At 34.4% G+C, this 1,153,433-nt stretch overlaps 4 protein-coding genes, 3 long non-coding RNA genes and 2 pseudogenes across 24 annotated transcripts; 3 read left to right on the plus strand and 6 right to left on the minus strand.

The window, feature by feature from the left end:
- Positions 1-33,636: 33,636 nt before the first annotated feature.
- LOC129534465 (protein eyes shut homolog) lies at positions 33,637-139,838 on the minus strand. The gene is made up of 4 exons (XM_063707325.1): positions 139,758-139,838; positions 137,028-137,141; positions 85,175-85,296; positions 33,637-33,762 (listed from the first exon to the last, which is right to left on the minus strand). The coding sequence occupies exons 1-4, from the start codon at positions 139,759-139,761 to the stop codon at positions 33,637-33,639; spliced, it is 366 nt and encodes a 121-aa protein (XP_063563395.1). The 5' UTR covers positions 139,762-139,838.
- A 64,871-nt stretch (positions 139,839-204,709) lies between these two features.
- Positions 204,710-208,486, minus strand: LOC129534410 (uncharacterized). The gene is made up of 3 exons (XR_008681008.2): positions 208,414-208,486; positions 206,723-206,780; positions 204,710-204,805 (listed from the first exon to the last, which is right to left on the minus strand). It is a non-coding gene; the product is annotated as an uncharacterized lncRNA (long non-coding RNA).
- Positions 208,487-347,803: 139,317 nt separating this feature from the next.
- Positions 347,804-353,286, plus strand: ZC3H11C (zinc finger CCCH-type containing 11C). Its single transcript, XM_055391318.2, has 2 exons — positions 347,804-348,338; positions 348,726-353,286. The coding sequence occupies exon 2, from the start codon at positions 348,931-348,933 to the stop codon at positions 351,175-351,177; it is 2,247 nt and encodes a 748-aa protein (XP_055247293.1). The 5' UTR covers positions 347,804-348,338; positions 348,726-348,930; the 3' UTR covers positions 351,178-353,286.
- Positions 353,287-357,784: 4,498 nt separating this feature from the next.
- On the minus strand, positions 357,785-357,887 carry LOC129534587 (uncharacterized; annotated as a pseudogene).
- Positions 357,888-371,299: 13,412 nt separating this feature from the next.
- LOC101154628 (protein eyes shut homolog) lies at positions 371,300-831,983 on the minus strand. Of its 18 annotated transcripts, none has more exons than XM_055391334.1 (16): positions 831,252-831,375; positions 824,705-824,799; positions 815,367-815,481; positions 702,909-703,017; positions 691,114-691,152; positions 677,708-677,822; positions 575,247-575,353; positions 534,069-534,203; positions 532,873-533,817; positions 528,825-528,938; positions 444,177-444,370; positions 441,479-441,606; positions 423,416-423,530; positions 392,415-392,574; positions 383,002-383,141; positions 373,641-374,139 (listed from the first exon to the last, which is right to left on the minus strand). In XM_055391334.1, exons 9-16 carry the CDS (start codon positions 533,618-533,620, stop codon positions 373,954-373,956), a joined length of 1,785 nt encoding a protein of 594 aa, XP_055247309.1. In that variant the 5' UTR covers positions 533,621-533,817; positions 534,069-534,203; positions 575,247-575,353; positions 677,708-677,822; positions 691,114-691,152; positions 702,909-703,017; positions 815,367-815,481; positions 824,705-824,799; positions 831,252-831,375; the 3' UTR covers positions 373,641-373,953. The 18 variants fall into 18 exon arrangements, with proteins under 18 accessions (XP_055247312.1, XP_055247303.1, XP_055247306.1 ...); XM_055391332.1 differs by lacking the exon at positions 575,247-575,353 and adding an exon at positions 585,404-585,528 and having other exon boundaries at positions 373,766-374,139; positions 831,257-831,392; XM_055391321.2 differs by lacking the exons at positions 691,114-691,152; positions 702,909-703,017 and adding an exon at positions 576,454-576,557 and having other exon boundaries at positions 373,766-374,139; positions 831,257-831,373.
- On the plus strand, positions 598,407-635,745 carry LOC129534411 (uncharacterized). Its single transcript, XR_008681009.2, has 3 exons — positions 598,407-598,751; positions 633,896-634,009; positions 635,531-635,745. It is a non-coding gene; the product is annotated as an uncharacterized lncRNA (long non-coding RNA).
- On the plus strand, positions 831,411-832,817 carry LOC129534466 (mitochondrial nicotinamide adenine dinucleotide transporter SLC25A51-like; annotated as a pseudogene).
- Positions 832,818-880,241: 47,424 nt separating this feature from the next.
- Positions 880,242-881,544, minus strand: LOC129534179 (alcohol dehydrogenase class-3-like). Its single transcript, XM_055390342.2, has one exon. It carries the CDS (start codon positions 881,534-881,536, stop codon positions 880,412-880,414), a length of 1,125 nt encoding a protein of 374 aa, XP_055246317.1. The 5' UTR covers positions 881,537-881,544; the 3' UTR covers positions 880,242-880,411.
- A 110,402-nt stretch (positions 881,545-991,946) lies between these two features.
- On the minus strand, positions 991,947-1,046,574 carry LOC129534346 (uncharacterized). Its single transcript, XR_008680908.1, has 5 exons — positions 1,045,956-1,046,574; positions 1,040,603-1,040,719; positions 1,040,351-1,040,441; positions 1,037,773-1,037,882; positions 991,947-993,730 (listed from the first exon to the last, which is right to left on the minus strand). It is a non-coding gene; the product is annotated as an uncharacterized lncRNA (long non-coding RNA).
- Positions 1,046,575-1,153,433: the final 106,859 nt, after the last annotated feature.

Here is a 1,153,433-nt window from a genome sequence, read left to right on the forward strand (position 1 = left end):
GTATATGCAGTTTAAAAGAATATTTTCTTGTAAAAATTAGTTCACTTCTCATAGAAGCAAACAGTAAAATGTTGTTTATCAGCTACTGGGAGGTGGAGGAGATTAGGGGAGATGTTGGTCACAGGATACAGTTAGATGGAAGGAAAAAGTTCAACAAATCAATTGTACATGATCATGACTATCATTAATAACAAGATATTGTGCACTTAAAATTTTTTAAGGGAGATTTTAAGTGCTTTCTTCATGAAAAAGATAACTATGCGAAGTAATGCATATGTTAATTAGCGTGATTTACCCATTTCAAAATGTATGCATATATCAAGACATTATGTTATACAACATAAATATACACGATTTTTATGTGTTAATTTTAAAAATCAGTTCATTATTTCCTGCAACCATTACATATTTGAAACACAAAATTTCAACCAAAACTGCTAGGTGAAAAAGAAATAATGACTGTTAATAATAAAATAGTATTGTTATCTTTTTAGTGTCCTACAAATTGGGGGCATAGGAAAGGGAAGAATTTTTTTTTTTAAATGAGCTACCGAATTAAATAATTCATTCATTATTTTATTGTTTTGTCTATTAACCTATTTATACCCTTAGGTGTACATACCATCAACAAAACTATATTCATACCAAATTATAACATGAACATTACTAAACTCTTAACCTCTGCAATCTTCTTGGAAATAAATGTGGAAAATCACTTAGCTCATTTAGACTGAAAAATCTATTGTAAAAAATATTTGTAAACATTAAAAATAGAATACAAAATTAAGGACCACTTTGAATAACAGCCTGAAAATGTTAGTATGTAAAAACATATGAGAAGATTGATATGGGTAAAATGAAAGTGAGGAGATAGCCTAAAAACAGTAACAGCCAGGCAAAGTTGCTGAGGATTGTGAAAACTACTGCAACAACAAGAAAAGTAAAATTAAGGAATTTTGACTTTACCCTTGAAGATATTTAAGGGTTTTTTGTTTGTTTGTTCGTTTGTTTGTTTCTAAGCCTGGGAGTAACATTGATTGTTATCCAGTAGATGGATTAACATAGGGACAGCTTGGAAGCATGAAGATCATTTAGGAAGCTATTGTTTCATTACTGATAAGAGATTATGAGTACTACACGAAGGGAGTAATAAAGTACATCAGATTTGAGATATATTTCTGATGTAGGACAGAGAAGATTTGGATAAAGGTTAGTAAGCAGATGAGGCAGAGTGAGGAGTGAGGAGGACTCAGTGGGCTTCACATTCACTATTGGAAAGATAATGATGCCATCAGGTAGGAGACAGATGACAACGATGGAAATAGAAGAAAATAAGATGGTACTGATGCTTAATATGTAACAACTTAAATCAAATAAATTGCATGATTTCAGATGCTGTCCTGCATGTATTGAAAATTCAAATATGGAGCTCTAGAAAAACCAAGGCATGCAATAAAAATTCAAGGACCATTCTAACAAATAATACTAGGAATAAATAAATTTAAATTTGGCCTTCTCTACTGAAATATAAATTTATAAAACATATAGAATCCTCTTCATTATGATATTCTGCAGTATTTTATAGAATCTTAGATACATATGTAGATTCTTTGAAAAGAAATAGGCAGGAAAGAGTTCTACTAGGCAGATTAGCGTAAGCATGTGGTCGGATAGACAGTAAGCAAGATAGATAGTAAGCAAACCTTTCTTTCTTTAATTTTTACTTATTTATTTTGAGATGGAGTCTCACTCTGTCGCCCAGGCTGGAGTGCAGTGGCGCGTTCTCGGCTCACTGCAACTTCTGCTGCCCGGGTTCAAGCGATTCTCCTGCCTCAGCCTCTCGAGTAGCTGGGATTACAGCCCTGCCATCGCACCTGGCTATTTTTTGTATTTTTAGTAGAAGCAGGGTTTCACCATGTTGGTCAGGCTGGGCAAACCTTCCTTTTTTATGTTTTTCTTTTTTTTTTTTTTTTTTGAGGGTGAAGGGAAGTTTATGGAGTATGTATTCTAAATGAACTCAAGAATTTCTGTTTTAATATTAATAGAAAAAGGATTTCTTCTATTTAGGCCATCAAGCATCATTTCATATATTTTTTCAAAAAAATAAATTCGGACATATAATTTATCTATTTATACTCATAATTTATAAGTCAATTATTTCAATTGGAAGAATTATAATCTATATTTTTCATACATTTTGATGTAAATGAACTGTATGGATAATTCCTTGATATAATTCTCTTCAAATTATCTGTTTCCAATATTCTATATGATTTAATCTCCTGTGCCATGTAAGAAGACAACTGATCAATAATCTTTTTCACAGTTATTTAATTCAAGCTGCTTTGTAGGTCAGTATTTCTAAAAAACAATTCAAGGCTTTTTCAAGATTCAGAATATTCCTCGTTTCATAGAAGAAAGCTAAAATGCGAGACAAGCAGAGGCAGATAATGCATTGGGTCACACCTCCAGTATATTCATATTTAAAATCTGAGGTAAATCTGATGGAACTCATGCTGTATTTTGAAGAATACCCAAAGTTAAATACACTTGAATCTGGGACTAGAACAGCAAAGCCAAACGTATGCCGTACAGTGAGATGCCATATAGTGAGATTAGTTTCATTTTATTTTTTTTTTGTCATTGTGGTCATAATACAGAAACCATGAGAATGGGGTATTTTACCACTCGGATGATCAGAATTTAGATTTTTTTGTAAGCCTACAACAAGCCCTAAGACATTTATGTTGAAAGATGAATCTTTCAACAACATCTTGAATAAAGCTGAAAGACAACACTTGCTCAAAAAGGCTGACAACATAAGATAGTTGAAGCTACTATTCTGTAAGTTTACCTGTTGAGTCAAGAAAATGACTAGTGTTATAAACATGAGTAACATGAACAATTATGTGATTTAGCTTTGAACATAAACCTAGTTTAAGTTACTGTCTTTAATTTCTTCTATTTTATTTTTCCTTGATGGTGTGTGTGTGTAAGCAGAAAATTGATGATGAATCAGTTTCTGAGCAAGTAAGTATCACTTCTGGCTCCTGTTTTTTTCCAAAAAGGATCTTTGTGGCAAGTCAAAGTAAGTCTGCTTTTAAATATAATGCTTTATATATTCAGAAGAATTTGTAGTTGCATCTTTTTCAATGCTTAAAAATGTATGTAAGTATATGTCTGCATGTGTATATGCAAGTATAATATCCATACCTATACCCACACATTGTATTCAAATTATACTTGAAAATGCATATATAATCTTTCAAATACAGTTTAAAATGTATAAAAATCCTATAAACCTACACATATATTTTTATTCTTTCAGGTACAATTTGAGTAGGAGGCAGAATTTTAAATACAAAAGCAGGATACAGAGTGTTACATAAGCAAAGTACTAAGATATAGAACTTAAACAAATTTATAAACATTTTACAAAATAATTCATAAATCTTCAGCATGTCAGGTGTTTCATATGGAGAAACATTTTAAACTCCCAGTTTAATAAGCATTACACTTGAAGTCTCAGAAGAAAAGCAACTGAGCTAGCAAAAGCCAAAGGATTTTTATGCATGTGGAAATATTACAAGCAAGGAGGAAACAAAATAATCTTTGTTTTTTTGTTAGGACTGGCATTATAATAAATGCTATATCTGTTTCATACTCCTTAGGGGTAACATGTATTAAAAATATATACTCATTACTAATCACACATACTTAGTTCAGACTATATGCATATAACACCATTAATTCTGAAATATAACATAAATTCAGTTAGCCAATGTAAAAATATGCAAAAATAAACATACTGAAAATGAACACTAACATATCTTTCCACATACAGAATTATTAACCCATTATTTTATTAAAATTTAAAATTATAGAACGTCCTTCCTTAAAAATTTAAATAACACTCAAATTGTCTTATACTTATTTTTTAATAAAACAGATGGAACTATAGAAATAAATAAGGATAGCAGAGATAAGAGAGAAATGGAAAGAAGGAAAGAGAAGCAAAATAATTATTTTTAAAAATGTCGCTAAAGGGTCACCTGTCTCACAGGGGTTATGTGGAAAGTTTTTTATCTATGATCCTGCTTCTTGATGAGACTCTTCCTGGTACTTAGTCAAGCCAGAGTCCAAGTGATATTCAAAAAGCCTTTAAAATTCACTAAGCCAGAACTTCAAACTCATGGAAAGAAAGGATAAATTCAAAGTAGAAGAGATTTATCTTTGTAAAGTATGAAGTAAAGTCACCAGTGCCTGTGTCTCTCTGAATCTAACTCAATGTGACAAAGAAAATTAGAAACAGAAAATAAAACTTCATCCTCAATAAAACAGTTATCAATAATCCCAAGCCAAAGCACAAAAGAATTAGATGACAAATATTGTGAAAGGACCAAGATAAGAGCAGATATGAAGAGCAGGTAGGTGCCTGCTGCTGGAGTAAGCCAGCAGAAAGGGCACAAAAATAGTTCTCAGAGTAGGAAACTGATGACAAATTTTAAAGAACAAGAACAAAAATTAAGAAAAAAAAAACTTGCTTGAAATATAAGGCTGGGCCAATTTTCCATCAAAGAGTGTTTGGGGTAGAAGAAAAGACACTGGCAGAATTTGGAATTTCAGAGACATGCAACATTGAGGGCCCATGAAGGAAAATCAGCAGTCCTATTGCTACCGTTATTCACTGGGGTGACAAAAAAAATATCAATTCTCCCTCTCTCCCTCCTCTCTCACACACATACACATGCATATGCATATATGTGTTCACACACAAGCAATTGAAAAACCAATATTTTCCTCTGAGCCAGGGAAGATTCTGCTTGTTTCTCATTGACAAGGACATTGTGTTGACTCACACATGTTCCCACAAATACTAAGGTTTTGAAGAACTAAATTTAAAGATAAGAAAAACTTAGAAAGGAATTAGTGCAAAATAGACTGTTGTGTTTGTGTGCAAATGTAAATTTAAAAATAAATGAGTATGAAAAGAGCCAGACATCTTATATAAGTATTATTTTACCAAGCATATTAAAATTACAGCTAGATAATTTTAAGACAAGTATAAATATTACTATACAACAAAATATTTAAGGAGATATAAAAGACTCAGGATATATATTAGTTAATAAAATGAGAGGAATCCCAATGGCAGAATTCCAGAAAAAATAGAGGATAAATTAAATGCCAGTATTCACTGGCCCTTTTGTTTCCTCTCCATGATAGCAGTGCAAATGCACTGCTTCTAGTCTGCCATCTTGGCCCAACATCCCTTTAAATGTATTTTCAAACTCATTCCCTAGCTTCTAGGGTGTCCTGGCATCTTAGCTATGGATATCCCAGTACCTGCAGGTCACAAGGTAACAGAGACTATGACAGTCATCTGGGTCTCCTGGAACGGAGGACACAGAGCAGTGGAGATGGACCCCAAGCTCTGGGTGGAGTAAGAGACCTACTTTGAATTCTTTATCCAGCATCCCAACATTTCATTTTGTTTAGGATTCAAGATCCAGTATTACTATGCTGATTTTTTTCTCATCTGGAGAAACACTTCTTATTCTTGAATTTACTTTTTTTGGGGTGGGACTTTTCTTGAGGATGTGCCTTTGATGTATGTTGAGTAAGACCATTTGGCTTTGCTTCTGGGTATGTTTAGTGGCTGTATTAGTCTGTTTTCACGTTGTTGATAAAGACATACTAGACACGGGGGGAAAAAAAAGGTTTCATTGGACTTACAGCTCCACATGGCTGAAGAGGCTTCAGAATCATGATGGGAGGCGAAAGGTATGTCTTACACAGTGGTGGCAAGAGAAAAATAAGGACGAAGCAAAAGGAAAAACCCCTGACAAACCCATCAGATCCCATGAGACTTAATCACTATCACGAGAATAGCACAGGAAAGACCTGCCTCCATGATTCAATTACCTCCCCCTGGGTCCCTTCCATAACATGTGGGAATTCTGGGATATACAATTCAAGTTGAGATTTGGATGGGGACACAGTCAAACCATATCATTTCACCCATGGCCCTTCCAAATCTCATGTCCTCACATTTCAAAACCAATCATGTGTTCTTAACAGTCCCTCAAAGTCTTAACTCATTTCAGCATTAACTCAAAAGTCCAAATTCTCATCTGAGACAAGGCAAGTCCCTTCCACCTATGTGTCTGTAAAATCAAAAGCAAGCTAGTTATTTCCTAGATACAGTGGGCGTACAGGTATTGGGTAAGTACAGCTGTTCCAAATGGGAGAAATTGGCCAAAACAAAGGGGTTACAGGGCCCACGCAAGTTCAAAATCCAGAGAGACAATCAAATTTTAAAGCTCCAAAATGATCTCCTTTGACTCGATGTCTCACATCCACGTCACACTTGTGCAAGAGGTAAGTTCTCATGGTGTTGGGCAGCTCTGCCCCTGTGGCTTTGCAGGGTACAGCCCCCCTCCTGGCTGCTTTCACAGGCTGGCATTGAGTGTCTGTGGCTTTTCCAGGCACATGGTGCAAGCTGTCAGTGGATCTACCATTCTGGGGTCTGGAGGATAGTGGCCCTCTTCTCACAGCTCCACTAGGTGGTGCCCCAGTAGGGACTCTGTGTGGGGACTCTGACCCCACATTTCCCTTCCATAATGCCCTAGCAGAGGTTCTCCATGAGGACCACGCCCCTTCAGCAAATTTTGCCTGGGCATCCAGGCGATTCCATACATCTTCTGAAATCTAGGCAGAGGTTCCCAAACCTCAGTTCTTGACTTCTGTGCCCCCAGAAGCTCACCACCATGTGGAAGCTGCCAAGGCTTAGGGCTTCCACCCTCTGAAGCCACAGCCCGAGCTGTACTTTGGTCACTTTTAGCTATGGATGGAGCGTCTGGGACACAGGGCACCAAGTCCCTAGGCTGCACACAGTATGGTGACCCTGGGCCCAGCCCACAAAACCATTTTTTGCTCCTGGGACTCCAGGGCTGTGATGGGAGGGGATGCTGTGAAGGTCTCTGGCATGGCCTGCAGACATTTTCCCCATGGTCTTCGGCATTAACATTAGGCTCCTTGCTACTTATGCAAATTTCTGCCGCCAGTTTGAATTTCTCCCCAGAAAAAGGGTTTTTTCTTTTCTATTGCATAGTCAGGCTGCAAATTTTCCAAATTATTATGCTCTGCTTCCCTTATAAAACTGAATGCCTTTAACAGTACCCAAGTCACCTCTTAAATGCCTTGCTGCTTAGAAATTTCTACTGTCAGATACCCTAAATCATCATTCTCAAATTCAAAGTTCCACAAATCTCTAGGGCAGGGGCAAAATTCCACCAGTCTCTTTGCTAAAACATAACAAGAGTCACCTTTTCTCCAGTTCCCAACAAGTTCTTTATTTCCATCTGAGACCACTGCAGCCTGGACCTTATTGCCCATATCACTATCAGCATTTGGGGCAAAGCCATTCAACAAGACTCTAGGAAGTTCAAAACGTTCCCACATTTTCCTGTCTTCTTCTGAGCCCTCCAAACTGTTTCAACCTCTGACTATTACCCAGTTCCAAAGTCACTTCCACATTTTTGGGTATCTTTGCAGCAGCACCCCATTCTACTGGTACCATTTACTGTATTAGTTCATTTTCATGCTGCTGATAAAGATATACCCAAGACTGGGAAGAAAAAGAGGCTTAATTGGATTTATAGTTCTACATGGCTGGGGAGGCCTAAGAATCATGGTGGGACGTGAAAGGCACTTCTTACATGGTGGTGGCAAGAGAATAATGAGGAAGAAGCAAAAGCGAAAACCCCTGGTAAACCCATCAGATCTCATGAGACTTAATCACTATCACAAGAATAGTGCAAGAAAGACCAGACCTCATGATTCAATTACCTCCCCCTGGGTCCCTCCCACAATACATGGGAATTCTGGGAGATACAATTCAAGTTGAGATTTGGATGGGGCACAACCAAACTATATCAGTGGAATAGACTCTGTATGATTTCTTTGGTTATACATAGTCTTCATGTGGTGGCTTTCTCAAATGCTCATTGTGGTAGCGATGTGCCTGGTGTGTCAGCAGGCCCAAGGCCTCCTAATGAGCAAGGGTGGTGTGAATAATAGTGGTAGCAAGGTCATATGAGGCTACCTTCCCAAATGCTGTGTACTTGTGTCAGCAGATATTGAAATGGGCTATGAAGTAGATCTTAAGGCCAGAAAGTGGTGCTTACAGGTGAGAGCCAGATGGCATGGTCACTAGCTCTCTCCTGTAAGATGTTCTCACCTGGTCTAGATGATCTCTCATCTACACCCAAAGGTGTAATCTAAATGAAGTTCTCAGGTTCCCAGGTGGTGGGTTGGGTTGTAGAACATTCAGTGGTCCTTGTCCCACACTTTGCCTCTGAGGACAGAGGCAGCATAGCTGGGAACTGGGCCAAGCGAGCCTGCATGTGGGCCCCTAATGGTGGGTGCAAGCACCAGCCCCAGTAGGGTTCAGAGTCAGTTCTCAGGTCCCTAGAATAACTCCTTAGTGAGGAGCAGAATAATTATTGCTGGGTCTAAGACCCAGGATGGGGAATGAGAGACGGCTCAGGCTCTACAGACTAGCAAGTGGTAGTGGGACCTGCTGTGCTCTCATACTCCCAACCTAGTAGGGCTCCCTCCTATAGTCTGACTCTGGCAGAAAGTTAGAACAGTTAGCCAAAGCACTCCCAGTTTGCCTTCAGGCAGACCTATCCCAGGCCACAAAACTTTCTGCTGGGGTCAAAACCGCACCCACTCACGTCCTCTGAAGAGGGAGCACCCAAGTAGTGTGCCTGTGGCTGGAGCACATACCACATTTGCCTCTCAATTCTAGCCCCAGCGGCTTCTCCCCTGCTCAAGATCATAAATCTCTGACCTGAGACTCTCCAGACCAGTAACTGCCACTTGTGCTGGCTGGCAGGTTTCCACATAGCTCCCTATGAGCTAGGATACAGAATGGCCTCATTCTGTTGATGCCCAGTTCTAGGAGTGCATGCAGGATAATTTCTAGGGCTGTTCCTGCTCATAGACTTCTGATGGCTCCCCAGGTTAGATCCAGAGCTTGGTTGGGACAAGGATCTCTGTTATAGCCTGGATTGCCCAGCTTCCCAGTGGGAATGTGCATCATGGAGGCAATCACTCTCTATCTCATGCACTGGGGATTCACTCACAATTTTCTGCTGGAGCCTGCCACATGAGTTGTTACCTGCATTTTTTTTCTAAGTGCCCAAAGTTTTCTTTAACTCTTATGTTGATCTCCCGTGTTCCTTTTTGCACAGAAGTTCACAGTGTGAATCTTTACACATAATTTTGCTATTTCTAAGTAGGTGAGGTATACTAACAAAGCCTCCAATTAGCCATCTGGTGAAAGAAAGGTGTTTAAAAACTTTGAAAAAGAGATAGACCCTAAAATGTAGGTATTTTTAAAGAATTCCTATACCAAGACATATGTTAATTGTGATTTACTGTGAAAAGCAAGAGCAAATATAAAGACTGTATAGGCGATATACGTCATAATTTTTTACAAAAGAAAGCAGAGTTATATTTTCTCATTCTGAAGTCAAAGAAGAATTTTATAGCTGAATCTTTTAGTATAGGACATTGAGAAACATAATGGACTGTGTCTTGATGTATGGCTTTGCAATAGGTATAGAAATGTTCAAATGCACATCTTTTAAACTGATTCTGCATGAAAACTGAAGGCAAAATGTAACATGCTAACTTTGTGTGGAAAAAAAAAGGATTATTAGCTTGAATAATGTGCTCTAGACACAGATCTAGCAGAAACACATAAAATGGATTCCTTAGTTTTATGTGAGCTCTGTTTGTCAGCTGGCTTATCATTTTGAAAGCTGATAGTTACTTGGGGCATGCATTGGAAATACCCACAGATTATTTAGCAAAACAACATCGATCTGAGAAGAAAGCCCTCTACAAGAAAAGAAATATCCCTAAATCAAACTAGCAATACGAAATCTTAGAAATACACTAATAAAAGTTATTGATTACTTATGTCATCAATTCTATAGTTTGAAACAATTTAGAATAATAAATACAAAAATAAAACTTTTCACCATTAAATTTATGTCAAAACTCCCCAGCATAAGAAAAACCACAACATTGAACAACACTTTCATCACTGATTTGGCAAGGAATTACAAGTGACAATAAAAAATAATGTAAAATCTTAAGGGTTCTGGTGTAAGAAGTCCTAAATTCTATATCTCTTCTTCTAATAACATGTCATTTGAAAAGCCAACTGATCTATATAATTTTTTATATCCTCATATAAGAAACATAAATAATATCAGTATATCATCTGGACATAGTTATAATAAAAGTCAAATTAAAAGTTTCTATGAAACCCCTTTATTAAGATAAACATAGTAAATAGATAATTTAATTTACATTTAAAGATTTCTCATGCTGAAAAAAAGTATCGATGTTTTGAAATAGTTTATTAGAAATTATTACAAAAGGAAAATTTTCAAAAGCCCAACAAATATCAGGGTGTAAGAGGGTGGAAATGAACTGTGAATGGGGCACAAGAAAACTTTCTAGGGTGATGGATAATTTCTATATTTTGGGTTCAGTGGTAGTTACACAAGTAAGTGCAATTGCCAAAACTCCTTAAATTGTATATGTAAAATCTTTGCATTTTATTATGTGTAATCACAATAAAAAATGTCCAAAAGCTATTGAATACCTTATGAAAAGTCTATTTCTCTAAAAACATTGCCTCCCCCTTTCCCATAAAAAGAAAGAGTAAGGGAAAAAGTCTACTTCAAAACATAAGAAAAATGCAGGACCTTAATTATATCATTTTTTTTAAGAACTTAATATCAAATTTTGATTATCTTTCAAAAAAAGAAAATACAGATTTTGCAGCAAATAATATTCTCATGTACATTTTTCCTTTATTTCCATATGTGATTACCTTTCTTCCACAGTTCAATAAAAATAATTTTACTCACAAATACTATAATCCTAAATTTCACATTTTGTGTTTGTTATAGTCATGGTCATTGCCCTCCCATGCAACATTGAGTCTGAAACAAACAATAACTAATGGTTTTCAATTCATTTCTAATGAGCCATTTCTGAATATGTCTGCATCATTCTGGTTTTGTTTCATGGTATTATGTTTTTACATTTTTCTTAAATTTTACAGTTTCTAGTACTTTGCATTAAAACAATTCATCATCTTTAAAAACAAATGTTAAAAAGGAAGAAAACAAGCAAAATCTATTCTTAGATATAGTACTTTTTAAAAGTCCATTTTTATTTTTTAAATTTTAGTTTATTTTTAATTGACAAATAATAAGGCAACACTTTTAATCTGAACTTGGTATTATGGTTCTACATGAAATAATGAGATAACCTAATACGGAATGATTTTTTTCTAACTACACCTCTAAACAAGTAAAATTATCTTTGAATATGTTTCTATGCAGTTCTGTGAATAAAATTTAAAGATTTTATGTATGGCTATGCTAAATTATAATCTTCTGGGCTTCAATAACCATAAGATATGTTTTCATAACTGCACTCAGAAGACATCAGAAGGTGTTGGGGTTGAATTGTATCTCCCCAAAAGACCTTGAGGTCCTAATCACCGGGATCTCAAAATGTGGCCTTTTTTGAAAATAGAGTCTTTACAGTGATATTCAAATGAAAGTGAATCCATTAGGGTGGAAACTAATTCAATACGACCACTGTCTTTTAAAAAAGGGGGAAATTTTGACACAGAGATAGGCCCTCACACAGGAAGAAAACTACAAAAATTGAAGGCTGAGATGAGGGTGATTCTTCAGAAGCCAAGGAATCCCAAAGATTGTCCCGGCAAAGTAATACAGAAGGTATACAGGGAGCTTTTTACAATTACTGTGATGCCTGATAAAACTGTCTCTTCCTCCATTCTTTCAACTCAGTTTCGGTGAAATAAGAGAGTTCATTTATTCATTCAAAATAAGGTCTTTAATACCTTTTCTGTTTATCACTGCCTGTCTTCAAATAATATGCCACTTCGTGTAAAACATAATAGCCTTACAACAAGATACTGTGATTTCCCCTTTTCTTCCTTTGTGCTACTGTTATCAAAAAGCAATTTTACTTAATCAGTTAGTTCTAAGGCCTACTTGTACAATAATTATTTGACCAATAATTGGTCATAGGATGTATTTATCTGTCAAAGAAAGTATACTTAACTCCTGAGTTACTCCTTTTTGATAAAATTTGAACTATATGAGGTTCCAACTTTTCCAGTGAGAAAATAATAATTATTTAGTCTTTCACAAATTTGTTAAACCTTGGAAACTGAGAGACATCATACATATCAACATATGTTGCCATTGGCAACGTATGTATGATTATATACTATAAGCAGGATCAGATGATGATGATCTCAAACCATGGATGTGGAGTCACACCTGTCTTGTTCTGGTATTTAGATTTACTACTTTTTAACACTGTGATTTCTGCATAAGTTACGGAAAATATCTAAGTTTTTGTTCTTTCATATATAAAATAAACATAAATAAAATCTGACTAAGAGATTTGCTCAAGAACAAAATGATACAAACTGTAAGTGTCTGCTATAGATAATTGCTTTAATTACTTGTGTGAATTTACTGAATCTGTCCAGAAGATAATTTGATAAAAACTACTTGAATATTTAATGTAGACACACTTTGATCCAGCAATTACACTTATAGTAATTTATTCTACAAATAAACATGCACACATATATACAGAGGCATATATAATTCCTCAAATAATAAATTATAATTGTAAAATATTAAAAATTCCCTGTGTCTGTTATATCTGTAAACTACAGTGTAGCTATACCATAAGAGGATGAGTGATCTACCTACCCACACATATTTTGTTCAAACCTCTGGTTTTTGTGAAGGAAAAATCTTTTAACTCTTAAAGATAGATATTGTGCCATAGATTGCTATTGCCTGAACTAAAATTTTGTCATGGCTTTGCTTTTATATTAGCACTTAGGACTTCTATGCATAAATAAGGTAAAAAAAAAAAAAAGCAAAACAATATCTCTGGTAACACACTAAAATTTTCATAGTTTTTATTTGATGTGTTAAGATATACATAAATCAACACAAGTTTTTAACTTATTAAATGTCAGACTTTTTCAGTTATTATATCCATTAAAAATTTTTAAACATATTTTTATAAGACATGAAAATTTTAATGCATAGTGCTTTGTGATTTAAGGTATTTATTTAAATACTCATAAAATACAAACTAAGGAAAAAAATGCTTACAGTCAACTGGGAGCAAACCTTCACGTTGTCTGAAAGTCAGCTTTGTAGTGTCCATAAGAAAAGCAGGCCAAAGCATCAACACAAATGCCAACTGCACAGGCAGCAAAGAGCCAGATGCTGTTGGCAAAACATGCTCCAGAGTGTGGCATCTGGGTCCAATAATGGCCATACAGAGCCCCATCTGTAGCTAAAGCTGTTGACTCTGCTTTGGGGGAAGAAAAATCAGAAATAAAGAAGGCAGTTAAATTTTAAACCATGCCAGGAATAGCAGAAGGCAGGTTGCAGTCAGCATTCAAATTACATCCCTAGCCCAATTTGCTTTTTAATGTCTTGAAACTGTGTAAACACTAAACTATGTTAACTCCAGTTGTTTAGAGAGATGAGCACATATAGGTAGTTCAGTAACTTAGGACACACAAATCAGCTAAATAGATTTGATATTCCATCAGATGTTCATTTATCTAATTTTTTTCTCAAGGAATATAAGCATATGGTCCATGAAATGCAATTCTAATTTGATCTATTAAAATATGTAATTTTAAGTGTTCATTATGGTATATAATTTTCTTCAAATAGCATAAAATTTAAGACTCTTCTTTATAATTTTTATAATATTTTATTAGAATAACTCTTCACAAAGTTAAATAGGATATTCATGTATCCTTCACTGAGACTCCTTAAAGTTTTGATCAGTGGAAATCTGTGGGAAAGCTACAGAGAACCTTAAGCCTTAATCAAATAAAGTTTTTCAAAATTATAAAGGGATGATCAAAATAATTTCTTTTTAGTGTTCTTCATTTGTTGTACATATAAATATATAAAATGGAATTAGTTGATATCTAGATGATTAAAAAGATTCATCATTTATAAGATGCCACACTAATCTTATCTATGCATATATTTTTGAAAACAAGATCAATGTTTTAAATAATAAAAACTAATGATATTTAGAGTGAACTATATATCAAAAAGTTAACTAAAACCTTGTGGACAGAATATTATTTTTCACCATAACCCTACGAGACATTACTATTGTTGATTCTACTTTCTAGCTAAGGAAACTGGAAGCTTGCAAATGTAATGTAAACTTACTTATCCCAATTCACACCAACACTTAGAGACAGAATCAAACTTAATATGCAGACACTGCAGACACTGTGATTGTAGAACCCATATTTATTCTCCTTCTCCCCAATAAGATGAAAATAAAATATAACTTGATAGAATCATCTCTGTAATAGCAGAGGAAGAACTAGTCAAACATATACTCTTCCATAAAAGAAACTTGTACATTGATAAATATAGTTAAAATAAGCTGTTTCAGAACTGTGTAAATGAACTAAAGGCTTGAAACAATCTCCGTGTTTATTCAAGAAAAATGATTGAATCTCATAAGCCTAATCAGCTTCGTGGTTGTAAACAACCATCCCTCTCTCCCCAGCTCTTCAATGGATTTGAAATCCAACATCATTGCAATAATGGTAGCTGAGAAACCAGCAACCTAATAGCCAGTGGAGGGGGAGGGGATAGTGCAGGTATGCATTTGACTCAAAAGACCCTTCCCAAGGAATGTCACTATTTCATTGGTTTGACAGCACTCTGAAAAACTCCATTCTCAGGGATTGACTTTATTTGACCTGACTAAAAATTCACTCTTATAAAAAACCATATATCTAGGGAATTTGTTAAAAATAATCAGTGGCAATTGCTTAGTATCACAGTGTTCGAGGCAATAATTCCAGTTGAGGGCAACTCTAGGTTGATCAATATAATCAAAGATTTAATAACTCGGGGATTAGATGTACCTAGAAGTCTTTGAAAGCTAGAAAAAATCCTGGAAAACTAGAAAACATCACAGCATGCAAGTCTATAAACAGGCCTAAGAAAGATATAAACAGCCCTAATCTCTGATCTCTGACTAACCTTGAGGCTCTATACAAGCAGGAAGTAAAGAATAAAGTACAGTTGTAAACTGCCTGGCTGAGCATTGAAGACATGTCTCAACACACACACAGAGTCCTTTAGTAAAGGCTGGAAGATGTTTTAGTTCCAAAAATCTAAGAAAAATCTCTGTCAAATGATTCATTTTAGCTGACCACTAAGTTAATCAAGCAGAGACTAAAATGGCCACACATGGTAAAGAACAATCCCAGTGAAACACTAGACAAATAGTAGAAACAACAAAAACAAAAACACTAGCTACTAGGAAAGAGCAAGATTTGATTTCCAGATGTACCAAGTTGTGCTATTTAAAATGTCAAGTTACCAGAAAATATAATAAGACATACAAAGAAATAAAAGTATGGGCCATGCACAGAAATAAAACCAGTAAATAGAAACTGCCTTTGAGGACACCCGAATATTGGATTTACTTGACAAATATATTAAGTCAGCTATGGTAAACTTGTTCAAAGGGAAATATAAACTATTATATAATCAATTAAGGAAAGTAGGAGATTGATGTCTTACCAAATCAGTAATAAAAATAAAGGAAGAAATTATTAAAAAATTAAAAAACAAATAGAATTTCCAGAGTTGGAAATTATAAAAACTGAAAAACAAATATAAAAGAGAAAAACAAACAACCTCATCAAAAAGTGGGCAAAGGATAGGAACAGATACTTCTCAAAAGGAGACATTTATGTGGCCAACAAACATATGAAAAAAAGCTCATCATCACCGGTCATTAGAGAAATGCAAATCAAAACCACAATGAGATACCATTTCACGCCAGTTAGAATGGCAATCATTAAAAATCAGTAAACAACAGATGCTGGAGAGGATGTGGAGAAATAGGAATGCTTTTACACTGTTGGTGGGAGTGTAAATTAGTTGCACCACTGTGGAAGACAGTGTGGCGATTCCTCAAGGATCTAGAACTAAAAATACCATTTGAGCCAGAAATCCCATTACTGGGTATACACCTGAAGAATTATAAATCATTCTACTATAAAAACACATCCACACGTATGTTTATTGCAACACTGTTCACAAAGCAAAGACTTGGAACCAATCCAAATGCCCACCAATGATAGATTGGATAAGGAAAATGTGGCACATATACAGCATGAAATACTCTGCAGCTATAAAAAAGGATGAATTTATGTCCTTTGCAGACACATGGATGAACATGGAAACCATCATTCTCAGCAAACCAACACAGGAACAGAAAACCAAACACCGCATGTTCTCACTCATAAGTGGGAGTTCAACAATGAGCACACAGGGAGGGGAACATCACACACCAGGGCCTGTTGGGGGGTCGGGAGGATAGTGGAGGGATAGCATTAGAAGAAATACCTAATGTAAATGATGGGTTGATGGGTGCAGTAAACCACCATGGCACGTGTATGGCACATGTAGACCTATGTAAAAAACCTGCACTTTCTGTACATGTATCCCAAAACTTAAAGTATATTTTTAAAAAAAAGTTATTGGAAAAAATAAAATAATTACTAATTGAGCAAAACAAGAGACTTAATTTGGCAGAAGAAAGAAGTAGTGAACATAAAGATAAGTTTATTAAGATAATTGTGTCTGAGGATCATCAGAAAAAAATAAATAAATGAGTAGATCCTCAGAGATCTACTCACATATGAGTTCCAAAAGGAAAAGGGATAGATAAATGCTTTGAAAAAATAATGGCCAAAACTTTCTGAGTTTTATGAAAAAATGTTGATCTATACATCCATGAACCTCATCAAACTCAAAGTAGAATAAATTGAAAGAGATTAAAAGTTAATCATGATAGTCAAACTGTAAAACACAAAGAGATAATAGTGATAGCATCGAGAAAAAAAGTGATTTATTACATACAAGGATCCTCATAAGAATAACAATTGACTTCCCATCAGAAGCCACCATGTAGATAAGAAAGCAGCAGAATGATATATTTGAAGTGCTAAAAGAAAAAAACAGACTATCAACCATGAATTCTATATCCTACAATGCTACCTTCTAAATTAAAGCAGAAATTAAGACATTTTCAGATAAACAAGAACAGGAAGATTTCATAACTAGCAGACTAACATATAAAGAATAGTAATGATAGTCCTTTAGGTTAAAATGAAAAGAAACTATAGAATCTTAATTATTCACACATAAAAATCATGAGATCCAGTAATGGTAACTATATTAGTAAATATTAAAACCAGTATAAATATGTTTTGTTCATAACTCTTTTCTCTGTATATGATTTAAAAGATGGAGCATAAAACCATAATTATAACAGTTTGTTGATGGGCTTATAATGTATAAGATATAATTTGTATCACAATAATAAAACAAGGGAGTAAAAAAAGGGGAGCAATGGTGGAGCAATATTTTGCACATTATTAAAAATAAGTTGCTATTAATGCTATGTAATTGCTTTATCTTAAGAGGTTACTTATAATCTATAGGTCAACCATTAAAAATTTTTGAAATAATACAATAAATGTAACAAGGGTGTTAAAGTGGTATATCAGAAAAAAATATCTATTTAACACAAAGTAAGGCAATAATGGAAGAAGGCAGGAGCAAAAGAGAAGAAGACATATAGAAAACAAATGGCATAATAGCAGAAGTAAACTCTACCTTATCAGTAATTACAGTAAATGCAAATTGAGTAAACATTCCAATCAAAAGACAAATAATGGCAGAATGTGCTTAATGAAAAAATTGTTCAACTATATGCTATTTGTAATAGATGTACTTTGTATTCAATAGTGAAAACTAAATTCATAGCAAAAGGAAGGAGAACAGAATGAAAATTAAAGCATAAATTAATAAAGCAGAGAATAAAAAAGCAATAGAATGAAACAATGAAATCTAAAACTGGTACTTTCCAAAATTGAAAAACCATTAACTAGAATGATCAAGAAAAAACAGAGAAGACCCAGATTACAAGAATCAGAAATGAAAGAGAAGAAAATACTACACTCTTCCAAAAACAAAAAAGAATTCAAAGAGAATACTAAACAATTACATGCTAACCAATTATAAAGGCTAAATGAAATAGATAACTTTACAGAAAGGTAAAACCACTGAAAGTAACCCAAAAAAAGTATAGCATATCAATAAACTTACAATAAGCAAAGAGATTTAGTAATAAAAATGTGTTCCACAAAATAAGTACATGAGTAGATTGCTTTACCAGTGACTTTACCAAATGTTTACAGAATAATGAACACCAATCCTTCTGCAACTGTTCCAAAAGAGAAGGGGAAAATTCTTAACATGTTCTATGTGGCTAATATTACCCAGTCTAAATCCAGTCAAAGATATGACAAAAAAAGAAAAATACAGATCAATATGCCTTAGGAATACAGACCCCAAATTCCTTCATGAAGTACTAGCAAATGGAATTCAGCAACATATACAAAGAAATATACATTATGACCAATTGGGATATATATTAGTTCTGCAAGGTTGGTTTTAAAATAGAAAACCACTAAATGCAATATACAATATTAATAGAATATAAGACAAATTACACATATAAACAGCTTCATTGATAGCATTTGAAAACATTCAACACATTTTATAAAAAACAAAACAAGGAGAGACGCAGAATACAGGCCGCTCCTCCAGGGCCCTCCAGGCCCTCCGGCCCCGGGCCGGCGGGTGAACTGGGGGGCCCCGGGACAGGCCGAGCCCTCTGCCCTGCAGATACCGGAGGCCTCTGCTGTGACTGCCCACTGGCTGTGCCCAGACCTTGAAGCCGCAGCGAACCTCTCTTTCCCACCCCACCTCGGTGACTGATGGCGGCCGTGGCGTCTCCCAGCCCGGACCCCGCCGGCACCCGGGTCTCCCGACCCAAGCCTGCTGGGCCTCGACGAAACCCCCGCAGAGCCGCCAGGACGCAGCGCCTTTGGGCGGCGCCGGGCGTGATGGGCCGGGAAGTATGGCGGCCGCTCGAACGCCGCGCGGCGGAGGCCATTAAGGCGTGGACGGCCCGGGAAGGCGGCCTAGGGACGCAAGCAGGCTCGGCCGCCTCTTTAGGCCACGGAGCCGCGCAGATCCGGTTCCCGGGTGACCACTCTGTCGCCATTGGGCGAGACCTACCTAGTCCTGACGACAACGGACAAAGGCCTTAAGGGGCCTGGAAGGTGAGCGAAGTCCCGAACGACGACGGGTGGAACGGTTAGCGGCCATCGGGCGGTTGGTCTTCATTCTACCAGACTTTGCTGTCGGAAGAGAGAAATGGTAGAATGACAGGCCACGTTTGGCCCGTTGGAAATGCCCACCACCCTCTGGGAAGATTTACTGGCCGTTTATGGAAGGCCTGTGTATATAATATGAAAAAGCTGCTCTCAACTCCACCCCAACCTTTTAATAGAAAACATTTGTCACATCTAGCCCTTCTAGATGGAAAGAGGTTGCCGACGTATGATAAAATAGAGTTAGAAAGTTACATATCTTGTAAATTCTCATCTGTTTAAAAGAAATCATAGAAAATACATGTCTTCTGGAGATGACTTTTGGAAATGGAGTTGTTAAGACGGCCTCTGGAAGCGATACGTCCACGTTTGTTAAGTGGGTTAGATGACATGGAGCTGGAAGACCTGAGAAGGAAGAGAAGAAGGTTCTATGCTAGACTGGTCATATTTAGAAGACATTTTCATATTCTATCCATTGTTTTGTGTGCATTTTATTCCTCACTACTGTGTATATAGTTGACAATGCTAAGCTTTTTTGAAATGTCTCTTCTTTTTAGATGTTCTGAAGTGCCTGATATGTTAAAATTAGAGGTAGCAAAATCACATTTTGTAAATACCTTTTTGTTACAATTCATAGGAAATATTTTTTGGGGGGAATGGCCAAATCACCTGTTGAGTAATACTCATTGTGTTTGTGCAGTGGTTCAGGGGAGGAGAGAGGAGGGGGAGGTGCGGAGAGCTCTATGCCATCCTGTTTACAGCGAGGCAAGATGAATCATTATGTCTGTGCATTTTGTTTTACTTATCTGTGTATATAGTGTACATAAAGGACAGACGAGTCCTAATTGACAACATCTAGTCTTTCTGGATGTTAAAGAGGTTGCCAGTGTATGACAGAAGTAGAGTTAGTAAACTAATATATTTTGTACATTTTGTTTTACAAGTCCTAGGAAAGTCTTCTGAAAATTTGATGTCTTCTGGGTTGATGGAGATGGGAAGGGTTCTAGGCCAGAATGTTCACATTTGGAAGACTCTTTCAAATTATAACTGTTGTTACATGTTTGCAGTTTATTCAAGACTGCTGTATACATAGTAGACAAATTAACTCCTTACTTGAAACATCTAATCTATCTAGATGTTTAGAAGTGCCCGATGTATGTTAAATGTATAGGTAGTAAAATACCACTTTGTAAATATCTTTTTGCTAAAATTCATAGGAAATGCTTTTGGAAATTGAATTGTGAAGCCACCTTTGTGAGCAGTATAGTAATGTCTATACTTGTTCAATGGTTTAGAGGAGGTAGGAGGGAAGAAATTTGCAAAAGGTAATATACTAGTGTGTTCATACTTGGACATTTTCAGACACCATTTTTCTATATGTTTTGTGCATTTTGTTTTGCTCTGTATATAGTATATAGAATGGACAAATAGTCCTAATTTTTCAACATCTAGTCTCTAGATGTTAAAGAGGTTGCCAGTGTATGACAAAGTAGTAAAATTAGCCTATTTTGTACGCTTTGTGTTGAAATTCGTAGGAAAACTTGTCTTCTGTAAAGACTTTTGCATAGGAATTTGTTTGACCATCTCTAAGCATTACACGTGCCTGTACTTGTCCACTGGATTGAAGGCAGAGAAGGAAGGGAGGAGGGAATGATTCAAGGCCAAAATGGCCACATTTAGAAGATACCTCAGATGATAACCATTGTTATGTGTGTGCAATTTTATTTAACAGTGCTGTGTATGTGGTGGACAAGTTATATGAAATATCTAGTCTTTCTAGATATTTGGAAGTGCTTGATGTATTTAAAAGTGGTAGTAGAATAACACTTTGTAAATAGCTTTTAAAAACTGATGGGAAATGCTGTTTGGAAGTGGAATTGTTGAACCACCTGGGAGGTGGGAAGGAAGAAATTGCAAATGGTGTTTTGCCATTGTTTATTAGAAAATTTCAGCTTAATCCATTGTGTATATGTTACATGCATTTCATTTAACTTTGCTATACTGTATTTATTGTATATATAACAGACAAATTAGTCCCGATTTTATAATATCTAGTCTCTAGATATTAAAGAGGTTGCCAATGTATGACAGAAGTAGAGTTAGTAAACTAACACATTTTGTACACTTTGTTAAAATTTGTAGAAAGGCTGTCTTCTGAAAAGGACTTTTGGAAGTGAGATAACATCAGCTCTAAGTGACACGTGCCTATATCCATCAGGTTGGTGGTGGAGAGGAGTTTGAAGGAATGAAGGGTTCTAGACCAGAATGTTCCTATTTAGAAGACACTATCAGATATAACCATTGTTACATGTGTGTAGTTTATTCAACCCTACTGTGTATATAGCAGACAAACTTAAGTCCTTATTTGAAACATCTAGTCTTTCTAGATGTTTAGAAGTGCACAAAGTATGTTAAAAGTAGAGGTAGTAAATAACACATTTTGTAGCTATCCTTTTGATATGAAATATTGTCTTGGAAATTGATCAATTCTCTGAGCAGTACACATTTTGATATTTGTGCTGGTTCAGGGGGAAGGAGGAGCACAAAGTGCAAAGGGCTTTCTACCAGTGTCCAGTGTGTTTATGAGGAGGCACATTGACCATTGTCCCTTATGTCTGCATTTTCATTTACTGTGCTGTGTATATAGTGTATATAAGCAGACATAGGAGTCCTAATTTACATCTAGTCGATGTTAAAAAGGTTGCCAGTATATGACAAAAGTAGAATTAGTAAACTACTACATTGAGTACACTTTGTGTTAAAAATTCATAGGGAAGACTTCTTAAAAACAAGTGAAATGTTAAAAATACCCCCTAAGTATTACAGATGGCTTATAGCTGTCCACGGGGTTGGTAGAGGTGGGAAAGGGAAGGGTTCTAGGCCGGAATGTTCCTATTTAGAAGACACTCAAATTACAGTCTGTGTTATGTATGTATACCATTTATTCAATGCTACTGTGTATATAATGGAAAACTTAAGTCCAGTTTGAAACATCTAGTCTTTCTAGGTGTTTAAAAGTGTACAACGGCCTGTCGCAGTGGCGCATGCCTGTAATCCGAGCACTTTGGGAGGCCGAGGCAGGCGGATCACGAGGTCAAGAGATCAAGACCATCTTGGCCAACATGGTGAAACCCCATCTTTACTAAAAATACAAAAATTAGCTGGTCGTGGTGGTGCCCACCTGTAGCCCCAGTTACTCGAGAGGCTGAGGCAGGAGAATCGCTTGAACTTGGGAGGCGGAAGTTGCATGAGCCAAGATCGCACCACTGTACTGCAGCCTGGCGACAGAGCAAGACTCCGTTTCAAAAAAAAAAGTGCACAACGTAGGTTAAAAGTAGAGGGCTTAAGTAACACCCCTCTAAGCATTTGTTTTCAGTACTTCCTAGGAATGGTTGCATTTGGGAATGGAATTGTTAAAACTTGATGCTTAGGAGCGAATGAAGACTATTCATTGGGTGGTTGGGGTGGGGGAAGGGGGGGTGGGCAGAGGAGGTATGCAGGGAGAAGGGTTCTGTGCTCCTGAGATTAGTTCAGATGGTCTAACCATTGTTCTATATGTGCATTTTAGTTAATGTGTATTAAAGGGTAAGTCTTAATGCTCAAAGTATGTTAAAAATAGATGTAGTAAATCAGTCCCTTTGTGAATGTCCTTTTGTTAGTTTTTAGGAAGGCCTATCTTCTGGGAGTGACCTTTATTAGTCCACCCCTTGGAGCTAGACATCCCGTACTTAGTCACGGGGATGGTGGAAGAGGGAGAAGAGGAAGGGTGAAGGGAAGGGCTCTTTGCTAGTATCTCCATATCTAGACGATGGTTTTAGATGATAACCACAGGTCTACATGAGCGTTTTTAGTAAAGTGCCTGTGTTCATTGTGGACAAAGTTATTTTGCAACATCTAAGCTTTACGAATTGGGTGACAACTTATGATAAAAACTAGAGCTAGTGAATTAGCCTATTTGTAAATACCTTTGTTATAATTGATAGAAAGGATACATCTTGGACATGGAATTGTTAAGCCACCTCTGAGCAGTGTATGTCAGGACTTGTTCATTAGGTTGGCAGCAGAGGGGCAGAAGGAATTATACAGGTAGAGATGTATGCACGTGTCCATATATGTCCATATTTACATTTTGATAGCCATTGATGTATGCATCTCTTGGCTGTACTATAAGAACACATTAATTCAATGGAAATATACTTTGCTAATATTTTAATGGTATAGATCTGCTAATGAATTCTCTTAAAAACATACTTAGTGTATTCTGTTGCTGTGTGTTTCATTTTAAATTGAGCATTAAGGGAATGCAGCATTTAAATCGGAACTCTGCCAATGCTTTTATCTAGAGGCGTGTTGCCATTTTTGTCTTATATGAAATTTTTGTCCCAAGAAAGGCAGCATTACATTTTTTTTCTTTTTTTAGCAGTTTGAGTTGGTGTAGTGTATTCCTGGTTATCAAAATACTCATATAGCTTTGGGATTTTGAATTGGTAAATATTCATGATGTGTGAAAAATCATGATACATACTGTACAGTCTCAGTCCCATAAAATTGGATGTTGTGCCTACACACAGGATCTAGAAGAATATGTCAAACTATAAACTGCTTGTGATTGTGAATGACTTTGTTCTTTGCTTGTGTTTTTCGGTTTCCTATAATGCACATACTAACTTTTAAAAAATAAAGGTTATTAAAAAAAAAAAAAAAACACTCAACAAACCAGAAACAGGAGGGAATGTCCAAAATCTGGTAAAGTGTCCCATGAAAAATCTACAGCTAACATCATACTTTATGGTGAAAGACTGCTTGATTTTCTTTTAAGCTCAGGAACAAGACAAGGATATTTAGTCTGTCATTTCTAAATTCAACATTGTACTGGAAGTTGTTGGGATAATTAAACATAAAACAGAAAAAACGTATCAATATTGGAAAGGTAGGAGCAAAATTGTTGCCATTATCAGATATTAAAAATCCTAAGGAATCGACCAAAAATTATTATAACTAATAAATAAGTTTACTGATGTTGAAAAATACATCATCAATATACAAAAATCAGTGCTGTCTCTATACACTAGCAAAGAACAATCTGAAAATGGCATGAAGACAATTCCATTTCTAATAACATAAAAAGATTCAAATTCTTAAGAATAGATTCTAAGAAATACAAGTATACATTGAAAACGATAAAATATTATTGAAAGAAATTAAAGAAGATTCAATAAAATCTCTATTAAAGTTATGGCTGCCATTTTCTTCAGAAAGTAACAAGCTGATACTAAAATTCATATGGAAGTACAAGGATCCCAGTTTAGCAAAACAATGATGGAACAAAAAAATAAGTTGGATTCATATTTCCTGACTTCAAACTTACTAAAAGCTACAATAAGAGAGTGTGGTATTAGAATAAAGATAAATAGAATAGAGTGTCTAGAAATCCTTACAAGTTTGTCTAATTAATGTTAAAGTTACCAAGATAATTTAATATGGAAAGAATAGTATTTTTAAGAAATTATCCTGAGATAACTGGATATTCATGTGTAGAAGAATGAGGCTAGACCTTTACCTCACACCACACACATAAAAATTAACTAACTCAAAATGGATTATATCTCAATATAAGAGCTAAAAATATAAAGTTTATAGAAGAAAATACAGAAATAAAATTATTGTAATCTTCAGTTAGACAACAATTTCTTAGCTATGATATGAAAAGCAAAAGTGGCAAAAGAAAATGAGTCAATTGGTTGTCCTCAAAATTAAAATTGTTTGTGCCTGAAAGGACACCATGAAGAAAAAGATAACTCACATAAGGGAAGAAAATATTTGCAAATCATATTTGATAATTGGCTTGTATCCAAAATATATAAAATTTCTTACAACTAAGATAAAAGGTACATAACTTCCATTCCCAAATGAGCAAATGATATGAGGAGATATTCTCCCAAAAAGAGATACACGAGGTCAGAAAGCACATGTTAAGATGAGCTGTATTATTAGTCCTTAGGGAGATGAAAATCAAATGTGCATTGAAATACCACTTCACACCTACTAGAAGGGTTAAAAAGACAAACATCAACAAATATTGGCAAGATGTGGAGAAGTTGACACTCTCATACACTGCTGGTTGTACTGCAAAAATTATACATTCACTTTGGAAAAGAGTTTGGAAGTTCCTCTAAAAGTTAAGCATAGAGTTACTCTATGATCCAGCAATTCTACTCTAGTTTTATATGAAAAATAATTGAAAATATATGTATGGACATGTATTGCACATGTTTATAGCAGCGTTATTCATAATAGTCAAAAAGTTGTAATAATCAACATGTTTATCAGCTGAAAAATAAACAAATTTGCTGTAACTTTATGATGTAATGTTATCTGGCCATAAAAAAGAAACAAAGTCCTTATACCTGCTATGACATAAATCTTGAAAACATTATGCTAAGTCAAACAAACCAGTCACCAAAAAACATATATTGCATGATTCCATTTATATGAAATGTCCAGAACAGACAAATCCTAGAGATAGAAAGTCGATTAGGAGTTTCAAGGGGGAAGAAGGAAATGGGGAGAGGCTGTGGTAATGGTATGAGTTCCTTTGGAATAATAAACGTATTCTAACATTAGATAGTGGTGATCGTTGTACTTCTCTACGAATCTACTAAATCTATACTAGTTCTCTCCTTTTCCATGGTTTTGCTTTCTGGTTTCAGTTACCAGCAGTCAACCATGCTCTCAAAATAGATGAATATAGTATAATAAGATATTTTGAGAGAGAGAGAGAGAGACCACATTGACACACTTTTATTACAGTATGTTATGATTTTTCTATTTAATTAGTAGTTATTGTTGTTAATCTCTTAATGTGCCTAACTTATATTTAAACTTCACCATAGTTATATATAGAAAAATACATAATTTATATATAGATGGTCCCCAACTGGTTTGACGTGATGTCTTGTCTTTACAATGGGATAAAAGCAATTTACATTAAGTAGAAACTACACTTCAAGTACCCTTACAACCATTATGTTTTTTTGCTTTCAGTGGAGTATTCAATAAATTACATGAGATATTCAATAATTTATTATAAAATAGGAATTGTGTTTTTCTCCACCGATAAGTTAATGTAGGTTCTGAGCATGTTTAAGGGAGGCTAGGATAAGCTATGATATTCAGTAAGTATATTAAATACTTATAAGTACATTTCCAACTTACAATTTTTTTCAATATACAATGGGTTTATCAGAAAAATAACCCTATTGTAAGTTAAGGGATATATGTAACCCTGTATAGCGTTCGGTGCTATCTTTGATTTTCAGACATCCACTGGGGGTCTTGGAACATATCTCCCTTGGAATAGTAAAGGGGGACTATTGTACTGAATTGTACACCTAAAAAGGTGAATTGTATGGTATGTTAATTATGTCTCAATAAAATTATTATTTAGAAAGATAACTAGGTAAGGAAATTCCTAAGTTGTAAGTCATCCTATTTATATGCAACATATGGAATACATACATTATGCTCATCTCATTAATATAGCATATTTAGCGACTGCTCTTTTCTCTTTACAATCTAGAAAAGCCAATATGAATATAATGTTCATATTAATACATTATCTTTATAATCACAAAGAAGAAGCACATTCAGAAAATCTGATTCAGCTAAACTTTAAATTTTATAGCCAGATAAAATGCAACAAATATCTGAAATATGAAAATAAATAAAGCAAATAATATATCAAAAATCTTAGGAATGATGAAATGACTAAGAGTTTGTCTTAATTTAGGTAACAAAATCTCCTGAAACATTTATACATTTAAATCACTAGGAGTTCACAATAAGCCATGTCAGGGTTATCTAGAAAGACTGATTATGTATCATGAATATTAAAGTATTTTGAATTAAGCCTTGTAGATGTTGTTTATTTTGTTTTCAATTTTTAAGACTTCTATATCAAATGCGATACTTTTATTTAAATAAAATTAATACCATGTTGGACAATAAATTAATATTTGAGTCCTCTCATTTTGTTGGGATATATAAGAATATTTTGAACCAATAGGTGGACAAACATAAGTGATGTATTTCATACACACACACACACACACACACGTGTATTTAACTCATATGTATAAGACATTGTTTTGGGAAGGAGCAAAGTAGCTTCTGATAGCCAGGATATTCAGGAGCTAGCCATATAGTATAAAGCAGGTTTAGAGCTAGGTGTAAGTGTTCTTCTGATGACCATTTCAACAATTTCATAGAACATCAGTATCAGACATGGCTAATCTACGCAAATAAGAGGTCACAAAAACTAGACTAACTTATAATCATATCAAATAGAGACAAAACCAGGAACATCACCCAAACAAAAGACTAACAAAACAATCCCCTGTCATGGCTAATATAAGTAATTGCTACCTCTTTTGAAAACATTGGCTTTCACTTCTTTCTTGTCTTTTCCTCCATCCTCCTAGGTAAGACTTACCATAAACCTAATAATAAAATTCTGCTCCCTTCTTGACAGCTTATCCAGAGCAAAGACCCACTCTTTGAAACCATACCCCAAAATACAAGTAGCAAGCTCAAGTCGGTAAGTCCTTTCTAACATCCTTTTATTTAGATATCCCTGTGGATCTACATGATGTGTTTTCTCCCTTGTTGCAATGAGTTATAAACCCAACTTTTGCAACCCTAGGTGTATTCCCAGTGGTGTTTGTCTGGTGACTGCCAACAGCATCAACGTACACATACACAAACGCATATACAAGTTATCTTAAGAAATTATAGGAAGAGCTAAATGCCAAAAAAAGGATATATCAGAGTCTCAATGAAAGAAATACTAGAAAATTTATAGTACATATTATAGGTTATAATTAATTGATGTAAGAAAAACAGAACATAGATAACAATGAATATTATGTTTTTAGTTCATCAAAAGTTTATTATTTCTCCTAATATACAGGTGGAAAGGTTATTAATATCAATTTGTGTTCATACATCAACTTAATAATTGCTAATGTCACAAAAATGTCTCTGGGTCTTTTTATTTTTATATATCTTTAACTAATCCTAACTATTGGCATTGTGAGTTTTCCTATATTACCAAAATTATTTATTTATCTTTTTTTTGTCACAAAGTATCTATGCCATTATTGCCAGCTATTGTGGAATTCAGTTTAATAAAGCAAACTGCCTACTGTTGAACAGTCTGCACCTTATAACCCACTTTAATCACCAAAAAATTAGAAACATTTGTGAAAAGTTTTACAGGCATGAGATAATCCAGAATTCTCAACCTTAATCACAAGGCAAAAGAGAATGTATGATTTATTTTGGAGGACATTCTGAAATAATTTTAACATTTTCCTTTGTAAAATAATCATCTGAGTGTGTTTGTATGCAATTCATCTGCTTCTGAACAAGAAAAGGATTTAGTTATGATATACTTGATTATGCATCTACATAAGAGATGCAATGTATACCAAACAAATCTAGGATTAAAAATTATTTACCAAGGGCAGGGCATGGTGGCTTATGCCTATAATCTGAGCACTTTGGGAGGCTGAGGCGGGCAGGTCACCTGAGATCAGGAGTTCGAGACCAGCCTGGCTAACATGGTGAAACTCCGTCTCTACTACAAATACAAAAATTATCCAGGCATGGTGTCAGGCACCTGTAATCCTAGCTACTTGGAGGCTGAGGCAGGAGAATTACTTGAACCCAGGAGGTGGAGGTTGCAGTGAGCCAAGATCATGCCACTGCACTCCAGCCTGGGAAACAGAGTGAGAGTCTGCCTCAAAAAAAAAATTTACAAATATATACGTGGTTATTAAGCTTTTGGAATAATAGCAATAGCTACTAAGAATTTCTTTTCCATGTGTATGCATCATTTTTAAAAAATAACTTCAAGTGTTATTTTAGATTTAGGGAGTACATGTGCAAATGTTACATGGATATATTGCATGATGCTGGAGTTTGGGGTACAAATGATCCCATCACCCAGGTAGTGAGCATAGTATCCAACAGTCAGTTTTTCAACCCATACTTACCTCCTTCCCTTCCCACTCTAGAATTCCCCAGTGTTTATTACTGCCATCTTTATGTCCACAAGTACCCAGTGTTTAGCTTCCACTTATAAGTGAGAACATATGATATTTGGTTTTATGTTTCTGTATTAATTCACCTAGAATAATGGCCTCAAGCTACATCCATGTTGCTGCAAAGAACATGACTTTGTTCTTCTTCATGGCTGCATAGTAGTCCATGGTGTATATGAACCACATTTTCTTTATGCAATCCCATGTTGATGGGAACCTAGGTTAGTTCTATGTCTTTGCTATCTTGAGTAGCGCTGAGATGACTACATGAGTGCATGTATCTTTTTGGTAGAATGATTTATTTACTTTTGGATATAAGACCAGTAATGGGATTGGTGGGTGAAATGGTAGTTCTATGTTAAGTTTTTGAGAAATCTCCAAACTGCTCTCCACAGTAGCTGAACTAATTTATAACCCAACAACAGTGTTTAAGTGTTCTCTTTTCTCCAATGCCTTATCAGCATCTGTTGGTTTTTTAACTTTTTAATAATAACAATGCTGATGTGTGTGAGATGTTGTCTCATTGTGGTTTTGATTTGGATTTCTCTGATTAATGATGTTGAGCATTTTTTTCATATGTTTATGGGGCACTTGTTAAATGCATATCTCAAAATGTCAGAAAGATATCAAACTAATGATCTAATATCATACTTGGAAAACCAGAAACATAAGAGCAAACTAATTCCAAACCTAGCAAAAGAAAAGAACTAAAATCAGAGCAGAACTGAACAAAATTAAGACCCCAAAATCCAGGGAAATAATCAACTTAACCAGAAGTTGGTTTTTTGAAAGCATAACAAGATTGATAAACCACTGTCTACATTAACAAAGAAAAAACGACAGAAGATCCAAATAAGTACAGTCAGAGATGACAAAGGTGACATTACAACTGATCTCACAGAAGTAGAATGATTCTGAGAGACCCTTATGAACACCTCCATACACATAAACTAGAAAATCTAAAGGAAATGGGTAAATACCTGGTAACACACCACCTCTCAAGATTGAATGAGAAAAAAATTGAAATCCTGAAAACACCAAGTTTTGAAATTGAATCAGTAATTTAAAAAAAACAACCTACCAACTAAATAAAGCCCCAGACCAGATGGATTCACACCAAATTTTACTAGATGTAAAAAGAAAAGCTGGTACCCATTCTACTGTAACTCTTCCAAAAAAAAAAAAAATGAAGTTGAAGGAACTCCTCCCTAACTCACTCTATGAACCAATATTATCGAGATACCAAAACCTGGAAAAGATACAACACAAAAAGAAAACTACAGGCCAATACACCTTATGACCCTCAACAAAATACTAGGAAGCCAAATATGGCAGCATATCAAAAAGTTAATTCTCCAACTAAGCTTCATTCCTGGGATGAAACTGTTTCACCAAACACAAATCAATAAATGTGATTCACTGCATAAACAGAATTAAAAACAAAAAACACATGATGATCCCAATAGAAGTGGAAAATTCTGCTATGAAATTCAACATCATGCTAAAAATCCTAAATAGACTAGGTATCTAAGAAACATATCTCAAAATAATAAGAGCCATCTGTGGTAAACCCACAGCCAACATCATACTAAATGGGCAAAGTCTACAAGCATTCCCCTGGAGGACCGGAACAAGCCCAGCCTCACAACTTCTATTCAACACAGTACCGGAAGTCCAAGCCAGAGCTATCAGGCAAGAGAAATAAATAAAAGGTATCCAAAAAGGAACAAAATAAGTCAAACTATCTCTCCTTACTGATGATATGATTCTACACCTAGAAGATGCTGAAGACTCCACCAAAAGGCTCAAAGTTTCAGGACACAAAATCGATATATACAAATCAGTAACATTTCTATGCACCAATAACATTCAAGCTGAGAGCCAAATCAAGAATCCATTTACAATATGCAATCCCATTTACAATAGCATACACACCAAAAACAAAAAACAAACAAACAAACAAAAAAGCAAGGAATACATCTAATCAAGGATGTGAAAGATCTGTACAAGGAGAACTACAAAACACTGCTAAAAGTAATCAGTAATGACACAAACAAATGAAAAAATACCCCGTGTTCATGGCTTGGAAGAATCCATATCATTAAAATGGCCATAATGCCCAAAGCATGCACAGATTCAACCTATCAACCTACGAATGTCATTTTTCATAGAATTAGAGAAAAACTATACTAAAATGTATGTAGAATGAAGAAAGAGGTTGAATAACTAAAGCAATCTTAGAGAGGAAATAAAAAAAGATGGAGGCATCATGTTACCTGACTTCAAACTATACGTAAGTCTACAGTAACCAAAAACAGCATGGCAGCATTGCACTGGTAAAACAACAACAATAACAGACACACAGATCAGTGGAACAGAATAGCAAAACCAGAAATAAAGCAACATACTGACAGCCATCTAATATTTGATAAATCAACAAAAATAAGCAATAAGGGAAGGACCCCCTAATCAATAAATGGTGCTGGGAAAATTGGCTGTCCATATGCAGAGGACTGAAACTGGACCCTTACCTTTTACTATACACGGAAAAGTAACCCAGGATGGACTAAATATATAAATATAAGACCTCTGACTATAAGAATCCTAAAAGAAAACCTAGAAAACACCATTCTGGACATCAGCCTTGATAAATAATTTATGAGTGAGTCCACAAAAGCAACTGCAACAAAACCAAAAATTGACAAGTAAGATTAAGCTAAAGAGCTTCTGCACAGGAAAGGAAACTATCAACAGAGTAAACAGACAACTGACAGAATGGGAAAAATAAAGCGGAGTATTCTCCCCATGTGATAGTCTGAAATATAGTCTGAAACCAGGAGCACAATGCACTGTGGAAAGCCGTAGGGACCTCTGCCCTTGAAAGCGGGGTATTGTCCAAGGTTTCTCCCCATATGATAGTCTGAAATATGGCCTCCTGGGATGAGAAAGACCTGACCGTCCCCCAGCCCAACATCCGTAAAGGGTCTGTGCTGAGGAGGATTAGTAAAAGAGGAAAGCATCTTGCAGTTGACATAGAGGAATGCCACTGTCTCCTGCCTATCCCTGGGAACTGAATGTCTCGGTATAAAACCCGATTGTACATTTGTTCAATTCTGAGATCAGAGAAAAACCGCCCTATGGTGGGAGGTGAGACATGTTTGCAGCAATGCTGCCTTGTTATTCTTTACTCCACTGACATGTTTGGGTGGCGAGAAACATAAATCTGGCTTACGTGCATGTCCAGTCATAGTACCTTCCCTTGAACTTAATTATGACATCGATTCTGTTGCTCACATATTTGTTGCTGACCTTCTCCTTATTATCACCCTGCCCTCCTACTACATTCCTTTTTTGCTGAAATAATGAAGATAATAATCAATAAAAACTGAGGGAACTCAGAGGCCGGTGCAGGTCCTTGGTATGCTGAGTGCCGGTCCCCTGGGCCCACTGTTGTTCCTCTATTAAAAAAAAAAAAAAAAAAAAGAATGGAAAAATAGTCACGATCTATGCATCCAACAAAGGTGTGATACGCTGAATCTATAAGGAACTTATTCAACAAGCAAAAAACAACTCCATTAAAAGGTGGGCATAATACATAAACACCTACTCAGAATTTCTATTTAGAGTTTCTTCAGAATTCTCATCTAAGAACTAATTAATACAATTGAATTATGGAATATGTGGATAATTTATGTTATAAAATATATCAAAAATTTTACTAAAATAATCCAAACTCACAATAATCTCTAAGTAAAAAATTGGAAGTTTTAATTTAGTGGACTCACTCCTTTCTTGTCATAGTGTGGTAGTTCTCATACTGCATGGAAAGGTCCAAAACAATGTTAAGATGGCAAAAACATGTTTTGAAGAAGTAAATGCATTTGTATCATTACCATATTGGAACATTGCATTTTCAAGTTAAAATTTGTTTATACTTTGTTGACATCTGCCCTTCAGTGTTTTCAAATTTCAAATGATTGTGACACCATCTTGTCAGTAAATGGCTCTTCATTGCTGGATGGTTATTTTAATTAAATGTATCTAAAGTGAAAATAATGTCTGGATGTATCTCAAAGACACTGAGCACTCCAAGTAATTTCATGAAGAAAACTAAAAATACGTTACTCACCGATAGCTTTTGTAAAGGTCAGTACAGGTGGAATTGTTCTTGCAAGGATTCATTTTACACTCATTGGATTCTTGTTCACAAAAATTTCCTTCCCAATCAGATAGGCACACACACTGGTAGCTCTAAGAGAATATGAAATTATATATTTTTAGGCTATTTCTTACTATTAAGCCTATAATACAGATATTACTCCTGGCTATTTTGATATCTCTGTCAATTTATAATTTTTTTAGTTTTATAGAATGCCAATACTCTCCCCAAATGACTTTTACCACATTTTTAAAACCGTGTGAACAGTATTCTTTAGTATCTAATTAAATAAAGTTTTGTAGTAAGTCAATAGATTCTACAGAAGGTATTAGAGATTTATGCATTATGCTCACAATGTAGAATTATCGTCTTTGTTAAATGTTTTAAAAGAAAAATAGCATGTTAGTCATATGATGGTAGATGATGGAGTATAACTAAATAACTAATTAAACAACTCAGCAACTAGCTCACAAGTTAAAAATACAAGTATAAATAAGGAAACTTTTGACAGATTTATTGTTACAGATAAATATTTAAAATAAATTAACAGACTTTTGGTCAATTAAAATTGTAAAACTTTTCATGGTGTTTTTTCTGAAACAGAGAGTTGCCCTATGACAATGTAATTCAGAATGCTAGAGGTAAAAATTTGCTTTTCTAGTATTGGGCAAACAAACAAAAGAAACACTTTAAGTTACTCTGTGAAAATACTTTCCATATGAAAAATATTTTTGAAGAATAGAGCTCTTGTCAAAATTAGATTTTGGGCTTTTGTCTGTAGAGAATCTAGATATAGCATTATAAAAATGGTAAAATCAATGTTAACTGTTATTTAAATCTGCACTTTTCAATACAGTAGCCACATGTGGCTATAAAACATTGAAACATGGCTAGTACCAATTAAGATGTGCTATAAATATAAAATACACATTGAAAGTTGAAAAGTTAGTATTAAAAAAGGAATGCCAAGTATCTCACTAAAATTTTTTATTATTTACTTTTGGTTGAAATGGAAATAATTTTGATATAAAGAGTTAAATGAAATGTACGATTTCAATTAATTTCATTTATTTCCATAGCTTTTTATAGTGGCTACTAGAAAAGTTAAAACACAAACAGAGATCTCATTTAATTTCTACTGAACAGAGTTGAGAGTTGAGTTAGATAATGCCAGCCCAGTTTCTCCATTTGTGGATAGAGTTAAGAAGTCTATATACTTACAAGCACAATGTGATGAGTAGGAGCTCTGAGATTACAGAACGCATCTTAGTTTAATACATCTCAACATCCTGTACAGATCTAGCACCCTATGTTTAATTAATGTTGATTAAATAAACAGAAAAGAACAAACATGATATGACCAATAATTTAAAGGTTGAAGTTAGTAGCCAAAACAAAATTCAAAATGATCCTTCATCACTTTGGTACATTTGGACAGCAAATTTTTTTTACAAACATAACAATGAAACATGATAACCAGAAGAAAACTAAATTCATGCTCCATGTATGGGCATTTAGGTTACAACAGTTTAAATGTGTAAGTTCTACTCAGTACTGTGCTTTGGTTGAACAGGGCCAATTGGTTTTCCATGCTAGGTATTAATAACTAGCTTAAAAGCACAAGAATGAGAGCCACCTTATCAACATTGTGCTTTATTCCTGACACATATACTAGTCTCCACTCAGAATAATCTTTAAGGGTACTCAAGTTTTGCTGGATTTTAGCAGATTTTTTTTTCACATACCATGCTCCCTACATTGTTAACTTCCTCCATGAGTGTGGTAACATTTACAGTTTTCATTGGTTGCGTTTGGCTTATTTTTTCTTTTTTTTTGTAAACATTAAAAGAGGACTTACATAAAAATTGAATATAATGATTATATTTTGTTTTATGAATGTGCTATTTAAAATGAAAGCAATCCCACAATAGGCAAGACAACATCAGCTGTGGTGAATGGGAGAAAATCATCCCACTCAGTAGCATAAATGGCATATGCATAAAATCTTCGGGACATGCCCATTCGTTATGTTCTGAAATTTCTCATATTATGGGATATAAATTATTTATGTAAAGACAAACGCATAAGCACACTGCTGGTTTTTATTTTGATGCCTCAATAATATTTTGAAACAAATTTAGTGAGTCAAAAAGTCAGTTAAATTTTTCCTATTAAATTCATATATTCTTAAAAGCTAATAACTATTGGTATTTTCAATAACTTGATAATTAGTAGAAAATTATCAATTTCAGGGTATCATTATCATTAAAGTATCAGGTACTATAGCAGTGAATTCCAGATATGATGAACTATATACAAAAAGAAAACATAAAAGGATGAAGAAAATATAATTCAAAAAATTAAAATTTAAAAATGTAAATGATGAAGAGAACAAAAGTGCATAGCAACTAAAAATAACCCAGAGTTTGAGAATTTGTATTCATCAGTATCTTACTTGATTCAAAAGCATTTTCCTGAATTTAGACATTCTTGCTGCAGTTTCTCATTCAACATTGAATAATTGATTCCAGTAATTTAAAATAACTGTTACTTAAATTTGCACTGGTCAATACAGTGGCCATAATAGTATTAAATAATATTAAATATTATTAATATTTAATAAATATTAATAATATTTAATATTGTTAGATATTAATAATATTTAATATTGTTAGATATTAATAATATTTAATATTGTTAGATAATAATATTTAATATTGTTAGATAATACTCTTTAATCTTATCAGATATCAATAATGTTTAATCTTATCAGATATCAATAATGTTTAATCTTATCAGATATCAATAATGTTTAATATTATCAGATATCAATAATGTTTAATATTATCAGATATCAATAATGTTTAATATTATCAGATATTAATAATGTTTAATATTATTAGATATTAATATTATTAAATGTTATTAAATATTAATATTATTAAATATTAATAATTATTAAATATTATTAAATATTAATTATAAAAATAGAAATTATATTCCACTAGAAAACTGAAATATAATTAATATTGATATTTAATATTTTAATATTAAATATTAAATATTATTTAATATTTAATAATATTAAATAATATTAAATACTAGTATTAAATAGTATTAAAGTAAAATACTATTTTTAAAAGCACATTTTGAGCCAATTTTGATGGAAAAGGAAAGTATTATTAAAATGTATTTACCAAAAGGAGTAAAGGTTTACATTATTTATTAAATTAGAATCTCATCATTTTTTAACTTCTCACTACAAAGTAGACATTACTCTTCCTACTAAACTTAGATAAAACAGTAGTTTGAAAATATGCATGAGACAGGAAAGACAGAAGATGATAAAAACACAGGTCTACAATATTGAACTCTGCAGCCAGTGAGAAAAAAATAAAGACAAAGCTGTCAAGTTTGATAGTTGTAAATGCATAAACTATATAGTAGTTCACTTTTTCAGATCAACAGCCAGATATTTTAAATTTTTATCAGTAACAGATGTACTAAAGTAAGATGGATAGCATAATTGTGAACATGAATTTTCAAGTTAGAGAGATTATCTTTAAACAATATCTCTGATGCTTATTAAATCTCTAGACATCTAGTATATTAATTTTCTCTTACTGCCTAAAAAATTACTACAAATTTCGTGTCTTAAAACAACATAAATGTACTGTCTCACAGTTTCAATAAGTCAGTGTACAAGTGTCAGTCACCTAAATCCTTTGCTTTCGGTCTCACCATGCTGAAATCAAGGTATTGACTGGGATGTGATCTCACCTAGGAAATGGAGTTCTCTTCCAAGTTCAATGACTGTAGCAGAATTCATTTCATTCTGCCTCTAGGACTTAGGTCTCATTTTCTTGCTAGCAACCAGGTAAAGACTACTCTCAGCGTTTAGAAGGTATTCGCAGGTCCTTGACACATGGCCTCCTCCTCTCAGAGCATGCCAGTTTGTTTTTTTAAGGACAACAGGAGAATCTCTGCAGTTACCTCTTGTTTTGTTAAAGGCCAATCTAATTAGGGCAGCCCGTGTAGGACAACCACATGTTTGATTAAATAAAAGTCACTTATTGGGGGTGTTAGTAACACTGTAAAATCTCTTTGTACATATAATATAATCATGGAAGAAGTATCATATTTACAGGTTTCACTCACACCCAAGGGGAGATTTTACAGGGCATATACACCAGGAGATGGGAATCTCGAGGATCATTTTATAATTTTGCCTTTGATATCTACTAATCTGCTTAATTTTTCCAAGTAACCTACTCAAGTTCTCTAAGCCTCAGGTGCCTTCATATGTAAAGTACTAACAATTTATACTTCATAAATATACTTAAGCCTTGAAGGTAGTAATAACTATAATATTCTTAGCCTAGTGACAAATAATTATCATTAATTAGTAGTAGCCATTACCTCTAGGCAAGACAGTCTAGATCTAACAACGTCAAAGAATAATTGACAGAAGTACCACGATTGGCTCAAACCTATTCATCAATACATTACTTATTTTTATAAACATTTAAGCCATATAATAAGAGATAACCAGACTAGGAAAAACAAAGAAGGAGGAAGAGCAAGAGAATCCAGCAATATGTAATTTATGAACACAGACTTACATGAAGTGGATTAATATAAGAAAATATAAGTGAGGAAAATGTATTCAAGATGAAATAGAAAATCATACTAAACCAGTAGACATTTAAAAATATACCAAAGGAGGGAGATTTGCTAACATAGACTCAAACAAAATTACTCCCAAGTCTTTATTTCTTCTCTTATGCCACATAGGTGAAGAGAATAGAAAAGCAGGAAAAACTACTAAAATTATTTTTTGAGACTATCAAAACCTAGCTACCAAATTCTAGCAAGCATATAACAACAAATAGAAATTTAGCCAATGTTTTTAAGATCAAAAAGTCAATTTTTTTCAAAAAAACATAAATTTAGATAGTCGAAAACAGTAATGTATTTAAAATACATTATATAGTTTGAGCTGGAAATATGCCTCAACATAAGAAAATCTTTTAGAGAAAGAAAAATGGTTTTATCATTTCAGAGCAGAAAAATATTTTATAAAATTCAGTACACATTCTAAAAATTTCTTTTAGCAAATGAAAACAAAATGGGAATGTACTTATATTAACAACAACTACCTACAAAATGATTTTTAAAAACCCTGCCAAACATCAGTTTATCAAAAACAAATGTAGAAACTGAATAAAAAATATATATACATATACATATATATATAAATTGTTGAATTGTTACAAGAACAACTGAAGTTGACTAGATCTTCTAAAGCTAAAGAGATAAGAAGCAAGCTAAGACTACAGCGGGCTCTGCTTTTCAAACCAGGACATTTGCCCATTTGCTTCCAGATAAGTAGTTGCATCTAGATAAGAAGAAAGAAGTAGCTGGTGTTTGCAGCAGCTTCTTTGAATGAAAAGAAAACACTAGCATTCAGCTTGGTCAAGGAGATTAGGTCCGTAAAGAGAAGAACAGAGAAGTGAGCCCACAATTTGATCAGCCCTATTCTATAGAGGCACTTGTTCCCTTTCAACCTTGTATTTATAGTATGAAATTACACAAAAGTAAAGCATTAGCAGTCTAGTAGTGCAAGGAAGATAAAAGTTGGAGTTTAGGGCCAGCAATATCTTATAGTCTTGTTAAACACTTCTAGCTTTCAATGAACACAACAGAGGGGCATATCTTGAAGAAAAACCAGCAAAAGCAAAAACAAAAACAAAAACAGCTTTAACAGCATGAAAACCATACTTGCCTAAAATGTGATCATGCATTCCTATTCTGTCTGCCAGAAAAATAAAAATAAAAAATCCTCTTTGGAAGATGTTAACATTAGATGGAGCTTTTCAATGTTTGAAACAAATGTCTGCCATTCAATAAAAAAGTTTCTTAAATGCTGATTACCATATGTCAAGAGACAAACTGACAGTAGAAATATACTATTGAGATACCGTGATTATTGGATAGAGACTTAAAAATACTTATGATGAATACATATAAAAATATAGAAGACAAATGGGGAATTCCACTCGAAAACTGAAATCTATAAAACAAAGAAAAACTCTGAGTTTGAAAATTATAACCTGAAATTTAATGACTTAATATATTATTTTAATAATAGACATATTAGACAGAATTAATAAACTTGCTAGTAAAAGATATACAGATTGAAATATTTATATAAAGGATATAAAAGTCATAAAAGAAAACAAAAGAAATATGGAAACTAATGAAAATGGCCATTATTTGTTTAATTGGGCAAGAACAATATTTGAAAAATTGCTGCCTCAGAATTTTCAAAAGATGGCAAAAAGAGAGTGACCACAGGTTTAGAAAGTTCTTGAGACCTATGCTGGATACATAAAATTAAAACTTTATCTAGATTAAAACTTCTGAAAATGAAAGACAAGGAGTAAATCATACAGGTAGCCAATGAACAAAGACATATTATCTTCAAAGGGACACAAAGATCACAACTTACTCCCCAGTATCAGAAGCAAGAACCCAATGAGCCAACATCATAACGGAGTGAAAGAAAATAACTGCCAATTTAAACTTCTATACCCAGTAAAAATACACTTCAATTACGAAAGCAGAAGAAACTCACTTTTTACAAAAACAAAACCTGAGAACTTACTGCAATGTTTAAGATTGTGGGAATTTGTTGACAGATGACCTGGATTTAAATTCAGGCTCTAAGAATTATGACTTATATAATTTTAAGCATGTTACTTAATTTCAAGGCACATCAGAAATAATGCTACCTGCCCAATGAGGGTATAAGAAGTACAGCACTGAGTATAGGACATAGTGTAATATCTAACATAGTAAGACAACCATAAATTTCAACTAAAATGTTCTCATGTACTGTGACTTGTCCAGGTAAGCTAAACTTCTTCTCAGTCTCTGTGATGTTTGTTTCCTTTACTTTCTTCCACTTGGAATGACTTTGTCTACTTCCACCAATCCCTGACCATACTTTCCCAGTTTTATCCATCTGCAAATGTCAAAACAAGTGCCACATAGTACCTGAAGCTTTGATAATTTCCTTCAGCATACCTTCTCTTACTTACTGTTTTAGATACATTTAAAGCATGTTAGTTACTTATGTACATATAAGCTGTATTCTGCTTAGTGCTTATTGTATTTAAAAATATCTTAATTATATTATTGCATATTTCTCTAGTTTCTAAAGTATAAATTCCAAGAGAGCAGAAACTTTCTTTACTTTGTTCAACAATTATCATCATAATAACATCTGGAATAGTGTCTAATGTTTGACTGAATAGGTGCTAGAGATTGGAACATCTATAATGATATTCATTGGTACTAATATAGTCATGGAGGATATTTTATTATCATTTCTAGATATTTAATAATCTTATTTTCCTAACAAGAAAAAGACTTTTTTAAAAGAATTCATTTAAATAATTATTTCGTTACAATCAACCAAAAGCAGTTCTATAAATGAAGAATTAAAATCCCCATTGAAAGAAAACTTGGATTGCTTCCATTTTGAAAAGTTTTTATACATTAGAATTATTGTATTTTATTCAGTCTTAGCCACAATTTTTTACTAACATGTGTGCTTTGTGAAACTTTCTATTAGATTACTGAAAATGTAGATATATACTGAAAAAAATAGAAATTTCAAATTATAGTCTCTTTCTGATCATTATGTAATTCTTGAAAGAAGGACAAATATTTTTCTTTGCTTTAATAAAAAAACTTTTGAAGTAAAATTTGTAATGAATTTAATCCTTGTAAAAATAAAGGGCTCTCCCTATTGACTTATTATCTCTTTTATTTAAATGTTATTTTAAGTTTTCACTTTAATTCATAAATACTTATGGAGTTGGCTATAGACACAAAGGTTTCCAAATACTGAATGCTGATACTCAGGATTATACATAAAACACTAATCTTTATTCATAAAAACAAACAGAACTATCTTAATATGATTTCTTTCAGCAAGAGAAAATGATTTATCTTGATACTTTAAATCTAAAGTAAAATAATATGTATTATTCTGACAGAAAGTAAATGGAATATTTAGAAACAATTTCTATAAAAAGTTACAAACACTGAATTTGATTGAACATATTTTGAAATAAGGCAAAGAAAATACAGTTTACAACGAGTGATACTTTCAAGGCAAAACTTGTAGAAAAACACAATTTCTTTTACTTGGGAAAATGTAATACAAATACATGAAGAATATGAAAAGTCACAAGGTAGATGAAGATAATATAGAGTATAAATCAAGCTATACTGGATTTTGAAACCATTTTCTAAAGAAAACATAAACCTCTAAGAAACTTAGTCATTGTTTCCATGTGATTATACTTTTCATTAGTAACAAAAAAAAAGCAAATGATCATTTTAGTGCCTAATATTCCAAATGAGAAAACAAACATTAAGTATAAATTTCCACTGGTTTTATTTCCTATATCTAGTAAATCTACTATCAAAATAACTTCAGCTGTTTGTCTACTATGCTATTTTCAATTTATAGTTTTTATTAGTAATCTTTACTTATAATTTAGTTCTCTTACGGCATGCCCTACCTTCATAAACCATTTGTGATCCTTTTTAAGGGTTCCTTTACCTTTAATGTCGGTTTAAAAAAAAAGAATTTAAAACTAGAATAAAGAAGTTTAGACTAACAGTAATAAACCATGGGAAAAAATAACTCATCTGTCATTGATGTGTACTGCTCAAACATATTTATTATGTTTTGAATATTATCTTCCATATTGACTCAATTTGACAATTAGAGATATAGTCTAATACCCAAAGCTTTTTCCCTAGTACACAAATAATAAGAATATAGAAAATATAATCTTGTATGAGATGATCACATAAAGATGCCAGTATATAAATGTAATTCTGCAACGTATAGTTTTGGGGAGCATTACATGTTTTGGTCTGAGAGCCAAATGACAATAATAATGCAAGTACACCACGGACTAAAAATCACTTGTAAGTTTTGAACCACAAGTACAAAACTCATTTCCAGTATTATGACCTCAAAGAAAATTAGCAACTGAGGCAGAGCAAAATGGTGGAATAGAAAGCTTCATCAATTTTTCCCCCACCCCTGGCAAGGACACCAAATTAACAACTATATACACCGAAAACACCTTCATAAGAACCAAAAATCAGTACAAACAAAAATCAGTAGTATTTCTATATGCCAAAAGTGAACAATCTGAAAAACAAATCAAAAACATAGGCTAGGCATAGTGGCTCACACCTGTAATCCCAGAACTTTGGAAGGCTGAGGCAGGTAGATCACCTGAGGTCAGGAGTTCAAGACTAGCCTGGCCAATATGGTGAAACCATTTCTTTACCAAAAATACAATACAAAACAAAAAATTAGCTGGGTGTGGTGGGAGGCACCTGTAGTCCCAGCTACTCAGGATGCTGAGGCAGGAGAAACACTTGAACCTGGGAGGCGGAGGCAGCAGTGAGCAGTAATTGTGTCACTGCACTCCAGTCCAGCCTAGGTGACAGAGTGAGACTCTGTCTCAAAAAACAAACAACCAACCAACAAAAACAAATCTTAATTCCATTTACAATAGCCAAAAATGAAATTAAATACCTAGGAATTAACCAGAGAAAGGAAAGATCACAATAATGAAAATATACGACACTGATGAAGGAAATTGAAGAGGACATCAAAAAATGAAAAAAAAAAAATCCATATTCATGGATTAGAAGAATCGATGTTGTTAAAACATCCATACTATTGGGAGAGGACATAGTTAGAGGCTGGCTACACACATAGAGAGGGAGAGTCTCGGGAGAGAGGCAGTGCGCATGGAAACACACTGGCACCACCCTTGTGGTGTAGTTAGCAGGAAAAAATATGGTTAAGAACTTCCTCTTATACCAGGATGTTTGCTCAGAAGGGATTTATTGTGCAAGCACAATAAATCAACTAAATGTCCTGAATATGACCCAGAGCTAATTGTAATATCATCAGCATTGCAGTTTTGGCTCCCTATCCCATGGGTTTTGCTTAGGCATTCTTGGGTAATAACTACGATGGAGTCACTATGGTCTACTCCAGATATGCATAGATGCAACATCCCCGGGGGAGGGGGGGAACTTTACTCCTCCCATTAAGGCAGAACCTACGAAAGGCTTTCTTGTTTTTCCCCACATAAAAAAAATCCCCAGCACTCAGAACCATTTTTGGCAATTCGCTTTGGGTCCCCTCTCACTGCTAATAATTTTTCTATTGCTTTACAAATTCTGCTCTGCCTTACTCACTCTCTGGTGTCCACATGCCTTATTCTTCTTTGTCCTCTGACAAGAACTCAGACCTCACTAAATTAAGGAATAGAGAAACTGCAATACTGTGCAAAGCAGTCTACACATTCAGTGTAATCTCTATCAAAATATCGATGACATCCTTCACAGAAATAGAAAAAAAAATTCCAAAATGTATTTGAAACCACAAAAGACCCAGGATAGCCAAAGCTATCCTAAGCAAAAAGAATGAAATGGAAATAATTACATTACTTGACTTCAAATTATACTACAGTGCTATAGTAACCAAACAGCATGTTGCTGGCATAAAAACAGAAACAGACCAATGGAACAGATTAGAGAACCCAAAAAACAAATCCACTCACCTACAGTGAGCTCATTTTTGGTAAAGGTGTCAAGAACATGCACTGGAGAAAAGACAGTTTGTTCAATAAATGGTGCTGGGAAAGCTGGATATCCATAGACAAAAGAATGAAACTGGATGCCTATCTCTCATCATGTACAAAAGTCAAATCAAAATGGATTAGATAATTAAATCTAAGACCTCAGACTATGCAACTACCACAGAAAACTGGGGAAAATCTCCAGGACATTGGTCAAATATTTATTGAGCAATACCCACAAGCACAGGCAACCAAAGCAAAAATGGACAAATGACATCACATCAAGTTAAAAAGCTCCTGCACAGCAAGGAAAACAATCAACAAAGTAAAGAGACAATCCACAGAATGGGAGGAAAATATTTGTAAATTACCAATCTGACAAGGGACTAACAACCAGAATATATAAGCATCTCAAACAATTTTATAGGAAAAAAACTCTAATAATCTGATCAATAAATGGGCAAAAAATTTCAACAGACGTTTATCAAAAGAAGACACACAAATGGCAAACAGGCATATGAAAAGGTGCTTAACATCACTGATTATCAGAGAAATGCACATCAAAACTACAATGAGAAATCATCTGACCCCAGTTAATATATCCAAAAGACGCAACAACAAATGCTGGTGAAGATGTGGACAAAAGGGAATCCACTTATACTGTTGATGTGAATGTAAATTAGTACAGTCCCTATGGAAAACAATTTGAGGTTCCTCAAAAATCTAAAAATAGAGCTATCAAATGATCCAGCAATCCCACTGCTGGGTATACACCCCCCAAATGAAAATCAGTATATCAAAGAGATATCTTCACTTCCATGTTTGTTGCAGCATTGTTCACAATAGCCAAGACTTGCAAGCAACCTAAGTGTCCATCAAAAGATAAATGGATTAAAAAAATGCAGTACACATGCACAATGGAGTACTATTGAGCCATCGAGAAGAATGAGATCCTGACATTTGCAACAACATGGATGGAACTGGAGATTATTATGAAGTGAAATAAGCCAGGCACAGAAACACAAATCACATATTGCATGTTCTCACTTAGTTGTGAGACCTATAAATCAAAGCAATTGAATTCATGGACACAGAGAGTAGAAGGATGGTTATCAGAGGCTGGGAAGGGTAGTGGATGGTTTGGGAGATGTGGGAATGGTTAATGGATAAAAAAAAAATTAGGGAGAACGAACAAGATCTACTATTTGATGGCACAACAGGGTGGCTATAGTCAATAACAACTTGATTGTACATTTTGAAATAACTACAATAGTGTAATTGGATTGTTTGTAACACAACAGATAAATGCCTGAAGGGATGAAGACCTCATTCTCCATGATGTGATTATTTCACATTGTATGCCTGTATCAAAACATCTCATGCATATCATAAATATATACACCTACTATGTACCTGCAAATATAAAAATAAAAATTAATGCAACCTCCTTCATCAAAAAAATTAGTGCCTATAAAGTTGGAAAAATAGTCTAGGCTTTTTCACAGCAAAACAGAGACAAATACCAAACAAATAATATGGTATTTGCTTATTGTTTTTAAGTATTTTCAATACCTACTTAAATAGTTCTTTTAATCACCTGGTAAAATAAAATAAAATGACCAATATGAGATAATATAAAGAAACGTTCAACTGTATTTTAGCCTGTTTGATGGTTTAATGTTCTGTAAAACTTCTAATATTTTACATTTATTAGGATTTTTTCTGCAAAATGGTTTTAAGTTTTAACTGAAAGCATTTTTTATGCAATTCTGTATAGATATATATCACATAAAATATATTTGTATAATTATGCATACACAATATATTACATATAATTATAAATATACCTAGTATATATAATGACATACGTATATACCATATGTTGTGTGTGTATGTATATAACATCAAATTTTGGCTGGGCGCGGTGGCTCAGGCCTGTAATCCTAGTTGTTCGGGAGGCTGAGACTTGAGAGTCGCCTGAGTCCGGGAGGCAGAGGTTGCAGTGAGCCAAAATCGCGCCACTGCACTCCAGCCCGGGTGACAGAGTGAGACTCCATCTCAAAAACTAAACAAAACAAAACAAACAAACTTAATGTCATCTGAATCTAAACCTCACTCTCACAGAGATTAAGAAACAATCTTCAGCAAATACGCATACTGTAATCAAACTGTGGTGTTTCTTTACATTTTATATTTCATAAACATAATAATTTCTTGGCAACTGGTAAGAGGAATTCTGGAAACATTACAGTTAGACACACGCTTATTGGAGTGTAAATAATGTAAACTGGCTTCATATCCCGGGACCTTAACAATTATTGAATGACTTGTATATCTGTAGGTTATAATTCCTTGATAAGAGGACTATTTTGTCTTATGGTTAGCCATTATGATTTTGTTGCTGGCTGATAGACCACCTGCTTTGCATTAGAAACCAGTAGGGGTAAGATGGGGGATATAAATACTCAGTCGTAGTTGTGGTAACCATGTAAGCGGCAGGTGAGAAGGAAGTAGAACAATGTAAGAATACTTAGAAAAAATGTGAGCTACAATTTCAAATATCCCTGTCATCATCAGCATGTTGGAATTCCATAATTCCTCAATAATAATTCCAAGAAGCAAATTTGCTGTAAAACTCATTAATTTATGAAAACAAGCCCTCCAATCTGTGTTTTGCAGTGTCGAATGTGTTATTATTGACATAATCATTACTCCTCTCCTCAGAGTAATCAGGGAAATCAGAAGCATAAGTATTTTTTTCTTTTCCTTCATTCTTCTTTATTTTTTGAATTCAGGAATGAAGGTTCTGTTGTCATTCTATCCACAGATACCATAAATATTTTCTACACACATTAAACCACTCATGATATTGACTTAATGTGAATGGAGACATGGGTAAAATGCCTTAGGCAGATGTCAGGGTATTTGATTCTGGTCCCAGATGCTATGACATGTAGGCTATTGAACATCTTATCAATTGGTCATAACTGGTCTTAATTTTAAATCAACAAATTTGAACTCAGTAATTTTTTTTACTCTTTCAATTCTAAAATGATTATATTTTTATTGCCTTATTTATAGTTTCTAAAAGCACCAGATATTAACAAGAACAATCTCTCTATTGTGCCAAGTATTCTGACCAGATGTCTAAGGTGTTCCTAGTGATTGGTTAATCCCTGAGTAACAAAATTATGTTGTTAAAGTTTCAGCTGTGAACACAGTTAAGTAGTTCACAACTCAGGTTTTTTTTTTTTTTTTTTTTTAGAAGAACCACTGTTAAAGTTTGTCTTTGTTGCCAATCACTTACCACAGTGCGTGGGCAAATGTGTGTTTAAAAACTTGCAGAGAGAAATTTGTATTACTGAGTCACAACGATTGATGTTTTACTCACCAAGCACATAAGTGATATTAGTCTTAATGCCTTTCAATTGAATAAAATCAATGGTAATTTTCAGGTGTAGAAAAAAATGGAGTCTCTAAGGCTAAGTTTGATTTGTGATTTGAAGTTTACAAATAGTTTTCCAGACATTTTCTTAATCCTGTTAACAAATATTTATAATGAGAAGAAATTATTAATACTTTCTCATTGTAAATATTAACATGAACAATAAAAGTAATCTTTGATTATGTAGAATATGGAAACAGTAGTTACTTTATAATCATATGTCATATAATCATTTTCTTGTAAAATAAGGGATAATTTTAAGCAACTGTCTTCAAATGTTAAGACAAAAATGATTTTGAAAGGATTTTTCCTTTTACCTTTTTAAATTGCTGTCAATAATTTTTTTAACAATGTAGAACCTAGGTCACTGAATACAGTGTTTTGTATAACTTTGTTTTTTCCAATATATATTCCAAATTATTTATATGTTTTCCTTTTCATTTTCTACTTTTAGAAGAACCAATTGTGATTCAACTTATATCTACAATTCTGAGTCTGTTCCCAAAATATTTGACGTCACAAAATAAATCCATGCCATCTTACATTTGGCATTTCTATTTTTTCCTTCTTTTTAACTTTTATATTAAGTTCAGGGGTATATGTGCAGGTTTGTTCCATAGATAAACTTGTATTATGGTGGTTTCTTGTACAGAATATTCCATCATCAGGTATTAAGCCTAGTACCCATTAGTTATTTTTCCTGATCCTCTCCCTACTCCCTACTCCCACCCACCACCCTCTGATGGTCCCCAATGTGTGTTGTTCCCCTCTCTGTGTCCATGTGGTCTCATCATTTAGCTCCCATTGACACATGAGAACATACAGTATTTGGTTTTGTGTTCCTGGGTTAGTTTGCTAAAGATAATGGCCTTCAGCTCCATCCATATCCCTGCAAAGACATGATTTATTTCTTCATTATGACTACATAAACCATAGTGTATGTGTACCACATTTTCTTTATCCAGTCTATCACTGATGGTCATTTAGGTTGATTCCTTGTCTTAGCTATTGTGAATAGTACCACAGTGAATGTATGTGTGCATGTGCCTTTATAATAGGACAATTGATATTTATTTGGGTATATACCTAGGAATGGGATTGCAGGGTTGAATAGTGGTTCTGTCATTACATCATTGAGGAATCATCACACTGTCTTCCACAGTGGTTGAACTAATTGACTTTGATTATGGAATGTAGCCCTTTAAAGACGTGTTTCCCAAAGGAACATTTTGGTCAGTGGTGTTGTATGTATCTTTTGTTGTAAACTATTAATTATTCAAATAAATTTTAATATAAGTAAATGAAATCCTATTATGATCATCTAACTGTAGTGAACAGGAATGAAGTGATCAGTTATCCTTTCTAATATATCATATATATATATATACACACACAATTTATATACACATAAATTGTATATTTGTATATACATGCGTATCTGTGTGTGTATAATTCCTCTTCCTCTTTAAAATACTCAACAGTTACACTGTTCACCTCTCAGTCATTTATAAGCTAGGAATAATGTTTTTCAAAAAATGCATGCTTCATCAGTACAATGGAATAAGTCCAGAGGGAATTTGTAAGGCATTTTCATGTATTCTATTCATTTTATTACATCATTAATCCTCTCCCAACTCACAATCCTACCAATACACCTTTATAATGCTCAGTGCACTTGAGTTGCAATTCAGCTTCTGTTTTGAGCCCTTATGCTATTAGGCAATTTACTTAGCCTATCTTTTTATTTATAAAACTGGAAAAATAATAGGAAATTTTGGGGAGATAATTTCTGAAGCGGTTTTTCTATACTCATATACAAAAAATTCATAATTTATCTATCATCATAATTATTTTATTGATCCATTAGTATTTTAAAATTCTCAATCCAGAGTTTTCATTCTTCAACTCTAGTGAAGTCACCAAAAACATAATCATAACTTCCTCATGTTTCCCCTAAGAAATTTTCTATCTCCAAAACCTCAAATTATGATATTCTGTTCTTTGTCACTACTTCTTCAGCTTTATCACTCCTAACCCTGCACTTCTATTCTAGCTGCTATTCTTCTCAGTATTTCTCGGTTAGCACACTTGCTTTCTAACCATTAGCTCTCTCTCTTCACTTTTCAGCATAAACACCATCATAAGGGGGTTTCCAAAAACTACACCACTAGTAGTACATGAGATGGTCTGATAAACAGAGGTTTATTTGATTTTAAACTTTATTTATCTAATTGTGTTAAATAAAAATAAACTGTTTATCTAATTTATCTATGTATCTCTTTATCTCTCTCTTTATCTAATTGTATTAGATAGATAAATTGTGTTATTTCTTTACTCTAAATTGTGTTACAAAAACAGAACAAGTAGGTGGGGCATGGTGGCTCATGCCTGAAATCACAGCCCTTTGGGAGGCCAAGGCGGGAGGATCACTTGATCCAGCGGTCCGAGACCAGTCTGGGAAACATAGGAAGAGACCCTATCTCTACAAAAAAAAAAAAAAAAAAAAAAAAAAAGCTTGTCATGGTGCTGTATGCCTGTAGTCCCAGATACTCAGGGGGCTGAGGGGCTGAGGCTTGAGGGACGCTTGAGCCCAGGAGTTTGAGGCTGCAGTGAGCTGTGATCACACCATTGTACTCCAGCCTGGGCAACAGAATAAGATCAGATCTCCTCCCCAACAACCCTCAGAAAAAGAGAGAGAGAAATATAGAACAAGTGCACCAAATTCTGAATAGATTACTGAAGAGTAAGTACATTTTAATTAAAAAATGATTTAGGTGGTATAAACATTTGTATCAAGAACATGAATTTCTATAATTTTGATTAGCTCGATGAGGCTTAAAAATGTGTGCCCTTAGTCCTATTATCATATTTTCTTGCTTCTGTATTACTGTACTCAGGACTATTTGAATGATATTTTCTATGTAGTTTAAAATATTTTGAACTTTTATGGTAAAAGATACGCATATGAATGTGTGTGTGCATGTATTATTCTGAGTGTCACTCTACAGACAATGGTTTATCTTTCTTTAGCAGAAAATCTTTCTCTAGGTGTAGTAAGCTAGTGTTCTGATTAGAAAGCCCACATTCTAAAGATAGTTACTGCAAATACTTCAGTTATCTTTATCTCTGATCAACACTCAATACTTTTGCAAATAGCAAAATATTAATTTACAAATTGGATTTCATTAGTGAAATTATTATTAAAGATATATAGACTGAGTAAATATTTTACAGCCATTCTTAGTTCCTTCTTGACCAGGATGTAGTGAGCCCTATAGTCATTAGCCATAGGAATGGCACCCTAGGTTTGATAATTTAATTATCCTTTACCTCTCCCTTCATTCAGAGATTTCCCATTCTTTTGACTCTGAAAGATGTTAAGATAATCCAACGACTTAAATATTGTCAACAGTGACCTACTGTGAAACTTTTGTGCAAGCAATTTCTGAGACCACCAAAAGATAGAGAACAGAGACCTCATTGATGTAATAAATGTGTGCATGATAGCATAATTTGGCCTATGGCTTGTTTTTGATAACCAAGTGGTAAATTAGTGAGGAAGGAAGCAACTCATACTATTTCTAGCCATTCATAGTGATAGAGACACACCAAGTAGAAATAATAATATTATCTATGTTCAAACAGATTTTAGTCAATTTCCAAACACTTAAGTACATTTCTATTCATTTTGTCAGATGAGTGAAGTAGGAGTCTTTTGTATATCAAAAGTTCACTGAATAATTAATAACATACAGCACATATATAAAATGCTGACCAACAGCAAAATATTTCTTTAGAAAATAAACTCTTTTAAGCTGTAATATATAATATAGAATTACAATACATTATGTTGTACTTTTTTATTAGGTAAAACACACATGAATACACTACCTACTTTTAAGCAATAGGGGTTAATATTTCCTGTTAGAGATTAGAAAGCAATGGTTATCAACCGGATTTTATAAAACCTTACATCTATAACTTCTCAACAAATTTTATCTTTTATGATTATCACTATTACATATTTTTAATAAACACACACTTCTCACACTATTTGAAAATAAGATCTATATCATTTGGGTTTAAGATAAAAGTAGCTCAAATTTTAGTGAGATTTTAATATAAGGCTCTCAATATGTATTCATGTAAATTATGAAGGAATTTTTACTTCCTCTTTAATTTGGAAATAATCACTTTTTACCATCTGTCTGACTTCCTTCCCTTCAAAAGTTTTCATACAATATTCTTTATGATTAAATGGATATTCAGCATTCCTTATTCCTTAAAGGAAAATCTTTCAACTTTTATAAATGATTTTATTTAATTATTAGACTTTTTAGCTTTATGTTATTACTATAATGTGTCAATTTAAAATGTCGTATGTTAAATTACATTTTTCTTTCCTGTCCACTGAGATAATTCATATATTCTAATTTTAGTCAATATTTGTTGATAAAATATCTTATGTTTGTTAAGGTGAGTATTTGGGAAATTTCCTGTCACAGTGGCGGCACCAGCAAGCAATTCATCAAAGTATGAGCTATATTCTTTGCTCTTTAGCGGATGCAAAATAACATAAAATATGTCTTTTTGCCTAAAAAGCAAAAGTATGGAAAGTTTCTATTAATAACATTAATAACAATTGAGTTCATTGAAATGAATTCTATATAGGCTGGGTGCAGTTGCTCATGCCTGTAATCCCAGCACATTGGGAGGCCAAGGCAGGCAGATCACTTGAGGTCAGGAGTTCAAGACCAGCCCGGTCAACATGGTGAAATCCCCGTCTCTACTAAAAATACAAAAGTTAGCCAGGTGTGGTGGCATACACCTGTAATCCCAGCCACTCAGGAGGCTAAGGCACAAGAATCACTTGAACCTGGGAAGTGGAGGTTGCAGTGTACTGAGATCACACCATTGCACTCCTGCTGGATGACAGAGTGAGACTCCATCTCAAAAAAATGAAAAGAAATTAATTTTATATAAAACAATTTACCCTCATGCCCAAGGGTAATAAATAAATGCTATTAAATTATATCATCATAATATTAAAACTGCAAAATTGAAGCACAGAAAATTCATGTAGTCTTTTTTGGATACCGTAAGTATTTGCTAAATATGTATTAAGTGATCTGCATCCTAGGAGTTTGAAATACTTTAGCGAACAGAATTGACAAAATATTCCTGCTTGAATGCTTGTCTGAAAATTACTATAATGTCCATATAGGAAGATCATAGTATTGACCATAAATGATCATAAAAAGATAATAAAATAGCTATTGTTTATAGGCCTTTTTGTCCAATATATTATATATGTTATTACAATGTAAATGTATATATATTTTATTTTTTACATATAGGAAAGTAAATGCATTGATATATTTGTAAATGTGCTGATTAATTTGTCACTAATTGAAGAATCATATAAATGGAGATCATTCAGACTTTTCGTTCTTCATTATAAATGAGGAAAGCAAAATGACAAAATAAAAGAAAAACCCAAAAAGGCAAATTTTCTAACTCATGAGTACCCCCATGAGTTTTATACTTTTTATATAGCATCATCCCTAACTTTTTTCATTTATTTTATAGAGGTTATCAGATTTGTTACAAAGTATACTGACCATTCAATTGGTTTTATATGCTCCTTGATTGCTTGCTTTTTTATATTTTATGAGAAGAAATATTTTAGATACATATATTAATATATAGCTACCTACAAACTATTACTGAAAACAGGATATATTTTATATATTAGAGATACATAGATTGTGAAGCAGTTTATGGCTTGAAATTTGTTACTGAAAGTTCTGTCTTTTTTAAAAGGCAGCGACTTTAAGAAGTGTTTGGTTGCCTAATAGCTGCTGAAAATTGTGAGTGTGTGTGTGTGTGTGTGTGTGTGTGTGTGTACCTGTGTGTGTATTTCAAAGTCTATTCAAAAACGCTTGTCCATTTTACTGGGTTGAGAAATGGGTATAAAGGGTACAGGGAATTTAATTTAATCTGGTTAACTGAAAGTTACTCCATGCCTTTGAGTTGGAGAAAAGATAAGTTGATTTCTTATGAGTGAATTATTTCTTATTAAATGTATGTTTTTCTGAGTAGTTGCTTTATTATTTATATAGATAAGTATCAAAATATGAGAAAAAAGATTCATTTGTCCTATATGCTAATGGGTAGATTATTTTTAGCTATGAGAAAAGAGAGCCTAAATTGGTTTGTTAGTATGTTTTGTCAAAATCTAGAAAGAAATTGGTGTTGGGGGGGTATTGTTTAACTTGTTAAATGTTTAAGCTTGCTAATGATTTGGCAGTCCTGATGGTTTAATTTAAGGATTGAAATATTTCATATTCTATTAAAATTACCATGGCTTAGAATTAATAACTGTTGACAAGAGAGATGTAGGGTATAAAGCCAAATATCTGCTTCTCTTTATGTGAGGACGAAAACAGGTTATGTGGTCACTCTGCTGATAAAAGATATGGCCACCTTCAAGGGGCTTTAGGGGAAAATCTGTTCCATTGCCTTTTCTAGCTTCTAGAACTGCTTTCTTATCATCCTTGGTTTATGCCCACCTTTTCCTTCATCTGTTAAGACAACAGGGTAACATGGTTGCTTCAATCCTCACATAGCCTTTTTCTTCTATCTTCAAATCTCTTTCTGCCTCCCTCTGATAAGGATACTCCTGATTACATTTAGGACACACACAGATAATCCAGGATAATGTCCTCAATATCCTTAATTTAATTGCATCTGCAAAATCCCTATTACCATATAAAGTAACTTTCACAAGTTCCACAGGTTCCAGGAATTGGAACCTCATCTCTTCAGTGGCCATTAAGTCTACCCTTTGATCATCTGGCTACTCTCTGGCATTCTATATACAAAGGTAGCCCTCCAGTTAGCACATCAAAAAGCCATGGTTTTCAAATTAAATTCCATTGCATTCTTAAATTATATTCTACTAATTACATGAAATTATTTTTTCTTTGAAGTTTCTTTCTAATCAACTACCACTACCTTATTACTGGGATATTACCTTTAGCTTCAATTATGGCATCCATTTTCCATGCAATCTGCATGTCTCTAACCATACTCAGTCCTACTTCATAGCAGCCAGAATTACTTTTCTAAAAATTAAACACAGCTATGTTACTCAGCTCCTTAGAAAGACTCTGCTTATTTCTGCCATTCATGGGACAAAATCTAAACTTACACTTTGGAATAAGCTGTTCACTGTAGTCTGAGATCAAAACTCCATTTTTTTTTTTAAGACAGAGTCTCACTCTGTCCCCCAAGCTGGAGTGCAGTGGCATGATCTTGGCTCACTTCAACCTCTGCCTCCCGGGTTCAAGTGATTCTCCTGTCTCAGCCTCCCGAGTAACTGGAATTAGAGCAACCACACCTGGCTAATTTTTGTATTTTTAGTAGAGATGGGGTTTCGCCATGTTGGTCAGGCTGGTCTCGAAGTCCCGACCTCAGATGATCCACCTGCCTCGGCCTCCCAAAGTGCTGGGATTACAGGCGTGAGCCACAGTGCCCGGCCTCCATTGTCTTTCTTATCACCCACATCATTCCATTCAGTACACCATATGCTCCCACTACACTGAGGATTAACACTACTTTACAAATCTGTACTATAAAATTAACTCCAGTATTTTGCTTGGAAATCTCCCGTTTATCATTCAGGAAGGCAGGTGCTAAATTTCGTAACGATTTTTCTTCCTTCTGCAATGTATAAAAATGGCTGCTCCATCTTTTGGGTTTTCACAATTCAGTCTTATTTCTTTTATAATATTTGTTGTATGGTGTTAATTTTTTAAAATAACCACTCTATCCCCTCAACATGAATTTGGGCATGTGAAAAGTACTGTGCCCAGTTCATCTTTGTATTCTCAAAGCCTAGAACTCGGCAGAAAGAAGACACTGGACAAATGTGATTAGTTAAATGAATGAGGCCTTCAGAGGCAAGTGAAATGAACTAGTGCCCACAATACAACATAAAAGACAAATTTGTACCCTCTTTTCAAGATTACAACCATATATAACACTAGAGTCCTCTCAAGAAATAATCTTTGATTAAACAGGAAATTAACTTCGATTTTTAAAATAAATATGGGTATTTATTATTCCTTACAGAAACAGTAAAAAATGTATATAAAACACATCTGTTAACACTTGACCCAAGATTTTTTTTATGGGAAGTTTAAAATTACTCAGTGATGCAGTTGTTCTATAAATTTTCCACTGCCTTGAAAACTATGGCAATTTTATATTTTCAAAACTTGTTTAAAAAATAATTTTGCTGATCAAATGTGTTATTCTTTCAAAATATATTTATATGAGTTTCTTCATTTACAAATTAAATTTTAAAATGTTTGCAATTTTTCTGATCTAAAACCTTTGTATATTCACTCAAAAATACTTTTCTCCAATCGATCTCTTTCTCCTTTTGAATTGTTACCTGAGAGGGTCTGATTGCTTTATATAGATGCTCGAAGCAGTATTATTTTCTTCAGAAAATAAAACAATCACATTACCTAGGACCCTCAATTTGGCTTCCAAAATTCTGCTTGTCAAAAGCTGGATTGCCTACTCCATGTTTATTTTCTTTACTAGTCAATAGCCCCATTGGCTGTTGTTGTGGTTGCCATGGTGTGCCCCCAGATCTGTCTTCATAGCTGAGGCTTTCTTAGCCCCAGCTTCCCAGACTGTTGGCAGTTGAAAACTCATAGCTGAGTCTTTGCCTAGGACTTGTCCTTACCTGAAAGGAGATGCTTTGCTCTTCTTCCAACCCCAGACCACATCCAATCATTGCTTTATATGAAAGTACAAAGACCAAGTTCTTTTCCCTCAATTCAAGACATCTCTAATGAGGTACCCCAGCTCAAGCACTTTCTGTGGGATTGCCCAAGATCTCTGTTATAACCATATTGCTGTTCAAATTGTCTATTTCTCTTTCCTTCACTCTCTCACAGACATTGTTTTCTGAGTATTTCACAATCAACTCCTTGCATGAAAAAAAAAAATCTCATTTCCTAAAACTTTTCCTGGGGAATCTCCCCTAAAAGAGCTGGAGACCGGCATGGCCTAGGACATGGACTGTAAAATGATGCTTTGGAGCTAAATTGTCAGCTGAAAGAAAAAAGTCTCTGTCAGTGGTTGCAGGTGGAGTGTGAATGGCCCATAGCATGCTGTAGTAGTGCAACTGTTAAAACTTGCTACTAGCTGGGGACTGGAGCAGGATACTAGAGAATGTCTTTGCAAATGCAGTATCACACACATTTGTGAGGAACAGTGGGAGTGGAAATCACAATAATGTAATCAGATGGCTCTTGCTGGGTATCATTGAGGCATTGAAAAAGGCAAAGATTAAGGGTGAATAATCACCATTTTAAAGAATGAAACTTAGGGGGTCACTTTGGAAGCATTTAGACTCCATTCTTGGCAGCCACAGATCTGTAAAAAATGAGAGTCAGGTCCAGGACTTACTTCTAAGGACAGTAGAGCCCAAATTCCCTGGAACCCACTAGGACTGTAGAAGAAGCCACTTCTTTTGCTTGAAGATGGTGCAGACATCTCTGCATTCCAAGATAATAACATGAAACTGCTCTCCCTAGGATTTAATCCCACATAGCTAGTGATGTTAAGATTATATGATAAGCCTTCCAAGCAAAGTCTTCCTTCACACAGAGGTTACTGGCCTATCTCCACACATACAAAGGCAGTAAAAGATCTAAACAATTGTACCAACTGTGAAGTCTCAAAGGCCTAGTAGAATTTCACCTTGGTACTCTTCAGTTTGTGACCCCAGATGTTACCTAAACTTTCCAATCTCATACTATGTAAAATTGCTTTAGATTGTCATACCAATGATTATAAAATCTGTGGCCTTAATACAGTAGCTATTTCTATAATGAGAATGTAATACAGTTGTTCCATGAACAACACAGGCTTGAAATGGACACATACATTTATAAGCAGATTTTTTTCAATAAGTATTGTTGGAAAATTTGTGGTAGATTTGTGACAATGTAAAAACCTCAAATATGAATTGCCAAGCCTAGAAATACAAAAAAAAGTTGTGAAAAAGTTAGAAATGTAATGAATGCATAAAGTGTATGTAGATACTAGTTTATCGTATTATTCACTACCATAAAATATACACAAATCCACTGTGAAAAGTTAAAATTTATCAAAGACTAAGCAAACAAACGCAGATCATACATAGTGCTCATACATCCCGAGTAGCTGGGATTACAGGCATGGGCTCCTATGCCCGGCTAATTTTTATATTTTTAGTAGAGATGGGGTTTCGTCATGTTGGCCAGGCTGGTCTGGAACCCTTGACCTCAGGTACTCTGCTCACCTTGGCCTCCCAAAGTGCTAGAATTACAGGCGTGAACCACTGTGCCTGGCTACTGCAATAATTTTATAACCACCTCCTGTAGCTATTGCAGTGATCCCAAGTGTTATGAGTATCCACTTAAAACATCATGTGATGCTAATCATCTCCAAGTGAGCAGTTATCTCTCCAGCAAATTGTGCATCACAGTAAAAAGTGATTTTTCAAAGTTCTTATAGATTTTTCTTCCTGTTTAGTACAATACGTAAACCTTGACTAACACCACTGAACCCATATGAAGTGCCACTAGTGATGCTGCAAGTGCTCCCAAAGAGCAGAGAAAAATCATGACATTACAAGAAAAAGTTAAATTGCTTGATATGTACCATAGAATGATGTCTGCAGTTGCTGCCATTTTGAGATAAATGAATTCAAACTAAGAACCATTGTGATAAAGAAAAGAAAATTTGTGACACCATCACTGCAGCTATATCAGCAGATGTGAAAACTGCACTTCTTTTTGTGAAATATATTTATTTTTAATCTCATATTTAAAATGCAGCTTTTATGGAGATTCAGGATTGTTCTAAGGAAGGCATAACTATAGACTCTGATATAATGCAAGAAAAAGCAAAATCATTATATGATAACTTAGAGCAAAATGAAGGTGAAGGATTTCAAGCTGGAAAATTTAATGCCAGCAAAGGATGGCTTGATAATTTTAGGAAGAGTTTTGGCTTAATAAATTTCAAGATAACAGGAGAAGCAGCTTCTGCTGCCCAAGAGGCAGCAGCAGAGTTCCCAGATGCCAATAAGAAAATCACTGAGGAAAAATGATATTTGCCTGAACAAATGCAGATGAAAGTGTCCTATTCTAGAAAAAAAAAAAAAGCCACAAAGGACATTCATTAGCATGGATGAAAAGTGAGCATCGGGACTTAAGGCGGTAGAGATAGGCTAACTCTACTGTTTTATACAAACACACTTGGGTTTATTATGATCAGGGCTGCTCTTATCTATAAAGCTGCTACACACTAAGTTTGAAGGGAAAAAAATAAACAGCTTCCAGTTTTTTGGTTGTAAAACATGAAGGCCTGGACAATGAGAACCCTTTTTCTGACTTGGTTCCATTGATGCTTTGTTTCTGAAATCAGGAAGTACTTAGCAAGTAAGGGACTACTTTTAAAAATTCTTTTGATAGTGGACATGCCCCGAGCCACTGACAACCCCTTGAGTCCAACATTGAAGGTGTCAAAGTTCTCTATTTGTCCCTAAGCACAATGTGTCTAATTCAGCTTCTACATAGGGGATCATAAGAATATTTAAGGTTAATTACACACAGTACTCTCTAGAAAGGATTGTCAGTGCTGGAAGAGAATCCCAATAGAGAGAACATCATGAAATTGTGGAAGAATTATAACATTGGAGATGCCTTTGTTGTTACAAAAAAGTAATGAAAGCCATCAAGCATAATTAAGTAAGTTCTTGCTGAAGAAAACTGTATCGAAATGTTATACAAAACTTCCCAGATTTATGATGATGCCAATCCAGGAAATCATGAAAGAGATTGTGGATATGGCAAAAAAAAGAATAAAGAAAAAACATGGTCGGGGGTAAAGCGTTTCTAGCAATGTATCTTGGAGAAATTCAAGAGCTACCACACACCACACCAAACAAATTAGCAAAAGACCACTTGATGAAGATGATTTCTTATGAACCAGTGCCAGAAGATGAGAAAGAAGACGTGGAAGAAGACATAGAAAAAGCATTGCCAGAAAACATTTTGACATTAGGCAATCTGGCAGAGTTCTGATTGCTCAGCGTTGGTTTTGATTTCTTTTAGGACATAGACTCTTCTATAATACAGCTACTGAAACTAAAGCAAATGGCAGGAGAAGGATTGGTACTGTACAGAAACATTCCTATAGAAATGAAAAAGAAAACAGTTATGACAAAAGTCAGGATGTATTTTCATTAAGTTACAGAATGTGTCTGTCTCTCCTGCCTCTCCTTCCACCTCTTCCACCTCTGCCACTCCTGAGACAGCAAAGCCAATCCCTCCTGTTCCTCCTCTTCCTCACTCTAGCCAATCCCTCCTCTTCCTCACTCTACTCAATGTGAAGACAATAAGGACCTTAAAGATGACTCAATTCTCCTTAATGAATAGTAGATATATTTTCTCTTCCTTATGATTTTCTTATAACATTATTTTCTCTAGCTTACTTTATTGTAAGAATAGAGTAATGCATATAATATAGAAAACGTGTTAGTAGACTACATTACTGGTAAGTCTTCCAGTCAACAGTTGGCTATTAGTAATTGTTTGAGGAGTCAAAAGTTTTACATAGATTTTGACTATTTCAGGGGTTGGTGCCCCCAACACCCACATTGTTCAAATGCAATTTAACATGTTACCTACCAATAAATATTAATACTAGGCATTATAGGTCTTATCTCTAGGTATGTTCTTTAGAGTAAAAAGCCTACTTTTCCAATTCATCTCTAATGTATATGAATCCAAATTAAATTAATAAGTGATTGAGAAGAATCACAGGTAGAAAAATCTGTAGGCATTTTAATTTTTCAATATCTCCACTATATCAGGTATCATTTTAAAATATAATTTATAATAAATATGGATCTAACTTCACTATTATTTTGTACTATATGATTTATAGCCATATATACCGAAAGGACTAGAAATACTGTTATTTTTATAGGAGCATAATTAAGTAAAATTGCCCAATATTCTTTGACAAAATAATACACCTAGGAGAATCTCAGCCTTTCAGAAAACAAATCTATAGGAAAGACATCTTGTTCATTCACTTAACAGATACTTACTGACTACCCCTCTATGTACTAGGCACTAGCCACTGGGCAAATAATCAATAAGCTATATCACATCATTACTCTTATGTTATAAGTAAGACAGAGATGTCTTCCTTATGTATGTGTATATAAAATCATCATAGTCTGTGCTGTGAAGAAAAGGGAGTGTTACAACATACATCTAACAAGAACACATAATTTAGCTTGGTGGGTTATGTGATTTTTTTATCACACTTTGTGGTGAAAATAGTTTACTTTTCTCTGTCTCTAAGAGTCCCAAAGAAAGGGATTGTGTATTGTTTACCATTCTATATTCATTTTAGAGCACAGCATTGGGAAACTATTATTTTTGAATGAGTGCATAAACTAATCTAGAAAAACAAACTGAGAGCACATAAAGTCAGTGATTCATGGAGCATTTATTAACTGAAGATAGTGCTAAGTCTTTCCTAAGTCTTGAAGACTCAAAGTGTAAACTGCAGTATAATTGTGGAAACCAAATAATGGAAAATTATTCTTTGGAAATATTACCTGCATTTTTCGTAAAGCAGGCATTATTTCTCATTTTTAAAATGGGCTTTATTATAATTTCCAAGTCAAAACGGTGAAATTCCTTTCTGTTTTAGATAAACATAGATAAGTCAAATTAAAATATGAGACAAAATATACAGAAAGATAATTCATTTTTTCCCTCAAAAGCAAAGGAAGTTTTAAATAAATAAATTTAGAAAACATTCATTGAGAAAGAGAATATACACAGCAGCATGAAAAAGCATTGCACATTGGATTCCATCATTAAATTACATTTATGAGCTTCTAAGAATTCACAGATTATAAGCACATTATCAAAGTAATTGCTTAAAAGCATTTGTTTATATATTTATAAATTGCCTTAAGGAACAACCAGAGACATCTATTCAAAAGTCGTATGTACAGCATAAAGCACTAAGCAAAAGAAATAGATTCTGGCCAAGTTAACCAAAATAAAGAAAAGTATGAAAGGGGATATAATTTATTTGAAGACTATTGGGTTAACTTACAATAAAATAAGTGAAAAGAAAAGCCTTCTCATGTAAAATCCAAGGTACTTCTTGTGATTCAAACGGTCATTTTTGGCAGCTTGATCTGAATCACCTGAGGTACTTGTTAAAAATGATGGATTCTTGAGTTCCAGCTCATAATTACTGAATCAGACTATCTAGTGATGGCCTCCAGGAATCTGCATTTTAACCCCATCAGGAAGGATAATTAAGCCTTTTAATATTTGTTCTTAGAGTGACTCTGCTCCAAAGTTTCCAAATACAATGTTTTTCTACAAATGTGAAAAATTTTGGGGAGATTAAACTACATTTTCCACTCCAAGTTGCAGAACCGTCTCTATCTTCATGTCCTTATAGGATACATATTATATTATACTGTCAACGGTATTATTTGTGTGGATACTTCTCTCTTAAGTTTTCCATAATTTATGAGCTTATTTAGACTAGCATCTTGACAGTCTGTGTATACCACACAGGACAAAGAACAAGGACTTTTCACGTTTATGTGCTTAAATGTTACTTGAATTGAATGACATTGATAACATACAAGAGTAATGACAGTTTTATGGGTAAGAATATTACATTGAATGGACTTCTTGGTGTGTGCATAAATTTAAAATTGTAAAACTTATTCTGAGTCTTATTAGTTCATTTTATACAAGAGTAAAAAATGACAGCAGGCTCATGGTTAAATTTAATGGAAACCAGAGGTCCCCAGAGAATAAAAGTCATAATCAATCATTTCTTTTCTCATATATTTAGTAAAATATACCAAGTTTCAAAATCTTTTTATATCTCTGAAAATTGCATTTGAGATTGATTAGGTCAGGAGCTGCACACATATTTAAAATTATTTAGCTGCTCATCCTGATATCTCTCTGAGAATTTCTGATATTGATTAGAAACTGCACCACTTATTGAATAAGATATAAAAATGATAATTTTGTTTTTGACAACACCTGCCTGTATTAGTTTATGTGCAAAAAAACAGCTTTCCTTGTTAAAAAAAAATACATTACTATAAATGTAAATAATGTATAATTCAAGACTCAGAGCAAAAACTCCTTCTCTCTATGCTGTAACTTAAAAATAATTCCCCAGGCGGAAAGGGCTCCGGTTATTTGGATAGTATATGTGAGATGCAGACATCTGTTAGGATATTTTTTCCCTTATTTTTTTTAAAAAGTTTTTGCATTGTAGTTCCAATCTCTCCAATACATGTCATATTCACATGAATAGCTGTCTTTGCAAAATTAAACAAATGAATAAATAAAGCCCTAAAGACTCATTATTAACAAGTGACCATTTGTTTCAAATATTGTTTAGCTAAAATAGATATCCCATATAAATTAAGGGTTAATAGAATCACAGGGGCCTTTAATAAAATTCTGTAAGAACTTTTGCTGGAAAAGCTGAATCTCCTAAAAATCCCTTCTTTTGATTTTTATAATTCATAAATTTTCTTTTGATTTGGTAAGCAAACATTATCATCTGGCAATAATTATTTTGAAAATAAACATTTTTATTACATGTTATTGAAAATATATGTTAAATGAAATGCCTATTTAAATAAAACTAAATACTGTACTAAAAACTGGAGGCCTATTTTATGTGATTTTTTTTAAAAAAGCTAATTTGATAAAACATTTTATACTATATTTTCAGTAATATCTATAGAGAAATAGCTGCAGTAAGTTCAAATAACATTTTAAAATAAACTAGTTTGACTGAAAATATTTGCCTAACTTTATTAAATGAATCTATTATAATGATACATATGCATTTTTAAATATAAATGAAAGGAACTAGGAATACAATTATTACTGAAAAGCAAGTGACAGTAAAAGAAGCTATCAAACTTTACATTGTTTGAATATATTGAACCGCCTCTTTTTTGACTTACATTGTTCAAATATATTCAACAGCCTCTTTTTTGCTGAAATTTCTTGGCAAGAGTTCATTAATAAGTATGTGATGAACATAAAATAAGAAATATTCAAAGTGCCATGCCTTACAATTTTACATATTGGCCTATTTTATAATTCAGAGTGGTGTTTGGTTTATTCAGGCTGCTATTAAAAAAAAACCATGAACTAAGTGGTTTATAAATAACAGAAATTTACTTCTTGTAATTCTGGTGACTGGGAAGTTCAAAATCAAGTATGCTGACAAATTCAGTATCTGTTGAGGCCTGCTTCCTAAATCATAGGTGGCCATCCTTCTACCATAACTTTACATGGCAGTAGGAAAGAGAGGACTCCCCCTTTTATAAAAGCAGTAATCTCATTTATTGGGGGCTCCATGATCTAACCACCTTGAAATGCTCCACCTACTAATACCATTTGGGGGTAGGATTTTAATATATGAATTTTAAGGGGATATAAACATTTAGAACATAGCAGCCATTTTTATCAAGTAGTGTTTATTATACATCATGAAATTCATCTGCATTTAAGACAAAAGAGAACTATGTTTCTGTCACCAATTTATTGGCATAACTTATTGCAATTCACAAATATTGAGATTTTTTTTGCAAAGGGAAGGTTTGTGGGAATCCTGTATCAAATATACTTATCAGTACTATTATTTTTTATTATTTTTTTTTGAGACGGAGTCTCATTCTGTCACTCAGGCTGGAGTGCAGTGGAATGATATCGGCTCACTGCAACCTCTGCCTCCTGGGTTCATGTGATTTTCCTGTCTCAGCCTCCCTAGTAGCTGGGATTAGAGGCATATGCCACCACGCTTGCCTAATTTTCGTATTTTTAGTAAAGATGGGATTTTGCCATGTTGGCTAGGCTGGTCTTGAACTCCTGATCTCAAATGATCTGCCCACCTCAGCCACTCAAATTATTGGGATTACAGGAATGAACCACTGCACGTAGCCTTATCAGTGCTATTTTTCTAACATGTGCATACTTCATTTCTCTGTGATACATTTTGTTAATTCTCACAATATTTCAAATGTTTTCATTATTATATATGTTATGTTGATAAGTGATCAGTAATTTTTTATGTTACTATTGAAGTTACTTTGGGGCACTATTAATCACACCCATACGAGATGGCAAACTTAAATAATAAATGTTGTGTGTGTCTGACTACTTCAACAACTGGCTGTTCTCTAGCTCTCTCCCTCTGCTAAAGCCTCCCCATATCCTGAGACATAACAATATTGAAATGAGGCCAATTAATAACCCTACAATGACCTCTAAGTGATCAAGTGAAAGGAAGAGTTGCACATGTCTCACTTTAAATCAAAATCTAGAAATAACTAAGCCTAGTGTGGAAGGCATGTTGAAAGCCAAGAGAGGCTGAAAGCTAGGCCTTTTGCACCAAATAGTAAGCCAAGCTGTGAATGAAAAAAAAAAAACTTGAAGAAAATTTAAAGTGCTCCTCCAGTGAACATGCAAATGGTAGGAAAGAGAAAGAGAAACAGCATTATTGCTGATAGAGAGAAAGTTTTAGTAATCTGGATAGAAGATCAAATAAGTCATGATAGTCCAGTTAGGCGAAACCCAGTCTAGAGCAAGAACTTGACTCTCTTCAATTCTGTGAAGGCTGAGAGAGGTGTCAAAGCTGCAGAAGAAAGTCTGAAGCTAGGAGAGGTGGGTTCATGAGTTTTAAGGAAAAAGGCTATCTCTAAAACATAAAAGTACAAGGTGAAGCAGCAAGTGACAATAGAAGCAGCAAGTGACTGTAGAAGCTGCAGCATTATTCAGAAGATCTAGCTAAGATGATTGATGAAGGTGACTACACTAAACAACACATTTCCAGTGTAGGTAAAACAGCTTTCTATCAGAAGAAGATGCTATGTAGGACTTTCACAGTTAGAGAGGAGATGTCAATGCCTGAATTCCAAGCTTCAGAGGACAAGCTGACACTCTGGTTATGGGATGATGCAATTTGTGACTTGAAGTTGAAGCCAGTGTTCATTTACCATTCCCCAAATACTAAGGCCCTTAATAATTATGCTAGATCCAGTCTTCCTATGCTCTATAAATAGAACAACAAAGCCTGGATAACAGCACATCTGTTTACAGCACGGCTTACTGAATCCTTTAAGCCCACTCTTTAGACCTACTGACCAAAAAGAAAAGATTTGTTTCAAAATATTACTGTGCTTTGACAATATAGATGATCAGGCAAGAATTCTGATGGGAGATGGACAAGGAGATTAATATTTTCATGCCTGCTAATACAACATCCATTCTGTAGCCCATGAATGAAAGAGTAATTTTGACTTCCAAGTCTTACTATTTAAGAAATACAATTCATAACGCTATAGCTGCTGTAGATAGTAATTTCTCTGATGGATCTGGGATAAATAAATAAAAATCCTTCTGGAAAAGATTCACAATTCTAGATGCCATTAAGAATATTCAGGATTTATGGACAGAGGTCAAAATATCCACATTAATAAGAGTTTGGAAGAAGTTTATTCCAATGTTCACAGAAGACTTTGAGGGATTCAATACTTCAGTGGAGGATGGAACTGCCGATGTGGTGGAAATAATGAGAACTAGAATTAGAAGTGGAGCTTGAACATGTGACTGAATTACTGCCATATTGTGATCAAACCTGAATGAATGAGGAATTGTTTATTATGGATGAGCAAAGAAAGTGGTTTCTTGAAATGGAATCTACTTCTGGTGAAGATGCTATGACCATTGTTGAAATGACAAAACGAGATTTAGAATATTACATAAACAGTTGATAAAACAGTGGCAGGATTTCAGAAGATTTACTTCAACTTAAAACAAGTTTTACTGTGGATGAAATGCTATTAAACAGCAGCGCTATAAGATAAATCTTTTGTGAAAGCAAGAGTCAACTGATGCATTAGGAAACCAAAAATTGTATGACTCGCTTTATTGCCATATTCACTTTATTGCAGTAGACTACAATCAAAGCCACAATATCTCTGAGTTATGCCCGTATTTTAACAATTTTATCAAGTAACCGATGCGAACTTAAAACAAGATGAAAATAAATTTTTCGTACACAGAAATGAAACTATGTTAGTGTACTAGCTAATTAATTATATTAGTTAGTTGCATAAATCTCAAGATTATGAGAAACTTGACAGAACTGACCTAAGTAGAGCTAACTGCCCACTTCCTGTGGGAAAAAAAGAGGAACCATAATGGCTTTCCTGATTACATTTAATAGCGTAATTCTGACTGGGAATTACACTTTGTACTACTTTTCTTTGCCTTTTTTGAGCAGAGCAGGACCTGTACTCTGGAAGCATCTGACTGGAATGAAGAATGAGGAGAGAAAGCAAAGATCAGTTGTTGACAGGTAGATTAATTTATAGCTGTAATGGAATAAGAAATGATAAGGGGAATAAGGAAAATAAATAACCCAAGAGAATCAAGATTTAAAAAGTCAAGCAAAACACTTATTGCTAACATATAATAAAAATAAAGGACTGTTAGTTATGCAAGAGAAGTGTTTAAGCAATATAGTCTCCTGAAAAATAAAGGATATTTTAAAAGATATACTATTGTATAGATTAATTAGCCAACATGATTAATATTTTTTAAAATTCCCACTAAGTTATTGTGAGTTGGACAAATTATTTTTAGTAGATGATAAAGTACATAATATTGTCAACATTATTCTGGGATGTCACCACAGTAAGTGATGCACAATCCTTGGAGACACTACCAAACTCTTTGTCCCAGGTGATGGTGTATAATAGAAACTCCTTCCAGTAAAATAAGTGACATCCTTTTAGTCCTCTATTGCTAAATTTTTTTAAAAGAAAAGGAAAGAAATACAGTAAGACTTTCTACTCTGAATTGGGCAATAATAAAAAATGTGCTGCAAGTTTTTTCTTTCCTTCTCTAAAAAAAAAATGGCAATGCAAATTTTATTGGTATTTCAACATGCCACAATAATGTACAATCATTATGAAGAAATGATCTCAGTTTAAATGCTACTTCACCCCTTAAGGCATTAAAATAGCACAGAAAAATTTCGGAGGAATCAAGTTAAATCTAGGTCATGAACAGAATATATGGCTGGTTTCATGAAGTGGCCCCAATTTGTGATAAGATTGATCATATTTTAAATTAGTCTGTAGCCTCAAGATAATTCTCCAGAATGCCACAATAAATATATATTTCTTTATATGCTGTATATTTATTGTACATTAATAAAACATGAATTATTAAATGCATATTTCTATAAATAGCAGCTGAATTTATATTACAGCATGTCTGATATTAGCTAATATCATTGTTTTAATGTAGCTGCATTAATACATATACTTTGTGTTCCTATCTCCTTCATATTGAAGAATGATGTAGGTTTATATGTTGTATATGCTTTGTTATGTTTTATGCGTGAGACAATATAAGAATATCAAGAGAAAAATATGTTTAAAATCATTAGCAATGTCAAACCAAATGAGAGGATGCATTCTAGTTTTATAAAACTAATGATTTCTCACCAGGCCTAAGACTTTAATAGTTGAGATGTGGTTTGTCATCTTCCATTTCATTTAAAAATACTTTGGAAATTGTCCATTTGAGTGAGTTAAGATTAAAAAAAACCCTTGAGGCTTAAAAATACCCTTAATTTAAAACTGGATACCTTAAAAGAGAATAAGACTTTTCAGGAAGGTACTGCTCTCATTTTAAAAACAAAACAAAATAACAAAACTGAGGCCCAGATTTGAGTCGCTGTAATTCAATCATAAAATTCACTTAGAAAAGGTTTGATCAATAAATCAATAATTATAGAATTTGCCTAAGGTTATAAAGCCTCTGTGGATGAGCAATTCATTCCTATATCACATAATTATTAAGCATTGATTTTAATCCAGGCAATATACTGGGTTTTATAGATTCAAAGATAAATAATAAACATTCCTGGCTTTCAAGAACTGACATGAGAAAAAGAATATGTAAAGCTACTGAATTAGAATGCAAGGTAATAGAGAAACCCAAGAAAACCTAAAACTTAAGTCATATTTTGTCATATTGCTCTTTAAAGTCCTTAACTGACTTCCCTCTTTTTTAGAGTAAAAATCAAAGTTTGTATGATAGCCTACCAGGTCTTTCATCAGCTGCCTCTATACCTTCTTTCTGAACAAATTCACTTTTGTTCATATTTTTTTCACTGGAGCCACCCTTCACCTCCATTTCCATTTCTTGAGAGATCAAACATGCCCTTCTTACCTTCTTCTAAGCATCTGGCAAAAATCATCATTTCTTCTCTTACTATACCCATATATTTTATCATATTGGTCAGGTAACCGAAGCATAGAAAGACGACATAATTTCCTCAAAATTATAGATCCTGTACATGGTTGAGCCATAATTTGCATACGGTAGTCTGGTTTCAGATCCAACATCTTAACTGCTTTATTTTAAACCATTTTATCTTACTGCCCCACTAGTAGGGGAATCCAAAAAGAAAAGAAAATGCAGACCATTTTTAAATGGTTTCTCTCAAGAGGGTTTCCTCCTTGGCTTTGGGTTAGAAGGGAATAATTGGATACACAATGGAGGGAGAAGGGGTTGTAAGTGACAATATGGAAAACAGAGTTTGGCCAAGCTTAGAACTACTGCCAGATGTTACCAGTGGCTGTGTCTCCAAATAATTAAAAACCAGTAATATGAAAGTACCTCACTGTAGGAAGGGTCCCCTTTTTAAACGAGGCAACTCTAGATTTCAATAAGACCAGGCCACAATAGTACTTGTAGCAAAAGAAAGGAAATCAAGAGAAGAGAACCATGCCAGCATTAATATCTTTCCTTTCCCTCTACAGGATTGGCTTAATTAGTGGGTGTGGCAAATGTAAATATAATGATTCAGTAAGCACAATCAATGTTACACTATTCCCATTTTTAATTATGTATCTCTGCATGGTATCTTTTTCATGTTGGTCAGCCCATTAAAGCAAATATTTAAACAATTTGAAGTTAGCAACAAAGTTTTGAATTACTGTAGTAGAATTAATTCAAAGAAAAAAAGGGAAGACAAAGCGAGTTTAATTATAGTGTATTCGTGAATCAATTATAATAACTTAAATATGCCAACACTTTAGATTACTAATAAACAATGCAACATTAAGAATCATTTATTTACTGTGTTGCTTTTTATTCTACATTTTATGTGTATGTTTATAATTTAATAACTTCTATTAGTAGGGTCAGTCATGCACATAATTTATAAATTATATGTATTTTGGAAATATATGAACAAAACCTTGTATTGAAAGGAGATCAAAATCAAAGAAGTTTGAAAACTGTTGGCAGAAGGCTGACTAAATAGGGACATAGAATCAATTGTAATTGAGTCCTAATAGAGACACATTCAATCTATATAGATATATATGACTTTGAAAATGATTTTGAGTGCTTTTAAAACACTTAATTGTATTATAATTTAATAATTTAAAGTAGTTATCTCCTTTTTGAGTTGATAGATATCAGAAAATATTAAAGATTTTGTTTATAACTTAAACAAAAACTGATTTTGTTGGATTGTATTTATGCTTAACCTTAATAAAGTGGCAACTTCTGAGTGAAACCCAAAATACAGTTCTAAAACAATATTTTTGTATATGATTTGTGCAGAATCGTTACCCTTCAGCTGTCCAGTAACAACATTTAAATCTATACAAGAAATCTTTGAAAATAAAATCCTTATGATGCTTGTCAGTGCCTGAGAAATGGATGTCAAGCATAAATCTATTAAATAAATAGATATCATGGATTAAACGGTTCTTATTTTATAACATTATGAATTTCATGTCAGTTTTATTTTTCCTCCACATTGATATTCTCGATTTTAAAAAGATAAATTCTTCATATTATGCATCATCTTTTGATTTACTTATAGAGTACCACTGAATAGGAATTAGCTTTGAAAGAGGTCATCTATAGGCAAAATGTCAACAGGATTGCCACACTGCCTAAACAGAATAATGTACAATATGAAGTAAGTGATTTAATTAACTGAAACTGTCTCAGTAGAGTGCACTTATTATCTAGTGAAGACATAAAAAAGATAGATAACTGCATTATGTCAATTAATCTACTCATATTTCAGGGTGAATATAAGAAATGCGGGAGCATATGAGCTATTTGTGTCAGGATAAATAGATAATAAATATATATAGCTTCACTCATTTGAGTCAATACAACCAGTTTTCCCCCCCACACAAAACTTATACTTTTGATGTTTCTACTCATAAACAATGACGCTTCCAACATAATATTTTTAAAAACTCTTATTACAATTTTTAAAATCATTATTTAAAGATATTTGGATACTATTATAAAGCCCATTTAAGGATTCCTCCTACTTTTTACTTCTGTTGTACTAGTACGTGTTAATGGGGTTACTATGAAGTGGATATGCTGATTTAACAACAGGTGCTGGACATTTTCTTGATGAACATTTTCTAGGTAATTTTTTTTTTCTGCTAAGTTTTAAGACTCAATTTTGTGGTTATTTCTCCCTGTTTTAAACATGGTGAGATAATCTCCTGTACCCTAGTCCTTAAACAGAAAAGTCATAAAACCATGAGTCTAAAGAAGACCAGTCTTTGGCACAAGTTTTCATGACTTTGTAGCATTTAACCACCAAGCTCTTAAACACCTGGCATAGAGCATCTTTATTTAGCAAAGTGAGGAAGCAGCAAAGTAGAGCGCTGTCTAAAGTAGGCAGAGACTACTCAACTCCAAGAATCCTGTTTGTATTAGAATCCTGTCTGGAATTACGAGATCTGATTATTCAAAAGAAAATGAAAATCCTGATTCTTATATGATTAAATTTGTCCATTATTAAATTTTGAAAAATGATTCAAACTTTAAACATTGTAGACCAACTAATGAAAGGCAAACTGGACTTCTGAGGTCAGATATAGTCTCTGGGCCCTCCAGATAAACTACCCTTGACATCTCCCTTCCAATCATGTAGAAGCAGAGATGACCCCATTACAGACTGATTCTCCCACTGGATGGTTTTTCTTCTAAAGGAGCAGAGAGGTTACCAAACTATCAACTGAAAACTAAAAGATATATGATAATATTTTCCACACCATTTTTGTGAAGAAGGATATACTGATGATGACTGTCTTGGTAGTAAGATTTGAAATTACTTTTTAAAAAATTTTAATTGTATTTGTCCGTATCTTTTTAAACTGCCTACAAAAGAACATGTATTAATTTTTCACTTAGATTTTTAAATGTTATTAAATAATTATATACAAATTAAAAAAGGAAGTCCATTGCTCTGTAATCAATTTTCGTGTACAAGAAAAACAAGACAGTGGCATCATTTGAAAATATGAAAAAATTAGCTAGCTATACATTATTGATAGAGGAGACTATTTTAAATTGTTAATTTATTTATGATGGGTTTGTAATATGTCCTACCCAATAAAGACAACTGAACTCCCTCTACCTTACAGTGCAGCCAGGGACATATCTTCTTAGCGAACTTATTTCTGTGATAGGATCCAGGTTTTATTCTCATCCATCCCTCCAGCAGTCTTACTGTAGCAAAATCAGTTTCTTGTAACAGAAATAAAAGTTTCTTTCTTAGCTTCCGGAAATTATTGACTTTCAAGAATTTTTGAGATTCTGCCTCCCTTTAACAAAGTACAAATAAACCTCTTTATAACATTCAGACAATCTAAAACTTGCTGAAAATCAGACAATGAATACCTATTGGAGCCTCCCTTGACATATATTAATTTTCTGGTACAATCTTTTGTAAATATTTAATAATTAGTTCCTGTTTTATGAATATGCAGATGTAGGACAAGCCTTATATGAATAGGTCCTGGTTGTAGCAATTGAACTGATGCAATCACATGTCATCCCTGAAAACAAAAGCAGATGCCACTGAAGACCATCCTTGTCAAAATATTTCCACAAGCCTGTGAAAGGTCTTAACCTATACAAATGTTATGACTTTGCTTAGGGCGGTAATTTCTTCTTTTTGAACTCAAGTAACAAAAAGAGGATTTGTCAGTTGAATGAATAAGAAGAAGTAGCAAATTATTTGGGGATCTGACTAATTAAGCCTATCAGGAAGTACCTCAGGCAGTGTCATTATTTGTTTAGCTAAATTGTCAGTCTAGACAATGAGGGAGTAATGCCTTATTTTATTCTTCCTCCTCTATGATATTTTGCTCAACTGCATATTCTAAGCTGTTCTAGAAGAATTCACTTAGAACAATTTTATCTTCTTTTGTTGAAATTAAGTCAAACTCTAAGTGAGGTCTAAAAATAAATTTAAAAAACCTTTTTTACAAAAAGATAAGAATAGCAGTCATATAGTGACTGAAAAAATAAATTTCTTTAAAATAAAGTCTGATTTAATTAGGGTTGTTAGACAAACTATTGGACACAATATGAGTTTCAGAGAAAAACTGATTCTTTTACTATAAGTATGTCCCATGCAATATTTGGACATCTGTATTTTTGTTTGCTGAATCTGGCAATCTTAGACTGAATTTATGTTCCAGAGAAAGTGTAGAATAAATATGTTTAAAAGAGGGTTCAGAAGATTTGTATAAAAACTAACTGTGGAAGTCGGCCTCAGCTCTTTAGATATATGCCTGTTCTGCCACAACTGTCCAGCAGTCTGCTCTACTCAGCTGCTTCTACTTATCACGTTTTCCAGAATCCAGCTACGTTCTGTCACAGCTCTCCATATTCATATCTCAATTTTTACTGAGACCAAGTTTTGATTTATCATTATCATATGGAAGAATCTATATCAGATAACTTTTTTAAACTTGTTTATTCTATTTCTTAATATTCAAGCAAATAAAGGGTTTTGCAAGCCTATATTCCCATCCACAAAGGAATTGAGGTATACCTTAATTTCCATTATAAGAAAAGAATAACGATTAAAAAAGAATATAGAAAAAAAAAGAAAAACTTTTATCAGAAGGTGCCAGGCTTATTATTCAAAGAAATCTTGTTTCATTTCCTTTGCTACATCTATCTTTTTTCTATAATTTTCATCTAATGTAGCAAATAAAATATACACATATGTAAATAACACATACAAATTCCTATGTCAATTTATTGTATAAATATCACTCACAGAAAGGTGAATGAAAAGGCAGTACAAAATAAATTCACTTTATTTCACAATTTTAACTTGACTGCCTTGAATTATTGGAAGATCCTTTAAGATGTATACTGTAAAGGCAGTCCTACGCAATTTTTTTTTTACTAATACTTCATGGTGTTTCCTGCAATGTTTCCCAGATATCTACACAAAAATTATAATAATACTTACTATGGTTTGTTTTTACTTTTTGTTTGTATGTATTAGGTTCTTTATTCATCCAATTGTCTCCTCTTAGAAACAATTATAAGGGCCAAATTACAGTTAGACAAATACACAGTAAAGTTAAAATGTTCTGCACATTATATTTCTTCACCATTTCATACTATTAATTTTAAATTTTAGTTAAAGTTGATGTATTTTGGAAATGTTTTTAGTTTGTCTCAGAATATATATATATATATATAACTCAGACCAAAAATTCTAGTGTAGTTGTTCTGTCTATTCCATTTTATTATATTTAAGCCTAAAGAAAAACCTTGGTGGCAAATGACAGAAATCTGTTGAGTAAGCTCATTGAATTGGCAAACCTTAAGAAGAGAGTACTCTCTTTTTCCATTAGAACATCACCTTTCTGATGGTGAAAGTGCAGTAATTGATATTGTTTGGGAGAAGTGACTAGAGGTCTATATCCTTAGGAAAAGATTTCAAAAGCTTTGGATTCTGTTATGTTCTATTATCAATATAATTAGAATTCTAGTTCTAAATTCCCTTCAACTCCAGTATTCTGGCGACAAGCAGCTTTTACTTGTATTTCAATCTCTGTGGCTAAGTCCTATCACCTGTTAGCAGACGATTTCCTGAATCATCAGGTTCTTGCTACACCTCTCAGTGCAAGCTTCCATGCAGATAAGCATTGGCTGGGTGCAGAATGCTGCGTATAAAATGCTTAGAAACATAAATCACTGTGGCTATGCACAGTCTAATACTTATGCACTATGGCTCTGCAACTGAATTCTCTGTGGGGGATATTAAAAACACAGAGTCTCAACCTCACCTTCTATTCACTAAATCAGAATCCCCAAAGCGGGAATACCAAATATGCATGCAGTTTATAACTGGCACAGGTGATTCTGGTGTATTGTAGAGACTCTGAAATACTGATTTGTTCTTGGAATCCTTGTCCTTCCTTGTTTTGTGAGTCCTGTGGGCAGCTGTACTCAAGGTCTGATACTTTCAGAGGTACAGCATATGTAGGACAGAAAGGGAATCTTGGGGGAGGCATGACTTGTGCTGTATATTCCCGTGTCTCCTTGTGAAACTTGCTTCACTTCTATGAACATTACATTTTTCTCTGTGAAATATACCTTCTATGATACACCAGTGAACTATAAAAGACATCCTGGAAAAACACACCTCAGAACAAAGTGGGATTTATATTTTCTGAAAAACAAACTAGTCCTTGATTGTATATATTAATAAGAATTTTAAAAAGCATAGAATTGGTAATAACACTCTAAACCTATATGTATGTGTAAATTCAATTTCATATTTAATACACTTGTGTTTAATATAGTGTTATATTTAATATACTTATTGTATTAAATATATTATGTTTAACATGATATTTAATTTACTCATCCACATTTATATCCACACCAATCCCATTGGTCTCTTTTGAGTTTTTGTTTCAGGCTTTTTTAAGAATGTAGGGCAAAGTTTTGGTCTTAGTCTTTTAAGCACAGCAGCTACAGGAAGGGAGATTTTCTTGCTCTGAGAGGGCAAAAAAAAAAAAGACCAGCAACTTAAACCAGGGGAACTGACCTAAAAGGCTGTGCCACTGATAAGATTCACTTGGACTTAGCCAGATTAAAGGCTTGATACCTGAAGAGAGAGAGATCAGGCTGAGGTGTTTTGCTTTGTGCCTATCAGATGCAGAGCATTTCAGCAGAAATGCAGCAATCTTACAGCAAGCCTTAAAAGGTGGCCCAAGAGCCTCAGCATCCAATGATATCATGTCAAACAAATGCTATCAGCATCTGGGAAATCTCTGGAATCTGGGCATGAGTATAGACTCTGTGAGTTTCTTACTGTATGAGAAAATCTAAAAAAAGTTAAAAGACATACAGGTAAACACCTGACCATTATTTCTTCTTTCCTTCCTTTCTTTCTCTCTTCCTCCTTCCCTCCTTCTCTCCGTCTTTCTCTCTCTGTCTCTCGCTCAGCAATCTGCAATGTTTCAGGCATTGTCATAACTCAGCCTTGAGGATATAATAATTTTTAAAAGTATTATAGAGGATAACCTCATCCTCAAAGAATTGACATTAGTGGTTAAAGTAAATAATTAAACCCTGACAAAATATTGTTAAGAGTTAGCAGTCTTCATAATAGGTATTTTATTTTGTACTTTCTTCAAAGTTTTTATGTAAAAATATAAGCTTATATATTATTTGATATGAAAATATATTAATATCAAAACACATGATCAGTAAAGAAATTATTTTTAACACAAAAGTGACTGAATTACAGCTCACTTCCATACACTTAAATAAAATACCCTGGCTTGGCAAATCAGTGTAAGAGCTTTAGCTCAACTCAGAGAAACACTAGGTGTACCATAGTTAAATCATTATAATCATCATAAAACATGGTATATATCTATTAATGCCTTGTATGGGACAGGCATTATGTTATAGATTCAACATAAAGTAAAATACATGAAGCATTTTACATTTAATTTGTGTAACAGTTCCACAGAGTATCTGCTATGAATATGTTTATTATTAAAATTAACTGACTGAGGCTTAGAAAGGTTAAATGACTTGTTCAAGGTAACACAGCTAGTGAGGCCAAAGCTATTTATCCCAAAGGCCCTCTTCTCTTCTATAAGCAGACTTTTGGTTTTAAAGAGCACACTACAAAATTTAACCCTACTGTAGTCAAGATGATGCCACAGATCATTCTCTATCAGTTCAAATCAAGGTTCTTCATCAATTTACAGGAAGAGGCTATTTACTGGCTAGCTGTAATATATATATATATATATTAGAATATATATGAGAAACATGTAATATATAAAATTATAATATATATTATGTTATAACATATCATCTATTTTATATTTAAGAACTATGTAATGTATAAAAATTATATTATTTAATTTAAATTAAATAAATATAAATTAAATAAATAATTATAAAAATTATATTATTTATTTTTATACATTACATTTTATATCTTACATATTTCTTATGTATAAATTATAATATATTATAATTTTATATTATATATAATTGTATATATTATATATTTCTTATAAATATAAAAATATATAACATAGAATATATATTTCATACACACACACACACTCACACACTCACACACTATAACCAAGAGAGGTTTATTGTAGGAAGTAGCTGGTTTCAGCTCAAGAGCTTGATTTTAGAAAGGTGTTAAGCTCTATTTATCACAGGATGGTTGGCAGAAGACTAAAGAACAGAGATACACATATTCTCTATTTGTGTAGGTACACACAAATGTACATGCATACTTGCACATATGCTTGTTTATACATGTATCTATCAACTCCCAAATCCTAAATTTCCTATTTATTTTTTACTTTTAATAAACTACCTACAGACAAATGAGGTGGTTAGAAATAAACAGGGACTTAGAACACAATGGAGTTATTTACTGAGGCTATTAAGTTAATAAATTCCTAAAATCAATCTGTTCTGAAAGCAAGTGTGATTTTATTTCTCTATGATCCCCTTAAATGCCTGATATGAACACAGTGTACACAACATAGCGGTTTTTAGAACCAATTTTTATATGGTCAACTAATTAAAAATGGTATCTATCTAAATGGCATATAAAATGTTTTCTAGGAAAAAAAAGTGGAATTCCTGTAGAATGTAACTATTGATTGATTTCTCAGAAATAAATTGTGAAGCTCAGAGATGAGTCCCATTTATAGTTATGTAAATATCACAAATAATAACGGTAAAGTGCAGTGTTTGTTTTGAAATAAGCTTAATTTGTCTCATAATTCTTTCAAAATAAATTCATTTCTTTATGCACTTTGGCTAATATTGGAAATGGAAATAGTATTCAATCAGTTCTAAATCATTTTTTGAGCTAGATAATTTCTGGAAAGTGCTGACTTTTGTTAGAAAATCTGAAAAATGGAAAATTCCTCTCAGTGATCTGCTATGTCTTCACATATTATTTATGAAGTTAATACTGCTTCATGGATTTCTTAAATCTCAAAATTCAGCCATCTGTAAACCTCTCTTCTCTGTAATGAATCTTGGAATAAGAAAGAAGAGAAAATATGTTTCAGCTTCCAGAGGAGATTTCTGAAGTCCAAAGCATTAAAGCTCACATACTTGTTTACTCAGGTGAATCAACAAGTCTTTTTCTCAGGTTCTGTTTGCTTTTATTTTGCATGTAATCCTGATAAATTTAATCAGTTTCAGAGCCATCATAGGTTCAAAACAATAGTTTAAAAGGGAAGAAATGAGGTTGCTTCAGATAGGCATAGTAACTATGATTAAAACTGACAATTGAGGGGGAACATATTAAGATAATTATACAGGTCATCAGATGAGTGAATTTACGTTCTATTTTAGTCTTACATCATACAGGGAAAAGAATTCCATAATCTAGTTTATTGTAGAAATGACAGAAAGCTGACCTCTATCATAGTTAACCATAGTTATAAATGTAACGTTAAATTATGTTCAATAAATTCTTAAAGGGAAGATTGGTATAATAAAAAGTAGAGATCTGAGTAATACATTGTAGGCAGATTTTATTCTATATAAACATAGCAGGCTGTTTAAAATGGGCATGACCAAAAAACTTTATTTTGTATTACCTAGTCACTGCAGTGCCTCTTTTAACAACAGGTTTTGAAGTTAGCTAATACATCAAGGTTTAGTTCAAGGTTTGGCTACATAATAACTACTGATGATGTTGCAGCAAGAGATTTAATAACAGATTTAAGTGAACCTTTTGGATATCATAATAATCAATCAGTCATTGATTATTTTTAATATGCTCATAATGATTTGAAATATTATATCCAGCCTCTAAGAGAAGCTATAATTTCATGTATGGATTTTCTGATTAGTAAATGCCAATACATAGGGAGACTAACACTTCACTAATTTATTACAATAGTGAGGAGAAAACCATATATTATTATCTCTCCCACAAAAGGATTGGAATAGAGTAAATAGACTTTATTCTGCTTGTCTTAAAGACAAATACCAAAAGACAATAGTACTTATGAAAGAAAGATGCTATGAAATATGCTGCTAAAAACAGAGAGGATGAATCAGTTTTATCATTTTCCAGATTTTTCAGATCATCCATTATTTCTTTTTTAAGGTACTAAATAAATTGTGAATTATCAATACACATGAAATAGAAATCTCTGTGCTTTACTCAGAATATCACAGCAATTTAGAGCTAGAGAGTGCTATCTAGGTAACTAGTTCAATGATTTTCAAATAGAAGTACACATCAAAATCACAAGGCATTATAAATTATCTAGATGCCTGGACCCATCATCTGAATCAGAATTTTAAGCACGTGTCTTTTCAAAAGCAACTCCCTATTTTAGAACAATTGAGTCCAGCTCCTACATTTTATGGAAGAAACTGATAAACAAATTAAAATGTCTAATAATAGGTATTTGCTTATGCATATTTTGACACTAAAATAAAAAGGTATATAGTCTTTAATGTAATAAAATAAATCGGTATATAGTAAACTTGTATGAATACTATAAAAAGTTTTCATTTTGTTTTATGATTCTAATAAATTGGCTAGTTGTGAATCATAGAACAAATTCATGTCAAAGCTAGACAGTCTTCAAATGCTGTCTCTGCTCTTTTAAGTTCTCTAAGCTTACAAGTTGTTTAATCTAATAAAAATAAAAAAGTTAAGAAAATATTTATTCTTAGAAGTTTAACATTTTAGACTAAATTCCATAGAAACCATTACCTAAAAGCAATATTAATATAAAATATATCCATTTAAAGGCTATATATAAGAGCTAAGATATTTCAGGATGGATTAATTTTGTCACACTCCAAAGTATCTGAGAAATTAATGAGAACTAAATGTGCTTTTGTCTCTCTTTTTGCTACAAAAATTGAATTTTTCCTTTCTTTAGGCATATTCAGATGGCTGTTTGTGTTTTGAGAATTCTGGAACTCTGAAGCTCTGATATGAGTCAGATTCTCTGTGTTAATTTCCAACAAATGTGATTAAGCAAATCTTTATAGAGAAGGAGGATATGAAAGAAATGAAGGCTTTAGTATTTGGACAGAGAGCAGTTGGATTGATTCCGCACTGATGGGGAGTTTGTGTTCCTGGAGACAGAAGAGAACCTAGAGGTTTTTGTGGTTCCAACTTGGTATACTGAAGGGACAACTGGGACCTGACCACTGATTAGCTAAGCATCATGCCCTTGAAGGCAAGGGTGCAGAGAAGGTCCTGGGAGCCACATTTGGTATGCAAGGATTGAAACCATTTCACAGATTAACATATTTTTGAAAGGAGCATGGAGATACCATATAGGCATTTTATTAGGAGCCAAGATGAACTGTATAGCAACGGCTGTTCCCCATTAATTCTGGATTGATCCACCTCCAGTGTTTACTCAAATCCCAAGGGAAGGAAATGAGCAACTCTCAAATAATTGACATGTGCCACATTTTCTTAATCCAGTCTATCATTGTTGGACATTTGGGTTGGTTCCAAGTCTTTGCTATTGTGAATAGTGCCACAATAAACATACGTGTGCATGTGTCTTTATAGCAGCATGATTTATAATCCTTTGGGTATATACCCAGTAATGGGATGGCTGGGTCAAATGGTATATATACATCATGGACTACTATGCAGCCATAAAAAATGATGAGTTCACGTCCTTTGTAGGGACATGGATGAAGCTCGAAACCATCATTCTCAGCAAACTACCGCAAGGACAAAAAATCAAACCTGCATGTTCTCACTCATAGGTGGGAATTGAACAATGAGAACACATGGACACAGGAAAGGGAACATCACACACTGGGGTCTCTTGTGGGGTGGGGGGAGGGGGGAGGGATAGCATTAGGAGATATACCTAATGTTAAATGACGAGTTAATGGGTGCAGCACACCAACATGGCACATGTATACATATGTAACTAACCTGCACGTTGTGCACATGTACCCTAAAACTTAAAGTATAATAAAAAAAAAACAAAATAATGAAAAAAAAATTCACATGGATTTTCAACCATATGGTGGATGAAAGTAAAGGTAGTTTTTTTTTTTTTTAGAAGACATATAAATTCAGTTTGTTTTTGCATCTGAATGTTTGGGGGAAAAGTTAAACCTGTAGTATACGTGTGTGTGTGTGTGATGTGTGTGATATTTATATATATATATTTATATATTGCAGAGTTGTTCCTTCCACATTAGTTCTACTGCACTATTTTTGTTTCCCCTGCTGTTATCAAAAATAAGCATTCATTATTCATGTAAGATACAGAGGAAAACGAAACTAAAATGAGAGGGGAAATACTAGATTAATTTGATCATACATATTTAAATAACCACAAGAAATAGTTATTCTCAAATATGCATAACAAAGTTACACTAGGGAATAGATCTTACTATACACATTCTTAACATTTGTATTTTATTATATGCTAGACTTTCAAAAGATTATTTTTTCCTCCTATTGTTTTCTTAGATTTACTGAACCATAAAGAAAGGAAAAGAAGAAAACTGGCTCATTGTTACAAATCACTTCCTACTGTGGATTAGAAGTCTTCTTATTTTCTGCTTTTCATCTAAATTCAACATCATGATGCTGCAATACAATCAAAAGAAAATGCTGTAAATATAAAAATGTTAATTTAAAGCTATACACATACCAGGTTCAAAGAAGATGCAAGCCACATGTCAGTGGGATTGCCTGGGTTCATCTGGACAGTCCAGCTCATACAACAAGCAGGCCGGTGACTCTTTAGGCAAATGCGAATGTTTTATAGATTAAATAAATCATCTTTCCGTTTTTTTAAGATTATTAAATATTCTGCAGAAAAATCCGACTCTGTGCCTTTCTAATTTTCTCTTCCACTTCAAATCCTTCACATTTTATGTTTTTTCTTTTACCAATGAGTTAGTAAAAGCAAGTAAATATAAAACTCAAAAAATTATGTATTATGTCTATTCCAGGCTTTATTTTAAAAATATGAATTTTGGCTCTTTTTATATGACTTAGTATCTTTGTACCATTTTTGTTTTATTATTATAGAATGCATTGTTTTCCAATAGTATACTATTTATTCATACACAAAAAGGCAATATTTAACAAGACATTTGAGCAAGAAAGCATTAACTCAAAATTCAGGGCTCAAGCCTACATATATTCCATCAGAAGGACCGGCCCTTTACTGGCTCCTGGGAGATAACCTCTGAATTTGGAATATCCTGACGGATAATAATGTCTTTGATACCTGAGACCTCGAGCTGTGCCAAATAGTTTATGCTAATTAGATGTGATTTATGCTTGCAACCCTTTTTTTGTATGCCTAAGGCTTTGGGGCATGCTGCATCAGCTTGGCCCCTGCAGGAGCTGGAGACTGATTAGCTAAGGTCAGTTACGCAGGTGCTTCATGTCATCATGACTGACCTACAATGAAAACCATAGACAACAAGGCTTATGTGAGCTTCCTTGGTTGGTTACACTTTATATATGTTGCCCTACATTGTTTCTGAGAAAGTATTTTAAGTACTTTTCATGCAACTCCAATGGGAGAATACACCTGGAACACTGTACCTGCTTTCTCTTAGGCTTTATCTTATGTGTCTTTCCCTTTGCTAATTTTAATCTGTAACTTTTATTGTAATAAATCCTAGCAAAAAGTAAAACAGTTTTTCTGAGTTCTTCTTATACATTATCAAACCTGAGGGTAGTCTTTAGGCCCCAGACACAATATCTGAAAGCTATGAAATGCTTTGAGCTTTAATATTTTAAGCAATTTGTGGTCTCCATAACACCATTTCTTGGAAGGATATCACTAGTATGATGACATTTCTGTTCTTGAAGTTGATATATGACTTACAGTTAGGAGTTAGATAATTTCAATAGTCTCCTTATGTTAAAATATATTTAAACCAGTTAATAAGATGAGAACTTTATCTCTTCTTCAACTTAGCTTCTTTCTGCTTTCCCCTCCCACCCATATTCTTATTATCACAATTTCTGGAAATAGGAGTCAAGATTTTAAACCGATACTACAGTTAGTTGCAATAGCTTCTTAGTGGCAATTCATAAAATAGATAAATGAGACAAGAATATCCTTGGAAGTTCTGTTATTTGGTATAAGGCAAGATGTAAAGTTGTACTCCTTGACTTGTCAAATGGCTGGCTTAATGTCCCACAGAATATCTGTGGCAGTGTCAGGTCTGAAAGTGGAATCTTATGATTACAGGTATGGGGTTCTTTCTTCTGTAATAAACTCAGATTATTGCTGAAGTTACTGCCAAAATCACAACCTAAAATAAAGCTTAATTACATTATGGATGTGTACATTAGATGATTTACCTGCAAGTAAAAGGAACTCTGACTTCAGCAATATTAAACAAGAGGCCATAAGGATCAAATATATTAGGTCCAGAGGTTGGGCAGGCAACCTGAGAGGTTCAGTCAAGAGTTCAACAGTTGACCACAGACCAGATTTCTTTTATCTCTAATCTCTGCTGTTTTCAGGACACTCACTAATAATAGACTAATAGTTTATTATATTATTATTTAAGTAGTTAATAGTGATAGTCTAATCAACTATACCCCCCCATCTTGCTTTAGGGCCTCAAAATGGTAACAGCAACTACATAAATCCAGATGTTAGAAGGTATAGGAGAGGTCACGCATACTTTTCCTCACATTCTAAGAGCAGGTGATGAAATCTTTCCTCAGAAAGAATGCCTCCCTTGCCTCAGAGACCAGCATAGTGTCACATGTCCACTTCTAAAGGAATCCCCAAGAGTGGGATGTGATTAACATGACTTAGATAAAGCATGAGACATGGACCAAGACAAAGCATCCAGACAACCACAAATACTTGAAAAGTGGCTAGACAACCTCTGGAGTAACTCTGTTTCTGGTCATGGATATGTAAATGCGAGTTACAGTTATTCCATTAGGTATCTGCAGTCCTTGTGGGAAAAAACAGTTTGCCACAAATGTTCCTTCTATTGTAAAAACAATGTCAGTGCACTGACAGTCAAAATATGTGGTGGCTGAAACCATATTTTGACTTTTCAAAGGTTTGCTTTTAAAGCTTTGTTTTCTAACTTCAACAAGTATAGTCCTCTTGCAAATATCAGTTCTGTTGTTAAGTAACAAACTATAAGCCTGGCTTAGTATTGTAGCCCTGACTTGTGTTGTATGTTGCTTATTTTCTGAAGCCGGTCAGTGAGTGAGTCCACCTTGAGTAGGTGTTTTTATGTCAGGCTTTGTGAGAAATGAGGAGCCAGAGGGGATCCCAAATCAATTGCCAACCATGTCACAGATCGTTTAAGGCAGAATGGAACATGCTTGTGACAAAGGTGATGACAAATGAATATGTACTGAAGGGACAACACCAACAGATGAGTGAAGGAAACTGGAAATATGTAATATGAGATGGAGGTCAGAGTGAAATGTAAGATAATGATAATGAAATATATGTGTGAATGTAATACCATGAGTTAGATAAAAATAGGTGGCCGTAAGACTCACACAGTGCCTTTCAGAATAAATTCTGAAATTTTACACAAATTCAATATTGCCACAAGTTGTGAATCCAATAAGTGAACAGTTTGTTATATAATATTTAAACCAACCTGTATAGAGTGGAGAATAGAACATGTTTTACTACCTTTAAGTTAAAAAAAAAAAGTTGCTTGAGTTTCTGTTTTCTAACCTTGAGAAGTAAGCATATGTAATATATATATTAACCTAACACACAGGCAAAAGCTCACTCTATTTGTACGTAGGTGTTAAATTATATTAGTCCACATTTAGGTATATAAAAGACCAGTGGATACTAACGAGATGCAGATCTTTGCAGGTAGAATTGTGCTCACAGGCATTCAGGATGCAGTCATCAATGTCCTGTTCACATCTTATCCCAACATAGCCTGGATTGCATAAGCAGGAAAAGCCATCAACCACTGGAAACAACAAAAAAGAGAAAACTCTTAACATTCCTTTAACCTTAGTACAGGTAATTATAATTAGTCTAAAATTCTATAATCATTTATGTAGTTCACTTTTGACCAAATAAAGTAAGAATTATTATATTTAATCTATTACATAGTCATCTACAATATTTTCTAAATAACCATCTTATTCAGTTCTATTTAACTTAAAAAAAAAACTTCAGTTAGTTGAAATAAGAACAATTACTATGGACATTTGGTAATAGTTTGCAAAGCAACAATGAAAATATCCAATTTTACTTGCTCTCTCTTGTTTTTGGCAGTATACAATATATATGATAAATAGGTTACTCTTGTATCATTTAATTTTCCCAAGTTGTTTTAGGTTTAATAAACAAGACCTTAACTGTTCAGTTGTTAAAGTTCTATGTATGACAGAATATATTAAAGTGCATTGTGATCTCAAAGTTGATAATGAGCTACTTAAGCCTTAGTTAAAAAGAGCTTTCACATTTCATCAAAATCTTTGTAAAATAATGATCACAATTTGTTCTTCATTTTACCATTAATGATGAAAAAGAATGGTGTCTGAAGCATCTCAAGGAAGTAGTGACAGTATGAATTGCAGTTGGAGCAGGCACCAATTTATAACTACTTGCAGTCAGTCCCTGAGTTCTTCATTATCCCTGAGATTTACCATGAAATCTATACTCCCATTACGCCTCTGTGCATGTACTTGCTATTACTCTCATTAAATGCTTAGGTCTTCAGTGGCAACAGCATTTTTAATGCACTGTAATAAATGTATCTAGCTTCTGGATTTCTGCAGCCATGTTTTGTACAACATGTATAACTAGGGCCTCTAAGGAGAACAGGGCAGTCATAGACATCAACAAGAGACAAGTGAAATACACAAGAATAGGCAGCTCCTTAGTGAGGATTTTACTTCTGTTTTACTTTCCTTTTGTATCTAGCACCTAGTTTTTAACCTCTCATTGACTACAAATTGTTAATAGATAAACAGATGTAATTGTAAATGAATTAATGTGATAAAATGTCAGTCTGTGCTTCTATGTTACACATGGTATTTTTTATTTTAACATATTAAAACCACATATTATACAATATATAATTAAGACATTGTGGAGTGTCATCAATCATAACAATATTTAAAATTATCCTTATGGTTATTATTTAAGTTGGGATACTGATGCATACTGACAAGTAACAAACAACTGGAGTCAAATTAACTTTCAGCATTGATGTTACGTGTGCTATAAAGACATTATAAATTACATTAAACGCAAAGGACAACAAAAGGTAACTTTCAACAAACAAAGTGTCTGGAAACAGATTGTTAAAAAAATAAAGCATGCTTTTATTGTCAGTAAATGTGTTTCTAACATAGATTAATACAGACACGGAATGTGTTTCTAACACTTTATTCTGGAATGAAAACCTAATAAATGGACTAAGTGCCAGAAGAGAACCTAGAGAACTAAATTGGATACCAAAGGGAAATCGGATACTGCAAAGAAGATAGAAAAAAATTAAATATTTAAAACAAAGTAACAAAAAGTAGAGGGTTTTTCTCATATGTAATTTGTTAACCACGGGGCTATGTGATAACCAATAACTATTTCATTGGAAAGACGTGTTACACACATAGTCTTGCTCTTGATTGTTGTTGTTGTTTTTAACAGAAAATCTAGTCACTGTGATATGGAAGTGCTGGGATGGGAAGAGTGTGGTCCCTTTAAATGATACAGAAGGGGGAAGGGAAGTGCTGGGTAGAGGAGGGCGTGGTCCCTGGCTGGGGCTCCACCCCCATGGATCTACGTGAGGACGACATTCCTGCCTTTAGGCCAGAATGTTGCATTTCCCAAGACCACCCTGTCCCGCCCTGCCCACATCGTGTGCCTATAAAAACCCCGGAGACCCTAGCAGGCAGACACACATGTGGCTGGATGTAGTGAGAAACACATCAGGGGAGGAAGACACAGTGGCACCTGGACATTGAGAGGCGCACATCAGCAGAGGAACACACAGGTGGCTGCACATCAAGAGGAACGCACTGACAAGCGCCGGCATGCTGGAGCTCCAGAAGAACATGGAGTTTTGCCAGGGCAGTCGGAGGGGAGCCCAGGCCGCCGAGCACACCAACTCCAAGGGAAAACCACCTCCCTTCTGGCTTGCATTGTCTGAGAGCTACTTCCACCCAGTAAAACCTTGCACTCATTCTCCAAGCCCAGGTGTGATCTGATTCTTCTGGTACACCAAGGCAAGAACCCAGGATACAGAAAGCCCTCTGTCCTTGTGACAAAGTGGAGGGTCTAATTGAGCTGGTTAACACAAGCCGCCTATAGATGGCAAAACTAAAAGAGCAAAACTAAATGAGCACCCTGTAACACACGCCCACTGGGGCTTCAGGAGCTGTAGACATTCACCCCTATGCACGGCGGTGGAGTCAGAGCTCCACATCCTGCCTGTCTATATGTTCCGCTAGAGGAATGGGGCACTGAAGAAGCGAGCCACTCCCCCTGTCACAGAACCTGCAAGGGGGAAAAAGGACCTTTCCCATTTCAACTGCATTGGTATTAGTCTGTGTTTATAAATATTTCATACTACTATTTTGAGGCCAAATTTTCTTAAAATAGGCCTTCTATGAATCTGGATGTATTATTCATTTTATGCTTAAGTGTGTACCAGACATCATATATACTGGTTGTACTGAATGAAAGTTTGAAATGTGACAAAACTTTTTGGTGGAATATACAGAGGTATTTTAAAACTGTAACAGCAGGCCGGGCAGGTGGCTCACACCTGTAATCCCAGCACTTCGGGAGGCCGAGGTGGGTGGATCATTGGAGGTCAGGAGTTCAAGACCAGCCTGATCAACATGGTGAAACCCCATCGCTACTAAAAATACAAAAAAAAAAAATTAGCCGGGCTTGGTGGCACATGCCTGTAGTCCCAGCTACTCAGGAGGCTGAGGCAGGACAATTGCTTGAACCTGGGAGACAGAGGTCACAGTAAACCTAGATCATGCCACTGCACTCCACACTGGGAGACAGAGCAAGACTCCATCAAAAAACAAACAAACCTGTAACAACAAAGTGGTGAACAACCGTATAATGGTGTTCGAGATTTACAGACTCACACACAAACACACACATATATGCAGTGATTTCTCATATATTGTCCTGTAATAAATACTATTGACATGCTAGAGTTCCCTGATCCCTCTCCCAGGACATGCGACAGGGGTGTGGCTGGCCTGCTCAGTTGCCGCAGCTGCTGAAACCCCTTGAGGGAGGGAGACCACGCAGATAGGCAGGTGCAGAGGCCAGGGCGAGTGCTTTGGGCTCTGGACCTGTGGTAGCGTCTAGGGGTGGGTGCCTGCAACCCCAGTGTTACAATGCTCTCTTAGCCTTGCTGTCCGCAGATGGCTTTAAGGGTTAACCAGCTGAAAGGACCCTCTGCCTTTTCACAAGGGCAGAGGGCCAGTATGATAGCTTTCTGTATCCCGAGCTCTTGCCTAGCGTCCCGGAAGATTCGGGTCACACATGGGCTTGAAGTTTGAATGAAGATCTTGAGTGGTGGAGTGGCTCTCAGCAGGATGGATGGGGAAGTGAAAGCGGGGGATGGAGTGGGAAGATAATCTTCCCCTGGAGTTGGGCCGCACAGTGGCCAAACTCCTCTCTGACCACTCCCAAACTCCTCTTGGCATTCAGATGTTCCTCCTCTTCTCTCTTTTCTCTGCGGAAGAGTCCGTTGGTCTGCCTGTCTTATCTCTTCATCTTCCGGTTCACTCTGGAGTCTGAGGTTCAACATTTATATGGGTACAGGCTAGGGAGCATGGCAAGCCAAAAGGCAACTTTTTGGGTGGAAAAACAGGAATGCCTGTTCTCATTTATGGCTACGGGTATCCAGGCTTGAGGATGCGGCCTTTGCCAGGGCATCTTGTACCTTCTTCTACCCAGTATTTCCCTGTCTTCTGTCTGTATCACTATTAACTAGAATTCAGGAAGTTTTGCTTCCCAAACTATTTTATTTCAGAGAAAGTATGAAGAATCTAGTGTCTTAGTTTCATTCTGATAACATTCTACATGTGTGATATAAATTTTAATAAATATTTTGGTTGCCTGGTAGCTAAACATCCTTAGATGGGGTCCAAAATATATTATGAATGATTAAATTATGAAATACATTAATATATTAAGTATTCAAATTTTACATTTCCCATAATATATTATGGTTTCAAAATTTTAGTAGGTAGTATTGCATTATAAGTAACATTATAAATTGCATTTTCATATCTTAGAAAAAAATCATATATTAAAATATTTATGAAGAACTTCTAAAAGTCAAATATATTATAATACATTGTTAATCAATGTGAACAATTTAAATTTAAATTGTCTATTATAATCATTATAGTAGGGCTGCCTACATATTTCAAAAACAAAAAATCTCTAACTTCTCTCTCAGCCATGCGATATTTTAAAATGACATGAATCTTTTTTAATTATCATTCCTCACCAGACACCTGTGGGTTTGAGCTCAGAAATGATACAATACTGACTTACTTCAAGGTAATTTGAGAATTTCAGAAATTTTAAAATACAATCTTGGAAGCGCCAAAATCTGGAACAAAAATAATAACTTGGTGATTTATATCAAGAGCAGCAAAAATATGGCATATAGTCCACAGAACTGTTTTGCTTAGCTGGCACAATGTTAGAAAATTAATGTGATATTAGTATCTATATAGATATTTCAGTTTGCTAGGGCCCCACCACTACCTGTTCTTTTATATCTGGGTGGCTTCACCCAATTTACAAAATTCAGTTGCCTTAATATTGGCTTTTATTTGCACAGCACTTGTTTTGAGAAACAAATTTAAAATTTGAGTTAAATCCTATTGTTTCTAAATAAAAAGACAATAACATAACTTTCTATTGAAATGAGGTTTTATATGTAATTTTAACTATTTATTCATATATTGAGGTGTTGTGGGAAGTCAGGGACCCCAAACAGAGGGACCGGCTGAAGCCATGGCAGAAGAACATAGATTGTGAAGATTTCATGGACATTTATTAGTTCCCCAAATTAATACTTTTATAATTTCTTATGCCTGTCTTTACTGCAATCTCTAAACATAAATTGTAAAGATTTCATGGACACTTATCACTTCCCCAATCAATACCCTAGTGATTTCCTATGCCTGTCTTTACTTCAATCTCAATCCTGTCAGCTGAGGAGGATGTATATCACCTCAGGACCCTGTAATAATTGCATTAACTGCACAAATTGTACAGCATGTGTGTTTAAGCAATATGAAATCTGGGCACCTTGAAAAAAGAACAGGATAACAGCAATGTTTAGGAAACAAGAGAGATAACCTTGAACTCTGACCGCCAGTGAGCTAGGCAGAACAGAGCCATATTTCTCTTCTTTCAAAAGCAAATGGGAGAAATATAGCTGAATTCTTTTTCTCAGCAAGGAACATCCCTGAGAAAGAGAATGTGCACCTGGGGGTGGGTCTCTGAACTGGTCCCCGCTGGGCGTGGCCGTCTCTTATGGTTGAGACTGCAGGCGTGAAATAGACCCCAGTCTCCCATAGCACTCCCAGGCTTATTAGAAAGAGGAAATTCCCGCCTAATAAATTTTGGTCAGACCGGTTGCTCTCAAAACCCTGTCTCCTGATAAGATGTTATCAATGAAATGGTGCCCGAAACTTCATTAGCAATTTTAATTTCGCCTCAGTCCTGTGGTCCTGTGATCTCGCCCTGCCTCCACTGGCCTTGTGATATTCTATTACCTTGTAAAGTACTTGATGTCTGTGACCCACACCTATTTGCACACTCCCTCCCCTTTTGAAACTCCCTAATAAAAACTTGCTGGTTTTTGTGTCTTGTGGGGCATCACAGAACCTACCAACATGGGATGTCTCCCCCGGATGCCCAGCTTTAAAATTTCTCTATTTTGTACTCTGTCCCTTTATTTCTCAAGCTGGCTGGCACTTAAGGAAAATAGAAAAGAACCTATATGAATATCAGGGCAGGTTACCTGATACTGAGGGATCATGTAGAAATATATTTTAAAGGAGGTGAGATAAAACCAAATAAGATAGTTTTTTGCAACACCCTTCTAGACCTTTGTTTATTTCTGTTTCTCCTTTATATGCCTCAACCACATTCTGTGTATAATGTCATTTCGTTTTCTGTGTCTCAACAAAATTACCCATTTTAGGCATGTTCTTCCACAGAAAAATCCATGTTTCCATCTTATTTTCCCTCCTTCCTTCTTTCCTTCCTGTCTTTTTCCTCTATAAATTTATATTTTTTTAGGAATATAAATTTCAGTAGGAAGAAGTGTGAGTGTGTGGGGTGATATATGTATAAAATAGGCTAAACTAATATTATTTGGAATACTGTAAACAATGCTTTCTCATGCCTAAGGGTGAATATTTTTAAAAATTCTACCATTTCAAATAAAATTGCGAAGGTTAATTCTGACACTAGAAAGGAAAAGTCACATTTCATTAGATTTCCTCATTTGCTGCACTTGTGACTCACAAAAATATAAATGAATTTGTCAGAAATTGGGGGTACTTAGTGAAGATAACTGACATTGACTTTGATGTTCAAGCCAGGCTAAAGTCAGTAAATAATCATGGTTATATCCTAAACTCTCCCATTACTATGTTACATTCTACATTGGTCTGCTCTACAATAATTGCAGCCGCTGAAGGAACTCACTGTCATAGCAATATCCATGCAGGCAAGGGCTGGAACTGCACTCATTGACATTGATCTCACAGCGTAGACCTGAAAAGCTGGCACACTGGCACCGGAACTCAAGGGGAAACATTTCCAAATCCATTTTCTCTCCATGCACAGCTCCATTCTCACAAGAATCACTAGCTTTGCAAGGTCCAAATTCACAGTGATAACTTGGAAAAGAAAGAATCAAAGTGCCAGTGCTTACTGAATGAACCATTTCTTGCAACTGCTGTCATTCACCTGGCATATTTCAGCATAAAGTCATCCAATTTATTCTCTATTCTCTTCCATATTATCATTGTGACTCTCTCTCTCTCTCTCTCTCTCTCTCCCTCTACATTACAATTTAAGAAAGAAATGTTATTTATGATTTCTATGCTTCATCTAACAAAGTACCAGCAGGTAGCAATGATAAGTGACAGCATTTTTAAAAATTATATTTTGTTTCTTCATACTTCCCACTTCTTGTTCAACAATGTTCTCTGAAGACATTGCAATTAAGAAAGTAGATTATTGGGCAACCCCCTTTGGGTCCCCTCCCTTTGCATGGGAGCTCTGTTTTCACTCTGTTAAATCTTACAACTGCACTCTTCTGGTCTATGTTTGTTATGGCTTGAGCTGAGCTTTCCCTTGCCGTCCACCACTGCTGTTTGCCGCTGTTGCAGACCAGCTGCTGACTTCCATCCCTCCAGATCTGGCAGGGTGTCTGCTGTGCTCCTGATCCAGCGAGGCGCCCATTGCCACTCCCGATCGGGCTAAAGGCTTGCCATTGTTCCTGCATGGCTAAGTGCCTGCGTTCATCCTAATCGAGCTGAACACTAGTCACCGGGTTCCACGGTTCTCTTCCATGACCCACGGCTTCTAATAGAGCTATAACACTTACCGCATGGCCCAAGATTCCATTCCTCAGAATCCGTGAGGCCAAGAGCCCCAGGTCAGAGAACACAAGGCTTGCCACCATCTTGGAAGCAGGTTGCTGCCATCTTGGGACCTCTGTGAGCAAGGACCACCCAGTAACATTTTGGCGACCATGAAGGGACCTCCAAAGTGGTAATATTGGACCACTTTCACTTGCTATTGTGTCCTATCCTTCCTTAGAACTGGAGGAAAATACTGGGCACCTGTCGGCCAGTTAAAAATGATTAGCGTGGCCGCTGGACTTAAGACTCAGGTGTGAGGCTATCTGGGGAAGGGCTTTCTAACAACCCCCAACCCTTCTATTGGGGACGTTGGTCTGCCTGGAGCCAGCTTCCACTTTCAATTTTCTTGGAGAAGCTGAGGGCCGACTAGAGGTAGAAAGCTGTTGTCCCGAACTCCCGGCAGTAGCCGGTTAAGATCATGGCGCAGCCAGAAGTCTCTACTCAGCAGTCGCCCATGCGTGCGCCCCTACCTTTCCTTCTGATCCATACCTCCTGGGTCCCGACCACGACTTTCTTGAAAGTGTAGCCCCAAAATTCTCCTTACCTCTGAATCTACTTCCTCTGATCCCTGCCTCCTAGGTACTGATGGTTCAGACTGTCATTTCTTCTAGCAAGTTGTGTCTCCAAAGGGATCTAAGGAGGCTCTACACTGTGTCCTAAGGCACCTAGGCTATAACCCAGGGAGTCTTATCCCTGTTATCCCTCCTGATTTAGGTATACAGCTGTCTACATGGGGAGTTATGTGGGACCTGTTCCCCACCACCTTTGCCAGGGCCCCAAGTTTGTAATGGCTAAGAGAGAGAGACGGAGAGAGAGACAAAAAGGGAGTCAAAGAGAAAAAGAAAGAAAAAGATATTAATAGTTAAAAAAAAAGTGTGCCCTATTCCTTTAAAACCCAGGGTAAATTTAAAACCTGTAATTGATAATTGCCACTTTGTTGTCAGTGTAAATAAGGGCTTAGCAAATCCTTAACCCAGTAACCCACAGATGGGCCAAATGCATTCAGTCGGTAGGGACAACTGCTTTACTAAAAGTAGAAAAGTAACTTTTAGAGGAAACCTCGTTGTGAGAACACCTCACCAGTTCAGAGTTATTCTAAGTCAAAAAAAAAAAGCAAAAAGGTAGCTTTCTAACTCAAAAATCTTAAAGTATGGGGCTATTATGTTAGAAAAAGCTAATGTAACTCCAAGCACTGATAATTCCCTTAACCCAGCAGATTTCCTAACAGGGGATTTAAATCTTAATTACCATACAAAGGTCCGACCAGAACTAGGAGGAACTCCCTTTAGTACAGGATGATAGATGGTTCCTCCCAGGTGATTGAGGAAAAAACCACAATGGGTATTCAGTAATTGATAAGGAGACTTTTGTGGAAGCAGAGTTAGAAAAATTGCCTAATAATTGGTCTCCTCAAACATGCAAACTGTTTGCACCCAGCCAAGCCTTAAAGTACTTACAGAATCAAAAGACTATCTCAATCCGCACTCAAAAGTTTCACTACACCCTCTCTGAAACGAATTTGCATAAGAACTGTTGTTTATGCGAATGCATCTTGATGGTGCAGCTGGGTTGTTGTGAAATACTCAGAAACCCAGCCCAGCTCTAGGACTCACCCTGAGTGCAAAGGCAATGTTAGGCATGTTGGTAAAGGACCACTAGAATCCAGCATCCCGGATCCCTTTCTTTGTGGTCAAGAGAGGCGGGTAAAACAGATGCAGGACTGCTACATCGGTGAGCGTAACTAATTGGATAAGCAGAGGTCCACGAGTGGTTACGCACCTAGAAAGGAATAAGCATTAGGACCATAGAGGATGCTCTAGGACTAATGCTCATCGGAAAATGACTAGGGGTGCTGGCATCCCTATGTCCTTTTTTCAGATGGTAAACCTTTCCCCCAAGGCAAAAATGCCCCTAAGATGTATTCTGGAGAATTAAGACCAATTTGACCCTTAGACGCTAAGAAAGACATGACTTATATTCTTCTGCAGTACTGCCTGGCCACAATACCCTCTTCAAGTGGGGAGAAACCTGGCCTCCTGAGGGAAGTATAAATTATAACACCATCTTACAGCTAGACCTCTTTTGTAGGAAAAAGGCAAATGGAGTGAAGTGCCATATGTACAAATTTTCTTTTCATTGAGAGACAACTAGCAATTATGTAAAAAGTGTGATTTATGCCCTACAGGAAGCCCTCAGTCTACCTCCCTACCCCAGTGTCCCCCTGACTCTTTCCCCAACGAATAAGGAAGGACCCCCCCTTCAACCCAAACGGTCCAAAAGGAGATATATAAAGGGGTAAACAATTAACCAAAGAGTGCCAATGTTCCCCAATTATGCCCCCTCCAAGTGGTGGGAGGAGGAGAATTCAGTCCAGCCAGCGTGCGTGTACTTTTTTCTCTCTCAGACTTAAAGCAAATTAAAATAGACCTAGGTAAATTCTCAGATAACCCTGATGGCTATATTGATGTTTTACAAGAGTTAGGGCAATCCTTTGATCTGACATGGAGAGATATGTTACTGCTAAATCAGACACTAACCCCAAATGAGAGAAGTGCCACCATAACTGCAGCCCGAGAGTTTGGCGATCTCTGGTATCTCAGTCAGGTCAATGATAGGACGACAACAGAGGAAAAAGAATGATTCCCCACAGACCAGCAGGCAGTTCCCAGTATAGGCCCGCACTGGGACACAGAATCAGAACATGGAGATTGGTGCCACAAACATTTGCTAACTTGCGTGCTAGAAGGACTAAGGAAAACTAGGAAGACTATGAATTATTCAGTGATGTCCACTATAACACGGGGAAAGGAAGAAAATCCTACTGCCTTTCTGGAGAGACTAAGGGAGGCATTGAGGAAGCATACCTCTCTCACCTGATTCTATTGAAGGCCAACTAATCTTAAAGGATAAGTTTATCACTCAATCAGCTGCAGACATTAGAACAAAACTTCAAAAGTCTGCCATAGGCCCAGAGCAAAACTTAGAAACCCTATTGAACTTGGCAACCTTGGTTTTTTATAAAAGAGATCAGGAGGAGCAGGCGGAACGGGACAAACGGGATAAAAAAAAAAAAGGCTACCACTTTAGTCATGGCCCTCAGGCAAGCAGACTTTGGAGGCTCTGGAAAAGGGAAAAGCTGGGAAAATTGAATGCCTAATAGGCCTTGCTTCCAGTGCAGTCTACAAGGACACTTTAAAAAAGATTGTCCAAGTAGAAGTAAGCTGCCCCCTTGTCCATGCCCCTTATGTCAAGGGAATCACTGGAAGGCCCACTGCCCCAAGGGACGAAGGTCCTCTGAGTCAGAAGCCACTAACCAGATGATCCAGCAGCAGGACTGAGGGTGCCTGGGGCAAGTGCCAGCCCATGCCATCACCCTCACAGAACCCCGGATATGCTTGATCATTGAGGGCCAGGAGGTTAACTGTCTCCTGGACACCGGTGCGGCCTTCTCAGTCTTACTCTCCTGTCTTGGACAACTGTTCTCCAGATCTGTCACTATCCGAGGGGGTCCTAGGACAGCCAGTCACCAGATACTTCTCCCAGCCACTAAGCTGTGACTGGGGAGCTTTACTCTTTTCACATGCTTTTCTAATTATGCCTGAAAGCCCCACTCCCTTGTTAGGGAGAGACATTCTAGCAAAAGCAGGCGCCATTATACACCTGAACATAGGAGAAGGAACACCCGTTGGTTGTCCCCTGCTTGAGGAAGGAATTAATCCTAAAGTCTAGACAACAGAAGGACAATATAGACGAGCAAAGAATGCCCATCCTGTTCAAGTTAAACTAAGGGATTCCACCTCCTTTCCCTACCAAAGGCAGTACCCCCTTAGACCCGAGGCCCAACAAGAACTCCAAAAAATTAAGGACCTAAAAGCCCAAGGCCTAGTAAAACCATGCAATAGCCCCTGCAGTATTCCAATTTTAGGAGTACAGAAACCTCATGGATAATAGAGATTAGTGCAACATCTCAGGGTTATCAATGATGCCGTTGTCCCTCTATACCCAGCTGTACCTAGCCCTTATACTCTGCTTTCCCAAATACCAGAGGAAGCACAGTAGTTTACAGTCCTGGACCTTAAGGATGCCTTTTTCTGCATCCCTGTACATCCTGACTCTCAATTCTTGTTTGCCTTTGAAGAGCCTTCAAACCCAACGTCTCAACTCACCTGGACTGTTTTACCCCAAGGGTTCAGAGATAGCCCCCATCTATTTGGCCAGGCATTAGCCCAAGACTTGAGTCAATTCTCATACCTGGACACTCTTGTCCTTTGGTACATGGATGATTTACTTTTAGCTGCCCTTTCAGAAACCTTGTGCCATCAAGCCACCCAAGAGCTCTTCAATTTCCTCACTACCTGTGGCTACAAGGTTCCCAAACCAAAGGCAGATAGTCAGGGCCCGTGAAGCGTGCCAAAGAAATAATCCCCTGCACTGTAGGCCATACATTTCAATCCCTGTATCTTTAACCTCCTTGTTAAGTTTGTCTCTTCCAGAATCGAAGCTGTAAAACTACAAATCGTTCTTCAAATGGAGCCCCAGATGCAGTCCATGACTAAGGTCTACCACGGACCCCTGGACTGACCAGCTAGCCCATGCTCCAAAGTTAATGACATCGAAGACACCCCTCCCAAGGAAATCTCAACTGCACAACCCCTACTATGCCCCAGTTCAGCGGGAAGCAGTTAGGGCGGTCATCGGACAATCTCCCCAACAGCTCTTGGGATTTCCTGTTGAGAGGCGGAACTGAGAGACAGAACTAGCTGGATTTCCTAGGCCGACTAAGAATCCCTAAGCCTAGCTGGGAAGGTGACCGCTTCCACCTTTAAACAAGGGGCTTGCAACTTAATTCACACATGACCAATCAGATAGTAAGGAGAGCTCACTAAAATGCTAATTAGGCAACAACAGGAGGTAAAGAAATAGCCAATCATCTGTTGCCTGAGAGCACAGCGGGAGGGACAATGATCAGGATATAAACCCAGGCATTCGAGCTGGCAATGGCAACCCCCTTTGGGTCGCCTCCCTTTGTATGGGAGCTCTGTTTTCACTCTATTAAATCTTGCAACAGCAAAAAAAAAAAAAAAAAAAAAAAAAAAAGAAAGTAGATTATTAACAATTTGATGCTCCCTATGTTTTCTTTCTGGTACCCTGGAGGTTGCTATCACTGTAAGCTCTGTTTGATGGATTTGTTGCTATTTTCAAAACAAGTAAATGATGGAAAAAGAACATTGTAATAAGCATCTAATCTTAATAGAAATACTTCAGTTCTGAAAAATTTTTTTATATTTTACTCAGAAAATGTAATTATATGAAGTGGTTGCCATTGTGTGAAATGTACACAAGTATTTAAGAAATAGGATTGATTCAAGAGAAACTATATCAGACAAAAAGCACAGTATAAGCAGCAGAAACTTTTTCAACAAAGCAAAATTATTATTTGAGTGTCAGTTTTCAAGGCATAGTAAAATTATTTACATGTTAGCTATTTGGAAAGTATTTAAAAATAATGCCACTTATTCACTAAAATGTACAGTACATAGGTACAAACATAGGTTCTAAAAAGGCCTGGCTGAATACTTTAAAGCAGAAAATATACAGTCATCATTAAGTCCTTGAACTGCTTGGGTTTTCTCAGTAATTTCACAACTACAGGGATAAAGGTATAACACAAAGACTTAGGATAAGGGATAAAGGTTTCAAAGTTGAGAAGTACTATAGTTGTTTGAGAAATTACAAAACCCAAGTGTCCCTGTGATTCTCCCAATTCTGACCACAAGAAAAATAGTAAGAGGGCCTGCCTAGAAGCTGCTGAGGATATCAGCAATCTGTAGAGTAAAGGCAGCAAATTGATATCATTAGTGTCCATAAAATAAGAGCAATAAAACTGTACCAAAATGGAGATGCTCAGGACTTCAATTTCCAAGTACAGCAAAAAAAAAAAAAAAAGTGAAAAAAAAACTACTTCCCAAGAACATAAAAATAAAAATTTCCTTCAATAAAAAAAAAATCTATTAAGTGGCTACTTTTTGCAATAGCAATGCTTAGTAGTATGGAAAATTCAAACAGAAACAAGATCTTTTTCTGAAACTATTATGAGATTGAAATGTATTGTAAGTAATACATTTCTGGATACTATTTTATCATAATCAAAGTTTTTGTGAAATAATGGAAATTGCATTGAACAAACATCTTCTACTCATGCAGAAAAAATGAATTGTCTTTAATGAGAAGTTCCCATGCATACCCTTTCTTTCTAATTACCTACTGCTAAATATTTAATTGTGACACTAGGTGTTTTGTTTTGCTAGTGGGAAGTTAATTTAGCTGTTGCTTTGTAAATAATTTTGTATATTATAATCTACTACGCAGCTGAACAACAATGTATATGAGAAAATACTCATGATATTTTCTTTTGCAGAACACACATGAATTCACTGTACCCCCATATCATGTTGATTTGTATATTAATTCATTATACTAATATGTAATGAGCCCTTGCCCTGTGGCAAGCACTGTGCTAGACGCGGGAGGTGGGGGGCAGGTGTTTAAAAGAACAATGATGGGTTCAAATAGGCAAGTAAATCAGTGCAATAAGTGGTAAACATGATCAATTTCCTTGCTAAAGAGTCATTATGTAAGTAGAATTCCAATATGGTTTCCAAGATCCCCACCACTAGTGTACATACCCTACATAATTCCCTCACTTTAAATGTGGGTGAGGCTGGGTGCAGTGGCTCACAACTGTATTCCCAGTACTTTGGGAGGCCGAGGTGGGAGGATTGTTTGAGGCCAGAAGTTTAAGACTAGTCTCAGCAACATAGTGAGACCCCTAGAGGTGGTGAAGAGATGGTGATAGGCACACCTATAGTCCCAGCTACTACTTGGGAGGCTAAGATGGAAGGATCACTTGAGCTTGGGAGGTCAAGTCTGCAGCAAGCTGTGATTGAGCCACTGCATTTCAGCCTGGGAAACAGTGAGACTCTCTCTTAAATAAATAAATCATTGTGGGTAAGATATGTGAATATGATTGAATGTCACTCTGTAATTGTTTACTTTACATGGAAGAAAAGATTGCGGATATAATTAAGTCCCAGAATCATAAGGGAGTCCATCAAAAGAGACATTATCTTGAGTGGGTCTGACTAAATCAGGTAAGACTTTAAAAGAAGTCAGAGGCATTATCCTACTTGCCTCAAAGAAGCAAATGAAAGCTGTGTTTTATAAAGCTCTATGAGATAGGGAATGGCATCTGGTTTGCAGCAGCCAAGAACACTCTAGACAGCCAGTAACGAAGAAAGACCAGAGTTCTAAAATCACAAGGAACTAAATTTTACCAACAGCCAGTGAGCTTGGAAGAGAAACGTGAGCCTTAGATTAGCTCACAGTCCTGGCCAACCTTTTGATTTCAGTCTTGTGAGACCATGAGTAGAGAACTCAGTTAAACCATTCACAGATTTTTGACTTGCAGAAATTGTAAAATAAAAAATGTGACTTGTATTAAATCTATAAGCTTGTGATAAGTTGTTATTCAGCACAGACAAGTAATACAGTCAAATATAAGGGCCACTAAGACATCTTCGGTGTTACTGGAAAGCCTACTGAACAGGTGATATTTGGAGTGAGCCCTAAGGAATCATCACACATTTTCGAGGTTAGGCATGTGGGATACAGAAGGGGATGGGGAGAGTTTTCTAGAAGGATGAGGGCCAGAAGGTGAGAAAGTTCAGGAGATTGAAAACAAATCAATATGAATGGAACACAAAATACAGGAAAAAGGAGATGCATTACCACATTTAAGGAATTATAATATGCCACCGATTTTAAGGGAGTTTATTTTATGTGCCATTAAGGGTAGCAGGGTAGAAAAAATAACGCCCTCCCACTCCCTTCACTACCTCCCTGTTGAAGATATCCAGCTCCTAATTCTGGAAACCTGCGAGTGCTATCTTATGTGGCCAGTAAGAATTTGCAGATTTGATTAAGTTGAGGATTTTGTTGTGGTAAGCTTATCCTATTTTATCTGGGTAGGCCCTAACTATAATCATAAGGGTCTTCCAAGGGCCTTTATAAGAGAGAGGCAAGAAGTTTAAAGGAGGAAGGTGACATGAGGATGAAAGCTGGAGTTTGGATTGATGCAAGGAAGGGGTCATGAGCCCAGGAATAAAGGCAGCCTCTAGAATCTAGTAAAGGCAAGAAAATAGAAGTCTTCAGAAGCAACACAACCGTGCAATACCTACCTCATTTTAGACTTTGGCCTCCAAATATATAAAATAATAAACTTGTGCAGTTTTAAGTTTGTGAAAATTAGTTACAGCCATTATAGGAAACTAATAAAGGGAGCAAAAACTGCCAGTTAAATTGTGATAAAGTATTTAAGACATCACTATTGTGAAAAACTCATCCCAATTTCAAAGATGCTTGTGTTAATATGTAATATGTTAGTTATCACGCTAATTTGTGATGAAAATTGGGATGTGTTAAATGATGCTTCCTCCGTTTGCTCTCTGGCTTACGAAAAGAGGCATATTATGCCAGTTTATCTAATTGGATAAAAAGAAAGCTTCAGAAGGCATGCTTATTGCGATAGTAACAATAATAGCTGGTGTAGCATTGGTGGTGTTAGGTGGATTTTAAGCTGGAAGAGGAGTACTGATGATGACATCTTGGCTAGGCTGTTATGGCTATTTCTATTCTTTCTGTAGCCCTTCCCAAATAAGCAAAAACTGATCAAATTTATTGCCAGTGGATCAACCCTACAAGGAATACTGAAGGGAATCTTCTGGCTGAAATAAACTCTCATTAGACAGTTACTTGAATCCATAAAAGGAAATAAAGAGCGTTGATAAAGGTAATATACAGGTAAATTTTAAAAGAAGTACATATATAAAACTAAATATATTATATATTAATATATATTATTTTTTAAACATAAATACAATATATGTAATACAATTTTATTTTTCTATTTAATTTAAAAGGCATCTACATAAGTCAGTATTTATAAAACTTCATTGTTAAACTTATAATGCATAAAGACATCATTTGTATGACATAGTACAATGGAGGGAGGGAGAGAATATAGAGATATGTTGTATCAAGGTTTTTATATACTATTGAAATTGTTAATATTAATTTGAAAGAAGTCAGTCACAAAAGAGCACATATTGTACGATTCCATTTATATTACATGTCCAGAATAGGAAAATTTATAAAGAAAGAAAGCAGATCAGTAGGAAGAGAGGACTGCTTATGGGTATGGCTTTTATTTTGGTGGTGGTGAAATGTTCTCCTTAGATTATGATGAGGAGGGTTGCACAAGTTTGTGAATATGCTAAAATCCATTGAACTATTTACTTTCGGTAAATTTTATGAATTATATCTCAACTGAATATTGAATTGTATCTCAATAAAGCTGTTAAATTATAGTAGGTTAATATTATCTTTTTAATTATATTAACTGCGGTCACTGTTAAATCTTGGTTAGTCTCAGTTACCTTATTTATTGCTTGTGTCAGAAAAAGTTCAGATACCATATGCAATAAAAAAAATCCAATTGAATTTCCAAATGATTATTTTTCTCCACCACTGGAACAGATATAATACTCTAAATATAAAGAGATTTTTAATTTCAAAAGCTAGGCTTCAAGAGAGAAAAATTGTTGAAATTGTTTTTATTGTAGTGTTTGTTTTGTGTTTGTGTTGTTGTTGAAGTGGCGATAATTGTGGATTTCCTGCCATTGACATATGTTAATCCAAAATAAGAAAAATGGGAGAAGAAAGAGGAAAAAATTCATAGTTCCCACAATTTGCAGTAAGAAAAAGGACTAGAATTTTTTAATAGTCTCTCTTTTATAGTGAGACCTTTCAGTTTTGAAACCAGTTGAAGCAGCACAAGTGGACACAGAAATTTCTTCCAAAGGCAGAGGAGACTCGGGTTTGCTTGCAGCATGAAATCGCAAGAGCAGTCTTACAGGAAAGTATGCACCTGTAGTGCAGGGCAATAATAAGGTAGGAATGGCAGTAGGGTAGTCAAACAGACGTTGATGTAACTTGCCCCTGCATATACCACCATCTAGTAAGCTGAGAGAAGACGTTGAATTCAAATTCTAGGTTAAACATCATACATAGCAGTCCAATAAATTAAATGATTTCAAGTAAAAAATGGTTTGTGAGGTTAAAAGTTTGGAAAACAGAAGATACTAGTCAAGATGGAAGGAGTCTCCTACTACATGCCATAGCCCTCTTCTTTAAAGCAAGAGCAAACCTCAGTCTTCTGGGTGGTCTTGTTTTGTCATCACTTTTTACAAAACTAACTTTAACTTGAGAAAATAGTAATTCATGTAAATCTGTAGCCTCTATAAACTTCTATCATTGTGAATAAATATAGCAATGCAATGAAAATATAGCTGGTGTTCATATGTCTAGGGAGCTTTTATTCATGAAGGAGGCCCACAAGATTTAAGTAGCATTCATAGCAATGACATGATTTAATATTCATAAAAATGGCAAAACCTTACAACTTAAAACACCCCAGGTACTATTTTAAGTGATTTCTATAACCGTCATTGTATCCTCACAGAAAAACCCTAGTAGGTATTGTAGTCATCCCCATTCTTCCCTGAGGAAGTGGAGATGCAGGGCGATGTCTGTGGGGAGCCAGGCATCTGTCCAGGCCCTGAGTCTATGAATTCAACCTCATTACAAGGGCTGAGTGTTCTTCAGAATGCCCATGTGCTTCAGTTTTTCAGAATTTATGCTTCACGAATGTGGTTTACTTCTTCAAAATTGTATTTTTGTTTAACTCGAAGATATTGTAGGCATTTTCATATATAAATAAATTCCATTTTTGCTTTTTATTCAATCACTAAGTTGCCAAAAAGTTGGAAATAATAGATTTTGATAAATATGATTCCATTGTTTAATTCTTCAGATTCTTTGCAAGCAATATATTCATGTAGCTTTAAAAAAATCCCAAAAATTATGTTCTAGGAACTAACATTTGATATTGTTTGAGAGTGCTTCAAAATGATTTTTTAAATAACCGTGAAAAAGGTCAGCTATACCTCTAAGCTTTCACTGAAGACTATCATCAGTCAAATGATTAGTTTCAGCAATTTCATGGCATAAATCCACAACTAGGGTGATTAAGGGTAGTGAATTTAGGTAAAAGCCTAAAATTGAATCAAATAGAAGCAGATAAATACCTCTACCTTATTCTCATATAATGAAACTCTTCTTATGTATGAAAACCATCACTATATTTTGAGAAATGCTAATTCACATTTAAATTTCCAAGAAAAATGCTCTTCTGAATATTTTATAGATTATTCAATAGACTTTACAGAGTATATTTGTACCTATCATAAAATTAAAAATCAATATGCATTACCCACAAAAGTGTACAGTTGATAAACCATACTTAGCTATAGCAGATTTTAAGAGTTCTGACTTCCCTCAAATCCATTACATTAAACACTTAAACCAGCTAATGTCAAAACTGGAGCAATTGCATATCACCCCACTTAAAACAATACAGAAAAATGCACATATCATGTCTACTAAAATCTCTGCAATAATGAAAATGAATTGATTTTAAACAAATGGATTTTAGTGAATGTATAAATCTGAATCCTTTGAGATATGCTAAATGTTTAACTCTGTTTTTCTATTATATTTAATTTGCATTTATGCATTTAGAGAATATATGTTATTCAAGCAGTAAAAAGATTGAAAATAATTATTTTGTTCAGTAAATAAACAGTAAAGAAACATGGTATAAGACTGGTACTCTGGTAGAGCTATGCATTCATCCCAGCTGCGCAAGAGGCTGAGGCACGAGAACTGTTTCAACCCAGGAGGGAGAGGTTGCAGTGAGCTGAGATTGCTCCACTGCACTCCAGCCTGGGCAACAGAGTGAGACATCATCTCAAAAAAATAAATAAGAGGAAGAAAAACAAAACAATTTCTTGCTTCCTGAATCTTGAATTTTAGATAACAGAACAGATGTCTGTCAGTGAGAGAAATATGTGTTTTAATGATGTTCTATAAAGGGTACACTGGGATACAAAGGAGGACCATTAGAAAAAACTCCCCAGGGCAGAGAAACTTCCACACAACTTTCTCAAGATTAACACAGTGAGTCACTCATACCAGAGCTTATTTTAAAACTCAGTCCATAAATACAAAATTCCTAATAAACTGTCTGAAAGTACTCTAAATTGCCATATGTATTTTTTTATTCAATTCTGTGTCAGTGTCTCTCATTCTTCATCCGTCGTTACTTTTCTATGATCTTCTAGTAATTCTTCAGTCCCTCTCTTACAGATTGAAAGACTTCTTCAGTCACTTATTTTATTTATGAAATCTTTACATAGCCTTTCTAATATGACATGGTTTATATTAACTCTATCCACTGTTAGTTTCATAAATGAAACAGGGTTATTATTAGGCAAACATAATTAATTCAGGTGCTCTAAATACTGTAGGCTGGAACTGCACTGTAGGCATTCTCCAGAAAATAACTAAATGAAGATTGTTTAGAATTTAACAATTAGAGTTGTTAATTGTTGAATTCTAAACTTTCTTAACAGAAGCATAAAAGTAACAGGAAGGAAATGCATTCCAGGCCAAAGGGACTCATGAAAAAAAGACCAGGGGTATGACCATAAATAAAACAAACATGTAGGAAGGCATTTAAGCACAGATGAATGGGCTACAAATAAGGGAGGGGATGTTATATGGGCCTGCGTTGCCTCCCTGTGTCAGAAGGTGCATTAGGAGAGCACAGTCCAAAGTCCACCTAGCATTTTGGAAAATACTGTCAAGAAACAAGTAAAGATTCAGATATTGGCCGGGCATGGTGGCTCTCTCCTGTAATCCCAGCACTTCGGGAGGCCGAGACAGGCAGATTACGAGGTCAGGAGATCAAGACCGTCCTGGCTAACACAGTGAAACCCCGTCTCTACTAAAAATACAAAAAATTAGCTGGGCGTGGTGGCGGGCGCCTGTAATCCCAGTTACCTGGGAGGCTGAGGCAGGAGGATTGCTTGAATCCGGGAGGCAGAGGTTGCAGTGAGCCAAGATCGTGCCATTGCACTCCAGCCTGGGCGACAGAGTGAGACTCCGTCTCAAAAAAAACAGATTCAGATATCTCTGACTCTAAACAGTCAAACAGTCACCACATGGTTTGTTCTACCCTTTTCCTCTTCCTCTTGCCTATTTGTAATGTGTTTTTTTTGACAGTGAGAAGCTTGGCTACCATTTATAATTTATTTACTTACATAGTGAACTCTACTTTTACATGTAAAGTAGTTTCAGAGTTGCGCATCTATACCTCGGTAAGAAACAAATTTACCCCAAAGAGTATGATGTTTTTGTACAGTTATTTTAGCTTTTACCTTAATGTCGTCAATCAAAACTCTTATTTCTAAAGTTATTTAGATCAGTTCCTTTTCTTTCCACATCATTTAGTGATGTCTTAACTTTTCTAACATCATATTTTTCTAATGAACTAGTTCTAATAAACTTTTCTAATAAATCTGACTTCTAATGAAGTCAGATTTATTTGTGACAGTCTGCTTTCTGTTATTGGACCCTCCAACATCCTGGTTGATGTTTTTAATTTGTGTACAATAAGTTATTATTTAGGGTAGAGTTCTATTGATTTTGACAAACGTGTACCATCACAGGACTGGATTAAACAATTACAGCATTCTAAACATTCTCTTCAATGCCTCATTAAAAACAATCCGAATCTCAACTTTCTGTCAACCACTGATCTGCTGTCTGTCCTGATATTTAGCTCTACATTTTCCTGAATGCTGTATAAGTGGAATCGTGCAATAGGTACCTTTTGTGTATGGCTTCTTTCACGTAAGAAAATGCACTTAAGACTTATCAGTATTGTATTAATCACTTTGTTCCTTTTTAGTGCCAGGTAGTATATCATTGTATTTATGTACCAGAAGTTATCTGTTCATCTGTTGTAAGGCATGTTGTTTGTTTGCATTTATTGGTGGATATGTATAAAGGTGAATATGAATATGTATAAATGTACCCTATAAACATTTGCATACATAACAAAATCTTTATTTCACTTCAGTAAATACTTGATTGCTGGATTGTATGGTAAAGTGAATACTTAATTAACACTAAATTATTATGCCGGATTTATTTTCAAAGTCTGCTTTACTATCCTGCATTCCCATCATCAATGACTACACTTTGAGTTCTTCTGCATCACAAGCATTTACTATTGTCATTTGTTTTGTGTTTATTTCATTTTTATCTTACTAAGAGGTGTGCAGTGCTCATCATGGAGTATTAAGATCAATTTCTGTTAACTTTTTATTTTTATATAGCTTAAAGCTTACAAACAAATTAAAATAGTGCAAGAAACTCCAATGCTTTACTCAGAGTCCCAAAATGTTTTGGGATATTTTGCTATATTTGCTTTAATATTTTATCTCTATGTTCACTTATGTATATTATATGCATTTCTACAATAATATATATTATGTATATCATATATAATTCTTTTTGTGAACCATTTTAGAGGAAGTTTGAAATATTATGAACCTTTATCCTTAATTACTGCAGTATGTGTTTTCTAAGAACAATGTTATTTCTTACATCATCATAGTACAATTACAAAAACCAATACTATTGACTATAGTTAATAATAATGTATACATAAAATTTGCTGAGAGTAGATTTTTAGTATAGTTTTCACATAATAGTCTAGTAATTTTGAAAAGTGCCCTTCAATTTTGGTTTATCTGATGTCATCTTTTGATTCAAATTCAGGTTTTATATAACTTTGAAAGAAGTACAACAGAAGTGATATGTTATCCTCAGTGCATATCAGTGGACATTTTTAGTTAGGTTGTTCTAATATTTGTTATCTTATTCCAGTAAAAAATTTATGTAATTTATCCCCTTGGACTTAATGAATAATTTTGTTATTTAAGAACTATAAACACATATTTTTGTTGAAGAATCTTTCACCCACTAGTTTAGCAATCATTGATAATTTTCCAACTCCACCTTACTTTCATGTATATGTTGATTTTCCGCTATAAGGAAGAGCTTTGCCTTTATACCTCACTAAGTATTTGTCTATTTTTCAATTTATTATACATTTATATAAGAATTGAATCATCAGTTATTCTATTATTCAGTGAATTATAATCCATTGACTTTATTATTTATTTTACTGCTGAAATTTCCTCCTACTTAGCCAGTGGAAAACCTGTAGAGCTGTCCCCTGTGTCCTTTTGATTTATTCTCATTTTTCTTTGAGTACTTCTTTATAATGCAAAAAAGATATTTAAGGTTTCTCTTTTAACTTCCTTGCTCTAGGCTTGAAATTTATCTTTTCTGAAAAAAGTATGGTTCCTTTAAGTAGAGAATGATATTAAGAAATCAAGATCTAGGTGATCAGAGTATTCTCTTATAAAGGGAAAGAGTTAGGAAATATGTGCATGTGTGGGTATGTATGCATACATACCTACACATATGTATATATTTATGTCTATATATTGATATACATACATTTATATGCAGATACGTACTTTGTAGGAATTATATAAATACACATGCACACATATACACTCATATCAGATTCATACTGATAAACCATTGACCCTTGAACAGCATGGGTTTAAACAACATTGGTCTATTTATATGCAAAGTTTTTCAATAAAATTTACATGGAGTTTGCCTGCCTCTCCTGCCTCCCCTTCTAATTCCTTGACCTCTTCTGCCTCTGCCACCCCCAAGACAGCAAGACCAACCTCTCCTCTTCCTCCTCCTCCGAGGTCTATTCAACTTGAAGATGATGAGGATGAAGAACTTTACAAGAGGAGAAGGAGCCAAGATGGCCTACTAAATGCAGATAGGAAGAGCATCTCCCAGCAAGAGACCAGACTATTAAGAAGACTGGCACACTCTATGAGGATCTTTGGAAGAAAGGAATTCAGAGTGGATGGAAAGAAGATGGATACCCGGGGCTGAATGGGGAGCAATCTGGAATCTCTGCATTGGCCTGCTGAGTATGAGGACGCATTCCTGGTGCCAGTGGGTCCCGGGGAAGGGGTGAGACAAATAAGCGAGGATGGCCCACTCTCACTATGGAACACCAGAATGCTAGCTTCAGGACACCTCATGGCCACCACGGACATTTGAGCTGACAAGAAGAGCTGTTTAGAGAGGTCAGACCTCCAGCCTGTGTGGATTCCAGAGGGTTTGGCTCAAGAACAGCTAGGGATGTACATCCCCCAAGTCTGGCCACACTCCCTGAAGTGTCTGTAGCCTTTGATGACTGTCAGACCTGGACAAAGCAGGGTGATCTTGCCAATAAGATGGATGTGATCTGAGCTTTCCCTTCTCTGCCAGCCACTCCTAGGGTCCCTGCTTGGCTGATGCTGCTTGCAGCACAGTGTCAGATGCCCAAGCAGGTGCTTCCCAGTGGCCATTGCCATAGGTCCTTTGTTGACAGACCCTCCCTAACCATCAGAGAGCTTCTACAGACAGACTACCGACAGCATGCACCCAACTACGCACAGCATCCCCACACTGCAGCCTCCCCACACCACTATGCTGGCACACACACCTGTAGCACCCCCACTGATTTGCTGGCACCTGTGTAGGCAGAACTCACTGCATCCCCTGAGCACCCTGTCCACATGCATGCATTCCACTGTACCACTATTGCTGCTGGCATGCATGCACAAGCTGAGGTCCCACTGCCACTGCTCCAGTGAAGCATGTTGGCTGACAGATTCCATCGGGGTATTGTTGCCAGTGGACAGGGCATACCTCGATTCCTCCAAAACAGCAGGTGCTTAACCTTGAGAGGGTCAGAGAAAAAGGCCATGGACCTGTTAGTAGCCCTTCAGGGGCTGCTTTATAGTGTCGATCAAGTCTGCGTAACAACAAACAACAAAATGACAGGATCAAATCCACATATCAATGTTAACCTTGAATGTAAATAGGTAAATGTCTTAGTTAAAAGGCAAAGAATGGCAAGGTGGATAAAGAAATAAGACGCAACTGTATGCTGTCTTTAAGAGACCCATATTCCATGCAATGACACCCATAGCCTCAAACTAAAGAGATGGAGAAAATCCTATAAGGCAAATGGAAAACAAAAAAGAGCAGAGGTTGCTATTCTAATTTCAGACAAAACAGATTTTAAACCAACAAAGATAAAAGAAGGGCATTACACATGATAAATAGGTCAATTCAACAAGAAGACATAACCATTCTAAACACACACACATTTATACATATTATATATAATATTTTATATTATATAGAGATAATATTTTATATTATATAGAGATAATATTTTACATTATATAGAGATAAGATTTTATATTATATAGAGATAATATTTTATATTATATAGATATAATATTTTATATTATATAGATATAATATTTTATATTATATAGATATAATATTTTATATTATATAGATATAATATTTTATATTATATAGATATAATATTTTATATTATATAGATATAATATTTTATATTATATAGATATAATATTTTATATTTTATATATATATATACACACATGCACATACACACACACACACACACACACACACATATACACACACCCAACACTGGAGCACCCAGGTTTATAAAACACGTTCTTAGAGATCCATGAAGAGACTTTATAACCACACAAAAATAGTGGCAGACTTTAACACCTCACTTAAAGTATTAGAGAGGTCATCAAAGAAAAAAACTAATAAGGATGTTTGGGACCTGAACTTTACACTTGGACAAATTGACCTAGCACACATGTACAGAACACTCCACTCAGCAGCAACAGAATATATATTCTTCTCATTGGCATATGACACCAACTCTAAAATTGACCATGTGATAAGACATAAAATAATTGTTAGTAAATTCAGAAAAACAAAATCATACCAACCATGCTCTTGGACCACAGTGCAATAAAAATAAAAATTAATACCAGAAAGATCTCTCAAAACCATACAATTACATGGAAATTAAACAACCTACTCCTGAGTGATTTTTTGAGTAAACAATGAAAGTAAGGCAAAAATCAAGAAATTTTTTGAAACTAATGAAAACAAAGCTATAATTTACCAGAATCTCTGGGACATTGTGAAAGTTGTGTTAAAAGCAAAGTTTATAGCACTAAAGGCTCACATCAAAGAGTTAGAAAGATATCAAATTATCAAATTACCATCACACTCAGAGGGACCAGAAAAAAAGAACAAACCAAACTGAAAGCTAGCAGAAAAAAAAATAAGCAAAATCAGAGCTGAACTGAAATTAAGACATGAAAAATCATACAAAGATAAACAAAACCCACAATTGGTTTCTTGAAAAAATATATAAGATTCATAATCCACTAATTAAACAAATTAAAATGTTGAAGATCCAAATAAACACAATCAGAAATGACAAAGGGGACATAACCACTGACCCCACAGATAAAAACAAAAACAAACAAACAAACAAAAACAACCCTAAGAAACTATTATGGATAACTCTATGCACACAAACTAGAAAATCTAAAATAAGTGAATAAATTCCTGGATACATACAACCTCCCAAGATTAAACCAGGAAGAAATTGATTCCTTGAACAGAGTAATAATAATGAGATCTGAAATTGAATCAGAAAAGCCTACCAACCAGAAAAAGCCCATGACCAGATGGATTCAGAGGTGAATACTACCAGACATATATAAAAGAGTTGAGATATAGTTTAGATATTTGTTCTGTCCCAAATCTCATATTGAATGAAATCCTCCATGCTGGAGGGGGCCTGGTAGGAGGTGTTTTGATCATGGGAGCAGGTCCCTCATTGCTTATGCTATCTCTGTGATGATGAATGAGTTTGTATATGATCTGGTCATTTAAAAGTGTGTGACACCTGACCTACCACTGTCTCTTTCTCTTGCTCCTGCTTTTACCATGTGACATGCCTATTCCTCTTTCAAATTCTACCATAATTGTAAGCTTCTTGAGGCCTCCCAAGAATCTGGGCAGATGCCAGCACCATACTTCCTGTAAAGCCTGCAGAACGGTGAGCTAATTAAATCTCTCTCTTTTTTTTTTTTAATAAATTACCCAGTCTTGGGTTCTTTTTATAGCAGTGAAAAATGGTCTAACAGAACATTGGTACTGAAGAGTAGAATATTGCTATAAAAATACTGCAGATGTGGAAGCAGCTGTGGAACTGTGCAACGGGCAGAAGCTGAAAGAGTTTGGAGGGCTTAGAAGAAGATGGGAAGATAAGGGAAAGTTTAGAATTTCTTAGAGATTGGTTAAATAATTGTGACCAAAATGCTGCTAATGACACAGACAGTGAAGCCCAGGTTGCTGAGGTCTCAGATGGAAAAGATAAACTTATTGAGAACTGAAGCAAAGGTCACATGTGTTATGCCCTAGCAAAGAGCTTGACTGCATTCTGTTCATGCCCTAGGGATCTGTGGAGGTATGAAATCAAGAGTGATAATTTAGAATACTTGGTGGAGGAAATTTCTAAGCAGCCAAGTGTTCAAGATGTGGCCTGGCTGCTTCTAACAACCTAGCTCAGATGTGGGAGAAAGAAATGACCTAAAGTTGGAAGTTATATATGAAAGAGAAGCAGACATAAGAGTTTGGAAAATTTGCAGCCTGGTCATATGGAAGAGAAAGAAAAAGCTTTATCAGAAGAGGAATTCAAGTAGCCTGTGGAGTAATCACTTTCTAGAGATGTTTGCATAACAAAAAGGAGCCAAGTGCCAATAGCCAGAGCAATGGGAAACATGCCTTGAAGGTATTTCAGAGACCTTCATGGCAGTCACTCCCATCACAGGCCAGGAGGCCTAGGAGGACAGAATGGTTTCATAGGCCAGTCACAAGGCCCTTTTGAAGTTGCTCCCCACGTTCTGGCCTCTCTAGCTTCATCTGTGGCTCAAAGGGACCCAGGTACAGCTCCAGGCTGCCACTTTGGAGAATGCAAGTCATAAACCTTGGTGGAATCCATATGGTGTTAAGCCTGTAGGGGCACAGAATACAAGAGTGAAGAATGCTTGGCAGCCTCCTCCTAGATTTCAGAGGATATATGAGAAAGCCTGGGTGCTCAGGTAGAAGCCTGTTGCAGGGGCAGAGCCCTCACAGAGAATCACTACTAGGGCAGTGCTGAGGGAAAAAGTGGGGTTGGAGCCTTCACACAGAGTCCCAAATTGGGCATTGCCTAGTGGAGCTGTGAGAAAAAGGTCACTCTTCTTTTGACCCCAGAAAGGTAGATCCACTGACAGCTTGCACCCTGTGCCTGGAAAAGCTGCAGGAATTCAATTCCAATCTGTGAGAGCAGCCCTGTTGCTGAATACTGCCAAGACAAAGGTGTGGAGCTGCTCAAGGCCTTGGAAACACACCGTTTGGGTTCCCTGCCCTAGATGCAGGATATGGAGGCAAAGGAGATTATTTTGGAGCTTTAAGACTTAATGTAATTACTTCCCTGCTGAGTTTTGAACTTTCATGGGGCCTGTAGCCCCTTTCTTTTGGCTAATTTCTCCCCTTTGGAACAGCAATGTTTACCCAATGCCTATACCCCCATTGTATCTTGGAAGTAAATAACTAGGTTTTTTCAAAAAATTCATTTTACAGGATCACATGTAGAAGGGACTTCCCTTGTCTCAGGCAAAACTTTGTACTTTGAGTTAATAATGAAATGGATTAAATCTTTGTGGGATTACTGGGAAGGATGATTGTATTTTTCGATGTGAGAAGTACATGAGATTTGGGAGGGGCCAGTGGTAGAATGATAACATGGATATTTGTCTCCACTTGAATTTCATGTTGAATGGCAATCCCTATTGCTGGAAATGGGGCCTGGTGGGAGGTGTTTGGATCATGGGAGCAGATCCCTCATGGCTTGTTTTGTCTTTACTATAGTAAGTGAGTTCTTCTGAAATCTGGTCATTTAAAAGTGTGTGGCACCTCCCCCTGACTCTCCATATTGTTTGCTCCTGCTTTTGCCATGTGATATCCCTGCTCTACCTTCAAGCTCTTTAATAATTGTAAGATTTCTGAGAACTCCTTAGAAGCTGAGCAGGTGCCAGCCCCATGCTTTCTACTAATCGTGCATAATCGTGAGCTAGTTAAATTTTCTTCTTTATAAATTACCCAGTCTCAGGTATTTATTTATAGCAATATAAAAATAGCCTAACACTAGCTGCTACAATTCCTACTGAAACTATTCCAAAAAATTTGAGGACAAAGGACCCCTTTCTAACTCATTCTATGAGGCCAGCATTATTCCTTTACCAATACCTCACAAAGAAACAACAAAAAAAGAAAAATTTAGACCGATATCTCTGACTAACATAGATTCAAAAATACTCAACAAAGTATTACCAAACCCAATTTAGTACCACATCAAAGAGCTAATCCACCACAGTCAAGTAGGCCATATTCCTGGGATGCATGGTTTGTTCAACATATGCCAATCAATACATGGAATTCATCACATAAACAACACTATAAACAAAACCCACATGATCATCTCAATAGATACAGAAAAGGCTTTCAATAACACTCATCGTCACTTCATGTTAAAAACCCTCAACACACTAGGCAATGAAGGAATATACTTCAAAATACTAAGATCCATCTATGACAAACACACATCATACTGAACAGGCTGGAAGCATTCTTCTTGGGAACCAGAAAAAGACAAGGATACCTACATTAACTACTCATATTGAACATAGCACCGGAAGTCCTAGTCAGAGCAATCAGTCAAGAGAAGAACATAAAAGGCATCCAAATAGGAAGAGAGGAAGTCACCATGATATGATTGTATATACAGAAAATTCCATAGTCTCTACCCAAAAGCTCCTAGATCTGATAAACAACTTCAGTAAAGTTTCAGGATACAAAATCAATGTACAAAAATCACTGGTATTTTTATACACCAATGATATCCAAACTGAGAACCACAGCAAGAATGCAATTGGGTTCACAATAGCCATACACCAAAAAAACTAGAAATACAGCTAAACAGGGTTGTTAAAAATTTCTACAATGAGAATTACAAAACACTGCTCAAAGATATCAGAAATGACACACACAAATGGAGAAATGTTCCATGCTCATGAATTGGAAGAATCGTTGTTAAAATGGCCATACTGCCCAAAGCAATTTACAGATTCCAATGCTCTGTCAAACTAGCAATGACATTTTTCACAGAATTGCTTTGGCTATCCAGGCTCTTTTCTGGTTCCATATAAACTATTAATAATTTATATTATTAATAATTTGTTTATAATATATATTATATATTTTTATATTATAGTGTTATATATTATATATTACATAGTAATATATAATATATAATTTATTAATAAGTAATTTATTAATAAACTATTAATAATTTATATGGAACCATAAAAGAGCCTGGATAGCCAAAGCAATCCTTAGCACAAAGAATAAAGCCAGAGGCATCACAGTATCAGAATTTGAACCACAAAACAAGGCTACATTAACCAAAACAGCAGGCACTGGTACAATAACAAACACATAGACCAATGGAATAGAATACAGCATCCAGAAATAGAGCTGCACACCTAAAACCATCTGATTTTCAAGAAAGTCAAGAAAAAGAAGAAATGAAGAAAGGACTCCCTATTCAATAAATGGTGCTGAGATAACTAGCTAGCTATACACAGAAGACTGAAACTTGACCCCTTACCTTTCACCATATACAAAAATCAACGAAAGATGTATTAAACCCATAAATGTATTACTTAAAACTATAATAATCCTAGAAAAAAAACTAGGAAATACCTTTCTGAAAATAGGCCATGGGAAAGAAAATATTTTCATTATGATGCCAAAAGCAATTGTAACAAAACCAAAAACTGACAAATGGCACTTAATTAAAGAGGAAACTTTCAACCAAATAAACAGATACCCTAAAAAATGGGAGTAAATACTTGCAAACTATGCACCTAACAAATATCTAATATCCAGAATCTGTAAGGAACTTAAACAAATTAGTAAGCAAAAACAAAACAAAACAAAACAAACACCATTGAAAAATGGGCAAAGGACATGAACATTTGTCAGAAGGTGACATACACATGACTAAATCTATAAAAAAAAGTTCATCACTATTCATTAGATAAATGCAAATCAAAACCACATTGAGATACCATCTCATACCCACTCAGAATGGCTATCGTCAAAAGTAAAAAAAAACAGATGTCGATGAGGTTGTGGGGAAAAGGGAATATTTATACACTGCTGGTGGGAATATAAGTTAGTCCTGCCGTGGTTAAAAGCAGTTTGGAGACTTCTCAAAGAACTTAAAGCAGAATTATCATTTGACCCAGCAATGCCAGTACTGGGTATATACCCAAAGGAATATAAATTGTTCTACCATAAATATGCATGCACATGTATGTTCATTGCAGCACTATTCCTAATAGCAAAGTCATGGAATCTATCTAAATGCCTATCAATGGTGGAGTGAATAAAGAAAATGTGGTACAAATACACCATGGAATATTAAGCTGACATAAAATTGAATGAGATCATATTCTTTGTAGCAATATGGATGGAGCTGGACGCCATTATCTCAATTGAATTAATGCAAGAACAGGAAACCAACTACTGCACATTCTTACTTCTAAGTGGGAGCTAAGCATTGAGTACACACAGACGCAAATAAGAGAACATTGATAACAGGACCTACTTGAAGGTCAAGGGTGGGAGGAGGGCAAGGATCAAAAAACTACCTATCAGGTACTAAGCTTATTGCCTCAGTGATGAAATAATCTATCTGTACACCAAACCTCCATGACACACAATTTTCGCATATTATATACCTGCACATGTACCTTCTGAACTTAAAATAAAAACTGGAAAGAAAAAAGACCTATATGATAACTTTCACTTAATAAAAAGTAAATATATTTTCTCTTCCTTATGATTTTCTTAGTGTTTTTTCTTTTCTCTAGGTTACTTCGTTCATTGTAACAATACGATATTTATACCTATAACATACAAAATACACATATGTGTTAATCAACTGTTAATGTTATGGGTAAGGCTCCCAGTCAAGAGTTTGTTATTAATTGTTAAGATTTAAGGAGTCGAATTTATACATAAATTTTCAACTGTGTAGTTTTAGCACCCTTAGTTCCCACATTGTTCAAGAGTCAACTCTATACAATCTTATCCAATCATCCAAAGTGTTAGGAATATTCTAGTATCATATGTAAATACATGCATGTACATATATTTATATTTATGTTTCTATGCCTGTGTATTAAAAAAACATGAGTTTATACTCATATCTCCAATTTATAAACAATACCTCAGGGTGCCTTTTACTTCTCCTTTCCGTATTAGTAATTCCTTCTCCAACAGTGAGAAACCTAGCTTCATTAATTTCAACAATATCTACAAATTTGCTCAAGTCAAGAATGCATGGCAAAAAGGTTTAGAATCACTAACCAAAACCACTAATTATTAATAATAAACAAATCTAATAAGAAAACAATTTATCATCCTGTTCTTAGCTAAAATGTACACATAAGTGCATAATCCTAAACTTACGTAGATTAGATGGGTTTAAAAAATGCATACAGTTTTAAAACTCACATTTTTTAAAGATATAATACATTTTCATAAACAGAAAATTCCTTCTGCCCCCTTCCCAATCAACACTGTTCCTTGGGGTAACAATTTTTTTAATGTTTTTCCTTATTTTTGAAATAAAAAAGTGAAATCTTATAATAGGTCCCTTTTCTTTTATCTTTTGTTCAGCATAATATTTGAGAGAGTCTTATGTCAGTAGTTTGATCCTTCCTTCACTGAGTAATAGTCCATTGTACATACATATCACTAGGTCCTTCTTTATTTTCATGTTGACAGATTTTTTTGTTTCCAAATCTGGGTTACAATGAATAAAACTGCTATAAACATGCTTGTAAATGACTTTTTATAGAACAATACTTTCATTTCACTTGTTTATATAAATTGTTATTCTTAGCATAGGTGTATGTTTAATTTTAAATATAATCTGCAAAATGTTTTTCAAATTTTTTAAACTTTCATTTGATTCCCTATCAACAATTTTATCTTTTTACCAACAGTGTGTGAGACTTTGAGTTACTTCACATTTTCAATAATTTTTTTATTAACTTTAGTCTCTGGAGGAGTACTCACTTTTGGTTAGTTTTACATTTTTCTGATGATTAATCGTAAGAATTTTTTACTTATCTTTCAATGAGAATATTTTCTCCAGCTATTTGCACACCGTTTTTAGTGTTTTGTTTTATATTAGTGAATTATAAGCACTTTCTGGATATATTCTGCTTTATGTCCTGGGTATGTGTTTGTAAATATTTTCTCTCATGTTCATTTTCTAAGTAGTATCATTGGTGAGCAAAAATTTTTAATTTGGTTAGTCTAAATTATCATTTTTTCTTTAATGATTATTGTTTATTTTACATGTTCTAATACAAAAATTCCTACTCCTTCATAACAAAGAACTTCTACCTTTTCTCCTAAAAGCTTCATAGTTTTAGGTTTTACATAGAGAACGATGATCATCTAAAATTAGTGTCTTTGTGTATGATGTGAGGTAGAAATCAATGTCATTTTTTCCATATGAATATCTACCATTTCCACCATCATTTTTTAAAAGGCTTTTATTTTCTTATTGAATTGCTTTGGATATTTTGTTGAAAATAAATTAATTGTATAAGTGTGGTTCTATTTCTGAAATTTTTCACTTTCATTGATCAAACTGTCTTTTTATTTTTCAAATTAAACACTTTCTTAAGTTGTAAAATCAGATGGTACAATTTGTCAACTTTTTCTTGTATTTAATAGATTTATTGGCCACTATATGTGTATACATTTCTATATCTTAAAACACATGTCAATTTTTAAAAAACACTACTTGCATTAGAAGAGGGATTACAATGAATCTATGAATTATCTTAACCATATTTATTCTTCCAGTATGTGATGTGATTACATTTTTCCATTCTTATATATTTAATTTCTCTTCGCAATGTTTTGTATTTTTCTGCATATTTTCCTTTTTAAAAATATTAACCATAAATATTTTATGCTTTTGCAGTTTTTATGAAAAGGCATTTTAGAAAGTTTAATTTATAATCTCAACCTAAGTCTTATGCTATGATGGAGGAAGACTTTTGATATCTTAGTTAAAAAGGGTGTATTTTGCATGTAAGTGGAATATAAATAATCATTGCTAGATAGCAAAGTGTAGTAAAAAGTAAATGGATAAATAGACAAACAAGAAAATAAATAAATAAATAAATAAATTAAATATTACCTCATTTTTGAATCTGGATGGACTCTGAAATGTTTGCACAATAGAATCTTGCAGAAGTGTTACTTTGCCAATTTTGGTCCATGGATCTTAAGAGACTTGCACTTTCTGATTCTTTCCTGTTAAAATAGTTGCTCCTTACCAGGTTCTCAACTTAACCATTAATGACACTTTTATCAGATAATTTTTAGTTGTATGAGACTTCGTTACTCATTGTAAGATGTATACAGAATCCCTGACCTCTACCTTGTATTTGTGAGGCTACACCAAAAAATGGGTTGTGAAAACAACAAAAATTTATTGTTTCACAGTTCTAAAAGCTAGATATCCAAGACTAAGGTCTTGGTAAAGTTGATTTCTTCTGACAACTATGAGAGAGAATCTCTTCCATGTTCCTCCCATGTTTTCCAGTGCTTTGTTGATAAAGTCTGTCATTCGATGGCTTGTAGAAGCATCACCCCAATCACTGCTTTCATCTTCATATGGAGGTCTCCCTGTGTGTCTGTGCCTAAATTTTCCTTTTTGATAAGGACATCAATCATATTAGATTAGAAACCTATCCTACTCAAGTATGACTTCTCCTTAACTAATTACATATATTTGAGATGACTTTATTTACAAATAACATTACATTGTGATATGACCTCACTGAGGGTTAGAACTTTAAAATGTGAATTTTTGGAGGAAAAATTTAGCACATAGTATACTCACTTGATGCCTCTATTATTCTTCCAGTCCTGACAACCATAAATGTCTCTAGGCTTTGCCAAATGTCTCCTGGAAAGGCAAAGTCATTTCTAGCTTAGAACCAATGTTCTAAAAAAATTTGATTACCCCCAGGTTGCCATGTTTTAAGGAAGCCTAAGCTAGTCATACAGAAAACTACATGGACAGAACAGTGTTTGACCAATCCCAGCTGATCAAGCGAGATGATAAGTGGTCATTTTCAGATATTATGTACCACAGCTCAATCTCTGGCCACAATAACTAAGATGCTCAATAAGGAAATTAAACTCTTTTCTACCTATAAATATCTTATCACATTGGAATTCACTTAAAATCTAGAATAGCATTATTTAGATTAAGTCCGGATGTAGATTGCAGAATTGTAGATGAGGCTACTTTACTACAGTTTCTCTGTTTTCACTTTTGCGTAGAGTTTTTCTTGATTCAGAGACTTACAAATTTAAGACGAGTTATCTGCTCATCCATATTCTCAATATGAAAAGTTAAGCAGAGACAGAAATACTACAATAGATAAACATTCTTAAAAAAGGAGAGAAGAAGAAAGGTATATAGCAGAGATCAGTCCATAGTACTTCTGTGACCCTTCCTCTGCAAGCCATAAGTTGTGGCTCATGTTGCAGGTGAATAATTTTCTCAGCCAGCTTCCTGCCAGACACACAGATGTCTCAGAATTATCTTCTCTCTACCATGAAGTAAGAGTTAAGATACGTCCTCACGATTTAAAAATATATTTATCTACCTGAGGGGTCTACATTCCTGCCTTAGATGATTCTTAACAAAGGGTTTAAAAACCATGCACCCTTGATCTTGACCTGAACCCTACTTTTACTGGTAATGTCCTGGATTCAATAATGGCTCTGAGTCTATTTTGAAAACTTTTTACCAGCTGGAAGTCTGAAAATAAGAATCTTATTTATTTTCCAACACAGTACTCCTGTGTTAAAAATATGTTTTCTAAATTTTGGTTAAAAACAGTCCCATCGTCAACTCATCTCTTATTTCCTGTTTTATCATAGGCCAGTAAATGAAGCTATTTGGTAACTTCCACATTTTGTCCTGAAATCTTAGCCTAGTTAATAAGGTCATGCTGTATATTTTCTATCTTTCACATTGGCACAGGCAACAGTGATCCCAGTATTTGGTCAATATATAACACAGTTTCCATTTCTCCAGCTCCAGTACAAATTTCCTCACTGATCTTACAGACATCATTAAAATTTTCTGTTTTTGCAACCTCTTTCCAAAATAGTCTCAATGGCACAAAACTGTTTTATTTATGGTAGCATCTCACTTCTAGGTACTGATTTCTGTTTCAATTGTCTCTATCTGTAACAAACAACTGACTTAGAGACTTAACAAATAAAAACCTATTATTATTTCTCGTGAATCTGCATATTGTCTGCATGGTTCTGCTGCCCCACATTTTGTTGACTGGAGTTACTGATCAACTGACCCCTTCAGTATTATGATAATCATTTTTACTTCTGGTCTGGGATCTATTTGTTCTAATATGAATATAGATCATCACATTTTTATGCCTTTTTTTGAACAGTATATCTGTCTTTCTTGCAACTTATCTATGTCTTTATATTTACCTGCATTTCTTGTAGATTGAATAAAGCTGGGCCTTGATTTTTCTATCCAGATGAATAATCTATACCTCGGTTGGATTTTTGTCTAGTTCATTGACATTTTATGAAATTATTTTGATCATTGAATTTATGTTTATCATTTGCTTTTTGTAATTTGGCCTATTGTTTTTTGTTGTAATTTTCTTGCTTTCATTTCTGTTTTATTTTGGTTAAATATTTTTATTATTTCATTGATATAGCCATCCCTTTTTAAATTTTTTTTTACTTGTTGCTCTTTGGAATGCCTTTTGCATAATCCATTTAAATTTGCACTACTACACATATAAATATAAGAATTTTACACCAGTATGGTTCAATTTATCCCATTTGCTATACTATTGTCATATTTGTTATGCTTATTATTTATAAATCCACCATTCAGCATTATAACATTTGTCTTAAACAGTTGCATGTGTTTTAAAAAATAAAAATTTTGTACATTCTAGTGTATGTGCCTACATATTTTTCATTTTCAAAGACTTCATGTATTTCTATAAGTTTCCACTTGGTGCTATTTCCCTTTATGCTGAAGAAATTCTTTAAGATTTAGCTTAATATGTATTTTATTAAAATTATTATATATATGTTTACAAGATACTTTAAAACTACACATTTGGCTAACATTTTAATTTATTTCTGTTGAGAAGCACTGGCCTCGGTTATGTCTATGTAAACTTGAATGTGTATTAAATTTCCTGAGGGTCTTGTGAAGATTCAATTTCTGATTCTATAGGATCGGGATGGCCTGAAAATCTAGATATCTTTTGATTTTATTCTACATTTTAAAATTGCTGTGATTTTTTGTTAAATCATAACTGTATACATCATGGGGTACAATGTGATGTTTTGATATATGTATACAAAGTTCAATGATTAAATTGAGCTAATTAATATATCTATTACTTCATTTATCATTTTTTATGGGGAGAAATTTGAAAGTTACTCTTATTTTGAAATATACACATGTAGTAAGTGTTTAAAGCAAATTTTATAAGGGTGAATTGTGATGCTTATAAATAACATAACTAAGTGTAATAAATATGACAATAGTACAGCAAATGAAGTAAATGGGACTATACTGGTGTATTATTTTTATATCAGTGTGTAATAGTACAAATGAACTGTAAATGGATTATGCTAATGGTATTCTAAAGTACTTTATTATTCACTGTAGTTACACTGCTATGTAATAGATTTCAAATCTTATGCCTCTTTTTGAAGCTTTGTACCCTTTTATCAACAATTCCTAATTCCCTCCTGAGCCCCTCCTCCAGTCTCTGGTAAGCATTATTTTGCCCTCTGCTACTATGAGTTTAACGTTTTTAGATTTCATATGTAAGTGAGATTATTTGATACTTTTCTTTCAGTGTCTGGATTATTTTATTTAACATAATGTTCTCCCTATAGGTTAATCAATGTTGTCACAAAAGTTCTTTTTCAATAATATTTCATTTATGCATATATATATATATGACATTTTATTTATCCATTCTTCCATTGACAGACACTTAGGTTGATTCCATCTCCTGACTATTGTGAATAATGCTGCAATGATGTGGCCATGAAAATATCCCTTCAACATACAGATTTCACATCCTTTGCATACATACCCAGAAATGGAATTATTTGATCATATGCTAGTTATATTTCTTAGTTTTTTGAGGAATCTCCGTACCATTTTTCATGATGGTTTTACTAATTTACATTCTCACAATGTGTAAGTTCCCTTTTTCCCGCATCCTCAACAAAACTTATTATTTTTCACCTTTTGATAATAATAAAAGCCATGCTAAGAGGAGTAAAGTGATATTTTGTTGTGGTTTTTATAATATTTATATTTCCCTCATGCTTAGTGATGCTGAGCATTTTTAAATGTATCTGTTTGCCATTTTTATGTCTGCTTTTGAGAAATGTCTGTTCAGATCCTTTGCCTATTTTTCAACCAGGTTGTGTGTTTTTTGTTATAGAGTTGTTTTTGTTCCTTATATATTTTGGGTATTAATTCCTTATCATATGAATGGTTTGAAAATAATGTTTTACTTTTTGTGGGTTGTCCTCATTTTGTTTGCTTTGCCATGCAGAAGCTTTTTACCTTGGTTTCATCCCATTTGTCTAATTTTGCCTTTGTTGCCTGTGCTTTTGGAGTCATATACAAAATATCCTTGCCCAATCCAATTTTGTGGAGATTTTCCCCTATATTTTCTTCTAGTAATTTTACTATAGTGAAAATATTCTGAGGATGAAGTCTCTCTAGTAATAATTATATTCTTGACATCGTGCTGATATGTTGCATTGTCTCTGGATTCTGTTTTCTTCCTTTAAGCAATGATGTTATTTATTATAGAATGATGTTATCACATCTGAACTCAAATGCCATATCCCACCTCAATGTGTTTGGAAGCAGCCACAATCACTCAGCTCCTCATACTTTCAGTGGTTGCTTTCACTGGGGAAAATTGAGATTCCCTACATGTGTGTCATTCAGGCATTAACAAAGGATTTGTGCAATTTGTATTTTGGTACCCTTCCTTATGTGGTGTCCTTTCTTGAATTCCCCAGCCCCTTCACTTTTCTGCCATTCTGGGAGCCTCAAATTGTCCTGTGACTCTTCTACACTTAAAATTGCAGCTTTCTCCTGTTGTTTTCACTGCCCATACATATCAGACTGTAGGTAGCCCTCAGGTGAAAAGCAATAGAAATACACATTTTACTCAGCAGAGCTTCTTTCTTTCAAAGCTTGACTCCTCTTTAATTTCTGCCTGCTTCTGGTAACTCTTTAGTGCCTTAAAACAGTTGCTTTCATGATCTGTTTAGAGTTCACAATTGTCATCTGAAGAATGGTTTGTCTATATGCTATTCCACCATTGCCAGAAGCCTCCAGGATTACTGTTTGCCTTTTTGTGTGTGTGCTCCCGTAAGTCCACAATATCTTAGATTTCTGAACACTCTGATCTTTGACAAAATACAATTTTCATAGTGCAATGTTTTCTAAATCATTTATTTCCATTTAACTCTGCGCTTCTCACTTGAATCAACCTCCCACTGTGGTAGTTTTCCAAAGCCTTGCCATTGTATCCTGCTATAGTCTGAATGCTTGTGACACTCCACAGCCCCAAATTTTTATGTTGAAATCTGATTTCTAATGTGAAAGTTTTGGAGATGGAGTCTTTGGGGCATGATGACATTCTGAGAGGGAAAACCTCTTGAATAATTTCTGAGGTTTATAAGAAATTTGAGTCCTTATAAAAGAGACTACTGTCCTTATAGAAGAGATCCTTCATCCCTTCTGCCATGTCAGGTTACAGTGAGAAGATAACCACATATGAGGAAGTGAGCTGGTACCAGACACCAAAACTGTTTGTGCCTTGATGCTCAACTTTGCAGCCTCCAAAACCATGACAAATATGTTTGTTATTTATAAGCCACTTAGTCTATGAAATTTAAGATATGGACTCTGAAATATTTGCTAAGAGGTTTAATTGTCCTAGAGGGTTAGGCTCAAGAACAGCTGTAGAATGGCTAGGGATGTAGCTGGTAGACGTAGACGTGTTTAGAATTTAACAATTAGGGTTAAACAGCTAGGGATGTAGTTGGTAGATTTGTTATAGCACTGCAAACAAACTCATCCTTTTGTTATTAACAACCTTTCTTATATTATTTATTGAATATACTTTTACCTTATTGCTTCATTAAAACCTGTTTCATTATTATTGCATCATATTCCTTTTGTCCCTCTTAAGCAACAGTTTTTTTCTATATCAATAAAACTTCAGACTCAAGAGGTGGGATTACATTCCCCTGGTTATTCATTGACACAAAGAACCTATTAATTTCTCTTTATTTCCTCAATTCTGGACTACTCCAACTTTTTAATTCTATGCAACTCCTCTTAGGCTACAGAGCACCAATAGAGAAAAATCACACAAGTTTGAAGACTGATGTCAAGAAATGTGTGAACTGGACTTCAATAGTGCCTACATTTTTATAATGGAAGACTCTTTCAGGGAAAAGAGACAGAACCTCAGTAGAATCAACATTGGTACAGTGATAAATTTATTAGCTCAAGTAGCAAATCGTGAGAGTAGAAGTGCATTTGGCTCAGGTACATTAGGGACTATAACTTTGCCATATCTGTTTGTCTTTTTATAGCTTTCCTTATTATTGTTATGATTCTATCCTTCTATGAACTTTTTTTCTTCCAACTTGAGGACTTCCTTTTGCCAGTAATTGTAAATTCATGTTTCATATGGTCAATGTCAAATAAAGTCTGAGCAACATTTTCCCAAATTCTTCATTCAAGGTTCCAAGAATAATTTTTGATGTGGTTGAGGGTAGATATTAACTCTAGTCAAAGTAGCAACTCCTAAAAAAAAATGTGGTTAGGAAAATCATTTTCAAGTGAAATAGACACTATCACCAGCATACAGGAAAATGTATATTCATTTAAATGTGAAATGTTTTATACTCTCTGATATGGTTTGGCTATGTGTTCCCACCCAAAACTCATGTTGAATTCTCAAAGTTGGGGAGGAACCTGGTGGAAGGTGTTTGTATTATGGGGGCAGATGCCCCATAAATGGCTTGCGTCACCCCTTTGTGATAAGTGAGCTCTCGTTTTGAGTTCATGGGAGATCTGGTCATTTAAAAGTGTGTGGCACCTTCGCCCCTGCCCCACTCTCTCTATCCTCTTGCCATGCAATGTGAAGTTGTGCTTGCTTCCCCTTCACCTTCTGCTGTGATTCTAAGTTTTCTGAGGCCTCTGCAGCCATCCCTCCCATACGGCCTGCGGAACTATGAGTCAATTAAACCTCTTTTTTTTTTTTTTTTTATAAACTACCCAGTCTTAGGTAATTCTTTATAACATTTTGAGAATAGACTAATATACTTTCCTTGAATTATAAATTGTTATTTTTCTAGTCACTCACAGAATATAACCATACCTCCAAATTCCAGAGAACATGGATTTCATCAAATAACTCCCTCAAATTTCTACCAGTAAAACCTCTAGTCTTACCTATATCTCCATCCATACTTTGTATTTGGTTACTTTATTACCAAAGAACTACAGATTCATCCCTGTTGATCTTGACAAAGTCCAATTTATTAATTTTTCCATTTCTGGATCCTGTTTTTTGTTTCAAATCTAAGAATTCTTTGAATAGCTCTAAGTCCCAAATATTTTCTCTTATGTTTTGTTCTAAAAGATTTATGATTATGTTTCACATTTAAATCTATGACCATTTATATTTAAGATGACATTTAATGTTATCACCAGATTTGTAGACTACCATCATACCACATTCCACTGCCCTCTCTGTTAATTATCTTCTCTACCTCCTGAATATGTAGTTTCTACTTCTGGTCTAACATCTTCCTATGCACACATTAGGATTACTAAGTGTGATTGGATCCTAGCAGGCAAGAGATGATGCAATTGAACTCAGAAATGTGTGGGGAATTTAATAAGGGACTACTTACAGAGTGCGGCAGAGCATGTGGAAACCACCAGAAATAGAATGAGGTCTTTTCTGCCACCCAGGAGCTGAGTGGAGGTAGCTGAGTGGATGGTGCTAGAACCTAAGGCAGAGGAGCTGTGTGGAGACCACTGCCTTAGGGAAGATAACCTGATCAGTGGAGGGACACAGCCAGCTTGAGGCAAAACATAGAGGGAAATGAGGTAATAAATGTATTTGCATCTGTCTCTTCCTTTCCTCTTATTTCATATTGGGGCTCCCATTTGCCAAACTCAAAAGAAAGCATGAAAAATACAGGTCATGTAGTGTAGCTTCTTGGACACTGAGTAGATCTGAAAGGGTTAATGGAAGATAGCCATAGTCTCTTAAGCCCCATAACATTTTGATAAACAAATCTTGCTTTTGTCTCACGTTCCCCCTATTTAGCCTCGTTTCTCCTTACCACTTTTCTACCAAATATTTTCAAGAAGGAATCTAGTTTTACTATTGCCACTTTTTCATTTCATCTGTACAGTCCCAAATATATCATCATCAATGACTAAACTCCACTGAAACTCTTCTTGTGAAGGTTACCAAGGCCACTTTAGTAATAGTTTTCTGGACCATTTTCACACCAAATCACATTGGACTGTCCAATCCTATTTAGGACTTTCTTACTACTTCTTCCTAATTGGAACTCTCCCATCTTGTGTGTTCATCTTTGGCTTCTCATTGTGTGTTCCTTTCCCGATCCAGCCTTTATATTTTAATATTTCTTAGTAACCAATCCTATGAAAAAACTTGACCATTCCATATATACTTCTTTTTGACTGGTGATATATAAAACGATAGTCCTTCCAGAACTTTCTCCTATGTTTCAGATGCACATACTAGGATTATTTAAAGGAAACCTTGATTTTAATAATTTACAATCTGACAGATTCAGTATGTTTGAAGCTCTCCTGATCTCCCTCTTCATTAAATGTGCTTCTTCCACTCCTGTTGCCCTAAAGCAACAATCCATTTATCCGACCTAGGAAACTGAACATCATTTTCTTTTTTTCTTACTTTACACATCTGAACACCACAACATTCTAACCTATTTTATCTGTAACCTAAATATCTCCTGAAATTATCCAATTACCTAACTCAAGCCCTGTTTCCATACCTCTACAATAGACCACAGCTTGATTTCTGCAAGCAGTTAACTTTTTCTCTTTCCAGTGTGCCATAAGTAGATTTTAGGTGCCTTGTCACAAAAAGAAAAGTAACCACGTGAGATGATAGATGTGTTAATCTGCTTTGCTATAGTAACCATTTTACTATCTATATGTATCCCATAAATCATGTTGTAAATCTCAAATACACAAAAGAAAATTAATTCAAAAGAAGAAAAAAATCAAATTCTACTTTATAATTTAGAATAATCTCCCCAAATTTATGTTTAATTTTCCCCAGATTAATGACTTCGCATTGCCCCTAATATTCCTTGGGTGACAGTTCTGGTTTGAATTCTGTTGAAAACTCCAGCTTCATGTTCTCAGAGTAATTTTAGCTAAACTGAATGTCTTTGAGGTCTTTGAATTCCCACAGTTTCTGTTGCCTCTGCTCCCTATTTTATTTAAATTTATTCCAGGAACATGTATAATACGAGGATATGCATGGCAGTTTAGCACTTATCAACATATACTTCTTTCAATTTAAAGGGAAAAGACCATTTTTCACATGCTGGGAAATAGGTAGTTGACACATTTGAATAGATTTGAACAACCTGAAAAGCATATATAGTGAAAAAGTTTAAAAGTTGAGGACAGAATGCTGAATAATATCACAGTTTAAGGGTGAGTATTGTGCTGGAAATGAAGAAAGGTACCCATTTAGAAAACAATAGCGTTGTTATTACTTTCCAATTTTTGAAAGCTTTCAGACCATTATGAATTCAATGCAAACAACCCTTCTCTGTGATTTTTAACTTAATTATAATTTTGTCTCATTGTTAGAGTGTCAGGAGTACATTTTCTCCTTTCGACAATGCAAATAAAAATGGTTAGTATAAAACGTACGGTATAGTTAAACATTTCTCTAAGTTTACCAGACCTGTCATCCTATTGTTGCACATAATAGGTAACTCAGCTGGGATGGGTCGTACATTAACTTGTTGATACTTATGGTCAATTACAGTACTTTTTCACTTGATGTGCTAACTTTACAGAAAATATAGTCAAATGTAATTAACCACCCAAATGGAGCAGTCAATAGGTTATAAAGGAAGAAGGAATAATAAGTCCATTAACATGAAATAAAATTAAAATAGTAGAATTAAATACATGTTTAGCCAAGATATTAAAGAGCTTTGAATCTGAAATAAAAATAAGAGAAAGGAATGAAAGAAGCAAAAAAATATTTTGTTTTAAATGGTAGGTAGAAATACTCACATCTTTCACTCAGGTTCCCTATATGCTTGCTGCCGAAATAACCTTAGCATGTTAGCACTTACAACGAACTAAAGGTAATGATTTAATCACCAGGAAGAAGAACACAATACTGCTAATAAAAACCAATATTTGCTCCATAGTTACTGTTTAATTGCTAGACAGAACAAATGAAAGACAAAATTAACTTCAACTATTTAATGAATCTTTTTTTTTTCTATTGGATTAATAATTTATTATGGACTCAGTATTTTACAGTTCATTCAATTTATTTGACCACTCCTCCAAAATAATACTCATATTGTCATTTTCATTAAAGAAATTTAATTGACTTTTGGTTAATATTCTAAATTGATCTGGACTTGACTTTAATTCATTTCCAGAACATTAGAGATGGTTGTTTGGGTAGCCCAGCCAAAATATTTTATACTCCAAGAATCTTTAGTATAGCTATAGATTGAGTAGACTGGAGCATTTAATTACAGCATCTGTAGATCCCCATTGTAGCTTGACACAAGAATGACTGAATATGGCCTGTGAAGGCTGAAAAACTAATTGCTCCATTATCTGCACTCCAGTCTTTTTCACTTCACAAGCACTTAAAAATATATACTTAAATCTGCTTTCTAATTACAAGTTCCCATAACAGAGTGTCCCTATCCAGAAAACAGCATTATTACTCTGGCTTTCAACACACTTAAGCATTTTTATTTTGCTGAGTTTTGTTCTTCTTTGTTTACTTTCTTTTGTAAACATGTTTAATGGCTAATTACCATTTCAGCTTTTTATATTAATTACTACACATTTAGAGACATGTGTCTTTAAATCTCTAGCAGATAAGACATTTGCTCAAACATTATTTTCATTTTACTTGTCTATACGTAGCTTTATCAGAATGACATTCTTATTAAGTACTTACTTTCTTGAGAATAGAGCAATAATTTATGACAAAGCCTTATCTTTTTTGCATTAGCTAGTGAAAACTATTATATTTTAGAACAAAAGAGTAACAACTTATTTCTCAGCATCAATATGTGACAGAAATATAAGGACGATTGTTTTAACAGTGATATATGAAACATTATTTTCCCCCAGAACTCCTTCATTTAATGAAATTCAATATGTGCAGGTTTCATTTTATGAATTATAAAGTCATCAACAATTTACTTTGATGCCAGTAAATTCACATTTAAAAATCTGAATTGTGCATCATACTTTATTTTTAAATTGACAAATTAAAAATGTATATATGTAGCATTCAATGTGATGTTTTGATACATGTATACATTATGGAATGGCTAAATCAAGTTAATTAACACATGTATTACCTCACACACATTTTGAGGTGGTGAGAACACAAAATCTAATCTGTAAGTAATTTTTAAGTATATAATACATTGTTTTAAACTATAGTCATCATGTTGTACAGGGCATCTTGAATTAAATAAATTCTCCTAACTGAAATTTTGTATCCTTTTACCAATACCTCCTCTTGGATGAACCTGGAGGACATCATGTTAAGCCAGGCACAAAGAGACAAATATCGCATGATCCCACTTATGTGTGGAATCTAAAAAAAGATAAAGTCATAGAATCAGAGAGTTGACTCATACCTTTCTGTAGGTACTAGCATTAACTTCATATAGATTACAGTATCACTGATATATTAATAGGCAATATTAATATTAATAGGCAATTTGAGTATTGCGGTCTTATCTACCCACTAAGAAAGCAGCCCTATTCCTGAAATATACTTTGCTTCCTTAAATACTTCATTGGTAAGTAAGACACTGCCTCAATTTTTTCAGGAACAACATTTACATGGTAGGCAGTTATCTTCTCTTTACTTCCATTATATTTCATGGACATTAGTTTTAGAATTTAAAACTGCTGATTGGGTAAGGGCTGCCTTATTGGTTAGCACTGATTATAATATATTTTAAGGAAATAGTTATAACTATGTGAAAAAATAGCATTTTTCACATACCCAACCCCATTTAGTTCTGGGGGAAAGATGAGTAAGTGTGCTTAATCCCAGGTGTGTGTGTGTGTGTGTGTTTTTATGTGTGTGTGCATTTATGTATGTGCTTAATAATTACTTTTCTTATGTAGAAAGAAAATTTATACTTTGAGGCAGTATTTACTCTCATTTACTTTACACTCAAAACATAAAATCCCCTACTTAATACATTTTTTATATCAAGACAAATTTATACACAATTCATTTTTGGAAGTGCTGGGCATAGAGGGCTTTTAATAAAGAGTGCCTCAGAAAGCCATCATTGGCCATGACAACACACATTAATGACAAGAGTGCTTATGAGGAATGACTTCCTCGTATCTTTTTGTTTTAATTAAAATAGAAAATTGTGGTATCCGAACATGGAAAATATGTATGCAGTCTGTATCATGCTTTGCTACACGAAAAGCATGAGGTTTTGTTCAGGTATATTATAATAATTATATCAGGGAAAGTGAAAACTCATTTTTACATATTAAGATTTTTGTTCATTTCTGAAGAAAAATTAAGTCCACAGTAACAGAAAACAAAATAATACCCTTTCCTTCAAAAAGAAATACGTATTTGAAATTTATTTGCTAAGTTCAGTTTCTAAGACTAGAATTTGAAAGGGAGCCAGGTTAAATCAAAGCTAACCACTTATGCCAGTGGATGAACACTTCACGGAAAAAGAGTTGTATTAAGGGATTTATTTTCCATATTTATTTGTTTTTTAAAAAATGAAGAAAAAAGATTCTACAGATATCAAAAAATATACAGCATTAATTACATTTTGTATGAAAGCTATGCTATTTTTGGAGGATCTGTAATTTTAGTACTAGAAACTAATATGCATAAAAACACTGCATTATTCAGCTCTGCAGAAGTAATTACACCAAGATTTTTCTAATTATTTTCTATTGTTCCCATAAATGGACTATATAATCACAATCCCCTTTTCGGACAAATACCTTTTTCCAGTATGTGCTTTAAAGAGTTATAACTGGTAATAAAACGTAACTTCTATAAATGGCAAAATGTTTGAACTAGGGTAAATTCTCAGAAAAACACTCAAATTCTCAGAAAAACACTCAAGGTGCCATATCTTACAATTTCATGTATTTGCTAAACAGTCACTGTATATATTCTTTACATTTTCAAACAAATTCATAAATGCATAAACTCATAAAGTTATGTATTATTATTATGCTACAAATTTTACTCAAAATGAAACAGTTATGAATCTAACCTAGTACAATGGGGTAAGAGTCATCTACTTCTTATATAAAAAAATAGACATCATTTTATCAAAATATATGTTCGTGCAAATAAGCATCTAATAGACAAAACTTGGACTATATCAACAGAAAGCCACAATTAGCTCAAAAAATAGGTTATAGGTTATAGTTTGATCATTTTCTACACCAGGGGCCAGCAAATGTTTTCTATACAGGACCAGATAGTAAATAATTTAGGATTTTCAAGCAAAGAGAACATATACTCTGTACTTGCATCCGAAGCAGCCATCCACCATACATAAATGAATGAGTATAGTCGTGTTTTTGAGAGCCACAAAACAGGTAAAGGCCTGGATATTCTCCCACAGGACATATTTTGCTAACCTGTATCTATTGAATTCCAAACAAGTAAAGTTATCAAATTAGTGAATCAACTAAAAATTTACCAACTTAATCTTGTGATTTTAATGTGTCATTCTGGAGTTATATTGTTTATGTGTACTATTTTTCTTTCTTTGGGAAAAAGACTGTGAAATCACTGACAGGCTCAGAGCGAATTTAATCAGAAAACAAAGAGTTACTAAGTTTTACAAATAGAAATTATTTGTGCTTTTTTCATAGAAACTGAATTCATAAATGGATTATATATACACTTTTTCAAAAATTGTATTTATTCATAACAATAAAAAATTCAATTCTAGTGAGGTATTCAAGGAAAGTCTTTCCTATTAGCATTCAAAGGTTAATTCTTAACAGTGCTGGTTGCTGTAAAGAACAAAGTACCTTCACCTTAGTGGTGTAGCACAATAACAACTCATAAATTAATTTGTTTATCTCTCAGTATAATAGGGGTATTCCTGGTCCGTGAACATCTTTTTATGTAAGAATTAGGGACCTATACTCTTCCATCTTCTGGCTTTTCTCTAGTTTTTCAGGCAACTCCAAGAAGAATGTAGAAGAAATGAAAAAGTTAAAAACTGTGAGATATTTTTATGAACCACATTGCAAGATAAAAACTACTATTGATTTTCTGTTGGTCAGAATTCATTCACGTGGTCTCATCTGTATACAACATAATTAAGCCTGTGCCTAGGAACAAAAGAAAAAGATAAACACGTAGCCATCTTCTGATATAGCAGACATGTTTCCAGCTGAAAGATGTATAAGAATATAAACTGAATTAGAATGTATTTATGTCTAGGATAGGGTGTCTACAGTATAAATTTATGTGATGTGATTACCAGAAAAATATTATACATTATGAGGTACGTGCATTTTAAAATAATTTAACCTTGTTTTTGCTTTTTTGTTTTATGTATGTACAGTTCCATTGAACATGTTAATATAGCATAGAAAGCTAAGGCACTACCATTAACTGAAGAATCCTTTTCATTATAATTCATAGATTAAATATTTAGTATTTAGTATATGAAGTTTAAAATATTTATGATTACCTAACATTTCTATTCATGCTTTACAAATTCTGTTTTGTTTTAATGGAAAATATTTTGGTTTGGTTTTGGTTTTAGGTTTTCTTTTGTTACTGTTTTTTATTTGTTTATTGTATAGATGGGGTCTCACTTTGTCACTCAGGCTGGGCTGCAGTGGCACAATAATAATTCACAGAAGCCTCAACCCTATAGGGTCAACCAATCCTCCTGCTTCAGCCTTCTGAGTAGCTAGGACCACAAGCATGCCACCACAACTGGCTCATTTTTCCTTTTTATTTTTTAGAGACAGGGATTTGCTATGTTGGCCAGGCTGGTCTAGAACTTCTGGCTTCAAGCAATCCTTTTGCCTCAACCTCTCAATGTGCAGGGGCTACAGGTGTGAGCCACTATGTCCAGCCTAATGTAAAATATTTTGAATCAGAAATTATTTGCAATTGTTTATTTGTAAATTAAACTTTTATTTTAGAGTAGTTTTAGATTTACAGAATAGTTGCAAGGATAGTACAGAGAGGTCCTGTATACTCCATAACAAGTTTCCCCTGTATTAATATCCTATGCTACTGTGGTACATTTGTCACAACAAATGAACCAATATTGATGTTATTAACTAATGTCTGTACTTTATTTGTATTTCCTTAGTTTTAAGCTGATGTCTTTTTTTCTGTTCCAATATCTCTTCCAAGATACCATATTACTTTTAGAAGTAATATTTCCTTAGGCTTCTCTTGGCTTTGAAAGTTTCTCAGACTTTTCTTGCTTTTGATGACCTTAACAGATTTGAGAAATTCTAGTCAAGTATTTTTTAGAATGTCTGTCAATTGGGATTTGTCTGATAATTTTTTGATGACTAGACTCAGAAAATGTACTTTTGAAAGGAAGATGAGAGACAAAAAGTGCCATTCTCATCATTTCATATCAAAAGTTTAGGTTATTAACACGGCTGTGTATGTTGATGTTAACCTTGATCCTGTAGCTCAGGTAGCAATTGTCATACTTCTCCACTGTAAAGCTGCTTTTCCCTCCATGACCCCCTTTTTACATGCCATACTCTTTGAAAGCCACTCATTATCTGCTGTCCAAATTTAAGGGATGGGGAGTTTTGTTCCACTTCATTAAGTTCAAAGTACCTACATAAATTATTTGGGATTATTGTACAAAAAGATGCATCTATTACTTCTCATTTATTCATTCAATCATACATTTCCATTAGTATGGACTCTTACATATTTATATTTTGGGTACCAGCCAATATTCCTTTATTTTGGTGCTCAAATCATTCTAGCTTTGATCATTGGGAGCTCCTTCCATTGGCTCACTTTGACTTAATCTCATACTTTTGTGTTTAAGTACTTCCACATTTTCTGGCATTACAATATTATTCATGCTATATTCCATGCTTTAGTCCTAAAATTAGCTAGATCTCTAAGGAGATTTGATTTTTTAAATTGAAGAATGTATGAAAATCCAAAATCTGGGCACTAGAAAAACAGCTATTTTTTAAATGAAGTCTACCAGCCTGGGCAACACGGTGAAACCCTGTCTCTACAAAAATACAAAAACTACCCTGATATGCTGGCATGCACCTGTAGTCCTATCTACTCAGGGGACTAAGGGGAGGATCACTTAAGCCCAGGACGCAGAGGCTGCAGTGAGCTACGATAGCACCACTGCACCCCAACCTTGTTGACAGAGTGAGATCCTCTCTCAAAAAATAAAAAATGAAGTCTAATATTTTTACCGAGATTACTTAGGCCATTCCCTCTGTATCTTTAAAGATGTATGATTAAATAAGTACGAATTGATATCCCACCTACCCAAGCATGATAAAATAGTGTCTATTATATAAATATTACATATTTGTTAGAACATTGTTGGAAATTATAATTAAACAATTATTATTAATTTTTGGCAGACATTGTGGTATTTAAATAACATTTCTCATTTAAATTACATTCAACTAAATGAGCTAGATATATTCTTATTGTCATTTAACAGTGAGAAAGTTATAACTTAATGTGTTTAAATGGATGTAAAAATATTTGAAGTGAGGCATACAATCTTACATTTTTCATAAGTTATTATAAGATATTTTTTTAAGGTAAATAGGTATAACATTAAAAAATCTAAATTAATTTTATTTAGTTGAACAGTTTCAAATTTCTTAGCTTAGAAAGAGATACTAAAGTTCAAGGAAGTACTCAATGAATTAGTATCTATATACTAGTTGCAATAATATATTAACATATTTATAAGGCAAAGCAAAGATTTGTTTAGTTTATGGAGAAAAAATACAATTCCTGAACTGAAGTTGAAGAATTACCATCAAAGTTGAACACTGAAAAATTAAACAGATGATTAGTTTAGAAAGAAAAAGAGAAAACTTGACAATTTCATAAGAAATTAAATAATACAGAAGAATATTTCAAATATAACATGCTAGGCTGGTAATATATTCCTTCCTTACTTTTTTATTGTATCTTTTGGTTTCATTGGTGACCTTTCAAATAGAAAAATAAGAAACTCAACTATTTTAGTGTGTATGTAAACAAAACTAATTTCACTCTAGTTTCTGCCTAAGGAATAATTGGTTGGTCACTTTAGAAGCTGACTTTAAGAAAATGAAGGACTAATAATGTTGTTGGAAGACTGAAATGAGTTCAGACAAGAGACAGAAGTGCTTTTTAAAGTTAATTATGTTTGCTTTTCCTTATCCCTTGGTGTTCATTACCTTTAAATGGAGGCACACACTGGCAGAAGTAATTACCAGGTTGGTCAATGCAGGTGGCTCCATTTTTGCAGGGATGTGAAGCACACTCATCTATATCAATTTCACATTGCATACCTTTGGAAAATAGGAAAAAAAATGTTAAGTGTTAACAAGACAGGCATGTATCAAGTCATAATTCTTAAATTTGCACAAGCCTTTAATCCACTTAGGATGACATCTGAAACCAAATTTATTAGATAAGAATGCCACATATATTACTATCAGAACCCGTTTATTTCACCTTGCTACAAACTGTAGTAACTTCTCTTAGAATTACTAAAAGGACACTAATCTCTTCTGAGTTTGTAGGCATGCAAAGTCTCTTTAGATGTGAACTAATTTATCTTTTGCTAGAGAGTCTAGAGATGGTGCAGATATTTCAGGTTACTGAAATGCAGATCAAATGTTAGGTGAAAGGAAATAAAAAAGGAACAAAAAGAAAATATTGGTGAATCAATAACATCCTGATGTATGTCCCTGAGGGCTGAATGTTATTTGTTTGTTTGTTTGTTTTGGAGAGGGAATCTCGCTCTGTCTCCCAGGCTGTAGTGCAGTGGTGCGATCTCGGATCACTGCAACCTCTGCCTCCCGGGTTGAAGAAATTATCCAGTCTCAGCCTCCTGAGTAGCTGGAATTACAGGCACACACCACCATGCCAGGCTAATCTTTGTATTTTCAGTAGAGACAGGGCTTCACCATATTGGTCAGGCTGTTCTCGAAATCCTGACTTCAGGAGATCCACCCACTTTGGCCTCCCAAAGCGCAGGAATTACAGACATGGGCCACTGAGCCTGGCCCTAAATGTTCTTTATAAGGCACAGTTATTGAGTGCTATTTACTAAAAAAGCCATGGGTAATGGGTAGATGCATTTCAATCTACTCATGATCTTTGTAGATATAATATTATGGTGCCAGGGTGATGAATTACTTTTTTTTCTGGTAATTTTACAACGTAAGCCTATATGGAAAGAAAAGAAATAAATGTCCATTAACTATATAGTCTTAGCATTTTCTTTAAACTGTTGTCCAATTCATATTTTCATTCATCCTCCACCTAGAACTTGTGTTGCTAAAGCTGACCTTTCTTATTATACCACTTACATTGCTTGTTAATTTCCCAACAGTTGAAAATCATAGCCTCAACTGACACTGAACTGATTTTTATCACTTATGACAGCTAATTTTCTTACCAATTTATAACAATAATAGAAAATTGACATTGACACAATGCAAATTATTAGCAAATTATTTGACTGAAAACATTCCTTCTTTTTTTAAAAAAATTCTGTACAACAGTAACATGAATTTAGAAAGAAGAAAACCTACATCAAATTAATCTAATAGGAATCAATGTACTGGACTAATTAGAAAATATCACTATTATCACTGACAAAATGAAATATTTAGTGAATACCTGACACTAGAACATCAGGGTAAGCTGAGAAAAAAAGTGAATATTAAAAAGAATTATGTGAGTGAATGAAAACTTTTTAAACCTTAAATATATTAGTTTTTTTAATGAGATAATTTAATTTTGTGGAAATTGAGAACCCTATTGTCAAAGCAAAAGTTTAACCAGAAAAAAAGTTAAACAATCAAGAAAGATTTTATCGAAGGCTATTGCAATGAAGGAGAGAAGCCAAAAATCAGTCTGAGCTTGACTCCATTGTAACAATGGGTGAGAGTTTTTAAGAGCTGGGGTGAGAGAGCTCATAGGTCATATGCATTTGCTATTTAGCCTTAACAAAAGGAAAATTAGATTTGTTTTTCAATCTTCAAGTTAGGAGGTAGTATTACAACTTGGATCAAGGTGCATACCAAAGTTAGTCTCCTACCCTCCTACAGAGACTGGGAGATACAGATGCTATCTTCCTTACACTTCAAAGGGATGGCTCCCAGGTCCTTGAGAAAGATAGTCTTGGGCTCCTAAATGAACAAGAGGCTTTTAAAGATATTTATACCCCAAAGAGGCAAAGAAAGAATTTATAATTATTGGGTTCTGAAGTAAATTCTCTAAGAAAATGAAGGGGAGGGACTTCTGTGGTTAGATCATTTAGATCCTGTAAAGAGGTAACAAGAGAAGCAGCTCAGGAAGAAACCTGTTTAAGTTTAGTCACACTGAGGGAAACCTGTTTGTCTTGTGACAAATACACTTTGTGAAGATTCCTACAGTCCTCAAGTTCCCAAAGAGTGGAAGGAGGCAAGAAATAATGAAATATTAATTTATAATATTAACGTGATACTCTTCTAAATTTCTGGTGAAGTTGGAGAAACATGGGTCACATTCCTACACACAGGGGAATCAATCACGCTGTCCCTCTCTAGGTTACTATTCCTAAATATGTCTCTGTGTCTTCTGATCCCAGCTTCCCCTTATCAACCTGAATGTCACACTGCCATGAGCTTGTATTTCTAAAAGACAAATGTGATGAAATAGCTAACAATTTCAGCCTTCAATTTCTTTCCACTCCTCATCCGTATTTCCCAAGCTAATCTATTAGAGCAATCCTAACTAATGAGGATAGAGAATTTATGATCTTAGACATCAGGAGGGTTTGACAAGACACCTACAAGGAAGGCTTTTTTTTTTTTTTCAAATTTGACACTTTAAATTCATGCAAATCTTGGATTTTGCATCATATTTTATCCTCATTAATATATAACACATTCTATAACACAATACATACACACCCATAGGGAAACTTGACAGTCCAAGATGATTCTACAATCACTGTTGTGACTTTCATGAAGCTTTAAATTCATCCCCTAAAGTACAGTGCTCTAGCAAGAGAAATACAAATTTAGAGGATAATGTAAAAAACTCACAGCATAGTCTACAGGAACATCATGGTCTGTACCTAGCCTTCCTTCTTGGTCTTGTCTCTCTTATCCTTCCCTGTTTCTTGTTCACTCTCTTACCCAAGTAACCACAATGAATTTTTAAATGCTTGTGATTTTGCCTGGGAATACCTGGTTTCCTTTTAAAACGTGGATCATCTCAGGTATCCTCTGCCTATTCTTTCTGGGTACAGGTTAGCACAACACTTTTCTAGTGGTTACACCTTCTTCTGCGGTCAGTTGCATATATAAATACATATATATATATACACACACATACATATATATGTAATTTCTTTAAAATGTATGCTTATGAAAATATCTTCTAGTATCCATGGCTCTTAGAATAGCTACTGTCTGATATTAGTGCTCAAAAACCATTTGTTAAATGAATGAAAAATTAACAGACTAAATGCAGAAAAATGGCAATGATACTGTATCTGTAAAGGACAGGTAATCATTTTCAATCCTGTTTAGGACAAATCATTAACAAAATAATAAAATTCCAAATGATGTAATAAATATCATAAAGATTGCCAGAAACAGATTTTGCGACTGACTCTTCAATTTCAGAGTGTGTTCCACATGATTTGGCAACAATAGGCCACATTTAAGGTGTACATGTATATAATTTTAGAGCTTTTATTGCCAAAATGTAGATTGAATTTAAATGAGATTTCAATTTGATTCAGTGAGCTGTAGTAAAATTTCCACTTATTTGACAAATAAATTAATAAGCATAAGTAGTTTGAACACATTCAATAAAATAGCATTCATGTATCCTTTTCAAAAGTTTCTGGGCAGACAAATTAAACAATCAAGCATTCTACATCTCATTATTTTAAAATAGACTTTAATTTTTAAATAGTTTTAGGTTCACAGCAATATTAAGCAGAGGGTACAAAGATTTCCCATATACTCACTCCACACATGTGTAATCTCTCCCATTATCGACATCCCCCACCAGACTGGAGACATTTGTGACAACTGATGAACGTACATTGACTATCAGACACTTCATTTTAAAATAAGTTTCATGTGTTAATTTCTAAATAATCATATTTTTTCTTCCTCATGTATTTCTAGGTCTATGTTTCAATTCCACCTAACACACACACATACACACACACACATACACATTTAAATTAGTTTTCCTTTTAATTGTTTAACTGAATTTTAATCTGTTACTTAATGATATTTTCTTCCATCATATTCCTCAATTGCTTGCACCATCTGGGCTAAATCACACTGTGATCGTTTTCTCCTCATAGGAACCATCATGTAGGAATCATCCATTGACCAAAAAGCAATCCAAATAATTAGAGTTCTGTTTCGTGCATAGTATCTCAAACATTCTATGCTTTCTTTACTCTGGGTTTTCTGTTTCTTCTTACTCTTTATTTTTTTGTGGTTTGTCCTAAATCCTGAATTTGCTTCCTGTTTTCTCCTGTCCATTGGATGTCACCTTTATTTTTGTTTATTCATTCTTTCATTTGAAATTATATTTTTCTACCTATTCATGTAATTGAAACCATCAACTGATTTACAGAAACCTCAACCGTATCATGCCCTCTATATGACAGACTCCCAAATCAAAATTTCTCCAGTCCCAGGAACTCCTGGCTTCAATGCCTAATTAAATATTAGTTGACAACACCACTTGGATATATTCTAGGCATCTCAAATTCAACATGGGCAAACAAAACTCTCTAAGCAGCTCTACCTTCCTTATTAACCGTGATAAATACCAAAACCCAAGAGTTATTCTTTATTGTTCCTGACCCTCGCTGAATTATTAGTAAATCTTTGCAACTTTATGTCTAAAAATGTCCCAAACCTGTCTATTTATCTCCATCTCTATTACCAATATCTAGTCTAAGTATCCCCATCCCCAATGAGAACAAGAGTTGTTTTAACTGTTTTTCTGCTTTCATTCTTACTCTAATGCAGTGCACAACACATCCAGAGTAATTTTTTTAAGTGTAATATAATTAGGAAATACAAATCCAGTAAGAAAGTTAATGGCAGTACTCCAAACTCCTTACCTTATATGATAAGGCCCTGAAAACCTTTGAGTTTAGAACACATAGTAATCCTTTCTTGCTCACTTATTTTCCAGCCACACTGAACTTCTTTAGATTATTTTACCAAACCCATTTTTACCTGAGGGTCTTGCTCTAACAACGTCTATCACTGGAAAGTTTTCTCTGGAGGATAACTCATTCTTATCCAGTTTTTGGTGTAAATGGAAACTGCTTTAAGAGGATTATCTTTACTATCCAGTAACTCCTCTCACATCACCGTCTTTTACTTTGCTTTATAAAACTTATTACACACATAGACATGCATGTATATGGGTATGAGTTTATGTATTTCTTATTTTTGCTTGGTTTTCCTCCCACTTGAAAATTAGCACACAATAGCAAGTACCTTCTTTTCCATCCTTAGCTGTTGGAAAATAGTTGACAAAATAGTTCACAGCGCAAAGTTGGGCCACATTAAATATTTTAAATGAATTAATGTATTCTTGGAAGTCAGAGGCCATTATTAGTATATGAAAATTACATAAAATGCAACTATCAGTTTATATAAAACAAAGAAAAAATAGAATTATAAGTACTTAATTTACATATTTTACAATTTTCTGAAATTATATGTAAATGTCTTTCAATCTTATTTATGAATATCATTATTAAATCTGGTTATTATTAATGTAGAGGTGGAAGCTATTGCTTATCCTACTGAACTTGTTTGATCATCATCAAATTCCTTTTTACATATATTTTGGTTTGTGGAATGTATTCTAAACTACATGTATTCTAAACAAAAGTCTTACTTTAACATAAAAATCTCACTGTATAGCATGTTATATGAGATTTCTTCTTTAGTAGAAAAGAAAAAGTTAGGCACTAAGTACTATTACTGTGGGAGAACTAGAGCATAGAGTATGGTCAGAAAAATGGGGGGAAATGTCCCATAATTTCAAATCAAGTCAGAGCAGTAGCTCTTTCACTTACAACCCAGGTCAGAATAATGGCCAAAAGGTGTCTGATCCAAGGAGTTTGGGAGAAAGTCAATACTTTCACCAATGATGTAATTGAATGAGGTAGAAATCTAAAGTTAAAGGAAATGTCTTTTATCTTCCATGCTTAGTTTTCATTCAGAGTAACTTTGCCTTAAAACTCTTGACCTTCTGTTATTCAAATTTTTTTCCTCCCAAAAATGGCACAAAGAGTTATCTAAATGGTGAGAAATCGCCATTGGCTCAAAGTTGTTAGTTTACAGTACAGCTAAACTTTCAAAGTTGGCAGAAGAGTAAATCACTGTCTCTTGCCTTCCTCACTGGTACTGATAGAAGCCAATAGTCTAAGTACTCTGCTCTGCAGACTGGATATACCCATTTGGATTTTACACTAAGCTATATCCTCCTAGAATTTATTATTAATGTAATACTTTGTTGGATGGAATAATTTTACACTAAGCTATACACTAATACTTTACACTAAGCTATATACTAATGCTCTGCCATATACTAATACTGCTATATAGTAACATACTTTGCAACATACTAATATACTATATATAGTATATTATATATTGCATATTATACAGTATATAGTAGATATAACATATATAGTATATATGATATATATAGTATATATAGTATACTATATATCATATATGCTATATATCATATATATATCATATATACCATATATGATATATATAGTATATATAGTATACTATATATCATATATAGTATACTATTCTTCTCTTTATTTTTTTGTGGATTGTCCTAAGTCCTGAATTTGCTATATATCATATATGATATATCGTATATACCATATACTATATGATATATAGTATACGATATATCATATATACCATATGCTATATGATATATCGTATACGATATATCATATATACCATATACTATATGATATATCGTATATGATATATCATATATACTATATACCATATACCATATATCATATATACTATATACTGTATATGATATTATATATAGTATATATAATATTTAATATAGTATATGTACTATATACTAATATACTCTGCTATATACTATATATATACTATAAAAGTTATATACTATATAGCTATATACTAATAGCTATAAACTAATACCAGTACTTTGTTGGATGGAAGAATATGATTTATATTATGGTTCAAACTCAGGCAGAGAAAAAGAATGCTATTTCTTGGTTCAAACACTCACAGACCCAATAGGTCTAAGTGTAGTCTGTGTTTCTGTAATACCAGAAGTGGACTTTCCCTCTATTCCCTCCTCAGGTAGAATCTAGAACAGTTATAGATCTCTGGAGATAAATTGGAAAAATTGTATATGCAAACCTTGGACTGAAAGCTGGGAAGTGAGTACCTAAGATCTTAGTTAAAGGAGCTAAATAGTCAGGATGGCCCTGGAAGGTGAGTCTCACAGAACGGCTGATCCTTAATTTTAATGTTCACCTCTAGAGTTCACTGCAAACCCAGACACTAGGCATGGAAGTGGCAGGCTGACTTGAGATCTGATTCTTTGTGTGAGTAAGCCACCAGGAAACCCCTAGGCCTCTTTCTTTGTGACTAAGAATCTAGGCGTGCTGAGCCTTCAGGTGTCTAATAACATGATGGGGAACATGAGTTTATAGAGCAGGTGTCAATTAATAGGCATGTATTAAAATTTGGGGTGACATAATAAAATCATCACAGGACCTGTCTTATAAATTGAAAATTTTCTCACAACTGTGATACAGTTTGTTGACTAGAAATACTTACTTCCCTGATGATAATCTGCTAATGGCTTTAGGCCAGCTAAATTTTTTTCAGTGTTGAAAAACAAATCAAAGGATTTACTTAAAAGTGATTTGTCTGGGAAAACAACAATTTTTTTTTTTTTGAGACGGAGTCTCGCTCTGTGCCCCAGGCTGGAGTGCAGTGGCGCGATCTCTGCTCACTGCAAGCTCCGCCTCCCGGGTTCATGCCATTCTCCTGCCTCAGCCTCCAGGGTAGCTGGGACTACAGGTGCCCACCACCACGCCTGGCTATTTTTTTTTTTTCTAGTAGAGACGGGGTTTCACAGCATTAGCCAGGATGGTCTCAATTCCTGACCTGTGATCTGCCCGCCTCGGCCTCCCAAAGTGCTGGGATTACAGGCGTGAGCCACCGCACCTGGCCAGAAAGCAACATCTTTTAAATGGGAATACACAAGATCACATTTATAGTAATTCTTCTTCACACTATTGCCACACATGCCTAGGAAACTTTTATAACTGGCAGTTGGCCTTGTAAATTAATATGTTTGACAGTGCACAGAAGAATGTGTCACATGTATTTGTTTTCAATCCCCACACTTACTACCTTATGGTTTTCCTATGGTCCTTGCTATTAGAACCTATCCAATAAATGTACATTTCATTGGCTGTCTACATTATTTACAGATATCTACAATTGAATGGCCCTCCTGCAAAATAAGCATATTGACTGCCTTCAGTTTTTGTTCAAACATCTCGGTTTAATTAGTTCAATGACAACCATAAAAATAAAGAGGCTAGGGACATCATTGCTTGTTGATGGGCATGGCATTTTCAAAGCCACAGCATCTGAGCCTGGCCAAGCCTTTTCATTCTGGATCCCACAGAGATTCCTCATATCAGTAAATGGTTAATAAAATAATCTCAATTTATTAAACATTACCACTTGCCACTGTCCAAACATGTATATTGTTACTAGAATTGATAAGATGAAGCCAGTGAAATTACATAAATTTCTTAAAGCTGTGAGTCATGTAAAAATTATCTTGGATTGTACCTTTAGCAATTTTGAACCTATTTCCAGGTCATGTACAATTGGTAATAACAAGATTACTCTTGGCAATTATACACTTGCAGATTTCCTAATAGTCTCAGGTGAAATAACAATATGGAAACCCATTTTCCTATAATGCTCAGTCTCATAAATGAATACTTTTTTGTATAATGAAGCAGGAGTTTATTAGGCATGTCATCAGAGTTGAAAGAAAAAGTACAACAGACCTGTTTCATGGTACAGTAGACTTTATATCACAGAGTGCTTCAGAAAGAAGATATTAGATTTATAGAAATAATCTTGTCTCAGTTTTTAGTCAAAATTACAACATATTCAAAAGACTGAATACAAATTGATTCAAACTTGAATTCATTAGGGAAGCTATCTAAATTGGTTAGATTTTATGCTTTCAAATGAGTTCCTTTCTTAGTAGACATTTGCTAATCATGCACTAATCTCACTGCAGTGAAAGTAACTAATTCACAAATAGTTACATATTGCATTGTGAAGATACTAATGATATACTGTGCATGTAATAATTGGGAAATGGGCTATAAAATATCTGCTTAACAATATCAAATGGGACTGGTCATTTAAATGTGATATGTAATATTTAGCATATAGAATTATTATTCCTGAAACGACGGAGGAGAGAAAGGTCATGCTCTTTTACTAATTCTACTTCTAATCAGCTTAGGAAAATGGCCTTGTTAGGAGGAAAATGGCAATATACTTTCAAGAATTAAGATATCTGCTAATCTTAATAATCTGTGTCTGTTGGATCAAACTAAAGAAAAGAAGAGAACTAGAGAGTGAGAAAGAGAGAAAGTTAATCATATCCCCAAAGGGACAAAGAGACATGTATGTGGAGAATTCAATTGGAAATTTCCATTTCCAAACTAACCCAAAGTCCTGCAGCAGGTCATTTTTAAAATCAGGCTTAAAATACATATGTCTACACCCAAGAACAGGATATTCTTTCTGAATAGCTGGACATAATTAAATGATTATTCTTCCTTAGTCCCTAAAAATTGGAGTCTAACACAAACAGTAAAGGATAAAAAAATTTAATGAAATCTAAGATGCCACAGATTGCTCAATTCATCACAAAATTGACAAACACACCATTAATTATTGGCTCTCTGGTTTTAGATATGATGTGAAGAAATACAATAAGTGTGCTTTGGAATGTATAAAATATTGTCAAAGCCAGAAATCAATGGGTGTATCAGTTGGGGGTCCAGAGAGGAGACAGGAATTACATTAGTAATTTGAACAGGAAAAATTCTTATACATAATTATTAACTAGAAAACATAATTAACTACTAGGAGGAGTAAAGAGACACCTAAAAAATAGAAGAATTTGGGCTTTCCTAATATTTGCAAGTAATGTCTCCCATTGCATAAAGTTGTCCACTCATGGACAGGATAACGCAAAAGTACCATGGCAGTGAGAAGACCCTCCTACCAAACTCACCATGTTTTTAAAAAATATTTTGTTTCCCGTTTTTAATAATTTTAATATCTTCTGTTATTTACATGTTATATAATGAGCATAGAGTCAACTAATAATTTAATTACAGTTTCAGTAAGGGATATGCTTATTAAAGAGGCAGATATTAATTCTATCACATGCTAGCAGGTTAATAGTGTGAAGGTAGAGTTAATATCCTCAGGTCACACTGCTACTTCCTGGACATTAATTCCTATTCATATAAAAATCACTGTATTGCAAAGTCTAATGACAATTTTTGACATTATCTTCTATGCCCTCATTGCATTTCTCCTTCTCTTAGAAACTCTTCCTCTTATACTAAAGATTTTATTGCCTGAGAGATTTTTCAAACCTATTTCTGTCATCTTGGCTAATGCCAACATGCATTTAGAGCACCCATGAAATCAGTGCATTTCTCATTTTCTCAACATTCTACTTTCCAATGGAGTCGAATGTTAAGGAAACCCATTTCACATCAGTCACACCCTCCCATGGCTAATCCAAGGATATTGCCCTCACTGTTCTCTCAAATAATGAATACAAACATTCTGCTGACATATTATTCAGTTAATCAAGTGTGACCTCCATCACCTATCCTTGTTGCCCATTCTCAATTTCTCCCATTACACTTTTACTTTGACCTTCAGGCCTTTGTACTATTTTTTCTTCTATTCCATGAGGCCACTCTTTTGCAAATATTTTCACTCCTTTGATTTTTTGTAGTGATATCAGGAAAGCAGAGAGTAGTCATAGCTTCTCACCTTTGTGTCTATGTACCAACATGTGAGTTCCAGGTGGGACTAGATATTAATCCCCTTAGCCCTAGCCCAGGACATAGAAACTGGCCAATACCAGTTTCTAGGTATCATAGGCCAGCTACCTCTGGCTTCAAGAAGGCTTGTAAGTATGTAACAGATGTCAGAAAATGTTACCAATTTTTACTTGTGCTCTGATGTTAAAAAAAATTGTTGGCAAGCAATTCTTTGAATTAATGCAATAATTGTTTGCTTATGTTCAACTCTATTCATAAGCCATGCTCTGCAGTATCTGTTAAATTCTTATGCTATTTATAAACCCTTCTTAGACACCTTAGTACACTTTTAAATTTCTCTGCACTCCTCTAATATCTAATCTTGCTAAAATACATCATCCTTTCAAGAGATGATTTAAATTTTTACCTCACAGAGACAATAGAAGGCAGAAGAGAAGCACTCCATCAAATTTAGGACTCGTAATCTTCATGTTTACACACATTTTCTCCTACATTTTTGGTACTCTCTTTTTCTTTCCAAAAATAAATGTGATATTACTCCTACACATGTGGTTGTTACTCAAGCTTGAAGTTTTGGGGGATTCAGTATCTCCTTCCTCATCTCTTGCATCTTCAAACTTCTGCTTTTACTGTCTTCTTTGATCAGCATTTAAAATTATTCTAGCCTTTTCTACCTTAAAAGAAAACAGAAAACTTTCATCTTACATCATCCTCATTCTTTCTCTCTTCCTTCCTTTGATGCCAACTTCCTTTAAAGATTTAACTTATACTCATTTTCTCCATTTCCTTAAGTCAACTCAATTTCAGTCACAGAACAAGTGACTTCTGCCTTTCCCTCTACAGAAATTGCTTTTTGCCATTGTTACAGGACATCATTAAAGGTAAATCCAAACTGCGATATTTTGGTTCCCATCTTACATAATCTCGAGATGACATTGTTTATTGTTGATGTCTCTTAAGTGCACTCCTCTCAGCTACACTTCTCACTGTTTTTTATCCTTTACTTTGTGTGTCTCTCGACGTAGCTTCTGTGGTTTTTCTACTCGTATCTTAATTATTGACATGCCTCAGCTTTGGTCATGGGCTCTCTTTCTCCTCTCAATTTGTATACATACCTGAGTAAACTCATACATTATACTGGTTTTAATTTTTATTTTTTAGATGACTGACTCCAAGTTTACATCCTTAGCTCAGATTTTTCTTCTATGCTTCAAAATCTCTCTTTCAACTGAAATATCTGAACAGCTATTGAAAGGTAATTTGGGAAGCCCATAAAATAGTCAGATTTATATTTTCCAATATAAAACATTATCTTTCTCCCAAACCTTTGATTTCTAATCCTGTTTTTCAGTAAATAACACCAAGTCGATATAGATGCTCCTGTCAGAAAACTGATGTTTCTTTTCAGAACCTCACTTTCACTAATTAAACTCAAGTGATACACACGTCCTGTAATTTTATCTCCATTTACTTCAGTAAAAATATGAGGTTAAAACAATTCCTAAATACTGTATAATAAATCCACTCTTCCTTCACCACTGCAACTATCTAATCCTGATTGTCATTAAATCTCCCTTCCATTACAAAAACAGCGTTCTAAGTGGCTTTCCTGCTTTGGGTCTTATCTACGTGCTAATTCATTCTTCATCCAGCAGCAAAACTTCTCTCTCTTGAAACACAAATATGAACATGACATTTGGCAGTGTAAAACCCTCATATATGTCTCAAATCCTCTTAAGGTAAAAGCCCAAATATCTCAGCATGTTTTGCAAGGTTCTGGAGAGTCTTCACCCTTGTTAGGCCTCTACCTTATGTCTTGTCACTTTCTTTGCATCCACACTTAGCAGTCACTCACATGCACTCACTGTTGGACTCTACTCATAACAACCTTCTCTCAATCTCCTACAATATTTTTCTCATTCTTACATCTAGAGTTTTGTAATTTTAATTTTTTTTTTGTTTGTGGGTACCCTGTAGGTTATATCATGGCTAGGGATTTTTAATGCTGTTTTCTTGGTGATAAAGAGGTCACTAGCATCCTGGCCAATTCCTGTTACTAACTATATCCCACTCTAGATGAGACTTATTTTGAGAAATCTTCTTTTTCTATGGGGGCAAATCTGGATTAGTTCCCCCTCCTTTGTGTCTTCAATACTTCTGTTATTTATTTGCATCTCATGATACCACTCATGTCTATGTTTAAGTTTACTGGTCTGTATCTCCCACTCAACTGTAAACAGAACAGTTTTCCCTACTATTGACCATTTAATACTCTATGCCCGGCACTATTCATAATCCAATAAATATTTACTAAAAGCATAGTATAATAATAAACTCAGGATAAAATGGATGATAATATTAAATTGCATTTTACATTATTTAGAAATCACCTATGCATATATTTGTCACTTTTTTATTTCACAGTTTATGGTTAATATGACATTTACTATCTTAAAGAGCCCTCTTCCTTAAGAAACGGTCATTCTTTCATCATTGCTGGACATGTTGTTTTAGTTTTTAATTATAAATTTGTCTTTACTAAAGCCAAACAAAAGGAACGTATTTAGAATGGATTATGGCTAAATGGATGAAGTAGTTATCATCACCAGCTTAAAAAATTGTAGAAAAATGTAGAATTTAGAAAAAAACAAAAACTTATCTTAAAAATACAAATAATTTAAATCCACTCTAGAGAGCAAGAAAGTTGTTAGTATATAAACTACCCATTAGGGTTTTTAACTTTCAGCCTATTCGATATCAGAAAATTTGTTTGGAATATGCACTTAAAGTAAAAATACATTGGCATATATCTAAACAATCAGAATGGGACTATTCCATATTAGAAATGGAATTCTGGAAAAAATAATGGTGGTGTTGAAATAGTTTTTAGATTTCTGTGAATGCCCATCTAATAACAGGCAGATCAACGAGATAATAAAATTTAAAACCCATGAATGGCATGCACAACAAAATTTAGTGACATGGTATCCCCATGAATACATACTCACATATACCAACAACAGCAACTCTAAAATTATTCACAAGAACCAAGAACAATGTGTCACATACATCTGTTCAATTGACAACCAAGGGAAATAATATGGCATCGTATGGGCCTGAAGACAAGATAATTCTTAAATAGATGTGACGTATTCCCTAGAAAGCATAGTAAATCAACTTGAGAACAGCAGCATGATTGAATGTGTCCTCTCCAAAATTCATGTGTTGTAAACTTAATCCCCAGTGCAACAGTGTTTGGAGGTGTAACATTTTGAGAGATGTTTGGGTTATGAGGTCTTCGCTCTACTACATAGATTAATGTCATTATAAAAGTGCTTGACGAGGAATTGCATCCCTTTTTGCTCTTTCATCTTCTGAACCTACTAGTGTCTTGATCTTGACTTTCCGGCCTCCAGACTATAAGATAATAAATTTCTCTTCTTTATAAATTACCCAGTCTTAAGTATTCTGTTATAGTACAAAATAGACTGAGACAAATAGTAAGCTCCAAAGGATTTTATCTGCTCGTATAATGTGGGATTAAAACAGATGAACAAAAATATCTTCAGAACAGTGCATCCCTATAAACTCACAATATTGAGCTGCCTCAGTTGTCTTCCCAAACAGGGCTACATACTGGGGAGAAATTGTAAGAAATTTAATAGAAATTGAGTAGGACAGGGAAAATAGACATTAAAGACAGAGAAGACTAGACAATAGTAGGAGAAGGAAACAGAGACCTAAGATATCTTAGCATGCAAGCAGATATATACCAGAACAATAAACAAACAAACGAACAAACAAAAACAAGAGAAGAGACAGATCGCTGTGAATTGAAGAAAGCTACCCTGAATTATGTCTCTTTCTAAACATCCATAAAGACTAATAGCTTGTGAAAATAAGCAAAAGAAATTATCAAAATCAACTCCAATACAAAGTTATTTAAAAGAAATGGAACAATATTCTTAAAGTGAATGAAAGTTTCTAAAATAATAAAAGCAAATAATGAAAACATTGTCAAAGTGAGATCCAATCTGCAATGTATTACTATTTCAAAATGAGCTAAAACATTTTGAGAAAATAACTTCAGCTATGAAGATACAAAATACCAATTAGAATACTCAGTAATGAGGTCATCAAATTCAAAAAAGAATCACAAAGTGAAAACTTTCAGAAATGAATATTATACCAAAAAGAACATGACAAAGGATACATACAATAATTGCGTAAGATAATTAGTTGAAAAAAATCAAGTAAAAAGGAAATTAAGAAAGAGATAAAAATGATTTGAGAGAAATAGGCAAATATTGAAACTATGCAAAGAAGAGTCAACATTTGAATTAAAAGACTCCCTGGAAAAGAAGCAAAAGAAAGAAAATGAACACACATTATATAATTAATGTTTTTTTGAACAAACATTATATGACATTATATAATTAAACATTATTATAATTAAAGAAAACTTTCCTGAAAAAGAAAAAGGTTTCAAACTACATGGAAAGATTGAAGAAAATATAGACAACACTCAGATATATTCTAACAAAATAACTGCATTTCAATGAAAAACTAATACCCTTTGGGCATGTAGCAGATAAAAAACAGCAATTGATTTACAATGAAAAGAAAATTAGATTAACATCAGACTTTTCAACAGCAACATATTATGCCAGAAAAAAATGATATATTTAAATACTTAAGAATATTTAAACTGTGAGAAAAAGAGAAAATGTGAGTCAAAGATTTTGCAGAGTAAAACTAACTTTCAAGTATAAAGATCACAGACCTATGATCATGAACACCCAAGAATGCAAGAATTATTTCCATTAGCCCTCTCTGAAGTATATCCTAGATAAATAAGCTTTAAACAACCAAAATAAGCAGCAGAGATCAATATGAGAATAGGCAGTGTGCACTGTACATATATCTACTTACAGAACCCAAACTAAAGGAAAGTGCATTGTATATAATGCCTATAGGCTCAGAATATAGATATATAATAAAAATTAGAGGAAAATGAGGGCAATATATGAACAAAATTTAAAATGTTACATTGATTATATTTTTATATATACTTTTTAATATTTTTTATATATGAAAAATGAGATATTCTGATTTTGTTGTCCGTTATTTTATTGAGACTAGACTTTTATTATGGAAGAAAGGATATACAAATATTATGCAGAAGATGTTAAGTATAAGATTATATAATGCTGAATTTGAATTTGGTAGCTCTGGAATGAAGTAATGAAGACATTGATCTGTGCCATATACTTGAAAGTATATTTTAAAAATGCGCACAACTAAACACTGCCACCTAGAAATGAACACTTGAATTATAAAAGCAAGAAAGTGATTCGTGAAAATCAGGAGATTGGTTAGTTTTGCAGAAAGGGAGGTGGTACGTTGCCACTGGGCACACGGAAGATGTTTAGTGGTGAAGTTCGACTTCTTCCCCTAGGTGGTAGTTATAAGAGTGTGTTACCTTGTTCATCTTATAATAACTTATTAAGATAGTATTTATTTTGTGTGGTTTTATGTATTTTCACAGTAAAATATGAAAATAAAACGGAATTGTTTTCTAACTCTAGAAATAAAAATGAAAAACAGGTAATTCCCTTTGAGACTACAATATGCCGACTCTATGGTAAATACTGGTCCTGAACTCTGTAATTATTCCTTTCTTCAGCTCCACAGGTTCAGCCAACATAGAAATCTCAGGGTCATAGCAGGTACAGCACTGTTTTCTCACCTGCACTGCATCTCCCAAACTATTGTCCTGAATGAATTCCGTGCAGCCCTGCCCTTCATGGCATAATCTTGCCTGTTTCTACTCAAGGTCTCGGTGAGACCTTGTAGAGACCATGTGGCAAAACATTATTAAATATGAACGTCTCTGAGTGGCTACTGCCGAGGGAGTGCTTAATAATTTTACAAAAGCAATATTGTTAAATCCATTTTCAAGTTACTTTTCATCTAGGAACTTACACTTCCCTTCTAGAAGCAGAGTTTATGATATTATTCCCTCTATAGCAGTGAGAAAGTGAGTGCGAAAAAGCAGCAAAGCAGTAATATCAATGGCAAACATAGAGCATCAGATCATAGCAGAGAAATGAACAGCCAAGAGGAGGCTGCTTTGTGGGGCCACGTAACATTTTGAAGAAAGTTTTAAATGAGAAGTATCTAGGAACATAATTGACTGCTGAGACAGGTAAAGACAGGCCTCTGTTTTAAGAGAGAAATATGACCAACTAAACTGACATGTGCTTCACCAAAGATGATGGGTGGGACCTCACTGCATGCAAAAACAGAAGAAACGTTCACATAAGATTACTCCAAAAACTAGGGCACATTGTCTAAGAGTTTTGGTAATTTTTAACAGAGAAACAAATGAAATGGTATTAAAAGTCACATGATGTAATACAAGTAGTCATTGTGTATAATACTGAAAATCACTACTGAATAAAATGTATATAATTTTCATATCATGTTGTGAGTTCTCACCCACTCTACTTGTTATCTTCAGTATATTTGTAGGAGGATTTTTAAGTTGAGAACATGAGTTCTTAGTCACTATCTTGAACATTTTTGAAGCTCTTAGACTGTGTTTGTATCCCACCAAGAGTTTGGGTACATTTCTTGAAAACCAAGGATGTAATAATCTACCCACTTCTACAATTCAATGAGTTTATCATTTCACAAAACACTGCCTACATGGATTTACACATATTAAATGGTTTTAATATTGCCAACAGCTTAACACAAAATTTCTTCACATTTTGAAAGTATTAAATATTTTCTAGAGGATGGAAATACTATATAAACATAAATTCATTTAACTTATATATAACTAACTTTTAAACAATTCATAACAATATAGTTGCTAATTTATGTGTTTTTCTATATAGTTTTAGAATTACTAAAAGCTTTTTAAAGGAAAAGCCAGAAACATTAATAATCTGAGGAAGTTCAGGTTAAAGTTTTAGATAAACCCAAAATGTTATACAATTCCATGTTACAGTGAATTTCTTAAATAGTATTGTATCAATCTTTTAGTTCAGAAAGCTCTTATGATTCCACCTACACAGAATACTAGTTCCTGCATCTGTGGTAAATATTCATATAAATGCATAGTAAGGTAATATTTGAGTTTCTCACAGCCTAATATTTCTAAGGAGAATTATAGCAACTCTTGGAGAATTGTTAACACGTCAATTCTAACCTCTAGTGAGTTGAAAAGTTTCATTTGAAATGAAAATTCATTTGATAGGTCTAAAATACATAAATATCTGATTATTTCCTGGCAGGCAAATACAGTAAAATCTCACACCTCAATTTTTCCAGATCTTGGAAGTACATTCATCAATGTCTACTGCAGTTTTTATCTGACAGAGAAGAAAATCAAGCATTAAAACAGTAAATCGAGTTGGATTTGAAAAAAACAGAAAGTTACTTTACAGTCCAAATGACAACTACATAATGTAATGATAAGAGGTTTGTAACACCACATTTTATTTTTGCTGGACAGTTTTAAAGGTAAAGATGATAGATCATAAATGCTACGTATACAAATTAAGTTCTCCAAAGAAAAAATGTCTAAAAATTTGAAATAAATTCAAAAATACGTTGTATCACTCTTTTATTGTGGCATTTTAAGAATCTTGTTTTTAGGGGACTTAAAACTAGGAAAAAATATTGAAGTCATCCAAGTTTGTATTATATTTCTGTTATCTTTTGAAATATCAAATTATAAAATATATCATACATATTGACAATGACATGGCAAAATAATCAGAGACAAAATTACATATGTCCGTTAAATTGGTAAATAATTTTACAAACCTTTATAGGGTATGAGGCATCCCATTGTTTGATATATATTCTCTCTTGGCACTTTAAAACAAGTTTGTGAATAGCTATCATCATCACAGTTTTAGAAACGGAAATCCTGGGATATAGAGCTAAACTTATTTGTTCAGGTTTACACATCTAGAAAGCAACAAAATTATGACTATTTTAGTTTTGTCTAAATCCAAAATTTACAGAAATTATCCTCAGAGTGCATTGATAAGCAATATATATGCATAAATATATACACATAAATATATATACACACACACACACACACATACATACATATACATTCTGTCTCCTCCTCTCATGGTAATCTAAGAGGCATGCTGAGTACTTCTACTATCAGGGATCTGGGAGGCAGAAAGAGAAGTATAAAGAGAGGCAGGCAGTTGATTAAATATGAATAGCATGTATTCATTGATAATGACTATCAGAAATTAGTTTCCTCACCCACGTATCACCTCCCAAATATTCAGACTGCTCTTTGAAGCTCAGCTCAAACCAGGCAGAAAACTGAACTGAGAATTAGGAAATCAGAAAACAGGGGCCTTAGAAGGAATAACAGTAGTATAGTACACACTAAACTGAAGTCAACAATGGGGCAAAAAGTCAACAATTAGTGGGGATATGGGTTACCTGTAGTCACGTCTACACGCACACAGCATCAGGCGTGGAAGCAGCATAGTCTCATACACAACTCTGGAGTGCCTGATGTACTGCTACGAGACAGGATCTATTAGCCCTAAGGTTGAGTGTGAACAAACCTATGGGTAATCTATAATTATCACAGTCATCTATGTGTGGTTGTGGCCTCTGCAGAATGTCATTTTCACATGAGGTACACGTTTTTACTCAAAGTATGCATTTACAAGATAGCTGCTTGAATGAACGTCTTAGTCCATCACCATTAAAGAGAGACAAACAGTAAATAAAATATTTAAATCAATGTTATTGGTTGCATTAACACTATGATTCAATAAGGTAAGCCCACTAGGCACTAAAGAAAACGCTCTAGGTTTATAATGAAATTGCATGGTATTAAGAGAAAATTTAATAGCAGCTAATATAAACGCAAATAAATGCATTAAGTTAGATATATAAAACGAACATTTTCTGAAAAGCTCAAACAGAATTACAACTTCTTAACTTTCAATTTTTTCTCAAATTCATTAAACTCAAAATTATTTTTTAGGTTGTTTTATGGAAGAGGCTTGTTGAACATAGTCAAAAGCCTTCCTTTTGATGAGATTCTATTCATTTCTAGATTAATGTCAGATAGATAACAGAATTTCTTATAAACACATTTTACCAAAAGTCAAAAAATCATGGCAATTAATTTCATTTATTTGATCTTAAATGTAAGATGTCTATCAAAGTTAAAAATGTGTCAACATATATTTATAAGTGAACAACTTCTAAATAATTAAAAATTACTTTGAGATAATTTTAATGGTTTTAGAAAAAATAAATATGCTTCTTCCTCAGATGCTTTCAGTTGTTGTATTCATAATTAAACAAGCAATGCTTAATATTCACAGATGAAAAGCTGTCAGAAAATTATGCCATCAGAATTCCTGTAAACAAGGTACTTTTGTTAATTTCTGATTGGGAAAGTAGCATTATTGAACCATAATTGATTTCCTCTTTTCTATTTTGTGCAGCCCAGTGGTTGTTTTGTGTGGTGTGTTATTGTAAGATGATTGCTTAATTTGTGGAATCTAAACAGCCTATTGTATTCTAGTAGTCTCACATATTTATATGCCAGCATGCACTTTATGTTTGCAGTCAGGTTTAGAATTTTATGTCAACTATTATTTCATTATTTATGGTAAACAAGTTTCAAATTCGAGACATTAAGTATGATCAGAAATATTACAGTAGAAATTAAATAATGATTTATTTGTTAAACTATTTTTCTTAATCTATGCCCTGCAGTTCAATTGTCAATTGAGGAAGTTTTAGAACACAATAGCAAAATAGGAACTGCAGTAACAAAGCAAGATTGCCAAGAAGAAAAATGCATTTTAAATTATTCCTTTAAAAAAAAGTAAAGGTCAAAGGAGTGTGACTAGTATCTGATATTTAAATTAACCTAAGCCACTGAAGGTATTCATATGTATGTGAATGAAGTTCCAAATGTAGACTGGGTAAAAACTCCAAAGCAATACTCACGTTGGCTGCAATAATGCATGCAAATCAAGGTAATTGGTATAGATAATAAATAATTGAGGAATCAAATTTAGGTACATTTTCCACGGCCAGTAAAAACTAAGCAGAAAGAACATTAAAATAGTTTGGTTATTTGTCCCTGCCCAAATCTCATGTTGAACTGTAATCCCCAATGTTGGAGGTGGGGCCTGGTGGGAGGCGTTTTGGTCATGCAGGCAGATCCCTCATGACTTGGTGCTGTCCTTGAAATAGTGAGTACTCATGAGATCTGGTTGTTTTAATGTCTGGAACCTCCCCTCCCACTCCCTCTTGTTCCTTTTGCCATGTGACATGCAAGCTCCTGCTTCACCTCTGCCATGAGCAAAAGCTTCATGCGTCCTCCCCAGAAGCCAAGCAGATGCCGGTACCATGTTTTCTGTTCAGCCTGCAGAACTGTAAGACAATTAAATCTCTTCTCTTTATAAATTGCTCAGTCTCATGTATTTCTTTATAGCAATGCAAGAATAGCCTATTACAAACATTAATTGATTTGATTACTAAAGCTGACAGAGTGTTGTGCATGAAATTGATCTCGATATCAAGAAGTCTGGTTTCTTATAAAAAGTGAATTTTATTTAATAGAAACATTGAGAGATGCAGTGTTCAATATGGTAATCAGTAGACACATGGTTGAACACTTGAAATGTGGTTGGTGCAAGAGGAACTGAATTTTTAATTTAAATTAATTTTAATTTAAATTTAAAAACTAATTCATTTGAGATATTTAAAAACTTTTAAATATGGTTGACAACTTGATACATATAAATATCTATTTTCAACCTTCAGTTTCATGAAATGTAATTACAGATCAATTCCAATGAAAAGTTATCCAAATTAAGATGCCCTGTAAATATAAAATACATGTCAGATTTCAAAGATTAAGTTAGAAAAAAAGCATAATTATTTAAATACTGTTTTAATAGTGATAACATATTATATATTAAGTTAAACATTATTCATATTAACTTTACTTATTTTTAATATAGCTCTTTAACAAATTAGAATTGCATATGTGGCTCGCGTAATGTTTTTATTGGATAGCCCTGAGAAAAAATCAAAATCTGCAATGACTTTACATATATTACTAAGAATATGTTTTAGGACGATATACTCTAATTTACATATATTTTCTCTGTCTTCATACACATCTGCTTCCCACTTACCCCACCTCCCTTACTGTTTCCCAAAAATCAGAAATTCTGATGATGTAACCTCCCTTATTGTTTCTCAACAACCAGAAATTTTGATAGGGCTTGAAAGACAGAAGTGGGATAATAACAGAGAGAAAAATATCTTAGATTTTTCTTTTGTATGGTATAATGGTGCATTTTTATTACTATCATTAATTAACCCAGAATGGCAAAGAGGAAAAGGATTTTTGAATTGGAACCAGTGAAGAGTCAAAGAAGAGGAGGAATGCAAAAATTTTCAGGTGGAGAACTCTCTGTCTGTAAACTCTGTTCCCAGTGACCACTACAAGATCCATGTTCCCTCCAAGAGAGCTGAGAAAACATCACTACATTCACCATTCAGAACAGGGTGAGGGAAGGAGCCCTCGACAGAATACGCCCAGAGTTACAAGTTGTCCTCAGAGTAGTATTATTGCCATTAGGAAAAATTGGCCAACTGTGAGTACAGTGTGAATGATCTGGAAAGATAAAGAGAAAGGTAGTAACAATAACATAATTGTTTTCCTGGCCATGTAGGAGTTTGGCTGAAGTTGCCCTTAATGTAACTTTTTTAAGCCAATGCTTATTTCCATCAATTTTGGTTTCCTACTCAATTCTATTTTTATCAGATAAGATTAACTCCTATACATTTACTGAAATTATACAACTTTTACATCTTCTCTTTCATGGCTAAAGAATGAATCTAGGACTTATCTACTGATATTAGATATCATCATTTGGCATTGTCTCAATATACTGTGGCTCACTATGGGCAGCTCAAACACTATATTGCCTCTGCATCAGAGGCAATTGATTTGTTTGGGTTTGTTAGTCTCGAGGAATCTCAAGATATGATTTTTACCAAAATGAGTGTGGTTTCTTTCCAGCTGTTTGTTAATTTAAAAAAAAAGAAATGAAAATGAAAACTATTAGCTAAGTTCCTAACCTTTTAATAAATTGGCTAGAAACACAATGTGCTATTTCAAAACAATGATATTTTCTAATATTTCATAAGCACTAAATTTTGCATCTTTTTACATGTACTGATGCCTTAGTCCCTCTTATGTTATTTGAATTTGATGAACAACCTGGTATCTTTATCTATGTTTAAAAATACATCTCTTCAGGGGAGAGCAAAAGACAAACAAAAATAATTCCCATTACAGTCTCAACAGGTAGAAATGCTCTTACTCAAACCACAGACATTTCTTAAAGCAGGCCTCACAGTTGTAATCTTCAAATACTTTTATTTTAATAGCAAGGCATAATGTAGTAATTTCAAATTTGCTTTATCATGACTGTTTTAAATGGTGAATACATATTTTTTCTAAGCAACAGTATATTATTGAAATGAAAATAATATATGTGATCATTATGTGTCAGATACTGAAATGACCATTTTCTATATCTCAGTAGCCCCTTTTAACATTCCTTCTAGTAAATCACTATAATTTCTACTTCCAAGGTGACAAAAGCAAGCTTAGTGGGGACCCATAGCTAACCTAAGGCAACAAAACAGGGACATGTTGGAGCCTGGAGTCTTCCAAGCCTCTGTTTCCAAACTCATGCCCTTACTTGTTCTGTTAGTCTAATTCTTGTAATAGCCATTATTTGATATTTTATTGTAAATTTGCAACAAATATTTTGCTCTATTATATAAAATACTATCATTTGGAACTGAAACTTCTCAATATTATTTAAAGAAATCATTCCACAAACAGATTTTATTTTATCTTACACTATGTTCACTAAAAAACTGAGAAATATAAATTCATTGATATGAATTTCACTTAAAGAGAATTTTGACAGCACAAACTTTCACATTGTTTTCTTTTTGATTGGCAATATGAGTTTAGTGCCCAAAGTACTGGTTATTTAAAAAAATGAGATTCATTGATTTTTAATCTACATTTTTCTATTCATCTTGAGATTACTAAACATGGGTCACAATTTTAAGAACATCTAGGAAAATAAGACTTCTTGTAACAAGAACTGCTGAAAACCCTTTACTTCAATTTGACATTTTGTGCTCTTCTAAATGTATCCTAATGCATGGTCATGCTACAAAATGACTATCATTAGGGCTGTCACAGGCCATGGCTGTGGGAATAGCATGACTGATGCTAAGCTATCAGCACTGTCGGTGCAAGGTGTATTCTCAGTAATTTCTCAAACTGACCATGGAACCAATTTCTACTGATCTCTAAGTCATAAAACTTTACAATTACCCTGAGTTCATTAATAATGTATTACAGTTCTCATTCTCAATCACAATTTCATCAGATCCATGTCTCACAGGAAGGTTGACAAGTAAGCCACAAAATTATCCATATAAATGTCAAGATTTATTTTCCTAACATAAATGATCTAAACTAGTCAAGCATAGTTAATAATAAAATCACTCTTTCTGAGATTACCATTCACCTGATTGCCATACCCATTTTGGCCTTATATCTCAACCTCTCTAATGGTGGAGGTTATGGATATGGTCCACATAAATAAACCAATTATTTATGAGCCATGTTCATTTTTATATTAAAAATACAAAACCATGAATACTTATATTATTGCTTATTACTCTTCTGTAATAGGCACAAAACTAAATTGGTCAATTTATTCCATGACAATGAGGTAAGTACTAAAAGGGAAAAATATGTTAAAACAGTAATTTTAGTTACAGATATCTCAGGTTGCTGTTTTAGCAAAAATCATAACATACTCTACTTCAAATACAGAACCTCAGAATATGTCCAAATGGTAAATTAAGTATTAAGGCACTGGCAAAAGTTATTGCATTGAAAATGAACAGAAACTTGCTTCTACATGGCATTTTTCCTACACTCTGTGCATAAAAGTTTATTTTGAAAATGAAGGATATATGTAATAAACAGTTTCTGAGTTCTTGAAGCTATTCCCCCCATTGTTATATTACTATCAACCTGTTTTGATATATTATTTTAATCATATCATAATTTTAAAATATATGATTTTTTCACTTTGATATATGAAATCTTAAGTAACATATTAAATAACTAATTACAGAAACATTGATTAATCTAAGTAAATGCATGCAATGGACTGTAATTTATTTGCTTTGAGGCATTTTATAGAAGTAAACAGATAAACAGATAAAAGAATGCAGATGGGGTTTCAGGAGTGGCATATTGATAGGTGAAATACTATACTATCTTTCAAGACTGCAAGTGGAGAATGTTAATATATTCTGCCAATGTGTATATACTGTCCATCTTTAAAAAATCACATTGTTTAGAGTAGTTTCCCTCCTGAGAAAAAAACAAAGTTGGTGACACCACTTGACAGCTCCACTGAAGCAGGAAACATAATTGCATTCATTTATTCATTTTCTCAGTATTAGACTCACGAACCTTTAAAAGGGTGGGGTGGGGAGTCCTTCAATAGAAGTCCTTCAGTAGAACAGGAAATCAGTATTCTATGATTTACTACTTCATAAAGGTAAATAAATCAGTGAATTAATCAAAAATTTAAACAGTATATTTTTATCTCAATTGGCTATACAAACTAGAATTTATATCTCCTAAAGTTAAATTGATAATATAAAAATCTATAGGTAGCATCCAACATTATGACTCTTTACATGACTGTGTAGAAGTTGTGATACATTTAGAATTATTGTTAGCAAAAGTCTATGTAATACAGTATATTTGTTTTGTTTCCTAGATAAATTGATTTATATTCAATGATTTGTCTGTAGCAGATAAAATAAAATACATAACTGATACCTCGAATATTATTTTGTTTTGATAACCGTTACTTTTTCAACCCTGTTTTCCTAATCATTATCTTTATTTCCTCCTATTAAGAATACTTTAATCTTACTCATTTTCTGTCTGAACACTGAAATTCATCAATGAGAGTAAACATTGAACCAAAAAAAATATTCCTTTTATTGAGACTGGTCTCTAAGTATGCTTTCTATTAGAGTTTTAATTAAAATCACTTTCATAATATACTTTTTTATATTTGTATAATATATGATACTATATTTGATCTTCCTAGTATTAATCTGAAGGTGATAATTTTATAATTTGCCAAATTTTTATATTACTCTAAGCCATAGGTTGACATGTATATTTCTCAGATATAAATGTTCATATGTACCAGAAATATTTTTAAAAGACATATTAGAATATATATATTTTTTAAATAAAATATGCTGAAAAATATTTTCATTTCTGAAACTTCATTTATCTTTGGCAAGAGTCAGTCAGTATCTCATGATTAATTCAGGGCTGAACCCAAATGACGTTCAAATTAGCATGTCAGCAGAAGAAATAATAACACTATTTGATGCTGGTCTTTTCCCTTAGAATCACTCAAAAGGTTCTCTAGGACAGCACACAGAGTCCTGGTTAACTTCTGAAAACATTCTTTTTCACTGTAAAGCCAGACTATTGTTAATGACAATTGCCATTAATTTACTATGAACTTACATATAAGAATATAGATTCTGACACTGCATTTTCCCCAAATATGATGAACAGTAGAAAATCAGTAGAAAATATTAGAGAAAAGCTATACTTAGAATCCATGTAATCTTTAGATTGTTAAATACCTGTTTCACTCAAATTGCCAATTTAAATGTGGGCTTTCTTCTGAAACAGTAAATGGTACTCCAAGAAAGTAAAACCAGTAGTGAAATTTTATTCATTTTACTTTTTAAAATAAAAATAATATCTGCCCTAGAGCTTATTTTGTCAAAACATCTTCCTCACTGTCGTGTATCCTATGGTATGCCCTTCCTATTCTAAGTGTCAGAGACAAGGAACCAAATCAAATTCTTCATACCCCTGGAAATATATCAGGTTTTTACTTCCCTACAATCATCAACAATTTAAATGCAAATTTAATTTTGTCAGCATTTCATGACATTGAACGTAGATAAATGTCTCACTATCTCAGTGAGTGTTATGAAAGCTTAAAAATATTCTTGAAATAAAGTTAGTGTTTTAGTTGGAAAAAACTATAGCATACAGCATGCTGAAACAGAAGAGGATGTGCAAGAAGTGTGTGGTAGCATGGGCATCATTGTGGAGGAATAAGAAAGAGGGTGTGTTGCTGGGACAGTGAAACACCTCATCCTGCTCTCTAAATCTCAGGCTATATTCCTAAGGGAGAGCATCTGGGGGTTCTCCGCTGATTGAATTGTTAGAATTCTGAGAATACTGGAATCAAATCTTAGAAAAAAACTGATTTTTAGTCTAGGAATCTAGGTCATTAGATGTCTCAATTGGTGAACAGAAGAAAATTATAAATAAGAAATTATGAGTGATGAGTGAAGCCAGAAGTCATGACAAAGGTGAAGAGTAAAACTAAGAAGTACTGGAAAGTTAATGAGGCACCAGACATCTCAAACCTCTAATATTAATCTTTTAGTGAGGCTCAGCCAGAGCTTTCTTGCTTTTATGACAACATTCAATCAGAGAGTAACCATATCTCACAGCATTTGTGATTGATCTGAAGTAAGGATCTCTATTTCTCAGTGTTCTTTCTCACTTAATTTTCTTTTTGGTTTTCCCTATGATTTCATATTTGAACCTCCTTTCAGTGGAAAGAACATCTATAGTCACATGAATTTTCTGATCTGAAAGGGCTACAGAAATGAACCATCACTGTGCTTCAAGCCAGCCAGAACAAGGTTTATCACTTGCTTTCTGTGTGATCTTGAATAGGTGGCTTAAAATGAAATAATGCAATTCCCAGTTTCTGAAAGTATAAAAATTAAATAGGATAAATGAAATATGCCCAGAAAAATTCAAGGTAACAACATAGCTTAATCTCCCTCCCTTGATCTAAATTGTTTGATGACTTTTTTAAAAAAAATCTTCCAGAACACAACTCAGATATCTTAACTCAAAGTTCAAGTCTTTCCATAGTGTCTCATCCATCTGCCTTTCCAGGTCCACTTTTCTCTATTCCCTTTACGTAGCTTTTTGTTTAGTCAAATGGGACCATTTAGTTTATTTTTCTTTTGCTATGTCTGCCTTTGCTCTTGCTTCTTTCTCCAACTCTATACTTGCATAGTTATCCTTTCCTTCAAGGACCAGCTCAAATATTACTGCATTTCTATATTTCTCTCCCTTCCCTTCACAAAATTAAATAAATCTCTCCCTTCTCTACCTCTATAAAAACATTTTTTTGTCTTCTGGAGTACCTGGCTTAATGTATCCTTACCTTCTCCTCTTTTTTTTTTTTTTAAAAAAAAAAATCCTTCTCTATTGTCTCATTTCCTCTATAGTTTTAAAGATGATAGTTTGAAATTGATAGATGATAGCAAAAAGAAGACTACAGTACATGGTGAAACCCCGTATCTACTAAAAATACAAAAATTAGCTGGGCATAGTGGCACATGCCTATAATTCCACCTATTTGGGAGGCTGAGGCAGGAGAATTGCTGGAACCCGTGACGCTGTGGTTGTATTGAGCCGAGATTGTGCCATTGAACTCCAGCCTGAGCGTCAGAGTGAGACTCCATCTCAGAAAAACTAAATAAAAAAAAAAAGAAGACTACAGCTTACATTTGTACCTTAGCCAAAGCAGCTTCTTTCTTCTAAGCTATGCTACTGCTGCATATGTTTGGTCAAAATTTTAGGCTTTCATGTTTTTTTTTCCCTTTTTGGGGGGATGTGTATAGCATAGATCACATATGGAAACAAACGCAAAACAGAAAATACAAATGGGAATGAAAAGGGAATGGAAGCAGAGATATTATTTCCAAAAGCTTAAAAGGAGAAATAAGGATTCAATTGTTTTAAACTGAAGAAAACATCATTTATATAGAAAGAGCAATTAGATTATGCGATACTGGTAAAACGAGTCAGTGGAATTAGTTCACAGAATTATGAATAAAAGGTCTGTCTGCATTATGTCTTCCTTAAATCTATTGTTTGTTAAATTTCCAATTATGTACATGAGCATAAACACACATAAATACAGATATATATGTGTGTGGTGTTGTGTGTGTATATAAACATTTGTAAATATGTATATGTGGTTTTTTTTTTTTTTAACGGAGTCTTGCTGTGTCGCCAGGCTGGAGTGCAGTGGCACGAACTCGGCTCACTGCACCTCCACCTCCCAGGTTCAAGTGATTCTCCTGCCTCAGCCCCCTGAGTAGCTGGGACTACAGGTGCGTCCCACAACACCCAGTTAATTTTTGTATTTTTAGTAGATATGGGGTTTCACCATGTTGGCCAGAACAGTCTCAATCTCTTGACCTCATAATCCACCTGCCTTGGCCTCCCAAGTGCTGGGATTACAGGCGTGAGCCACCGTACCCAGCCATATGTGTTATTTTTTAACGCGGTAACATAATATCCAGGTTAGGATGTTTAAAGGTGGATATGTGAAATGTGTTTTCCATCCTCTCACACACTAGATCCCATATTTCACTTTAACTGGTATCATATTTCTCCCTTTTCATTATTGCAGATCATCCTGAAAGCTTCATCACCTTTGGTTTGGTTTATTTTCCATTATTCCACCAAAATGACAATTTTGTTTAGGCCATTGGTGCCCTCTTATTGCCAAATCCGATGGGTATTTGAATATCTTATTTTAGTTTTCCTGTGTGCAGCATTCAAAATTGTCAACAATTCCTTACTTCTTGAATTAGTTCCACACATTGGCTTTATGATACTACACAGCTGTGCATCTTACCTAACTGGCTCCTTCTTCCCATTCTTTTCACTCTTCCTCTTTCACCCACCTCATATTAATTGGAAGACTCAGCTGAGTGGTATCAGATGTCAACACTCATAGCAGTTGAGTGAATGAGTGGTGTAGTCCTGAAGTGGAGAGATCTGAGCCATGGGCCAGAATACACACTAAACCCCTCATGTCTATTAAGTGAGTACTAGGCACCAAAAGGAATATGTATATTTGCTTGAATAATAAATGACCTCTCATAGGCTTCCATTTGTGATTTTCTGATCACATTCTTCATATTGTATCATTCCATGCACATGTCTAAGCTCAATGATATGGTTTGACTCTGTGTCCCCACACAAATCTCACTTTGAATTGTCATCCCCATAATCCACATGTGTCAAGGGTTGGACCAGGTGGAGGTAATTGAATAATTAGGACAGTTTTCCCCATGCTGTTCTCGTAATTATGGGGGAGTCTTGTGAGATCTGATGGTTTTATAAGAGTCAGGCATCTTCCCTGTTTGCACTCACTCCATACTGCTGTCCTGTGAAGAAGGCGTCTGCTTCTCCTTTGTCCTCTGCTATTTTAGTGAGTTTCCTGAGGTCTCCTACCAATCTGGAGCTGTGAGGCAATTAGACTTTTTCCTTTGTAAATTGCCCAGTCTCAAGTATTTCTTCACAGCAGTGTGAGAATGGGCTAATACAGTAAATCGGTACCACAGAAAGTGGGGTACTGCTATAAAGATACCCAGAAATGTGGAAGCAACTTTGGAACTGGGTAATAGGAAGAGGTTGGAACAGTTTGGAGGGGTCACAAGAAGACAGGAAGATGTGGGAAAGTTTAGAACTTCCTAGAAACTTGTTGAATGGTTTTGACCAAAACGCTGATAGTGATACGCACAAGTTCATCCGTAAGTGGTCTCAGATGGAGATGAGAAACTTGCTGGAAAATAGATCAAAGGTCACTCATGCTATGCTTTAGCAAAGTTACTGGTGGCATTTTGCCCCTGCCCTAGAGACATGCAGAAGTTTAAACTTGAGAGAGATGATCTAGGTTATCTGGCAGAAGAAATTTCTAAGCAGCAAAGCATTCAAGAGGAAGCAGGGCATAAAAGTTCAGAAATTTTGCAGCCTGACCATGAGGTAGAAAAGAAAAATCCATTTTCTGGGGAGAAATTCAAGCCTGCTATAGAAATTTGCATAAGTAATAAGGAGCCCAATGATAATCACCAATACAATGGGGTAACGTCTCCAGGGTGTGTCAGAGACCTTCATGGCAGCCCCTCCCATCACAGGCCTGGAGGGCTAGGAGGAAAAAATGGTTTCACAGGCCAGGCCCAGAGTCCCCTTTCTTTATGCAGCCTCCTGACATGGTGCCCTGAGTCCCAGCTGCTTCAGCCCCAGCTATGGCTAAAAAGGGCCAAGGTACATCTTGTGACATTGCTTCAGAGGGTGCAGGCCACAAGCTTTGGCAGTTTCCACATGCTGTCGAGCCTGTGGGTGCACAGAAGTCAAGAACTGAGGTTTGGGAACCTCTACCTAGATATCAGAGGATGAATGGAAATGCCTAGATGTCCAGGCAGAAGTTTGCTGTAGGGCCAGGGTCCTCAGGGAGAACCTCTGTTAGGGCAGTGCAGAAGGGAAATGTGGGACTGGAGCTCCCACACAGAGTCCCCACTGTGGCACTGCCTAGTGGACTTGTGACAACAGGGCAATTATCCTCCAGACCCCAGAATGGTAGATACACCTATGACTGGCACCTTACACTTGAAAAAGCTGCAAACACTCAACATCAGCCTATGAAAGCATCCAGGAGAGGGTGCTGTGCCTGCAAAGCCACAGAAGTGGAGCTGCCCAAGGCTGTGGGAGCCCTCCTCTTGCATCAGCATGACCTAGATGTAAGACAAGGGGTCAAAGGAGATCGTTTTGGAACTTAAAGGTTTAATGACTGCCCTATTAGATTTTGAACTTGCATGAGGCCTGGAGCCCCTTTGTTTTGGCCAATTTCTCCCATTTGGAATGGGTGTATTTACCCGATGCTGGTATCCCCATTGTATCTAGGAAGTAACTAACTTGGTTTTGATATTACATGCTCATAAGTGGAAGGGACTTTCCTTGTCTCAAATAAGACTTTGGACTTGGACTTTAGAGTTAATGCTGGAATGAGCTAAGACTTTCAGAGGCCAGGCATAGTGGCTCATGCCTGTAATTCCAGCACTTTGGGAGGCCAAGGCGGGAGAATCACTTGAGGTTAGGAGATTGAGATCAGCCCAGCCAACATGACAAAACCCCATCTCTACTAAACAAATGCAAAAATTAGCCAGGTATGGTGGCATGCACCTGTAATCCCAGCTACTGGGTAGGTTGAGTGATGGGAATTGCTTGAATCTGGGATGCAGAGGTTGCAGTAAAGCTGAGATCACACCACTGCATTCTAGCCTGGGCAACAAAGCAAAAAAAAAAGTATGTATATATATATAAATAAATACACACACACACACACACACACACAAACACACACACACACTTTGGGGGACTGTTGGAAGGGCATAAGGCCATAATTCTGTTTTGAAATATGAGGACATGATATTTGGAAGTGGTCAGGGGCAGAATGATATGCTTTGTCTCTGTGTCCCCACCCAAGATCTCATCTTGAATTGTAATATCCATAATCCCCAGGTGTCAAGGGCAGGACCAGGTGAAAGTAATTGGATCATGGGAGTGGCTTACCCCTTGCTATTGTCATGATAATGAGTGAGTCTCATGAGATAAGATGGTTTTATAAGCATATGGCATTTCCCCTTCTTACACTTCTTTCTGCCACTTTGTGAAGAAGGTGTCTTGCTTCCCGTTCACCTTCCACCATAATTGTATGTTTCCTTAGGCCTCACCTGCCATGCAGAACTGTGAATCAATTAAAACTTTTTTCTTTATAAATTACCCAGTCTTGGGTACATCTTTACAACAGTGTGAAAATGGACTAATACACTCACCAAATACAGTAAGGTCTTTGTGGATTAGGAATATACTGGATTTGACTTTATATTCTCTACATTGCAAAGCAGAGTACCTTGCATATAGTATGTTTTTATTTAATATTTCCTAACTGAATGGAAACAGAAGAGAAGTTAAAGGATAAGTCATGGGAGCAGCTGATGCGGTCTCTACCAGTGTGTCATAAATCCCAAAATATTTGAAAGAAATTATAGTACAGGGATCCACAACACAAAGCTGCTGTCCCAAAGATCCATTTATTCTATTTACTTGTCAAAGTAATAGACAAAGTAATTGACAAAGTAATTGTCAAAGCAATTACTTTGACATCCCTACACTGTTATTTTCTGGTCTATAAATTAGGGGTAGTAATACTAACCTGTCATAAGGTCTGAGAATGCAATGCTCTAATAGGGCCTAGAACACAGTAAATATTCAATAACATTTATTTGTTATTAATAAAACCTTCATGAAGTTAATATTTCATGTATAATATTCTGTACCTTTTTCTTCCTTTAAAATTAATTGTACATGATTAGACATGTATTTTTTAGAGTATAAGAAATAAACACTAATTGTTAATATTATATTTGTTCATATTCTGGATTAGGAGAAATTTAATTCTCAGTTTGTATTATAAATTTTAAAAACTGCCAGGCACGGTGGCTTAAGCCTGTAATCCTAGCACTTTGGGAGGCCGAGGTGGGTGGATCACCTGAGATCAGGAGTTTGAGACCAGCCTGGCCAACATGGTGAAACCCCATCTCCACTAAAAAAAAAAAAAAAAACAAAAACAGATTAGCTGGACATGGTGGTAGGCACCTGTAATCCCAGCTACTCAGGAGACTGAGGCAGGAGAATCATTTGTATTTGCGGGGCAGAAGTTGCAGTGAGCTTAGATCACTCCATTGCACTCCAGCCTGGGTGAAAGAGCGAGACTACATCTCAATAAATAAATAAATAAATAAATAACTGCTTAATAATAAAAAGAAGTTAGATAATTCAAACATGTATTTTGTTATGATTAAAAATAATCTGACAACAAATGAGCTGAATATAGTAATTATGAAATCAATTTTATGGTTTGTTAAAATGCTAAGGTTAATCTTCACGTAGTTTGAGTTTTTATTGTATTTATCTGCTTCATAATTTTGATTAGTGTAAGGAGAATGGCTGTGGCTTCTGTCTGGAGTAGGCCAAGGCCGACATCCAGTACAGCACGACACAGTGGGTTTGGAGCAGAGGCGCACAACCTCACGCACTACATAACTATATTTATGTAGCCATTCGGTTGTAACCTGTTTGTGTGAGCTCATACCTGGCTTTGAGCCACTGTTGTCTGTGAAAAATATAACTGCACTGCTGACTCTGTAGGAGAGAGAAAGAATAAGCCCACATCCCACCTGCCTACGGTCCCTCGAGTGTTTTTCAGCTACCCGCCACCCATCTACTGACTTCCTTCGGACCCCAGCTTGGGTTGAAATCTGAAAATTAGGTTAACATAACTTTTAATATTGAAAATAGTATTTATTATAGCTTTTAATTTATATTTTTGTGAATTATTTGACCCAATCTGTGTAAGAAGATGCACATTAGAATATAAAAATACAATTACCACGAAAAATAAAAGATAATTTTTGGTTCTTTCATGAAACATAGAAACTCAAGAACGAAAATGAATAAAGCTATATTCAATCCAGTCAGTCTTGAATTCATGTAAAATTTTTAGTACTTAGCAAAGTTGCAAAGATTCATACTATTAAAACAGAAAAGTTGTAGAAGTGGTCTAACAATGAAATTCTCAGAAAGTTAGAATTGTCTTGCTTTATTTCTCAGGCATTCCTAACATTATGATTTTTGTGACATAAAGTAATAACTGCTCATATATTTGCCAGCGTCTGAAAATCAAATGTGTTATAACATGAATTATCATAGAATTATATGACTATGCAATTGCAAATGCAAAAAGTCATGTAACACACTATTTTAATAATATAACAATCATCTTACTGCCAATGTTTTCATTTCACTAATTTCATTGAATCTTATCTTCTGATAACTGTTTAGCTCTTTAATTAGATATCAAATAATTAAACTTTTGAAATGCAGCCAGGCATAGTTTTTTAGTTGCCGTGATAGCATATGGTCATCTTTATCCTACACATTTTGTGTTTTATATCCAAGCACGTATCTAATTATCTTTCTGACTGAATTGACTACTTACTGCGCAGGAAGATCTAACACAGGTCATTTGCAATTGTGCAGTCACAAGTCACAAAAAGAATGAAAAAGAGTGACGAAAGCCTAAGGTTCTTTTGAGAAACCATCAAGTGAACCAATATACACATTGTCGGAGTCAAAGAAGGAGAATAAAAAGAGAAAAAGGCAGAAAGCTTATCTAAAGAAATAATAACCAACAACTTCCCAAATTTTTGGAAGCAAATGACATTCAGATTTACAAACCCCCAATACATTGATGCATTATAATCAAATTATCAGAAGTCAATACCAAAGATAATTTTAAAATTAATAAGAGAAAAGTGACATCACATACAAGCAACCCTCATAAAACTATCAGTTGGTTTCTCAGCAGAAACCTTGCAGGCAAGAATGGAGTAAAAGGACATACTGAAAGTGCTGAAAGCAAATAAAACACCTACCATGAATATTGTCCCCAGTAAACCTGTTCTTCATAAATGAAGGAGGAATAAAACACTTTCCCAGACAAACCCTGAGAGAGGTCATCAGTAGCAGGCCTGCCTTACAAGAAATGCTAAAAGGAATTCTGAAAGAATACTAAACAGCAAAATGAAAGTATAAAACTTAATGAGTAAATGTAAATACATAGAAAAAACAAGAATACTGTAATACCATAATGATAGTAGATAATTCTAATATAAAAGTTAAAACACAAAAGTACTAAGCATAACCACAAAAATATGTTAATGTATACACCATATAAAATAGGTAAACTGTGAAATCAATAAGATAAAGTACACGCGTGGAGGTAAAAGTGTAGAAATTTTATACTGTTTGAATTTAAGTTGCCATCAGCTTAAAATAGACTGCTATAAGATAAGCATGCCTTATGGTAACCATGAAGAATATATCCCTAAATATACACAGATAAAATATATCAGAGTATATCACTAAAAAGCAAGTATAATTCCACAAGAAGATGGCAAGGGAAAGAAATGGGGACAAAATAACTATAAAATAGATAGAATATAAGTTTTTACAATTTTAATTAAAAGTCCTCACCTACAATAATTACTTTGAATATAAATGAATTAAACTTCACAATTGAAATACATAGAGTGCCTGAATAGATTTTTAACAATAAAGATCTAACTCTATGCTGTCTATAAGAAACCCACCTTAGCTTTAAGGACTAACATAGGCTAAAAGTCAAGAGATGGAGAAAGATATCCCATGCAAACTGCAAACCATAGAGAGCAGGTTAGCTATACTTGCATGAGACAAAATATATTTAAGTAAAAAGGTGTTACAAAAATATGTTGATAAGTTTTATTTAGTTAGTTCAGAATGTATACATATTTGAAAACATCATATTGAATATAATAAGTAATAACTTTCACAGGAAACAAAGAAGATTATATAATGATAACTGGTCAATTCATCAGGAAGATAAAACAATTACAAATATATAGGCACCCAACATCAGAACACCTGAATATATACATAAAGCAAACATGACTTATATGAAGGGAGAAACAGACAGAAGAAAATCACAGCAGGAGACTTTAATACTCCACTTCAATAATGAATGGGATATCTTAATGAAAAAAAAAAAAAAGCAAACCGAGGACTAAAACAATACTATAGACCAACGGGACCTAACAGACACATATGAAAGATTCCATACAATAGCAGCAGAATAAACATTGTTTTTAAACATGCACAGAATAATCTTTGGAACAGATCACAATTGAGGCCACAATACAAGTCTTAGTAAATTTAAGAAGATTGAAGTCTTACCAAGTATTATTTCCAACCACAAAGAAATGAAACTGAGAATAATAGAAGACAAACTGAAAAATTTAAAAAAAAGGTAAGTAAATGATACAATCTTGAACCTACAATGGTCAAAAAAGAAATCAAAATGGAAATTAGAAACTATCTCAAAATAGATTTTTTTCTTAAAAAAATAAAACCAACAGAAAAACTTTAAGGCATGCAGCAAAAGCAATATTGAGGGAAGTTTATAGTTATAAAAGCCTACACTATAAAACAAGAAAGATCTTAAACAATTAACTCTATACCTCAAGAAGCTGGAAAAGGAATAACAAATTAAGCACAAAATTAGCAGAAGGAAAGAAATAACTAAGATTTGAAGATAAATAGCCTAGAGAAACAAGAAGAAATGTCAACAAAGTAAAGAGTTGGTTTTCTGAAAAGATAAAATTGACAAAGCTCTAGGTACATGAACTAAGAAGAGAGACTACTCAAAATAAAAAAATAAGAGATATTACAACTGATGCTACAGAAATAAAAATAATTAAATGAGACTACTATTGGCAATTCCTCACCAAAAGATTGGATAACCTAAAAGAAATGTATAAATTCCTGGAAACATACAACCTACTAAGACTTATCGTGAAAAAAGAGATAGTCTGATTAGGCCAATAACGAAGAAAAAGATTCAATCAGTAATCAAAAATTTCTTAAAAAGCCAAACCTGCAGAAGTAAACAGTAAAAGGGTGGTACCAGAGGCCATAGTATTGGTGGACTGGGAGATATTAGTCAAAGGACACAAAATTTCAGTTAGACAAGAATAATAATTTCAAGACATCTATTATACATCATGGTGACTGCAGTTAATATCCATATATTGTATGATTGAAAGTTGCTAAGATAATTTAAATGTTGAAAGTTGCTAAGAGAGTTTAAAAGTTGTCACCAGAAAAAAAAAAAAGTTAAGTACATGAGGTAAGGTGTATCTTCAATAACGTGATTTAGCCATTCTACCATTATATATAAATACATTAAAGCATCATGTTGGGCACAATGAATATACACAAATTTTACTTATCAATAAAGTATATCTTTATCTTTCCAATGAAGAAGAGCCCAGTACCAGATAGCTTCACTGGTGAACTCTACCAGACAAATAATAATTAACATTAATTCTTTTCATTAACAGAATGAAGGATAAACATCACATGATCATTTCATTAGATGCAGGAAAAGCATTTGACTGAATTCAGCATGCTCTCATGGTAAAATTTCTCAAAAACTATGCATAGACGGAATTTAAGTCGACATGATAAAGATTATATATGAAAAGCTCATGGCTAACAATATTCAACGGCAAAAAACTGAAAACTTTTCCTCTATGATCAGAAACAGGGTGAGAATCGCACTCTCACCACTTCCATTCAACATAGTACTAAATGTTCTAGCCAGAACAATTAGACAAGAAAATAAAATAAATGCCATCCAAATCAGAAAGGAAGAATTAAACGTTTATCTGTTTGGAGATGACAGGGTCTCATATGTAGAAAACCCTAATGACCCCCCAAAAATCTGTGAGAAATGATAAACAAATTTGGTAAAATTTCAGTATACATAATCAACAAATGAAAATCATGGCTTTTAAAAATTTAGTTTTTTAATTGGTAAGTATAAATTACATATATACTTAAAATCAGTTGCGTTTTTATATATAAACAACAAACTAATAATGACATTAAAGATATAATTTATAATAACATTAAAATAATAAAATTCTTAGGAATAAACTTAACCATGGAGGTTAAAGACTTGTACACTAAAACTAAAAAATATGATGAAAGAAATTTTAAAAGACATAAATACATGGAAAGACATGTTGATTTCATGGTTTAGAAGAATTAATATTGTAAAAATGTCCACAATACACAAAGTGATCTACAGATTCAGTGAAATCCCTGTCAAAATCCCACTGTCACTTTTTACAGAAATAGAAAAATAAATTGTGAAATTTGTATGATACCACAAAAGAACCCTGATAGATGAAACAATGTTGAAAAAGAATAAGCTGGAGACATCATACTTTCAGAATTCAGATGTTACAAAGCTATGACAATTAAAGTAATTTTTGGTAGTGTTGTGTTAGCATAAAAATAGACATATAGAGTAATCAAACAGAATAGACAGCCTGGAAATAAACTCATGCATATTTGGTCAATTGTACTTTAACAACTATTCCAAGAATATACAATGAGGAATGAATTGTTTTCTTCAACAAATGCTATGAGAAACCGGATATTTACATGCAAAATAATGAAATTGGACCCTTATCTTACACCCTACACCAAAATCAACCCAAATTGGGTGAAAAACTTCAGTGTAAGTTCTTGAAACTTTAAAACTCTTAGAAAAAAATTATGAGGAAAAGCTCTTGACATTGGCCCTATCAACATTTCTTGGATATGATGCCAAAAGCACAGCCAAAACAATAGCAAATATAAAGAATTATGACTACATCAAAGTAAAAATCTTCTACATAGAAAAGGAAATGATCAACAGCATGAAAAGACAATGGAATGGGAAAAATATTTGCAAAGCACATATCTGATAAAGGGTTAATATACAAAATATATAAGGTACTCCTACAATTCAAAAACAAAATCCCAAATAATCTGATTTATAAATTGGCAAAGAATCTGAATAAACACTTCTCCAAAGAAGAAATACTGATGGCCAACAGGTATATGAAAAAATGCTCAACCTCACGAATCATCAGGGAAATAGAAATCAAAACCACTATGAGTAATTAATCGATAGCTGTTAGGATGGCTATGATCAAAAAACACAAGATAACAAGTACTGGTGAGGATGTAGTGAAATTGGAATCTTCATATACTGTTGGTGGGTATGTAAAATTGTGTAGTCACTATGGAAAACAGTATGGAAATTCCTCTCAAAATAGTAAAAACAGTACTACCACATGATTCAGAAATCTCACTTCTGAGTATCCATCCAAAATAATTGAAATCAGGATCTCGATGAAATAGCTGTGCTCTCATGTTCATTTCAGTATTATTTACAATAAGCAAGATAGGGAAACCACCTAAATGTCTATTGATGATAAAATGATGGTGGATGGTGAAACCAAGTGTGGTACATATGTACGATTATTCAGTCTTGAAGAAGGAAGTCTTGCTACATGCAACAACATGGATAAACCTGAAGGACATTATGCTAAGCAAAATAAGTCAGCCACAAAAGACTCATGTTGTATGATTCTACTAATAGGAAGTACCTAAAATAAAATAAAAAAAAACAAAGTACAATAGTGATTGTCAGATACCGGGTAGAAGGGAAAATGGGAGTTGTTGTTCATTGGGTAAAAATTTCCGTTATACAAGGTGAATGATTTCTAGAAATCTGCTGTACTACATTGTGCTCATACTTAACAAATTTTCCGTGTAAAATATTATGTTGTTTCTGTGTGATGTTAACTAACACAAGCACGTATTTTTGCTTTTGTTTTTAATTTCCACTTTTAAATAGGATCGTCATATCTCAAAATGTCCTACCAATATGTAGGGACAGTTATCTCGGAGGTAACACTCTTTTGTAAAATGCAGATAAAAGGAAACGAAAAAAGATTCTAAGGAAGGGGCGCAATATAAGAAAGCTTTTCTTTTCCATTGCAGTAGTCAGGATATATAAGTGGATAGAATTGCCTCTGTTTAGAGAAATAAAAAGAATATATTGGAATCAGTAAATGCATTTTCTTTGAGTAAAAGGGTTAGCGCACAGATATTTGTAACTTTGGAGATGTCACTGCTATAGCCTCGGGGTTTTAGAAGCAAATTCTGTGCTTGAGATGAATCCAGCTGAGATCCTGTTTCTCTTAATATGAGAAAGAATGACTTATAAATGAAGATTTAAAGTACTTGAGTAAGCTTTGAACTAATCAAGCTGAAACTTAACTCCCATTTCGTCTAGTAAAGCTCTTAGTGCCAGAATGTTTTCTGGTTGTAGAGGATAAATGACAATATGTACCAGCAGTAAATTGGCTTATCTTTTGGACCAGAAGAGATACTATAAATGGAAACTAAATGCCAGTTTTGACAAGTTATGAATATAACTCCCAAGAAGTCAAATACATTTTTAGGATTCTGAACAGCTTTTTCTTATGTAGTAATTAGACTCTGGTAGAACAGCAACTAAATGGTGTTTACAACATTACAAATAAATTTTAATTTCATCCATATCATTTCACTCCTTAGGCTGAAGAGTGATGAAACATTATTTATACTTCTATTCAGTTCTTTCTTTTTAAGTGGAGGAAGAGCTAAAGGCAAAATTCCTATAAACAAAAGGAAGCTAAAATTGAAATCTGTAAGGAAATTATAAAGTTTAAAAAAATAACAATTTTTTCATATATGCAAAGAATAGCAGAGTACATATTTATTTCTTTGTATTTGCAGAAACGCCATCAATCTAAGCCATTTACAATGTAAATGTTTAATCTAAATATTGTATAGACCAAACAAGAAATGAAGATTATGTATTTCAAATAAAATACAACACCAGTAAAGAATATATATATATACATAAACACACACACACCTATCCATAGTTAAATGTGAGAGAAAAGTGTGTGTTCACCAAATTCAAACACCTTAAATAATCTATATTTATAAATTATATGTGGCATAGGTCTTAGTGCTTTATGAATATACAATAAATGCTTTGAATAGATCAAATGCCTACGAAAATAATAAAGAGAGTGTCATCTTAAAAGGTGTTCTAGTGGCAATGGATATTTTGCCATCTACATTTATGAATAAAATAAAAATGTCATCAAGATTATATATTGAGATTCGTTCTTTGAAAAACAGCAGGGAGTAAGAAAATCATATTCTCTGATATCTGGCACATATTTGTATCGCTGTTTCAAATAGAGAGAAGAATAATTAAAAAGAAAGAGGTAGTACATTAAGATAAACTTTACTAAAGAAATACTAAGTACCTAAAAAAGTAGATGAATGGCACAGTATTGGGGTTAAACAAAATGGGGATGAACACTGCAAAATAAAGAATTTTGACTCAAAACAGTAGATTCAGCTAATATAACTGATGGAATTTCCAGGGTAATGGGAAATACTCAAATTAAATGTGAGATGACAAGTATTTTGAGATATGTTTAAGTATGTGGGATGGGCATGAAATAGAGTATACTTTCCACTACATTAATTGAAATGTGTTTTTATCACAAAACATAAAAATATTGTACACCAACACATCTCCGGACTGCTGCAAATCAGAGGGTTTGGTAATTCTCAATAACTTATTTTATCAAAGGCGAAAGACAAGAGATGATATAGGTTTCAAGAACAAAACTGGAACAAATTGATCAACACTTCATGGCAAAGGTGAAAAGACTGACAAAGTAAGATGTAGTGACAATGACATGTGATTATCCAATTATCTGTTGGAATTCTCATTTACATAAAAACTAGATTGAATATTCTTGATAAGCCTTCTCCAAGTTGATATGGAGAAGATACTTTACATTTAATTGTTACCAATTAAGAACTATTTACAATGAACCAGAGATGAAGGGCACCTAAGAAAAAAGTAACCCTATGACCTTTTGTGCAGACAGTTCAAGATTACCAGATATGATGCAAATAATATTATAACAGCATTCTGAAAAATAGGCATTAAAAATGTTAGGATTTCTTGGTACAACATCATAGATCACTTCGAGCTAATGGTCAGGTTTTTGTCCTTAATGAATAAAAGAATAAAGGTACAAGCTTTTTGTTAAGTCTGAAAAAGAATACCTGACAATTTTAATCAGAAGTTTTTTTAATGAAGAACAAAAAAAGAGTCATAAGGCATTCTAAGATGAATGCACATTTTAAAATGACAGTCAAAGAATTAAAAAGAAAGTCAAGGAATCAGTGCCACATATTGCTATAATTGAGTATTGTATCAAATAATATGATTTCAATGATAACAAAGATGTTTGGAAAAATTGCTAAAGGTAACAAAAAAAGGAACAAAATTACGTTGTCTAAACAGAAAAGAAAATATTCTATAGTACAAGGCTTGAGAGACTTTGTTATATTTTGTTTTGTTTTGTTTTAATATAAAAGGAACCTGTTGTCAAATGACTTGCCCAAGGTCATATGGTTGTTCAGAAACAGAACTGGAAAAGTCTATTGCTGACTTCGTTTGTTTTACCAAATCAAAACTGCCTCTATAAAAGCTCCAAAAAAAAAAATAGAATAGAGACCCAAGGTATATCATAGGAATCTTAAGATACATGAAAGCTGACAAGAGGAAGTATTAATTGGTCTTGTTTTTAATCACTCAAGGAATGTCATTAGAAAGGTAGAATAAAAAGATGAAATTAATATGACAATAGATATTCACTCCAATATTCAAAGATGAAATGAGATACCTTTGGGAAGTACTGAATTATTCCTCTCTCAAAATATTCACACTTGACTAATAAATATTAGTCAGAAATGCAGGAGTTGGGATTCAAGAATCATTGGGATGGTAAGAATAAATAAAATTTTGTATCTGAGAAGTCAATAATTAAAATTACATGTCAAAAGGAATGATTCTGGGGAAGTGGCAAGCATTTATTTACCTGAGAACTTAATAGCTTAATTTCCTGAGAATTTGAGAACTGTTCAAGTAAGCCTTAGTTTGAAGGCTGAGGAACGAGGCAATATAATATTGAAAACATTTGAAGTTTTTAAATTAGTTAATGAGCCACTACAAATTACAAACCACTGTGTGCCTGATAATATAGTTGGTACCTTGTAAGTGAATGCAAAACAAATAGATGAAAGAGCAAATTAACTTTTAGAAAAAGTATTTAAAAATAAAGTGATCCTTCTTCATTACTCAGCTTTTCATTCTAAATTTATCAACAGGCCATATGATGTATTATTTGTTTTCATTTTCATTACTCCACTTAAAAACATGAATTTTGTTTACATACAATATTAAGAAAGAAACAGCCAAATCTAAAGCAGTAAACTACCTCAGATAATAAATAGCATTTATTCATTGTGTTCTGTTTGACCTTTATGTACTTACTTCTTGGTTTGTGAGTTGATGAGAGATCTCTAAATTACACTGTCCTGAACCAAATTGCAGAGTACCTTGTCTGCTTTCTGACTTGGAGTCACAGTTCATCTTGACCTTGCTATTGGTATAAGTATCAGATTGGGTAATGACTTTATTTTTTTGCTATATTGCAGTCCCTAGTTATCCACTTGGCATTTATGGTCAGCTTTTCATTTACAGCCTGGTGCTGACATTCCCCAGACAATACTATATGTTACCCTATTAGCATTAGTGCTCGCTATCCAAAATCATGCACTAACATAAATCCTCCAGGTCTCCCAGACACATAGTGCTGTGAAATTCTTATGAACTTGAAACAATTTACCAGAAAATCAACTGTTTTATCTAGGAGTATACCACATCATTATTCACATACCTGCTATTTTCCTACTGACATGAAACATGTTTTCTTTCAAAAGTCAAAAGAAAAATTAATTATATTTTATTGTGTTTATAAGAGCAAATTACATTGTGAGGCATAGAAAAAAACTATCTTTGAAACATAGCAGTACAATTAGAATTAAGCAAATAGCACTTGTAAGATTTTTGAAGATATTTGATTTCTATTCTATACCTTTAATGACTGAGAAAGTATGTGTAGCTTGCATTTCAACCATTTAAAAGCAAAATGACTTACATTAATATTAATTTATATCTCCTGAAGCATATTACTCATTTTTAACACAGCATTATGCATTGTCATATTTATTCGATGCTAATTTTTTAAGTGACAATATTCTAAAATCAATTAGCAATTTTAATGTAGTACAAAAAATAGACAAACCCAGTATTCATTTCATTTTTTCAAAATCAAAGAGGCTGAAGAATATCATGGCTCTTTCTACTTTTTTTATGTAGCTATAAACAATAGGCAAATATTTATACAGATATTTAATTTCCTTTAATTAAATATACTTCAATGTCCTAATTTATGTATAAAATATAATGATAAATAAAAGTATTTTTTAAACTTTAAATTTTTGGGGAAAGTTTAACAGGAATGAATTTCAGTTCAGGCTTGATAATTTCACACAGAGAAATAAAAATTAAGTTAAAATGCTGAACTTTAAAACTCTGCTGGCATATCATGACAGCTTTTCAGGGAAAACATCTATTTTCCTTTAATAAGATTATGAAAATTAAAGCTCATTATTGTATTACAAAGATACAGTTTAACAAATGCTATTAATTTCATTGGTCTTAATTGTTTTATTAGGATATAATTATTTAAAGGTGACAACATTCATAAATTAGTTTTCTTTAAATTTGTGCAATTGCAGATGTGACATGACATGACTGTACGAAAGTGTGTGGTTTAAACACTGGTCACCTAACTTATTAAGGATCTATTTTGTTTTTCTTGTTTTAACATATGGCAGTAGTTCTCAGAGTGTGGTCTTTGAGGTTGGCAGTATCGCCATCACCTGGAAACTTATTAGAAAAGCAAAATCTCTGGCCTCTCATCCTAGCTGACTGAATCAGTAACTGGGGAGAGGGTCAAGCATTGTATGTCTTAACAAGTCCAATGGATAATTCAGATACACATTAAAGGTCAAGAATCATTAACCTATGAGTTTTCAGCTGTGGTGTCATATTAGAATGATCAGAGGTGTTAAAATAAATACATGCATAAGTCTTATGCTATAACAATTGAAATAAATTATCTGGTGAGAAGACACAGTACTTATTAAAGAACCATATTTCTAATGTATAGCCAGGGCTAAGAACCACTGATTTTACCTAACATCCAATAGAGGTTTTTTATTCCTTTTTCCTTTCTCTGGACCTAAGAGTGTTCTTTCACTGACCTTTTCATTCAAAAATTACTATCTGATCACCAGACTCTAATAGTCAATGCCAAGTCTTCCCATTTTTGCCTAACATCCTGATGGGACCCATGCTGTTGACTTATTTTGTATTGTAAGTGACATATCAATTTAAATAAACTACTATCTCTATACACAAGTAACATTGTATTAGTAATTTTTAACAAATACAAAGGTGACCCACAAAGTTCACTGCTTCTTTAGGCTACTCATCTTATCCCATTAGATTTTTTTTTCCAGTAAGTATTCAGATGATGTCATGCAGTAAAAATGCATTATAAGTCCACTGAATTTCCTGCTCACTTAATAACCTAGCTTGTTCCTACTATGCTACTGTGCTATAGCATTAATAGTCACCCCCAGAATCAAAATTATTACCTAACAATGAGATTATGAAAATGTAATGCTAACATAGAAATGCAGTCAGGTGGTAATTCTTCAGGCCTAACAAACTCCCAGTCGTGCTAGGGATTTACTGGTCATTAAAAATGTTTGAATGTCCAGAAATTTTAAGTATCAGTTTCTTTTACTTTGTTGTTCATGACTCTAAGTTCAGTGTTTCTCAAACTGTTGTGATACCTAAGAATTAACAACAAGGTTGCATTATAGAACATTATAAATACAGTACTTTATTTGTGAAGTAGATAATTTTCAAAGAAGTTTATGTTAATAAGATGCTTAAGTATTAAACATTGGAAGTGATTACACTATCATCACTTCCAATGTTTTTCTAAAGCAAAAATAGTTAACAATTCTTTTCTGAATGTTACTTATGAATTCATGCTTTGTGGGAGAAACAGATTATTTTACAAAATGTCTTATAATGTGTCCTTCAATGTTTAGAATGTTGTTTCTTTACTATATTTAATAAAATATCAATTACTGACACATTTTAATTTCTATCTTTCACATACCATTTCTAAATAACTTCATTGCAAACCTCATAGTATCAAGCCCACATTTGAGTAAATGTTAACATATTTTTTGTTGCTTCAAGTCTCTCTTACTCGTCCTAAATGCAGATGTTGAAAAGTTTTTAAAATGTAACAATTTTTCTCATCATGGAAAAAATTGGAAGTAACTGTTTTACTCAATATCTTCAGGTTTACCTACAAGTTTCTTAAATGCCCAGTTCCAGTTCACTTCTTATCAACTCACTTCATGTTTCTTTTCTTTCTTTCTCTCCTAAAATGCATATCACGACCTCATCTTGTGTAATATTGTGACCTCTCTTCAAAGTTTGTATCGAATACAAAATCTTATAAAAATTATGTGTTTATTTATCGGCATGAAACCCTAATCATGTAGCCTATCAAGGTTATATTTTCTTTATATTTTCCTTTAAGAATTTCAGAATGATACACTTTTATCATTGCAAATATGTGGATTCAAATAATATATTTTCTGAAAACACAAATATTTAGCTTTCAATGCCACATTTAATGAAATCACATACTAATTTGGTGGAAGACTGAGATGTTCTAAAAAGAATAAGAAATCATGAAAATATTTCTGTAGGCAAACAAAATTCAGTCTTTCCACTAGTCTTTCCACACATGTGTGGTATACATGTTTTTCCATGGTTAAAAAAACATGCACACTACACGTTGATATAAAATGTTTCCTTTTAACCATTGTTTTGAAAAAAACTTTTGAATAATCACATACAAGATATATATGAGTATGCAGGTTTGTATGAATTTTATGAAAGACAATAATTACTAAACATTCAAAAATCAAACAATTTTAATAACCATGTATATGCTAGAAATCAGCTTTGCCTCTACTGAAACAATTTCTTCAGTCTTTCTACTGACTACATTCTTATAATGTTGCATTTCAGTAACTTCAAAATTATATTGAGGAATAATTAAGTGAAAATTTTAATTATATAAAACAATCCATAATCATAATGTAGTGGTTATATCATTATATACACACACGTACACACATAAACTATTTTTCTCTTTCTGAAAAACCTTGTTTTCCTTTCCTAAAGGAAACATAAACATGCGTTATGGTTTTCATTTAATTTTTATTTAAGTATTTCTTTGACCACGCATTTTACGGAAAATTTAAATGACTACACATTTTTACATTTCTGTTTATTTGTTGGAAATAGTCACATTTGCATACATTTTATTATTTTTGAATCTTGACCTAATCCTGTCTGTGAAACCACTGCGGTGCACTATATAAAGGGCAAGAGAGATGGGGTGAGATTTGAATCCCTATTCCGTGAATGATGTCTGTACTTCTGAATTTCCTAAATCTGAAGAGATTCAGAGAAAAAGTCATGAGTATGTGATTCCTCTTTGAGGAGACAACATGAACCTGTAACTGGAGGTTAATTTACATGCTATTGCTAGAGCAGGAAAATTATATCTTTGGAGAGATTAATTGAAGAGCATAAATCTTTACTCATATGTAACGAAAAAGCAGTTTCCTCTAGTAGCTAAGAAAGCAAAAAAGATTAAAAAGTTGATTCATAGATGACCATGGAGAAATATAGTGAAGTTAGTAATACCAACAAAGGTGTTAGCAGGCTAGTTCTTACAGACCATACAGCAACATAATACCATTATGATCTGAAAAATCATGGAAATGGGGCTACTTACTCAGTAAATTCTGGAATTGACCTTCCATTGGAGAAAAATTAGACACAAAAAAAATCTTACGCAGTATGGATAGATGAAAATATTAAAAGACTTCAAAAAATCTTGGGCTTGAAGGTAGTACGATCTCTAGATGTATACTTTTGGTTTATTTCTTTTAACATAACTTCCTTTCAATAGACACAATACATATATTTTAAAAATTTCTTCCTATGACCCTTATTTTTTCTTTACTTGTAACTTAGGCTATTTTAATTTCATGTAATGTGACATTACCACTGAGGTTGTTTTACTTCCTTTTTCAAGTAGTGTCCTTAAAAGAAGAAAACAGATGTCTTAAATACATAATTATATTTGCCTCTCAGAATAACTTTGTTCTGTTGTTATCACTATTTTACACATTAGAAAACTGATGTTCAACAATGTTACATCAGCCTACAAAAGGCATACCTAAGTGAGCATTAAAGCTAATATTTGAAACCGACACTCCTGTTTATCTGTTATGTTTTCCTGATGCATTGATCCTAGTATAATCATGAAGTGTCATTATATAACTCTGGTAACACATTTCTTTTGAAATTGGCTTTTTAAAATATTAATATAGCCACATCAGACATTTTTTGTTCACCGTTTTCAAGGTATATCTTTCTCCTTCTATTTACTTTCAGTCTTTCAAATAGACCTACATAGGTCTTTACATGTAAAATGCATTTTTGTAGATACTATATATATTCTAACAATATAAATATATATGTTGTTATGAACTGTGAAGGGTTTGAAATGTTACACATCATGCACAAATATTTATAGATAGATGGCCACTACATGGCTGGGTTTGGGAAAAAGAACTTAATATTATTCATCCTCACAGCAAAATGAACGACTGTGGTAACATTTCAGTGCTGCTCCTCACCCCCGCTCCTCCCAGCCAGCACCAACATAGAGTGATGTGGTGAGAGTCACATGTAGGAACATCTTAAGGAAATACCAGCTTTCACTCAATAGGTAAGGGATACAGGAGAAAAAAAATGTTTTCAGTGCTTATAAATGGCAGAGACTATTCACTTTCCCCCATTCCTTTAAGGGAGTCTTTTTGGAGAAACAATAGGAAGAATCCTTAATTTTACCTTCGTCATAAAAATACATTTCCTTGGGAGTCAGATAAGGCCTTTGTCTTCAGCTTCAAATCTTCAAGGGTCTGGGTTGCATTTTTGTTTTAGTGTAAACACCTGGGAAGAAAACTCTCCAGCTTTCCTCGAGGACTATTCGCCTACCTTCAATATTAATGTTATTGTTATATAACATCCTACAATACAATTGATTGGCTCTTGGGAACATAAAAGAAACTTGTATTATCTTTTTAAATCTGAACAATTGGCTCCCTTGGGGAAACAAATGGCTGCAGATCTAACTTTTACGGTGTAAGAAAATGTTCTTGGGAAAAGTGAGAGCTATACTCTATAGTATATCATAATGTATTATAATATATTAGATTCCATAGCGCCAGAGGCTGTGGTTTTACAGAACAACTACAAAACTGAAATCCAGGAAAGATTTATTTTCCCACAGTACAGTGGGTGTTTTTTTTTGTTTGGTTTTGTTTTGTTTTCAATATTCTGACAATTTCTGCCTTTTAATCAGGCTGTCTCATTTGTTAATGTCTAATGCAATTATCCACATGGTTGGTTGAAGTCTGCCACTTTATTTTTTACATACTACTTGGTTGCCCTAGATATTACGATTTACATCCTTGATTTTTTATAGTTCAATTATAGTTAATGCAATATTTCATGAGAATATATATGAAAACATTAAAATCTTGCTCATTCTTTGTTATAATTCTTAAATGTATCACACATACATTCATTATAAATCCTGTAAGATAATGTTATATTCTTGTTTTATACAATCATGTTTTTAAAGAAATTGAGATAAAATAAGAACAAGGGAAAATAGTATTTTGCATTTACTAGATAATTAGCATTTACAATGCTAGTCTTTCTTTACTGAATATATGTATGACTGTTGACCTGGCACAATTTTCCTTTAGCTCGAAGAACTTCTTTTTGACTTTCTTGTAATGCAGGTCCGTTAGAGATAAATGCCTTTAGCTTAGTTTAAAAGATCTTTATCACTTCTTGGTTACAGAAAGGTATTTATTCTGTATAGAATTTGAGGTTGACTTTAAAAAAATTACGCACTTTGTTTTTTTTGAGACAGGAGCTCACTCCACTCGCTCAGGCTGGAGTGCAGTGGCTTGATCTTGGCTCACTGAAGCCTTGACCTCTTGGGTTCAGGTGAGTTTCCCATCTCAGCCTCCTTAGCAGCTGGGACTAAAGGCATGTGCCACCACACCAGCTAATTTTTTATATTTTTAGTGGATATGGGTATTGCCATGTTGCCCAGGCTGGGATGCACTTTAAATGTGTGTTCATTTTCTTCTGTCTTTCAGGGTTTCTGGTGAAAAAGTCAACTCTTAATTGGATTTTTATTACCATGTTTGTAATATGGCAATTGTCTTTTGCAGCTTTCAAGAGGCAATTGACTCTTAATAATTTGTTTCTCAGCATGACTCCTTTGTGTATAGTCTACTTCATGTTTGACTAACTTCTGTCTGCAAATTTGTTTCATTAAATTTGGGAAAGTCCAGTTTATGATATGTTCATATATAATTTTTTCTGCCCTATGCTTTCTCCACTGTTACTAAAATTATATATATGTTGGACATTTGAATAACATCTAACAATTGCCTGAGATCAGTTTTTTTCTTTTCAATATTTATTCTTTCTGTTCTTCACCTTGGGTGAACTCTGTTGGTATACTTGAAAGTTCACTTTCTTTCTACTCTGCCATGTGCATTAAGCTCTTAAGTCCACCCAGTGATTTTTTTTCAAATTTCAGAAATTGTATTTTTTTTAGCTCTAGAATGTCTTTCTCCTTCTCTTGCTGAGATTTCCTATTACTCACTGAGAATTTTTTATATTAAAAATCTATTTTGTCTATTTTGTAAAACATACATGTAAGATAATCTATACAAACTATTTTTATTTTTTTCTTTGATGATAGTTATAATAGCCACTTTTAGAATTTTTTTCTGTTAGTTCTAAACACATGGTTATTTTAGGGTCGAAACTGTTGATTTTCCTTTCTCTTGAACCTATGCTATGTGTTCTTGGATTTTTGCATGTTAGTAATTTTGGCATTATATTATAGCTATTATAAAAGTTAAATTTTAGAGATTCTAAATTTCATCATTTTTCTGTAAGTGTTGTTTCTCTTGTTATAGTAGAATTTTTTGTTTGTTTGTTTTGGTAGGATTGAACTGCAAACCTTTTTTTACTTGGGCGGTAGCTCCTATATTATTCCATACATTTGTCATTACAAGAGTTGTCTTGAGTCTTTTCTGCACGTGTGCTTAAGGTATTAGTTGGGCATGTGAGAAGGTAAAGTTTTGAGAGCCCCCCCTCTTTGGCTCTTTCCCTTTTAAACATTTCCCCATTCTTTTTAACAAATCCTGGTTTCCTTACTTCACTTTTACAACTCCTTACATAAAAAAAAACAAAAAACACTTTTTCCATGTGTGTCCCTGTCACAACTGTGAGCACTGCTTGTACTGTCCTTAGATGTAGTCCAAAACCCACAGTGACAGTAATTTACTCTGCCTACCTACCCTTCTACAGGTAAGCAAAAACTCTGCTATAGAACCTGCCTACTTCTATTCACCCTCTGGTACCTTCAGATAGTTGCTTATTGTATTATATACGTGTTTTATAATTTTCTTCAGGGATTTGCTCACTCAATTCTTACTGTGAAAACTGGAATCAAAAATGTTATTCCCTTTTTGTTTAATGAAATATCCAAAATAAGACTAGGCTTTCATCTTATCTGAAGCTCTCAAGCAACTTGGTTTGTAAGATATAAAACATCTCAAACTATGTTCTTGGGATTTTTCCTAATTTTCAAGAATTCACAGCATCTCTATTACACAAAACTTCCTGAAACCCTTTATATCATGTTTTGTGAAGAAGAGCCTCACATGAAAATTGTCCTAGAAAACCAGTTTTTCTACTATCTTTTACTTCTTACAGTAATTGCAAAATTCTGTTCTCTTTTCATTCCATTTACATTGTTCATTCATTAACAATCATTTAATGACCCGTAACTATGTTCCAGTAATTGTTAAATTCCAAAACAAAAGAACTAACCAGGAAGATCCAAACCCTGAATTGTGTTCTTTGAAAGTAGTTTTGAAAACAAATGTGTAAGCAAATAAATTATAAAACACTTTTAAAATTGTTATTACACAAGTACCAAAAAAGCTAGGAAAGCGAAGGAAATTTTTACCTCTGTTTTAAGGTGGAAGGTAAAACTTTATAGAGGGCAAGGACATTTGAATTCGTTCTTGAAAAATGACAAGATGTTTTCCAAATAACAGCTGTGGCATAGAGCTTTCCAGACAGAAATAAGAGTAAATAGAGATAATCATTTTTCCACGTATCATCCCTATTTCTCTCTGTGGCTTTTTTTTAAGCCAAAGATGCAAACATTCATCATAGTAAAGTACATATTTTAAAAATGTATATCTTTTTTTCAAAATAAATGTTTTTCTATGTGTTTGACATATAAGGTACATGAAATGGATGTAGCGTTGTGTCAAGATGCATGATGCTAAACTGATAAAACTTGTCCTCCATCGTCAACAATGCAGTATAAAAAAATCATTGAAGATTAAATCAAATAAAGCCATGATAAAATGTATATATTAGAAAGATAGTAATAACTCCGGTTATAGCATAGAGAACAAATTTGGAAAGAGAAAATTGTAACAAAGCAGACCATCTAATGCTTCTGAAGAGTGATTATAAGGATCTGAACTGCCTCAATGATAACAGGTATTGAAACTTCAGATCACACTAGGAAAATATGGCAGATGGAATTGACTTGGCAGCTAATAGGAAATATGTGCATAGAAAATATTAACGAAATAAGACTCCAATATTTTATTTTTAATAATTACATTAAAAAAAGGAAGACATTTTCAAGATGGAAGAATGAGCTTTATTTAGCCATTGTTGAGTTTGGCGTATATATTATAAATTATGACTTCTTATATCATTTAGGAAGAATATGTAGACAAGAGAATAACCTGCTTTTTATTTTTTGTTTGTTTGTTTTGGTAATTTACCATTATTATTTCTCCCTTGTCTCTCTCCTTCCTTAATTCTTTAAGTGTTTCTTAACCCCTGTTTGTTTTGGTTTGTTCCAACCCTAGCCCTAACCCCCAAATTTATTGAGAAAACTTCCTAGCAACATAGACAAAATATATATTTATTAATATAATGTATATTTATTAATTCATTTTCTTTTCTTGGATCACCAATTATTTTGTCACAAAATTCTACATAATTGGCACATGTTACAAACGTTTATTTTGGACTGCCTGCCAAAATGGCACCCACATGGGCTGGGTGAGGTGACTCAGGCCTGTAATCCCTCCCTATTGGGACGCCAAGGCAGGCAGATCACCTGAGGTCAGGAGTTCGAGACCAGCCTGACCAACATGATGCAGCCCCATCTCTACTAAAAGTATAAAAGTAGCCAGGAGTGGTGGCACATGCTTGTAATCCCAGCTACTCAGGAGGCTAAAGCAAGAGAATCATTTGAACCCAGGAGGTGGAGGTTACAGTGATTCAAGACTGCACCACTGCACTCCAGTCTGGGTGACAAAGCAGGACTCTATTTCCCCCCACCAAAAAGGTACCCATGTTAACTTTGGTTCCATATACTATTCCATAGCCACAATTTTCATCTAATTTCATTATGTTCATCTCCCAGAAAACCTTACTCACTTTCAACTTGGAGCTTATTTGCTCCAGTATCAATGTGAGATCTTTTAACCTCCGCTTGAGATATGAGATAACTAAGACTCTGCATTTTAACAACTTGCCAAACGCAGGCCCAGAGCAGTTTTTCTGATGACCATATTAACTTGCTTTCCATCATAGCATGCTTTCTCTGCAGTCAAAAATTGTGTTATTCTTGGCATTTTATTATATATTTTCTTTGATACTGGATACTAATAATCATGAACATTCCCGAGTATGCAAAATGACAACCTAATCACAAAAAATCAAATATAATCTTTAAATCATTTTTATGATAGATTTTCAAAGCTGCCTAAGAAGAAAAATATCACCTGATTTGCTGTATATATGACCTACCTTTATACTTTCTCAAATCTCATGGCTAAAAAAAGAAAGTACAATAGACAGACCTTTCATCTAATTTTCAACTTGCAACCATGGCCTAAGCTTGTGTTAAACATCAAATTCTATTAAAAACTATGAGAATGTTAAAAATAAAAACAAAGAAAAACAAAATCAAATTTCTCTGCTCCCTCTGCTATTTTAAAAATTCTGAATAGGAAAAAGATCTACATAGTAAAATAAATGTGATTCAATAAATAGCTTACATTACATTGTGAATTCCTGTATGCTTACATCAAGTTAATGCCCAGTAATTCAATTAAATGAACACAATTTGGAAAGAGAGATTTCCTTAATAATGTAGCAGTGCAGTTTCTGGGTAAAATATAAAACAGTATTTATGGTCATTTACTCAAACCTCTACTAACTTCAGTGGATATTACTTTATGAATTTTACAGTATGACACAAAAGCAAGCTCAATGAACCAGCTATTTCTCTACCAGTTGAAGATAATAAAATACTTTACTAAGTAGTCATTTGTATTAAAGTTGCCCTTCATAAAATACTGGTGCTGTATATTTTTACTATTTGCTTCCACTCTTATGGTATGCAAATATAATCATTATACCATTTTACTGAAGTGTTCAGCATGTTTCTACACCTTCTAAATTGGTGAAAATGAATTGTGACAGCATGCAGTATTAATATAAAATGCCAGGAAAATTGCCCACATAATATAACTCTCACATTATAAGATTTAAAAATGTCAGTTTAGCTCTTGCAAACCTCCTCTTAGTTGTGCACATAAGCAGAAACATGAGGCACTAAGTGTTATGTATCTTTTGAAAACGGCCCATCTCTCTAGGGATCAGAATAGTAATACTGCTTGCAAAATAATATTTGCAGAATCAAAGAGAAGAATACTAATCTCAGTGAAATCTAAATGTATTGCTTTACTGCTATTGAAATTTAGGAAAAAGACAAGACTCTCTCTGTGAAGAATACAATGAGAAATTGACAATCTATCTGATGAGTAGGTCTACACATTTCCCTTTCAATTTTATAGAGTGTATTGAGATCTAAAAAAAAAATTGTATAGGTTTATTCCTGAGAAAATACAGAGTTGAGTCACTTAATAATGCTTTTGACCAATTTTGAGGCAAAATTTAAAATGAAGTAGTATGGATCCTTAAGACTACCTATAAAATTATAAGCCATGGTGCTTCAAATGGCAGTATCTTCTAGCTGTATTCAACACAGAATTTTAATTTTTGAACAAGAATATATTTACTTGGAATGATTGCTTAACTTCTTTCTTCATGCCATGTTCTTCTTTACTTCTTATTCAAATTCTTATATTGTTGAATGAAAGAAACAAACGTGGAATCTTTTAGCTGTTTTCCCTACTGTGAATTATTGGGAAGACAAAGCAATTTCCTGGTTTTGTTTCACTTTTTCCTATGACTAATTTTTTCCTGTAAGTAGCTGGAAGTGAGTAGCACCCACACTACATGATTGTTAAGACAGAATAAGTTAAACAAAGAGAAAGACAGGAGAAAAACTAAAATCAGTCTTTTCTGAAGCCAGATTCCTCTTTGTAGGTGTGATTACAGAGGCATTGTCAAATGGCAGCTCTGCAAAGTACTCTTGCTTATTAAACGATGGCACTAAGAAATCAGCATGAAAATCTTTGGTCTCCTACATAGAACTGACCTTATTTGTAATATCTCCATCCACCAAATAGGGATAACAAAACATATGAGAAACAAATATAAGAATTACTAATGAATATATTTAATACAAATAAAACATTCAGAAACCTAGAAATATCCAACAAATGATAGTTTCACTGGTATCAAAAAAGTTACTCACTGTATTTATTCTCTCCATTACATAAAAAATGTTAAAGTATTCTAAATACATGAATAAAAATACAAAGAAATGCCAAATATATGTGACTCATGAAATAAAACAAACTATATTTCTTTGCCTTACATTTTTATAGAATATCATATTTTTTCTTATTAAAACTCATAAGTAGATTTGAAAAAAAAAAGCAGCAGCAGCAGCAGAATCTTTAGTTCCAGAAGGACTTCAACTGAAATCCTGGCATTCTTATTCTAGACATTTGGGTAATCTTTCCAAACTAATTTTTTTTTAAATTTCTCCATCTCTAAAGTGATATTTCAGGGTGGTTACTGAGAAAATACAGTAGTATTTTCTGTCCTGTCTGGGATTTAGTAAGTATCTCCAGAAGTGGAAAAAATCTATTCTATTTTTCTCCATAGATATTAATATTAATAAAGAAGATAATACTGTCTTTCTTGGATACCATTCTTTCTTTGTGGTATGCTATTTCTCTGCTTTGAAGTTATTTATCCCTCTTTGATGACAGTTCTCTACACTCCGAAGTCACTTCTTCAAGTGATTTCATCCACTATTACAGGTTAACAACCAACTTCATGTTGATTGCTCCCAAATTCAGATCTCTAGATTCTGAATACTCCTATGTACTTTATATTTTACCACAATTATACGCCCTCTATTTCACTTACACTATTCATCAACTTTTCTCATAATGCTAGTCATTCCCCTAGTGATTCCCATTACCCTATAAACTTTTCTTTGGCACCACTGAAGTTCATGTTATCTTTTACCCTTGCATGTTTTCAGTCAATAGGTAGAGCCGATTTTACTTAATAAATAATCCTCAAGCTGTTCCTATTTCTCGGCCTACTACATCAACTTGAATTTCCAGTATCTATTACCTGAAATTCTTTATTTGGCTGTCTTTTTGCATCTTTGCCTGCAAACTTCCACAAATACATACTTTGCACAGTTATCAGGCTGACCAAAATATCATGAAATGTGGCTGAAAAGCTCTTATTTTTTAAATTATGAAATGAATTTCTATCAAATATAAAAACAAAAAATTTTATACAAAGTATCATAATATACCTTTCCTATGACCATTAAAGTTTTCAATGACCTAATGTATATGTGCCTATCCATGTTCATCTTTATCACTCACTGTTTTGCAGTTATTTTAGCAATAGCAAACTGCATTCTTTTCTGTATGCTTTTGCTCATGTCCCCACTTCCTGAAATTATCTTTTAATCTTGCTTTACTTAATTTCTACTATATTCTGTGATTCGGATCAGACTAGCTAACAGACCTATCACATGCTTTGAAAAAAATGTCTGACACTATGTTAAAGGGAGAAAATTTAAAAAATTTATATATTACATCTTATCTTTTCATTAGGTACATTCATAGCTAAGCCATGCCTTAAGATAATACTAATACCAATTAGAAATAGTTTATTGAGGATTTTTATATATCTGAACCCATGTTCAGGATTTTATAGGTATAGCCATTAAACTCAAAACAGACTGTGGCAGACATATCACTATTATCCACTAGAGGCCATCCTTAATATGCCTCTGTGATAAAAGACATATATTTGTTCATTAGATTTCCTCAGAGGGTAAAATTAAGATGTACAGAGTTTAGGTTACTTGTAGGACATCATATAACTAAGTGGTGGATCTAGGAGTTCACCCCACATGTTTCTGACTTCCAACATTATACTTCATAACACTGTGGTGTAACTTCTCTCAATGAAATAACTGTGTCTGTCTGTCTGTCTATCTTATCTATCTATCTATCTATCTATCTATCTATCTATCTATCTATTTATCTATCTATCTATCTGTTTTTGTCCTGATGAGTATTTAAATGCTGGCTTGACATCTAAAACAAATTAGATAGTAGACAACACTAAATAGTAACATTTTGGAAAACATACCTGGAGTAATTTACCCTCTCCCTACATTCAAATTTAAATACTCATGAAAACACAGAAAAACTTATGAGTTGTTTAAAGTAGAATGGAAACTAAGCTTAGTGATCTATAATATGCCAAACATTCATAAGCTCAGTATGACTCTATTACCAACCATAGCACCCTCCTCTTTTACCCACCTACAATAAACAAAAGAAGTCAACATTCTTCACATCTAATTAACACATTTCCCCCGTAGTACTCTGGAAAGTGAGGCATGGATGCATGATTCACGGAGGGTGAATTATTTTAGTCCTTTAAGGTGCTTTGTGGCTAGAAGGATGGAAAAAGGGAATACAAGTGCTATAAGTGGATCACTTAAAGAGATAATCTATCTCTGTGGGAAGCCTGTACAGAATGAGACACTCTCTAGCCCAAGGGCAATAACTGGCTTCTGGAGCAAGATGCTGGCTATTGAAGGTGACAAGGAACTGCTTATGGCTCCTCCTGACCAAAGCTGTTTCTGTACCTGAGTCCTTCAGGAGATAGGAAAGAAAACTAGCCAGGAATGTAAATGAAGCTGCTTTTAAATAACAATTCTATGAAAACAAAACAAAACAACAACAAAAAAACAAAAACAGAGATGGTTGCATTTACTTCCAAGACAATATATTTTATATCTACATTAAGCAGAATAGGATTGGTGACTTAGTTGTTATACAAAAATGACAGTTGCATTTACTTTTGAAAATCTGTGTTTGTGATTACAAAACTTGAGTCTATCAAAAAGGAGAATATTTCCTGCCACCCTATCAGTTACTCCCTTCCTCAGTGGTTTAGGGGCTTCTGTGGGCATTTCGAGCCCTTATCAATGTCCAGTATTCCTCTCTTCCCAGGCGCATGGAACAGTGGCACTTTTCTGTTGCCTTGAAGTTGTAGCCATTAGACTGCACTGGCCAGTCAAATGTGAGTAGGTGATATGAATCACTTTCAGGAAACATTTAATTGCCAGACTGCAACTCTCCTGTGTTCTCTTCTCCAGCCCAAAGGCTGCCTTAAGCTTTTGAGATCACAGGTTTTTACCATATCATTACTTAGCCTAACCCAAGTGAACCAAATGAACCAACCAAATGAACCAAATGAATGAATGAAAACTGCTTTCTTTCTAGCTGGAACTCTTTCCAACATGATCCCAAATTAGACAAAGCACCTTCTAAAGCTATTTATGTACCATCATTTCCATAATTAAAACAGGTATAGGACAAACATGGGTAGATGGTAGAATTTGCTGTCATAGACATTAAGGGAACTGGAGAAAAGGCATTGAAAGACATTGTGATCAGTAAATGCTAAGTGTTGTGCCTTTTCACTCTCTAATTACATAAAGGGAGTAATTTACAGACTGCTTCACATTACCCAAAATATCTGTCCCGCAGTCAATTGAACATAAATTTTCAAGAATAAGTCCCTCCTCACATGAACCACAGCAGGAAATAAAAAGCAGTAAGAGGAATTAGACTAGCTGATTTGAGGACCAAAATACCATCCGTTTAATATTAGAGAGTTCAACAACAAAAACATAATATACTTTATGTTTATACGAAGAACTGCATGTTTAGGTTATTCAAGAAATAGGAAAAGCAGACAACAAAAAAGAAGGGGCAACTGAAAGAATTTCCAAGGAAGAATCTGACATAAAAAAGAATTAAATATGTTATTAATGCCCTAAGCACTGATAGATGTCCTAGAGATAGAGCTATGACTAGCAATACCAGATTTGTTTTTATTACATGAAAAATATTTTGAGGAGGCTGTGGAATGTGGTGAATTATCACATCTAGAGGCAGAAGGAAGCAAAACAATGACATAAAAAGGAAAGCAAAAGTTGAACCAGATACTTACAGACAATAACTACAAGAGATAAATAAAACTGATAGTACGAGGAAGAATGGGGAAGGATTGTGGTTGCTGGTGATTTAGAGTCAGAAGGCTGGGAAGGTCTCTCTAGAAGAAGAAAGTTAACTGAGATTCAAATGATATGAATAATCCAGTGTTTTGAGGTTTTGGTCTCTGAGGTGAGATCACGTTGGCAGCATTTGAGGTGTAGAAAGTATTCTAGTGAAACTGAAGTGTTCTGAGCCTGAGAAGAATTGTATGAAATGATGTAGGAGATGTGGCCTGGGCCTTTTTGTGACAGATGCTGGTAGTCACATGATGAGGACCTAGTTAGGCTTCATTTAGAAAATGCATCCGAATTATGAACTACTAGTCCAAATACATTTAAAATATTCTGGTGTATTTTGCAAAGTTAAATACTTCTCTTGTTAATTATGTCTGTTTAGATAGGTCTTGTTAATGAGACAAGAAACACCTGTGTTTGGCTTGCCATGAAGAATTATACTGGCTGTTTTGACCTCTGGAGGAAGGCTGAGCCTGTGGCATCACATGTGTTTGCAGCTCGTCAAGCTGGCTAGATATCCCACCTCTCCATGCCCTATAGCTCTGTCTCTGAACCTGTGATTGCTGTGAATTGTGTCATCTGCACACAGTTCACTAACCAGTTATGTATAGACTGGTTATGCTACATTTAGTAGTTTGTGTTTTATTCTGACAGTTGGAAAGCCACAAGAGAGTTTTAAGTTGGGGAGTAACAAATAAATCTATAATTTAATGGGACTACCTTGCCTGCTTTGTGACAAATGGATCACTAGAAGGCAGAAATTGTAGTAGGGTGACCAGTTTGAAGGATGTTGAAATGACTGCAAATAAACAAGTTTCACAGGTTCTTTAAGAAAAAAAAAATAAGAAATAGCTGACAATTCTATGCCCAATCAAGTTGTCATTGAGATAAAGTTAACAGAATGTTTGTTAATATATAAAATGTTTAAATTAAATGTTAAATATATTAAATAAAATCTATTGTAAAAATAAAGCTCTATGTTAAAGCAAAAGGAATAATGGAAATGGAACGAGGGAAGAAAACATACCAAATAAATCATGTAAAATATCAACAGTTAAGTTTTTCTCTTTTCAATTATTATTTCTAGAAGAACTAGTTTATGTATTATTTTTATACACTTAAAGCTTCTAGTTAAGAAATTGCTGCTCTAAGACTTGAGCCTCTGCCAGTGAATGCTACTGTAGCACATAAGGCTTAGGAAGTGGGCAGCATGCTTGGGAATACCATTATCTTAGAGACATTTGCAAAAGTTCAAAACTAAACATGTGTAAGTTACTTCCAGTAAAAGTCATCATCTTATACCAAGGCACAAGGAGCTACCAAGTCTAAACCTTAACACAAAGAGAAACAGCAATAGAACTGGTGACTGCAGGGTTTCAGAAAACAACAAAACCAATCATATTATGATTCAAATATAGGTAAACTTGAGTCATTATCAGATGTTTAAGCATTGATGGTCATCATTCACCCAGATATACATTCTACTCAATCTAGTATTCCCAAGCACTTTTAGGGTCCTCCACTGGGGTTGGCCACACTCTGATAAAAAGAATCCCATTTTTAAAATTTCTTAGCCTTTTTATCTTTTTTTTTTTTTGCCTAAATCAGTTGTTCTCAACCCTGAATTCACATAATATTGAATCACTCTTTGATATTAAAAACAAACAAAAATAGCTAGGCATGGTGGTATATACCTGTGGTTCCAGCTACTTGGGAGGCTGAGGTGGGAGAATCACTTGAGCCTGGAAGGTAGTGACTGAGCTGTAATTGTGACACTGCATTCCAGCCTGGGTGACAGAACAAGACCCTGGCTCAAAAAGCAAACAAAGCCTGTAATCCTAGCACTTTGGTAGGCCGAGGTGGGCGGATCACGAGGTCAGGAGATCGAGACCATCCTGGCTAACACCGTGAACCCCCCGCCCCCCTGGTCTCTACTAAAAATACAAAAAATTAGCCGCCGGGCGGGGTGGCGGGCGCCTGTAGTCCCAGCTACTCAGGAGGCTGAGGCAGGAGAATGGCGCGAAACCGGGAGGCGGAGCTTGCAGTGAGCCGAGATCGCGCCACTGCACTCCAGCCTGGGTGACAGAGCGAGACTCTGTCTCAAAAAAAACAAAAAACAAAAAAAAAAAAAACAAATTTAAAAAAAACCCCAGCCAACCAAACTAAAAACACAACACTCACAAAAAACAAGCAAGGAAACAAACAAATGAAAATCTACCTCTTCCCCATATGAAGACGGGTTTAAATCAGAAAACATACTTTGAAACAACACCTTTTTTTAAAATAGTTTTCTTCAGAAAACAAGCTTCCTCTGCGGCCTTCTTAAGGCTCTTCTCTTACACATCACATATGTGAGAGACAAGGACTGACATGGCTCATTATTAATGCTTCCAGACATTACTCTTTTTCTTTAAATAAGCAAAAAAAAAAAAAAAAAAAAAAAAAAAATCTTTGGTTCCTTTAAGATATATGTTGTCTTTCCATACCAGTGTGTCACACACTTTAAAGCAAACCATGTGGAGTTTGTATTAAAATGTAAAATGCGGTGCAGACTATGATTCAGTAAGATTGGAATAGACAAGATTCTGCACTTCTAAAAACTCAGAAGGACTCCAGTGCTGCTGGTCCATGGAATACACCTAAAAAGCACAAGCCAATATCATCCTCTCTTTCTGTGAATCACCTCTTCACCCTCCCATTCTTTTGCTCAATTTTAGCCTCTCGTTCACAGACTTTGTTTCTTCCCCATCTCCTTTTATCAATCCCAATGATATAAACATCTATATAGATGAAATAATCTCAACCTGAACATTTTTATATTAATAATCTAACATTCAATGATGTTTCCCTCTACTTCACCTTAACACTTGTACCTTATCAACAAGAAACAAGACTACATTTGATATGTCTATTTTAAATATCTGGTTTTCATCTTCCGTTCTGCTGCACCCTCCTATGTCCCATATTCTTACAGTTCTCCTGATATTGTACATTCATTGCCATGATTTCCTGAATTCATTAAGTCCCTGAGCATTTTGACTCTACTACTTTCTCAGAAGGGCCCTTCTTGTCATTCTTGGTGGGGAGCAGAGGCACACGAGAATCCTATTCTTTCTGGTATCTGCATGAGCAGTCAGCCCACTAACCACTGAGCAATTTGTTTCATGTGAATCTTGTCAGTGGCCAAGACACTTGTGCACATTGATCTTGACTGACCCAAAAGTGTATACACCAAGTAAGGGAACAGTCTTCTCTGTTTAGAGATGGGGATGAAACTTATACAATTGAAAAAGGAGACAAAGGAAGAGAACAAATGGGGAACATTTGAGTCTCTATTTTCATTAAGATGGAATTAGGCATCAGATTATCTAAGTTTCCAGCCTTATTTCATCAAATCCTAATTCTGGTACTAGGCTAATTATTACTAAATTTTCATGTGGTGTGCTTTGCTAATCACTTCTTGTATTTTCATGAGTGTCTTATTGGAAATTTGTGAAAAAACATGTCAATCCTATCAGGACATGATTTTAAGGTAGAAGCTAAAAAATAATTCAGAATATTTTGGGGGGAGTGAGTGATTAGAGAACATGTATAATGGAGAATGATCAGCTCTGGAGCATGTTTACTTTAGCAGTGAATGCCCTAATCTACAATTACTTGCATGTTTCTTGGAACATTTTCTTCTCTCTGTATTCTACTACTCTGCAGTGATACATGTATAATAAATTGCCATAGTGATTTGGAATTTTAAAGCAATTCAGGTTAGGCTATAGTATCTCAAAGCCTAGGTAAAATTTAAAGCAGAACACAATTTACTTAGGTTATTTTCATTTTCTGCTTAGTCTCACCTTTACTTATTTCTTATTATTAGTCTTCCTGTTTGTTTCATATAGCTAATTTATTTTTGTTTGCAACCTGAAAAAAAAAAGAACACTAAAACTAAATTTGGAAAAAAAGTCATAAAATTTCTTATATCATGCCTTATGCCTAATATATTTAAAATGACTTAAGAGAAAATAGCCACCTATGTCTTTTAGATAATTTGTAAAATAAGCTTTCATACGAGGTGTAATGGAAGAGGTCTCATATTGAATCTTGAATTGGGACAGATATTAAAATATCAGAATCCCAAAAAATTGTTTTAACAAGTAAAACATTAAATAAAGTACAGAATAATATATGCACAGAAATGAATATACTAAAAAAGCAGGTTTTTCAAATGTAGTCCAGAATAACTTGGCTTTCACAATATAATAAAAAGGGGATTTGCCACACCAGAAGAAACCATTCATACATATCACCCCACTTGTTTTTTCCTAATAATAATGTTCATAATTCAGACAGGTCTTCAAAGACAGGGACCTAATTGGGCTTATGCACTGCTCTGGTAGACATAATAAGGTGAAAGTTGTGAAGAGAGTGTCAATGAGAAAATTTGATAGTCTTGAAACGTAACATATTAATTTGCAGTCTTATCTCAGCAAAACAAGTAACTATCTTATTTTTTGAAATTCGTACTGTTTATCATAGGAAAAAAAAGTGTGGTCCCATTAATGTTTAACGTAGGAAATTATGTTAGTTTCAGTTTTCACACACCACTGAACTGTCTTTTGATTCCATAGTTTGAAATTATAAAATGTGGAATAATTAAACATTTATTGAAGTTATAAAAAGTGAGAAAAAATATAATTTTTGAGTCAAGTTTTCACAAACTAAAACTATTTTCTGTTTTACTCTTAAATCTGAGTAAATCATCTAAAATCTTTAAATATCAATTTTAGAAATAAAATGAAAATAATAACTTGTTTGAAAATTTAACAATGATTATGTGAGAAATAATGCAACAACATGTTGAGTTCAGTGCCTGGCAATAGATATACATCTATCCATTTATTCAGTAATATTTGAACATAGATATTATGAGCATATATTAACATGAAGACACAATTAGTTGTGATTTCTAAAAAAATAAATACAGATAAAAATGATTTTTATGAGTACTTGCAGCTATGCTATGTCTATTTAACTTAAATATAAAGCTCATATAAATAAAGGGAAACTTGAGCAACTGTAATTTTAAATTCCAAAGAGACTTCTTGACTAATTGCTACGTAAACATCCTTTCTTTGACTGGGGAAAAAGTGAATGTACAAACATTAAAAAAATTTGTTCACCCTAATGTTGTATCCTAATGCAAAGCTTGAGCTATTATTTTTCTAAAGAGATATTTTAAAATAAATTACAAAAGAGGAAGAATGAAAGCATAATGTATTCTGTAATACAAGTATGTTTTACTTTGTGTTAAATTTATTTTTTGCTGCTTTTAATATACCTTATTAGAAAATAGAGGAAGTCACCTCACATTGCCATAAATGAGAAAAAGTTGTAATTAAATATAATTAATTGAATTAAGTTGCGTATATGGACAGAATATATAAGGACACTTCCCCTTCCACCAGGAAAGCAAAGAAATAAAAGGTCCTTTGAACAGAGCTTGACCTTCTAAGACAGTTTGTGATAGGAATTCACTGCTCAAGCCTATGAAATAATTGCAATTGAGGAAGGAAACAATACAAGAGCAGAAGGTTGACAAACCAGAGTGGCTAATATATATTTATTACTTAATGTTATGTCTTTTCAAAAGTGAAAGCAGCTTTGGTGAAAAACTTCCAATTGGTGGCTATTTCTTGGCTTTCTTAATCTTTCACCAGCTGACTTATAACACCCACCCACACACACACACTCCAGTTTAGTCTGCCAAAGAGAAAAGTTTATCATATTTGGCCAAGAATTTCCCTAAATTCTGAAATGGTGAAAACATTCACTTTATCAGAAGGATGTTCATAACGTTAAATTAACATTTAAAGCAAGCCAGGCCTGTAATCCCAGCATTTTGGGAGGCCAAGGCAAGCAGATCCCTTGAGCTCAGGAGTTCAAGATCAGCCTAGGCAACATGGTGAAATCTCATCTCTACGAAACAGACAAAAATTGGCAGGGCTGGTGGCATGCACCTGTGGTCCCAGCTACTTGGGAAGCTGAGGTAGGCGGATCCCTGGAGCCTAGGAGTCCAGGCTGCAATCAGCCTAGATTGTACCACTGTACTCCAGCCTCAGTTACAAAGTAAGACACTGTCTCAAAAATAAAAATATAAAGGAATAAATAATGTAAAAAAAAAACATTGAAAGCAAAAGGGACTTTGTAGACCTCCTACACATGCATACAAATAAGAATTTATCATTGAGCTTGATGTTCGCTTTGTCACATTGAGAAAATTTAAATATTATTTCCAGATGAATAAATTTGTTGCATTAAATGTCAATGGTACACTGAAGCGAGAATGTGATTTGAACTCAAGAGCCTTTAGAAATTTGTATCAAAAGATAATGTGCATGCTTAATTTTTATATGTAATTCACAAATTATAAAATATAATTTGTCAGAATAAAAAATGGAGTTTTGTACTTACATTTGAGGTTTTATAATTTTATTACAACTTAAACATCTCCATGTCTAATGAACAATATGTGCATTACTTCTCCTGACTACATCAATCTGCATTAAATCATAGTGACAGTTGCATTAAATCATAGTGACTGTTACATTGACAGCTAAATGCAAATAGTTCTCTTCATTTAGGAACACGCTTGTTAATCAGAATTACACAAATCTTGTACATCTCCAGAAACTAACACTGACCTAGAACTTAATTGTTCATCTAAATGCTCTGTGAAGTGTTTGAATAGGTGTAATTTATTTACTTAGAAATTACCAACACAGATGCTCTCCCCCATTACACACCTCTTTTGTATTCAACTATGATTTAATGGTTTCTTGTACAAAACCAGTCCAAGCCAATTAAAAAGCAAATAAATAGTCACAGTGGAGGGTAAATTGCCTTTTCTGCCTTCTTGAAGCATGTGTGCACCACTAAGATAAGATGTTGTCAATCTGTTAAAATCTCAGTGAATCCATCCTTCTTCACTGCTAGTAGCAGGAAAGCTTTAACACTTTGAACAACTAGGAAGGGTCATTTGTCTAAGTTGTGGCAAAGCCTAAGGGGCAGAAAGGCCATAGTATTTCCTGCAACACATTAATCTAGACTTTAAAATAATGGAAAATGTTCCAAAAGTGTCACTGTTAAACACACTGTTGTTGGCTTAATTCAACTTCCTTTTTCCCTTCATTTATTCAAGATAAAATAATGCTGTACATTTTATTTACAAACATGAAGCAAAGCCAATGTCATTAGGATTGTTCAGTGTAGACAATTCATCTATATAGTCTCAATGAAACCAGTTGCTAAGCCCCCATCTCAAGTAACTTAATGCTGTCACTTCCTCATCAATTCCTTTGTCCCCCGCTGCCCATTTGCAGTTGTTTAGAATTTTGTATCTGTTGCCTAGAACAATAATGGGTATTATGATGAAGTTATCAATGACAGAAATTTTTAAGCACATTAATTATGCAGTTCTATTTCAATGTTACCAATGTTCTTTCGATAATATATGTCTATTATTTCTATTTTGAATTGCATTTATTATAGACTAAAGCTGTTGTAATAAAGAATCCGACCAAAATTTTTGACGTTTGATGGCTTACAGCTTCTACATTTCACTCCTCCTTGCTCTCCTACTCCCTCACATCTATAAAAAGTGGATAAGAAAGTCTGTGTGCTTCCTACTTTGGCACAGGTCAGAAGCTCAAACCATGTAAACCCCTTCCCCTCCTGGCCCCACCTCCTAACGATAAGGATCCAAAGACAATCTCCCTTCCCTTGCTTTTAGGCCAATTTAGGAGGCCTGCCTTCCTCTCTTCAGAAAAGCCCCATTATGTGAGTAACAAAACTTTTTGTGTGCTCTTGGGGTATGTGTGGCTTTATCAGTCTCTACATCTGAACCAAATTGTGGGTAGGAATCTAGCCTGCATCTTCTGGTTGTATACAATGGTTTTATAATTTACGTATGCATATGAAGTACCTGGTAAGATTATAAAGCATAGATTCCTAAACCTTCTGCAAGTTTGTGAATTGGACACTCTAGTGAGACACCAACAAGTCAGTGTTTTGTTTCTTTTTGTTGTTTGTTTTTTACAGATTTGGGGTATCAACATTTTGCCTTTTATACCCATTTCTTGGATAAACTTATTAATTCTTTCATTTAAAGTCTTGCTTTACCTTGTGCATTATTCTCCCACTCTTCTTTAAGGCTTAAATCTTTGTATCTTCAATGACAATAAGACTTTAGCACAGGAATGTGCTCAATTTTACTTCTATCTCAGAACTAATCAAGTAAAACTTGAGAAATATTAGCAACAATAATAAATAGAAATGTCATCATGGTTTCTTATGTCAATGCTAACTCTAAATTTGACAAATTTCTGGTTTCTAGCTTGATTTAGAGATGGATCCTAAATAGGCTGCTTGAATTTTCCATCACGTCTAATTCTTTGTTGCGTGTAGTTTTTAAGTGCCAGTTAATAGGCAAGCACCTGCCTGACCATATCAGCAACACCAGAGGCAGAAGGCATTATTAAAACACAGATTTTTGGGCCCACTCCACAGATAAGTTGGTGTAGGGTCCACAAAAAACGATTTTTAAAGAAGCACCCCTTCAGGATTCTTATGCAGTTTATAGGAATACTAGTTAGTAATGAATGTGTTCTGGAGCCTCAAAATATTTTAGAGCAGGAAGCTGACACTTATTGTGCCAAGTTTTCTCTCCAACTCTTGCAGCCCAGCATGTCAACTGATGAAAAAGTGCTGGCATTCCAAAAAGCCTGGGGGATGGTGCTCAGAAAGCCCCTGCTAGGAGCTAGATTGGATTATCTCAACTCATACCTCTCAGCTAACAGGTGGCACCCTGCTGAAAGCTGTTGACCTGAGGCTCTTTTGGATTGTGGTAAGAGTGTGAATTGTGATCCATCACTCTGGAGAACCCTGATCAGAGGCTATTAGCAATGCACGTGGTCTTGGCAATTGATAGAAAAAGGAACACTGCGCCAGGGGAAGCTTGCGACAATGAAAACTGTCTCAAAATTCTTCTTTATATCAGCAATCCTAACTCTAGAATCATCAAAATATAACTAGGTTTTACTGTGTGTGAAAATGTGATAATTCCAATCAACACAGTTGTACTACCTAAATCCTTCAGTTAGAAGAAAAATACTAAAAAAATACTAAATAAACGAACAGATTTTTTATGAATTTTACACTGTAATTTCCCTTACACCTAGTAGGGAAGAATATTTGAATTTCTAGAAATAATGTATGTATTTATCTACATATAAAAATAAAATTAAGACTTTACATAACACCCACCTTTAATCAACGTAACATTTTCTGACATTTATGCATTTTCAGAAAAGAAACAACTAGCCTGCAAAGCAATTGTTAAATTTTAAATGTAGGCCTCCAAAATACAATAAACAAACTACAGAAAACAGAAGCCTATCAACACAGTAAACATTTGCAATGGTTTTAATATAACCATAATTATAAACTGAAGAACACTAAATGATTTTAGTGTTTTCTATCTGAAAATATACACTGGTGGTGGTAATTATATAACAGCATGATTAATAGCATGTCTTGTAATAATTATTTATAAATTAGGCACCACGTTTTTAAATCCCTCAGAATTAGCAAGGTAAAACTTTTATCAACACATTAAGTTTACTCTACTCTTACGCAGTGAGGGCCAGAGAGTCATACAAAAATAAATAGATGGTCTAGTTCAGTAAATGACCTTAGAAAAGCAATGAGAATATATTCTTCATTCAGAATACCAAAATATTATGTTTTACAAATGTATATTCTCTGCATACCTATTTTTGTATTGACATGTATAATCATATTGTAACTGTATTACATAAAGAAATAATGCATTTTATATGTTCACAACATCCTATAAAAAAGGCAGGAAGCAGCTAGAGAAAATTAGATGTTCAAAGAAACAAAATTTAAAAAATGAAATTATGTACATTTCTTATAAAATAAGAACAATTAGTCATTATAGTATAACAGAGGAACTGAGAATAGAGAATAAAATTATCTATAATGAGCATTAAAACTGTCTGCCATTTGACTTTGAGAGACACATTCTCTTTACTATATTGCACAGTATACATGTCTGTCCTTTGCTCTCTTGCTCTGAAAGGACACACCATCCCTGTACTTTAAGGCTATATAGGCAAACTTAACTTGTGCTCTTGTGGGACAGTATTTCTGTTTTCCAAGGCTGTTTACTATACAAGCATCCTTGATAATGTAGTCAGGAAAAGAAGTTAAGTGTTTCTGCTTATAAGATATTCAGAAACCTGAGACTGATGGAGAATTATCTCCCAACTATATACTGAAAGAAGTTGTGTTTTAACTAATAACATAAGTGCAGTCTAACCATATGAAATTTTTGTAGAAACATGAATACACATAAGATATAAACTAACATGACTTTCTTAGATTGAAAAGTTACAATGTGTAGAGAATCCAATAGTGTTTGAATATTTTAATACAATAATTTCACCTTGAGAAAAATTATGCTGATGACTTAACAAAAAGAACAGAAATATATTAATGGAAAAACAATTTACGGTAGCTGTGTTATTGTCCTGAAACAGGAAGCCTATGTATCTAATAATAAGGTGGAATTGCATCATGTGTAAATATATAAAATGAGACTTTTTCAGGCAGGCATTGAACACATGTTTACTCAGACTTTTAATGAGGTGTGTGAGAGAATAGCAGTGGTCCCTTCAGTATCCATTTCTTCATTTTCTTAGGCATATCATCTCCCAGATGAAGAGCCAGGGTGATGGGCTAAGACTTCATATATTAAATATGTACAGAAAAAAATGTGTGTGCAACTTTCCTCTCACTGTTTGTGCAGAACTTTCTCTATTTTATCTTCCTATAAATTGCTTGTACAATACTTTATTTTATCTTCCTATAAGCAAAAACACAGACATATCAGACATCTAGTTTTAATCAATCAAATAATAATAATAACTTACATGATGAAAGATCCCAAAATGGAAGCAATTGTCTTTCTGAATGACTTTTTGGTAAGTAAATCTGGTCTTCCAGTAAGACCCATGGTCAAACTATTAAGAGATGAATAAATATTTATCTTACGCAAATCATTACATTTTGGGGTCTAATTTTTACAGCAGCTTAACCTTTACCATATCCGATCAAGGTAGGAAAAAGAAAAATACTCAAAGTTATATTTACAGAGTAATCTAAAATAAATATTAACAGAAAGGAGAAGTGAGAGATTGAGAAGCAAAACCAAGGATACCCATTGTCACTACACCTATTCAATATAATATTGAAAGTCCTAGCTAGAACAATCAGGCAAGTGAAGTTAATAAAAGGCATCACAATAAGAAAATAACTTGAACTATCTTTCTTCAATGACAATACGATTTTATACCTAGATAACACTAAAAGACCCTGCCAAAAAGCTCCTAGAACTGATAAACAACTTCAGTAAAGTTTCACAGTACAAAATCAGTGTACAAAAATCAGTAGCATTTCCATACACAAAGTTTAAGCTGAGTCAAATCAAGAATGCAATTCTATTTACAATAGCTAAAAAGAATAAAATAAGCAAGAATACAGCTAACCAAGGAGGAGAAAGAGCTCTTCAAGGAGAACTACAAAATGCTCCTGAGAGATTACACAAATAAATGGAGAAACATCCCATGGTCATGGATCAAAAGAATCAATATTACTAAGATGGTTGAACTGCCCAAAGCAATGTACAGATTCAGCATTATTTCTACCATACTAACAACTTTATTTTTCACAGAATTAGAAGAAACTATTCTGAAATTCATACGGAACAAAAGAAGAGCCTGAATGGCCCAAGCAATCCTTAGCAAAAAGAACAATGCTGGAAATTTCACATTACCCAACCTCAGACTATGCTACAAGGCTGCAGTAAACAAAACAGCATGGAACTGGTACAATAGACACATAGACCAATGGAACAGAATAATGAGACCAGATTAAGTCACACAGCTACAACCATTTCATTTTTGACAAATTTTACAAAAATAATCAATGAGGAGAAGACTCCATATTCAATAAATGGTGGGTGCTGAGATAACTGGCTATCCATATGCAGAAGAGTGAAGTTGGACTCCCTATCTATCACCACATACAAATATCAATTCAAGATGGATTAAATAAAGATTTAAATGTAAGACCTCAAACTATAAATATCCTAGAAAGAAACCTAGGAAATATCCTTTTCAATATTGGTCTTGGCAAAGTATTTATGGCTAAATCCTTAAAAGCAACTGCAACAACAACAAAAATTGACAAGTGAAACCTAATTAAACTAAGGAGGTGCTACACAACAAGAGAAATTCTCAATAGAATAAATAGACAACCTACAGAATGGGGAAAATATTTGCAAACTATGCATTTAATGAAGGTCCAGAATCTATAAGAAATTTGAAGAAAACAAAAGGCAAAAATCAAATAACCCCATTAAAAAATGGTCAAAGGACATGAACAGACACTTCTCAAAACAAGACAGACTAGTAGCCAACAAACATAAAAAAATGCTCATAATCACTAATCATTAGAGAAATGAATATCAAAACCATAATGAGATACCGTCTCACACCAGTCAGAATAGCTATAATCAGAAAGTGAAAATAACAGGTTACCTCTGAGGCTGCAGAGGAAATAAAACACTTATACATAGTTGGTGGTAATGTAAATAAGTCACTGGAGGGGCAGTTTGAAGATTCCTCAAAGAACTAAGAATTGAACTAACATTTGACCCAGCAGTCCCAATACTGGATATACACTCAGCGGAAAATAAATCATTCTGCCAAAAAGACACATGCACCTGTATGTTCTTTGTAGTGTTATTCACAATATTAAAGCCACGAAATTAACCCAGGGTATATCAACAGTGTACTGGAAAAAGAAAATGTGGTACATATACATCATAGAATCTTGTATAGCCATAAAAAGAAAAAAAATCATTTCATTTGCAGCAACATGGATGTAGCTCGAAGCCATTATACTAAGTGAAGTAATCAAGAAACAGAAAACCAAATACCACATGTTCTCACTTATAAGTGGGAGTTAAACATTAAGTATACATAGAGATAAAAATTGGAAAAAATAGACACTGGAGCCTAGTAGAGGAGGGAAACGGAGGAGGGCAAGGGCTGAAAAACTACCTCTCAAGTACTATGCTCAGTACCTTGCTGACAGATTAATTCAAACTCCAAACCTTAGCATTATGCAATATACTTATGTAATAAATCTGCACATGTACTCTCTAAAATAAAAGTTTTAAAAAAGTTACGTTCATGAAATAAAATTAGGAATAAATATTAGCTTGCCCTTCCCATACATATTTGAAATATTTAATAACAATGGGAAAATAGTTTTTGAAGTTGTAAGACAATTGACTGCAATTAAGAAATCACAACAGGGAATACTATGCAGTCATAGAAAAGATCATGTCCTTTGTAGGGACTTGGATGGCACAGGAGGCCACTATCCTTAGCAAAGTAACACAGGAACAGAAAACCAAATACTGCATATTGTCACTTATAAGTGGGAGCTAAATGATGAGAAGAGATGGACTTATAGAAGGGATCAACACACTGGGGGGCCTATCAGAGGGTAGAGGGTAGGAGGCGTGAGAGGATCAGGAAAATGACTATTTGATACTAAGCTTAATACCTAGGTGATGAAATAGTCTGTACAACAAACCCCTATGACACAAGCTTACCTATGGAACAAACGGCACATGTACCCCGGAACTAAAGTTAAAAAAAAAAGAAAAGAAAAAAAATACATCCCCATAAAGACTAAAAAAAAAAATAATTAATAAGTTGTTTTTAAAAATAGTTTTAAAATATGCTAAAAAACCTGTTTATTGTAAGTGGTAAAAATGCAATTAACTAACTCAATAAGAAAGAAAAAATACATTGACAGAAATAAACTATTAGGGACATAAATGATGAAAGACAAATTTATTTCTTGAGTTTTTATAAATTATATATACATATAAACTTTATAAAAAATATATATTTGGAGTACAACATGTTTTGGCATATATATACCCAGTAAATGATTAATACTGTCAAGCTAATTAACATATTAATCACCTCTCTTAGTTATCTTTTTGTGTGTGTGTGATGAGAAGTTAGTTTTATTGGAGAACAAAGTAGTAATTTCCCTTGAGCTTAGATAAGTCAATAAAACTATAAAGTAAGTAAGGGGGAAAGCCAGAAACAACAGAATATACATTCTTCTTATTGCCACATGGCACATACTCTAAAATTAACCACATAATCAGATATAAAACAATCATCAGCAAATGCAGAAGAACTGAAATCATACCAAAGACAATCTCAGACCATAGCACAATAAAAAATGAAAGTCAAGATTTTAAAAAAATCATTCAAAACTGTGCAATTACATGAAAATTAAACAATATGCTCCTGAATGAGTTTTGAGTAAATAATGAAATTAAGGCAGAAATCACGAAGTTCTTTGAAACTAGTGAGAACAAAGATACAACACGTCAGAATCTCTGTTACATAGCTACGAGGTAGTGAGGGAAATTTATAGCACTAAGTGCTGACATCAAAATGTTAGATCTCAAAGTAACTACCTAACATCACAACTGAAAGAATTAGAGAAGCAAGAGCAAACCAACCCCAAAGCTAGCAAAATACAAGAAATAACCAAAATCAGAACTGAACTGAAGGAAATGGAGTCATAAAACAACATTCAAAAGATCAACAAATCCAGGAGTTGGTTTTTTGAAAAAATTAATATGATAAGCTGCTGGTAGACTAATAAAGAAGAAAAGAGAAGGTCCAAATAAACACACTTAAAAATGACAAAGGAGTTGTTACCACTGACCCCACAGAAATAAAAATAACTGTCAGAAACTACCATGAACACCTCTATGCACACAAATTGGAAAACTTAGAAGAGAGGGATACATTCCTGGACACACACACTACCCCAAGACTGAAGTAGGAAGGAGTTGATTCCCTGAACAGACCAATAATGAGCTCTGAAATTGAATCAATAATAAATGCCCTGTCAACCAAAAAAATTCCAGTGCCAGATGGATTTGCAGCCAAATTCTACCATATGTATAAGGAAGAGCTGATTCCTACCAAAACTATTCAAAATATTGAGGAGGAGGGATTCCTTCCTAACTCATTCTATGAGGCCAGCATCATTCCGATACCAAAACCTGGCAGAGGCACAACAACAAAGAACACTTTAGGACAATATCCTTGATGAACATTGATGCAAAACCCCTCAACAAAATACTTGCAAATAAAATCCAGCAGCATATCAAAAAGATAATCCATCATAATCAAGTAGGCTTCATCTCTGGGATGCAAAGTTGGTTCAACATATGTAAATCAATGAATGTGATTAATCATATACACAAAAATAAAAGCAAACCCCATGTGATTATCTCAATAGATGCATAAAAGGCTTTCAATAAAATTCAAAATCTCTTTGTGTTAAAAACTCTCAACAAACTAGGTATTGAAGGAACATACCTCAAAATAATGAGTCATCTATGACAAACCCACAGCCAGCATCATACTAAATGGACAAAAGCTGTAAGCATTCCCCATGAAAACCAGCACAAGACAAGGATGCCATCTCTTACCGCTTCTATTGACAACATAGTATTGGAAGTCCTAGCTAGGTTAATCAGACAAGAGAAATAAATAAAGGGTATTCAAATAGAAAGAATGAAATTCAAACTATCATTGTTAGCAGTCAACATAATTCTATATCTAGATAACCCCATAGTCTCAGCCCAAAAGTTCCATCAGCTAATAAACAACCTCAGTGAAGATTTAGGATAAAAAAACCAATGTACAAAAATCACTAGCATTCTTATGCACCAAGAACAGCCAAGCTGAGAGGCAAATCATGAATGCAATCTCATTCACAATTGCAACAAAAAGAATAAAAGACCTAGGAGTATAGCTAATCAGGGAAGTGAAAGATGTCTATAATGAGAATTACAAAACACTGCTTAAAGAAATCAGAGATGAAACAAATGGGAAAACATTTCATTCTTATTGGTAGGAAGAATCAATATCATTAAAATGGCCATCCTGCTTCAAGCAATTTACAGATTCAATGCTATTTGTATAAAACTACCAATGACATTCTTCACAGAACTAGAAGAAAAGTAGTTTACAATTCATTTGAAACAACAAAAAAAAGTGCCCACATAACCAAGGCAATCTTAGGCAAAAACAAAAACAAAAAAAGCAAACAACAACAAAAAACACCAAACAAGCAAACAACAACAAAAAACAAAGCTAGAGGTATCATGTTACCTGTTTCAAACTATACTACAGGGCAACAGTAAATAAAACATTATGGTACTAGTACAGAAACAGACACATAGTCCAATGGAAAAGACTAGGGAGCTCATCAGAAATAAGGCTGAACACCTACAACCACCTGATGTCCTACAAAGCTGACAAGCAGTGTGAAAAGGACTCCCTATTCAATAATTTTGCTGCGATAACTAGCTAGCTATATGCAAAAGATTGAAACTGGACTCCTTCCTTACACCACATACAAAAATCAACACACGATGGATTAAAGACTTAAACGTAAAACCTAAAACTAAAAGCCCTGGAAGACAACATAGGCAATAACATTCTGGACACAGAAACAGGCAAACCTTTCAAGATGAAGACCCAAAAGCAATTGCAGCAAAAGCAAAAAGAGACAAATGGGATGTAATTAAACATAAGAGCTTTTGCACAGCAAAAGAAACTATCAACAGGGTAAACAGACAACCTACAGAATGGGAGAAAATATTTGCAAACTGCAACTGACAAAGGTCTAATATCTAGCATCTATAAGGAACTTAAACAAATTTACAAGAAAAAAAACCACCCCACTAAAATGGTTGGAAAAGTTTGAATACACTTTTCAAAAGAAGGCATACATGCAGCCAACAGGCATATAAAAAAATCTTAATATAACTGACCATTAGAGAAATGCAAATCAAAACCACAATGAGATACCATCATATTACACCAGTTAGGATGGCTATTATGAAAAAGTCAAAAAACAACAGGTGTTGGCAAAAATTGTGGAGAAAAGGAAATACTTATACAATGTTGGTGGAAGTGTAAATTAGTTTAATCATTGTGGAAAGCAGTGTGGTGATTTCTCAAACAGCTAGAAACAGAATTATCATTTGACCCAGCAATTTCAAAGGAACATAAATCATACTACCATAAAGACACATGCATGCAAATATTAATTGCAGCTCTATTCATAATAGCAAGGACATAGAATCAACCTACATGCCTATTAATGACAGATTGGATAAAGAAAATGTGGTAAATATATACCATAAAATACCAGACAGCCATAAAAAAAGAATGAGATCATGTCCTTTGCAGGGACATGGATACAGCTGGAGGCCATCATCCTTAGCAAACTAGCGCAGGAACAGAAAACCAAATACCACATGTTCTCACTTATAAGGGGAAGCTAAATGATGAGAACTCTTGGCCACAAAGAGGAAGACGGAAACAACAGACACTACAGCGTCCTTGAGGGCGGGGTGTGGGACGGAGAGAGGATCAGAAAAAGTAACTATTGGGTACTAGGCTCAGTACCTGGGTGACAATCTGTAAAACAAACCTCTATGACATGAGTTTACCTATATAACAAACCTGTATGTGTGCCCCTGAATCTAAAATAAAAAGAGAGGGAAAGATCAATTTATCATTAAAACTGAGATACATTTTAGGAATGGCAAATTACATTGTGGGGCCAGAGTACCCCATACATATCATAATATTTTGGGTCACGGGTTATATAAGAATAATGGACAAGATCTCGGGATACTCTTGCAACTGTCCAGACCTAGAAAAAATGGGAAGTTGTTGAGAAAATCTGTGATCATATGAGTGAGTGATAGGAGATTTGTAAGTTTGGAAACTGATATATATATAGTTTTTCAGATTAGAGATGATTTAGGTTGGAACTCTTGCAGTGGCTATAGAGGTTGAATGGTGAGTGATGACACACTTCAGTAATTTAGACTCATAATGTCTATTGATGTCTTATTTTGGAAAATTGATTTGATTCCTAGGGAAATAATAGAGAAAATCTATTTCAACTATGGGTGAGATGCTTTAGGTTATTTTGTTTGCAACGGTTGGAAGAGTAAAATAAATCACATCACCTTTTTAATTCTTAGAATATTTAGTCAGTTACATTCCCTATGTTATCCTCAACCAAAAAGTTAACTTTTCCAAAGACAAATTCATTTTATGAAGTTGTGTTACTTTTTATTGAAAAAAAAATTAATGTCACTGAATTTTTTTTTCATTCTACCTCTTATTTAACATACAAAAACTTGTTAGTAATTGAGATAGAAGACCTGTAGTTTAAATGTTGTATTATTCCTGATGGATGATTATGAATATAGGACTTGACTATATTTCAAGTTTATAGTTTATAAAGAATGTAGTTTCAGTGGATTTAAAATAGATATAAATATAGATTAAAAAATTACTTATAGATGGTTTAGCATGAAAGTTTTCTGCTAAACACTTACAAGTCTGTTAAATATCACTTCAGTTAACAGTGAAATAGTGAATCTCATTCATTTTTTTTTTAAATCTAAAATCAGATTCCATCTGTCCAATTTGGTATTTTGGCACTAACTGTTATTTGTGATTTCGTTTGATATGGTTCATCTGGAATTTTAGTAGTGACCATTCATTGTGATTTGATTTGATTATACATAGCTCTCTGTGATGCTTACTGGAACGCAGCTTTATAAATGCAAATTGTCCTGTATGTCTCAGTTACTCTAAAATTGGATTTAACTATTTGGAAATTGTGGGCCAAGAGAAGCTTCATGAACTTCTTTTAAAAATTCTGTAAAACATGATATATAGCAAATCTATTTTTGAATCTTTTACATGTAAATTTAATGGAAACATGAACTTTCATGGCAGAAATAAATATGTATATGATTTTTAAATGATTCATTCATCAATATCAGAATTAAATAATAAAGACAAATAAAAAAAATCCTGTCAATGTGGCCTTCTCCTTGAATTATAAGTCAAATGTATTCCATACAGTACATTGAAGAATTTGTACCTATGTTACCACAAAAGTTTGATCTGTAGCATATTCTTCATGAATAAAAGAAGTAAGCCATAGAGGGATATGTGTAAATTGGATACATATAAAAGTATTAGGCAATATAAATTAATAGTAAAATATGATTAAATTTGAATAAATTTTCTTGAAAATAACAAATTTTCAAGCAGGAATAAGTAAGTTATATTTTATAATTTCCAAGGTCATTACAGTACAAATCATATTATGATCACTTTTTTATAGTTAGAATTATTTTTAATAGGAATATCTGAGCTACTTTGAGAAAACTAGCAAGGTCTACCCTGAAAACACTTCAGATACGTGATATTTCAACATGTAATAATATTTATAATACATATGCCAGATCTTAGGCGATAGACTATTTACTAACATAACAATTAAAAACAAATTACAAACTGAATTTCTAACATAAATAATGAAGATTAAATACCCTATGCACTCACACATATATTATCAAAACAGTATGTTACTAGACAAAAAATATCACAAAATTATAATTTTTCTTCCTTTTTCAAGACAGGATCTCATACTATCAACCAGGCTGGAGTGCAGTGGCATGGTCTCAGCTTACTGCAACCTCTGCCTCTGGTGCTCAGGAGATCCTCCCACCTCAGTCTCTTAAGTAAGTGGGACCACATGTGCCCACCACCACACCTGGCTAATTTTTGTATTTTTTGTAGAGATGAGGTTTTGTCATGTTGGCCAGGCTGGTGTCAAAGTCCTGGGCTGAAGCAATCTGCCCACCTCGGCCTTCCAAAGTGCTGGGATTACAGGTGTGAGCCACTGCACCCAGCCAATTTATTTCTTTTTTAATTCAACAAACTTTTATATTGAATACTAAATGTATGCAACACATTGTGCAGATATTCGAGATACACAGATGAACACAATCAAACGTCTTCTGACCTCTAACCTTATAGAAGAGTCCAGATAAGAAAGTAAACATCCAGCAAATAATCACCCCAATGTATAAGTAAATAAAACTGACAAAAATAAAAAAGGATAGATATATGGTTCCAGGAAAACCCAATAGAGAAATTCACTCTAGTTTCTCTGAGGAAGTAAAGATTTAGTTATGAAACAGCATTATAAAGCAATTAGCAGGATCAGAGAATAAGCAGTGCAAAAGACCATTCCAATCAGAAACAGCCAAATGTTAAAAGGCCCTCAGGAGTTTGGCATCGTGAAGAAATGAGACCATTTGAGGTCAGGTTGAGAGGTAAGACTGTACCCAGTCTGTGGGCCATGATAAAGACTGACCACTTGATATTAAGGCAATAGAAAAGCACCGGAGACTTTTAAGCCAGAGATGGAATGGAGAATCAGGGAGAAGACCAGATATGTAGTTTGGAAAATTTTGACCTCAGTGTACAAAAAGAAGTATCTAAGGAAAAGAGAGGTCTGGGGAAAGCAGGAAGCCACTAAATTAGCTCATGTGAGTGATAATGGCTGCTGGATATAAGGAGATGGAAAGAAAGGCAGAGAAGTAGGTAGAATCAATAAATATTTAAGAGGTTAAAATATATAGGATTAGTACTGGAATGGGTGGCATTTGTGTATTGAAAGAGAGGAAGGAATACAAGAGATATTTAAGAGGAACAAGTTTACAAAACTAAACCATATGTTTGGTTATAAATATGTTGAATCTCAATTATATTTATGATATTTACTTGGAAAACATAAGTAAACATTTACATACTAAGGTATGGGCTTCAGTGAGATAAAATTTTGTGTTTATTACATATTGGTGATAATATCACACCTTGGGCAGAAAAGAGATTGCTAGAGATTATAATGCCTAAATAAAAAAAGAACAAAAAATTAGAAATCTTTAAATGTAATGTTTTGTACAAAAAGATGAACCACTGAAAAAGACTGAGAAGGATGTTTTTAAAATATCACCCGAGGCCTAGGACAGTACCGATATCAATGAAAGATTTCAATGAAAGAGACTTTTTCAATGAGAGGATTTGAGTCCTATTGAGGAAAAAATTAATTACTTAAATTAGGGAAAATAGTTAATATCATTAGTAATCACAGAAATGCAAATTGAACTATTAAGATATAACTGCAAATTAGCAACAGTTAAATGATAATATAGAATGTAACTATAAAATGAGTATCACAATCTTCACATGTCTGCTTCTTACTTTTTTTGGAAGCCCAGTATTACTTTAAAATGTATCATGTAATCTACTACCAGAGATATTTGGAACACAGTAGTAAAAATAAGAATTATTAAAATATATTAAGAGGGTATATTTGGTTCCATGCTGAAATGGAAAAATGCATTTCTTCCTATTATTTCTGCTAATAATGGCTAACAATCCTGGACATTATTTGTAAAACAAACAGAAAACTGAAAGTTGGAGGGAAGAAGCAAGACTAGCTAGTAATCCTAGGATCCGAGAAATAATATATTGGTGAGCACACTGGGTTTTCTTTATACTTTATATATCCCAGATCATAAGTGCTTAGAAAAATACCTTGAACTACCAACAAGAGTTCAGATAAAAATAGCACCCCCAAATGCCTGCTTTAACCAAACAAAAGCAATGTAGCAAGACAGAAAACGTTAAAATAACTGACCTGCTCTAGCCAAACATCATGAAAAATTACATTCATGAGGCCAAGAAGCATATGAAAAATGTTCAACATCACTAATCATTAGAGAAGTGCAAATCAAAACCACAATGAGATACCATTTCACACCAGTCAGAATAGCTATTGAAAAGTCCAAAAATAACAGACTCTGCCGAAGTTGTGGAGAAAAGTGAATGCTTATGCACTGCTAGTGGGAATGTAAACTAGTTCAGCCATTGTGGAAAGCATTCTGGAGATTTCTCAAAGAACTTAAAACAGAATTACCATTTAACCCAGAAATCCCATCACTGAGTATATACCCAAATGGAATATAAATTATTTTACCATAAAGACTCATGCACACATATGTTCATCGCAGCACTATTCACAATAGTAAAGGCAAGGAATCAACCTAGATGCCCATCAATGGTAGACTAGATAAAGAAAATGTGGTACATATACACCATGGAATACTATGCAGCCATAAAAAAAGAATGAGATCACATCCTTTGAAACAACATGGATGGAACTGGAGGCCATTATCCCAAGCAAACTAATACAGGAACAGAAAACCAAATACCATCTGTTATTGCTTGTAAGTGGAATCTAAACAGTGAGTTCCTATAGACACAAAGAAGGGAACAACAGACACCAGGAGCCTATTTGAGGGTGAAGGGAAGGAAGAGGGTAACAAAAACCTACTCATGGGGTAGTATGCTTATTACCTGGGTGAAAAAATAATTTGTATACCAAACCTCCACAGCATGCAATTTATTTCTATAACAAACCTGCCCATGTACCCCTGAACCTAAAATAAACATTTAAACAAATACAGACCCGCTCCCACCCTCATCATCAAATGTTGAGTGGGAAACTAGACTTCTACCCATGCCCATTGGAAATGATGCACTCCTCCCGTTCTTAGCCAGAGAGGTGTCAGCAGAGGCCCAGTGAAAAGCCCAATATCCCACTTTCACTGCTAGTAGGAATGTAAACTAGTTTGGCCATTGTGGAAAGCATTCTGGAGGTTTCTCAAATAACTTAAAACAGAAGTGACAAGGTATGTCAAAAGATGCCATTTGGGGAATCTGGACCTTGACCCCTACCTGGAGCTACTGACTCAGGACTCACTTCCCCCACCAGCAGTGTCAGAGGATGCCAGCTGAAAAGAAGATTTTTAAAAATATCCAGGATCTCATAATACTATATCTAAATTGTCCAGGATAGAAAACTTACGTTTTCCAAGTACATATCACCACGAGGGCAATTAATAAATGACAATACCAAAATGTGACAGATTTTGTAATGATCTGAAAAGAATTTTCAAGCTGTCATTATAAAAATCCTTCAATGAGCAATTATAAAGGTGTTTGAAAAAATAAAAAATTAGAAAGTCTCAGCAAAGAAATATATTAAGAAGAATGAAATGCAATTTTAGAAATAAAAATATAAGTAAAATGTATTTTTCTATTTTCAAGTTCACAGGAGAATGGAAAAAGCAGAGGAAAGAATTGGTGAACTTGAAAATAGAAAAATAAAATTTGTTAAAATGAATAATAGAAAATAAACTGAAAAAAAATCATGAACTGAACTTCAGGGACCTGTGGGACTATAGCAACAGTTTATAAGATGCAACTTTGTGTCATCAGAGTCCCAGAGGAAAGGAGAAACTTGAGGGGGAAGTTTAAAAAGTATTTAAAGAAATAATGGCAGAAAACGTAATTAAACTAAAGAGCTTCTGCACAGCAAAAGAAACTACCATCAGAGTGAACAGGCAACCTACAGAATGGGAGAAAATTTTCACAATCTACTCGTCTGACAAAGGGCTAATATCCAGAATCTACAAAAAAAATCTAATGTATTTTATTTCTCTTTAGTTTGAAGCAAAAGCTTAAAATTATCTAATGGGAATCCCAGTGTACAAAAAGGAAATGGTTAAGACAATTATATTATAATCAGGGAAAATCAAGAGACTTAAAAAGAAGTTACAGTTTCAACGCTTCATTCAAACTGGTAAAATACATCAGTAGATCATTGTTGTGATGAAGTAGTTCTGTACTTGACTCGGGTGGTGGTTACAGGAAACATGATAAATGGAATAGAAATACAAAACACATACACACACACACACACACACACACACACACACACACACACAGAGTTCCAATACTAATTTCTTGATTTTGTAATAGTACTATAGCTGATGTAACTACTGGGAAAAGCTGGTTAAGGGCTACATAGAATCACTCTGTAATATCTTTGCAACTTCCTGTTACTCTATAGGTATTCCAAATTTAAAAAAATAATAATAAAGGACATTAGTTATAGGGAGCTCAGACATAGCTGAAGGTCCTACAAAGTGGAGGCCAAGGAGACATACTGAATATTTCAGAATGTTGCCAAGCTTTATGGTATTTTTCCTGACTTCTCATCTAAAACTATGGAGGCTAGAAGATAGTGGAGTATTTTAAGTGTCAAAACACTTTAAAAATGAAGCATATTGATTCTGAGTTCTGAAACTGCCCAAAATATCTTTTATGAATGAAGCAAATTAAGATATTTTCAGATAAAAGAAACTAGCAGAATCAATGTAACTACTTTTGAAATATATGTGACACCTTCTTCCAACATTTAACATACACCTGTCCAGAAATTCCATTTCTACATATTTATCCAGGAGGGGAAAAATGTATGTTTATGAAAAAGGCTCATACATAAATGCTCATGATAAACTTGCTAATAACAGACCAAAACAGTACTAGTGTCCACACACCCGAGAATGAATCATATGCTGATATACTCATGCAATGGAATACTATGTGGGAGTAAAAATTTATGACTTATTAAGACATAAAACAACATGGATATTCCTTAAAAGCATTATACAGACTGAAAGATTTTTTTTGTACCACAGGATATAGTATATTACTGAATTTATGTAAAATTCTATACCAAACAAATCTAATTTGTGGTGGAAAAGAGCTTCAAAACAGTGGTCATCAATAGGATATAAAGGGCATTAAAATGTAAAGAGGCCAGAAAAACCCTCCTGTGATATCTGTAAGTATATAGATTTATTATAACCAATAATATTCAAGTTGAAAAAATAAAATTATTTGATTTAGATAACAAAAATATTATTTTGGGAAATTAAAACACACTGTTGGGATTTGTATATAAAACATTTAGCACAATGGAATTAAAACAAGATAAAATGATGAAAATGTCAAATTGAGATGTAATTTAAGGATTCTATCATTTTCTCAACTTACGGTTTTGTTATCCTCCAAGACATAGCTTCTCTCCACATTGCCTCACTTGTCGTCTCCATTAGATATATTTCCTCTGTGCTGCAACTGCATCCTATGGATTCATCTACCACAGTATTTCCTTTTTACGTATGTCTCTGTTACTCCTCTAGACCAGAGAACGTGGCTCATTTATCTTTATTCTTATTGCTATCATCTGGCACAGAATCTGCCTATAGCAAGCAGTCATTAAAGGATCAGCAAGCAAAGCAGTTCACGACTACCAACAATTAAGTAGAAAATTCTTTTCTTCCTTTTTTTTCCTATTATTGTACAACAGTGAGTTCCTCAGTATTGGGTTAAATGAAGTTCACAAATGAAAATGTCCATATTGCCCAGTTAATACAAATTATTGAAATGGGTAGACACAAATAACTTCTGAATAAGTAGGAAGTTGTGTCTTATCTAAGGAAAATCACACTCCTCCCAATGCCTGCTAAACTTTTGTCATGGAGGAATATAACCTGAGCACTTCAGAGCTTCAGATTTTCAAGAGAAGAGACATATTTCAGCTTTTTTATAATATCAGCTCAAACTTCACATCTTGGCTAAATATCTGTGTCACATATATTACAATTCTATTCTAGATTCTGATCTGAGATACACCACTTTGTGATCTATGCTACGTAATTTCTTAGTCTCAAGTAAAGAGTACGGAAAAAGAAACTATGTTAGAAGGTATTCTTATTGTGAATTCAGTAAGCTCACCTGAGCAATATTTCTTTAGACTTTTTATTCAACTTAGAAACTTGAAGGATATGGTTATATTACCTTTGAATGGAAAAATTTAAAGAGAGAAAACGAATTTGGTTAAACTAGTGATCAGCTGTAAATATCTAACATCTGGGTTCTTGATGCAAATAATTTCACAGCATTCACAGGAAATATTTGTGCTTAAAAACTTAATACAAATTGCAAAGCAAACTTTTAAAAAACTCTCACTTTTTTCTCTGTCTCCATGATCATAATTCATTGATTTAAAATTGAACAGTATACGTTCCATATTAGAATAAATTTTTTTAAAAAGGGATTAATTCACTGTATCTACTCATAATCACAGAAGAACAGAGTTATTTTACCCATTAGTTTACTTACTTTTTTTTTTTTTTTTTTTGAGATGGAGTCTCTGTCACCCAGGCTGGATGGAGTGCAGTGGTGCCATTTTAGCTCACTGCAACCTCCGCCTCCCAGGTTCAAGCGATTCTCCTGCCTCAGCCTCCCAAGTAAAGTAGTTGGGATTATAGGCATGCCCCACCTCACCTGGCTTGTTTTTTGTATTTTTAGTAGAGACGGGGTTTCACCATGTTGGCCAGGCTAGTCTCAAACTCCTGACCTCACGTGATCCACCCATCTTGGCCTCCCAAAGTGCTGGGATTACAGGCATGAGCCACAGAGCCCAGTTACTCACCTTTTGAAACACACACACACCATTCTTCACCTTAATAACTACCTTTTTTTTATTACACAGAAAACAAAAATAATATCTCATTGGAAAATTGTTCACAGATTTTATTCACTTAATATCTAGTCCACTACTACTTCCAATTTATTTGATATTAATATTTAAAAAACACAAAATTGAAGAATATTATGAATTTTTTTCAACATATATTCAGTTACTATTTTTTCTTTATGCCACTGTTGTAATGATAATAATTATATACAGGTATTTTCCCTCACATTTTATGTAAACTTACTAGTGGAGTTATACATTAAAACTTTACAGATAGTTAAGTTTATTGAAGCCCTGTATCTTTAGGTATTTGTGTCTAAAAGACATATAGATGGTTACAATGAAAGATGCATTATCGTAGTTTAGTCCAGGTCTGTCAGACTATGTAAGAGGAAAAAAAAAAAAGGATGTGGAGGAAAGAAATGCCTAATTAATATAAGTGACAATTCAGGGATTGGATGATGCTTAAAGAGAGATTTCATAATCAATACATAATGGCAATGTCATCAAACTGCTAGAAATTAAAATCTGACAAATTTGACAACTCCCAGGAATCTTTGCACCACTGGTATTTATTCAGTAATACACAGTTTGATCCTAAGATATTCATCATTGCTTCCTCGTTCTTGCCAACATTTTCAAATTTATATAATAGGAGTTTTTCTCTGCAGGAAAAAAGACCTCTGATTTTATAATGTATTTCAGAAGAATATTAGTGATTTATAATCAACACAACTGGAATATATCCATTCCATATAGGAATATATTACTGAATTCTAATATGACTAGGTTTAAAGAACGTTTTTACTTTTTGGATACTCTATTCCATTAAGTATAATTTAATTTATATTTACTCTTTATATTTCTATATGTTTATTTCCTAGAATTATACTTTAAATTCAACTTTTCTCTGAATTCAGAATTTATTTCAGGTATCAATAGGAAGAAAGTTTTGACTACTTTTATGGTCAGTTTCCTTATTTTTAAGAGTATATTTAAAGTAAATATAGCACTATTTTGTTGAGTTAAGCATATAACATAAAGTAACACTTGAAAAAAATACTTTCTGATATTTATTTAAAAGATAATGTTCTCTAAGCAATGTTTAGCTTATTTGTAAGAAAACATTTTTCGCCCAAGGCCAAAGTTCAAAATCACCTCATTAGGAAAGAAAATAACTGACATAAACAATCGCAAAAACAAAAATAATAATGATCCATTGAATACTAATTCTCTTACACTTAGAAAGGATTCCTAATAATTCTTAGGGCATTTCAAAAGGAAAAATGAGAAAGAAGTGAGAACAGGATGTGAATAAATCATGGAAATATTCTCATCATGGTTTACTGTTCTTCCTCAAAATTAAAAACAATCAATATTAATTTTTCTATGCACCAGGGATGATGCTAAATTCTTTAAATACATTTTCTTCAAGTAATCCTTGCTTTCTTCAAGTGATGGTTGCCACATAATTACAATTGAAATCTCTTTAATTATTATCCTAGTGTTTTCTTTTCGCATGTATTTGGTTATTTTGTTAGAAAACTGTTGGTTTCTTTTACAAAATCAAATTTGCTTCAGGCAGTGTCCTGTTTCTGTCAGACTATTTATATCTTCTTAGACCTGTCAAATTTTACTTTTTCTTCCTTTTTTCTTATTCAGACAATCAAGAGATTTGTCTCAAGGGTAAGTCTAAAGGAAACACGTTCTGAAAATACTTATTCTTTTTACCATTTGAAGAGTTCCATTTACCAGTTTAGTTTTTATTAATTCCCTAATATGAATGATTCAGAAACGTTTTCGAAGTAAGTATACGGGTGTCTTTTTTCTGTGTTCTACAATGGTGACATCATTTAACGCTACATTATTTCATGTGAATCATTGTCATTGTGTCCTGTAAGCTTTGGAATAGTGCATTCTACTTTTTGTTGCTTTGTATGTATTTGTACTTTTTGTATGGATTTCTTCTTTGCTCTAAAAATTACCTAACAGTATGTTTTTTGGTTTTTAAACTGCATTTATATTTTTGGTAAAAATTGATTATTAATTTCTACTTTTATTAGATATGACTAAAGATGGTGACATGAGCATATCTAATTATTTTAATCTATAAATAATTTACTCTGTAGCCAAGCACATGACAAATATTTGTAAATACTCTCCAAACACCAAATATATGTTCTCCATTTGAGGGATACATGATTAAATATGCACACACATGTCATCTCTGTATAAATATTAACATAAATAAAATAAATAATGGAACATATTTTTCATATTTATCATTTCACCAGAATATTTAGTTTATAAGAGGGATATTAGAATTTTCAGTGAAAATATTGCTTATCAAGTTAGCTTTGCATTGCTAAAACTTCAGTATTTCTTCCAGGTAGTTATTTGCAAGATACAAGTTCATTATTATTATATATTTCCCTTACATTTTTCTTATGATTACATAATGTCTCATGTCATATATTTAGGCCCTTTAATTCTAAATCTAATCATATCTTGATATTAATGTTGTCACTCCTTCTTGGCCCATTATTTTAAACTTTTCTTACACTTTAATAAATTTGTCCCTTCTAAATAGAACATAGATAGGTTTTGCTTCTAAACAAAATACATGATTACCTGTTATATTAGTCTGTTCTCATGCTGCTCTGAAGAAATACCCAAGACTGGATAATTTATAAAGAAAAGTAGTTTAATTGACCCACAGTTCCGCATGACTGGGGATGCCTCAGGAATCTTACAAGCATGGTGGAAGGGGAAACAAAAATGGCCTTCTTTACAAGGTGGCAGGACAGAGAAGTGTCAGAAGGGGAAATGGTATATGCTTAGAAAACTATCAGATCTCCTGAGAACTCACTCACTATCATGAAGACATCATGGGGAAAACTACCCCTATGAGCCAATCACTTCCCACGAGGTTCCTCCCATGACACATGGGGATTACGGGAACCACAATTCAAGATGAGATTCGGGTGAGCACATAGGCAAACCATGTCATTCCACCCCTAGCCCATCCCAAATCTCATGTTCTCACATTTCAAAACAAAAACATGCATTCTCAACAGTCCTCAAAGGCTTAACTGATTCCAGCATGAACTCTAAAGTCCAAGTCCAAAGTCTCATCTGAGACAAGGCAAGACCCTTCTGCCTATGAGCCTGTAAAATCAAATGCAAGTTAGTTAATTCCTTGGTACAATGGGGCTACAGGCATTGTGTAAACACACCTATTCCAAATGGGAGAAACTAGCCAAAACAAAGGGGCTACAGGCCCCATGCAATTCTGAAATCCAATGGAACAGACATTAAACCTTAAAGTTCCAAAATGATCTCCTTTGACTCCATGTCTCACATCCAGGGCATACTGATGCAAGAGATAGCTTCCCATGGCCTTGGGCAGCTCTACTTCTGTGGCTTTCCAGGGTACCGTGCTCCTCCTGGCTGCTTTCATGAGTTGGCATTTAGTGTCTGCAGTTTTTCTAGGTACATGGTGTAAGCCTTTAGTGTATCTACTGTTCTGGGGGCTGGAGGACAGCGGACCTCTTCTGACAGCTCCGGTAGGCAGTGCTCTAGTATGGACTCTGGGTGGGAACTCTGAACCCACATTTCCCTTTTGCACTGTTCTAGCAGAGGTTCTCCATGAGGTCTCCGACCCTGCAGCAAACTTCAGCCTGGACATCCAGGCATTTCCATACACCCTCTGAAACCTAGGCAGAGGTTCCCAAACCTCGCTTGACTTCTGTGTAACCACAGACTCAAAGCCACATGGAAGCCACCAAAGCTTGGGGCTTTCACCCTCTGAAGTAATGGCCCAAGCTGTACCTTGGCCCCTTTTAGCCATGGTTGGAGATGAAGCTGCTGGGATGCAAGGAACCATGTCCTGAGGCTGCATGGAGTGGGGAGCCCTGGGCCCGGCCCAGGAAACATTTTTCCAACTTAGGCCTCCAGGCATGTAATGGGAAGGGCTGCTGTAAAGGTCTCTTACACGCCCTGGAGACATTTTCCCCATTATCCTGGTGATTAACATTCTGTTCTGTTTTACATATGCAAATTTCTGTAGTAGGCTTGAATTTCTCCTCAGAAAATGGGTTTTTCTTTTCAATTGCATCATCAGGCTGCAAATTTTCTAAATTTTTATGCTCTGCTTCCTCTTGAGCACTTTGCCACTTAGAAATTTCTTCCACCAGATATCCTAAATCATGTCTTCCCAAGTTCAAATTTCCACAGATCTCTAGGGCAGGGGCAAAATGTCACCAAAATGATTTGCTAAGGCATAGCAAGAGTTACCTTTGCTCCAGCTCCTAAGAACTCATCTGCATCTGAGACCACCTCAGACTGGACTTCATTGTCCAAATCACTATTAGCATTTTGGTCAAAACCATTCAACATGTCTCTAGGAAGTTCCAAACTTTTCCACATGTTTCTGTCTTCTTCTGAGCCCTCCAAACTGTTCCAAACTCTACCTGTTACAAAGCTGCTTCCTAAGAACTCAACTCCTTCTGAGACCACCTCTGGCTGGACTTCATTGTCCAAATCACTACTAGCATTTTGGTCAAAACCATTCAACATGTCTCTAGGAAGTTCCAAACTTTTCCACATGTTTCTGTCTTCTTCTGAGCCCTCCAAACTATTCCAAACTCTACCTGTTACAAAGCTGCTTCCACATTTTTGGGTATTTCTATAGCAGTGCCCCATTACCTCAGTACCTATTTATTGCATTAGTTTGTTCTCACACTGCTATGAAGAAATACCTGAAAGACTGGGTAATTTATAAAGAAAAGAGGTTTAATTGACTCACAGTTACACATGGCTGGGGAGGCTCAGGAAACTTACAATCATGGAAGAAGCAAAAGCAAAATGTCCTTCTTCCCAAAGCAGCAGGAGAGAGAAGTGCCAGCAGGGGAAATGCCAGATGTTTACAAAACCATCAGATCTCAGGAGAACTCACTATCATGAGAACAGCATGGGGGAACCGCCACCATGATCCAATCACTTCCCACTGGGTCCTTCCCATGACACATGGGGATTATGGGAACTACAATTCAAGATAAGATTTGGGTGGCAGCACAGCTAAGCCATATCACCTGTCATTATGGGGGGAAATAGTGTGAACACTTATATCTGGTATTATTTCTTTTTATATTATTTTATATTTACTCTTTGTTTTACTTTTTTTCCCCTTTTTTCTTTTTCTTATTTCAGGAAGATTTATCAAGGTGTAGATTTTCTGGTTAATTTAGGAGTTTTAATACTTTTTTCAATTTTATATAAAAGCACATATTTCTGATCCTTTATATGAGGAAGATTTATTTTCTACCAAGATATCTATGCCCAATTACATCCACACTAATAAGATGGATATTTTAAAATAAATCACTCCCCTACAGGTAGGTTATGTGGTTTTGTTATATTAACCCCAGAATACCAGTATATTTATTTTCTATTATGTCTTTCCTTATTCAAGATTTCTTTTCCTTCACTTACATTACTCATTTTCAAATAGTCTGTCATTACAGGAGAATCTATTTCTCATCATGTTTCCTTTGTTCTTCATCTGCCGTATATTGATTTGTAGACTTTTTCTTATTTTTTATCATTTTTAATATCACTCTCTAGAGCATTTTGTTCTTTCTAATAGGTTAGTAACTAATAGGTTACTAGTGGATTATTTTTCCTCATATTCTTTACATAAATTTAAAAAAATTTTGATTTTTATCTCCCAAATTTATTGTTTAATAATGTTTAATACTTATTTATTATTACCAATTCTATCTATTTGCTCCCTTGGGTATTTTGGTGTTCCTCTTTGTTTAGCTAAATGCTAAATTAATTTATTTTCACTTTTTCTTATTTAATAAATCATATGATCAGGGCTCTGAACTTTTTCCTAAGTGAAACTTTGGCAGTATTCACATCTAATCTTCAAAATGTTTCTTGAGTTTACAATATTTGATAGAATCTGTTGCTGATTCATTATGGAAAAACATAGAATATTATGTATTTTTTAGTATGACATTTTTGACAATGATTATATAAAATAAGTTTATGACCTATTTACTCAATCTGATACTAAAAGAAGCATGGAAAACATTTGTAGAACATCAAAATCACATGCAGACATTTTGAAAAATGCTCCAAGCATCAGAAAAAGTAATGACTGTGTAATTGTATTGAAAACTCTGAGGCAGAGATTAACATGCAGGAGGTTATTAGAGAGTGCTCTTAGGGTCTTCATCTGTAGAGGATAGGGAAGGAGAGATAATTGGGAAGAGGGACAATTTCAGTTCTGGTATAATCTGAAGAAAGTTTTTAACTCAACCTGTAGGAAGCTTTGAAGCTAGAATGGCTATTTAAGATTGTCAAGATTTGGGGAACTAAGTGACTCTTTGGATTCAGGCTGCCTCAGAAAATAAATGTGATACTGCTCTGACTAGGTGATTCTTGAAGAAAATTGCATGCAGAAGGCTGTCTAACAGCATTCCTTCTAGTAACTAGAAGAATAAGTATAAGCCATCACAAATGGCTTTTTTAATACTTTTTTATACAAAAAAGTATAAGTCCATCACAAATAGTAATAGTTTGATTAGATAGTAATGTTCTATAGCATGTTTCATTCTAACGTGCTAGTTTGTTTTAACTATACAAACACATATATATGCATTTAATTGTACTTTGTTTACATTTTAAGAGATTAGCTATGTATTTTGAGTCAACATATAATACTTTATATTTTTCTTATTTAAAATATTTGGACATAGTCTCTTAATAATTAGATTATAGGAAGTCTTATTTTTCAGGAAAATATTTCCAGTGTTAAATTTGTTATTTAACTTATATTACTGGTTCAGATATTTAGAATTTTCCTCCCATTATTTTATTGATATTCTATAATTTTGTTTTAATTTTTAACCTAAACGACATTTGTAAAATATGTTTTTATTAAATAGATCAATGTTAGTGCAAATTACTTAACGATTAAATTATATAAGATACTTTTATTACTAATAGCAAATTACTTGCAAAAGGCCACGAACCAGCATAATATTTCCTAATGCTGTTCTTCATGGTTGCACCCATTGCCTCATGTCACCATCATTGTCATAGATCTCTCCAAGGTCTAGGACAAAGAAAATGATTGTGTTGCTAAGAGATAAAATTGGGTTTGCGTTCTGTTAGATAATTATGCTGGCCTATGTTCTTCTAGGCAGGAACTGTTTCATTTCTCTCCATACTTTACACACCTAGTGTTATGAGACAAATTTTGTCCACCACCCTAAAGATCCCAGTGTTGAAGCTCTAACCCCTAGTCCCTCAAAGTGTGACTTTATTTGGAAATAGGACTTTAAAGAGGTGATTACATTAAAGTGAGACCACAACAGTTGGCCCTAATCCAATTGGTCTTTATAAGAAGAGGAACTTTCTACAAACACAGACCAGGGCACATGCACAGAAGGGCAATCAGGTAAAGAGCCAGAAAGAGGGTGACCATCTGCAATCCAAGCAGAGACTTAAGAAAAAAATAAACCTGCCATCTTTGATCTCAGACTGCCAGCCTCCAGAACTGTGAAAAATAAATCTTTGCTATTTAAGCCATTAGTTTGTGGTATTTTGTTATAGCAACCCTAGCAAACTAAGGCAGCTAGAATAGTAAAGAGCATACTTAGGTCATTTTGAGTACTTTACTTCCACTTTAATAGTTCAGCCATGAAATAAAATATATAAATATATGAATCATAGATAAAACAATGTAAAATAAAAAATGATAATTATAATATTATTCATTAAAATATAAATAAATATTTTCATGGCTTTAGATTTTATGTAACATACACCCTGATGCTGCTCTAGCAATTAATTAACAATATTGTTAATTAATTTCATGCCAATAATACACAAGAGCACAGATGGCGACACTTGTATTAGACCAAAAAAAAAAAAAGTCAAAAACGCAACTTGCCTCCCGTGTTCATGTCCTTGTGTAATCTCTACCTTGAATATTGATAGGACCTGTTACTGGCTTTTAACTAATGAGAATATCTGATTGTCTGTACATTATTATGCTACATAACACTGTAACATCCATCTCGCTAGATTAAGCTCTTCTCTGCTGGCATTGAAAATGCAAGCTACCATATTATAAGCCACCATATGGGAAGGCCATGCAGCAGGAGCTGAGGGTGGCCATGTTCAGTTGACAGCATTCGGGAGCTTTCACCTCAAAGGATCTCACAGTTCCAGTCAATATTTTTATGCAAGGAAGAGCCTAAACAAAGGACTCAATTGATCTGTACCGGACTTCTTACCCACAGAAATTCAGAGATCATAAATGTGTGTGTGTGTGTGTGTGTGTGTTAACCACTAAATGCGTGGTAATATTTTTGTGCAGCAATAGATAAATATTATGCCTATCTTCAAATATTATATGACATGTTTTACTAAATATTTTAGCTGGGTACTTATTTTTCACCATATCTACACGAAGGCTAATTTTCTTCTCTATTCTAGAGAAAATTTTCTTATAAACGTTATGCTCAGTGCTGCCATGTTCTTTATCAATAGTATCATTATGATTTCTAATCAGCCTTCTGTATTCTCTTGTTAGCTGCATACTGACAAGTGACAAGGGTGATCATCAGTGATATTTTGGTATAAAATCTAATAAACAGATTGAAAAGCATCTCTCTGGATTTCTTTAAGCAGAATATAGTCATGTAAAAATTCTTTAGACTGTTAATGTAATCACATCTTTAGGCATGATTTGTTGCACTCTCTGGCTTTAAAATATCATTGTTAAGTAGATAAGACTATTATGGCCTTCTCTTCACAAGTGACATTTATATTATTAATAGATACATTATTATCATCTGATGTCATTCAAAGTGCCTCCATTTATTTTGCAATTAGCTAATAATTGTCTAACGATAGTTCTATTAATACTAACTACATGTTATGCCACTCAGCTGGTGTCCATCATAGATTGCCTTTGGATTCACCTATTCATTTGCAGGTCTTAAATCCCTCACAATATTTTAAGCTCTCGGAAAACAGGGCTCAAGTCTTTCGAACCTCACAGTGCCAACTCCTACCACATATAAGTAGATATTTTACTTACATGATCATGTGATTCAATAATTCATTACCTTCAAGAATCTTGAAGCATTTAAGGAAATACAAAATTCACGTAGGTACAGGTGAAAGGAAGAATAAACTGCCTTAAAATGGACAAAAGTAGAAAAAATTTCAAAAGAAAGGAGCAAAGAAAAGGTGGAAGGAAGAAAAGAAAGGAGTGAGAAATGAAATAAGGATGATACACAGAAAAATAGAAAATGTAAGGCAATGTATTTTAATAGTTTTATATAATGAAATGCTTGGTGTATTAAAATTAATGCTAAAGTAGATTAACTGTGAAGAAACTGCTTTACTGGATAATTACTATGACAGATCCGATATAAAGTAATTTTATAATTATATGTTTAATAATTTTAAAGATCACACTCTGTTATTTGATAATTATTAATGTATCTCTTCTAAACTGTAATGGTTATATGAGCAAAGGGGAAGTGAGAAGAGCAGGAGAACTTTTAATACTTAGGATAATCTTTGAGTAGTCCCTTCACTAAGTACATTTAATTACCTCCATTAAGCATACCCACTGCTTGATTACTAGAGCAGATTATTTTTTCCAACTGAAATATTAAAAAAATGGACATGAGTCTCAGATTTTCAGTCAGGATATATAATTATACTGATAGGAAGGGTAAAGGTGATTTATTTTCATATTTAAATTAGACAAGCCACTCAACCAAAATTAATAGTTAATAAGGAATTCAACCAGGTCACATTATCAAAAAGTACAATATTAGTTTTTTATATTATTTCAAAACAGGAAAAATTAAAATGCCATAAGTTAATTGACAAATGGGTTTAGAAATCAAAATAAGCTCATATAATATATCTTGAAATGTGGACAATGGAGCACAGGCATGCTACATTTCCCAAGTATTTAAGTTATTACACATAAGCAAATGCGCTCAGGAATTTTACATCATTTTGAGTCTTCAGAATTACAGAAAGGTAGCATGCCTTTGTAGAGAAAGGTGGTTTTTATTTCAGGTAACATTCTATCAGCGTTACCACTGACAGGTTAGTATTGCCTGCACTTTATCTAGATTAAGCCTTAACATAACTCTTTCATCAAAGCTACTACCCTGACATGTAGGTGACTGATTCTAATGGAATTAGATGAAAAGAAGACAGAGAAAGGGCTGTCGTGCCCACACCAAGAGCTTTGCCACCCAACATGTACCATTATTTCCTTTAAAGCTTTCAAATTTGACATTGAACAGGTTTCACCAAATACAACACTGAAGCAATTGCTATTACTGATCATGCCAGAGGGATTAGTGGAATTTTCTCCTGAATTATTTCTTTCCAAAGGGGGAGTTTGTAGATTAAATGAGTCTTGGAAACATTTGCTGAAATGTATAGATTCATTTTATGACTAGCTTTCTAGTCACTGTCTTGTGGGTTATTAACCCTATAAAATGAATATTTTGATTAACTGTCCTCATTTTTAAAACATTTGACATGAATTGTTCTTGGAAATTTTAGTGACAGCACTCAATATGATTTCCTCAGTTATTTATTCAACAGAAAGTTGTCTATTATGTAAAAAGCATTGCAGTGTAGATAAAAATTAAGCAAGTCAAAGCACTGACTAAGTAATTACATTGTGTTTGGAGAAATGTTAGCAGTTTGACTCTGCTAAAGCTTTGGCTGAATATGTCCAAAGGCAGGAAATGCCACTAGAAAGTTTCCAGATTATCAAGATCCTTGCATAACATGCCAAGGCATTTAATAAAAAGTGAGAATACCTTTATATATTTTTAACAGAAGAGTAACAAGGAAGATCTGTATTTTAGAAAATCAGCCAAGCTTCAGTCTGTAGATTTTAATTGCTTTAACTTTTAACTTCTTTTCAAAGAGAATTAACACAAGCTAAGTTGGTGGCAGCAGCAATGGTGAAGGGAGGAAGGAGAGATAATAGAAATAGTCAAGAAATATAATTAATGAGACCTAGTGCCTAATTAGATTTGATTGCATAAGAGGAGGAGAAAGTAAAAATAGTAATAAGACTGCTTCAGAGACTCCCTTGGAATTATAGTGTATTCCAGGAACAATTAAATCCTAAAAAGACCCAGAGTACTTTTCATTCAATTCCTATGCCGTCCAATTTCCGGGACTGACAGCTGTCAAAATTTTGGCTCCTTTAACCATATCCCGTATTCTTGTAGTCCTAGATCTTTGGCCCAGATGTATGACTATAAATTATATATCCTCTCATATTGCTCCTGTTCCCATATTTTCTGGACTTCCTCTTTCCAAGTCCAACTTCCTTCAGTTCCCTTTCCTCCTAAAATTTCCCACTGTGCTCTCTCAGAACTATATTCCTCAGTTAACAAATTTGACCATATAATCATTGCTGAATATTTCAATTAAATTTTGGCTGTTCCTGAGAACAAATTATCTTATTGCTACCTTCTCAATTTAAGGGAAATTTTCTCCACATTCCTCAGTCATTAGGACTGTGATATGAGGATGGCATTCCACATACTCTACTCTTAATTATCCAGACCATTTCCCTCTGATATTGTCCAAAATACCCTTGCTCTTTGGTACTTAAACTTAGTCACACACACCTTTTTATTCCTTTCTACATCACCTACCAACATCTTCATCAGTCTTTCCCTGGCCTCCCATTCTTTGCTTCTGCTTCTCAGTTTCTCATCAAAGATAATGTAAAAATCTACTTGGATTATCCCTCTGACAAATTGGCATCCCAGTCCCTTAACTTAAACTCTAGTGACATTTTCATCTATTCTATTTTAGCCACTCAATTCTAAAACAAAAAATAATGACCTTATTCTTCTCTAGAACTGCTCAACCTCTACAAACAAACTCCTACATCTGTTATTTGACTCAGTTCTCAATTTTCTTAGCAAGTTACTCTTACTTTTAAGTGTTTTGACTTCATTGACTCCTTAAAATATCTCCATTAGAATGTCGATTTCTTAGTTTTTCTTTATTAGCACCTATTCTATTGAAATATTTTCTATCATGGGTTTAAATGATCTTGGGAAATGTTAACTCAACTAATAGGCCTCTGTGATTATGTAATCTACACCACTATTAAAATAATTATAACAACTTGGATCATACAATGTCTTGATGTAAATGATACATTAGGTCATGTTATGGAAATGTTTACTAGCCATTGAATATTTTAATCTTATTTAGAATCTCTAATCAAATCTATAGAGTTTAATTATTTCCCAGATTTTTCTATTTCTATACTTACCTACCACTGACATTATTCTTATCTCTGAATTTTAACCTAAGTTATTTGACAATGTAGTTAATTATTGCCTACTCAGTCATAGAAATCAAAATTCAAACATAAAAAGATATTTGTTATAAGTTTTACTGTTCTTGAGATCAGAGAAGCTATTACAATTAATAGCATAAAAATTACTAGAAAAGTAGAATTTTTAGATAAAAGAAAAATTTAGTTTTCTAAGCTAGTCTGGGTTAGAAAAATGCATGAAAATTATATAGTCATGTAATTTCTTAAAATATTATATCTATTTTGAGCAAAATATCTGAAAGTTTTCTTTAAGAATTCCTTTTTGTTTCTATTATAAATTATTTAGGAAAAGGTTATATTTTTTATGACAAGTTTTTCCCCCCAAATTATAACTTTAACATGTTTTCTTTGATATAAAAATATAAATCAAGTACCATTATATTTATATGTCATTAAGGTACTGTTCTTGAGCCTATATCATGTATAGCGTATTGTGCATTATTTTTTCTGGCAACCATAATCTAGAAATGGGCTATAGAATGAAATTCATTAATGCTATGTTATACTAGAAGGCACAGAACATAAAGTAAATAAATCTTTTGTAATATCATACCAACCTTATAAATTGCTTTAAGGGAATAACAATCTATAGGGGTGGTAGATGATTTTCTAATCAGATATTACACAATATACATCAAATATTCTCATTCTGTAGTATTTAAAATAAGCAGTTGTCTACAACATACAATCACCAGTCACAATAAACTATTCATGCATTTGGAGACCCCCAATTTGATAACTGCATAAAACAACCAAATATTTTAAAAGAAGAAATATTATAAGGAATGTATATCCAAGCTTCTGTGGTTCGACCAGGAGCTATTGCCTGAACTACACCTCCTTAGTTGGACTGAACAATTATGGAATGTGTCAAAACAGGCCTAATAATTTATCTCAAAAATTAATTAACAATCAATGATAAAACTAAAGAGTTTTAAAATTAATGCTCAGTGACATTCTTTTACAATGTGAAACAAATGTAATTCTTATGTCATAGTCATATTCTTAGATGCCATGTCTTGGCTCACTAGTGTTTTAGGCCCTTTGCAAAGAAATATGTTTGTGTTGATAACAAAAAGTCAACATTTGTAGATAATTTCCTTTTTAAAATTAGTTGACTAAACTTGTCTTAGTTTGGTTCAAATATGCTTTATTTGGTGGCAGAGAAAAAGGACAGGGTTTAAAAACAAGGAAATTATTCATAACCTGGGTATCTCTAAATGAAAGTATTATAATTTCAAAGACATATGTTTCAAAGTTTTATTCCAGTTAAAATAAAACTGTATTATGGTAAGTCCTATTTAAAATTGTAATTTTATTTCAGCACAAAAGATATACCCCCATAGATAATGCAACACTTTCTGCCTTTATGAATTTGCACTGCGGAATCATTTCTAATAGAAACAATTCCAAACTATTCCAAAAATGCAAGTTCTATGAAGCATTCTGAGTCCCAACCAAGCGTGCAACCAACAAACTTTTAGCATTGCACTGAGAGGGTTTTTTTTTAATATTGCTATTTTTTTGTTCGTATTTTTAATAGTGAGAACATGCCACAATATTCCTGGAAAAATTCTGAGCTTCCCTTCTTATCTTGCTCTTTTGGGATCTGTCTTTTATATTGGAAATCTGTCTAAAACAACACATAATTTTTGCCCCTCTATTCAAATTTAAGTATAATAGATTAAGAAGCCAATTGGAAGAACTCTACATCTGGGCACAATGCATTAATTATTGAGATCCATTATAGATAGCTTGTATAGCCAATATTCTTATTACATGTGAACTTCTACTGGCCAACTCTGTAGACCCCTTCTGGTTCTATCATCCAATGACCTGGCAGTGGCCATTCTAAACATTAATGTAGAAAGAGTGCTCTAGGTATGTCATACTACCTAATACTTCTGTTTTATCTCCTTTGTGTTTGCATTTAATAGGCCAATGACATTTTGGCTTAATTTTTGTATCTATTGTCTTTTATATGGGTCAGGGAGGGACATCCTTTAGACTGTACAAAGTCAGGAGGCCTACAGAATTTAAATGTTTTTTTGAGCACACGTTCAAAATAGCTCTTTGTTTTCAGTTACCAGTAAACTCTATCAATTACCAAGCTTTTCCTGAGTTTTCCCAGATAAGTTAAAGCACTTCCCATTAATATCTACTTCCGTAGGTTCTTAATTCTGACCTCTCTCAGCACTGCTAAGTCACTTAACAACTCTCCATCTACTCTATACTCACTCATATTAAGTTTTGGTATTGTAGATATCCTGGTTTTGTCAAAGACAGAATTGTGTTTCTTTTCCTTACTTTGTAGCTTTGAAAGAAAAAATGGTGTAAATGCCATTACTCCACTATCATGAAATTTGAAACAATTAGAAATAACAGTTGGAGAGAGAGAAGAGAGGGATATGTGTCATTACTGCATAATTTTGAAATGAACAATTAGGAATGACAGTAACGAAGAGTCAAAGTTTTAACTTCAAGGTGATTGATGGGACATGGGAAATGAGTTACAATGGGACGTCTAGAATATTTCCCACCACTGTTAATATTTCTGCCACAATTTGATTTTTTGTGCCAAAATTTTTCTCATATTTGTTTCTCTATATGTTTTTAAAAATCAGTACAGATTTTTTTGTTTGTTTTCTTTTGTTTTTTAACCTCAGCATTTATGAAAGCTAACTATGGTCTACTGGATGTAAAATTTGGAGAGCTGGGTTTGAGTTCCAAGGTTGTTATTCTCTGGTCATGTAACTTTCAGTTTATAACTTTTCCTTTATCTCAGTTCCAGATTACTGGTATAGGAAATGTATTAGAGAGACATTTTTAAATGTCCTCTCTAAAATAGTGACTGTTTTGAATACTTTGCATATTGTTTTTAATTCTTCATGAAACCTTTAATGTAACTGCTATATTCTATTGGTTTTGACCAAATTATCTGAGACATAACTTACCCAAGGCCGTAAAGCTATACAATTATAGATGAATATACTGATAACCTTCAAATTTTCAAAGTTGGGGGCACTTATCTTTTGTTTGACTACTTGGCTTTGTTGGCAACCACCTCATTGAATTCTATGGCCCTAATTCTTGGCCATTTCTTCTCCATACTTTTTGTAGATGTCTCTGATGTTTATCCTTATATTTCAATATTTTCCAAGCTCTTTACTCAGCCTTTTATTCATCCCACGTTAAAGATGGCATTTGAATAAATTTTTTATTTTCCTTTAAAAGTTATATTTCCTTAAAAATTCTAGCCAAGAATTCTCTAATATGCACAAGATTTGTATATGTAAATTCCATATACCTGTGGATATCACGAGAAATTCAAACCAAATGTCTCTATAATTATATTTATTATATTTTCCCCCCAAACTACCTATCCCGTTCCTGGTTCCCAATTTACTAATCACTGACATCTGAGGCCTCAATTTTTGGTCTCATTAATCTATTTATATTCTTATATCTCCCTACCTTCTATCTCTTCTCATCTACACTCTTTTTCTACATCTACACTGATTTTTCTAAGCCACAAAGTTTTCATGGTATAACCTACTTAAAATCTATGTCTTGACACAAATTTTGGTGTATATTTTATACTCTTTAGATTATCATGTAAGTCTTTTCATTTTATCTTCAGTAAGCAATGAGGAGTTGGCTACTGCTTAACTTTCTGGTCACTTCCTATGATTCCCCCAGTATACTTGTTAATCTGTCTATAGATATTGTTTTACTGTGTCAATGTTTCCTGATCTATTTCTCTCTGCCAGCATATAAGTTTCTTTCTATGTGATATTGCTATTATTCATCTTTTAAAATTCAGCTCAAATGTCATCCATTTCAGGAAGATTTCCCTTAAATCTCCTCTCTACTTTCCATGGCTCTTTTTTGATATTCCCATAGGATAATGTACAAGCCTCTCTCAGAGCATGAGCCTGAATTTATTGCAAAATTATGCAATTTTCCTCCAATTTTATTTATATAATCTTCAATGCTATGTTTATAGATTCACTTATAGTCTCAGAATAATTCTTATTATATAATAAACATACAGTAAGAAAATTTCAAAGAAAGAAAAACAAAAGGAAAGATAAAGCATTTGATTCATTGTCTTTCTATTACCAAATTCTAAATTATTTCCCCTTCACAATGCTGCCTTACTTATCTCAAAGAGATGTTCTGACACTGACAAAATTTATATGAAAGCATTTTACAAATACAGAACTATACACATTTACAAACAATTAATAAGAATATGTATTGTGAAGCAATATGTAGTAACAGAAAAACTTGAAATACTTGGAAGTAAAAGAATAGAGATCAAATCTCAGTATCCTTTATTTATGCCTGAGTATACTTGCCAACAAAATTAGGTCAAACATTCTAAAATCCAGATGGTTTCTGTATAAATTGAAATATTTTTAGTTTTCCTGCCTTCTCACATGGTCCATAACCTCAAGTAATCTATGTGAAAGTTTGGTTAAATAGCAAAGCATTCTACAAATATAAGGTCTTACTTATGGTTAACTATTAAACATCTGAAACAGGCAAACCATTGCAAGGAATACACAGTTACAGAAGAAAGTAGTGTGTTTTAATGGAAAGAGCATGGACTTTGGAGTCTGGCAAACTGAATTCTACTTCAGCCAGTTACCAAGTGTATTTGACTACAACACTTGGTCTTTAATCTCAGTTTCTCCATGTATAAATGGAGATAACACCAGTTCTGTCCATTTCTCAGGATTCTATGAGACAAGTGACATAATCCATGGGTCAGCTTTTGAAAGCAATGATTCTGAATGCAGATAAAATAAAATATTGTTATTTTCTTGAGCTTGAAATACAAGAAATAATTAGAATGTGTGAGATAGAGAGGAAAATCCTCGGTAACACTACCTGACAATGAGCAGTTCTAAGTTTTTATTTTATTTTGGGAAGGTAATTCTCAATTGACATCAGTCATCAGCTTTAGGCCTGTGACTGTAAGTCTATATTTTGATATTTTAATATTAGACACACATAGTACATTACATACAACAAAAAGAATATAATGTTATAAATTTCCATTTTTCAATTAACTAATTCTGATTACCACTTTATGGCTACTTTATTTTATTTTTTTGGGCTACTTTAAAAGTATTATATAAATACATTATATTTCCATGTCCTGATAGTTTTTCTTATATTATTAAGAAAAACAGTCCTGATAATCCTGATAATTTTTCTTATATTATTCTCATTGGTGTTTAGGTGCTCTGTGCCCTAAAACTAAAAATTAAAATGAGACATTTCTTTTTGAGGACAAGCCAGGACTTGAAAATGTTTTATTTTGTGACAATCTCCATCATCCTTGGCCTATCCAGTGAAAATCACACGTGACTTCTCTTGTCACTGCAACAAGGCCTCCTCTTCTGTGTGTGTGTGTGTGTCTGTGTGTCTGTGTGTTCCCAACCAAACACATATTTTTCATGCTCTTGTTTTCTTCCAAAATACATTCATGTTATCAGAAATCTAATCCCTTCAGTACTAAATTGCCAAAATTTAGGGGTCAGGAGTCTGTGTCACTGCAGAAATAATTTCTGGTTCTAAAGCTCTCATTGCCATGTCCAAAATCTGATTTTCAACATCTCTTTATGCACCTCTTGAGTTCTCCATTATTTTAGAGCTTTTTCAAATGTTTATTTACTTTTTAGGTAACTTTAACTACTTTTATTCTCTCCTATGTATTTTGGAATTCATTTTCATAACAGATACAAAACTTTAGTTTTGAAAACACAGTTCGTAAGGTTTAAGAAAATTTCCATCCAACATAACATGTTGTAACTATAAAAGAGAGTTAAAATAGAGCTGAATTACCATTTTTTCAAAGATTAAAGACTCTAGAATGAAACTAAACACTGCATTAAAATTGTCCATATGTTTCTTACGTGAAATATGTTAAAATTTAATTTTCTTGTTTCACAATTCTAAAATTGGAAATGTCTTTGTCACTTTTAAAGAAGGACATTCTGGGCCAGTGTACTAGATCAATGGTGAGGGGATGAGCGGGTGGGTGAAGGAGTGAGTGTAAAAGGCATGTCTTTATTGACAAAGAAGGATTGCCAATATAGTCATTCTACTTCAGGTATGTAGAGCAAGGATAAAGCATATGGGCCAAAGCTCATCCGATTCCTGTTTTTATATTGTCCATGAATTAAAAATTATTTTTACTTTTTTTTTGTCCATGAATTAAAAATTATTTTTACATTTTTTAACTATTGAAGAAAAATTGAAAAGTAGAATAATATTTCTGACACATGAAAGCTATATAAAGTTCAAATGACATGGTCCACAAATTTTCATTGAAACTCAGCCAGGCTCATTTGTTTATGCATTGTCCATGACAGTTTTCACACTATAATGGCAAATTTGAATAGTTGTGGTAGATACCAGATGGCTCCAAAGCTTAAGGTATCAATCAGCTGGCACTCTGCACAAGTTTGCCTGGTTCTTATCAGATGCATCCCTGAGACTAAAACAAGTGTTTTCTCCATTTCCTCATATTATTATAATACAGACAGCAGCCCCTCCTGACTCTAGCTTAATCATACATGAGCAGATAACTGAGGAAAAATAAATATTACAATATTAACTGAAATAATTGTGAGTTGTTTTTAAAAAAGATTCTCAGGGGAAAAAGTATACATTTATACATTTGTAAACTGCATATTTGCAAGACTACAATCATTTAAATATGTTAACTTTGTTTTATGGCTTGGAGTATGATATATTTTGGCAAATGTTCACATGCACCTGGAAATCATGCATATGTTATATAAATTAATTTAGGTCAAGTTATTTAAATGTGTTGTTCTGGCCTTCTGTATTTTTAATGATTTTCAGGTCTATTGATCTATTGATTGCTAAGAGAAGACTGCTTAATTCTACGATTATACTTTTACTGCATTTGTTATTTTTTCCTTTCAGTTTCATTACTGTACACTTTCCTTTTCTTACTATATGCTGTCCATTTTCTCTGCTTCTTTTTTTATCACCTCTCTTGACTTCTGATTTATGAAATATTGTTTTATCATTACACACTTATGTGAATGTAGACAGATCTAGATCTATCTATCTTTATTATCTTGAAACATATATACTATTTACACTGTTTTAGAAAATCTGTATTAGATCTCTAGGGCTGTCATAACAAAACATTACAAACTGGGTGGCTTAGCAACAGAAATCAGTTGCCTCATAGTTCCAGAGACCAAGGTGCCAGCGATGTTGGTTACTTCGGAGTGCTGTGAAAAAGAGTGGTTTCATGGTTCTCCTAGCTTCTGGTGATTTGCTGGCAATATTCATCACTCATTGAATTCTTGAGGTACAACCCCAATCTCTGCCTTCATCTTCATAATATGTTCTGTCTTGTGTGCTTGTATCTGTGTCCCCCTTCTTATAAGGACACCACTCATTTCAATTAGGGGCCACCATAATGATCTCATTTTAACTTAATTAGTGCTATGAAGATTGTGCTTCCAAATAAGGCCAAATTCTTAGGCAATGGGGTTTAGGAACTGAACATATAACTTTAGGGGTACACGGTTAAACCTATAACAGTAGCTATCCTAGTATATACAAAACAAAATGCTTGGCAAATAAATTCTAACATTAATTGGTACTTTTTTTTTTCTAACACAGTTAATGCAAGTATGTCAAAATACCATAGCTCCATTAAGCTAACTCTTGACAAATTATGTTTTTGTAAATGTTTATCTATATTTTAAATCTCACAGGGGTGATTTTTTATTCGTTAGCTTTGCATATATTTAAGTTTTCTTTGTTTTTTTTAAAATTTATTTGCACATCTTCAAGCTTTCATCTCAAATTATCTCTTGTTTGCACAAACAATATACTTTAAATTTTATTTTAGAGTGTGTCTACTTGTAATAAATTCAGAAAATATATCATATGGTTATCCTTGAAAGATATTTTTCTGAAAACAGAATCCTATTTTTCAGAAATCTTCTGTGACATAGTCAAAATATTTTATCATCTTATGAATTCCATTTCTTCATATGAAAAATTAGTTGCATTTCTTACTTTTATTCATTAACAGTTCACTTTTTCTCTTTTTACCCTTTGGCTTCTTGTGAGATTTTATTTCCAAGACCTACCAAAAGAAAATCCTCAGCTACATTATACTTAATGGTGAAAGACTGAAGTTATCCCCAGAAAGATTAGGAACAGACCACAATATTGTACTGAATATTTTTTCCAGGGATATTAGGGAAAAAAAAGTAAGACAACTTATTTGGAAAGGGACATTAAAACTATCTCTATGGCATATGACACAATCTTCCATATAGAAAATTCTAAGGAATAGACACACACACATTCACACACAAACTTAGAAGCAAGAGTGGGTTTAGCAGGTTCACAGGATGCATAATCAATACATGAAAATCAATAATATTTCTGTACACATGCAATAAACAATCCCTAAGTGAAATCAAGTCCCATTAGCAACATCTTCAAAAATAATAAAGGCTAATACTTACAATAGTAAAATAAATATAATCAAAGGTAATATAAGAGCTATATACTGTAAACTACAAACTTCACTGAAAAAAGTTAAAGAAGATCTAAACAAATGGAATGATGTCCCGTGTTCATGAATTGGAAAATTCATTATTAAGGTGGCAAAAATCCCCAAATTATTCTACAGTCTCAAAGTAATCTCTACTGAAATCCAAGCTGATTTTTTTAGACATTAACAAGCTGATTTGAAAATGTTTGCAGCTATGACAGAGTCACAAAATCGTCCAAATAATCTTGAAATAGATGATCAAATTTGGAAGACTTGCACTTTGTATTTTTAAAACTTACTACAAGAAACACTAATAAAGACAATCTTTACTAACATAAATGTAGTTATAAAAGATCCATGATGGAATCGTGAATCCAGTTATATTTCCTCACATTTATGGTCAAGTAATTTTTAACAAGGATGCTAAGATCATTCAATAAGCATAGAATATCCTTTTGGTATTATTTTGTTTATCCACATACAAAATACTAAAGTTGGACCCTTATCTCACATTATACAAAACAAATTACTACAAATGGACCAAATACTTAAATATAAGAGCTAAACCTATAAAACTTTTAGAAGCAAATCTATGAATACACCTTCATGACCTTGGATTAAGCAATAGTTTTTTACATATAACAAAATCATAACTGACAAAAAATATTAACATATTTTATGTTTCAAAGGACACCATCAGAAAAGTATAAAGACAACCCATAGAATGGTAGAAAATATTTCCAAATTATATCTTATAAGGAACCACTAATTCAGTATATAGAATGAACTCATAAGATAACAATAAAAAGGCAACTGTCTCAATTAAAAGTGGAATTTGAAGATATAGTTCTTCCAAAGAAATACATAATATAAATAGTCAATAAGTTCAAAAGTATATGATCACTATCATTAGTTGCTAGAGAAAATGCAAAACAAAACCGTAATGAAATACCCCTTCACACCCACTAGGATGACAACAGTTAAAAAAAGATGGTAACAACTGTTGGTAAAACGTGGAGAAATGGAACCTTGCATATACCATTGGTGGGAAGGTAAAATGGTAATGCCACTTTGGAACACACTTTGGCAGTCCTTCGCAATGTTTGACATAGAGGTATCATACAGCATAGCAATTTTATCCTAAGAAAAATGACAACATATACCCACACAAAAATATGTACATGTATGATGATAGCCCAAATGTATCAACTGATGAATGAATAAACAAATGTGGTAGATGCATACAAGGGAATATATCCAACAGTTATTTTAAAAGATGAATGGATTGTGGATATAGGCTACAACATTAATTAACCTTGAAAGTATTATGTTCTGGAATTAAATAGTGGCAAGGATTGCACAACTTTGTGAGTTTTCTATAAATGGGTATATTGTACACTTTTAAAAAGTGAATTTTTATGGTATGTGAATTATGTCTAAAAATACTTTTAAATTAAAGATCACTTTCTCTTTGGTTTTCTGCAATTTTGCTATGAAATGCCCAGGGGACTATATAGGTACATGGATACACAGATATATAGATGGATTAAAAGATAGAAAGATAGGAATAAAGACAGATAATTTCAACCTTGCTCCTGCCTTATAGAACTTCTGGAAACTGACTTGAGATTATCTGTTTGGGGCAACTATTGATTATTATATCTCCGAATATTGCTTCTGTGACATTCTTTATCACTGTGTCTTTTGGGATTCCAAGTGCCTGTATTTTATACCTTCTTCTTTTATGCTCTAACTTGATCTATTTTATATATTTTCCAACTGTTCAGTTGCTTGAGGTTCATTTGGTGTAATTATCAATTCCCATACCTTCCTTTTTAGCTGTGTTTTTTGGTGTTATGTTTCTATATTTTGTTTGTGATTTGTTTATTGCTTTGTTTCGATTTTAGAATTTTCACTTGATTTTTTTACAGCTTGTCAATCTTACCATTTCTTCTTGAACAGAGAGAACAGTTATTTTAAAGTCTACCTCAAATGCTTGCAGCCCTTGAGGACTGCTGTATTCTCTATTTTTTTCTACTAGTTTTTGTTCAAATTGTCCTTTTTCCTTAAATCTATGGTTATTTCTCAATCTGTTAGTGACATCACATTTTTTAAGTTGCTGATGGAAAGAATGTGAGGCAGGGAATGAAATTATCTTTTCTTATATAAAAAGTAAATATTTTTACATTTGGCAGGCCTGGAAGTTCAGTAGCAGTCCAGTACCACCAAAATCTAATTGCAAAAAATAAGATGGCTTGAAATGGTCCTGTAGTTCATGAGTCTTAGTCGATTTAGGGCTGCCATAACAGAATACCATAAGCTGGTGGCTTACAAATAATAGAAATTTATTTCTATTTCATTCTGGAAATTGAGACTTCCAAGATCAAGGCACCAGCAGACTCAAGGTCTGGTATAAGGCCTCCTTCCTATCTCTTCACTGTCTCTTCCCTGTAACATCAAATGACAGAAGAGGCAAGCTATCTCTCTTGGGTCTGTTTTGTAAGGACACTAATCCTATTCATGAGGGCTACACTCTCATGACCTAATCTTGCCTTAAAGGCTCCACCCACCCTCCAATACCATCATCTTGGGGGTTAGGATTTCAACATAGAAATGTAGAGGGTATACAAACATTCAGGTCATAGTACCATGTAAGGATATATTTATGTTCAAGTCATTCTTCCTTTTAAATTGTGGCCACTTTGAGGTTTTCAACTTCTTTCAAGAAGGGATTTTACTAGGCAAACTTTTTAAAATTTTGTACCAGATAGAAAATATCCCCTCTCTTCCTCAATTTTTTAAAGCTATTGAGTTTTTAATCTCACAAGCAACTTTTTCAAAATTGGCCAAAGAGATCATGGCTGATCTCTCTGGATATCCATCTTCTTACATTGCTTTGGTGAAAATTACAACAATTTTACCTTTACCATGTTTTAAGACATATCAAAACAATTGTTCAGCATTTTTAATTGTTCTAAGCAGGAAAAGTGATCTATGAGAAATCATTCCCTATTCCTGAACATTTACTTTATGTACTAATGTACTTGTATTGTTATGTGACTGAGTCCAAGAAGAAAGGTTTTTGGGATAATTCATATATATGTTTTCAATTATTTTCCATAATGAATCTGTTTTCATGTAGAGAAAAATGTATTCTATTATTTTTAACTAGTTGATTATCCTTCATGAAATTAGATTGGAAAAGGCCAAGAGCTGAGTTGGTACACTATATTAGTACCACAGGGAATACCCAATGTCCACATAAATCACACCTAAGCTGTACATAATTGTGCAAGATAACACAAGCAAATATGATAATTTGTGGCATTGATAAATAGTTTGCATAAATATTTAATTGCTATATCTAAAACGTTTAAAAATAAAAATACAAATGTATGTATTATGTTCTATTTTTAAACGTTTACATTTTAATTAGAGATATCAGAAAATATAGTATAACCTCTACTTTCCTTGGATATTCCATTTTCCAGATAAAGCCAAAATAAATCAGCCAATACAACACATGCTTTTTCAATTATGGTACTTTTTACAAGAGTTAAAACAATTATTTAAATGTAAAAAATAAACATAAGACTGTGTGGAACCTTTTAAAGGCAAAATTTTTTTTTGGGTGAGAGCAAGTCTATATATACTGACTTCTACCTAACTACAGTATCCAAACTTATGCTAAATAAATTATTTTACATTCTATAATGATCCTCAAATTTTGAGTGCACTTACACTCTTCTTTCTAATATATGTAAGTCTTTTAAGGATGTTTTACTAAATTGTTACACTAAACAGTTGGAACAACTTCCTTTGGTACTATACATATTGAGAAGAGATTCAATGAAACACACTAAGCTCTAGCACTGAAAACAAAAATTTTAATGTGTATTCCCTTGAACTGTATGCAATAAAACAGAAGAGAATAAGCAGAGATTATTGTAGTGCAATCTTCTAAAAATGGGAAACTTACTTTCACCTGCAAGAACTATTTTTGTGATAAGGTAATGATGGTGCTATAAAATAATTATAGGGACACTTTCCTTAGTGAGTCAATTTAGAGAACAGCTAAATAAGTCAATTACCAAAGAACCCCATGGTGAAGACGTTGGATTTTTACAGGTTTTAGAACACACATACACACATACAAACACAGACGCACACACGCGCGCGTGCGCGCACACACACACAGAGAGAGAGAGGAGAGAAAGAAAGAACCCATTGAATAATAGAAAAGGACATCCCTGAAATGAAAGGTACATGGAGTTTTTTGTCATATAGAAAAAAGAGGTTGATTTTAAAATAAACTGACATTTTTGAGGCGAATATATTATACTATAAACCATTTTCTTGACCACAAAAAGACGTACTAAAGTGGGAATGAAAATGAAAGCATGGCCAAATGCTCTAGCTCTGTTGACATCCTATGAGTCTAAGTGGTGATCTAAATTTCAAAGAATTTATTACAATTTCTGGAAATAGGCCAGTTTTCTGCCAACTTAAAAGGTCAGAAAATAACTACTAAACTTATTGGTACAAAGTTTCCAAAATGTCTAAGCCAAAAATGGTTTTGATAGCATAAATACTAAAAGTAGCTTATTTCATCTTATTTAAATACTATTAAAATACTGGAAACCTGATGAAGCACAGTTACATTTTAATACATCAGCCAAATACTATGGCATTAAGAACTGAATTACTACTAAGGATCAAGGAAATAGAAATCAATGACATCTAAGATGAAAAATTAACAACAAAAATAATCATAAATTTTCTCACTTATTTTTAAAGTTATTTAGAAATCTTTGAATATCCAATAACAAAAATGAGAAATTTGTAAGACACAATAAGATTCTCCAAATGATAACAGTTTCCACCACATTTTTCTCAATAATTTTATATTTTAAGTGGCAACTCTTTCCCTTGACTTACGAAACCTTCAACTACTTTCTCTCCTCCAGGCAGCTCCAACAGACAATGAATAATTTACTCATAATTCTAATTAAAAACTGAATAGAAGCTGCACAGCCTGTGTAAGTTATAAGGCAGTGTCACTAATTATCTGTTACTTGAATTTTAAATAGTTATAGGCAGCTTTAGGAAAGCATGTATAGAATTAGCAATCCAAACCAAACCAGTTTCTTGAAAACACTGTTGAGATATTACTGATTTCCTAATTACTGGGTCTTACATGCCTTCTAATTACCCTTACAATTTATATCCTTTCTTTTTCCAGGAAAATACATAAACTACAGTCATCTACTATGAACAGGTAACACATTAAATAATCCCCATGATATCCATGCAAGACAATAATTCTTGTATTAATTGCTGATCTTCTTCAGAGGCTAAACCTTTACTGAACTTTTCAATGCTTACATTTCAACTTTTATGTCACAAAGTCCAGTATGCTATTCATACTTATGAAGTTAAACAGAAACAAAGTATTTCAAATGTAAGACCCAAAATGCCAGATGCATATTTGTGTATATGTGGTAAAACCCAACACCGAAGTATATTTCTTTAGTTGTGCGAGGTCGTTTCTGGTGCTAAAATGGAACTGGTGATGGCAACAGTTCACACCAAGAAAAAACAATCAAAACTCTGCCACCCACCCTACCAAGCAAACACTGCTCACAGGATCATTTGACCTCATTTTTATATGCATTGTTCATTCTACAGCAAAGATAAAGCTGGCAAATTCCACCAGATGAAGGTAAACTATTTTTTAAAATGTTTCTTGACACTGTAATTCTATACATGACTGAAAGTATTTTTAAGGACTGAGAAGAAAGTTATTCAATATAATTTTTGCTGTATTTTATTTAATTAAAAACAGTTGTTTTAACTTACTTTTAATTTTACCAAGTATTATATACCATGAATATTATAACTGAATTTTATTAATTTAGAAAGTAGCCAATAGTGCCATATTAGGAAAATATATGGTCATGGAAATTTCCCAGAACTCCAAATGCTTAGTTTAACTTTGGCATAAATTTTAGAGGAAAAACAAATGGTAAACTGAATTTAAGCAGGGTCTCCCTCTTATAGAAAACTGCAATACTCATTGAATTATTCCTTAATATCACAATTGAGTTGATAATTTATTTTTATGAAAGTTTGTTCTTTTGATTAAAATAATCATAGGATAAATCAGTCTATGATTTCATAGAAGGTAAATTGAGTTACAGAAAATCTTTGTCTAGTCTTAGCCTTTTAAGTATATTAGTACCTCGGAAATCCTACTTGAAAGTCAGCTGATATAGAAAATATGCCCATGCAAACATCATCTAAATTTCTTTCTCAAGTGAAGTTTTGACAAAGGGGCATACATATACCAATAAGAATGCTAACAAATAGCATATGCAGGTTCCCAAAGCCTATGATATTGGCCATTCTGCTTCCTGAAGAGGGAAAGATAAATTCAAAGAATATATTTACCTATTTATGTTTAATTTATTGAATATAGATGCTGTTAATGTTTTTCTTAAATGCAAAACATGTCCCAAATTTATATTAAAGATTCATTATTTTATATTTCTAATATGGCAATCAGCTATTCAAGTAGAAAACAGGAAGGAGGATATAGCTGAACAGTTCATAAGGACATAAAACAGATTTGTATTTTGTTAACAGTGACTGAATTGATTGACTGCAGTCACAGCATTTTAAGAAAATGATAACCAATACTTTGGATCCCTGAGGTTTGTCACTGACCCACTCCTTAGAATGAAGAAGACGAAATCTCTGCTGTCAACCCTGCAAATCAGACCACATATGAATACTGTTTCCAATTTTGGTCCTTGCAAACTTATTTAGGAAAAATGAGAGAACACTTTGATAACACGGTCTTGAGAGGTCTATATTAATATCATGTCAAATAATACTTATTGAGAGTATTTTTATGTTGATCTTAGATAAGAGAATAGTATCTTGAACTCTGTAATTAAAACATAGAAGACATAGTATGCTTGACATGTATTATCAGAACATGAAGGAACCCAGTGTGGTCAAGGGATCAAATTTGTGTTGCACTGTTTTGGAAAGCAATATGAGCCCTAAAGCCTGGAAATTTAAAAAAAAACAACAACTTAGAGCCTTATATAAGAAATATGAATTTTAATTGAAATTATCTACTTTAGAATGTACAGCTTTATCAAGAAGATAATAAAGAAGAGATTAATTAGCTTGTCTGGATTCTGGCAGCAGATTCCATCATGTTGGCCTAAGAGTTGCAATGGATAACCTCATCCCATCTTAAATTACGGTGGTGCTGTGATAGCCTTACGTTTGTTATGCTATAAAAAATATTAAACTTCAGTGGTTTTTCATGTCTGTAGTTCTTTTGGAACATGCTTCCTGAAAATGATGATGGTTTATAGATCACGTTCTGTAGAACTGTAAAATATTTAGCAGGAGTGAATGAGACAGAACTTCTTGCTACTTCACTGTAAATCTACTAACGTCTCTAAAATATAAATCAGAAGAATAAAATATAAATCAAAATAGAACGGGGGACTCGCCAAACCAAGTATTACAAAAAATAATATGTATTATCAAACACCAATAAATTTTCCCTGATATCTAATGTTGGTCTTACATTTATTAAAAAATATAACCTTTGAAGTACAACTTTACATGAAAACCTATTTTAAGGAATCATAAAGAGAAGGCAATGATGGGATTATATAACAATTTTTCATTTCCATATGAGAATATAAATTATTAAGCTTATCATTTTTCTTTTTATTTTAGTAACAAAGACGTTACTGAATGTTGCCAACAGATTTAACATTGGCAAATCATCTGACATACAGCTTAATCTCCTATGATACAATATATGTATATATAGATGTAATTATGTTGTATGAACAAAATTGTTATAGCATATTCTGGAATTGATTACCTTGAAACTAAAGTAATAGATAAGAGTTACTTGAAATTTAGTTGCATAGTAAGGCTAAATCTTAAATAAATATGCTACAATTACATTGACAGAATAAAAGATTTTTACTAAAATTTCATACATACCCTTAAGTGTATGCTTGAGTAATTACAATGTATATATAGCTTTTTTCTTAAAGATAACATAAGGACTCTGACTTCATAAAGATTGAATAATATGAGAAATAGGACACACCAACCCACATGATACAAAATAATAAAAGCTACAAGAATAAAATGCTATAACAGGGACACAGTTTGGGAAATTTTTAAAGCAAACTTCACCCACAAACCCAACAGATGGTAAATCTACATCTGTTTACACAGCTTATAATGACCACTTTCTTATGTAGAAAAAAGGCTGTGAAAGAGAACATAATTTTATATAAAGCACACTCCACATTACATTTATATGGCTATAAATATGGCCTAGAACTTTCCATTGCTCATCATTGTCCACAAATATTTCTCACTCTTTTCCATTAAACTAAGCACAAGATACATCAGTTGATAGCACTGATTTCTAAATACAGATTTCAAAAATATTTGTAATTTCTCTGTCCACCTTTGAAAAAGGAAATTGCTATTAGACTTTAACATTCTACAAATTCCAAAACTCTTTATGACCAGAATAGAGTCCCCAACATTTGCTTAACCCAATCACTGATGATTTATGATAATTTAAAGTCAATTGGTATGTCAACAGTAGTTGGAAAAAGTTTGTGAATAATACCAAGAACAAAATGTCTTAAAAGATTTTAGAAGATAATTTGATCTTCTAAAGTTTCATCTGACAATGAATTTTAAAACCAGAAAAAAATAGCTGACATTCCTGTTAGCAAGCATTTTTTATTCCACATTCTCTATGCTTGACTGATCCATAAATTGTTGCAAATCATCTAAGTGAAGCACTAAATATAAAAAGATGAGCACTGGAAATTTTCATAAGAAATTACATTTGTATGTATTATAACATGATAATACATATCACATTTAACTCACATTGCAACTAAATATTAACAGAAATTTTGGCAGCTGTTAAAAAGTTCAAATATTCACTCATGTAAAAATATGACATCTATTTTTTTCTTAAACTAAGATTATTTTTTGTTCATGGATACAGATACAAATAACCTCTCTCTAAAGTCACTCCTTATATAGTTTCATTCATTTCACAAAAGCCAGCCTGAACATGTCACACACTGAAATTCAAATGTTTTAATGAAAAAGTCTCTTTTATCCCAGTACCACTGGGATATCTGAAAAGGGTAATACAGTTAGAGAGACTGTGAAAATGGTTCTATCACAAACAAAAATAGTAGGTCAAGAAAAGGAAAGGACGTTTTAAGGTAAGATAATATCATTTATTGAATTTGGATCTACTGAGTTTGAAGCATTGATAGAATGTTCAACTGGAAACAGTTTTCAGACATTTGGAATATAATAGTAAGGCAAGCATAGGAGATGTGCTTAGGCTATAGTAACAACTTTTAGATACTATACCAGTCATAGTTAAAGTTACAAACTATGCAGGATATCCAAGGTAAATAATGAAGACAGAGAAGCACAAGAAAAGATTATTTGAGCAAAGCATATCATTTGAGTGGTATGAGAAAGAAGAGATAAGTAAACCTTACTGGAATAAATGGTGCTCTCAAAAAAATTAAAATGAAGAAAAATAAAGAACGAGAAAAGAGTGTTGTTTGTGGTCAGAAGTGACCAGACAGGAAATTATTCCTAAAGCATTTCTCACTGGTTTTATAAATGAGTAACAAATATGAATAAACAGGTATAAGATCCTGAAGTGTAAGTTTATATATGAAGGTGAAGATTTTAACAAGTGGACTTGAGATCATGGATCATGATGAAATAATATCAATAATGGTGAATGAAACTGAGTCAAAAGTTTTGTGTGATAAAATATTCTAATTTAATAAAATCAACAAACTTAACTGACTCAATGAATATACAAGAACCATAACCTTTGTAGAACTTACTAATTTATACACAAGGCATAGGTATGCTTAGTTAGTTGTGCTTGTTACCAAAATGCCAATGAGATGTTTATTTTCCCCCAAATCTTTACTGCGTTATCATTAACAAATAAAAATTGCATATATTTCATATATGCTTTGATGTTTTGATATATGTAATACATTGTGGAATAATTGCCACAATCAAGATAATTAACATTCTTCACCTCACATAATTAAGTGTGTGTTTGTATGTGTGTGTGTGTGTGTGAGAGCACGTATGATCTATTTTCTTAGGACATTTTAAATCCACAATACAGAATTGTTAACTATATTCACATTGCTGTACATTAGATTTTCAGAAATTATTCCTCTTACATAACTAAAACTTTTTATCCCTTGACCAAGATCTTGCCCTTTCCTGATCCTCTCAGCTTCTGGGAACTAAAATTCTACTCTTCATCAGTTGTCCTTGTTATGCATAGCTAAATGTATACTTAAAAGCAACATTGTACAGCAATGTAGAAGTCAGGAAGGAGCTCTGGTCCCTGTATGTTGACTTCCCAGACGAAAATTAGAAATTGACACAGAAATAGCAAGATGATTTAGAGAAGAGTAAAGATTCACAACACAAAACTTAGGTTATAATTTTACTTTTATATAATGACATTTTATTTAAAAAAAACTATAACAATAGTAAACTATATTGAAATAATAACTTTCTATATACTTTTCACTTAAATCAAAAGCCTTACTTGTCTATGTTAACTTCCATTCTTCATCCACATAAAATCCTGGGATTTAAGTTTCTCCACCACTTAAAGTCTATGTGAAAAGTGAGGAAGTATTTTCAACAATCCAAATTTCAGTTCCTTATCTATAAATTAGAGATAGTAATGTCTATGCAAAGATTTTAAGAATTAAATGATTATATAATTTTGCAATTATTTTGTAAAATTTGAAAGCTTACCTAAATGGTGGGTAACATCATTTGAAATTATTTGCATTAAGTTGCAATAAAATACATGCTAATTATAAATAACTAGAACATGTTAATTTTAAGAAAATTAAAATCCTTCATAATTGTGAAATAATGGAATTTTTAAGTATATGTTTTTCATATATCAGTTCATATCATTATCATATACCTTTGTATTCTGGTTTTTGACTTAGCACTATGATAATTTAAGTGTTTTCCAAATCATTATTTATTTTAAAAAGTGTCTTAATGCCTGTATAAACATAACATTCATTTGTGAGTGTTTCAATTAACTAAGGGAATTTGCAATTTTTAACTTAGCATTTTGAGTACTTTCAGAATTTTTTATAAACAAGACTATATTCAAAAATCTTTACTGACAACTAACTTGTCTGCCAAGATTTCATTAGAAAAAAATGTCAAGAAGTAATTTAGCCAGGTTAAAAAGCATTCACATTTCAAGGACTTTGATGTAAATTATCAAATTGGCCACTAGAAATAATTTGCGATTATTCATCCATTTGCAATTTGAGCAATAGTTCATGACATATACCCTCTGAAATAAAATGGGCATTATGTTGATATCTTTCTAATGTGTTAGAAGAAAAATTCTATTTTATTATTATATTAATTTGCCAATTAAGTGTTTATCATAGTTGAGTCTTTTACTAAATTTCAGGATTGTTTGTAGTTTGTAAACACGTTTAGCTATACGATTATGCTGCATATATTCTTTTGTATCTGTCTTTTTTTAGCAATTTTGTTCTCTTTCCAATTCAGTATCTGTGTATGTGCATATAGGTACATATACCCTCACATATACATACATAATTATTTTAAGTCTGAATTGCATTCAGAGATGGCTTTAACCAGTTTCTCTAAATGGACAAATGAACAATTTTTTTTTCATATTGGCAAATTTTATACATAATCTACATAGATCACTGTATTTTTTTATTAATGATATAATTATTTGGAGTCATTTCCATGAAGAGTAATTAGTGAGTTTAAAACATGTACCTATGTTTCTTGATGTTACTCATTGTAAAAATGCCTTCCAGAGACGTTTTAGCAATGTATAGCACCAGCAACAATGCATCATGTATGAGAATGATTTTTTTTCTCCACAGATCATTCCCAGAATTAGATTTCAGTTTGTTAGTCCCTTTCACTTTTGTGGGGCACTAAGGAGTTAAAATAAAATTGACAAATAGGTTTAGCTTGCAGAAACAGACAAATGGGTAGACGGGAGTGAATGTTCCAAGAAATGGGGTCAACTGCAAACAGCTCACTGGCACCCGAGTATCCTGCCACAGGCCCTGAGCTCACCAGCTCACATGCACCCAAGCATCTTGTCTGTAAGCATTCAGACTAAGCAGCATGACCTTATAAAATTTCCCTCTAGCTCCTGCCTCTTTGCAGACGGCAGAGAGCCTTCTTTTTACTATCTTGCCTGTTGCTCCCTTGCAACATACTGTTCCCCCCTTGCAAAGTACTGTTCCCTTTTCTCTAATAAATCTGTCTTTCTAAACTTGTTACTGTCTTGGGTAAATTCCTTTACTACCCATGCACCAGCCTCTGACAGCTGACCATGACAACTTTGTCTAATTTTGACTGAAGTAAAGAGAATGGGGGGTGGAGCCAAGATGGCCGAATAGGAACAGCTCCAGTCTACAGCTCCCAGCATAAGCGACCCAGAAGACAGGTGATTTCTGCATTTCCAACTGAGATACTGGGTTCATCTCACTGGGGAGCGTCAGAAAGTGGGTGCAGGACAGTGGGTGACCTGAAGCAGGGTGAGGCATCGCCTCACCCAGGAAGTGCAAGGGGTCAGGGAATTCTCTTTCCTAGTCAAAGAAACGGATGACAGACAGCACCTGGAAAATCGGGTCACCCCCACCCTAATACTGCGCTTTTCCAATGGTTTTAGGAAATGGCACACCAGGAGATTACATCCCGTGCCTGGCTCAGAGGGTCCTATGCCCACAGAACCTCACTCATTGCTAGCACAGCAGTCTGAGATCAAACTGCAAGGTGGCAGCACCCACCATTGCCAAGGCTTAAGTAGGTAAACAAAGTGGCAGTAAGCTCGAACTGGGTGGAGCCCACCGCAGCTCAAGGAGGCCTGACTGCCTCTGTAGATGCCACCTCTGGGGACAGGGCATAGCCAAACAAAAGGCAGCAGAATCCTCTGCGGACTTAAATGTCCTGGTCTGACAGCTTTGAAGAGAGTAGTGGTTCTCCCAGCATGCAGCTGGAGATCTGAGAACAGACAGACTGCCTCCTCAAGTGGGTCCCTGACCCTGAGTAGCCTAACTGGGAGGCACCCCCCAGTAGGGGCAGACTGTCACCTCACACGGCCAGGTACTCCTCTGAGACAAAACTTCCAGAGGAATGATCAGGCAGCAACATTTGCTGTTCACCAATATCCGCTGTTCTGCAGCCACCACTGCTAATACCCAGGCAAACAGGATCTGGAGGGGACCTCCAGCAAACTCCAACAGACATGCAGCCGGGGGTCCTGACTGTTAGAAGGAAAACTAACAGAAACGACATCCACAGAAAAACCTATCTGTATGTCAGCATCATCAAAGACCAAAGGTAGATAAAACCACAAAGATGGGGAAAAAACAGAGCAGAAAAACTGGAAACTCTAAAAAGCAGAGTGCCTCTCCTCCTCCAAAGGAATGCAGCTCCTCACCAGCAACGGAACAATACTGGGTGGAGAATGAGTTTGACGACTTGAGAGAAGAAGGCCTAGATGATCAAACTACTCTGAGATAAAGGAGGAAGTTCAAACCCATGGCAAAGAAGTTAAAAATCTTGAAAAAAAATTAGATGAATGGCTAACTAGAATAACCAATGCAGAGAAGTCCTTAAAGGACCTGATGCAGCTGAAAACCAAGGCAGGAGAACTAAGTGACCAATGCACAAGACTCAGTAGCCAATTCGATCAACTGGAAGAAAGGGTATCCGTGATAAAAGATCAAATGAATGAAACAAAGCGAGAAGGGAAGTTTAGAGAAAAAAGAATAAAAACAAACGAACAAAGCCTCCAAGAAATATGGGACTATGTGAAAAGACCAAATCTACGTCTGATTGGTGTACCTGAAAGTGACGGGGAGAATGGAACCAAGTTGGAAAACACTCTGCAGGATATTACCCAGGAGAACTTCCCCAATCTAGCAAGGCAGGCCAACATTCAAATTCAGGAAATACAGAGAACGCCACAAAGATACTCCTCGAGAAGAGCAACTCCAAGACACATAATTGTCAGATTCACCAAAGTTGAAATGAAGGAAAAAATGTTAAGGGCAGCCAGAGAGAAAGGTCGGGTTACCCACAAAGGGAAGCCCATCAGACTAACAGCTGATCTCTCCGCAGAAACTCTACAAGCCAGAAGAGAATGGGGGCCAATATTCAAAATTCTTAAAGAAAAGAATTTTCAACCCAGAATTTCATATCCAGCCAAAATAAGCTTCATAAGTGAAAGAGAAATAAAATACTTTACAGACAAGCAAGTGCTGAGAGATTTTGCCACCACCAGGCCTGCCCTAAAAGAGCTCCTGAAGGAAGCACTAAACATGGAAAGGAACAACCAGTACCAGCCGCTGCAAAAACATGCCAACTTGTAAAGATCATCAAGGCTAGGAAGAAACTGCATCAACTAATGAGCAAAATAACCAGCTAACATCATAATGACAGGATCTAATTCACACATAACAATATTAACCTTAAATGTAAATGGGCTAAATGCTCCAATTAAAAGACACAGACAGGCAAATTGGATAAAGAGTCAAGACCCATCAGTGTGCTGTATTCAGGAAACCCATCTCACGTGCAGAGACGGACACAGGCTCAAAATAAAAGGATGGAGGAAGATCGACCAAGCAAATGGAAAACAAAAAAAGGCAGGGGTTGCAATCCTAGTCTCTGATAAAACAGACTTTAAACCAACAAAGATCAAAAGAGACAAAGAAGGCCATTACATAATGGTAAAGGGATCAATTCAACAAGAAGAGCTAACTATCCTAAATATATATGCACCCAATACAGAAGCACCCAGATTCCTAAAGCAAGTCCTTAGAGACGTGCAAAGAGACTTAGACTCCCACACAATAATAATGGGAGACTTTAACACCCCACTGTCAACATTAGACACATCAAAGAGACAGAAAGTTAACAAGGATATCCAGGAATTGAACTCAGCTCTGCACCAAGCAGACCTAATAGACATCTACAGAACTCTCCACCCCAAATCAACAGAATATATATTTTTCTCAGCACCACACCACACCTATTCCAAAATTGACCATATAGTTGGAAGTAAAGCACTTCTCAGCAAATGTAAAAGGAGAAATTATAACAAACTGTCTCTCAGACCACAGTGCAATCAAACTAGAACTCAGGATTAACAAACTCACTCAAAACCGCTCAACTACATGGAAACTGAACAACCTGCTCCTGAATGACTACTGGGTACATAACAAAATGAAGGCAGAAATAAAGATGTCCTTTGAAACCAATGAGAACAAAGACACAACATACCAGAATCTCTGGGACACATTCAAAGCAATGTGTAGAGGGAAATTTATAGCACTAAATGCCCACAAGAGAAAGCAGGAAAGATCTAAAATTGACACCCTAACATCACAATTAAAAGAACTAGAGAAGCAAGAGCAAACACCTTCAAAAGCTAGCAGAAGGCAAGAAATAACTAAGATCAGAGCAGAACTGAAGGAAATAGAGACACAAAAAAACCTTTAAAAAAATCAATGAATCCAGGAGCTGGTTTTTTGAAAAGATCAACAAAATTGATAGACCTCTAGCAAGACTAATAAAGAAGAAAAGAGAGAAGAATCAAATAGATGTAATAAAAAATGATAAAGGGGATACCACCACCAATCCCACAGAAATACAAACCACCATCAGAGAATACTATAAACACCTCTACGCAAATAAACTAGAAAATCTAGAAGAAATGGATAAATTCCTCGACACATACGTCCTCCCAAGACTAAACCATGAAGAAGTTGAATCTCTGAATAGACTGATAACAGGCTCTGAAATTGAGGCAATAACAGCTTAACAACCAAAAAGAGTCCAGGACCAGATGGATTCACAGCTGAATTCTACCAGAGGTACAAGGAGGAGCTGGTACCATTCCTTCTGAAACTATTCCAATCAATAGAAAAAGAGGGAATCCTCCCTAACTCATTTTATGAGGCCAGCATCATCCTGATACCAAAGCCTGGCAAAGACACAACATACAAAGAGAATTTTAGACCAATATCCCTGATGAACATCGATGCAAAAATCCTCAATAAAATACTGGCAAACTGAATCCAGCAGCACATCAAAAAGCTTATCCACCATGATCAAGTGGGCTTCATCCCTGGGATGCAAGGCTGGTTCAACATATGAAAATCAATAAATGTAATCCAGCACCAAAGACAAAACCATATGATTATCTCAATAGATGCAGAAAAGGCCTTTGACAAAATTCAACAACCCTTCATGCTAAAAAATCTCAATAAACTAGGTATTGATGGGATGTATCTCAAAATAATAAGAGCTGTCTATGACAAACCCACAGCCAATATCACACTGAATGGGCAAAAACTGGAAGCATTCCCTTTGAAAACTGGCACAAGCCTGGGACGCCCTCTCTCACCACTCCTATTCAACATAGTGTTGGAAGTTCTGGCCAGGGCAATCAGGCAGGAGAAGGAAATAAAGGGTATTCAATTAGGAAAAGAGGAAGTCAAATTGTCCCTGTTTGCAGATGACATGATTGTATATCTAGAAAACCCCATTGTCTCAGCCCAAAGTCTCCTTAAGCTGATAAGCAACTTCAGCAAAGTCTCAGGATACAAAATCAATGTGCAAAAATCACAAGCATTCTTATACACCAATAACAGACAAACAGAGAGCCAAATCATGAGTGAACTCCCATTCACAATTGCTTCAAAGAGAATAAAATATCTAGGAATCCAACTTACAAGGGACGTGAAGGACCTCTTCAAGGAGAACTACAAACCACTGCTCAACGAAATAAAAGAAGATACAAACAAATGGAAGAACATTCTATGCTCATGGGTAGGAAGAACCAATATCGTGAAAATGGCCATACTGCCCAAGGTAATTTATAGATTCAGTGCCATCCCCATCAAGCTACCAATGACTTTCTTCACAGAATTGGAAAAAACTGCTTTAAAGTTCATATGGAACCAAAAAAGAGCCTGCATTGCCAAGTCAATCCTAAGCCAAAAGAACAAAGCTGGAGGCATCATGCTACCTGACTTCAAACTATACTACAAGGCTACAGTAACCAAAACAGCATGGTACTGGTACCAAAACAGAGATATAGACCAATGGAACAGAACAGAGACCTCAGAAAGAATGCTGCATATCTACAACCATGTGATCTTTGACAAACCTGAGAAAAACAAGCAATGGGGAAACGATTCCCTATTTAATAAATGGTGCTGGGAAAACTGCCTAGCCATATGTAGAAAGCTGAAACTGGATCCCTTCCTTACACCTCATACAAAAATGAATTCAAGATGGATTAAATACTTAAATGTTAGACCTGAAACCATAAAAACCCTAGAAGAAAACCTAGGGAATACCATTCAGGACATAGGCATGGGCAAGGACTTCATGTCTATAACACCAAAAGCAATGGCAACAAAAGCCAAAATTGACAAATGGGATCTAATTAAACTAAGGAGCTTCCGCACAGCAAAAGAAACTACCATCAGAGTGAACAGGCAACCTACAGAGTGGGAGAAAATTTTTGCAGTCTACTCATCTGACAAAGGGCTAATATCCAGAATCTACAATGAACTCAAACAAATTTACAAGAAAAAAAACAAACAACCCCATTGAAAAATGGGTGAAAGATATGAACAGACACTTTTCAAAAGAAGACATTTATGCAGCCAAAAGACACGTGAAAAAATGCTCACCATCACTGGCCATCAGAGAAATGCAAATCAAAACCACAATGAGATAGCATCTCACACCAGTTAGAATGGCAATCATTAAAAAGTCAGGAAACAACATGTGCTGGAGAGGATATGGAGAAATAGGGACACTTTTACACTGTTGGTGGGACTGTAAACTAGTTCAACCATGGTGGAAGTCAGTGTGGCGATTCCTTAGGGATCCAGAACTAGAAATACCACTTGACCCAGCCATCCCATTACTGGGTATATACCCAAAGGACTATAAATCATGCTGCTATAAAGACACATGCACACGTATGTTTATTACGGCACTATTCACAATAGCAAAGACTTGGAGCCAACCCAAATGTCCAACAAGGATAGACTGGATTAAGAAAATGTGGCACATATACACCATGGAATACTATGCAGCCATCAAAAATGATGAGTTCATGTCCTTTGTAGGGACATGGATGAAGCTGGAAACCATCATTCTCAGCAAACTATAGCAAGGACAAAAAACCAAACACCACATGTTCTCACTCATAGGTGGGAATTGAACAATGAGAACACATGGACACATGAAGGGGAACATCACACACCGGGGCCTGTTTTGGGTAGGGGTAGCAGGGAGGGATAGCATTAGGAGATATACCTAATGTTAAATGACGAGTTAATGGGTGCAGCACACCAACATGGCACATGTATACATATGTAACTAACCTGTATGTTGTGCACATGTACCCTAAAACTTAAAGTATAATAAAAAATAGATATATAATAATAAAATAAAAAAACAAATCCAACTTTAAATAAAGGGGGTGTTAAATGTTAAAAGAAAAAGAGAATGAAACTTATTTTTAAAATTTGAACACAATAGGCTATTAATGAAACTTTATTTAAATCTTTATATTTTTCCAGGCCAACTTTAAAGCTTTTAAAAGTTTTGTTTTTTTAATTCTGTGCCCATTTTTAGTAAATATAGTATTTTTTTCTTAATGGTTTTTAAGCTTTTACATCGTAATAATGCAAACATTTCTCCAAATACTAGATGTTTAGTATTTCCACGTCACTGCATTTAGTGCATTTTCATGATTTTTTTTATTTCCTTGACATGTTTTGTATTTCCTTGACATATATAATATTATTAAAACACACACTCAATCATAATTTAAATGCTAACCCTCACAAATCTATTAGTCTCAATTTTGTTTAATTGGTTTTTTTTGTTGTAGATAATTTTATATAGTGAATTACATCAATCTTTTCTGTTTACTTCTTTTATACTTTGTAAGGAATTGGATAAGTCTCAAACAAGACAGTTACTCATCATTCTGGGTTTTTTGTTTTGTTTTCTTTTTGAGACAAGGTCTCACTCTATCACCCAGGCTGGAGTGCAGAGGCACCATCTTGACTCACCGCATCCTTGACCTCTCTGGCTCAAGTGATCCTCCCACCTCAGCCTCTTAAGTAGCTGGGAATACGGTCATACACCACCACACCTGGCTGATTTTTTGTATTTCTTTGTAGAGACAGGATTTTGTCATGTTGCCCATGCTGGTCTCAAACTCCTGAGCTCAAGCAATCTTCCTGCTGTGGCCTTGAAAACTGCTGGGATTACAAGCAAGTGGCACTGTGCCCAGCCTCTATTCCGTTCTTCATTCATCTGCATTTATGTTTAAAATTTCAACTTTTAAAATTTAATTTTTAAATGTTGAGAAATAAAGGGCAGTATTTTTTCATATAGTTATTACCTGAACATTTATTAAATGATTATTTAGCATAATGCCTTATGTTCTCATTCTTAATGTGTTTGTAATCTCTCAATTGGTTGCATTTTCCATCTGTCAAAAGGTCTCACTTAAACATTTTAAGCTTTGCTGAGTACCTTTAAAAAAGTGTAAAAAGGGTGATACAGCACAAATTTCACCAGAATTTTTAAAGTATATATTCCTATTTATAATTCCAAATACAATTTCAGAGTTATTTTGAGTTTCTAAAGGATCTTCTTTAAATTTTACATGGAATTTTGATGATGTGATGAAAGTGAAAATGCATATCTTATAGTACTAAAAAGGTTATTTGGAAATACAGTATGTTCTCCACTCATATCCTTCTTCCTTAATTACTTTATCAAATTTTGTGTTTGTGTTACCAGTCATGATATATTTCTTGTTTAATATTTTTTCTTCTAATTTTATATGCTTTTAAACTATTATAAGTGTACTGATTTTATTATACTTTCTATCCAGTTAGTATTTTTTATTTTCTATTTTTGATTCTCTTGAAACAAATATGTTATATAGATGGAGACACTGAAGAAAACAATAGGAAGATTAGGATTAGGGAAAGGTTAGGGAAAAAAAGTGTAGTTGGTATTTTCTTCCATAATCAATGAGTGAAATAAAATTTTCTCAAGCAATGACTGCATTATTACCTCATCCTCCTCCCCAAACAAACATTTTAAGCTGAAATACAGTGTGTCTATACTGCACTTCAAGAAATACTTTAGCTGGATTAATATCTCAATGGAATGGGAATTCCATGGAACATAATTATATCATTTGACTAAAGTAAATTCATAGTCTTTTGTTGCACTGACTTGTCCTTAGTTTAGGGTTGGTTATAAATACTTTCAGAATATGTTATGAATGACTTTAAATAAATTGATAAAGAAGTCACATAAAACATCGTGATGTGTCTTAATCTGTTTGTGCTGCTTTAACAGAATACCACAGACTAGGTAATTTATAAGGAGCAGAAATGTATAGGCTCTTAGTTCTGGAGGCTGGGAACTCCAAGATCAAGCAGCCAGCATTTGTTTAGAGCCTTCTTGCTATGCCATAACATGGCAGAAGTCATCACATGGCAGAAAGGCAAACAGTAGGAGAGAGAGCAACAGGAGTCAAACTTACAACCATGATAATGATAACAGCATTAATCTATTCATGAGAGCCAGGACCTCTTGACTAGCCATCTTTTAAAGGTCGCTTCTCCCAATACCATAAAAATGGCAATTAAATTTCAACAAGAGTTTTGGAGAAAAACAAACATTCAAACCATAGCATGACTCAAACAAATCAACAGCAACAAACCGAGAACAAATATATAAATCCTAATTTTAAATTTAAAAAAAAAATCAACAAAAGGCTAATGCATCATAAAAATAATCATTCTAATTCAAAATAAATACATTCAAATATAAAATAATAACATTAATAATAACATATTTTTAAAACTGAATTTAAAAACAATTAAGAAAAATAACACCTAATGCTGTAAGGGTTTTGTTATTCAGTCTCTGGAAAAAAAGTCTAAAAACCTTCTGGAAGGCAATTTGGCTTCACGAATATAAAACCTCAAATAAATTTATATATTTTGACTTATCAATAAAATCTCCCCCATTTCTAGGAAATGTATTATTAAAATATGATAAAACGTTTGGATAAAGATGTGAAAACACTAATGTCTGGCACAACACTATGGAATGTTTATTTTGGATAGATGCATAGCTACAATAAAATATTTTGTTCTAGTATGTAATAAAAATAAATTTGAAGTGGGAAATTTTCATACATATTGTATGTAAAAAAGAAAGACAAACTATATGTGTGAATGATCTGAATTGCTCATAATTTCAAATGTTATATATTGATATAACATTTCATTTTTATCATGAAGAAAGATGCACATAGATCCACTAAAATATTAACAATCTCTAGATTTTCAGATTCTAGATATTTATAAATCATTTTGATATACTTATTACATATCTTATGAAGACTAGAGAGTAGAGTACACCAACTTTGTGACATCATGTCCCACACCAAACTGGAACTTTTTCAATATAAGTGTTGACCGAATTTATGCAAGTAGAATTCACATTCAGAAAACTCAGACTCACGTATTCAGAAATATCTATGGCAGTCATTGCCACCAGCTCTGAAATCTTAGTTTCAGAGCAGCATCCAATTTTAGAAAGCTGAGCTGAAAGACATTTAGAAAACATCTATTGCATCACATTTGTTCTACAGATTTGAAAATATGGATCACTGGAGTTTAATCAATTTATTCTAACCACAAAATATTGTAACCAATGGTAGAATTACGATTATAAGTAAAGCAGCATAATTTTTCTTGGCTGTTTCCAGCATGTAACCTACCTTACTTTAATTTCAAAAAAGCCATGAAGACTATGACATGAGTGCTAGGCTCTGTTATATTTCTAAGCTATGTGTTTGTTCTTTTTGTTTTTTCTTAGGAGAATGGCACTGTATTTTGGGCACAGTTCATCAAGGAAAAACAATTGTCTTAAGCAATGGATTTTAGTGACGGCTAGTTGATTGTTACCTGGCTACTATTAATAGTATGTTCTTGGTTTTATTATATGATTTTATTTAAAAGTTACATAGAAAATAATAATTTAAAGTAGAAGTCCCAGTTTTACTATGTCCATGATATACACTCAGAACATTGATATTCTCTTTAGAAATGAATATTTAATCTCCACATCCACTTTTGTCAGAAGTAAGTTATTTAATTGCCAAGCACTTTGCAAATTACTTCTCTTCACGTATTAGTTCCCTACAATTCCCGAACTAGAAACACAGGTATAATACTAACTTGCTTTCTGATATTGTAGATAAGAAATTAAGTAGATCATCTGTCTTAGATATTATCTATTAGCTAACATTTTCACTGATTATTGGAGATATATTAGATAACTTAACTTTGTTCCTGAAATTATTTGAGAGAATTTTACTTCAACAAAAATTGAAGATGGGAATGAGAATTTAATGTTCTTTAAGAAAATGTTTTGTGCTCCTGTCAATCTGTGAGAGTTAAAATATAGGAAAGATCACGTTTCATATGAAAAAATCACAATTTACTACTTCCTCTTGATATGGGATATCTGGACAAAAATTACTCTTTAGGCATGTAGAGGTCTAGTGCAATGGTAATGAAATAAGTGGGATGATAGAGTGTGTCTGAGTCTGTGGTTTTAAACTACTCCTGGGTTACTGGTAACTACATATTTGTCAGTAAGCCTATTTAATACAGTTCCTTACCTTGGGGATGGAACTATACAACACATGAGTGAGAAATACAGACTGAAATGACAAGGAAGATGAAATGATGGAGATAAAAGTACTTTGGAAATGAGATGATAGAATTCACTAAGAATTATGGATCATTTCAAATTCATAAACATAAATATCTACTTTCAAACATTACAATTCATGGAAAGCACTTATCTCACTTAAAAGACTGTGCTTCAGAACGGTGTCGCCTCTTAGGTTAAGGTGGCAAGTGTAAAAAGTCACCATAACATCACAGTATTTGAAGACATTTAAATGGAAGTATTAGTTGATACCATGAGACTTTTAATTTTGACATACTATTGTCCTTGATGATATTGGATATATTTCTTCCATAAATAAACAGGTTTTGTTTAAGTGGAAAATATGCTGAGGCAAGTAGAACCCCTTTTTTATATTTCCTCGGTGAGAAACTGTCTTAGCAGCCAAAGTAACAGCGTTCACTATTATTGCCTCAAGGGTTGGGCAGATTCCAATAGGCTGGGAACACAGGCACTATTTGGGGTTGTATACTCAAGTTTAGACAGAAGCAGTCTGGCCACATGAAACTTAATCTTTTAAAGTGTTATTTAAACACATTCTTTATAGTTTAAATTGTACCAAATTTATTCTAGGCACACACAACATTTATTCAATATTCAATTTACAAATAGAACTTATGTGATTTCTTAGTATAGTTTTTTGGTTTGATATTTTGAGTAAATTTTAAGACCTTCAAACAAGAGAAAAAGCCATCAGAAATAGATTACTCAGGGTAGGGAGGATATCAAAGAATAGAGGTTAATTTAACAATTTCTAGATTTCTTCTTACAGTTTTTTAATGTCAAGTATTAAAATAGCATGCATTTTTTCAACATATTCTACCCTCAACTGATTTTAGGAAGTCAAACTCATGTCAACATATCATTTTATAGACATAGAATGGGAAAGAAAATAATAGTACAGCCAGAGTGGCAGGTATTTCCTGCAAGAATATGAATAATTCCAACTTTTTCAGGCAGTTTTCACTTCTGTTTGAGAATCAGGGCTTATTCTGTTATTATTTTGTGTTTGCTATGTATTTTATATAGTGTTGTCAGTTAAGCAAGTTAAGTAAATGCAACTGGTCAAACTGTGAAGACTGAGTAATAAGCATCAAAAATAATTTAGTTTCCAAGAAAAAACAAACTCTCCTTTGTCAACTGAGAGACATGTCTATTGAGAAAGTGTCTCATTCAAACTTGAGAAAAAGTTTGGTAATTATGGCTACCATTTACTCTGAAAACTTATTGGAATTGGTATATTCATATAAAAATATTGTTAATTTTATTTTTCCCAAATTAATTTTTGCCTTTGAGATTCACTTGAAATTAAAGTAACTTGAAACTAAACTATGTTCTTTTTTCTTCTAATTTCGCTGTCCCTATATATAACAATGGCTTTTCTTAAGACATTAGAGTAGCATTCCTTCGTAACTGATGACTTTTACATTAAACTTTCATGTAAAATTATATTCAAATTTGCTTTCAAGTCTCTTTTTAAAATAACTGTTTTTACTATTCTAAAAATAAATCATAGTGAAAAGTTAATAAAGTATATATACTCATATCAATGTTATTAGAAACACAATGGAAGGTATATCAAATATTTTACAAGTTTCTCAATTCACATTAACCTAGCTCTAGAAGTTTCTTCTGTTCTCAGTTCAACTGGAAGATAATTGTCTTGACTAGGAAAAAATGCTAATAATGAGACTGTCAATATATAAACTATAAAAGTTAATGGAAATAAAAAATAATCTTAAATGCGTAAAATACTAATGAATACAATGTTCACAACATTAGCATTAAAAGTGGTCTTATTTTTTTAAAAACAGGTTTGTGTTGTAAACAAAATACAAGGAAATCTTCTATTAAAAATACATGCTTGAGATTCATGGTAGCTTAAATTTATCCACGGAAAATATTTTACAATATGTCTCAGTGGTAGTCAGAATAATCACCTCCAAAGATATTTATATCTTAATCCTCAGAACTTGTGAATGCGCATGAATGCACACAACAAAGGAGAATTAAGGTTGCAGATGGAATTAATGTTCTAATCAGCTGACTTTAAAATACAGATATTATTCTGAATTATCTGGCAGGTCCCAATGTAATCACAAGGGTCTTTAAAAGTGGAAGAGGAAGGCAGGGAAGAAGTTAGAGTGATGCAATGTGAAAACTTGATCCTTTATTGCATGCAAAAAAAAAAAAAAAAAAAGATGAAGGAAGAGGGCCAGGAGCCAAGAAATGGGGGACAGCTTCTAGAAGATGGAAGAGGCAAGAAAACAAATTGTTTCTTAGGGGCCTCAGAGGGAATGCAGCCTTGCCAGTATCATGACTAGCCCAGTGAGACCCATTTTAATCTTCTGAGCTACAGAACTGTAAAATAAGGAATTTCTGTAGTTTTAAGCCATAAAATTGTGTAATTTGTAAAGGTAACCATATAAAATTAATATAGCTTCTATGAATGCCTCTATCTTAATTATATAGTTACAGTTTAAAATTTTTTTTATAATGCATATCCCTTGAAAAGTTGTAAGCAATATAGCATGTGCTTAAGAGGCAAAAAGGTAATGTGAAAATTTTTTAAAGTATAATTTATTATATATTTATGATAGTAATTTGCAATAATGTATTATATGTATTATAAATCAGTGTTAATGTACCAGTCTATATAAATATCTATATGATTAAACTATTCCTTATTCAATATCAACTTGCCCACTGTAAATCACACTAGTATGCTGTTAATTATTTTGCAAAGATTCGTTCATGATGTTTTCAGGTGGATAATTCATGCCTACGTGTCATATCCTCCTGTACTCTATAAAAGAAATAAGAGCAGCCACAGCACATGTATCACTCTATAGAACATATTAATAAAGTTCTCATGATCAATGCTGCTGAGTGCTTTTTGGCAGGAGGAGTTTAATGTTAGTATACAATATTGCCCCGTTAAAGCACAGAAGACAATAAAATAAAGCAAAATCAGCACAAATAAAATTTATTAATTATGTCTCAGTGATTGGACCTTTTCTTTTATGTTAAAGAAGGTTTACAATGACAGGAGCATATACTAGAAATGACGGAGTACCTATTTATCCCTGGTAATGCACCTGCTTGGATTACAGTTGGTTAGTTGTCATCACTTAATGTTTATAAAGAGCTCTAAAATTGAAATTACTCCCTAAGTGTCCAGTAGCCTCATCATTCCTGAACAATCCTAATGAAGAAAAGCATATGTGATCATTTTGCAAGCCTCTTCAGAGGAAAGTGAATATTTACCATTAAATAAAACAAAACAGGAAAACAAACAGATAAACGTAAGAGCAAAAGAACAAAGTCAAAACAAGTTGCAGACCAATGTAGAAAGAAACAAAAGTCTGTGCTTCCTCCGTTCAGGTTCCTCTGGCCAGAGACAGCATGTAGGTCATGCTGTGGTTGATCACAAGGGCCACAGATGATATTCCCTAGTGTTTGCAAGAACTTCCTTTAAAGTACTATTAATAATATAGAGAAAAATGAGAAATAAGTTTAGCATGATCATTAGTGTGCAGTGTATGTGAGTGTTGCTACCATAATATACAAGCATTATAACTTTTGTGGGCCTCTTTTCTTGTGCTCTATCTCTCTGTGTATAAAACATAAAATATATAAATATATTTATATTTTATGTAAATTTATATTTATGTTTAATTTTTATATTTATATGTTATATAAAGTATTTTCATGTATAAATATATTTCCTATAAAATATTTACATATTATATTTTATATGAAATATATGTAATATTACCTAGGCTATGTTCACTATTTTACATTCATCGTTATTCATTGTTATACTCATTTTTCTTTGGTTTCTAAGATACATTAAAATTTAAAAATAGAATGGGCCTATAAAATTTTCATGACCCCTAAGTGCCGTACCTACTGTGTCTGATGAATAAGTTGTCTCTGGTCTTTATAACCATTTGCTATCTAAAAGTGTATACCTTCAGATGTCCCCAATTTTATATTTGTGATAAATTCATGTTGATAAGAATATGGGCATGCTGATTACCTAAAATTCAAAATATGAATAGGCTCAGTATAAATTGTTTATGTATATGCATTCAAGCACTAGTGTGTTTGTTAGAGCTTTCAAATCTGTTTCCCTCTTTTAATCCAAAGTGTTCCAAAACATATTTGAATATAATGTGTATTTTCTAAAAATATTCCATAATCTGCATGTATCACATCTTAACCCAACAAGTAAACACTGGAAATGACTACTAATCAGGGCAAGACATGCATGATAACATGTAGGTGTGGGTTATTACTTATACAAAAATTCTAGGAACTTTCCTATGTACTCCGTAGGATGCGAATGAGGGACTGTAAAAGTGGAGAATGACAATTTGTATGCTAATTCTGAAACATTTGCATTGAGAAGAATGGCCTGGGAAAATTGAACTAAATCTATTCCCGCCTTAGCAAAATTCTTCATGAATGTGAAATGCTGTAGGTTAGTTAGGTAAACTAGAAGCTTCTACAATCTTGTCTACATTCCAAGATAATACAGTATGCTAAATATTTTTCTCTAGACTGAAAATATTTCTTTAAAATGATCTGTAATTTTAGCTTCCTACAAAGTCAGCCTTACTTTCTCTGAATTAGAATGATTATGTGAGGGTCTGTTAAATTTATATGTTTAGTTTTGACAAAATAACACCTACCTGCTAAAGAAAATTGTAAAAAGTGATAAGAATAGTGAATATGTTAAATATCATTTGACCTAATGAATATTGGTTTTGTTGTGGCAAAAGAACAAAAAATGGAATGGGTATTTTAGACCACAGTAACAGCCACTCCTACAACAGATAAATTACTATTATTTGATTTTCAGCCTTTGATTGTCTTTTTTCCCAAAGAACTCAGAAAAATATGCTCATATATCACCTGTGTAAAATAGGAACAAATTATGTTCTTTCAACTGTGAATGCCAATCACACATAGATATTTGCAAATTTACATGAGATGAAAAACAATTTCAAGGCAATCAGCTAAACCACAATAAAAATTACACATGCATCACAGCATTGGGAGAGAGAGAAAACTGTGACTTGCCAAAAGAAAATCAGCTTGTACATTACTCTGGGCAACCAGTGCCAATACCCTGAACAAGGAGTTATCTCTAGGCAAATGACACTGTAGATTGATATGCTAACTTACCCTTCAATACAGCATGTATGTATCTGGGGATGCAGAGCTACAAAGAAAGGTTCTGACCCTGTGAAAACAGGTGATCACCATGCTGCCTTGTGCCATTTACAACTGCTAAGTAGAAATAATTTGGTCTATTTTCAGTGGTTAATTTAAGGGTAATGCATTGTATTCATTTGTACTTTTTTTTTTTCAAATTTTAAAGACTTCCAAAATATCTGTTGCTTTTGAAATCTACTCAGTGGCCATTCAGCTGTTTAAATTGAAATGGCCAATGTAAAGAAAGAAAAAGATTAAATATATTCAACTGGCCATGATAAATACAATCCAGGTCCTTTGGTGTTATAAGCTCAGTATGATTAAACTGTTTTTAATGATTAGGCTTTTGATTTTTACACATAAAGAATTCTTAATCATGATTTTTTATCATAAAAAACAAAAACACTCAATTAGAAAAAATATAGATAGCATTTCCCAGGATAAGGCACGTTAACAACTATTTCTTTCCCTACAGCTTTTTCTACTCTGTGTGTGTGTGTGTGTGTGTGTGTGTGTGTGTGTGTAACGTGTGATATTCTCTTAAAATTTGCCTTTCTATACAAATTCACATAAAAAATTTTATGCACCAAATTTTATATCTTTTTCAAGAAAAATTGTAACTTCAGCAAAACAAAGATTAAAAAATGTTAATAAAGGACCATAATTTTTTACAAAAAAGGCTAAGTTCATACTGTACTAAACATATCTTTATCAGAAGATGTAAACATACTGAATTTGATGCAAATGTGAATTTTAGAAATCCGAGCTCTTACTATTTTTAGAGTCCTTAATAAATATCTAACAGTCTACTATGGTTTGAATGTAGCTTGTCCCCACTAAAACTAATGTTGAAATTAATTGCCATTATATTGGTGTTAAGAGATAGGGCCTTTATGAGATGACTAGGTCGTTAAAATCTCAAGAAAGACTTGGTTAGCTCTTGCAATAATGAATTTTTTCTCATAAGAGTGATTTTTGGCTTATTGATCCATAATATTTACATATATTTGGGGTACATAAAATATTTTCTCACATGCTTAGGAAGTGTAATGATTAAGTGAAGGTACTTAGGATGTCCATCACCTTATGTATCATTTCTGTGGGTTGGGAACATGTTAACTCCACTCTTCAAGCTATTTTAATATATAAAATGCATTGTTAACTATAGTCACCCCACTATGCTATTGAATATTAGATAAAAATCCTTTCATTTGCAACAACATGGATAGAACTGGAGGTCATTAAGCGAAGTTAGTGAGGTGCAGAAAGACAAACATTTACGTTCTCACTCATCTGTGGGAGCTAAGGAATTGATCTCATGGGGGTAGGAAGTAGAATAAATCCTTAACAGCTTAATTTCATTATTACAACAATTCAATGAGGTAGTTATATTTTTATTCTATTTTGCAGATGAGAAAGCTAAAGTACATAAATTTTAAGTAAATGCTCAGGTTCACAGTGCTAGTAATTAACCTATTCAGCATCTGTACCTAGAAAGTCTACTGCCAGAGTCCACATTTATCACCAGTTTACTGTAACGCCTCTTCTTTTGTAACCCTGAAAATTACTTATGAGAAAACTTGGCTAGTTTTCACCCATATACCTATATAAGGGACAGACATTGATGCATCTTTTCAAAAAGGTGAAGTGAGAGTACAGGGCCAAAGAAAGACAAATGGAATCATGGAGTATAAGTGATGATGCAATTTTTTTTTTCTACTTGAAGTTTGAAGTAATCTTGGAAATAAGAACAAGTTCTATATATAAGCTAGGTGAGAGCTTCCCCAAATTCCCATCCATTCATTTACTGTTCAACAAATATTTATTGAGTGCCTACATCAGGCACTGTTTCAGAAATTTAGAGCTTCGTAAGGAACAAAAATCTCTGCCTCTATCTAGTATATTTACTAGTTGGGAAGAGAGTAAAGTAAACAATATAATACAAAAGAGATAATAATAGTAAAGAAAACAATAACAATTGCCACCCTGAGGTAAAATTTGGGGGATGCTCACAGCCTGAGTACAAAGGTGTCAACCAAACCACCCGAGGACCAATGGGATCAGTGTCTCAGGACACCAGTAAGTGGATCCAATTGAAATGCCTGCAATAATAACATAGTTTTAACTTCTTGGTAAACCAAGGCTTCCAATTAAAGGTTGGTTTGGGAAAAAAATTGCCTTTCCTTATGAATAATTCAAATGGACTTCCTTTGAATTTACCAAAATTCTTCATCTGATGAGATAGGATTTTTTCTCTTTTTGCCCATAAACTTTGCATTATAGATTGCTTAGGGCTACTGCCTAAATAAAAATAAATTCCTGTTGCAGTATGGTTTTAATATGTTGAAATGTATTCTTTAAGTTGAAGATCTCTGTAGTTCATTTGTCAATGCAACTTTTCTGTTCAATAGGAGATTTTAAAAAAGAAAACAACCAAACAACCAAAGTAAAGAAGTTTACTTCCTTTTGCTAGTGTATTCCATTACTACAGTTTCATATTTCAAGTGGCTCATGAATTAGAAAAATGGTCTATAAAATCAACTTATAACTATCTACCTGAAAGAAACAACAGAATATTCACAGTCACATTCTTTTTATGTTAAATTTAAGTTTTAAAAATTGAAATACTAATGTATTATTTATAACATGTATAAAATGTGATATAATAAATTCCAGCAACTAACTTATACTTTTTTGCCTAGCCATTCCACCCCTTGTGTTTTCCTCCATTTATGCTGGAAGCAGGCTTCATGTTCCTTTGCAAAACAGCAAAGTTGTGTCAGGACCTCCAGCAGAAATCACGTTCATTTAAACAAGTTTCTCACTTTGTGTTAAGGCCTTTGTCCATTGAAGGGCCTGTATCCCAAGTGTGAGGAGGGAGAATTCCTTGAGAACAGTGAAGCAAGCAGAAGGGGTCCTCCCGACCCTAGAGAAAAGATCCAGACCCAGGGAATTGAGGAGAACAAGTGACCCGGGTCCAATCTCCTCAAAATAGTTTCAGTTGTTGTTACAGTTTAAAATACCAGGGAGAATCTCATGTTTGCCAGCTGTTTTTTTTTTTTTTAGACCTGGATTACCAGTAGAACACTATATTAAACCTAGTTGGTTTATATTCTCAAAGAAGAGAATAGGAATATAGTCTATGGGTTTCTATTTTTTCCTACTCATTTAATTTTATTACAAAGGCTGTATGTTAGTTGATATGAGAGATAGTGAAACAATTTTTAAAACTTCTAATTGTAATCATTCACATTTCAATGTGATATTGTGTTAAGTATGACTTTATGTTAGCTATAAGTTTGACCTGGACCTTTTTGTCTTATATTAAGGATTTGTGCTCCTGCTCTAAAATAATTGGAATGGATTTTAAAATTTCTTGACTTTCATATACTTTTAGAAATTACTACATATCCTTTTGCTTATTTGACCTATTGGCATGATGTATTAGTAGAGTTGTTTTTACAATTCCATCATCAACTTGTAAGTTATTCTTCTGGATATAGCGTATCAATATATTTTATATAAGAATGATGCATGTCTATTCATAAAACATCAGCCTGGATTTTTCATTCTTAACATTGTGGTTTTACTTTTGTAGTTGCTTGTGAATCTCTCTTGATATGGTTAAATACTGTTTTAACTTAAAAACAACCGAGTTAACATACAATTTCGTTGTCATATTGCATACTTCCTTTTCCCTTCTTTAAAAAGAACTCATCAGTGATGCTATAGCCATGTCTGCTGAATGTGTAAAATGGAAAGTAGATTGAGAAATTTTGAGGTAGTCGAACATCAGAACATTATTCTAACTAGATGCATTGAACAGAGAGCTAAGTATATTGCTATCTTCTCTAGCACTTGGCTGAGAGCAACCAAGCAATTTTTCATTTTACTTGTGAGCACACCATGAACACACCACCTCCATGTATCACTAAACCATGCAAAAGCCTCTGTTATTCATGCCCAAGCTGGCATAGAGATAAATTTGAAAGAATATTAGTGAAAAATGCTGCTTCATACAGAACAGTATTCTGTCTCTGGGTTTAAAATGACTTTAAAAAAATGAATCATGCAACAGGAATGTCTCCAAACACAGACTTCTGGAAGAAAACTTGCCAATCTCAGAGACCTAGCTCCAAGGAATATCAACCAGCCAGTCATCTACCTAGCATGAAATGGAAAGGACATTATTTCAACCTTCAGTGGATAATGAATGCCTTGACACAACCTGTTTTGAAAGATAATTGGATATGTAATTTGCTAAACATACTATCTACAAGGCAATAAAACAAGTTATCCCATTTATATTTTTTGCTATTTTTCTTTGTCAGTTTACCATAATTTTGTTCACCCATAAAGCTATTATTTCCCAAACGAGTGCTACTAGATCTAGAGACGGTTTCTAAGCAAGTGAAATTATCTGAAATGTGACTAACTGAACTTCACTCTTTAATAGGATTCACTTAAGGAATACATTATACTTTTCATGTACTCAAGCTCAAATAACCTTTACCATTCCCATGGTTTTTTATATGTTCTTCCAGTTACCACATATTATTTATAGTATCATATTAAGAAAATATAAATTTTCTTACACATGCAATTGAATATGCCCCGTCCCCCTTTGGGATTGTTTGATTCACTTATTTACTCAACAAATCTTCATCAAACTCTTAATTTTCATTCATTCAATCACCTGCATAGGGCAATCACTCAATCAACATTCTTGAGCACCTATCTTGTACCAAGCATTATTAAGCCCTTGGGACTACAGCAGTGAAGAAAACATACAAATTCACTGCTTTTATGAGACTTAAATTCTAGTGTAGAGAGACAGGAAACACACACATGAATGTATTTGATGTGCTGAGAAGTACTATAAAGAAAACTAAAGCAGTAAGAGCACAGCGAATGCAGGACTTTTAGTGATGGTGGTATTATTGTCGTTTGAATAGACTCATTACAAATTATCTCTCTGTCAATGTTACATTGGAGGAAGCACCCAAAGGAAACAAGAGAGTAATAATTGCAAATGTTTTCCATTAAGAGGGAGTGGTAGGGAATTTATAGGTGTGCTGGAGGATAGCAGAGGCCAGCAGCCTCACCAAACTGGAGTCAACAAGAGTGGCTGCAATGCGGTGCCAGCAGTGAGTTAGTCAAAGAAAGATAACATCATCAGGCTCTGTAGAACACTTTTTGGAAGGACTTTGAGTTTAATTCCATGTAAATTGCATTTTCAACAAGGCTTTTCCAAAGGTCATTCTGTAGCTTTGTGGAGAGTAACAACAGTAGATGCAGTTGTAGGCACTGTTAGAGGTACCTGAGAGGCAGAATACAGGATGGTATTGAAGAAAATAGACTCTCCTTTCATGGAGTTTACTCTCTGGTGTGGGGGCATATAATAACGAAGCTAACATAAATATGTAGAAAGGATATACAGGTTAGTGATAAATACCAGGATGGACATAAAACAGATTGGTGTGATTAGACAAAAGGTGGAAGCTATTACTTCTTTTTGCTTGATTAAGGATCTAATAAAGACTTATACTCAATCTGAGACCAGAGTAACTAAAAAGAGACAGCCATGGAGAGCCCATTAAAAAAGGGAGTTCTGGAAAGAGGAACAGCATGTGAAATATCACTTATGTGAGAGCAGAAAGGTGGTCAGTGGTTTTGAAGAGGAAGTTCAATATTATGCGAACTGGAGAGGTGGAGGCAAGATCATGTTGGGCCTTATCAGCCACATTGATGACATTAGATATATAGTCATATGTCACTTAACAAGGGGGATATGTTCTGAGAAGTGCATCCTTTAGTGATTTCATCACTGTGCAAACATTATAGAGTGTACAGTCCACAAACTGAGATGGTAGAGCCTGTAGGTTACTGCACTGAAAACTATAGTTAAGTGTTTGTATATCTAAACACACCTAAACAGAAAACATACAGTAAAAATGCAGTATAGAAGATTAAAAACTGCTATAGCTGTATAGAGGACTTAACATAAATGGAGCTTGCAAGACTGGAAGTTGCTCTGGGTAAGTCACTGAGTGAGTGGTGAGTAAATGTGAAGGCCCAGGACATTATTGGTTTTATAAACACTACATTTAGGCTACATTAATTTCTTTTCTTTCTTCTATAATAAATTCATCTTAGCTAACAGCAACATTTTTACTTTATAAACTTTTATATACATTTTACAATTTTTGGACTCTTTTGTAATGTCAGCTTAAAACACAAGCACATTGTACAGCTCTACAAAAATATTTTATTTATTTATATGGGCTTTTTTCTATTTGTAGTAATTATACCTTTTTAGTACGTTTTGTTGATAACTAAGACAGAAACACACACATTAGCTTAGACCTACACAGAATAAGGATCATCAATATCACTGTCTTCTATCACTGTCATCTTGTCCCACTGGAAGGTGTGCAGGGGCAGTAACATGTATGGAGTTATCATCTCCTTGATAGCAAGGCTGCCTTCTGGAATACCCTCGAAAGATCTGCCTGAGGTTGTTTTATGGTGAACTTTTTGTTATAAATAACTAGAAAGAATATACTCTAAAGTAACAATAAAATGTATAGTATAGTAAATACATAAGCCAGTCTCACAGTAGTTTATTATCATTGTGAAGTATTGTGTACTTCGCAGAATGGTATGTGTTACATTTTTGTACAATTGGCAGTGCAGCAGGGATTTTTTTTACACCTGCATCACCACAAGCACACGAATAATGCATTTTCCTAGGACATTAAGATTGACACAATTTCACTATGCAATACATGGGACCACCACTGTACATGTGGCATATCATTGACTGCAGAAAGAAGTGAGAAGCCCCTGGAAACTTCAATGTTAAGACAGCAACATAATCTGACTTATGTATTTCAATTGACTACTCTTTGAAAAATGTATTTTCATGGAAGTGAGTAGCAAGAATGACATTTTGGAAAGCTATTAATCCAAAAGGGGGATTTGGTTGTTCAGATTAGGTGGTAACCTTGAAGATGAAAACAAATGAACAAAATTGGGATATCTTTTGGCAGCAGAGACATTAGGACTATTTTATGGATTTGATTGGGGGGTGCTGAGGCAAGAGACATCAGAGATGTCTCCTAAGTATTTGGCTTGAGTGAATGTGTGAATAGGGAAACATGTTATGATGTAGAAGGGCCTAGCGTAGCACATGAGCATGGTGTTAAGCAAGCATTATTTCTCCTTGGGGTATGGCAAATTAGAGATACAAATTAGACATCCAGTAGTCCCGTCAAGTAAACAATTAGGTTGCTTTTCTAATCTGATTTAGTTTAAAGGAGCATCTGAGATCTACCCCAATGAGATGCTTTCATGTTACTGCTGTTAAAACAATTTTATCAGAATCCTCAGTTTTTATAAATTATCCTTTTAGCATATAATATAAATATTTGTGTAACCATGGACTTGGATGATGCTTGTTTTACTTGATTGGGCTTCCACTGCAAAGTCAAAACCTTTAGCCAAAACTTCAAAACAGGAGGTGAGTCAAATTGGCCATTCTCCAATGACCTGTCAGAAGTTGAAGAAATTCTTTGAGAAGAATGCAAAGTTTTCCTACTCAATTGTTACGACATATTTTTGAGGCTTCTAATATTTCATTCATATTTAACTGACAGCAGCGAAGTACTCAGTGTATTTAAAAATAAAACCCAAACTGACCGAGGTCTCAGACTTTAAAGCAGGGTATAATTTATTTAGGAACCAGACAGTGCCATGAAACCACTAGATGCTATAGAGTGTCTATCATAGCAAATATTATGTAAGTGATATGTACATGAGATGAAAGATGTAGATAACATTATTCTGTTCAAGAAAGTTAAATTGACTTAAAAATACTGAATCATCTGAGTTCCATCTTGGAGAAATAGTAGGATTTTCTAAGAAAGGAGAAACAGGAGTGGTAAGCTGAATAGCAGAAACAAAAGCATAAGCAAAACAAGGAAATGAAAATAAATAGATATTTACATTACACCTAGTCATCATTTGAAAGGCACCAAGGATACATGGAGGAGAGTGACTGGAGATGAGGTTGAAACAGGAAATGTCCTAGATTGTGAAAACATGTTGGAGCATTCTACAGAGTTTGCATTGTGGATAGTATAAATCATGGATGAGTATAAACGGATTATATTGGGGTTTTAGAGAGAATACTCTGTTATCTTATTTCCAATATGATGAAGTAAAGGACAAGATTTCAAGAAGTGAATGAAATGGCTCAAGATGATAACAGTGAGATTTAAAAAGACAGGAAAGAATTGTGAGAAAGATCAAAACTAGAGTTATTACAACTTCCTAAGTGAATGTTTTGAGTGAAGGAAAGTTAAGTGTCAAAGATAATTCTGAAGCTCTCAGCCTGTGTGACTGAGTGAATTGTGGTGTTCCTCAAATGAAGATGGAAATTCTATTTGATGAGGGAGTAGTGGTAAGGCAAGAAAAGTTCTGTTTTGAAAATCCAGGTGGAGATGACTAGTAACTAGATAGAAATACAATCTGTTCGGCAGGAGATCAATATTTAAGCCAGAGAATTAAGAGTCATTAGCATATTCAAGAAAGTGGTAATTGCTGGACTCCATGAAGTCCCTATGAATAGGTTAAATTGAGAAAAGATCTTTCAGCATAAAACTCTGAGGGGTGGGGGCTTTCCAGGGAGAGGCAGCAGAAGCCAGAGTAAATTAAAAGAAAGGGACTTGTCAGAGAGACAAAAGAGAAAAGAAGAGATGCTAAACTAAGAGGAAGGTGATTTTTAAAAAGAAAGCTAAGAATTGACACAAAGTACAGTTATTGTATATAAATGTGTATATACCATGACCCATATTTCTTCATTATTGAACACTTTTTACTTTCATTTGAGTATTGTCATCCCTCTGTTCTTTAAATTGCTCTAACATCTTTCATATTTCTCGAAATTCTAAATATTAAAAAATTGCTTAGCCACAAAATTTTCTCAAGCTTCCTGTTCACATCTGCATTTAAGAAAAAATTAAATAGTAATAAAATCAAATAAACTGAATAAATAGAAGAAAAATTAGGGAATAGAAACAGAAGAAAAACTGTAATTCATTTTGCCTGAAAATGAGAATAAAAATGTATTCTAAAGACTATTTTTCATGTTTTATGTAAAAATGACAGTTTTTAAAGTTTTCTAGGGGCTGTCTCTTTTAAGATATTAGAACATAGTGATACTTTATTTTGGATAGATGTATTATGGATGATACATAAAAATTAGTTATAACTATCTATTGATGATATATTGTTTACTACAATAGAATAAGACCACACCTGAGCCTAAAGAAAGTTCTCAGTTTACTATAGGTAAAATCTTGCTATGAAAGGTGCACATAAAGATTAGGGGCTTTCTGTGGTGGAGGGGAAACACTGCTGGCTGCAGAAAAAATATCTGACATAACATTTAAATTTAAAAGCACAAATTATTGACTTAGTATGTTAACATAAATGAATAAATGTCTTCTAAATGCTTTGTCTTTTACTAAATTCCAGCATTTTATTACTAAAAGGACAAGTATACAATAAGTAGTAAATATGCCTGATATATTTTAATAATGTAACTAATTTCCTTTATAAATTAGTTATAGTTTTAATACTCTGCTTTATGTGCTCTAAGTGGCTCCATTGGCTAGGTTAATCATTAGAGGATGACTAAATTGAAAAATCTTTCTACAAATAACGTGGTGAATAATGTCATCTTCCACCATCTTATGCTAATGTATAACTAATTATTATCCATTGCTGCCATTTCTGAATTTTACATATTTTGTTCATTTAGTGTGAGCTATCTAAAATATATATGGATTTCAAATATGTATTTTATGCCATGGATAAAGTTTATCTCTCTTATTTTGTTTTGTCCTGTAACTATTTCAAAGTAATAACACCTATATGGTCCGGAACAGATGTCATTGCTTGTGGTCTGGAGGTCATGAACATTGCTAAGCCACACAAAAAAATGATTTTGTGTGTGTGTGTGTGTGGTTGTGCACAGTATCTCATGCCTGTAATTCCAGCACTTTGAGAAGCCGAGGCAGGTACATCATTTGAGGCCAGGAGTTTGAGGCCAGCCTGGGCAACATGGCAAGACCCCATTTCTACATAAATACAAAAATAAGCTGGGCATGGTGATGCACACCTGTAGTCCCAGCTACTCAGGGGGCTGAGGCATGAGAATGGCTTAAACCCAGGGGACAGAGGTTACAGTGAACCAAGATTGCACCAATGCACTCCAGCCTGGGTGACAGAGCGAGACTCCATCTAAAAAAAAAATGTTTTTTACAACCATGGCTTACATGCTGAGACATATATAATCTCTGATGAATAATGTATCATGCTAATTTTATTTAAAATATTAAAACTCATATTACACCACTATCAAAGTAATAAAAAATAAAGGAAATCAGGTATACTGTATATTGACACAATATATTTTGCTATCTATTCTGATGGCTGATATTTAATAATAGAATGGGTGCAAAATAACTTGGAAAATTATAGATAATATTACATATATACAAATTCAGAAATGTCTTGTCTAGCTGTTTGTGAAAGCTGTGAAGCATATCTTCCATTTCCCTGAGTAGTCTGTTGGTGGCCTGGACAAGTTCACCCTCATCACAGCTTGACCCCTAGTGGCTAGAGGACAAACCCTTTGGCCTGGTTCCAGTTCCCCAGCACTCTAGCACACAGTTTGGGATGTATGAAGATGACATCTGCGGCCTGATCTCCAGCAGGGGAGGAGTCCACACTGTCAAAACATAGAGAAGGGTATGGTGATGAGGAAGCTGGGTATCCCTCCCTTCTTTAGACCTGACTGAAAAGCTTATTGCCTGATGGCTGTGGTTTCTGCTGCAGGAAGTCTCACCATCGAGATGCCTAGAATAGCTTCGTGATCTGGGCACAAATGGTTTTGGGTCAGACTAACTTGTAGGGCCAGTTGCCAGAGTGGATGCCAGAGGGAGACTCACCAATAAGAGGGTGTATGAGTTGGCTCTTCCTCTGAGCCAGCTCTATGGTGCAGGAGAGGCACCTCCAACCCTTTCTGGAGGGTTGTCCCTGAGGCCTGAGAGCTTCCACTAGACACCTGCTAAGGTTGGTACTTGTACCTGCCTCAGAGAGCCTGGCTGCCAGCTCACCAGACCCAGTGCCGCACAGCTTTGCCCTCACAAGCCACCTTAGTGGCAGAGCACAGGATGGAAACCCTGAGGGTCCAGGCACTGCCCATCACCAGAAATATCCCAGTACTACTCCAGATCAACAAAGGCTATGTAAAAATTCCACTGCCACCACCACAATTACCTCTTGCCTGGAAGTATCATCTACTGGCTAGGAGGTCAAACTGCTTGGCCCATCACAACTGCTGAAACCAGTTTATACCATTTAACTGGCTTTTAGCCAAAATTGTCACCTACTTGCTGGTAGGGTGAGCTGCACAACCCAACATAATTCTTGCTTACAGTAGTGTGCAGTGCTAGGGAACTAGATATGCAACCCGAGCCCTGTACCTCACCATCTCTGTAGGAGACAGTGAGCCCGACCACATACACAGCATATTGCTACCAAACCCACAAAAAACTAGCACTTAAGAAAACCTACACTACTATACTACACTCAGGCTATCTATAACCAAGGAATTTATAGAGAGCCTTGGCCCCATAAACGCAAAGCAAAGGACTCTACCTGACATGTGTGACAGTCACACTCTCAAGGAGGAAGAAAAAAGTCATGTAAATGAAAGTTAATTTAAATATAATAAAAGACAGCATCTACGTATGAAAAGAAACCAGTCCAAGAACTCCAGTACAACAAAATAACGGATATTATGACACATGTTATGGACCATCCTGGCTTCCTAGCAATGGATCATAACCAAAATCAAAACATTGAAATGACCAAATTCAAACAAAGAATTTAAGATATGCAATGTAAGTAATCTCAGTGAGATTCAAGAGAAGGTTAAAAACCAACTCAAAGAAAGTGGAATAACAATTCATGAGATAAAAGACAAAATAGATATATTTTTTAAATAACTGGAAAAAAAAAATGAAGAAAATTTAAAACACAGCTGAAAGCTTTAACAGTAGAGTAGAAAAAAGCAGAAGAATTTCAGAGCTTGAATACCAGTCTTTCAAATCAATATGGTCAGAGAAAAACAGTAACAAAGAGGATTTCAGAAAGCAAACAAAGGCTTTGAAAAATATGGGTTATGTAAAGCGACCAAATCTACGGCTTATAGGCATTAATGAGAGAGAACTAGTAAAACTATGAAAAACATAATTGAGAAAATAACTCAGGAAAATTTCCCCAATCTTGCTAGAGATGTAGACATTCAAATACAATAAATTTAGAGAATACCTGGAATATATTATACAGAATGTACATTACCAAGGCATACAGTCATAAGATTATACAAAGTCAACATGAAAGAACTAATCTTAAAGGAAGCTAGAGAGAAGTATCAAATCATCTGAATGAAGAAAATGTCATCAGACTACAGCAGACTTCCTAGAGGAAGCCAGAGATTGAGGCCCTATTTTTAGCCTCCTTAAAAAAAAAAAAAAGCCAAGAATTTTATATCCTGCCCAATTAAGCATCATAAAGGAAGAAAAAATAAAGTCTTTCCCAGTGAGGAAACACTAAGGGAATTTCTTCCAGATTGGATCTATAAGAAATGCTCAAAGGAGTTCTAAACATGGAAATAAAAGGACAATACTCTCCATCATAAAAGCATATACAAGAAAGCTCACACATTACACAAAGCAATTACACAATTGAGACTCCAAGTTTACCAGCTAACAAGACTATAACAGAAATAAAATGAAACCTCACATATCAATATTAACATTCCAGTTAAATACCCTTGAACTTAAATATTAATAATTCTACTTAAATATTAACCATGTACATAAATAGCCTAAACATTCTACATTCCAGAATAATATATTCTGGAAGAATATATTTATATATTCTGGAAGAATATATATATATATCTATCTCCAACTGTCGGCTGCCTATGAGAGAACCTATAGGGGGTCTAATGGCTAGACACATATATACTCAAAGTAAAGGGGCAGTAAAAGATATAGCACACAAATGGAAAACAAAAGTCTGAATGACTAGCCATTCTTGTATTAAACAGACTTCAAAGAAACAACAGTTAAAAACATTAACAAAGAATGGCATTATATAATGATAAAGGTTTCAATACAACCAGAATATTTAAGTATTCTAAATATATACATGCATCCAATACCAGAGCACCCAGGTTTATAAAACAATTTCTACTTAACCTAAGAAAAGAGATTAGTAGCAATACAATATTAATTGGGAACTTCAACACCTCCCTGACAACACTAAACAGCTAATCGAAGTAGAAAGTAAACAAACTCTGACTTAAACTATACTCTAAACTATGTGGTCCTAATAGACATTTACAGAACATTCCACTCAACAACCAGAGGGAATACATTTTTCTCCTCTGCACGTGGAACATTTGACCATATGCTTGGTCATAAAGCATCTCTATAAATTCAAAAAATCAAAATCACATGAAGTATTTTCTCAGATTAGAGCAGAATAAAATTAAAAATCATTACCAAGAAGAACTCTCAAAACCACATAAGTACATATAAACAAAACAATTTGCTCCTGAATGACTTTCAGGTAAACAACAAAATTAAGGAAGAAATCCAAAAGTTTTGAAACAAAGAAAAATGGAAACACAACATACCAAAACCTCTGTGATATAGCAAAAGCTGTGATAACACTAAAGCTAATTGTGTTAAGTCCCTACATCAAAAAGAGAAGAATCTCAATTTGAAATCCTAATGTCACATCTCAAGGAACTAGAAAAGCAAGTTCCTCCAGATACTACAAAAGCAAGAGGAAACAAAATCAAAGCTCGCAGAAGAAAAGAAATAACAGATATCAGAAGAGAATTAAATGATTTTGAGACTTAAAAATGATACAAAAGGATCAACAAAATGAAAAGTTGGTTATTGGAAAGGATAAACAAAATCAATAGGCTGCTAGATAGTTTAACCAAAAAAAGAGAGAAAACTCAGATAAGCACAATCATAAATGATAAAGGTGACATCACCTCTGATACATGCCACAGAAATAGAAAAGATCATCAAAGATTCGTGTGAACATCAGCTGTATGTGCACAAACTAGAAAACTTAAAGGATGTAAATAATTCCTGGAAACATACAACCTCCGAAAATTGAACCAAGCAGAAATATAAATCCTGAACAGACCAATAATGAGTAATAAAATTGAATCAATTAAAAAAATTATTATAAAAATAAGCCCAGGACCAACAGATTCAGAGCTGAATTTTACCAGATGCACAAACAAGAGCTGCTACCAATCTTACTGCAACTATTCCAAAAATTTGGGAAGGGATTCCTCCCTAACTCATTCTCTGAAACAAGTATCACTGTAATACTAAAACCATGCAATGACAACACCAAAAATAACTACAGACCATTATCTCTGATGAACATGGATGTAAAAATCCTCAATAAAATGCAAGTAAACTGAATCTGACATCAAAAAGATGATTCATCATAGTCAAGTGGGTTTTATTCCAGGGATATAAGGGCAATTCAACATTTGCAAATCAATGAATGTGATCCACCACATACACCAAATTAAAAACAAAAACCATATGATTGTCTTAATAGATTCAGAAAAAGTATTTGATAAAATCCAGCATTTCTTCAAGATGAAAACCCTCAACAAACTAGCAATTGAAGGAAAATACATCAAAATATTAAGAGCCATATGTGACAAACCCACAGGTAACATTCTGCTCAATGGGGAAAAGTTGAAAGCATTCCCCCTAAGAACTGGACCAAGAAAAGGATGTTCCCTCTCAAAAATACTATTCAACATAGTAGTTGAATTCCTAGCTAGAGCAATCAGGCAAGGAAAATAAATAAAAGGCATCCAAATTAGAGAACAGGAAGTCAAATTATCTCTATTCACTGATGACATGGTTTTATAACTAGAACCCCCTAATAACTCCAAAATAGTACTAGAGTTGATACATAAAGGCAGTAAAGTTTCAAGATTCAAAATCAATGTACAAAAGTCAGTAGCATTTCCATACACTAATGACATTCGAGCTGAGAACCATATAAAAAACTCAATCCTGTTTAAAATAGCCACATGCACAAACAAAAAATACCTAGGAATACACTTAAAGAATTAAGTGGAAGATCTCTACAAGAAGAACTAAAAGACACTGATGAAAAAAAAATTGTAGATGACACAACAAATTAAAAGACATCCCATGTTCATGGATTGGAAGAATTGATATTGTTAAAAGTAAAAGCAGTCTACAGATTGAATGCAATTCCTATCAAGTAGCAATGTCATTCTTCACAGGATTAGAGAAAGCAATTGTAAAGTTCATATGAAACCACACAAGAGCCTAAATAGCAAAAACAACCCTAAACCAAAAGAACAAAGCCGGAGACATCACATTACCTGACCATAACACATACTACAAGGGTATACAAACCAAAAGATCAAGTACTGATATAAAAATAAACACATAGATCAGTAGAAAAGTGTAGAGAACCTAAAAGTAAAGCCACATACCTACAGCAAACTGATCTTTGACAAAGTCAACAAAAATAAACAATAGGGAAAGGACTCCCCATTTAAAAAATGGTGATGGAAAAATTGGCTAGTCTATGTATAACAATGAAACTGGACTATCACTAACAGTATATACAAATTAACTCAAGATGTATTAAAGATCTGAATGTAAGGCCTGAAACTATAGAAGTCCTAGAAGAAAACCTAGGAAAACCACATTGGCCTAAGCAAAGACTTTATGACTACTACCCTAAAAGCCAATGCAACATAAACAAAAATAGATAACTGGGAATTAAACTGAAAAGCTTCTACATAACAAAAGAAATAATTAATAAAGTATATAGACCACCTGCAGAATGGGAGAAAGTATTTGCAAATTATGTCAAACCAACAATCCCATTAAAAAGTGGACAAAGGAAATGAAAAGACATGTCTCAAAAGAAGACATACAAGTACCTAACAAACATATGAAAAATGCTCAACATCACGAATCATCAGAGAAATGCAAATTAAACCAAATTGAGTAATCTTATACCAGTCAGAATGGGTATTATTAAAATGTCCATAAACAACAGATTTTGACAAGGATGTGGAGAGAAGGGAACACTTATAAACAGTTGAGGGAAAGTAAATTAATATAACTTCTATGGAAAACAGTGTGGGGATGTATCAAAGAACTAAAACTACAACTACCATTTGACCCAGCAATATTACTTCAGGTCATCTACACAAAGGAAAATAAATCATTATCTCAAAAAGATACCTGCACTTGTCTGTTTATTGCAGAGCTGTTCACCAGAGCAAAGTCATGGAATCAAGCTATGTGTCCATCAATGGTTGATTGGATAAAGAAAATGTTATATATCTAAACCATGAATACTATTCAGCCATAAAAGGAATGAAGTCATTTCCTTTGCTGCAACATGGATAGAGATGGAGGCCATTATCCTAAATGAAATAACTTACAAACAGAAAAATCAGTACCACACCTTCTCACTTACAAGTGGGAGCTAAACAATGAGAATATATGGACATAAAGATGGAAATAATAGACACTAGTGATGCCCAAAATGGATATGGTTGGAGGGGATTGATGCTTAAAAAACTACCTACTGGGTAATGTCCAATATTGGATGATGAATATACTAAAAGCCCAAACCTCACCCTTATGCAATACATTCAAGTCACAAACCTGCTCGTGTGCATCCTGAATAAAATAATATTGTAAGATATATTACTCATAATTCCTCAAAAATAAGACTTAAACATAAAACATAAGCCCAACAAGTTGAAAATACTTGCAAATACAATAATAATCTACAACTAATTTGGTGTTATTCCAGTGCCTTACTGAATGGCATAAGGGCTTCTGAAAGTAAGCCCTATTTTTGTTTCCTGAAGCACTTTAAGGTAAGATTGTCTTTTAATATGCAAAATAATAAAAATAATTTTGATAGTTTTCACAAAATGGTTGTGAGGAATAAATCAGGTAGTAAAATGTAATAGCAGCAAAGCCCAGCGTGTGGGGAAGTTTTTTTTTAATTTTTAACTTTCTATGTATGTTTATTACTCAACTCTCAGTAAACTGAACTAATCATAGTACTTGAAAAAACTCCAAGCTTTCTGCTATATTAAAAGAAAAAATATGTGAGAATGAAACAATTACTTGCTCCACAAATCAGGATTTATTAATGCCATTTTTATCCCCCACTTAATATAGAGTAATATAAACACAACAAGGAATGTTTATTTTCATATCCTTGAGCCCTCAGCTTGATTTTCTGGCCCAATTTAATGTTTTATGCATTTGTTAATCTGAAAATATTATTTAATATGTATTATGTGTCAGGCACTGTTATAGGCACTGGAAAGAGTTCCTAAGATGATGGAACATACATGTTTGTGGAGATGACATAGAACCCAAAATATATAACATATACTTTCAGGTGGAGGAAGTACAATGCATTACAAGAAAGCCTGCTACGCTTTTTGAGGGTTACTGGAGGGAGCATTGTACATACTATGGTCAGGGATCACCAATCTAAGGAGCTAACAATTTCAGAGACCTAAGTAATGTTGAAGGAAGTAGCCATGTGGAGATACGGGAGAAGTGCATTACAGACAAAGGGAACAACACATATAAAAGCCCCAGGTGGGAAATAGATTGACTTTAAGAGAGTAAGAAAGTCTGTATTGCATCCAGCACAATGAACAGAGAGGAACAGTTAGGAGAAGAGAAATAAGAGCAGTGGGAAGTAATGAAAACATGTAGAGCATTTTAACTTTGTACAGAGACTGTAGTTGAGAGTTGATAAAATATCAAATTAATAGTGAAATGGATCAAATTAACGACAGCTGAGAAGAAAAGGAAAACAGTGATACATGTTACCAAACATGAAATGTCCAAAACATGAAGACATAAACACAGGCATAGGATTGAATTCTAAAATTTTAAAGTGCTTTAGAATTGACAAATTACATGTGAATGCGTAATATGCTAAGTCTCATGAGTTTCACAGGCATAGTGTTTCAGTCTTGACTCTTGTGAAACAGTGTTTGTTGGAGTTGATTACATGGGAACTTTCCCATTGGAATCCTATTTGTCTCTTTTTCTTTAGGGGGTTTAAATAATGACAGAATAGAGGAAAGTCTGAATCATGGCAGAATTATCTTCCCACTTACATATGAAGGCATAATATCTGGTAAAATTGATTTTGGCCAATGATGACGTTTAATAATTTCATTTAAGATAAAAAGGATAATTTTCAAACAATTAAAACAAAGACTGCAGTTACTATGCTCACTGGAAAATAGCCTCACATTATTAAATCAATTGGCATGATCTCAGTTGTGGAAAGCTTGGAAGGGGACAGCAGCTTTGTAAGTATATGGCAAAGAAAATAAATAATAGTGTATTATAGAGGAAAACCACATGAAAGGAATCATGAATAAAAAGATAATAGGTGGTAAATTTAAATGTAACTCTGACAATTGCAAAAATAGAAAATCACTTGTAGCATGAAGAACGTAGATAATTTTATAATATATTTAATGAGATTTTAAATTTCTCAGTGTTAAGTTTTAGACAAAGTTTTAAAAGAAATATTTTATAATTCTTGATTATAATGGCCTCTTGCCTAGCAAGTCCCTGCATGCAGCCTTTCCTGATGTTTTAATTTACCTATAAAGTCATACAAACACTCACACACACACACACACACACACACACACACACACGAAGCAAACAAACATGGTTACTGAAAAGTGAGAGATAAATATACTAGTCAGTGTCTAACTGGAAAAACACAAACTATTCCTACGTAATTTTAAGGGGAAATGTAAAATGGGGAAGTGTTTACACGAGTATTAGCGATATTAAATCCTGAATTAACCAAATATAATAACTTCAAGAAAACCTATTACTCTTACGGATGGGAGAATAAGAGAAGTATTGGAGTTACAGGAACCTTGAAGTTCAGAGAAGTACCACAAATTGAATATTCATATCTCCTAGGAAAGGGCTTGTGTTGGTGCTGCTGATACCTTTAAGCATCTCTATTATTTTCATATTCTAACAGGAAGTCACTTGGTAAAAGAATCTGAAAAATGTAGTTTGTAGAATCCCAATCAAAACTGCTATCACAGAGAAAAATAAAGAAGACTTGCTTTCTATCTGAGACATAACATGCAAACCATCTATTGGCATACTGTTAGAAAAAATTTTGATGGAACAGGACTGTTAAGAGACTGTAGGTCTTACTTTATAAATAAAAACAAGACAAAGGCTTTATATATATATATTCTCTGACTCTTCTCTAACTCTGAGGTATAAGATATTTATAGTCATCCAAAGTATTGACTTTCTAACTCTGATTTTCAAACAAATATTCTTGCATCTATCCATACCCATTTAGAGAGAGAAATTTCCAGAAATCAGAGGAGCCGACAGGTAGAGTATGACTTGTCCTTGTGAATTGTGTTCCGGTAAACAGAGTAGAGAGAAAGGAGTATCTGTAGGAGGGGCAGAAAAAAAAAAGCCCCTATAGCTATCCAAACTTAGGATTATTATTTTTGTGTGTGTACTCCAAGGTACACACACAAAAACTAGAATGAGGGGACTATTAATTCACTCTGTCTTCCATATGAGAATAGGCTCAAATATCACTCAGAGGAAACCCAAATAGGTTAAAATTTCATCCATATATGAAGTCTTTTGGGTGAGGTAAAGGCATAATAGATCTTAGCATCTAAATTATGGACAAATAAGTATAAAATTGAACACCACTGTGATTATGGAAAACACCATTGTGTTTACTGTGAAGCAAGGAAAACAAAACATAGACATAGAGATTCAGAAAATCATTTATGCCAGAAAAAAAAAATTTAAAAGTCACCAAATAGTGTGAAACAGAAATACATAAGAAAGGCTGGAAATAAAGTTTTGTAATAATGCCATTAAAATGGATGGAGATGGGAATTTTCTCAAGTATGTGGACAATTTGAGTACTATACAAGAATACAAACAAAATGATGAGAGATAAACTGACAACTGGAAAAGAAAGAATATGGTGGTCTAACATAAGAATGAAAGGTATTTTCCAGGAAGAAATTAAGAATTGAAACAGAGGAAGTAATCAGATAACATTTTTTCTTTAAGAAGAAAATAGAAGATATCTGGGATCTATACAGCTGAATCTAATATTTTAATTACAGCTAAAGAAAGCTTGATACTTTTTGGCCCACTGTTTTCTTAATATATTCAATGAACTTTCTCATATGTTAGCCACTAGTTATGTGTTACTATTTAAACATAAATTTTAATTGATCTAAATTAAATACAATTTAAAAATAAATTTGTCAGTCTGAGTAGTCACATTTCAAGGGCTTAATAGCCAGAGTTGCCAGTGGCTACTGAATTATATAATACAGATATAGAACACATTGATTACTACAGAAAGACCTACTAGACAGTGCTGTTCTAAGAAATTATTTTTAGAAAATAAGGAGAGATGCTCTTGAAAATTTATGTATAAGAAGAGTTATCTTAAGAGGACATGTTAAAAAATTCATTAATATTGTACTACTCAAATAAGTTATATTCATAAAAATTATAAAGCACTTAAACCTATAATTTAGAAAATAAATTTATCACACTAGAAAACATTCTTATGATAATATGTAAAAATATATTAATAATTAATTGAGATGCTTTCAATTTTGGACAAGTAAATGGGGCTTATATTTTATGTAATTTTAATATATAAAATCGATCGAAGTTCGTTATATTTAAGTGGCAGGATTATCCAACTGTTTTTCTTTATTTTTTTTTCCTTTGATGTGGAGGAATTATTTATAGTGAGGCATGTTATTTTATAGTCAGAAACACTTCTTTTAAACAAAATTAGCATATATTTGCATGTGATGCTGATAAACTGAACAAAATATGTGACATTATTTAAATAGAATTTTGAGATGGAGAGGGTGCTGCTCATGGAAAAGTGGTTCTGACAGAATCGATGAACTGTCATCCATGTGCACACCTGCGGCAACTCTGCTGGAGGCTTTTAGCTGAATGCCCAGCGGTGACCTTCAAAGTTGTTTTTAGGTATTTGCATTAAAATTTTGAGAAAAACGTTCCTTTGTTTTTACAATACAGACATGCCTTGTTTTATTATTCTTTGCTTAATTGTGCCTTGCAGATGCTGAGTTTTTGAACAAATGGAATATTTGTGGAAACCCTGCATTGAGCATGTATTGGCTTTTCCAACAGCATATGCTCACTTCATGTCTCTGTGTGACGGCTGGGCAATTCTCACAATATTTCAAACTTTTCATTATTATTTTATCTGTTATGATGCTCTGTGTTCAGTGATCTCTTATGTTACTAATGGAATTGTCTCAAATTGCCACAAACTACACCCACGTAAGTCAGATAACTTAATTGCTAAATGTTGTTTATGTTATTACTGTTCCACCAACCACCCATTCATCTGTTTCTCTGCCTCTCTTCAGGCCTATTCTATGAGACACAACAATAGTAAAATTAGGTTAATGAATAATCCTACATGGCCTTTAAGTGTTCAAGTGAAAGGAAGAGTAGTGCACCTCTCAGGTTAAATCAAAAGCTAGAAATAATTAAGCATGGTGAGGAAGGGATATTGAAAGCTGGCCGGGCGTGGTGGCTCACGCCTGTAATCCCAGCACTTTGGGAGGCCGAGGCAGGCAGACGACGAGGTCAGGAGACAGAGACCATCCTGGCTAACATGGTGAAATCCCGTCTCTACTAAAATATAAAAAATTAGCTGGGCATGGCGGCGGGTGCCTGTAGTCCCAGCTACTCGGGAGTCTGAGGCAGGAGAATGGTGTGGACCCGGGAAGTGGAGCTTGCAGTGAGCCGCGATTGCGCCACTGCACTCCAGCCTGGGAGACAGAGCAAGACTCCGCCTCAAAAAAAAAAAAAAAAAAAAAAAGCAAGCAAGCTGATATAGGCTGAAAAAGTTAGACCTCTTGTACCAAGCAGCCAAGTTGTGAATTTAAAGAAAAATTTGGTGAAAGAAATTAAAAGTGTTACTTCAGTGATACAAGGAATGATAAGATAGTGAAACACCCTTATTACTGATATGGAGAAAGTTTTTAACAGTCTGTATAAAAGATTAAAACAGTCACAACATTCCCTTATTAAAAAGCCTAACCCAGGGCAAGGCCCTAAGTGTCTTCAATTCAGGGAAGGCGGGAGAGAGGTGAGGAAGCTACAGAAGAAAAGTTCGAAGGTAGCAGAAGTTGGATCTTAAGGTTTAAGGAAAGAACCCATCCCCATTAACAGAAAAGTGCAAGGGGAAGTTGTGAGTGCTGAGTAGAAGTTGTGACAAGCTATCCAGGAAAACTACCTGAGATCACTGCTGAGGGTAACTACACTAAACAACAAATGTTCAACGTAGACAAAAAAGCCTTATATTGGAAAAAGACATCATCTAAGATTTTCACAGCTATGGAGGAGACATCATAGACTAAATTCAAAGCTTCAAATCACAGGCTGACTCTTGTTAGAGGCCAATGCAGCTGATGACTACATTGAAGCCAATTTGAAGCCAATTCAGAATACCGTTCTGAAAACCCTGGGGGCCTTGAAGAAATATGCTATTTCTACTCTGCTTGTGCACTATAAATGGAACAAGTCCTGGATGACGGCACGTCTGGTTACAGGATGGTTTACTCAATATTTTAAGCCCACTGTTGAGAACTGCTGGTGAGAAAAAAAGACTCCTTTCAAAATATTACTGTTAATATACAAAGTACCTGGTTACCCAAGAGATCTGATGAAGAGGTGAAAGGAGATTAATATTGTTTTCATCCCTGCTAACATAACATTCATTCTGCAGTCCATGGAAAAAGGAGTAATTATAACTTTCGATATTATTAAGAAATACATTTTATAAGGCTATAGATACCATAGATAGTGATTCCACTTATGGATCTTGGCATATTGAAACATTCTGGAAAGGATTCACCATTCTAGATGCCATTAAGAATGTGTGGTTCATGGGAGGAGGTCAAATTATCAATATTAACAGGAGTTTAAAAGAGGTTCATTTCAATCATTATGAATCATTTTAAGGTGTTCAGGCTTCGGTGGGAGAAGGAAATACAAATATGGTAGAAATAACAAGAGAACTAGAATTAGAAGAAGGGCCTAAAGATGCGATTGAACTGCTGCAATCTCATGATAAAACTTGTATAGATAAGGAGTTCTTTATGAAGGAGCAAATAAAATGGTTTCTTAAGACGGAATGTACTTCTTGTGAAGGTGCTGTGAACATTGTTGAAATAACAACAAATTATTTAAAATCTTACAAAAACTTAGTTCATGAAACCATGGCAGGCTTAAAGGGAATTGTCTTAAATTTTGAAAGAAGCTCCACTGCGGGTAAAATGCTGTCAAACAGCAACACATGCCACAAAGAAATCTTGTGTAAAAGGAATTGTGCACCGATGTGGTAAATTTCATTGTTGTGTTATGTTAGAATCTGGCACAGTCTCTTTAGCATTCAGCAACCACCATCCTGATAGCCAGCAGCCATCAACATTGAGACAAGACCCTCCACAAGCTAAAAGACTATGACTTGCTGAAGGTTCAGATGATTGTTAGCATATTTTAACAATGAAGAATTTTTCAGTTAAGCTATACATACTGTTTTTGTAGATATAATATTACTGTGGACTTAACAGAATATAGTATACTTTAAACATAACTTTATATGCACTAGAGAACAAAAACATTTTATTGCAGTGGTCTAGAACCAAACCTGTAATTTCAATGTAAGTCTTCACAATCAGTGTTCTTTTGTCAGCATGGTACACAAAGATGTACTTACATATAAAGTGTTCTAATTTTTCATATAAATTGTAAATAAATGTGGCAAATGTTCACAGTTCTTAAATTAAGGACAAAAGCAAAGATTATATAATTAAGTTCATCTTTTGTTCATGTTTATATATTTATATTTTATATATGCATAGTAATTTATTTTTGAGGTTTGTCTTAAATGAGTAAAAAGTGTTTACATGAGTGAAGTGTGGGTTCTGTACACGTCTATATGACTAATGTTCAAATTGTATGAATACCCATACATATATGTTATTTATAGTGTGAATATATGCATTGTATCATGAAATATGAATAAGTTTATAATCCATTCTATAAAATGATACAAATTGTATTGCTACTTTATAGCATTAATGTACACAAATATATTTAATTTACCAAAAATATAAGGTAAAAGTAAATAATATTTTTGTGAATTTTGAAACATTGTGGTGTGAGAAGCACTAGTTTGCTATTGTGGTTAAGGCACATTTTTATATTAGAATATATTGAGTTTAAAAATAATACAGAATGTTTAACATATTAGCAGTAATTTCTAGGAAAAACCTTTATGAAGTTTAGTATAAGTAGAATATAAAAAATAATTTTAAAATGATGTGATCAGTCATCAAAAGCATCTGATATATAAATAATAAAAACACAATCTTAAACTGTTATAATTTACTTGGCTTGTAAATATTTTATAATATAATATGTATACATATATTACACATCAAAATTTATTTTTGATGATATACTTTTAGTAACTTATTCCTATGACAAATTTGGCAAGTAAAAATCAAAATTATTTTCTAATTCCATTAACATGCAAAACATATCACAAAATTAGTGAAAACCTAATTTGAATAAGCCCACATTTAAATGAGAATTGCTAGGTCATACTAATCAACCTCTCAATCTAGAATGTATTGAACAAATGAGCCTCAGCAATACTGCTTAATACTTATGGTCCATTAAGCAAGACCAGGTGAATGAGGCAATCAAAATATTTTAATAGTGTATCCGATCAGGAGATAGTAGAATACTAAATGATCTGGTGGTTATTTTTAACAATATGTTGTGCTCTTGAGAAGTAAATGAATCTTGGAGGATTGTCAGCTGGAATCCAAACCCAATGTATCATTTTAAACAAAGTCACTTAATTTATTGATTGTTTTAACCTGAATAAATTTAAGACCGTAGCAATTTTAGACAATTATCCAAATCTAATGTCTATGGTCACTTCATTCCAAGAAGATGAAGTATTATGTATAGCAATGCTTTTTTCAAAGAAAAATGAATTATACATTAGAAATTATATGATCACTTATAATAAGGTATTAAACAATGAGAAATTTACTGTAAAGATGGCCTAGCATTCTAAAAAATGCCAATAAATATTTGTCAAACACTCTTCTAGTTGCTCATTTTTAGGGATGATCAAAACAGACCTGAAACCAGATGATGAGATGGGCTGGAGCAAAGGAAGGGAGCTCCTTTAATTAGGGTAATCACAGAAGGCATTTTTGAGGAAGTAATAGTTCTGTTGACATATAGGAAATAAGCAGGAATGCAATGAAAAGAGCCATATGAAAAGCCTTTAAGTCTGAAAGAATAAGAAATGCAAACGATATTTATGAGCATGGAGCTAGGGATGTCAAAGTGTAAAAATAAACCAGAAGCTGGAAAGACAGGCCAAATACAGAAAATATAGAGTTTTCTGGGATGTGGTCAGAAGTTTAGATGTCATGCTAAGGACACTGACATGCCAGTAGGTTAAAAATATTATCTGATTTAAATATACACTAAAAATATTCTGACTTGCTGTGTGGAGATTGAAGAGTAGAAGCAAGAGTAGAAGCACTGAGACCAACTATGAAAGGTTTTACATTGTCTCCATTGAGAGATCTTGGTAACCTTTACTGAGGATGTCACAGCTGAATTAGATAATAGTGAATAAGTTCAGTTTATATTTTTAAATAGAATAAACTAGATCTGGGGGCCATGAGTGTGATAGTTGAGTAAGAGAAAGGAATTAAACAAGTATCTTAATATTTTCCTTTAGTAATTAGGTAAATTGAAAATACTAAGAGAAGATAAATGAACATTAGATAGTATGGGGGATAGTTATAAAGCAGAAAGTGTTTTATTTCTGACTTTTGTATTTAATTCATCTCTTAAACATACCCTGATAGGGATACATAAGACCGACTTCTAAATAAGTCAATTACGGAAAAAAAATTTAGTTATTGGCATGTAGATGGTATGAAGCATATTTGATGCTAACATTTTTTCTTTACCTCCCTGGTTTTGTGATACCTCACTGAGGTAAGAATGTATTTTTTGAATGTATGATTTTGGGTTTGGATACGTGAGTTGCTTTAGCAAAACAAAAACAAAACATGAGTAGAGGTGACAATGTACCAGTTGTAAGCTGAGGCTTTATTAGACATCAAATATTTTCACTCATTGGGATTTTACCATTTGTCATGAGAAGAGCATACTCTGGGTACCTTTTGATCCTGAAATGAAAAACACATGAATCAGACTTCAACCCAGTCCCAGGCCTAAGTCATTACTCTAGCCACTCAAGATTTGTGAGAAAGACAAATGGTTACAGTTCTAAATCACCAAACTTCAGATGTCTCACCAGAAATACTGTTAAATATGTGTCATATAAACAATGAATTCTAAATAAAATCATCTAGCCTAGAATGGAGAAAAAAATTAAAGAGGAATAAGGAGTAGGGCAATCTATCTTTTGTGGTCGGGTTTTCATTGGGTGGGTTCAATTCAGAATGAAGATGACAGAAAAGAAAAGTCAGTGAACTTGACAGCAGATCAATGAAGATTATCCATCTAAATAGAGAAAAGAATTGGTGAAAAAAATGAATAGAGCCTCAGACCTGTTAGACAATAAAATTTCTAGCATTTGAGACATCCGTGTACCAAGAAAAGAGATGAAAGAATGCAGTACTAAAACAAACAAAACAAAAACCTTGAAGAAATTGTGGCTGAATATGACCCCACTGTGCTAAAACACATAAATCGATAGATTCAATAAATACAGTGAAATCTATACATTCAAAACAAAACCCTTCAGACACATCAGAAGGAAGCTGCTGAAAGCTAAAGACAAAAAGGATAATATAGCTTGAGACATTTATACTGTAGCTCTTGCTGTTGGACTCCCACATAATATATCTAGGCTCTAATCTATTCCAATCTGCCAGAAAGGCTTTGAAATAATTTTCTTATTCTTCTTCATTAATTCCAGATGAATTATCCTGGTGTTTGTTTTAAAAGAATGTTGTGTTGTAGCTTCTGCCTTTTTGTTAAATTGAAATATGTGAAAATAAAATTAAACCCCCACTGAGGTCATTGTACTCTACTTATCCAAGGTGATTTTCCTTTAACTGTTTTATGACCTAGCAGAAAAATATTAACATACTGTAATTTTTATATATTTGAATTATTTGTAAATGCAGTGTTCTGATGTAACACATAAGATTGAGATATTTTATAAGTCATATACATACTATTGTGAATGATATCCATCATTGAAACTATTCTAAAAACAATATTTTAATGAAATTACTCTAAAAGCAATTTGCATTGATTCAGAAAGGTCTTCAAAATAGAAGTCACTGTAGACCATAGCTATATTTGCGCTAGATTCATAAAAATACAAGTTAAATACTCTATTAATTAAAGTTAATAGAGTGCTACTTCAAAACAGTATACATGGATATAAGAGTACACATTGTAAATGGAAACTTTTTTCTTTTTATTACGTAGTGACTTAGTCAAACTTCTAATATCCTATCTTTTTCTAATTTTTCAGGCATTTCCCCCAATACAATATAAATGCTACTGTATCAGACTCAATTCTTAGTAAAGCTTAATCTCATTGAAAAGATTAAGAGGATTTAAAATAAATCTTAAGGTAGGAAGCTTAAAAGTGCTTTATATCTATAAAGTCATATCTATAAAGTCACCTAAGAACTTCAAAGTTTCTAAGAAGGCTTGCTAAAAGAAGTCTTGAAAACATATGCCAAGATAACACAGCATTTATTTTGATACACAGATTTACTTTTATCTCTTAGAACTTTTTCAAATCACCTAAGCAGCTGAGTATTGCTCTTTTATAACTAATCCCTTCCTGCACCCACACACCCTGATGTTTATACAGACCAGTGTACACATAGAAAACAATTGGCTTGTGTATTGATTTAATGATGAGATATTTTGGGGGATAAAACAGGTATGGTTAAACACATCTACTAAGACCATTAATATTCCAACTCTATTTCGTTTTGAATAAAGTGAAGAAGATCCTAGTTAAAGTGTAAGAACAAGTAGGAAATTCAATTTACACAGGATGGAGTGGAAGAGGTAATTGTACTTGAATGGAATAGAATGTTAATTATGAAAAGAAAAATTACTGCATTTTGAATGATAAAGAACTTTCTAAAGTTCAGTACAATAAAAAATTGATAGACACAGAACTGCAAATGTTAGATTCCAAAGTTATTGTGGAAAGATTAATTTGGTTACACATCTTTTAAAACAAGACCATAGTAAAATGTGGAATTCAGTATAGATTTTCATATTCTAAGGAGCTTCCCAATTTATTACTGTTCAAAATAGTGGAAAGTTATGTAGGGCTGTTAATAAGTGGATGTTTGGTGCCTTGCGGAATAATGTTTCTTCTAATATTTATTTTCATATGAAATCAAAGACACTGGTAATTTAAAATGATACACAAAAGGAAACAGCACATTTTTACAGCATAAAGCAACATTTTGATAAAAGTATTAATATGGCTCCATTTTCACTTTTGAAAAATAAACATGAATTTACACATTTTTAAATAAACCATGCTCATAATGTTCAAACATATCACTGGAATTAGTTCAAGCAAAATAACTGCCAATGAAATCCTTATACAAATACCAATGATATTTTTCACAGAAAGAGAAAAAATAATCCTAAAATTTTATGGAAGCACAAAAGACCCAGAATAGCCAAAGCCATCCTGAGCAAAAAGAACAAAACTGGAGACATCTCATTACCTGACTTCAAATTATGCTATAGAGCTATTGTAACCAAAATAGCATGGTACCAACATAAAAACAAACACATAGACCAATGGAATAGAATAGAGAACACAGAAATAAATCCATACATCTATAGCAAACTCATTTTCAACAAAGATGCCAAAAATATACACTGGAGAAAGAACAGTATCTTCAATAAGTGGTGCTAGGAAAATTGGACATCCATATTCAGAAGAATGAAACTAGACCCCCATCTCTCACCATGATCAAAAAGTAAATCAAAATGAATTAATAACTTAATATAAGTCATGAAGCTACTAAAATAAAACATTGGGGAAACACTCCAGGACATTGTCTGGGCAAAGATTTCTTGAGTATTATCCCATAAGCCCAGGCAACCAAAGCAAAGTGTAAAAGTGGGATAATATCAAGCTAAAAGCTTCTGTACAGCAAAGGAAACAATCAACTAAGTGAAGAAATAATACACAGAATGAAAAAAAGTATTTGCAAACTACCCATCTGACAAGGAATTAATATCCAGAATATATAAGGAGCTCAAATAACAGGAAAAAATCAAATAATCAAATTAAAAATTAGGCAGATGATCTGAACAGACATTTCTAAAAACAAGACACATAAATGGCCAACAGGTGTATAAAAAATGTTCAACATCATCAGAGAAATGTAAATCAAAACCACAATGAGATATTATCTCACCTCAGTTAAAATTGCTTTTATCCAAAAGACAGGCAATAACAAATGCTGATGAGGATGTAAGGAAAGGGTAACCCACATGCACTCTCGGTAGGAATATGAATTAGTGCAGCCACTGTGGATAACAATCTGCAAGTTCCTCAAGAAAGTAAAAATAAATCTACCATATGATCTAGCAATCTTGCTGCTGGATAAATATTAAAAGGAAAAAAATCAATATATCAGAGTGATATCTGCATTCCCATGCTGCTTGAAGCACTAATGACAATAACCAAGATTTGGAAGCAACCTGCGTGTCCATCAACAGATGAGTGGATAGAGAAAAGGTGGCACATATACACACTGGAGTACTATTCAGTCATAAAAAAAGAATGCGGTCCTATCATTGGCAACAACATGAATGAAACTAGAGGTCATTATGTTAAATGAAATAAGCCAGGAACAGAAAGACAAACTTCACATGTTCTCACTTACTGTATGAGGTAAAAATGAAAACAATTGAATTCATGGAGATAGTGAGTAGAATGATGGTTACTAGAGGCTGGAAAGTGTTGCAGGGAAGGAGAAAAGTAAGGATGGTTAATGAGTTCAAAAATATAGTTAAAATGAAAAAGATCTAGTATTGATAGCATGATCAGGTGACTATAGTCAACAAGAAATTCTTGTACATTTTATAAAAACTAAAAAAGTGGAATTGGAATGTACCTAACACAAAGAAATGATAAATGTTTTAGACAACAGATACTCCCTTTACTCTGTTGTGACTATTGCAAATTGTATACCTATGTCAAAACATTACGTGTACCCTATAAATATATACATCTAATATATACCCATAAAAATTTAAATAAAGTTGTAAATAACTTTTAAGTTAAAAATGCGAAGATATTAACATGGATATCATTTTCAAGTTAGTGACAGAAAAAAAATTGTTGGAATTTAAAAGTGGGGGGAAAAATCCACTGACAATAGACAAAGCAAGGGAAGAAGAGTTGAATTAGAGGAGAAAGCAACACTTTCCATTCAAAGTAATTTGATCCAAAATTTCCACAATTTCCCTGTGATATAGGTAATCTTCTGAGAAAATGTGCATTGTATATTGTGGGATACAGGATTCCTGTGAAGTTTTGATTATTGATGTATTTAACATTTGTATATTCTATCGTGCATGGTAGTTTAATCTCAAAAGAGAAAAACTGTTTCCCTTTAAAAGCTGAGGTAGTATATGTCACAAGGTGTGGGGAAGGGGGAGAGCTATGGAATCCAACCAACAAATAATTTCGAAGGTTAGGAAAATGCCTTTCTTGCATTGGTTAAAAACTAATAAAACTCCTATCAGACATTATGAGAGCAAGATTGTCTGGTTCTAGTATCTACAGAGAAATTTTGTGGTGGAATATAAATGAATCCAAACAGGTATGCCACTGCAGGAGATACAATGGAATGTATACTCAGAGTTTCTCAAAACACAAATCTACCATATGTTTAAGGCTGAAAGTTAAAGTAACATTTTCTGTTTTTGGACCATTTGAAATTAACTAAAATTGGTAAAGCATTTGTGAAATGACATAATTGTGAAATCTCTCATAAAAATATTTTTTAAATTTTGGGGAAAAAGAAAAATTGATACAAGTAAGAAAACCCTGCATGTGGAAATGCAAGCTGGAGGGGAGTACAGAAGAAAAAATAAATAAACTTTTGTTACTTCTGAATATCTGATAATTTCCAAATCTATGCAAGATGATTAAGAATGATTACAGAAATTTACATATTTTCATAAAGATTTAAAATGACAAATCATAGATGGTAGACATTACTGATGTCTTGTGTCTCTTCCTTTATACATATACCTATTGAAGTAAGTTGAGACTTTGGTCAATGAAAAGTGAAAGGAATTGGTGTTGGTCATTTCAGGATAGAAGCATTAAAGAGTCATTGCCCCACCCATGTCCTCTTCTTCCCTCCTGGTGGTAACAAATGAAGTTGCAATAAACTGAAACAGCTGGAAATACAGAGTGAGTCATTAGGTAGGGAAAAAAACTGCCTCAGAAATTCCTGCAGTTTTGCAGCAAATTTTCTGTAACCCAGAACCAAATGTCTTCGGTGTCAATCTTCTAAGACTTTGTCTTTGTGCACCACAGTATAACATATCCTATCCTGAGAGAGACATTGAATAAATAAAAAAAAAAATGGTTGTTGTGTTTTTATACTTGAATGCAAATTTAGATAGTAAAATTGCCACTTAAGAATTACAATATTAAATAGATGAAATGTTGTATTTCAGATGAAAAATTTATCTTTAATGTTTAGAAAATTATACACAAAACCAAGATTATTGGTTTGTTTTGTTTGTTTGTTTTTCAAAATCTTCTTTGGCTCCATAGGACTGGTCAGTAAAAATGATAAATCTTCACATGGAATTTAAGACCTAACTCGACATATCTTTCAGTTTCTAACTGATACTAGTGGGAATGTACTCCTAATTTTCATGTGCTTGAACATTCAACCAAAAGTACAGAATAATGAAAAATGACTAAGACCCAGGATACATAGTGACACTCCAGTTCTGCCTGGAGTAGAAACTGTCTTTGCACAGCTCATGCAATCTCTCTCAATTTCTCATCTGTAAAGTGAAGTGGTTGGAGAGTAGAATCTCTTTAATTTACGCAGTATATTAGTCCATTTTCATACTGCTATAAAGAACGGCCTGAGACCGGGTAATTTGTAAAGTAAAGAGGTTTAATTGAGTCACAGTTCAGCATGGCTGAGGAGGCCTCAGGAAACTTAAAATCTTGGTGGAAGGCGAAGGGGAAGCAAGCAAGCTTCTTCTCAAGGCAGCCAAAAGGAGACATGCCTAGTGAAGGGGGAAGAGCCCCTTATAAAACCATCACATCTCGTGAGAACTCACTCACTATCAGAACAGCATGGGGGAAACTGTCTTCATGATGCAATTACCTCCACCTGGTCTCTCCCTTGACACGTGGGAATTATAAGAATTATAATTCAAGATGAGATTTGTGTGGGGAGACAAAGCTTAACCATATCACTCAATTTCAAAGACCTGCCTGCAGATGCCTGCTCTACTTTACCACACAAAGGCTTTTATTTCTGTTGTTTCATTTCTCTGACCTATCTTTTTCTTATTATTATTTCCTAGAAACATCATATTGTTTCTATGGTTTATCAATATTTCCAGTACCCACCACAATGCCACTTTTTCCATAAAGCTTTTCTTCTCTCATTAAAATTGTCTTTGTTTGAATTATATTACATTATCACTGCCTCTTGTAGTGTTTATTTTTTAATCCATCAATTATTTTCATATTTTGCCTATTCAATATATTATAAATTTATAAACTGTGAAATACACGTTTAAGATTACTTATATGTCACACAATATCCAATATGGCCCTTTTATGTTGTATGTGCTCTAAATACACTTTTAAGAACAATGGGTAAAAAAGCACAAAAAAGCACAAGGACAAAAATAATAAACTGAAACATGGCTTGTACAGAATTATTTTCCTATAAGAACTTATTAGAAAGAGATCACTACCTTTATTCTATCAAAATGAATTATTTGTTCTTTGACTCTATTAATCCAGTTTCCAAATATTACACTTCTATTTACTATTTTCTTGTCTAAAACCTAAAAGCTTTTACTTAATCTAGGTCTCAGAGTTACTAAGTACTATCATCATTGTTTGGAGCGACTTTACTTGGGGGAACTTTGCACTTCACTGATCTTTAAAGAGTGGAGAATAACAACATTTCAGAATGCATTACGAACATTTTAAGAGCAGAAAATATTATCTATATCACTCAGGTTCTGTTGGATTATCTCACACAATACTGATTGTCACAGTGTGGAATCAAGAAAAAAGAGTTTAATCAATGGTTATTTTTTAAACTGCATTTTGAAAGGACATATATAATATGTATATTTATACATATATATTTACATTCACATGAACATATATATACACACAAACATATATATGTCTGATATAATTTTTACGTCTCATCCAAATATATACAAAGTGAGCAGAAAATAAGGAAAAATCCATATCTGTCTGGTATGCATGTGTTTACCACTTCTCTGTTGTTAAGCAGCAAATATCCAGAAAACTCTTAAAGTTGCTTGTGTTTAATAAAAGACTGACATGTTCCAAGCAATAGTAAACTCAATTATGGTTTGCATAATGATTAACAAAGTGTTATTCTCACACACTGATTTATTTGGTATTCACTTAATAATATAAAACAGATAAAACAACTATGTATAGCTAAAAAATATGAAGATTGTCATTTGTCTATGATCAAATTGTTAAAAATTTTAAGGTCATGGCTTGAGCCTAAGTTTTCTTATTCTAAATCTATACTGCTTTGTTTCTTCAATCATAAGTGGTATGTCAAAATTTTTCCACGTGGAAAATTTTAATTGTATTTTTTCTTTAATCCTTTCAATAGTTGACTTTATTTGCTCATTAAATAGAGTTGTTTTACCAGCATACAAAAATGTTTACTGTTTTCTGTCTATGAAACAGTCTACAGCTGTTCTGAAAGCACCACGATATTATTTGAAGAATTTGCTTTTCCAATTGAACAAGGTCTACTAACATTATATTTATGGACACTTTCCTCTTAGGCCAGTGGATCAAACTATTCAATCAAATCTTCCCTCCTTAGAATATAATTCTTATCAGAGATCAAAAGAGAAAAGTACACTGATCATGTTGAGATTTATCCTGTATCCCATCCCTAAATCTCTGCACCTGATTTAGTTCTAAATAGCTCCCAGGTGCTTTTTCCTAGCTAGCCTTCTGTTAATTCTGAGAGCTCATTATATCTTTCCAGTAACATACCTTTGATTCAACTAGCCAGCGATATTTGTGTTACTTCTTGCTAAAGAATCTTGGTACTATTGGTCATAATCAATTTAATCATAGATATTTTTCTCAATACATTACATGTCATACAGGACTAAGCACATACTTAATCAAATGTGATGATTAGAAGACAAAAGACTTAATGTATAATTGAATAAGAAATGTATTACTCAATATAATGAATCGTCTACTGAGAATAACATTCAGTGACCTACCCAGCCCAGAAACACGTTAACTCATTCACCTAGAAAATGACATTTTGTTACTTGAGAGCTAGAATGCATGAGATGTAATTATCATTGGGTAATTACAAGAGTGATTTTTGCATTCCCATAAGTCTCAGGGTTAAATTTCTGTACTTCATCATGTATATGATGGAAGATATAATTTCTTTAATGATATAATATGATATTAAATGATATATATTATTATGTGACACAATAAGAACAACAATAACACATTTATGTATTAGTTTTTCAACCATGGACAAAACACCAGACACCCAATTTATTTAAAGTACACATTGTGTGTCTGAGATGCACTAGTTAGGTTCATTTAAAGCTCATGTAGGTATCTCTATATTTAAAGAATACCTTTAAAAGATTTTAAGGGGACACCCATATTAAGAGGATAATTAGTGGACTCTATTCAGTAACTGTCCATCATATAGGTCATCTTGCTTATAATCATAAAGCCATTGGATCCGTCATTGATATTATATTTTTCCAAGTCCATTGTATAACTCGGGACGTTATGAAGTAGAAATGGTTTTTAATGTAAACAATCAAAACATATAAAAAGGAGATAACTTAGTTTTGGATGACAGCGAATTGTAAACAATGCAAGAAGCCGGTTACAGTGACAAACGCCTATAATCCCAGCCCTTTGGGAGGCTGAGGTAGGTGAATCACATGAACCCAGGAGTTCCAGACCGGCCTGAGCAACATGGCAAAACCCCACCTCTATAAAAAACACAAAAATTAGCTGGTCATGGTGGGGTGCACTTGTAGTCCCAGCTACTCAGAAGGCTGAAGTGGGATGATCACTTGAGCCCAGGAGGTTGAGGCTGCAGTGAGCTATGATCGTGCCAAGGTACTCCAGCCGGGGTGACAGAGCGAGACCCTTCCTCAAAAATAAACAGACAATGTAAGAAATCAGAAGTTAAATATGGAGAGTGTTGATCATATAAGTGTAAAATACCTGAAATCCTCACCAAAATTCAGTAAAGTAATATGATAAAGTGTTATTACCCTTTACATAAAGAAATAGCTCTTCCAAAATTCCAGAAAATTAATAAAAACTAAAAATTAAAAGTCAGTTTTAAAACAGGCTGATGAATTTGTATTATAATTAATGTTTGAGGAATCAAAAGTAATTTATTATTTTCATGAATATTGGAACAATCAAAATATGCTTTCTATAAGGGTAGCAAGTAGCTGATTTACAAATAAGGCGTAGAACTTCAACCTAAAAAGCAAAAACAAGGCAAAGCTGTGTGTATGTGTGTGTGTGTGTGTGTGTGTGTGTGTAATTTAAAATTAAATAAAAAACAATTGTGGTAGCTTGTGCTTGTCAGCTACTTGATAGGCAGAGGCAAGACGATCACTTGAGCCCAGGAGTTCAAAACTTTAAGGTGCTATAATTGCACCTGGAAATAGTCACTGAACTCCAGCGTGGGCAACACAGTAAGACCCTGTCTCTCAATAAAAAACAAGGAAGTAGAAAAAAACATAGAAAAGAAGTCAAGAGAATAGAAAAAAAGCCAGTCATGATGGTTAATAGTGGAGGAAGACAGTACTGAGAAAAAAGTAGAGGAGTTAGGCGAATTACACATTTAAATTTTCTTTCTTTCTTTTGAAATAATATCTCTGCAGTAAATTATTTGGAATGTTCTATTTTAAAAAATTAATCAACCTGCATTTCTGATAACCAATGAAATGTCTTTCCAGTTGTTATACCTAGCAAGGCACTTTTTGAACCAATTTAAAGTTATTTACCAGCGAACAAAGGAAAGTGTTAGCAAAAATTCTAACATTCAAATATTTATTTCTCCTTTGTAGGAAAAGTGTACTAATAAGTGCTAATTAACATTTCTTCTGTAAAATACCCAAGTTATTCTTTGTTTTCAAAATTGTAACTACATTTCATTGCAAATTGTTTTCATTACTTTTAAACATGCAGAGAATGAGACTGGGTTTTTAAAAATAGCCAGAATTTTGATGCACGTAAGACATTCACTTAAAACACCAAAAGTCTAGAAAATAAGTACACCTCAGAATAGAAGTACGTCTTTGTCTCTCCTTAAATAATCAAAATTGTATTGCAAATTTGGGTACTTTAGGCCATTTTATTTTGAGAAGACTGTTTAGTTGTTGTTAGTGAAATCAAAAGAAAAATAGAAAATAAATAAAAGTGATTTAATAAAAAGGTATGCTTTGCTGGTTTCCTTTAGGTTATTGGTTGTTTATTTTTCTCTTGTCTCACATATAATGAATCTCTTTCACCGTTTAAAGGTATCATATTGATAACAATGAAAGACTATTTACTGAACTTATTGATGTAATTTTGCTCATTATTACTAAATATAAAAAAATTAAAATATTCTCACATTAGCATTCTAAAGTAAAAATATTTGGAATGATTTTTACTTACCACATTATCATAGATATATCTATGTAGATATATCTTATTCTATTTATTTTATCTAAAATAATTTATTTTGATATTATTTATAAATAATATTCTATTGCATTAGTATACAATGCAATACAGATTGCATTGATTTTTACCCTCTAGAAAAGTTCAGAAAGATTTTAAAACATAAGTAGCCTATTCCATATAAAATTTAAGTACACATGGGCAACAACAGAAATTGGAGACTATTAGTTGCAGGGCAGAGGGAGAGAGGCAAGGGTTGAAAAACTAATTATTGGGTGCTATGCTCAATACCTGGGTAATGAGATCTTTTGTACCCAAACCTCAGTATCATGCCATATACCCTAGGTAACAAACCTACACACGTACCCCCAGGATCCAAAATAAAAGTTGGAAAAAGAAATCTCTAAAGAAAGTAATTTGTTTTCCCTTTGTTATCACATAGAACCTTATCTGTAGTTCTTTTACCTTATTTGGTCTTGAATTATTATTTGTATTTATGGATTGTGTCACTATTAGGGGATAAGGTATTTAAAGCAGGGACTATGGTTTGCTATTCTGTGACTTTTCTACAACTCTGAACGTGATTCCTAAGAGAAGTGAGTAGATGTTTGCTGACTGGACCTGGAACATGTGAATATGTCTATTATTATATTTTCTTAATATGGTATGCTTAATGTAGTGAGCTAAACCAAATAACAATGTGTATAGACTATTGTTTAAAATACCCCACTTCCAATTGTTTAAAGTGCAAAAGGAATTATATGTTTGAAAGTTAGGTGGAATAAATGAAGATTAAATGATATAGAACTACTCAGAAAACAGGATGACTTTGTGGGGAAGTGAATTTTGACCCTGCTTTTGAAGAATATATCAAATGTAACTTACAGAGTAAGGATATGTGGAAAGAACATAGGCTGTGGATTTCAGAAAATGCTCTTATTTTTTAGCTATGCAAACTTAAGCCATTTAACCTAGGATTCTATTTTCTAATCTGTAAAATGAAGGTAACAGCACTCACCTTAACTTACTGGGTGTTTTGAGGTTTAAATGAAATACAGAATTTGATAATATTTTGTAGTTTCTAATTTTGAGTACACATCTAAAATTTTTTCATCTATTTCTTTAGGCCATCAGAGAATAAAAAAATTAACATTTAAGAAAAAAATATGTTTGCCTTGTAAGTAAGAAATACAGTATTATCCTTCCATATCTCATTCTTGATTTTACTATATCCAAGTTGATAATATAGAGAGAATTTTTATATTTTATTTTGCAGTGAACCAGATAATCCTTCAGATAACTGGTATAACTGTTCAGTCAACTTAAGAGTATGATATTCTTTACTATTCATTCTAGTTATTGCAACACCTGTAGAACCTATATCTTACTTTCCTGTCAGTCAGCTAGGGGACCATACAGACTTTAAGGACTGGTTAGAGAATGATAATATTGATAGAATAGAAATTGATTCTGAAACAGTGAAAGAGGTTTGACTCCTACATATAAGACTATAAATCTATGAAGGGAGGAACTCCATATACTTTTTTCACCTTTATTTTCTTTCACTTTGATGCATGGCACCTAAAAGCTACTTTACAAAGATTTGTTGCATGCATGCATGCATGCATGCATGAATGAATGAATGAATGAATGAATGAATGAAATTTAAAAATAAAATTTTAAATCCACAAAAATGCTTTATGTAAATTGATCATGGTGCATAAGCCTTTTGATGTGCTGCAGGATTCGGTTTGCCAGTATTTTATTGACGATTTTTGCATCAATGTTCATCAGGGATATTGGCCTGAAATTTTATTTTTTTGTTGTATCTCTGCCAGGTTTTTTACAATACTGTGTTAAAATATTAAAAACTAGTTCATTAGTATCATGAGCTCAAAGCAAGAAAGAACATACAAAAAATTTTCAGTGTTAATTTCTACTTAAGCTACTCTACAGTATCTGTTTAAAAAAACACTGAAAATTTTAAATTAACATTTATAATTGTTATAAATACATATCTTAATGTGTGTGCATATATATATACATCTTGAGACATATATATACACAAACATTGATATATATATACACACACACACATACTTTGACATATATATATATATATAGAGAGAGAGAGAGAGAGGGAGAGATCACACATGTAAAAAATTTGAATTAAGCCCTATTTTTGGTTCACAAGTCTTGCTTCTTCCAGAATTTTTCTGTACATGTCTCTCAAGCAGACAAGTACCTCGGCTTTTCAGAAGCATGTGTGATCCTGAAGAGATTTGAAAATATGGACTCCTGGTGCTTTATGCAAGGCTATAAAAAAGCTCCAATTTTCAACTATGATTGGGTAAAATATTTCTCAGTTATATAATATTTTTCTTGATATTAATTCTGCAATTTTCTTTTCAGATTTTCTAGACTGTAATAACGTTCCACTGATATATAATAATTCTATAGTTGGGAAAATGACTAATCGCATGAAAAAGAAAGGGTACTGTGAGAACATCACTTGACAAAAATATCAATCATAGTCTGCCTCAACTTGAGAGGCACAGTCTTTATAAGATATTTAATTCGTCATAGTACATTGCCTGCAGGAGTGTTACACAGAAGTCCAACTAGTGTTTTCCATGGGGTTTCACCCTAGATCTGATGAATCATAATTTATTGGATGAAGCACAATAACATATGTTTATATGTTCTTCTTAATACCTCTCTTATATTTTACTTATGTATGTATTTTTCTGTCCTTAGGTTTAGGGGATACATGTACAGATGTTACCCTCAGCAGTGTATAAGCGAGAACACAGGTTTGTAACAATTCCGATTGGTAACTATCATGCAACCAGCTACATTCCAGATAAACATATGAGAATCAAAATACCAAAACTTTAAAATTCAAACAAACAAACAAACAAGCAAATGGAAATCTGTTTCCTGCAAAGTATGAAATATTTTAAATTTTTCTATCCAATTTCTTCAAAAAACCAACATGGATCTCTTCTTAAACCTATACCTCTTCAAAAATTGGCCAGATTGAAATTAACCTTAGAAAATGTGTGTCTCACTATCTCTCCCCTCTAAACACACACACACCCACACACACACACACACACACACACACACAAAAGCATATAAAGAAAACATACTTGTGTCTTATTATGCACAGGATATTTGCTAATGTAATAGGCAATTATATTCAGAAATGATTTTCATATTCACAATGTAAAAATGCTGTTATGCTGTGGATATGCAATGAATAATTAATCAGTTACACTTGAAACAATACCTATGAAACACACACTGGTATTTAGCAATAATCATGAAAGAATCATTGCAAATATGTATATGAAATAGATTACAAATCTATCATTAAAATTGATTCTGCAATTTAAGATATTTGATTTCCACCTACCAAATTATTAAAGAGATAAACTTTACTAGGTAACCCATGGTTTTGGTTGTAGATTGTATGATAAAAAGGATAAATTATAGATTTGAAAAGATAATGAATATTATGTATTTCAATATCATACTTAGTTTTATAAGTAATATAAGTAAACAATAGTTATGATGTTTAGATATAATTTACATCCTCCCTTTTTCCCTACTCCATAAAATATATTTGAGAAAACATACAATCAAACATTAATACAAATAAAGTCATTGATAAAAATAGAGATCACAAGAGCAATTCCCTGAAGATAGGGAGAATAATAGAAATGGTTATGAAAGCATTGCAACCAAGTTAGAACAGTTACTGAGCTTGGAAAGAAACATTTAACTTTGAACTTTTTAGCAACTATATCGAAATTGGAAATGTAAGGGATTGTATCATTCTCATTCTCCAGAAAGAAGAACATCATCGTTTTATCTGGAAAGAAAAACTGCTAGAACTAAACGCAAGAGGAAATTGTTTTTTGTAACATAACGTGGTATTTCAACATAAGTTTTTTTTAAAAAAAAAGATGCTAAGATCTCTTGATATAATTTTATTTTACATTTCTAATATCCTACTAGTGGTTAGCTTTAATGATTGTAAAACTTTCAAAAATGCAGTCAAATCAGTAAATTTTATTATAATTTTCTTTTCAAAATTTATAATTGATACCTTAATTTCTCATATTACAAATATTTAAAGAATAAAAAAATGAAGGCAAATATTATCTCCAATCTAAGCCTAATAATACTCATTATTCAGCCTTGTCATCACCCTGATCATTTTTTCTTGACTCTAGGCTCTGTTTGTCAGTATCAGCTCTTAAAATGACAACCAAATCCTGCTCAATAATTCAAATATAGTTTCTAGTCAATCTTTGTCCTTCATGTCTTTGAACATATTCCCTATATTTCATAATCACCCACATTGTGTGTCCCACTTCCCAAAGCATAAGTTCAAACAAACAAAGAAACAAACAAGCATGTCTAGATTATCTTGGAGTTTAGGTATATGTGTGTGACTCAGATTCTAGATATCACAGTGAGAGAACTGGATTTAAAAGGGAGCAACCGGTGGAGGCAATTGTATAAGGGGGATGTCATCTCCAGACAAGTGTCATGTGTAGGTATTTCCTGAAACAAGCAGTAAAGAACTTGTGACATCCAGCCCTGAGTCTTATAAGACTTGGTAGTTCTGAGTTTCTGCTACAGCAGCTGCTGTGATATGTGGGTTAGATATGATTCCTATCTGTAAAGCTACAGAATCTGAGTTATGGCACTCATGGAGACTGTCTTAATTCAGCCTGCTATAACAAAGTACCATATACTAGGAGGCCTATACACAACAGAAATTATTTCTCACAGTTCTAGACACTGGAAAATTGAGATGAGGGTGCCAGGATGGTGGGGATCTGGTGAGGGTCCTCTTCCTCTTCCAAGTTTCAGACTGCTCACTTCTCGTGCATCTTCACATGGCAGACCGAGGGCAAGCTAGTCTCTGACCTCTTCTTACAAGTACACTGCTAATCATGAGGGTGGAGTCTTCACGACCTAATTACCTCCCAAAGACCCTGCCTCCAAATATCCTTACATTGTGGGTTAGAGGGAAAGAAATATTCAATTCATAACTTTCTATTCTTCCCCCCAAATTCACGTCATTCTCACATGCAAAATATATTCAACTTAACAGCCCCAAAAGTTAACTTACACTAGCATCACCTCTAAAGTTTAAAATGCAAAGTCTTACCTAAATATCATCTAAATTACATATAGGTGCAACTTGAAAGCCAATTCATCCTGAGGCAAAATTCCTCTCCAGCTGTGAATTTTTGAAACCAAACAAATTGTGTGCATCCAAGCTACAATAGTAGGACAGGCATAAGATAAACATTCTCATTCCAAAAGGGAGAAATAGGAAAGAAGGAAGGGGTGATGGGTCTCAAGCAAGTTCAAAACCTAGCAAGGAAACTCCAGGTGATCTTAAGGCTCAAGAATAATTCTCTTTGGCTAGATGCTCTTCCTTCTGATCCCACTGGGGTAGGTGTCCTGCCTTCCAGAATTATTGGATCAGGAGTTACATCTTTACTGCTTTGGGTGGCCCTACCCTCACAGTTTGGGGCAGCCCCTCTGCTCATGGTTTTGAGTGAAGGCCATTTGTACTGTTGAAAGCAACGTGAAGTCCCCAACACCAACACAAAATACATCCTAACTGTTCTCGCTTCACACACTTCCTCATTTTTTTTTTTTTTTTTTGTGATATGGACAGGCTGGGAATTTTCTCAATATTTAATTTCTAGTTCTTTTTTTCTTAATAATTTGGTCTTCAAGTCATTTATGTCATCACACATTTTACTATGAAAAGTCAGAAAGAACCAAGCACTTCTTCAACATTTTGCTGAGAAGTTTCTTCAATTAAATATTAATTTTATTGATTGCAACCCCTACCTTCCACAAAACAACTAGAACATAAATAAAATTCAGCAAAGTTCTTTGCTAGTTTATAACACAGATCACTTCTGCTCCATTGTCCAATAACATGTTTCTCGTTTTCACCTGAGACCATGATGGCAGCCATAATGCAGTGTTCTATATATGATTTATGTATTATTTAAGAAAACAGAAACTTTCTCTACCTCTCTTCTCTTTCTGAGCCCTCACCAGAATTGTCTTTAAAAGTCTCTTCACAAGAGTCTTAGCTTCTTCTAGCATATACTTCTTTCAGCTTCTATCCATTATCCAGTTCTAAAATTGCTTTCACATTTTTAGGTACTTATCATAACAACATCCCACCCTCTCGATACCAAAATCTGTTTTAGGATTCTCCAGAGAAACAGAATCAATAGATTTTATATATATATATATATATAAGAAGATTTATTATAAGAAATTGGCTCACAGGAAGCTGGAAGTTGAGAAATTCCACAATCTGCTGTCTGCCAATTGGAGACCCAGAAAAGTTGGTGGCATAATTTGAAGCTCTGAGACCCAGAGAGTCAATGATGGTTCCAGTCTGGGTATGAAGGCATGAGAACCAGAAGCACTCATGGCAAAAGATCAATGTCTCAGCTCACACAGTAGGGAAGAGGGCAAATTCAACCTTCCTCCAACTTTTTATTCTATTCAAGCTCTCAACAAATTGGATGGTGGCCACCCACACCGGGGAGGGCCACACGCTTTACTCAGCCCACCAATTCAAATGCTAATCTCTTCCAGAAACATCCTTAAAGACATACCCAGAAATAATGTTTAACCAGCTATCTGGGAATCCAGTGGCCCAGTCAAGTTTTTAATTTTTTTATTATTTTTTATTTTTTTAGTTGGAGTCTTGCTCTGTCACTCAGGCTGTAGTACAGTGTTATGATCTCGGCTCACTACATCCTGTGCCCCCTGGGTTCAAGCAATTCTCCTGCCTCAATCTCCCTCGTAGCTGGGATTACAGGAGTGCACTACCACATCCAGCTAATTTTTTGTATTTTTAGTAGAGACTGCATTTCACCACGTTGGCCAGGCTGATCTTGAACTCCTGACGTCAAGCGATCCACCTGCCTCAGCCTCCCAAAGTGCTGGAATTGCAGGCGTGAGCCACTGCACCCAGCCCTAGTCAAAACATAAAATTCACCATTACAGAGACCATGAGCTCTACCTTCAGCCAGTTGAAGGATAAAATCCTGAATTTGACTTTCAGCATTCTTAGTCCTATGTCTACAGGAGGTAAAGTTCTCAGCGTACATACAGCTTTCAGATTGTGTATATGCTGCTTAAACTGGTAATTCAAATTCCTGAGCTCATCCCTTTCTTTTCCCAGTCTGTCTAGCAACATTAGGAAAAATCAGCCAATTACTTTATATTTCTAAATTTGAGACAAATATTCAAAAGTATCATATACTCAGTCACCGAGATCTTTGCTTCTTATAAGTGGTTGGTTAGGAGTACCCAATGGTGACTATTTATTTATCTCTATTGCCAGATCATGCCATGGGCAATCAGTGCTCTTTGAACTGCTGAAAATAGTGTCATTATGAGAGGAGAGTGTTCCCTTGACTTTGACCCCCTTGACCTTGACCTTGTCCCTTCATGAGCAGGAACCGAAGGGGCTCATTTCACTCAGCCTGCAGTCCACCGATGGCTAAGAGTTAACAGCTCACTAAAGGGTGACTTAGGGCCAAGATTCCAGGCTTGAGGGTAGAGTTTAGCCAGGAGCCCAGCCATTCTGCATCAATCAGAATCTAAATCTAATCATGTTCCAGAGTCAATTCCAAAAACCCCAGAACCATTTCTGAACAAACTCATCTTTAAAAATCTCTTCCTTTTGAGCCATTCTCAGTATCAAAATCTATATTAGTTATGGAAACAGAACCATTAGGATAGACATTAATCCGTTCATGTATTATAATTATTACATATATATAAATGTCATAGTAAACACAGTGATGAATACATTAATGTTATATTGAACAAATTTAAAACTCATTCTCATGGATAAGTAGAATCAGCATTCAAAATATCTTGACATTAAAAAGTATAACATATCTAAAAATAACTTTATGCATAAATATATTGGCATGAGCTGCCTTAATCTCCCACAGATTAATAAGATTAAGATTAGGATGATAGGGCCTACCATAAGCATGTGTGCGATCAAGTTTAATTTATAAATTAGTCACAGTGCTCTTGCACTTTGGGGCCTTTATTAAGTAATGTAAACATTACTTGAACACAAACACTGCAATAACAGTCAATTTAATAATGAGGAAGGCTAATTGAATAATATGTGATACACTGGATAAAAAAAGATTCATGTCCTAAGAGGGAGGGAGAAAGATGATGTGAGATTTCATCATGCTACTCAGAATGGCACATAATTTAAAATATCTGAATGGTTTATTTCTGGAATTTTCCATTTAATATTTTGGACAGTAGTCAACTACTTTGACTAGACAGTTACCACAGGTAACTGAAACCATGGAAAGTGAAACTACAGATAAGTGGGGACTACTGGACTGTTACTCTTTCCGCCAGCATTCCACAAGTGACTCCACAGCCTTTTACCAGTGTAACTCTGCATTAAGGGAAGGGAAACAATCATGAGATGGAAACTTAAAAATAAATATGCATTCATTCACTCTAAGGAAAGTAACAGGCAAGGCAAGGGTTACAAAGAAAAGAACAAACTTTACTCTACCTAGCAAGCTCACTTCAAGGACAATTATAAGGTAACACTGTCCGGAAAGGCAAGGCCAAAGAAATGGGCTCCAGACACCCCCAATCCAGAGCAAGGTTGAAGGGGAAAAAAAGGGAAAGACAAATTCTTTCCCTGGTTTCTTAAGCATGATTATGTCTTACAAATGTCTGTATTTAGCCAGTTCTTGTTTTCCTTGCAATGCAGCTACAAGGTCACCAGCTATGCAAGGCCACAAGTTATGTTATGCTATACGTTACGTGACATATCACTGTATGATTAACTGCTTTTGTTTTGCTTCTGTAGGTCTGCTTATAAAAACCTCACTCTGTCTTTGTTCAAGGTTCAGCTTTTTGTATGTGAATCCACTGAGCCAGTGCGTACCTAAAATTAACAATCCTCCCGTTCTCCATATCGGTCTCTCCTGTCCTCAGTTTCCCGCAACAATCAGACCTTTTAAGGACTACTGGACACTGTCCCTGAACCCATACTAACTTCAGGAGACATAAAACATCACTGGTGTCTACCAGTTAGAACTGGGGCTTACGGAGGTCAGGTGAGCAGTGGAGTTTTTACACAGGTTCAAATCACAAGGGGCCCAGTGAGTTTCCAGACACACCCTGTGGTTACTTCCCCAGTTCTGGAATGCACAATAGGAATATACATACTCAGCAGCTGACTTGTGGAGTGAAGATTGTTATGGTAGAAAAGGACAAGTGGAAGCCACTAGAACTATCTCTAACCAGGAAAACTGTAAACCAAAAGCAATATAGTATTTATGAAAAGATTGCAGAGGTTAGTTCCATCACGAAGAATTGAAAAATGCAGGGGTGGTGATTTCCATCTTATCCCAACTCAACTCCTCTATTTGATCTGTGCAGAAGACAGATGGATCTTGGAGAATGACAGTGGATTATCAAAATCTTAACCAGGTGGTAATCCCAATTGCAGCTGCTGTACAAGATGTAGCTTTATTGCTTGAGCAAATTAGCACATCTCCTTGTCCCTAGTATACAGCTATTGATCTAGCAAACTGTTTTCTTCATTCTTGTTCATGAGGACCACCAGAAGTAGTGTGTTTTCAGCAGGCACTACCAGAAGTATACTTTTTCTGTTTTACCTCAGGGTTATAAAAATTCTTTAGGCCATTGTCATAATTTGGTTCACAGGGATCTTTATTATCTTTACTTTCTATAAGATATCATGCTGGTTCATTACACTAATAACATTATGTTAATTAGACCGAGTGAGCAAGAAGTAGCAACTACTCTGGACCAATTGGTAAGACATTTACATATCAGAGGGTATAAATCCAACAGAAAATCAGGGGACTTCTAACTCAGTAACACTTCTAGGGGTCTATAGTTCCTGTCAAGATATCATTTCTGAGTTGAAGGATAAGTTGCTGCATCTGGTTCCTCCTACAGCCAAAAAAAAAGGAGAGAGAGAGAGAGAGAGAGACAATATCTAGTGGCCTCTTTAGATTTTAGAGCTAAAATATTCTTTATTTGGGTATTCCCATTTACCTAGTGATCTGAAAAGCTGCTAGTCTGAGTGGGACCCATAATAAGGGAGGGTTTTACGGGAGGTCCGGATTGCTGTGCAAGCTACTCTGTCCCTTGGGTTGTATGATCCAGTAGATCCAATGGTGCTCAAAACGGCAGTGACAGGCATTCTGTTTGGAGCCTTTGATAGGTTCCTATAGGTAAATCATAGTACAGGCCTTTAGGAACAAAATCTTGCCATCTGCTGTGGCTAACTATGCTCCTTTTGAGAAACAGCTGTTGGTATGTTACTGGACCTTAGTCGGAACTGAATTTTCACATGGGTGATAATTCAACCATGTGACCTGAGTTTCCCATAATGAATTAGATGTTATTAACCCACTAAGTCACAACATTGTACCTTACATAGCAGCACTTCATCATCAAATGGAACTTTTATGTATGTGATTGGGCTTGAGAAGGCCCTGAAGGCACAAGTAAGTTACATAAAGTGGCCCAAATGCCCATGGTTGCCACTTCTGCCACACTGTCTTCTCTCTTTGAGCCTGCATCTATGGCTTCATAAGGAGTTCCCTAGGATGACATGAAAAGGAAAGAAGACTTAGGCCAGGTTGTTCCCTGTGCTTGGAAGAAGAAATGGCCAAAAGGGCAATCATATATGGATTCATGGGCTGTTTCTGTAGCCAATGGTTTGACTGGATGATCTCAGACTTGAAAAGAATATAAATTGGAAATTTGGGAAAGAAGTTTGTAGATAGACCTGGCCCCAAATATGGCACCATTCCCCAGGGTGATCAGCCAGCTAGCTACCTGGTGGCAGATTGGTTACTTGAAACATTGTCATCACAGAAGGGGCATCATTTTGTTTTTAATAAAATAGAAAATTACTCTGGATATGATTTGCCTTCTCTGCATGCACTGCTTCTGTCAAAACTACTATCCATGCACTTACCAAATACCTTATCACCATCATGGTATTCCACATAACACTGCTTCTAATACAAAAACAAAACAAAAACAAACAAAAAACCTCACTTCATGGCAAATGAAGTGATGCATTGGGCCCATGCTCATAGATTTCCCTGGTCTTACCATGTTTCCCACTATTCTGAGATGACTGGTTTGATAAAACAGTAGAAGAGTTTTCTGAAAGCTGTTATAGTGCCAGCGAGGTGATAATATCTCACAAGATGGAGCAAGGTTCTCTAGAAGGCTGTATATGCTCTAAGTCAGTGTCCATAGATGAGTTATTTCTCCCATTGCCAGAACTCATGCTCCAGGATAGGAAAGGTAGAAATAGAAGTAGCGCCATTATCCCTAGTGACCCACTAAAAAATTTTTGCTTTTTGTTTCTGAAACCTTATGCTCTGCTAACCTAGAGACCTTAGTTACAAAGAGGGAAGTGCTTTCACCCAGAAAAGAAAAAAAAAATGATTCCTGACACTTAGCTAAGACTGCCACTGGGTCACTTAGAACTCCTCATGCCTCAGGATCAACAGGCAAAGAAGAGTTACTACACTGCCTGTAGTTATTGACTCTGACTACTAGAGTAGATTGGTCTACTGTTTTACAACAGAGGTAAGGAAGGCTATATCTGGAATAAAGATCACTGAAAGCATTTCTTGGTATTACAATGCTCTTTGATGAAGGTCAAAGGAAAACAGAAAACAACTGAATCCAGTCAAGACTACTAATGGCCAAGTTTCTTCAAGAATAAATGTCTAGGTCACCCAAGATCAGCTGAGGTAGTTAATGAAGCCAAAAGAAAGACAGATTGGGTAGTAGAAGAAGCAGGGATTTATCCTAGGTCACAGCCAGCTGTGACCATGTGACTAGTTACAGAAAAAGATAACTGTAATTGACATGAGCATTTCCTTCTTATTTTGGTATAAATATGTGCATGTTTGTATAAAATATTTTTTATTGTCTCTCTTATTTCCTGGTCATGTAACATAAGACATACAACATAGTATTTAAGTATTGTTAATTTTACATCATGACAACAAACTACATGTTTATATTCCCCCAAAATTCACGTGTTGAAATCCTTGCTCCTAGTGTGATGCCATTAGAAAATGAGGCCACTGGGAGGTAACTATCAGACATAAGAAGGTGGAGTCCTCACCAATGGGATTGGTGCCCTTACAAAAGGGACCCCAGGGCTGGGCGCGGTGGCTCATGCCTGTAATTCCAGCACTTTGGGAGGCCAAGGTGGGTAGATCACAAGGTCAGGAGATCGAGACCTTCCTGGCCAATATGATGAAACACCATCTCTACTAAAAATACAAAAATCAGCTGGGCATGGTGGCACAAACCTGTAGTCCCAGCTACTCAGGAGGCTGAGGCAAAAGAATCGCTTGAACCCGGGAGCCAGAGGTTGCAGTGAGCTGAGATCATGCCACTGCACTCCAGCCTGGCCACAGAGTGAGATTCCGTCAAAAAAAAAAAAAAAGTTAATTAATTTTTAAAAAAAAGCGCCCCAGAAAACTTTTTTTTCCTCTTCTGCTATGTGAGGATACAAGGAGTCAGCAGTCTGCATTCTGGGAAAGAACCCTTACCTGAACTCAATCATGCTGGCACCCTCATTTTGAACATCTATCCTTAAGAACAGTGAAAAATAAATTTCTGCTTTATAAGCCACCCAGTCTGTGGTACTTTGTCATATGAAACCAAACTGACTAATCCATCATAGTAATTAAGTTATGGGATATGAAGAAAAGCAAATGTCACTCAATGACTTTACCTCCTTTTTAGAGCAGGTGGTGATACATTTTCCACTGTACACAAGATAGATGTATCAAGTTAGGAGATTCAGACCTTGCTATTGTCTTCATTTTGAGATTGAGTATGAAAGAGATGCATATGGGTGGTTAAGTTAACAAGGGATGGACTTACAATGTTTATTTGTCAATTTTACGGGGCCACGTGGTACTCAGATATTTGCTTAAACATTGTGGGTGTTTCTGTAAAGGTGCTTTTGCATGACTTTATATTTAAATTGGTAGACCCAGTAAAGCACATTGCCATCCTTAATGTGGGCAGGTCTCATCCAATCAGTTAGATGCCAGAAAAGACCTAAAGGCTTAGCCTCCCTGGATAAGGAAGGATTCCTTCTGTCTGACTACCTTTTAGCTGGGACACCAGGTTTTCTTTTCTTTTCTTTTCTTCTCTTTTCTTTTCTTTTCTTTTCTTTTTTTCTGCCTTCCATCTTAAACTGAAAGATTGGCTCCTGGGTCTAGAGCCTGTTGGCCTGTGGACTGGAATTATAGCTTTGGCTGTCTTGGATCTCAGGCCTTTGGACTGGGAGTGTTATGGTATTGGCTCTTCTGGTGTAGACTGCAGATCTGGCTGCTTGTTAACCTGCATAATCATGTGGGTCAATTCCTTATAATAAATCTCTTTCTATATATATTCTATATATATATTTATAGAAATCTATATATATTCTATAGAAATCTATATATATAGAATCTATCTATATTCTATATATAGAATATATATTATATATATTTTATAGAAATATATTTTATATATATATATCTCCTATTGGTTCTGTTTCTCTGGAGAACCCTAATACAGCAGCTCATATCTATATATTACATTATTCAAAAATTATTTTTTCTAATAATGCCATTCTTTTGCTGCAATCTTTTTGGATATTGACTCTACTTTTTATTTCTGAGGATCAACTTCAAGGTTATTCAGTGTGGCATAAATGTATTCACCCCAGTTACTGATAGGGTTTTGTTTTTAATCTGAATTAAACACAAGGCCCAAGTCAGAGGAGTTTACTTTGTCATGCTCACTATTGTATATAATTTATCGTTTGTTGCTGACTCTTCTAGTCAATTCATAATTGTTTCTATTGTGCCAGATGACATGAGACTGTACAACAGTTCTGTGAAATATACTACATTTACTACCACTCAGCCATTGAGTTTTATTCAAATAGTATCTGAGTCTCAGATGTCATGATTAACTCTTGGTCAGTCATGGCTCTAAGAGGGTCCTATGAGGTGTTACATAATATGATGCCCGTGGCCCAGCCTGGTGGCTCCTGCTTGTAATCCCAGCACTTTGGGAGGCCAAGGTGGGCAGATCACCTGAGGTCAGGAGTTTGAGAACAGCCTGGCCACCATGGCTAAACTCCATCTCTACTAAAAATACAAAAATATTAGTTGGATGTGGTGGCGTCCTGTAGTCCTAGCTAATCAGGAGGCTGAGGTGAGAGGATCGCTTGAACCCAGGTAGTGGAGGTTGACAATGAGCCAAGATCACGCCACTGCACTTCACCCTGGGCGACAGAGTGAGGCTCTGGCTCTATTAAAAAAAAATAACAAATAACAAATATGGTACCTGTGTACCTCAAGATGTCTGTGCTTAGGGCTCTCTCTTCCTGCAACTTTCTTTCCCCCTGACTTTCTCATAGTTATTTCTTTTATTTTTTCTAGATCTCTGCTTAAATGTCATTTCCTTAGAGTTCTCCCTTTGCTATCAATCTAACATAGCTTTCTACTCACCATATCATCTTCTCCTATTGCCTCACTTTATTTTCCTTTGTAGCAAGTGATAACATTAGGCAACATACCACACTTTCCCTAACTTATATTTTTCAGTCTTCTCTAGTAAAATTTTAGCTTCCCAAAAGAAGACAGGCTTTTTCTTTGTTCATCTGTGTTTTCTTTTTTTTTTTCCCTGACCATTCCCCCAAAATAGTTGCATGTCTGACAAGCAGTAAGTATAACAACTGATAATATTCTGTTGGGTGAATATATGAATGACTAAATGAGTGAATAAATAAACTTTTATTTTAAGTACTCATCAAGCATCCTTTAAATAATTCTGGCATCATGTTAAAATCAACATAAATCCTTCCCATTTTTTTAAATGTAGACTTACATAAACCTTTCTTATGTGACATCTTGATTGTTTACATCTTGCTAAAGATTTTATAAAAAGACAACGTGTTCATTCTTTTCCCAACATGATTTCAATTCTATAATTTTGACGTTCACCAGCCCAGAAAATACAGGAGTTCCTCAGATTATTTAATTTTCCTAGGAGACAATCTCTGAAATAATGAATACCTCAGGAAAGGAGCCTTTCCTAGAGCATTTTCAGTATCACTTGGAAATAGACCCAGGATAGCAACCACTTATTTTTTTGTGGTATCCTCTTATAAAGTCACTTAATAAAGTGTTGGATAAAAGAAGTAGATGTATATTATTTCTGCTCTTCTCAGAGGAGCTTTATTTTAGACTTAACTGACTTCCCCTACCTACTAAACAGCATCTCTAAAAGAATGTTACTAATTTCCAGTTTGTTAGCCACTCTTCCAATCCACAAACAATGACTCATTAGTCAACAGAACATCCCTTCACTCAGCCCCTCCCTCCATTCTGCCATCAACGCCACCCCCAGCACTGCACAACTACTGAGTGTTCTCACTAGGAAATGCGTTTATTCTCAAAAACAAATGTCTGTATCAGACATGTTGGGTGAATTATAACGTTAGTTTTTATGTAGTACGTATATTTTCAAGATATAATAGCTAATTAGAGGCACTTGGAAATTATTAATAGTGAAGTTACCTATTTGAGCACCCTGACGTTTCACATAGAATGCTAGTTTCAAGCTATACTAAGAAATTAATGCTGTATAATTTATATCATAAATATCTGTAGCTGTAATTTTTTCTTATGAATTTAGGTTTAATAAATATTTGTAAGTTACTTTTACATGATTTCATTTTTTTAATTCGGTCTGTGGGGGATATAATTTTCACATACCTGTAATGTAAAATTACAATTTCCAGTGCTATTTTATGATATTAATTCATCTGATACATGGAAATAATAACACCTGGCCGGGCGCAGTGGCTCACGCCTGTAATCCCAGAACTTTGGGAGGCCAAGGTGGGCGGATCGCCTGAGGTCGGGAGTTCGAGACCAGCCTGACCAGCAAATTGAAACCCCGTCTGTACTAAAAATATATATATATATATATATCAGCTGAGTATGGTGGTGTGTGCCTGTAATCCTAGCTACTTGGGAAGCTGAGACAGGAGAATCGCTTGAACCCAGGAGATGGAGGTTGCAATGAGCCAAGATCGTGTCATTGCACTCCAGCCTGGGCAACAGAGTGAGATGCCATCTCAAAAAAAAAAAAAAAAAAAGAAAAAAGAAATAATAACACCTAACTATTGAGGTAAGCTTTTTTTTGTCATATATATGTATATGTACATATACATCATTAATAAAGTGATACTTGGAAAATCTGGAATATTATCTATACCACCTCTCATTAAGTAACATTATTAAGTTAACAATCACTTATATTTTGTTTTCTATTTTGAGTATATTAATTTGATATTCAACTACTCTTATTAGAAGTAGTACTTGTAAGTAAAACTAGCAAAATTAAAGATAAATGTTAATATTCAACAGAATATTTCAGATGTATTTTCACTATAATTAACACTAAAATGATTTCCTTTTATAACTCACAATGTATGTAGTTCTTATTGTGGGATAATTAGTCTCTGTCTAGTCACTGAAAATTACTTTGAAATACAGTTTTAAACGTTGGAAACAGTGTCCTGAGCTTGTGTGTTATGTTATTTTCTTGTATTTCAGAAAGATCACTCTCAGTATAACTCTGTGAATGCTTGCAGCTGCACACTTTTGAAAGATCACATAAATGTACATCTGAACGTGTAATCATTCTTGCATATGTCAGTACTTTACTTGAAATCTCAACTAAGAAAGGATAAAGTCTTGATAGTCACATATAGCATGAGAGAGAAATACCATATATTTCTACTAGGCCTCATATCATAAAAAGAATAGGTATGGATTGAATACTAATGACATTGGGGACTTCTTTTGAAAGCTCATAACAGATCAACCAGGTTCTATAAGTTCTTCTGAAGGAAAACTCCATTTCTAGATAAATATGTCTCCTAGTTTTTACCTACAGTTTTGTATTTCTAATTTTATTTAGTATTTGGGTAATTTAAACATATTTAAACAGTACATCTATGTTAAAATTTTTTATCCATTCATCTGTCGATGAATAATGGGTTGATTCCAAATATTTGCTATTGTGAATAGTACTGAAATGAATGCTTAATATGTGGAATATACAGAGTAGAGTGACTGTTACAGAGGATGGAGGATTTGAGTGGGGGTGGGGGGTGATGATTAATGAATACAAAATTTCAGACAGGAGGGAAAAAATATATATATAGTTCTATAGCACAGCATGGTGAATATAGGTTAATAATAGAGTATTAAATACATTTCAAAATTACTAGGAGAGTACATTTCAAATGTTCTCATCACAAACATATTAAATATTTAAGGTGATGGATCTGTTAACTAGTTTGATTTAATTACTCCACATTCTATTTATAAATCAAAACATTGCTTTGTACATCATACATTTATAAAAAGTATCAATTTACAATTCAACAAATTTCTAACAATATACTGAATAACAAAATGAACGAAAATTAAATAAAAACATAACATTGGCTCTTAAAATGTCTGAAAGTAGAAAAAATAGTAATAGTTTTAAAAGTAAAACAAAAATAAGTTGTTAACACGCGAGCAAATTTTTAAGTATGTTATTGTGTGCAATGCTGATTTTCAAATTTTACTACATGATTAGAGAACAGAAAACTTTAACTTGGAAAATATAGCCAATTTTTCATAAGCACTGTAAACATTCCATACTTTCTGGGGCCGAATGAGATAATACATTTTTACTGTCAATAATTGATGTCACAGATATTAACAAAATAGCTCACTAATAATGGCTTTCCATAAAGACATGTGCACATTTTAACTTTATATTCTAGGTACAATGCTTTTGTCAGTATTACTTCATTGCTCTATAACTATAATATTTTTTATTAATAAATACAGTAGCATTTGTATACTGTTGATTATTGGTCTTATTTGTACAATTAAATGGCTCAGTCTGCAGAGTTTCTTAAATTGTTGCATTTCTCAAAAAGTTTCATGTAATTTAGCATATTTTCTCCAAATGCCATTCATTTTACAGGTAGGCAAAATTAAATATATATACATCCACACGCTAAAATTTGTCATTTTAGTGACTGTTTATATGTTATTAGACATGTCTATCATCTTACAAAATGCATAATTTAAAAAATTTGATATTTGTTAATATATTACACTTTCAACTACCCAAAGCAATACTAATTTTTCTTTTTTCCCACAAAATTAAAACAATATGACTCAATATTATTTGTTAGTTAATATTTTTCCTATCAGAACTCCATAGCTAATGTTCTACTTGATCTTTTTGGCACTGAACTTTAAAAAGAACAAGTCTCATTCTGTAATAATTTTATTTTTATTTTAAAAAATATTTCAGCTCATGATGTTAAACCAGATACATTGATATTTATTTTACAATTCCAAATGATAATATCAGTTGTTTATATGGATTAGAAATGTTTTATATCTTACTTTTGATTATTATTTGTTAGCATTTAGTAGCAACATTTATCAATATGGTGGCAGTTCATTGTCGTGACTATTTGTTAATAACATCTTTTATTTTTTCTATTTTTTTACATTTAAAATATTCTAAATTCCTTTCTCATATTATAGACTTGACATTTGTAATACTAATCCCATACTTTACTGATTTTAATGGAGATTATTTTACTATGCCAATAGTAAAATAGAGTTACTCTGTTAACTCTACTTTTCTCCAATTTTATTCAGGTGGCTATTCATTTTTACGGTGGTCTCATTTCATAACCTTTTTTTCACAGTATCTATGCCTTTTTAAGAAAATATTTGTGTCAAGCTAGCTTTCTCATGGCTAACAGATCTCATAAAGAATTATACTTTTCAGTGTCAATATTAGTTTCTATTTTGGTTTATGTTGCAAATTTTTATGGGCTGTATTTGAGCTTTGTATATTAAGTGAATTAATTTGTATAAGCAGAAATCTGAACAATCTAAATAATTGCTTACAAAATAGTAGGTTATTTTTATTTTAATCTTCTTGCCATTTCTGTGGCCACTATTAAAATCTTACGTGATCTAAACTCGATTGACTGAATGTTATATATGTTTTCCATCAAAGCGATGCACCAGTACTCCTGGAAGAGTTGAAAGATTCTGGAGCGATTGCTTTCTCACCTGCCAAGAATTGAAATGGCACATTTCCTATGTGGCTGTGGGCTCCAGTTAGCCTCTGTTCTCTTGCTAGGTTCATGTTGTACGCTGCACAATGCCCTAGCCACAAACTTTGGGAAAGCTAATGGCTACCAGATAACAGAAAATCTATCTTCTCAAAAAGAAGTCTGGCCAAATTTTGTGCTTTTTATTTTGCTAAAAATAACTTATGTGAAAATCTTGCTTCTGCCATTTTGTTTTTAATAATACATTTTGCCTGTCTCAGTTGCCATATGAAAAAAGCTACTACTTTTTTTTTGCAGGTGATTTTTAAAAAGTCAGAAGCTGTTAAGTATACCATAAGAAAAAATATCATTTTAAAAACTATTTTTACCATGTATGCTTATAACTATTAAAATTGAAAAGTTAATATCTATTATAGTGAATATTATCTAATGCTATATAATGAGAACCCACCTATGCTTCTCTGAAAATATCCTGGCTTACAGATCTATCCAGCTTGAACTTAACTAATATAACTCCAATCATCATTCATTTTTGGTGTATAAATAAAAAAGGAACAACATAGCTAAATGGTTTTAAATGTATAATTAATCACTATGGCCTCATTATACTTGATACCTTGTGCCAAGGTAAATACAAGTATGGAAGAATAAACAGGTTGTTAACAGATGAATGGATGGATGAATCCATAACACATAACTTTGTTAAAGCATATTTAAAAATACCTAACTTATTGAAAGATTGTTTGAAGCAATAAGCTTAGATTATCCTATAACTTATAACATCTGATTAATTTGCATGTTTACATAGTGTTCATGTAACAAGAGGTATTCTATTTGTAATTAAATAAAAACACTAAAATATCTTTGAAAGCAAACAAATCTATTTTCCTTCTTTCTTAAACATGTGCATATTTATTAAGTGTTTGATGTTTTCTGGCTATGTTTTTCTATTAAAGGTCTTCCTTGAAAAAAAAAAAAAGAATGACATGTAATGGAAGCTTTCAAAGTTATTGTTGATACGTGGTATCTTTTACAAAATTGAGAAATATATGTTAAAATTTAAAACATCAAATAAACCCTTTGAGGATTGTGTTTAAATTTATGTTATTTTCTGCTACATTTTGTGGCCTAATTATGTGAAATTTTACTCTGCAATTGTATTTTGCAGCTATTTTACTATGAATAATTTGCATTTTTTCTATTTTCCATGGAATTTAAATTAAAGACAATCAACTTTTCATTTACGAGAGCAGGGCAGTATCACCTTTACATTGTAGCAAAAATAACAAAAGATAGAGAAATCACTTAGTTTACTGAGGAATGCAAAAAATGTATCTTTCCTCTCTTGCATTTTTGGATGCTATTTTATAATGCTTTTTACATTTAGTCAGCATTTTTGAAAATTGTACAGATTAGAAATCTTTTAAGAAGTGCCCTAACAGCAAGAAAAGCCATGTTATCTTCTATTCATAAAAAAGATCATTTTGGAAAGGTACTTTCCTTCAGTAGCTTTTGGAGGCTGTTTATATAATGTAGCTGCAAAATAACATTTTCAGATAAATTTTAAAAACTACGAAAATATAAGTTGTATAGTGTCAACAAATATGACTGTGTTAAATGATAGAAAATGTCCTAAGTGTACAAATTGAGAAATATTACTGTCATATCACATTGAATTATAAATGCAGAGCTAACCTGGTATCTGTTAGAAAGAGAATGGAATTTGACAACTACATCATTTAACTTATAATGGTATAAAAAATCAGGAGAAAAAGTTCCCCAGGTATTGTAGGAACTTACACAAATTGTATCAGTATTCTGGAGGGTGACCAAATTGGTAGTTCACTGATTATTTTGGCCTTCACCCATCGTGAGGTTGCCTAGGTTAACACCAAAATTTTTCTGGGTTAGCAAAGTTACTAGGTCACAGGAGGGAAATTCTAACCAATCACTTCCATATTATGCCTTAAAAAATCTAAACACAGAAATTATGTTAGAATTTGCAGCCAGAAAATTAATTCTGATTGGAAATGTGTCATTTTCATACTTAGACCTGTTCATTTTAATCTCTATTCTCATTTACTCTCATTTAGTTATTTCTCAGTTGCTTGATAATTAAAATAATTGTACAGTATGCATATATCACACTTCCAAATTAACAAGCTGGCCTCTTATACATTATCTCAATCTCTGCCAAATGTAGACTTGTCTTTCTCTCACTTCTTTCTTGTTTACAGTTACCTTGCATTTCATGGAGTATTGGAAGACTCAATTTCATCCTATTCATCTTTCAAGGATCAGCTCAAATATTAAATTTTCTAATACCACAGGCAAAAGTCATTGACTATCCATCAAGACAGATTCTTGATTAAATTTTTAAAAATACATTTCTACGTGTTGAATTAAAAATCAGGACCTGTAACCCACAGAAATATACATATATCTTCAAAATTTAACATGTGATGTCTTTAATGTTGATAAAGCTATATTATCCATGTACATAAGTTATAGAAATGAATACCAAAAATTCTAGCCAAAGAATAACAGTAATTCTTTCTTTGAGAGTACTAAAAATGTTCTGAATAAAAAGGGAAGAAAAACAAGCTATCAAAATAAAGTCTCAGTGATATGCCACTTAGTTATGCTGTGTAAATTCACATTAAAATTAAAAACCCACACTTTAAAATTATCTGTGGTCTTGGGCTGCTTGATATTTGATTTAAAAGCAGTTAATTGAAGAGTAGTAATTTTAAAAGTAGTGAATGGGGTTTTAGTTTTGTATTTGTTCATTTGTATGGGTTCTGTATTGTTGATTGATTTCTTAATGGGATTCTTTTAACTTCAACGGGAATGTGTAAGAAAATTAAATTACGTAAAGCCGGGAGCAGCTTATAAAAGTCTTGGGCTCAGTAGTGTTATCACCTTATATTAATATATTGGATTTCCCACAGGAAGCTCAATATCCTTTCAGTATTTATCCTAACAGTAAAGTAGGGCAGGTATACAGAGGGGAAATAGAATGTCTATACACCAACAATGGGAAAATTGAAAAAAATAAGATATTTCATATTTAGATGAAACAGAATCAGAAACCAGGTCTCCTTTAGCTACTTTGGATTCATCAGACTGAATGGTGCTCACACTTATAATTTTACTACCATTTACTGTGGAACACTCCACAGTGTAGAAATGGGCTTAGCATAAATGCTAAACATATCATTACAAATACTTCATGTTATGATGAATATATTTGGTCATTTCCCTTGGGGTCACTTCCCGAGATGGTTATTTTATAACACTTTAATATAAATGCTTAACCTTTAAAAATGTAGTTCTTTTGGAGAAAATCCCAGATGTGCATACAATTAGAACCAACATCAAATATTTTGTGTTGCCAGATCACTAATTAAATTCCTGCACATAACCTTTTCTTCCTGAAATGCAACATTTAGTAAATTATTTTATAATTATGCAAACAATGTTTTGTATAGCTTTTGCATTTTAATGAGTTTGGGAGAAACCAATTTAGAATTAAATCAGATTCTGAAAAAAATGAAACAAAACATGTGTTGTACTAAAGAGCTGCCATCTAATTGTAATAACACACACTACTTTCCATGAGTGTGTAATTCCTTTGCCATTTAAAAAGTCACAAATTTTCTGCTTAATTTTTTTTCGCCTTTTTATGGGAAGATATTTAAATATTTAAATTCACAAAGGACTCATAAGAATCTTCCAAAGTGAAGAAAAACCGTTCTGTCTCCCATAACCTTTTCTTTAATATTACCTTTCAAAAAACTTTCTAGAGCTCCTATATTCTGTTTGGTTAGATTAGCCTTCAGTACACTCAAAGTCCAGGGATCAAAGTAGGCAAAAATATAGTGCCCAACTTTATTTCCCTGATTTCATCAATAATTTCATCAGACATTGTATAGAACAGTATTCTATTAATAGGACTAAATATGCATTAGTTGTTAAATAAAATGAAAATTATGTAGCAGAATAATTATCTTGAAATATTGGACTTTTTAAATTTGTTAAATATCTTTAGCCCTCTATTTCCTGTTTTTCAGAATGTAAGGAGTATAAATGACCTGTAGGAAATGACAAACTTATGTCTGAGGGACAAACATATTGACAAACATATTATGTCTGAGGGAATCCTATAAATAAAGAACTGGAGTGAATAGCTGAAGTTCTGACAAAAAATATGGGAAATATTTGGTATTATAGCTGTCTGAGTCTTCCACTAAATTCTTTGTACCATGGTGTGCTTTAAAAAAATATAGGAATGGACAAAGAGGAGTCAAAGTTATTATAGGACTAAGAATATGAGATAGATACAAACAAACACATATGTATATATGTGTTCATAGATACAAACACACACATGTGTATATATATATATATATATATATATATATATATGTTTTGGTACAGTTCTTTCATTTTACTTAGTCAATATTGACCTCCTACCATCAAACATCTTTTAAGTATAAAGGTGAAAGAAAGAGGTAATTGGAGAATGGAGAATTCAACACACGAGAGCTACTTAAAAAGTTACCATACATATGGCAAAAGACACTAGTTGGAATTTCACAAATGTAGGAGATAAATAAGGGCAATAAAATAGTACAATGTGGGTAAATCTAATATTGGATATATAAAATGATAACAACGTCTCCTGCTATTTTAAAGATATATGGAATAATACATATGCACATATATGTGAAGGGGATTAAATGTGGTTAAATATTTATGACCTTTACCTTGTCTGGAATGTGTAACAAGTACCAATTTCTATTAAAATATGGTAAGCTAATTAAAAGTATTGCAATCCCTAGGTTAAGCATTTAAAGAGTAGTAAAGGTAAGTGTTAATATCAATAAAGGGGAAATTGGACAGACAAAATAATCAATTGAAAAGAATACATAAAAAGGAAAAATATAACATAGAATGGATGAAACAAATAAAAAACAAATAGTGTTGGCATATATTTAAACCTTAATATAAACTAACTACATAAAATGAAAGTAGGTGAAGTCTCCAAATAAAAGATAAAGGCAAAAGTAGTATCCCATAAATAGATTTAAATAAGAAAATATGTTTATTTTATACAAATATGGATTAAAATAAGAAACTTTTAAGTTTATGCTAAATAATATAGCTCAACATTTAAAAGGTAAAATTTTAGAACTACTTGAAACTGATTAAAACCCACTGGCATGAGGACCTCTAACTCATTTATATTGGGTTTGTGTGTGTGTATATACATTTACGTTTATTATAAATAGATGTAAATGTTACATAGTCAAATTTCCAACATTTAGCTACACTTTAAAACCACATGGGAGTATGGTATACAGATTGAAACACTGAGTTTTTTCTTGAGGACTACTCCCAAATATGTGGATATGTTATATTTGAGGTGGCATCAAAATACTGCTTTTGGAAAAATGTATTCAGGTAATTCTTACCCCAAGCCTGATATATATACCACAGAAAAAGACATTTTAAAGTATATGCGTAAGGTAAATTTCTTCCAAATATCCAAGCACTATTCAAAAATTATCACATGCTAAGCCAAGCATAACAGATGAGTCATAGGAATCCAACATTCCTAACTCCTTCCTAAATTCACACATTACTAACAAATCATAGCAGTATTTCTGCCAAACTTTAGGAATTTTTCTCAGCACCCTTCCTTTCAGTCCTCTTGGTAGGTGCTAGAAATTCTCTACAATTGGAAGAATAATAAGAAATAATTTTACATTTCTGTTTTTTCAAAAAAATTAAGAGCAAAAATATACCAAAAAGCAATGATTAGTAATCATATTCTTTATTAATGATACATTAACACTGAAAATTAATACCCAAAGAGTAAAAAGTATTGCCAAGTAAATTTAGAAGTCTTTTCTTTCAAAGGCCATATTTACTCATAAATGGAAATGAAAATCAAGTCGGAAATCTATTTAGAAAATAGTACAAATAAGAAACTTTAATTTAATATTTTTAGAATACAGGCAAAACAATACCCAAAGTATTTGTAGCTCCAAACTTGTTATTATTAAACAACAAACAGAATAATAAATTGACTAAGGGTAACAAAACATCAAAAATTAAAGAACACAAAGAACAAAGCATTGTAAAGTTTAGTAAAGATGGAGAAAGGATTCCATCATTAAATATATAAAGTATTAAACAAAAATCAGAGAAAACCTTGAGATTAAATCTATGAAAATAAATTCTTGAAAATAACAATGATATGCAGAAAAGTCTAACTATTATAACAGAAAATACAAAAGATGAAAAAAATTGATATTGATTTTATGTCTATATCTTTTTCTCATGTTTTATTAGTTTTTTGATTGGAACAGCTAGAATTTTACATATCATTGAATTGTTATTCTATGACAATTATACTTTTAAATGTGAATATTATAAGTAACTCCAGTAATATATATTAGCAAATTCTTAGCAAATCCTAAGGAATTTTTAAATTTTTTGTAACCGTTATGATTTATATCACTTTATTTAAAACATTTTAGAGTTTAGAGTCAGAAGTACTTTCCATATCTTTGTATAAAGTCAGCACAAGATTGTAAGGCCATAAACAAAACTTCTAATAAACACATCTAAAAGACCAAAATTGTTAGTGCATCAGTGTGTGCAATTTGCAAAATCTTTAAAAATTATGAAAGTAAAATGTCAGTTTATTAAACAGCTGTTGTGCTAAATTATTACTTCCCCTTCTATTCCTATTTAATGTGTTTTAATTAGAAACGATATCATCTTATTTATCATCTCCTTAATATCAAGCCATCGCCCTGTTTAATGACAGCAAAATCTAAAGTCCTTTGAAATTCAGGAAGAAAAAAAATGGGTGTTTACTCTCACCATTAATATTGTACTTTGTCTTAGAAATTTGATCAAATGGTATTAAACAACAACATAATATTAGTTAAGTAAATAATAAAAAGAAAATAAAAACTACCTTTATTTGCAGATGTAATTCTCTCTAGAAATAATAAGAAAAGTTATATCTTTAAATTATAAAGAACTACAGCAACTAAGTAAGATACACTTCTCAGGAAAACATGGTAAAGAGCCTGTAAAAATTTCACATTGTAAGCACTCAATCTTTTTTTGCTGCTGCAAGAAGTGAAAATCAAAATGAGATATAATCTGATACATAAGAGTGGAGGAAAGTCAAAACCATAATGATTAATAATTGGCATAGTGAATGTGTAAACCATATGGTCCTCCTAGACACTGTTGGTTGAAGTGTAAATGAGGACAGAGAATTTGGTTGTACCAAATCAACAACCACTCACATGTTTTTTTTGATTTAGCAATTTTCTTCAAGTTAGGTGCATGCATTTACATAAATACTTCGAAGCCATAAAAAGTGAGGTTGTATATTTATCTTATTGATATACACTGATGGTCAACATTCGTGTGTTATTTTAAAAAAAAAGGAGGTTATAAACATATGTACATGAAATCCACTGTTAACCTTTCATAAGGGAGGTTGTTCTTTCCATGACATGAATGGGTAGGAAGTTGACAAAAACTAAAGGAAAATGCTCCAGGAGCTCATCTCTGGGAATTTAGGGATGAATACTCCTAGAGACAGATCAGCTCTGTGGAGACTCATCTTGGGAGTCTACTAAAAGAGTTATGTTGCTTCGAAGATGAGGCTCATTTTCATGAAGAACTAAATTCTCAGTACATCGGAAGTGTAGGATCCTGCTTCTACCTACATCAGAGATCTTAAGCCACTAGCTGAGTGGTTTAAGAGCCAGTATGTCAGAATATAGTGCAGAGTGATGAAATTGAGCTTGACGTGATCCTACAATATGTCTTGAAAGCCCTGAGCAGATACAAAAGGTTAATGGAATTTTTATGAAGAGAGGGATGTACATGCAGCTCCATGAGAGACAGAATATACTGGGATAAGTGATACCAACAAAAAAAAATAGTGAATTTAAGGCACAACCCCAGTGACTAAAAACAAAATATTTTCTAAAGGAAGACTACAATATCATGGCGAATTTTGGAGAAAACCATAAATACAAGCAACAGGCTTATATAATATCTCCTACTTTCTCCTCTTAGGCATAAATTACAAAAGAAAATATATACAAAATAAAAGCAATTACATAAGATTTAAAATCAATGTTATTTGTGCATTAGTGTTTTTAAAAGATCAGAACACAAAATAGGCTACACTATAAATTTGTTTTCTGTAAAACTATCCATGAGGTCTTAACAGAATTGGTGATTATAATGGCTAGGTTAATTAAATGTCTATTCAAAGTATAGAGACTGGAATGTGGAAGGAAGCAATCAAGGGTAAAAATCTTACTAACTGGGTCAGTTTTGAACACCCAACATGAAGTAGTTCAATTCTAATGTGGACGAGATAGTCTTGGGCAGTGTGATCACTCCAGTGAGTGTTCTAGAAGTACGAAGGCACCTAGAAGTTTCTCTCTTTGTATATAACTCCTTTGTATATAAAGTACCCCCTTTAGGTACTTGTAGACTGCTTTGGGGAAAATGAAATTATAACCTGAAGGAATATAGTACAACAGTGAAAATTAGGCATCAATAATTGGCACTGTACAGTGGGAGCTAGGTTCCAGCTGAAATGCAAACGTGGTTGAAACATACTAGTACACTTCTACAGAAATAAAAGTTAGCAGACAAGGAAAGGAAAGGGGCCTATGGAAAAGAAATTAATCCTGGAATTTAAACAGTTTTGTGTTGCCATGGTAACTTAGACCTAAAAATAGAATAAAGTTGTCTGGTTGGCATTTTGGAGAATAGAGTCATAAAGATTTGCAAGTCAAATTTATAATATATAAGATGGTATCAGAAAAGGAGTTTGCTTTAGGATAGCAGCCTCATGGAAATTAGATGAAAACTAACAAATCTATCAATAAGGCTTATCTCAGTCTCATCTCAAACAGGAAACGGCTGGGCTTGATATTGTCTAAGAACTTGAATCCTCCTATTGGTTAAAGGAGAACTTCCTAGACTTCTCTGGTAATCAAGACAATTATAAGAAAAGTAAGATGAGAAGATGGTTACTCAAATCAAGAAGGACGATAAACTTGCATGGTCTTATTTTGACCATGAAAAAATTTTAGACAATAGTACTGCTGAAAGTGTCAAAAGGATGAGGGAAGAATATTAACTAAAAAAAAAAAATCAATTTTGAGTTCATTACTAAAATATTATAGATATAAATAACACAGGAATTGCAAAAAGGTTATAACCTGAAAAAACACATTCTTTGAAATTATTTCCAGAGTTAAAAATATTTGGAGAGTTTCAGAAAATTGATTGGAATCAGTTTTAAATCCTGTAGGATTCACTCAAGCATATGGCCTTACCAAATGAATGTATCAGCTTCTTCAAGAACTCCAGAGATTAGTGGTTTTCTGCAGAGAAGATTGGACTAGCTGCTTTCCTCATGCTGTGTTTCATGGTAGTTCACACTCAGAAGTGAATTTTACATCTTAGGATCCATACAACTCCTCTTCATTAACATAATTTACTGGGTTTAGAACAGTTTTCTTAAAGTGGTTCACAGATCAGCAGTGTAAGGATCACCCCAGACATACTGGACGCTAGAGCTACCAACTGAGAAACTCCTAACGTGGGGCCAATAACTGGTGTTGTAACAAGACCTCCAGGTGATTCTACTAACATAACGTTTGTGATCCTCTGGGCTGGAGATACAGAGACTGACATTTAATCTGGAAATTTGACCGTAAGGCTAAAACTTCCAAAAATGTGATGGGGATCAGGGAAATAAAAGGTGATTATACTTGATATAAAAGCCATGGTTACATTGTTTTTAAAATGTTAACAAATGCCTTCAGAAAGCACATGAGTTTGGAGATGGAGGGAGAGAAAGCAAATGGAGGGGGGGAAAGAGACAGCAAGGAGAAATCAAATGGAAAGGCAGAAAGGGAAGGAGGAGGATCATATGATGGGGAGAGAAACCAGGTGGAAACGGAGAAATCAGATGGGAAGAATTCAGGATGAAGGGAGATACAACTAACAGAAGGAACCAGATAGAGGAAGAGAAGGGGGCTGGAGAGAAAGAGGGTCATCTACTTTAAACTGCCCCCAAAAGATTCCACTTTTAGTGGGATTAACTCTGCATCCCTGGGAAAGTTTAGGCAGATCAGTTCCTTTACTTCTCACTGTGTGAAGAGTTTAGAAGTAGGACTGAACTGAGGAAAGCCAGAGGATTTTTTATAATTCAGTGGAAAGAAAAAGACACAATAGAAAATACAGGCCTTGCTTATAATATGAGCCTGTGAAGCTTGTGTTGGGTTTAATTTGAAAAGTGAAAGAAACATAATAGTGTTTAACCCCACCTGGAGAAGTAGGCCATACCAATTTTATATTATATTCCAATAATAAGTATTATGTATATATGTGGTAAAACTGTATAGTTTATACACAATATATATTTAATGATCATATAATGTACAACCAATATAGAGTTGATATATAAAATAATAGATGATTCATTGATCATGTTTGCAAATACACATATGTATGTAGCCATGCAAAAGGATTATGGCAAATTACATATTCTATTAGTAATGGCATTATGCAGAGTTAAATTCATTCTTTATTTTATGTAAAATTACTACTTAACTATATATTTACTGATATTTGGAAGATTGTTAAAGAAATGATATATATCTATTTTCTAAGACAGACACCTATATTTTAACAATACTAGCACATTTATGCAATTTTATTTTTACTTAGAATATGTTTGAATGTGAAGCAATATGACCAACTTTTTAGTAAGCTTATGAGAATTTTTGCGCTCAAATTTATTTTTGCCTTAAAAAAGCTAATCTGGATGGCTATACATTTATTCCAATGATATCACCATTTACATTTTTGGAATTTATCTTTAAATTGCTTCCAAAACCTTCAACATATTACTTTAAATACCAAGCAGGGAAAATATTTTTCATGTTACAATGAAAATCCAAATAACTTTTCGAATTGGGTCTGCTTAATAAAATGGAATATCCAACTGGACAAAACTTAAAAAATTTTGTTTTATAAGTGATAATGTAATTGTTTTTCTGTATGGCCACTGTTCTGATTTTATAAGGTAATGATAATAAGTTTGAAATTACTGTAAATAATTATATCAATGTAAGACCAATCATAAAAATGTCAAGTAATTAAATTTGAATGCTTAATTTCTGATATTTAACGTTAAAAGCTGCCTTATTACTACACTGAATCTTGTTCTCTATGACTGTACAGAGAATATAGTATGTTTGTGACTTCACTTTTTCTTAAATGTTATTAACGTCACGGCATCAAACTGACCTAGACAATACTGAAACCAAATTTTATTCTTAAACTAGAAAAAATTGTCACTCCGTGTGCTTATGCAGCCAAACAAAAGGTTGAAATGCAGTACTAAGCTGTTTAGGCAAAATTATTTGGAGCTTATGGCTGCCTGTTTTTCCCTTCAGACCTTTGACATATACCATCATATTCCCAATGCTTCAGCCTGACCTTATTAGTCTTATTTGCATGAGCAAGGCTGTGTAGTCAGATTAAATTGCCCAAAGAAGCAATCCTATTATTCAAGTGAATGCATTTTTTTTACTTTGCCAAATAAGAAATGAGACAACAATACCAATCAATAGACACATTTGAGATATATCAAATAAATATATTAACAACATTATTTACTAGAAAATTTAATTTATCAGGAAAAAAAAACTTGCCTTTAAATCCTGGGACACACTTGCAGAAGAAATATCCCCTTAAATGTATACTAGTTGTTCCATTTTTGCAGGACGCAGATTTGCAGTCTTCAATATCTATCTCACAGATGTTCCTTTCATATCTTTGCAGACCGCTACAGTTACAATTGTGCGAAAGGGCCAGGCAGAGGCCATGCACTGATATACTCTGGTTCCCTAAGCAATAGTCAACATTGACAACACACAGTCTGCCAATGTAACTAAGATAACAGCTGCATCTGAAACACAGAAAAATGAAAAACCCAATTAGTCATATACTTTATTTTGATATATTTAAGTATTCAAATCACACATTTATTTAAAAACACAGAAATAAATATTTAATGAAGATAGTTGTGGGATGCATTTAAAAAATATTTTCATAAAGTGTCCATTCTTGGCAAAATTACTTTTGATTACTGTGCAGAATTATGAGTGAAAATAACTTTGGTGCTGAGTATATCTAGTCTTAAAAGCATATTCTGCCACTTAATTGCTATGTTAGCTGGGATAACATCATGAACTCTGCCTATGCTAATGTGTGTGTGTGTGTGTGTATTCATATATTATTAGGTTGGTGCAAAAGTATTTGCAGTTTTTTGTCATTGAAAGTAATGGAAAAAAAATCACAATTACTTTTGTAACAACTATATATATATACATATATATAAGATTATTCAAACTCAGTTTGTCACTCAATGCAATTATTTAAGATGTAGCTGTAAGGCAATGCCAGGTATTCTTATATTATTCTTTAAATCTATAATATTTTGAATTTTAAAATATCTGTACTCTTGAATACATGAACATAATTCATGCATTCATTATTTTAGTTTTTTAGATACATTTTTAATGAATTTGCAAATTTCGACGAGATTTTCCCATAGTAATTTCAATTTATCCAATATATTTTTCTAGCAGTTTTTTACATAGTTTTCTTCTAAGTGAAGACAATTGTGAAATAGTCTGCAATTTATGTAAATGTATTTTAAATATGTTTTAGGTTTAATGCTGAGAACTATGTTGGCTATCAACAAAAGTGGGGATATTTTTCTGGAGTTAGAGAGACAAAGATTTTTCACTTTTTTCTTCCTTTCAAATACAGATGTGCACAGAAACACACACACATCCGTTCAAGGCCTAATTTATTTGATCATTATACATTGAACAACTTTTCTTGGGTTCCTCTATATCTAGGCATAGTTATAAGTTATTAATATAAATTCTTAGATCATTTTAATATAATTATACATTATATAATATATCCATATGCATTTCTTTGAATATTTTATATACATACATAATTGAAAAAGAAAGCAAAAGATGAAAAAAAATTAAAGTATTATGATTTTCAAGAATTCTTTACCAAGCATTCAAAGGGCACTTAACATTAGCATATAAATATGTCAATGGGCTGAGAAAAGCAATGTCAAATCACTTTGCTTGTTATTATTAATAAAAATAAACCTACTGAACCTAAGTCATTACACTTATAACTGTATATGACGGTAAGTGTTTGGAGCCAGCAAAAATGTTAAAGGTGAATTAGTTCAAGCCTTTCTTCTTGTAGTTGTAAAGAACTTAGCCATTTAATGCAATTTGTCAAGGATCACTGAGATTATTAATGGTAGGAAGTGTAGTGGATGCTTTGATGTGTTCAAATCACTGGTCTTGGAGAGAAAACTTTGGTTTTAATTCTTTTCAAACATGTATTAAATAAATATATTTGTGCCTGTTTTCCTCATCTGCAAAATTCTCAGTTGCACATCTATTTCACAGAAGAGTATTGAATGCATTTTTTACTGGGCAAGTAACTGTTACCTACTATATCAAACACCCTTCCAACAAAGTTACCTGAAATAAAATCATAGAACACAGTTACTTCCCTTCAATACCTTTCCTCTTCTCCCTCTACATACAGAAAAAGAAAAAAAAAAACCTAGGTAAATTCAAAACAACTGCCACATGGCAAAAAATTGTTGGCCTGTGCTAGGCCTTGTTTAACCATATCTTTGTAAATTGTTAATAGTGCTCTTTCACTTTTAACAGTGTTCTGATTGGGGTGGTAGATTACATGGGGCCCTATGTATAATGCCAAGATTATTACATAGTTCTGTGCCTCTACTATGCAAGCTTTAGTCATAATGCTGTTTGTTATTCCATGAAAATGAAAAGAAAATTTTAGAAAGTTCCTTCCTAGGCCGGGCGCGGTGGCTCACGCCTGTAATCCCAGCACTTTGGGAGGCCGAGGTGGGCGGATCACGAGGTCAGGAGATCGAGACCACAGTGAAACCCCATCTCTACTAAAAATACAAAAAATTAGCCGGGCGCAGTGGCGGGCGCCTGTAGTCCCAGCTACTCGGGAGGCTGAGGCAGGAGAATGGCGTGAACCCGGGAGGCGGAGCTTGCAGTAAGCCGAGATTGCACCACTGCACTCCAGCCTGGGCGACAGAGCGAGACTCCGTCTCAAAAAAAAAAAAAAAAAAAAAAAAAAGAAAGTTCCTTCCTAAATGAACAGGATATCCTGTACAAGAATACGAAGGCATATCTTTATAATTCTTCCTGAGCTAATCTCTAGCTTATTAAATCTCAATAAAGGCATCAAGAGGTAGACTCTAAATTATATATGGGAAGCTTACGGCATTGAGAATATTTTTGAAAATTAAGAGTAATATGGAAGTACTAGCTCAGATACTATAACAAACAAAAACTGTACTAATTGAAAGAGAGTTTGCCAGTTAACTATTAGGATCTTGCTTAAGTCTCTAATATGAGCTGTGTGGAGATAGTGACACCTTTTATTAAGAGGAAGATTTAATAGGAGAAAATTTGGGGTAGAAACTAGGAATCTGCATTTGGCCATAGCAAATTTGAAATGGTAATTGACCTATTTTTATATTTCATTATATTTCATGTATTTTTATATTGACCACTTGATGTTTGTTTTATTGAGCTTTAATGTCCTCAAGAGAATACTTTTTCTTGTGTACTCGTCTTTTTAAAATTTGACGAGTTGTGGTTAGAGCAACAACCTACTTGTTCCCAATTTTTGAATTTTTCAAATTTTATTTTTGACACAACTTAGGCACATTCCCTTATTGTTTAGCATTGCCATTTCTATATCAACCTACCTACAATACAAACCTACCTACACATACATATTTATATATATATATTTAAATTCTCAAAAATGATTATATCTTAGTAATATATAATGCTCTGAAATTTTATCTTTCCATTTAATGATATGTCTGAGATACCAATCCAAATTAGCATATTTTGTTTTCAAAGGTTGCAAATATTCTATTATATGAATGTACCATAATATTTCACCCTCAGAAGGCACTGTAGTTACTATGTGTTTTAATTTGTTGTGTTAATATTTATACAGAAATGGAAGTCCTTGTACAAATACATCAGTGGATTCTATAAAGAGGATCCATAGGATAAATCCCTTGCAAAATTGGCCCTAATCAAAAGGAAATCAAGTGTTTAATTTTAATAGTTCTTATCAAAGCCCTCTCTATAAAGGTTGATGTTCAGAATGCTGGGCTTCCCAAACACTGGAGAGTTCTGCATATCATAAAATGTTTTAGTATTTACCAGTCTGATTAGAAAATCTGTCCTATTTTGCTATGATTTTTATGTGTTTAATTCATGAATTGCACTTTTTTTGCAAAGTTACTGGTCATTTACCTTTTTGTTTTCCTAATAACAACCTATTTTTGGTAATTTTTCTACAATAAATAACATATTTTTAACACTAATTTTATAATTAGCACAAAAGAAAATAAGATATCAACACTTCCTTTTCCTTTGCACCACACCCTTCCCGTGACCCCCCCAAAAAACAACTTGGCAATCTATTGCTTTCTAATGGCCATTGTTTGAAAGCTCATTGGGATGTTCTTAGGAAAGTGTCGCTTCTGATGCATTGGAAGTAGTCCAAAATTTCTGAAATGCCAGGCGTTTTGGTTTTAAATTTATTTCCAAGTTTTAATATTCTGGTTTATTTTAATTTATATTTTCATCAAATACTATGTAAATATTCCTATAATAATGCAATTATTTCTTATAGAATAACTATAGTGTCTTCTGAGGGTCAAATATTACAGTGCGTTTCCATTTCTAACTCATCCTGCCACCTATATATAACTACTTTAAGATGTTTAACTATTTTTGTGTTTTCATTTATCTCAATATTTCCAAAAATATTTTACATTTATTACTTAATAAAAAAGCACATTTAAACATTATTCATTGATGTCATCCTATGGAAGAGAAGTATTTACATTTCTTACACTGCTCCTTACCCCAAAACACACACACACACGCACACACACACACAGACACACAGATAAACACACCAAGCCATTATATCATTCTCCCAATATAAAATTAGGTTAATTTTGTAATAAATTAACATTCATTTTATATAATTATGTGTTTAGTGATATCATTTGTAGCTGAAAGAGGTCGTATGCATTTACTTTTACAGAACATGTTTGTTTTCCTGGCAGTTTTTAATCACTATATTTTTAGTTTTGTTTACTTATTCTAAGCACCCAGTCATCATTACTTCCCCATGTCCCTCAGTAGGCAAAATACATTGGATATTCTCTCAGCCTCAGTCTTTTTGTCCTTAGAAATGCCTCTTCTGAATGGGTAGATCCACAGGCTCACTTCATAGTGTTTTCTGGGATGACTCTTCACCTTCATCCTGGGAAGCTTTACCACCTGTCTTCTGGTTTGGATCCTCAGTTTCCTAAATTCCTCATCTTTTCCTTACTTGACTTCCTATTTTAAGCGAAGTATATTATTTTTAGGTTAGACCTCTTAGAACTAAAAATGTTCACATATTGTAGATCTGAAAACTATTTTTTTCTACCTTTTTCTTATTACTTTGAGGGCAGTAGTCTTAAGTTTTGGAGTTTTTTTCAAAAGTTTAACATGCATCTCTTCTTTGTATTTCCTCTGAATTTTCTCCCCACCTTCCAAATGACTTTGGTCTCTGGCTGTGAAGTTAGAGAATTTCTTAACTTACATGCTTATGCTTGGCTCTCCACTTATATTGAAAAATAAATCACCAAAAAATATGGTTTGAAATTCCATGTATTCATTGTGAGTGGTTTTCTAGTGACTTTATTGCACTGTGATCAAAGAGACCTGGCTGATTTGTTTAAGAACTCTCTAATTCTCTCAGAGTCTGTATTCTTTTACCTACATCCACTCAGTGACAGTCAGGGGAAGTGGCCTGACCACCCACATTTTTAGAGCAGAATAGGGAAAAATACCTTGTTACCTTTGTTTTGGGAGTAGATTTTTACTTAATTTCTCCTCTGTAGTATTGCACCACATCCCTGGGCTCTGTGTATTGCTCAAGAATGGAACAGGCGGCCGGGCGCGGTGGCTCACGCCTGTAATCCCAGCACTTTGGGAGGCCGAGGCGGGCGAATCACGAGGTCAGGAGATCGAGACCATCCTGGCCAAGACGGTGAAACCCCGACTCTACCAAAAACACAAAAAAACTTAGCCGGGCGTGGTGGCGGGCCCCTGTAGTCCCAGCTACTCGGGAGGCTGAGGCAGGAGAATGGCGTGAACCTGGGAGGCGGAGCTTGCAGTGAGCCGAGATCGCGCCACTGTACTCCAGCCTGGGCGACAGAGTGAGACTCTGTCTCAAAAAAAAAAAAAAAAAAAGAATGGAACAGGCTGTTCACACAGATAAAAGAAAGAATTCAGGAGTTTAACTGTGTGCTCATAAAGCTTTCAACCAATTCTTTGATTTTCAGCTTTACCATGGACCCACCCTCAGGAATGACTGATGAGTACAATGCCTGTCTTTCGAGTATTCGGCTTATTTAGTGGCTTCCCCTCTGCTACCAACTTAGTTTGGTGGTTCTAGTCTTTCCTGATCCTTTGCATTTTAAATAATTTTTGTTAGGATGTTAGACATTGTAAATACTTTATTGAAAGTCTAGATTTGGGGCTGGGCGTGGTAACTCATGCCTGTAATCCGAGCACTTTGGGAGGCCGAGGCGGGCAGATCACGAGGTCAGGAGATCGAGACCATCCTGGCTAACACGGTGAAACCCCGTCTCTACCAAAGATGTAAGAAATTAGATCTTAGGCATCGCGTCATAGAGGAACTACATCTTCCAGAACCCTCGCGCCCTGCGTCGTGCTGGCACTTTTACCGGCCGGGCCTTAGAGCGCAGCCTGTAGCCGGGCGCCATCTTTGACGCTGGCAGTCTTGGTTTTCTACTAGTGCTGCTGCTGCTGGGAGGACGACGGACGGCAGCGGCCAAGCGAGAAGAAAGACGTGGCAGCAAGCGGGAGTCGGGGATAGTGTCATCGGTTCGGGTCCCACTACTTTGGAGCTTGTCTCAAACTCCACATACAGAAAGCCACCGATCTTATTCCGGTATCGTACACCCATTCCCCACCCTCATTACACTCCCACCCCTGGCCCTCAGCGTGGGAGTCAAGAGCAACAGGGACACTTCCGTACTCCTTGTAGGATTGGTGAAACCGTAATGAAGAACACCCCTAAACTCCCATAATCGGTGCGGATTCCTGTGGGGAAGGCCTATATTGTTGACATCTTCCAGGCCTTGGTTCTGGACCTTGAGAAGGAGGCTGTGGAACTAGAGATAGCGATGCTTTTTAGGATTTGGGGATATTCCCTGCCCAAAAAATTCCTGGAAAATTGACTAGTATTAAGTGTGAAGAAATCTTGAAGACCAGAAATTGGATCTTACTGAAAAACTAATGTTTTTTTGTTTTTCAGATTATATTGTTCAGCTATGGAAGATGGATTTTTTTTTCATGATCCTTTGACTCTCAAGTTCATCTTTAAATGAACTCTTTTTTTTGTTTTTGTTTTTTGTTTTTTGTTTTGTTTTGTTTTTGAGGAGATAACTAACCCTAGCTGTCTCCAGTCTGACAAAGGTTATTGGAATGGACTTAATCTCCCAGTAGTTGGGAGATGTTTTAAAAACACATGCTGTGTTTGAATTGTGGCTGAGAGGTTTTCTTGGCAATGTGAGGAGGAAAATTTTTTCTGCCTCATTATTATTAATTCATGGATTGAGTGTTGGTTCGACCTACAGGCGTAATAGATTGGAACTCAGTGAAGACACAGACGTTCCTGTTGAGAGCAACCAGCTAATGATTACAGTTTAAAGACAATTTCTGTGATCAAGTTGTCATTTGTAAGATTAAACCCATTTCACGAGGACTTGGAGCCTGGTCCTTGCTTTGAGGAAGCAGTGGCTTGTTTCAAGAAGCCGCTTCTGATCTAAGAATCTACCCAGCATGCCTAATCAAGGAGAAGACTGCTATTTTTTTTTCTATTCTACATGTACCAAAGGTGACAGCTGCCCATTCCGTCACTGTGAAGCTGCACTAGGAAATGAAACTGTTTGCACATTATGGCAAGAAGGGCGCTGTTTTCGACAGGTGTGCAGGTTTCGGCACATGGAGATTGATAAAAAACGCAGTGAAATTCCTTGTTATTGGGAAAATCAGCCAAAAGGATGTCAAAAATTAAACTGCGCTTTCCGTCACAATAGAGGACGATATGTTGATGGCCTTTTCCTACCTCCGAGTAAAACTGTGTTGCCCACTGTGCCTGAGTCACCAGAAGAGGAAGTGAAGGCTAGCCAACTTTCAGTTCAGCAGAACAAATTGTCTGTCCAGTCCAATCCTTCCCCTCAGCTGCGGAGCGTTATGAAAGTAGAAAGTTCCGAAAATGTTCCTAGCCCCAACCATCCACCAGTTGTAATTAATGCTGCAGATGATGATGAAGATGATGATGATCAGTTTTCTGAGGAAGGTGATGAAACCAAAACACCTACCCTGCAACCAACTCCTGAAGTTCACAATGAATTACGAGTGACTTCTGTCCGGAAACCTGCAGTCAATATAAAGCAAGGTGAATGTCTGCATTTTGGAATAAAAACTCTTGAGGAAATTAAGTCAAAGAAAATGAAGGAAAAATCTAAGAAGCAAGGTGAAGGTTCTTCAGGAGTTTCCAGTCTTTTACTCCACCCTGAGCCTGCTCCAGGTCCTGAAAAAGAAAATGTCAGGACTGTGGTGAGGACAGTAACTCTCTCCACCAAACAAGGAGAAGAACCCTTGGTTAGACTGGGTCTTACTGAGAGACTGGGGAAACGAAAATTTTCGGCAGGCGTTGACAGTGATCCTCCATTAAAGCGTAGCCTGGCACAGAGGCTAGGGAAGAAAGTTGAAGCTCCAGAAACTAACACTGACAAAACACCAAAGAAAGCTCAAGTTTCCAAGTCTCTTAAGGAGCGATTAGGCATGTCAGCTGATCCAAATAATGAGGACGCAACAGATAAAGTTAATAAAGTTGGTGAGATCCATGTGGAGACATTAGAAGAAATGCTTCTTGAAAGAGCCAGTCAGAAACATGGGGAATCGCAAACTAAACTCAAGACAGAAGGACCTTCAAAAACTGATGATTCTACTTCAGGAGCAAGAAGCTCCTCCACTATCCGTATCAAAACCTTCTCTGAGGTCCTGGCTGAAGAAGAACATAGGCAGCAGGAAGCAGAGAGACAAAAAAGCAAAAAGGATACAACTTGCATGAAGCTAAAGACTGATAGTGAAATTAAAAAAACAGTAGTTTGGCCACCCATTGTTGCCAGCAAAGGACAATCAGAGGAGCCTGCAGGTAAAACAAAGTCCATGCAGGAGGTGCACATGAAGACGCCAGAAGAAATTAAACTGGAGAAGGCACCGAGGGTGCAGCAGAGCTCTGAGAGCAGCACCAGCTCCCCGTCTCAACATGAGGCCACTCCAGGGGCAAGGTTGCTGCTGCGAATCACCAACAGAACATGGAGGAAAGAAGAGAAGAAACTTCAGCGAGGAAATGAAGTTGATTTTCAGAGCAGTATTAGAATAGAAGCTACAGAGGCTTCAGTTGAGGCCACAAGATTTGACGTCACTAAAACTCAAGTCAAGAGATGTGAGATCATGAGAGAGATGCGCATGCAGAAACAGCAGGAGAGGGAAGAATCAGTCTTGACACCTCTTCAGGGAGATGTAGCCTCTTGCAATACCCAAGTGGCAGAGAAACCAGTGCTCACTGCTGTGCCAGGAATCACATGGCACCTGACCAAGCAGCTTCCCACAAAGTCATCCCAGAAGGTGGAGGTAGAAACCTCAGGGATTGGAAACTCATTATTGAATGTGAAATGGGCAACACAGACCTTGGAAAAAACGGGTGAAGCTAAACCCAAAGTGAATGTGAAGCAATCTGTAGTTAAAGTTGTGTCATCCCCCAAATTGGCCCCAAAACGTAAGGCAGTGGAGATGCACCCTGCTGTCACTGCCGCTGTGAAGCCACTGAGCTCCAGCAGCGTCCTACAGGAACCCCCAGCCAAAAAGGCAGCTGTGGAGGCTGTTGTCCTGCTTGTCTCTGAGGACAAATCAGTCACTGTGCCTGAAGCAGAAAATCCTAGAGACAGTCTTTTTCTTTATTTATTTTTATTTTTTATTTTTTCTTTCTTTTTTTTTTTAATATACTGTAAGTTTTAGGGTACATGTGCACATTGTGCAGGTTAGTTACATATGTTTACATGTGCCATGCTGGTGCGCCGCACCCACTAACTCGTCATCTAGCATTAGATATATCTCCCAATGCTATCCCTCCCCCCTCCCCCCACCCCACCACAGTCCCCAGAGTGTGATATTCCCCTTCCTGTGTCCATGTGATCTCATTGTTCAATTCCCACCTATGAGTGAGAATATGCGGTGTTTGGTTAGAGACAGTCTTGTGCTGCCTCCAACCCAGTCCTCTTCAGATTCCTCACCCCCGGAGGTGTCTGGCCCTTCCTCATCCCAAATGAGCATGAAAACTCGCCAACTCAGCTCTGCCTCAACAGGAAAGCCCCCACTCTCTGTGGAGGATGATTTTGAGAAACTAACGTGGGAGATTTCAGGAGGCAAATTGGAAGCTGAGGTTGACCTGGATCCTGGGAAAGATGAAGATGACCTTCCGCTTGAGCTATGAGAAATGATTGATAGCTGAAGGTGGTAGTGAGGACACTTTAAAAAAAAATCGCCAAAAAACTGGACTTAGTTTCATCTATTGTAACATTTACCTGAGATGATCATTTCTTTAGTCTAGAATTTGCCCCAAATCAGAAGTATACCTCTGAATTATCTGTATGTGTCCTGGATTCCTTGGGGTCAGATTTTTAAAGTTACTTTATAACCATTTTGTCCATTTGATGCCATTGTTTATCATCTTTTGAGAAAAAAGTTCTGTCATACCCTTCTCTCCACAAAAAAGAGACTGAGAGGGAGATCAAGTGAAAGGGTGCAAGCAAACTTAGTGACTCCTTGAGGTGTTTGTCAGTTTTGGCTTTTTTCTCCTTTGTTGTATTCTTTACGTATTGTCTTGATGTACTTAATATTACCTGAGTTTGAAATAGATGAAGACAGCTGCTACCATTAAGGACCAAATTTTATGCTACCACTAAACAAAAATACCCACTCAGTCTGTGTTAAATTGTATGTCTTTTTAAAGGTATTTAGAGATTCAAGTAAGCTTTAAAGAGGGCTGAGCAGCTCAGGAAGCCTGTAATGTGGGCATAACTCTTTGGACCTAATCTTGATGCTTCTGCTGCTCTGTTGGCCTCTGAAGAGCAATATCTAATTTATTATTACTGTCATTTTTTAAAAGGCTTTAAAGTGCCTCAGGGGTCCCCTGAAACTAATTTTCTATTTCTGGGATTCCCTGGATTCATTATATGAGATGGTGACATGATTAGAGGAATTCTTTTTTAGTATGAAAATTGTCCCTTTTCTTCTTCAGTACTTGCCTCCTTGCTGGCACTGAATTAACACAGGGACAAAATTTGGTTAATTTTTTATTTCTAATTCTCCCAACAAACCCCTGTTGCCCAGTATTTATGTGGTGGCCTTTAACCACCTGAGGGAAAAAATGAGCTTATTCAAGCTGCCAATATTTATCTATGGGCTGTAGCAGTACACTGAATTGTACTGTGCCAGGGATATTGAGATGCTCTGGGGGTGTATTGTATACCTGCCAGTTTTCTTCATTTCTGAATTGAGTTTTCTTTTCTTGATGTCGGTTTCCTTCATATCACCTCAAGGTTTAGATTTGTGAAGGAATAAGCATGATGGAAATAATAGTCTTGAAAGGAGATATGTTGTATATAATCAGAAGGAAGAGGAAGGAAGGACTTACCCATTTTGATATTTTGCTGTAGGTGGCCAGTTCTGTTTCTCATAGGGAAATCTGACCCACCTGTCATGTTGGCTCCTGAGGAACTGCTGTTGTAAGCGGCTCATCAAGAGTTGAACTTCACGTAGCCTTGTTGGGAATATGGAAAAGGAAGAAAGCCACAGGACTGCCCATTCAGTCTTGTTAAGATTGGGATGATTCTGCACAAGCAAAAATGACTTGAAATTTATGTATCGACACACCTCTACCAATCCATCTTCAGCTGACTGAATGTTGTATGATAGCCCTTCTCCAAAGCAGGGGTAGAATGTTCAGGTTTCACCACGGATGTTCTACTTATTTCGCTTTTGGAATCAGCTTACAGATTCCAGGTCCCTTTTGTATATATTCTTTATTCTTTTGCTTTTTTAAAAAAATAAACTTGTATTAGTCAATGTTTCATGTTCCGCATTATTTGAACCATTTGCCCTTACAGAAAGAGAAATACTTGTTTGTGTTTTAAATAAAACTGATGTAGGAAAAAAAAAAAGAAAGAAAGAAATTAGCCAGGCGTGGTGGTGGGTGCCTGTAGTCCCAGCTACTTGGGAGGCTGAGGCAGGAGAATGGCGTGAACCTGGGAGGCGGAGGTTGCAGTGAGCTGAGATCGTGCCACTGCACTCCAGCCTGGGCAGCAGAACAAGAGTCCGTCTCAAAAAAAAAAAAAAAAAAAAAAAAAAAAAAAAAAAAAAAAAGTCTAGATTTTGTAGTCTTCCTCTGGAAAGCCGAATTTTGTTTTGCCAGGGAGTTAAGTTACTTACCATTCAACCTGATCCTTTTTAAGCGTATTTTTAAGTTTGGGAGTATGCGTCTAGAGTAAGTTTTTCTTTAGGGCTAATTTAATTATCCTTTTGAAGCACGCCTCTTCAGGAGGCTCGAGGAAATATTCAGGGTGGTCAGCAATGCCTCCATTCTGGCTGGCTGCAACTCAACCCCCAGCTCACAAATCCCAGTAGCTGCTTTTGCCTGGCCTCATAGAGTTTCATTTCATGCATATGTAGCCTAATATTCAATGAAGGACTCAGGATAGCTGCCTGTATAGATTTCTGGAGTTCTTTCTCTCTGTGCCTCACATTTCAGCTCTTTTAGCTCCTTTAACTCTGATCTCTGTCTATTAAATTCAGTAAGTTGGATCTGCCTTGTCATGGTTCCTCCTCTCTTACTGCAGTCTTGGAAGTGCCTACATCCAGAAAGCCATGTTGGTTATAGGGCTTACCTCATTTCTTTTCCTGTTCTGAAGACTCACACTTCTGTGCTGTGTCTGTTTTCTAACATCTGAAAACAGCTGTCTCATGTATTTTGTCCAATTTCCTAGCTGTTTACAGCAGAGAGACAGATTTGGTACCAGTTATTCTATCACATTGAGAAGTGACAGTCCCTAAACTTGCTCTAAACATGTTTAGATTTAATGTGAACAACTAATGTTTCCATTTTCAGTTTCTCTTAGCAGTTTTCAGGAGCTTCAATCCGTTAATTCTCAAATACATCCATAAATCACTTGGAATATCTTAATGCATTGTATGAAAGATAATTCCTCCTCGGTAACCATCATCACCACTCTTCCTTTAAATTGTGGGATATGTTTTTCTGAGACTGTGGCTTTAGCGTGTACGAGAAAAATTCAGTTGTTATCCCCTCATTTTGGGGAGTAAAAATCATAAGAACGAGGAGCATTATAGTATCTAATCTTGTCCAACAAAAACCTAGGTAACTTTGGAAGTTTTCTTCTCTCTCCCCCACTCTCCCACTTCTATGTGTGTATAAGTGTGTTTATTGAATAAAGAGCATTTTATTTTTATTTATTTATTTATTTATTTGAGATGATGTCTCACTGTCATCCAGGCTGGAGTGCAGTGGTGTGATCTCAGCTCACTGCAGCCTCCACCTCCCGGGTTCAAGCGATTCTTCTGCCTCAGCCTCCCTAGCAGTTGGGACAGACTACAGGCACATCCCACCACATCCAGCTAATTTTTTGTATTTTTATTAGAGACAGGGTTTCACTTGTTGGCCAGGCTGGTCTTGAACTCCTGACCTCAGGTGATCCACCTGCCTTGGCCTCCCAAAGTGCTAGAATTACAGGCGTGAGCCACTGCCTCAGGCTGAATAAAGAGCCTTTTAGATAATGTCTTGCCTGACAAGTTTAAAACAACTTTCTTACCAGATATGCCATAATAAAAATCTCCAAGAAATTTTCCTTAGGCTACATCTCAATGGGCCATTTAATACTATATCAATAAACTTTATTACATAATAAGATCTTGGTGTTTATCAGAAAGGGATTTGAGCCAGGGTGTTTTAAGTTGATTAGTATCTTGAGTGAGAAAGATCTCTGTTTTCATTAGCCTTCTCAGAAAAAATTCCCCCTATTTATCAGGAATGCAAATGTTTCAGATTGAAGTGGGTACCCAGACATAGCTCAACATTGCACAAACAGGTGCCAAGGGGAATCTGTTTCCTTTTCTGTCTAACTCCAACTCCTTTGAATTTTTTTGACAGGTACTTAGAAAAACTGAGATTGACAAAGTGATACAGTTTGAGTTATATGTTGCCGTAGAAAGAGGCAAGTTGGCAAATATTTTGGTAAATCATTTCAAGATAGCTTTGAGGAGGTCCTCAAAGCTTAGTATTATACATAGAGCAAGAGGATTATATGAAGTATGAAGAGAAAATTTCTTCTGATTTTCTAAGGAAGATATTGTTTAAGATCCAAGACTAGAAAACCAGTTGAATAATGTAATAGTAGTGCTTGGGCGAATCAAACCTTTTGGTGTGTTAAGTTTAAATTCTCAGGAGGATAGGGAAATCCATGGAACCAGATGGCTCCTAATTGTTTACAAGGAGGAAAAAGTCATGCAGAGGTTGAGAATTGCATGGTATTAAAACCAATAGGGTTAAAAAAATTAGAAAAAAACTAGTGTGGAGTTTGGAGTATTTCAACTGGTAATCAAATACAGAATGTTATGAGATAGCTGATGAGATATTCTTTCGTCAGATTTCCTCAAATAAATAAAGGCTGTTGATGGTTCCATCAAGACGGTTTTGCGTGTAGGGAAATAATTAGCATGTGTTTTATTTCCGTTAACATATGTTCGTAATTGCACCCATACACTTCCTTAGAAGGGGAAAGTTTGCAGGCCTCTGAAATGACATTTGTACTTCCATAGCAGAATTCAAAACCAACACTATAGAAAGCATCTATAGCTGCCTTAAAGAAAAAAATTGGTGAATCAGCCAAGGGTGATGGGAAACATGGGGCCTGATAGACTTGTCATATCTTGTTACAAATGTTCTCAAAAAAGCATTATTCATGTGCCTCTGGTTCCTATGACTAGATATCAGATATCACCAAGTCTCTGTCACTGAGGAGCTTATAGCTTAAAAGGGGGACTTTTAAATAAGTAAACACACTAGTAGACATTAATCAGCTCACCAACCCCAAAATATTGGAGCATTAGGAAGAACTGAATTCGAATCTTCGCTCTGGTACTTGAAGTGTGATTGTGGGAATGTGTTTTAATTTTAATGAACATCAGTTCCCATCTCAGTTAATAGCAACCAAGCTTCCCGGTAAAAATTCTATGGTTATCCTTTATGTATCTTTCCCCTTGCCTCTTACTGCCAATTTAGCAGCACGTCCAATTGATCCTACTTTCAAATAGACGTGACTACTTCTCTCCCTTTCACAGTGACATCCAAGGCCCCAACATCTATTGCCTAGACAATTGGCCTCCAGTCTACTTCTACTTTTGTCTTCCTCCCCTTGATCCCTGTTCAATTTTTCTTGGTTGAATAGCCATATTGATCCTTTCAGGATGCATTGGATCACAATACTATCTTGCTCTAACCCCTTCAGGTCCCTCCCATTGCACTGGACTATACAAACTCTTGGCTGGGCGTGGTGGCTCATGCCTGTAATCCCAGCACTTTGAGAGGCCAAGGTAGACAGATCACTTGAGGTCAGGAGTTTGAGACCAGGCTGGCCAACATGGTGAAACCTCATCTCTACTAAAAATACAAAAATTAGTCAGGCAAGGTGGCATGTGCCTGTAATCCCAGGTACTCGGGAGGCTGAGGCAGGAGAATTGCTTGAACCCAGGAGGCAGAGGTTGCAGTGAGCCGAGATCATGACACTGCACTCCAGCCTGGGTGATGGACTGATACTCTGTCTAAATCTATCTATCTATCTATCTATCTATCTATCTATCTATCTATCTATCTATCTATAGATATAGATATATCTGGGATTAGTGGTGACCAGCTTCCAAGATGACCCTCAATGATCCTGCCTGCCTCCGAGTACCCACACTCTTGTGAAGTTCCCTCCCTCACACACTATGCCAGGGTTAGTCTGTTTGACTAACCCTGGTTAGTAAAAAACAAAAACAAGGAAATAAAAAAACCCAAACTCTTCAGTATGTCCTTCAAGGCTCCATGTGACCTTGCCGTGTCTACCTCTTCTGCCTCATCTGAACCTTAGCTCTTTCCACACCCTTCTCATTCTGCTACAGTCATCTAGTTCTTACTGTTCTATGAGCAGCTCATTTGCTAAGCTCATTTCTTCTCCAAGGAGTGGCTCCATTTCTCGAGCGATTCCCATTTCCACTGGCTGGTTTATCATTATCATATAAGCTCCATGTCTAACTCAAGTGTTACCACTTCAAATGGGTTTTCACCATCCTAGCTAAAATAGCAGCCACTGTCTCTCTTGCTCTGTTTTATATCTTCATGGCAATATTGCCAACTGAAATTTTATTATTATTATTTTAAAATATTATGTATTTCTTACTAGAAGGTTAGTTCTGTAATGACCAGCTTTTCCTGTCGTGTTCACTATTGTTTTCCAAGCGCATAATCGATACCCATTAAATATCTGTCAAATGAATACATAATTTTTAATGGGGATGATAAATAAAATATTATTTTTTGAGGAGGGAATAAAAGAACATACGTATATCTATAAATACTACACTTGATCTTAGCCAAAAGGCCGAGAAGCGATACATATATCTATAAATACTTAAAAAGTATGAAGTACTACAATATTAATATTCATAGATATATAACTAAAAGGGTTGGATGGTAAACAAAGTACTTGGACATGTTTCTGGTAAGTTTCTCTATGAGCTGGGACATACGTTTTACATTTAATCCTATTTTCTATGTTAAAGGAGGAAAAGTGAGTTTTACCCATTGAACAAATAGACCCATTACTCATATTTCACAATTAGCTGCTTTATGCATATTTGACCAATGTTGCACTTTAAGCAATTACAGATAACACTTAGTCCTGGACTTACAGATGGTTTGACTTATGGATGGGGAACGCAGTAGAATATTGTGTTCCCAATAATGCTGCCTATTTACAAAAGCAGCGTTTCCATCCTTTTCATTAGTTAAAAGTGAATAGTTTTTACTAATTAAATTAATATTTAATATTTAATTTGTGTCAATTAAATATGCACAAATTCTGCACAACCCTCAGCCCCCTTTTGCAGATTCTGATATGACTGTTGAGTATTATTGTATGAGTAATGATAACTGTCAGGGCCAATGTTGGAAGCAACCATGTGACCTACTAATACAATATTTATCCTCTGTCCCTTTGATTTTCTGTTTAGTAGGCTCTCCAAATTATCACTCATTATGTATCCCAAAGCAGAAATCAGTGTAGGTAGCATTACTAAACTTAGCAAATAAAAATATGGGATGCCAAGTTAAATGTGAATTTCAGAAAAATGAGTACTTTTCTGGTATAAGTATGTCCTATGCATAAGTATGTAGGGGTACAGTTTTGCTAAAAATTATTTATTGTATATTTGAAATTTATATTTAGCTGGATATCATGTATTTTATCTGGTAAACATATATATAGGATATAGCCAGTGACATAATTCCTGATGCCATCACTGGTCCTTTGGCTCAGACCACAGTATTTCTAATATCAGCGGAGCACAGCTAGATTGTTCAACTGTTGCATCTGTTAAGGTGGTTAGAAGATGGTATTTCATGGAACAAGAATATTTACTATGCCTTCCTTTATCTAAGTGCCTTTAATAGGTTTCCTTTTATTTGAATAACTTTGAGTGAGAAATAGACATAAAGGAGAGTTTTCCTATGATGCCTGACTAACTCTGAATACTTCCTGGCACTTGTAAGATAAACTTGGTCATGATAAATTAAGTGATCAGTTATTGCTCCCAAGGTTTCTGTCATCTGGGTTTAGGGTCAGAGGTGGATTTTCTGTGAAGTTAGGAAAACTATAGCTTTAGGGCCGTCACTTGCATAGGTCACTTCCATGGCCCCGTGCCTAATTTTGTATTCTTTTTCTTAAATAAAAAGAAAAGAGACCCCCCAAACTCTATAAGTGCCATGAAAACCTGCATTCTATCCCCTCATCCCCAACCCATGTCTAGGGATAAACAGTCTAGCATGCTAGCTCTAGATAATTGCTGCTTTGGATAATTTCCAGATAAAATGCCCAAATTGACAAGACAAATGTTTTACATGTAAACAAGTTGCACTTACTTATCTTAGGCCCCCAACAACCTGATTCATTTCAGCTATTGGCTTTTTCTTTTCTCTATGGTCACAGTCATCACAGTATGCTCTCAGGAACATGGGGACAGAGCTTCAACGTTAAACAGGTCTTTCTGTTTTCCTTTCCACTGGGAGATACCTAGTTCAATGTTCCTGTAGCCAGTTGTAATATATGCCAATCTCAAAGTTCAATTCCGGCTCTTTAGGAGGGAGCTTTCATCTGAAGACCCGGGATCTTCAGATTATCACTGCGTTGTCACTTCCCCTAATTTAACAGCTGCTTGTTTTGCTTTACTCCAGTCCTCAACCCCCAGATGAGGTAGTAGAGATTCCCTACTGTTTCGTGGAACACCAGCAACATGGACACAAAGGCAAACTCCAGCTTTCCTCACACCTCTTAAAGAGCATCTTGAACCCTACAAGTCTAGATGGCCCTGGCCTATTCCCTGGGGGATATTTTTTCCCCATAGGTAGGGCTGGTGAGATATTATGTTGGAGTCACCCGGGGCCTATTCTTGTACCTCTTCTGTCTTTCTTTGGGTACTTTCATTCACTTGGTAATCCCATCTTTTGTCATGGCTCTAAAAACCATCCAAATGTTGACAGCTCCCTAGTTTATATCTGGGAAATTATAGGAGGGTTTAGAGTAAAGAAGTGACCCGATACATGCGTGATTAACACATGCTTAAAGGATCAGCCCCGAATTCTCCCTTGACTCAAAACTTATTCAACTGTCTATCTGGGTGTCCTTTAGGCATCTCAGACATACTGTGATCACAGCTGAGCTCCTGATCTTGCCTCCAAATATGGTCTTTCTGCAGTTTTCCGTATCTCGATAAACGACAACTTCATCTTCCCAGTGTTTCAGGCCAAAAATCTTGGAGTCATTTCTGACTCCTCTGTTATTCTCACATTAGCTGTTCAAACTATCTAAATAACAGTCTACCTACTAAATACCCTTTGTCTCTACCTTCAGAATATATCCAGAATCTGATCCCTTCTCAGTATCTTCACAGCAAACACCTGGCCCAGGCCACCTCATCTCCTACGTGGCCTTGTAATTGCCTCCTAACTGGTCTCCCTGCTTCTGTTTTCAGCCAACTTTAGTCTGTACTCAATGTAGCAGTCAAAGCAGTCTTTTCAATACATAAGTCAGAGCATGTTAGTTATCCTCTGCTCAAAAGCCTCCAAGAGCTTCCCACATTAGTAGGAATAAAAGCCCAAGTCCTATAATGGCCTGCAAGGTGGTATCTGATGAGACCCTCTGCAATGACTATTGTCCTTGTCTTCTAAAATTGTATCCACCGCCCACTCCCCTCCAGCCTTGCTGACCTTGCTGTTTTTCACAGAAGCCAAACATTTTCCCACTTAGTGCCTTTCCATTGGCTGTTCCATCTGCCTGGATTGCTCTTCCTTCAGGTGTGTCTATCTGTGTGTATGTGTGTGTGTGTGTATACATGCTTACATGCTTCCTTACCTCCTTCAAGTACTTTCTCAAATGTTACCTTCTCAATGATCACCCCATTTAAAATCAAAACCCCCCCTCCACAATTGTTAATCCTTGTTTTGATTTTTCTCCATAGCATTCATTACTTCTAAGATAGGTTTTTAAACATTTTTTATTCTGTCTCTTCCAATTAAATATAAGCTCCATGAAATCGGGTTTTTATCTCTTTTCGTTCCTGCTCTATCATTCCTAGCACTCAGAATAGTGCCTGTCACAAGAAATGGAGGGCACTCAACATATATCCATTGAATGCATAAAACAGGATAAGAAAGTCTTAAACATTTGCTTAATGTGTCTTCATCAATCCTTAAAGGTTCAAAAGCACTCAACCCTCTTTCTCTTCTTTGGACTTCCCCTTATGGTGTGTGTGTGTGTGTGTGTGTGTGTGTGTTTTCCAGCTAAAACCTAATATCCTTGAGTTACACCATTAAGAGAGTTGCAGCTAGCTCTTCAGAAATCTTGTATCTACTGAACTCCAAGGACATCATTTATTCAGTACCCAAGGATGGGACATAGCCAATGATGATGATGGGAACATTTTCAGGAACTGTGCTCACTCACATAGATTTTTGTTCATGGAATAAGTTTCTGAAGGTCTGTTTATCAGGGTAAAACTTCAGTCCTGTATCAACTAACAATCCCATACAGAAGGGTCACTGTTTATATTTCTCCAAAGCCTGGTCAAAAGTAACTTTGACTAATTTGATTAAATTGATTGATAACTCAAAGTAAATCATATCACCAAAACACTTCTCATTCCAATGCTTGATAGTTATGGAATTTGCTGAGACCACCCACTGAGTACCCGTTCAAATGAATGGAATCTCACAGAGCACACATAATCATCTCTGACTTTTGTAGCCATAGGGATACATTAATACCTGTGCCTCATACTTAACTGAAAATCACCAGTTGTCTGCTGAGTAGTTTACTGCATGTCAAATCTGAGGTCCAGTGTAATAGACTGTTCTACTACTTCTATTCAGAATTTTCTAATTCATAGACATTCTAATTTTATTTGTCTTTTTCTCTCAAATACCATGATAGGGTGAAAGTTTGAGCTTTTGTATCTTAATGTTTATTGAACATTAAGATACATAGAGAATACTCTACTATACATAAATGCATACCACTCAATGAATTGTCCTTGGATGAACACTGCTGTAAAACTATTCAAGTTAAAAAATAATATTTCCAGTATCCAGAAGTCTTCTGATGTCTCCTCCCCATCACTAGTCCCTTCTTCCTCCCCAATGTAACCGTTACGCTCATTCTAACACTGGAGTTCAGTTGTGTCTCTTTTCCAACTTTCTATAAATGAAATCGTCTGTATAAATCTTGCATCTGGCTTCTTTTGCTCCATATTATGTTTGTGAAATTCATCTATATTATTGAATATAATAACTGTGGTTCATTCAGTATTACTGCTTCATAGTATTCCACTTTATGAATTTATCACAATATATTGTTTCTAGTTTTTCATTTTTATAAATCATGTTGCTCTGGGCATTCTTGGAAATATTTTTGGTTACCATGATCCCCTTTCTGTTGAATATACACTTTGGAGTGCAATATCTGTGTCATAGGTATGTACATGTTCAACTTTAGTAGATAATGTAAGCAGTTTTCCTAAATCATTGTCCCAATTTAACTCCCACCAGCAATATAAGAGACATCCTATTGCTACATATCCATGTCAGCAGTTAGGATTATCTCTCTTCTTTATTTTAGTTATTCTCCTTGGTAAATAGTAGTAGTATCTCATTGAGGTTTTAATTTGCATTTCTCTGACTACAAATAAGATTGAAAATATGCAGATATCCTTTTCCTGAAGTGTCCACTCAAGTATTTCCTTCTTTTTTCTATTGCATTATTTATCTAGTTATAGTTAATTTGTAAAAGTTTAAAAATTATTTATCTGGATGCAAGTCTTTTGTTAGTTATGTGTGTGGCAAATATCTTTCCTCACTCCGTGGCTTGTTTTTATAGTCTCTAAATGGTGTTTGTGTTGAAAAGAAGTTTTTAATTTTAACATCCAATGTATCCATCTTTTCTTATGAACAGTCATTTTTGGTCCCAATTTATCAAATCCTTACCTATCCTAAAGTCTTGAAGGTATTATCTGCGTTATAGTCTTAGATTATCTTCTAATTGATTTATTATTTTCTCTTTCACACTTTTCACAGTTAAATCTACAATCACCCAGAATGGATTTTCATGTGTGGTGGGTGGTAAGGGTCATTTCTTTTTTAAATCGTCAACTTTTTAAAAAAATTATTTTTATACTTTAAGTTCTGGGATATATGTGTAGAACATACAGGTTTGTTACATAGGTATACAAGTGCCACGGTGGTTTGCTGCACCCATCAACCCATCATCTACATTAGGTATTTCTCCTAATGCTATCCCTCCCCTAGCCCCTCTCCCCCTGGCAGGCCCCAGTGTGTGATGTTCCCCTCCTTGTGTCATGTGTTCTCATTGTTCAACTCCCACTTATGAGTGAGAACGTGCAGTGTTTGGTTTTCTGTTCCTGTATTAGTTTGCTAAGAATGATGGTTTCCAGCTTCATCCATGTCCCTGCAAAGGACACGAACTCACCCTTTGTTGCGGCTGCATAGTATTCCATGTTGCATATGTACCACATTTTCTTTATCCAGTCTATCACCGATGGGCACTTGGGTTGGTTCCAAGTCTTTGCTATTGTGAACAGTGCTGCAATAAACATACATGTGCATGTGTCTTGAATTGACCCAGCATCAATTGTTGAAAAGACTATATTCTGTGTGGATTTCAATTTGAAAATTTTATATAATAAATATTGTATCTATATTTATAACTATGATTTCTCTTTATGTTTGTAAGGCTTAGCAATTAGGATATGCTATCAATTTATCATTTTAAGGCTGATTTTGTCTTTTTTAAAATGTCAAAGTATTTACCTCAATTGTTGGAAGAACTCATTGGTTGGAGCAGCTAAACCTAGATCTTTGTGGAGAGATAATGGAAAAAATCTGTAATAGGTGTTTGATTTTCTACTTAAATCTATTCACTGATTACTAATTTGCTCAGTTTATTTTCTGGAGTCAATTTTTAGTCATTTATATTTCTCCAGAAAATTATACATTTAAAGGCATGTTTTATTTTCACTAATATAAAGCTACATTTAATATTTTGTTAAATGTGTGAACAATTCTTGTAAACACTGTTTTTCATTTGTAGTTTTGGTATGATTTTTGTTTTCCTATTGTTACGGTCTGTATATTTTATAAAATGAATGTCTTTGATTCTGTTATCTATTGCTGTGAAACAAATTACTCCAACACTTAGTGGCTTAAAACAACAAACATTTAGTATCTCATGCAATTTCTGAAGCAAGGAAATCTAGGGGCAGCTTGGCTGGTTCAACATCTCTCACAAAGTCACAGTCAAGCTTTTCTTGCTGGGCTGCCATTGTCTCTAGGCTTGGCTGGGGCTGGAGAATCCACTGTTAAGCTCACTCACTTGGATACCGACAGAGCTCGATTCCTTGCTAGCTCTTGGCTGGAGGCTACATTTTCTTTCTTTCTTTCTTTGAGACAGAGTCTCCCTCTGTTGCCCAGGCTGGAGGGCAGTGGTGCGATCTCGGCTCACCGCAACCTCCTCCTCTGGGGTTCAAGCAATTCTCCTGCCTCAGCCTCCAGAGTAGCTGGGATGACAGGCGCCCGCCACCACGCCCAGCTAATTTTTTGTATTTTCAGTAGAGACGGGATTTCACCATGTTAGCCAGGATGGTCTTGATTTCCTGACCTCATGATCCGCCCACCTCGGCCTCCCAAAGTGCTGGGATTACATGCGTGAGCCACCGCGCCCGGCTGGAGGCTCCATTTTTTTTTTACCGTGCAGTCCTCTCCATAGAACTGTTCACAATATGGCAACTTGCTTTTCACTCCTTTCCCCTTCTCACTCCTCTTTTCCAGCAATAGATCAGAGAGAGAGAGAGAGACAAAGACACAAAGAGACAGAGAGAACAAGAGAGCTCAACGTGGAAATTATACTCTTTCAAAGTCTAATCTTAGAAATGACTTACCATCACTTCCACATCTGCTATTGTTCAAACAGACTAACCCCGGTATAGTGCGTGTGGGAGGAGACTTCACAAGAGTGTGGGTACTCGGAGGCAGGCAGGGTCATTGAGGGTCATCTTGGAGGCTGGTCACCACTGATCCTGGTTATATACATATTTTATATATATATTATATATATTTTATATATTATATGTATTACATATATTTTGTATATATAATTTATAGGTAATACAATATATATAAAATATATATAATTTATATATATAATATATATGTATTTTTTAAGACAGAGTCTCATTCCATCACCCAGGCTGGAGTGCAGGGGCACGATCTCGGCTCATTGCAGCCTCCGCCTCCTGGGTTCAAGCGATTCTCCTTCCTTAGCCACTGAAGTAGCTGGGACAACAGGCATGTGCCACCATGCCTGGCTATTTTTTGAATCTTTAGTAGAGATGGGGTTTCACCATGTTGGCCAGGCTGGTCTCAAACTCCTGAGCTCAAGGGATCCACCCGCCTTGGCCTGCGAAAGTGCTGGGATTACCGTCGTGAGCCACTGCGCCCAGCCTGGTAATAGTTTTGTTGTGAATTCTATTTTTTTCTGATATTAATATTATTGTCTACTTTTGATTTGTGTATTTACATATATATATATATGTTTACATGATTTTTATCTTTATATTTTTAAACTTTTAAAATGTCACTATTTGGCTGGGTGTGGTGTCTCAGGCCTGTAATCCCAGCACTTTGAGAGGCCAAGGCAGGTGGATCACTTGAGGTCAGGAGTTCGAGACCAAACTGGCCAACATGGCAAAACCCCGTCTCTACTAAAAATGCCAAAAAAAAAAAAAAAAAAAAAAAACAATTAGGGCATCGTGGCACTTCCCAGCTACTTGGGAGGCGGAGGCAGGAGAATCTCTTTAACTCAGGAAGCGGAGGTTGTGGTGAGCCAGGATCACATCACCACACTCCAGCCTGGGGAACAGAGTGAGTCTCCATCTCAAAAAAAAAATATATATATATATATTTTTTTAATTAAAATGCCACTCTATTTTAGCAAAACATGGGTTTTGTTCATTGAATCTGAAAGTCTTTAGTTTTCCATAGAAGAACCGAAAACATTTAAAAACATTTAAACATTTAAATATACTAAATTCCACCTTGATATATCAAGTCTGTAGTTCCAGCCTTGTTCTCATTAAGATCTCTCCAGTAAGTTTTTCTGTCGTGTATTTTTGATCCTTCTAAGTCAAAGTGTTATAATGAACCTCTTAACCTAGAATTGCTCTTACTTTGATTTTTGAGGTAATTTAATAGATGTTAATAACCAATATGTCTTTTATGTGTTTATAATATTTTTGTTTTCTATTTTGAAATGTGAATTGTGTTTTATTTATTTATTTTGTGGTTTGTGATGTTATTTATTTCTTATAATTTTGAAATATTTGTCTGCTTTTGATCCTCTATTATACTTTTAAAGGTGTATAATCTACTTAGCTTTGTACTTCCTGAAATGGATACACTAAAATCAATGAGACCAATATTTTCTGTTAATAGCGCATTTTTGGTTTTTGTAGCACACACTTTACTTCATACAATGGAATTCATAATGTATCCTACCTACACACCTAATATTAAAAATTAACCAAGATAATTCCCTAACTCTAATATAAAAAGTATAAGAGACCACTAATTTACAAGACCACTATTTCTATACAAAAAATACTAAGGAATGACTGAACTAGAAGATACATTGAAGTGGTTAGCTCTTTGCACTCATACACAGAATTACCATGGGTTTGGTAGCCATAAATAAAGACTGATAATAGTCATTTCCTATTAGACACTCAAGTAGGATGATGTATTTTTTTCAATATAGTTAAAAAATTCTAAGAAATTCCTGAATGAAAAATAATATTTATTTACTTAACATAAAAAATTTATTCCTGATATAGTCAATGATTATTAAAATTGTGTAAAAATATTTCGTGCCAATATGTGACATGAAATTCAGATCTAGGCTTAGATATTCATATATAGGTTTTATATACACATTAACATATGCTGTGACTTTTAGAAATTGTGCAATCTGTGAAAAACGTTTGCTTTGCCTGAACTGTTCTGTGCATTGAAAGATTTATAACATTCATCACTCACTACCCATATCCTAAAATTAAACTGTTCCAGTCAATTATTCTGAATATTGACAATGACTCTAGAAATTCCCAAGATGCCTCTAGAAGACAAAATACTCTCCCTGAAAATCACTGAGCTGAAATAAATTTCTCCAATTTACAAAAGCACTCGTCACTTTTCACCCAACCATGTACTAGTACGTCTAGCATTTTGTCATCATAATTAATAAGTTCAAATAAATTGTAATATATATGTGTACATTGATATTGAGTACTAAGAGAAATGGCTATCAGATTGAAAGCTTTTCAGTGAGTACATCAATTTTGCTAAAATATCAATTTTGATGAAAATTATAGTAACCTATAAATGTTATTGATATCTTGAAAATATGTAAATCTAAAGAAATTTTCTTTGAGAAATCAAATTGGACTAAAATAATTTATGAATGTATTGCTAACTGTATTAAATATATAAATTTTAAAATATAAATGGGAAACAAGTGAATAATATGATAAAAAGTAAAAAGCAGAAGCCTACTAGGTAAAATTCTATAAGTTAAAAATATGATCTAATGTGAAAATATTATAATTAATAGTTTTTTATCATTTATGTTTTTAATGAAAAAAATTCTAGGAATAGAAAAACTAAAATGTATTCCTTTACACATTATCCTGAATCCTAAAGTTATGACCCAAATACCTTATAAACTGTGGATGCTCAATTACTGTTGCATTAATATGGTCAACAAATGCATTTTAAACTTGAACAAGCTATGCTTAAAACAAAGGTCACCTTTTAAAGATTCTTCATAAAAGGCTGCATGAAACTCCAAGTCTTAGAAAATAATTTGAAAAGCAATGCAAAAAGGTTATACCTATAAAGACGATTTAAATATAAATTTAAATAAAAATCTGGCTTAGGTAGTATAAAACTATATAACATGCACAAATCATTTTATTGTTTGAGATATGAAATTGAAGTATGAAAAGTCATAAAACCTGAAGCTATAATACAGTCAAACTTTTATTTTAAATATATAACGTATGTATTCGGGAAAAATATATGAGAGATAATTGTGTATAGATGAGTTAAATTTCAACCCATATGAAACTTGAAACTTTATTATTCAAAAATGCTTCATTTAATGAAGTTTGTTAAAATAATTTTGGTATGTGTATAGGTAATACAGTGATATGTACTCTAGAATTGCTTAAATGAATGATTTCTATATCATTTTACTATAAGGATTTAAGAACCAAGATTATTTGGTTTTCTAGAGCATAATAAAGAGAGAAAATATATACGTGTATGTAAGTGCCTTAGACAAAAAGATTTAGACACTTGATCTAGTGGTTTCAAGACTGGCCCCAACCCAAAAATACATTCAATATGACACTTTCATATGCAGTTCAATATCTTTTTTGCTTTAAAGGTAAAAATATACGCACATAAAACTTTTACTTGAAGGCAGAAAAGTTTGCATAGTATAGCCAAAATAAATAAATAAACCTAAAACCAACTATTCAACTTGTTAATAAAATCACAGACATCACGGCAGAAATTACAATAGTCTTAGAATAAATAATTATTAGACTTTTGGGATCAGAAATAATTTAAGAAAATCCTCGTCAAATTATACTATACTTTTGTGCCAAATTCACATAAAGCTCTGTTTTTACAAGCCTCCTGACTCTACACAAATAGTTTTTGAAACTTCACCTGATTTTCTTATGGACTTTTAGATTTTACACTTTGAAACAGAACTCTTACTTATAACTGAAAATTATGTTTTGGATATATTTAACATTACACAGAAAATGTGAATCTCCTAAAATAGCCTGTAAAGGAAACAGGTTAAATTTAAAACTTCCAGAAAGAAAGCCAGAAGACACACTGCTATAATCAAGCAACTTGTATGTTCAGAAAGTGAAAAAAATAATTGCTTTAGCACTTTAAAAATGTGTTCACTTTCTAAATGAAATAGAAGAACCATGAGATGTGTTCTGAAGAGTATATAATCTTACCTATGTATAGTACATTACCTGGGGACAGGTATCATGCCTCATTGTCATAACATTTTGAAAAATATCTTCCAGTTAGAGGAGATTCAATAAATAATAAATGTATGAATGAATATATTTCACTCTGTTATGATATTTCTGGTAGCAAGTAGGGATTGGTGACTTAGACATAAATTTGAGGCTTCAAAAACAGGTGGGAGTCATGAACACTTCACAGTCTGGGCATGGTATTAAGAAATTAACATCCCAGACTTAGCAAATCTTTCCTGGTCTTAAGTAACAATATGGCTGGTATGATTTAGTCTTTGGCTCATTCAACATTTTATAAACTCCCAGAAAATTTTTTTGAAGATTTCAGGGCAAAAAAATGTGGTAATATGCAGACCTGTTTGAAATACATCATTTATATGATGAATTTTAATCTGCACCCATTTAAAATACACTTTAAAAGAAAATGTTTATACGTTATTCATTAACTTTGTGTCTGTTAACATCATCAACATTGTTAGTGTCTATCGTTATAATACTATCATTATTTTGCCTTATAAATTGAGTTTAATTGAAAAATTTCTCCATCCCGAAATCACAAAGATATTTTTCTACATTTCTTTCATTTATATCATCATTTTACCTTAAACTTTTAGATCCCTATACACATTTAGAGTCTACTTCTATATAAGGTATAAGGTTGTAATCCAGTTTCATTTAAGGTCTTATAATGAGCCATTTCCTCAATACCATTTACTAAAAAACCCTGTATTTTCAAATGAAATTATAGCCAAATTTCTCATATATTGAGTTCCCGTATATACTCGGGTTGTTGTCAGAGCTCTCTGTTGACCCATTATTATTTTTTTTCCTTTAAAGGCACCCATATGTGTTATGTAGTCTGTCATGTCATATGGTTCATGAGATCCCACCGCATTAGTCTTCCTTTTCAAAGATGACTTCATAATTTAGAAAATATTATTCATAAATATATATAACATGATAATTAGTTTCTAAAATAACTTGCAATATTTTTACTATTGCATTAAATGTGTGAATTAATTTGGGAAGAATTAATATTTTAGCTAATTTAAGGCCTAATATTTAACTCCATGCATTATATTTCCATTTATTCAGTGTATATATAATTTTCTCTTTTTCATTGAGCTTAGTGGTATATAGAGGGTCTTTTTAATGGAGAATTAGAGCATCTTTTTTTTAATTCTAAAGATTTTGCATATCTTTTGACATTATAACAGGTGGTATCACACATATAATTTCTAGATATTGCAACTGATATAGAGAAACTTAATTTTATATAAAATACTTGTATCTGCAACATTTGCTGGGCTCCATTGTTAGTATTAATTATGAGACAATATCAAGAACTCATTAAAGTGTTGATAAATTACAAACATTTTGTAATTTATCCAAGATTCTCTGGATATCAAAAAATAATGGCAAACAAAAGAGAATCACAAAATCAGAAAAAAGGAAATTACATCACAAAACGAAGGATAATTTTCTTAACAAATGAAAAAGCTTCTGAAAATCATTGTTTTATTAAACAAGTATTTGTTGAGCACTATTCTATGTGTCTTTTGTGGCTTACTACTTTTCCTTATCAAAATGTTTTCAATGTTTATTTGTATTGAAGCACGTATCAGTAATTCATCTTTGTCTATTGCTGAATAACATTTCATTGTATGGAAATAACAAATTTTATATATCCATTCATCAGTTGATGGTCATTTGGGTTGTTTCAACTTTTTGACTCTTTCGAACAAAACTGTAAACATTCACATATAAATTTTTGTAAGAACATATATTTTCAATTTTTTGAGTATATACCAGAAGTAGAATTGCTGGGTGTAAAGTGTTATCTCATTGTTTTGATTTAAAATTCCGGTCTTTCAGCCTTTCACCGTAAAGTATAATGTTAGTTATGTTTCTTTATTCTTCTTAATTTTTTTAACTTCTCATCAGATTGTGGAAGTTCCCTTTTATTCTTTATTTGTTGAGTGTTTGTTTCATAAAGTGTTGTGAGATTCTGTAATACACTTTTTTTCTCCATCTATTTACGTTATCATTCATTTTCTTCTTTATTTATTTTATTGATACATTAAATTACATTAATTGATTTTAAACTATTAAACCAAACTTATATTCTTATGATAAATCCCACCTGGTCACACTGTAGAAACCTTTCTATATGTTGCTGAATTTGGTGTGGTATCACCGTGTTGAGGATTCTTGTGTGAATTAATTTGGGAAGAATTAATATTTTAGCTAACTTAAGGCCTAATATTTAAGTCTATGCATTATATTTCCATTTATTCAGAGTATATACAATTTTCTCTTTTTCACTGAGCTTATGGTATATAGAGGGTATATAGTGCTATATGGAGGGATTGAAAACATAGATTTGCCTATAGTTTTCTTGTGATTTGTCTGGTTGTGCTATTGTTGTAATATCAGCCTCATAAAATGAGTTGGGAAATGTTCTCGTCTCTTCTATTTTTGGAGGAGGTGGTGAATAACTACTCTTAATTTTGCTTTAAATATTTGTTACAATGTCACAGTGAAGTCATCTAGGCATGAGCATTTCATAGCGTTAATTTTTGTTAGTTTGTTTAATTACTGATTCAATCTTTTTACTTGTTATAGGTTAGATTTCCTATTTCTTCTTGAATCAATTTCAGTAGTTGGTATTTTTCTATTTTATCGAAGTTAACTAATTTTTTTAATTTACAGTTGTTCATAGCATTTCTTTATAATTATTTTTCTTTCTGTGATTTCAGTAATATTTTATATCTTATTCCTGATTTTAGTATATTTATTTTGTTAATGTTTAAAACAAATGAAATTTTGTTTTTTGATATTCTTTATTGTTTATCTATATTTTATTTTATTAATTTTACTCTACACTTTATGATTTCCTTCTTTCTACTTATTTTATTTAGGTTTAGTTTCCTCTCTTGTCCATTGTGTTGTGGAAGTTTAGGCTATTGAGGTATTTACAGCTATAAATTTTATTCGCAGCACTGCATCACCCACATCCCATGAATTTTGGTAACCATTTTCAGTAATCTCAAAGTCTTTTCTAATTTCTCTTGCAATTTCATTTTGATTCATTGTTTAATAAAGATTGTGTTATTTAATTCCATGTAATTGTAAATTTATCAAGTTACTTATTGATTTTGAAGTTTAATCTCATTCAATTTTGGTCAGATAATGTCCTTTTTACTATTTCAATTTTTTGAAATATATTACAGCTTGCTTTATAGCATAGCGTAGGATATGATCTATCCTGGAGAGTGTGCCATGTACATTTAAGAAGGTTATTCTGCTGTTGTTGGGTAATGTGTTTTATAGCTATCTACTATTTCTAGATGATTTATAGTGTTGTTTGAATCTCCTATATCTTAGTTGATTTATAGCCAAGTGTTATATCTGCTATTGAAAGTAGAATATTAGAGTGTCTAATTGTTATTGTTGAATTGGCTATTTCTCCCTTAAATTATTTTTTTAGCTTCATTATTTTGAGGCTCTGTTGTTAGTTGTGTATATACATATATATATATACACACACATATATGTTTGTAATCACTACCTTTTCTGGTAGTTTGACTCTTTTATAATTATAAAATATCTTTCTTTTTCTCTAGTAACTGTTTCATTTTTTCTCTTAATATCTATTTTTTTCCCTGATGTTAGTATAGGCACTCCAGTTTTCTTCTTGATGCAGTTTGAATGATATTTTTTTATTGCTTTACTTTCAGCTTATTTGTATCTTTGAATCTAAAGTGTCTTCCGTAAACCATATATATATATATATATACACACACACACACGTATACATAAAGTGTATCTTCTATAGATCATATATAGTTGACTAAATCAGAAAACAGCCAGTCTAAACTTCTCTATATTTTGACTGAATTTCTGAAATCACTTTATTTAAATATTTTTGATATATTTGAATTTATGCCTGCCATTTTACTTTTTGTTTTCCACATGTCTTGTATCTCTTTTGTACCTCTATTTTTCTCATTCTAATTATTCTAATACTAGTTTCTTTTATACTAAGTAAATCTCTAGGGCAATATTTTATTTTATTGTATTTATTTTTTCGTGATAGGGTCTCACTCTGTTGCCCAGGCTGGAGTGTAGTGGCACAGTCATAGCTCATTGAAGCTTCTAACTCCTGGGCTCAAGTGATGCTTCTTCCTCAGCCTCCCAAGTAGCTAGGGCTAGGAGTACAGGTGTGCACAACCACACCTGGCTGATTTTTTAAATTTTTTGTAGAGACAAATTATCACTATGTTGCCCAGGCTGGTCTCAAACTCCTGGCCTCAAGCTATTCTCTTGCCCTGGCCTCCCAAAACACTGAGATTACAGGCTTAAGTCACTGTGCCAGACCCTGAGGGCAACATTTTAATTTTGTTAATGCTAATTTTACTAAAGCATATGAGTTTTTGTTTGTTTTGTTGTTGTTTTTTGTAGTTGCTTTGGAGCTAATCGTACACATCTTAACTTAGCAGAATTTACCACAGATTTATGCTAACTTAATTCTACAATGACATAGAAAAGTTATTTCTATACAGATATATTCCTTTTTCCCTCCTTTTATTGTGCTAGAATTGTTATACATAACATGTATTATGTAAAATAATATATAATAACTATATATGTATATGTAAGTGTTTGTTGTGGAAATTCCAATCATTTTAATCAACAAAAACATTGTTACCATGAAAACAGTTCGATGACTATCAATTTAATTATAACTTTTTGATATGTGATATTATCTGCTCAAATGATACATAAATACCTGGGTCTATTAATTTCATCTTTACAAATAGCTTCATGTTGACACTCATTTTCTTGATCATCAGTTGTATTTTCCAGATACATGTTGCCAGCCCATCTGAGAAAACATAGATACCGATATTCCTGACTGTCTTCTTCACTCAAACAACTGCATCCATTTGCGCAAATCTATAGCAACAAAAGAAGTAAAAATGTTATGAATTCCCATCACTTACTACAATATTACAATTGTGACCTGAGAGACCACAATAGATGCCTCTCTGTCTACTAAGATGAAACCTAGGGTTAAGGAAACAGAAGGTAACTATGGGACAAGGGTTCAAAGCTTGGCTGGCACAGCAATTCCCTAAATTTCTAGAGCTACAAGAAAAACCACACCCTTGCTAAACTCCCTAATAGGAGCTATCAGTCAAATTGTCATTTCATTTCTAACTCTGATTTACAACCAAGGCCACCATAACCCTTATCAGACAGAGAATCGCCTTACAGAACACTTTTCTGATAAGCAATTGTAGGCCTCAAACCGGTTTCAGCCAGTTTATACAGACAGGACATAAACTGTCTTTGTGTCCTATAGTTCACTTTTTTTACATGAACTGCCAAATTCCACTTCATTTTAAAGCTAAAGCCCTGCTTCAAAGAGAACATGGGATGTATGTTACATACATGTTTACTCATTGAACATGTGCTTGCCTGTCCCCCATAAATATGTATTGCTTTCCCCACAAACTTGCTGAATATGTCTGACTCGATTTTGAACACAGACCTTATGAGGCACAAAAATCACCCTGCCCTTTACCACTTCTAGGAGAGCACCCTGGGTCCACATCAGAGATGAAGTTTTCCCAGTTATATTATTTTGCTCTGTTTCCTCAGCCAAATCTCATGTTGAATTGTGATTCTGACTGTTGGAGGTGGGGCCTGATGGGAGATGATTAAATCATGGGGGCAGTTTCCCCCTTGCTGTTCTCCTGATACTGAGTGAGTTCTCCTGAGATCTGGTTGTGTAAAAGTATGTAACACCTCTCCCTTTACTCTCTCTCCTGCTGCCATGTGAAGACCATGCTTGCTTCCCCTTCACTTTCCGCCATGATTGTAAGTTTTCTTAGGCCTCCCAGCCATGCCTCCTGTAGAGCCTGTGGAACTGTGTGACAATTAAACCTCTTTTCTTTATAAATCACCCAGTCTCAGGTAGTTCTTTATAGCAGTGTGAGAATTGACTAATACACCCAGTTAGCAAACTGATATCACAAATAAACTCTTCTTTCTACTGTTTAGTCTTTTTTGGTAGTCTTTTGGATGACACAATCATTTCAAAGTTTGAATTTCAAGCTTTTATTTATTTGTTGAAATAATATGTTTCTTTAGCAAAGGTTAAAAAAATCAGTTTTGATTTATGTCAAAATCATTTTTAATAGTCAAATTGTTTATACTCAAATTGTGACAGAAATATATATGTATGTGTAAATATATGTATGTATATATGTATTGAATATATGTACATTTATTACACAATTTTTTAAATTCCATTTTATTTTAACCAAATTTTTATAGACATTATTTAAATACTAACTGATGTGATGGAAATAGCATTGTATTGATAGACAGATCCATGGAAAATCTATTTGTGGTTTTGCTAAATAGTTTTATCCTTCAGTGGTTTACTTGTTTTCTCCTTTGAACTGATAGTAAAGCTTTACTGGATTCCTTATTAAAAGTAAATTAAATAATATCCTTCACACACGTTTGTTTAATATTTTCATAAAGTTATGATGCTATGTTTTATTGAAAATTATATTTATATTTTTAACAGCTTTAAAAATCTTCCACAGATATGCCCAATGAATTCACCTGATGGCTAGGTAAACTGTCAGAAGAGAAATGCACTTCTTATGGAGTGCTTAAACACAGGTATATATTTATATATTTACATATACATATATTCCTAATTACTACAAGTAAATTCAAATGACAATAGAATTTTACTATCTTTAAAATCATTTCTCTGCATATTTTCACATTTTCTTTTTCGTTTTGGTTCATAGCCAACAAGTTATTTTCCATCTGTAGCAACAAAGATTGGGAATTTGGTTTCATGGTCTGATCCTTCATTGATATCTAAATAGATGAATGTTTCATAGAGATTCACTCTGTTGAATTAGAATCAAATGAGAATCTGTCTTTTCACTTTCTACACAGAGCTCAAAACAAGTAAGAAAGTCAAATCTACTAGGAAGTAGAATAGTTCTTTGACATGAACAGATAATAAAGTGTTATTTACACTTGCCCCAAGTCTAAAATATTACAATTGAAGCTATAAGTTTTCTCTGTGTCTGTATGTCTATGTGTTTGTAATTCACAAAGGCTTTCATTTCTGTTTGAGTATGTAATGATTTTCTACATCCAGAGGATATTAGTTGTAAAGTTTTTTTTCAATTAAATGAGCACTTTTATAACTGGCTTACAAATTTAATAAACACTCGTATAAGAAGCAACAAATTCTAGCATTTTATGACACTACTTTATTTTTCTATCTATCTCTATCTCTATATCTACAGGTAGTTTAGCTTCCTGAGATTTGAGACTATATTGAACTTTATAACTTACTGTGCTTTTCTTTAAAAGAAGAGAATATTCTCTTTTGTTATCTCAGAAATATTACCAAAGTTAGAAAGTTGACTTGGCTATAAAGCTATATTTTCTAGCTTATAAGCCTTATTCAAAATTTGTTAATTTTTAAAATATTCTTTATGGAAAAATGCCTAATGTATTATTTCTGCACCTTATATATAATTAGAAAATATGAAACACCAAAACTTCAAATTACCCATTGTATTTTCAATAATTATATATCTATATTACAAAATAATACATAATGAAATCTTGAAAGAGAGCAATATTTTAACAAGGAATATTAGTATGGAATTTGGAATAGGACAGACTTACTTCATATAACTATGTGCTTTCCCTTTTATTTTCAAAATAATTATTACTGGGATTTAAGAAAATCTGAAAGAACTAAAGTTGAATAATGAGTTTTTCTCTTGGCTATACCTCAAAAACCACATAACATTTTGTCTAAGGGATGTGATATGAACACCTAAATTATATCTAATGCTCTGGTTGAGATACTTTTATTAAATGGAAAAGATGGTGAATTATTTTATGCTGCAGTTATGTACTATATCTAGGACTAAAAAATAATTTTGGATTTCAACATGATTTCTCATCTGTTCAGGTAGTCTAGACATCTACTAGAATTTTGGTTTTCTATAAAATTTACAGATAAGAAGTCTCTCAGAAAAATTAGCAAGAGAGTAAATTATATCGGTAGACATATAGAAACTTGAATCTGCCTTGTAAAGCAGAGGAAAGATTTCTCAACTTTGTGTATACAGAGAATCAAAGATCTGCTTAAAGGAGTCCATTAATCTTTAAAAATTTTATACAAAAAATTCTATTAAACATTCTATCAAAACATTACATCAAACGTGTTAACAAACTTTGGACTGAATAGGGGTCGGCAACCCTAACTCCTGTATTTCACAGGTCAACTGTATATATATTATGTACATAAAATATATAATTAATTATTAAACTTTGATTGCATAAAAACCTCAATATTACAAAATACACACAAATTAAATTAGAAGTTTTATTCTAGATATTTTAAAATGTTTACTTGATGAAGGAATGCAATAAAATCATGATTTTGGGCAGTGGAAGATCTTTTCTTCCCAAAGGAAACAGAAGTAAAACAAACAGCTGGAAATTCCCTTTTTGATAATTCATTACTAGTAATGTATATACATAACACAATATTATTACCCCAAAGTCACTTCATCTGTAGAGAAATTAACCTTCCCGAAGGATATTTATAACATACTTACAGAAAATGTTCTGCATAGGTAAATAAACAACTCTAGTTAAATAATGCCAGCTATCATTTCAGGGAATATCGTGTAATTTTCTAGAAATAATTTTGTCATATCCACATTATATTAGTACATAGGGTCACTTGGCAAAGGACTCTGTGGGAAAAAATTCTGTAAGATCTAATATATGCCCTTTATTTTGCCATTTTGACCCTTGTTATTAAATAGATAAATAAAGTGACTTCAGAGGTGAAAGTGACTTTTCTTAATCATGAAAGGTAGAAAGCTGGATCCTTAAAATAATATCTGTCAAGGTAAAAATTGCACCCAAGTTAGATAGATAATTAAATTTTATTAAAGACTATTGAAATAAGGGAGTGAAACTAAACTCAATTCTCCAAAAATAGGAAGCAGGAGAGATTTTAATTGCGAACTTGAACTAATAAAAAATGACAGCAGTCCTCCCTTATTGTTGGTTTCACTCTCCATGCTTTCAGTTACCACGGTTCAAAAATATGTTAGTATGGTTTAGTAAGACATCTTGAAAAAGAGAGACCATAGTCACATAACTTTTATTATAGTATACTGTTATAACTGTTCTATTTTTATTAGTAATTGTTGTTAATCTCTTTTTGTGCCTGATTTATAAATTAAACTTCATCATAGGTATGTATGTAGAGAAAAAAATACAGTAAATACAGGGTTTGGTACTATTCACAGTTTCAGGCATACACTGGGGTCTTGGAAAGTATCCCTGCAGTTAAGAGGGAAGACTGTTATACTTGATGTCACTGGAGAAGAGTTTGATCAATGAAATGTGTCAAGCAGATTGAGTTATTATTGAGTTTGCAAAGATTTTGCTCTGTGAGTAGGCCTTCTGTAGAGTACACAGGGAAGTAAGAGTACTATTTTCTTTGATGTTTACATTTCAGAGACATGGTTCCAAGGTCCTTGATACAGACATCCCATGCATCCTTAAACTGGCAAGAGGTTGGAAGAAGATTTACATACATTTCAAAAAGGCAGATAATTTACAACTTCAAAATTTTTAAAGTACATCCTATAAGAAAAAAAGAGTGCAGGGGCCTGTAGGCAATAAGAAACCTGTCTGAAGTTTAGTCAAGGTGAGGGAAAGAGGAAGGTTGTTTTGGCTCTATATTTAGCTAACTAAAAGGGAACAGATTTTAAAAATCATATCTGGATGAATTAAAGTTCAAATTTATACTGGATTAAGACCTAGTCATAAATTCTGAAATAAAATAAACTTGGTAAAAACCTTTCACATCCCAAATTTTAGTGCTCCATGGACTCTTCTACTTTGTTTGAAATTTACCTTCCCTTCCCAGTAACTCATAATAATATATAATTTTATAACATTTTTGTAGCAGGGGTGTAGAAAATAAGATAAACTTATTTGTAATTATGTGTTTCCATTCCAGAAGCATTTGCATTTAAAAGGACCTCACTCAGAGAAGGAACACATTTTAATACAAAAAAAATTAAAAGAACACTCTCGGAATTTCTGTCTTTGATGATGAAAACTAAAATAAACCTTATTTCCCATCATATGTTTCAAAATACTGAGAAAAAGCAAGACTAACTTACTATTTACTCTATGAAATACTTGCTCTGGAACATAAGACTGTGAACCAACTAAAATAAGTTATTTACAAAAACTAACAGTTTGCACATCAAGACTCACTTTAAAGATTCTCAGTATATTGTGCCACCAATTCGAAGCTTTCCTTCATAAACTCTAACCAACCCCCACTAAATACCCTCTACAACTGACTCAAGGCTCTACACCAGATAAATAACTTTCCACAACTTCTCCCATCTGATGCACTACTAAGACTCTACTAAGGTGTTGTTTTCTCTTATTGAAAGAAGTCTAAAATAATTAGTTTTTCTCCATCAGCAGAATAGTCTGGTGGTCTTTTGGAGGGTAAAAAGTGAATAAATCCAAAGTTTCACAAAATCTCATTAAAATGCCCTCACTCTCAAGGCTGGATAGCAACCAATGCACTACGCTGAGACCACCGGATATTCTCTCCAACTGTGAAAGTGACATAGGTACAGTATCAAGTCTAAACTCCAATATTTTTCATCAACTTCACAAATGTCATGTTTCTGTTGTTTCTTAAGAATAAAAAAAATCGAATATATATAAATAGGAAAACTCTCCGTCTTCATCACTTTTTCAGGTGAATCTATAAGAGGAAGTTCAGCTGGGAGAGGAAAGTGTGGGTTCTATAAGTACATCATTCAAGTGTTCTAAATAAGCGATGAGTTCAGATGATCACATCACTCTGGTGTTCCTTTGGGCAACATTTTTATTGTCACCTTTTAAAAAATCTTCTAAACAGTCTTAGTTGATTTGAAATTGATTGATCTTTTGAATTTTCTGGAGACATGATATTGTACAAATGCTTGCTGACATAAGTTTTCACGGGTTCTTCTCAGTCTTTTATACCTGGACACCACACATTCCTCCCCTCATATTGTAAGCCATATACATATCTCTCTAATTGGCATAATTTCTCAAAGGACAATGTGAAATTGCAGTGACCACCCTGGGGAAATTTTGACATGAACAAGATTATTTATTGGACAGATCTAATAGAACTAAAAGGGAAAAATCCTCATGAGGAGATTCTCTGTCCTGTATGTCTAATAGAGAGATTACTGTGTATTATACAAAACCTCCTCTTTCATTTTCATGCTTCTGGGATTAAGAAGCACTAGATTTTTAATTATATGGCTCTGTGGAATTGTCAAGTATGTGAGTGGTTTAAACTGTCTGTAATAATTTGTTCTTGTGTGTTTGAAAATAGGTTTTTCTGCATTTAAGCATCTCCAATGCTGTGCAGAAGGGAGATAATCAAACTTTGCAATCATAATTTTACATCTACCAGAATCTAGATAAACTTCATTTATTCATTTTTCACTTTTTCTCCTTTTCTGTTTTGCTTAGAAAAAATAGAAATTAATTGATCATAAATATTTTTATAACATTCTATATTGCCATTCTAGGATGATTTTTCAGATAGTCTACATTTTACAATGAAAGGAAACGATTAACTGTGCTTTATTTACATGATTTCTCTTCCCAAATTTTAACAAATCAGGAAAAGCATTCATGTGTATGGGTAATATTGTTAGTCTTTTAGTTGAGAAAAAAACTGGGCTCCACAGAGCTTTGGCTTAATCCTAAAGTTCTGATTTTTCAAAATACATAAATACTGAGGTTTGCTTATTTATATTAGTACATATGTATTTATTTATTCTAAAGAGGTTTATTTATTTAAAAAGGACTCATGTAATTTTTAAATAAATGACACTTCAGAAAAATTAGCCTGATTTAATTTAAGAGAAATATTCTATAATTATGTCCTCAAATTGTCTGATTACACAATCTAAAATTGATATAATCGAAATTTTAATAACAGATATAATTTAAAAGGGTTGAATCTTGTGAATTCTTACTAATTTTACTACACTGATGTATTAGAATGTTTTATTGATGATACTACAAATCATAAGAACTTAAAATGATTGTGTAAGTTTGCAATTTCTAAATATTTAGTCAACATTAAGAACTTACAGAGATATTTAATCAAATTAATCAAATTATTTTGGATGCCTGAACAATTAATCAAATTAATCAAATTATTTTGGATGCCTGAACAATTCCTAATTAAGAAAATTATAAAAATATAGTCTCTAAATATAGATTTAAATTACCTCTGTCCTTATAGAATGGAAATAAGGTGTGCAAATACAGTTGAAGGATGTGTATTTATATTTATTTTGCCTATGATAAAAGTTGTTAAAGTTATATAAAATGTGTAATCATAAAGTAATAAAATAGCCAAAATGATCTTAGATTGCTATATTTGTGTATTTTCTTGAGTCTAAAGAAATTGTCTAATTTAATTAAAGTTGGTGATTTATATTATAAAAGGATACTGAGAACTAGAAATACATAAACAAAACAACAAATATGATTTGCTTGTTCCTAACAAAGGTTTACAGTTACTGAATTATTAAGTGTATTATAATATGTAACTATTTTTAATATACTGATAAAGCTAAAAGTCTTAAAGATAAAGCTGTAATGTAATCATCTATGTGTATAGTGATGTATATGTGATTGGCTAAATATATATATATGTAAGAATGTATTAAGCTTACTTCATATTTTTTTGACTTGTAAACGTATATCAAAATATATTTGAGGGCATACTTTTAGACGTTCTGTGGTATTTGAAGTCTTTTTGCCTGTAGTTGTAATGCCTCTAGATGAATCTGAAGGAAATAGTGACTTGTATCAGTTTTTACAAGGTTGACTTAATATAAATTGATACATCAATAAAGAAAAGGGCTTATGAGTCTTTACTGAAATGTATACAACATGCAGAATTAAAACATGGCTTTCTTAAAATGACCAAATTAGGATGTATCAAGACAAGATAGGTTACAAATACTTTGTTAATTCTCTTTTGGGAAAATTCTTGAATCATTTTCACAAAAAGTTCCTATTCCTAAGTTGTTTAAAATGAAGATTCTTAAATTTTTCTTAATTATTGCTACATATTAAAAAATATAATCTTAATTTGTATAAGACAGTGGTGAGGGGATAAAAGGAGGGCCTCTCTTTTATTCTTGCCATAGGCCTCACAATTTTTAGTGATGGAACTGCCTAGAGATTAGAAATTATTTTCATTTATTTTTATTTATTTTATTTTTTAAGTAGCTTGCTTGTGTAAGAGATTAGAAATCTCTCAGAGATTTAAACATATCCAAAAGACAAATGCATTTCATTATGATCTGTAAGCAAAAAAAGTGGCATAATCACAACTGTATTTGAGAGGCTTTAGTCAGCCTGCAAATTATAACATTAATAAAACACAGGAAGACTAGGAACAAAATTATTCTTCAAAATTTTTACCTTCCCATATTACAAATATATGAAGTAAATATAAATTTCCAAGTAGACTGTTGGGAATTTGTTTATGAAGTTATATTTAAACTATGCAAACTTCATATTTTGAATATTGAAGAATCTGTAACCTAAACATTTCTAACTTTCTAAAAATCAGACAATTACAAGCTAAAGAGAAAAATGAAAAGCAACTACATAAATTTACCTTACCTCTTTTGTGCCTTCACATGGGAACCAACATGAAGAATTATTATCTTCAGGATCGTTCACATAGATTGCATCTTCAGTGCAGTTTGCAGCCAGAAAGAAATAGGCATCAATAACCCCTTTGCACTTTTCACCTTCAGATCCTTTAAAAAAAAAAGAGATAAAAAATTAAATAAACTCTTACAAACTTGAATTCACAATGAATTATTAAGGACTGTGGTCAAATTACTTGAAAAGATAAATTTGACAACATCTGCCACAAAATAAGTTCCTGTATGTATATGATATCGAATTTGAAGGAGACCTCAAAGCCCAACACTCTCACTTTAAACATGAACTGAGAAATACAGCATCACAAGAAGAAGAAGACACAGCTCCCAGGCCAATTCATTTTTTAAAATAATCAAATGGTGACTAAACTGTAATTAATAATTATAAGAAAGGATGGTAGAAACAAAAAGAACACTGTCCTATAACAAAAATAAAAGCAGAGATTGCAAAAGAGCAGAAGAAAGAAGTGACCTATATTCAAGAGAATGTGACCTATATTCAAGAGGAAAACTAAAATTTTAAGGCCCAGACCTAGAATTCTCAGACAAGGACTTTAAAATGATTATATTAAACTTTCTGAAAAATCAACAGGAAAAGATGAATAAAATAGATAATTAGATAAGGAATTAGGGAATGAGAGATTTTGAAATTGTAGGAAAAACCAAACAAAAAAATGGTAAATCTCAGAATTGTAGGGAAAAAGGAGTTAATTAAACTGGGCTGAAAACCCATTATTGGTCATTAATAGTGGTAATAAAAGAACATAGAAGACCTGATCCAATCTTTTTGTAAACATGACTACATCTCCTAGTAAACAAACAAAAAATATTTGTCAGAGGACAGTATTTATCTAAAGAATCTTTTAGCAAAATATCTCTGGCTTTGGATTGCTTATAGTAAACAAATCTAAACTCTAGGGACTCGCAAGGCATCATTTTTTGGAAAATAGAATGTAAGCTATGCATTTTACAACTGAATTGTAAATTAGAAATGATTCATAAACTGACATCTCCCTACCGTGTGAATATTTCACCAAGAAATCTCACATATTACTGGAAAAAAGGAAGGAGCTAGGAACCAAGCACAATATCCCAAATCTCTTCAATCATATGTATGTAATTTGACTGTTTATAAATTTAAGATTACAGAAAATTATGGCTATGTTAATAAAACAATTAATGGATGAGATTATCAGATCAAACACAAGAGAAGAAAAGATCAGTAAATTTAATGATAGGTCAATAAAAATTCTACCTGTAACATTCTGAGAGTAATTAACCCAAACAGGATTATGCTAGCTCCATATAATAAATTGATATGTGTTCCTCCCTCTGTGTTTTTGTGCAAATTTATGTAGTATTAGAATGAATACTTTATTGAAAATTTGGAGAACTTTAATAGAAGGCCATATATTTCAAGTATGCTTTTGTGGGATGATTTTTAAAACTATTTTATTCAGTTATTTAAGAAATTGTAGGATTATTTAGAATTGAAATTTATGATTTGCTCAGTTTTTCCAACTAGTATTTTTTTAGAAATTTATCCATTTCATTTAAATTGTCCAATTTATTAGTATAAAGTTTTTCATAATGATATATCTGACTAAATATTTGGATTTAACTCTTAACGTCTTCCCTCTGCCTCCCAAGACCTCAAGAAAACAGAGAATTAAAAAAATAAAACAAACGTTTTAACCCACAAAAAAGAGTGAGAAGATGAAAAAAAATGATACACTGACTAAATTAGCAGAAAGGCTACAGCCAAAACACAAGTGAGGGGACATAATTATGAAAAAAAAATTGGACTAGCAGAAATACTGAGATGCTCTGGGTTTAAAAAGCATCTGAGAATCTGATACTAAGGTGGGCTCTGGAAACACGATTAGCTGGCACTGAGAGTCTCTCTCCCAACTCAGTGATCCAGATTATTATTCTAACTCCTCACTCAGCTTTACAAACAAACAATTTCCGAGGTTTGTTTTCAGGAGTTAAAGAATCTCAGGAGCTCCCGCCTTAAGGATACCAAGCTCCTTGAGGGTCCCCTAGCGAAAGCCTAGTTGCCATCCTGCAACCCTGTCATAGAGCTCCAGTCATCATGGCCCAACCTTGTATGGTCAGTTTCCAGTCAGCCTTCTTAGTTCCTCTCCGTTAAATATGATCACCCCACATTTGGCAGAAAGACTCCAAACGAGAGAGAACAAATCTTTATAAACAGTATTTACAGAAAACTGAGACACTAGGCAAAAAAGAAGAAAATTAAAACAAACAAAACTATAACATTTTTAGAGAGAGAAGAAAAGCCATCTTACCCTTATTGAAAAAAAAAAAAAAAACACTGTCCGAAGTGTGTATAATTTAAAGGATGGAAAACTGCCCTAGATTATTACAAATATAGTAAAACAAATTAAAAATTCAAACTCATTTTGAGATATTCAATTGGAGGAATGGAGTAGAAAATAAAGCAATATGAAAAGAAATAGGAAAGAGAAAAGAAATTATGAGAAAATGAGAGGATCAATTTAGGAGATGTGATACCCAATTTTTGGAATTGGGGCTACAGAAAGAAACAGGAAAAAGGACTTTTTAGGGGGAAAAATACAGAAACTACCTAAAAATGGAAAGACCCATGCTTCCAAATAGAAGAGTTTAACAAGAGACAACAAGAACATACTATGTAAAAGTCTCAACATTGTGAAATTTCAGAACACTGAGTAAAAAACATGGAAAAGTGTTCCACAGAAATAAACACAAATTATATATCAAGAAGCACAAGGTTGTCTACTATACACATGATTCTACACTGCTGCATGCCTTTCTTTCACCTTATCATGTATCTCAGTCCTAGATGAATTCTACATTCACTTCCATATTTATGTTTATTCTTTTTCTTAATAACCAATGATACCAGGTATAAAATTACACCTATATTATTTAGCATGTGGATGTATTCTCAATGATCAGAAGGCTAGGTCAAATGGTATAGAATTTGTAATATTGACGGATATTGCAAAACTATCCCACTTAGATATTATAGTGATTTTACATTATTGCCAGCAATGGATAGTCATTAAATTGTCCAATTCTAAAATTTTTACCAGGCTAAGAGGAGAAAAATTATATGCTTACAGTGTTTTTTAAATTTGCTTTGATTGCATTATGAATAGAGCTTAGCATTTTCCCCACATATTTAGGGATACTCTCTGTGTCTTCGTATGTAAACTGGGTGTTTATATTACTGACTTACCTTTCAGCTTTTTCAGTTTTTCCTTCTTAATTTCTAAGTTATTGATATATTCTCGATCCTAATCTATCTTTTGTGAAGTAAAATGTTTGTGCAGTGTTTCTTTTGCATTTTGATTTTTATGTCTTTCATAAGCAGATATTTTTACTTGTCTTGTAGTGAAATTCACCAGTCTTTTCTTTCTGACATCAACATTTTTAGTATTAACTATAAACATCTTCCCCATCCATTTTTTTTTGTTTTTCCCTTTGAGTTTTTGTGGGTAAATACTAGGTGTATATATTTATGCGTTACATGAGATATTTTGCTACAGGCATACAATGTATAGCAATCACCTCAGGGAAAATAGTGTATCCCTCACTTCGAGCATTTATCCTTTCTTTGTGTTACAGATAACCCAATTATATTCTTTTAATTACTTAAAAATGTACAGTAAATTATTGTTGCCTGTAGTCACCCTGTGGTTCTATCAGATACTAGATCTTACTAATTATATCTAATTATATTTTTGTACCCATTATCTATCCCCACTTCCATCCACTTCACTATCCTTCCAAACCTCTGGTAACCATCATTCTACTCTCTATCTGTATGAGTTCCATTGTTTTAATTTTAAGCTCCTACAAATACATGAGAACATGTGAATTTGTCTTTCTGTGCCTGGCTTATTTCACTTAACATAATGACCTCTATCTAGTTCCATCCATGTTGTTGCAAATGGCAGGACCTCATTTTTTTATATAGCTGAATAGTATTCTATTGAGTAAATATACCATATTTCCCTTACTCATTCATCTGTTGGTGGACACCCAGGTTGCTTCAAAATCTTGGCTATTGTGAACAGTGCTGAAGTAAACATGGAAGTGCAGATATCTCTTCAATATACTTATCCCCTTTCATTTGAGTATATACCTAGCAGTGGGATTGCTGGATCATATGGCAGTTCTATTTTTAGTATTTTTTAGGAACCTCCAAACTGTTGTCCACAGTGATTGTACTAATTTACATTCCCACCAACAGTGTACAAGGGTTCCCTTTTCTATACATTCCTGCTAGCATTTGTTATTGCCTGTCCTTTGCACTAGGGTGAGATGACACCTCATTTTAGTTATGATTTGCATTTATCTGATGACTAATAATGTTGAGCACATTTTCATATGCCTGTTTGCTATTTGCATATCTTCTTTTGAGCCACATCTATTTAGATCTTTTTTCCCATTTCTAAAAATCATATTATTATTTTATTCCTGTAGAGTTGTTTGAGCTCCTTTTGTATTCTGGTTATTAATCCCTTGTCAGACAGATAGTTTGCAAATATGATATACCATTCTGTGAGTTTTGTCTTTGTTGTTTCCTTTCTTCTACAGAAGCATTTTAACTTGGTGTGAGCTCATTTGTCTATTTTTTGTTTGATTACTAGTGCTTGTGGGGTATTACTCAAGAAATCTTTGCCCAGTCCAATATGCTGGATAGTTTCCCCAATGTTTTCTTTTAGTAGTTTCATAGTTTGAAGTCTTAGATGCAAGTCTTTAATCCATTTTGATTTGCTTTTTGTATATGGTGAGAGATAGGGGTTTAGTTTCATTCTTCCCCCATCCAAATTTACAAAGCATTTCTCCAACATTCTCTAATATTTTTATACTTTCTTTTTTATGTATTAAAACTTTTATCTATTTCAGTTTAATCCAGAGAATGTTTAAAGGTATAAACAAGTCGAATTTTTTTTCAGATGGCTATCCAGTTGTTCCATGTTAATTATTAAATAGTCCCTACTTATTCTAATAATCTGAGATGGCAGTTTTATTATATGTTTTTTTTCATGTTTTGGATTCATTTTGAGACTTTGTGTTTTGTCATATTTGTTGGCTTGCATGCGGTGGTGCTATGCTTTTCATTAATGAAGCTATGTAATCTAATTTAATATATGGCAGAGCTCATTCTATACACCACTTGTCCAAACAATGCACTTTTGCAGAGTACACTTGGCTTTATTTGTCTTTTATTCCATGTGAACATTAAGAAATAAGATGTCAATTTCATAGAACACAAAGATAACACCATTATTTTATTAAAATCTCAATAAACCTACAAAATAATATGAAGAATTGAAATCTTTAAAAGTTGTATGTCCAGTATAATATAAGTTTTTCAGGGGGAAGGTTATTATTATTTTAAATTTACAGATGAAACCATATGTATCATACATAAGGTTATGATTATGTATGTATGATATACAACATGATATTTTGAAGTATATACACATTGCAGAATGACCAAATCTAGCTAATTAACATATGCATTACCTCATATAGTTATCATGTTTGTGGTAAGAACACTTCTGAAATTATAAAACTCACTGGCAAAAGTAAACACATTGTAAAATTCAGAACACTCAAATAGTGTGTGGTAGTGTGTAAATCACTAATATAATTAGTATGAAGGTTGAAAGAAAAAACTATTAAGAATAATAGTAGCTACAGTGTAATATATCTTTAGGATTTTCTTTCAGATTATGTATGCATGCGCCTATACTACAGCAATATCTAAAGTTTTCTCCATGTAGAAGTTGCATGTTTTTGTTAATTTTAGTCCAATGCATTTTAACATTTTAATTCTTGTTTGTAAGAAATATTTTCTTCCTTATGATTTAATTAGCTTTATTCTGTTTATTAAAGTTGTTTATTTCTAATTAGCGACTTAATTAAGAGAATTCTCTTTCAAAGCATGTAAAAATGCCTTAAAAACTTACTATTAAGTGATATGAATGAAAAATACTAAACCACTTTTTTTAATACTCGGATTTTTAAAAAGCCTCCAACTAAAGATTAAAACTAAAGTCTCTAAAATACTTAATAGATATATAAATAGCAGGCATTTGACAAAAGAAGACTTGAAGGTAGAACAATATACTAAGAAAAATAGATTTTGATAAAGATTGCTTTGTTGATACAGCATTTCCTATTTTCACAAAAATCGTTTAAAATTTAAGAAGTAACGTATAATGCATAGATTATAATTAATATTCTGGAAGGTCTTCTACCAGAAGATCCATTACTTTATAAAGGAAAAATAAAACTTTCAAAGTAAATATTTGTTTGCAATATCAACTCACAAATGCAACAATCACTATTTATTTAGAAAAAAAGTTCACTAGTACATGTTAAGTGTTTTAACTCTATGTTTAACTTGGATAAGCAAACTGAAATAATGACATGCTTCAAGAAGAAAGAGATTTAAAAGAATTTGTCTTATTTTCTTTTTTTGTCTAGGATTTTGTCTTTTCTTAAGCATGATTCATATTGTCTTACTTCACTTCGCAACTCTTTATCCACTCTGTCAGTAGCTCTTTTCCTCAAACTTAATAATACACATAATGAACATAGATGATGACACCGAAAAGAAACAGTGCATGTCAGCTCTTTCTCAAGATGTGCACTGTCGACCAATTGTCCTTGAAGGGGCTTCTTCTAATTAATTACCATCCCTTCTCTGTAGAGCAATCATATTGGCAAGAATTGATTGGGCGTGTAAGACACTTAATTTAGTTGTTAGAAAAATCCCTTAATTAAAATAATTTTCCTGCTGGTAAAATTAATGCACCCCATGCAAAATTACCAGCATGATTTTAAAGTTCCTCTTCAATTACATTTTATATTTCATGAGGAAAAAGTAAAAGAAGATCTTAATGGCAGTTATCAAAAGAAATAAGAAGGAATTTTGCAATACGTAAAATGTATAATTCTATTTACATATTTTTCATTTATTTTAACTTCTATTTTGTTTTGAAAACTTGAGAAGTTTCACTGCTGAATCTTCATATTGAAATTCAAAATGAGTTTAAGTGTTTTACTTAAACATTCATTCAGTCTGTGCATTATCACACTGTTTCTTTTCCATTGGAAAGCCCAAGTCATTTAGATTCTCAGATGTAGCGGTCACACAATTTTAATTTTTGTTCTAATTAGCTATATTCAGTAAGTTCTGTCCAGTAATTCAGGAAGGAATAATGATTAAATATGCATACATTGTTTTGAAGATAATTGCCTTCTTCTAAGTTTTCCATGAGTAATTTTAAATTTGTATTACACCACCCATTTTCTAAAACATATATTTGTTATTTTACTGCCATTCATAAAGTTGACTATATTTGCTCAAAGCTGATTTATCCATGAGCAATTTGACTTGCTATTATTCCTTCCATTTTCCCTCAAAAATACTTTTGCCATTTCATCATTGTGAATATGTTCCCTGTAGCAATTTATAGTTCTCAAAAGAAGTTTAATATTTAAAAATAACCAAACATATGAAAGCATTATTCCTACTATGAGACAAAGGAAAATGAAGTGCAAAAACGATGCAAGCACTGAAATATGTGAACTAATTTGGTTGTAACAGTAGAGAGCATTTCTCAATCTGCACATTGAAAGCATTTAGGGAACCTCAAAAAATACTCTGTGTCCATCTCACTACAATTCCAGTTTGATTGTTCTGTAATGAGAGTTCACCATTAGTATGTTTCAAGAGCTCCTTCAGATGATTCTAATATGTGGTCAGGGTTTAAAAACAACTGAACTGACACAATCCCTAAATAGTACTGAGGTTAATTCCTCTAACCTCAACTATATTTATTTCTTTGTTTCGTCTGATTGTGTCATTTATAAAATAGTAAGTATTCATAACAGAGTCTCTGAAAGTTCCTTTCAGCATCAACATAGTATAATCAACAATGCTTTGCTCTCTTCTACCACTTTTGGTCTTCAGTGTGATCTGATTAATGAACTGATAACTATTTCTGTCACTAAAGGTTGTTAACTCTACAGTATACTATTTTATGAGCATGGTGAAATAAATTATCATGTTTTCTGTTTAAAAGGCTAATTGTTAGTTTACTTCAACACTGTTGTGATGTAATACAATGTTAGAAATTCAGCTGCTGTTGGTTAGCTGTTACTCAAAAACAGAGACATCAAACTGTTAATTTGCTGGTTGTTTGTAAACTGAAGTGCCAAAATATCACTGTCAGAGGAAATATTCTTTAAAAGAATGAAAATACCATATAGTCTTAAGAATGTAAATCAAATTTGCATCAGCTAAGTTAAATAATATTAGAAATGTAATCAAAGAATGACAAGCTCATCAAAACAGATTGCGATAGAAATTGAAACTCTATAATATAAACAAAAAACATATATGGGAACACAAGTGCTGGAATGATTTCATTTCAAGTGTGTAAGACAGAAAACTAGGAGTCCTGTTGACACCTTCATCACTTGCTATTTCCAATTCATAAACAAGATCTTCCACTTATTTCAAGCTTCCAGCATTATGACTCACATTATTACTCCAACCAACTCCCTAACTTTTTTCCTTCTCTTCCATGTGTTTCTCTACTTGTTATAAACTTATCGAATGTATCAAAACCTATAGTAATTTTCTATTCCTTTTAGAATAGAAATCAAAATATCTAACCCAGCATTTTAGTTCTGGCTTCACCCCCTCCATGGAATTGTTATTAGTCTTTTCTCACAGCCCCAAACAGGCCTTCAAAGAAGCCATTTCTTCTAATATAATGTTTTTACAAATACAATTCCCTCAACCGAGAATCCTCTCTTCTCCAACTTCTCTGCCATGACATTATTCTCTATATCTCTCTTCAGGGGTCATTTTCTCATGGAAACCTTTTCTGGCAACCCAACTCAATATCTCAATTGCCAAGTTTTTTTTTCTTTTTTTCTAAATAGGCTCATTGCTTATAAGCATTCATGGAATGCTACCTGTTCTCATAAGAGCATTTTGTTTTTAAATAAAATTACATAGTTATCACTGTATTTGTCCATTAACCACTCCCTTCCAACAAATGGATTAATGAAAGTAGGAAATAGCTCTAGTTTACTTCACTATTATCTCTCTTGTACCAAGTAGATTTCCTAGGATGTAGTCGGTGTTAAACATGTCAGTTAAAGGAATACATCAGAAAATAAGAGTATTAATTTTATTTTTAGTTTATATTATGTTTTGAGATATAAAATACTTTGTGTGTTTAGCACTAGCTAGCACTAGTTTACGTGACTAGCAAATTTTGAAATGATTCAAGCAGATTGAAAAAAATTACATAAATTTGTTACCTGCAAATCCCAATTGCCACATGTATTCAAATTGAGCAGGACCTTTATCTTGGCAAATACCATGGAAGGTGACTCCACAGTAGCAGAGGTGTTGATGAATTAGGTAAACATTCTTCAGAAACCAACATGGATTTTTTGTGCACCCTGGAATGCATACATACTACAAAAAGGAAACAAGGAAAAATGGTAAATTGTTTTTTGATGTATTTTTCAATATATACATATAACATAAACAGCTAATTTTTAAAACCACAGTGATTATAGAAAACTTTATGGGACACACTTTTTATACTTCTCTTTATTTCTTCTATCTCTTTATCTTTTCTTTCTGTACTATCTTTTGTCATATCCATGTTCAAAAGCCTATATGATAATCTTTTAGCTTTGACTCACTCTCAATATACAACAGTCCCTAATCTTCTGTTTGATGGGCTATAATACATCTTTCCCCTCACAAATTAAAAATACCTATGGTATAAATTAAGAGATACACCATTTAAAACACTTATAACAGTAGAATTAGCACAATAAATGTCATGGTGTGTTCAAATTAGACTTTTGCTATCATTTGAAAATAGTTGAAGATAATCAGGGCATATTGTCTAATAATATGATTTGTTTATGGTAATCTCCAGCATCTTCAAATACAAAAATCATATATAGTTATATCCACAATTGAACTAACTAAATGTAAACCATTTTAGGTCACACTGAGGTCATCACTAAGTTTTAGTACATGCTGCGCTACTTGGGTATTAGGAAGACATCAACCAGCATGAAATGTAAGCCCTAGAGACAAACTAGGGCTGTGTATTCTCTTTAGAGCATACCCCTCAATTATTTCTACTTCTCCACGTTTTTTATTAACAAATCTCCCTTGAATTTGGCAGAGAAAAGCACAGCTGAGACATGCAATACAAGGAATCTGACAGTTCCATTAATGAAATTACTACACTAAGTAAGCATTGTTCTGTTTCAAGTCACGGTGGTCTACCTGGATTTGCAATCACAATTTCCTAATTGCACAACAGCCCTAAAGTATGAGTCAACACTAAATGTGAGGAAAAAAAAATTGGCCAGGCGTGGTGCCTCATGCCTGTAATCCTAGCACTTTGGGAGGCCAAGGCGGATGGATTACCTGAGGTTGGGAGTTCAAGACCAGCCTGGTTAACAGGGTGAAACCCTGTCTCTACTAAAAATACAAAAAATGAGTCAGGTGCAGTGGCGTGCACCTGTAATCCCACCTACTCTGGAGGCTGAGGCAGGAGAATCACTTGAACCAGGGACACAGAGATTGCGGTGAGCTGAGATCACACCACTGCACTCCAGCCTGGGCTACAGAATAAGACTTTGTCTCAAAAAAAAAGAAAAAGAAAGAAAAACAAAGAAATAATTTAAAAAATAATTATCACTTAATTATATTAAGTGATTACCAAAAAATACAATTTTATGATATATTTCCAAGTTGTGAGATGATCAAAAGCTTTAACCCATTACTTTTATACTGAGACATCAAATGTTGAACTCTACAAATGGCATTAATCAATCTTCACCGTCAGTGGAGATTGTCTTTATTGGATTTGGGTCCTCATTGTGATAGAAAATATGAAGGCCTAATAAATTCTGAATATATGACTGTACAAAATAAACTTAGCAGAATAGTACATTATTCATATAGATAGGATCCTGTAGAGTCATTTCTTCACTTAAAACTTAACAAAACAATAGACAGTTTTTATCTCTCATCCCCCTCTCACCCTTCCCTCTGAGTCGCCAAAGACTGCATATTGAGTACAGTGTACACTGCTTTGGTGACTGGTCAACCAAAATCTAAGAAATCACCACTAAAGAACTTATTCATGTAACTAAAAACCACCTGTACCCCCAAAAGTATTGAAATAAAAATTTAAAAATAATTTCAGAATATCCTCTTCTGGACACTGGCCTAGGAAGAGAACTCATGACTGAGATCTCAAAGTACAAGCAACTAAGACAAAAATAAACAAATAAGACTTGATTAACTTAAAATGCTTCTGCACAGCAAAAGAAATAATCAATAAAGTGAACAGATAACCTTCAGATCGGGAGAAAATATTTGCAAATTATGCATCCAACAGGGGACTAAAATCCAGAATTTATAAGGAACTCAAGCAACTCAACATCTTCAAAATACAACCAAATAACCCAATTAAAAAGTGGACAAATGACATGAATAGACATTTTTCAAAAGAAGACATACAAATAGCCAGCCCACATATGGAAAAATGCTCAACATCACCAATCATCAGAGACATGCAAATTAAAACCATAATGAGACATCATCTTACACCAATCAGAATGGCCATTATTAAAAAGTCAAAAAACAATAGATGTTGGTGAAGATGCAGAGAAATGGAATGCTTATGCCCTGCTGATAGGAATGTAAATTAGTACAACCACTGTGGAAAATAGTATGGGAATTTCTCAGAGAACAAGAAACAGAAATGTGATTTGATCCAGCAATCGCACTACCGGATATCTGCGCAAAGGAAAAGAAATCATTATATAAAAGAGATACCAGCACAAGTATGTTTAGATTCATTATTCATGATACCAAAAATGTGGAATCAATCTAAGTGTCCACCAACTGATGACTAGATAAAGAAAATTGTTTATACACACATACACGTACATATACATACACACAATGGAATACTATTTAGCAATAACAAAGAATAAAATCATGTCTTCTGCGGCAAAAAAATAACAAAACAGCAACAACAAAAACTAAGTTTGAATTAAGTCCTGTCTAAGGTATTTTGTTTTGTCTGCAATTGTTTTTGTTCTTGTTTGTTTGTTTTTTGAACTAAGAATATCAGAGGAAGTTGGATCAAAGATATGAATCCCTGTTTCTGCCACTCAGGAGCTAAGGAACCATTTAAAAATGAGACATTAAGTATTCTGTAACAACCTTGAGAGAGATGAGCTGGTAAGGGGCAATGAGAGATGCCAGGAAAAATGACACAAATAATATGAATCCCTGCTCACAGGGGTGCTGTGGTATTCTTCCTACTACTTTAACCTGAAGACCAAATTTGACTTCTGGCTTTTCTTAATGAAAAAAACAAAGTCACCCAGGATATATTTCAATGGGTGTCTGAACGATTTATCTGTACTTATACCCTTCTATATTGAATAAGGACACTATGAAGATATTATAACTTTAGATACAATTTGGATTTAGAGGGAGTTATTTGTGATTGCAGCTCTTAATACCCTTTTAAAATTATTGCAACACCAGTACATTATCCTCTAACATAACAACCTGAATGTTAAGAGCAGTTAATTTAAAAGAGCAATTTATTTAAGCCATATGTAGAGGCTAGGAGTATTGTCATATAGGTCTATCTCTGATTCTGACCTCTCATTTATACCTTGTGTGTTCATGTGAGGATGCTGATACACACACACATTTCACAGCACCAACATGAAAATAGATGTACAATATAACTTTTAAAGCATGTTAATATAAGTAAAGTATGATGGTGAGATGGAAGAGTGGAAGCACTTTTTGTGTAAAACATTTAACTTAATGGTCTTTTGGAGGAATTAGATGCATCACCGCTGTATTACAAATGAGCCATTAATCTTGAAGCTTCATCAGTATTAACTTGGTTCAATTTCATCATGTTGTTGAGAGGCTCATCATTTCTGTAGAGGTTCAACAGAAAGGTCTTTTGAGCAGTGTACAAGTTCTTTTTGTATATTTACAAAAGCTTTATTCAGTTTGTTAACTTCTTAATCATTCATAATGTTTATCTTCTTAAGATTAGTGGTAACTGGTGTTGCTTTGTTTTTAGTCTTAAAGTGTTTTTTGGCTTGCTATATGAAATACATTCCTGGCCTTTGCTCTCTTAATTTGTTCTTGTCCATTGTCTATAATACGCATGTGCACCTTCTTAAGCTTCAAGTGATGCCATCTATTGAGTGAATAAACTAAATGTTTGTCTTTAAATTGCTCTGACCTTTCTAGAAGCCAAGGGAAAAGGGGAAACATTAAAATATACCACAGCTGTTTTTATTGATTAATTTTATACTGGTAGATTCATTTTGGTTTATTGGACGAACCAGATTTCCAGTTGATATTCCTAAGGAACAATTGTTATATGGTGGAGGATATAAAACAAATGACAATACTTTGGTAATACTATTATGAAAAAATATTTATTATATTGACCAGGAGTCTGCAAAGTATTTTCTTAAGTACTATGTTTTACAAGTAAGATGATTTTTAACTAAATCAACTTCCTTTTTTTGAGTATGAAGTTCAAAAATGCTGCCAATAAAAGAAAAGTAATTATTTCAAATTCACAGTGAAATGGCGACTAATGTAATGCTCATTGCTTGCTAAAACACTATTTTTTTCATTTTTGTAAACTTAAATAAAAAGACAATTAAGTGAGTCAAACGTTATTTGTATGACCAGATAGCTGTCTTTGTGGAATTCAGTTATTTTAATGTGACTTCTCTTTTAAAATGAAGTTAATTTTCAGTAGAATGATGATCTTCTCTGTTAAGATATCTTAAGTTTCACAGTGACCTCAGGTACTATGGTAATATTAACTTTGGCCCATCAATCTTATTTAGAACCAAAGAGATTAAAAATTAGTTAGTTTACATGGAAGTGTTCACTTAGTTTGATTTTTTAATTTATTTAAATTAATATTTGGAATTGATGCTTTAAAATAATCCCATTTTAAATACTATTTCCCATTTAATTCATAGATTAGGTGACAAATATTTAACAGAAAATTTTCTGTGGTCTGGGAATTTATATCAAAATTTATACATTTCAAACTTTACCTCTGAAATAGAAGTATGATTATCTTCATTTAAATAAGTTCACTTATTATGGTATGGCGAATTTAAGGTGATCAACTTAACTATTTGCTTGGGACTTTCTTTTTTTAAAAGCTAAAAGTCTTATGTCTACCGAACTACTCATTCCTAGGCAAACTGGGATGGTTTCTTTTCCTAAGTGTTGATTATACACTCAAAGCTTTATTTCTGAAATTAAGGAGGATGAGTAGTAGAGCTGTATTTGGCATGCCATGAGAGAGAGAAATGATCCTCTGTTGCTGTAGGTTTCTGAAGTGTGTGTGTGTGTGTGTGTGTGTGTGTGTGTTGGGAGAAGGGGGGATTTAGTTACCATAGAATAACCCAACTTAACATGTTTATCAGAAGTTTCCTCCACCTATAGGTGAGACTAAACTCATTATCAAATACATTAAATTAGACCTTATACTATAAAATGTATAGCTCATATTTCTATAAGAAAATAAAAATTACATTAATTGCAGTAAACAATAGGTGTTTATAAGTTGCTAATAACAATATACATGAAAAATAGCAATGTGTTAATCTATCCTGTACTTGATAGCCCACTCGATATATAAAAACTGAAAAGAGGAATCAATTCAGCATTTGATCTATTTCTTCTTTTAGTGAGTTGAATGCCAAGATTTGGAAATACACAAACATGCCTTTGGAAGCAAACATCTATCTTACTTTTGACAGTGAACTAATTAACTGGTACATATTAGACAACTAAACTTGAACTGACTTTGAACCTCAATAAGCTTGTGAGAGGAGTAATTCTGGTAAGCAAACAGTGAAATTAAGACAAAGATGAAACGGTTTCACAATGACAGTAAAAAGAAACAAGAGAATCAAGAAAATTGTCTATAAAAAGGAAAGTAATCTATTTCTTGTATCTCACATCACATCAGAAATAAGCAAATTTTGCAGTATCAAAGTTTTGTGATTTTTATTTGATTGACACAAAATACATATTTATAACAATTTTATAACCTTAACCAACTGATTTGTCATTTCATGTGCCAAGTATATTCAATGTTGCTTTCCTTAAGGCTTTTCTATTTTATAAGGGAAAACTAATTTTGATTGCTAGTATGAAGAGGATTTTAAAGCAACTTTAGATGCTGATTTCTTATTTCAGCAGCAACCTTTCTTAGGAAAGATAATGATTTCCATTAGAAATCTTGCTTTTCATGATGTATTAAGCATTGTAAACTTCTCTTTCTTAAAGAAACTATATCATGAAATTATGGCATATACCTAGAATTACAGCATCTATATTCCCTGGTGATTCTATTTATATTTATTTAAAGCATTTGCTAGTTTTTAGAAACCATACAGAAAAATGAAAAGAAATTCCTTCATATAGGCAGATATTAATAGTGGGAAAACCTCACCTCTCTCTCTTTCCCTTTTTTCTTAGTATTTGTATATGTGGCCATTTTACCACATATGTGAATTCATTGTTCAAATGGGTTCAAAAGCATTAACTCATTCTATTCGTTTCATCATTTTTTTCAATAGCCTGGATAGAATATTTGTATATTCATTTCCATACTTCAGATAAGGAAATAAAAATTATAGAATTTTTTTCAACTCACACACCTCAATTCTCACAGGTCTAAGACATAAAACCTTTATACTTAGGTTTCAAATCTCATCAATTGTTACTTTATTTTAAAATTTATTCTCTATTCCCCAATAAAAATATTTTCAATGGAAGTTTTAATTGACACATAAGAACTATTATTGTTAAAAATTGGAAGTATATAACCTTATAATTCTGATGTTTTATTGTTTTTATGACACCACCTTCTTGCTTTGACATCACTTATTCACTTATCCTTCTGAAGTTTAAGTACTAATAAATTATTAACAGATTATTTCTAAAATATCTTATTCTATCCAGTTTAAAGAAATGTAATGATCCTTCAAAAAGCAATGATGAATTTACATAAATTAATGTTCAATTTCCACTCATAGTCAAAATCTTCTATGGAAAATTAATAAAGTAAAATCAATAGTAATTATATTATTTAAATTAAAAAACATTAGAATTATTTTTCCTCTAGCTCTTCTAGGTAGCACCTAAATTTAGGAACTGTATCAAAAAAATGTAGAAAAATGCAAAATAGAAAACAAAGCTGGCCTATTTTGGCTCTCTGGGGACCAAGGGAAATCTGATTTTAACAGAAAATTCTCAAGTAGTTTGGGAAATTATATAAGATCATTTTCTGGTCTCCTATTATTACTTTAACATTTTTCCATAAATCACAGTCGTTGCTGACAACTCCATGACCATACTACATTCTAGAGAAATGTGAAAATTCAACAAATATTTTCTGAAATATAACTCTTCTCCAACTGTTATGCTAAAAAGAGACAAAAAGTTTAAATTACGGCATCCTTGCTCTCACTGAGCTCACAGTCTAATGTGTGTTTACCGTCATTCCAAGAAATCCCATTTAGTGTAGTCACTGCTATGTAGAAAGACAGTATTGCAAACAATGGTAACAGAAAGGAAGAAGTAGTGGACATAATCACAAATGTTGTGAGGTAGTTTCATTCTGGATGAAGGCATGTATTGGGATAGACATGAAATAGGAAATGCAATCTTTTCCATATTTCCATCTATATTTCTACATATAAAATTGTGACTGGAGTTCAAGGAATGGTAGGTGACCATAAATTATTGAATATCTGTACTTTTACCCAAGATATTATAATTAATTTCTAAATTTCCTTTAGAAATACCATCATTCTCAGCAAACTATCGCAAGGACAAAAAAACACCGCATGTTCTCACCCATAGGTGGGAATTGTACAATGAGAACACATGGACACAGGAAGGGGAACATCACACACCGGGGCCTGTTGTGAGGTGGGGAGTGGGGGAGGAGGGATAGCATTTGCAGATATACTTAATGTTAAATGACGAGTTACTGGGTGCAGCACACCAACATGGCACATGTATACATATGTAACTAACCTGCACGTTGTGCACATGTACCCTAAAACTTAAAGCATAATAAAAAAAAGAAATACTTATATATGGATATGTGAATGATCAATTTAATTTAATGACTTGTGAGGTGACTGACAGGAATTTCTTTCTCTTTCTTTTTTCTTTCCTTCCTTCCTTCTTTCGTTCGTTCGTTCTTTTTTTTTTTTTGGTCTGTGTCTCTCTCTATCGCCCAGGCTGGAATGCAGTAGTGCTATATCTGCCCACTGCAACAACCTCCACCTCCTGGGCTCAAGCCATCTGCCCATGTCAGCCTCCTGAGTAGCTGGGACTGCAGACATGCACCACCATGCCTGGCTATTTACATATTTTGTAGAAATGGGGTTTTGCTATGTTGCTCAGGTTGGTCTCCAGCTCATGAGGTCAAGTGATCTGTCCATTTCAGCCTCCCAACATGCTGGGATTACAGGCGTGCACCACCATGCTCATCCTGAAAGTAATTTCTTAGACTACAGTGATTCATTATCTAATGTTTCCCTCCAAAAATAACACAGATAACACAAAGCAAAACAAGTAAAGCCTCTTATCTTCTAATTATGAGAAAATGACTGAAGAAATTGAGCAAATACTGGAATTTTTCATGATTGTGAAGAAATGTACACTATTCTAAAACATGTATGAGTAACTAATTTATTATTCGCAATCTGTAGTATCCCATAAAAGTGCACCATAGCTAATGGCCAGAGAACCTGTTCTTCCCCTATTTTCATTTATTTCCTTTTAAAGATTTCTTTGATTTTCAAAAGTATTACTACAAGAACAAAAATGTGGCTACCTAATCATCACCAAGTATTTGATTTTCTTGTTTTAAGACATGATAATCACTATTATTCAAGATCACTTCTTTATTCAATAGGTATTTATTGTAAGTATGCTCTGGGGAGTTATTAATCACATATGGCACAAAGAAAGTAAAAGAATGAAATTGTCCCAGTTCTCTTAGATATAACTTTAAAATGAACACAAACAAACAAATGAAAATCTCACAATTCCTAAAGGCAATACATTCTAGGACATCGTTAATCCAAGATGCTGCAAGTTGACTATGTCATTTAAACACACGTAGATATATTTTACTACTTGGGAGTAAAGTAAAATTGACATATATGTATTTATGGGCATGTGTATATATATATGCGTGTGCGTGTTTGTATAAATGTATATACACATGCATATACATTACATATATGCATATATGTATGTATACACATTACACATTATCATATATATACATATATGTACGTACACATTTATATATATGCCTATATATGTAATGTATATGCATGTGTATATATGTAATGTTTTTACTACAAGTGTTTAAAGATTTTCTTCTTAGGAGACAGTTTCTTCCCCTTCTTAAATATATACATTTTCTTTAAAAATTTCTACATTAGTATTTTATATCACTGTAGACAAAGTGTAATATTCTCCAGTGCTATACTGTTCTCTGATTCTGATGTATTTATTTTTTCTCAAGGACTTTCATTGTTAAACTTTATAAATACAGTGTCTCTTATTAAACTCTTATCATAGCTTTAAATTCAAAAAAAAATTAGAAAAGTTATGGGAAATCTTTAGAGAGTGAAGTCACCCTTTTCTTTTCAACAGGAAAGCAAGCAGTCTCAAAGAACCATGAAAATGATCTGATTGCATTTAGTCCTAAATCAACTTTCAGCTGCTGAGGTAAAAATGCCTTTGCCGTGACATTACACCTTTGTAGTTGTCTCTCACATACTACATAGACTTGCATGCCAAATGTCATTCAACTTCAGGAATGAATGTGATCATCATGGGCTACAAAAGAAGATAAATGATCACCCTACTCATTTAAAATGATATTAAAACTCTTTTTTTTTGCAGTTAAATCTTCCTTTTGCTCTTATAGGCTACATAACATCTATTTATTTCATTCTTCTATCAAACAAATGACTGTAGAAAAACAAAATCCCTATTTTCCTTTCCCAGCTAATTGCTAATGCAAACTTCTTATAATAGTGGCATAATATTAAATAAACAATCAATTAAGCAATTAAATATATAGCTTTAGGTTCAAGATAACCTACATTGACTCTACTAATTTTTTGTTACAGTTATATTTAATCATTTCAGAAGAAAAATAACTCCTTTAAGTATATGTCATTTTGTTTCCACAACATTATAAATGTTCTGATTGATGCTGTTTTTCATGGCGTAGACAGACATATCTGATAACGTTGCCATCTCAGGAAGAGTACATCTTTAACAGGCTAAAAGTGACTTTAATGTTCTTTTTAATTTTCATAATTAGTTAAAAACTTAGATTGATAATTGACGATTTAACTTTTTTAATACAAGTCAAGTTTATTTAGTAGCATTTATTTAGATTACTTCAATCTATCAGTAGTTTGCATTTTGTAATTTAACTAAAAACTTAGATTAAATATATGTGTCACATATTTTTTCCAATTGTAGAAGTGTATGTGAACTAAATTTTCCCTCAAAATACCTTATTATAATTTTTTAATATAATTTTTATATAATCAAACTTTACCCCACTGATTTCAGTTTATAAATTCAGAAAATGACTTTAAATATATTCTTGCATTTGATTTTCTCTATTTTAATTTAATTATCTTTTTTATTGTGCTATAATAATATCTTAATTATTGGGGCTTTATAATTAATTTTTTCACCTGGTATTCCAAGTACTTCTTTGGTATTTTTTCAAAGTTTCCCTATATATTTTTAAATTTGCTTTTCCAAATAAACTCTTGGATATTTTTTCTTAAATATCCCTTATATGTAAATTATTAAATAACATCTGATACATCACATCATTTGATTTTGTCTTTGTGAATTTTTGAAACTGTAGGGTAATATGATTTTTCTCAGGCTTTGACTAAAAAATAAAATCAACTAAATGGTTTTTTTTTCAATTTTTTTTCAATTCATGGTAGAACATTGATTAGAACATTTCCTTCCATAAGAAGTAGTAAATAATCAACCTCAGAATTGTATTAGTCATTACATAGGAAACATTTACAGATATACTAGAGTAATAATACAGAAATACAAAATGAATAAAACTTTAAAATATGATAACCTTGCATGAGTTGAAAAAATTTTTTTCAAATAGTCCACTCATTACAGATATGCGCTTCAGATATATTTTAATTCATGGTCCTCATAAAAGAGATCAAGTTGGACTATATTAAAAATATTAAGACTTATTATGATATCCTTCTCTTTAGGTTTGATTCTAGGTAATTTTATAATTATTTCAGATATTTCTTATATCTACCTTTTATATCAGGCATTTTAACGAGATAGTTCAGGGACAATGTTCTCTTCTGGGTTAATTTGGGTACTTTTAAAGTTCAGCTCCTTCTCCCCGGATGACACCATGGAGCTCTCCTACTTTAAGTAGGAGTATCCTACTTAAAGAGATAGGATACATGTATTAAAAACAAGTACTTGGCCAATTAGAATATTATGGAGTTAGAAGAGAGGCAGCTAAATTTTTAAAAAATGAAATATGTTTCTTCAGATTTCTATATTCATTATTCAAATGCGAAAAGCAACTTTTTCTTTGGATGAAAATCTCAGTGATAGTGTGTGTCAAACATTTTTGGTACAATTGCATAATTAAACTCTCCACCTCATTTTAAGGAGTTCTGGTCATCTGCATACTGTCAAAAGGATTTTTTTTGTGAGTTGAGATAGATTGCTTAAAAAAGTCATCCTAACTCTGAAGAACAGCTGGAAAAATAAACAGTCAGGACTTCAGACAACTATCAATCTAGGGAAACTTGGTAACCAACAAAGAACGAATAAATTCCTTTTTCTGTTCTCATAACAGAAGTAAGAATAGTCAAGAACTGACCTATATTTGCTAATAGTAAGCTTATCCAAAATACAATAGCAACAACCAACAAAAAACTCACTCATATTTTTCCAGGACCTAGGAGGATTCCTATTTTGGCCCTCCATCTGCCTGCCTTCTTACGCCTGAAAAATTTTCTGCCTGATCCCAGGTTTAGATTGGAAATGATTATGAAGAACTGAGCAAAAGATAGAAAATATTAACCTGTGGATCTCTGTCTCCGTCTCCTGTATCTCCCGCTGTGTGAGTGCGTATGTGTGGTCAGTCCCTCCTCAGTAACAGGTGGACACTATTTTCAAATCTGAACTTTCAGCAACTGACGTTAGGTTTCTCTTTTATCTTTTATTTTGTTTGCAATTAAAGTTAAGATATATATCTCATTGAGTGACTATTACAAAGCATAAGGTAAGATCATGGCCTGTCTTCTTCAACATTGTGTGCCTGGAGTTGAGAGTTTCCACAATGTAATGTTTTTGATATTCTTTCAATGAGCTGTACTAGTTACATAGCGCTAAGAGATTACAAAAGAATTAGAGAGAGATTTTCCTGAAAGACAAGTGACTAAAGATTTCACCAAAACTTACTGAGGCCAAACAAAAGTTACTTAGTCCATGGGCCTCTTGTAATACCCGTGATTACAACTGCAATCAGAATGTTGGCTGTCTAGTAAATTATGTATGATTCTCACTTTGTAATGTGGATTGCCTTATTTTTTAAATCAGTGTTTCTGTTGACTTTTGAGTACAAGGTGAAAACATGACTTTGCAATTGTTATAGATAACGTAAGAATCATGTAGACACCAATTTCTAAACATTAGATGTTCATATTGGGAAGAATACCAGTTAGTGCCTTTTGTGTAAACCAGACCTAGTTTAATGCCTGTTACTCCAGCCAAGCAACTGTTCGGACCCTTTTTCATTCTCAAATGTGTCCTAGTATGAATGATAAATTAGTAAAGTATGTACACATGCAGGATATGGCATTAGCACGGGCTATTCCTGTCTGCGTTAGAAATGGGACAGCAAAATGTTACAAGCCAAGATCTCATTTGTGAAAGTCTGCTGTTTCACTAAGCAGTTGACAAATGGATCTCCTAAACGTGCCAACCATGTCAAGGTAAATGCAGAATTTTAACTAATGAAAGTTAAATCCATTTGTTCTGAGATATGCAACTAACTAAACATCTTGCTGTTTTGGTTTTTCCTGATCTACACTCAATCCACTTGTATCAGTTAGTTCAGATGGATCTAAAAGCTAAGACTAAAAATGACTGCTAAGAATAAATCTTGATTGACTTCTTTTGTGTATTTTATATACATTTTTAGAGAGGACCTATCACCATATTTACATTCAAATTTATGTGTTCAGTTAGAGAGCTTCTTGAATGATTTTCAGCTAGCAAGTTTACATTGATGTAAATTTTAGAATAAAATTTCTTGAAGCCTTTGTGGATTTGCTTTCTATTGCTGCTGTAATGAAACACTACAGATGCAGTGGCATAAAACAACATTTATTCTCCAACATTTCTGGAGGTCAGAAATCTGGAATCAGTCTTATTGATGTAAAGTCAAGGTGTCAGCAAGACTGGCTTCTTCTGCAGGTTCTGAGGGGGAAATCTGTTTCTTTATCTTTTTCTCAGCTTCTATTGGTAGCCTATATTATTTGGCTTGTACCTTCCTTCCTTCAGCTTTAAAAAATAACACTCCAATCTCTGCTTTGTTATTATATCACCTTGTCTGTCGCTGATTCTGCATGCAACATTTTAATAAGGACCTTTGTGATTATATCAGGCCCCATCTGATAATCAGGATAATCTCTTCATCTCAAGATACTTATCTTCAACGTATCTGCAAAGTCCTTTTTGCCATGTTAGATAACATCCATAGGTTATGGGGATTAGGACACAGAGGAAAATATGGGTACCATTATTCAGCCCAGCATACTCTGGATGCTCAGAAACTGTTGAAGAAAGTTTATGTTCTGGTTTCTTTCCCAAATATTTGTGAAACTCCTTCTAAAGTACTGAGCTTTACCATATGTACAGATAGAATGGCTCTAAATCCTGTTAATAAGCATCTTGGTAGAAGAGCTGCTATCTTAAGGATCCAAAACATAATATGAAATAAATTCACATAAATAACCTGACCTTATTTTGTTTTTCTTTCACAAATGATTTATTCTTAACCATAGCAGGCAAATTTTTAAATAATAAAACTTGTTAAAAAAAGGTTTTTTCAATTATTTTTCCTGTTCCAGCACTAGTAAAGACATAGTGACATTCTCAATTTCTCTAAGACATTTAAAATGTTTATATGTTTCCTTTAAATATGAATGTTTTAACTATTCACAAGCATTGCACTAATTTGAATGAATTAATCTATCACTTCTTATAGTTGTTTTAATTTATTTTATCACTTACAAAACTTCCGCTGAAAAAAAGCAAGATAAAAGATAAACTTGCAACTCCTTTGGTGCTTACTCTTGTAAATGGATAATAGCATAAAAATCAAGTTTAAAAGTGTGAGAGAAGAAGCTTATGAATTCATTACTAGAGGTCTCCCTTAAATATTTCCTACTCTATAGCTAATATCAATTATTATAGCCAATCAACAGAAAACATGTGGAATTATAAAGTACTTCTCAATGGAAATTAGTTAATTTACATATCATGCATGTAGAGGTAACATTGGCATAGCACTAATTCCTGAGCATTTCTGTATTAGTCCATTCTCATACTGCTAATAAAGACATACCTGAGACTGGGTACTTTATAAGGGATAGAGGTTTAATTGCCTCACAGTTCAGCATGGGTGGGAAAGCCTCAGGAAACTTACAATCATGGCAAAAGGGGAAGCAAATATGTCCTTTTTCACATGGCAGCAGGAAGGAGAAGTGCTGAGCAAAAGGGCAAAAAAGCTCCTTAAAAAAAACCATCAGATCTTGTGAGAACTCACTCACTATCACAAGAACAGCAGCATGGGGGTAACCGCCCCCATGATTCAATTACCTCCTACTGGTTCCCTCCCATAACACATGGGGATTACGGGAACTACAAGTCAAGATGAGATTTGGGTAGGGACACAGAAAAACCATGTTAATTTTTATTTTTTTCCTAGATCTATTAAGATACTGGTAAATTTCTTGTACATCAAATCCTTCACACATAATGGAAGTTATGTGGTAACTTTGATTTCTATTAATCTTCTCAGTTGAACACATCTGAAGCTTTATTATTGTTTGCTGCCTAGGAAAGGACAAGCCAAAAGGCCCCAGATAATACTATTTAAGGTTGACCAAAAATAAAGTTTCTACCACTTTGAATGACTAACAATTTTATGGCAATAAAACCATTTGAGAATGACTTAAACATGAATCCTGTGAAAGATGCTTCTTACGTTATTTGAAAAAATTCTTCCAAGTAAAAGCACATTGTTGTTTGCTTATTTAAAATATGAGAGTAATTTAAATTATTAAAATATATCATAGAACTAGAAAAACAGTAACACATGCACATGAACAATATTTAAAAGTGAACAGCTAGTTTGAGGATGCTGCTCTCTTTCAAGTAGTACTTAAAGCATAAGCCAACTTCCCTCCCAAGAGTCAGTACAAGTACAGGATAAACTACTCAATTAATAAAGTTCTTTCAGAGAGCCATTGAGAAATATGTCCATGAAAGAGAGAGATGAGAGGAGATGTAAGGCATAGACCAGGACATGAATGAAATGGATCATGATCCTATGGTATTATTGAAGCTACATCAGAGCAATTCAGTGGCTATTTGATTTTGTTATTTTATGCTTAATACATCTGGGATCCTACCTCTTTCTCCCCGTTTTCTTAAAAATGAAGTAGAGCAAGCTCTCTGTTATTATCACACAAGTTCATTCTACTTAACAAAACTCTTTCAAATTTTTCACCTACATGACTAATAATATACATAGAGGAAAAAATCAAGCAAATTTAATGTAAGCAAGCATTTCAGAAGGAAGAACTGAAAAGCAAAGTTTGTGACCAAGCAGTACACATATATATATACACACATTTGTGACCAAGCAGTGTGTGTGTGTGTATATATATATTTATATATATTATATATTATATATATATATTTATATATATATATCTCATTCTGAACCAAAAGTGCTTAGTCTGTTCCAACAAAGCAAGAAAATAACAAGAAAACAATTTGTCCTAACCAATTATGTGCATCTAATTGTCAGACGCAACGCCCACATGAACCAGAAAAAGATTTCCCAATCTGGAATCTATCTCCTGTTATTATGGTCTGCTAGTCTGAAACAGTTTTTCTTTTGTAAGTCTGGGGTTCTCTAACTTTCATAAAGTTGTATGCATTTGATCTTTCCTTTTTTCTTACTATTTTCCATTTTCTGCAACCTAAACTTCCTCTAAGGAAGAATTTTTCAACCACAACGATATTGGCATTTTGGACTCAATATTGCTTTATTGTAGGAAACTCTCCTGTGCACTGTAGGATCCTTAGCAGCAACTTGGCTTCTATAGCCAAACGCCAGTAGCAGCCCTGATCTCTACTTGTGACAACTAAAAATGTCTTTAGACATTGCCACATATTACCTAAGGGGCAAAATCACACTTGGTTCCTTCAGGGATCTTCCTGATTCTGACTCTAACTATTCCTTTTCAAAGATGTCTGCGACTCTCAGCACAAATTATGGCACTGACAACCCAGTCCCTAAGTGTGAAGAAACTGTCTCCGAAGACTGATAAATAATGAATATATTGGTGTGTTTATTTGGTTTGGGGTACAATCAGAAGGTATCTTTCACAGATTAAAATGTAATTGGTAAGGTGACAGATGGTCACAGTATTTCTGTTTAATTCAGGCTTTAGTAGATCAGCATAGCATGAATTTCAGATTTTGCAATTTGTGTATATTTGAATACTAATATTTTGAGTGTCATAACATACTTAGCTTACCCAATGCCTCTTCTTTCTTTCTTTCCCTCCCTCCCTTTCTTTCTTTCTTTCTTTCTTTCTTTCTTTCTTTCTTTCTTTCTTTCTTTCTTTCTTTCTTTCTCTTTCTTTCTTCCTTTCTTTCTTTCTTTCTTTCCTATTTCTTTCTTTCTCTCTCTTTCTTTTTTTTTTTTTTTGAAACAGGATCTTACTCTATTACCCCAGGATGAAGTGCAGTAGCACAACCATAGCTCACTGCAGTCTTAATTCCTGGGCTCAAAGTGATTATCCTACTCCAGCTTCCCAAGTAGCCAGGACTATGGATGCGTGCCACCAGATCACACTAATTTAAAAAAAAAAAAAGAAATTGCATCTCATGATGTATTCCAGGCTGGTCTCGAACTCCTGGCCTCAAGCCATCCTTCTATCTCAGTCTCCTTGTTAGTTTGGATTACAGGCCTGGCTGTAACGCTTCTTTCTTTGACCGACTTTTGTATTTTTTTACATAAAACCATAATGCAAATGTTTTTTTATGCATCACTTAATTTTTCCCACCTTTCAACAAATGCATCTTTTCCCATGTTCTATGTATTGCTATAAAATGTAATCTGGCTTTCCAGGCTTGGTCAAATTAGCTCTGACTATCTCATTATTAAGAAAGAGTTCTCCTCGTCAGTTTCTATAGTCTGCGCACTTCCTATAAGGGAGTCCCTCCAAATAGGGTTCCACCAACTACATTTGGCATAATTTGCCTTTAGGGCAATTTTTCTGCCTTCCCTGGAAGAAAGTTAGTACCATACAAAGGAACAAATATATCTTTCTTCATAGAGATTACATTTCAGCCTAATCTAGTCTTCTAGTCAATAAAAATAATGTTTGAAGAACTATGTTGTAAACTGGGAAGCCAGATGGCAATAATTGTCAAGAAAAAAAAAAACACAGAAAGTGGAGATGACACATATGGGCTGGATGAGAGTGTGGGAGTGTGGCTGGCTCTCCTTCTCCATGAGTTCTGCATCCATGGATTCAATCAACTGTGGCTGAAAATATTTTTTAAGACAAATGATGGTGGCCTCTGTATGAAACACACAGACTCCTTTTTCTTGTCATTATTCCTTTCAAAATACAGTGTAACAACATAGCATTTACTTTGTGTTAGGTATTACAAGTAATCTATAGATAATGTAAAGTATACGGGAGGATGTAGACTGGTTATATGAAAACACTATGTCCTTTTATATAAGAGACTGGAGCATCCATGAAGTATCCAAGTGGGTGGAGGTCCCTAGTACCAACACTCCACGGATACCTAGGGAGGACTGTACATAACATTTTAGATTGGGTTTCTACAGAAGGACAAACCGAGGATGTAACATTTGAGAAAATACCTACACAGAATGAAGAAACTGATGAATAATAAATTTGGGTGAAAATTTGGGTGTAAATGCTCACAAAAAAGGCCTCAAGCTGGAATATGCCTGAGTTCTTATGGGAACTTCCAGGATGATATCGATGTTATTGTAGAGCAAACCAGGAGAAGTATGATAATATTGAGCCTCTGGTTAAAAGCTTACCTGCTTTCCTCTCTGCAAAGTTTAATTATGTGAGCCTTCAAATTCCTCTCTCTCTCTCTCTCTCTCTCTCTGTCTCTCTCTCTCTCTCTCTCTCTCTCTCTCTCTGTGTGTGTGTGTGTGTGTGTGTGTGTGTAATGGGGGAAGTGGGGACAAGGAGAGAGGGACAGACAGAATGAGAGAGAGAGACAGAGACAGAGAGAGATTTTCTTTAGATTTTCAATTGTTGCAACTAAAATTTAAAACTTTTAATCCTACCCGAATGCAAATTGTACTCATATGGAATTCTAATTTGAGCTTTACTTCTTCCAGCGTGAGTTTACATAAGTCACTCTTGTTGAGGATAATTGTAAAAAAAAAAAAAGCAAAAATGATTTAACTGGAGGATAGAAATAGAAGACAGAAATAAAGCAGATGGTGAAGTTAAAGTAGATTAGTTTTAAATTTTGTGTTTTTTTCTTTGTTCTCTAATGAAGCCTTATAGGAGATTTAAAAAAAATAAGATAAAACATAAACCGAATCCTTATATATACACTTCTGAGCCAGTTGCAAAAGAAGAGAATCAAAGGAGCTTTGTATAAAGCTCCGATGCTATTTTCTTTGATATAACAAACAACACTCGATAACTTTAAGTCATAACATTAGAAAGTTATACAATATTTGAATAGACACAAACCAGAAAGTGCATTTCTAACTATATGTATTAAAATAAAATAAATGAAAATAAATGTGTCAGTAAATTACCGAAACTCTAAGGAAAAGAATGCCTGAATCATTGCGGTAAGGCATAACAAATAGTATTTAATTGCATAGTACCTGTATTTTACAATTATAATGTGCATAATATCAAACATTTTTAAATGTATTGGTTGCCATTTATTTATATAAACATGAAAATAACTATAGGATTTTTTTTTGCCATGAGCTCTTAATCTCTTCAATAGTTTATACATATGTGATGGTGATTAGAAACCTAACACCCTCAATTGTAAAGCAACAATTGTTTTATCATTGAGGCCATTTATATTATTAATATTGAGAATGCAATTGACATTGTGAATGTGCTTGATTAGATATTCCTCATCACAATTTCAATGAGGAAGTTCGCCATCCTTATGCCACTTCAATTATAAAGAAAATGAATTGAAAATAGAGAAATTTAACTCATAATGAAGAGCATGACTTAGAATTAATAAGGTTCTGACCTACAGGGTTTTTTTATCTCCTCATATTTTCCAGACTATTTTATTAATATCAGCTTCCTAATCTTAATGTTACTATGAAGAATGCTTTATTCTTCATAAAATTTCATTAAATGCATATTAAAAAAGAAACATATTTTTGCTCTCTTTTTAATTTTAGTCTAATCCCATTAACAAGAGTAAACCACTATTAAATTTGTTGGTTTATTTTCTTATAGCTTATTTAATACACATCTGCACAAATACAAATTTCATCCTGGCCCAACTGGCCATCAAAACTCTGATTAAACTTGGTCTTAAGTTAAATCCTCATACTAACAGAGCCACTCTGTGAATTCCAAATCCATTCTTCCCCATGTTTCTCTTTGGATCCTTGCTTCGGTGTCCCTGTCTGTTTCAATTTATCCCTGGGCCAGGTAGGTCACAGGCTTTGGAAATTTTAATGTTTCCATCAAACCAAATCAAATATGCTAAGAAAATTTCATGTTAAATGCTAAATGAGAATGGGGATGGATGACATCAAATACCACATCACCTTTTGCCATCTAAATGGCTCCCCTCCCTTATGCTTTCTGCTGCTTGGGAAAGCCTCTGCTCCTGATATATATTTTCTAGTGTCTATACCACTCTGGGAGGTAAAATCAATTTCTGAGGGAGCAGTCCTGGAATGACTTCTAACATTTTCAGCACCTCAGAAAATACATAAAAATTATTTTTTTACAAGTGGATAAATACATACAAATATCTAAAACCAAATAATAGAATGATACAGATGCTTTTCACAAAACATTTTAACTTGAGCATTTTCAATGTGATTAATAACCTTCAAAAACAAGGCCAAATGGATTCATCTTTTATTATATGGATACACTATAATTTTTAATATTCTTGTTGTTTAATTTGATTAATTTTCCTTTACAATAAATAATATTATGATGAACATTTTATATGCATGTTTTATATAATCTTTTAAATTTACTTTAGATATTTCTAGATACTGAATTATTACCGGTTGAAAAATTTCAGGCACATACTGCTAAATTGCCATTCAGTGGACTTATTACAAGTCATATTTTCCCTGGATACATGTGAACATACTGTCTCAATTTTACTTTGTGATACAGAAATATAAACTGCGTATGCTTTTATGTTCTGTGATATGAAAATATCAAATGATATCTTCATAGTGCCTTAAATAATATTTCATTAATTTTTTGACAGTTTGGATTACCAACTGTAGTAAGACGGCTGAATAGGAACAGCTCCACTCTGCAGCTCTCAGCAAGACTAACACAGAAGGCAGGTGATTTCTGATTTCTGTATTTCCAACTGAGGTACCCTGTTCATCTCATTGGGACTGGTTAGGCAGTGAGTGCGGCCCACCAAGGGTGAGCAGAAGCAGGGTGGGGCAGTGCCTCACCTAGGAAGTGTGAGTTTACATAAGGGGTCAGGGACCTCCCTACCCTAGCTAAGGGAAGCCATGAGGGTTTGTGCCATGAGGGACTGGGCTATCTGGCCCAGATACTACACTTTTCCCATGGTTTTTGCAATCCGCAGACCAAGAGATTCCCTCGTGTGTCTACATTCCCCGGGCCCTGGGTTTCAAGCACAAAACTGGGAGGCTGTTGGGGCAGACACTGAGCTACCTGCGGAGTTTTTTTTTTTTTTCGTACCCCACTGATACCTGGAACTCCAGTGAGAGAGAACCATTTACTCCCCTGGAAAGCGGGCTGAAGCCAGGGAGCAAAGCGGTCTGGCTCAGCGGGTCCCACTCCCTTAAGCCCAGCAAGCTAAGAACCACTGGCTTGAAATTCTCACTGCCATCACAGCAGTCTGAAGTCGACCTGGGATCATCCAACTTGGTGGGGATGGGGTATCCGCCTTTACTGAGGCTTGAGTAGGAGACTTTCCCCTGACCCTTCTAAAGACTGGGCGGAACGCATCACAGCACAGCAAAGCTGCTATAGCCAGACTGTCTTGCTAGATTCCTCTTCACTGGGTAGGGCATCTCCGAAAGAAAGGCAGCTGCCCCAGTCAGGGGATTATAAATAAAACTCCCACCTCCCTAGGACAGAGAACCTGGGGGGAAGGGGCGGCTGTGGGCGCAGCTTCAGTGGACTTAAGCATTCCTGCCTGTCAGCTCTGAAAAGAGCAGTGGATCTCCCAGCACAGCGCTCCAGCTCTGCTAAGGGATAGACCGCCTCCTCAAGTGGGTTCCCTGACCCCTGTGCCTCCTGACTGTGAGAGACCTCCCAACAGAGGTCGACAGACACCTCGTATGGGAGAGCTCTGGCTGGCATCTGGTGGGTGCCCCTCTGGGACGAAGCTTCCAGAGGAGGGAACAGGCAGCAATCTTTTCTGTTCTTCAGCCGCTGCTGGTGATACCCAAGCAAACAGGGTCTGCAGTGGATCTCCAGCAAACTGCAGCAGACCTGCAGAAGAGGGGCCTGACCATCAGAAGAAAAACCAACAAACAGCAAGCAATAACATCAAAGTCAATAAAAAGGACTCCCACACACAGAAACCCCATCAAAAGGTCATCAGCCTCAAAGGTCAAAGGTAGATAAATCCATGGAGATGAGGAAAAACCAGCAAAAAAATGCTGAAAATTCCAAAAACCAGAATGCTTCTTCTCCTCCAAATGATCACAACTCCTCTCCAGCAAGGGCACAAAACTGGACAGAGAATGAGTTTGATGAACTGACAGAAGTAGGCTTCAGAAAGTGGGCAATAACAAACTCCTCTGAGCTAAAGGAAGCAACGCAAGGAAGCTAAGAACCTTGACAAAAGGTTACAGGAATTGCTAACTAGAATAACCAGTTTAGAGAAGAACATAAATGACCGGATGGAGCTGAAAAACACAGCATGAGAACTTTGTGAAGCACACACAAGTATCAATAGCTGAGTTGCTCAAGCAGAAGAAAGGATATCAGAGATTGAAGACCAACTTAATGAAATAAAGCATGAAGACAAGATTACAACAAAAAGAATGAAAAAGAACGAACAAAGCCTCAAAGAAATATGGGACCATATGGGAAGACCAAAGGTATGATTGACTGGGGTCCCTTAAAGTCATGGGGAGAATGGAAGCAAGTTGGAAAACACTTCAGGATATTATCCAGGAGAACTTCCCCAACCTAGCAAGACAGGCCAGCATTCAAATCCAGAAATACAGAGAATGCCACTAAGATACTCCTTGAGAAGAGCAACTCCAAGACAAATAATTCTCAGATTCTCCAAGGTTGAAACAAAGGAAAAAATGTTAAGGGCAGCCAGAGAGAAAGTTCAGGTTACCTACAAAGGGTAGCCCATCAGATTAACAGTGGGTCTCTCTACACAAACCCTACAAGCCAGAAAACAGTGGTGCCCAATAGTCAACATTCTTAAAGAAAAGATTTTGCAAACCAGAATTTCATATCCAGCCAAACTAAGTTTCATAAGTGAAGGAGAAATAAAATCCTTTACAGACAAGCAAACGTTGAAGGATTTTGTGACCACCAGGCTTGCCTTACAAGAACTCCTGAAGGGAGTACTAAATATAGAAAGGAAAAACTGATACCAGCCACTGCAAAAACATACCAAAATATAAAGAACAACGAAACTAAGAAGAAACTGCATCAACTAATGTGCAAAATGACCAGCTAGCATCATAATGACAGGATCAAATTCACACATACCAATATTAACATTAAATGTAAATGGGCAAAGACACAGAATGGCAAGTTGGATAGAGTCAAGACCCACTGGTGCGCTGTATTCAGAAGACCCACCTCATACGCAAAGACACATATAGGCTCAAAATAAAAGGACGGAGGACTACTTACCAACAAATGGAAAGCAAAAAAAGCAGGGGTTGCAGTCCTAGTCTCTGATAAAACAGACGTTAAACCAAGAAATGTCAGAAAAGACAAAGAAGGGCATTACATAATGGTAAAGGGATCAATGCAACAAGAAGAGCTAATTATCGTAAATATATATGCACCCAATACAAAAGTGCCCAGATTCATAAAAATAAATTCTTAGAGGCCTACAAAGAGACGTAGACTCCCTCACAGTAATAGTGGGAGACTTTTTAACACTCCACTGTCAATATTAGACAGATCAATGAGACAGAAAATTAACGAGGATATTCAGGACTTGAACTCACCTCTGGACCAAGCAGCCCTAATAGATATCTACAGAACTGTCCACATCAAATCAACAGAATATACATTTTTATCAGCATCACATAGCACTTACTCTAAAATCAACCACATAATTGGAAGTAAAACACTCCTCAACAAATGCAAAAGAATGGATGCAAATGTAAAAAAACAGCCTCTTAGACCACAGTGTAATCAAATTAGAACTCAGGATTAAGAAAGTTACTCAAAACCACACAATTTTGTGGAAACTGAACAACTTGCTCCTCAATGACTCTTGGGTAAGTAACAAAAATAAGGCAGAAATAACAAAGTTCTTTGAAACCAATGAAAACAGACAATGTACCAGAATCTCTGGGACAGAGCTAAAGCAGTATTTACAGGGAAAGTTATAGCACCAAATGCCCACATCAGAAAGCAGGAAAGATCTAAAATTGACACCCTAACATCACAATTAAAAGAAATAGAGAAGCAAGAGCAAACAAATTCAAAAGCTAGCAGAAGACAAGAAATAACTAAGATCAGAGCAGAACCGAAGGAGATAGAGGCACGAAAAACCCTTCAAAAAATCATTGAATCAAGGAGCTGTTCTTTTGAAAAGATTAAAAAAATAGATAGACCACTAGCCAGACTAAAAAAGGAGAAAAGAGAGAAAAATCAAATAGACACAATAAAAAATGATAAAGGGGATATCAACACCGATCCCACAGAAATAAAAACTACCAACAGAGAATACTATAAACACCTCTATGCAAAAACAAAACAAAACAAAACAAAACAAAACAAAAACTAGAAAATCTAGAAGAAATGGATAAATTCCTGGACACATACATCCTCCCAGGAGGAAGAAAATCCGTAACTAAACCACGAAGAAGTCAAATCGTGAATAGACCAATAAAAAGTTCTGAAATTGAGGCATTAATTAATACCCTACCAACCAAAAAAAGCCAAGGACCAGACGAATTCACAGCTGAATTCTATCAGAGGTACAAAGAGGAGCTGGGACCATTCCTTCTGAAACTATTCTAAACAATAGATAGACAAATGCGATCTAATTAAACTAAAGAGCTTCTGCACAGCAAAGGAAACTATCATCAGAGTGAACAGGCAACCTGCAGAATGGGAGAAAAATTCTGCAATCTATCCATCTGACAAAGGGCTAATATCCAGAATCTACAAAGAACTTAAACAAATTTACAAGACAAAAACAATCAACCTCATCAAAAAGTGGGTGAAGGATATGAACAGGCACTTCTCCAAAAGAAGACATTTATGCAGTCAACAAACATATGAAAAAAAGCTCATCATCACTGGTCATTAGAGAAATGCAAATCAAAACCACAATGAGATACCATCTCATGGCAGTTATAATGACGATCATTAAATGTCAGGAATCAACAGATGCTGGAGAGGATGTGGAGAAATAGGAACGCTTTTACACTGTTGGTGGGAGTGTAAATTAGTTCAATCATTGTAGAAGACAGTGTGGCAATTCCTCAAGGATCTGGAATTAGAAATACCATTTGACCCAGCAATCCCATTACTGGGTATATATCCAAAGGATTATAATTCATTCTACTATAAAGACACATGCACACAAAAGTTTATTGTGGCACTGTTCACAATAGCAAAGACTTGGAACCAACCCAAATGCCCATCAATGATAGACTGGATAAAGAAAATGTGGCAAATATACACCATGGAATACTATGCATTCATAAAAAAGGATGAGTTAATGTTCTTTGCAGGGACATGGATGAAGATGGAAACCATCATTCTCAGCAAACTAACACAGGAACATAATACCGAACACCACATGTTCTCATTCATAAGTGGGAGTTGAACAATGAGAACACATGGAGACAGGGAGGGGAACATCACACACCGGGGCCTGTCAGGGGGTGGGGGACTAGTGGAGGGATAACATTAGGAGAAATATATAATGTAGATGACAGTTTGATGGGTGCAGCAAAACACCATGTCACATGTATACCTATGTAACAAACCTGCACATTCTGCACATGTAACCCAGAACTTAATGTACAATAATAAAAAAGATAAACAAGAAAAAATAAATAAATAAAATAAAACAGAAAAAAAGGAGAGGAACTCCTCCCTAACTCATTTTATGAGTCCAGCATCATCCTGATTCCAAAACCTGGAAGAGACACAATGAGAAAATAAAATTTCAGGCCAATATCACTGATGAACTTCGATGTGAAAATCCTCAATAAAATACTGGCAAATGGAATCCAGCAGCGCATCAAAAAGCTTATCCACCACGACCAATTTGGCTTTATCCCTGGGATGCAAAGATAGTTCAACATATGCAAATCAATAAACATAATCCACCACATAAACAGAACCAATGACAAAAACCACATGATTATCTCAATAGATGCAGAAAAGGCCTTCGACAAAATTCAACACCGCTTCATGCTAAAAACTCTCAATAAACTAGGTGTTGGTGGAACATATATCAAAATAGTAAGGGCTATTTATGACGAACCCATAGCCAATATCATACCAAATGGGCAAAAGCTGAAAGCATTCCCTTTGAAAACCGACACAAGACAAGGATGCCCTCTCTCACCACTCCTGTTCAACATAATGTTGGAAGTTCTGGCTAGAGCAATCAAGCAAGAGAAAGAAATAAAGGGTATTCAAATAGGAAGAGAGAAAGTCAAATTGTGTCTGTTTGCACAATACATGATTGTATATTTAGAAAACCCCATCGTCTCAGCCCAACAACTCCTTAAGCTGATATGCAACTTCAGCAAAGTCTCAGGATACAATATCGATGTGCAAAAATCACAAGCATTCCTATACACCACTAACAGACAAGCAGAGAGGCAAATTATGAGTGAACTCCCATTGAGAATTGCTACAAAGAGAATAAAATACCTAGGAATACAACTTACAAGAGATGTGAAGGACCTCTTCAAGGAGAACTACAAACCACTGCGCAAGGAAATAAGAGATGACACAAACAAATGGAAAAAATCATTCCATGCTCATGGACAGGAAGAATCAATATTGTGAAAATGGCCATACTGCCCAAAGAAATTTATAGATTCAATGCTATTCCCATCAATCTTCCATCGACTTTCTTCACAGAACTAGAAAAAAATACTTTAAATTTCATATGCAATGAAAAAAAGGCCATATTTCCAAGACAGTCCTAAGCAAAAAGAACAAAGCTGGAGGCATCATGCTACCTAACTTCAAACTATACTTCAAGGCTACACAGTAACCAAAACAGCATGGTACTGGTACCAAAATAGATATATAGACCAATGGAACACAACAAAGGCTTCAGAAGTAACACCACACATCTACAAGCATCTGAGCTTTGACAAACATGACAAAAACAAGCAATGGGGAAAGAATTCCCTATTTAATAAATGGTTTTGGGAAAACTGGCTAGCCATATGCGGAAAACTGAAACTGGACCTCTTCCTTACACCTTATACAAAAATTAACTAAAGGTGGATTAAAGACTTAAATGTAAAATTTAAAACCATAAAAACCCTAGAAGAAAACCTAGGCAATACCATTCAGGACATAGGCATGGGCAAGTACTTCATGACTAAAACACCAAAAGCAATTGCAACAAAAGCCAAAATTGACAAATGGGATCTAATCAAAATGAAGAGCTTCTGCTCAGCAAAAGAAACTGTCCTCGGAGTGAACAGGCAACCTACAGAATGGGAGAAAAATTTTGCAAACTATCCATCTGACAAAGGGCTAATATCTAGAATCTACAAGGAAGTTAAACAAATTTACAAGAAAAAAACAACCTCATCAAAAAATGGGCAAAGTTTATCAACAGACACCCATCAAAAGAAGTCATTTATGCAGCCAGCAAACATATAAAAAAAAGCTCATCATCACTGGTCATTAGAGAAATGCAAATCCAAACCACAACGAGATACCATCTCATGCCAGTTAGAATGATGATCATTAAAACGTCGAAATAATAGATGCCGTCGAGGATGCGGAGAAATAGGAACGCATTTACACTTTTGGTGGGAGTGTAAATTAGTTCAACCATTGTGGAAGACAGCGTGGTGATTCCTCAAGGATACAGAACTAGAAATACCATTTGACCCAGAAATCCCATTACTGAGTATATACCCAAATGATTATAAATCATTCTACTATAAAGACGCATGCACACGTATGTTTATTGCAGCACTATTTACAACAGCAAAGACTTGGGACCAACCCAAATGCCCATCAATGATAGGCTGGATAAAGAAACTGTGGCACATATACACCGTGGAATATTATGCAGTCATAAAAAAGAATGAGTTCATGTCCTTTGCAGACATGTGGATGAAGCTGGAAACCATCATCCTCAGCAAAGCAACATAGGAACAGAAAAGCAAACACCACATGTTCTCACTCATAAGTGGGAGCTGAACAGTGTGAACACATGGAGATAGGGAGGGAAATATCACACACCAAGGCCTGTCGGGCAGAGTGGCGGGAAGGAGAGGGAGTGTATTAGGACAAATACCTAATGCATGTGGGGCTTAAAACCTATATGACGGGTTGATAGGTGCAGCAAACCACCATACTACATGTATACCAATGTAACGAACATTTACATTCAGTACATCTATCCCAGAACTTAAAGCAAAATAAAATTAAATTTAAAAATTTGAGACAGTTTGAACATTTAAAATGTGTATTTACCTTTATTTTCATTTATATCTAAAGATTATCTCTACAATACATTTTCTAATTTTATTTGTTCTTTCCCTTTGAAAATTAACAATATAACTCACATATAGTTTTTCATGAAGAAACAAATGCACCCCACTGTGAAAGAGGGTTTATTAATTTCTTAATTTTAAGAATTTTAAAAATCAGAATTTTATGATTTCTGATTTTAAGTTTTAAGGTCTGTTTTACATAAAAGTAAGGTAGGCATCAACTGGTTTCTGGTTAGTATTTCTCTCAATTTTTTCCATCATTTTGTTTCAATAAAGACATTTTATTTCATATTATCTCATGTGAACAGTACATACCTCTATTATGATTATGTTTATTTCTAATGTAAATTTAGGTGGGTAATCACTGGTTATTGTTGTCTTTTTAAAAATTATTTTGATGCACAGAAGTTTTTAAACTTAATTAAGTTCAATAAACCAATTAATTTGTGCCCTATCTAACAAAGTTTAGTCTAATACATGGTCATGAAGAACCTCATCCTTTGGTGTTTTTTTTTTTTTTTTTTTTTTTTTGCTCCATTTTATTCTCAAGAAGTTTTATAAATTTCTCTTTAACTCTCAGGTTTATGCTTCATGTCAAATTAATTATTGTGTGGTTTGACGTAGGGGATATGGACTCACTTTTTTTCCACGTGTGTTTTGATAAGATGTTCCTTTGTTACTTAAATTATCTTGGTGTTTTTGAGGGAATTCAACAGAAATTTCCCTGTGGATCTATCTTTGAAGTCTCCTTTCCTGTGTGTGTGTGTGTGTGTGTGTGTGTGTGTGTGTGTGTGTGTGTGTGTGTGTGATCTTCTAGTTCATCCTTATGCTATGTATTAGTCAGGGTTCTCTAGAGGGACAGAACTAATAGGATAGATTTATACGAAAAGGGGAGTTTATTAAGGAGTATTAACTCATACTATCACAGGGTCCCACAGTAGGCTGTCTGCAAGCTGAGGAGCAAGGAAGCCAGTCTGAGTCCCAAAGCAAAGAACTTGGAGTCCAATGTTCGACAGCAGGAAGTATCCAGCACAGAAGAAAGATGTAGGCTGGGAGGCTAAGCCTGTCTAGCCTATTTATGTTTTTCTGCCTGCTTTATATTTTGGCTGTGATGGCAGATGATTAGATGGTGCCCACCTAGATTAAGGGTGGGTCTCCCTTCCCCAGCCCACCAACTCAAATGTTAATCTCCTTTGACAACACCCTCACAGACACACCCAGGGTCAATACTTGACATCCTTGAATCCAATCAAGTTGACCCTCAGTATTAAGCATCACATACTAGTACCACATTGCCTTGATACTCTAGCTTGAAAGTAACTCCTGAAATCAGGTTGGTAAAATCCTTCAGATTTGCTGTTATTTTTGATTGCTTAGCTATTTGAAGTCCTTTGATGTTTCATATCAGTTTTATAATCAGCTTACCCATTTCTACAAAACATTTGTTAATATCAGTAAGAAGAAAGGACATCATAAAATATTAATTTTTCTAATTCATAAATATTTTATAACTTTATTTATAGGGCATATTCCATATCCCTCTAATCTTTTTTTTAGTTTTCAGCATAGAGATATTAGCCACATTTTGTTAAATGTTTTCTGAAGTGTTTTGATACAATTATAATCATACTTTATTTCACTTTTATAGTATTAATTTGTAGTGTCATGTCTTAATTAGTTGTTGCCATATTACAGAAGCACTATTGGTTTCTAAAAAGTTATAATGAATCCTGGGATTTTGCCATATTTAACTTGTTAGTTCTACTTTTTAATTTTTATAGCGTTCCAATGAATAGTAATGAGGAATGCTTATCAAAACCATACCATTTTATTTATTCTATCTTCATGCTGTATTTATTTTTCTTGCCTTATTTCTCAAAAAAATTATTTTTTGAAAAAAAAAAGCTTTGCGGAAACATTGGAAGTTCCCTTTGTACTCTCCCTGATTTCATTCTCCCATCTACCTCCCTATAGTTTGCCTTTCAAATAAAGCTGGTGTGTGTAATCCTCAAGTTTATAAAATTTTAAAATTCAATATTCTGATATTTGTAAGTATTAATACATATAGCTATTGTCTATTCATTTTAACTAGTTTTTATAATTCCATTGTAAGACTACACCATGATGAAATTGTCCGTTCTCTTATTTACCAGGTTTAGTTTCAGATTTGAAGTGAACATTCCTGTGTAGGTCTCTCTCAGTAAATACCTGATAATTTCTCTAATAGACACACCTACAAGTAACATTGCTAGGTTGTGGAATATCCCTTACCATGTGTAGTACGGACATATTGTATTTGTAAAGTAATTTCAAAAACTATTCACTAAAAAAGCATATTTTGTGGACCCTAACAATCGACCACTAGACTGATTTTATTTCTCATCTAGTTAAAAAATACTTAAAGTATTAGTAACCAGGGTTTTATATACTAAGAAGTATATCACCAGGCCTCAATTAGCTTTATACTTACTTTATAATAAAAACACCTCCTAGAACATTTATTAATTCCCTCCCAACATAATTCTTATAAATTAAAACCCCTATTGCTAAGCTTTACATAACTCACATTTAAATATAGATATAAGGATATATTTCTCTGGCTAAGATTAATAAGAGCATTTGAAATATAGACTGAGTCTATTGTATTTTGAAGGGCTAAATTATGTTGCCATGTATTAAATTACTTACTTTGAATCTTCCAATTATATTGAAACACCATTCTTCATTCAGACAGTTGATGCTCAGCAGTCTACAGTGGTCAATTGCTTTCTCACAGTTTTTTTCAGTAAATCCTGATATACAGCTGTAAATACATCAGTGTAAATTAGAAAAATTATAATTTAAATGTTTTCAGAAAAGCCTATTAACATTATTCCAAAAGGAATAAGGCTTTGTTTAAATTATATGGTACTATTAATCATTTTTTTATACATACCTGTGATCTTAGCCAAAAAGCTCCTATTTATGTATTTGGGAAGAATTACAGTAAACTAAATTTTCAATGTATGCTCTTAATGATCTCTTTTGGGAATTTAAGAATAAAATAAACTTTGGCCTAAACTGGTACTTAACAATACAGTATATGTTTTGGAAAACTAGTGGAATATGAAGAAAAAACATGACAAATGTGATTTTTTAATGTTTAGTAGAGCCAGTATATACTGATGATGTGCTAGCAGGAGTTAATGATGACTACATGAATTTGAGACAGGATAGACTGCCAGTGGATGATAATGGTCTAGTTATAGTTGGGCTACTTATAGGACTTCTGTTTGTTAGTTGTCATTTTTAAAATTGTTTTTCAAACAATCTATATTCCAGTCTACTGTATTTCATTAACTGCAATCTATAAGTTGCTAAAGAACATACACTTGTGTTCTGGGTTCCACTGCCCTCACTTCTAATTAATTTGTAGGAAACAGTCCTGTGCCTGAAATCATATTTAGTAAACCTTCTATTATAAAATAAATGGGACCCCAAATGAAAGAATGTTTTTTCTAATGTAAACACCAAATATTTTAAGACCAAAAATATGACTTCTCATGACTTTAAGTTGGTAGAAGCTGATTTATTAATGAAGTGAATTTAACTATGCATTTATTATTTTAAATCTGTTATAAGAACACAAAATAATTTCATAAAAGGGATCAAAGGCCATGTTGGCACAATTTCACTGAAATAGCATCAATAAAATGCTGTAGTAATTCACCTTTCCTATAGTTTGAGGCATACAGCTTTGCATTTTCATCTTACAGAATTAAATTATTTCTCCATTCATAGCAGAAATAATCATCCACTTTTTTTCAGCACCCATCATATGCCAGCCACTAATTACTTTTACACAATTTTCTTAAGTTCTCATTCAATTCTTGTAAGTTGTGAAATATATTATTATTTATCACTTTTATAAATGAGGAAACATACCCATAGAAATTACATTAGTTGCTTTGGCCATATTACTTACAAATTTTAGAGTGGTTAATAAAATTAAGTTTGTCCTAACTTTAAGTGCATTATTATACTCTGCTATTCCATAGATGAAGACCTTTATGTATTTTAGTCTACTACTCCACAGATAGTAAGATATATTTACTTTACGTCTCTCATTCTGAGGGGCTGGCTAGATATCCAGAAATCACTCCAAATACCAACTTAATGAGAGGTAGCATCGCTTCCTATTGAGGATGAGCATGTAATAGCATAGAGAAGAAGAGAAGAGCTTTAGCACATCCTAAAAGTTGATGAGTTTCAATTTTCCTTTTGAGTTGGAATGGACTGAATTGGCCAAGAGCAGTTAAAGACACATGTGACATTTGGGCTTACTTTGTGTTGCAGTTTCCAAAGAACAGGATCAGGTCTATGAATTGAAGAACCAATATTTAGCCACTAAGAAGAATCAGATCCAAATGGTGTTGGATGAACACTGGGCAGCAGCAACTCTGAGAAAGTGTTTCTAAACAGAGCAAGTTTTATTGATCCAAAAAAAAAAAAAAGGCCAAAGATTTTCTACTCTCAGTACACACTAGGTAAGAGACCCCCCAAATACTATCTGCAATGTGTGGCTCAGAGAGGTTTGACCCAAAGGCGGAGGACTAATGTGTACTAGGCTTAATACCTGGATGATAAAATAATCTGTACAACAAATCCCCATGACCCAAGTTTACCTATGTAAGAAACCTGCACTTGTATCCCTGAACTTAAAAGTTTTTTTTTTTTTTCAAAAAGGGAAAACTTTCCTACTGAGTTTCAGGCAATCATCTCCAATCCCCCACTCCCAGTGATGGCTTGAAATCTAAGAGGCACTTCCAAGTCTTACTCATAAGAAAAATGTCATCCTATCAACTCAGCCTGCTGTCAAGGAAAAAGAAGTTTCAATAGTAGCCTTGACATTTAAGAATGTAAAACAGAGAAAACAAAAGCAAAGTAAACAAAAGCAAACTCTGAAACAACATGGACCTTTTTAATAAATGTGTTTACAAAAGTGCATTAACTTCTGTTGAAATGCTCAGAGAGACTTATAGCTAACTAATTTGAGCTACTCTAGGTGTCCAGCAGCCATTTTAGTCAGAGGCCAATTGTTTTAAATACAGGGGGAGAGAAAGGAAAGACCTTTCAGATCACCATGTTTCTAAAACATCCAATTTATAGTTTGTTTCTACATAAAACTATTTTGAGACTTTAGGGTAAGGGTAACCTCATGATTGTGATGGAAATATTTAAGGTGTCATTTTAGTGGTAAAATGGGAAATGATACATAGGAAAGCAGCGAGGATCTGTGAAGATACATGAAAGGGAAGGAAAAAAAATAATGAAAATAAAATATAATAGTGCAAAAGAGGAGACAAAAACAATACTCTTATCCTCTTTTATTTTTTCCTTCCTAAAATGATTTCTTACCACTGATTTAAATATCTTTCTACTATTAGGTTTCCTTTTGCCAATAAAGCCAATATTCATTAGTTAATTAGCTTTACTCTATTTCTTGGACATAACATTCCAAACTTGTCCAGTGACCTATGGAATGCACACTACTGATTTTAATGAGAAGTGTCAGGCACTGTTGGGAACACAGCATTAATAGAGTAGGGACAGCAATATCAGAACAAAATTCCATCACCAGCATTTTGGTAAATGTTTTATGTAATACAGAACTACTAGTATTTATAACTGCTATTTATTTTTAAAGTTAATTTATCAATTAAGGTAAAAATCAGTGAAACAATATTTACTACATTTTAAATAGGTTTCAAAATGTATTTTTTCAAAATATTAAGAAAAGCCCATAAATTTAATACAATTAAAAATAAAATGTTCAATATTTTACTAACAGTTAGTAAAAATTATTACTGTATTAAAATAATAATTTCATAAAGCAAAAAATTAGAAAAAAAATTTTTTAAAGAGTTAACTTCAAATTGGAAGTATACTTTTGCTTAAAGTTTTCTAGCTGCTGAAGTAGCTTTTTCAAACTCTATACTATTCTAGCAAATGGAAAGGAGATAGTTATAAACTAACTTCAGATAGTTTTCTCTGCCTGTGGTAACTTGAAATACTCTCATCACTTGTTTGAAAACTTGGAATCAACTTTTGATACATTTTTTTCCAGGAAATGAACAGTTATATTTGTAATTTTTATAATGTTTAAGTTGTAATTTTTGTCTTAAAGCATTGTAGTTCACATTTGTCTCTTTGGTTTCATCATGCAGACATGGGGATTCTGATGGAAAGTTCCTTGTATCAGTTTCAATGCTGTCATTGAACCTATTCCGCTACTTGGGCAAAAAACCCTTTGAAGTAAATTAAGATTTATTCTTATAATAGAATCTTTGCAATACTATTGCATGCTTACATACCGTGACTTGTGTGGGCATAGACAAATGTCCAGACCTATGGACTACTTCATATGACGAATTTATCTTTTAAGCATAAACTGAACAACAAGGTCACTGCCTGGATTTCGGAAAGCAAATAATTCAGATGTAAAAGTTATTTAAAGATGAAAATAAGAATCTTAGACAAAACCATTCATATTTGATAATTAAAATTAACATGTTATACCTCTATCCTAGAATATAGAAAGCTAGTATTAAACCTATTAAAACAGCAACTCCTCTGCCTTATTATACATTAGTTTATGGGGAAGGGAGAGAAAATTATAAATACATGAGTATAATGACAGATAGGGAGAGGTGCTATATAATTAATAAATTAAATCCGATAAAAGTGGAGGGAGAAATTGAGATTAGGTATTTCCAGGCTGTGTCAGGATCAACAGGAAAGACATCTTTGAGGAGATAATATTTGAGTGAATGGCTGAAGGAAGTGTACAAATTGCTACTGTGCTTTCTGGGAAATGTGCACTTCAGAAAAGGGAGCGGCAAATACCGAGGATTGAAGCAAGAGGTCCTTGAGATACTCAGGAAACATCTCAAAGACCAAAGTGGTGACTTAGTAGGAGATGGTGGCAGAGAGATAGGCAGGAGGAAAATATGGCTCACCTTGTAAGCATTTTAAATCCTTTAGGTTTTATTAATGTACGGGAACCCCCTGAATGGCATTGGCAGAGGAATAACATGATTTTAAAACATATATATTCTTTTTTTGTGGATAAAAAATGATAAACAAGCAAACTATTTTACAGTTACTTTACCTGTAACTTTCAGCATCTAAAATAATCACAATCTGTTTTCTAGTTGCTCAGGTCAAAAACTATGGAGCCAATATATTTGTTCTTTTTCTTTCTCATTCAATCCGCTCTAAAGAAACATTGTATTGACTCCATCTTAAATATACATCCACAATCCAACCCCTTCTTATTATGCCCTCTCTCCAATTCTAATCTAAGTCACTGTCCTACCCAGTTTACTATACTGTAATTACAATAATAGCTTATTAACAGGTCTCTTTGCATGTGCCCTTGTGTCTGTACAGTTTCCTTTCAAAACAACAGTCACACAACAATTCAAAAATATAAACCAAATAAAGTAACTCATTTGCCAGCAACACTGCAATACTTGCCATTGTACTTAGAGTGAAAATGAAGGACTTTACAAAGGCATTCATGATCTAAAGCTGCCCCAGATTCTGGTTTCTCTTCTAACTTCATTGCTGCTACTTCCCCTGCTTTCTCCAGAGCAGTTAGTCTGGACTCATGCATGGACAGGGTCTGAATAGGCCAAGGATTTTGCAATAGGTACTCCCTCTGCCATGAACACTCTTCCTTAGACAGCTGCACATTCCCTCACATCATTCAAATCTCCGCCAAAATATTAGCTTTTTTGATGAGACTTCCATTCACTATTTGACATGTACCTGAATGAAGGTTCAAAACAATGAGGTCAAGAGGGAGGCTATTGAAATGTTCCAGCTGAGAATTTGGCTTGAACAAGGGTGTTAACATTCCTAATGATAAAAGTGTTCATATCCATGATATGTAGTTATGGGAGAGTTTAAAGGATTTGTTGATGGACAAGACATGTCAAAAGAGAGAAAAGAAGAAATCAAAGAGTAATGTAAACGAATACTGGCAGAAAAGAAGCTTTGTCCAGGGCTCAGTAATCAATTATGAATTTGGAATACATTAAGTTTGAGCTGCTATATTAGATATATATAAAACGGACAAGAGTTTAATGGTAGGATGAGAATTAAACAGGTTTGATGTTTTCAGGTCAATGGAACATAGAAAAAGAGAATCAAGGAATTTGAAAGTGGATGTGTAAGTATGTTTTTTAAAAGAAAATGGGGACCTGCAGGGGGTACTAGACACAGGAATGTCAAATGTAGTCATATAATTGGAGGTCCTGTTGCTTTTTTAAAAATTTATGAAATTTTGTCATTACAGTACATGAGTGAGTGAACTTGAAATACAGGAAGTGGGGATCAGAGAGTGAAAGAATTTAAATTAAAGGTATTTCAGGGTGTGCAATTAAAGGCATGATAACTTATAGGATAAGACCATGGGAGATGGACTGAGGTGAAGGAGAGGGGGAAATTAGCAAAATAATTATCAAAAAATTTAAACAACCAAAGTGAGTGGATTTCCAAGAGGGATACCAAAGTTATCAAAAAATATGACCACAGTGGTGATAAAGAAAAGGTCAGCAAGCTAGATGCTAAAACATTTAGTAAAGGATAAGCAGAAACTGAGAGAAAAGCTACTAGAAAAGGAGCGAGGGAGAGGGGGAGGGGGAGAGAGAGTCAGAGAGAGAGAGAAGATACAGCTGCTGGCTAGGGTTTTCAGAAGGAGAAGGGAAAAAATGGCCTGAATATGGCAACAAGGGCAACGCTGTCTATACACTTCACTGTCTGTGGTACACAACTGTAGAAGAATGAATAGTGACCAACTCAGAAGGCTACAAGAAAAACTGTCCTCAGGTTTCAGTGAGAAAAAGAAAGAAAGTGTAGAAAAAATATTGTGGGCTGGGTGTGGTGGCTTATATCTGTAATCCCAGCACTTTGGGAGGCTGAGGCATGAGGATTGCTTGACTCCAAGAGTTCCAGACCAGCCTGGGCAACATAGTAAGACCCCATATCCACAATTTCTTTTTTTCAAAAAATTAGCCAGGTGAATAGCCCCAGCTACTCGGTTACTTGGGAGGCTGAGGTGAGAGGATTGCTTGAGCCCAGGAGGTTGAGACTGACATGAGCTTGGTTCACAACACTACATGCCAGCCTGGGTGAAAACATGAGACCCCGTCTCTAAAAAATAAAAAAATAAAGAAAAAGAAAATACATTGTGGATACTTGGAAAATATTCTGTGGACAAAATGAGATACAGAGGGCACAGTGGAAGAATACTGGGTATTAAGAAATATTGGAGGTTGTGCAAAGCATTATGGGGCTAAGATTCCTTTAATCAGGTATGCCAGGAAGACTTAAAGATTTCATGATGTTAATTCAAATTTTATCTGCACATGTCTGTACTAACTTACTATTTTTTATATGGAAATTAATACATTGAAGGAAGGAAGAAAGTTTATACTGATGAGAACATATGTTCTTAAATGGGGCATTTAGGGGGCCAGATTACAGGATACCTCCTGTCCCCTATAACAATATTGCAGAATGTAAAGTTGTACTAATAGTAGCAAAAGCTACTCTTGATGAGAAAATGGCAACAATGTCCTAGATATTTTTAATAGCTATATAGTTTATGACCAGAAACTGAAGTTAAAAACTATATTTAGACTTTAAAAAATTTTCACTATGTTAAATTTCAGAATGATTGATTCAAGAAAACCCCATTGTCTCAGCCCAAAATCTCCTTAAGCTGATAAGCAACTTCAGCAAAGTCTCAGGATACAAAATCAATGTACAAAAATCACAAGCATTCTTATACACCAACAACACGCAAACAGAGAGCCAAATCATGAGTGAACTCCCATTCACAATTGCTTCAAAGAGAATAAAATACCTAGGATTCCAACTTACAAGGGATGTGAAGGACCTCTTCAAGGAGAACTACAAACCACTGCTCAAGGAAATAAAAGAGGATACAAAAAAATGGAAGAATATTCCATGCTCATGGGTAGGAAGAATTAATATTGTGAAAATGGCCATACTGCCCAAGGTAATTTATGGATTCAATGCCATCCCCATCAAGCTACCAATGACTTTCTTCACAGAATTGGAAAAAACTACTTTAAAGTTCATATGGAACCAAAAAAGAGCCCGCGTCGCCAAGTCAATCCTAAGCCAAAAGAACAAAGCTGGAGGCATCATGCTACCTGACTTCAAACCATACTACAAGGCTATAGTAACCAAAACAGCATGGTACTGATACCAAAACAGAGATATAGATCAATGGAACAGAACAGAGCCCTCAGAAATAACGCCACATATCTACAACTATCTGATCTTTGACAAACCTGAGAAAAACAAGCAATGGGGAAAGGATTCCCTATTTAATAAATGGTGCTGGGGAAACTGGCTAGCCATATGTAGAAAGCTGAAACTGGATCCCTTCCTTACACCTTATACAAAAATCAATTCAAGATGGATTAAAGACTTAAACGTTAGACCTAAAACCATAAAAACCCTAGAAGAAAACCTAGGCATTACCATTCAGGACATAGGCATGGGCAAGGACTTCATGTCTAAAACACCAAAACCAATGGCAACAAAAGACAAAATTGACAAATGGGATCTAATTAAGCTAAAGAGCTTCTGCACAGCAAAAGAAACTACCATCAGAGTGAACAGGCAACCGACAAAATGGGAGAAAATTTTTGCAATCTACTCATCTGACAAAGGGCTAATATTCAGAATCTACAATGAACTCAAACAAATTTACAAGAAAACAACAAACAACCCCATCAAAAAGTGGGCAAAGGATATGAACAGAGACTTCTCAAAAGAAGACATTTATGCAGGCAAAAGACACATGAAAAAATGCTCACCATCAGTAGCCATCAGAGAAATGCAAATCAAAACCACAATGAGATAGCATCTCACACCAGTTAGAATGGCAATCATTAAAAAGTCAGGAAACAACAGGTGCTGGAGAGGATGTGGAGAAATAGGAACACTTTTACACTGTTGGTGGGACTGTAAACTAGTTCAACCATTGTGGAAGTCAGTGTGGTGATTCCTCAGGGATCTAGAACTAGAAATACCATTTGACCCAGCCATCCCGTTACTGGGTGTATACCCAAAGGAATATAAATCATGCTGCTATAAAGACACATGCACACATATGTTTACTGCGGCATTATTCACAATAGCAAAGACTTGGAACCAACCCAAATGTCCAACAATGATAGACTGGATTAAGAAAATGTGTCACATATACACCATGGAATACCATGCAGCCATAAAAAATGATGAGTTCATGTCCTGTGTAGAGACATGGATGAAATTGGAAATCATCACAAGAACAAAAAACCAAACACCGTATTTTCTCACTCATAGGTGGGAATTGAACAATGAGAACACATGGACACAGGAAGGGGAACATCACACTCTGGGGACTGTTGTGGGGTGGGGGGAGGGGGGAGGGATAGCATTGGGAGATATACCTAATGCTAGATGATGAGTTAGTGGGTGCAGCGCACCAGCATGGCACATGTATACATATGTAACTAACCTGCACATTGTGCACATGTACCCTAAAACTTAAAGTATAATAAAAAAATAGCCTTATAAATGTGACTATTGATTTCAAGCAAAGAAAAATGTAGCAGCCCAGCTTTTGAGATAATTAACTCCAAAAGATTAAGCTTTCCTGTTGAAAATTATTGAGTGACCAAGTGGAAGCATTCCATTAATTAATATATTCCTCATGCAAATATGTGATTGCTATTTTTAAAATCATTTTTCAAAATTAATAAGAAAATATAATTTTATTATATGTTGAAATATGTCAACCTATGCATTTCTGCAAATGCAGTGTCTTATTTCATAGTCACAGTGCATACTTAGTTAGTTATATTTGTGACATAAACTGAAAACCTTAACTTTACCCATGACTGACATGGTGAGATTTATCACAAGCCAAATAAAATAAATGCTGAAACTGACTTGGGGATGGGGGTGGGGGAAGTTATGTTAATACATCAAATTGAAATTTAAGTAGTGTAAGTTATAATAATCTAAATCCAGTGAGTAGAAAACAGAAAAAAAAAAACACAATAAGCTGAGAATATAAAAGAGAATATCATTATCGTTGAAATATCTCAGAATTTTGGAGGAGAAAATAAAAGGCTTAGAAAGCAAAATTCTCTATATCACAACATTTCTGATTTTTAAAAACATAGTATTCATATTTCTCTAATATTTAGTCAGTGGCATATTTTACAAAGTTTTCTCCCGATTAATTTGGTTAAATAGTTGATTTTCAGACTTGAAAAATTTTTATGAGAAAGACACCAGCTGGTTTAACGAAACTTTATTTCCTGGCTCATTTCCTCATTTTACTCTAAATAGTAAAAATTTGATCCTCCTGATATGTTGAGAATATTGGAGTCATTGCATTCAGTAAAAATTAGTGTGTGTGTGTGCACGCGCGCACGTGTGTGTGTGTGTGTGTGTGCAAAATGGCAATATTAATAATGTAGTTCATGATAATCTTCAAAGCCATTAAGTGATTTTGGTGAATAAACACTTTCCACTCTACAAAAGTGGGAAGTATGGTGGAGAATTCAGAAATCTACATGTCAGGTCACAATGAGTTTCCCTTCTCTACCCATGAACCTCCATCCAAGAGGTGATCAGAGACCCTAGGAAGCATCACTGGAGCTGTGTCCTGTAGCGCCGTGGACACTGCCACCTGTGTAAGTGAAGTGCAGCACAGAGTCTTGTAGCTGTAGCACTGCCTTTGGAGAAATTTCCAAATGTCTATCCAGCTCTGTGAGCTTCTGACAGAACCCAGCACTATTAACTTTATGCCAACTCTCACAATCAACCCACCATGATCTACCTTTGAGGCCATTAAAATTAATCCCTTATTACCATTACCTCAGATATCCCAGGAAGCCAGTGGTTTCCAAGTCATCCCTCACTGTGTGGTTCTTTTCCCCCAAGCAGCTCTGTACACTTCTTTCATATTCTTCTTAGGAATCTCTTTCCTTTGACTGTAAACTCTCAAGTGGTGGTTATTCTTTCTCCCTCTTCTCTCACAGCTCAATGTCTACATGTTTATAGTTGTCTTCATCTTTTCCTCATGTCCCGTCCTCTTCCTTAAAAGCTTTACTTATTTCAAGATGATGCCATCAAACCATGCTTCCCATATCTTCTCCTTGTCATAGTCATAGTCAACCTTCCTGAACATCCCCTCTAATTCTTTAACATTTAACCTCTGACATGTTATATCTTTCTCTAATGTAATCCCAACCTTACTTTATTTGTTTGTCTGTCTGTTTTGAGACAGAGTTTCGCTCTTGTGGCCCAGGCTGGAGTGCAATGGTGCGATCTTAGCTCACTGCAACCTCTGCCTCCCAGATTCTATTGATTCTTCTGCCTCAGCCTCCCAAGTAGCTAGGATTAAAGGCATGCACCACCATGCCCAGCTAATTTTGTATTTTTAGTAGAGACAGGGTTTCTCCATGTTGGTCAAGCTGGTCTTGAACTCCCAACCTCAGGTGATCCTCCCGCCTCAGCCTCCCAAAGTGCTGGGATTACAGGCTTGAGCCACTGAGCCCAGCAATCTCTGACCTTACTTTGCTATTTTTTTCCAACTTTATCGAAGCATAATTGACAAAGTTGTACAAATTTAAAGTGTAAAGTTTGATAATGACTTGGTATATTATATATTGTGAAATGATTATCCTTAGTTAACATATCTGTCACCTTGCACAGTTATCATTTGTATGTGTGGGGGATAGCAGGTAAGATCTATTCTCTTAGCAAATTTCAAGTATGCAATGCATCATTTTTAGCTAGAGTCATTACCTTGAACATTAATTCCCCAGAAGTTATTCATCTTTTTTGTCTTTATTTTTTTATTGATAACTACTGTTTGTACATATTTATGAGATACACGTGATGTTTTGTTTCATGCTGAGAATGTGTGATAATCAAGTCAGATTTAGGGCATCCATCACTTCAAGTATTTACCATTTCTATGTCTTGGAAACATTTCAAGTTCTCCCTTCTAACTCTACTGAAATATACAATATTATAACCCTTTGAACACCCCCGCATTTCTCTCAGTCCCAGTTGCCTGAAAACCAGTATTCTGTTTCTATAACTTTGACTTTAAAAAATTTTACATATTAGTTAGATGATACAGTGTTTGTCTTTATCTGGCTGATTCATTTCACTTAGCATAATGCCATCAACATTCATCCATGCTGTCGCAGATGACAAAATTTCCTTCTTTATGTGGCTGTGTAATATTACATACATACACATGCAAACACATCACATCCTCTTTATCACAATAGCCAAGGCATGGAGAACACCTAAGTGCCTTCATTATTTCAATATCTGCAAAGTTTATTTATTTGCAACATTAGCATCTCCTAGGAGCATACTGTCTCAACTCAAAGATCTTAATCTTCCCTCTAACTCTACAACCTACTCCTACTCTAGTATGCTCTATACTACCATAATATATAACTATGTCATCTTCTCAATGTTAACTTACATAATCTTAATGTTAAGTATTTTATACTTTATGCACGGCCTCATTTCTCTTTCTAATTTACTCCTTGTAGTCCTTTTCTCCCCCAACGTTTATTCCATCCCACAATCCATTGAGCCTACCAACCTTCAGTGTCTGTCATCCCCATCATATTCTCTATTGCCTCCTTGTGTGAATTAGATTACACCTTTTACTTCTATAATCACTAATTGCATACACCCTTAAATCACTCTTTCCCCTCCATTGTCATAGCCTGATAAAGCTCAACCCTACTTTAATTCAACACCCTAGCTATTTCTGATGGGCATATGAGTAAATTACACTTGGTTTGAGATTGACACATATTATTGCAGGCTGAACTTACTTTAAATTCATGTTCACTAGCTTCAAGGAGATGCTGTAGCATATCAGTAATACTCTATTTTCCTCATACTCACTTGGATTACTATTTCATTAGACATTGCTGCTTATTTCACTTGAGTAACAGAGCCATCAGAAGACACTTTCCAAATGATTCAACAACCACACATTCAAAGCAACCTATCCTATTTTTCCTTCTATTACAATTCATTTAACATCTGCCATCCTATCTAAGCTAACTCTTCTGCTTGTGCCCTATATCCCAACCCATTTCTACTACTATCTAAATATAAACTATTTTGAAGTTTCCTTAGTTGCCAGTTTATTAGCTTCTCTAATAATTGTCTGTATTTTTATCATCTTAACTCACGGAGTCCTTTTAAATCTCATGTTCTAATCCATTAACTCCTTCAAATATGAGTGTACCAAGTCTCAGTCGAAAACCTTCTCTTGTTCCTATCTGGGTTCAATGTGAGGTAATTTCATTGAGTTTCCTGTTGTATTTTTTATTTTTTTCTAAGATAACCTCTTTTATTTATTTATTTATTTTACATTTAGAGACTACAAGTGCAGTTTTTTGTTTGTTTGCTTGTTTTTTGTTATTTTAACATGGGTATATTACATAGCGGTGAAGTCTGGGCTTTTAGTGTACCCATAACCCGAATAGTGAACATTTTACCCAAGAGTTCATATTTCCTTCTTACACCCTCTCCCACCATCCCACCTTTTAGAGTCTCCAATATCTATTATTTTGCCCTGTATGTCAATGTGTACCCATTGTCTAGTTCCCACTTATAAGCGAAAAGATTAGGTTTTTTACTTTCTGGTTCCGAGTCATTTCACTTATGATAATGGTCTCCAGTTCCATCCATGCTACTGCAAAGACATGATTTTATTATTTTGGGTGGCTAAGTTGTATTTCATGGTGTGTGTGTGTGTGTGTGTGTGTGTGTGTGTGTATCATGTTTTTAATCCAGTCATCCATTGATGGACACTTAGGCTGATTCCATGACTTTGCTATTGTGAATTGTACTGTGATAAACATATGAGTGCAGGTGCTATTTTGATATAATGATTCCTTTTCTTTTGGCTAGATATCCAGTAGTAGTATTGCTGGATAAAATGGTAGTTCTATTTTTAGCTCTTTGAGAAATCTTCATACTGTTTTCCACAGAGATGTACTAATTTATTTTTCTATCAACAGTGTGTAAGCATACCCTTCTCTCTGCATCCTTGCCAACATCTGTTGTTTCTTGACTTTTTAGTAATAACCATTCTGATTGGTGTAAAATGGCATCTCACTGTGGTTTTAATTTGTATTTATCTGATGATTAAAGATGTTGAGCATTTTTTATATGTTTGTTGACTGCTTTTATATCTTCTTTTAAAAAATATTTGTTCATGCCTTTTGCTGACTTTTTAGTGGGGTTATTTGATTTTTTCCTTGCAGAGGTGTTTGAGTTTCTTGTAGATTCTGAATACTAGCCTTTTGATGTATGTTTTCCTTGAAAATGTTTCTCCTATTCTATAGTTTGTCTGTTTACTCTGTTGACTTAAAATTATACTAAAAGGTTATAGTAACCAAAACAGCATGGTATTGATATATAAAAATAGACACATAGATTAATGAAACAGAATAGAGAACCACATACCTACAACAAATTGATCTTTGAAAAAGTCAACAAAAATATACATTGGGGAAAGAACATCCTATTCAATAAATAGTGCTGGGAAAAATAAAGAATTATATGCAGAAGAATAAAACTAGACCCCTATCTTTTACCATATTCAAAAATTAACTCAAGTTAGATTAGAAACTTAAACATAAGACCTGTCATTTTAAAAATCCTAGAAAAAAAAACTAGGAGAGACTCTTCCAGACACTGGCCTAGGCAAAGAATTAATGACTAAGTTCTCAAAAGGAAATGCAACAAAACAAAAATAGACAAAAATTGAATATAATTAAACTAAAAGGTTTCTGCACAGCAAGTTTCCTGGTTTTAAATGTCATGTCTCTGGCACTGGCTTCCAAATTTATATATTTAGCCCTGACAGCTTCTCTAAAATGGAAACATACTTGATATCTACTTCAATATCTCTGCTTGGCTCTATTAGGTGTCTTGTCTAACATGTTCAAAACTGACATCTTGTTTTCCACTCCTGCCAACCAGGCCCTTCTTTCTACAGATTTTTCCATTTTGGAAATGGTATTAGAAAACAGTTAAGGTTTATTTCCCAACCTTTCAATTGAGCAAACAACCTTAGAGTTGCCCTTGACTTATTTCTGTTACCTCACATCTAATCCTTCAGCAAAAGATTGAACTATTCTTAGAAATATATTCCAGATCTGATCCTTAATTACCACCATCGTGAGTCATCTTGATGGCAGTGTCAGTCACCACCAACTCTGGGCTACATACTCATAGTAGCTTTCTAGCTGGTCTCCCTTCCCTTGGGAACATACACCAATGCTCTATTTAATAAAATTGAGTCAGAGTGATCATTTAAAGCAGTATCTGCCTACTGGAATGTAAGTTTCTAACGAAAAGAACTTTTTTTTTTTAATTTTTTTGGCCTTTTTTATGGTTGCAGAAGAGTTTTACTTAGAGTAGGAAAGTTTCTGAAAATTATATAAATATTCTTTAAATTAAACAAATTAGTCTTTTCATATCACCGCCCAAGTCAAGACCTTCCATTTCAATCAGTAAGATCCAAAATAATTATTATAAGCAAATTATATAATGAATCAAATAAATTAGTTAGAAAATATTCTATACATAGCATAGTAAAATAATTTACAAATACAGTCATGAATAAAACACATTCTTCTTGAATATCTTACAGTAGAGTAGAATTTCATAGTAATTCAAAATCATTTTCATAGAGTACTCAGCAATATTACAGAAATATTTGATTTTCTTTTAGTAGATAACTAATAATTGAGTGAGCAATAAAACTACTTGTATGGCTGAAGATTAACCATTTAAAATATGTGAGCAATCTAACTCAGTGGTTTGTAAAGAATTTCAGTATATTTACATGGAAAGTTTTCAGTTGTAAATAACATAATCCTAACTCAAACAGACTAAACCAATGCAGGGAATTATTGGCTCATATTGTTAAATTGTCTATAGGTAGTTCTTTCTTCATAAATAATTTGATCATTGTTCTGGCTCTCCTTTTAATCCTTTCAGCTCTATATCTGTTTTGGCTTTGTCTCCTTGCTGGACTTCATGGTTGCAAAATGACCTCCAGTTGCACAATTACATGCTGCAATACAGTTTCTTAGTGTTACTGTAGAGTGTGACTTTCATTTCCCTTTAAAACCTCTAGTAGGAGTTTCACTGTTAATCTTAAGTGCAGACTTTCTTCCAAATGGTTCAAGTATCAACATGCAAAAGTGCCAAATATACCTTGAAAAAATTTGCCTTCTAGGGCCAAACAAGCAAGTAGGGGGTAAAAAAGTTATTTCACTTTTGTAGACGGAAAGCAGTAATGCTGGAGAAGAGTGAGAGGAATTCTCTAGGAATTCCTAGTATTTGGATGGCTAAACCACCACCCAAATAATGGTCAAGTATCCTTTTTAAAATATTTGTTTCTTTTTTTGCAGTTGCTGTATTTCACAAACTCCATTTTATTTTCAAATCATTTTCCAAAGTATTCACATAAACAATCAAACCATTCTTCTATAATTTAAGAGAGTCACCAAAGTTGTATTCTATCTCTCTGATACCTCCAAGACATCAATTATTCCTTTTCCTTTCCTATCAGACTCTACTTGTGTGCTACCTGCTCCCAGCATTGCCCCTTTTGATACTTTACAACTCTTTCTGCTCATAATAATAACATTTTTATGCTAACTTCCCATAGACATCTAAAGCTTTCAGTCTTCTAGGTGGTAAGGAATTTTCTGATTTTTAACTACTGGAGAAAATTAATTTCTTTCTAACTGTATTGCTTTAAGTTACTAGGTACCAAATAAAAATTTCCATAACCAATGTTTCACTGTCTTTCTCAGGGAGGTAATTTTGTTTCAGTTTCTCTCTCATCTACCCATATAAATTTAGATCTATAGCATATGTTCAGGTAGGGAAACTAATATCATTATAATCACTCTATTCTTCTCCTTTCCACATTTGACTCCTTTTCACCTTAACACATTTTTTTTTCTCCCAAATTCAGAAGAGTAAAACTTCAGTAGAAAAGAGTAGTTAAACTAGTTGGAAGGGATAAGACAATTTCCCTCATTGAAGCTGTTTAAGGCCAAGCTCATCTTGACTAATAGTTCTCAAAGTATGGTGTCTCCAGATCAGGACCATCAGCATCACTTACGACTTGATTGGAAATGTACGTTTGCAATCCTCATCCCAGATCTATTACATTATAAACACTAGAGACAAGGAACAACCATTTGTACTTTAGCTCTTCAAGAAGTTCTAATTTCAAAGTGTTAGAGTCACTGACCTAGGAAAACATACCTCATAAGTTAGTAACACACAGATAAATCCTTAACATAAAAGCATTGAAGTCAAGTCGTTTTTATTTTTATTATTATATTCACTGATATTCTTTGACTCATATGAGAAGAGAAAAATAGATTTCAAGATTAATTTCCTGTCATTTTTTTCAACTTCATACTTAATTAATATTTATTATATCTCCATTATTTCACCTGAGTCAGAGTTAGCAATTTTTTTTAATCAGTCAGTTTTATGTTTGGGGAGGAGATGTATTTGGTTTTTTTTTTTAAGTTGATCACTTTTCTAAGTACATTCACTAATCTACTAGCACATTGAGGCATAGAAATAGAATTGTAAATTAAAAGTAAATATTTTTAAAGGGATAACATTCAGGTTGATTGATGAATTAATATACGATTGAAGGCATGCAAAAATTTGACCGAATGGGTTAGAGTTTTCAATATCTTGATATAATGATAAGGTTTATTGTCACTTCTTTTGAAAAAGTCACATTTCAAAAGGTTAATTTAAAAAAAATCTTTAAATTTGGATTCCTTTGAAATAGATTAAAGTATCGTACAGTGTGAAGTGGATGCATATTCTAAGTTTCTTTTCAGTGTGTTCCAAGGCTATTCTGTACCCCACATGTTAATTTTCTGCCTTTATGAATATTCTAAAATTTTGAGGCTACTTACTGCTTTTCAATAATGCCCAGCAGAATTTACTTTAAGCAGTCAGATAAAAGTCAGGCAAGTGTGAAGAGTATAAATTGTATTTCTTAATGATGTGAGAAAATGTCTATAAAGCTATTTAAAATTGACTAAATTATACGCCCAGATATTTGGGTCACTTCTGCCATTTATAAATGAGTAATCTGTGGCAAATTATTACTTAAAGAAAGAATGAATTCCTAAAAGTCTGCCTAAAGACCCTAACTAATATCTATCTGCTGAGGTTTGTGAAATACAGGAAGAAATATTCTATTATTTTAAAATATTTCAATGTTATATATGTATAACAGAAATAATACTATGGAGACATATATCTCTCTTTTCCTTCTAGACCTTCAATTATTATTTGATTATATTAAAACCTCCATTATGAAACAAAATATTTTTTTAATAACCGTATACCTAAATTATGCTTGAGAATTTCTCAAATATTTATTTTAAATTAATACCACAACAATTAACCCAAAACATGCAAAAAAAATTTACTTTAACTTCAAATAGAATATTATATACCATTAAGTAAAAGTTAGGATTAAAACCAGAACATCATTATATTTTTGTTCACGTGATTTAAAAACCATGTATTTTGTATTAAAAATAAACAGAAAATTAGTTATACCTGCAAGGATAATCTTTCTCACATTTCTTACATGTAGCGTTATTCCTCAAAGGAAATGACTCACATGATGTTTGAATGCTCTTACAAGGCAAATCTGTAAATATTGGTGAACAGATGCACATAACATCCTAGGAAAGATTAAAAAAATATTTTTACAAAGTATTTTGGATATTTCAAAGATAATGAATGGATTCTTACCTGGAGAAGGGTTAAAATTATTTTCATGAACTTGGAGTAGAAATTATCTGTCAGCAATGTGGCAGATTCTACTTTCCAAAATGTCACAACACCATCTCCCATCTCACACACTCTTCCTGCTATGTGAAATCAAAGCTCCTCTATTAAGAGTTAGCAACTATATTGCCTTCCTCTTGAATGTAAGCAAGATTGTGATCATGGATACAATGATGCTTTAAAGGCCATATAGATTCTATCTAATTATCTTAGAATGCTTGCTCTTTGAACCCAGCCACCATGCTCTCAGGAAGCGCAGGCCACATGGAGAAATCATGTTTAGGATTGTGGCTAATAGGCCCAGTTCTGGGCCAAGCTAACAGCCAACATTTACTACCAGACATATGAATAAGAAAACCTTCAAGATGAAGTCCAAGTCTAGACACTTTCCGATGGCAACCTCAGAGGGACTCTACACAATACCCTAGCTGAGACAAGTCAGCTCACAGTACCATAAGAGATAATAATAAAATAATTATTTTAAGCCACCAAGTTTTGGGGTGACTATGCATAGAAAATAAACCATTGGCACCTGAAACAAGTCCATGCATCCATGGGCAGGTAAAAATAAAATGAAATTAAATTTGCTGGGCAAAAGTTAATTTCACCTGCATTCAAAATACAACCTAGTCATCATACTTCTTCCTCTTGCTGTCCTCCTTATTTTTTCCTCTCTTTTTTCTTTATTGTCATTATCATCATCATCATTACCATCATTTTCATTATCATATTTACCTGAACAACAAGATTTATTAAGATTCCAAGGTAAAAAGCCCGTATACTTAAAATTGATGATTTTGTTTTATTCTCATGGAATCCAATTAAAATTTATTTAATTTAACCCAAAACTAACGTTGAAAGAGGTATATAGCTTGCCCAACCTCATACATGGTAGCAGTACAAATGATAACATGTACAATCTTCCAAGTAATTTATCTACAAAATAATTCTTCTAATGAATAATAGAGAACATTAAATAATGAGAATATTAAATAGAGAATATAAATAATGAATAATAGAGAAGCAAAATAGAATTAAAGTACTTCTATGAATTAATAGTTAAGCATACATCCATTAAAAGTCGCTTCTTATATTAAGATTCTTTTAACTAGTAAAGTTATAGAATGTGTTCAATTGTTCATTATTGTCAACTTTAAAAGCAAAACATTTTAAACGATACTATTAATAGTTCTTGATAGATTATTGTATTAGTTTTCTATTTATATAACAACTTTTTATTTAAATAGCAAATTCTTACAAACTTAGTAGCTTGAAGCAACAACAACAACAAAAAATCATTATCTTAGAGTTCCAGAGGTCATAAATCTGAAAAGTTTCAGAAGGCTAAAACCAAGATGTCTGCTGTGTCCCTTCTGTACGCTCTACAGGAAAATGTTCCCCTGACTTTTCTAGCTTATTCTAGAGGATGCATTCATTTTTTCATTTATGGTCCCTTCCTCCATCTTTAAAACCAGCCTCATTACATCATCAAATCCCCCTTTGACTCTGATTCTTCCATCTCTCTCTTCCACTTTGAAGGACCCTTGTGATTACACTGGATCCACCCAAATAATCCAAGATAACATCAGCTGATTAGCAGCCTTTATTCCATCTGAAATCTTAATTTCCTCTTGCTGGGTAACATAACACATGCACATATTCCCAGGATTAGTGCATGGACATATTTATTTATTTTATTTTTATTTTATTTTTTGGTGGAGGATGAGGGGCATACATAGTCTGCTTACTACAATAATAGTTTCCTTGATTTTTAGAAGAAGCATGTATTATTGCTCTTTGCCCTCATATCTCCAAATATTTGGGTCTAGTATATGGTACATTGGTAACAAATCTTTGCATATTGTAGAAGAAATTTCAGGTGGAGTAAAAAATGTTCTTCTATAAACTTTTATCTGTGTGTTATGTTCTATATAATGTAACTAATTCTTCTCCGCAAAAGTTCAGCAATTTTTTTGATAAAATGGACAATTCTCCAGGGGAAAAAAAATTCCTTTTCAGAGTGTTAGTAACAAAAAGTTTAGGAGGTTGGAAAAATAATCTCTTAAGGTTCTTTAAAGAATAAATGACAAATATGAATCTAAAATGAAAAGACAGTAATTTGTGAGAAGAGCTAATGAAATATTTCCTACTCTTATTTATTTAAATGTTAAATTGAAAAGTTAAAGTATAACTATATTGAATGACTAAAAGATGAAAAAAAGCAATAAGTAAAAATGAAGAGTGTACAAATTCATGTTCTTTTAAAAGGGAAAATACTGATGGAAGAGCAAAGATTTTTCCTATATAAATGGGAAAAATTAAAATAAGTAGACCGTTCTTGTTCGTCTGAGTTTAACAATTAAACTACCTTAATAAGGATTATAATTATTTATTCTTTCCAAATTGCTTGGTAATAGTAAAAAAAATTTAAAACCACTCACTTATATGTTAGATTGAGACTTACATTTGATATTTTGATGCAGTCAGTACCATTCTGACATGGTACTAATGAAAACTCACTGACATCAGTTTCACCATTTTGGCTGGAAGATCCTTTTGGGCATTCATAAGTATAAGCAGAATTGCTATTTGGGCAGATTCCTCTTTTCCAAAAAAGCAGAGAAACACAAGGTTTTGCTGACACCTCACAGAACGGACCTTAAAAAAATCACACACAAGAAAGAAAAAAAAGAAAAGAAAAGGAAGGAAGGAAAGAAGAAATGAGCATAGATATGTAGCAAAACATTCTAGAAAATTTCTCTAGAGTTTATGAAATATTTTTATTTAACAAATGTATTGCAGTGTAAGTTATATATTATAAAATTATTCACTGCAATTCTACAGTAACTTTTGCAAATGTATAGAGCTACTCAAGCATCACCACAATACAGTTTTAGCACAATTCCATTACCCAAAGAAGAGCTCTTTTGTAGTCAATCTTTGTACCCAAGCCCAGTTCCAGACATTTCATTAGAAAGGTATGATGGAGTATGTGGTCTTTTGCGACTGGCTTCTTTTGCATAGCAATTTTTTTTAAAGAATTTTCATGTTGTATCATGTATCAGTAGTTGGTACTTTATATTGCTAAAGAGTAATTCACAATATATACATTTTGTTAATCCATTCAACCTTCAGTGGACATCTGTTTTCAGTTTTTGGTTCTCATGAATCATGAATTCATATACAATTATTTGAGGGAATATACTTTTTTTATATTTCTTGAAAAGAATCCCAGGAGCGGAATTGCTGGATTTTATGGAAAATTCATGTTTAATATTTTAGGAAACTGCTAAACTGTTTTCCAAAGTAGCTGTGCTATTTTAACATTCCCACCAGTGATGTGTCAGATTTATGTTTCTCCACATTTCTTGCCAACATTTGATATTGTCCGTTTTCTTTATTATAGTCATTCTAGTAAATGTACAATGGTATCTCACTGAGGCTTCAATTTTCATTCACTAATGACTAATTATTTTTAGCATCTTCTGGTATGTGTATTAATCATTTGTATATCTTCAAAAATGAAATGTCTTTTTAAATCTATTAACTATTTTTAAATTGTGTTACCAGCTTTCTTATGATTGAGAGCATTTTTTGAGTGAGTTCTTTGTATATATTGAATAAAAGTCCTTTATGATATACGTGATTTGGCTTTCCATTTTCTCACTTGTTGACATTTGGATAGCAAAAGTTTTTATTTCATGAAATCCAATTTTTCTACTTTTCCTTTGATTAAGTCCATTTTGTCATTTTTATATCATATATTTTGGTATCATATAATTGGTGCCTAATAATATTTTGCCTAACCCAAGGTCATGAAGACATTTTAATATATTTTATAATTTTAGCTCCTATGTTTAGATTCCTAATCCATTTGAGTTTATTTTTTATATGGTGTGGGATAATGATTTAGCTTATATGTTTCACGTATACACATACAATTGTTATGACACTTTTTTCTTTTAAGACTGTCCTTCCCTCATTTCTTTGGTTGTTTGTTTAAAAACTGTTAAAACTGACCTATTATATGCCTTTTTATGTGCAATAAAGTTGCACATAGATATGCAAGAAAGTTGATTTCTGGCATATCTATTTTTTTTCCTGATTTATATGCCTTTTTATGTGCAATAACCCATTGACCAGATAAATACATAATGCATATAGCTATATAGTAGGTTTTGAAATTGGGTAGTCATTCAACCTTTCCTTCTTTTTTTCCAAAAATAATTTTGGCTATGCTATGGATTCTTTTTATAGTTTCCTATAAATTTTTCTATGAGCTTGTCAATTTCTACACAGAAGCCTGCTGGAATATTATAGGAATTTTATTAAATCAATAGATAAAATTGGGAAAAATTTCCATCCCAACAAGATTGAATTCCAATCGATGAATATGCAATGTATCTCCATTTCTTTGGCTATTCTTGCATTTCTCTCAGCATTGTTGCATAGCTTTATGTTAGAGTCTTGCATTTATTTGTTAAATTCATATCTAAGCATTTTGAAGGTCATGTAACTAGAATTGCTTTCTTAATTTTATTTTTGAATTTTATTTTTATTCATTTATTTTATTCAGTCATAGTCTCGCTGTGTTGCCCACAGCGAGAGGCTGGAGTGCAGTGGCATGATCTCAGCTCATCACAACCTCTGCCTCCTGCATTCAAGTGATTCTCCTGCCTCAGCCTCCCAAGTAGCTGGGACTACGGGCATGCATCACCATGCCCAGATAATTTTTGTACTTTTAGTAGAGATGGGGTTTCATTATGTTGGCCAGGCTGGTCTCGAACTCCTGACCTCATGATCTGCCCGCCTCGGCCTCCCAAAGTGCTGGGATTACAGGCGTGAGCCACTATGCCCGGCCTTGAAGTATTGTTTTTAATATACAGAAAGGCAAATTACTTGTGTATATTAGCTTGTAGTCTGAAAACTGTATAAACCCATTTACTAGTGCTAGTAGTCCTTTGGGGGGATTCCTTAGGATTTTCTACATATTAGATCATGTCATTTGTGAATAAAGACAGTTTTACTGCTTTCCTTTCAACTAATATGTCTGTGTGTGTGTGTGTGTGTGTGTATGTCTAACAAATAGCCTGGAATGTCCTATGTTCCAGTGTTAAATAGAAATGGTGAAAGTAGATATCATAGTCTTGTTCCCAATTCTTCCAAGAAAAGCTGTCAGCCTGACACCTTTAGTGTGGTGTTCCCTGGACATTTGTCATAGATGCTTTTTATCAGGCTGAGGGATTGTGTTTCTATTTCTAATTTGTTGAGAGTTTTTATAATGAATAGGTGTTAGATTTTGTGATATGTTTTTCCTGCAACTATTTAGACGATTATGTAGGCTTTGTCCTTTATTATATTAATATGGTATATTACATTAATTGACTTTCAGATATCAAACTTATCTTGAATCCTGGGGAAAAATCGTACTTTATCAGGATAGAAAAAAATATGTTTATATGTGATTGGATTCAATTTGCTTATATTTTGGTGGAGATTTTCTATCTTTATTCATAAGTGATATTTGTCTTTAGTTTTCTTGTGGCAGCTTTGTCTTTGGTTTTGGTATGAGGGTAATACTGGCCTGATAGCATGACTTCAAAAGTGTTCCTTTCTCTTCTCTTTTTTCCTTTTCTCTTCTTTTAAGAGATTAGTGCCAGTTATCGAGGATTGGTACTAATCTCTTAAATATCTGGCAGGTCTATATGAATTTTCCATTTCTTCTTGAGTCACTGTTAGTAATTTACATATATTTAAGAATTTATTCATTTCCTCTAAGTCGTCACATTTGTTGGCCTAATGTTGTTCATAATATCTCCTTATAATCTTTTAAATTTTGAGTGGTCATTAATGAGTCCTCACTTCCAATGCTTATTTTATTTACTTGTGTCTTTCCTTGTATTTTTTCCTTGTTCATTCCGACTAAAAATTTGTCCATTTTGTTTTCCTCAAAAATCAATTTTTTTTGTTTCATTGATTTTCTCTAAGCAGTTTTAATGATTTCTGTGCAAATCTTACTGTCCTCTTTTGTTTGTATGCTTTGCATTTAATGTGTTTTTTTTCCATTTATTTAAGGCTGAAGCTTAAAATATTGATTTGAGAGTTCTTTTTCTGGTGTAGAAACTTGGAACTACAAGCACTGTTATAAGTACTTAAGCACAGTATAAGCACTGTCTTAGCTAAGCACTGTCTTAGCTACATTTCATAATTTTTCATATGGTTCCATGTTATTTTTTTCTTATTTAATCTCAGGTTATTTCAGAAATATGTTGTTTATAATAATTTCCAGATATGTGAAGATTTCTAGAAACAATTCTGTTGTTAATTTCTAATTAGTTTTGTGAGGGTTGAGGAACATATATGATATGATTTGTATTCCTTTAGATTTATTAAGACTAATTTTCTTGCCATGCCTATTTGTCGATACACTATCAACAGCAGAGTTGTACAGTGAGGTTTGGCACTTGAAGGGATGTGAAAGCAAGTGCCTCTTTAAACTTGATTTCCTAGGCAAGTCACTTGCCTCCCCTTAGTCCCCACCCTACTAAGATTATGCAAATAGAGTTAACAAACTACTATTATTAAGGCCCAAGCCTGGGGTACCCACTGCAGCTTGTATAGAACTTGGATCAGCAGGTGTTTCACTTCACAGTTAACAAATAATTGTCAATCTGTTCAATGTGCTGTCATTAGGCACACCATAGTGACATTAAAACGTAACTGCAGTAGTAGGCTGACAGGCCTTGCCATCTCTGTGAACTTCTAGATTTTGAAAACAAATTTTATTCTTTCACTCCTCTTACCTTGAGTAAGGCTTTGGACAATTGATACGTTAGAAAAAACTGAAAAGGGAGATATCTGACTCCTAGCTAAAAATGATATATGTGGACTTTGAAAATTAAGGTATTTGTACTTCAAGTTTATAACCATTTTCATCCAAATCACTATATAGTGCAAGAGTTTTTAGTAAACAACATATTTATTGAAAAATTTCTTATATCCAACTCATTTATTACTATGTGAAGAGGAGCATCAAGAAATACTTATCTACAAAATATTAAGTTACTTAGTGACAACTTACTAGCCAGAAAACACTGCTTAGATTATATAATATTAATTCATTTGGATTTTGGATTGTGTCAGTTTCTAAAACAGACAGTCATAAAGGCTGTATAAAATGTTCAGTGACCACACCATTGACATTATTATTTGAAAACAACTCAACCTTTAATTTGTGGATATTTATTAATATATAAGCATTTATTTTGATCATACAAAGAGTAAATATGTATTTCTCCATGTTATGATACATTAACATAATGTTTTCCTTTTAAATAATCAAATATTGATGATATTTGATTAGATATTTAGTGGTACTTAATTAGACATAAATATTACTTGAAATTATAGTAAAACATTGTTTGAATGATACTACCTTATAAGTATGTAATTCTTGGCATTTCCATAGTGCTTACATCCATAAAGATTTGATAAAATTCTTAAAACAAAACCTGAAATTTATAGAGGTCTATTCTTACCCAGTTTTATTTTAGTTGACACATTGTAATGGTACATATTTATTGAGTATAATTTGACATTTTGAAACATATCCATGTGGTATAATGATCCAATCGGGATAGTTAGTATATCTATCACCTCATGCCTTTATCATTTATTCGTGGCAAGAACATTCAAAACCATCTCTTCTAGCCCTTTTGTAATATATAGCACCTTACTTAAGCATAGTCACTCTGTGCAATCAAACAGCAAAACTTCTTCTTCTTATCTCATTGTACTTTGTACCTGTTGACCAACCTCTGTCCATTTTCCCTCTCCCCTCCCCTCCCCAGTCTCTAGTAACCACTGTCCTACTTCTATGATACTAGCTTTTTTTTTTTTTCTTTTTTTAGATTTCACTTATGAGTGAGATCATGAAGTTTTTGCAGTTTTTGTGTTTCTGTGTCCGGCCTATTTCAATTAACATGATGTATATCTCCAAAAGGAATTGAAGTCAGTATACCAAAGAGATATTTTTACCCCCTGTTTATTGCAGCATGATTTATAATAGCCAAAAAATGGAATCAACCTAAGTGTTCAACAATGGAAGAATGGATAAAGAAAATGTTAACTATATACACAATAGTATACCATTCAGCCATATAAAATAATTAAATTCTGCTATTTGTGAGAAGGATGGAAATGGTAGATATTATGTTAAGTAAAATAAATGAGTTTTATATTTTCATTTTATTTTATTTAAAAGAAACTAATTTTTCTAGATGTTAAGCAATTTGCCACATGTCACACATCTGGTTAATTAATGGAAGATTGATAATTTTAAAAACTGCATACCACCTAATCCCATAATAATTCCATGCTCTTTTCACAGCAATACATGCCCAGATTAATTCTGTACAAAAAATAGAAGACTCAAATACCATTTGATTGTTAGTACTAGACCAATATTTCTACTCTCAGATAAAATGTTGTTCAACATCATATGTTGAATATAAAAATATACAAAAACAAATGCATTTTATTTGGCTTCTTCCAGAAACAAACAAAATTCTCCCAATGTATAAATATATCCTGTGTGTATATTTGTCATGGCAGTTTCCAAACTAATCCATTGGGTAACATAGTAAACAGTGAAATGTGTGATTTTTCACATTTCATTTTGAAATAGTAATAGATTCATAGAAAATTACAAAGTTAATACCAGGAAATCCTGAGTATGTTTACATCTTACATAACTATAACACTATATCAAGCTAGAAAATTGGCATTAGCATAATATTTGGGTATAGTTCTATGTCATTTCATCACATGTGTAGATTGAGGTAATCACCACTATAAAAATGTGAACCATTCCATGATCACAAAGATCTCTCTCATGCTACCCCGTTATAGTCTTACCCACTTCTCTGCCCTCTACCATTTCCTGATCACTGACAACCATCGATTTTCTCCATCTCTATAGTTGAACTATTTTGATAATGTTCTTTAAATGAAACCATACAATATGTAACTTTTTGGAATTGTCTTTTTTGTCCCTCTTGTTATAATGCCCTTGAGATACATTAAAGCTCTTATGTGTACCAATAGGTCTTTTTTTTTTTTTTTGGTTAATTGGTAAATAGTAGTATCTGGTATGAATGTACCACAGTTTGTTTAACCATTCACTTATTGAAGGACACTTTTATTGTTTCCAGTTTTTCACTATTACAAATTGCTAGGGACTGAAAATTTGTGTTCCCCACATATTATGTTGAAACCTAATCCTCAATACAATAGACTTGGGGTGGGAATTTTGGGATGTAATTAGATTATGACAGTGGAGCTCTCGTGTATAAGATTAGTACCTTATAATAATCAGATAGCTTGCTCTCCCTCTCTCAGCTCTTTACCATGTGAGGATACAACAAAAAGACAGCCATTGACAAACCATGAAGTGTGCCTCACCAGGCAACAGATCTTCTGCGACCTTGATCTCTATTGCCCAGCCTTCAGGACTGTGATAAATAAATGTTTAAGCCACTTAATCTGTGTTAATTTGTTATAGTAGCCTAAACTGACTAAGACACAAATAAAGCTACCACGAATATTAATATATATGCTTTAGTGTGAAAGTAAATTTTTATCCTACTAGGATTTGCTGGGTCATATGTTTAAGGCATGTATAGTTTTTAAAGAAACTGTCAAATTGTTTTCCAAAGTGGCTGTACTAGTTTACATTTTCCACAGCAATGTATAAGAGATTTAGTTACTCCTCATATGCACCAGCATTTCGTGTTATCATTTTTTTATTTTAGCTATTTTAATAGGTATGTAGCAACATATTATTGTGGCCTTAATTTGCATTTATCTCATGGTCAGTGACATTGAACATCTTTTCATGTACTTATTTGCTATCCTTATAGCTTCTTCAGTGAATTTTCTCCTTGTATTTTTTGTCTATTATTTATTGAGATTTTTGGATTTTCATGGTATTGAGTTTTGAGATGGCTTTCTGTCATCTATATATGAGTCCTTTGTCATATATGTGGTTTGCAAGCCTATCATTTGTCTTTTAATTGCAAGCCTATCATTTGTCTTTCTTAACATGGTATTTCTGGAAAAAAATATTTTACTTTTATGAACACTGATTTATCTATTTAGTTTTTATTTTATGAGTTGTGCTTTCAGTGCCATATCTAAGAGCTCTAGCAGTGATCCTTTCTCATAAGCTTGACCCCAAGATTTCAAAATGGGGAGGACTGCTTTTTCTGAGGTGAAAGCATTTTGTTGTGCACATTTTAAGATGTGATTTTCTGTGCCTTGGCTTTTTAATTTACCTGATCCCATCACTTCTCAATTTCCTCAGAATTCCTGAATAAAAAGTCTGATAATGGTCTCCATGTTATGCTTCAGAAACACCATATTTGTTTATTTTAATGGAATGTTTGATGAAAAGAAAATGATCATATATGCTTAGACCCCCAAATTAAGATATCAAACTTTTTCTTATGTAAAATATTCTTCATCACCGCTATGAAGCAATTAAAATAAGACTTTAATTAATTTAGAATAATGTGTCTATTGACACTGATTATATGTCAAGAAATATTCTATATACTTGGATTATAGCAATGTACAAAATAGATTTTGACCTCATGAAGTCATGAATTTACAAGGAAATAGAACACATTTAATATACATATAATCAGTTAATTATATAGTATGTTTACTAGTAATAAATGATGTTAAGAAAAATAAATCAGTAAAAGGATTTCTAAGAAGAGTTCTTAAGAGCGGGGGCACATTGTGCAGCCTCAAAGATGCAAGGAATATCTAAGATTTATAGAAATAATGGAATGAGTCCTGTGGATAGGTTAAGAGCAAAGTGGGCCAGGTGCTGTGGCTCACACCTATAATCCCAGCACTTTGGGAGGCTGAGGCGCACTGATCATGAGGTCAGGAGTTCGAGACCAGCCTGGCCAAGATGGTGAAACCCGTCTCTACTAAAATACAAAAATTAGCCAGACATGGTGGCAGGCACCTGTAACCCCAGCTACTCGGAAGGCTGAGGCAGAAGAATTGCTCGAACCCAGGAGGCAGAGCTTGCAGTGAGCCGAGATTGCACCACTGCACTCCAGTCTGGGCGACAGAGGGAGACTTTGTCTTAAAAAAAAAAGGGAATAATGTGAACACCAACTTCCCTCATCTTGTTGTATTTACATTTTTCAGTTCAGATAATGTTCTAAAATAATATATTATATAAGGATTTGTGTACATAATTTGTTGCCTTCATTTAAATATAAGCTCTACTTGGGCAGGTAATTCTGTTTGTTTTGTTGGCTGATTTATTACAAGCAAATAGAATGCTGCTACCCCACAATAGATTCTCAATAAATATTTGGTGAAAAAACAAGTAAATGAATAAATAAAGAGCATATCAACAGAGAAAACAGCAAATGCAAAGACTTTGAGTTGAGAGCATGCTTAGGTATTCAAGAAACAGAACGAAAGCTAAGAGACTGAGTCAACAATTGTACGGGTATGGAGATGAGCTCAGAGGAGGATGTAATAAACTATTTCAGGAATTCTGGCATTTACTGCTTTTAGATTCTATGGAAAGATTATGGAGCATTTTGTTCTAAATAGTGGCATGATTTCACATTTTCAAAATATTTCTTCACAAGTAGCCTGTAGATGTCCAAGAAGGAAAGCAGAGAGACAAGATTTTAGACTACTGCAGTATTGCAGTAATGGAATTATAGAGACTGGATTAGGATGCCAGTGAAGAAGACAGCGAGAAAAAAATCATGCTCTAAATATATTTTGAAAGTACAGTCATCTACATTTGTTGATGGATTTAAAGTGAAGGAAAAGGAAAAGGAAGATTTAATCTTTTTTTTTTATGTAAGTAACCAGAAAGAAAGGATTAATCTTTTCTAAGATAGGGAAAAAGAATTTAAGGGAAGAAATCAGAATCACTTTTAGATATGTTAATTTCAAGATATTTATTACACATCCAAGTGAGGTTGGTTTATAGGCAGTTAATTAGAGTGATCTGCAGTTTCCGGGGTGAGGTCATAAGTGAAGATAAATATTTGAGATTTGCCTGTATGAGGATAGTATTTAAAGCCAAGAGAACAGGTATGATCCTTTAGGGAAAAAATGGAGAGAGAGATGACAACACTGATATTTAATGTTACTATAGCAGAGTTGTGCTATCAGTGTATAGAATGTGCACTTCAATGTATAGAAAATATAAAGATGGGAAGGTACCTGAAAAGTTATTAAGAAAGAACAACCAAGGAAGGGGGAATGTAGGAGAAACAAGAGTGTGATGTTTTAAAAAACACAAAATTTGTCAAATACTGCAAGTGGTTTATAAAAGACGAAGAATTAGACTGAATTAATTAAAGATTAAATTTAGCAATGGCGATTTAATAAACATTAGTAGAACTGTTTCTATGGTATAGTGGGGATAAACATTAGTTGCATAGGTTCAAGAGGAAATGAGAAGAATAAAAATGGAAAGAGGTAGTATATAATTCCTGGCAGTTCAAAGGATGGTCCCTGAACCAGTAGAATCAAGATTTCACCTGGTATCTCATTAGAAATTCACTCCAGACCAACTGAAGGAGAATCCGATTTAACCAAGAGTCCCACATGATTCATGTGTAAATAAAAATTTGTGAAGCATTGATCCAAATATCTCTTCTGAGTTGTATGAAGTACAGTGGTAATGAAGTAGCAACTAAGGAGGTCTTAGAGGTTGTCAGGTCATATTTGTGAACAGATGGGATGATTAACTAGAGAAAGAAAATTGATAATGAATGCAATAAAGGGGACAGATTCTAGATTAATGTCTATAAGTAAGGTAGAGTGACACATGGAATCCCGCCCACCAGTAAAGGGATTATCAGGTAAGAGACATCAATATTAACAGGAGAAAAGACAAAAATAGATGGGCAAAGAATCAAGTTAACTGGTGGCATCCAGGCAGAGCCTGGAGATCTCTTTTTCTGATTGTTTCTGCTGTTTACTAAAATATGAAGCAAAGACAAAAATGAAGTCTAATGAAAGGGGTGGAAGTTTGAGCAAGGAAGAGACGTAATAAATGGTTGCTTAGCATATTGAGAGAAAAAATGTACACATTAGAAAAACCTATCAAAATTTATGGGCAGTGTCTACGAACTCCTTGAAATTAGTGAATATATGAGACCAGGTAGCATGGTTCCATGTATATTTTACTGCAAACAAATTAATAAGTAGAGATAAATTTAACAGGTTTGTAATTTTGCAGGGGGTTACAACGCGAGGAGAGAGGAACAAGAAATTGAGAATGTGAAAAAGTGGTAGTAATGACAGACCATATAATTTAATTGCACAAGAAGAGAAAGGCATCACAAGGAGGAAATAATGAAAGTATGGTAAAGGCTCAATAGACTTTGTTGTTTGAGGGAATGAAAAACCAACAGAATTTGGAATCCTAGAAGGAACAAATTTGAAAAATGAGACAGGGTTATATTCTTGGAGTAGAATGCTTAAAAGTTTATCTAAATACAAAAAATACATAGTGTGGGTTTGCTATAAGAGTACAGTACATTTTTCATAGTAATAGTAAGTGTGGCATAAATAAGGAGCCATTTATTAAAAGATGTTCATGATAAAGAAACAATTCTCCAGGTGTAAGTTATTATCATTTTTATCTCAAAAAAGTCTCTATCTCTCTCTCTCATACACACACATGTACAAACATACAGACATAACCCAAATAATTTGAAGTAAAATATTTAAGCAGCAATCCTATTAAAATTATCTAAGTAATTTTTATTTTAGTAGAAATCATAATGGGGCTTCTATAAAACAAACTAGCTCTGCTATCCTAACAATGTGCATATATCCATAAAAAATCACAATGAATAAAAGATTATTTTAGACCATTATGTTTTATTACAATTTCAGTAAATTCTTTTGGTCAATCCTCTGATGAAGTGTCAAAAATTTCCGAAGCAATTCTGTGTAAAATAATGCACTGCAGTTAGTTGAGTATTTTATTCACTCAAGTTCGTTTTAGTCTACTTTCCTGTGAGAATGAAGCTATTATACTCTTAGGATAGGCAACACAAAGACATCACCAAGTAGGATGATAATTTGCCTTTCATTTCTATGGGGAGAGAAAGAAATGGTTGCTAGGAGCTCTGTTCAAGAACTTGAAAAGTGACAGAAGAAGTAAATACAAGAAAATTGAAGAAAGACAGCTAACTTGTTTACCCATGTTTGATTACATTTTTAAGAGTTTGCCAAGACAAAGAATTGCTCCAAAATAAGAAAGAACATTTAATGAAAATACTCAGTTATTCATCCATGGTACAAGTAATTATGTAAAAAGTTGCTAGTTTAGCATTTCAGATAAACAAAAAAGATATTTTAAGTTATTCATTGTAAACATACCTTAACAAATACCATTTAAGTAAAGTTATTATCTTGTTATTAATTCAGCTTTGGCCATGCAGGATATGAAAGTTTAGCAGTTTAAAGTACTGACTTTGCTAAGTTTCTAACGTGTGACTCTCACCACTCAGCATTTCCACTTAAATTACCAGGATTGAGCACACAACCTATTGCAAGGAGATTAAAACCCAATATATTCCTCCATTGTATGGATCTGCAATTTTTTTTCTCTAAAGAAGCAGATAGTAATTATTTTGGGCTTTGTGGGCCATCAGGTCTCTTGGATTATTCAACTCTGCTCTTGTAGTATGAAAGGAAAGATTACACATAAATGCATAAGAATGATTGTTATATTGCTTTTCATCTATATCTTTAATAAACCACAAAGTGCTTTAAGCCCTTTATACGTAATAATGCAGCAACTTTTATAAAGTAGATATTGTCGTTATGCCTATTATAAGCAAGGTGACTGAGGCACAAGGGGGATAGTCTAGAAACATTCCATCTCTACATCATTCATCAGAAACTTCGACGAATGGCTGCCAGAAGCCCAAAATGCAATACTGGATTTAAGAAAGTACCTAAAAACATGTACATCATGCATAGAATACCAACAACAAAAAGCACATGGGGAGCAAATAGATATGGCCCCTAAAATAAATCCATTCACATCTCTTAATTTGAAGAAGCAGGAGACTGAAATAAAAAGGGCTCCCAGAGCGCTGAATTATGATATGAGAATGGTGTGGTAGAATTCAAAACAGACTGTGAGGTATAATTTTTGGAAAAATATGCATATGTTACATATCCTGTTGTGCAATTTTAGGTTAGGCTACATGGGACTACGTTGTACATACCAGCCTAAGTTCCTATTTAATAAATTCAAGTATTCCTAGTAGAAAAACTACATTTCCAGTTAGAAAAGTAATTTTGAGCAACACAATCAAAATGATGTAAACAAAAAGTAATACAGAGAAGACCTGTCAAATGGTATTTCTGGTTCTAGATCCTTGAGGAATCGCCATACTGTCTTCCACAATGGTTGAACTAATTTACATTCCCAATAACACTGTAAAAGCATTCCTATTATTCTGCTATAAGGACACATGCACACATATGTTTATTTCAGCACTATTTACAATAGCAAAGACATGGAACCAAACCAAATGCCCATCAATGATAGGCTGGATAAAGAAAATGTGGTACATAAACACCATGAAATACTATGCAGCCATAAAAAGGAATGAGATCATGTCCTTTGTCCTTTGCAGGGACATAGATGAAACTGAAAGCCATCATCCTTAGCAAACTAACACAGGAACAGGAAACCAAACACCACATATTTTCACTTATAAGTGGGAGTTGAACATTGAGAACGCATGGAAACAGAGAGGGGAACAATACACAACAGGACCTGTTGGGGGTTGGTAGGTGAGGGGAGGGAACGTAGAGGATGGGTCAATAGGTGCAGCAAACCATCATGACAAACGTATACCTGTGTAACAAACCTTCACGTTCTGCACATGTATCCCATTTTTTTAGAAGAAATAAAGAGAAAAAATCTGTCATGAATACTAAAAGTATGGTCTCAAGCCACAATTAGCGAACCTCCAATTGTGGTTGGACAGTGAAGCCTCTCTACATCTAATTTTATTTTCATGTTTCATCAAAGCCTTAAAGCTTTGATCAGGGGCTTGCCTAATCTCTGGCTGAAAGCACCTCAACCCCTAATACCATGCAGATTTAGTCATTTCTCTGGAAGAATGAGAAAAAAGAGAAAATAAACCAGATACATGAAGAGTTAATATTCAAAAGAAAAATTGAAAAATAAGGCAGTCTTTTTTTTTCAGGAGCAGAGCTATTGGAAGGTGAATAAAATATAAATGTATAACTTACGGATGTATAAACCCAAACATGAGGCTTTAAAAAACAAATAAAGCAATCAGTCCTTTAGTAGTTCTTATTTAAAAAGTGAGAGAACATATCTACACCTCATTAAGAATATTAAAATAGAAATTTTATAATTTGATTATATGTGTTTTAAAAGACTGAAAATACAAGAGAATGATTAACAATTCTGTTCTAGTAAACTTGCAATCTAAACATGTACAAAAATTCACACAAATAAATTTATAGTGGTTGAAAATACCAATAACAAAATATAATTTATCAAAAAAAATCAGAGAATTAACCTCCAAAAACACATTGAGCCTAAATTTTGATTCTTTAAAACCTGTGTAATCTGTACAATTTTGTTCATTATGTTCTAGAACAGCTCCATTCAAGAGAAACAGAATATTTCACATGCGATTTTAAATTTTCTAGTCATCACATTTTAAAAAATAAAGCAAGTAATATTCATTTTAATAATATTTAATGTACCTCAATATATCCAAAATAAAATTATCATAACACATTATCAATATAAAACATTATTAACACTATATTTTAAATTTTGTTTATACTAAGTTTTTGAAAACCAAAGTGGTAAAGTGTGTACAGGCATATCCTGGAGCTATTGCAGGTAGGTTTCCAGATCACTACAATAAAGTCAATATCAATCTGAAGCAAGTCACACAAATGTTTTGGCTTCCCAATGCATATGAAAGTTATGTTTACACTATATTATAATCTATTAAGTGTGCAATAACTTCATATCTGAGGAAAACAATGTACATGCCTTAATTTGCAAATACTCTATTGCCAGAAAATGCTAACAATCATCCATGCTTTCAGCAAATCCTAATATTTTTGCTGATGGAAGTTCTTTCCTCAATGTTCATGGTCACTGATGGATCAGGGTGGTGGTGGCTAAAGATTGGAGAAGCTGTGATAATTTCTTAAAATAAGACAACAAGCTTTCATTTCATGAAATATTTATCTGTAGCATGCAATGCCATTTGAGAGCATTTTGCCCACAATAGAACTTTTTTCACAATTAAAGTTGGTCCTCGCAAACCCTGCACTTGGTTTTACCAACCAAATTTATGTAATATTCTAAATCTTTTGTTGTAACTTCAACAATGTTCACAGCATCCTCACCAGGAGTAGATTATATTTGAAGAAAACACTTTCTTTGCTCATTCGTAAGAAACAATCTTCATCCATTAAAGTTGTATCACGAAATGGCAGCAATTCATTCACCTCTTTAGGCTCCACTTTTCATTCTAGTGTTCTTGCTATTTCCACTACATTTGCAGTTGCTTCTTCTACTGATGTTTTAAACCACTCAAAGTCACCCATGAAGGTTGGAATTACTACCTCCAAATTCCTGTTATTGTTGACATTTTGATCTCCTCTAATGAATCACAAATATTCTTAATGGCATCTAGAATGGTGAATTCTTTCCAGAAAGCTTTCAATTGACTTTGCTTAGATCCATCAGAGGAATCACTGTCTATGGAAGCTATAGCCTTACAAAAAGCATTTCTTAAATAAAAAGACTTGAAAGTAAAAATATTCATTTATTGGTGGGCTACAAAAGGGATGTCATGTTAGCAGTCATGAAAACAATATTTATCTTCTTGTATAACTCCATCAGATCTCTTGGGTGATCCGTTGCATTGTCACTGAGCAGTAGTATCTTGAAAGGAATATTTTTTTTTTTTTCCTGAGCAGCAGGTCACAGTGGTGGGCTTAAAATACTCACTAAACTATGCTGTAAACAGGTGTGTGGTCATTCAGACTTTGTTCATCCATTTCTAGAGGGCAGGCAGAGTAAATTTAGCATCTTTCTTAAGGAACCTAGGATTTTTGGAATGGAAGATAAGCATTGGCTTCGACTAAAATTCACCAGCTGCATTAACCCCTAGCAAGAGAAGCAGTCTGTTCTTTGAAGGTTTAAAGTCAGCACTGACTTTTCCTCTCTAGCTGTGAAAGTCCTAGGTGGCACTATCTTCTGATACTAGGCTGTTTTTTTTTCACATTGAAAGTATGTTGCTTGGTATAACAACCTTCATCAATAATCTTAGCTAGATCAGGAATTCCTGCTTCACATTGCACTATTATGTTATGGAAGTAGCTTTTTTCCATAAATTTCATGAGTCTATCTCTGCTAGCTTCAAACTTTTCTTCTATACCTTCCTCACCTCTCTCAGCCTTTATAGATTGAAGAGAGCTAGAGTCTTGCTCTGGATTAGGTTTTGGCTTGAGGAAATGTTGTGGCTGGTTTGGTCTTCTATTCAGACCATTAACATTTTCTTCATATCAACAATAAGGCTCTTTAGGTTTCTTAACTTTCATGTATTTACTATAGTAGCACTCTTAATTGCCTTCAAGAATTGTTCCTTTGCATTCACAACTTGGCTAACTGTTAGGAGCACAAGGCCTGGCTTCTGGGCTATCTGAGCTTTCCACATGATTTCCTCATTAAGCTTCTTTCTACAAATATACATTGTCTCATTTAAATTGAGAGATGTGTGACTTTTCCTTTCACTGAAACACTTAGAGGCCATTGTAGGGCTATTAATTGGTCTGATTTCAATATTGTTGTGTTTCAGGGACTGTGGAGACATGAGAAGAGGGGGAGAGAAAGCAGAATGGTCAGTTGGAAGCAATCAGAACCACACGACATTTATCTACTAAGTTTTCCGTATTATATCGATGCAGTTGGTGGTGTTCCAAAGCAATTACAATAGTAACATCAAAGATCAATGATCACAGAGCCCCATGTAGATATAACAATAAAAAAGTTTGAAATATTGTGAGAATTACCAAAAGGGGACAGAGACACAAAGTGAGCACATGGTGTTAGGAAAACTGGTGCTGAGAGATCGGCTTGACTCAGGATTGCCACAAACTTTCAATTTGCAGAAATTGAAGTATCTGTGAAGCACATTACAGCAAGGCACAAGAAAACAATGTATGTCTGTATTTTATGCTTTTAGCATATTTCACTTTGAAATAACTAAATTTCAAGTGCTCAATAGCCACATGGCTTGTGGTTCTATACTGAGTAGCACATTTTTAGAGCATGGAAAATAAATAAAGCTTCCAATCTAATCTCAAGAAGTTATTGTAACTTGATACAAATACCTTATAATGTACCATATTTAATTCCAGTCTCATGACTGACTAAAGTTGGATGAATCTTAAAAGAAATATGAGCAATTACATTTTATTAGTATTGACATGTAGCAATAAACAGAACCAAATTGGATCCACTTTAATACTGAAAATTTTAGAAAATCTGTGAATATAATAAGTTACATTTATACTCAATAGGAAAGAAATTTAATAAGAAAAATACACTTCACATAGAAAAAATGCAAATGCCCAATAAACATGCAAAGCTTTTATATCATTAATAAACATAAAATTAAGCAAAAAACTGCTGCTACCTAATTGCCAGAGTGGCTGAAATAAACATCTGCGACCCACAGAGTAATGTGTTCATATGAAGCAACAGGAAATATCCTACACATCTAACAGGAGGGTAAGTTGGAACAATCACCTTGGAAACAATGTGTTATCATTTAATAACATTTAACAAATACATAAATCAGGACCAAAAAGCCTCTCTCTATATAGAGAGACATATATATACACATATATACACACATATGTATATATGTATGTTTATGTGTACATCCTACAAAGGAACAACAGACAAGTGCAAGAAAGCTTATGGTAGCATCATTCATAATAACTCCAAACTTAAAATTACCTAAATTCTGTCCATCATCATTATAACAGATATACAATTTTGATATGTTCATTCAGTCAAAAAGCACATGACGATAGAAATAATCGCTAAAACTAAACACAACATGATCACACAAACATCCTATAAATAGAAAAAGGATAAAGAGAATAGAGAATATACTGCATAATCCTCACCCACATAAAAATTAAATGAGGGAAAACAAAACTAAAATTTAAAAATTCAGATTGGTTTTTACCGTTGGGGCATATTTACTGAGAAGGGGGAGGAGTAAAGATCTGAGAATGCTGGCAACATTTTATTTCCTGATCTATGTCACATGTATGTGGGATTTTGCTTTGTGAGAATTTTGTATTCAAAATGTTAAATTATTCAATTTAAAAATACATGTAATTAAACCATGCATAAAATTAAAAGGCAGGTAATTTGTTAAAATGTAATGTGTGTGACAGGCAGATGTTCTTCAGTGTTTTTAGCTGTTTGCTTGTGTCCCTGGGAGTCAAATGTTAGCCAATGTCAGAATCACAGGGACAGCTTTTTAGAACAGATCCCGGGACCTAGCTTCCAAAACTTCTGATTCAGTGGGTCTACATTAGGTATCATAAATTGAGAATTTTTATTGCCATGTTCCCAGGTGATTCTGATGCTGCTGATACAGGACCATACATTATAAACCTCTGGCTTTTGCTATGCCCATTGAAATATACTTCCCTCCATCCTCACAGTCACCTAGCTAACTCACTTTTACATTCACCCTAGGCCCAACTCCAGCAAGGCCACATAATTAGGTTACCCTCTCCTCCCAAACCTACTATTATCTTCAGGGAGTCCACTTCTATTCTTTCATAGTATTTTCCTGAGAAATTTACTTAAGATATTTTATCTCTCTGTCTAGTCTTCTAATTGCCCCACTATAAGTGACATTCTCTAGGGTTTCCTTTATCCCTGAGAGTGTTTATTTAATTATATCTGTTGAATAAATAAATCCCATCCATTGACTTTTCAATTCCTTTCAGTTGTCAATTTCTCTTTTAGGTTCCTATGTGTCTTGCCTTTAGCCCCCTATTTCAAAGTCTAACTTTAACTCCAGCTTTCTTGGGAACACCTTCCTTCCAGGTTTCTAAGGTGTAATGAATTTAACATGAAATTTGTGTCCTGGCAGCCTCCTTCTTCATTAACTCAGCCAAAGACTGCCAACATTTTTCTATACATTCGAAGTTTTACTTGCTTCTTTCTTGGTAAGGTGCACTGTCCTTCTTACTAAGTTGCCAGAAGATTAACAATCCATAACCTCCCTTTCATTATGTTCCCTGGCAATTTTATTTCTATTTTTTTCTTTCTTTTCCTCATATAACCTTGCTCGTAAGATTTTTCTGATGGTCTGTGAATTATCTTATTATTTTCTTTAGTCTTACTCTCCACAAAAATACTTTATGGAAAATGAATATTTATCCTATGTCCTTCACTTTGTGGCTTCGGAAACAATGCTTCCTTTGTTACTTCCTTTGTCTCTTCCTTTCACGGCCATTGAAACCTATTTTTAATACACAGTATTAAATAAATGCATTCATCCTCTTGTGCTTGAAAATATATTACAGATTTTCCATGTTTAATGAAAGGCATCTGTTTTATATTACATCAAATCTAACTCATTTTACCAATCAGTACACAACTATATTTTTAAGAAGTGAGGTTTTGAGAGTAGGTATCCTAAGTTTATAAATGCTTTGGTATTTTGCTGCTACCTCAGAAATATTTAAATATTCTGGTATCTAGATGATGTGTGTTACATTAACTGAGGCATGTACAGGTTAGTGGATCTCTCACCTCTGTCTGAAGATGGAAGAAATAGTATGCCTTCAATAACCCTTAAACCTAGAAGCTATTATTAATAAAGAGCAGGGAGATTTTCTCTGCATTCCAACCTCAAGTGCATATGAACTATTACTCTATATTTTCTGCCCAAATGAAATTTACTCCAGGAAGGCAAATAATAAATGAAGCTAGAGATTGTTTTTCTTGTTTGGTGTCTCTGTGTCTAAGGGTGTTATTGCAGACATTTATAATGAATAAAAATTGAATGGCTAATGTAATTATATGTGCAATTCAGTACCAAAGCACTCCTTTGACCAACTATCTTGGTCAGCTGAAAAGCCTTTAGCTGTATAAATGTATATTTGATTACAAAGGTAATGTTGAATATTGTGGTTAGTTATTCTTTCAACAGGGAAGGAAAATATTATTTTTGTATATGAATAATGACTGTAAAGGGTACATTAAAATACTTGAATTACAAACTAATCTGTCTCTAGATGTGCTCTCCATGATCATGAAGAGAATTAATATAGTCAGTTTTAAATAGATTTAGTAAACGTGCAAAACAAGTAAAATTTTGAAATGTGTTTTCTGGTTCAAGACTGTGGCTTCCATATACACTTGTTTTCTTTATGTTTTTAGAGCATATTAAAATGGTACCATTAAACTACTCATATATTGAGGAAAGCTAAAAAATCAATAGACCCAGATTGCAAAGATGCTGAGTAGGTAATTTAATTGTTTTTGCTTTTCATAATTGTTGGAGAGGCTATCTTGCTTTATAAAACAAGATTAACTTCAATAATATCTATGTGTTTTAGAGGTGAAAACAATGTCTAAAGCATTTATGTTAAACTTGGTTGGATTTGATTTCTTCTTATGAGGTTGTCCTTCCATAAGAAATTTAAACAGTGAGCAGAGGCTAAGAATCCTTTTATTACTCATAAAATTTTGGCTTTGATGGACAAGTGTTTACAGTTCATGGCAAGGGACCAGTCTTTTAAAGCATTTTCATCTTTGCCAAAGTCTCTTCCTGGATTTAACTGGTCATGTCAGCAGGTATTAGAGCACTTTATGGCTTTATGATGACGAATTTTCTCTCTAGAAGTGATGGCAGAAATGTTAGGTGTTTTTCAGCTGTATTTATCCACCAAACTCAAGTGCATGTAACCAAACTGAAGACTACAGAACAAAGACTTCTTAATAAGTCAAACAGAAGAATTCCATTTTAAGTTTTAGAAAGAGGGTCTCACTCTGTCCCATAAGCTAGAGTGTAGTGGCACAATCATAGCCCACTGCAGCCTCAAACTCCTGGGCTAAGTGATCCCACAGCCTCATCCTCAAAAGTATCTAAGACTAGAGGTGTATGCCACCTCACCCAGCTGATTTTTATTTTTGTATTTTGTAGAGGTGGGTTCTTGCTACGTTGCTTAGGCTGATTTCAAACTTACGGCCTCAAGGGATTGTACCTTGGCCTCCTAAAGTGATGAGATTACTTAAGGCATAAGCCACTACACATAGCCAAAATTCTATTTTATTATTATTAACTTTTCATTTCCTGTGCTGAAACAAATTGCTCACCACCTGTTGTTGGCTACTAAATAAAATACAGGGGTAACCTTGCATTTAGTGGCTCTGATGTATGGATATACATAAATAAATATATTTTATTATTATCTTTAATGTCTAAAAAAACACTGAATGAATGAGATTGTCCCACTTTGGATAAGAGGCAATGTGGTAAAATGTCTGCTAGACCTAAGCAGATTAATTTTCTGATCCTATATTCTTTGGAGCATGTTTTCCTAAATAAAGTTGCCTGCTGAATCACCTCCACTTTTTAAATTGCCCTGTTCTTTTTGTCTATCAAAGCTGATTTTATAAAAGTTAATTAGGAAGAACAGAGATAATATGATGAATAAATCGTAGGGTTGTGAGACTTTTCTTTTACTATATACCCTTCTACACTATTTTCCTTTTTAATCATAGGCAAGAAATTTACAATACATATTGTAATGTAAAAATTTTGTTTTAGGAGTTTCAACAGATGTTAATAAGTTATAAACCTTAATTTAGTAATTTACATGACTAAATATGTAACACCTAAAAATGAATCTTTTGTTTACATATATGGAAATGTTTTGGCTTGATTTAAACTTTATGGATTTTTAATTATTAGAAGTTCTTAATATTAATGTAGTTAAATACATAAATATTTTCTTTTAGGTTTAATTTTTGAATGTGTGTGTTGTATATCTGTATGTTTTTAAGGAAATATTTCCCATAGTGAAGCCATAATCTTCTCTATTACAACCTTAAATAAAATTTGTAAAGTTTAGCCCCCTGAAGCTTTTTCTTTAAATGGTGTAGGGTAACCCTTACTCTAGTTCCACCTTCATAAGTAGTCTTGATATCTGCCAGGGCATTTCACTTCACTTTTTCTTCAGGAGCATCATAGTTATTCTTTGGCCTTCCATTCAAATTTTGTAATCATTTTAGCACATTTCTTGGAAAATTCTTTTGGAATATTAATTAAAATTATAGATCAAGTTGAAAATTGAGATGATGAATTATCTCAAGGAGATGACGAATTCTCCTTGTGCATGAATATGCTATTTCCCTCCATACATTTACACGTTTAAATTTTTCAAAATACAGATATGCATTGACTATCTCATGTTAGATTTGTTTCATAGTTAACATGTATTTTTGGTTAATACTATAAAATATTTCCCTTTAAATTGTGTTTTCAATAGCCTATTAATGTAATTATAAACATATATTTTAAAATATATACAATGTACATAAAAAATAGAATTATTTTTTTCATTACAGGGGTAGAATAAGAATTACTTCAAAGATAGGCAGCATATTTGAGTCAACATAAAATATGCTCTCATCAATTGCAGACATGCAACAGTAAAAGGGGCACCATTATGGTGTAGAAGTACCCCGCTGAATGCTGAATTATATCATTCAGTATTAACTGAATTAATATCATTCACTATTAACCATCTGTAATAAAAATTGCAAAAGAAATTCATACAGATTTGAAATAATCAAAATAGTATAAAATGCAATATATGATTTATTATATTCAGGATATAATTCATGACATACTAAGGAGAGAAAGCAGGAGATTCAAAATTATATATTTAGGATGTTTCCACATATAGGTGATATCAAGAACATGATATATAATTACAAAAGTATACATGATACATTCTATGGTATGAAAGTACAAATAAAGAAAATTTCATTTTATTAGTAATAAAATGTAAATTTAAAATATTAACATGTTATACATAATAAGTGAAATTTGATGTTCAACTTAGCAAATATTTTTTAATTTTTGGAATGATATCAACTACTGCTGGTGAGAGTGATGTACAATGGCCTCTTTTATACAGCAATAATGGAATTACAAACTTGCTCATCAATTCTCAAAGGGAATTTCTTAGTATGCTTATGTTCATTATTTTGAACATTGACCCAGTTATTCTATGTCTGAAAATTTATTCTAAAATACAAATATATACTCAAAGATCTAGATTTATATGACAGTATTTTTTAATAAAAGCAATGTTAAAAAGTGAATGTATACATAGAATGGTTAAATAAATACATTGAAATGATAAAAGGCTAAGTAGGCATTAAATTTCATAATAATTACATCAAACACTTGTATTGTGCTAATTATGTGCCAATCATTGCTATTCATTTTTACGTATATTAACTCATTTAAATATCACATATTTTTCTATGAAATAGTCACTGTCATTAAACTCATTTTTTTTTTTTAGCAATATTGAGGTTAAGTAACTATCCAAGCTGGAATTGTATGCCAAATCTATGCTGTTTTTTGATTCTCCTTCTTCTCAAGCCATTAACAGACAAGATAATGGACTGACCACTTCGACGCATAAAATTCTCCTTCCCTTAAACTCCACCCATGCCCTCAGGTCTTCAATAAAATAATATAAAATATAGATAATCTTACATCATATTGGGAACTGAAAATCACTGAGGAATTTTTGTTAAATATAATGTAAGTTGGATCAAATTGCAGTAAAGATATCAAAAAGTGTCAAATGCATCAAAGAAACACTGTGCTTCATTGCTAATAAATCCCCACATAAGGCACCAATATGAAATTGTGGCCTATAAATAAAAGATGTTCTGAGCCGGGCGTGGTGGCTCATGCCTATAATCCTAGCACTTTGGGAGGCCGAGGCGGGCAGATCACCTGAGGTCGGGAGTTCGAGACCAGCCTGACAAACATGGAGAAACACTGTCTCTACTAAAAATACAAAATTAGCCGGGCATGGTGGCACATGCCTGAAATCCCAGCAACTCGGGAGGCTGAGGCAGAAGAATTGCTTGAACCCAGAAGGCGGGGGTTGTGGTGAGTGGAGATGCACCATTACACTACTGCCTGGGCAACAAGAGCAAAATCATCTCAAAAAAAAAAAAAAATGTTCTGGCACAACACTTGTAGCAACAATTAACTGGAAGAGAAATTACCAGGGGCCAGTGCATGGTGTGCAACTAGAAATATACTATGTGGAATCTCCCTTTAATAACCAATAATCCTCAAACGTATTATAAAGCAGCTTACTCTTCCAGCCTCTGGGATTCTTCCACTTGGATATAAAAAATTGAAACCAAAACAAAACAAAACAGTGAGGCAGAGTTATTCAATTCATTTTCCAGCAGGCAAAGAAATGAAGCTAAATACTAACAGCTTCATTTCTTATAGCCTTATAGCCAAAGAGAAAGCTAAATACTAATATCTGAGCCCTACCATAGTGGCTTCATTGTCTGTATACAGTAGTATCAAGCACATTCTAATATCCTTACTTCACTGGTTTCAAACCCAATTTGCTAATTTATGTTGGTAACACCAACCCTCCAGATTACACACTATAAACAAAGTGATATTGGGACTTGACTATACAATAAAACAAGCAAAAGAGAATAAAAAGTATTATCTATGGAGAAACATTGAGAATGATTTTTTTTCTTATTTATGATGAGTTTCCAAAAACAGATATACAAATAATTTCAGGCTAATGAAAATGTCTTGGAAAATAAGTGAAGAAAATAACACTTGATAGACAGAGAAGAGATACTTTTAATTATTGTAATGACAATAATAGTTAATGTTTTATAATAATACTTTTAGTAATACTTTTAGTTTACTACGCCAAGCAGTGTTCCAATACCTTTACATGGATAGCTGTTTTAATCCTCATAATAACCTATCAGATAGTAGCATTATTATTCCCATTATAGATAAGTGAAGCGTATGAAAGATGAGTAATTTGCTCAAATTGACACCGCTACAAATGATAAACTTGTGTGTCTGAACCAGGGGTTGAGAGGTAGAGCAAGATGGCAGAATAGAAGGCTCCATCAATCATCCCCCCTCTTCAGGGACACAAAGTTAACAACTATCTACAAAGGAAAAACACGTCACAATAACCAAAATCAGGAGAGCACTCATAGTATCCTGTTTTAACTTCATATCACTGAAAGAGGCACTGAACTCAGTGCTGTTCTGTTAGAGCAGAAAGAAAAACCAGACCGAACTCATCTGACACCCGCCCACAAATGGAGCATTTAAACAATCCTAGCCAGAGGTGAACCACTAATCCCAGCAGTCCTGACTTGAGTGCCCACAAACCTCACAATGAGGTCCAAAATGCCGGTCTCTGAGTAAACTTGAAAGGCATAAGGCGTAAGTTTCTAGGCCATAGGGACTGCAACTCATAGGCAAGTCCTAGCCCTGAACTAAGCTGATACAGTTGACTTGTGGGGAATGTGACATACAAAGACACCAGCTGGGGCAGCTAAGGGAATGCTGGCATTACCCCTCCCCTAGACCCAGGCTAACCCTAACCCTTTCCTTCTGCTTGAGCAGAGGAGAGAAAAGAGTGGGGAGGACTTTATCTTGCATCTTTGATCTTGATCAGCCACAGTATAGGACACTGGTCAGAGTCATGAGGCCCCTGTTCCAGGCCCTAGCTGCCAGATGGCATTTCTAGGCACATCCTGGGCCAGAAAGGAACCTGCTGACTTGCAGGAAAGGATCCAGTCCTGGCAGCATTCATTACCTGCTAACTGAAGAGCCCTTGTGTCCTGAAAAACCAGCAGTAATACCCAGCTACTATGTGGAGGGCCTTGGGTGAGCCTCTGAGACTTGCTGTCCTCAGGTGAGATGCAGCACATTACCAACCTTGGTGGCCATGGGGAAAAAAAATCCTTCTTGAGGAAAGCAGAGGAAAAAGAAGAGGGAACTTTGTCTTACACTTTAGATACGAGTACTGCCACAGTCAGGCAGAGCACCAAGTGGGCACTTAAGAATCTTCTACACTACTACTTTCAATTTGCCTTTTCTACCACCACTCCAGATTGTGGACAAGATCACTAACAACCATCTTACTTCAGAATCCGTTGTGAACTCTTTCACCATTTTTGTTAATTGACCTGTCAGCAAAGCAGCATTTAAAGTGTGGGTTATAACCTCCATTTGAGAAACACCTTTTCCTTTACTCCTTAATATCACCATCCTGTATCTTGAGTTGTTACTTCTCAATGCCCTTTGTGTCAGCGTCTCTTTGTCACATACTTCACTTTCACTTTAATTGCTGGTATTCCTCCTTATTCTGTTCTGAAGATAGTTGTCTTCTATTCAGCTTTTTTCCTTTGGTGGATACTACCAGATCCCAGGAAGTCAACTAATATGTATATGATATTTATGACAATAAAATAAATAATATATTATTTGTAATTTACTATTCTCTCTTCTGGGGAGCTTTCCTTCTTTAAATATGTTGAAAACACTACATTATTTATCATAAATATTTGTTCATTATATATGACAGTAACATTATTAGGTGGAAATATTATGTGTTGGAAAAAATTGCTCAAATTATATTCATGATCACTGGCTGTTCTAAAATCAATTTTATTAGGTAATATCTGTGTCACATTATCTCTAAATTTCCGTAATTTTCATAATGAAAATGAAGAATAAAATCAAACTAAGTTTTAAAATGTGAGCTAGTAATTTTAGTTATAATGTTTATTTTAACATTAAACTCATTAATAAATAACAAAATTAAATGCAATTCATCATTCTTTGAACATTTCTGAATTTTTGAAGATCAAATATAAATCTTTCACAAGGCTTGTATTGACAATGTTGAGGAACTATCTCTGGTGGGAGGTTGTTATTGTACATTTTAAAAATAATTTAGAATACCAAAAACAATTCCTCACTAGATTCCTTCTGGAAACCAAGAAAATATCCAATAATAATGGCATTCTCTAAACCCAGTTAATTAAAATCTTATGATCCATAAAAGTAAGATAAATATTACTCATATTTGTAGATAGAACATTAGAGGATTGTTGCTGTATTTTCAGAGTAAGGGTAAAGATTAATCTTTTCATAAGACAGGATTGCAATAGCTGTTTTATAAATAGGGTTTTTGGAAGTTAATTATTTATATGAAACATAAAATTATTGTGTCAGATGCTTTCCTAGGGACTGGAGATAAAATAATGAACAAAACAGATAACCATATATCACCTCCTTGAACTTAAATTCTGGTGGGAGAACACAGAAAAATAAGTACATACATAGGTACATACATACACACAAAACCTATGATTATGTAATAACCAGTATAATTTATAATAATTTAGATGCAGACGAGTATTATGAAAAAAATGAAACAAAAGAGGGTGGGGTTGCTCAGGTATGGGTATAGGGTTCATTTTTAAATAATGTGGTAAGGAAATGCCTAACTGTGCAGAACAAGAAGGAGACCAAGATGACTGTGAAAGAATGAGAGGAGTACAGACGTGGGAGACCAGGTCCAAAAGGAAAGGAGGTCAGACAATTTAGGTCAGACATTTTGAAGGCTCCTCTTCTTAGTGATACAAAAGCTTCTACACAGAAGGGGATTTAGCAAATTGACATGCTCTGACCCACATTTGAGCAGAATTGTTCTCCCTGCTGTTGGAGGTAAAAGGCAGAAGCTGCCACTTACATGGCAGCAATGAAATGGGTGAGAAGTGGTCAGATTTTAAATGTATTTTGTAGGTAAGAGCAACAAACTTTTCTGAGAGATTAAGTAAGAATGTAAGAGAAAGGAGAAGTCAAGAAAAAAAAAGACTGCAAGGTTTTTGTTTGTTTTTTAACCTTGGCCAACTGAGAAGATAGACTGATAATTAAGGGAGGAATGGGAGGGGGTGGATATCACGTGTTTGTTTTGTGAAATTAAGTTACAGTGTTGAATTTAAGATACATCAATATATAATAGGTACCATTAAGGAAACACATCAAGTGGGCACTTAGATACAAAACTATGGAGTCCATGGGAAAAGTCTATTGAGCCTTTTCAGGTTATGGATTGTTTTTAAATATATAAAACTAGACAAGAATACAAAGGAAATGAAGATAGCAAAGACATGGAAGCCAATATGTAGTGTCCTGGAGTCCAAGTGAAGACGGTATTTTAAAGGGCAAGGAAGGATCAATTTTATGACAATCACTAGCTCTTCTAGAATGTCAGTCACTTCATCTGCAATTGGAGGCATTGGAACATGACCTGATGGACTCTATTCATTCCGGGTCTTAACATTCTGTGGGACTCACCAGGGTACATGATTAAAAAAAAACAGAATGCTTCAACAAGATTATATTTTCATGGTCATCTCTTTTCAGTGCTGTAAATGTGTGATTAAGAGAATGTTTGAGATTAATCATGGAAATAATTAAATCATGTCTAAACTCATTATATGAGAGATGAAAGTAATAACACCCAGCCAAATTCAGTGGCTGTGAAACATTTAAAATTTGGGGTCAGCCTACAGACTCTTAGGGACAGATTTAGTACGTTTTTCAGAAGGCAAAACAGAAATATTTCGGGAGTTGTTAATAATTTGATAGCTTTATAAGATTATTTGTTAATAAAAATGGTACTAGAATGAACCAAGTAATGACTTTAACATTTGAATATGCACTTACTTTTTATTTTACTTCATCACGATTTGGCTCTTTAATTAATTTCATTTACTTTTAATCTTTCTTTTGGCCCAGAGGAAAAATTAACAAGTTGAAATGCCATGTTTGGGTTTAATTTGAGAATGAGATTTGAAATATGAAATATACCTCTTCTTCAAATCACTTCTGTGGCTTAGAGAATGACAAAGACCTCTATTTCCTACCACATCAGTCACAGCTCTTCCTAAGCATCACACTTTCAACAGAAATACAGCTGACCTCATAATCATCCCAGATAAACCATTTTTTATTTTCCCTGATCTTTAGTGAACATTTTAAAAAGGCAGAGTGATTGGAGAGCAATGTGGAGGAGTGAATAGTGCAGCATAGTGCTGAGAGCCCTCAAGAACTAAGCTTTGCTAAGAATGTGGACCTTGGTGAAGACATAAGTCATTATCCAGAGATGAAGAGAAGCACCAAGTATTGTGACATAAAATTTTGCAGAAGGAAGAGGCAATATTAAAACAACAACAACAGGTTATATCAGGGACATTTTCCTAGGTTTGCATAATTTTTTTTTTTTTTTTTTTGAGACGGAGTCTCGATCTGTTGCCCAGGCTGGAGTGCAGTGGTGCAATCTCGGCTCACTGCAAGCTCTGCCTCCCACGTTCACGCCATTCTCCTGCCTCAGCCTCCCGAGTAGCTGGGACTACAGGCGCCCGCCACCACGCCCAGCTAATTTTTTGTATTTTTAGCAGAGACGGGGTTTCACCATGTTAGCCAGGACGGTTTCGATCTCCTGACCTTGTGATTGGCCCGCCTTGGCCTCCAAAGTGTTGAGATTACAGGCATGAGCCACCGCGCCCGGCCACAAAAATTTTTAAATAAGGAAAATTTTAAAATTGTCACTTAAACTTAAATGTTTCATCTATGAGAGGCTGCATAGCGCCTAAAATCTCTCATCATCCTTCTTCTCCTGAAAGATGCATTTAATGCTAGAAACATTAACATATGCTACTCTTTATATCTAAAATGTTCCCTTAATATGAAAATGTATTAATATTTTAAGGCTTAATTTATATTGCTACTTCTCTGTGAAGACCTGTTTGTCTCATTTCAATTAAATATCTCTTTCTTTTCTGTACCTTTATTATCTAATTATCTCTACTATTCCTAGTATTCTTAATATTTATTATACAGAGGCTCTTGGGGACAGAAGGACTAGTATTCTGCCTGGCTTGTATTTTGCATTATTACTGGGTTAGTATATTAAATAATTAATATATGAGTAAATTAATATCACACATCTAAAGTCACCAGATTTTATGTTAAATAAGATATTTTCTATCTGATTTAAGAAAAAAATTGAAAGACAAATTACTGTACCTATTGGGTTTCATTAATTGGTTACAGAGTTATAAAATAACCTCAAAAAACAACATGTTTAAAATGTTACCTATATAATTAAATGTTGACCTTGTGGGACAGTAGATGAAAGTATCAATGTAATATTAATTATTTATGATGATAAAGCCTTTATGAGACTTAAAGGAATTTCTGTAAGTCAAAGATTATAACAGTTCATATGTTATGATTTGCTATTTAGTAGTTCCATTTTCACAAATTTTCTAATAAAATTTTGTTTTATATATATGAATACAAATACATATTATTTAACAATAGATGTCTTTTTATGGGCTGATTATCACAAACACTTAAAAGGAAATGATTATGTAAGTATGTTTACAGTCTCTTATGGAATTACTAAGTAAAAAGAGATTAAATTGTTAACTTTAAAGTTAACAATTTTAACTGGGTGAAGGGCCCATGGAATCCTCCTTTATTATTTCCTACAAGTGCATGTGAATCTACAATTATCTCTAAATGAAAAAAACCTTAATAGAAATATTTTCACACTTACTAAGGACTGAATCGTGTCCTTGTCAAAATTCATTTGGTGAAGTCCCAGCCCCCACCCCAATAATTCAGAAAGTAACTGTATTTTTACATAGGGCCTTTAATGATATAATTAAGGTAAATGAGGACATGTGGGTGGGCCCTAATCCAATATGATTAGTGTCCTTATAAGTAAAGGAGATTAGGACATAGAGGCACAGAGGGAAGACCATGTGAGGACACAAGATGGCCATTTAAAAGCCGAAAACAGAGAGGCCTATGAAGAAACAACCCTGCTGACACTTTAATCTCTAACTTCTAGTCTCTGGAAATGTGAAAATATTAAATTTTAGTTTTTAAGCCATCCAGTACATGGCACTTTTTTTTACGATTGTCCTAACAAATCAATATAACACTAAACCGAGCATTTTATTTTAAAATACATATAACCAAAAGTAGAAGAAAAGTCTAATAGCAAAGAAAACTATCAATGTAATTGGCCATATTAGCAGATGGAATGAAACAAAATCATGGCTCATCTTTTTGGATGCTGGAATAAATATTTAATAAAATTCCACATACTTTTGAAGATTAAATGCCAGAGCATTTGGAATGAAAGGGAAATCTCTAAATCTGACAATGGCTACTTACTAACAACCAACAACAGGCATTATTTTTTTCATCATTTTTAAGGGTGAAACATTACAAACGTTTTATTTGAAAATGAGGAGCAAGAGAAGGTAGACTGCAATCACCACATCTATTCAAAGCCATATGAAAGGACTCGGCCAGAGCAATGTGACAAGAAGAAAAAAGAAGAAAAAAAAATGATGTTTTGATTGTCTATTCAGTGCTTCCCAGCATTTTTCATTTCAGGGGAAACACAGAAATTGCTAAAGGAACCAGATCAATATCTTCCCTCAATTGTAAACCATTTGTGACACAGCAGTATTCTGCTGCAAATGGTTGAGAATCCTGTTCTATATTGTAAATCAACATAGTGACAATCTTTCAGAAAAAGTATTCATCTAGATTGCTGAGAAAATATCAATATACAAAATAGATAAATGTCCTACATACCTTCAATAAATAATTAGAAAAGATGTTCAAGATATGTATGAAGATAATTATAAATCTTTATTGAAATAAAAAATATCTGAATAGATATAAAGAATGGTTGAAATTTTAATATTTTATTTAAAGAAACCATTCTCCCAAATAATTTACAAATTCAGGAAATTTCTAATCAAAACCTACAACTTAATACACAAAAACAGAGTCAAGAATGGCCAAGACAATTCTGTAGCAAGCATAAAGGGAAAGCAGGTTTTAACAGGTATGTAAAGTAAAAATTAGAAATCTACAGCAAGTAATAAAGTATAGTATTTTGGTGTAAGCTGGCTGATTGGTAGCAGAATAGAAAGTCTGTATATAAAAGGAAAACTTAATTTATTATGTTTCTCTTTTTCTTTATACTACAGAAAATGTTGCAGATGATTCCACTGAATTTATGCAACTCTGCTGTTTTACTAAAATGGCTCATAATGTGAAATTTATTTCAAAATAATAAAGCAATATCCTAACAACTGCAGTTATGGGTGTGCTCAGTGTCAAAAATTAATTACAGGATTAAAGAGAGAAAAACATATATTAGTGTTTTTTAATGGTAACATGAGATTAAAAGCTGTTTTCCGTTAGGATACTTGCAAATTCATGCATGAACATTAACTCTTAGATGATAGTTGAAATATAGAAAGAAAAAGGGAATTTTGGGATTTCTTCAGTATGCAGTTTTTTCATGGAAATCAGTTTCTTTCATTGTTATCGCCACAATTATAATGGGAAATTGAGAAAATAAAGATAGTAATTTAGATTGGTTACCATATGATATTTAAGTATAGAACTTACTTTACCCACAGAATAACATATGGACATGTTAATATAACTTAAAATTTTAAAGAGTACTTCATGTATGCTTCTTTAAGAACTGTATAGAAGAATCTTCTTTAAGAAACTTGGCATCCAAAACTGTTACAAAAATATTTTCAAGTGGGGAAGATTCATTTTTATTCCTATTATAATGGCTTAGAGATTTTGATATCTCCTTTATGCAAACGTTTGATAAAACAGTCTCTGGCATTATGCTTTTTGTCAATTTCAAACACCTCCAAATTTAAACATTCATAGTTTGGGTTTTATTTCAGTTTTTCTTTTTTTCAATTATACTTTAAGTTCTAGGGTACATGTGCACAACGTGCAGGTTTGTTACATATGTAAACATGTGCCATGTTGGTGTGCTGCACCCATTAACTCATCATTTACATTAGGTATATCTCCTAATGCTATCCCTCTCCCCTCCCCCCACCCCACGACAGGCCTCAGTGTGTGATGTTCCCTGCCCTGTGTCCAAGTGTTCTCATTGTTCAATTCCCACCTACGAGTGAGAACATGTAGTGTTTGTTTTTTTGTCTTTGCAATAGTTTGCTGAGAATGATGGTTTCCAGCTTCATCCATGTCCCTACAATGGACATGAACTCATCCTTTCTTATGGCTGCATAGTATTCCATGGTGTATATGTGCCACATTTTCTTAATCCAGTCTATCATTGATGGACATTTGGGTTGGTTCCAAGTCTTTGCTATTGTGAATAGTGCTGCAATAAACATACGTGTGCATGTGTCTTTATAGCAGCATGATTTATAATCCTTTGGGTATATACCCAGTAACGGGATGGCTGGGTCAAATGGTATTTCTAATTCTAGATCCTTGAGAAATCGCCATACTGTCTTCTACAATGGTTGAACTAGTTTACAGTCCCACCAACAGTGTAAAAGTGTTCCTATTTCTCCACATCCTCTCTAGAACCTGTTGTTTCCTGACTTTTTAATCATCGCCATTCTAACTGGTGTGAGATGCTATCTCATTGTGGTTTTGATTTGCATTTCTCTGATGGCCAGTGATGATGAGCATTTTTTTCATGTGTCTGTTGGCTGCATAAATGTTTTCTTTTGAGAAGTGTCTGTTCATATCCTTTGCCCACTTTTTGATGGCGTTGTTTTTTTCTTGTAAGTTTGTTTCAGTTCTTTGTAGATTCTGGATATTAGCCCTTTGTCAGAGGAGTAGATTGCAAAAATTTTCTCCCATTTTCTAGGTTGCCTGTTCACTCTGATGGTAGTTTCTTTTGCTGTGCAGAAACTCTTTAGTTTAATTAGATCCCATTTGTCAATTTTGGCTTTTTTTACCATTGCTTTTGGTGTTTTAGACATGAAGTCCTTGTCCATGCCTATGTCCTGAATGGTACTGCCTAGGTTTTCTTCTAGGGTTTTTATGGTTTTAGGTCTAACATTTAAATCTTTAATCCATCTTGAATTAATTTTTGTATAAGGTGTAAGGAAGGGATCCAGTTTCAGCTTTACACATATGGCTAGCCAGTTTTCCCTGCACCATTTATTAAATAGGAAATCATTTTCCCATTTCTTGTTTTTGTCAGGTTTGTCAAATTCAGATGGTTGTAGATATGTAGTATTATTTCTGAGGGCTGTGTTCTGTTCCATTGATCTATATCTCTGTTTTGGTAACAGTACCAAGCTGTTTTGGTTACTGTAGCCTTGCAGTATAATCAGGTAGAGTGATACCTCCAGCTTTGTTCTTTTGGCTTAGGATTGACTTGGCAATGCAGGCTCTTTTTTGGTTCCATATGAACTTTAAAGTAGTTTTTTTCCAATTCTGTGGAGAAAGTCATTGGTAGCTTGATGGGGATGGTATTGAGTCTTTAAATTACCTTGGGCAGCATGGCCATTTTTCATGATATTGATTCGTCCTATCCATGAGCATGGAATGTTCTTCCATTTGTTTGTGTCCTCTTTTATTTCGTTGAGCAGTGGTTTGTAGTTCTCCTTGAAGAGGTCCTTCACATCCCTTGTAAGTTGGATTCCTAGGTATTTTATTCCCTTTGAAGCAATTGTGAATGGGAGTTCACTCATGATTTGGCTCTCTGTTTTTCTGTTATTGGTGTATAAGAATGCTTATGACTTTTGCACATTGATTTTGTATCCTGAGACTTTGCTGAAGTTGCTTATCAGGTTAAGGACATTTGCTCTTATGTGTGTCCTCACAATTTCAACCCCAATCATGCCCAGTTCTCATTCCTGTATTTCAATTTAATTAAACTCAACAAACATTCATAGACATAAAACTATAATATGAAAAGTACTGTAATGGATCTATCTTTAAACAGCAGCTGATAAAAGACAAATGAGTGAACAGTTCATAATGGCCAGATGAAACCAAAGATAAAAGGTGACAGTGGAGGGCAAATAAGTGCTTGTCAAGCAGACAAGGAGGAGGGGGTGTTTCAGACAAATAAAACAGCATTGGAAAGGTTAAACAGCTGTTTTAGTGCATAGAGTTTTCAGAGAAAAAATTAAGTGATTCAAAAAGGATAAATCACATAATTGTGAAAGTCAATGGAACAAATGGATAAATACAGATGAGCTTAAAATAAAGGTGAAGTTAAAGTTGCAGTGGCTTTTTAAGCAATTGTTCAAGCATGCATTTTACTCTATACCAGTGATACGTAAACAATGCTCACTGGACAGGGCCTTCTATGCATAAATAGTTCCAAGATGAACAGGAGTGAGAAACATTTGATAGATTCAATACCATATGTCTACTTGAACCTGTCTTGAAAACTTACAATGCATGTTAGTTTATAAACAACCTTCAATAAAAAAAAAATTAAAACCCCAAAAACAAAACCAAAAACCCCCTTGACTTTAATTTAATACATTTTCTAAATTTTATGAAAATGAAAATTTTCCTCATTTGGAAGACTCATTATAATATCAAGAAAAAAATCCCAGAGAATAGAGTTTGAGAAACATATTAATAGGACGTGCAAGCTTGTGATATCTTTTACTTTACTGCTCACAAGTAATTTTTGCTTGTCTTTAATGAGTCTTCCCCACATTTCCTCCATAAACATCCTCATAAAGCTGACCATGTAAAGCTAATTTTTTTTGTACTCACTGGAAGGTGTTTGGGATGTAGCATAAAGTATCGTTGAGAAATTTTTTTGATATGGCTAATAACATTAATTTATATTAATGTCTGCTTCACCAGGAATACTGTTTTAGGAACCTGACTTAATTCCTTTGTGTAGAAAAAAAATATATGTGTATATATATATATTTATTTATATTACATATTTATATTATATATATATTTTTATATATAATATATATATTTAAACAGTATATATATAAAAACAGTGTCTGTATAGGTATATAAATATATATATTTAAACAGTGTATATATATATCTATATATATTAAACTGTGTGTGTGTGTTTGGCACATCATAGGAACTAAATATATGCTTCTGAAAAATAATAAGATTAATTAATTAAACTCATTAATGACTTGATTTGTCATGTTTTGTGAATCATGGAGCAATAAGAAATGTGTGTATTTTGCTGATAATATTTTTTGCTACAAACCATTTTTATTAGTATTTCTTTTCAACGTTTAGTATCAACATAGCATAATACTGAATTTTATGAAATTCACTCATTGCACATTATGTCTCTTCAGGATTTAAATTTTTATATTTCATATCATCTCAATATTTATATTTTTAAGAACTTTTACTTTTTAATATTTTTGCACTATATTTTGACACTATATGTGTTAGTTTTAGATCTGTTCTATTTACGAATGTTCATGAACAGATTTTCCAATTTTCTAAAACTCTTATTTGAAAATACATTATGAAAGAATTGTATTTTAGAAATCATGAATCCTCTGAGATGCAATGACAAAATCTTTCCAGGACTTATAAAAAATTCACTAAACAGGTCTTTCAACTGTTCTATGTGTTGACAGACGGTTGCCGATCAAAACTGTGGATCAAAAAGATTATGTTAATATAATTACAGTGGAAAATATTCTGAGGAACACAGGAACTTTTCCTTAGCACCATTTAAATGTGCTAAGGAAATAGGTAAAGTAAGCAAAGTCAACTTAAAAACATAGAACTGTAGAACTTGAAGGGACTAAATATATATCTACTTCAAATTCTCCTGCTTTCAGAGGAGGACACTGAGAACCAGAGAAATGAATTGACCTTTGCAAGGACATTCAGAAGTACTATTTTCTAAATCCTCCTCAGACATATCAAGGAATGACACAGCAAGTTCAAGGCCAAAGCCATATCTGAAGCCGTTAAATTTGCTGGCTTGACAGACTAAATGTCATTTCTTCATAGAGGCCTTCTGGAGATCGTTTTCTTTTTTGTGACATGATTCATTCCCAAAAATATGACTGTACTGTAACTGAAAGCCTGGTTTATTTACTTCATACACCCCGTTAGAATTTATAGTAATTTTATTTAAATTGTGTTACTTTTAGACCATTGAATTATTTGTGTTTTCTTCTTTAAAAAATATGACTATAATTTTTCTAATAATTAGAGTTCTTCATATATGAAAATTTCTAGCTCAGCATTTCTTAGTGACTCCTGAAATACCTGATGCTTTACTTCCTATCTAAATATCTATATCTTATAGTCGATATTCAGCACTTGGTCTCACCTCAGGACTATTGATTTTGATTATTGGGTTTGAATTATATGGGCTAAGAATTCTAAATTTTGAATATTCTTATGCATTCTAAAGTTTAAGAACTTAGAAATTTTATTATTTATTTTATGGTAAGGCAATTTTATTACTTCATACTGCTGTAAACTACTGTTTTTCATAAATTTTAAAAATGAATAGGCCAGGCACAGTGGTTCATGCCTGTAATCCCAGCACATTGGGAGGTCAAGAGGGCAGATCACGAGGTCAGGAGATTGAGACCATACTGGCTAACATAGTGAAACCCCGTCTCTACTAAAACTACAGAAAAATTAGCAGGGCTTAGTGGAGCATGCATATAATCCCAGGTATCTGGGTGTCTGAGGCAGGAGAATTGTTTGAACCCGGGAGGTGGAGGTTGCAGTGAGTCAAGATTGTGCCACTGCACTCCAGCCTGGGTGACAGAGTGAGACTCCATCTCAAAAAATAAAAATAAAAAATAAAAATAAATAAATAAACATATATATATAGACACACACACATGCATATGTGTATATGTACATATATATACATACACACATACATATGTACATATATGTATATACATATATACATACACATACATATGTACATACATATGTACATACATATGTACATACATATGTACATACATATACATATGTACATACATGTATATATACATATGTGCATATGTATATGGACACATCTGTAAATATACACACATATATACATATAGACATATAGGAGTATGCATATATGTGATATGTATGTGTCTATACATATATGCATATGCATATACATATATGTGGATCATATATGTACACACCATACACATATATGTACACATCATGCACACACATGCGCACATATATGTACACATCATACTCATATATGCACACATATGTACACAACACACACATATACGTGAACATATAGACATGTGTATACATACATGCAAACATATACGCACACATATAGACATATGCATACTTATATGCATACATGTATGTACACGTATAGACATATATGCATACATGTATGCACACGTATAGACATATATGTACATATATGTACACGTATAGCCATATGTACATATACACCATACACATATGCACATATATACACATATGCGCATATACTTATATGTATAGACACATATATGTATATACATATATTTATGGACACATGATACGCATATGTGTATACACACATATGTGTATATACACATATACATTTACATCATATACACATATACACACATATATACACATATGTGCATATACACATATATACACATATGTGCATATACACATATATACACATATGTGCATATACACATATATACACATATCTGCGTATACATATATACACATATCTGCATATACATCATATATTCATATATAGTAACATATACATTATGTTCACATATATGTAGTAATATTCCCTTACTGTTAAGAATGTTAATCAAATATAAGTCTAAATTAAATGAAAAAAATCTAAGTTAATCCTCATGTTAGTTCCTACACCTTTTTCTTTATATCCATAAGATCAGAAGAACACTTTAAATAATTAACCTAAGCTGGATGGAACAAGTAATAATAATAGTAATAATAGACTTTAATAATTATTATTAAAGCATGGTTCAATGGTTAAAAGTAAGGTCCCTGTGTCTGTGTCTGAAATCTAAAGACTGCAGTTTTATTAGAAGGACATTAATTATATGCATATTACTGAAAATTGCTGTCAAGGAACCAGAGTAGTCAATTTCCTTAACCCACATATTCCCATTGTACACTAGAGTCACTATTCTTCAATATAGTCTCAAAATATATATTTTTACTAATTTCAGGCACTATTTTTTAAAAGCTTATCTTCAATAAATCTTCCCATACTAAATTCTGGCTTTGTGGATTTAAAAGACAACAACACAGTGCTAACTTTTGACTTTAAACAAGTACAGGATGGGACTCAAAGTCTTCTAGTTTAAAGTTGATGTAATTGATTTATTCTCCCCTCCTTCACAAGAAAGTTTATATAAAAAGAACATAAACAAGTGGTGTTTATTTTGCCACAAGGCCTACTAATACAGGGAGACCAGGATGCTGGGCAGCTTAGCGGAAAGGTCAGTCTTTGGAGAGAGTTGGATTGTAATCCTTTAAGGCACCTATAAACTATGTGACTTTAGGCCAATTATAAAGTATTTCTGATCCTCCTTTTAAATATTGGGTTTTGTTGTTCTATAAAATAAAAAGAATAATACCAGGTAAACATTCTGCTAGGCAGTCTACCTTAGGTCTTCTATGTTAGGAGCTTCTATTCTAGCCAAGATTAACATTTAGTATAAATATTATTAGTTGCAATTATGACATTTTCTGCTATAGAGCCTAACAGGTCATCTTTACAAATTCCTTTATTTCACAGAAAAGTAATGAACTATATCAACTATTTGATTATATTTATACTTAGATGCTAGAAGCAGGACCAATATATTGCGCTTCCATTTCTCAATGATGTATTCAATTAATTCATGCTTTTTCAGTCTTCACTAGCTTGTTACCTGTCTACACCTAAGACCTTATCTTGTTTCTATTTCAACATCCAAATACGTTATGCATAGCATTTGTTTCTCGATTAATCTGACAAAAGATCTCTAGAATAAATGCTGCATTAACAAATGAAAGTGAACTTAATGGCTGCCAAGTTAGTATCTGAAAAAAAATGTCTTTTAAACTCCTTGGATAGTTTTGATTGTTAATGTTTTGATAATTATTTTTATGGTTATTTAAGTGTTCCTAGTATGACAAGCCAAAGGTCTAGGTTCATCAATCCACCATGATTGAATATTTCTTATAACTTTTTGTACTAGGTGGAAAATGATCACTTTTATTAATCCTGTGTACTGATCACATAAAAATAGCTAAGGCTTGCTTTGCTCAGGCCTATAGTTTCACTTAATTTATTAGGGAAGTATAATAGTATTCATCTTTAACAACTAAACTATAAAGTTCTCCTAAGAGAAAATCAGAGCGATAAATATTTTGAATAAAATTTTACCACATTTTTTAAACAAAAAAGCATAAAATTAAATTTGGTTGCTAATTTATATTTTAACTTGTTAAACTTGTAGCCCTTTTTGGATCTAATGATTTCCTCCTTCATGTGATTTTAGGTTTATTCAAACTTACTTTTGATTATGAAAAAATTTACCTGACAGCCAAAGCATATATTCAAACAGATAGCAAAATCATTGGTTAATAAGATGTGTACTAAGACATAGTCTCAACAGTGCAGAAATAAACCGAAAAGGTATTCTTTTAAAATATTTGCCTTTATATAGAAATAATATATCATGTTTTCATATTTAACCGCCATGGAAAATCTTGAATTCAGTTCTACTTTATTGATGTGCTCTGAACTTCCTTTTTAAGAGATAATATTTTAGAAACAAGTTAATATGTACTGAATGTTTAAATTCCTAAACTATTTGTTTCCATAATTTTATGATATATAATTTTCCACATAAAATTTCCCAATTAGCTTATAATATCAATAAGATTCATGTTTACTACTCATAATTTAGGAGAAATAAAATTTGAACTAAAAGTAGTAGAGTTTGAAAATTTTCATAGTATACATAACGTGGTTTTAACCCAGAGGTTTTTTTAATCAATCATAGCGAAATATTTTCAAAAACTCGGTCACTTTGTCTAATGTCAATTAGTGGACCCAATTGATCACTTGTTTTATCATATATGTAGCAAATTTATAGTTTATCATTTGTCCAAAGGGTGTTAAGACACAAGAGATAATACATCAATATTGAGTAATAAACACAGAAACAGTAGTTTTAGAAAAAACAATAAAATGTTAATACTTTTAATGAAGCCATTAATTTTTTTGGCAAAATCACCTTCAATAATTATAGCTAATTAATACTTTTTCATCAAGTAAAATTTTACCAGATAGTGTGTTTAAACTATATTAACTTCAAAGAGAAAACTGTCAGAACTAAAAGTATTTTTAAGCCTGAAAGTTTAAATGATATAAATGTTTTTAAATGCTTTGATTTGAAGAGGTACAATCCTCTGTTTTCATGACTTTGATTCATTGCTGTGTACAGAGAATTAAACTCAAGATAATACTGAGAGTTGTGCTAGCTGTTAAGTTCACAGTGATTAATGGCAAGACAAGATATCAGGCATCTAAGAGTTGAGAAAGTATTAACTTGAGAGAAAGTTGAAAAAGCCAGAGGGAAATAAGTCACAGTAACGAAAAGCAAAGAAAAAGCAAAACATTGTTCTTGATTGTACTTTGATACATTCCTGAATTCATCCTAAATTGTCAAAAGACATGTTAAAGCAGTGTTCATGGGATCTAAATCTAAACTGGCCTATGAAATAAATAACTAATATATTATTACATAAAAATTAAGAAACAATATATCAAATATTATAAGCAAATTTTCTGTTTTTGAGTACAAAATGTAGTAAGAAATATTAATTCTTAAAACTTTATGAGAAAAAGAGAAGGCACAGAAAAAAAGCCATTCTAATAATTTATACAGTTTTCATATAATATTAGTTATCAATTATTAAAGACTTCTCACATTCCAGACATTGTCTTAGATGATTGTATAACCTATCTTAATCCTCATAACATAATCACCAGTATGTGAGAGGAAGTGTCTCCTTTTAAATTTTATATATTTTGTAAGCTAAAATTCAGAAAGATTCAGTACTTTTTTAAAGGTTGCACAGAAGTAAGACTTTAAATACAGTTCAGATCAGTAATTAAACTTTGTTTTATTCATTTGCTTAATCATCTGTCTTCCCCAATGTTGCAATATTTGTGAGGGTAGGTACCAATATTGGCTTTTCTACTTCTAATTTCCAGCAATTTTCACAGAACCTGACTCTCTCTCTTTCTTTCTCTCTCTCTGTGTGTGTATATATATATGTATACATATATAAATATATGTATATAATTATATATATAATTAGAATTATAAATTTACTGTACTGTGTCATAAATCTTTCATAATTTTTTAGTGTATATGTGTGATATTTCTTTCAAAACAAGAGCACTTTCCCAGAACAAACATTGTAACATGTCTTTCCATGTATTTACTTTTTTGCATAGATTTACTCACTTTTTCATATGCTCTTTGTATTTTTTTTCATTTGACATTAATTGGGCACTTGAACACATAGATTTCAATGTGCTAGAGTCTCCATATGTAAAGATGAATAAGAAGTGATTCATTGTCTGAAGGCAGCAGCATGCAAACAACATTAAATCAGACAAACAGGTGCACACATCGTATTAGTGGAATGGTTTGTGTTTTGCGGATGCAGAGACATAAATAACTAATGAATCATGAGGGAGCTAGGGAACACTTTGCTAAGGAAGCCACCTGTGGGCTGAAACCGGGAAAAGTAGTTGGTTGTCTAGCTTCATGTTGGCAGGGAATGGAAGAAAGGAAAAGCATTTCAGGAAAAGGAAACAATGTACAAAGACCCAGGTTAAAGAAGATAGGATGCTCAGTTTGCCTGTGATGTAGTGTGTGAATTAGAATGAAATGAATGTAAGCTAGCAGAAATACGGTCAAGTCAGATTACGATGAAGTGTTGTTCAGCAGAAATACTACTGGCAATTTAGACAAATTTTTCTTTCTTCAGACGAATTACTTGAGGGAAGTTAAACATCACTTGCCCTATCCACTAAATTCCAAGTACTCCCTAGTATTTGCAACAAGCTGATACAAACACAACTCACCCATTTCTCCCATCACTTTTCCAAGTGCCTCCAACAGGAATTGTAATCTCACACATACACACACTGCACAGCATTAAGGGCCAATGTGGAGTACTGAGGAATTTGGACAATATTCAATGACAAATGAAGATAAAGAAGATGTTAGATGACTAACATGATTGTATTATGCTTTATAATTTTCCAATTTTAATTCCTTAATATGATTAGTCCAAACTGTAAGAGGAAAGCTGAAATCATTCTTAAAACTGTGAAAAGTTTTATTAAAATTCATTGAGATTGCAGTTATGAAATGTGCTAATTTTCAGGTTATGACAACTTAACACTTGTCCATTACTGCTTCATTGACATGAAACTGCATTAGAACATGTCCTTATTCTATTAACACTTTTTTATGGCCTTCAAAGATAAACACAATAGGATATTTTGTTCATTGGCACACACACTCATATACATACACAGTCACATAGACTTGTATACACTGCTTTACTGCTTTATAAAGCTCTTACAAACGTATTTTTGAAGAGTAAGTTTTTGACTTCTTTGAAATAATTTTTTTCTATTTTTTAAACAATTTGGCAATATCAAATGCAATGTTTTTAGTAATTATATTATGAAAACAAAAAGCAACTTAAGACTTGATGAAAATAGTGGTCAAAGCAAATAAACAACAGTTCATGTTTCAGCCAAATTATTGCATTCAAGAAGGCTGTGTCCACAATGTATGATTCTTTTCAACATGATTACATAATCTTATCTGTAAGCAATACAGTATGCCATTCTAGTTAGAAACAACAGTTCTGATTTAATGTTAGGTTTTTGAATTTGGTTCTCACCTTAAGAAACTAACACCCGCATCCATATGCAATGCTTAATTTGCTTCCACTTTATTCACTTTCTTTCATAAGCTATGGACCCAGCACAAAAATAACCTAGTCCAAAAGATTCTTGGGGCCATCTGCTCTGTTTTGCTTTCTGAGGCTTCTGTTGTTTTCCTTTACTAAAGGATGGTTTCCTTGATGTTCTCAATGACCTATTGTTTTGCTGATGGTTCTCTTGGCTCTCTTCCTGTAAGAAATTCAAGAATTGTCTCCAGCTGCCTATAGCATAGATGGCCAGTCATATGACATTTCCCTTACTGGGATGCATATAAGACAGGTGAAGAACTTTCTAATTAAAATATTTGAGTTGTCAATTCATAGAAGAAAATAATTTCTTAGGAGATTTTTCTGAAATTTTTATAATTAAAATAATGCATTGGGTTGTTATCTTTCTCAAACCTTATACATTTCTATTGAAATCTGTACAATTGAAAACAAAAGAACAACACTGAGATTAAGGTTAGTATACATTGTTGCCTATAATTATTAAGTATTGGAAATAGAAAGCTACTAGTAGCTAAATGGAATTTCATTTTGGTCAGATTCAATTGTGAGATAAAATCAAACAAAATCAAACAATTCATTCAAGTACACAAAGATGATTTTGGTATCTCATTTTAAAGCAAAAGCAAGAAAAATAAGCCTTGAGAAGAAAGGACCTTGTTCATTTCCTCCCTTTACTTTCCTCAGAATATTTTGTTTCCTTTTTTTCCTCTCATTTCCCACCTTCTGTTCTTCAATTCTATTCTTCTCTGTTTTAAAGTAATTTCTTCTTTTAGCTGGGCCTCTCAACTTTTTATCTTCCTGGTTTTTATTACAACCTCTCTAGGACCTCTTCCTCATTTTAGATGCTAATTAGCACTTACTAATTGAAATTTTAAAAGCTGAGTATTTTAAACACTTTAGCACATCAAAAAATTCTGTGATCATAGGCAGATTTCAAAATAGTTTAGTGTGTAAAACAGAAGATACTAGAGACTCTGCTGCCTTTTAAAGAAAGTGTGAAAAACAAGATATGTGTCTAAATTTTACACTTATTTTAACATTGCATGTCTAATTCTGACATTCTTACACAGTTTGAAAACAAACCAGGTTTTTGTTGGGTTCTGGCTTGTGTGATTACTGTCATCAGAATACTAGCCTATTCATTTCTTCAAATACAACACAGTTATCACAGATTTTATAGCATTTTTTTCTAGATTCTGCCATGTCTGTTCCATGCTTTCTACAGAAAATCAGCTATGAATAAATGTAACTTTATCCTAGGTACAGGGGGAAAAGCAGTCATTCTTATGAAGTGCAATTTTATATATCATTATTTTTAAAAGTTACACTGTATTTATGAGATGTTACAGATTGGATTCTCTGGGAATCAGATGTTGAGACAGAGTTTAGCGTGTGGAATCAAGGGGGAAAGAAAGTAGCCCTGACAGAGGTAGAAGTGGATTTCCATACGGTGACCAGAAACTTAGCTGACCCAGTGATTTACGAAGCTAAAAATGACCAATCAGAGTTGTTTTGCTTGAAGTGGAAGTGGCCTAGGCCTTTATATCCCTCCGTCAGTCACAGATATGCAGATGTGCCCTGCTCTGGAAATGGGTGTGACCTTGGGCAGGGCAGCTTCTCAACTCAGGCAATCCCTTAAGGGGCTGAAGCTTTCCTGCCACCTACACTCCTAAGACCAGTGGCAATAGGATACTCCCTGCGAAATGTGGGTGACCCATCTCCACATCCAACACCTAAGAAACATTTAACATCCCTAGACTTATGCCGAAGAATTTTGTTTTAAAATATGATGCCTTCTTAGCTCATCATTAATATGAAAATTTCTGACAAACTCAAAACTCACCCTTTTTTGGTATTACCCATTTTATTCACATATAATTTATCTTCCTTTTAACTTTTATTCATGGGTCAGAGATACTGCTGTATATACATGATTTGTACTCACATAGTTCTTTTAATTTTTGCTTTATTTTTCCTTTGGCGTACTTATAATTATAAACTACTGGTATTAGTGTTGTTATCACTTATTCTTCACTTGTCTTTGCTATTTTCTAGATTAATAGAATTTTTCTATTCTATTAATCTAGATTTCTAGATTAATAGAAAAACAATGCATGCAGATAAGTAGTGTAGCCAATTCTAAGTTGGAGCCTTTAATTGTGGCACAAAGTAGAGAAAGATAATAAAGACTCATGTTTGTAGTGTTTACTAATAGCACATTTGAGGATAAATGAGAAAATACCATTAATTTGTTTATTTACACCCCTCACACAAAATTTTGACCATGTTTTCCTTTGTTTAATTCAAAGAATTTATGTATTTACTACCTCAATCAAAATGCATTATTTGACACTCTAGTAACGGCTCAGATGCCCCTTTAGCATCTAATAATTCTTCTTTCACTGTAAATGCTCAATAAATAAATATCTGAAAGATACACAATCACAGATCCTTAAGAGTTCTTTAGGGATATACAGTATTGTCAAATACTTTAGGGATACATAGTACTTTAGAGATATATAGTATTGTCACATTTTAAACTCACATAACTTGGATTTGTCATTAGCTTAAAGAGTTTGCTCAAATACAATAAAAAATAAAGTTAGCAAACATAAAGTCATTTGAGTATGAAACACACTGTTTTTTCAATTGCTACTTCCTCAGTGAAAACTTCTCATTATAATTAGCACTTCTTAAATATAGGCACTGATCTATACTTTTTATTTCTTTTTATTAAATGCATATTCCAACATTTTATCTTTATAAACATTGATTCCAAATTAAAGTGTCTAATTTTTAAAAAAAGTATTCAATGGTATGTTATTAATGAACAACTGTTATTTGAACAATTCATTTAAAATAAATAATTTTATATCTTTTGCCTTGTTAAATGTTTTAAAGGAAAATTAATTTTTAATTTGAAAATTATTCACAGAAACTTTGAGAAGTTTTACTAATCTTAATTTTTAATATGCTTACATGCAACTATTAGTAGAATTTAATAATAATTTAATTAAATGAGTTAATATATGTCATACACTTGTAAATAGTACCTTATGACCTCACAGTGTGAAATGGAGGTCAGCTCTTATTAACAGCAAGAAGTAAACAAATAACTAGGGTATAATAAAACTTTCTAATAGTAAGATTATCAGCCTAAAATTTAAGGGATATTTTTATCATTTTTATAGAAAACAATGTATTTTGATTTTAATAAAACATGAAAAACATTTTAAAGACAGAAGTAAGAACATGGAAATATTTTTTTTTTACAAAATTAAATATTTTCTGAATTAAATAAGATGTTCTAATATTGAGCCAGATTTATCTGCTTAAAATAATTAAGTTTTTTAGTGTGTATCAGACATATGTATAGACGCCACTAAGGTAGGATTAATTAAATTATAGCTTGCAATGTATTACCTCATTCGAGATAATAATATGTAATTGGTTGACTTCACTGGGAATTTTCAATTTATATTCCTAATAAAAAATATCATGTAATTGAAACCAACATCTGCCTAAAATCAAAATGTCATTTAGAAGATTTGCAGACTACTGCTAAAGTCAATGGACATTGTCCCTAAGGAAGTTCTCAAAGAAGTGTTGTAGTAAAGAGCTTTCTGTGCATTATTCCAGCCTGAGGGAACTATGTTAGCAAGAATCTTACAGTCCAAGATATTGGTCTTCTTATATATGGGCAAGTAATAAATCACTGTACTTGCATATGTCATGTACGTGGCCCATATCAACAATCAGAGAAGATGTAAATTTGTTGAATACAAATATGAACAAACATCCATTGACCAACAAACTGTAACAGGCAATCAATCTGATAATGAGAAATCCAAAAGAAGACTTTCTTTTCAAGGAAGACATGAAGGACATTAGATCACAGACAAGCTCCGTAAGGTTCTCAAAAAACAAATTCATCTACAAAGCACAGGGAAGCATTTATAAGTACACAGCCTGAAGTTGATTACTTGTTTGTTCATATTTTTCAAAATAAATGGTATAATATACCCTAAAAGAACAAATTTTCACAGACATATGTGTGGTTGGTATGTATGGGCAGGTTTATTGTTCGACGTCCATATACAAACATAGCGTGTATTTAACTATTTATGTATTTAACTTCTATACTGTTTTCAAGCAAACTGTACCGTCTAATTGCACCATGTATAGAGGAGTAGGCTAGGACATTAGATAGCATTTGGCATTTTATTCCAAATTCTAGGAGGAACACCAATAATCTCAGCTTATGTATTTAAAAATTAGAACTGATTTTAAAACTCAAATTTATTTAAAAAATATTTTGTTTTCTTAATCGACACATTGTAATTGTACATATTTATGAGGTACACTTTGAGGTTCATTCATGTTGCCACAAACAACAGAATTTCATTCTTTTTTGATGGCTAGATAGTATTCCATTGAGTATAAACACTGTATTTTCTTCATCCATTCGTCCCTTGTTGGACTTTTAGGTTGATTCTATATCTTGGAAATTATAAATTGTGCTGTAATAAGTATGAAAGTGCAGATATCTCTTTGAATACTGATGTCATTTTCTTTGGATACATAACCACTGGGGGATTGCTGGATCATATGGTAGTTCTATTTTTCATTTTTTGAGGAATTTCTATACTTCTTTCCATAATGTCTCTACTAGATTACAATGTGTGTAAGTGTTCCCTTTTCCCCATATCCTTGCCAACACTTGTTTTCTTTAGTCTTTTTGATAATAACCATTCGAACTAGAGTAAAGTGGTATTTCATTGTGGTTTTGATTTGCATTTCCCTGATGACTAGTGATGTTGGGTATATTTTATATACCTGTTGATCACTTGTCTTCTTTTGAGAAATGTATATTAAGTTTTTTTGCCCATTGCTAAATCAGATTATTTGTTCTTTTGCTGTTAAATTTCTTATATATTGTGAATATAAATCCTTTGTTAGATGTATAATTTGCACATATTTTCTCTCATTTGTAGGTTGTTTCTTCAACTTGGCTAATAGTTTCCTTTTCTGTGTAAAAGCATGTTAGTTTGATGTAATCAAATTAGCCTATTTTTGCTTTTGTTGCCTGTGGTTTAGAGGTTTTATTTAAAAAAGAAAATCCTTGCCCAGCCCAAAGTTGTAAAGCATTTCTCCTGTTTTCTAATAGTTTCATATTTTCAGATTTTACATATAAATATTTGATTCATATTGAGTTGATTTTGTATATGGTGAGAGTTTGGAGTCTAGTATCATTCTTCTTCATGTAAATATCCAATTTTCCTGGCACCATTTGTTGAAGGGATTGTCTTTTCCTCAGTGTGTGTTCTTCTTACCTTTGTTGAAAATCAGTTCACTGTAGATGTGTGAATTTATTTCTCGGATCCCTATTGTGTTCCATTGATTCATGTATCTGTTTTTATGCCAGTACCATGCTCTTTTGGTTACTTTAGTTTTGTAGTGTATGTTGAAGTAAGGTAGCCCGATTTCTCTAGCTTTGTGATATTTGCTTAGGGTTGCTTTGGCTATTTAGCGTCTTTTTGTGGTTCCATATACATTTTAGAATTATTTTTCTTTTGTGAAGAATGTCACTGGTATTTTGATAGGGATTGTAATAAATGCATAGGTTGCTTATGGTAGTACAGCCACGTAACAATACCAATTCTTCCAATTTGTAAACATGGGATTATGTCCGTTTATTTCTGTCCTCTTTGATTTCTTTTACCAAAGTTTTATACTTTTCAGTTTAGAGATCTTTCACCTTCTTGGTTAAGTTGATTCTTACATATCTTATTTTTTATAGCTCTTGCAAATGAAATTGCTTTCTTGAATTCTTTTTCAGATAGTTCACTATTAGTGTATACACATACTACTAATTTTTGTATGATGATTTTACATCCTGAAACTTTACTGAATTTATCAGTTCCAACAGTTTTTCTTGATAGAATCTTTAAGGTTTTCTATAAAGAATTTTAAGATAGAAACTAAAAACAATTTTAAAGGTGAACAAAATAAAGAGTTGGATGATTGAAAAGATAAAATTCACAAATCTTTAAACTAAGAAAAAACGAGAGAAGACTCAAATAAGTAAAATCAGGTGAAAAATGCATCATTACAACTGACACCACAGAAATACAAAAGGAGATGTGAGAGTATTAAGAACAACTATATGCCAACAAATTAGATAACATAGAAAAAATTAATATGTTTCTGGATACGTACACTCTGCTAAGATTAAATTTTGTAGAAATACAAAATCTGAACGGAACAAAAATTAGTAAGAAAATTGAATCGGTAACAAAAAGTCTTCCATCAAAGAGAAGCTCAGGGTCTAATGTGTTCACTGCTGAATTCTACCAAAAATTTAAAGAAGAATTAATCGTAATTTTCCTCAACATATTCCAAATAATTGAACAGAATGAAATACTTCCAAATTAATTTTACAAGGGTAGCACTACTTTGATTTTAATACCAGACAAGGATGCAGGAAAGACGGAAGGAAGGAAGGAAGGAAGGAAGGAAGGAAGGAAGGAAGGAATGGGAAAGAAAGAGAGAGAGAGAAAGAAAAAGAAAGAAAGAAAGAAGGAAGGAAGGAAGGGAAGAAAGAAAGAAAGAGAAAGAAAGAAAGAAGGAAAGAGAGAGATGCAAGCTACAGCCCATATCTCTGAGGGACACAGATACAAAAAATTTCAGCAATATCCTAAAAATTTCAATCCCACAGTACACTAAAAAGAACAGGCCAGGCAAGGTAGCTCACACCCGTAACCCTAGCACTTTGGGAAGCTGAGGCAGGCGAATCACGAGGTCAGGAGAGCAAGACCATCCTGGCCAACATGGTGAAACCCGTCTCTACTAAAAAATACAAAAATTAGCTGGGCGTGGTGGAGTGTGCCGGTAGTCCCAGCTACTCAGGAGGCTGAGGCGGGAGAACCACTTGAACCTGAGAGGCGGAGGTTGCAGTGAGTCGAGATCACACCACTGCACTCCAGCCTAGCGACAGAGTGAGACTCTGTCGCAAAAAAAAAAAAAAAAAAAATTTACTCTTAATGACTTAATACAATTCAGTTTTAATTTTAAGATTCATTACCACTGTTCTTGAATAATTATTTTATAATTGTAAAAAAAAGAACATTCACTATGATCAAGTGGAAATCATCCCAGGCATGCAATGAGGGTTTAATTTATGCAAATAAATACATGTGATACATATCCCATTAACAGAAAGACAAAAGCATATGATAATTTTAATAAATGCATAAAAAGCATTTGACAAAATTCAACATCCCTTCATGATAAAAAAAAAACCTCACAACAAATTAGAAGTATGTAACTTTATGCCTAATTTCACCATTTCTATTCAGCATAGTACTGAAAGTTCTAGCCAGTTAGTAGGCATGAGAAAGTAATAAAATGTACCCATATTAGAAAGGAGGAAGTCAAACTGTCCCTGTTTGTAGACAACATGATCTTATATAGAGAAATTCAAGTGTTTCTGACTTCAAAACTGTTGAAGACATTAGTGCTACTTACCATTATCTCCTGAGCACATGAGGGTCAGTATAGAACTTCTTTACCCCCTTGAGTTTAGGCATAGCTTTATGACTGGTTTTAGCTCAATAAATCTATGCAGATGGAACATATGCTATGTGTCACTTAAAGATGGAAGCAATTAATTGCTGATAGAAGCCTCTCCAAGGTTGTTTTCTCTCTTTTGTTGTTGTTGTTGTGTTTTATTTATTTATTTTTTTAGACTAGGTCTCCCTCTGTCACATGGGCTGGAGTGCAGAGTCACAAACACGGCTCTTAAAGCCTTGACCTCATGGGCTTAAGTGATTCTCCTGTCTCAGACTCCTATGTTTCTGTGACCACAGGCATGTGACACCATGCTCAGCTAGTTCTTTTTTTTTCTGTAGAGATGGGGTCTCACTTTGTTGCCCAAGCTGGTCTCAAATTCCTGGCCTCAAGCAATCCTTCCACCTCAGCCTTCCTAAGTGCTAGAATTATAGATGTGAGGCACTGTGCCTGGCCGAAGGTTCTCTTTCAATGCAGCAGCAATCCTCGATTGGAATTGATGTTGGAATTGCAAAGTTGAACTATCCTTTGCTTGATGGTTGTCTTGGAATATCATCTGAAACTGCAGTTTCCTTGTATAAGTAAGAAATAAATCTTTCTTGTTCTAAATAAGTGCTATTATTTGTTTTGTTATCCTAAAATAATCTAGCACACTCTGACGAATAAAAAAAAAATCAAGTTTACCCTAATATGCTACATTGTCACGGAATCAAGCTGAAAGCTACCAAGCTAAAGATAATTAATATTTTCACTTACAAATCAAGCTTAAACATTCTTATATATGTTCCTAGACCTAATTAGATGTGTACAAGTTTGGTACAAATTCTCAAATATCAGTCATCTCATCTTTTTAAATGGCCCACAGTAGTAGCCATTTAAAGCTTGAGTAGCTACTCGAGCCATTAAGCTTGAGTAGCTCAAGCTCAGCAAGTACAAAACTAGACCATTATTTCTGCCTACCCTCAAACCTATATTATCTTCTTAATCATATCCAGGGAGAACCAGGGAGCAATCCTGCTTCTTAACTCTTCATCCCTCCCCACTCATAAAAACCTATATGGAAAATCATGTGGATTTTGAACATGTATCTATCATTGTCTGTTTCCTTATTGGCACTACTAAGTTTGGACCAACATCTTTGGAATATAACTAGGTTAGTTGCAACCTCCCAAACTCTGAATTATCCTCTACTCTTGTCATTCAAGATATCACTGTAAAATTCAAATCTGATCATTCATAAAGTACTTTACTGAATGTTTGTTATAGCAACCATATATTCTCTACCGTGGCACGTCACATCTTCCATCATAATTTCTTTGTATACATTTCTGTCTTCATTCTCTACCAACCTGTGACTTCCTCGAGGACAGAAACTACAGATTCATCTTTGTAGTCTTAGTTCTCAATCCTCCCTCACCCATCTTATACTTGTTCCCAGCCTAACCTCAGGGAATATCCCATGAGAATCCTAGTTGTCAAATGAAGACAAAACATTAATACCTAAAAACAGCATAATTTATGCTGACTCAAAAAAGGTGCTCTCAGAAATGTTTCGAGAACTTCAAGACTAATTTTCCAATTCCTATTTATCACTGCAAAGCTGAAGTAATGCCACTTATTTCTGTTAATAGAATTGCTCAGAAATAGTTTCTGTTGTTAAGTTCAGGATTTACATAATTTAATCAAGTACATGTAATGCATTAAAAGTTTGTAATTTAGGGTATACCCAATCTAAGCTACCTGTTTATATTTGCCTACAAAGCACATACACACTTATATAATTGTGAAAACAGTTTGGGTAGACAAAGACATTTTTTTGTTGCCTACTAAAAATACTGAATTTTGCCAGACACTGAGGAGAAATTGCAATGTTTCAAATAAAACATCATTGCGGATACTATTGTAAGCCTAATAGCATATATATATTTAGAGAGAGAGAGGTAATAGAGAGACTTATTGTCACAACTTTGTAATGTACTTGCAAAATAATCTTACAAAAAATTTAATTAAAAAGTATAGAATTTTAAAATTGTTGATATTTAATAGGATTTGTTCTAAAAAATGCTTTTATATTTTCATTACAAAAATCAGAGAAAAACACTTTTGCTATGATAGAATTATACATACAGTCATTAAAATCTGATAAGATGGCTCCTGCTAAGTGAACTTTGCCAAAATTAATTGAGCAAGATGCACCTGCTGGTTTGAAAGGCCAGCTGTAACAGTATATGAAAGAATGAGAGAGAGGATGTGCTGAGTGTATATGTCACAGAGACTGGGGATATTCAATTAATATTTTCATTTATTAGAAAAGATGAAGCAATTGATGTTCCTAGTGATATTTTAAATGCCCGTGATATTAATTCTGAATAATTGCTGTCATTATATGTATATTATTTTGCACAGGTAAGCAGAGTAAATTTAGAGAACATTATAGTTTAAGTGTGAAACAAAATGACTAAAGAACCTACTACAACTTTCAAAATCAATATTTGGAATATGCAAATGACTAAGATAATAAGAATGTACATATAATGAAGAGTATATGATATTTTAAATCTGACAATTTAATGAATGAAAAGATAAAATAAAATATTATTATACAACTTTATACCAAAGATGCTAAGGCAAGAAGTGCCTGACACCTGGTAGATGTTTGATAAATATTTGTTAAATGAATGAATGGATAAAAAAGAGTTTCATAGAGAGTCTTGAACAGAAGACTGTTCAAGAGATCTCAAATATCTGTTTACATGGAGAGACAAATATTTTTTAGCCCATAAATATTTAAAACCAACTGAAATATTTGAAAATATATTTACAGTCATAGTATGATAAATTGTCCATTCTCACAAAGTAGTCACTGTATTTTGGTTGGCTTTCTTAAACAGAAGTTACCTAAACTAAAAGGATTACTACTGCATCTTTTCTTATTTTTCCATACTTTTTCTGGTGCGTGTGTGTGTGTGTTTGTGTATTTTATATATATATATATAATTTTATTGTATGTATTAATATAATATATATCACTGATGTATGTGTGTATATATGTATATATGTATACACACACACACACACACACATACATATAAAATATCCTCTAAGAGAAAAGAAAGAATGGAGAGAGAAAAAATAAAAGGAAAGAGGAAATTATCCAGAGAGATACCATGAGTTATGGTATCTACTCTTTCCTCCCTAGAGATAATTACATCTTTCTAAACTTACATATAAATTAATAAATCCACAAAGTAAGAAATAGGCAAAAATTTCTATTATATATAAAATATAAATTTACACTAGCCATACTATAAATGTTTGCATTGTTAATATGCAGATAAAAATGTAACTTCTGTCAAATATCTAAGAAGATAAAGTCCCCTTGTTCTTCCATCTTGATTAATTATTTTCTCTTTTGAGAACATATGGTACAGAAAGAAAGAACTCTCCATAGTTGTGAAACTGTTTAGCTCATCTCATCAGACCTGATAATTTGGACCTTATGACCAGGCCAGTTGAAAATAATTATAGTGTTAATAATGGAAAAAATGAGATTAAATCAAAATTAGTTCTATTTAGCTCAGATTCATGCTGACATAGAGCCAAAAGCCAGCTTTAGTTTACTCAGTCTTCCTTTGGCAATTTTTCAGTCAAGTACATGAACATTTATTCCGGTAATATCTAGTGGTGTTTTGGCCTGAACAAATCAATGGATTACTACAAACAACACAATAGTTGCCAAATAAACTTAAAATATAGATCAATTAGTTCACATACAAACACACTGACTGCTTCACACTATATTATTAAATTGAAAAACTATTCCATTAACACGATGCATTACTATAAAAGATTTGGCATATATGAATTTCTTAACATGCTCCCAACTCTACTTCTAAGTAAGGAAGTTTACTAAATGATCCATAATATTCTTCATACATGAAGGTCAAATACTGTTTCTATATCAAACATTAAAATAATAAATTACCAAAGATGTACTTTCCAAGTTTGGTTTATCCAGATATTGATAAAATATTATGATTCTCTATTCAGAAATTGTATTACTCAATTGGTGTGATTGATTGGATCAAATGCCATATATAGTTGTACTTTCTTCTGTCATATAAATGAGGCAACAATGGCCTTGGTAAATTAACTCTACCATTGTTTACTTCTTCACAGAAGGCTAAGACCATTACCTCAAAAACCCAATGGTGCCAAACATAAATTTTCACACATGCAATTGTTCTGAACAAACTCCTGATAAGCATTATTTTTAGCAATTTAGAGCCTAGCTCCATTACATATCTAGGAAAACTTCACTCAACATTTGTTAGTCATAGATAAGACACATCCTGAGGCTATAGATGACACCAAGCGACTGTTGATCTTTGGAGTTCTCTAACTCATCGACTTCCAGTTATAGTGCTGAGCTACATCACCCAGATGTATAAGCTCACTCTCATATTCCTTTCTTCCTGGAGCTCCTTTGCCCTCTCTGCGATTTGGGTTCTGGCCTTCTGCTTCTGTTTCTGAAACATCTGCTGTGTATGCCCCTCCCACGTAATCCTAAACCTACACAATTAAATGTTATTGCCACTTCATGATCATGTCTTTTTCCTTGATCAGCCCTGAAACCCTCAAGTTTTAAGCATACCTTCTTAAGTTTTAAGGGCACTGAATAAATTTTAAATATAATCGTTAAAATATTTTATATCACAAGCTGCTTGCTACACAATTATTAGAATAACTAAAACAATAGAACAGTAAAACAACCATTATTAATTAAAATGCCAAGTAACAGGGACTCTCATACTTTACTGATAGGAAGTAGTATTACAGTATTGCCATTCCGAAAAATGATTTATCAGTCTCTTATAAAATTAAACTATACTTTCATATGACTTAGCAATGCTATTCTTGGGTATTTACCATAGAGAATGAAAACCTATTACTCTAGAGAATGAAACATTAATCCTATTCATGAACGCTTATAGCAGTTTTATTCATAATCATTAAAAATGGAAATAACTCAAATGTCTTTAAATTAGTGAATACCTTATACTGGCCACTGCATAACAAATTTTGGGACATTTGTATAATAGGAAACTACTGAGAAATAAAAATAAGTGAACTATAAATATAAACAACACTTGGATGAATCTCAAAGATATGCTGAGTGAAAGAAGTCAACTTAAATAATTCATGTAATGTATGATACTTTTATATAATGTTCTTGAAAAGTCAAACTATAATGACAAAGAACAGATGAGTGATTGGTAGGGTTTGGAGTGAGTGAGAGTGTGGCTGCACAGGGATAGTGTGAAGGAAGTTCTGGTGTGAATGGAAATGTTTTGTATCCTAATTATAATGGTGATTACACAAATCTTTATGTGTAAAGATTCATAGAACTCTGCACACACACAAAATCAATTTTGGGTATGCTCCTTTAAAAAGTTAAATTTAAGTCTTTACATTGAACAATAACTGGAAGTAGAAATATTAGAATTCTATTTATTATTTATAGTATATTTTATTATTTGTAGTGTATTATTTACAGTATATTTTCTCTTAGGATTGTGTATGTCTTTACTACAACATACAAGCAACTGTTGAAATATTCCATTATTATTTTCACTGTGTTTTGATGTCACACCATTACTCTTAAATTTTACAGGAACTTTAATGTCTATAATTTCATAGTCATTAAATTTAAAACTATTCATTCTCTCACAATAGATATTTAAAATTGTGAGTTATGTGGCTTACATTTTAAATATGTATGCTTTTTATGGTTCTTAATATGTGTTGTCAATGTGTCAAATTTTTAACATGTACACATTTCATTCTCATATTTACATTTTATTTGGCTGAATTTTTTTCTATATTTCAATAATCAAGCTTGTTCTCTTGATTTCCAAGGTATTCAAAATAATATTATTTCATGGAAAATTTCTTTTCTCACATGGATAACTGGAGAAGACATTTAACTGGCTTTCCTTCTTCTATTCCTGCCCTCATCTCTGCCGTATTTCCCTCTCAAAACAGCAGTCAGAATGACTGTTTCCAAACATGTCAGACCATGTTACCCCTCTGCTCAAAACTCTGCAGTAGCTCCCCATTTCAGGGTCAAAATTAAAGTCTTTCAGATGGTCTCTGAGGTTCTGACTCTTACTTGCTTATCTGACATAATTCTCTGTTATTACCACTCTTTAAATTGCACCCCTGACACACTCCTGGTTGTGCACTAGCTGTTTCTTTTGTGTACAACTTTATTTCCCAATTGTCACTGTTAATTGCCTGACACCCCCAAATATTAGATGAAATATCACTTTCTCGATGAGATTTCTTCTAATCACCTTGTAAACAATTGATATAAAATTGGTAAACCTATTCTCTTAGCATTTGCTGATTTTCTCATATTGTTTTACTGTTTTCTATTTTTATTAACCTATCATATATTAACATAAAATTCTTTATATTTCCAAGTACCTAATACAGTGCTTGACATATAGAAGGTGATCAATACATATTTGTTCAATGCCAGAGAATAATTTATAAATTAATTCGTGCAAGAAGTCTTTTATGTATGCATATAAAAATAATAATTCATGATCAAATATTGCTTGATGTGTTTATTTAAAAAAGTATGGTTTGTCTCCTTAAAATATTTGTCAGGAAAATAAACGCTGAGTTTAAAATAAAATATAATTATGTAAATGACAACTCAGTCTTGAACATTGAGATATACTTCAAGTTCCCTCTTGACCCATTTATGCCTAGTGTTCCATTATTGGAGCGCTAAGCATGTGGGAGTTATTTACATTCTATTGCTCAAGGTCATCGCCAAGGTCTGACAGCAAAAATTCAAAAAATTGCAACCTCAGGCATAAATGGGTTAACTGTGATGGTATATAATTTTAATATATTGTGATACTATATACTTTTAATATATTTAATTTCATACAAATGTATGATTTGGTGCTTTTATCTTTATCCTAAACAGAAATCTACCTATTTTCTTTTTTCAAATTTCAGTTATGTTTTCAATTTTCTTCTATCTATTGGATTCCGATAAATGGATGTAAATTGTCATGTAGTCTAATCTTATGCAATTACGCGGTCCCCAGTTAATGCAGAGATCATTCAAAAGTATACACATTGATGCATTTTAATTGTTATTTTGTACATACAACCAAGATCACAGGAGACACAGGAGATAAGAAGCAAAGAAGACTTTTTGGATACAGTTTGTAAGATTAGATATACAACTACAGGGGGTAGATATTTCTAATATTTATCTTGGCTGTCCCATGAAGGTAGTTAAATTTTGTTTAGTACAGAATAGCAAATTACACTGTCTGGCTTAAAGAATGTCTGAGTTGTAGTGCATGATAAGATATCTCCCAAATTATGTCAAATATATCTGTGAAAACTGAAAATAAGACTAAAGTTTGTAATACAACTAAATGCCAAAGTTGAATCTCTACCAACATCAAAGTTAATGTAATCAATATACAAATATTTTGTCTTCTCATCATCTAAAAGAAAGTCAAAAGTTTCATCATCCGTCTACAGGCCACCTTTTAATAAATTGGAGCCCTATCTCCTCTAAACCATCTCCTCTCCCCAGTCGTTTTGCATCTATTCTGAAACAGCAACTCCATACGATACTCCAAGTGAGCATACAGGAGAGAGTCTGGAAACTTCAGTTTTTCATGCTTCCATTGATTCAGAGCATAGAAGCAGAATCCACCACAGTAGACTAGAGAATCTGTAGATGTTCAACAAGAACCAATGACTAGGTTGGAAACTTACCTTGTGTTCCATGTGTGGGACTGGGAAATTTATTTTGCCATTACTCAGTGAAGAGAGATGAGGCTTAAAGGTATCCACATGACCTAATTACTAAAAATTTCTGAATTGAGGTAGCTTTCACTTCTTTAAGTAATGTTGAAAAAACAAACAGCAATATTTATAGATAGTTCTACAAAAATAGAGAATAGAATCATTGTCCTGAATACTGAAATAAAATATAATTTAGATAATAGTCTACTGCATTAATAAGAAAAACCTTTTGCCATATTCAAGAACATACAATGTCTATAAAATGAAAAGAGAAGAACACCAAGAGAGAAATAAATGAGATAAAAAGATAGCAGAAACCAGTTGTGGTGCTTCATGTCTGTAATTCCAGCACTTTGGGAGGCTGAAGAGGGATGATCACATGAGGCCAGGAGTTTGAGGCCAGCCTGAGCAACATAACGGGACCTCATCTCCTCCCATTTTTTTTAATTAGCCAAGTGTGGTGATGCACACCTGCAGTGCTAGCTACTTCAGAACCTGAGGTGGGAAAATCACTTGAATCCAGGAAGTCCAGGTGGCAGTGAGCCACGATTGTGCCACTGTATTCCAGCCTGGGTGACAGAGTGAGGCTCTGTCACAAACAAACAAACAAACAAACAAACAAACACCAACCAACCAAACAAAAAAGACAGATAATAGAATGAAATGGAAAAGAAGGGTAACATAAGTTAGAATTTATAGACAAATAAAAATTGGAATTAAATTTACATCAGAGTCAGAGAAAAGCGCAATTAGCATTGAGATAAATAAATATATTTTTAAAATTCAAATTGGAGGAACTTTCTAATACCAAAACAAAATCAGGCCAGGCATGGTCGCTTACTCCCACTCTTGTAATTGCAGCACTTCAGGTGGCCAAGGCAGGAGGATCACTTGAGTCCAGGAGTTCACAACCAGCCTGGGCAACATCATGACACTCCAACTCTACAACATTTTTTAAATCAGCTGAATGTGTTGGCTGATCCCAGCTACTCATGAGGTTGTGGTGGGAGGATCCCTTCAGGCTGGGAAATTGAGGCTGCAGTGAGCTGTGATTGTGCCACTGCCCTACAGCCTGGATGAAGAGTAAGACCCTGTATCAATCAATCAATCAATCAATCAATAATAAATAAGAGAAAGAAAATTCTACAATTTTGAGAAAGAAGAAATGTTAATGGGACAGAGAATTAGTAAAACAATTTAGAAATTGCATTGCCCTCAGCAATATAAAATGTATAATAGTGTAACAAGTTTTAATAATTTTTCTAGATCATTATATTGTAATGTATATATGATTTCAAATACCACTACTAAAACCAAGAATTGGAACTAAAAAAGGCATTGAGGTAATGGAAGCAGTAAATATAAGATAATATTTTATTGAAGAATTTTGTATATACTGTTTTTATTAAGGGATTCAGTTAAGGAGATATTTCATTGTTGACACTTAGACCTAGAATATAAAATACGACATTAAGCAAGTGAGTCGAAAGAAATGAATCCTCAAAATAAAATATAATATATACCATTTATTAGAAACAAATTCATTCAGGATAGGTACAAATAAAACCATGGGAGAATATGTTGGACAATGTATATTTCATATGAAATGGAAAAATTAAATTAATTCCTTTAATATGAGGAACATTGTTAAAATTCTCACTGTTACAACCATTTACTACTGTCCTAGAGGTCTTGGTCAAACCAACATGAAAAAAAAAAAAAGGAAATAAGAGATATTTGGAGATTGGAAAGATTTGGGGGTTGATCAAGGAAAACAGATGTGATGAAAAAAGACAGTAACGCACACACAAACTTCATTGAATGGCACTTGGACAGGGTTGCATGAGAAGGGACGTCTCTCTAACTTAAGACCTTCAGACACTAATTGTGAGGAGGCCACCATCCAGAAGAGAAGGAACACAAGGAAACTCCCGAGGTAAAAGGGAATCTGAGAGAGACTTACTTGTCCAAGTGACAACTAAGCAGCACCATGGAAAGTTTCTGGGTCAGAGAGCTCTTAAGGGCAGTAGCAGCTTAGGCTTTATCACCACAAAGCTCTAGCTCATCAATGCCCAGCAGATGCTATATGTAGTTTTACTGGTTATACAAAGTAGGCAGGCTCTAAATATTAGTTTGGTGCAAAAGTAATTCAGGTTTTTGCCATTGAAAGTAATGGCCAAAAACACAGTCACTTTTGCACCCACCTAATAGCTAAAAATCTTCTTGTTTGGACTATTTTTAAAACCATTATGCATGTAAAAATTTTAATGTGGTACCAGCTGGCATTTGAGCTAACAGATATCAGCCTGTAGTGAAGAAATATCAATGTAGGGGCCAATATACAGAGGCCTTTTTGCCTCACTTATATAACAAAATTTAAAAATTGGAAGACAAGTTAGTTATTCTAACCATATGCAGAGAAACTGGATTATCTAGCAAATAAATGCATAGAACGAATAGGTAAAATACTGAATGAATACAAGATTTCCACAAGGTTGCAGAATACAAGATTGATGCCCAACATTCAATGCCATTTCCTTGCCAAAAGACTAACAGTTATAAAAAAATCAGAAATAAGATATTACTCCCTAGAATGACAAAACTGATACACATGACTATTTAAACACACACACACACACACACACATACACACACACACAAACACTCATACAAAACCCATATGAGACAAACTATCATAATGAAGATTTAAAAATCTGAATAAATGAAGAGATATGTCACTTTATGAGATTTCATGAATTGACAGTATACTGTCTGTTCTCTCCAAATTGTCCTATTAATTTAAGCCAAATTAAATTATATATTTAATAATGCTTAATAACATTACTTAAAAATACATAGGTAAAAAGGAGCCGCAAATGTAGGTTAACACTAGAAAATAATAGTGTGGGGGTAATTGTCCAGACAAAATAAAAATATATGACAGAATTATACTAAGAAGAATGTGTAGATTTTGATTATAGCTTTTCTTTTGATTAAAAAAAGCCACAGACAAAGATAATATATTAAGAGATATACCTAAAATGTCTCCAAACTAGAAGGGATTAATTACTATCATGCAAACATTACTCTTGAAAATAAAGAATGCACATCACTGACTGTGGGAACTCCAATGCCCTGTTTGCTCCTTTCCCCAAAGTCTCAAACTAGACTCTCAGTGGTTTCTCTGTTGGGTTTATACCAGAGAAGAACTAAGGGCAGCTCAGGAAAATTAACCTCCTGAGCATTCCTATTTCACTTTATCCTTAAAGGGAAAGTAACAAAAATCTCTGTTTCCAGAACCTGAAACAGGTAATCATGGCAAGAGATGTTCTGATGCTTCTTCCTAATCAGAGCCGAAGCTAGAAGAAGAGACAGTGACACATATAACTTATTTTTGCTGTTTTCTTTTTTCAAAGCCTTCTTCTCATGCTTTTTGGGGCAAGAATAGGGGAAATTTTATTCTTACTTCCTCTAGGACTTTGCTATTATTCCCACTAAGCTAGATTAGCTACTTTACATTTAGTTAAATAATATTATGCACAGTGAGGGAGAAGTCTATGACCTGGGTGCTTCAGGATGGACTTACAACATAACAGCCAGCCTTTTAAAGTTATTTATTTATTTATTTATTTAGTTAGTTAGTTAGTTAGTTAGTTAGTTAGTTATTTTTGTTGCATGGCCCTATTTTGCATGTCAGGAGCTGAATATAACCTCCTTTTTCATTATGACCCTTATGTATTCCAGCGTCCTTTTAAGTATTTGGGTGCCTTTGGTTAATTCGAACAAAAGTTACCTATTAAGGAAATCACAAATAAAAAACATATACCTTGATATACCTATGATTGCAAAGCAGTGTAAGTTTTATGGAAGCCCAATAGAAGGAGAATTCTGAGAGAAAAATTTCAGTTCTGGTGATTGTTACGTTTCAAGAAAAACCAAAACTGAAACTCTATTCTCTTCCACAGAAATGTCTCATTCATTTCTGTGAAGGATATCTTTAATGTCCTTCACAGATGTTAAAACTTTAAGATTCTATGAGATATGGCATCAGGAATATCTCACTCTTTTTAATATTTTATGTGGTCTCTACTTAAATACTTTTCTTTACTTCTTTGATCTAATGAATTTTTCTGTGAAACAAAGAAGAAATCAAAGTTCAAATTCACCTCTAGGGTTGCCAGATAATATATATCGTACACTATTAAATTTGAATTTCTGATAGAACAATATTTTTCAGTAAAAGTATTTCCCATTCAAGATATGAGATATAATAATACATCCATTCCTTTTCTGAAATTCAAATTTAACTGGACTTTTTTCTGTTTTTATTTGCCAATTCTAGCGACCTTATATAATACATCAAATTTTATGAGTTCATAAACTTTGTTAATCATGAAATTGGAAGAAGTATGGTAACAACCAATTTTTTGACATGTAATATCATAAGTAGTTCAAACTGAAAAAGTTTAAAACAACATTTTTATTTCAGTGAAATTCTTTCAGTTATACTTTTGAATCTTCATAAAAAATATTTTCAGTCTGGTAAATATACATAGATATGTATTTCTTTTCCATTAAAATTTTTAAGGACATAATGTTTTCATATATTCTTTTATCAAATATTTTAGGTCAGTGAATCTAAAAATAGGATCAAAACTCAATGTATGAAAGAAAATGTATACACCTTCAAATCTATGAGTCACATGAACTTCACCAAAATCAAATTTCGTTTTTCTTTTAAAATTATTCTTCTCTGTATTTTTTATTTCTTTTATTTTCTTGAAAATTTGTATTTTTCAAGAAAGAGGGACATTTTGCCATTAGTACTGGTGAATACCATTCAGCTCTTTTTTTTTTAGTCACAAAAAGCCAGAGGAATTCAAACTTCAACACATCTCTCACTATCCTCAAAAAACTTTCTTCCTCAGCTATACATAGGCATCTATTCTGCCAAGCATCTGTTGAGGAAAATGATGTAAGTAAATTTCCAAAGATTTTAAGTCCCTAGCTTTAGCCTAAGTATAGCAATTGCCAGATTGCACTGTGACTTAAAATCATATCAAAGAAAAATGCACAAGCTTCCTCCACATGGCATTTTAAATTTTATGTATGGCTTTTAAAAATTGTCTATATAAGAGATTAGATACAAAATAATACTTTCTCAGGAAAAGGATGTTTCTAGAGGAGTTTATGGTAATACCATCTTCCTTAAAATGTGCTTACTTTAAAGGACCGATAGCAAGCAACAGAAGAGTATATGCCAGCAATTAAAATATTGTCTCCAACTGAGCATCAAGGAGAAAAATATGCTGATGGCATTAATGTTTAAAAACATTCCTTTTACCACAAGTAAGGTATAGACTTAAGAAATTTTTAAACTCATGAAAGCCTTCTGAGCTTTCTTTTCTCTAATTAATGGGTGCAATGGGAAGTAAAGTGGCAAATACTATTTGGTATCATTCTGAAGATTAAATGTAAATAATGCATAAAATACAATGAACACATTGCCCAACATGTAGCAAGTACTCAATAAATAGAACTTATTATTATTTTTAATTCAATTTTAATTTAATATATTAGATTGGTTTTAAAATTTATGAAGCTAGATGTCCTTGATGCAGTCTGACCAATCTAAATATACATTCAATTTTTTGCATTAAAAGCAATACTCATTAATCAAGAATACAATATATTGTCACTAACCATTCTATACAATAGATATCACATTTAAACGTTAAATGATTACATATGGCTAGTACTGTGTTAGCCAGTCCAAAGACATGAAAATAATCTGAAATTTTTAAGTAACTAAGCTGACAGAAAGACTGATGATTATATGTTAGTACTATAATCAAAGAGAGCTAACTGTAAATCTCTGGAATTTGACATGTCATCCACATTAATGTATAAGTTGTTAAGTGTGATACCAAGAAGAGAAATTGTTACCTACACACCAAAGTCACTTAAGAAGATGGATGTGGATATAGTGTTTAGTTCTAAAATTAAAGGTGAAGCTATAAAAAAAGGATGGCTTGGGAGGCTGAGGAGGGCAGATCATAAGGTCAGGAGTTTGAGGCCAGCCTGTTCAATACAGTGAAACCCTGTCTCTACTAACAATACAAAAATTAGCTGGGCGTGGTGGCACGCACCTGTAATCCCAACTACTTGGGAGACTGAGGCAGGAGAATTGCTTGAACCCAGGAGGCAAAGGTTGCAGTGAGCTGAGATCGCGCCACTGCACTCCAGCCTGGGTGACAGAGCACGACGCCGTCTCAAAAAAACAAACAAACAAAAACGAAAAAAAAGGATGGCATAGAATGTTTACAAAAGCACCAGCCTGGGCAACATAGTGAGACCTCATCTTTACAAAAAAAAAAAAAAAAAAAAAAAAATAGTCAGACTTGGTAGGGTGCCTGTGGTCCCAGCTACTCAATGGCTGAAGTGGGAGGATTACTTAAGCCCAGGAGGTTGAGGCTGCTGTGGGTTGAGATCACATCACTGCACTCTAGCCTGGGCAACAAAGTGAGACCCTGTTTTAAAAACAAAAACAAAAAAAAGGAGTTTATAAAATCAACTAATAAAATAAAGATAAATGACGATGAATTCTGGGATTGTTTTTTATATTAGTACAAGAGAGTAAAACCAATGATTTTCAGATCTTGGACAACTTGCTTAGCATATCACAACCAGCTTTTCACTAACTCCTGCTTTGACATCATTGTAATTTATGTTGACGTAATTGAAAATTCAGAATATGATCTCATTACCTCTGTAGCCAGAGCCATTAGAAAGAAAAATATTCCCTACTGTAAAATAAATGATATGGAAAATACTAGTTGACTATTTTTTCTCTTCTATGAATCATAATTATTTGTATTCTTGTTCACAATAGAAATCATGTGATTATGTAAATTACCATTACTATTCTATTTCTAATAAAATATTTTAAGATATTTTAACCTTAAGATAACATGGTATTGTCATGTTAAACTATATTTCATAATATTTTTCACGGCATTATCCTTTTAAATGAGACATATTTAAAAACTAAATATAGAACCTAAATGGCAGAAGAAATTTGGTTAGATTATGCTATGTTTTATAGTGTTAAACTCTTCTGTATATAGTTTATATGAAGATGATTGCATTTGTTCATCTTGCTTTAATTCATATTACTCAGTGCCTGAATAAACAGTACATTTTTTTATGGACACAAACTAACATCATATTGTCAGTTTCCAAGCACTTTGAAGGGGATCATGTGATACACTGCAATATGTATTTGTTTAATTACTTCTCAAAAACGAAATCATAGAGTTGGAAGATCCATATAAAGAAGTGTGTACCAATGTTGAAGATGAAATGTAATTATAACAAAATATTTTGTAAGTCTGAATGCCATTTATGTCTGGTAAACATAACCATCATGGAAGAATATGGGTATGTTTGGCAGATCCATGTTTTCTCTTGGAAGGCAGTACATTAGGATGATCACAAAACGGGAGATGTTTTATAATTATTTTGCAAATTATATTTTCAATATCTACACTAAAATGTCAGATACATATTCTTATGGAAAAGTTTGTGGAACAAATTTAACTTAAAAATTTTTTAATGTAAGCAGTTACAAATTTGATGAGCTTTTGAATAACATGCCTTGAATTTCCTGAACAACTCTTCATTATGACTTACAAATTATTTGGAATTCACTAGAGTATAGGATTCAATAACATAGCACATAAACAGAGATATAAAGTGTCTTATTTGTACAAAAATGTGATTTTACTGACAGGAAAAATTTACAGATGAGATAAAGTTCAAAAGAGAGGAAGTCAAACACTAAACTACGTATATTTCTGTATTTGAGAGCCATCACTCCATCTCATTAACTGGTTTATGTATTTAGGCATATTTTATTTAAAACTCACTATTTTTCTTACTTAATTCCTAGGTTGGTTCTTGTAAATATTGTCTTTATAAAACTGTTTCTCTCTTAAGATTTTTTTTTAATAATATGCTCTTATTTGGTATATCCTCTCTTGTGGGTCCAAACTCCTCAGGTCCCTAGGTTATGCTTTCATAAGCAATGACACCAGTTTAATGAAATGAAACAATTTACCCTCATAGGTAGTCTACTTCTATCAAGTAATATAATAGAATTAAGTCACTGGTTCTTAGACATTAAAAAATGTATAGCAAATAATGAATCCAATGGTGCTAAATTCATGTGAATATATTACATCAGGCTATTGGTAAGGAGAGAAATTCAGGTCAGAATGTTATTACTATATGTAGACAGATTCAAGCAAATAAAACTAGAGAAAAAGGTAAGGGACTGTATGGTTAAGAATAAATTGCTAAATAATAGATAAAGTTGATATGTCATTTCTGTGTAAGAGATAAAAACAATATCCTTGATGAGGATGGAGTAAGGAAAACTTTAGGGAAGAGAAATTGAACAAAAGGCAAACAAACCCAAAAATCTTGGAGAATTTGAAAAAGAAGCAATAGAATATTAAAGAGGTTACTGTGTCAATACCTAAGAAAAGATGGAAATAATGTATTGGCAGTAGTGCTGAGACTAGAGGCCACTGTATTTTTAAAGCTATAAAAAATGTTGGGATTTCCACCAACTGTGGTCAGTAACTGTGACACCTGGGTCTCGATTAATTACTAAAGAACAAAAATTTATGCAAGAGAAAACCAATAATTAATAATTTGGTACTGTCTAGATGCTAAGCACAATATTTATATTTTAGATACAAGATCTAACTAAACTTCAGAATAATTCTCTTTTTTGTTTTTTACTCAACTACTGCACATGAAAAAACTTAGCTTCAGAAAAGTTAAATGTTTTGGACAAGATTAATAAATAGTAGATATGGGGTGACATTGAAGTCCTTGAACTTCAAAAGAAATATTTTCCCAGCAAATAAAATTTCCTCCACAGAAAAAATAACAATGTTGGTTATGGGATTTTTGTCTCAAAAAAAAAAAAAAAAAGGAAATGTAGAATGATTCAGAAAGTGAGAGAACTAGAAGGATAACAAGGCCCAGTGTTTTTTAGAGTAATGATGAGGTTCTTGGCACTTTTGTGGATGAGTTGCTACATTAAAGTGGTTGTGATTTTCCTTGCAGTTAAGGAGACCAAAAAATTTGAAGTAAGATTTTAAAATACTGATGACAAGTTTTGTATTTGAAAAGAAAGACTATCAAGTAGGTGTATCCATCAATTAGTGAGGAGAAACCAAGAAGACAGTAAATGACAAAGCTAAAAGCAGTAGCAAAGCTGATATAAGGTGACATGGAGCTCAAAGAAGAAGCAGATTTTGAATAATACGTGTAAAGCAATAGTTTCATAAATGCAATTGTTAGCTTAGAGAAAGTAATAATGACCCCCATGGGGAATGGTACATGGTAGAATGCATAGCTTTCTATGATTCTATAGCAAACTGCAGAAAGAGAAAAAAGAACGTGTGGTGTGGTAGACTATCAAAAATATCTTCAGCAAAATTTCCAACCAAAATTGGTCTTACAGACCGTTCTCTACCCCTTTATCCTAAATGAGCTTCTATAAAATCCTCAGCAAATATAATATACAGAGAATGACAATGTATCATTTCTGAAGATGTCATAAAAGTTAATACAGCTCATTGTCTCTATTGAAGCTTATTGTGGAATTTAGTACCATGTATAAGGAAGCCAATGCCATGTAGAAAGTCAGTATGTAAGTCTTCCAACAGATAGCATCAGCAACATCTAAGCCAATGGCTGGCATCAACTTCCAGATTTGGGAGGAAGCAATCTTTAGATAATTCTAGCACCCAGTCTTTGCAATGACAATGATCAGAGCAAAATCAAAATAAAATGGCTGATTTATGAAAATAAATGTTGTCATTGTTTTAAACCACTTAATTTAGGGTTAGTTTATTACACAGAAACAGATGACCAGTAAAAACTTTGAGTAGTGAAGATGAAAGAGCACTAAGAATTTAAAGTGCTGAAAGAACTGGAAGTGAACGACAGAGGACGAAAAGTTAGGAAAGAAATGAGAGCTCCGGAGAATGTAAAAAACAGAGAGACCTGCATTTTGGCTGAGGATAAGAAGAACATAGATCAAAGGCACAGAGAAAAAATATGCTTGTAATATATACTAAAATCCCAGAGTTTCAGCTATTGATAAAAGTCAGATTTTTTCAGACGAAAGTATTTTATCAGCATTCAAAATAAATTACTCAGAAAATTATAGTGTCTCTTGTGGGAAAACTAACCACCTCCTAGTCCAACTGTCATATATATATATATATAGCACTTAATGGTCATTGTATTTATTTTCTCATAGTTAAAATCACTGAAGGCCATCTTTGTATGAAAACATTGTACAGAGTTCAAAACACTAAAAATACAGAAGTAGTTCTTGGTTTTGGGTCATAAAAACAAACTACATTAGGTGAGATAAAAGAGCTACTGCTTTTCATTTATTCGATAATAGGTACATTGAATCTTTCTAGCATTGGTCTTTATATATACCCAGTGGAACAATGTTTATTAATAATATTTTGAAATTTTAAAATAAACTGAAAATTCAAAATTATAGGCTAAATTTACACATAATGCTATACTAATAAAATTCTGTGTGGTCAAGGATATTTATTTGAAAATAATTTTATATTTAGTTAATGATAAGTAGCCAGATCATTACTTTTCCATGAAAAAATTCTGAAAAGTATAAGAAGGCACCATTTTCAAATTAACATCTGGGATTTACTCAGAAAGTCATTGGTCAACAACTGTTTTAAAATAACTGAAATAAAAATCATCTGACATATGTTGTTTACCTTACCTAAAGTATATACTCATTTTATAAATTTTTGTACCCCCTGACAGACAGACAGACAGACACACACACACACACACACACACACACACACACACACACACAGACACAGAGAGAGAGAGAGAAAGAGAGACATTAGCACTTCTCCCAGCTTTCTCTTCATGGAGTAATTAAATTTATTCCATTTTTAAAATCTTAGACTCAGAAAATAATAAATAAGGAATATTACAGAACCGATTACATGATTTCAGTAAGCCAAAAATGATGTTCACTCTGTATTTCTTACTATCTCAATGATATTCTTCATTATACAAGTATAACACCTCTTAAGAGCAATTATTTAAGTAAAATTTTGTCAGGGAGAAGATATGAGGATTACTCTCTTATTAAAAAAAATTTTTTAAAAAAAGTAACTTGCCAAAAAAGGGCATGATTGAATTAGAGAAGCTCCCGTTTTTTGCGACCCTGCTCCTGAAGTGAAACCTTGGGTTCTAAACACCAAATGGTGGCCTCATCTGCCATGACGCATGATATTTGTTTTATCAAACAGAATAAACTCTGTTAAAGATGCTCCTTAAAAGCTCTAATTTCAATTATACCCTGCTATCAGAGTTGGTCTACCATAGATAGACTAACAAATACCAATAGAATAAAATCTAATGCATAAAGGACAGAAAAAGGAATTACATTTTTCCCCAAATTTACAAAATTGATTGCTCATTAAGATATTTGCATGTACATCTTAATTTAATTCACTTATCTCAGATTATTTTTAAATTTGCTTTTAAACTTGATGGAAAATTCTCCAAATTGTGGCATAATTTGAGTTCAAAATATATTAATTATTTCCAAATCTTTATCTTGAATCAGGAAATGTTCATTTATTACAAGCCATTTCTAAAACTGCTTTTTTTTTTTGAGACAAAGTCTCGCTCTGTCACCAGGCTGAAGTGCAGTGGTGCGATCTCAGCTCACTGCCACCTCCACTTCCCAGGATCAAGTGATTCTCCTGCCTCAGCCTCCCGAGTAGCTGGGACTACAGGCGCGGGCCACCAGGCCCAGCTAATTTTTATATTTGTAGTAGAGACGGGGTTTCACCATGTTGGCCAGGATGGTCTCAATCTCTTGACCTTGTGATCCACTGGCCTCGGCCTCCCAAAGTGCTGGGATTACAGGCATGAGCCACAGTGGCCAGCCTAAAATTGCTTTTACACCTATACAATAAGAATTTGATTGGGTTATTAAGGTAAGCCTGAATATGATGAAGTAGGTTGTAAAAATTTCGAATTTTTATTCACGCTAATCAAATCAACATTTTAAGAAATCCAGTATGGTATCTATTGAAAGGATGATGACACTTTAATAATTATGGTATTGTGCTTTTATAGCCAGCTTCTGAAACTGTAATATCATTGAGTATCACAGACAAGATACAATAACAAGGTTACCCACAGAGAAAAGGTAAAATGCCTTGTAAATTTAACTTTCTAGATTTTCATTTTCAAGTTTTTGTACTAAATAAAAGCTGAAGCCATATGTTCAGAAGTGTTCCTGTATCTGAAAAATAAGCTTATGGCATTTCCCCATAAAACACATTTCTAAGTCCCAAGATGGAGTAATTAGAGAGATGTTTCTACATGGAGTTCTATAAATTGTCACACCTGTTTAGTTGAACAAAGAATGAAAATATGCAGACTTCAACAGAATTCAAGAACTCATTAAAAGACTTACACTTTACCAGCAGAAATTACTTAATATAGGAAAAACGTCAGTCATTTTTCAGGCAGTCATGAAGTGATTTTTAAATCACTGAAAATGACAAATTAGAAGTGGAAAATTATCACAATTTATATAAGCAGTATTACTGCGATGTATAGAACATCTACCACCAGTGATAGCCAATTCAACATTCTACAAGGGAAGCCAATTGACGCATTCAATATTACAAGGCTAAAGGCAGTTATTACATTTTTTCACTTTTAAAACAAAGAAAGCAATCATGTAATTTTCAGTTAGTATAAAAATCGAATACACTCTGAGTCAAAAATAAGCAGGTATCATATTTTCCATATGGCCATTTGTAGCAAATCATACATTTCATTTTTAAGAAATGATATATTTTTCAATCTTTTTTCTGTGTGTTAATAAAACATGGAGAGAAAGCTGTGATTCTTTTTGTTCTACACATGGCCATAAGAATGTCAGGACTCAAATATAACTCTGTGATTTCAGACTAAAAAATTGTGTCATACCTATTTTCAAATGTCTGTCAGAAGAGAATGATAATACTTTGAACTTCTTTTAAGATTAAGAACATCCCCACATCTCATAGTCTCCTGATTATCAAACATTTATTCAATACCTTATATGTGCTGTAAAATAGGGCTGTAAATTTGAATCGATCACAGGCTTTGCTGTCAAGAACTTTGCAAATCAGTAGGAGGAGTAAAGGAAGTGGATTTTTGCAGAAGTGAAGGAGAAGAAGAGAGACTTCATTCTAGAGAAGATACAATATATGAATGACAGCAGAGAAAATATGAATGTATATGGCTTGTTCATGACACAATCACTAAGACTAGTTGATTAGAGCAAACGATTGGTTAAGAAAATATTGAAAAATGCTTATAAAAGTAGATAGACATAAATTACATAAACACCTGAATGCCATAAAAAGGATACTGGATTTGGCTATATTCACAAAATGGTGGACATAAAATTGAATGAGAAGTTGTTATGCCAAACAATAACAAAAGTAGCAAAAGCTAAAATTAATTATATGCTTACCAAGTATTTACATGAATTGGTTCATTTAGTCTTAAGAAAAACACATGAAAGATGCTACTCAATTCTCTTTCCCCTTAAATTCACCCTCTTGACAGTGCTCCATTTACTGGTTTCCTCATTTATATTAGTGAAATTCATTTTTAAACAATTACCAAATTATAGTGAAGTCAGGACCACTTTACAAGAAATTGATCTTTATGCCTAATTATACATAATTGATTTTAGTTAAATATCCCAAATTACTGTTTCTACTTGGAAGGGCCCTGTTTAGAATCACTGAAGAGTTGCTTGTTTCACTGAAAACACAGAAAAGTTCTTAAAATTAAAAAGAAAAAGAGAGAGATAAAGCCACATTGACATTTGCTATTCTGTGTTGGTGGTGTCGCTTTTTTCAGATGAACTCTCTCATTGAAAACTACAAAAATTCTGTATAAAAACACACAGAAATCTGCACAAAGTCCTTTAAGAACGAACAAAACCAGGCAAAAACAGAATGCATGAGTAAACTCAGAAATTTATCCAACGAAATTATCTAATCTGTAGAATAGTGAGAGGACCACAAATGGTTAAACTAAAATGAATAGAGCCTCAGTGACCAGTAGGAGAATTCTTAATCTACCGTACGTGTAACTGTAGAAGGAAAGGAAGGAGACATTTTGGCAAATAACTCCTTGGCATATATTTGGCAAATATCAAAAGAGGCTGAATTAAAGTTCTGGTAGAATTTTTAAAATAAATTGACAAGTGGATTCTAAGATTTATATGTATATGCAAAGGATCAAGAATTGTCAGAACAATCTTAATAAAGACTAAGAAACTGGAAGATTTGTTTTACAGAACCTCAAATTTGATATAAATATACACTAACCAAGAAACACTAGCATTGGCTAAGGAAATAAAAATAGACCAATAGAATAGAACAGAGATTACAGAACTAGACATACACACATATATGTTTAATTTATTTATGATAAGATCTCAAGCAAATCTATGGGTAAAAGGAAGTTGCCACATGGTGCTGAACTGTATTTCCCTATATTAAAAATTAAACCAACCTTCTATGAAATGCGAAAATTAACTGAGTGGATTATAAACCTAAACAGAGGACTAAAACTGTAAGTCTTCTAGAAGAACGCATTGGATAAATTCTTTGGGATTTTGGAACATGCAAATGTTTCATAAAGAAGGCACAAAACATACAAAATGTGTTTTAAAATGATAAATTTATTTTATTAACATTGAAAACTTTTGCTCATCAAAGTACATGGAAAAAAATTTTAAAGTATGCTGGGTGTGGTGGCTCACGCCTGTAATCCCAGCACTTGGGGAGGTCAAGGCAGGTGGATCAGGAGGTCAGGAGATGGAGACCATTCTGGCCAACATGGTGAAATCCTGTCTCTACTAAAAATACAAAAAAAAAAAAAAAAAAAAAATTAGCTGTGCATGGTGGCACGTGCCTGTAGTCTCAGCTACTTGGGAGGCTGAGGCAGGAGAATCGCTTGAACCCAGGAGGCACAGGTTGCAGTGAGCTGAGATCGCACCACTGCACTCCAGCCTGGTGACAGAGCAAAACTCCATCTCAAATAAGTAAAATTAATTAATTAATTAATTAAAAGGCAAGTCAGAGACAGAGAAAAATATTTGTATTATATGCATACATGACAAGTGACCTCTATCCAGGACATATACAGTTTTTCTACATATCACTAATAAAAAGACAACTTAAAAATGGCAGAGTGAGTGAGCCATATTGGCTTTCAATGACTACAGGATATTACGGGCCTTATATAAATATACACAGATACTACCATATTATTAAATATTTCATTGACATTTTCATGAATAAACCAGAGAAGCAACATATTATATTGATTTTAGATCAAATCTCTGGAGTCAAATAATTCCAAATTATACTTATATTTCTGCCATTTCCTCAAATGGTAAAATAGAGATGAGATTATCTATTTTATTTACTACTTTATGGACTTTCTGATAAGAAGAAAGGTGCATATTAAATAGTAGTTAAAAATAACCAAAGGACATTAAATTAGTATACCAAAGGGATAGCTGAACCCCCATATTTATTATAGCATTATTCATAATAGTCAATATATGGAATCAACCTAGATGTCCATCAAGAGATGCCTGGATAAAGAAAATGTGGTCTACATACACAATCGTATACTATTCGGTCATAAAAAGAATGGAATCCTGTCATTCCTGGCAACATGGATAAACCTGTAGGATATTATATTAAGCGAAATAGGTCAGGCACAGAAAGATAAATACTGCATGTTCTCACTCATATGGGAGAACTAAATAAAATTTGAGCTCATGGAAGTAGTGAGTAGAATTGTGAGTATTAGATGCTGGGAAGGGTAGGGAAAAGGAGGATAGGGACAGTTTGGTTACTGGATACAAAATTATAGCTAGATAGAAGGAATGGCTTATGGTGTTCTACAACATTGTAAGGTGAATGTGGTTAACCGTAATTTATTATATATTTTCAAAAAGCTAGAAGGGAGTATTCTGAATGTTCACAACACAAAGAAATGATAAATACTTGAAGTGATGGATAAGTTAATTACTCTGATTTGATCCTTACATATTGTACAGATATATCAAAATGTCACTCTGTATCTTATAAATATAATTATTAAGTGTCAACCAAAAAAAGCAAAAGGAAAAAATAAGTATTCTATACATTGAACAACAATAAAAAGACATTCAAATTGGCATATATGTATATCTGTTTAATAATTTTAGCTAAATTTATGCTTTATTGAGCATTCAGCTCTTTTCATTTTATAATCAATTTACACTCTCATTTCTCAATACAAGCAATAAAGTTTCATTAGCATCCTGAGATCTCATAATTATCAATAATTACTATTTATTAAGTATAGTATACACTACCTTGTTGGTAGACACAAACTATTTTGAGACAATTTTTTGTTTGTTGTTTGTTTTGTTTGTTTTGTTTTGAGACGGAGTCTCGCTCTGTCGCCCAGGCTGAAGTGCAGTGGTGCGATCTCGGCTCACTGCAAGCTCCGCCTCCTGGGTTCACGCCATTCTCCTGCCTCAGCCTCCTGAGTAGCTGGGACTACAGGTGCCCGCCACCACGCTGGGCTAATTTTTTGTATTTTTTTTTTTTTAGGAGAGATGGGATTTCACTGTGTTAGCCAGGATGGTCTCGATCTCCTGACCTCATGATCCATCCGCCTCGGCCTCTCAAACTGCTGGGATTACAAGTGTGAGCCACTGCACCCAGTCCAATTTTGAGACAATTTATAGTAGGGTGGAGAACACTTGGAAATAATGTTTTGCCAATAAATCTATGGAGGATTCATCACAATGGAAGAAATTAATTGGAAGATTCAGAGGAAGACTCAGTTCTTTATCTGGATGGAATACGGTAGCAAAGGAAATTGTTCATGTTAGTAATTGATACAGAGCCTTTGCTTTTAAATGTTGTGTTATTGTGGATTATGCTGTGTTTGGAAATAACAGTCACCATCAATGCTAGTAATTATCATAGTGACTAGAGAAACAAGAAGAAAAAATGCTACAAAATAAAGTTTGACAATGTAAAACTAATAGCAACCTAGAATAAGCTTATATAAACACCTGCCTATTCAATGCCTTAAAAATTATTTACATTATTAAATGTGTTAAATATTTGCCATAAATTATCATTCCAAATTTTATAAATACTAAGCTTTAACATTGACTGTACATGTGTGCTTATCAGCTCATGTGACTCCATTATTTTTTAAAATTCCACTTATGAGAGCAAGGACTAGTTCAATTCTCTACATGGCAGGGGGTTAGAGATAGGGTTAAATTGACAGAGATTAATTTTCCAAACTCTATCAGAATTGAGTCTCAAAATAGGATTAAAGTTCAATTATTAAAAATGAAGAAAGTTATATCTGATTTAGCTCCTGCCTGCTTTTCTTTCCATGAGCAAAATTCTATTCTTCACAAATTCTACCCACTGGTGAGGATTACTCAAATGGAGAAATATGTACTTTACATTGGAAAATATTCTGTCTACCCTCTGATCTAAACTGCTAACTAAATGTCTTACAGTATTCTCTACTAGTCAGATTGGATCTCTTGTTATCTGTCCAAAATGGTAGCTGAAGTTACCATCATTGAATGCCATTGCAAAACCTTTTTAAAATCACTCATCTTGGATTCAAACATCCCAGCATCCTTACAAATAAACTTTCCTATCTTGAAACTAAATGTTTATGATAGCTTTAATTTAGTGAAACTAAAAACAGTTTATTTTCTGACAATCACCTGTTTCTACATCAAATTCACACTTGAAAATGTGTCATTAACTAATAATGTATAGCATAATAATTTTAACATTTCCTGGCATTAATCAAAAATACACATTTAAAAATTTAGCAATAAATCTTATAGTTATAAAATTTGAATAAATCACTTTCTAATGGATGCATAAATCTTACATAACATTTCAAATTTGGGACTACAATTAAGAATACATTTTCATGTGGTTTTATATTATATTTTAATTCTTAATTTTACTTTTATAATGTTTGAAATTGAAGTTTGACCTTATGGCTAATGATTCTCATTTATACTCTATTTCACAATATGTGAGATATCTGAAAAATCAAGAATTTGTTTTTCTAAGGGCTCTTAAGTTTTGAAATATGATTGGCATGCTCTACACCATATTTATTTGCAGCCTTAATGTAAATTTGCATTAAATGTGAGTTATTAAACTGCTTTAGGTATGACAATTATAATATTCCAAATGATATGAATTCCAAAATTCTGTTTGGAAAGAAATTCAAGAGCAATGAGAACTTGACATAATGGCTAATTTTATAATAATCACTGCTTGATATGGCATTAGGAATATTAATTTTCTATGGCTTTACTATGGCTCATTAGAACATAATATTGATTATGAATCCAGACTCATATTTCAAATAATATATATTAATATGCACAGTTGATCATGGTAGAAAAATGTACATATATTGGTTTCTGAAGAGTTTTGAAGAAACCAATAATAAAATATTAGAAAATATGTATCAAATAAAGAGATAGATGGTGTATTAGTTCATTTTCATGCTGCTGATTAAGACATACCTGAGAATGGGCAATTTGCAAAAGAAAGAGGTTTAATGGACCTACAGTTCCACGTGGCTGGGGAAGCCTCACAATCCTGGTGGAAGGCAAGGAGGAGCAAGTCACATCTTACATGGATGGCAGCAAGCAAAGACGGAGAGTTTGTGCAGAGGAACTCCTTTTTTTAAAACCATCGGCTCTCGTGAGACTTATTCACTATCATGAGAACAGCATGGGAAAGATGTGCCCCCATGATTCAATTACTTCCTACCGGCTCCCTCCCACAACACGTGGGAATTCAAGATGAGATTTGGGTGGGGACACAGTCAAGCCATATCCGATGGATAGATATAGACATATTTTATACATCTTTTAAATGTGATGCTTCCTGTACACATTTGGCACAGGCTGTACATCTCAAAATATTTCAAAAAAAAAACCCTATTATAGTTACCAAACCTTTATAGGGTAATCATTCTAGTTTGCTCAAGATAGCACCAGTTTATGCTCATGGGGTAGAAGACAGAATATTGCTGAAGTATCTCAGTTCTCTCCAAATATTAAAATGCCATTTGTCCTGGATGTTTTAACCAAGTACTATTATTTATGGTTGCACTGAAACAAATAGGGATGAGTTTGATAAATCACCACTTGATATTTTATATTCTGCCATCATCTTTTCCAGAAGTGTGAGATATAGAGTTATACATAAGCAGAAAATTATTTTTAACATGAGGATAATACAGTAATATAACCAGTGATAACACACCTCTCTTTTTCAATGCTTTCCAGATGCAGATTTTATTGTATCAATCATTCAAAGACAGCTTGTTGGACTTTGAAGACCCAAGCAGACAAAAGTAGGTAATTCCTCCTTATTTCAGTTGGTATGCAGAGAAGCTACTAATAATGCTACTCTTCCAGCACAGTGTTTCCAGGCTGCCAGTGAGCTTGGTCAGTAGGAACGACAGGAAATTATGAGTTATGTCTATGTTATATATGAGAGGAAAATTGAGGCTACTAGTTTTGTCATAGGGTTTATAGATATTTGTCTGTATGTTCTTGCTATAGAGGTTTGGTCAATTATTGTGTGGTACAAAACAGTGGTCAGTAAACTATAGCTGTGAGCTGAATAAGGCCTTCCACCTATTTTTGTAAACAAAGTTTTATTGATATAGTGAAATCCACACATTTATGTTTGTCTATGGCTGCTTTCATGCTGCAATAGCAGAGTTGAATCATTGTGATAGAGACCATATGGATCAAGAAGTCTAAAATATTTACTATCTAACTCTTTACAGAAAAAATTGCCAGCCCTTGGTATAAATCTACAACTATTTACATATTTTACTATGCACTGATGAACATCTCTTATTCTACAATAAATACGTACTTTTTAATAAAACTAAGTTTCAAATTTGTTTCCCTAGAAAATCAATGATGAATATGTAGTTGCCACTAAACTCGCCACTGTTAATGATCCACTGTAGGATATTAGTGACATTACTGACTGTATACAAACCAGAATGCATACATTAGTTGAGCAATCATCAGCATCTACTTTTAAAAATGTTAGTAAATATTTTAGAAGACTGTCTTCTGATGATGAGCTAGGTGCATAAGCAGAAGGTCTTCTTACATATCACTCTGTGAAGCACGTCTTTTCATTTAGATCAAATGACTGTCCCAAAATTATTTTTCTCATTTTTTATTGCAAGTTCCTCTGTGCATACAAAAAGTACAGTGATAATTGTCGAAGTGTCAGCTCAGCTAGTAGACAACTTCACTTACAGTTAAAAAATGCCAGCTTGGGCTGTGTGTGGTGGCTCACTCCTGTAATTCCAGCACTTTGGGAGGCCAAGGCAAGTGGATCGCTGGAGGACAAAAGTTTGGGACCAGCCTGGCCGACATGGCGAAATCTCGTCACTACTAAAAATACAAAACTTAGCTGGCTGTGGTGGCATGCACCTATAATTCCAGCTACTTGGGAGCGTAAGACAGGAAACTCACTGGAGCTTCGGAGGCGGAGGTTGCAGTGAGCCGAGATTCACCACTGCACTCCAACCTGGGTAAAACAGTGAGACTCTGCCTCAAAAAAAAGAAAAGAAAGTGAGCCATATTAATAAAAGCAGAAACTTCAAATTGATAATCAGTTAACTCCAACAATGGTTTTCTTTTTCCCTCCAATTCATTAAATTAAAATAAAGTTTTGCAAGTTTATTCTATCAAAAGCAAGACATCTGACAATATTGGTAGTGCCATTGGGAATTTGTGAATTCAGCAAACAATATTCAAAAATAAAGTTATTGGTTCCTGTAGTGAAATTTTAAATACACATTTTGTTAAGTATGTGGCATAATACATTGTTTTGATCAAATATAGAAATATGTGGAGCAGAAAATATAGGAAATGTATTGTGGTTCACACATAGTTCATATTTTGTTTCAAATCAGTCATGATATTCACACAACTAAAATAAAAACTGTAGTTGCAAAATTCACAAATAATTTTAAATACTTATAGAGTAATGGAACTAATTTGTTGTGACAAAACTATTATTGAAAAAATTGTAACATGGCATAATGTGCTTTTTTTCTTGCTTCTTTTCATAACATTCAAAGTTTAGAAATGTTTAAGTCTCTAAAGAATGACTTTGAAAATGAATCTAAGGGTGCAGGGAAGCTTTGACATTTTGGTAACAGAATGCTCTAGCTGCATCTTGCTCAAAATCAGTTTCAAAAATTTGATTAAACAGCCAAAAAAATTTAAGTACCAAAGAAATCAGTTTTTGAACATTACAGTAAGTTGCATTTTTTAGATAAAGCGTTGAAGTTTACTCCTCCATGTGTCAAGAAAGACACTTAGCAAATTTAATAAGATTTCAAAAGTATATAAGATTTTAAATATTATAACAGTGCTTTGGAATAGCTGGGCTTGTGGGAAGCATTTGAGGGGGCTCCTAAATTTCAAGGATAAACTTACATACTAGAGCATAATGGAAATAAATTGAGAGAGTCAACAACTTCGCAGTATCTAAATTTAGCCAAACGTTCTAAAGAATAATAAATAGAAATCATTTACTTCATGAATATCTTGGAAAATGTTATCTAACAAACTGATTTTGAATAAGTAAAATATAGAACTCCTATAAAAATATTTTATCCTTGAAGAGGTCCTTCACATCCCTTGTAAGTTCTTTCCTAGGTATTTTATTCTCTTTGTAGCAATTGTGAATGGGAGTTCACTCATGATTTGGCTCTCTGTTTGTCTGTTATTGGTATATAGAAATGCTTGTGATTTTTGCACAATGATTTTGTATCCTGAGACTTTGCTGAAGTTCCTTATCAGCTTAAGGAGATTTTGGGCTGAGACAATGGGGTTTTCGAGATATACAATCATGTCATCTGCAAAAAGAGACAATTTGACTTCCTCTCTTCCTATTTGAAAACCTTTATTTCCTTCTCTTGCCTGATTGCCCTGGCCAGAACTTCCAACACTATGTTGAATAGGAGTGGTGAGAGAGGACATCCTTGTCTTCTGCCAGTTTTCAAAGGGAATGCTTCCAGTTTTTGCCCATTCAGTATGATACCGGCTGTGGGTTTGTCATAAATAGCTCTTATTATGTTGAGATACGTTCCATCGATACCTAGTTTATTGAGAGTTTTTAGCATGAAATGCTGTTGAATTTTGTGGAAGGCCTTTTCTGCATCTATTGATATAATCGTGTGCTTTTTGTCGTTGGTTCTGTTTATGCAATGGATGACATTTGTTGATTTGTGTATGTTGAACTGGCATTGCATCTCAGGTATGAAGCCGACTTGATTGTGGTAGACAAGCTTTCCGATGTGCTGCTGGATTCAGTTTGCCAGTATTTTACTGAGGATTTTTGCATCAATGTTCATCAGGGATATTGACCTAAAATTCTCTTTTTTTGTTTTGTCTCTGCCAGGCTTTGGTATCAGGATGATGGTGGCCTCATAAAATGAGTTAGGGAGGATCCCCTCTTTTTCTATTCATCGGAATAGTTTCAGAAGGAATGGTACCAGCTCATTTTTGTACTTATGGTAGAATTCGGCTGTGAATCCATCTGGACCTGGACTTTTCTTGGCTGGTAGGCTATTAATTATTGCCTCAATTTCAGAACCTGTTACTGGTCTATTCAGAGATTCAAATTTTTCCTGGTTTAGTCTTGGGAGGGTGTATGTGTCCAGGAATTTATCCATTTCTTCTATATTTTCTAGTTTATTTGCATAGAGGTGTTTATACTATTCTCTGATGGTAGTTTGTATTTCTGTGAGATCGGTGGTGATATCCCCTTTATCATTTTTTATTGCATCTATTTAATTCTTCTCTCTTTTCTTCTTTAGTAGTCTGGCTAGTGGTACATCTATTTTGTTGATCTTTTCAAAAAACCAGCTCCTGGATTCATTGATTTTTTCAAAGTATTTTTATGTCTCTATCTCCTTCAGTTCTGCTCTGATCTTAGTTATTTCTTGTCTTCTGCTAGCTTTTGAATGTGTTTGCTCTTGCTTCTCTAGTTCTTTTAATTGTGATGTTAGGATGTCGATTTTAGATCTCTCCTCCTTTCTCTTGTGGGCATTTAGGGCTATAAATTTCCCTCTACACACTGCTTTCAATGTGTCCCAGAGATTCTGGTACGTTGTGTCTTTGTTCTCATTGGTTTCAAAAAACATCTTGTTTCTGCCTTCATTTTGTGAAGGATATCTTCAAGGAAAACTACAAACCACTGCTCAAGGAAATAAGAGAGGACACAAACAAATGGAAAAACATTCCATGTTCATGGATAGGAAGAATCAATATCTTGAAAATGGCCTTACTGCCCAAAGTAATTTATAGATTAAATGTTATCCCCATCAAGCTACCACTGACTTTCTTCACAGAATTGGAAAAATCTACTATAAACTTCATATGGAACCAAAAAAGAGCCCACATAGCCAAGACAATCCTGGGCAAGAAGAACAAAGCTGGAGGTATCATGCTACCTAACTTCAAATTTTACTACAAGGCTACAGTAACCAAAACAGCATGGTACTGGTACCAAAACAGATATATAGAGCATTCTTGGAGACCTCAGAAATAACACCATACATCTACCACCACCTGATCTTCAACAAACCTGACACACACAAGCAACGGGGAAAAGATTCCCTATTTAAGAAATGGTGTTGGGAAAACTGGCTAGCCATATACTGAAAACTAAAACTGGACCCCTTCCTTACTCCTTATACAAAAATCAACTCAAGATGGATCAAAGATTTAAACATAAGACCTGGAATCATAAAAATCCTAGAAGAAAACCTGGGGAATACCATTCAGGACATAGGCATGGGCAAAGACTTCATGTCTGAAACACCAAAAGCAATGTCAACAAAAGCCAAAATTGACAAATGGGATCTAACTAAACTAAAGAGCTTCCACACAGCAAAAGAAATTGTCATCAGAGTGAACAGGCAACCTACAGAATGGGAGAAAAATTTTGCAATCTATCCATCTGACAAAGGGTTAATATCCAGAATCTACAAAGAACTTACAAATTTACAAGAAGAAAGCAAGCAACCCCATCAAAAAATGGGCAAAGGATATGAACAGACACTTCGCAAAAGAATACCTTTATGCAGCCAACAGATATGTGAAAAAATGCTCATCATCACTGGTCATTAGAGAAATGCAAATCAAAGCCACAATGAGATACCATCTTATGCTATTTAGAATGGTGATCATTAAAAAGTCAGGAAACAACAGATGCTAGAGAGGTTGTGGAAAAATAGGAATGCTTTTACACTGTTGGTGGGAATGTAAATTAGTTCAACCATTGTGGAAGGCAGTGTGGTGATTCCTCAAGGATCCAGAACTAGAAATAACATTTGACCCAGCAATCCCATTGCTGGGCATATACCCAAAGGATTATAATCATTCTACGATAAAGACACATGCACACATATGTTTACTGCAGCACAATTCACAATAGCAAAGACTTGGAACTAACCCAAATGTCCATCAATGATAGACTGGATAAAGAAAATGTGGCACATATACACCATGGAATGCTATGCAGCCATAAAAAAAAAAGGATGATTTCATGTCCTTTGTAGGGACATGGATGAAGCTGGAAACCATCATTCTCAGCAAACTATCGCAAGATCAGTAAACCAAACGCTGGAAGTTCTCAGTCATAAATGGGGGTTGAACAATGAGAACACATGGACACAGGGAGGGGAACATGACACATTGGGGCCTGTTGGGAGTTGGCAGCTAGGGGAGGGATAGCATTAGGAGAAATACCTAATATAGGTGACGGGTTGATGGGTGAGCAAACCACCATGGCACATGGCATACCTATGTAACAAAATTGCCCATCCTTCACATGTAACCCAGAACTTAAAGTGTAATTTAAAAATATATATTTTATCTGCATATTTTATATCAAAAAAGATGTAATAATATCTTCCTTTAGCAGACTTTTTTTAAAGAAATTAACAGAAACCTCAACATGTGTTCAGTGAAAATGTCCATAATTTAAAATTTAATGGTTAAGAAGTGTCAAATAAACACATGAACAATTTCAAATTCATTGGTCGTAAATGCAAGTCTGAAGAAAGATGTAAGTAATTTTATGGTGAAAAGCATGTGAACTGTTGTTCAGACTCTTCTTATGCTATAAAACATTTAGCAGTAGTATGATTTAATTGTATTAACCAAATTGATTTATAAAACTTTACCATAAAAGAGTTCAGTATATATAACTTCTAAAATTGTATTTTTCAATAATAAAGGAAATATTTCACATTTAATTTGAAATACATAGATAAAATTAAAGTTACTTGTGTATATGGATGTATATATATGCATTTTTTACCTGAAAATTGCTCATCACATTCACAAACGAAACTATTCGAAGTAATATCGCTGCAGTTTCCATGGAAACAGACATGTGGTTGACATTGGCCAATTATTTCTGAGCAATTCTTTCCTATAACAATGAAAAAAAGTTTTTTTTACATTGGATATCAATATTATAACCATCAGTTTTCCCTCAATTCTTTAATAATGAAAATATCAAATTCTGACAAATGTAATTTCAGTTATGAAACCATGTTATACGATGATGCATTTAAATTGATATAGAAATTAATTTTGATACTTTACATAAGTTTTTCATCTTCTGACCCACGACTATAATATCCAAATATTTTTCTGGCTTGTAGTATTTGAGCTTTATTTAATTTACATAATATTTTAAAATTTTAATTGTATTTTCATGATAGATAATATTCATACATTTACGTACCAGTTTTTCAACATACATTGATAGTATTGCAGTGATAATTTACAAAATGACACATTCAAATGTGTACTGTTTCTCAGACTTACCCCCTAGCCAAGGGAACAATTCAAAAGCAGAAATGGCTGCCTGGATTCTCAGAATATGTGCACAAACTTCCAAATTCAACACTTCTTTGCACTTGCTGGCATATCAAATTTTCCAAATCTCACTTACACATACTATTGTGGTCCGACTATATCAGATACACACACACACACACACACACACACACACACACAGCCTTCCATAACATACTCATTCTATGCATATTTAATCATCTTATAATACCTTAGTAGAGGTATGTGCCTTGAAAATCCCAGGGCATAGCAAGTGGACAAATGTTGTCACAAACCAACTGCATGTAATTTGGCAATATGTTTTTTCCCCAGTTTAATTAAGCTCTTAATTTAATTTATGAGCAGTTTTTGCCATTATCATTGATGTCTTTCAAATTCCTTATATACTGACATCCCTGCCTCACTAATGCAGAATTTTTTTCTTCATTTGCCTCCAAGCAACCCTAAATGTAATGAAAATATAAATAATGAAAATATAAATAAAAATAATTGTGTTTCAAAAGGTTTTCCAAACATAAAAACTAAATTAACAGTATAATGCTCAATAGGCCACACCCTAATTAAAACTTAGTGAGTTTTATGAGCTAAATTGTGCCCACCCACCCCCACCAAATTCATATGTTGAAGTCCTAACCCTCAGCATCACAGAGTATCTATATTTGGAGATAATATCTTTAGAGAAGTACGCAATTAAGGTTAAATAAGGTCAGTAGCGTGCGTCCTAATCCAATGTGACTGGTGTGCTTTCAAGAGGAGAACATTTACACACAGATACATGCAGAGAAATGACAATATAAAGACACAGGGAGAAGACAGCAGTCTATGGACCAAGCAAATAGAACTCAGAAGAAACCATATCTGCCAATCTTTGACTTTTGGCATCTAAAACTGTGAGAAAATAAGTTTCTGTTTAAGCCATCCAGTCTATGGTACTTTGTTATGACGGCTCTAGCAAACTAATGCAGTAAGCATTCTCAACTGTTTTGACAATTCTACATATTTCATTATCTTCTTTGATTTTTAAAATTGAAGTAATTATTTATAATTAAAGTGGCAAATGGAGTATTCTTAAGGTTATAAAAATAAGTAAGCATTATTTAGGTATTTTATAGTGCTCAAAGCTTAATGATTTAAAGCACCTATGGCTGTAAGAGAAAGAGAAAGAAAGAAGAAAGAAAGAAAGAAAGAAACAAAGAGAAAGACAGAAAGAGAGAAAGGAAGGAAGGAAGCAAAGAAGGAAAGAAGGAAGGAAGGAAGGAAGGAAATTGAGTAGGAAGCAAACCATTCTATGCAGTTATAATAAAACCACTAAAATAATATCCCATAAACTATGAATGCATACATGCAAATTAATATTCTGACACAAGGTAGAAATTTTCTGGCCAAATGTTCTTTAAAACTCTTTGGACAGGTGAAAATGGATGCTTTAAAGACTGTCTATTAAATTGCTTTATCATTCACTCCAAATCAGCAGTTTGAGTGTTTTCACATTTTCTCTAGTCTACCTTAACTTTAATCACCTGATATACCCCAGCGGAAAGAAGACGTATAACTTGCACCTTCTATCACCAATGCCAACACAGTCAAATGAGAATTTGATCCACGTTATAGAGACAATATATTCAGTGGCTATTATTGGTATTAACTTCTATAATGATCTTGGTACTGAGCTATCAAGTTCAAAATGACTATTTGAAAGATTGGATTAGGTGAATTTTACAGCCTACAATGGCTTATTGAGGTCTTCTATTACATCTTTTTATTTTATCTTATTTTTTGAGACAGTCTCCCTTCATCGCCCAGGCTGGAGTGCAATGGTGCGATCTCAGCTCACTACAAACTCTACCTCCTGGTTCAAGGGATTCTTCCGCCTCAGCATCCCGAGTAGCTGGGATTACAGGCACCCGCCATTATGCCCGGCTAATTTTTGTATTTTTGTAGAGACGGGGTTTCACCATGTTGGCCAGGCTGGTCTTGAACTCCTTACCTCAGGTGATCCGCCTGCCTCGGCCTCCCAAAGTGCTGGGATTACAGGCATGAGCCGCCTCCAAGTCGGCTCCCATTACATGTTATCACACAGCCTCTTTAAACTTGGCTCCAATGGAGTCAGCCTCAGGCACAGGGGAGAAGGAATCCCCCTAAAGCCTGCCTAACAAAATTACAGTTAAATCCCTGCAGGTGATCTGCTCTAGATATATCTCTGCTCTAACCTTCCTTCCTCTTTTATGACCAAAATACATACCAATCTGCTGTTTTCCTATACTATTATTATCAGCTGTGTCAAATATTTCTCTTTGTTAGATCATCGTGGTCTTATTTCACTTGTAACTCTCCATGCCAGGTCTGTCAAACCCTCAAATAAATTCTTTCACAAGTTTCCAAGCTTTAAATGTTCCCTACATTTTTTAAATCTTTCTCCTCACTTTCTTTCCTCCGATGACCCCAGATTCCTCTAGTATATTCTCAAGTAGAGAGAGTTTTATTCCCTTCAAACTTCACGTTAGCCTCAGGCAGCATCATTTACATTTTTTTTAGATTGCCTTTCCTCTGGCTTAATTACTCACCAAACATCTTTTTACAACCTTTTCTGATTATTGCCTCTTATTGAGCTTATTACAACCGTTATTAATTATAACATCTTCTTTCCATCCTTGTCACTATCAGTTATAAATCACCATTTGGATGCCACACCAACATCCATTTAAGACATTGCTCTTGGCTCACAATTATCTGTTCCTCTCCAATTCTGCCAAGCAGCTTCAATCACTTCCCTTCAACCATAGTTCCCTAACTTCCTCTACTGAGATGCATAATTTATTTTCAAGTTATCACCTATCTAAATACCATAATCTTGGGAATTCATTCAGTGACTAAAAGCTTTTATATTATTCTGATAATCTTATGTTTTAATGTATGAGACATTAAGAATGAATGTTGGGAAAGATGTAGATATAGATATTTCACTATTAAACATGTTTCTAAGAGCCCTCTTTCAGTTAAGCAAAAAGCTTATTTTGGAGGATCCCTGATAGGATTTGTATATGTCCAGAATCTATATTCAGCCAAATCTAAGGAATCTATTAAATTTTTTATTTATTTTTATTTATTTATTTTATTTTTATTTTTATTTTTTTTGAGACGGAGTCTCACTCTTTTGCCCAGGCCGGACTGCAGTGGCGCTATCTCGGCTCACTGCAAGCTCCACCTCCCGGGTTCACCCCATTCTCCTGCCTCAGCCTCCCGAGTAGCTGGGACTACAGGCGCCCGCCACCATGCTCGGCTAATTTTTTTTTTTTTGTATTTTTAGTAGAGACAGGGTTTCACCGTGTTAGCCAGGATGGTCTCGATCTCCTGACCTCGTGATCTGCCCGCCTTGGCCTCCCAAAGTGCTGGGATTACAGGTGTGAGCCACCACGTTTAAAATGTAGTTTGATTTCTGTTAACAGTTTATAAATGCACTGTTTCTCTATTTTAACAAAATTATATATTTTAAACAATCTTACCTGTAAATGGTGGGTGACAGACACATTCATATGCTTGCTCATCCCAATTTTCTCTTTTATTAATGCAACTGCCATTATTTTTACATGGTTTAAAAGAACATGCATCAAGTTCCTGGCAGTATTTTCCAGAAAATGGAGGCTGGCAATGGCAGCTATATGTCTTGCTCCAAGCTTCACTAAGACATTTACCATGACCAGAGCAAAATTCTGAACTCAGAGATTCCTGGCAGAACTGCTGTTTCACTGTCACATTTAGTCGAAGTCCCAGTGGACAAGGTGATGGACCACTTGCCATAACTGTGATAAAATAATGTGTCCCAACACTCAGCCACTTAGAATTAACAGTGTGCATTCCTTTCAGTCTGCAACCAAAAAGTAACTGATCTTCCATTGTGGTATTTTGCACACAGCCAACAAAAGATGTTTCAGAAACATTCATCAAATTTATTTCTGGAAATTGAAGAGATGGTTCAGAAGAAATTACAAGGATATCTCCTAATTGAATTTGCAAAGGGCAAATCTGGGGAACAGCTTGATTGCCTGAAGTATCTATTTTAGTGTTTACACCCAAAAACCAGCAATCTCTGTAGAAGTCCAAGCAGATGTTTTCTGTTAGTGTCCAATTTACCACATATGATGAGGGTTGTGGATGCCATTCTTCCACCAATTGCTGTCTACATGTTTTTCCATTTATGAAAGAGCTGTGAAAAAGCATCAGGCTCAGAATGATGACTGATTTGTCAGTCATTTTCGGGTAACTGTATTTTACAGTTTATCATAAAGAATTGCTGCAAAATGGTGTTTTAAGTATTACTGGAAATTTCCAAGTAAAGTTGTGGTTAGGGATTCCTGGGAATTGGAATTGACCTTTTTTCTATCCCCAAAGTAGCTTTGATGACAATGTGCTTTGATGGAGAAACAGGAATTCAAATGTTGTAAATATTCCTTTAAACAGAAAAAAACATATATTGTTAGTGAAGTTTTCCCTAAATTAATAATATAGAAAATGCTAGCTCTTTCTGTAGATTTCATAAGAGCCTACACTGCAAAGATAGTGTCACCAGCAGCTGGGGACCTTCTTTGGGAAAGAAGGCCAAGAAAAACACGATCAAGATATGTTGATCTGGTCAAGCTTTATATAGTCACCTGATTCTGAAACGTTCTGGTTTCATGACATAATTAAGCCAGCAACTTACTGTGGTCTTTTGTGTTTTCTCTTTACACCAAGCTTCAATCTAATCAAAACACAGCACAGCCAAGATTCTTTTACAGATGGTTTCAATTTTCTTGGGAGATAAGCATTCCTCTTCTGATTAGTTTTCAAAAAACACCTTTAAAACATAGAAGAGTAAACACCATTTAAACATATTTTTCATGTAATATTTTATATAAAAATAAGCCTTAAAATAACTGATAGTGATAATCATGTTCCTTTTATGATAATCCAGAGGATGGGAACTCCCATATATATGTAAAATTCTGTTGTGCAAATGACTAACCTAGAATGAGTCTTCTGTAGGAAAGGTGGAAGGTGCCAGATAAAGAGGGAAAAGAAAGTCAAAAAAGCAGTAATGAAAAGATTATAAATATAAGTAAATAAAGTAAAAATAAATATAAGTTAAATGGTAGTAACTGAAAGGAGGGGTCAGCCCATCAATTCTGTTGTTCCAGAGGGCAAGAAAACATAAAGGATTTCTGAGTTTAATATATTGACCTTTTTTTTAAAAAAAAGGCAACTACCAATTATTGAAGGTTTTCTCTGTACAAATCACTCTACTACTTGATTAACAAATAAACTGCAATCCTCACAATTAAACTCAAATTTTGAGAGGAAAGGTAAATGACATTAGTGAAAAAAACGTGTTCTTTGGATCTCAGTTATGTTATTCATTTGTTTAATGTCCTTAGGCAACCTGAGATTTAATTCTCTCCACTTTCAAATAGGTACATCAGGGAGAAGTACACCTAATTAACAAGGTAGTATTGAAGATGGAATGGCTATGTAAACATATATGAGTCACTCAATAAATAGCAGCTTTTATCTTTGTTATTGTACAGTTTCATCCAGCAGGTAAGTGGTATATGTTGGATTAAAATTCAGGTTTGTCAGATTCAAAATATCGGCATTTTCTACTGTACCATAAAGTTCAATTAAATGTCGTTAAAATACAATATGTTATGCCATTATATAATTTATTTGTTAATTCATATCAAATCTTTATGGTAAGTCTAACATTTTAATGGGTATTTTAGATCAGGCAGAAATCAAATTTGAATTATAAATTACCTCTTTGCAATTTCAGTTCTACATATTATAAATCTATGAAATATAAATTCATGTGACAAATAACACAAATATGCATATAGAAAGATAAAATACAACTTCTACATAATTAAATGTTCTACATAATCATGTCATTTTCAAATATATTAATCACCTTGTTAATTTTATAGATTTAAATTATCAATCTTGCTAAAGGTTTAAAAAATAATTCAAACACGTATATTTGAGCTCAATCTATGTGCAAGGCAATATGCTCAGTACCAGGATTCATCAATAATCAGCTGGAATAGGGTATCAATGGAAGGAATTAAGAACTCAATGAAGGAGACAGATCATTAGACAAGCAACATCATCAAATTGCTATCAACAAAATAGTCTAATGGTCTATGAGACATGTAGCAAGGACATTTAGTCCAATCCAGGAAACAAAATCTAAGCTAAAATGATAAAACGGAATCACCTGGGAAAATTGCCAAGGGAAAAATGTTCCAGGAGAGAGCATCTACATCTAAAGATTTTGAGGTGAATGTGACACTGGATGCCTTTAAGGAAGTAAGAGAAGTGGAGCTTTCTCATCAAAGAGGGAAAAGGAATTGCAATTAAAGATAAGCATTCCATTTAGGAAGAGATTATATCAAGAAGGAGCAGCCATTCTCAGTAAAGGAGCTCATATTTTATTCGAGAGCAATGAAGAGACTCTTGAAGATTTCACATAGATGATTAACAAAATAAATAAATAAATAAATCCTCACTTAACTTTGTCCATAGGTTCTTGGAAACTGCGACTTCAAGCAAAACAACATATGACAAAATCAATTTTGTTCTCTCTTCAATGTTACAATGAAAAGACAGAGAAGGAAAAGATGTTGAGGACCAACATGTTGTGTGTCGTTTTGCTTAAAGTCACAGTTCTGAAGAACCTGTCAACTACATTGAGAACTCACTATAATTTAATAGCATTAGTCTAGTTTCAAGGTGAGGAACATATTGGTGAGTGCAATTAAAAGAATTGAGACACTTGTGGAGGAGAAAACAACACTAATGTAGTGAAACAATAATGAAGACTGATTAGTACAGAGGCAATACAAATATAACACTCGTGAAGTCCATAAATATTGAAATGGTAGAATTACTACATCTCCAAGGCTGTTGGCCTAAAGAAAGAGAAGAAAATCCAGGAAGACCAGTTGGAGCAGTAAGACGGCAAGGAAGAGGGGAGAAGTCTGATTCACTTGTGCATACGCTTAGTTTAAGGTCTATCTGAGTGATTTTCTAGCACAAGTGTTCAGAAGTCACAAGAGAGAAAGTGAGGTTTTAGAGAAAGATATGAATCACTAGGCAATACTGAAATACTTTTGTACCTGTAAATCACAAATTTACAGTAGTAGCAACCTGCACAGGTGTATTATTTTCCCAGCAGCTTAGTTGAAAAGGATACACTAAAGATTAAATAGCAAATGAGTTAAACACAGTCACAAATTTATTTCCACATGTAAATGCGAGGAAACAAATTACATTTGCATTGAAGCAAAATTAGGCCTATGTGACATTTTTAGACCGACTGCAGATGTGAGCCCACATTATTGTGGGGCTAATCCCATGGTTCTTAGAGCACGCTGGGTCTCTAATTATTGTGCATTTATGTTTTCAAAGAGAAAGTGGCTTGATGCATTGCATTTCCGCCTTGTGAAAATTTAAATAAATGAAAATAGCAGCAAAGGAAAAAAAAACACTAACAGAAAAACATCTGTGAAGTCACTGTATATCTATACATGCTGAATACAAAATGCTTTGGATTTTATTGAGAACTAGAGTAATATAAACATTATAAATTTGAAAAAGGTGATGTAATTTTGACCCCAAAGGTATGATGTTATGTGTCTCAGTTTTTCATTTATAAAGACATTCTTCAAACCCTGTCAAAATAGCAAGCCAAATGGCATTCTCCTCAATTCTAAACACACATATGATTAAAATCAGGAAGTAATTTTATCCCAGGTGATATTACCATTAATATCTTATAAATTCTTGAGCCAAGAAGTCCAGAAACCCAGAACTACGATGGAGCCATTGACAGCATTTCACATAATTACAACCATAACATCACTTGACAGGTTACGTTACCAGAAAAATATTTCACAGGAAAATATGTGTAATTTCAGAACTGTATGAACTGTATCACTTTTATAGTAGCTTTGTAGTTAGGTTATTCTAACAAATAAGGTCCAACTTAAATTCAGTAGTTAAGAAAACATGAACAGTATTTCTTCTTTCACAAACAGCTTAAATTACATCTTTTAAAAAAACAAGGTAATAAGTTTAAACAAATAAGTTTTATATAAGCCAAAAAATAATTTGAATAGAACATGCTCATTATAATAGTTGGCATATAATAGGCATTCAATTAAAGATAGTTGAGTAGAGATTGGAGATGATGGATGTAATTTATTTCTATTTGCACTCAATAGACAATATTATGAACTGTGGAAGCCTTTAATAAGCTTGTAGTTGATTCTATATACCTGATATTTTTCATGTTTCACTTAAGAAGTATGACCTCCACAATAAGCAGCTTTTTATTTGTATAAATTATACATTGTACCTTCAAAACATATACAAAGAGGAAAATTAGAAATAGAAGAGATAAAATTAACAGATATAAAAGTTCTCATAATTTATGCCTGTGCTCTAGAAAGTAAGCAACAAATTTTACCTACCACAGATTGGACTAAAATTATAGGAGTGAAAATGTGTGTTTCAGAAATGCTACCAGCAGTGTGAATGATGAACATTTTAGCAAGGATACTAGAAAAGGGAAAAAAATGGTAAATTTTAAAATAAAACTGAGAGTACTAGAGAAGAGACAGCTGATTTATTCATATTTTTTAAGGGAGTAGTGACTGACTTTATCGATTATGCTCCTACTATTGGGAGACACCGGTCCTTCTTTAGTACACTGTCTTGATTATGACAATGATCCTGTGAGGTACATAGTCATGGCCCCATTTTAAAAATGAGAAAACTTAAGTCACCATAGTGTCCAAAGAAATAAAAATAAAAAGAGTAAAAAATAAAAAATAAAATGAGAAAACTGAAGCACAGAAAGATTAAGGACTTGCCCAAGCTCACACAATCAATAAGCAGTGGTGCATGTATTGACCTGACTCCAAAACACGTGCTCTCAGTCACATTTACCATCTCATACACAAATGCACACACCCAGTTAGGCTTCTGAGGCAAAGGAGGCAGGTACTTTAGGAGAAAGAATATTCACAACATGATTGCCAATAAGGCATAGGATTAAACAAAGTGGCTCAGGCAAAGGATGATAGACAATCCTGGAGAACAATAATATTCAAGAGACAAGTGAAAGAAGGTATCTCAAATTATCCTTGCATTTTGTTAAGAAAAACAAAGAAAAAGGTTTTCAGAATTTTTAGAGTTGGCACTTTTATAAATTATGAAGTGAGTTTTCTATATTTGATTATCATAATGGTGGTAAACTCAGTAACTGGTCAGTTGATGCTATAAGAGCAGGTAGATTTGAGTGGTATGGTGGGATTATGGGAGAGAAAAATCAAATTTAAAAAATCTTTGAAAAAATTGTCTATGGAAGAAGAGTAATTAAGTAAACAAGTTGCCAAAATAGAGTTAAAATCTCATTTACTACATGAACTTCTTCATAAAGCTGTGTTTAAACTCAGATCTCTAGCTTGAGCACCACTCTACAAGTGCCTTCACATTATAGTATCCTTTTTGAAGAAGAAATAATAGGCAGAAATGTACCTTCATTCAATTCCCTCTTATTTCTGTCTCCCAGATTTATATAATCCTAAAGTAAATAAACAGTCAGGAATGAAGTGATTGTAGGGAATGTGCAAGGGTCAGTGATGTCAGGAGGTAGAAAGAGCCACAAGACTGTCACAGATGAGCTGAAGAATGAAGTGCATTGTGGATTACGCTTGGGGGTGGGGGAAGGTCGGAACTTTTTGTTTTGCTCATCACTCAGCTACTTACAAATGTATAATTTTATAATGCTTTTTAACATGCTTAAATATTTAGGGATTAAATTTAATATGTCAGTATTTTAAAAATATTTTCCTTTTTAATCCACACACTCTATGAGTAGGCCTCAGAAATCTTAAATAGCTCTATTAAAGAGTACTTATTAGAAACAGTTTGTCTTCTGTGAAGTGAAATTGGTTTTCTGTAAGTAATCTGGAATGGAAAATAATTGACAATAGTATCACTGTATCTGTGAGTGTCCACGTATACATGTGCGTTTGTCTGTGTGTGGGAGAAGGGAGGTGTATGCAGCCTTCATCTCAATTTGAGTCATCACAGCATATTGGTATTGTTAGTTATTTCTCTTTTGTAGATGATTAAAATGAGAATTTAAATGATTACATTGAGGTTTCATTATTCAACTCTTTTAAGATTATATTTCCTATCACTTAACAGAGATAATATATTTTTTCTAGAATATTTTATATTTTAATAAGGAAAAACTACATTTAAGAAAAACACATAAATTATCGTTGCCATTATACTGTTGGTCTATAATATATGGATTAAAAGTGGTAAAGGAAATGGAAAGAAACATCAATATATTGTAACTGGAGTAAAGAATGACGCTTGGTAACTCACTGATTATAGAGTATAAAAGATTTACCATTCAAGATATTTCAATTGCAATTATAAATTTTGTATTAACATTTCTTTAGCTTGTGGTTAAATTTTTATCAAAATATATAATTCCATATATGACATTATAAAAAAGTATAGAGATTATTGTTGACATATTAAAATATGCTGTAAGAAATTAGTTTTTTTGAAACACTTTAAGCTTGCCTTAAAAATATTATCTAGACAACTTTGCCATTATCTAGAGGGTGAAAATATTATTATTAAACAGAAATGGATGAGACCACAGCATCATACATTTACCAACATGATTATTTGCTTTTAAAAAACAGAGCTTGTTTTATAAAATAAGATTTTAAATAAATTATGCCTTATTTTGTACTTCCTTTTCCTTTCTCCACATATAGTCTTATAGATTATTGATTTTTTAAAAAAAATAAGTATAACTTCTTTTCCATTGTCTATGTTTTAGCTTTCACGAAAAAAAGGTTCTCTGTTTAAACATTGACCTTTCATTGAAATTAAGATAGCTTAAGTATATTAAAGTCAAAGGCTATATGCAACTTATAGACAAAAATGTTTTGCTTCCATGTTTTGACAATTATGAATAAAGCTGCTATAAAGAGCATAAGGATGTCTTACAAAACTAAACATACTCTTACTATGTGATCCAATAATCATACTCAACTCAAACAAATCATACTTTGGGTATTAACTCAAAGAAGTTGAAAAATTACATCCCAGAAAATCCTGCACATGGATCTTTATTATATTAACTTTTTAAATACATATTTTGTTAAAAAAAATTTAGTAGAGTTTTAAATTTACAAAGTTATTAGGAAGAGAGTGCCGAATGTTCTCATGTATACCATATTGTCCAGTTTCTATGATTTTTAATGTTTCATATTAGTATAACATATTTGTCACAATTAATGAGTTAATATTAGTATATTAACTAATGAATTTTACTTAATGTCAATGCTTTATTCAGACTTTTTCATTTTTTACATTATGTTCCCTTTTATTTTCTAGGATCCTATTCAGGCTACTACATTACATATAGTAGTAATATCTTCTTAGGCACTTCCTGGTTGTCACTTGCCTTGTTTTGATGACCTTGAGATTTTTTAGGACTATTGCTTAAGTATTTGTAGAAGAACACCCTGCAGTTATGATTCATCTGATTTCTTTTCCATTGTTGTACAAAAGTAATATGTACTGGGGAGAAAGACCACAGAAGTAAAATATTCTTTAAGAAGTGAAGCAGTAAAGTGTCATTTTCATCACATCATATGGTATATAAGTAGTCACCATTAATGTTAACCTTGATCACCTGTCTTGAGGTAGTATTTGTCAAGTTTCACCACCACTCTTTTAACCCTGCCTCCATTGCCATACTAATTCTTTGGAATGTAATAAACTATACTTAGTTTTGGAAGAAACTATTAAACTGTTTTCCAAAGTGGTGGTACCATGATTTTTAAAAAATGTTTACCAGCAATTAATCAGGAGTTATTATTACTTTGCATCTTTGCCAGCAGTAGCAGTGTGAGTTCTTTGGATTTTAGCCATTTAAATAGGTATTTGCTGGTATCTCATTGTTGCTTGCTTAAATTTCTAATGACAAATGATGTTGAACACCTTTTTGTATGTTTATTTACCATCTGTATATTTTGGGGGTTGAATTGTCTATTCAGATCTAATGCACGTTTAATTTGTTGTTTTATTATTATTGAGTTTTAAGAATCCTTTTACATTTGGATAAAAATCCTTTATCAGATATGTGTTTTGCCAATATTTCTCCAAGTAGTTATTTTTGTTCTCTTAACAGTGTCTCTTCAGAGCAGATTTTACTTTTAATAAAGTCCAAATTTCCATTTTCTGTCATGAATTATGCTTTCGGTGTTGTATCAAAAAATGTATTGCCAAGCCCAGGGTCATCTACATTTTATCCTACGTTTTCTCCTAGAAATTTTGTAGTTAAGTGTTTTACATTTAGGTATGTAATTCATTTTGATCTAATTTTTGTGAAGAGTGTAAGTTGTAAATTCAATGCCTATGTTCATTTTATTTGTATATGAATATCAAATTCTTCCAAAACCAATTAATAAGAAGACTATACTTTTGGCTTTGAATTACATTTGATTATTTATCACAAATTAGTTGACTACATTTGTGTGGGTCTATGTTTGGACTATCTATTCTGTTCCATTGATCTACATGCTTGTTCTTTTGTCAATACCAGGCTACCTTGATTATTGTTGCTTAATAGTTAAGTGTTGAAATAAGGCAGAGTGTATTCTCCAACCTTATTTTCTTCAGTATTTTGGTGGTTATTCTAGTCTTTTGCCTTACCATAAAAACTCTATAACCAGGGTGCCAATACTGGCAAAATAGCTTGATGTAATTTTGATTGGGATTGTACTGAATCTATGGATCAAACAGGTAAGAAGAGCCTTAATTATATTGAGGCTCCCAGTCAATGAACATGAAATCTCTTTCTATTTATTTATAATATGTATTTAGATTTTTATCAGAGTTTAGTTTTCCACATATAGGTCAGTACATAGTTTTGTAGGTATATACCCAATTATTTATTTATTTTGGATACTATTACAAATGGTATTATTTTTCCTTTAAATATTAGTTGTTCATTGCTGTTACAGGGGAAAGCAGTTGACTTTGTATACAGTATTAAATTTTATCCTGGACCCATGCTATACTGACTTATTTAAGGCATTTTTTAATATTTGGGAATACAGACCATTTTATGTCTTTCTTATTAGTCTGCATATATTTTCATGCTTTTATTTTCTAAATGCACTAGCTAGAATTTCCTAGTGTTGAATAGCAGTGATGAGAGGACATTCTTGCCTTGTTCCAGACCTTTGGAGGAAAGTATCCATTTTTCTACACGAATTAGCATAACTGTAGGATTTTACAGATGTTCTTTACTAAATTGCTGTTTTTCTCCTCTATTTTTGGCTTTCTGAGAGTTTTCATCCAGATTAGTTGTTAAATTTTGTAAAATATTTTTTCTGTGTCAGTTTATATAATTATAAAATATTTTTCCTTTAGAGTATCAATATGGTAGATTACAATGATTAATTTTAAAATGGAGACCTAACTTTGCACTGTGGAATAAATTACTGTTTATTTATTTCTATAATAAAAAATTTATTATTCTTTTTACTTATTGTTGGATTCAAGTTTAAATATTTGTTGAGAATGTTGTGTCTATGTTCATGAGAGTTATTAGTCTATAGTTTTCCTTTATTTTAATACATTTGTCTACTTTTGGAATTAGGGTAATGCTAGCCTCAGGAAATGACTTAGTAAGTGTTCCATCTGCTTCTATTTTACTGGAAGAGGTTATGAAGAATTGGCATCATTTCTTTCTTTCACAGTTGATAGAATTTACCAGTGAATTAATCTGAGGTGATTTCTTTTATGAAAGAGTATTAGTTATTGATTCAATTTCTTTAATATATGTAGGCCTATTCAGATGATCTTTTCTTGCATGAGTATTGATAGTTTGTGTCATTCAAGAAATTTGTCTATTTTATCAACATTTTCAAATATTGAGACAGAAAATTGTGTTTAGTATCCTTTTATATATCCTCTTAATGCCCATAGGAACAATAATGGCAATCCCTGTTTGATTTATTATATTAATAACTTGTGTCCTCTCTCTCTTTTTTCCCTTGATTAGCCTGACTAGAGTCTTTACCAATTTTATTAATATTTTCAAATAATAACTTTTGTATTAGTTTATTTTCTTTATTGTTTTTCTATTTTTAATCTTACTGAGGTCTGTTCTAATTTTAATTATTTCTCTTCTTTTGCTTAGTTTGGCTGTTATTTCTCTAGCTTCTTAAAGTAGAAGCTTAAGTTATTGATTATAGATTTTACTTTCTAATATATGCATTTAATGTTATACGTTTGTCTCTGTGCACTGCTTTTTCTGGATCTCACATGGTTTGACCAGTTATAGTTTCATTTTCATTTAGTTCAAAATATTTTTTAAGTTTCTCTTCAGACTTCTTTGACCAATGTGTTATTCAAAGTACACTGTTAAATTTCAAATAATTTGACATTTCTTCAACTATCTTTCTTTTACTGAATCCTACTTTTATTCCACTGTGGCATGGGGATATATGTTTTATGATTTCATTTTGTCTTCATGTGCTCAGGTGTGTTTTATGGTCTAGAATGTGTGCTATCTTGCTAAATGTTCTACACAGTCTCAAAAGAATTCCTCCTGCTGTTGGATAGAGTACTCTATAATTGACAATTATATCAAGCTGTTTTATAGTGCTGATTGGTCAAGCATATCTGTATGAGGTTTCTGCCTGCTTGGCTTATCAGTTACAAATAGGGGTATTTAATGTATCCAACTGTAATGGCGGGTTTTCTCTTATTCCTGTCTGTTTTATCACTTGTCTAATATATTTTGGCATAATGTTGCTAGGTGCATGCACATATAGGATTGTTATGTCTGTTTGCAGAATTGATTCCCTGAAGACTGCTTTATCTGAAATTACTTGAGCTGCTGAAGATTTCTTTTGATTAGTGGGAGCATAATATATCTTTTCTCGTCTCTTTTAACCCACCTGAGTCTTTATATTTAAAGTGTTTCTTGTAAATAGATTATAGGTGGGTCTTGTTTATTTGTTTTTCTCCACTCTGATAAGCAATTTTTTTGTAACTGTATTTCATTGATTTCCATATTCCTCTTTTTCCATGTGCTCTGGTTTTAGTTGGGTACTTTACATGATTATTTTTATCTTCTCTCTTACAGCACCAATTACACTTCTTTTAATGATTGTATTGATTGTCCTGAGGTTTACAATATCCTTCCTTCCTTTCTTTCTTTTTATTTTTTTATTTTTTGGCAGAGTCTTGCTGTTGCCAAGGCTAAAGTGCAATAGTTTGGTCATAGCTCACTGTAACCTTGATCTCCTCGACTCAAGCAATCCTCTGCCTCAGCCTCCCGAGTAGCTGGGTCTACCAGCACATGTCACCAGACCAGACTATGAATTTTTTTTTTTTTTTTTGAGACAAAATCTTGCTATGTTGCCCAGGTCTTGAACTCCTGCCTTCAGATGATTCTCCTACCTCAGCTTCACAAAGTGCTGGGATTACAGGCAAGAGCCATCACACCCAGTCACAATATCCTTTTTTAACTAATTTAATTTGATTTTTAAATAACAGTATTCTGCTTCATGTGTAGCACCTGTACCTTATAACAGAGTATTCCTAATTTCTCCCTCCTGATCTTTCTGACATGACTGTCATTTCACCTATCCATAGGCTACAATCACCCAATATATGGTTATCAGGTTATCATTATTACTTTGAATTTATTTCTATAACTATTAATAAGGAAAAGAAGGCATTTTATTTTATCTTTATTCCTTCTCTGTCTTCCTTTCCTCATGTAGATCTGAGTTTCTGACCTATATTATTTCACTTTCCCTTTTTCAATATCGTTTGCATGACATGTCTGCCTTCATTAAAATCTCTCAGATTTTGTTAGTCTGAGAAAGCTTTTACTTCTTCACTTTTAAAGTATCATTTTACTAGGTATAGAATTCTAGGTTAGTGGGCTTTTTCTCTTGAAAGGTATATCATTGCACTCTTCTCATTTGTATAGTTTCTGATAAGAGGTGGGCTGTAATTCTGATCCTTGTTCCTGTATAGAAAAAGTGCTTTTTTTAATCCCTCTGGCTTTATTTAAGATTTTTCCTTTGTCTTTCATTTTCTGCAGTTTGCATATGACATGTCTAGAGAAATTTTTTGTTTGTTTTGTTTTTATCTTTATAATTTATTTAGCTTAGTGTTCTCTCAACTTCCAGGACATGAGAATCATTTGTCACTCATTTTGGAAAGTTTTCAGCCATTATTTTTTCAAATATTTTTTCAGCTCTGTTCTCTTTCTTCTCCTTCTAATATTACAATAACACATAATACACTTTTTGAAATTGTCCCACAGTACTCAGATACTCTGCTGTGATTTTATTCTATTTTATTTTTCCTCTTTGAGTTTTAGTTTGGGAAATTTCTGTTGATATATTTTCAAGCCCACTGATCTTTCCTTAGCTTTCTACCTATGTCCATTCTCTAATGAACCTATCAATGGTGTTTATTTCTATTATGGTATTTTTTATTTCTAGAATTTTCTTTCAGTTCTTTCTTAGAGTCTCCATCTCCCTGTTTACTCATTTGTTCTTGCATTCTGTCTTCCTTTTTTATTAGATCTCTTAACATATTATTCATAGTTATTTTAAATTATCTATGTGGTATTTACAACATCCTCCTGATGTATGAATTTGGTTCTGATGATTACTTTGTCTCTTCAGATTATTCTTTCTTTCCTTTAGGTATGCCTTGCAAATTTTTGTTGAAATTTAAGCATACTGTATCGGGTAATAGGAACTGAGATGAATAGGCCTCTAATGTGGAGATCTCTGTCAATGTGGTTGGGCTTTGGCTTTATTTAGAGTTTGCTGTACCTAAAGGTGCCTAAGACTTGATTTCAAATTCCTTTAGTGTCTGGTTTTGTTGTCCCTTTTGCTTTGGACTTTCCTAAGTACTCATCTACAGAGAATGCCTATGATTTGCAGCTTTCAACTATTGTCTTTTATGGTACTGAGGCTCTGTTGGTTTGATGGTAATGTATAAGAGAGGGAAATTATATAATCTATGATCTATGGTCTATGATCCTCCAGTTAAATCTCAGTCTTTTCTTGGGTCTGTGTCTCTAGCCTGTAGCCTTAAGAAATGTTTCTTCTGCTGGGAGTGGTGGCTCACACCTGTAATCCCAGCACTTTGGGAGGCCTAGACGGGCAGATCACGAGGTCAGGAGATCGAGACCATCCTGGCTAACATGGTGAAACCCCATCTCTACTAAAAAATACAAAAAATTAGCTGGGCGTGGTGGCGTGCGCCTGTAGTCCCAGCTAGTCAGGAGGCTGAGGCAGGAGAATGATGTGAACCCGGGAGGCAGAGCCGAGATCACGCCACTGCACTCCAGCCTGGGTGACAGAGCAAGACTCCGTCTCAAAAAAAAAAAAAAGAAATGTTTCTTCTTATATGAATTTCCCATTTTCATTGAGATAGAAAGTATACAGGGGGCTAGAGTATGACAAATGCCCTTGCTAACAGTCCTGGCATGACTCTGGCCAAACTCTTCCCCACTGGAGAGCAGGCCTTTGTTAGAAAGAAGATCTGGGTTCATTTAAAAAGGATAACTCTTCCCCTCCCCACTCCCTGGATCCCACAGAATCATTCTCAGATCGTGGAGAAAAATCCTGGAGGAAAAGCCTCTGAAAGTGTGGGGACCTACCTAAGACTGCAGTGTAGCCCCGGGGAGATTCTCCTTCACATGAATCACATGAATACACAAAGTGTATTTTGTTAGATGACTCAGGACCCAGAGGTATCCAATGAGTAAATTGGAGATGAAAATAAACATAACATAAGAGGAGTAACATACTGTAAACAGAAAGAACATACATCTTCCTTTCATTGATTGGATGACAGAAGAATGCCAGAAAGGAAGCAGAGCCTCTGCAGGAGCTACAGACTGACAGCTCATAACAGATTCTCCTTAGAGAATTTAAGATGGTTGATGTGGAATCTAGAAAATTTAAGATGGTTGGTGTAGAATTCTAGCTTTTCTCTAAGATTTTTTTCATCATAAATGGTTTATATTACACATTCCCATCAGCAGTTTTTGAGGGTTCCAGTTACTCTGTATCATCTCCAATACTTGGTACGGGTGGTCTTTTTAACTTTTGCTAAACTAAAATATTTTATTGTGGTTTAATTTAATTATCAATTATGTCAAACATCTTTTTAATCCTTGTTTGCCACCTTCATATCTTCTTTGGTAAAATAACTGTTCAAACATATTGCCTACTGTTATTTGGGATTTTTGTTTTTGTATTACTGAGTGTTTAGAGTGCTTTAAACATTCTAGATGAAAACTCTATGCTAGACTTATGACTTGCAAATATTTCCTAACAATCTGTGGATTAAATTTTCATTTTCTGATGAAGTAGCTCTTAAGATTTTCATTTGATGATGTCCAATTAATAATTTTTCTCAGTACTTTCAAACTTAAATGTAAACCTCCTGTCAATATGGTGAAATACAGCAAGCAATTCCTTTCTGTTTACTTGTTTGTTTCCCCACTGTAGACTCCCACCTTGGAATGCTGCAATGTGAAGTGACTTCTTCTAGATGTTAACTCAGCTGTACTTCTGAAACCTCCTATCAGCATCATTCTGCCTATTACTATTGCCTCACTTCTCTGTCGGATCCTTGTTTCCTGGACCACACACATTATTGTTATAATCTCTCTTTTTGCTGGAGAAAATTTTCTTTTTTTTTTCTTTTTTTTATTATTATTATACTTTAAGTTTTAGGGTACATGTGCACAATGTGCAGGTTAGTTACATATGTATACATGTGCCATGCTGGTGCGCTGCACCCACTAACTCGTCATCTAGCATTAGGTATATCTCCCAATGCTATCCCTCCCCCCTCCCCCCACCCCACAACAGTCCCCAGAATGTGATGTTCCCCTTCCTGTGTCCATGTGTTCTCATTGTTCAATTCCCACCTATGAGTGAGAATATGCGGTGTTTGGTTTTTTGTCCTTGTGATAGTTTACTGAGAATGATGATTTCCAATTTCATCCATGTCCCTACAAAGGACATGAACTCATCATTTTTATGGCTGCATAGTATTCCATGGTGTATATGTGCCACATTTTCTTAATCCAGTCTATCATTGTTGGACTTTTGGGAAAATTTTCCAATAGGTCTCTCAGCAAGGTGAAATGGGATATACATTTTTAAAACTTCAAATATCTCAAAAATATCATCTGATTCACACTTTTGATTAATATTTTTTGACTGAAGTAGAGTGCTGGGTTGAAGATCATTTTCCTGTAGGAAAGGTATTTCTTCATCTCTTCCAGTTTTTTTGATGTAAAAGTACATTATTATTCTTACTTCAAATCCTTTGATTATGACCTTATTTTTGGTATGTTTTTCTCCCACAAATCCTTATCTCTATTGTTAAAAAATTTTCAGTGATTAAGACTTGAAGTATGTCAGTTTTCATTCATTTAGATGTATCAAAATAAGGCATGTATGTGTGTTGTTGTTAATTTAGAAATTTGTTATTTAATTCTAAAATAGTATTACTCAAGGCAATTATTTCATTCAATGGTTTCTTATTCCATTGGTAAATATGGTGCAATGTCTGATGATGCACATAATATTCTCTGTCTGCCTCTTGCTCTTTTTGAGGCTGAACTTCAAAAGCATTCTTTGACTGTACTTAAAACACTTTAAGGCGAGGGTTAATTTGTGAAGAATTTGTGAATAGGAGTTACTTTCTCACCAATTCCTTAAGGATATATTTGTTTTTAAATTTTACCTACAGAGATTCCAATTGCATTCTCACAGTCATGCAATAAAATTGACAAACAGTAACTAGACTATTTTATTTTCTTGCAATAAGAATACATTATACATGACATTACTTAAAAGAGCTGTAGGAAAATAGCACACCTGCTGCTTTTCCCACTAATGGTATGTGCTTTTCATCTACTAGGTAGAAATTATTCTTTAAAGAGTATGTAAATAATTCTATTTTAAACCAGAGAAAATTATTAATTAACACTATTAACTTCTTAATACAAATGCATTCTGTGTGTGTGTGTGTGAGAGAGAGAGAGAGAGAGAGAGAGAGAGAGAGAGAGAGAAAAGAGAGATCTAGAGAGATGGAATTGTAGCATGTATTCAGAATATTTTTACAAGACGAAAGTCTATCAGAACTCCTAAAATATAGAAATCAGATTTAAATACTCACCTATCTAGGACCTAAGGTTAACAACCTAACCTTCTCTTTGCTTGCTTCATCTCCCATCTACATGCTTCTGCATATGCTTTATCACACAGTCTTATAGGCAAACTGCTTATAATATGATGTGTATTGTGGAATCCACCTGCCCTAACCTAGATTAGGTAAATTTTTTTAATTGTTATTCCAGTCTTAACCAGGTAGGTACTATTTTTTTCCAATTTATGGATTAGCAAAATTGATGTCAAAAAGATCCAATAACTCAGGACAGGCGAGGTGACTCATGCCTATAATCTCAGCATTTTGGTAGGCTAAGACAGGGGGCACACTTGACATCAGAAGTTCAAGACCAGCCTGGTCAACATGGCAAAAAGTCATCTCTACTAAAAATACACAAACTAGCCAAGTGTGATGGCACACACTCCTATAATCTCAGCTACTTGAGAGGCTGAGGCAAGAGAATCACTTGAACCTGGGAGGCGGAGGTTGCAGTGAGCCGAGATTATGCCACTGCACTCCAGCCTGGGTGATGCAGCAAGACTCTTTCTCAGAAAAAAAAAAAAAAAAAAAAAAATCACATGACTCATCTAAAATCATATAACTTGTATATGGTAAATTGAAATTGAGGATTCAAAACCTAGTGGCTAAATCTTAATACGTTGATCACCTTCAGGTTACCATTTCTGTGAAATTTTTCCCTAACTTTCTGGCACACTTAGACATTACTACCTGCAGTTACTCATACGCCTTACAGATCCTCTTAGTATAAAAATTACATTGTAGGCTGGGCACGGTGGCTCATGCCTGTAATCCCATCACTTTGGGAGGCCAAGGCAGGCGGTTCACAAGGTCAGGAGATCGAGACCATCCTGATTAACACGGTGAAACCCCATCTCTACTAAAAATACAAAAAATTAGCCAGGCGTGGCGAGCGCCTGTCGTCCCAGCTACTCAGGAGGCTGAGGCAGGAGAATGGCATGAACCCGGGAGGCGGAGCTTGAAGTGAGCCAAGATAGCGCCACTGCACTCCATCCAGCCTGGGCGACAGAGCGAGACTCCATCTCAAAAAAAAAAAAAAAAAAATACATTGTAAAGTAATTTTAATCATAAAAATGCTTCTTCACAAATATAAAAGAACAGAAATTATAAAAAACTGTCTCTCAGACCACAGTGCAATCAAACTAGAACTCACGATTAAGAAACTCATTCAAAACCGCTCAACTACATGGAAACTGAACAACCTGCTCCTGAATGACTACTGGGCACATAACGAAATGAAGGCAGAAATAAAGATGTCCTTTGAAACCAACAAGAACAAAGACACAACATACCAGAATCTCTGGGACACATTCAAAGCAGTGTGTAGAGGGAAATTTATAGCACCAAATGCCCACAAGAGAAAGCAGGAAAGATCCAAAATTGACACCCTAACATCATAATTAAAAGAACTAGAAAAGCAAGAGCAAACACATTCAAAAGCTAGCAGAAGGCAAGAAATAACTAAAATCAGAGCAGAACTGAAGGAAACAGAGACACAAAAAACCCTTCAAAAAATTAATGAATCCAGGAGCTGGTTTTTTGAAAGGATCAACAAAATTGATAGACCGCTAGCAAGACTAATAAAGAAGAAAAGAGAGAAGAATCAAATAGACGCGATAAAAAAGGATAAAGGGGATATCACCACCGATCCCACAGAAATACAAACTACCATCAGAGAATACTACAAACACCTCTATGCAAATAAACTAGAAAATCTAGAAGAAATGGATAAATTCCTCCACACATACACCCTCCCAAGACTAAACCAGGAAGAAGCTGAATCTCTGAATACACCAATAACAGGCTCTGAAATTGTGGCAATAATCAATAGCTTACCAAGCAAAAAGAGTCCAGGACCAGATGGATTCACAGCCGAATTCTACCAGAGGTACAAGGAGGAACTGGTACCATTCCTTCTGAAACTATTCCAATCAATAGAAAAAGAGGGAATCCTCCGTAACTCATTTTATGAGGCCAGCATCATCCTCATCCCAAAGCCGGGCAGAGACACAACAAAAAAAGAGAATTTTAGACCAATATCCTTGATGAACATTGATGCAAAAATCCTCAATAAAATACTGGCAAACCGAATCCAGCAGCACATCAAAAAGCTTATCCATCATGATCAAGTGGGCTTCATCCCTGGGATGCAAGGCTGGTTCAATATACTCAAATTAATAAATGTAATCCAGCATATAAACAGAACCAAAGACAAAAACCACATGATTATCTCAATAGATGCAGAAAAGGCCTTTGACAAAATTGAACAACCTTCATGCTAAAAACTCTCAATAAATTAGGTATTGATGGGACGTATCTCAAAATAATAAGAGCTATCTATGACAAACCCACAGCCAATATCATACTGAATGGGCAAAATCTGGAAGCATTCCCTTTGAAAACTGGCACAAGACAGGGATGCCCTCTCTCACCACTCCTATTCAACATAGTGTTGGAAGTTCTGGCCAGGGCAATTAGGCAGGAGAAGGAAATCAAGGGTATTCAATTCGGAAAAGAGGAAGTCAAATTGTCCCTGTTTGCAGATGACATGATTGTATATCTAGAAAACCCCATCGTCTCAGCCCAAAATCTCCTTAAGCTGATAAGCAACTTCAGCAAAGTCTCAGGATACAAAATCAATGTACAAAACTCACAAGCATTCTTATACACCAATAACAGACAAACAGAGAGCCAAATCATGAGTGAACTCCCATTCACAATTGCTTCAAAGAGAATAAAATACCTAGGAATCCAACTTACAAGGGACGTGAAGGACCTCTTCAAGGAGAACTACAAACCACTGCTCAAGGAAATAAAAGAGGATACAAACAAATGGAAGAACATTCCATGTTTATGGGTAGGAAGAATCAATATCGTGAAAATGGCCACACTGCCCAAGGTAATTTATAGATTCAATGCCATCCCCATCAAACTACCAATGACTTTCTTCACAGAATTGGAAAAAACTACTTTAAAGTTCATATGCAACCAAAAAAGAGCTTGCATTACCAAGTCAATCCTAAGCCAAAAGAACAAAGCTAGAGGCATCACACTACCTGACTGCAAACTATACTACAAGGCTACAGTATACAAAACAGCATGGTACTGGTACCAAAACAGAGACATAGATTAATGGAACAGAACAGAGCCCTCAGAAATAACGCCACATATCTACAACTATCTGATCTTTCACAAACCTGAGAAAAACAAGCAATGGCGAAAGGATTCCATATTTAATAAATGGTGCTGGGAAAACTGGCTAGCCATATGTAGAAAGCTGAAACTGGATCCCTTCCTTACACCTTATACAAAAATTAATTCAAGATGGATTAAAGACTTAAATGATAGACCTAAAACCATAAAAACCCTAGAAGAAAACCTAGGCATTACCATTCAGGACACAGGCAAGGGCAAGGACTTCATGTCTAAAACACCAAAACCAATGGCAACAAAAGACAAAATTGACAAATGGGATCTAATTAAGCTAAAGAGCTTCTGCACAGCAAAAGAAACTACCATCAGAATGAACAGGCAACCTACTTAATGGGAGAAAATTTTCGCAACCTACTCATCTGACAAAGGGCTAATACCCAGAATCTACAATGAACTCAAACAAATTTACAAGAAAAAAACAAACAACCCCATCCAAAAGTGGGCAAAGGACATGAACAGACACTTCTCAAAAGAAGACATTTTTGCAGCCACCAGACATATGAAAAAGATGCTTATCATCACTGGTCATCAGAGAAATGCAAATCAAAACCACAATGAGATACTATCTCATACCAGTTAGAATGGCAATCATTAAAAAGTCAGGAAACAGCAGGTGCTGGAGAGGATGTGGAAAAATAGGAACACTTTTATACTGTTGGTGGGACTGTAAACTAGTTCAACCATTGTGGAAGTCGGTGTGGTGATACCTCAGGGATCTAGAACTAGAAATACCATTTGACTCAGCCATCCCATTACTGGGTATATACCCAAAGGACTATAAATCATGCTGCTATAAAGACACATGCACACGTATGTTTATTGCAGCACTATTCACAATAGCAAAGATTTGGAACCAATCCAAATGTCCAACAATGATAGACTGGATTAAGAAAATGTAGCACATATACACCATGGAATACTATGCAGCCATAAAAAATGATGAGTTCATGTCCTTTGTAGTGACATGGATGAAATTGGAAATCATCATTCTCAGTAAACTATCACAAGGACAAAAAACCAAACACCGCATGTTCTCACTCATAGGTGGGAATTGAACAATGAGAACACATGGACACAGGAAGGGGAACATCACACTCTGGGGACTGTTGTGGGGTGGGGGGAGGGGGGAGGGAAAGCATTAGGAGATATACCTAATGCTAAATTACGAGTTAATGGGTGCAGCGCACCAGCATGGCACATGTATACATATGTAACTAACCTGTACATTGTGCACATGTACCCTAAAACTTAAAGTATAATAATGATAAAATAAAATAAAATAAAATGCTTCTTCAATATACTAAAGCTCTTTAGGGAAATATTATATATGTAATCCACATCCCCTAGGCACATATTAAGACTGAAAAATATTTATAGAATAGCTAAATAAAGGAAGAAAATGAATGAAAAAGAAAAGAAGGAAGGAAAGAAATAAGAAATGTATAAAGCATAAGGATGCTGAAACCATTAAAAGAGAACATATATATTAAAATAATTCTGGCACATAGCAGGTTTTCAGTTAATTTTTGTATAATGTGACATATTAGTTCCCTGCCCATGTATATGAATAAATCTTTTATTTATATACTTGCATGTTCTATATGTGAAAGCCAATATTTCTCATGGAAATCTGTCTACTTCTAAGCATTTAGGCCTGTGGCTAGACAAAGACCACTGCTAATCCTCACAGCTATTTAGGTACTTTTAATGATGATAGGTTTAAAGTCCCTACAAATGTGAGCTTAATAATGAAAGGAGAAATTATGACATGTAAACAACTTTCAGAAGTCTTGTTTAGGATTAGGACTGACAAGATATGGTAGAAGCATGAATGGTAGTTTATGTTTCAGGAGAAACTATAGGGAAATAGACAAATAGATATTTCAGTATAGAGTGAGATAATTTCTTAAAGATGTCAGGGCAAGAGTTACAATTTTATTAAGGGCTTAATCTGCATCAGGCCCAATGATAAGTGTTTTGTATGTTTTATTCTTTTAATCTACAGTCTTTGAAATTAGTACAAATATTTACGTCCATTTTACATGAGGATGTACAAAGGCACAAGGATGCCTTGTATTACTAACTCCTCTTTTCTCCAAAACTCTCTAAAAATTATCCTCAAAAAATTTTTCTCAAAGAGAATACAATGCAAAAGGAAGAAGAGTTTATGAGAAAACAAATTAGATTCTACTCTAGATTCTGACACTTCCTAGTCAGAGAATACAATCTCTTACTGGGAACAAAAGAGTTTCAAGTTAACACACACTTTTCATCTATAACACTGTATGATGTTGTTATTTTTCCTTGAAAATGATAATAAAAAATACTATGTGGATAATAGCTCTATTATTTATAGTGCTCTCAATGTCTATTACATGAACTTATTTATCCATTTGGAAATAATTCTTAGCCTCAGTTTCCTTATCTATAACATGATATTAATGAAAAATACTTGCTCTTGGAACATGGAAATTGGATTTAAACCAAAGCAACTACTGCGTGTGGAAGGGCTGTAAATCTAAGGATATTATATTATTTTATTTTCCATTATAAACGTAGGATACATTTTATACTTCATATTTTAATAGCTTATTTTCTGTTCCATTTTTTAAATAAAAATAATTGTCTGTAACAAAAGTATTTTGGAATCTGTTTTTTTCAAAAAAAAAAAAAAAAAGAAAACAAAAGCCCAAACCTTAAACCAGTTTCTTTGAATAACTAAAATCAATCTTCTTACTCTACCTGAATTCATCACTCAAAAATCTTTAACAATGAATTAATCTGCCTTTACATCCAAGCTAATAAAATTACAGTTGAAGCAATACTTACGTATTATGTAAAGTGAGGCTACGGGTAAATAAACTATTTTAAAATGATGCTGTAATTACATCTTCATGAGGTCTATGGTTAGGCAAGTCATTTTGGGCTTTTTATCAACTTATCTGTGCTAAATAAAACTAACATTTTAAAGTAAAATAACAAATAAAATTTACATTTGGAAATTAACATTTAAGAATAGTAGTATGAAATTACAGTTTAATTATTTCAACCAAGTAAAGGTAAGTACAGGCATACATGACACCAATGACAGATTATTACCATTGTTGTGAATTACAGATGTTAATCATTAAACAGAATAAAAAAATTCAAGAATATACAAGTTTGCACGTGTAAGTTTGAGGCAGGATAGTAAAAATTCAACTCCAAACACATTCTATGTGTAAGAGTTTCCAGTGATTTGGAAGTGGTTCCTGCACTCAACAATCTTGATGTTTAGATAGAAAAAATAAACAAAAAGCTAGGGATAATAAAAATAATTAACAACATGATTCTTAATAGACACTCTTTCTTTAACAGGCTTAACATATATACATTATCTAAATCTCACAACAGCTTTAAGAGGTAACATTATTACCTCTATTTGATAAATGAAGAAACTGAGTCTCAGAAAAGTAATATTCCCAACGTCTTACAGCTGGTATTTGGCAGAATCCAAACTTATATCCAAGCATTCTGTTATCAGTGCCTGAGTCCTTAATTACTGTCCTAGAGTAGACTAAATTGAAAGAAAAATTTTACTTCTATAAAATTAACAAACATATTATGAAAAATCTGGAGCATTACCCATATCTTATAAAAATTATGGTTTTCACCTCCAACTTTCCACCTTCATCTCTTCTCCAAAAAGGGCAGGGAATACATCTCAGTTTTTGTATGTGTATTTCACTAGTACAACAAGTTGGCAAACACAAAGTAAATGTTCAGTAATATATTAAAGCGTCACAGGTTTCCATGAACATTAAAGAAGGAAATAGACATTTTGAAATATGTATGTTCTATATTTAGTGAACACATTATCTAATAAAGAAGGTAAGATTTATTTTATTTATTTTCTTTAGGTCATGCAAAATTGTGGTATCATCTTAAAATTAGAATATAAACCCCATGAGGGCAAAAGCTATTGTATTTTCTTGTTCATTGCTATAAATATAGCAATATGTGTGTATTAGTCGGTTCTCACACTGCTAATAAAAACATACCCAAGACTGGGTAATTTATAAAGGAAAGAGGTTTAATGGACTCACAGTTCTGCAGGGCTGGGGAGGCCTCACAATCATGGCAGAAGGCAAAGGTGTAGCAAAATCAGGTCTTACACCCCCTTTATACAACATCAGATCTGTGAGACTTACTATCATGAGAACAGCATGAGAAAGACCCACCCCCATAATTCAATTACCTCCCACCAGGTCTCTCCCATGACACGTGGAAATTATGGGAGCTACAATTCAAGACGAGATTTAGGTGGGGACACAGCCAAACCATATAAATGTGTAATGCTCATGTCAGAAAAAAAAATTGTGAAATTCTTTGAAATGAAGAAAAATGATTCTTGTGTGTTGTATCAAGCACATCCTTCTGGGATATCCCTCTCTTTCATTGTGTTTGAGTTGTTTTACAATTCGGTAAATTGTAGCATACTATTAATAATGCTAATGATGCTTGGTCGTTGACATGCAATTTGTGTCCAATGGAGATACAATTGATTATTGGATTGTGGATGTTTATCCATTTTGCATCTATTTGTACATTCATTTCAATATACATTGTTGCCTTTGTGTGTGGTTTGTGTGTGTGTGTGTGTGTGTGGCAGTGGTGGTGGCAAATTAAAGTTTAAATGAGTTTGAACATTGTGCTAGTTTCCTCTTCAATTCATGAGTTAAATTAAACTTTTATCGTGTATTGATATTTAAGAGTTATGATTTTACCTTAAACATTATTTTTAACATCTAAATTAGTAAAGGCATACCAAATACTAGATAACTAATAAATATATGTATATTAATCTATAAAGGTTAATATAAATTAATAATAGAATACTAAATTAATAATTGAATTAATGAGTGAATAAGATATTTTTCATGAAATAACACAGTTAATTGTTACGGTCTCTATTAGTCTGCATTCACTGCTATAATATGCTTGGCCAGGTGACTGAGAACACTTGCAAAAACTGTAATAACGATATATATATATATATTTTTTTGTTGTTGTTGTTTTTGAGACAAGGTCCTGCTCTGTCACCCAGGCTGGAGTGTAGTGGAGTGCTCACAGCTCACTGCAGCCTCAACCTCCCATGGCTTAGGTGATCCTCCCACCTCAACCTCCTGAGTAGCTAGGATTACAGGCACATGCCATCACACTTGGCTAATTTTTGTATTTTTTTTTGTAGAGATGAGGTTTCACCATGTTGCCTAGGAATCAACACCTTTCAAAACCATGTATGGATTTTCACTCTTTATAGATTAATTTTACTCTTTATAGATTCACCCTTTAAGTTTACTATGCATATTAGATTAACTTTTCAAATATGTACAACATATTTCATGTATTTCAGTAGCACTTGATACACATCACCCCCTCTGGCTATCCAAAATAAAATAATTGTGTTATATAGAAAATGTGTACTTGCAAAATAATTCCATTATAATTTGAAAACTCAGCATACGGGGCCAATACTTCTGAATTTGGCCACTGTACTTTTTGATATCAGATAAGATACAGAAATAATTTATATATGATAAAAAGAATCTCAATTTGATTTCCACAAAATTTATAGTTCTAGACCTTTAAAAATGAGTTTATTTTTAATGAGTGTAACAAGGATATTGCTAAGATAACAAGACATATGTTGAACTGGCTAATTTTCTTCAAGATGCAATGAGCCCCCTTGGGAAGTAGGCCTTGTGCTGGACACTAAGGAAATTTGAAGTTATAATGTCCAAGTTTTCATAATATAGTGCAGAATATGGAAACATGAGAAGTAAAAATGTTACACAATATGTGTTATTGCAGAGGTACAATTATATATACACATATATATCATTTATATAACAGTCTATTCCTGATATATATATATATATGTGTGTGTATATATGTATATACATATATCAGAGGACTATAATGTATACATATATACATATATGTATATATCAGGAATAGACTAGAATAAGGATTGACTGATAATTGTGAGTTACTGTTATGTCTATCCTATTTACGGGGTCTCTAAGCAAGACCAGTGTCTTTGTCTGCAATGTTTCTTCTATCTTCTTTTTTATTAACAACATAAATCATGGATTTTACAGAGTGAGAATTTCATTGGACGAAGGGTAGTCCAATTTTAGTGCTTGATTGCATATTTCTTTGCAATTGGAGAGGCAATTAAAAATTAAGAGTAACAAACATCTTCTCAAAATCCTAAATTTGAGGACAAATAGGAAATTATGACTGCTGACGGACTAGGCTGACATGTTCCAATTTGCTGTTTGTAAGGATGACACCAAAAAATTATTACAATTTCTATCATTCTGAACAAGTTTATATGGATGCATTTGCTGCAATTAAGAGAAAAACATAGTTTGTTCAGGCTTATCTTATCAATTTTTATTCTCACAAATTAGATGCTGAGTAAAACTTTTGTTTTAGAGATGTAGAAATCATGATAGAGCATGACCATCTGCTCAACGTATATACGTGTTGTATCAAATCACTGCAGTACTTAAGTACAGAGGCTCTAGAGTCAAAAACCCTGGGGGAAGAAATCTTGGTGTGTTTGCTTTCTACCTTTCTTACACTGAATAAACTACTGAACACAGTTTCCCCATCAGTGAAAAGAAGATAATGCTTGTTCTTATCTCACAAAATCATTGTGAGGACTAAATTATATAAATCATAAAAATATTTTTGAGAACTCAGACCTTCCAAATAGAAAGTTAGTAAATTTATTACTTTAATGAAATAGTATATGCGTGAAGAAATCCAATAATCAGGTTTTGTTAAAAAACCCCTCTATCCCATATCTTAGTCTAACTTACATAGCCGAACATACCTGACGGTTCATATAAAAAAATCTACATTAAGAAAATTTTGACAATTTGAATAAGGTTTCTTATGGAATTAGGTCTCATTATTTTGGAAGAAAGTAATTTGTTTGATTGGCTATATTTAAAGTATTCATTTCTTCTAATCTTGTTTTGTCACACTTAGCAGAGTTACAGAAGATTGTAAATGTAATTTTTTGATTAATGCCACTCCGTGTTAAGGGTCCTCAAATTATGAAGGGCAGAGATTCTAATATCTCCTACTCATCAAAATATTCCCAGTGTCTCGTACGGTTCTTGGTATATAACGGATGTTTTAAAAATATTTTATTTGATTAATAGTCAACAATGTAAGTGAATAAATGATAATTTAATTCATTTTTGCTCATAAATAATTTTATTGTTCAGAGTTTGAGGAATTTTACCTTCAAATTTCCTGTGGGTCTCTTCTTACAAAAAAATCACTTTTAACATTTATAACAATTCTATCAAATCATGGTGACATGTTATACTTTCCTCAGCACTTGCAAAAATATTTAGTATTTCTAAAAAAACACTCTGATGTAAATCTATTACGTAAGCTTTAGATTTCATTCTACTTGAATTATTTATCTAAGGTATATAGAGTAATTTTTCTGGTAAATTGAAAATAAGATTCTATATATTCTGATCTCTGAAATGAATTATATATTCCTCTGTAATAGTATAACACAGTTTTTATAGCTGTAAATTAAATGAGAAATTAGTGGGCCAGCACAGTGGCTCATGCCTGTAATCCCAGCACTTTTGGAGGCTGAGGCCAGAGGATCGCTTGAAAACAGTGGCTCAAGATCAGCCTGGGTAACGAAGTGAGACACTGTCTGCACATTAAAAATAATAGTGAAAGTATTTTGTGTGGATTGTCTTTAAGTCTGTGTGTGGAGTGGGGTGGAGATGGGTTGTTTGTTTTTGAGAGAGTCTTGATCTGTCATCCAGGCTGGGGTGTTAGTGTTCTTAAGTTTTGAAATATGCATGCATATTTTTGTATCAAAACACATACAAGCATAAATACTTTAAGAATTTCAATGCAATTTTGCTTCCAAATTATATGCTAATTTTATTATGTATTTTGCATATTATATGTAGTTTAATCTTTGAAAGTTATTGAATATGTATTTGATTTAATTTGATCTTCCCTTATATTCTCACATTTTTGATACCTTTTGTGCAGCTGTGCTATAAAATCTAATGCATCTGAACATTTTTATAATAACTGAACTTTTCACATTTTATGGCTAATTCTGCCTTTTAACCTTTTCCTTGATCCTCTATGAACAATTTAGTGTAACATTTAATTATAATTACCAGAACACAACAAAACATGAAAATGAAGTTAAATGTAGGATATTACATTTTTGTGTTCAAATAGTTTCAATTTTTAATTTAATATCTGATTATTTTGTGAGAATTATATGTACAATTACATGTAAATAGAATCTTCAAATACATAGATTAACAATTAAAAAAACACTTGTTATATGACATGCAAACCCCAAGAGCAGGCCTGTTATATATGATTTTTTTAAATGTCTATGATTTTTATTAGTAACATTTTATAAATGCATTATGGGGTAATGTATTCTTTACCTACATTTTACCATTCCACAACATATATATACCTCAAAACATCATACTGTAAATTATAAAAACACTTATGTGACAGTTAAAAAAATCAATTGTGATACACACACACAAACACAGAGAGACAGACAGAATGGCGTACTGTTTAGCCTGAAAAAACAAAGAAATCCTGCCATTTGAAACAACATAGGTAAATCTGGAGGACATTATGCTAAGTGAAATAAGCCAGACACAGAGAGAAAAATAGTGCATGATCTCACTTACATGTGGAATCTAAAACAGTACATCTCTTAGAAGCAGAGAGCAAACAGTTGTTATGAAGAATGAGGAGGTGGGAAAATGGGGAAATTTTGGGCAAAGAGCACAAAGTTGCAGCTATGTAGGATGAATAAGTCTAGATGTCTAATGTAAAGTAATCATTTCACTATGTATATGTCTATAAAAAATTGTGTTGTATACCCTAAATATGCCCAATTTTATTAAAAATAACTGTTTTTAAAAAAAGTTTAAATGTTTATATACTGCTAGATGGCAGGTGGGTGGAAATTATATGGCTACATCAGGGGTAGTCTACGTTATGAGAGAACAAGTTCTCCATACGGATGGTTTGCTGAGTTAGTGTTTCTCAAGGATATATTCCAGACATACTTTTCCTTACAGCCAACGTGGAATAAAAGTCCAACCTTTTTTTTTTTTTTTTTTGAGACAGAGTCTCACTCTTGTCGCCTAGTCTAGAGTGAAATGGCACCATCCCAGCTCACTGCAAACTCCACCTCCTGGGTTCAAGTGATTCTTCTGCCTCAGCCTCCCGAGTAGCTGGGATTACAGACACACAACACCACGCCCTGCTAATTTTTGTATTTTTAGTAGAGACGGGGTTTCACCATGTTGGCCAGGCTGGTCTCGAACTCCCAACCTCAGGTGATACGCCCACCTTGGCCTCCCAAAGTGCTGGGATTACAGGCTTGAGGCACCGCACCTGGCCAGAAGTCCAATCTTCCTATAGCAGTCAGAATTAATCACCCTGGCCTGCACAGTAACTCTCTTCTTTGTCTGTTTATGCAGAGGCATGAGGAGTCCAAAGTGGCCATATGGCAGTCTTAACTTCCATTTCAATGGAATAATTGTTGTGTCTCCTGGTGGAAGCATTCTCCTTTTTGGAACTAACGGATTTAGGCCAGCAGAGCACAAGGTCACAGAAACAGGAAGTAAGCATTTTGCTACTGGGTCAGTAGGAGAAACAGTGAGTGGTACCACTTTCATTTCCACTCTCTACATGTTGGACCGTGAATCATATACATGAAGCATATACAGCCTTCTAGAGAACATTTTCCCAGCCCTTCGAGATGTTGCCACCTAGCTGGTACTGTAACCAGCTCTTCAAAACACAATTTCACTGTTTTATCAAACCACTTACTTCAGGTTGATGGGAAGACATGGAAACACTGGTGAAATCTATGAGTGTGGTTTCACTGCCACACTTCATTTGCCATGAAGTGAATTCCTTAGAATCAATGTTGTGTGAAATACCATGATGATAGAAATGTATTCTGTAAGCCCATGAATGGTAGTTCTAGCAGAAGGATTGCATGTAGGGAATACAAATCCATATCCAAAGTATCTAATATAGCAAGAACAAAATGCTGCCTCTTTTATGACAGAAGTGTCTCATGTTATTAACTTGCCATCAGAAAGCGGGCTGATCACCTTTGAGTGTCATGTGAGGGCCTCAGTGTTTATCGTTGCTGCTGGCAAATTGAGCACTGAGCGATGGCTTTAGCCAGGTCAACCACGGTGACTGGAAGTCCACGTTGCTGGGCCCATGCATAATTTCCATCCTTGCCACCATGGCCACTTTTTCTAAACTGATTCTTTTTTTGTTTTTTTTTTTTGTTTTCAATTTTACTTTAAGTTCTGGGATACATGTGCTGAACATGCAGGTTTATTACATAGGTATACATGTGCCATGGTGGTTTCTAAACCCATTTTAAAGTCATATGTTGAAAGCATTTGAAGATAGGGCTCAATGAAACCACTGAGAAGTCACTGAAAAAACTGGGGAATCATGACTGGTATCCACAGAAAAAGTCATCCTATCAACTTGATTATTGTAATCATCCTCTGCAGAGGTCACTGTTTAGCAAGCATCTGAGTGAAAACAAATATTTTCACATTATTTGCCCATTCAGAAAGGTCTATTATACACACCTCTTACCAGACCTCCTCAACACTGATTTTCCAATCAAGTCACTTCCAAGTGCCTGGCCATCCATTCTAACCGGAAAATTCAACTTAACTCATGATCTGCTAGCCTTCCCAGCCTTTCTGATTCCCCTCGCCCACCATCAATTACTCTCACAGGCATCTCTCTAGTAAAATCTTTGATTAATCCTGTCTTATTGTTTGTTTCTCAAAGAAATTAATCTAACAAAGGTATTGTTAGTGGAGATCAGCAACACAGAGTATGGCATTTGACATGAAGTAACTAATCACTGACTCTTTTGTTTTCCATATCCATAAACAGGAAGCATCTAAAGCAGTTTACTTTTAGATGAAATGGACAACAGTATATCTTTCCAGTCTTGCCTCATGGCAATGAGTGCTCCTACTTTATCTAACAGAGGAGCTCAGAAGTCTTGATTGTTTTGGAATTTCACAAAACAGCACTCTTGCCCATTTATGAATTATATTCTCTTAATTAGACTACTAATAACATAAGAAATGTCTTAAATGTTCTACTAATTACATACATGGCAGTGAGTCTGGAGTGTTTTAGTCCATTTTCTTTTGCTATAATTACAAATTACCCTGAGACTGCGTGATTTATAAAGAAAATAAGTTATTTTGGTCTGGTTCCTAGAGATTGAGGAGTCCAAGGTCAGGGAGGTGTATCTGGTGAGAGCCTTGTCATAACTTAGTGAAGGGTATCACATGGTGAGAGAGAAATAGCATGTCAGTTAGGGCTTTTCTTCCTCTTCTTATAAAACCACCTGTCCCGTTACGGGCCGCATTCTATTGACCTTATCTAATCCTAGTTATCTTCCAACGGCATCAAATCTGATTCCCATTGACATATGATTTGGGGAATTAAGTTTTCAATACATGATATTTACAGAAAACATCAAACCACGGCAGGTGTAGAACACAAAGATTCAGCGATCAATTGTAAGTAAAATTTTGAGAAGGTCCTTTGGTCCGAAATATCTTAGAATATTTCTTTTCTCTTAAAAGATGCCATCACTCTTCTCATCTCTCATCACCAAGCATAATGCACAGCACTTGATAAGTCTCTTTAGATTTGTAGCTAGCAAACATTTGGAAACCTGCTCCAACGTGTCTTTTTTAGTTTTTTCAAAAGGCTGCTTGGCTCACGCCTGTAATCCCTGCGCTTTGGGAGGCCGAGGCGGGTGGATCATGAGGTCAGGAGATTGAGACCATCTTGGCTAACACGGTGAAACCCCGTCTCTACTAAAAAATACAAAAAATTACCTGGGCGTGGTGTCGGGCGCCTGTAGTCCCAGCTACTCAGAAGGCTGAGGCAGGAGAATGGCGTGAACCCGGAAGGCGGAGCTGGCAGTGAGCCCAGATCACGCCACTGCACTCCAGCCTGGGCGACAGAGCAAGACTGTGTCTCAAAAAATAAAATTAAATTTAAAAAAGACTGCTAATCTTGAGTGGAATCGAAATAACGAGAGGGCACTGCATAAAGTCCAGGTGGCAGTATAAGCTTCTCTAAAACTCAACCCAAATAATTCAGTATATTTTATAAAGCTATAGGAATCGGTGTTGGAACAGGAGTGTGTGGAGTTTTGGGTAGCCCAAAGGGATGAGTCCCTAGGTTTCTGGAGAAAGGTTAAGCAATTTTCTCCTTCTCATCACTTAAAAATTTCCATGTCTGTTACTGGACCATAGTAAAAACTAAGTGTCAGTCCATGGGACAGAATGACTTTCAATGAGGTGCATGTCCTTAGGTACATAAAGGTTAGTCAATCTCAGCAACAACCTCTTGTGGCCTAGGAGTAGTATATTCTGGTTAACCCCCAAGTAACTCTAGAAAGCATTATAAATTACAGACACCTATATCACCTCCCTAACTCACACTATATTCACAAAAGGAGTTTCCTTATGACTAAATAATGGTAGAGAAATATACTGGGGTATGACTCACATATGGGTTGGTTTATGGTAGCACTATTCAAAACTGCACATCTTCTTCATTATAGGCCCACAGAGGACAGCCCAGTAGCATGATGGAGAACAGAAATCCTTTCAGAGGATAGATCTCTGAGCACTAAATTGATCACACCTTTCAACAGAACAGATGACATACCTTTTAAAAGTCATCCAGTTTCTCTTCAGGTCACCCCAGTGTTAGCACAGAAAAGTCATAAATGTCATGGTGGCACAAAAGGTTATGCACAGGCCCAATAATACAGATGCCTTCTCATCCAAACTGATCTAGTTATTTCCACTAGTCTATGTCTGACTTGCCAGTATAATTGGACGCTGTCTTTGCTATCACACTGTTACTCAGGGAGACCGGGCATACACCTATTACAATCAAATGCATTGACACGAAATGAAAGTCATTCATCCATAGTAGACATGATAAACTGTGTAGATATGGGTTTGATTTTCCACACATGGGACCTCCCTAATCAGCTTTAGTTAAGGGTTACAAAGTAACACATCCATCAACATGATAATCCATACAACATTGTCTGAAATTAAGAAGCTCATTTTATGGCAAAGGAGTTGGTTCAATAGGCTCACGACTATTGGATTCACTGGTTGTGCCATGTGAAATAGCCTAGGATCAGTTTTTAAAAACTATTAACTGAATGGCTGAAAGTGTTACTAAGGCATCAGCTCGAGCACTATACTTTCAGTGTTGAGAAACTGTCCTTCTGGTAACAGCACATATGTTGAAACAATGGCCAATATAATGAGATTGTAACTTAATATGAATTGAGAAAATAAAGGTGAAAGTAGAAATAATTTATATTTCAAAATGTCCATATTGTGGAATTCTCTCCTCACAAACTCAGTCTCTGTTTCTGATTGTTAGGAGCAACATTTCTCCAAGGGGAACATAGAAAAAATTTCACTGAAATAGAATTGATAACTACAATCTACCAACTAGGTTCTAATGCTATTGATAAGCAGACAAAATGTATTTGCTGTGCAGGCTGGGTGTCCTGGTTATAATGAGGATCTATGATTGATGTTATCTACTATGGTTTGAATGTTGTGTTGAAATTTAATTGCTGTTGTAACACAATTAAGAGGTAGGACTTTTAAGAGTTGATTAGGCTATGAGGGCTCTACCCTCCTGAGAGGAATGGGTTCCTTTGTAAAAAAGTAACTTGACCCCCTCTTGCCGTCTCTCACCCTCTTGCCTTCCTCCATGTCATGGCCCAGCAAGAAGGCCCTTGACAAATTCCAGTGTCTTGATATTGAACTTCTCAGTCTCCTGAACTATGAGCCAATATATTTCCATTCATTATAAATTACCTAGTCTCGACTATTCTGTTATAGCAGCACAAAACGGACTAAGACACTAACCAATCAATTGGGGAAATTTATTTACATATAAAGTAAAGAGAATTCACTCATTATTCTATGTTCCTTGAAAATTCTTTATGGAAATTTCAATAATAACAAACCAAGAAGAACATGGTAATTAAAGGTTCAGACCCTTCAGAAATAAACTTCTAGGTTTCTTTTCTTGGCAAGCTCTGAGACAAGCTAAAGTCTTTTGCAAATTTTCAGAAATCTAGAATGGATGATTCAAGAGAAAGATAAGAAATATCAATTAATTGCTCAAGAGGAGATGCAGAAGCAAGTATTATAGATGACTTCTTTAACCGTTTTAAGTTCTCTAGAAGATCAAAATTAGCCACCATCTTGAAGTGGATATTATGACTGATTAGGCTTTAGATTTCCTCTTGGGGGCTTGTTATTCTTAAAAAAAAAAATAGTATGGGATCTTGGCATAATGAAAGGACATTTCAAGCAATTGCGAATGTTGCAAGGAGTGACGCATTTTAAGCTTTACCTAAAATTATCTCAACCTTATGATGTTCTGGCTTTTGGATGCTTACTTCCTCATAATTCTGTGTAAGTAACCACTCTGTTGAGGCCTATATGCTTGTATCACCTAAAGCAAATATCTAGAGTCTCTGGGCTCAGATGAATTACCAAAGAATGTGAAGAAAGATCTGGCTTCCCAGAAGCTGCTTAAGATACCAGGTGATACAATTCAGAAGTACAGGAGAACTAAAATCCCCTAGAACAAACTTTGACAGATGAAACACAGGACACCAGAGGAAGTTGATTAATAAATTGCCTTTCTATTACTCCCCCTGAAGCAATAATTTCTTATATACGTTCCCCTCAGAGTTGTCTTGTAAGCATGAAACACATGTTCTTCATGAAATATCAACCAGCCTGATAACACATTATTATGGACTGAATGTTTGTGTCCACCCAAAATTAACATGTTGATATCATAATCCCCAAGACGAAGGTATTAAGTGTTGGGCCTTCATGATTAAATTATGATGTAATAATCATTACAGCCCTCATGAATGGGATTAATGCCTTTATGAAAGAGACCCCAGAGAGCTCCCTTGCCCTTTCCATCATGTGAGGACACAGTGAGAATGCTGTCTATGAACGAGGAAGCAGACCCTCACTAGAACCCAACACTGTTGGCATTTTGATCTTGGAATTCCAGCCTCTAGAAGTAGGAAAAATAATTTTCTGTTGTTTAGAAGCCATTCAATTTATGGTACTTAGTTATATCAGCTCAAAATGATGAAGAAAATATTATCTTTTGTTTGCTTTTTACATTTCCCTGCCTGTCTCATATTTTTATTGTTATTGTTTTTGTCTCAGCCTTGGGATTGTATCCTATAACAAATCATTAAAATCCATCTCAGGTTTTTGTTTTTATAAAGAAACTAAGATTAATATAATGAGATAATCAACAGTGAGCTTACCGTTTGTCAGTCAGTAATGTAAATGGGAAGATATTCCCAATTATTTTGCTTGGTAGCCTACTTGGTGAAACTTCTAGAGAGAGCAATTTCTCAGTGTCTATCAAACTCTAAATTCACATACTCTTTGACCCAGCTCCAAAGTAGGAGTCAGCAAACAATGGCCCATGGGACTCCAAATTCAGCCCACCACCTGTCTTTGTAAATACAGTTTTTCAAAACGCAGTAATGCACATTAGTTTAAGTATTGTCTATGACTTCTAAGCTACAAGATGAGGATTGTGTCAAAGATTGCATGGCTTAAAGAGTCTAAAATATCTATCTAGACTTAACAGAAATGCTGGTGGACCCCTGGCTTAAATGTCAACAGTTATTATTATTAAAAAAAGCTTATAAAAACATAATTTTTGTATCATTCCAAGAATTAAACTGGATTCATACTCTGTTTTTCATGACTCATTTTTTTCTTATAATAAAACATACCTGCCTTCCTGACAAAATCATTTAGTTAACCTCAGTCAAGTTACTAAACTGCTTTACACCTCAGTTTATGAAAAGGAATGTGGAAAGACAACATACATTTCCACTGAATTTGAAAAGACATCATTTATGTAGAGTGTTTAGGTATGGCCAAAAGTTTTTAGGGCCATTTGGTCTGCATACTTTTTGTTCCTTGTGCTTGCACTTAAAAATATGAAGTCCCATATTTTTCTCTTTAAATAATTCCAATAAACACATTTTTCTAGAAAAATAAAGAATCTAAATTGCCTACAAAATTTTAATATGATAGTTAATACAATCACTTGCTCCTTTAAGAAAAATAGTAATAGATTAAAGAATTTTCTGTATTTAGATCTCCTTTACAGTAGAAATATAAATGAATAATCTGTGTTTTTTATGGTACAATGGAAAGTGTGGATGACTTACTGAAATTTAATTATTCAGTTCTTTTAAAACTCTTTGATCCATGATGCCTTATGATCTCTGATCAGGAAATAAGGAATTCCACAGAGTTCAGGATAGGAAATTTTATAGAAATTAATGTTCTCCCGGCAAGAGGGAAATAAACAGGCATTTATCTCTTAAAGGAAATGGCTTTAAGAGGCAATACCTATGTTATCATCATTGTATTTGCCACATTTATCATGGCATGAGTTATAAAGAAAATGCTTCATAAATGTTTTTCAATAACTGAATGAATACATGAGTGAAATACAAAGGTCTATGTTATGTTCAGCATTCGGGATTCTGGGATTAAATGGAACACGAGGCAAGAAAGAAGACACAGTGTGGCCTCATTATAATCTGACAGAACCGGAGAGGTATAACTAACTGAAAGCCCAATCCCCAAAGTCAGACTACATGAAAGGAAACATTCAAGTCCTAGTATGCACATAGGAGCCTTTGTTCAGAGTTTTAAATGGATAGGGAGATCCCTATGAGCAGCATAAATATTAAAGTCAAGGCAGAATCTATTTCCTCTTCATTTTATGCACGCTGCTCAGTGTGGACAAACAAGGTTGGTATGAATTTGTGGGCTGGGTGCCAGAGCTGGGAGCAGTAATCAACAGGTGCCCACAGATGCTGATTGAAAGATAGAAAACAGCTAAAATAGATTTGAGCTATCTAATTAGGAGCCACCGTAAGAAGCAATTGACATGTTAACCTTTTGTTTCATCGGTAATATATAGAACATCTTGATTTTTAAAACATCTTTCATTAACCTAATTCACAAGATCTGCTTGGTGATGTAAATTCTTTGAACCTAGAAGGGAATTTGTTAACTCTGTGTAAGTTACTGTGTGATGTGGATAATATATGTTAAAATTCTTATTATTATACTAGGCACTTATTAAACACTCTACATATGTAAATTATTGTTGTTATTATTTCTATTGCTGTTATAGAAAATGTATAAAAATGAAATATGAATATTTTAAATACTTTAAAAGGTGGTGTTTTTTATTTTAATTTAAACAATTATTGAACTCAACTACCTGCTAAATTATATATAATCATATGCTTAACAAATTTTTTAAAATTAAAACAAAAATCTAAGATTATAACCAGTATTATAACTCTACATGTAAGAAAGTCTATATTTACTCTGCTACGTATTTTAAAGCCTTCATATTTCTATTCAATCTGAATGATCTCAAGTCATAATATTTTTCTTTGATCCAAAATTCTTTGATATCCATATTATGGTGCATGATGTTAGAATACTTGTTTTGTTCTGCCATGGGCTGCTGAATTAATTATGTCTAATTCTTCTTGTTCTGACTTAGTCTTTCTTCAAGATTAGATCAAAACATTAAGCATTACAGCTACAGTCCCTGATGCATTATTAGTTCAAGAAGCAATGTAATATCACATTTGTTACTGTTTTATCACGCTAGGTATAAAAATTGCTTTACGTTTAAAGGGGAAAAAGTGAAAATTCCAGCAAAGCAGCCTCGATTTCACACCGGGACAATCAGGAATATTTTCTCACTTTTGCTGTCCTGGAGCACAGGTCCGACAAATAACAGAGATTAGAAACGATTCTAATGCTTTCCTTTCCCACATTCCCTAGATGGATAGGTACTAAAAAGCTTTAGAGTAAACATTACCAACAGAAAAAAAATATGGCAAGTATTTTTTAGATAAACTAAAGGGTATAATCTCTACTTCTGCTTTCTGAAGTTTCCACTTTTACACTGTTGGTGGGAGTGTAAACTAGTTCAACTATCCTTTTTAATGAAGTTTGTTTCAGGATCTTTAAAAATATCTCTACAATTTATTGTAATTGCTTCCTCAATTTTAACTTTGCAATTGTCGATTTTATAGATTTTTAGTAATAAAAAAGGATAAATTTTGTTTTTAATTAAAAATATGTATAAAAGTTACTAATATTAGCTGCTTTAAAAGATTGCTAAGCTCTATTTGTGTATAATTTATTGCCATATTAAATAGAAAATAAGTATTTATGATCATAATGAACAACACCGATCCCATAGAAATACAAATTACCCTCAGAGAATACTATAAACACCTTTATGGAAATAAACTAGAAAACCTATAAGAAATGGATAAATTCCTGGACACATACACCCTCCCAAGACTAAATCAGGAAGAAGCTTAATCTCTGAATAGACCAATAACAGGTTCTGAAATTGAGGCAATAATTAACAGCCTACCAACCAAAAAAAAGTCCAGGCCCAGACGGATTCACAGCAGAATTCTACCACAGATACCAAGAGGAGCTGGTACCATTCCTTCTGAAACTACCCCAATCAATAGAAAAAGAGGGAATCCTTCTTAACCCATTTTATGAGGCCAGCATCATCCTGATACCAAAGCCTGCGAGAGACACAATAAAAAAAGAATTTTAGACCAATATCCTTGGTGAACATCGATGCAAAAATCCTCAATAAAATACTGGCAAACCAAATCCAGCAGCACATCACAAAGCTTATCCACCACGATCAAGTCGGTTTCATCCCTGGGATGCAAGGCTTGTTCAACATACGCAAATCAATAATCCATCACATAAACAGAACCAATGACAAAAACCACATGATTATATCAATAGATGCAGAAAAGGCCTTCAACAAAATTCAACAGTCCTTCAGGCTAAAACCTCTCAGTAAACAAGGTATTGATGGAACGTATCTCAAAATAATAAGAGCTATTTATGACAAACCCACAGACAATATCATACTGAATAGGCAAAAACTGGAAGCATTCCCTTTGAACACCGGCACAAGACAGGGATGCCCTCTCTCACCACTCCTATTCAACATAGTGTTGGAAGTTCTGGCCAGGGCAATCAGGCAAGAGAAAGAAATAAAAGGTATTCAATTAGGAAAAGAGGAAGTCAAATTGTCCCTGTTTGCAGGTGACATGATTGTATATTTAGAAACCCCATCATCTCAGCCCAAAATCTCCTCAAGCTGATAAGCAACGTCAGCAAAGTCTCAGGATACAAAATCTATGTGTAAAAATCACAAGCATTCCTATACACCAATAACAGAAAAACAGAGAGCCAAATCATGAGTGAACTCCCATTCACAAATGCTTCAAAGAGAATAAAATACCTAGGAATACAACTTACAAGGGATGTGAAGGATGTCTTCAAGGAGAACTACAAACCACTGCTCAACAAAATAAAAGAGGACACAAACAAATGGAAGAACATTTCATGCTCATGGATAGGAAGAATCAATATCATGAATATGGCCATACTGCCCAAGGTAATTTATAGATTCAATGCCATCCCCATCAAGCTACCAATGACTTTCTTCACAGAATTGGAAAAAACTACTTTAAAGTTCATATGGAACCAAAAATGAGCCCACATTGCCAAGATAAACCTAAGCAAGAAGAACAAAGCTGGATGCCTCACACTACCTGACTTCAAACTATACTACAAGGCTACAGTAAACAAAACAGCATGGTACTGGTACCAAAACAGAGATATAGACCAATGGAACAGAACAGAGCCCTCAGAAATAACACCATACATCTACAGCCATCTGATCTTAGACAAACTTGATAAAACAAGAAATGGGGAAAGGATTCCCTATTTAATAAATGGTGCTGGGAAAACTGGCTAGCCATATGTAGAAAGCTGAAACTGGATCCCTTCCTTACACCTTATACAAAAATTAATTCAAGATGGATTAAAGACTTAAATGTTAGACCTAAAACCATAAAAACCCTAGAAGAAAACCTAGGCAATACCATTCAGGACATAGGCATGGGCAAGGACTTCATGACTAAAACATCAAAAGCAATGGCAACAAAAGCCAAAATTGACAAATGGGATCTCATTAAACTAAAGAGTTTCTGCACTGCAAAAGAAACTACCATCAGGGTGAACAGGCAACCTACTTAATGGGAGAAAATTTTTGCAATCTACCCTCTGACAAAGGGTTAATATCCAGAATCTACAAAGAACCTAGACAAATTTACAAGAAAAAAAAATCGAAAAGTGGGCAAAGGATATGAACAGACACTTCTCAAAAGAAGACATTTTTGCAGCCACCAGACATATGAAAAAAAATGCTTATCATCACTGGTCATCAGAGAAATGCAAATCAAAACCACAATGAGATACCATCTCATACCAGTTAGAATGGCAATCATTAAAAAGTCAGGAAACAACAGATGCTGGAGAGGATGTGGAGAAATAGGAACACTTTTACACTGTTGGTAGGAGTGTAAACTAGTTCAACCATTGTGGAAGACAGTGTGATGATTCCTCAAGGATCTAGAACTAGAAATACCATTTGACCCAGCCATCCCATTACTGGGTATATACCCAAAGGATTATAAATCATGCTACTATAAAGACACATGCACATATATGTTTATTGTGACACTATTCGCAATACAAAGACTTGGAACTAACCCTAATGTCCATCAGTGATAGACTGGATTAAGAAAATGTGGCACATATACACCATGGAATACGAGGTAGCCATAAAAAAGGATGAGTTCATGTCCTTTGCAGGGACACGGATGCAGCTGGAAACCATCATTCTGAGCAAACTATCACAAGGACAGAAAACCAAACACTGCATGTTCTCACTCATAGGTGGTAATTGAACAATGGGAACACTTGGCCACAGGGTGGGGAACATCATGGGGTGGGGGGATGGGGGAGGGATAGCATCAGGAGAAATACCTACTGTAAATGATGAGTTAATGGGTGCAGCAAACCAACACGGCACATGTATACCTATGTAACAAACCTGCACGTTGTGCACATGTACCCTAGAACTTAAAGTATAATAATAATTAAAAAAATTAAACTTCAGAGTTCCAAATAAGACTACGGCTTTTTCATTCCAACAGCCTCCAATCAGGGTCTTCCCTTTTTTTTCACTATAAAACTTTCCCACTCCTCCACCTGCTTTTGAGTCTAGGCCAAACACAAGTGATTGTTCCCAACTCCCTTGCTATATAGCATATTCTGAATAAATAGCTTTTGTTTGTTCTCACTTGGGTAGTAATGGCTTAACTGTGCTCTCCCCACCCCTTCAAATGTTTAGGTCCTAATCCCCAGTATGCCAACATTTGACTGTATTTGTAGAGAGGGCTTTTAAATAAGTAATTAAAGTTTAACTAGGTCATTAGGGTGAGCCCTAGTCCAATATAACCAATGTCATTATGAGAAGAGGAGATCAGGACACAGACACACAGAGGAAAGATCATGTGGAGACCCAGAGAAAAGAGGACTACTTACAAGCCAAGGAGAGAGGCTCTCAAAAGAAACCAACCTTGCCTACATCTCAGTCTTAAACTGCTAGCCTCCAGGATTATGAGAAAATAAACTTCCGTTGTTCAATCCACCAAGTAGGTAGTATTTTGCTGTATTCATCAGACCCTAGGTAATTCTAAAGTTGAATTCAACAACCTTTATGGGGCAATTGACCAAATACCTAAAAGAGACTGACAGAGATCCAAATATGTAACCTAGCTATTACTATAAATTGCCAGGGCTGGAAACACTGACTCAGACATGAGCTCCAAAATAAGGTAACTGCTGATTATACAGGCACACTATCTGGAGAAATTACTGCCTCATTGTTTATGCAATCAGAGCATTGTTCCCATTGGTGGCAATCATGCAGCTAGAAAAGACTGTAAAAGAACTAACACTTAATACTATAGTCTGAATGTTTCTGTCCCCAAATATTTCATATGTTGAAACCTAATCCCTAATGTGGTGGTACTGAGAGATGCGAATTGGGGGAGATGATTAGGTTAGAGGCCTCTGTCCTAATGAATAAGTGCCTTTATAAAAGAGTCCCAAAGGAGCTTGCTCACCCATTCAGCAATATGAGGACACTAGAAGATACCATCTATGAGAAACAGGCTTTCACCACATATGGAGTCTGCTGGCATCTTGATCTTGAATTTCTCAGCCTCTAGAACTGAAAAAAATACATTTCTGTTGTTTATAAGCCACCCAATTTATGTCATTTTAGTACAGCAGCCTGAATGGACTAAGACACTCACTCTGGCAGAAGTTATTGATGATATTGCCTTTGTCCGAGGTAGAAACACAGATCAATCTCAACTCATTGGCATGGGTAGTGATAGACAATAACATTACCCTAATTTTTTTTTTTGTCTTTTAGTCATCCTGGTGTCTGTGCCATTGCTCATACTTCTTGTACTTGGATCAAAGAAACAAGCAAGTTGGAACTATTTATATATTGTTTTAAAGTATAAGCTATTTGGCTCTCTAAGGTTAATCTTCATGGTCTATCAAATTTGTTATTTTGGTCTTGATTTGGCAATTGAGGTTCCTAGTTCCAAATCACCTTATAGGAACTATTAATCATTCTGGCTTTGTGAGAGTGGCATGATGCTGCGTGCTATCTAGATTTTTAAAAGGTTCTGCACATCTGCTCTCTAGTCAGAAAATCACTATGATAATACAACAAAAAGGTCAAGAATATTTTGTAATACAGTTTTATATGAAGTTTACTGAATAATCTCTGAGTGGTAAAGAGCTGGATTTGCAGCTTTCCTTAAATTGGCTAACCTCTTGAAAGTAAGAGAATGACCAAAAGGGGTGACTATGAGCCGGAATATACAAACACAATGGCCAGACCATATATGAAAGTAGAGCTCTGACCCACCTCTACAGCAACCAGTCCAGAAAGCCAAAAAACAACCCCATAGCAACTAGCTGAAAAACAGCCAGCACTTCATTGACTGACGGCTTCCTTAATTTTTGCGTCTGCTTGCAACTTAGGACCAAATGAAGAAAGTCAAATATGCACACATAACCAATCACATTGGATGTCCTGGTTCTAGTTAGCTTATCTACAGCTTCTCCATGGCAACAGCCTCCAATCAGGGCACAACTGAAGCCTTCCCCTTTTTCCACCGTAAAGCTTCGCACTCCACTGTCTGCATTTAAGTCTTTGCCAAATACACGTGATAATTCCTGACTCCATTGCTCTGAATAAACAACTTTTACTTCTCATTTGGGTGGTTTATGTTTATTTCTACACTCATTTACCTGATTTAGCTGCTGCTGGAAAACACGATGTTTCTGTTTTCACATTTCAAATATTCTTTTACATGCATCTCATTGAATCAAAAATCATCCTGATGAGAGACAGTCTGGAAAATGTGCTTGTATTAGTCAGGGTTCTCCAGGAAAACAAAAGCAATAGGAGATATTTTGTTAGTTACTATAAGGAATTGGCTCCTCCAGTTATAGAGGCCAGCAAATCCCAAGATCTGTAGGGTGAGTCAGTAAACTGGAGACCCAGGATAGCTGATGTTTTAATCTCAGTCTGAGTCTGAAGGCCTGAGAACCAGGAATGCCTATGTAGTTCCAGTCTAAAGGTCAGTGGCCTTGGGACCCAGAAAGAGCTTGATATGGTTTGGCTGTGTCCCCACCCAAATTTCATCTTGAATTTTAGCTCCCATAATTCCCATTTTGTTTTGGGAGGGACCCAGTGGGAGGTAATTGAATCATGGGGGCAGGTCTTTCCTGTGCTGTTCTCATGGTAGTGAACAAGTCTCACGAGATCTGATGGTTTTATAGATGGGAGTTCCCCTGCACAAGCCCTCTTGCCTGCTGCCATGTAAGATGTGATTTTGCTTCTCCTTTGCCTTCTGCCATGATTATGAGGCCTCTCCAGCCATGTGGAAGTGTGAGTCCTTTAAACTTTCTTCCTTTATAAATTACCCAGTCTCAGGTATGTCTTTATTAGTAGCATGAGAACAGACTAATATAGAGCTGATATTTTAGTTTAAGTCTAAAGGCAGAAGAAAGGCCAATATTCCAGTCTGAAGGCTGTTACCAGAGGATACTGTTCCTTACTCAGCGATGTCAAACTTTTTGTTCTATTCATGCCTTCAACTGATTAAATGATGCCCACCCACATTAGGAAAGGCCATCTGTTTTACTCAGTTTATCACTTTAAATGTTAATTTCACTTAAAAACACCCTCACAGAAACACCCAAAATAATGTTGGCCCAAGTATCTGAGCAGCCCAGGGCATAGTTAAGTTGACATGTAAAATCAACCATCACAGTAATATACAGGTGTCTAGCCCCTACCACACAGGAAAGAGTGGAAACAGTGCTATCAACGGACAATATAAAGCACAAAGTCAAATTATCTGAGATAAGGAAAAAGAGGAAATCATGGAAGAAATTTAAATGTGGTGACGTGATGATGAATTTACTTCAGATACATTTAATTTGAGATAGAATGATATATTCAAGTAAATATGGGGAAGAAGACAATGACACTAAATAGATCAATTTGAGAATCATACGACTATAGAAGACAAGCAAAGCATGGTGATAGGAGAGATACCTTGTTAAAGACTATAGTTAAATAAAAAAATAGCACCGAGACCTGAGTTCTGAGAAATTCTAGTATTTAGAGGCCAGATAGGAAGATAATATAGGGCAAGTGGTTGAGAAGGAGTAGCAGAGATTTTTTTTTTTTTCAGGTAGACAGGGAATATTTGTCTTGAAAAACAAATAGAGGAAATGTTTACAAAATCTAGGTGACGCCTTTATCAAATGGTACTGGGGAGACTAATAAGTTGAATGAATATTAACAATTATGTTTCACAACATGGAGGTAATTATTGGAGTTATCAAGGGCGGTTTCTTTAGAGTAGTTCAAGAAAAAGCCAGCCTGATGTGGTTTGCAGAGCCTTCAAACTTCTGGTTTTAATACTATAGTGCACTAGCTATTTGGATAATATCTAAAATTGCTAGAAAAATGTGATAGTAATATTTTTTACATGCTTGTCTGAGATGGTGGAAAACAGAAGAAAGTAGTGAAGGCCAGAAATCAAACAAAAATTATATAAGACCTCAACAAAGAAAAGGATAATAAACGCTTATAAAAGACATAAAGCACGCACAACCCTTTGGGGAGATATAATATGCTTGTGGGCAGAAAGACTCAATATTGTCAGGTTGTTAAACGTCTCTAAATTAACCTATAAATTTTAATTCAAGGCACCCAAAATAAAAATCACAATTGGACTTTTTTCATAGAAACTGAGAATATTATTCTTAAACTCATATGGCAACGCCAATAACTAAGAATTACTAAAACAAGTTTTATAACTAAACAGATGTGTATTGATGTATGTAGCCACATATGAATATATGGACATAGAATGAGTTCATGTCCCTTGCAGGGACAGGGATGAAGCTAGAAACCATCATTCTCAGCAAACTAACTCATGAAGAGAAAAACAAACACTGCATGTTCTCACTCATAAGTGGGAGTTGAACAGTGAGAACCCACGGATACAGGGAGGGGAACATCACACACTGGTGCCTGTCAGGGGGCAGGGGGCAAGGGGATGAATAGCAATAGGAGAAATACCTAATGTAGATGACGGGTTGATGGGTGCAGCAAACCAACATGGCACATGTATACCTATGTAACAAACCTCCAAGTTCTGCACATGTATCCCCTAACTTAAAGTATAATAATAAAAAATCATGCTATGTGGAATATCATACCCTTCAAGTATGTGTATATGTAAATTGAACCCTAAACATTAAATATTTCCTAAGATTTATATACATTTATGCATAAACAATAATTAAATAAGACTTGTTTATGTATACATAACACACTTGTTATATTTATATATAACATGCACACACACACACACACATATTTATATATACAGAGAGAGAAAGAGAGAGAGACATATCTGGGAGGATAAACATTAAATTATGAATGTATTTACTATTAGTTGGAAAATCAAAAATTCATTTCAAAAGAAAACAGAAATTAAAGAAACAGACACTGAAGACTAATGGATACTTTAAGATGATCGTCTCTGATAAAAATTATTGCTACCAGAAAAGACTTGCAGATATGCAAAATACTAGAACATGCTTGAATATTCATCGGATGAGCCATTAGCATGGGACAGCTGGAGAAACAGAAGATGAATAATGGAAGAATCAAAATCCAGGAAATATGAAGACAGATTGGACTTTGCTGATAGCAGGATCCCTGCAGTAAGTGCTGATGCTGAGAGGATTTTCAAATTAGTATTAAGAATGATTAAGAGTCAAACTCTTAGGTCAGGCTGAGTCTGAATCTGAATTTCCTGCTTTGCCTCTTAGTAGCTGTGTAAGCCTGGGAAAGTTACTTACGCCTTTCTGTGTGTCAATTTCCTCATTTTATTAAATAGCAATAAAAAATATAACTTGATTAGGTGACTTGTTAAGAAGACCAATAAAATGTACTTTAAAGAGTTCCTAGCAAAATAAGTGTTTAATATTGGTGGACAATTATTACAATCCTTTGTTTTCCACAATAAATGGTAAGGATATAAGTTGAAAGAAAAGGTAAACGTCTTTAGGAGAATTAAGAAAGCAAGAAGAGTGGCTGAAGGAAATAATAAAGAATAATATTAAGGAAATATAGTTTGATTGTTGGACAGTTCCAAGGGCCCGATAAAGGTTGGCAACTGAGAATCTATATTTTAACAAACTGTCTTGGCATTACATTATCATACTTACGCACAGAAAAAGATGGTTACAGGTATCCAGGACATACTTATATTTAGCATTCCCTTTGTACCAGATCCTGTTGTTAAGTGGTTCACAAATATTACCTCATTTAACCCTTAAAAATTGCTATTTGTAAAACAAGTACTTCCAGGTTCACCTTCCTAACAAATAAAACATATATTGAGTATCTCCCAAAAGAAGTAGGTAATTAAGCAGAGAATGTCATGAATACACCACTGCTATATTTTCATGTTTGAATGGATAATGACCCATATAATACAATGACCCATTCATCCATTCAAACACTAAAATATAGTCACAACAATTCTTTCAAAGTTTAAGGAGACTTTTTTGTTTGAAACCCTTCCATGACTCCTCCTAGTATTCAAAATTCCATACCATAATAAGCCTTACAAACCCTACATGATCTGGCATCCTGCTAAGTCTCTGACCTCACCCCCCTGCCTTCACTCACTGCATTCCAGCCACACTAGTGTTGCTACACCTTGAGTATTGCAAAGATATACGCCATCCTCAGGGACTGAAAACACAATTTCTGTTAATATTCTGGCAACAAGTTTAATGCAGTTAAAGCATAAGTGAACTAAATGGAAATTAATAAAAAGAAATAGAGAGCTTATTAGAATAATTATGTCTTTAAGGTAAATTATTATCCATTGTATTTAAAGTGTCTATTATTTTATTGCACTGCAAAATATATAAACTCTGCAGATTAAAGAATATCTAACTGGAAATTGCATTAATTCTGCTTCTCCAGTCTTATAGCTGGTGCACAAAAATATGCATCATTGCATCACTAAGGAGATTCAATAATTTCCAAAATTATTTGACCTCAGAACACATCTCATAGAATAATATTTCTCAGAAACATTTTTGGAAATGCACTAGGAGATGAAGTTCTTCTGCCATCTTTGTTCCTTACTTTGATTTAAATTATAACACTACATAAGCCAAAGACAGTTCTCATTCAGTAAAATTTCCTAAAACAAACTTATAGAAGACTAATCAGATAGCAATTTCTGAGAAAGCTATGATATACAATATAAATATATTGGACTGATTGAGAATGATTAGAATTAAACAGAATGATAACACTCAACATAGTTTATAATGAATCACATTTGCAAATCATGACATTATAATAATACTCCGAATCACCATGTTAATTTAGACAGGTAGGCATATATCCTTAAAATGGTTCTTATATATATCAAATATGTGTTGTATTTCTAGCTACTAAGAATGACATAAAACAAATGTTTGAAAGTATATCATGGTCTGATGAAGCTTCATTTTCAATATAAATAAATATTACAGCAGTTTGCTGTAAAAAATTAAGATGAAAACTATGTTCTTTGAAGTAAAATTGATGAGTGAAAAGTTTAAATCTTGAAAGTATTAAAAATATTCATGAACTGTCTACTGATCGAATTCTCTCTGAAGTATAGTCCTTCAAACACCTTCTGTCATGCATTTCATCCAACCAGATGTGTAAGCTCAAGACCATGAAAAGAAAGGGAGAAAGCTCATAACGCTTTGCTGCCACTATAGCACGCAGCCATCTGTGAAGCCTTGTTTTAACATTATTGCTTCAGTGGGTGTTTATCTTTGCATAAAAAAGTTTAGATTGATATATTCCCATGTCTTTGCACACACTAAACACTTACATTTGTAGTAAAGGGGAATCTTATTTTAGTTTTTAACGGAATCATAAATCCAGAAGGGACATAAGAGAAGAGCTGGGTTTAGATGGAAGTTTTCTGTCCCCAGCTCAATGCTTTCTCCATTAAGCCATCATTCCAATGATACCAAGCACATTGTATTCTAAGAAAATGGAACAAACTCTCTAACCTGCCCCACTATCTAGTTTTAGTGGCATAAATACTTGTGGGCAACAAAGGAAATGAAATAAAGAGGGTGAGGAGAAAGGGGAGGCATCAAAATTCAGAGCTGATGCTTTAGAACCTCTTCAGCGATGCCATATTTGTTAAATGCAAGCAGATAAAAACATGCCACATTTTAAAGCCAATTTGTGCCTCTAGAGACAAGAATTATAAAGTCTATTGATCAGAATGAGGTAATGTTAGAAGGGAATTAATTATTTTAGCTGATGCCAAATATACATAAAATTCTTAGCATACTTTTAAATACCAATATTAAAGCAAAATTAATGTGAGCACATACTTTTATATAGTAGGAAGCAATATTCTTTTAAAACTTAGAGAAAGGTGGCCGGGTGCGGTGGCTCACGCCTGTAATCCCAGCACTTGGGAGGCCGAGGCGGGCAGATTACCTGAGGTCAGGGTTCGAGACCAGCCTGACTAACATGGTGAAACCCCGTCTCTACTAAAAATACAAAAAAAAATTAGCCGAGTGTAGTGGTGGGCGCCTGTGATCTCAGCTACCAGGGAGGCTGAGGCAGGAGAATCGCTTGAATCCGGGAAGCGGAGGTAGCAGTGAGCCAAGATCACGCCATTGCACACTCCAACCTAGGCAACAGTGCGAGACTCTATCTCAAAAAAATTAGAGAAAGGTAATTAAAAATCACTACCATAAAACTGACATAAGTATCACAATTTTTATTTTTATTTAGTACTTATATTTATTCCTTCATTTTAGTAAATAAAATTGCCTATATAGTTTGCATAAATTTATTCACATCTTCAATCTTGCTGACACTTTTTTTCCCTGTTGGCCTCATATTCCTTTTCTGCAAATTTTCTCACAGCAAAATCTGGAAATATAGCCCTTAAAGTTAGGTGGTGCCACTTTATCACACACATGTACATTAAATAGTTCAAAACTATGTTCCTTTAATCTAATATACAAATTGTATACTGATTGTAAGAGATTCTGAGTTAGTTTAAACATTGCCATTAATAGTGTATAACCACTGATGAGTAAGACTCTTTGTTGAGTAAACAAGTTTGATTTCAGAGATTATTGAAGTTTACGAACATTTGTTCATGAATCAATATTTGGCCATTATGTAAGTTGCATTTTTTTTCGAAGATTAATTGAGCTGATTAAGCCATCTTGTTTAAACTGAATCTGGGGGCCGGGCGCGGTGGCTCACGCCTGTAATCCCAGCACTTTGGGAGGCCGAGGCGGGCGGATCACGAGGTCAAGAGATCGAGACCATCCTGGCTAACACGGTGAAACCCCGTCTCTACTAAAAATACAAAAAATTAGCCGGGCGTGGTGGCGGGCGCCTGTAGTCCCAGCTACTCGGGAGGCTGAGGCAGGAGAATGGCGTGAACCTGGGAGGCGGAGCTTGCAGTGAGCCGAGATTGCGCCACTGCACTCCCGCCTGGGTGACAAAGCGAGACTCCGTCTCAAAAAAAAAAAAAAAAAAACTGAATTTGGTGGTTAATTCTGAATCTCTTGTGTTTCAAAATCACAACAATGTTATCCATTATTTTGTTATAATCCAGACTATATTTTAACACATCTTTCAACGTAATTGCTAATTTAATTTGAATTTTAAATATTAACTTTCCCATCAAAAAACTTTATCTGCCTTTCCAAGATTTAATCACTAGATGCATAACATTTTTCCCCAAGGGTTGATACAAGCTGTCTTACAAATTAGCCTACCCTTGTCCCATGTGGATAATAGTGTATTTATTAGAAACTATAGTCAGATCTTGTATGCTGCCCAACAATACTGCTTTAAATAGATATATAAGCTATCTCTTTGCTCAAAATGAAGATGTGTTCCAATAAGATTCCTTTGACAAATGCCTACAGAACATTTAAGAAATGAGTGATTGTATATTAGCCAAGTGCTCACCATCGTGGAGGATAGAATGCAATTACCTGGGAACCTGGAATGATAGACGGTTTGATTTTCTAATAAGCTAGAAGGCTAGTAAAGCATAAAATTTCTAGCATGGTTGGAAAGCTTAAAGAGAGCTTACACAAATCAAATTAATAATATTTAAATACAAATACATTAATGTGCAAGGAATTGACTGCACACTTTGCAAATATTTAACTTCATTTATTCTAAATATACAGATAGATTTGACTTTTTAGCAGTCTTGATTGAGTAGTTTATGAATTCTAAGATTACTTCCAACTATGGGATTATTTCCAGGCACTTCTTTATTCCTAATTGGTTTTAAATACATTACAAAAAATATTTCATAAAATCAACTAGATATAGTAGGCATCTATCTTCCAATAATAGCTAGATTTGACTCAGACTTGATAGTTTACAAAGTATTTTACAATATACCATTAAATTTGTATTTGAGTGAACATTGTATAACCACCAGTCTATCGAATTTTAAAATACCTAATATTCTCTTCCAAATAGTATTTCATATGGAGATTTTTCAAAAAAATAACTGTGGCAATGGATAACAATAGAATGTGTGTGTGTGTGTGTGTGTGTGTGTGTTATGTTTGGAAACACTAAGTATATGTGTCAACACCAATCATATGTTCACTGTATTAAAAAATTAGAATATTTGGTCTTGACAGCAACCTCGGTCATATTCCAAATTCCATTTTTTATTATGTTTGAAGATTAAAAACTGATTAATTAGATTTTAAGTTATTTAAGGGATGGCTCAAAGATGATTTATAACCCCAACTCTATTTCAATGACATAAACACCTGCTACTTGATAAACCTTGATATTGGCAACATTAAAAATGACATTGGTAAATACTATTATGAGCAAATCTACCAATGACTTGAATTTTTGTAAAGACATGCATATTTTAAGCATTCAAATATATTTCTACACAAAATATTTATCTGCACTGTTACTTTGATAACATGAATAAAAGCAACAACATTTATACTAACATCTCTCTTCTCTGAACTAATTGCACAAACCACATGAAAAATTAGACAGTCAATTATATAATTAGAATGTGATCACAGTTCTCTGTTTTATTTACTTTTATATTTATTTAGAGACAGAGTTTCAGTCTTTCACCCAGGCTGGAGAGAAGTGGCATGATCTCGGCTCACTGCAACATCTGCCCCCCAGGCTCAAGTGATTCTCCTGCTTTAGCCTCCGGAGTAGCTGGGATTATAGGCACTTGCCACCATGCCAGGCTAATTTTTGTATTTTTAGTAGAGACGGGATTTCACCATGTTGGCCAGGCTGGTCTCAAGCTCCTGACCTCAGATGAACAACCTGCCTCGGCCTCCCAAAGTGCCAGGATTACAGATGTGAGCCACTGCACACAGTCAGCTGTTTTTTTACATTATTTTACATTGGTATTTTCCTACTTAACTAATTATGTTTTGCTAAATATTTATATATATTATATAATTATATATGTAAATATATAATATACAAATGTATATTATGTATAAATACATTATATATTATGTATACTATTTATATATTAATTATGTGTGTATATATCTATATATATATATAATTATATTATAGTCCCAATAGTTTTACCATATGGGAATTGATAAAATGTTTATCTCTTCATAGAAAAGGGAATCTCTCAGACCAGGTGTTTTCAAGATTTTGTTGTTTTGCTTCGTAATCACTTCAATCTTTGTTATTCATTAATCTTCTCCCTATGATTTAAAACCATAGTCAGCAATGATTGCACCAGAGTCTACAATTGCTTAAAATTCAGATTTAAGTAGAGTCATGACTATGATATTTTTTGCTTTTGCTCTAACATTGTGAATCACAATTTGTTAGTTTCTAAACCAAAATAACAGATGACTTTGAGTGGAACAATCCTTGCTCCATAAAAATAGTCTGCTGCAGTGAATAGTAATTCATCAACTTCTCTCTACCATTGCTGGAGTGAAGGGTATGAGGGATCATAGTAGAGACGGCCTTGCTTTTGAGTTGAGAGTGAAAAATTTCAGTGTGAACACAGAATCAAACTTTCCCACTTATTATTGAAAAAGAGAAAGTGTGTGTGTGTGTGTGTGTGTGAGAGAGAGAGAGAGAGAAAGACAGAGAGAGAGAGAGAAAGAGACCTCTTTACAGACCCTATATGGAAGATCTGTTTTGTTTTGTTTTGTTTTTCCATTTAACTCTTTCATGACCACATGTGTGGCCTTTGGTTTGTAACTTGGATATGGATGTTGTTTGTCATTGCACTTTGTATTTTATAGCAGTAGCTCATTACTCATGAGAACACGTGAAGTTCTTACTGAAAAACAGTTTTTAAAAATTCATTTAAGTCTATTTTGCAGAATGTCATTTTGTGCATATTTTCCAATTTAATAGTTGCATCTGGCTGGTAACTTTGGCTAAAATTATTTTTGGACTAAAGTATCCTGTATATACTGTGATAAGGTCTGGCTGTGTCCCCTCCCAAATCTCATCTTCAATTGTAGTTCCAGTTTCCCCCATCTGTTTTCATGATACTGGGTGAGTTATCATAGATCTGATGGTTTTATAAGGGGCTTTTCCCCCTTTTGCTCTGCACTTCTCCTTGCTGTCACCATGTGAAGAAGAATGTGTTCACTTCCCCTTCCGCCATGATTGTAAGTTTCCTGAAGCTTCCCCAGCCCTGAAGAACTGTGACACAATTATACCTCTTTCCTTTATAAATTACCCAGTCTCAGGTATGTCCTTATAGCAGTGTGAGAATGGACTAACATGTGCTGAGTAAAATTTTTAATATAGAGAAAAGTAAAAATAAAAGCCATCAAAACTTTTAAATGTGAAATTCCATGCCAGTGATCTAAACAGTCTGAGAAAATTCTGTCTTGGTGTCTCATTGAGGCAAAAGAATAACTAACATGATTATTTTAATAGATTATTTTGACATAATTCATTCTAACCAAAGTACATGTTTACAAAAATCTTCTTTATAAAATAACTTAAAAGAACTGATAATCACAAGACAGATTACTAATAATTTTTAAAGTTTTATGTAAAAAGTTATTTTATTCAAAAGTATTAAGGCGGTTACTTGGGCAGTGAATCTAATTTTGCTTTAAAAATAACAGAAAATTACATTTTACTGGAAAATAAATTGGGAAAGAGACTTTTCAGTACTCTTACATTCATTAGTTTAAAGAAAGAAGATGTTAAAAAGAAAAAAGTTGCCTCTAAACTAAAAAATTGCCTCAGCTTCCCAAAGTTCTAGAATTACAGATGCGAGCCACTGTTCCTGGCCTAGATTTTTTTTATTCTGTTTTTTTTTTCTCTGATCATTATTGCCTCTAAATATTAAAATAAAATGTTGTTTAGTTAGAATATATGACTGGTTGTGAATAGGTGCAAGCACCTACTACAACAAATTTAGTACTACAAATTTAGTACTACAGATTTTAAATTAGTATTTAGATATTAACCGTTTTTATACATGTTTATTTTTTAAAGTGATTTTATGGAGCTTGATATGAATAGCAAAATCACATGGCAATGATCTCAAAATTGAATTTTGTTTTAAGAATCTCATGTCAATATAAATAATCTTTCAACCCATAAATGTCAATGAAGAAAGTGGGATCAAAGAGTGTATTATCTGGGTTATGTTATAATTACAAGAGACAGAATTACAACTTGCTGTTTTAAATTTCAATACGTATGTTGTATATGTACGTAATGTAAACTGATAAAGAAGTATCAAATCAATTTTCAATACAAATGGCTAAATCAAAATAAGCTACATATTTATGGAGGGATTAAAGGATTAAAAGCAATGAACAAACATGGAATATCTTCAAATTTAATAGTTAAGAAAGACCATCAAATAAAATTTACAAAGACCAATTATTTCATGACTATTATGGAAGATCCAGTGCTGAATACAAGATTAGATAATAATGCAAGATTATACAAGATTTGATGCTGATTGATGAAATAGTTAAACTTGTATACACTAGCATTGCTGTTGAACCATTTTAGTATTTATATTATTTAGCAAACTTATAAGCATCTTGGCAAACCTTTTTAGATTTGTAAAAAATTTAATTAAAAAATATTTTAACTTTTTTTTTTTTTTTTTTTTGAGATAGAGTCTGGATCTGTCACTCAGGCTGGAGTGTAGTGGCATGATCATGACTCACTGCAGCCTGTACTTCCCAGGCTCAAGCGATCCTCCACTTCAGTCTCTTGAGTAACTGGGACCACAGGAGCACACGACTACATCTGTCTAGTTTTTTTTTTTTTTAATATATAGGGACAGGGTTTTGCCATATTGCCCAGGTTGTTGTTAAATTCCTGCTCAAGCTATCTGCCTACCTCAGCCTCCCAAAATTCTGGGATTCTCCCAAAGTTCAGCCTAGACTTTTTTTTTTTTTTTAATTCTAAGTTTTATCTCTGGTCATTAATTACATTGAAAATGTATAATTTTCAAAATGGTAAAACTGTGACTCTGTAAATATAAAATAAACATATGTCATTCATTTTATTTAACTCACTGATTAATGTGAATATAAATGAAATAAGTCAATTCAAATGAGAATTTGACTTACAAAGAGTTTTATTCTCCACTAGACAACATTCATTTGTATTTTTTATTTTTTTAATACAACTCGATCTTTTTGTTTGCTTGTTTGTTTTCTGTTTTTTGAGACAGAGCCTTGCTCTGTTGTCCAGGCTGTCAAGATCTTGGCTCACTGCAACTTCTGCCTCCTGGGTTCAAGAGACTCTCATGCCTCAGCCTCCTGAGTAACTGGGATTACAGGCGCCCGCCACCACGCCCAGCTACTTTTGTATTGTTAGTAGAGATGGGGTTTCACCCTGTTGGCCGGGGCGGTCTTGAAATACTGACCTCAAGTGATCTACCCACATTGGCCTCCCAAAGTGCTGGGACTACAGGCATGAGCCACCACACCCGGCCATTCATTTGCACTTTAATGAAGAAAAAGTATCTTCATGGCTAGGAGCAGGCAGCATTTGCCGTTAAGTTTTCTACAACTCTACTACTCCTTCAGAGTTATAAATAGCTTAATCAATCTAAAACAACTAAAGGTGCACACTTCTATAGAATCAGAAGGTTCACTAGACAATGTCGAGAATGCCACTACGAAAAAACTGCCAGTCATCTCTTCTGCCTGTTTCAAGTCTGACAAATTTTGCTGACTGTAACTCCCACTCCTCTTTATAGGTCTTATCTACTTCCTGCCACTGTATGCATATTCTTATGCAAAATGTTCTTTACAGAGTTGAGCTCATCTAGTATAGCCAATTTTAAATTTCACTATTTCCACAGATATTTTCATATCATTAGGAAATCCTTAGAAAGATTTCAATGGCTGCATGATATGAATCTACTAAAAACTATGTAAGCCCTCTTCTAATGTTGGTCATAGAGGGTATTCAAGTGTTTGCTATCTTAAATGGATCTGAGAACAGCACTATACATACCATATTCAACTACAAAATAAATTTTAATAATATTACAGTAATGAATGTTTTATACTACTTCTAGAATTAGATCTATGTAGATAAAATATGTTCCTGATTACTTGTATGTGTGTGTGTATGTACGTGAATGTCTGCATGCCTACTTTTAATATTAGTGTATATAGTGTCTGTATTGTATTGGGATTATTGGATTTTGTATTATCTAATATCATAGGCAAAATACAACACTTGTAAAAGTTGTATTTATGCAATAACTGAAATGGAAAATATTTTATATATTTATGCGCCATTTGAACTTTTTACTTTGAAAATTGTCTGTATCTTTTGGAATTTTGTTGTTGTTATTCTTTTCAGGTTAAGGGAATCAAATGTAATTGGTTATAGTGACAATGTTGCAACTTGCCTAAGCCCTATACTCCCTGAAACAGAGAAGGTCAAGAAATCTTCCTAATCCTTTTGTGATTTGGGCAACAGCTTCTGAAACACTCTTCCCAATATGATTTAAACAGATACAGAGGCCTCCTTATTTACCCTGACAAGGCTAGACAGACTCTCCAAATTCCCATTCTTTATCTCATAAATGGTTGGCTGAGCTGTTTTCCCCACTGACAAATTTAGATAAAACTTAATCAAACTTTAGTCAGACTTCTCTCTTTCACCCAGACCCCTGAACTTTGACCCACACTTTGGTATATAGTTTATTCTTAAATTATAAAAATAGTGGTGTTATCTGCTACTAAAAAACTACGAAAGTGAGAATGTCCAAAGAACTATTCTACAAATAAGTAATGTGACATGATCATACTTAATGCAGAATTTATTGATAAAGAAAGATACTTATGTAAGGAAATGAAATATATTTTCATTATTTGTGATTATTTAAATTTTAGTTTGCTAAATTGAAGGTAAATTCCGTAAACCTGTATTCACTGAATCAATTAGGTTATCAATTATGGCAACTTCTTTTTCTAATTATTATTTTTATAGGACATTAAAAAATTGCAACTTGTCAAAGCTTTTAATAACTGAATGAAGTCATTTCATAATAACTGTAGACTTCTGTAGACCCAGCACAGTAGTACCTCTTGAAAAGTAAATGTACACTTTTATTTTTAAGTTGTACTGCAAAGGAACTATCCAATGGAAGTTTCCACAGCGATTCAATCTGTTCCTTTTTCCCAATCCATTTCCAAGAAATTCTGTATCTGTCTGATTCCCGGCACTTATCTCCACCTCTTCTCTATGATTGTATCCCTTCCAATTTGAACCCGATGATCTAAATTCATGCTTCTCCTTATGAACTCACTTCAATTTTCTGCAACTGTTCTACAGTATAAGATTTGCTGAGTATTAAACCCACCCTATGAAGCCCTGCTTCAGCATTCTCTGGATACAAATACACAGACAATTCAACTCAAACTTGCTCAAAGACTAACTCAGTTTTATGCCTGAGGAAGGAGGTGTGCTCCTGATGTTCTGTAGCACAGTGGTTCCCAACCTTTTTGGCACCTGGGACCAGTTTCCTGGAAGACAATTTTTCCACCAGATGGGAGGGGAGGGTGGTTTCAGGATGAAAGTGTTCCACCTCAGATCATCAGGCATTAGATCCCTCACATGCGCAGTTCACAATAGGGTTTGAGCACCAGTGAGGCTCTAATGCGCCCCTGACCTGACAGGAGGCAAAGCTCAGGCAGTAATGCTCTCTCACCCTCCCCTCACCTCCTGCTGTGAGGCCTAGTTCCTAAATGGACACAAACCGGCACTGGTCCCTGGCCCGGGGGCTGAGGACGCTTGCTGTAGCAGATATTCCTGGACTAATAGATCTTACTACAATAATCTGTATCTAATTTTATAGCAGGCAATGTATTATCTAAACCTAATGCAGAGACTTAAAGCTATATCACCAAATGCCCATGGGGAGAACTGGAGATGCAGTATGTTTCCTATATAAACTATTTTAAAATACTTTGGCTCTACTTTGTTATGCTCTATACCAGACTTTGGCAAACTGCAGCCTGAACCCATATATGCCTGCCTTCCTGTTTTGGTAAATAAAATTTTATGAGACCACACCTCTGCTCATTACTGCTGTGTGTAGCTGCTTTTGTGCTTGTAGCTGTGTAGTTGCTATAAAGACCTTATCTGTTGTATTCCTAGGGCTGTCTTTACGAACATGTGCCCAGTGCACTCCCAAAGGGTACCACACAGAGAAGGGCTTATATTTAAGGTCTCATTTTCTGCAATTACGTTATTGAAATTCTTAAAACATTCATTTTTGAATTAGTGTTTATAAAGTCTGCTGGGATAACATATGATATACTGGGGGCTTCATGCCTCAGCTCATATGTTTTTCCAACCTGACTTTCTCCTCAGGAAGAATTTTTCTGACAGCTGCTCCCAGTCAACCCTGTCTGCCTGTCCTTGTCCTTCCCGATCTGGTTCAGTGGCTGCCGCCCATTGGCCAGAACGGTTACAGATTACATTAGTCAGGGAGATCCATATTCCACCATACAGATGTCCTGGTCTGGAATGCAGGGAGCATTGGGCTCTGGAGTTGGCCAGAAATGTCTCAGGGAGGGGCAAGGTGGCAACCATCCTCCCCGGACCAGCAGTGGTACAGTGAATTCCCCAAATGACTAGGCAGATGCTTCTTGTCCACTCCCATTCATTATTTTTCACTGAGCCCTTTTTTAGCTGAACCTGTTTTTCCCCTAAGCCTGTCAGAAGTTAATATCTGACTCTACTATATCTTTCTGATCAGGGAAAAACCTCAAGGCAAAATGGATTCAGATTCCAGACTTACCTCTTTATCTCCTTATCTTTCACGGCATCTCAAACTTGTTATCTCGACTACTTTGCTAGCTTTATGTTGTCTTTAAAGATTGCTTTTACATGTATTTGGAACTTGTTCAGTGACCCTAAGCAAAAGTGATCCATCTTTATTAGAAGTAAAAATCCACTAACTAATAAATAAACATTGTTCTCTCAAGTTGTTCAAGACATTTTAACAGGAGTTTATTTTTAAAAATCTTGTAATCATTATACTTAACATGAAAATGAAATTGGCTTGATGATTCAAATTATTTTAAATAATTTTACTTTAAACTGCAATTTTCTTTTCAAATACTGCACAAACTACCAATTCAGTAGGTAACATTTGAAGACCTGCTGAATTTCTCATATATCGAGAATGACACTATACACATAGCTGAAGCTGAAATTTTCAATTTATTAATCATGTGCAGGTGCATTCTCTCTGGCAATTTAATTTATTTAATGCCCAGGAACAAATGGATAAGATGTTTATGTGTCATATTAATGGGGACATAGCATCTTTCTCACAAGGGGTTCAAACCATTTTTAAATTTAATTTACTCTCAAACTGTGATGATACTAATGTAATTATCTTTCACATTAGAGCTAAGATTCAAAATAAAAGGAGTAACCAAAATTGCCAGAAATTATGAGATTCAAATTTGTGATCAGAGGCAAAAGCCTTTCAGTTCTAAGGTACTTATTTTAAACAATAAAGCCAAATATCGAGGAAATTGCATTGATGAAAAATATATTCACTATCTGTTGTTTCTTTTAAATGAAGAATTGATTCAAATCGGCACTTTGGTTTGGGGAACAAGGTATTGGAGTTAGAATCTCACCTGAATTTATATGATGCAAGTGATGGCAGATTAATTCATTGTTTTTAAGTTTCTATGTCCACAGCTCTACTGAAATCATTCTGACAAAAATCATTAGAAAAATATAAATTCACTTCTATAGTGATATCCTCCTAAAATGATAACCTGACATGTCTTATTTTTGCCAAGTGGCTTCATCTGAAACAGCATATTGTAATGTGAAAAGGATTCAGTAATCAGAAACAGTTTAGAAATGTCAGTGTAGGCAACAGAAGATCACAGCAATCTATTACTGAGGTTCCTTTCGTGGGATATAGGATAGATCATAATGTTTTGTTCAATAAAAGGAAAATGTAAAACTGTAGAAACATGAAAACAAAGTGATAAACAGGAAGCTATGTCCAGCACCTAAAACAAGAATCTGGATTATGCTCCTGTCAGTACTTTTGTCTGAAACGAGCACAGAGAATTCAATGGTTTATATCTTAGAGTGATATTGTACTATTGAGGGAAATCATATTAATAGGAAAAAAAAGTTTACCTATGAGACTTTGGTTATTGTTAATTTGATGAAAATTTACCAGTTCCTTCATTAAGATTAACACTTAGAAATCTTGCTTGCAAAAACAAATTAAAACAAAACAAACAAAAACATCTCTAAAACACCATAATAATATTTTATAAAATAATGATGAGTTATATGTAGTTAATTTTTGCCAACGTATTAGAACATGAGGTGTTCTGTACTCCTTTTTAAGCAATTGATAATGTCCAAATCTCAAGCTGATTTTTACATTTAAATAAAGGAAGTTATTTATTATTACATACTCATATTCATTAATCAAAATATATAAAATATTTTAAAAATATGTCAATGGAAAGAAACCTTTCTGTTATAAACTTCATATATGTGTCCTTCTAAAATTCACAAGATGAATTTCCAACTACCCATGTGACATTAGGAAGTGGTACCTTTGAGAGGTAATTGGGTCATGAGGGGTCTGCCTTTATGAGAGAAACTCCAGAAAACTCACTAGTTCTCTTTTTGCCATGTAAGGATATGAGAAGATGGCAATTGGCAATCTGAAGCATTCCATCACCAGGATCCTATCGTCCTGTCACTGGATCTCTGTCTTCTAGCCTCTGGAACTGTGTTAAATTTTTGTTGTTTATAAGCCATCCAGGCTATGGTACTTGTTATAGTAGCCCAAAGATACAAAGATACTTTCCCTTTCCTGTGAGGGTTTTTCAAAGATTTAGTATCCGCATGATATGTTCTAACACCTATCAAGCAATTATTTGACTACATTTTTATTATTGTATCTTTGAACAAGAAATTAATTAAACAATCTCTTTCCTGAACTTTCTCTCAACCTCCTTCTTTATTTTTTGACTTGCTTTTATACTGATATCAGCCAAGAAAATATTCCCTTTTCTTTTAAGAATCCTTCCCTAGCCCATCTTGTTTTGATAGATGCTTTTCCTATATGTTCACTCTATTACAGTTTCCATAACTTTGTCATGGTATGCCATATTTGCCTACTTATCTATCTGCCTTCTACAGTAATTACTATACACCACTTTTACTTTCTGTCCTCTTCACCATTTCCCCCAGACACAAGACTGAGTACTTCACATTTTGCAGGCACTCAGTTGAATAGATAAAGTCCTCAGTAAAAAATAGCAGTGCCCTATCAGAAAGATTACTAAGTGAATAACGGCCTTCTGTTTCCTGATTCATAAAATGGCACAAAGGCTAATTACAGAAAGCAATGTCTAGCCAAGACGGAGTAGTAGGCTTTAAGTCAGTGCACACAGTGCACCACAATTAAAGTTAGAAATATACCAGTTTTGTCTGGTATCAGCCCTGATCTCAACATATATTTCACTACAAAACTCTTAATTTGCACAATTATGCAAATTATGTTGTTTTCAATTTCTTCTTGGTCATAAAAATATTGATTTTGTACTGTAACTTTACACAAGGAAAAAAAAAAGAAACAATTCAAATTGTACCTGGTGTAATTATATTCCAAAGACTGTTTCAAAGCAAATTTCAGAGCACAAACCCAAGATGATCATCAGGCTATAGAATGTGATAGTTACAGTCACTATCAATCAAAAGTAATAAAAGTGATTTCTGACCAAATAATAAAATTTATGTTTTCATTATCTTTATGGTACACCTAAAACGACCATGAAATAAACTAATTCATTCTACTTTGTGAAATAAACTGAATTTACTTCACACCATTACTAGCAATTCTACTTTAATAGATTTATAAATTACCAAATAACATTCCTGAAGGTGTAGTAAGAAATAAATTTACCACCTAGAGTTTTATTTCTTCTCTTATCTTTTACAATGCATATGACTGCTTAAATGATCTATTTAGCCCTTTACTTTATTTTTTCACTATATATTAGTTCATATTACTTAGCAATATACTTTTATTATTATACATTTATTCAAGAAAAAATGTTTATATATTTAATTTTCACTTTGCATAAAACTACATTTGACACTTTTATTAAAAACATTCATATTGTAATTTAATTTTACTTTGAAGTTGTGATTACTCACAGAAGCTGGTTCAAATATTTTTTAGTCTTAAAACACTCACACTTCATTATTGTCTAGCCAAATTTTGTTGGCAAATTAATAACTGTTTCTTACTTTCGTAATTAGTTTTTGGGACTCTAATTTACATTTTAGAATTGAACTGTCTGAGACAATAATGAATAGTCACTATTAGACATGTAAAATTTGAGTAGTTCAAATTCAGGTGTGCTGTAAGTATAAGAAATGCAGATTTTCAAAAACAGTAAAAAGAAGAATACTGTAAAATATCTCAATAAGGCAATTGAAACTTTTAAAATATATTGGAGTCAATCAAATATATAATTAAAATTAATTTTACCTTTATTTTCACTTTTTTATCATGGCTACTAGAAATTTTAAAATTGCATAAATAGCTTGCCTTTGTGGCTCACATTATATTTCCTTTGGTCTATGCTGTTCTAGCTTTGCTCAATGGTCCTTCTGCATATTGTTGCCCTCATTTTTCTTTAAATCTTTAACTATTTTGTTTTTCCACCTGAAAAATACTGTTTTAGGGGGTCATTTTCACATTATTGGTACCAACCTATAATACTTAAACTCTTAAGTTGGGTGCAGTGGCACACACCTGTAGTCCTAGCTGTTCAGAAGGCTGAGGCAGGAGGATTGCTTGAGACCAGGAGTTTGAGGACAGCCTGGGCAACATAGAAAGACCCCATTTATTTTAAAAAATATATGCATAACTGAACTCATAAAATTTCCCTTACAGCTTTACTATTTAATATGTGGAGGAGACTGCTGGGTTTGTGTGTGTGTGTGTGTGTGTGTGTATGTGTGACTAAGAGAGAATTTTGAAGGACTAACATGTGTCAGATCCTCTTTTAGTGATATTACATGAGATGTCTCATTTTAATTAAAGTTCATGTAAGAGAAATATCATTCCTATTTTACAGACAGAGAAAGAATCTTGAGGAAGATTGAGTAACTTGTCCAATATGTGCTTCTCTAAAGAAAACATTATCTTAATTGATGAAATCTTTACAATACCATATTATAATAATGTAGGTATTTTCAGAAAAAAATATTAGCAATATTAGTTCCATGGGCATTATAAATTTTAATATCCTCAAAATTTGCTTGTAATATCTCTTTAGTTTTTTCAGGTGTACCTTGACTTAATTTTGCAACAATTCACTTAAGGCTGCTGGTACTTTTATCTTGTCCAATGTTACTGTCTTTTCATATGAATTCTATATAACTTAATGAATATGAACCTTAAAGTGTTTTAAAATTGTCTCTAATATCACATGTACTTAATTCTTAGGATAATTTGGATAATAAAAGTAGAAAACAAATACCATTATTTGTATCATAACAGTATATGGTAATAATATATATCATAGATCTGGTTTCAGTATATTAAGAACTGTTTTGAAATCAATATAAAGAGATTTTAGTCATTAAAAATGTACAGATGGTATAGTTATGATAAATTGTTGATATTCCAAAGTAAATTATAACAAGAATTATAACAATGTCGCAAGATCCTTCGGGTGTCACTTCACCAGCCAGACACCTCTGTGGCCAGTAAAGCCTCTGCTTGAGATTTGCTGGCACCTGCTAGGCTTGTTCCGCCCACCCAGCCCAGCAGGCTTCACTCATCTCACGCTGCCAGCCCAGATCCCACACCTGCCAAGGCTGAGCCAGGTGCAGAGTGGTGAGGAGTGTGTGCGTGAAAGAGTGCAGGGTCCAGCCACTGCATACAGGCAGGCATGCCAGCTACTGCTACTGCAGTGGGGCAGGCAGCTCCAGGCCCTGGCACAGGTGCGAGTTTGTGTGAGGCTAAAGCTGGACCAGACATACAACACGCCACAAGCAGTCTCTGCTGCAGGCACCAGCATCCAGAGGAGGAGAACACAGTGGCAACTGAGAGCTCAAAGATGCCAGGAACTGCGGAGCCCCAAAGAGGGTGTTACGACATGTCACAGCCCTGGCTTGTGGAGCTCTGAGATCTGGGCTCCCAGAACTGCCACTCTTTACTCTTACAGTCCGGGAGTGCGTCACCACCTGCAGCTCAGCAAGCCAGCCAGGAACATGTTACAGCTCCTTTCACTCCTGAGGTTTGGTGGGTCCTGAGTTCTTTTCCTGAATCCAAGAAGAATGAGGTTATACTGACAACTGGAGGGTTAGCAAGGCAGAGAGGAGTTTTATTGAGTGACAGAATAGCTCTCAGGAGACCCAAAATGGGTCCTTTCCACAGACAGGTCTTTGTGTAGAGGAGACCCGAAGTGGGTAGCTCCTATCTGCAGGGAGGTCATCAGGAAGAGTGTCTGAATCTGGCTGAGTCCTGGGGTTTTTATGAGCTCACAAGGGAGGAAATCCATGCTGATTGGTTCATGGGTGGCCATGGGAGGACCTGAAAAAAGTACCGTAAGTTCTCACTCTGGTCACAGACTCCACCCAGAACTGGCATCCGAGCCCCCAGGCTTCAGGCTGTCCATTGCTCTTGCTTGAAGGTGGGGTTTCACTGGGGACCTTCTTTCCTGCCTAGAAAACTGTCTGCCTCCTACTGCCATCAACATGCCATCCAGCGTGCCCAGGCTGTCTGTGCCAAGGGGCAACTGCAGGCCAGCACCAAGCTGACGTCAGACACCTGGCCTCCCTCCCAAGCTCACCAGCACCCAAAGCCTGGAGGGTGTCAAGGCGGCAGTAGGGGTGATATGTCAGCACAGCCTTGAGTGTCTGCACACCAGGCTGGCTTACGACGGTGCCTGGGCTGGGCCACAACTTTGCTCTACACTGGAGCAGGCACTGGGAGTGCGGAGAGGCCAGAGACCAGGAGCAGGCACTTACGAACCTGCAGGGGCAGGGGGTTTCCCAGGACCCCAAGAGCACAAGGATATCTGGGTCAGGAGCCACAGCTGGGTGGCTGCCGCTGAACCTGGGAACACTGGGCTCCTGATTGTTCCCAGCCCCTGCCAGCTCCACAGATTGCACATCCCCAGTCAAGCCTCCTCCACTGCAGCTGGCTTCCATGTAGTAGCTGTTCCAGATGGGCCACCACTGCCACCAACAAGATGAACAACAAGAATATAGCAAGAAACACAACTTCGGATATAGCAAAAAGAAAAATGGGACTGAAAGAAATTACCTTTCTACTTGACCCCAAGATGTACTGTCATGTCATTAATTCTGCAAATGCATCAGCCTGGCCTATGTCTGGAAAACACACAGAGGATAATTCTAACAATGTCAAATCTAGGTAAGTTCTACACTGTGTTTTGCTCCATAACTCCAGAAAAGTCACAACCTCACCATATCCTAGTTTCCTTAATTATAATGAGAGAGTTTGATGAAATGGAAGATTTTAAACAATCTCCCACTTTTAATAATATCACAGTCCTTTAAAATCTGTTTAGAAACATCAAAGTTAATATTATACAAAATCCATAAAACATGAAATAGAATAAAGAGAGAAGCTATAATAAATAAAAACCTAAGGAAAATAAATAAAAGCAAGCCAGGTGCAGTGGCTCATGCCTGTATTCCCAACACTTTGAGAGGCTGATGATGTGGGCAGATCACTTGAGGCCAGGACTTTGAAATCAGTCTTTAGTTCTTTTCTGGCCAACATGGCAAAACCCCATTTCTGCTAAAAATACAAAAATTAGCTGGGCATGGTGGCTTATGCCTGTAATCCCAGATACTACAAAGGCTGAGGCACAAGAACTGCTCGAACCTGGGAGGCCAAGGTTGCAGTGAGCTGAGATCACGTCACTGCACTCCAGCCTGTGCAAGAGTAAGCACTATCTCAAAAAGAGAAAAAAAGAAAAGAAAGAAAAGAAAAAAAAATTTTTTTTGGCTACTCCCAATAGATTTTGCATGTAACTACTGGGTTGTTTTTCTGCAGGTACAGAAATGATTGCCACATATTCACTCCCCAAGATTAGGCTGTAAGGTTTTTCATGGGCATAAATATAATTTTTCATCTTTGCGTCTTAATAACCAAACCCAAACAGGAATAACTCAATCTCAGTTAACTATTAATAAAGTAAGAAGAAATACTCTGTTTTTACTATAGTTTACATCATCAAATAAAGTATACAGTTGAGCAGTCTTCTGAATAATTATCATTTAAATACCATGTTTAATTATTTCATTAAATATATCTCTGATATTTTGATACACTAATAATATAGTTATACAACTTTTCCAATAAAGTTGTCCAATTTTTGAATTTATGGTACTGAAAATTACTTTATAACTAATTTTTGATGTATATTTTAGCTTGTACCTTTCAAGCAGCATTAATTTAGAATTTACAGTCCCTTGAATTTTAAAAATTAGTTCAAAGATTTTTATTGCAGTCTTACTTAAAATACTTTCTAGTTTCTTTAAAATATTTCAAACACTTTGATGACTTTTTTTCAAATGATATTAAAGAATGTATTTCAGTTTTAGTTTATGTTTTGTCAAATATTTATAATGATCAATGATCATATCCTACATTATATCTATTACTCAAAACATTGACAAACTATAATCTGCATTTACTAATATACTAAGATGCTAATATTCATTCATTCATACTAAGCTATGTCAATCACTATAATACTTGTAATAATAATATTTATACTTATATTTATATTATAAAATATAATATAATAATATATTATAATTATATACAATTATTATATATAATATATAACATATAACATATTAACATAACATAATATATAATATATTATTAATATAACATATTAATATAACATAATATATAATATATTATTAATATAACATATAATATGTTATACGTTGTATATAATATAACATAAAATAATACATTATTATATATTGTGTATAATATATAATTATATAATAACAATATTCAAAATTTGTATATATTGCAGGACACAAATAAAGGTGTTAGACTGTTCTTAGTGTCCATTATTTTGTAATTTTCACTTCAAAAATACATGTGTGTGTATGTGGTGTACGTGTGTGTATTTAAGCAAGACTTTTACTCATTGTATAGAAAATATTGTTCAACATGCACTGAAATGATGGCATGCATCTCTGCCATCCATAGGCAGACATAATTCTGCATGTCTTTCACATATTTTATTCTTTCTGAAGGTTCTAAAAGCACACAACTTTTAAGTTAAAGCATATTAAATGGATATATATAATGAATATGCATAATATAATGAATATACAAAGTACAACATTTACATTAAAGAGTATAAAGTGAGTATGTATATTATTATATATACTGGTCCCATACACAGTATCTTCTTATTCGATGGGTACATCCATGTCATTATATTTTTTAAAGCTTTCCAGTTGTTGTAAGTTGCAGAGAGATTTGACAACCAATGGTCTAGCCATAATCTTCAAGCCTGAAGACTTTTTTTTAAAGACCTGTTGGTACTTTGTTATTTTTTCATCATCTCTTATTTTGATTGTTGCTACCTTGGATAATTCACAGATATTCTCAGATTAAAAGTTGTTTGCTCTTGAATTTACTCTGTATCTTGCGGACGATACTAATGAAAATGTGATTGGAAAGACCCAGAGCATCAATGTTATCTCCTGCTAAGGCTGACAATCAACTTTGCCCCCAGTGACATTTATTTTTCTACAGGCAAGTTGGGACCCACATCTTAGACTGCCATCCATAGGCAGAGATAATTTAAAACTCCATGTTGGATATTTTCATGTAAGCTCTACTATTAACATTACACTCTATAACATAAAATTGGTTTAGGCAAACACTTTCCATTAACCAGACCTAAACCTTTAATGCTCCCAATTAGCTGAAGAGACTTCTTGAGTCACCATTTACTTCTCTCTCAAGGATCCCTCTATTAGTTCTATTTCTCAAATATTTATAGTGCAGTCCCCCTTTTCAATTTCATTTGTCATTGAATTCAGACCCTCATTATCTCTTACATTTTTTGTTGACCTAATTGTTAACTCCCAGGTGTATCACATTCGTGTGTCTCATTTTGCTTTTCTAATGGGTAATGGTATGTATTAAATGGTATCTTTTAGATATATTCAAAAGGTAATGTAACAGTTTTATTTTTAAGTGTCAATATGTACAATGTTTTAGAAATTACCACCTTTTAAATATTTAAACTAATAAATTTTAGATGGCATCTTAAAAATATGTAGGGCTGTCAACGGTTTTTCAAAATACTATTGGGGGTTAGAAATGCAAAAGCAATGAAAACCACTACTCTACTTCTATTACAAATCTTTTAAAATACATGTTATTATAACCTTGAAAGTGCTGATTCATACCATGAATATTATTTAGTTAATATTAATAAGCAGAATTTTATATAACACTTAATATTTTTACCAGAAAGTAATTTTCTAAATTAGTTAAATGGTTATAAAAATACAATATTTTAATGTAAATATTTTACAATATCCTAATTTCTCCAACATTTTCATTGTAAAATTTTTTGTATATTATATAAACATGCTATATATGTATATAATAATTTTTGTATATAATAATTACAGAAAAGTACCATATACACCATATACACATATAGCATGCATGTTTAGTAAAGACAAAAAAAAATTAGCCTGCTATCTGACTACTATATTTCCTCTGGAAGAAGCTATGTTTGTTCAAGAGGCAATTTGACATTTTATATTTGCAAAAGGTTATCAGCAAATATCAGGAACAAACATCATATGTGAGCTAGCAAAGACAAGAAAACATCAAATTTGAATGAGGCAGCTTAATAATAAAACATGTAGCAGGGTACATATCACCCATGGGGTCATAGCCGAACAATTTGAAGAGGAAGAGTTAATATATTTTAATAGTCACCTATAACTTATTGTAGTGTATTCCCATACTGTTATCCAAAATTTGTAGTTAACATAAGGACAAAATGGAAAGAATGAAATAAATGAAAAAACCCCTGAAATATTAGAAATCTTCCAAATTTAATAAACATAGGAATCTTGAAGTAGGTATACCATGTTCTCTGGACCTCCACATAGCAAGACCCTGGAGATAGTTGGTCAGGGTGCTCAATTTCCCAAAATATATAAAGTTTGAGGCAATTTTATTTTAAATTTCACAGGGACAGAATGCCTTCAGTAGATATGACTTATATATAATTAGCCTGACTGAAATGAAATGAAATAAATACTGTGTTAATTAAGTTAATTTTATTTCTATAGTCTGTTGTAAAAGTTTCCTTTGGTAACTGTTAAAAATGTGCTGTGATTTTAACAGTCCTCTGCATGAAGTACAGTTTAAATAATTTTGTAAAAATGTGATATTAATTGGCTAAGACTTCCAAAGCAATTATAATATCTGTGGGTGGTTTGAAGCTGATACTGATCATTGATGCTTCATGAAGTTTAATAAAATGGTACTTTTTTTGCTTGAATACATTCTAAGCCAGTGAGCCATGTAGTACCACTTTTTCAGCAACACTTACAGAATTCATACAATGTTAGTTCTAGAAAGAATTAAGTATCCTTTCATCCAACTGCTTCTTTTTACTGATAAAGAAATTGCAGTCGAGAGAATTTGAACAAATTGTTCAAACAATTATATAACAAGCCCTGGCTTGTGAGACAAACTTGAATTTATGTCTCCAGTTTCCTAGTTTAGTACATACTCATTTCAACACAAAACACTGCCAAGGTTTCAGTGAAAAGGATATCAGTAATTCATTACCAATTATACAAGTTGCAAAATTAAATCAAAATATCTCAGAAATTCAGCAGAACATTCAATAATTATTTCAAGTTCATTACTAAATACGTAGTCATATTACAGAGTAATTGCAGGAGAAAATTAATATAAAACTATGTTATATTTTTATTTTTGTTAATTTAATATTCAGCTACATTTTCATGTATGATCAAAATTTATTTGTTATAGAAAACCATTCAATTTCAGCAATATTTTATAAGGCATAGTATCTCTTTTGAAATATATAACAAAATTAAGACTATCAATCTCCAAAAGTTAATTCTGCAGTTTTTTTTTTCTAAAGAAAACCCCACTTTCCAATTGACAACCATTATGACATTGTACACAGAGAATATAAAAATTTAGTTGACTAATGCATGGCACTTAAAACTGTGAATCAGATTCAGGTTTGCTATGAAGTTAGAGTAGGTAGATAGGCAGATAATAGTAGGGCAGGATAGTGTCCCAAGTAATGTCAGGTGACTGTCTTGTAATTGTCAGGTGGCCCCTTAATTGTAGGCCACAACTCCCAATAAAATCCTAAGAATTGAGCAAACATGTGGCAGATGATATGATTGTATATTTAGAAAACCCCATCATCTCAGCCCAAAATCTCCTTAAGCTTATGAGCAACTTCAGCAAAGTGTCAAGGTACAAAATCAATGTGCAAAAATCACAAACAATCCTATACACCAATAATAGAGAGCCAAATCATGAGTGAACTCCCATTCACAATTGCTATAAAGAGAATAAAAATACCTAGGAATACAACTTACAAGGGATGTGAAGGACCGCTTCAGGGAGAACTACAAACCACTGCTCAAGGAAATGAGAGAGGACACAAACAAATGGAAAAACATTGCGTGCTCATAGATAGGAATAACCAATATTGAAAAAATGGCACTAGACTGGTAAGGGAAAATTTCCCCAAGAGAGCATGCCTGTAACTTCAACCACCAAGTGGCGCACTCAGCTCCTCCAGTATACTGGCAAGTCACTGAGCATGCGGTGATTAGCCAACAGCTCACACAAGGGGAAGGATGAGGGGACAAGACCTGGAAAAAAAAAAGAAGAACAGGAAATAATTCTTTAAGAGCCTTGAACCAACAGTCAGGTAGGGCACTCAGTCTGTTGAGTTGCCTACTTGGTTTCTTCCAAGTGTGTTTTTCTTTGCATCAGTAAACTCTCATTTCTGCCTTAAATCTACTTTTGTGTGTTGGCTGAATTCTTTCTCTGAACAAGACAAGAATTGAGGACTGCAGAGTCTACCCAGACTTGCCACCAGTAAGAAAAGTTAAAAAACAAAAACAAACAAACAAAAACCTCTATATTTAATCATGGTGTCATCAGCCTAGCTCTATGACCTTAAGAAGCTAACTTAACATGTTAGAGCCTAAATTTCATCATCTAAAAAGTAAGAAAATTATACACAATGAATTCAGAGTTTCCTTCTTCTCTAGGTTTATATGATTTAGTAGTTAAAAAAAATCATATCCAAAGAGTTAGCTCAGAAATTAACAGAAAGTGCAAAATTACAATATGACTGCATTTTTAAAAATCAAAGAAAATTTGTTTACAACAGAAACATAGGTTCAATTACTTAGCACATCATCATGATTTTAATGTGTCCCCCAAGATTTCATGTGATGGAAACTTACTCCCCAGTTCAAGTGTTGGTAGGTGGGGCCAAATAAAGGTGCTTAGATCATGATGGCTCTGCCCTCATGAATGGATTAATGCTGTTATTGTGGGAATGGATTGTTATAAAATCTAGCTTAGTCCCTTCTTGCTCTTGCCCTCTCTTGTCCTTCCACCTTCTGCCATGAGAAAACATTGCAAGAAGGCTGTCACCAGATCCAGGCACTTCAACCTGGGAATGCCCACTGTTCAGAACTGTCAGAAATATATATGTGTATGAATAATATATATATATATACACACACACATATATATAATTTATACATATAAATTAAATATAAGTTACCTGTTCTAACAGATACATTTTCTAAAATGGTGACCAAAATGAAATGAAAAAGTATTTATATTTGTATAGTAATAAAAGAGAAGTAAAAATTTTAAATTATAAATTGATGTTTATTAAATATATATTAGTCAACATTCTATCTAAACTCTATAGTCTAAAAAGAGTAGGTAATAAAAATGATGCAGCTTTTTAAATAAGGCCAGATGATCGCTGAATGTCTTCTAATATTCCACTGAAGGATTGCTTCAAAAATTCAAGTCCAGTAAGGATTATTTAGGTTTCTAGGAAATGTATCATTATTTTATTTTTCATATTTGCTATTAATGAAAGCCTTACACTTGGTGAAGTTATATGTTAACCTCTAGTTTTCAGACCAATTAAAATAAATTTTGGTAGTAAAAAAGATAACCCCTAGTGAATTTATAGTTATACAGCTTCTTTTCTTTTCTTTTCTAAGTTTCTTTTCTAAGCTAGGTATATTATTCAAATACTGTCTTTGAATATTGCTCCCTTAAGTGGGCCTTTCTGGACCCTTAACTGAACTCATAATTGCCTAATTAGCTTGCTAATGTTGCGGCTCAGAAAACAACAGCTCAGAAAACAATACTCCAAAATATGGCATTTTGACATGCTGAACTGAAGATGAAGCTCAAGTTCTCTGATTTTTCCCCACCTCTCCATGTATCTCCCACAGATGTTGAAGTTTCCGTCTTCCCACCTAGAACAATAATTATTTTTTCTTCTCCCTCCCTATTACCTCATTATCTATTGCAGAAAAGAAGATCAAGAGTAACAACACCTGAGCAAACCCTTTTACAATTATGATGACTGTCTCTGAGGATTATTTAAATCCCCAACTGAACTATTCACAAGTTAATCTCTGTTCCTCATCCATATCCATTCATTCCTCCCTAGAAACCATTTATTGTCCTTCAATAGAATTCCTCTTCTCCCCTCTCCCATAATCTGTTTTACCAGAATCTGAGCTCCCACTTTCTTTTTTTCTTTCTTTTTTTTTTTTCTGTAACCTCAAGATGGTATATAAGCTTCCTCATAACTCGTTGGAAAGTTGGGTCTTCATTTTAAAGGCTTCTGTGTATATACACTAAATACATTTGCATGCCATTTTTCTTATCAGTCTATCTGCCTCATGTCAGGGATTTTTCAATGACTCTTTAAGGGACCAAGAGCCCATGGCCCCCTCACTAGCTATTTAAACAATTAAATAAAGTTTTTAACACGTTTATGTTTTACATAAGTGAAAATTATACTTCAAATTAAAAACATAAAATAATAGCAAAAGAGTTGAGCATGACTTTTCAATGACAAAATTAGACTAGGAAATTTCTATGTGGTCATGTCCTCCAAGCTGCTTTTGTTTCGAAAGTGGCTCACTTATTTGATTTTCTCAGGAGAAGCAGTTGAGAAATAGTGCTGTGTATGTCAGGCTGTCTTTTCTAATTGACAAAAGTTACTCATGACTTATCTCAAGAATACAAAATTGAAGAATTAGAGACAAATGTACATATAAAAAACACTGATGAAACCACATTTGCAAAAATGATCACAGTGAGAATATTATGACAGTGAAAGTGATCTGACCTGAGTCCATCTTGCCTCTAAACTTCCAAACTGTCCTTGTTCATCCCTGGGCATAGGCCAAACTAACTTTGTGAGGAACTTAGTTTACAGTTTAACTTTGAGACAAAGATGATAACTGTCAGGCCTCTGAGCCCAAGCTAAACCATCATATCCCCAGTGACCTGCATGTATACATCCAGATGGCCTGAAGTAACTAAAGAATGACAAAAGAAGTGAAAATGGATTGTTCCTGCCTTAACTGATGACATTACCTTGTGAAATTCCTTCTCCTGGCTCATCCTGGCTCAAAAGCTCCCCCACTGAGTACCTTGTGACCCCCGCCCCTGCCCGCGGAGAACTACCCCCTTTGACTGTAATTTTCCTTTACCTACCCAAATGCTATAAAACGGCCCCACCCTTATTTCCCTTCACTGACTCTTTTCGGACTCAGCCCGCCTGCACCCAGATGAAATAAACTGCCTTGCTGCTCACACAAAGCCTGTTTGGTGATCTCTTCACACGGACACGAGTGAAAATAACAGTTTTTCGAAAACAAATTTTCTTCTTGCCTGGGGACCAGACTGCCATTGTAGGACTAACAAATTAGCTACATGATTACAAATTATGGCGTAGGAGTCATGCAGCTGGTGGCCACAAGACTCTGAACCTCTTCAATTGTTCCTAGGGTTAACACCACTGTCCTAAAACCTAAGATTGGTGCTCAAGATATTCTTCAGACTCTGCACTCAGTGGATCAGTTGCCCCCACCCAAATCAATAAACTGGCTCATCTGGTTTTGTGGTCTCAACCGAGGATCTGACTCAACACAAAGGACAGCTTTGATTCCCTCTGATTTTATCTCCAACCCGACCAATCAGCAATGCTCACTCCCTGGCCCCCTACCTGCCAAATTATCCTCAAAAAGATCCAGTCTCTGAATTGGGGGTGAGACTAATTTGAGTAATAATAAAACTCAGGTCTTCTTTTCAGACTGCTCTGTGTGAATTAAGCTCTTTCTCTATTTTAATTCTTTTATCTTGATAAATCAACTCAATCTAGGCAGCAGGCAAAATGAACCTGTTGAGTGGTTACATTGATGTGGAAGGACAAGGGAGTTGGAATGAGGCAAAGAGGAGTCAGCCATGAAAGAAAGATTCAAATATTCTAAGTATGGACTCTTATTCCAACCTCAATGCCGGGCAGGTTTTCAGCTCTAGGTGTGTGGGGATAGGTGGAAAATAAAAAATTAAAAAAAAAAAGTTATTTTCCTCTAGGGAAAAAGTAAAAGGTATTCAAGGGGATAGGTTTCCTCGTCCAATTCTGCCAGTATACTTGAGATTACTGAACAATTTCCCTACCAACTAAATGAAGCTTGCAAAGAAAGAAGAGCCTAGACCTTTCTTAAGAATGGTCATGAATTAGCATCATAAATAGCCTATGCAGAAAACATGCTAAATTATGCTTAGCAAATAGGTTCTCTATACTCTTCAATGATTTACTAGGACCTTTTTTGGGAACTCATCAGCAAGTCATTTTGAAGTTATCATGCTGTGATTAACTGCTGTGCCATTTTTCTCCTCAAAATTCATGAAAAATGCAGAGTTACTATCTACTTCACCCACTGTATGAGTTTCACAACTGGTTTTTATCATGATCTCTCATGCTGGGTTTATAGATTGCTTGAACTGGGGGTGAGAACTCCTGCTGATACTGTCACAGAGCAGTCTAGTTAGGTTCCACTAAGTGAATCTGTTAAAACTGTCAACAAAAAATAGCCAATAACTTTTAAGATAAACAGAGATGGACTCTTTCCTACAATGTAACTAGAAATGGAAGCTGAATAAAGTCTCAGTAAAAAGAAAGGTTTTGTTTATTTTCATTCCTTTCCTTTTGCATTATTGTTTGGACTGCTTCTGGAAACTTCAGCCTTAGAAATAAATAGAAGTGAATACCTTTTAAAATGAATGTCTTCAGTAGATTAAAAGTAACTGAAGATTTTTTTCAACGTATTTTTTACTTGTTCCTTTGTTTATATTCTAAAAGAAATGTACTTGGAGGCCATATGTTTTAGAAACTCCATTACACATGTGCATTTGTTTCTTGTTATTCACATCAGTTATGTTCTGTAAGGTTGCCATAAATACTGAATAATTGCTTTGGTGGGGCGGGAGAATATATATTACACATATTATACTTTAGAAAAACAATAGTTTTCATTCTATCCTTCTAGGTTTTCAGCTGGGGCATTTGTAAAAAAAGACAGATTAACAAGAGAAAAACAAACATGTATATCTCATACATACATGGGAGAAAAGACAGGGCAATCAACTCTCAAAGGGGTAGCTCAGCATTTAAACTTAAATACCATCTTCAGCTAAAATATATATATATAAAAAGAGAAGGATATCTGAGAGGTAAGTTATGGCAAGGTGACCATGAAAACCAAGGTGAACAAGAATAAAAGTTGATAGGCAGATTTATGTCAGTGCCTTCTCCATAGATAAAATTACCTTGTGATTTAGAGTCATATACTCTTTCTGGTACAGAGAAGGATAGACTTTTACAAATAGAAATTTCCTTTATAAATATACTTTTCCCTTATAAAAGTGTAATTTCTGCTCTGGCTTTAGAGTTTCTATTATATCTGCTGTTTCTCAAAATAATCTTATAGGCCAAAAAAAGTGTATTATTTATTTTGGGATGACATAATCTGGTCTCCTATAGCCATAGTCCTGGGTAACATATTCTGATCCACTATAATATAAATTCCATGTACTATGATCAGTTGCAATGCTAAACAACAATAGTTCGATAATGAAATTTTTCAAATGCTTTTGATAAAAATGTATAATGCCCAAGTTCAGTCTATATAGAAAGCTTTTATAAAAAACATTTTTTAAAAAACCTTCGAAAAACAGTAAAGAAGATCCAAATCAATGAAAATATATGTTTATGGATACAGGGTTTAATACATTCAAGATGTCAATTATGCCTAAATTTATCAATAGATTTTAAGAAATCTCAATCAAATTTTCAGCAGATCATTCGTAAAACTTGAAAAGAGTGTAATGAGATGCATATGGAAAGGCAAAAGCCCAAAGTTACAAACATTAAATAATTTTTTTTTAAGGAACATTACCTAAAATGAGAAAGGAAAATCTTCTCTGGTGAATATCAAAACATGAAAAGCTATGCTTGTAAGATACCATAATTTTACTCCATTAATTCCTTTTAAATCAACTCATGAAACAGAATATGGCGTTTAATTATTGAATAAATATGACAGTGTAGACAAGCTGGAAAATTATAGACTCTTCAATAAATCATGCTGGAATAACTGTATATCCTTACAGAGATACAAAATTATATAGCAGTCTTTCATATTCAAAAATCAATTTCTTGTAAATTAAATACATATATGTGAAACATAATGTTAAAAACTTTTAAAATATATGTCTTGGTTCTAGATAGAGAAACAGTTCTTTAAAAAGGCACAGAAGCCAAAAATAATAATAAACAATGTTGTTAAGTCTCAGAAAATACAAATCATAAGTAAAGAAAATTAAATGATAAGCCACAAATTAGAAGAAATTTTTGTCATACATGAAAAATCGATGTGGGGAAGGATAAATTATATTTCTTTCTACTAGTTTTATCATATGCAGGGGAAAAGAAATTAAAATATACAGTCATGTGCCACATAACAGTATTTCAGTCAATAATGAACCCTGTATAAGATGGTGATCAGAGCAACAGGCTATACCATGTAGTCTACGTATGTAGTAGTCAGTACCATCTCGGGCTATGTAAGTATACTCTTGGATGTTCATACAATAGCAAAATTGTCCAACAATGCATTTCTCAGAATGTGTACCTTTTGCTAAGCAAAATATTAATATATTTATATATGTACTCCCCCATTAGTTTTATGTTTTATACAGGAACATCTATTTTAAAAATTGCAAAAAAACCATGATTAAGCATTTTAAAAATCTATTTGCATGCTTTCCATTAAACAAAACTACATTTTTCTCCAGGCAGCTTATATCTGCTTTTTGATAGATGTTATCAAGACAATTAATGATTTACTTCAATGGGCTGAGGAGATAATTCCATGGAAGCTCTTAAAGATCTAATATGTGTGCTTCTGAAACATCTATAATTTAGCCTTTATGGTTATGTTAATATAGGCAATGAGAATCAGGAAATTCACCTTGGGAGTGATGTCACAAAGACTGCGGAGTGGGCATAGCAGCTCTCATCTCCCCCCTCAGAAAAACTACAGACAGCTATTCAAAATCAAAAATAGGCCAGAGAGGGCTCAAGAGCTCATTAATGAATCTGCCACAACATGTTGAAGCAAAAATGGAAAACATGTATATAGAAAGATCACTGATGAGATCAGAATACCCAAGATGTCAGTACAAGCAAAGAAGAAATGTAAAAGCTACTGATATCAGCTACATGGTTGGAACCACTGTGGTCTCCACAAGTCTGCTCTGCAAAGGAGACCAGCATCTTTTGCCACTGAAGGAATCAATAGCTATCCTGGCTGAGGAACCCAGAGAGGGAGACGCCACTGTTTACTCTTCTCCCATACAAGAATTGGCTGCTGTTCAGTCACCTCAGGAAAGAAGCTTCTTCAGGAAAATAACTGCCACAGATACATGCATATGTTCACGCAGGTATTCTGTGCAAAACCTGACCCTGAAGCCCAGCCTCCCTGTAAGTGCCCATGTTTCAGCTCCAGGCTCTGTGGCTGTACTGGTACAGCCTACCTTTCAGATACTGGAACCACAGCTATAAGATGTAAGTTTGCACACATAGGCTCCAGGGCCAAATTCTTGCAGTATATGCCCATGCTTTGAACATTAGCCCAGCTGTGATGAATACCTGTTTCTGAAGCTGCTCTAAACCTGCACACACCTGCATTCCCTTTCTCATCTTCTCAACTATTTCATGAGTATACTGTTTCATGATCATCTTGCATACTGTTACTAATGTGGCAGTGTAAGCCTCTATGACCCAGGCACTAGCTCAGCTGCCTAGAGAGTTAAGCAGTATCCTAGTCCTGGGGCTGCTCTAACACTGTGCATGCCTATTCTGTCATTCTTGGCACTCTGGCTAGTTCACAATCATCCATGCCTCACAGACAGTAACCAACATGGCAGTGGGAGTCCCTGCGCCCTAGGCACTAGTGCTATTACTGCCCCAGTTCCCAAAACTGTAGTTTCTCCACACATTCTCATTCTTTAGTTCTCAGCTTTGTGACTGTTCCATGTGTGCCACCCAGACATCGGTGCCACTGGCACCTCTAGTGGGACCCTAAACCATTCCAAGTGCCAAGAGCAACCCACTAGCTACAACAAATGTCTAGGTACAGGAAAGTCAAAGGTCTCCAATCAAATTCGGTCCAAACAAGACTACACAAAGACACGATATAATCAAACTGTCCAAAATCAAAGACAAAGAGATGGTCCTGCAAGTAGCAAGAGAAAAAAAGCATAACACATAAGAACATATGTACACTGAGAGTAAAAGAATGGAAAATATATTCTATGCAAGTGGATACCAAAAGAGAACAGGAGTAGCTAGCTATGCATGTATCAGGTAAAATAAACTTTAAGTAAAAAACTCTAAAACAAGACAAAGAAGGGTAATATGTAATGATAAATGTATTAATTAATCAAGATGTAATGATTGTAAACATATATAACCAACATTGGAGAAGCTAAGTAATAGTAATATATCTGAAGAGAGAAATAGACTGTAATACCACAATAGTAGGAGTCTTCAATACTCCACTTTCAAAAATGGGCAGATCATCCGGACAGAAAATCAGTAAGGAAACATCGGACTTGAACTATATGCTTTAGACCAAATGGCCTAACAGACATATACAGAACATTCTAAGCCACCGCTACAGAAAACAAATTTCTCTCAAGTGCACATGGAACATTCTCCCGCATAGATTATACTTTAGTCCACAAAAGAAGTCTTAACAAATTTAAGAAGATTGAAATCATATTAAATATATTTTTTGACCATAGTGTTATGAAACTAAAAATACATGGTAAGAGAAATTTCAAAAAAGAATAGAACTATTTGAAAATTAAACAGCATGGTCCTAAGCAACAAACAGGTCAAGAATAAATTATGGCTGGACGTGGTGGCTCACGCCTATAATCCTAGCACTTTGAAGGCCAAGGCGCATGGATCACTTGAGGTCAGGAGTTCGAGACCAGCCTGATCAACATAGTGGAACCTCATCTCTACTAAAAATACAAAATTTTTTTGTATTGCAAGTGTGTATTGCACACTTGTAACCCCAGCTACTCCGAAGGCTGAAGCAGGTGAATCACTTGAATCTGGGAGGTGGAAGGTGCAGTGAGCTGAGATCATGACACTGCACTCCAGCCTGGGTGACAGAGTGGGACTTCCTCTCTAAATAAATAAATAAATAAATATATATATATTAATTAAAAGAAAAAAGTTTAAAAATATCTTCAGAAAAACAAAAATAGAAACACAACATATTCAAAATTAAAACATTTAGCAAAAGTATTTCTAAGAAGGAAGTTTAGTAATAAATGTCTACAAAGAAAAAGGAAAAGATCCCAGATAAACAACCTAATGTGACAGACATATCAAGGAACTAGAAAAAGAACAATATAAACCCAAAGTTTGTAGCATGAATGATATAATAAAGACTACAGTAGAAATAAATAACATAGACATGAGAAAAGCAACAGAAAAGAAATCAACCAAATTAAAATTTGTGTTCTTTTAAACTAAACAAAATTGACTAACTTTTAGCTAGACCAACAGGGAAAAAAAAGAAAGACTCAAATACATGAAACCAGAAATTAAAGAGGAGATATTACAATTGATAACACAGAAATATAAAGAATCTTGAGACCACTTTAAACAATTACACACCAACAAATTGGATAACCTAGATAAAATGGATAAATTCCTAGACACATACGAAATACCAACACTATTTTGTGAGGAAAAAGAAAGTTTGATCAAAACAATAACAAGTAAAGAGATTAAATCAGTAATGAATATTCTTCCATCAAAGAAAAGTCCAAGACTTGATGGTTTCAGTGCTGAATTCTAGCAAACAATTAACACCAATTCTTCTCAAACTCCTCCAAAAATTAAAGAGGAGATAATACTTTCAAATGGATTTTATGAAGTCAGCATTACCCAAATACCAAATTCAGACAGCACACTACAACAAAGGAAAATTACAGGTCAATAATCTTAATGAACATAGGTGCAAATTCCTCAACAAAATAATAGCAAAAAGATTTCAACAGCACACTAAAAGGATCACTTACTATGATCAAGTGGAGGATTTATCCTTGGATGCAAGGATAATTTAATATATGCAAACCAGTAAATGTGATTCACTACATTAACAAAATGAAGGACAAAAGTGATATGATTATCTCAATGCATGCATCAAATAAGTTTGAAAAAAATCAACATTCTTCTATTATAAAAACTCTCAATAAATTAAATATGGAAAGAATGTACCTCAACACAACAAAGGCCATGTATGAAAAGTCCATAGCTAACATTATACTAAATGGTAAAAAGTTGGAAGATTTTCCTGTAAGATGAGGAATAAGACAAGTATGCCCACTCTCCCCATTTTATTCAAAAATAGAGCTGGATGTCCTAACCAGACAAATTAGTCAAGAGAAAGAAATAAAATGCATCCTCTTTAGAAAACAAGAAGTGAAATCATTTTGGTTTTCAGATTACATAATCTTATATATAGAAAACCCTAAAAACTCCATCCAAAAACTGTTAGAACTAATAAATTCAGTAAAGCTTCAGGATACAAAATCAACATACAAAATTGATTAGTGTTTCTATACACTGACAACAAACTATTTTTAAAAAGTCAAAAAACAAGATTATTCACCACAGCTATAAAACAAATACTTAGGAATAAATTTAAACAAAGAAATGAAAGACTTTATATACTGAAAACTCTAAACACTGATGAAAGATATTAAAGAAAAAACATAAATAAATAAAACATATCTCCTCTTCATGGATTAGAATAATTAATATTGTTAAAATGTCCATACTACCCAAAGCAATCTATGAATTTTATGCAATTTACATCAAAATTTCAATGACATTTTTCACAAAAATAGACAAAATAATTTTAAAATTTAAATGAAAACACACACAAGAAAACCTAATAGCCAAAGCAATCTTGAGTAAAAAGAACAAAGCCAGATATATCACACTACCTGATTTCTAAATCTATTACAAAGCTATAGTAATCAAAACAGCATGGTACTGGAAAAACAAGCAAACAAACAAAAACCTGTAGTCCAATGGAACAGAATAGAAACTCCAAAAATAAAATCCATACATTTATGGTAAATTTATTTTTGACAAAATTTCCAAGAACACAGAATGAGGAAATGACAGTCTTTAAAAAATGGCACTGAGAAAACTGGATATCCCTATGCAAAAGGATGAAGTTAGACTCTCATCTCTATCTAAAATCAACTCAAAATAAATCAAAGCCTTTAACATAAGACACGAAACTATACAACTACTAGGAAAAAACATAGAGGAAAAGCTCCATGACATTAGTCAGGGTAATAATGTTTTTGGATATAACCCCAAAGACACAGACAACAAATCAAAAATAGACAAAGTTGATTACATTAAACTAAAAAGTTTCTGCACTGCAAAGGAAACAATCAACACAGTGAAGAGGCAGTCTACCAAATTGTAGAATATATTAGTAAACCATACATCTGATAAGGACTTTATATCCAAACTATATAAAGAACTTAACTCAATAATATTAATAATAATAAAAGCCTGTTTTTTTTAAAAAAAAAGACAAAATACCTGAATAAATATTTCTCAAAAGGAGACACACAAATGGCTAGTTGGTATGTGAAAAAAATGCTCAAATTACTAATCATCAGAGAAATGTAAATCAATCCACAATGAGATCTCACCTCATGCCTGTTAGAATAGTTATTATAAAAAGAGGAAAGATAACTGCTGGAGAGGATGTTGAGAAAAGGGAACAACTATACACTTGTTGGAATATAAATTAGTAAAGACCTTATGAAAAACAGTGTGGAGGTTTCTCAAAAAATTGAAAATAGGAGCACTAAATGATCCAGCAATCTCACCAATAGGGATATATCCAAAGAATATGAAATCAGTAAGTCAAAGAGATATGTCTACACTACACTTTTTGCAGCACTATTCACAATAGCCAAGGTATGGATTAAACAGGAGTGTAGATCTACAGATGAACAGATAATGAAAATATACATTTTATATATATATATATACACACACACAATAGAATACTACTTAGCCTTTAAAAAGAAGGAAGTCCTATCATTTGTGACAACGTGGATGAACCTAGAGTACATTATGTTAAATGAAATAAGCCAGGCACAGAAAGACAAATACTGCATGATCCTACTTACATGTGAAAACTAAAAAAGTCAAATTCGTAGAAAACTAGAAAAGTCAAATTCATAGAAACAGAGTAAAATTGTTGTTACGAGAGGCTTTGGGGTGGAATTCTTGGGAGGCTGTTGGTCAAAGGACACAAAATTTCAGTTAGAGAAATAAATATAATAGATCTGTTATACATCATGGTGACCACAGTAAATAACAATATATTGTATACTTAAAAATTGCAAAGCAATAGATTTTGAAGTGTTCTCAGTATTAAAAAAAAATGAGAAGTGTGTGAGGTAATGCATAGGTAAAATAGCTTGGTTCAGTTATTTCACAATTTATACACATACCAATACATGTTGTATACCACAAATATATACATAATTTTTACTTAACTAAAAATTAAATTTACAAAAACAGAAAAGAAATTGGACTCATCTTTCACACATTTAATTTAATCTTGCAACAAAATAACCTCATAATAAATTGAGGACTATAACTAATTTATTGATCCTTTTATAAAATGTTCTTGCATATTGACGGAGGCATTAAAGAAGCACAAAGATTACAACGTACCCCATTCTCTTATGGTCACACAGTATTTAATTAGATAATTAAAACTTGGTTTATGTGTGTTTCTAGTTGAAATTATTTTCCAAAGCCGTGTAAGAATAAATCCAGCACACAAAAGAAAACACATTTCATCCAGTTACTTTTGCTCTGACTGGATTAAGTTTTCTTCAAATATGGCAGTGACCTAATGGCCAACTCAACTTTGACTAATGAGAAACTTTTGACGATTATTCGTTTGCCTGTATACATGTGTTTTTTTGTTCCTTTCTTAGGGAACTTAAGCATACTTGAAAATAGCAAGTACTTAAAAAACATAAGCCAGTTACAAGAATCAAGAAGATACAACATATCTTAGATTTAGAAACTTGAAATATGAGGCAGCTTTATAGACATTGAAATACAAGGATTTCCAAAGTATAATTTTAGTGAAGGGGGAATATAAACAGTATGCTGATATTTGTACAGAAAATACATATATTTACAACATATTTCTGGAAATACATATCAGAGACGGCAAAGGTCTTTGTGTATTAGCCAGCTCGGCTGCCAAAAGAAAATATCATAGACTGTGTGGTTTAAACAACAGAAATACATTTTCTCACAGTTCTGGAAGCTGAAACTTTGAGATCAGGGTGCCAGCACGGTGAGGTTCTGGTGAGGCCTCTCTTTCTTCCTTGCAGATGACCACCTTCTCCATGAGTCCTCACGTGGCCTTACCTATGTATGTACTATGGAGGCAGAGACAGAAATCTGTCTCTTTCTTTTTATAAGGTCACCCATTCTATCGAGTTAGAAACCCACAGTTATAATCTCACATAACGTTAATTACCTCCTAAAAGCCCTATCTCCAAATATATTCACACTAAGGGTAAATGTTGCAACATATGAATTTTGAGAGGGCAAAATTCAGTCTGTAGAACCTTGTCTCCAGGGAGATAATTTGCATTGTCAAGAGACAAAAAAGGGAAGGAGATGTTTCTCACTCTACTCTTTTGTAATTTCCATCTTTTAAATGTGAATGTGAAATTTACTCAGAAAGGTAAGTTACATAAAATTTAAATAATAGGGTTATTGTATCTACATGGTCATGTAAATATTAAGTATCTCCATTACCATGGCATTTTACTAAATAATATATCAGAATATAATTAATTCAATAATTTTGTTTTACAGACCTAAGACACATGCATCAGTACTTTGTTAGGTTTTGAAAAATGTCACAGAAAAATATCTGTATCCTCAGGAAGGAACAGCCCATTAAAACATTATTCAAAATCAACAAGTATATTCCAAGATTAATTCAGCAGAAGTGGAGTGTATTTAGTAAAATTGCAAATGTTCTATTTGGAGAAAAGATTGCTTTGAAATAAAAGTTAATTCAACTCAGAGAGAAAACAACTATAAATACTAAGGATACAATCAATAAAGTTACTAAAAATATGGCTGTGCTTATTCAAGATTTAGAATCCAAACAGAACTCATTGGGTCTAGTAACTACTAGCCTGAAATTAGGAAGATTTGTAGACAACAAATTACAAAAGTAATTAAGAGACTAAGAAGATTTAGGACAATAAATGTAAGAAATTCTCTTTTAATTGAAAACCTAATTTTGTAGAATGCTTAAAATATAACTAATCAGTCATAGAAAAAATAGCATTTGTAAGTACTCTACACATTGCATTCTTTGAAGCAATTATTAATGATTAATACTTTACTCTGTGCTGTTATTTGAATGTCATAGATCTGTATAAAAATTAAAATGAAATGAGACAGAGTCCATTCAAAATGGCATAATGCATAATTGGATACAATTTTAACCTTGATTCCATTGTTCTATATAAAGCTACTATTTCAATTTAATATAGCTAATGTTCTAACCAGAAATTTATAATGTTAAATACTTCATCCTAAAACTTCAAGTGTCATGTCTCCCCCAGACAGAGATATTAAAGGCCATTTTTTATCTCAAGGTAAGCCTGAAATATAGATAATATATTAATATTCCAGTATTTCAAATTGTAAGCATTAAAATGTCATCTAATGAATTTTGTGGTTAAATATAATTTGACATATTTTAATCTATTCAATTGCAATGAGTAATTTTGGCACTTTGTTTCAACTTTTAAAAAAGTGAATTTCTCATAATGCATCTCTTAAGGAATTATCTATTAACATAATTAGAAATTAATACATGTTATTAACGGCTTAATCAAAGAAACTGTAAATTGATGTGGGACTTCTTTGCAACTTTGCTGTGGGTCTAATCAGTAATATTTCATGTACTCGTTGTCTTCACCCACCCCATCCTTTATTAAATATAGAGGGGAAAAAAGTGGCTCATGTAGACTAGGACTGGTTCAAGAATATTATGAATATATGATTTATAAAGTGATATGGAGGAAAGACATGAAAGAAAAACTGACTTATTGTACAGCAAACGTTTTAAAAGCCACTTAACAAAAATTAATGCTATATTTGTTCTATTTCTATACAATCAGAAACCATTAATAAATATATATCTTTCATCTATAATGGCCAGAATTATTCTTAGTAGGCCTCAGGAATGGTCAAAGTAAAATTTTTGCCAGGGAAACACAATAATTGCCAATGTTCAATACTTGGTGTGCCAGTCAATGAGGGAAACAAAAATGTTGCTTTACAACAATCCCTTCTAATGTTTAATGTTACTGTTAATTGCTTTATGTAAACTCTATGATCTTAGTTCCTTAATGATGCTCTTATTAACCAAAATTATTGTAATACTTAAATAAGTGCCTATATTCACCTAACCAAAAATGTGTATATACATCATGCTTTTATTAGTCCCATTAGTAAATAATGAAAATTATTTATAAAAATGACAAATAAATATCTGTAAAAATAAAAAAAATTAATAGCAAGATAAATCCATTATATCTCTATTATGTATACATCCAAGTCTTTAGTGCACTGTGATTCCTATTGGTGATTTTTTTCAAAATGATTTTAAAATCTAAAAGCTTGGCTGGGCATGGTGGCTCACACCTGTCATCCCAGCACTTTCAGAAGCTGAGGCCAGCAGATAATGAGGTGAGGAGTTTGAGACCAGCCTGGATAGCGTGGTGAAAACCTGTTTCTACTTAAAAAAAATATATATATATATATAAAAATTAGCCAAGTATGGTGGTGCACACCTGTAATCCCAGCTACTCAGGAGGCTGAGGCAGGAGAATTGCTTGAACCCGGGAGGCGGAGGTTGCAATGAACTGAGATGGCGCCACTGCACTCCAGCCTGGTCAACAGAGTGAAACTCCATCTCAACAAATAAATAAATAAATAAAAGCTTTCTGAGAACATTTGATCTTTTACCAGTGTTTTGTTGGAAAAGCAGGTGTGAAGTTATTTCATTTATAGGGAATACTTTATATTACTTCATGAATTTCTGGAGTTATGTATTAAGACATCACCCACAGTCAGGACCAGGAAACTTAATAAATAGAAATTCAGTTTTAAGATTGTCTAACGAATTTATAAATTTCCCCTTAGTCCTGTTTATAGAGGCTTAGGCAGATTAGTTTTCAAAGAACAAAGGCTAGCTCTCATGTCAACTGTATTCATTTCTGCATGTCATTCTGAACCAAAGAAATGGATGAAACTCATCTGTACTTTTGACTGAGGGAATTACATGATATTTTGCTATCATTGGAAAACAGAATAAAATGATCTTTCTTTACTTTCAACAAACCCATACACTCCCCCATCACTATCCACACACCATCATGATTCTACAGAAATAAATAAACTCATTTAGCCTATCCCAACAGAGGGATTTCACAAATTTAGAATACCATAACCAAGTAGTTTGGAATACTCCTGTACAAACAAGACAGATTACATGTGTAACAAGTGACAAAGAAATACACCTAAGAAATGTTATAATTATCCCTATTTTATGGACATTTTTTGTTTTGTTTTTTGAAAGATGTAACCACATTAAAATGTTTATGCCTAGTATCTTACTTGCAAACTCTAGGAATGACTTTATAACAATAGTAGCTAACACTCATGTTACTAATATACTGATAGTAGTATACTACTACTTCATTTCATCACAGTAATGGCAAGCAGATTGTAATATTGATCCCTATAATGCAATTTTAAAAGTTATTTTTAAATTTAAGTTACATAAGTGACAAAAAAAGAAATTTGAATTCCATGTCTATAAATCAAGGTACTGTTCTAATTGTTAGATAATACTGCTGTAAAATATTTTTAATTCCCTTCTGCTCTGGAATAAAATATAGGTTATAATACTCCAGATTTTAAATGGGGGCTCAAGTATACTTATTTTAATATTGTTTTCTCTTAAACTAATTTGCCATAAGAAGAATTTTATAAAGAATATTAAATATAAAGATGCAGAGGATAGTTTAATGGTGTATTTATGTCACATTTTCAGTAAGGCAATTACTATGCTTTTCCTTAAATATGAATTACTTTATATAAGTGGTAGAAGTTTTCTTGCAGTGCTTGATACACCTTAAGGATGCCAAAAGTAAAACAAAATGGCAAGTCCGAGCCGGTATTCCACTACAAATAATATTTTAATTCTATGACTCTCATTTCATTTGGATAGCTTTGAACTCCATCTGGTCACTGACAGGAGGAAAAAAAAGTTTGAGTTCCCATTTTCATTAATATCTTCACTTTTTAAAGTGGAAAATGGAAAGCTTCAACTGCTAACAAATCAACAACTAATACATTCATAAATGAACCTGCTCCTATAATGGTCTAAAGTGGCTCTCTGTTTAAGAAAGCAATTGATGCAATTGGACCTTCCTATTATTTTCTTTAAATAATCAAGTTATTTGTTTTTAAAATACAAGTGCATTTATATTCACAGTTTACATGAGTGGACAATATCATATTTGGTTTTATGGTTTACACAAAATAGGGATATTGACAGAATGTTAATATGTTCATATTAACATATTACCTAACATATCTTATGAACATATTACTTAATGTATCTTATGACTTAACATATCTTATGAACATATTACTTAAAATAAAAAAAAATTTCAGACTACAGAAAGCTAAAGCAGAAACTTTTGTTGACTGGATGAATTCTAAGGGTGAATAAGAAATACATTTCAGCCAGCTATGACAAATAGAGAAAAACACAACTGAAAAAGAACCCCAGCCATCTCTCTTTGATACTATGTCTCTAGTTAGCTACATGAATTTAATAACTCATGGAGTATTTCTGCATCATAGTCTTATTACCTGGAAAATAGGTAGGTTGTATTAGATCAACAGTTCTTCGCTGGATGATTTTGCATCCCCATGGGACATTCGGCAATGGTTGAAGACATTGTTTATATCACAACAGTGGGAAGGGGGTTAGGGCTGGCAATACCGGCATCTACTAGGTAAAATGGAACAGGAAAACTCCACACAACAGAAAATTATCCAATCCAAAAGAGTAATGTCAACATTAGGAGACCCTAGAACAGGCGGTATTTATGGTTTCTATATCTGGGATTTCAGGATGAGTTTTTTAGAGTTAATTGGGGAACATGAGGTAGAGTGAGGGGCTGAGATGCCTTTTTACCAATTAGGTTTTTTTTCAAACAAAAATTTGAAGAATTAGTAACTTTTAGTTCAAACTGAATTATCCAGAATGTTCTATAAAATACCTTCGAACGAATCATTTTTGTTTGAAAATACTACGGTAAGGCTAATCTTTCACTTTTCAATGTGGAGATCCCCATCCAAAGTTTATGGCATTTATTTATCCAGTCTTACAATAACATCTTACGTTGCTATATAATTATAATATGAATATTATGGATGATACACATATCTTTGTAATCCATTTAAATCACTTCTAAAGCATGAGTAATATATATGTCTTTTACACATGCATGTATACACACAAATACAATTTACTTATAAACATATTAAGAAGTTAGCAATATGGGAATATTATATATATTATATATATATAACATTTTTTATCTCTCTGTCCCCAAACTTTGTGATTTTATAATTTCAATAAAAGTACAATTTTGTTCAAACTGTATTTGTATCTTATGTTTCTGTTCATGCTTCTGCAGGATATTTTACAAGATAAAAGTGTGGTCCATTGCTATTTGCTTTACTAAAGTTCTAAATTTTAAATAGTACTAATTTCTAATTTATTAGAAAATACTTACAATAAAGCATTAATTTGATAATTCAAGAATGCCAATATAAATACATGAAATGGAACACAGTAAAAAATAAATGTATGAACAGTCACATAAACCATTTCATGTCATCATTTTCTGTATTTACCAAAGTTATAGCTCTTTCGAATGATTATTGCTAATGTATTCATCTCTGACAATGCACAATTATTTATTTAAATGAATGAACAAAAGAAATAAACAGACTGGCTCATTTTCATGGGTGACTGACTGAAGGAATTTAAGACTTGCTTCAATAATCCTCAATTCATGAATCTAGATGGTATAAACACATATTGATAATTTTAAAACTAAAATAATCAAAAATGTACATTAAAATATTTTTAAAATGAATTATTATTCACGTAAAGAATTTGAAGTGATATAAAAATGTTAAATAATACAATGCAATTCAGTATATTATTTCAATAACAGTTTTTAGTGTACTCTTTGAAGCAGAAATATTATAACATTCCTTGTCATAATGAGAAGACAATTTTAAACATCTTTTCCAAATATTAAAGTTGTCTGGCATATGAGACTACATTTATGTGACTGTATGTTGTATTTCAATGATGAATGAGTTTTACCTAGAAAAGATTAATAAAAGATTTTAATAAAAGTAAACTATATGAGAGTCTTACAGTTATTGTTGTTAAGAGCTAAAATAAAAGCTTCACTTATAGAAAAAAATACTAAAACGTTTAGTAACTACTCAATATGAATTTGCCTGTTACTAAAATATTTTATTATTAGGCTGTTGCAAAAGTAATTGTGGCTTTTACCATTACTTTTAAAGGCAAAAAGAGCAATTACTTGTGCACCTAGCTATTCATAGAAGGAGGAAAATCAAAATTTAATTTAACATTCCATGTTATGTGGCCACTCAATTATTTGGTGGTTTCAGGCTCCATTTTGGGGAATTCTAGAGTTTCTTTATGGTTTCAGGAATGTCTGCATTAGGAGAGGTTGGGAGAGAGGGTATTTTGTTGGATGTAATTTCTTCATTTTACTTTAATCAAAATAGTTTCTCTTGTAACTATACACATAGAGAATTTCAGAAGAGGCTTTTAACTGAACAGAGGGATTTATAGAACAACAACACAACAAAGGTAGATAATTTCAAATTAATATGGTAATATGCACTGTTGTTACACTGATCTCTTGGTCAAGTAATTTAAAACAAGAATTAACAACTAAAATTGAAATTTAGGTAATTAAATTCTATGAATAATTTTATAACCAAAAGGGGCAACTATTGAGATGCTGGAGATTAAGGGTATCCTATCTTAAGGAATGTAGCCATTGTGGAATTAGGACAGCACTTTTAAATGTAGAACATACCTGCATTTGTTTCTTGTCAAGTTCACCATTAGAGACAAAACTGATTGTCAGAACTGTGGAACATTTGAGTAGCAACATACTTTTTATACTGACAATTAGGTTGAAACAACCGAAGAATGAAATGCATAAAAAGTGTGTTCATTCCCACCATAGAATAAGAATTGCACTTAAAAAGTTAACGAAATATAATTTTGATAGGAAAATATTTGTTATTAGAGGGAATAAAGAAATTTTGTAAAGTAAAAAATAAACCCATTGACATATTGAGTAGTGTGCACATTCCCTGTCCAATTCTATTACAAGCAAGTCTAAATCTAGAGCCACTAAAATTTCTATGATAGACAGTTTATCTTTAACTAGATGTATTTTTTTCTTTTCAACTAAAATGCCTTAGTAATTTCGGTACGATTTTTTTTCTTAGATGTCAAACATCTTTTAAAATTCAAGTTATGGATCACTTAACTCTAAATACATGCTTTTATTTTATTTCCAAAGCTTAGAAGACAAAGATTATTAAAATCTGAGTGTTCAAATATAAAATATCTTGAAGTATATGCATTAAATGTTCCATATTTTAGGCTACCATTGAGAAGATGTTTCTCTAAGCAACATTTGATAAGACTAATCATGAAACTAAACAGCCAGCTGTTTAGATTATAGTACAATCCTTGCTGCCATGTATAACACTATTATCATCATTGGTTTTATAATCCTTTGGCTCAACTTACTACTTACTGGAGATAGCCGAAGAGAACTAACAAAGTTTTTAATGTGATGGTGTTAAAAGGTGATATGGTTCAGTTGTGTCCCCACCCAAATCTCATCTTAAATTGTAGTTCCCATAATCCCCAGGTATCGTGAGAGGGACCCCATGGGAGGTAATTGAATCATGGGGGCCATGTCCCCAATGCTATTCTCATGATAGTGAGAAAGTTCTCATGAGATCTGATGGTTTTTATAAGGGGCTTCCCCCTTCCCTTAGCTCTCTCCTTCCTGCCGCCATGTGAAGAAAGAGGTGATTGCTTCCCCTTCTGCCATGACTGCAAATTTCCTGGGGCCTCTTCAGCCCTGCAGATCTCTGAGTCAATTAAACTGCTTTCCTTTATAAATACTCAGTCTCAGGTATGTCTTCATTGGCAGTGTGAGAATGGACTTACACAAAAGGCCAACATAAATCCCTTTCTACTGGGACAACAGTATTTGGAGTTAAGAGTTGAAAAGAAAACATAAAAAGATGAACTGTAAACCTTCATTCAAAAATAAAACAGCATATTATATTACACTTTCATATGCAATAATATTTTTAAAAGTTCACTGTAAGTATAAATTTGTGTGAGATATAACCAACTTATTATAGTTGTAGTTTCATAAATTAAAAGATGTGGATGAAGTTCCAAGATTTGAAATTACTGAGCTTTTATTATCAAAGTTAAAGATGGCAGAGTAATAATAATTATCTTCAGTTTGAACAATAAATCATTCAGAGGGTGGTGCCCAGCTGGTTGTTTACTTTTCCCCTTAGAGAAGATTGAGGAAGTAGTGTTAAGATTTACTATTAGAAAGATGTTTAGAAGAATAATTTTGTGACAGTGATTAAATTCTAAAATCCTTGATCCAAAAGGGAATTGAGAGTATGAAATTAGATAATGAAATTTCCTGCTGTGTATCACATGCCATCACTGAATAAATTCTCTTGCCACATATTTTTGTATTGTGTTTCTTTTCCTCTGTGTCATAAACCTCTATCCACCTCATTTAACATTTTTACTGATTTTTTTCTCCCACAAATCGTATTCTTATTGTGCCAAATACTATTAATACAAAATCTAACAGGCTAACATAAAGAAAGAGATATCACTTTATCCTTAGAGGTATCTCCAGATGTGGGCCTGTCATGTGGCGGGGGGAGTATCTGCTGAGCCTCTTAAGACTGTGGAGATGGCAGAAGCAGTTTTATGCCTCTGAGGTCTCAGCAAATTGGCATCAGTCACACTTACCTGTCTGTTTCCTTCACTGATCTCTTTTAAGCTATTTCTAAACCTTCCCCCGTCCATATCGTGCCTCTGTATTCGAAATATAATATTATTAGACACAGAATTTTACTTAAAAATACCTACTCACAGGAAAATAATGAGGCTTTCTCAAAGAAAGATCATTCCTATATTTTTGGCAAAGGGATGGGCTCCTCTGGGAAGCCTTTCAGAGAGCTACATTGCCACATTTGTATAAAAATAAATGAAACAGTATTCATCATAACTATGTGTCTCTTGCAGGATTCTATAACCCCTAAACTAACATTCTGCAGATGGCATGCCAATGTATTCAAGAGGGATCATATATAATTTGGATAGTTTTGATATATTAATAGGATATATACATCAGGCTTTCTTTTTAAAAAGTGAAATAAACATATATGATCTTAGAGGCAAATCAATGACTTTTATATTTTTGAAACCCCTAAATTAACTTTTTAAACCAAATGAGGCTATTATATAATAGTCATCATTCTTTAAAAGTTTCTACTTCCATTTCTTCCCCTCCTGATAAGTTTATTTTCTCCTGTATCACACCACTCAAATTTCTAGTAACCTCTTAACTTCCAAAAGGAATAATGGTGTGTTCCTCATGCCCTGTGACTTCGTACCAGGATTTGCTTACAGTCACTATCCCTGAATGGAAACTATTTTTCTCTGATCCCAAGATCCTAAGCAGAGCATTGTATGCATGTTGTACTCTACTTCCAACCAACCCTTTAAAGCACCAGGCACTCTGCATGTTGCATTCTGGCCAGAGTGCACTGCTTTGAATTCCTCTCATTTGACTCTTTGACGATCCTTACTCAGTGCTCTCCTTCAGCCTGTTTCATCAGTCTGCAATTATCTTTTTCTTCTTTACCTCCAGTTGAAATTTTGCTTCTATTTCAATATCTATTTTAAATACTTTATCCTTTTAATGATTACCCTCACACCCACTTAAGTACATACACTGGTACACACACTCACTACCTCTCTAGGTAGAAATGGTTGATTCTTGTCTTGAATTCTGCTTGTACTCTTATGTAGCAAATTTTTTCAAACAGCCAATATATAAACTTCAATTGGACTTATCGCTGTATTGAAGGCCCAGATTATTATTTTTTTTAGAAATTGGCTACATTCTAGAATGCCTAGAAAACCAAACTAGACTGTATACTTAAAAAATTAAATTAAATCTTAAAAGTACATATTAATATTTCTAATAATTCAACTAAGAAAAAACACTTTCTCTGAATGTAGCATTTTACCATTTTCCTGACATTTCTATTTTCTAATGTATTAGAAATAAATGTTAAAGGTTTTGGGGGGTGATAATGGCCTATGTTTTAACTTCGGCTTAATGTTTATTAATGTGTTACTTCTGAAATCAATTATTTCTATAATTGTTAAATATGTCTTTATAATGTCTACAATTGCTAAATATATCTTTATAATTAAAAAAATCATACGCTGAAAGCAAAACCATTGGCAAAATGAACACGTTGGACATTTTTAAAGCATATAAGAAAGAAAGAAAGGATTACAGCACAATACTAGAGACCTTAGTGCTTAATAAAATTCTATGTGTTTTCCCACAATTCCACTTTAATATTAAGTGTAATTGTAAAATGATTCTGAAGATGTAGCAAGATGAGTGTCAATTATAGGCAAAAGCAAGGAAGGGGTAGCATGGAACCTTCTAGTTCTTTCTTCCACTACCACAGTAACCAATGAAGCAATGTGCAACAGATGGTAGAGCCTCCATCAACCTGAAGCAGAATATCCTGCTGCCTACAATACACATAAACATATCAACACAAAACTTTTTCTTTTTAAATTTCTAACTGACACGTAATATTTATACATATTTATGGGATACAGTGTGATGTTTCAATACATGTATAAAATATGTAATGATTAGGGTAACTAGCATATCTATAACCTCAAATATTGATCATTTCTTTGTGGTGAGAACATTCCAAATTCTCTTTTCTACCTATTTAAAAATATACAATATATTATTGTTCACTATAGTCACTTGACTGTACAACAGAACACTAAACATTATTCTTGCTATCTCACTGTAACTTTGTACCCACTGGACAACTTCTTATTCCCCCACTCCCAAATCCCTCTAGGCCTCTGCTAGCAACTATTCTACTCTTTACGTCTAGAAGATCAACTTTTGAAGATTCCGTTTATGAGATCACGTGGTATTTGTCTTTCTATGCCTGGCTTGTTTCACTTAACATATTGTCCTCCAGGCAATTTCGTGTTGCCTCAAAAAACAGAATTTTAATGTTTTTTTTTTTATGGCTGAATAATATTACATTGGGTAAATATACCACATTTTTTTATCCATTCTTCAGTTGATGGACACTTAGATTCCATAACTTGGCTATTGTGAATAGTGCTACAATAAACATAAGAGTCCAGATATTTCTTCATCATATTTATTTCATTTCCTGTGAATATATACCCAGTGCTGGGATTGCTATATCATACTAAAGTTCAATTTTTAATTATTTGAGGGATCTCCATACTTTTTTCCAAATGGCTGCACTAATTTACATTCCCACCAACAGTGTGTGAAGGTTCCCCTTTCTCGCCACATGGCCTCTCCAACATTTGTTATTTTTTGTCTTTTGATAATAGCCATTGAAGGTGAGGTGAGATGGTATTTTACAGTGGTTTGTTTGTTTGCTTGTTTTGAGACAGGGTCTCACTCTGTCACCCAGGCTGGAATACAGTGGTGCCATCACAGCTTATTGCAGCCCTGACTCCATCTCAATCAATTCTCCCCCCTCAGCCTCCCAAGTAGCTACTTACTATATACTTAATCTCTCTCTGTGTGTGTGTATGTGTATATATATATGTGTGTGCCTGTGTGTGTTTCTCATAATGCCTTTCCATAATGTAAGGAACATATTGGGAAGGTCCTTGGAATTACAGTAAACACAATACATTTAAAAGAAAACAACCCATTTCATAGTTCTAGATATTATCTTTTCTCTTTCTCTTTCTAGTTCTTGGTTTATTTTCTTGCCTTTTTAGACTAAATCTCTGACTCACTTTTTGAAGCTCCAAATAATGCAAAAACTTCTTCTGATTTTACTAATTTAACCTCTTTTGTTATATTCACCCACACATTATATGCATGTCACCATTCTCTCTGTCTGGAATAATCTTTCCCCTGATTTTTGCCTGGTTATGTACTACTGATTCTTCAGCTATCACTTGACATGCCTTTGTGTTGGAAAACCTCTGGGTCCTGGACTTATATACTCTCTCATAATTTGCATTCTTAACTCTTTTTATTCTTAACAAAATTGAAAATTAAATTATTTTTTATATTTAATAAGGCATTTCTGTATCCACCATTAAGCCATATGCTACCTAAAGACAAGCACCATGTGTCATTATCTCTGACATATCTTGTCACAGGCAAGCACAGTGCTATGATGAGAACATAATAGATACACAAAAGCATGTGATGGATAACTGCAGTACCTTATAATCAACTATTTTGAAAATGGTATTTCTAGGATAATCACACTTAGCATCACTGTACCAATTAGTATGTTCATCTTAATATTCGCTAATTTTGATCATTTTTTCAAAACACATTTCTATTCTATAGCTTTCACTTTTCACAATTAATTTGAAGTTTTCTAAAAAATGAACATTTTCATAACTTTAAAAAAAGGCTTTATCAATTATTCTAACAGCATTCAGAGTAAAAGGCAACTTAATTTGATTGATTAATTTTGGATTTAGTTAAGTTAGAAGTTGCCAAATTATAATATAGTATTTAATTTGATATTCTGAATTTAATTTGATACTGAATTTCATATATGTTAGATATTTACAAATTATGCATTGAATTCAAGTTTTAATATTTAACATCTGGTAACTTTTATGAAACAGATATTTTATTACTATATTTCAAAGTTTCCTGTTTTATTGCATTTTATTTACTTGAAATAAATAAATAACTGAAATACAGGATGAAGATAATAACAAAACTCACAGCTAACATTTATCATGAGCAGGTATAGGATAAGTGATTGACATGTGCTATCTTATGTAACCCTCACAACCACCCAGAGGGGTAAACGCCACTATTCTCATTTAGACATGAGGAAACTATAGTCATAACTAGGTATCCAGTTCTAAAAAAGGAGCTTAACTGAAATGCTTGAGGCCCTGCCATGATGCACCACTACTTCATTGCATTAAACACAGTTTAAAATTAAACTACACATATCCTTAAAATTTATCTGTGGGAGCAGGAGAAATAAAACTAAGAAGAATGGTTGGTTTTATTAAAATCCCTTTCCTAACGTCACTGAGCAGTACAACATGTTTATAATTAAAATGAATGAAACTTAACATTGGCTTTATTCTTTTGTGATTCCTGCACGTAGCATCCTTCTCTACCACATAGCACAACATTATGGACAACAGCATGAGAACCATCTTTAATTCTGCCTCCTGTTTCCAGTAACTCCAGCAATAGGAGTCAATGTTGAAGATAATATGTAAATAAATCACTAATAATTCAGCATTACTCCCAGGTGGGCTAGGGAAAAGCATAAATTATTTCAATGTACAGTCCAGTAAATCCTTTGTTTTTGGTCTCTGATGCGTAACCATTAAAGGTGCACCTTATTAAGAAATTCTTATGTAACATTTCTAGACATAAATGTCATCTGTCTTTCCAAAACTGTCTTTTAAAACAAACTTCTATTCAGTTATCTTTACATAGTTGAGTAGTATAGGACATTTGTTAAACATAAATGGAAAAAACCATATTCTTCAGAAACAAAATATTCTTCATATTAGAAGATCAAATTGAGACTTTTTGCTTCTCTATAATATTTTATTACTTCTCTGTTTTTCTTCTGATACTTGGGGTGAAACTGGTGCAAGCTAAGAGTTGAAAATCAATGCCTCAGGGCAGGGGCTTTTAATACTACTACATATTAGAATCACCTTGAAATAGTAAATACATGAAAGCTGACAGCCCACCTCAGAACACTTAAGTTATAATTGGATGGGGCCAGAATGTTTAGAGTTTGAAAAGTTTCCAGGTGTTTCTCATATGCATACACTATTGAAAACTACTCTTAAGAGGTAAGAAACCTAAACAAATAAAGTCTATTCTTAAAATTCAATTTTTCTACATACTCTCCCATAGCAAATTTCATGTATTTCCCACGATATTATTTTTTTATTCTCCCCATATACATTACAAAGAGGTCATTAGTACTCTAATTATATTTTGTCCTTCTCTTTAGGAAGTGTTTCTGTCAGGTATTATAATTATTTTACTTTATAATTATAATGCAATAATATTTTGCATTAAAAATTAATTAACACATAGAATGTACCAGGTATTGTTCCAAAAAACTTTTCCAATACTGAGTTTACAGCACTATTGCTATCTTCATTTCACAAACAAGGAACTTGGAGCATAGAGAAGATCAAATAACTTGACTAAAAATCAGTCAGCTGTTAGGTAGCACAGCCATGATACAACCCCAGAGCAGCATGGTGCTTGACTAATAATAACAAAATAATGAGTTGATAGTTATATAGCAATTAGAACAGCTCTGGCAAGTGTTAGGTTATTGCTTACTTTACTATTATCATTATGATCATTATTATTATTATTTACTGTGTGATTACCATGTACTAGGCATAATGCTAAGAACTTTACATAGTTACATGGTTGTATATGCTTTATTTCATTTTCACCTCACAATATCCCTGTGAGATGAGAACACTTATTGCTGTAAGCAACTTGTTTCAGTCACCCAACCAATAAGCAGATGAGCCTGAAGAAAAACCCATAGTTAAAACCATGGCATTTTTCTTTTTCATTTTGTATCCTGTACAGGATTTAATAATAGTTTTCTCAAACAGTAGTAAACTATTATTTATTGAATTGAATTAAATTGAATTTGTATATCTATGATTCAAACTTAGTTACATTACTTTGCAGTAGAGACATTTTCCTTTTTTTATGTATATTTGTGTCTGTCTTATTTAATATCTGTTAGCCTGACGTTCTTAAAAAATATCAGTTTATCAGATGAGTAGATTGCAAAAATTTTCTCCCATTCTGTAGGTTGCCTCTTCATTCTGATGGTAGTTTCTTTTGCTGTGCAGAAGCTCTTTGGTTTAATTAGATCCCATTTGTCAACTTTGGCTTTTGTTGCCATTGCTTTTGGTGTTTTAGACATGAAGTCCTTGCCCATGCCTATGTCCTGAATGGTATTGCCTAGGTTTTCTTCTAGGGTTTTTATGGTTTTAGGTCTATCATTTAAGTCTTTAATCCATCTTGAATTAATTTTTGTATAAGGTGTAAGGAAAGGATCCAGTTTCAGCTTTCTACATATGGCTAGCCAGTTCTCCCAGCACCATTTATTAAATAGGGAATCCTTTCCCCATTTCTTGTTTTCATCAGGTTTGTCAAAGATCAGATGGTTGTGGATGTGTAGTATTATTTCTGAGGGCCCTGTTCTGTTCCATTGGTCTGTATCTCTGTTTTGGTACCAGTACCATGCTGTTTTGGTTAGTGTAGCCTTGTAGTATAGTTTGATAGACTGGATTAAGAAAATGTGGCACATATACACCATGGAATATTATGCAGCCATAAAAAATGATGGGTTCATGTCCTTTGTAGGGACATGGATGAAGCTGGAAACCATCATTCTCAGCAAACTATCGCAAGAACAAAAAACCAAACACCACATGTTCTCACTCATAGGTGGGAATTGAACAATGAGAACACATGGACACAGGAAGGGGAACATCACACACTGGGTCCTGTTGTGTGGTAGGTGGAGGGGGGAGGGATAGCATTAGGAGATATACCTAATGTAAATGACAAGTTAATGAATGGGTGCAGCACACCAACATGGCACATGTATACATATGTAACAAACCTGCACGGTGTGCACATGTACCCTAGAACTTAAAGTATAATTAAAAAAAAAAAAGAATCCATCATCCACATAACCTTGAGCCAATGACCTCCACAAGCTTCACTTTCCTTATTTGTAAATTCAGATAATGGTACTTACTTCACAGGACCGTTTGGAATCTAAGGAGTTACTGCATGTAAAATACCTAGCACATAAAGCGTCAATAAAACAGCTCTTTTATCTCAAAAAAAAAATCAGTTTAGTTAAATAACGGTTTATCTCTTTGGGAAATGTAAGAGAGAAAACAGTCTAGAAATTGCGACATCACTGTCTTTTCACCAAATACAGAATATGGGTGTGGTAGGCAGCTTCTAAGGTGACTGCCAATGATCTCTGAGTCTTGGTATTCCTACCGTTGAGTCTGGGTTGGATTTAAAGACTTGTTTTTAATGAATGGAAAATATCAGAAATAATGGGATATTACTTTTGAGATTAAGTTATAAAAAGAAAGTACCTTCAGCCTTGAGCTCTGAGTGTTGCTATTTCTCTCTCCAACCCCCTATCTCAGTGGAAAAAGAGCCTATTGCGAGCACCCCTATGAGGAGAGAGGGCCATCTGAAGACGAATTGATATCTCTCATCAACAGCCAGTAAAATTCTGAGGCCTGCCTATAGCTACATGAGTGAGTGTGAAAGAGCGTCTTTTGAGGCCTACTGTCAGTCCCTTTGACAAGTTTTGGGGTGGATTATCTTCCAATTCAGCTTTAAGATGACTGTGGCTAAATAACATCTTGGATAAGCTGATTCACTTCAGTGTCCTTAGAGACCTTGAGCCAGAGGAACACAACTGAACTACATTCACAATTCTGAGATAAGTTTTTTGTTAAGGCACTTCATTTGGGGATAAATTTTTATGCAGCAATAGATAATGAATAATTAATATTTTGGTTATGTGATATATGTGAATTCATTTTGGAATCTTCACATAAACTTCAAACAGATAGATATGTATGCAGCTAGAACCAAATAAAAACAAAGGCCTACATTACTGAATATTGGGAAATATGTGATTTTTATGTAAATGCACCATATGTGCAGATAACAAAAATGTGACCAATATGAATCCTGAAATGAAAGACAGGAGCAGGCACTATGAATTACAGGTTTTCATGTACAGTGAGGCTTCTCTCACAGACCAATTCTCCACAGCATATTCTAGGTTAAATGCAGGAAGAATTTTTTTTTTTAAGTAAAGGTGCTTGATAATTCTCCTTATTAATGCCAAATATGTCAGTAGGCTTTCCATAAAAAAATAAGGAATGGTACATCATTTTTTTACTTTTTATTTATAAAACTAGAAATATTCATTACCATTAGAAAAATTGATTTGGGTAACAAAGCATTTAAAATTGATATGGATGAAAAAGCATTGTTAATATCTTATTCTAACTATTTAGTGGGATGATAAGATTTTTGTTTCAGTAGTTCTAACAGAACAAAGTCATTAATTAGGGAAATGACAGTCCTTCAAGAACATCATTAGAATGATGCGCTTCTGCTTTCAACAAAGAGAGAAGCCAGAGAACCGAAGCAACTCAAATTTGATACAGATTCACAAAGGATCAGAAGTTCAAAACATACTAATGCATATGAACATTATATTAGAGACGATTGCATCCCAACCTGGTATTTTACCTAATAATATATAAGCAGTTATAATATTTTTAAAAATTATTCATGCTCAAATAAGTTTGAGAAAAAAATGCTGGTTAGACAGGCTTGTTAATTGTTGGGCTCTGCTGTGCTTTAAATTACTAATACGCACGATTAATCTCTAAGAGTGAGCCAAGAAACAGCATTTCCTACCTTCATTTGAGCATTGAGATTTTTGTGAAGGCTAAACAATTAGCCTTGCCCAGAGTAATGTTCCATGGAACAATAAATGAGGAACACTCTTAAGTATCATAATTCAAAGAGTTCACAGTAAGCTACAAGAAAGCAGGAACCACCTTTAGCCACTCCCAGTGTGCTCCCAGTACTAAGTACAGTACTGACAGTGCAGGCTTTTACTAAGTAATTACTGATGAACGAATGGATAGACACCCCCAAACTGTAAGTTGGAAAGTATTAGCTACATGCATATATTATTTTCAATTGTAGTCTTGCATCAAATAATGATTTATTTCTCTTCATCTTTCTACCAGCATCTCAATGCAAGGTCACTTCAGAAGTCTGTAGGCTTCTATAACAGCACACAGGATCAAAGGAAGGACCCTCCACTCAAGAATAATCTGTCATGATTGCGGCTAATATCAACATTATCCAAGACCTTATTTAGGTTCCTTGAAAGCTGGTATCTGTGCAGCTTCCATTCAGGTGGAAGGTATTGAAATCATCATAGACTGGCAAAAATGGCCAAGCGCGGTGGCTCACACCTGTAATCCCAATACTTTGGGAGGTCAAGGCAGGCAGATCACTTGAGCTCAGTAGTTCGAAACCAGCATGGGCAACATGGGAAAACCCTGTCTCAACTGAAATAAAAAAGTTAACTGGACATGGTGGCATGCACCTGTAGTCCCAGCTGCTCAGGAAGCTGAGGTGGGAGGATCATTTGAGCCTGGGAAGTCAAGGCTGCAGTGAGCTGTGATCCAGCCACTGCACTCTAAACCTGGCAACAGAACGAAACCTTGTCAAAACAAAAACAAAACAAAACAAACAAACAAACAAAAAAACTCTATTTTTAAGTCCTCACTGCTAAATGCAAAATTTTCTACCACAGGGTGGTAGTAATAGATTTCTGTTATTGAGAAGACCCTCCTCGCCACCCACCCCAAAAAAAAAAAAACGAAAACTTTTCTCTCCAGGTATTTAGTAATTCCTTCTTTTTTTCTCTTTTATCAGGAAAACTGATATACTATTTTCAATGAGTTTTGGATTTTCTAAGGGCACACACAGAGAGAATAACTTTAGGCTACTTCTTGAAGATAAAATTCAACGATTTTTAACCAATATTTATACCATCCAGCATCACCTGGATTATAGCCAATCAAACAAAGCATATGAACCAAGTAATCACACAATATCTGCATTGATGTGTTGTCTACATGCAGCAGAATGATCTGGATAGCTCACCAAAAACATAATTCATATATACATTTTTTACTCCATTTGCCAACATACTTTATTTCAGAGAAATTTTAAATTATATCTCAGCTGTTTCTCAGAGCTCCTTTGTGGAAATTACATCCTGGTTTCTGTTCCATACTTGAGTAAACTACAGGCTTTCCAGTACATTGTCCATTGGACCAAAATCGGGAGCAAGAGAAATAGTGTTATGGCAGTCAGGACACAGTAGCTGGAGCCAAACTATCTCGGTTCAAATTTTCGCTCTGTCACTTACTAACTCTTTATCCTTGAACGTATTATTTAACCTCTTTGCCTCATTTTCCACAACGGTCATCAAAGGGAGTAGTAATAGGATGAGTTAGGGTCATCACTTAAATTGAATGTATTAATACATGCATCACTTAGAACAGGTATATGGTGTATATATCTATATCTATATTTATATATCTATATCTATACAATCATCCCTCAGTATCCTCAGGGGATTGGGTTCAGGACTGCCCGCATATACCAAAATCCATGCATACTCAAGTCCCGCAGTCAGCCTTGTGGAAATCATGGACACAAAATGTTGGCCTTCCATATATGCGGATTTAGCTTCCTGCAAATACTATTTTTCTATCTGATTTTGGCAGATGAATGTGAATGAGGAACCCAGCTATAGTGATGTCCTACTGTAATTATTGAAAAAAATCTGCATATAAATGGATCTGCCTAGTTCAAACCATGTTGTTCAACGGTAAACTGTATATCTCTTCTGAACTCTCCATTTGGAAACACATGGACCCAGAGGATTTCTTCCTTTGCTTGTTTATTTTTATGTGAGTGTGGACCCACATTTATCTCTATTGGCTGATCCAGAAGATTCACAGAGGTTATGTTCTTCATCTTGCTATCCCAACCGTCAGGTCCAAGACTTTGTATTATCTTTTTCTCTTACTTCATTGACTTGTAGATGCCCCTGGTCCTTGATCCATCTTTGTGAACTTAATGATTCAAACTCTCTTGTTTATAGCAGGTTTAAAAGAACAGCTCTTATTACTAGATGTTCAGAAAAATATACATTTTATGTTTCTATTAAATTTAGAAGATCCTACCCATTTTTAGCATTAAAAAATATGAAATGTTTATTCAGATAAAAATTTAGTCCAATGTAGATTTTCAGTGTCTTCTAGGTAAAAATGTTTAGTCTCCCAGACACCTTTCCTTCTTAGTTTTTGTCTCCTTAAGATAGTGCCTATTCATAGGGGAGGGGCTGGGGGGATAAATGGAACTTATTTTATAAGGTTTCATGGTGGTAGGGGAAGCAAACAAACAAATACCTTGAGTGCTATGTCCTCAGATTTCTACGGTTTCCAAAGAATTGGTTATGTGCTGTTGACACAGAATTGGTTATGTGCTGTTGACATCTGCTAGTGATCACTGCTGATTCTGTATCGAGTGTGAGTCTCTCAGCTTAGAAAGAATGTAAAAGTGATCATGTGATCAAGTGATCTTGATCAAGTGGAAGGTTCATCTCAGCTTCCACTGCACCTGTCACTTATGAGCTCTCGCTGTAATTTCATTTTCCTTCATCTGGGGATAGCAGGTAGTGATTCCTAACCTTTTGTGCAAAGACCTCTGACTTCATACAGTTCTCCCATCAGCCTCTTGGTAAATCCTGAGTCCTGTTGTAACTCTGGAACCCAGGGTGGTTCCAAAAGGCTACAACATAGGGCCTTTTCTCCCTGACCTGTTGCATTGCTAAGTAATTATAGCTGAGCCCCTAGTGATTCAAGTAAACCTTCAAGAAGAACCTCATCCCAGACTCCTGGACTATGGGCAAGAGTTTTCTCCTCATTGTTATTCCTTCAATATATGTAACATACCTCATGGATAAGGATGGCTCTTATATTCTTATATAATCCTAAATTAAATGTCAACTATTAAGTATTATCTCTGACATCATCTTTATATTCCCTCCATCCTTATTCTCAAGCAAATGAAAGCTATACAACAACATAGGGAGGTACTCAGAAATGCAAATGATGAAAGCATAATGTCCCCTCATGAACACGAAAACAAGTTCCTGGTAATTTACGTGCATTTTGTGGTACCGCCAAATCCCAATCAGGAAAATAAGTACTGTGCATTGAAATTGTACCTCTGATTTCAAAATTAAAACATAAAAATTTTTAGTAGTTATATAATTATGTTAGTTGCATGAAATTTGTTTCTAAAATATGACTTTGACAAAGATATATATAGGACACATAGTAATCAAAACAAAAGTGGCAATTTTCTCGGTAGTACTATCTACCCTCATGGGCTATTCTATGGAATTCCTTTCCCTATTGTTTTAGGTAAGTCGTCAGTATATCTGTTTTGCAAATAAAACAATGATACTGGGATTTTAGTACAACTCATGTCACTTAGTTTCTATGTCTATTTCTTTATATGAGTTATTATTTCCTTTTAAAACTATCATTTATGTATCGTGATAGATTCAAAATATATCTAAATACACGTTGCTTATTATGAATACTAAAGTTAAGTAATGCAGAATTTATAGATTCATATTCCGGTTTAAAATTAGGTAGCTTACATAGGGGCATTTATATTGTTTCATGGAAGCAAGTTTATTAGTGCTTTCCTTTCAAGCATAGCCTAAATACATTAAGATTAATTTGAGAGTAGTTTTAATTCCATAGGAACATACATTAGCCATATCTTTTCATCTGGAAAAGATTATAACAATAGCAAAACAATAAGTCTAATAATGTCTACAAAGAAACCATATGAGATTAGAAATATGAAACCTTGTATAAATCCCTCTTATCAGTCCCCATACAATTGTCTGAATCCCCACGGCTACAGTCAATTATGCTTTTTTTTTCCCCCACAGAGATACCAGCACCAATAAGAGAACAGTTTATTCTGCCTCTTGCAGTGATTTTTGTGAATATCTCAAAATATCGATAATAAGAAATAGGTCCAGTCAATGCATCTGATGGATGCTAATTCTATCCAGGAGACAATATTAACCTTTTCCACTGTAAGCCTATCAAATACTAGAGATCTAAGATGGAATAATAGCTCAAAATGAATTTCTCCATGAAATAAAAATAGACTGATTGTTAATCTTTCTCGAAACACAGGTTAGTAAAACTGCAGCTGTTTCAAGAAGTGAATATGTTGGAAAATGTCAAGTGTGAGACATTTTTCTTTCTTGACCAATTAAAAGTAATAACATGCCAACTTTGAGAATAATAGTGTGGGAAATAGTGGCAGTTTTTAAACTTTGTAAATAGAAATATCAAAACATATAATTAGTTTCAAATTTTTGGTTAATTAAACACAAATACCTATTTATCTGTTGTATTTTGCTTTCATAGTGGGCTTATAATGTTGACATGAAGAAAATAAAAATAGCTTTATTGTTACAGCCTATGTAACAAAGCATGACAAAAACATCCAGATATCTAATTTCTCATTGGTCTGGGTCTTTCGCAGTGTGGATGCATAATTTTGTTATCAAATTGAATGGATATTTTTAAGGATATAATTACATGTTTCTTGGGGAAGTTCAACAATTTAAAGTATCTTGTCAATGTTTTATTTTTTCCATTCCTCCAAAACTTAAAATTAAGTAGTGAGTCACTGATTCAACAAGATGTACACAAAATTATGTCTACTAGTGTAAATTATAAACATGAAACTATAGCTTAGAACTCTCATCATTAAAGTTATTGGGTTATAATAAAAACACATGTAATACATGTAAAAATGTATAACACAAGCTCAAGCTGAGTTATAAAAACATGTTTTGCTCATGAAATTTAATTTTTTACTAAATTTGATTAGTTGAGGCTTTTAAATAAACATAAACATTAATGAATTAAATAATGTATAATTCCACAAATGTTTTCTCCACATGCATCTTATGCTATGGAAAAATATTTATCCATTCTTTCCAGAAATATTTATTGAGCTTTGAAATATGCCAGACACTGTTCTTGGAAGAAAGAACACATGAATAAACAAAAACATTCTAAATGTTGGCCTTTGTGGTACTTGTGCTCATGTTTTGTATATTAAATAAAAAAGACAAAAACTATTTTTGTGACATTTGCAGTTTGTGGTTAAGCAGGCAGTAAACTCTTCACACAAGTCAACAGCGGAAGCACAGGTTGTAAATATCTGAATGAAAAAGTAATGTGATACAGAATAATGTGTGAAGGCCCATTGTAGGGAAGAGACAGGGAAGCCTTTTTGAAGTGATAACTCCATGGCGTGACACACTTTTAAGTTTGCCTAAGACAGTTTTAATTCACATTTGTTGTCCTAACAGTCTGTCAGAGTAGCCTTTGCTCCACTCAAATATTTAGGAGAATGACTAAGGTAAAGTAGGAGACTGATTGTAAGCATTGAAGCAGGTTCGGTAAGGGATGGTTTTGATGGGGTTTAGGGTGATAGTAACTGAGATTCAGAAATGTGGATACACTTGATACAAATACTCTAAATAATCTTCTTTTCCATTCCTGTATTTAAGTCACTTACCTATTCAAAGAATAAGTAGCATTCAAGACTCTAAAGTTCAAATAACAGAATGATACACCACTTCCTGCTTTAGAGGCTCACAGCCCATTTGAAAGAGACAGACAAATAAACACATGCATATAACTTAGAGCTAGAGGAATCCTAGTGTAATTGGCAATGGGTAAGTGGATCACCAAGGAAAGAGAGGTGAATTCTAACTATATTCAAAAACAAAAAAGATTCACAGAGTAATGGACCATGGACTTGAGATTTAGAAGTGAATGATGGTCATTTGTCAATTGGGATAATATCTCTGTAGGTGTATGAGGTCCTAACTTTGGTGAATGAAAACTACAATTTGCCTTCATAAATTGCTTACATTTTTTCTGAAGAAAGATAGTTTTATAATTCCATCTATTAATATTTCTTTGAACCCCCTGTTACCTGAGAAGGCAATCTATTTTGAAATGAAAATAATAGAGGCTTAATACACTAACCTGGAAACACTTTATAATACATATCACATTGAAGAGTTCCTACATAAATACTCTTCTGTTCATTTTAAACTTGAGCTTTATTATCTGTTTTTTGTAAACCCCAGAGCTTTCTTAATAAGCATTATGAAAAATCTTTTAAATAAGACAAAAACATTTTAGGTTTCTATTCCTTTTTTTCCCTCAGTGCTTTCAAAGAAATTTCTGAGCATAACCTGTTGTATAAATTATACTAGCAGGTTATGATTGTTTGGGGTACTTCCTTGATTTTTCACATTTAAAAATAAAACTGCTCATGTTTTTTTTGTTTGTTTCAAACAGCAAGTAGAAAAATTGTCATACAGAATGTTACCTGTAAACTTTATCTTTGTTCATGTTTTAGATTTTTTTCCTTGATTTGAATGACTGTTTTTTTTTCTTTTCAGGTACTTATATGTGAATTATTTTCAAATTGTACTTTTTAAGCAATAGATGCGGAAAAAATAGGAATACTGACTTATTATGTCCTCAAACTCTCCTCTCAACAAATACCAGGAGATTTCCAGTTTTCTCTTACATAGTTTGGTTGGAATTAGTTCTGTTTTGATTAATAGTCATGAACAATGTGTTTGTTCTGCCCTCTTTTTTAAATATGGGAGGGAGTTGATGTTGGTAATTTTTCATTATTTCTCTCAACTTTGCTATAAAACAGGAGGAATTTCATTCAACTTCCGATCACATTTGAATTAGATACCAGAAGACTAATAATAAGTAATTTTACAATGTTGATGTGCGGGCAATTCTAGGGAAGACTCAAAACCCAGAATACATAAAAGGGAAAATTCACACAATTAATTACGTTTAAAAATTCACATGGAAACACATTAAAGAGTTCAAAAGAGAAACGGGAAAAGTAAAGCCATGAAATACAAACTATCCACATGAGTACTAAAATACCAAGGTGTGGGTTATACATGTGTATATATTTGTCAAAATTTGGAATGTACACTTAAGGTTTGTGCATTTTATTATATGTAAATTTTACATTAAAATAAATAAATTTGAACTCTAGTTAATGATAGTAATAATAAGGTATTTAAGCGAAAGTACGCTGATTCCTGCAAAGTATTTTAAATTGCATCCAAAAATAAGGTGGAATAATGTATGGATAGGATGAAGGAAATATGGATTGGTTTGTGCCACAAGTTTAAATAAATATTAGTGTTAGAATCTAGGTGGTAGATCAATGATGTTCATTGTAAAAGACCTTTAAATTCACTGCCCTTTTTTTTTTTTTTTTGAGACGGGGTCTTGCTCTGTCACACAGGCTGGAGTTCAGTGGCATAATCATGACTCACTGCGGCCTCAATTTCCCAGGCTCAAGCTAGTCTCCCACCTTAGTTTCCTGAGTAGTTGGGACTAAACGTGTGGCCGACCACGCCCAGCTATTTTTTTTTTTTTTGTAGAGACGGGGGTCTCACTATTTTTCCCAGGATGGTCTTGAACTCCTGGACTCAAGCAATCCTCCTGCCTTGGCCTCCCAAATTGCTGAGATTACAGGCATGAGTCACCATACCGGCTTTCACTGCACATTTGAAATTTTCATAATAAAATGTTGAAAAATTTCTACATGATGATTTCTAATAAATAATATAATGCAATTGAATACCAATTAAAAATTGCAATGACATGAATGGTATCAACAAAAAATTTAAAATAAACACACAAGTGAAAAAAATGAAAATAATGCATAACTTCATTGTCGATCACATAAATTAAAATTAAATTGATATTTATTCTATTATGTCTTGAAAGAAGAAAATAAATTATAATACACAAGGTTTTTGAGTGTGACAGTGTTGAGAATTATATACAATGTCCACGTGTATATAAATTTGTACAGCCTTTTAGAAATACTCCTTTTGAATATATGTCTAGTAAATTTAATGACATTACCTTTGATTCAGCAATTCAAATTTTAGAAATGTATTTTCATAAAACATTGAAAGACTGGACGCAAAGATATATATCCATAAGTTTATAGGTATCAAATTGAAAGTATATAACATACATATTTAGCAAAATTATTTGATTAAATACATTTGGTATAAATAATATGATTAAATTTTTTTATTGTATTGTAAGCACTGATATAGATTTATATTTATGGACATAAAAAGATAGCCACACTTTTTTGAGTGAAAAAGGCAAGCTATGAAAAATTATGTTGACTATATATGTGTGTGTATGTGTGTATATATTTATATATGTTTGTATGCATAAAAGAATAAATGTCTGAAAATGCAGGATAAAATAAAATTTGCTATCTCTGGAAATGCTGTATTGTGGTCAATGTTTACTTTCCTTTTATATATTTCCTTTTACACATTCCTTTTACACATTTCAGTAGTTTGAAAAGTAAAAATAAACATTTACAGATAAAAACTTGAGGAAATATTTCACATCAGATATAATGAATAATATTCTTAAAGTACCAAGTTCTTACAGTTAAAAACTACCAACAGTCGCAAATTTTTAAAAACAATATTTATTTACATGACAAAATGGTAGTCTCTAGGAAACACAGAGAATAAGAAATATAGAGAATAAGTATTCCTTACCTTCCACATATTTACAACCAGTATTCAAAAATAGTTTTAAAAATATGTTTAACCACTCTAAATGTACATTAATATTCTATACACACAAGTGTGAAATGATCACATCAAAGTAAAACTATTTATTGATTTATATTTACTTACTACATATTCCAAGCTATACTAAAATGTATTTAAAATGTAATTCTAATTGCCTAAAAAAAGCATATGAGTTTGTATAAATAAAATACCATTTTCGTAAAATGAAATTCTAAGATAAATTTGTTGAATTTTGTTTTTTTGAAAAGGATTATAAATAACATTTAGATTATATCATCATTCATGAGTTCAAAGAAGAAATCTCCTTTGAATGTAGCACCATTCTGCCCTGATTAGATCAATTTTGGACATTGACCATCGTAATTAATTACTCTTAGCCTTCAGGATGATGCACAACTCAAAATATGGAAAACTGAAATTCTATAACAAATACAACTGGCTTTACAACATCTGAACCATTTAATACATTTAAAATTACTTAAATGAAAAGTAAAAGTTATTGACTCAAAATTTTAATCAGCTTGACTATCCTTCTGCATCTAAACATGAATTAAACAATCTTAAAGCTAGAAATCTAACCACAGACAAATATAAGTAAAAAGAGAAGTTTACTGGTTTACTTTTTTCTAATATCTGAGTTGAATTAGTCTCTTCCAAAGTATTTTTTTTTTTGCAATTTTGAATTTACTGGTTATTTTAATGAATGAAGAAATAATAATGGGATATAATGTCTTAAGCAGGAATGAGCAGAATATACAAAAATCTAATCTAAGAACGGGAATGAGATATTGGATATTTATTTATGAAAACTGAATAACTAATAAAAATGATCTCAGCAAATATGCTTAATTTAGATATTGTGACAATTTCCTGTGAAACTTTTGAAGTTAATGTTTTGAGGGAACTTTAAATTCTCTCTCAACCACTTGCAATTTAATTAATTAGCTATCAGGCATCAGTGATATTCAAACTTGCCTCCAGAATCTCATTTATGAGATTTCACCCTGGATCACATTTTTAGTTTGTCATAAAAGTTGGCACTCTGCACAAAATTGGCAAGGCAAAATATTTATTTTCCTCTGTATTCACTTCAAAAAAAAATACTGTCATATCTGACAGAAACCATAGTTAACTTCTCTCTGAAGTTATTCTTTCTCAAGTTTTTTACCCTTTGTGCTCTTGACAACTTTTCTGCAAATTTCATTGTAACAGAACCAATACAACTAATAAGATTCCCGCTGTAACTTTCCTCATGCCTTATATTTATTTTTGTCTATTTATTAAAATAGTACTTTTTATAAGAGTCGCCCTATGATATTACTGCTTCTTTTAATTACTTTTTGAAAATACTTTTATTTTTAAGAAGTATGTTTAATCAAACTCATCTTAAATTTATTTTGCATACCTTCAAATATGCATTGTTATCTGAGATAATTAATCTGTTTTAATATGGCTAAACAAAATTTGTGCTTTAAAGTTCATTATCTCAGCGAAAAGAATGGAGTGAAAATCAATTATATTTAAAACCACACACATACATTATGCAGAATTTTCTCCTTTCAGAATTGATATTCACAGAAATAAAATGCCACTCTTATTGTTTAGTTGGAAAATACTGTTGTTAGAAAATTACATTTCATCTTATGTGTCAATCTCCGCACAGAAAAGCAAATTAGCTTTCCCTGGAATGTGAGAAAGCAGCAAAAGCAAAACACTCTAAAATTATAATTTCATATTCTTATATTTTTATCTTTACCTTGCTAAAGAATAAGAATATATTCCACTCTTAAAAATTCTTGATTTTGTGGAGGAAACACATTCAGCAATCTTTAGAATGATATAGTTAAGTGTCACTTAATTATGAGGATACATTCTGAGAAATGTATCATTAGGCAATTTTGTTATTGTGTGAACATCACAGAGTGTACTTACAGAAACCTAAATGGGATAGCCTCCTACACACCTAGACTAAATGCTATAGCCTATTGCTCCTAGGCTACAAACCTGTATGAGGTACTACTGTACTGAATACTGGAGACAACTGTATCACATGGTAAGTATTTTAATATATTTAAACAGGAAAAGGTACGGTAAAAATACAGTTTAAAAGACTTAAAATGGTACACTGTATAGGGCACTTGCCACAAATAGCATTTGCAGGACTGAAAGTTGCTCTGGGTGAGTCAGTGAGTGAGTGTTGAGTGAATGTGGAGGCCTAGGATGTTACACTATTGTATACTTCACAAACACTGTACACTTTATAAACAGTGTACACTTTATAAACACTGTACACTAAGGCTACACTACATTTACTAAAAATATATTTTATTTTTTCAATGATAAATTAACTCACCATAACATTTTAGGTTTATTTACTTTTTAATGGTTTTAACTCTTTGACTTTTCTGTAATAACACTTAGGTTAAAACACAAAAACATTCCACAACCGTAAAAAATATGTTCTTGCTTTATATCCTTATTATAGAAGCTTTTTCCTTCATATCCTTACTATATAAGCTTTTTAAAAAAAATTTTTTAAATTTATTTTCTTTTGTAGTTTCTAAATTTTCTTGTTAAAAACTAAGATATGAACACACATATTAGTCTATGCCTACACAGTGTCAAGATCATCAATATCACTGCCCTTCACCTCCACATTTTGTCCCACAGAAAGGTCTTCAGAGGAAATAACACACATGGAGCTGTTATCTCCTATGATAATAATGCCTTCTTCTGGAATACCTCCTGAAAGGCCTACCTGAGGCTGTTTCACAGTTAAATCTTTTTTAATAAGTAGAAAGAATACAATCTAAAATAATGATTAAAAACATAGTATAGTAAATACACAAATCAATAACATAATCTTTTATTATAAAGTAGCACATAATTATATTTGCTTATATTTTTTGTATGACTGGCAGAGCAGTAGGTTTGTTTTCACCATCATCACCACAAGCACGTGACTAATGCATTGCACTACTACATTACCATGACTACCACCACTAAGAGATAGGAATTTTCCAGCTCTATTATTATCTTATAGGACCACCTTAGTATCTGTGGTCCATCCTTGACTGAAACAACTTTACCTGGTGTAAAACTGTATGTATCCAAGATAGCCAAAAAAAAAAAAAAAATCTAATACTAACATTGTAAGAACTGTACAAAATTTAATTTTAAAATTACATGAATCTTTTAAAATAGAGAATGTACCCTTGTTACTCCTAATACTTAGCTGACTCTCCTTTTTCTAGATGAGAAAAATATCACAATTGCAAATCATCTTAAAAGGAGATTCTCATTCAGTATAATATAATTTCACTTACACTGAATATCACTTTTTATTTCATTTATTGCATTATCTCACACACTTGGAAAGGTTTGAATTGCCACCTGGCAGTGTATTATAATATCATATTTTACATTCACTCTTTATCAGATATCTAACATGGAAATTCAAGTTCATATTTCTTTGCAGACAAAACCAATGACAAAAAGTTCTTTAAACAATCAGTTTCTCCAAAGCTATTCTAAATACATTTAATCCTCTGAATCAAATGCATAATATGAATATGTATCATGTTCATAAGCAAGTTACATAAAACTAAAGTGTTATGCCACTAAAAATATATAGGCCACATATCATGTGTCTACATTTATCTTTTTGAATGCATTGTGTTTCACCTTTTGAGATATAGTTCACACACTGGATATAAAAATATCCAGCCCAGGCTGGAATGCAATGGTGCAATTTTAGGTCATTGCAGCCTTGAACTCCTGGGCTCAAGTATCCTTTTGAATCAGCCTCCCTAGCAGTTGGGACTACAGGTGCATGCCACCACGCCTGGCTAGTTTTTTCTTTTTTTTTATTTTTTGTAGAGACAGTATCTTACTAAGTTGTCCAGACTTGAAGCAAACTCAGGCCACAAGTGAACCTTTCCCCTTAGACTCCCAAAACACTGGGATTACAAATATGAGCTGCCATGCCCGGTCTATTAAACTATTCCTTATTTGTTGGTGTTTTTTTTTTTTTTTTTTTGGTTTCTTTGTATTGTGTTCTTTTTTTTCCCCTTTTCTAACTATTCTTAACATATCAGAGTTTGTCTACTCAGATTTGCATGACTTCACTTTTCCAAACTCATAGGGATTATTTACCTTCATTAGTCATTAATTGCTAACAATGAAATCTAAATTGGTGAGGGCAGAGAAGGATACGCAGATAAATTTTGTTCCATCATTTAGATACATTTTTATGTTTATATTTTCCTATTATGATACTTTTAAGTTTCTGGAGCTGCAAATTCCAGACTTTCTACTTCTCTTTGTCAAAAGGTGCATTTTTTCATTGCAAATATTCTAACCTATGTGCCATAACTACAGGGGAACATCCTATATATAAAGCAAATTATTCTATTCATATTTGACATATGTCCTCTGTCTCTGACAATATTTCAAAGTCTTCCTAACTGTACTTTATTTAAAACTTCTATAACTTCTCTAGTTTTATTAATGGATTAATTTTCACAGGATGATTATGATGCTTGCAATATTCAGCTTCCTTATGATCAAAGCCAATTCTAATTCTGCTATTTACTCACAAGCATACTAATTACTTTTTAAAATATCGTGTTCATAATGATCAAAATATCTCTCTGTGTAACTGATTCTTTTTCCTAGCAAAAAGCTCATTAGCAGTCATAGGACTCAATAATGTTAATATTCCCAGGATGAATGATACAAAAGATTCATTATCTTTATGCCACACTGGAATCATTGAACTGAATCATCTTATACGATTACAATTATCTTTCAGGCAATGTACTCATATAAATTTAACTAAATGCTTAAATGGCCTGTTGACCCAAAGTGCACTATTAGTTTTGGCTTGATAATTTAATAAATTAATGCCCAGGAAATAATGCATACTTTTTATTCCACACTTTTTTATTTTTTGAATCAAATAATTGTGTGGGTATAATTAGAATATTGAAGAAAAAAAAAGCTTCCTTTCTTCTTGGCTACCCTTTCTTGGTACATGCATGTCTTCTTCACTGATTATGATGAAGAATTGAGAGAATTCAACCTACATAAGTTCATTTTCTGTATAATTGCAATTTAAAACTTTAAGCAGCATGCTTCCAACCAGTTTTGGTGAAACTCTAAGAACATAAATAAATTATTTGAAAAGTCAGTATAAAGTATACCTTCAGCATGAATATAATATGGGTATATAAGAAAGACTATTTCTTGTTTTCTCATGAAATCTTAATTTTCTTAGTTTTATGTTTAGTTTTCTTTTTATAGATAAATTCCTTAAAGCCCTAAGTCATGATAAGCAGAAAAAGACTGAAAAGATCCCAAATTAAAATCATTTTATTGTAAAAATTATATTGATTGATCAGAGACAGTTAAATATTATATTTACACATTCCAATCTGTTTAAATGTCCTATTAGTACACATAAAGTTGTAATAGTATGGCATTTGTGATTTATCGCAAGATTTCTGTACCTTTACAGTACAGTTCTCTGACATTGGCTGCACACAGCAATTTCCCATATAGCTTTACAAAACACTAATAAACGGGCCTCAAACCCACTACTTCTGGCTTAATTGGCCTAGGATGTTGCCTCATGATCAGGATTGTTAAAAGATCCCCAAGAAGTTCTATTCTTGAGCCAAGCTTAGGAAACATTGCTCAAAAGGTGTATCAACAGAAGAATAAAGTCTAAAGTGCAAAGTAGACATTTGCTTTAAACTTGTCACATTTCTCAAAATTTATCTAGTAATACAGAAAACATTATTTGCATATATAAGCCATTTAAAATGGCCCTAACAATACTTATTATCTTAACAATTTCACTAGCAAACTCCAAAAGAACACTCATAATGGTATAAAAATATATTAAATTATTTAGACATAGCCAGCATTTTAGACAGCTAACAGGATGTTAAAATAATTAATATAACGGTGCTTGGATTGGCATGTGTCTTTGAATTTAAACCCTGTATATATATGTATATATATGATATATATGTGTATATGTATATATCATATATATTTATTATGTATGACATATAATCCTGGGTTATTACTATTTTAATCAAAAGATAATTCAGAGCTCATGAAATATGATGAATTGAACTTCCTTGATACTGATTCGGATTGTTGTTTGGTCCATCTATCTGATTACTGCTTAAAGAAAAACACAGGTACTAAATTTACCATGAACTGATTAAATTAGGTAATACTAAATTTATTATGCACTGACTAAACTAATTCTTGCAAGCTATAAACTAAATTGTATTTATTAACTGCATTATAGAATAAAAATATTCTCATAAACAAATTCCTAACCCTCTGGAAAAATAATACTTTATTTTAAATATTTCTATTGCTGAGTTAACTAAGCAACAACTAAACATTCTACAATATGAAATGTTAATATCATTTAATTAAAATACATTGTGGATATTGGTATTACATAATCACTCATTCTATAGTATTAATCATAGAAGGTTTCTTTTCATATATTTTATAGAACGTTATTAATCTTTATTCTGGTGTGTTATTTATTATAACTTAAAAAAAGCAAGTGATTAAATTTAAATTAAGATAGTTTATATTAGTTGATTGGGGAAAAATAGAATTGCTCATCATATTTTCCCACCTTTTAAGTATTTTTTTTTACTTATTTTACTTTTTCTGGTTAGAATTTCATCAATTTTATCAAAAATATGAAGGCTGTTTAGGTATGAATTTTTCTTGAGCATTACTGTGTAAACAAGATAAATATATAAAGAAAGTAACAATCTTAAAACTTAAATTAACTTTTTTCTAACCACCCCAGAAGTCTCTGTAAATGAAACAGCTACAGAGGCATCTCAGTTTATAGATGGTTTTTGCTTCAACTATTTCCATTGCACAGATATACACGTCTGTCTTATAACTTTAATTTTCTTGTCTTTCTTATGAATATAACAGTACATGCAAAATCACATTATTTAGTGTTGGAGAAATCAATATATTAAATTAGAGGTGTCTGGCATACAATAGATGTTCAGAATATTGGTATATTTGTTGACTAAATTAATTTTATTATTTAATATGGTGGTGACTTCTCTATGGATAAGGTGAGAGACCTAGTTGAATCCTTTCTATGAATATTCTTCAAGCAATCTTGTCAATAATTCACTGTTCATCATAGTAATTATAAACATAAAAAGGAAAAACATCTGCAGTGTGGGAAATCTGAATTCGAACTATAATTTTCAGTCTGGTACACTGGGTAAGATCATTTTTAAGTGGAAAAGAAAGAAAGAAATGAACCCTGAAATATTCTGTGTGTGAGCATTAGCAGCAATTCAAATACATGATCTGATGCCAGCCAAACAGAATTTATTTAAATATGTACACAAATAAATGCGTTTACATGATTTACGGTAGTTTTTACAGGTACTAAAAGTTAGCAGATAACTTTGTCTTGAATGTAAGCCATGTGTACAACAGAAGGTAAGGATCCAGGCAATTCGTTTAACTGAGTATTGACTTTTTTCAATTATGATGAGTTATGATAAAGTGATTAAAAACACACTACCTCGGTCTTCACATGTTTACAAATATGTTTTCATTTGTAATATGATTTCCTACTTTGATAACTTCAAACCTAATTTTCTTCTGTTTTTCATATGGATGGTTTATGGTTATTAGGTAAAAATATTTATTTAGATTATGAAATAAAAGAGCCTAAATTAATAAAGTTGGAAACTTTTGCATACTTTTCTTAAACAACTGAAAAAAAAGCAATTTAGTTACTACAGGCTACATGGTGTCCATGATTAGTACAAAATCTAATTATTCACAAAGTGCCAGGCACATGGGATATACAATACAACGTGTATTTAAATTTTACTTATTTCATTTTCAATTATCTTTAGGTTTATATTATTTCACAGATAATAACTACACATTTCATAACTAAATCTGAAGTCTATATAAATGCACATTATGAGTGTTTTTGGAGATATGGACCCCCAAACAGATGGTAAGATGCTGAAAATTTAGACTACAATATAAAAATTACTCTTGCTACACTGTACTTCACCAAAATACACAGGATTAGTTAACAATTACACCCTAATTAAAGAATCTTGTTGTCTGGGGTCAAAGCTTTAATTCATTTAATGTCCGTATATTTGGTAAAAATGGTAATATCTATGGATATCTCCAGAAAAGTTCGCCACCTAGCAATATCTATGCCTGTGAAAGGATCCAGAATATCTTGTATTAAAAAATTATATATATGTTGGATGTAGTCCAATGAATGTCATGACTCAGAAGAAAGTACAATAAACCATGTTCCCCACAGATGACCAGTTGTCTCCACAAAATGTACATTTGTTATAAAATGCATAAAAATGAACTAGGTATACTTAAAATGGATCTACATGAGGTTTACTCTACTTGGCAAGAAAAACATTTATATTATTAGATAGAGAAAGTGGTTGCATCAATTACAGCAAATAAATGACAGTATTTGTTTTTTATTTGTCATTATTCTTAAATCCTCTAGAGGCAAAACGGTTAATGAAATACTTCTCAGCCTGCATTTATATGCCCACCTTTTAAATAAAATCTGTAAATATTCAAATACAATCTATGCATATTCTGTAGTAATCTTTAAAGATTATCAATAAAGATTATAGACATAAACATATACATGCATGTTTGTGTGTGCATGTATACACACTACAAAGGCTAGTCCTTGGAAAAGATGAGAGGTATGTTCTCATTGTTCATTATCTATTCAAAACCACTAGCTTACTGCTACACTGTGCAGAATCAAACAAAACTTTCTAGAACATACCAAAAGGCGAAATTCAATCATCGTGTTTGCTATTTCAAAAATCTGAAAAATGTTGCTTAGTAACTTGTCTGCAAGTAGGTTAATTGAATTCGAATAATTATTTTAAAATACTTTGCAAATTACTTTGTCCTTTCATTTTTAATTTTACATCTACATTACTATTGATCAATACCTTGCTTGAGACAAAGTTTAGGGTACTTTGCAGTTTTCATCTTTTGAACAAGACTGGCAAGTAGTGGGTATTAAATGAGCATTGGCCAATTTAAATGAATACTCTGAGGAAATAATTCATCCCAGTTATCCGAATATTCAAAACCGAGTTCATTTTATTTATATATATATATATATACATGTGTGTGTGTATATATAAATATATATATTTAGTACATATATATGTACTCTATATATTATCTATGTAGACACAAAGCTAAATGATGTTTACTGTGCCACATTTTTACTGTCTTTTGGATAATATGATTTTTAATTTTTTAAATATTATGTTTTCTTGAGACCAGATATATATATTTGATTTTTAAAGTATGTTTTCCCCCAGGGCTTCTACACGAATACTTCTCAGATGTGGTTACTTAGCAAAAAAAGTTCTCAGCCAGGTGCGGTGGCTCACGCCTGTAATCCCAGCACTTTGGGAGGCCAAGGCGGGCAGATCATGAGGTCAGGAGATCAAAGTCAACCTGGCTAACACGGTGAAACCCTGTCTCTACTAAAAATATAAAAAATTAGCCGGTCGTGGTGGCAGGCGCCTGCAGTCCCAGCTACTTGGGAGGCTGAGGCGAGAGAATGGCGTGAGGCCAGGAGGCAGAGCATGCAGTGAGCTGAGATCGCACCACTGCACTCCAGCCTAGGCGACAGAGCGAGACTCCATCTCAAAAAAGAAAAAAAAAGAAAAAAAAATTACCAAATAGTATGAACACAAATTAATTTGATGTGAACTTCTTGACACAAAATTGTATCAAGAGTTAGAAGAACATGTTAATGCATTAGCATCAAGTATTAAACATTTACTCTTACAGTTTTTCAGTTTTAAGTAATTAATTTTATTAAATTATATATTTTAGTATAATGGAAGGCTGATATCCAATTTTTAAAGCCAGCTTTTATTCTACATGTTTTACTCATTTATTCTGATGTAATGACATTTTTCTAGTGTTAATAGTCATATAAAATGTTTCTGCTCTGTGAGTTTCTTCACTAATTCTTGTGTTTAAGTCTTCTGAGTTTGTTTTAATTCACTCAAAATTATTTGTTCACTCTCTAGAAATTCATTACTCTTGCAAATAATCAAATCACTGTTTAAGACAATTAATGTGTTAATCAACCTTGTTTGCTTCAAACAATAAACCCACAAGTTAGACCAATTTTAAGACTAATTTTATTGAACCAGAGAATTTAATATGGCATTATTTTCCTATATGTTTTAAGAAGTAAATCTTTAGGCCGGGTGCAGTGGATCACACCTGTAATCCTAGCACTTTGGGAGGCCGAGGTGGGTGGATCACGAGGTCAAGAGATTGAGACCATCCTGGCCAAAACGGTGAAACCCCGTGTCTACTAAAAATACAAAAATTAGCTGGGTGTGGTGGCACGTGCCTGTACTCCTAGCTACTCGGAAGGCTGAGGCAGGAGAATAGCTTGAACCCGGGAAGTCAAGGTTGCAGTGAGCGGAGATAACGCCACTGCACTCCAGCCTGGTGACAGAGTGAGACTCTGTCTCAAAAAAAAAAAAAGTAAGCCTTTATTTTCTAATAAAACTAAGAAAAAATAAATACGTATATATCTTAGCTCAATATTTTTAATTCAATTGGTGACTGATCACTATGACTAATACATTGAAGCTTTTAAAAATGTTATTATTTCCCTGACTTATTTATACGAATTAAGTATTGAACTTGTGTATAAACATTAAAACAAATAAAAATAAAACATCATATGCAGTTACAACAAATGATTTCTAACATTAGGACATGGATTTTTATGGAAAAGGAGAAATATTTTTATACTTTCTTTGATCTTTAGTTCAGGTGATTTTAAATAACTTTAATGTGCTTGTTTCTGCAGATATTCATTAAACATCAAGAGTGTTAGAAACCTATGTATAACTAAGAAATGTTGACTTGGAGAAAAAAATATTGTTTCACCTCTGATCTATATTTGATATTAATTCAGCAGGTTGACAATATAACAAGAGCCTGTGAACGAAGCTATTGGTTTACTTATGACGGACTTAAAATATCTAGTTTACTAGTGACAGTCAGAATTCAAATTAATGGAGAAAAAGAAACTCACTTGTTACGACTACAAAAACTATTCTATCACATATCTATTGGTAAATGTTTAATGATACCTGAATTAAAATTATATAAAATTAGCAAGGTATATTGGTAAATGTTTAATGACACCTGAATTAAAATTATATAAAAATAGCAAAATAAGTTCATATGGTATTATTTATAATATTTTTTAATGCATTATTATTATACTTTAAGTTTTAGGGTACATGTGCACAATGTGCAGGTTAGTTACATATGTATACATGTGCCATGCTGGTGCGCTGCACCCACTAACTCGTCATCTAGCATTAGGTATATCTCCCAGTGCTATCCCTCCCCACTCCCCCCACCCCACAACAGTCCCCAGAGTGTGATGTTCCCCTTCCTGTGTCCATGTGTTCTCATTGTTCAATTTCCACCTATGAGTGAGAATATGCGGTGTTTGGATTTTGCACTTGCAATAGTTTGCTGAGAATGATGGTTTCCAGCTTCATCCATGTCCCTACAAAGGACATGAACTCATCATTTTTTATGGCTGCATAGTATTCCATGGTGTATATGTGCCACATTTTCTTAATCCAATCTATCATTATTGGACATATGGGTTGGTTCCAAGTCTTTGCTATTGTGAATAATGAGGCAATAAACATACATGTGCATGTGTGTTTATAGCAGCATGATTTATAGTCCTTTGGGTATATACCCAGTAATGGGATGGCTGGGTCAAATGGTATTTCTAGTTCTAGATCCCTGAGGAATCACCACACTGACTTCCACAATGGTTGAACTACTTTACAGTCCCACCTACAGTGTAAAAGTGTTCCTATTTCTCCACATCCTCTCCAGCACCGGTTGTTTCCTGACTTTTTAATGATTGCCATTCTAACTGGTGTGAGATGGTATCACATTGTGGTTTTGATTTGCATTTCTCTGATGGCCAGTGATTGTGAGCATTTTTTCATGGGTTTTTTGGCTGCATAAATGTCTTCTTTTGAGAAGTGTCTGTTCATGTCCTTTGCCCACTTTTTGATGGGGCTGTTTGTTCTTTTTCTTGTATATTTGTTTGAGTTCATTGTAGATTCTGGATATTAGCCCTTTGTCAGATGAGTAGGTTGCGAAAATTTTCTCCCATTTTGTAGGTTGCCTGTTCACTCTGATGGTAGTTTCTTTTGCTGTGCAGAAGCTCTTTAGTTTAATTAGATCCCATTTGTCAATTTTGGCTTTGGTTGCCATTGGTTTTGGTGTTTTAGACATGAAGTCCTTGCCCATGCCTATGTCCTGAATGGTAATGCCTAGGTTTTCTTCTAGGGTTTTTATGGCTTTAGGTCTATCATTTAAGTCTTTAATCCATCTTGAATTGATTTTTATATAAGGTGTAAGGAAAGGATCCAGTTTCAGCTTTCTACATATGACTAGCCAGTTTCCCCAGCACCATTTATTAAATAGGGAATCCTTTCCCCATTGCTTGTTTTTCTCAGGTTTGTCAAAGATCAGATAGCTGTAGATATGCGGCGTTATTTCTGAGGGCTCTGTTCTGTTCCATTGATCTATATCTCTGTTTTGGTACCAGTACCATGCTGTTTTGGTTACTGTAGCCTTGTAGTATAGTTTGAAGTCAGGTAGTGTGATGCCTCCAGCTTTGTTCTTTTGGCTTCAGATTGACTTGGCAATGCGGGCTCTTTTTTGGTTCCATATGAAGTTTAAAGTAGTTTTTTCCAATTCTGTGAAGAAAGTCATTGGTAGCTTGATGGGGATGGCACTGAATCTGCAAATTACCTTGGGCAGTATGGCCATTTTCACGATATTGATTCTTCCTACCCATGAGCATGGAATGTTCTTCCATTTGTTTGTATCCTCTTTTATTTCATTGAGCAGTGGTTTGTAGTTCTCCTTGAAGAGGTCCTTCACATCCCTTGTAAGTTGGATTCCTAGGTATTTTATTCTCTTTGAAGCAATTGTGAATGGGAGTTCAGTCATGATTTGGCTCTCTGTGTGTCTGTTATTGGTGTATAAGAATGCTTGTGATTTTTGTACATTGATTTTGTATCCTGAGACTTTGCTGAAGTTGCTTATCAGCTTTAGGAGATTTTGGGCTGAGAAAATGGGGTTTTCTAGATATACAATCATGTTGTCTGCAAACAGGGACAATTTGACTTCCTCTTTTCCTAATTGAATACCCTTTATTTCCTTCTCCTGCCTAATTGCCCTGGCCAGAATTTCCAACACTATGTTGAATAGGAGTGGTGAGAGAGGGCATCCCTGTCTTGTGCCAGTTTTCAAAGGGAATGCTTCCAGTTTTTGCCCATTCAGTATGATATTGGCTGTGGGTTTGTCATAGATAGCTCTTATTATTTTGAAATACGTCCCATCAATACCTAATTTATTGAGAGTTTTTAGCATGAAGGGTTGTTGAATTTTGTCAAAGGCTTTTTCTGCATCTATTGAGATAATCATGTGGTTTTTGTCTTTGGTTCTGTTTATATGCTGGATTACATTTATTGATTTGCGTATATTGAACCAGCCTTGCATCCCACGGATGAAGCCCACTTGATCATGGTGGATAAGCTTTTTGATGTGCTGCTGGATTTGGTTTGCCAGTATTTTATTGAGGATTTTTGCATCAATGTTCATCAAGGATATTGGTCTAAAATTCCCTTTTTTGGTTGTGTCTCTGCCCGGCTTTGGTATCAAGATGATGCTGGCCTCATAAAATGAGTTAGGGAGGATTCCCTCTTTTTCTATTGATTGGAATAGTTTCAGAAGGAATGGTACCAGTTCCTCCTTGTACCTCTGGTAGAATTCGGCTGTGAATCCATCTGGTCCTGGACTCTTTTTGGTTGGTAAGCTATTGCTTATTGCTGCAATTTCAGATCCTGATATTGGTCTATTCAGAGATTCGGCTTCTTCCTGGTTTAGTCTTGGGAGGGTGTATGTGTCGAGGAATTCATCCATTTCTTCTAGATTTTCTAGTTTATTTGCGTAGAGGTGTTTGTAGTATTCTCTGATGGTAGTTTGTATTTCTGTGGGATCGGTGGTGATATCCCCTTTATCATTTTTTATTGCGTCTATTTGATTCTTCTCTTTTTTTCTTCGTTAGTCTTGCTAGCGGTCTATCGATTTTGTTGATCCTTTCAAAAAACCAGCTCCTGGATTCGTTAATTTTTTGAAGGGTTTTTGTGTCTCTATTTCATTCAGTTCTGCTCTGATTTTAGTTATTTCTTGCCTTCTGCTAGCTTTTGAATGTGTTTGCTCTTGCTTTTCTAGTTCTTTTAATTGTGATGTTAGGGTGTCAATTTTGGATCTTTCCTGCTTTCTCTTGTGGGCATTTAGTGCTATAAATTTCCCTCTACACACTGCTTTGAATGCGTCCCAGAGATTCTGGTATGTTGTGTCTTTCTTTGTTCTCATTGGTTTCAAAGAACATCTTTATTTCTGCCTTCATTTCGTTATGTACCCAGTAGTCATTCAGGAGCAGGTTGTTCAGTTTCCATGTAGTTGAGCGGTTTTGAGTGAGTTTCTTAATCCTGAGTTCTAGTTTGATTGCACTGTGGTCTGAGAGACAGGTTGTTGTCGTTTCTGTTCTTTTACATTTGCTGAGGAAAGCTTTACTTCCAACTATGTGGTCAATTTTGGAATAGGTGTGGTGTGGTGCTGAAAAAAATGTATATTCTGTTGATTTGAGGTGGAGAGTTTTGTAGATGTCTATTAGGTCTGCTTGGTGCAGAGCTGAGTTCAATTCCTGGGTATCCTTGTTGACTTTCTGTCTCGTTGATCTGTCTAATGTTGACAGTGGGGTGTTAAAGTCTCCTACCATTAATGTGTGGGAGTCTAAGTCTCTTTGTAGGTCACTCAGGACTTGCTTTATGAAACTGGGTGCTCCTGTATTGGGTGCATATATATTTAGGAGAGTTAGCTCTTCTTGTTGAATTGATCCCTTTACCATTATGTAATGGCCTTCTTTGTCTCTTTTGATCTTTGTTGGTTTAAAGTCTGTTTTATCAGAGACTAGGATTGCAACCCCTGCCTTTTTCTGTTTTCCATTTGTTTGGTCGATCTTCCTCCATCCTTTTATTTTGAGCCTATGTGTGTCTCTGCACATGAGATGGGTTTCCTGAATACAGCACACTGATGGGTCTTGACTCTTTATCCAATTTGCCAGTCTGTGTCTTTTAATTGGAGCATTTAGTCCATTTACGTTTAAAGTTAATATTGTTATGTGTGAATTTGATCCTGTCATTATGATGTTAGCTGGTTATTTTGCTTGTTAGTTCATGCAGTTTCTTCCTAGTCTCGATGGTCTTTACATTTTGGCATGATTTTGCAGCGGCTGGTATCGGTTGTTCCTTTCCATGTTTAGTGCTTCCTTCAGGAGCTCTTTTAGGGCAGGCCTGGTGGTAACAAAATCTCTCAGCATTTGCTTGTCTGTAAAGTATAATTTTTATTTTTAAATGTTTCCTTGATGTGTCTCTTTTACTGAGTTCTAATATGATGAATCACCAAATACAGATAATCATAGCATTCAATGAAGAGAAGTTAAGTGAGTTAATTAACATGTGTTTATAAAGCTGTGGTTTTATGCTTTCACTAATCTTTCCTTGTGGCAAATATTGTGGCACATTATAGAAAAAATAATAAAACTAAACAAAACTAAAAATAAGCAGTTCCCAAGTCTCCAAGCACAAGGCAGAGATGCTTATAAATTTAACTGAACAACTTTTCCAGTTTATGTCAGCAATAAAGGGATATCTAAATGGAGACCAGAATGAGACTGAATCGTTTGTCCTTCTCAGCTGATTCTCTCTGGGGCTCTTCTCCCCAGTTGGTTAATCCATTGTTTTCTTCATACAGTTTAGACACAGAGGAGAACCTTTGGAGATGAGAAATTTGAACTTTATATTTTTCTTCTTTATTTCTACAGGCTACACTGAAAACAGTTGCTCTGTATCAGGTTAGCCATAAGTTAGAGCACCAACTTAAATTACCTTGAAATACATCAACTTTTTATAAATTTTCTGATTTAGAGATTTCAAAATTACTTCTGCTATTAATCAAATTTTCCTTAGACATGTTTTCCATTATTATTGTAATATCATTTTTATTAAAATAATAGTAGTAGCTACATTCTTTTACACATTATTCAATTATGGTAAGTAATTTGCATATTTTTTCTTATTTAATATCTATACAACAGTTTTATGGGATGGTGGTGTTAAAATTATTTTTCCTTGGAATAATAAGAATAAATATTTAGGACACCTGGTTTGGATTATTGCATTGGAGAAAAATGTACTTCCAAGCAGACTATCATTGTTAAGATTGTTGCATTTCTTGAGTTAATCAAGAGTAAGACCACATTTTTAATGAATATCTCTTACTATATAGGAATAATCTTTCTTTTTTTTTTTTTCTGGTTTTGAAGCAGTATCTCTCTGTCACCCAGGCAGGAGTGCAGTGGGGCAGCTACAGCTCACTGCAGCCTCAACCTCCTGGGTCCGGTGGTCCTCTCACCTTCACCCTCCCAAGTAGCTGGAACTATAAGCATGCATAACACCACCCGACTACTTTTCAAATTATTCGTACAGCTGAGATCTGTCTATGTTGCCCAGGCTGGTCTCAAAATTCTGGGCTCATGTGATTCTCCCACCTCAGACTCCCAAAGTACTGAGATTGTAGGCCTGGGCCTCTGCGCTTGGCGATTCTCCTTTTTAATACCTTAATTTGAGATATGGCCAGGCAAGCAGTAGACCTTACTTCTAATTACAGAATTGGGAGGAAAGAAAGAGTCTGAGCTCTGGGCACACAAGCTGATGCAGTTGATGTACAATGTCCTGCTGGATAACCTCCAAAGACTTGGTTGTAATTTTCTCAATCTCTATTTTTCGTAGGACAGCAAAGTCATCATCCAGGAGGAACTAACATGAAAAACATTTTGCAGATATATTATTATTTTAAAATCATTTGCCTTAATTTTTAAACCACTTATATAAAATGAATGTTTATCCCTTGAAATGAACTACATTAAAATTTAATGCAGATATTTCAGGTGCCTTCAGCTCAAAATAATTTGGGTAATTTTTAACAATTGTTTATAGTAAATAAATTTATCTTTAAAGGACAGCTGAGATAAATAATTTTTATTAATTTACACTTACAAATTTTTAGTACAGTATTGTGCCTAGGGGAAAGTTTAATACATAATAGGTATTCAGTAAAAACTTTTTGAAAAAATAATTGAAGTGATAATAGGTTAGCCTGCATTTGCCATTTAATCAGTTCAGTTCAGAGTCTTCAGTATGTACATATGAATCATTGTTAAATAAACATGGAATTATTTTGTGAATTAAAAGTAATGTATGTACATTTCTTAGATGATGTCTAACATGCAGTAGACATCGAATGAGTCATAAATGGTGCATAGTGTTTACTGTTGGAATAAAGTGAGACAGAAGAGAATTGGTATTTTCTCTGTCTCTCTTGTATAACCTAGCATAACTCATCTTTCTTGAACATAGGCTCATGTTGAGTGGGAAGCAAGGGAGTAATCACATGGAAGAATGTTCTGCTTTCAGGAATTAATGCATCCTATTCCTAAATAATTAACTACAGGTAAGTATATAATAGATGGATGGATAGATAGATAGGCAGACAGGCAGATATTCTCAAACAGCAATTAAAGTAAACATTACAACTTAATTCAATATCTCATATTACAGTTCAAGAATTTGAGAAAATATTTTCTAAAATAATATTAGGCATAGAAGAGACACACGTAGTGGCTATATAGAAATCTCAAACTTATACAAAAGCAATTAAAGTTCCCCTGATAGATATCAGTATGGGAATATTATGTTTACATTAAACCCTGTATTTTAAAATGACTTAGTATTGTGGTTGGCAGTTTTGCCCCCTTAATCTTCAATCCCTTGATATTGCACCTATGAATATGTCAGCTTACATGCTAAAAGAAACTTTGCAGAGGTGATGAAGGGTATGATGAGGAGACTATCCTGGATTAGACAGTTTCAGTCTAATCACTCTAGTCCTTAAAGGAGGAGAGCCTTTTTTCAGCTGAATTCAGAAAGATGCTGTGATGGTTAATATTGAGTGTCAGCTTGATTGGATCGAAGGATGCAAAGTATTGTTCCTGGGTGTGTTTGTGAGGGTGTTGCCAAAGGAGATTAACATTTGAGTTAGTGTGCATAGGGAGAGGCAGACCCACCCTCAATCTGGGTGGGCATCATCTATCAGCTGCCAGAGCAGCTAGAATAAAGCAGGCAGGAGAAGGTGGAAGAGCAGACCCGCTGAGTCTTCCCGCCTTCATTTTTCTTCTGTGCTGGATGGTTCCTGCTCTTGAACACCGAACTGCAAGTTCTTCAGCTTTGGACCTTTTGGACTTACACTACTGTATGTCAGGGGCTCTTGGGCCTTTGGCCAGAGACTAAAGATTGCACTGTTGGCTTCCCTACTTTTCAGATTTTGGGACTTGGACTGGCTTCCTTGCTCCTCAGCTTTCAGACGGCCTACTGTGAGACGTCACCTTGTGATCGTGTGAGTCAATTCTCCTTAATAAACTCCCCTTTATATACACATCTATCCTATTAATGTTGTTCCTCTAGTGAGCCCTGAATAATACAGATGCTCTGGAAAAGGGAGGGAGGGGAGAAATTCAAAGCCGAGAAAATTTCAACCTAGAGGAAGGGGGCTGTTATACAGGGAAAGTGGGCTGCCTCTAGAGGCTGAGAAGACCTCAAGCCAATTGTCAGAAGGAAAACAGAGACCTCAATCTCAAAATCAAAATGCACTGAATTCTGCCAGCAATCTGAGAGAGCAAGGAAACAGATTATCTTATGTTCCCCGAAAAGCCATGGTACTCTGTCAACATTTCAACTTCTTCCTGGGGAGACTTGGAGCAGAGAAACTAGCTGAAATCACCAAATTCTGACCTCTTGAAACTGTGAGATAATCTATTTGTGTTGTTTTATTTCACTAAGGTTGTGGCAATTTGTTATAGCAACAGAAAACTAATGCAGGCATAATGGAGGTTTCAGACAATTACAAGTTTATCCAGCTTTCATTTGCTTACTTTTAAATCTTTCCAGTATGAACAACAAAAACATGTTAATTTTGTGACTTGCCTCAGTTAACAAAAGGAAAGTTCTGGTGTGAAAATGTCAATATAATACCACATATTTTAGGCAAAAAGAGGTGAAATAGTCTCATATAATTATAACATACATGTTTTCTATTTTTATGTTTACTGAATAAATGAAATTTAACGAGTTTAAGTTTCTGAAAATTAAACACAATTGCTTATATGCAAATTGAAAACTTGCATCTAACTATTTTGTTTTATATTTGAAATTACAGTGACAATGATTTCCATTTAGCTCGAAAGCCATTAAGCAAGGCAAATTTCTCAAGAAAAGGTTCTTAATGTAGTCCCTGAAGTTAAATGTAACAATTGTCTATCTAAAATTGCTCTTGGAATTCTACATCGCAATAATCATTTGCAAATGTAATATTTTTCAGTTACCAAAACTATTTTACCTTTACTGAACTTTCCTGTGGATGTTCTGAAATTATTCCTTCCCTTCCTTTAATTGCAGATTTTTCAAATGTAGCTTCCAGATAGAAGCTTCCAGGTAGCAATCATGATCTAAATCACTGAAGCCTGTGTAGTGATGTGTAGTCTCTTAGTCCCTAAGAGGTTCCACAAATATCATCTCCTATACACGTTTTGAACCTCCTAGACGATGATACAAAGCACTTAGACTATCCAGTCCTGGGAGATTTTTGAGGTCTAAAATCTCACAGTGATTATTTGGTTCTTGTATTTGTAGTTCATCAAGTCACACAGTTCATCAAATTCATTTCTGGCTCAGACCTTGCCATATTTAGCCACTACCTAGAGTGTGCTTGAGTTCTAAGGCCAAGATCATAGTCTTTGTTTTCTTGTTGTTGTTGTTATCTTCTATATGCATTTAGTAATCTCATATCACTGGGAAGTCTAGAATGTCCAAAAGCCTAGATGATGTACTGTGGAACTCACATGATCCCTCTGATAAGGGTGAGAGTCTATACACGGATAGATACAATGAATAAACTAAACCTTAATCCACTCCCTGTATAATTGAATCTATTTTAAACAAACCCTAATTTTTTAATTAAAGCTCCTCTGACCATTGAAATCAATTGTATTTGTATACCTAAAACAAGCCATGGACCCGAATAAGGAGTAGATTAGAATACAGACCAGGAAAGAGGTCAAAAGTGAGGAATGACTAATTTACAAAATAACAAATAACAAATTCAAAGATAGTAACAAATATCCCAGCCTCAAAGTTGTAATTAATAATGATAATAATAGTAATAGTAGATACATATTGACTATGTGCGTGCTCGGCACTGTTTTATGTATTGTATGGACTCATAAGAACAGAGAGTCCCCGGCTCAATGGAAATGGGCATATTATGTAAAAAAAAAAAAACACACACACACACACAAAACCGTCTTGTTAAAAACCAATATATTTCAGGTTTTCTTTTCTTTCTTTCTTTCCTTCTTTCAGCCTGCCTTTCTTTCTCTCTCTGCCCTTTCTTTCTTTCTCTCTTTCATCTCTTTCCTTTCCCAGTTTATCTTCATATAAATATTGATTACCTGAAATTGGTGCTACTGTAACAATGACAATAAAATGCACAGTATTTACTTTAAGTCTGGGCAGTAAACAGCAAGGGAACTCTTACTGGAGGCTGTAAGAATGGCAATTTGTATTATGCAAGAGTGAAACATAAAACTGTCACTTGTGATACCATGAAAGAGAGAAAATATCCCAGTGAACTTGTAGCTTTAGGTCAAAATTTGAACAAGTTTAACAAAGAGAATTTGTGATGGTTGCATTTGTAATGGTACTGAGAGGTGACAGCGTGCTGGCAGTCCTCACATCCCTCGCTCGCTCTCGGCGCCTCCTCTGCCTGCGCTCCCACTTTGGCGGCACTTGAGGAGCCCTTCGGCAGCCGCTGCACTGTGGGAGTCCCTTTCTGGGCTGGCCAAGGCTGGAGCCCACTCCCTCAGCTTGCAGGGAGGTGTGGAGGGAGAGGCGCGAGCAGGAACCGGGGCTGCCTGCGGCGCTTGCGGGCCAGCTGGAGTTCCGGGTCAGCTGGAGTTCCGGGTGGGCGTGGTCTTGGTGGCCCCGCACTCGGAGCAGCTGGCCAGCCCTGCTGGCACCTGGCAATGAGGGATTTAGCACCCGGGCCAGTGGCTGCGGAGGGTGTACTGGGTCCCCCAGCAGTGCCAGCCCACCGGTGCTGTGCTCGATTTCTCACCGAGCCTTAGCTGCCTTCCCGCGGGGCAGGGCTCGGGACCTGCAGCCCGCCATGCCTGAGCCTCCCACCCACTCCGTGGGCTCCTGTGCGGCCAGAGCCTTCCCAGCGAGCACCACCCCCTGCTCCACGGCGCCCAGTCCCATCGACCACCCAAGGGCTGAGGAATGCGAGCCCATGGCGCAGGACTGGCAGGCAGCTCCACCTGCAGCCCCGGTGCGGGATCCACTAGGTGAAGCCAGCTGGGCTCCTGAGTCTGGTGGGGAAGTGGAGAGTCTTTATATCTAGCTCAGGGATTGTAAACACACCAATCAGCACCCTGTGTCTAGCTCAAGGTTTGTGAGTGCACCAGTGGACACTCTGTATCTAGCTGCTCTGGTGGGGCCTTGGAGAACCTTTATGTCTAGCTGAGGGATTGTAAACACACCAATCAGCACCCTGTGTCTAGCTCAAGGTTTGTGAGTGCACCAGTGGACACTCTGTATCTAGCTGCTCTGGTGGGGCCTTGGAGAACCTTTATGTCTAGCTCAGGGATTGTAAATACACCAATCAGCACCCTGTGTTTAGCTCAAGGTTTGTGAGTGCACCAATCGACACTCTGTATCTAGCTGCTCTGGTGGGGCCTTGGAGAACCTGTGTGTCTAAACTCTGTATCTAACTAATCTAATGAGGATGTGGAGAACCTTTGTATCTAGCTCAGGGATTGTAAACGCACCAATCAGCACCCTGACAAAACAGGCCGCTCGGCTCTACCAATCAGCAGGATGTGGGTGGGGCCAGATAAGAGAATAAAAGCAGGCTGCCCGGGCCAGCATTGGCAACCCGCTGGGGTCCCCTTCCACAGTGTGGAAGCTTTGTTCTTTCACTCTGTGCAATAAATCTTGCTACTGCTCACTCTTCGGGTCCACGCTGCTTTTATGAGCTGTAACACTCACCGCGAAGATCTGCAGCTTCACTCCTGAGCCCAGCAAGACCAGGAGCCCACCGGGAGGAACGAACAACTCCAGACGCGCTACCTTAAGAGCTGTAACACTCACCGCGAAGGTCTGCAGCTTCACTCCTGAGCCAGCGAGACCACGAACCCACCAGAAAGAAGAAACTCCGAACACATCTGAACATCAGAAGGGACAGACTCCAGATGCGCCACCTTAAGAGCTGTAACACTCACCGCAAGGGTCCGCGACTTCATTCTTGAAGTCAGTGAGACCAAGAACCCACCAATTCCAGACACAGTACTATAGGAAAGAGATGAGCTTGGAAAATAATTCAATGGTTTTCATGCAAAAATATGATGGCATTGTTTAGAATTTTAGGGGTGTGTAGGGTTGAAACACATTTTTAACCACAAACATTAAAAAGCAAAATTGAGAAATGATTTGATCAGCAAAGGTCAATCAAAACTCAGATTCACAGTAAAGTCAAGTGTATGACTATCACACTCACTCTTAAAACTATACAGTAGTTTAAGATGATGCTCAGTCAATCCTTTCAGTTGAACAAATAGTGCAAGGAAATGAGACTGAAGGTGAGGCTGTTCTACAGATTCCTGGCAGGATCAAGGTACCCAAAATTAAACCTAAAGGGAGAGTCATATCATTAAAACAACAGTATGTTTTATAACCAGAAGTTATCACACACACACAAAAGACTTGAGTCTTTAAGGGGGTTATTCTGAAGCTCTCATCACAGGGTTAACAAGAATTCTGGACAGAAATATAGTTACAAGTATGCATTAGTCAGGCTGCAATTTGATTCACTTCCTTGTAACCAAAGTCAAAGTCACTAGATATCGACCATTTGCATGTCCATTGTTCTTCTAGGTAGGATATCTGAAGTTAGAATCATAAGACTTTTAAGAATCCTGAATTCCAGCAGAACAGCTGATGCCAACCTGAAAACCCCACATGAGAACTAAATCAGTGTGAGAATGCAGTTTCTTCTTCTCCCTGTCTCATGACTGCACCCTGCACTCTTCAACTAATCAACAATCTCCACACATCAGTCCACTCCAAAACCTTTAAAAACCCTACCCTCAAACTCCTCGAGAAGACAGCCTTCAGGTTTCCTCCTGTCTCTTTGTTTGGTGGCCCTACAATTAAACCTCCTTCTCTGCTGCAACCTGATGCCTTGGTGTATTGATTTGTCTTGTGCATAGGGCAATGGGCAATGAACCTTTTGAGGCTATAATTCCACTAAGTAATCCACCTCTCTGGACTAAAAAATAAAATGACCTCAATATTCTAAAGATGTAAAACAAGCCTATAAAAAAATCCTGCACAGCCTCCAGAAAAGACAAATTCTCAAATTCCCTCTTTAAGTGAAGACAAGAAGGATAATAGAAAGTTAGAGAACTCCCAAAGGTCAATCCCATGGATGATGGAGAACAAGGTACAGAACTGGATTGCTAATCCTAGGAAGTGAAATTAGGGTCTAATCAAGGAATACACTTCCAGTGTAAAAGCACCTCATAAATTCCACACAGCTGGATTTCAGAATTGCTGTTGACCAATGACCATTATATCTCCTGTTCTTCCCATGTCAAAATGGTCACTGTGGTTGTCTTGTGTCTGCTTCACTATGTAATATTTGGTAGGGGAAAGGGGATCATTGACACTTAGGTCAATAGGAATCACATCCAGACTTCATTTAGAGACTATCACATTACCTAGATTCATGGATTTTAGTTAGATACTAAGATTGCTTGGGACTTTGTGTTCCCCCCGCCTGGGGAAACAGGAGAAACAGGAGAAGTAAACAGTTACATCTTATGGAACATCTTCTCCATTAATATTTTCTTAATAGAGCATTTTTCTGCTTTTTCTATCCAAACTTAGTAGAACTTACATATTTCTCAATGTAAATATTTTGACCAATATCTAAAAAAATTTCAAAAACTCAATAGCAATATTTTAGCAAAAACGGTATATGTGAAAGTCTCAGGTTGCATAACAAATACATTTGACAGAACTTCTAAATCATATGCAGATATTTTGAAAACTTGCAGAGTATCAACAAAAGAAATATCATTCTTATATGAAGCACATCACAGTGTCATTGTCAGTTAAAATATTCTCTGTGACTTTGTACTTGTGTTGAACATTTTGCCACATTACTTTTTATATTTCTATAGTACTTGTCTAAAATAGTAAAACAAGTCCTCCAAACAATAAAGAAATTTGTATAAAAATTATTGAGAAAAGCTGTATCAATGGAAGAAAACTTATTGAATGCAAAAGAACTGCTTGTTAACAACCATATTAATTGTTTGGTAGTTAAGAACCAAAGATGTAAGCAATTTATATACTTAGGCAATAGTTCATAATGTGTATTCTTTAATGCATTTTAAAAAGTAATATACTGGTTGTAAATATTTGACTGATGTGTAACTCATTAGGAATATTTTTCATTTAAATTATTAAGAAATAGACTACTTGTTAGCATTTTCACACATAAACCTCTAATTCGCAGGAATAAATTACTGTGATTAATGGGAGACCCCTGTAAAAAAGAGGATCAACCAAGTTTTTGGTGACAATGAAGACAGATGTGACCATTATTTGTGCTGTTGAAAAATATCCTCATTCTCCAGCCCACCTTCTGGACACAAGGTAGTTGCACTTCCTGAATTATGTCTGGAGGATGGGGCTGGGTGGTGAATTTCAGTCCATGAGGTGGGGTGGAAGAATGCACATCATTTCTGGACCAAAGTACTTAATCCACTATGATATCCTCCAGTGTGTTATTTCCTCCAGCTACTGTGAAAAGTAATATTAGCTTTGGTCCTTGAATGAGGATGGCATATACACCAGATGGGCTATAATGGACACCTAACATGAATGAAAAAAAAAAAAAATCCTGTGTTGTTTTCCCTCTTTGGGGCAAGTGGGAGGTGAGTTTTACTTGAAAAATCTAGTCTGATCTCTGTTTCTCTACAACTTCATTATGACTGAACAAGCGCAAATGCTGTCATCTCTACTCTGATTTACTATAACAGACTTATAATTGATTTTTCTCTTTCATGTTCATAATCTGCAAGTCTTCTTTCCATAGAGGGAGAATACATTTTTTAACATGCAAATAAGATTGTGTCAGCAGTTCTAATGTGCCTATGGATAATTCGAGTAGAGTATAAGTAAAATTTACTAGTAGGTGTTCCAGGAACTGTGAGGCCAAATTTTAGAAAGTCCATTATTATGGATGTTAGAGTTCCCAAGCATAAAAGAGAATAATGAATGGAAAGAAAGGTTATAATTCAGTTAGTGGCTAAAGTCACTGAATATTTACAATGTGGCAGACACTCTTTAGTTCTCACATCACTCTAATTCTCTTACAACTTCTCCTAGTTTATATATGAGGAAATTTAGTGACAGAAAGATTATGGTAAACAATATGTCTTAGGTAACACAATTGTTAACGTAACAGAAGTGGGATTCAGACTTGCCACAGAGCCTAACACTTTTAACTGCCAAAAACCAAAAAAAATCCTGAAAGTTCTATGGACAGAACCAATAAAAAGTAGGCAAAATGAGCTCATGAGGAGTTTATGAAAGTGCCTGTTACAATGCTGAATGCAAACCAACTGCATGCTTTGTACTTATATTCTTATCTGGATGCTTTATAGGTACCAGATTTTCTCTGCTCGTTCATCAGTAGACAGATGAATGTTCCTGATTTCCACTTGACAAGTTAATGCATTTTGGAAGTGTAAATACTCAAATAAAATTCAAAATCAATGTCTAATAAAATCTTTCTGAGCCTGGACTCCACCACCAGACAACGTATGCATGTAAGAAATCCGCACTTATACTCACTAACTCTATAAAGATAAAAATACAAATTTTCTTTTTATTCCTATAGTATAAAGAGCTCCCTTGGTGCGGGTGAGCATGTTATTATTCATGCTCTATCATATTCCAAATTTCATTTTATGCTACAGGTTAGCATATCAACTACTATCCTCATTTTCCATTGAAAGTTCAGTGTTGCTGTTTGTGTGGTTTTTGAGCAGAAGAAATATGCATTCTGAACAGTGTTATAAATGTATTAGTTATTCCTTAATAACTTATTATGCTACTCGGATGACTGTAAGAACGTAATATATACCACTAGGTAAGTTATATTTTCTCAAGTAGAAACAAAGAATTGAAAAACTAGAAGATTATCTTATGATACCTAGTTTAACTTCCATGTTCCATAGGTGAAGAAATTGAGTCCCAAGTAAGTTAAATAATTTTCCCTGAATTTCAGAGGATACTAGTAAATAGGGATAAATTGAGGACCATAACTGAGGGCCCTTGAATCTGTGTTCCGTGTAGCTTATGTAATTAATAAAATAAAAGCCTCAATGTTACACAGCAAATATGTCTATCTACAGAAATTTATTAAATAGTATTTTTAATAGTAAATGAGAAGTCAAAAAGGTTGGCTCATATAAAGATACTATATAAAGTATTTTTCTTGCTACCACAACGTAATCATTGCATTGTTAGGGTTGTGTTTTCTCTGAACTATCTATCATAAGATTTATTTTTTGACTTTTGTATATCTAATGCTTTCTCACTTAGATCTTCTAGTAATTCACATCTGAGTTCACTTTGCTCTCACCACTTGTCTAAGAAGGGTTAGGCTACAATGGTAACACTTTACCTTCTTGCAGTGTGCTATATTTCATTTTGTAATTATATGAAAAGACATTGTAAAAAAGAGGAAAGAAAAGCTCAATGTATTTTACAGAATGCATTTTGTGCCAAGTCTGAAGTACCACATACTTGTGAATACCAGAGAGTTTTCAAAGCATTTTCATTTTATTTCACATTATTTCGTTTAATTCTCCCACTAATCTGTAGAGGTAGGCGAGGTAGGTTTTAATGTCTCTGTTTTATAGATGAGAAAACTTGGCATTGGAAGGATAAGTGACTTGCCCAAGTTCACACTGGTATTAAGTGGTGAAGCTGTCCATTATTCAGTGCTTCTCCCTCTACAGTTTACTGAGATAATCAGTGTTGCTTAATAGTAGCTGCCTAGAATACATCTACTATAATTATGAAATACCTACCCTCAAAGCCACAAACTGGCCCTTTTCCAATTTCTCACACTTTTATAGAGCAGGGGTCAGCAAACTAAAGCCCACAGATCAAATTGGAGTCCGTCCTACTTTTGTAAATAAAGTTTATTAAAACACAACCACAGTCATTCATTTACATATTGTCTATGGCTGTTTTCCCGCTGCAATGGCAAAGGTAAGTAGTTGGGAGAAAGGTCACATGGTCCCAAAGTCTTCAGTGCTCTTTGGCCTTTGCCTTGAATGTGTGCTGACCCCTGCTAGAGAATATGAAAAGCTAAAGTATACTTCCAGACTCTTGTAGCTATTCTTTCAGAAACTACAGAAATCTCTAGGTAATCTTTCCAGGAAATGTTTTTAAAATAAGCAGACTTGACTGGCTTGGCTCTTCTTTACTTTGTCCCTTTCCTATATTTGCTTCTTCCAACCTGTATTGTGAACAACACCTGGGATTGCAGTCGTTACTTTGTATACATGAAGAGACAAACATATGGACAAATGAGGACGCATAGAAAGAAAACAGAGTTAGGGTGCCTAATTACATTTCTGAGCAACCTCTTCAGCCCTGGACTTCGTGGATCTATAAAGAATTCTCTACATATTAAATACACTGTTAGTAGTGTTACTTGATTATAATTTTAAAAAATTATACTGGATGCATTCGAATGTCCTATCATTTACTGAGTCATAACAATAGTGTTAGCTTCCATGTTAAGGCCACTAAATATTGAATCACTTTAGGATTCAGCATTTTACTCCTTTATCTACACCCACTCCCTTAGCGATCTTATATAACCTCACGAATATACAGTGTTTATGTGATGATTAATCTTAATTCTATCACAAGGCCAGTCATCTATTCAGCTAGCTACTCAGCAACTCTACATGGAAGTTTATCCGTATTTCAAACTTGACTTCTGCAAAACCTGATCCTCTTGAAGATTTCCCCATTCCAGTTAATAGCAATTTAATGTTTCAACGCTTGAGCCAACAACTGTGGAGTCATCCTTGATTTCTCTCTGTCATCTACATTCCATATTTTTAGCAAACCTAGTCGTAACCCCATCAAAATATTTCCTGAGGCCCTGCAAGCTGAAGCTTAGTCCTTGTTATACAGGTGAGAAGAATATGTCAGATTGCCAGTGCCTTCCTCTTCTATAACTAAAAGTTCTTTGAGTCTAACATCTGGATAAATTGTGCCCAACATTAAACTTCATTTTTCTTCTGTCTCTACAGAAATGCCTCTTATTAAAAATCAATTTGCCTTCATCACAGACAGAAGCCTAGACCACCTGAGATGCCATCTCCTCATATTGGAAACAGCTGTTTAACTGAACTGATCTAGTTTCAGGACTAGTCTGCAGTTCATTTAAGTGCTGTGCTAAAACCGTTGGTGAGGATATCAACATCTTTGTCACATAAGCCTAGGAACACTAACTGGGAACCCCATGAGTAGATGCAGATAACTGCAAAGTGGTTTTATTTTTATTTCCCTTGTGCATAACCCATCTCAACCCCACAACTATGCCTCTTGTCAACAGGAAGAAGCTAGAGTGATCATCAGCCTTTTCCCATCTCTATAGCCAACACCTTAAGAGTAAGGTGCTATGGAACCCAAAGCAGGGTTTAAAACTACCTTTACAAATTATATCAGGGAGAAAATTATGACAGTAAAAGAGATCTGATTTAACCACCCCGCCCCATCTTGCCTTTCCCTTCAACATTCCTGAGCTTAGGCTAAGCTAACTTTGAGAGACATTTAGTTTATATGACTTTTATCTTATTTTGTTATTTTTATAGAGATGAGGTCTCCCTATATTGCCCAGGCTTGTATCAAACTCCTGGATTCAAGCAATCCTCCCACCTTGGCCTCCCAAAGTACAAGGATTACAGGCATGAGCCACAGCACCCATTCAATATAAAATTTAGTTTTAAATGATAATAGGCCTCCCCCAAAACTCAACCACCTTTGTAAATCTAATGAAACATTATCAGGCTAGGGGGAAGAGCTAAGGTGTGGTCTGATCACAAGATATGCAACATCACTATAGTATATTGCCCTTTTGAAATATTTGTTCAGGTTTTTTGCCTGTCTGACACCTGGACCTGATTGCTCCTATGGCTCCACATGGAAGCAACTCAGCTTAAGAGGATAGCTGTGCCCTCCTACAATTTCATCTCTGCCTGAACCAATCAGCAGCAAGTACTCATTACCTGGCCACCCCATCCCTTCCCTCAAACTGTCTTTGAAAAACTGCTAACCTAAAAGTCTGAGATGAGATTGATCTGAGTAACAACCCCATCTTCTGTGTAGTGTGGCAGGCCTTGTGTCAATTAAACTTTTCTTTAGTGCAATGCCATGGTCTTTATTTATGCAGCGGGCAGGAAGAACTGATGAAGCAATTATCCTTCTACTCTTGTCTTATTTGGTCTATTCTCTATACCTCAGTCAGAATGACCCAGTAAAACTGAAAAGAAGACAAGGTCTTTTCTCTGCTCAAAATTTTTCAATGATTTGCTGTCTTTCTTAAACAGAAGCCAAAATCTTTGACAACAACCTACAAAATGCTTTGCAGTCAGTCCCACTTCTTCCCCAACCCTATCTTGTTATTTCCATGACCTCAATTCATATTATAGCCTCTTTGATTCATTGTCCTCTGGCTACACTTTTTTGCTTGCTTGTCTTCCTGAACATGCCAAGCATTCTCCTGCCTGGAAGTCTACTCTGGTTATTCTCTTTGTTTGCATTGCTCTTCACCCAACTAGCTACATGGATATCTCTTCTCTTGCAAATTTCTGCTCAAATTTGATTACCTCAGTGAGCTCTTCCTTGACTGTTCTGTATAAAACAGCCAACAATTAACCACTTCCCTTAAGATGACAGCAAGAGTGAGGAAAATAAAAATAAAAATAAATAAAAGCATAAAAGATTATCCACTTCTCTTTCCCATTAGTACTTCCTATATTCTCTAATCTTCCATTCTTTGTTTATTTCTATCATTAACGTTTTATTATGATATATAATTTATGTATTATAATATACACTACTCTTAAGTATTTGCTTTTTCTCCTTAACTCATGTCTTCTATGACACTATATACTTTACTTTTATTTATTTAGTTATTTTTGAGGCAGGATCTCAATTGTGTCACCCAGGCTGCAGTGCAGTGGTGTCATCACAGCTCATCAATGCAGCCTCAACCTCCCAGCCTCAAGCAATCCTCCCACCTCAGCCTCCTGAATAGCTGGGACTACCAGTTTACACCACCACAGTTGGATATGTTGTTTTTTAAAACAATTTTGTAGCGATGGCGTCCCCCTATGTTGTGCAGGCTGGTCTTTAAGTCCTGGGCTCAAGCGATCCTCCACCTCTGCGTCTAAGATTAAAGGCTAAGCTTAAAGGCATGAGCCAACACACTTGGTCACATTTATTTATTATTTACTATATGTCTTCCTGAATTTAATTTAAAAACGATAAAGGCAGAAATTTTGTTTGTTTTATTTGTAGAGAGCCCACAGATTTTTTAGTAAGTTTCTAGTGAAGAATTTAATATGCATTTTCTCATTTAATCCTCACATTAATGAGTTATTTCCTCCACAGAAAAAAGGAAAAAACTCAAATTTATTATATTTAAAATAATTGGCATTAGTCACATTGCTAGTAACTAGTGATAGAAGTGACGACCAGTGTGGAGCAGCTGCTGCAAGGATGCTGGTTGCACAGCGTGAGACATGGACAGGGTTGCATGTTCTGCAGAGCTGGTGGGAGCCAGGAGGAGGCGAGAGCCCAGACCCCTACTTAGTTGATGAGGCAGAAGCCCGTGCTCCCTGGCACAGCTGCAGCCACCCAGCTGTGGCTCTGGACTCCAGCATCACTGCACTCTTGGGGGCCCAGGAAGCTCCTTGCCATTGCAGGCTTGAAAGTACCTGCTCCTGCTCCCTGGCCTCTCCCCACTTCCAGCACCCACTCTGGCATGGAGCAAAGTTGTGACCAAGCCTGGGCACTGTTGCAACTCTACCAAGTGTGCGGGCACTCAGGACAGCGCTGACACACCAGCTCCCTGCTGCCTCAGCCTCCTCCAGACTTTGGGCACCAACAAGCACAGGAGGGAGGCTGGCGGGCGGGGTGGGTGGTGAGAGCAGCTCAGCATGGGCCTGCAGCACCCCTCAACACAAACAGCCTGGGCACTGGGGACAGCATGTTGATGGTGGCAAGAGGCAGACAGGCCCTTGGGTGGAAAGGGGTGCATCCCAGGTGAAACCCCACCTTCAAGGCAGGGATGGCCTGAAGCCTGGGGGCCGGGTTGTCAGATCCAGCTGGAGTCCACTACGCAGAGTGAGAACTTACGGTGCTTTTTTTCGGGCCTGCCAATGACAGCCCATGGACAAATAAGCGCATATTTCCTCCCTTCTGAGCCCACTGAAACCCTGGACTCAGCCAGACTCGGACATATGTCGGGACTACCAGCTGTGAGAAGGAACTACCCACTTCAGGTCTCCTGGAGTGATAAGGATGACCTGTCTGCAGAAAGGAGCGATCCACTAGGGGTCTCCTCTGAGCTGTTCTGTTGCTCAATAAAGCTCCTCTCCACCTTGCTCACCCTCCAGTTGTCCGCATACCTCATTTTTTTAAGAGGCAGGACAAGAAGTCAAGACCAACTGAATGGTGGGAATGAAACAGCTGTAACACAAACAGGGCTGAAACTCCCCCCGATCGCCATGCTGTGGGCGATGAAAAGGAGAGAAGAGCTGAAGAGGCCCTTTGGGGACGCCAGACCTAGGGGCTCCCCGAGCCAGGGCCGTGACATCCTCTTTGGGGCTCTGTGGTTCCTGGCGTCTCGAAGCTTCTGGGTGCCACCGCAGTCCCCTCATCCAGACACAGGTGCCCACAGTGGAAGCTGCTTGTGGTACATCTGATCCAGCCACAGCCTTACACAGAGCCCGCACCTGTGCCGGTGCCTGGAGCTGCCCACCGCACTGCAGCAGCCAGCATGCCTGGCTGTGCGCAGTGGGTGGACCCCACGCTCACTTTCTCACATATCCCTTGCCACTCCGTGCCTGGCTTACCCTTGGCCGGCGTGGGATCCTAGCCGGTGGTGCAAGCCAAGCACAGCCTGGCAGGCTGACTGGGCGGAACGAGCCAGTGGGCCCAAGCAAAACTCAGGCAAAGGCGCCACTGGCCACAGAGGTTTCCAGCTGGAAAAGCAACACCCTGAGGAACTCAAGACAGCAGTGTTGCCAAGATTTTAATTTAGAAATTGTGAAGTCACACAATACCCTCTTAATTACCATGCTCTATATTCTCCTAGCTGCTCTGTAGAAAAAAGTTCAGACAAAACAAATAGTAACATGATTGAAATGGAGATTGGCAGGATACTAGAACAAGCAGATAGCAAGCCACTTCAGAACGATATCCTCTTAGTTGCCAAATCTAAGAGAAAAAGCAAATAAGCTCATAATAAAATACAGAGAACAAAAAAACTGAGAATGTATGATTAAGATAATATCAATATGAGAAAATACTACATTTAAAACTAGTTGTCAGTAGGAGTAGAGAAAGGAAGAGAATAGAACTCTATTAAGTCAAGTTTCAGGAAGAATTTTCCAGTCTGAAAAAATAAGAAAAGTTATTAGGGAAGTAATAAAGGGTCACTTCTAGAAGAATAAGAGCCTGTATATGTTTATCCATTAACTCAAAAAAAATTATTCAACCCTTTCATCTTGAAAGAGAAAGAGATGCATTTAATAATGGATTATTTAAATGCATCTCTTTCTCTTTCCAAGGCCCAAATAATGTTATGACAAAGTAACACCAACAATGTGAAAACCCATATAATTGTGACTACAAAAACAGATATTTCAGCACACTTTTAGTGGATCTAAAGTGAATTTAAGAGGTAGGAACCATTTAGTAGAGCCAAAAACGATAAAACCTGAAATTCTCTAGAGTAGGATGTTAATGAATGGTGAAAGATTCTGAATAAGGAAGCAAAAATTGCCATGGAAAGCAGGGAATGAGGCAAGATTATAAAAACACAGAACCTGTTTTTTCCTCAGGACTCTTATCCTTACCTCAAGTACACAGGTTCCGTTGCTGTTTGAGATCAGTGTTTTATTTGCTAAATAAATATGGAGCAGAGGATCCAGACTTGACTCCCCAGGTGTAAGAGAAGAGTGAGGCACAAAGCTGGAAAAAAAGAAATAAGAAAAATTATTTTATCTTTCAGTTTCTTCTCATCATCCCTAAGCTCTCCCACATCTTATGGAGGGATATAACCCCCTCCTTTCAGATTAGCCAGTATCCTGCCTTTAGCTATAGTCCTACATTTATTGCCTGAGTAATTACTGAGAGAAATAAGATGGTAATTAACTTTCAAAATGGGCAGTATAGCTGTAACAAAGTCTTTGAAAGCAATTGACATACAAACATTCTACAAATAAAAGTAAGCGTAAGCTCAAATAATACAATAGTACATTATTTATAGAATAATGCTTTTCCCATTCCATTGTATTTTAAACCTATGAACCCAAATGCCATACTGGAAAGAAATGTTAGGGAAATGTCAGCAGTAATTCAGTGGGTCCATGAAAGGGCTTCAACTTGGCAGGAAACCTCTAAAATTATATGCAGGATCATATTTGTATTTTCATAGTGATGGTTTTCATGAGAGTATCTCTAAATGAATTTCAAAAATAATTCTTTCATTAAAAAGAGTTTTTTTTCCTTTAGGAAACTTTTTAATACATAGGCTATCCGTGAAATATGTATATGTCTTCAGTTGCCATTGAAAGCAAGATCAGCTACTCCTCTGTCTGAAAAGTATTTTACTTCATCTTCATTTTTGAAGGGTATTTTCAAGGCATATAGAATTCAAGGTTGGGAGTTTTGCTGTTATTGTTCTTTCTGTGTTGTTCTGGGTTTTTATTGGGCATGTTGAGAATATCATTTTACTGTTTTCTGACTTTTATTGCTGCTATTGACAAGTCACCTTTCAACTTAATATTTTCTCTTGGGCCATTTTTTAAGATTTTTTTATGGTGTATTTGATGAGGTACAGTTTCATTATAATGTTTCTAGTTGTGGATTTATTTTTATTTCTTTTTTCCTGAAATTACTTAGGATCCTTGACTCTATGGATTTCTGTCATTGACCATTTCTGAAAAATTATCAGCCACAATTTTTTTTTTACCCTTGGCCGGTAAAATTTATTATCTGTGCCCTATTTCTTTTTTTCTCTTCTTAGGACTTCAGTGGAAATAATGTTACATTTTCTAACTCTGTCCTGTATATACTTTATTCTCTTCCTGTATTTTCCTTTTATTTCTTTGTCTCCCATGCTTGTGGTGTTTTTTACAGTGTAAACTTAGCTTAGCTAGAAATATGTTTTCCATATGTGCTTCCCTATATGCTTCCAGGTTATAGTGGGCCAAAATAGAAGTTTGTACATGATTTGGAAAGTGGAGAGGAAGCAACAGCCATAACCTCTGTTGGTTGTTTTGGTGTTAGGCTGTAAGAACCAGAAGCATCAACGCTCAGAGAAGCAAATTCAAAATTAACCATACTCTTCCCAACTCTGCATTTGTTAATATTCACCTGCTAGCCCTATTGACCAAGAGTGACCTCAGGCCTACTCCATCTCAGATGCAAAGGCAATACCCTGACACAGATGTCTCCACTAGTTCTCCTTAATGGTCCCATTCTGCAAGTCAGCCATGCCTGGTTTCTGAGATCTCTGGCAAGTTCTAATTTGTCCACCCATACTGGTTCTTCAGAGAGGAGGAGAGCAAATTTTTCTGATCCTCTAACTCACCCATTCTGACCCTTACTTACCCAGTGTCTTGTGTAGTTGTCTAAAGTTTTAGTGCTATAATAAATGTCCTATTCTGTATTACTTACAGTGGTAGTGCTCACATGGTGGAACTTTGTCTGTACTGCGTACTGTTTTACTGCACTCTTTTTAAGAACACTAACTTCACATCCTTGTATATAATTAGCTATGAGGTCTATGCAATGAATTTTTAATTTATTAAATTTTGGAGATCTTTATGTTCTTTATATCCTTTTTACATCTGTAGCATCACATTTTATTTCCCTGTTTCTCTTGATGTCCTTAACTTTTGTCTTTGACTTCTTTAAGTTAAAAAGCTTAAGAGTTTCTTCTGCCTTGACCTCCTGGGCTCTAGTGGTCTTTCTGGCCTGGAATTAGTCATCTCACAGAGTAATCCACGAAAAGATTTAGAAACAACTGAGCTCAAACCAAAGCTTGGACCAGTTCCTAAGTAATAAATAAGTTCTCCTTGTTTAACATCACACTAGATTGTAAAGTCCTTATAAAAAATAGATTTGCTTATTTTATCCATAACTGAATATATAGGGCCTCGAGGAGTTCTGAGTATCTGAGAGGTACTCAATACATATTTGTTGAATGAAAGCATGGCCAAAAAAGGATAAATTATTTTGTGCTCTCCCTGATGATTTCAATAGGATGTACTTCTGGGTCTATTTATTTTGTTGTTTGTGTTTCGGTGGGTACATGCTTTTGGTGTGTTTTTACTTTATGTACCTGGCTATCTTTGATCGAGCTAAGCATTACACATAATTAATTGTATAATTAAGCATAATTAAGCACTGCATAATTATTTGTAGGAATAATTAGAGGACTGAGATGAAGGAAAAGCCTTCATCCAGAGAGGATTTCTGTTTGTTTCAGTCAATGGGGGCATTACTTGTCCTCAGTCACATTCAACAATTTGAATACGTTAGATTACTGAGGCCTCCAGACTTTTAAAATTGGGCTACAATTCTTCAAGAAAGCCAATTATTTTATTTTTTTTATTCACCTTTGTCCCAAAGGTGTATTTATTAGGTAGCAACTTATTGTGGGACACTTACCTGTTAGACTCTTCATTTTGTTCTATATTTTTTAACTATAGATATGTCAATACAAATATTCACATTTATGTAACTAACAAATACTTCTATTAGTTCTAGTTTTCCCTTTGATTTCAGTCTAATAATTATTTCTTTTCTTACAAGACCTGCAGTGATTTTAAGAAGATATTTTAAAATATATCTTACGCAGAGTTTTAGAAGTTTTTAATAGAATTGTTTGTACAAACAATCCTCCCATTACGGGAAACACCTAGCCTCCAGAAAATAACTTTCAGAATAATTTAGAGAGCTCTGATTAAAAATGTAGATAGGAGGCAGGACTAGCTTGCAGTTCCTGCTTGGACAGACAGAGCAGTGTGTGAAGACTTACATCATAAAATTTTGCTCCAAGAACCACCACAGGAAAATACCAGGAAAGCTGAGAGAATTATCTGACCCTTTGAAGGAACTGGATTGCTACTGCAGGCTCCCTGAGATGCCAAAACATTGTGAGGGTACTTGCTTTCTCAGCAGGGATGCTGGTGGTCTGAGGCAAGTTCTCAGCCCTGGTCACCAGCTGCCTAAAAATAGACTCAGTGTTGTTGGGCGGACACAGTGGGAGTAAGACTGGCCTTTAGGACTGTGGGCTGTGTGTGAGCAGGGTGAGTCCTGCGACTGCTGACTTTCCCCCACTTCTTTGGTGACCTGTACGACTCAGCAGAGGCAACCTAATACACCTGGGAATATAACTCCATTGGCCTGGGAACCACATTCCCATTCCACACAGCAGCTGCAGCAAGCCCCACCCAAGGAGAGCCTGAACTAAGACATGCCTATCCCTGCTACCACCCGGTGGTCTTTCTCTAACCAGTGTAGTTGCCAAAGAAAAAGGACATAATCTCTTGGGAGCTCTATGGCCTTGTCCACTGGCTGAGAAACCTGAATACTTAACCAGACATTCCTAGGGCAAGTTTGCATCCTCCCTATAGTACCACAGCTGATGCACTCTTGAAAGCGCCACCTCCTGCCTGGTGGGCAACCAACACAAAACCAGCGCACTGAACAAAAACACAACCAAAGACCCTCACAGAGTCCACCTCACTCCCCTACTATCTCCATCAGAGCAGGTTACTGGTATCCACAGCTGAAAGACCTGAAGATGAATCACATCAGAGGACTCCCCAGTACTGGCCCAGAGCTCAGTACCTCTGCTTGGTGGCTAGATCCAAAAAAGCAAAAACAATCACTGAAGTTCACCTCTCAAGAAGCCCTATCCCTAGGCGGAGGGGGCACAAGAATACCACATCAAGGGAGCACGCGGTGGGACAAAAAAATCTGAACAGCAGCTCTTGAGTCCCAGATCTTCCCTCTGACATAGTCTACCCAATGAGAAGAAAACATAGAAAACAATTCTGGTTACATGACAAAACAAGGTTTTTTAACACCCTTAAAAGATCACACCAGCTCACTAGCAATGGATCCAAATCCATTTTTTCTGAATTGCCAGAAAAAAAATTCAGAAGGTTGATTATTAAGCTAATCAATGAGGCATCAGAGTAAAGTGAAATCCAACTTGAAATCAAAAACATGATACAGGTTATTAAAGAAAAAACCTTCAGTGAAATAGATAGCATAAATAAAAACAATCACAACTTATAGAAAGAAGGATACACTTAGAGAAATCCAAAGTGACTGGAAAGTCTCAGCAATAGAATAGAACAAGCAAAAGAAAGAACTTCAGAGCTTGAAGACAAGGCTTTCAAATTAACCCAATCCATCAAAGACAAAAAAGTAATAAATAAATGAACAAAGCCTCCAAAAAGTTTGGGACTATGTTAAGCATTCAAACCTAAGAATAATTGGTGTTTCCGTGGAAGAAGAGAAATCAAAAAGTTTGGAAAACATACCTGAGGGAACAATCAAAGAAAACATCCCCAGCCTTGCTAGAGATCTAGACATCCAAATACAAAACACTCAAAGAACACCTGGGAAATTCATCGCAAAAAGATCATTGCCTAGGCACATAGTCATTAGGTTATCTGAAGTCAAGACAAAGGAAAGAATCTTAACAGCAGTGAGGCAAAAGCATCATGTAACCTATAAAGAAAAACCTATCAGATTAACAGCAGATTTCTCAGCAGAAACCCTGCAAGCCAGAAGGGATTGGGGGTCCTATTTTTAGCCTCCTTAAACACAACAATTATCAGCCGAGAATTTTGTATCCACTGAAATAAGCTTTATAAATGAAGGAAAGATACAGTCTTTTCCAGACAAACAAAAGCTGTGAGAATTCGCCACTACCAAGCCAGCACTACAAGAACCGCTAAAAGGAGCTATAAGACTTCGAAATAAACCAAAATAGAACCTCCTTAAAGCATATATCTCACAGGACTTATATAACAATAACACAGTGAAACAAACAAGGTTTTCAGGCAACAAATAGCATGATGAATAGGATAATAATACCTCACATCTCAGTACTAATGTTGAAAATGAACTAATATAGGGACTTTAGCACTCCACTGACAGCACTAGACAGGTCATGAAGATACAAAGTCAACAAAGAAACAATGGACTTAGACTATACCCTACAGCAAATGGATTTAATAGATATTTACAGAACATTCTACCCAACAACTGCAGGATATACATTCTGTTCATCAGCATATGGAACATTCTACAAGATAAACCATATGATAGGCCACAAATAAGTCTCAGTAAATTTAAGGAAATCAAAATTATATAAAGTACTCTCTCAGACCACAGTGGAATAAAACTAGAAATCAACTCCAAAAGGAACCTTCAAAACCATGCAAATACATGGAAATTAAATAAACTGTTCCTGATTGATCAGCAGTCAACAATAAAGTGAAGTGGATATTAAAAACGTTTTGAACTGAATAATAGTGACACAACCTATCTAACCATCTGGGATACAGCAAAAGTGGTGCTAAGAGGAATGTTCATAGGATTAAATGCCTATATCAAAAAGTCTAAAAGGGCACAAATAGACAATCTAAGGTCACACCTCATGGAACCAGAGAAACAAGAACCATACAAACTCAAACAGAGCAGAAGAAAATAAATCATGAATATAAGATCAGAACTAAATGAAATTGAAACAAAAAAACTACAAAAGATAATGAAAAAAAAGCTAGTTATTTGAAAAGAGAAATAAAATTGATAGGCCGTTAGTGAGATTAACCAAGAAAAGAAGAGAGAAGTTTGAAGTATGCTCAATTAGAGATGAAATGGGAGATATTACTATTGATACCACAGAAATACAAAAGATTATTCAAGTCTACTATGAACACCTTTATGCACATAAACTAGAAAACCTAGAGGAGATGGATAAATTCCTGGAAATAAACAACTCTCCTAGAATGTACCTGGAAGATAAAGAAACTCTGAACAAACCAATAACAAGCAGTGAGATTGAAATGGTAATAAAAAAAATTCCCAGCTAAAAAAAGTGCGGAATCAGACGGATTCACAGCTGAATTCCTTCAGACATTCAAAGAAGAATTCAAACGAATTCTACTGATACTATTCCACAAAGTAAAGAAAGACGGAATCCTCCCTAAATCATTCTATAAAGCCAGTATCACCCTAATACCAAAACCAGAGAAGGACATCACAACTACAACAAGAACAACAAAACTGCAGACCAATATCCCTGTTGAGCACAAGGACAAAATACTAGCTAATGAAATGCAACATCATATTAAAAAGATAATCCACTATGATCAAGTGGGTTTATACCAGGGATGCAGGGATGGTTTAATATCTGCAAGTCAATAAATGTGATATCCAACATAAATAGAATTAAAAACGAAAGTCACATGATTATATCAATAGATGCAGACAAAGCATTTGATAAAATACAGCATCCTTTACGAATAAAACCTTCAGCAAAAGTGGAATAGAAGGGACATACCTTAAGGTAATAAAAACCATCTATGACATACCCACAGCCAACATTATACTGCATGGGAAGAAGCTGAATGCATTCCTTCTGAGAACCAGAACAAGACTAGGATGCCCACTTTCACCACTTCTATTCAACACAGTACTTGAAGTCCCAGCTAGAGCAATCAGACCAGAAACAGATAAAAGACATCCAATTTGGTAAAGAGGAAGTCAAACTGTCACTATCTGCTGATATGATCGTCTACCTAGAAAACCCTAAAGACTTATCTAAAAAGCTCCTAGAACTGATGAATGACTCAGCAAAGTTTCAGGATAAAAAATTAATGTACACAAATCAGTAGCTTTGCTATACACCAGCAGCGACCAAGCTAAGAATCAAATTAAGAACTTAACCACTTTTACAATAACTGCATAAAAAATAAAATACTTCAAAAAAATACCTAACCAAGAAGATGAAAGACCTCTGCAAGGAAAACTACAAAACACTACTGAAAGAAATCACAGACGATACAAACAAATGGAAACACATTCCATGCTCATCTCATGGGTAGAATCGAAATCATGAAAATGACCATACTGCCAAAAGCAACCTACAAATTAAATGCAATGCTCATTAAAATACCACCATCATTCTTCACAGAACTAGAAAAAACAATCTGAAAAATTAATACGGAACTAAAACAGAGGCCATATAGCCAAAGCAAGACTAAGCAAAAAGAATAAATCTGCAGGTATCACATTACCTGACTTCACACTATACTATAAAGCCATAGTCACCAAAACAGCATGGTACAGGTATAAAAATAGGCACATAGACCAATGGAACAGAATGTATAACCCTGAAATAGAGCCAAATATTTACAGCCAACTGATCTTCAACAAAGCAAACAAAAACATAAAGTGGGGAAAGGACAAACTATTCTGCAAATGATGCTGGGATAATTGGCATGCCACATGTAGAAGAATGAAGCTGGATCCTCATCTCTCACCTTATATAAAAATCAACTCAAGATGCATCAAAGTCTTAAATGTAAGACCTGAAACCATAAAGATTCTAGAATATAACATCAGAAAAACCATTGCAGACATTGGCTTTGCCAAAGAGTTCATGACTAAGAACCCAAAAGCAAATGCCACAAAAAAAAAGATATTGTAAATAGATGGCAGTTAATTAACCAAAAAGCTTTTGCTCAACAAGATAAATAATTAGCAGAGTTAACAGACAACCCAGTAATTCGGGGTAAATTTTCACAATTTATATATCCAACAAAGGACTAATATGCAGAATCTACAAAGAACTCAAACAAATCAGTGAGAAACAAACAAACAAACAAAATCTTATCAAAACGTGGGCTAAGGACATGAAAAGACAATCCTCAAAAAAAGATATACAAATGGCCAGCAAACATATAGAAAAATGTGCAACATCACTAATTATCAGGAAAATACAAATCAAAACCACAATGTGCTACCATCTTACTGCTGCAAGAATGGCCAAAATAAAATAAAAAATAAAAAATAATAGATCTTGGCGTGGATGTGGTGAAAAGGAAACACTTTTACACTGTTGGTGGGAATGTAAACTAATACAACCACTATGGAAAACAATGTGGAGATTCCTTAAAGAATTAAAAGTAGATCTACCATTTGATCATGCAATTCCATTACTAGGTATCTACCCAGAGGAAAATAAGTCATTACAACAAAAAGATACTTGCACGCACATGTTTATAGCAGCACAATCTGCAATTGCAAAAAATGGAATGAGCCCAAATGTCCATCAATCAAAGAGTGGATAAAGAAAATATATGTGTGTGTGTGTGTGTGTGTGTGTGTGTGTGTTTATACCATGGAATACTACGCAGCCATAAAAAGGAATGAAATAATGGTATTTGCAGCAACCTGGATGGTATTGGAGACTATTATTCTAAGTGAAGTAACTCAGGAATGGAAAGCCAAACATCGTATGTTCTCATTCATATGTGGGAACAGAGCTATGAGGACACAAAGGCGTAAGAATGATACAATAGACTTTGGGGACTTGGGAGAAATGGTGGGAGGGTCGTGAGGAGTAAAAGAGTACACATTGGGTACATTGTACACTGCTTGGGTGATGGGTGCACCAAAATCTCAGAAATCACCATTAGAGTACTTATTCATATAACCAAACACCATCTGTTCCCCAAACACCTATTGAAATAAAAAAAAAAATCAATTTATAAAACAAACAGAGAAAAGGGAAGAAAAAAGAAAACAACCTTCATTCACATTTAACTGAAATTGGTGGCTGAACAACGCACTATTCCACCTAGGCTTTTACACATGTAAGAAAGGGAACAAAAGATTTTTAAAAAGTGTCCAGGCCTGGTGGCTCATGCCTGTAATCCCAGCACTTTGGGAGGCCGAGGAGAGGGTAGATCACGAGGTCAGGAGATAGAGACCATCCTGGCTAACATGCTGATACCCCATCTCTACTAAAAATACAAAAAATTAGCTGGGCCTGGTGGCACACACCTGTAGTCTCAGCTACTCGGGAGGCTGAGGCAGGAGAATCACTTGAACCTGGGAGGCCTGTGAGCCGAGATCGCGCCACTGCACTCCAGCCTGTGCAACAGAGCGAGACTCTGTCTCAAAAAAAAAAAAAAAAAAAGGAAAAAAGAAAAACTTAAACAATAAAAATTGACATTACTTGCAAGACCCAACTATTTTCTATGATTTCCTTTATTCTAGCAAGAGTTTTGTATGTGTTTTGTTTTGTTTGTTTTGTTTTTAAGATTGGACGCCTTTTCAAAGACCTTAACCTATGTGTTTGTGCATAATGGTATAGCATAGGTTCTTTTCTGAAAGTGTGTCCAATCTTAAAACACACACACACACATACACACATACACATGCATTTGTAATAACTGAAACTAAAAGAAGTTGATTACTAAGAATATAATGAACCTTATTGTTTACTCTTCATCAAACATATAATCATCAAATATCCATTTAAATTATAAATAAAAATAAGTGATTTCATAAGATAAGTTTGATGCCAGAAAACAGGATTGAACTGGTTTGATCCATGAAATGCTGATACATGCAAAATAGAACTCCATTTGTAATTTCTTTAAAGTAATACTCCATTCTTTTTTATTAGACCATTGATGAGTTCACTCCTTTCTCTAGATCAGAACTATTTAGATTTTTTTTTACAAATTCAGTATGAAGGAATTTGTTTTTTAATAGCATCGATGTAATGATGTGTCATTGAGCCCCACATTTCTGTCACTAGAGTGGTAAAATGACACAGAGGATGAACCAAAAGTCACCTGTAGATGACAATGGGTGAAAGAAAACATATTTAATTTACATAGAAACATAGAGAATGTCAAAAGAGTTAAAATTCATGAATAAAATTTCATTAAAAATGCATTATAAAATATTAGTTAAATACACACTACTTAAGAATGATTTAAAACTAGCATTAAATGTATTAAAATGGATATATTTTGCAGGAAAAGGATGCCTGTGTTTTCAGTGTTTTATCTGAATTATTTAATGGTTTACATAACTTTCTGTGAATGAAGGGAAAGCAGTTTTTTATCTGAGTATTCTCAGGGTTATCTGAGCATTCTCATTGCCTACGTAACTTATTCTGAATGAAGGCAGGCAAAATAGAGAGAAAAGACTGAGTATCTATACCATATAATACTTTAAATAGAAAACATTAGCCCTTTGTTACATATCTATAGGCTGAATAAGAACTCAAACACAGCTCTTCCAACTCAACACACAATGCTATCTTTGAGGTCTGAAGGTTATAAAGCTATATTCATAACAGATTCTCAGTCTCACAATTAAACTAAAATCTAGGCTTGAAGAGATTAACACTATTTAGCATGCCAGGCTGGGTTGTAACACAGTAGCCATATATTTATTTTATTTCATTTTGATTTTAGACCTGCAGTGTATTGCCAGACCCCAGGTGAGTTTGAAATATTGCAATGATTATTTCAGAATACTTTGTGTGGCTTTACTATCATTTATGTTAAAGGTAAACAGGATTCTCTGTTCGATCATTGACATCAAAGGCAAAGATGAATGATAAATTATTTTCCCTCTATTCTTGCACTTTGAGACAATTTTTGTTGAAGTTCAAATTTACAAGTGTTTCGGGAGGATGTTTTCTTCTGGGGAAACAACATTCACAGCAGTCCAGACTGAGGGTACACAGAGAGCAAAAACAGCTCTAGCTGCTGAGTGTCCTGCTTATACTCTCACATTTGCCCATCTACTAATCTCTATTACTGTTTTATCTTATTTTTACAGATCCTACATATCTAGGAGGTTCCTTTTAAAATGCAAATGAAATACCTAAATGGGAGTGTCACTGACTTCATTATCATTCATCAACACCATAACAGGTATTATTTTATCACATTAGTTTGCTTCAGAGAGTTGAGCTGCAAGAAAATGGGACTGAATTCACTTATGTTTTGAAAATGAAAGTGCTGGATAACAAGGTAGCAGTTTCCAACAAATTTAAATATAAAAACCTTTATTAATATAATAAAATGTCTAATGTCTATTAAATTATATAGTGGCAAAAGTCTTAGAGAATTCAGGGACATGTTAATATTATCAATTACAAATTGTACTAGAGAAAGCTACTCCAAATGGGTGGAAATCAAAGAAGCTGATCATTTTCCAGGGAATGACCTTGCATGCTTTTACCTAAAGGAACTGTTTAAATTTTTTGATCAGAAAAATAAGTGAAAAAAAAACAAAAGAATGGTCTAAAATATATATATATATATATTTAATGTTACTGTCAGAAAATATAGGCTTGTAAGAGAGCTTGGATTTCAATTTTAGAAAGAAACTTCGGTTTCTTTGGAGACAATGTTTATATTAATTCAATAGTGTTTCTGTACATATATATCTGATAATGACTGCCATTGTCTCTTCTATAACTTTCTTTGAGTCCTAGGTTTATATTTAATCTTATGATATCTTCATGTATATCTCCTATAAATATTTCAAACTTAAATTTTAAAAAGCATAAGACATCATTTCCCCTCTCCAGTTGCAAAACTCTTCCTTCTTTGTAAATGAATGAATAGTACAGCAACCGCTAGAGGATGCAGGCTAGAATCTTGGAAGTCTTACTTTATTTCTTCTCTTATCTCATTATGTCCTTACTTTCATATTTACTTTTGAAACTATCCAGTTCTCTCTTTTTCTGTAAAAAATCCAGAGTCTCCTATTATCCAGTCAAAATTTCTGCTGTAGTTGTGTAACCAGTCTTTTTAATCCAAGGTATATTTTCAGTGCTATATTAGCAGTCATACTGAAAAAATAAACTAACCATTGTTATTTGGGATAATTTGTTATGCAGCAATAAATAACTAATACGCTAAATTGAGAACTCTTGGAAAGAGAGAAAAACATATAAAAGATCCTTTTTTTTACACTAAATCCCTAGGCTCCATCTCACTTTGATGGTATTAGACACAAGAGAAACTCCATTTTTTTCTGATGTATGTAGAATTAAAATAAATAAAAGCAAAACATCAATAATTAAAACAACTATAAAAATGTGTAGCTCAAACTAGAGGGAAGCTGGAATGGCTTGAGGAAGGAAAATGATAAATGAAATCAAAGAATTGATTCATGTGAAATAAAAGAAAAATGCTTTTTGCAAACAATACTGCTTACTAAAGGGTATACATCTTATGAAATGAAATAATTTATTTGTTTGCTCACTGAACACTATGACGGAGTTATAGATGCAGAAGTAATTTTGTAGTTGACTTTGAAAATTGTTTTGAAAAGTAGAAGAAATGAGTTAGATGTTTATTGAGGCAATTGGAGGAAAAATTGTGCTGAAGTTAAGGAGGATAGGGAGGAGGAGACAGGAAGAGAAAGAAAATATCCCAGAGAAGTGTAATGGTGGTGGCGTTGGATGGCTTGTTTGTGTCACTTTTTTAATATTTTGAAATTTTTTAATGTATGTTCAAATCACAGAAAGGACTGATTCCACTTCTGTGTAGTTAGTGTAAATATAGAGAGCACCTACTCAGTGAAAAGAAAATTAATAAGCTTAAATAATTTAGAAGAAGATGGAACTCTTAGCTGGAGGTCACTAAAAAAAGAACATCAGGAATGTAAAGACATACTAGGGAGAATATTGAACTTTCCCCTAAAATACAGTAAAATTTTGAGCTGATATTGTCTAGATCTTTAAGGCAGGAAGGGTGCAGATGAAATATCAGTTATCTAATATCAACATGAGCTTAGTTTAATGAGTCATGAGATTATACTTATGTTAAATAACTACATTTTGAATCAGTGATAACTATCCAGGATATAAGAAATCATTTCAAGTATTTTCCATAACAGGACTGTAATGCAGAGGTTTGGTTACACAGATGATGGAGAAGCCAAATATCTCACAGTAGGAAGTCACTACCAATACTAATTAGGAGGGATAAACAAAGAGGAGGTTCAACCTAAGCCAGAAGATAGTGTTAACAGGCAGAAGCTACAATCATGTGGACATGTCCTGAAAAAGTGGGAGCCACAAAGGATACACAGATTCTGGATACTACCTAATTCAGAGAGAAAGGGCGAGCGAGAGAGAAATACCCTGTATTTTCTATTTCTTTAATTAATTTTTATCTGTGCCTACCTTTGTCCAAAACCACTCAGAAGCAGATGACAGGGTTGCCTGGAAAATACAAGATTATCACTCCTGTTACACAGAGCACAGCAAGAAAAGAACAAACAATTGGTCAAACACACCCAGGATGGGCATAGTTTATATGTAAGGGGGACCAAATTATTAAATAACTTGATAAAAAGAGTGAATCTAGAGATATAAAGTAACAATGAAGATAAAATTGCCACCAAACAAGTTTGCCTAGCACTAGCTTTGATATACACTGATTTCAGAGCCCCATTAGGATACTGGTGCCACTGAGACAATTAAATTTCAGAACCCATTTAATTTTATACAGGCACCCACTTCAGCTCAGATATCATATCATTGCCGTATTCACAACATTTAAACTGATTTGCGGGCAATCCAACTTTTAATTCTGACTCATGTAAGTCTTCTAGATTTACAGCAACACCATGTTGAACTGCACTGGTTTGTCATCTCTCCCATTCCAGGATCTGTTTATATTCAGCACTGTATCTCAAGGACAGGCAAATAGAGTCAGATTTTTGACATAGCCGAAGAGTAGTGACTTTAGAGAACCCTATTTCCTCTTATAAGAGCTTTTTAGGAAATAACCAGTTACTAGCAGGTTTAATGCATTGGCAAAGTCCATGTGTCCTCTACATCTCACATCCTTTGTGTCATCTATAAGGACATAGGAAGTCAACTTCCAGAAGCAAAAATATGTCTGTATCTTCTGCCCTCACTTTTTAGGTCAACACAGTCACCACAACCCGAGCTGCCATTTTCATTTCCTGCCATGGATATCTGACAGTCCTTCATACTGAAGACAAGTAAGTTTCATTGATATAAAAAGTTATAGGATTATTAGAAGTATTTATACTTATTTTTGTTTTTAGCATGCCCACTAAATACTTCAGAGTTAGTCATAAATTGACAAGACAACCCCTCGGCTTTACTCCTTTCATTATTTATTAGTTCTCAAAACAATTTTCTCAAAGTGTGAAAGTTTCTCTTAAAAAAGGTAGCATGAAACTATTTCAGCCAGAAATAGCCTATGAATTCATAGTATATGTGTCACTTTCTTTGCCTTTCTGTAATAGTTACTCACAGACCTGAGCTTCTGTAATTGGCTTATTACTTGGAATAAATAAGATTGTATATAAGAAATCCTGTAGGAGAGGAAAACACAACTCTTGGGCTTGGATATTATTCTTTGACAACCCAAAGATTTTTCCAAATGGTTAATAAATGGACCATTATCTTATTTACTCTTGAGGAAACTTCTTTTCCAGCATCTGAGGTAATGACTTCCCAGTTTTTGACCTGCCACTGTAAGGTCTAAATTTGGTTTTCCTCAAAACTGATAGATATCAGAAATTACATCTGAAGTGTTAAAGATTCTGAGCTACATAGTACTGGGTGTCAAAAGGTTACAGAGACATCCCTATACCAGGTGAGAGTCCATTAAAAAGGTCACTCACTTCTGTTCTCACAAGTATTGTTCACTGAATTGAGTCAAGAAACGCTCAATAAAAGGGAAAAAGAACTAAAATTGTTCCTGAGAATTACCTGACAAAAGTGAGATCACCGAAAGAAATGATTTAGGACCATACCACGGAGAGACACAAAGTGGTACCAGAGACCAGCTCATTAAGTTTACCATATACAACTATGGTAATTTGTTTTTAAAAGATATTCTAAAACAGGTAAGTCAAAGTTTCACATATGGAAATATGTCCAAATTAAAATGTGCTTGTCTTCCTGAAGAGTCTGGGTCATTCATAAAAAAAAAAAAAAAAGTGTTTGTCCAAGATTTTAGAGCAGGAATAAAATATCTTCATGAGAATTACTTTTCTATTCATAACAGGAATTTGTAGTAACTCAATGCATTTTTATAATTAAAATGTATTATTAATTTTGTGTAATACAAATGAAATTGGATTTAGAGATAAGTTTCTGGATGACATTGAAAACTCATTATTAGAAAAATTCCAAATAATTTATAGAGAATTCTCAATAATTTATTTAAATACTCCGCCATCAAGTAGATACAGCATAACTGCTCACCACTTAAGCATGAGATGCATATAGTGACTTCCTTCTAAAGAATATAGTATGAAAATGAGGGGAAAAATAACATCTGTACAATCAAGATACCTGGAAAATACTGCTTTAGTGAGTTAATCAAGGTTAACATCATTAATAAGTTGTTACTTATAGTATATATAGTATATATGCCAATTATAAATATATGTTGATAGTGTATCCCCTTGAAATGGTACAATGAAAATGGCACTTTACCTCTTTATTTTCCTTGAAATAGATAAACCATATCTAGCCATGAGAAAAACATCAGAAAAACCCAGACTTAAGGATTTTTCATAAAATATCTCATCATGTTCCTCAACACTTTTAAAATAGGCCTACTTTGTTTTATTGTGCTTTGCTGATGCTGTGTGTTTTTTTGTTTGTTTGTTTTTTAACAAATTGAAGGGTTGTGGTAACTGTGTCCAGCAAGATGTGACTGAATTGCTGCAATCTTATGATCAAACTTGGAGAGATGAGAGTTGCTTTTTATGGATGAGCAAATAACGTGGTTTCTTGAGATGTAATCTATTCCTGGCGAAGATGCTGTAAACAATGTTGAAATAACAGGGATTTAGCATATTACATAAAGTTAGTTGAGAAAGCAGTGGCAGGGTTTGAGAGGATTGACTCTAATTTTGAAAGAAGTACATTGGTGTCATTTTTCCAACACCATGTGCTCACTTCGTGTCTCTGCGTCACATTTTCGTAATTCTCACCATATTTCAGACTTTTTCATTATTATATCTGTTAAGGTGATTAGTGACCTTTGGTGTTACCATTGTAATTGTTTTGGGGCACCACAAACCATGCCCATATAAGATCACAAACCTAATCAACAAAGGTATGTGTTCTGACTGCTACACCCACTGGCGATTCCCTCTTTCCTCCTCATCTCCTCAGTCTCTATTCTTTGAGAAACAACAATATTGAAATTATGCCAATTAGAAACTCTACAATAGCCTTTAAATCTTCAAGTGAAAGGAAGAGTAGCACATCTCTCATTTAAAATCAAATGCTAGAAATGATTATGCTTAGTGAGGAAGGCAGGCTGAAAGCTGACATAGGTTGAAAGCCAGGCCTCTTGCACCAAACAGTTAACCAAGTTATGAATGCAAAGCGGAAGTTCGTGAGGGAAAGTGCTATTTCAGTGAACATATGAATGATAAAAACAGGCTTGTGGCTGTGTGATCTGGATAGAAGATAAAACCAGCTAAAACATTTGCCCAAGCCAAAGTTTAATCCGCAGCAAGGTTCTAAGTCTCTTCAATTCCGTGAAGACAGAGAGATGAGGGAGTTACAGAAGAAAAGTTTGAAAGTAACTGGCAAGTCATTACCTCAGATGCTGGAAAAGAAGTTTGAAACTAGCAGATGTTTGTTCATGAGGTTTACAGAAAGGAGTCATTCCTATAATATAAAACTGCAAAGTAGAGCAGCAAGTGCTAATGTAGAAGCTGCAGCAAGTTATTCAGAAGATCTAGCTAAGATAATTGATGAAGATGATTAAGATGAACAATGGATTTTCAATGGAAACAAAACAGTTTTATATGGAAGAAGATCCAAATAGGAATTTCATAGCTAGAGAACAGAAGTCAATGCCTGGTTTCACAGCTTCAAAAGACAGGCTGACTTTCTTGTTAGAGGCTAATGTAGCTGGTGATTTTAAAGTTGAAACTGAATCTCATTTACTATTTTGAACATTTTAGGCCCCTTAAGAATTATGTTCAATCTACTCTGCCTGTCCTCTAGAAATGGAAGAACAAAGCCTCAATGATAGCACATCTGTTTACAGCATGATTTACTGACTATGTTAAGCCCACTCTTGAGACATACTGCTCAGGAAAAGATTTGTTTCAAAATATTACTATTTATAGATAATGCACCTGGTCACTCAAGGGTTCTAATAGAGGTATACAATGGAGAAGCATGTTGCTTTCATGCCTGCTAACAAAATATCCTTCTGTAGCCCATGGATTGAGGAGTAATTTTTACTTTCAAATTTTATTGTTTAAGAAATAAATTTCATAAGGCTACAGATGCCGTAGATCGTGATTTCTCTGAGGGATCTTCCGGAAAAGATTCACCATTCTAAATTCCATTAAGAACATTAGTGTTTCATGGTAGGAAGTCAACATATCAACAATACTAGAAGTTTGGAAAAAGTTGATTCCAAGTCTCATAGATGACATTGAGGATCCAAGATTTGAATGGAGGGAGTAACTACAGGTGTAGAAATAGCAAGAGAACTAGAAGTGGGAGAGGAGCTGAAAGATGTGACTGAATTGCTGTAATCTCATAATCAAACTTGAAGAGATGAGAATTGCTTTTTATGGAGGAGCAAATAACGTGGTTTTTTGAGATTTAATCTATTCCTGGTGAAGATGCTGTGAACAGCGTTGAAATAACAGGGATTTAGCATATTACATAAACTTAGTTGAGAAAGCAGTGGCAGGGTTTGAGAGGATTGACTCTAATTTCGAAAGAAGTTCTACTGTGGGTAAAATGTTATCAAATAGCATTGCGTGCTACAGAAAAATCTTTCATGAAAGGAAGTTAATTGATGTATCAAACTTTATTGTTGTCTTATTTTAAGAAATTGTCAAAGATATCTCAACCTTCCTTCATCAGTCAGCAAAAGCCAATATTGAGGCAAGATCCTCCACCAGCACAAACATCATAACTTGCTGGAGAGTCAGATGATCACTGGAATTTTTTAGCAAGAAAGTATTTTTAATTTAAGATATGAACATTGTTTTTTAGGCATAATGTTATTGCACACTTAATAGATTACAGTATAGTGTAAGCATAAGCTTTATATGTGCTGGGAACCAAATAGCTTGTGGGATTTACTTTATTGAGGTTGCCTGGAGCTGAACTCACAATATCTATGAGGTATGCCTGTATTATGAAAAGCAAGGAAAGCCCGAGAAACTGTCACAGTCTATATGAGCTCAAGGAGATAAGACCACCAAATGTAAAATAATGTCCTATATAGGACCCTATAACAGAAAAATGAAATGACATAAAAACTATAAAAATCTGAAAACTGTATGGACTTTTGTTAATCATAATGTATCAATATCAGTTCATTAGTTGCAACAGATGTATCATGGGGAAACTAGGTGTGAAATTTAAGAGAAGATTAATATTCCTGCAACTCTTCTATAAACTTAAAACTATTATAAAATGAAAAGTTTATTTTTTTAAAAACTTAGATTAGTAAAATATAGTTAAAATATTAATAAACTCCCTGAAAACTATGAATAATGATAACTATGACTAACACGATTGTATTTTTGAGTGATCAATCTACTCAGATATTCAGTATATTTCAAATTTAATGTTTGCTTAATGGAAACATACTTAAAAGTAAAACATTGCCCAGAAGTAAATGAGTAAAGTTAAATTTTAAATTATGATACACATGTAACATATATGGAATTGAACTGCAGCCTTTCCTAACTTAATATGGAGCATCTCCACCTCCCTACTTGCCAATTCCAACACTAACCCAACTCTAAGCACACTGGCAAATCATATTGTGTTTACAGATATTGTCTTGGGATGGGGATAAAGGAAAGAATACATTGTATCTCATGTAGTAAGCATTATAAAAATGATCTTTAAACCTTTTTTTTCTTTTTTTTAATAAAAGGTCTAGAAGGTTTGTTTAGCTTTATTCTCACACTCTCCAGAATCTTTTTCTTTTTCTCTTTTTGAAGACCACATGGGTGCAGCTTTATTTCACTCTTAGTTTATCTAGATCCTATTGTTTTTGTAGTTAATTTAAATCTCTCTTGATTTATTTAATTTATAGCCTTACATATCAATATCCTGGAACAACTTGAAAATGTTCCTTTAGATTTTTATTTTTAAGAAGGAAAAATAAAAGTATTGCAGATAACTTTTTTAACTTCCTTTATTATTTGCTCTGCCACAAACAACATATATTATATTCAGTATTTTTTTCCAGGATTAACAAAAGGAAACTTTGTTTTCAACAATTTTTATTGTGCAGGAGTACTATCTGGCAATACAAGTTTATTTGAAACAGAACTGCATGACACCCACATATTAAGCACTTTATGAAGGAAAACCGTAAGAAAATATCCTAGAAAGTAAAATGTTGGAGTATAAAATAAGGAATCTTGTGCTAAATCTCTGCCTTTGGTGATTTCAGTGATTGAGACCAAACTCAGATTTCCATCAAGATTCATAAAACTTATCATGCCATTGTTGAATTCACTACTGGAGTATATACACTGTTCCTGATCAATTTTTAGAAACACCTGAGCTGATAAAAGTTAAAAGAATCATGAGGAGAACTGGAAATACTGACTTATAGGAGGTAATAAATATCCTTAGATTCATATACTATGAAAAAATGTTTTGCTGTCTTCTTAGCTGCTATGCTTTCTATTTCTTTTTTTTTGAGACACAAGCATTAGAATTTTCAAACAAATTTACTAATTTTATGAACTTACTATTTTACTTATTTATTATTCTATGTACAGTATTCCATTACTATACAATGAAGAGTATATTTTCTTTCATTTTTAGGTGGTTAATAAAATAATTCACACAAGGTTATGGCTAATCAAATTATTGTAGTCAAGAAGTCAGAATTGCAGATAACAGCTCTTGGAAGTCCACCCCTAAGTATGGAGGGTGTTCATGAGTTTAGAGAAATTTTTGTGAACTGACTAGTCACATAAACTGGTTTCTACTATAGTTGGGGACAGGACTGGCTGTATAAATGACAGGGTATAGTGCAAAATGAAGATATGGGGCTGCTTATTAAAAATTTATTCAGAATTTTAAAATGGTGCCAAAAGATCATGAAACCAACAGCAAGAACCTTCTAAGCATTGAGTCCTGTGCAAATGTAAAAAATCATGAAGCTGGTCCTGCATAGGGGTAGTGAGAATTAGGGAATAAATACTATTTTTCTTTTGGTAACTTAGTGATCCCCTGTTTTAAGTATGAATCCATAATCTTAAACTATTTTCTCTTCTTTGGTATACCATTGCATGTACTATCTCTCCTTTTAAGCTTTTCTGCTTTTCTCTTGTATTTATTTAATTTATAAACCTTCAAATAAATGAAATATGATGAGGGGACAGTTCCTCATGTAGCACTTAGTCATAGGTGAGGAGTGGAAAAGCGCTTCATGGCTCTTTATTTTAATGTTTAATTTATATAACTATATGCCTTTTTGAAACCTGTAAGGACAAACAATTGAACATCTAAAGAAAGATATCCATATGTACTGTAATTTCCTGAATTCTACATTTTTGGGAAAAAAGATGTTCTTCTAAGGTAAGGGAAATATATGTCTACTCACACAAACACACTCACACACAATTATATATTTTTAGTACCCTATTATGTTTGAATATAACATGAAATAACAGACGTATGCAATGTTTACGGAAAATTGATATATTAACTTTCTGATACTGTGATCACCTTAATTTCTTGATAATTCATTTTATTTGCATGTGAAGCTTTGTAAACTTATATTTTGAAATTGAAAGAGTCAATTAGAAACCACCTCAGGACTCATAGTGTCCTTCTTTTATTGCTTTGTAACACACTGCTCTTATGTAATTGTTTTAATACTCTACTATGTAGCACTAGTGTGACAATGATTATTATGATAATGATGATAATAAAAGCGATATTTAATAATATAAATTGTACCTTGAAATAAGCTGTAAGTACAGTCTACAGAGCTTAAATGCTAAATTCTCAAAATAACTCGGTCTATAAGTGGTAGTCTTTTATTTGTTTTTCTGCAGCTCCTAAACACTTTCCAAAATGTATGCAGAAAGTGATTATAATGGAAAGATGGTCTTCCTTACCAAAGGAATGTTTAGATCCTTTCTGAGACCTAGGGACTATATCTCACCTCCAGAAAACCATACTTAGGTTTATATAACCACCATATATGAGACGGTAAAATATTAATTACAACAATAAGCATCTTTTGAGAACTTTTTCCAGGCTATATCAGAAGCAAAAAAGGTTTTGTTTGGTGTTTGTTTTTGCTTTGTTCTATGCCCCTTCCATGTAGTGACCATTATTATACATATCTTGAGGGAACTGAGGCTTAAAAAGATTATATAAAGTCAAACAGAGTAAATTTGCACAAGGCTATGCTACAATGTTAAAATACTTTCACAGAACTTTATAACTTACAAAGTATTTTCCTATTTAGCTCAATAATAAACACATAAACAAAGTCACTTAGGCTCCAATAATAATACAATTTTGAATGAATGAGATATTCTTGCCTTACACTTCCGTGGAAGAGAAAGGAATTGCATTATACACTATTTCCATGATTTAGTTACAGACATATTGCTATGTGAACAGAAAGGAGGATAAGGCAAATTCTACCTGGAACTTTCGGATGATTTCATGAGTGGTCATTTGTACCACTTCTTCCAAGCAGTTTTAGAATTATATGAGCAAACGTATGAAGATGGTAAAAATCTGTGCCTGCACAAGGAACAATACACAGTCTGGTTTGGTTAGAGAATAGAATACAAAATGGCAGCTATTCTTGGACAATGCATATTAGGCTGATCTATAAAACTTTGAATTCCTACTTATATGTACAGGATCTTTCTGTGTCAGTTTTGAATGGAGGCAGAATGAAAGGATGGAGAGGCAAGAAGGAGGTTACTTAAAAGGCTACAGCTAAGGCAAAGTTAATAATCACCAGAGATTAGACAGTAGGGAAGAAACCGGATGCAAATTCACCACACTCATTTTACTTTTTTTCTGGTCACACCATATTTCTAGACTTCCTTTAAGTAAAGGTTAAGGATAAATTAAGGTTAAGGATTAAAAAAAGGCAAAAGTAAATAAATTATTTGCAACCTATCATACATATCTAACAACAGAATAAAAAGATAAAAGGTACTGATTCCGAACATTCCCAAAATTTACCACTTAATTTCTGGAAGAGGTTTATCTTCTACTCAAATTTAGTGAAGAGAGAAGGTCACTGTGGCTTAATGAAATGGCTCATCTCCAAGCTAATGTCCAATCTCATATCAGCCAAAGTATGATCACCAGGTTACATTAAGGATGAGCTTGATATATATTTTTTCACTCAAACACCCATCAGCTTTGCAATGCAATATTCTCTCTCAAAGGCAAGGGAGACATCGATGTTAAATAACAAAAAGAATTTAGAACCATCTATTTTGCATTGTTACATACTTATACAATTGGAATTAATATTTGCTTTATTTTAATCTACCATAAAATTGTCTGTAAATGGAACTTCTCCTCAATAAATGAGTGCTCCACATCTTTTGCCCCATCTTTCAGCTCAATAATCCATGCTCAGGGTGGATGTGGAAACCCCGTATTGAAGAAGGCAGCATTTCAAGAACCACAGTGTTGAAATGACTACATGCTCTGTTATAAACACTAAAATTTTAAGGTTTATCTTTAATATCTGCTAGCATTATCTGGAATGCTAAACAGTACTATAGAGAAAAAATAAAACGGAAGGTGGAAGAAAAATAACAAGTTAGTCAAGCTTGTTATAAAATGTGACGATGTAGATAAACTTAATAAAATTTTACCTCTGGTAAACTAGGATGTTGGCACTATAATACCCAAAATGGGATACATAAGAAAAAATGAATCTACTCTGAAATGCAATGATGATCAGACTAAGTGTATGTTAGGATTTAGAGGGAGCGCCCCTAAAATATCAGAAAAATATTTGAAAATAATACTTTGAAACTATTTTTGATAGCTCAAAGAAGCAGCAGCTTCTTTCTTGAAGCAGCAAAGTAATCATACGGGGGTAATCACAATGTTTCTTATGCTCTTATATGCACTCTACAGTTTGGCATTGTTTATCAATTTCATTCTTTCCAGCGATTAGAGCCTCTAAAAATTCATGCTAGTTTAGAAGTATGTCTGTGTTTAGGTATCTAGAGAACAGGAAGAGATTTCGATATGTTGCTCAGCAGAGAAACCAATTCTAAGAGTATATGACACAGGAGTCAAACCCTTAGAAAGATTGTTAGAGCCATGAATTTGTATAGGACCACAGGAGACACCATAGAAAAATAAGAGTAGAGTGTCATCAGGCTGTAGTCCCATTTACAAAAAGGAAGGGTAATTAGCAAAACTAAATATAGTCAAGAGATAGGAGAAGAAACTTAAAGAAAGGAATTATCACTAGCAAATATAATGAGAATATACCATCTTGGACTTATCCTTACTGGAGGCATGAGAGAAACCAAATGGGTTGATTGGCCAAAGTGGGCAGAAAGATAGCTTTGAAATGCATCTGTCATGGTTTGGATCACGGTACAAAAGCAAGTTAAACTTATGTAGATACATCATTAGTAGATAAAATCTTTATTTATTTATTTATTTATTTTTTGAGACGGAGTCTCACTCTCTTGCCCAGGCTGGAGTGCAGTGGCACGATCTCAGCTCACTGCAAGCTCCCCCTCCCGGGTTCAGGCCATTTCCTGCCTCAGCCTCCCGAGTAGCTGGGACTACAGGCACCCGCCACCACACCCAGCTAATTTTTTGTTTTTTTTTTTTTTTTTTTTGAGACGGAGTCTCACTCTGTCGTCCAGGCTGGAGTGCAGTGGTGCGATCTCGGATCACTGCAAGCTCCGCCTCCCGGGTTCAGGCCATTCTCCTGCCTCAGTCCCCAGAATAGCTGGGACTACAGGTGCGGCCATCACGCCCGGCTAATTTTTTGTATTTTTAGTGGAGACGGGGTTTCACCATGTTAGCCGTGATGGTCTCCATCTCCTGACCTCGTGATCCGCCTGCCTCGGCCTCCCAAAGTGCTGGGATTACAGGCATGAGCCACCGCGCCCGGCCCATAAATTTTTATATATTTCAACCAAAATTAGAAAAACAGAATAATAATAGTGAAAGAACCAGAAAGTGACAATCTTCACCAAACGTTCAGTCCAAATGGTATGGGCAAAAGCACACCACGCACACAGAAGAAAGGGCAGACTGAGATGAATGTGGGTCATTAGGGTTCAAGAAGTGTTATGGAAATGAAGGGAGTAAAGAAAAGAAGAACATCAATCCAGGATACAAAACCCACGGATAACTTCAGACAATGCATTTTTACAGCTGTGAGTATTTTAATATGGTAGCTAAGTAAAGCAAACATATTAAAGAAAGTTGAAGAGAGGAGTTACAAAAGAAGTATTGTCTAGAGGAGTCAGAGGGAAATATAATTTGATAGAGAAAAGAAGACAATGGCATTAATAAGCACTTAGTATATGTGAGAAAGTTGCTAGAGAGGATGGTGGGCAGAGGAGAAGGATTCTCTGGGTTCAATATGAAATTTCTCCACTTATAAATTATTTCACCTTAGGGAAGTTATTCATTTTTAATATGCTCACAAATAAAAAGGATAATAATTTGTTTTCATATTATTTCTTTCAGAGGGAGTAAACAGAGATCCTTTTAACAATTATGATGTGACAACAGGTGCAAAACTTAGACAAACTAAGGTATCTGATCACCATATTTACTAGGCAAAATATTGAGGTTAAAAGAATTTGTGCTTTCTGTTTTTTCTTTTCAGTGTTCAACATTCTCATCCTAGTAGATGACAAAAGGTCTGTGACAAGATGGGACATAGCAATTCTGTCTCTGTGATCTGCCCATCAGGAAAAGAGCTCTTAATAATCCAGGCTAACCTTTTCTGCAGTTAAATGTACCCAATTTCCTCCTTCAGTAGTATGATCTTAGACATCAGCTTTCTTTGAGGGAAATCTTCATGGAGACATTGAGAGAAATCTTTCCAATCTAAAATTACATAATGGAATAGGTCTGTGGTTATAGTTCAGTTTTAACTAGGGACATACAAGTCATAATGTCTTAACTTCAAATATCGAAAATCCATAAGAAGTTAAGGTATGAGAACTGAAGGACAGAAAAGGCAGTCTTATTTGTGCTATGAGATGTTCTTAAATCCCTCACATAATTGAACCAGGAAGTATACTTTCTTTCTTCATGTATCTCTTAAAGCTCGGTCTTAAGACGAAGGGGCTAAAGGCCTGAGTTTCAATTTATATTTGTTTCATAACAGCTGTGACCCCTCAAGAAATGGCCACTAAACTGTGGGAAACAATGAATTCCTACACAGTAAAATAGATTATTTTCTTAAAAATGGCACAAGGTTTTATGAGAATGATAGCAGAAACACTGCTTAGCATCATGCATGGCATGTACTAAATATTCAGTCTATGCTACTTAGGTATCCTTGATGTTATATTATGAAATTGTGTATATTTGTAAATATGCAGTCTCCTAATACATAGTTGTAAAAATGTGTAAAGGGGTCCAGTGAGCAATTAATAGATTTTTAAATAATATTCCATTCTTACCCTTCATGATTTGTATAAAAGATTTAGAGAATGAAACAAAACTCTGGGATCTGTACCTTTTAACTGAAACAATTATCCACCAGATCTAAATTTACATAACCGTGATAAATAAATCTCTAAATAAGATAAGTATGGATAAACTTTGTAAACTTTCTCTTTTTAAGATACAAACAACAATAATAGTGTGGGTTATTTCTTCATAAATCATATACACTCCCAGTTATTTGTGTCAAACTTCTCTCTTGTGCTTGATGGTTTCCAATTCAAAACATGGTAATATTTTTCCAGTTTTCGAAGGAAGTTCTGATTTGTCAGTACATAGAACTTACCATCTCCAGGCATATATATTGATGGAATGTAAGTTAACAATTCAAATCTTTTTTTTTTTTTACATTGGGTGGTAATTTAGATTTATGTTTCTTTAAAACTAAGTCATTGGTGTCATGTTCATTTCCCTATAGCTAAGATTCCATCATACTAAACCAGAAAGAAATAGTATGTGTGTACAAAAATGTAAGAAATCAGTACTCCAAGCTATATAATAGGTTGTCAAACATTATTCTCATAAAATATCTATAGACACATTGGCCAATATTTACTTATTTTTTATAGTAATGTAGAAGCAATAGTAGTTAAAAACAAGGACTTTGGATCCAGAATCATCTGTATTGGCTCCCATCTCCATTTCTTATTTGCTTTGTTCTCTAACAAGTCTCAAAATTTCTTGTCTCAGTTTTCTCAGTTTTAAAATGGGGATAATTATACATATGCTTAACATAGCATATTTAAATTACTAATGACTGTAGTAATTAAATGTTAGCATAACTAAAGTTTATACCTGTCGGGTAGTAAATATTTTGTGGTTGTACTAAATAGTGAGCTGTGGTTGTCAATTCTAATATTCTTAATAGTACACACTTCATTGTGTTCTACAGATATTGATTAAATATAATTTTTGAGAAATTTAAATTTTGACTTTTCTCTGACATATTAAAATATTCTAGAATATAGAGTTGCTGGGTTCACGAGACTATAGAAACCATACGTGAAAATAAAGTAATATCAGCATCCTATAGACATCTTCTAGAATCATAGAATAAAAAAGGTTCTTTATCTGTTATTTTTATTTCATTTTATTAAGCTAAGAAAGATTAAGGATAAATACTCTTGAAAAATACATAAAAATAATAAAAATTAAAAATAAATAAAAAATACATAAAAAATATAAAAAATAGAAACGTAAATCTACATTGCCACCCAATGTAAAAAAAAAAAAAAAGATTTGAATTGTTAACTTAAATTCCATCAATACATATGCCTGGAGATGGTAAGTTCTAGGTACTAACAAATCAGAACTTCCTTTGAAGAGATTTATTAAGAGATTTCATGAAAGTGATTTTAAAAATGCAAACACAGAATTAATCTCTTGCTCTGACTACTGCACTATCTCCTAATTTGTTGTTCTACTTCTGTTCTTGCTCTTACTTATTCTATTTTTCCCACAGTAGCCAGAGCAATTTTTGTAAAACATGAAACTGATTATGTGACTGTTCTGCTAAAACTCTTCAAATTCTTCCACTGTGCTTAAAATACAACTAAATTCCTCACCTTTGTTTACAAAACTCATGTAATCTGTTCCTTGCCTAATGCTCTCACTTAAATTCATACCATTCTCTTTCTCACTTATTTGGCTTCACCCATAACTTTCTATTTCCGGAACACATTTATGTTCATTTCCAGCAAAGACACTTTGTAATTGCCATTTCCTCTGACTGGTAAGCATTGGATCTAGATTTTAGCACCATTACCATATTCTTATGATTCAGATCTTAACTCAGTGACGCCTCTTTTCAGAGGACTTTCCCAATTACCAAATCAATTGTTGTTTAAACTCCATTCTTATCACGAATACCCTTATTAATTGTCAATCACATTACTCTTGTAGCATATTAACATGATTGTTCTCAGAAATTATCTGTTCATTCATCTACCTCTTGATTGCAAGACTGCAAGCTCCTTGAGACCAAAGATTTTGCTGGCATTTTCCACTGGTACATTTTTCCCACCCAGAACAATATTTCCTAAATTACAGTATCACAACACATATTTGTGTAATCAATGAATAAAAGGACATAAATCAAAAGAGAAGCTTGTTGATAGGCTAATATGAAGATGCTGATGTTCAAACAGAATTTTATCAGTAAATTTGGAATAAAAAGTGTCAGAAAAGATATTCAATGGTAATGGGGTGAGCGGTTGATATGTATTGTACAACAGCAACTGAGAAACATTAAGTGTGAACAGAAATATCAGCAAATGCACCATTGAAGTAGTATCACTAGTACACAAAGCCAATTCATCACGAAATAGTTTACACTCTAACTCTTCCATAAGTTTCATATTTGGCTCTTTCTGTAGATCCCCTTTGGCCACTTTATTTTGGGCTATCATATTTCTTCCTGTTTTCTAATTAGGTGTTGTCTTTATACTGTGAATCTTAGTCTTACTTGAATCAATGATTAGTAGAAATCACTGTTGTGACTAACACGCTTCTTCACATATGTGTTTGAAAGTACCCTAAAATCAATTCATTTAAAGTGAAAGCCTGACTGTTTTCTAAAATATCTTTCAATACTACTTCATTATCACATTAAATAGGCAGTAACCTTGCTCCTCATTATTTTATATTGGGTCTTGGCTAACTGTGGCTCTTGGACTAAATCCAGCTGGCCAGCTGTTTTTGCAAACATGATTTTATTGAATCACAGCCACACCTATTTTTTTATTGTCTATGACTGCTTTCACTCTACAATGACAGGATCATTGCAACAGAGACTGTACAGCCAACAAAACAAAAAAATATGTATTATCTGCCCTGTATCAGAAAGCTTCCTTGTCCCTACTTTAAACCACTGTTTTACAGAGATTAAAAACTATATAAAATTCAAATCATTTTCTTCCATCAGCTTTACTGAGTCATATCTGTCTCTCTCCCTTTCCATACAATATAAAGATTACCTTTCAAGATCTCTTATTAGCCTTTAAACATTGAAGACATTGGCAAGCAGACATTACTTCGTTTTCACTAGTTTCTTAATAAAACTGTTAATTGACAAGTTACCTTATTTAGCAGGAAGCCAATAAACCACAGTGTAAATCAGTAGATTACACTGCTTTAAGCTTTTGAAAAAATGATTAGTTTCACTAAAGGGGTGGGCAATTACTGCCATTGCTAACTAATTTTGTACCTGGAAATAAAGATCTGCAATTTGTTGCCCATAGCTATAGCACACAGCCTGTTGACTTAGTACCTATACAGTTATAAACTATGGATTCTAAGAAAATTTAAATGTATGATGTTTATTTAAGTATATATGGTTATGATGTTATCTAAAGTACATTTATTATGAATTTCTTGGTATATAATCATTCATGCAGATAGGAGGATCTCTCATTTTGCAATAAAACTTTTAATTTTGACCCACACAAGGTAAAGAGATGCTCTTGAGGTACCTGCTTCTAAACTACAGGGGATGAATGTGTGTGTGGACTCATTGGTGAATCCTCGTATATAAACAAAGTAGATGATATATTCATGCTAAAAGGAATCTGACTTGGAGCTAAGGCCCTTTTCTAGAGGCATAAGATTTATTCATACAAAAACACTTAAATAATTTTAAAGGCATCAGACTCTCTGTACAGTAGGGATTATAAAAGACTGAAATTTCCCTTTTGTAATAGGGTTTCTGGCCTCTTTGGCCCTCCAGAAATATTAGGTATAGCTTAAAATCAGAGAAAAATAATACCAATTGCCAGAGAATGCTTTGTCCTTCATGATATCAACAGCTGTCCCTCACTGGTTGCTCTGATCTCTTCTTTCTGTCAGCTTCTCTTCTACTATACACAGACAACTATGATTTGCAGGCCAGAAATGTAAGAGCTATGCATATTGGTGCCACATTAAATCCATGGTCATCACCATTAAATGAGTCCTTAATATAGCAAGACCACCTTGTTTCATTTTTTCTGTAAACTGCTGTTTCCCTCATTACTATCATTGTGTAAAAACTGTGTGTCAAATAGAGTTATTAACACCCGCACAGTTGGACATATGCGAGTTAACTATGGCTTTGTCACACAGGAATGGCATGATCTGGAAAAAATGGGTTAAACTCTCCATCTCTTAGTTTTTTCTCCTGTAAAATGATGACAATAATGTTTATAACATATACTTGTGATAGCATTAATGGTACATAGCATATAGTTAGTCCTAATAAAAATGATTTATTGTCTCCATCATGCCTCTCTGACTCCTCCTCCTCCTCATCGTTTTTGAACATGTAACCCATATGCTACTCTTTCACCTGAGAAATTAGAACAAATACAACAAGATTAACCCTGCACCTTTCTGTTTCTCCTTTTATCATCTTTCAATGGAGGACTTGGCTTCTTTCTAAGGGCCATTTCTCTCTGTCCTCTAGTTTAGATGCCTTCTAATTGAATGCTATTTATTGTTCATCTACTTGTTATTTTCTTAACATTTCCTTGTAATATAAACACTCTCTCATTAAAAGTCAATTATGGAACCAAAGAACTTCTGTTGCATATGTCTTTTTGCATGGATGGACCTTTTGGTTTCCCTTAACTCTTTGGGTTTAGGGGTGGTAAGGGATTCCCATTGTTGCTAGGCATGAGGTATTTCACCATTCTGTTAAGGTTTCCTCACTCTGTTCACACTTCTGTAAATAGTTATTTCATTGAAATATCATATTAAACTCTGTGTGTGCTACTGTTCTGTGCCAGGACCATGACTGATACAGATGCCTATGATCTTTATGGAGTCAGTAGAAGTGTTAGTCTAACAGTTTCAGGGTTAATCATCCAAACTCTATTAATAGCTTATTACATGCCAGATACTGAGAAATTTGAACAATTGATAATGAATGCTAACTTAAGACTAATAGGATCAAACAATCAGACCTTATTTCAAGAAAAAAGCCCTGCTACTTACCTTAGGAACTAATTTCTCTTCTTTTCCAAAATATATGCCACTTCAAATGATCAGTTTACCCTCGACACTAGAATATTTTCTCTTCATCATTCCATATTTAAAAACATTTATTTAACATAAAAAGAGCAAGTTAATTACAATCCTTCTTTCCTTGGCCACAGTTATAGCTATCTCACAGAGGAGAAAACACATTTTATATGAATGGCACCTATATTTCTTTTCACCGAGACACATTTAACAACCCATCTTTTAAAGCACAAAGAAAGGAGAAAACCTTCAGTAATATGTCTTTTCAAATGTTGTTAAACATTGATTTGTCTGATTATTATAACCTGAGATAGTCCTTATTGTAGTAATTGCATACTTAAAATTTAAGAATTTATGCCATGTTATATGTTAATTTTATGCATCCACTTTCTGTTTCTCCTGTTCCAGCCTCCCACATCCTAGGGCATCTGTGAAGATAACAAAATTGCAAATGCCAGATGGTAGTATGATCATTAAATTAAAATCAGTTCCACTCTTGTTTCAATCATGAAACAGAATGATCAAATTTGTAAATGTTTCTATTTTGGATATTATTTTATTTTACATGAAAACAAAGAGTTGTACTTTAAAAACATTACATTGGTAAATTACAGTATTTTTTTCTCTGCTCATCTTATTTTGTAAGGTTCTAAAATTTGGTTGACTAACACTTCTGTTCTGCAAATTAGTTTACCTAAAAAGAGGAATAAATAATAATAAACTTTGAACAAAAGAAAACTAATATAAAATACTGTTATATTTCACATAACTAATGGAAAAAAAATTCTGACAGGCTTTCTTGACACAATAATATTAGGAATAAATTTTGTTCCTTGTTGCAGGGTGAAGTAAGGAAGATGGCTGAATAAGTACCAAACCCTCCTCTGAAAGGGACACCAACTCAACAATATGCAAAACATTCTCCTTTGTGAGAAACCCAGAGACCAGCCAAGAGACTCCTGTAGCCCAAGTGAGTATCATGCCAGCCACACTGAAGTTGATGGGAAAATTTGTGGCACCCACTTGCCAAAGCCCTGCCCTTAGCTCAGAAATGTGCAATCAGAAGGAAGATCCCAACTCCTCACTTCTCCCTGGGGAGGAAATAGAAGACTGGAACATATGTCTAATGTTCAGATTTGGAGGGCACTATCTAAGAGACTGATTTCTTCCTTATTTGAATCTAAGTGCTGACAGGAAAGGGTGTCAGATAAGAAACCAGTGGAAACAGAGGCAGCCCTCTGAACTAGCACACACTCAGTTACCATCATCTTTCTCCCCAGCTCAGCATAACAGTTGCACCTGACTTGGCATACTGACAGGAATTTGAATGCTCTAGATGCTTCAGGATACTGAAAACAAACATAAGAGCTCCAGAGGACCTACAGTATAGCAGACAGAAGCTGATTCAACTTGACAGTTTGTCCCTCAGGGGGAAAAGAGAAGAATAAAAGGTGTGTCAAATATTCTGACTTTCGGGAGGAGCTGCCTGAAAAACTGGTTGTTTACTTGCTAGTCTCAGAGCATGAAAGGGAGCTGGCATACTCTAAATGCCTGAGGCCAATGAGGAGAAAAAGAAATGAGTGACTTACAGTAACATCAAAGGATCTTCGTTAGTGGAGACAGACACCATAAGAAGGAGGAAATTTCAGCTTCTAAAAAAGGAAACCAGTAAAATCTCCCTAATTAGGAATTTACAAATTCACAGAAAACATTTGAGAGACCCGCAAAATATGTAGCTGGGTCATTTCAAGAAAACTTTCCCTGTTTGGAGCTGGTCCATAAATACTGGGAAAGGGGGCTACTTTTCAAATGCATAGATCCCAACAAAAAGTAACAAGGCACATGAAGAAACTGTTGTAACCAACAGTTGGGCACATGAACCAAGCAAAGTATCAAAAAACTATCTCCAGAAATAAGTCCTAAAGAAATGGAGATATATGAATTACTCAACAAAAAATTCAAAATTACCATTGTAAAGATGCTCAATGAATACAGAAAATAAATACATAAAATGACAATATCAACAAAGACAGGAAATTTTCATGCGAGTCCGTGTGAAGAGACCACCAAACAGGCTTTGTGTGAGCAATAAAGCTTTTTAATCACCTGGGTGCAGGCGGGCTGAGTCCAAAAAGAGAGTCAGCGAAGGGAGATGGGGTGTGGCCATTTTATAGGATTTGGGTGGGTAGTGGAAAATTATAGTCAAAGGGGGTTCTCTGGCGGCAGAGGCAGGGGTCACAAGGTGCTCAGTGGGGGAGCTTCTGAGCCAGGAGAAGGAATTTCACAAGGTAATGTCATCAGTTAAGGCAGGAACCAGCCATTTTCACTTCTTTTGTGATTCTTCAGTTGCTTCAGGCTGTCTGGATGTATATGTGCAGGTCACAGGGGATATGATGGCTTAGCTTGGATCAGAGGCCTGACATTCCTGTCTTTTATATTAATAAGAAAAATAAAACAAAATAGTGTTGAAGTGTTGGGGTGGCGAAAATTTTGGGAGGTGGTATGGAGAGATAATGGGCGATGTTTCTCAGGGCTGCTTTCAGTGGGATTGGGGCAGCGTGGGAACGTAGAGTCGGAGAGATTAAGCCGAAGGAAGATTTTGTGGTAAGAGGAAATATTGTGGAGTTGTTAAAAGAAGCATTTGTCATATAGAATGATTGGTGATGGCCTGGATGTGGTTTTGAATGAACTGAGAAACTAAACAGAAGATACAAGGTCCGAATAAGAGAAAGAGAAAAACAGGTATTTAAGGACTAAGAATTGGGAGGACCCAGGACATACACTTAGAGAGTGGCCAAGGGGGTTCAGCGTAATTACCTGTTTGGTTGGTGAGTTTTTGGGCTCTATCCTTGTCAGAGTTCTCCTTTTTAAGTTGGAGGCTGAGCTTGATGAGGCGTGTTTTTAAAAGACCATTAGTCCATTCTACGTTTCCTGAAGACTGAGGACGTTAAGGGGTATGAAAGTTCCACTGAATACCAAGAGCCTGAGAAACTGCTTGGGTGATTTGACTAATAAAGGCCGGTCTGTTACTGGACTGTATAGAGGTGGGAAGACCAAACTGAGGTATTATGTCTTACAGAAGGGAAGATATAACCACGGTGGCCTTTTCAGACCCTGTGGGAAAGGCCTCTACCCATACAGTGAAAGTGTCTAACTAGACCAAGAGGCATTTTAGTTTCCTGATATGAGTAAAGTCAATTTGCCAGTCCTGGGCAGGGGCAAATCCCCAAGCTTGATGTGTAGGGAAGGGAGGGGGTGCAAAACTAATAAAAATAAACACACAGAAATTTTGAAACTAAAGAATAAAATTATATAATTAAATAATTCTCTAGAAGAACTCAAAAACAGGCTTAATTATGCAGAAGAAAAACAGTGAACTTTTGAAATGATCCAGACAAGCAAAAAGAAAAAGAATGAAGAGTGAAGAAAGCCTAAAAGACTGATGTGACTCCATCAAGGGAACAAATACACATTATGAGAGTTTTAGAAGGGGAAGAGTTAAAGAGGTAAAACTCTTGTTGGAAGAAATAATGGCAGAAAACTTCCCAAACTGGGGCAAGGAAATGAACATCCACGTTGAAGAAGTCCAGTGGCATAAACTCAAAGAAGACAACAATAAGACACAATGTAATCACATTGTCAGAAATAAAAGACAAAGAGAGGATTTTAAAAGCCAGCACAATATTGCAGTGAGGCGAGATCACACCACTGTATGCCAGCCTGGGTGACAGAGCGAGACTCCGTCTCAAAAAAAAAAAAAAAAAAAAGCAGCACAATAAAAGTGATTCATTATATACAAGAAATCATCCATAAAACTAACACAGGATTCCTCAACAGAAATATTGAAGGCCAGAAGGACTAGAATGACATATTCAAAGTGCTGAAATAAATAAAATTGCCAACCAAGATTACTATATGGAACAAATCTGTCCTTCAAAAATGAAAAAGAAATAAAGACATTTCCAGATTAACAAAAGTTGAGATAGTTTATAATTATACTTGCCTTACAAAAAATACTAAAGGGAGTCCTTCAATTGTAAATAAAAGAATGCTAGATAGCAACAAAAAAAACCATATTAAAGTATACAGCTTGGTAGCAAAGGTAAATATTTAATGAATACAGAATCCTTCAATACTGTAATGGTAGTATATGAATCACTTTTAGTTCTGATGTATAATGAAAGTATTAGTATAAAAATTTAACTAAAATAAATTTATACACAATATAAGAAAGTATAATTGTGACATCAATAACAGAAAGTGTATGTGTGGAGGAGGAAGTAAATATGTAAAGTTTTTTGTATGCAATTGAAATTATGTGTTATCAGCTTAAAATAGATTGTTGTAATTATAAGACGTTTTATGGAAGCCCCATGGTAACTGCAAAGAAAATATCTATAAGAAATATGCAAAAGAAAATAAGAAAGCAATTAAACACTGACAGTATAAAAGTCAATGGGAAGAAAAGACTGCAAGAGAGGAAAAGAGGAACAAGAAAAGCTACAAGATAGACAGAAAACAATGAATAATATGGCAATAATAAGTCTTTATCAATAAATATTTTAAATATAAACAAATTAAAATCCCCAATAAAAAGATATAGAGTAGCTAAACAGATTAAGACAAAAAACAAAACCATGATTTAACTATAAGCACCCTACAAGAGACTCACTTTAGCTTTAAGGATGCACATAGGTTGAAAATGAAAGGATGAAAAAAAGATATTACATGTAAGTGGTTAGCAAAAGAAGGCAGAGGTAGCCATATTTCTATCCGACAAAATATAATTTAAGTCAAAATCTGTCATAAAACAAAAATAACATCTTAGAATTATAAAAGGGTGAAGTCACTAGGAATGTATACCAAATATACATGCACATAGCACCCAAATATGTAAAGTAAAATAGGCAGAACTGGAGTGAGATAGAGAGTAACATGATGATAGCAGGAAATTCCACACTCCCCTTTTAATTATGGATAGAAAACCAGATAGTTGACCAATAAGGAATAAGAGAGCTTGAACAACACTATAGTCTGATTGAACCCAACTGATACATAGAATCAGTCTACACAAAACCAGCAGAATAAACATTCTTCTCAAGTGTACATATTCTTCTCCAGGTAAGAATACATTGTAGGTTGCAAAACAAGTCTTAAGAAATTTAAAACGATTGAAATCACACCAAGTATCTTTCTTCCACACAACTGAATAAAAATAGAAATCAATACAAGAAGGAGAAGTGGAAAATTTACAATTATATGAAAACTAACACACTACCAATGGATCAAAGACAAAATCAAGGGAAATTAGAATATGTACTGAGACAAACAAAAATGAAAACCTAACATACCAAAATTTATGAGCTGTAGCAAAAGCAGCACTAGGAAAGAACTTCATCGTGATAAACACCTACATTATAAAGAAAAGGTATCTCAAATAAATAACCTAACTTTATACCATAAGAAACTAGAAAAAGAAGAACAAAATAAGCCCAAAGTTAGCAGAAGGAAGGAATTTTAATGATTAGAGCAGAAACAAATAAAATAGAAAATAGAAAAACAATTTTAAAAATCAACAAAAATAAGAATTGGTTTATTGAAATATCAACAAAATTGACAAAACCTCAGCTAAACTAAGACAAAAAGAGAGAGTATTGAAATAAAATTATAAATTGAGACATTACAACTGATGCCACAGAAATTAAGATTATAAAAGAGTATTACAAAAATTATACGTCTACAAATTGAATAACGTCAAAGAAATGGATCAATTCCCAGACACATACAACCTACTAAGACTAAATCATGAAGAAATAGAAAGTGTTAACAGGCATATATCTAGTAAGAAAATTGTATCAATAAGCAAAAACCTCTCAACAGAAATAAAGTCTAGGACTAGATGGCTTAACTGGTGAATTCTACCAAATATGTAGAGAGGAATTAATGTCAATCTTTTTACACTTGCTAAAATATTGAAGAGGAGACAATACTTCCAACATCATTTTGTGAGGCCAGCCTTATTCTGAGATTAAAGCTAGATTAAAAACACTAGAAAAAAATTGCATACCAATATTCCAGATGAATACAGATGTAAAAATCCTCTGAAATTTCCTAGCAAACCAAATTCAATAGTATCTTAATAGAATCATATACCATGACCAAGTGGGATTTCTCTCAGGGATGAAGGGACTGTTCAACATAGGAAAATCTATCGATATGATACACCACATTTACAGAATTAAGAGTGAAAACCACCTGATCACCTTCATAGATGTAGAAAAAATTTGACAAAACTCAGCACTGATTATGATTAAAAAATTTTTAAAAACTAGAAATTCAAAAAAAAAATCTCAACATGATGAAGGTAAAATATGTAAAGCCCATAGCTTTATCACAGTCATTGGTGAAAAAAAAAAAAAAGAAAGAAAGAAAGCTTTTCTGGTAAGATCAGGGATAAGGCAAGAATGTGCACTCTTATCACTTCTATTCAACATAGTACTGGAAGTCCTAGCTAGAGAAATTAGGCAAGAGAAAGAAATAAAAGGCAACCAAATCAGAAAGGAAGAAATAAAATCAATTATATTCACATAGGATATGACCTTATATGTAGAAAACACAATAGATCTCATATAAAAACTGTTAGAACTAGTAAATGAATTCAGAAAATTTCCAGGATAAAAAATCAACATATAGAATCAGTTGTGTTTCTACACGTTAACAAAGAACAATTTTGAAAAATAAGTTAAAAACAATAGCATTTACAACGACATCAAAAAGAAGAAAAAAATACTTGGGAATTATCTTAACCAAGGGAATGAATGACTATAAAACATTGATGAAAGAAATTAAAGGAGACACAAATAAATGAAAAGATATCCTGTATAAATATTGGAAGCCTTAATATTATTAAAATGTCATTACCACCCGAAGTGATCTATAGGGCTGAGGCAATCCCATCAAAATCCCAATGCCATTTCATTTTTCAGAAATAGACAAAATAATCCTAAAATTTATCAAGAACCACAAAGGACCCCCAATAGCCAGACAGTCTCATGCAATAACAAAGCTAGAGAGCTAACTTCAAAACATACTACAAAGCTACAGTAAGCAAAATAACATGATACAGGCATAAAGGCAGACATATAAACCAATGAAACAAGTTTGAGGGTGCAGAAATAAGCCCATGCACATATAGTCAACTGATCTTCAACAATACACAATGTTGAAAGGATAGTATCTGTGTTAGTCCATTGTTGTGTTGCTGTAAAGGAATAGTGGAGGCTGGGTAATTTATAAAGAAAAGAGTTAGTTGCCTAATGGTTCTGCAGGCTGTACAAGCATGTCTCCAGCATTTGCTTCTGGTGAGGGATTCAGGAAGCTTATAATCATTGTGAAGGGAACAGGAGCCAGCATGTCACATGATGAGAGCGTGAGCAAGGGGATGTGGGGTACCACGCTCTTTTAAACAACTAGATCTCGTGTGAACTCAGAGTGAGAACTCACTCATTATTGCAATAATGGCCATTAATGAGGGATCTGCCCCCATGAACCAAACATTCCCCACGAAGCCCTATCTCCAACATTGGGGATTACATTTCAACATGAGATCTGGAGGGGACAAACATTAAAATTATATCAGTATCTTCAATAAAAGGTGTTGGGAAAAATTGAATTTTTTTCACATGCCAAAGATATTCAGATGCAATAGAATAAAATTGTATTCTTATCTAACAGCATAAACATAAATTAACTCAAAATAGATTAAAGACTTAACTATAAGACATGAAACTATAAAATTCCCAGAGGAAAACATAGTGGAAAGCTTTATAATGTTGGTGCAGGTCATGATTTTATGAATATGACACAAAAAGCACAGGAAACAAAAGCAAAAACAGACAAGTGAGACTGTGTCAAACTAAAATACTTCAACACAGCAAAGTAAAAAATCAACAGAGTAAAAAGGCAACCTGTAGAATAGAAAACAATATTTGCAAACCATATGTCTAATAAGGAGCAATATCCAAATATATGAGGAACTTGTAAAACTCAATAGAAAAAAAGAAATTATCCAATTATAAATGGGCAAAGGACATGAAAAGATACATCTCCAAAAAAAAAAAAAAGACATACAAATGACCCACATCTTCATGAAAAGATGCTAAATCTTTTTAAACAGGAAAACACAGATCAAAACCACAATGAAATATCAAGTCATCCCTCTTATAGATGGCCGACATCAAAACAAAACAAAACAGAAAATAATCAGTAAGGATGTGATAATAATAATCCTCAATAATCCTCAATAATCAGAGAGGATGTGAATACATTGAAACCCATATCCCCTCTTGGTGTTACTGTAAAATCGTGCTGGGGCTATAAGAAATAGTGTGAAGATATCTCAAAAATTAAAAATAGAACTACTATATGATCTAGAAATTCTACTCCTACATACTTATCTAAAGTAACTGAAAGCAGGATCTTGGAGAGATACTTGCACTTTCATGCTCACTGCACCTTTATTCACAAAAACCAAGACATGAAAACATAAATATCCACTGACAGATGAACGTTTAAAAAGTTGCATATATGTGTGTATGTGTGTGCATGTGTGTATGTAAGTGTATGTATAAAATAGAATATTATTCAGCTTTAAAAAAGAAGGAAGTCCTGTCATCTGTAACGACATAAATGACACTTGAGGACGTCATGCTAAGTGGAAAAAGCCAATCGCCAGGACAGATACTGCATGATTCCATTTTTATGAGTCACCAAAAAATAGTCAAACTCATAGAAGCAGAAAGTAGAATGTTGGTTGCCAGAGTCCAAAGAAATGGGGAAATGAGGAGTTATTGTCTAATAAGTATAGAGTTTCAGTCATACAAGATGAAAATGTTTTAGAAACCTTTTCTACAAAAAGGTATATATAGTTAACAACACTGTACTGTATAACTAAAAAACTGTTAATAAGATATATTTCATGTTGTGTGAGATTTTTTCACCACAATAAAAAGTATTCCTTGTTATGACAAATTAAAAACAAGAAAATCACTACAGTATAGTAAAGGAAACTGCATCCTGAAATATTTATGAATTATTTGCGATCATGTTGTAATCTGTTATTAATCTCAAGTCGTACAATAGCAATTTGTTTCTTCTACCAATTTCTCACAAAGTGTGGTCTGCAGTAGCCTTCAGTCAGAATAAAAACTCTGGTATCTAAGAACATCTCCAGACCTACTGAATCAGAATTATGGTGGATGGTACACAGGAATCTGTATTTTAAGTATTCTTTCCAGGTGAAAATTATATACATAAAACTTGTGACATTGCTTTATATGAAAGCTTATATTCATATATATTATGCGCTCCTAAATTTTCACACACACACACACACACACACAAAGCAAATGTTCTTAATCAATATAAGTTACATTGAAGTTAAATTCATTGTTTGACTTTGACTCTAAGATGTGGGTCACGTATCTTCACTAAACTCTTCTAATCTTACTGATCACACTTGATAATCCATACTAATTTCAGATCTAGAAAATTAAGTAAAATTATTCAAAGTTCCTTAACAATACGAACTAGATTTGAAAGTTCCAACCACTTTCAACATTACATAAGATCCTGATAATCATACTATTTGTTTTCAACCTCAGAAATAGCAAAAAAATTTAATTTTGAAAAGCAAAGAATTGGTGGTTTTGAACTTTATTAAAAGCATCATCAGCATTTTATTCATTCTATAGTAAAGAAAATAATATAAGAACTTGAAAGTCTATTAATGACAGTAAAGTAAACTAGTTTATTTTGTGTTCTAAGATTCAAGAAAAATGGATCACTTCTATGTCTAAATTAATATTTTGAAATTCCTTTATTATAGACCTAAAAATGTAAATATGGTTTAAAGACTGCAATTTGTTTAGGTTAGCCCTGTGATTGACTCTGATTTATATGCTGAGTTCAATTTCAGCTTTCTATTATAAATGACCTAATAACAAATATTCTCACAATTCTCTTCCGACAGAGGAGATGTGGGGATTCCTCACCATCAGCAAAGAAGTGATCAATTCTGCAGAAACACCAGCTGGGCTAACTCAATTCAATTCAATTCAATTCTCACACACTACCTCGATGGTAGCAACTGAGCTACATCTAACTCTATTCAATTCTCACACTCTACCTTGATGTAGCAACTGAGCCACGGGTTGAAGGCTCAGTTTCATGAGATTGCCTCCCATTGGCCACCGGTGATCATTTTAACCTTCAGCCCCAACTCGTCCCTAGAGCCTTGGTCTATTTGGCAACCAACTGTCATCATCTATGGGGCCAACAGCCGTCAGCCAACTTATTAGCATATTAGAAGACTTTGGAGATTCTAAGGATTCAATTCAATTATCTAACTCAATTCAGTTCTCACACTCTACCTCGTAGCAACTGAGCCACAGGTTGAAGGCTCAGTTTCATGAGATTGCCTCCCACTGGCCACCAGTGATCATTTTAACCTTCAGCCCCACTCATCCCTAGAGCCTTGGTCTATCTGGCAACCAACTGTCATCATCTGTGGGGGCTAACAGCTATCAGCCAACTCATTAGCATATTAAAAGACTTTGGAGATTCTAAGGATTTTAGGAGTTGTATTCCAGGAATGGGGTCAAAAACCAAATATATATTTCATAATACCACACTTTGAAGAAAAATTTAAGTGAAATTAAATCAATATCAATATTTCAGTGGAAAGCTTCAGTGAGGAAGATAATTTAACAAAGGAATTAACTTTTTGCTTTACGTTAATGATCTTCACGATATAGCAGAGCTGAATTACAATGGTAGGCTACAAGCCTTTATTTAAATTTTCCCCTTAGACATGAACAATGTGTTTTATGCTAGCAGAAGACATGAGACTCCTGGGCCAGAGACAAAAGACCTTATTACTTATGGCTTAACAGGCAGCATAAAAATCATTCTCCTGTCCTCTGACCAAGACAATTTTAATGTTCCCCTCAGCTTGAGTAAATGTTAAACAGATTTCTTCTTGATTTTAGGCCCCTGACTTCCTTCGCCCTTTGAGATGTAAAGCATCTTTGAGCCTCTTGCTAGTTTTATAGCTCACGTATATTTGTCTTAAGAACTTGAAAGCCATCCTTCTAAAAATCTAATCATTAAGAAATATAGTGCCTCTACCTGTCAAGCTCTGTGAGAGAGTAGGACTCTGACTTTGGTAAGTGCCAATCAGCAAACACAGCCTAATCACATTGACCCCTAGCTAACAAATAGTCTTCAATACTTTTCCACTAGGCTACTCCAGCAATTAAAAACTCTCCTGCCTTTTGTTTCAGTGGTGTTGAGTTCAATCTCTCCCCTATTGCAATAGTCTTAACCACAATTGCAATATTGTTGAATAAAGTTTGCTTCCCTGTTTAGCTGTCAGGTGCAATTTTTCTTTGAAATTCTGAAGTCTCTTGGGAGCAATGAAGAGTGGTCCAGGTAGAAGCTGCAGTAATAGTTTGTTTATGTCACTGCTGAGAAATACAAGCATAGGAAATTCCAGTTTCATCAGAGGGTTGCTAGCAAGTCTGTCCAATCTTAGCTACGGAGTGGGAAGAAAACATGGTATTTATTATCCTGATTAGGAGACAAATCTTGTCTCTGACCCAAAAGGAAACCTTATCTGTACCTTCCAAGGCTTTTAGCTATCCTAACATATGTCATAAATAATTTTACATATAAGAGTTAATACTTACATAATAAATGTTTGTTCATTTGGTATATTATAATTTGAAAATATTAAAATATAGTTATTTCTTGAAATACAAATATTTTTATTATTCAATCACATATTAATTTATTTAATACAGTGTTCAACAAACATTTTTATAGATTGCCTAATATATATCGCATGCTATGATCAAGAGCTATAAGACACAGTAAATTCATGCTCTCCAGGAGCTCCAATATAGCAGCTAAATAATTTTCTAGTTGTGTACCACATTCAGAGAAATCAGAGCCAGAGCACAGAGACAAATACAGAGTTTCAAGAGGTGATGCTAAATTTACCAGACAAGGAGAAGGAAAGGCCATGTATATAGTAAAAAGAAAGAAAACAAGGTAAAATGGCTTTAATATGGAGTATCTGAGGGAACAGTAAATACCATATGAGAGTGGCTAGAATTACCTGGAAATATAAACGTGGTCATGGCAGAAAGGAAAGTTTAGGCCACTATCAATAAGTTGGGCTTTATTTGTAAATGATGTGGTGCCATTTAAGTATTTTATGCAGAACAGTACTATGTTCAGATATGGATCAAAGAGAGGCAATGCTCTACACAGAGACTGTTATTAGAAACTGTCATAGTCTTGAATTAACTACAGGGAATATAAATTCCCAAACCTTCTTTACCCATGGTGTATTCATTTCAAAAATATATTTGATGTGTTTTTATCACTCATGATAAAAATTGCCAAATTGTTTCTCAAAAATATTTTACAGCAGTATTATATCTTCATTAGAATTTAGTTTTAATGTCAGCACATCTGATGAAAAATAGTCTAAAGTCAAAATTATCCTTGTCAGTTTCTGATAAAGGTGCCATTTTGAAGATCCACAATCTGTCTTTCAAAGTACTAGGTTACTCCAGCAATGAAAAACTATCCTGCCTTTTGTTTCAGTGGTGTTGAGTTCAGTCTTTCCCCTATTGCAATAGTCTTAACTACTATTGCAATAATGTTGAATAAAGTTTGCTTGCCTGTTTAACTGTCAGGTGCAAATTATCCTTGTCAGTTTCTGATAAAGGTGCCATTTTGAAGATTCATAATCTGTCTTTCAAAATAACAACACTACTTTTTTCTCCATGGTAAAACAGTTTACAATTCCTCCATGGAAATATCAGATGAAGTAGTGGCTTGTATTTAGGGTCCATGTTTTATTAAGATAAGTACTGTGTTTTTAAAAACTAGCAGCACATTCAGTGCTTACTGAAGCTCACAGTATCAGGGACATGAGTTGGAACTGACAAGGATTGAGAGAGCAGCAGATTCATCTTTTCTTCCACAACCCACTGGGTCTAGGACATATACTCAGCAGAATGGCAGGCAACATTTCCAACAGTATCTGAATGTATCCACTCCCTCTCTCAACCATGTATAGTTAAAGCCAAGTAATTTAAATAGAACCAGTGCAAATGGACTATACTGTGTTTTTACTTCATTTTCTTTGCAATAATGCTAATTTTGGACCAAAGTTTTAGGCAAAGGGTATCATCACTGTTAAAAGGGGAAAAAGCTGGTTTTCCTTTTGGTTTCTGTTTATTCTTTAGTGGATTGTAGATTGATATTCATTGCCTTAGAATTTATTAAAGTCATGATACTTGCCAATCAATTTTTGTATAAGCAATTTGTTTGGTGGAGATGTAACATGGTAACAATAAGGACTGATTTATTGTCTTCAAATTCTGATAAAACCAGGATTGAAAACAATAGGAGACAAACATTCTGCTATGTTACAGAAGGGTGCGAGACACAGTCATGCAGGATTTAGTTAAAAATAGCAAATCCTCTTATCTCTCCAAGCTCTACAAGAAAATAATAACATTTTAATGGATTATTTGAACGGAATTAATAGGCTATAAAGCAAGCTGTGGCACTTCCTCTGTCAGATGGTGGAAGGGGGTCCTTTTCCTAAAGCCAAACGTGGGAGCACATTCAAAAGAATGTAGAGAGGACACCCGCCAGCACCTTCTTTCTCAAACAATGTTTGCTGAGCTGCAGAAATGTATAGACGCTATATGGTACAGAAATGAAGTGTTGTGTGAGAGTTTTTGATACACGTTTGTGTGTGTTCTAGAGAATTTGGTAATATACATGAACCTAGGGGCTGTTTTCCACTGGAGAAGTTTAAAAGCAGCAGCAGTCTGTTTTGAGATACTTCCCATGGTAAGGTGAGGAGAGAAGGGTCAGCAGTTAAACATGTGTCCTTTTTTTTCCAACTTTTATTTTAGGTTTAAGGGGTACATGGTTAGGTTTATTACATGGGTACATCGTGTGTCATGGGGTTTTGGTGTTCAAATTATTTCATCACCCAAGTAATAAGCATAGATCTGATAAGTAGTTTTTTGTTGTTGTTGTTTTCTCTTCTTTTGTTTTTGTTTTTCTTTTATCTTCAACCTCCTCCCACCTCCCATCCTCCACCCTCAAGTGGGCCCCAGTGTCTGTTGTTCCCCTCTTTGTGTCCATAGGTACTCAATGTTTAACTCCAACTTATGAATGAAAACAGGCAGCCTAAAGATGTATAGGGCTTCTATGGCCTGAGGAGACGATGCAGATAATGGGCTGGCTCCTGTTATTTTTACGTAGTCCAACCTATAATAGGGTTACAGTGAGGGTAATAAGATATGGAAGGAATGTTTTCACATGGGTCACTCTATAAGGGCATAGCCTATACTAGACAGGTGAGTAGGGACAAAGTCCCTGTAGCACTTCCAAAAAACAGCAAGCCTGTTACATGAAGAAGAACCTCAATTTGAATGATGGACACATAGAGACATCAATGGCCATATTTCAGCAGCATTTTTTCTCTAATTCCTTTGCTCACTTCCTCTATTGTTTCTTAAACCTAGAATCAAGAATCAAGTCTGTGCTGGGAAGAAAGAAGCTACGACTACGACATCAAATTGAAGTTTTGTTTATATAAACTAGACATTTTAATGACTGAATGTGTCAGAATTACCATAATAAAAATTTTCTTTTAATTGAAATTGATTGGAAAGCCAATAGATAGACTTAAGGTTCAGCAAAAAGAATTTACTAGAGTATAATTGAAGGCAAGGTCTGGAGAAAACTAAAGTATTTTCCTATTTATATCACATGGAGTTCAACCTTCATTCCCTGTTCAATATACCAGTTGCAAGAGTATTAATCATTTGACATACTTGCCTTAATATTCTCTTTTTGTTGTTTTAACCTCTTTTTATTTCAATGACAGCGAAATGTGTGTTTCCATGTATATGTGAGAGCAGACAGTTAATATGTCCAAATTTCATATTTTCCTTTGTAATCTATATCTTTTATGTACTGAATGAGTCATTCACATTCTAGAAGGTACAACAATGTTGCAATATATTCTCATTAAAATTCTAATGCCTTCAATCCTCAAATTAATATTCTAAACATTAAATTCATATAAAATATATTTGATCACTGTTCTAAGGTAAGTACAGAAGACCATATGGTGTGCTTCCCAGATCTCCGTTCAAGACTGAAAAACTTATTCCCCCACCTACTGGAAGTGCATTGCGAGATTATTTCCAGCTCTTCCTCAACTTCAGGAATTGTTCTACCTGAAGAATGTTGCCTTGATAAAGATCATGTTCTTCCCAGTGTCACCCTACATCTAATGATAGCCAGATGCAGGTATAAAACAAACAAACAGACTGAAAACCTAATCCTTTCTTTTCTACTTAAGATAACCTGAAGGGACATCTCTAGAGGTCTTTATTTAGACTGTATCAGAGCCCATTTTCTCTGGCGTTCTTCCCGGCTTTTCCCCAGAAGACAATGCTAAGAGCCCTTAATTGATACTGATGTCTACCTCTGCATCTTGAAAAACCTAATATGGGACAGAAAAGACTGAAATCAGTCCTCCTCCAAGGTCAAAAGCCATTTATTACAATGCCATTTTTTAGTAATTATTATTTTCTTTCTGGTGCTCCAATGGCTCCTTGATCATACAGTAAGGAGGCCTATGTAGTGGAGTCGACGCGATTATGTGGTTATGCATGTGTATGCTTCTGTGCTTGTGCTAGCACACACACAAACACATACAAATACATAAACACACATATATAACATATGCTCACACATAAATGGGGAGAATAGGAGGATTCATATGTTTGTTAAACAAACTACAAAATGAAAGATAAATACAAATGAACTTTTAAAACATCATTCTAAGGAATTCTTATTTATCCCTTGGGTAATGGGTTGTTTTTAAAGCAAGAAAGTATTATTATCTGAATTTTTTCCTAAAAGGCAAATAGTAGCCATGTACTGTATACATAAACAGGACCAATGCAAAGGTTATTATAACACATGAGGTGAGAGATGATGAATACCTGAAGCTGGGTATTGACACTGGTAAAAGTTAAGAGGTACTCATTGGAAGCTAGAATTGATGGGGCTTGGTGACAACATGAAAAATTGAAAGGGAGCTTTTTTTTTAATGTTATAGGCTATTTAAATAGATTTTATTAGAACACAAAAATGTTATTTTTAATTTAAAGTATTAGAAGTATAATTATTCTATAGAAATAAAAGGGATAATATATTCTTTAGTCACACATTTATACCTAGACTAGTTTCACGCATGAGTGATAAATCATGCATTAGCCATATTATTGTTCTTCTTGTGTTTTTGAAACCAAGAAATATTCAGATTGAAGTTTATACATCTTTAAAGCATAAAAAATGCAACTGAATAATTTATGAGCAGTAGCACTGAGACTACTTAAAAAGAATACAGCAGTATTTGAAAAATTACATACTAAAAATGCAAGGTTATATATGCAAGAAAAAAAGATAAACTCAAGATAATATTTCAGGATCTATAAACATAACAGTCCAGTTGGAAATTTCCAGCTTTAAATATGACATATGCTGAAGTGAATGACAATAGAAAAAATCTGAATAATGTAGGGACATATCAAGGTCAAATAACTCCCTATTTTTCCGCCTTTTGTAATAAATTACCACCTCACTTTTCCAGCAGTAAACCAACCTCTAAGTAGAAAGATTCTAAACATAAACAGATAAAGATTATGTGGGATGCCCTCTCTCACCACTCCTATTCAACATAGTTTGGAAGTTCTGGCCAGGACAATCAGGCAGGAGAAGGAAATAAAGGGTATTCAATTAGGAAAAGAGGAAGTCAAATTTTCCCTGTTTGCAGATGACATGATTATATATCTAGAAAACCCCATTGTCTCAGCCCAAAACCTCCTTAAGCTGATAGGCAACTTCAGCATAGTCTCAGGATACAAAATCAATGTGCAAAAATCACAAGCATTCTTATACACCAATAACAGACAAACAGAGAGCCAAATCACGAGTGAAATCCCATTCACAATTGCTTCAAAGAGAATAAAATACCTAGGAATCCAACTTACAAGGGACGTGAAGGACCTCTTCAAGGAGAACTACAAACCACTGCTCGATGAAATAAAAGAGGATACAAACAAATGGAAGAACATTCCATGCTCATGAGTAGGAAGAATCAATATCGTGAAAATGGCCATACTGCCCAAGGTAATTTATAGATCCAATGCCTTCCCCATCAATCTACCAATGACTTTCTTCACAGAATTGGAAAAAAATACTTTAAAGTTCATATGGAACCAAAAATGAGCCCACATTGCCAAGTCAATCCTAAGCCAAAAGAACAAAGCTGGAAGCATCACACTACCTGACTTCAAAGTATACTACAAGGCTACAGTAACCAAAACAGCATGGTATGGTACTGGTATCAAAACAGAGATATAGACCAATGGAACAGAACAGAGCCCTCAGAAATAATGCTGCATATCTACAACCATCTGATCTTTGACAAGGCTGACAAAAACAAGAAATGGGAAAAGGATTCCCTATTTAATAAATGGTGCTGGGAAAACTGGCTGGCCATATGTAGAAAGCTGAAACTGGATCCCTTCCTTACACCTTATACAAAAATTAATTCAAGATGGATTAAAGACCTAAATCTTAGACCTAAAACCATAAAAACCCTAGAAGAAAACCTAGGCAATACCATTCAGGACATAGGCATGGGGAAGGACTTCATGTCTAAAACACCAAAAGCGATGGCAACAAAAGCCAAAATTGACAAATGGGATCTAATTAAACTAAACCTACAGAATGGGAGAAAATTTTTGCAAACTACTCATCTGACAAAGGGCTAATATCCAGAATCTACAATGAACTCAAACAAATTTACAAGAAAAAAACAAACAACCCCATCAACAAGTGGGCAAAGGATATGAACAGACACTTCTCAAAAGAAGACATTTATGCAGCCAAAATACCCATGAAAAAATGCTCATCATCACTGGCCATCAGAGAAATGCAAATCAAAACCACAATGAGATACCACCTCACACCAGTCAGAATGGCAATCATTAAAAAGTCAGGAAACAACAGGTGCTGGAGAGGATGTGGAGAAATAGGAACACTTTTACACTGTTGGTGGGACTGTAAAGTAGTTCAACCATTGTGGAAGACAGTGTGGCGATTCCTCAGGGATCTAGAACTAGAAATACCATTTGACCCAGCAATCCCATTACTGGGTATATACCCAAAGGATTATAAATCTTGCTGCTATAAAGACACATGTGCATGTATGTTTATTGCGGCATTGTTCACAATAGCAAAGACTTGGAACCAACCCAAACGTCCAACAATTATAGACTGGATTAAGAAAATGTGGTACATATTCACCATGGAATACTATGCAGCCATAAAAAAGGATGAATTCATGTCCCTTATACGGACATGGATGAAGCTGGAAACCATCATTCTCAGCAAACTATCGCAAGGACAAAAAACCAAACACCACATGTTCTCACTCATAGGTGGGAATTGAACAATGAGAACACATGGACACAGGAAGGGGAACATCACACACTGGGGCCTGTTGTGGAGCGGGGGTAGCGGGGAGGGATAGCATTAGGAGATATACCTAATGTTAAATGACGATTTACTGGGTGCAGCACACCAACATGGCACATGTATACATATGTAACTAACCTGCACGTTGTGCACATGTACCCTAAAACTTAAAGTATAATCAAAAAAATTATGTGTGAAAATTAAGATAAATTGAAAAGTAGAAAAAATTATCCTATATTATTTTGAGTTTCTGTGATATATATGAATATAGATATGTTTAATAATAACATAAGTATTTGACTGCTTCATCCTGTTTTCAACTTTATATGATCTTTCTTTAGAAAATCTCCTTTTTTATATATACTTTAAGTTCTGGGATACATGTGCAGAATGTGCAGATTTGTTACACAGGTATACATGTGCCATGGTGGTTTGCTGCACCCCTCAACCCATCATCGCCAGATATTGTGGGATCTGGCCAGCAGCCCTCAATGCAATGGTGATCTCTCTTTGTTCCCAGACGGATCGGCAGGTCGAGAAATAACAGACACACACAAGATAGTGAAAGCTGGGTCCAGGGGGGGGTCACCGCATTCTGGTCCCGCAGTGCCAACAATGCACTGGATATACCAGCATTTATTACTAAGTTTAGTGAGGGTGGGGGTAGGTTAGTGAGGGATTTAGGGTCATTTCATTATGAGGTGAGATGGTCACATGGGGATGAAGTAATTCTTTAACATAACATCTGTATGCAGAAGTACAGTATACAGAGGTAAGAATTTAAAATATAGTGTGTGCATCAGTAATTTCTAACAGAGCCTTAAAACAGAAACAGTCTTTCTATAACCTATGATTAGCAAGATATTAATCAGCAGTAACAGTTGCAGCAAAAGCTGGTTACAAACAATCCATAGAAGCAGGACGTGAAGCTAGACAACCAGTTAGACCAGAAATTCTCAGAAGGGAGTATGCCTTAACCCTAAACAGGCCTAGAAGACCCGTGGCAAGATGAGGGCGTTTATAGCCCTATCTTATCCATATGGACAGGCGCTCCTCCTGCGTCCGTTTATAAACTCTCCACAAGGGTCGCATTCCATTCCCAGAGCTATGAACATCTGCTTTTGTGGGATAGGAATCTTGGTGATGTGAAACCTCCCTGACTGCACGTCCATTCATAGGCTCTCTGCAGGCAGAAGCACATCACGCGCTGTTGGCTCATTCTGGCAGTCCAACCTGGCATTGTCTTAACACAATCCTGCATGCGATTTTGTATTTACAATAATCAGGAGCATTTCATCTTTTATTCCGTAGCAATAGTTTCACGGGGTCTGCCTACATCAACCCATCATCCACATTAGGTATTTCTCCTAATGCTATCCCTCCTCTAGCCCCCGACCCCACAACAGGCCCCCAAGTGTGTGAGGTTCCCCTCCCTGTGTCCATGTGTTCTCATTGTTCAACTCTCACTTATGAGTGAGAACATGTGGTGTTTGGTTTTCTGTTCTTGTGTTAGTTTGCTGAGAATGATGCTTTCCAGCTTCAACCATGTCCCCACAAAGGACATGAACTCATCCTTTTTTATGGCTGCACAGTATTCCATGGTGTATATGTGCCACATTTTTTAAATCCAGTCTGTCATTGATGGGCATTTGGGTTGGTTCCAAGTCTTTGCTATTGTGAATAGTGCTGCAATAAACATACGTGTGCATGTGTCTTTATAGTACAAAGATTTATAATCCTTTGGGTATATCCTAGTAATGGGATCACTGGGTCAAATGGTACTTCTGGTTCTAGATCCTTGAGAAATCGCCATACTGCCTTCCGCTATGGTTGAACTAATTTACACTCCCGCCAACAGTGTAAAAGCGTTCCGATTTCTCCACATCCTCTCCAGCACCTGTTGCTTCCTGACTTTTTAATGATCGCCATTCTAACTGGTGTAAGATGGAACCTCACTGCAGTTTTGATTTGCCTTTAACTAATGACCACTGATGATGAGCTTTTTTTCATACAATTGTTGGCCGTATAAATATCTTCTTTTGAGAAGTGTCTGTTCATATCCTTTGCCCACTTTTTGATAGGGTTGTTTGTTTTTTTACTGTAAATTTGTTTAAGTCCTTTGTAGATTCTGGATATTAGCCCTTTGTCAGATGGATAGATTGCAAAAATATTCTCCCTTTTTGTAGGCTGCCTGTTCACTCTGATGATAGTTTCTTTTGTTGTGCAGAAAATCTTTAGTTTAATTTGATCCCATTTGTCAATTTTGGCTTTTGTTGCCATTGCTTTTAGTGTTTTAGTCATGAAGTCTTTGCCCATGCCTTTGTCCTGAATGGTATTGCCTGGGTTTTCTTCTAGGGCAATGGTTTTAGGTTTATGGTTTTAGGTCTTACATTTAAGTTTTTAACCCATCTTGAGTTAATTTTTGTATAAGGTGTAAGGAAGGGGTCCAGTTTCAGCTTTCCACATATGGCTAGCCAATTTTCCCAACACCATTTATTAAATAGGGAATCCTTTTCCCATTTCTTGTTTTTATCAGGTTTGCCTAAGATCAGATGGTTATAGATGTGTGGTGTTGTTTGTGAGGCCTCCGTTAAGTTCCATTGGTCTATATATCTGTTTTGGCACCACTACAAGATACCTCACTTGTATGTTTATTGCAGCACTTCTCACAATAGGAGATATGAAATACACGTAAGAGTCCGTCAATGGATTATTGGATAAAGAAAATTTGTACACATAAACACAGACCATGCAATACTACTCAGGAATAAAAAAGAATAAAATTATGTCTTTTAGGTGGAACTGGAGGCCATTATACCAAGTGACAAAGTCAGAGACAGAAAGTCAAATACTGCATATTTTCACTTGTAAGTAAGAACTAAATAATGTTAACAGTGAACATAGAGAGTGGAATAATAGGCATAGGAGACTTGGAAAGCGGGGAGGTGACGAATGAGAAATTACTAACGGGTACAAAGTACAGTATTTGGGTGATGTTTACACTGAAGGAGTGAACTTCACCACTATGCAATATAGCCATATAATAATACCACACTTGTGCTCCCTAAAACTATAAAAATAAAATTAAAAAGAAACAGAATATGAAAAAATTGACGTAATTCACAGAAAACACTAAATATTAATTTGAGGTACTTAGTTTATTAAAAGAAGATCTTTTCATACTTGTTTCCTGGTAATGAAAGAAGTGGATATACATTTTTCCTTGTGATATTATAATTGTAAAAGATGTCACTACAGTGATAAATATAAATGGAAAGTATAATTTTCCAATTAATAATTTATAAGAATTGTTTTCCATAAGGAACTACAAAGGGACTAAAACATATAATTTTTTTGGTTCTAACACAACATGTAATATTTATAAACATGTAGAACTATCCAGTTCTGGAGAAAGAAAGTCATTCTTTAAAACATGTTTTCAAATTACTACAATTTTAAAAAAAGGTGGAAAGACAATTTTCAATGCTTTGCATTATATTTTGTTTGAAAGATATACTCTAGGCTAATTTTTAACTCATAGAGAAGGTTTATATTTTACTTTTTAGAATTTTGGAAACAATAACTGCACCATTACATTGTAAGTTTTTGATCCCTTCTTTCATATGGTCTTGGCTCCTGAGATACCTAGATGCTCAGACATCTATTAAGTAAATAAATAAATAAATAAATAAATAAATAAATAAATACCATACACTTCAAGGTGAGACAAAGCTTTGTAAAATGGTCTTCATAAGTAGCAATACGCAAGAAAATAATATAAAGCATTCTATCAAATTTCCCAAAAATAACAAGAAGTCAAATAGATTTCATCGCTCCCTTCCTTTCTTCCTATTTTCCTTCCTTCTCTTTCTTTTCTTCTCTCTCCAGCCTTACTTCTGTTTTATTTTTTCCCTCTTTCCTCCCTTTTTCCTCTCTCTTTTCTCCCATTTTTCTGCTTATGTATTCTACAATGAATTTATGTTGCATAATTTTACAGTTCATATAGCTTGTAACTTTGTAAAAATGAAGAAAACATGTAGGAGAGCTCTGATAGAGACACAGCCCTCAAAAGCAAACGCTCTTCTTTTTTCCTTTCTTTTTTTTTTTTTTTTTTTAAGTCTTGGGCCATAGTTACAACAAAACTGTACCAGTGGTGGTTTACAAAATGCAAGAGAAAGGAGGATGTTTGGCATTTTAGGGACACATTTGCTAGTACCATCCTGATTTTTAACATGAGGTTATAAAAAAAAAACCTGTTTTACAATAAAACCTGCAGAAGTCACTAGTCTGATATTCAATATTAGAGAAGTATTAAGATTTGGAAAATTATAGAATTTCAAGTATAAAGATAATGACAGAGAAAATTAGGAAAGGATAATAGGAGGAGTAAGAACTTGCTTTTATGCATCTGAGTTTAGAAAATCCATCTGAATTTTTTTAAAAAGACATGAAGTAAACGCAATGAGATATGGAAGATCCTATGTGTCTTGTGAAATAATGGCTCATAAGACACTGAGGAAATGGTCAATAGACAAATCTAAGCACCCATCTCAGCTTGCACAGTACATTGCTGGTTTCTATGGGTTGTCCTAGACCTTTGTTTTCATTTTAATTGCTTTAGTGTTTACTACTTTTAAGAATGTCCTGATTTTGATGCTATAGTCACCTGATGAATACAGAACCCCCACAAGGAGGATGAAGTAGATAATATCTAAGATCAATAAAAAGACTGAAACTTTTGTTCTATAACTGAACATGATTGTTTAAAAATTATGTATAATAACAAAATTAGCCAGGCGTGGTGGCACATGCCTGTCTGTAATCCCAGCTACGCTACTCAGGAGGCTGAGGCAGGAGAATCGCTTGAACCTGGGAAGCAGAGGTTGTGGTGAGCCAAGATTGTGCCATTGCACTCCAGCCTGGGCAACAAGAGCAAAACTCTATCTCAAAAAAAATAAAAAATAAAAAAAAAATATATGTATGTATAATAAAACATATGCACTCTGCGTAAACTAGTATGTAAATATTTTTAAATTTAGTAACTTACGGAGTTTAATCATATTGCCATTTGATTCTTCATATTTTTTTTTTGTCTCGAAGTTGTGATGCAATTTAATATTTTTGGTGATTGTTAAAAGAAACTTCTTCAGGTATATTTTTAAAAAGACAAATATTTGCATTTAAACCAAATTACTCCTTCTTGATTATAATTTCTAAGCAGAGATCGCCCTTGTGTAATCAGTAGTATAGAAGAGGCTCAGGTAACTAAAACTATAAATATAGTTAACAGTGTACTTTCTGGGGTCAGCCTGCCTGACTTGGAATCCCAGACCCAACACTGACTGGTTATTTCACCTTCTGCAAATTGATGCACTTGTGCAAAATGATGTTAACTAGCAACGAGGTAAACCATTGGCTTGTTGTGGATTTAAAAAAAAAAAAAAAAAAACTTTGTAAAACCCTTAGCCGTTTATATTTGCCCATAGTTTGCTCTGCTATGTTAGATTGGGAAGACAAAGGAAAAATGTTCATTTTCTTCCTCCAAAGTGTTTAATAATCTCAAGAAAAGACAGTATTGTGTAAGAAAAATTATTAATAAAATACAAAATTTGATATAATGACTAAGAGAGAAAATTCCTTAATCTCCCTGATAAAGTCATAAAAATTTTCAAAATGAAGGAGAATTTGAGGTGAGACCAGAAAGCTTAGGAAGAGTTGAAAGAGAGCAGAGGCAATAATTTGTGAAAAATATACATTTTACAAGAAAACTACATATCATTCAGTAATACTGAAATATAATATGCAAGGGCAAATTAGGTGTCCATGTACATAGAAATAAGTGTTCATTTAGTTTCTTTTTTTTTTTTTTTTTTTTTTTTGAGACAGAGTCTTACTTTTCGCACAGGCTGGAGTGCAGTGGCGCGATCTCGGCTCACTGCAAGCTCCGCCTCCTGGGTTCACGCCATTCTCCTGCCTCAGCCTCCCAAGTAGCTGGGATTACAGGCGCCCGCCACCGCGCCCAGCTAATTTTTTGTATTTTTAGTAAAGACGGGGTTTCACCATGTTAACCAGGATGGTCTCGATCTCCCGACCTCGTGATTCGCCCACCTCGGCCTCCCAAAGTGCTGGGATTACAGGCGTGAGCCACCGCGCCCGGCCCATTTAGTTTCTTAAATGATTAGGCACCACTGAGAAATTTTCAACAGCGAGTTATGTGTGTAATATTTTAAAAATATCAACCTCTGGGAAAAGTTAAATATAGATTGCAAAATTAGAAGAGACATGGTATTTATCACCCTTGTTTGGCAAGATTATGACAAATAATATTACAGTAGGATTAATAATATTTCCTGAAACTCTCAGAAGGTATATGGCTAGTAAAGAGTAGAATTAAAACACAATTCTGTTATTAAACTGCAGGTGTTCTGAGAAATTCTACTGCATTTATTGAATTTTAATTTGATATATACCTCAGATCCAATGTAATCTTTTGATTTTTCTTCATATATCATGTGATAAAAGAGTTTTCAGTGGGAAAATAGGAGAATGGTAGAAATCAGTGAAGGAAAAAGAGAGAGGAAGTTGGGTCACAGCCATATTAAGTTGATGCCTATTAAATATCAAGGAGTCAATCATTGTTATTTTTTTTTACTTTGCCTACCTTAGCAATGTTATATCTATATGTAACTATTTCTACAATAACATTTTATAAATACATGCACATACAGGTAATATGGCTCTGTCAAAAAGTTGATTTTTTGTTGACTTTTATAGAAAACTATCTTTATAGTCAAGTATGAAGCTATATAAACATAGTTATATAATTACAAAGTAGCAATTTGGCTATTCTATATCCTGTGAATATTCAAACACATACAGAAACACACATGGTTCTGTATTTATAGTGTTAAGAAATGACAAGGTAACTGCAACTTGAGCATTTTACTCAAATTTGGTCTAAAATAATTATTCTAAAGCCATATGAAATCCCAGAATTCAGCTGGGATTAGAGGGAATGATCTAGCTTGTTTTGGCAGGAGAATATATAAAAGGTAATATAATAGGTCTCTTTCCTACTCAGCAATCCTATAAAACAAAACAAAAGTTCCTCTGCCTGCAGTAGTGTATACTCAGATGAAAGTTAAAGATTCTGTTGTATTCTTCAAAACGACTGATCTTGGTTCCTGAGCCAGTATGCCTGTTCTGATTAAACATTTTCTGGCAAATTCTCAGAGATATATTTAAAAATGTCATACTCCTGGTTAAAAAAAAATCTGTATTATTTATCTAAACATGTTTATTTACTTTACCACATTTGGTTAAAAATGTAAACTGATTCTAAAATACAATTCGTTGTTTTCAAATTATATTACCTAAATATGCTATAAGAATATTAGACAACTTTTGAAGTTAGTAACTTCGAGCTGATTTTAATCATTTATTTTGAGAGTAAACTATTTGTACATTTATTCATTTTGTGTGGTTGTTCTTAATGGTAGTCTTGATTTTCTTAGTTGCTATCATTATTACAAACCCCTTTCTCTGTTTTTGATAAGCTAGATTATTAAATGAAGGAAAATTAATGGAAAATATAGGGGGAGCTAAGATATGGAAACCTCTTCAAATTCTCAATTATATAACAATACATAAAAGTATCGTATAAATTATCTCACTGGTAAGGTAAGGCAGTACTTGAGTCTTGCACATCCTAAAAATGAAATGCTATTTTAATAATGATAAATAATTCAAAGATCACTTAAGCCATTGTAAATAAAATATTAAACTTTGAAATGTATTTTATGCACTCCTTAAATAAATTGACAAAAATATTTCTAAAGAAAATTTAAAAATCATCCAGAGTACTTAGAATGTAGAATTCTTAATCTATATTGTTTCTTCTGCTAAAGGTAAGAGCTATCGAATAGCATATGTCTTCACTTTTAAAATACACCATATTGAATTCTGTAAGCTTAGTCTGGTTTTTGTTAGGATACCAAAGGCATGAAAAGATTCGATAGTTAAAAAATTCAAACTGCAGCCAGATTACATATATTCTGAGGCATGTATATCTCACATATATGTTTTTGTGTGTTTGTGTGTGTGTGTATACATATACATATAATGATAATTCACTTTGGATAAAAAGGTATGTTTTGTCTCTTAGTTTTAAAATTATTATAATTAACAGTCTAATAATTAAAATGATATAGATTAAAAAGTCAATTCTCAGTGTATATCATGACAAATAGCTACTTCATCATGTATACTTTAGACATTTTAAAACTATTCTTCACAAGCTAATGTGAAATTCATGTTAAGTGCATATTCACTTCAAAGTCACTTTTACATTAAGTGTTTACTGCAGGCATGCTTTACAATGTCCACATGATCATCAAGGCTTGAGTGACCATTTGAGGTTTCATCTTGCATTCTATTTGTGCAGGTAGTCTTTCAGTAGATCTGACATTGATCATCTGTCAATTTGATTTTCTAATCTTATGAGACTCATTGTAAACAAAATAACTAAATGTTTGCAGGCCCACAGAGAAAACACAACAGCTCTGCATTTTATTTCTGACAGAAGCATTCTTTTCAATCAAGCTTAAAAATAGAAGAAAATAACAGTATTTTTTCATTTTATGAATTCTTACCAAACGATTGGGTCCGAGGCATTTAGAATTTAAAAACAACTAATCTAAATATAGAAAGAGCCTGGCTTGTGAAGTTATAAAATTAGACGATGGAACCAATAACGAGCATATGTTAATGAAGACATGAAATCATCACGGCATTACATCTATCTTAGTCACAGCCTGTCAGTATGCCCATTGCCTAATAAATTGTATCCTAGTCACAGTTTATAAGGCACAAGAAGACATTTTCAGAACCTAGAAATGAAGCCAATATGTGACATTTCAAAACTGCTGTACTATCACAATTAGTGGAAAATATACAAAGTAACAAATACAACATTTATTTCACAAAGAGTGGCTTAAAGACTTGCCTAGCTCATCAGCTTCCTATGAAACATTGTCAGGTAATATTTATGTGTGTCAGGGTGGGAGGGAGACGGATATGGTTTAGGTCAGATGCTGGGGGAACGAATGTATTATTTCAAATACGGTATCTGGGAAATACTTATTTGTCTGGCAAAGGTGCATCATTATACATAAAGAATAGTTGCCTTCCTAAGCACTGACACAAATAAATATTTATCTTCCGTACATAGATGACTTGCATTAAAATTTGTAAATTTTTTATTGCTTAATTGAGACGCATAATCTCTGAATATTAATAGACAGCATGGAGAGTTAATGAAGTTTTTGTCATAATGCAGTACATTTCTCCAACATTCTCTAATAAAAGTATTTGTAGCTAACTCAAAATACTGGTGGGTCCTATATAATTAATGCATCGATTAAATATGAACTACAGGTTATATCAACAATATAAGACTTTTTCTTGAATTATAAATCAAAAAGAGATAAGAGCTGATGAAAACTATCCACATTTACTTTTAGGATGCTAAAAAAATGAAGAATGCATCTAGAAATTGTATTCTATGTAACTCAGATGGATTCTATCTAACTCAGATGTTATATCACATCTTCCTCTGAGTGTTCTCCCACAGCTGTGGTGTGCACTACTGTTTTTTGTGAATTTCAAGGCACCTTCTGGTTTCTATTACATGAATTGCTAAAACATTTACCATGCTGTAGGTGTCCATATATGTTATCCCTTGACTTCCTCATATACCTTTCCTTACTAAAATTATACAACTTTGCATCAGCACAGTGTTTGCTAGTTAATTCTTTAAGTTTTTTCTAAAATTCTCCACAGAAACCATTAAACATGGATTGTTTCACCATAAGAAAAACTAAAGAATCAGTCTTCCTGATATTATTCAAAACAGATTACTTTTTCCTACAATTACTTTTCTAAACTGATACAACATAATGTGTATTTCTTCAAACTAGTCAATAAGTAGAACAAAATCACCAGAGTTTTCACATTTGATTCAGCATGAGCTTTATTTGCTATTCATGAATTGGATTTACTTCCTATATAAATATTTCTCCAAATTTTTCTTACCATTTGGTCAATGTTAACAATGGCACTTGATTCTTGCCAAGTGAAAATAATTTTAATTTATTATCTTCTACTTGCATACGTATTCGTTTTAGATCACGTCTATATTTCTATTATTTTTACTATGGCTAGATATGATGTTTTGGATGCTTATTTGTGCTTATAATGAAGTTGAAGTTTCACATAATTTTATTCCTCTTTACAAGTATTTTTATCAAAATTATGAAACCCTATTTTACATATAATTGAAAATTGAAACTAATTATGAATTTCCCTTACTTAATAAATATTTGTCAAATTTTGCTCAATATTATGGTTCATAGTGGGCAATGGTAATTACAAAACAAAAAAAAAGAACGATGCAGACCTTGCTTTGAACAAGTTCACAATGTGGTAGGGAAACCAATAAGCCAACAGATGTAAGTAGTAGTCATGTACCCAATTTCACAGAAAAAGTCTGACATGAACATGTATAGTAGCTGCAAAATAACCTGGTGTGTGTAATCTATTCATCCTAAGGCAAGGAGATTTTTAACTGATGGGGTACTCATCAGCAAACAGTCGAGAGAGAAGACATGAACATTCTTCTGTAAAATGACAGGAAGCCCAAGTGCTGGAATGACTGGACAAAGGAGGTGAATGGTGAAATATGGAAAGGGACAGTCCTAATCAAAGTCTTATTAATGAAGGCCATGAACCAACCAAGCTGAGTTTGGATTATTCCCTTAAAACTATATTAAAACAGGCCGGGCGCGGTGGCTCACGCCTGTAATCCCAGCACTTTGGGAGGCCGAGGCGGGCGGATGACGAGGTCAGGAGATCGAGACCATCCTGGCTAACATGGTGAAACCCCGTCTCTACTAAAAATACAAAAACATTAGCCGGGCGTGGTGGCGGGCGCCTGTAGTCCCAGCAACTCGGGACGCTGAGGCAGGAGATTGGCGTGAACCCGGGAGGCGGAGCTTGCAGTGAGCGGAGATCGTGCCACTGCACTCCAGGCTGGGTGACAGAGCGAGACTCCGTCTCAAAAAAAAAAAAAAAAAAAACTATATTAAAACATCACAAGGATTTATGAAAGTGAGTTAAATAATCACATTTTCACTTTTGGAGAGATCATGGCTGCTCACAAGACTGGACCCTGGGAGACCAATTAGGAAACCATGGCAATAATCCAAGTGAGAGACAATCAGAACTTAAACTAAGATCGTGACAGTGACATGGAAAAAAGAGGGAAGCATTTTAATGATAGATATTAGGAAACAGAGTCTGCAAGAGCTTTTGACAATTGGGAAACAGAAAAGCCCAGGAATCAAGCAGGCTACACCAGAAATATCCAAAGGCCAAATGGGGATACTGTGGCTACATATATGTTAAATATTCTATGTTACACTTTAATTATTTTAACTTTTAAAACTTTTAATTTGTATGACAGTATTGATCTAAATGTTTTTCTTTATCCTACTTCTTTAATATTTTAAATTAAACCTCTGGTGCGTAATATTGAGCTATAATATTTACTATATTCATTAAGCCTCAGGCATACTTTTTTACATTTGCCGTGTCAGAAATTGGAATGCACCTTATATTTCTTCTTACTGTTAACATATTACCATCAACACAAAGCCCATTTCATGTTTGGGTTTTCCCTTATTTCTTAATCCCCATCCCATCTGCTTCCTTTCATAGGAAACCATTTGTAATGTGTTTGCCGTATGTTCTTCAGCATAGATATAGTCTTGTAAAATATAGTGTGGGTTTTGTGTATTTTCAGTTCCATTAAGGGTTTTGTAAATCCCATCTCTGTCCTACTTTACTCATCCAGCCTTGTTTGGGGACCAATCTATGTCACATATCTGGTTTATTGTTTCATATTGCTATACAGCATCTCATAGTGTGATTTACTGTATTTTGTTAATCCATTCTTCTGGAGATGGATACACAGGTTGCTTTCAACTCCCTAATGCCATATACACCATCCTTGTATAGATCTTTGCAATAATTTTTCAGGAGTATATATCCAGGAGAGGAATCCTTGCCTGTACTTTTTAAATATATTTCTTCCTCAAAGAGTATTGGAAAATTTATTTGACTATGAATATAAAAATATTTAAAATTATTCTCCCATTATTGAATAAATGGGATTGTGGCAACAGGCTACCTATGTGCATAAAATAACACGAATGTCTATTTTACTCCTTATGCCAAAATAAATCACAGATGGATAAGTATTCAAACACTAAGAAGAAATGAAGTCATATTAATACTGGGAGAAAGAACATGGGAAAATTGAAAATAAATCTGTCCATTTTTCTAGGTTCCCTATTATCATCCTCCTTCATGCTTGCTCATCTCTCTGCAGTCAAGTCTCCTCACACAACTGCCAGATGATTATTTGAAAACAACTGACCAATAATACTCTTGCACTGTTATAAAAATCTCAGTTTAAACATTAACTTGCACTGCAATGCTTCCTGACTACCCAGTCTAAAATACCCTCCCAGGCAATGTCTTCTCACCCTATTTGAATTATCTGGATAGCTTTAATTATTTATTATTTTCTTCCTTATTTATTTCTTGATTTTTTTTCTCACACCTCTCCAGAAATAAAAGCTTAACAAAATTCACAATCTTTGTTGTCTAATTTGTCACTGTTTTCTCAGGACCTAGAACGTGCAGGGAATATTAACAGTGCATTTGTTGCATAAATAAATAAAAGGGCATATACATATATAGAGAGAGATAGAGAGAGAGAGTTTTTTGGAACAGGAAGCTTTGTAATATCACAGTTTAGAAATATTTCATAAGGTATTGAGTTGCATTCTTCTAATACTTGAACATATTTCTCTGACTTCAGTGCAAACCCACAAAGGTAGTATCGGACATTTAACCATCAAGCTGAAGCCAAACTTATATTTAACGAGCTAATATCAACATGTTGTGCCCTATGGGGTAATGACTGACATGTGCTTAACAAGTCGTCACCGCCACAGGGTAGGGAGATGATTAGGATCAGTTTTCTGCCCTACCATATCCTCAATGGCTCTCAGTTATTTCTTCCGTGTTTTGGAGAGAATATTTCTCTACTTTGTTTCTTTGACTATTTTCTTTCAAAAATAAAAGAATCTTTTTTTCTCATTACATTTTATTTGCAATTGCTGAAGCTACTTAATTTTACATTAATTTTCAATGTTTCAAAATAAGTTGTAGTTTATGAACAACAAAAAAGCTCACTAAGCTTAATGACAGTATTTACACTAATTTGATGATTGGCTTACTTATTTTCTGTAATAACCAAGAAAACAGATTAGCTTATAAAGCATATAAGGTGGCCAGGTGCGGTGGCTCATGCCTTGTAATTCCAGCACTTTGGGGGACCCAGGTGAGTAAATTACTTGAGGTCAGGATTTTGAGACCAGCCTAGCCAACACGGTGAAAGCTTGTCTCTACTAAAAATACAAAAATTAGCCAGGCGTGGTAGCACTTGCCTGTATTCCCAACTAATTGGGATGCAGAGGCAGGAGAATCGCTTGACCCTGGGAGGTGGTGGTTGCAGTGAGAAGAGACAGCACCAGGGCATTCCTGCCTGGGTGACAGAGTGAGACTCCACGTCAAAAAATAAATAAATAATAAATAAATAAATAATAAAATATATAAGGCAGTGTATAAATACATAGATACATATGTGTGTGGGGGGGTGTTTGTGTGTGCCTGTGTGTGCGTGTGTGCATAATGATGATTAATTTTATGTGTCAACTTGGCTAGGCCATGGTGCCATAGTATCCACTTTTTGGTCAAACATCAGTTTAGATGTTGCTATGAAGGTAATTTTTTAGATGTTATTAACATTTAAATCAGGAGACTTAGAGTAAAGAAAAGTGCCTTCCACAATGTGAGTGAGCTTCATCCAATAACTTTAAGGCTTTTAGAGAAAAGACTGAGGTCCTCTAAAAAGAAAAGCATTCAGCCTCTAAACTGCCTTCCAATTAGAGCTGCAGCATTAACCCTTCCCTAGATCTTCAGCAGCTGGCCATGCAAATATCAGACATGCCAACCTGCACAATCCCATGAACCAATTCCTTAAAGTGCCTCTCTCTCTCTGTCTCTCCTCTCTCTCTCTCTCTCTCTCTCTCTCTATATATATATATATATATACTGTTACTCTCTCTATATATATGTATTGTTACTCTGGAGAATTCTGACTAATGCATGCACATATACAGGCAGATAGATACATAAACCATAAACAGATACATAGAAAGATACATGGATAGATAGATATATAATAAGAAAATATGTGAGCAATAATTCTTTTTTTATAAATTTAACTATGTTAGTTGCTAATTTCCAGACTTATATCCTAAAATGTAAATAATACATTGAATAAACCACTTTAATGGTTGCATATTAACTTATAAAATAGATTTTTGCTAATATTACATTTTTATTGAGAATATATTCCTATCAAAAATTTGAATGAGCAAAGTGCATTGGTTCCATGTGTATTTATTTTCTACATATAAAAATTGAATTTATATTTATATTTAAAAATATTAAAATTATCTATTATCTATATTTACATTGAAGTTACAACTCTATGAATGATAAATTAATACTTTGGAAGTAATGAAAGAAAGCTCCTAGAAGAAATCTGATATTTTGAACTAACAATGTGAGAAATTCACATTACCTCAATTAAAGTATTTTATTGATATTTAGGAAATCTAATGACCTTCTCTCCAAGACCTTGAGGACAGAAAAATGAATTGTTTCTGAAAATTAACTGTAAATTCATTATGTAATGGATTGGCATGGTGCCACAAAGTCCCTTCAAAGATGCTGTCCAAGACTGTCAGATCTGGCTGTAATCTGATAAACACAGTATTAACATGTCTGGAGAACGACTGAGCGAATTGAAAGTGGGGGTCCCTGAGAAGGAAGGTGAAAAGAAGAGCCATGGAAGCAATATCAGGCAGAGTCTTCAAGCAGATTCTAAGGAGGAGTAAACGCTGATATAAAAAACTCCACTGGAACAAGCCCAGTATTAAATATGCCACCACTGTGCATGTGGATGCTTTCAACTTTCTTTGTGTAATAAAGCATGCAAATCACATAACTCATAATCCTTAATATGTATTGAGTTCTCAGCTCACAAATACAGTGCATAGCACATTACATACAATAGTTTATGTAAGCTTCAACTCAACTAGATGAGATGTGTATTATTGTCTCCATTTCATAAAAATTATCTCCATTTTATGAAAATTCATTTGCTAAAAATTGCAAAGTTAATGAGTGACAGACTAATAGTCTTAAACCAGTGTGTCTGACTTCAGAGACCATGCTCGATTACTCTGCTAAGCTAATATTTTCCAGATTCAGATTCTAAATTCAACAAGTTCAGTTACAATTATAATTCAGGTTTACATTTACTTGTTCAAAGAAAGAATATGTGCTTGATGGAGAGTATATCTCTTCAGACTTTGATGTGATTCTATTTCTTGTCACAAAATAATAGACTGTTATACATTTATAACTTAATATTCGGTTATATTTGATTTCTCAGTAGCTTTCCCAAATAGATAAAATATAATAACTCAAGAATAGACACCTTCTATTCATCAGAAATTTTAGTTAGTATGACGAATTTAGTAAATACTATTTTGATCATTAGAAAATGCACTTGGTGAAAATAAGCATAACACTGAAAGTAAAATGCACCAAACCTTACACAGCAGTGATGCACTCACTCTCTGAGTTCTCTTGGGGCAAAACCCAGAATATGACCTGAGGCACATTTTCTAATCTTTGTTTCTTCCAGTTCATTCAAAGTTGAAAATTGTTTTCATCTTTATTCAGCATTATTTTCCAGGGTTATCTTCTGAAGTGTTAGTTTTATTATATTTAAAAACAGTATTTCCTCTGGGAACACATGGTTTTCTAAAAATGGTATTTTTTTCACTTTTTTATTTCAATGATAGAGAAGTATAATAGGCATTTATTTATATCAGTTGGGCTAGCAAAAACTTGTATGATTACACCACCTTCTCCAGTGTTAATATGGGCACCATAAAAGTTACTATGACCCTCTGCAAGCATACATGATTTTCATTAAGATTATTAAGTGGTTAGCTCCTGACAACTTAGGGCACTCACGGGGAGCAATTAACTCTTTGGCTACTGCCATTTGGGGCAGGAGCTTGGCCAGAGTCAAAGAATCTGGGCTGCATAAGAGGAAAATTTATTCATGGAACAGCTAAGCATAGCTTAACATACTCAGGGCTTGTTGCCCACTCTTCACCAGAAATGTTTTATTTCTTTTGGTCCTTTCCTCTTTTTTGTTTTCCCTAAGTTTTTTGTTATTGTTTTAAGGATGCTACAGAAGGGGAAAGTGGAACCAAGTAAGTCAATACAGTTTTGTTTTGTTTTTTAATGCATTAACTCAATATTTGTTGAATGCCTCCAAATCAAGGCTTGGTATTAGGTTTTAGTAATTCAATGGAAAAAGGCGCATTGTGCTTATTCCCTATGCTCACAAGTTATTCTCTAGTTGGTTAAAATGCAGAAAATTATACAAATTTTGTCTGTCATTTATTTATGGCAACTGCAAACATGAAAGTCTTCATGGTTTGGCATTTGAGTTCTTGAATATTGAGTATAGTCAGGATTAAATCAATATCAATGCCCTTTTCCTTTCTAAATAGTAAAATGTTGCAAACACTTTTGTTTAAAAGGGCCATTTTTAGGCCAATTAAAACTGTTAAGTTAAAAACTGAGAATTATTTTTAAAAAATCTGAATTATTAACAATTGCAATTTTTGTTGATAATGAAAACACACTTTATCCACTAGTAATATTGTATTTCCTTAATCCTGCTAATAATATAAACTGAATCATTATTACCTAAATATTAAGTTTTAAATAAAAACTTGTTAGAATTGATAATATAAATATAGTATGAAAATTAACTGCAAAGTAATATATATCAAAATTAATGGCAAAATAATATATATCAATATGTTGCATGTTTCAATATTCATTTCATATGTATTTTATGAAATCACATTTAATAATTTTAGGCAGAATGATTGATAGACATATACTCATATGATATAGATGATATGAGTGTATATATGAGTATATATACACATGAGTATATATATCAATAGTTTCTAATATTGTGCAATTAACTTTGAAAATAACATTAACCTTTAAGGTAAGCAATGGTCCCTTATTTTAATATTGTATACTAAGTAATTACAAATAGTTCAACGTACCTGATTTCTGAAATATTTAAATAATAAAGATTTTTAAGCTCAATAAAGTCATAAGAATTAAACAGAACTAATAAATCTTATTGAACCATAAATCTCCTAAATAATAAGACTGGTAGTGTATTAATAAGGTAAGAGTGTTGGACCTGTGAAACACCTTTACGTTTTCTTTTTAAACATAAATAATCACAATACAGCTGTTAAAAAATCATCATATCTGATCAGTTGTAAGAAAACTTAAATAAACAACCGCGTACAAAGGAAACACTATCCTCACAGTGCCATTGAAGAGGAAAAAAATGTTGATCATTAACATGAGAATAAACATCACCTCCAACAAAACTAGTATGAGTATCTCTAGATTTATGGCCAAAATCTTTTCTAAACAAACTGAAAAATCATACAATTTCATTTGCAATTGACATTTCATGGCCCTATGTATATGCTAGCAGACAATGGGGGGAAAACCTCAAAAATCGAAAGCAATCATAAGTACTTCATGACTAAATAAAGATTCTCTAGCAATCCCCCAAATCCTGTATCTCAAAGGAGGTGAGAATTATATTATTTGTATATCCAAGGAATATAAAGCACATGTTGTTCTTGATTCAAACAGAATGAATATCCTTAAGCAAACGACAGAGAAAATTTAGTGAAAATGTTTTATATATAATAAGTAAAAATAACTGGTTAAAGAAATGCTTATGATTACAATTAGAGATCTTTGTAGTTGTGTTCAGCTAGGCAGTGTTTTTATCTAGTAACAGAAAAATAATTTCTAGGTGGAATCAAGTATAACTTACCCCAACCATTAGCCAAGGAGGCTTGCAACCCTGGGAGGCTTCTGATTACGGTTAATGTCTGGACATGCCTAGCGTGTATCACTTTGTTTCTCAGAAGCCTAATCCAATAAAGCTTCTTTTATATGTGGCTTCTGAAACATAGCACTAAAAGCCTTAACCTTTTGCAGTACAAAGGTAAAGTCATTAAAGCCATGTGCAGGCTGACATAAGGCCTGGCCTTTATTTAGCTAATCTGGAGATGAATATAGCAAATCACCATCTGGAGCTTTGTGTAAATCCATAAGCAAAATACTTCTCTACAATTTAATTATTCCTTATTTTATTTGTAACTCACCATTTTCATTGCTAACTTCATATGTCTCAGTCTGAATGCTTTCTTGTGTTTTTAGAGATTATTACAATTTTTTTTTTGTTTTTGTAAAAAACTCATATACAGACAGTGGGAGAAAGAAAAAAGCTTTCTGTTGCTAGGGAAACCTGATGCTGAAGGTTTAGTAACAACCTCAGATGGTGTTGTACAGCAAAGGCTGTCAGCATAAGAGAACAGAAAGGGGGCCTGCTGATGCGAAGAACGATTTTAGTATGTTACTTATTGATTCTATGATGATCTTTATAAAAGAAGTAATACAGAATCTATCTTTTTCTAAAGAAGAATTATGGGACTATAATAAAGAAAGCCTCAAGAAATTTATACCATTGAAAGGTAGAATAAATGAAACCTCACCTCTATCTGTGAAATTATAGAAAGAACAGTTACTGAGTGCATTAGAATTTTGTCAAATTAAGATTCTATTAGTATATCCTGAACCCAGTCAGGATACTAACCCAAGCCAGTCCCGGTTGGACACTGGCTTTAATACTATCCTTATATTTTCAAATTACCAAATTAAACATAAATCATTTGATCCTGCAGTAAGTGTGTGAAACATATATTTAATCACTCTCCTAATGAAAGAAAAGTAATATCTTAAAATATTAAAATCACACTGTAGAAAAAAATTTCTATTTGTAGCAATAAATCAAATTATACATGTGTATATGTTTTAATATGATTTATTCTTTATATAATTTCTATAATATTTACACATTTTTCATGAATCAATATGCTACTAACATTTTGTTATCTAAAGGGAAGAACTTTTATATGTTGACTCATGGAAATGAGTTATTCATGATTATACACTGTGGTCTCCCAAGACAATTTACGCTGAACATAACATAGTATCATGATGCACATATCCATTTATATCTGGAAAACAGTTCATCTACTGTATCTTGCTTCTTGTAAGACTTAGAAGTTTCCTCCCTTTCTCTCTCTTCCTTTCTCTCCCTTCTTTATCTTTCTCCCTCTGTTACTCTTTCTTCTTCCTTCCTTTCTTCACTTTTCTTTCTCCTGCATCTTCCCCTATTATTTCTTTCATCCTTTCTTATATCTTTCCCCTACCTTCCCCCTCCCTTCCTCCTCCTCCTTCCCTTCCCTTCCCCCTCCCTGTGTCCCTTCTCTTCCCCTCCCCTTCCCTTCCCTCCCCTTTCCCCTCCTCCTCTTCTCCCCTCCCCCCTCCTCTCCTTGCCCTCTGCTCCCCCTTCTCCACTCCCCCCATTCCCTTCCCTTCCCTCTTTGCTCCCTCTCCCCCTTCCCTTCCTCCTCCTTTTCCCCATTCCCTTCCCTTTCCTCTCTGCTCCCCTCCCCCTTCCCTTCCCCCTCCTCTCACCCATTTCCTTCCCTTCCCCCTCAGCTCCCCTCTCCCCTTCCGCCTCTGCTCCCCTCTCCCCTTCCCCCTCCCCTCTTGCCTTCCAGTTCACCTCCTCCTTTCCCTTCCCCCTCCCCTCCCCACTCCCTTCCCTTGCACCTCCCCTCCCCACTCCCTTCCCTTGCACCTCCCCTCCCCTTTCTTTTCCCTTCCCTTCCCCCCGCCGCTAACCCTCCAACCCTTCCCTTCCCCTCCTCTCTGCTTCCCTCCTCCTCCCCTCCCCTTTCCTCCTCCCTCCCCTCCACTCCTCTCCACTCCCCTCCCCCTTCCATCCCCCTTCCCTTACATCTCTCCTCCTCCCTTCCATCACCCTCCAGTCCCCTCTCCCATTCCCCTCCCCCTCCCCTCCCTCTCCCTTCCACCCCTCCCCTTCTGTCCTCTCCCTCCCTGTCCTCTCCCCCCCTCCTTTTCTCATCCCTTTAATTCTTGCTTTCTTTTTCTTTCTTTTTTTTTTTTGAAGCCAAGTCTCACTCTGTCATCCAGGCTGGAGTGCAATGGCACGATCTTAGCTCACTGCAACCTTTGCCTTCCGGGTTCAAGTGATTTTCCTGCCTCAGCACACCCAGTAGCTGGGATTATAGGCACCCCCTCCACCATGCCCAGCCAATTTTTGTATTTTTAGTAGAGATGAGTTTTCGTCATGTTGGCCAGACTGGTCTCAAACTCCTGCCCTCAAGTGATCCACCTACCTTGGCTTCCCAAAGTGCTAGGATTACAGGTGTGAGCCACCACACCTGGCCCCTTTCCTTCTTACTTTCAAGTGACATTTGATAGAAGAACAAAAGGAAACAAAGACAGAAATTTAACTATGCAGACATCGGTGGAAGAGATATTTAGGTAGAGAAAACACTGATTAAAAATATCCTAAAGCAGGCCAGAGATGACTGGAGTAGAAACTATAATTGGGAGCATGACAGGACAAGAGGCTAAAGCGGTAAAGGATAAATCAGAATGTGAATGTCTCTCTATTGGCCATTTTATGGACTTTGGCTTTTACTTTAAATCTCATAGAAAGTTCATGGAGGTTTTGAGAAGAGAAAATACATGACTTGACTAACAATTAAAGGATTAATTTTGTGGTGACTAGAGTGAGAGGTTGGTGGAAATGGGAAGATGCTAAACCAGATTAGAGGCTATTATATTCATTCAGACACAGGCTAGCAGTGGCTGGGATCAAGTTGGCAGTAATGAAGGTAATGTTGGATTCTGGATATAGTTTTGAACAGAATTTAGAGAAGAGATGATGAATTTGTTGTGAGGTATGAAAGAAATATATCCCAAATCTGTAAAAATTTAAATTTAAGACCTCAAACTATAAGAATCTTAGAAAATAATCCAGGGAACACCATTCCGGACATTATCCTTGGGAAAGAATTTATGACTAGGACCTCAAAAGCAATTGCAATAAAACCAAAAATTCACAAGTGGGACCTAATTAAACTAAAGAGGTTCTACATAGCAAAAGAAACTATCATCATGGTAAACAAATACCCTACAGAATGGGAGAAAATATTTGCAAGAAAAAAAAAACACAACAAAAAGGACATAAACAGACACTTCTCAAAAGAAGACATCCCAGTGGCCAAGAAACATGAAAAAATGCTCAACATCAGAGAAAAACTGATCATCAGAGAAATGCACATCAAAACCATGCAATGTCCTCACATACCAGTAAGAATGGCTATTATTAAAAAGTAAAAAAAAAAAAAAAAACAGATGTTGGTGAGGCTGCTGAGAAAGAAAGAATGCTTACACACTCCTGGTGGGAATGTAAATTAGTTCAGCCACTGTGGAAAGCAGTGTGGAGATTTCTTGAAGAACTGAGAACTACCATTTGAACCAGCAATCCCATTACTGTGTATATATCCAAAAGCACATAAATTGTTCCACTAAAAAGACACAAGCACTTACATGTTCATTTCAGCACTATTCACAATAGCAAAGATATAAACTCAACATAGGCGCCCATCAATGGTGGACTGGATAAACAAACCGTAGTAGTTATTCAACATGGAATACTATGAATCTATAAAAAAAGAAGAAAATCATGTCCTTTGCAGTAGGATAGATGCATCTGGAGGACATTATCATAAGTGAATTAACGAGAAACAGAAAACCAAATTCTTCATGTTCTCATTTATTAGTGGGAGCTCAACATTGGGCACTCATGGACATAAAGATGGCAACAACAGACGCTGGACACTACTAGAGGAGGAAGGAAGAGAGAGAGAGAGAGGCAAGAGTTGAAAGACTGTTGAATTCTTTTAGTGCCGGGGTGATGGGATCATTCTTACACCCAACCTCAGCTTCACACAATGTGCCCAGGTAACAAGCCTGCACATGTGCTCCCAAATCTAAAATAAAAGTTGAAAAAAAAGAAAGATATCACAAATTTAACCACTGCGCATTATTTTCACTGCTGTCACTCTGGCTGAAACCATCACCATTTATCCCAAGAGTTAATGCAAACGTCCTTTAATAGATCTTTTTGTTTCCACTCTTGCCCACCTCCCTCTTCCCATGTTTATTTTTGGGAGAATAGCCACAGTGATCCTTTTAAAAATTAAGATATATAGTGGCAAATATTTAACCAAATTTTGTATTATTTTTTATTTCACTTAGAATAACAGACCAGAGTGGTTACAAGGACCTGAAAGGCCTTTCAGGATCTGTCCTTCTGTTACCTCTTTGATTTTCTTTATTGATTACCCTGTTCCAAACACATTAGTTTTCATGCTTTTTCTCAGAGATAGCAAGGAGGTTACCGCTTTAGCTTCTTTTCTTAGTGTTCCCCTTCTTAGAACACTCTTCTCTCAGCTATCTTGACTCAGGTAAACTGTCTCACCTTCAAGTGTATGAGTGCCCTTACCTTCCAGAATATACCTACCTTAACCTTTCCACTTAATATTACAACTTACTATTCTCATTCCAATCTGCTCCACCCAGCTCCATTTTTGTTTGTCCAGAATATGTCACCATTGAGATACTATTTAACAGCTTATTAATATGTGTACTGTATAGTTTTCATCCTTCCTCTTGATTGAAATCACTAAGAGTCTAGGGATCTTTGTTTTTTTCCATCATGTACAATTGCATAGGACACTGTCCCACTTAGTAAGTGCTCAATAATTTTTTGCTGAATAAGCAAATGAAATAATAATAACTAAGTCTTATGACCTGGGATAATAGAGAAGTCAAGTTTTATTTTACAAGTAGGGGAAGAATATGAAAAAAGTAGGTTTGGGGTGGGGTAGGAAAGGAGGTCAAGTATTAGCACTTGGCATTTTAAGTTTGAGAGGACTATTAAACATGCAAGTGATGAAACTATGAAAGTAGGTAAATAGCCAATGTTTGTAGTTCAGAGAAGGGATCCAAGTTAGACATAAACATTTGGGAGTTGTTAACACATAGATTATTCATAAAGCTATGGGACTAGAGGAGATTTCAGCAAAATTTAGAGATGCTGGAAATGAAGAAGAATCAGCAGATGAAAGTGCAAAGGAATACTAGCTGAAGTGGAAGAAAAAATAAGAGAATGAGGTCCCTGAGGCAGGTGAAGTAAACATTTCAAGAAGGGAATGATAATCTGTGCCATATACTGCAGACAGATATTTAGAACACTGGACTACAGGCATTTTCAATATATAACTTGCATATGTAGCTGAAGAAATGAGAATCATCATTCTCCCACAACAGTCCAAGGAAGTATGATCCAGTAGGCTACCTCAGGCTTCTCTGTTTCTGGCATCCAGCGTGACTATCTTTACTTTATACCTCAATATCTATGAGGTAAGGAAGGTATCTCTCAAAATTCTTGATGAGAGTAGGACCACAGATCCTTCCTAGTCTGAGTTCCCTATACTTAAAAAGGAAGTTATTTTCTTCCCCAGCTCTCTCAGCCTGAAAGCAAGGGGAAAAAAATTCTTCCTCAAACCCCATTCTCTCTAAATAACCTCTCCTTTATTCATGGATTGAGTTTTTGGAACTATAAGCTCCCCCATCCCCAAAATTGCCAGTTGCCATTGAGTACTTTGTTTTCTTTAAGTGCCATTAGAGAAATTATTAGGGAGAGAATATATTATTATAGAATTATTATTAGAGACTATATGAGACAATTATTATTGTCCCACATATTCCATTCAAGATGGTAAAGGAAAGTAACAGTATTAAAGTTTGTTAATATGTCTTCTGGGAAAATTAGCCCACCCTGTCACAGATTCGATGTGCTGCACAGATTTATCCTGTGGGGTTTGGGAATTTAGACAGCTAAACCTAATTTTTCATGCCAATGTTGTTCTCTTTTCAGATCTTTAAAAATAGTCACTCATATCTGAAAAAAATTCTCACTTATTTGTAGGGAATTTTCTTATCTCATGGCTCCTGACAGCAATAATCAGACAATAAATTATTTTCCCAATATCTGGGTTTTGCAGAGACAATAGAGTGTAGTTGAAAACTTGGGCCCTAGAATCATAGGACCTCAAATCAAACTTGGCTCTTCCAGTTACCAGTTATGCGACCTTGAGAAAATTACAAATTTTTATATCTGTAAAACTAATATCGTAGTAATGCCTATATTTGAGGACTGTTAAGAGGATCACAAATCAATGCATGTGACACACATGCACGCACATACACACACAAGAGAGAGAAAGCACATGAAAAGTATTTAGCACTTGGCTAGTGTTCCACATATGTTAACTGGTATTATTTCAAATTCATGGCCAGAGGTGCACATCACCATGTCAGATGCTCTTATGGTTTCGTGACTGTGTGAGATGAAAATATGTCTCTATGTTTTTTCTGTCTTCATTTACTCTTTGCTCTTGATATTTTGCAGTTGTTTCTTGAATAAAAGCAAAGGCATGGACCTATACGCAAACACACACATACACACACACACACTCTTAAACACTCTTACAATACTTACAAACATTTACCGAACAGATACATAAGGGGAATTCAAGAATGTGACTCTACACACAACAAAATCAGCCATTTAAAACATTAGGGATCCCATTTCTTTCTTGAGTGTTTCAAACATCACCATTCTTCAGTGGAAACTTTACCTGAACTTTCCACAAACATTCTCCAAAATAAAGAATCTTTTTGTTATCAGAAAAAGTTCAAATTCTCAAAATAAATAAAATACTGTAAATAACAACAAGCACTGTAAAAAACTAAAACAATAGACCATTCTGTCATTTAAAGTACTACAAATATTTAAGTATGACTATTTCAATTCTCAGAGCAACTCATTGCAGAGATTTATAATGTTTTATAGCTCATGAAACTTTATTCCCCGCAACCTGCCCACTAGCAATTTTAATTTCTTCCATCCCTGGGGATTTCCCCTTTGACACTGTTAATCCCTTGAGTTAGTTATGTTTGTCTCCTTTTTCTTAAAACTTGAAAGACTAGTGCCCCTTTTTCTTGTTATCTGCTTACTTTTAAATCTCTTTCAAACTCTCTTATGCTTCCACAATCCCCCTAAAATAACTTTCTTGATGGTGACCAGTAACCTCCTTATTACTAGTTCAAAAGGCCTCATAATTCTTTTTCTAACATCTAGGATTAAATTTCAGTTCTATCTTTTACTAGTTGTATGACCTTTGTCAACCCATTAAAATTATATGAATCTCAGATTTTTACTTCTCAGATTGGTTGTAAAGAGAAGACTCTAAAACATTTCTGAAAGCACCCAATATAATAAATGGGATTTTTCTTTCTGACTCTGTTCATTTTGTCTTCCTTTTGCCTATTTAAATCTTTTGACTCTGGCCACTTCCCTGAAAATTTCGGGTTGTGTGGCTACTATACTACACTCTGTTACACCGTTGTCTTTCTTTCACTGATCCAGCCCTGCGCTCCTGACTCCAAAGTGCGGTGTACTGACATTTGATGGTACTGACTTGGCCCTCAGTTCTGCCCAGTCTCTCTCTCTCATCAACCTATTTTATGTTTGTGGAAATCTAGGCTTGTAATTTCAAATTTTACATGGCTCTAATGAACACCTAAATTTATTCTTAATTTTTAGTAGAGATAAGGTATTGCCATGTTGCCCAGGGTGGTCTCAAACCCGTGGGCTCAAGTGATCCTCCTGCCTTGGCCTTCCAAATGTTGGGACTACAGGCATGAGCCACCACATCCAGCCTCTAATGAATACTTTTATCTTTATTAAAAATATCAATTCTTCATTTGTTTTCTAAGTACCTACTCACAGGCTCTCATCATGTCCCTGATTTCAGTCCTCTTCTTGCATGACTGTAGGCATAAAAATGACCAAGAAGGTCATTTGATCAATGCTACCTATTGGGGAGTTTTTTCTGAACTGGTTATTTTTCCAGTACCTGAACTTCAAATCAATTCCACATTAAAAAAAAAAAAATAGCTCTGATGAGGTCAGAGCTTCCCACATCACAAACTTCTGCTAGCCTGTGCAAACTAATATTAGTTGTGGTATAACTTACTCACATGCTCACTACTTGTTAGTTTGTTCAAGATGCTATAACAAAGTACCATATACTGGGTAGCTTATAAACAACAGAAATTTATTTCTTGCAGTTCTGGAGACAGAGAAGTCCAAGATCAGGGCTCTAGCAGCTACAATGTCTGGTGACGGCTAGTTTCCTGGTTCAAAGAAAGTGCCTTTTTGCTGCATCCACACATGATGGAAGGGCAGAACTCTAGTCTCTTTAGCCTCTTGTAAGCCCACTAATCATATTCATGAGGGCTCTGCCCTATGATCTGATTACCTCCTCAAGACTCTATCTCTTAATACCAATACCTTGGGGGTTAGAATCTCAACATATACATTTTTTTTGGCAGGGGGTTGGGCATAAATATTCAGACCCTAGCAATACCTTTTGTTCTATTAAATAATATACAAACATTATCATATTTGTATACAAATGGAACCTAATGAAGTGGGTATTTTCTCCCATTGTTCAAATGAATGTCAGGAAATTAAGCAGAATGTGTAAAGATCACAAAACTTTTGATTCATTCTCAGAAACTGTAGGCTTCAAAATCTGTACACTTCCTACTGAACTATATCACTTCCAAGACAAGGTAGGAATCCACTTCAGATTCCTTAACAGAGCTACTTCATTATCTGGCCTCAAATCTTGTTTCAGTTTTATTTTCTACTCATCTTCACATACTATATTATTCTTAAGTAAAACTGACCAATTTATATCACATTCTGGAAAAGACAAAATTGTAGCAACAGAAAATAGAGGGGTTAACTACCAACAGATGAGGGAAACTTTTTGAGGTCTTGGAAATGCTCTATATCTAGATTGGGTGGTGTTTATGCAACTATATGTGTTTGTCAAAACTTGTGTACTATACACTAAAGATGATAAATTTTTCTGGATGTAAATTATAACTTGATAAATACTTTTTAAAGCTACCTAAAACATCATTGTATTCACCAGGGTTCTCCAGAGAAACAGAACCATAGAAGGAGCTCTCTCTATATATATGTTTACATATATATACACACACACACACATATACATATACACACACACAGTATATATATACACACATGTATATACACACATATATACACACATATATATACACACACATGTACATATATAGTACAGTACCATATAGACAGATAATGTTTTATATATGTGAGATATATATATACACACACACACATGCACACACACACTGAGCGTAATAAATATACTCAAAAGAGTTTTATTCTGTTCTCTCACTTGATTGTAACAGTCAACACAGAATACTTCTGTGACCAAATGTATAGGGGTTTCTCTTCACCACCAAGAAATCAGTTCTGCAGTGGACACCAACTGGGTGACCTCCAATTCAATTCTGACACTATATACCTAAAGACAGCATCAGATCCCACCGGTTGAGAGTTCAGTTTCACAAAACTGCCCCTCACCCTCTTCCCCACTTCACACACCAGTAACAAGGCTGGGCCTCCAGATCTTCTGACCAATAAGCTTCAAGTTGGGGTTCCCACAATCCTCTCTTTGGCTTCAATTAATTTGCTACAATGGCTGACAGAGCTCAGGGAAACATTTATGTTTATCAGTTTATTATGAAGGGTATTACAAAGGATACAGATAAAGAAATGATTAGAGTAAAAGTTATCAGGAAATAGGTGAAGAGCTTTCATGCCCTCACTCAGTGTACCACCCTCCAGAAACTGCCACATGTTCAGCTGTCCAGAAGCTCTCCAAACCCAGGTTTGGGAGTTTTATGGAAGCTTCATCACATAAGCATGATTGACAACATGTAGAAATATGATTGGAAAAAAGAGATGTGATCTAACACTAATAGACCACATGGGGAAACCCAGCAAGGCCTGTCTGTTCAGATTTTTCTTCATCTCTCTGTGCAGCGTTCATTCTTCCAGAATATGGGGCAGGATGCCTTCTGAGATGAGGGGCTTAAGATTACAGTCCTGCCTTTGGCAGATGAAAGTGAGGCCCCTACACAGAGTCCCTACTGGGGCATTGCCTACTGGAGCTGTGAGAAGAGGGCCACCATCCTCCAGACCCTAGAATGGTAGATCCACTCATAGCTTCCACGGTGTGCCTGAAAAAGCCAGACACTCAATGCCAACCCATGAAAGCAGCTGAGAAAGGAGACAGACCCTGCAAAAGCCACAAGGGTGAAGCTGCCCAAGGCTGTGGGAGCATACCTCTTGCATCAGTGTGACCTGGGCATGAGACATGGTATCAAAGGAGATCATTTTGGAGCTCTAAGATTTAACTGCACTGCTGGATTTCAGACTTGCATGGGGCCTGCAGTCCCTTTTTTGGCCAATTTCTCCCATTTGGAATGGCTGTATTTACCCAATGCCTGTACCATCACTGAATCTAGGAAGTATCTAACTAGCTTTTGATTTTTCAGGCTCATAGGCAGAAGGGACTTGCCTTGTCTCAGGTGAAACTTTGGACTGTGGACTTTTGAGTTAATGCTGAAATGAGTTAAGATCTTGGAGGACTGTTGGGAAGGAATTATTTGTTTTGAAATGTGAGGACATGACATTTGGGAGGAGCCTGAGGTGCCATGATATGGTTTGGCTGTGTCCCCACCCAAATCTAATCTTGAATTTCTATGTGTTGTGGGAGGGACCTGGTGGAAGGTAACTGAATCATGGGGGCAGGTCTTTTTCATACTGTTCTTGTGATAGTGAATAAGTCTCACAAGATTTGATGGTTTTAAAAAGGGGAGTTTCCCTGCACAAGCTCTTTTCTCTTATCTGCCACCATGTGAGACATGCCTTTTACTTTGCACCATGATTGTGATGCCTCCCTAGCCATGTGGAACTGTAAGCCTATTAAAACTCTTTCTTTTGTAAATTGCCCAGTCTCAAGTATATCTTTACCAGCAGCATGAAAACAAACTAATACAACTGCAAAGCCATCCTCCTTTTTAATTAGTTAAATTTTACATTTTCAAGGTCTAAATTTAGAATTACTGACTTCAATATTTGAAAATAACAATGATTCATTATCCATATATTAATAATCATGGCATTAAGAAGGATAATTTCAATAAAAATGCTATGACTAATTAAACCTCTCATTAATATCAGAATTTGAAAAATTTTAAGTGTATTAAAAAGAAAAACAATAAGCAAATGGTCAAGAGAAAAGAAAGAGAAGGACAAATAAAATGAATATTTTTGAGTACCTAATTTTTGTCATGCCTGATGTTAGCATTTTCACATAATATACAACTGTATTCTCACAATAGCAACTTTACAAAGTAAGTACAGTTATGCACCACATAATAAAATTTCAGTCAACAATATACTGCATATACAACGGTGATCTCATAAGTTTATAATGGAGCTAAAAAATTTAAATTACCTAGTGGCATCTTGGTGATTTTGATTCTGTGTAAGCCTAGACTAATGTGTGTGTTTCTGTCTTAGTTTTAAACAAAAATTTAAAAAGTAAAAATATATTAAAAATTAAAATTAGAGAAAAACACATAGAATAAGTATATGGAGAAATAAAACATTTTTGTATAACTGTACAATGTGTTTGTTTTAAGCTAAGTGTTGTTACCAGAGTCAAAAAGTTAAAAAAGAATTTAAAAGTTTATAAAGTAAAAATGTTACAGTAAGTTGAGGTTAATTTATTATTAAAAAAATCTTTTAAATTTACTGTAGTATAAGTATACAGTGTTTATAAAGTCTATAGTAGCGTACAATAACGTCCTAGGCCTTCACATTCACTCACCACTCATTCACTGATTCACCCAGGGCAACTGCCAGTCCTATGAGTGCCGTTTATGGTAAGTGCCCTATACAGGTGTACTGTATTTTATATTTTATGCAATATTTTCAGTGTACTTTTTCATTTTTAGATAGGTGTAGGTAGACAAATAATCTATCATTGTGTTACAGTTGCCTACAATATTCATTATAGTAACATGTTGTACAGTTTTATAGCCTGTATTTATCAGATTCACATACACACTATTAAAATTGTGATTAGTTACACTGATATGGTTTGGTTCTGTGTCTCCACCCAAATCTCATCTTGAATTGTAATCCTCAAAATGCCCAAGTGTAGAGGGAGGAACCTGGTGGGAGGTGATTGGATCACGGGTGCAGTTTCCCCCATACTGTTCTTGTTTTAGTGAGTTCTCACAAGATCTGATGGTTTCATAAGTTTGACAGTTCCTCCTTCAAACACACACACTCTCTCTCTCTCTCTCCCTCCTGCGACCATGTAAGATGTGCCTACTTCCCCTTCTGCCATGATTGTATGTTTCCTGAGGCCTCCCCAGTCATGAGAAACTGTGTCCATTAAACCTCTTTCCTTTATAAATTATCGAGTCTTGGGCATTTCTTTACAGAAGTGTGAGAACAGACTAATACATGCACTAATAATAAGCATGCATTTACATGGTGGTTTAGAAGTAAATAAAATTCATCTACAAATTAATTGTCTGTCAAATAAATGGGTAAACTTTAGAGGACAAAAGTTTTATTATCTTCATATGGGAAATTGAGAGCTGTTTTAATAAGTGTGCATTTTTGGCATTTTCAGTAAAAAGGTTGTGACATCTTAACCTGATCATCCTTTCAGAGAAATTGAACGTCAGGGCAACATACCTAATAAACTTTTACTAAAGCTTCCATGTTGCCAAGAAAAACAACTATTTTACTTACTAAAAGAGAGTTACAGATTACTAATTAATGCAATGATTTAAATTAAAATTAAGCCAAAGTTGAAGTTTTAATAAACACAGTCTAAAAAACTGATTGATCAAGTTTTAGTAATTGCAAATTGCACCTTTTTTTATTACTTGTATATTCCACTACAGAATTTCATACTCAAATTCCAGTATCATTTTTTATAAAGAAGTTAATTGACTGTATGCATGTCCTACTAAATATTAAGAATATATTTTTATTGTATTTAGGCAAAGTATATAGTGTTATCCATATTTTTGAAAACACATGATGTTCAATGCTTAAGTTAACTCTGACATCGAAAATGAGAATTATTCATTTAAATATTGTTACATTAATATTTTGCTTTAGGCATAAAAATAAGTATTAGGCAATTGCAACAACAAAAACTAATTTTTTAACAACATCAGTATTACTTGGGGGTACATACAAATAATACAAATCATAAATAAATTATTTTTTGCTGATTTAGAATGTACTGCTGTTTTTGTCATATGTAAATTTGGTCTTAGCTTTTTATTTCAAAAACAAATGCCAAAATCAGGGTTGTTTACATTTTTTATTTGAAATTGTGAATCAATTGCTTACCTATGAGAAAAGTAAAAAAAAGGTTAAGAAAATTTCCACACAGAATGCAACACAGATATTTGTATAAGAATGGGTATTAAGCAGACAGATGAATGAACATTTCAAGTGAAATGATTTGATAAAGGCTTTTAAAAATAGACAATATTTGAAAGGTCCCTGAGAAATTTCACTGGAATTTATACACATACACACACACACACACACACACACACTTCTATGAAATAGTTTCCAAGTTTAATTATTTTCATGCTTTTTGTTAAGATAACTTTTGAAAGATATTTGTTTTCTATTACTCTCTACCTATACACAGGAATAGCTATAGCTAGTAGTCATAATGATTAAACTTCCACAAAGATAAAACTGCATTATTTTTAGAACTAGATATCTAATAGTCATTCGCTAATCTTAGTATAATATATTCATATATGTAATTGGAAAGAAAATGTCTGTTGCCTCTGGGTACTAAGTTTCTTCAAAGTATTGCTATAACCATCTTCTTTTTTGTTTTATTATTATTATTTTAAATTTAACTTTTATTTTAAGTTCAGGCATACAAATGCAGGTTTGTTACATAGGTAACCTTGTGTCATGGAATTTGTTTTACAGATTATTTCATCATCCAGATATTAACCCTAGTACCCATTAGTTACTTTTCTTAATCCTCTCCCTCCTCCCGCCCTCAACCTGCTGATCAACGCCAGTGTGTGTTGTTCCCCTCTATGTGTCCACGTGTTCTCATCATTTAGCTTGCACTTATAAATCAGAACATGTGGAATTTGGTTTTCCATTGCTACGCTACTTTGCTAAGGATAATGGCCTCCAGATCATCCTTGTCCCTGCAAAGGACATGATCTTGTTCTTTTTTATGGCTGAATAGTATTCCATTGTATACATGTACCACATTTTCTTTATCCAGTGTATCACTGATGGGCATTTAGGTTGATTCCATGTCTTTGGTATTGTGACTAGTGATACAAAACATATGCGTTTATGTATCTTTATGATAGAATGATTTATATTCCTTTGGGTATATACCCAGTAATGGGATTGCTGGGTCGAATGGTATTTCTGCCTTTAGGTCTTTAAGGAATCACCACACTGACTTCCAAAATGGTTGAATTAATTTACACTCCCACCAACAGTGTATAAGTGTTTAATTTACACTCCCACCAACAGTGTATAAGTGTTCCTTTTTCTCTGTAATCTCACCAGTGTCTGTGTTTTTTTTGACTTTGTAACAACAGCCATTCTGACTGGTATAAGATGGTATCCCTCTTCTTTAGTAGTTAATTAAGACAACATGAATCCTCATATATTGAGAGAACAAGTATATTCCATAATTTATTCTTGGATTGTTGGGAGTGAGTCTACTATGATTCCTTATGTCTTTCTCCTGTAATCTTTAGCCTTTCACTTCCACCAAGTTCTGCATCACTGCTCTTGACTCCTATTGGTGTTACATTTCCAGACAATATTGATCAGCAATAGATGTTACCCCAACTCCTGACTTTTCAAAATACCATTAAAATGAGGCTGTGTTATTTGTGGAATATTTTACTGATGATTTAAGGAAAATGATGAAAACTGATAGTATTGTACTGTATAAAACAGCAACTCAGACCTGAATATTAGCCATTATTAAACTACACTTAATTAACCATTTACTACCATGAAATATTTCTTACTATAGCCTGCACTTGAAGCAACTGCTCCTGTCTCCTGCTTTACCCTTTACCACATTTTTAACTGTTCATAGATTATAAATTTTTCCTATATTTCTATGAAAAAAGTGATTTTATTTTATCTACAGTCATCTAACTTAAGCCTTTTAGTATCTTCTACTTTCATTGGCAAACAGGAACTTTGTTAATTTTTTTCTATTTTTCTTACTCATTTTTTCTTACTATTTCAATTTCCTAGATAATATCAGTGAGTTGTGTTTGTCTTAAGTAGTTTACTGCCTTTTATATAATAAAATCCTTCTGAGCTGTATTAAATTTAATTCACTAAAAGCTAAGTAGTTATTCTAGACCTAAACTTTGAAAAGTGGGTATTCAAGTCAATGATGTTAAATATTTTATCTTAACTAGCCCAGATTCTCAAGTTTTGAGAATGACTTCACTGAGGAGATCATATATTTTTCATTCAGGTAATGGCGACCAACAGAAAGTTGTACTTAATAAAATTTACTTCACTGAGATAATACTTTAATGTATCTTATGTGTGACACTTTCTATAAGTATACTAAGATTGGGTGTACAAAATAAATGCTCTGCATTAAATATTGATCCAGGTATATTTCTATAAAAATGATAAAGGTAAGTTAAACATTATATTCATTCATAAAAATATCTTATTTCTAAAAATCATTGAAAAACTTTGTTTTATTTGGTCACATTATACTGTGAAGTACTGAATCACAGACATCTTGGTGGTCATAAGCGCCATCGACAGTTAAGGCTCATTACTCCAGTATTAATGGAGTAATTACTCTATTATAAGTATTTTTAGACCAGGCATAGTGGCTCATGCCTGTAATCCCAGCACTTCGGGAGGCCGAAGTGGGCAGATCACCTGAGGTCAGGAGTTCAAGACCAGTCTGGTCAACATGGTGAAACCCCATCTCTACTAAAAACATAAAAAGTAGCTGGGCATGGTGGCGCATGCTTATAGTCCCAGCTACTGGGGAGGCTGAGGCAGGAGAATCACTTGAATCTGGGAGGTGGAGGTTGCAGTAAGCCAAGATCGTGCCACCTCACTCCAGCCTGGGTGACAAAGCAAGATTGTCTCAAAAAAATAAATAAATAAAGTATTTTTACTTATTCATATAAAAGGAAAATAATTAGAAGTATCTGTCTATTTTCATTGGAACAGGTTTTTTTTTCTTTAATGAGAAATACGTATTAAATAAAATTTTAGGTTCCTTTGGACTCTAGCCAGAATGCATTTATTTGCGATTTCCCAGCCATGCAAATACAAACCATATTCACAAGATCCTGATGAAACTTTTTAACTTTTATTGCGAATTCTTCCTTCTACCAAAAATAGAGACAACTTCTATCCTTTGTATTAAAAAATATGAAGTTTATATCTTCCTATTATGTCAGGAATGTAATTAATTACACAGCTAGTTGTGTAATCTTCTTGATAAACTACAGATTCTCTATGAAACATAAACAGAAAAGTCAAAAATGATTTAATTAGACAATAATACTGAGAAAATTATTAAGCATCTTAAGCGAGTCCTGTTTATCTGTGAACTCATTCTTCATCCCCTTTTGTGATTTGTTTTTATCATCCCAAGCCATCTCCCCATTGTTGTCCTTCTGTCAGCCTTTAGGTTGTTCCTAGTTATGCGTTCCCCTACTGAGGCACATGCATCCCAAGCAATTCTTCATACTCCAAATCTGTCTTTCTTTCTTTGCCTACATTAAAGCTAACAGTAATAGGCTTTAGATTAACAAAGCTTAACTTGTGTGCAACTAATTAATTATAGAAAAGTTTATTCATAGCCAGATATGTATATATGTGCATAGGAGGATCTTTATTATTGGACTTCTTAGTACATTTTAATTTTAACAAAACATGCAATCAATTTGCCGAAATCTTGCAAAATAACAGCCTTGAAAAATGTAATAGGGATAACAGAATACCACTGCTAAGTTATTTCAGTTTTCCCATCTATATATGTGTATTTATATTTAATTTTACCTTATCAGGAACAGTTCAGTTAAAACTTGTTTTTAGTATATTTTGGTGATTTTTAATGATATCATGAATACTTTCTTTTCTTTAATGGATAATCTGATAGTACAGTAAATACTGTTTAAACATCAGAACACAAATTATTTAAGGTAGAACTATTTGCACAAGTTGTTTCCATTACAATTTAATTCAAAAAGTTTCTCAGAACAAAGGTAAATTAACACACAATATTTACAGGCAGAATAGCCTGAATATATGCCTAATTTTAGTTTCAAGCAGGTTCTTCTGCTCTTGTCATAGATTCAGAAATTGAATTGTGTTTATCACTGTCATGCAGATGTGATGTACATTTATTTTTCTACTCTTCAGTGATATATAGGATAAATCATCGGGGCTACTGAAATGTCTGTTAGATATTAAATCACTGATGTCAGCTGCCAAGTCATCTCACTTAACTCAAAGGGAAAAACTCTGGCTCCTGACTTTTTTTTGTGTATTTTTTCTTCTTTAGCTAGTACCAACTAAATACCAACTGCCTGTGTGTCCAAGGTGAGGAATACTATTTGTAAGGCACTGAGACTCATTAACTCATTATCACTTAGGCTATACGTTACAATTACGCATTCCTTCATTTCTTGAACTTAAAATGTTAAAGCCTGCAAGTCTCTCTTAAAACCCAAATTAATGTAATTTTTGTCTACCACCTGAATAGGTCTAATATATATGGTAATTTGGCTCAAACTAGTTGACAGATTTCATGTTAAGTCAAAATAATAAGCACGAATTTCACAATTAAATTTCCCCATTGACTACTTCAAATTTTAAATGCATTGATTTAAAATTACTTCATTACTTAGAGATACCTTATGCCCAGACTAACGTAATTTATGTACTGTACTTCCAATATGCTTTGGTACACATTGACATTTAAAGACATAAATCTTTTAAAGTCGTACTCATAAGTTGCATGTATGAATATACTGTCAAGGCACTTCTCTTTTAAGATCAATTTCTCTTGGTTTTCATTTTTTCAGGGATTTAAATTTAGTTTTTAATGATTCTTGGAACATTTTTTGTCTTACCGAAAACAATAAAGACTTCTGAATTTTGTTTCTCCAGAAATTTTAGACATTCATTTTTGACTACATTGATGCTGTTTTAGAAAATGTATTTTACACACCCACACACCCACATGCTCACACACATTCACTTTTTCCTTTTCTTTAGATTATTATGTTAAACTCCACAACAAAATTGCATTTTATCAACTATCTGTAAACTGTGCAATAGCTTTATATACCTATGCCAAAGCAAAACTTGCCCCCAAATTAGAGTGTTAAGGAAGGAAAATTAAAGTGTTAAGGAAGACTTTAGGCTATTTAAATACAGGAGAGACACCAGAATATAGTTTAATTCAGTTCTCCTAAAACTAAAGGAAGGAAGGTTTTTAATTTCTGGAGTGAATAGTGAGAAAGACTAGAGAATTTTGAGGGGGGACCAGTGGAATGTGTGGAGTGCCTTGAGTTATTCCGGAGTTTGCAAATGTTTTTCTCTGTGATTAGGGCTTCTGTGCTCACTAATCGGTACCACCAGAAATTAGACAATTACCCTCCTTCAGAAACTGGGAAATAGGGCACAATCTTCCTTGAAGATTTCAAAGGGATGACTTTCAGGTCGTATAACAAGACATTCCTAGGTCATAAAACTGGCAAAAGGCTTTTAAGAAGATTTATTCCCAAAGAGGCAGATAAATAATTCACAGTTACAAGTTTTCTAAAGTAAATGCTCAAAGAAAAGGGACGTCAGGGCCTAGAGTCAGAAAGAAATGCTTTTGAAGCATAGTAAAGTTAAGGGGAACACTAAGATTGCCTCGGACAAATATAAAAAAAGATTGTGATGGAATTCATCCTTATTTTATACTTTTGAGTAACTATTTCTCAGGTATAGAATTTTCAACTATGTCATGTAACTACTTTGCCTTACCCAATAACATATAAATTTCACAAAACAGAATTTAATTTGCTTCATTATATATTTTAAGACCCTAGAATAATCTCTAACACATACTTAGATTTCAATAAATGTCTATTGAATAAATGAATTAATTAGAAACAATTTTTTATTACACTTTAAGTTCTGGAATACATGGGCAGAACGTGCAAGTTTGTTACATAGGTATACACGTGCCATGGTGGTTTGCTGCACCCATCAACCTGTCATCTACATTAGGTATTTCTCCTAATGCTGTATCTCCCCTAGCCCCCCACCCCCTGACAGGCCCTGGTGTGTGATTTTCCCCTCCCTGTGTCCATGTATTCTCTTTGTTCAACTCCCACTTACGAGTGAGAACATGTGGTGTTTGGTTTTCTGTTCCTGTGTTAGTTTGCTGAGAATGATGGCTTCTAGCTTCATCCATGTCCCTGCAAAGGACATGAGCTCATCCTTTCTTTTTATGGCTGCATAGTATTCCATGGTGTTTATGTGTCACCTTTTCTTTATCCAGTCTACCATTGATGGGCATTTGGGTTGGTTCCAAGCCTTTGCTATTGTGAATAGTGCTGCAGTAAACATACGTGTGCATGTGTCTTTATAGTAGAATAATGTGTAATCATTTGGGTATATACCCAGTAATGGGATTGCTGGGTCAAATGGTATTTCTGGTTCTGCATCCTTAAGGAATCGCCACACTGTTTTCCACAATGGTTGAACTAATTTATACTCCCACCAATAGTGTAAAAGCATTCCTACATCTCCACATTCTCTCCAGCATCTGTTGTTTCCTGACTTTTTAATGATCGCCATTCTAAATGGCATGAGATGGCATCTCATTGTGGTTTTGGTTTGCATTTCTCTAATGACCAGGGATGATAAACTTCTTTCCATATGTTTGTTGGCCACATAAATGTCTTCTTTTGAGAAGTGTCTATTCATATCCTTTGCCCACTTTTTGATGGGGTTTTTTTTTCTTGTAAATTTGTTTAAGTTCCTTGTAGATTCTGGATATTATCCCTTTGTCAGATGGATAGATTGCAAAAATTTTCTCCCATTCTGTAGGTTGCCTGTTCACTCTGATGATAGTTTCTTTTGCTGTGCAGAAGCTCTTTACTTTAATTAGATCCCGTTTGTCAATTTTGGCTTCAGTTGCCATTGCTTTTGATGTTTTGGTCATGAAGTCTCTGCCCACGCCTATGTCCTGAATGGTATTGCCTAGGTTTTCTTCTAAGGTTTTTATGGTTGTATGTCTTGCTTTTAAGTCTTTACTCCATCTTGAGTTAATTTTTGTGTAAGGTGTAAGGAAGGGGTCCAGTTTCAGTTTTCTGCATATGGCTAGAAACAATTTTATTCCCAATATTTTTATAATTAAAAGAAACAAAAGACTTTGCAATTGTTCTTTGAAGGATGATATAGCCATTCAAGGTAATTTGTGCCACTAACACATGACTTACATACTAAATAGTCAAGCAAAGTAAAGGCATTCAAAAATAGAAGAGTGACAGGACAAATAGAGGGTATTGCAGAATTAGTGAATAATATTGAATGTCAAAGTATTATATCAGAACCCTAAAACAGTCTTATTTGTCTTCTCCATTTCAATTTTTCCTTTTGCTATTTCCCACCAGACAGGAAGGATTATATCTTCAAAACTGAACTCTGGCCATATCATCTCCCTGATTAAAATCCTTGAGACACACACACAAACACACACACACACACACAGAGCAAGATACTAATCTAAGCACTTCACATTCATTAACTCAAATATTCCTCAAAGCAAGCCTATGAAGTAGACGCTTATTATCCCCAATTTACAGGTGAGAAATCTGAGGTACAGAAAAGATAAATAACTTCCCCAAAGTTCAAATATCTAGTAAGTGTTACAAGCTAGGTTCTATTCACCAAGTCTGGTTTCAGTCCATGACCTTATCCCCTCTTCAAGCTGAATCTAATATCCCCATCTTGGCCTACACAGCTCTCCCTGACCTAGCCCCTGCCTAAGTTTCTGTCTATATCTCATTCAGTCCTTCCTCTTGTCTAGTGGGCTCCAGCCACTCCAGATTCCTCACCTTGCCACCTAAAGGGCTTAATGCTCTCCAACCACCCTTCTTCCCTGTACATGTTTTGGAGGCCTTCTCATTCATTAAGTCTCAGCCTAAATATCACTTCCCTTATCTCCTTATCCAAATACCCCTGAACTCCTCGTATCATTACTGCTCTCCCCTTCTTCTATCCATTTTCTTCATTCATCTTATCACAACTTGTAATTATATATTTGTTTGTTTATTTATTTATTTACTCTGATTCTTCTCTAGACTTTAAGTTCCATAAATACAGGAGACACGTCACCAACGTCTGCCTGGTTCTTAGCATTGTAGGACTTCAATAAATATTTATTCATTAAAGAAATAAAATATGTTTATAATTACAAGAAAATTTGTCAAGGTGTATTAATACATTCAAAAGTTATGTAAACTTAATCAGCAACAGTAGCAGGTTTTATTTTGTTTTCAATAAGACTACATTAGTCTGAAGGTACAGTTGAGGTTTTACAAAAAGCAATAAATATTTTCTAATATAGCATAGTAGCAACAGACTTCGTTTAGTTCGAATTCTACCTCCAAAATGGTGGGGTTGAGAAAGGTAAATTCAGAATTTTCACATCCTCGTGGTCTCTTAGGTTCCATTGTACTTAGATAGAGTCCAGCAGCTTCAAAGTAGCTGGAGGCCTCCTACCACTGATGCTGGCACTACCAAGGACAAATGCCACATTGATATGACCCTGATGCCACCAAGACAAAGCTTCTCCAGGGCTGTTATTCTCACTTAGGCTATTGACTCACGATTGCTGTCTTATGTATCAGTGCCTGCACTGCTGTCTTAGGGCTTCACTATTTCAGGCCCAGTTTATCTGCAACTTTAATATTCCCACTCCCCCTCCTTTGACAGTGAAACAGCAGCTGCTTTTACTCTTTTGTACTCTGGACCCTATAAAAAACCTTCTTGATCAGTTCAATAATTCAGGCCAGACAATATCTCACTGTAGCCCAAGGTTGTTTTTGTAGATCTTTTTGTTCTCCTTCTTCTGAAGGATTGACAGGAAGCAAATTGATCCTCTTGCTTTTTTCTCCATGGAGTAGAACTGAGTGAGTTCTAGAAAGGGAGGCTCAGCCTGGGGATAGCATACCCACTGCTGGGCGCCTGCTTCCTTCCCACCCCTTCGTCTGGATGGCTCCTTAACCCAGAGGAGTTAAGGAAGTTAAGTTGGCAAGTTTAAACTCTATTCTTTCTCTCTTAAAGTCTTTTGTTGCACAACCATAAACTAAATGTTCTGAGATTTTGACACTAATCATAACCTGGAAGATTTAAAGCTTCCTGAAAGAGATGAGGCTTAAGAAAAGGAAAGCCAAAGGGGAGGACGTCATTCTGAGCACAGACAGTGACAAATTTTGAAATTAAAAAAAATGAGTGCACATTATACTCATGTTATTAGAGCAGAGGTGGAAGAAAAATGAGGTAAACATAATGGGATCAAGTGAAGTGGGTGCATTTACCTTACCATAACTTACCAAACTCCATAAGGAGTTTGGATTTATGGATACAGTTTTACAAGAATTAAAGATTTTTAACAAGAGTTAAAGATGGCCGGGCGTAGTGGCTCATGCCTGTAATCCCAGCACTTTGGGAGGCTGAGGCAGGTGGATCACTAGAGGTCAGGAGTTCAAGACCAGCTTGACCAACATGGTGAAACCCTGTCTCTACTAAAAATATAAAAATTAGCTGGGTGTGGTGGTGGGTGCCTGTAATCTCAGCTACTCGGGAGGCAGATGCACGAGAGTTGCTTGAATCCAGGAGGCAGAGGTTGCAGTGAGCCAAGATCACACCACTTGACTCCAGCTTGGGTGACAGAGTGAAACTCCTTCTCAAAAAAAAAAAAAAAAAAAAAAAAGATCCAGCTTTGCAATCAGACAGCTTCTGTTTGGATTTTGATTCCATGGCTTATTAGCTTTGTGACTTTGTCAAGACACTTAACCTTCATAACGTTCAGTGTGTTCATATTGGTAATATTATAATATACACCTCAGATTGATATAAATATACATCAAAGCACTTATTGGGTTGTAAGTGGCAAAGTACACAAAGAGGCACCACTCTCTTTGTGCTCGCCACCACTGTTACCATTATCAGTGTTATTTAATCCAAAAGAACAACTATATTCAGCCATATAGGAGGGGGCACTCACGAGAAAGTCTCCAGTTTTACAATGTATTACATTGCAGATATTCAATAACAATTTAACAAGGAAACAAAAGTTATAGCATGTAGAGTAGGCTACTTGGGGAAAGTTTTGATAAGAAGACGACATCTATAATGTGATCTACAGTATTTTAAAAGCATGCACAGAATGTTGTGCTAAGCAACATAGCAACAGGCATTCATATCATTTTCTGTCTAATCCCTTGCTAGATGAGTGATGGATTAGAATTCAAATATGGCTGAAGACGGTCATTCCTGGCTACTTATTGTTTCTACATTCAGCAGTTAAAAGGTTAAAGCGTTGTCCAAAAAAGCCAAAAACACCTAGCATTATTGTCTCACTCTCTCCAGTATTTTCAGTAAAGAAACTTTTGAATTGAGAAAAAATTTGAGAATCTACACATTTTTAAATGAAGACAATTAGTATTAAGACCTTAAGAGTGTCACATTTTACAGAGTAAACCTAAATAAGCTAAAGTTGGCTTTTCTTAAACATCAAGATCCAAAAATTGTTGAGGAAGGGCTTCTCTTGTTTTTTGGTTTTAAATATACTGTGTAGGAGAGACAAGTGAAAGCACCTCAGAAGCTGCATGGCCTGGAGAGTGGCACTTAAGTGTGGCCAATATCACTTCTCCAGGTCTACTCTGCTAGAGATCTTTAGTTCAAAGGCAGACAAATGAGGTTACAATGTGCTTACAGCTCCCCTGAAAGAATGCCCAATTTTACTATTTGTAGAGCTTTATGACCTCTCTATCAACAGGTAATTTTTCAGGGTTCCATTTAGGGAATAGGACTCATGGACAATATTTGACTCCATGACTGTAATAAAATAACAAGCATCAAGTTTACCTAAAAATATTTGAGTATTACTTTATTTAACAAAACAAAACTTCTAAGCTGAGTGTGAGTGACCTCTGTATATTCTCTTTTGGTCCCCATGAACTTGAACTATTATGTATATCAGGTAACAGAGGATGTCTGTCTAAAAGGGGAAAATGATTTTTATTTCCCAGTAGGAAATTCAGTTTGAACTGACAAAATTTCCCAAAAGCTCAAAAGGAAACCCCATATAAAATTCATTTAAAACCATAGTAACACTCATAATGAAAAGATTATACTGGATCTCGGGTACTCCAACGAGCATTCCCACATGTGCTGTGCTGTGTAGTACAAGCCTGGCCTTCTATGCCTGGGCCTTCTCAGACCACCTTATTTTAAATTCCCTGGACCTACTTTTCTATCCATTTTTTGTCACTGAACCTTTCTTTCTTGGATCCTACTGTCTTGGCTTCTCCTCGTGAAGTCTTATAATAGCTTATGCTTGATAACATGTTGCATTAAACAACAATAAAATGTAAGAGCATTATTGGATTGCTGTCTCTGCTGGGATGTTGCCTCTGAATAGCCTTTTGCAGCCATAGTGCTTGTTCTTTGAGACTCATTTATTGGTATTATGTATTTCGAATTTAGGTAATCAAAGATCACCATTACTCTATCTGTATGTGGAGATTAATTTTTTAAGATTAATATTGACATATAGGTATATATAGCTAAATGTAGACCCATCACTCACCTAACTTTGACCTCTAAGTAAATAAAAGTAATATATTTTGTTTTAATCTCTAGTCAGAAAATTGAAGTTGAAAATTCACCATACAAGAGTAGAGATTCAGAGCAACTGCATTTGATCAAGACTTTCAAGTGCTGAACTCAATCTTCCTCTCTTACTAATTTTGTGATCATTAATACCTCAAACTCTCTGTGACCCAGTTCTCTCACCTGAGAAAATAGGGATAATAAAAACAAAAATAATAATCACTTTGAAGGGATAATTAATATAAAAAATCTCAGAAGCATGCTTGTCACACAGTAGATATTCAAGAAATATAAACTATTATCATAAACAGAAATTACATCATTGGAGGCTGATAGGTACAGCTTTACTAACAAAGAGACCCTGCAAAAGTAGTCCTATTCAGTTGACTTAGTATGAGTATTCATTCATACAGTGTTTCAGGTGTTATGCTATATGCTGAGATAGTAAATTGTTGTAGGAATGGCACAGTTCTGCCAAAAAGGTATGACAACTACTAGGAGGGGTGGCAGATATATAAACAGAAATTTTTAAGTGAGATTGACAGAGCACTTACAATGATCTGAGTTTTCAGGGAAGGTTTAATGAAGGGAATGTTACTTGAAATAAGTAATGAAGAATGAAAATTGGCAAGATAAATGAAGTAAGGGGGACTCTTCCAGGAAGAGAAAGTCACAAGCAAAGATACAGTAGATAAAAAGTGGTATGTAAATGAACAGCATAAAGTTCAGTATTACTGGAGCAGATATCAGTGTAAATGTACACACAAAGAGAAATAGTGGTCAGGTTGTACACTCATTATATTAGTCAGTTTAGGCTGTTATAACAAAATTATCGTCTCAGAGTTTGGGAGGCTGGGAAATCAAAAATTAAGGGAATGACAGGTCTGGTGTTTGGTGAGAGCTTGCTTTCTGGCTTGTAGACCCCTCTAATACCTTCTTAAATACCTCTATACGAGAGCAAAACAAGAGGCAATGTTATGTCTCTATTTATAAGGGCAATAATCCCATCATGAGGCCCCACCCGCATGACTCAATTATCTCTCAAATATCTGACTTTCTAATACCATGTAATTAGGGGTTAAATACTAACATGTGTTTTAGGGGAAACCAAACATGCAATGCTTAACAAGTATTGATTTTCAGTTTTTTTTAAAAAAAAAAACTCAAACTTTCTTCTTGTGAAAACTTGGTTTAACTCTACATAGTGGCAAATAAATTGTTCTGAAAGAGATATGATGAGATCTGAACAAAAGCAGTGGAAATAGAAATAAAGTGAAAAACATTAAACATTAAAAGAAATATTCAGAAAACATTTCTGTCAGAATGTATTATGCTATGGATACATGGAAAAAGAATATGAGATTTCATAGTTTAGCATTCTAGTTTATGTTTTGCATAAACAGTTATATCACTATAACACATTATTAGAAGCAATCTAAGAAAGTTATGGATTCTGAACTCTGCAATGTGGTCTATGCAAAAGAAATTTGTGTATAAGTGTCTGAAAATTGGAGACAAAGTCAAAAATAGAGACATTTGAAAACCTTTAAGAGTTAAAATAAATGCAGTGGAAAGAACTGTCAAGATTAGTATGCAGAGAGAAAAGCACCGGGGCAGGATCAAACAGAAAACCACAAAGTCCAAAGAAGAACATATTTAATTTACACAAAGGTTGATAAGAACAGATGATCAGAACAGTAAAAAGAAACCTGGTGAAGGAAGATCAAAGATAGAACAGAAATTAATATAAAGTAGATATGAACAGAGTCAAACACATCAAAGAATTTCAGCAAAATAAGGAGACTAAAATTTACCCATTAGATTTTGCAATTGGAAAGAAATTGGTGGGGCTGACCAGGAAGAATTAGTAATTAGTGGCAGGAGAAGACATGTGCTGGACTGATGTAGAAGGAGACATGGGTGAAGGCCAAATAAACTCATAGTATACAAACTGAGCTTTTATGAAACTTGGCTAATAATGAGAAGGAATGTATAAAAATATTTTGACAAAGGGGAATAAGAAAGACTTGATTATGTTTATTGACAAATAGTTAAGTTCATGGAGAGATACTGTAAGATAATAGATGAGATAACTGATGGAAGAAGCTCTTGGAGAAACAGGAAATAAGATTTTCCTCAGATAGAAGGAAAGGCTGTTTGTTCTATGAGATATGAGAATATTATAGATTTAGAAAAGTATGAAGGATCAAAGAATGGGTGTTTCCTCAAGGGGATAAAACAGATGATATGGTGGAATAATAGAGAAGCAAAAATACAGGGAGATGTGTCCTTTCCCTAGTGCATATTTTTGTTGAATTTGTCAAAGATCAGTTGATTATAGATGTGTGGCTTCATTTCTGGTTCTCTATTGTGCTCCATTTATCTACGTGTCTACTTTTATACCAGCACCATGCTATTTTGGTTGCCATAGCTTCGTATTATAATTTGAGGTCAGGTAATGTGATACCTCCAGTGTTGTTAATTTTGATTACAATTGCTTTGACTACTCGGGCTCTTTTATCAGTTCCATATGAATTTTAGGATTGTTCTCTCAAATTCTGTGAAAAATGACATTGGTATTTTGATAGAGATTGTATTGAATGTGTATATTGCTTTGGGCAATACAGTCATTTTAACAGATATAAGTTCTTCAGATCCATTAGCATGAAATGTTTTTCCATTTGTTTGTATCATTTAAAATTTATTTCATCTTTGTTTTGTGATTTTCTTTGTAGAGATCTTTTATTTCTTTTGTTCAATACATTCCAGAGTATTTTATTAATTTTTAAACCTATTATAAATGGTATTGTCTTCTTGATTTTGTTTTCAGCTTGATGTTTCTTCTATGCCAAGTTCATTGAGTTTTCTATCATGAAGGAAATGCTGTATTTTATCCAGTGTATTTTCTGTACCTATGAGATAATCACATGGTTTTTGTTTTTAATGTCAGTTTATGTGATAAATCACATTTATTGACTTGTGTATACTGAACCATCCTTGCATCACTGGAATAAAACCCACTCAGTCAGGGTGTATTATCTTTTCAATGTGATTTTTAGATTTTGTTTGCTAGTATTTTGTTGAGAAATTTTGGAAAATTGGGTTGTCATATGCAGAAGAATAAAACTGGCCCCTATCTCTCACCATATAAAAAATCAACAGAAGATGAGTTAAAAACTTAAATGTGAGACCCGAAATGATAAAATACTACAAGAAAACTTGGGGGAAACACTTCTGGACATTGGTTTAGGAAATGAGTTCATGGCTAAGAACTAAAAGGCATCAGCAACAAAAATAAAAATAGACAAATGGGACTTATTTAAACCAAAAAGCTTCTGCACTGCAAAATAAAAATATAAATAGACAAATGGGACTTAGTTAAACTAAAAAGCTTTTGCACCACAAATAATAATTATCATTATAATTATCACTAATCATTATTATTATAAACAGAGTAAAGGGATAGCCTGCTGAGTGGGAGAAAATATTTGCAAACTCTGCATCTGACATAGGACTAATATCCAGAATTTACAGGTAACTCAACAACAATAAAAACACAAATAAACCCATTAAAAAGTGGGCAATGGACATAAATAGACATTTTACAAAAGAAGATATACAGATTGCCAACAAGCATATGAAAAATAATGCTCAACATTACTCATCATCAGAGAAATGCAAATCAAAACCACAATGTGATGTAATCTTCTCCTGGACAGAATGGCTATTGTCAAAAGTCAAAAAATAAAAGATACTGGTGAGGATAATGAGGAAAGGGAACACTTAAACACTGTTGATGGGAATGTAAATTAGTGCAATATCCATGGAAAGCAGAAAGGAAAAGATATCATCATATTAAAACTATATCTGCACTTATACGTTTATTGCAGCACTCTTCACAATAGCAAAGATAGAGAATCAATCTAAGCATCTATCAACAAATGACTGGATAAATAAAATGTGGTACATATACAGAATAAAACACTATTCAGCCATAAAAAGAATAAAATCATGTCTTTTGCAGCAATACGGATGGAACTAAAGGGTATTATCTTAAATGAAACAACTCTGAACCAGAATTTCAAATACCCCATGTTCTTATTTCTAAGTGGGAGCTAAATAATGTATTCACATGGAAATAGAGTCTAGAATAATAGTCCAAAGGAGAACCAGAAGGGTGGGAGAGTGAGGGTGTTGAGGAATGAGAAATTACCTAATGAATACAATGTACATTCTTTGGATGATGGTTACACTAAAAGCCCAGACTTCACCATCACACAATAACATGGAACAAAACTCTACTTGTACCCCTTAAATTTACATCAATAAAAAGCATACAGGAAGGTATTACCAAGAGTAAAATATCAGAATTTAACACAGCAGAATGAATTGGGAGAATAAAAAACCAACAATCAAAATTGTGAGGTTGTCAAGAAGTCTGTGAAACAGGTTTTATTTTGTGTTTGAGAAAATGTAAGGATCACTGAAATAACCAAAAGATTGAAAGAAACTGCAACGTGCAAGCTTTGTACAAAATCACACACAGACTTGACTCCCTGAGACTGTCACCAGCATCATAGTGACCAGATGGACAGCAGGATCAGGGAACAGTGAGATAGTAACTCAAGTGAGAGTTCCACTACTTTTCTTATAAATTGAAGACTAAAATGACTATTCAACAGTTTTTTCAAAATAAATCAAACATATAAACCTTTGACCTTACCACTTTTCACTAACTCCACTGGCCTCGTATCACATCCCTCCTTATTCATCTTACAGTCTAGTGTACATCATTTCAATTGCTCTCCTAGAGCCATCTGTAATCTCGTTCCATTTTTATTTTATTTAAATATCCGAACGATGGAAAACCCTCTTTTCTTCTTAGTCCATGACAGAACTTCTTTACAACTTAATTTGTTTGATAAAACAGTCAGTATTGCTAAATAGCTCACCTTTAAATTTATGACTACAACCTCAGAGTTATCAGATATGCTTCATAATTATATAATATTTCTATAGACAATTTACTATCACTATGAAAATACCATTTCATGGTTTTTTCTCTCTTCTTGTATAATTGTGAAATAAAAGCTATCAGTCAAGAAATTTTACATGCTCCCACTACTGTGCCTGCCACACTGCCTCACATCTGGATGCTCATACTTTGTCTTTCCATGGGTTACGGTGAAAATTGTCTATATTTCTATGAACAGTAATTCCACTTGAACACTAGAAGCAAATGCCCTCATACAGCCATTGCCCTAGAAATCATTCACTTTTCCATCATAAAACAAACTTATTCTCTCTTAATTAGACAATTATCAGCAGTATGCAAAGATTTTCTGATATATTCCATATATATCATTCTATATATATATCTCTCTATATATACATAGATACATACTCTCTCTATATATATGTGTGTGTGTGTGTGTGTGTATATATATACTCTCTCTATATATATGTGTGTATATATATATACTCTCTATATATATGTGTGTATATATATATACTCTCTCTATATATAACTTAATTTATCCCCATCACCTGTGGATACTTCTGTATTTCGTCACTCTGCTTTAAAGCAAAACTCTTATGAGAGTGTTCTATTTTCTGTCTTTACTTATTCTCCTCCTGCTTTCCCTAGAACCCACTTCAGACAATCTTTGCCCCCAACTTTCTATTGAAATATTTCCTTTAAGAGTATCTTTATGGATGGGCATGGTGGCTCATCCCTGTAATCTCAGCACTTTGGGAGGCTGAGGCAGGTGGGTCACTTGAGGTCAGGAGCTCAAGACCAGCTTGGCCAGCATGGTGAAACCCTATCTTTACTAAAAATACAAAACAAATTAGCCAGAAAAAAATTAGCTGGGCTTTGTGGCACATACCTGTAATCCCAGCTACTCAGGAGGCTGAGACACAAGAATCGAGAATCGCTTGAACCTGGGAGACAGAGGTTGCAGTGAGCCAAGATTGCAACACTGCACTCCAGCCTGGGCAACAGAGTGAGACTCTGTTTAAAAAAAAAAAAATAGTATCTTTATGTAACAAAGCAAGATGAACTCTCTGATAATAACATTTGATACAGTCTTTCCCTCCTTGAGTCTTGAAATACTTTCTACTCTGCCAGGAGACCACTTTTTTTTTCCTGGTTTTCCTCTTACTTCACTATACTTTCTTGATTCTACACATCCTTACCCTCCTCCAAATAAATTCTGGAATTTTAAGATTTTTAATACACTGCATCTACAGCTATAATTTCTAACTATAATAAAAGCCATTACCTAGTATTTATATTTTTGTTTTCATTCTAACAAGAATATTATTAGGTAGGTAATACTATTTTTCCCCTCTCCTAGATAGAAAAAATTAATCATAGGACAATCACAAAGGTAATTTATACTTTTCATATATATATATATGTATAACTTCACTCTCTACCCCATCAGTAAACTTCAGGTTTATACATCCAAGTAACTCTTCATATGTCTACCAGGATGTCTAATAGATATTGCAAAAACACTGTTCACTCATGTTGTAGAGAGAATAATGATCACCCAAAGACGTCCACATTTTAATCCATAAAACCTGAGAATGTTACCTTAAGATACAGTTTTGATCTTTGTCTCCACCCAAATCTCAAGATGAAATGTAATCCCCAATGCTGGATGCTGGGCCTGGTGGGAGCCAGTGGGATCATGGGGGCAAATTTTCGCCCTTTGGTGCTGTTCTCATGATAGAGTCCTCACAAGATGTGGTTGTTTAAAAGTGTGTTGCCCCTCCCTTGCCCCATCTTCCTGCTCTGGCCATGTAGGACATGCCTGCTTCCCATTCGTCTTCCACCATGATTGTAAGTTTCCTGAGGCCTCCCCCGGAGCAGAAACTGCTGCGCTTTCTGTACAGCCTGCAGAACTGAAAGCCAATTAAACCTCTTTTCTTTATGAATTACCCAGTCTCAGCTATTTCGTTATAGCAGTACGAGAACGAACTAATATGCCTTACATGGCAAAAGGGATTCGCCAGATGTGGTAAAGATAAGGATCTTCATGTGGAGAGATTTTCTGAGGATATCTTGGTGGATCTCATATAACCATAAGCCTTTTTGTGAAAGAGAGAAAAGGGGGTCAAAATTAGAGATAGAGATTTGATGAAACAGAGGTCAGATGATGTCATTGCTAGAAGGGGACCATGAGCAAAGGAACGCAGGTGGCCTCTACAAGCTAAAAGAGGCAAATGATAAACTCTCCCCTAACCTACAGAAGTAATACAGTCTTTCTGAAGTCTTCCTTTTAAAACTTGTGGCCTCTCACACTGTAATATAAGAAGTTTCTATTGTTTAAGCTACTAAATTTATGGTAATTTGTTATAGCAGCAATACAAAATGAAAGCATTCAGGATGTACTCAGCATAATCAACTTTTTCCTTCTACAATTTTCCCCATTTTGATACATTTAACCACAGGTAATCGAATTGTAGCTGCAGAGTCACAATTTGGTAGGAAGTTACCCTGAGGAGGAGAAAGAGAATCCCAGACCTAAGGGCTTATTATTGATGATTCAATGGAATAATAATCCACCAAAAAACACTGGGCTAATGCCATGACATTTGACATTCCTTTTGCAATACATGTTCTCTAGCATATGTGTTCTGTATGATTAGGCAGTACCAAAGTTGGCACTGGGAAATGGCTGTAAAATTGATCCAACGTTAAGTTGAGGATACTCCTTTAAGGAGTTACGGAAGTGCCAGAAAATCCAGGCCAGTTGTATATTTGTTCACAATGAGCCAGGCACCACTTCATGAAAACTTATTTACACATTCAAATGAAATAAGAAAAAGGTTAGCTTACGAAGGGAAGGAGAAATGAAGCTGCTTCACAGCTTTGAAGATAACATTCCACAACATTTTTTTCAGGCAACACATAGGAACTGCTTAATTATGGCAGAAATTGTTCAGAAGATGGTGAATTGCGTATCACTGTATGTTTAATTTCACAGAAATATAACCTCCTACCACAAAGCAAGCAAATATAAAAATTCTTGAAACCTTCATCGGAATAGTAAAATAGGAACCACCTTTCGTTTCTATTTTCAAGATGGGTAACACGTTTTCTGAGAAATAAAATCGATAAGGACTTGATTACTCTTTTTCTTTTTTTTGAGACAGAGTCTGGCTCTGTCGCCCAGGCTGGAGTGCAGTGCAGCGATCTCGGCTCACTGGCTCACTGCAAGCTCCGCCTCCCGAGTTCACGCCATTCTCCTACCTCAGCCTCCCAGGTAGCTGGGACTACAGGCGCCCACCATCACGCCCGGCTAATTTTTTGTATTTTTAGTAGCGACGGGGTTTCACCACGGTAGCCAGGATGATCTCGATCTCCTGACCTCGTGATCCATCCGCCTCGGCCTCCCAAAGTGCTGGGATTACAGGCCTGAGCCACTGCGCCCGGCCTGATTACTCTCTTGTTTAAAAAAAGTTTCCCTTATCCTGACAGTTGTAATTTAACATGTAAGAAGCTAAACATTTTGAACATTTGTTTGTGTGTGTGGTCTGGTATCATTTTCTATTACTTTTCGACAGAGAATTTTCTCTGAAGATACTGTGTGTGTGATAGAGTGGAGCGAGAGATAATAATAATTCAGGAATTATTATTCAAATCTATATGAAACCTGATGAAATAATGTTTACTTTACCTTAGAGGAAGGCTGCAAAGAAAAGGAATTGGTGTGTGGTAGGAAGAGTGAAATGATTGATGGTAAAATTCACAAAAATGTTATTCAAACTTTCACATTAGAGTATAATACATATACTCTATATGTATTACATACTCTCCATATTGAGAGAGAGAAAATGACAGAACTGTTGGCCTATGTGTATTGTATTCATACACACATATACACACATTCTCAGAATCACAAGAACAAGGGCAGTAAAAGGAGATATGGGTTAATGAACTTTATAATAAAATAGGGGGTGAAAATCTGTGTCTTAGTACACTTTTTAGCACAAAAGCTTGATATCATTATGTACCTTTGGTTTTGTTTTTGTATTGATCTTCAAGACAGACTGAACAAGATACTTGAGGACACTAACCTCTCATCATATTATAATGACCTAATCACACAAGGAAATACTGGCTGCAAGAGCAGGTTATGCCAATGAGCATCATTCTGAGTCTAACTAGAAGAGAGTATAGATGGATTGAGATCAGTGTTAGATGGAAACTAATCGAAGTATTTGGAGAGATGTCTATAGGCCCAGGACTACAAGTGGCACATGTATTTTCTTCTTAGTCACTATTGGTCAAACCTTAGCCTAATGGCCCCAACTAAATGCAAAGCTTGGAAATAGAGTTCATGTTCAACAGCCACTTCTCAGCAAAACTCTACACTGTAGGAAAAGCTACTCTTCTCTATTACAATTTGCACACATTCTAGTTTCTCAAAACAATAGGAGGGAAATTCTAAGACCTAATATTAGGTTATGTACTGCTTGCCAAATATTGAAATCTTTCGTAACTTTTTTATTATTTATTGTTCTTTAACATTCAATAAGCTGTTAAATTGTTCAGCCTGGTCTCAGACATGTTTCAGCCTGGAAGGTCTTACTGTGACAAGAGTGTTAAAGTAGGAGTAGAGAATACATACATAAGCAGCACTGAATTGACAACGTTAGTTAATTCCAGCAAATGTGGGAGAATTTCCATACATAATACGTCATGTTCCAGTTCCTACATCCTATCATCTTTCCTAAGTTCCCAAGGTCACCTTTCTAAAACTTAAATGATCTAATGTTCAAATACGTTTAACAGACAGTTGCTATTTTTTAAATTTTGTTTATGAAATTTAAAAAAGAATGTGTTGAACTATAAAATACAAATCATAATCCTTTTCCTGAGCTTAATATTTAATGTTTTCCATTATTGTTAAAATCTTACCATTAAAAATAAGCGAATGTTCTATATTGACTACCATAATCAGGAAAGTAAATAGGCATATAAGTAGCTAAATAATTACCTACTTGAAATTCATAACAAAATTGTATTCATGACTTTCTCTTCATTGTTAACTTGTGTCATAGAAATCATTGATTATACAAAGAAGGTTTCTGTTTGTTTGTTTTTTTTTTCAATTTAAGCTACTAGGTTTCCATTTTCTATTACATGAAGAAGTAAAAAGACCATCTTCTAACTTCAAATACCAAAAAACAAAAACAGCCTTTTTTTAGTAGAATAAACCATTTCTGAATGTGGAATAAAGTATATTCACCTCGAACTCTGGGTTACAAAAATATTACAGGAATACCAGAAACATTCTATAGCATTATTGCTTACAGAAAACACACAGTGTTGCACAGCATTGAACATAAGTGGAGATATGTGTAGCTTCCATAAATTATAAATCAGTCATCAGAACACAGACTAAAAAAAATATGATACGGAAAATGATATAATCCACAGATGAGAAAAAGCACAAATATCACACTACTAGTCTGGCTTCAAAAATCTGTCAGTTATTTCTTACAGTGTGTTAACTGAAGGAGAAAAATAAAGCTGTAGGCTATATGGCCTTGTAGCATTTCAACTGGAGTCTCCTAATTGTGGAGATTCAAAAGCTATTCTTCCTTTTCAACTCAAAAAAAAAAAAAAAGTGATGTTTTCTGACCAGAGGGCAACTTGTTCAAATTTCAGATTGTACTCTTCCTTGCCTCATATGATTTTATTACAGTTGGTTTGTAGTGGCACATAACTTTTGTTTACCCAGAAGAATAAAATGATACTTTTTCTCAATAGTAAATGTTTCAAAATTTGAACTTTTGCAACTAAATTTTTCTTATACTTCTATTTTATTTAGCTTGCTTTAGATGATGTACAAATATAATACATTTCTAAAAGCCTTTATATATATGAAAACTCTCAAAAAGATGATAAATATGGTTCTTATATAAATTAGGTAATTAAGACTTTAAAATTAATTGTACCTTTCTATTGAATTAGATAGTATAGGGAAAGCAATTTAATTTTTTAAATAATTTGTGTATATTTATAATAATTGTCATGATAAATGAACCTACATATTTTAAAGTTAAAATGGAACAGATTGTAAGAATCTGTTCTCAAAAAGACAGAAGTATGTATAATATTGCAGATAAAAGAAATAAACTAACCAAGTACACATTTCCTCCAAAATTTTTTCCTGAATTTTCTGAACATTTCAGCACATATGCCTTTGATTTTCTTACACTTCAACATTTTATTCACAGATTATATTCTAGTCTTTCAGAAAAAAAGTGGAAATTTCTACACATTTTACCATATACTTGCAGTTTTCGATGTGGATAACATAATTTGAATCCAGTCAAATATTTTAGTAGACTTTGCTGTAGAGACAATGTTTTAAAAGTTTGGTCCAATATTCTTCCAAAGAACCAGAGAAGGTATGCATCTTCATGTTCTGAGTTAACTGCAGAACTTTTCTAGATGGAATTTGGTTAATGTAATCCAAAGTATTTTTGAAGCCCATTGCTTCTAAGGATTTAAAATATATACTGCTTCAAGACTTGCTACAAGTTTCTCAATTTTATTAGCCTTTCAAAGAGCCAACTTTATATTTCACTTATTTTCTCTGTTATTTTCTCATTTTCAATTTCAATGATTTCTACTTTTTATTTTCCTCCTTCTCTTTGTGTTGGGTTATTTTTCTTTACAATTTCTAGTCTGTTGAGATACACTATTCATTTGATGTTTTCCTCATTTCTAATGTAAGCATTTAATGCTGTACATTACCCTCTCAGCATTACTTTAGCTGCAACCCATATATATGTTTGGTGTATTGTATTTTCATCGTCATTCTATTTTATGTAAATGTTAAAAGCTTTCGCTGAGACTTACCCTTTGACACATGGATTATCTGGAAGTATTTAATTTCCAAGTGTTGAGAAATGTTCCTGTTGTCTTTCTGTTATTGATTTATAGTCAGAGTCCATTTTGGGTGGAGAACACATTTTTGTATGATTTGAATTATTTTAGATGACTTTTCAAGAGAGCCGACTAGAAGCAGCTAGTGTGTGTGGCTCTTATGGAGGGGAACAGAAGGGGCAAATAAGTACAGTACCTTCAACTCAAACATTCAGCTACTCACATTGGAATAAATCAAGGAAACAACTTGATCCACAGAGAATGGAGAAAAGCAAGGCAGGACAATGGCCCACCTAGGAGAGACATGGAGCAAAGAGAAGTTCCCCAACCCAGGAAAGTGGCGAGTGAATGTGCAACCCCAGGAACCCATGCTTCTCCCATGGATCTTAGCAACCTTTGGGTCAGGAGATCCCCTTGTAAACTCACTCCACTAAATCCAGGCCTTCAGTCTGACACACAGAACTGCATGGAATCTCGGCAGAGCAGCCACTCAGGCATGCACAGAGACCCAAGAGCTTCAGATACTCCAGCTTTCTGGATGTCTTAACAAAAGTAGTTGCAACTTTGGCAAAGAGGGATGTTAGATCTCCGTACATACTCCTAGGAAAGAGGCTGAATCCAAGGGGCCTACCAGCAATGGTCTTCAGGCCCCACTTCCATGGGCCACACAAGATAAGACCCACTGGCTTGGAATTCCAGCCGGCAACTTGTAGCAGCCTTGTGCCTCCCTGAGATGAAACTCCCAGAGGGAGGGGCGGGCTGCCATCTCTGCTGTTTGGGCGACTTAGCTGTTCCAGCCTTCTGGCTTTGGACAGTCCAAACTGACTGGGGGTGAAAGGGATCCCCCAGTACAGCACAACTTCTCTACCAAAACGTGGCCAGACTGCTTCTTTAAATGGGTTCCCAATACCGTTCCTCCTCACTGGGCAAGACCTCCCAACCAGGGTCTCTGGACACCCCTCCCAGTGTTCTCCAGCTGACAGAGAACCCGTCACCCTGGGACAAAGCGCCCAGGGAGAGGGGGCAAAACACCAGTTTTGCTGTTTGGGCAACTTAGCCCTTTTAGCCTGTAGGCTTCAGAGTGCCCTAGGCGACTGAGGGCTGAAGTGGACCCTCAGCACAGCACAGCTGCTCTATCAAAATGTGACCAGACTACTTTTTAAAGTGGATCCCCAATCCTGTTCCTCCTGACTGGGGTCTTCAGCCACTTTCTACAAGTGCATTCAGGCTGGCAACAGGCTCATACTCCCTGGGCAGAGCTCCCAGAGGGAGTGGCAGGCCACCATCTTTGCTGCTCTGTAGCCTTCATTGATGACACCTCTAGGTACCAGAAAATCTGAGGTGACTAGGGACTGGAGCAGACCCCCAGCATACTGCAGCAGCCCTATGGAAAATTGGCCAGACTGTTATGTGGTTGCCTGTTTCCATATCTCCTCAATGGGCAGGTCCTCCAATCCTGGGCCTCTAGCCATCTTCTGCCAGAGCTGTCAAGTCAGTAGCAAATCAGCAACTCCCTGGGCAGAGCCTCCCAGGGAAACTGAAAGCCTCTCTGCCACTGCCTCTTCAGTGGAACTGTCCTTACTACCCTTAGACTAACAAAGGAGCAAAGACCCTAAGTGCCTTATCTATACCTCCAACAAGCTGCGGTCAACCCAAGGATAGGAGACCAGTCTGACTTCCATGGGTCCCAAACACCCCTTACTGCTTGTCACCAGACAGAGAACCCCAGTCTTGAGCTCACAGCACAGACTCTGCATCCTGGGTTTATTGCACTGAGCAACTGCTGACTCACATCTCTTCCGGGTGGAGCCCTTAGGAGACAAGCAAAGTGGGGGAGCAGCAAGCCAGCTGATGTGGAGCCCACAGGGTTTTGTGCAGGAGCTTCTGCAGCAGAGCATGGCTAGGGATGACCAACCCTCTAGGTTTGACTTGCTCCCATAAGAGACTTTAGCCCTAGAGGAATTGTCAGACCTGATCTCTGCAGGGTGGTCTTGCACATCAGAGAGGGCTGATCCGACCTGAGAACTCTTGGTTTGCTGGCCTCTCCTGGGGCCTCAGCCTGGCCGTGCTTGATTACAGAACAGTCCTAGGTGCCCTGGGGGTCCACACCATTGCTTCTGTGCTGTTGGATCACGCCTGACCAGTGGGGAGCTCCAGGAGATTGACCCCTACAGTCGCACACCAACCTGCACACTCCAACCCCATGCTGCAGCTTCTCCTGAGCCCTCAGAAACTGCCTACATTACTTTGCTGGCATGTGTCTGCATTAGCAGGTTTTGCCTTACTTGCCTCACCAGTAAGCGTGAGTGCAGTACAACCCCTGACCCTTGTTGACTGCCATTGCAAACAAAGCCTTGGTGGGTACGCAGCCAGCAAGTTCCAACACTGCCAGTACCCCAACTCTTGTGCTAACACTGCACAGAGAACAGGGGATCCTCCCACACCCCAACCGATCACTCCTGGTTGCAAGGCACACAGAATGCACCCAGACCTGCGCTGCCCAGCACCCACCCCAAACTAACACCACCTCCAATGCAACAGCTTACAAGTTCTCCAGCAGGTGTCCTCCACTCCCAACCCTCACACCAACTGCTTTGCCTCTGACACTGTGGTGAAAGCCTGTAGGGAGGCAGGCACCCCAACATCCTCTAGCACTCAGCTGTAGGCTTCTGCACATTGGTCCTCCCAGTGCAGTAGACTCCCACTCTCAAGGAGCCAGAGAACAAAGTTGAGACCCAAAACAAGTCCCCCAGAGTTAGTACATGCAGTCTAGGAGTTGGGTTCTGAATGTTGGCCCACTAAAATTTTCCAGAAATGATGCCCGGTGACTGAACCCACCTTATATCACAATCAAACACTCAAGGCCATCAAATAGAATAAAAGAAAAAAAAATCCAACAGTTGGCAGCCTCAAAGATTGAAGGTAGATAAACCCACAAAGATGACAAAGAATCAGTGCAAGAACACTGAAAACTCAAAAAGTCAGAGTACCTTCTTTCCTCTAACTGACTGCATTGCTTCTTCAGCAAGGGTTCAGAAGCAGGCTGAGCTGAGATGGCTGAAATGACAGAAGTAGAGTTCAAAATATGGATAGAAGTGAAGTTCACTGAGCTAAAGGCATATGTTGTAACCCAATGCAAGGAAGCTAAAAATCATGATAAAACATTGCAGGAGCTGACAGAATAGCAAGTATAGAGAATAATGCAACTGACCTGTTGAGCTGAAAAACATACTACAAGAATTTCATAATGCAATCAAAAGTATTAATAACAGAGTACGCCAAGTAGAGTAACAAAGCTCAGAAGCTGAAGACTACCTTTCTGAAATAAAACAGGTAGATAAGAATAGAGAAAAAAAGGAAGAAAAACAATGAACTAAACCTCCTCTAAATATGGGATCATGTAAAGAGACTAAATCTATGACTGATTGGTATACCTGAAAGAAATGAGAAGACTGGCACCAACTTGGAAGAGACATATTTCAGGATATAATCCATGAGAACTTCCCCAACCTAGCTAGAGAGGCTGACATTCAAATTCAGGAAATCAAGAGAACTCCAATAAGATACTCTATGAGAAGATCATCCCCAATTCACATAATCATCAGATTCTCCAAGGGCAAAAGAAACAAAAAATGTTAAGGGCAGCTAGAGAGAAAGACCAGGTCACCAGCAAAGGGAAGCCCATCAGACTAACAGCAGATCTCTCAGTTGAAATCATACAAACCAGAAGATAACTGGGGGTCAATATTTAACATTCTTAAAGAAAAGAAATTTCAACCCAGAATTTCATATCTGGCCAAACTAAACTTCATAAGCAAAGGAAAAATAACATCCTTTTCAGATAAGCAAATGTTGAGGAAATTCATTACCACCAGACCTCCCTTACAAGAGCTCCTGAAGGAAGCACTAAATATGGAGAAGAAAGATCATTACCAGCCACCACAAAAACACACTGAAGTAAACAGACTAGTAACACTATAAAGCAACCACATAAGCAAGTCTGCAAAATAGCCAGCTAACATTATGATGACAGGATAAAATCCACACATATCATATCAAACTTAAATGTAAATGGGCTTAATGTACCAATTAAAAGACACAAAGTGGTAAGTTGCCTAAAGGACCAAGATCCATCAATATGCTGCCTTCAAGAGCCAAATCATGGCAATGACAGACATAGGCTCAAAATAAAAGGATGGAGAAAAATCTACCAAGTATATAGAGAACAGAAAAAAAGTAGCAATTGCGATTCTAATTTCTGACAAAACAGATTTGAAACAGACAAATATCAAAAGAGACAAAGAAGGGCATTACATAATGGTAAAGGGTTCAGTTCAACAAAGAAAGATCTCTATTATAAATATATAAGCACCCAACACAGGAGCACCCATATTCATAAAGCAAATTCTTAGACACCTTCAAAGAGACTTAGACTCCCAAACAATAATGGTGGGCAATTTTAACACCCCACAGACAATATTAGACAGATCACTGAGACAGAAAATTAATAAAGATACTTAGGACCTAAAATCAGCACTGGATCAAATGGAACTGAATATCTATATCTATATCTATATATATATATATATCTATATCTATCTATCTATCTTTATATATATATCTCCACCCCAATATGACACACTATACATCCTTCTCATCACTTCTCATCACCACATGACATATACTCTAAAACTGATCACATATCAAAAGTAAAACACTCCTCACCAAATGTGAAAAAACTGAAATAACAGTCTCTCAGATCACAGCGCAATCAAATTAGAAACCAAGGACTAATAAATTCACTTAAAACCATGCAATTACATGGAAATTGAATAAACTGCTCCTGAATGACTTTTGGGTATGTAATGAAATTAAGGCAGAAATCAAGAAGTTCTTTGAAACTAATGAGAACAGAGATACAACATACCGGAATCTCTGAGACACAATTAAGGAATTGTTAAGAGGGAGACTTATAGCAAAAAAGTGAATGCCCACATTTAAATGCCTACATCAACAAGTTACAAATATCTCAAGTTAACAATCTAACATCACAACTAAAATAACTAGAGATCCAAGGGCAAACAAATCCAAAAGCTAGCAGAAGACAAGAAATAACCAAAATCGGAGCCGAACTTAAAAAGATAGAGACACCAAAACCCATTCAAAATATCAACAAATCCAGGAGCTGGGTTTTTTTTAATCTGAAAAAATTGATAAAATAGATCGACTATTAGCTAGACTAATGTAGAACAGAGAAAATCCAAATAAACACAATCACAAATGAAGGAGGTGTATTACCACTGACCCGATAGAAATACAAACAACCATCACAAAATATTATAAACACCTCTATTCATATAAACTAGAGAATCTAGAAAAAAGACAGATAAATTCCTGGACACATACACCCTCCCAAGATTGAACCAGGAAAAAACTGAATCCCTGAACGACCAATAATGAGCTCTGAAATGGAAGCAGTAATAAATATCCTACCAACCAAGGCTCAAAACCAGAAGGTTTTACAGCTGAATTCTACCAGATGTACAAAGAAGAGCTGATACCATTTCTACTGAAACTATGCCAAAAATTTAAGGATAAAGGACTTTTCCCTAACTCATTCTGTGAGGCTAGCATCATCCTAATATCAAAACCTGGCAGAGATAAGAAAAAAAAAAGAGAGAGAGACAGAGAGAGAAAACTTCAAGCCAATATATTTGATGAACATCACTGCAAAAGTCCTGAACAAAACATGGACAAACCAATTCCAGCAGCATATCAAAAATCTTATCCATCGAGATCAGGTAGGCTTTAATCCTGGGATGCAAGGTTGGATCAACACACGCAAATAAATAAATGTGATTCATCACATGAACAGAACTAAAGTTCAAAACCACACAATTATCTCAATAGATGCAGAAAAGGCTTTCAATAAAATTCAATATCCCGTCATATTAAAAACTCTCAATAAACTAGGTATTAAAGGAACATACTTCAAAACAATAAGAGCCATGTATGACAAACCATATCAGACAACATCATACAGAGTGGGCAAAAGCCAGAAGCATTCCCCTTGAAAACCAGCACAAGACAAGAATGCCCTCTTTCACCATTCCTATTTAACATAGTATTGAATGTTCTGGCCAAGGCCATCAGTGGACAGAAAAAAATAAAGTGCATTGAAATAGGAAGATAGGAAGTCAAACTATCCCTGTTTGCAGACAACATGATCCTATATCTAGAAAAACCGATAGTCTCAGCCCAAAAGCTTCCTAAGCTGATAAACAACTTCAGGAAGTTTCAGGATATAAAATTAATGTGCAAAAATCACTAACATTCCTATACACGAACACCAATCAAGCCAAATCAGAGCCAAATCAGAAATGAACTCTCATTAACAATTGCCACAACAAGAATAAAATACAAAAATCATAACAAACAGTATTTCGGGCCACAGGCCAATCAAATTAGAACTCAGGAATAAGAAACTCACTCAAAATGGCACAACTGCATGGAAACTGAACAACCTGCTCCTGAATGACTATTGGGTAAATAATGAAATGAACGCAGAAATAAAGATATTCTTTGAAACCAATGAGAACAAAGACACAATGTACCAGAATTTCTGGGACACATTTAAAGCAGTGTGTAGAGAGAAATTTATAGCAATAAATGGCCACAAGAGAAAGCAAGAGAGATCTAAAATCGATACACTAACATCACAAGTAAAAGAATTAGAGAAGCAACAGCAAACAAATTCAAAAGCTAGCAGAAGACGAGAAATAACTAAGATCAGAGCAGAATTGAAGGAGATAGAGACATGAAAAACACTTCAAAAAATCAGCGACTCCAGGAGCTGTTGTTTTGAAAAGATCAACAAAGTAGATGGACTGCTAGCCAGACTAATAAAGAAGAAAAGAGAGAAGAATCAAATAGATGCAATAAAAAATGATAACGGGGATGTCACCATCGATCCCAGAGAAATACAAACTACCATCAGAGAAAACCACAAACACCTCTATGCAAATAAACAAGAAAATCCAGAAGAAATGGATAAATTTCTAGACATACACACCCTCCCAAGACTAAACCAGGAAGAAGTTGAATCTCTGAACAGACCAATAACAAGTTCTGAAATTGAGGCAGTAATTAATAGCCTACCAACCAAAACAAGTCCAGGACCAGACAGATTCACAGCTGAATTCTACCAGAGGTGCAAACAGGAGCTGGTACCATTCCTTCTGAAACTATTCCAAACAATTGAAAAAGAGGGACTCCTCCCTAACTCATTTTATGAGGCCAGCATCATTCTGATACCAAAACCTGGCAGAGAGAAAAAAAAAAAAAAGAAAATTTCAGGCGAATAGCCCTGATGATCATCAATGCAAAAATCCTCAATAAAATACTGGCAAACTGAATCCAACAGCACATCAAAGAGCTTATCCACCATGAACAAGTTGGCTTCATCCCTGGGATGCAAGGCCGGTTCAACATACGCAAATCAATAAACATAACCCATCACATAAACAGAACCAATGACAAAAACCACATGATTATCTCAATAGATGCAGAAAAGGCCTTTGACAAAATTCAACAGCCCTTCATGCTAAAAAGTCTTAATAAACTACTTATTGATGGAACATATCTCAAAATAATAAGAGCTATTTATGACAAACCCACAGCCAATATTATACAGAATGGGATAAAACTGGAAACATTCCTTCTGAAAACGGGCAGAAGACAAGGATGCCCTCTCTCACCACTCCTATTCAACATAGTACTGGAAGTTCTGGCCAGGGCAATAAGGCAAGAGAAAGCAATAAAGAGTATTCAATTAGGAAACGAGGAAGCCAAATTCTCCCTGTTTGCAGATGACATGCTTGTATACTTAGAAAACCCCATCGTCTCAGCCCAAAATCTCCTTAAGCTGATAAACAACTTCAGCAAAGTCTCAGGATACAAAATCAACGTGCAAAAGTCACAAGCATTCTTATACACCAGTAATAGACAAACAGAGAGCCAAATCATGAGTCAACTCCCATTCACAATTGCTAAAAAGAGAATAAAATACCTAGGAATACAACTTATAAGGGACATGATGGAACTCTTCAAGGAGAAATACAAACCACTGCTCAAGGAAAAAAGAGAGAACACAAACAAATGGAAAAACAAACATTCCATGCTCATGGACAGGAAGAATCAATATCCTGAAAAAGGCCATACTGCCCCAAGTAATTTATAGACTCAATGCTATCTCCATCAAGCTACCATTCACTTTCTTCATAGAATTGGAAAAAACTACGTTAAATTGCATATGGAACCAAAAAACAGCCTGCATAGCTAAGACAGTCCCAAGCAAAAAGAACAAAGCTGGATGCCTCCTGCTACCTGACTTCAAACTATACTACAAGGCTACAGTAACCAAAATGGCATGGTACCAAAACACATATATAGACCAATGGGATAGAACAGAGGCCACAGAAACAACACCACACATCTACAACCATCTGATCTTTGACAAACCTGACACAAACAACCAATGGGGAAATGATTCCCTATTTAATAAATACTGTTGGGAAAATTGGCTAGCTATATGCAGACAGCTGAAACTGGATCCGTTCCTTACATCTTATACAAAATTAATGCAAGATGGATTAAAGACTTAAATGTAAGACCTAAAACCATAAAAATCCTAAAAGAAAACCTAGGCAATACCATTCAGGACATAGGCATGGGCAAAGACTTCATGACTAAAACACCAAAAGCAATGGCAACAGAAGCCAAAATTGACAAATGGGATCTAATTAAACTAAAGAGCTTCTGCACAGCAAAAGAAACTATCATAAGAGTGAACAGGCAACCTACAGAATGGGAGAAAATTTTTGCAATCTATCTATCTGAAAAAGGGCTAATATCCAGAATTTACAAAGAACTTAAACAAATTTACAAGAAAAAAACAAACAATCCCATCAAAAAATGGGCAAAGGATATGAACAGACACTTCTCAAAAGAAGATATTTAGGCAGCCAATAAACATACGAAAAAAACCTCATTGTGAAATCCCATTCACAATTGCTTCAAAGAGAATAAAATACCTAGGAATCCAACTTACAAGGGATGTGAAGGACCTCTTCAAGGAGAACTACAAACCACTGCTCAATGAAATAAAAGAGGATACAAACAAATGGAAGAATATTCCATGCTCATGAGTAGGAAGAATCAATATCATGAAAATGGCCATACTGACCAAGGTAATTTATAGATTTAATGCCATCCCCATCAAGCTACCAATGACTTTCTTCACAGAATTGGAAAAAACTAAAGTTCATATGGAACCAAAAAAGAGCCCGCATTGCCAAGTCAATCCTAAGCCAAAAGAACAAAGCTGGAGGCATCATGCTACCTGACTTGAAACTATACTACAAGGCTACAGTAACCAAAACAGCATGGTACTGGTACAAAAACGGAGATATAGACCAATGGAACAGAACAGAGACCTCAGAAATAATGCTGCATATCTACAACCATCTGATCTTTGACAAACCTCACAAAAACAAGAAATGGGGAAAGGATTCCCTATTTAATAAATGGTGCTGGGAAAACTGGCTGGCCATATGTAGAAAGCTGAAACTGGATCCCTTCCTTACACCTTATACAAAAATTAATTCAAGATGGATTAAAGACTTAAACGTTAGACCTAAAACCATAAATAACCTAGAAGAAAACCTAGGCAATACCATTTAGGACATAGGCATGGGCAAGGACTTCATGACTAAAACACCAAAAGCAATGGCAACAAAAGACAAAATTGACAAATGGGATCTAATTAAACTGAAGAGTTTCTGCACAGCAAAAGAAACTATCCTCAGAGTGAACAGGCAACCTACAGAATGGGAGAAAATTTTTGCAATCTACTCATCTGACAAAGAGCTAATATCCAGAATCTACAATGAACTGAAACAAGTTTACAAGAAAAAAACAACCCCATCCAAAAGTGGGCTAAGGATATGAACAGACACCTCTCAAAAGGAGACATTTAAGCAGCCAAAAGACACATGAAAAAATGCCCATCATCACTGGCCATCAGAGAAATGCAAATCAAAACCACAATGAGATACCATCTCACACCAGTTAGAATGACGATCATTAAAAAGTCAGGAAACAACAGGTGCTGGAGAGGATGTGGAGAAATAGGAACACTTTTACACTGTTGGTGGGACTGTAAACTAGTTCAACCATTGTGGAAGTCAGTGTGGCGATTCCTCAGGGATCTAGAACTAGAAATATCATTTGACCCAGCCATCCCATTACTGGGTATGTACCCAAAGGATTATAAATCATTCTACTATAAAGACACATGCACACATATGTTTACTGCAGCACTATTCACAATAGCAAAGACTTGGAACCAACCCAAATGTCCAACAATGATAGACTGGATTAAGAAAATGTGGCACATATACACCATGGAATACTATGAAGCCATAAAAAATGATGAACTCATGTCCTTTGTAGGGACATGGATGAAGCTGGAAACCATCATTCTCAGCAAACTATCGCAAAGACAAAAAACCAAATGCCGCATGTTCTCGCTCATAAGTGGGAATTGAACAATGAGAACACATGGACACAGGAAGGGGAACATCACACACCAGGGCCTGTTGTGGGGTGGGGGTAGCGGGGAGGGATAGCATTTGGAGATATACCTAATGTTAAATGACGATTTACTGGGTGCAGCACGCCGACATGGCACATGTACACATATGTAACTTACCTGCATGCTGTGCACATGTCCCCTAAAACTGAAAGTATAATAAAAAATGAAATAAAATAAAATGAAATTAAAAAAAGAAAAAAAACCTCATCATCCCTGGTCATTAGAGAAATGCAGATTAAAACCACAATTAGATACCACCTCACGCCAGTTAATATGGTGATCATTAAAAAGTCAGGAAACAACAGATGCTGGAGAGGATGTGGAGAAATAGGAATGCTTTTACACTGTTGTTGGGAGTATAAATTAGTTCAACCATTGTGGAAGGCAGTATGGTGATTCCTCAAGGATCTAGAACTAGAGATACCATTTGACCTAGCAATCCTATTACTGGGTATATACCCAAAGGATTATAAATCATTCTACTATAAAGACACATGCACACGTATGTTTACTGCAGCACTGTTCACAATAGCAAAGACTTGGAACCAACCCAAATGCCCATCAATGATAGACTGAATAAAGAAAATGTGGCACATATACAACATGGAATACTATGCAGCCATGAAAAAGGATGAGTTCATGTCCTTTGCAGGGACATGGATGAAGCTGGAAACCATCATTCTCAGCAAACTAACACAAGAACTGAACACCAAACACCACATGTTCTCAATCATAAGTGACAGTTGAACAATGAGAACACATGGTCACCATAAGGGGACCATCACACACTGGGACCTGTCAGGGGTGGGGTGCTAGGGGAGCGATAGCATTAGGAGTAATACTTAATGTAAATGACGGGTTGATGGGTGCAGTAACCCACCACGGCACATGTATACAAATGTAACAAACCTGCATGTTCTGCATATGTACCCCAGAACTTACATATATATATATATATATATATATATATATATATATATATATATATATATATATATAAAATAAAATACTTAGGAATACATCTAACTAGAGAGGTGAAAAATCTCTACAAGGAGAACAACAAACTACTACTCAAAGAAAGCAGAGATGAGAAAAACAAGTGAAAAATATTTCATGCCCATGGCTATGAAGAATCAATACATTCAATGCTATGCCTATTAAACTGCCATTGACATTGTTCATGGAACTAGAAAAAAGTATTTTAAAATTCATATGGAACCAAATAGAGTTTGAATAACCAAGGCAGTCCTAAGTCAATTGAGTAAAGCTAGAGGCATCATGCTACCAGACTTCAAACTATATTACAGGGTTCCAGTAACCTAAACAATATGCTACTGGTATAAAAACAGATACATGGACCACTGGAACAGAATAGAGAACCCAGAAATAAGACTGCACACCTACAATGATCTGATCTTCAACAAACCTGACCAAAGCAAGCAATAGGGAAATGATTCTCTATTCAATAAATGGTGCTAGAATAACTGGCGAGCCATATGCAGAAGATAAAAACTGGACCCTTCTTTTCGCAATATACAAAAATTAACTCAAGATGGATTACAGACTTAAATTTAAAGCCCCAAACTATAAAAGCCCTGAAAGACAACCTTTGCAATAACATTTCAGGACATATACAGGCAAAGGTTTCATGAAGACAATGTGAAAAGCAATTGCAACAAAAGCAAAAATTGACAAATGGAATGTAATTAAACTACAGAGGCTCTGCACAGCAAAAGAAACTTTTGACAGAGTAAACATAAAGCCTACAGAATAGGAGAAAACTTTTGCAAACTGCACATTGAACAAAGGTCTAATAACCAGCATTCATTACTTAAACAAATTTACAACAAAAATATCCCACAAAAAAGTGGGCAAACGACATGAACAGACGTTTTTAAAAGAAGACATACATGCAGCCAACAATCATGTGAAACAGAGCTCAACATCATTGATCATTACAGAAATGTTAATCAAAACCACAATGGGGTACTGTTTCACACCATTCAGAATGGCTATTACTAAAAAGTCAGCAACAACAACAAAAAGCAAAACAAAACAAAAACAAATGCTGGCAAGGTTGTGGACACAAAAAAACACTTATACACTGTTGGTGAGATTGTAAATTAGCTCACGCATTGTGGAGAACACTGTGGCAATTCCTCAAAGACATAAAGACAGAAATATCATTTGACCCAGCAATCTAATTACTAGGTATATACCAAAAGGAATATAAATCTTTCTATTATAAAGACACCTGCAAGCATATGTTCATTGCAACACTATTCACAATAGCAAAGACATGGAATCAACCTAAATACCTGTCAATGACAGACTGGATAAAGAAAATATGATATATAATATATGTATATAATTATATATGTTATAATTTATATAACATAAAATACCATTTGCCCCAGCAATCCCCACTACTGGGTATCTACCTAGAAGAAAATAAGTCATAATATGAAAAAGACACTTGCACATGCATGTTTATAGCAGCACAATTCACAATTAAAAAAATATGGAACCAGCCCACATTCCCATCAACCAGGGAGTGGATAAAGAAAATATGATTATATAATATATATTATATATATAAATTGTATATTATATATCCCATTTATATATGATATATATGTGATATATAGCACATATTATTGATTGTGATTTTGTAATTGCTGATACATATATCACATTTTCTTTATCCACTCCCTGGTTGATGGGAATTTGGGCTGGATCCGTATTTTTGCAATTGTGTGAATTGTGCTGCTATAAATAAACATGCATGCGCAAGTGTCTTTTTCATATTATGACTTATTTTCCCCTAGGTAGATACCCAGTAATGGGGATTGCTGGGTCAAATGGTATTTCTACTTTTATTTCTTCAAGGAATCTTCATAATGTTTTCCACAGTGGTTGTACTAGTTTAAATTTCCACCAGCAGTGTAAAAATGCTCTCTTCTCACATTTACTCCAATATCTATCATTTTTTTATTTTTAAATTATGGCCATTCTTGCAGAAGTAAAGTGGTATCACAATGTAGTTTTGACTGGCATTTTCCTAATATTTACTGACATTGAGCATTTTTTCATATGTGTTGACCATTTGTGTATCCTCTTTTAAGAAATGTCTATTCATGTCCTTATTCACTCTTTGATGGGATTTTTTTTCTTGCTAATTTGTTTGAGTTCTTTGTAGATTTTGGATATTAATCTTTTGTTGGATGCATAGATTTTCTTGCACTCTGTGGGTTGCCTGTTAACTCTGCTGATTATTCCTTTTGCTGTGCAGAAGCTTTTTAGTTTAATCAAGTCCCATCTATTTATCTTCGTTACAATTGCTTTTGGGTTTTTGGTCATGAACTCTTTGCCTAAGCCAACGTCTAGAAGAGTTTTTACAATGTTATCTTCTAGAATTGTTATCATTTCAGGACTTAGATTTATGTCTTTGATCCATCACGAGTTGATTTTTGTATAAAGTGAGAAATGAGGATTCAGTTTCATTCTTCTACATGTGGCTAGCCAATTATCTCAGCATCATTTGTTGAATAGGGTGTCCTTTCCTCACTTTATGTTTTTGTTTGCTTTGTCAAAGATCAGTTGGCTGTAAGAATTTGGCTTTATTTCTGCGTTATCCATTCTGTTTCATTGGTCCCTGTGCCTGTTTGTAATACCAGTACCATGCCTTTTTGGTAACTATAGCCTTATATTACAGTTTGAAGTCAGGTAATATGATGCCTCAAGATTTGTTATTTTGCTTAGTCTTGCTTTGATTATGTGCGCTCTTTTTCAGTTCTATATGAATTTTAGGATTTTTTTTCTAGTTCTGTGAGGAATGATGATGGTATTGTACGGGAATTGCATTGAATTTATAGATTGCTTTTGGCAATAAGGTCATTTTATGTCAGTTTTTTCTTCATAAATTTTGAAGCTCTGTGTTTTGCACACATTTATGATTATTTCTCTTCATACGGTGTTAATTCTTTATTAATTATATAATATCCTTCTTTAATAATTTTATTTCCCCTGAAATCTACTTTATCAAATATTAATATAGACAATTGTGCTTGTCTTTTCATTAATATTTGCATGACATACCTTTTTCCATCCTTTCACTTTTGGCTTATCTATATCATTAAATTTAAAGAATTTCTTATAAACAACATATAGGTGAGTATTTTTTAGGCAACACTATGCATATCTGTCTTCTAATCAGTGTATTTAGACCATTTACATTAAAGATAATTGTTGATCTTCTGAATCATAATTTTGCAATTTTATTATTTGCTTTTTGTTTGTTTCTCTTTCTTGTCTTTCTTTGGGCTACTCAAACATTTTCTAGAATCCGATCTTAACTAATTTATAGTGCTTTTGAGTTTATCTCTTTGTATTGTCTTTGTAGTTGTTTTTTTAGTAATACATTATATACATGTAGCTTATCAAAGTCTACTGGAGATTTTACAATTTCAAGTGAAATATGAAAATATTACTTACATTTAGTCACTTTATCTTCCCTTAACACCATCAGATGGTATTATAGTTTATTTCAATCATCAAATATAATTTATATAACTCATTAGAAGCTTATGCTGTCTTTATTTCTGCTGTTTCCACTGTTCTTTCTCCATCTGCTGATGCTCTAAGGTTTTTATTTTTATTTTTTCATTTCCTTTTTTTTTTTTTGAAGGAATTTCTTTTTTTTTTTTTTTTGAGATGGAGTCTCGCTCTGTCGCCCAGGCTGGAGTGCAGTGGCACGATCTCACTGCAACCTCCGCCTCCCGGGTTCAAGCAATTCTCCTGCCTCAACTTCCCGAGTAGCTGGGACTACAAGCGTGCGCCACCACACCACACCTGGCTGATATTTGTATTTTTAGTAGAGACTGGGTTTCACCATATTCGTCAAGCTGATCTTGAACTCCTGACCTCGTGATCTGCCCGCCTGGGCCTCCCAAATTGCTGGGATTACAGGTGTGAGGCACCACGCCCGGCCTAATATGCATTTCTATGATTTTAAGTGAATCATTAGGAATTCTGTATATCTAACCTGTGTATGCCTAAACTGTGTTAAAGCTACCTACATTAGAAATTAATTGGGAAATTTCTAAATAGGAACAATCCTAGGCTTTCAAAATCAGATTTCTGAGAACAGAGTCAGAGAACCTGTATTCAATATAAAGACAAATTCAAGTCTTGACAGAAGTAATAAAAATAATATAATAAAAATATACCTTTTTACAAATGAGCAAATAATATTTAAGTATTTTGTAGGTCGATCACATTATGTGTAAAATCTAAAACCTTGCCTTACTTCCAAAGGGTCTTCATCTCTTTCAGAAGATTAATCTCCTTCAGAAGATTAAATGGTCACCTGTGCTATTTAGTCAAAAGAATCTAATTTAAAAATTCTATCATTTGTATGAAGAAAACTACACTGAAGCTTATGGAAAACTTAATATTTGAAAATAATATTTTTACAAGTTAAAAAGTGGTAGATATTTGTAGGATGAGCAAGCCATAAGATCTACTGTACAACATGAGGACTATTGTAATCAGGATTTTTGCTAAATTAGTAGATTATAGCTGTTCTAGCCACAAGGGGAGAAATGGGTAACTATGTGAGATGTTGGAAATGTTTGTTTCACTATTTCATTTTACTATATATATATGCGTGTGGGGTGTGGTATCTTATAACATCATATTGAATACCTTCAATATGCTCAATAAAATTTATTTCTGAAAAAGTAATTATGTATATACCCTAAAAGAGAGAAAAGGTTTTGTTCACAATACTTTATCTCTTTGAAGAATTACTGAACAAAACACATGGTAGGATGGGGACAGTGGTGCTGTAGTTAGCACGACTAAAGCAGAGTTGACCTAGTCTGCCCTAGGATGTTTTATTGGTGAGTCATCCAACTCATCAGGGAAAGGCATGGTCCTGATACTACTGTGTGGGTGGATGGACTCCAATATAGCAGTTGTGCTTTTTCAATTTTGAAGTTTAGTCACCTGTTCATGGGTAACCTAGTATCCATAGGTTGTCTCAGATTTTCTTTATGTCACCAAGATCCAAAGCTTGGTCCTTTTGCTGGCTTTCATAATAAAAGTCTACACACACAGAAACATTTAGTGAAATTTGGACTATGTTAAACATTAAGAGGTCCTTGGGATAGCAAAGCAGACAATCTTTTGCAAAAGCTGCCTTACTTCCCTTTCCTTCTTCTCTCTCAGTTAACAGAACTTGGATATTTTTGTAATATATCTTCTACTTTAAATGAATTTATCAAGAAATGTATTGTAAATGCAGATAATTCCATCTATAAAAGGATATCTGAAGAAATATCTTTTCCCCATGAGAGAAGGAAAGTTCTCATCAGGTATGAATTTTTGCTTGCTTTTGCATTACTCCTAGCACGAGGGGGGTGGGGATGTGATAGACTGAGTCACATCTGTATCAACCCCAGATCCTTAAATGAGGCTAATGTTGCTGGTCCCTACCTGGCTGCTTGGTCTTGCTTTCTATGATTAACTGGAGCTTTTCCTTTTCACTCATCTTAAGAAGTAACTACAAATATTTAATATTGTTTTCTTGGTCTGATACAAGTTCTAGATATGTCACCTTCCAAGAGCTACAGCATCTATACATCTTATAAGCATCATAAGCAGCTGAAATCAAGCGAAAATGAGAAAGGGAAATGAGAGGATGAGAGAAGTCAGTAGAGAGGATGTTGGCAGCAGCCATTCATGGATCATTTATAAAGGCAATGTTCAGAGGCAGAGAACTGTCTAATTTTTTAAAACTACAGTAAGATTTGTTTGCAAGTGTTTTCTATTATCATAAAATTCTATCCTGCTACACAGCAGATAGAATTTGATTTTTGCTCCCTGAAAATAATCACTTGACATGTAATATAAGTCTTTGCACTTTAAAAATTGTTTTACCACTTGTCTCCAGGATGGTTATTTTACAATCCAATATAAATGTAATAATCTGAATAAGAATGTATGAGGCTCTGACAATTTTAGAAACAAGAACTCATAGGATATCATTTCCCTAATATTAATGTGGTAACTCTTTTAGTATTGAAGGTAACAAATCTTTAGTAATAAAGAAATAGAAGGCCTCTCATTTTTGTTTGCCAAGCAGCATTTCATGAGAATTCTTGCCTGTGTCATTAGCCATGGAGGAAATATTAGTTTTACAATGGAAATACTGTACAGCAAACCTGCAATCACCAGATTGTCTACATAAGTAACATCAACGTGGATTTCCATCCAATAATTCACACTCTTTCAGCTCCACTGAACTGCAGTAGAAATGGATGTTGTATATAGGCCTTATCCAAATAAACTCCTAAATTATAAAGAGTCATCTCCAACCACGATTCATGCCATGCCCTTTTTCTCCCTCCTCATGTCAGAGATGTTGCTGCTGCCTTTGTCATGATAAATGCTGAAAACAAAGCAACAACTCACACATGAACTCCAGTTTTCAGAAAGTAGGTAAGTTCAGAAATAGCAGCTGGAAAGTAGTAGAACCTGAAAAAATAATTTGAACCATTGAACCATGTAACAGATTCAAAGGTAGGGCAGACTTCTCTATGTGCTTAAATCCAAATATTCCTATTCCACTGGTTAGGCTCAGGGGAAATCTATCTTCCTCTGAAAATGCATTAAAATGTATACTTCACTTTGATATCCAGAAAAGTCCAAAGAATAAAATAATTAAAGGGGTGCATAAATATAATATTTCTTAGTCATCACCCTCCAACAATAGTTGTGCCAGTAAAATTAGTAGAACAATATAAAATGCTAAACAAATAGAATATTTAGCTTTCAGGAGATGAGAAAGAAATGCATGCATGTAGTTAGGATAAATTTTACTTATGAAAACAAGTGTCCAGCCCACTTTGTGAAACAATTGTCAGATTAGTTTGCCAATACGATTCCTTCAAATAATAATATCACAATAACTATTATTTATTTGGTTACTACGTTTTCTGGTGAGCTCCTAAATTTTGTGTCTTATTTGCCTCACCCTAGTCATGGTCCTGAGTGCCAAAGATGAGTTGTATATATTTTGAATTCTTTTCAGTGGCCCGTCTTGCATTCAGGATGCTGAAAATACCCTTTTCCATTGTTTTCTCTCCTTTATGCAACAGGGCTCCTTGACCATGACAAACCAAGTTACGTGGTATTAACTAGGGACTGATTTACTTCAATATCTTGTATTTTGTTACTATCATTTTAATAGCATGTTTCTAGGATAATGTGTTTTAAGCTCCAAGTAGTCAAGCAATTATTTTTAAGAGTTTTGTTTGGAGAATGGGAGAAGAAGCGGTTGATATTTACACATTCACACACATGAACACACACATATTCTTCTAAGAGTCTTCCTTTAGGACTTTAGGAACCAAGGGCAGTTGTCTTTTGGAGAGATACTCAGGTTGTCTTGAGGAATGCATGATTTACTGGTAGAATTTCCTTAAAGTCATACAGGTCTCTTATGACCACTGAAAGTTCCAGATCACCATGTTTTGGGGAGGGAAGCAAGTTAATGTCTGGTTCCACAGAGAAAACACAGTCCCCGGAGTGTATATGCTATATACAAAATGGTATTGACAATTGTGCAGGAGCACCAAGCATGGCCTAATATAACCAGGGGAAGTTGACAATGCCTCCAGTGTGGTTCTCCAAACAGATGGTCAACCTCACAACTCCCATTTCAGTTAAAATGTTTGAGTGTAGTCCCTGGTTTTGGAATGACTCCCTGGGGGCTTTCATTCAACCTTTCTTATTATTTCCATTGAGAGCCAGGATTTATGTCCCTTCCCTTGAAACTGGGTAGGCTTCTGTTTCAACCAACAGAGTGTGATGGAAGGGAGCCAGTGACTTCCAAGGCTAGGTCATAAAAAGCGACTCAACTTCTGCCTTTCTTGCTGGTATACTTTCATTTCTATTCCCTTCAGCTGCCATGCTAGCAATCTGATTGCCCTGAGACCACATAGAGAGAGACGACCTGGGGAAGCTCTGAGACCCATGGATCCGGAGAGAGAGAGAGATAGAAAGAGAGAGAGACAGAGAGAGAGAGAGAGAGAGAGATCTAGTCCTCAACTATTCCATCTCTCCACTGGTACAGCTCCAGGCACAGCTGACTGCAGCCAACTGAGGGACTCTGGGCCAGAATCATCAAGCTGAAAATTTCCAGAATTTTTGTCCCAATGGAAGTATAAAAGAAAATAAAATCATTGCTTCAATTTTAAGATTAAGTTTAAATTTAACTAAATTTTGGGGTGATTCATTTCCAAGAAATGAATTACCAGAATTTTGAGTTTTCACTGTGTGAGGCTAGCCCCACAAGACGGCCAAATATCTACTATCTTTTTATTTCCTTACAGTTTGTCTACTCAGGTGAATAGAAACAGTTTGTACCAGATCTGGAAAATGGAGGAAAAAAATAACTGGCAATCATTAGCTCATTTCAAAGGACTTCTCTTTCTCTGATTAACTCATTAAGTCCTTGTTGCTTCCTTCAGTCTCCGCTGTCTTTACAAACACATTTTGTTTGCAATTTATTTTCTTTTCCAGTTACTGTAGTAAAATTCTTGGTCTGCCGAGACCAAATCCATCCTACTCATACCCCCATTTAAAGGTTAATTCTGCCTGTACTTCCTATACTCATTTCCAGCTTAGTTTTTTCATCACCTGTCACTATTTGGAACAAAGCATACTTCACACAGACACACAGACACACACACACACACACACACACACACACAAAACATACATTTTTTTCACTTTGTTGTAGTACCTAGAAAATTGATTAATAAAGACTCTAACATATTCTCACTCCAAAATAAAGTTACAAATATTCTGTTTCTTATCTTTTTTTTTTTTTTTTTTTGAGACGGAGTCTCAAATTTTCGCCCAGGCTGGAGTGCAGTGGCGCCATCTCGGCTCACTGCAAGCTCCACCTCCCGGGTTCATGCCATTCTCCTACCTCAGCCTCCCTAGTAGCTGGGACTACAGGCACCCACCACCACGCCCGGCTGATTTTTTGTATTTTTAGTAGAGACGGGGTTTCACCCTGTTAGCCAGGATGGTCTCAATCTCTTGACCTTGAGATCTGCCCGCCTCGGCCTCCCAAAGTGCTGGTATTACAAGTGTGAACCACTGCGCCTGGCCTCTGTTTCTTATCTTAAATGATGGTTTATTTCCTCAAGTTTTATCTATTTAAAGTGTTATGAAAGTAGATGACAAAAACCTTCATATCCAGAGCAAACAGATAACTTCAAAAAAACCCAAAAACTATTGCAATTCTTAATAGCCATATTGGACCACACACCCTTATGTGACCAACCGCTATAATGCATCCTGGGATCTAGTAATCAGTATAAGCCAAGGCCCACTCTTGGATTTGACAGTAGGGCAGTCACTAAGAATTTGTGGGTTCTAAAAGAATGGGGATGGAAATGTAGCAGTTAGCATTCTTAATACCGAACCGCGTAAAACAACTTTGCTATTAAGTTGGTGCAAACGTAATTGCAGTTTTTGCCCTTGCCAAAAATGTTTGCACCAACCTAATAATTTCTGCTAAAAATATTATTGGAAAGCTGTTAAAAGTCCTATAGAACTTATTATCTAGGTAAACAGTTATAGAAATGGTGTAAGGCACAAATAAAAGAACCACCATACATCCAAGATCTGTCATTTTTGAAGATATTTTCGAGATAGTAAAAAATAACACTTTCAAAATATTATTATTTCTATCTTTTATTAATGTACATGTAAGTCTTTTCTTAATGTACATATGTCTTAGACATTTCCTAAATTGCACATTTAAAATAATAATAATCCTAAAAATCTAAATGTAGTTGGTATAAAGTAAACTTATGATTTTTCTTCGTATTATGAGTATGGAGGATGACAAATAATTCATATTGATTGTCAACCTTGACTTGGCTTAGGTTTCCTACTTCTCAATCTGTTGAGAAGAATTATATTATTCAATTTTAAGCTCTTAAGTGCTTTAAATTAATATAACTGATATCTAGGTATCAAAATCACACAATTTACATATCTCTCAAAGCACAACAAATGTATCCCATTGTGTATATTTATTTTACATGTCAGTAGCAATGAAATTACCTACTGTATTAAAATCTAAAGACTTTTGACTTATGTAGGCTTATCTGACTTCAATAAATATAAAAGTTTTACTTTTGTCTAACACTGTCTACTTTCCACAGACTCAGGAGCATGTTTCCGATTAATAGTAAAGAGAATTTAGTTGACAACTGGCAACAGCTGTTTCAATCAGCTTAGTCTCAACATTTAGGCTAGGGGTAAATGTTCCTTTATTACTAAGAAACAAAATACAAATTAGACCTTTATTCATCTCCTTAAGTTTGGAGACTATTAAGGAGCTTCATACTTGTACTCTTCACCAAAGGAATGTAAGTGCACAGTAGACATTTTATTTAGTCAAGTTCTATCAATATTTTTTGAGTAATTATCAGTGTTGAGTTGACAGTATGATTCAACTCAGGTACCAACACATAAGGGATGATGAGTGGAGTACAGTGTTGAAAAGGACTCTAAGACTTAACGTGGGTTCAGTTGTCAAGGGTGCTATGTTAACTAGTGACACTGCCTGGTGGTGTGCAAGACTGAGAAAGGGGCTTGAATGCCACATATCTGCCATCACATAAAGGCAATGAACAAGTAATAGATGAATGTCCATCCCCAATACCAGTATTTCTCAATCTTTAGAGTATAAGAATCATCTTGTGAGCTGTGAGAAATTCAAATTGCTGGTGTCCACTTGTAGCTATTATTACTTAGTATATTTAGGCCAAGGTTTATTAACTGGCTTTTGTTTCAAGAACCCATATGAGCCTGGTGACAGTGGAATGATAACCATGCTTTGAAAGCACTGCTCTTGAGGGGAGGAGCCAAGATGGCCGAATAGGAACAGCTCCTGTCTACAGCTCCCAGCGTGAGCGATGCAGAAGACGGGTGATTTCTGCATTTCCATCTGAGGTACCGGGTTCATCTCACTAGGGAGTGCCAGACAGTGGGCGCAGGTCACTGGGTGCGTGCACCGTGCATGAGCCGAAGCAGGGCGAGGCATTGCCTCACTTGGGAAGCGCAAGGGGTCAGCAAGTTCCCTTTCTGAGTCAAAGAAAGGGGTGACGGACCGCACCTGGAAAATCGGGTCACTCCCACCCGAATACTGCGCTTTTCCGACAGGCTTAAAAAATGGCGAACCACGAGATTATATCCCGCACCTGGCTCGGAGGGTCCTACACCCACGGAGTCTCGCTGATTGCTAGCACAGCAGTCTGAGATCAAACTGCAAGGCAGCAGTGAGGCTGGGGGAGGGGCGCCCACCATTGCCCAGGCTTGATTAGGTAAACAAAGCAGCCTGGAAGCTCGAACTGGGTGGAGCCCACCACAGCTCAAGGAGGCCTGCCTGCCTCCGTAGGCTCCACCTCTGGGGGCAGGACACAGACAAACAAAAAGACAGCAGTAACCTCTGCAGACTTAAATGTCCCTGTCTGACAGCTTTGAAGAGAGCAGTGGTTCTCCCAGCACGCAGCTGGAGATCTGAGAACGGGCAGACTGCCTCCTCAAGTGGGTCCCTGACCCCTGACCCCTGACCCCCGGGCACCCTAACTGGGAGGCACCCCCCAGCAGGGGCACACTGACACCTCACACGGCAGGGTATTCCAAAAGATCTGCAGCTGAGGGTCCTCTTTGTTAGAAGGAAAACTAACAAATAGAAAGGACATCCACACCAAAAACCCATCTATACATCACCATCATCAAAGACCAAAAGTAGATAAAACCACAAAGATGGGGAAAAAACAGAGCAGAAAAACTGGAAACTCTAAAAAGCAGAGCGCCTCTCCTCCTCCAAAGGAACACAGTTCCTCACCAGCAACGGAACAAAGCTGGATGGAGAATGACTTTGACGAGCTGAGAGGAGAAGGCTTCAGACGATCAAATTACTCTGAGCTACGGGAGGACATTCAAACCAAAGGCAAAGAAGTTGAAAACTTTGAAAAAAATTTAGAAGAATGTATAACTAGAATAACCAATACAGAGAAGTGCTTAAAGGAGCTGATGGAGCTGAAAACCAAGGCTCGAGAACTACGTGAAGAATGCAGAAGCCTCAGGAGCCGATGCGATCAACTGGAAGAAAGGGTATCAGCAATGGAAGATGAAATGAATGAAATGAAGCGAGAAGGGAAGTTTAGAGAAAAAAGAATAAAAAGAAATGAGCAAAGCCTCCAAGAAATATGGGACTGTGTGAAAAGACCAAATCTACGTCTGATTGGTGTACCTGAAAGTGATGGGGAGAATGGAACCAAGATGGAAAACACTCTGCAGGATATTATCCAGGAGAACTTCCCCAATCTAGCAAGGCAGGCCAACGTTCAGATTCAGGAAATACAGAGAACGCCACAAAGATACTCCTTGAGAAGAGCAACTCCAAGACACATAATTGTCAGAGTCACCAAAGTCGAAATGAAGGAAAAAATGTTAAGGGCAGCCAGAGAGAAAGGTCGGGTTACCCTCAAAGGGAAGCCCATCAGACTAACAGCGGATCTCTCGGCAGAAACCCTACAAGCCAGAAGAGAGTGGGGGCCAATATTCAACATTCTTAAAAAGAATTTTCAACCCAGAATTTCATATCCAGCCAAACTAAGCTTCATAAGTGAAGGAGAAATAAAATCCTTTACAGACAAGCAAATGCTGAGAGATTTTGTCACCACCAGGCCTGCCTTACAAGAGCTCCTGAAGGAAGCACTAAACATGGAAAGGAACAACCGGTACCAGCCGCTGCAAAATCATGCCAAAATGTAAAGACCACCGAGACTAGGAAGAAACTGCATCAACTAATGAGCAAAATAACCAGCTAACATCATAATAACAGGATCAAATGCACACATAACAATATTAACTTTAAATGTAAATGGACTAAATGCTCCAATTAAAAGACACAGACTGGCAAACTGGATAAAGAGTCAAGACCCATCAGTGTGCTGTATTCAGGAAACCCATCTCACGTGCAGAGACACACATAGGCTCAAAATAAAAGGATGGAGGAAGATCGACCAAGCCAATGGAAAACAAAAAAAGGCAGGGGTTGCAATCCTAGTCTCTGATAAAACAGATTTTAAACCAACAAAGATCAAAAGAGACAAAGAAGGCCATTACGTAATGGTAAAGGGATCAATTCAACAAGAAGAGCTAACTATCCTAAATATATATGCACCCAATACAGGAGCACAAAGATTCATAAAGCAAGTCCTGAGTGACCTACAAAGAGACTTAGACTCCCACACATTAATAATGGGAGACTTTAACACCCCACTGTCAACATTAGACAGATCAACGAGACAGAAAGTCAACAAGGATACCCAGGAATTGAACTCAGCTCTGGACCAAGCGGACCTAATAGACATCTACAGAACTCTCCACCCCAAATCAACAGAATATACATTTTTTTCACCACCACACCACACCTATTCCAAAATTGACCACATACTGGGAAGTAAAGCTCTCCTCAGCAAATGTAAAAGAACAGAAATTATAACAAACTATCTCTCAGACCACAGTGCAATCAAACTAGAACTCAGGATTAAGAATCTCACTCAAAACCACTCAACTACATGGAAACTGAACAACCTGCTCCTGAATGACTACTGGGTACATAATGAAATGAAGGCAGAAATAAAGATGTTCTTTGAAACCAACGAGAACAAAGACACAACATACCAGAATCTCTGGGACAAATTCAAAGCAGTGTGTAGAGGGAAATTTATAGCACTAAATGCCCACAAAAGAAAGCAGGAAAGATCCGAAATTGACACCCTAACATCACAATTAAAAGAACTAGAAAAGCAAGAGCAAACACATTCAAAAGCTAGCAGAAGGCAAGAAATAACTAAAATCAGAGCAGAATTGAAGGAAATAGAGACACAAAAAACCCTTCAAAAAATTAATGAATCCAGGAGCTGGTTTTTTGAAAGGATCGACAAAATTGATAGACTGCTAGCAAGACTAATAAAGAAAAAAAGAGAGAAGAATCAAATAGACGCAATAAAAAATGATAAAGGGGATATCACCACCGATCCCACAGAAATACAAACTACCATCAGAGAATACTACAAACACCTCTACGCAAATAAACTAGAAAATCTAGAAGAAATGGATAAATTCCTGGACACATACACTCTCCCAAGACTAAACCAGGAAGAAGTTGAATCTCTGAATAGACCAATAACAGGATCTGAAATTGTGGCAATAATCAATAGCTAACCAACCAAAAAGAGACCAGGACCAGATGGATTCACAGCCGAATTCTACCAGAGGTACAAGGAGGAACTGGTACCATTCCTTCTGAAACTATTCCAATCAATAGAAAAAGAGGGAATCCTCCCTAACTCATTTTATGAGGCCAGCATCATTCTGATACCAAAGCCAGGCAGAGACACAACAAAAAAAGACAATTTTAGACCAATATCCTTGATGAACATTGATGCAAAAATCCTCAATAAAATACTGGCAAAACGAATCCAGCAGCACATCAAAAAGCTTATCCACCACGATCAAGTGGGCTTCATCCCTGGGATGCAAAGCTGGTTCAATATACGCAAATCAATAAACGTAATCCAGCATATAAACAGAGCCAAAGACAAAAACCACATGATTATCTCAATAGATGCAGAAAAAGCCTTTGACAAAATTCAACAACCCTTCATGCTAAAAACTCTCAATAAATTAGGTATTGATGGGACGTATGTCAAAATAATAAGAGCTATCTATGACAAACCCACAGCCAATATCATACTGAATGGGCAAAAACTGGAAGCATTCCCTTTGAAAACTGGCACAAGACAGGGATGCCCTCTCTCACCACTCCTATTCAACGTAGTGTTGGAAGTTCTGGCCAGGGCAGTTAGGCAGGAGAAGGAAATAAAGGGTATTCAATTAGGAAAAGAGGAAGTCAAATTGTCCCTGTTTGCAGACAACATGATTGTATATCTAGAAAACCCCATTGTCTCAGCCCAAAATCTCCTTAAGCTGATAAGCAACTTCAGCAAAGTCTCAGGATACAAAATCAATGTACAAAAATCACAAGCATTCTTATACACCAATAACAGACAAACAGAGAGCCAAATCATGAGTGAACTCCCATTCACAATTGCTTCAAAGAGAATAAAATACCTAGGAATCCAACTTACAAGGGATGTGAAAGACCTCTTCAAGGAGAACTACAAACTGCTGCTCAATGAAATAAAAGAGGATACAAACAAATGGAAGAATATTCCATGCTCATGGGTAGGAAGAATCAATATCATGAAAATGGCCATATTGCCCAAGGTAATTTACAGATTCAATGCCATCCCCATCAAGCTACCAATGACTTTCTTCACAGAATTGGAAAAAACTACTTTAAAGTTCATATGGAACCAAAAAAGAGCCCGCATTGCCAAGTCAATCCTAAGCCAAAAGAACAAAGCTGGAGGCATCACACTACCTGACTTCAAACTATACTACAAGGCTACAGTAACCAAAACAGCATGGTACTGGTACAAAAACGGAGATATAGACCAATGGAACAGAACAGAGCCCTCAGAAATAATGCCGCATATCTACAACCATCTGATCTTTGACAAACCTCACAAAAACAAGAAATGGGGAAAGGATTCCCTATTTAATAAATGGTGCTGGGAAAACTGGCTGGCCATATGTAGAAAGCTGAAACTGGATCCCTTCCTTACACCTTATACAAAAATCAATTCAAGATGGATTAAAGACTTAAACGTTAGACCTAAAGCCATAAAAACCCTAGAAGAAAACCTAGGCAATACCATTCAGGACATAGGCATGAGCAAGGACTTCATGTCTAAAACACCAAAAGCAATGGCAACAAAAGACAAAATTGACAAATGGGATCTAATTAAACTAAAGAGCTTCTGCACAGCAAAAGAAACTATCATCAGAGTGAACAGGCAACCTACAAAATGGGAGAAAATTTTCGCAACCTACTCCTCTGACAAAGGGCTAATATCCAGAATCTACAATGAACTGAAACAAGTTTACAAGAAAAAAACAACCTCATCAAAAAGTGGGCGAAGGACATGAACAGACACTTCTCAAAAGAAGACATTTATGCAGCCAAAAAACACACGAAAAAATGCTCATCATCACTGGCCATCAGAGAAATGCAAATCAAAACCACAATGAGATACCATCTCACACCAGTTAGAATGACGATCATTAAAAAGTCAGTAAACAACAGGTGCTGGAGAGGATGTGGAGAAATAGGGACACTTTTACACTGTTGGTGGGACTATAAACTAGTTCAACCATCGTGGAAGTCAGTGTGGCGATTCCTCAGGGATCTAGAACTGGAAATACCATTTGACCCAGCCATCCCATTATGGGGTATATACCCAAAGGACTATAAATCATGCTGCTATAAAGACACATGCATACGTATGTTTATTGCGGCATTATTCACAATATCAAAGACTTGGAACCAACCGAAATGTCCAACAATGATAGACTGGATTAAGAAAATGTGGCACATATACACCATGGAATACTATGCAGCCATAAAAAATGATGAGTTCGTTTCCTTTGTAGGGACATGGATGAAATTGGAAATCATCATTCTCAGTAAACTATCGCAAGAACAAAAAACCAAACACCGCATATTCTCACTCATAGGTGGGAATTGAACAATGAGATCACATGGACACAGGAAGGGGAAGATCACACTCTGGTGACTGTTGTGTGGTGGGGGGAGGGGGGAGGGATAGCATTGGGAGATATACCTAGTGCTAGATGACGAGTTAGTGGGTGCAGCACACCAGCATGGCACATGTATACATCTGTAACTAACCTGTACAATGTGCACATGTACCCTAAAACTTAAAGTATAATAAACAAAACAAAACAAAACAAAAGGAATTCAATAAATAATAATAACATCTAAAAAAAAAAAAGAAAGCACTGCTCTTTATAGCATACTTTCTGTTCTCACTAAAGCTCTGAAAATTCCAATCAACTAGATATTTTATTGAAATGGTATAAGGTCAAAAGTAGTGAAAATGTGAGGAGTTGGCCTAACACCTAATCCTTTATATGTACTCTTGCTATAAATAAACAAAGTTCATTCCATAAAGATAATTATCTAGATTGCTTACATAACCCCAAACAGTCATGATGTCCCAGGGTACCACTGATGATTTTAAGTGTCAAGCTAATGTATCAGTAGCTAAACTCAGTTGTCATTTGAGACAAGTCCAAGTAATACTGATCGCTTTTTCACAAGCGGTCTTCATACATATTTTTTCTTTTCTAAGTAAACCTCTTTCTTTAATAGGTCCCTGCATTTGTAGTTTAAGACGTGTTTCCATCTCAGTTGCTTAGCAGTTTGCTAATAACATTCATAGTGATGTTTGCCCAGGCTTAAACATGGTTTTCCATGTGCTTCTAGTCATGTGCAGTTAGTTTGACCCACTTTCCTCATCTAGTCATTTCATACCCATTAATGTCGTGATTCAGCAAAGTCCTGAAGAGATTTTGGTACAGTTTAGTGGGTAAATACATAGACTTGGCTTGAAGGAGAAATGGGTTTTACTTTTGGCTTTGTTATTTATATGTCTGAAATTGAGCAAGATTGTTACATATGGATGGATAGTAAATAATTTTTCAGGAAATGTGTTTAATTCATTTTACTTTTAGAAAACATGCCAAAAATTCATAGCAAATTTATTAATAACTCCTGAATGAAAAATTTGGTTATGTTTTAGTTTCCTCTGGACCTGGACATAAAATTAAAATAAAAAATAAGATGTAAGTATAATTATGATGGGTAAGTTACTAGCTGCACAGGGAATAAAATTACATGACCAGATCCTTATCATCCCAAATTGAACTACTCACATTAGCACAGCAAACACGGTCTTTTCTAGAGCTAATATTTCCTCTGCCAAAATGTCCTATTTGCTTGGATTATATCAACAAATTGGCAGACCTGCCCAGCTACTGCCTTCGCCTGTCTATACATATCTTGGCCATCAGAGGCCTTGAACTCCATGCCAAATAAGCTAATCTCCTTTACCCCATTCCACAAACATTTTTCTTTTATCATTTACTCTGATTTACCTAATTATTGTCCTTAATCCTTGTGGCAGAAACGGCCATTTGCCTATATTTTATCCATTCTTGTCTTTTTCCTTAACAACAGAAAGCTGATTTTATTGGAAATGAAATGCACTGGCAAAGAAAACTGCAATTTCTTGCCCCCTAGACAAGTGGGACTAGCCTTGTAACTGCTTACTTCTGGCTAAAGAGCTTTAACAGTAGTTTTAGGTCATGAAACTGGAATCTTAAAGGGAAGTAGGGGTGAGGAGTCAACTAGCATATGCCATTTTGTCTTTTTTTTTTTTTTTCTACCTGAAAGGCAATTGGGATGGTAGGCATCCTAGCGGCTATCTCATAACCATGAGGTCACCTCAGGTATGGTAGCCTAAGGATGGCAGAACACATATATGGAAACAAGAGGGAAATCAATATGATTGAGTGGCTACTTTGGGTCTGGACTTCCCAATGTACATCTCATTATTTAAAACAAGTATGAGTTCCTAACTTATTTTAAGAATTGACTGATTTCTGTTACTTATAGACTACCACATTGATTCATTACTCTGATAGAGGCAACTCAGATAAAAATGATTTTTAATGGGTGTAGCACACCAACATGGCACATGTATACATATGTAACAAACCTGCACGTTGTGCACATGTACCCTAAAACTTAAAGTATAATAATAATAAAATTTAAAAAATGATTTTGACAATGGCTTTATAGAATCTGGTAATTTTCCAATAAAACCCTTTCCTATATGTAAACTTTGTTTTTCTTTTATTTCAACTAAAGAGGGGGAAATTATGGCAGAAGGTATTGCCAGTTATTTGAATTACCAAAAAGTTAGAAGAAATTTAATCCAAATTCATAAGTTTTCTACTTGCTTGTGATAAATAGTTTGAGGAACACAGTAAGCCATCATATACGGTAAAATATTGTTTGTACAATTCCTAACTGATGAAATAGTCATATCCCTTAAAATACGTTAGAAAAAGACCCTTACCAGTATTGAGGTATTACTGGAACTTTAAGTGGAACAATAACTTCGAGTTAGGAGTTGCCCTGTTTCTGGCAAAAGTTTAACATTTCTGGATCCCACCCACCCAACACTGTATTCTATGCATTTATTGTGTGGGTCAAAAATGCCTCCTGGGGAGACACTGCCTCTCTGCCCCTCCTCTTACACTTCTTTCTCTTCTATCAACCCCCATTGAAAAATTGCTGGATCAAGAAGAATCTGAGATAATTCTGCCTTAAGAACATATCCATTTATTCCTCTATTTTATCTGTTCTACATTTAAGTCTCTATCTCTATTGATTTAAAATATTGAAGATATATAACCTCTACTATTCTAACCTCTATTATTCTCTAATAATAAAATTATGTCCATTCGAACCCCTTTTATCTCTCATTTTCATGAAATATGTCAGAAAATGGCAATCAACACAAAATTTTAGAAGTAAGTGTAAATGAAATTATTATGAATGTATAATGGGTACAACAGAGATTTTTAGTCTAGATTCGCCATTAACTTGCTACAAACTTCTTAGAGATTTTATTTATCAATGAAGTGTAGTTAACAAAACCTTCAAATTCTATGACATGGTAATGTTATTACAATAATATAGAATGATGTGTGTGTGATCATTTTACATGAAACGGTGGGATAGTGTTATTTCTTTAAAGTGGGGAAAATTTAATGTGTCCAGATATTCATGTATTCACAAATATATGTCTTGAGGCTTAAAGAATCTGATCACTAGTTTCATCACTTTCTGGCTAGTTATATAAGATGTAGAGTGATAAACAAATTATGAATATGACACCATCCCCTTATTTATACTTATATTTAAATTTGTACTTAGTGTGACCGTGAATCACATATATTTGTAACCATTTTCCATTAGTAATGAAGTTTTCTATATTGATACTACTGAAGTATGTTAAAATAGTACCTAATTTCCAGAAAAAAAAGCTCTTAAACATGTACATAGCACATAATCAGTACCCAACCCTGTCTACCAGTATTAATTCCATAAATCTAACCAACAAAAAAACAAAAATACTATTACTACTTCATTTTAAAGACGATGAAACAAAATCACAGAGAGTCTTAAAAAGTGTAAAAACTTACATGGCAATTAAGCACTGGAATCCACATTATAATTCAGGTAATCTGACTAAAAAGTATATATTCTTTGTCACTAACAATACAAAGAATGTATATATTTTATGTAAAAATAATTTTGATTTGATAGTCATTTTATCTTACATTTTAAAAGGCATTTTGAGCTCTAAAAATCAAATATCCTTCAAGTTTGCCACCTGGTAGCTGCTTTGACAAAATTCTATTTTAATTTTCTTCAAAAATTAATATCTGAATTAAGTGTTGAATGGAAGCTGCGATTTGTGAATGTCCAATTTGTTTTTCTCTTGCTAGTCATGTCAACAATCGAATTGGACATTTTTACTTATACATAGTAGGTAGAATTCTGGCAGGAGAGAATATGACAGAGAGGGAAGATGAAAAATATTAATCAACTATAAGGTATCAATCAACATGTTTATGAGAATAACTTTATAAACTGCTAATCTTTCCCTAATAACACATGACACACAAATGGGGGTGGGACAAGATGATATTAAATTTTAAGAATATTCTGCTAACATCTTAAATTATGCATTATTCCATGTTTTTATACATTCAATATTTAAATAAAATTTATTTGGTATAAAAGCCTCTCTAGTAAAGTAACATCACTAATAAATTTGATTGTTTCAATGCTCAAGTACAGATAATGTGTTGCTACCATAGAATACATTTCACACCTTTCTACAACAATTCACTTTCTGAATATATGTCAAGGGCAGGTAATTTATCTTTTTCATCAAAGCCAGCTAAAATATTTACAGTTTTAAGGTGAGCATTTTATGATATACTGCATTATTTTTTTATTATCTGTATGTCATCATAAGTATCTTTTGATTTCTATAATTAAATTTTAAAGTACAATGGAATTTTAACCAGTCTCATTTTGGTAATTTTAAAGTTAAAATTAATACACAAAATAAAAGTCTCACCTAGACTTGGATGCTGCTTCTGATTATATCAGGTTTATGAAAATTACTAACAAGCCTCTATCTTTTCCAAACATTTGTTGTGTTTTTTTTCCTCAATACAGTGCTTGACATACACCTGATAACAAGAATGATAAGAAATATTTGGACAATGTTACATGACGCTATAAAATAAAAAATAATTATTTGATCATGAAACCAAGGTCTCAATTAGTGACTTCAAATCCCTCCCTGGGTCTCAAAGAGTGACTTCAAATTCCTCCCTTATGCAAGGGAAGAAATAAAAACATACCAGCAGAAATTATATTACATTAATTCAAACTATTTCTTATTTTCTAAAAAACTGATAAAGATCCTAAGAGATGTTTAGTTTATTTCTCATGATGTTAAACATATTGTATAATTATAAATTATTAATGAATATAATGAATTGTAAAGGATCTCAATTAGAAAAGGAAACTTCGAAGCCTTTTTCATTGCATTTTAAATAAAATGTATAGATTGGGAGCCAAGATGGATGACTAGATGCAGCCAGGAAGAGCATCTCCCACAGAGATCAGACGATCAAGAAGGATGGTATACTCTGGTTCCTGGCCCCCAGGGGCTCTGTGGGAAGAGGTGAATTAAATAGGTGAGGAGTGACCCATTCTCACCACAGACCTCCAGAATCCTAGCTGCAGGAGACCCCATGACCTCCATGGACATTTGAGCTAACAGGGAGAGCTGCTTGGAGAGGTGTTGGGGATAAGACTCCAGCCTATGTAGAGCCAAGAGGGTTTGGCATGGGAACAGCTGCCATGGAACATGACCAAGACATCGATACCCCAAGGCTTGCTATGCTCCTTTAGGGGGCATTGGCTTTTGCTGACTGTCGAACCTGGACACAGCAGTGTGGTCTTACCTGTGGGAGGGGAAAGTCTAATCTCAGTGCCCCACTGTGTGCTGGCCTCTGACACGGTCATTGCCTGGTCATGCCCACTTGCAGCACAGCCTTGGATGCCTGAGGGGGTGCGGGGCAGTTTCTTGGCAGCTGACATTATAGCTCCTTTGCCAGCAGACCAAGCATAACCATCGAAGAGATTCAAAAGACAAGTCCCTGCTGATGGGCACCCACCCATCCACAGCCTCCTCCCATCGCTTTGACAGCATGCATTTGCTCATGGACTTCTGCACCACTTTGCTGGTGCAAGAGGGTACACAGAACTCACTGCCCCATTGCCACCCGCACATGCATGTGCAGACCTCATGGCTGCCACCCTGCCTCCACTAGCATGTTTGTACCCTGCCTCACCACCACTACTGATGCGAATGCACACACAGACCTGCCACCCAACTTCTGCTGTTGCCCCACCCCAGCTGACACACATACCCCACTTCACCACCACTGCCACTAACACATGTGCACAAGCACGGACCCCACTGCTGACTCCACTTTGCCACCACTGCCACTAACACATGTGCACAAGCATGGATCCCACTTCATCAGCACCATGATAAAACACTTTGGCTGGTACTCCCGACCTGAGTGTTTCTGTTAACAACTGAGGAACACCTTGCCCCCTCCAGGGCAGGAGGTGCTCAACCTCGAGAGGCCAGAGAACAAAGCCATGGGGCAGGTACCAGCCCCCAAGTGTTACAGCATGCAGCCCAGGAGTGCTGGGTTGAGCCTTGGCCCAGGACAATCTTCCAGAAATGAAGCTAGTCAACTGAACCCTCCTTATACCACTCTCAAGGACATCAAATAATATAAAAACAAAACAAAACAAAAAACCCATCTGAAGGACAACAACTTCAAAGATTAAAAGAACATCAGTCCACAGCGATGAGAAAGAACCAACACAAGAAGTCTGGCAACTCAAAAAGCCAGAGTGTCTTCTTATTGCCAAATGATGTACCAGTTCCCCAACAATAGTTCTCGACCAGGCTGAAATGGCTGCAATGAGACACACAGAATTCAGAATCTGGATTAGAATGATAATCAAGCCTCAGGAGAAAGTTGAAACCCAATCTAAGGAATCCAGTAAAATGATATAAGAGCTGAAAAACAAAATAGCCATTTTAAGAGAAAAAACAAAACCAACCCGATAGAGCTGAAAAACTTACTATAGGAATTCGATGATAAAATTAGAAATATTAGCAGCAGAATAGACCAAACTGAAGAAATAATCTCAGAGATCAAAGACTTGTTCTTCAAATCAATACAGTCAGACAAAAATAAAGAAAAAATAATTTAAATAATGAACAAAACCTCCAAGAAATGGGGGATTATGTAATGTGAGATTATGTAATGTGTAAATGTGAGATTAGTGCTATACATGAAATCAAACCTAGGATTTATTTGCATCCCTGAAAGAGAGGGAGAGACAAGAACGAACTTGGAAAAAGTACTTGATGATATTGTCAATGAACATTTCCTCTATGTTGTTAGAAAGGTCAGCATTCTAATTCAGAAAAGGCAGAGAACCCCTGTGAGATACTATACAAGATGTCCTTCCCCAAGACACATAATCATCAGATTTCCCAAAGTCAATGTGAAATAAAAAAATATTAAAAGCATTTAGAGACAGGCCTCTAACAAAGGGAACTCCATCAGGCTAACAGCAGACCTTTCAATAGAAACCCTATAAGCCAGAAGAGATTGAAGACTTATACACAGTGTTCTTAAAGAAACACAATTCTAAGCAGTAATTTCATATCCAGTCAACTAAGCTTCATAAGCAAAGAAGAAATAAGACCCCTTTCAGACAAGCAAATGCGAAGGGAATTTGTTACCATCAGACCTGCTTACAAGAAATCTTTATGGGAGTGCTATACATGAAAGTAAAAGACTGTTACTAGCCACCGCAAAAGCACACTTAAGTACATAGACCATTAGCACTAAAAAAGGAGCCACACAATCAAATCTGCATAATAAGCAGCTAAAAACAAGATGAAAGAAGCAAATCCACACATATCAATATTAACCTTGAATGTAAACAGAATAAATGCCCCAATTAAAAGGCACAGAGTGCCAAGTTGGATAAAAAAGCAAGACCCAACTATATGCTATCTTTAAGGGACCAATCTCACAGGTAGTAACACCCATTGACTCAAAGTAAAGGAATAGATAAAAATCTACCAAGCAAATAGAATACAAAAAAGAGCAGGTGTTGCTATTCTAATTTGAGACAAAACAGACTTCTTCAAACAAACAATGATCAAAAAGACAAACAAGGGCATAACATAATGATAAAGGGTTCAATTAAACAAGAAGAATTAACTATCCCAAATATATATGCACTCAACGCTGGGACGCCCAGATTCATAAAACAAGTTCATAGGGATCTATGGTGAGATTTGAATAACTATACACTAATAGTGGGAGACTTCAACACCCTGCTGACAGTATTATACAAATCACTGGGGCTGAAAACTAACAGAGATAACTGGGAGCTAAACTTGGCACTTGACCAAATGAATCTAACACATGTCTACAGAACACTTCACCCAACAACAGAATATACATTATTCTCATCTGCACATGATACATACTCTAAAATCGACCACACAATCAGCCACAAAACAAATCAACAAATTCACAAAACCAAAAACATATCAACCACAATCTTGGACCACCGTGCAGTAAGCAAAGAAATAAGTACTAAGAAGATCTCTCAAAACCATGCAATAACATGGAAAATAAACAACCTGCTTCTGAATGAGTTTTGGGTAAACAAAGCAGAAATCATGAAATTCTTTGAAACCAATGAAAACAAATAAACAACATACAAGAATCTCTGGGACACAGCTAAAGCAGTGTTATAAGAAAAGTCATAAGAAAAGTTTTAGCACTAAATGCCCATCTCAAAAGTTAGAAAGATCTCAAATTAACAAGCTAACATCACACCTAGAAGAACTAAATAAACAACTCCAACACTAGCAGAAGAAAAGAAATAACCAAAATCAGAGCTGAACTGAATGAAATGGAGACATGAAAACCCATACAAAGGATCAATGAAACCAGAGTTAGTTCTTTGAAAGAATAAATAAGATTGATGGACTGGTAGGTAGACTAATAAAAAAAAAGGAGAAAATACAAATAAACACAATCAGAAATGATAAAGGTGACATAATCACTGACATCACAGAAATACAAAAACAAACAAACAAACAAAAACCTTCAGACAAGACATTATTACAAACATCTCTAGGCACACAAACTAGAAAACCTACAAGAAGTGGATAAATTTCTGAAAACATTCAAACTCCCAAGATTGAACTAAAAATAAACTAAAACACAGAACAGGCCAATAATGACTTCTGAAATTGAATCAATAATAAAAGCCTACCAACCAGAAAAAGCCCTATACCAGACAGATTCACAGCTGAATTTTACCGGATGTATAAGGAAGAGGTAGTAACAAACCTACTGAAACTACTCCAAAAAATTTAGGAGAAGGGATTCCTCCCTAACTCATCCTGATATCAAATCCTGGCAGAAACACAGCAGAAAAAGTTAAAACTTCAGGCCAATTTCCCTGATGAACATACATACAAAAATCCTCAAGAAAATACTGTATTCAGCAAACTGAATACAGTGGCATATCAAAAAGTGAAGTCACCACAATCAAGTAGGGTTTATCCCTGGGATGTAAAGTTGGTTCAACATACATGAATCAATAAATATGGTTCATCACATAAACAGAACTAAAAGCAAAAAACATATGATTGCTTTAATAGATGCAGAAAAAGCATCTGATAAAATTCAACATCCTTTATATTAAACATCCTCAATAAACTAGGCATTGAAGACACACACTTCAAAATAATATGACAAGCGCCATCTATGACAAGCTCACAGCCAACATCATATTGAATGGGCAAAAACTGGAAGCATTCCCTCTGAGAACTGGAAGAAGAGTATTACTCTCGCTACTTTTATTCAACATAGAACCGGATGTCCTAGCCAGAGCAATCAGGCAAGAGAAAGAAATAAAACGCATCCAAATAGGAAGAGATGAAATCAAGCTATCTTTCTTCACATACATAATGATTTTATACCTAAAAAAAAAAAAAAACAGAGTTTCTGCCTAAAAGCTTCTAGAGCTGATAAACAACTTCACCAATGCCTCAGGATACAAAATCAATGTGCAAAATTTACTAGCATATCTATTCACCAACAACATACAATCTGGAAGCCAAGTCAAGAACAAAATACCATTCACAATAGCCACAACAATATTAAAATACCGAGGAATACAACTAACAAGGGAGGTGAAAAACCTCTAGAATGAGAATTTAAAAACCCTGAATTAAGAAATCAGAAACAACACAAACAAATGGAAAAATATTCCATACTCATGGATAGGAAGAGTCAATATTGTTAAAATGGCTATGCGGTCCAAACCAATGTACAGATTTAACACTCTTCTTATCAAACTACGAATGGCATTTTTCACAGAATTAGGAAAATATATTCTAAAATTTATATGGATATAAGGGGTTGCATAGCAGTATATTCAAGTTTCTGTACAAGGCATTTGAGGTCGGGGCATAGAAAAACACTGAGGTACTGTGTGTATGTTGTTTGTGCATGAGACTGTAACTCCTTGACCCTGAAAACAGGACAAGTAACTCAGTGTGTGATACGGAATGCTGAAAACAGTCTCTTAAGAATGTAGTTTAACTGCTTTTACAAGGCCATATGTATCTCATGACCCGACGACAAAATGCCATCTGGTGGATGTCTGTAGTAGCAAGCCCTTTCAATAGATACTTGGTGGATGGATTCTGGGGGACACTCTCTCAGAAGAGCTGCCCCTCACCCCGCTCAGCTGGAATTGTCTGAGTACTCATTCTCAGCATTCACTGAAAGCTATAAGCTGCAATGGAACCAAAAGAGAACCCAAATAGCCATGATAATCCAAAGCAAAATTACAAAGATGAAGGCATTATACTATCTGACTTCAAACTATACTACAAGGATACAGTAAACAAAACAGCATAGTACTGCTTAAAAAGTAGACACACAAACCAATGAAACAGGTTACAGAACCCAGAAATAAAGCCTCACACCTACAATCACCTGATCTTTGACAAAACCAACAAAAACAAGCCATGAAGAAAGGGAACCCTATTCAATTAATGGCAAAATAAATGACTAGTCATATGCAGAAGATTAAAAATGGACCCTTTCCTTTCACCATACACAAAAATCAACTCAAGATAGACTAAAGACTTAAATGTAAAACCAAAAACAATAGAAAACCTTGAAGAAAACCTAGAAAACACCATTCTAGACATAAGCCCTGGCAAAGACTTCATGTCGAAGATGTCAAATGCAATTACACCAAAAACAAAATTGGCAAAAGGTAACTAATTAAACTAAAGTTTCTGCACAGCAAAATAAACTATGAACAGAGTAAACACACAACCTACAGAATGGGAGAAAACCTTTGCAAACTACGCAACCAACGAAGGCTTAATATCCAGAATTTATAAGGATTTTAACAAATGAACAAGTAAAAAACAAACGACCCCATTATAAATTGAGCCAAAGATGTAAACAGACATTTTTCAAAAGAAGTTACACACATGACCAACAAGCACATGAAAAAATGCTCAACATCTCTAATCATTAGAGAAATGTAAATCAAAACCACTGTGAGATACTATCTCACACCAATCAATCAGAATAGCCAATATTAAGAAGTCAAAAAATAAGAGATTCTGGTGAGGTCATGGATAAAAGAAAACATTTATACACTGCTAGTGGGAAGAGAAATTAGTTCAGCCACTGTGGAAAGTAGTTTGGAGATTTCTCAAAGAACTTAAAACAGAACTACCATTCCAACCTAGCAATCCCATTATTGGGTATATACCTAAAGGAACATAAATCATCCTACTTTAAAGACACATGCACACATGTGTTCACTGCAGCACTACTCACAATAGCAAAGATGTGGAACATACCTAAATGCCCATCAAAGGTAAACTGAATGAAGAAAATGTGATACATATATACCATGGAATTCTATACAGCCATAAAAGAGAATGAAATCATGCAGCAACATGGATAGTGCTGTAGGCCATTATGCTAAGTGAATTAATTTAGAAACAGAAAAGAAAATACTGCATGTTCTCACTTGTGTTTGAGAGATGAACATCAAGTACACATGGACACAAAGAAATGAACAATAGACACCAAGGTCTACTTGAGAGCTGAGGGTGGGAGGAAGAGAAAAATAAAAAATCTACCCATCAAGTACTATGCTTATTACGTTAGTGATGAAATAATCTGTGCACCAAACCCCCATGACACACAATTTACGCATGTAAGAAACCTGCATGTGTACCCCCGAACCTAAAATAAAAGTTGAAAATAAAATAAAAATAAAGTAAATATATAAATAAAATGAAACAGTTTTTGTAATCACCTTAGCTTACTTTCTTAGAAAATTCTGTTATCAATAGGAATATAATTTATTCCTGATGTAATATTTCATATTTTTAATATTTAAAAGCATGTAAATAGCATGTCAATTTTATATATGTGAATTAGTCCATATGTAAATGGGACATAATTATACAATAATGAATTATTTACTAAACTTATAATTCCCAAATTTCCAAACTCATATTTTATATTTATACACATTTTTTTTTTGATACAGAGTCTCACTCTTTTGCCCAGGCTGGAGTGCAGTGGTAGACTCTCGGCTCACTGCAACTTCCACATCTCAAGTTCAAGTGATTCTCCTGCCTCAGCCTCCCAAGTAGAGGTATATGCTTTTTATGTGGTAAGCTTTGGTGATGTCTGAATATTTAATAACTTGCATGGCACAGACACAGAACAGACACTAGCTTTGACAAACAGAAAAGGACAATCATTAGTGTGCAAATTTAGAAAATATCAACCCTTGTAGGTCACATTACAATTTAGTAATTAATAGAAATCTTTGACCTAATTCTTACTCTTGGGACCATTCTTCCTTTCATATCCAAGTGACTTTCCTCCCTTATCTTCTTTGTCTTTGCACAACTATCACCTTTACAGTGACTACTCCTTGACCATGGCACATATAGTTTCCATCTTCCTCATTCTGCTTAATATTTCTCTATAGCACTTATTGTGAATAAAATTTTATTGACACATAGCCATACCCATATATTTACCTATTGTCTGGGGTTGCTTTGTCACTACAGTGCCAGTTTGTAAAAGTATGAGAGATCCCGTGGCTGGCAAAGCCTAAAGAAGTATATCATATCTGGTCCTCTGCAGAAAAGTTTGCCAATCCACACCTTGCATAATTCACTTACTTATGATGTTCATTGTGTGTCTCACCTCAGCAGATTATAAATTCCATGGAAACAGAAGTTTTATCTTTTTTGTTCTCTGCATCACTTTTCTATCCTAATTACCTATTAACAGCACTTGACACATAGTAGGCACTTAATAAATATTGGTAAAAAAAGGAATGGATAAATGGAAAACTAAACAAAATGTTTATCACATTTTCCATATATTTGCTCTCTTCACTACTTATGTTTTTAAAAGACAGTTTACAGTTTCATTAAAAATAGGTATACGAGAACTTAAAAAATAAAAAGAAGTATGTAAATTTTTTATGGCAGGCATTATAAATTGTGGCCAATTATTCATAATAAAAATAAAAATAAATTGTTGAATGAATTCATGACTTTTAATATATTATAGAAATATGTAATATATTTAATTTTTGTATTGTCAGACATAATTCACTGGCAGATGGAAAAATAGGAGTACTTTACCCATTTGAAAGTAAAAGTGAAAGTGGATATTGCTATTCTTTTTTAATGTGACAAAAATTTTTTTAAAAAATGGATTTATGATGTGGAAAGTGTATAGAAAAAAAGCTGCTTCATTTTAGTGTTTATAATAGACAAGTAAAGTAATGTAAAGAGTTGTCAGATTTGAACACAAGATATTAAGAAAGTAGATTTCAAAAACATTATGAAAAAAACAAAATTTCAAAAGACTTTACGTGTGACTACGGCTTAAAACGAATGGAAAAAATGTGGTAAGTAAATTTTGATAAAACAATATGACGCAATGTCAGTGACAAAGAAAAAGTTCTTTCTTAGACAAGACCTAAGAAATATAAGTAGTTTTTCAAGTTAATGGTTATGTTAAAAGCTTATGTACAGAAAATTGTGAAACATTTTCTGTCATTAGCTGAGACCTGACACATGATAAAGGCTAGGAAATGTATGTTACAATATTACGAGTCAAAAAACAAAAAGAAAAAGAACGTTCCCACTAAAAAGAAAAGATGGTGTACTGTTCTACATTGAAAATAAGAAAAATTAATTCTCCACTTTACCATGGCCAGTTGGGTTCCCAGGTGCTAGAAAACAGATTCTGAGACATACATTAGCCTGAAGAATGTTTGTTGTGGAGTTCTCCTGGGATTATCATCTGTGGAAGGAACAGAAATAAAGAACTGAGCAAACGACGAAGATGAGTTGTAATGCACTCCCAACCAAAAGGGCACCCTTTGGGAACACTCTGGAGATATGGCCCATCAGAATTGTTTCAAGTTGAAGTGACATAACCAGGACATTTTACCCTTCCTTTGATAAGCCATGGGTGAGGCTACTATTGGAAGGAGTAATAATGTGGATCATGGTAATTTTCTTCAGAGGAACAATTCACAAATAGGGCTTAAATGCAAAAATGTCTTTGGGCAGAATTCACAATTAGTGTGTTGATAACACAGGGAATTCATGCATGAAAAGACATCTAATCAATGTATCATAACATCAATTATAGTCCACTAACTTCAATGAGGTCTGGGAGTAGTTCCGCTTGGGTCGCGGTGAACCTCTCTTGCTGAGGTACTTAGAAGATTAAGGTTAATGGAATAGGTTCTAGTCCTTGCTTCTGCAGCTATTCTCAGGACCACAACAGAACAATCATCATTTCCATCCTCTGCTGTACATTCTTAATTCCCCTTACCTTCTGGAGGCTTATTTGGTGTTGCAAACCAGGCATCATCCCAGAGGGTTGTGAGAAGTTGGTTAGCATGCCCTATTTGGTGATATGTCTTTTATTTATTCTTGTTGTTCATGTTTTCTATATATTTGCTGATTTTTTCCTAGTAAATGTATCTATCATTGAGAGTGGAATATTGAAGTCACTCAAAATTTGTTTTCTTCTTTTAATTCTTTGTGTTTGCTTACTATATTCCTGGGGTCTGTTTTAACATGCTTATGTATTCACAGTTTTTAATCTCTTGATAATAATAGATACTTTAATTGTGATGATAAGTTGTCTTTAGTAACATATTTTTAAAACTTATTGTGATAAAATTAATGTAGTCACTTCATCTCCTTTATGCTTTCTTTTTGCACAGCATGCCTTCTTTAATTCCTTCAGCATTTCAATTTATTTTCATATTGATGGGAACAGAATTGTGGGTTATGTGTTGTCAGGGTAACCCCAACTGTTTGCCAGTTTACTTATATCATTCTATTGTCCTCTGACTTACATAATCTCAAAGAGAATTCAGTATTTCTCACAGTTTTCTCCTTTACATAATGATCCCCTTCCCCCTACAGCTTTCTTCAAGATTTTCTTCTTTACCTTTTGTTTGTGTAAGTTTAAATATGATATGTCTAGGTGATATTTTTGGTGGAGTGCCCTTACTTATCCAGTTTGGTTTTCTATGAGATTCTTGAATCTGTGGTGGCTCTTTATTATAATTTTGGAAAATCCTCATCCATTAGGTATTGAAATATTTTTTCTCCTTTTTTTGAGACACAATTATGCATATATTACAATGTTTAACATTGATTCATAGCTTTTGGTAGTGTTATGGTTTTTATTCTTTCTCCTTTTTTCTCTTTACGTTTCAGTATGGATAATTTTTAATGACTTCATATTGAAATTCATTAATTATTTCCCTAGGTATTTTGGGTCTATTCTGAAGTTTCTGACAGTGGCATTTTTCCAAATACATTTTTCTTACAATCTTTATAGCATTTTCACTTAATTTTTTAGTTTTCATTTTATGATATTTTCTATCTGATCTTGCAACTTTTTCATTAGAATCATTACCCTATTTTAATCATAGTTATTTTAAATTCTCCATCAGACAGTTTGAATATTAGTATCATGCCTGTGTGTGCTGAGAAAAACAACTTGACTCCTGAAAATGGCCACAGCTTTTCTTCTACTGGGCCTTTAGTGCAAGGTGTTAAGTAATCTAATTAGGAGTTGGGTTGGGTTAGATGTTAGTTTTGTTTTGTTTTTGGTTGCTATGAGTACCCTCAGTGAACCACAGATTTCAAATTCCTATAGCTACTTCATGGGTTTATGGTATAGATTGAGTTTTTAGAGCAATGTCGGTTGGAGTATAAAATTTAGGTCTTCCCTTTATATTTGCCTCACGACCTTTGCATTCCCTTGATCCTTCTGTCCTTCTTCCAGGAATAATATACTGTTGATTGTTACTCAAAACTTGTTAAATTGGTCATGAGGAGGGCAGTTGGAGGAGTCCATTCTCTGTGGCTCTGGATTAAACTTCTGTCTTAGGTATGACTATGTTCCCAAGTCTCAGGATTGTAGGCTTACTTTCTTCACCCACCAAGGACTGTAGTTGTGGGCAGAGTACCTGTCCTGCCCTTCTCCTAAGAACAGCTCCCCCCTCCCCCTTTTTCCTTCCCACAGATGCAATTAGTCCTTACCAATGCCTTAAAAACAACAATGCTTTTTGTCCTTATACCTACCTACTAAGGCTTTTGCTTCACAGTGAAGGTATGCAAGAAAGATCTCAGTAGAATTTCTTGCACTTTTATACAGCTCCTGTTACCCAACCCCAGCTTGCATTCCAATCAAACTTTTTAGGGATCTTTCTGATATCATCTGTGAGTAGAGTTAGTGTATGTCTGCAAAAGGGTATGAACTTCCCCAGTCTCTGTGACTCCCAGGCCACAGGTTTATACTGCTCACCACTTCACATTCAGCTTTTAAAACTTTTCAAATATTCTGTTTGAACTCTTCTTACTGATTTCCAGTGGCTTGTAACCCGGATGAGCAAGTACTCACATCTACTGTTTCCCAAGAAAAGTATTTTATCCTTAGATTTTGGCCAGTTTGTTGTTCTGCATCCTCAGCTATGCAAGGAGTTTAAAAATAAAATCTGAATTTAAAGTGGACCTGATTTTTAAAATTACATAATGAAATGACCTTTTTCTGTTATCTACATTTACAAGCAGAAGTATACTTAATTTTAATTAGTTATTCCCATTTTTCAGAATATTAAGACAGCTTAGCTATAGCCACCCAATTCCATTGTCCTTATAGCCATTATTTCAACTCTACTATTCTTCTCATCTAAACAGAGCAAATATTTCTCCACAAATAAACCATACCGCTAGTTCATAAAGCTTACCACCGGTAACTTTTATAAATTACATAGTTATCTTTTTTCAGGAACTGTCTATACTTCATCTACCTGCAATGTCAGTTTCTCATTGTCAAAGCAGCAAGTGATTCAACTCCAAAATTTAACTTTAAATTTGCTTGTTTGATCATTTCTGACTTCAACATTCAAGTTGAATTACAAAGGAAATGGAATATGACACATAGATATGCACACAGGAAATGTATAGGGGCTGCTGGAATCAGTGTTCTTGAAATGGAGGAAAAGGAATGAGGATTACGAATATAGAAAATGTGAGTGCTATTCAGTTGCAACAAATGCTCAGCTGACCCCACAAGGATTTCCGAAACTAGGATACACTTCAGAGTTGTCCTAAATTGAGAAGAGGACTTCCATACTCCTATGTTGTTAGGTCATTGGAGGGGTCTGCCCACAGAAAGAGTCATGACATTGGGAAAAGTAGTTTTCTACAGCTGAGACAATGCTAAAGAGAGCTTACAGCTAAGACTTGTTAATTGGCAAAATTTGAGTAGGTAGCTACAATGATACCTTCACGCGAGAAAAGAGATCTGGGTGGCATATTATAGCCTCCAACATATTTACTTTTTTTTTTCCTTTTAAGTAAAAGTATCCTTAAAATTAATAGAGTTATCATTATTAAGGATCTACGAATTAAAATACATATTCTGGTTCTACAGAGTCCACTGACTAGTTGGCAAGAAGTGGAAGTAGGCAGGCAATAAAAATACTGTAGCGTGAACATTTATATTGTTACTAAGCTGGAACTTTTCTGGAAAGTGCCCCTGCCTCTGTCTGCCTTAAAAATAAAAGCGCCTGTGCCTATATAAATTTAATGTTTACTCCAAGAAATCCTCACCCAAGAAGTTAGGATTATGAACTAATAAACAACTTTACTGTTTGCTTAAAGAAATTATTGCAACAAAAGTATCTGAGAAAACTATTTGTTCACATCTGAGCAAACAACTGTCAGACAATATTTTTCACACCTAAAGAAACAGCTCAGTTATTACAACAGTTCCATCTAGTCTTCAAAATCTTCACCCTTCTTTGTCTAGCAATCCTATTGTGTAAAAACTTTATTCAGTTCCAAAACATTCCCCATCTCTAAAGACCCACTTTAAGCCACTTGAGCTAATACTTTAAAATCCCATAAATACCCTTCGCTAACATCCTGTCTTTGAGACACTATTGAGACTGTGTCCAGGTAGTGTTCTTTGTTGCCGCACAAATTTAATAAACTAAGATTTGCTTAACCAACAGATGTTTTGGTGGTTTGTGGAAGAGACTATAATCATCCATTCTGGAAATCACTTCAAGAACCTTTTCAGATCTTCTTGGCATGGTTGAAGATCCTCAATTCAGAAACAGTGCATTATCCTGTCATCTAATAAGTATCCTATATGGGAACCTCTCTGACCACAATAGTAAATTATGCCCCACATTTAGCCTGAGCTATGATTTCTATTGTCTAGATCAGTTACAGCTTACAGACTATAATTGTTCATTTATGTCTATGTCTTTGCTGCCACACCAGCAGTGTCAGATAGGACAAAGACAATATGATCCCCACAACTGAAAATATTTACTATTTACTCCTTTAGAAACAATATTACTGATCTCTTATTTCAAACTGATGGCTGAGTTTATCTCCTGAGAATGGAGGAATCACTCCTCTATAAATCATTTGCTTATGTTCTCATGAATTGAAAACTATTATCTTTGGTAAAAACATGTCAGTAGCAACACTCTAACTTTTCTCTCTGTTTGTCCTCGTCACTTTTTGTTTTGAGTCTTTTTAAGAGGGAGTTTATAGAGTAGAGTGGGCATAGATCCAAGAAGTCTGTCCCTTAAGATGGCCCCAGTGCTCGTAAGATAAAAAAAGTCTTATCATGTGTTAATCCTTACCAGGTAAACTTTGTCTTCCTTAATGTTTCAAACTTAATGAAGAGTTTCCTATGTCTTGTATTTGTTTATTTGTTTTATACTTGTCTAGATCAGGAATTGCCAAATTATGGCCTGTAAGTCACACCTTTCTTTTATGTGTATGGCTATGAATTTACTTGGTTGCTCTGTTCAGTGCTGGAGGTTTCTCTGCACTACAGTTGGTGATGGTTGGTCTTTGACCAGATTCTGGAGACACTTGATTTTACAAACACCATTTTTACCTACTGCAGTTCTCTTAAAGTCTTATTAGTCTCTCCGCCAAACGGAGCTTTCTTCATGTTTTAATTCATGTATACATCTCTCTAACTGACACAATTTCACCAAGAACAATTTGGAAATGCACTGCCAAGTTCAGGAATATTTTGATCTGAAGATGATTTTTCAATTTAGAACACAAAAGAGAAAACTTCCATGAGGAAATCCTTTTTATTATCTGTCTATAGAAGTAACATAGAAAACCTCTTTGTCTCCGTATTTCAGAGATTAATAATCTGTTACACTTTAATTTATTTTTTATTTGTTATTTTCTTATATATATTATTATTTCCTCTGATAAATTAAGTTTCTATAATGTGTACTGATACCAATTAACTGTGATATCCACAAGGCTTTTATCAATAGTATTATTCTTGGCTTCCATGGTCACTCAATGGTAAGAGCATAGTATTTGGCTAAAATTAACTTATGATTTTCCTAAAATATGCCTGGCTGTGCGCAGTGACCACACCCCGTGCTTGCTCACCCACACAGCCCTCCCCTGGTGCTCTGTGCCTGGCTCTCCCTTAGCAGGCGTGGGATCCAGGCCGGTAGCAAGAGTGGAGCGCAGCCTGCTAGGCCTAGTGGGCCGGGCAGAAGGAGCCCAGGGGCGCAAGCAATACTCACACAGAGATGCTGCAGCCCACACAGCTTTCCGGCTGGCACAGTGACACCCCAAGGATCCTGTGATAGTATTTTAAGCCCATCTGATCCTATTAGTCTTCTTGGGCAGTCATAACAAAATACCACAGATTGGATGGCCTAAACAACAAGAAATCAATTTTCTCACAATTGTAGAGGCTAGAAGTCCACGATCAAGATGCTTGTTTATTCGATTTCTGGCAAGGCCTCGCCTCCTCACTTGTAAGTGGCTTCCATTTTATGTAACCTCACATGGCCTTTCCTTGGCGCACTAAGAGAGTGAGCGACCTCTCTGGTGTCTTTTCTTATAAAGACACTAATCTTGTCGAAACAGAGTCCGACCATTATGACCGCATTTCACCATAATTACTTAATTAGAGGCTCCATCTTCGAATATATTTAAGCTGGGAGTTAGAGCTTCAAAACTTTTTTTTTTTTTTTTTTTTTTTGAGGAGGGGGCACACATTTTCCATCCTAATGAGATCCTGTTTAATTTAGGCAGCAAATGAAGCACCGAGCCAACAAAGTTTAAGGTTTCTCCTAGCATTTAACACAAAGTAAAAACCAAACACCAGCATTTTGAGATCCACTTCACAACGAGAGAAAGGCAAAAGCAATTTACCTTACCTCACCCTACAACGAACTTGTTTGTTCACAACAAAAGGTTTAGAAAAAACACAACATGGCCGGTCTGGGCAGCCGACCGCTCTAGGGGTCCACCCCAGTCCTCTGCGCGCGCCGGCTGCCCTGGCCCAGTCGCTGTGGACCCCACCCAGGCGGCGCGCGCAGAATCAGTTCTGAGCCTCCTCGGCTCTCCCGCCTGTCGCGGGTGTTTATCTGGCTGCTGGTCGACCTTTCCCGCGAAGGAGGCTGTGCCATCATTCGGTCACGCCCCGGGCTGGGGAGGCTCCTCCCTGGTGCGCAGAAACCGCAGGGGCGGGGAGGAGCTGGGCTCTGCCTGCGCCCGGGGGAGAGCGGGGCTGGCACTGCGCAAGGGGCCCTGCCTCCGGGGAGACTGATTTCGGCCTCCTGACCTCGGGACCCCTGACTGTGGAGTGTCAGAGACGGAGCAGGACTTAGTGATCTTGTCCAACCCCCTCCCCGCTTTTCACAGGTTGGGGAGATGGGCACCTGGAGGACGGAAACCCAGTTATCAAAATTGACTCCAGAAGAGAGAAACTAACAGAACAATAACAATGGAGGAAATTGAGAACATTATCAAAAAGCTATCATCCTGCCAAACGCCAGGCTCAGATTGTCTTACAGGTTAAAAAAAAAGTCAGTCCTTCATGAAAACGAAAGACCTTAAGCAACACGATGGATTCAGAAGCTCATGAAAAGAGGCCACCAACACTAACATCTTCAGAACAAGATATATCACCTCGTATTACAAATGTTGGTGAAATGAAGCATTACTTGTGTGGCTGCTGTGCAGCCTTCAACAACATCGCAATCACATGTCCCACTCAGACGGTCCTCTTTCGACAACAGCTGTATGGCATCAAAACCCGGGATGCAATATTTTAGTTGAGAAGGGATGGATTTCGAAACTTGTATCCTGGAATCCTTCCCCCATTGATGCAGAAGACAGCTACACTTGCACTTATGTTCGGTCTCTATGAGGATTTATCCTGCCTTCTCCACAAGCATGTCAGTGCTCCAGAGTTTGCAACCTGTTGCATGGCGGCAGTGCTTGCAGGGACAACAGAAGCAATTTTCACTCCACCGGAAATAGTTCAGACGTTGATTCAAGACCACAAGCATCATGACAGATTTACCAACACTTATCAGGCCTTCAGGGCACTGAAATGTCATGGAATTGGAGAGTGTTATCGAGGCTTGGTGCCCATTCTTTTCCAGAATGGACTCAGTAATGTCTTGTTTTGCGGCCTTTGAGGTCCCATTAAGGAGCATCTGCCTACAGAAACGACTCACAGTGCTCATTTGGTCAATAATTTTATCTGTGGAGGTCCACTGGGTGCCATGTTGGGATTCTTGTTTTTTTCCAATTAATGTAAAAACTCGCATACAGTCTCAGATTGGTGGGGAATTTCAGTCTTTCCCCAAGGTTTTCCAAAAAATCTGGCTGGAACGGGACAGAAAACTGATAAATCTTTTCAGAGGTGCCCATTTGAATTACCATCAGTCCCTTATCTCTTAGAGCATAATCAATGCAACTTACGAGTAAAGGTTATATGAAAAAAACCAACAGGTTAGTGCCATTTATCAACTGAATAGACCTTCTAAGAAGAATGCAGTTTGGCCTCTTTCTTAGTTGGCCAAATACAAGTTGGTGTCATAACTCCAGGCCACAGTGAGTTATGGGCAAAGCTGTTTTGCTTAAGCCTCAATAAAACAGAATAAAAGATTCCAATAGGAAAATATAAGGGATTTTTTTGTTTTGTTTTCTGTTTTTTGTTTTTTTGTTTTTTTTTTTATCATTACCTAAGAGCCTTAGGCTAATTGCCTGATAAATAGCTGTCCATCTGATGGCCTTTGACAGGGAACCTAATCCCCAAAATAGGATTATTTTTCTCAAACCAGTCTTGAAATCTTCTGCATTGAAACATAAGTGGCTGTGAACGGCCAGAGAGAAGGTCCTCGGGGGCCAGGGGCTCCTCAGGCTTCCTTTGTTACTCCATTGCTTGTGGCTTGTGTCTCTGCCTTCAGGAGCAGCTGCAGAGGATAGTCTTCATTAAGCTCAAGCATATGACAATGGGGCAGAACAAAGAAGAAAAACAGCTTATTAGGTGTAGGCGTTTCATGATAAATTGCTTGTATTCGTTTTGAAACTAAGTACCTATTGGATAGTCATGATACTATTTCTGTTTAGATATGGTAGATCAAGGAGTTATGAAAGTTCCCATTTTGCTTTCTAGGTTTGAAAGTTTTCTGTTTGATTCTGACTGTGACCTTCAACGCTTCCAAAATATCCTTATGTTGATTTCACTTATTTCATTGTCAAAAGATGAAGGGACTTAAATGTTGTTATAGGTGTTCTATTCTGTTAAGAAATTTTCATACTAATTGTGTATAGATCAAATTCTAGTTAGCTTGGTTTCTTTGAATTATTGGGGCCATCTCAGCAAAGGTCTGTGGTTATTTTTCCCCTTGAGTAGGAGTTGGTCATATTCAAGCATCCGATTCTCTTAAAACTCTCCTTTTAAAAGATAAACACTTCCATAACATTTTGCTTTGGAAGTCTGTTAATGCAATCCCACTTTTTTCTCCCTAGTTTCTAAATGTTTCAGAGTGGGAAAAAGGCTCAGGATAGTTTTCACTTCACAGTGTTAGCTGTCTTTTATTTCACTTTTGGAAATAGAGACTCCATTAGGGTTTTGACATTTTGGAAACCCAATTTTACCGTTGTGTTAGTAAAACAATAAGATAGTTTGAGAGAATATGCTCTAAATGAAGACATTTGAAGAGTTAGTTTGAATTCTAAAAGTAGGCAATAGCCAAATAGCATTCTCATCCCTTGATAGACGAAAACTTCTTTGTCAAAGGAATTGGAAAATGTGAAAATATTTTTTCCAGATAAAGCAAAATGATTCATATGGCACTTCCAATTGACTAATGAAATATAAGAGACAGACTGAAAAAGTGGATTATGAATCTTAAAACCCTTTCTGTAAAGATTTATTTCCAGCATCTGGCATGGTGGTAGGTTTCTTGTTAACCAGTTTTTCTTCTTTCTGGGTAACTGCATGTGAATATTTGCACATACTGACCAAAATAAAATCAGGGCCTCAACTTGGTAGTTTACTGAAAGTTTCTGGGCAAATAGCCCATAAAAGCTGTTTACATCTAAATGCAGTATGGCTGGTTAAATACAGTGAACATCCTTCTTTCAGCTGTAAAGGATGAAGCATATTAAGCATTAGCCAGGCAGTAATGAAGCTAAGTAACCATACAGCACCTCTGTCTGACGATATTGTGCTGGATATTGCAGTTTACATTCAAGGTGTAGATGTAAGGATTAAAAGATAATAATTTGGCACCAAATAAAGATGAATAGCATCCTTTGACCTATTAAACAGAGTCGGGATTTGAAAGGAGTTGAATTTGAGAAATAAATGAATAAAGGCACCTTGGTGCCTGACCCACTAATTCATGTGCATGACTCTGAGCACTGACAAGCGTATCCAGCTACTCAGCACAGGGCAGTTGGGTTAGCCTGGGCTAATACCTTGGCCCTGGGAATAGACACCATTGGGCCTTTGGTTTTGTTGGGCTTCCTTTTGTCTTTACACTCCATACAGATGGTAAAAATCTGAATTCTAAAGCAGATTTCACTTTTGTGAAATACAAGCTAAGTGAGAATTCTAAGGAAAACTCTTTGGTTTCTGCTGTCTCAAATAAGTGATGTTTAAAAACAATTATTAATAAATACTTTTAATGGTTTTTAACTCAGTATTTTTTTTTTATTTCTGTGTCACTCTTTACAGCTTTTGAAGACCAAACTGCAAATACATTACCAGGGATGGTTTTGTGTTGTCCTATAGACTTTTTAAATTTGACAAAAAAATTCAACAGAACTTGTAACCAACAGCTTTGTCTGTGCTTGAAGTCAAAATGTGTTGTTAGTAAGAGATTCGAACTGTTGTTTTTACCTTCAATGTGAACTAGTGTGGTAATAATTTTGAAAAGGCAGGCCAGCACGGTGGCTCATGCCTGTAATCCCAGCACTTTGGGAGGCCAAGGTGGGTGGATCACTTTAGGTCAGGAGTTCGAGACCAGCCTGGCCAACATGGTGAAACCCCATCTCTACTAAAAATACAAAAAATTAGCCAGGCATGGTGGCCAATGCCTGTGATCCCAGCTACTTGGGAGGCTGAGGCAGGAGAATCGCTCGAACCCGGGAGGAAGAGGTTGCAGTGAGCCAAGATCTCACCACTGCACTGCAGCCTAGGCTACAGAACAATACTCTGTCTCAAAAAAAGAAAAAAAAATTAAAAGGGCAAACATGATTGAATATCTGAATAGCTTTAAAAGTGGCCTTTCTGTTACGTATGTGGCACAAGTGGCTCATGAGTGCAGGACATTTATGGTCTTGTGTCCTATACTTCATGTGTGATGCCACCAGAAATGTTATGAATTCTGTATTTAACACACTGAGAGTGATATGAGCCTTCATGACTGCACCACAGAGTAAACACAACCTTTATATGGTGGCGAATATGTGTGTCTTTCTTGTTTCATTTGTGGTTGGGGACAAAATCGATGGTTTTGTCTGCATAGTCGATATTCATCTTAACATGGTTGGCGGTATAATCACCGGCTATATTGTGAACTGTGCAATAAAACAGAATCGTGTGTATATGTAATTACCTTTGGATAACTGAAATTCCCAAGCTCTGTTACAATGTAATACTCAGTATAAGGTTGTGCAAACATGTAAGGGGATAATGGTGGTCGATGGGATATATGAAATGGGATCTAGAGGGCTTTGAGTGAAGCCAATCATGTTGAACTAACACTGGTTCAGTGTAGATGAAGTAGAGTGAGGAGTATGCAGTCATAAAATGAAGGGTGGACAGGAGATTATATTTGAAGAAAGGGTAAGCACTCAGACTTGGTTTCTTTTAAATTAAAATATTTCTTTTCTCATGTGCAAATGCATATCAAAGACTTGATCAGGCATTCTCTTGAAATTTGAGGATTTTTAGTTTTTAATGCTGTCTTTGCTTAATATTAAATATATGTTGCCTAATGGCTCCCAAATTGCGTGGGAGTCTCTACATGTTTCCTCTTAAAGGTTCATCATTAAAAGTGGTTAAGTGCACAATGCTATTTTTGTTTGATAGTTTGACTTTTATGACCATATGAGTTTAAATGAAATCTGTTAAATGTTTCTGAATTAACATTTTTTAAAAATAATTAGGAATAAAGTTTGTTTTTTAAGCCTCTCCCCCCAAAAGAAAAACAAAAAAAAAACCCAAACTTTTTAAAAGTCACCTGTGAAAAATAAATGTAATTAATTTAACACTGCACACTTATTAATTGCTTCAATCTGATGACAATTACTGAAAGACTGTCAACATTATTGTTTCATCTATGGAAATCGTATTCTCCTCTGGTCAACTTTGGATGCACCTAATGATATGGGGAATATATTATCTGAAAAATAGAGCCCACATCTGAACCTACAAATACATGACATAATTTGAAAATTTTTAAATTTTCCACAGGGGTCACATCAGGAGATTGCAGTGATTTACTATCTCAAGAATCTTATTAAGGCAATTCAAATATTGTTTAGTTACAAATCAAAAATAATGAGAGGACATAATTGAAGAACTTTTATCATTCATCTCACTGTGTCAGAAAGATTTCCCAGAAAAATAAGTGAAGCAGATACAATTTATTTCTCATATTTTTCAACATAAGGGCATGTAAACAACATATGTATTTAGATAATTTCAAATTCAAACAACAATAAGATACTAGTACAAACCTGTTAGAATGGCTAAAATCCAAAACACTGACAACACCAAATGCTAGTAAGGATGTGGAGCAACAGGAACTCTCTTATATTGTTGGTGGAAATGCAAAATGTATAGTCACTTTAAAAGAGAGGTTGGCATTTTCTTACAAAACTTAACATGCTCTTACCATGTGATCCAGCAATCACACTCTTGAAACTTCTGTCAACACAAAAACCTGCACACAAATGTTTATAATAGCTTTATTTAGAGTTACCAAAACTTAGAAGCAACCAAGATATCCTTCAGTAGGTAAATGGACAAATAAATTGTAGTACATCCAGACAATGGAATATTATAGCACTAAAAGGAGTTAAACTATGATACTGCAAGAAGAAATGAAGGAACCTTAAAAGCCAATCTGAAAAGGCTACCTACTGCATAATTTCAACTACATGACATTCTTAAAAAGGTACAACCATGAAGGCAGTAAAAAAAAAATCAATAATTTACAGGGATTTGCAGGATAAGGAGGGATGCATAGATGGAGCACAGAGGATTTTCAGGGCAGTGAAACTGTTTTACATGATACTAATGTGGAGCATATATGTCATTATACATTTGTCAAGACCCAAAGAATGTACAACACAAAGAAGGATCCATCAGGTAAACTATGGACTTTTGGGTGATAATGATGTGTCAGGGTTGGTTAATTTTTTGTAACAAATATCCGTACTGGTGCAAGATGTCAAATGGGAAAGCTGTCTCTGTGGGTTGTGGAGCAGGGAAGATAGGAAGGGAGATGTGGAAACTCTGTACTAACTTTCTGTTCACTTTTGATCTGAACTTAAAACTACTCTAAATGTAAACTCAATTAAAAAAAATTAGGCCAGGAAAAGGGACTCTTTTTTTTTTTTGTCTTCAATCACAACTTTTTTAGATGCACACGCCATTCAAGTGTATGCATGACTAAAGGGATCAAAGCAAAACCTCTATAATGAATTATAATTTTCACATATCGTTTGATCAGTTGGCACAACTGTGTGTACTGTGCCTGTCTCTCTTTATTATAATTATACTTTAGGACAGCGGTGCCTAGCCTTTTGGACTGGGACTGATTTCATAGAAGACAGTTTTTCCACGAATGAGAATGAAGGGATAGTTTTGGAATGAAACTGTTCCGCTTCAGATCATCGGGCATTAGTTAGATTCTCACAAGAAGTGTGCAACCTAGATCCTTCACACGGGCAGTTCACAATAGAGTTTTCATTCCTATTGTGATCGCTGCTGCTGATCTGACAGAAGGTGGAGCTCAGGCAGTAATACTGGCTCACTGGCCACTCATCTTCTGGTATGCATGTGAGTTCCTAACAAGCTAGGGACCAGTACTGGTGGTCCATGGCTCAGGGATTGGGGACGCCTGCTTTAAGAAGTGATGTTAGAGGTTGAATTTTTATCAGAGAAGTGGGAATGCCTTAATCTCCTTTTCCTTTCTCTTTAATTTTTCGTTCCCTTCTTCTTTATTTTCCCCTTTTCAACTCATATTCAAATGATTTAAAGCAGTATGTTTATAATTTTTGTTTTTATTTTACATCAAACTGCTGCATTCTATCTAGTGTTTCAAACTTGCATTAGATTAACACAGAAAAATAACTTTGGTCTTCATGGACCTCTTTGAGTCCATGGCCAGGTATTATGGGATTGATTAAACTTTTGTAACTTATATTTTTAAGTGAATATCTACTTTTTCTAAATAGAGGGTCCATATCTTTCATTAATTTTTCAAAGGGACCTAGGACACAAAATTGATTCAGAAATATATGCTGTTATTCTTTCCTGTGATTTCATTATATTTGCTTTGATAATTATATTTTTATTCAAAGTTTGATACATTATATATGTTGATATAAGAAACTCTAGTTATAATTTGCCTTTCTCAAGTCAAATTGAATTGCAATAAAGAGTGGTTAAGTTCTAGTTATCTGAAATGACTCCTAACTCTCACTACTGGTGATCTTATCTTCATGGAGAGTAATAATGTTACAAGCAAGAAATTATCAGGTTGGTTCCTAATACATTAGAAAACATCATCTTTAATTGGTACAAATTTCTAATCTATGAATTTAATTCTATAGAATTATCAGTATCAGATTATCAACAAATAACCTATATTTTAGGAAATGAATTATATTTTAATTCAAATACCTCTGCTTTTAGTCTCCACTCAGTTTTATTGTTATTTTATTATATGTATTTCCCTGTAACATATGCCACCTTGTATCCGAATATTTGGATTGCTTTTTAGAGTGTATTTATATAATTTTTACAACATAGTCATTTCAACAATTTTCTTGACTTTAAAAGACTCTAAGAATGCTCAAAATTTAGGTTCAAAAATTATTAGTGACCTGCCAATGTAAGAAAAATGGTACTTCTTTACTTATAATGTTTGTAGTTTTGAAGGTAAAATGTTTGATAGTTCTGAAACCCATTTAGAAAAAAGCATTTTAATAATTGAAAAATTTATAAATTACTCTCTATAACAGTGCTATGTCTAGATCTCTTTGTGTTCATTTAACAAAAAAGAATGGTGTGTCATAAAAAGTTTCATTAAATGCCTCTTGTCAGCCAGATTCCTAAATGTACTTAGACAATAATCTCAATAGAAATTACTGACAGGACAGTCTGAATATTAGGGCTGCTTTGTATTCTGCTAATTTCAAAAGATATGTAGCTCAAGTGCAAGCATTCTATTGTATTCCAAATGAAAGTGGCCAGGATCCTACGGGGACATTTAAAAGCTCAAAAAAGCCTATATTATAACTCATTACAACCATAAAAATGGAAAAGAATATTTCTACTACTGTTTGCCTACTGTTTTCATTCTGCAATTCTCCAACTACCCGAGACTATTAAAAATGAAGAAAAAAGTTTCTGTGCATTCTGAACCTCTGAAAATTAAAATTATATCTAAGGTTTTACATTCTATTGAGCATCTTACCTTAGTTCTTAATTAATTTATGAGGAGGCCATTTCAGCTATTTTGGTAGAAGCTTGAAAAATTGATTTGTGATACTCCATTTTGTCTATTTCATTTGCTGGTTGTATTGTTATATGCAGATCAGTTGACTGTGCCTGCCTCTAGAATAAAAGTTTCAAGTTGTGTTTATGTAGCAAGTTTGTACACTTTATACTATTTCAACAGTGGTGGGTAAACTTAATGGTGTTTCATAATCATTTTCAAATTATTTACTGAGATAAAAGAAAATAAAAATTAAAAATTAGCATGATTGTGTAAAATCATTTTGATATAATGTATTCCACCTCAAAAAAGTTACATTTTTAAAAATAAACACAAGATGTAGAGAAGCTGTACAACTTTATTTTCATAATTTCTATTTAAGCACTTTTTACATGATCTATAAATATTTTTAAACTCTGTTGTATTACTGGACAAAAATAAAATCTGAGGAGACAAGTACATTAGTATAATAATATGATGAGTAAATCCTTATCTTTAAAATAAAATTCAAGGCCATTGTAGATCATGGAAAACATCCAATAAGTTTTAAATAGTTATGAAACAGAGTATTTGCTCTCAGAAACAAAATGTAGTAACATCGAGTATAAATAAAATATTAAAATTAAAAATATTAAAGAGTTAAAAAGATTGCACCATATACAATTAATTAACAAATTAAAATTTCAGGCAATAATTCTCTGAGAATGGCAATAACTCGAGGAACTAAATAGTTCTGGAATGACTTCAGGGAAAGTGGTTGGACTTCAATTAGGCCTTGAAAGATTTATAGGTTTGGACGATGAAGTTGAATGGTGGTGACAAACAAATGTTATTAAAAGAGAAGTGCAAAGTCAAAATTGAGCACAATATTTTGAAAATTTTTTAAAAAATTGATTAAATCAGAGTTTGAGGCTACAAGAAGTAGAGGCCACAATTTAAAAGATACAGTGAGATAAAATAACAATGCTTTAAATAATTAACTAGTTTACACATGACATTAAAAGCAATGAACAATAATTAAAATTTTTTGAGTAAGTGAGTGGCATGATGAAAAAATATTCTTTAGGACAATTTAAAAAGAATCAGTTTCATAGGAAGAACTGAGGATTGTAACAGTCATGTATTATTTATCTGTATTATGTATCCTGTTGATTGTTATTCTCTAGATATGTGATAAAGCAATTTATTTTGAATGTCATTTACTATCCCAGATGTTGGTAGTTTTTGTATACTGTGAGTTTGGCATGAGAATATGCAATGAATAGGCAAAAATTCAGCACAAATATGACAGGGTTACTTAATATCACAATCTTTACTCCATCTATTTCCAGATATTTCAAAAACAACTGCAAAAGATGAATTTGAATTGAAATTCTCAGGCAGTGTGGGGATGGAGCAAAATTGGCTGGAGGACTGTGGAGGCAATTCAAATGAGATAAACGAATGTGTTCGTTGGATCCATGGTAGGATTGAGATGGAGAAGATAGACTTGAAATACATTGTAGAGACAAAGAGAACAGAAGTCTGGATTAAATGGATGTGGCAAAAAGGGAGAGGGATAAGATAGAGGTGAACTCAAGTATTCTAGCTTGAATAACAGACTGAATGACCATGCCACCAAATGAAAGGTTAATTATTGAAGTTGAGATTAATTTTAGGAGAAATGATAAGTACTTTTTCAGTATGCTGTGCTTAGAGAAAATTGTGGCGTGAAGAAAACTCTGGGAACCCTCAACAGTTAAGAGATAATTATTGGAAGAAGCTATGAAGAAGACTGAACAGGAGCAGTTATAGAAAGTTATGAGGAGAACAAGGAGAGCACAGATCTCATGTGAGCTAAAAGAGGAGTGTTTCACTGAGAAACCAGTGATGAATGATGTTGAATGTGGCAGAGATGCCCCATAACATAATGTCTGCAAAATAATGAAGCATTCTAGTGAAGTATTAATTTAATGAGGCCCTTAGGTACAGTTTATAGGAAATTGGTGAATGCTTTTCTTTGAGGAAAAAAAAATCCTTGATTTATATTCATTACAATGCACTGCAAGGATAGGATGCTCTATTTATTGTAATAAACTGTCTCTAGTGCACATTGAACTTCCCAGTTAATTAAATAACACCATAATTCATTTCTATTTATGTTTTAGTGTTTTCCCTGGTGGAATCTAAAACATCGTTAATATCTTGGATCAGAATGTATAGTGCATTTTTGGAGCTACATTAACTCTTTCCTCTTCAATCAATGCAGCAAAGGCAATAATACACGTGGTAAAGCCTAGAGATGGAGGCAAATTGGGCTCATCGATCTGTATGATCAAGGAGAGTTTTACATTAATTGTAAAAATGACTTCCTAAGATAGTCAGTTCTCTTAATGTGTAAATTACTTCCTGCGAGAATTGAATCATTTTTGAGTCAACAGTAATGTTTGCAGGTCATGATTAGTTATTGACATAGGCCAAGTTTACATGATATCCACAAAAGAAATGTTAAAAAGAGAGAATAGTGGGACTTTAATTCATACAGACATATTAGCATGTATAAATTTACACACACACATTCACACACACACACACACACAGACATAATTAGAATGTAAGATAACAAGGTTCCAAATTTCCTGTTCTCTTCTAAGTTTCTTTGTTCATTATCTGATTGAATAGTAGACAACAAATTGATTTAACAAATGTACATTGATTGTGTACTATGATCCTACACTATTCTGTACTCTGGGGATATAGCAGGAAACATAGCTTATATTTCCCCTCATCATAAGGCTTATAATTAGTAGGTATTAAAAATAAATAGAATAAGTAAATAGTAATATTAGTAAGTGGCATGAAGGACCTAAAATAGAGGAATTTAACAGAAAGTAATGGGTTGATAGTGTTTAATGTAAGTTGGATAATATATTTTAATTGCCCATTCATCATCCACCCTGTTATCCACCTCCACATAACCCCAGTAATTATGTGTCTAACCTCCTGACCTCCTGCAAACACTGGTCACAGGGGAAGATTATTCCTTTTAGAGCTCCAACACACAGACAGCATGTAGTTGAGTACTAGGTTAATACACCAAGGTGTCTGAATGAAAAGTCTGTACTGTTAACCAGTATTTTGTTTCTAACAGGCCAGACATCTATTAATAACAATAAATGAAAGAACTCCTCCTTAACTTGAATATTTTGAAATGTAAAAAAAAAGAAACTATGTGTTTAAAGCTAGTAATAACTTTAAAAACTTATAAAGTGATATTAATTTTCATTAAGGACATATGACACTTATTTTTCTGTATTTTTCATATGGTATGTTGATACATTTTTGTCCCTTTATAGTTCTGTAGTGGAGATCATTTCCTTGTATTAGGCCTGCATTAATATTTTAAAATAATATTATCTCTATATTGCTTTACACATTTTATTAAAATTATCTATAATTTGTGACACATAGAAACAGGTCACAGTTTATTAAAATTTATTCTACTAACAATGCTACGTATTGTTAGAGCTTCTATCCAGTAAAAAGTCTAAAACTAATAATAATTGGTGAACAACCCATTGTTTTTCACTTTTATGATAATATAGCTTTCCACAGATTCTATCTTTTGTTCATGTGTATTCTCTGCAATCCCTGTAGCAGCAGAAGAGTTTATGCTACTTGGAGAAAAAGTAACTTCCAGTTTCAGTTAGTTGAATAGAAATATGAACTCTGTCGCACTTTCTCTGTAATACTGCTCAATATTCCCCCTGATAACAGCAAGGTATGGGTTTTCTGTTTACTCATTTCTAATATGCAGAGTACACTAAGGTCTAGAAGAAAGAAGAGGTTACTGAGAATGAAGGACTTGTGGACATCTATACACTTTAACAATGAAAGTATCTCTCTTCTTTAAAGGATTTCATATTTATGCCATTAAACCTGTCTGTAAAACTAGTTTACATATGTGATTTTGTATGTGGTCAAGTTAGCATTAGCTCTATCAAACTCCCCCATTTTCTGTCTTCTGACAACAGGCTCTTGTTTTAAGACCATGGGAGTAAGCATAAATGTCAGTGGAACTATTCACTGTTTCTTGGATTCAGTTCCATTACTGGCTGCAATTCTTTACTCTTTCTGGATTCATACTCTTTGCTATGTGATCCTTTAGTTCCTTTACAAGAAGGATCTTAAAGAAGTGCAGTACATTTACTAACATTTCACTTAACTTTGGATTTAGTCATGTGAATTGCTTTGATGAATAAAATGAAGTAGAATAGACAGTGTGCTAGATAGAATCCTAGACCCAAAGAAGCCTTGCATGTTTCTTCTTGCCATCTTGTGACTCTGCCATCACCATGAGAAGAGCACGTCTAAGCTAGAAGGAGGATGACAGATGTGTGGAGCAGAGCTGAGCTGACTAGACCAGATGAGCTCTCCTTTGGACTTGTGAGCTCAATAAATGCTGGTGTATTGAGATGTTATGGTTGGTTCTTTATGCAGCATTATTTGGTTTACAGTTAAGTGATACACATCCCATATACCTAGTCTCGATTATAAGTTAAATATGAACAATGGAACAGAAGTAGGCTAATCTGAGTCCTTCCCTAGCATTTTATATACCAAAACATAGAAAAATAATCCTTCATCATCTAGGATCACTATGGTATATGGATCTTGCATATTTTTATGGTCCCTGTAATAAAGAGAAAAGCACCCATAGTAGTGGAAAATGATGTTGACAAAAAGGGATAGGCAGAGTTAGAGACAGAAAAAGAGAGATTTCCAACATTTGTGTCCCTGGAGTCTGTTATTCTTAATACCATTTCCATTCTCTTTTTCAGTGGTGAAAAAGCCTGAGCAATATTGCAAGACACACACCACAAAATGTGAAACTGCTTGGGTTAAGGCCCTGAGAGTTGCCAGATCCTGAGCTAGAAAGATAAGTTTCCTCTGTCTTTCCTCTGCAAGAGATTCAAACCAATGACTGCTCGGTGGTTTAATCTTTTCCTCTCTTATTTACACTATGTTAATGATGTTTTATTTTTAAGTCTTTAGAGCATCTAGAATTATATTATTTATATGTAATATGGAACTCAAATTTTATTTAGTCCATGTGTGTAGACAATTGTCCTAATATAGTTTGTTAAACAGAATGTTCTATATCTTCAAAATGACAAACTTGTAATATATTAAATATCATATATGCTCAGGTTGGTTTTGTTTTTCAATTGTCTGTTTTATCTTTGCCGTGCCTTCAGCTGATACCAATTGTTTTAACTACTGTATTTTTGTACTTGATAGACATGTTTATACATATTTATACAAATATTTGTTATGATCATTTCTCCACCATTCTTCTTTTTCACTTTTAAAAATATTCTTAATAATTTCTCTCGGCTAAATTTCAGAGTCAGCCTGACAAGTTATTTACAAGGTTTTCTGTGTTGAATTTATAAACTACTATGGTGACAATAGATGCTTTTATAATATTAAATCTCCACATCCAGGAATATATTCTCACCATTCCTTCAGTTTCTATTTTATTTTCTTTTGTAGCCTCATAGATTTATTCATGTCATTCTTACACATCATTTCTTAAAAAGAATTACATTTGGAAAACTTAGTAGAAAAATGGTGATTGAATTTTGTCTGCTACCTTTTGTGAGCGAAGCAGTGTACAAGAATACAACAGGCTTCAACTTAACGAGGCCATTTGAAAGCAAAAAAAGAGAGAGGGAATTATATCACTTTTCTAATAAAGGTTATTTTGCCTCTGGTCAATGCTTCTAGATAGCTGACAAGTGGGGAGACTAGAAATAGTGATATTTGGGAAAGCCAGAGGGATATGGGGAAACCTAGTTCTTCCAGACTTATTCTTAAGCTATTCCCTTGTGAATTATTCTTCCAATAAATAAAATCCACTTAGAAGTATCCTGGGGGACATAAAGCCAATTAATACTGTTTTTCCAAGGGAGTATGTTGTTTCATGTTAGTCTATGGTAGAAACCAAGACAGAAACTGTTGATTAGAAAGATGTGTGGTTGATGGGAAAGAAAAAAATCACAAGTTTAGCATCCAGACTCAAGCACTGCTGTCTCAGCGAGAAGTCTAATACTGAATGTTTGGCAGTGGAGCCCTCCAGATTGAAAATGACACATGGTCATTTAAGTGTTAAGGGACAGGTATTGAGAAACCTCAATTCCGGCCAAAATGAGTCCAATATTTCTCAATACATAGCACATCACCTTCGTGCTTAAAACTGGTTCATGGGAACATAGATATCTATATGATATTACTTTCAAAATAAGAATCTGTTGTCCAGTTTAGTGTCATATGGACAATACCTAAAATAACACTCAAGCTAGAAAAACACAGCTAAAAGAAACTTTTCAGCCTATAGCTCTCTCCACCTCCAGGAACATGATTAAAAAATGGATGCAATATCACATCTCTGGCTGACAGTGTATGGAATATTTTTTCTGCCTATTATATTGCTTCCTATTTCCCTATTTTTTAATAAAAAATTTATGATGATTATGATTGCATTTTGTTCTGTGGTGGAAATTTTTGTCATTTGTTAAATAGTTTGCCATGTCAAGAGAAGACAAAACTTATGGGTCCAAAGATAGAATGCTGGGGAAAAGTTTTACTGTTAAGTAGAAAACCCAGGTTAGGATATACGAGATGAGGGTAAAGAATGGAAACAGAGTGTGTTCTTTAAAAGCAGAAACAAACAAACAGTCTCTATCCCATGTTTATAAAACAAAGTCTCAGACTGATGCTGATTGGCTAACAATATTTGGACAAAATGCTGAACATCTGGATAAGTTCTTGTTTGCAATTTTTCCAAGAAATGGTCTGTACAGTTCACATGAAATAACCAATACTGGTTTATGAAACTTTTGTCATTTTAGAAAAAGTAAAGTTTGATGTAAGAATAGACATTATAGGTAAATGAAATAGAATAGTGAGTTCAAAAATAGACATATACAGTATAGTCATTTGATTTTTGACAATGTTGCCCAACTAAATTAATGGGGAAAGAGTAGCTTTTCTTTTTTTTTTTTTATTATACTTTAAGTTTTAGGGTACATGTGCACAATGTGCAGGTTAGTTACATATGTATACATGTGCCATGTTGGTGTGCTGCACCCCGTAACTCATCCTTTAACATTAGGTATATCTCCTAATGCTATCCCTCCCCCCTCCCCGCACCTCACAACAAGCCCCGGTGTGTGATGTTCCCCTTCCTGTGACCATGTGTTCTCATTGTTTAATTCCCACTTATGATTGAGAACATGCGGTGTTTGGTTTTTTGTCCTTGTGATAGTTTGCTGAGAATGATGGTTTCCAGCTTCATCCATGTCCCTACAAAGGACATGAACTCATCATTTTTTGTGGCTGCATAATATTCCATGGTGTATATGTGCCACATTTTCTTAATCCAGTCTATCATTGTTGGACATTTGGGTTGGTTCCAAGTCTTTGCTATTGATATCATCTTCATTACAGTAACTTTATTATGTTTTGAAATCAGGTAGTGTAAGTAGTCTGTTTTGCCATTCTTATTAAAAATAATCTTGGTTCTCTATTGCTTTTGTATTGTTGTGTAAATTTAAGAATCAAATTGCCTATTGTTACAAAAATTATGTGTCAATGTTGATTGTAATGTTTTTGGTGTATATTTCACTGTGGGGAGAATAAACATCCTAATAATACAAAAAAAAGAAAAAATAAAGTTTGTACTTTTATTTGTAGATTAGGCAGCTGTGTTCAGATTAATTAGATGTATCACAAAGTGACACACCTAAGTTTGATTAAACAGGAGGTTCTTTATTCACAAGTTCTCTACTCATAGCTGTATACAGTAGTTAAGCATGAGCATGTCCCTTGGGAAAGGAACACTACTATTTGCAGTTTTATGTGGGGCTATTTTATGTGAGATGCCTGGATATATTTTGGAAATATATAAAAACTCTATGGAATTCAATTCCAAAGGGACAACCAGAGAGCTACTATATTATTATTATAATTATTGTTTGTTTGTTTGCTTGCTTATTTCTTATTTGTTTTTATAGGTTTTACCTCTAGGCTTCATCTCCACCTTTCTTGCAGTAATAGCACCTGTCTTCCCGAGCATGGCAGGGGATAGGTAATCTAGACTGGTGTAATTATATTTTTCAAATTATCTGAGCAAGATGATTGGGCTGAGAATAGCATGTATGTCAATAACTCTCTGAGATTTTATATAGTGAAATCACTTGTTTATTCACTAAACAATTTTTAGTACCCACTATGTTACAGATAATGTTCTTGGTACACTAGGAACATAGCAGTCACTAATAAAGATAAAGAAAATCAAGCTCATATTTTTGTGAGAAGATGCAGATAAAAATTAAAATATGTATATATGTGTTTGTGTGTGCATGCACACACACATGTGTATATATATGGAGAGAGAGAAGTGTTATGAAAAAAATAATCAGGAAACAAGGTAGGAGATTCTGAAGAGAAACAGAAAATTTCCAATTTAAACGAAGTGTGTGCCATACTAAGAATGTGAAATATGAATGAAACCTTGAAGAGAAGGACAAGAAACATTTTGGATGTTTGAATCTGGATGAAATAAACCTCTTTAGTATTCAATGCAAATAACTGTGATGTCTGATATTTTACCAAATTTGCAAGCTAATGAGTTGCCTGCCACAGTTTTGTGAATGCTGCTATGATATACAAGACTCCTGGATTAGAGACAAAGGGCCATTTATTACTCAGAGCAATAGCAGTGGTCACAGAGTCATCATTTTTGCATGTTTTCTCAAAGTCCTAATTCCCCTATGGTGATAGGGAGAATACCAGATTATATCTGTAAACAAGTAGGTGGCATTACAGAACAGGAACTCCAAGTTTAAGAATAACAAATATTTTATGATGGTCCTAAGCATGCCTTATCCTTGTTCTAGAGGGAGGCACTATCTCCATTTTCCAAGGCTGTTCACTATACAAACTTTCTAGAAATAAGTGTTTAGAACCAAGGGTCATCAGTGCTTCACTCTGTAACACATGCATAAAAAGGTTAGATCTATTCCTGACTTTACATTATTTTAAGAAACAAAACTACACAATCTTCTTTCCTTAAACTAGCTGAAGCAGTTTGACTTACATTTCAAATGATTTAGCCCTCATCTATCTATCTATCTATCTATCTATCTGTACGTCTTTCTATCTATCTATATCTAGCTAGCTAGCTAGCTATACATGTTTACATATGTTTGTGAATGCTTAAACTCTTTTTTAAAGTATAGCCTGTGATGACCCATGATTTCTTTATGAAGTATCAATGGACATCTTCCCATCACTCTAAAAATATCCAATTGTGCAATTAAGTGAATCGTCACTAGTGTGTATTAAATATTCGCTGATCCATATTCTTTGCCAACCAGCCTAACATCAGGCTTTTTAGGAAAGTCTTGGTATCTATTCAATGTATGCCTTACTTACTGCTTTTATCATATTTTAGGTGACTCATTCCTGTAGAACTAGCAATTTCAAATTATAGTCAATTTTCTTTAGATATATAAAATTAAAATTGATCACATAATTTTAGCACATAGTAGCTCTCATGCATTTTCCAAAGGGCAATATTAAAAATATATATTTTAAAAATTATTAACATATTTTAAATGAGATGTTAGTGAGTAATTAAAATGCCAACTTGGAAGAGTGGAGACAAAGGTTCTTCAAGGCCAGTTATAAAAAAGATTTCATAAAAAAGATTTATGGACATCACTACTTGGGTATATGCTAGTGTCATATGTTACATTATCTAAGTCAAATTCCAGGGTTAAAATCCCAGCTGTACAGCTAACTAGTCTTATAACTTCAGATAGTTGATTTAACTTCTCTGTTCCTCCATTTCCTCATCTATGAAAAAGGAATAATGATATTATCTACCTCCAATGGTTACTATAACAAATACATAAGCTTTTTTCCCCTGTAATTTAGAATGGAGCTTGCCACATAGAAATGACGCAATAACTTTGTGTTGTAAATCTTGTATTTTATCTCATTCCCTTGTGACCATATACATACATCTATGAAATGGCCACAATTATATTGCCACTTATGGATGTTGAAGTATTTTTCTTGAAACAGTTAAGTATCCCATATGGAAATTGAACACACCATTCACTTTATTTGAATCTGGCTAAACCCAGATTAGCTAAATTGGCTGGATATCAAGTTGGCTATAGTGGGCAAGCCATAAAACAAGGGCATCCATTTGGATACTGCAGTCTCATGCATTACTGACTTCAAAGTAAACACATGAATGCTGCTCTGTGTCATTGTTTTACATCAGGCATTTCTATGTAAAATTATTATTATTCTAGAGAGTTCTTTTCTGTATGGAACAGTTTTATTTATGTTGCAAATGTAATAGGCCTATACTGGGCAGGGTAATGTAGAACTGTACCGAGGGCATAATGCTGCGATTCTTGTGGCTTGTTAAGATCTGTGGGTGCACACAGAGACAATAGCACTAAGAAAATGATGAGATGATTATTACGTGTTTTAAACCACAGTTAATTACACAAATTACACCTATTAAGTGAAAGAGAATTAACCATTCACTTTGTATGTGCCTATTTGTAGCAATAGGTAGCTTGGTAAATACAGCAAAACAAGGAATTAAAAAAATACCTATTGTCTCAAAAATATCACAAGAACCAGACAATATGGTTTGGTCCCTATCACTATTAGGTATATTCATATTCACTCCTTTAGTTCATTGTAAGAATGAGAAAACAGTGGGTATCAATAAAATATCACAAATTAAAAGTTAGTTAATACAGCAAAATGTAAAACACACATAGTCTCTTTCACATTATTCAAAGTTCTGGAACTTAATAATAGCATAATCATTTTACCACACTTACAAGTACTGTTAAAACCTGTCTGGAACAGGGTTCTGGATTTTATAACCTGTGTAATAACTAGGAGTAAGGAGAGACGTTGCAAAAATAACCGAAAGATTTGAAGTTTGAGTAAGAATAAATAAGGAGGTAAGTAAGAACAATTTTGACTTTTTTAGCCAGGAGAAGAAAAGAGGGGTTAATAAAATATTTCATTTGTGGGAAATTAATGCAGTATTTCCCATGCATGTTTGCTGTACTTAATAGACCATGACAGCCTTAAGATTGTAGGCTGTCTACTATCCTATGACGATTTTGATAAGTATCTCTTTTTTTCCCCTAGAATAAGTATCTGGAAAACTTAATATATCACATATGTCCAAGGTAACTGACAGATATTCTGCCATCACCATTAAAATTTCAAATGTTTCCTATGTTGTAGAAATCAGCAAACTTTGTCTCAAAGCTTCCATGAATAAAAGGCACTGGGCTCAAGAAAGCTGGGAATTTAAGATAGGTAAATAATGCCATGGAGGCCAAACCTCAGGATTTTAAAGATGATGGTTATCAACTTGTATTAGCCAATTTGCCCATATTTAAAACCTAAATTTACCTGTATCCCGGATGTGATAACATTTGCTGTTTTCCCAAGTGGCTTAAAACGTTTTCCCCTTTGTGTTGAGCAGGGTTCTGTGCCTTTCCCACAGCTATGTCACTCCCCTCTTTCAAGCTTCCACCATTGAGGAAAGAATCATTTCTTCATAGCTTCAAATAGATATTGTTGTAATTCTACTCAAAATTATCTAAAGTCTTCTTATTTCAGTGAACACAAAGGTAAAAATTTTAAATGGCCTGTAAGGACCTATATAATCAGGCTCCATTCCCTATATGAGCTGCTCATCATTTAGTCACCCCATTGCTCCTGCTGTCTAGCCAGAGGACTTCTCACTATTCATAAAACAGGGTGAAGAGTTCCAAGCTCACCTTTGCACATGCATTCTCAATGAGGACAATTCTCATCCCTTTCACATCGACACAACTCACTACTTTTCTTCTTTCAGCTCCTGCTCAATGTCTCCTAAGAATGAGACCTTCAAAGACCACCCTACAGAAAATAGTAAGCCACCCCCTGCATATGCTATACCCTTACATGCTATACAATTATCCAGCAGACTTATCACCATTTGAGTAACTATATATTTATTTACTTTCTTTTTACCTCTGCCACACATAAATTGCATGAAGGTAATTTTTGTATGTTTTGTTTACCCCTGTATGCCCAGTACTTAAAACAATGCTAGGCTAGGCATAGAGTAATTCTTCAATATTTATTTATTTATATTTGGTTTGTTTCTTTGTTTGAAATAAGACCTTGCTCTGTCATCTGAGCTGGTGTGCGGCAGCACAATCATAGCTCTACTGCAGCTGTGAACTCCTGGATTCAAGTGATCCTCCCACCTCAGCCTCCTGAGTAGCTAGGACTACAGGCATGTGCCACCACACTCGGCTGATTTTTAATTTTTTCTGCATAGATGGGTCTCACTATGTTGCTGAGGCTGGTCTCAAACTATTGACTCAAATGATCTTCCTGCCTCAGCCTCTCAAAGTGTTGGGATTATAGGCGTGAGCCACCACACCCAGCCTTGTCTGTTGAATACATGAAAAATTGGAATAACAAATGAATGGTATTATCACCACTTATGTATTTGTCCGATTTTCCTTATTAAAATTCAACTCCAAAAGGGCAATTTCTTTTTTAGGTATTTTAACTAAACAAGCAGTGACTAACTAATTTGTGTCTGTTAACTTTTGGATTCTTTTTTTGTTTTGTTTTGTTTTGTTTTTTTGAGATGGAGTCTCACTCTGTAACCTAGGCTGGAGTGCAGTGGTGTGATCTTGTCTCACTGCAACCTCTGCCACCTGGGTTCAAGCGATTCTCCTGCCTCAGCCTCCCTAGTAGCTGGGATTACAGGTGCCTATCACCGTGCCTGGCTAATTTTTGTAGTTTTTAGTAGAGACGGGGTTTCTCTATCTTGGCCAGGCTGGTATTGAACTTCTGACCTCGTGATCCACCCGCCTCGGCCTTCTAAAGTGCTGGAATTACAGGCGTGAGCCACTGCGCCTGGCTGACATTTGAATTCTTGACAATAAAGGGCAAAAATTAAGGAATACAATGAAAATATAAATGGTTTGATTGCATTTCAAGATAGTTCAGATAAGAATAGCTCTAGTCTTAATAAATAGACTCAAGAGCACAATGATAAGAATGTGGAGGGTCAATATATCATAGTATAATCACTCAGTAATTAACAAGTACTTACTGAATGCTATGTTATGCCATACTCTAAGGATATAATGGGAAGGAAGACATTATCTGCATTCTCAAAGGGCTTGCAGTAAGCCGAGGATACAGAAAAGTAATCAGGTGGCTGTTATAGTCTGATAAGATGTCCTGTAGGAGGACACCTACTAGTCCAGTCATGGAGATAAAGGGAGTGAACCTGAAGGTCGTCATATAAATTATCATATAACACATTTTATGAATGAATAGTGTGGTTGCAGTTAAGCATGAAATATTTTGAAATATATATATATATATATTTTTTCACCCACTGAAATTTTACTATTGTTAAGTTAAAAATAAACCCATGGGGAGAAAGAATGCAGCAAAAGGAAAATGTGTTGTAAAACTATAAAGATAGAAGTGTAGTACTAGACTAAACAGAAATCAAAAACATAAAATTTAAACTAACAGTTGAGAGAAATTCCAAACGGATTTAAACAATATACTTCAGAAAGGGTCAGAAATTTACTCTGAGAGTAGTAGTTCAGTTAAGGTAGAAAACAGGTGGCTTAGTTAAATTTCTCTATACGAAACAGTTAGACAACCTGATCCTCTTCCCAGCCTGAAAATTTGGACAATTTTCTCTTTTTCAACCTAATGTAACAGATTAATTTGGGACTCAGAAAATCTAGGTTCAGCAGAAGGAAGCATAGGTACTATATTAAAGATGGATTAAATAAAAGTCTATTAAGTGGCATAATAATATTAATTATTTCTCCAATTAGACTCTAAGAACACTAGAAACTGGGCTTCTGCATCCTATGCAGGAATTTGTCAGGTTACTCTTTGGGAAAACTGACTAGGACCAAAGAAAAAGCTTATAATACTGAAATGACCCAGCCACAATAACCAGAAATAAAGACATTGACTTCAGAAAGAGTTTCTTAAAAAAAAGAAAAACAAGTTTTAGTTTTTGGATACTGTCATCCAAAAACTAAAATAAAACAAAGACATTTTAATTTTTGGATATTATCATCTGACAATAGTAAAAATAGCTTCAAAATTCAAAGAAAATTATTTCTACATAGAATTATACCCAGATAAACTATTAATCATGGGTGAGATTTGGAGGACATTTCCAGGCATACAAATTATTAGAAACTAATATTCTATTGCATGACTGGAGGCTGTGGCTTGTGTTCCACCAAAACAAGGGAGACATTTGAATACAGAGGAAGATCTGTGATGCGTGATATAGTGGATCCATCTCAGAAATTAGGCAAAAGAAATTTTCTGGATAATTGAGGCTGACGAAAAGTCCATGGATGAGATCTGTGCCATGGTCTGGTAGATGACATAGCCAGGATTGGAGCAAGAAAACAAAGAGCTGCAGAAGGGACACTTTCAAGAAGAAGATAAAACTGTACATGATCTGATTTGTTTGAGTGTATTTCAAGGAGATGCATTATTCATAGGTACATTGAAAAATAACCAAATGAATAAATAAAATGCTTGTTCATTTCGGGCAAAAAAAATCAAGATTTTATTTAAAAAATAAATAAAATAATATACTACATAACTGCTAGCGTTATTTACATAACTTTTTTTTTTTTTTTGAGATGGATTCTCGCTTTGTCACCCAGGCTGGAGTGAAATGGCACAATCTTGGCTCACTGAAGCCTCCTCCTCCCAGGTTCAAGCAATTCTCCTTCCTCAGCCTCCAGAGCAGCTGGGATTACAGGCACATGCCACCCCACCTGGCTAGTTTTTGTATTTTTAGTAGAGATGGGGTTTTACCGTGTTGGCCAGGCTGGTCTCGAACTGCTGACCTCAAGTGATCCACCTGCCTTGGCTTCCCAAAGTGCTGGGATTACAGGAGTGAGCCACTGCGCTCGGCCTATATAACTTTAATAATGTTAAGTACTGGATATTTTTAACCCAAAAATTAAATAGAAAGGGAAGGGCAAGTGAGGTGAGGGGAAGAAGAAGTTAGTGAGTGATATCTAGAATGTAAAAATCAACAACAGTACACTTTAATTATTTTAAAATGTAATGAAAAAAATTTACACATAGCCAAATGATTTGAAAATAATTGTTGGTAGTGAATAGAAATAGGAGTGAGGAGGAGTGAGGCAGAGATTACTGCTTTCCGTTATAAGGCAGGTTGAATTTTTTGTAGACTTATAACTTGTGTAACTATAAAAGCAAAATAAAAATAAATAGAAGCAGTTCATGGAAAAGACAGTAGTCAATGGTTCAATTCATCAACATATTGAGAAAAATCTATAAAGGTAAAAACATCATGAATGAGTTTGTAAGGCATGTTAAAAATGTTTTAAGCTTTATTGTAGATTGTATCAGTAGGCTGCCCAGATTCACACAGCATTTTTCTCTACACACTAAGTGGGTATACTGCAAAAACCTTTAACTCTTTTCTGAGGGGCGTTTGTTATTCTTTATTGATCTTAGGACAAAGTTATTCCGTTGTCCAGGAAAATCTGAGCTCCTAAGGTTAATTTCCTCAGAAACAGCTATCAAATTTGATGAATGGAAATTTGATTAAAAGATAATCCAATCTGTTATCAAATCTGTTTGGTGTGCTACATTGATACCTTGCCCCCCCAAACCCTGCCCTGGCCCCACCGCCAATAATGCAGATCTCCCAGAATACTCACACTTATGAGGTCCTGTCCTTAAATGTAGGCTGGCTTTGAAACTTTCCCTAACCAATAGAATACAGGGGAAATTATATAAAGCTGAAGAATCATCCAATTGAGTCCAGTTGACTGAAAAATATCACAGAAGAAAATAAAGCTGTTTTAAGTCTCTACTTCTACATTTTTAATGGGTTATTACACAGTCATACATAATTAAAACACTAGGTGTTTTCACTGCTCAGATGAAAAAACCTCCAAGGCATTTTCTACATTATCTTTCAGTTTCCTAGGAGAATGAAAGCTTCAGTTGCATGCAAAGGCAACAGACTTGTTAACAGATTCTTTTTTAGGTTACCTCCCTTCCTTGCCTTTATTCCCCAGTCTCCTGTATTTGTTTCCTGGGATCACCTCCCAAATGTAAATCCTTATTTGAGGTTCTGCTTTTGAGATAAAACCAAGTAAGGCAAGAAGCGTTATTGAAATGATACATTATGACAAATTCACAGTTCGGTAATAGAAAATCACTTTCTATTTAGGAAAAAGGTTTGGAAGACATGTGTAGAAAAGGACATCAGGTAGAATGCTATTGCAGTAATCCAGATGAAAAAGGAAGATGTGCTGAGATGAAATAATAAGATGATGCAAGTAGACGATTATGAAAGATACTTCAGAGGTAGAATCCATAGTTATTGACAATAGTTTTGGATGTCAGTGATAAGTAAAAGCTGAGAAGACAAGGGTATCACTCTGCCTTAGGCAACTGAGTTGTTGGGGAGAGAATAAAGGAGGAGGGCCAGATTTAGGGGGAAATTTCATATACTCAAAACTGAATGTGTTTAATAAAACTACCTATGGAACACCCAGCAGGCAGTTGATCATATGTGTTATACGGTACTGGGGTGTGATGTAGTGATCTGAATGAACTGAAAATAGTAAATTAAAGATCACCAGGATTTAAGTGGTAATTGAGTAATAATTTTATACGAGATATCTCAGGGTAATAATAATGATAGGTGTTGTATGATAACTTCTAATTTACACAGTAATTTTACATGTACATTTTGGCTGTAAGGCACTGAATATAGCACTAGAAATGGAATTAGAACTTTTAGATTGTGTAGTAGGACATCAACAGATATTCCTATTAGTTTATGGTGGCTCCTTACCCTAAGCCTGAATTACAATCTTTCTACTCATGCTTTGATTCAAAGTGTTAATCCTTTTTCAGTATTGCTAATTAAGTAAAGCCTACATTAGTCCATAGAAGAATATCAAAGTAACAAAGAATAAAAGTAGATAACAAAATGGTAATTTCAGATACACTAGAGACACACCATAGTTATGAATTTGAAGACTAAACTTTAAATGTTACACTTACAGAAGTTTAGTGCTTTGGCTTAGGAATGCTGTTTCAGCTTGCAGGTAAACTAGACTTACCTAAGGAAATCACCTTCATTTGAAAGAGTGATTAAGGTCCATATTATGTCACTTTAAACTATGAATTGCTCTGAAAGAAGCCTCTACTGAGGATAAAAGTCCCCAGCAGAGGCTTGATTCCTGAACGGCCATCTTCCATTCCCCTGTTTCAAATCACCAAGTCAGACCACTTCTCTAGAGCAGGTCTAGCTGTCTCAAATCAGTACTGACATAGACTGATTCTGTAGATCATGATCTTAATTTTGTATAGGTACTTTGAAAAGAATAGACTCTGCCTGAATTTGACTGAGCAACTTCTTTCCATTGAATGGCTTTGAAAGCTACTTCTGTGTACAGCACATTTTCCACAATAGAAATTCAAGGATCTTTTCTATCTCAATACTGTCAGCCCAAATGACTTCAAGCAGTTTCAATTCTGCCATCTGTAAGAGACGAATTTGTTCAATCAAGTTAAATCACTGTACCAGCTCAGTCACTGCACCAGAAGGCATTCGAGTTTTACCTAACTGTTCTTATTCCAAGGTTAAATTAGTGTCTGAGGTTTCACATTTTGCCCCGAACCAGCAATTTATATATTTGTAATAATATATTCAGAAAATATTCATTAGCTAATTTAAGATGTCATATGGAGTGATTGTTTGAGCTTCTACTAAAAACATATTTTAAGATTCATTTTTAATAAAAAGAAACAATACTCTATTCATTATAAGTTGAATTTTAATCCATGAACTATGTATGTTAGGTATAGTGTATTCTACCTTCCTTACACATACAGAAATTCACATATGCACATATAGGCAGGCACATATACAGAAGGCTGAAGTCCGGCTCACCTTTAAAATTTCCTGATATTTTCAATCCTGCTCAACTTAGGTCAAGTCTCCTTTCACATCCAGCTTGCTTTATTTCTACATTTTCTTTCCTTGTCTACAACTACCATTACCTGTCTTGAACCCTCATCTAAATATAGGAGCTCATTTCTCTGTTCTCAGTTTATTTTTCTAAACATTTTCCTACAGGGGCTTCTTATAGTTATTTCTTACAGCACTTTTACTGATAATACAATAGCAGGACATGTTTTAAAATCACACAATAGGATATTTAATACAGCTATTAGGAAATAATATTTTACACATTAGATTTTGCAGTGTACAAAAGTAGCCATCTTGTTTAGTTAGAACCACCTCCATGATACATTGTCAAGGTATAGAATGAATATTCATGAGCTAAAACTTGAAAAAGAAAGAAGGGGAGGCATTATAAACAATTTTTCATGTAACCATATAGAATATCTGCAATACAACTACCAGAAACCAGTAAGATGAGGTGTCAACTGGAAGAAAACTGTCTGGGAGCCAAGCATGAGAGGGAGAATTTTCATTGTGCAAAATAAAAACTTTGAAGCTATGTAAATGAATTATCTATCAAAAACATTAAAAATAAATAAATGGTTTCTGACCAAACAACTATAGCGATTTCTTTGATTGAATAAAGTGATCATGAAAGTCTGTTCATTAAGTAAAGGGGATACTGAACTTAAATAGGTTTGTAACTCAAGGATAAATATTAATAAAAAACGCTGGTATAGCCGAGCTTGGTGCCTCACGCCTGTATTCCCAGCACTTTGGGAGTCTGAGGTAGGCAGATCACCTGAGGTCAGCAGTTCGAGACCAGCCTGGCCAACATGGTGAAACCCCGTCTCCACTAAAAACACAAAAATTAGCCATGTGTGGTGGCACACTCCTGTAATCCCAGCTACTCAGGAGGCTGAGGCATGATAATGACTTGAACCCAGGAGGCAGAGGTTGCAGTGAGCCCAGATCATGCCACTGCACTCCAGCCTGGGCAATAGAGTGAAACTCCATCTCAGAAAAAGAAAAAAAAAAAAAAAAAAGAAAACGTAGGTATAAAGTCATAGATTGGATGGACAGCTTTCTTTATCTTGATTGCAGTTATACAATACAAAAACAAAATAAAACTTAAAAGTTGTTGCTCATTTATTCTAAATTTTTTTTCTAATTTCTGAATAGGCTACAGATATAAGGTGCTCTATGAATTAAATATTGGTCCTGTCCATGTATGGCTCATAACCTAGTGGGGAAAATGATATTTAATTTTAAAAATAGAAAATCAAATTCATAATTACTAATGTTTAGTAAATTTTATATTAAAAATGGAATTTTCAGATAAATATAATAAAAGGGAAAGGTTAGAGAAGATCTCACTGCAAAAAATTACATTTGGTTTCATAGACTTAGGCAGACAAAGAAAGAGGGAAAGAGTGTTCGATAACTAATGAAAGAGACAAGAAACAAGCTTAGAAATGAAGATTAAAAGCAAATGATGCAGAACCTTGGAAAACACGTTATAGATTTTCTATATTTTCTTAAATGCAAAAGAAATCCCAAACAGATTTTTGGAAGCCAGCTGATACTGCTGTATTTGCATTTTAAACTATCCTTCTGAGTGACACAAAGAGAAGCCCAGCTTTATTTAAAACATACAGTCATGTGCCACGTAACAACATTTCAGTTAATGAGGACCTGCATAAAAGACAGTGGTTCCATAAGATTATGATGGAGACTCCCCTATAAAAGTGGACCATTTTATTTAATCTTTTATACCGTGTTTTTACCATACCTTTTCTATTTTTAGATATGCAAATACTTACCTTTGCACTGCATTTGTCAACAGTGTTCAAAACAGTAACAGATTTGTAGCATAGGAGCAATAGGCTATAGCATCTAGCCTATACTGTCTAGCCTAGGTGTGTAGCAGGATATACCATCTAGGTTTGTTACACCCAATCTATGATGTTTACACAATGATGAAACCACTTCACCACACATTTCTCAGAATACATCTCCATTGTTAAACCATGCATGACTGTTCGGTGATAATCTACAGAAGAGATTTACTAGGGTGCAGAGAGATTAAGAAAGTTAGATTTGAAATATATTGAGAGGTAAATTAATAGAATTTGGTGAAAGTCGATGGGTGTTAAAAATTGAGTTAAGTGTCTTCAATAGTGACTCCTGGTTTTGTGGCTTGAGCAGTTGGGTAGAAGCAGATCAACTGTTATCAGAATAGAAAAGACTAGAAGAGGAGCAACTTGGGGTACAGGGAGAGCTCACATTACGTGTAAGTTTCAAAATTTTTGCTATCAATTTGAGTGTTGTGATATCAAATAGGCAGCCTATGTTGAACACTAGGAATAAATCCAACACTAGGAATAAACGTTCCCTCTCTTTTTTTCTCCCGCCCAGAGGAGTAGTAGATCTTTCTTTCATTACTGTTTGGCATGGACCTCTGTCTTCATTCAGAGTTATCTGATATGAAAATGAGCCAGTGCACAGAAGGAGAGATTCAGACTAGGAAAATGGCCTCCCATATGGCAGGATAGTGAATACTGTTAAGGAAAAAATGAGGAATATTATCACCTTTATCAGAAAATGACACACAAAATGTCTCAAATTCCCAATGTCAATTAACCTGTTTGTTCAATGTCATTAGCAATTATCATTTACTAAGCAATTCTCATTGTTCATTTGGAACATTTCTTTATTTAGCCCTTTAGAAGTCAATTTTGAATTGGCATGTCACTTTGCCCCAGTAGACACCATGGAAACTAGGATAGACTAGTTAAAAGAAGATTATTTTAAAATTACCTCTTTTTATAAAAGAAACTGACACAAAACTGCTGTTTTGCAAATTATTCTTAAAAAGTGGCCTTTTCATTTTAAATGACTTTAATACTTTTAAAAGATCAAATAAGAAACGGAAAATAGTGGTTTAACATTAATATTTAGATTGATTTTAGCTTCAGATCAATTTGTTTTTATTTATGGCTAACTTTTTAAATGATAGATTCTTTAACTTGTACTTATTTTTTTCTACTTTATCCTCAGATTATTTGTGCTAAAAATTACTCAAAGAAACAAAAGACAGAAGTTTGTGTCACTGAGTCCTAAGCTAAATGGAAGAACTTTGTTGTTACTGTTTTCATCTCTCATATTTCCAGAAGGGTAAAGCTGGCAGATCCACATTCAGAGACAATCCCCATTAACCATTATTACACAGCTATGATTAGGACCCCAACCACTCTCTAAGTAGAGATATGATTTGCTTTTATAAATGCTGGGTTTAGTTGTGAATTTAAACTTGTTATGAATAAATATTGACATAAATTCTACAAGGAAATTGTTCCTCAGGCTTGGCGGATGTACCTCTTAGGAATAATAACAAATATCCTGTTCCAGATCGAAACTATGCCAATCAGTCTGAAAATACTCAATTTGTCCAGTGATTTCCATGTGTCTCTAAGCATATATATTTTACAAATAACAACTTCTTTAATCTTGGACTTGTGTTGTTTGATATGTGTGTCTTCTTTATTAGAGGATGGAAATAGAAGTTATCAAGGCTAGGCATACCTGATCAGTTGCATGAGATGCTAGAACGGTGAAACGTATTATTAATGAGGCTTTAAGAATCTACCACATTCTCTTTCTCCTAGTTAATATTTGGTGATCTTGTGTGTCTCATTTTAGATGCCTCCTGTAATGAGAAGATATCGCTAACCCCACACTGAGTTGGATTATACATTTTCAGGGAGTACGGCTATTACAAAATTTGTTATTATTTATTATATTTACCTTTTTTGTTTTCCTGGTTTTTACTTTGGGTTCCTCGTTAAATCTATTATAATTTTAATGCAAGAAGCACATCTTTTTTTCATTCAATCTATGGTACAATGTTGTGGGTGTACCAAAGCTTATTTTCTATTCCTCCTTTCTGGACACATACAAGATTATAGAGCTTATGTGGTAAAGTGTAGCCATGTGACTGTTTCTGGACTATAATATCTAAATGATACTTTTAATTTCTGAGCTGAATCAGCAAATAATCTTGTTTTACCGTGAAACGACCACCATGGGGTACGTGTGTGTGAGATAACAGAATGTTTATTAATCTGGGTTCCTTTGTAAATATGTAGAATGAGGCTACATATTTGTTAATCGCTGATATTTTGGGGTTAAAATTTATTAAGCACAGGTTATTTTTAGCTATTCTAAGTAATATAGTGTTCTAAGATGCTAGTAACATGCTTGGCCTATAAGGTATAAAAATATGAATTGAATGACTGAATACATGGAAATATTTTTCCTCCTCAGCTGAAACTCCAGATGTCATTAACTTTGAAAGTCAATATTCATGTTGAAAACTCCTGTAAATCAAAGTACGCACTTTTAAAATTCATCTCCTTCATGATTTACTATATAAAATGTTTACCAATGTCAAAAACTTAGGTCTGAGATTTTACCCTGGTTACAGTGTAATGACTTAGGCTGCCACAGTTTCATAAACACTGGCAGAAGATATGAGACTCTCAGGTTGGAGACAAAGGACCTTACTCATCATGACATAGCAGGCAGCATGCATTTTATGTTTGCTTTGGTTCTCCTTATTCCCCATGTCTCACAGAGTAATGCAGAGCACAGAGTGACTCAGGACTCAGAAAAATGCTGCCCAAGCGGTGAATATCCATCACCGTGAGGAAACCTTAGCTAGCAACATCCTAATCCTTTAAAGTGGCTGCAGGCAAACCTTCTTGAATCTTGTCCTGGTGAACAAACAAATTTATCTTCTTCACTGGAGGAAGACATTATCCAATTTCCGAGGTTGCATGCTATACAAGCATACTTGAAAACATAGCCCTGAATCTGTATGTCTTTCATGCACAGGTTAAAATGCCTGTGCGTGGAAGACATACAGACTCACAAGACATTCACCAAAAATTGTCTCCCAGAAATTAAGAAAACAGATGCTTAGAAATTTCACTTTTTACAGGGATTGGCAGACTATGGCTTTCCACAAAAAATTATTTTACCCTTTCATTTACTCATTCAGCAACTATTTGTTAAGATATTTTTATAGAATAAATATGGGGTTTGACCTTTAATACATATTTACCTACCCAAAGTATGTATTGCTTCCATCAATGAGGTCCATAGGAGAAAGTTTGAAAATTTCAAATATGCAAGATTGAGTATAGACAAATTTAGGTGTGATTGGGAATAATATAAAACAACAACAGAAACAGCAACAATACCTAATATTTTTGAAATCTATTGTGTACTGGATGGCTTTAAATAGATTATGTCATTTGCTAAAAATAGCATAATTAGGAATGCTCTATTATTATCTATATTTTATTTGTAGTGTGTTTAAAAGTTTAATTTAGAACGAGCATTATGATGAGATGAGTGAGGCAGGGTTAGGAAGTAAAAGGCCAGATCTTGTTGCTATTTAAAAACTTGGTATCAATGACTTTCTTCACCAAATAGCATGGTGCTGCCATAAAAACAGACACATGGACCAATGAAATACAATATAGAACCCAGAAGCAAATCCATACATCTACAGCGAACACATTTTCAACAAAGGTCCCCCAACATATACTGGGGAAATGCAGTCTTTTCAATAAACAGTGCTGGGAAAACTGGATATCCATACGCAGAAAAATGAAGTTAGTCCCCTACCTCTCGCCATATACAAAAATCAAATCAAAATGGATTAAAAACTTAAGTATAAGACCTCAAACTATGAAAGTACTACAAGAAAACATTGGGGAAGCTCTTCAGGACATTGGATTGGGCAACAATTTATTGATAATACCCCACAAGCACAGACAACCAAAGCAAAATGGACAAATGGGATCACATCAAGTTAAAAAGCTTCTGCACAGCAAAGAAATCATTCAGCAAAGAGAAGAAACAACCCACAAAATGGGAGAAAATATTTGCAAACTATACATCGGACAAGGGATTAATATCCAAAATATATGAGGAGCTCAAACAATTCTATAGGAAAGTATCCAATAATCTGCTTTAAAAATGGGCAAATGATCTGAATAGCCACTTCTCAAAAGAAGACATACAGATGGCAAACAAGTGTATAAAAAAGTGCTCGACATCATTGACTATCAGAGAAAAATAACTAAAAACTAATGAGATATCATCTCACTCCTGTTAAAATGGCTTTTATCCAAAATACAGGCCATAACAAATGCTGGAGAGAGTGTGGAGAAAAAGTAACCCTCTTACGCTGTTGGTGGGGATGTCAATTAGTACAATCACTATAGAGAACAGTTTGGAGATTCCTCAAAAAACTAAAAATAGAACTACCCTATTGTATTAGTTTATTCTTGGCATGATAAATACCCAAGCCTAGGAAATTTATAAAGAAAAGAGATTTAACTGGTTCACAGTTTTGCAGGCTGTACAGGAAGCGTAGCAGCTTCTGTTTCTGGGGAGGCCTCAGAAAGCACCCAATCATGACCAAGGGCAAAGGGGGAGCAAGACAGTTCACATGGCTGTAATAGGAGAAAGAGAGAGAAGGGGGAGGTGCCACACACTTTTAAACTACCAGATCTCACGAGAATTCACTATTGCCAAAACTGCACCAAAAGGCTAAATCATAAGAAACTGCCCCCATGATCCAATCACCTCCTACCAGGTCCTATTCCAACATTGAGGATTAAAATTCAACAAGAGATTTGGGTAGGGCACACAGATCAAACCATATCACATATGATCCAGTAATCCTACTGCTAGGGATATACTCAAAACAAAGAAAACTAGTATATTAAAGAGATATCTGAGCTCATGTTTACTGCAGCATTGTTAACAATAGTCAAGATTTGGAAGTAACCTGAGTCCATCAACAGACAAATGGATAAGGAAAATGTGGTACATATACCAATGGAGTACTATTCAGCCATTAAAAAGGATGAGATTCAGTCATTTGCAAAAACATGGATGGAGCTAGAGGTCATTATGTTAAGTAAAATAAGCCAGGCACAGAAAGATGAACTTCACATAGTCTCACTTATTTGTGGGTGCTAAAAATTTGAACAATTGAACTCATGGAGATAGAGAGTAGGATGGTTACCAGAGGCTGAGAAGCATAGTGGGAGTGAGGGGAAGTGGGGATGGTTAAATGGTTAATGGATACAAAAATATACTTAGATAAAATGAATATGATACAGTATTTGATAGCACAAGAGGGTGACTATAATCAACAGTAATTTATTGTTGTTGTTGTTGTTTTGTTCTGTACTGTTTTTTTTTTGAGACAGAGTTTCACTCTTGTCATCCAGTCTGGAGTGCAATGACATGATCTGGGCTCACTGCAACCTCTCCCTCCCAGGTTCCAGTGATTCTCCTGCCTCAGCCTCCCGAGTAGCTGGGATTACAGGTGCCCACCACCACACCTGGCTAATTTTATTGTACACTTTTAAATAATTAAGAATATAATTGAATTGTCTTTAACAGAAAGAAAGGATAAATGCTTGAGGTGATAGGTACTCCATTTATCCTGATGTAATTATTACACATTGTATGCCTGTATCAAAATATCTCATGTATCTCATATGTATAGACACCCACTATGTACTCATAAAAATAAATAATAAAAATAAAAAATAAAAATTTAATAAGATTCCTGCTCATATTGCATTTTTGTCATTGGCATTATTCTGTCAGATATCAAATAATTCTAAATATATTTTGGTTATGGCCCGTAATTAATTATTTTGATAATGATGGAGAAAATGTTTGATGAACACTCTACTGACATTTATTCATTTTATTCTAAGCTTAGGTTATATATAGCAATCCTTAGAGTCAAGATTTGTGGATGACCCATGAATAAAAATCATGTATATGGGAATGCTTATGGTATTTAAATTTCTAGTAAATAATAAAATTTCAGTGACCCCTCTGTTGACATATACCATTTTTATTTTTGTCTACACAAGATGGGGTGAGGATGCTGTCCTTGCTAAAGAAGGAAGTACTGAAGAAAGATGTAGCCAGGTGGCTTAAAAAGCTACTTGGCAGGCAACAGGATCATGCTAGTGTTCTGGACTTATTGGATATTTTATTCTATTCTTTTCTTTTTTTATACAGAGTGTCACACTATAACCTGGGTTCGAGTGCAATGGTGTGATCTCAGCTCACTGCAACCTCCGCCTCCCAGGTTCAAGCGATTCTCCTGCCTCAGCCTTCTGAGTAGCTGGGATTACAGGTGTCTGCCACCATGCCCGGCTAACTTTTTGTATTTTTAGTAGAGATGGAGTTTCACTATGTTGGGCAGGCTGGTCTTGAACTCCTGACCTCATGATCTGCCCACCTTGGCCTCCCAAAGTGCTGGGATTACAGGCATTGAGCCACTGTGACCAGCCTATATTCTTTTATTTCTTTGCAATGTTCCAGAGAACTTTCTTAAGCATTCATTATGTTTAATAACTTCTGCTTCCAAAGTAGACTGAAATAAACCCTTCTCCCCAAGATGTAGAGAGGCACTTCTTTCTACTGATGACTTATTTCTAGATTCAGAAGGCTAATTGTCAGATTTTTGTAACCTCTGATGCTATGAAGAAAGAACATGAAAGAATCTTAGAGAAAAGCCTATATCATCTTAAATATTCTTCCTCTGATGCTGCGAGGAAAGAACATGAAAGAATCTTACAGAAAAGCCTATATGATCTTAAATATTCTTTACTTTTCAAGGTTACTCACTCTCCCAACAAATTTTCTATCCTCGTTCAGTTTCTGTTCAGTGTATTAAAGCTTGGAGGCAGGAGCAGAAAGACATTGTGATGATTAATTCTATGTGTCTATGTGACTGGACCACGAGGTGCCCAGATATTTGGGGAAATATTCTCAGTGTGTCTATGAGGGTGTTTCTGGATGAGATTAATGTTTAAATTGCAGACTGAATAAAGAAGATTGCTTCCTTCCTATGTGAGTGGGCCCCATTCAATCTGTTAAAGGCCTGATAGAACAAAATGTTGAGTAATGGAAATTTACTCTTTCTGCCTGACCAACTTCCAGTTAAGACCATGGTCTTCTCTCGCCCTCAGACTCAAATGGGAACTTACATTGTTGACACTCCTTCTCTGGCCTCCAGTTTGCCAACTGCAGATCTTGGGACTTCTCAGCCTCTTTGACTTCATATATATATATATATGCACACACATATACATATAATTATATATTTATATATGGAAATATGTAAAAATTATTTATAAAGATTACATATACAGTTATATATAATAATATATAAAATTATATATATGTTCATGTGTACATACATATATGTGTATATATACATATTTCTGTTTCTCTGGAGAATCCCAATAATACAGACATATGGGAGCAGGGGAAAACCTGGCCACTGGAGAGATGGTGTAGCACAAGCAAAGTTAATGCAGAGAAGGTGTAAGAGTAAAGAATAAGAGAGCAGAAACAAGTGTCTTAAAGTCTACTCTTCACATATCAGCCTGGAGCTTTCCCACATGTAGAACACACAAATCTGAAAATCAACCCAGCTGGGCTAATAAACCTTGCAAAGGCTATTGCAGAGCAGCTGCAGCTACGGCAAACCAAAAGCTCTAGAAAATATCTCAATAATTCAGTGAATGTTTATTTGGAGAATCATTGATTCAGGAAATTTTCTTTTGTCAAATCTGCTTTGAGTGAACTGGTCATTTTCTGAATTGTGTTTCAATACATCATAATTTGGTGATTTTTCTGCTAGTTGGCCAGCACTAAAGCAAAATCAGGGTGCTGTTGAGTCAGGAATTAGCTTTGGTGGCCTCTGGAGGGGATCAAGTTGGTTCTATCAATCAGTGGAGAAAAAATAAAAATGTAAAAGTTAGTCAAACGTATGAGGAAGAAATAAAATTTAAACAAATAATAAAGAGGTCATTCAAACAGCTACTCCATTACTGTCTTTAAAAGTCAGTTTAACTTTGGGAAGAGTAGCTAGGAATAGGCCTGTGGAGATCAACAGATTGTCTCTCTAGGCAATCCATAAAGAAAAATTCTGTGTGAAAAGTGTATTTTTAGATCTTCAAGAAGATGAAAATAAGAAATGCACAGCTAGAATTATTTAAATTATAGAGCTAAAGCTTTGGTTTGTATACTTACCTGAATGAAAAAGCAGTAAATCATTTTCATATTTATCGCTTATACATCTCTATAATTCTAAGAAGAGTCAAACTAAAATGTATATTGAGGTCATCTGAAATTGAATTGTTATACAAAAGGAATATCTTAGCACCTTATTTGTAATTATTTTACTGTTACTGATATTTTGTGATTTTGCTTATTTTGTGCTTATTTCTCTGGAAATAAATTATTTTCTTTTTACTCTGACTTAGTTTTGTTTCTACATTATTAACATTTCTTTGGACTTTTGAAGACTATGAATTATTATGAGATTAATAAATTTTTTTAAAAAATGATAAATGAAGAAATGTCATTGAGGTATTATTTGTATTTTTGTTATGTTATGTCTTGTTATTAAATGTCAGATAGAGCATATACATTGATCCATAGTTTTATTAATACAAAAGCTTGGATCATCAAGAGATACATATGAATTAATAACACTGACAAAGAGTCAATTCAGAAAATAATTAAACACATTGTCTCCAGTCCTGTCTTTTGTGACTGAAGTGTTTATTATTATTATTTTTTCTTAGTTTTCAGTGATAGCTTTTCAGTCAAGCTCATCCCTTCCTTGAAATCAACAGTTCTCATCTGATTTTAAGACTTTATATTGACTTCACATTATTATATGTCAGTGAAGTACCTGGGGAATGTTAACACTCTCCCAATGATAGTGTCCTGTCAATTTCTTTTCACATTCTTTTCTTTCCAGGGTATAATATTAGGTATAGACTTTATTAAAGAAAGGATTTTATAGGTCTCAAAATCCTAGTAAAGTCATATTTTCTGTGAATATGGTATTTCAAATACTAGTGTCAAAATTTTTATTATTTTCTTCTTCCCCATCATCTGTTCACTTTCTCTAGTATTTTGTTATCTTCACTCCTTTAAAACAAAATGGTGTAACCTAGAAGATACGAAAAGCTATGATTCCATGAGTGGGGTTCAAAGGATGAGCTAATGTCTAAAATTGTACATGTTATTTTGTGTGAATATCCGGTTATGAACAGCATTTTTTTTGGAGAAGGAGCCTATAACTTTTATTAGTTTTCAAGGAGTACATGGTCAGAGACAATTTTTAAAACTCTACAGATTTAAAATTATTTCATAAATATTTAAATAATTTACCTCAAAATTTAATAATTTAATAGTGTATTATTTTAAAATACTGTCTAAAACGTAATGGAAATTGAACTTCTAATTTTCTCCCATTTTAAGGGGTTTCTTTCTTTCTTTAAGTTTTGGAGTACTTAAAAATACCTCAAGCCAAATAAATTACCACTAGTCATGTATACGTTCAAGCAAACATCATCCACAGACAAATATCAATGGGATCCTCTTGAATTTGGTTGTTCTTTCATGTAAACTTTGTTTCACATATATCTTTTTGAATTTTATATGCATTTGATACAAGCATGTAGTAGATTGTTATAATTCTATGTTGTTTCAATATTCATTTTGAAAATAGGTTTGTCTTTGTTGTACCTCAAGCAGAGCTCAGTCTCTCTTGACACAGTTTTTAGTTCTATGCCTCACCCAAATATCTCAAGCCAGTGGGCAGACATAAGAACTTACAAGTATCTCTCCAGTCTAGTTGACTGGGCTCCTTGCTTTCCCACAGCTTCCTTTAAGCTGACCATTCAGGCATTTGCCTAGACTCTTCAAGTGACCAACACTCTGTTCCCTTCTCTATACTGCCAATTGCCACATGCTCTACTCTCTCCCTACTAACTCCTCATTCTTGCCTCATATGACCTAGATACCAAGTACTGCCTTCCTGACTCGCTGGACCCTCCTTGCCCAGAATCTGAAAGTAAAATCTTTGAACTTGTTTCCTATTGTGCTGGTGCATCGAATTTGTGGCATCCATCTAAAGAACTAGGGTATGCCCCAGGCTGAGATACCGCCAGGATGCTAGGAGTAACACAGCGTCAGGCTCTCAGCTTCAGAGCAATGGTCAGGCAGACATAAGCTGAACATGGGTCAGACAAGAGCCACAAGGGCATCTGCCAGGATAAACAAGTTTGCCATGTGAGGGGTCACCTGGTCATGGGTTGTATAACTGCATGTTAGGCTGGGTGCCAGATCAAAGCAGTACCCTGTGAAAGGCACACTGTAAGCACTCACATCGAGTCCCTTTTCATTTTCCTTAGGAAAGGGTTGCTAGCTGCTCAGATACCAGAACCCCAATTTAGCTGGGGGCTCACAAAACAAAGTATTACTGGATTATTCATGAAAGCTGTTACAAAAAATTTTTACACAAATGTTGTGGTTATTATTTTAGACAAATTATGCCTGAGAGAGAAGCTTATCTGTACATTTTTACCTATATGAAAACTGATTTCTCTAAAATCAAGTGCATTTTACTGTCTTTCCTATAAATAAGAAAATGTACATTTTCCCATAGGACATAGTAATAAAACTGATAAGCTCCAACCACATGCTGGACTAGGGCTTCCTAACTCTGGGGAACCGACAGCCTATCTGTGAGTGCTGGATTCAGAATAGGTACCCTTCATATAGAATGACAACCAAGCCCCCAAAAATCCAAGTCATAAAACTCTAATATAAAAACTCCAAGTCCAAAGTATTTTAAGCTTTAGAAAGCCTTTTCAAGAGATAACCTGTTAGAAGAGACAATATGCATGTTCATTGTCTGTAATTTTGACACTAATTTAAAACATTAAAGGCTGCAATGTTATAAATGATATACACGTTCATTTCACATTTTCACCGTACTTGATATTATGAAATGAGTAAGATATAATCCTCAGTGAACTGTTCTACCCAAACTTACCTTAGTTTGTAAACACAAAGACATTATCAAGCTTTCAAGGAAAATAAATATTTGATATTTTCTTTCAGAATGCTATATTCTACTCCTTATAGGTTCCAAATCTTCTTTTCAATTATTAGATATGATATTTTGAAATAATTCTGGAAAAGGAGAAGGAATAGTCATTTATCCATGTATTCACTTTTTGTTTGTCAATCTCTACTACGATATTGGCCATAGACACTGAAGAATTTTAGGAGGAAGTAGGGGAGAGTGTGATGTGGCAGGATGGGGAATGAAAGAATGTGCCATAAATGTTTTGAATTACATGAGCCAGAACTCACTTTTAGCTGCAAGAGTAATAAATGTCACTAGAACATGCTGTATACCATCCTGCATTTCAACACACATTCTCCTTATTTTTGAGTGACTATCTAACTTTTTACCAACTTTCATTTATTTAACAACTAATATTACCTCAGGATTGAATGAATATATTAGACAAAACAGCAAGTTAAAATTACAATGCAAAGTAACAAATACCAAAATTTATTCTAGATTTTAAAATTTTCCATTTTATTAGATTTTAAGTGATCAATATCAGGACTATTATATGATAAGATATTCCATTAAAATTCTATTAGCTGAAGTTTATAAAGGAGAAAGATACCCCAATATTTGAAGATTGATTTTTAAAGAAAATAGTGAGACTGATATTTGATTATTTGATTATGAATGTTTTATATATACTTTTATCATATGTATTAACCATAATGGATATAATAAACAGCAATAACATATTTATAGTTCCTTTGAAAAATTAATTACAGTTTTCTTTCAGTGTTTGTTACTAATTGGATAACAGCAGAAAAAAGCTGATTAAAAGTGCATATAAGAAGTATTTTCAGAAATAGTAATGGAATATAACCAATCTTGCTGTCCAAAGAAAGCAAATAGAAATAATATAAAAGTGTATAAAGTCATGTTCAAAAATGGTATTCATTATAATCCAAGAAATAAAATAAATATCCATGAGTAAATAAATAAGTGGTGGAGAAGGGACAACTCTTCTTTACAGAAAAAAATTCAATACATGAATGTGTAAGTATTGAGAGAAATAGATCAGGATTGTAGAATTACAGCAATAATTGCAATAGGCAAGATCCACTGATGACTTCTAAAATTACTGACTAAAATTCTAAAGAGAAACAAAATATTTGCATAACCTACAGCATACTTTCGGATATAGTCTGTAATTACTATGGCGATTTTAACATACGTGCCAACTTCTCAGATTATTCTCCCTCCAAGAGATGGAGCTGAAGTCCCTTCCTGAGTGTGGGTTGAATATAGAAATTCACCTCTAATGAACTGAGTATGAAAAGGGGAAAGTGGTAAATTTACACTGCAGAACATTGGTAGATACTGCCATAATCAAGTGATCAAGATCGGCATCACCTGTAGTAACACATATTGACATCACGTGTCCTCAATATGTGATGAGGACGGCATATCACCTCTCTGATATCTTTCCTCCAAATCCTTATCTTCTGTATAATCATGAGAAATTCAAAGAAACTCAATTTAAGGAACAATCTAAAAACCACCTGAACATTATTGAAAAATGTTTCCTCATGAAATGTAAGGTAAGACTGAGTAACTCTTACCAACTGACAGAAACTAAGGAGACATGACAACTAAATGCAGTGCAGAATCCTGGCTTGAATCCTGGAAATATCCATTAGTGAAAAACTGGTATATCTGAATAAACTCTGCAGTTCAGTTGATAGAATAGTACCAATGTTACTTTCTTCATTTTGCTTATTATAGTTATATATATTATTATAGTTATGTAAAATTTTAACATTAAGGAAAGCTGAGTGAAACATATTTGAAACTCTCTTACCATTTCTAGTATTCTGTAACTTTAACATTATTTTAAAATAAAGAAGTTTTAAACAGAATATTCAGAATCATTGTTTTATTAAACATTCTTAAAAATTTAAATTCTGTAGTATCACTACAATTCTTATATCACCTGACAACTAAGATATCCCTGCTGTATTTTCCTATATCCTGCCTGGTGTCCTCCATTACATGTTTCTGTGATCATCTGTTATATGTCTTCTGCATGGTGGTATACAGCATCAGGAACAATTCCTGATTCACAAAGGCCTCATCATTTATATAATAAATTTATGTGAAATCCATTCCCAAATATTTAGAAGGAGTTCATGTTGGGTTTATTGCGTTTAATGGTGTACTCAATATTGAATTTATTTGATTCAGAGGAATAAGAAGAAAACTATTTCAAAATCAAAATGACATCATTAGTGTACTAAATTGATTCAAATTAATTCTGTATATAGTATTTCATACACAAAATAATTTGAGAAAGGAGTTTTTATAATTTAATATAAGGTAAGATCTTTAATTTTTCACAATCTCAAATAATTTTATTGAAATACATTATAAGCTATACATCACAAACAATATTTTAACAGAAAAATAAATTTTTATACATGTACATTTTTTCCAATTTGAAAAAAACTAATTAAAGTCTTCCAATATCAATCTCTAATCCTCTGGGCACCTCTAACAACTCATTATACTGCAACATAGGAACAATACAGTCATTTTAATTATTTCTAAACCTACTGAGTACTTTTACGATTATTTGAAAATAAGCCACCTGACAGTGTTCCAATTGTCCTGAGAAATGAAGGTTCATTAGTTTGAGTGAATGAATTGTTTAATAGTGTACTGATTCTTGCCTCACAGGGAATCTGAGGAAGTAGATATGGAAATTTCCACATAGATTCCTGTATTATTCATAAAAATATATGTAGTTTTACCAAAATGTATGAGTTTAAGTTTTTACAAATATTAAATAATAAATTTCAATATTATCTATGCCTTTCAGAAATTTGATTTATATGTTTTTAAGTACAAATAATATCTCAGTAATTTCCTCCAGAGTTTTCTATGTTCTAAGGACTATACTTCCTTCATGTATTATTCTGTTATTTGAATGGATTGTTTCTGATATATATGTTGATATTTGTAATAGAAATAGACATCCATGCAATGTAATGAATTGGTTTTTAAAAAGAAAATGCTTCATTTTAATTTGTGTAAAAATAAAGAGAAAAGAATTTGTTAGAAGCAAAGTGATATTAAGATTTCCAGTACTTGTGAAACATAAGATTGTTGATGATGATCATGATGATGCTTTTGAAGAACATGATAGTAACAAAGCTAACCTTTGACTTCTACACTGTGAGCTTTACAACGCATATGAGGAGAAGGATTGCTTCTATCCCTATTTCACGAATGAAGGAGAGAAAAATGCAGTAAAATTTCTGAATTCAGAAGACAAAGATTGAAACCTATGCTGGGATTTGATTCCACAAGTTTGCCTAGTAGGTCTGGGGTAGTTTCAAATGTGTGTATTTTATACCACACCGTTTTTGTTTTTTACAATATTTATTTTAGATAATGCTGATGTACTCTTCTAACATAGAGTACATATTCAATAAATATTTACTGTTGAGCTATTGATATGTTTTGGACATTGATATGTCAAAAAGCCATCTTGACTTTTGGAATTATTAACTTTATGACATTATCGATTATGATAATTGGAGCAAGTGCTATATGGGATTGTTGAAAGGGGATTCTTGATGAGATATACAACTCTCAGTGCTAGGGGTTGTTGTTAAGGCTGCAGAAATGAGTTCAATACATCATCACATGGCAGAAACACTCATTCAGTAATATTTTCAGGCTGAAAAATATTCTGTATGACAATACTCTAAAGATTATAAAAAACAGGGTAGAGTCATGAATTTAAACATTTTCATTGCTAGAATTAATTGCTATTGTACTATGTTGAGGCCTTTACTTTCTTCTTAATGAAAGAAAATGTTAATTAATATATGTTTTATATAAAGAGTTGAGTAAGAACTTTTGCAAATTGTATCCATTTTCAGGGAAAGAGATTTTATTTTTATTGTATTACCCGTGGCCTGGTAAAGTTGTAGCAGTAACACTGTATCCCACCCTGGGTTAGCTGCCCTGATGTTTTCTAAAGATAACTAGAATTTTTGTATCTTTGAAAACTGGTTCCTGGTCAAATATCTTTGAAAAGCATACCCAGTAAACTTTCTAGATACTATCATCAGCTAATTGAATTTAAGTGGCTATTCTCTTATTCCCTTAACAAACTTTCCTAGTATATTTCCTTCTTGGACTTTCATAGAATGTAGCAACTTACAGGGAAAGAAAAAAGAACTGCATAACTTTAAAGCATAATAATACTAATAAAACAAACTTTAATAAGTGTGATGAAGAGTCTTTGTATAGAAAGAAACAAAGTTGTGAGTGTCATAATAGAGGCTACTTGTTAGAAAGCAAAGATTCAAAAAAAATAGGTAGTAGCAAACTTGTAAGAGCAAGACCATAAATTCTGATCCATCGTTTCTTTATCAAATATTACAATCAGTTTATCTGCCCTAACAGTCTTCCGTAATTCTGCTTGCATCTTCTCTCCTCAGAAACAAAGCCTAGGAGAAAGGCAGAGCAGAGTAAGTTCAATTCCCCTAAAAGCCATTACAAAACAATGAGGCAGCATGATTCAGTGGAGAGGGTACAGGTTTCAAATCAGATATACCACTCTCTGGATCCTAACTGAAGTCATTGCCTTGAACAATATTCTTGACTGTAAGCTTCAGAACAATATTGCAAACCATTCTAATCACCTGAACATACACATATACATTAAGTTGAGGGCAAATTTATGAAAGAACACTGGAGTTTTTCAAAGAAATATAAAATATTGATCAGTAGCAAATCAAGAAGTGAAGAAAAAAGGCAGATGCAATTCTATAACCTTTATTTATCTATCTAACATTGATCTAACTTAGTTTATATTAGTTCTCTGTGTGTGTCACAAATTGTAGAGCAAGAAAATATAATTGGTTACACCTATATTTAAACTTACCTATTCATCTGCAGTTAGGTCAATAAAATTTAAAATTTGTGTCACATTAAATGCATAAATGGCTTCTGGAATTCTTTAAAAAGAAGTGCATAGTCTTTGCAAACCCTTTAATAGTGGTCCACTGCATTTGATTTATTAGCTGCTCAGCAAACAAGTTTATTCTCATTTATATAAATGTCCAAAGATGACCCAATTTAATATGATCTAACTATTTCAACTATTACATTATTTCAGTAGTGACTATCAATTTGTTCATGCCTCTCTCTATGACCCTTTTTATAGTTCATCCAGGCTGCAATGACAGAACACCACAAACCAAACGGATTACAAACAACAGAAATTTGTTTCTCATAGTAATGGAGTTGAGGAAGTCTCAAGAACAAGATGCTGGCAGATTTGGAGTCTTTGTGGGCCATTTTCTGGTATACAGATGGCTGTCTTTTCTTTGTGTCCTCACACAAGGAAGGAGTAAATGAGCTTTCTGAGATGACTTTTGTAAAGGGCACTAATCCCATTAATAAAAGCCCTCATGACCCAATCTCCTCCCAAAGGCCTCACTCCCCCAGTACCTCATATTGGGAATTAGGTTTCAACATATGCATTTGGGGTGGGACGTGTTTACTCAATAGAGCTTCTATATAATATGACTTTGACTGACTTTCTGTTTAAAGAGAAGCCTGATTCTTCATCACCACTGGTCTTCAAAGGCCAATGCCATTCTTCATGTTTACATTGGGCTGTTTATATTGGCTGTCAGCTGAGAGTTCAGCTGGTGTTGTCTATGGCAGCATCTAGGTATGTCCTCTCCAGCATGGATGTTTCAGAGTCATTCTTCATGGCATTGGCCTTTGTCTTGATTTTGGCAATGACAGATAGCAAATATGATGCACACAGGGACTTGAAATGTTCCTTTGGACTGGTACTTGGCTTCTGTTGATAATGAAAACTCTTCATTCATCACATGAAGAAGACTGGGCTAGAAGAATGAGAGAGGCCCTTAGTCTTCTCAGACATGACAGCTCCTAACGTCCACAGACACTGAGGTACCTTAGACCCTCCAGCTTCAGCTGACCTGGACCAGAACTGAAAAACTGCCAGAACAATATACAGAATCATGAAGAAATAATAAATTTGTATGCTTTAACTTGCTTAAAGTTAGAATATCTTGTTTTGCAGGATAAGTTAACTGATACAGAAATTGGAAGATGGGTACTACATAACCAAAAATTCTAAAACATGATGGCATATGATTTGACATGGTGGCTGGAACAGGATGAAAAAACAATGTGGGAACTCTAAGAAGACTGAAAAATGATGAGAACTTTGTTAGTAAACATGAAAAAGTAGTGAGGAAACATCTAAACAGGCTTAAAATATGGTGTCTCATATGAAATAGCAAAACAATTAGAAAATTGTACCCTATTGGTAACATGGAAGATGGAAAAAATCTAATGGACATGTAGATATTGTTAAGGCTATTTCTCAGCAAAATATTGAAACATTATATGGGAAGAAAGACATGAGTGAAAGAAAACAGTCTGCAAGCAGAATTTAGAGGAAATATAGAAGATCCAGAGTTTGTCTACGTGGAGATTAAAAACTTTTTCATCTCCATTCTTTCAAAAGCAAATATCCTTAAAGTAAGAAATTATGAGATAAAATTGAATCAAGGGAGTGGCTATAAGTTCTTTAAAAATATTTTTTGAAAGATTTAGTGGGGGTTAACTTGCAGACCTTCTAAACTAGGCGAAAGAGCTTCCAGGAATTTTAAAGACTGTTCCATAGTAACCTGACACATGTACCAAACAAGAGAAAGGCATACCTTGAAAATAACTTATCTACATGGTACTTAAAAAACATATAGGCATAAGATATTTGGAAGAAAGAAAAATGAATGGTAGAGAAGACAGTTAATCGACAAATGATAGATAGAGCTATAAAACTTCCAATTTTAAAGGGGAAATAAGTAAAATAGAAGGCAGATGATGATTACATATTAGGATAATTCTGGAGCATGTTATGGTAAGGCTATGTTCCAGTTACCTTTTGCTAGATTGCAAATTACATTAAAGCTTAGATGTTTAAAATGAGCATCTTATTTTGTTCATCATTTTGTGGGACAAGGATTTAGTGAGATTGACTGGAAGTTCTCAAAGTCTCTTACACAATTTAAAGTCAGATGTTAGCTATGGTGAAAATTCAACAGGTTAGGGCATCCAAGATGGCTCTCACACTTGCCTGACTGTTTATATTGGCTGTCAGCTGAGAGTTCAGCTGGTGCTATTTACGGAAGCACCGAGGTATGGCCTTTCCAGTATGGACATTTCAGAGCCATCAGACTTGTTACCTGGAGACTGCATTTCTAAGAAGAGTGCTTCAAGAGAAATAGAGAAAAGATGAATGGCTTTTTCTGGTCTGTACTCAATATAAATTTCTTCAGCCATCAGAGTGTGAGTTCTTGTGGTATGGGTTGCTAATCATGATGAGGTGAAAATAAATTATTCCAGGTCAGGAGTGCTATTCTTTATAAACCCCATAGAAGCAATTGACCATACATTTTTGGATCTATTCCTGGACTCTCAATTCTGCTCTGCTGGTCATTAATCTAATCTTGATGTAAATATCACAGTCTTAATTAGTGTAGTTTTATTGAAACTAATTTTTCTTGGAATTAGAAAGCATAAGTCATTTAAATTTGTTGTTCAATTTCAAAGTTGTTTTGGTATTCTTAGTCCTTGCATTTCCATATCAATATTTGAATCAGCTTGTCAATTTCTACAAAAAAAAACTGCTGAAACTTATTTTCTTTATTTGACTACATTGAAACTTTATTCAACTAAATACCATAAAGTAAAAAGAAAAGTCACAAGATAGACTAGAAGATATTTGCAACATATAAAACTGACAAATGACTGATGTCTAGAATAAAAGAACTCCCAAAAATTATTCAGAGAAAGAGAAATAATTCAATACAAAGTTGGGCACAGGATATGAACAGGTTCTTCACAATAAAATGTCCATTAGAATGAAGGATTTAATGAGTAATTGTGGAAAATGCAAACTAAACTCATAATAAAACACCATTCCACACTCATGTAATTCACAAAAACTCACATTTACTTTGAAGAGAAATTTGGCAATGTCTATAAGGCTAAATGTGTTTATTCTGTGATACACATCTTAAGTAACTAATGCAGTGAGCCCAATGCAGAAGAATGTTCCACTACGGTGTTGTAATACAGAAACTGGCAACAACTTCATGCCTTCAACTGGAGAACAGATGAATTAAGATAGTAAGATAGTTCGCGTAATTGAATACTGCTACACAGTACTAAAATTAATGAATGAAAGCTTCACATATAATTATACAATAATGAGTGAAAAAAAGAAAAGCTGTAGAATGAGCAAATATAAGGCTTAAAAATATATAAAACAGTACTAAAGAGTAGATGGTTTAGGTTATACACAGCGAAAGTACAACAACACAGGAATGACAAACATCAAATTTTGGATAATTGTTACCTCTGGAGGGGAGGAATGGCAATGTGATGTGGAAGTGGCAGAATGTTAAGATTTGACAAAAGTAGGTGCTGAGAACTTGGATATTCAGTATGTAATTCACTATACTAGAAATAGTACAGCCACAACCAACACACAGATACACCTATTTAAGTCCAGAATGCTGTTTCAATAATACATTTTAGTGCCCCCTGAGGGGCAGATGCCATACTAGGAATTTGGGGTACAGGCACGAACAAGGCACAGTACCTCTCTTCAAGATAATATCACAGAAGCAGACTTGGCTCCTGATTAACTTTGTCACTGATGCTAGGATCTGTTCTTTAATCAACGGGACTGAGACCCTTAAAAGTTCAACGAATGTTTCTGAGGTTTCAGACACCCACCACTGCCCTGCTTCCTTTACATTTCCCTTACAGAATGAAGATAATGGGCAGACAAACCATGACAATGATTACAGCATAAAACAAAGACAATTTCTACACAAATGTAGAAATTACTTTTATTATGTTAAAATATTCCTTAATAAGCTAGCAATTATTTATGTGGAGGAGCGCCCAGAAAACAGATCCATGACTGAATTATCCTTGTCGTTGATTATAGAGATTCATGAATTACACACATAACACTATTCTCTGGAGTAGCTGCGAAGCTCTACGAGGCTGTGAGTTTGGAGGCGCTTCTCCCTGCCTGTTAAGCTGCTCCCATCACATCACGACAGGTTGGACATTATTTTTCTCTTTTGAATTAAATCTTTACAACAGTTTGAATGCTCTTTCCAGAACGCATCAGCTGAAAGGCTTTGTTAATTTCATCAAAAGACAGATTGTGAGTCACAAATTCATCAACTTTTATTTTTTTGGACATACATTCAGACACCAACTTTGGGATACTTTCTACACTCTTCCATCCTCCAAAGGCAGTTCCTTTCCATGTGTGACCTGTTACCAGCTGGAATGGACGAGTGGCAATTTCTTCACCTGAAGCAGCTACTCCAACCACCACGCTGACTCCCCAGCCCTTGTGATAAGCCTCAAGTGCTGCTCTCATGACCTTCACATTACCAATACATTCAAAGGAATAGTCCACTCCTCCCTCAGTCATCTCAATGAGCCCTTCCTGGATGGGTTTACTAAAACCCTGAGGGTTAATACATTCAGTGGCTCCAAACTCTTTGGCCCTTGCAAATTTATCTTTATTGATGTCCACACCAATGATCCGGGATGCACCAGCCACTTTACAGCCCATGATAACTGCCAATCCAACTCCTCCCAGACCAAAGACGGCACAAACAGAGCCAGGCTCCACCTTGGCAGTGTTCACAGCAGCACCATCACCAGCTGAAATGCCACAACCTAGAAGGCAGAGTTTATCCAAAGGTGCTAAAGGATCTATTTTAGCAACAGAGATATCAGCTACAACTGTGTATTCAGAAAATGTGCTGGTTCCCGTGTAATGCAAAATTGTCTTTCCTTTGCAAGTAAATCTGCTGGTACCATCTGGCATTAATCCTTTCCCTTGAGTGACTCTTATCTTCTGGCAAAGGTTAGTTTCAGGATTTAGACAAAATTTGCATTCTCCACACTGTGGGATGTAAAGTGGGATGACAGTGTCACCCGCCTTCAGCTTAGTAACTCCCTCGCCAACACTTTCCTCAATTCCAGCACCTTCGTGTCCCAAGATCACTGGAAAACAACCCTCAGGATCAGCTACCCTCATGGTATAGGCGTCGGTGTGGCAAACCGCAGTGGCAATGATCTTGATTCGAACTTCATGAGCCTTTGGGGGTGCCACCTCTATCTCCTCTATGGAGAGAGGCTTTCCAGCCTCCCAAGCAACTGCAGCCTTGCACTTCATAACCTGGTTCGCCATGTCCACGGATTCTGAAACTTATTTTCAGATTGTGTTGAATACAGAGACCAATTTTCAGAGAACTGAATTCTTAACATTATTGAATCTCCCAAACAATAAACACAGTATCTATCCCCATATATTTAGATCATTTAACATTTGTTTCAGCAATATTCTAGTGTTTCAGTACACAGAGAATGCACATCTTTCCTCAGATTTGTCCCTAATTATTTGAATGCTTTATAATACCATATATTTAAAATTTTCAATTTGATTCTTAATTTCTAACGTATAGAAATACAATTGAATTTTTATACTGACCCAATTGACTGCAACTTTGCAAAACGCAAACAATCGTTTTAATAACTTTTTTGTAGATTCCATAGGACTTTCTACATATATAAATGATCATCAGTATACCTCCTACAAATGTGGGAGGCACAGAAAAGTAGGACAATATTAATAAATTCATATATTTTAAAATCTCGATTTGTTTCGGCTCCTCACTTTGTCTGGACCTTGCTCAGAAGATCACAGATTGCCCGGTGAATTTCACGATCTATAAACTATACCATTAGTATAGTGCCTCATGGTTTCTCTGTCTCTCTCTCTCCCCTACTGAGACAGCCAGGTGGAAGAGGTTCCCAGAGAAACTCCAACCAGCCTGCGCACTGGGAAGAGTCCACACTGGGGTGGAGCCACAGAACTTTACATCCTTTGCAGTGGGGAGGATCCTGGCCCCTCCTTTTCTTGGGTGGAACTTGGAATTCAATCTGTGAGGCTGGAAACCCACTGGCAGAGAAACACATACTCTCGCTTTGCTAACAGTCTCTGTTTCCTCTTTTCTTCCTTTTCACCCAATAAACCCCTGCCTTACTCACCCTTCAAATTGTCTGCAAGCCTAATTTCTCGTGGCCGTGTGACAAGGACCCTGTCTTTAGCTGAACTACAGAAAAGTCCTGGAATGCTACCACCTGTTTTTCTCAGAGAAGAAAAATCACAGTCATGGTGACTTGCTTTCCTTTTATTTAGATAATTTCAACATAGGCCATTTTTTGGTTCCAACTATTTCTCTTTAGTAGCATTTTTTCAAAGTGTGATGCAAGGATTCCAGTGAGTCCTCAAAACCTATTCTGTGGGTCTGTGAGATCAGATATCTTCGTAATACTAAGATGTTCTCTTTTTTTTGTTTCTATCTGTCACAGATCTATAGTGCAGTTTTCCACTGGACACTTAAAGTGATTTTACACCAGATTGAATGCTTTCTCAGATATGAAGATCCAGCAGTCTCCTATTAAGTTGTATATTAAAGTAATTTGAGAATATGTAAAACAAGGGCAGTTCTCCCTATAACATTTTTTGTTGTTGTTTGGAAAATATTATTTTTTATCAAGATCATGTTACTTTTGTTAATAGATAGATTATTTTTATTTTAAAATGAATTCATTTATAATTATTTTTAAACATTCTGATTTAATTTATTTTATGGTAAATATCCACAGATATAACCAGTGGTGTGCTGGAGCTAGCTTTCCTGGGCTTGTGAGAGCTAATTGTGCACATGTCTCTCCAATTGTTTGTTCAGTGATATCACATTGGTAGTCTGACATTGAAAATGGTAGAAGTATTGACATCACAACAATCAGTAAATACAGCAAATAAGGTTTGTTCACCCATTTCTTCCCCGAGAGCCTGTTGTTAAATATTTATCACATTACTGGATAAAACCCTCCTGATCAAAATGTCTTTCGATTCCTTGGAACAAAAAAGTTTGAGAACAATGGCTCCATAGCCATCAGTGCAATGCCAGCTAATATCGGTTTGAAAAATATTAACTTTTATTTATAGAATATCTTTTTTACCAATTTTCAAACCTCTTTAGCAAATGTGTAGAAACATATGGGTCACATGCGAACATTGTTCCAAGCTTTGCTTTAAATTTATGCATGTCTATTGATCTGATACTGGGGAAATTCAACCACTAACACTATGGCTCTTCCAATAAAAGTTTTAGATGCTCATTTATTGATAGAACAAAAATCAAACAAACAAAAAGAATAAATCCACTACACTTCCCTAAGAAGAAAAGCAAAGGAAAGGACAAACCTGTTTTGTTGAATCTTTGCAGAGAATACAGAGATGTATTTTCTTTGTTCTAATACAATGGTACAAAACCAATCCATGCATTATTTTAGAGTGGCTGAGTCCTTTATTTAAAGTAATTATTCGCTAGAAAATAAAAACTATGAACTTTAATTTTAGTTCAATCGCCTACTAGATATTTGAACTAATTGACTCTTAGTGGCTAAATGACCTTGGGCAAGTTATCTGTACCAGTTGTAAAACTGGGATAATTGTACCAGTACCGTCCAAATCACAAGACTATTTTAAGTATCAAATGAAAAAATTAGTGTTAAAATACTTTGTATATAGGCCAGTGTTCTATAAATACATTACAAAATAAAACATTAATATATGCATAATGTTATAAAAACATAATGGAAAATATAAATCATATAAATACATATTTAAATAAGTAGGAGGCAATATTACCCAAATACATTTATTGATATATTAAAATTTTTGTTTTATTAATATAAAATTTACCTAGAATATTCAATATGTCATTCTCTTTTTTCTGTAAAAATTAAGAATAAATATTATGTTTTCTGTTTTCATTAAAATACAAAAAATAAGGGATTACATACCAACACATATCTACAGGTATTAATACAAAAATAAATGTATGAACTTGTATTTATTGCTACACTTTTATTAGTAGTACAGAATGTCTTTTTTACAATAGTAGTCAAAGAGCTAAGATTAAATTGTAATCAAATTCTACTTATTGTGCATGCTAATAATCTTAAATATTTCATTTTTAAATGAACATTTAAGCATAAAGTTTCAAATATTGAAACTAATACAACTTGAAACTAATACAATGTTATCAGAAACTAGCACAGTGCAAGGAATTCATAGATTTATTAAATACTGAATTCCAAGTTGTTGAACTTGGGAATGAATCTGGATATACTACTTTATTATTATTTTTAAATGGGATTTTGAAGTATGGGTACTTTATATTCTGAGACAGCCAAATAAACATGCATTTTAAATTGGTAAGCTAAGGTTTACAACACTTACAATAAAACTCATTTTTCATGGGATGACAGTGGAGGAAATTGAAATCTGCTGCTCATTTTATAGCTGAACAAACTTCTAAGGGGTACATGTATTTGTATATTTTATGTGATTCCCTTTGTAAATAACTTGTTTAAGACTTTTGAGATTTAGCAATATGTAACAATGAATATGCATCTTATGAAGTGATATATTTTATTGTGATTCACTTAAATATTGTTTAACTTTAACTCTGTTTTTTACCTCCATTTCTATTACAGTTCTTTCAGTTGATTTTTTAGCTGCTGCTAAAATCCTACACAAAACATTAAATGTCACCAAAGTTACAGTTTCAAATATTTATTATTGGTGTCAAACACATAAGACACTGATGCCCAAAAAAAAATATTTGTAAATATCAATAGTCTTAATTGTTTAAGAAGTATATCACATTTTGACAAAATACACATTGCTAATTTTGGGGGTCTAGTCTTTTACTGACAATCTTTCATTTTCTTATAGAAATTTATTTTAATTGGAAATACATTGAAATGTAGGCAATATGGAATATCCATTTACGTAGGTCAAATTATTCTTCATAATAATTTCAACCTTATATAATTGCAAATATATTATGCACACACAATTATGTACATAAATACGTACATTAAACTTATAGTGAGATTATAAAAACAACCAACATCTAATTACTCAATTTCACTACAAATTTTGAAAAACATCTGGTTTCATAAATCTAGCTCTTAATGTAAGGTGTTTAGCATTACTTTGTGTTTTTGGTGGTATTTAAACAGAACTTTTTTATAAGAAAATCAGTGATGAGAATAAATACAAATGAACTGCAACAATGCCTTTGTCATAAATGGTTCCCACTTTGTGTGATGTAGTCAAATTTTGCCTTAATTTTATTTTGATTTGCACCTTCAAAAGTAAATCTAGTAACAGTCAAAGAAATTTACTTAAATCAGACTGCAGTAGCACTTGTTTCCCAGAATACTTGTTATTTTTATTACAATTATAGTCATTATTTATCCTACATTGCTTGCAGTGTCTTTCCTACCACATTATTGCTGCTAGTAACTCTTACACTTCAGCTTGCTAATTAGTCTACTCAAACCATTCATCTCTTCTTCACCTTCTTGTCCAGTTGCTATTCTGTGGAGTGCACATTAATGATCTGTATCCATTATAGATTATACATCATAGAACTACTCTTTGTCCTTGTTAATTTAAGGTGCTGAGTTGGAGGACATAAGCAAATCTAATTAAAATTATTGATCATAGGTTTACCTGAGTTTTCTAACTTCAAATAACACAAAATTTTGGTATTTTCACATTTGAATTCTTATTGCAATATTTTAAGTGTACAATGAAAAGTACAGTCTTATAGATAATTTTTAATGTAGTTTCAGATCAACTCCTCCAATTTCTAAGTATTTGATTGTGAACAAATTAACTTCCAGAAATTACAGTCCCCTTGTCTAAGAATGACTCAATAATGCCACTTCATTTACTATATTTAAGAGAAATAATTTGTTAAAGTTTTTACCATCCAGGTTAGCAAATATCAAATTCAAAATATGCTACTTTTATGATAAATATAGTTTAAAAGCACAGATTTTTTTAGTCCACATAGTAAAATGTAATGCCTTTTGCCATTATTAAGTGATTTTAAAATTTATTTGATGAAACATCTAAAAATATTTCAGAGCCTTTCTTTTCTAAGTTAGAAAACAAACAAAAATAATCAAGTTAAAAATATTCCTAATCTCTAAACATTTATCAATTTATTAATTTCAAAAATATATCTGGGGTTCCTACAACATATTAGATATTGCACTTAACACTGTGGAAAAATAAGAAATAATTGTTGCCTCTGGTAAATCTACTGAGAAATTTATGATATAGTAAGGTAACACATTTCTTTTAGAAAAACTATTGTTTTCCATATTTATCAGATATCACTAGGACAGGAATAATAGCCACCTGGAATAGTAATAATGGTTACCTGAAAGATGCTCACTTTTATTTTTAATACCATTTCACATAAAAAATAATGTACACAAATAACTGGAAGACATCACTGTGACTGAGTCTAAATCTGAACAAACCTGGCCTTTAACTATTTCTTACATGTCATTACATAAAATATATTATTTTTGCTATTCTACATTAACTAATAAATTCTGAAACAATATCCCATAAAGAAATGTATATCTAAATACTTTTTCTTTATAAATATCTTGATTAATTTGCAATAACTGTGAACATAGAATTAATTATACTTTTTATTACAAATGTGCATCTTCTCTTGTATTGGAGATGAAGACTGCCTTCTAAGTTAACATTTGGATTTGAAGAAATCTATCATAAAAATTAACTGTAATTTGGTGTAACATATGTTGGTCTCTAAGTATGTTTCAAAACACAAATTACATGAAATACTAGAATTTCCTTAATGGAAATTCCAGTTAACAGTGTTCCAAATTGATAACTGAAAACAAAATTACAATATCATTGTGTTTCTTAATGCTTTTGATTGAGGAAAAACTGTGCATTGAATGTGGATGTAGATTATACTTCATCTTAAGTGGTAACTTGAATGAATTCAAGGCAGCCACTAAAAGCCTATATTAGAGATATGTCTGAAGAAGAATTCAGTCAGCCATGTTAGAAACTACTCTGGGCAATCAGTGATGTTGCCCTCAGGGATTTCCCTGATGAAGCATAGATAACTATGCTTCACTTGTCCCTGGCACACATTCTTCTGGTATCATTATTTTGCTACCACAAGAGATTACTAACAGAAAAATAATGATACACTCTATTTTATGTTTTATGCTTTTCTATATTAAACTACATAAAACATGTCTACGGATACAACCCCTTCTCCTCTAGGTGACACCTTTCTATCTAGTTCCCACTGAAATATCCAAAATAAATCTCTTTTGGCAGTGTCTTGATTCATTTAGTTGCTCTGATTGTGCTAATGTCATGTTTCTGTTGCTATTTTTCAGTACATACTTCGAAATTTTTATGTATTATTATAAAAAAAAACCTCAGAAAGATAGATACAAAACCAGACAGCAGAGTATAGTTAAAGCCCATGTACCTGTTGGCTAGTTTTAGCAATTATTAACTCATAAACAGTCTGATATGTTTATACTCTATCCCATTCTTTACTCCATATTATTTTGGAGCAAATCCTAATTCCATGAGAAAAAAAAATAGTATCTACCTCTGAATGACAAAAGCACTAACATTTTGAAATACAACCCTAATACTGTTATCACTTGTAAAAATTAAAAATATCATAGTATTAAATATCCAAATGAATGTTCAAATTAATAAATATCTTACAAATGTTACATTTATAAGAGTTTTTTAAAGAAATCATAACCCAAATAAAGTTCATATTACAGTTGGTTGAACAGTATTATTAAAGCATTTTAAATTTATACATTTTTCCTCCATCTCTTACTTTTTGACTTTTTATAATTTATTTATTGTAGAAACCGAGTTACCCTCTCTATGGAGTTCACCAAAGTCTAAATTTTGGAAATTGTATCCCATGGTCAAGTTCACTTGTTTTTCTTTCCCCTGCATTTCCTGGAAATTAGCACTTATGTAGGGAGAATTAATCAAATTCAGATTCTATTCAGTAGGAAAGGGTAGAAAAATTACCTCCTAGGTATTGATTTTTCCACCAAAAGGCACATAATCATTCTGATGTCTTTGTTGTGATGTTAGCATTTCTTGAAATACAATGCCTGAATCCATGAATTCATTAGAAGTTACAAAATGATGGAATTAAAATTCTATTATTCCTTCTTAATTGTTTGGCTAGGATTATTCTATACAGAAGAACTTTCTTTCATCAAATACTTGCATACCCAGTGACACAGTTTATATAAGAAAGGCAGGATGCACTAATAAAAATTTAATATATTTCAATACATTGCAGTATGATTCCTATTAATAGTCCTCCCTGGAAGGGTTCTGTGGATGCAGATACTGAAATGGGCTTTGAAATGCAAAATATTGTTTAGCAATCAATTACTCTGAAGGAAAGTCAGAGAGCAGAATTGGGTGGAGGAAGAAGTAATCTCCACTGCAGATCCATCAAACCTCGCTCAACCCAGTGGGAAGCTTTGAAGCAAATATTAGCTGTCAGAGTAGTCCCACATCATGACAAAATGGTTGGGTTTCTATACCCTCATCTCATCCAGGCATATCATGCACGTTGCTCTGAGAAAGTCTATGTGACAATGGAGAAGGCATCTCTCTCCTGCTGAGGAAGATTCAGGAGGAGCTGGCCAGTGGAAACTGCTAATTATGATCCTTGAAAAAGGACAGCAGTTCCTTTTTTGAAGGGTATGGGCAATTCTAATGCATTTTAACTGTTGAGCTACTATCTTTAAAGTTCAACCCTATGGATTTTTTTTTTTAAATTGTCATGTGTCTATTACAGTTCCTTAAAACAAAGTTATCCCCGAAAAAGTCGGATAAGAAAAAGTAATACTAGCATGTTCTAAAGTGTTAGGAACAGGAGCAACTCTTGGTATGTACATTCTATTGTTCTATAATTCATTAGCTTCTCTGTTTACGCCTCTATGCTGTTATGCTAATATGTCCTAACCCCTTGTTTAATTTCACGGATGTTATATCCTTTCTATTCTTTCTAGTAGAGGTCTTCTTATCTGAGAGTTTAGAAGTGAGGCACGCGCATGTCAAAGGACTTTGTTATACATATTACCCAACAGTCTCACATCTTACCACAGTTAAAATTTGTATTAAAAAAAAAGATCCTGGTTTATCCCTTTATGAATTGTTATATTCCTATAAATGTCAACCATAGCATTTTTACATTTTTTTATGGTAGCTTTTTTCATTACTCACAAATACGTACACACACACACACACACACACACACACACACACATGCTTCTACTGTTTCCTCTTAACATTTCAAATGCTGTAAAAGTACATTTCCTGGAATCCTTTGATGCTGAGGTTCTGGGTATTGTTTAAGTTCTGACAATTTGTTCTACTTTTAGGAGATTAGTGGGCCAAAAGTGGAACTGCTTTGTTTTTTTCCCCCTTGCTGGCAACCACAGTCTTTCTTTTCTTTAAGGAATGTTTCTAGTGTCCTGGTATCACCTCAAGGGAGAGCAGGATGCAATTGTTAAGGGTTTTAGCAGCTTCCTGAATTCTGTATTGTTGGGTAGCCTTATATTTTCCCACCTTCCTGATTGTAGTGTGATGGGCAGCCAAATGGAAGGCCCATCCTAGAGTTTACTCCATCAGGCCTCCAATTATGGTTTGCCTATTAGATATATATATCTCTCTCTCTCTCTTGTTCTTTTCTTTCTTTCTTTTTTTTTTTGCTTTAAAAGAACTAGAATGTTTGTAGCTTCTGCAACTAAATTCTTACCTATGCTCAAACTGTTGTAAAATAGACAAAAATACTTTCCTCTAAAAGAATATCAGATAGTGCATTATAGAAGACATCTATTATATTATATAGAAGCCAATGCACTTTAAATTGGATAATTTGACAAAGTATAGACAAATAGTATCTACCAAGGATTTTAAAATACTTCTTTTGCATTCTGGCCTTGAGCATCACACTGTACTTAAATGTATTCTTTTACTTTATTTTTTTACATTTTTGGTTAGTGATAGTTCAATTTTTAAAAATTGATCTCAGAAAATTTTTGTATGAAACCCCAAATTCTCAGAGGTTCAGCGGTCCCTGTTAATTAAGTTTGCACCATCACGATTTTCCAAAAAGTTTCAAAAGCATTAGAACATACATTCAAATTAATATATTGAATTAGCAAGACATATGTAAATAAAATATTTTAGATTTGAAAACACAAAAAATGTATATAGTGTATTATAGAAAACTTGATGTGCCACTCATAATATTTACTGTATGCCACCTCAACAGTATCATTCAGATACCCAGTCCCATTAACTTATCATACAACTGAATAATTGGAGAAGGAAAGGAATGGAATATAGATCAGTGTTGAAGTTAAAAAAATAAATTAATAAATAAATAGAAATACATACGATAAACAAAACAGAATGATAGTAATATGTACGGCGTCCCAAGAAAGATTTTTAACTCAGTTTTGAGCATCTGAGGACTAGGAAAAAAATGAAACAATCACATTTTTGATACAACGCAAGGAACTTTTGGAATTTCAGTCATTAAAAGAAGTCATTTCACAAAAGATATTCACAATTTAGTCTAGAAGAGAGACACTAAAATCTTTTAGAAACACAAGACAGATTTAAATGGTGTCTTAGTCCATTTGCATTGCTATAAAATAATACTTGAGGCTGGGTAATCTATAAAGAAAAGAAGTTTAACTCATGATTCTGCAGGCTGTACCAGAAGCATGGTGCCGGCATCTGCTTCCAGTGAGAGCCTCAGACTGTTTCTACTCATGATGGAAAGTGAAGGAGAACCAACGCATGGTGAGAGAGGAAGGAAGGAAGAGAGAGGAAAGGGATAAACCAGGCTCTTTTTTTTAATATAAATTTTAATTTAAATAGATTTACGGGTACAGATGTTTTTGGTTACCTAGATAAATTATATAGTGTGACGTCTGGGCTTTTAGTGTACCTATCATTTTAATAGGGTACATTATACACAATGGATAATTTTTCATCCCTTACCACTCTCATACCCTCTTCTGAGTCTTCAACGTCCATTACACCAATCCGTGTGCCCCTGTGTTACAGGAAAAGGGTCTGGATCCAGAACCCAAGAGCGGGTTCTTGGCTCTCTTGCAAGAAAGAATTCAGGGCTAGTCCACAGTGCAAAGTGAACGCAAGTTTATTAAAAAAGTCAAGGAATTAAAAAAAAATGGCTTCTCCATAGCCTCCCTCGGGGCTGCTGGTTGCCGATTTTTATGGTTATTTCTTGATGATATGCTAAATAAGGGGTGGATTATCCATGCCCCCTCTTTTTAGATCATAAAGGGTAACTTCCTGACGTTGCCATGGCATTTGTAAACTGTCATGGCGCTGGTGGGAGTGTAGCAATGAGGACCACCAGAGGTCACTCTCATTTCCATTTTCGTTTTGGTGGGTTTTGGCCAGCTCCTTTACTGCAGCCTGTTTTATCAGCAAGGACTTTATGACCTGTATTTTGTGCTGACCTCTTATCTCATCCTGTGACTTAGAATGCCTTAACCATCTGACAATGTGGCTCAGTAGATTTCAGCCTCATTTTACCCAGCTCCTATTTAAGATGGAGTTGCTCTGGTTCACACACCTCTGACACCTGTGTACCCATACCGTAGCTGCCACTTATAAGTGAGAATGTGTGGTATTTGGTTTTCCATTCCTGTGTGACTTAACTTAGGAAAATGGCCTCCACTTCCATCCAAGTTGCTGCAAAATACACTATTTCCTTCTTTTTTATGGCTCAGTAGTGTACAAGTGCAGATGTCCTTTTGATATAATGACTTTTTTCCTTTGGGTAGATACCCAGTGGTGAGATTGCTGGATCAAAGGGTAAATCTACTTTAATTCTTTGAGAAATCTCCATACTGTTTTCCAAAGAGATTGTGCTAATTTACATTCCCACCAACGTTGTATAAGCATTCCATTTTTACTGCACTATGCCAACACCTATTAATTTTTTTTTTTACTTATTAATAATGGCCATTCTGACTGGGATAATATGGTGGTATCTCATTGCAGTTTTAATTTGCAGGATGTTTTGAACAATCAGATCTCTGGCGAGCTAATAGAGTCAGAGCTCCCTCATTACCATGAGAACGGCACTAAGCCATTCATGAAGGATGCAGTCCCATAACCCAAACCCCTCTCATTAGTCCCGATCTCAGATACCAGGGACCAAATTTCAGCATGATATCTGGAGGGGACAAATATGCAAACTATATCAAATTGGATATATAAAATATGTATGCAAATACTTCGAAGATAATAAGGGGGAATTAATCTAAATGTCAAGAGTAAAATCGCCTTTATCATTAAGATTTGCAGTTAGTTCAAAGTACATGGCTCCTGTCCTGTCTTCTGCTTTGCCTTTTTGTGAGCATTTATCCATTTATTTTTATCTCTTATCAGACTATCAGTATTTTGTGTAGCAGTAAGATGCCTTTCTAATTTCCCCTTACAAACTTGGGGGGTGTCACATGCGTCCATGTGAAGAGACCACCAAACAGGCTTTGTGTGAGCAACAAGGCTGTTTATTTCACCTGGGTGCACGCGGGTTGAGTCCAAAAAGAGAGTCAGCAAAGGGTGGTGGGATTATCATTAGTTCTTATAGGTTTTGGGATAGGCGGTGGAGTCAGGACCAATGTTTTGTGGGCAGGGGGTAGATCTCACAAAGTACATTCTCAAGGGTGGGGAGAATTACAAAGAACATTCTTAAGGGTGGGGGAGATTACAAAGAACCTTCTTAAGGGTGGGGGAGATTACAAAGTACATTGATCAGTTAGGGTGGGGCAGAAACAAATCACAATGGTGGAATGTCATCAGTTAAGGCTATTTTCACTTCTTTTGTGGATCTTCAGTTGCTTCAGGCCATCTGGATGTATACGTGCAGGTCACAGGGGATATGATGGTTTAGCTTGGGCTCAGAGGCCTGATGGGGTGGAATAACAATATAACATCTTTTAAAAAATAATTTTTAATTTTTATATTTTAAAATTGACAAAACTGTGTATATTTACCATACACAGCATGATGTTTTGAAGTATGTATAAATTGTGGAATGACTAAATCTAGCTAATCAACATATACATTACCTGACAGATTTATCATTTTTGTGGTGAGAACACTTATATCCACTCTCTTAACATTTTTCAAGAGTCTTAAAAGACTCTACTTACCATTACCATTTTTTAAATTTAATTTGAATATAGAAACCTGTAAAACAAAATGTTTTTCTTGCCAAACCATGTATATTGAATTACTTTTATATTCTATGATTTAAAACATTTGAAGGCAAAAAAAAAAAAAACACTTCCATGTATCAACTAATATTTTTAAAGGCTATAGTACCTCATATACAATATTAATCACATAAAAAAGCTTAGATGCATAAAATAAGAAGACATTCGTGTTTAATATACGTGTATTTGTTTACTTTCTATCTTGTTTTGTTTTGAGACGGAGTCTGGCTCTGTCACCCAGGCTGGAGTGCAGTGGCGCAATCTCGGCTCACTGAAACCTCCGCCTCCCGGGTTCACGCCATTCTCCTGCCTCAGCCTCCGGAGTAGCTGGGACTACAGGCGCCCGCCACCAAGCCCGGCTAATTTTTTGTATTTTTTAGTAGAGACGGGGTTTCACCATGCTAGCCAGTATGGTCTCAGTCTCCTGACCTTGTGATCTGCCCACCTCGGCCTGCCAAAGTGCTGGGATTACAGGCCTGACCCGCTGCGCCTAGCCTACTCTCTAGTTTCAACTACACAAACCCCAAGAGATTTCTGACAAAAGAATGTCTTAAGTCTATTTCTTTCTAAGTGAGAATGGAGGGGAATGCATGCCTGTTTACAAATCTACAGCCATTTTATTGCACACTGCATGTAATGCATTGTGTAGGTTCTTGTTTAAAATTATTCTTCTGACTTCACTAAATAATAATTGTTTGAAATTACATTAGAAAATATTCAACTTCCCTTGCAATTCTTAGCAGTATTTAGTACATAATTCTATTTTCCTAAATCTAGTTACTCTGAGCTAAGAAAGTATAGGAAGCTCTGGTTGTTATAGCCAGTGGTTAGGGAGTGACATTTGCTAAAGCAACACATAACAAACTGAATTCAGTGACTTCTAAAGAGATGGGTGCTTCTCTCTCTCACAAAGTGGCAGAGAGATGTCTAAAACCCCTTCTCCATAGCACAGAAGCACAGATCAAAGACTGAAAGATGAAATCCATTGATTAACACAGGTAAAATGCAGAAGAATGGAAGTCATTCTGGATAGAATGGGCTTATATCAGGAATATCTACAAAAACAGTAAAAGAATGAATATATTCCAGATTTGAATGTACCTTTATGTTAGTATATTGAGAAGATTTGCACAGACTAAACATTTTCTTCAATAGGTATGAAACTGCAGATTTAAAAGTCAATCCAACTAACCCATTCTGCATAAAACATGGAGCATATAAAGGGAAGAATTATGTCCAGAATCACTGTATTTTCTATTTAAATAATTTTAGGCAAGGGTATCTGTAATTACTAAAATCTGGAAGAAAATAGCTGAAGTAAATGTATAGTATTTACAATTTTATACATACATGCTTACATGCCCCTCATACACAGGGAGTATTTTATATATTTTCAAAGTAACACTTTAATAGCACTTAACATTTTATATTTAAATTCGAGTTTGAAAAAAATGTATGCCTAAACTTAATTCAAATATTATATGAATTAACGTTCGTTAGGCAGGAATATCATCACCCCTACTCTGCCTGAAGAAATTACGGAAGATGGATCTTCGTCCTCTGCAACCCTTAGGATTAAGGGTTATCTTGTAAAAGGGAGGAGGGAAATGTTAGAGGCGTTTCAACCGCAGCAACTCCATCTTGAATAGGAGCTGGGTAAAATGAGGCTGAGACCTACTGGGCTGCATTATCAGGTGGCTAAGGCATTCTAAGTCACAGAATGAGATTAGAGGTGGGCATAAGATACAGATCATAAAGACCTTGCTGATAAAACAGGTTGCAGTAAAGAAACAGGCAAAACCCCACCAAAACTGAACCCGGGGCAAGCTGAGATCCCTCCACTGCTCTCCAGCCTGGGCGACAGAGCAAGACTCCGTCTCAAAAAAAAAAAAAACCACCAAAACCAAGATGGCGATGAGAGTGATCTCTGGTTGTCCTCACTGCTACACTCGCACCAGTGACATGACTGTTTATAAATGCCATTGAAACAACAGAACACAGGAAGTTACCCTAGATGGTCTAAAAAGGGGAAGCATGTTTAGCGTATCATCAAGAAATAACCAAAAAATAGGCAACCAGCAGCTCTCAGGGCTGCTCTGTGTATGGAGTAGTCATTCTTTTGTTCCTTTACTTTCTTAATAAACTTCCTCTTGAGATATATATATATATGTTTCAAAGCAAAAATATATATAATATGGGACACCTAAAAGGAACATTTCACAGAATGATTACTTAACAAGAATTATTACTATCTGAGGATTCTGCAAGTATAGTTTGATAAAAGACATAAGAGAATACATTGACTCAAATAGACAGTGCACAAATTAGTTTAATGAGTCAATGGATGAATGAATAGAAATATATAATTTGGCATAATAGAAAAATCTTTGCATTGATTTCATTCAACTTTTCACAAATACTTGTTAAGCTGCTACTTACAAACTTCAAAACATCACCCTCAATGTTTCTTTTCAAGGTAAACTTGACACTTTAATAATGAGTGTAAAATTATTTTTCAAAAGAAACTGTGGGTAAAGAGAAGACTGTGAAAAAGTGATATTTTGGCCACGTCTTTATTACTGTATGATTTTGTAAAAACACTCAAAGACGTCTCAAATGAATATAATAGGAGACCGAAGTTTTTCTGATTTTTTCAAAAACATACCAATTGATATTTTTTGTGTTTCTGAACCATTTGTTAAAACTATAAAAATGCTATATGATCTGATTAGTTTTCAGAAATACCTCATTGGGCCCAGTGAAGTGGCTCATGCCTGTAATCCTAGCACTTTGTGAGGCCAAGGAGGGAGGATCGTTTGAGTCCAGGAGTTCAAGAGCCCTGGCAACAAAGCAAGACCCTGTCTCTACGAAAAATAAAAAAAATTAACAAGGTGTGGTGGCCAGTACCTGTAATTCCAGCTACTTGCAAGGCTGAGGTGGTAGGATCGCTTGAACTTGGGAGGTCAAGACTGCAGTAAGCTAGTGATTGCCCCACTGCACTCAGCCTGGGCAACAGACTGAGACCCTGTCTCAGTCTCAAAAGGAAAAAGAAAAGAAGAAAAAGAAAAAGGAAAAAGAAAGAAAGAAAAAGAAAAAGGAAAAAAAACCTCACTGGTATTAAATGAATGGAAATTTACCAGCTAAATTACAACACAGTTTTTACATATTTGGCAGATATGATTGTAAAATGCCTATTATGAAATTTACGGTTAACAAACCATTTAAAAAATATGGTCTACATAGCCTTTTCAACCACAGCATTCATTAAAACTATGCATTTAAATAAAATGAATTAAAAAATTTTTTTACAAATAATTTCTAATATGAGCAAAGACAGGGAGTATAATTATAAATTAAAAATATTTTGGAAATACACTTATGCAAGTGGTACAATGTATATTAGGTTTGTGTACACATGAATACATATTATATAATTAAATATATATATATATATTTGGCTTGTGTGCTAGAAAATTAGTTGATAGGAGTAAATAACCAAAACTTTGGAGACCACAGGACTAATATGTAAACCAAATATTTTCAGGAGGCAAATTTATATATATAATATATTAACTCTTATACCATGAAAAAGTAGACTGATTTTACACACAAGTATTCTAAGTACCTGTGATAAACTTAGGAGGTAAGGAGGTCAAATAATGTGCTTCAAGGAGACTCTTTCAGGCAGCCTGAAAGCAATGGAGTATCAGGGCAGACAGCTGGGAAACAATGGTTGCTGACAGTACCAGCTGGCATTCAACAACCAGAAAAAGAATGGTTTATATGTTTCAAGAACAACAAACTGAAAGTATTAATATAGAGACCTAATAGAAGGCAGGTAGGCAGGGTTTGGTCTTTGATGGAGTCTCCCTGAGTATTCAGTACAGTACACATAAAACACAGGGAAAGATTACAAATTATAGAGTTTTAGTTTTCACCTTTTAACTCAGTTAAAGAAAGAAACCCAACCTGTGACCTTTAATTGTTTTAAGTTAACTTGCAGTTGGGAAAGAATTGTCCATAGGTTTTTAGAAATATTAGTAGTAAAATGTAGTAAAATGTAAACATTAGTAGTAAAATGTAATTTAAATAAACCTTTTTCTCCTTTCCTTTTTGAAAGCAGACATTAATTTCCTAAAGTGGTGAAATTCTATATTATAGAGATCTATTTTGAATAAAAATCAGTAACCACAGAACATCAAGGAAGTTTTGCCATCTTCTCTACCTAATGCAATTTTATTACAATCTCATGTAATGAAAATAACACTAGATGCTGAACTCTGTAATCTCAATAAATTATTTAAATAAAGTTTAGGTATTACACATGTAAGAGTTCAGTTGTGGGTATTCCTGGTTGGATGGATCTCCTCTAAGTGGTGACACAGGAACCCAGGTTTCTGTCGTCTTGTGGTTCCACAATCTTCAACATGTCTCCAAATAGCACCATGGGAAGGGGAATCCACACTGAGTCAGACAGAAGTCAAGAAGTGGAGAAACATGTTTGAGAATATCTCTGGGTCAAGCTTGAAGTGAGCTCATCCTTGTTATCCACATTTATTTGACTAGAAATTAATCATTGGCCAAATCTAACTGTAGGTGGCTGGGAAATATTTACATTTATAAATAGGAACAATAAACGGCCTTGGTGATCAGCTAGCTGCCTTTTCTTAACATTCTTAACATCTATTAAAACAGATTTATTTTTCCATAATATATTAAATATTTTGAGTCTTATGAAATAACTAAATATATAGTAAGGGCTCTGAAAATTTGTTTTTAGTGCCTAAAATGTTTTAATTTATTAAAATTTTTTTTGAGTGGATGTGCTCTATCATTTTAACTACCAACTCTTCTAATTTGTTCCACTCTGTTTTTGCAATCTTATTATAAAATACATTTTAATCATCTTAAAATCGGTGCATTTAGAGTATTATTTTCTAATCAAACATTGTATATGACCTCAACTTTTCTCAAAACTCAAAAAGTGATTGTGTTAGTGTTTCTGGTCTGCCATAATCACAGACTGGGTGGAATAAACAGTAGAAGTTTATTTACTCAAGTTCTCCCAGCCCAAAGTCCAAGATCAAGGTTCTGGCCAGTTTGGTTTTTGGTGGGGCTTTCTTTGTGGGTTGCAGACAGCTGCATTCTCACTGTGTGCTCACATGAGCTTTCCTTGGTACTTATAAATGGAGAGAGAGAGAAAGCAAGCAAACATAAGCAATGGAAGGCACTGGCTCTCCGATCTGTCTTACAAACACCAATCCTATTACATCAGAAGCCCACTGTTATGAAGATAATTACTTTCTTAGAAGCCCATCTACAAATACAGCCAATTGGGGTTGGGGTTTCAACATATGAATTTGGGGGACACAAACATTCAGTCCATAACAGTCCTGAATTCATACAAAATGATCTTCTAAAATACATATTGATATTTGTATACTTCCAAGTAAACCTTAATGGGAAATAATTTTATATGTCATTCATATTGTGAATTACTGAACATTTTTAAGTGAGCAAAGCAAGTTATTTTCTTGATAGCTTTATGAAATTTACCCTAAATTTTGTTGTTTTCACTACATACTAGTAATTTCCTATATGCAAAATGTACAAATCATTTCTTCATTTCCCTGGCATCGCCAATGAAATATTTCCAGTGAAAGGAAAAAAAAACATTGCTTTATTTACAAAATATCCCTTATAATTTTCATTATTTTTCTGCTTTTGGAAACTTCAAGTGGTTGCAAAATATAGGCAATATTGCACATATTGATTCTAATAGTGTGGCTACCAAACCTTACGTAATCTTCTAGGTCCTGTATTTTCTCCTTTTAAAACTATAGTACCAACTACATAGTCTCTAATGCTTTCCCAGCTCTAAAAACATTGGTAAAGGGCGGACTTTTTGTACTGTAGCACTCTATAGAACCAAAATTAAAATAACTAATTTTTCAGAAAAGTACTTCCATAAAAAGGTATGTATAAAGATGAAAAGGAAACTTTTTGAAATAGTTTGATTCAATATTCATCCTGTAATTAAGCTTCTGAAACCTTAGATTCTGGTGTTATTAAAGTGTTGAACAGTATCTTTTTCTGCAAGTCAGAGGATATGTGTCTCCTCGAAGAACAGAGAAGCAGAGCTAATAGAGGTGTGTTTTACAGAACACTTTTCAGTGTTAATACCAAGGAATACTTTCACAGAACGCTTGGAAGCCCATGACCACTATAGAAATCCACCTTTTGCCTCTCATTGAAGAGTTAGAGTAAGGACTTTTCTTTTTTTTCTCATCTACATTCTCTCCCACCCAAAGGGTGAAACTTAAGTAGTTCTTCAGAAAAATTGAAAGCATTTCTTGTAACTTATACAAAATTAGTTTTTCTATATAATTGGTTATCTCCCAGATAAAATAAGAAGCATCAAAGTTTATAGGTAGAATAAATTTTAATATAAAATATTACAGGTGATTAATATAAACAATAAAACTAGAAATAATGATAATTAATGTGCTATATGCAAATATGTTTAATTTTTCTATCTCACTTAAAAAAGTTAAGTTTTTTAAGTTAGATAGAAACTTTAAAATAATTGCCTTGTTAATTAATGCCTAGTTCGTTTAAAAATCATTTAATCACTAAGGCTATAGCTTGAATCAGTAACACTTTCCCCCCAAATTCTCTGGTCAGTGATTTCAACTCTTCATTCCATTTGGCCACATTAAAAAAAAAAAAAAAAAAAGGAAAAGAAAAAAAGCATGAAGTGAAAATTTTCTATTTTGGTGGATATTTGTTGACGCCAGATTGGTTTCATGGGGAAATAGATGACAGCATGTTATTCTCAACTAGAATGGATTTCTATCTATTTTTAGATGATTTTAGATCCAGAGAAAATGGTATTAGCATTTTCTCTAATACCATAACCACATTAGCTTTCTAAGCAAACATGGTGTCACCTGTGAACACTTGGGGGAGTCTTACTAACTTATCATTGAGAGGTATAGCAACTCTTTCTGGTAGCTGTCCTGATTGTTATGGATAATGATTTAATATATTTTAAGATTTTAGAGAACTATTAGTAAAGCAGGATCCACAGAAAAGTGTTTCTGGTTGTTAATTATGCCTTCAGGGATGTAAAGGCACCAGCATTTGTTAACTATGTGGTTGAAGAAATAAATCCCACTCTAAGGTGCCTATGTTGGCAGTTTTATCCAGAATATACACTTCTATTTTCTGATCTTTAAAAAAAGAGAGAGAAAAAAAAATTCATAATAAGTTAGAAGTTATTTCTATCTCATAAAATAGCTTATAAATATCTAAGATACTAAATTGTATAAAGCTCTGTTTATGATACATCAAGGGCAAATGACAAAAATTGAATAAATAGGTCTGAATTATCTGATAATTTCATGTATAACTACATGAATTTTTAATCTCACTTTTGTCACATGATTTCATTATCTAATTGAAAGGGAAGTTGTCATTTGATATATTTAGGATGTTTGTCCCCTCCAAATCTCATGTTGAAATGTGATTCCCAGTGTTAGAGGTGGGACCTGCTGGGACGTGTTTGGGTCATAGGGATGGATTCCTCATAAATGACTTGGTGCCCTCCTGATAGTAATAAGTTAGTTCCCACTCAGTTAGTTCACATGAGAGCAGGTGGTTTCAAAGAGCCTGGCACCATTCTTGCTCCCTCTCTCACCACGTGAGATACTGGCTCCCTCTTTGCCTTCCGACATAATTGGAAGCTTCCAGAGGCTTCAAGAGAAGCAGATACCAGTACTATGATTCCTGTACAGTTTGCAAAGTCATGATCCAAAATACACCTCTTTTATTTACAAATTACCCAGCCTCAGGTTTTCCTTTATTGTGACACAAAACTCACCATTGCTTTTCTTCTCTACTACAGCGAAGGACACCATCTTTTTCATAGACAAAGAGTAATTCACCTTCCAACTCACCAATCTACATATATTACACCTTCAGACAAAATATGTAATTTTAAAAATCCCTATTGGCATAGGTTTATAAACTATGGTCAATTTAAACCAATTAAAGGCTTTAAGTGGTCCTATTTTCCAAATATAACATATACAACTGAATCAGAAACAAAGGGTCATTTTAACAATGTGTAAAAATTGAAATATAAATTTTAAAAAATCTTAATTACCAAAAAAGCAAATAATCACATGTATTTAGAGATGTCTCCTACCCTATTTGGATTTCTGTTATTTATTTTTATTCGCTGTTGTCACTGCCATCCATTTTGTCATTGCCATCATCATTATCACTATCACCATCTAATATTTTACTGTACTCTTCTTGTGAAATCAGCACTGAGACAGGCACTTTGTTAAACATTGAGTCATGAAATCTTCCCAACCACCTGAAAGTAGATGTTATTATTTCCAAGGTAAAAAAAAGAAAAATAACACATGTAAAATGTAGATAGTTTGCAAATGCAATAAAACACCTTGGATTTAAATTGAGGTTTTTAAAATTCATATCAAATTGCTTTCTACTGCACCATGCTGATCTCTAAGACTACTTAGAGTTCTATAGATATGTAACATGTTGAAATTAAATTTAGTGTGTTTGTCTTCATCAAGTTTTAATTGCGCCTATGCCATCGGCATTCTCTTTTTCTCATTTTTGACTTTTTGTTATTCCATGCTATCTTGTACTTTAATATTGCCTTCCATCTTCTCTGACTTAATGATTGATAGAAAAGCCTTAAAAAGGTGTAGTTTTTAATATTTTGCCATCTCTCTAAATGATGTAAAGTCTTCAGCAAATGATTTAAACTTTTAAGCTTTAGTTTACTCATAATTAAAATACTGTCTATTCTGTGCTCCTCAGAGTGACCACAATTCCCTCGCTTCTCATTGGAGTGACAGTGTTGATAGGGAAAACCTGAAGGAATTATGAGGATATTTCTGTTTTCAATCATAGCACCATACCTTCTTATGAAATGTACTTTTTTCCTCAAGCTGTCAACACTCCATGTCAGCCTCCTTCCTGATGTGTTAGCATGAAAAGATAATGGAAATATAGAAGCCATGTTTATCAATCATTGACTAGATGCCTTATGGGAGACGCAGCTGTGATTGCCCTTTGGTGGTACTAATGAAGTTGTGAATAGCAAAGAAAATGTATATGTGAAAACAGTTTACAAATAAAACGACTCCTGAAGGACAGAGCAATATATGTTATAATATATATTATGTAATTATAATCTGATATTACATATTAATACAGTAATACTTATCTAATATATATTTTACATATAATGTACTGTCTACTTCATATATAATATATAATGTATTGTCATATATTATTTCTTACAAAGAGCTCATAGTGGTAATTTTAATGTATAAAATAACAAAATAGCATTTTTTTTTTTTGTACAGCATTAAAAAAATAAGGACTAGGCCTTTAAGCCTGAAGGGTGGCGTAAAGCCAGGAATTTGAGGCTAGCCTGGATGACAGAGTGAGATCCTATCTCCACAACAACAACAAAAAATAATTAGCTAGGCACGGTGGCACCTGCCTATAGTTCTAGCTACTGGGGAGGCTGAGGTGAGAGGATCACTTGAGTACAAGAGTTTAAGGCGGTAGTGGTCTATGATCACTCCCCTACACTCCAGCCTGGGCAACAGAATGAGACCCCATTGGCTTAAAAATTAATAAAATAATAATACAATGTTTAAAATTGAGGTCTAAAGGAAAATATAACTCTCCATAGAATTATGCTAGAACTTGGTAGATGTATATTGAAAGAGCCCGTTTTCCTCAGTCTAGTTTAACTCGAATCTCTGCATCCAGTGTTGACATATCCAGAATAATGTGTAAGCTAAACTTGCATTGAAAGGATATCAAAGGATAGAATGGGTTAATGTTTTGTCCAAATATCTTATTTGAGAAGAAAAGATAGTTTCATGTCTTCTAAGTTCCATCATCCAGCTAAAGCCAGTTGAGTTTGATAATACAATTGGGCTTCTACCCCAGTAATCTAACTTCATTTCAGATCTGAATCATGGCTGTGGCAGTTCTGAATTATAGCTCATTTTATTAGAGTGCTGATACACTGACTAAATCTATACAATCCTCTTTTTCACTGACTAGTTCTGCTCCACATGGATAAAAATGGTACAAACAATGTGAGAGCTTCCAGAAACAAAAGACTACCATTGTGCTGAAATTTATTCTTGAAGATGTTTTCTATTGAACATGATAGTTCTGTTTCACCACTGACACTAGGTCTGCTGGTTTTCCCCTCCCGCAACGTACACACCAAAGTTTTAGTATTTTTACAAATTGAGTTCCGTTACCACCTTTTTCTTTCCTATCTATGTGTTTCTGCATCCCAATTTGCTCCATATCTGAGCCTGAAGATCCAGGTTCAGTACATATAACATGATTCTTTTCATATTTAACTTTCATATTAAAATGATTTTAATATTAAATAAATATTTAAAATGTTATACAAAAAGGACATAATGAACAACATTTTAATACAACTCTGAAATGTTGTTTTGATGTTTACTGAACATATTTAGAAATTATGTAGTACAAATGCTTCTTCTCCAACATTTAATTTTTGAAACATATTTTTAAATGATAAGAGCAAAAATTTTCTATGGTAGAATCATAGCAATTTATGTCATACCACATGAAGTAAAGGATATTTAACCTTGTTGTGAGAAGCTCACTATTAAGATTAGGAAATAGTACTGCAATTTTGAAATGAAAATTTCACTTGAAATTTTCCTTATACATTTTAGCCATGATTATTATATCATATTTATTGAATGCTACAGTTAAATATGACATTATGCAGCAAATTTAACTGAATCCCTTTTTTATATGTCCACCCTGTCAATAATCATGTAAAGCACCAGGCATGGCACTATAGAGAGTAAAGATACTCTCTTGGAGAGTATAGTAGGAGTATATAGAGTGTAAAGTAGGAATTAGCACATAAGACCAGATATTATTTAAGTTCATGCATAATAGACACAAAAATATAAGCTCAAAACTGAGACACAGCTAAAGTGACTTGGGGAGTCAGAGGAGAGCTCAGTTCCATCCCAGCGATTAAGAAACACTCTGCACATGAGAGAGCATTGAAGACCCCTTGAGAAGCAGACAGGGTTTGCATGTTCAGAAGTCATAGGAAGACAGGGGCATTTTTCTCAGTAAGGACAGATTGGCAAAGGCAAACAGTAAAGTGTAGGGTAATTGTAAAGAAAATAACTCATTATGGCAAGAGCATGAAATGAAAAGTAATGAGCTATAACATTGGTAAAATAATTTGAGGCATTTTCATAGAAAATTTTTAATGTAAGACTCCATGAATTATTTTTTAATAGCAGTAATCATAGGTATTAAAGATCAGTAACTAATTCTTTTTCTTTAGTCATAAGCATGCAAATGCCAGATTATTCAAATCCTTGAATATGCTACATTCTTAAACTTTTTAAAAAAATTCTTCTTTCAGTGCTAACTGCGTCCACACAACCCCAACCTTTTAATTTGTTCATTTCTTGGTCCCTGTAGCTGAGACAACAGTTATCAAATATTATATGTTATTTCCTGAGTAGAAGTAAATATGTCTGTCAACTGTGGATTTAGCTGGGAGAAATTGAAAGTAAAGAAATAAGTATATTAAAATCAACCATTTGTGTATTTGTGCTCTTAGAGTAAGGAAGATGACACAAAGAATAATCTTTTCAGTAGCATTCTGCCAGAGATGTGCATTTGCGTTAGCAAAGTTTCAAGTGTAGAGTTTCCTAATCCTTTGTTATGCAGAGAAGGAAAGATTGAGAGTTATGATGGTAAAACTAGGTAGAACTACCTTGCTATAGCCTGGGATACAGACACTAAGAGATTTCAAGGCTCCCAGCAGGTGACGGCTGCGGTAAACAAAGCTAGAAATGCATGGGTATAAATAATGTACAAGTTAAGAGTTGACTCTTAACAGTCAAGTTAACAGAGTTAAATGTTAAGAGTTAACAAGATAAGAGATAACTAAACACTGAATGCATGTATAATCTTGTGGACTATTTGAATTTGTAAATAATTATATATATATTTATCTTATGCTATTTAAAATATACGTTTATGTAGTTATTTTTATATTTATATATTTACTTTTATATTTATATAAAATATAAAAATTTTAATATTTGTATTAAATTTATAAATTTTACTTTGAGAATTGTATCTATCTAAATCATATTTTTATATATAAACATGTATATGTATGTGTATATTATATATGTTTATATTATATTAAAATATATATTTTACATTATATTAATTTACATATGTTACAAATATAATGTAAATAATCATTTGAGTGAGGACAGCTAATCAAAGAAGCACTTGTTAGTGCCCTGCTTTTTTTTTCCAGATAAATGTGAAATTGAGGTTAATGCAGAAATAAAATCTATGCAGTTAAAGTATATCAGTTGTTTGTTGTTTGCATTTAACTTAGTAAATACAATATGAAATAATGATTATGTTGAAGGATGAGATTAGTAATCATGTTACCTTACATTTTTATAGTATGCAGCAATTTTAATTTATCAATCCCTAAATTCTATTAAAATTACTGACACAATATATTAGTTTTCAAAGTACATGTATTAATCTGTTCTCATGCTGCTAATAAAGACATACCCAAGATTGGGTAATTCAGAAAGAAATGAAGTTTAATAAACTCACAGTTTTATGTGGCTGGAGAGGGCTCACAATGATGGTGGAAGATAATGGAAGAGAAAAGGGACTTCTTACATGGCAGTGGGCAAAGACAGTTTATACAAGGGAACTCCAGTTTATAAAACCATCAGATCTTCTGAGACTTATTCACTACCACAAGGACAGCATAGAAAAGACCATCCCCCGAGATTCAATTACCTCCCACCGGGTCACTCCCATGACACATGGGAATTATGAGAGCTACAATTCAAGATGAGATTTGGATGGGGACACAGTCAAACCATATTATTCCACCCCGGCCAATCCCAAATCTCATGTTCTCACATTTTAAAACCAGTCATGCCTTCCCAACAGTCCCCCAAGTTCTTAACTCATTTCAGCATTAACTTAGAAGTTCACAGTCTAAAGTCTCATCTGAGAATAGGTAAGTCCCTTCTGCTTAGAGCCTGTAAAATCAAAAGCAAGTTAGTCACTTCCTAGACACAATGGGGGTACAAATATTGGGTAAATATACCCATTCCAAGTGGGAGAAATTGGCCACAATGAAGGGGCTACAGGCATCATGTAAGTCCAAAATCCAGGAGGGCAGCCAAATCTTAAAACTCCCAAATGAACTCCTTTGACTCAATTTCTCATCTCCAGGTCACCTTGCTGCAAGAGATGGTTTCCCATGGTTTTGGGTAGCTCCACCCCTCTGGCTTTGCAGGGTACAGCCCACTTCCTGGCTGCTTTCTCAGGCTGACATTGAGTGTCTGTGGTTTTTCCAGGTGCATGGTGCAAGCTGTCCCCAGGCGCATGGTGCAAGCTGTCAGTGGATCTATGATTCTGAAGTCTGGAGGATGGTGGCCTTCTTCTCACAGCTCCACTAGGCAGTGTCCCAGTGGGGACTCTGTGTGGGGGCACCCAGCCCACATTTCTCTTCCACACTACCCTGGCAGAGGCCCTCCATGAGGTCCCCATGCCTGCAGCAAACTTCTGCCTGGACATCTAGGTGTTTTTATACATCCTCTGAACTCTAGGTGGAGGTACCCAAACCTGGATTCTTGACTTCTGCACACCTGCAAGCTCAACACTACATAAAAGCTGCCAAAGCTTGGGGCTTACTCCCTCTGAAGCCATGGCCCAAGTTGTACCTTGGTCCCTTTTAGTCATGGCTAGAGCAGCTGGGACTCAGGACACCAAGTCCCTAGGCTGCACACAGTAGAGGGCCCTGGACTGGACCATGAGACCATTTTTTCTTCCTAGGTCTCCTGGCATGTGATGGGAGGGGTTGCCACAAAGGTCTCTGACATGCCCTGGAGATATTTTCTGCATTGTCTTGGCAATTAACATTTGGTTTCTCATTATTTATGCAATTTTCTGCAGCCAGCTTGAATTTCTACCCACAAAACGGGTTTTTCTTTTCTATTGCATCATCAGGCTCCAAATTTTCCAAAATTTTTAGGCCCTGCTTCCTCTTGAACAACTTGCTGCTTAGAAATTTCTTCCAACAGATATCCTAAATCATTTCTCTCCAGTTCAAAGTTCCACAGATCTCTAGGGCAGGGCCAAAGTGCCACAAGTCTTTCTGCTAAAATATACCAAGAGTCACCTTTACTCCAGTTCCCAACAAGTTCCTCATCTCCAGTCTGAGATAAGCAGCACTTGATCAAAGCCATTCAACAAGTCTCTAGGAAGTTCCAAACTTTTTCACATTTTCCTGTTTTCTTCTGAGGCTTACAAACTATTTCAACCTCTGCCTGTTACGCACTTCCAAAGTCGCTTCCACATTTTCAGGTATCTTTATAGCAGTGCCCCACTACCTTGTACCAATTCACTTTATTAGTCTGTTCTTACACTGCTAATAAAGACATACCTTAGACTGGGCAATTTATAAAGGAAAGAGGTTTAATGGACTCACAGTTCCACGTTGCTGGGGAGTCCTCACAATCATGGTGGAAGATGAAGGAAGAGAAAAGGGACTTCTTATATTGCAGTGGGCAAAGAGAGAGCTTGTGCAAGGGAATTTCTGTTTATAAAACCATCAGATCTCATGAAAATTATTCACTACCATGAGAACAACATGGGAAAGACCCACCTCCATGATTAAATTACCTCCCATCAGGTTCCTCCCATGATACATGGAATTATGGGAGCTACAATTCAAGATGAGATTTAGGTGGGGACACAGCCAAACCATATCAGCACATAATATGAACAAGAATTATTATTATTATTTTTCAGATGAAACTTGTGGGAGCAGAGCCAAGACATCTACATTTATACCTGAGACTTATGTGTGGAGTCTTTCTCCTGCATCAATCCACTCTCTGTAAAAATGTTTACTATTTATGATTAGATTAAATTTAAGCAGCCACCTCACTTTCCCAATGCAATAATTTAGAAAACTCAGTGGAATTTTGATTATGTTACCTACATCCTATGGGCCGTTTTACCAGGAAATGAGTCAGAAGCAAATTGATATCCCGAGACCTCTTTTGGAAGAGCTTACAGAGAGAAAAAAGTTTCAAAACATTGATAAAGCAGGAGCTGCTTTATTATATAGATTATTATTATTATTTTTGAGATAGGATCTCACTCTGTCACACAAGCAGGAATGCAATGGTGCCATCTGGGTTCACTGCAACCTCTGCCTCCTGGGCTCAAGAAATTCTCCTGTCTCAGCCTCAGAAGTATCTGGGACTACAGGCATGAGACACCATACACTGCTAAATTTTGTATTTTCAGTAGAGATCGGTTTTGCCATGTTGGCCAGGCTGGTCTCCAACTCCTGGGCTCAAGCAATTCACCCACCTTGGCCTCTCAGATCGCTGGGATTACAGGTGTGAGCCACAATGCCCAGCCTATAGGTGAATTTTTATCAGTAAGTAAAAGTTGCTGAAACTCAACCTGGATCTTTTTACCTGTCTTATTAAACAAATTAGAGGAGAAAAAGGATGGAGCTATTGGTTAATGAAATGAGGTTAATCAATTGAAATGAATGGGTTTACTGTTTTGATTGAATTTTAATTTAAGACATAATACCTTCTAATTTCAAGCAATGTGTTCACAATGACGAAGAGAAAATCTATATAAAGATTTTTTTAATTTCCAAATTTTAATAGAATACTTCATTTTAAAATTAGTATTAAAATTACAGTTGGTACTAAACAAAATTATCTGAAAAAAATTTCTATATAGCTATCACTAGTTCCATTTATTACTAAAACAAGAAAATATAGATTTCCATCTGGTCATGATTATAAAATGTCATGTAATGTAAGATTTACCACACATTTAATTATAGCTCTTCAAGAAAAGAAAGGCTAAATTAAATATATACATCTATTTTAATGCGTATTATAATTTTAGTTATGTACAAATGTGAACAAGTATAAATCTGATAATTGAAAAAATAAAATAATTTTCTGTAATAATTATAAGATCACTAAAACAATTAAAATTACAGTCAAGTCATGGTTATTTTGACTTTATTAAAAATATGAACTGTGAATATACAATTCTTGGTTTTAAAACTTACCTCTGGCACTTTTTGCTTTGTAGCCCTCCGAAGTGGCTTAACCTTACTCTTATTTGGTTTCTACTTCTATAAAACAATAATAATAATACGTATCTCATTAGAATAGTTGAGGGAAAAATTCAGCTAATGCATGTTAAATGGTAACCAGACTGACCAATTTGGTCAAACCCCATCTGTACTAAAAATACAAAAATTAGCCAGGTGTGGTGGCATGCACCTGTAATCCCAGCTCCTCAGGAGGCAGAGGCAGGAGAATTGCTTGAACCCAGGAGGCAGTGGTTGCAGTGAGCTGAGATCACCTGCCACTGTACTCCAGCCTGGGGGACAGAGCAAGACTCTGTCTCAAAAAAAAAAAAAAAAAAAAAAAGGAAAGTCTTAGCATGTAGTAAGTATTCAATTAATGCTAGCTCTCATTATTATCATTATTATGATTTTATATAAGCTATTGTTCAATGTCTATGTTTATGAATGAGTAAATTAAAATATATTAATTAAAATTAACTATAGCAGTGTTTCTTGTTAGTCCAATATTCTAAATTTAATTAAAAAGTATTTTCTTTCAGAAAATACCTTTTTATGTGATGAAACTTTCAAATTTGAACTTTTACCAGACTTCACATCTTTGAACTGAATTCGAACATTTAAAAACATTTTTGGTATCTTTATCTTTGTTTGCTACTTCTTAAATTTTTTTCTGTCTATGGCTTGCTTTGTACTTAAAAGCACCAATTATTGAAAATAATTGCTCTTGGACATCATTCTCTCCTTCCTCCAAAAAAATAAAAAATAAAAATTCATGGTTTTATTATTTCTTTTACCATTTCTTTTACCATTTTTTCTCAGTTCTCTAGTAAAGTCTTTTAAAGTCTATCTGATTTTACTTTAGAATAGATCTGTTACTATTTCTTGAATGTTTTTCTTGTCTTCTTAACCATTATTAAGTAACAGCATTTTTAACCCATAATGAATATTTTAGAGTAATTTTAAAGGATGGTTTTGAATGAAAGATGGGTGTTAGGTTTATTTCAAAAAGCCACCTATTTTGCTTATAGTGACATTAAACCCACCACTACATCATAAAAATTTAACTACAAATTATATCAGAAATCCACTGATTCCTCTTTGTCTCCACAGTCACTATATTTATGGGCAACAACTTCACTTCTCATCTTCACAACTTCAGGAACACTCACTGGTCTCCTGCATTCCACTCTTTCCTCATTTAATTTATTCTTCACAAACAGCCAAGCTGTATGTTTTAAAATACAAATCAATCATTCCATGACATTTATTAAGTCATTCCAATGAATTCCTATTACACAATAATAAAAAATCTTTTTAAAATTATGAAATGAAACTCACTTCCAGGGAAATGTACGATATATAAATGTATAATGTAACTAATAATTATACGTTAATACCAGCTGTCTTAGTTTTGGGGTTAACCAAGCTTAGGAAAAGCTTAAGACAAATGCTTAGATGCACGCAGTATGTTTGGAAGGAACTGCCAGGGACCAGGAGCAAGGAGTGAGATAAAGGCAAAAAGGCCAAAATGAGAAAACTCTATTGACCTTACTCCAGTGGCAAGTACAAGTTCTACTCCATTAGGAACTCAGGGAAACATAAAGAATGGTTCCTGTAGTTGTCTGTTGAAAAGATAGAATGGATCATTTATCCATCAGCTTTCATCCACATTTTTTGAAGATTGCCCCAGGGAGAATCTACTTTCCCACATGTGACAGACTTCTCATACCTTCACGCTTAGTGGACTCCCACTGCTTTTGAGACAGTCCTGTGGCAGAAATCTGAAATATGTACAGAACAATGGAGGTAAGATACCACCAACTTCAGTTCATGTTAACATGGAACTTTTCAATGCATTAAAGGTCAAGGTTAATTTGGTGGTCAAAAGGATGTGATATTGGGCAGCCCAAAACGTCAATCAAAATCCATCCCATTAATTACTCATATATTCTGGTGCCCCAAATTAAATCTCCTCTTTAGAATATTTCAAAATAGTGGTCAGGTACAATCTCAATAAAATACTTATTTAAGAAGGCTGTTGTAACAAATTCGTCTTCTATAGAAGCTGTCTTATCATCTCCCTCTTTTACTATCCTTACTAGCTTTCCTTTACTTTCAGTGAATACTTCAGCTGATCTAGAATGCTAACCTTGTGGAGTGACCCAGACTGCCATCCCTGAAAGATCTGGGCTATTGGTTTCATTGTCCTTGCTGCCAGGTATGGTTGCTGAAAATACCTAAACAAGGTTATTACAGGCCATGAAGCAAAAGATGAGTCCTCTGAGTTTAACACGTATGTATACTACTCTTTTACTCCATTCTGTTGCAGAAAACTTCTCTTGAAAATAATTGGGATCAAATACTCTATTCATTATGGTGTTTACTGGTTATCAGATTGCTCAAAGTAACCAGACAGCAGGGTTGCTGATTATTAGGGCTATCCTCAGTGGTTTGTCATTGAAGGCTTATCTTCAATGCCACAGAAAGCACATACTTCCAAGGGCATTCAGAATACTAATCTACTTCCTATTCTTCAGGATTAGTTAGCATGATATTAATAATATAAGACCAGTGTGGAAGTCTAAGGAATAATAACATAATTAAGGCTCCTGGGACTATGTCATTTCTGAGAATAGAAGAGTCACCATAGCCATAAAACAAAGATGGTGAATTTGTACTGTAGTACTTTGCGCCTAAAAGTGAATGGGTTTTTGATCCTCTTTAATGATGGAAACTGGAAATAACACGTTTTTCAATTCAGCAACAGCATGTCAAGTGCTGGAGGATTTGTTAATTTGCTTAACTAAAGGGGCACAAGTTTAAGGAAGTACATCTAACCCACAATAATTGGATTTGTGCAAGGACTACACATGCCAATTAACTGTGAAAAGGATGAGACAATGCCTCCTGTGTCCTTTGTCTTTGAAGAAAGTGATTACCTACCTCTGGTAGAATTCAGCTGTGAATCCATCTGGTCCTGGACTTTTTTTGGTTGGTAGTCTAGTAATTATTGCCTCAATTTCAGAACCTGTTATTGGTCTATTCAGGGATTCAACTTCTTCCTGGTTTAGTCTAGGGAGGGTATATGTATCCAGGAATTTATCCATTTCTTCTAGATTTGCATAGAGGTGTTTATAGTATTCTCTGATGGTAGTTTGTATTTCTGTGGGATCGGTGGTGATATCCCCTTTATCTTTTTTTTATTGCATATATTTGATTCTTCTCTCTTTTCTTCTTTATTATTCTTGCTAGCGGTCTATCAATTTTGTTGATCTTTTCAAAAAACTACCTCCTGGATTCATTGATTTTTTGAAGGGTTTTTTGTGTCTCTATCTCCTTCAGTTCTGCTCTGATCTTCATTATTTCTTGCCTTGTGCTAGCTTTTGAATTTGTTTGCTCTTGCTTCTCTAGTTCTTTTAATTGTGATGTTAGCATGTCTATTTTAGGTCTTTCCTGCTTTCTCTTGTGGGCATTTAGTGCTATAAATTTCCCTCTACACACTGCTTTAAATGTGTCCCAGAGATTCTGGTATGTTGTGTCTTTGTTCTCATTGGTTTCAAACAACGTCTTTATTTCTGCCTTCATTTTGTTATTTACCCAGTAGTCATTCAGGAGCAGGTTGTTCAGTTTCCATGTAGTTGTGCAGTTTTGGGAGAGTTTCTTAATCCTGAGTTCTAATTTGATTGCACTGTGCTCTGAGACAGTTTGTTGTGATTTCTGTTGTTTTACATTTGATGAGGAGTGCTTTACTTCCAACTATGTGGTCAATTTTGGAATAAGTGCGACGTGGTGCTGAGAAGGATGTATATTCTGTTGATTTGGGGTGGAGAGTTCTGTAGATGTCTGTTAGGTCTGGTTGGTGCAGAGCTCAGTTCAAGTCCTGGATAGCCTTGTTAATCTTTTGTCTCGTTGATCTGTCCAATATTGACAGTGGGGTGTTAAAGTCTCCCATTATTATTGTGTGGGAGTCTAAGTCTCTTTGTAGGTCTCTAAGGACTTGCTTTATGAATCTGGATGCTCCTGTTTTAGGCACATATATATTTAGGATAGTTAGCTCTTCTTGTTGAATTGATCCCTTTACCGCTATGTAATGGCCTTCTATGTCTCTTTTGATCTTTGTTGGTTTAAAGCCTGTTTTATCAGAGACTAGGATTGCAACCCCTGCTTTCTTTTGGTTTCCATTTGCTTAGTAGATCTACCTGCATCCCTTTATTTTGAGCCTATGTGTGTCTCTATACATGAGATGGGTCTCCTGAATACAGCACACTGATGGGTCTTAACTCTTTATCCAATTTGCCAGTCTGTGTCTTTTAATTGGGGCATTAGGCCATTTACATTTAAGGTTAATATTTTTATGTGTGAATTTGATCCTGTCATTATGATGTTAGCTGGTTATTTTGCCTGTTAGTTGATGCAGTTTCTTCCTAGCATCGATGGTCTTTACAATTTGGCATGGTTTTGTGGTGGCTGGTATGGGTTGTTCCTTTTCATGTTTAGTGCTTCCTTCAGGAGCTCTTGTAAGGCAGGCCTGGTGGTGACAAAATCTCTCAGCATTTGTTTGTCTGTAAAGGATTTTATTTCTCCTTCATGTATGAAGCTTAGTTTGGCTGGATATGAAATTCTGGATTGAAAATTCTTTTCTTTAAGAATGTTGAATATTGGCCCCCACTCTCTTCTGGCTTGTAGAGTTTCTGCGGAGAGATCCACTGTTAGTCTGATGGGCTTCCCTTTCTGGGTAACCCAACCTTTCTCTCTGGCTGCCCTTAACATTTTTTCCTTCATTTTAACTGTGGCAAATCTGACAATTATGTGTCTTGGGGTTGCTCTTCTCGAGGAGTATCATTGTGCTGTTAGCTCTGTTTTTCCTGAATCTGAATGTTGGCCTGCCTTGCTAGGTTGGGGAAGTTCTCCTGGATAATATCCTGAAGAGTGTTTTCCAGCTTGGTTGCATTCTCCTTGTCAGTTTCAGATACACCAATCCGACATAGATTTGGTCTTTTCACATAGTCCCATATTTCTTGGAGGCTTTCTTGATTTCTTTTTCTCTTTTTTCTCTAAATTTGTCTTCTCGCTTCATTTCATTCATTTGAGCTTCAATCACTGATACCCTTTCTTCCACTTGATTGAATTGGCTACTGAAGCTTGTTGTGCATGTTTCACGTAGTTCTCGTGCCACGGTTTTCAGCTCCATCAGGTCATTTAAGGTCTTCTCTACACTGTTTACTCAAGTTAGCCATTCGTCAAATCTTTTTTGAAAGTTTTTAGCTTCCTTGCGATGGGTTCAAACGTCCTCCTTTAGCTCAGAGAAGTTTGTTATTACCGACTTTCTGAAGCCTAGTTCTGTCAACTCGTCAAAGTAATTCTCCATCCAGATTTGTTCCATTGCTGGTGAGGAGCTGCGATCCTTTGGAGGAGAAGGGGCTCTCTGGTTTTTAGAATTTTCAGCTTTTCTGCTGTGTTTTCTCCCATCTTCGTGGTTTTATCTACCAGAGGTACAAAGAGGAGCTGGTACCACTCCTTCTGATACTATTCCAATCAATAGAAAAAGAAGGAATCCTCTCTAACTCATTTTACGAGGCCAGCATCATCCTGATACCAAAGCCTGGCAGAGACACAGCAAAAAAAGAGAATTTTAGACCAATATCCCTGATGAACATTGATGCAAAAATCCTCAATAAAATACTGGCAAACAGAATCCAGCAGCACATCAAAAAGCTTATCCACTAAGATCAAGTTGGATTCATCCCTGGGATGCAAGGCTGGTTCAACATATGCAAATCAATAAGCGTAATCTATCACATAAACAGAACCAAAGACAAAAACCACATGATTATGTCAATAGATGCAGAAAAGGCCTTTCACAAAATTCAACAGCCCTTCATGCTAAAAACTCTCAATAAACTAGGTATTGATGGAACGTATCTCAAAATAATAAGAGCTATTTATGACAAACCCACAGCCAGTATCATACTGAATGGAAAATACTAGAAGCATTCCCTTTGAAAACTGGCACAAGACAGGGATGTCCTCTCACCACTCCTATTCAACATAGTGTTGGAAGTTCTAGCCAGGGCAATCAGACAAGAGAAAGAAATAAAGGGTGTTTAATTAGGAAAAGAGGAAGTCAAATTGTCCCTGTTTGCAGATGACATGATTGTATATTTAGAAAACCCCATCATCTCAGCCCAAAATCTCCTTAAGCTGATAAGCAACTTCAGCAAAGTCTCAGGATACAAAATCAATGTGCAAAAATCACGAGCATTCTTATACACCAATAGCAGACCAACAGAGAACAAAATTATGAGTGAACGCACATTTACAATTGCTACAAAGAGAATAAAATCCCTTTACAAGGGATGTGAAGGACCTCTTCAAGAACTACAAATCACTGCTCAATGAAATGAAAGAGGATACAAACAAATGGAAGAATATTCCATGCTCATGGACAGGAAGAATCAATATCATGAAAACGGCCATACTGCCCAAGGTAATTTATAGATTCAATGCCATCCCCATCAAGCTACCAATGACTTTCTTCACAGAATTGGAAAAAACCATTGTAATGTTCATATGAAACCAAAAAAGAGCCAGCATTGCCAAGATAATCCTAAGCCAAAAGAACAAAGCTGGAGGCATCACGCTACCTGACTTCAAACTATACTACAAGGCTACAGTAACCAAAACAGCATGGTACTGGTACCAAAACAAGAAACATAAACCCATGGAACAGAACAGAGGCCTCAGAAATAACACCACACATCTACAATCATCTGATCTCTGAGAAACCTGACAAAAACAAGAAACAGGGAAAGGATTCCCTGTTTAATAAATGTAGCTGGGAAAACTGGCTAGCCACATGTAGAAAGCTGGAACTGGATCCCTTCCTTACACCTTATACAAAAATTAATTCAAGATCTATTAAAGACCTAAATGTTAGACCTAAAACCATAAAAACCCTAGAAGAAAACCTAGGCAATACCATTTAGGACATAGGCATGGGCAAGGACTTCATGACTAAAACACCAAAAGCAATGGCAACAAAAGCCAAAATAGACAAATGGGATCTAATTAAACTAAAGAGCTTCTGCACAGCAAAAGAAACCACCTTCAGAGTGAATAGGCAACCTACAGAATGGGAGAGAATTTTTGCAATCTACCCATCTGACAAAGGGCTAATTTCCAGGGTCTACAAAGAACTTAAACAAATTTACAAGAAAAAATCAAACAACCCTATTAAAAAGTGGGCAAAGGATATGAACAGATACCTTTCAAAAGAAGTCATTTATGCAGCCAACAGACACATGAAAAAATGCTCATCATCACTGGTCATCAGAGAAATGCAAATCAAAACCACAATGAGATACCATCTCACACCAGTTAGAATAGCGATCATTAAAAAGTCAGGAAACAACAGATGCTGGAGAGGATGTGGAGAAGTAGAAATGCTTTCACACTGTTTGTGGGAGTGTAAACTAGTTCAACCATTATGGAAGACAGTGTGGCGATTCCTCAAGGATCTAGAACTGGAAATACCATTTGACCCAACGATCCTATTATTGGGTATATACCCAAAGGATTATAAATCATGCTACTATGAAGACACATGCACACGTATGTTTACTGTGGCAATGTTCACAATAGCAAAGACTTGGACCCAACCTGAATGTCCATCAAGGATAGATTGGATTAAGAACATGTGACACATACACAACATGGAATACTATGCGGCCATAAAAAAGGATGTGTTCATGTCCTTTGTAGTGACATGGATGAAGCTGGAAACCATCATTCTCAGCAAACTATTGCAATGACAGAAAACCAAACACTGCATGTTCTCACTCATAGGTGGGATTTGAACAATGAGAACACTTGGACACAGGGCAGGGAACATCACACACCAGGGTGTGTCATGCGGTGGGGGGATGGGGGAGGGATAGCATTAGGAGAAATACCTAATATAAATGATGAGTTAATGGGTGCAGCAAACCAACACGGCACATGTATAAATATGTAACAAACCTGCACGTTGTGCACATGTACCCTAGAACTTAAAGTAAAAAAAAAAAAAAGTGATGACCTATGTGATTCTGGCAGGGATGTATATAATTTCTTATTTATAATCTTGGATACAGAGAGGCAATTTTAGTGGTTTCCTCTTGGCCTCTTTTACATAACGCAAATTATCTGTAGGTCACATATCCTTGTGTGTGATCTTTGCCACCTGGTACATACTTCATTGCAGTAGAGACTAAAGGCAATTATAACCAAGGGGAGGGCCACAGATTTAATGAACTCACTGTGCAATAGACTTGGGCCAGGATTTAACTTCCCTAAACTTACCTCTAACAAAGGGGTCATATGGAAAATTGAGGCAGCACAGATACTGTATGTAATACCTCTCGATATGCCTGGCTACAGGACTTTCCCCAATGTACAGTATTTTTTTGTTTTAAATTGGTTTATTTTTTAAAAATAATTCAAGAAATATCTATTGTATGTATTCGAGGTAGTGTTGCAACATTCTTGCACAAGGAGACTCAGCCAAATATGCATTGTGAAGAAATTGAAATATAATTGATATGATTGACATAAAATTCACTTTTTATGTGTATAATTAACTCGTTTTCAGTATATTTACAAGGTTATGTAACCATCACCACTATATAATTTCAGAAAATTTTCGTCATGCCAAAAGAAACTCTGTACCCATTAGCAGTCACCCCGTTTCTCCCTGCCTCATTCCATAGCAATCAGTAATCTACCTTCCGCTTATTTTGTAAAATCCTTATAAATAGACTCATGTAATATGTGGCCTTTTGTGACTGCCTTCTTTCATTCGATATCATGTTTTCAAGGTTTGTCCAAGTTATAGCACACATTCATACTTCATTCCTTTTAATGTCAAATAATTTTCCTTTGTATGGTATGCCATCCAAAACAACAATATAGTAGGAGATCTTAGATTCAGGTAAATTTTAGTTACTTGGAGAAAAAGTATGATTTTCAAAAACTGGTGCATGAAACATTGGAAATCGACATTAAAAAATTCACTTTTTTCCCAGATCAAAATAGATTTACTTTCACTAAAGATAAAAACAGAAAGCAATGCCATAGCCTGTGTCTATATAATACACACACACTGATAAATATATCTTCGAAATAAACAACATACTCCTAAGGATAATTTCCTATAAAAACCAAAAGATACATTTTATGACAGAAAACCAAAAATGAATTTTTTTTTTTGAGAAAAAAGAAAAGGCAGGAAAAGCTAAGATGAATCCAATTTTGGCTTTATCTTGTATATCTATTAAATTTTAATTTATATATGTTTCTGTTTATATTACAAAGTAACCTTTTTATTTCTAATAATTTGTTTTTATTACACCTATCTACTCATATTAATAGATCAGTTTTTATATTTGTTATTTGAGCAGCATAATCTATTCTTTTGTTTGGCCCCTTGCAGTATTGTGTTTGAGACAGTCCTCTTGTAAATTGCATATCGTTGTTCAATAATAGAAAAATACATTGCATACATTTTCTTTGACTAAAGCATTCCAAAATATTATGTAATTGAAATTTTTATACTTTCCTGTAAAGCCAGAAGAAAAAATATTAAATCCAAGTAATAAATTAATGTGAAAATTTAGATACTGGCATTGATAAATCTGACAACCTCAATCTGTAAAAAAAAGATTAATTCATTATTCATATTTTCAATAGGATCACAGAGAACACATCCATTTCTCAAATTTGAACTAGAAAAAAATTTATTAAACTTCTATGTAAGAAAATAAGAATGTTAAGAGAATACTGTATAACACAATACTCCTTGAGGGATTTGAAAAGTCAATGTAGTGAATGATTATGTGTCTTTATATTTCCTTTCACAAAAGACCCCTCTTAATAAAAGGCTTTTCAAGTCTAGCTAGAACAGCTTTCATGTGCCTTTGCTTTCATTGAACATTTCTGGTATTGTTCCTTTATTACCAGATAAATTTGTCATGAGATTTCTAGTTTATGAAACATACGTGTGTGTGTGTGTGTGTGTGTGTGTGTGTGTGGCCAATTTTCTTAAATGTCCTATAAAAACTTGATACATTGCTTATTATTGAGGCTTTAAAATTTGATACATATGTTAAAGGAAAAGTGACTGAGGCAAGAGTCTCAATCAATGGAGTTTAATTGAGCCAAAGTTCGATGTAGCGCTCGGGAGAATCACAAGTCACAGGAACTTCTGTGACTTGTGCTTTCTAAAGAGTGTTTTGGGAACTCAGAATTTAAAGGAAAAAAAGCTGTTTTTTAACTGGGTAAGTTTTTTAAATTAAAAAATAAAAACAAATAAAAAGAAAAAGCAAGCAGAAGGGAAAATGGGACGGAAGGTGGGCAGGTAGGCAAAAGGTTACATTCCAGTGAGGCTCTGATAAGCCCTCAGTAAATCTACCTTTTACATTAGTTAAGGTAAACCTGTGAAAAGAAGAAGTAGAGGAAAAGTCCATTATGCATCAGTCTCAGGGTAAGAAGAAGGATGATTTCTGGTCTTGTTCGGTACCTGTGAAGATATGCTTGTAGTTGACATTGTCATATTTACTGTGGATGCTTATAATGATTGGCTTGTCTATGTGGTTTGTAAACTTTTCAAAATTTTTTTCTATTGCTATTTTTCATTATTTTCCATTGCATTTTTTAGTGATTTTCTTTATAATTATGACTTTTACATTTTTTGTAGTGACCTATTTTATCATTTAGTTTCTTTTGTTAGCATTAAATGCTAACATTTTATTATTTTTTCCATTTTTTCCTTAGAAGTTATCAATGAGCTTCTTCTACTTGTCTTTCTCCCTTCTCCAAATTATTTAATTATGTTATGTCTACTTGGTCAGAATATAGGACATTGACATATTATTCTTTCACTCGTTTTTACTTTTCTTTTTCTTAGATGTATGATTAAACATATTCGATGTTCATTATCAGAACTTGTGCAAAGATATCCCCAGTCATATCTTATTTGGGTGAAGCTCTTTTTATAGTAGGCTGCTCTGGAAGACCCTGTGTGTATGATTTTTCCTGAAATCTCATGTGTTTACAATCCTAGTACAATAACTTTGCTACTTGAAGAATAGCTTGGCTCCATATAAAACTCATGGATTATAATTTATTTTCTTAAGAATTTTGAAAATATTATTCACTGATATCTCCTTTGTATACTGTTTTTGAGTATTCTGAACAACCTAGCTGTCTTTCCATTTCAATTTTCTCAATCTTTTTCCCTGGATTCAAGTAATGTCATTGGTATGTATCTATAGTGTGTCATTAGGATCAGGATTTTCAGTTACATGATGAGCCTGTTTTATTGGTAGATTCAAGTGTCTCTTTGTTTCTGGAGATTTTGCTCATGTTATTCTTTGAATATCATTTCTGTCTTATTTTTCCCCCAGAGATGTTAACTGTATGTATGTTGAAGTTGGTTTGTTTATTATCTAAATACATCACTTCTCTAATCCTTTCTACTTCTTAATTCCACTATTTAAACAATTTTTGGATTATTTTCTTTTCTTTCCTCAATGTATTTTATTATGTCTTTAGTGAAAACTATTATTTCTTATGTATTTTAGATTTAGTCTCAATTCTGGGGTGAATTTCTGCCCCCCCACGTGCTTTCATTTCTTTCCCGAATTTGGTCAACTTTTGTTTTCACATCTTCTTACGTTTTTCTTATTTCTGTTCTGGATTTTAAATCTTGATTGTTTTTTCTTTTATTCTGCAAGTGAAATAACATGTTACACTATTTTTCTTCTTTAGGATTGCTTTGTTATTGAATATTTTTATCCGCCATAGTATTTTGATCTTTCGTTCAGTAACTATCTCTTTATAGATATTACCCACAATTTTCCATTTTGAGATGTCATATAATTTTCTTCTTCAGGAAAATGATCATATATAGTGATCATACAAAGTGAAATGCATTTTAAGTAATAAATTGGTGGTATTTAGGGAAGGGAGGAATTTGCCTTTTCTGATTTTCTGATTTTCTTATTTGTAAGATTCTTAATTTTCACTTTTCTCTTCCTTGTCTTTTTTTCATCAACAAACCGAAACCTCCAGAGGATGTCATCCCTTCCAGTCATCTCCCCCATTCCTAGACGTAGTGCCTTCTTAAAATTGCTTTTGATGTCCATAGTAGCCAGTGTCTTAAAAATACCAGATCTTAGATTATTTTCCACATTTTTCCACTTAGGGAAATTTTGAGGTAATTTTTATGTATGTTCTACCATTGTTGGTCCCATGCTCCTCTCCTCTTTTCCATAAAAATCTACACCCAACTCTCTCAACCAGCATGCCCTGTGGATGCCTCTGCCTGTTTTGAATGCTTTATTACATATGAATTGTAGCTAATAGTGATTTATAACTTCTCTATAATGTGTAGGTATGAAAGATAATGGATTATTTACTCTTCATAATATGTGTGATATTGGTAGGATGTGTGCAAAGACTGATACAATAAGAATTTATTCTATCAATGTATGATTTTCTCAAAAAATATAGGTTAATAGAATTGATTTAATGACTATAAAGAAGACAAATATAATGGGACAATAATTATGGGAGAAATTAAGAATATAACTAAGATAAACGTGCTCACATTTAGATGAATTTCTGATATACTGAAATTTGAAAAGAACTGTTACTGAAAATTAGAGTGATGGAAAATTTCTCATTGTATTTTACAATGTTGATCTAACACTAAAACTCAAAGATGAAAATTAGCATAAAAACTTATGAATCAGTTATGTACACTCATGAACATAAAATCTATTCATTATAACAACAGAAAATAAACTCCCCCAAAATTGTATTATAATAGATCATAGAAAATTAAAATTTAATTTCAGAATACAGGAATTTGGCAAAACCAAGAAATGACATAAATATATTAAGCAGAAATCAATATGTTTAAAGGGTGGTGGATAAAATAAAAATATACATCTCTTTTTAGGTTTATTAATATTTTTAAAAATCACATGTAACAGCTTGAGTATTGAGGATTTTCTTAACGTCAAAAGTAATCTCTATCAGGAAATAAGACTCAACTTCATATTAAATGATAGATTATTTCTTTAAAGAAATGTCCTACTCTCTGAAGTCAACTATTCTAGAATTATTAAAGATGTATTCTGACTTTTACTTATTATCAAAAGTTACAGTAGCATAATGAAATACCAGAATATAAATTTCTAATTTTATAATAAAAGCTGGGTAAAATTAATAAATGTACTCTTTTGAAGATATATCAGTTCTTGTGTCAAAATAACTCTTGAAAATAAAAAAATAATTCACGAGGTTTGAGTAAACATGTTGAGATAGAATTAAGAAACATTTTCTTTAAACTCCAGATCACTTTTATTTCTTTCAGAATAAAAATATAGTGAAACCAGAAATTATCTGAGTCCCTTGAAGAAAAAATCATATTTTGTTTCCAAAGTAGTCCATAGTGACGACAGTTAACTCAGATAATAACCAACATAAGACCTGTTCTGGTTCCTACTCTACTCCTCTGTCAAAGACAGGTTAAATCTCCCTCTTTCTTCTGTCAAAGAAAAATTGCATTGAACATGTTAAACAGTCAACGAATACTTTGTTCAAGACTATTTCAATTGGTGAGAAAGACTCTACTAAAACAAAAGTTAAGAGAATTTTTTTAGCATTGTGGAGAACAGTGAAAAAATAGAAGAAGTTAAGGGAAATATTTGCTAATATAATTAGGCCGTGTTGGGTATTAATAACTGGTGCCTATGGAAGTTAGGCTTTCTCCATGACATATAAACTGAAAGATAGGGGCTTGTCATGGTTTGATGTGCTCCCCAAAAAGCATGTGTTGAAAACTTAATCCCCACTGCAATGGTGTTTTCAGGTGAGGCCGAATGAGAGGTGATTAGGTCTTGAGGGCTCTGCCTTCATGAATTGATTAATGTAATTATCACAGCCTACTTTTCTTTCTCTCCCTTTCTCTCTCACTCTCTCACCTTCTGCCACAGGATGATATAGCAAGAAATCCTTTGTCAGAGGCTGGCATCTTGATAATGAACTTTCCAGCCTCCAGAACTGTAAGAAATATATATATATATATATATATATATATATATATATATATATATATATATATATATATATATGTAAATTACCCATTCTTAGGTATTCTGTTGTAGCAGCAGAAAGTGGGCTAAGACAGAGCTCTATCTTTCTGAATGATTGCATTCCAAAGGGATAACTTAAAGGTCCTTGAGAAAGACATTCCTGGATGGTAAAACTGGCAAGAAGTGAAAGAATATTTACATCTCAAAGGAGGAGAGAAAGAATTTATAATTGTAAGTTTTCTAAAGTAATGCTTTCAGAAAAGCAAGGTCAGGAGTCCATAGTCAGAAATAAATCCATCTAAAGTTTAGTCCAGTGAAAAGCAATATTAAGGTCATCTTGGTAAGTTTCAATAATTATATTTTCACTGACCTTTTAAAAATATGTTTATGTCTCTTTTTCCTTCCCCAAACTGTGAGCTTCTTCAGAATAAATGTTATATTAAATTATACAGCATATTATTTTATATTATTAGTATTGTATTCCCTTCTCCCTATTCAGGCTCTTTGGTTATAACTTCTCAAACTGATGTTGGGCTGGCTTTATGATTTGTTTTGTCCAAGAAAAAAATTAGCTGTTTGAGAAAAGTCTTTGTGCATTAAGACTTTCTCTCTTGCTGCTTTTTGGATCCTTGGTGTTACCAACTGGAGGAGCATGGGGTTAGTCCATAAGTGGGAAAGAGAACTTCATGGGACAAAAACAAAGTGTTCTAGCCTAGAACAAATAGCCCAGTCCTAGAAAAGGTCTAAATCAAATAACCTGCCAAATGCCAGATACATAGTGTGGCCATCCTAGAATAATCAGTTTTAGCTGAGTTACCAGCATAACACAGATATTAGACTGACCCAGAACAAAATAATGACTCTACCGCAGAACTGAAAGAAATAATGAATATTTTCTTGCTAAAGAACTAAGTTTTCGGGGTTTTGAAAGCACTAAAAATTAATTGATAGACTACCTCTAGCCACTACCATAATGCTTATACTGATTGTCTAAGTACTTTTCTGAATAAACAAGCAAGTTAATTACATAAATTTTGTATAATAAATTACAGCTGAAATTGGAGTGAGAGATCTGAATTAAGCTATATAGGAAAACAACTCATAATTTACAAAAAGCACTTCACATAGAATCAAAGTTATGTTAAGAAACTCATAAAATATGATATTCTCATCTAAGTTTCTGGTAGGGCCAGATTTGATAAAATTTGACCTAATTTTAGAAATATATATGTTTACCCAAATAATGTTCTAGAGTTGTGTATTATATGTTAGCCTGACCGTAAAGATAATTAGGGTGAAGCATCATCATTCTCCTTTATATGTTGTGCAGAGAGGCCACTCTTCAGTGTAAGTGTATGCATTAATTTAGTATGGTCCTACATTTGTGTACTCTAAGGGAACCCTAACAATTAAAAAAGCAGGCATACTTGAGTTGACATTACTTAGGCATACACATGTGGATGCACACACCCACACACGTAAACAAGGCTTATTATTTGATACTCTAAAATCCATGCACACCCACGCTAATTAGTTCATGACTAATATATTCTCTCAATGTGGAAGTGTTTTTCTCTTACTCTCTGTCAAATATTTTATAAAAATAAATATTCATTATTAGTACAGGGTAGGTATCATCTATCTATCCTGATTCTATCCTAGATATTACTATCTATCCTAACATCATTAGCAATAAGGTTATGCATCAGTAAAAAATTAACATTTTCAAAAAGTTAACAGTACCTATGTCTTCATAGTATTTATTACATTCAGAAATTTTAATTTACCTACCTTTCTTATCCATAGTTTCTAATCTTATGAAATAAGCATGCATTTGTTCTGTAGTAAGAAAAATAATTTTTATTGTTATTTAAATAAAATGTATATATCCTCATAGTTGAGTAATAAAACTTTTCATCTAGATAAGTTTTTTTAAAATGTGTAATACATTAAATTAAATGTATTGTGAGTAGGAATTACCTACATTTATATTTTTAAATAAATAGGTTTTTAATAAAATAACATTTATAGAGTTGCAGTCATTGTTGTATTAAGAGTTCTAAATACTTTTATGTATGTTAGGCTGACCTGAAAGAGCCAGAATCGATCTGATTTTCCTTGATCTGTCCTCAAGATGCTGTATATATTTGGAAGTTAATTTTTACCATCTTGGAAAGATTTAACCACTAACCACCCAGTGAATGGATATAAATACACCAGCTTCCTAATACTCTGTTTGTTATTACAGAGGCTTGTGTTTTGCATTTGTAGAGTTTCTCCTTGGATTATTCTCCAGATTCCACTACATAGTTGGCTTAATAGCCCACCTGTTACTATTTTCTACTTTAATAGAGGACTTCTGTGATTAGTCACCGAATATGAATTGAAACTACTAAACATGTTTCTTTCAATCCTTTCTGAATTGCAAGGAACCTGTATCTTAAGTTGGAGGACATCACTCAATGCCACACAGAACACTATTGTTGATTAATTAAACATTCAGTAATCTAAAAATATCTATATAACCTCGCAACCTTGGCTCCTGGAAATCTTTCATTTCCCTTGAAAATTTCCTGTTATTAAATAAGGGAAGTTTAAACGTTCTGGACTTTTTTTTTTTTTTTTTTTTTTTGAGACGCAGTCTCGCTCTGTCACCCAGGCTGGAGTGCAGTGGCACGATCTCGGCTCACTGCAAGCTGCACCTCCCAGGTTCAAGTGATTCTCCTGCCTCAGCCTCCTGAGTAGCTGAGATTACAGGTGCACGCCACTATGCCCGGCTGATTTTTATATTTTTAGTAGAGACGGGGTTTCACCATGTTGGTCAGGCTGGTCTCGAACTCCTGACATCGTAATCCACCTGCCTCAGCCTCCCAAAGTGCTGGATTACAGGCGTGAGCCACCGTGCCCTGCCTAAAGGTTCTAGACTTTTAAAATAAGAAAACAGCCGATCAAATAAACTAAATAAAAGCCTAGACAAAATCAACTGGGTTTACAATTCATAAAAACATACAGCCAAATATCAATTTGATTGGGGGTGAAAAAAATAATAAACTTAGTCCTTACAACATCACTTGTATCTTTGCTAAGTTTAATTCTAATATAGTAATAGGGACACAGGAAAAGCTTTAGTTTTCCTTTAATACTTCAAGATCCACATAACTTCTGCCCCTTTTTGTATGTCACCTGGAGCCTTCCACTTCTCACGCAATCTAGTTAAAGAGTTAGGGTCTTGTGACAATAGGAATTTAAATGACATTTGTTGGTCCAAGGATAGACACTTTACTGTACGAGCAAGAATAGCCATGTGCTGGATTCTGTGGGGTTTTATTAAGGGCTTGCTTATTCACACCTGTCTTATTTTAACTGTAAACATTTAGGAAACAGAAGTATCTTCACAAACAGATATTGATCTCCATAGGCCAAGTTTACACTCAGTTGTAATGCATCAGTGCTTCAGTATGTTTGTCCTAATATAGTTGAAAACACAGTTCTCCATACATTTGAGTTTGCATTATATGAGGAGTGCTTCCTATTTTTTTGTTTGTTAGTTTGTGTTCTATAAATAAAAAGGCACTGGAAGTACACAATTCTTCATTCCTTTAGGTTTCTTTTTGCTGAATGTCAGTTGGTCTCCATGCCTCACAATAGGGCCACAAACATATTCATCACACATACACACAACACTCAGAGTGTATTCTCAACAATCATACGGGGTTATGTTCACATTTGAATAATAACATAAGTTAAAGGGTTGATTCACTTATGAGTTTACTCACTTGGAATTTTAGTACTGGAATGGTCCATAGTAAATTTGAAACCCTGACATTTTTTAAAAGTAAAAGCTACTTTCCTTTCTTTCATGCTATCTACATTTATCTCTTTTATGTTATAAATGTAATTGCAGATAGCATAAGCTATAAGAAAATTCATGTAAAATTAAATACATTTAAAACTAGGTTAAAATAATAAAACAAAAAAATGCGAGAAAGCAAGATATAACAACCAATATTAGGTTACATATATACATATTTTCAATCTTTTATACACTTCATACTGGGTAAAAATTTTTTATTATGTTTTCCGTTAGCCAATATGAAGACAGAAATAGTTACAGATTTCACAAGTTTCATAAGACAACAAAACAGATACTCAGGAGAACAATTATTACAAGCATTGAGGCCAGGTCAATGTTTCATTGAAACGTTTTCAACATGAGAACACTATGTAATGTAATTAATTAATTTCCTCAAAATAATCCACCTAGTAAAAATGCCTGGGGGACTCATAAGGCTACTTCTTGTTAGAACACAAATTACAAGTTTGCCTTGGAATATCTGTAGAGAGTAAAGAGTCTAATAATTAGAACCATACTTGCTAGTGAATGCAAGAGTGAAATCTTAGAGTGGTGGTTCCCTATACTTCTCAAGAGTATACTTCTCAGGTTGAACATATATTAGACTGGTATTTCTCAACTTGTTTTCATTGTTATCCATTTAAGGAGAGAATTTGATATTTTTCTAAGTTTTTCCTAATTGTCCCTGCCCTAAAGAAAGTTTTAATAGCGTAGAATGCTGTATATCTCTTTAGGGGTTGCATGTGTATCTCTGCTTTATACATAAAAGAGTACTCCTGTTTGCCTCCCCATGCCCCAAAACCAATTTTTCATCTATTGTAGGCAATATCACATCCCACTGAGGAAGCATGTGCTAAGGAAACAGACTTTTCTCTTGCAAATATTAATTCTTCATGATATAATTTCCACACTTTATTAGCTCCACTCCCAGATCCATAGACCCAAAGAGTAAGAAAAAAAGAAAGTGAAATGTATCTGTTACTACCACACATACAACAACTTGGTAAAACACAATTTAGTAAAGACTATCCAACAGCAGATCAATTAAGCACTACTTGTTCATGTACCCATTTCTCTTATAATCTATTTCAGGAGATTTTTGAATATGTAAAGAAATTCCATAGTCTTCTCAACTACTTTTCAAAATGTGTTAGCAATGGTAAGTTCAATATTGTACTAACAAAATACTGGTGTGCAGCTAGGTAGTCTATATTGGAGTAAAATGCAGAGATTTCATGTATTATAATGAGGAATTAGGCAGATGCTTTTTCTTTTTTTTTAATCCTTCTGAAAATTGAGAGTTTAACAATGGACCCACAGAGGAAAATCAGGGCCCCTGGCCAATCTTTTGGATCTGGAATTGTAAAATATCTAAAACAAATTCCTTCTGAAGCCATTGATTTCTTGCACAGTAAATATATCCTTTAATGGAAATGGTCGGGTGGTGTCCATTTTATAATCCCTATATTCCACACAAGTTTGTCTGTGGAATAAAGGACACACACACACACACGATTTGTATTTTTTAACATTTCATTTTGCTGCTTAATTTTACATGCTAAATTTAAAAAGAAAAAGAAAATTGATTTTTTCAAAATTAATTTTTGCCTTAGACTCCAATCTCTAAGGATTTTATATTTTGGTATTTATTTTTATGGGTTAAATGTAACCTTGATCAAGTCCACTTCAGGGTCTCTGTCTATTCTTCACGAAAGGCATGGTGTATATGGTCATTTTGTTCATCTAAATTCTCCCATAGGCTTTGAATATGTGAAATGTGCCAGGAAATGAATTGAGAGGAGGAATTTGAAGTAAGTAAACTTGTATGCATAATAAAATTAGAAAAATTATTAGTTGTCTGGGTAACTATATTTTAACAGGGTGGGGAAAAGGAGAGTTAGAGGAAGAAAACGTTTCGACTAGATTTAAAGATGGAGAAAGGTATGCACTGTGTGATTTAATATACAAAGATCTCTGGTAGCTTAGTGGTCAAAATAAATTTGGAGCTGTTATTACATTTTAAACTGTTTATATTAATTTAACGTAAACCATCTTCATTTATCCAACTTAATAAAGTCTGTTGAACATTCAAAACTACTCACAGAAAAATAAGTTACAGTGGACTGTTTAATTCCTTCATTTTAAGCCAAAATCAACAAAGAAAAAGGTAAATGGCCTGAGTTTCAAAACGAATGAGATGTTCCATAAGCTGAAATAATTTTATCAAAATCAATGCTTAACGTCAGGGTTAGGCAAGTCAACTTCAGCTTGACGTTCTCTCTCAAATATTTTTCAAGTCTTGGATAAGAAGTCTGCATTTGCTTTAAAAGTATATCCTATGTAGTAAAGTGAGTATATTTAAAGTGCCATACATTTGCAAAACACAGCCATCAACAATTCTTATTGGTGCTAACTCCAAAAGCTCAATTATGTTCACATTTTTTGTCTGGTCTTTTATTCCAAATCACCATCGACTTTACTGAATGGTTTGTTATAACAATTTTTAACTTATAATTGTTTTCTAAAATGTAAAATAGATTGTATTAACCACTTTTTGGAAAAGCATTTTAGAGCTTTTCATTGAGTTTATAATACAAGCTAAAGTCACCATGGCCCTGCATGTTAGGACACTGCCTATCTTTCCAACTCCATCCCACATGCATCTTCTCATGCTTACAATGCTCTAACTACAGTGTTGTTCAAACTTACCATGCTCATTTCTACTCCATCACTTTTGCAGTTTTTGCCTCAAAGAATGTACTTCCTCAAGAACTTAGTGGTTGGTCCTTTTTCATCTTTTAGAATCCTGCCCAAGTCTAAATACTATCTAAAATACTTTCTGCTCATCAGTTACTCTCTATTGTATAATCCTTTTAATTTCACTTTTCTTATATTTTATGCTCTGTGCATTTCTATATATGTTTATAGTCTCTTACCTCCTTTAGAGGTACCCAAGTCTTGACTGTCTTATGCATAATTGTAACCTATAACATAGGGAGTTGCTTAGCACCCAAAGATTAATCAAAATGTAATTAATTATTCAGTTAATAAGTATTATCTAATATATTGATAATATAAACAGCCAAATAATATGTAAAAACATTTTTGTTTTGGTTTGCTTGTGTCAAACTAAATAATAGTGTTTGAATAAAATAAATCTAAATCAAGAATATAATTTTTTTCTAGATATCTATTTCTGATTGTTTAAAAAGGTAAAAGTACCTGCCTCTAGAATTTACAATACAGTTGCTTGTAATATGTATAGTCAAGGAAATTTGATTTTTCTCGTAGCTCTTACTCTAACAAAAATGTTAATATTTCACATCTCATTTTTCATCCAAGACTTTCACTTTTTTTTTCATTTGGAAGCAATGTTATACTTGTTTTAAGCATTTAAGCCACCCTACCTCAGATGCCAGTCGTATCTTTTAAAAATTTCATTAATTAATTAATTAATTATTTGAGACAGGGTTTCAGTCTGTCACCCAGGCTAGGATGCAGTGTTGCAGTGAAGGCTTACTGCAGCCTCAACCTCCTAAGCTCAAGTGATCCTTCCTCCTCAGCTTCCTGAGTAGCTGGGACCACAATGTGCACCACCACACCCAATTAATGTTTTGTTTTTTGTATTGACAAGGTCTCACCATGTTCCTCAGGCTGGTCTCAAACTCCTAGGCTCAAGTGATCCTCCCTCCTTGGACTCCCAAAGTGAGATTACATGCCTGAGATTACAGGCATAAGCCATTGCACTTGGCTGTCAATCATATATGTGTGCTATTCCAAAGTTAAGATTTAGTTCTCTTAGTTTGAACCAGTTGTGAGGAGCAAAGTATGCTTTCCTTGGTTTGCCCTCCAAACTTTCAAACCCATAGATCACAGATTGAAAGAGCTGAAATTAAACAGCTAAAGCAGCTTTTTCTACACTAGCATTCTTCCATCTAAGTTTCCCAAAGACAGAGGAATCTAGATGAACTTTTCAAATCCAAAGAGCTCATATAGCACATATTTTATACATGCAGAGAATCATTTGTGCTATTTTAGTTAAATTTAGAATGTTGGGAATATTGACATGGATCTTACCAGATAAAAGTATAAATGCAGTGAATACTCTGCTTGGTGTATCAGTCAAAGTAATGAAAATCAGTCTGACACAAGTTACTAATCTCTCCATATGTGATATGAGGGTCAGAAAGCTCATGTTTTATGGCTGAATTGATATGTTTCGCCAATATAAATGTCTCTCAGTAAATGTCTCACATATTTTTCAAGGACCAGTAGGTTTGACACCTTGAACAAATGTAAGATGAAGTATAACATGTTGAAATGATACCAACTTACTCTCATCCTATCAGCACACAATCCATCACCCAGTAGACTATGAGCCTGAATAAAATATTTTTAAAAAAATCTATATCTCACAAGCAAGCTGTCTCAACTTATAGCTATATATCAAAGTCTAACAAATACAGTTTTCCACTAACTTGATAAATACTGAGAAAGGCAAGAATAATTATTTTATAATACTAAAATTAAACTCTAAGAAAGTTTACTTAAATATTTTATATTATATGGAAAATTAGGTGCAGATGTCAAGTATGTGTATTTTTATTTTTAGTTCAAAAATTATAATTGTGTATACTTGCTGAGTACAGTGTGATGTTTTGATCTCTGTAGGCTTCACAGAATGATTTAATCAAGCAAATTCACATATTTGCTTACCAACTTATTTTTTTATGGTGAGAATGCTAAAAATCTATTTTTTAACAATATAAAATATACAACAGTATTATTAACTGTGGTCACTATGCAGTGCAATATATGTGTGTTTTAAATTTGTCTTTGTTTCACAAGAACTGAAAGAACAGACTCTTATCACTGCATAATGATGTTTTGTATATGCCTGTATTCACTAATAAATGTAAAGTTTAATGATATTTTTACACAAATTTCTACATAAAAGTTTCAGTATGCCATTAATAAACCTGATTAAATTAGGTTGTACATCTAGGCAGTCAAGGCTGTTATGACTGAGAACATGGAATTTTCATGTTACATTTTCTGAAACTCTAAATTCTCTGAAACTACTAAATGACAATTATCTGCAAAATATAAGCCATAATTATACTCAATAATCATCAATAGATAAATAATTATCTCACATGGAATCATTTTTTAATCTCAAATTGTCACCATGGATTACATTTTGTTTCTTGACCCACTGACCCTACTAACAAGAGACATTTTTATTTTTATTATAGGACCTTTTATATTTAATAGATGTTGCTATAGTTTATCTGCAAATGTATTGAAAGTGCTTAGATATCAAATTTGAACATAGCTATCTTTATATTCATTGTCACATGTATCAAGAAAAACAGCAAGGGTATTGCTTAGATTTTTAAAACAGATTTTGAAAGAATCTAAACATATTTTCACATACTGTTTCTGTTTTGTTTGCTTTTATAATTACCAGGAGTTATATTTTAGTTGAAATATTATAAAGAAATAAGAAAGTAGCTTGCAAGCCAAATATTTCCACAGAGAATAGAAATTAAATTATTTTTTGAAAAAACTATCAATGAACACACTAGCCAATTTACAGGCATAAACAACTGAAAAAAAAGTGAGCTTAAAGTGGACATTGGGACTATCAGGATGTAACATTGAGTTACATGTTATTTGCTCTTTTCTCAAAAGAGAAAAACACAATATTTTTAAAAGATTGGAATTAAAGATTTTCTGTTACTTTAACAGCACAGGGAATGCTATAAGAATCTGAGGTTGCAACTGATCCTACACCACACATAGGGGATACTGAAGTGGTTTTCCTACCAGGTGTACTACAAGTCAGCCACAGATTCTCTTTCAATACGCCTGAGCATAACTTCACTGCCTCCTGGGTAACACACGAAAATATGACAGAATTAGTTTGAATGCACTGAAATAATTTTAGGTGAATTATTAGCCCCTTTTTCTCATATCTGTGGTCAGAAATATGAAGGTTGTAGATTTTGCAATGAATTCGCTTTTTCTGTTTGCCTCAATTGAGTCTTGCTTTATGAAGGAAATCAGAATCATACGCAATGTTTATGTCCCCCAACAGATTCTAACCATTCTACCCAAGAATATTACATATGTTGGTATATGAATAGAAGAATAGGAATATAAATGATGATATATGTGAAGAGAATACAAAACAAAGAAAGAAAAGAGAGAAGTTGAATTTTAGAAATAAAAATCCAAAGGAGGCTCTAAAGGTATGTCCTTCATCTCAATAATAAAGAACTAGCATTAAAATAATTAAATGAAAATTTAGTATACTCTTAATTGATTTGCAAACCAATGCATTGATTTTACTTCTCTCTATGTTTATATATTAATTAATCACTTGATTACTTCTTTTATTCATATCTACTCAATAATTAGCCATAAAATTCCTAAGATTTGCATTTGGTAATTTTATGAGATAAAGAAGTAACTTTGGTATGATGAAGAATTAGAAAAGTGAGCAAAAGATAAGAATAATGTAATTAGAAACAATCTGCAATCTGAAAGAGAATAATCTTAACATAGTGTTCTGAAAAGTTAGAGTTGCCAAAGTCAAAGAGAAGTTTAAAGAGTTTTAAAGTTTTAGTCTGGACTAAAAATGTACTAAAAATTATTCACAATTTTACTCCAGTTACCAGACCTATTCCTAAAGTAGAAATGACCCTAATATCCCGGAAACTTAGAGCAAATCAAAACCTGTTGACTGAAAAAACATGCCATTATCAATTCTATGGAAAACAGGATATGACATCAAAACTGACTCTGAGAGAACAAACTGTGGCCAGATTTTATAAGCTCCAATATTATATTGCTCACTTGGTGTTAGAAGTGGTCTTGGTTATTTTATTATTATTATTATTATTATTATTATTACTATTATTATTATTATTATTTGAGACGAAGTCTTGCTCTGTTGCCCAGACTAGAGTGCACTGGCATGATCTTGGCTCACTGCAACCTCCGCCTTCCAGGTTCAAGCGATTCTCCTGCCTCAGCCTCCCAAGTAGCTGGGACTACAGGCGCATGCCACACCACGCCCGGCTAGATTTTTGTATTTTTTTTAGTAGAGACAGGGTTTCACCGTGTTAGCCAGGATGGTCTCGATCTCCTGACCTTGTGATCCACCTGCCTCGGCCTCCCAAAGTGCTGGGATACAGGCGTGATCCACCACACCCGGCCAGAAGTGGTCTTGGTTATCAACATGGTTACAGATAAAGCATACTGGTCAATATGACCAGGTTCTCTTATAATCTGTCACAAGTGATCTACAATCCATTATTGTCATTTGAATCATTTTTTATGTCAGTTTTTTCTTCCATTAAATATGAAAAATAGAAAAGTAATTATTTAACACTTAGTAGAAACACCACAAAGAAATGCAACAACAGGAACTACATGTAAACTAAAGATTGTTTAAAGCCTTTTACAAAAATTCAGAGAATAAAATGAGTGATACATTTAAGTGTTTTAATCTCACCTGAGAGCTCACTCTAATTCACCTTTAAATAAGCCTTTGAGTATTAATATATTTTAAGTTTTATTTATCACTTTATTTATATAATCAAACCAAAGAAAATAAATCAAAATAAATCCTACTGATTCTGAAATTTTTAGATTTCTTTCCAAAAATCAGATAAGTTTAAGTTTTATGTTTGGATTATCTTGCTAGCACCATAATAAACATGTTTAAACAATGTTTATAGGATATATTTTAATCTCAACTTATCAATTATAACACAGTGATAAATAACCATCTGATAAAATAGATCATTTGAAAGCTTTGTAATAGTTAAACATATTTGAGTCTATTTAGACTCAAGATTGGCAAAAATAAATGAAGAGCAGACAAATGAGAACAAGAAAAGGCTACTTATTCAGAGCTTGCTATAGCAGGGAAATCACTTGATTTTGATATATAGCAGAATAAAAAAAGAAGGTCTCAGGTATGCTGTTGACATAGACAAGTTGCAGGCAGGCTAGCAGAAGTGGGGCATCTCTGTAATTGGGTTCCTCTGATTAGTCCTGTTTTAAATAAGAGCAAATATTAGGGAAGCTGACAAGTATTAAGAGCTTATTGTTATAAGGGTTATTGTTTGTCTTCCTAAATTGGTTGTCCGAGAGAATCGTCTGACTTCTTGGACTAGTTACTATAGACAGCAGGTTAGCTTTTGTGGATGGTTTCTGGAGATAGGATGTTGGCTTCCTGGGCTAATTGCTGCAGGTTGTGGGTGTGGATTCTATTTTTACGTACAGTCTTGCCCTTATCCATTTATATATTCAGTCACATATTAGATATTTATGTGCACCTTACTTCCATTGCAATATACTTTTTTACAGAATGAAGAAGCATTAGACTATGTGAAATTTATATCATTTGAAAAAATTCCAAATATAATTATAAGCATTAAATGTTTTCCTTGAGTCTCCAAGTCATTTCAATTAGTATTTAATTTTGTTAATAGCAATATTCAGAAAATCTAACTTCAAGATTAATTTTCACAAAGTTCATACAGGCTTTGAAAGAGTTAAAGAGATGTCTTCATTCTTAATAAAAACTTAATATACAGCACTATAACTTTATTGAAAAAATAGATTAATGAAACAAACAAGATTTAAGCATTTTTAAAATAATTTGATTAACTTACATGTTTTCAAAGTTTGTATAAATCATTGCAGACATTAGACATTTATTCATATTCCTTATTCATTCTCTCAGTCATTTCATATATAATCATAATAAACAGATAGATTCTGAGCAGTTACAAAATGTTAGGCACTTAACTAAATACCAATGTAGAGTGAGAGAAAGTATGTAGGATAATAAAGACTTTGGATCCTGGAACCAGATTGGTATGATTTTGAAGAGACTGGGCAAGATTATTTAAATAATTTATTACTCAGTTTCAGCATCTGTAAAACGAGGAAACCTTCTTTTGTTGTTTTGTTACTTAAATAACATATACTAGATATTATATCTAACACTTAGATAACTGCATAATGAGATTAAACTTTATTCATTTTTTATTTAACTTTTAAGTTCAGAAGTACATGTGCAGGTTTGTTATATAGGTACATTTATGTCATGGGGCGCTTTTTTGCAAAGATTATTTCATCACTCAGGTATTAAGCCTAGTACCCACTAGATATTTCTCCTGTTCGTCTCCCTCCTCCAAAACTCTACCCTCTGACAGGCCTCAGTGTGTGTCATGCCCTCTGTGTGTCTATGCGTTCTCATCACTTAGCTCCCTCTTATAAGTGAGAACATGCAATATTTGGTCTTCTACTCCTGCATTAGTTTGCTAAGGATAATGGCCTTGAGCTCCATCCATGTCTCTGTAAAGGACATAATATCTGTTATATGGTTGTATAGTATTCCATGGTGTATAAGGTTTAAGTATTTTTTCAGGATCCTAGAAATCTCGTGGATGTTTTTAAGCACCAGTATGTTATAAAAACAAGACAGTTGACAAAGTTTGAAGAATATCAATTTCCTTTATAAGATAGTTATCAAAGAGTCTGATGAAGATGAGCATATTTCATTCCAAATGAAACAGTTGAAATGCTGACTAGAAAAAAACATCCCAATGGAAGTAAAATAGAATAAAAAAGGAGATGAGGGATACATGTTAGAATTAATCAGTATGACTTTCAGTTCTAGTTAAGGGTGTATTTAAATATATTTGTGAATAAAAAACTCATTTTAATCTCAATGAACTGGAAGAAAATATATCAATATTTAGCTTTTAGAACAATTTTTAAGTGAAAATTCCTCTCAATTATTATTACATTTTCTCTATGTAGATTGATCAGTATATTTCTATATAAATTTTACATTAATATATTAATGTAATACATCAATAAAATTAATACATTAATTTTCAACTCATTAAATTTAGCTAAAATATAGTTAAAATTGGGAACAAATTTTATTTTTTTGTCAATTTATAATGATCAGATTGAGTAATCAGCATTGACAAAAATTCTATAGATATTAACTTCATTTTGTGAATGGCTTATTTTCTTGGCAGTTATTTTACTAATACATTATGTATTTTGAAACATTTTCTGCCGTATTTAATGCTTTAAATTTATTTTCATTATGTGTATTTCGGTAAGTTGAGCTTCTAGAATTGCGAGTTAACTGCAAATAATAAAATTATTGGAAGTTTTGTTTTTCTTTTCAACCACATTTCATGTCCATGGTTCACTTAGTATAGAAAATGAGAGACAAATATAAAACAGAATAACACTGAATTTTTCAGTGTTAACTTTGAAATCATTTTATTGTCTGAAATGACAATAATATTCACTTTCCAACTATTTCAATTACATATATAATATAAAATAGGAGTAAATATTTGAAAATAAAATATTCTTTCCTCTTACTAGATATCTATTAAAATTGAACTCTTGAATTTTAATTATACTTAAAATGTATAATAAAATGATTTTAATTATTATAGAGTATAATATTACCATAAGTGATTTTCATAATATTGATTTACCTGCTCTATTTAATGACAATATTGGAAAAACTTACAATGAATAATGAATTGAATAATAATTACTTCTTTTATGGGGTTAAATTATATGTAAAATCTGTAAAACTCCAACCATTGTCAAATGCATTGGGTGCTAGATTTTAATAGACTCTATATAAAAATTTTAGAGAGTTTGTCATCTCTAATGCTTCATCACCAGTCCAGCTGCCTTTTAGACATCTCACAAGGAGATGTTTAAATGAAGAACTCATAAGGACTTCATTGGTATACATTATAACAACTAAACTCATATTGATCCAGAAATAAAAAAGAATCCAATGACTAATGCAACTTAAAAGCCCAAGGATAAAATTAACTTCAGGCTTAGCTGGATCCAGGAAATTAAATATATTATTAGTTCAGTTTCTTCATCTCTGTGTTGGCTTTATTCTCAGGCAAGTTATTTTTATATGGTGACCCCCCCCCCATTAATGCTATGTTAATATCTTACCTCTTTACCTTGGAAAACAGAATTGTATTTTCTCAGTAGTTAAAAAAAAATCACTTAAACAGATTGAGTCAGTTATCCATCCATGAAGCAATCTTTATGATTCATAGGTTAGAAAATGTAATTGTCCAAGACTAGGTAATAGGACCACCAGAAAGCTGCTCTGTGTGTAGCAGGTGGTGGAGTTGTCGTCAAATCACGTGAAGTGACTGGGGCATCAGTGGCTTAGGTTAGCAAGATATTAATATGAACCATATATGGAAGGACAAAAATCTGACTGGAACACAATTTTTGTAATGGAGTAATTTATGTTATTTTATGTAAAGTAATTTTGCATTTTAAATTTAATAATGTCTTCAAACCTTTATGATGGTAAACCCATGCTAATATTTTATAATATATAAATTAAACACTTTAGGCTTTAATAAATAGAAACAAAAATAAATAAATATAGACAATATATTCATATTTATATAGACAATATAGATAGACAATATATTTATTGTCTATATTTCAAAGGCAGATTAAAGTTCCAATAATTCTAGGATAAATACTATCAATATTATGTCATGGGAATTCAATGATTGTGTATTACATTATACAAAGTTTTCTGTTTTTTACTCACAGCCAAGAAAATGAATTTTCTCACCATAATTCAGTAGTGGGTATAATGTTCATTATGCCAAATTAGAATCTATTATGAACTAAAGAGAAATAACAAAAAGTTAAATGCAATAAACAAAAACAACTAAGAATCATGACATTATTTTTTCAAGATTCAAAATAACTCCTTTTGCTTTGAAAAATGTTTTCTATGAGTTTCAAGACAAAGATGTACATTTGTGCATGTATATGAGAGCTGAATATGTTAATTTATCGTACTTTTTCTGTAACTGGTTACTTAGAAAATACAAGAACTCTTTTAATATGGTTGAAAAAGTGGACCTAAATCAGAGAAACGATGAAATGGTATCTAGGCAGGACCCAGTGATCCAATATAAACCAGAGGCAGGAAATTAGAAAAAGAAGGGCAACTAGAAGAATATTTTAAATTTAATATTTAAGGATTAGATAGATATTTGTAATACTATAAGAGTACAGAAAATCATTACTATAAAACGTTGTTGTATTTTCTATGTCATAGTTCTTAAATTATTTTCTTCCAATGATGACTATTTACTATATATATATTATATACATACATTCAATGTCATGATACAAGTTAAAACAATAAAATTTGTGATAAATTATTTTAAAATAAGCCAACTTCCATATAAATGACTTATATTAATCATGTATGCTCTGGCTCACTACTCTGATTGTCTTTCTTCATTAACTGTGTATAGATTATATACTACACTATGTAATGACTATTGCAGAGGCCATCACTAGTGGTCACCAGGATTTTGACTCTTCATTCTGGCCACACAGTGTCTTGAAGTTAGCTGTGAATATGTGATTTGTTTCATGGTCATTGCAATGTGAACAAAAGTAGTGTGTGCCACTTGGAGGTGGAAGCTCTTAATACCTGATAAGTGATCCTTCATGCTCTCTTACCCAGTTGTGATGAATCCTGAAACCTTGTACTGCAATGCCAGCATCTTCCATCACTCCTAGTGATGACAATAAATTGACCACTCCTTTAGGTCTGCACTGGACTTGTGGAATTAACAGGTAATGAACCTTCATTGCTTTAAGCCATTGAGAATTTGGGATTGTTTGTTACAAAAAAGAATTTTAATTTTTTCTAATACAACTATGGATGGTTTATCTGGTAGTTTTATTATTAAATTTATTGGGTGATTAGCTTAGTTTTGCACAGAAACTTCAAAGATAGAGCTGAAGATATGTAAATAAACAATTGTATTACAGTCATTAAAGTAAGAGATATAAGAACACATTCTCAACATTCACAAAACTTGTAGTCTAGTGAGTGCTGGATGGCAATGAGATAACTGTTGTAAGTACAAGTGAGATGAGAGAGAGTACAAAAGAAAGTAATTGTACTGGGAAGAAAATTTTATAAGGAACTTACCGTTTTAACTGGGACTTGAAGGACAAGGATACCAATACTAATAAATCCTAAGAGACTTTATTGTTATATCAATATAAAATATGAGCTCATTGTTCCCTTTTAACCACTTAAATTGCAAATTTTTTTGTATATATAACCTTATAAATCATGTTTGAAGTTACTACAATTTTTGCACTTTGAATAGTACTTAATAAAAATAAAAGTGGTACAGAAATTGCAGAATATATATTACATTGCATTTGCCATTTATATGTATCAAAGAAGATAATGACTCATATGTACATTAAGAGAAACACATTTCAAAACTTGAATATAATTCATTTTTTTCAGTTTGTTCACCTCTAAGATTCCTAAGGGAAACAATTTTTCTGTTGCTGTTTGACTTTTTAAAATACTAGGGATTACTCAAAATGTTGATTACTGAATAGCAGGACAGATATATTGCAAAGTATTAAGTAATGTTTAGGAAAAGATTAGTTTGGGATTTAGCATTCAAAGGTAATGTGGCATCAATATAATGCAGAGATCTTGAGATATTTCTATATGGAACTCAGTGATTCTGAATAGTCTGAGTAGGATTGAGTAATGATAAATTAGTCTAATTTTAATTGAAATTCATTTAAATATAATATGTTGGAGATCAGGTAAGTTCATGCATGAGAGTGAATAGGGGTTTTGCATTTATGGCTTAGTCAAAGTGGCATCTCATCATGAAATAATATAAATAATATTTATTTACTTTCACATTCTATATCAGAAAGATTGACCTTTTTTTGCTTATAATCATATCACCTGAGGAATGTAGCTGCCTCCAGTAAAATTCACCATCACGGTCTTTCAATGGTTTTAAACAGTTGTACACAAATTATTTGATGCATCTACCTTCAAGACATGAAGTTTTGTTTTTATCCCTGTGAGTATGAGCTGGACTTAGTGGCATGTGTTTGGTGAATAGAATACAGCGAACATGATACAATTTCACTTCTGTAATTAGATTTTGCCACCACTGTGCCTTCCACCTTAAGTGTTCTCTAGCACACTCTCAAATCATTAGCTGCCATATGATAAAAATACTTGAATAATCTATGGAAAAACTTACACGGCAAAGAATTAAGGCTGTAACAACCATGTTAGTAAGTTTGGAATTACATATTCTAAGACCTTCTAATAGCCATGTGAATGAGCTTATAAGCAGATCCTCCAGCCTGAATCAAGCCCTGCGATATTAATAAATTCAGCCCAGGACCACAGCTTGTCTATGGCTTTTTGAGCTATCCTGAGCCATATATACATACCCAGCTAAGCCATTCGCAGATTCCTGAATCACGTAGCTTGTGAAATACTAACTCTTTGTTGTTTTAAGCCATAAATTTGAGATAATTTGTCATGCAGCAATACATGCAATACATGACCAATACAGATCTCATAGAGTTTTAACTGCCATATAAAACACACCTATGACTAAAATGAACTTTAGAAGATCCCTGGTTATGACCATTTTAGGATAGTTCCAACTGAACCCTGGTTCATTGTAGATGCTGTAGTCATCCCTGAGGAAATTGTAATACGGGGATTAGGTTAGAAATTTCTTCTGCTTTGCTACCTTCAAGCATAGCATACATATTTCTATTTGTTTTACACATTGTAATTTTAAATAAGCTTGTGTGTAAAAAACTAGAGTTGAAAACCTTACTCTGTTCATTTTAAAGATGAGGAAAGAGGTATTCCAGAAAGTTTAAGTGGTTTACTTACTGTTATTACATAATTATATTTAGCAGAACTGAATCCAAAATGCAGGTTCACTGCTTACCCAGGTATGTTTGTTCAACATAAAACTGAAATTACCATATTTTCTTAAATGTTATGCACAAATGATCAAGTTGTGCTCTATCATTTGTCAACTTTAAACAGCAAACACTAGATATTTTCAATAAGAAACTATTTTCTCTCATCATTTATGGACTACTGTGATAAGAACAGCAAGGGATCTGTATTAGTCCATTTGAGGTTTAATTGACTCACAGTTCTGCGTGGCTGAGAAGGCCTCAGGAAACTTAACAGTTACAGCAGAAGGTAAAGGGGAAGCAAGGCACGTCTTACATGGTGGCAGGAGAGAGAGCGAGAGAGAGAGCGAGAGAGAGAGAGAGAGAGAAGGAGTAGAAGAAAAAGAACTGCCAAACACTTTTAAACCATCAGATCTCATGAGAACTCACTTGCTTTCATGAGAACAGCATGAGGGAAACTGTCCTCATGAATCAATCACCTCCCACCAGGTCCCTCCTTTGCCACACGAGAATTACAATTCAAGATGAGATTTGGGTATAGACACAGAGCCAGACCATATCATTCCACGCCTGGCCCTGACCAAATCTCATGTCCTCTTACATTTCAAAACCAATCATGCCTTCCTAACCAGTACCCCAAACTCTTAATTCATTTCAGCATTATCTCAGAAGTCTGCAATCCAAACTCTCATGTGAGACAAGGCAAGTCCCTTCCACCTAGGAACCTGTAAAATCAAAAGCAAGTTAGTAACTTCCAAGATACAATGGGTGTATAAGCATTGGATAAGTGCTCCCATTCCAAATGGGATAAATTGGCCAATATGAAGGAGCTACTGGCTTCATGAAATTCCAAAATCCAGTGGGTCAGCAATTAAATTTTAAAGCTCCAAAATGACCTCCTTTGATTCCATGTCTCACACTTAGGCATGCTGATACAAGGGGTGGGCTCCCAAGGACTTGGGCAGCTCTGCCTCTGTGGCTCTTCAGGGTACATACCCCATGACTGCTTTCACAGGCTGGCATTGAGTGTCTGCTGTTCTTCCAAGTGCACAGTGCAAGCTGTCAATGGATCTACCTTTCTGGTGTATGAAGGATGGTGGCCATCTTCTCACAGCTCCACTAGGCACTGCCCCAATGGACACTCAGTGTTGGGGCTCCAACCACACATTTCTTCTCTGCATTGCCCTAGTAGAGGTTCTCCATGAGGGCTCTGCCCCTGCAGCAGACTTCTGCTTGGATATTGAGGCCTTTCCATACATCCTCTGAAATCTAAGCAGAAGTTCCCAAAGATCACCTCTTGTCTTTTGCATGCCCACAGGCCCAGCACCACTTGGAAGTTGCCAGTGCTTGGGGCTTGTACCCTCTGAAGCAAGGACCTGAGCTGCACTTTTGCTTGTCTGAGCCATGGCTGGAGCTGGAGCAGCTGGGATTCAGGGCACCATGTCCTAAGCCTGCACAGAGCAGCTAGGCCCTGGCCTGACCCACAAAACCATTTTTCTCTCTTAGGTCTCCAGGCCTGTGTTGGGTGGGGATGCCACAAAGATCTTTCATATAACCTGGAGACACTTTTCCCATTGTCTTAACATTCAGCTCCTCATTATTTATGCAGATTTATGCATCTGACTTGAATTTCTGCCTAGAATATGGGTTTTTTATTTCTACTGCATGGTCAGGCTGCAAATATTTGAAACTTTTATGCCCTGCTTTCCTTTTAAACAAAATTACCAGTTTCAGATAACCTCTTTGTTTACACATACGGGACTACACTTTCAGAAAACGTCAGTTTTCTGCTTAGAAATTTCTTCCAACTGATACCCTAAACAATCTCTCAAGGTCAAAGTTCCACAGATCTCTAGGGTGAGGCCAAAATATTTCAAACTTTTATGCTCTGCTTTCCTTTTAAACAAAAGTTCCAGTTTCAGATAACCTCTGTGTTTACACATACGGGACTACACTTTCAGAAAGTGCCAGGTTTCTGCTTAGAAATTTCTTCCAACTGATACCCTAAACAATCTCTTAAGTTCAAAGTTCCACAGATCTCTAGGGTGAGGCCAAAATGCCACCAGTCTCTTTGCTAAAACATAACAAGAGTGACCTTTTACTCTGGTTCCCAAAAATTTCCTCATCTCCATTTGAGACCACCTCAGGCTGGACTTCATTGTCGATATCACTAGAAGCATGTTGGTCAAAACCATTCAACAAGTCTCTAGGACTTTTCCACATATTCTTGTCTTCTTCTGAACCCTCCAAACTATTCCAACCTCTGCCTGTTACCCAGGTCCAAAGTCACTTCTACATATTCAGTTTATCTTTATAGCAGTATCCCCTTCCTGGTACCAACTTATGTATTAGTCTGTTTTCACATTGCTGTGAAGAACTGCCTGATACTTGGTAATTTTTAAATAAAAGAGGTTTAATTGACTCAGAATTCTGAGTGGCTGGGATGGCTACAATTTGAGATGAGATTTGGGTGGGGACACAGAACAAAACGATATCAGCGTCTGAGTTCAAAATCCATGATTGACTAATTATTTGCCCTTGAGTAAACCAGTTAATCTCTTCTAATTTGTGTTGTTTTTAAAATAGGGAAAATAATATCTATTTCTTGACATAATGTTGGATACTTAATACAGTTTCATTTATCATTGGATTAGCAATGTATATTTTGGTACTTTTTGAAGTACCAAGTATAAAAAACTGTATATTTTTATTGTTTTAGGAAAATGATTATTTTTATAGCCTTACATAACTTGCATATTGTTATTATGATTAATGTTTTTATCTCACCTGTACAAAATTCAAAGGAAGATCATATCACTTTTTAATGTTCATATATTTATGAACATTCATTATATCATATATTATGAACATTCATTCAACAAATATTTTTGGAATATATGCTAATAGCCAGATTCAGTTCAAGGAGCTGAGGTGAGACTAGCAATGAACAAATACAAGTAGGTGGTTTGATTTTTCCTTTTAAAGTTCTAAAATTGTGTTTACTTGTCTTACGGGCACTCTTGCCTGTTTCTCTCATGAAGTACTATACTATACTATACTATACTATACTATACTATACTATACTATACTATACTATACTATACTTAGTGAGAGGAACAGGGAAGAGTGCCCATAGGACAAGGAAAGAACATCTGAAGGTCTAATAATTTCCCCTAACATTTGTCATTTTACTGCTGTTGTGGCCATATGCTATTGCTGCCATAAATAGAAAGTTTTCACAAGTCCCTACTTTATTATTTATTCTAGTAATGACCAAGTTAGTGAGGTTAGCATATTTCCTCATGGTGAAGTGGGAAGAGGAGGAGGTCTTTCTCTTTAGGGCAACATTTAAGCGTTGTGTCATCATTAGATGATACTTTAAATAATGTCATATTTTATTTTTCAGCTTTTTATTCACATGTCTATAGCATGCTCAGTAATGTCAGGATAGCCAGAGGGAAAACTATGCTGAACTCAGCCACATTGTGCCACTGCAGCTAACTTTACTTTAAAATAATTGGCTCAGTTATTGTACCTGGGTCACCAGCAAAGTCATTACTTATTCTCATGGTGAGTTTCTTTATTCATTCCTGTGCCCTTTCCTGAGAGCACACCTAATCTGAAACTATTTCAATCCGTCAGTCATTATCAGTATCAGTCAATATTGCTGAGAATAAAACTATCACAATGTTTAGTGATTTAAAACATCCATTTCATTAGCCTATGATTCTGTTGGTCTAAAATTTAAACTGGCCTCAGCAGGACTTCTTCATATGTATGTTTGAAGTCAACAGCATATTAGTAGGTTTTCTAACTCTTAAGATGACTGATGGCTCAGATGATGGAGGTGATTGAGCCATGTACCACTTATAATCCAGTAGGTTAGTGTTGGCTTCAACTCATGTGATTGTGTAGATTTCCAAAAGATGGAGAGGAAATAGTCATATTTTTTGAGGCTTTGTCTTAGAACCAGCTCAGTGTCACTTCCACATAATTTTATTGATCAAAGTGAATGAGAAGGCAATTCCAGAATTTTAATGCAAGGAGCTACAAAATCATATTGAAAAGTGGCATGCATGTGGGGAGAGAAATAAGTACAGCCATTGGTATAACCAATACATGATAGCTCTTAGTTTGCTGCAATTAATCATATCAGTGCTACATGCAAAGTATACTCACCGACCCTAAGAACTCTGAAAGTCTAATGTAAGCATGGCATCATGTTCAAAGTCCAAAATCTTGGTATTACTTCATATTGAGATAAACTTCTAAAATGCAGCTCCTCTCTTAATTCATAGATCTATGAATTCAAAATGCAAGCAATCTTCCCACACATTCTCAACATGTAATGATGAGAAAGGGAGATGTTATCACAATACTCCTATTCAAAAGAAGGGAGAATGGAAGGTACACAGCAATCACTCCTCCAAAAAAATTCTGAAAACCTGCTAGATATACAGTTTGGCCCCCATATCCATGTGTTCTGCATTCATGAATTCAACAAACCAAGGATCAAAAATATTTAGAAAAAAATCCACAAAATTAAAAAAAACCAAAACTTAAATTTGCCGTTTGCCAAGTACTACATTGAATCCATTCAATGAATTAATATGTGTGTGTTGTATTAGGTATTATAAGTAATCTGGAGATGATTTGAAGTATGTGGGGGGATGTAGATCATATGCACATTCTATGCTATTTTAAATAAGGTACTAGAGATTTCATGGATTTCAGTACCTAGGGGAAGGAGTTGGGTTCTGGAAGCAATCCCCCAAAGGATACAAAAAGATGACTGCAATAGACCAATTTACTTCAGAAGTAATAAATAATCCTTAATCATGGCCTTGTTATGCTATGCAATTGGAGCCTTGGGCATTTCTTATATACTGCTCTATAAAAGAAGCTACACAGTCCATTGGATAGCTTTCTCAGCCAGCTTTTTTACCTGTAAAAAGTTGGGGACCCAGAGACATTTATGGAATTTGAACCATTTAATCTCCTTTACCCTAGAATGGTTCTGCTTTTGCTGGCAAGCCTCCCTCAAGAATACTTTGAGGTATTTCTAGATGAAATATTTGCAAAGCTGTACTCACAGTTATTTTTGAGGCATTTGTCTTTCTACAGCTACTGTTCATATGTCAGAGCAGCAAAGCTGCATTAAAAAGGATTTAGGCTGGGTTTATCACAGCTATTATTGAAAATTTCGGAGGTTGTCAAAGTTAAAATGGAGTCATTAACGTTAAAATTGTCCTTGCAAATGGAGCCAGAAAGGCTATGAAGAGAATGTTCTTATGCTTGTATGATTGATAACAAAAACTCTCACAAAAAAACTGTGCAAAAAACACAATCTTGTACAAAGGACATTGCAACCTTACTAAAAAAATACTTCTGCAAGGACACCTATTGAGCAACTGTCTGTCCAACCACAGACTCTAGTCACCCTTATTATTCATCTTTGCATCCAAAGATAACAATTTTAAAACAATTATGTAATCCTCCTCATTTTTTATTTAAAAAACCTTTGTCTTCTTTATTCTCTGAATATGCGTATAGTTTGTTATGGCAGGAGTATCCCCATTGCTGTATCCTATTTCCAAATAAGTAGCTTTTAAAAAATACTAGAGAGTCCCTTTTGTTATTTAGGTTAACAAAATAATCACCCACCTGGTCCATGTTTACCTCAAAAGGGAAATGTTTGGTGATCTCTGTCTTCTCTCTTAGAATGTTGCTTACCTTTCTGCCCAGGTATACTGCTCTCCTGGGAGACAACTTGCATGATCTGATAATTGGGAAGTGACTTCATCTATTTTAGTCATCTTAGAAAATAAAAAAAGGGGGAGAAAAATGTTCAACTAGTATATACCTGATAACTTTTCTGGTTACTCCAACATACATTTATGATTATGATACTTAGCATTTTAGGGAAATAATTAGAGCATATCTGTTACATAGTAGGTCATAAGTGGGATGCATACTTGCGTTTATTAGATTATTATCTAATATCTATAATATTTTCAATCTATACCATTGAAGCTATATAAGATAATCACAAAGAGTTCTGTATTTTATACTTTAAGATTAAAAAAGTAATCATATATTTGATTACCTAAGAGTTGTGCTTATGTTATTGGTCATAAGTGACCACTATTAAATGATGATATTTTTTCATAAGTATATTTAAATTGTATGTCTAATTTAAATTACCATGAATAAGTTCAGTCATGATTTTCATATGCTGATATATATGATTAAAACAAAAACATGATTTATACAATGAAAACTTAGCATACTCAGTAAATGTAGAAATAAGGTGTTTATTAGTTATTTTCTATAGCAAAATAAGATTTTGCAATAAATATTTAAATTCCTGTGGTGGTATCACTTTATCTGTCCTTATTCAAACATAAAGGTCTAGTGTAACAGGTGTCAACTTCTACAAAATATATAAAAAGCTTGTAACTTTATAACCTTGGCAATTTATTTCAGTAATTGCAATAAAATAAAGTTATGTTAAATTTTTCTTTAGTTTCTAATTGTGTTCCGTAGCTATTTCTCAGTCAAATACAAAATTTCATGTCTATAAATATTTAGACCAATAATTATCATTATATTTAAATCATTATTTTGTGTTAAAGATATTTAATACCAGTGAAAGGATATTTCTGACCATAGATTGTAGTTATTACTTTGAAAAATGTTTAAATTTTGTCAATGTTATTCTATTTTTTTAAATAAAAATATTCTCCCATAAGAAATTCAGCCCCATCAACCCTTGCATATCTAGCCTTTAAGTTTGCCTAGGTGAAGTCCAGATATTATGAAGCAAGATATTTCGAGAGTGGATCTTGAATTATTGCAGTAGGATAACATTTACATGTAATGTATTTAAAAATATTTAGCACATACTAAACAATGTGTCAAAATAACCACTTCTGGTAGTTTCTGTTGTAAAAATATTTCTTTTCTTTGTTAGAAGAAAGTTCCTATGTTATTAACAAGTGATGAACTCATGTGCTAAAGGAATTTGAAACTAGTAAATTTATCTCCTCTTTTTGCTCTTTCCTCTTCATTTAATTCACAGATATTCAAAGTTAAAAAATTCACAAATATTTATTAAAATTGCAGCACTATAGTGTAAAGGATAAGCCACTGTACAGTGGCCTTAGGGATCTTGGTTCCCATCCTCACTCTCCCATTGACGTAAGGCAAATCATTTAAACTTGCTCATGAATGCTTCTTATCATTTGTAAAATGATTACTTGGAATCGTGCATTTATAAAACCTCTTTAATAGTAGTCTAATATATTGTTATTGTAAATCTAGATCTTTTATATTTTTCTGAAGCATTCATTTTCTTTATTCTTAGACATTCCTTTTATATAAATAAATATTGTTTATGTTTATTCTTTATTATTTAATTCTATTAATAGATTTTTTTAATGAATTAACAATACTAAGGAAAGCAAACTTCCCAGAGGTGGGTCCCACTGTCTTTACTTGCTCTCTTAAAATAATTGTGATAATATAAATAATTATTAAATTCTTTTTGAACATTTGCAATATGCCATAGACTGTCCAAATAGTTTACACATACTAATTCACTAAATACAAAAATCTATGAAGTAATTATTATTATTATATTTCTTCTATAGTTTAAAAAAACTCAACTAATAAAGTTAGGCAATTTGCTCAAAATTAGAGAACTCTAGGAGATTGTAGCAATTTTTATAAGTGATATTTCTTCAAAGGGCAACTTGGGTGACTCATAATAATAGAAGGTGATAAAAGGTATAATGTATATCTTCAGAGGAGGTTAGGTTTAAGACAGCGATGCAATTGCCACTGTATTTCCTGTAACACTGGCACTTGGAGCCCTGAGTAGTCCTGTGAGTAGTTAATGCCATGCTGTGAGTAACAGCTTAGAAGAGGCCAAGTGTAGGCATTTAGATTTGCATTAGCTCTAGTCTAATAGTTCTACGATCCCAGATGCCAGACAGATGAGTGAATGAGTCTTCATATGTTTCTGGCCCCACCAACTCTTGTATGCCCAGCCTTCGAGTTTGCCCACCTAAAATTCAGATTTCATAGAGCAGAGACAAGTCTCCCCAACTGTGTCCTGTCCAAATTACTGACCCACTGCACCCATGAGCATAATAAAATACAGCCATCCCTCAGTGAATGTAGGGGATTGGTTCCAGGACCTCTGCTGTATACCATAATCCAGGCATACTCAAATCCCTCAGTTGACTCTGTGCAACCCAATATGCAAAATATAAAAAAAGTTGATCTTCTGCATAATCAGCTTTCACATCCCTCACATCACAAAAATAATACAGTATTTTTGATCCACAGCAAGGTTAAAAATATCTGCATATAAGTTGACCAAGACAGCTCAAACTGGTGTTGTTCATGGGTCAGTTGTAATTGTCTTAAACAGATAAATTTTAAAGTATATGTTACACAGCAGTAGAAACTGGAACAGGAAGAATTTCCACACAGGTAGTCTGGCTCCAGAAGTTACGCTCTTAACAGCTACTGTGTGGAATATAATACCAGAAAAAGTCTGCAAAGTTAAAGAATATTTTATAAGTTTATTCAGAGTTTTGGATATCAGATGTGTATCAGATGTGCCATTATGCTTAAGCATCATCTACTGGATCACAGCCCGAAGCTTCAACACCAAAAATACATTGCTAATATAACCTCAACCCACCCTGTGAAATCAAGGACTATAATTCAGCTACAAGTAAAGACACTGCACAAAGCCTCACACCCTGAAAACACTGAGAAAAGAAGTCTAATAACGGTGCTCAATTTACATTGCATTTAAAGGAACACCAGCACATAAAGATGAGAAAGTACCAGCATAAGAATTTTGGCAACACAAAAAGCCAGAATATCTTTTTCCTCCAAATGACTGCAGTAGTTTCCCAGTGATGATTCTTAACCTGGCTGAAATGGGTGAAATGACAGAAACAGAATTCAGAATACAGAGAGGAACAAAGATCTTTGAGATTCAGGAGAAAGTTGAAACCCAATTCAAGAAATCTAAGGTTTACAATAAAATGATACAGAAGGTAACAGATAAATAGTCATTATTAAAAAGCTGTAAAAATGATTTTACACAGCTCAAAAACACATTACAAGAATTTAATGATGCAATCATGAATATTAACAGCAGAACAGATCAAGCTGAGAAAAGCATATCAGAGCTTGAAGACTGGATGTCTGATATAAGACAGTCAGATAAAAATAAAGAATAAAGAACAAATAAAATCTATAAGAAATATGGAATTATATTAAGAGACCAAAGCTAGGACTCACAGGCATCCCTGAAAAAGACAGGGAGAAAGAAGTAACATGAAAAACATATCTCAGGGTATTATTCATGAAAACTTTCCCAACCTTGCTAGAGAGGCTAAGATTTATTTTTGAGAAATGCAGAGTACCCGTGAGACACAACACAAGAAGACCATCCCAAAGACAAATATTCATCAGATTTTCCAAGGTAAAAATGAAAGAAAAAATGTCAAAGGCAGCTAAAGAGGAGGGGTAAGTCACTGAACCAAAGAGAACCCCACCAGGCTGACAGTGGACCTTTCCACAGAAAGCCTACAACCAGAAGATATTGGGGGCCTATATTCAGCATTTTTAAAGACAAGAATTTCCAACCAAGAATTTTATATACTGCCAAACTAAGCTTCATACAATAAGAAATAGTAAGATCCTTTTCAGACACACAAATCTGAGAGAATTTGTTACTACTAGATTCGCCTTACAAGAGGCCCTGAAGGAAGTGCTACATAAGGAAAGATCTTTACCATGCACTACAACAACACACTTAAGTACACAGACCAGTAACATTAAAAAGCAACCACACAAACAAGTCTGCATAATAACCAGCTAATAAGACAATGACAGAATTAAATCCATACATATCAATACTAACCTTGAATGTAAATAGGTTAAAAACCCCAATTAAATAAGACAGAGTAGCAAGTTGGATAAGAAGCAAGGTCCAGTAGTATGCTGCCTTCATGAGATCCATCTCACATGCCATGACACACATAGATTCAAAATAAAAGGATGGAGAAACATCTACCAAGTATATTAGTCTGTTTTCATACTGCTGTATGCTAGAAAGAAATACCTGAGACTGGGCAGTTTATGGAGAAAAGAGATTGAATTAACTCACAGTTTGGCAGGCTGTATAAGAGGCATGGCTGGTGAGACCTTAGGAAACATACAATCATGACGAAAGGTGAAGTGGAACCAGGTACAATATTCACATGGTAGAGCAGAAGAGAGACAGTGAAGGGGGAGGTTTTACACACTTTCAAATAATCAGATCTTGTGAGAACTCTATCATGAAAAGAGCAAAGGGGGAAGTCCACCCCCATGATTCAGTCACCTTCCACCAGGCCTCTCCTTTAACACTTGGAAGAATTCAACATGAGATGTGGTTGGGGACACAGAGCCAAAGCATATCACCCAACAAATGAAAAAGAGAAAAAAGCTATGGTTGCTATCCTAATTTCAGACAACATAGACTTTAAACCAGCAGGTATAAAAAAGACAAAGAAGGGCATTACATAACAGTAAGGGGTTCAATTCAACAAAAGATCTAACTATTATAAATATACATGCACCAAACACAGGAGCACCAAGATTTATAAAGAAACTTCTGAAAGACCTATGAAGAGAGTTAGATTCCCAAACAAAAATAGTGAGAGATTTCAACACCCTACTGACAGTATTACACAGATCATCAGGCAAAACAATTTAAAAAAATAAAACAAAAATTCATGAGCTGAACTCAATACTTGACCACATAGACAAAATGAAAATCTACAGATATGCTAAAACAACAGAATATATATTATCCTCTCTACCACATGACACGTACTCTAAAATTGACCACACAATTGGCCACACAACAATCCTCAGCAAATTAAAGAAACAAAAACAAACAAACAAACAAAAAAACGAGATTATATCAGCCACATTCTCAGACCATGGTGCAATAAAAGTAGAAATCAATACTAAGAAAATTGCTCAAAACCATATCATTGTTTCAAAATTCAACAACCTTCTCTTGAATGACTTTTGGGTAAATAAAAACTGTATTAGTCTGTTTTCACACTGCTGATAAAACATACCTGAGAATGAGCAATTTACAAAAGAAAGAGGTTTAATTGACTTACAGTTCCACGTGGTTGGGGAGGCCTCACAATCATGGTGGAAGGCAAGGGGAGTAAGTTATGTCTTATGTGGATGGCAGCAAGCAAAGAGAGAGATTTTGTGCAGGGAACCTTCCATTTATAGAACCATCAGATCTTTGAGACTTATTCACCATTATGAGAACAGCATGGGAAAACCTGCCCCCATGATTCAATTACCTCCCACCGAGTCCCTCCCATAAAAGCTGAGAATTCAAGATGAGATTTGGGTGGGGACACAGCCAAACCATTTCAAGAACATTAAAGCAGAAATGTTGCATGTAGCGAAATCAAATATACAACATGCCAGAATCTCTTGGGACACAGCTAAGGTAATGTTAACTGGGAACTTTATAGCACTAAATGCCCAAATCAAAAAGTTAGGAAGATCTCAAATCAATACCTTAATATCACAAATAGAGATACTAAAGAAATGAGAGCAAATTATCCCCCAAAAGTAGCAGAAGAGAAGAAATAACCAAAGTCAGAAGTGAACTGAAGGAAACTGTGACATAAAACTATCCAAAAGATCAAATAATCCATAAACTGGTTCTTTAAAAAAAGTTAATAAGATAGACCACTAGCTACAGTAATAAAGAAAAAAAAACCCAGAAGATCCATATAGACACAATTAGAAATGACAAAGTGGAATTACCAATAACACCATAGAATTTTTTAAAAAATCCCTATAGGCTATTATAAACTCCTCTATGCACATAAACTAGAAAATCCAGAAGTAACAGAAATATTCCTGGATACCTACACTCTCCCCAGAATGAACTAGGAAGAAATTGAATCCCTGGATAAAACAATAAAAAGTTCCAGACTGAATCAGTAATAAATTAAAAAAAAAAAACCCTACCAACCAAAAAAAGCCCAGGACTAGACAGATTCACAGCCACAATATACCAGATGTATGAAGAAGAGCTGGTACCATCCTACTGAAACTACTGCAAAAAACCAATGACATTTTTCACAGAATTCCAAAAACCGATTTTACAATTCAAATAGTACCAAAAATAAATCCGAATAGCCAAGGCAATCCTAAGCAAAAAGAACAAAGCTGGAGGCATCATCTTACCCAACCTCAAACTATACTACAAGCCTACAGTGACTGAAACAGCATGATACTTCCACAAAAACAGACACATAGACCAATGGAACAGAACAGAGATATCAGAAATAGTGCCACATACGTAAAACCATTTCATCTTCAACAAAGTTGACCAAAACAAGCAATGGGGAAAAGACTCGCTATTCAATAAATGGTGCTTGGATAATTGGCTAGTCATATGCAGAAGATTGAAACTGGACCCCTTTTTATGTCATATAAAAAATCAACTGATGATAAAGACTTAAATTGAAAACTTAAAACTATAAAAATTCTATAATATAATCTAATAAGTACCATTCTGGACATATACTCTGGCAAAGATGTTATGATAAAGATGTGAAAAGCAATTGCAACAAATTAAACTAAAAATCTGTACAGTAAAAGAAACAAATTTTACTTAACAGAGTAAACAGACAACTTACAGATGGGAAAAAATATTTGCAAACTATGCATCCAACAAAGGTCAAATATGACCAGAAACTAAATGGAAATTAAACAAATTTACAAGCAAAAAAACAAACAAGCCCATCTGAAAGTGGGCAAAGGATATGAATAGCCAATTTTCAAAAGAAGGACATTCCCAGAGCCCTGGAGAACTTGCTTACCTGAAAGAAAGGAAATAGGTTGGCTTGCTTTACCACATGGTGATTGTATAGCTATGGGGCCTTCAGCAGTAGCCAGGTAATGGTTACAGCAGGCCTTGGGTGAGGCACAGTACTGTGCTGGGTTTGGGTCTGACTCAGTGCAGTCCCAGTGATAGCAGCCACAAGGGCGCTTGTGTCACCCCACCCCTGGTTCCAGGCAGCTCAGCACAGAGATGGAGAGACAAAGAAACTGACTGACTCTGTTTGAAAGAAAGTGAGAGTGGAGAACAAGAGTCTTTGCCTAGTAATCAAGGTAATTCTTCTAGATTTTATCCAAGAAACCAAGGTGGTACCGCTATGATTCTGCAAGAACTACAGCATTACTGGGATTGGCTTGCCCTCAAGGCAGATATGAATGCAGTAGTCAAAACTTGTATTACAGCACTTAAGTCCCATAAAACACCTATAAAGCATTCTTAAGAAGTGTGAGCACAAACTCAGACTGTGAAGTCTGTGAATACCTAACTCTTAAATGCCCAGACACCAACAAACATCCAAAAGTATCAACGCCATTCATGAAATCATAACCTTACCAATTGAACTAAATAAGATACCAGGTGCCAATCCCAGAGAAACAAGAGATATGTGACCATTCAGAGAACTCAAAATACCTACTTTGAGGAAATTATAAGAAGTTCAAGTAACACAGAGAAGAAATTCAAATCCTATCAGGTAAATTTGACAAGGAATTTGAAATAATTTTAAAAAATCAAGCAGAAATTCTGGAGTTGGAAAATGCAATGACATATTGAAGAATGCACAAGAGTCTCTCATTTTTGTTGTTGTTTTTTTTTAAGACAGGGTATCACTATCATCCAGGCTGGAGCACAGTGGCATTGTCTTGGTTCACTGCAACCTCTGCCTTCCAGGCTCAAGCAATTCTCCCACCTCAGCCTCTCAAGTAGCTGGGACAACAGTTGCATACCACCATGTCCAACTAATTTTTGTATTTTTTTTTTTTTTGTAGAGATGAGATTTCTTTTTCAAAGACAATAATACAAAAAATGGTCAAAATTTAAAAAATGTTTGCTTATGGGTTACATATAAATTTGGAGTCAGGAATGACACCAAACAACCACAGATTGTCCACTAGGTGAATGATACAGTAACACCTTTTGCTTTTTGGTGGTTCGCTGTACACACACATTGTTTCATGCACAAAATTATTTAAAATATTGTATAAAATTATATTTTTGCTATGTGTAAAAACATATATGTAAAACATAAATAAATTTCATGTTTAGACTGGGTACCATCTCCAAGATATTTCAAAATAACAAAAAATCTGAAATCTAAGAAACTTCTAGTCTCTAATTTTGGATAAAGGATACTCAGCCTGTATATTTAAATGTGTTAGAAATTACCAATAAATTCTCAAATTTGAATATCTTTTTATTCCTATTAACGAGGTTTTATGGTTCCAGTTGTTCTACATCCTTGCCAACCTTTATTGTTATCAGTATTTTTAGTTTTAACTATTTTGGCGTATGTGTATTATATCTGATTTTTATTTTAATTTGCATTTCCCAAATAACTAATGACATTGATGATCTCTTGACATAGTCAGAAGACAACTGGATAGCTTATTTTTTATTTTGCTGATTTCAGTCATTTCTCCCTTTTTTATCAAGCTATTTATATGTAAAAGATTTTTATGTGTTTTATATATAGTGACATTTTCTGATACATGTGTTGCAAATAGTTTCGCCTTGTTTGTGGTTTGACTTTGTACTTTGCACTTTGCATTTTTTGGTGTGTAGTGGTAAAAATATGATTCTTTGTATTTGTGTCTAAAGTAAAATCTATTGCTTAATTACTCTAATTGCTGATATTAGTCAGATCACAGCTTTCCTATGCTTTATGGTTGACTATAATCATCCTTCAGATTTGATACGTATTTTCATTTTAGCCTACTGTTTCTTAGCTTCTGACACTTTTAATTTTTATAAAAGTTTAGCTAAAGTGGACAAAAAAATGTGACATTCAGTAGATTAGAGTAACTATGGGAACCAAAAGTTTTTCTTTCATTATAGGCTGTGGGAATTGTAACGTTAGCACATTTTCTGCTATATGTTATTTTATGTTAACCATTCTCTTGGAATTTTTTATATTTTAATAAAATAATAAGCATTGCTTTCCAATATAAAATGTCTACTATAGAGCTTCCTTTTCTTTAGTAAATTGTTCTCAAATGTGACTTTCAAATTGATAACTTAAATTAAGTGGCCTTTAAAACTTAAAACTATAGTTCCTGAAATTTCAGAAGGGTAGGTCTTAAGAATCCTACCAATGAATATCAATAACTCTAGCCCTAAAGATAACAGAGCACTCACAGAATTTACAATACTAAAATATGTGATTTTCTACTACATTAAAACATAGATTTAAAAATATCTGCTTAATGGAGACTTTCTTATTTAAAATCATACATCTATCCATATCCTGAGCTAAGAAAAAAGAAACCATGGAATTTCTCTCCTAAGGAGAACTAATAATAATATTTATCCAGATTAAGTTAAAAACACAGAGGACTTCTGTTGTCAGTCAAGGTAAAGTATAATCACTACAACCTAACTTCCTGCTATTATTACTACAGCTGTGGATAAAATATAAAAAGCAATTATGAGAAAATTGAAAAGCAAATTGAATCTAGCACATTGAGAGGGAAGACAAAATTTAGCAAACCTTTTTTGGGTGACACATGAGCAGTACAGATTCAAAGCAAGCAGAAGGAATGAAAGCTTAAAGACAAATTTGGAAATTATAAAATAGATAATAAAAAATAAAGGAATCAATCAAATCAAAAGTTGATTCTTTGAAAGATCAACAAAATTGACATAACTTTGTCTAAACTGATCAAGTAAGATAAGAGAGATGACAACTTAGAAAAATTAGAAATGAAAGAATCAGAATCACTTCTGACATTAAAGGGAAAGAAGTAAAATCAAAAGTGTATACCATGAAGAATTGTATGCTAACAAATTAGATAATCCAGAGGAAATCTACAGATTTCCAGAAAGACATGTGCTAATAAGACTGAAGATTCAAGATCACATAATAAAGCTTAGACACATAGTAAACAAAAAGAATGAAATCATAACAAAAAAATCCCTAAATAAAGAGCCCAGTAGCTTCACTGGTGAATTTTACCAAATATTTAAAGAAAATTTAACAATAGTCCTTCACAAACTCTTGTGAAAAAATGGAAGACGAGGGAACATTTTTTATCTCATTTTTTGAAGTCAAACTTATCTTTATACCAAAACTAGACAGACTTTACAAGAAACAAAACAAAACAACTGGAGACCACTGTATCTTTTGATTTAGATTTTTCTAAATCTAAACATTTTCAAACATTTTCAAAATACTACTACTTTGCAAAAGGTGATACTGTATCATTTGTATTAAAAACAATGAAACTTGACTCAGTTTACATTAAGTACAAGAATCAATTCTAGATAATTGAAGATCTAAATGTGCAGCAAAATAATGGTAACACAAGGAAATACCTTAACAAATTTGTGGCAAGAAAATAAATCTTCCAACAGGACCAAAAATCACTGGCATAAAGAAAATAGTTAAAAGTAGGAATTTCTGTTTATTAAAGACACTATTGAGAAGGTGAAACATGAAGACACACAGACAGAAGGTAGTTGACAAAAATAAAGCCACAAGATTAGATTGTTGACAAAAACTAGAAAAGGTATTGAATACAGAATATAAAAGGAATTCTTACAGATTCATATAAAACAACACATTTAATTGTGCTTCTCATAATCAACACATACTATAAGCACAGGCACACACACACACCACTTAAAACTTAAAATGATTTCCAATATTGTTTGTGATCAGAATCAAAATATACTTGCTGTACTTTGGAATTATTTATAATCTGGCCCCTGACTCTCATTCCAACCTTATTTTATGCTGCTTCTCCCAAAAAATCCAGGGTATTTCCTTCCAAGAAGTTTGCACAGAGTGATAGTTTTTCACAAAATTTTTTTTTCTAGCGTTTATACTGCCCAAACTTCAGGACTTGCCTTAAGTATAACCTCTTTTTAAGCTGTTTAAAAGTAAGAAGAGGAGAAGAGAAGAAAAAAGTCAGAAATTTGAAGCACAAGGATTATGCTTATTGTTTCTGGCTTGAAGAGACAGAATGTGACATGCAAAGTATGACAAGGAAATGAAATTTCGACAACCTGAATGAGCCTGGAAGAATATTCTTCTTCAGGGCTTTCAGATAATGGATAAGCCCAATGGATCTACTGATTTTAGCCCTGGGTAATCAAGGCAGAGCAGCCTGGACTTCTGACCCATAGAAAGGGTTACGTAACAAGTAATCATTGTTTTAAATACTAATTAGTAGTAATTTGTTATGGCAATAGGAGAATATACAGATTTGGTACCAGGAGTGAGGTTCTGCTGTGACATACACCTAAAATATGTGTAAGTGGCTTTGGAATTGAACAGTCGGAAGAAACTGGAATACTTTTGAGGAGCCCATGATAGAAAATGCCTAGACTATTTTTAACAGACTGTTATCAGAAATATGGACATTAAAAACGCTTCAGGGAAGGACTTTGAGAAAAAGTGAAGAGCATGGTAGAGAAAACTAAATTGCCATAGAGAATACTTAAATCACCACAAACAGAACAAATACTATGGATGAGAAACAGATGAATAGGTGGCATTGTATTCCCAGCACTATGTATTCAGGAAATGCCACTGTATAACTCTGTCATAAGTAAGTGTAAGGAAATGATGGGAAGATAATTGTCTTCTATTCAAAAAGAAAAATTATGTGTTTATAATAATACATTTTCTGAGCTTTTAGTACTGCTGATTTTTAAATAGAAGTGTAAATATAAAATATATTTTCTCAACATGAAAAGGAGTATTCATTTCTAAAATTATGAAAATGACATTTTGATTAAGTATGACTCTGATTAGCATTTTCAAGAATTATTTGAGTTGAAATCAATGGTGTAATTCATTTTGCTTTTATTCCACTGCTAGTTATATTGATACAACAGTGGAATGTGTCCATGCTCTAGTCGGTAAATGATTCAGGGAAGACACAAGGGAGATTTTAGTCCTTTGAAGTTTATAAAATTGGGGTTTATTCCTTGGTTAAACAACTACTATGGTTTGGTAGCAATTTATAAATATTTTTAGCAATTGTTATATTAGGCATAGAAATACTGATCCTAAATGAATGGTAGAAAACAGTACTGCATTTTCATATCTATGCATATTCAGAAATTTTTTTTTTACTCATTGTAGATATAAAATTTTCATTTACTCCAATTCTATAATATGAATTAATGGAAAAATGATTATAAATGAATACAAATAATTCTTTCATAAATGTTAAATAACGTTACTTACAGTGAAACATTTGAAACATTTTAAAACTAACATCCACATTAATTCATCAGCAAGTATAAATAATATGAACAATTTACCAGGCATTCTGGGTTCAGGATTTCATATTCCTGGCTCTTTTTACTTTTTGTAGGAGGATTATTTCTTTAATTAAAAAAAAGTATAAAATTGAAAATATAAAATTATCACAGCCTCTCAATGCCAATTGCCATGAAAAACAAATACAAACTACAAGCAGCCTATCTGGAATGCAAGTATAGGGCCCCAAAGTTAAGATTCCTTAGGATCTGGAAAAATTTGATTCTGACAACATATATTTACTTTAAGAAGAGCCCTGATTTAAGAAATATGGAAGGTATAAAAGAAACAGGTACTTCTTTCTTTTGATAATTCTCATAGAGCTCATTAGATAATCATAGGTAACATTTATTAAATGTTTCCTCTCTATGACACAATGCTAAACACTGTGTCTAATAATTAGCTTATTTATTGCTTTTAGCGTTCTGAGAAAAATATTACTATTATCCCTATTTTTCACAGAAAAAATAATTGTCAAACATAAAATATTTAGAGATTATAGAATTTGGATGCTGACAAGGCAATTGATATTTGAAGCTTGTGTTTTTAATCCCTTTTCAAAATTGCCATTCAGAAAAGGTAAATGACAATGAAGTAAAACAAGAGTGGAAAGGAAGCCATTTACTCATATTGTCAAAATAGTTGTATATTCTAGTATGTCTGTGAATTATTGGAAGATATGAGAGAAAAGTCATCATGATACTCCCTAACCAACAGGACAAACATATTTTTGATGATATATTTGGAAGGAGATGTAATCATGGTGATGGCTAACAGTCTTCTTTTTTACATATAGATTTTTCTCTTCTTTTCTATTTGCCTATATCTTCAATTAATAAGCTGTACCTAGAAGATTATATTGTTAGTTATGAATATATTCTATTTACTCATTTTTCCATATTTTAAAATAATTCTACCACTTATTGATTTAGATTTATATGATGACCAAATAAATTTAAATTCCAAGACATGGTTTAAGGCAAATGAATACTAGAGTATTTTCCTTCTCTTTGCCTCAGAACTTTAAAAATACGTGGAAATGAAAATAAGGTTCAGAGAAGAGTGGTAGTGATTATTCACAATGTCAAACAAGAGCTACAAGATAATGTTAAAGAAACTGACTAATGAAAAGCTTCAATAAAACAAAAGATTCTTGCATTCAGGAGAGTGACCAACTCCTCTCAATCTCCACTAATAATGAACTGAGTAGAAATAAGTATAAATCACAGAATGAAAAATTTGTTAGCTATAAGAATTTTATATTTATAAAATGAATACTAAACATCTGTAAAAAGATTGCACAAAGGCCCTAAATCAAATTACCGTTCCATGTCAAAAAAATTATAAGAAAAAGAAAGAATCTTACGGGCAATACAAAGAATTCAAAAAGGACCGAATCTTGTCTCTGATTGATAGGATTAAATTGCTTCCTGTTCTCCTTGTATAGATCAATTTTACTATTGTTTTAGAAGGTTTGGAAATGAGACTGAAAGAATAAAAAATTAAACATATAAGTGAAAGTATTTATTATCATCAGTGTAGATGTTTTCTACATGTAGAAAAGGAAAATCAACTATCTCTTTAATTTAGCACTTAAATATAGTCTCCATATTGTTTGATTGATTTTTGTTGATTATCTGCTTATTACTGTAATAAGGAAGCTGAGACTCAGAAAGGCTAAATTAGCTTTCACAGGCCATGTAGTTACAGAATCAGGATTTGGGCTATGGCCTTAAATGTTGGTGTAATGAACTATACATATATATTTTTCCCAATTGTTCACTGTCTCACCTTCTGGCAGTATTTTCCATTTCTATGTTAATGGCATCTCACTTGATCTTGCGAACTTCTTTTGTCAAAAATGGTGGGTGAAATGCCATTTGTTACTTCTGATGTAATTTTTGAATTACATCAGAAGAAATTAAATTTATGAAGAAATTTAACCTAATAACCAAAAATAACCTCTACAGTTGATTTCAAAACTAACATAAAATAAAAAGAAAAAAAGGCACTATTTGTCAATGGAGAAAGTAACAATTATTCAGAAAGTAACAATTATTTAGAATATAGAATTGATATTACTGTTGAGCAATTAAGAAAAATTACTTCAGAAATGCTCCTCTTGATTTACAATAAAATAATCTCCATAAATTAGAGTTAATATTTTGAAGTTAAATAAACGTTTATTTAAAAAAAAGTTGATCCTAAAAGATACCTGAAATGAATCTATATCTGTATATATGTCAATAAAGAGCAGGAGTCATTTCAGGAACTGAAATGATTATTTTAAACCTGTAAATAATTTATTTTGGAGGGGGGTATTATATCAATTTCTGAGTTATTTAGGAGAGATAAATATAATGTCTAAAGATCAGGGCATTGCTGAAAAGGAAAAGTGTCAAAACAAAAAAATTGTTATACTTTTTAAATTAAAAATATAAGCTGAGCCCAGGAGTTTCATACCAGCATAGGCAACATTAGTAAGACCATATTTCTAAAAACAAAAATTTAAAAGGAAAACAATAGATAAGGAAATATATTTGTGATTTGTTTAATACATCAATTATTTTAACATTGCAAATAATAAAATATAAAGATCCCAGTAACTCAGTTAGCTAAGGCTAATGACTATTAGCCATTAATTGGTCATTAATAACCAATTAAATTATTGTATTTTTAAAACAGAGGTATTTTTAAGGACTTTCTTTTTAGAGCAATTTTAGGTTCACAGCAAGAGTGAGAGGAAGATACAGATATATCCCATATACACACTATCTCTACACATGCCTATTCTCAAAAATGGGGAATTTAAAATCTATTAGGAAATATCATTATAAAACTTATGTGAGACTATGCTATTTTTCTTTGTTAATTTCAAGAAAAACACACATTGAAAACAGCTAGAAGAGACCAAATACATACACATAAAGTTAGTATATGTTGTGTAAAGTTTGTAGAATTTTGGATTGATCATTTTCTCTTCCTTTCTTTTTTTAGCTTTCCAAACTTTCTGACACTGTATTTTTTTCAAAATACTCATAATAATTTCCCAATGTGATATGTACTTCAAACTCCTGGGCTCAAGTGATCCTCCCACCTCAGCCTCATGAATAGCTGGGACAATAGGCAGGCACCACTATGCCTGGCTAATTTTTTTTTAATTGCTATTGTTTTAGTAGTAACATGGTCTTGTTATTTTGCCCATGCTGGCCTCAAACTCCTGGGCTCAAGTGATCCTTTCACCTTGGCCTTCCAAAGTGCTGGGATTACAGATATGATCCACCATGTCCAGCTTTAAGTGTTTTAAAACTGTCGTTTCAATCTGTGATTTCATTGCTTGATCCTCAAAACTATTCTCCTCAATGTATTTGTGAATTAATGTTGTTTTTCAAAGTCATTCAGTCTCAGTAAAATGATAAAAATTGATCACTGTCATTTGAGTATACATGAAAATTTAGGTGATGCCGCTAAAAAAAGTTGAATTGGGGGAACACTGAATTCATTCAATTTCAGTTTAGTGTACTATACTTATGAACTGTGTAAATCACTTTTGTGATCGATAGCTGTCCTAGTCGAGAAATATTCATGCAAATAGACCAATTTTACCTTAATCATGTGAACTTCCATGATCTTATTTATTACGTAGAGGCATGAGTGTGGGTTCTCTAATTGCTTTTTTCTAGAAATGCTAATATTTATCATAATATTATAACTACTTAGAAATCATTCCTGAGGGAAGATGGAGATTGGAATTTATTGTATTTATGTAGGTTGCATTTTTCTTCATTTGGTATAAGCAACACAATAGACTATCATTTGAGAATTTTTCGTTTGTGCTCATAACCATAATGTATTTCAATAGTGTTATCTTAGGATGAATGTAATGAAGGTGGAGGGATTTATTTTTCTTAAATTAATATTTTGAGGTAGAAATTACATAATAAAAATCACAAATATCTGAAGTCTCTACTTCAATGAGTTTGACTATATGTATCATGAAACCATCATACAAATCAAGATATAAGCTTCCATTACCCAGAAACTTCCCTCAAGTACCTTTCTAGTCTATATGCCACCTCCTATTCACACAACACCAGGAAACCATTTTCTGATTTTTTAAGAATCCTAGATAGCTTTTGCCTTTACTTAGAAGTAGAACCATACTGAACATGATGTTATTGTAAACTTTTTTTATTCCCTCCATACAATGTCTGTGAGATCACTTCATGAGATGTATATGTGTGTGTGTGTGTGTGTGTGTGTGTGTGCGCGTGTATTCTGTCCTTATGTTGATGACTGGTATTCCTTTGTTTGAATGTAAAAAAATTTGTTTATTCCCTGCATATGTGCATATATTGCTACATAAATATATATGCATATGGCAACATGTGTATATGCAATATATACAATATGTTCATATACACATATTGCTATATGTGTATATATACATTTATATTGCTATATGGGCACGTATGCATATATTGCTATATGCGTACATATATTTACATAGCAATATGTACATATATATGTATAGCAATACAACACATATATAGCAATATTGTATAAGGCTGCTATGACATACTATTTTTTTGTGGGAGGAAAGGGAAATATTTCTGGTTAAAATTGATAAACATTTGAGTTGTTTATATTTTAGTGCTCTCATAAATAAAGTTGCTATGAATATTTTTAAACTAGTGTTTTGTGGATATGGGTAGTTTTTTTAAATTTTGTTTTGTTTATCTTGGTAAATACTTAGGAATGGAATTGTTGGACCATAGCATATGTGTACAGTAAGTCCTCACTTAAGATCATCAAGAGATTCTTGAAAACTGCAAGTTTAAGCAAAACTCAAAACAAAGACCATTTTTCTTCTCATCAATGTTATAAGGAAACAAGGAGTTTACATCATTTGAGGACCTGCTCTACATCATTTTGCTTAAAGTTACAAAACCTACCAACAATGTTAAGTGAAGACTTACTGTATGTTTAATTTTATAAGAAATTGCCAAATAATTATCAAAGCAATTGTACCATTTTACACTCTTGTCGGCAAGACATGAGAGTCCCAATTGCTCCACCTCATTATGAATACTTGCTTATAAAATTTTTAATTTTAACAATTCTAATGGGTGTGTGGTAGTTTTTAATTTGCATGTTTCTGATGACTAAAGATATTTAGAATCTTTTCATATGATCATAGCCACTCTTGTTTCTTTTTCTATGAAGTGGCCAAGTTTTTGTTTGATGTTAAATTATAAATAATTTCTATTCTGTTGTTAGTTGAAATATTTTATGAATTTTCATTAACTGGATTAAAAGTGTTGATTAAATCTTCCATATCCTTATCAAGTTTCTGTCTGTTTTTTCTATTAATTACAGAAAGAGGTTATGTTAAAATCACTAAGTATAATTATGGACTTGTCTATTTTATTCTTTAGTTCTGTCAATTTTGAAGCTCCATTTTATGGTGTAATTGCATTTAAGATTTTATAGTTTCCTGATAAATTGAAACTTTTTATCGGAAAAAATTCTAGTAGTCTGCTGTTTAAGAATTTTTTTCTTAAATAATCTATATTTTTAAAAAGTTTGAATATATTACTTTATGCTTATTTGTGTTAGTGTTTGTTTAAAATCTCTTTTTCATCCTTTTACTTTTAACCTATCTATGAGTTTATATTTGAAGGGTATCTGTTGTAAACCACTGTGTTTGATTCCAGCTTTTTCATCTAATCTGACAATCTCTGCCTTTTTTAATTGAAAAATGTTTAATTTTAGGTTCAGGAGTACATGTGAAGATCTGCTATAGGTAAACTTTTGTAACGTGGGTTTGTTGTACAGATAATTTCATCACCCAGGTATTAAATCTAATACCCAATACTTATTTTTCTGCTCCTCTCCCTCCTCCTACACTCCACCCTCAGGTAGGCCCCAGTGTCTGTTGTTACCTTTTTTGTTTTCATGAGTTCTCATCACTTAGCTTGCACTTATAAGTGAGAACATGTAGTATCTGATTTTCTGTTCTTGTGTTAGTTTGCTAAGGATAATAGCCTGCATCTCCATCCATGTTTCCGCAAAAGACATGATAGTGTTCTTCCTTATGGCTGCAGTATTCCATGGTATATATGTACCACATTTGCTTTATCCAGTCTGTCATTGATGAGCATTGAGGTTGATTGTATGTCTCTGCTGTTGTGAATAGTGCTGCAATAAAAATTAATGTGCATGTTTGTTTATAGTAGAATGATTTATATTCCTCTGGGCATATACCCAGTAATGTGATTGCTGGGTTGAATGGTAGTTCTGCATTTAGCTCTTTGAGGAATTGCCATACTGCTTTCCACAATGTTCCCTTTTTCTGCAACCTCGCCAGCATCTGTTATTTTCTGACTTTTCAGTAATTGACATTCAGACTAGTGTGTGATGATATCTCTTTGCGGTTTTGCTTTGCATTTCTCTAATGATTGATGATATTGAGCTTTTTTTTTCATATGCTTGTTGGCCATATAGATGTCTTCTTTTGAAAAGTGTCTGTTCATATCCTTATTCAACTTATTTTTAATGTAGTTATTGATAATGGTGGGCTTGATTCCATCTCTTCAATATTTCTTTTTTAATTTTGTCATGTGTTGTTTGTTTTTGTCTTTCTCTTGTCCTGAATTTTTGGTGTAAATTTTTTGTTGTTGTTTTTTAAAAAAATTTATTTTATTGTCATTGATGTTTTTAACTATAGCTCTATGTTGAATTTTTTAATTGTTGCTCTAGTATTACAATATATATTTTCAAATTAACACTCACACCTCTGAATTAATACTATATGCAATTTTCAATCTAAAACACTTGCATCCTGGACACAAATATTTATATTTTTCCCATATGCCCATATACTCACTGTCTACTCCAAAATTCTAATCACATTACTACATCAGAATCATGCTTAGGTTTTAGTATCCTGTTATCTAAATCACTCCCAAGTGTGTATGAGGCAGATCAAGTCCCACTCATTTGTAGCTTCTCAGGGAACCCTCTTAATTGAGACCTATGAACTAATACCTCTGAATTCCCAAACTACAAGTGTGAAACAGGGACAAGATAACAGCAGGATTCACTCTCATTCAAAACAGGGAGGATTGAGAGCACATAGCAGTTACTGGTCCACAACAACTCTGGAATTCAGTCACACATATATCTCCAGATCTCAATAAATGGGGAATAGTCCTTAAGTAAGGCCCAGTTTGGCTCCGTGAGGATGGTACCTTCTCTCTGCTTTAAGTCATGTGTCAAGCCATCTGTCAATCTCTTTTTTATCAAAGATGTTTTATGTCTGTAATTAAGAAGATTTCTCAGTCTGTTTAGTGCCCTTAGATATTCTGTAAATTTTGGTGAGAACTCCTTGCTAATTTGAAATGAATATTTGTCACAGTTTGGGTTTCAGTTTGGTTAAATTCAAATTGTATTGTTCAAAATGTTTATATACTTACCAATTCTGCCCGTGAGTTTATGTGTGTGTGTGTGTGTGTGTGTGTGTGTGTGTATTCCAGCTATTACTTACATGGTTTGTTAAAATCTCTAGCTGTAATTGTAAATCCTTCTAGATTTTATTTTAGTTTTCTCAACCTATACAAATAAGTTGGTAATGTTACTAGGTACATATGTGGTAGTGTATGTTTTATGCTAGTTACATAAATATTACTTACGTTTTGCTACACATATGTTACAAATATGTCACATGGTAATTAACTTTTAGGATGATTACATTTTCCTGTTAAATTGGATTATTTATAATTGTGAAGTAGCCCTCTTCATCTCTTCTAGTATTTCTATTCTTAAAGTATAGTTTTTATATGGCATCAGCAACTTTCTTTTGGTTGAAATTTGAGTAGAACGCTATTTTTTATCCTTTTTCTAGGAAAGTTAAATGTTCCACAGCTTTAAAATATGTCTTTTTTTTGTGAACAGCAAATGCTTTTTTTTGTTGATTTTGTTGAAGATCAGATGGTTGTAAGTGTATGGCATTATTTCTGGGTTCTCCATTCTGTTCTGGTGCAGGGATAATAGGCTAGCCATATACAGAAGACTGAAACTGGACCCGTTCCTTAGAATCAACTGAAGATGGATTCAAGACTTAAGTGTAAAAGCTAAAACAACTCTAAAAACTCTGGAAGATAATCTAGTAAGTGCCATTCTGTACATAGGCCCTGGCAAAGATTTCATGATGAAGATGCCAAAAGCAATTGCAACAAAAAAAAATTGACTAATGGGACCCAATTTAACTAAAGAGCTTCTGCACAGCAAAAGAAACTATCAATAAACAGACACCCTACAGAATGAAAGAAAATTTTTGTAAGAGATGCACCCAACAACGGCTAATATCTAGAATCTGGAACTTAAACATATCTACAAGCAAAAAACAAATAACCCAATTATAAAGCAGGCAAAGGACATGAACAGACACTTCTCAGAAGAATATATACAGCCCTCCAACAAGCACATAAAAAGTGCTCAACATCACTAATAAAGAGAAATGCAAATCAAAACCACAGTGAGATACCATGCCACATCAGTCAGAATGGCTATTACTAAAAAGTCAAAAAATGACAAATGGTGACAAGGGTGCAGAGAAAAGGGAACACTTATATACTGCTGGTGAGAATGTAAATTTGTTCAACCACTGTGGAAAGCAGTTTGGTAATTCCTCAAAGATCTCAAAGCCGAATTGCCACTTGCTTTGACAATTCCATTATTGGATATATACCAAAAGGAATATAAATTATTCTGTCATAAAAACTTATGTGAATGTATGTTCATCACAGCATTATTCACAATAACAAAGACATGGAATTAACCTAAGTGCCCATCAGTGGTGGACTGAATAAAGAGTGGTTCATATACACCCTGGAATAACATGGAGCCATAAAAATAATGAGATCATGCCGTTTGCAGTAACATGGATGGAACTGGAGGTCATTATCCTAAGTGAACTAACACAGGAACAGAAAACAAAATACTGCATGTTCTCGCTTAAAAGTGGGAACTAAATACTGAGTACATATGAACACAAAGAAGGGAACAACAGAAAACGTGGCCTGCTTGAGAGTGGAGATTCAGAGGAGGGTGAGGATTGAAAAATTACCAACTTGGGTACTATGCTTATTACCTGAGTGACAATAAAATCTGTATGCCAAACCCCCGTGACACGCATTTTACCTATATAACAAACCTGCACATTTACCCTGGAACCTAAAATAGAATTTTTTTTTAATTTTATTTTTTATTTTATTTTATTTTATTTGTTTGAGACGGAGTCTCGCTCTGTCGCCCAGGCTGGAGTGCAGTGGCGCGATCTCGGTTCACGGCAAGCTCTGCCTCCCGGGTTCACGCCATTATACTGCCTCAGCCTCCCCAGCAGCTGGGACTACAGGCGCACGCCGCCGCGCCCGGCTAATTTTTGTATTTTTAGTAGAGCCGGGGTTTCACCGTGTTAGCCAATATGGTCTCGATCTTCTGACCTTGTGATTCGCCTGCCTCGGCCTCCCAAAATGCTGGGATTACAGGCCGGAGCCACTGCGCCCGGCCTGAAATAGAATTTTAAAAAAGTTTGTACCTTTTTTAAAAACTCTTAGCCATAGTTGTTTTAATATTTTTTCTAATAATTTTTATTACTTATAAATCTTTTTCTATTGACTTTTATATAATTCTAATTATTTGTTTCTATGTTCTGCTTCCTGGTAAACATGGCAAATTATTTTGTTGTTAAATGTATGAGTCTGTATATGACAAATTGTAGTCACTCTGGATAAAGTAGTCTTCCGTCACAGAGGATGTATTTATTTTTATTTATTTATTTATTTTGGCAGAAGACTGCAAGATAATAAAAAAATACTTTGAGGCTATTAATAATTTTTCCTTTATTTCTAGGTCATCTCCAATTACCTCAGAGATATCCGTTTGAAACCCTGAAGTGTTTACTGGGCTGCTTCCTACTTGCAGTCTTTGAACTCAAATTGTTTTCTTCTCTGTACTGTAAGAATGTTGAGATCTATACTTCTTATTTTTAGTTAGCAGGTGTATTCTGCTTGCTTTCTCTGCAGTTGGTCCATTTATGTTTAGCATATTATTTACTATATGCCCCAAGGAGAAATTCCTGCAGAATGTTGGATTTACTTCTTAATGTCCTTTTGTTCTTTGGGATTCTTTTCTCTGAAATCATTTTTGCCTCTATAGACCCAAACTCCCTTATATTTCACTTCTAAATTCAGTGAAATGCATTAAATAATATATGCTTTTTTCTATTAAGTCTTTATTGCTCTTGTGTGAACCAGCAAATACTCCCTGGAAAAAAAGCTGCAGAAAAGTTTGGCTTGCATCAGTGAGCATTTATCTCCAAGATCTTTGTCCTTCAAATCTTGACTGCCTTAGAATACTATGTGGTGTTTTCAAAACTGTTTTGTATTTTTCCAACTCATAGATGGTATTTGTGGGGAGATTAGTCTGAAACCAGTGATTGAGTTTATATGCAGAGTACTGCATGGACAATACACCAGAGGGAAACAAACTTTCAATACATTTTTTATATATTTAAAAAAATGTATTTTCAAGAATTACAACCCAAAGCAAAAATACAGAAAAGTTTCTGTACTATATTTCAACATATTGTATTGCTATAATATATATATATTCTTAATGCATATCTTTATTTTCTTGTGAGTGTTAATCTTGTCTGAACTTATGCTGTAAAACTAATTAAAAAGAGAGAAAAGAGAATATACCTAGGTAGTCCCAGATTCCAAGGAGCTTACAAACACTTTCCACAAATTTCAATTCAGTAGCTGATTTATATTCTTCTAAATTGCTCTTTAATAAATGGTAACTACAGAGATAATTATGTCTCTGTAGTACACTTACACTCTTCCAAACAAAATTGGCAATAAGCCAACCATATATTATTGAAAGGGTCTTTAACTAAATCTATAGAAAATTAATTCTATCCTCAAATAAACTTTCTGAGGTATCCATGACACTACGTGTATGCGTGTGTGTGTGTGTGTGTGTATGTGTATGTGTGTGTGTGTGATTGGATGTAAATTATTTCTAATAGATGGAATTAGAAAGGTATGGATTTGCATTTCTATACATTTCTTCAATTTTTTTTGTCATTGAAATATGTCAAAAATGCATTAGATGAACAAAGGAATGGTAGAAGCTAATGGTTGGTATATAGATTTTAAACACGCCATTTTCTTGTCCCTGAACTCACAGAATATTTTGGATGAAGTACGGGAGGAAATTACTTCTTTTCTGATATTAGATGCAATAGTTATGGAAATTCTCTCTCAGGATAGCGTCTTTCTCATTCAGCACCAAATTACCATTATCGTAACAGCTGTGTCAGCTAGCCAGGGTTCTTCTTAAAGCAAATGGAAGTTATATAATCTACCACTCACTGTCATGCAAGATAAAGTATAACCTCATAATAATTCTGGATTTTTACATTAAAAACAATTGTATAACAGTGTCCCATTTATGGGGAAGATTGTACTAAAATATAACATGAAGCAATAAGCTTTAAATTTTCAGGTTGTAATGAATGTGAACTAAAAACAATGACACCCCATTAGAAAATACATTTAAATAACATGCAAAGGCAACTCATGATAAATATTTTTAAAATATTGAAAATAATCTGTACATAAACATGGTGAGATAATTAAATTAAAATTAAAAACAAACTTACATAATTACATAAACCTGAATAACATATAACAGATAATTTGGGCTTACTATTGAGAATAGTAGATGATAAGTTGGACAGATATCTTATATAATTATACTACCTTGCAAGAAATGTACCCATAGTCATCATCTCCCTTAATGTTCACAATAAAAAAGAAAGAGTAATACAATTTTCTAAATCTTAAATATACTCTATATCCAATTAAAAATCTAACACAATAGTTGGAAGAGAAAATTGTACATGCTGATGTTTATGTCTAATGAATGAAAAAGTCTGTTATTGATTTGCAAGATCTCTTAAATATTAAGTACTTTAACTTTTTGCTTTGTATATATGCTGCAAAAAGTTTTGATTTCTAATGTAATTTCACTTTTTACATTCCTCGATAAGGGTTTTTACTATTTGTTTGTCTGCTTTTAAGGGAACAAATACCAAGTCTTTATCTTGCAGTATGGCAGAACAAATGCCCTGATCAACAACCTTGCTTAAAGTTTTGTAAATGTAAGGATGAGTTTGCAACAATACAAGAATTCATTAGATGACAAAAACAAAGTGAAAGTGAGAATCAAGAGAGGGAGAAGAGCTCTGCACTCACTACCACTCACGCTGAAAGACAAAGCTCAGTATCTCTCCTAAAAGTTCCAATAGAATGCTCCCAAAAAATGCTGGATCACAAAGGACTATCATTTTTAAGAATAAGCCAGGAATAAATTAATGTTTTCCAGAAGAGAGCAGAGAAAAACACCTGTCTAAAAACTTGATACTAAGTTTATAAGAATGGTATTTTCCTATAAGATCTACTTGTTCTATGAATTCATAGTAGATCAAATTGTATATGAGTACTTTGAAGATATATTCCCCACGATGCGTTCTGCCAATCTTTGATTATACAGATTTTATCTTGTTTTCTTAGAAACCCTCTCTCCACTTTGAAATATTTATATTTGCATTTTCCAGCAGAATTTTGGTTTCTTTTTTACATTTAAGTTTTTTAATCCAGTAGGATACATACTTATGTTAGGCATGAGAAAGAGGTAGAGCTTTTTTTTTTTCCACAATTAATTTTTTTTCCTAGATCATTTTTCCTTCAGATGACATTAAAATTATGTCTAATGGATTTTATCTATTTTTTGTTAATTTTATTCCTAGGTATGTTTTCTACTTATGGCTAATATTTTATTTTATATTTTTAAGCTAGATGTTAGGGGTTTAGAGCAAAACATCTCTTGTTTTGATTTTGTAACCTGACATGATAAAGTACGCTACTTTTACTTCTGATGTAGCTTTTTACATTTTTTTTGGTTTCCTTATTTGTTTTTTGGGAGGGTACAATGAAAGACTCTGTGTATACTTATTTATTTATTATTTTGATACGCAGTTTTGCTCTTGTTGCCCAGGCTGGAGTGCAATGGCGCAATCTAGGCTCACTGCAAAATCCGCCTACCGGATTCAAGCGATTGTCTTGCCTCAGCCTCCTGAGTAGCTGGTATTACAGGCATGCCCCATGTTGCCCGGCTAATTTTGTATTTTTAGTAGAGATTGGGTTTCACCATGTTGGTCAGGCTGGTCTCTAACTCCTGACCTCGTGATCCGCCTGCCTCAGCCTCCCAAAGTGCTGGGATTACAGGCGTAAGCCACCGCACCCGGCCGTGTACTTTTTAAAAAAATATTTTAATGCTAGAGGCATCGTATTACTCCATTCTCAGACTGCTATAAAGATACAACCCAAGACTGGGTAATTTATAAAGGAAAAAGATTTAACTGACTCACAGTTCCGCATGGCTGGGGAGGCCTCGGGAAACTTAAATCATGGTGGAAGGGGAAGCAGGCCCCTTCTTCTCAAGGCAGTAGGAGAGCGTGTGTGTGTGTGTGCGTGGGCCCGCGTGTGCGTGCGTGTGTGTGTGTGAAGGAGGAACCGTCAAATAGTTATAAAACCATCAGATCTCGTGAGAACTCACTCACTATCGCAAGAACAGCATGGTGGAAACTGCCCCCATGATTCAGTCACTTCCTACCAGGTTTCTTCCTCCACACCTGGGGATTACAATTCAAAATGAAATTTGAGTGGGTACTGGTCATGAAACAGGGAGATAAAACTTACAGATCATATTCTTAAATGTATTATAAAATGATTTGAATAAAATAACTTACATAAGGCTATAGGCATATAATACTAGACTGTAATTTGAAATCTGTTTTGTGGTGGTGGATGCAGACTAGAAACAATGTTAATTTTTTAATTTTTTTTTTTTTTTTTTTTTGAGGCAGAGTCTCGCAATGTCACCTAGCCTGCAGGTGCAGCATAGCTTATTGCAGCCTCAATCTTCTGGGCTCAGGCGATTGATCCTCCTGCCTCAGCCTTCCGTGTGGCTGGGACCACAGTAATGCACTACTAGGCCCAGCCAATTTTTTTATTTTTTTGTATAGATGGTGTCTGACTTTATTTCCCAGGCCAGTCTCAAACTCCAGGGCTCAAGCTATTCTCCCACCTTGGCTTCCCACAGTGTTGGCACTACAAGTATGAGCCACTGCACCGGGACGAATGTTAAATTTCAAGAAAGAAAGAATACAACGATGAGAAAAGACTTAATTCAGGTCAGGTTCAGAAGGTATTTTCTTACTTCAAATAACAGGCTCAGGGTAAATTCTCCCAGTCACTGTGGTACTTAGCACACTCCTGTATAAACATCTTTTCTTGTGTAGGTGGTTTCCTTTGAGTTCAGGAGATGACAAGCTATACCCTTTTGTACTGTAAAGGGAACAATATAGTCGAAAAATAATTATATCAGTATTAAATATTCATATTAAAAACAAAAATATTTGTTAAGAATTATAATATTATTTAACATATTTTATTATCAACAATAGTGCACTCTAAAATGGCATTAAAATAGCCACCAGGAACATATCTTGACCTTATTTATATTAATGGTCTTTCTTTCAGTAAAATTATACCTATTGCAATGAGAAATGATTTCTTGGCATTCTTGTAATAACTTATATGTATCACAGCTTAAAATATCAGCAGTTACATACTTTCCTATTAATAACAGCATGCCTAATTTATTCTGAAATGATTGACATTGGTAATTGACACAAATAAAAGTTGTTTCTTTTTTAAATGTCCCTGGCTGTTTGCTTGCCGGGAACTTTAGAAGAACACCATCATCTGTTACTCTTATAAATATATGAAAACAAGAACACATCTGAAGTTGAAGGAAAAAATTGCATTTTCAATCAGTGTCTTGTGAAATGAATTAGAAGTTCTGTCAGATAATGTAAATCAATGAAAGCTATATGTAATATCCTGTTTATAGCACCTGCTTCTCTGCGAGTTTGCCTTTTTTACATTTGCAGGAAATTGGAAGAAAATAAATAACAATTTGAAGAAAAAATAACTTGTTTAATTTTTCGTTTTAAATATTCCCAAAATAAAATTTTAAAATAACAAAAAATAAGCAATGTTTAGCTTAGGTGGCATAATTTAGGCTCAACCTATATAGTTTATTTTTGTAACCCAGTGTTTTTCAAATTGTCTGGCACATAATTGATGTTCAATAGCTGTCTTTAAATTGATAGTGAACTGAGATTAAGGAAAAAATAGACATGATCTATTAAAATATAGTGAAAATCTATGACTAGATTGCTATGATTAATGGACAAGCAGTGGAGTTATTATGAAACTGAAATTAGTGAAACCTGAGAAATGAACAAGTTTATCTGTTTGGTCTTGCATCTATAATGTTACTTAATTCACTGCTCACTTAGGGTGATTTGTGAAAAATACATACAATAAAATGGAAATAAATATTAAGGTATTACCACCATGGAGGATATGAATAAAAATGGAAGATACACATTTGAAGAGATAACATCATTTCCAATACGTTTATTTCAATTTAAACAATAAAATTCACTTTTTTGCTTTTATATATCACAGAAAATTTTTCTACAATTAAAGGACTGATGAACAAATGTAGATATTTTATATACCTTATTGACTTCCCTAATCACTAATCATTTTTATGTATAACTAGATGTGTTTAAATTTTATTTTGTAATATGGTACCCATAAAAACAGAGGTTTCATATTCAATCTGAAACTATTAACTAAATCCAAGGAAATTTAATGGCAAAACTACAGTTTTTAATCAAGTTTTCTAAGAAACGGTAAAAACTGTCTTCCAAAATGGCTATGCTATTTTTAATTCCCTTCAGCAATGAATGAGAGCTCCTGTTGCTCCACATCCTTCTCCAGCATTTACTATTTTCAGTGTTTTGGATTTTGCTGATTCTAATAACTGTTGTTTTAATTTACAAATCCTTAATGATATATGATGTAGAGCATGTTTTCATGTGCTTATTTGCCACATACCATTTTTGGTAAGGTTTTCATTTATGTCTTTTGCCCATTTTTTATTCAACTTGTTCATTTTCTTATTGTTGAGTGTAATTGGGTTGATCTTTTTCTTATTTATTTTCCTATAGTTGAGTTTTAAAGGTTAAAAATGTCAGTTCTTTCCAAAATGAGCTATAGTTTCAATGAAATCTCAATTAAAACCCAGCAAATTATTTTATGTACATTGACAAACTGATTCAAAATTTATATGGGAAGAAAAAAACACAGAGTAGCCAACATAATATTAAAAGAGAGGAATAAAGTCACAGTGTTACATGATCCTTGGGGTGTAGTTTTTCTGGCCAGAAAGGTGCCTCTGAAGCCAGGGGCGCCTTTGGCTGCATTTTGCCTTGGATCTGTGGGGCTTGTTTTGCCCACTCAGCCTATCAAGCTATGCTCAGCTCACCCTAGAGGCCTCAGTCTCACACCTGCCAAGGGAGAGTCAAGTATGGAACAAAGAGGGGTGTGTGAGTGAATCAGACATGCCAGCTGCTGCAGGCTGGTGGGCAGCTACAGGTGCCAACATAGGCGCCAGCTCTCTGTGAAGCTGCAGATGGACCAGGCACACTGGAAGCAGCTTCCATGGCTGGCACAGGGGAACATAGTGGCACACAGAAGCTTGGAGATGCAAGGGACTACAAGGCTCCAAAGTGGGAGTCACAGCCCTGACCTTGGGAGCTTCTAGGTCTGTGCTCCCTGAAGGGCCTCAGCTCTTCTCCCCTTCTCCTTGCCTGAAACATGGCAAGCAAGGGACATGTTTCTGCCCTGTTTGTGTTACAGCTCTTTTAGCCCTGCCATTCGACAGGTCCCAAACTCTTGTCCTGTGATCAGGAGGAATGAGGTATGCAGAGAAGTGAACGGTGAGCAAGACAAAAAGATTTATTGAGAGATAGAACAGCTCAGTCTCCTGAAGGAGGCAGCTCCTTTCAGCAGCCAGGGTATCCCTATGATGAGTGTTCAGCTCCTAGGCATGAGGAAATCCTGGAGTGGGAGGCTCCTCTCTGCAGGCAGGTTGTCCCTGTTGTCTCTGCAGCTCTCAGCAGAGAGGAGGCCCTGGAGTGGGTAGCTCCTCTCTGCAACTGGTCATCCCAACATCTACCCAGCTCTGGCTGAGTGTGGGGCTTTTATGGGCCTCAGAGGGGAGGACGTGCACACCAATTGGTCCATGGGCAGCCATAGGCAAGCCCAGAAAAGGCACCACAAGTTCACACTCAGGTCCATGGGAGTAGCAGCCCAGACACCAGCTTTAAGGCCCTCTCTGGCCTGAAGTTGAGGCCTCGCCAGGGACCTGCTCCCTTCTCCCCAGGAACTTGTCTGCTTCCTGCTTCCTTTCATGGAGCCCAGTCTGTAGGTGCCAAGGGGAACCTGCAGCCCAGTGCTGAACTTCCCTTAGTACCACCTTGGTTTCCCTCCTATGCTCATTGGTACCCAAAATCTAGAGGGGACTGAGGTGGGAGGGGGCTGGTGTGTCAGCACTGCGCCACATGTGTGTGTGTCTGAGCAGGGTGTAACAGCGCCTGGGCTTGGCCCTGATTTTGCTCTAAAATTGGAGTGGGCACTGACAGCAGGGAGAAACCAGGCCATAGGAACAGACACTTCTGAGCCTGTGGAGGCAGAGGGGCCTTCCTGGGCACCCAAGACTGCAGGGATGCCTGGGTCTGCAGCTGCTGATTTGGGTGGCTATAGCTACACCCAGGAGGGTGCCCCCCCCCCAATTCTGTGGAGAGGGAGGCCTGGGTCTGCAGCTGTGGTTTGGGCAGCTGCAGCTGTGTCACGGAGGGTGGGGCTCCCACCTGCCCCTGGACCCCCAAGGGCACAGAGATGCCTTGGTCCACAGCCTGGCTTCGGCAGCTGCAGTGGCACCTGAGGAGCTCCCACTCCAAATCAGAAGAGGTGAGGCTTCCACTTGTCCCTGGCTCCTGCTGACTCCATGGAGCATGCAGCCCCAACCATGCCTCCTTGTTGAAGCTGGCATGATGGCAGTAGGCTGTTCCAGGCAGCCTGCTGCTGCCATCAAAAGGACTCATTACCCTACTTTAAGACTTACTATAGAGCTGCAGTAATCAAGAGATGTGGTATTGTCAAAAAAATATGCAGGCCATTGAAACAGAATAGACAGCCCAAGGATGCATCCACAAAAATATTTAGCTAATCTTTGACAAAGAAGCAAGGAAAACAGACAATGAAGCAAAGATTGTTCTTTCAAAAAATGCTACTGGAACAACAGGGCATCCACATGAAAAACAAAAATGCATACACAGACCTTACCTCCTTCACAAAGATTAATTCAAAATAAGTTATTAGACCTAAAGATAAAATGCAGAACTATAAATCTCCTAAAGGATAACAGAGAAGGAAGCAGATATGACTTTTTAGATACAACACTATTGCATGATCCATGCAAGAAAGAACTGATGTGTAAACATTAATATTAAAAACTTCTGCTCTGTGAAAGAAAGGCACTGTCAAGGGAATGAGAAGATAAACTACAGACTGGGAGAAAATATTTGGAAAAGACATACCTAATAAAGGACTGTTATCCAAAATGTACAAACAATTTTAATATTTTAAATATATTTTTAAAATACATTTTCAACTCCTTCTCCTTATTTATGCAATTATTTTCTATGTTTGTATTTTGGGAGGTTTGATTAGACATATAATAGCCAAACATTATGGTGTAAAGCTATGGTACTGTGATCCATTCCATTAAACAATATTTTAAAAAATAGTAGACAAATTTCAAAACATTAAATAGTTGTATACTGATCCTATATTATACATGATTTATGTACAATCATGTATAATCACATATTTTACATTTATAAAATATTTTCTACATTCATATTTCAAAGTATGTTACATGTATGATGATACATAGAAATACAAAATATAACTTAGAATACATAAATAGAAAACATAAAAACATCTATATTATATACACAATATACTTTTTCAATAATTTACCATGGAACACATAAAGGAATATGTCATAAGTATAAGAACACTATAAATCATACAAATATAAAAAATATAAATGTTATAAAAAATTAAATGTATTATGTAAAATAAATATATAACATCAGTTAATATAGTATATTGTATCAAATAATAATTTAACAATAAAATACAATTAATATCATATCATTATATAAAATATCTAACAAAGATTTCATGGTGGAATAACATAGCCCAAAACTAGTAGATATATAGGATCTGACATTGAGTTTCTGTTGGGGTAATAAACGGGGATGTTATTCATTCTTGCTGGGTTATTTCTCTGTCTGCCCTAGAAACATCCTCTTTATTTTTCCAGAGATTACTTAAAAAATATTTCTCTTTGTTGACATTTCTAGCACCCAACCCACTGTTAAAGTATTTTTTCTATGTAGCATCTTTTTTGTGACGCTTACACTAAAGTGACATTTTTATTTATTTATTTATTTTTTTTTTTTTACAGAGTCTCACTCTGTTGCCCAGGCTAGAGTGCAGTGGTGAAATCTTGGCTCACTGCAACCTCCGCCTCCCAGGTTCCAGCAATTCTCCTGCCTCAGCCTCCCAAGTAGCTGGGACCACAGGCGTGCGCCACCACACCCAGCTAATTTTTGTATTTTTTAGTAGAGACAGGGTTTCACTATATTGGCCAGGCTGGTCTCGAACTCTTGACCTCGTGATCCACCCGCCTCAGCCTCCCCTACTGGGATTACAGGCATGAGCCACCATGCCCAACCCAAAGTTACCTCATTTTTTTGAGAAATTGAATGTGACTATTTTATGTCTGTAGAGGACTCAAACTATGTGACACTTAAATACATTTGCTATTTAAAATACGTATTGACTTGTTTCTAAAATCACAGAACTTCATAAGGCTCTAAAAAACATGCAATAGCTTAACTTTCAAAATATGTACAGCAGCTTCATAACAAAAAGGGAAAGAAATTCATAGATGAGGAATTAAGTTTGAATGTTGATTTTCTTGTGAAATACTGAAACCTTTCTAGCCAGAAATGCTGTTGTTTTGCAAATGCTGACAGTTAATAGAAATTCCTGGGGATGGTTTTGATGTGTAAGCATTTTGAAACTGTAGTACAATCACTGTGATTCATTGTGCTGTATATAAAACATTTTGATTTTTCAATTTCATAGGGAAGTAAAAAGATTTATAAAGGCCTATAAAATGTTTTGAATGTTCTACAGGCACAAAGTAGTATTATTCAACTTCACCAGAAATAGTACAGAATGGACATTGAATTGAAACTGAAATTTTGAAGAAATCATATTCCCTGGTTGCTTCCTTTGTTTAGGAAAATTGTTTAACATGTTTTGTGCTTACCTTTCTGATCAATAAAATAAGAATAGAACAATGCTATCTGGAGCTTCTTGACTATCTTATAGAAGTGTTATGTAAAATATCGAAGCTTCTTTGAGCTTTAGGAAATTCAAAGATTTGTTTTCTGTCCCTAATGCAAAATATTTGAAAATCTAGTGAGCTGAAAATATTCAAAATCCAATAATACACTCAATGCACAAACAACAACATTTGTTTTCTTTTAATATCCTCTAAATTGCTCCCGTTTGTTACATAGAGGGTTGTGAGACTTTCTTAAACATTTTCAATCTCAGATAGTAAAATTACCAAAAGACCTGTGAAAATTACCACATTATCTGTGGAAAAAGAAAGTTTTTTATTTTAGCTATAAGATTCTACTTTTTCTTTTCCTGATTTGTTAGTGGAACTGGATTATCAGAATTCAAAGCATCGTAAGTGCCACAAGGATGACCATAACAGGAAATTATTCTGATATTAATCCTGAAGTGAAAAGACAAAGTGATTGAGAATAGAGAGGAAAGAGAGCAAGCTAGTTACTGCTGTATAACAAATCATCCCCAAAGTCAATGGCTTAAAACAGCAATCATCCTTCTCACAGGTCTGCAGATCAGTAGGCATAAGCAGATACAGGCTGTGTTTGGCTAGGCTCCGCTAGTCTTGGCTGCAACATGTAGCTGAGAAAGAAGTCTACATTATGTGTCTTTATGTTTATTTGTTCAGTGAGCCAGCTGGGACATATTCTTGTTATGACAACAATAGGGCATAAGTTAGCAAGTTGACACATAACAATGTTTTCTAAGGCCTAGCTTCAAAACTGGTAAGCTCTTAACTTCTGCCCACATAGGTCAAATTAAGCATTATGACTGAAGGCAAAGTCAAGTAATATCTATGGAAAAGCACAAGAATTCTTGTATGGCAAATTTGTAGCTAGATACAAGAATTTTGGATGGAAGATAAAGAGGCAACTTTAATAATTCAGTTTTTCACAGGCTTGCTCCAAACATGAGAATGAGAGCAATACCAAACACATTATCATTTATTATTATTTGAGATGGAGTCTTGCTCTGTCACCCAGGCTGGAGTGCAGTGGTGTGATCTTGACTCCCTGAAACATCTGCCTCCCAGGTTCAAGTGATTCTCCAGCCTCAGCCTCCCGAGTGGCTCAGATTATAGCTCAGCCTTCCGAGTAGCTGGGACTATAGGCATGCACCACCACTCCTGGCTAATTTTTGTATTTTTAATAGAGACAGGGTTTCGCTATGTTGTCCAGGCTGGTCTCAAACTCCTGTCTTCAGGTGATCAGCCTCCCCTGACCTCATAAGGTGCTGGGATTACAGGCATGAGCCATGGTGCCTGGACAAAACACGTGATTATTATTACTATTGCTATAACTGTTATAATTGTTGATTATTATTTCCTTTACTGATAAACAAGTGGCACATACATAATAGTAATACTGGAAGACTAACATAAAATTTAGATACTAAATTTTGTTCCCTACTCTGATTATCATATCTAAGATTCTTTCAAAAAGAAAGAATAACACATTTAATTGAACAATACTTGAGAGGTGTCAAGGTTGACCTTTATCCTAGATTTTGACCACACCATGCATGTATGCCTTTCTTCCAAGGACCCCTAAATCAGGCCTAGGGGAAATCCTAGCTGCTGTTCCCTGCAAAATGTCCCTTTCTAGGAAGAAGTGGCCAGGAAGATCAGCACACAATCTCCCTAACAGCAGTTAGGGTCTCCACTCCTGAGGGTGGAATAAAAGGAGTTAGTTAGCTTGCCTTAGGTAGATAGCAAGGAAATGGTCTCCAGGGAGCCCCCGGCCCATGGATCAGTGCTTCATCCCCACATAAAATAAAAAACAGCCTGGGAAAAAATTCAAGCTTCAGGCACTGATAAGGGAACTATCATAGCTTGTTCCTCCTTGAGACATGCCCTTGGCTGTACAGATAGAAAAACTCCGGCCCATTTGGATAAACACTTGCACAAACGTCCAGCTCACTCAGATAAGGAGACAAGGCCTAGCATAGACATGCCTTTGTTCTTTGTATAGTGACTGGTTCTCCCAAAAAAGTTTTTTCTCTTTTTGTGGGCATGGGCATGGTAGTCTCCGGTGGGTTCTGGCAGGCACTCTACTTTCCTTTATTTGGATTGTAAGTCCGGCTTCTATGAATCATCCTTTCAGCCCCGATTGGTCCTGGGTCAAGGTCCCATGCCAAGCTTTTACTTAAGTTTCTGATAGGTCCTGGGCCAAGCTAAGGAGCATCTATGAATCATCATTTCAGTTCCTGATTGGTCCCAGGCCAAGCTTTCTGATTGGTCCTGGGCCAGGATCCTGGGCCAAGCTGAGTCACACATTCTTCAAGACAGCCTTCAGACTAAGCACATTCCTTCCCCTTCACAGTTCATAAAAACCCTGGACTCCAGCCTCATAGGGGACACCTTGCTTGGGCCCCATTTTCTGCTGGCAGAGAGCTTTCTTCTTTCATTTATTAAAATTTTGCTCTAACCTCACCTTTGTGTCTCCACTCCCTAATTTTCTTGGAGGTAGGACAAAGAACTCTGGGCGTCATCTCAGACAAGAGACCGTTACATCTTGGTGGACTGCTGAGACTACAACATTAGGGCTTGAATGATCTTTGGTAAATAAGAATATTTTTTGGTTTGATTAAAAACAGGCATGTCTTCAAAGTTTTCAGTGTTAGGTATAATACTGATGTATCCTTTTTTCTACTATAGTTTAATGATAAAATAAGCCTACATTATATTTTTACTACAAAATTTGTCAACAGGAAAAATAAAATGATGTCCAGTGGTTAAACATCTTTTCTTATAAGTAATCAAGGCATAATTGTTAAAAATAAGTGAGTTAGACACTAGTAACATAAAATTTCCGTGAAAAATATGTACTTTCTATACCAGAAAATTTTAACATATTTATAATCAATAATGAAAAATTGAGGTTGAGGAAAATATGTACAAACAAGAATTTAATTATTAGCTCCAGCCAAAGAACAAACAGACAAACACAAGAAGGTAGTGATACAATTTTGCCTCTTTTATAGTTTCTTATTACAGTGAGACTAAAGATATTAGAGACTGTTCATAAACATGTTCTATGCCACATTGCCAAATTGTACTATGGGAGAGTACATGCTTCTTACAAGTGCGATATATATATATATATGAATCTACAGATTATGGATGTAACAGAGAGTTCACGGTTTCTGCCAAGTGTTCACTGAAAATGAAAGTCATTAAGTTTAAGAATTTTAAGAAATATATGTAACTAAAATTACTAGAAATAATAAAGACAACAAGTCTATATGAAACTATACAAGAAAGATAAGATGTTCTTTGGTAAAGAAAAGCTGTAAAGTATGAGGATATTTTGTTTTGTTTAAAGAAAAAGAAATTTCTGTCCTAAAGCAGAATAAATGTTTTTTTCCTACAATGAGAAGAGAAAAAATATAAGGCAAAACTGAATTGATTAGAAAGTTGTAGGCTTGTGGAAGAGAAATTTCATGAAAGAAATTTTATGTGTGTAAGATGGCTAACATCTAACATTAGAAAACAATTATTTTTTTCTAAAAAATAGCCTTATTAATAAAAGTACACTGATGCAAAAGTAGAATTTGGTTCTCTCCATTCAAACAATAAGGCTTTTATAAAGTATTGGTCTGCTCTTAGTAGGAAAATGTGAAAGGTCTTTATTTAACTTTTGGGTAATTGGTCTAGGACACAAAGATGCTGTGTTTTATTAAGTTAATTTTCTAGGCTTCGTGTTGTCTTCGTTGGGTTTTAATCTATTTTAAAAACTTGAGTGCTGTCTATGAAAGAGTTAAGGTTTTCTACAACTATGTAACTTTCTGTATTTGCCTTTGAAGTCTTTTAATTATGAATTTGGTTAAATGAGTAACTATTGTTCACAGTGACCTGTGATCCTATTTTGATAACATGTTTTAAACCTTTGATATTTTTGACAAGCTTCCCAAATCAAATTCTAAGTTAAATCTTTTTCTTTACCTCAAATTAGCTTTGTAATTTTCCTGATGGGTCTTTGGAACATGTCAAAAGGATATCTCATTATCTAGAAAGAGAGATTTATATATTTAATTATATAAAAATTATTGCAAATTCATAATTTTAAACCTTAAGTTATATTTTATGGACATGTTATTAATGTGTGTTTTACACATTGTATGAAATTCATAGGAATCTAGCACTCCTTGTATAATGATATTAGTCATAATTCTAGTTACTATCTTAAAATATTGTATACAACAGAAATAACTGAAATTCCTTGTCAATTGTGTTATCACATCTTTAACCACGGCCATTTTAAGTCTTATTAACAGTTAAATTCTTTACTCTGGTACTTTCCAGAGCAAAAATAAACAACATATTTTGTCTTCACGAAGATTCTTGGAAAGGACTCACAAACACAGGTTTCTGATAACTTTAAGATTACACCATTGGACCGGGTAAGAATTCTCAGAACTGTAATGACGAAACTAATTAGTTAATAAAACTGCTAACACAACATGAAACAGAACAATAATTAATTAAATATGAAGAAAATGATTGACTGATTTTCATGTTAAGTCAGCCAGTAGAGAAATTGTTAAGGTATGCAATAGAAGGAAAGCCGTAAGATTTATCCAAGTCAAATTACCTATAATAACATTTTTAATAAACAATATTATGCACCTGAATTGGAGAAACAACATTTCTATTTAAGAGAATGTAAATCCAATGTTAGCTGTGGGCTAATGGAGGACCTAGGACAGCCACTTTATCCTTCATAAGTTGATATAATAGTCCAAAAGTTAAAGAAATGTTGAAATTATTATTAAATAATTAAATGATTATTAGAATTTTGGCATGCATTTTAATTTCTTAAAAAATTGCAGTACCTTATTTTTCCTCACCACATTAACTGCTGAGAATAAGTTTGATTGATAATGCAAGTTTGAAGTTATATCTTGCCGGTAATTTTAGCAGAGACACAGATAAATAGCTTTTAAAAATTCAATACATTATAAGTAGTTCAAAATGTGGTGGCTTTTTTTTCCTGTGTTATATGCTTCTTACCATGGAATAGTATTACATTTATTTAAGATTCCAAGTTTTTCAGGAGTAACAATTCTGTTTTCAAAAATATTGTCTTATGGATAGCCAAGATAATTGTGATACTTACCTTTCTTTGGCAATTAGCTTATATCATAATATTCAGGTGGAAACAGATGGTAGAGAAGATAGGTTCTATTGGTGTTTTAGTTTAGAAAAATGTAAGAATTTGTAGAATTGAGTAGGTGCTGAAATCATAATTCAATTGATACAGTTATTGAAATTCAGGCAGCTCTGTGAGGTAAAACTACCATTTCTTAACTATCCCCCACTGCACATGTATTAGTCCGTTTTCACGTTGCTGATGAAGGCATACCTGAGACTGGGCAATTTACAAAAGAAAGAGGTTTAATGGATTTACAGTTCCATGTGGCTAGGGAGGCCTCACAACCATGGCAAAGGATGAAAGGCACATCTTACATGGAAGCAGCAGGAAGAGAGAGAATGAGAGCCAAGCGAAACAGGCTTCCCCTTATTAAACCACCAGATCTCGTGAGGCTTATTCACTACCATGAGAACAGTATGGGGGAAACCCCCTCCATGATTCAATTATCTCCCACCAGGTCCCTCCTACAACACATGGTAATTATGGGACTACAATTCAAGAGAGATTTGGTTGGGGACACAGAGCCAGACCATTACCAACACATAAAGCAGAAATTAACCAAGTTCTACTCATGTCTGATATGGCCCCATAAAACATATTTAGGATCCTTGCTGAAGCAGATTTGAAGCCTATATATAGTATGTAAATTTATGTAATATCCAGCTACATAAACTCAGATTTATTATTCAAGTTTCCTTATGAGAAAAATAAGAAATTAAATGACTAAGCAGAAAACTGAGCCTGGTCAAAATTTTATAATAAAATTCTGATTGGCTCAGCTGTCATGGTAGCTTCTAAATTACATTGCAAAACCTGACTAGTTTGCCGGTCAAAACACTTTCAAACATGGTATTATGCTGACAATTTGTTCTGCCACATATTAGTACACATCAGAGGTAAAAACATTATTTAATGGTTTTTTAAAACTCCATAAACTTTATAAACTGAGATGAATGTGTTATAATATAATAATGTTGACTACATAATTAAATAAGATATTGAAAATAAGAGGCATAAAATGGACATTTACATAGTTCACTCCACTGATTTATAAAAAGATCATAAGCAGGTTAAATATACTCAATTCTTCAAAAATGATTATAGCCACTTTTAAATATATCATGTATCATAATATCAATAGTGCTAGTTATGTGGTGTGAATATGGATATATAGTAATATATATCTGTCTATTTCTAGGCTATAATTTAAATTGCACTATGCCATCCTCAAGCAGCTTTTTCTAAAAAACTATTTTCATCTAAGTCCATTTGTTCTTCAGAAACAACATAAGCTCATTGTTGAGAAAATTGCATCCTTTGAAACCTTAGTATCAGTCACTTGGTGGTTTGTTCTTTACAGTCACATATATGGGGCTAAAGAGTTTGCATTGTTATTGATTACCTCAAGGAGGATGCTGTAACAATTCAGATTTTTTTCACAAGGTTTTCCTTTGTTTAACACTAGCATCAATATTATTATAAGTATTGAACTTTTGCTATTAGGCTTTATTTTTATTTTTAATTCTTTTGTATTGGATATTCAAAATAAACTAGACTCATCTCCATATTGAACAACAAATATATTTGATATGTTCTTATTCAAATTGTAAAAAGTTTAATTTTAGGCAGCCATATAAAAATTTTCAGATTTCTTGAAATGTACAGTTTATTGTTTCACAGTGCTAAATGTTTAATATTAAATAGACTTTAAGCTCTCATTCTCTTTTTAATTTAAGGAATTACATAATTCATTTAATCATAATTCAAGTTGATCTCTTTTATGAATACTTTTGTAGATTTGTATAGAGTTCGAAGATTAGGTTTCAACTGAACTGGGTTTTACAGTTATATTGTAAAAATAGTTTAAAAATTAAACCCTTAAGATTAAGCCTGCCTATAACTTAAAACTATACATGCCTGTATATAAAATGTTCACATTTACTTCTCTTCTTCTTTGGTAATTACTGTATTATTTTTTATATTATTGAGTTATTAAAATTGCATTTCTCAATGTCTTATGCAAAATGTTGCTCATATATTTCATGCAATAAAAATTTCATTTTTAAACAAGCATTGTTATTATGAAAGAGAAGCTACTCATATAGCATTTGTTGTGTATCAGGCACTATTAAAAATGTTTTATGTATTAGCACCATCTGAATAAATGTGATTATCATTTCCACTACTGATGAGGACACACAGGTAAAGAGAGAAATTTAGTATCTTGTGTAAGGTCACACAGCTAGTAAGTAAGCACCAAGGTCTGGATTTGAACTCAGGCATCCCTATGCTAGAATCTGTGCTTTTAACAACTAAAGTATTGCTCCATGTTAGTCAACAATGCTATCAAGGCTCCAAGCTTCCATGATCCTTGGGTGGGATCATCCTTAACATGTGGCTTTTGTCTTCTTGGCAGTGGGACAAATAATTCATGCCTTAGCATAAGGCATTCCAGGCAAGGAGTAAAAAACGTTTCATATTTGTGTTATGGTTATGTGTTTCCAGTCTCCAATTTCCTCAAGGGGCCCTATGTCTGTATACGGGGCTCTGTTCTCTCTTCATAGCTAAATTCAGATCTCTGTTCACTAGATCTGCAGAATTTTCAGTTTGCAAGTTAAGTTTTGACTTGAAGCGCTGACCGTCTCTTTTGGTCTGAGCAACCCCAAGATAAATTAATCACCATTAGGGATTCCTTTAGGCCACAGCATTTTGATCACCACTCCCATTTGTCTCTTTTAAGGCAGTCATGCTCACTTTATCATTTACTTCTATCATTTACATTGAAAAGATAATAATTTCTACTGCAGCAACAGCAGCCCTGGTCATCTTTGCCCTATAAATAATAAAAATTAGCACTTTCTCTAACACTCATACTTCACTTACTAATCCTTTCTAACACCTAGAGAAATGACTATATTTTGGGATCTCTTGATTCAGTTTGAGGTAAGCGGACACATATGATATACCTGCTCCAAAATTATTTTCTTTATAATTCTTAAGATTTGTTATTTTGTATCACCTGAGAAACTTTTGCAAAATAAAAATTTTGGAGCTTTTCTTCACAATTTAAGTAGAATTTCTGGAGGTGGAAATTTGGGAATCAGTATGTTTTAAATAGCACTTCAGGTGACTCTTATGTGCACCTAACCTTATTGAGCATGTAACACTATAGTACCCACTGCACCTAATTCACAGGATAAATAACCACATCTATTTTATAGCTGCTAGAACCAGTACGCTTTTTCAGATATACCTATTGAGATCAGATTAAGTATTAGCTACTCTTTTAGGGTTGTAGGGTGTATCACTGAGTAACAACATCAACAAAACTTGTATAAGCAATCCATAATTTCTGGTAAATGTATGTTTTAAAAAATAGAGCTCCTCTAAAATATATTTTGATTTTCTTGTTTTAGCATCCTCAAAACCCATTTCCCCAATTCTTTCCAGGTTTCATCTATTATAAATGAGCAATCTCTTCCAGCTCATGAGTCAGAAATTCCTAGGATACGCTAGCATCTTATTCTAGTTTTATATTTGGAAACTGTCTGTTATGGTGTGTGGAGGGGATAGGAACTGACAATGGCTTGCAAGAAACCTGACTCTGGTTACCTGAAGACTACCTTCTTATCACAGAAGAAAATGTGAACATTCCCCCATGACTTTTCATCAGTTAGCATATCTATTAATAAGACCAAAGATTTTATGTCCATCTTCCTCAACAAGGCCACATAACCAGTTTCAGAATTGCTTAGTTTCTGTGAAGCTTTTTAGTTGGCAGCGTTTCCTAGAACACATTTTTGTTTTGATCAGGGTTTTTAGTTATAAGCAAAAGAAGCCGATCCTATGTAAAGAACATTGGGCAATTCACTGAGTTTTAGAGACTAGAGAAGCAACTTCAAGACTAAGCAGCCAAAAAAATGGCTGTAAATGTAATTCTATAGAACGGGCCTGAGGAGCCAAAAATGATACAGTTGATTCTGCTGTCAGGACTTGGATTTATTACAATCACTGCTTCTTTTAACAAAAATTCCTCCTCTGTTTCTGAAACTCAACTTTGTAACTATTAATATCCCCCACATTTGAACATCCTCTGCCACAAACACCAGCAAAGTGAAATCTACAGGGAGTCCTTTTCATCAAATCACATTCTTCTGAATTTAGGACTACACAAGTGATTATGATTGAAGTTGCCTAGCTCAGATGAACTTAAATTAGCTTTAGCTGTAGCTAGAAAAGGTCCTCTAAATTCTTTGGCTTCTTCTCCAGGGAACAGAAATTTATAAGCAGGGAAAATTTACAAACATAGCAAGGATGTTCAACAATCGTGGGTGCAAAATGCAGTCCCTCTATGACCTTGCAGACTTGGCTTGGTGGTAACTTTTCTGCGGTCTCTAGAAACGAAAGGTAGAATTTTGCACAGCCCGCATGCAGCTGCCCCCTGGGCTCCCTTGGCAAGCCTCCACCCCACTGCATGCTCTAAAAGTCTCCAGCTCCACAGACACCCGGATTTTCACTGCATCCACATTACTGGTTGTTGATCTGCTCTTCCACCTGTACTCTAGAAGGTGATCTACTGTTTGCTGAGCAACACCAGACCAACTCCAGTTTGACAAAGTCAGCCAACTCCTTTGCCATCCTGTGCTTCAAATCAAATATTCTTTAAAAAGACCTTAGTCTCTTCCGAGTTTGTCCTTCCTTGTGAATTCTCCCTCAGCCCTGGAGTACCATACAGAGATACCTGAGATACTTTATATGTTATAGTTACTCTTTTATCATAGTAACTATTATTTATATTAAACATCTCCTATTTAACTTACTGAGTAATTTTAGTTTCAAAATTGGACCTACATTGCTATGCTGTACATCCCAGATATGTCCTTCCTTCCCTCCTTCCTTTCATTCTTTCTTCCTTTTATTTTTTCTTCCTGCTTTCTTCCCATCCTTCCATCTATTCGTTATTCCTTCTTACCCGCTTTCTTTTTTCCTTGATTTTCATTTGGCTTTCTTTCTTTTCTTTTGATTTTCATCTGGAAGACTCTAGTAGAAAACTAGATGAAAACCATACATATGAAATTCTCACACAAAAAATACATTTGATCAATTAATTTATTAAAGACAATAAACCTTCACAGTATCCAAAAATGTAAATTACAAAACAAGTTTCTATTTGTCTGTCTGTGCAATCAAATAAAGTCACCACTAGCCATATATGGCTATTTAAATTTAAACTAAATAATATTAAATAAAACTGAAAATTTAGTTTCTTTGTCACATTAGTTATGTTTTCAGTGTTCATTAGCGATATATGATAACATATTGGAAAGGGAAGATCTAGAGCATTCCAATCTTTGTAGAAATTTCTATTGAAAATATCTGGTTTATAGTTGGCAGATAATTTTTTTTTTTTTTGAGATGGAGTCCCACCCTGTTGCCCAGGCTGGACTCCAGTGGCGTGATCTCAGCTCACCCCAACCTCTGTCTCCTCCTGGGTTCAAATGATTCTCCTGCGACAGCCTCCCCAGTAGCTGGGACTACAGGCATGTGAAACCACACCTGGCTATTTTTTTTTGTATTTTTAGTAGAGATAGGGTTTCACCACATTGGCCAGGCTGGTCTCAAAGTCCTTACGTCAAGTGATCAACCTGCCTCGGCCTCCCAAAGTCCTGGGATTACAGGTGTGAGCCACCGCGCCCCTGCCTAGTTAGCAGATAATTAGAACAAATGTTAATTTTATTGTTAGAGAACATTTTATTATTTTACTTATAATAAAACTTTATTTTTTGACTCAGCTTTTTTATTTCCACAAATTTTTGATGAGGAAATTGCTTTAAATTGTACAAAAAAATACATATTCTCAAAGACATATTATTTTGTAACATATAAATATATATTATTAACAAATAAATGACTTCAAATAGAAGATTGGTATAATAAATTATGATCAAATAGTGTGAGCTTATATGAAGCTACTAAATTAATTGGGTTATAATTTTAAATTCTGGTTACTTTATTCTCATGAGATGGACTTTTGGGCATATAAACTATAAATGTTTGCTTCCCATTAAACAGAAGTGCTTATGAATTTTTTTGTTTGCATTTGTCCCTGCAGTTACTTATAGCTTCCAGAGTAAAAGTACCACAGTACTAGATGTTACCTATAATAGTTAGTCCCCTGAGTAAAATTTAAACTTGATAAATGAGAATAAAATGTAGTGAAGAGAAACTTGTTATAGTTCATTAACTCACAAATCACAAACAAAATGTACTGCTTCATAGACTATTTAATATATTTTATAGAGTTGCATAACCTTGGATTAATAGTTGCTTCGCTTTCATGAAAGATGTTAGCTTACCCTTCTGGGTTGAGTTTCTCTTCCAGTAAATACTTTAGAAAATCTCTATGTCTTTAGGAAAACCTGGCATCTGACCTTTGCTTTCATTTAAGCACAGCTTTGTCTCTTCACATACACTCAATTGAACTCTTTGTTCCCTTTCTCTTTTCCATTATTGTCATCAATAACACTAGAAGCTCCCATCTTTGTTTTCCCAGGTAATTGAATTGGTGAATTATTTTCACATTAATCTGGATTTTTTAATGAACCTCCCCTTCAATGAAACTCCCAATCTTAATGGTTTTTTTTTTAAATCTCTTTCCTATAATTAAATTGGACATGATTTCTTAGAATCTTGAAAGTGGAAGATTGGAAAAGCACCGTTGCTTCCCATGAGGTCAATGAAGTTTAGTACACTTTATTTTTGCCAGTAAATTTCCACTTGTCTTCTTTTATACTCTTCTAAGAAACCGGAATTAATGAATGAGAGGATACTTTAAAAATCTTCCTTCTTTGCATATTCGCTTCCTCTAGTAGCAACCTGTGGTACAATAACACGTAACGAAGAGAAATTAAAAGGGGCTGTGTAAGTCATGAAATTTTATATTTTACACATTATAAAATGATTAAAACATATTTATGCCATTAATTTTAGAACTTTTGAGAGATTATCAACATATGATAAATACCCTTACATTGGTAGCTTTTATTTCAATTGTTAAGGGATGGTTTCCTGAAAAAATCACATAATTAATGCTTTTTTTTCTTTTTGAGGCAGAGTCTCACTCTATCACCCAGGATGGAGTGCAGTGGTGTGATCTCAGCTCACTGCAACCTCTGCCTCCTGGTTCAAGCGATTCTCCTGCCTCAGTCTCCCGAGTACCTACAGGTGTGTGCCACCACGCCTGGATAATTTTTTGTATTTTTAGTAGAGACAGGGTTTCACCGTGTTAGCCAAGATGGTCTCCATCTCCTGACCTCGTGATCCTCCCACCTCAGCCTCCCAAAGTGCTGGGATTACAAGAGTGAGGGGGCCAACCAACATAATTGATAGTTCTGTGATCATCTTTATCCAAATAAACAGTACCTGTCATGTTACAATCAGGAGTGTGGTGGAGTGGTCAGTAGCAGGAAAGAACAATGAAAAGTAAAGTAAATCAAAATATTGTATAAACAGGTATGCTATATAAACAGCTAGAAGACAGAACTTAGTGTTGCCTGGTAATGGTCAAGAAAATCTTCATTAGGGAGTTAGATTTCAGGTAAGTCTTCGAGGACAGATAAGGAATCACCAGGTGCAGAAAAAGAAAATTGCATTGGGTGACTTGGATTCAGGCCATAAGTGGTACATTTTCTGTAGAAATTTAAAAAACAATGATAAACCAGTTAAAAGTCAGCCTTATTTTAATTAAAAGCATATGTGAGCAATTCTAAGCAATGCTAATGATAAATTACTTCTCTCAGAGCAAAATATTTCATTTTATTTATTTATTTAGAGAAAGGGTCTGGCTCTGTCTCCCAGGCTGCAGTGCAGTGGTACAGTCATTGATCACTATAGCCTTGAACTCCTGGACTCAAGTGATTCTCCCACTTCAGCCTCCTGAGTAGCTAGGATTACAGGCACATGTCACCATGGATGGCTAATTTTAGTGTTACCTTGGTAGACAGAGTCTCTAGCTATGTTGCCCAGGATGATCTTGAACTCCTGGCCTCAAATGATCCTTCTACCTCGGCCTTCCAAAGTGCTGGGATTACAGGTATGAACCACCACACCTGAGCCATTTATTTAATTTAAACAGTGGCTGGTGCTGTGGTTACTTTTGAAGTTTTTTAGAAACATAAACGTCAGATTAGCACACTTTATTACTTGTACTTTCACCAATATTTTTATTTTATATAGATGTTAATTTGGAAAATTTCAAATAAATATATGATTAAGAGCATAAGTTCAGAAATAATAGTATTGTTTGCGTGAGATGTAGAATGCAGTCAGTGATTTCAATTCTGTGTACTACATATATTTACTTTTCAACAGTAGATTCAAAAAATTATAATAGTTCACCATGTGAAAATTAAGAAACGGAACTTGAGTTACCTCAGTTCTTTCTACTTAGGCACTTGAAAATTTTAAATATGTTCACGATTTAGAAGACTGAAAAAGAACACAAAGTGTGACTTGCAACTTTTTTGTTTGAAAAGTACAAATTTAACTTATGCATGAAATAATTTGATAAATTTAACTAAAATCTCTACATTGCAATTTACTTTGAAAAATTCCAACTGTTTTAACAACAAAGTAAGAAATCAACAAAATGATGAATGTTACTAATTATTAAATTATTTTAATTAATAATAATTTTGTCATATAGAAGAAAGAGGTACAAAACTGATTTACTCAGAGTGTCAAATATGCTAGGTAAGCATGGAGGCATAACTCATCCAGGAAAATGTAAGTAAAGTGGCGTGGCTGGGATACAGGATGCATATCACAATTTAGTTGAAAATGAGATTGTTACTAGTAGGCAAGAGTGATAAATTGATATTGTGTGCAAACCATAACTTTGCAAGCCTTCTCATTGATTGATTGATTGCTTCATTTATTTATTCATTCCTTCAGTGGTTATTTATTGGGTCTCTATTATATTCTATGTATTTCACTTAGCACTGAGAGTATAGACATGAGCAAGAAAAACTCAGGGCCTGTTTTCACAGTTTATGTGGCTTAACTTTCAAAATCACGCAAAAGAGAAGCTGAACAATGACATAGTTGAAAACTACTAACTAAATATATAACCAATATTACTAATGAAAGCACTCATGCCATTCTACAAGTAGATTTTTATAGCATTTCTTCATACATATAAATATTACATAAAAGACCATTACATTTATTAAAATGCCAATTACTTTTATTTGTACTCTAGAATGGCTTTTTTTTTAATTGCAAGGTTCATTTCTCGTCTTGCAAATGTTACACAGATTGTAAGTTAGATAATCTAAATTAAATTTTTAAATGTTGTCTTAATTTTTGTAGGTTATCTGGGCTTTCAAATACAGTTACATGAGCCAGCCTCTCCTTGGCTTTTAAATAACCATTCTAAAGAATTTAAGAAAAAAGTCATATTATTATCTACACTATTGAACTTATTCATGTCAGAAAAAATACGATGTCACTTCAATATTTTCTAGTATTTATTACAATTACTTCTAGGACCACCTAGGCTTATTCATCTACACAGTGCCAAGCTGTTAGCAGAGGAAATTCTTTTCTCTTTTTCTCCCCTTTTCTTTTCGTCTGCTTCTGTCTCTCTGTTATCTCCCTGTCGCTACCTCTCTCTGATTAATAATGTCTTTGCTCACATGTCTTCTCTGAGCCACAAGAAGCTCTGCCATTAGGATTGTGATTTTTTTAAAAGATATTTTTAGTGATATGTTTCGAAAGCAAAATATATCCATGTCTATGCCAAAATAGCTGCACATAGGTTACATGGATGAAGTAGATGCAGCAGCACATTTACTATAAGTATTCAGTTAGTAGATCTTACCCCATATCAGCTTTTTAATTATTGGTCTATCTTTAAAAAAAATAGTACAAGTTAATTTCTGTCCTATTAGAACTATAAGTCAAGTTTAAATATATGGATGGATGATGAAAATTAATTATTAGTAAAATTGACATTGAATCTTCAGTTGCCATCCCTAAATAAGCTAAAGATTTTGGTATCTATATGTCTGCATATGCTTTCTCATAGCTGTGATATTGAAACACAGAACCATTTATACATAAATTTTTAAAAGTAATATTAAATTGTATGGTTTAATTGCTTAAAATTAAAAGACACCATTTAAAATACACAAAGTTTTGGGGCAAGGTAATTATTTTTACTCTCTTTGAATTATGTTAACCAGGCTCAGGTATTTAATGGTAGTTAAGATAAAGTCTGGACAATTACTCAGGTAACCACACAGTTATGTTGACTTCTAGAAAAGAGATTTTCCTAGTCTTTATTTTATCATTTCCGATTTCGATAACTGATCCCGATCACTTATATAAATTCTACAATCAGTCATTATTTTCTTTATGTATCTTGGTGCCAATATAGAATGCAAGTAATAATTAAGTATAATGAGAACACTAGCTGTTTCAGACTCTTATGTCCCAAGACTACAATGCCATAACTTCACATAGGCTTACGTGTTTTAAAAATGAGAACACCTTGACTATTTAAAAATCCAGACCAATCTCTGCTCACATTAAACTTAACTTCTACATGAAACTATGACTAAAAGCGGCCTCCAAATTTTCTAAGATCACTTGCCTTTCTTCTTTTGAGACAATAGTAAGACTCACTCAAGTTGGTGCTCTCCCTTGCTCAAGAAAGTTAGCTTTGCATGATCAACGGATTTCCAAGATTTTCTCCATATGGGGTAAGGGAGGAGCCCACAATAACTATGAGGTCAGATTTATGCAAAATCATTAATTACTGTATGTCAAGCATTTGAAATAAACTTTCAACCAAGGAACTTCAATCCAGACCTCATCAATTTGTTTATTTTTAATTTTCCACCTTTCTCCAATTTTCACTTGCATCTCTATATATGTGAGATCAATTGTCTGTCATTATTAATCATTTTCTAGCCAATACTCCCAACCACATTTTCCTTCTCTTTCTATTACATGTGCTTGAATAGACACATCTACTTGAACTCAGCTGTCCATCTTTGCCCTAACTGAATTACATAGCCTGTAACTGCTAGAAAAAGTCAGAAAACTAAGCTGACAATTTGCAACTAAAAATCATGTTTAAAAACCTCAACTTCACACACAAAACTGCCTAGAAACTTTTTTACTATTATCCAGTACATTGATTTTTGATTCTACTATTTAAAGACATATATTTTGCCCTAAAATATTCCAGACTTTAATTTCCCCTATTCTCATAGAAGACTTATTTTTTCATTGAGAAAACAGAAGACTTGGACTGGAACTTATCACTCTTACCATAAGATAATCTTCAAAATTACATGTGTATATGTGTGTGTAGTGTGTAATTCAGTCTGTTACTATGTATAAAACATCCCTGCTTTTTATAAAGCCCAGTTCCTCCCTGAGCAAATAATGACAAGTGAAAGAAAAATGCCTAATAAAAGATATTTATTTCTAAAATACTCATTTTAGAAAAAGCGTTTTTGGCAAGAAGCTTATGCAACACTATCATCATGTGACTCATTTTGAGAGGTAGAATTTCAGTATACTAATTGAAGAAAATAAGCTAAGAGTTTGCTCTTTCTTGAATCTGAACTAATTCTTTCTAAATTTTAGTCAAAGCACAACTTATAAAAAGAAAGTAGAAGCTAAAATTTCAGGGCATAACTTTCCATATTTAGGAAAGTACGCCAAGTTAAGTATGCCTCACTGAACGTTAAATTATACAATTAAAAATGTTAATTTTAAAATCTTCTCCTAATATTTGTACTACTTAATTAGTAATAATGATATGAATGACTGAACTTTGTTCCTTTACCACAACATATCTTTTTTCAGTTGAGATTTAGTTCATGCCTGAAAGTAGACGTTCTTAAATTCTGTGTGTATGTTCTTTTGTTATACAAACCAAAGACTTTTCCTTTAAGTTATGCTCCCTTGGCCATATTTCCTCATTAAAATACATTTATTTAACACATTGCATGTTGTGTGTATGTATTTACATATTGAAACATATATACACATGCATGACTCACATAGATTTCTACAAAATTAGCTAAAAAATTAACATCTGTATTTGCTAAAAGACTTGGAACTTAAAACAAGGTAAGCCAGACGGAGGACCAAAATAAATATCATCAACTCTAGTCAAGAGTTTTATCTGTTATCATACAACATATTTAGGGAAATATGTGATCGTGATAAGCCACTTATGATGAAAATGTGTTCCATCCCAATTGTTAAAATTTTCATCTCTGAAATTTGAGTTTCTAATAGACAAATGTCTTGGACCCTTAAACTATTAAATCAGTTTTTAACAACAACAACAAAATAGTTAGTGAACACTGGAAGATATAAAATTTGATGAACTGTTAGTGTTTCACAAGACCAATATTCTACTTATGTGCATTATGGTAAATGCTTTTGATGCCTTAATATAATCACATAATGGACAGAAAGAAAAGATATAACCATAAAAAATGTTAAGAGATATTAGATGTGTTTTTGTCTAGTTATAAGATTGAACAGTATAGGGTCAGGAGCTTCATAGTTAGAATTACATAAAAAATGTAGAATTACTTCAAAATCAAAATGCAGCAAAATTTATAAATGCAAATAACTGAGGTATGCTGCATTTGTTTTTAAATAGCCACTTTAATACCAAAAAGACAAATTTTTTTTTGATATAACATGTGTTCCTTTGTAGAATGTGTTAAGGAAAATACGTTTGACATTGTTTATCTCAGTGAGAAAACAGACTGTTTTTACAATGAATTTGATCCAAAAACCTAGACTGGGAATTAGAAGTAAAGTAAGCAGGGTTATCAACTAATATATGACCTTCCTCACTTCAATTAAAGTTCCTAGACTACTGTTTTGATGTTACCTTATTAGTTATGTCGAATCAGTTAAAGTAATATCTGCAGTAGTTAAAGTAATATCAGTTAAAGTAATATCTGTAGTAGTTAAAGTAATATCAGTTAAAGTAATATCTGTAGTAGGTAATTTTACTTAAAGTAATATCTGTAATAGTTAACCTCTCCCATGTGTTATTATCATAATGCAACAGGAGATAGTTCCGACTGCTGCCTCCTCATCCAATCAGGTCTTTAGTGAAGTCCACACAGAGTACAGTAAAAAGAGACTGCCTGCCTTATAGACTGCTGTCTGTCTGATACTTTTGTTGTAAGATTAATGTGTTAGGTAATCTTTTCTGGTGGAAAAACAAGAGTAGATATCAGAGTAACCATCCTAATGACTCAAGGATCCTCTTAGAGATAACAACATGAAAGCTCTGGCAGATCTTGCTTTTGTTTAAGACAGTGTAAATATCTTTTTTTTTTAAAGAAATATATATGTAAACATGGCAACATCTAGATCTATTGTATAATTTTGAAATAGGTCTAAGAAGCAAACCTTGGATTCTATTTCTTTTTAAACAATATCGCCAAAAGACATTTAACTGGATGAAAGAAATTTATCATATATTGTTGCATAGATGTATTTTAATCTCTTTCTTAGGAAGTGCTTACCTGATTTGAGATAATTTTTCTCATAGCATACAATACCAAAGCACACTAATTTTAAATATTTATACATTTTCTTTGAGGATACTCAAATCTAGGCTGTCCTCTGTAAACTTGTTTGTTTTTAAAGTTTTTCTTTGTTTTGCTTGTTTGTCTTGTTTTTATTGTACAACATGGAGTAAGATAAGAAGACATGAATGCATACAGGAAAACATATGTATGAATTAGTGATACAAATATTTTTAATTTAAATTCATGTAATTTCACAAAAATATATGTGATGATAGACTCCCTTAGTTTACTGAGATACAAGGTTTTTTTTTAATAATATAATATCTAGGTTATATAGATCAGACTAGATTGGCACTAAATGGAGATACCAAATTGTGAAAACACTAACACTGTGACCATTTCTAATCTACAGTAACATATAAGCAAATCTGGAAGGAAAACTCATGTCTGAAATATATTCCCATTTTAAATTTCATATCAAACAATCAATGATTTTCAGGTCTGAAAAATTTCAAATCTTAACTTACACAGAATTATGAACCATAATTTAAAGATTTTAGTTATTAAGAAGCAGATTATACCAAAGTAAAACTCATTAATCATTTGTGGTCAGGTAATTTATTTTACTACTTGTTTCTGTGCCAGTTAACAATATAAATATTGGTCTAAAACATAAAAATAATAATAGTATGGGAATAACAACTCTATTTTCTTAAAGAAATTGTAGTTATATGACTACTACATTGTAGTTTGAGAGTAAAAAGAGATACCTCAGGGCTGTTAAATATGCTACATGAGATAGCAATGATTCTATCACAAACAATGATTATTGTTATTATTCTTCACATGGGATTCTGAGGCCAAATGTCTCAAGGGGTGAGACCTATCAACCACAATTGATTTAACAAGGACACTACCAATAAAAGATTTACATTCATGCTATTCCCTCCAATGCAAGTCTCTAGAGGAATACACAGAGAAAACTGGCTTGATAATATTTCAAATAGCTTTTTTACTAGTTCTGAGAGCTTCCTATTGACAATATCAAGGGCTTTAAGGAGATGTTCTGCATAGTAAATGCACAAAGACAGCTATAGAAAGGTCTTTGAAGGATAATGCTTTTTAATTTAATAGATGGGTTATAGGAAAGGTAGTGAGCAGTTTGCCAGGGGTTCCAACTCTAGCTAAGGAAACAGTGCCAAGTCTGTGAATCACAATATTGGATTGTAAGTTATTCAGAATGTTCTGAGAAGCGATCCAAACATAGAAACACCTGAAACTTCAATATTGAATCCATTTACATTAATAACATTCAAGGAGTCTTCTAATCTTAACACATACACCCAGTAATACTCCTACTGAAGCCTTGTAGATAAGATAGATCACCAGTATTTAATTAAAGGAATATAATTTTATATAGTTAGATGATTGTCTTAATAGAACCTGGTATATTGACCCTGAAAAATGTTAGGCAAGCAGGAAGAAGCATAATACAAGTAAATAAGCTTAAACCTATATTAGCTACATATTGCACAGACCTAACAGATAAAGTATCTCATCTTTTGAAATTTTATTTCCTCTAATTACTTAACCAGCCAATTGAATTTAATCATCCAACTGTCAATTCAGACAAGTTTATAGAATTCTCTTTGAAAAGGTTCAGTCTGGAAATTAATGAAGACCACAGTGATAGCCATCCATTGAAGATGAATGGGAAGATTCCTGGATGACAACTAAGCTTTGCAAACAGCAATGCTGCCTTATCATTAAAGTTGCACACTGTACTCTACTCTGAGGTGATTTACCAGAATATGTGCTTTAATGTGTGTTTAAAATCTATTATCAGTTGTTTTAAAAGGAAAAGTTGTCTAAGAGATAAGTATTTTAAGGCAACAACATGGCTAATAGAAACCATTTAAATAGGCTTAGTTTTAGTTGACTTTTTTATTGTGTGTGTATATATATATATACACACACACACACAAAGACATATATATATATACACACAACATTAAGCATTAGGAATTACTCTTTGTATCTAGAATAAATCAAGTACCTTTTAGACCACAGTGGAATAAAACTGGAAAGTAACTCATAAGGAAACTTCAGAACTATATAAATTCATAGATGTTAATCCACTCTTGAATTATCTTTGGGTTAACAATAAAATCAAGATGGGAATTTAAGAATTCTTTGAACTGAATGATAACGGTGACACAACTTATCAAAACTTTTGGGATAGAGCAAAGTGGTGCTAAAATGAAAGTTTATAGCATTAAACACCTACATCAAAAAGTCTTAAAGAGACAACCTAAATGTCACATCTCAAAGAAATTGAGAAACAAAACAAAACAAACCCCAATCATGCAGAAGAAAAGATCAGAGAAGAGTGAAATGAAATTGAAACAGAAAAATGAAACAAAAAGCTGGTTCTTTGAAAAAATGAACAAAATTGATAGACCATTAGCAAGATTAACTAGGAGCTGATAATTTTGTGCCGAGTGACCCAGATATATTACCCTTTCTACCAGGGTTTACTTTTGTGCAAGAGATTAGTAATAATGTGAGAAAAGCATCTGGCATATGATAACAATAATCCAATAACAATAGTAGTAATAATAATTTGTTGAGCACTTTTCTGAAGACACCATGGAATACTTACTTCTTAAATGGGCAGCAGGAGCCTGACTGCCCAAGTGAGTATCCGGGTTCTTTCATGAACACCTAGGAAACTTTAAGAAAATTGCTTCACTTTTATGTGCTTTAGGTTCTCTTCTTTACGAAATGTAGTTAATCACCTACAACAGTATCTGGACCACAGGTAAGTGCTTTATAAAATCTGCTGTTATCATTTTTACAGCTTTAGGTATAATTATTAATGATATTTTATAGATTCTTAATGAGAAAAAATAAATTTATACATAAAGTACTTAAAACAGTGTCTTGCATGTTTTAAGGACTTCACAAATGTTAGTACAATTTACCTGTATTCTTTAATTCCCTCAACAGCTGAATTACGTGGGAACTATTATCAGGTGTAATTTCTATTAGGTATAAGACAGGTGGTAGCTATTAATATAATATCAAAATCAGTTTTAACTTGCACCATTTTGTCCATAGGAGCCTTTATTAGTCTCATAAGTCACTATTTACCTGAGGATTGGCACATATGTATTTTAGTGCAATATCATACATTTAATCATTGAGGCAGGGTTGGAAACTTACTATCCTGGCTTAAAATAGGTCAAATTATGTCCGCAATCAAACAAGACATTTTTACTGAGAAAAAGTTGGTTGAGATTTTGAAAAACAGTATAATTCCTGTGTGACATATTCCTTCCATCAAAAATCATCTACATTAATGGTTGTCTAGAGATACTGCCAACTATTCCAATGTATCTCAGGTCTTGCAAATTCATATTTGTGAATATTTTGAAGTTGATTTATGTTGATATTAATCCCCCATATTTTGCTGACCAACTCAGGTCCTTTGACTCTTGTGATATTCTCCTCTCAACCATTTTCTAAATTCCTTGGGACCCAGGACACAGATTTTGAGCATCATTCTTCTACTAATGAGCTATATCATTAAATGGTTATTTCTCTTCAATCACCAACACTTTCAGGACTCAGGTGTCATTAGCAACTGGTTGAAGACCTTGATTAACCAAAACTCTTTTGTAGTTTTGAGGTCTATAATGAGAGATATTCATATCGGGTTAACAAATAGCTGTTTAACAGACCTCTGTGGCCCCATTTGGGTTACTTTTCTTGCTTCAGCTTCAATGCATTGCTTTTCTTACCCCCAAAGATACAATACTTTTGTGCAAACAGAGTGTTCTGTTCATCTTTATAGCCATTTCCCTAAGGCTCACACACAAGCACTTGGAGGTGGGTTAGGGAAGCCAACTTACAAATAAACCCTACGCTCTCAGTTCAACACTCTTCAGATGATGTAGCCATTTAACTGTCTTACACAAAATGCTTGTAAAAATCTACTAGATTCAAAAACATTTCACTGGACACCAAATAGTGATAGCCATGTTTGAATCTCAGCCTTGGCCAAGGCTTTGTCTAAAGCTTAGCATTATTTCAGTGAATAAGATGTTATTTGGGGGATAAAAATATATCAGTTTTTATATTTAAAAATTATGTTGCCATAAAATTATGATTCAATGGAATCATAAACAATGTACACATCACCCAAACACGTTGCAATAATGCAGTATTTCTATAGTTCCAAGTTTCTGGTATTAGTCTGTGCATTTAAATCCTAGCTGGGTAACCATGGGAAAGATACTTTCTGCATCTCAATTCCTTCATCTTTAAAATGGGATTAATAATACAAATAAATCTTATAGAAGGTTTTATAGAAAGAAACTTAGCATATGGTAAGTACTCAATAAATAATAGTTATTATGATCACTATATCATTAACATATTTATTTCCTCCAAAGCCTTGCATATACTGTAAAAGTTGTTTGTAATTTTCGCTTGCTCTTGTCTGAATGAAATATAATGAATGATAAAATACGTTAATATAAACACTAACAAATTTTGTCACATAATTTATAAGTAAATTACTTGTGACAAGCCAAAACAATGATGTGGCCATGTGTTAACCCATGATGGTATCCATATTAATACTTAGTAAACAATATGTTACCAAAGAGCAAATATTTAATGATTTGATATTATAGTAACAAGAAACATCTATATATGCATACAAAGTCTGAATATATATGATTTTATAGCAGTGTTATATATAGGAAAGGAGTGTCTTGATTATTTTTAATCTTTACCTTTTATATTAACACAATTTTTCTGTCTGTATTATAAGTAATCAGAAAAAAACCTATTTTAAGTTAAAGAGATATATATGGATATATTTGAGCTAAAATGTTCTATTAGCTTATTTATTCTAATTTTTCCAAATGCATGTGAAGAAATCATCTTGTCATAATTAAAATTTCAGTGAAATAGGAATAAAGTTATTTTAGTAGTAAATTTGCATTTTGCATCAAATATGGTAATGTAACATGGCTGTACCTGTATGTTTAAGACACCTTTAAAGATGAGCTATTGAGTTTGACTTAAAAAGAATAAAGTGGAAATACATGAGCTTATGAATTTATTGGAAACATGATAATGTAATCCACATTTGCAGGAACCTATTCTTCTTTTAATCAGTATGTTATTTATTTTCTGTTTTATATACTGTCAACTGATTTATGCCTTTTTTAAGTATATTCAAGTGGTGGTGATTTTCAATTGACCCCTAAGTTTTCTGCATTACTAAATACCTTTTTCAAATAAAAAAAAAAGACAATGATTTTCCCCTTAGGACTTCCAGAAACTCTCACAAATACAAACTTAGATTGTGCTCGACAATCTAGGGCGATATTTTTAATCTTGAGGGAAAAAAAGATACTCTGTTGATATTTTCTGGATCATAAAATAAAAAGAGTATGACTTTTATGCTGAAGTGTTTGGCAATCTTCATAGTCATCTTCTAAGAGACATTTAAACACATATAAAAGGGATGCAAGATCATAAAAATACAATAATCACTACATTGTATTCTTAGCTGAAATGAGTGTAATAACACAGCATGGCTACAGAATTGCTTTGAAATATTCTCCTCTGAATAGATTTTACAAGAATTACCAAAAGAAATAACTTGCATCTCAGTATAATACTGTCTATGGGGAACATTTTCTAAGACTGTTTTATGCGTGACTCAGTTCCAGACACAGGTCTTTGTAATACTTTCAATAGCTATCTTCTACAGATAGGGAAAGAGACTCTTGACAAGAAATTTAGCCAAATTTTATTTTAATAAGATTCGAAAAATTGAATTTAATGAAAAATATAACTATATAAAATAGATTATATTTTTTATTATTTAAAACCACAATTGAAAAATAAGTAAATAAATAAAATAAAAAATTACAAAGTGATGCATATTTGATTTGATGATTTGGGTTAATATAATGAGGATTTGCATATTAGGCTAGCATTCCTATTTTAATTTAAATGAAAGTCTTCATTATTTCCCCAGACACCAACTCAGTACAACCAACCAAGGTGCTCAAGCCAAACACTTAGGCATCATTGCTGGTAACATCTTTCTCCATCCCCCAAATAGTTAAGCCATCAGCAAATTCCATTAATTTTACCACCAAAATATATCCTGACTGTTTGCTTTCATAGCTAACATCACCTCCCCGATCCAAGCATTTGTCATCCTCTGTCATCACACACCATCTGAAATAGTCCTCTGCCGGCTTTCTCTGCTTCTATTTTTCCTTCTTTATAATTTATTCCCAGGATGTTATTTTAAAATTTACATGAGATCATAAAATTTAGCCCTCTCTAAGCAATCACATTTAGAATGAAATCTGTATTTTCTGTTTGGTAAATTAGACCAGTTTGAACTAAATCATGCCTACATCTCTAGCTTTGTTTTCCAATTCTCTGTCTCTTTCTGTTTCTCTCTGCTTCTTTCTGTTTCTCTCCTGTTCACCCTCTCCTCCAGTCTTATACTCAAGTTGCAGTATTATTTTTTTATGTTCTTCTAACTAGCAACATTTGTTTCTTCCTCTGAAACCTTGCATTTGGTTGTTCCTGTTGCTTGCAACATTCTTTCACTAAATATTCCTATCCTGTCACCTAAAGTGTTACCTTCTCAGAGAGGTCTGTTTCACCACCACCTGTTAACTAGGAAATCTCCCATCTAGTCCCACTTTATTTCCAACTGGAATATTTGTCAGCGCTAGATTTGGGGGCATATTTTTGTTACCTTCAAACAGACGGGTAAAATTTGAGGACTAGAGACTCTTTTTTATTTTGCTTTTTTTTTCTTTTTCACCATTGTGTATGCTAAGGACTTAAGGAAGTGACTAACATAAAGCATATGATGTGCTAAGTGACTGTATGGACTATGAGCACAAAGTTTAGAGCTGGTAGATAGAAAACATCCAGAGGTAGTTCACAAGATTTCAAAATAAGTGATCTTTAGTTTCACTAAAAAATTAAAACTGGATTTAAAATTGAAGATGTCCCATCTTTTATAACATGTTACAAATAAGTTTTTTTTTTTATCTTACTATAGCAAGATGAGTAAAAGCTTACTAATTAAGGAAAGAAAAATTCTCACTGCCAAGGGCAGGCTACTCCATTTTTCTTTGGATTGACTATTCTTAGAGCAAAAAGTATTAAAAAGAAAGTGCTATTAAACTTTATTATGTACGTGTTCTGCTGAAACACTAAAATAACACCCCTAAAAACACCACCAATCATTTCTGCCATCCTATTTCAATTTTTATCTTCATTTATTTTTACTTTAGATAATAATTACTCTTAGATTTGTTAAATATTTTATTTCACTATTACATTTTTGTTTTGTTACACATTTCTATTTTCTAGAGCTAAAATATTATTTAAAAATTTCCTCTTATATTTCTATTTACATATATTAAAAAAATGTAGAGAATATATATAGAAGAAATAAAAATATATATAAGATATAAAAGATATGATATATAAAGAAGACATAAAATATATATATCCTTATATATATGCCCTATTGTAGATACAGATATACATATATAGAAGATATATTATGTATCTTCTTACATATGTGCCCTATTATAGATATATATAGAAGATGTATATCGCACAGTATATACATGTATAACAGAGTGGGCTTGGTACTGCTTCAGTACTTTGGATTGGCTCCTCTCTCTGTCTGGAATGCTGTTTCTCTAAATATATGCATGGTTTATCTCATCTTCTCTATTCTTGACTCAAATGTCACTTTCTTAGTTTCTTAGTAAGGTAAAACCAGAACACACCAATTTATTATTAGTATTATTTTTTGAGATGGAGTCTCGCTCTGCTACCCAGGCTGGAGTACAATGGTGCGATCTCGGCTCACTGCAAACTCTGCCTCCCAGGCTCAGGTGATTCTCCTGCCTCAGCCTCCCAAGTAGCTGGGACTACAGGCGCGGGCCACCACGCCCAGGTAATTTTTGTATTTTTAGAGGTAGGATTTCACCATGTTGGTCAGGCTGGTCTCGAACTCCTGACCTCAGGTGATCCACCCAATCTCACTCCACCAACAGCCTGGTTCTACCTTTTTTTCCTTGCACTTATCAATTTCTACTGCACTATGTAAACTACAGTGTTTATTCTTTATTTGTTGCAAATCTATCTCCTCTCACAAAAATATAAGCTTCACTGGGGGCAGAGATTTGTATCTGCATGTGGTATATTCCAGCACCTAAAAATGTTCAATAAGTAAATGAGTCTCCTTGGAACTATAATTGCTAATTCTTTGACCTTGTTCTTTATTTGCTATGCACAGCAGAGCACACTGGGTATATTTCATATTGGGAAGAGTGAGGGTCCAATTATCACAGGCCAGGGCAAGAACAACTCTTTCCAGAATCACTTATGCTCTATATGCAACTCAAATGCCAGAACTTTAAAGGAGTAAGCCAAGCCAGAGGATGAATTTCTAGAGATAGGCATCAGTAAGCTAAATAATGGATGAACATAATGTAGTTTTAATGAAACCTGTTAAAGTTTCTAAAATCATTAGCAAAATAATTGCTCAAGTTAGTCCATAAATAAAAGAATAATGATTTTCTTCCTTTGGTAATATCAGGAAAAGAAGAAAAATGTGACTTACAAAACACATACACCACATGCATGAGCACATTTAAATGGTAAGAGCAGGATGCATCATTTGTGTGGTGAGAGCAGGATTTATACATAGATAGGATCTATCATATTTACACATTAAAGAATAAATGCAAGATTGCATTACACGTGGAGGCTTCCTCATTTTTAACTTTTTAAATAGAGCATATTAATTTACATCATTTCAGACAAAGTATCACCAGTTACAAAATAAACTTCAGGGAAAACACATGAACACATATATATTAAAACCTAGTTTTTAAACAATAACATAACTATATTTTATATTCTAAATGCTTCCAACTTCTTTTTCATGAGATGCCATTTTATTTGACAAAAGGTGCAGATAAAAGATCTCATCAGATTTCTAGACTGCCTAAGAGACTTACTACTGTGAAAAGCTATAAACTCTGTATTGCATGTTAGCAGTTCAAGTATTACTTTGAATTACAACATTTTCAAAAGCTGACAAAAATCTAATGCAGTCTTTTTGTACTAGAGTCACTCTAGTAATTCTCAGAAATATTTTCTGGAGGGCAGATAATGTAGTGTGGTTAAAAATTTTGGACCAAGGACATAATGATTCCTCCCTGGCATTCAGGTATTAAACATGAATTATAGAAAGTGATTATCCCTGTCACCTTGCCTGAAGTAATGATGTTCTGGTTTTTACAGGGCTATCAAAAACCTGCTGTGTCAGAAATGAGTATGATTTCAGGCTATTACCAAGCACACAGATGTAAGGTCTTGATTCAAATCATACTATGAATATCACTGAAAACATGTAAAGCTAATTTAGACTTTTATACCAAATGTTTACATTTGAAATTAAAAATAGTGTTTACACTTTTTTGATATTTTTTATTGTCTGGGTCACTTTGGACAAATTCTAAGCAAATGAAATAAATGGTATGAGGTTAGGGGAAAAAAGCGCTTATTAACTAAGTTGCTTAAATCACTCAGACAATAGAAGGTAAAAATCCCTTAAATTACCCCAGAAATGGAGGTAAGGAACATAACAAAAATAATGTATCCTTGGTTGTATAACAACTATTTCCCTGCATATTAGTCATTCCACAAAAAATAATGATTGTATATACTAGAAGTTAATAATTTCAAAGCAAGATTTGTAAATATTTGTGACTTACAAATAAATCCTTTATAATTATTTTTGGACACATAATTGTTATGGGTTTTCAACTGTTGTCTCACCTTATTTTCAACATTACCTTTTTTTTAATTTAATGAAGATGCTATTGTGTTATTCTGTTTAAAAATTACTGTGATATTCAAATGTGTTTCAGCATATTCCCAGAAAGAATAAAGGCACATATCTTTTCAATAAAAATAATAAATGTATGCTTATTCCTTGTTGTGAGGAAGCAGTTTTGCCTCACCTCCACAAAAACATGCTTATAAAATGTCACAGCTTAGACTGCACATACCTGGTTAAACAAGAATTATGTGACCTAGAATCTGTCCATGAATGAGTTATGGGATGATAAGAGCCAATCCTGGGAAAAGAGAATTAAACTATAATGCCTTCAAAATCCTTCTTTATTTTTCTTTCCTTTCCAAATGGAAATAGGATTTGAGACTTGAATGTTTAGAAAGACATTGCCAAGTTTTTTTTTTCCTTTCTTTCTTGTGAAAAACTAGTTGTTTCCATGGTTGAGAGGATAGCTCAAGAGAATCTGTAAGAATAAGAACTATTCCTTTGAAACAGGACAATTAATCAGGAAAACGTGTCATTCTTATAAATTAGTCCATTCAGATGAAAACCCATTTAAATAGTCCAGAGTTAAACAACCTGGTATTAGGCCAAATAATGGCCCCCAAAAATACATGTCCACATTCTAATCTCCAGAAATTTTGACTATTACCTTATATGCACAAAAGATGTGATTAAGTTAAGGATATTTCCAGGATAATATCTTCCTCCCCACAATGAACCCTCCTTTTGAAAGCCCTCAGCTCAACGGGAGTTCTAGTACCAGAGCAGCTGGCAATCCTACCCTACTGGGAAATGCGAGGGACCTAGACATGGGTGTTCACATGTACCTATCACAGGAAAGTTCCCTTACCTGGCACACAGCTTAATGTGTAGTTGTCCAAACCACGAACAGGGGGTCTGTCAAGTGGCACAGTTGTTTATACTGGCAGACACTCCCGTGGCATATGTCTGACCTGTGTTCTTTTTATCCTGTCTGACCATTGCTCTGACACTTGGATCCTGACTTCGTGTTCCTCCTGATATCCTGGGGAAAACCCAGCCTGGGGTAGCCCCTAGTTCTTCAAATGAAAGCCACAAATTCAATGCACCACAACAGGAAAGAAGTTCAAATATTTTACTTTCAGATTCTGGGTAAGGAGGACATAATGTGTCTGTAGAGAACTCATTGGTCCCTGGGTCACACGAGGCAGGAATGGAGTCAGGCAAGGAGAGAGAAGTTTTTGGCAGGCAACTTGTGGTATGTATAATAGAATGAGGTATTGTTCACTTTAAGTTTGTGGACAAATGCCTGAATGGTAAACTTAAAGGAATCAACAGGAAAGCAAGGAGCCCAGGCTGCTGGGCTGGAGAGATGCCTCTAAGATCTTATCTCTGGCCACTGGCTTGAGCCATTTGAGTGTGGTGTAGAACTGGAAACCTGTGTCAAGGATGACCAAGTCCTGCTTCCAATATGAGTTAAACTTGCATTCAAAAAGGATGCAGAGACAACATAGAATTATGAGTTAACTGCAGCCCTCAATCCAATTACATGTCTTTTTATAAGAAACAGGAATGGAAAGTTTTTAGATAAACACACAGAGAAGACACATACAGAGAAGAGGCAGCTATGTGAACATAAAAAAAGAAATTGAAATGATGGGCCACAAGCCAGGGAACATCTGCAATCACCAGAATCTGGAAGAGGCAAGAAACAGATGATCTCCTAGAGCCTCTGGAGAGAGTATAGCCTTGCTAACATCCTGATTTTATATTGCTCGCCTTCGGAACTACAAGAGATTAAATTCTGTCATGTTAAGCTGCCCAATTGTGGTAATTTTTATGGCATCCCTGGGAAAGTAATAGAGTTTGTTACCAGAGGTGGGTTGCTTCTGTATAACAAATCCTAAAAACGTAGAAGTGGCTTTAGAAATGGATAATAAATTAGGGCTCACAAGGAGTGAGGAGTATGGTAGACTAAGCTGCTATCTTCTAAGAGAATACATAAATAGTCCTGAAGAGAACGTTGGTAAAAAATAAACACAAAGGATCTTTTGGTGACAGTTGAGAGGAAAATGAGGAATGTGTTATTGGAAAATGCAGGAAAGTGATTGTTGACATATAGTGGCAAAAACTTGGCTTAATTTTGTCCTATATTTGGGTGGAAAGTAGAACTTGTAAGAGATGAACTCGGTTATTTAACAGAGGAGATTTTCAGGCAAAGTATTTAAGGTGTAGCCATGTTTACTCTTGCTGCTTACAGTAAAATGCAAGAAAAAAGAGATAAATTGAGGAAGGAACTATTAAGGAAAAATTTGTTGGACTCAAATTATTCAGGCAGGAAACAGGCTGATTAAACTACTTGGGTTCAAACAGCTGCTTCTGCTCAAAAAGCAGTAAGAATAACTCTGAGGGCAAAGAATTGGGCCTAGAAGTATGAGCTATAGGCCCAGAGGGCAGATCCTAAAGTCATAGGAAATTATATATATATATACGCGTATATATACGCGTATATATACACGTATATATACACGTATATATACGCGTATATATATACACACACACACATACCACACACACACACACGCCCCTAAACGTATATATGTGTATGAAATGAAAATATATAAAATAGAACCTTATTTGGTAGAAAATCATTATTAAATTTAACATAAAATTCATTTTTGTGAGGTTATTTTAAGGTCACCATAATATTCAGATATCCTGATCCCCTTAAAGTAATGGCAAACAGGCCGGGCGCGGTGGCTCACGCCTGTAATCCCAGCACTTTGGGAGGCCGAGGCGGGTGGATCACGAGGTCAAGAGATCAAGACCATCCTGGCCAACACGGTGAAACCCCGTCTCTACTAAACATACAAAAAAAAATTAGCAGATGTGGTAGCGGGCGCCTGTAGTCCCAGCTACTTGGGAGGCTGAGGCAGGAGAATGGCGTGAACCCGGGAGGCAGAGTTTGCAGTGAGCCGAGATTGCGCCACTGCACTCCAGCCTGGGCAACAGAGCGAGACTCCATCTCAAAAAAAAAAAAAAAAGTAATTAAGTAATGGCACACAACGCAGCCCAAACATGGGGGACAATCACGTTATAAAAAGGAGCTAAGTTGCGCAGAAGTATCATGTTTGACAGAGCTGTTTTCTTTGGTTACAATTTGTCCACTTCAATGACTTATCACAAGCGATGCATTTTTATACCATTATGGAAATAAAATATCAGTCTATGAAAATAGCCAATAGAAAAGCAGTTTTACTTAAAAGTAGTTAAGCATGATCCCTTTGAAATTTTAAATACATTCTTAAATTTTCCAATAATATCTATAGAATTAGTTAATTATATTACTCATTTAAGGGCAATAATATTTTATTATCCATATTCATACTTTCTTCCTATGTATGGGGTATATGAAGTGCAAATTTCTACAAGCACATTGAAAATAAATATATAAAATGAATGCCCAGAGGCAACTGTAGATACAGTGTGAAGTACAGAAAGTTTTTCCTTTACAACTTCTCACCAAGAGAGGTTTTGTGCCTGTACCTATGATTGGGTACCAATAAGACAGATAATCTATGAATATCATTTTGGCCTTCTTGTCAAAACATCTATCATATTCCTTCCTTTTTAAATGTGTCTATCTTATTTCTTCTCGTTCTAGTCCAGTCTTCACTAAGGTGTAAATCAAAATGTCTCTTTCATGGGATATTTTAAATTTTACTTCAGTCGTTCCAAAAATTGAAGAACCATTCAATATTTGTATTCTCTCCACAAGCCCCAGGTTGATAGCCTGAAATAAAAGCAATTGCCAAGGGAAAACAAAGAGAATGACAGGAATGTCTCTTCTTAGTGCTCACTGGACAGGGGCAGAGCCAAAATCAGAACCACTTCTTGGAGAGAATGGTCCAGTTATGTCAAAGTGAGTTATTTATATTTGTTCATAAAAACTATTACAACTCAAAATAAATTCAATTTAAGACTAGAAGATGAAGGAAGAAAAGTTTCATTGAACAGGAGCCAAATGCTCAGGTAAAATAAGATTGTGAAAATACAGCATCTGATAATCTTTTGATAAGGTTTTATGGAAATATCTCTGCTAGTCATCTAAATAAGCTTTCAAGAAAATAAAAATGTTTCTTATTGATGTATATGAAAAGTCTTCTATTTCTATATTTACCTATATAAAGTTCAACTTCTGTTTAAAATTACAGTGTTGGTTTACTGAAATTGTATACAAAAATTTTCACTTCCCTCACCTTGAAATAAAAAAACATGCAAATTAGACATAGATGAAGACATGGGCAAATAAAAGCCTGCAGTCAGTTTTTACTATTTAGAATTGTAAAAATGAAAAGAGTGGAATTATTATTAGGGAGGTGTTATTTTTCAAGTTTGTTTTCTAACAAAATCACAAAAACTCCTATTCTAACATAGATGAGACACAGGAACTTCCTCCCTCTGCACAGGAACTGCCTTCCTTACTATTTACAGTGTTGTATGCAGTGCTATCATGGGACTCTCTCTTACAAGTGTTACATCCTTTAATAATAGTTGATGGGTAAAAGAAGAGCTTGTCTTCACTCCTGTTGCCCCACTTTAAAATGTAAATTGCACTTCTTTGGCAATCTAAATTACAAAATTCCAAAATAATTTAAAATAGCCAGTTTCCAAAGTCTTATGCTCTTTACACAAAAATATATAATGCAGAGAATGAGAAGAATCCCTAAACAAATATAGATGCCTTGATTTTTGACAGCTCACCAATTGAATATTTTCATTTTGAATTTCACTGTTGTTTGGCACCCTGAGGTTTTATTTTATTAACATTCCAGAGCCATGTACTATAGTAAGATTTAGGATGAATGAGAGGTGCATTTTCCTTTTTTTTTTTTTTTTTTTTGAGACTGAGTCTTGCTCTGTCTCCCAGGCTGGAGTGCAGTGGCGGGATCTCGGCTCACTGCAAGCTCCGTCCCCCGGGTTCATGCCATTCTCCTGCCTCAGCCTCCCGAGTAGCTGGGATTACAGGCGCCCGCCACCACACCCGGCTAATTTTTTGTACTTTTTTAGTAGAGACGGCGTTTCACCGTGTTAGCCAGGATGGTCTCGATCTCCTGACCTTGTGATCCGCCCACCTCGGCCTCCCAAAGCGCTGGGATTATAGGCGTGAGCCACCGCGCACGGCCCATTTTCTTTATTAGAGTATGAGAAGGGTGATTGTGAAAGAGAATGGGGAAAAACATGCATGATGATTTGACAACAGAATTGTAATGCATTTCAAGTTCAGGAGTGACTAGAAATGAAAGTTAAGAATCTAAAAATTTATTTTCTCAAAACTACTCTTGCCAATATGTCTCTTAAAAGTTCTTTCTTTACCCAAAGATACATGTACAACTCAATCAGGCTTCTACTCATACAGGGACAACAGACAGAAAAATCCAGGCAAATGAAAACGAGAAGGAGCTAATCAAGTAGACTATATAGATGGTTCTGTACTCTCGGAGTATCTCTGTCCAAGAGAGGAAGAAAATGTATTGATAAATAAGTTAAAAGTTAGCATTTGAAGACCTGATCTTTCTCATTCACTACCATACCTTGTCCATTCCAACTCTCAATAACAATTAACTGATAAAAATAAAGTTGCTTATAAATTCTTACTGATACGAAATTCACCTTCATGTATTTTCTTTAATATTCGAGTTAATATTTTATAACCTGAAGTACTAAACTTTAATCATTTAATCTATTTTAGTACAGTTTCTATTACATTAATCGAAAGTTTTACTAAAAGGCAAAATATAAGGAATCATCGTTAGGTTTTTAACAAAGTTATATTTAAGTATCCTCTATTAGCCAAAATATTGTATTAGAAATTTAGTCCGAATATTTTATTAGTAATTGAATAATTAAAGATTTAAAGCATGTATTGGTTTTACAATAAACACTTGATATATCATAGGCAATATTCAACTTAGACAAATTTATTATTTTGGAACTGTTACTGTAGATTATAATACATTAGAATTATCTCAAAAAATAAGCAGAAATTTAGCATGGAATTATTTCTTTGTTTCAAACAATAGAGATAAATGCTATAGGTGGTTTGACATACATAGCTGAGGTTGAATATGGATTTTTTGTTAATAATTAACTGAGAAAATATTGGTGGCATGGAGAAATGAATTATTATTCCAGAAAAATATCTACTAAAATAACATGGGGTATAGGATAAGAAAAAGTTGAAATTATATAATATTGCTCCCTTCCAAAGTTTCGTAAAACTATACATAAAAACCACTATGTAAAATTATGAATGTATTTCAAAAGAGTTGGAGATTTTCTATGAAATTCTATGTGGATGCTTCCTTTTGTGCAGATAAAACCTTTGAGAGAAGATTTATCCAAGTAGCTGTTTACTCTTTTAAATAGGGAAAACACATTCCAAATATTTTATCATTGCCAAATGCTTGAGGAGTCTGAATATATTAAGAAATATTGTACATAACATCTTTGGGTCCTCTCTGCTTGTTAGGCCATATCCAATCTTGTTGGCCAAGTGCTTTTTAGAGATCTGTATTGCTCCCTAACTCAGCATAAAAATTACTTCAACCATATGCCTTTGAGAACCTATAGATTTTTTCTCTAGAGAACTGAAAGTCGAATTATTTTCTCAGCACAACTCAATGAATTAAGAAGAAAATATATGTTTGTTTTTTTATTTAGTGTCTCAAGAGATAGATATTTTGCTTCTTTCACATGTGATGATGCTTAATTCATAAACGGCACATTCAAATTGTGGTGAATAGTTAATCAATTACCTTGATAACAGAAACAGTGAGCTTTTTTTCTCAACTTCATGAACCTAAAGTTGAAAGAAAATTTCTATAACATAAATTTTCTAAATTAGAGGCCATATTCTCTAATTAGTTGTTAATTATTTACTTGGTATCAATTTATTTAATAACCCCATTATGTTTTTGTTGAGTTTTAATAATACTATTTCAGAAAATGCATTAAAAACTTTAAAACTTGTTGGGAAAGGGAATTGTTTGGTAATAACAGGAAATATCTTGGTGTGTGTGAGTGTGTGCATGCATGCATGCATTGAAAATAACAGGGAAGTAGTTTCAAGATACATGTGGGTGACATGAGAAAATTAACAGCTGCATAAATATTAATTACTTAGTATTTTCTAATTTATTGTTGCATGTAAATGGTATAAGATTTAAATGGCAATAGATACTGCTATGGACTGAATTTGTTCTCGCAAAATTCATATGTTTAAAAGTACTAACCCCCAGTACCTCAGAATGTAACTGTATTGGAAGACAGAGTCTTTACAGTGGTAATTAAGTTAAAATGAGGCCATTAGGGTGGACCTTAATCCAATACGATTGACGTCCTTGCAAGGAAAAAAAAATATTAAACATGGACATTTATAGAGGAAAGACCATGTGATGACACAGGGAGAAGATAATCATCTACAATCTAAGAGAGAGGTCTTAGAAGAAAACAACCATGCTGAAACCTTGATATCAGACTTCTCACATCCAGAACTGTGAGGAAATAAGCTTATATGGTTTAACTCATCCAGTGTGGTACTTTGTTATGGCAGCCCTATTAACCTAATATAAATACTGAGGGGAGAATGAAGAAATATTGATATCTATGTGTACATTTTACTGATTTGGCCAAAAATGTGTATCTTCTATACTTCGTCTATATCCAGGGTGATCTAGTTTACTCTTCAAAAAATGTAGAAAAAAGATTAATAGAGGATGTTTACATGGTATTTCCTTAACATCAATCCCATTGAACATGGTTAAAGTTGGCTGTTGATTTTTTTTGAGTAATGAGAAATAATTTAAATCTACTATCTTAAATTACAATTTAAAAAATACTGATTATTTTCTTGATTATAACATTCAGTTATTTGTTGCTCGAAGTATATTTCCTTGAATATTAACAATACATGAGGCTAATAAGCCTAGAATCAATATTGTCCATTTCCTTCATTAAGAAAAGTTATTAATTTAGAGAAGAGAGAAAAGGAGAAGAAACAAAAAAAAAACAAAATCTTTTGCTTCACCATGCACAGGCAGTCATAACATTTAAAAAATAATTGTAATTATGTTTCATATTCCTTTTCATCCTGTGTTACTGTCACTAAAAGTAAGCAAATGACTAATCTCTAGAAAGGATAATTTACTGAGGTGCTCTGGGCTATTTTTTTTTTTCTTGTTTTCTCTATGTTTATGCCCATGCGACCTATGCAGGGTACGTTATGGTAACATTACAGGCCTGTTAGGTGAATATTAAAATTTCTTTTGATTTTTATAATTAAAAACTATTTTTATTTTCAACTTTTTTTTGTAAATATTATTGCTCAAAGATGCTTAGCCTGTATTTTTTTCCTACAGTAGACTTTATTTTGTTTAGTTTATTTTTTACTCTTGATAACATTTCTTTTCTTAATACTGCACTTTTCTGATGGGTTTAAAAAATGGCGCACCAGGAGATTATATCCCCCACATGGCTCGGAGGGTCCTACGCCCATGGAGTCTCGCTGATTGCTAGCACAGCAGTCTGAGATCAAACTGCAAGGCGGCAGCGAGGCTGGGGGAGAGGCACCCGCCATTGCCCAGGCTTGCTTAGGTAAACAAAGCAGCCAGGAAGCTCAAACTGGGTGGAGCCCACCACAGCTCAAGGAGGCCTGCCTGCCTCTGTAGGCTCCACCTCTGGGGGCAGGGCACAGACAAACAAAAAGACAGCAGTAACCTCTGCAGACTTAAACGTCCCTGTCTGACAGCTTCGAAGAGAGCAGTGGTTCTCCCAGCACGCAGCTGGAGATCTGAGAACAGGCAGACTGCCTCTTCAAGTGGGTCTCTGATGCCTGACCCCTGAGCAGCCTAACTGGGAGGTACCCCCCAGTAGGGGCAGACTGACACCTCACACGGCCGGGTACTCCTCTGAGACAAAACTTCCAGAGGAACGATCAGACAGCAGCATTCACAGTTCACGAAAATCCACTGTTCTGCAGACACTGCCGCTGATACGCAGGCAAACAGGGTCTGGAGTGGATCTCTAGCAAACTCCAACAGACCTGCAGCTGAGGGTCCTGACTGTTAGTAGGTAAACTAACAAAACAGAAAGGACATCCACACCAAAAACCCATCTGTACATCACCATCATCAAAGACCAAAAGTAGATAAAACCACAAAGATGGGGGAAAAACAGAGCAGAAAAACTGGAAACTCTAAAAAGCAGAGTGCCTCTCCTCCTCCAAAGGAACACAGTTCCTCAACAGCAACGGAACAAAGCTGGACAGAGAATGACTTTGACGAGTTGAGAGAAGAAGGCTTCAGACGATCAAACTACTCCTAGCTGCAGGAGGAAATTCAAACCAAAGGCAAAGAAGTTAAACACTTTGAAAAAAATTTAGACGAATGTATAACTAGAATAATCAATACAGAGAAGTGCTTAAAGGAGCTGATGGAGCTGAAAACCAAGGCTCAAGAACTACGTGAAGAATGCAGAAGCCTCCGGAGCTGATGCTATCAACTGGAAGAAAGGGTATCAGTGATGGAAGACGAAATGAATGAAATGAAGCGAGAAGGGAAGTTTAGAGAAAAAAGAATAAAAAGAAATGAACAAAGCCTCCAAGAAATATGGGACTATGTGAAAAGACCAAATCTACATCTGATTGGTGTACCTCAAAGTGATGGGGAGAATGGAACCAAGTTGGAAAACACGCTGCAGGATATTATCCAGGAGAACTTCCCCAATCTAGCAAGGCAGGCCAACATTCAGATTCAGGAAATACAAAGAACGCCACAAAGATACTCCTCGTGAAGAGCAACTCCAAGACACATAATTGTCAGATTCACCGAAGTTGAAATGAAGGAAAAAATGTTAAGGGCAGCCAGAGAGAAAGGTCGGGTTACCCACAAAGGGAAGCCCGTCAGACTAACAGCTGATCTCTCAGCAGAAACTCTACAAGCCAGAAGAGAGTGGGGGCCAATATTCAACATTCTTAAAGAAAAGAATTTCCAACCCAGAATTTCATATCCAGCCAAACTAAGCTTCATAAGTGAAAGAGAAATAAAATACTTTACAGACAAGCAAATGCTGAGAGATTTTGTCACCACCAGGCCTGCCCTAAAAGAGCTCCTGAAGGAAGCACTAAATATGGAAAGGAACAACCGGTACCAGCCGCTGCAAAATCATGCCAAAATGTAAAGACCATCAAGACTAGGAAGAAACTGTATCAACTAACGAGCAAAATAACCAGCTAACATCATAATGACAGGATCAAATTCACACATAACAATATTAACTTTAAATGTAAATGGACTAAATGCTCCAATTAAAAGACACAGACAGGCAAATTGGATAAAGAGTCAAGACCCATCAGTGTGCTGTATTAAGGAAACCCATCTCACATGCAGAGACACACATAGGCTCAAAATAAAAGGATGGAGGAAGATCGACCAAGCAAATGCAAAACAAAAAAAGACAGGGGTTGCAATCCTAGTCTCTGATGAAACAGACTTTAAACCAACAAAGATCAAAAGAGACAAAGAAGGCCATTACATAATGGTAAAAGGATCAATTCATCAAGAAGAGCTAACTATCCTAAATATATATGCACCCAATACAGGAGCACCCAGATTCATAAAGCAAGTCCTGAGTGACCTACAAAGAGACTCAGACTCCCAAACAATAATAATGGGAGACTTTAACACCCCACTGTCAACATTAGACAGATCAACGAGATAGAAAGTTAACAAGGATACCCAGGAATTGAACTCAGCTCTGCACTAAGCAGACCTAATAGACATCTACAGAATCTCCACCCCAAATCAACAGAATATATATTTTTTTTCAGCACCACACCGCACCTATTCCAAAATTGACCACATACTGGGAAGTAAAGCTCTCCTCGGCAAATGTAAAAGAACAGAAATTATAACAAACTGTCTCTCAGACCACAGTGCAATCAAACTAGAACTCAGGATTAAGAAACTCACTCAAAACCGCTCAACTACATGGAAACTGAACAACCTGCTCCTGAGTGACTACTGGGTACATAACGAAATGAAGGCAGAAATAAAGATGTTCTTTGAAACCAACGAGAACAAAGACACAACATACCAGAATCTCTGGGACACATTCAAAGTGGTGTGTGTGGGAAATTTATAGCACTAAATGCCCGCAAGAGAAAGCAGGAAAGATCCAAATTTGACACCCTAACATCACAATTAAAAGAACCAGGAAAGCAAGAGCAAACACATTCAAAAGCTAGCAGAAAGCAAGAAATAACTAAAATCAGAGCAGAACTGAAGGAAATAGAGACACAAAAAACCCTTCAAAAAATTAATGAATCCAGGAGCTGGTTTTTTGAAAGGATCAACAAAATCGATAGACCGCTAGCAAGACTAATACAGAAAAAAAGAGAGAAGAATCAAATAGACGCAATAAAAAATGATAAAGGAGATATCACCACCGATCCCACAGAAATACAAACTACCATCAGAGAATACTACAAACACCGCTACACAAATAAACTAGAAAATCTACAAGAAATGGATAAATTCCTCGATACATACACCCTCCCAAGACTAAACCAGGAAGAAGTTGAATCTCTGAATAGACCAATAACAGGCTCTGAAATTGTGGCAATAATCAATAGCTTACCAACCAAAAAGAGTCCAGGACCAGATGGATTCACAGCCGAATTCTACCAGAGGTACAAGGAGGAACTGGTACCATTCCTTCTGAAACAATTCCAATCAATAGAAAAAGAGGTAATCCTCCCTAACTCATTTTATGAGGCCAGCATCATCCTGATACCAAAGCCGGGCAGAGACACAACCAAAAAAGAGAATTTTAGACCAATATCCTTGATGAACATTGATGCAAAAATCCTCAATAAAATACTGGCAAACGGAATCCAGCAGCACATCAAAAAGTGTATCCACCATGATCAAGTGGGCTTCATCCCTGGGATCCAAGGCTGGTTCAATATACGCAAATCAATAAATGTAATCCAGCATATAAACAGAAACAAAGACAAAAACCATGATTATCTCAATAGATGCAGAAAAGGCCTTTGACAAAATTCAACAACGCTTCATGATAAAAACTCTCAATAAATTAGGTATTGATGGGATGTATGTCAAAATAATAAGAGCTATCTATGACAAACCCACAGCCCACATCATACAGAATGGGCAAAAACTGGAAGCATTCCCTTTGAAAACTGGCACAAGACAGGGATGCCCTCTCTCACCGCTCCTATTCAACATAGTGTTGGAAGTTCTGGCCAGGCCAATTAGGCAGGCAAAGGAAATAAAGAGTATTCAATTAGGAAAAGACGAAGTCAAATTGTCCCGGTTTGCAGATGACATGATTGTATATCTAGAAAACCCCATCGCCTCAGCCCCAAATCTCCTTAAGCTGATAAGCAACTTCAGCAAAGTCTCAGGATACAAAATCAATGTACAAAAATCACAAGCATTCTTATACACCAATAACAGACAAACAGAGCCAAATCATGAGTGAACTCCCATTCACAATTCCTTCAAAGAGAATAAAATACCTAGGAATCCAACTTACAAGGGATGTGAAGGACCTCTTCAAGGAGAATTACAAACCACTGCTCAATGAAATAAAAGAGGATACAAAGAAATGGAAGAACATTCCATGCTCATGGGTAGGAAGAATCAATATCGTGAAAATGGCCATACTGCCCAAGGTAGTTTATAGATTCAATGCCATCCCCATCAAGTTACCAATGACTTTCTTCACAGAATTGGAAAAAACTACTTTAAAGTTCATATGGAACCAAAAAAGAACCTGCATTGCGAAGTCAATTCTAAGCCAAAAGAACAAAGCTGGAGGCATCACGCTACCTGACTTCAAACTATACTACAAGATTACAGTAACCAAAACAGCATGGTACTGGTACCAAAACAGAGATATAGATCAATGGAACAGAACAGAGCCCTCAGAAATAACGCCGCATATCTACAACTATCTGATCTTTGACAAACCTGAGAAAAACAAGCAATGGGGAAAGGATTCCCTATTTAATAAATGGTGCTGGGGAAACTGGCTAGTCATATGTAGAAAGCTGAAACTGGATCCCTTCCTTACACCTTATATAAAAATTAATTCAAGGTGGATTAAAGACGTAAACATTAGACCTAAAACCATAAAAACCCTAGAAAAAAACCTAGGCATTACCATTCAGGACATAGGCATGGGCAAGGACTTCATGTCTAAAACACCAAAAGCAATGGCAACAAAAGCCAAAATTGACAAATGGGATCTAATTAAACTAAAGAGCTTCTGCACAGCAAAAGAAACTACCATCAGAGTGAACAGGCAACCTACAAAATGGGAGAAAATTTTTGCAACATACTCATCTGACAAAGGGATAATATCCAGAATCTACAATGAACTCAAACAAATTTACAAGAAAAAAACAAACAACCCCATCCAAAAGTGGGCAAAGGATATGAACAGACACTTCTCAAAAGAAAACATTTATGCAGCCAAAAGACACACAAAAAAATGCTCATCATCACTGGCCATCAGAGAAATGCAAATCAAAACCACAATGAGATACCATCTCACACCAGTTAGAATGGCAATCATTAAAAACTCAGGAAACAACAGGTGCTGGAGAGGATGTGGAGAAATAGGAACACTTTTACACTGTTGGTGGGACTGTAAACTAGTTCAACCATTGTGGAAGTCAGTGTGGCGATTCCTCAGGGATCTAGAACTAGAAATACCATTTGGCCCAGCCATCCCATTACTGGGTATATACCCAAAGGACTGTAAATCATGCTGTTATAAAGACACATGCACACGTATGTTTATTGCGGCACTATTCACAATAGCAAAGACTTGGAACCAACCCAGATGTCCATCAATGATAGACTGGATTAAGAAAATGTGGCACATATACACCATGGAATACTATGCAGCCATCAAAAATGATGAGTTCATGTCCTTTGTAGGGACATGGATGAAATTGGAAATCATCATTCTCAGTAAACTATCGCAAGGACAAACAACCAAACACCGCATGTTCTCACTCATAGGTGGGAATTGAACAATGAGAACACATGGACACAGGAAGGGGAACATCCCACACTGGGGCCTGTTGTGGGGTGGGGGGAGCGGGGAGGGATAGCATTAGGAGATATACCTAATGCTAAATGACAAGTTAATGGGTGCAGCGCACCAGCATGGCACACGTATACATATGTAACTAGCCTGCACATTGTGCACATGTACCCTAAAACTTAAAGTATAATAATAATAAAATTTAAACAAATTTGAAAAAATTATTGTTTTAGGGAAATAAGATTATCTAACAATTAAAATAATTTTGATATGATGGTAATATTATTTTATGCCTTGTTAAGACTTTGGGTTACACAGTGTAGACATTTCTACAAATCCATAGTTTAGTATACTTAAGATTTGTTTATTTCATTAAAAGTAAATTTACATAAAAAATATTGATCTGTAGTTAATGATATTGCTTAGTGTTGAACAGTTGAGCATGCTGTTTAGCACTGAAATGTACTGACATTTGCAATATTCTTTGAGATGTAAAGAATAATAATATGAATGGATGGGTGGATTTGTGAGAAATTGCAAATCTCAAAATGTTTATTGTAGAATCTAGATGTTGGGCATGATGGTGTTCACACCACAATACTTCCAAACTCTTTTGTGTTTGAAAATGTTTCATAATAATATGTCAGGCAAAAAATGACAAGTTAAACATGAAGAGTTTTTCCATTATGCTGGTATTCTCTACTACCAACTACCCAGATCAATTTTCTGCCCTCTCATGCCCTGCTTTATGCTCCAGGAGGCTTGTGCCTGTGGCTACATCTTTCAGTATCCCTTGTACTCTGACTTCTTTTAAGAATCATACAGAAGTGGACAGAGAAAGGAATCTGGAGGACGGAGGGAGAAAACAAAGCTTTTTCTTTTTTCCTCTCTCATTATCCCTGTTACACTTTCAGTGAGTGGCTGATGTTTTCATAATTCCATGCTTTCATTCTCTTTGGTAATTTATGTCTAGGGATAGTAACAGTTATAAATGTTACAAGTCTCTGTATGTCAACATACACATTGTTATATGTTACCTCCAAATTTTCCTACATCTCTATAAGTAGCCCTTCATTAAAATAACACATAAATACGAATTGTGAATTGTGTGGTTCACCTTTTCTGCCAGTACCCTGATTGAGAAAGTCGATGGTATTAGAAATCGTTCCAGAAAAGCCAACTTGTAGATGGGATTTTGAGATTGGATTTTTCCATATTTGATGACACATAAATGACCTTTTTGGTTGTGAGATCACGACATGGACAATCCACACATCCATCACCCCTGATGATAGGTGCTGGTAGACCAGCAAGTGTCAAGTTGGAGAGCAATTCACTGCAGCTCTCCATCACTGTGGCAAACATGGAAATTACAGAAGTTGGTACTATGATTTGGATATGGTTTGTTTGGTCCCACTGAGTCTCATGTTGAAGTTTGATCCTCACTATTAGAGGTAGGCCCTGGTGAAATCATAGGGGCTGATCTCTCATGAACGGCTTAGTGGCATTTTTGAGGGAGTGGTGAACTCTCATTCTTAGTTCCTGGGACAACTGGCTGTTGAAAAGGGCCTGGCACTTCCTCCATTGTGTCTCTCTTGCTTCCTCTCTTGCCATGTGATCTGCATCTGCACACATCTGCCTTCCTTAGCCTTCCTCTATGAGTGGAAACTGCTTGAGGCCCTATCAGAAGTCAAGCAGATGCAGGCTCCACGTTTTTTGTACAGCTGTGAGCCACATTAACCTTTATAAATCACCCAATCTCAGGTATTCCTTTATGGCAACGCAAGCCGACAAAGACAGCTGGTGTTCTGGCTCTGTTGACTGAACTGGAGAGCTTACAAAAAAAAAAAAAAAAAAAAAAAAGAACAAAAACAATACTGACTAAGTGGTCATAGCTGCTATTTTCTTACCCTAGGCATTGTCTTAACCAAATTTTAGGCTTCTCTCCTTCCTACAGGTCCCTGAACTCTGTTTTCTCCCAAGCCTGAGCAAACACTAAAAAAGTGAAAATTTGTCACCTTTATCGGTTTTTCTCTGAAAATCAGCTTGACACAGTGAAATTCTAATCCTATCATACCTCGTGGTCATTTTCTCTTGCTTGTCCAGCTTTCCCTGGAAATATCTGAAATATTCTGTTTATTTCTAATTATCCTTCCTTTACCCTATAAAAGAAGAAATTCTGTTTGATTTTGAGAGGCTTGAAGACTTCTGAGAATGGAGGAGTTTTCTTATTCCAATAGTCTTTCTTCTGAATAAACCTACTTCCTGGATCTATTTTTATTTGACAGTTTCTGATGTCTTGACTCATTTGGAATGCTGATGACTTCCTAGCCCTTGCTGTCTTCACCCAAGTATTTACGCCAGCTACTCAGGCCATTTTTGTTCTTCCTGGCCTGGGAAATAGGGACTCATGGTGATGAGTTACAACTCTTAATCCAGTGCTCCGGACACATTTGCCTGAAGTTACATGACAGGAAGTTGCTTTAATTCTATTAAATGGTGTTCTTCACAGTCCTTTAAAGTCTGATCAGGATGTTTCCTGGTTTTTTACTGTTTGAGCAGAACATTTTATGGGTCTTTTATATGGATTGAGAATCTTCCTATATAGAAGTATTTTTGGCTTTTTTGTTTGAGTGGGGTTTTACTTTCTCACTCTTTTTGTTGAGTAGAATTCTTCCTGGAATTTTTCTAGTACACAGAGAATATGTCTGAGTTTCTTATCTCTTTTCAAGTGGAGATTTACTCGACTCTCAAGTGGGAAATTCTGACTCTTTGGTGAAGCCTTTATTGTTTTCTGGACTCTTTGTCCAGAGATTGCATAGAGCAAGTTCTTAGGCTCTTTAAGAACTATGGTGCAAGAAACCCTTCTGGATTTTAGATAGGCACTGTGCATGGAATGACTTTTTCCTCCTGTCTTTTTTCTCTACTTGATCTTGCTCCTCTTATAGATAACTCTCAATCTACTGGGCACTCTTCTTCCATCACTCCAGCTGCCTAGAGGTTTCATCACTATGGCATTAATTCTGTCCAACATCTTCAAAATGGCAAAAATCTTATTAAGAGTAATTTAGAATTACAATGGGCACTTTGAGGCTTTGGGATCTCCCCAAGTTAGTTTATCTTTGAAGAGCTTTTGAATCTCAGGGATCTAAAATTTCTTGTAAATAATGATCTTTTTTTCTTGTTTTAAAGAAGCCAAAATGTGGTTTTTCCAATCAAATCTCAAGCAGCACGTTCAACAATCTCAATATTCCTTGTTACAAGCTATTTAGTCACTTAAAAACACCAGTCTTCCTCCAATGCTACTCCTTGTTTCCCCCCCCAAATCTAAGATATACTTTCCCTGGACACTTGGCCTTCCTTTTCCTCCTGTTCTTCCAAATGTATTTCTGTCCCCCCACCCCATCTTGTTCTGACCCATCTTGTGCTTACCCTCTACTCTATTATCCCATCCAGACCCCATCAGTTTCTCAATTTCCTATGGTAGCCTGTGACCTCCATCCTGTTTCTCCAGTATTAGGACTCTGAGGATAAGTAGCTATTGGATTCCACTTAGCCTCTCCTCAACAGATTATTTTAAAACTTTTGCGTAGATATCATTTCTATGCTATAACGATTTTCAAACCCACATAAAAATAGAAAAAATTTCTACACAGTTTAGGTTAGTCTTAGGGCTTATTCTCTGAGATTCCCAGATCTCTACCAATTTATTCAACTCCTTCTAGAATCTAGAGATGTCTCTTTATGTTTCAAAAAAGCCAGCTGGGTTAGAGTTAATAACAATTTATGAATAAATCAGAGTATCACTAAGACCTATAACTGAGGTAAAGAAATTAGAAAAAAAGTTCTTACACTCCACACTGATGGCTTTCCCATGTAAAATAGATGGGTAAAAGATTCAAAAGTCTGAACGACAAAGAAATGAATCAAGGTCTAACAAGGTCTAATTACATATAGCACCTAGAAAATGTCTGAAGAAATTATTCATGTCAGACTCTAGATGACTGCATGACATCTGCTTTGGTTATCACCTTTGTTAATGGACTTGGTTCAGGACTGAAAGAGGCTATTAAAAACATCACATTCATTGGCAAAATATGCCTGTTTTGAAACTAATGCTTTAGCACAAGACCATTAGGATGTCCAGGTTGGTGATGCTAAGTTTACACATTGTAAGTTTATAGCTCAGACTTAAACGACTTGAGGAAAACCATCCTAAAACCTTCAGGCAATCTCCCAACAAAAATTTTAGTAGATAGGGATACCTGTAGATACTGAAAAGAGTATTGTGCTAAAATATGCCCCATCGGGGCAGGAAAAAAAAAAAAACAAAAACAAACAAACACTAGCCAACATCAGAGTCTCAGTGACTCTACCATAAGGAATCTGCTTATGTTTGCCCTCAAATACACTTAAATACCCTCAGGAAATAATAATCTCAAATAATGACCACCTCACCACTTTCTGGTAAAAACCAGAAACTCTTACTCCCTTAACACCTCACAATTCCCCAACTATAATCCCTCAGAGAACACAATCCTTTGTGTACTAAAATTGATGGGTGAAAGATTCAAAAGTCTCAACAACAAAGAAATGAATCAAAGTCTAATTACAGCACCTTTAAAAATGTCTCAAGAAATTATTCAACTCTAACTCTAGATGACTGCATGACATCTGGAATCCCTTGTGTACTCTGTCGGATTATAGTGGAGAATTGTGAGGTATTAAGCTTTTTATTAAAATCCACAACCTTCGTTAATCTATTAACCATAGACCTATTTTCTAATTAAATATTAATATTTAATGTTCACCTGTGGGACTAACCCTTGAAGTTGCAGACCCTTACTCTGCTATCTTTGCTTTCTGACTATTCTAATAGATTACCTCAGCTTTCTTGCCCCTCTCACAGCTCTCCAAGCTTGTGAAAAACTTTACATTATAGACATACTCCATCCCAATCCTGACTCAGCTTGAGCTATAAGAACTATAGAGGTAGGATGTATCTGGGAAGCAGAGTTTTTGATCCCCCTAAGCCCCTTCCTAAACTACCTCAGTATTCTTTAAAACATGATGCATTTGAAGGCTTCAAACCTATTATTGAAGGACCCCCTGCAGGGGGGCTCCTTATTTCCTCTTCTAGTCCTTGCCACATGCCTATTTAACTATTAAAAGACCCAATAAAAAGTTACTAATTAGTCCAAAATTTGTGTGCTATAAATAAAATTTTAAAACCTGGGTTGCTTCTTATCCTAAACCCCAATACTCCCCTCATTTCTGTATCTTACAATGCTATTTATTTTACTATTGTTGACTTATTCTCTGTTTTTTAATCAGCATATCCATTGTTCCTAACTCTCAATGTCAGTTTAAATTACATTGAAAAATTAACATTATGCTTGAGCATCCATACCCCAGAGATTTGTCGATGCTTTTGCTTATTTTTCATGAACATTAAATGTAAATCTGAAGATTTTCATCTGGCCTTGCAATTCAACCCTCATCCAATATATAAATGACCTCCTTCTTTGTTTTATGACGTTAAACAACTCTCTTTTATCGGAGACTAGAATTGCAACCCCTGCCTTTTTTTGTTTTCCATTTGCTTGGTAGATCTTCCTCCATCCCTTTATTTTGAGCCTATGTGTGTCTCTGCACATGAGATGGGTCTCCTGAGTACAGCACACTGATGGGTCTTGACTCTTTATCCAATTTGCCAGTCTGTGTCTTTTAATTGGAGCATTTAGCCCATTTACATTTAAGGTTAATACCGTTATATGTGAATTTGATCCTGTCATTATGATGTCAGCTGGTTATTTTGCTTGTTAGTTGATGCAGTTTCCTCCTAGCATCGATGGTCTTTACAATTTGGCATGTTTTTGCAGTGGCTGGTACTGGTTGTTCCTTTCCATGTTCAGTGCTTCCTTCAGGAGCTCTTGTAGAGCAGGCCTCGTGGTGACAAACATTGTGGAAAATAGTGTGGTGATTCCTCAAGGATCTACAACTAGAAATACCATTTGACCCAGCCATCCCATTACTGGGTATATACCCAAAGGATTATAAATCATGCTGCTATAAAGACACATACCCATGTATGTATGTCTATTGGGGCACTATTCACAATAGCAAAGACTTGGAACCAACCCAAATGTCCATCAATGATAGACTGGATTAAAAAAATGTGGCACATATACACCATGGAATACTATGCAGCCATAAAAAAGGATGAGTTCATATCCTTTGTAGGGACATGGATGAAGCTGGAAACCATCATTCTTAGCAAACTATCACAAGAACAAAAAACCAAACACCGCATGTTCTCACTCATAGGTGGGAATTGAACAGTGAGAACACTTGGACACAGGAAGGGGAACATCACACTCTGGGGCCTGTTGTGGGGTGGGGAGAGGGGGGAGGAATAGCATTAGAAGATATACCTAAAGTAAATGATGAGTTAATGGGTGCAGCACACCAACATGGCATATGTATACATATGTAACAAACCTGCACGTTGTGCACATGTACCCTAGAACTTATAGTAATAAAAAAAAATACATCTAGATTGGAAAAGAAGAAGTAATATAATTTCTATTCACATGTGACATGATCTTATATATAGATAATTCTGAGAAATCCACTGAAAAACTATTAGAACTAATAAAAGAGTAAAGCAAACTTGCAGGATACAAGATTAATATAGAAAAATCAATTGCATTTTTACACATTTCCAATGAATGATTAGAAAATGAAATTAAGAGAGCAATTTCATTTACAACAGCATCAAAAAGATCAAAATACTTAGAAATAAATTTAATCAAGGAGGTACAAATCTTATAATCTGAAAACTACAAAATGTTGAAATGAATTTTTTAAAGATAGAAATAAATGGAAAATAATAGACGGAAAACTATCTCACATTTATAGGCTAATATTATAGATTCAAGTTGTTAAAATGGCAATATTTCTAAAATTAATCTACCATGTAATTCCTATTAGCTTTTTTGTAAAACTTGTCAAGCTAATTCTAAAATTCATATGGAATTGTAGGGCAGTCAGAATAGCCAAAATAATCTTGAAAATGAATAACAAAGTTGGAGGGTTCACATATTCCAATTCTTTGAAAACTTACATTGCAGACAAACAGCAATCAAAACAGTGTAGTCCTAGTAGAATGAGGGACTCGTAGCTCAATGAAATAGAATTAAAATTTCAGAAATGAAGCCATGTGTGTATGTTCAGCTGACTTTGATGAGGGTACAAGATCATTCAATGGGGAAAGACTAGTCTTTTCAATAAATGATGCCAGGAAACTGGATAGCCAAAAAAATAATAATACTAAATAAATAAGTAAATAAAGTTCAGTTTTGTATCCCCAAGTGAACTATTTAACTCATATTTTCCCGATGGGAAAACATTATCCCCAGATTGTTCAAGACCATTCTTAATGACCTCCTACATAAATCCATGAGACAGTTGGGAGGGATTCTGGAACTGTTTGGCTATTGTAGAGTATGAATATCTAATTTCTTTATTATAGTATCCCCTTTCTAGGGCATAACTAAAAAAATTATGTCTGAATCCCTAAAATGGAACTCACTTTCTATAACAGCATTTGAATTTCTAAAAAAAAATGCCTTTCCTCCATCCCCATTTTAGGGCTTCCTAACTATCCCTTCCTTTTCTTTCTATTTGTTTAGGAAAGAGAGCACATCTCCAGGGTCCTTGCATAAAAACACAATGAAAACCACAAGGTCCTTCTGATATCTCAGTCTTACCATAGATCCTGTGGCACAGGCTTTTCATCCTTGCTTTTAAACAACAGTGGCCACTGCAAAATTAGTTCAAGCAATGACTGCCGTTCGATGAAGCCAGACTCTAAACATTTATATACCTCATGCAGTCCAGACCCTTCTACCTGAAAACACTCAAAACTTCACAGCTCCTCAGTTTACTTTTCATGAAATTCTTCTACGCCCTTCTAATTTCACTATACATCATTGTTAACTGAGAGTACCACTCTCCTCCCTCTCTCAACTGATAGACAACTACATGATTATATTATGGCCATTCAAGACTCAATATTCTAGACTCAATATCTCTTGCCCAGACTTTCACAGATCCCACTTGCAAATCCAGAACTTACCCTCTGTTGAGGGTTCATATCTGAGCAGCTCAGAAGGAAATTTTTAGGCATGATTTGCCATTATACATTTTCAAACAGCCAACATCATATTATAAGTGTCTAGCTCAGATTGTTGAACATGTGGCACTCACAAGAAACTGCTCTTTAGCTAAAGATGACATAGCATCTATTCAGACAGTAGATATGCTTTGGGAATAGCACATAATTTTGGTATGTTATGGAAAACAAAATGATTTATGACACCATTGGGGACACCAATTAAAAATGAAAAATAGGTGTAACGCCTCTTAGAAGCTTTCTTATTGCCAAATGAGATGGCCATACTTAAAATAGAAACTCATGTTCTCCAAAAAACCTTTGAAGCAAAAACAAACAAAGAAAACAAAACAAAAACAAAACAAAAAAAAACAAAAAAAAACCATCTGGGTTGATAAATATGCTAAACTGACAGCTGTTTCATAAAGCTCTCACCGCTATCAGAAGATATTTTAAATCTACTCTACTTAACCACCTGATGCTGTAATGGAGGAACTTACAATCTCCCAATTCAAAGCCCCTGAACATAAAAAGACCAAAGTGAAACAAATTGGATGTATTGTCTACCAGGGAGTATTTTGGAGACACCCACAAGACTGCTTTGTCCCTACTCAGTCCCAAATCTGGATGCAGTCTTACCTTCATAAAAATATTCACAATGAAAGAGAGAAACTAAATCAACTGCTCACCGATATTAATGGAGAAACTTCACTGCCTGTCTGAAAGAAGTGTGTCTTCTGGCCCATTCTGTCAAAAACACAGCCCCGGTAAAGTTGCAAAGGTACTGCCAGGAAAATAACTACCTTCAGCAGGATCATTGACAGATCTATTTCATTCAGCTCCGTAAATCTCACGAATAGGAATATGTTCTTACCACCACATGCATGTTCTCTTTCTGGCTTTTGCCTTTCCCTTGTAAAGAGGTAACTGCAACTGCTAAACTTGGGTTACAATGAGTATTACCCACATGGAGAGCTCTACTGGCTCTTTCAAGTGACTATAAGAAATAGGTTCATTTCACTGGTAAAGTCATCCAAGAAATCCCGTGAGTTCTTTTTTTATTCAAAATTACATTTCTTCCATTATCCCCACTCATCTGGAGTAATAGAGAGAGCTAATGAACTATTAAAATTAAAGCTTGCTAAGTTAATGGAAAAATTTTATCACCCATGGCCTGGGATTTTATTCTTAGTCCTAATTCCCCTGTCTCTTCTGGGTCACACAAAGAGCGCTCATCTAAAATAATAACTATCTGGCCTATGCAAATTCTCTATTCTATCTGGGTTCTCAAAGATTCTATCCTGATTTTTCAAACATTCTAAAATAATGAGAAATTAGTTAATTTTATTCAAACTTATCATCAACAGGCCAAGGCTGCCTTTCCTCCAGTTCTTCCATCAAAACCACTCTATAACCTAGAAATTGGAGAAGCAGTTCTCTGGAGGTGACATCACTGGAATATTAATCTTGAATCTTGTTAGCCCTTACAATCTCCTCTTACCACCAACACTTTATAATTTCTCCATTCTTGCAAGGACTGCAGAATTCCCAGAGTGGCATTCCTTCACTCTATCCATAGCACAATCTTACAGCCCCACTTTGAGTTGCTGGTTATATGCTCCCTTTCCCTTGAACGCCTCTGGTTTGCTTCAAATTCTGTACCATTCTAAGATCTAAAAGAATTCTTTATCACTTGGAAGTCCTTTTGCTTTTTTCTCTAAACTTAAAAAAAAAAAAACAAAACCTTCTTTCAACCTCAATGCGTTTCAAACAAAAGCAATCTACATTTCCACCAGAACATAATCAAGTATCCTTTCATGGGCCTAAGTATTTGCAATAACACCTGTTTTGCCACTAATACAGCTATCTACACTACAGGGGGCAAGAGTACGTATTCCTTAACTTGTTATATAAGTCTAATAGACCCAGATTTATCTTAAACATAATGTTACCACGTTTGCTTGGGACTGACATCTCATAAACAAGAACTTAACACTTTCGTGTTACCACTTGAATGGGACAACATTTCCATCAAAATGGCTGATATGAATTCTGAGATGCAAATCCATGGGATAGTTATTTCTGTGAACCTGAATAGCCCCAATGAGACATATTTTATTGTAGAAACTTGCCTATTGGTACCTGCTGGCTAATTGAACTAGATCCTATTATCTAGATCATTAAATTAGCTCCCATTTAATCTTTAACCAGACTGCCCTCTTTGTTCATCACAGCCACACTATTATTTCTGATTTAACTTTTCTAGGGACCAGACAAGCCAAAAAGTCCAGAAAAATGTGTTAGAACTACAACCTTAGACAAAAAATCCCAGCTCTTGAAAAGGGCTGTGACCTTCCTTTCTCACCAAGTTCTCAAAATGGTACAAGTAAGAAAATGTAAAAGCTACATGTGCAAAAATATGAGAAAGAAGTTTTAAAAATAATGTTAAGATATTTAGCCACACTAAAATTATTAAACTATTTCTCTCTGTATCTCATTTAATAAAATATTATCCATAAATTTATTTCACAAAAGGATGTAGCATAATATGACATATTTAAATATACATCATTTAATAAGACAGTAATAAATCTTTATTTAAAGGATGCGAAAGTTTTAGCTAAAAGAAAAAAAATTCGCTTTAATCTTTCCTTATTTAAAGTGTTACTACTTCATGGAGAGAAGTTTAGTGTTTCTTATATCTCTTGATTTAATGTTTTATTTTTCTGGCTCATTATGGTTATGGTTATGTTCTTTGAATATTTTATTGTTATTGAGGTCACTTCAATTATGTTTAGGGGACTTTTATTTTAAGAATACATTTCCAGTTTTATAGTGAGAATTAAAACACATAACAGATTCCATATAAAATATTTAAATTCCCAGCAAAATGATTAGTGTTTGGCCCTCAGTGCTTTATGAGAAGCTGTAGTACTTCAACCTATTAATATTCTGCCATATTTTCATATGGGAAATACATTCTTTTTTTTAATTCTCTTTTTAGTATGTACCAAGCACACAGCACAAAAAGAGAACTAGTTTCTCTGGGGAGTAACTAAGCCAAGAACATTACTTCATCAACTTTATGATGAACTGTAGATTTCACATTAGGAGGCAAATTCTTCATTTCAAAACATTAACCCACATCGTATTTAATAATTGAAGTCTGTGTGATTTAGAGTTAAGAAATGAATTAAGTACAAAAATAGATTTTTTCCTCACTTTCCTTTGATTGTGCCCTGGATTGATTGTTATTCATTTTAGAATCTTGCCTTTTAGGACTTTTTTCCAATAGAGTTTGAGAATTTCCAATAATAGCTGACTTCAATAGCATTTCTGTCTTGTGGAAATTATTTGTCAATTAAAATGCTCTTCATGAAATTGAAATTTATTTGCACTCAATGTCTACTGGAAGATTTGAGGAACTATTCTATTATTCTGTAATGAAGACGCTTAAATAAATGTTAAGAAATCTATTAAAAACTTAATATAGCCTGGTGCGGTGGCTTAACCCTATAATCCTAGCACTTTGGGAGGCCGAGGCGGGCAGATCACCTGAGCAGAGATGGCACCACTGCACTCCAGCCTGGGCAACAGAGTGAGATTCCATCTCAAAAACAAACAAAACAAAACAAAACAAAAACCCTTAATATATTCCCATGGTGGAGCCTAGATTTGAACTCAGGGAGTCAAGCTCTATAATTAATGCTCCTAAATATTGTGTAGGAAACTCTCTTATTAGAGTAAGGCAGGAGAGATTGAATAAATCACAAATATACTGGAAATGTCATAAACCTATGATCTTTACTTTTTTGGAAAAGGTAGTTTCTCTGCTCTGTCTTCATGATTAAAAACTTCTCATTTCTCACTACTTTGCCATCATCTAGTTCTCATGTGGAATAAGCTATTGTGTTGTCTTTATTATCCAATTTTGTTTTCTTACATTCTTTTACCCTCAAAAGGATTCTTGGTAGACATCTGATTTTATTCTCAGGTCCAGGTAACAATCAGGATGAGTATGAGACAGCTAGTAAAAGAAAGCAAGAGTGTTTCCACTGTAGACAGAAAAAAAAAATACTTTTTTTTTTTTTCCATGATGGTGGACTGAAGACATTGTTAGCATGCCTCTCCCACTTGGAAAGACAAAATAGTGTGTGAAGATTCATGCTGTGAAAGAAACCACACGCCTTTGGAAAGAACCAGTGGGCAACGGCCTAAACCATGACCCAGAGGAAAACTGTGTGTCTCCATAGCAAGTGAGAGAAAGAGAAACCGCTGCAGTGACTCACACTCCCAAAAGGGACTCAGGCATTTTAGGTCACAGAAGGTCTTAATCCAATATAGCAGTGGAGCTGATTTAGTGAGCAGTGGGGACTCTAAGAGAAGGAGTGGCATTGGGATAAGATTTGCATGCACTTTCAAACTCCAGTGGGACAGAGGGAAGCCATTCCAAATCCTTTCTCACAGGAGACCTCACGGAGATCTGCCAGCCAACTCATGATGTAGTCACAGGTTGAGAGAAGCATCAACTGAGCATTGCGACAGAATCGTGACTGGGGACAAAACTCATTGGCCAGGACGGAAGGGCGTGCAGGAAGTGTGCTATAGCCATGGGCACAGGAGCTGAGCACCTCTACTTCACTGGCAGATCAAGAGGGGCATGGCCTGAAACTCACAGTTTTTGTCTCCACTGGGAAGGCTTACGGCCTGGGGCAGTTTTGAGTCCCATGAGCAGGCTAGGCTCCCTGGAACCCAGCTAGTTGCGGCAAAGCACTGTGGGTGTGAGACCTGCCTTGCCAAGTACGTGGGAACTGAGTGGGGCTTACTGCCACCGGCTCCATTGCTGCTCCTCATGTGGATCTTTTGTGCAGCGGAGGCAGCAGCACTCCTCCCTGGAACAGTATTCCAGTGGTCGGGGAACTGCCTTCTGATCACCACTGGGGCCACTGCTTGAGCCTGTATATGGGGAGCCAGAGTGCAAACTTGCTGGACCCACCCGCACCCAGCTTTGTCCTTCCATCCATCCTGATAGCCTAACGTGATGGGCAGGTACATTTGGGAACTCCATGGCCCAGCCCATTGCCTGATACACCAGAATATCTACCTTGGGTAAAATAAGGCAGGCACAAATTCCACTGTTACCAACATAGCTGGTGCTTTTTGGCAAGCTCCACTTCTTGGCTGGAGGCCAATTGGCACATCCCATTACACCATCTGAAAGCAAAATGACACAGTGCTCAGGAAGGAGAAAACGTTTATGTGACCTCAGCTACTGCCATTGCCTGCATTACCCTGGCCAACAAGGAGGTCTTGAGTATGTCCACGTGCCCAATACTACTAAAGCTGGCATTTGAGAAAGCCAACACAATAACGTTATTTATAACCAAGGAAAACTTACTTCTTGTCCACCCTCATCAGAGCTGGTTCTGGTACCTGCCACTGGGAGACTAGAGTACAGGTGACATCACCGGATCCCTTGCAGACATTCCCTAGGACCATCATAAGTATGGCAGCCCCACTGGGTGAACAGACCCAGAGGAGCAGCAGGATTACAGTAATCTGGCCCGCAAGGACTGCTACTTTTAGGGGAAGGGAGAGTAGACAACATTAAGGGAGACCCCGTGAGACAAAAGAAACCAAACCGCAGGCCCTGAGTCCCTGAACTTTCCACTTATGAGAAGTCTCTTACAGCAGAGGCACAGGTGCATTGCTGGGTTCAATGGGGAAGGTCTGCCCAACAATCAGGCAGCCCTGGTGCTCATGAAGGGTCTTGGAGAAGGGGAGTTCTCCCCCTCATCTACCACTGCAGACACAGTTGGGACTTCTCGCACGGGAGCTTGGAGTGGATAAACCCGTAGACAGCCCTCCTCGAACACTTCAGGGTGACAGCCTCCCCACAGGAGGAATGCCCTCCAGGTTCAGGCTTGCAGAAGAGGTAGCCTCACAACCCCTCACAACATGGAACACCAGCATTCCTGCAGCTGAAAAGAGGTGCCTGTCTGATCTGAATAGCTAAAACACTGAGTGAGGAGTGTGATTGGGAGGTGGATTGTTTTCTTGCTGGTTTGGAAGGAGAGCTGTAGTGGCGCCCTCTCTTCCACCTTAGAAGACCTCAGTGCATTTCATTGAGAACTTTCCCAGGCACCTCTGCCAAGGATGGAACCTTTGCCCACCATTTGGGTACTGCATTTACTGGCCTGCTTTAGCCACAGCTAGTTTTTACCTGTGGGCACTTCCTACTGGCTTGAAGCCTGAATTGTTCAACCTAGTTGTATTAGTACATTCTCATACTGCTGTAAAAGACTGCCTGAGACTTTTACCAAGGAAAGAGATTTAATTGACTCACAGTTCTGCAGGGCTAGGGAGGCCTCAGGAAACTTACAATCCTGGTGAAAGGGCAAGCAAACATCTCCTTCTCCACATGATGTAAGGAAGGAGAAGTGCTGAGCAAAAGGGGGAAATACCCTTATAAAACCAGCAGATCTCATGAGAACTCACTACCATGAGAACAGCATGCAGATAACCACCCCATGGTTCAACTATCTCCCACTAGGTTCCTCTCATGACACGTGGGGATTATGGAAACTACAATTCAAGATGAGATTTGGGTGAGGACACAGCCAAACCACATCACTAGTGATTAAAGTACTGGGAGAAATTTTGTTTTTTTTCAAATTGCACAATACTGAGTAATGAGATAAGCTTCATGAGACCTTTGCCATTCCAACTGCACAGGAGACAGTGAACTTGCTTTCACAACTAGTATATCACTACTGTAACCAGCATCACTTAAATTACAAACAATATTTAATAATAATGCTTAGGAATGTATACATTGGAGTACAATAATGAAGAAAAGAGAACTTATTACCCTCAAATTTGGATAATGACCATTGAAGAAGGAATCATGGAGGCTGTAAATAGCTAAGGACAAAACAGGAGGCTCCAGGTTTTTGCAGTTTTCATTGTCATAATTTGGGTTGCTATGTGGTTGTTTGTTTTGAATAAATGGTTAATCTGCACTTTCACATTTTTTTGTACTTTCTACATGTGTTTTCTGACACAGAGAAAAAAATGTAATTTTAATGTGCCCATTTTGATGAGCAGACAAACACAAAATTGACCACAAAATGAGTTCATAGAGACAATGTCATACAAGGGTAAAGACTTACCTCTCACTCTAACACAAACAAAATTACAAAGAGACTTAAAGAAAAAAAAAGGATAGTCTATTTGTTTATCCTTACACTGCTATAAAGAAATACCTAAGACTGAGTAATTTATAAAGAAAAGAGGGTAAAGTGGCTCACAGTTATGCAGGCTGTACAGGTTGCATGGCTGGGGAGGTCTCAGGGAACTTTGAATCATGGCAGAGGTTGAAAGGGAAGCAGGCACATTTTACATGACCCAGAGCAGGAGGAGGAGAGAGAAGGGAGTGGTGCTACACACTTTTAAACAACTAGATCTCTTGATAACTCACTCACTATTATGAGAACACCACCAAAGGATCCAATCCTTTGATCCAATCACCTCCCACCTGGCCCCACCTCCAACACTAGGAATTATAATTTGACATGAGATTTGGTGGGGGGACACTGACCCATACCATATCAGATAGTTTAACACTATCTGAATAAAAATGTAAAAAAATTCTTACCTTTCTAAAACCACATTATACTTACTTTTGGATGAAGATTTAAAAAGCTGATTTATTCTGAAAGCTTGTATCTATTTTGCTGCCCTGCATCCAGTTTCCGTATTAGTTCACTGGTGCTGTCAAGACAAAGTACCACCCGCTGTGTAGGTTAAACAACAGAAACCTATTATTTCACAGTTCTGGTGGCTAGAAGTCTAAGATCAAGGTGTTAACAGAATTGATTTTTTTTTTTTTCTGAAAGCTGTGAAGAAGAACCTATTTAATGGCTTTCTGTTACCTTCTGGTGGTTTGCTGGCAAATCTTGGTGTTCTTGGCTTGTAGAAGCATCACCCTGATGTCTGCCTTTATTTCCGCTTGACATTTTCTTTGTGTCTATGTCTGCCTCCAACGTTCCCTTTTTATAAGGACATTAATAAAGTTGAATTAGGGTACACCTTAATGACCTCATTTTATCTTCATGAACTTTGTAAAGACCCTATCTGCAAATAAGGTCACATTCTGAGGCACTCTGGCTTGGAACTTTAATATAGAAATTTTGAGGAGACACGATTTAATGCGTAACAGCTTTTTTTTCCCCCTATATTTTCATCTGTCAACCTTTTTCTCCTTTGGTTCTGATCCAAACATATTTAATGGTTTCTTTTTATTGTTCGCTCCTGCTACCACCTGTGTACTCATTGGCCTAACGTACTTGAGTTACATTTTATGCATGTTGAATTAAAATTATCAGCAACATTTTTAATCATCACTAAATCTCTTGTTATTTACTACTATAAATCAAATGAAAATTATTAAGATATTTCTCAAATTTCCAAAAGATAGATCTATGGTAGAAGAAAAGTTCCACATAAGGACTTTACAGTTAATTAAATCAGCTAAAGCTGGTTCCCCTAATCTTCACTATAAACTTACTCTTACTCTGCTCATCTACTCATTAGTGATTATATGTATGTTTTCTCCCTTAAATGTATTTCCTCATCTCAAACTCTTAGTGCTTCTGAATTTAGCTATGTATTATCTATTGTTTTTGTTTATTTTTAAATTTGCTTATTATTTAAATAGAGGCAATAACCAAATTATTCCTTTATTTTGGGACCCATAATTTCATTAGAGCATAACATGCTAATTAACAGACATGTATCTATGAGATCTCTTTATATAACACATGTTTATGAAAAAGTAGGAAACGTTGTTATTTGGAGAAATGCTCATAGGACTTTGAGATGTACCTTGAAAACATTGCTACTGAAAAGCATAATTACAAAGATCAACTTATTATCAGAAACTGTTATTAACTATTTTGACAAGTCTTTATGTCTTAATTAAACTAGTATGTTAGAAATAACAAATTCTGCCACAGAATTTTAAATTCCACACAATGTATTATTTACTTAAGGTAAATGTATGCAATACTTCTGAAGTTATATTAATATTGTAATTTAGAATCTTATTTAAATAGCTGAAACTACATTGTCTCTGGTAGTGGAAAGAATCCTGTAACAAAGATTTACTGCTATGGGGTATCTTATTGTTCAGAAAACTTTGCAAATAGATTTTATGAACCTAAAACTCCCTAATGTATTTTGAATTCTGTAGAGAAAAGCACTGGGTCCACAGTAGAAATACAAGTGTTTTATTTTTTCAATATTTCTCAAAATATCCCCTGGGTTAGTCAATCAAAGATTTGGAGTATAGTGATTGGTAAAGAAAAAATTGAGTTACTTAACAAAATGCTGTGCCCTCTGCATGATATTTATTACCTCTCTGATAGAATTTATTTTTCTTCATTTATATTCACACATAAGAATAGTATACAGTTTTATTCAGCTTATGCATTATATTATTGCATGTCCTTAAGACATGATGATACTGTAAATGAATATTGCTATCTGTTTAAAAACTAAATTGAAACTTATTTTTATTTCCTATGTAGAAAATAATGAAATGTCCTCCTTTCTCAAATTCCCATTGTGGTCATTATGCTTTTGAACAGTCAATAAATGATGTATATACTATTCTGTTGACTATCATCTTCTTATTATGTTTCTTAAAAGACTCTCAACACAGTTATATTGAAAATGCATTCTTCATAAGAAAAAATTTATTTTTATCAAATAAATACAATTTTAATAAATTTTAATAAATGTATTCTTTACCATTTATTCAAGGCCTTATTAGCATTCCTGTAAATAACAATAAGTTTTCTATCTTTTCATAAACATGCATTATATAAATAAATAAATGTATTCTGAATAAATAAATAAATTAATCAGAATCCTTTGTAGGGTTAGGAAAGCATTGTTGCAAGTGTTAAGTTTGTTTACCATATTTTCTGGAAGGATTCTTGTTAAACTATTATTTTGTATTAATAAATATTTTATAATATGAATAATCAACTCTAAAATATTTCTAATCTCATTAAAAACTTTTAAAAATTATGCTTGTAGCAGAGAAGGGGAGGAAATGAGGAGATGTTAGCCAGAGGGTACACACTTGCAGTTATGTAGGATGAATAAGTCTACAGATCCAATGCATAGCATGAGGATGACAGTTGATAATATTGTATACTAAAAACTTGCTAAGAGGGTAGATTTTTGATGCTCTTACAACACACAGAAACAAACACACAGAAGGGAACTATGTAAGGAGATAAATAAGTTAATATGTTTAACTGTAGTAATCATTTTACTATGTGTGTGTATATGTGTGTGTGTCCGTATATTAGAATAGCATGTTGAACACATTAAATATACAGTTGTCCCTCAGTATTCAGAGGGGATTGGCTCTAAGACCCCCAAGATAGCAAAATCCACAGATGCTCAAGTTCCTTACATAAAATGGTGCAGTATTTGCATATAACCTATGCACATCCTGCTGTATATTTTAAGTCACCTCTAGGTTAACTTATAATACCGAATACAATGTAAATGCTATGTAAATAGTTGCACTTTAAAAATTGTATTATTTTTATTGTTGTATTGCCATTTTTTTTCCAAATAATTTTGACCTATGTTTGACTGAACACACGGATGTGGAACCCATGCATAGGTTCTACGTTATGCTTCGTAACACAAGACAGAAATCTAAACCATGATTTGGTGATGATGATGGGAAGGCCTACTTGTGATGCATACTTAATTTTATTATAAGCTTCTATTAACCCTCTAGATAATATCATTAATTAACGCAAGTAGCATAGCAGTATTCACTAACTTTATTGCACTATGATATCGTTATTAATTTGAAAATATGAACATTAAAGGATGCATACCCTTCTCTAAATACTTTTTGCTGTTTACTGGCTGTTTGATACTGAGAAACTTCTCAAATGCCTCTCAGAACTATGTGTTTCTCTGAAAATTTTGAATAATAATAACTATATTGCAATGTTAGTATACAAAGTAAGATTATCTGTGTATGTATAAATATTGCGCATATTGTATATCTATACACTTAATAAAGTATGGATGGCTTATAAACATAAAAGAAGTTCATTCTTTGAGTTAGTCAATTAGTTATTCATTCTTTTATGTAACAGAGAGTTGTTGAGTTTTTTATTATCAGACAATCTGCCAAGCACCAAGGATAAAACATACAAGTCAGACATGGCTCCAGCAAATTGGCAAAGATAAAGATTACATCAAGAATGGAAGAAACAAGTGGGTGCTTAAGTTGATTTTATATTCTAAAGTGCTCACGTTATTGAAGGTTTACTGTATTCTGGGCCAAAAATTAAAAATATATAGTAAATTCATATCTGGAATTTCAAAGTAAGGCACCGTCATGTCAAATCTGAAGAGAAGAATGCAATGGGCATATAGCCCCTCTTTTATCTCCTCTTTTTGAAAAATCTATTGTCTATTTACATATCAAAAGCACTAAAAAGGCAAGTATTTCAGGTCAATTGCTGGAATGTGTTGACTTTAAATCCGATTTAAGCAATTAAGTAGCAGTTATAGACATTAAATTTTAGTGAACAGGAAAGGTATACTAACTCTTTATGGCTTTAGCAAATAGTTTAATATGACCTACATTTACTGAATAGACAAGAAAGAGTATCCTCCAAAATTGTTAGTCATTAAAATGTACATAATATACTTTATTTTAATAAATATTCAATTTGTGACTTTTTCAAGTTTTTTAATTCTCTAAATATCTTTCATCAACATGTCCTTATTGTTTGTAAGGGTTAAATATGATTTTAAAAATATTTTATAAATTCTAAATGCTAGCAATAAAAGTTATTATAATTGTTTGAAGTTAGTAGTTTATGTTCCGTGAAATTATAACACGTTATCATGATATTGTGGAATTGACTTGAGAGGAAGATAAATAGGACACCTGCCCACTCCTTGGATATCCAATCCAAGCTGTGAGACTCTGGGCAATTAAATTCATATCTTAGTCATGGAGATTATGATATCTACATTGAATGTCGTTGTGTAAGACAAATGACAATCTAATATCATGTCTGCAGTGGAGAGTTTTATAAATACATCTTATCTCTTTTTTCCCCATGTTTTATATCTACGACATTTAGGCAGAAGTGATATTTATTCAACATATTGTGTATATTCATTCACCATATATAGCTTTGATGAGTTCTTATGACATCTTATTTTTGTTTTTCTTTTACACCTATCAAAACTAAATTCATGTTATTTTTCTTATTGTGATGTGTGCTGATCCTTATTATAATTTCTTCCTAAAAGTATTCTTTAAGTTCTGGCTTTTCACCCTAATTATGCTTCTGGGCAATATTGTTTCAGACCTACTGAGCTCCCATTTTTGATTTTGCTTATGTTCATTAATAGAATATCACAAGCATTTCTTTGTTGTCTCAGTTATCATAAAATTAAGATGCCTACTGGAAAATACCTAGTATTGTGTCCTTTGGTTACTCTTGACAGGAACTGTCTTGTTAAGTATTGTGCTACTTTCATTTCTCTTTCACTTCTCTTCATTATACCCTTGTTTGTGAAAGCAAATCCACAGACATTTCATTGAAACAGATTTTTAAAAATTGATCTGGGAGACAATCAGAAATATTTGAAGAAAACAAAATATCACTCTCTTGCTCTAAACTGTTCTGGTGTGCTAGATAATTATCAAACTCCTTATCAGGGCTTTCAAAAGCAAACACATTTTGAAACTTTGTCTCACTGTATCTTTATATATGTATTTGACCTAAGCCAAAGTGGTGTTGTCAGGTATCTCAAACTCAGTAAATATTTGCCCACCGCTATGTCTTTTGAAATGTTCCTCATTCAGTTAAGATTTTCTTTCTCACCCATATATAATCATCAGAACTTTATTCAGTTTGCTCTGAATAAAGCAATTTACAGTCTAAGGTACCTACATTCATAGTATGTTTGGCTTGAGACCTCTAACAGATTTTATTATTCTGGAAATAATGTCATGTAATTTTGCATTGTTAAGTGCGTAAAGGGTGAAGTGCTTGTATTTGGCAGTAATGAATAGATGTTATTTAGAATGTTTCAGTGAATATGTTGGGCTACATTTTTCGGTTAAACCCAAGTTTTAAAGACAAAGAGAAATTATTTTGTAAAAGGAATGATCAATTAGACTTATATGATAAGTATTTGAACATGAAGCAATTAAATACTTACATAAAATTTTAACTGTTCGAAGTTTTCTCTAATATGACAAGGATGCTTTCTCTTTTCCTTTGCATTGCCTCAATGTAAATATTGTCAGTTCAAAATTAAAGCGTATAAAAATGGAAGTACAATTAATCTACCAACATTTCAACTGAAATGTGTAGTTATAATCCGAAATAGCGTGTCCGGAATTTGTGGGTTCTTGGTCTCACTGACTTCAAACATGAAGCCGCGGATCCTCGCCGTGAGTGTTCCAGTTCTTAAAAGTGGTGTGTCCGGAGTTTGCTCCTGGTGATGTTCAGACGTGTTCAGAGTTTCTTCCTTCTGGTGGGTTCGTGGTCTCGCTGGCTTCAGCAGTGAAGCTGCAGACCTTCAAAGGCGCGTCTGGGGCTGGGGCGCGTCTGGAGCTGGTGCTGTTCGGTCCTCCTAGTGGGCTTGTGGTCTTGCTGGCATCAGGAGTGAAGCTGCAGACCTTCGCAGCGAGTGTCACAACTCATAAAGGCAGTGCAGACGCAAAGAGTGAGCAGCAGCAAGATTTACTGCAAAAAGTGAAAAAACAAATCTCTCACAACGTGTAAGGTGACCGCACTGGGTGGCGGCTGCTGACTCGGGCAGCCTGCTTTTATTCCCTTATCTGGCCCCACCCACATCCTGCTGACTGGTCCATTTTACAGAGAGCTGATTGGTCTGTTTTACAGAGAGCTGATTGGCCCATTTTGACAGGGTGCTGATTGGTGCGTTTACAGTCCCTGAGCTAGACACAAAAGTTCTCCAAGTCCCCACTAGATGAGCTAGACACAGAGCAATGATTGGTGCATTTACAAACCTTGAGCTAGACACAGGGTGCTGATTGGTGTGGTTACAATCCCTTAGCTAGACATAAAGTTTCTCCCAGTCCCCACTAAACTCAGGAGCCCAGCTGGCTACACTTAGTGGATCCTGTGCTAGCGCCACAGGCGGAGCTGCCCCAGTCCAGCACCATGCGTGGGCACTCCTCAGCCCCATGGGACCGGCAATACAGAGCAAGGGCAGACCGGGCTGCACAGGAGCCCACGGCAATGCGGGGGAGCCTCGGGCATGGCGGGCTGCAGGTCCCAATCCCTGCCCCACACGGAGGCAGCTGAGGCCCTGCGAGAATTCAAGCGCAGCACCAGCAGTGCCCAGCGCACTCTCTGCAGCTACTGGCCCAGGTGCTAATTCCCTCACTGCCCGGGGCCTGCGGTGCCGGCCAGCGGCTCTGAGTGCAGGGCCCGCTGAGCCCACGTCCACCCGGAATTCGCGCTGGCCCGTGAAAGCACACAGCCCAGGTTCCGCCCGCGCCTCTTCCTCTACACTTCCCAGCAAGCAGAGGGAGCTTGCTCCAGCCTCAGCCAGCCTAGAGAGGGGCTCCCACAGTGCCGCGGGGGGCTGAAGGGCTCCTCAAGCGTGGCCGGAGTGAGCGCCGAGGCCGAGGAGGCGCCGTGAGCGAGGGCTGCCAGCACGCTGTCACCTCTCAATAGGTAACTATTGCCTAATTAAGATTAAAAATATATAAAATTCCTTTTTCAAGAAACAAAAGTCAGTGTTGACACATTTTCTCCTTAATTTGCGTATCGAGAAGCTCCATGGATGTTTGTCTTATTCTAACAATCTGATTAACACATCTTGATATAATTTACTCTAGATGGTATAATATTCATATCCTTTTTCTCTTAATATTGCCTCTAAAATATCTATAGATTAAGCAGTCCCCAAATGGCTACCTAAAATCTTTCATTAAGCCAAATTTTCTCATTTAAAATGGCTTATATTTGCTGTTCAGGTAATTTTAAAACAGTTGCTTAAATATGAGCTAAATTGGTTGTTTCCCCATGGCTCTTTATTAATTAAATGACATATAAAGACTGGCATTAAGCATAAAAATTAGAGTCTACCCTGCCTCTAAGAAATAGATCTTTTTCTCTCTAATGAAAATCAGTCTGGGCAAACAGCTACTGAATTGTGCTAGTAATCAGCTGAATTTTTCTTTACTCTTCATAAGATTCCTAAACTCCAAGCAACTTTAGAATCTGCTACTGGAATTCTGTAGGGTGTCAAAAATGATGATAATGATTGTTATGTTAGTTGTATGAATTTCTGATTTCAAACTTTATCAAGAAAACAGTCAGATAATAGGAATAGTTTCAGATATGTATACCAGAGGGCTCGATATTGTGTTGCAAAATTACATAGTATAAAGGTGTTACATCTAGCAATAAAATATAAATGGTCTACTTTCAAAAATAATGTTTTAGATATCAATATATGTATTGCATAATTTATTTTTGTGAAAAAATAGTTTTATTTATACATATATAAATATTAAATAGCTGATGTGTTTCTGTGCAGCTATTCACAGTTATAGTTTAAAAGAAATCTTAAACTAACAAACATCCTTTTTTAAATGATTAATATATCAAGGGATAAATCTTATTTTAAAGAACAAAGTTATTTAAATCCATAATGTAATTTTAAGAAGAAAGTACTGTTCTTAATATTTTAATATTGAAACTTTACAGACTACAGACAAAAATGGAGCATATAGAAAGATGGATAGATGGATGAATGGATGGTTGGATGAATGGATGGATAGATGGATGGATAATAGGTAGAAGATAGAGAATAGCTAAATAGATGAAAATAATACAAAGAGCATTAATTGCAAGGAAAACAATAATATCTGTTCACAGGAGAAAATAGGGTATTCTGTTTCTGAACTTTTTTTTTTATCTTCATACTAAATTATATGGGCTCATATATTTCATTTTAATTTTCTTCTATGTTATACAGTTAAAAATAAAATAGTTTGTTCCTTTGTATTATTATTATTATAGTAGGAACACAACACAAAATCTAGCCTCTTTACTAATTTTCTAGTGGATAGCACACAGTATTGTTAAATATTGGCACAATGTTGTACAGCAGGTCGCTAGAATTTCTTCTTCTTGCGTAACTGAAATTTTATACTCAAACGGGTATAAATCACTTTTCTTCTCTCTGTTTTTATGAGTTTATATTTTAAGTAACAGTCATTCCTTATCATATAAATGGAATCAAATAGTGCTTGTCTTTTTGTGCCTGACTTATTTCAGTCAGCATAATGTCCTCCAGGTTCACACATGTTGTCATATATGGCAGAATTTCCTTCTTTTTAAAGCTGAACAGTACATTTTATTGTATGTATATACTACATTTCCTTTATCCACTCGTCTGTCAATGAAAATGTTTTATTCATTAATATATCTATTGTAAAATGATTAACAATTACATACACATGCTGTTTTAAGATAAAGAATCTATTGAATCCATAAATTCATTTTACCTAAATTTAGAAACATCTGGATAACAAAGGAAACATACAGTACATGTATCTTTGGAAAAATGAATGAAAATTTTATTATCGTTTATTATTCCAGACAACTAAATTAAAAATTTGTGAATAAGGGCTTCAGAGGTAAAGTTTAGAGTATTAAAAGTTAAAGGTGATAGCCTGTGTAATAATAATTTTTGAAGTGTTGAGAGATTTCTTTATTATGAATGCAGTAAAAAAGGTACAAATATATTAGTAACAGAAAACATAAAAGGATGTTGCAAGTTATAAATATATATGCAAGTCCTCATATTGAACAAGAAAATGGGATTGGAATTCTTAAAGACATTTTTATTGTCTAATCTTAAAAGTTTCTTCCTGAGACCTTTTTAATTTAGGATTTAATTTTGTTTTATATTAACATCCACAGCTCTTTCCTCTTCTATCATAACTTCTTTCAGAAAGAACTACTACTTAAACAGATTTTACTACACAGAAATTTTATGTTTTAGCTGCACTTACAAACAAAAACTAACATGCGTAATGTTTAACAAGTAAAATGGAGGACTAGAATTTCAACCAATTCAAAAGAATGCAAAATTCTGTTTCTGCACTTGGGTGCCACTGTGTATCAGGCACTATGCCTGTTCTGGCAGACAAAGATGAGCCTGACTTTGAGGAGCTTATATTCTAGTTGGGAGATAGAAAAATAAACAAATAATTATTATGCAAATAAGTGATACAGCAGTAGAAAAAGATTGTTACCACTGGAACAGGATAAAATGGCTATTGAGTGATCTCTAGAGGATTTTTTGATTTTCAGGACAATAGTGATTTTTACACTGGTTCGGGAATCACTAAGTAGAGAAGATGGAAACCACCCCAGGCAATGGAACAACTGGGTAAAAAGAAAATATCCAACGCACTGCAATATGCTTTAGCAAATTGTTCAGTGAAGCCACAGTGGTTATTCTCAAGTTTAATGGAGACATTCTTTCCTGTATAAGTAAATTCAAAGCTGCCAGTAATTCATTTCAATTACGCCTTTTACTCTAACTTTAGAAATTAATATCTAGCTGATATGACTGTCAAATTTAGAGTCATTATTTCTTATTACAAAAGATGTTACTAATGGAATTGTTTTACACACGCAAACGTTGATGAGACAGAAAATTATATATATATATAGTTAATCGTTCAGCAGGAGATATGATGACATACAAAATGTTTAGGTATATATGTGTGTAGTACTTATGTCTAAGTTCTAAAATAATCACTCCTGGTGTTGTAGAGTTAAAATGCACAGGAAATGACAAGAGTTAGTAAACTTTGCAAGGGCCTTATATGTTACTCCATTTTTTACATCTCTGTATCCTCGTCCCCTCATTCATGTCTTTTTATTTTTTGCCATTCTCAATGCTTTCCATTTAGTATAATTTAAAGGTGCTAAAATGATAGTTTATGTGTTATCTTTCATCACCTGGACACTTACACCCCAAGTGGCTCACTCTTTGGACTTCACTCCTTTAGAGATTTATTCCCCTCCTACCCTTTGACATAATTGTCATATTTGGCAATTTATTTAACACTCGCAGCAAAGATACTCACTCTTTTGATTTTATAGCTGATAAAATTGAGATAACAGAGAATCTATGTTAACTATGCTGATTGCTGTGATTTTGACATATAACATTAAGCCTTTGAATGGAATTACATCTAGTATAATTAACAGTAATTAAGAATAAAGTATAGTACATTTTTATGCCATAGTGAGTTTTGATGACATTAAAAAGTCTATTTAATAACGTGAATTAGAAAGCTTCGATTTTGCCCAAGTATTACATGTATAAAGAAAATATTGTATGGTAGAGGGATAAAAAATATTTTGCAGTAAATACAACAGACCACAAAATAATGATATGGTTCGTATTTAATAAAGTATGGTGGGGAGTCAAACATTTTCATTATTACATACAGGTAGCTAAAATATGTGAAAATGTCAGGGCCATAAGAGACTTTTATGTTACTTTACCTGAACCCCGCATTGAGGGTGGACTCTATACATCTGCACATATACTCACAGCTGTGGTAAATAGTTATCTAGCAAATTTCCAGATAATTTTTTAATGAATATCACTACTTCCTAAGGTCATCTCACTTATTTGTTGCACAGATTTAATTATCAGACATTAGAAATGGTATATATTTGAAAGAGAGCATAATCTTTTCTTCAAAGCTCTGGCATTATAGCAAAGGTCTTCATTCTTTTTAGTGTTAGCACATAATTTTTTAATGAATATCATAGTTCAATATATGTTAAGGAGAATATTTTGTAGACAGAAAATGAAGTCAACTATGAAATAAGCTTAAGAACTGAAATAAAAATGACATGGATAGGTAAGAAAATGATTTTAAAAAAGTTATCAGTGAAGAAAAGTAGTCATATGACAAGTATGAAAGCAGAAAATATGAAGAGGATTAAGAGGATTACTAAATGAAGCTGAGTTTATAAAAGGCTAAAGTGACAACAAGCCAAAAATTGGTAAAGAATGCTACAATTCATGTAAGGATCAGTAGTGTTCTACTATATTCAGCTTGTGTCTACCCATAGCTACTAGCTCAATTTTAACTGTAAATAGTTAATTCATGTATGATTATTTTGTTATAAACTCAAACTTTCTGTGATTTTCATCAAATGCAGGAATAATGGTATCTATTTCAATTATCTTTATATACTGCTAAAAATCTTGGGTCATGATTCAACCGTCACTTAATTATAGTTTAGGTGATAAGATTATATCAACATTTAGTTGGGTTTTAATCTTAGAGTTCTATCTCCATATATAATAGCGTAGTATGGCAGGTCATTCAAGTTAAGTTAATTTCTGCTTTGGTAGTCAAGTAGGTAATTATCAGCACTTGTAAAACATTCTAGATATTTTAGCCTCCACTTATGAGTGAGAATATGAGGTATTAGTCTTTCTTTGCCTGGCTTATCTTAACATAATGTCCTTCAATTCCATCCATGTTGCTGGGAATGACATGACTTTATTTGTTATGGTCAAATAGTATTACACACACCATACATATGTGTGTGTATACATATACACACACACTATACACTGTACATATATATTCACATATACACATATATTTTCTTTATCCATTTTTCTATTATATACACATACACAAACAACGTTTTCTTTATCAGTTTATCTGTTGATGGACACTTGGGTTGATTGCATTATCTCTGCTATTGTGAATAGTGCTGCAATAAACATATGAGTACAGGTATTATTTTTATATATTTATTTTGGATAGATACCCAGTAGTGGGATTGCTGGGGATCAAATGGTAGTTCTATTTTTAGTTTTTTGGAAAATCTTCATACTTTTTTTCAAAATGGTTACGCATTGCCCCCAACAGTGTGTAAGATTTCTCTTTTCTCTGCATCCTAACCAGCATCTGTTATTTTTTATATATATATATATTTACAAATAGCTATTCTGATTGGGGAGAAATTATATTTTATTGGTTTTATTAAATTTGCATTTCCACAGTGATTAGTGGTGTTGAGAAAACCTTCATATACACATATTGGCCATTTGTAAGTATTCTTTTCAGAAATGCCTACTCATGTTATTTGCCCATTTATTAATGGAATTATTTGTCTTTTTTGTTGTTTAGTTGTTTGAGTTCCTTGTAAATTCAGCATGTTAGTCCTCTGTCAGATAAGCAATTTGCAAATAGTTTCTCTCATTCAACAGGTAGTCATTTCACTCTGTTGATTGTTTCTTCTGCTGTGCAGAATTTTTTAGCTTAATATGGTCCCATTTATCTATTTTCGTTTTTGTTGCCTGTGGTTTTGAGGTCGTAGACATAAAATCTTCACCTAGACAAATGTCGTGAAGAATTTGTGCTACTTTTTTTTCTTGTAGTTTTACAGGTTGGGTATTACCGTTAAGTCTTTATTACATATTGAATTGATTTGTTGTATATAGTGAGAGATAAGCATCCAGTTTTATTTTTCTGCATATGGTTATCCAATTTTCCCAAAACCATTTATTGAATAGGGTGTCCACCAGTGTATGTTATTGATGACTTTGTTGAAGTTCAGTTTTCTGTAAATATGTGGATTTATTTCTGTGTTTTCTATTCTGTTCTTTTGGTCTATGTGTCTACTTTTATGCCAGTACCATGCTTTTTACGTTACTGTAGCCCTGTAATAACGTTTTAAGTCAGGTTGTGTGATGACTCCTTTTGTTCTTTCTGCTCAAGTTTGCTTTGGCTATTCAGACTCTTTTTTGGTCCCATATGAATTTTAGAATGGCTTTTTCTATTTCTATAAAAATGACATTTTTATTTTGATAGGGATTGCTTTAAATTTATTAATTTTAGGGGGGCAGTGTGTCATCTTAAGATTATCATGTTCTCCAATTCATGAGCATGGAATGTCTTTCTATTTGTGCCTTCTTCAATTTCTTTTGCCAGTGTTTTGCAGTTTTCCTCATAGAGAGCTTTCACCTCTTTGGATACATTTATTCCTAGGTATTTTACTTTTGTAGTGATTGTAAATGGAATTGTCTTCTTGATTTCTTTTTTGGCTACTTTATTACTGGTGTATTGAAATGTTACTGATTTTTGTATTTTGGATTTGTGTCTTGAAATTTTACCAAATTTGTTTTTCTGTTCTAAGAGTTTTTTTGTGGAGTATTTTTTTTTTTTTTTTTAAGATAGAAGACATAGTGTTTGCAAAGAAAGAAAATTTGGCTTCCTCTTTTCCAAATCAGATGGCTTTTATTTCTTTCTCTTGCCTGATTGCTCTGGTTAGGACTTCCCCTACTATGTTAAATAGGAGTGGTGATAATGGACATCCTTGTCTTCTTCCTATTCTTAGAAAAAAGGCTTTCAGATTTTTCTCCATTCAGAATGATTTTAGCTATGGGTTTGTCATGTATGGATTTATTATTTTGAGGTATGTTCCTTCTATTACTACTTTCTTGAGAGTTTTTGTCATGAATGATTGTTAAATTTGTTAAATTATTTTTCTGTATGTATTGATTAACATATGCTTTTTGTCCTTCATTATATTGATGCAGTGTATCATGTTTATTGATAATTTGCATATATTGCACCATCCTTGAATCATTAGGCTAAATCCCTCTTGATAGCGGTATATTATTTTTTATGTGCTATTGGATTCAGTGTTGTTGAATATTTTTGTGGCTATGTTTATCTGATATTTTATCTGATAAAACTGCGGCGATCTTTTGTATTTCTGTATATCAGTTGTAATGTCTCCTTTTTCACTTTTTTTCTTCATTAGTCCAGTTAGCCATTTATGAATTATATTTATCTTTTCAAAGAAACAACTTTATATTTGATAGATCCTTTGTGGGTTTTTAAGCCTCTGTTTCATTTAGTTCTGTCCTGATCTTTATTATTTCTCTTTTTTTCTGCTAATTTGGGGTTTGGTCTGTTCTTGCTTTTCTAGTTCCTTGAGGTACATCATTACATTATTTATATTAATTGTTTTTAGTTTTTGATGTAAGCATTTATTGCTATGAACTTCCCCCTTAGCAGTATTTTTTCTGTGTCCCACAGATTTTGGTATGTTGTATTTTCATTTTCATTTGTTTCAAGAAACTTTTTTATTTTCATCTTATTTATTAACTCAATGGGCTTTCAGGAGCATGTTGTTTAATTTCTGTGTATTTGTATTGTTTCCAAAATTCCTCTTGGTATTGATTTCTAATTTTATCCCATTGTAATCTGGAAAGATATGTGATGAGATTTTGATTTCTTAAAATTTCTTGAGACTTGTTTTATGACCCTAAAGTATGCTCAATCTTGGAGAATGTTTCATGTGCCAACGAGAAAAAAAAATGTATTCTGCAGTTGGATAAAATGTTCTGTAAATGTCTGTCATGTCCATTTGTTTTAAAGTCCAGTATAAGTACAATGTTTCTTTGCAGATTTCCTGCCTTAGTGATCAGTCTGATGCTGAGAGTGGGTGTTGTGAGAGTCCCCCATTATAACCATATTGTGATATGTAATCTAAATAATACTTAGTTTTTCTCTAGATATAATAATATTGGCTTTATGAATCTGGGCACTACAGAGTTGGAAGCCTATCTATTTAGAATTGTTATATCCTCTTGCTGATTTCTTTGTCATTATATAATGACTATCTTTATCTTCTTTTTTCCATTAAAGTCTGTTTTTATCTGATACAAGTATTGTTACTCCTGCTCACTTTTGGTTTCCATTTGCATAGAATATCATTTTCCATCCCTTTACTTTCGATCTAGTTATATCTTTTCAGATGAAGTGTATTTTTTGTAGGTAGCATATTGTTGGATCATATTTTTAAATCCAGTCAGTGAGTTTGTATTTTAAGCCACTTACATTCAAGGTCATTATTGATATTTAAGGTTTTGTTCTCTTCATGTTGTTTTCTGGCTGGTGTGCATATTCTTTCCTTCTTTCTTTTTCTTATTGACTCTCCTTGTGGTTTGCTGATTTTCTGTGGTGGTACCATTTGAGTCTTTTCTTCATTTGTGTGTTTGAAATACCAGTGAGTTTTATTTTGTGTATGTGTTTTCTTGGTAAATGTCATCCTTTTGCTTCTAGGTTTAGAGCTCCCTTAAGCATTTCTTGTAAAACCAGAATTCCCCTATCGTTTGCTTGTCTGAGAAAGACTAAATTTTGCCCTCCTTTATGAAGGATAATTTTGCTGAATATGGTGTTCTTGACTGGATTTTTTTTCTATCTGCATTTTGAATATATCATCCCATTTTATCCTGGCCTGTAAGGTTTCTGCTAAGAAGTCTGCTGTTCGGGGCTCTTATGGTGACAAGATGTTTTTCTCTTGCTGCTTTTAGAATTTTCTCCTTATCATTGACTTCAGATATTTTCACTATAATATTTCCTGAAGAGGGCCTTTTGGCATTGCATCTGTTTGAGTATTGTCAGGCCCCATATCTGAATGTCTAAATCTCTTGCTAGACTTGGAAAAATTTTATCTATTATTTAATTAAATAAATTTTGAAAACTTTTCATTGAATAGATTTTGAACCTATACCATTAAATGGAGTTTGAAAATTCTTTGCCTACAGGCCTATTTTGTATTTTATTCAAGGAGTTCTTCAACTCCAGAATTTCTGTTTGGTTCTTTTTTTCATGATATCTATCTCTTTGGTAAATTTCTCATTTATATCCTTATATGATTTTCTGATTTTTGTATTTTTTAATACTCTGGGATTTCATGAATTTCTTTGAGATTAGGATCTGTTGCTAGAGAATTATTTTGTTCATTTGGAGGTGTTATATTTCCTTACTTTATTTATGCCTCCTGTGTCTTAATGTTGATATCTGCACATCTGGTGTAATAGTCACTTCTTTTAATTTTTGAATTTACTTTCATAGAGGAATACTTTTTTCATGAGGATATATTTATAATATTCGTTGAGTGGGGCCCTTTGGCTTTCCTTCTGAGTGTGTTCAGTAGTGCAGCCTATGTATGATTTATTCAACTGTAAACAGCATAAGTAGTATATGCAATTTCCTTGGTGGTTTAGGGTTTGGTTATTAGCAGAGGCTATGATGAAGTTTTGCTTGGAAAATGGATCCCTGGTTGGCCAGTTTTGGGGCACCAGTGGTGGCACCAGTGGACTTAGTGTGCCTGTTCTTGGGCCCCACGGTGGTTTATGCTGGCACTGGTGTTAACAGGATTCAGTGGGCAAATTCTTGGGACTCTGGATTGCCTCATGGGATGCTGGTAATGGCAGTGTTGGGACAGGCAGAGCGGGTTCTTGGGTCCCTAGGCAGCTGGTGTAATGTGGGCAATGGGAGTTGTAGTGGTGAGATGATCCTTTGGATCCTGAGTCATGTATGCTACTGTCTGCAGTAGCAGTGCAGGGTGTTGTCACTCACATCCCCATAAACACAGTTTTCAGACTTGTCTGCTCTTGATGGCAGTAGCACTACAGCACTGCACAGATAGAGGAGGGACCCCACTGTTCACACATAAGCCAAGCATAAGGATCACACCACCAATGAAGGCATAGTCACCACTTACAGCCCCAGACAGCCCTCTAGCTCACCCACCTCAGCCTTTGTCAGCAGCAGCAGAAACTATGCCTGCAGTGGTGTGCAAATGTGCAGAAGTCCCGTTCTCTCCACGTGAGTCTGAGCCCAGAGGCTGCTATGCCCACGCGAGGGGATCTCACTCTCTGCTTGTGAGGCTTAGCACAGAGTTTGTGTTGCTGCTGAGCATGGGACCACTTCTCACAGACCCCGACAGGGAGCACTCAAGCTCTGGGAAGCATATGTTTTAGTTTTCATTGTCTCAGTTTCCAGATTTTTTAATACATTGTGTTGTCCTTTCCCCAGAGAGTAGTACTCTCTGTGGGCTAGAGTACTGGGGACCCCACAGAACCTTTTGTCCAGCCAGTGCTGTGCCACTGTAGCCCTCTATGTAGACACTAGGGGTTGTTAGTGAGGAATTTTGGGATGTGGAGATATGGAAGCTGTGGTTTCCAGGTCAGGATGCAGCCCCATTATGACTATACTCTCACAATGGTGCTTTATTTCAGATGCTTAGGTCTTGGGAGTGTAAATGCCCTAGCACGTGTTGCCTGTCTGGTACAATGCTCTCTTGGGAATTTCAAATCACTACCCATGCTAGTGTCAGGGACTGTGTGGGCAGTGGAGCTCTCTCATGGTTCTGATTACAGCAGCCCAGAGCAGGGAAGTGGAACACTGAAGTTCTCTCGCTTACCCTTTCCCTGTAATAGTGAATCCCTCAAGGCTCTCAGACTATCGTGGGTGAGTTGACCATTTATTTCCTTCTCTTTCTATGCCTCAGTGTATCCCCATAACTTCTCTATTTCACTCTAGTGTTCTCTCCTAGTGTTCTCTCCTAGTTTGAGGAGTAATTATCTATTTGTAATTTGGGTTTTTCTTTCTGGAGAGGATGACTGTTCAATTTCTCTAGGCAGCCATCTGGAGCCAGGATCTAGTTTTCTATTTATGTACATCATATTATTTAAAATAAAATCACAATCACATTTTTAGTATTATACTACAACACAACTGCAGCTGTAATACATATTCATATTTTATAAAAGTGTTATATTATTGTACATTTATTTCACGTTTGTAATTTAATAAAATTTATTTTGTAATAATTTTGCATTTTTTCAGATATCATAGATATAACGTAGAGGTTCTTGCATACTCTTCAACCAGCTTCCCCTAATGTTAATATTTAACGGTTCATTTGTCAAATCTTAGAAATTAACATTAGTCTAATATGATTAATTAAACTAGAGACTGCAAATTTCACTACTGTTTCCATTAATGCTATTTTTCTGTCCTGGAATGTATTCTAGGATACCACATTGTGTTAGATACATTAGGATGTCAAGTTCCTTTTAGTTTTTATGAAGTTCTAGTCAAATTTTACGGTCTGAGTTTATGAACTAAACCTTCTCTAGGCCACGTTAAATTTTGTATTTGTTCCATAGTGCTTGAAAGTCCTATGAACTTTACTCATGTTTGAAGCTCCTCATAAGTGATAAATATGATTTTTCTATGCCATTGATATAAACATATTTAATGTATATTTTTTAGATAATATGCCTGTAGTTTTCCCATTGAGTTTTTTATTTTTAAAACTGCTTTATGTAAGAATACACTGAGGTACTTGAAGTCAAAGATTGTTCAATTTATATGAGATTATTTTCCCTTTTTTCTGGACATTTAAGAGTTCTCTGGGGAGAAATAATTTAATTCGGTGATATTAAATAGCTTTAATGACATAGGAAAAAACAATCTTCCCTGTTCACAATTTGTAAACCCCTCACCAACCTCCACATTCCCCTGTCATCTCAGACAAGCTTTTCTCATATTCTTATTTGCTGTTTTTGGAATCAGTGTTGATACATTCATTGAAATACAAACACATTCAGTCATTCCACTTATCCTTGATTCCTTTTTCCAACATTGGTCTTTGCTTCATATCTGTAGTTAGTTATTTGTGATTCTAGTTCAAAGTCTTATATCCATCTAAACATTTATCTCCTATATTACTTATCGTGCCTCAGTTCAGGCCCTCCTTGCAACTTACCTCAATGAGCTTAACAAACTTCTACTCTGATTTTCTGACATTAAATCCTTTAGCTCCCAATTTTATAATTTTTAGAGTGAAGAAGAAGAAACAATGTGAAAAGAGTGTGAAATAGGGTTGATATTTCATTTGAGACAATCAATAAAGGCTTCTCTGATGAGATAATATTTAAAAAAATCTGAAGAACAGAAATAAAATCTCTGTATTCGTATGGAAAAATGAATTCTAGGTATAGAGTTTAGCATTCTACAACAACCTCAGAGACTTACTGGGCATTTAAAGAAATCACAAATGTCTGTGTGACTGAAAACAAATGAACATGAAGAGTATTAGAAAATTGAGCTAAGAGGGTGGGGTGTAGGGCATGGAAGCAACAAGTTACCAAAATACTGAAGGAGAAGGTAAGAGTTTGAGGTTTTGCTTTGAGTGATATTGGAAGCCATAATAAAGATTTGGGTATAAAATGACATGTTATATATCAGTACAATCACTATGGCTCTTATTTATACTGCAGGCAGGTGTGAGTAGAAGTAGGGAGATTAAATTGAATAAATTATGGGAAATTTTCTGATTTTATTTCTCTAAATATACAATGTTTTTGCTTGGAAAATAACATTTGTGTGAGATCTTGATAATCATCTTACTAACTTTTACATGAGTGAAGTTTTCAGGGGAGAATGGCTATAGATATGTCTGAGAATAGTTAAAATAATACTTAGAATATGGTATGTCAAAGGATAAGATGTGAATAAATCCCCAATGGAGTTAAGTCCAAAGAGTGAGCCATTTCAGGTGTAAGTGTCCAGGTGATGAAAGATAAGTTAGAAATATTGCTGTTGCTATGGTGACTGTTGTAAGCACAATGGTGGGGCTGATGGGATTAGCGTTGTTGGTACTTAATGCAAATTGTGATTTTGAACTTGTGGGTAGTAGTGAGGCAGCATGGATTACGGAATGGTCTTACCAGAAGCATAGAGTTTGAAAAATTCCTCTGGGAGTTTGCTAAAGGCCATGTAGAGGTCAGTGGTAAGTTTGCCTTGCTAGAACATGAGGGCTTTTGTGTGTCATTCCAATAGAACTCCAAGAGCAATGACAAGACTGGTTAAATAGCTGGCTTAGGGTTCTCTGAGCCTCCCTAACCTGGTACTTCCTATTCAGTTTACTTTCTAGGCTCTATTTTGTATTTTTCTTTTTCTAGTCCCAGCAGTTCCTTAAAGTTCTGTTTTATTGTCATATTCTCCACACTATCTTTATGATACTATATTTGTTTCCTTGGCCTCATCTGTCACCTCTATGTTTAGAACACTCGCCCTGTGTCTTTAAATTTTTTTATTAATTTGATCTGATGTCTTAATGGTGATGACGCATGATGCTGCAAAGTAAGTGTGTTTAAAAATAAACTCCTTCCTGAAAACTCATAAATAAAAGACAGAAAATAGCTGATGGAAATGAACAAAACATTTAAACATACATACAATGATAAAGGTCAATAAATATGTAAAAAAATTCAAAACTTTATTTTTCCAAAAAATTCAAATTAACACCACATTTGGAAAAATTCCACAAGTGTATCAGAATAACAAAAATGGAAAAAATAGAAAATTCCAAATATAAGTAAGAAAACAAAGCAATTGGTACTCTCATGAAGTGCTGGGAGCAGTTTCAATGGCACAACTGTACTTGGGAACTGTTTATTAATATTCTCAGAAGATGACTATATGCTGTCTTCTAACCTAGAAATTTTACTCTTTGGTATATATCCAATGGAAATATGGCACATATTCCCAGAAAGTATTGAAATGCATATTTAAACATTTGAAATAGCTCTAAAATGGAAAATTATCAAATGTCCATGAAGATAAACATGAATAATTAAATTAGGAAATATCTTTATGATAGATTACTGTATAGCAACTATAACTATATACAACAACTTGGGAGACTTTCATAAGAAAACTTGAATTAAAAAAATCAGATATAAAAAGATGCACTTGTCATATGGTTTCAATGCTATACAGCACAAAACAGCTAAAATTAGTATATAATTTTAAAGTCAAGATAGTAGTTACTGTCTGGGAGTCATGACTAGAAAGGGGCATGATTAGTTTTTGGGGTGCTTGTAATATTCTGTTCCTTGACAAAATGTAGCTGGAATAATATCTTGGTTTTCTAATAATGGAGTATATTTACCAGTGTTCCACAATGTTTTTGTGTGTGGTATCAGCTACATTTTAGATTAGGCTTAAAAACAAGCTTCAAGGACAGGATTACAAAAAACAACTCTGAACACAGAAGAACATCATTAAAAGAGAAGTACAAAAGAATAGAATCTTTTGAGTAAAATAAAAACTGTGTAACAAATGAATTCTTCACAAAAAAATTTATACAGCAAAACAGATTAGGTCCATCAAACCTGGCAACTGCTGAAAATGAACAAAAGCCTTAATTTTTAAATATTCAAATAAGCTAAGGTTTCAGCAGCCTCAAAAGTAAAGGAAATCTCAAAGCAAAAAATATGTATGGTTTATCTTTGAAAGTAATCTATTTATATGATGAATAAATTATAGTTAAACCTGTTTGCCTAGAAAACCAATGAAAGCTCTGCAGATGTAGTTTCCTTTTGGCATGAAGTGCCTTTGAAGTTAACCATAGTTTAACATGCTGAGTGTGAAATAAACATCAGGGTAATGCAGGCTCATTACAGATACAAAATCTAAAAATAAGCTTACAAAAATGAGAGAAAAAGGCTTTTTCCTAAATATATGAGTATATATAATAAAACTCATTGGAAAACCTCAATATCTGTAGACTGCTTAGGCATGTTCAAAGGATGGCATACATATTGTGAGTATGAGAACTGTGGTTTTCTAAAATTTACATGGGCCTGGAGCTAAGCTTTTGTATAGCTTCTTGTTTTATTCTTCACTTGTTCCCTTGTAATTTTTAATCAGTGTCATAGATTTTCAGACTATCCATACACCAATAAATGCTCAAATGTGTGCTTAAATGTAGGTATCTCCAAATTAACATGGCCCACTGCTTTCTCAGCATAACTACCTGGGAATCTAACAGGCATCTCAAACTCATTGCATAAAAAACAAACAACTGTTCATCCTCCCCACCTTCATACTCATCTAAGAAAAATAAGCTTAAATTTTTACTTCTTCAGGTTAAATGGCTTTGTGTCAACGCTGATATTTCTCTCATACCACATATTCAGTGTGACAGAGTGACACAGCCTTTGACATTTTAACCCACTCCACTTGTCGGTGAGGATTGAACTCTTTGAGGAGGGATAGCCAAAGTTTCATCAGATCCAAATTATTATACTTTCACCTAAATTCCCATACTATCATTTATTATCTAATTTAGTATATTTTCTTCTATTAACTCTAAGTTTTAAATTGATTGGCATTCCTCTTCTAAGAGCCAAGCACCCTGCCAACGTCCCAAATGAGAATCTGCATTTAATAATGTAGTTCACAATTGGTACTGAAGGAACTTGCTAAGCATAATTTCATGGTTTAGTAACAAGGAGGTTCTAATATTTTAAAAACCCTTTGCATATTCGATAATTTTTTACGTTTATAGTTTTTAGGGGTACATAGTAGGTGTGTATATTTATGGGGTACATGAGATATTTTGATACAGGCATACAATATGTTATAATCATATCAGAATAAATGAGGTATCCATCACCTCAAGCATTTATTATTTGTATTACAGACATTCCAATTATACTCTTTAGTTATTTTTCACTGTACAATAAATTATTATTAACTATAGTCACCCTGTTCTGCTAATAATACATCTTATTCATTCCATCTAACTATATTTTTGTACCCATTAACCATCCCCACTTCCCACCCCAATTTCCACTACTCTTCTCTGCTTCTGGTAATCATCATTCTACTCTCTATCTCCATGAGTTCAGTGGTTTTAATTTGTAGCTTCCACAAATGAGTGGAGAAAGGGGAGCCTTCACACACGGTTGGTGGAAATGTAAATTAGTACAACCACTATGGAGAAGAGCATGAAGTTTCCTCAAAAAACAAAAAAATAGAGCTCCCATATGGTCCAGCAGTCTTACTGCTAGGTATGTACCCCGAAGAAAGGAAATAAGTATATTGAAGAGGTATTTGCACTTTTATGGTTATTGTAACACTATTTAAAATAGCCAAGATTTAGAATCAACCTAAGTGTCCATCAACAGATGAATGGATATAGAAAATGTAATACAGAAACACAATGGAGTACTATGCAGACTATAAAAAAAGAACTATAAAAGGAATGAGATCCTGCCATTTGCAACAACATGGCTAGGTGATGATTTTTTTAAACCTTTGGCTTATCTAATAAGATAAAAAAAAATCCTCCAAGACCAATCCAAAACTGAATCATGAATACTGAAAGGCAAACACACCCTGAAACTGGGTCATGTCCTAAGGGAATGCTGATCCTAGATAAAACAGAACTTTTTGAAGACAATTGTTTAGTTTTAGAGAAGTTTTATGTTCATCACAAAACTGTTACGGTATAGAGATTTCCTATATCTTTTCTATCCCCAGGCAAGCATAGCCACTCACATTATTAACATCCCACACAAGAGTGGCACATGCTACAATTTATGAAAGTATGTTGACACATCAAAATCACTCAAAGTCCATTGTTTCATTAGGGTTCTCTTTTGATGTTGTATAGTCTATGGGTTTGGATAAATTTATAATGACAGTTGTTCATCAGTATGGTAATACAGAGTATTTTCACTGTGGTAAAAGTCGTCCGTATCTTTTTGACTCTCCCCACGTTGGCCCTAACCTCAGGCAACCACTGATCTTCTTGCTGTCTCCATAGTTTTGTCCTTTCCAAAATGTCCTATTTTTGAAATAATAAATTATATTGACTTTTTAGATTGGCTTTTATTCACTTATTAATATGCGTTTAAGTTTATGTATTTGTAAGACTTGGTAGCTAGTTTCTTTTAGTGCTGAATAATATTTCATTGTCTGGCTGTACCACAGTTTATTTATTCATTTACCTAGTGAAGAATACTGTGATTGATTGATTTCAAGTATTTGCAGTTATGAACAAATCTCCTATAAACATCTGTGTAAAATTTTGCTATAATTACTGGAGAGAATACATATGTAAAGGTTAGAGCCCTTGAAAAGTGAGAGAAAGCTCAGCAACTTTCTGGAAGGAACACCAAAAATCCAACACCTATAAGCTAAAGAATAAAGTGATATTAAGTACCACAATGGATGATAGAGAGAAAAATATATTCTTTAGAAATTCATAATCACAATCTAACCTTCATAAATACATCAGATTCAGATGAAAAGTAACCAATTTCAATCTATTTCTTGGGCATTTAACTTATGAGAAATTACCAAAGTATGTAAGAACACTGAAAGCATCAATAAATATCACTGCCTGTTCAACATTATAAATATCTAAAAATAAACACTGGAATCAACCTCAATGTTTCTTAATTTGTTTGTAGATTTTTTGAATAAATGATAATAAAAATGAAATATGACACTGTTTTGCTGAAAGAGAAATTAGATTGAATTTCGCCATTCTCTAACCCCTCTAAAACATGACCACGTGCCTTCTCTTCTCTTCTCAAATGCTCAGTAATTTCATTTCAACAATCACCCCAAGTGCATTCTTTCTACTCTCCTGTGGACCTGAAGCAATCAGAAGAGGGTTTACTCAAAATACCACCACCATATCCAATACCCACCAGTCTCCTTAATCATGTCTTCTGTCCTGTTTCTTTAACTAAACTGTGCTAAATCTCATCCTTGTTAACTCTTTTAAAAGCCACTATGCCAGCAATTTTAGCATCTTATTTATTTGTCATCAAATTTTTCTTTTCTCTGGACCATTTTTATGAACTTATAAGCATGCTGTATTATTCCCATCTTATTATACTCACTGACTCCAATTTGGATAGTGGTCACTTTTTCTCCTCCCCATCTTTCAGCAACACTTTTCAAGATATTAAAGGGAATATACTTTTGTCTCCTATTGCTCAATATCATTGTCTCTTCAATCAACTCCAATCAGACTTTTGCCTTCATATTATTCTGTAGAGGGTTCTGGAAATACGACCTCCAAAGTCCAGTGGTCAAAGCTGAAGTATGTGTGTAGTAATTTATGTCTTCAATTTTTTTCATAGTAATTATTTCATAATTATTGAATCATTCAATAAATATTTGTGTTAGGAAATTAGGAAATTCATGAGTAACAACAGCAACAGAAACAACAACAAATAGCAACATCTTCTTGGGAAAGAATTTCAAGAATTGCCAAATTGCATCATGTAAAATGTCTAGTTTTTAACAAAAACACTCAAGGCATAAAAAAATAGGCATAATCCATCGGCAGTAAAATAAGTCATATAAACCGTCCCTGAGAAGCCCAGTTGTTGGACTTACTAAATAAAGACATTAAATCAGCAATAATAAGCTAATGTGTCCATACAATGGACATACATATGGAATGTATGTGTCCATACATATCCGTACAATGGAATATTATCTGGCAATGAAAATGGAATGAAGTACTAATACGCATCACAACATGGAGAAACCTTAAAATCATTATAAATGAAAGAAGCTAGTCACCAAAAGCCACATATTTTATGATTCCACATATATGAATTACCCAGAATAGGAAATTCACAGAGACAGAAAAATAGATTAGTGATTTGTAGTGCTCTGGGGAGATGGGAATGAGTAGCGACTGCTAATGCATGTTGATTTTCTCTTGGGGGTGATGAAAGTACATTAAAATTAAATAGTGGTAATACACTTCAAAAGGGCATATATTATTGCATGTTAATTTAATTATATTTCAATAATGCTGTTTTTTAGAAGTCACTATTATTAAAAGAACACTTCAGGATCATTTTGATGTGCAGTTGTAACATGTTTAGGGGATACAGATTAAAAATCAATTACTACCTCATGCAATTGAGTGAAAATAAAAACACAAACTGTTTTTCCTCTGTTCCAACACCACAACAATCAACACAGACTTCTGTGACCAAATGCATGAAGACTTTTTTCCCACCAATAAATGAGCAATGATTTCTATTGCCAACACCAGTTGTGTGTCCTTCAATCCAACTCAATTCTGATGTTATCTACTGGGAGATAGCATCAAACCTGGAAGGTTGAGGAAGTCAGTTCCACAAGACTGCCCCCCCCCCCCAACCAACTTCTGATGCCAGTCACAAGGCCTAGGTGGTTTTATCTCCACTTCTGACCAATTGGCTCACTGGGAAATCCCACGACTCCCTCTGTAGGTTCAATTACTTTGAAAGAGCAGCTCACAGAACCCAGAGAAACTTTTAGTTATATTGACCAGTTTATTTAAAAGGATAAAGTGAAAAAGGATACAGATGAAGAGATGCATAGTGTGAGGTATACAGGAAAGGTTGTGGAGCTTCCATGCCCTCCCCAGGCATGCCTTCCTCCAGGAACCTGCACATGTTCAGCTATCCCAGAAGCTCCCTGAGCCCTGTCCTCTTGGGCCTTTTATGAAGAGTTCATTGGATAGCCATGATCAATTCATGGAAAATCATGTCAAAATGTGATTGGACAAAGGGGTATGTCTGATTTAATACTGACGGACTGATGGGGGACCCAGTGAGGCATGTCTGTTGATACTATTCTTGGTCTCTTCATGCAGCGTTCCTTCCTCTCAGGTATGGAGCAGGATGCCTTATGAAATGGGGGTCTTATGACCTTCAATCAGATAAGGTAGGTCAGGGAATTTCTTTACAGCCAGGTGCAAGACAAAAATGTTGGGGGAGACTCTTGCCTTGAGAAGTAAAGCAAAAACAAAAACAAAAACAAAAGTGAACAGGAATGCAGGAGAAGGTCAGAGAGAGAGAGAGAGAGAGAGAGAGAGACTGTTTTCTGAGGCATGCTTCTGAGGTCTAAAGTGTTCCAACATTATAAAAAGGCTATGGGAGTTATGATCCAGAAACTGTAGATGGAAACCAATATGTATATAATATCACAACAATGCATGATTTTATACAGTGTTCAGTTTAATATCATATTATGTTCAATTTGGGTAACAAAGGTAAATGATATGTGGAAATTTCAATCCCCATCAATATTAACTATTCCATCCCTCTATGATATGACCTTGGTTTCCTGGTGGGTGAATTATAAATTAGTCAACATATATAAATATCCTTAAATTCTTGAAGATTGCTTGGGTTCAAATAAGACATTAATAGCCTGACTTCATGTCTTAGTTCCTTTCAGCTGCTGTAACAAAATATGATAAACTTGTTAGCTTATTAATAACAGATATTTATTTCTCATTGTTCTGGATACTGGGAGGTCCAAGATCAAGGCACCAGCAGATTTGCTATCTAGTGAGGCCTCACATTCTTGTTCATAGACGGAGTCTCCTAGCTGTACCCTCACATGGTGGCAGGAGCAAATTAGCTCAGATCCCTTGGGCCTCTTTTATAAGGGCACTAATCCCACTTATGAGGTATCTGCCTTTTATGACTTCATCATCTCCAAAAAGGCCCCACCCTCTAATACCATTGCAATGGTGATTAGGTTTCAACATATGAATTTTGGGAGGACAAAAACATGAAGACCATAGCACTGCAGATTTATCCTTCTAGTCTATCTACCTATATCTGTCTATCGTCTATCTACCTATCTATCTATCTATCTATCTATCTATCTATCTATCTATCTATCTATAATCTGAGGTTTAAAGTGTTCCAACATTACAAAAAGGCTATGGGAGTAAAAAGAAATTTCTTTTTACCTTCTGGAATTTTTACCACAGAAATGCAAGCAAAGAGAAGAGAAACCGACTGAGGATTAAGGATCTCTATCCCAAGAGGCAAAAGCATTCTGAATGCTCAATCATATCTACAGTTAATGGACAAACACCGTTCATTACCTGGTGAATATACGAACTTCAGCAATTTGGAATTGTGAGAAAAACAAGGATAATATTTGGTAGAATCTGAGAAAACTGACAGTAGAGAACATCAGTCCCATTCTTTCTTATTGTTATCTATCAAATTAGAATATCCATCACTTTAACATATTCAGAAATATTGGAAAGTATAGTTCTATCCTTCTCTTAGCCCCGTTATTCATATATTCCTAAGAATGAATAGTGAAGATGGCAAGATTGGCATAAGCATATGGATATACCTATTTTCTTTCTAGTTGTACTGCTGTGTGGTTTACATAGTCATTGAGTGCTCCTGTCCTCCATATAGTAAACCCACCAGTGGTATGTGCTGAGTTCTGCATACTAGAGATGAGTCTTCCGGCAAATTCTTTCTGCTACACACTACTGAGAGCCCAAGAGCCATTGCAGAGCCATTCCTCCTTACAAATGGTTAAACCTTCAGATGCAAACTTTTCCGTGGGTGGATTGTTCCAAGATCTAACTTGGAGGAACCAAGATATAAAGAAGGCAGGTTCAGTATTACTGGGACATGTTAACTAAGATGCGGGTGCTCGCGGCAGGTTACACAAGCTTTTCTGAGATGCTGTTTTCCCTGTGATCATTGATTTAGAAGCTAGAGATGGGTCTGTAGCATTTATAACTTATTAGTAGATGTAGTCACTGGACAAGTCAAGACAAAAATTAGAAAATTGATAAAGTGTCTAAAACATTTGTGTACTCTTCCCTTGATATACATATTTAGTCCTACAGCTTTGGGATGCTAAGCATCATTAATCATTCACATTAAACCTTGTTGCGAAGTAGCCTCTACTGATGTTGTTGAATAATTAACTCCCCTTGAATCTGCTGCTAATTGCTATATTTCACAGGGTACTTGGTGGCAAGTGTGGCTTCCTATTAAACACAGTCCTAAGACACTGACACTCCCTTGACCAACACTAGTGCCACATTCACCATTTGCCACTGGTTTTTCCACAGTTTTCCCAACAGAGAAAACATTGCTCATACCACAGAAAACGGGAATCCAGATAAATAAGAAAAAAATAAATCTTTCAGGGGGAAAAAAGTGTAGATATAAAACAATAGGAGAAAAAGGTCAAAATCATGATTCAACAACTGGAGTTACTGTTAATAAATTGTACCATATTCAGTGAGTCAGGCAGACAAGGTCATATATAATATAGACCCAAATTTATAAGACCAAGCTCTGTCTCCCTGTCTTTGTGTATGTGTTTATATGTGTATGGAAAAGTATTTTAGTGAACCAGGATAACCTATAAGACATAATCCTCAAGGATTGTTTTTTATTTTTAAAAAATTCAGCTTAATTTATTATTACTTTCTTCTACTAAAAATATAACACTGGTAAGTTCCATATATTTTTAGTAATTTTAAAATAATTCAGATTCCTCTAATGAGGAATTAAAATATCCAACCCAATGTATTAGTGAAAACTTTGAATGGTTTAGTGTCGTGGCTTCCTCTCCATCCTTCTTGAACCAGTCCACCTTCAGCTCACGTGACAGAAGACTAGAAGCCAGCCCGCATTTAAGAAAGGGGTGTTGTATATTTATTCTATTTTAGTTTTTTGTCTTTCTATTTTTCTTCCACCAACTTTGATTCTGAACACTCCAAAGTTGGAGCACAGTGAACATGAGGAGGCAAATAGGCACTCAAGTGCTGAGTTAACAGGTAGTGTTATAGGCGGACATCATACTCTATGGACTTGTAATCAGTATAATTTTTATGCTCTTCTATGACTGCTATTATGTGTTCTTCAGAAAATCAGCTGACACTTGGGAACCTTTTACCTTCAATTTCCTATGGTTGTCATCCTGACTCATTGCTTTCTAATTTACTTGCACTTCTGCATCTGAACATAACTCTAGCTTTTCTCTGGTGAAGTATGCTGACTTTTGCTCTTAAAAGGAATTTGAGAAAATCTTATCCTGACTCTCTATCAGCTGTAACTCATATCAAATTCAGAGGAAACAGACAAAATGTTTGTTTAACAAAATCTGAAAGTACAACATGGTGAATCCAGCCATCTCAAATTTGGCTCACCCCTCAGCAGCTAGCTTTGCAAATCTTTTGCTCTAAGGTTTGTAAGGTGAACACACACACAGGTCTACATCAAGTGACAAATTTCAAGCTCTCTAAGTGATTCTGCTCAAATACCTTCTACTAAGTGTATGATGAAGAGCAGGAACAACAAACCATTACCCTCTTAAAGTAGTAAAGCTCACAGGTCAACGAAAAAATTATGCACTCTGCCTATGCTTCTTTTCTTAGCCTTTTCAAGCTCCTTTGAAGTGTAGATGTTGGTTGGCAGGTTTTCTGTCATTAACGTTTTGCAATTCCAGCAAAGTGGCATAATTGGAATGCAGCATCAATTGTTTTCAAGCCCCAGCTGAAACTGATGTCATAGTTTTCTAAATATATCTCTTGCTTGTTTATCTAAATATATCTCTCTCCCTTTTTCTGAATGTGTGTAAGTGAGTGCCTTCCCAAACAGGAAATTCTCCTTTACTTAAATATTTATGCCTAAGTGTCCTTATTAATCTTCTTTACTGTCAGGCTGTTAATAAACACATATAGAAATAAATGATCAAGTTTCCCAGACAAGGTAGAATAACAAGGATTAAACTTACACTTACTTTTGAAATAAAAACAAAACAAGATGGACACAGTGTATAAAACAATGGTTTCAGGCAATAGGCCATCAGGCAAAAAAAAGGTGATTCTTGAGAAAAGATAAAAAAGAAGATGGGTCCCCAAATTGCCTCACATCACTGAAAGACAGTTTCCAGGGCAAAGAGAAGGAAGAGTGAACCCAGTCAGAGGCTGATAGACTCCACATTTTGAAGAGATAGAGCTCAGAGCCAAGACAGACTGAGGTGTCTTGAGTTCACAGGGAAGAGTATCAGAGAGGAAGCTGCCACACAAAGAAGAAGCTTTGGATAGCCAGTCATCAGAGGTTTCTGCTAAAATCTTTAGCTGAGTACTGATGACCACATATGTATCAAGAGACTGTGTGAAGCCATGGAAATAACTACCACCACCACCTATGACGAAAAGAGCAGGGAAAGAATACCGAAGGCTCTAAAATGGCCAGGTGCTGTTCATGTTTCTACTAGCAAGAATGGAAAACTTAACAATTCACAGGTTCTTTGGTAGGATACTCTAAAAGGTATTGCCTTAGCAGTAGAGCAAGCAAAATTAGTCCTAAAGTGTGAATAATCAAAAATTTTGAGATATCTTCATTGTATCTTAAATAAAAGCCCAAGAATACCTACATAAAAAGTTAAGAGCAGATGAAGTTAAACAGATAAATAGACTAGTTAGCATAAATAAGAGATAACAACAGAACCTGGAATAATGTTGTTTGGATGTCTTATCCTTCAGCAACTATTGAAATAAGATGACTGTGAGAAATTGTGTACTGCTTGCTTTGTAATTTAAAAACTTCTGATAAGTGAAACCACATTTTTTTTAATAGGGCCTCACTCTGTAGCCCAGGCTGGAGTGTAGTGGCACAATCATGGCTCACTGTAGGTTCGACCTCCTGGGCTCAGGAAATCCTCCCACTTCAGCCTTTCAGATAGCTGGGACCACAGGTATGTATCACCATGCCCGGCTAATTTGAATTATTTTTGGTTTTTGTTTTGGTAGAGATGGAATCTTTGTATGTTGCTCAGGCTGGTCTTGAGCTCCTGGGCTCAGGCGATCTTCCCACCTTGGCCTTTCAAAGCCCTGGGATTAAAGGCGTGGCCTGACGCTCCTGGCAAACCACATCATGATGGGAGAAATTGTGTGTTAGCATTGGACTTACTTGACTACAATGACAGAAAAAACTGATAAAAAGCGAAGTTCCTTCTTAACCTGTGTCCAAGTGACCTGTAGGAGCCTCGTCCTTCGGCAGCTATATGAGCCCTGTGTTAATGAAGAGACAAACATCAGCCTTATGTGGTAACTTTTGGAGATGTTCATAAGATTGACAGGTTGTACATGCACTACATACCAATTTGATTGGCTAAAACAAACTAACAAAACCATTGTTGGACAAGGATCCGGAGCAACTGGAACTTATAGACTCCTGGAGAAAATGTAAAATGGTACACAAGTTTCAGAAAGCAGTTTAGTAGTTTCTTCCATAAACATTCACTTACAAGACAACCCAATAGTATCCTAGAGCTTTTAGAAATTGTTGTAAATGTATTTTATAATTTATATGCAGAATTCATTAATTTCTAAAGTTTCATTTTTTTTGTTTTTCTGTTATAAATGTCTTTCAGCCTAAAAAACCTCCTGTAGCATTTCTTTCAGAACAGATCTATTGGTGATGAATCCTCTCAATTATTCTCCATGAGATAAAATCTTTATTTCACTCTTATGTGTAAAATATATTTTTGCTGGATATAGAACTGCTAGTTGACAGTCCATTTCTTTCAGAATTTTAAATATTATTCTACTGTCCTCTGGCTTCAGGGTTACTAATGTACAATTCTCCAAGTCAATTGAATTGTTGTTCCCCAATATGTATCACTGTTGTCTGAAAGCCTTAAGATTTTCTTTACCTTTGGTTTTGTTCCAAGTCTTTGCTATTGTGAACAGTGCTGCAATAAACATACGTGTGCATGTGTCTTTATAGTAGAATGATTTATAATCCTTTGGGTATATACCCAGTAATGGGATTGCTGGGTCAAATGGTATTTCTGGTTCTAGCTCCTTAAGGAATCGCCACACTGTCTTCCACAATGGTTGGACTAATTTACATTCCCACCGACAGTGTAAAAGCATTCCTGTTTCTCGGTTTTGGACAATATTTTAATGGTGTGTCTAGTCATGGTTTATTTTGAGTTTATCTTGTTTGAAATTCACTGAGTCTCTTAAATCTGTACAACTAGTTTTACCAAATTTGAGAAGTTTTCCATAATTATTTCTTTGAAAATCTTTGCTGTACCAATCATTCAGAGACTACAATGACATGGAAGTTAGACCTTTGGATATTGTCGCATAGGCCCTGAGAGGTGGCGAATTTTATTTAGTTTTTATCTTCTTCAGATAGGATCATTTCAGTTGATCTGTTTCCAACTTCACTGACTCGTACTTCTTTTATCACCAACCAGCTACTAAACCATCTTTTAAAAAAATTTTTCATATCTTAGTTTTTAGTTTCAAAAATTATATTTGCTTTTATATAGTTTATTTTCACCTACTGTGAATTTCTATTTTTTTAATTCAAGTATATTAACAATTATTTTATCAAGCATTGTTATGGTGGTTGCTTTAAAAGTTTTGCTTAATAACAACAACTAGGTTATCTCATGGTTAGCATTGATCATCTTCCTCCTTAAGAACTGGTAAAGCTGGATGCAGTGGAGGCTGAGGTAAAAGGGTCTCTTGAGCCCAGGAGTTTGAGACTAGCCTGGGTAATATAGAGAGATCCCCTTTCAAAAACAACAACAACAAAAAAAAACGAAGAAGAAGAAGGAGATTGATTTTTTTTCCCACTGGTTTTTGGTATATCAAGATATCAAGAATGTTTGCATAATGACCCTGAACATTTTCCTTCCTTTTTTTTTTTGAGGGCAGTGGCGCGATCTCGGCTCACTGCAAGCTCCGCCTCCCGGGTTCACGCCATTCTCCTGCCTCAGCCTCCCGAGTAGCTGGGACTGCAGGGGCCCGGCTAATTTTTGTGTATTTTTAGTAGAGACGGGGTTTCACCGCGTTAGCTAGGATGGTCTGAATCTCCTGACCTCGTGATCCGCCCTCCTCGGCCTCCCAAAGTGCTGGGATTACAGGCATGAGCCACCGCGCCCAGCCATGCCCAGAACATTTTCAATATTATGGTATGAGACTCTAAATTCTCATAAAATCTCTTAAAATCCTCCTAAGAATGCTCATTTCAGCTCTGTTTTATTATGGTTTAGCAAGCAAGTATTAAATTTGGTCTGCAAATTGTCTCTCATCTTCTGTTCATAGCAGTTTTAGTATCAGTTTAGTTTCAAAGCCTTTGCTATACTGTGTGTTTTTCCTTCACGTGTGCCACTTAGAGTTTGATCTGGGACTTGAATGATGCTTTAGATCCTGGTTAATTCTCAAAGTCTTTGTGTACTTCTCTGGGCGCGTCCCCCCCACGCACTCCTTAGAAAAATTCCAGTAATTGTCTCTGTTTGCATACAGATTTAGTAATCCCCTGGCAGATATTTCCTTGGATATTTCCTCTTGTATTTCTTTCCCCCTTCCCCCACCTCCAGTGTGTAGTTCCTAGGGCCCCACCTCAGTTATCATGGGCCATATATGCAGATTTCTTTCAGAGTTTCAGTTTTCCATACCATTGCATGCTTCCACACAAACGGTCCACATTAACTATTAAGCATCTACGAAAAAAAATATATAAAAAGAAAAAAATTTCTTTGAAATAATTCCTCTCACACTCTTAGTACAATAGGCATCTCATTTTCTGTATTCGGAGAGACAAGTTTTTCTTAGAGTTTTAGGTGCTCAAATTTTTCAAACTGCCCAGCTGCAGTTTAATTCCATAACTGATGCTTACTTCAGGGCAAGGACAGAAAAGAAAAAGAGAAAACACACACACACACACACTCACACACACACACACACACAGAGAAAAAGAGAGAGAGAGAGTAAAAAATGGCCATTCCCACACTCTAGGGCTGGCAGAGACTTTTCTCCACAAGCTCTCTGGCCAGAAAGAATCCTTTTCAAAGTTTTCTTAACACCTGCCATGCATTTTCTTAATTTAGCCTGCTCTCCTGTCAGAGAATAAAGGAATAATAAAAGAAACCACCCAGGAAACTTATTGCCAGCATTTTGTTGTTCTTCAAATTTTAGCTTCCTTCACCAGTCTGCCTGCTGTTACTTACTTCTCAGAGTCCTTAGGTAGTTCTTTTATGTATTTTGCTCAATGTTTTTAGTTGTAATCAGTGGGAGAGACAAGCTGCAGTGGCTTACTCCATTTTACCTATAACCAAAAGTATCCACTTGTAGGTATCTAGACAAGATAAATAAAGACATATAATTTCATACAATAGCATAATAAAATGTGGCAACTTCATTTGTAATGATCACAAATTGAAAACAATGAACATTGCTATCAACTGCTGCAGTGATCATAAATTGTGGTATACCTGAACAATGGATTATTACTCAGCACCTAAGAAGAGTGAACTATTGACACATGCGATGCATTAATGAATCTCAAAAGCGTTATGCTAAGTAAAAGAATCCAGGCATGAAAATGTATATGCAGTTTAATTTCATTTAGAGAGTAGTCTAATAAAGAAAAAATGTAGTGGCAGAGCAGTGATTGTGAAGGGTCATGGTGTAGAAAGGGCATCAAAAAAAGAGCACAAAAGAATGTTTTGGAAGTAACAGAAATGTTCTATATCAAAATTATGGTGGCAATAGTGGTATGACTTTATGCTCTTGTCAAAACTCATAAATCATACATTTGAAATTGGTAAAATTGTATTGCATGTCCATTTAAAATTCAATAAAGATTATTTAAAAATTTAAACACAGATGCGATGTATACTGTATCTTCTCCCTGTGTCTCTCTATGAAATTAATAGAGTATGTTATGCCTTGTGAGTTTGATTATCAATACCAACCTGAAAACACTGTGTGGTGATTCTAGGAGAAGTAATATCATATGTCAAATGGACTCAGTATTCCTCAATTTTGTTTAATATAAAGAGAAGTTCCTAAACCAATTTGCATATTCTGTTTTCACGGTAATTCTTCCCAGTTGACAAAATCTTCCCCAGAGGACTCACATCCACTTGAAGGGGACTGAAAAAAGTTAAGTTTTATTCTATTTGCCTAAGTCAACAGGCTTTAAGCTATTATATGGAATATAAAACTCTCACCTCCAAATGCCGTGGTGGACATCCTCTTAGGCCATAAGGAAAGCAGAACTCAGAATCAATGTGACCCTTAATTGAAACAGTTTCATCTGTGTTGTGACCCATTTAACTCCTTTGTGGGCAACAAGGAATGACTAATTATATCTCTAAAAATCATTAGCCAAATTTCCCTCTGTAATTAACTCACAGAAGCTATATTATATATTCATCGGTACTTAAAATAAAGGTAAACATTTCAATCCATAGTAGAGAAAAAAACCCTAAGTATATATACTTACATTTAATTGGAAACTATCACCAAAGAAATACATTATGTTTTAGATGTAATAATTAAACATTATGCTGTTGAATAAGAATATTTTTCAAGCCTGAGAGATAATTTCAGCAGGCAACATAGAAACAGCTATGTCTCCCTGTCAGATCTAGTCATATCCATCTTCTCAATTAAACCTTTAGGAATGCATTTAGTATCTGAAATTAATATTAGATATCAGTTCATCAAGCTGGATTTTTATGCTAAACAAGAACAAATAGCCAAATAGCAATGCCTTGGACAGAATTTGCAAATAGTAGACACTCCATAAATATCTGTTGAATAAAATAATTACATTTTTTAACACATAAATGATTCAATGACATTAATAACCCTTAAGCTCCATGATACTCAAAAACAAAGTTGAAGCACTAAAAAATAAAAATAAAAAAGCAAGAAAAAAATTAGAAAAGGAGATATTCTACACAGGTAATAGAAGAGGCTTGAAGAACTGATGTTTTGATATTTTTTTACCTGCAATTATAATGTGAAGTGAGATTCTTGTCTCTAAAATAAGGTATCTCCAGATAAGTATGCTCTTCAATTTTCAAAAGAGAAAAAATAAAGCAACTCAGCAACTTTAAAAAACTAAGCACATAAATAACTCTTCATAAAAACAATATCATTTTGATTTTTATAGTTTATGTACATTTATATTACTTTAAAATCACCACCATAAAATTATTATAGATTTTATCTTATAGTCAAGTATTAACTATTGACTGTACTATCTACTAAAATATTTGAAAAAGTAATTCTTCACCTCCGATTCCATTCACTAGGAAGCTAATATTATCTTTGGGAACCCAAACATTAGATTATGGGCATAATAGCACACCTACGTTTCAATCCCAGCTTTGTAAATTGAACCAATTATTTATCTTATTTGGGAATGTTTACTCATCTCTAAATGGGGATACAAATACCTCCATTAGGAAGTGTAAACTCTTTACCAAGTCTTTAGTAATAGGTAGAAGATGTAATATGGTTTTTCAGTAAATATCATTACTGTTAATTAATCAGACAAAGGCAGGCAATTCAGAAGAATGCATACTCTAGAACCCCATTTCATCGTTTCCTCACATATTTCATAACTTACAGGCTTCACAAAGGAAGTTCTCGAAATGGATCCTCCTCTCCATAAAACTCTTTACCTCAGCATGTTTTGGTGATACCGACCTCATAATTCCAACAGTAGTAATCACTAGAGATAAAAACACCTGCAAAAACACTTTCTTGTTTTTAATCCTCCCTGGCCTCTCATCCCCCACCTTGTGTCTTCTGTCTTTAATCTCTTGTAGGTATTATCATAAACCACTAAAATAAGTCTCCTGTTAAACCACAATATCTCTTATTTTTTGTGTGTGTATGTGTGTGATAAGAACATTCAACACCAGACCTAGCAAATTTTAAACTATTCAATATAGCAATGTCAGCTGTAAGCACTTAGCTGTACAGTAGATCTCTAGGACTTAATTTACCTTGTATAACCAAAACTTTGTGTCCTTTGACAAATATTTCCTCATTTCCCTCTCCACCTAGCCCCTGATATTAGTCAATTTTATACTCTGCTTCTAGGAGTTTAACTGTTTTAGATTCAGCATACAAATGTTATGCATTATTTGTTCTTCTAAGTCTGGCTTATTTCACTTAACATGATATTCTCCAGGCTCATCCACATTGTCGCAAATTGCAGTACATCCTTCTTTTTTAAGGCTGAATAAGATTGCATTGTATGTGTACACCACATTCTCTTCATCCGCTCATTTGTGAATAAACATCTATCTTTTCAAAACTACAATACCTCTTGTATCTTACTATCATTGAAAAAAATAGTTTTCATTATTATAAAGTAAATCAGTTTGTGAGTTTGACTTTATACGTGCCACAATCTATAGCTAAACATGGTTTTGACATATGTTGGGCAAGATGTAGTGGCATATTTCATTCTGCAATCAAAGATTTAAAAACTATACCTGAAAATATCTAGTTCAAAGCCTGATTCTTATGAAGGTTTAAAAATCACTAATTCAGTTTAACTTGAAACAATAATGATTTACTGTGTTAAACACAATATTTTAAACATTTTAAACAAATTTGTTGCAAATAAACTGAAATACTCAGAAAAGGAACTATAAAAATACTCTGTCTTTGAAGTAACATTGTATGCTGTTATTTACAAACTTTTTCTCTAATCATTGCCAATGTTTTCTCTACATATCAGGTAATTAACTTGACTTAGCATCATTGTGTTTACCTCTCAGTTACTCTTCATTGAACACTTTTCAGATGCCTTCTATTTTTTCTTATTTGGATTTGGCAAATTATCTTGCTAACATTCTTTCAAAATGACTTTCAAGGACCTCTGGTATATCAGTATATTCACTGTATTGATTTCATTATGCATTAGTTGAACCAACTATTGCAAACCTTTCAAAACACTATTGTTTTTTTCTTGCTTTGCAGCTTCATTTTGGGTATAATTGACAAAACTGTTTACACCGTTTAGAGTTTACTCCAATTGTTAAAGTTTTCATAATAACAAGCAATTGTTTCTTGGACCTATTCTTTGTTTTCTGTTGAGTATTTTCTGAGTTAATAGTTTGAGTGATCTCTTTTAAACAGTGAAAAATCTAAAATTGTGTTGGTTAAAAAAAAATTGCATTGTTTTTGTTTCTTTCAAATCCTGACCTTCAAAATGGAACATAATTTTAAAATATAATTACTAGAATTGAGTTATCATCTAATCATAATAAGTAAACACCTTTTTGTATTTTATGAAAATGAGCTTTAACAAGCAAGAGAATGAAAACATCTCAAAACAAAAAGTAGTATCTAACACAAATAGATATTACCCTTTAAAATATGAGTGATCAAGGTAAGTTCAGAAAATGTTCCATATTCCAAATAACCTTCCCTCCCCCCAAAAAAACCATGAAAATAAAACATCATTGATAATATAATCTGTTTATTAAAAATAAAATGTTATAGGATAGGTTTTGATAGTTAATTTAAATTGTATCAATGTATATCAATGTATAAACACAGACATAATACACACATACATATAGTTATATAGGCATACACATATAGGTATAGGTATACATACCTATACCTATATGTATATGCATATGTGTATGTATGAATACATGCACATATACATAAATTCGTATAAATGTATACAATTTAAATTCACATTAGTACCAAATATATGGATATAGGCATGTGCATTTCTCTCTCTCTCTCTCTCTGTGTTTGTGTGTGTGTGTGTATAACACACAATCGCCCTTTGATATTCGTGGGTTCTAACTCCTCATATAGACCTAGCCCCATATATAAAAGACAGTAATTGTGAGATGTGGAAACCACTGATACTGAGAGACTGACTTTAGTAATCCTGGCTTTTGTAGGGCCTACTGTGGAACTTGAGCATCCACGGACTTTGGTAGACGGGGTGGTTCTGGAACCAGTGCCCCAGAGGTACCCCAGGATGGCTGTGTATGTAAATATTTATAAGTTTAAATACAGATTGTGTCATGAAAAACCCTTAAATATGGTGAGTTCTTTGGTCCCAGCCAATTTTCTTTAACTAATTTGTCTTCACAAACTAATAAGACGCCCATACAATGATATAATTTCAAGGTTGTTCTGTGAAGTTTTATTCATGGTAGAGACAAATGAAAATAATATTGATGTCTAATGTCAAATAATTTGTTAACTAAGTTAAAGTCTATAGCTACTTTACAGTATAGACTAATATAAAAATAGTAAGAATTATATCTTAAAGGGCATGTAACAGATATTAATAAGTGAAATTATAAAAAATTACAAAGCAATGCATGCATACAGTATAACACTAATATATACTAACATAAACACATGTATATAAGTACACAATAAAATATATTACTTATAAATTAATATTTAATTTTCATGAACAACTATTATTCTCTAATTCTATTTAACTATTATCATCTCTAGATAATTTTTAAATTTTTGTTTCCACAGCTTCTACTTGATAACATATAATTTTTATAAATATAAAATTTTTTAAAAGCAGCTCTAAATACATACACATACACACATTAAAAACAAGAGATTTTTTTTTCTTGTTCAAATAATGTTAATCTTAAAATTTCATCTGTGGTTTGAATATACAATAAGGAAAATTACTCCTAGGATGAGAAGTTGCCTTGCTTTTTTTCTGTAAGTGGAATCTACACTCTGAAGCTAGAAGAAGAGGTCCTTCTTGAAGGAAAAGTTCTCTGATTGTTCATTGATATTACCAGTTCCTGAACGTCTATGGTATCACTAGTTTGAGGAAAGCAGTAGCTAACATTCTTAAAAGAGTGATAAGTGCATCCTTTTAAAGTTGAATCTGCTAAATAGGAATAGCCTATCTGTCTTTTCTTGCTATTTAGTGTAGTGATGCTTTTATTATAATGAGAAATATGGTCTAGTAGGTTGGCTGAGTGGGAACCCCTGGGGTAAGAAAAGTGAACCCATTTGCTAGAAAATATGCTACATTGTATTACTCAGAGTTAGAGGGCTTTCGTGAAAAATTCATTAATGCGAAAAGCAATGATGGTGTTTCATGACAAGGATGTGTCATATGCCAATAGATGAAAATAAAATTTGTATGTAAATTGTGATACAAATTCAGTGCAGCAGTCAAAGTGGGTGTAATAGTATGTCCCATCTTATTTAGCAGTTTGCATGCTCAAAGAATAGTTAACCTGCCTGTATGCATTCTTAGCATGCACAAATGTATATACATATATACACGAAAACATAGGCACATACATATAAATATACAAATACATAGAGATGTATATATAATTGTAAAAAATAAAGCTTTTAGTCCTAAAAATCTTGGTATTTTTATGGCTAGGTAATTTAAAACTTTCTCTTTGAAACAAGAGTAATCATACATATTTTTAAAGTAGAACTTTAAGGTGGAATACAGGAATAAATTTTTGGTGCTGGAATTATCAGATATTTAAAAATTCATAATTTCATTTATTCTGTTTTTAAAAATATCTATAATAGCATTTTGCTTTATATTTCAGAAATAGAATGCTTATTAAAAAGAAAGACATCAGTGGATTAAATTACAAAATAATCATTTCTGTCTAAATGATCTATCTTGGTGTAAGAGGAGGCCAAAGAGAAGGGTTTTAAGTATGCCGTAATCATATTAGTTTTTCCTACTTAACTTCAGAGGTGTTATGGGAGTAGTTTATATAGTTTAGGGTGACTTCACTCTTATTTCTAATCATTCAAGTTTTTCTAAAGCTGGTTTATACCTCAAATGTGTTGTAATAATTTTAGGAAAAAGGGAATATGTTCTACTTGTATGGAAAAATATAGAACAGATTTAAAGACAAGCATCTTTTTTAAAGAAAAGATGGTTAGTAATATCTTAAAAGCCCATCACTTTTATATTTTTTTAAACATTAAAGATATCTTGTTTATCAAAGTTTTTTCCTTAGTTTATATAATTTATATTTATTGTATAAACTTTATTTTTGAACAGTTTTATATAGCACTAGGAGATACTCTAGGCTAATTTGCATATCCTCTGACCTAGTCTTGGAATCAACCATTTCTTTAAGAATCTCTGGTTTCTTTAATTGAAAAGTTGTATTAGGAACCAAGATCTAGGCTCTAGGTATGATTATTGCTGCTGGAGTGTCATTAAACCTAGGCCCTCTCAGCTGGCAGAACAAGGACAAATATGTGTGTATACTGACATATGTATATATGTATATATATGCATATATTTCTATGTGTAACCACCTGTAGCTATAGTAAGCTAAACGTGAATTCATACTGATGTCTTCCACTCTACTCCCTTAGCACTTGGATGATTCTACACTCCTCCCCTTTCTGATCTGTAATCTGTCACTCCAATAATAAAAACCTGGCTCTCACAACCTGTCATCTATGTAATTATTTAACTCCAGTGGGCATATATATATATATATATTTATTTATTTATTATACATAATAATTAATATTATTAAAATATGAGTTACTCAAAGTAACTGCAGGTTCTATATATATATATATATATAGTAGTTTCAGAATGTTAACCCATATCTTCACAGAAAAAAATTATCAACAACAGTACAGTCCTAATATGTCATTTAATCACATAGATTCCATTCATTTTCAAAATGACTTAAGTGAGCACTTTTTCCCACATAACTTCAGTAAATTTGTTTCATACATTTTAAGACACTTAGTTTTTTTTCATTCTATACTGGAATACCTGGATCTCCTAAATAATTTTCTAAAATTTGCATGCATTAAGTTTATTTTTTGCAATGTACAGTTATATGGATTTAAACAAATACATAGTGTCATGTGTCCACCTTCATAGTATCATACAGAATAGTTTCACTGCCCTAGAAAGATCTGAGATACATTACCTACTCAAGCTTCCTCTCTCAAACCCTGGGTCCTTGATAACTACTGATATGTTTATAGTGTGTATAATTTTGCATGTGCATGGTGTTGTATAATTGAAATTACACAGTTGCAGACTTTTAGAATTAGTTTCCTTCACTGAGAAATATGCCCTTAAGATTCATTCATGTCTTTTCATGGATGAATATCTCATTTATTTTTATCACTGTATTGTATTCCTTGTATGAACATAACACAGTTTTTTTATTATTCATTCACCAACACTCTTTGACCACTCCTATTCAACATAGCACTGGAAGTCCTAGCCAGAGCAAATAAGCAAAAAAAAAAAAAAAAAACAAAAAAAATAGAGGACATCTACATCAAAAAGAAGAAATCAAATTATCTTTGTTTGCAGATAATCTGATCTTATATTTAGAAAATCCTAAAGAACACACCAAAAACTCTCAGAACTAACAAGTGGATTCAGTAAAGTTGCAGACTACAAAATCAACATGCAAAAAATCAACTGCATTTCTATAACCTAACAATGATCAATCTGAAAAATAAATCAAAGCAGCAATTCCATTTACAACAGCTACAAAATATAAGACACCTAGGAATAAATTTAACCAAAGCAGTGGAGGATCTCTACAAAGAAAACTGTAAAACACTGATTAAAAACACTGAAGAGGATACAAAAAATGAAAACATACATTATGCTCATGGATTGAAAGAATTAATATTATTAAAATATCTGTGTTACTCAAAGTAACTACAGATTCAATGCAATTCCTATCAAAATACCAATGAAATTCGTCATGGAGATAGAAAAAAACAACCTTAAAATTTGTATGGAACCACAAAAGACCCTGAAAAGCTAAAGCAAGGCTGATCATAAAGAACAAAGCTGGAGGCATAAAACTGCCGAATTTCAAGTATACAACAAAGCAATAGTAACCAAAACAGTATGATTCTGAGATAAAAACAGACGCATAGACCAATAGAATGTAATAGAGAACACAAAAATAAATCCATATGCTCACAGCCAACTCATTTTGGACAAAGTTGCAAAGAACATCCATTGAGAAGATGGCAGTCTCTTTAGTAAATGGTACTGGAAAAACTAGATATCCATATGTAGAAAAACAAAACTAAATCCCCATCTTTCATCATATACAAAAAAAAAACTCAAAAAGGATTAAAGACCTAAACGTAAGACCTAAAATAATGAAAGTGCTAAAATAAAACATTGGGAAAATGCTGCAGAACACTGGTTTGGGCAAAAAAAAATTTGGTGAGACCTCAAAAGCACAGAAAACAAAAGCCAAAATAGACAAATGAGATTGCATCAAGCTAAAAGTTTCTGCACAGTAAAAGAAACAATGAGTCAAGTGAAGAAATTACCTACACAATGGGAGAAAATATTTGCAAACTCTTCTTCCTACAAGGGACTAATAACCAGGACATATAAAAAAACTCAAACATCTCAATAGCAAAAAAAAAAAAAAAGATTATAAAATGTGCAAAAAACCTGAACAGATATTTCTCAAAGAAAGACATACCAGTAGTCAACAGGTATGTAAAAACTGTTGGTGGGAATGTAAATTAATACAGCCACTATGGAAAACATTATGGAAGTTCCTCAAAAAGCAAAAATTACAAATACTATATGATCCAGTAATCTCACTGCTGTATATATATCCAAAAGAAAGGAAATCAGCATATTGAAGAGGTACGTGCACTCCCATGTTTATTGCAGCACTATTTGCAATAGCCAAAATATGGTATCAATCTAAGTGTCCATCAATGGATGAATGAGTAAAGAAAATGTAGCATACACACAACAGAATATTACTAAGCCACAAAAAATAATGAAATCCTGTCATTTGCAGCAACCTGGATGGAAATGGAGGTCATTGTGTTAAGTGTATTAAACTAGGCACAGAAAGACAAATAGCACATATTCTCACTCCTATGTGGGAGCTGAGAATGAATCTCATGGAGGTAGAGAGTAGAACGGTGGTTACCAAAGGGTGGAAAGGAAAGCAGGGAGGAGGGGATAAACGGAAGTTAGTTAAGGGGTATAAAAATACAGTTAGGTAAAAGAAATAAGTCCTAGTATTTGATAGTACAGTATGGAAATTATAGTTAATAATTTATTGTATATTTCAAAATTGCTAGAAGAGAAGCATTGTATAATCTCTACACAAAGAAAAGATAAATGTTTGAGGTGATGGATACCAAATTACTCTGCTTTGATTTTCATACATTGTATACAGGTATCAAAATATCACATGTACCCGCAAAATACGTGCAATGATTACATATCAATATAAAGAAAGACATACTGGCTGCTTCTCATTTTTAGGGATTGTAAACAAAGCTGCTATAAAGATTGTCATGCAGGTTTTTGTTTGGTCCTAAAGTTTTCAAATCAGTTTTGCAAATACCCATGAGTGTGATTGCTGGTGATTATTTATAGTTTTGTAAGAAACTGCTAAAATATCCTCCAAAATTGTAGCATGCTGATTTCCCACTAGCAATTAGTGATCCAGTTTTTCTGCATGCCTGTTGTGTGTTATATTATTACATTGGTTGATTTTTTAATATGGTACTGGCTTTTTAGGCCTTTAATAAATTCCACTTGTCGTGGTCTATATTTCTTTTTATTTACTGTTATATTTAATTTGTTAATATTTTTGAGTACATCAAATATATACATTTAACCATGTAAGTTACAGACAGCTAGAAATTCCCCTAATATTTGGTGATTAAACAACACACTTACAAATAACACATGGCTCAAAGAATAAATTTCAAAAAATTTTAAATACTTTGGACAAAATTAAAATTAAAACACAATTTATCAAAATGTGTAGAATATTGTAAAATTGTGCTTTGAGTGAAATTTTTAGTATAAATACATACACAAGAAAAAATGAAAGATCTTAAATTTATCTGAAGTCAATAATGTAAGTTTCCATCTTAGGTAACTATTTAAAAAATAGAAATGTAAGCCTACAGCAAGATAAAGTAAATAAAGCATAAAAATTAAAGCAAATATTAGTGAAATTGAAAACAGGAAACCAATGGAGAAAATTAACTAAGCCATAACCTAACTCCTTGAAAGATCAGTAAAATTAATTAACCTCTCATTAGAGAAACCAATGAAAAAGAAAATGAACTAATTATCAGAAATGAAAGAGAGGTCAATCTCATGGCCATTAATATGGCAATAAAGGAAACCATGAGCAATTCTATGATCAAAAATTTTATATCTTATATGTAATGAATCAATCCTTTCAGACACAAATTATTACAACTCATGAAAGGATAAATAGATAAATTGAGTAAATCTAGATCTGATTTACTCAACATTAAAGACAGTGAATCATTAATTAAAATCTCTTCTAGAAAATAGAAATAGAGGGAACATTTCCCAACACATTTTATTAAGTCATTATTATCCTAACACCAAAACTAGATAAAGCTATTGCAAGAAAGGAAAAATATAAACCAATATTTCTCATGAGCAAAATTTCTGAAGAAAATATTAGCAAAGTTAATTCAACAAGGTACAAAATCATTTTTAATATTTTTATGTCAATATTGTACAATCCTTTTTCTTTTCTCGAAGGTTTCTTAGAATATTTTATTACTCCATGAACATGTGAATCTTCCCTGAAACCAGTTTGGCTATGATTCTGACCTCATACTACCATATCTCCAGAAAACTTCACCCAGGACTGAGATCCATTTCCTGAAAGTTTTGTTTCCAACAGAAGTCCTCCTACAAACTGGGCAGACAACTTAGAATTGTAAGACTACCACCACCAAATCACCATGTTTGATACCTTTGGAAATCATTCACAAATAACTTAAATTCAACTTTTATTTATTTTTTATTTTTATTTTTAATTCAAAGGAATATTTTATTGTATTTCTTTTATTTTTATTTTTTATTTCAGTAACTTAGAGTCAAGTGGTTTTTGGTTACATGAATGAATTTTATAGTGGTGAAGTCTAGGATTTTAGTGTACCCATCAACTGAAAGTAGTGTGCATTGTAACCAATATGCAGTTTTTCATCTCTCACCCCTCTCCTACCCTATCCCCTTCTGAGTTTCCAATTTCCATTATACCACTCTGTATGCCTTTGCGTACACATAGCTTAGTCCTACTTATAAGTGAGAATATGTGGTATTTTCTTTTTAATTCTTGAGTTACTTTACTTAGAATAATGATTTCTAGTTCTATCCAGTTGGCTGCAAAAGACATTATTTTTTATGGCTAAGTATTCCATGGTGTGTGTGTGTGTGTGTACATTACATTTTCTTTATTCACTCATCAATTGGTGGGCTTTTAGTTTGATTCTGTATCTTTGCAATTGTGAATTGTGCTACAATAAATATACAGGTGCAGGCTCTTTTTGATATAGTGGCTTTCTTTCCTTTAGGTAGATACCCAGTAGTGGAATTGCTGGATCGAGTGGTAGATCTATATTTAGTTATTTAAGAAATCTCTATACTGTTTTCCATAAAGGTTGTAATAATTTACATTCCCACTAGCAGTGTATAAGCATTCCTTTTTCATTATATCCATACCAACATTCATTACTCTTTGACTTTTTAATAATTTTGTGTGTGTGTGTGGCTAGGGTAAAGGTGGTATCTCGTGGTTTTAACTTGCATTTCCCTAATGATTAATGATGTTGAGCATTTTTTTCATATGCTTGTTGGACATTTGTATATCTTCCTTTGAGAAATGCCTATTCATGTCTTTGCCTATTTTTTAATGTGATAATTTATTTTTTTCTCGCTGATTTGTTTGAGTCCCTTATAGATTCTGGATATTACTGCTTCGTTGGATATGCAATTTGCAAATATTTTCTCCCAAACTGTAAGTGGCCTGTTTACTCTGATAATTATTTCTTTTGCTTTGCAGAAGCTTTTTTAGTTTAATTAGGTCCCATTTATTTATTTTCTTTTTGTTGCATTTACTTTGGAGTTCTTAGTTATAAACTCTTAGTCTAGGCCAATGTCCAGAAGAGTTTTTCCTAGGTTTTCTTCTAGAACTTGTATGGTTTTCAGGTCTCAGATTTAAGCCTTTAATCCATATTGAGTTAATTTTTGTATATGGTGAGAAATAAAAATTCCCATTAATTCTTCTACATGTGGCTATTTGATTTACCCAGCACCATTTATTGAATAGAGTGTCCTTTCCACAAAATATGATTTTGCATGCTTTTTTGAAGATCAGTGGATTGTAAGTATTTGGCTTTATTCTTGGATTCTCTATTCTGTTCAATTCTTTTCTATTTCTGTTTATGTGTCTACCTTTATAACATACCAGTACCATCCTGTTTTAGTTACTATTGCTTTATAGTATAATTTGAAGTCAGGTAATGTGATGCCTCCAGATTTGTTCTTTTTGCTTAGATTTGCTTTGGCTATATCGGTTATCTTTTGATTCCATATGAATTTTAGGATTGCTTTTTCTAATTCTGTGAAAAAGAATGTTTGTCTTTTGATAAAAATTGAATTGAGTCTGTAGATTGCTTTGGCAGTATGGTTATTTTAATGCTATTGATTCTTCTAATCCATAAGCATGGGGTGTATTTCCATTTGTGACATCTATGATTTCCTTCTGCAGTATTTTGTCATTCTCATTGTAGACAACTACAATTTACCTCCTTGGTTAAGTATATTCCCAGGTTTTTTGTAATCTTTGTGTGTGAAATTCTTCTGTAGCTTTTGTAAAAGAGATTGAGTTCTTGATTTGATTCTCAGCTTGGTCATTGGTGTATAGCAGTGCTACTGATTTGTTTACATTAATTTTGTAAACTAAGACTTCACTGAATTCATTTATCAGCCCTAGAAGGCTTTTGGAGGAGTCTTTAGGGTTTTCTAGGTATAAGATCATATCATTGGTAAACAGAGATAGTTTGACTTCTTTTTCAGTTTGGATGCCCTTTATTTCTTTCTCTTTTCTGATTGCTCTGCCTTGGACTTCCAGTACTATGTTGAATAGAAGTGGTGAAGATGGGCATTCTTATCTTGCTCCAGCTCTTGGAGGAAATTCTTTCAACTTTTCCCCATTCAGTGTGATGTTGGCTATGCATTTATTGTATACAGCATTTATTATTTTAATGTGTGTTCTTTCTATACCTAGTTTATTGAGGGTTTTATTATAAAGGGATGGTAGATATTATCAAATGCTTCCTCTGCATCTATTGAGATTATCATATAATTTTTGTTTTTAATTTCTTTTATGTGAGGAATCACATTTGTCGACCTGTGTATGTGGGACTACGCTTGCATCCCTGGAATGAAACCCACTTGATTATGATGAATTATTTTGTTGTTGTGCTGTTGGATTCAGTTTGCCAGTATTTGGTTAAGAATTTTTGCATCTATATTCATCAAGGATATTGGTCTGCAGTTTCCTATTTCTGTTATGTCCTTTTCTAGCTTTGGTCTCAGAGTGATACCGGCATCATAGAATGAGTTAGGGAGGACTGTCTGCTTCTGGATCTTTTTGAATAGTTTCAGTAGAATTGGTGTCAATTTTTCTTTGAATGTCTGGTAGAATTCAGCTGTGAATCCATCCAGATAAGAGCTCTGATAAGTTCTTAATATTACTAAAAATTTCAAGCTTAGGTGAACCAAATTATGACCAAAGAAACCATTAAACTTACACACTGAAAAATATATTAGTTATCTTAATTTTTGAATTAAAATTATACACTGCATCTCAAGACTTTGTATCTTATTGAATATATTATAAATAATAGAATAAGGCCTTTGTCTTGTTTAGAAATTTCAGGATTAATATATTTCACTTTTTAAATCATAGTTTAGAACCTTTGAAAGTTTGCTATAGGCTCAAATGTACTGCAAAGAATCTCACCTGGTAATACTCTGTCAAATGTCAAAAATGACTGAACTAGAAAATAAAACAATATTTCACACAGTAAGTTTACAAACAAGTCAAGTAGATTCCAAAGAAACTATTTAATAGAAGCATTTGGCTTTTATATGCTGCAGTTGGGAAAGTACTGATTTGTCATTGTTAAAGTTTCTCTAGCTTTATTAATGTTTTTAATTTTTAGATTTAATTCTTATTTTTACTGTAGTTATATACTAACTTAATTTAAAAATAAAGTTTATGACTATGTCTCCTGAAATATTATAGTTTACCGTTAAAAAATAAAACGATCTTATAAAAATGCTTTTGATTATAATGATAGTGAATGTTCAAACTTAAATCTGACATAGCTCAGCAATGGCATAAAAGTATGTTTACATTGCAGTACATATTTTTCTCTGTTAAGATCCTTATTATTCATAGGGATAAAAAAAGGAGAAACTGATAATGTTTAAATTAATATAAACACATTAAAGAGCCATGAAAAATGGTCTATAAAGGAAATGACTATGATTACTCTATTGAGATACTTCTCAGAATTCTATGATTCAATTTCATTCACACATTATGAATTAAAAATGCACATTAATTTATTCACCTTGGGCTTTGAAAAATGGCAAGAAAAAATTTCCCAGCCATTAGCCTTTACATTTGAGTAAATTCAAAATTTCTTCATTTCTTATGTTTTAATAGACTGACCACTCTCTAGTTCTATCACACATTATCTTTTTGCAGTACTGTTCGGAATAGTTATTTAGCTTCCAAATAAATTCCCACTTTTTTTTTCACTTTAAATATACAAACAACCTTATAAAAATGTGAGCAAAGGACATGAACAGACACTTTTCAAAAGAAGACAGACACGTGGCCAAAAATCATGTAAAAAAAACAAAAGCTCAGCCAGGCACGGTAGCTCATGCCTGTAATCCCAGCACTTTGGGAGGCCAAGGCACATGGATCACGAGGTCAAGAGATCAAGACCATCCTGGCCAACATGGTGAAACCCTGTCTCAACTAAAAATATAAAACTTAGCTGGGCATGGTGGTGCACACCTGTAGTCCCAGCTACTTGGGAGGCTGTGGCAAGAGAATTGCTTAAACCTTGGAGGAGGAGGTTGCAGTGAACCGAGATCGTGCCACTGCCCTCCAGCCTGGTGACAGAGCAAGACTCCATGAAAAAAAAAAAAAAGCTCAACATCACTAATTAAATGCAAATCAAAACCACAATGAGATACCATCTCACACCAGTCCAAATGGCTATTTATTAAAAGTAAAAAAAAAAAAAAAAAAAAACAATAACAGATGCTGGCAAGATTGTGGAGAAAAAGGAATGCTTATACACCATTGGTGGGTGTGTAAATTAGTCCAGCCATCGTGGATGGCAATGTAGCAATTCCTCAAAGACTTAAAGACTGAAATACCATTTGACCCAGCAATCCCATCACTAGGTACATACCCAAAGGAATATAAATCATTCTATAATAAAGACCATACACATATATGTTCACTGTAACACTATTCACAATAGCAAAGACATGGAATCAACCAAAATACCCATCAATAATAGATTGGATAAAGAAAATATGGTACATAGACACAATGGAATACTACACAGCCATGAAAAAGAACAAAAACATGTCTATTGCAGGGACATGGATGGAGCTGGAGGCCATTATCCTTAGGAAACTAATACAGAAAAAGAAAATCAAATACCACATGTTCTCACTTAGAAGTGGAAGCTAAAGGATGAGAATAGCTGGATACATAGAGGTGAACAACGTGCACTAGGTCTATTGCCTATTGGAGGGTAGAGGGTGGGAGAAGGGAGAGGATGAGGAAAAGTAACTAATATGTACTAGGCTTAATACCTGAATGACGAAATAATCTGTACAACAAACCCCGAGGACAACAGTTTACCTATAAACAAACCTGCACATGTTCTCCTGAACTTAAAATAGAAGTTAAAAAAAAAAAACATATTTTAAAAGGTGAAAAAAAAGAGAGAGAGAGAAAGGGAACTGAGCATATGAGTGACCAAAGTGGTAAGACTGGACTGAATTTTGTTTGTTTACTTTAAGTGCTGGAACCACGTTGAATTTATCATTTATATAAAAGTATAATTTAAAAGCTCAAAGTTAAAAATCAAAAGAACAAATTTTCTGTAAGGCTAAATTTATCCAATCTTCATTTATTTCAAAGGTTCTTGTTTTTATAATGGTGATAGTTGATAGTAGATACTGTTTTTGATTTTTATTTAATGTATTTAGTTTTTAAAATAAAAATAATTTATTAAAATTAATAAAGTATATATTAACATTTCATTTTATAAAACATAAGTGAAACCTGAACTCAAATACTGAACCTTAATACTAAACTCTAAAGCACATGGTTTTTAGATCATTTCTAGTGTTGGGAAACCTTTTTTCCTTGAATTTGTATTTATAATAATCAGGTTAATTAGGTTTCTGGTACAGGAGTCTTAAAAGTAATAGAAGGGAAACAAACATACACAATTCATATGACAATTTGTAATGTAAAATATATATAATAGATTAAAGACAAGAAATAATTATCTGCATTAGATTACAAGAATGGTACCATTGCATGGTATCTTCATTAAAAAAAATTGTAGTCACATGTGCTGCTGTGATTTCTCAAATATATTTCTTATTATTAATCCAGGACAAATAACTCCTGGTTATTTCTAAACAATGTAAAATGGCAATGTAGTATGCCAAATCATAGCACTAGGAATATAATTCATGGTAGTAAGCATCAATAATAAAAACAGAATTCTCGAGCTTGCTGGCAAGATGGCTGAATAGGAACAGCTCTGGTGTGCAGCTCCCAGCAAGATCAACGCAGAAGGCAGGTGGTTTCTGCATTTCCAAATGAGGTACCTAGTTCATCTCACTGGGACTGGTTGGACAGTGGGTACAGCCCACAGCAAGCCAAAGCAGGATGGGGTGTCGGCTCACCCGGGAAGCACAAGTGGTCGGGAGATTTCCCTCCCCTAGCCAAGGGAAGCCGTAAGAGACTATATTGGGAGGAACAGTGCACTCTGGCTTAGATACTGTGCTTTTCCCACAGTCTTCACAACCGGCAGACCAGGAGACTCCCTCTGGTGCCTATGCTACCAGGGCCCTGGGTTTCAAGCACAAAACTGGGCAGCCTTTTGGGGAAGACAAGGAGCTAGCTGCAGAAGGTTTCTTTTTTTTTTTTTTTTCGTACCCCAGTGGCACCTGGAATGCCAGCGAGAAGGAAGTATTCACTCCCCTGCAAAGGGGGCTGAAACCAGGGAGCCAAGTGCTCTGGCTCAGCAGTTCCCACCCCAACAGAGCCCAACAAGCTAAGATCCAGTGGCCTGAAATTCTTGCTGCCAGCACAGCCATCTGAGGTCGACCTAGGATGCTCGAGCTTGGTGAGGGGAGGGGCATCGGCCATTACTGAGGCTTGAGTAGGTGGTTTTACCCTCACAGTGTAAACAAAGCCACTGGTAAGTTGGAACTGCCTGGAGCCCACTGCACCTCAGCAAGGGTGCTGTGGCCAGACTGCATCTCTAGATTCCTCCTCTCTGGGCAGGGCATCTCTGAACAAATGGTATCATCCCCAGTCAGGGACTTATAGATAAAATCCCCATCTCCCTGGGACAGAGCAACTAGGGGAAAGGGTGGCTGTGGGGGCAGCTTCAGCAGGCTTAAATATCCCTGACTGACTACTCTAAAGAGAGCAGCAAATCTCCCAGCACATCATTGGAGCTCTGTTAAGGGACGGATTGCCTCCTCAAGTGGGTCCCTGACCCCTGTGTATCCTGACTAGGAGACATCTCCCAGTAGGGGCTGACAGGCATCTCATATAGGAGAGCTCTGGCTGGCATCTGGCTGGTGCCCCTCTGGGACGAAGCTTCCAGAGGAAGGAACAGACAGAAATCTTTGCTGTTCTGCAGCCTCTGCTGGTGATACCAAGGAAAACAGGATCTGGAGTGGACCTCCAGCAAACTCCAGCAGACCAGTAGCAGAGGGAGCTGACTGTTAGAAAGAAAACTAACAAACAGAAAGTAATAACATCAACATCAACAAAAAGGACGTCCACTCAGAGACCCCATCTGAAGGTCACCAACATCAAAAACCAAAGATAGATAAATCCACGAAGATGGGGAGAAACCAGCGCAAAAGGCTGAAAATTCCAAAAACCAGAATGCCTCTTCTTCTCCAAAGGATCACAACTCCTTGCAGCAAGGGAACAAAACTGGATGAACAATGAGTTTGATGAATTGGAAGAAGTAGGCTTCAGAAGGTAGGTAATAACAAACTCCTCTGAGCTAAAGAAGCATATGCTAACACAATGCAAGGAAGCTAAGAACCTTAAAAACAGGTTAAATGAATTGCTAACTAGAATAACCAGTTTAGAGAAGAACATAAATGACCTGATGGAGCTGGAAAAACACAGCAAGAAAACTTCGTGAAGCATACACAAGTTGCAACAGCCAAATCAATCAAGCAGAAGAAAGGATATCAGAGATTGAAGATCAACTCAATGAAATAAAGCAAGAAGACAAGATTAGAGAAAAAAGAGTGAAAAGAAATGAACAAAGTCTCCAAGAAATGTGGGACTATGTGAAAATACCAAATCTAGGTTTGATTGTTGTACCTGAAAATGATGGGGAGAATGGAACCAAATTGGAAAACACTCTGCAGGATATTATCCAGGAGAACTTCCCCAACCTAACGAGGCAGACCAACATTCAAATTCAGGAAAAACAGAGAACACCACAAAGATACTCCTCGAGAAGAGCAACCCCAAGACACATAATTGTCAGATTCACCAAGGTTGAAAAGAAGGCAAAAATGTTAAGGGCAGCCAGAGAGAAAGGTCGGGTTACCTACAAAAGGAAGCCCATCAGACTAATGATGAATCTCTCAGCAGAAACCCTACAAGCCAGAAGAGAGTGGGGACCAATATTCAACATTCTTAAAGAAAAGAATTTTCAATCGAGAATTTCGTATCCAGCCAACCTAAGCTTCATAAGTGAAGGAGAAATAAAATTCATTACAGACAAGCAAATGCTGAGAGATTGTGTCACCACCAAACTTGCCACACAAGAGCTCCTGAAGGAAGCACTAAACATGGAAAGGAACAACCGGTACCAGCCACTGCAGAAACATACCAAATTGTGAAGACCATTGATGCTATGAAGAAACTGCATCAACTAACGGGCAAAATAACCAGCAGCATCATAATGACAGGATCAAATTCACACATAACAACATTAACCTTAAATGTAAACGGGCTAAATGCCCCAATTAAAAGACACAGACTGGCAATTTGGACAAAGAGTCAAGACCCTTCAGTGTGCTGTATTCAGGAGACCCATTTCATGTGCAGAGACACACACAGGCTCAAATAAAGAGATGTAGGAAGATTTACTAAACAAATGGAAAGCAAAAAAAAAAAAAAAAAAAAAAAAAAGCAGGGGTTGCAATCCTAGTTTCTGATAAAACAGACTTCAAACCAACAAAGATCCAAAGAGACAAAGAAGGGCATTACATAATGGTAAAGGGATTAATGCAACAGGAAGAGCTAACTATCCTAAATATATATGCAACCAATACAGGAGCACCCAGATTTATAAAGTAAGTTCTTAGAGACCTACAAAGAGACTTAGACTCCCACATAATAATAGTGGGAGACTTTAACACCCCACTGTCAATATTAGATGAATGAGACAGAAAATTAATAAGCACCACATCACACTTATTCTAAAATTGACCATGTAATTGGAAGTAAAACACTCCTCAGCAAATGCAAAAGAAAAAAATGATAATACACAGTCTCTCAAACCATGGTGCAATCAAATTACAAGTCAGGATTAAGAAGCACACTCAAAACTGCACAACTGAAGGAAACTGTACAACTTGCTCCTGAGTGACTACTGGGTAAATAACAAAATTAAGGCACAAATGAAGATGTTCTTTGAAACCAATGAGAACAAAGACACAACAGAATCTCTGGGACACATTTAAAGCAGTATGTAGAGGGAAATTTATAGCAATAAATGCCCACAGGAGAAAGTAGGAAAGATCTAAAATTGACAGCCTAGTATCACAATTAAAAGAACTAGAGAAGCAAGAGCAAACACATTCAAAAGCTAGCAGAAGACAAGAAATAACTAAGATCAGAGCAGAACTGAAGGAGATATAAACATGAAAAACCCTTCAAAAAATCAATGAATTCAGGAGCTGGTTTTTTTGAAAAGATCAACAAACTAGATACACCACCAGCCAGACTAATAAAGAAGAAAAGAGAGAAGAATCAAATAGACACAATAAAAAATGATAAAGGGGATATCACCACCGATTTCACAGAAATACAAACTACCATTAGAGAATACTATAAACACCTCTACACAAATAAACTAGAAAATCTAGAAGAAATGAATAAATTTCTGGACACATACACACTCCTAAGAATAAACAAGGAAGATGTCAAATCCCTGAATAATAAGTTCTGAAATTGAGGCAGTATTTAATAGCCTACGAACCAAAAACGTCCAGGACCAGATGGATTCACAGACAAATTCTACCAGAGGTACAAAGAGGAGCTGGTATCATTCCTTCTGAAACTATTGCAAACAATGGAAAAAAAGGGAAACCTCCCTAACTCATTTTATGAGGACAGTATCATCCTGATACCAAAACCTGGCAGAGACACATACACAAAAAGAACATTTCAGGCCAATATCCCTTACGAATGTCAATGAGAAAATCCTCAATAAGATGCTGGCAAACCGAATCCAGCCACACATCAAAAAGCATTTCTACCATGATCAAGTCAGCTTCATCCCTGGGATGCAAGGCTGGTTCAACATATGCAAATCAATAAGTGTAATCCACAAAGAGGAGCTGGTACCATTCCTTCTGAAACTATTCCAAACAATAGATAAAAAGGGAAACCTCCCTACCTCATTTTATGAGGACAGCATCATCCTGATACAAAAACCTGGCAGAGACACATACACAAAAAGAACATTTCAGGCCAATATCCCTAGGAACATCGATGAGAAAACCCTCAATAAAATGCTGGCAAACTGAATCCAGCCACACATCAAAAAGCTTATCTACCACGATCAAGTCGGCTTCATCCCTGGGATGCAAGGCTGGTTCAACATACGCAACTGATGCACTTACATTTGCATCAGTAAGTGTAATCCATCACATAAACAGAACCAATGACAAAAACCACATGATTATCTCAATAGATGCAGAAAATGCCTTCAAAAATATTCAACAACCCTTCATGCTAAAAACTCTCAATAAACTAGGTACTGATGGAAAGTATCTCAAAATAATAAGAGCGATTAATGACAGACTGACAGCCAATATCATACTGAATGGGCAAAAACTGGAAACATTTCCTTTGAGAACCGGCACAAGACAAGGATGCCCTCTCTCACCACACCTATTCAATATAGTATTGGAAGTTCTGGCCAGGGCAATGAGGCAAGATAAAGAAATACAGGGTATTCAATTAGGAAAAGAGGGAGTCAAATTGTCTCTGTTTGCAGATGATGTGATTGAATATTTAGCAAACCCCATCGTCTCAGCCCAAAATCTCCGGAAGCTGATAAACAACTTCAGCAAAGTCTCAGGATGCAATATCAATGTGAAAAAATCACAAGCATTCCTATATACTAATAACAGACAAATAGCCAAATCATGACTGAACTCCCATTCACAATTGCTACAAAGAGAATAAAATACCTAGGAACACAACTTACAAGGGACGTGAAGGACCTCTTCAAGGTGAACTACCAAACACGGCTCAAGGAAATAAGAGAGGACACAAACAAATGGAAAAACATTCCATGCTCAAGGATAGGAAGAATCAGTATTCTAAAATGGCCATACTGCCCAAAGTAATTTATAGATTCAATTCTATCCCCATCAAGCTTCCACTGATTTTCTTCACAGAATTGGAAAAAAACTACTTTAAATTTCATATCAAACCAAAAAATATCCCGCATAGCCTAGACAATCCTAAGCAAAAAGAACAAAACTGGAGGCATCATGCTACATGACTTCAAAGTATACTACAAGGCTACAGTAACACAAACAGCATGGTACTGGTACCAAAACAGATATATAGACCAATGGAACAGAACAGAGACCTCAGAATTACCACCACACATCTACAACCATCTGATCTTTGACAAACCTGATAAAAACAAGCAATGGGGAAAGGATTCCATATTTAATACATGGTTTTGGGAAAACTGGCTGCCCATATGCAGGAAGGTGAAACTGGATCCCCTCCTTACACCTTATATAAAAATTAACTCAAGATGGATTAAAGACTTAAATGTAAGATCTAAAACCAAGAAACTGTGGAAGAAAATCTAGGCAATACCATTCAGGACATAGGCACGGCAAAGACTTCATTACTAAAACACCAAAAGCAATGGCAACAGAAGCCAGAATAGACAAATGAGATCTAATTAAACTAAAGAGCTTCTGCACAGAAAAAGAAACTATCATCAGAATGGGAGAAAAATTTTTAAAATCTATCCATCTGACAAAGGGCTAAAATTCAGAATCTACAAAGAACTTAAATTTACAAGAAAAAAAACCATCAAAAAGTAGGCACAGGATATGAACAGACAATTCTCCAAAGAAGACATTTATGCAGCCACCAAATGGATGAAAAAAAGCTCATCTTCACTGGTCATTAGAGAAATGCAAATCAAAATCACAGTGAGATACTGTCTCATGTCAGTTAGAACTATGATCATTAAAACGTCAGGAAACAACAGATGCTGGAGAGGATGTGAAAAAATAGAAATGCTTTTACACTGTTGGTGGGAGTGTACATTAATTCAACCATTGTGGAAGACAGTGTGGCAATTCCTCAAGGATCTAGAACTAGATACACCATTTGACCCAGCAATCCCTTTACTGGGTATATAACCAAGGGATTATAAATAATTCTACTATAAACACACATGCAAACGTATGTTTATTGTGGCACTGTTCACAATAGCAAAGACTTGGAACCAACCCAAATGCCCATGAATGATAGACTGGATAAAGAAAATGTGGCACATATAAACCATGGAATACTATGCAGCCATGAAAAGCATGAGTTCATGGCTTTTGTAGGGACATGGATGAAGCTGGAAACTATCATTCTCAGCAAACTGACACAAGAACAGAAAACCAAACACCTCATATCCTCACTCATAAGTGGGAGTTGAACAATGAGAACACATGGATACAGAGAGGGGAATATCACACACCAGGGCTTGTCAGGGGGTGGGGGCCTTGGGGAGGAATAGCATTGGGAGAAATATCTAAAGTAGATGACGGGTTGATGGGTGGAGCAAAGCACCATGGCATGTGTGTACCTATGTAACAAATCTGCTTGTTCTGTACATTACTCCAGAACTTAGATCATAATAAAAAGCACCCAGAATTCTCACTTTTTTCATTTCAAACATGTTGTCTTACATTTCTAAATATATCTTCAATATGTTACCTTTTATTCTACCTCCATATTAGTATAACAATATTTAATTCTCTCTCTGGCATTTGATGGCTTTAGCTCTCATTCCTTTAAAGAAAGTTGAAGTCAGTGGATTATCCATACTGCATAAGCAGTTTCCATATTAATAATCAATAGTAGTAACACAAAGTTTAGACAGAGGGCATTTGATGTGATAATATAGACTGCTGTATACAATATTCCAGATTTACAACTGAACAATTTTAAATACAAACACATCACAATTTTTTAAAATCATGTATCTAACCATTTGATGCTATGAAAATACATGAAAGTATGAGAAGTTTTCATGTTTTTATCCTCTTGACATATTAGACACAATTACTTGAAGAATATCTAAATTATTGGTTAACCTGCTATTAAGGAACAATTTTTTGGAGTTGAAATGCCTTTTCCAAACAAATTTTTATTTTTATTTATTTATTTTAAAACTTATTTTAAAATCTATTTTTGTATGTGTGTGATTTTTTATTTAAAATTATTATTTATTTTATAGATATATAGTAGGTATAGATATTTGTGGGGTATATGAGATATTTTGATACAGACTTACAATGTGTAATGATCACGTTAGGGTAAATGGGGTATCCAGCACCTCAAGCAATCATCATTTCTTTGTTTTACGAGCATTCCAATTTTACTCCTTCAGTTAATCTAAAAGATACAACCAATTATTGCTGACTTATAGTCACCCTGTTGTACTATCAAATACTAGATCTTATTCATTGTATCTAATTATATTTTTGTGCGTATTAACCTTTCTTTTTACTTTTGAATCAGTAAAGTCCTTTCTCTTTATATTGTTATTGCCACTTCTGTTTTTTAATGGTAGTCTTTGCTGTCTACTGTAACTGATTTAGCCCAATTTAAGTGACTTTTTAGATTAGTGTACTTTGAAAACCAATAAAGTTGGTTTGGAATCAATTAAGAAATAGTCAATTGGTATTACAAAAACAACTTCAATAGTTTCATCTTTATTGTAGATTTATTATTTATTTGTTTTTGAAATCTATCTTTTTAGCTACCTATCTTATTAATAATTAGGTAAAAGTTTTAGAAATGTAAAAAAATTGAGATTCTTAAAGCTAGCAATACCAATTGATTAAATCAATGGTTTTCATCCTGTGCTATCTGAGGAAACTATGTTTTCTGAAAGAACTTCGTTTAGCAGGAGGAGAACAACTGTGAATAGGGCTTCTGCTCCCATGTTACTAAGGAAGAATTTTACTTGTACATGCTCTTGATATTGGCTTTCTGCATCAGATTTTTTTAAAACAAAGCTTCTATTGAAAAACTATATCTTAAATTAGGCTAAACCTTTTATGAGAAAAAAATTTCTGAAGATATGTGTGTGCATGTGTGTGTGTATGTGTGTGTCTGTGTAAATACAGGCAATCTCGGATGGATGGACGGATGGATGGATGGATGGATGGATGGATAGACAGATAGATAGACAGAAAGAGAGAGATTTCCCCTTAAATTACAGAGAATATTCCAGTTAAGCGGCCACAAGACCTTTCTTCCCTGTTGCTGCTGCTGTTGTGATGTATTCTTTTCTCAGTTTTCCTCATCATTGTGCCTCATCCCCACCCGGCACTCTTAATTTGCCTTGCAGTTACAAGTTATTACTTGGTATCATTTTCCTGACACCTGAAGAGCTTCCTTTAACACATCTTATAATATAGATCTAATTAAAGCACATTCCCTTAGGTTATTTTTTGGCCTAAAAATGTCATTAATTCATACTATTTTGGGTGACATTTTTTGTTGGATTTGGAATTGTGTGTTGAAGGGTTTTTTGTTTTTTAAAGTCAGCACTTAAAAGATATTGTTCTATTGTCTTCTGCTTTGCATTGTTTGAGATGAGAAGTCAGTGATAAATTTTTTATTAGGTTTTATTAAGATTATTAGATATATTGTTTGATATTTTTCTTCAAATCTGGACAATTTTGTTATTATTTCTTCAAATAGTTATTCTGTTCTTATTTATCTCTCCATCTTTTGGAACTCCAGTTACTTGCAATTTTTATCTGTTTAGGTCATTGAGTCTATAGGTTGTTGAATCTCTGCTCATTTTTTCCCCACCATTTTATATCTTTCTTTCAGCATAGTTTCTACTCCTGTCAAGTTTAATGGTCTTTTATTCTGCAGTGTGTAATATATTGTTAAACAAACATAGTTGAGGTATTATATTTTTATCTTTAGATGTTCTACTTGTTTCACTTTATTAGTTGACTTTTTGTTATTTCTATACTAGATTCTTAGTTTTTAGTTTCCATTTTTCTCCTATTTTTCTTCAGTCCTTAGACAAATTGATAATAACAATTTTAAAGTCTTTTATGCTAATCATATAACCTCTATGATTTCTTTCCTTACTGGTTTTCTTTGAGTCATTTTTATCCTGACTATTGGCCTCAGTTTCCCACAAATTTTTTCCATATTTAATCATGTTTATTGAATTTTGGACATTGTATTATTACTTTATTTTGTATTCTTCCAGATTTTTCCCTATATTCCAATTATTTATGTAAATAAGATATTGTAGTAGCAATTACTCATTCATGGCCAGAAAACCTATATGCTTTTTTTTTTTATTTTTGAGACGGAGTCTGGCTCTGTCGCCCAGGCTGGAGTGCAGTGGCGCAATCTCCGCTCACTGCAAGCTCCGCCTCCCAGGTTCATGCCATTCTCCTGCCTCAGCCTCCCCAGTAGCTGGGACTACAGGCACCCGCCACCACGCCCGGCTAATTTTTTGTATTTTTAGTAGAGACGGGGTTTCACCATGTTAGCCAGGATGGTCTCGATCTCCTGACCTCGTGATCCGCCCGCCTCGGCCTCCCAAAGTGCTGGGATTACAGGCGTGAGCCACCGCGCCCGGCCCCTATATGCTTTTTAAAAAATAAATTCTACTTGGCTTGTAACATAAAATAAATATGCTATTTTTAAACGAAAAATTCCACATGGCTTATAATAATGGAATAAAAAGTTTCCAGTACCAAACCCTTACTATTACCCTGATTCCCTATTCAAAAAATTTTCATACTATTTCATAAACTTATTCTGTTACTGACTTTCAAGTTTCTAAGTAATATGTTCATATTTTTGTGTATTACCTTTTAAATTTAACACATTTTTACTTGGCTTAGCATTTATGCTTCAATGATTGCCAAACTTTACAGATATAAATCCCTTTTTTTGTTATTCAGATACTATGAATACTTATTAAGTTTAATCTTTTAAACATTTACAGTCTCTCCACTATCAGGTTTAAAATTTACTTTATTGCTCTCCTATGGTGAATCTACTCTAAACTGAATTCTATATGTTACTCAGGCTTAGTTTATTCATTTATTCATATATTCATTGATAATATGATCAAATTTCATTAGTACCAGCTTCGAAATGACTGGAGTATTTGAAAGCTAATAAATAATATAAGGCTGATGTAATTTAGTCCTATACTTTTTTAGCCACAAGCTAAAAGTAGAAAGAATGTGAGTGATATTGTGGTGAGTAAATTAATGACTTTGATAAATTACACGTGGGCCATAAAGGAGAAAACAGAAAAATAAAGAAGTAGGATATTCCATGCTATGAATATTTATTAAATGCCTACTAATTATTACTAAGTATTTATTAGTTTCTCATAAATCATTCCAAGGCTTGGGAACTTGGAAAATAATAGATCAAGAAAAAGAGAGAAATTGGTAGGAAGTGCTGATTCTAAGGCCATATGGATGAACTTGGATGTTAATGTAGTGTTTCTGATGTTTAGTTGTTATATAGACTAAGAAAAAATTGGTAATTATTTGTTGTCTATAAGGCCAACTATCACATGTTAGTCTATAAACATCTTAAATGTGGGACTTTAGCAACTTAGTGACAAAACAACTATATAAATATAGGAATACTTTAGTTCATAAAATTTGGTGATACTTAAATCAATTTTATTTTACTTTGATCTATTCACCAAGTCGTATGCACTTTGTAATATTTATGTGGTTCAAGTGGACATAGTCTACATGTAGAAGTAAAATAGAAAGTGGGTTAAGTCAAATTCCCCATACAAATATAAAATTTATACATGGATTTAACACCTATTTACTAAGCACATACTCGGTAGTAAGCACAGGGTCACCATATATGGTTATGCAAATTGTTCATTGACAAAGAAAGTCTAGCTGATAAAGTGGAGTAGAGCCTGAAAATTAATCGACATTTTTTCCCCAAGCTGTCTGCTCAGAAAAGGTGTGCTTTAAAAAATCTGTAAACCTAGAGGGTTTACTTTTTCTAATTCAAACAAAATCACCATATAGCATCTGTGGGGCCAGGTGTTGGTGCAATATCATGTTAGTAGAAACCCAGATAAAGTTCAGTTTAAAAAAAAAAAGGAAATAGACTGATAGATTTCTGTTTCTGATAACAGCACAGTAACTTGTTGGAGACCAAGTCTCTTATTAATATGACTAGATATAATTCATATAAAATTATATTTACAGGCTATAGGGAACTACCACGGAAGCAAGGACTTGAGGGGCCAATATCTCAGAGAGAAGGAAAGTACAAAGTGTTGATCTTGACATTTCCTCTTATATTTTGAATTTACAAGTGGCAGATGAAATTTGCAGAAGCTGAATAGGAACTTCTATAAGTTTTGTGGTTGAGGTGAAGTATTGAAACTCAAGGGCAAATAATCATTTTCTCTGGAGGATTGGAATGACAAAATTACAGGACAACATTTGAAGCTATGTTTCTAAAGTTTTCAGGTCAGCAAGGTTTCAAAGCAGCCGAAAGTTTATTCCATGAATATTTGCATCAGTGTTTTTGTTGGTTATTATTTCTTCACTGCAGGAACTGGCAAAGAATGTCTCTGGACAATGGCACTAGAAAAGCCTGAGCATAATTTTGTCTGTTTCTCTCCAGTTTACTCTCTCAGCAAGAACAGACATGCTCTTTTCCACAGTACAATCTCTACAGCATCTACCCCATCCTCAGACATTCACACACATAATTTCAATGCAGCTATCTGTATACTAATTTCCCATGATTTCTTTATTTTTTAACAGCTTTATTGAGGTAAACTTCACATATCATATATAATTTATCTATTTAAAAATACAATTCAGGGTCTTAATATGTTCACAGAGTTATTCAACCATTACTACAATTAATTTTAGAATAATTTGTCACCCCAAAAAGAAACACCTTACCTGTTAGTAGTTTGTCTCTATTATTTCTTCAATGCTAGGGAGTTACTAATGTTACATTCTATCCTCATAGATTTACCTATTGTGGACATGTTACACATCCTATGTGATTGGCTTCTTTAATTTAGTATAATTTTCTTAACATTTCTCTATGTTGTAACATGTATCAGTATTTCACACCTTTTTATTGCCGAATAACATTCCATTGCATGGATATATCATATTTTATCTATACATCTCTTGATTCACCTTTGGGTTTCCATTTTTTGGCTAGTATGAATACTCCTGCTGTGATGTTTCATGTACAGATTTGTGTGTAGACATATTTGCATTTATTTTGAGAATTATGAGTCATCCAATAAATTTTCTTTATACATTTGTGTGATATATTTGGGTTCATGTTTCCCGACTATACTGAAGTATAACTACTTCAGTATAAATTTTGAGGAAGGAGCTAGTAGCTAGGGGCTAATTCTTCACACTGATTTTGGGAAATCAATACATCAAAACTACCTTTAATTGAAAACATCCTAAATGTCCATCTACAAGATCTTACCCAAATAAAATGCTGTACAACTACATGCTGTGAATTGGAGTAGAAATATGTCCATAATGGACATATGGAGTGTGCAGTAGATGCTGTGGTATCCATCCAGATCTCCCTCTAGGAGTAAAGGATTTTCATCCTCCTTTCACTATTGGAAGTGATGCTGGCAAGTTGACTTTACATTTGAACATTCTTTGGGAAGTACTTTAGCCCAAGAATGTGGGATCATCTAAGTTTAGTCCCGTTTTCTGGGGGCAGTTTACATTCAACAATGGGTCAAAAAGGGACAATAACAGCCTGAACCCATCACCCTAACTTTTGACAGCTCTTAATGGTCAGTCCAGCTACAAACTTGACATGGGATTGTTCAGAGCCTTTGGGACTCCTCCCTAACTCATTCTAGCAAGCCAGCATCAGCCTAATACCAAAATCTGGCAAAGACACGACAAAGAATGGAAACTTCAGGCCAAAATCCCTGATGAACATAGAAACAAGAATTCTTAACAAAATACTATCAAACTGAATCCAGTAGCACATCAAAAAGTTAATTCACCATGATGAAGTAGGCTTTATTTTTGGGATGCAAAGTTGGTTCAACATATGCAAATCAATAAATGTGATTCACTGCATAAACAGAATTCAAAGCAAAAATCAAATAATCATTGTGACAGATGCATTAAAAAGTTTCTCATAAAAGCCAACATGCCTTCATGATAAAAACCTTCAACAAACTAGGCATTGAAGAAACATACCTCAGAATATGAGCCATTTATGACAATTCCATAGCCAACAATATACTGAATGGGCAAAAGCTTTCCCCTTGAGAACTTGAAAAAGACAAGGATGCCCCTCACATCACCCCATTCAATAGTACTGGAAGTTCCAGCCACAGTAATCAGGCAACAGAAATAAATTAAATGCATCCAAAATAGGAAAATAAGCCAAACGATCTTTCTTCAATGTGATGGGACTGTATATTTAGAAAACCATAAAGACTCTGCCAAAAGGCTACTGGACCTGATACATAATTTTAGCAAGATTTCAGAATACAAAATCAATGTATAAAAATCAGTATATTTCTGTGTATCAATAACATCCAGGCTGAGAGTCAAATCAAGAATGTAATCTTGTTTACAGTAACCACAAAGAAAATGAAATATCTAGGAATACAGCTAACCAAATAGGTGAAGACCATACAAAGAGAACTACAAAACACTGCCGAAAGAAATCAGAGATGACACAAATAAATGGAAAAATGTTCCATGCTCATGGGTTGGAGGAATTAATATCATTGAAATTGCCATATTACCCAAAGAAACTTAAAGATTTGATGTTATTCCTATCGAACTACCAAAGACATTCTTCACAGCATTAGAAAAAAGCTATTCTAAAAGAACAAACCAGGAATCCCAAGAAGACCCACAGACCCTCTGAAGGAAGTGGACTGCTCCTGCAGGACCCTGGAGATATCTCAAATACTGTGCTGGTATCCACGGCTGAGAGACCACAGATGGTTAATATCACAGGACTCTGTGCAGACAACCCCCTGGAGCCGGGTAGGCTTGCTGTGTAGCTGGATCCAGAACAGAGATAACAATCATTGCATCTTGGCTCACAGAAAGCCACATTCACAGGAAAAGGGGGAGAGAAATGCATCAAGGGAACACCCTGTGGGACAAAAGAATCTGAACAACAGCCTTTAGCCCTAGACCTTTCCTCTGACAGAGCCTACCCAAATGAAAAGGAACTAGATAACCAACTCTGGTAATATGACAAAACAAGGCTCTTTAACACCCCCCCAAAAGTCTCACTAGTTCACCAGAAATAGTTCCAACCTAAGAAGAAATCTCTGATTTACCTGAAAAAGAATTCAGGAGGTTAGTTATTAAGCTAATCAGGGAGGCACCAGAGAAAGGTGAAGCCCAGCGCAAGGAAATCCAAAAAACAATACAAGAAGTGAATGGAGAAATATTCAGGGAAATAGATAGCATAAAGGAAAATCAAACCTTCAGGAAACACTGGACACACTTACAAAAATGCTAAATTCTCTGGAAAGTCTCAGCAATATAATTGAACAAGTAGAATAAAGAAATTCAGAGCTTGAAGACAAGGTCTTTGAACTAAATCTAAAAAAGACAAAGAAAAAAATAAGAAAACATGAAAAGTCTCCAAAAAGTCTGGGATTATATTAAATGACCAAACCTAAGAATAATTGGTATTCCTAAGGAAGAAGAGAAATCTAAAAGTTTGGAAAACATATTTGGGGGAATAATTAAGGAAAACCTCCCTGGCCTTGTTAGAGACCTAGACATCCAAATACAAGAAGCACAAGGAATGCCTGGGAAATTCATCATAAAAAGCTCATTGCCTAGGCATATTGTCATCATGAAGAAGGAATTAATGAAATCAACTATAACCTAATAGTAGTAGTAATAGAAATTTAAAAATCCTCTTAAAGTCTCTGCAAAGTGTGATCCCCTCCCCCCACTTACACCCAAGTTAAAAGAGAATATTAACAGCCTGTCTTCTCTCTGTGGTCAGTGGACCTCATCTCTACTCCCCAACTCCACATTCCTCAAAGTTTATTACAGGCCCAGCGTAATAAACTGCTTACCTCCCTAGCATGCCTGCAGGGTCACAAGACCAATAAGTTTAGGTCGCAAGACATGTTTCTCTCAAGATGTACGAAATGTTGTAATGCTGCCTTTGTTTCTTCCTTCTGTAACTTGCTTCCCATCTCACATAGTTGCTGCCTTAAGATGTTTAAAAGTAGGGAAAGCCTTTTGTTTGGGGCTCAGACTTTCTGGACAAATGTCTGGCTGAGCCAGTTATCACCTTAATTTAATAAACTCTCCTGAACCTTTTTTGGTCTCTCCAGTCTTTGATTGTCCTGTACCATTTCTGGGGGCCCATCTGGGATTGGAGATGGCAGATTTTCTGTCTCCTTTACCTGTGGGCTACAGCTCCAGGATGTGGGAGACTTGGGGTCCTTGGCACTGCCAGGAGAGTTTCAGCCTGGAAGGAGAATGGCCCTCCTGCATTCTGGAGCCTTCCCCCAACAGCACAAATGGAACCAGTAGAAAGGGTTGCAGGATGGTCACGGGAGCAGCATGTGCAGACATCTGAACCACAGTAAGGTTTGGGCCCTAAGGCAAGACCCATCCCATAAAGACAGAAGGGGAGCTTGATCACATCCCAGGACATGATGACTAGTCCAACCCGAGGGGGTTGGGAACACTGGGAGACGCCCATTGACTCGGACAAAATTCACACCCTGACACCAGATGCGGATGGGGCCCACGAGTCAGAAAGGAAAACCGTTTCAGGGACGGAGGAAGTGTGTGAAAGTGTGTGAAAGAGAGTCTCGGGAGAGACCATCATGGGGCGTGATGTGGGGAGGCACAGATCTCTTAGTGTGGACTATGTGCTCTGAGGTGAATGTGGGAAAAACCAGACCTAGGACACTGTATACAGCCCATAGGACCAGCTCCACAGCTGCAGCTAGCTGTGACAGGAATTAAGGCATGCTCCTGGCTAAGCAGTGTTTGAACCTCCCATAATAGGACCCAGTCTGGTGGATCCAAGAGTGAAAGTGAGAGTGAAAGCACCTCGCAAGGGAGGAAATGGGAGGAAAAGTATCAAAGCCTACTCCACTGGGGTGCATGCTGAAAAACTTTAAGAAAGGTTGTAATGATGATTATTGGGTTATGCTAACTCCACAGAAACTGAGGACCTTTTGTGAGATAGACCCGCCATCTTTTAATGTAGGGTAGCTGGCTGAAGGGACAATAGACAGGGAAATAATTGGCCAAGTGTTCCGGGTAGTCACCAGGGTTGGAGAACAGCCTGGGCACCCAGATCAGTTTCCATATATTGACTCCTGGCTACGTATAATTCAAAACCACCCTAAGTGGCTGCAGGCCTGCTTTGAGACCTATTGTAAGACTCTAATGGCCCAGATAAAACCAGGAACCATAGAAAGAGATTGCAAGGCATCAGTAAAAGAAAAGGATTCACAGGAAAAGCAGAAAAAACCTGTCCTACAGGCCCCACCTGAAGAGTTAGAAAGTCCACCCCTCTATGCACCAATTTATCCATCCCTGGCAAGGCTTAGACAGGAAGCTGCCCCGGCTGCCTCCAGAGGTTCAGATTCAGAAGAAAGCACCCCTCAGGCAACACCATGCAGAGAGGAGCCAGAGCTCTTGCCTGAAAAGCGAAGGGAGGAACTCCAGGGGGATGAGGTCAGCCGCCTTAGGTCAGACCATGCCCAAGCAATGCAGATCCTCCTCCGAGAAACATGGGAACAAATTTATTTGAATGCACAGAATGAAGTCCAAGGGGGAGAATGGCTCTTCATTTATCAGCCTTTCCCTACTACTGATCTCTTAAATTGGAGACAACATACTCCCTCTTATACAGAGAAACCTCAAGCTCTTATAGATCTAATGCAGTCCATTTCCTAATTCACAATCCTACCTGGGCTGATTGCAAACAACTTCTTCAGTCATTATTTAATACAGAAGAGCACCATAGAGTTATACAAGCCGCCTTCCAGTGGCTGGAGAACAATGCACCTGCAGGTACAGGATATATCAGGCACTATGCAAAACAAGCACTCCCGATAGAGGCTGACACAGGCTGGGACCCTAACCAGGCTCAAGGGCTACAAAGCTTGCAGTGGTATGGAGAGACACTCCTAAATGGAATAAAGGCTGGAGGGAAGAAGGCCACCAATATTGAAAAAGTCTCAGCGGTCTGCCAGAAGCCAGATGAAAGTCCCAGTGAATTTTATGAGAGGCTCTGTGAGGCTTATCAGCTTTATACACCATTTGACCCAGAGGCTGCGGGTAATCAGTGTATGGTTAATGTGGCATTTGTAAGCCAGGCACAAGGAGACATAAAGTGAAAGCTTCAGAAGTTAGAAGGTTTTGAAGGCACCTAAATAACCCAGGTTATCTAGGTGGCTACTAACGTATTTGTAAATTGGGATGAGGAGGCCAAGAAAGAAACCAGACACAGAGCTAAGGAAAAGGCAGACTTGCTGGTGGCAGCCTTAGTTGGGAAAGAAACTGGTTTTGTGAGAGGATGTGGTTGTGGTCATGGTCGTGGTAGAGGACAAGCTAGGCAAAACTAGGTAGCTAAGCCAGGACAAGAGCTGACCTAGGCCTGAGAGAGATCAATGTGTGAGATGCAAGCAGATGGGACACTGAAGAATGAATGCCCAGAAAGAGAAAAGGATAAAGGCAACAATCAGGGACAAAAATGCCTGGCTAGAACCCCCTACTGCTGGTCATGGGATTCAGAAATCTAAATCCAGCCACACTGCTGCCAATACAGTGGGTGGAGCATGGAAAGCCCCCATTGTGTGGCCCAGGGTATCACTGTTGTGTGGAAACAGTGGATGAGGTTTTCTCAAGCTAAAAAGACTTAAAGGACCAGCCCTTAAAATACCGAGATGTTGAATACTTTACCGATGAAAGCAGCTTCATATCTGAAGGTGTCAGACGGGCTGGATATGCAGTGGTAACACTGAATTCAGTAGCCGAAGCCTGCCCTCTGCTGGTCGGAACTTCGGCCCGAAGGCTGAGCTAATAGCTCTCACTAGAACGTTGCTCTTGGCCAAAGGAAAGTCAGTAAGCATCTATACTGACTCAAGGTATGTTTTTGCCATTTGCATGCCCATGGAGCCATATATAAGGAAAGAGGATTATTAACTACTGAAGGAAAGGAAATCAAAAATGAAAAGGAAATAGAGCAGCTCTTAGAAGCCGTATGGGCTCCAAAAGAAGTAGCAGTCATCTATTGCAAAGGGCATCAAACAGGAGGGGGTGACGAGGCTAGAGGAAACAGAAAGGCGACAGAGAAGCCAAAAGAGCTGCAATGACAGAGGTAACTAAGAAGGAAGAGGAAACCCTTACCATACCCTTACTGGAGCTTCCCCTAACAGAACCCCCTAACTACTTCTCTAATGAAAAGGCGTTTCAGCAGGACAGTGGAAGTTACCAGAAAGGAGGTTGGTGGAAGTTCTCAGATGGGAAGCTCACCATCCAATAGCCACCCCCAAGTTCATAAAACAGTTTCATCAAGGAATGCATATGGGAAAAACTGCATTAGAGACTCTTGTAGGACAGCATTTCTATGTGCTGCACCTAACTGCCATCGCTCAAGCCATTTGTGAGCAATGTTTAACTTGTGCCCAAAACAATCCATGGCAGGGGCCAACACAGCCCCCAGGGATTCAAGAAACTGGAGCTACACCGTGTGAAAACCTGCTTGTGGACTTTACCAAGCTGCCTCGAGCCAGAGGCTACTGTTACATGCTAGTGTTTGCCTTCACTTTCTCAGGGTGGGTCGAGGCATTTCCCACCAGGACAGAGAAAGCTCAGGAAGTAACCAAGATCTTACTAAAGGACATTATTCCTAGATTTTGACTGACTCTAATATTAGGATCAGACAATGGCCCAGTGTTTGTGGTAGAGATAGTACAACAGCTAACGCAGATGTTAAAAATCAAATGGAAACTGCATACAGCCTATCACCTACAGAGTTCTGGAAAAGTTGAAAGAATGAACTGGACACTCAAACAGCTGTTAAAGAAGTTTTGTCAAGAAACTTATCTAAGGTGAGATCAGGTGCTGCCCGTGGTCCTTCTTCATGTCAGGTGCACCCCTACTAAATTAACCGGGTATTCACCCTATGAGATAGTGTTCGGCCGACCACCCTCAATCATAATTCAGATAAAAGGGGATTTAAAAGAAATTGGGGAATTAACCTTAAGAAGGCAAATGCAAGCCTTAAGTAAGACCATGCAGTAAATACAAGGGTGGGTAAGGAAAAGAATACCTGTTAGTCTCACAGATGCAGTATATCCCTTCCAACCTAGAGACTCTGTCTGAGTCAAATGATGGAACCCAACCACCTTAGGGCCTTTATTGGATGGTCCCCATATTGTGATCTTGTCTACCCTACTGCTGTTGAAGTTGCAGGTATCACACCTTGGGTTCATCATAGCCAGCTGAAACCAGCAGCGACCACAACTCAAGACCAGTGGACCAGTCAATAAAACCCAGACCACCTCATATGGCTGATCCTGTGGTGAGACCAAGCCACTACTGACAAGGACAACTGCCCTGCTCCATCCACACTGGAGGCTGGTCGGTCCACGCACAGCTGAAGCTTAAGGAAACATCAAACCCTGCTCTAGTCACACAACTGGAAGCTGACTAGTCTACACATGGCCGAAGCCTAAGGAAATCAATGATAGATAAGTAAATGTGGATTGAATTTACAAGCATAGTTATACTCTTACTTGTACTGATTATTTTACTGTCATGTTATCTTTGCAAATGTTGCCAAGCTTGTTGCCCAGAAGGGTGCTTTTGCATAGTACAAGTTTAATCGTATTAGTAATACTAAAGCCATTTATACTTTCACCTATGGTTATAAAAGGGGACTAGGATGACTGTCATCACTGTATAGTAGAAGCCTGGTCCAGAAAAGGGGTGAAAAAAACTCTGTTATACCAGACCTACTATGAGTATACAGAGACTCATACAGGAACTTGTGTCTATAACCAGACCAGTTACTCAGTCTGTGATCCTGGAAACAGGCAGCCCCAAGAATGTTATGACCAGACTTCTTGCCTTATGACTTCTGGTTTGAAGTCCAAATTGGTGAACCCCTAATGCCATCATATACAAACCCCACAGAAACTGGGGTCGGCAAACTTGTAAACAAAACGGAAGTATTCCCTTACTCAAATAAAGGGCCTATCTCCATATATTTTGATTGCTGCCAAGCTGCACATCCCAGTAAACTAAATAATATTGGGACCATCTGTAAAACTCTAGGACAAGAAAAAGTCAGCAGCAGAGCCACCAAGGCCGTAATAGAAGAGTCCAAAAAAGAGTGCCCTGATTGTGATAATCAGTGGACCATGATGAATTTAATCAGCAACTATACACAGGAAGGGTTGCTCTGTTTGCCAGCCAAGAAGTGAAGATAGGGTGCACAACTGGAACATGCAACCCACTCAATCTGACAATACTAAAGCCAAATATGCCTTTCTGGACTAAAATGGATAAGGGCTACTAACCTTTGATCAGGCAGGAGCTGTCCTAGGACTTGGTATTCCTCTGGTCATCACGAAGAAAACCCAAAGGACCCAAGTTTAAGTTAGCCCAATGCAACAGTTTAGGTTTTATAAATATTTCAAGGAACACTTTAATCCTGAAGTATCAAAAATTCAAATTCCTCCTATATCAGTTGAAAATGTGTTTACCCAGCTAGCCAAAAGTATTGCTAACAATTTAGGAGTTACTTCATGTTATGTATGTGGAGGTACTAATCTGGGAGGTCAATGGCCCTGGGAAGCCAAAGAATTGATGCCACAAGACAATTTTACCTTGCCCGAATTTGCTACAAAATTCAGTGCAAATCCAGGTGTTTAGCTATTAAAGAACCCCATCATCGGAAAATACTGTATCGCCTGACAAGGCCTTTCAGAACCAGGTAGGGGAAACAACTTGCCTAGGTCAACAATATTTTGAAGAATCCAAGAACATAACACAATGAAGAAGCTTTATAGACAATTCCTCTGTGTCAGACTGTAATCCCTTCTTGCTGTTCCCAACATTAAATCAATCATAGTACCAATTAGACGCTCCAACTGTTTGGAGAGCACCTGCAGGGTTATATTGGATCTGTGGAACAAAGGCTTATCAATTACTACCTGATAAATGGACAGGGGCATGTGTATTAGGAACAATAAGGCCATCCTTTTTCCTACTCTCACTGCAGAAAGGGGAAGATCTAAGCCATCTGGGCTATGATGAAGGTGGAAAAAGAATCAGAAGAAATGTGTTTACAAAAATAAGTACTGTGGAAAAAATAAATACTAACATTAAAAAGGACATTGAAATAGGGAGCTGGAAAGATAATGAATGGCCCCCTGAAAGAATTATCAAATACTATGGACTGGCCAGCTGGGCACAAGATGGGTCATGAGGATGCTGTACTCTTATTTATATGTTAAACCACATCATAAGGTTGTAAGCAGTTCTGGAGATTATAGTCAGTGAAACAGCCCGAGCCTTAGACTTGCTAGCCATACAGGCAACCCAGAGGAGAGATGCTATTTATCAGAACAGGTTAGCACTGGATTATCTTTTAGCTTCAGAAGGAAGAGTTTGTGGAAAACTTAATTCAATGAATTGCTGCTTACAAATTGATGACAATGGAAAAGCTGTCATGGAAATCACTGCCAGGAAGCAGAAGTTGGCTCACGTTCCAGTCCAGATGTGGTCTGGCTGGAACCCAAGTTCACTCTTTGGAGGATGGTTTTCATGGTTTGGAGGCTTTAAAACTTTAATAATAGGCTTTGTGGCCATAATAGGTGTATGCCTAATGGTTCCCTGTCTCCTGCCACTTCTCATCAGAAGCATCTAATCCACCATAGAAGCAATAGTAGACAGACATATCACCACCTGAATAATGGTTCTGCAAAAGTACCAACTGGTATCCCAAGATGAGTATGTACCCACTCAAGAAGAAATAGCTAACTGTAGTGCTCTTTACTAATCTACATTTGTGTCGAGCACAAAGGGGGGAATAAAGAAGGAATTAATGAAATCGACTATAACCTACTAGTAGTAGTAACAGAAATTTTAAAATCCTCATAAAGTTGCTGCAAAGTGTGACCCCCCCCCCCCGCCGACTTACAGTCAAGTTAAAAGAGAATATTAACAGCCTATCTTCTCTCTGCAGTCAGTAGACCTTATCTATACTCCCCAACTCCACATTCCTCAAAGTTTATTACAGGCCCAGCGAGTTTCTGCTTACCTCCCTAGTGCGCCTGCAGGGTCACAAGACTGAAAAGTTTTGGTTGCAAGACATATTTCTCTCAAGATGTAAAGAAATGTTGTAATGCTGCCTTTGTTTCTTGTTTCTGTAACTCGCTTCCCGCCTCACGTAGTTCCCACCTTAAGATGTTTAAAAGTAGGAAAAGCCCTTTGTTTGGGGCTCAGACTTTCTGGACGTATGTCCGGCTGAGCCAGTTATCACTTCAATTTAATAAATTCTCCCGAACCTTTTTCAGTCTCTCCAGTCTTTGATTGTCCTGCAACAATCAGGTTATCCAAAGTTAAGACAAAGGAAAGAATCTTAAGAGCTGTGAGACAAAAGCACCAGGTGACCTATAAAGGAAAACCTATCAGATTAACAGCAGATTTCTCAGCAGAAACTCTACAACCTAGAATGGATTGAGGCCCTATCTTCAGTTTCCTCAAACAAAATGATTATCAGCCAATAATTTTTGTATCCAGCAAAACTAAGTATCATGTACGAAGAAACAATACAGTATTTTTCAGACAAACAAATGAGGAGACAATTCACCACTACCAAGCCACCACTACAAGAACTGCTAAAAGGAGCTCTATGTCTTGAAACAAATCCTGGAAACACATCAAAATAGAAACTCTTTAAAGCATAAATCACACAGGACGTATAAAATGAGAATACAAGTGAAACAGAAAAGAAAAAGGTACACAGGCAACAAATAGCAGGATGAATGCAAAGGTACCTCACATCTCAATACTAACATTGAATGTAAATGGCCTAAATGCTCCACTTAAAAGATGCAGAACTGCAGAAGGGATAGAACTCACCAAACAACTACTTGCTGCCTTCAGGAGACTCACCTAACACAAAAGGACTCACATAAACTTAAAGGTGTAGGAAAAGGAATTTCATGCAAATAGACAGGAAAAGCCAGCAGAGTAGCTATTCTTATAACAGACAAAACAAATTTCAAATAAAGAGCAGTTAAAAGACACAAAGAGGGCATTATATAAAGGGCCTTGTCCAACAGGAAAATGTCACAATCCTTAACATACATGCACCTAACACTGGAGCACCCAAATTTATAAAACAATTACTAATAGGTCTAAGAAAAGAGATAGACAGCAACACAATAATTGTGGGTGACTTAAATACTCCACTGACAGCCCTAAACAGGTCATCAAGACAGAAAGTCAACAAAGAAACAATGGATTTAAATTATACCTTAGAACAAATGGACTTAATAGATATATACAGAACATTTTATTCAACAACCGCAGAATACACATTCTATTCAACAGTGCATGGAACTTTCTCCAAGGTAGACCATATGATAGGTCATAAAATGAGCCTCAACAAATTTAAGAAAATTGAAATTATATGAAGCACTCTCTCAGATCACAGTGGAATAAAACTGGAAATGAACTCTGAAAGGAACTTTTGAAACTATGCAAATACATGGAAATTGAATAACCTGCTTCTGAGTGAACACTGGGCCAAAAACGAAGACAAGATGGAAATTTAAAAATTCTTCAAACTGAACGACAATGATGACACAACCTACCAAAACCTCTGTGATACAGCAAAGGCAGTGCTAAGAGGAAAGTTCATAGCCCTAAACACCTACATCAAAAAGGCTGAAAGAGCACAAACTGACATTCTAAGGTCACACCTCAAGGAACTAAAGAAACAAGAACAAACCAAATCCAAAGCCAGCAGAAGAAAGGATGTAACAAAGATCAGGGCAGAACTAAATGAAATTGAAAGAACAACAACAAAAATACAAAAGATAAATGAAACAAAAAGCTGGTTCTTTGAAAAGATAAATACAATTAATAGACCGTTAGCAAGATTAACCAGGAAAAGTAGAGAGAAACTTCAAATAACCTCATTAAGAAAAGAAATGGGAGATACTACAACAGACACCACTGAAATACAAAAGATCATTCAAGGCTACTATGACCACCTTTATGCACATAAACTTGAAAACCTAGAAGAGATGGATAAATTCCTGGAAAAATACAATGCTCCTAGCTTAAATCAGGAAGAATTACATACCCTGAACAGACCAATAACAAACAGTGAGATTGAGGTGGTAATTAAAAAATTACCAACAAAAAAATTCCAGGACAAGATGGATTCAGAGCAGAATCCTACCAGATATTCAAAGAAGCATTGGTAACAATCCTTTTAACATTATTCCACAAGATAGAGAAAGAGGGAACCCTCCCTAATTCATTCCATGAAGCCAGCATCATCTTAATCCCAAAACCAGGAAAGGACATAACCAAAAAAGAAAACTACAGACCAATATCCCTGATGAATACAGATACTAAAATCCTTAACAAAATACTAGCCAACTGAATCCAACATCATATCAAAAAGATAATCCACCATGATCAATTGGGTTTCATACCAGGGATGCAGGGGTGGTTTAACATACACAAGTCAATAAATGTGATATACCATATACATGGAATTAAAAAGAAACATCACATGATCATCTCAATAGATGCAGAAAAAGTATTTGGCAAAATTCAGTATTGCTTTATGATTAAAACTATCAGCAAAATCAGCAAACAAGGGACACACCTTAGTGTAATAAAAGCCATTTATGACAAACCCACAGTCAACATAATACTGGATGGGGAAAAGTTGAAAACATTCTCTCTGAGAACTGGAACAAGACAAGGATACCCACTCTCACCTCTCCTCTTCAACATAGTACTGAAAGTTTTAGGCAGAGCAGTCAGACAAGAGAAGGAAATAAAGGGCATCCAAATAGGTAAAGAGGAAGTCAAACTGTCACTGTTTGCTGACAATATGATTGTTTACCTCGAAAACCCTAAAGACTCCTCCAGAAAGCTCCTAGAACTGATGAAGAATTCAGCAAAGTTTCTGGATACAAGATTAGTTTACACAAATCAGTAGCTCTGTTATACACCAACAGCGACCAAGCAAAGAATCAAATCAAGAACTCTACCCCTTTTACAACAGCTGCAGAAAGAAAAAACAAAAAAAAAATTAGGAATATACCTAACCAAGGAGGTGAAAAACCTCTGCAAGGAAAACTACAAAACACTACTGAAAGAAATCATAGACAACACAAACAAATGGAAATGCATCCTAAGCTCATGGATGAGTAGAGTAGAATCAATATTTGGAAAATGACCATACTGCTAAAGGCAATCTACAAATTCAATGCAATCCCCATCAAAATACCACCATCATTCTTAACATAATTTGAAAAAACAATTCTAAAATTCATATGGAACCAAAAAAGAGCCCACATAGCCAAAGCAAGACTGAGGAAAAATAACAAATCTGGAGGCATCATGCTACCTGATTTCAAACTATACTACAAGGCCATACTCACCGAAACAGCACGGTACTAGTATAAACATAGGCACATAGACCAATGGAACAGAATAGACAACCCAGAAATAAACTCAAATACTTACAGCCAACTGATCTTCAACAAAGCAAACAAAAACATAAAACAGGGAAAGGACACCCTTTTTAACAAATGATGCTGAGATAATTGGCTAGCCACATATAGGAGAATGAAACTGGATCCTCATCTCCCACATTATACAAAAATCAGCTCAAGATGGATTAAGGACTTAAATCTAAGACCTGAAACTATAAAAATTCTAGAAGATAACATTGGAAAAACCCTTCTAGACATTGGCTTAGGCAAGAATTTCATGACCAAGTACCCAAAAGCAAATGCAATAAAAACAAAGATAAATAATTGGGACTTAATTAAACTAAAGAGCTTTTGCAAAAGGAACAGTCAGCAGAGTAAACAGACAACCCACAGAGTGGGAGAAAATCTTCACAATGTATATATCTGACAAAGGACTAATATCCAGAATCTACAATGAACTCAAACATATCAGTAAGAAAAAAAAAAAGCAATCTCATCAAAAGTGGGTTAAGGACATAAATAGACAATTCTCAAAATAAGATATATAAATGGCCAACAAACATGAAAAAATGCTCAACATCACTAATGATCAGGGTAATGCAAATTAAAACCACACTGTGGTATCATCTTACTCCTGCAAGTATGGTCATAATAAAAAAATTCAAAAAACAGTGGATGTTGGAGTGATGTGATGATCAGGGAACACTTCTACACACTGCTGGTGGGAATGTAAACTAGTACAGCCACTGTGGAAAACAGTGTGGAGATTCTTTAAAGAACGAAAAGTAGAACTACCATTTGATCTAGGAATCACACTACTGGGTATCTGCCCAGAGGAAAAGAAGTCATTATACAAAAGATATACTTGCACACGCGTGTTTATTGCAGCACAATTGGATGGAATACTACTCAGCCATAAAAAGGAATGAATTATGGCATTTGCAGCGACCTGGATGAGATTGGAGACTATTATTTTAAGTGAAGTAACTCAGGAATGGAAAACCAAACATCATATGTTCTCACTGATAAGTGGGAGCTAAACTGTGAGGACACAAAGGCATAAGAATGATACAGTGGACTTTGGGGACTTGGCGAGAAGGGAAGGAGGTGGGCAAGGAATACAAGACTACAAGCTGGGTTCAGTGAATACTGCTCGGGTTGTAGGTCCACCAAAATCTCACAAATCACCACTAAAGAACTTACTCATCTCATCAAATATCACTTGTACGCCAATAATCTATGAAAAAAATGTTTAAATTAGCATACAAATAAAAACGTATGCACATTTAACAATTTAAATAGGTTTTGCCTATTTTTCAGCCTTGTAGAAGTATATGAAAGAGCCCTATCCTCTGAAAGTTTAGAAGTAAAAAAGTGTGTGTATGTAAAAAAAAAAAGAAAGAAAAAGAGTATTCTAAAATTCATACAGAATCAAAAAAGAAGCCAAATAGCCAAATCAATTCCAAGCAAAAAAATGAAGCCAGAGGCATCACACTACCTGACTTCAAACTGTATTGTGAGGCTATAGTAAACAAAATAGCATGACACTAGTACAAAAGCAGACACAAAGACCAATGGAAAAGAATAGAAAACTCATGAATAAAGCTTCACACCTACAACCATCTGACTTTTAACAAGGCCAACAAAAATGAGCAATGGAGAAAGATGTCCATATTCAATAAATGGTGCTGGGATAACTGGCTAGCCATGTGCAGAAGAATGGAACTGGACCCTTACTTTTCACTGTATACAGCAATTAAGTCAAAATGGATTAAAGATTTAAATATAAGACCTGAAACTACAAAAATCCTAGAAGAAAACCATAAATATCCTTCTGGACATCAACCTTGGCAAAGAATTTATGGCCAAGTCCCCAAAAGCAATTGCAACAAAACCAAAAACTGACAAGTGAGGCCTAATTATACTAAAGAGCTTCCGCATGACAAACAAAATGATAAACAAAGTAAATAGCCTACAGAATGGGAGAAAATATTTACAAACTATGCATCTGACAATGGTCTAATATCCAGAATCTATCAGTAACCTAAAGAAATCAACAAGCAATAATCAAATAACACCATTAAAATGTGGGCAAAAGACATAAACAGACACTTCTCAAAAGAAGACATAAATGGCCAACAAACATCTGAAAAAATGCTCATTGTCACTAATCATCAGAGAAACGCAAATCCAAACCACAATGAGATACCAGCTCACACCATTCAGAACGCCAATTATAAAAAATCGAAAACAACACATGCTGGCAAGACTGCAGAGAAAAGGGAATGCTTATACACTGTTGTTGGAGATGTTTCAACCACCCCACCCCAAAGAAGTTTGGAGATTTCTCAGAGAACTTAGAGCTACCATTCAACCCAGCAATCCCGTTACTGGCCATATGTCCAAAGGAATGTAGTCATTATACCAAAAAGACACATTGAATCATATGTTCATTGTCACAATAGCAAAGACATTAAATCAATATGAGTGCCCATTAATGGTGGATTGGATAAATAAAATGCTGTACATATAGACCATGGAATATTACATGGCCATAAAAAAGAATGAAATCATGTCCTTTGCAGCAGCATGGATATGGCTGGAGGCCATGAGCCTAAATGAATTAATGCTAGAACACAAAGCCAAATACTCATGTTCTCACTTATAAGTGGGAGGTAAGCATTGAACAACCATGGACATAAATATGAGAACAACAGGCACTGTGGACTACTAGAGGGAGGAGGATGAGAGGAGTGCATGGGTGGAAAAACTACCTATTGGGTACTATGCTCACTACCTGGCTCCCCTACACCCATGTAACAATCCTAATTCTCACATTTACCCCCTCTTTATTGTAACTAAAATAAAGGCTGAAATTTTTTAAAAATGACTGCATGTCATCCCAACCACTCCCTCTATCCAATCCTACTTCCTTCTTTTCCTTTATCTTTCATAGATGGTGTTTCCAAAGCATTCTCTAACCACTTGCCCATTAATCTCTATGTCAGTGTCTCCTTTCCACAGAACTCAATCTGCAACAGAATGATCACCATGATACACTCATAACTAAGAAAAGCAAAATGAATAAAAGAATACCGAATGTGATATTATTTAATAATGGAGGAACATATGTGCTTGCATGTGTTTTTGATATTTAACAACAAATGAGTAAACCATAAAATATGGTTACTTATAAGAGGAGGAGGGAAATGGGTGGAGGTCACAATAGAAACTAGATTTCTTAAAACAGATCTTTAGATATGGATTTGCATTTAAAACCATGTGAAATATTGTATATAGTATGATTATAGCATAGTTATAGAATGAAATAAAATTTAAAATGTAAAAATCAGAAGTAAAATAAATGATCCTGTGTCATTCATTGGTGGTACAAAAACACATAAAATGTCTATTCCAATGATTTAAAAATATAGTAATTTGGGCACACATCTTTAGTGGGTTCTTAAGGACAGAAAGAACCACCCAAAAATGTTAAGGGCAGTCAGAGAGAAAGGTCAGGTTACACACAAAGGGAAGCCCATCAGACTAACAGCTGATCTCTCCACAGAAACTCTACAAGCCAGAAGAGAGTGGGGGCCAATACTCAACATTCTTAAAGAAAAGAATTTTCAACCTAGAATTTCATATCCAGATAAACTAAGCTTCATAAGTGAAGGAGAAATAAAATACTTTACAAACAAACAAATGCTGAGAGATTTTGTCACCACCAGTCCTGCCCTAAAAGAGCTCCTGAAGGAAGCACTAAACATGGAAAGGAACAACCGGTACCAGCCACTGCAGAAACATGCCAAATTGTAAAGACCATCAAGGCTAGCAAGAAACTGCATCAACTAACGAGCAAAATAACCAGCTAACATCATAATGACAGGATCAAATTCACACATAACCATACTAACCTTAAATGTAAATGGGATAAATGCTCCAATTAAAAGGCAAATTGGATAAAGAGTCAAGACCCATCAGTGTGCTGTATTCAGGAAACCCATCTCACGTGCAGAGACACACATAGCCTCAAAATAAAGGGATGGAGGAAGATCTACCAAGCAAATGGAAAACAAAAAAAGGCAGGGGTTGCAATCCTAGTCTTGGATAAAACAGATTTTAAACCAACAAAGATCAAAAGAGACAAAGAAGGCCATTACATAACGGTAAAGGGATCAATTCAACAAGAAGAACTAACTATCCTAAATATATATGCACCCAATACAGGAGCACCCAGATTCATAAAGCAAGTACTTAGTTACCTAAAGAGACTTAGACTCCTACACAATAATAATGGGAGACTTTAACACCCCACTGTCAACATTAGACAGATCAATGAGACAGAAAGTTAACAACAATACCCAGGAATTGAACTCAGCTAGGCACCAAGTGGACCTAATAGACATCGACAGAACTCTCCAGCCCAAATCAACAGAATATACATTTTTTTCAGCACCACACCACACCTATTACAAAATTGACCACATACTGGGAAGTAAAGCTCTCCTCAGCAAATGTAAAAGAACAGAAATTATAACAAACTGTCTCTCAGACCACAGTGCAATCAAACTAGAACTCAGGATTAAGAAACTCACTCAAAACTGCTCAAATACATGGAAACTGAACCACCTGCTCCTGAATGACTACTGGGTACATAATGAAATGAAGGAAGAAATAAAGATGTTCTTTGAAACCAATGAGAACAAAGACACAACACAGAAGAATCTCTGGGACACATTCAAAGCAGTGTGTAGAGGGAAATTTATACCACTAAATGCCCACAAGAGAAAGCAGGAAAGATCTAAAATTGACACCCTACCATCACAATTAAAAGAACTGGAGAAGCAAGAGCAAACACATTCAAAAGCTAGGAGAAGGCAAGAAATAACTAAGATCAGAGCAGAACTGAAGGAAATAGAGACATAAAACACCCTTCAAAAAATCAGTGAATCCAGCAGATGGTTTTTTGAAAAGATCAACAAAATTGATAGACTGCTAGCAAGACTAATGAAGAAGAAAAGAGAGAAGAATCAAATAGATGCAATAAAAAATGATAAAGGGGATATCACCACCGATCCCACAGAAATACAAACTACATCAGAGAATACTAAAAACACCTCTACGCAAATAAACCAGAAAATCTAGAAGAAATGGATAAATTCCTGGACACATACACACTCCCAAGACTAAACCAGGAAGAAGTTGAATCTCTGAATAGACCAATAACAGGCTCTGAAATTCAGGCAATAATTAATAGCTTACCAACCAAAAAAAGGCCAGGACCAGATGGATTCACAGCTGAATTCTACCAGAGGTACAGGGAGGAGCTGGTACCATTCCTTCTGAAACTATTCTAATCAATAGAAAAAGAGGGAATCCTCCCTAACTCATTTCATGAGGCCAGCATCATCCTGATACCAAAGCCCGGCAGAGACACAATCAAAAAAGAGAATTTTAGACCAATATCCTTGATGAACATTGATGCAAAAATCCTCAATAAAATACTGGCAAACTGAATCCAGCATCATATCAAAAAGCTTATCCACCATGATCAAGTGGGCTTCATCCCTGGGATGCAAGGTTGGTTCAACATACGAAAATCAATAAACATAATCCAGCATATAAACAGAACCAAAGACAAAAACCACATGATTATCTCAATAGATGCAGAAAAGGCCTTTGACAAAATTCAACAACTCTTCATGCTAAAAACTCTCAATATTGATGGGACGTATCTCAAAATAATAAGAGCTATCTATGAGAAACCCACAGCCAATATCATACTGAATGGACAAAAACTGGAAACATTCTCTTTGAAAACTGGCACCAGACAGGGATGCCCTCTCTCACCACTCCTATTCAACATAGTGTTGGAAGTTCTGGCCAGGGCAATCAGGCAGGAGAAGGAAACAAAGGGCATTCAATTAGGAAAAGAGGAAGTCAAATTGTCCCTATTTGCAGATGACATGATTGTATATCTAGAAAACCCCATGGTCTCAGCCCAAAATCTCTTTAAGCTGATAAGCAACTTCAGCAAAGTCTCAGGATACAAAATCAATGTGCAAAAATCACAAGTAGTCCTATACACCAATAACAGACAAACAGAGAGCCAAATCATGAGTGAACTCCCATTCATAATTGCTTCAAAGAGAATAAAATACCTAGGAATCCAACTTACAAGGGATGTGAAGGACCTCTTCAAGGAGAACTACAAACCACTGCTCAATGAAATCAAAGAGGATATAAACAAATGGAAGAACATTCCATGCTCATGGGTAGGAAGACTCAATACCGTGAAAATGGCCATACTGCCCAAGGTAATTTATACATTCAATGCCATCCCCATCAAGCTACCAATGACTTTCTTCACAGAATTGGAAAAAAACTACTTTAAAGTTCATATGGAACCAAAAAAGAGCCCACATTGCCAAGTCAATTCTAAGCCAAAAGAACAAAGCTGGAGGCATCATGCTACCTGACTTCAAACTATACTATGAGGCTACAGTAACCAAAACAGCATGGTACTGGTACCAAAACAGAGATATAGACCAATGGAACAGAACAGAGCCCTCAGAAATAATGCCGCATATCTACAACTATCTGATCTTTGACAACCCTCACAAAAACAAGCAATGGGGAAAGGATTCCCTATTTAATAAATGGTGCTGGGAAAACTGGCTAGCCATATGTAGAAAGCTGAAACTGGATCCCTTCCTTATACCTTATACAAAAATTAGTTCAAGATGGATTAAAGACTTAAATGTTAGACCTAAAACCATAAAAACCCTAGAAGAAAACCTAGGCAATACCATTCAGGACATAGGCATGGGCAAGGACTTCATGTCTAAAACACCAAAAGCAATGGCAACAAAAGCCAAAAGTGACAAATGGGATCTAATTAAACTAAAGAGCTTCTGCACAGCAAAAGAAACTACCATCAGAGTGAACAGGCAACCTACAGAATGGGAGAAAATTTTTGCAACCTACTCCTCTGACAAAGGGCTAATATCCAGAATCTACAATGAACTCAAACAAATTTACAAGAAAAAAATTAAAAACCCTATCAAAAAGTGGGCGAAGGATATGAACAGACACTTCTCAAAAGAAGACATTTATGCAGCCAAAAAACACATGAAAAAATGCTCATCATCACTGGCCATCAGAGAAATGCAAATCAAAACCACAATGAGATACCATTTCACACCAGTTAGAATGGCAATCATTAAAAAGTCAGGAAACAACAGGTGCTGGAGAGGATGTGGAGAAATAGGAACACTTTTACGCTGTTGGTGGGACTGTAAACTAGTTCAACCATTGTAGAAGTCAGTGTGGTGGTTCCTCAGGGATCTAGAACTAGAAATACCATTTGACCCAGCCATCCCATTACTGGGTATCTACCCAAAGGATTATAAATTATGCTGCTATAAAGACACATGCACACGTATGTTTATTGTGGCACTATTCACAATAGCAAAGACTTGGAACCAACCCAAATGTCCAACAATGATAGACTGGATTAAGAAAATGTGGCACATATACACCATGGAATACTATGCAGCCATAAAAATTGATGAGTTCATGTCCTTTGTAGGGACATGGATGAAGGTGGAAACCATCATTCTCAGCAAACTATCACAAGGACAAAAAACCAAACACCACATGTTCTCACTCATAGGTGGGAATTGAACAATGAGAACACATGGATACAGGAAGGGGAACATCACACACCAGGGATTGTTGTGGGTTGGGGGGAGTGGGGAGGGATAGCATTAGGAGATATACCTAATGCTAAATGACCAGTTAATGGGTGCAGTACACCAACATGGCACATGTATACATATGTAACAAACCTGCACGTTGGGCACATGTACCCTAAAACTTAAAGTATAATAATAATAAAATTAAACAAAACAAAACAAAACAAAAAAACATTTTCAGTCAATATATGTGGGTAGTAATGATGCAGTTACTCTAGTGGAGACTTCCGTTGATTGTAAGAAACATGAAATATGTAATTATAATATTGTCATTGGCATGTTTGGAAGGAAATTAATGAAAAAACCTACACTTCTAAATTTTGATTATATGTATCACTATAAGCTCTTGATGTATTTTATTATAAAACCAGCAAAAACTTTTCTAGCTTTGACTACTAAAAATGCTTAAAATAATGACAATGCAGTAGCATGAAGCAGATCTAGATTCCATTTACAATCTTTAAAAACTATTTCACATCACATTCTTGGAGAAATATCTAATCTTTCATGTAGGGACAAAAAAGAAACTGGAAACTCTACAGTATGAAGGCACTAGTTTCTTCAAAAAAATTTTTGTTCAAATAATAAAACAGAGGAAGAGCCTATAGATCAAATGATATTTGAGATGTATATTAATTAATTACAATATATCTACCTGATTTGGTTTAATTTATTTGGTTTGATTTAAACAAACTCTTTTAAAAACAAGGTTATGACAACCAAAATTGTGAAACTAACTAGATATATGCTATTAAGAAATTATTATTAATCTTTACATAGGCTAATGCAATTGAGGTTATACATTTTGAGGACTTCTTAGCTTATAGAAATGTGTATAGAATATTTACTAGTGGGCTTCCAAATGTTTCAACATGGAGACTGAATACAGTATTCCATGTCTTGTTTGCTTTTGATCTTAAAATTATATAAAAATGACATTAAAATTAGAACAAAATCTTTTTATCAACATCAGCAAATTATTGGAATATACGCTCAGTTTTGGTATAAGAATAACTGCATTGTAGTATTACAAGAAAACTTTGAAAAGCAATGTATAATATTACTATCAACTAAATAATAAAATGTGTGAGCAATGTCATTATCTTGCTATCCATATTCTTTGATTAATTACATATAAATTATATGTAATACAAATGACATATAATATGTATTTTAGAGATAAAATAAAAGCTCTGAGTAAACTCTTATTTATTTAAACTCCTGTTAAGACTTGCAGTCAAATTACATTGTTCTGAGAGAAAATTTAGGCCACTAGAGCCCATCTTATTGAATAAGCTATGCAGTCGGGTTTGCGCTAAGGAAAAAGTGTGTCAATCGCTGATAACCTTGTCAATCAGTTAAAGAATAGACAGAAGAAGTTTCGCAACTCATTCTGTAAAGCTCAGAAATTTTGAGACTTGCAATGTATTTTCTTGGGATCACAAATCTGGTACCATTCCAAGTGTTGAAATTTAAAGAGGTGCTAATTGTATCAACTCCTATATGATTTTATCATGAACTTATTATTTATTGAAAGTAGCACCTTATGAAAACTAAACCATAAATTAAGATGCAAAAAATAAAATAATACTTGTTTTCAGCCTGAACAATTAGGAAAATGCCAGCTAAAATAAAAATTTAGTCTGTGATATTGTTCAATACTAGGTAAGAGTTAATGATTCTATAAAATAAATAGAATCTTCTATTTGATACAAAGTGCATATTTTTATTTAAGTTGAAAATTCTCCTTTGATTATTAAAAATAAAGGAATGTTATTTAAAGTGTTTTTAGTTTTGTTTTTCAATTTAAAAATCTCAAAGCAAAGAAACTCTTCAAGAAAACTTAAACTGTCTGCAATTTGTTAATGCCCTATTGATAGCTCAATGATTTCTAAAATAATCATTCAATAACAATATTTATTGCTAGAGCATAATATAAGAAAAGGTAGATCTTGTCTTTGCCTTGAACTACAAGAGTAAAATATGTAGTTCTTTTCCCGTTTTGAAATGTCTACTTGAAGAAGTCAGCAATAAAAATAAATGGAATTTTAAGTCAAATGCTTCAGATTTTTATTTTCATTTATTTAGTTTTTTGCTAATGATAGTTCACTAAATAGAAAATGTGTTTAGAAATAAAGGAGATTCCAGTGTGTTGACACTAGTAACCAACTTGTCTTCCAGGATTCTTGTAACTCTAGATTCTGTATTAGGTGTGTCAGAAAAGAAGTCATTTTGGCAATTTTACAGAGGTGTCTCTACTCAGAGTCTAATAATGATAACATTTTTTGTCATACATAATATTCTTCAGATCATCGTATTACTTCAGATCCACATCTACAATGTTGGAATATAGATTGAACAATTTTAGGAAAATAAATATGTTTTAGAATATTTTAGATAAATCTGAAAAAAAGGTAAAGACTTTAAGAATGATAGTAACTATGACAAGTCCTTGCTTAACAAAAGTTTATTTTACCTAATTCCAAATGTTAAAATTAATGAATTAATTCACAAACATTTCTCTATATTCCAGAGTTTACAGTAATTCCTTGTTAACCCACTATCCAGTTATTGCAAATAATTTTGATAGCATTTTCCCAGACTTTGAAAACATAAGGAGAGAGCCAGTTGTATGGATCTGGGCATAAGAGGCTGATCTCAACCCCACTCTGTTCTGGCATGTCACACATCTGCCTACACTATCCCTCTCAAGTCTCTCGTTATCTGTTTTGGAAGTGACAAGGAAATAGTTGAATGGAGAAATAAGTCTCTAAGAAGGATTCAGCGTAAAGCTCTGGAATTATTCTGGGAAGATACTTACATCCTCAAATGCCACATTTGTCTGTATACAAGTTAATTCGGTGTGTTGAAACCCAGTGATATGATTTGGCTCTGTGTCCTCATGCAAGCTCATCTTGAATTGTAATCCAAATTGTAATTCCCAACGTGTTGTGGGAAGGACCTCGTGGGAGGTGATTAGATCATGGGGCCCTGTCCCCCATGCTGTTCTTGTGATGGTGAATGAGTTCTCACGGTATCTGATGGTTTTATAAGGGGCTTTTCCCAACTTCACTTGGCACTTGTCTCCTGCTGCCATGTGTAGAAGGATGTGTTTGCCTCGCCTTCCAACATGATTGTAAGTTTCCTGAGGCCTCCCCAGCCATGTGAAACTATGAGTCAATGAAACCTCTTTTTTTTTTTTTTAAATAAATTACCCAGCCTCAGGTATTTCTTCATAGTAGTGTGAGAATGGATTAATACATCCAGGAAATTCAGTTTTCCACACAATAACAAATTGAGTGAAGATTGAGATACTGGTATAACAATCTACTCGAATTTTAAGTTAACGAAGGAAAAGAATACTGAACTTAGTATTCTGTGATTCTTTTAGTCTTATTTCAGTCTATGCAAGTTTTATTTTTGTCTATTTAAATGTAGCAAACATGGAAAGAATTATTCTGACAGAGGTCAGCTAAACCAAGTAGTATTCAGAGATTCTAGAATTTCTGTCTCCCTTGAATTACATAGTTACATTATGCCTCTATCTATCTATGCATCCATCTATCTATATATCAATTATCTATCTACTTGTATCATATTTGTATTTATATCTATAGCTACAACATATAGTTTAAATATGACTATCCGCCTATAGATAGATAGCTTCCATTTATCATCTATCACGATCATTTAAGAAGAGACCCGAGAGCAGAATAATTTCTAGTAAATTGAAAGTATTTATATACAAAGACAAAAAATTAATATTTGTTTCAGTGGACTACAAGGTCATTTAAAACAAATAGGAAGCAAGTCTATAAATAATTCATCAGGTGATTGAGGATTTCTAGGGGAACAAAAGCCCTGATATTTTCCTTCTGAAAAGCAGTCATTAAAGGTGTTATTTTTATTACCACACTCTATTAAAATGGGCATATATATGACATATAGTGATACAGATAATACCATGTATGTATAATGCCATGCTTAGTTGTAATTATGTGTATACATAGTTATCAAATCTTTTGATTATTTACTATATCAGGGAACGAAATAATACATTCCTGTGAGCTAAAATGTAGGAGCCCCCTTTTCAAGATATTCCTTAATATGAATTTTTAAACTTCAGTCATTCACAAACTGCCTTGTAATTGTTGCTGTAGCTGAATACCTCCTATATTAATCTTTACTTCACATGTTCCTTTAAAACAACCCAAGACCAACAGCACTACCCATTCTAATCTTTCAATAAGTAAAAATACTTATGAAATAATGAGTTAATGTGCATGTTCTTTCAATGCACACTAAAATAAATACAGAATTAAAAAAATAAAATAAAAATCTGTCCATGTGCTGCCTAACATTACCTCAAACAAACCTCTGAACTCTATTATTTTGGTTGCTCTTTATCTGTAAAATGAGAATAACAATATAGTACCTAGTTACCATTTACTGTGGGACTCTAGTAAGTTAATTTTAGAACTATACCTGGCCCTTAAGTGTTCAATACACGTTCACTAGTATCTGCATCACTCATCAACTTATGAGCAAATCTTGAGAAATCCTGCTTTATTCACTATCTCTATTGTTTTCTAGGGTTGCTTCTCTCCCCACTAACCTATGAAACCCTTGTCCAAGTCACCAATGTTTTTATCACAAATGTATGCCTGTCTTTTCATCTTACCCTGCATCCAACTCAGTGATGGTATATAGCAAGTCCTTAATAAATATCTGTTGACAAGTTGGTTGAATGAGTGATTTAATAACTTAAAATACATGGGATGGAAAAATGAATTCAACACTAACATACTTGCTTACTCATTTTTAAATTCCTGTTCTTATATCTATATGGAAGAAAAAGGTACAGAATTATAATTATTTGAAGCGTAATAATTGTTTTTGCCCCTTGGGAAAATATAATTTTATTGTTAATTTTGTAATTTTCTCTCCATCAACCTTATCTTCTTGCTCAACTCCTTCCAAAATTGTTAATTTCATCTAATTATACAGTTCATTCTAATGGTTTTTACCTAGGTTCTACAGTGAAATTTCTCCATAATTCATTCAACAACTATTTGTTGGGTCTTATATTCACTAGAAATTGTGCTATGGGCTATAGACAGATGGCCGAAGAAGTCATATCCCTGCCCTAAAGTGGTTACCCATATAGGGAAGAGAATACCTCCCCCTACACACACAAAATAATTATAATGCAATATGACTAGGTGCTTCATAAATATAGGAACACAGAATTCCCTGTTTCCTGCTTTATTCCTGGCATTTATTTTAAAAATCAATGCTATATAATATTATATTGGTGGTATTCAGAAGTCTTTCTGAATAGTAGTGTGTAAAACTCAGTTGGAAATAGAAAAGTTTATGACTTTGAGTCCAAATGCACTAGGAGTTGAACATTATACCTCGTTTGAGTCCTGTAGCAATCCTGCGAGCACTAAAACATTTGAAATATTTTAGTTTTTAAAAATTTATTTCTCCATCATTACCTGTGCATCTTCTAGATTAGGCATTTAAAAATTCTGTGCATACATGGCAATATGGTCAACTTAAGAGATCTTCCCATTACTTGGTTGAAGCAGACCTGGTGTAATTTCAAGGGCATTAGGAAAATCTCAAAAGCAAACAGAAATTTTTCCCTTTGGGTTTGTTCATGCCAGAAATCTCACCCTCTGTAATTTATCCTTATGGATAAAGGCGTTTAGGTTACTGAAGTGTAACTATTCCTGGGAGAGGAAGCATATTAAATTATCAAACATTTAACAACTTGCTAGAATTGCTTTGATCGGTTTCTTTCCTGAGAACAAGAACTGATGGAAAGAAGTTAATAAAAGTGCAGGGATATTGGGCTTGGGGGACACCACCACCAGGAAGAAAGTGTGAAGGAAGACTGAGGGTACCTGAGACTGGCAGATAGGAAGCTGGCCCTGCCAAGTGGGTTCATTGTTGCCTACAGTCTAGATTTTCCAGCCTGATGAGGTAGGGGAAACATCTGTGCTGGGGCTGCCAGAAAATATGGTTTATTAGAAGTAAATTTGTAAATACAAAGAACAGCAACTGGCACTGTGAGCCACCGGAGGTTAGCTGCAGTAATTACACTTGCAAAGGCTTGCCTGAACACTGCTCTTGTTGGTGGCAGAAAAGTCACTTGAAACAGCTTAAAAGCACTAGATGCTCACCCAAAACAACCAAAATTATAGAGTTCAGAGGTTTGTTTCTGAAAACAAAAAGGTAACACGATAGAGTATTAGATATCACAATCCCTGATTTATTTGAGCAAACTTTGGCAGAGATGTCAGATATAAACAATTACATACTCTTTTCTGGAAAATATATAAACACAATCTTAATTTTTTGTTAACAGATACCCTAATTTTAAAATAAGTTCCAAAGTGATTATTTCTGCAAAGCCAAAAAATTACTCCCACAAGCGCCATCACCACTATTGATCATTCCTTTTTGTTAACTTTAAAGTGTTAATTTTTATATAGGACATATATGTTCTAATCCTATATGCTAGTGATTCTGTAGGTGGGTAAGTAAAAGTGAAGACAGAAGCTTAACTTCACAGTTTGTTTCCTCATCCATAAAAAAAGAATGTTAAGTGTTTTCTTTCTGCTTTCACAATCCACGATACATGATATAAGCATCTGGAAAAATAGCCATGATTTTCTCATTTTCATGTGGTATTCTATTTTTTCCTTCATTTGAGATGTAATAGAAAATTGCTATTCTGAAATGGCTATTCTGAAATTTCCCAGTAAATTAGTTGTCTCTGCATACTATGTAGATTAGTTTGTGTAATGGGTGTGTAATGGGTCATTACACAAATATGTGTAATGGGTCATTAAAGGTGTTATTTTTATTACTAAATTCTATTAAAATGTGCATACGTATGAATATATGACATATAATGATACAAATAATACCGTATATGTATAATGCAATGCTTAATTATGTGTATTACATAGTTATCAAATCCTTTGGTTATTTATTTAATACACCAGGGAAGAAAAAATATATTCCTATCAGCTGAAATGTAGGAGCCCCTTTTCAAGATATTCCTTAATATGGATTCTTAATCTTCAGGCAACTGCCTTACAATTGTTTCTGTAGCTGAATACCTCCTATATTAATCTTTACTTCATATGTTTCTTTAAAACAACTCAGGACCAAAACAATTACCCAATCTAGTCTTTCACTAAGTAAAAATACTCATGAAATTATAAGTTAATGTGCATGCTATATCAATGCACACTAAAATCAATACAGAATTAAAAAAAATTGTCCATGTGCTGCCTACAGTTTTCTCATAAGTTCCCGATTGTATGTATAATAGACATGGGAAAACAGAGTTTTGTGTACAAATTAGTTAAGAGCTTGGAGTTTGGAGTCAGCTGCCTAGGTTTAACTTCTTATCCTGCTGCTTAGCTATGTGGCTTCCAGGTCCCTTAGTTTCCTCATTAGTAAAATGGGAATAATAAATCATCTACCTCACAGGGTTCTTGTGAGAATTGAGATAACATTAAAAAACTCAGAGTAGTTTCACATAGTTCATAACACACACACTTTTTGTGCTAATTTTTACCGTGTATGAAAGAATCATTGTGTGGGTATTTGTATTCATTGACTTTTCCATGCACGCAATACTCCAATACTAACTGTTAAATTGAAACTGAAGCCCAGATTATTTGCTCCAAATCCAAGTTCTCAATAGAGTTGCAGAAGCTTCTAAATAAGTCTAAAACCACTTTCCTGAGTAGTTTATTTCCTGGGAGATGCTAACTTATTGTTTTGGACATCCATTAATCAATTCAAACTTTAATTCAAATATTTACTGAGTGTCTCCTGTGCCCAAGACAGATGATATGAAAGGGATACAAAGATGAATCAATCAGGCAGAGCTCTCCCTAGCAGAGTTAACAAATAACACTCGTATAATTAGCAAGTGGCAAGTGCCACAGGAGAGGTCCACAAGAGATGAGCTTCAGAAGTTCTGTGAAAGGTAAGGAGATTTCCAGCTCAGGGAATCTGGGAAGATGTTAATATTTGATCAGAAACTTTAAGATGCCAGGCACTCCGCAAATCGTTATGTGCATTATCTCATTTACTCCTGACCACATGCCAATAAGTTTTCCCTTTCTGCAAAAGCAGTAACAGAAAAGCGAAGTCTGAGCTCAGGGCCAACATTACAACATGTTGTTTTATTTATATTATCTAAATATAAATTATAAAATTTTTTAAAATTACATGTGGGGGGCTTGGAATTACTGTTTCATTTGTATTCCATCACACTTGCTGACTTGCCATTTATGTTTTTATATTTTTTAAAATTTTTTCTTGTATGTGGGTTCACAGTAGGTGTGTATATTTATGGGGTGCATGAGATGTTTTGATAAGGCATGCTAAGAACACACACTAGGAAAAAGACAACCTGTTTAATACACAGTATTGGGAAAACTGGCTTGCCATTTGAATGCTATTTACTCTAGTAATTTATTTCTTTAGAAAATTAAATGCCACACTGGTGTCCCATAAGAGTTGGCACAGCTTCCAAAATTACTTAGCCTCTTCCCCCTGATGCAGTTTATACTTTAGGAGAATGTGTTTAATCATGTGTAGAATAATTATATTTCTGAATATTTAAATCATAATTCAAAATAATCTAAATCAATATTCTTAGTCTGGGCTTAGTAATACACTAACATTTTACATTTTCCTGCTCTTTTAATTGTCAGCCCTTTGCACATCTTTACGCATTGGAAGAATTCGTTCATCAGAGAGGAGGCGTCTCAGCACAGGCTTCAGGTTCTGGTATAAAGATGACACAATTATCCAGTGTTTGCCAAATACACACAGTTTCGAAGAAATATGCAACATTGTTATGTAGAGCAATTCTTGAGGATGGAATTGTCTCCAAATTGTCAAAATCTGTTTCAACATAATCTCCTTTTTTTCTTTCCTATTGTAACTACGGGTGCTATTGCCCTCAGCAGAGAATCTGGTGAGCTGTGGAAAACCTGTCAGGTGAGCAAGCTTAATTAGCCCAGAATAGTTCTTTAACATTTCTAAATCCAAGCCCTAAAGACAGATATGATTGAAGACTATAAAAATAAAAATATACTTAAAATGCTATTTTGAGGCTCATTAAACTTGAATTAGTCAACATCTATTTCTGTGGACAGAATCAATTTGCATTTATTCAGTGGTTCTCTTTGGACAATTAATAAGTGGGTGACATTAAGTAACTTGAATCAAAACAAAATAATTAAAATATGTAGTGAAAAAACTACATCAAAAATGGAAGTGAAGATAATATGAATTCAGACTCTGGTCATTTGTTTGTTATGACAGAATTATATAGACAATTGTCAATGACCTTTTTTAGAGAACATCATAAATACCACATAAAGTAAACAATAACAACAACTGTGTCTGTGTATGAGCAGCCTCTTGTCTTATTTCCACTTTAAGAAACCACAAGTTCTACTGCCAAATAAATTGAGTTGATAGATGACAAGTGATATTTTTGTTTTTCATCTGAAAGGGGTACAAAGAAATTACCTATCCTTCTTTACCACTAATTCAAAATATTTTTTTCAAGGCTCTGGCAAAAATGTGGAGGATGTTTCTCAACTTTCAGACATACCTGGCTAACTTACTCTTTTTCTACTTTCGAAGCATTACATAAAGGGATGTGTGTGAACGAAATTTTGAAAGCCTGTTGGGAAAGGAAGCAAAGTGGTTCAGGCCTAAGTGTTCTGATTCTAGTTATGTAATACTGGGGCCAGGAAACTTTTTCCATAAAGGGACAGAGAGCAAGTTTTGGGATTTGAGGGCCACTTGGTCTCTGTCTCAACTACTCAAATATGCCCCTGTAGTGTGAAGTAGCACAAGACAATACATTAAAAGTGTGGTGGCTGTGTTGCAACAAAACTTTAACTTGTAAACAGGTGGCAGGTCAGATTTCGCCCAAGAGCAGTGTTTTTTTCACCACTGATGTAGTCTAATGCCAAGACTGATTAAGTAAACCCAGTCAAGGAAGAGTATTTTCCATTAGTTATTCAAGCAAGGCTGTGTTCTTTACAGCTTGCTTTCAAGTATATGGAGCTGTGACTGAAGAAATCAGGGAAATTTCCAGAAGGTCTGATGGGAGCCATGTCTTTTGGTGACTAAAATGGATATGTCTCCTGTTATTGGATAATGATGCTGAATTCCTCATTGAATATCCTGTCTGTACTGAATTCTTTCTGTGCCATTTAGAAAAGCTAAACTTGTTTCATTTGCCCAGGTAGTGTCTATTCCTGATCCTTTGCCAATCTGTGTCCATGGCTGTTTGTGCATCAGTGCTTGCAACTTGATAGACACTGTCAAAATAGCATCCGAAAGGCTCTTTCACCAGAGGGTGCCAGAAAGGTATGATGCTTCTGAACTCTTCCTGGTATGTTAAACCTGCTTCAAAGTGGCAAAACTTGGTGGACAATATAGTGTTGAATTGCACATAAAAAGAGAGCAACTGCAATACATCACCAAAGTGCTCTGGTACCTACAGGTATTTGGGATGCAATTCCTTCCCAAGGAGTGTGGTCTGAGTAGCTTCATGTGGGGTCTTCCAGTACAAGAATATTCAATCTCCACTGCCAAACTAGCCACCCTCAGATCTCAGGATGAAAACCTTTCCCATCATTTCTATGTTAGCCATGAATGAGGATTGCAGTGCCTTTGCTGGACTATTGGAAGTTGGCTCTCTTCACTCTTCAGGGTCTATTCCAAAAACCAAGTCACACGGTTTATGGCGTATGGCAAATATACATGCAGATAGGAATAATCTGGGGTCATGTTGAGTTGAGACAGTATCTAAAATATGCTAAAAATTCAATGCCAGAAAATGGAAACTGAAGAAATTCATAGTTGAGAGTAGGCAAAGCAGTAATAGGATAGACAGCAGCATATGTCAAAGCAGAAGAAATGTCAAATACTAACTGAGGAGTTGCTACAATCAGTGGCCAAGTGAGTCTAGTGTCTTGATCATCCATAATTTTGTCACCAAAGAGAAATTTATGCATGAGTTTCCCTTTCATACAATATCCTATTTTTCCTATATTACTGGGCATAAAGAGGGAGAATTTAAAAGTTTCGGGCATTTAAGAGAAAATAACGGTCCTCTTATCCTGTTCTTCTAGACATGCAGATATCACAGACAATTCAAATGTCAAAAAATATTAAGAAGACTTATGTTAGGTTGTCCACTTATTATTTTTCTCAACAAGAGCATTAACAACTCTCATATGCTTGTATTATGGTTTTAAGTAAAGAATATTCTGTTGCCAAAAAAAATAGAAAAGATAATATAAGATTTCAAATGTTCCAATTTTTAAATAAATTTATGAAATTGAAAGAAAAATTCTTATTTTACCCAAGAATAATGAGAATGCATTTGTTTATTAATCAATGTTTGGGAACCATTAACCCAATTTAAATACTTCTCACATTTGAATAGCTTTGATAAACTCCCTGTAAAATGGTTTGCTGGCCTATGTCTAGATTTCTTCAGTTATGGAAAATTCTGTACCACTTGAAGTATGTCATTTGTTCTTAGACTCTGAAATACATTCGTACTTTACAATAAAATCTGTCTTCCTATAACCACTTCATTAGTCCTTATCTCAGTTCTTCAGCATCTGTAACAAAGGGCCATAGACTGGGCGGCTTCAACAACAGAATATTTGCTCAATCAGAGTTCTGAAAGCTAGAAATTCAAAGATTGAGGTGCCAGTGAATTCGGTTTCTGGTAAGAATTCTCTTCCTGGCTTGCAGATGGCCTCTTTCTCACTGTGTCCTCAAATGGTTGAAGGAGATAGAGATCTCTAGCTTCTTTCTCTTAAGGGCAACAACCCTATTGGATTAGGGCCCCATCCTTATCACCTCACTGAACATTGATCACTTCCCCATTTCCAAATACAGTCACATTGGGGATTAGGGCTTGGACATATGAATTTTGAGGGACACATTCAGTCCATAATCGTCCTCATTTTGCTTTTTAATACTATGTAAAGCAAGTCTCATCTCTTTTCCATATACCAATCCAGTCACTATTTGGAAAATTGTAACTCTCTGAAGCTCTACTAACCTTCCTCAAATGGTTTCAAGTTTCTTCATAATATGGGCAATTCTCTGAATAGGGGTCAAAAGATCTTTATCACTTTAAAAAGAAAAACTAAAACACTAAATATGTGAACACATTTATTGTACACATTTACATTCTCTTAGCAGGAACTTTTATTCTCATTATTCTAATTCTAATGTAGATATTATCCCAAAAATGGACATGAGGAAACTAACTACTAGAGGAAACAGATCTTCAATTTGTCTTTCACAACCACTTGGTTGTATATATTTAGACCATTCTATGAAAATTCTAACTTCACATATTTTTCCACACTCTGACCTCATGTTGTGATATTTGGAGGGGCACGCTACACCCCTAAACTGAAGAAGTGAACACAGGCCATCACTGGAGATGCTCTAGACTAGCTGAGAAGTTACTTGGCCTTCTTGTGTGCAGCTATGTCATCATCATGACCTACCTCTTGGGCTAGACCTTCTTGGTACACTAGACTTGGTGCTATTCCTGACCCGGAAGTAACATATGAGAGGGAGAGGTAGTCCTTGTTATTTTTCTCAGCTGTGAATACATTTTTTTGTCAGGTTAAAATTTTTGGAAATTCAATTATGAGATAGTAGTTTCAGTTTCAGGAAGCCCAATACGAAACTTCAGAGGAAAAATTTGTATCTCTCTTAATTTGTGTTATTACAAAATATATATGCAGCATAGTCATAAAGCCACAGTTCTATTTCTATATGCAGTTGGGCCTGCTGAATGCTAAATAGAACACCAATATTCCTGTTACTACATAAAATGTACTAGCTAGGTTACTGAATGCCAGAGAAAGTAACCATTTCTTAAAGAAAGACAGATTTTAAGGGACTTAACTTTTCAGTGCAATATGTTAGCATGCTCCTATTCCTTGTGGGCTCTCAGATGTACGACAAACAAACAAACAAACAAAAAAGAAGTTTAGCTGATCCAGCCCTTTTGCAGCAAAGGGACCCAGAAGTGTTTTTCCTTGAAAACCTGAGGAAAATCAATCTCAGGGAGAAACAAACATGCTGTAGGTTTGTTTTATTTTTAACATAATAGTGCACCCAAAAAGTGACCCTTCCTGGAAAATTTTGCTCCAAAGAATATGGAACTATATATTTTGATTATCACATCACTGTGCTAAGAAGTATAAGAATACATTTTTAGATAAAACTTTTCTTTATGATTTAATCAGAAAATATGTTTTTTTTGTGCCTACTATGTGCAAGGCCCTGTCCAAAATCATATGGATAGAAATGAAAATAAAATTTCATGAGTGTTTCCAGCAAACTGCTTTCCAGAAAATTCATGGACAAGTAAACTGACTGCAGAGCGATATGATAACTACTAAAGGAATGTGTAAACAATGTTATAGGAATACGAATAAGGAAAAGATGGATTGTGACTGAGGGGCCAGGGAAGCATTCACAATGCAGCTTAATTTGAAGAAGATAATATAGTCCATATGATACAAAATGTCACTTTAAAATAGTATTAACATTTTTTTAGTCTACAATCAGGCTCATTTTTGATAATTTTAATTAAATATTCTAGTTGTATTGTTGCTGTAATAAAAGCAACTATCTTTCAAAACAAATTTGCAGAAACCTAACACAAATAAGAAGATCTTCTTTGGGGCTTGAGGAAAATATGATCACAAAAGTATTCCTTTAACAATTGCATTTTTTTTCTTCAAAGTTGCTTATCATTTAGGACACAACACATACACACTTACATACACATATAATTGCACTCATCATTGTTTCAAATGTGAGAGTTAGATATTTTCATTTTCCCTCCACTCTCTTGATTAAGGTAACTATTACTTGAAATGTAAGTTGGATGTATACATGGAAATGACATTTAGAAATAGGCCATGCTATTATTATGTCATTTAAGCATTTCCTCAGAAGCATCTTTGCTTTCTTGCATTTGGAGTAAGTTGAATTTTATATTGCCTGATAGCTTTAGATTGTTTAGTCAAATTTTTCCAGAAAAATTTTTAATTTTGTTTATATGGGATTGTTTGAACATTAGGTTTAGAGAGATGATATCAAATAGCCTGGAAGAAACCTTCAAGAATATTTTTGTAGGAGCTGGTGCTGCCAGTTATCTCCTCATAATTTTATACAAAAGCTTCAGCTTCAACATCTTCAGCATCAGCTGCTTGCCTTCAGATAATAAGTAGAAATGACAACAGTAAGACATAGAAAAATAATTTGCATAAGCAACAAAATCTGTACAGAAAATAACGTGAGTATAGGAACACATTTCTAGATCATATACTCTAATTTTAATAGAAATTCATAAAATAATGTTTAAAACACTAGAGTATACCTTCCATAGGCATAATAGTTACTTAAGTGACAAAAACAAAGGGTCTAAATAATTTTTCCTAATGATGTCGAAGACTTCTTTCTTTCCAAAAGTAGAGGTTGCTAATAAAGAAGCTAAGAATAACTGGTATTCTGACAAGACCACTTGAAAACAATCTATCCACAAATGTCACAAAAATTTCATAGTAAATATGCAGAAGTATTTTCTCGTGATATTATCTCAAGATACAAGGTTCTGATTTTATAGTTTATATTCAACAAATTACAGAAAATATAATTATTCTTTAATTATTAGAATAGACCAAGAATGAATCAGGAATGTATCATTTCTTTTTTTCTTTTTTTTTTTTTTTGAGACGGAGTCTCGCTCTGTCGCCCAGGCTGGAGTGCAGTGGCGCGATCTCGGCTCACTGCAAGCTCCGCCTCCTGGGTTCACGCCATTCTCCTGCCTCAGCCTCCCGAGTAGCTGGGACTACAGGTGCCCGCCACCACGCCCGGCTAATTTTTAGTATTTTTAGTAGAGACGGGGTTTCACCGTGTTAGCCAGGATGGTCTCGATCTCCTGACCTCGTGATCCACCCGCCTCGGCCTCCCAAAGTGCTGGGATTACAGGCGTGAGCCACCGCGCCCGGCCAGGAATGTATCATTTCTGAGGTTTTTCTTTTCTTTGTTTTTGGCAGTGTCAGTGTGAGAGGACATAACCCTCTACTAAAACTATAAAATAATATGAAGTAACGTATTTACTTTGATTTTTACTTCAACAGTAGTGTCACAAGTTAGGTTATTATTATAAAGCCACTCTAAGACTTCATCAGTTTTATCCAGAGCTTCATTTAATCTGTTAAAATTTACATCATTCTCTTTTAAAGTGCTTATCCTGTGAATATCCTTGTCAATTTTCTTTCTTTCTCTTTCTTTCTTTCTTTTCTTTCTTTTTCCTTCTTTCCTTCTTTTTCTGTTTCATTTTCTTTCATTTTCTCTTTCTTTTTTTTTGTGCAGTGTGTGATCATGGCTCACTACTGCAGCCTTGGTCTCCCAGGCTCAAGCAATCCTCCCACCTTAACCTCCAGAAGAGCTGGGACCACTGGTGTATGTGGGCTAGAATTCCTTTTCTTCAATTCTTAACTGATATAATCCTGCAATATTCTCATTTATTTGTGATTCTGCATATAATCAAGTGGTTTTCAATGTCGATTTAATCAACACTGAGAAATCCTTTATCTTTTGTAAGATATACATTTTTTTATTTTATAAACAATTGCATAGGATTTGCCCTGTGTTTCAACATTGGACAGTTGGCAAAAAAATAAAGTGGACTTAGACTTTGGCATTGATGTGATCGGTTAAATTGCACACTGATGTTAAGCTGAGAGGCATGCTTGAGTGGCAGGGACTTGGTGGTGACTTCATTAACGAATGTTTTCATGTCTTGATCACTTTTTTCCCCTGTGCAACCTATTAACTGTGACTTAGACATATTATTTAATATTTCTGACATTAGTTTAATTTCTTTGTTTTTAAATGGAAATAGTAACAGATTCTGCTGCTTAGAGCTGTGATAAGTAAGTTACTTGTTTTTTTGTAATGTGCTTAACAGGACTTCTGGCTCTGAACATGTCGTCAATACACGTTGACTATTATTTCATTAAAAGCTATGCAAAATCATCGTCAATCTACCAAATAGTGTGTCAGAAGTGCAACACAATTTATGCAAGATGTCTTGAACTAACTATAACTCATTAAACAATCTTTCTCATTTCTTACATTTAATTTTATCACAGCAAAAATAAATGCGAACAACATCAAAATCATATTAAAATGTACAGTATATCTACTGAAGATTTATAAAGACCAAAGGGAGGCAGAATAAGTGTAGTCATACAACAAGATTTTCTAAGATGTATATTTATACATTCTTTCCTCTCCATAAACCCCACATTTTTAATAGCTGGCCCAGAGCTTCTTTCATCTCTCTACCCTGTCTTATCTTCAGCCTTTTATGACACACATCATGCATCCCTTATCTATCATCTTCAACATTTCAGTTTTTTTCCCCGTACAGTTGATTATTTCTTATCCATAGAAATTTAGTCTCCAGGCTTTTTCCTGTTTCCTTTACCAAATTTCTGGCCAAGAAAAATCTAGGGGCCACGTAATTCCATAAAAAATTCTCCATAAAGACCAAGAAACAGACTTATTAGTATCTTGGCCATGGCTGACTTTGGTTCTTCTATTCCTGTTCTTAGTAGCTGTGTAAACTTAGTTCAGTCATTTTACTCTTAGTTTTCTATAATATAGAATCAGGGATTTAAACTCTACGATCTCTAAGCTGACTTTCAACTAAAATTTTGTATGTGTTTCTAATTATTTAAACCCCAAATTCAAGAACATTATGAATATAGCATACATGCAAAATAACAATAAACATTTGCTTATTTTTGTGAAAAAGTTTCTTGCTTAAACGGAGAATCAAAAATGTGGTACTCAAAACAGATAAAAATTTATATCCCTTTCTCTTCCCTGCTAATGGTGAATAAATCTCAGGCTGCAGTAACATGTTTTAAAGGCTTTTCTACCTTTAAAATGTATCTAATTATTAGAAAAATCAATCTAATTAACCCAAATTAAGTGGTTCTTGGAATTTATATTGAAGAATGTTTACCCGCTTTTACATTTTAAAGAAAACTGTACAATTAGAGTAGAATAATAGACATTGGAAACTTTAAAAGGTGGGTGGGTGGGAGTGGGGTGAGGGATGAAATACTTCCTGTTGTGTACAATGTACACTATTTGGGTGATAGGTACACTAAATGCTCAGACTTCATTACTGCACAATATATTCATGTAACACAACAGCACTGGTACCCCTAAATCTATAAAAATCAAAATAACCTGTATAATTAGTAAAAGATGACTATTTTTAATGGAATTTTTATTGTTCTTATAAGTTTTTGTTTTTTTTACTCTTCAAGTATCATTCAATTTACTTGTGTTCAGACATAAATTCAACCATTCAGAAGAATATCAAGGAAAAGCAAACATGATGGTGAAGTTAGGAAGTGATTAAAATGATCAAAGAAAGAAATAAAAAATAATGACACACAAAAGATTCTTTTCAACTGGAAATAGTTACAATAACCTAAGGAACATGGGCAATGGCAATAGAAGAATGAGCTACTGGCTAGCAAATGAGAGAAAAAAGCAGGAATACAGAAGAAACAGAGCAAAAGGAGGGAGGTGAGTGCTAGGCTACATATATAGCAGAAATAATCAGAATTGGCAACATGTGGGTGACATACATCTCTATAGTTTGAAGCTGTGTCAGCAGAGACTCAAGAGAGCTCTTAGAGAGGAGAGAGGGGAACTATCAACTAGAACATCACCATAGGGCAAGCTATGTCTCAGCCCCTCCATCACTCTTAGGTGTGCCTCTGAAGCTCTGGAAAATCAGGCCACTTTTATGGGAGTAAGACAACGTATAAGAGTAGCCATGGACACTCACAGGAAAGTTACAACCAGCAGTCTTTGATATCTCTGCACTGAGAGTGTGCCACTCCAAATAAAGGGCAATTCATTTGTACAGTAGTCCCCCCTTATTCACGGGTGATATGGTGAACTAAGAATAATATTGAACCTTATACAGTATATACCTTTTTGCATACATATACACCTATGATAAAGTTTAATTTATAAATTAGACACAATAAAATATTAATAACAATAGTCAAGTATAAACTAGAACAATTATAACAATATACTATATTAAGAATTACATGAATGTCATCTCTCTCTCTTCCTCTCAAAATACTGTAATATATTTGGACTGTGGTTGTACACAGGTAGCTGAAGCCATGGAATTTGAAACTGTAGAAAAGGAAGGACTACTGTAATCTGCAGAGGCACTAACTAGAACAGAGTTCAGAGAATTATATTGTTTGTAATTTGAAAGTATGTTAGTATAAATAGCATGATGGATGTATGTGCCTGAATTACTTTTCATCTATACCTTAGGAATATTTGGTTAATATTTTAAGGTTTTGTAGATCACATAACTAAGCCTGCAACCTTATCTTTATCCTACATTAATTTTTTCAGGTTGAATTTGCTCTTCTGCCATTAGGAAGTGAAGTGAAGTTTTCTTTCCCTTTAATATTGGTTGACTCAGTGACAGCATTATGAAAGTAACAGAGGTAACATTTTAGGACTCCCCAAATAGTGATATTTCAGGAGCTTAGAAATTAAGAAGGCCTGGCAGTGTCTGCTTTTGTGCTCCAAAAAGGGAGCTACCATGTAAGAAGTCCAAGAAAGTTGAGATGGTCATGTTTTACAATAAAAATGTCAAGCTAGCCATATGGACTGGCGATAGGTGAGAAAGAGAGAGAGAGAGAGATCCTCACTAGACCAACCAAATGGCTGAACTGTAAGCAAATACATTTTATCTATTGCTTTAACCCACTAACATTTTAAAAATTTGTCATTTTATGCCATTTGCAAACAATTTATTTTCTGTACATAAAATAAATTGATATCTAAGAGTGGGAAGATGTTTGAACAAAAGGGTAAAGCATATTGCCTTATTTTGGGGACCAGGTATTGGGTAGAGATTTTAAGATTCTCAAGGAGGCTGTTAGCAAAGGTTGCAACAACAGGATGAGGTTGCTATTGAAGGCCAGAGAACAGGGATCCTGAGTGATCTACTGGCAGAAAAAAAATTAGCAAAATTAATACCTGAGGCAACGTGGACAATAGGAAGAAAACTTAATGATCTTGTGATCTGAGTAGGAAGATTTCTAGGCTGTTGAAAGTGCTTACTCTTTTTAGTTGCATTTCTTTTCATTGATCATGACAAAGTTCTTTTAGTTGATTATGACAAAGTTTAGAAGGAATGAGATGTGGAAAGAATGTTCAGCGTTTAAGAAGAATTTAGTGCAATATAAAGGAGCTTGGACATGTCAGATTTGAAAATAAACTGTTTCTCATCCTCATTCTTGCTTAAAAATAGAAAAGATTATCAAAGTAAAAAATAGTTACAGAACAATGGTCAAATCCCAAGTGATTTCACCAAATTTAGCCTCATAATAAATACCAAAACAAAGGTTTAACTTTTTTGAAACCTCAGAAAGATTTAAGGTGGCATTTCCTAAAGAGTCTCTGCTGAGGAAATGGGCATATGAATATATTAAGTATGCTTTATAGATCCTCACTTCCTAGCAAAATGGCTCATGAGAATCTCATGGACACTGATCCAAGCCCAAAATAGAAAGAAATGTGTCTTAAGGAGATTCATAAGTGTGGCTTTTTTCTAAGGGTATGAACCACTTATCTAATAGCAAGGAAACCCACAATTTAAAAAATTATATATATTTGTAATACAATGGACAGAGATGGGTCAAAATATAGAGACTTCTGCTCTCCTATCCTTCAACTTATTAAAGAAAGCTATTCAGTTACAACTTAATTCAGTGTTTTTGGAAAGAGAGGGAGGATGGAACACAGATACCAGAGAGTGTGTCTAAGAGCCACTCCCAGGGCACATAGCAAAGTTTCTAAAATAGGAAGTGGTGATAAACACCTAGTTGGATTTCAGAAAAAAAAATATTTATGGCTGTTATCTTTGATCTTTTCACATTGTGAATGGGGTCTACGGGGATGAGGTAATGTGTTCTATATTGCATATGTCATTGAATTCAGAGCGGCTGCATTGAAGAGCTGTACTTATGCAACGGCAGCCTGGGGAGCTACCCTGAGGCTCCCTTCCCACAGCTCTTCCACAATGTGACCATGGCATTACTTCTTTAAGGTTAGATCTTGTGCCACTCATCTTGAATCTGGGTTTGTCCTGTGCAAACTTTGACCAACTGAATGCAGCATTCTGGAATATTTGAGCCTAGACACAAGGAGCCTGACATCTTCTACTTTTGTTTAACTTTTATTTTACGTTCAGGCATACATATACATGTTTGTTATATAGGTAAATTGTGTGTGGTGGGGGTTTGGTGTACAGATGATTTCATCAGCCAGGTAATAAGCATAGTATCCAATAGGTAGTTTTTCGATCCTCAACCTCTTGCCACCCTCCGCCTTCAAGTAGGTGCTGGTGTCTGTTGTTCTCTTCTGCGTCCACAGGTGCTCAAAGTTTAGTTCTCACTTGTAAGTGAAAACATGTGGTGTTTGGCTTTCTGTTCCTGTGTTAGTTTGTTCACAATAATGGCCTCCTGCTCCATCCGTGTTGCTTCAAAGGACATGATAGCATTCTTATTTATGACTTCTTTCGTGGTGTATATGTACCACATATTTTTAATCCAGTCTACCATTGACAGGCACTTACTTTGATTCCATGTCTTTGCCTTGCTCTTTGTGAATAGTGCTGTGATAAACATATATGTGCACGTGTCTTTAGGTTAGAATGATTTATATTCTTCTAGGAATCCAATAATGGGATTGCTTGTCGAATGGTAATTTTTTTAAGTTCGTTGAGAAATTGCCAACTAATTTGCATTGTCACCAGCAGTATATAAGTATTCTCTTTTCTCTGTAGCCTTGCCAGCATGTTATTTTTTGACTTTTTAATAATAGCCATTCTGAGTGGTGTGAGACTGCATCTCATTGTGGTTTTGATTTGCATTTCTCTAATGATTAGTGATTTTGAGCATTTTTCATATGTTTGTTGCCCACATGTGTGTCTTCTTTTGAAAACTGTTTGTTCATGTCCTTTGCCCATTTTTAAATGGGGTTGTTTTTGCTTGTAAATTTGTTCAAATTTCTTATAGATTCTGGATACTAGACCTTTGCTGTATGCATAGTTTTCAAATATTTTCCCTCATTCTGTAGTTTGTTGGTTTACTTTGTTGATATTTCCTTTGCTGTGCAGGAGCTCTTTAGCTTAATTAGGTCCCATTTGTCAGCTTTTGTTTTTGATGCAATTGCTCTTAGTGTCTGCATCATGAAATCCTTACCAGGTCCTATGTTGAGAATGGTATTTCCTAGATTATCTTCCAGGGATTTTATAGTTTGAGGGTTACACTTAAGTCTTTTAACCACCTTGAGTTAATTTTTGTATATGGTATAAGGAAAGGGTCTAGTTCCAATCTTCTGCATATGGCTATTCCAGAACCATTTGTCAAATAGTTATTCCAGCACCAATTTATCAAATAGGGAGTCCTTTCCCTATTACTTGTTTATGTCAGTTTTGTCAATCAGATAGCTATAGGTGTACAGCATTATTTCTGGGCTCTCGATTTTGTTCCATTGTTCTATGTATCTATTTTTATACCACTGCCATCTTGTTTTGGTTATTGTAGCCTTGTAGTATAGTCTGGTAATGTGATCACTTCAGCTTTGGTCTTTTGCTTAGCATTGCCTTGGCTATTCAGGCTTTTTTTTGGTTCCACATGAATTTTAAAAGTTTTTTCTAATTCTTTGAAGAATGTCACTGGTAGTTGAATGGGAATAGCATTTAATCTGTGAATTACTTTAGGCAGTATGACCACTTTCACAATATTGATTCTTCCCATCTATGAGCATGGAATGTGTTTTCATTTGTTTCTGTCATCCTTGGTTTCTTTGAGCAATGATTTGTAACTCTCATTCAGAAGTCTTTCACCTCTACAGTGAAAATTACAGAACATTGATCAAAACAGCCACAAATAAAATAGCCACGATATCCCTGTTTGCAGACAATAGGATTCTATACCAAGAAAATCCCATAGTCTTTGCCCTAAAGCTCTATTGTAGAGCTGTATTCCTAGGTATTTTATTCTTTTTGTGGCTATTGTGAATGGGATTGCATTCTTGATTTGGATTTCACCTTGGATATTGTTGTTCTATAGGACTGCTACTGATTTTTGTACATTGATTTTATATCCTAAAACTTTGCCAAAGTTGTTTATAAGGTCATGGAGCTTTGGGGCAGAGACTATGGAGTTTTCTTGGTATAGAATCATATTGTCTGCAAACAGGGATAGTTTGACTTCCTTTCTTCCTATTTGGATGTGTTTTATTTCTTTCTCTTGCATAATTGCTTTGGCTAGGAATTCCAGTACTACTGAATAGGAGTGGTGAGAGAGGGCATCCTTGTCTTGTGCCAGTTTTCAAGGGGATTATTTCCAGCTTTAGCCCATTCAGTATGATACTATGTATTTGTCATAGATGGCTCTTATTATTTTGAAGTATTGTCCTTCAAATGCCTAGTTTATTGAGGGTTTTTAACATGAAGGGATGTGGATTTTATTGAAAGCCTTTTCATTATCTATTGTGATGTCCATGTGGTTATTTTTAATTCTGTTTATGTGGTGAATCACATTTATTGATTTGTGTATGCTAAACCAACCTTGCATTCCAGGGACAGAGCCTACTTGATCATGGTGGATTAGCTTTTTGATGTGCTGCTGAATTTGGTTTGCTAGTGTTTTGTTTAGAAGTTTTGCATCTATGTTCTTCAAGGATATTGGCCAAAGTTTTATTTTTATGTTGTGTCTCTTCCAGGTTTTGGCATCAAGATGATTTTGGCCTCACAGAATTAGTTAGGGAGAAATCCCCCCTCCTCATTTTTTCGGAATAGTTTCAGTATTAATAGTACCAGCTCTTCCTTATACATCTGGTAGAATTTGGCTGTAAATTCATCTGGTCCTGGGTTATATCTAGTTTGTAGGATTTTTATTAATGATTCAATTTTGGAACTTGTTATTGGTCTGTTCAGGGATTCAATCTCTTCTCGGTTCAATCTTGTGTGGTTGTATGTTTCCAGGAATTTTTCCATTTCTACTATGTTGTCTAGCTCGCATGCATAGAAGTGTTCATAATAGTCTCTGACGGTTTTTTGTATTTCTGTGGGTTCAGTGGCAATGTCCCCTTTGTCATTTCTGATTGCGTTTATTTGGATCTTCTGTTTTTCTTCATTAGTCTAGCTAGCAGTCTATCTATCATATTAATTCTTTCAAAGAGCAAGCTCCTAAATTCATTGATCCTTTATGGTTTTTTGAATCTTACTTTCCTTCAATTTAGCTATGATTTGGGTTATTTCTTGTCTTCTTCTAGCCTTGGGGTTGGTTTGCTCTTGTTTTTCTAGTTCCTCTAATTGTGATGTTAGGTTGTTTATTTGAGATCTTCCTAACTTTTTGATGTAAATGTTTAGTGCTATAAGTTTCCCTTGGAACACTGCTTTGGCTATATCCCAGAGATTCCGGAATGTTGTATTGTTTTTCTATTAGTTTCAAAGAATTTCTTAATTTCTGACTTATTTTTTTGTTTACCCAGAAGTCATTCAGGAGCAGGTTGTTTGATTTCTATGTAACTTTATGGTTGTTTTTTTTTTTTTTTGCATTGGTTTCTATTTTTATTGTGCCATATTCTGCGAGCATGGTTGGAACAATTTTGGGTTTTTAGAAATTAATTGAAAATTGTTTTATGCCTGATTGTGTGGGTAATTTTAGAGTATGTGGCATGTGCGGATCAGAAGAAGGCATATTCTGTTGGTATTGGGAGGAGAGTTCTATAGTATGTTTATTAGGTCTATTTGGTCAAGTTGAATTGAGATCCCAAATATCTTTGTTAATTTTCTGCCTTGATGATCTGTCTAATACTGTCAATGGGGAGTTCAAGTTTTCCACTATTATTGTGTGGTCATCTAAGTCTCTTTTTAGGTCTCTAAGAGCTTTATCTATGAATCTGAATGCTCCTGTGTTGGGTGCATATTTTTTTAGGACAGTTAGGTCTTCTAGTTGAATTAGACCTTTACCATTATGTAAATGCCCTTCTTTGTCTTTTTTTTAAATCCTTGTTGGTTTAAAATCTGTGTTGTCTAAAATTAAAAGAGCACCCCTTGCCTTTTTGTTTTCCATTTGCATGGTAGATTTTTCTCCATCCCTTTTATTTGAGCCTATGGGTGTCACTGCATGTGAGATTCGTCTCCTGAAGACAGAATAACATTGGGTTTTGCTTCTTTATCTAACCTTCCACTCTGTGCCTTTTAATTGAAGCATTTAGACTGTTCACTTTCAAGTGAACATGTATTGACACGTGCAGATTTGATCTTGTCATCATGTTGTTAGCTGGTTATTATGCAGACTTGTTTGTGTGGCTGCTTTATAGCATCACTGGTCTGTATACTTGTGTTTTGTTTTTTTTTTTTGTAGTGGCCAGGAATGGTCTTTCCTTTCCATATTTAGCCCTCCCTTCAGGACTTTTTGTAAGGTAGGTCTGGTGGTAAAAAATTCTCTCAGCATTTGATTGGCTGAAAAGGGTCTTATTTCTCCTTTGCTTACAAAGCTTACTTTGGCTGAATATGAAATCCTTGGTTGAAAATTATTTTCTTTAAGAATGCTGAATATATGCCCCCAATCTCTTCTGATTTGTAGGGTTTCTGCTGACAAGTCTGCTGTTAGCCTGACAGGGTATCCTCTGTGGGTAACCTGCCCCTACTCTCTAGCTGCCTTTAACATTTTTTCTTTCATCTCCACATTGGAGAATCTGATGACTCTGTGTCTTGGGGGTGGTCTTCTTGGGGATGGTGTAGTATTTTGCAGGGTTTCTCTGCATTTTGATTTCAATGTTGACCTCTCTAGTAAGGTTGGGGAAATTTTCATGGATGATATCCTGAAAAGTGATTTCCAAGTTGCTTGGCTTTTAACCCTCTTTTTCAGGGACACAAATGAGTTACAGATTTGGTCTCTTTACATAATCCCATATTTGTCAGAGATTTTGTTCATTCTTTATTGTTTTTCCTTTATTTTTGTCTGACTAATTTATTTTGGAGAGCCAGTCTTTAAACTCTGAGATTGTTTCCTCAGTTTGGTCAATTCTGCTGTTAAAGTTTGGTCAATTCTGCTGTTAATAGTTGTGATTGCATTATGAAATTTTTCTAGTGTGTTTTTCTTCTCCATAAGATCAGTTGGATCTTTCTTATAATGGCCATTTTGTCTACCAGCTCCTGTACTGTTTTATTGTAATCCTTAGCTTTGATTGGGTTTTGACTCTCTCCTGTATGTTGATAATCTTTATTCCTACCCATATTCTTAATTATATTTCTGACATTTCAGCCATTTTAGCTTGGTTGAGAACCATTGCTAGGGAGCTATTGTGGTTGTTTGGAGGTAAGAAGACACTCTGGCTTTTTGAGTTTCCAGAGTTATTGTGCTGTTTTTTCCTTATTTGTGTGGATTATGTTTTTCAATCTTTGAAGTTGCTGTCCTTTGGATGGATTTTATTGTTGTTGTTGTTGTTTTCTTCTTTGAGGGGTTGATTATGGTATAGGTGTGCTTGGTTGAATGGCTTCAGTTCTAGTCCACTCCTGGGTCTTGGAGGAGCCCTCTCTGATTACTGTCTCCATGCCCACATTTCTTTTGTTCTGGCCCACAAGGCTCCTTCAGGCAGGGGCTGCTGTTGGCAGACAAGCTGTATTGTCAGGTTGGCCCTAAACTGCTGTCTGTGTGCTTCATGTGAAACAGAGGATTGTGCCTGCATGCGGAGTTTAGGTGGAATTGGGACCACTGGGTTGGAAGCTGTAGTGGGTGTAGCCTGTTTAGCAAGGAGAGGTTGGTGTGGGTGGAGTTGCCTGCCCTGCCATCTGGGTGTTTCCAGGGCAACAGGAAGCTGTGCCCCTTGGCAAATTCAGGAAGAAGTAGGACTGCTGAGCCAGAAGCTCTAGCAGGTATGGCTCACCTGGCTATCAGCAGGAGGGGTGGGTAGAGCATCTGGGTTCCTCCAGGGACAAAAGAAGTCTATGCCTGCCAGCTAAGTTCCCATAGAAGCAGGACCATTGGACCAGAAGCTCTAGAAGGCTTTTCCCACCTGGCTATCGGTGGAGGTGGGTGGGTCATGCACCCTGCTTTCCATGTTTCCTGGGACAATAGAAGCTGTGCTCTCCAGCTGAGTTTTACAGAAGCAGGACCACAGGGTCAGAAGCGCTAATAGGCATTACCTGCCCGGCTATCAGTAGCTGGGGTGTGTGGGGATGCCTGCCCTGCCAGGTGCTTCTAGGTGTACTGTCCAGTTGAGTTCACACAGAAGCAGGACCACTTGGCTGGAAACTCTAGCAAGCATTGCCTACCTGGCTACTAGTGGCGGGGCAGGTAAAGTGGCTGGCCCAGTTCAGGGTGAAGGGAGACCACTGGGCTGAAAGCTGGTGCCAAATTCCCTTTGGTAGGGTTGGCGGGGGGTATGGGAGGGTGGAGGTAGGTGTGGGGGGTGGGGGATGAGTGGTGTGGGGGTTAGGGCCTGGGGGTTGGAGCAATCTAATACGAGGCACCACAACTATGGCCTCTATTGAGTCTATGGCACCAGTGCTGGCAGGCTTTGTGGCCCAAGGCTTGTAGAAGTCCTTTTGGACTTGAGAATTACCTCTGCATAACATCCAAGTGGTTCTCTGCTTCAGTCTAGAAGGCCGGTGGGTGTGGGGTGGGTGCAGGGGAGCTGGGGGATTCTCCCTATCCCAGTCTTGCACAGTTCCCTGTGGAGAGCATGAATGCCCTTGGGCACTCTCACTTATTCACCCTTTCCCATATTGGAGAGGTTTTCCTAGCTCCATGCTGAGGCCAGATAGGCGGGTGCCCAGCTTTGCTCTTCTCTGCTTCTTGTGTTCCCCTTCTGCTTTAATTGATCCCAACTAGTTTCTCAGATGATCAGCCTTACAGGGCCAGTGTTCACTGGCCCTTTTGTTTCCTCTACGTGAGAGTGGCATACAAGAG

This window comes from Gorilla gorilla, chromosome 5, assembly GCF_029281585.2.
Source record: "Gorilla gorilla gorilla isolate KB3781 chromosome 5, NHGRI_mGorGor1-v2.1_pri, whole genome shotgun sequence".
Lineage (NCBI taxonomy): Eukaryota > Metazoa > Chordata > Mammalia > Primates > Hominidae > Gorilla > Gorilla gorilla.

Coding starts and splice junctions, on each gene's coding strand:
- LOC129534465 (XM_063707325.1), bottom strand. Junction 85,297..137,027: donor GTGTGTGCCTCCATTTAAAG/GTAATGAACACC, acceptor TGTTGTTTCCAG/TGGTTGATGGCTTTTCCTGC. Junction 33,763..85,174: donor CCTGCAAAGATCTGCATCTC/GTTAGTATCCAC, acceptor ATATTCTCTTAG/AGCTACCAGTGTGTGTGCCT.
- ZC3H11C (XM_055391318.2), top strand. CDS start 348,931: ATGCCTAATCAAGGAGAAGACTGCTATTTTTTTTTCTATTCTACATGT.
- LOC101154628 (XM_055391337.2), bottom strand. CDS start 533,620: ATGACTGACAAATCAGTCATCATTCTGAGCCTGATGCTTTTTCACAGC. Junction 383,142..392,414: donor GTGGCAATTGGGATTTGCAG/GTAACAAATTTA, acceptor TTTTTTTTAAAG/GATCTGAAGGTGAAAAGTGC. Junction 371,391..373,972: donor GATGAAATTAATAGACCCAG/GTATTTATGTAT, acceptor AATTCACACAAG/AATCCTCAACACGGTGATAC.
- LOC129534179 (XM_055390342.2), bottom strand. CDS start 881,536: ATGGCGAACCAGGTTATGAAGTGCAAGGCTGCAGTTGCTTGGGAGGCT.